Source organism: Typopeltis vanoorti, chromosome 6 (genome assembly GCF_054136105.1).
Source record: "Typopeltis vanoorti isolate ZY-2024b chromosome 6, IOZ_Tvanoo_1.0, whole genome shotgun sequence".
Taxonomy (NCBI): Eukaryota; Metazoa; Arthropoda; class Arachnida; order Uropygi; family Thelyphonidae; genus Typopeltis; species Typopeltis vanoorti.
The window spans coordinates 17,399,993-18,553,425 of NC_143554.1; the positions used below are offsets into that span (position 1 = coordinate 17,399,993).

The 1,153,433-nt window shown below is 36.2% G+C and overlaps 2 protein-coding genes and 1 non-coding gene across 9 annotated transcripts; all 3 read left to right on the forward strand.

Annotated features, from left to right (window-relative positions):
• The first annotated feature begins 118,419 nt into the window (after nucleotides 1-118,419).
• On the forward strand, nucleotides 118,420-152,011 carry LOC150105314 (uncharacterized). Of its 5 annotated transcripts, XM_090394076.1 has the most exons (4): nucleotides 118,683-118,697; nucleotides 130,496-130,615; nucleotides 149,389-150,405; nucleotides 151,146-152,011. In XM_090394076.1, the coding sequence occupies exons 3-4, from the start codon at nucleotides 150,209-150,211 to the stop codon at nucleotides 151,654-151,656; spliced, it is 708 nt and encodes a 235-aa protein (XP_090250202.1). In that variant the 5' UTR covers nucleotides 118,683-118,697; nucleotides 130,496-130,615; nucleotides 149,389-150,208; the 3' UTR covers nucleotides 151,657-152,011. The 5 variants fall into 5 exon arrangements, with proteins under 5 accessions (XP_090250201.1, XP_090250202.1, XP_090250205.1 ...); XM_090394075.1 differs by lacking the exon at nucleotides 149,389-150,405 and having other exon boundaries at nucleotides 118,420-118,697; XM_090394079.1 differs by lacking the exon at nucleotides 118,683-118,697 and having other exon boundaries at nucleotides 149,792-150,405.
• Nucleotides 152,012-178,822: 26,811 nt separating this feature from the next.
• On the forward strand, nucleotides 178,823-955,652 carry LOC150105315 (ubiquitin carboxyl-terminal hydrolase 48-like). Of its 3 annotated transcripts, none has more exons than XM_090394693.1 (31): nucleotides 178,823-179,804; nucleotides 185,803-186,019; nucleotides 193,509-193,653; nucleotides 212,811-212,931; nucleotides 266,763-266,822; nucleotides 285,518-285,599; nucleotides 304,439-304,541; nucleotides 318,981-319,038; nucleotides 353,800-353,924; nucleotides 365,603-365,711; nucleotides 370,905-371,121; nucleotides 382,439-382,621; nucleotides 400,508-400,615; nucleotides 422,398-422,510; nucleotides 456,595-456,670; nucleotides 491,841-491,949; nucleotides 530,056-530,104; nucleotides 558,588-558,631; nucleotides 589,396-589,509; nucleotides 630,743-630,909; nucleotides 641,871-641,975; nucleotides 654,980-655,104; nucleotides 683,631-683,812; nucleotides 736,899-737,012; nucleotides 747,683-747,807; nucleotides 843,802-844,019; nucleotides 855,290-855,439; nucleotides 863,093-863,218; nucleotides 949,068-949,116; nucleotides 952,037-952,063; nucleotides 955,283-955,652. In XM_090394693.1, exons 3-31 carry the CDS (start codon nucleotides 193,517-193,519, stop codon nucleotides 955,303-955,305), a joined length of 3,219 nt encoding a protein of 1,072 aa, XP_090250819.1. In that variant the 5' UTR covers nucleotides 178,823-179,804; nucleotides 185,803-186,019; nucleotides 193,509-193,516; the 3' UTR covers nucleotides 955,306-955,652. The 3 variants fall into 3 exon arrangements, with proteins under 3 accessions (XP_090250819.1, XP_090250822.1, XP_090250820.1); XM_090394696.1 differs by having other exon boundaries at nucleotides 285,518-285,593; XM_090394694.1 differs by lacking the exon at nucleotides 185,803-186,019.
• Nucleotides 807,913-807,996, forward strand: TRNAS-UGA (transfer RNA serine (anticodon UGA)). The gene has a single exon. It is a non-coding gene; the product is annotated as a tRNA-Ser (tRNA).
• Nucleotides 955,653-1,153,433: the final 197,781 nt, after the last annotated feature.

Sequence of the window (1,153,433 nt, forward strand, 5' to 3'; positions counted from 1 at the left end):
CCTAACACCCTTATTAACCACACTCTTACACAATCTCCAGGGATGACCTCTCGTTCTCTCCCTTCCTTCACTGGTCTTAAAAAGGTTATCAGTATCAATCCTATAAAACCCTTTTAATAATTTATATGCCTCTATCATATCTCCTCTCCTACGTCTATCAACTAGTTTTTGAAGCCCACAGACCTTCAATCTATCCTCGTATGAGACATCCCACAGGCCTGCAACAATTTCGTAACCCGCCTCTGAATCCTCTCCACCATTTCACATCACCAAGAAATCCAGGTGATCAGATCTGTGCACAGTAGTCCAAATGAGATCTTATTAATGCCTTATAAAGTGGGACAATTACTTCCTTATCCCTGCTTGTCAGTGAGTTCTTCAATAACCATGTAATCTGATGTGAAGTTTTGGCAACCTTTGCAATATGCCCTCGAAACTTAAGTTCTCTGGCCACAATAACTCCCAAGTCCCTAACCTCATCAACCTCCTGCAGTTCAGTTCCGTTAATATAGTAAACCGAATGTGATCTCATCCTTCCGAATTGCATCACTTTACACTTGGCCACATTAAACTGGCAGCCATTTAGTTTAGCCCGAACCACCAGCCTATTTAAGTCATCCTGTAAGATATCCACATCATCTAAATTAACTACCGCTCTTCCCAGTTTGGCATCATCAGCAAACAAGTGGATATCTCCTTTCAAACTATTCCCAATATCATTGATGTACAAATTAAATAACATAGTACTGAGCCCTGAGGCACACCACTAGTCACCCGCCTTCTATTGGACTCCGCTCCACCATAAACCACTCTTTGATATCTATCCATTAGCCACCCTGTAATCCAAATCACTAGTCTCGGATTCATACTCATTTGCTCCAATTTATGTAGCAGAGTTCCATGCGGAATCTTGTCAAATGCCTTTGCAAAGTCCAAGAAGATCACTGAAAAAGGATTTCCTTTATCCAACTCCATTGTTATTTCATTATAGAAAGTGAGCGAATTGCTAAGGCAAGATCTACCCCTCACAAAACCATGTTGCTCCTCATAAAGTATCATATTGATGTCCACCCAGTCCTGAATTCTAATTTTTATCAATTTTTCCAGAACCATAACCACTACTCCCGATATACTGATTGTTGTATAATTTGCTACCTCAGTAATTCTGATGAATCGGAATACTTGTAAAAAGAGATACCACATCCGAGCCTACTGAAACATTATTTCGGTAGATTTGGATAATATTTCCGATATTGTTTTGTTGCCTACCTGTCAGTCCGTGATAAAATAATATCGTAAATCAGCCAAACGATAGAATCACAAAAATGCATTACAATTATTTTCTGAAAAAAAAAAAAAAAATCTACAGGTAATTTTTTCCTTAGCTAGTGGGATTTTTTTTTAATGTAGAACACACAGGGAATTATATTATTTTTTATTGCAGTCGTCCATTTGTTTCGAATTCCAGAAACTTTATTGAGCATTATTACTGTAATAATCTCACTTGCGTTGTTTTCTTTGAGTTTTGCGAAATACATAAGCACCTATTATTATTGACCTTTACCAGATGTTCAACATCTGGTTTATATCTAAGGGATCGAGACTTCATAAACTAATGCTTTAAAAAAATAAAAATAAAAAAAAGAACAATTATACTAAGTAATCATCATCGATGTGGCCAAGTGACAAGAGAATGACCACCATCCCCACGCCATAATTAGCTTTTTGGTACCCTTAGATTATAACCCTGTTAACTAAAATCAACGCAAGGCAAAGTTGGAAGCCATAATCTACTTTTTGGCCTGACTAGAAACTTGAATAACAGTATCAAGACTTCCCTTCTAAACCTATTATTTTCCGAGCTTTGCTGTTGTTTTATTAACAATAATTCCTGAACTTAAATTCGTCGAACCAAAAATCAGAATATTTTAGTTGATAGGAACTTTGATGCTTTCCCGGATCATTTTTACCAATGATAACTTGTATTACGTGGTAGAGCATTTCTAGTTTAAGTACTTTCTTTATACTTAACCCTGCTAAAAATTTCGTTATTTCCTGTCTAACGACGATGAGAATCCTCAATATATTTCAGCATTTAAATTTTTTAAGGTTTCATAACAGATTCTTTAACTAAGAACCAGTGGCGACCAGTGAAAATTTTAAGTGGGGGTACTGCATATACAAAATTTAAAAAAATAATAAAAATAAAAATAAATATTTTTTCCTAATCAGTAACCAATTTATTAATAAATAAATTTACATATTAAAAAATTGCTTTACTAAAAATATTTCACCCTCACCACGAACAAACACCAATAATAAAAGTTTCGTATCTCACAGAAATAACGCGCGCAAGCATACGATACACTGCCCAAACGAGCAGTGTCGGAATCACTTGTAACGTGCAATGAGAAGCGTAAACGAATGTCGGCGTATCTAGCTGCAATTGGCCGAACGTGATAATTCCGACACTGCATTAAATCGCAGTGCATTTGTTTCGTAATCTAAAGCGTTAATCGAACAATTCCAATTATTAACTATTCAATCAATGTCGAAACATAAGCTGTAACCTTTAACATGTTGTAAGCATTGTTATTATTTATAAACACGAACAAAATTTAATTTTTTCCTTGGGGATGCTGCAGTGTCGCAGTGCTTATGTACGAGCCGCCACTGCCAAGAACTAAACTGAAATTTTAGGTTGATTTTTATTATATTCTTTCATACCGACTCGTACAAACTTGTTCTTCTGCTTATAATTTGGCAGATGCAGAGCCTGGCACTGACAGCTTACAGATATATTGTATGGTAGAGCGTTGAGGTGTGTTTGTCTGCCTCGAATAGTCATAGAGGCCATACGAAAAGAGTTCAAATACTATGAAGTGGAAATTTCCTCCTAAATATAAACTATACGATGTTTCCTCATCGTACAGTTTAATAGGCATGAAAAGGAATTAGCTATCACAGTACTAATTTTGGTCAAAATTAGCTCCTATGGGAAAAATGCACGGTGCTGAACGCCTTTCGACAACTTGTACAATTTTCTACATCTGTTCAGATGCACTTAAAATTTCTTGGGGGGGGGGGGGGGGGTATAAATGCGTAACGTTTCAAAAGTATATTAAATATGTATCTACAAGTAAAATTAGTTTTATTTTTTTTCGTTAATTTTTCCTAATGCCATTTATAACCGCACAGTCTTCATTGTATGCCTATAACAATTTTTGCGGTGATCAATAACTTCTTCGGTTGTTTATTTGCTAAGTCAATAGTTTTCTGGTAGCAGTACTCACCTTCTCCCAAGTAAACTTAAAGCATTTCATGGTGGAGGAGGAGAGATTTAAACAGTTGACTTCACTTCTCATACTAGATTACTAAGAAATTAAAATTAAGGATTATTATTGTGGAATAGTACGTGTTAACATAAACTGTCATTTCTGGAATACTTTTGCTCATGTGGCCTTCTTAGCTTTTCTACAATAAAATCACTTTTGTTTGCATAAATGTTACACCGACCAATCGGTTAAACATTTTCGTCAAACAGTGATAACGACTGGTTGTGAATGATCAAAATAGAAAGATTCATTTTATATTCATGGAGCAAGAAACGGTATGAGAATCGATTTCAGTGAGTTGAACAGATCTTTAGGTTGAAAAGTGAAGTATTTTTGTGGGCCATTTCTGCCGCACGCTTTTTATTTTCTTTCAGAATATATTGTTGATGTGAATCTAATTAAATGCTAAATTTCATGTTAAGTTAAAAAAGTTTAACATTAAAATCCTCAGAATTTCACCACGTGTGTTAATGTTGGACTACAGCGCCCACAATCACGTCATTACAATTAAAAACAATGCAAACGAACAAAAAGGTTTTAGCCAGTCAGCTTCGTCGAATAATAATACAAGGAGGATCGACTGCCACCTGGTAGCATAAGAAAAAAATGATAATTCTTCATATCGTCAAACATCAAATACAATTTCGAATTTGAAACCAGTTAGAAATTATTTACAGATATTATTGTATTATTATAATTACCATGGATATGTTTGAATACGACCAAACTGAAAACGTTTTACTGAACTAATATCTCCGCCAGTGGCATTTTCACAGATGAAACGAAATCAGAGTAAAAATATATTTAAAAAAAAAAAAAAAAAAAGCGACTATCATAAGTGCAAGAATGCTATGCCTGCTAATTGTTAGTGGAGTATACCAGAAATTTTGGGCTCCTGTATGTTGGATATCTCCACGCATGAGAAGTAGTTTTGCGAGGATAGAACGCAGCAGGTGCGCAAAATTAGTTCCGACCAGCTGCCTTCTGCCGTTGAACACACTGTGCAAAGGATGCAGTTTGCAGCATAGCGGGAAGGGCAGCACATTGAACAGTACAGCCCTTGAATACATAATGGAAATGAATTTATTTATTTGTATAGGGTTTCCCCTTGCTTCTTTCTCCCTCGTCCCTTTGAGCGGGCAAATTAAGCAGCACATTCAGTTCACAAGTGAATGAAGTTGCTAATCCCTCCGAATGAGGGATTAAGTATTTTTTGAATGTAGGTCCGTGTGTGTTCACTGGATCTGTTTGCCTGTTTTGAGGGATGAAAAACCTGAGTTTCCGGGTGAAAAAACCCTACTTCCGTATGAGACCGTCAAAATCACCTTTAGTTGAAAGATACTAGACGAAGGTTCCTCACGTCATAGACGGGTATCGAGCCCATCTATACCGACTGAGCTACGAACGCTTTATGGAAGTAAATAAAAACGTGTTATTTCTGCTTGTGTGTGTAAGAAGGCGAAAGCCTTCTTACACACACAGAGAAAAATCACTATATCTACATTCGGTACATCATACATTGCCCCTGGTGGTGGATTTTGGACCTTTCTTTCCCTCCTCAGATATCACTTCCGCACAATGTATTCCTGCAAAGTTTCGTAGCATTTGGATCACTGGGTGGCGCTTCACAAGTTAAACAGAGAAGCTTTAATTTTGATTACTCGGTAACTTTAACACCATCAGCATGTATAATAATACTCTGTTGTTAAACATGGCATGTAGATAAATAAAGCTAATCGCAACATGACTTTCTGTACTCATTGTTTATAATGTTAAGAAGGGAATAGATGCCTAAGGTTGCTTATCGTCATTTTGAGTGATGCGATCTTTTAACAATGTTACAAAAAGTTAGGTCACGTAGCATCCCCATATAATAACTCTTTCGAAATCTCCAAGTTCTTCGTGAGATTTTGGTGATCCCTCTTAAAACATACATAGAACTTCTTTACATAAATCTACCGCTTTTGACAAAACAATCTTATACAGTGAGCCGTTAAGATGGCTAACATCCACAAACGAAGTATTTCTTCTTCTTCCATTTTACTGCTTTAAGGTCTGCATGATGTATGACTACCAAAAACAGTAATGTTAAAGAAATAGAGGATATATCTATCTACATAAGTAATTATTATTAACTCTGCTAATTTTGTATACTGTAAGAAAGCCTACTTGAAGGTGCACGTAATAATAATAATAGTTAACACAACTCAGAATTAATAAAAATTACTGCATGCGATTAATTTATTAACCGAGGAACGATGACTGCAAAAGCCTTCTTGTATACAGTGTAAACAAGTCATGATAATTAAGTCAACGTCATGCATAGGTCTGTTAGTTATCTTACTATTTGATTAATTCAATGCCACTTCATCGCATCAAGAGCTCACTACACCTCAGACTGCCGTTATTCAAAAACAACAATTCTTGACTTCAGTGACAATTTCACACGCTTCACTACGGAAACAGAACAACACTAGCATGTATGTGTCCACACGTCAACACACGCGATACATAGCATTTATAAGGTTGATTCTGTATTGCTGAAAGTGAGTAATTATATACAGAGTGATCAAAATTAAAGTATCCCTGTTTAAGGCCTTGCGGAGTGTCACCCAGTGATCCAAATGCTGCGAAACTTTGTGGGAATATATTGTGCGTCGTGCGGAAGCGATATCTCAGGGGGAAAAAAAAAAAAAAGAAAGAAAGGGCAGTTCCAAAATTTGCCATTAGGGGCGCTGTATAATGTACCGAATGTAGATGTAATTCTGTGTGCGTAAGGAGAAAAGCGACACAAGCATAAATAACTCGTTTTTATTAACTTTCATTATGCATTCACTGGCTGTACTGTTCAATGTGTTCCTCTTGCAGGTATGCCCCAAAACTTCATCCTTTGCACAGTGTGTTCAACGGCATGTAGGGTTTACAACACCCCTGGTGGTGAATTTGGAACTACTATTTTTTTTCTCAGGTATCGCTTCCGGATGAAGCACAATGTGTTTCTGCAAAGTTTCACAGCATTTGGATCACAGGATGGCGCTCCAAAAGTACTTAAACAGGGATACTTTAATTTTGATCACCCTGTGTATATGATAATGAAGCCGATTGGTTGAAGCAAGCATTAACTCATCACCAAATAGAGCTAGTTTCGAAATTAGGTGGCATCTTAATGGTAAGAATTTCATGTCAGATATAATTTTTTGTCACATTGGTGACACATCAATTTAGAGAGTTTTCTATGCCGATTTCAAAAATGGGTTTTGTACAACAATTATATTATGTATGAGCATTTTAAGATCTTGTTTGTTTTTGATAAATGATCATTCTGCGGTGACATTAAATCGAGCTGCGTCGCGAGCCCCCCCCCCCCGATCAGTTTGTATTAAATATAGATTACGGTACCTATTTAACTTGGTTTAAATGGCCTTAATATAGAATATTTTTAAACTATGCTAGAACTATATTCAATAAAGAGATTTTTCTATATTAAGATTCAGTAATATGCCAAAAGATGTCTGGGTATTAAACCTTTCTTTGCTGGAGGAAAAGAATCATTAATATTTGAAACACGCACATGACAGCCTATATATATATATATATATATATATATATATATATGCGTGTGTGTCTTTGCATGTCTTAGAAATAGCGAAAAGCATACTTAAAACTATACTTAGATTCGTGTGATTGGGAAACAAAGTTGGTATTGATTAACGACTGTTAAGTGATATGGCACAACAAACTGTACAATGTAGGCAGTGGTGTAGCTAGAGCTTTTGCCGCCCCTCTCAATACACACCAAAAATATTACAAAAAGTCAAAACGATGTATACGAAAATAAATTAAAACATTATGTTTATTTCTGAAGTAAAATTTTAATTTCAACATTCTAAAATGTTATTTTATTGCTTTTCTGTTAGCAAAATCGTCGAAGTCTATTTCATAGTAATGTAGGTAATTCTTAATCAATTTTATTTAGAAAATCTCCTCTCACAACTAGCGACACTTACAGCAATTGTGAGGAAAAATCGCAGTAGTATTGCACTATTTGGGACTGAGTTCTCGAGACTGTATTTTAGAATTAACTGCAAAAGTTCAAAGTGCCGCGCGGGGCGGACCGTCTCCTCCGCACCCCTCCCCCTAGCTACGCCACTGCATGTAGGTATCTATGCAGAACACTGTTGTACAAGTGAGGCATCATTTTAAGAACAGCAAATAATTTTTATATGTAAAATGTATAGCACATCAGTATCGTGTGCACGCGCTTAGCTGATGAGAACTATCCAAAAATCTATCCCACATTTTCTTTAACTTTCAGATGACCGAAGAGCTTTCTACGAAATTGCAGCTGCTTCTTAAACGCAGAAAAACTGCATGGAATATTTTGTTTTTTTCCATCTATTTCACTCATGTCTGACATCTTAAAAATTTGTTATTTTTTTTTCAGATGTTTAACTTATGTGTAGAAGATATTAATGACATAAAAATTAAAATAAGGTTTATTTTCTCATATCTGATAAAAAAAATAGTTAATAGGTAAACACCGAAGGATAAATCATTAAAAAGAAATGTAGATTTTGACGCGACAATTCATGATTATGCGTCTTTTGCAATTGTGAGAAATCACACGCACGCAAAATAAAAGGGTCTTAATTTATTTTCCAGAGAACATGGCGGATTAGGTTTCTTAATTCTCTTAACTGCAGTTAGCAATCATAGCATGGTCCAGAACAGAAAAAAAAAAAAAAAGCATTATTCACTGCTGCAACTTGGAATGTTTGGATCCGTTTTGGTTAGCAGTTGTCTTTTTTTCTTTTTCTGCTTGGCTCTTTCCTCCTCTCTAAGGTATTCTTCCAGAGTTAGTTGGTAATTGTCAGTGTCTTGCATTCTCCCAAACACTCTTTTCAACACTCGATTCTTCACATCTTGATGCTGGGTTTTAAGATCCTGCAATATTTGTCTCCTTTCTTTAACATTTTGCTTCATAACTTTGGAATGTTTTCTTTTCTCATCCACCTCCTCAGGCTCAATGCTGAAAAATAAATAAAATAATTTTATAAAAAATAATGATAAAGATTTCGGGGATCAATGGAGATTGCGCCAGAATATCACTGAATTTAATACAACTAAAATAAACAGCTATTCCCTTAATAGTATACACACAGTTCACAGACAAAAAATACTATTAGTTACGGTAGGTGGCGCTATGTGTAGTTGATGGAAAATGACGTGTGTAAACGATGAACCACGTAGAACGTCTTCCCTCATAATAATAATAATAAACACTTGCAAAAAATAAAATAAAATTTATTTTTTCCTTTTTTAAATTTTTACTTACAAGGTAAAAAAGACATCATTTACTGTATTAAAGTGAACAGTCTTTTTTGGCTTAACGAAATACTGCATTTCAATGTATTCCCTTTCGTTATCATCAGACTGAATATTGCTATCAAGCAAAGACCTGAAATTCAAAGATAAATTGTAATTAGCTTACAAATATTGATATTTTCTAAAATGCCTTTATATCCTAAGTATATTACACTATCCTGGTATCTTTCTACAGTTAACAAACGCATAAATTTAGGAATAAAGAGAAAAATCACGATACCTCAAAAACTGTATGAAGTTTAATGCAGTTCGGCGAAAATGATGTAGATGCCCATAAAAATTGTAAATAAGTTTAATTCAGTAAAAATTGGTACACAAAAGCAATGATCAAAACGCGGTTGTCAGGGTGCCTGAATAACGTATGTGGCCACACATTACAGAGCTCACAACGATGTTTCACACTGTTTATAGTGATGTCCAGGAGCTCAGTTGGTAATAGCAACCATTGCTCCTGCAAAGCTCTCCTAAGGTCCAAAAAGTTTTTTTTTTTTTTTTTTAATGTGTGTGTGTGGATTGAGAACGAAGATAAAGGAAGCGAAATGCATGGTATACATTCCTTCCTTTGATTGGAAAACAGTACTTTGATTGAAAATATCTAGTTTGGAATCCTGAAAGATCTAAATATTTTATAGGATTAGTACCTCAGACAAAGTGACAGTTTTTTCTCAAACATATACAACAAACAAACCAGACGATGAGCGCATGCGTTATATATTATTAACGAATCCGAAACAATTAATTGGAAGAAAGAAAGAGAGAAAAAAAAATTAGAATCCTATCAAATATCAAAATAGCATTTTATAGAATTGGTGTCTCAGACAAAGTGATAAGTTTTCTTCCCTCACACAACAAGCAAACAAACTAGCCGATATACGCATTCACTACACATTTTAGTGTAGTGAATCCAAAACAGTTAATTGGACAGGAGGAATAGAAAATTATCCCAATCAAATTTCAGTACATTTGGGTGGCTTGTTATTGATGTATATTAGACCAGAAAACAGCCTTAATTATCGTTAGGAAAATAAAAAATTGTTCACACCTGAAAATAATAATTGAACCAAAAAGCTAATGAAAATGGGAAAGGAATATATGATTTCATCACCATAGTTCTACACTATACACCAAAAATCTTGATTTTAATTATACATACAATTTCGATTCCCATTATTTTCAAAAGCAAACTACACAATAGTAAAAAAAGCTGAAATTCTTACCCAAAAAATCTGTATACCTTTCTTAAAACCATTCTATAGCCGATCAAATCCGAAGCACTATATTTTTAACCTCACGTTGGATATGAGACTTCCGTTCTTCGAAACCGACAAGAATAACAGAACGTGGATTGGGTTTTAACTTAATCTCGTCCCAGTCATCTGGAAGTAAAGTTTCCAAATTTTAATCAAAGTTCAGGACCAGTTATACTAAAAATATTATGCTTAATCTCAACCTAGGCTTCTAGTAATAAACTTTCCCAAGTTTAATCCGGGTTCAGGCATCAGTGTTGTCTCAGAATTTCCATTTTAATCTTGATAAGGATTCTTACTGGTGTGATCTCCACATTTAATCTCCAACCAGGTGATAATAATATTTGATTTATTAATCGGATGGGGAATTATAGTCTCGTTCCAGACTGTGGAAGTAAAGTTCCCAATTTTTTAATCTAAGTTCAGGAATCCGTTGTGTTTAAGGCTCTAAATAGAGCCTTTGTTGTGTTAGAATGTATATGCTTAATCTCGACCCAGACTTCTAGTTCCGGCATCTTTGCATTTAATCTCCAACCAGGTGTTAATAATATTTGAACCTAAACTGAACTGGATTAATGATTTCACTCAATACTTCGACAGAAATATATATTTAGTTTTATTTCTTAAATTTAATTATTACCTAACTATTGCAGGCCGAGTGGTTACCGTATCCGCTCTCCAGCCAAAAGTTTGCAAGTTCGAATCCCGCCGTGGGCATGGATGTTTGTGATTGTCTGTGGAAGTGGTGGTGGTGGACGGTAGATGGCATTGCTGTAGTTGTAGTGGTGGAGATAGAGAGTTCTAGAGTAGGTGCCCTCCCTCAATGAGACCCTATTAACAAATAAAAATTCATCCCCCAACTTCGTGGGGGTTTAATTAAAGTTTCACGGGTCTGACAACTGTGTTGAACTTGGTTCTTGAGAACAGGGAAACCTCACGAAGGCAAATCCATGTCGGAAAGTGCCATGTATTCTCATAAGTTCTCTGGTTGATTGCGAAACTTTAAACTATTTGGCTATGAAAGAATAACAAATTTTACTCCAGTTATACTTCTATTGTACGCTCACAGATGCGAACCCCCTTCGACACTTCTGCGCATGTCAGAAGAAGGAGAATCCATTCCGATAATAGGGTAATCAAAATCCGTCTTGTGGGATGAGTTGTTTATTATTACACGTCGGAAAATTAACTTTTCTTTTATGAAGATTGTAGTTTTTAAAGTGGTAACAATTTTGCTTCTATAAAAGAAGCAAAATTGTTACCACTTTAAAATATTTTTTTTTATAGAAGCAAAATTGTTGGTGACCAATTCGTACATCCTTAATTTCTTTTTCCCCTTCAGCATGAATCGACTATTCTTGGCAGTCTGCCAGATCCGGTTCTATGAAGTGTGGGTGTACTATACTCCGGTAATATCTTCTATAAGAATATGTAAATATGCAGTTGATGCTAAATTTAAATCCATGTACAGTATATGTGACCCATCACAATATATATATATATATATATATATGTTAAAGATACCAAGCAATTTTATAAGCTAGGTTTTATTCATTTTTCCCAAGTAAGCAAACCGACAAGTAAGTCAAGTTTGCACCTGAACATAGTTCAGGTCTGAGGCAACTCGTAGTATACTTGGGGAAAAGGATTAAAACCTAGCTTATAAAATTGCTTGGTATCTTTAACATAGTAAAAAGGTAAAAAAACTTTAAACATATATTGTGATGTTCTTCTATTGATCTTCTTCTATTCATCTATTGTGATGTTCTGTATATGAATAAAATTCTAGATCTTAATTTTGGGATTCAATTCTATTTTAAAATTCCAGACTAACAATATGAAAAAAATCGAATTACTTACATTATTCGCTTTCTTGGAGATGCAAGTACCACTTCGTTTTTCCTTTTCGATGACGTACTGATTTAAATGATGCATTTCTGTTCACTTTCTGTCATAGCGAGAAAAAAAAAAAAAAAAAAAATCAGATAACTTTCATATGAACACAAATTTAGCCATTTGGTTTATATATCGGCGGAACATCCTGGCAGTTATTAATTCTCAAAGCAGGTAATGTGTGTATCCAATGAAGATGTCACTTAATAACAAATTAAAAGTCTATAATATAATGGCAGTTTAATCTCCATCCTGATGATATGGAAACAAACGAGGTCACTCACTGTTAGAAAGAGTTGAAGCATCGTCGCAAAGAATGTTCGAGGTTCACAGTGAAATACCATTACTCTCTCTTATTGCATCGTTTCCACAAATTCTATAAGCACTCAACTGTCCGTATACACCACATTAAAAGATCTAGAGTAATTTACTGCAGTTATTAACCGATATCTACTAAAATTTGTCGAGTCATCTCAATTTTGGTTTCAATTGAACCATTTTCGGCGACTGAAACGACAACATCATGTGATACAAATGACAATATTTAAAAACTGTCTACAGTACATAGGCCAAAATCGGCTCTAGGTTCAACTGTTGTGATAATGAATTACGTCACCACAGAAGAATGCTGTTGCCAAACACACGCCTTCTTATAATCGGCTGATAACGTTTCTACTTATGGTGGTGTCTTTAGGGGTTCATCGTGTTATACTTATATTGAAATTAACAGCTTTCTATTACACAAATGGCACTTTAGAGATTCACCCTCACCATCTAGCAAAATATAGACAATTTCTATTGTTAACTTCGTGTTGAATCGAAACCGTATTGAGAGGTATTTATCACTATGAAAGGCTTAACCCCACCCCCTCTTCAATATCCAAAAAAAGGACATCCATACCTTCATTGCACATGATTCTCGTTACAAAAACCGCATAAAACAGATTTAGCAGTGACAATTGTCAAGTTAAGTATCTCAAGAAGTTGCCTAAATTTTCAGCTCATACTACACGCCTTGGTCTTGCGACAGTCAAATTACAAGGGGCGTTTCAAATTTGTATACTTGACTTTCAATTAACAAGCACCTGTTTTATATAAGATTTCACGTCCTTTTTGTAACTGAAAGAATTCTCTCGACATTCCCTGTGTTATAACACCATGATCAGCAGGAAGGGATTGGACATTGAACTTGAGTAACTTCGCCTGCGGCAAAAGCCATTAACTGATTTCACTTCAGCATATTCTCAGTATTTCCAGAAATAAAATTGAACTGTCATTTACGTACAGTCAATAGGAAGGATATTCATATTTCACCAGCAGTCCTGTTGAATTTAGGTAGGCTTACTCCGTTTTATGCAATCTGTCTGCACCGTATTCACTTCTAGTACGGAAAATGAATTTCGAAATTCTTATCTTTTAGATTATATCGAATTTAAACAGAAAAATGTTTGGGAATGAGATATTATATGTTATGTGTGATACCCCAACTGAAATACGAATCGTATTTCAGTTGTAATGACATAATAAGTAAAAAAAAAAAAAAAAAAGACAAACTTTTATATTACGTAAATATTAATTCTTTTTCACTAGTTTCCATATATATTTACAAGTATATCCTTATTCGGCAATACTACACAACACAAAACAAATATTTTACTTTTACTGTACTATGTTTGCTATCAAAGTCCTATGTAACAAGCTGCACATAATGTGAATGTTATTTTGACCCATTTCTATACTCACTGTAAATGCGAATTATTTTGCGCTAAAAAGAACTTGTCAGCATCGTGTAAACAACGCACTGTCTATATGAAGTTGTTAGTTATGAATTACAGAATGTTTTGAACGAAAAACCCACTGTACTACTTCAGACTGTATCATTTCTTTAATCGGACACTCAGTCACTCATTAAATTGTGTTTATTTTCAACTGTTTATTCCATTTGCGTTAATGCTGGATAGTTATCTGGCAATTAAGCGATTGTTCTATGCTAATGAGCAATAAAGGCGCTAAAAGCTACAACATAATAGCAAACACCCAGGGTCGTCGCCAGATTAGATCGCGCTCTGAGGCAAACAATTAAACATCGCGCCCTGATGGATTATAAGACAAAAATATAAGAAAATCTCCAATTTTATTTTTATTCCAAGAGAAGCATTAATGCAAGACAATTACACATAATAATATTAATTAAATGTTTGCTCTATGGGGATATCACACAATAAAACTTTATAAGCTCTTCAAAATTTAAATTATAAGTTATGTCTGTCTGTATCGATATAGTTGCTAGACTAACCAATCTTTCTTGGGTCATTGCTGTTCGCAAATAATTTTTAATCAGTTTAAGCTTGGAAAAACTTCTTTCCGCACTTGTACGGCGACGGCGCCTACCACAATATGGCTGAACCAGCGCTCTTATTAAGCAGCGCCGTGTGGCAGGCTGTCTCTATGCTACACCCTGTCGACGGTACTGCAAACAGATTGACAAAATGCAATTTGCAGAAATTGGTGGATAGGAGGAGGAGAGGGGATATGATCGAGACATATAAACTGTTAATGAGTTCTTACCAGATTAATGTGGGGGAGGTTTTGCATATAATGGGTGAAGATAGGGAAGGAATAAGAGAATCTGGAAGCTGCATAAAGCGCGTGTGAGCAAAAGGGTGAGGAGTGGTATTTTTTTTTGCATGGAGAGTGGTGATTGATTGGAATGCATTGCCAGAGAGTGTGTTGAGCGCGGAGACTGTGAACATACGATAAACTGTATGTAATAGTGGAACCTCCCGCGAAGAATCTTTTGACTCCAAGGAGTTTCAATAATAATAATATTATTATTATTATTAATAAATTAGATGTGTTAAACAGGAAAAATAACCAGTTCAATTTAAATTTGAAAAAGTTGCATTTATGTAAGTTTTATTTATTTAAAGTATACTCATTTTATAATTATTTGTATTTATGTATTACATAGTAGTCAACTAATTGAGATATGACTATAGAATAACACGTATGCCACAGTAAATAACTTTTTTATTATGTATAGCGCGCATGCTTGAATTGTAATCCCTCTACGTATACAGTCGCATGTTCATGGATTAAAATTACCAGGCTGAAATTAAAATTAATTAAATTAAATTATAATATAACAGATAAAAGTTCTTAGACCAACAGCTGTTGTCTAGAATGCCAGTTATCTCGAATTATTATTATCTGATATATAGATATCGAATTTGTCCATATGGGCCATCTTATATTTTAATTTCATTTGTTTAATTAATTATGCTATTAGGTTTACATCTAAAGGAAGGAGCAAGGTCCGAAGAGAGTAGAAGGAAATAACATTTCATACGAGATTAGATTCATATCACAGGTAACAAACTATGAATCGATTAGCATCTCAGAAGTAGTTTAAAGTATTCGAAAGGTTGGTGAATGTCAGAATTCGAGAAACAGTAAATAGGAATGTGATACTCTATGAGGACACTATAGGTGCTTTGTGAAGGAGAGATCTTGCCTTTCAATTTGCAGGCTGACAGGATTTCCATTACTGTGGGATATCCTGTTGGCCGAGTATCACCCCTCCAACTATAGAGGCTACCGGTTCAAATTACCATGGGATGGATATTTGTGATTGTATTATTAACTGTGTGTGGAAAGGGTGTCTGTGACCTTACCACTTCTTCTAGCAGAAGGCTTCACTCTCTAAACTAAATGACCAGTGATGACAGATGTGAATAACTAAATAATGCGATATCCTGTCCAAGGCATTGAACAGAACATCGCATTCAATATGATGTGCCCATTTAACTGCTTATTTTTTAAGTGGCTCTTTAAATATATTCAAAATCGATAGCTCTAAAACTAATCCCAATTCCCTTAATGAAACAAACAAAAAATCTGTAAATGCAAAATTTTTTCGATCCTACTCGACAACAAAAATTCTTGCAGGGGAGGAATGTATTTCTTAGAACCAACTTGTTTATATCCATCAATGATACCCTAACTCCGGAAGGGGAGGGATATATAATATCTTTCTGTTAGCAATCTCAATAGGTAATGCTAGCCTTCTATAATCATATAATGGGATCGATAAGCCCTGCAGTGCTTTCGATGGGCTCAATAAAAATACACCCTCGATGAAGTCTTCTTGACGATAGGGTGGGAGAAATCATAGCTACGCGACTTAAGTGGAACCGAAAAACTTGAGAATTTCCGTTTTTTTTTTTTTTTAAATTAATGTTATTAATTTATCTCATTACAATTTCTTCTAGTTGATATTGGTATGGTTATATATCAATATGGTTACGAAGAGGAATAACCAGAAAGGACGAACCTAGTCTCATATGTTAATAAGGATAGGTTTTTCCTTTCTGGTTATGTTTCTTCGTAACCGTGAACATAAGCTGTGTGTGTGTGTGGGGGGGGGGGGGTTTCAAAATTAAACGTACAAACTTTGAGGGGAGGTAGAGAACATCAAAATCAACCATATTCACACAGGGAAGCATGACCGGAAACGCACTAACAGGGACACAAAGATACAGAAATAACACAAGGCAGTAAGTAGTGTAAAAAAGCTTTATTAGGCGAAACTGAACAGTTCAATAATAGTTGAATACATAATATGGTTTCACATCAGGCGCTCAAAGTTACGCCCATTAGGAGTGAAGCATTCCTGACATCGACGACGCATTGATTGCAGTACATTTTCGAAAATACCTGTAGTTTCCATATTAGCAGCGGCGATGGCGATTCTTGCTACGAGGTCCATCTCATAGACAACAGGTGCTTCGTACACCATGGCTTTAAGGGTTCGCCACAGAAAGAAATCAATGCTCGATAAATCAGGTGATCGTGGGGACCATGCGACAGGTCCACCACGTCCAATCTATCGACCCCAAAGGAACTATCCAAATACTGACGCACGGAAATTCCAAAATGGGCTTAGAGTCCCGTCGTGTTGGAACCACGTCTGCCGACGCACAGTCATTGGAACATTGTTCAGTAAATCCGGCAGAACTTCTTCCAGAAAGGTCCGAGACTTCTGGGAGTCCAGTCGGGGTGGTAACAGATATGGGCCGACCGAACAGTCATCAACAATACCTGCCCATACATTAATGGCGAAGCGTTGTGGTGCAGCATGTGATCGCACACCGTGTGGGTTCTTACGGGCCCACACATGAGCATTGTGGTGATTGAAGACCCCTTCGGGGGTAAATGAAGCTTCATCCGTGAAGAAAACACAAGTTGGAAAATCCAGGTCTACGGCACTTTTCTGCAGAAACCACTGCGTGAATTCCACACGTCGAGGATAATCTTCGCCCATCAGTAACTGGACCCGTTGCGGATGAAATGGATGTAAGGACTCAGAGTGCAAAACGCGCAATACACTGGATCGAGATAGATACTCCTATAGCAGAGGCAATGGTACGTGTGCTTGTCTCTGGATTATTGTCCATCGCATGCAACACCTCCTCTTCCATGGCGGGATTTCGCGTCGATCGTGGCCGCCCACTATCATGCCTGTGATCCCTGAATGATCCATAGTCACAAAAATTCTGATGCAAATACACAAACATTTGGTGATGCGGTACACGTCTCTTTGGGTACCTTTCGCGATGCATTCGCACAGTGGCTCGTCCATTACCGTCAGCTAACCCGTAAACGAGGTGCGTGTCTGCCATCTTAGCGTTCTTAGAACGATGCATGTTCTTCGTACGACGTCGAAAGCTTGAATGAGGAAGCCCCAATTGCTCACCTGGAGCGCTGCGAAAAGTGCCACCTTTCACGTTCGGGTGGCGTTTCCAGTCATGCTTCCCTATGTGAATATGGTTCATTTTGATGTTCTCTACCTTCCCCCTCAAAGTTTGTACGTGGAATTTTGAACCACCCTGTATATATAGTCCGTTTTTACATTTATATTTTCATTTTTTTTTGTAATTTCATCTCGGATATTTTGTTATTTTTCTCTTGAGAACACTTCACCGGTCATGATATCACTTCCTGTCACGTGGTTGCTCCAACATTTTATTTATTAACTCATATAATTGTTATTTATTATTAATCCCATAATAACTACTGTATTTTCCGTTTCCAATTTTTTCTCGTTCAATATATGAGAAAAAATTGCTTTTAGAAAAGCACATCGTGTAGAATGAATGACGAAAATATAAGAAGCATCCATATATTCTAAGCTACACCTATTTTCGACTGAGTGCAGTGGTGTTATCTCTGTGACCTCTTCTTAAGCAAGTGTAATGAATTTGTGTTTCATTGTTTTTATTATTTAAAATCACTTTAAAAGAGGGCATGTGCCCTCTTTTAATTAAAATTATATAACGGTTATCCATTTACGTAATTTTCCATGGCTGGAAATATAAAGAAATGTAAAACTTGGAATTTTTTTTTGCGAGAAGTTGTTTTATTTTCATTTTGTGCATAAAAATAATTAGTAAACAAAGTTACTCTGTTCAGCGTATTAAACATTGCTACTCTTCCAAGTTTCGTATGAAATAACATGCTAGACGTACGTCCCTTCCAATCGGATACAGCAAAAACAACTTTGAATTCCTGTTTAAATCGAAATCCTTCCACAACGCAAAACATAAGCCATTTCGTTTTTCTTCACGGTTGAATGTCTAGTTGAACGACATAATTCCAGTATTTATCTTTTCATGGTTTCGTATACGTTTTTTTTTTTTTTTTTTTTTTTCCTCAAGGAGATCTATCATCGCACGATTGCAAATATGCATATGCCGACTGTAGTAAGAATGCCGTCTCCGTCTCTTTTCTGCCTTCCTTTTCTTTATGATTTTCTTAAGTGCTTTTGAATGCTTCCTTCGTTCTTCCAGCTCATCCGGATATAACCTGAAAAAAAAAAAAATATTGTAAAAGAAATCATAAAAGTTATTAAAGAAGAGATATTGAAGAAAGATTTAAAATAAACAGCAATAGGGGCATCAGAGAATTATTAATACAAATCATTACCTCCTTTCGCAGCATACTCGAAATGATTATTTTCTAGATTGGAATAAGTTCCTGAGTATCATATGGGGACAGGAGAGTTTTCCTAATAGAGACTTGGATTCCATTCTTCACACATATCATTTGTTTGGAAAACATGCAGTTCATTCACATTGCATCGTTTTTTTTTTTTTTTTCGAAAATTTTTAGTTAATCATTTTTAGCTTGCGGGAAAATCGAAAACAGACCGGAGTTTTCACCCCACAAAACATGCAATTAACAGATAATACAATGACTATAGCTTCATGCACCTTCTTGATTTTCAGCAATTCAAACAATGAATGGCTTTATTTCTCCAATGCCACTGACAAAACAGTAGAAATGCTCTAAGTGATGAGCCAAGAAACATTACCTTAACCAACCGAATATCAAATAAACCGCACCGTGTCTAACGTATTCCAGCTTTTCATAATAGGCACTCCTTCTAAATAAATTGTTGGTGTCTCTTCTCTACTTAGTAACTCGAGTAAAGTAATGGCAAGCTGACTACTGTCCATACGGGTTTCCCGATAAGTTGCAAAAGCTGTCCCTCCTTGAAAAAAAAAAAAAAAAAAAAAAAAATTCACTGAAGACAGAAACTTTGGCACTGTATCAATAAATGCAAATTTTGTTGTATTCGAGTGATAGAGAAAACTTGCTTTCTGCTCAAGTGACCTTCTTGCTCCTCACCAAAGCGCTACCTCCTCAACTTCCTCCTTTCTTCGCTCTCTCATATCGAGCTAGTATGGTCATCCAAATATAAGTCTGACCTGGCATCGTTCTTCTTTTTCACTACTTGTACTGATAACCATGGCAAATCATCTATATATATTATCTATATAAATAACAACTTGATAATATAGTTTCAATATTAATAGGTTTCTGGATGTTTACGGAACTAAAGTCTATTCTGTATATCATATATATCCTACCGAAATGAACCAAGCTTATATTAACTGTCGAATGCCATATCCACAAGACTACATAGACTAATTTATTGGGCACAAGAATTCGTTAAAACTAGAAATTCTACAAAAAGCAAAGATAACCGCCATTATCAGCGGTTCCAACAGGCCCTTCATCATGATTCTAGGATTAAATGGTTAAGTATACCGCATTTACGTGCGATTGGTTAATTTGTCTGATTTTGGGATAAAAAGCATGCGATCCCCCGTATCAGACCGGCTAAATTCAACTGAGAAGCCTTGATAAAGATTGGAAAGCCCCTTGTTCGAATTTGTTACCACCACATTGCAAAGTCAAAGAGAACAGTCGAAAATATCATTTCAAAACTGGTGCTGTATCCAGAAAGATTGGGACTAGTATACTGTGTGATGTTTAGTAGTGATACGTGATCGTGTAGAAGTCATTAATAGGATGAAAATATGCCCATTGAAGTTTCTTACTATTTTGAAGAAATTTTTATTCTAAGAGTTCACTTTCAAATAAAAAATAAAAAAATAAATAAATAAATGCATACTTACTTTATATAGCTTATGTCCACTTCTGATTTAAACCTAACTATCTTTTTTGGTTTGTTTTCATGGTTAGAATTGGTATTCTTTTCACATGATGGCCTAAAATGAAAAAAAAAAAAAAAGTGTAATTAGATTATTGATCCTACTAACATAACCGATTTTTAAAAACGAGATAATTGTTCATTACTATACCCACTTCGTTGTTATGGATAATTTTAATCATGAGTGGACCAAAAGGTGTATTTTTTATTGTTAAAGACTTTCTTCATATCATATAGAATCCAGTGAATAAATGGGGACCGCAGTAGTAAAATTAATAATCTAATTAAGATTGCAGAATTACATGAAGTTAATACTTTAACGAATATCTTCAATGTGCGATCTTGTTTTGATCCCCAAAATCAGCACTTCAAACTGATAACATTTGCCAAACATAGTTTTATTATTATTATTTGACGCCTCCAGGGAGTCCAAAGACTCATCGAGGGAGAGTGTGCCAACAGCATCGGCGATTGGTCCCCTTCCAACTATGATGGCCTTGATAAAAATCTGAAATAATGTGCGGAATAGTTCGAAAAAAATTACTACAAAAGTTTGTGTATTTCTTTCTTAATAATAATAATTGGAACTTCTTTCCGGTTTTTTTTAGAAATTCGGTCGTTGGTGGAATTCTTGGAACGTTAAACGCTACTTTCTATATATTAGTCATTAAGTTAAAATTATCGCCATAAGCGACACCTGGTTGACAGACGATGATGGAGATACAGAAAGAAAGTAAAGGTAACATAGTATTTTAAGTGTGTGTGGGGGGGGGGGGATAGGATTAAAGGAGAGTAACAATGATAATAACAAGGAATCTCAATCAACAGAAATAGAAGTTATGAGAAGTTTACATCTCAGGATTAGAGTTAATTTGAGGTCTGGTGACGTGAAGAGCAACAGGAACAAATATATTCTTTGTTGCTCGTATAGAGAAAGGGAGTGTATAGAAGGATGTGGATGACATGCATCATCAGATTAGCACAATGAGTACAAGCCACACAGTTATGGAAATTTCAACTAAGATTGGAGGAAGGAAAGGGCACATGGAATGTATATAGTTACTGAAGGATAATTACGTAAAGCAGAATGTGATAGATGAGACCAGTCATTTGAGATTTTCTGGATCTGGTTAACATAAGATGAAGTATCCATAACTACAGTTTCCTCTGATCGGGGAAAGGGACCATACGCACCTGTTCTAGGAAGTTGATAAACGCGGGGAATTCTCAGTCAGAATGTATCTCGCAGTTCCACACTCGAAATGGTGAAGGATTGTTTGAGGGAAACAGTATCAGAATGCATATCCATGGTCATAAGGATAAACTATGTAGGGGTTGAATAGATGACCAGCGATAGAGAGCAGGAGCTGGGAAAATATATATACGTATGTATATAATGTAGAGAAAATACAGTAAAAGTAATCACCGTGCTCATTAGTAACACACACACGAGAATAAAGAATTTTTAACGAATTCCATTGATCAGAAATTGACGGAAACAGAAGAAATAGTTGTGGTACCAAGTAATCATTTTGCAAAGAGGATATCATTAACGCTGAAATTTTGAAATTGCCGATTCGATAGAGACTGATGTAAGAATTGAGGTAGATGAAACGAGGGGCGGGGGTGTTCAGCGTATTAATATGAACACAAAGCACGGGGAAGTGAAGTAATGGAATAGGATGGCATATCGGCCCCTGTGCTAAGAGCATATGCAAGAAAACTGCAGTCTATGACAAAGTTGTTTTCATATAGGTCTTAGTTCTCGCAAGGTTCCGAGGTAGTGGAAAGGAAGTGGCTCCAAGAGCAAATTAAAGACCAGTCTCTGGAGTGGAGGTTAAGGTATTTCAAAAGTTGGTTTAAGACATATATACAGTATATATGTATATATATATAGCACGTACATCTATTATTATATATAGAATGCGATGTATCCCTATACAACCTTCTTCATTGATTACTACCTATTAGATATCAATGGATAAAAATAATTACCGTGTGAAAGCAGTTTTAACAAAACAGAAGCCGACTGCGTTGTCCGAAGGAGCCATATCTCATCATTCTTCAAGACAGTCGGCCATCCATAGGGAGATTTACGGATCAGTTTCGCAACATACAGTCGAAGAATATGACTGAGGATGATGTTTTGTTGAAAATGGCTCTCACACCATTTAATTTTATAATTTCATGTCGTACTACGCAAATGCGGAAAAATTACTTACTTAGTTTGCTGTTTTGAGGAGTCTATCATCTGTCGGTATCTCCTTCTCACAGATTTACTCATTTTTACGATGTCTTTCCTTGCGATTTTCGTCATTATCCAAAACAAACTTTAGAATTAAAATCCACATTCAGAATCTGCTGATATTTTTAATGAAAGTAACTTATATACCACTCAGCAAACCCCTGGAGGGGCATATTAATCTCAAAACAGATAGGTGATTACTTTTGTCCAATAGGAAATTGGGAAGGAAAAAAAATACAATTTAATCTCGATCCAGACGTATATAGTTCTTACCAATGAACAGATGAAATTAAATAACTCTTTCCTCTTTTTTTTTTTTGGAAATCGGTAGGCAACTGATTTTTTTTACTTACCTGTACTTGGAATTGTTCCATAGTTCATTTTCTAAATTGTAAGATTAAAAACTCGAAATCGAAGTTGTCTGTTTCAAAAATTGAATCATTTTTGGAGCAGACAACTAGATAGTTAAAAAAAAAAAAAAAAAAAAAAAAAAAAAGAGAGTGTTTTAAGCAGGTTCTTCAGTTCCGTGATTATAATTGGACATTTAGTGGTCTTAATTCTACAGATCTAATGCGGTAGAAAATAATGCCATGAAAGGTTAAAATGAAGAAAACATTACTGATGGTTGTGTGTAGAGAACTTTATGACCAGAATCTCACGAAATTGCGGACTAGTTAGTCTTCCACCACTTTACAAATGAAATATAGTGCTATAAAATTAATACCCTAAGAAATGCTTTATAATTCAGTTCTATGGCATTCAACATTCTTACCAAAATAAAGAATGCACCCATTAATGCACCCATAATGCACCCTTTATATTTAAGTTACTTAAATATAAAGAGCCAGTAGGCTTCATTTCGGCGATATAAACATTATTTAAATTAAGGGGATATTAAATCCCAAATTGTTTTAAAACCGAATAAGAAACTCAAAGATAGGAATCAGAGAGTTTCATGTCGAATATAGTGTTTTTACATTATGGAAAATACCAAGGATAGCGATCAGAACTTTACCACCTTTGCTGCGAGTTGCCCGGTATTGTACTACGTACTAGGACTACTTGCATTAGCTCACGCTAGTAATCGCCGATACTTTTATAGTTTACTATATTCGGCATGAAACTCTCTGATTCCAATCTTTGAGTTTCTTATTCGGTTTTAAAACAATGTGGGATTTAATATCCCCTTAATTTAAATAAAAAATGCATTTATTTTCTTCATCGAAGACCAAAATTATTATCTCGATAAACTAAGTGTTTTCACTTTATCTTTTACTAACAGTCGTGGTTCAGCATAGTTTGGTTTCTCTTTTGGTCGAAATGAACCGATTTTGAAAAATTGTTTATTAACAGAAAAGAATCATGGACGCGTTAGAAATCTTCGGAATGTGCCTTTAATACATACATTTTTTTAAAAAAAAATTCTCTGGAAGGTCAGTCTGCTCTTATGAATTTTATTCATGAACAAAATTACGTAGTAACCTCTGTCTGTAAGGGATGCCTTTGCCAACTAACGCTTTCTAGATACATATCTTCTATATTTATTTATATTTGAAGATATTTTCAAGAAACAAGAAAGAAAATACCATTCAATTAAAAAAATATAATTTCATCCTACAAATGAGAAATATAAAGTGATCTGGGAAGTAATTAAAGTTCCACATATTGAGCTCATTGGTTACATACGTTCATTCAAAGTAGCCTTCAAGACAGTACGATACCACAACTCAATGGTCGGAGATAAGAAGAAGAGAGTTAATATTTACAATATACTGTATGATGTAGAAGTTATGTTTGCATAGTAGTAGCAGGCACAGGCAAGCAAATTTTTCTCCTGGAAACACGGGTTTTTCTTCCAATGAACTCAAGAAAATTGATTGTATAATCCATACTACTTCAGACAACAAATATATTGTGTTAGAGACCACGTAATGGCGACACTTGTCTGCTTCTCTTCATCGAATGTCGCTTATGATTAGTGATACTCCTGGGCCAGCTATTTCTGATTTGCTACAGTAAAGATTGAATTATTCTCTTGGTTTTCTGAAAAAAGGGCTATAACAGCCTCACTTACTTTCTATAAGGATTAAAGGTGTTAATGGATTATATATATGGAAAAGCTTTAATGACTGTTACCGAGAGATATAAAGATGACAAGATATATTTAAAAAGATACTACTAGTTTACTAGTTTCGTTGAATAGATCAACATCCTCAGGTATCACAATCAAAGAAGTATATGAAAAATTACAGACTTAAAATTGTAATAACAGAACAAGTATAAAAAGACAGTAGCGTGTTTGAAAAACGAATGCGAGTATGAGTTCCAAACAAACGTATACTTCGCGCTGTCGCGAGTGCGCCAGTACTGAACAGAAGCAACGTGTGCGTCAGACTGTTGTTGATATGAGAGGAATCTAGAGAAATTTCCCTGGATTCGACAATCTTTCTTTCGAGTTCATCGTAGCACACATGGATGTTAGAAATTTGAGTCCAGTTTACAATGTGTTGGCGGCCTTCGTCTGAGTTAGCTGAAAAGAGAACCTGGCTAGAGAGAGCGCTAGCTCTAGTCCTGTTATAGGAGATATTTCTACGGTGTTCATCCAAACTTAGAAGGATGGATTTAGAAGTCTGCCCATAGTATGGCTTTCCACAATCACACAAAATCTTGTACACTCCTGGAAACTGAGTAGGAAGATGTTTCTGTTTATGTTTGCTAAGTAATGAACGAAGTTTTGGAAGCGTAGTGAAGCAAGTTTTGAAGTTAAATTTCTTGAGAATCTTGGCCAGTTTTGGTGAAAGAGAGCTGATGTAAGGCAAGGAGATGAAGGCTCTTGGGGAAGAGGGATCTTCAGAAGTAGTTGAGTGCCTAGGGGAAAGAAATTTGTCAATTTTCTTTGGAGAGAAACCATTGTTAAGAAAAGTTTTTTTAAGAAAAAATCTCTTTCACTTTCGAACTGGAATCAGATGACTGCCTTCCCTTTTTAGACCTCAAACTTACCAGATGTGCTGAGAGCATTAAAATCTCAATTTTAATGCTCTTCATGCTTCCTCCCATCACTAACCCCCACAAAAATGTGGTATTATTTCCACCTTAGCTCACCGAGCCAAATCATTACTTACAGAAGAAACAGAAATTGAAAATGAACTCCTTTTTCTTAAAAAAACTTTTATTAACAATGGTTTCTCTCCAAAGAAAATTGACAAATTTCTTTCCCCCAGGCACTCAACTACTTCTGAAGATCCCTCTTTGTTTGGAACTCATACTCGCATTTGTTTTTCAAACACGCTACCGTCTTTTTTATACTTGTTCTGTTATTACAATTTTAGTCTCTGTAATTTTTTATATACTTCTTTGATTATGATACCTGAGGATGTTGATCTATTCAACGAAACTAGTAAACTAGTAGTATCTTTTTAAATATATCTTGTCATCTTTTTATATTCATCTTTAATGACTGTTACTCTCGGTAACAGTCATTAAAGGTTTTCCATAATATTCCAACCGAATAAAAATGAATTCTCATAATATATATATATATATATATATATATTAGAAGATTATAAGAAGAAAGGAGAAATCTGTTGACGTATTTTATGAATAGCTGAAGATTATAGTTTTAGTGGAATATATAGTGAGAGAGGCTGTTTCGAAAAACAGCCAGAGACGAAATGAAGGAGAAGAAAGAAATTGACTCAATAAATTTGGAATTGGACTATAAATGGGTAGTGATCAGTAGTTGTTCTTAGAGTTTTAGAAGAAATTGAAGGAAAGATGATGGCAGTTTAGCAGAGTATTGTTCACATGGGTAGGTACCTATGGAACAGGCATAGGGCAGAAAGTGAACGTATGTGAAATCATCAGTTAGATTTCCCTCTTTGTATACAACATAAAACAGTCGTAGGGGGGGATTTCGCTGCACCAACCCAAATGTGTGAACAATGGTTTATACAGTATTAGCAGTTGCATAGGTAAAAATTAGTGCCTGTGAGGAAGAATACACCCGAATTTTTGCAGTTGCTGTAGCTGAGATGTGGTTGTGGTAGGAAAGACTGAGGATACCCAAGAAATTTGATATCTGATCGTTATCGAAGGTAAAGAGAGATCTTTCTTTTAGAAGTTGTACAGGATTGTGTGTCGGTAGCATTGAAATTCACAAGATTATTCTTACCTCATTGAAGTAGATTAAGATTTAAGGCCTGAGTTATAAAGGATCTTGAGGCTTCTAATGATTGGGCACCAAGGCTTATCAAATGCAATGGAAGATTAGAGAGTACTATCATCGTCACAACAACGAATGGGATGTAAGTGGCAGCCGGTCATTTTTCTTAGGAGGCCTCTATTCTAGATCTAACGAAATGCCACAGAATTATCGAGAGTAACCACACTAGTGTTTCCAGATCTTTCCATCGCCTGATTCCAATGGCTGGTAGTGGGGCTCTAGATCGACAGTGGTTCACTATTTAGCTTTTCCTCTAGGTGGTGAATATTTGTTGCTGATGATCTTTCCTCATGTTTTTTTTTTTTTTTTTTTTGAGAAAATTGAAGTCAGAGCAATTGGATGGTAGTCTGTTGGCTTACTTTTTTTGACGAAACCTGGTTTAGATTTCTCGATGAAGAGGACAAGGGTAGTGGTAGAAAGATGACTGTTTGATATCCTAGAAGGTACATGGATTCTGTAATCAGTCGCTGTTAGTGGAAAATAATTTGCTATTGTCCTTGTTTGCTTGACTTGATCAGTGGAATTGGAGAAGGGAAGCCAGTTTGAGTTGTGGAGTGAAGTTCCTAGTGACCTCTTCATTTGTTGCTTTCAGAAAATCGAACTCGAGAGATTTCTAGTCAGGTTGTAGAAGTTTTCGGAATTTGGAATACGACAGAAACACCAAGTGAAGGGGGACATGGAAGGCAGAACTTAAGGCTATTATAGCCTCTACGCTATAACTTTTAATAATCGCTCTACTTAGTAAATTTTAGATTATCATTAGTGATACAGAGGCCGATTGTAATGTGAGGGCTTCAGATGTAGCTCATATAGCTTACGTATAAATCCAAACCTGGTGACAGGATTTGGAAGGAAATTTTGCGCCATAGCAGATCACTGGGTTGGGGATTAGAGGTTTTGCATTTTCTGACATGGAGAATTAGTTTGGATGAATATAGAATTCCAAATCAATAAAATAGAATAATCAAAGAAAATATGTTGAAAGATTTGCAATTCTAATTTATTGCAAAGAAAATAATCATTACCAAATATGAATAAGCATCATCTAAATCTATTTTATATAATGAAACCTGTGGTGAATTCATCATTAAAAAACACACGTTCCTGTCAGTTCCTCGTGAAGGAATTAAGACGTTTTTATATAATGAAACCTGTGGTGAATTCATCATTAAAAAACACACGTTATCACTGGGGTTAGTACGTGTGTTTTTTAGTGATCTAAATCTATGTACTTAGTAAATTATGCAAACCCTAAAATCTACCCTATACACATATATAAAATGATAAGCCTTTTTATGTTAAGTTTTTTTAATTTGAAACTCATGGGCTACCCTGAGTGTCGAGTCTTCAAAATTCGAGTCATCAGAATGCAAGGAGAATAATCATTACCAAATATGAATAAGCATCATCTAAATCTATTTTATATAATGAAACCTGTGGTGAATTCATCATTAAAAAACACACGTTCCTGTCAGTTCCTCGTGAAGGAATTAAGACGTTTTTATATAATGAAACCTGTGGTGAATTCATCATTAAAAAACACACGTTATCACTGGGGTTAGTACGTGTGTTTTTTAGTGATCTAAATCTATGTACTTAGTAAATTATGCAAACCCTAAAATCTACCCTATACACATATATAAAATGATAAGCCTTTTTATGTTAAGTTTTTTTAATTTGAAACTCATGGGCTACCCTGAGTGTCGAGTCTTCAAAATTCGAGTCATCAGAATGCAAGGAGAACCGGCCTACCAGTCCGGAACTCGGGGGGGACGCCGTAGGCGCCGGGGGGGGAGTAGCCCTCCTAGTGTAATATAAATGATAAGAAAACTGTTATTTGAAAGCATTTCCAAAATTTCTATAATTTTAAATGATTCAAAATATTAAAAAATTCCAGATTGGTTTTGAGGAGAGCATAGCATATGAGTATTTCAGTAGCTACCTGAAATACTCATGTGCCGGACTGACTCGTGTGTGAGGAACAGTTTGTGCGTGGATTTCAGTTTATCATTTGCTAAACATGGGTCGAACGAGTGACATATCAGAAGCTGAGAAGTTTGGCATGGTGTGTCTGCACAATGAAGTCCAAACTCAACAGTTTATAGCTGAGGAATTAAAACGTTCTCAAACAAGCGTGAGTAGAGTATTGACAGTATTCTAATAACCGGAGTTTTCAAAATAATCGCTGCAATAGTGGTCCAAAGGTAATAACTGCATCAAGAGATGAGAGCAGATTGAAGAATATCGTGAAGATAAACCGCTTCTAAAGTGCAAGACATTTTCACAGGAGATGGAAAGAACTAGGTGTTAATGTATCTAAATCTACGACATTGAGACGACTTCACAAATAAAAAAAAAAAAAAGAAAGAAATAACGCCTTTTCATTCCCGTATAGGGAGTAGGCGAGGCCATTTAGCCATATCTAACTTTTGGAGACTGAGTGGGCAGTTCAATCTCCACTGGTACCCAATCAGAGATAGATGGCACAAGGCTATCACTAATTAAGTGGCACACAGTGAAGAGAGACGGCTCAACAGGTGGCGCCATCTCGTGGTCCCCAACCTTAACACATTATATATTTAATGTTTGAAATAATGTAGGTTCTACGGTCGATTTTCTTGAGTTTACGGGACGAAAAAACTCGAGTTTCCAGGAGAAAAAACACACTTGCCCGTGCCAGAGATCGACTAACTCGGGAACCGGTCTAAAAAAGGCTTAGAAAAGTTTCCTAAGTTAGATAGGAGCTAAATGGCCTCGCCTACTCCCTATAGATTCGAAAGCAAGTCTTCTTTCGTGCGGTCAAGCGCCGTGGTGTGCAAACGCCACACCCACTGAGCTACAAATTGGGTTTTAAATCACGTGTGCCTAAGATGAAGACGCTTATGACTGCCAAGCAAAAGATAACTAGAATGGGATGGTGTAAGCAAAGACACCGAGTTGTAGGATCGAGGACTGGAAGAAGGTACTTTTTAGTGATGAAAGTATGTTGCATGTGTCATAGAGGTTGCAAATTTGGTGAAATTTGCAACCTCTGTCATGGTATGGGCTTGTATGACGGCAGGGGGGGGGGGAGGCTGTGTATTGTGTACAAAAGAGTCAATCCCGAAGTATACTAAGAAATTCTTGAGCACTTTATGTTACCGGCATCGGAAGATTTATGTGATGGCGATTTCCTTTTTCAGCAAGATTCGGCTGCTTGTCACACTTCCAAGATCACTACTAGATTGCTCAAAGAAAGGCAAATCAGTGGTAATTTCTTGGCAGGCAAACTTATCAGATTTCAACTTCATTGAGAATTTGTGGGGAATCATGAAGAAATGTCTTCAAGAAGTTGCCCCAAGAGACAAAAATGAACTTGTGTTCATTTTTGTCTCTTGGGGCAACATGGTCTGCAGACTAGAAACAAAAATGTTTCTAGTCTGTAGACCATGTCCATATGGGCATGTTTTGATAACAAAAGACTGTGAACCGCTAGTAAATAATATGCCCAACCTTCACAAAAGCTAAGGGGGGTGCAACAAAGTACTAATTATCATGTTGTTTCCCTTTGACTGTAATTTTTGTGCATTTATTTTCGCAAAATAGTCTAATATTTTGAACCACGTTAAAAATAATTCTAATTTTGTGAATGTCTTCGAAGAACAGTTTTCTTATAATTTATATTACATTTTCATGCGTCCACATGGTTATATAATCTACAAAGTACGTAGATTTAGATAATGGTAATTTACATTTGGTAATAATTATTTTCTATGCAATAAATTAGAATTGCAAATTATTAAGTGCGTTTTGTTTGATTATTCTAATTTTTTGATTCGGAGGTATACAACCCTTGTATTGAAAGAAACAGAAAACTGTAGTTTTCTCAGTTGAAGTGGACAACTGTTGTTCATGTCTCCATCTGAGGTATTTATTTGGATGATGGTCCAATATTCCGTATTTGGTATTCTTGGCTGATTATCTGATATTCTTAGCTGTAGACGAACAATTTGTGTGAAGTCATTGCCCCTATCAAATACCTCGGCACTTCCAACTTTGAGAAGGTAAGATAGTCTGAGTTGTGGAAATTAAAGTCCACTAGGAAGGTGGCCTTATACTTTGGGAATTTGATTTCAGGAAACTGAAACAAATTGGAGATGTTATCAGAGTTTGAATTTTACAAAATATAGAAAATAAATTTTGAGATGGATCAGACGAAAAGATGTGTCCGAAACCTAGGACGAACACTATCTCTGAAAATTACAACCACAAATCCAGACGAATCACCTTGTGGCAATTTGTATAACTGACGATTTCGAGCAGAAAGAGGATACACTTTCAAATTTTCGAAATGCGTCAAAGGGGTTACGTGGTAGCACTCAATGCTGCACTAAGCGAATTGTATTTGAAAGAAGCTTTTTTTCGTGAAGGAATAAAGTTGCAAACTTGAATGCCTTGCAATGTCTCAAAGACGTCATCTAGAAGATTTCATGCGGGTAAGAATTATTGAAAATCTTGAGGATAGCCACAGAATTACTGATATTGTCAGAGTTTGGAATCTCACAGTAGTGTTTCAAGCCAGTGGAATGTTTTCGGGATGTTTGTGAAGTCACCATCGCTCTACCACGGAGAACGAAGACAGATTTTTGCAACAAAACGTAATTTATGTTGTGAGTTGGCATAATGCTAAATGGACGCACCGAGCTACTGAGCTAAGTGCTGGAGAAAGGGACTATGACTGGTGAATGAGATTGAAACGAAGTTCTTCAACGTCATGTTTGATTGTTTCGTGATGCTGTGGAAGAAGAATTAATTTTTATGGCTGATAATTGATAATGCCTCAGCACATTGTACACGAGCAGTGGAGATCCTTCTGAAGATCGAGGATATTAATCGAATTGAGTGGCCAGCATGCTTCTTAGATCTGTCCCATAGGAAACGTTTGGGACGCAATAGGAGAGACATTGTTGCTCGAAATTCCCCTCTAGAAAACAAACAAGGCCTTATCCTTGCTCTGAAGGAGTTGTACATTAAATATTAACTACGTCCTTAGGAAATCTGTAACTTTTGCAAAAAAAAAAAAAAAAAAACCTTATTGCAATTTAATTAGTACGAAATTTATAACACATTTTTTGTGTAATGTAATGTAATATAATTTATTAGTATGCTGGTAATAAACTTGTCTACATTTGGCTGTAGTCATGAAAAGGAAACTTTTTTTTTTTCATATGCAGGTAAAAATGTAGTTCGTCCTTAGCTTTTGGACACGAATGTATGCAAGCTCCCACTGCTTAGTTCACTGAAAAAAAAAAAAAAAAAAAAAAAAAAAAAAAATTATTCAGATTAATAAACTGTCTTTAGGAAACATTCGTTCGTGCTGCCATCTATGAGAACATAATGAAATTATTATTAACTGGTATCTGCATGAAGTGTATCCATCACTAAAAACTAGAAACGTATATTTCTATCAATTGTCGGTTCGCCTGTTAAGTAGGCCAAAACACAGAGCTTGGGGAGAGGATAAATAAATACGCCTTCATATTCCGTACGACAGCGGCTTACCTCCTTCACTTTAGTGAAGGTAATTGATCCGCCTCGGGTGGAAAGCGAATTTTCCGGTGTAAGACAACTTCCCCGCTTATTGGAGGTCCGAAATGGCTTGAAAAAGTTGCACATTTTTGGTCTGTAGAGGAGGATTTTCTGATTAGGTTAAAAATACATATATATGTATGTGTAATCAATAAAAGTAAGTAAAAAATCCTCACCCCGCCACCAGTACGAATGTACTATAGGTTTACAATAAATCTTTTGTGAGTGGAACCCACGTAAAAAAAAAAGAAAAAAAGTTTCACTTAATAAGTAAAATACTATTCTAAAAATACATCTCCAAAGAGACACTGTTTACAGACAAAACACTTTGTTTCCTTGTGTGATTTTTCTATTATTTCTTTTATCTTGTTTTTTTCTTTAAAAAACTAAATGTCCGAGATAAGCATAGTCATCAATAAATTGAATAGGATTATGTATTTGCAAATTTCAGCCATGTTAATTTTACCCCCCCCCCCTGTTTTTTTAACTGAACAAAATTATCTGCAAAACGTAAATGATTTAGAGCTCTTGTGCTGATGTTAATTCCAGTTTGTTTGTTTTTTTCATGATAAATTTCTAAAGCAACAAACAGTAAACTGACATAATTTTCCTCCATGTTAGTGACCGGGAAAATAATTTGGATGAAATCGGGTCTCCTTGCCTCGCTCTTCTCTCAATGTAGAATTCCTTTCTCTCATGTTCTAATTTGATACTGGCTCTTGAGTTCTGATATACAGTTCCTAATATATTTTGCTACGATGACCTGATGTTTTAAGTCATTTATTATTTTTCATTACGATTGGTGTTTTTGTATCCACTTCATCTGAATTTAGTAAAGGACCTGTATATGCCTTAGTATAGGTCCCTATAAAAATCACTGCACAGTTTTATTTTGTTTTTTCTCTATGTACTGTATAATTCCTTATTTTTCAATGTGGGAATCCATTTTTCATTCCAACTAATTCTCGTTTGTTCATTTTCAACGATTGTTTTAAAAATGTTTTGAATTGTTCTTCGATTATATTATGATGATTTGATATCTAGTTTTAGCATTTCTTCAAATTCCATATTGTCTCTGTGCTACTTCTATATCTCCTCTTCCTTAATTTTATGAAATCAAATATTCGTAAAGTCATTTTTAGGACTATGCCAATAGTTTAGTGAAGTTAAAAATTACACGACTCAAACAATTAAAATTTGATGTTAATACAGGAAACAAAGAAAGCAATTACGCGCTGCTTCATCAACAATTCAATACTTTGTTACATTATTTGCATATTTCAAGTACCTGTTGTGTTCCAATTTTCTCCCTCACTTCACTTTGAGACTCAGAGAGATCACAAAGCGTTTTTCTATTGCTAATACATTGAAAGCTGATATACTGATTTTTCTACTTGACTGTGCCTTTTATTGATACTGATTTGCTGATCTGACTTTTATTTCATTTGACTGGACTTTTACCTGAATAAGACTAAAAGATGAAGCGGATGGCTTGTGGTCAATGTAAGTAAATTGAAAAACTCCTCTATTTAGATAGATATTAAACTTTCGTTATCTTTAAATTCAAGAGCATATTTAGGCTTAAATATTAGAATAAGTGGGTTGTGACAGTGTAGTATTTTCGAAGTAGAAAAGTAGCTTCGTGGCGACGTTTCTGGTTCCATAATACTACATTGTAAGAAAAAAAAAATCGTTATTATGTTTGATTTTTATCACCGAGTAGAGGAACTGCTCTAGTCAGTTCCCCTGTTAGTGAAGCTTTCGTGCAAAACTCGAGTTTGCAACTCCATCTCAGAAAAAACGACTATTTGAGGTACTCAATATATTAAAAATCAGTGGTAACCAACTTAGCTGTTGTTGACGGCTAAGGTCAGCCGATTTCCGATAAAGGCTAAAGGAGCTTCCTGTTCTCTCTTTCGATGATAAAAAGCGATAGAAAATTTATTTGGTTGTCGCATGCAAAGTCAACTCAATGACCGTTTTTATAAATAACATTAAATTTCCTTTTTAAGCAACACTTATAGTCTATAACTAATCAACACCAGATGCGGTAACCGAACTTCTTCTGGAGATGCATTTATACTACCATTCTTAAATGCTTACTGTTTTGTCAGATAATATGATTATCTGACATATGTCGTTATAATTATATTGTAATATATAATTAGAATATTATCTAATCACATATTATTGTCCTTGACATTCAAAACATCCTAAGCAGATATTTCCCATCAGCGTTGAATTTTGAATTAAAAAGGAACGCCTATTCTTCAGGCATTCGTTTTTCAAATAACGAGACTATAAAAGGAGCGTATACGCGAATGATATGCTATCAATTTGTAAAAGGAGGGGAGAAAGAAGATATTCAGTTTAATGTTAGTTTATCAATAAATGTTCTTTCTCTCTCTTTTTTTTTTTAAATAATAAAAAAAGCGTGCAAATAATGAAATACTTTAACACACGTCTAATAAAACCGAATTTAAATAAATAAATATATATATATATGGAGAACAAGTATACGGAAAAGGCAATTCTGGACATTACAGTGTTTACAGTTCTCAAAAACTCTGGATATTCATCCTGAAAAACAAGTCAACTGGCCAAAAGAGCGCACGCAATAAACAGATAAAATATCTCAATCTGAATCTGAGCCTTAGCTGCTTCAACTAACTTAAAGCACGCCAATCAGGAGAGCACGTATCTTCTCCCCATTTCCCTCCCTGGCTATTACGTAGTTTGTTTCAAGTCTCACGAGATGCCGGTGGAATGCAAAGTTTGCCTTTACAAATATAGTTCGCCCACCGATTAGAGATCCTTCGACACTTCTGCGCATCTCAGAAAAAGGAGAATCTATTCCGATAATAGGGTAATCAGTTCGTATTGTGGAATGAATTGTTTATTATTACCGGTCGGAAAATTAACTTCTCTTTTATGATTATTGTAGTTACTATGTTGCTTGTGTAACATTTGGAAAATTTTCCTATAAAGCACGTGATTTCGCGTGTTGGCGACCAATTCGGACGTCCTTCATTTCTTTCTCCCTTTCAGCACGAATCGACTATTCTTGGAAAGACGCGAAGCAGAGACCTACAAACGGTGGGCGAACTATACCAACATCATTCCATAAAATTATAAATGGCATAAGGCTACGTATTATAACAACATTTTAAATTAATCCATTTCAGCACATTGATACTTATGTAGATTAATAATATTCAGTCTCTTGATGTCACGTTTTTAAAATCATGTTTATTCCTGTTATTCATGTTTATTGTTGCCCAGATTTGGTCACCTAGGTCAGTGCTACCCAAACTTCTGGATGTCAGTAATATAGATACTGTATATATTAATATAATATTTATTGTATTTATATTCAATACAAAACATACACAACGAATCTTGCAAAAATCAAATGCAAATATTATATTTTAAGCATCTTACATACACATTTGACATGGCACATTATCTCGTATTTTTATATAGATAGATATATTGCTATTGTACATTTGCAGTACAAGCACATGAAACGTAAAACGATTAGTAATAAAGAAAGAATTAAAAACATAAAATAAGTTTAATAACAATTTAATGTGATGGATGTGTTTCAATACTGCTACACAAAAAGTCAATATCAGGGGAAATATTTGAAACTGCAATTCTTAGATTTCTGCTTTGAAATGAAACTTATATGAATAAGTAAGTATATATTTACTAGTATTCATTAAGCGCCGAAATACGCAGGAAGCAAAATTGTGAACCCGCACCAATGTGTGATTTTTTCCCCATTAAAATATAAAAAATAACAAAAAATAAGAAAAATTAAATACGCTTCTTTTAAGATAAAAAAAATCTACTTAGTCTTAAAACATTTTCAATTTGTTTTCATTATTTCACGGCCGCCCCTCAACAAAACCTACGTCCCCCAAGGGGGCCGCGGCCCACAGTTTGGGAAGCGCTGACCTAGGTTTCTTCTTGATGGGGAGGAGGTTGAGAGGATCCAGAGACGAGTGACCAAGATGGTAGCAGGTCTGTGGAATGAACCTTATGAGAACAGATTGAGGATTTGTGGGTTGCAAAAATTGGTCGATAGGCGGAGGAGGGGAGATATGATTGAGACATTCAAATTACTGAAGGGTTTCTATAAAATTAATTCAGAAGATATTTTTGAGAACAGGGCTGGTTGTGGGAAGACTAGGGGACATCCATGGAAGCTGGGCAAAAGTGTGGTTAGCAGGGGTGTTAGAGCTGGGTTCTTTACTTTTGAATGAGTAGAATGGGCTGCCATAGTCTGTGGTGGATGCTGTGACAGTGAATGAATTTAAGGCGAGGTGTAATAGATACTGTATGAATGTCAAATAGTTGTGATGAACATGATTTGGGGCCTCCCTCGATGAGTCTAAGGACTCCCTGGAGTTGCCCGTAATAATAATAATAATTCGTATAATATTTATTTCTGGTCTTACCGCGCTATAGCCCATTTCTTATGTATAATGAACAAATGATTTGTTATGTTCCATTGAGTCGTTTTCCCACAAACATACATTCTCCATTCAGATCTGTCCTTGACCGTGTCTTTCAGAATTTCCAAGCGCACTCCAGTTCCTTCTTTAACTCCATCCACCCAGAGGTGTAGCTGGAGGGGGCGGCACTTTGAACCTTTTTGAACTTTTGCAGTTAATTCTAAAATACAGTCTCGAGAACTCAGTTCCAAATATTATAATACTACTGCGAATTTTCCTCACAATTGCTGTAAGTGTCGCTAGTTGTGAGAGGAGTTTTTCTAAATAAAATTGATTAAGAATTACCTACATTACTATGAAATAGACTTCGACAATGTCATCGACGATTTTGCTAACAGAAAGCAAGAAAAATAACATTTTAGAATGTTGAAATTAAAGTTTTACTTCAAAAATAAACATAGTGTTTTAATTTATTTCCCTATACGTCGTTTTCACTTTTGTAGTATTTTTGGTGTGTATTGAGAGGGGCGGCAAAAGTTCTAGTTACACCACTGCATCCACCCATCTAATTCTTGGTCTTCCTCTTCTCTTGTTTCCATCAACTTTAGCAAGCATCATCATCTTCTCCAAACTGTCATTCGCTCGCATAATATGTCCGAAGTATGACAATTTTTGCTTGATGATCATAGCTTCGAGGGAACAATCTGGCTTAATTCTGTCTATCACTGATTTATTGGTTTGCTTTGCAATCCATGGTATACTTAGTAAGCATCTCCAAACCCATAATTGAAATGCATCTATCTTTCTTCTTTCACCCTTTCTCGGGGTCCAACTTTCACATCCATACAATACCACAGGAAATACCATTGCTTTCAAGATTCTGATTTTTGTTGCGAGGCTAATATCTTTAAAGATCTTGCTTAAATTTGTCATTGTTTTCTTTCCGAGTAATAATCTTCTAACTTCTTCAGTACAATAACCATCTTGATCAATTCGGGATCATAGGAGCACAAAATTGTTAGCTGCTTCCATTTTCCTCCCATCTACTTATCTTCTTTGCATTCTGCTAGCAAGGTGGTATCATCCGCATACCTCAAATTATTAATATTTTTTTCACCAATTTTAATTCCAACTTAAGATTCCTCCAGCCCTGCCATTCTTAAAATGTATTCGCTGTACAAGTTAAACAGGTACGGAGATAGAATACATCCTTGTCACACCCCTTTTTACCTATTGTGAAATACTCAGTTTCTCCAAGATCTGCTCGGACAGTAGCTTCTTGTTCATAATAAAGATTCCTCAGAAGGATAATGAAATGCTCTGCTCCTATTGTTCTTAACACATTCCACAGTTTCACATGATCTACAAATGATATGTTATGCAAAATCGAACGCCACGCGTTAGACATTTGTGGCTGTCCTGACGCAATTTTTAAAACACAACGTCCGCTAAACAGACAACCCGCCAGAACACATGTAATTAATTAACAGACAGATTACACTAGTAATCTGTCTGTTATTGAAGTGCTGATGATCAACAGGTATAGTAATGAAAATGCAACGTGCAACTGTAAACTAAAATAGGTTCGAAATCGATAAGTTGTTATTTGGATTTACGATCTAAGTAACTAAAGCTAAGAAGCTAGGGCAGTGGTCGCCAAAGTGGTCGATATAACATTGTTAGGGGTCGATTCGGGCTCAGAAGGTCGATAGAAAAATATACGACATCATTATACGGGTAATATTTAATTCGGTTAACTTTGATTACCTCCATCCTGAATGATAACGCAATTAAGAGTGAATCGTGGGAGAAGTGACATGAATAGGACCTGTCAGATGGAGTAAGGTCATGAAAATAGTTACAGAGGCCAATCAAGTAGGCCAAAATAACGTATTTACCAATAAACGGATGGTGGTTCCCGCCCGGCCGGGGTGACGGGAGCGAGATTGCAACATGTGCGCGGTTCTTATTTACTTATACGTATTCGATCCCAGTCTCATTTTCGCGCATCGATATACAAGTGAGCGTTAATGTTCTAAAATTCATCAACGTACATATTATAATTGAATCGTTATTCATTCAGGAACTAAACTTCTGTATGTTGAAGAATTGAGCAGGACTGGTAGTAATACCAGTGATATTACTAGTGATAGTAATAGTAATATAATAATATATACATACAATAAACACTAATTGTATGTATAACTATAAAATAAACAATCTAAAAACTCACATAAGCGTTTTTTTTGCTTGTCCTATTATAATTACGTAATAGTAAAATAGAGGGGTCGATAAAGAGTCAAGAAACTCTTGAAGGGGTCGATGGTCAAATAAGTTTGGCGACCCCTGAGCTAGGGTATTCTGTCTGTTAATGAATTACACGTGTTCTGGCTGGTTTGTCTGCTTAGCAGATGAAAAACCTTTCTACCTTTTGTATGAAACTGACTACTAAGTATCTTCAGCACAATCGATAAGCAATATAGTACATATTATTACATAACACCTCCAGGGAGTGCAAAGGACTCATAATGGGGGTGGGGGAGCACTCTACTCTACTGAGCTAAAGACATCTCACCCTTTCCACTACTTTGACAGTGCTAACATCAGCGCCATCTACCGACCATCATCACCAACAACAGCATTTTTTTGTCTGTAAATTGCGTGTGTTCAGAAGGCCCATTTGTTAACTTGGGAATAATAATGAGTAATGGTAGAAAACAAATTATTCCAGCAAATATATTGTATGTAACCTGTTATAGGTGTCATTCCAAATGACATGAAATTGTTACTGTACAAACAATTAAAGTATTAATGTACATGTCTTTAAAAAAAAGGGGAGGAGGTCGGGATTCACACTTTGGTAACAGTTGATGCTATGTTTATGTTCAAACCGTGAGTAGAATTTAATCAGTCTACGGATATTTAAAATAAGTTTTTAACTCCATTGGTAATCATAGTAGCCTTTGGTCAGAAAGACCTGGGCTGAAATCAGGCCTAGGGATGAGATGCAAATAATTTTTGTAAGAGACCAGCTAACTGAACTGATACTGAATAAGGCAGTCTCATAAACACCCCAGATAAACTGGGGGGGGGGGGGACTCTGCTGTCCAAGATCAGTTAACTTGGCTATGGCTGAGAAAGATCCTTAAGCTCTTCACATTGTCGACAGGAATGGAACCTAGGTCACTCCTTCCGCAGGCATATGGTTGCGAAGTGCATAGCCACTAGGCTAACTGCATGGACATAGGCAAACAGAAATTACTAAAGGGATTTAGAGAAATGATACTCCAGCATCAGTGATAATAAATTATCAGTCCTCTAAATGCATCATTAATACTTAAATATCAATGAAGGGGTCATCCCCAGAAGTTCTATAAGAATGGGCTTAGCAAAGCATGAGGACCAAATTTATTGGAGAATGGTGAATGGGTGTGTTAAGTTGCTAGAGGCACTCATGAGCATACTGTAAGTAAATGAGTATTGGGTGAATAATGATTAGCATGGGCCTCCTTCAATGAGACTGTGGACTCCATATCTAACTTTTTGCAAAGAAACCACTCCTCACCCTCTTGCTCACAGTTTCCTTTTGTAACTTCCAGGGATGGCCTCTTTGTATTTTTCTGGCTAGTTTGCTTACAAATAGATCATTCCTCAATTAGCTTCAGGAATATATATAGTGTCATTCAATTTGATATGTCTTTAAGAGATTATGAGAATACTGAATGGTTAATTCCTTTTAAGTGATTATTCCTGTTGGCACCACTGTATGTGTTGTATGACTAGTGCATTGAACATTCACCATTTCATGCACTAATATTTTCCTAGCTAAAACACTGTGATCATGATATAGTATTGTCAAAAATTAAACACATGATCTTATGTGCATCCACAACATACATCCATACACTATATAGTGATGACATATTCTTCTACAGTACCCTCTTCATTGTTGCAGAGTCCATTGCTTTTGCTCTGTGCACTACAACAGTTATTGCAGCTTGGAAGAAAAGCATGGGCCTGTTGGAATTTCACCAGGTTCTCTTCTTATTTTTAAAGTTCATTCTTCACTAGTTCATTTCTTATTTTTAATCTTATCTGCTATTTTGAAAGAGAAGGAAAGACTAGTGTACGCTTGATTAGGAGCCAAACTATGTATGAATGTTGACCAACAGTTCTTGTGTTTTTCATAGATTTGAATGAAAATGGAGGGATTATGAATGCCAATTTAGTTGCACAGTGCCTATGGAGGCCTATAAAAAATGCATAAGACAGAAACAAAGCATCTGTTTGAAAAAGAATCAAATGAGTTAGTAAGCAGAGAACCATGTATTAGCAAACTTGTTATCTTCTGGATAATATTAAGACATTTTATTAAGGAGGGTTTGGTTCTCCACCAGAACAGATGTAGTATCAGAGCAAACAAGAATACCAATTTTTTGTAGGTTGAAAAAGATATCCATGTTTCATGTTTATTCCATGAAAAACTGAATGTAAAATTTAGTTTAATGAATAACTGCTCATTTGATGATTATGAAAGGGTACTCTTATTATTACACCCTCCATGGAGTCGGCAGACTCATCGTGGGAGGTTCATTCAACTGACAACATATTTATCATATAAAATCTTTAAAATCCTTAACACTCATTGCATTAACAACACATTCTGGTAATGCGGTGACAATTCTCAATGTAAAAAATCTACTCCTCACACCCCTCTTCACCACACTTTTACATAACTTCCAGGAGTGACCTCTGGTTCTTCCCCTCTCACCTTCTACTCTTTTTATAATCCCCTCTGAATTAATCTGATAAAATCCTCTCACTAACTTAAACGTCTCTATCATATCACCTCTTTTCTTCCTATCCACCAAAATCTGCAATCCACATCTCTTCAACCTCTCTCTCTCTCCATAGCCAGTATTCCAAACTCCTGATATTGTCTTAGTCACTCATCTCTGGACCCTCTCCAATGTCTCCACATCACATTGAAAACTAGGTGACCAGATCTGAGCAAAATAGCCCAAGTGTGGTCTGACCAGTGCCTTATACAGTGGCACAAGTACCCTTATCCTTGCATGTTAGAGTACTTCTTATCATAGCAGCACTACAATATGCAGCCTTTGCAACACTTAGCAATATGCCCTCTAAACTTCAGTCTACTGTCAACCACCATTCCTAAATCTCTAATCTCATCCACTTTCTGCAGTATGGCACCACAAATATAGTACACAGCCTTATATTTCTGCACTCCAAAATGCAACACCTTGCACTTATTGATATTAAAACTACAACCCCCACTCTTTTGTCCAAGTAAAAAGTCTATTCAAATCTTCCTGAAAAAAATTAATATCAGCAGTGCTACTTATAATTCTTCCCAACTTTGCATCATCAGCAAATAACTGAAGATCCCCAGTCACTCCACACGATATATCGTTTACAGACAAGTTAAACAGCAGGGATCCAAGAACAAAACCCTGGGGCATGCAACTGGTTACCCTCCTTTTTTGAGACACTGCACCATCATACACAACCTGTTGGTATTTGTTCAGGGAGCCAATCCGTGATCCATCTAACCAATATATTATCTATTCTCATCTTGTGCAGCTTGTACACCAACTAATTGTGTGGAAATATATCAAACGCCTTTGCAAAGTCCAAGAATATCACTGTATATGATTTTCTCTTACCTATCACACCTGCTGCCCTATCATAAAATGCAAGTAAAGTGATAAAACAGGACCTATCCTTTACAAATCCATGCTGACCATCATAAAGAATACTGTGTCTATCGACCAATCCTGTATTCTATTCCTTACCAATCTCTCCAACACCTTGACACAACTGCAGTTATACAGACTGGCCTATAGTTGGAGACTTCCGTCTTAGAACGATGCTTGTGGAGTGGTACTATTTTGCCTTCTTTCCACTCCTTAGGAACCCTACCCACTGCAAGGCTTTCATTAAATTGCATTAACCAGGTCAAGGGCATAGCCAACTGTGGTGCATATTCATTAAGAACACGTGGTGATGTGTTATCCATTCCCATAGCCTTATTCATATCCAACCCAACCAACATGATACACCTCTGTTTCTTTCATTTCAAATTCTCCTAATACTTGCTTCTCTTCTATATATTGTACTGCATCATTTACACCAGTATGATATATGCTGATAAAGTGCTTGTTCAGTAATTCCACTATATCCTCTGCAGCTGTTAGTCTACTGCCATGACTATCCACCAATGTTAATCTGCCATAATTATTCTTCCTCTTGCTTGCTTGTAGCAAAAAATTCCCTTGAGTTAACCTTGGCTTGACCAGCCAATCTCCTCTCATATTGCACATTTTCTTTCTTTACCATGCTCATCACCTTTCTAGCTGCATTTTATACTCTTCATGGATCCGATCATCATTGTCTTGTACCTCCTCCATGACATTTTCTTTTCCAGCACAGCTTGCTTGATTTCACTGTTCATCCATTTCACTCCAACTCTATTTATTCACAACCCTTGATAGGCAGTCATACATCGCTTTTGTCAGATGCTGCCTTGTGAGTTTCTATTGTCAACATTTTTTCCACTAAGCTCATCTACCCAACATACTGATGCTAACTGACTACAGAGCTTCCTATAATCACCTACTTCCATATGTATCCATTTTTGGCAGTGACCTTTTCTTGTTTCATCACCTCCCAAACAAGTACCTCATGATCACTCTCACCAACCAGCAGTAGTGTCAACACTTCATTAACAACTACATCTTACGAAGTTATCACTAAATCCAAAACATTAAAGCCACTGGTTGCTTAAGATATCTCTCAGAAATTCCAAAAACTCATTCTCCTTGTTCCCATACACTCTCCTCCTTTCAGTCTATATTCCTGTAATTAAAGTCTCCTGCCAGGATCACTTTCTTTTTATATGCCCAACTAATTTGATTAAACATTTCAAAATCAGTATTCTCTGCATTCCCTGTCCTATAACAGCATCCTATCAGATATACTAACCTGTTTATTTCAACTTCACACGACACAGATTCAAAACTGCCAACTTCCACACTTTGCGGAAGTTGACAATTCCTTTGCAATCATTAAGCATTCCCCATTTCACATTTCTATCCTTCCAGAAAATTATATATCCTTCTATTTCTATTCCCAACATCACATCCTCCTCAGACAACCAAGTTTCTCTTATTCCAATTATCTTTGGATATACTGACTCAATCAATGCAACAAACTCAGCTCTCTTGTTTCGAATACTCCTTACATTTGTGTATAACATAACAATCACTGTCTGTTTGAGGCCATTCCCATTCTACTTGCATCAATGTTCTCTATTTTAGTGGCTATACCACACCTTTCTCTTCCATCTGACCACTCCTGTTTCCCTGATCCTGACTCTGATTTCCATTCCTACCTGTCGCATCCTCACCATTATGTATTCCATCATCTTGTGCTGCTGCAATCACATCTTCAACCTCACATACATCTTCCTCCTACATACAATCTCTTGATTTGTGCTATCCTGCTTTTCACAGGCAGACTCTGATCATTTGCTACATTAACTTCTTGACTCTATGCCTTCTCAGAAAACAATAGCCTTTTTAAACGCCCAACACCAAACCCATTCAAATGTAATCCATCAGCTTTATACCATTCCAACCTTCCTTCAAATTCACTCCACAGATTTACAAATTGAACCCCCTTTGTCTTACACAACTTGGTCATCTTACTTGTTCGATTGGTAGAGTCTCTGCTACTAATGACTCATGCAAAAAGTTAAGCAAGTTTGAGTGCGGTTAGTAGTTGGAAGGGGTTCAATCGTTCGATGCTGTTGGCACATTCTCCCTCGATGAGTCTTTGGACTCCCTGGAGGTGTCAAAATAATAATAATAATAATAATTATCTATGCTCACAAATCACTGTTGTCATATCTGGGCAACATGCCTACGGCTTTCCCAACAACACTATTCTTCTTTACCTGCTGTAAAAACTTCCTCAAGTTTCTATCAACATTCTTTGTATCCCCCCAACTAAGTCATTTGTCCCCACAACTTCCACTAATTTTGATGCCCAGTATTTCTTTTTCTGCAACACAGCAGTTATTTGCTTCATTGTTCCACTAGGAGAGCATGTTTTGTGCACTATTAGTAATCACACCTCTAATGATCGAGTCCCCATACACTGATATACGACTATTTTTTGATTCTTTCTTTATAATATTAACTTCCTCCTTCTCCTTATCATCAGCAAGTCTCTCTTTTAGCTGTTTAATATCCTCTTCCAGATGTTTCATTTCACTTTTCATTTTCACTAACTCCTGCCGAAGCTCTTCCCAACGTTTGCACCCATTTCATATTGATCTAATCTATCCAGACACTTTTCACATATGTTAATGCTTTCCTTCTTCTTGTTTACCCAAACAGTCCATAAATCTTTCACATTTTCGGTGCATACATATACCAGGTTTCACAAAGCATCCAACTGCAAAAAGTCCAAGGTAGAGCCAGACTTTCGTACAGAAGCGTTCCGTGCCACTGATGTACATTTCTTTATGGACGCTATCTTTATAAGCTGAAGCAGTACAACAAACAAGTAGCAAAATACAATATAAAGAACAAAAAATAACAATAACGACACTTGTATCCAAACTGAAAAAAATGCAGCACAATTTGCAATAAAAAGCCACACTATAAACTAATTAAAAACACTTTTTTTTTAGTGAAGCTCAAATCTACCACTATGTTCACTCGTAACAAAGATTCTCCTTATCAATATTATGAATATTAATGATCATTGCAAAATATAAGGGCTCAGAAGGAATTATTTTACGGAAAAAAAAAGACAGGGCTGCATTTCAGTTAACTTGTCTTTTGGAGATTCCGATTTTGAATTCTGGCAGAATGTTTTGCATTTGAGAGGTATCCTGTTTTGATTTGATTTTTCAGGCTTGTGGTGTGTTAGTGTTTGGTGATATTGTCAGCTGGTTTCTCATTCTTGAAAACACATGGATTAAATTTCTTACATAACCTTCATCGTAGAACTGAGCAGCTACAGTGTAACACGTAAGGAATTCTTTCTATATTTATAGTTTTCAATATAAAACCATTTGCATTGTCACTAAAGCATCACACCTATCTTCAAAAGCTTTTAATGTGAGAAAAAAGGGTTCCACCGGTAGAGGACTTGTGACTTAAACTGGTGTGATGGAGAACCAAGCCCTTGGCTTTTACTCCCTTTGTCTTGTGTGTCTGTCTCTTAAGGGAGGGGGGGGGTAGTTATTGAGCAAGTGCTCGCCCTATTCGGGCTGTGTGGTTTATAGTTAGCTTTGGAATAGCAGGATTGTTTTGGGCATTTGTGTTTCATTGTATCATGTTCATTATAATAGTATCATTGTATCATGTTCATTATAAGAGAGGTATGAACAGCAGTTAGCTAATGAAGCTAAAAAGAATCCTAGGGAGTTTTTTCGATATGTAGCCAGCAAAAGAAAGAATGATTATGGAAGGATGACATTGATTGGAGGAAATGGTATAAAAACAGCTGTTGCAGAATGTGTGGTGGAGATACTTAATGAGCAGTTCATAAAGATCTTTCAATCTTGTGAATGTGACTTCATGGAGAGATTAAGAGCAGTTGATGATGGGGAGGAGAGACTGACTGTAAGTGAGCAAGAGGTGTTTGGGGAGTTGAGTAAACTAGATGTAAATAAGGCTGTGGGACTTGATAATATATCACCGCGTATTCTGAAGGAATGTGCCAGAGAGTTGACACCTGCCTTGACATATTTTTTTAATACGAGTCTTGCACTTGGTCAAGTCCCTAAAGAGTGGAAGGAGGGCAAGATTGTGCCACTTCATAAAGGAGGTGATCGAACTCAAGCATCAAACTATAGGCCTATCTGTGTGTCAGGTGTTGTGGTTAAGTTGTTGGAGAAGCTTGTGAGATCTAGGATCCAGAGTTGGGTTGACAACAATGGTATAATCTTTGATGGACAGCATGGATTTGCTAAAGGGAGGTCATGTTTTAGTAATCTACTTACTTATTACAATAAAGTGACTGCTTCCTTGGACAGAGGAGAAGGATACACAGTAATATACTTGGATTTCGCAAAAGCTTTTGATAGAGTACCTCATGATAAGTTGACAGTCAAACTAGAGCAGATGGGGTTGGATTTAGATTAGTGCATTGGATTGGAGACTGGCTATCTGATAGGTATCAACAAGTTGTGTATGGGGGTGCAATATCCAGGAAAAGGAAAGTCACTAGTGGAGTGCCTCAGGGATCTGTTTTAGGGCCATTACTATTTAACTTGTATATTAATGATATTGGCGAAGATTTGGATGGAGATATTCAGTTGTTTGCAGATGATGCAAAGTTGGGACGAACCATAAAGAGTAGTAAAGATGTTGTGGCCTTGCAAGAAGACTTGAATAAATTGAGTGATTGGGCAAGCAAATGGGGATGTGAGTTCAATGTTGCAAAATGTAAGGTTTTAAAATTTGGGAAACAAAGATGGGATGCAGAATTTATGCTTGGTGAGAATATATTGTTGGAAGTAGAGGAAATAAGAGATCTGGGAGTGATAGTGGATAAGGATCTAAAATTTAGGGGTCACATCGCCAAAATTGTGAAGACAACACAAAGACTTCTGGGAATGATGAGGAGGACACTGACGTGTAGAAGTAGGGAGATTCTTGTTCCATTGTATAAGGCTTTGATTAGGCCACACATGGACTATTGTGCCCAGATTTGGTCACCTGGTTTTCAGAAGGATGAAGAGATGTTGGAAAGGGTCCAAAGGCGACTGACTAAGGTAGTTTCTGACCTCTGGAATTTCGAGTATGAGGAAAGATTGAAAAGATGTAATTTGCAGAGACTAGTGGAGAGAAGGAAGAGGGGAGATATGATAGAGACCTACAAGTTGGTAAGGGGTTGCTATAGGATCAATGGTGGAGAAGTTCTACAGCGAATAGTGGGAGATCAGGGGAGAACCAGAGGTCATCCGTGGAAACTGTATAAAGAGGGTGTGAGTAGGGGAGTGAGAGGCAGGTTTTTTTCGTGCAGAGTTGTGAATGATTGGAATGCCTTGCCTGAGAGTGTGGTGTCTGCAAGGAGTTTGAACGTGTTTAAGACCCGGTATGATGAGATGTGTGTGAGATAAAAGGACCTCCTAGATGAGTCTTTGACTCCATGAGGTCTTGTTTAATAATAATAATAATAATAATCTGTAGCTGTCCTTATTGGACAGCAACAGATTATAGTTTGGGTGGGTGGCTGCTTGTGTGAAGTAACTTGTGGCCGTTTGTTGGAGGAATTTGAGAATTGTCGGTATATTTGCTTCTCGATGGAGTTGTATGAACCATGGGGCGTCAAATGACATTCTTAGACATTTGTTTTGTATTGTTTGGAGTTTTTTGATGTTGTAAGGTGCTGTGTGATGTGTATGTTATCATGGGTCTTATTATTGACTTGTAGATGAGTAGTTTGTTGTCTATGCTTAAGCAGCTGCGCCTGTTGGTTAGTTTGGGCTATGACTGTGTTTGCTTTGGCGCATATGTGTGCAATGTGGGTATTGAAGTGTAGTTTTTTGTCAAGTTGTATTCCTAGGCATTTCGTTGTTGTTACCCATGGGATTGATTTGTTGAATATATTTACTGAGTTGTGGGGGGATTTTTTTCTTCGTGTGAACAGTATTGCTGTGCTTTTGTCTCTGTTTATGTCGATCCTCCAGTTTTTGAACCAGAGTTCAAGTTCATTTGCTGCGGTTTGTAGTTGTTTTGTTATCGGTTTTGGGCATAGTGATCTGGTTAAAATGGCTGTGTCGTCTGCATAGTAGGCAGAAAATGTTGTCTTGTTCTGTGGGATATCAGCCATGTAGATGGCAAATAGTAGAGGAGAAAGTAGTGAGCCTTGTGGGACTCCCACTGCGACTTTGCATTCAGTGGATATTATTCCTTGTATTTTTACTCGGAATTTTCTGTTTTTTAAGTATGAGCTGATCAGGAGGATTAGATGTATTGGTACTTTTGCTGTTAGTAGTTTATGTAAGAGACCGATGTGCCATACTTTGTTGAAAGCTTTGGCTATGTCGAGAAAAATGGCACTGGTTTGTTGTTTCCAATTGAAACCGTGTGTGATGTATTCTGTGATTCTTTGTACTTGTACCGTGCTGTGGTGTGGTCTGAACCCGAATTGTTCGTCTGTAATGATGTTGTTCTTGGCAGCTATTTCTTGTAGTCTGGTCAGGATTACTTTTTCGGATATTTTTACGAGGCAGGAGAGGAGACTGATGGGTCGGTAATTTTGTGGGAATTTAGGGTTTTTTCCTGGTTTGGGGATCAGGATTACATCTGCAGTCTTCCAACGGTTTGGGAAATAGCTGAGCATGAGCATCGTGTTTATGATGGCAACTATGTGCATGAGTGCTTTGTGTGGTAGATGTTTGATTATTTTGTTCATGATTTTGTCTGGACCCGGCGCTTTTTTATTTTTAAGGTGCTTAATTAGTTCGTGTATTTCTTTTGGTGATGTTGGGCGGATATTCAGTTGTTGATTGTGGTGCCTTAGTGCATGCCGCATCTGTCAGTGTATTTTTGTGATAAATGTTAGGTCTACGTTCTTGTAGCTGGAGGTGAATTGTAGCTCTAGGCTGTCCGCGAAAGCTTCCGCTTTTTCGTCATCACGGTAGACTGTGCCGCGTTCCCCATGAATTGGTGGTACGTAGCTTGACGTGTTGTGAAGGACTTTGAGGAGTTTCCATAGTGCTTGGTCATTTGGTTGTATAGATCGAAGTGTGTTTTCCCAGTGTTGGTTGCGGAAATCTTTGATTGCATAGCAGACTAGTTGAGTGGCTTTGTAGAGTTCTTGTCGGTCTTGTGGCGCTAGTGTTTTGTAATATTGTCTGCATATTTTGTTTTTATGCTGAATGAGTTTTCGGATGTCTTCTGGGAGTTGATTTAGTTTCGTGCTGGATGTAATTGAGGTTACTGCTGTTAGGCTTAGCGTTATTTTTTTTCTAGGATGGAGACTGGAGTTTCGATATCTTGTTTCGTGGAGATGGTAGGTATGGGTCCTATAGTGTCCTTGATTTTTGTGGGTAGTTGTGTCCAGTTTGTGGTTGTAGGGTTTGTTGTTGTTTCGTCTGGTGTAGTACCCAGCTGGAGAAGGACTGGGTTATGGTCTGAGCTTAGATCGTTTATTGTTATTAGCGGGTATTGATGGTTCACGTTTTTCAGGATAACGATGTCTAATACGTCTGGTTGCCCGATTGTGCCGTAGTGTGTGTCGGTTCGATCAGTCCTGCCACTATAATGTTCCTGTTAGCGATGAAATTGTGTAGGATTTTGCCGCTTTTGTTTGCAATCCTTCTATTCCATGCCACGTGTTTAGCGTTTAAGTCACCAGCCATTATTATGGTTTCATTATTGTCTAGTAGCTGCGACAGGTCTGTGGTAGATATGTGTTTGTTTGGTCAGGTGTATGTGGTGTAAATTTTGAGACTGTTTGTGTTGGCTAGGTGAACTTGTAGTCCTGTGACTTCTAGGGTTGTGAGCTGGGGGGGTTATTTCGTTAAATCTGAGTTGTTTTCTGATGAAGATAGCTGTTCCTCCACCTCTGGCTGTTGTTCTGTCGGTTCTGAATAGGTGGTAGTTTCTTAGTTTTGGGTTGTCTGATGGGCGCAGGTGAGTTTCGTTTATTAGTATTTATGTCTGTCTATGCGTTGTATGAATTCTCTTAGTTCGTGCATTTTGTTGAGTATGCCGTTTGCGTTCCAACATATTATCTGAAGTGAATTGTTGGTGTTGATTGTGTTATTCATGAGTGAGGGTAGAGAAGATTACTCGTGCGTTTTTCATGAAGTGTTTTGTTGAGTTTGGGTGGGGTTTTTCTTACTGAATTACGAGTAGCATTTCGCCTAGGGCGGCTGTTATTTTGGCTGAGTTGGTTGTGGGTGGGGGGTTCTTGGTTTGTTCTTACTATATCGGCATGTGTTGTGTTTATGCGGGTAGTCGTGGGAATTACTGGTTTTGATGTGGGTGGCATGTGTTTGTTTGTGTCTGTTGTGGAGCTTGGATCTCTTTTCATGTTGTCACTTCGTCGGTTGGGTGTTTAGTACATCCCTTATAATTTGCAGGGTGTGGGCCGTCACAGTTTGCACATTTTGCTGGGGTTGTATGGGGTTTAGTACAGGAAGCTGTGGGGTGTTTGTCTTCACACTTCAGGCATCTGAACTCTGCCTTGCATTGGCTCTGGGTGTGTCCGTACTTTTGGCATCGGTGGCACTGTCCGGTTGATGCCCTCCTTCGAAGTGGTTCCGTTCTGATAATGAGGTCCCACACTGTTCTTAGATTGTATATATCATGTTTGTCTTTTTCGAACTCTATTAGGATTAGTGGCATCGGGGTTTTGTCTCCCCTGTGCATTCTCGAGACTTTTATGTGCAAAGCCCTGTCTTGTTAGGTCTGCTTTAACTTCATCTGTTGTGATTGATTCTACTACTCCTCTTATTACAACTTTTAAGTTTTTCTCACTTTTTAATGCGAACATATGGTAAGGGATCAGTGAGTCGTCTAGTTTTTTAGTGAGGTTCCTGAAGTCTGTTACTGTTTCGGGTTGTATTCATATTCCCTCTGCTGTATTTCTTGCTGTAGAGAACTTGAACTTGATTTCATGATATTTGCTGTCTCCGACCATTTTTCCTTCGATTGGAGGATAACTGGAGGGATGCGTTCTTTTTTTGTGTCGGTTGATGTGTCCATGGTGTTTCCTGTTCTACTGTGTCCGTGATCTTTCGTCGTTTGTTTCTGTTGATTACTTCAAAATCTTTAGTCTTGTCTTCTGAGTTAGAGTAGTGTTCTTGTGGGGAGGGTTCTGGTTGTTCAACTTCTAAGTCGGTGGGGCCATGAGTTCCTTCATCGTTTGGTGCTGATTGTATGAGTGTTACAGTGCCCGGATATCTGGTTTCCAGTTGTAAACCTATCTTTCTGAAAAGTGTTATTAGTTGGTCATAATTAAAGTTTGTTAATGTTAATTCCTCCATTTGGTTCTGCCGGTATGCTACTGTTAGTTGCTAGTGGATGGGTAATAGTAAATAGAAAATTTACTTACAATGTCTGGATTTTCTTCCATGCACTTTGCTTTCTTTAGTTGTTTCGTTGAAGACAATCCTAATCCACTTGCAGATGCACTGATCACGAATTTAGTTCACAAAATCTGTATACTATATCCTATTCGACTATAACATATACTATATTTGATCAAAAGCTCAGCACTTCGAAACACCTTAAAACTGCTGCCTGAAGAAAACACTAACTCGAGAGCCTCCAATCATCACCGGTAGAGGCATGCATAATTCAGATTTTATAGTTCGCCCATAGATTAGAGACCCTTCGACACTTCTGCGCATGTCCCAAAAAGGAGAATCCATTCCGATAATAGGGTAATCAATCAGTCTTCTGGAATGAGTTTGTTTATTATTACAGGTCGGAAAATGTAGCTTTTCTTTTACAAACATTATAGTTTTTAAAGTGTAACTATTTTGCTTGTATAACAGTTGGAAAAATGTATGTAGAGTATTAACAAAATTAAAAAAAGGTATAGCATAAAACAAAAATTTAATGAAATTTATTTTTAAGAAAGTTTTCTATAAAATAAAAATAATTATACAGAAAAACAGATTTTTTTTTTTTTCAAATGAACTTAGATATTCTAAACTTACAGTTGAGAGAACTGAGACACTCTAATGTCCTAAACCGATTAAATATTTATGACTTGTTGTGACTCTTTTAATAAACCCATGCAAAAAAAAAAAAAAAAAGAAGAGCCTGTGGCTCAGTGGATGTGGCGTTTGCACACCAGGGCGCTTGACTGCACGAAGGAAGACTTGGTTTCGAGTCTGGTCGGCGACTAGAGGAAATTTTTCTAAGCCTTTTTTCTACCGGTTCCCGAGTTAGTCGATCTCTGGCACGGGCAAGCGGGTTTTTCGTCCCGTAAACTCAAGAAAATCGACCGTAGAACCCACATTATTTCAGACATTAAATATATTGTGTTAGGGTTAGGGACCACGAGATGGCGGCACATTTGAGCCATCTCTCTTCACTGTGTACTGCTTAATTAGTGATAGCCTTGGGCCATCTATCTCTGATTGGGTAACAGTGGGGAATGAACTGCCCACTCAGTCTCCAAAAGTTAGATAGGGCTAAATGGCCTCGCCTACTCCTCGTATACGGGAATAAAAAAAAAGGCGTTAGCTGATTTTGATTTGCAAAAAAAAAAAAAAAAGGTTGGAAAAAAATACCATTATCAAATCCTTTTAATCTTCATGGTCATCTGAATCGGTGTCCGAATCACCATCACTTTCACTTAAACTGATCGCCAAAGGTTCGCATAATTCTTCGATAATTCCCTCTCTATACATATTTTCCAATGGAGGTGAATGAGAGCAATATTTTCCCCAGTTATGAATTGTAATACTTTCGATCGCCTGTTCTGAAAGCTTGAAAAGTTTCGACATGTCATTATCCCCAGTTACGTTGCGATGGCGAATGGAACTTTTCACTTTTGCCCAAACATACTCAATAGCATTAAAACTACTCAATAGCATCAAAACAAAGTCCGATTTCATGAAGTATTTTCCATAAAGTTTCTCTTTTCCAAGGAAAATTAATTTTTTCTTTAAGCACAGGAATCAATTTCGGACAGTTGTCACTCTTTTCTCGACCACGTAAAATTCGTGAATAGTTTTTCTTATAACGTCTTATAAAATCATTCAAAGCTACGGTTTCGATGGTGTTCTTTCTCTGACGCTTTTTTTTTTTTTTTTTTTTTTTTTTTTTAGAGATTTAAATTTTGGCTTACCTTCACCTTTTGATTCCCTACGAATTCTTTTAACAGTTGACCCCGATACGCCCGCAATTGCACTTGCACGTTTTATGACTTGAGAAAGGGGAACAAACAGACTGCCTTTTAACGATTCTTTTTCGCAGAATGTCATTATTCACATATTCAATATTCTTTTGCAAGAGCTACTGAAACGTTTAACAACAGAACTTGTTGACTGTACTGGATCCATCATACAAATTAATAATAAAAAAATAATGGAAAAAAAAAAGCGACAACAAAAATCAAGCTACTACTAGTACAGCGACAGACAAGCACGTGATTTCGCATGTTGGTGACCAATTCGTACAACCTTCATTTCTTTCTCCCCTTCAGCATGAATCAACTATTCTTGACAAAACGCCAAACAGAGATCTACAAACGGTGGGCGTACTATACCTATCACTGTACTTTATTTGGATGTTAACCCACAGAACATTTGGTGAGAAATTAATATTGCATGCACCAAAGTTTTACCTTTTTCAATTCATGTCTTAGACATCACAATGGATTGTTGAACTATTTTTTGGTGGGACATGTTTTGCCCCGGGCTTCTAAATATTGCTTAATGGAGTATTTTTGATTGCAAAAATGACTATTGTATTGTCTTGGGACAATAGAATGGTTGATGTTTGATGGTGCAAATGTTATTTGTATGTGCAGTAGCCATCCCATAACAGAAATTTGTGTGGGACTGTTTGCTACATTATTGAAATAAGAAAGAAAAACTATTGACTCTTGTCCATTGCTTTTGGCAGGGATGTGACTAGCATCTTTTTTGTGGTTTGGAACTGCATGAAATTTTTAACTGACTCCTACTAAGCCAGGGTAGGTGGCCGTTGTTGGCAGTGAATCATCAGTACTTACTGTTGTGATAGATGATTTTTTACTATCCATGACTGCATCAGCTGCAGGGAACATAAAGCTTGAAAGGCAAGCTTGGACTCAAATGCATTCCCTTTGCAGTGAAAAAGGAATTTTGAAATATGGATAACTTACAAGTTACATGTATAGTAAAAAACTACTTAACTACATAATAGATATAAGTTTATGATTATTTTCATATAATAATTAAAGTCTAATTGACCTTAAAAGCTGTACTAAAAAAATGGGGTTGGGTAAGAGTGACCTAAGGCATGATCATCTCCTTTGGTGACTGCAATTTTAATTTTTTTAAAAAATACCTTATATACAGAGTGCATTAAGCATTAATTGTTATATATTTCTCTGCTTCTCTCAAGAGAGTTTAAGTGCATTTCATTATCAGATTATTACAAAAGCAGGAAAAGAATAAAATCAAAGGCCAGTCTCATATCATTGATTCCATTACCTACATATGGGATCGTCCATATATATTCAGTCTTAGATCATATGCAAAATACTTAGTTTTTGAATTTCATCTGTCATACAGTCACAAAAGCTAAAAGTTAGCTTTTAGTTTTCCTCGTAAGGATGTCTTTTCATGCTTTTTATGAAAGAATTGGAACTTTCATATCTGATTTATTACGTTTATGAAAACTGGTATTTTGAGAATTAAGATTTTGTTATTAAAATTCTTGTTAAAGAAACCTTATTCCATACCTTCACAGACTGAGCAACTGATGTTGTGTGTGTGGGGGGGGGGGGGAATGTATGTAATTTTACTTACTCATGTACACTTAGTTGTTAAAACTCTTAAATTCGAAATAAAAAAGGTAACACTGAAACTAATTTCCCAATTAACCTTGTGCACAGGTTTGTATCTGGATATCTTATGTATAATCTAACCTCTTAAATAACCTTAATAACTATTTAACCACATTAAGAGATCGAGTCATCACACTCTTTTTAACCAAAAGCAAAACAGATGTTTCAAATTACAGACCAGTTTGCATTTCTGGAGTGGTTGTTAAGATTTTGGAGAGATTGGTTAGGAATAGAATAGGATTGGATGGAAAAGATTCTGTATAGAGTTCAACATGGATTTGTTAAAGGGAGGTCTTCTCTTACAAATTTACTTACATTTTATAATAAGATGACTACTGTTCTGGATAGGGATAATTCATATCAGTGATATGAATCATCCCTATCCAGAACTCAAGCGCACTAATGATTTAATCTTGAGGAGGGACGAGGCACTCAAGATTTAATCTTGGGGGGGGGGGGTCGAGTTGAGTAGATGATTTGAGAATAGACACTACGCATTGCATACAACCTATGACTGAGAATCTGCAATGATTGCCAATACATGAAACCTGTGATCTCTCGTGATTTTTTTCCTTTTTTCTCTTTTTGCCCCTGCCTCTGGTGCGCCAATGGTGATACTTCTGGATTTTACAAAGGCATTTAACAGACTAACACATAATAAACTGGTTCTATTATGTGTTAGTCTCTATAAATCAGTTGATTGATTAGATAGCAAACTGGCTTTCTAATCGATATTGAAAGGTGATTTATAGAGGTGCAATGTCTCTCAGGAGGAGAGTTACCAGTGGAGTCCACAGGATTCTGTTCTAGGACCAATGCTGTTCAACTTGTTTGTTAATTATATTGTGAGTGGCCTGCAAGCTGATATTCAGCTGTTTGCAGATGATGCTAAGCTGGGAAAAGTTATCATGTAATGTATCATAGATGGAGTTGGTGTAGATGATGGAGACAGAGAGTTGCAGAGTAGGTGCCCTCCGTTGATGGAGGGCACCTACTCTGCAACTTCTTGGAGGTGTCACAAAATAATAATAATATTGGAGATGTTGTGTTACAGGAAGTGGAGGAAGCATGTGATCTTGGTGGATAAAGAATTGAAGTTCAAGGGACATATTGCAAAAATAATACACAGCAGAAAGAAATGCTAGTATACTAAGAAGAACACTGACACGTAGAGATAAGGATGTGATCATTCTACTGTACAAGGCTTTGATTAGATCACATATGGACTCCTGCACATCGATTTGTTCATCTGCATTCCTAGGTGAGAAGAAAGCTCTGAAAAAGTTCTGAGCTGAATTACAAAAGTAATATCAGGATTGCAGAATACTGACTATGAAGAGAGGTTGAGAGAATGTAAATTGCAGATGCTAGTCAATAAGGCAGAAGAGGGGTGACACAAATTGTTAAGGGATGCTTATCAAATAGATACCCAGAATATTTTTCAAAGGGTTGAAGGAGGGAAGAGGATAGAGACAAGAGGTCACTCTAGGAAGTTGTAAAAGATGTGGTGTTTAAGAGAGTGCGGCATGACTTTTTTGCATGGAGAGTAGTTGGTGAGTGAAATTTATTGCCAAATGAGATGGGGAGGGCACAAACATTGAACTAATTTATGATGAGGTATGAAAAACATTAGTCTGTGCGGTTAGCCGAGTGGTTATATGCTCTGCAGCCATATGCCTGGGAAAGGGGGTGTCCTGCATTCGATTCTCGTCACTGACGTGAGAAGCTAAGGATCTTTCTCAGACATAGCCAAGTTAGCCCGTCTTGGGCGTGGACTGCAGGATTTTTCTCCCCAGTTTATCTGGGGTTTTTCCTCCTGCAAAGCAGGCAAACTGGGCTTAAGAACACAACGCCTCACAGACAATTATACATGGTTGAGCATGGGGATAATGACCCCACCTCGTAGTGAGTTACGAAACCTAGAAATGGGAGGCCAAGGCCCTACATGGGGTTGTAGCGCCAAAGAAGAAGAAGAATGATAAACATTATCTATGTTAGAACGTATCTTACCATTGCCAACCTCGATGAGTATTGACTACAAAAGGTGTTTGTATAATAATAATAATAAAAATCTTTAATCTGCAGATAAGCCAAATATATACACCATCAAATTATCTACTTAACTACTATGCAAGCACCAGTGTATTTGTCAGTTTACAACAAGAAAAACACTAACGTGCAAAACTTCCACCCACTCATGTAAATTAACAGTTATCTTATGTGGACAAAACTCCTATAACTTTAGTCTCTTGCCTCCTAAAGAACTTTTATTCCTTCTTGAGTTCACTCAGGGGCAAGACTAACACAAAACAAAGCCGCTCTCTATATGTCAGCAACACAATTGTCAATTTTTTTTTTTTGCACTTTAAAATCACAGACTATTGAACAAAACAAATCTTGTCTTCATTCAATAAACTTTTGTAACTTCAATTTCTATATGAAAGTAACAAGCTTCACTGAATAAATTAGTTTTAGTAGCACTTTAGAATGAATTAACTCTCTATATGAATCTATTAGAGAGCAAAAGGAAAGGGTGAAAGAAATGATTGTTGTGGCAGGTACGAATGATTTGAAAGGAGATAAAATGGAAATGATAGAGGACCTGAATGAATTGTTTGAGGTAGCAAAAGAAAAGAGTGAGAGAGTTAGGATGATTAGTCTTTTGCCTTGATATGACAGTGAAGTATTTAAAAGGAGGCCTTTAATTGCAAATGACTTTATGCGTGGGTTATGTATAACGAGTGGTGTGGAATTTGTGGACGTGTGGAGTGACTTCGATGGGTGAAAGCATCTATATAAGATGGATGGCTTGCATTTGAATGGATTCGGTGTAAGGAGACTTGAAAAAGTGTTGTTGAATGAAGTGGATGTGGAGAATCAGGGAGACTAGATTTATTAAGGGGGGGGGGAGTAGATATGCAGACCTTAGGAAGACAGTTGAGTGTATGAATGAGTATAATATGCCTGAGCGAATAAGGACAACAAATCAGAATGGGATAGTATAAGGCATCAAGGTAGGGATGGGGCTAATGGGGGTCTGAAATTCATGTACACTAATGCTAGGAGTATTAGGAACAAGGAGAAAGAATTTTTGCCCATGATTGGCACTTCCAGACCACAGGTTATTGGCATTAGTGAAACATTGCTGACTATAGATGATATAGCTAGTGGGATTGAATGTGAGGGGTATGGTATGTTCAGGAGGGACAGGGAGAATAAAATGGGGGAGGAGTGTTATTGATGATAGCTGATGAGCTATAGCCAAGGAGAATAGAAATAGAACTGCAGGTTAAAGAAAAGAGCACATTTGAGGCTATTTGGTGTGAGATTGAAGCTAGCAGAACAAAATATACAGTTGGGTGCTGCTAGACCAGGTGATGGAAAAGATGGTGGAGATAGTATGCACAAGCAAATAGAAGAAATGAGTGGAAGGAGGATAATTATTATGGGAGATTTCAACTATGGTCGCATTCATTGGAGTGAGGAGAGGACACACGGGAGGAAGGAATTGGATTTTATGCGGTTATTAAGGGATAACTATCTGCGACAGCATGTAATGGAAAATACCAGGGGGCAGAGAGTGCTTGACCTAGTAATTGCATCTGAGGATTTGGCTGTAACAAATATGACCACATTGACACCAATTGGTGAGAGTGATCATAGGGTCTTGACTTGGGAGGCGGCTAAAGGTGTGGAATTTACAATTAAGACAGGGTACATGTGGAATTATCAGGCTGGTAAGTATGACAAGCTTAGGAGTTTGATTGGTTCAGTGCCATGGCATGTACAACTGCAAGGGCTAGAAGTTGATAGTGCATGGGAGGCTGTTAAGAAGTGTTTGCATGAAGCAATGGCTGACTGTATACCTAGAGTCCGAATAATAAATCAACTAGGGGTTAAATGGATGAATAACACCATTAAGCTTGAGCTGCAAAAAAAGAAACAACTATGGAGGGAATTTAAGGAGAAAGGTGATCGGCAAGCACACGAACGGTATAAAGCGCAGGCCAGAAGGGTAACGAGTGTGGTAAGAAAAGCAAAAAAGGATTTCGAAAGAACATTGGCCATGCAGGCTAAAGAGAATCCTAAACAGTTTTTTCGATATGTTGCAAGTAAAAGAAAAAACGTATATGGCAGAATGATTTTAAAGAATGTCGATGGTAGGGAGGTAACTGAATCAGTTAACATAGTTGAGTTACTGAGTGAGCACTTTGCAAGAATATATCATCCAGGTGGTGACATTGCAGAAACGAATGAACTAATAGATTATACAGGAATTGTGGTGAATGAAGTGCAGGTGAGTAGTCTATTGCATAACCTCAATGTCAATATATCTGTGGGATTGGATGGTATACCATCTTGTGTCGTGTGTGAAGTGGCTAAAGAATTGTTAGTACCCTTGACCATTTTGTTTAATTTGAGTGTCGGGTCTGGGTTAGTCCCGAGGGGGTGGAAAGAGGGGAAAATAGTTCCACTGCATAAAGGAGGTCCCAAGACTGCTGTTGTAAATTACTGACCGATTAGCATATCAGGAATCATTGTCAAGGTCTTGGAGAAGTTAGTCAAGAAAAGAATACAGGATTGGATAGATGATAACGGGATATTGTATGGGGGACAACATGGTTTTGTGAAGGGTAGATCATGCCTCAGTAACTTGCTCACGTTTTATAACACAGTGACAGCTGAACTGGATAAGGATAATGGGTTTACAGTGATTCTACTGGACCTTGCCAAGGCCTTTTGACAGGATACCACATGGAACTCTAATCAGTAAACTGGAGCAGATGGGGATGGATATAGGGTTGGTGAGATGGATAGGAGGGTGGTTGATGGAGAGATACCAGAGAGTGGTTTATTCAGGAGTTGAGTCCAAAGAGGAAGTGTTCACTTGTTTGCTGATGATGCAAAGTTGGGTAGAGCAATTGTGAGTGCACAGGATGTCAAAATTTTACAGGATGATTTGGATAGTTTGGAGGACTGGGCTAGGTAAAATGGATGTCAATTTAATGTGGCAAAGTGTAAGGTTATGCATTTTGGGGTGAAAAGATTAGCAGCAGTATACCACATTGGTGGAACCGTACTCCAGGAGATTGATGAGGCCAGGGATTTGGGAGTGTTGGTGGATAGGGAATTTAAGTTTAGGGGACACATTGTAAAAGTTGCTAAATCAGCTCATCAAATCACTTGGCTTCTGAAAAATAGTTTAACAAGCAGAGACAAACAAGTTATTGTTTCTCTGTATCGAGCCTTGATAAGACCCCATCTAGACTGCTGTGCCCAGATATGGGCACCAGAGTTTCTTCTTGATGGGGAGGAGGTGGAGAGGATCCAGAGATGAGTGACCAAGATGATAGCAGGTCTGTGGAATGAACATTATGAGAACAGGTTGAAGATTTGTGGGTTGCAAAAATTGGTTGATAAGCGGAAAAGGGGTGATTTGATTGAGGCATTCAAATTACTGAAGGGTTTCTAAGAAGATATTTTTGAGAATAGGACTGGTGGTGGGAGTACTAGGGGCCATACATGGAAGCTGGGCAAGAATGTGGTTAGCAGGGATGTTAGAGCTAGGTTTTTTACTTGGAGAGTGGTGAACGAGTGGAATATGCTGCCAGAGTCTGTTGTGGGTGCTACGACCGTGAATGAGTTTAAAGCGAGGTATGATAGATACTGTGTGAATGTTGAATAGTTGTTCTTGACAGGATGTTAGGGTCTCCCTCGATGAGTCTGTCGACTCCTTGGAGTTACCCGGAATAATAATAATAATATATTCTTCTAAAATCATCAATTTCAACACTTCAGAACAACCTTTCCCTTCTATATAAAAGCGTCTGAAGAAATAACTAAAACTATATCCACAGTTCGAAATTACTTATCAGACAGAGAATCCTAAATAAAACAAACTTTACTGTGTCCATTGCTTGCTAGTTCTACTAGCAAGCAATAAAGTTCCTTTCAATTTCAACTGAACTAAATCCTATGTGGAGATTAACCACCATTAAAAACTTCGCACTTATCTTTTTATATGAGAGTATCTTCGTTTAGTCTTCTGTTTCTAATATTTTCCCCCCAATTTCTGGCCAGTCTTCTTATATTATAGACATAGAAACTCCACAGCTTCATCCTTGCTGTGTTCGTTTTCTTTTCCACGGATAGCTGAATGCCTAGCAGCGTTCGATAGCATTTTTTTCGCTTCCACGCTTGCTCGAAAATGCAACTGGGAAACTCCGCTCGAGTCTGCCATTGCTGTTTCCAGCGTTGGGCTTGAAACGAAGAAGTTCCTTCTTCACAGTGCAGAAAAGTGTATTCAATTATAATTTCGTAGTGAGACATACAAAATTTATAACAGTTCTTCATTTCTCACCGAAGTAAATTCATTTAATTATTTACGTACGTATTGAGCATGTAGCTTGGTTCCTTATACACTTGTATTCTTCAGATGATGACCTCGATACAGGGGTCGAAACGTCAAGTTTTATTTTATTAGTAATTAATATTAGTAATTAATAAAATAATCTGTTCAACACGTGTGTTTTTGTGTCCCTAAATTTACAAATATGAGTGCCGATCACCGTGTAACCTTAAAAGAAAGAATAATTATTTACGTAATAACGTGAATTACATCGGTAAAAGGCCCAAGACAGGAATAGCTGGACTCTTTACGACCTGCAGGCATGGAGAAATCCGGACTGAAACCATAGGTCTATCAAGGTACATCGGTAACTTCGCTTCCTACGTTGTTGACATTTCGTAAACAACGTTTTGTATATTTTAAACTTCTGGGATATCAGAATTTTAATACGGATATCTTTCCATCTAAAGCCAATAGCCTAGTTGTGAAGTTACTTCACGTGCAAACTTTCTGTGCTTACATTTCGATAAAAGATTAAACAAGAATATAATTTGTGGCCTCCCTCAATGAGTCTTCGGACTTCTTGGAGGTGTCACGAAATAGTAATTTCTTGGCAAATTTAATTTAATTTGTAAGGCAAGCGAAAAAACTTCCTACCATATCGTGAGACATAATTTCAGAGATATAGGTTCAAACAAAACAATGAAAGATGCGCTTTCATATATAACAATTCCTAATTCATGTAAAAATTACATTTTATTTTGAACTGTGTACTGTATTTCTGATTAAAAAAAAAAAAAAGTTCTAATACAATAAAACAGTTGGATTCTCCAGATATAAGTTTTAGTGTATCTAATAACTGCATCATCATTTGTTAAAAAATTGTTATTCTTGTTTGATTAGATAATGTTGCTACATACTATAACTGGATATATTGTTTTTATTAGTTTAATATTTTATATGAAAATAAGTTGTGTTGTGAAATATTTATGATGAATAATTAGGCACCGTAAACTTCATAATAGAAATAAAGATCTGATTATATATACTGTAATATATACAACCAATGGAGAGAGAGTAGCCACAAAGTTGTCAACTATCTTAGACTAATAGTGAGAAAAAAAAAAAGAGACCACATTGCTTTATGCATAACAAGAATGACGTTACCATAGAAAACTCAGTTTCATCACCACGTAGGTCTGTTATCTCCTACGTGCTTTGGAAAAAATTACCACATTTGTTGGCAAAATGCACCGATTTTTTGTCAATACTAACACCAGTCCCTAAAAGACTGCTGTAGGATTATTTTCATGCTAACACCAGTCCTTAAAAGACTGACCAGTCCTTAAAAGACTGGTGTAGGATTATTTTTATGCTAACACCAGTCCTTAAAAAGACTGGTGTAGGATTTGTATGCTAACACCAATCCTAAAAAGGATTGGTGTAGGATATTTTCATCTTCATTCCCACTCAATTGGGATCATTGAAGTGAATCAACTGCCTCCAGTCAGTCAGTCCTGTCTGAGGTCTTGGAAGTCCCCTCTGAAGCTGTCAGCCATCACTGTTTAGGTCTCCCCATTTGCCTGGTGGCTTCAACGCCAGCACTCTTCTTTCCATTTAGAGCTCATCTCTCCAAATAACGACCAAACCACCGTATCCTTGATTCCTTAATCTTCCTAGATACTTGAGTTACCACTCTGGATCTGTGAGTTTTTGATCTTATCCAATCTTGTTATACCACTTGCAAGTCTCAGCATTTTCATTTCAACTACAGTTGTTCTCGTCCTCCATTTCTTGGTCATCTGCCCAGGTCTCACTGTTATACATCAGTACTGGTATTACTACTGTTTGGTAGATCTTTCATTTTAACTTGCTAGACACTTCTGTATCACACAGGATACCTGAAACCTTTTAGTTTATCCACCCTGAATGGATTATCCTATTGAGTCCATATATCCATCACTTTGGACACAATGATACTAGGTATGTGAACCAAGATGTGGCATGTCTGTGCCCTGTAATGTTATATTCCTTACTGCTTCACCACAAGACTTGTACTTTGTCTTAGTTCTAGTGATTCTCAAGCCATTATCTTCCAAGTCTTTTTTCTGCTTCCTGCTTAGACTTTTAAAAATCTCCACATCAGCAGCAAACATCATTGTACAGGGGTGATTCAGTTCTTATCACCTCTGTCAATACATCCAAGAGCATGACAAACAAAAAGGGCTCAAAGCTGACCCTCAATGAACCCCACTTTTACTGGGAATGCCTCAGTGGTTCCTGCTCCATATCTCACCATTCTTTTGCTACTGTCATATATCTTACTCAAAATGTTTTTTTGTTTTTGATCATTTTCTTGGGACTATCAAATATCTTTTCTAAATCAATGAAGGCAAGAGAAAGTTCTGTGTTGCTCTCCTGAGATCTTTCTGTGAGCTGTCTTAGAGTGAAGATGGCATCAGTTGTCCCTGATCTGACACAAACCCAAACTGCTGTTTGCTAATAATGACCCTAAGATTCAATCTCTTCTCAGTTATCCTTTCCCATATCTTCATGGTCTGACACAAGTTTAATTCCTCTGTAATTATCACCTTTGTTCTTGTATACTGGAACCAGTATACACACACTCTCTCTCTCTTTCTATTCATCTGCCCATTTTCTCATTTTCAATGATTCTTTTGAAGGCATCCATTAAAAGAGCTATGCCCAGTTCACCTATGCATTTTCATACTTCTAGAGAGATGTTATCATGTTCAACTGCCTTCCTGTTTTTCATCTTTCTCAGTGCTTCTTCCACTTCCATTCTTGTTTTGTTAGGAATTGGCCTCTGTTAATTGATTTCCTTCATCCTTTTGTATATTCCCTATTTATTTCATTGATTAATTTCTCAAATTATTTTTTCCATTTATCCAGCACATCAATTTTTTCACATAGTACAGTACTGTCCTCACCCTTGGCCATCCTGGCTTGGTATATATATTTTCAGTTTTCTGCTCCATTTGTCTGGCTATCTTGAGGGCCTTTTTGATCCTTTCTTCATTATCTAGACTTTCATACAGGTTAGCATAGGCTTCAGTTTTTAGTCTTGCTACTGCTCTCTTTATTTCTCTGTATTCTATTCTTCTATTCTCATCAGCTACTTTGTCCCACATCTGCTTGGCCATTTTCTTTTCTCTAATGTACTTTTGCATTTTGTTGTTCCACCACCATGTTTCCTTGTCTGCCTTAATATTTTCTGTTGTGTGGCCCAACACCACTTTTCCAATATTACAGATGTTTTCCATTTTATTTTCCATCTCTTATTGGATCATTTTCAGCATTCATTGCTTGTACCTTTTGAACAAACTCTTCTCTTAAATCATTTTCTTCCAATCAACCATGTTATTTTGATAATCCCTTTCACTTGCATCAGTTTTACCACTTTTATTTCCACTTGGCAAAATAGGAGCTTGTGGTATTCTGCCAGTGCCTCTCTTATAATCATTTATCTCCTTCATATCTTCTCTTCTGCAGAGTATAGGGTTCACATAGGATGTTCATGTTTTAGTAATCTGTCTACTTTTTACATTAGAGCAACAAGAGCAGTGGATGAGGGTAAGGCATACACTGTTTTTTTTTTAATTTTGCAAAGGCATTTGACAGGGTGCCACATGACAAATTGGTTTTTAGGTTGCAGCATATGAGTTTGGATATCCAGTTCCAGTTAGATTGGATTGGTAACTGGTTTTTTGAGAAATATCAGAGTTGTATATGAGGAAATAGTATCACGGAGTAGGAAGCTTATAAGTGGAGTTCCACATGGTTAAGTATTGAAACCATTACCGTTAAATGTTTATGTCAATGATAATGTCATAGTACTACAGGAAGATATTCAGAGAGACAGTGGCGCACTCAGGATTTAATCTTGGAGGGGGCCGAGCGCTCAGGATTTAACCTTGGGGGGGGGGGGGGGGGGCGAGTTGATTAGACGTTTTGCGAATACACACTACACATCGCATACGACCTATAACTGAGCATCTGCAGTGATCGCAAATTCATAAGTAGCACACAACATAAATAAAAAAAATGAATTTTAATTAGGAAAAGATTTTTGGAAATTTTTCTAGTGTTTTTCCTTTTCTTTGGGGGGTGCCCGGGCCCCGACAGGAGTACCACAGGGATCCATGTTGACTCCTTTACTTTTTACAATCTACATGGCTGACATTCCACAGAACCTGAGGACTACCATCACAGCTATAATGACATGATCTCTCCGCCCACACCTGGCGATCAGTCGTCTCCAGGACACCATTACAAAGCTAGAGAAATAGTTCTCGGACTGGGGGATACAAGTAAACCCCATCAAAAGCTCAGCTGTACTATTCACCAGATGCAAAGCCTTCATCCGAGATGACATTCAACTCCTCGGTAAAAAGATACCATGGCAGACAGAAACCAAATACCTTGGAGTACAGCTCAAACAAAATATACTTAAGTACAGCTAGACAAAAAGCTAAATTTCAACTGCCACATCAAGCTCATAGGCACAAAGATATCCAGAACCATAGCCCAACTCTATCCCCTGATCAACCGCAACAGCAAATTGGATACATGCAACAAGCTGCTACTATATCAGATGGTAATACGACCAGTAATCACATATGCATCCCCAGCATGGAGTCACACATCCAAATCTAACATCCTAAAACTACAGAGGATACAAAACAAATGCCTGCAGATGATCTTGGACGCCCCATGGTTCGTCAGAAACACACAGATCCACAGAGAATCCGGAACCCCAGACATCCATTCTCTCCTTCTTGACCATGCAGAAAAGTTCTTCAGCAAAGCAAACTCTCATCCCAACCCATTAATCAGACAAGCTTCCAGTTATAGTGTACATGACTATCACAAACATAAAAGACCCAAGGCAATCCTGCTCTCAGCAGAACAGAGCTAACTCCATAGTTCACAAAGTGCGAGCATAAAGCTCACAACCCCCCCCCCCCATCAAGCTTCTCGACACAGACAAAGGGGAAAACAAAAAGCATTTTATGCTTCACCCAGCAAGCCAGTAATGTTGTTGTTGTTGCCTTAGTATCACCACTCTGGGCCTGGCTCCCACTGACGAGACCTCAATAAAGGTTGAAACTGCTATGGGTAGTGCCCCCCCCCCTTAATGCATAGCAGTATGCATGTCTGCAAGGAGATGTGCTGTGCATTGTGGGAGATACTGAGACAAGGAGTTGATAGCTTGATCCACCTTTGCTGCGAGTTGCCCGGTGTACTACCTTACCTCAGTCCTGAAGATATTTTCAGGCGCAAACTTTGTTTGCGCACACTTGGATAAAGGATTAAACTAAATTTATTACAGTCTAACCAAGTGAAAAATAAATTTTCAATATCAGATTAACACTGGGGGAGATTTTTCATATGGTAGAATGAGGGGAAGGAACAAGGATAAGGTGCCATCTTTGAAAGTTGCAAAAGGAAGTAGTGAGTATAAGAGCAATGTTTTTTGCATAGAGGTCAGAGCATGGAACAAATTGCCTGAGAGGATCATCAAAGTGTGACCGGTTGATGAATTGAAGGAGTGGTACAATAAACTTTGTATTGACTAGCATTGATCTTCCACGATGAGTCCTGTGATTCCATGGGGGGAGGGTCAATCAAATAATCATCATCATAATATACATTTATTCCAAAAAAAATAAAATGTAGTAACGATTGTTACAATGAAAAATCCAAACTTTGTGAAAAGTTATATAGTTAAAGAGGCAATTCTGTAATAGAAATCAATTTTGGAAATTCAGCAGGTGCTCTGAGAATACAGAGAAATGTAATAAAGCTATATGCAAAATATACTTAAGTCATTGGAAGACTTGGGTAATGATATAGAGCAGAGTTTCCCAAATGTTTCCTACAACGGAACACTTCACAAATCCTGAAATTTTCACGGAACACCTTGGTTATTTTGTAATGTATTAATTAATAATTAATTGTTAATTTGACTGATTTTTGTTATAATTAATAATTCATCATTAATTATTAATTAATTAAACATCAATTAAACATAAACATCATTAAATTAATTTGTGCTGATTTTCATCGACATATCCCATTCTGATCACGAAAAATTTATAATATTATTATAAGTACTTACAAGTGAATGCAGACTTTTTCTCTTGTGTGACAGTAGTTTTCCCCTCCTTCTGTACATCCTGGAGATTGCTTTGTAGGCTGGTGGTAGATGACTTGCTATCTATTGCATCACAGACACCTTCAATAAGAGATTTCTTAATACCAAAATTAAACAAAGTCTCTTGTCTCTTATTCATATTAAAATTTAAATCTGCAGGCCTATTACTTATAAAAAAAAAATCACGTTTTCGAAACTTTCATCCTACAATACGAACTTGCAAAGAAAGTATTCAGTTTTACTAGATTTGAGAACTGGATATAGACTACCTTGATCTTCAATTTTAGTGGAAAAATTTTCTTTATACTTCCTTGCTGATTGGTCACTAACATTTGCAACACAGATATTATTTTGTTCAGTTTTGAGAACAGAGGATACGCCACCCATTGTTGTAATCAGCTTGCAGGCAATTTTTATGACAGTTCATAAACAGCGGTATTCCCTTTCCCGAATGTTGAAAGGTTTCAACATGTGCAAATTAATGATAAATCATGAATACTTCCACGTTTAAAAATACATGGCTTTGTCACTGACATTTGCTACACAGATGTCATTTCCTTCAGCTTTGAGAGCAGAGGATATGCCGCCCATTGTTGTAATCGGCTTGCAGGCAATTTTTATGAAAGGTCATAAACAGCAGCATCCCCTTTCCCAAATGTTGAAAGGTTTCGATGTGTGAGAATTTACGATAATTCATGAATACTTCCATGTTTAAAAATACATGGCTTAGTCACTAACATTTGCTACACAGATGTTATTAGGTGTTCTGGGTCTGAGCTTTTCGACATATTCATGAATATTATTCTCAGAATATTTCCACTATAAAATATTTATTCATGAAAAATGCTTAGAAAACTAAAATGACAAATTCCAGAACTTCTTGCAGAACACAGTTTGGGAAACCCTGATATAGAGAATAAAAATCATGAATTCAGCAGATGTTCTATATCTATTCAAAAAGCTTAGAAATGGAGTTTCCTTGAAAGAACACTGTAATAGAAATCGGAGATGATACAGGTGACAAGAATTGAAGATATTCTGTATGTCTGGAGTAATAAAGAGTATTTGAATTAGCTGGAGAGATGGACACATTAATGGGATCCACATAAAGGTTGCTTCATATTCACTTATTGGAGTTATATTGGTAGAAGTGTAAGAATTAAGGGATCTTGGGGTGATGGTAAATAGAAATTTGAAGTTCAGAGGACACTTGCAAAGGCTGTGAAGACATGACATCTCCGAGAATTGCTGCAATATTGAAGAGAATATTGAGATAAAAAGGGTGGTGGTCCCATTTTATAAAACTTGGATTAAATCACATCTGGAATTCTGTGCTCAGATCTGGTCTTTGGGATTTGAAAGGGATAAAAGAACCTTGAAGATGGTACAGTGATGAATAACAAAAAAGATATCAGGACTGTACAATGTTGGTTATGAGAGCAGACTGGGGGAATGCAGATTGCAGAGTTTGGCAGACAGAAGACAAAGGTGGGGGGGTATGATTGAGAAATTTAAGCTGTTAAAGGGGTTTTATAAGATTAACACAGGGGAGATTTTTCATATGGTAGAACAAGGGAAAAGGAACAACGACAAAGGGTCATCCATGAAAGTTGCAAAAGGAAGTATTGAGTAAAAGGATAAAAAGTAAATTTTTTGTGTGGAGAGTGTCAGGAGCATGGATTGCATTGTCTGAGAGGGTGTTCAAAATGCAAACAATGGATGAGTTGAATGAGTGGTATGATAGATATTTTGTTGATTAGCATTGACCTCCCATGACAAGTCTTGTGACTCCATGGGAGTAAAGGGGGGGGGGGTATAAGATAAAATGTAGAGGACATGCACTGGCAACTTAGCAGGATGAGTGAAGGTCAAGTAATGATTATGGTAGATTTCAGCTATGGGGACATAAACTGAAAGAAGGAATGGTTAGAGGGAGGGAAGGAAATGAAATTTTTATAGCTGCTGAGAGATAATTACCTGAGACAGCATGCAATGGGGGAGATGTGAGGTTTGAGAGTGCTAGATCTGGTCATAGCATCAGAACTTAACAGTAACCAATCTGGCTATGTTGTCTTTGGAAAGGTAGTAATCAAATCTTGATCTGGGGGAGTGCATGATATGTAAAATTTTCTGTTAAAAAAGGATATACAGTATGTGGAATTACAAAGCAGGTGATTATGACAAGCTGAACTTAGGCAGGAGTTAGATGGATGAATAGCATAATTAAGCAGAAGTTACAAAGAAAAAGTTGTGGAGGAAGTACAGGTAAACCTCTTATCACGTGGTTTTGATAAAAACACGGTCTACAAATTGTAGTAACCCTTTATCTTTTCATATATTTTTCACCGTGCGACTTTAAAATCAAATTTTATCTTCGTTAAAATTGTGTCTGCCTGTATCGCGCATGTAGTTATAAGTAGCGAATTTATATTAGGGGAAATACTCTTTAGCACACATGTACGTCAATGGTTTACCATATAAAGTGTTTATTGTGAAAAATTGTCTTCATTTTCTTCCAGGAAAGCACATTAAAAATCATAAGTGTGTTAATCTCAAGCTGAGCAATTTATTTTCTAGTGAGTTACATACAATATGTAATACTTTTTTAGTAAAAAAATTATTTTTATAGTAATGGCGACGTAGAGGGCTTTTGCCATATGGTTGAAAACGAAATTAGTGAATTAATTGATATGGAAATAGAATTAGGAGGAACTGGTACAGTTAATAGATGATGTCAAACCAAATGGCAGGGAAAATTATTATTATTATTATTTTGTGACACCTCCAGGGAGTCCAAAGACTCATTGAGGGAGAGTGTGCCAACAGCATCGAATGATTGATCCCCTTCCAACTACTCTGCCGAAGATTCTGATTGTGATGAATCCATTAAAGAATTCAGTTTAAAGAAATTAGCAGAAGGATTGGACTTGGCAAGAAAGTTAGGAAGTTATTTTATGGATAATGATCCCTCAGTGGAGCGCTCCGGAAAATTCACGAGACAGTTGGATATTTGTTTAGCTCCATATTATGAACTTAATAAAAAATGCAGCATAGTGGTAAGCAAGGTCTTATTACTTCCTTCTTGATAACTAAATCAGCTGAAGTATGCAATGACAATTATAGAAATGTTGTCCAAGAGATTTCAAGTGATTACAACGTCCAGCCACTCGTAAATAAAGAACATCTACGGAATGTTCGTTTTGAAGACGGTGATGACGATTAAAGTATGCACTTTAGTTTATTTTGCCTAAAATATTTATACACTAATAATTTATACACTAATACGTACAATTTGTATTTTTATAAGTTTATACTATGTATTTTGTTTCATAGTTTATATGTTTTCTTAACTTACATGAATTAAATAAAAATATGTTTTTGTGGGATATATCATTGTTGTTTATATAATTAAAAAAAAAAAACGATTTCGGAACATAACCTTACTTTTTCTACGTGATCTGAGTCTCGTATAACGTGATTTATATAATGCGGCATTTCTGTGGAACCTAACATCCGCATCATACGAGGGTTACCTGTGTAAAGAAAAAGGTGATCAGCATGAGCAGTACAAGGCACAGCAAGAAGGGTGATATTCTAAGGAAGGCCAAAGAATCCTAGAATTCTTTCACTGTGTGGAAAGTGAAAGGAGGAATGGCGACAAAGAAGGATGACTTTAGAAAGTGCTGATGTCAGGGAGGTAGCAAAAGTAAACCGAAACAGTTGAAATACTGAGTGATCATTTGCAAAGATGTACCACCTAGGTGGTGATATTTCAATACAGGATGTGACATTGACTAATGGGAAAATAGAGGTTGAAGTAATGGAGGTACTCAAAATATTACATAACCTCAATGCAAACGCTGCCATGGGATTAGATGGCATATCAGCCCATGTATTGTGTGAATGTGCAAAGGAATTATCAGCTCCTATGATCAGGGTGTGTTAATTTAAGCTTTAGTACTTGGAGGGTGCCAATGAAGTGGAGAGAGGGTAAAATAGTCCAACTACATAAAGGAGGCTTCATGACGGAAGTAGCAAATTACAGGTCAGTCTCTCAGGAGTGGTGGTTAAGGTATTGGAGAAATTGGTAAAAGTCAGAATTCAAGACTGGATGGATATGAATATGATCCTTTATAAGGGGCAACATGTTTTATGAAGGGTAGGTCTTGCCTTCGTAATCTGCTTGCTTTTTATAACAAAGTGACAATGGAGTTGGATAAGGGAAATGGCTACCAGTGATGCTGCTGGACTTTGCAAAGACATTTGATAGGATTCCACATAGAACTCTGTTGCATAAATTGGAGCAAATGAGATTGAAATGAATCTGGTGACTTGGTTTATTTCAACCTGGTGGCAGTCACCAATGGACAGATAGGAAAGAGTGGTTTATGGAGAAGGCAGGTGACTAGTAGTGCCACAGGGTTCAGTTCTTGGTCCTCTGTTCTTTAATTTATACATCAGTGATATAGGAAATAATCTGATAGGAAATATCCAGTTTGCTGATGATGCTTAACTGGGAAAAGTGATATTTGAAAGTTTTTTCACTTGGTTATATTATAAATTAAAGATGCTAAGAAATTATATTCTTGGTTTAATCCTTTATCCAAGTGTAAATAAATAAAAATTTGTGCATGAAGTAACATCATGACTGGGCTAGTTGTATATAGAGGCTAATGAGCTCATATTAATTGCCTTAGTATCCCATAATGCAAAATACACATCCTTTCAGGTGTGTATAATGCTGTGCCTTATGGGAAGGGCCACTACCCAGACCAGTTTTGACCTTTATTGAGGTCTCCACTGGAAGCCAGATCCAGAAGTGATACCAAGGTTGAAGTAATGCAGAATAGTCATATGGAAATATGACTTCTGCATTACTTCAGCCTTGGTAAACAAAGGTCAAAAATGGTTTCGGTAGTGCCTTCCCATAATGTATAGCATTATACATGTCTGTAATTTTTTTTTTGAAAGTTTATTTTTTCACTTGGTTAGAGTATAATAAAATTAGTTTAATCCTTTATCCAAGTGTGAGCAAACAAAGTTTGCGCCTGAAGTATCTTCAGGACTAGGGTAAAGTGATACAACACCAGGGCAACTCGTTGTAAAGGTGGAGAAAGCTACCAACACTCCTAACTCAGTATCTCCTATAATGCAAAACACATCTCCTTGCAGATATGTCTAATGTTATGCATTAAAGGAAGGGCCACTACCCAGACTAGTTTCGACCTTTATTGAGGTCTCTTCAGTGGGAGCCAGGCCCTAGTGGAAATACCAGGCAGAAGCATTAGCAGGTCATCTCTACCTATAGGAGTTGCCAAATGGTGTGCCACCCTTTTTTAATAAATTACTCTGGATTTAGAGAAAGATGTTGAAAGTTTATTTTTTCACTTGGTTAGAGTATAATAAAATTAGTTTAATCCTTTATCCAAGTGTGAGCAAACAAAGTTTGCGCCTGAAGTATCTTCAGGACTAGGGTAAAGTGATACAACACCAGGGCAACTCGTTGTAAAGGTGGAGAAAGCTACCAACACTCCTAACTCAGTATCTCCTATAATGCAAAACACATCTCCTTGCAGATATGTCTAATGTTATGCATTAAAGGAAGGGCCACTACCCAGACTAGTTTCGACCTTTATTGAGGTAGAATGGGAGTTCATGTCTCTCATCATTGGCCTTTGGAGAATAAAGCATGCTGAGGATCAGCAGACAGTAAAAGAGGAGTATGATATAAGATAGAGTAGGATAGTAGGAGGTAAAAAGAGGCCTCAGTCAACCTGTTTAGCCTTATTGGCTAATTGGTCTGTAACATGTAATCTCAATTTACCTGTTCAGAAAAGGTTAAACATAGACTTTTGTCTCTAGTTCTCATATTATTTTATCTAAAGTAATGGTTTACTCCAGTATTAATGGAAGTTCTTTTTATGTTACTAAATATAATATCCTTATTTTTATTCCAGGTATATATATATATATATATATATATATTTTTTTTTTTTTTTTTTAAACAGGATATAAATAATAGGACTTGTTTAAATATTTATTTTAAATCTAAAATAACGGGACTTAAGGTCCGGTAAGTAGGAATGAATAGGAACTTACTGAGGAACTCGTATACCTGGTACCACTGGGACTTAGAATGGGGAAGAGACTGGCCCGGGAGATGCCGCTCACGAGGAGCAGCACCGCCTCGCAGTAAGCCTTCGCCGCCCGGGTTCTCAGCTCTCCCCCCCTTGTTTGGAGTAAAGAGACCGTGCCAGCGAAAGCTTTGTGGCTAGGGGAAACAGAGTGGTTATTCTTTTTTCTGGGGTGGGGGGGATGGTGGTTTTTTTTTTTTTTTTTTTTTTTTTTTTTTTTTTGGGTTCTAAAGAGATATACAGGGCTTGATGCGTCCCTGTATAAGAAAGCATATCATCGGTGGTTTGCAGTATTGATTCACAAATTTAAAGTCTCCTAGTAAGTGCCTTTCTTGTGCAAGAAATTTGTGTAAGTAGAAAAAGAAACCTTTTCTTATTCTTGCATACATTAAATTTGCGTCTCGTACCTGGGATTTTTTCCGTACTTTCCAGATGTGATATTTTAGTACATTGATTAGGAAGATAGTGAACTTTTGGGTTTTTTGGACTGGTGGCGGGAATTGTAGTCGTACTACCTCTTCTACTGTCAGCATGGGGATTCCCAATGCTGTGCTGAGTCTCCGCCAGATGCGTTGGGCTGGTGGGCAAAAATAAAAGAAGTGGTCCACCGTTTCCACGTCCCGGCAGACATCGCAGAATGGGTCGCAAGGGTTAGGTACATACCGGGATTTCACCTGTTTCACCGGGAGCCGCCCGTAGGCTATTCTCCAGGCTAGATCCCGATGAAAAGGCTGTCCCCAGCTATTTTTGATGTTTCTGAAGAGAATTTCATTATTTGTACTAAGATTGGGTGTATCACGCCTGGAAAGTTGGAAGAAATCCCAGTATACTGCTTTGGGTTTGTGTGTGAGGATTGCTATTCCTCTGTCTCTGAGTGTTGTGATCGATTTCACTACTGTACGGTACCACTTGGGCACCCCCCTTGCGCGGGGTCCAGCATAGTCCGTGATCCCAAAGAGGGGGAGGAAAAGTCCTATAAAATATCTAATTAGTAGGCTAGAAATGTGGTTGGAGTTTAAGGCCTTCCGTACGGTTTTGAACGTGTTTGCTTGTAGCAAGCTTCTGTGATCGGGCAGAGCATAACCCCCTTCTTCCTGTTTGAGTTGTAGATATTCTTTCTTTACTTCGCGTTTTCTCCCATTCCAGAAGAAATCCAGGAGTTCTTTTGATAATTTATTTTCTTGTGCCAGTGTGATGCCTGTGATATTGACAGTGTGCATCAGCATTGGGGTGACGATTGTTTTTATTACTGTCGCTCTGCCATAAAAGGAGAAGAAGGTTGGTTTGAACAGCCTTATCCTTTCCCTGCTTGTCTCCTGCAATTTTTGGATTGGTAGTGCTAGGGTGTCTGAAAAGGGCACGCCTAGTATAGTTAGAGGCTGTGCCTGTAGCGTTAAACCATAGGGAAGTCCAGTGCTATGGAAATTTCCGAAACTTTTGATTTTGGTTTTTTGTGCGTTAACGCACAAAAAACCAAAATTCAGCATAGTCAGTGGTCTTTGTGCGTTAACGCACAAAGACCACTGACTATGCTGAATTTTTGCAGCGTGTGCAGATAGATATAGATGGACTCAGAGTCTCTGAGTGTAGCCACTACATCGTCTGCATATGCCACTATTTTGCATTGTCTGGAGCCTTGGGGCAGTGGAATACCGTTAATTGCGGGGGTGTTATCAATTCTTTTGATTAGGGGTTCTAATACTAGGGAGAAGAGGAGGGGGCTTAGCGGGCAGCCTTGCCTAACCCCTCTCTTTATGCGGATTGGTTCTGTTAGAAACCCATTAATAGATAGTTGGGTCGTGGCTTCCGCATACATGTTTTTAATTGTACGCCGAAGTCTCGGGCCCACGCCTGTTTTTAGTAGGATGTTCTGCAAGTACCTGTGGTTGACGCTGTCAAACGCTTTCTCCAGGTCGGTGGAGAGAAGTGCCAGGGGGTATTTTTTCTCTTTGGCCAGTTTGATCAAGTCTCTTAACAAAAAGAGATTGAATTCCATAGATCTACCAGGGATCCCATAGATCTGTGAGCTTGTTATTATTTTTTCGATACCGCCCTTAAGGCGCGTGCAGATAATTTTTGCAAAAATCTTGTAGTCTACGTTGGTTAGGGAGATTGGACGCCAGTTATTCGACAAAGTCCGATCTCGGTCTTTCTTGGGGATAAAGATGGTGTGGCTCTTAACGAATTCCTCGGGGATGTTTCCCGAAGTGAGGAATTCGTTAAAGATGTTTATTAACGCTGCCAATGCAAATTCCCAGATAGATCTATAGAATTCTATCCCCAGTCCGTCTGGCCCTGGGGTCTTCTTTGTTTTCATCATTCTGTACGTGGCCTTTAATTCGGCTGCAGTTATCGGCCTGTCCTGCAGGGCACTAAGATGATCGGGAAAACGTGTTGCGTCCCACTCACTGAAGTCATCCGTGCCCTGCCGGTCAGAGAAGATACCGATATACTGCTGATGAAAGTGACCGAGTATTTCGTGGGTTGAGCGTAAAATCTGGCCCTTCTCCTCGATCTGGTGAATCGTTTTCTCATCATTAGCCGCCACCCGTTGTTGGTTGTAGAATGCGGCGGAAGGTGTTTCCAAATGTCTGAGATAGAGTCTCGTTCGAAAGTCGAGGTCCTCGACTCTACTCTGCCGCTCTTGCTGCAGTTCTATTTCTACTTGTCTGATGAGATCTCCGCAGGGAACTCCGCTCCGTTCGTTTGTCCGGTACCAGCCGAGTTCCCTGTAGAGATCCCTCAGCCGTTTGCGTTTTTGGTAGGCCCTTTCGCGTCCACATTTTTGGAACAGTTCCCTAGCCTGCCTCTTGAAGGTCAGCCAGTTTTCCCAGTCCCAGTTGGTGTTTGTCCATCCGTCACAGAGGTTCTGTAGCTGGTCGCTGAAAAGACTGGGGAAGGTAGGAGGGAGCCTCCAAGGACCTCTGGCTGTTTCCATCACCTCTGGGAGCGTGATTTTTAGTATGACCATCTTGTGGTCGGTTGTCAAGTTATGCACTGCGGTGTGACGTATCCTCTGAACATATTGTTCCAGGTTTTGGGACACGTACACCCTGTCTAGTCTTGTCGATATCTGGCCGCGGCCCCACGTAGTTTCTACTTTGGCGGGGTTATTCCGCCTCCAGATATCGACGAGGTCAAAATTTATACAGCATCGATTTAAAGCGGCAATGCCGCCAGTTCCGTTGTTTGCGTTCCCGCCTATTTTGTCTAGACGTGTGTCTTCCACACAGTTCCACACGTGTGTCTTCCACACAGGCGCAAACTTTGTTTGCTCACACTTGGATAAAGGATTAAACTAATTTTATTATACATGTCTGTAAGGATATGTGCTTTGCATTATTGGATACTAAGGCAATCAATGTGAAGTCATTAGCCTCTATATATACAAGTGGCCCAGCCGTGATGTTACTTCACATGCAAATTTTTATTTGCTTACACTTGGATAACGGATTAAACCAAGAATATAATTTCTTGCGAAGAGTGATGGTAAACGAAGGTAACAGACATCCTGCAGAATGACTTAGATCTCATCTGCAGTATGGGCAGAGATAAATGGCTGCCATTTTAATGTGACCAAGTGTAAGGTGATGCACTTTGGGAAGAAGGGATCACAAGCTATGTACTATATTGATGTAACCAATCTGCAAGAAACTGACAAGGTCAACGGACTTGAAGTTTCGAGGGCATATTACAAAGGTTGCCAAACAGATTATGTAGTTATTGAAAAACATACTAACAAGCAGAGATAGAGAAGTTATGGTTCCCTTCACTACTATGCACAGATCTGGTTACCTGGATTATCTGAGGGTGAAGAAGTTGTGGAGAGGAACCAGATGAGTGACAAAGATTGTGGCATGTCCGTGGACTGCAGGGTTTTTCTCCTCAGTTTATCTGGGGATTTTCATCACGCAAGCAGGCAAACCGGCCTTGAGAACAAAATGCTTTTACAGACATAGGATGCACCAGGAGACATAGGGCCAACCACCTTATCCTCGTATAATGGTTGCGGTTATAAGGAATAGAAACCCTTGACACCGTCAAAAAAAAAAAAAAAAGTAAAAGAGGGAAAGATTAAGAAAGAAAGATAAACTATTAGAGGGGTTTTATAGGATTGACACTGAAGATTTTTTTTAGTACATTGCATAAAGATAGAGAATGAGGGATCACCCAGTAAAATTGTGGAAGGGTGTTAGGACTAGATTTTTTGGAACATTCAAGGGTAGTGAATTGAGAATATGAATCCAGAAGAAGGCAGATGACTATGGGTTGCCAGAGGTATTTGTCAGTGCTTTGAATGAGCTTAAGGAGAGATATGATATGTATTGTATGAATAATGGATCTTCCACGATGGAGATTCCTGTATTATAATAATAATAATAATAATAATACCAATACTTTCTTAATGGAGGTTTCGAGTGGGCAAAAACCACCATGTTTGGAGGTCATATTAAATGTTTGAAGCTGAGTCCATCATATCACAGGTGATGTATAGTAAATTTGAGTGAAACTCATTTGATCTACAGTAATTCAGTTTTTTGACTAGAACTATGGTCAGTCAGAATGCCTCCCCCCCCCCCACACACACACACCTACAGTTTCATGTTGGTGGGTAATAGTAACCCTAGATAAATGCTCCTCCAAAACCCAACAGGGATTCAATGATCACACTAGAGCAGTGTTTCTCAACGTGGGGACGTATGCCCCACAGTGGGGCAATTTGAAAATGTACACGTACATATTTATATTATACTTTTTCAGAACTTGGCTGACTATTATGTTAGAGTGGGAGCATCAAAATCTTTGAGACGTTGAGGTGGGGCATGATCCAAAAAACATTGAGAAACACTGCACTAGAGTAAACTATCTAGAAGTGAACTAAAGTACGCAGGATTTATTAAAATGTGGTGTCCATAATCGTTAAAGGAGTCTCTGGTGTGCTAGGCACTCATCTAGCACTAGGCAATAGATGAGTGTTAATACTTGGTGCAGTACCAACACTTCGATTATTGGAGAGTCAAATATTCCAAACCATGTTTGGACTCCAGATGAAGGTACCACTTTAAATTTATTTCTGGATTTCTTATTGCAGACATAATGGAGAGATCCAACATTTCTTCCTTTTGAGGGTACATCTTAAAAACAATTATTCTGCATACTGGATGGTATATTAAACAATCCTAATAGTAACATTTTAGGAGTTCCAGATCCATCAGCTATATCATCAATACCCTCCCCCCATTCTTTTCTCTCTATCCTCCTTGAATACACTAATATCCTTCCATTCTATCCCACTAACTTATCTTCTGTCAGCCATGTCTTACTAATGCCAATAACCTTTGGGCAGGATGAACTAACCAATGCCCAAAACTCCTCCCCTTGTTCTGAATGTTCCTGGCATTACTGTACATAAAGTGCAAAAGCCCTTTAGGCTCACCACTGTCCTGATGCTTTATACTAACTATTCCATTCTGCTTTGTTACCAATGGTACTTACTGAAGCATTTTATGCACATTCTTATACTCAACTGCTTCAGTGATATCTACATGTCCACTCAACAGCTTCCCCCCCCAAAAAAAAGCTCTAGTTTCTCCAATTTTGCACATTTGCATTTACTTATTCAACAACTTTTATCAGACTATGAACTCCAAATCCATTCAGATGCAAACAATTCTTCTTGTGTAAGTCCACCTGTCAAATTCACTCCACAAACTCCACATTATTCCTCCTGCATAACCTATGCATCGAGTCACTGGCTATTATGGCCTTCCATCTCAGCTCTACTCTGTCATACTGCAACAACAGACTCACTACCTTAATTTTCTCACTCTTTTCTTTTGCTACTTCCAGTAATTCTTTCATTTCCTGCTTCATGCCATACTTTTTCTCCTTTCAAATCATTCGTTTTAGCCAAAACAATAAATTCTTTCACTTTACACTTTTGTGCTCCAAACATCTCACTAATATCACTAAATTTTGCACTCAGGAAGCAGGATTTTGTCAATCTCTCGCTGCATAACTGAGCTATCTCTCTCATTACAACCAACTCTTCATTCTTTACATCCATCATACAAATACTATTTTTTGATCAACACTTTTGCTCTCTCTCTCTCTGTTTCTCAGTCATGTGGCTTTTAAGTCCTGTTTCAGTCTTATTTGCCATTATGTTACAGACATTTTCATGCATACTGACTGTTCCATCCACCGCTTCAATCTCGTGACCCGACCTGCACTTTTCACTCCTGCTTTCACAGCATTTTTGGCACACTTTCAAAACAAATTCTATTTGGCTTTGGTAATGCATACATCTCGCAGACAATGCACTCCATGTGTCATGTGCTACACTACTCGACTTACCATGAAGAAAGACTATATTAACTATATTTAAAATAAAACTTTTAACTTAAATCTAATTAATACCACAATACAGTCTAATTCTAACACAATTTTTTTAAACTAAAACATGTAGAAAGGCTTATGTGTTCATCGTACATGTTGATTAATTTTGACGGTATATATTAGAACACAGACTGATAAGTAAATAATTATTTATTTATTTCGCTGGTATTTTAATCAGCATCTTCAGAGCACAAAAAATAGTTTGTCACAGTGCGTGAGGCAACAATTTGGTGTAACAATGAGACTAGTTAAAATAGTTGTAGCTACAACACAAAGACTAAAGTCCTAATTAGGCACTCTGTATATTAAAAAAAGAAAAAAAAAACTGAGAAAGAAAGCAGGTACTAGTTATGTCTTAAGATGACTGTCTCCTAAATCTTAGGCAAATTTATACACTCATACTTGTTAAGGTTTGGAGTATGTTTCAAGGCTTCTGTTGATTCTAAGAATAACACAGTCCAACACAATTTTTGCTGACTTTTATATGGCATTTTCTTTTTGCTAATTTGCAAGTTTTTGATAGTTTTAAGGAGGCAGTACTATTTAGAGGATCAAAAAAATCGATTTTTTAATATTATTTTTTTATATTAAATAATTAATTTTTTAATATTATTATTTAATATTATTTCCTAACTTTTTATCAAGAAATTCGAAAAATTCCCGAAGGTATAGCCTATTATTCAAAGTGGTGTGCAGATCAGAATCGGAGCGCTCACTGCTCTCGCTTGTTAGTAAACGAATAAATGCATAAGAACCTGCAACGCACGTACTGGTGCTTTGAATGCGAGAGGCCGATAATTTAGATACATAACTACTTAACAATATCATTAAAAATTACAAGAATATTTATAAAAAAATAACAATTTTACTTACACGAGTTTCAGGGAATAAATTTTTATTTGTAGCAATTTCTGCTGTGTGTTCTGTTTTGGCAATCCCTTTGAATACTCCAACAGTAGTCAGCCATCATGTGAGAATCCCATCTTCCTTGGTACCGATCTTCCATAGTTTTTAAGTTTTGATGAAATCTTTTGCCTTGTTCAAGCGAGAGCGCTCCGATTCTGATCTGTGCACCGCTTTGAATAATAGACTATATCTTCGGGAATTTTTCGAATTTCTTGATAAAAAGTTAGGAACAGATTTTTAAAAGTACATACTTTCAGAAAATAATATTAAAAAATCGATTTTTTTGATCCTCTAAATAGTACTGCCTCCTTAAAACCATCAAAAACTTACAAATTAGCAAAAAGAAAATGCCATAGAGGAAAAACCGGACGTGATAGAGAAAAATGGGTTTGATATTTGAAATCAGCGCACCCAAATTAGTAAAAAACAAGTGTCAGATCATAATCAGCAGGAAAAAATTTTTTTTTTGTTGGCCAGTGTAATCTCTCTGACTTATAAAAGCCTCTGTGCAGCGCATTCGTTTTTTTTCCAGTTGATCCTGTTTGCAGGGGTATCTAAAGCATGGTCTGGTAGATCTGACTTGCCATAGTGAATAGTCCCGGATGTATTTTTTATGTTCACTGAGGTGGATGTCCACAGTTCTTCCTGTCTGACCATAGTAAGCCTGATCACACGAACAGGGTACTTCGTAGACTCCTGGATGTGATAAGGGAGAGATGCTGTCCTTGGGCAGGCTTTTGCGTGGGGGAGGGTTATGTCCCGGGTTGAGCCCGCTTCCTCCAACATGAAGGGCTGCTACTCAATACACACCACAAAAGTGCACACGTCAGCTGAACATATAAGGTTGGAGGTTGCTCCACCTCTGCAATGCTTGCAGGGTTCCGCTGGCTAATACACACTAATGAACGAAAGCAATCGGAGGGAAGGAATGCATTTTTTGTAATTTAGGATCGCTTGGAATCAACATATCTGTTCAACTCTACAGATCAGAGCAACAAAAGAAGCCGCAGGCATCCATGTGTTGGGAGCTTTAGGTCCCGGGTCGAGCCCGCTTCCTCTACTGATCAGAGCAAGGAAAGGACCATGCCATAAAGGTGCGGTCATCCCTGATGACGACCCCATTTTGGCTGACTGATAGCCGCCATCGCTTCTCGGCCTGATGAGCTGTGTGTGTGTGTGTGTGTGTGTGACGGGGGGGGACCTCCCACAATGAGTCTTAGACTCTATGGAAGTCTGAAAATAATAATGCTAATAATATAAGTTGGTAAGGGGTTTTTAAGACAATCATTAGACCTATTGTTTTATATGAAGAAGAAATCTGGAGCATAACAGACCAAGATGCAAAAGCTTTGCAGATCTTTGAAAGTAAAATCCTCAGAAAAGTGAATGGACCTATAAAAGATAACACAACAGATGAATAGAGAAGAATACATAATCAAGAACTATAGGAATGCTATAGATCTCCAATTCTAGCTGATGAAATCAGATTTTGCAGAATGAAATGGCTTGGACAGAGTAGCCAATTTGACATACGGTCTAAATGCGCTGCGTAGTTGATGTTTATTGAGTTTATAACATAAATTGAAAGCCAAACGGCTATTTTTCTGGCATCATTAATAATTAAGGGGATACAAATCCCTTGTTGTTCAACTGCCAGTAAGCAAAACTCTGAGATCAAGAACTACGAATCTATGAGTTTCATATATACCGAAAAACTATCGGCGAATCAAAGTCTAAATGACCACTTGGTAATACAACACCAAGGCAACTCGAAGCAAAGGTGGAGCAAGCTCCCTCACTATCTTTGATATTTTCTCATAATGTAAAAACACAGCCCCTAGGGGATGTAATACTGTAATTACATTATGAGGAGAGGTCACTACCCAAACCGGTTTCAACCTTTTTTGAGGTCTCATCAGTGAGTAGGTAGACCTGGAAGATAACAAAGTTTAAGTTGAAACCGGTTTGGGTAGTGACCTCTCCTCATAATGTAATTACAGTATTACATTCCCTAGGGGCTGTGTTTTAACATTATGAGAAAATATCAAGGATAGTGAGGGAGCTTATTCCACCTTTGCTTTGAGTTGCCTTGGTGTTGTACTACCAAGTGGTCATTTACGCTTGGATTCGCCAATGGTTTTTCGGTATATATGAAACTCATAGATTCGTAGTTCTCGATCTTAGAGTTTTGCTTACTGGCAGTTGAACAACAAGGGATTTGTATCCCTTTAATTATTGTTTATTGAATTTATTAAAAATTCATTGTAAAATGGATTTTTGGGTGTTGGCTATTTAAAAGTGCAAAGAATGTATTCATTGTATCTGGGCCAAATAGCAAGCACATTGTGAACATAGCATAGCCAGAGCATTGGTTTGAGAGTAGCTGTATCGATAGCTAGCTTTTCCAGGTGTTCTATGTAGAAGTTGACTAATGAGGAAGCCCATTGCTGTCCCATCTAATTGTTTTTATATTTTCCCTTTCCATGTAAAATATCCTGCATGTATTGTGAATTTAAATAGCTCAAATATATCGGGGTAAAGTTTACGTTAGCAGATCATGGGTTTCAGTTACCAGTATTGTATGCCCACACTTCATAGAAACTGAGCTTGGCAATGTGTCAAGAATAGTCAATTCATGCTGATAGAGAGAAAGAAATAAAGGATGTACGAATTGGTCACCAACACTCGAAATCACGTGCTTTTATACGTAAATTTTCCAACTGTTGTACAAGCAAAATAGTTACAACTTTAAGAACTAGAATTTTCATAAAAGAAAAGCTAATTTTCTGACATATAATAATAAACACTCATTCCACGAAACACATTGAATACCCTAATATCAGAATGGATTCTACTTTTTCTGACATGTACAGAAGTGTCGAAGGGTCTTGCATCTGTGAGTGTACAATACATTCGTGAATAGTGAGGTGATATCAAAACTCACCATTATTTCTGAACTTTTTAAGGTATGGTTTTCTAAAATACTTTTTAGGTGGGCAGAATTTTTGACAAAGGAGTGAGAATTGTTTGTAAGAGTGGCCAGTAGCTTAGCGAAATGTCTAGCCAGTTTGTATGCGAGATTGTTTATACCATCCACAATAGGACATAAGGGTGTATCATGTTTGTGAATTTTTGGTGTTCCATATATCCATAAGCCTCTGAAAATAATATCTCACATAAAGAAATCATTGCTCTAAAAGAGCTATATAATAATAACCACATTATCATAACCAAAGCAGACAAAGGGAATGAGACTGTAGTGATGAATGCAACAGAATATGAAAACAAAATGCACAAACTTCTACAAGATCAGTCAACATACAAAATTATAGATCGAGATCTCACAAAAGAATAAGGTGCGTAAATTACTGAAAAAAGTCACTTCTTGGCCTAAAGAAACAGTAAACAAACCTAAGCCCTTTCACATTAAAACACCCAGGATATATGGAGCATCAAAAATTCACAAACAAGATACACATTTACACCCTATTGTGGATAGTATAAACAGTCCCACATACAAACTGGGGTGCTTAAGGGTCAAAGCTGTATAACTAAGAGGAGACCTCCACATAGCCTTTAAAGGAATGTGGAGAACTGACCAGAGCTGCTGACCTAATGTCCAATCCTCACCTTCTCGTGGTGCACCCTGTTAGGTATCTACATGGATGCTGAACGAATGAGGATGGGCTGGCAATTTGGGATTTAGCTGACCAAATTGTATTCTTATCGGCTTAAACCACAATATTAAATGATGGTACAACATGATAGAATTTCATGCCGGCTGGGGTGTCGCCGTTAAACAAGGCCCCCATTGTTTTTGCCACGGAACCAGGACGAACAGCAAAAAGTCAGCTACAGGAATAAATCCTAAAACACACCCCAACTCAATATCACCAGAATTGAAGATCGGTACTATCAACACAAGAAGCCTGAATGGCAAAGAAATGGAGCTAGCTAAGGAATTAGATAAGTACCAGATCGACATAATAGGGGTAACTGAAACAAAAAAGACCAAAACTGGTGAGATCTTTCTGAGCAATAAATACAAAATGTTATATTCCGGTAATGACAATCAAAGAAAAGAAGGAGTAGCCATTGTATTTAACACTAAATATGAGGCTAATCTTCTTGAATGGCAGGCAATTTCAAGTGGAGTGATGTGGGCAAATATCAGAATGGGAAACTGGACAATGAGACTTATTTGTGCCTATGGCACCACAGAAGGCTCTCCTAGGTAGAAGTGGAGGAATTTTTTGAGGCTTTAGAGAAAGCAGAGTAGGAAATGATTGTCAGACATACAAAAATATTGTGGGAAAATTTGGAGCAAAGAGCAAAGCTAATAATAATGGCAAGTACTTGTTGGATTTCTGCTCAGGACATGGACTGGTTATTACTAACACCATTTTCCAACATAAAAATGTGCACAAATTCACATGGACAAGAAGAGGCAAGGAATAAGAAAAGTCTCATTGACTATGTTATTGTTGATAGTGATGTTTTCTCTTTGGTGAAGGACACTAGAGTGTACAGAGGATTTGAAATTGGAAGTGATCACCATTTAGTCTTAAGCAGGATAAAATTGAATTTCATATTGAAAAGAAGAACATGTAAGAAAGTTTTAAAGTGAATAAAAGTTGTGCAGCTCTCAGATGTGAACTGTAGACTGAAATATACAAACATTATTCAGGAAAAAATGTAAGAGTTTCAGAACAGGAATCAAACCTTGGAGATTCAGTGGCATGCTCTGAAGAAAACATTGATTGATTCTGCCAGAGAGGCATGTGGTGAGGTTGTCTGCAAGGATAAAAAAATCAGAACTCCATGGTGGACACAGGAAGTTATAGAGGCAGTGAAGGAAAAGAAGAAAGCATATCAAAAGTTTCTGGCAAATAAGTCAGCTTGTGCTCTTAGAGAATACAGAGACAAATGTAAGAAAGCTAAACACTGTAAAACTAGTTAAACAAAAGTCATGGAAGACTTTGGTAAGAACATAGAAAATAAATATGAATAAGGTGGCAAGATAGTCTGGAGGTTGTTGAAGAAGCTCAGAAATGGAGGAAAGAGTGCTGTAAAAGGAATTAGAGATGATAAAGGTGATATGAAAACTGGAGAAAAAGATATTCTTGAAGTATGGAGTAATTACTTTGAAAAATTGCTAAATGAAACTAGCAGTGATGACAGCACAGTCATGAAAAGCACTGACCAGGCATGCAATCAGGAATACATATCCAAACTTGAAGTAGAAAAAGCCATCAAAAGCCTGAAATGTGGAAAGGCAGAGGGGTAGATGATATTAGAAGAGAAACGCTCAAGTATGGAGGTATAAAAGTTTTACAGTGGCTACACTGCATAGTTCAGAGGGCCTGGGCAGAAGGATGAATTCCAGATGATTGGAGTAGAGCTCTCAGTACCCATATATAAAAAGGGAAATAAAACTGATTGTGAGAATTACAGAAGTATTTCTCTAATGAGTGTTCCTGGTAAGATTTATGCCAGTATACTTGAGAAACAGTTGAGAAGGATTGTAGAAGAGAAGCTTGGTGAGGAACAAGCTGGATTCAGGCCAAATAGAGGCTGTCAGGATCAGATATTCACTTTACCAGAAATAGTTGAAAAGTCATGGGAATATAACAAAGATCTGTATTTAAGTTTTGTAGATCTGGAAAAAGCATATGACAAGGTGCCAAGAGAGAAACTATTCAAAATGCTACAGTTGTATCGTGTCAGTGGAACATTACATCAAGCAATACTTAGTCTTTATTTGAATTGTAAGTCAGCAGTTAGAATTGAAGGAAGTACAGGGAGATGGGTTAATGCTTAATCTGGTGTCAGACAAGGATGTACATTATCACCTCTGTTATTCATTATCTATATGGATTACATTATGAAGGCAAGTGGTATTAAACCTGATATCAAAATCGGAGATGTTAATGTCAGCTCCTTTCTTTATGTAGATGATTTTATACTTCTAAATAAATCCGCTACAAGTCTGCAAGATTCCCTGACTAAATTGAATAACTGTTGTGATAGATATGGTATGAAGGTCAGCAATAAAAAGACAAAGATAATGAAAATAGGCAGAAGCAATGAAAATTTCAGCTGCATTGTGAATGGAGAACCTATAGAACAAGTAAAACATTTCAGGTACTTAGGCACGATTTTTAGTGAAGATGGTAAATTAAATATAGAAATAGACAACAGAATCAACAAAGCTGGTATCGTAGCAAGTCAACTGAATAAATTTAAGAGAGAGAGAGATTAGTCAAAACACTAAATTAGCTGTATACAAGACAGTGTTCAAACCAATTTTAACTTATGGATCTGAGAGCTGGGTCAGGAGTAAAACACTGACCAAAGACTAGAGACCGCAGATATGAGAGTCCTGAGAAAGATTAGGGGCATGAACAGATGGCATCAATGGCAATATCATATTAAAAACGAGGATATTAGAAAAGAATTTGACATTGTCAGCATCCAGGAATGCGTTAGCAGAGCTAATCTCAGGTGGTATGGTCACTTAAACAGATTGGGCAAGGAAAGATTAGCAAAACAAGTGTTCTCTGCCAGGTTGGCAGGAAAAAGACCCAGAGGAAGAACAAGATATAGGTGGATTGATACGGTAAAAAGTGCCTTAGAAGATAGAAATATAAGATCTGAAAATGTTGAAGTCTTGACAAGTAACAGACTGATTTGGAGGAAAATTGTAGATGGGAAGTTAGTAATAATGTACTTTTTCATGTAGTACTATCATATCCTGTACATCCCTTGTGGGTATATATCAAGAATTTCATGATGATGATAATGACAAATCAAACTGGCTAGACATTTAGCTAAGCCTCTGGCAACTCTCACAAACAATTCTCTCTTTCTTGTCAACAATTATGCCCACCTAAAATGTATTTTAGAAAATCATAACCTTAAAAAGTTCAATCATAATGGTGACTTTTGATATCACCACGCTAATTGAAACCCTTGATCTTCTAAAGTCACACTTTACCTCTGATTTGAGCTGTTTAAATTCACAATACATGCAGGATATTTTACATGGAAAGGGAAAATATAAAAGCGATTAGATGGGACAGCTACAGGCTTCCCCCATTAGCCAACTTGCACACCTGGAAAAGCTAGCTATCAATACAGCCACTCGCAAACCAACGCTTTAGCTATGCTGTGTTCACGATGTGCTTGCTATTTGCCTACATGGCCCAGACACATTGGATACATTCTTAGCGCATTTAAATAGTCAACACCTCAAAATCCACTTTACAATGGAACTGGAAACTAATAACTATCTGCCCTTCCTGGATACACTAATCACACATCTTACAGATGGTTCCTTATCATTCTCAGTTTATAAAAAATCCACACATACACGGAGATATTTACACAAACAATCACACCATCCCCCATCCCAACAGTATGGTATCCTAAAAATTCTAACCCACAGAGTGAGAGCAATTTGTTCCAATGACAATGCTCTTATGGCTGACCTCACTCACTCCACACCTTCTTAGCCAATGGCTATAATCCCCATAAGATAGACAAAATACTAAATGTCCCCAAAAATACCCCCTAATCTACCACAAAGAACTACAACAAAAGTCACCATCCCATACATTAAAGGCACATCGGAAAATATATCTAGAGTGCTCAATAAACATCAACTACGCACTGCATTTAGACCACCATACGTGAAATTGGCTATTCTCATCCGTTCACCCAAGGAGAGCATCTCTCCCTTATCACATCCAGGAGTCTATGAAGTACCCTGTTCATGTGATCAAGTTACTACGGTCAGACAGGAAGAACTGTGGACATCTGCCTTAGTGAACATAAAATATACATCTGGGACTATTCGAAGCTTCCAAGGATGACCACTTGTTTTCCCTCTCTAGCTAAGTGTTGAAACATTTCCCCTGCATCAATAGTTAAATATAGTTTATACTTATAGTATCGCATAAGTAAATTAGCTTACAGTAGAGCTAATATAACATAGTATAGTAGAGCATTTAGCATTTAGTAGTAGTAGTTCCTTGGCACTATTCGAATGATGGCAGCAGCTGCAGCTCCAATTACAAATGACGTGTCACCAAGTCCTCCCCCATTTAAGGACTCCATTTTGCGTAACATAATACAGGATTTTGTGGTATGTATGCATCCCAACAGTTGGATATGTGGCTTGTGAGAGAAGGGGTAATGCGTATATGCACAAAATGTAGGCAACTTAGTGATTTAGATATTACAATAATTATCTTAGGTGGGAGAATCTCACCCTAGAGAGACAAGTAATGTTATAGAGGATGAGAATGACGAGTGGAATATGAATGAAAAAATAAGAGTCGGGGAGCATGGAAGGCTTGAATGATTGTGAAGTTTTTGAGATTGGCTTGAATGGGAGGAAGAGTGGCTAACTTGCAGAGAGAGTGAGAGAGATGAGCTGAAAGAGGAGGTGGAATGTCTCGGGAATGAGATGAGAAGTATGAAAGATGAGATTAGGCGAATCACAGTAGGAGTGAGTGAGAGAGAGGGAGTAATGGGAATGATAGAAGAAGAGAGAATAGAAACAGTAGAAGAGGGAATGAGAGAGTTATGAGAATGATAGAGGAGAGAATAGAAACAATAGAAGATGGAATGAGAGAGAGTTAATGGAATGATAGAAAAGGTGAGATGGAAACAGTCAGAGCGAGGGAATGAGAAGAATGTGAGGGAGTGCTGGAACCAGGGATAGAGGGATGCCAGGAAAGTAAGTAGGGGAACACAGAGAGAAAGGGTTAGAGGAGAGAGAGAGGGAGATGCAGGTAAGCAATCAAGGAACAGTGTTGAGAGGTATGATGTATGGAGATTCGACGATCCGTGGTGTGCAAGATAGGATGCCAGAGGAGTGTTTGCCTGGAGGAACAATAGAAAGTGTGGCTGTGGCAATTAAGTGGGGTGATTGCGTGGATGAGATGATTGTGATGGTGGACACGAATGACTTGAGAGGCAGTTTAAATTGGGTGGCGAGAGATGTGAGATTCATGCTTGACATTGTACAAAAGAAAATGCAGAGAGGAAAGATAGTGTGTGTGTTACCCAGGTATGATAATGAGGAGCTGAGCAGAAGAGCAGTAATAATGCATAGCATAATAACCAGAATGTGTCAGAAGAGAGGATTGGAATATGTGGATGTTTGAAGACAGAAAGAAGTTGTATGCGAGAGACTGTTTGCATTTGAATGAGGAAGGACATAGGCATCTGGAGAGATTGCTATTTTCTGAATGAGTCAGTGTGTTAATGCAGGGAAACTAGAATTTCCCGGGTGCATAGTAGCAGGGATGGAATCTTTGTGGGAATGGGTGCTTGCGGGGAGGGGACGACATCAGGTAACATTGAGTCCAGTGGAGTCTGGAGGGAATAAAGATAGGTATAGAAGCGGTGACATTTTTATGCTTTATACTAATGTCAGGAGTATCCAGAATAAAGGAGATGAATTGGTGGCATTGATAGCATCAGCCAGGCCAAAGGTTATTGGGATTTCTGAGATGTGGTCGACGGAAGATGATATAATAACAGGAATAGAAGTAGCATGGTACAGCATTTTTCGGCAGGAAAGGAAGGGTAAATTCAGTGGTGGAGTACTGCTTATGATAAGTGATGACTTATGTCCTCTAAGAGTGGAGTCTTTTGGAAGGTAGTGACACTAAAGGTTTTGAATGGTGTGAGGTAGAGGTGGGCAATACAGGATATTTAGTGGGATGTTGCTACAAGCCAAAGAGCACTGAGGGTGGGGAGCAGGAGATGTTTAGCCAGGTGAGCTTGGCAAGTGCAAGATGAAGATTGTTATTGAAGATTTTAACTACAGCAATATAAGTTGAGAAGAGGACAATGCGTGTAGTAAAAAGGGAATGGAATTTCTGGAATTCTTGAGGGACAGATGTCTTAGGCAACATGTAATAGAGGGAACAAGAGGTTCAAGAGTTTTGGATTTGGTCATAGCATCAGAAGAGCTGATAATAACTGAAATGACATCTGTCCTCCCCTGTTGGAGAGAGTGACCATGTGGTTTTGACTTGGAAGATGAATAGACATGCAGGAGTATCAAAGAAAAGGGAACGTATGTGGAATTATAAGGCAGGTGATTATAATAGTCTTAGATATTAACATGGGGAAGTTTCATGGTGTGTGTGGGGGGGGGGTGGATTTGGAAGGCTGGGATATCATTAGCGCATGGGAAATTGTGAAGGAATATTTGTTGGCAGCAATAGTAAGCTGTATTCTGCGGGTGAAGAAGAGGACACAATTCTGTGTTAAGTGGATGACAAACAATATCAAACAGGAACTGCAGGTGAAAAAGAGGTTATGGAAGAGATATAAGGAAAGGGATGGAGAGCAGATGCATAAAGAATATAAGCCTCAGGCCAGGAGAGTGACTAATATGGTAAGGAAGGCGAAACTGGAAAATGAGAAGAGACTGGCACTAAGATCTAAAGATAATCCTAGGGAATTTTTTTAGCTATGTGGCCAGTTGGAGGAGAAATGATTGTGGAAGAATGATATTGTAGGATAAAAATGGGAATAGAGTGACTGATGCAGAGGACATAGTGGAGTTGTTCCATAAACACTTTATTGGAGTATTTCATCCTGGAGAAGTAAGTTTTAATACTAGAGGGATAGGGCAGGTTCGAGGTTTAGAGGTGGAAGAGGAGAGTGTGTTCCAAATACTGAGTACCCTGAATGTCAGTAAAGCTGTGGGACTGGATGTATTTCACCATGGGTTTTGAGAGAATGTGCTAAAGAACTGACAGCTCCAATCACCTAACTTTTCAATTAAAGTCTGGCTACGGGAAAGGTATCCAAGGAATGGAATGGAAAGTAAGAGAGTGCCACTGCATAAGGGGAGTATCAGACTGGTGTCTAACTATAGGCCAGTTTGTGTTTCATCAGTAGTTGTATAGATCTTGAAGAAATTAATGAGGGACCATATACAGCATTGGGCAGATGAGGGTAATGTTATCTGTGAAAGTCAACTGGATTTGTTGAGTGGCACTCTTGCTTTAGTAATATGATTGCCTTTTATAATAAAGTGACAAGAGCAGTTGATGAGAAAGGCATATACTGCCATTTTTTTGGATTTAGCAAAGGCATTTGACAAGGTGCCAGATGATAAGCTGATATTTAATTTGCAGCACACGGGGTTTAGATGTCAGGTTAGTCAATGGATTCAGGATTGGTTGTCCAATAGGTATCAGAGAGTTGTGTATGGTGGGGCAGTATCAAGGAGGCAAAAGGTTACAAGTGGGGTCCCACAGGGCTGGCTCAGTACTGGGACCTGTATTGTTTAACCTTTAAAGCAATGATATTGTCAATGAATTGCAGGGGAATATTCAGTTGTTTGCAGATGATGTGAAGCTGGGAAGGGTTATTAGTAATAGTGCAGTAGCCATGTAGAATATTTAAATAAACTAGACAGATGGGCGAATGAATGGGGCTGTCGGTTTAATGCAGCAAAATGTAAAGTCTTGAAGTTTAGGATACATTGATGGGAGGCTGCATACTCAATTGGAGGAGCTGTACTGGAGGAAGTAGGGGAGATGAGATCTGTGGGTGATGATTGATAGTAAACTGAAATTCAGGGAACATATTGGAAAGGTGGTGAAGGTAACCCAGAGGATTGCTGCAATACTGAGTAGGATGCTAACCTGCCCAGATAAAAGAGTTATCGTTCCATTGTATAAGACCTGATCAGACCACACTTGGACTATTGTTCTCAAATTTGGTCCCAGGATTTGAAGGGGATAAGTTAACTATGGAAAGGGTACAGAGACGGATAACAAAGGTCGTTTCAGAACTATACAATGTCACTTATGAGGATCAGCTGAGGGAATGTGGACTGCAGAGTTTGGTAGGTAGAAGAAGGAGAGGTGATATGATTGATACTTTTAAACTGTCTTGAGAGGTAGTTACAGGGTTGACAATGTGGAGTTCTTTTGCTTAGTGGAACAGCAGGAAGGAGCTATGACAAGGCACCATCCCTGGATGTTGCAAAAAAAACCTGTGAGCAAGAGTGTGAGGAGTGATTTCTTTGCATGGAGGCTGGTTAAACTGTGGAATGCATTGCCTGATAGAGTGGTGAGAGCAAGAACGGTTAGTGTGTTTAACGCGTGGTATGATAGACTTTGTGTTTCCTAGGAAGGACCTCCCACGATGAGTCAAAAGACTCATCGTGGGAGGTCCTCAATAAAAATAATAATCAATCCTATAAAACCCTTTTGGTAACTTAAATGTTTCTCTCATTATCTCCACTTTTTCACCTATTAACCAACTTCTTAGTTCACACACCCTCAATATATCTTCCTAGGGAACGTTCCACAGACCATTCACCATCTTGGTCACTCATTTCTAAATACTTTCAGTAGTGAGCCCCCAAGAAATCACATGACCAGACCTGAGCACTGTAATCCTGATGTTGTTGTATCAAGGCTTTATAAAGAGTAATAACAACTTCCTTATTTGTACTTGCTAATGTGTTCTTCAATAGCCAAGCAATTTTATGAACTACCATAGCAGCATGCCCTCTAAACTTAAACTGTCAGTCTATCACCACATCTAAATCCCTACCTTTAACTGTTCCTGGGATTCAGTTCCATCAGTGTCATACACAGCTGACCATACTGACAGCCTATTTTAATCATCCTGCAAGCTCTCCACATCGCCTTATCCACATAACCAATGTCATATCCATCCTGATCTGTTCTGATTTGTATAACAGAGTTTCAGTATTCAGTCAAATGTCTTTAGAAAATCCAGTAGAATCATCATGTAGCTGTTTTCTTATCCAACTCAGCTGTTACTCTGTTATAAAAAGTTAGCAAATTGCTAAGGCATGACTGACCCTTCACAAAGTCATTTTGCCCCTCATACCTTAATGAAAGTATAAAAAAATTGTTTTCTGGGTGCAAAAATTCATGATAGATGCAAAAAGGTAAGTTGAAGGAAATGATTTGAGAAGTGATATGTATTCTATTAAGGAGGATGTAAAGGAGTTGTTTGAAGAGGCAAAACTGAAGAACGAGAAGGTGAAGATTGTAAGTCTCCTACCACACCATGATAGAGGCAAACTGAGGAGTAGGACATTGATAGCCAATGAGTCTATATGTAGATTATGCAAAAGGAACGATGTAGGTCTGTGGTCTGTATGTGATGTAAAGAAGGATTTGCACAGTGCTGATGGAATGCATCTAAATAGTTTTTGTGTTAGGTATCTAAAGACCTTTGTTCACTGAGCATGCTGAACTGCAACTTCAAGGAAACTTAAGCAATTAGGGTGGAAGCAAGTGAGTGTGAGAATGACCAAGTGAGGAATCTAGTCTCTCACGCAAAAATATTGAATAGGATAGCCAATTCAGGAAGTAAAGGTGGTGGGGGAGGAGCCTAAAGGGAAGCTGCAGTTTCTATATATGAATGCCAGAAGTATCAGAACAAGACGGAGGAGTTTTTGGCATTGGTAGGCTTAGTGCAACCTCGCCAAAAGTTATTAATGAGACTTGGTTAACAGCAGATGATATATTTACAGAGATAGAATATGATGAGGACTGCTGATGATAGCAGATGAATTGCAGCTAAACAAATAGGAGATAGGCTGGCTGTTCATTTGAAGCAGTTTGGAGCGAGATTAAGGCCAGTAAGACAAATTATACAGTTGGTTGTTGTTGTTGTTGTTATAGACCAGGGAGTTCCAGAGATGATTTGCATCACCAAATTAGTACAATGAGTACAGGTCAAATGATTACTATAGGGGACTTCAACTATGGAGATATAGACTGGAAGGAAGAAAGATCACATGGCAGGAAGGAAATAGAATTTATACACATACTAAGAGATGATTACTTAAGGCAGCATGTGATGGAGGGGGGAGGAGGACTAGGGGTAGGAGAGTATTGGACCTGGCCATATGATCAGAAGCGCTATACATAACCAAGGTGACCTCATTGCCTGCGATTGGTGAAAGTGACCATGTTGTCTTGACTTGAGAGATTGTAAAACATGAGGAATATTCTGTCAAGAAGAGGTATATGTGGAACAAGGTAGGTGATTATTACAAGCTTTGGAAGAAACTTAATCTTTAACATGGCATAAAACACTGCAGGATAAGGATGTTAGTAGTGCATGTGATATAGTTATGGGGTATCTAGAGGAAGCAATACTAAATTATATACCTGAGGTAAGGATGGTTAATCAGATAGTTGTTAGATGGATGAGTAATTGTAAAAGTATGTTTATTTTTTCTTACTTTGTTGTTTGATCTCTATTCTTATATATATATCCAGGTGATGCTGCGACAGTGTAATATATCGTCACTTAATTTTATACGTTCCCCTTTTTTATACTCTAGACTCCTACCTTCTGTATTCTATACTCCTTCTACCCGAGAGCAATGGAAATATTTATTTAGATTTATGACTGCGCCATCCATGCCTCGATATGGTGCAAGAAATATAGTACTTCCAGTAGGTTATTAAATCTTTCACAACAAAATCTCTTGATCATCCCCAAGTTATCAATTTGCTTTGCAGTCCTGGCCCTTTTCTCACTTACTATTTATATCAGCGTTTCCGTTTCCCGCTTAGGTTTGATTTTTATTTTTGAATCAGTGCATTGCAAAAGACAAGAAAATTAGACCAAACCATTATGTACTAATATATAAACAAAATTTAATTACTGATCTAATAGTTACTATACAATACATGAAATCAAATCTTCATTCATACAAGAAATTCATTAATCTTGAATAATTACTCAAATGTAATACTTAGTGAACTCTCTTTTTTTTTTCTCTAATTAAATCTCAGATAATGCATTCTATATCACAAATACTAAATATTATTCACACAGAACAAGAAATTTCTAGATGTGCATTAACAGTCATAATTAGTCATCAACCATGCACCACGCATACATTATGACTCTTATATTCTCATCTTAAAGACTTAGTTAATTGACTGATAATCACATTGGCATATTTCATTCCCTTTGATTAAAACAGCTCTATGATGTGATAGAAAGATTAATTAACACACAATCAAAGGAAATCTTAATCAGCCCAATCTTTCTTAGGGAAATTAACTATGTTCATGTTAAACTCAATAATAATTTTTACACAAATCTATGAGCGTTTCATGTACCTTAAATCACTATTTTTCTATATTAAGTAGTTCAGCAGTTCCTTGAGGGGAATTCTCTTAAATCACAAACATAATATAATTAACATACAGACTTACATGGGTCTCTGACTGTCTTGCATACACCTTCCCTCTTTGTTTCTTTTTTCTTTTCTTCTCCGGGGCTTCAGGGGGTTCTTCTCTGTTCCGTGTTTTCTTCTTTTCCTTGATGGGAGTCATAGGGCACTATCGCGTCAGCCATCGGGATACTGGATAGGTCTCTTCCGGTGAGGAACTGCGTAGGTCGGTGGGCATGCACTTACTCAAACAGAGTGGCAAGGCTTGAACCAATACGGCAAGATTTCCCCTTAGACTGTAATCTCCGGTTTATCCTTGCTTCAGACTGGAAACTCCCTTCGTGGACAGACTCCCATCTCTCCCCTCCAGAACTAATCGACACCTCTCCTTCTCGACCTCTTGTGGATAGATCACGCAAGATGAAAACAGGAAGCCCTTCTCAACAAAATTCCAAGCCTTATATTCTTAATACCCCTGCACTTTGGGTTAAGTTTATTGGACCCCAAATGTCCCTGTACATGTCTTGCACATAGTTACGAGAACCCCGTACAACAGCACGTGACTGGCGGTTCTCAAATTTTAGCCGACAAATCCTATTCTTCCCCTTTGATGTCCTTAATCCGGCTACGTGGCCTATGGGACTTTCAGCCTGATGGAGGCCATCCCTTTTCAATACTGACCTTGAAGGTCACCTGCTACAGGACTCGTAAATACATTTCAAAAGAAACTGCCGACTTACAGACACTACCAAGGGTAGTGTCTGTAAGTCGACAGTTTCTTTTGAAACGTTCAAACATCTTACTTCTGCTCTTAAACAATGAGCGAGTTAATTCCCTTTGGGCTTATTTTGATCTTTATACAAAGTTTAAACATACAAAACATAGATACATTATGTACAAGGTTTTTAAAGTGTGTTTCTACAGTAAAAATTGATGTACTACAGATTCTATTAATTTTCGTAACATCGAGTTTTTACATAATATCATTAAGCATGAGTTGCAGAAGAAGAAAATGCTGAGGAGGGTATATGAAGAGAAAGGTGACAACTCAAACAGTACAAGACTCATCCGAGAAAAGTGACCAGCATGGCAAGGAAGGTAAAACCAGATTATGAGAAGAATCTAGCTTAACAGACCAAAGGAAATCCCAAAGACTGCTTTCATTATGTGGCAAGTAAGAGGAAAAATGACTATGGAAGATTAACCTTAGAGAGTGATGATGGTCACAAGGAGACATAAGCAGATAAAATAGTAGTTACTGAGTGACCACTTTTGCAATGGTATATCATCCTAGTGAGATTACTGCTTTAACATATATGACAGACACTGATGTGGGAACAGAGGTGGATGAATTGAATGTTCTTAAGATATTGCAGAATCTCAATGTAAATACAGCTGTGGGATTAGATGTGATATCAGCTAGTGGTTTTTTGAGAATGTGCAAGGGAACTAATGCCTCTGAACTAATGACTAGGTTCTTTAATTTAAGTTTCAGCTCTGACCAAGTTCCAAGGGAGTAAAAAGAGGGCAAAATAATTTAAATGATCTACAAAATAATCCACAATAGCAAGTTATACACAAGTTAATATCTCAAGCATAGTGGTAAAAGTACTAGAAAAATTGGTCAAAAAAAAGAATTCAAAAATAATGGGTAGATAAAAATATGATACTGCATAAGGGTCAACATGGCTTTGTGAAGCACAGTCATGCCTTAGTAATCTACTAAAAAAAATCAGCTAATGCCTTTTATTCTCTTACAGGGAGTAGGCGATGCCTTTTAACCCTATCTAGCCTTTTGAGACTGAGTGGTCAGTTCAATTCCCACTGATAGCCAATCAGAGATAGCTGGCCCATGACTATCACTAATTATAAGCGACCACCAATGAAGAGACGGGTAAACAAGTGCTGCCATCTCTTGGTACCTAATCCTAACAGGATGTGTTATTGTCTTAAATAATGTGGGTTATACAGTCTATTTTCTTAAGTTTACAGGGCAAAAAACCTGAATTTCTGGGAGAAAAAACTTGCTTTCCCATGCCAGAGATCAACTAACTTCAGGAATCAGTTGAAGAAAGGCTTAGAAAAAATTCTTGGCGACTAGACTTTTACTGAAATCTATCTTTGGGTGGATTAGTGCAGAGGATGCAAGCGGCACTTCCACTGAGCTACACAGGCCTCTAGAAATGGCTATGCAATGATTTTGCTGGATTTTGTAAAGGCATTTGACAGAATAGCATGGAACTCTGTTATGCAAATTAGAACAAATGGGAATGCACATGATACTGTTTAAGAAAAGAGGGTGGCTGCTGGACTAATATCAAAAAGTGGTATATATGGAGGGGCAGAATCGAAGCAAAAACAGGTGACTAGTGTGCTGCAAGGTTCAGTGCTGAGACCATTGCTGTTTAATTTGTACATAAATCATAGAACATTTGTACATAAATAATAGAATACTTCTTGCTTCTCAAATCATTTGTATCCACCAGGCCAATCATTTCCTTTGACTTACATTTTTGCATCTGGAAAACATGATTTTGTCACACTTTCGTTAAGGTGTGAAGGGCAACATGGTTTTGTGAAGGGTCAGTCACGCCTTAGCAATTTACTAACGTGTTATAATAGAGTAACAACTGAGTTAGATAAGAAAACAGCTAACGATGATTCTGCTGGATTTTCTAAAGACAATTGACTGAATACTGAAACTGTTATACAAATTAGAACAGATCAGGATGGATATGACATTGGTTATGTGGATAAAAGTGTGGCTGCTGGACAGATATCAGAAAGTGGTATACGTAGGAGCAGAAATCCAGGCGAAAGAAAGCTGGTGACCAGTTGTGTACCAGAAGGTTCAGTGCTAGCACCACTACTGTTTAATTTGTACATGATTGATATAGGAAATAACCCTAAAGGAAATATTCAGTTGTTTGCTGATGATGCAAAAACAGTTAGAGTAACAGTGAATGAAGGCGATGTAGAGAGCTTGTAGTATGATTAAAATACGCTGTCACTATAGGCAAAAGATAATGGGTGTCAGTTTAATGTGGAGAAATGTAATTATTATTATTATTATTATTAAAACAAGACCTCATGGAGTCAAAGACTCATCTAGGAGGTCCTTTTATCTCACACACATCTCATCATACCGGGTCTTAAACACATTCAAACTCCTTGCAGACACCACACTCTCAGGCAAGGCATTCCAATCATTCACAACTCTGCACGAAAAAAACCTGCCTCTCACTACCCTACTCACACCCTCTTTATACAGTTTCCAGGTATGACCTCTGGTTCTCCCCTGATCTCCCACTATTCTATGTAGAACTTCTCCAACATTGATCCTATAACAACCCCTCACCAACTTGTAGGTCTCTATCATATCTCCCCTCTTCCTTCTCTCCACTAGACTCTGCAAATTACATCTTTTCAATCTTTCCTCATACTCGACATTCCAGAGGTCAGAAACTACCTTAGTCAGTCGCCTTTGCACCCTTTCCAACATCTCTTCATCCTTCTGAAAACCAGGTGACCAAATCTGGGCACAATAGTCCATGTGTGGCCTAATCAAAGCCTTATACAATGGAACAAGAATCTCCCTACTTCTACACGTCAGTGTCTTCCTCATCATTCCCAGAAGTCTTTGTGTTGTCTTCACAATTTTGGCGATGTGTCCCCTAAATTTTAGATCCTTATCCACTATCACTCCCAGATCTCTTATTTCCTCTACTTCCAACAATATATTCTCACCAAGCATAAATTCTGCATCCCATCTTTGTTTTCCAAATTTTAAAACCTTACATTTTGCAACATTGAACTCGCATCCCCATTTGCTTGCCCAATCACTCAATTTATTCAAGTCTTCTTGCAAGGCCACAACATCTTCACTACTCTTTATGGTTCGTCCCAACTTTGCATCATCTGCAAACAACTGAATATCTCCATCCAAATCTTCGCCAATATCATTAATATACAAGTTAAATAGTAATGGCCCTAAAACAGATCCCTGAGGCACTCCACTAGTGACTTTCCTTTTCCTGGATATTGCACCCCCATACACAACTTGTTGATACCTATCAGATAGCCAGTCTCCAATCCAATGCATTAATCTAATATCCAACCCCATCTGCTCTAGTTTGACTGTCAACTTATCATGAGGTACTCTATCAAAAGCTTTTGCAAAATCCAAGTATATTACTGTGTATCCTTCTCCTCTGTCCAAGGAAGCAGTCACTTTATTGTAATAAGTAAGTAGATTACTAAAACATGACCTCCCTTTAGCAAATCCATGCTGTCCATCAAAGATTATACCATTGTTGTCAACCCAACTCTGGATCCTAGTTCTCACAAGCTTCTCCAACAACTTAACCACAACACCTGACACATAGATAGGCCTATAGTTTGATGCTTGAGTTCGATCACCTCCTTTATGAAGTGGCACAATCTTGCCCTCCTTCCACTCTTTAGGGACTTGACCAAGTGCAAGACTCGTATTAAAAAAATATGTCAAGGCAGGTGTCAACACTCTGGCACATTCCTTCAGAATACGCGGTGATATATTATCAAGTCCCACAGCCTTATTTACATCTAGTTTACTCAACTCCCCAAACACCTCTTGCTCACTTACAGTCAGTCTCTCCTCCCCATCATCAACTGCTCTTAATCTCTCCATGAAGTCACATTCACAAGATTGAAAGATCTTTATGAACTGCTCATTAAGTATCTCCACCACACATTCTGCAACAGCTGTCTTTATACCATTTCCTCCAATCAATGTCATCCTTCCATAATCATTCTTTCTTTTGCTGGCTACATATCGAAAGAACTCCCTAGGATTCTTTTTAGCTTCATTAGCTAACTGCTGTTCATACCTCTCTTTAGCTACTCTCACCAACCAAGTCACTCTCCTTGCCTGGTCTTTGTAGAACTCATGAAATTGGTTACTTCCACTTCTCTTATGATGCCTCCACAATGCCCTTTTTCTCTGTATTGCATGCTTAATCTCTTTATTCATCCATCTCACAGCTAACTTATTTAACCTTCTCACCCGTGGTATACATTTAGACATTGCATCCACTAAATATTTTTTGAAAATCCCCCAAGCTGCATTGATCTCTTTTCCAGCTAACTCCTCATTCCATGCTACACCTGCAAGCTGTCTCCTGAGCTCTTCATAATCACCCCCCTTGTAGTTCCACATATACCCTTTTTTAACAGGGGTCCTTGCACTGCTGGCAACCACCCAAGTAATCACCTCATGGTCACTTTCACCAATTGGTGGATGATTTGATACCGCATTGATAATTACATCCTCCGATGAGATGACCAAATCCAAGATCCTTAATCCTCTTGTGCCCTCTGTTACATACTGTCTGAGGTAGTTATCCCTCAAAAACTCAAGAAACTCATTTTCTTTACTTCCAGTTGCTATCTCTTCATTCCAGTCTATATTGCCATAATTAAAATCACCCATAATGATCACCCTTTTCTTATTTGCTTGGCTTATTTGACTATACATTTCAGTATCACCACCATCCACATTACCAAGTCTATAACAACATCCCACCAAGTATTTGATTCTATTCACCTCTATCTCACACCATACTGCCTCAAAACCACTGGCCCCATTTCCCTCTTGCATCTCTACCTTGTATGGACATAACTCTTTCTCTATCATCAATAGCACTCCCCCTCCATTTTTACCCCTTCTATCCTCACGAAACACATCATACCTTTCCATCTCTATTCCTGTCAGGATGTCATCCTCATCTAACCATGTCTCACTTATTCCGACAATCTCTGGGTGCACAGATGCAATTAGTGCAACCATTTCATCCGCCTTGTTTCTTATACTTCTAGCATTGGTATACAAACACAACAACTCATTTCTGGATCTACAGCTAGTTCCACTGATACCACTCACTCGATGTGATCTCTCCATGCTGGACTGGGGCCATTTCCCTTTCTGCTTCTTCATTTTAGAACCCTTTGCAATTCCATCTGTTTCCTTTTGATCCCTGATCATCCCATTACTTTCCTGCCTACACATTCTCTCACCTCCTCTTGGAGCATCCACCTTTCTCACGCTGTGTATCCCTGTCCACCCTGAGCCTCGCCGTTTCCCTGCTCCTCTTGCACACCCATTCTCTCATTTTCTATACTCATACCACTCACTTCCACATTCATTTCCACTCCTTCAATCTCTCCTGTCTTACTCTCCTGCTCTTCCACATCACTCCCCTCTCGATCTGATTCATTCTCTCTATTTACTTCTCTACCTTCCAGCAGCAGTCTCTCCAAGCGACTCACACCATAACCACTCAAATGCAGTCCATCGCTCCCATACAGCTCACTTCGTCCCTCAAACTCATTCCACACATTAACAAACTGTACTCCCATCTCCTCACACATTTCAGCCAGAATATCATTCATAATCCTTGCTCTCCGCCTCATTTCACCACAATCATACCTAGGCAACACACTGACCACCCTTCCAGTCACACTATTCTCCTTTATCTTTCCAAGCAGTCTCCTGACATTCATTTTGACATGCTCTTTGTTCTCTCTCAAATCATTCGTACCAATTAATACAATTAACTCTTTTGCTCGTTCCTGCCTCATATTCAATGCCTCAATCACTCTACTCATTTTACCACCTGGAAAACATACCTTGTGCATTTTATCCTCTAGCACACCTTTAATAATGGAGTCGCCATACAATGCCACTCGCTCATCTTTTGTTATCTCTTTCATGCCATCATGATTTATTTTAATAGTTTTGACCTGAATTCTCTTAATTTCATTCCACATCCATTTCATTTCTTGCTTCATCCAATCCAATTCACCTTCTGAACCTCGCGACACATTCACTCTATCATTAAATCTTTCTAACTTTCTAACTCTCGACCCCCTCTTCTCACTTTCCCTCTCATTCATCCTTCTTTGTTTCCGTACTTTCGGTCCAACATACGTCCAACTTTCACTATCATTCTTCTCACTTTCACTCTCACATATCTTTCTTTGTTTCCGTACTTTCGGACTAACATGCGTCCAACTTTCGCTATAATTCTTCTCACTTTTACTGTCATTCATCTTTCTTTGGTTTAGTACTTTCGTTCCAACATGCGTCCAACTTTCGCCATCAGTCATTCTTTTTTCACTATCATTCATTCTTTCGATTTTTTTTACTTGCGATTTCTGCACCACGCCATTTCTACTTTCATTCGTTCTCTCAATTTCACTTCTTTCCGCCTCACTTTCGTCCCTTTTAACATTATGTTATGCATTTTGTGATAAATCAATTACAAGCTGTGTATCACAGTGATGGCACTGTTCTCCAGGAAATAGATGAAGCTAGAGATTTAGAGGGTGGTGGTAGAGAACATATTGCTATTTAGAGAATATATTTTTAATATTCTATGCTCAAGATTTACTATGCTCAAGTCTTGTTGGGGGTGAGGAAGCAGTGGAAAGGCTTCAGACAAGTTACTAAGATGATGAGTGGGCTATGGAATGTCCCTATGAGGATAGATTGAGTGTGTGTGTGTGTGTGTGTGTGTGTGGAGTGCTGAAGTTGGTTGATAGGAGAAAAAGAGGAATATGATAGAAACATTTAAGTTACTAAAGGGTTTTATGGGATTGATGCAATGAAAATGTTGCAGCACTTGGCTAGAGGGATCAAAACATGGATTCATTCCTGGAAGTTGAATAAAGGTGTGGTTAGTAGGAGTGTGAGGACTAGGTTTTTATTATTATTATGTGACACCTCCAGGGAGTTCAAAGACTCATCGAGGGAGAGCATGCCAACAGCATCGAACGATTGATAGCCTCCCAACTACCAACTGCACTCAAACTTGCTTAACTTTTTGCGTGAGCCATTAGTAGCAGAGGCTCTACCAATCGACCAACCTTTTTGCTAGTTTTTTTTGCCACAGTCAGTTGTGATAGATTGGTCTCCAGTGATGAGTCTTCAGAATGCATAGAGATGCCCTTGTAACAATAATAATAAATACAGTATCATATTTTTATCCACCAATTCTTGAATTCTTTTTGACCAATTTTTCCAGTACTTTTACCACCACTCCTGAAATACTGATTAGTCTATAATTTGATACTGCAGTCTCAGAACTTCCCTTATGCAATGTAATTTTTTTGCCCTCTTTGCACTCACTTGGAACTCTACCAGAGTTGAGACTTAAAATTGAAGAGCCTAGTCATAGACATTGCCAGTTCGTTGCACATTCCAGCAAAACACTCAAACTGATATCCATCTAATCACATATCTGTATTAACGTTGAGATTCTGCAATATCTTAAGAACCCTCCAATTCATCCACCTCTGTTCCCACATAAAATCTCTGTACCATGTCACAGCATTAACACACGTGTGTGACAAGATCTTGTGAAGTGGTTACACTGTTTTATGTGCTTCTGTCACCTAATCATTAGCACTCATTAAGGTTATTCTACCTCTTACTTGCCATGCAACAAAAGAACTCTGTGGGATTTCCTGGCTAGTTTCTTTCATCTCATTATCTCATTTGCCTTCCTTACAATCCTGGTCACATTTCTTGACTGACTCTTGTACTATTCCCAAGTTTATTGCACACCTTTTTCTTTATATACTGCCCACAGCATTTTCTTTTTCTGAAGCTCATGCTTGGTGACATTACTCATCCATCTAGCTGCTACCTGATTATCCCTTGACTCTTGTACTATTCCCAAGTTTATTGGGCACCTTTCTCTTTATATACTGCTCACAGCATTTTCTTTTTCTGAAGCTCATGCTTGGTGACATTACTCATCCATCTATCTGCTACCTAATTAACCTTCCTTAACTTTGGTATACAATTTTATATTGCTTCCTCTAGATGCCCCTTAACTATTTCCCATGTACTACTAACATTCCTCTCTTGCAAGGTTTTATTCCATGGCACCTAAGTTTGTGATAATCACCTGTCTTGTAGTTCCATATATACCCCTTCTTGACAGACTAATCGTCATTTTTTACAATCTTCCAAGTCACAACCACATGGTTACTGTCCCCAATCAGAGGCAACGTGGCCACGTTGATTACAGATATCTTTTCTGGTTGTATGACTAGGTCCAATACTCTTGCACCTTGCATACCCTCCTTACTGCTTCAAGTAATCTCTCAGTAGGTGTATAAATTCCATTTCCTTCTTCCCCATGCGATCTTTCTTCCTTTCAATCTGTCTCCATAGTTGAAGTCTCCCCATAATTATAACTTGCCCTGCACTCATTGTGCTAATTTTCTGATGCATGTCTAGTACATCATTCCTGGAATCTCCTGGCCTGTAGCAGCAAACAACTCTATATTTTATCTTATTGGTCTTGATCTCATACCAGAGAGGAACTTCAAATGAACAGCCACTCTCCCACTTATCTCCTACTTGTTTGGCTGCAATTCATCTGCTATCAGCAGCAGCCCCCCCCCTCCATCCTATCTTCCCTGAAAATACTAAACCCTTCATATTCTGTATCTGTAAATATATCATCTGCTGTTAGCCAATTTTCACTGATGTCTGTAACTTTTGGCAGGGTTTCACTAACCAATGTCCAAAACTCCTCTCTCTTGTCCCTGCTACTTCTGGCATTATTATATAGAAACTGCAACAATTCTTTGGGTCCCAACCAGCTTTATGGTCAGCATTTATCACTCTGTTCAATATTTTTGCTTGAGACTAGATTACCCACTTGGTCATTCTCACACTCACTTGTGTCATGGGTGTCTTCATACACATTCACCTATGTTTGCCCTGACTGCTTAAGTTTTCCTGCATTTGCACTTCAGTATGTTTGGTGAAGAAAGCTCTTTCTTGACATCTGAGAGCAAACCATTCCGTTAGCATTATACAAATCCTTTTTCCTGTCATAATGAAGCAATAGGTGTACAAATTTTACATTATTCCTTCCGCACAACCTGTGTATTAATTCGTTTTTTGTCAGTGGCCATCTCCTCAATTCGCCTATATCTTAGAATGGCAGCACAATCTTCGCATTCTTGCCCTTCCTCTTTGCTTTGTCCAACAACTCCTTCACACCCTCACTCATAGTATACTTCCAACTTCTCAGATCATTAGTGCCAACCAAGACAATTCTTTCACTTTACCTTTTTCATCTGAATTCCATGACTTGATATTATTAGTCAATGTTATTGCAAATATCCTTATGCATCATCATGGAACTAAGTAATAACAAGAGGTGAAAGAAAAGGCTTTTCAGACAACATGGGAATGTTGGGCTTGATGTCTCAGGTTTTATCATGAGTATTCTAAGTATATTTGGAAAATTCAGTAAATATAGAGTAATGGGACTAATGCCTAACAATCTTAACATGCTCGTGATAATTTAAGATGTGTGGTTGAGTGTCACTTAATTTAACAGTCTTCATTATCTGCTGCTTCTTAATGTTACCTCTTGATGCTGTACATCAAAAAATATGCTATCAGCAGTATTACTTTTCTTTGTTAATAATGGTGATAACCAGTACTGGAACAATATAATTTCGCTCTCCTTGGGCAGACTCCGTTGCTTTTGAAAATTGTAAAGTTTCTAATTGCGAATTGATGTTTTCCGGAAATAACCTGTCATTTTTAAATTTGAAATTTGCGAATCATTATTTTGGAAGGAGTGCAGACTCTAAGGACCTATGTGGTGGCCTTAGTTTTGGTGCCCCGAGCAGATTCCTGGTCAGCCCGCTCCTTAATCTGGCACTGGTGATAACTCTATTTCAATTACTGTATCTTTTCCTGGTGGTGATCCGTCCACCATTACAGAACACTGACCATTAGAAAATGATTTCTGAGTCCCACCTGTGTTTGCACATGAATGCGGAAAGGAGGAAACTTGAATTGATGGATGGGTAAGTGATGAAAACTTGGTATTCCTTCTTTTGTGATCGACATTGCCTTCTCATTAATATCCTCTAGTTCTATTGCTGATACCAGCTCTATTGGTTCTTGACTTCGCCTTTTCCTTTATACATTTATTTGAATCGTGAAAAAGTCTCAGAGTTCTCTATTTTTTCCCACCTGTGGCAATTTAGTGTGGTAGCAATTCTGTCCCATGTTGTGGTCCAGTAGGAGGCAACCTATTCTCCTAAGTGAGGATCACATTCTTCCTGAAGATGCAATTGACTGTAAATTAAATATATACTTGGGTTTAAAGGATTAAACCAAGTATATAATTTCTTGGTATCTTTAATTTATAGTATAACCAAGTGGAAAAGATTCCAACAACCATGGATATCACATCGATGAAATGAAGCTGTATGGCTTTCTTTAGTAATTGGTACTTAGCGCCTCCATAGCGCAACTGGAAGAATGATGGTACATTGCGCCCTGCGTTTGGAATAGGCCTAAGTTCGATTCTTGTCGCGATGGGAGGAATCTTTATCTGGATGATTTTTCAATCGAAGGTGAGTTACCTGATCTCATATGCAGGAGGTTTTTTCTCCCAGAAACTTGGGTTTTTCATCCCACATACAGACAAATCGGCCCTTCAGAATACACGCAATTTACAGACATAGAATACTAGTTGTGGTGGTGGAGGTGGGGCAGATGGCGTTGATGGAGATGATTCGTAGTAGAGGTTCAGTGTAGCGGTTGAGACAGTTGTAGGTGTCCTCCCACGATGAGTCTTCGGACTCCTTGGAGGTGCCAGGAATAATGTATTATACTGGGTAAATGTCTCCTTAACTGCATATGATGTTAGTGATATACATGACAATTACAGAAATTTCAGATTAAGCATCTGAAATGCTTGCTTGGTACTTGAAGGAAGATGTGTAAAAAATTTATATAATAAGAAGATGGGATACAGAAGCTAACCAAATAGTTGAGTTGCTTAGTGATCATTTCACAAAAGTGTACCATCTTGGTAGTGACAGTGCAGTGTCAAATGTGCCATTGAATGATGAGAGTCTAGAGATAGACTAAATTGAGGTGCTTAATATATTAAAGAACCTTAATGCTAACACTGCCATTGGGTTAGATGGCATATTGGCCTGTATGCTACGAGAATGTGCAAAAGAATTAGCAACTCCTCTAACCAGGATGTTTAATTAAAGCCTCAGTTCTGGTAAAGTGCCAATAGAGTGGAAAATAGTTCCACTGCACAAGGGAGGCTCTAAGACTGAGATTGCAAATTATAGACCAATCAATATATCTGGAGTGGTGGTTAAGATTTTGGAGAAATTGGTAAAAATTAGAATTCAGGACTGGGTGGATAGCAATATGTGACTTTATGATACTTTATAAGGGACAACATGATTTTGTGAAGGGTAGGTATGCCTAAGTAATTTGCTTATTTTCTATAATAATGTAACAGTGGAGCTGGATAAAGGAAATCCGTACTCAGTGATACTGCTTGACTTTGCAAAGGCTTTTAACAGGATTCCACACGGAAGTCTGTTACTTAAATTAGAGCAAATGGGTATGAATCCGAAGATAGTGATTTGGATTAAAGGATGGCTGGTGGACAGATATCAAAGAGTGGTTTATGGAGGAGCTGAGTCCAGGAAAAGGCAAGTGACTGGTAGTGTACCTCAGGGCACTTTGAATGGAAATATCCACTTGTTTGCTGATGATGCAAAATTGGGAAGAGCGATAATCAATTCAAATAATGTAAATATCTTACAGGATGACTTAAATAGGCTGCCGGTATGGACTAAGGTAAATGGCTGTCAGTTCAACGTGGCTAAGTGTAAGGTTAACGGAACTGAACTGCAAGAAGTTGACGAGACAAGAGACTTGGGAGTTATTGTGGACAGGGAACTTAAGTTTAAAGGGTATATTGCAAAGATTGTTAAAACATCACATCAAATTGTATGGTTGTTGAGAAACAACACACTAACAAGCAGGGATAGGGAGGTTATTGAGCATTAATAAGGCCACATTTGTACTATTGTATACAGATCTGGTCGCCTGAATTTCTTGGTGATGGGGAAGTGGTGGAGAGGATTCAGAGGCGAGTTACAAAGATTGTTGCAGGTCTGTGGGATGTTCCCTATGAGGATAGATTGATGATCTGTGGGTTCCAAAAACTAGCTGATAGATGTAGGAGAGGAGATATGATAGAGGCATTTAAATTGTTAAAGGGATTTTACAGGATTGATACTGATGATATTTTAAAGACCAGTGCAGGAAGTGAGAAAATGAGGGACCATCCCTGGAGATTGTGTAGGAGTGTGGTTAACAAGGGTGTTAGGACTAGATTTTTTACTTGGAGGGTTATGAATGGGTGGAATGCTTTGGCAGAGGTGGTTGTGAATGCTTCAACTGTGAATGAATTTAAGGAGAAGTATGACAGGTATTGTGTAAATAATGGTTAGTGTGTCAATGTCGGGTCTCCCGCGATGAGTCTTTTGACTCCATGGAGACACCGTTACAACAACAATAATAATAATACTTTTAGTAGTTGTTCACGAACTCCTATTATAGAGTACTTTCCCTAATTCTAACCAGAAGTATGTCAGGTTTATTAACGAGTGTGTGAATACTATCCTATTTGTAAAACATTATTCAGCCAGTAAGGTGAAACGAGATAGGTTGTTTAATTAATTAATTAATAGTCTTGTTATCTTTACACGTAAAGGGAATACATAAATAATTCTTTAATTCTAAATATTGAGAGCAAGGTTGCTTATCTGCAGAAAAATTTTCCAGGGGGGGGGTTCAAGGCTTGGAGACAAACAATTACATCAATAAAATTTTTTTAATTTTTTTTCACAAATAGATTATAGAATTGCATAGATTAAAGATTAGATTATAGTATTGCATTAATACAAAAATATATACAAAATGTATGTAAATTTATAATATAAAGGAAACAAGAAATAACCACGTATCGTATAAGAAGTGAATTCTCCGTCTATCGCTTGCAAACCTATTGATGACATTCAATAAATTTCTTCTTTATCGCTTCCTCTTCTAGTTTCTTCCTGTGCACACTATCATACATAAACCTGATAAGTGCGTTTCTGAAATAGTGGACCTTAACCATGTTTTCACACGTCCCAAGGTGCTGAAACTTCTTTCAGCGGTATCGTAACAGATAATGTCATACCAACAGTTATTGCCGAATTAATAGAAGGGAAATAGTCGCAATGTTCCAAAACTTCTGGTAAAGTTTGGGGAATGTCAGTCGAAGGAAAATTTGTCAAATTTTCATGCCACGTTACCTCCATTTCTAAATATTGTAAATTGTATTTTTCACTTGCTCTTTTGACGTTGTTTTGGAACTTCATTTTATCTATTTTTAGAATATTCTTGGGATGAAACTGAAATGCTATTTCATTATCCGAGGAAGATCTCGATTTTAAGGATGAAATTAAAGAATATAAGTATTGGATAAATATTGATTGCCGTTAATAGTCTTCAGTGTGATCCCAAGATAATCGCATCTATATTTCTGTATGGAACATCGTCTAGGCATTTCAATTTTTATTGTTAATCTTTCAGCCATATCTAATGAAAGTTTATAAATCTCTTCAAATTTTTCCCTGTGAAATGCAAATATTTAAAGCAAGTCATCATTATGTTAGTGAGCAGCTAGTAAATCTACATCTGTGGCTGGTAATATTTAGGTTATTGGTCCGAGAATATAATATTTTGATATTATATTTAAACAAATAATAAACATTGAAGTACTACATGATACTAAGCGATGCGCTATTTGATGTGTTGATGCTGTCTAGTTCATAAACATTTCTTCTAATTTATTGAAAATGAGTTGAAAATTCTCTGAAAAAAACCGATATACTTTGATATTTCGAAGTCCATATAGTTTATTGTAAAGGAATTGGCACAGTGGCCTTCATTTTGGACTTTCTCTAAAAAAATTACTACAGATTTTATAATTCCAATCGTCTGGCGACCTTCTTGTCATTCACAACTAGGTTTAATCTGTGAGAAGCACAATGTATGTAAGTGGCTTTTGGATATATTTTTTCTTATCTCGGCTTGAACACCAGTTCCCTTCCTGCCATACGTGCACAGCCATTCTCCGATTAATTTGTTCATGTCCAAACCATTACATTTTTTTTTTTAAATAGCAGAACTAATACTTTTCAATCCATATCATAGTTTTGTAAATCCTAAAAATTCTTCCCTTATATTTTTATTTTTATTAAAGAAGCAACTAATTAATTAATTAATCCCAAAATCCTAAATTAAATTATTTCAGTTTAAAAGCAAAAAAATCGTAAAACTAACAAGTAAGATAATATTAAATTACATACACTTACCTTTTAAAAATGTATTTTTCTTTTTAAATTTGTTTCACTATAAATTTACAATTCACACTACACTCAGTGTATCATTAGACACAGAGGGCCTGCAATAAATTATTGCTGCAATAAAAGATACATGTGTTGTATGGTTATCCCGCTGAGAGCTGAAACCAACCAACCAACCAACCTGTAATAAAATTTTAAGACAGACAAAGCGTTCCATGGTCGAGGGTGTAAGGTTACATATCTCAATCACTTTTATGATTATGACTTGTGGAATTTTTTATTGGATTCCTCCCCCCGTCTGCGGGCGCCCATGTAGGGAAGGATCATATATAATTAATATTAAACATTAATGAAACAAAGGATAACCCATTGTAACCAGATTTTATGCATTCACATAATTTGGGAAACTGTAATTACGTCTGTATTATTATTATTTTTTTTTTTTTTCAGGATCCCGATCTTAGTTTTCAACCTAGTATACAGGTAACTACATCATGATAGTTGTACTTTTAGATTTAACGTTTTGTTTTTGTTTTTTTTTCCTTTACACACTGGTGATGTTTTGTGAAACAAAACTAAATATTTGTTAATGTTCACATAATGAAATTATTATTATTATATAGGCATCTCCATGGAGTCATCAGACTCATTGCCGGAGGCACAAATTATTATCCACACAATACTTGGATTTCGCAAAAGCTTTTGATAGAATACCTCATGATAAGTTGACAGTCAAACTACAACAGATGGGGTTGGATATTAGATTAGTGCATTGGATTCGAGACTGGCTATCTGATAGGTATCAACAAGTTGTGTATGGGGGTGCGATATCCAGGAAAAGGAAAGTCACTAGTGGAGTGACTCAGGGGTCTGTTTTAGGGCCATTACTATTTAATTTGTATATTAATGATATTGGCGGAGATTTGGATGGAGATATTCAGTTGTTTGCAGATGATGCAAAATTGGGACGAACCATAAAGAGTAGTGAAGATGTTGTGGCCTTGCAAGAAGACTCGAATAAATTGAGTGATTGGGTAAGCAAATGGGGATGTGAGTTCAATGTTGCAAAATGTAAGGTTTTAAAATTTGGAAAACAAAGATGGGATGCAGAATTTATGCTTGGTGAGAATATATTGTTGGAGGTAGAGGAAATAAGAGATCTGGGGGTGATAGTGGATAAGGATCTAAAATTTAGGGGACACATCACCAAAATTGTGAAGACAACAAAAAGACTTCTGGGAATGATGCAGAGGACACTGACGTGTAGAAGTAGGGAGATTCTTGTTCCATTGTATAAGGCTTTGATTAGGCCACACATGGACTATTGTGCCCAGATTTGGTCACCGGGTTTTCAGAAGGATGAAGAGATGTTGGAAAGGGTGCAAAGGCGACTGACTAAGATAGTTTCTGACCTCTGGAATGTTGAGGATGAGGAAAGATTGAGAAGATGTAATTTGCAGAGTCTGGTGGAGAGAAGGAAGAGGGGAGATATGATAGAGACCTACAAGTTGGTAAGGGGTTGTTATAAGATCAATGGTGGAGAAGTTCTACAGAGAATAGCAGGAGATCAGGGGAGAACCAGAGGTCATCCCTGGAAACTGTATAAAGAGGGTGTGAGTAGGGGAGTGAGAGGCAGGTTTTTTCCGTGCAGAGTTGTGAATGATTGGAATGCCTTGCCTGAGTGTGTTTAAGACATAGTATGATGAGATGTGTGTGTGTGTGTGTGATAAAAGGACCTCCCAGATGAGTCTTTGACTCCATGAGGTGTTGTTTAATAATAGTAATAATAATAATAATAATAATAATAAATATCATACCTCTTTTCGTTGATAGATGAAGAACTCACAACCGAGTCAGGCAATGCATTCTATTCCTTCACTACTCTCCAAGCGAAAAATCTAATCTTCATGCATACTTAATTTCCAGGAATGACCTCTTGTTCTGCCAGCACTATCCCACTGCTGAAATATTTTCCCTGCATCAATCTTATAAAAACCTTTTAATAGCTTAAATGTTTATATCATATTCCCTCTTCTCTGCCTATCAACCAACTAATGTATCCCTCAATCTATCAATGTAGGAAGCATTACTTACACCACTCACCAACTTCGTCACTTAAATCTGAAAATTTTCTTCCACTTACTCATCTTCAAGGAATCGAGGGGAGCAGACCTGATCACAGTAATTCAGATATGGGCATATAAAGAGCCTTATAAAGAGGAATAATAACTTCTTTATTTCTGCATGCTAGTGTGTTCTTCAGTGGCCAGGTAATCCCATTCGCTATCTTGGACACCTTAGCAATATCCCCTCTAGACTTCAACTCTATTCACAAAGTCCCTAACCTCATCAATCTCTTGAAGTACATTTCTGTCAATGTGATACACTGCTTGTAATCTTTTAATTCCAATTTGCATAACTTTACACTTCCACATTGAGCTTACATCCATTATCTTTTGTACATACTGCCAGCTCTCTACAATACTTTGATTAATTATTGTGCGACCCAACTTTGCATCAGGAAATTGAATATATCCCTTCAAGTCATTTCCTATATCATTTATGTACAAATTAAACAATAATGTTCCAAGCACAGAGCCTTGCAACACACCACTGGTTACCTTCTTCATCCTGGACTCTGCTCTTCCATACCCTATTTTTTGATATCTGTTCTTGAGCCATTCTCGTATTCCGTCACTAATTTAGTACCGATCCCCATTTGTTCTAATTTACTTAATAGTATTCCATAGGGTATCCTGTCAAAAGCCTTAGCAAAATCCAGCATTATCACTGTTTAGTCATTTCCTTTGTCCAACTCAGCTGTCATTCTATTATAAAAAGTTAATAAATTACTAATGCAAGACCGATATTTAACAAAACCAAGTTGTCCCCCATACCGTATCATATTCTTATCCATCCATTCCTGGATTCTGTCTTTAAACAACTTTCCAATACTTTTAACACCACGCCGAGTGCATTAGTATACAAAAACTGTAGATTCCACATTTACAACTCATATAAATTCTATTAGTTTCAATATTCACAAGAGCTCATTACAGATTTTTATCCTTTCTATTCTGTATGTTATTCCGCGATAAATGAACACCAAAAGCACATTCCCTACATAAGCTTCTCCCTCTTACTATCAACATTATCAGTTCTAGATTCCTTGCCTAAATACTTCAACTTGCTCAGAAAACAGCAATCTCTTCAATCACTATATATGACCTTTCATGTTTGGATGTAACCATCTTTTGCCTTCAAACATCAGCATATTCCAGACCTCTTTTTCTACACATTTTTGCAATAGCATTCGTTTTACTAATTATATGAAGAGCCAAAGGCTTCAATTCGGCCACATGAACTTATATAAGTTAAGGGATATTACATTCCGTATTGTTTTATAGCTGAATAAGAAACTCAAAGAGCTTCATGCCAAATATAGAAACTGTATAATGTTCGGCGAGTCCAAGCATAAGCAAATTCCTGGATAGTGCAACACCCAACCCATTTGGTAGCGCAACACTGAGCCAACTCATAGTAAGGGTGGAGCAAGCTCCGATCACTATTCTTGGTATTTACCCATAATAATACTAAATAATACCAAACTTGGTATCATTTAGGTCTACCTACTCACTGATGAGACCTCAATTAAGGTTGAAACCGGTCTTTTATCCAACTGGGTAGTGACCTCTCATAATGTTGAACAGTAATACAGCTCCTAGGAGCTGGGTTTCACATTATGGGTAAATACCAAGAATAGTGTTCGGAGCTTGCCCCACCCTTACTATTATTATTATTATTATTCCGGGCAACTCCAGGAGTCCTTAGACTCATCGAGGGAGGCCCTAAACATCATGTCCACACAACTATGCGATTACATTCTCACAGTATCTATCATACCTTGCCTTGAACTCGTTCACTGTCATAGCACCCACAACAGACTCTGGCAGCTTATTCCACTCATTTACCACTCTAAAAGTAAAGACCCCAGCTCTAACACCCCTGCTAACCACACTCTTGCCCAGCTTCCATAGGTGTCCCCTAGTTCTCCCACCACCAGTCCTGATCTCAAAAATATCCTCTGAATTAATCCTACAGAATCCCTTTAGCAATTTGAATGTCTCAATCATATCTCCCCTCCTCCGCCTATCAACTAGTTTCTGCAACTCACAAATCTTCAACCTGTTCTCATATGGTTCATTCCATAGACCTGTTATCATCTTAGTCACTCGCCTCTGGATCCTCTCCACCTCCTCCCCATCAAGAAGGAACCGAGGTGACCAAATCTGGGCACAGTATGTGGTCTTATCAAGGCTCGGTACAGAAGTACAATAACTTGCTTGTCTCTGCTCGTCAAGGTATTTTTCAACAACCAAGTGAGTTGATGAGCTGATTTAGCTACTTTTGCAATGTGCCCCCTAAACTTCATCTTCCTATCCACCAACACTCCCAAGTCCCTGGCCTCATCAATCACTTGGAGTACAGTTCCACCAATGTGGTATACTGCTGCTAATCTTTTCACCCCAAAATGCATAACCTTACATTTTGTCACATTAAATTGACATCCATTCTCCTTAGCCCAGAACTCCAATCTATCTAAGTCATCCTGCAAGACTTTGACATCTTCTGCATTCATTATTGCCCTACCCAACTTTGCATCATCAGCGAACAAATGAATTGTTCCACTTAGATCCTTCCCTATATCGTTAATGAACAGATTAAACAGCAGTGGTCCAAGAACAGAACCTTGCGGCACACCACTAGTCACAGGCCGTCTTTTGGACTCTACTCCTGAATAAATTACTCTTTGATATCTCTCCATCAACCAACCACCTATCCATCTCACCAACCCTATATCCATTCCCATGTGTTGTAGTTTACGGATTAGTATTCCATGTGGTATCCTGTCAAACACCTTTGCCAAGTCCAGCAGTATCACTGTAAACCCATTTCCCTTATCCATTTCAGCCGTCACCTTGTTATAAAACTTGAGCAAGTTACTGAAGCATGATCTACCCTTCACAAAGCCATGCTGTCCCCTGTACAGTATCTCGTTTTCATCAATCCATTCCTGTATTTTTCCTTTGACTACTTTCTCCAAGACCTTGGAAACGACTCCTGATATGCTGATTGGTCGGTAATTTGCAACCGTAGTCTTGGATCCTCCTTTATGCAGTGAAACTATTTTCCCCTCTTTCCACACCTTTGGGACTAAACCAGACCCGAGACTCAGATTAAACAACTTGGTCAAGGGCACTGAGAATTCTTTGGCCGCTTCACGCAAGGCCCGTGCCGGTATACCATCCAATCCCACAGATGTGTTCACATTAAGGTTCTGTAATAGACTAGTCACCTCCACTTCATTTATCACTATTCCCATATAAACTAATGATTCCTTCATTTTTTCAATGTCACCACCTGGATGATATGCTTTTGCAAAGTGCGCGCTCAGTAACTCCATTATATCGACTGATTCATTGACCTTACCATCGTCATTCCTTAAAATCATTTTGCCGTGTACAGTTTTTTTCTTGTTTGCAGCATATTGAAAGAACTGTTTGGGATTCTCTTTTGCTTGCAAAGCTAGTTTCCTTTCATAATCCGCTTTTGCTTTTTTTACCACACTCGTTACCTTTCTGGCCTGCACTTTATACCGTTCGTGTGCCTGCAGGTCACCCCTTTCTTTAAATTCCCTCCACAGTTGTTTCTTTTTTTGCAGCTCAAGCTTAATGGTGTTATTCATCCATTTAACTCCTACTTGTTTTACTATTCGGACCCTAGGTATATAGTCAGTCATAACCTCCTGTAAATGCTCCTTGACCACTTCCCATGCTCTATCGACGTCCAGCCCTTGCAGTTGTACTTGCCATGGCACTGATCCAAGCAATCTCCTAAGCTTGTCATACTTGCCAGCACGGTAATTCCACATATACCCTGTCTTAATCGAAAATTCCACACCTTTAGCCATAGGTGGTAACATGGTCATATTCATTACAGTCAAATTCCCAGATGCTATTACCAGGTCAAGCACTCTCACACCCCTAGTATTTTCAATTACATGCTGTCTCAGATAGTTATCCCTTAATAATTGAATAAAATCCTTTTCCTTCCTCACATGTGTCCTCTCCCCCTTCCAAACTATGAGTTGCCTCAGTATTAGGTGTTGCACTATCCAGGTATATGCTTACGCTTGGACCCGCCGAACTTTATATAGTTTCTATATTCGGCATGAAACTCTTTGAGTTTCTTATTCGGCTATGAAACAATATGGGATATAATATCCCTTAACTTAAATGCATTCATTTTATCTTTTACTTATTTTTATTTTATTATTATTTTTTATCTTTTAATTTGTAACCACATTTAAAATAAATGTGGTTACAAATTAAAACATTTTATCATATCGGATATAATTTTGGTATTGAATGATCAAAGACTTAAGGTGGCGTAATAGCAATGAATATTGTCCAATCACATATCTCAATCACCTTAACTTGTCTTTGTTTCCATTAGCCAATAAAGTTGCTTGACGTTGAACGTACACGTATTGAGGGAGTGTTGTGAAATGCTGTAGTTAGGGTTTCGCCATTTTAGAGAGTTTTGAGTTTCGCATTGTTTTATTTTTATACTAAATAGACAAATTTTGTCTACAGTATCATCTGTTATTCATTTTGAAATAATTTAAATATTTCATTTTGAAATGCTACCTTTCACTACAGGTAATGAGTATGTGGACTTTTTTCAGAATGTCGAATTTGATACTTTAGAAAGCACAGCTTTCGATGAAACGGTTTTTCTGAAAGAGGACGAAGAGGAAGATGTGTAAGTAATTATGGCGTTAATTATAAACTATATTAAATTGTATTGGTCTTATTCCGTTTTATTATGTCTAATGAGATCTTAAAATATGTCGAAAAATTATCGATCAATGTTTTTAAAATAATATGAATATATATTATATTAAATGATTTTAATTATATTAAAACCATATAATTAAAAGCTTATATAAACTTTTAAGTATATGGTTTTTCAAGCTTTTTTTTTTTTTTTTTTTTCATTCCATTGCGTTTAAACTGCAATAGGAGTTATCGTTTCGTTACTTAATAGCAGCCATTTTTGTTACCCAGCAAGTCCTAAATCGCATTGTGAAACTAACATGTTATTTCTTAGATTTTCATGAGAAGTTTTCATTTCTGAATTATATTTCGTCGATATTTTTTCATTTTATGTTGTAGGATTTTTTTCAAGATAATTTTTATTCTTGCAAGCATAGAGAGAAGAGATACTGAGATTAATTGAAATCTTTGTGCGTGTGTATATATAGTGATTATATTGTTGCCAGCAGTAGGTGGAGGAGTTCATCCGCGCTGCTAAATTACTACTTGGTACAGACTGGAACAGATCATGAATTATTAATAGCTGAAGTTATTAAATTAAATTTAAATTAATTGCTAAGAAGAAACAAAATAATAGTATCAGATTTCTTTTAGATACTCTAAAAGAAAGAGAATTAAAATAACTGAAGAAACCAAATGTACAGTCATAGAAGCACTAAAGAATATTCTTAATAAAGCAACAAGAAAGAAAGATTATAAATGGTTGTCAGAAGAAGCTATTCAAATAGCAGAGGAAAGAAGAAAAATAACAATTCAGAAGAAACGAAACTGAGGAAGAAAGTAATATTATGGGTAGAACCAGAGATCTGTTTAGAAAAATAAATGATGTTACAGGGAAGTTTATCCCACACACTTATCTGAAAAGTAATTCAGGTAAATGTCTGGAAGAAGCAGTGAAAAATAGATGGAAAGAGTATGTAGAGGATGTACAAGAAAGATAATACTATTCAAGAAGAATTTCAAAGGAGAGAATTTGTTGAGGAACCCATGATAATAAAAAGTGAAGTGATATCAACGATGGAACAACTGCCAAAAGGAAAAGCTCCAGGAGCTGATAATGTGTCAGTTGAATTATTGAGAGCAGCTGGGGATGAAGTATATGTTGACTGATACTGGCCTAGAGATTGGAAAACATCAGAATTCATCCCAATTCCCAAAAAAAATCCCAGAGGTGAGAATTATAGAGCCATCACTTTAATTTCATATGCAAGTAAAGTTATGCTGAAAGTGATCCAACAACGGTTGGAGCCATATGTGAATAGAGAAATGCCACAAGAACAGGCAGATTTTAGGAGAGATAGAGGAACTAGAGACCAAATAGCAAACATGAGATGGATTATGGAAAGCACAAGAGAATTTCAGAAGGAAGTATTCATTTGTTTTATTGATTATAAGAAAGCTTTTGATTGTGTGGATCACAACAGACTGCAGATTGTAATGAGATCAATGGGAATATCTGAACAACCAATTCTCTTGATAGGAGAGCTGTATGACAACTAAGAAGTTTCAGTAAAAACAGTCTTTGGAGAAAGAATGTTTGCATGGAAAAATGGGTGTGACATGGTTGAATATTGTTGCCCTACCTCTTCAATATTTATAGAGATATGTTATGGGAACGACTGATTTAGACAAAGATCCTACTTTAAGATTGGTGCCAAGAAAATAAATAATTTAAGATATGCAGATGATGCAACCCTCATAACAGAAACTAAGGAAGATCTGAAGCAGTTCATTGTATTGGTACAGATGGAAAGTAACAAAGCTGGGCTTATAAACATCAGCAAAACAAAAGTGATGGCTTCTGGCAATTTAAATGAATCTATAATAAAGGGAGGTACGATAGAAATCGTTAAAAGTTATGATTTACAGTGGTCCAGAATCGGAAATGATGATAATTTTGAAAATTAAATTAAAAAGATAGTCATGGAGGGAAAAAGCAATGTTTAACTTTAAAGATAGAATGCTCCTTGGAAGCAGTGGTCGCTAAACAGAAGTTGATGTACTTTGGACATTATGCGAGTTCATGAATCATTGGAAAAGGCAGTTATGTTCGAAGATTGAGGGAATGAGAAGAAGAGGAAGACCACAAAAGAGTTGGACAACATAAAATTTACTAACTGAAAGAAAGGACAAGAGGCCAAGTAGGATGGAGAGGCTGTGTTCACAAGATCCCCAAGAGTTGAAAATGACTGGATGGTGCATAGCGACATATAGTGTGGCACAAAAAGCCATGGTGTCCACCTTAAGTTGTAGGATCTCCTTTTGCTGCAATGACTGTAGCAATCCTATGGGGAATATTTGCCACGAGCGTATGATAGTGATCAGTGGAAGTTTTTGGACCGTTCTTCCTGTGGGCATGTAATGAAGTTTTAGACTGTTGTGGGAGGGTCAACCCTTGGCCTCACGCTATACCCCACTTCATCCCACAGACGTTCAGTAGGGTTGAGAATAAGGGCTCTGGAGGCTAGTAAAGTGTGCTGATGTTCATATCCACAAACCACTTACAGGCAGCAGCCTTATGACAGGTGCATTGTTTCTGAAATGGACATTGGCCAGTTCTGTAGAAACACGCAATGTTTGTGACACAACAAACAATTCTAGGGCCATACCATCACAATGCCACTTCAAAATTTCATATTTGGGGTTGCACACTGGTAAGATGTTCACCAGGCACTTGTCCAACTGCTTGGTAGAGGGTGATTATTGAATTGGAATGGCATAATTTCACAGCATTTTGTTGAACAAATAGATCTACAACATGGCATGTATTATAATGCCTCTTTTGAATTCTACCAGTTCCCTTCTGGCAGCCATTTCAGAAGGTGCAATGTACCTTGCCCATGGGGGGGGGGTCAGTCGACTTCTTTCCAAGCGTGTGTGTAAACAGTTTGGAAACCATATGTTGAAATTGATTGTTTTCATAAATATTGGTGGTGAGAAGTCGGAATATGCTGCCTGAGTGGTATCATAATCGTGATTCTGATGTAGCAGGATCATCTGGGTTATTTCATAAACATCTATGGTCAAATTGCATTCAGAATTTCATAGTTGGGGTTGCAGAGAATGAGCATAATGTCCATCTTCCTTTATTCTTTGGAACAACCTTTTTAACACACTTCTAATATATATATTACAACTGTGTTAAAACAGTTCTAAAAACATGTTGTGTGTGATCATAAATTTCAGTTGCTAAAAAAATAGTTCTTTCTTGACCACCTAATCACTTCAGCAAAACTGGTATGGCATAGGTTTTGCAATCTTTTCTGTAGGGGAACGGAAGTTAAAAATTCAACCCAGTTTGTACTTAAGGACATAGTATTTGAGAGACCATGTTTGCTTGTCGGTTTAGAAGAAATCAGTGGTATGAAGTTATGCATGTGAGAGATATTGGCTTACTGAGCAGACAAGTGAACAGAAATTTAGAAATGAATGTAGAGACAATCTTGAGACATGAATATGCATATGTGGATGAAGAGAGAGAGAGAGAAAAAAAAACATCCAAGACCAGTGAAAAAAGTAATACAAATGAACTAATAAGATAGAGATCCTGGAAAGTGTACATGCAGCATTTTGCTTGTTAGTTTTTTTTACGTGCCTGAATAACACAAGTTAGAAAAAAGTTTGTTTCATATGATGAGAAGAATCTTTGTATACTTCAGTCTGTCTATGGTACTATGTTCACAGCATGTAAAACATTAGTACTGTAGATGGGCTAAGGATTTTTTTTTATTAATTTTTGACTTTTTATTTTACTTAATCTGTAAATCTTGCTCTAGAAACTGGTAGTGGAACTTTTTCAGGTAATTTCAGTTTTAATAAGCAACAAAATGGTTTTACACCGGATGATAAAGTAAAAGTGTCCTTTTACCTTGAAAAGACACTTCAAGCTTGCATTAAGAATGAAGGGACATGATGAAATTTATCACCTAAAAATGTTCACAAAACACACATGCAGCCATCTGTTTTTTGGACATGTTTGTGTACTCTGAGATATACCCCGGAAATTTGGGATCTTAAAATAAGTGTGGTTTTGTTAACATTTCATTACGGTATGAAAGTTTTTTTTTATTTATTTTTTATTTTTTGGCATACTGTTTGCTTGTTTGAAATCAATATTAATTAAATTCATTATGGTCAGGGAAGAAGATACCTTCAGAATTTCCTGAACTTTAAGGAAATTAAATATAGTTCATAAAGTTAGTTGATGTACTATCCACTTGATAAAGGCCAATTTCTAGTTGAAAACAAGTTGGACTTATTGTTTAATTAGTATTGGATCAGATAAGAGATCAGTTGAGGAAGATTACAATGTAGCTGAAATTTTGGTTTGGTCTAGTCTGTTGATTGATGCTAAATCAGTGATTGTGTTTATGCTGATGGTACTTCATTTGATTTTGGCATGGAGATTATGACATTCAGAGAAAATACTCTTGGATATTTTGGTATTTAGTGGTCAATCTGTTATTGACAGACTTGGTACCATCTTGTTCAGTCTTATGGAGTATCTACCATTGAGCTCGCAAGATCCTTTTACTACTGTACAGTAATCCGTCGATTAATGCATCCTTGATTAGTGCGTTATTTTTTTTTTTCTTTGATACCCAAATTTGATTAGTGCGCCTATATACATCATCATACGTATCAAGGATTTAGGCTTAGTATGGTCTGTTCCGGCCTTAGAAGTCATCGTTTAAGAGGACATCCTGGTTTTCTTTTTCCTAATGGCTTGTACTTTAAGGCTTGTTTTGGTAATCTTTCTGTTTTCATTCTTTGAACGTGTTCCATCCATCTATGTTTATATTTTTTAATTTTTTCAATTACTGGTTCTTGGTTTAATTCTTTCATAATATCTTCGTTTCTTTTGTGATCAAATAGGATATACTTTGCAGTTTTTCTCATAAACTTCATTTCTGCTGTTGTTAATCTTTGTTTGTCTTTTTGTTTTATTGTCCAGATTTTGCTTCCATACATTAAGACCGGTAGGGCTAATGTATTGTATACTTTTAGCCTGGTTTGTTTTTGAACTAGGTTTGGTTTAAATATAGAGTTAATTACTCCTGTTATTTTTAAATATTTTGCAATTTTTATGTTTATATCTTTTTCATTTTCATAAGTGATCATACATCCTAGATAGTTAAATGAATTCACCTGTTCTAAGATCTTGTTATCTATTACTATTTTAGTTCTTGCTGGATCTTGTCCTTTAAAGGCCATAGTTTTTGATTTTTCCATTGATATTATCATACCATAATCTTTGGATATCTCATTTAGATTTAAAATAGCTTTCTGTAAGTTATCTTCAGAATTTGTAATTATTATTTGGTCGTCTGCAAAGAGGAGAGTGTTTAAGTTAACTGTAGGTGAAAGTTTAATTCCTTGATGTAAATTTTTACTCCATTTTATTATTTCATTTAAGTAGATATTAAAAAGAGTTGCTGAGAGGGGAAATCCCTGTCGGACCCCTTGGTTTATCTCTCTTGTATATGATAGCTCATGATTTAATCTTATTTGTATTTGATTATTTTCATATATACTTGTGACAGCTTTTAGGATATTATTTGGTATTTGTCTTTCTTTTAATGTGTTAAATAATATATTTCTTTTAACTTTGTCAAATGCTTTTTCAGAATCAATAAATGCAATATGTGTTTCTAAATTATATTCTCTTCTTTTTTCTATTATTAATTTTAGGCAGAAGGCTGGGTCTATACATGATCGTCCTTTTCTAAATCCATTTTGTACCTCTAGAATAAAGTTTTCGGAATATTTCATTAGTTTGTTATTTAAGATTCTGCTGTATATTTTGTAACATGAATTTAGTAAACTGATACCTCTATAGTTTTTAGGGTCATCTCTATTACCTTTCTTAAAGATAGGAATCACAATTGCTTTTTCCCATTCTATTGGGGGGATACCAGTTGAGTAAATTTTATTTAAAAATAATAAGTCTTCCTTTGAATCTTGTTCCTGCGTATTTATATAGTTCTGAACCTAGCTTATCTTCTCCAGGTGATTTTCAGTTTCTTGTTTCTTTCAGGCTGATTTCTAATTCTTCTTCAGTTATTTCCTTTTCATTTTTGTTAATTGTTTGCCAGTTGTCTTTTTTAAAATATTTGTCTGTCCACAGTTCTGTGTAGTAATTTAGAAATTCTTCTAATTTCAATTCAGTGTTTAATTTTATGTTCTCTTTGGTATCTGCATTTAGGTGTTTCAAAATCTTATGTACATTGGGTCTTATTTTATATAAATCATGCCTATATACATCTTAAAAATAAATGTTACAGATTTTAAAAATTTTCTATCTATACATTTTTATGACTAACTATTTTAAAAAATCACTCACCAGAATGAAATAATTTAGTTAATGATTTAAAACATTTTACAAAGTTATTTTTAATGGCATACTGCACTACTTCCATGTATACTATGTTCCAAATTTTTACCACCAAAATTTATGTCTGCTAATTACATAGCATTTTCCTCATCAAACCTTTGCAATTATTTTCCTTACTTTTTTTTTTTTAAAAAAATATTTTCCCAACCTTTCATGAGTAAAAGAAGTGTGAAAACGATTCTAAGAGTAATCTCATTGGAAGAAAAACTTTAAATAATAAAGAAAGTGAACAAGGCAAGTCCTGAGCAATGATAAGACAAGAACACAAAAATGGGTGAATCAACTATAAGAGCAATTTTAAGCAAAGCTGCTGAATGCATAGTATTATAATGGCTATTGAATTGGTGAGACTTCTTTGTACATGGATCGAAGATTGTAACCAAAAACGGAGCCTGCTAAGAACTGACCTTATTAAATCAAAAGCATTAAGTCTCTTTGCAACCTTTAAAGAAAGGGCTATCAATGATGGAAAAGAATTCCATGTTAGTGCTGGGTGGTTTGAGAAATAGCCTACATAATGTTTTAATCACAGGCAAAGCTGCAAGTGCCGATAAGGAGGTGGCTGCAAATTATCCAGAGATTTGAAGAAAATAGTATAAGAAGGGGACTATTGTGACCAACAAATATTTACTTCTTAAAATATGAAACTACCTTTTTTTTTTTTTGAAGCCAGTGCCTTCCAAGACTTTTCTGGCTAAATCAGAGAAATCTCAGCCTGGTTTTAAAGTTTCAAAGTCGAATGACTTGAATGCTAGCAATATGCGATCTATTTGGAAGCACATTCTTCCACATTGTACAAATGATTTTAGAGGCTTTTCAAATGAATCCAAGTTAATTAAATCTCATCTGAGAAACTGAGTGATTCCGACCTGCTAAATTTAGATGCACAGTGGGAAGATCCTGTAGAATATGAAGAAACTTTAATTACTGACAAGCCCAAAGAGATTTCACAGAAACAAATTTAAAATATTTTTCGTGCAACCGAAACTTTTAAGTAGCAATGCTTAGAGACTGGCCCTTGTGAAGAGAGAGAGAAGCAGGAAAATTCGAAGAGGCAGTTGTATGAGAAAAAAAAAAAAGAAACAGAATGCCCGCCAGAATAATAGATCTATACTTTGAATATGTTTTATTGTCTTTCAGCGTAATAGTTTACCTTTAACTAGGCCCTGAGACATACCTTAATTCTTTTATAATAAAAAAACAAGGGTAAAAAAAGAAATTTGAGGAACGAATTATATTTTTTTTTCCCTAGGTTATTGTACTCGATTAATGCGCCTGTTTTAAAGGATGCATTAGGCACACAAATCGAGGAATCACTGTATTTGAAATTTTTTTTTTTGGATTCCTATGTGTATTTAGCATACCTTTTTTGAAGGGGATCACTTCCTTTATGGAAAAGGTTAGAGGATCTAGAGGTCAAAGTTAGTGGAATATATATATGGCATATTCCACTGTAGGCCTCTAAATAAGCATGGTGGTGTTCTACTAGGCATTAACTCTCCACCCAGGAGAGAGTTAATGTCTATTGAAAATTTCCTTAGAGCAAAGAGCATTTGCTGCAAGGAAATGTCAGTTATATCTGGTAGGTATTCTTTAGCAGCATATGTGCTTTCTAAATTTGTCAGCCATTTATGCCAAAACATCCATACCATGAGAAGGTAGAGTCAACTATGATGGGAAAGGAAGCATATTGTGCATCATTTGATCCATATCTCCCTTGAGAGGGATAAAATAACTGGAATTTGTTTTTACTTGCTGAGAGATTACTTGAGAAGCTTGAGCTTTCAGCTAGTTTCTTTTTTAACAGGGTTGGTGATATTTAGCTGGGAGCAGGAAGCTACAATCTCAACAGTTTTGTGTGGTAAAGGATTTTTAATTGTCTGGAGCAAAACTGCTGAGAGATTTGCTTTCTGAGGGCTTCAAGAGCGATTTGAAAAAGTGTCATAATTGTTCTTTAGCAGTTTCTGGATTATATAACCTTCAGCACATCCTGATAATAATGTGTGATGGTTGGATTTGCCGAGTGTGCTGTATCACAAATATCCTGGCACTCTAGATTTGTGCACATAAATAGCACGTAACATATTTGCTTTTTTTTAGTTGATGTTTAGGGAATATTATAAAATGTGCTCTTTGTAAATATTTCCCTTTGAGGCATTTTAATCTTCTCTTATATCTCTAATCTTCTCTTAATGTTCACAAAAAGAAAGGTCATCACTGCTGACCTTTCTGAGTATACACAGACAGAATTTTGTCCTCCAGGCCAAGGTTTCCCAGTGTGGTATGCATTATACGAGGGTGGTCTGAAAAGTTCTTGGCCTCGACCATATATGGCAACACTATTGGCAAGATTTTTTTTTTTTTCCTAAGTTGATACATGTCATAAGCATCCATGTGAAATTGCAAGTCATTCTATCAAGTAGTTTTATACAGCTGTCTGAAGCAAAAGTGTTGTCTGTATCCCTTGAAATAGATAAAATTGAGTATTGTGGGGTTTTAAAATTCTTTAAAGAAGAAGGTTTAATGCCAAAAGAAATTCTTTCGAAGTTCATAAAAGTTTGAGCACTCTTCACCTTCGTTTTCGATAATTAAGAAATGGGATGCTGAGTTTAAATGTGGCCGTACCAGCCTTGAAGATGATCCATGCGAATGATGTCCAAAAAGTGTAACAATGCCAGTAATCATTGATCAAGTGCACAATATGGTATTGGATGACCGGCTAGTCAAAGTGCATGAAATTGCTGAGACTATAGGCATTTCAAAAGAGCATGTAGGATATGTTTTGCATGAAGAATTGCAAATGAAAAGGCTTTGTGCAAGATGGGTGCTGCACTTGCTCACAGCAGATCAAAAACACATGTGCATGAAAATCTCTGAACAGTGCTTGGAGCATTTTAACAAGAATAAAACTAATTTTGTGCGGCAATTTATTACTATGGATGAGACTTGGATTCACCATTACACACCAGAATCCAAACAGCAGTCAACAGTGGACAGAAGCTGATTGTTCAGCACCAAAGAAGATAGTTAGTTCCATCAGGAAAGGTCATGGCATTGGTGTTTTGGAATGATAAAGGCATTTTGGTTATTAATTATCTTGAAAAGGGTAAAACAATAACAGGGGAATATTATTCTGATCTTTTAACCACACTAGATGAAAAAATTCTTGAGAAAAGACCTGGTTTGCAGAAGAAAATAATCATTTTTCATCAGGGCAATGCACCTGTCCACAAAAACGTTTTGGCATTGGAAAAATTGAGGGATCTACACTATGCTAAATAGCTAATTACTACCAGAAAACTGGTATGATTGTTCACCCCTTGCTGAGAGCCATTACAGGGAAGGGAGATTATGCTGAAAAATAAAAATAATTTTGAAATTATGAATTTGTTTTTTCATTGTTAGGCTGATAACTTTTTAGACCACTACCCTTGTATAAACGTGCCAGCCCTGCACTTCAATGATAGCAAATCACTGCTCTGCACACCAGCCTCTCCATGAAACTCAATGTTGAACGTTGGTCCATTCTCTCAGAACCTTCTGCACAGAAAGAATCACAAAAAATAAATAAGCACATCAAAAAGTATAACAACCTGTGTAAATCTAAACCACAACCTTGTGGTTGCGGCAAGTTTTTTGATTGTTAGGCCGAGAACATTTCACTCTACCCTTGTATGTCCTTTTGTCCTTCAAATTCATTCCATGCATCAATAAACTGCGCACCATTCCTCCTGTACAATCTTTCATTGGCAATCATGTCCCTTCTCAGTTCTGTCCTATCCTACGGAGGCAGCCGACTCGCAATACTTTCTCTTTTTTGCTTCAACTAACAACTCTTTCATATCTTCTATCATTGCACACTTACAGCATCACTAACATCCTTTTATCTTCACAATTGGAAGACATGCTTTCATCACTTTCTCATTAAGTATATCTCTTAACATTGAATCCCCACACAATACTCTTTTCTTTCAGGTTCTTTCACTGTTATGCTTTTCCCATTCACTCTTTCTTTCATTCTCCATCCTTCTGTCCCACATGCTAATCGTTTCAACAGTCGCTCGATTCGTGTTTTGTCCTGTGAAGGAGTTCATGTAAGCATGCCATTTCTTTCTGCCCTAGAAACACATTATTTTCAACCTCTTCTTTTAAACTCATGTTTCGTGTTCTATCATTTACTGCTTCCTTTACATTCTCCACAGCACTGACAAGCCTGCCTTATATCTTTCAGTGAAGGATATAAGGCCAGCTCCACATCAGCCACTTCATTATTTTGCAACTGGCATTTCATATAGTAACTTGCAAAACATTTCCGGCAATTATTTTCACCATTCTTCTTTTGTACCACAAACCATTCTTGGCAATGAATACATTAAACATGTGCTACATTGCACTAAATCTTGCATGTTGATATCAGTCAACATCGATGTATTGGTCACCATTTTTCTCCTAAGTATCAGTGCTATAACAAAAATGATTTTGAAAAGTACATAAAGTAGTTGACTGAACAACATGACTTAACTACACAGTTAAAAATAAATAAAATACTACCAAATATATGTAACAATTTTGATAATATTTACTAAAAATAATGACTTAGCTGAGCAACACATGCACTGCATCTGCTACTCAATCCCTACACATTGTTTCGGCAGCTGCCAACATACTGTAGTAAACTACATCATGGCATATCTAAACTACTTAAACGACCTAGCCTGACATGTTGTAAAAATTAAAAACAATTTTAAGAATAAATACCATAATTTACAAAAAAAAAAAAATTGCATTAGATTAATAATGACATCAGCTAATCAGCATTGTTGTTTGTCTGGTTCTTCCACCCTACTTCTAGTCTTGATGCTTTATTATTGTATTCATTCATTGGTTTAGCCTAGTTCTTATATTTACTGTTCTTTTGGAAGTTATTTTCACTTTCAAGTTGCCATTAACTTCAAAAAAAAACAACCAACAGGATATCCTAGAGGCTTTTTTTAATGTGTAAAGAACTTGAGGCTAGATATCATAGGTCAAACCAGTTAAAACTTTTTATTTAGGTAATTTTGCTTCATAAAATTCTTCAGGCATACCAAACAACTTTTGTACAATATTTCTTTGATCAGTATTTAGACAGCCGTGTTAAGAAATGCAACTGAAACATGAGGAAAATGTTTGGAATGAATAAATGAGAATGGAGAAGCAGTGTATTTGAAGCTAATTCAAAGTGAATAGTTAGTTTTGTTTGGGCTTCTAAAATTAGGTACAATAGTAATTTTCAGAAATGGTGCTCATTTTTGTTTGAAATTCTTGATAGCTGCATTATTTTATTATAGATCTCCAGCGAGGAAAAAATTTAAATGTGATGATGGATGTGTTGAAGACAGATGTAGTGATGTGACATCTCCAGTACGAGCCGTTGCATTTAGTCCAGAAGTTCGTGTAAGATACATATGGTAAGATTTCTTATTTTCGTATAATTTCTGGTACTCATATTGCATATAGCCCTCAAGTGTTTTGTATTTGAGTTCTTTTTAATCTTTGATCAGCAGATCTGTTCAGATGTTTACGTTATATCTGTTTCACATATGCTATATATATATTATGCACATGAAGTGTAATATAGGTTATGGAATTTTGTTAATTGGTTAAACATCCAGACAATTTTCTTTTAATCCTACCTACAAATGATGCACAAGTGAAATTTAAAATTTGAGAAAACTTAGGGATTAGTGGCGATGCATGATTAAACTGCCAAAAAAATAAAATAACCTCTTACACATCTTAACATGAGTGGGTTGGGTGATAGCTGAATGTCGAAATAATAATCCTTCATTCAGACTGAAATGCAAATTCAAGTATAAATATGTGGATAAAATTACGACTGGGAACTAAGTTCCCATATTACTTGCATGAGATTGATTTATAAGTTGTGAACATTTGCAATTTTTCATTAACATCATATGATGGGTTCTTTGTGCAAGATATGCTTTGTCAAACATTTAATCAGTTTTTTTGGTTGTAGATGAAAGTGTTATTGGACTAGTATCCTCTGGTTTCTGAAAAGATCTATGTTTGGAATACCATATTCATATAATCTTATTCTACTTTTAAAAATATGGAAATAACCAATTCCCTAGTTGAGCTGTATGAAAATTTTCCATTTTTCTAATTGGAAGAAATAGGAAAGTGTTGCTCATGATAGTGATCCTGTTTGGGGGAACCAGTATCTGTCAGAATTAAATTATGATTGCTTAGTAGACTAATCCTAAATAAAATTTTGTGTGGAGGAGTGGCACATACATTATTTAAAAAAAAAAAAAAAAGTTAACTTTCACTGCAGCATCATTCTCGTTAGGTTGACACGTTATACATATTTTTAGCCTTTTGTTTGAAAGAAATAGGTATGAATCACATCTGAGATATAAGGAATCTTATAGGGCTTTTCAGCAGAAGGTGAGTTGGCAGTATTGAGGTAGCAAGGAAATCCCTGTCCTCGGATTGAAGACTAAGCTTTTCTTTGAGTTTATCTGACAAAAACAGGCAGACCAGCCAGAGAGTATGCATTTAATAGGCATACATGGCCTTTCAGCTTTAGCTGCTTTGACCATAAACCAACCAAATCAATGTATTTCATATTTCGGGATTGTACTGGAGTTAATAACTCCTTTTATAGAAAACATCCATTGTACATATATATATAAATGAATGCTGTCTAATAACATTTGCTTTTCATTGACATTGTGAACAGTCCTTGTATTATTGTCAGTATTGCATCTAAATCATTGAAGATCTTTCAAGTTCATGCCTATATGGCAACACTTGGCTAGTTCTCTCTTGGGCTGTACTTGTTTGCCCTTAATGATCTTGCAAGGGCCAAAGTAGTACTATTAGAGAGAGAAAACTGAACTGTAGAAGTGGTTAGAGTACTTCTAAGCTCTTTGTTATATTCATTGTTACACAATGTGAGATTATGCATTGTGAAATTGGAGGAAGATACTTGTCTTCAGAGAAGTGTTTTTGGCACATTATAATTCTTGTAATGGAGCTAACTACATCTATTTTAATATTTTGGTAGAAGTACTGTGTGTCCAAGAAGACTGATCTTAAAACTTTTTTTGAGAATTCCCAAGCCAATCCATGTTTTGGGAGCATGTTGGTAGAACCATTTGATCATATTGTGGTAGTAATAAGCACATATGCATGTTGATGCTTTGAATGCTTGTCTCTTTAGGTTTAAAAATAAAAAAATAAAAAAGCTCACCCACACAAAAAGCTGTTAGTTGAGGGTACATTACTGTATGTGGGGCTAAAGATTGGGTAATCCTGCAGCCGTGTTCTTGAGATTAAATGTGGTCTTTGTCATTTTGGCTTCTAATAAGCAGGTGTGGTTTTGAACCAGTCATTGAAATCCATTTTATTCCTACAGTTCACAAGACATGTCCTTTGTGAGACTCAAAACTGCACATAATTGGTTGGAGAATGAATGGTGTGATAATTGCTCTGCTAGAAAAGTGGTTTAATGTCCATTTGTTTACACATTGTAGATAGCTAGCCAAGTATTCTTTATATAAATAAGGAACAGTGTGTAAAAATTAATTTGCTTTTAATGCTAAAAGTAATCATTCTATGAAAATTTGATTTCAAATGGTAGATGGTTTGGTAAAGCTGTATGACCAGAACCAGTACAAATTTGCTACGTGTATTCAAAACATTGGCGGTTGAGGGATTTCTGTATAAACAGTGAAGTAGGTTAATAAGTTGCTACTTTTTTTTTAAGATGCATTTTACATAAATATTTATCCATACACTACTGTTACGACAATTTGGCAAAACAGTCATTGAAAATAACTGGCTGAATAGAATTGATTGTAATTTGGTATTTAGTGGATTAATGTTGGCTTAATTAGGTCCATTTAAATATTGTTCCATTGTACTGACAAAATAACTCAGTTCGGTTACATCACACACATATTAATGTAATTATGAAACATCCTGTTTTCTGATTACTATTTTTACAGGCTTATTGCAGGTGAATAAAAACATTCATATTTATTCCCTTTGTGCTTTATACATAAACTTCTCTAATGCTTAGTGTTATTAGTGTATTTGCTTGTCACTTTTGGTGTCTAAGTCGGAGATATATCAGTGGAAAGCTAGATTTGTGATCTGTAGCTAATTAGCATATAGCATCTGAGAATAGCAAAAATGGTATATACCATATTTTGGATTTAAGATATAGTAGCAGTTTCCACTAGCATATGATATGTTACGCTTGACAAGAAATTGTATGTAAGGTGGGTAGTAGTGTCCTAGAATGTCTGCTTTGCAATTTGGGGTACTAAATAGACACCATAATGAAATTTCCGCTGCATCATCATTATAATAACTTCACAGATCTCGTTTGGTCTTCTGAGCCATTGTATGGAGATTCCATGAAGTAATAGTTCTGATTTCTGTTGAAGATTTTATTTTTATTTATTTTTTTAACTCATAATTTATGTAGTTCTGTGTGTTTGGAATCTATAGATTCAGGGCTTGGTGAAACAAACAGCAATTTTTATTGCAATCTCAAAACTAGAAAATACAATCCCAAGTACAGCTACTGTAGAACTAAGTGTTACAGCATGCGTAAGAGCTTATTAATTTTTCAGTTCATCCTTATGTAAGTTATTCACATATCCTGGTTGAATTTTATCAAAATTGGGTATTTAGAATCATTGTAATATTTAGTCAACCATTCCATTTATTTTTATTTATTTAGATCATTTGCAAGCACACAAAAGGGACAAAAATATACTGACTTCCTTAAATTAAGGAACAGAAAAATCTTGATAGTATTCAGGAGGACATTACGTTGGCTCTGGATATTGTATACAAATAAGTGGTGCTGTCAGTGGTTATATGCAAATCAGGTATGGCATAAAAGCAGGCATTTTGGAATGATTTTCCATTTTGCATCTGGTTTTGCTGAGACAACTGAATTAAGGTGGTAAGCCTGTCATTTCTCTTGTTCCTAGCTAAAACTGCAGTGGGTGACTGATACCTCATTTGCTCACCATAGAAGTGCTACCCCAAATTGACTATGTTCTGACCTTGTATCAGTTACAGGAATGTTGGTATCTGCTTCTACTTTGTGCAGAAGGCTTCAGGAAGATGGTGCATGTCCTTATCCCAATGCCAGAGGAGAGTGCTTGAAATGGATCAGGCTCCTCCATGTCAACTGGACTTGAAGCCATTGGGGGATTGCTGTTTATAAACAAGTCCTGATTTGAAGTGATACCATTAGTGGTATTATTCTGATTGTGCTATGATCGGGAATGAACCAGGGACATGTTGTCCTTTATATCTGACATGAAGGGGAGGTGGTGTGAGGGTTTGGAATGCATCGCATTTGGTGGATGCACCAACCAGAACCATGAATGCTGCACAGTATAGGAATAATGTTCTGCCACTGCCTAGTTTCTTGAATAGCAAAAATTTCTTATAGGCATTCTAAAGCTGAATGAATATTAGAAAATTCAAACCTGATCTTAATGTCTCTGTTGCAGTACAGTAGTTTTCATCATTAAACTACCTTTATATTCAAGACCTCTTGAAAGTTTGTTAAAATTCCTTTATTATCAAAGGAAATTAATTTTTGTGCTGTAATTTGATTACTGTACCTTTTTTGTCAGAAACAGTTCAAGCAAGATGGATTAAATCAGCAAGAGTACTAGCACTAGACACCTTTATAGCAATTTTCTTATTTGAAGAATAGTATGGAATTTCATAACCTCAAAATTCACAGCATTTTTAAATATTTATTTAAAACCAACATTCCTTTTTAACTAAGGATAATTTCCTTTTTATTCATTTGTTTAATATCTGTTTAGCGGTTGCAAAGATTAAATTTCATGACGGGTCTTTGTACATTAAATCTTTTTGATATAGTATTTCAGCTTTGTTCTATTCTAAAAATGTACGTTTCCCTGCTTGAGAAATTAAATAGAAGTTCTTATTATTTACACAGAGTATTTATTTCCATGTTTTTTTTCATAAAGTGAAATATATTTACGCGTTTCATTATGCTTTAATTCTTTTTTTCTATAGCTCATACTGTTGAACTACAGTGTTTTCAGTACAGAGGCTTATCTCGTAGGTTCTTCAGACATAAAACTTAAAGGCTAAACACCTAAAAGTTCAGATGGTATCCATAAGATATTTAAGGAAATACAGATGGCATGAAATGGCCTGCAGTTTATACCAGTTGCTGTAAAGCATTTGGTTTAACTATCTCCCTGATTGAATTCAGTAAATACTTGAAATACTCAATTTACCCTGAAGCATTTCTTTATTTTAAAATTAATGTTTAAAATAGTGACAACTGCAGTGTGCAGAAGTGCATAAAAATTATTTCCATGTATAAAATTTATTTTATGGGATTAACTATTTGCCATAGAACTCATTAATATTTTTATTTGTACTTTTATTAGACTATAATTTTTATTTCCAGAATTTTCAGCTAAGGACAATGATTGTGCTAGACTGCATTGTTAGCTCGAGGATCTAACATTTAAAAGTAGGAATGATTCATGTAACACAGTAAAAAAATACAAGTTGTAGGAACTCAACATCAGCTAAATGTCAAAGAATTAGTTGTAATAATACTGATTGGTTACAATTTTATTTCATGATACTGGTCTATCTGACTAATTCTCGAATTTGATTTTTCATCTAACCAAAAAGATGTTTGACAAATTTTCCTAGAACAACATTTTATTACTCATTATATTATAAGAAATAGTCTGCCCTTTATAACAAACACCATTATAACAGACTGCTGAAAAGTTGTTTAATGACCACTAGTTATTGTGCTCCAAGAAAATTTGCTCTAACAAACTCATTGCAACTAGTCTGTGTAGATATTACATCTTAGTATTTAGTTGTTTGGGAATGGTTTTGTAAACTTTGGAAATTTCAAGTTGATTAACATGTATTTCAAATTGCACTGCCTAAATCATTAATGAAGCAGCAAGGGTCTTCAAGTAAAACCCTGGACATGCTGCTTATTTTATTCAGAAGTCTCCTTGAACATTATTTCTGTCAGTTCTTTGCCTTTTCACTAAATCCTTATTAATATACTGTATTTTAATTAATGATAAAATTCCTGCAAAATTTCCATGTATAAAATTAATCACTTAATATCAAAATGAATATTAATTTTATTAATAATATAAACACTGCCAAAAGGTTTTACAGAAATCTTGTAACTTTTTAAAAAGACTGGAATTGGTCCTCAACTAAATAGCACTTGTCTCACTATACATTTGATTCCTGTTAAGGATTTGTATGGACACAAATTTCAATTAATTTTTTCATTAATTTACTGATGCCCATAATTGTTTTCTGAATCTCCTTGATGACTTCATATAATCCTTGCAAATTTCCAGTCAAAAGGGACATTTCTTAAGATCATTCATGACATGCTCTTTGTACATTACTAAGGCTGATATTTCATCTTTACCTCCTGTAGTCAGTTTCTTCTCTGTTGTCATGAGGAATATTTCTAATTTTTGTCAGCCCTAGTGTGCATGAAATACATTCTGTGTGCAAGTTCCTATTCTGTCACAAACTTGTGATTTGATATGCATAAAATTAAATAATCTTGTATGTTGCATGCTGAATATTCCTATAAGAGCAGCATAAATGCATACTCCTTCAGCTACTTATACTGCATATCCATGTAGTTTATAAACAAATTGCTACATTTGTCTAGGCACTCAACTTGAAATGAATTTTCACTTCAGTTTTCTACTTTAATTTGGTAGCAACATTTTGAGGATTTAATGCACTAAAACCATTAGTTTTTTCATATTAATGTTATCTTATTTTTGTGTTTAGATGTAAATTGTGAGCATTAAATTAATTTGCTTAAATTCACAGTTGCAAAAACCAGCAATGGATTTTTGTATGAGCAACTATACTGTCTAGACAGTACACTTGAAACAAATATAGCTAAGTTGCTGACATTAACATCACTTCCCCACATGGTATAGGCTAAAAGTAAATAGTGTTAAGTTGGAATAAATTAATATTGGAGTGGAAGTGTTGGAGAAATTTCTGAATAAAATAAGTAAGAAGGCGATTTATTATATAATTAGTTTTTATATGTTCAAAAACTGACTCTAAATTGGAAATTCTGAAAAAGGAAAAATCGTGTGCTCCCTTTTTGACCAATGAGCCATGTTATAACCTTCTCAACCTTTCTCCTCTTGCCTTTCTGCCAATGCAGAGAAACTTTTCAAAGCCTTGCATTCTTATGTTAAATTTAGTTTTGTTTACTCTGCAATTATTTATTTTTTCCTCTTCATATCTTTAAAAATATTTAGAATTGATTGTGGTCTTTAAAGCTAATTCACATTCAGATTTACAGTACTTAGTGATTTAGATAATTGTCATTATTTGGATTTGCCTTTTTTAAGTGGGAGATGGATTTCAATCCTGGTGGTCTCCTGTCCGAAACTGCCATGCCACTTATTGGAGGCCTTAAATGGCTTGAAAAAGTTCCGTGTTTAGTCTCTAGAACAGTGTTTCATGTTTAAAAAAAAATTTAAATACCAAAAAATATATAAAATTGATAAATAGAAAAGAAATGCTTAGCTCACCCATGGTGCTGAATGTAGTATAGGGTTGCAAATAGCCGTTTATGGGTGGGAGCAATTGGTTTTTCACATACGTATACAATTCGTGTGGTATGTTTTTCTGAAGCTATCATCAATCTGATTCCAATCTCGTTTTAAATTTATTATGAACATTCTTTCAATTAAATTTCAACTGTTTGTTTTCTAGTTCTTTTGAAATACCCATTCAGTCTCCAAAAGCTAGATGGGCATTAGCTGAATTCTTTTTGCAATAGTTCCAGCTTTGTTTCCTTCCCTTTATTCTGGTTAATTTAATTTACCTCTTGAGATTAAGTTCATTACTGGTGAGTAGATAACAGCTGTTCTTTCCTCTATAAATCAAACCTGACTTTTCCTGTTTCATTTGTTGACATGTTTCTTTAAAAGCAATCATAAGTCTCTAAGAATATTTATTCTATCTAACCATTACACTTTTGGTTCTTTATCATTAATGTTAAAATTAAGAGTTAATTTTTTAGTAACTTGCCAAATAAATGGCTTATTACGTTATTGCTGGCTTTTCCACTATGGTTACTTTTTTATTAAACCCAGTTTTAGAGAACTCCTGTAATAGGCAATGTAACATGTTTAGTTTCTAATTTTAACATAGAGTATTTTTAAAACCTTGCATAGTTACATAGGAAACACAATACCCTTTTAAAACATTCTTTAATGTTGCAAATTCAGTATTATTCACTATCAGGTTGGGGGTTTTCTGCTTTTCACTCAGTTGCAGAGGCTGTCCACCCCCCCCCCCCCCCCCCAATTTTATTTATTTATTTTTTTAAGAAAATGGCAGATACATAATGTGCACTAAAGTATTCTGCCGAATTCATTAATACCTTTTCAGTAGGTTATAACAACTGCTACTCAAGTTATATAAATACACCATCTTAATGATATTTCTTGAATTTTATGTATCTTTTTCAGTCACATTCTTCACTTTGAAATTTGTTCTTAGAAGTATCAGCTTTAAGAAATGTGAGCAGAAGATTTAAGTTATGTTGGTAAGAATCAGTGTGGAGTGATCTTATCTTGTTCAGCCCTGAAGCATTTACTTAAAAAAAAAAAAAAAAAAAAAAAAAAAAGGTATTCTTGAGCATGATTCAGTGGCATTAATCATCACAAAAATAATTATAGCACTAATTGATGGATGAGAAAATATAATAGGGGGATGGGGGATTTGATTGTTTCATATGGCATTGATGCCAAAAAAACCTTTGGCATCACAATGCCATATGAAATAATCAAACTCCCCCTATTATATTTTCTCATCCATTTCTCATATGCTACATCCAACTTGATATATGAGAAATGCAGTCTTGTAATGGTTAGTATTTAATAGATATGCAGTAAAACTATTGCATGAAATATGATTAAATGCATGTGGTGAGACATACTAGTCATTAATAGTAAAGAAAATAACCAGGATTGACATGAACCGTTTGACATATTTGGCAAGTAGTTTGTTTGATTTCAGTAACTTTACTGTGTGTGTAAGATTTCATTTGAAAATAATTTTGTGAGATAGTAGCAGCACCATGATTTTCTGCATGACTGAGATTTGTACAACCTTACAAGACTACAAAAAAAAAAATTTACGATTGTTACCATCTGGAATGCACTAATATTTCATGTACATTAACTTCTGGTTTTCTGCCTGCTTTTGTAATTTCTACCCGCATGGTGAGAAAAATATTCTCGTTATCATGCAAAATTTGTTTTTCAATAAAAGTTATAAACATTCTATAACTAAAATATTATGGATTAGTGTATGCAAGAACAAACTGAGATCATTTAGTTCCTCCTTTATCTCAAAATTTGGTTCTAGACAAATTTCCAAATTGCATAAACAGTTCTTCTGGGAAATCCATCAAGAAACACCTTCTGGACATGTAAATGACATTGAAATTTTGAAACTGAAATTGATTTGGACCTATTATCTTAAGAGGTTTTAGTATGGAAGTAGAGGTATTTAGAAATTTTAGAGAATGGCATTAAACCTAACAAATTTAAAATATCAATCTCGGCCTTTTATGCAGAAATTTATAAATCTAGTACAAGCTTGGGAAATTCTTTAACTAAATTGAATAACTGCTGTATCAGACGTGGCATGAAAATTAACAGTAAATAGACGGGGGCCATTAAGCATCAGCTGCATTCTGAATGGAAAACCTACAGAAGTAAAATTTCAGTTATTTTGTCACAATTTCTAGTGAAGATAGCAGATATGGAAATAAGTAGAATTAGCTAAGTTAATATAGTAAGAAAATAACTAAATTTATATGGAATAGTTAAAGAGAAGCTAGTTAAAACACTAGCTGTATACAGTGTTCTAACCAATTTTAACTTAGCATTCAGGAATATGTGAGCTGAGCTAATCTAAGGTGGTATGATTACATAAACAGAACATTAGTTGTTTTTTTTTACCACTATCATTTGGAAAAAACACTTTAAAAAAAAACTTCATATATATAGTAAGAAGCCTTACTATATATTTATATGTGCCTTTGAAGACTGATATGCAAAATCTGACAATACTGATGTTTTTATAGATACTGAATAATTTATAGAAAGTCTTTCAGTAGGAAGTTGGTATTGTGAACTTTTTACTCTACTTCTTGAAGGGTATGTAGGAATTTGGTGTGTGGGCATCTGACATAAAAGGAAAAATCACTCATTCATTTGAATAGGAAATGAGTACTAGATACAGATGTTTCAGTGAAAGTTGGGGAAAAGAGCATATTCAATAACAATGAGTACCTGCTTGATGTTTGGATACTGGATAGTAATTACTAACACTGATCCATTCAGATGAAAGAATACACATGAAGTAAGTTACTGTTGCTAGCAATGTGTTCACAAAAGTTTAGGTTAAATGTACAGCTCATGAAATAGGAAAGAGTTAGTGAGGGAGTAAGTATGTATTTTATGACTGCAGATCCATATGTGTTCATGTTCTGAGGGACGAAAAACCCAAGTTTCCTATGTTAAAATTAGAATTGAACATTGGTAGATTCGTCTAGGAAAACGTAAATTTTGCAGTGAGAGAACATTCACAACTTAATAGTGGACCTAAGTTAGAGTACAAAACAATTATTAAAAGTTCCTTTTAAGTAAGCCATCAGGTATAGAAAAAAATGTAAAATATTCATGTAAAAGTAAATAAAAAAAAAGTCATGGGGTGAATATAGATTGTGAACATGAAATCTGCTTGGTTCAGCTTAATTGGAAAAGCTTGGTAATAAGGAAAAGAGACACTGCAAGAAAGAATCTGTGACAATTAACAAAAATTGATGACTTTCTGGATGTTAGGAATAATTACTCTGAAAGATATTGATGTTAAATGAGACTTATTTGCATCAAATATTCCAGAACATAGTCATCGGTTTACATTTTCAGTATTGGTAATTACTCAAAATGAGACAATGTTAGTTGATTGCTATAAAGGACATCTCACAGAAATAACAGTTATGATAGAGAAAGTTAAAGGATGTATTGGATAATGATTTGTTGTAAAATCCAGTATAAAGCAAGGATGTATACTGTCTCCACTGCTATTCACCTATTTGGATTACATTATAAGGATTATATAACATGTACATTATTGCATGATTGGTTAACACAGTTCATGAAGAATTAGTTTTTGATAAAGAGCGATATCCTATATACACAGTTTAATTTGTTTCTTACAACAGAACCTTGTGAGGTTCAATGGTCTGACATTTGAACTCATAATTGCAAATGAACTATTTGCAGTTATGAGTTCAAATTCTTAATAAATTTTAGTTTTAGACTGCATTTATGAACATATGTAGACGTAAACATTGGCATTGACACTGGATTACATAATGGAATTTCATTGTTTTCACTCGAGCTTTTTTTCTTATTTATTTTTTACTTCCAGTGAAGTGTATCTGGCTTTTCTAAGTAATTAATGTGCATTCTAAAATAATTGTCTTAATTCTTTTCATTATTGAAATGACTTATTCAAGTATTATGATTTCTTATATTACTCGATCAGTTTCAGAATACTTTTTAATAAATTCAGTGAGTAGTCATTAGGGCTTATGTGAACTTTGAAAAACTTAGTTGGCTGGTATGTTATTTTAACAACTTCCAGTAGATCAACTTTAATAACAAACCAAAGGCATTCACAATATTTCATACCTACAAGTTCTATGCAGAATTTTATAATTGTGTAATTCTTGTATTCAAGAATTAGTGCTATTGATAAAGAGCGGTATCCTGTGTACACAATTGAATTGGTTTCTTAACAGAACTTTATCCACTACATCCCTTGACTCAAGGAGTGTACAGGATAGAACACTAAGTGAATATCCATTAACAAAAGTTAAATATTAATTTTTGACTTGATGCTCTTTTATTTAATAATATTAAACATTAGAATAAAGAGTGTCAAGTTACTTCTGCAACTATATTTATTTAACCTTAGTTGACTGTAAAGAGTTCTTTGCCCTTCGACAGTATCTGTTAATGTCATTCACATAGATTGGTCTGTTATTTTCCTTTGGATTGCAGCATATCCCCCCCCCTCTCCTCCCCTTCTTAAACCATAGTGAAAATATCATGTTCATGTTGGCTGTATCTTTATTTTGCAATACAGAGCATTAGACATCCTGACATTGATGTGTTTATGGGTAACATAGAAAGTTGTCATACGACAGGTAAAACTGTGCTTGTGTACAGGAGGATTTCTTTAATGTGTTTTTTTTTTTTAAGTGTGCATTATTATTTTTTGTGTGTTACAATTCAGTTATTCTTTTTTTTTTTTTAAAAAATGAAATGTAGTTATTCATATGGGATATCTAGTTTGCATAAAGTGTGGTGTGTACTTTGAATATATAGCAGAACCTTTTATGATTTGAAATTGTTTTGAGACAAAAAAAGTGTAAATGTTAATTCTTCTTTAGGTTCAGAAATAATTGAAAATTAGAACTTCAGGATAATTCTTTAAACAGCAGCATCCATCTATTTTCATAGTGGACAGTGTTAGGTGAAATGACTCAACTTATCTGATTTCAGGCAATCAACCAATTTTGGCTTTGCTTTATATTAAAATGATTATATACAAAATCATACAAGTTCTAAAAAGAAAGGGCAATTTAGTACAGTGTTTAACTTAACCAAGTTGAAATTGTAAAACTACTAATTATTTCAGTAGTAAAAGTTCTTGCTGGTGAGGGAGAAGTATCAGCTGATGTGGAAGAGGAAATATTCATATAGAAAGGAATCACTGTATTATTATAGAAATTGATACCTGAAGTGTAATTTTGCAAATGGACTTGCTTATGGAACCAGGCTTATTAAAATAAAAAAAAAATTGCTAGGCAAGTCTGTGAGGGTGGATGGGTAAGTGTGGTATCGAAAATTAATCTTTCTGCTAAAACTGACAATTGTCAGTGTGTTGTTATAATGGAAAACAGAAAGAATTAACAGAATCTGTCATGGGAAATTCGGTGTACATCTCTTCTGGGTGTGATCTTTGGAAATGCAGAAAATGACAAGCAAAGACCAAACATTAATGGAATCCTCACATAGCATGAGTATTATGCCAGATTTTTCTTTCAATTAATATTTGATTGTGATGCACAATTATCATTCATTGATATTCTTTGGCTTAAATTAAATGTATCAATTCGGAAATGCTTCTTTCATGGATTAGTGCAGTTTGACTGATGATTGAACATTAATTTGTGTGTGTATTCCATTCCTGTTGACTCATCACTGAGAATGAGTGATTACACTGACATGATAGCCTGTGATACTTTCTCAGCAATGATTGTCTTGACTACAGAATTTTTACTTGGATATTGGGATATTAAACTAAAGATGAAACTGAGGGGGGAGACAACAGAAAATAAGGGTGAAGGTGTTTATTTTGACAGTTTACAATTTTCACAGATCTATTCTTAAATCTGTTCAAGGCATGTCAGTTGAACAGTGGGATGTAGAGTTGAAGAGATTCAAACTCTATTATTGGTAGTGAAAAAATAGCATATAGTGGTCAAAAACATTTTGCATGCTTCTACTTTTGTAGCACCATCTTTTTTGTTCTCTTTCTCATACACAAAGGGAACATTTTTTAGCTTCATTTAATTTGCTTGATCATGTGTATAGGTACCAAAATGAATAGGAGAGAGGTTGTGATTTAACAAACATACAGGATTATATGAAATATCACATGCCCTGGAAGATTTGTGATGCATTTGAGATTTTTTGCACTCCTAATCTAAGCTGAAGAAGTATATTCTGATTGCCTTTTAAGGTGCACTTCACCAGAGTGCCTAGTGTTGCAGTGTTTTTGCAATTTATACTACTAAAAGAAAGTGGCAAGTGTATTGTTAAGTTTGACATGTTCTTACATTACAGCTTTAGTTACAATGTTAAAAAAAAATCAAGTTAGAATATGCATCAAAAATTTTGTCAGATTGTTCACTTTCAGCAGCATTATGGACATAATTTGATTGTACATATCATGAAATGATGCCATTTATTAAACCAGTTTGTCTAGCAGCAATATAGTGTTTGTATTATGGCATGGGCCAAAGGATCATATCAGTTATAAGCTGGTTAATGTGTGTGCCTTTTACTGCTCAGACAATTACATAACAGAACTTGTTTTATTGTTATAGTAGTCATTCTTTAGTTTTAGAATGCTTCACCTGAATTTTGAACAAAGATGTTGCCATTATTCTAATTGGTGCATCATCTTAAATTGGATTCCTGAAATGTCAATTTCAGTATATTTGTGATGATTATTGAACAAGATTTGACTTTTATTTGTAACTTTTTCACCAAAAAGATTGCTGTCTTGATGGAATTATTGGAATTCCATCAATACTGGAATTAACTCATTCTCAGTGGATGGCAGAAATTCACAAGTAGTATTTTGAGTGTAATTTGCTTGAAAAAAGGGAACTGACTTTATTGCAATGGAGGTGAGTTGTCATATTTGGGTGCCACCAAGAATCCTTTTGGAAGGGGTGGAAAGGTTGCACCAGTGGTAAGTTAATTTTTAGATTAATGATAATTGGTGGTCCTCTATCCTTAAATGGCATCATGGGAAACATGTGTATTTGATTATATATTCATTTCAGTTAAAAAGAAATCTGTGAAACCAATTTCCTTGCACAGCACAGTTGTTAGTTTCAGTGTCCTTTGGTTTTGAAATTTGAAGACTTAAGTTCAGTTCCTGCTTGTAGTATGAGAGAAATATTTTAATTAAAAGTAACTTAGCTGGCCATTGTACAAATGTGACAGGGTTTTTCATCCTTTGATGTGTGCACCGTCCAATGAAACTTTACAGATAATTGCACATTGACTTAATGTAAACAACCAATTTTTTTTTCCCTCCCTAATTTGTTGCACAGTTGAACATGGGATGAGAGTTGGAAATTAACTTGGATTTGTATCTTATTTAGGACAATGAATATTTATTGGAGGGGATTGAACTTAAAGCCAGTTAGCCAGTCTTACATATCAGCATTTTGATGATGCAAAAACTGGCCAAACATTGTGTAGTTATAACAGATACTTGCCTTATATATGGTCTTAAGTTTCTGCTATACTAACTGTTTATCTAGAAGAATAAACAATGCTTCGATGCCATGTAGATTTTAAAAATATCCCTCTGAATAACATCCGCATGCTTCTGTAATAAGCTCATCTTCCCATGGTTCTCACTTGAGCAAATGCTTATCTTTTGCAATCTTCCAAGTCTGTATAGTAGGCCAGCCTGTTTTGTTTAGTGGGTTGTGAACTGTTTTCTAGGATAAAAATCCTAACTCCACATAAGACCAGCTATCACATATAGTGGAAACACTGAAGGTTAGGTTCTTAGCATCTTGGAACAGGATTCAAACCAAAAAAAATAGTGTAAATCATTGCATTACACTGTATATCAGTGTTTCTCAACGTGGGTGTATGCCCCATAGGGAGCAATTAGAAAATGTACATGTACATATTTATATTTTACTTTTTCAGAACTTGACTAACTATTATGCTAGAGGGCGAGGGCATCAAAATCTTTGGGACGTTGAGGTGGGGCATGATCCAAAAAAATTGAGAAACACTGCTGTATAGGAACAACTATGCAGTGTTAATTGAACTACAAGATTGATGCATTAATTATAATGGGACATAATGTCCCATTATAATTAATGGGATATCATATAATGGTGCTTTTAGGTTGATTATCTTTAGCTGATAAATAAACATAGCCATTAACTTCTTTCCCTATCATGCAAGTAGGCTTGATCTTCCAGGCTAATTATACAGGTTTCTATTGAAAAGAGAGCTAGGTTCTGTTCTTGAGAGCCAAGGCACCTATTGAGGTATTTGTAGCATGGTTTGTGGCTACTAGATCATCAGTTTCCTCAGCAAAATTTTGTGTGGGAATTACTTAAGTTTGATTTTCCCATTGTAACATTCTGTTCTTGTGCAGAAATGTTTTTATGGGGATTTTACAGGTACATATCCTTGATGAAGTCTTATTATTCATAAAGCTGTAGAAGTAATTGTAAACGAAGTACAGTAGTGAAATTACAGGTAAAGACATGGAGAACAGTATAAGTTGACTCATTTAAGCTTATTTCCAAATAGTTATTCATTTTAGTCCTTTATACATGTCGTAAGGTATGCTTCTTGTATCCACATAAGATGCTAGTTCATCTTCAGTTTGTAAATTAATCATTTTAAGATAGTAATTTTAATATATTTGGTCTGCAAGTAGTATAAGTGAGTAAAAATGGAACAGAATTCTAGATCTTTGCCCCTCCCCTATCCTGCTTAACATTAATGAATATTTAATGCAGTGTAACTTTGTAATGGCAACCCTGGATACATCATCTGATATTAAGATGTCTTTAAAAAAATATTTGCTTTGTGTGATAATTATTAAAATGATCTAAACCTATTACTGCAATACTCACGTCTGTTTGATTAGCAGTTTGTTTATAATAGAAAATTTTCAGTACTGATGATGGCTAGTTCTCTAATCTGTTTTGCCTGAGGTCTCATGGATAGCCAATCTCATATGGAAATAGCAAGGTTTTTTATCTTATGTACAGGCAAATCAGCAATGAGAACGTGTAATTAACAGATAAAATATACTGTTGGTGGTGGTGGTGAGCAGTAAGTGACGTTGATGGTAGCGTTGTTGGATTATTTGGTAGTAGCTGGGATAGTGAGATCTGTGGAGTCCCTCCCTTGATGAGACCTTGGAGGTTTCACATAATAATGCAATATAAGTGGTCTGTCTCGTATGAAAGTCTTGATCCAGTGTATAACTGACCTAACAGGTGATCAGAAATCTAGAAGTTCAGTGTGAACAAATTTACTCGCATGCGGAGTTGGCATGGTTCTTCATCAATGATGAACTAATTTTTCATCCTACAAAGTAGACCAAACAGAACTGCAGTTTAGTGATAGGATTCAGTGGCCTTAGTTGCTTTGGCTGTAATCCCAAAGATTTATGATGGCCATGAAGCTAGTGTATTGTGTTGATTAAATTGCATATTGAAAAGTTTTATGGAGGGAAAAACTCTGACACTTAAATGTGAGATCAACTAACTCAATTTGGTTAAAAATTCCTTTTTAATTTTTTTTAGATCTTTTAAAATGTCTTCAATAGATCAACTGCCTTTTAAATCACAAACTTTATACTTTGTAATTAATGCCATTTATTATACTTAAGTATAATGATGGCATTGTGAGAAAACAATCAACTTCAGATCCTTGTTTAGCTTTTTAAGCATTTTACTAATCCATTTCATTCTACCAAAACCCTTTTTGGTAGAATGAGATAATGTTGCTGCTAGCTTGTAAAGTAGATTGATGCTGTTGCCCATTGTTGGTGGAAGAGATAAAGGGTGCTCTCCTTGTGATGGTTTATGGAAATAACTGCTTCTCACCTTGTTTGAAGACTTGAAGGTGTCGTGTGTTGAAGATAAAGGTTGTGCATCACTAAAGCTGTAAATTGGTTTCTTGACTGTACAAAGTTGATCTTCAGAATGCTTAGGACTGCAGTTTCCTGACACAGATCAGATCACTTGACTTTCAAAAGGATACTGCTAGTAGATATGCCACTATTCCAGTTCGGTCATAGAAGAGACAATTTTCTCATATGTGTAGTGCTGAGAGCACTGTGCTACTCTAGCAGGCTGGCTCCCAGTTACTTGGTGTGCCTATTTGCTACTGTTTCTTAGATTTGAATTGCACATACTTGGTGCACGTTGGATGAGTTGAGTGCTATGGTGGTATTGGTTTACAAGATGCATTTAGGCATCTCATCTTTTGATTGTTGAAAAACCTTCAGATGTGATTACTGGCATGGCCATCTAAAGCACATCGATAAAGTTCATTTGGATTCCTATATTTCACTATCGCTAGAGATTGGAGAAGTGTTATGAGGTATGTGGAAAAGGTGTATCTTACAGCTCACATTGTGCCAATTTCATATAGGAAAAAAGCTACTTGTCTGTGGTGGAACTTCTTATGCTATTGCAGAAGATTGGCTCCTTTAGGAGTAAGGTTGCTGGCTTTTTAGTGTCTCAGGTCCAAAATAGGAATTAATTTTTTAAAGATAGCTGTTTCATACACAGCTAGTGGAGCTTGAGTAATTTTGTTGGCAGTGGAAAATAGTTATGTAACAAACATTTTTTTTTTTAAGTCAAATTCTTGAACCATAATGCTTTGTACTCACCCATGAAAATGGGTAACCACCTTGCTATCTGCCCTTGAACCTGATTTCTGGTTCAAAGGTTTTAAAAACTCGTCTCTTTGAAATGTACGTTATATAAGTGCCTTACAATTTTTCTGCATTGTGATTATCTGCCATCAATATTTGTACAGAGATGTTGGAATTGGTGTATTTAAAATGCATTTTGCAACCAAGAATTATGGAGAAAAACTATACTATAATATGGCACTCTTTGTGCATTTTTTGTAACAAGTGTTCTAATAACATTGTATCATAATTATATTATATTACTGGCCAAGTAGTTAGCGTATCCGCTCTCTAGCCAAAGGGCTGCAGGTTCAAATCCCATTGTGATATGGATATTTTGTGATTGTGAAAATACTAGTGGTGGTGGGCAGTAGATGGCATCAGTGTAGATGATGATGGTGGTGATTTATTGTAGTTGGTGGGGTGGAGACGGAGAGTTGTAGAGTAGGTGCTTTCCCTTTTATATAATGATTATATATTTTAAATTAAATATATAATTATAATTTTTAGGATTCTTTGTATTGTCTGCAGATAGTGGTGTATTAATGTGCTAACTATTTTTAATTATAACTAAACTTAAAACAAAGAAAATTGACCAGCTATATAATACTACAGAAGTATGCACTGAGTATAGGCTGTCATGGTAAGTCATCCCTGGAATATGCTATATCAAATTTACACTGCATGTATATATATGTGTGTATATATATATATAGTTCTTTCCCCAACCAACTCCAGATTAATTGCTATGTTGATTATGATAACAATGGTCTTGCTTTATCACTTGTTTCGCTTCTTCTGTATTCATTAAATCTAGGACCATTTAGGTGTGAAGGGAATCTCGGTGTATTTCGGCTTTGTCTTGAACATCTGAACAAGAATTCCAGTGTATCGCAGAATATCATCGGGTGTCAAACACATGATGTCAAAGGATATAGCTTTAATGGCTGGTCATTGATCAAGTATTAGACGTATAAGTGTGTAAAACTGCAAATTTTGGAGCATCAGGGGTTCATCAATCTGTAAGTAAAGGGAGTGATAGTGATTCTATAAAAGCTTCAGCATATTCAATACTTGAAAGTAATTGTGCTTACACCTGTTAGGGTAAAACTTCAAGTTAGTAAGCTAATGCTAAGTTTTCTTGATGTTGACAACAACTACGTCCTATGTGTGCTTTTTTGTATTGCTTTTTTTTTTTTCTGTTCTCATTTCAAAAATAGGATAATAGAAAAAGGCTATGAAACTGCATATCTCGGCTTTGAAGTGAGGATCTGTAAGGGATCTGTCATCTTTTCCATATGGAACCTGGGACAACATACTAACATTCAAGGCTTTAATCAAGACATCTGACTGGTGAAAAGATAATACATATCACTTAACTGGAGGTCCTCTGATTACTTATGAAAATTCAGTTGCAGCAGACAGTTCGAAATATCGGCTACATTCTTTTGGGGATGCCACCAGTAAGTGTTCCGAATGTTGAACAAAAGTTGCCCAATTTAAGTAATGTAAACTTTAAACAGGTAAACTATATAAATTGCATCATCTGATTTAAAAGTTGTCCATCTAACGTGTAAGTGTGTTTTAGTTTTTGTTTGTTCCATTTTTATTAAATTAGAGGCCGTTAAAATCAGTGAATGGCAGCAGGGGATGTTGCTTTGCTGGCTGCGGGTAGAAGAGGGGTTTGTAAAGCAGACTGGAAATTTGAAAATGGAGAAAGAAAACCATCACATGTAGGTGACAGTCTGTCCACCTGCAGAGGTCCATCCAACCATCAGCAGAAGGCAGGTGAACGTTACCAGCCTTCAGAAATGAACAATGGATACCAAACACAGTATGAATGTTTTTGGTTTTGAAATAATTTTAGAATTCTCTATCTGTATACATGACCTTTAGATAATTATTGCTACAGCAATTTATATGATAATATGTATAACTATTAATTGTAGTTTTGGTACAAGGTTCACCTTTTTCCATTTAACATACGGAAAATTATTTCTGATATGCTTCCTGGTGTTCCCCCTCCGTGAATAATGAATGCCAAGTTTCTTCATCTTTAAGATGATTCAGTTGGTGTATTTTAACCAGGAAGTAAATACACTTGTATATCATCATCTTTAACGAACTTTAAACTTAATTGTCATTAAAATTAGCTTTTAATGGTTTAAATTCTTACTGAGTTACAAATAACTAATATCCTTAGTTTTTAGGTAATGGAGTTAATTTTTTTTTAACTCCATATAAGGATTCTACTTTAACACAAATATTGGACTTGTTGAAACAAAGGCTTCAATTATATTAAACATGATTAAAGAAAAATTAATTTTCCATATAATTAAATACTTAATTTCCAACAGCCTGTTTGTGAAATTGGCAATTTTTAAGAGACGTGAATCTTGTACTCAGTTAAGTGATATTTTTAGTATCCTGGAACATATCTTTCATTTTAAAAATTATGTAATTGTGTAATTTTTCTTTGGGTGCTAGTAATTTGTTTTTAATGCAGGTCCAGTGGTAAATCTTTAAAATAAAGAAAAGAATTTCGAATAACGGTTTTCTTTTTTTATATTTCAGGTATGATTCTGAAGAAATAGAAGAGAGAAGAAATCTCTATTATGCAATAAAAGAAAATATGCGAGAAATAAATCGTAGAGAGAGGGAATTGAGAAAAAAGTACAGGAACATTAGTAGAAAAGAATTGGAACAGCTGTGTGATTTAATGCAAGATACTGATAATTATAACTTAACTATTAGTGATCTCTTAAGTAGTAATGAATTCTCAAGTACAGTGGACTATAATGTGAATGATAACACTATTGTGGAAGAAACTTTGGCGAGAATTTGTAATGAATTAGTGTCAGATTCATATACAGACTCGAGGAGGAAAGAGGATACTTCAGGGGACATAGAAGATAATAAGGCAGCATCATGTCAGTATGGTTTCACTGTATATAATGCAATGGACACTTCAGACGTCAAAGAAATGAATTATTTTCTCTCAGATTTAGCAGAAATGACTGGACAGAAAGAGGTGATAAATAGTATGAATTATAGTACAGTCAGTGCAACTAGCATCTTAACGTGACCTGGTTTTGTTTCTTGTAGATAGGTTGCAGTCTAGCACTGATTATAAAGCTGTTACAGTGAAGAAGTACTTATGCAAGCAGCTTCTAACAGTCTGATAGTTTCACATGCTGCATGCCAGTTGACAAAATGTTTTCAGAAAAATAAAAAATAGCCGTTAGAAGATAAAGAGGATTTGTTATAGTTTCATTCCAGTTTTTGATAAATCTAAAGACCATCCATTGAATAGTAATCGTGTTTTCATGCTGAATATCAAAAGCAGTTCAAAAATTCAGAAACAATGCCAGAAGTAAATGTTTCGTTGTATATGTTGTAAATACTTAGAGATCACAAGGGGGGGGGGGGGGAATGTACATGTGTATATAATGCTATTGCTACATCGTCCGTTAACAAAATTGTATGATTTTGTCAATAAATATTTATTTAATGTTTGTATGTTGGTTGTATATTGGAAATTCCTAACAAACATTTCATTCATGAGAGAAAATGAACTGGATTCATAAGTTGTGCATTAAACAAAAATACTGCTGATAAAATTGTGAATTTGGTACAATCAGTTTTTTATGTACCTTTTGTTCAGAGAAAACTTAATTTTCATTATCAGATTCTTGATATGTATCCTTGGGATGGGGGGGGTACAGGTTGACAGTACAAATTAGAGATACACCATTACTAACAACAACTTCAGTGTTATTTATTCAACTGACTCCTACCATACCAGCTTACTGTACACCCACAGATGCGAGACCCTTCAACATTTGTGCGCATGTTGGAAGGAGAATCCATTCCGATAATAGGGTAATCAGTACGTCTTGTGGGTTGAGTTTATTATTACACAAAGAAAAATTTACTTTTCTTTTATGAACATCATAGTTTTAAAGTGGCAAGCTATTTTGCTTGTATAACAGTTGGAAAATTTTATGTGTAAAGCATGTGATTTCGGTTGCTGGTGACCAATTCGTACATCCTTTATTTTTTGTTCCCCTTCAGCATGAATTGACTTGGCAATCTGGCAGACTATGGTCTCGGATCTGCGGTCAGACAGTACTAATTCTGTTGTCTGTTTCCATAATATATTAATACTGCAATGTTATGTGGTCTTAACATTGCTTAAAACAATCGCTTAATTTTTCTACATGCCAGAAAAAACTGGTTTCTATCTTGCCTTCAATTATACAAGATTGCTTTTGTGATAGTCTTCCCTCCAATTTGCACTCCAAAACATTTTTGTTCTTTCGCAGATTGCATTAAGCTTGTCCTTCAGTTCTCTTTTTAATTTCGAATTTGTGGTTCACATGCTTTATTGTGGATTTAGAATCTTGCCTTCCAACTCCTTGTTGAAAATAAGTTTAATTTACTTTCATCGTGCACATGTTTAATTTGCAGGTATGTGTAGAAATCACTAAGGCTTTAAAGATTTATTTCTATGTAGTCGAGAAACCCTGCTCTAGATACCAAGCGTTGAACTTTTTCAAGCCACTTCAGTCATCCAATAAGCAGGGGGTAGTCTTACACCTAGTGATGCTGCCTGTACGAGTTATGTCAATAACACTTATGCCTTATTTTTTATACATTTATGTATTTCAAAATATAATTTATAAATTTTGCTGACTGAATATTTTATGATTTTGGAAGTGAGGGTCAGGTGTTGAGTATCTTAGCACCACCTTTTGTGCAAGGCTTCAGTGTGTGTATATGATTAAGTTAGAAATAGTTTAAATGGAAAATTCTATTTAAACTATATCAAATTATTGTTGCTGTTTAGAGATCTTAGAGACCCTTATTTATATATCGCATAATTAAGTATCGGTATATCTTGAATGCAGTCTGAATTGCGGGCCATACCAGAAGATAAGACATACATCAGGCTGATATTGATTAAACAAAAATGCGAGTTGCAGAGAACCATCCCCAGATACGTTCAGTAGTTTCATTTTCTCAAATCCTGTCTAGGATAGGATAAAAAGAATTTTAAAAATTCCATATCTCTAGAGCAAGGTTCCCAGACTAAAAATAAATATAAAACAAATAAAGAGGGGAAGATAACCTTGGTTACTAACGGTACAAGGTGATTTCATTTGAATACTACAGGGTTTCTCTAATGAGCAAGAACGGCACAATCTACTTACGTAAATTAAGTAATGGTATCATTTTACTTCGGATCGGATAATGTAGATAATTCATGTTGAAGGGGGAGAAAGAAATAAGGCTACGAATTGGTCACCAACACTAGAAATCGCGTGTTGGTGAAATAAGAAAAATAGTTACCATTTTAAGAACTACAATGATCATAAAACATTAATTTTCCGACATGTAATAACTCATCGCAGAAGACGGATTGATTACTCTATTATCGGAATGTATTCTTTTGACGTGCAGAAAAGGGTCTGTGGGTGTACTACACTAAAAAACCACCTATCCTCATCCTAGGACGGGTTGAGTCCCCTCTTAATCAGGAGTTACTGCCGTATTAATGCAGCGGGTTGGTCACTACTGCATCCCCCAAGGGCGATACTCATGACTAATTCGTGTGTATATTGGATGAAAAAAAATTGTTTTTGCCCAAGACCGACTTACTTGCTATGACAAGATTCTTAAGCTCCTCAAGTCAGCGACGGGAATCGAACCCAGGACAGTCCTCTCAGATAAAACCAGTGTAGAATTAATGATATGGAGAATACTTAACAAGAACCGCGCATGTGTGTAGACAAATGCTGATAGTTGTAACCAAACTTTTGAGAAAGATGTCTGCAAAGCCAGAAAAGTGCAATATCTCAAACTCCGACTAGATGTGAAGGTTCCAATGAAAATACACGAGACGGGAAAAGTGAATGAATCCATTGACAAGTAATATGATTGCGAGGACAACTCCAATTGAATTGGGGGAGAAAATCTTAAGCTATTTTATGCAGCAAAACAACTTAGGGAATGAAGAAATCCATTGATTAAACGACTAGCGTCATCAAATGCCGCCATTAATCTTCCAGATCCTCGAAGAAGGGTATATTAGGTAATAACTGTCGTGACTATGCTGTCTTTAATTTTTTTTTTTTTTTTAAATATTCGATTTCCACTGCTTACTACTTGTTTTTTACCTGCCACGAAGGTGCTAGAGTATCAAAATAATTCAGAAAAATGTATCAAAGCTACAAAAATCTAACGAAAAGAAAATATTTGCACATGCACTTAAAAATTCGCTTCCTAAATGCAATGCACTACGTGTATCCACTTTTTTTTTTTCCAGAAATGTCTACATTTGTATTATAATAAATATGTTAAGTTCTCTTAATTCCCTTATAAGCATTATGCGATGCCTTTCAACACTAACTTTTGGAGACTGGGCAGTTAAATCTCCACCGGTAGCCAATTAGAGATAGCTGACTCATATGACTATCACTAATTGTAAGCCGCCACCGAAGAAGAAACTGCAAGTGCTGCCATCTCTTGGTATCTAACTCTAGCAGGATGTTACTGTCTGAATTAATATGGGTTCTATGGTCAATTTTTTTTTGGAGTTTCTGGAAGAAACCTGTTTGTCCTTGCCAGAGGTCGACTAACTCGGGAACCGTTAGAAGAAAGACTTAGAAAAATGTTTCCCCAGTCAGCTACTACACTTGAACGTAAGTCTAATTTCTGGCGACCTTGCACAGGAAATGCAAGCGCCACTTCCACTGAGCTACACAGGCCTCCACCTATGCATTATTACCTGTCAAAACGGGCATTTGAGAGGTCAAACATCTAGTACCAAATTCTTACTCTCCAAATACTGAATATTATCGAAATAGTTATCCACTTATCTAAACAACGAAGTCTTCCTTAGGCCTTTATTTATATATTCAGTTCAAACTAGAATAAGTTCTGCTGGATGAAGAGCAAGTACCTGCTGTAGTCTATCACTAAAGCAATATTTAATACATCATCAGATTAGTACTCGGTTCTCTGAACAGTTTATTTTATATATATTATGTGTGTGTGTGTATATATATATATATATATGTGTGTGTGTGTGTGTGTATATATATATATATATATATATATATATATATATATATATATACACACACACACACACACACATACACAATATAAATCAGATCTTGGTACTTGTGTTATCAGCTGTATTATCGATAAAACAGCATAATTTTATTGTGGTGGTTTGTACTGAATATTATCTTCCAGAAATAAACAAACCAAGGGGAAAAGGAGAAATTTCAAACGTTACATTATATTTCCAGTGTCCAACAGAATTTGAACCATTTTTTCTCTGGTAGAACTGAAATTTTATTAGGTTATGATTTAAATTCCATTCCTTTCACAATCACTAGTATTATCGAAGACTTGGTTTACTGAGGCCTGTGTAGCTTAGTGAAAGTACTGTTTGCATCTTCTGAACTAGGCTTCTTGAAGACACAAGTCCGTCTAGTCGCTAAGTAGAACTTTTTCTAAGCCTTCCTCGACTGGGTCCGGAAATCATCGACCTTTGGGTGAGGCAAGTGTTTTTTCCTTGTAACTTGGGTTTTATGACCTGTAAACTCACTGTATGAACACACTATTTCAGATATCCCGTACGAGACTACGAGATGTTAGTATTCGTTTGTCACTCTTAATCGGTTTCCTTTTACAGTTAGTGATAGTTTGAGGCTAGCAATCTCTGATTGGTTACTGGTGTAGATCGGAATGTCTACTCAGTCTCCAAAAGTTAGATTGGACTAAAACGGCCTTGCCCACTCATGGTAAGGGATTAAATGGCATTACCTCACTTGTTTTTCTTTGTTTACCTGCTGGTTTGCCCAAATCTAATGAAATTATTCATTTACCAGTAGCGAGTGGAAAAAATTGCATTTTGCACTATCTAAATTATACTTTAAAAAAGAAAAATATCAACTCATCCATCCTTGATATGTCAAGTGCAGAAAGCTCAATCCTAATTAAGATCATTACCATACGATTCAAATGATACCATTACAACATTAGTAAAAGAATAAGGGATGACCTCTTGGTAACAATGTTCTCATTGAATTCCTGGATTACCCAGCTCTCACAACGCGATTTATCATATACCTTTTATTTCTTCATCATCATCATCATCATCAAATTCCTGCCATGTACCCTCAAGGGGTGTACAGGATATGACAGTACTACATGAAAAAATTACATCATTACTAACTTCCTATCTACAATTTTCCTCCAAATCAGTCTGTTACTTGTCAAGACTCCAACATTATCAGATCTTATATTTCTATCGTCTAAGGCACTTTGTACCGTATCAATCCACCTATATCTTGGTCTTCCTCTGGGTCGTTTTCCTGCCAACCTGGCAGAGAACACTTGTTTTGCTAATCTTTCCTCTCCAATTCTATTTAAGTGACCATACCATCTGAGATTAGCTCTGCTAACGCATTCCTGGATGCTAACAATGTCAAGTTCTTTCCTAATATCCTCATTTTTAATATGATATTGCCATTGATGCCATCTGTTCACGCCTCTAATCTTTCTCAGGACTCTCATATCTGCAGTCTCTAGTCTTTGGTCAAGTGTTTTACTTCTGACCCAGCTCTCAGATCCATAAGTTAAAATTGGTTTGAACACAGTCTTGTATACAGCTTTTATTTCTTTAAAATTAAAAAATATAAACTATCAAAGGAAGCCTTGACTCCAAAATATCTTATGCTCCTGATGAATTCATTGTGCTCAACACATTCTAAACCATAAATGTCGAATGTCTGTTGTCACTCGAAACTATCCTTATTTGCACTCTACAATAGAAGGTTTAACCACCCAACTGGCCAAGACCTATATATACATGTCCAGGATACCATGGATGCGAAGTGCATATTAAAATTGTAATAGCATTGATATTATATTGAAATTGAAATATATGATGGATACGAAGTCATACTGACGGCGGCATGGTTACGGTAGATCACTTCTCCGGGTATGTCATATTACTCTATTTTTCATGGTAGTTGTTTACTCTGTGTAAACCGAAGGTACGGCATGTGTAAATCAATTCCTTGCTATACCATTGCGAATTTGTCCTACTCCTTATGAAAATACTTCATCGACAGGTTTGGCAGGAAAAGCCTGTGTAGCTCAGCAGAAATGGTGTTTGCATTCCACGCACGAAGGATGAGACAGGTTAAGATCTATATGCCTACAAGTGGTATTTTCTAAGCATATTTTTTTTTAAACCAGATCCCGAGATAGTCGATCTCTGGCACAGGCGAGCAGGTTTTTTTTCTCCTGGAAACTTGGATTTTTCGTACCGTAGACGAGAAATTCGACCGTCGAACCCACGCTATTTTCAGACGAATAAATATATATACACACACACGTTGTGTTAGGGACCACGAGATGGCGACATTTGTTAGCCATCGCTTCACTGCGTGCCGATTAAATTAGTGATAGCCTTAGTTCAGCTATTTCTGATTGGCTACCAGTGTAGATTGAACTGCCTACTCAGTCTCTAAAAGTTTAGATAGGACTGAAACCGCCTCGTAACTGATTATATGATCTCTTGTACTTTCGCTTTTAGCCAAGTGCTAAAACATTTCTATTAATCGACCAGCATTTTAGATTCGTACCACTCCAGTCTGAACGGTTAACTAGTTACTTTAAGATTATTCTTGATCACTTGATCACATTAGGTGTACTCCGCAGTCTTAAGTATTCTGCACATGAGAGGTTCTAACAAAACTTTTCCTTCCACTCTCTTCTGTTCCGAGCCTTCTCTCTTTCAAGGTTGTGTACCTGTCTCCATTCAGCATGTCATCTTCCATTGGTTTCCTTACTCTTCCTCTGGGTCTTTTTCCATCTATTTTTCCTTTGATGGAAACTGTGATGGCTCCATTCCTTCTCAGAATATGTCTGATCTAGTTTCTCTTTCTTATTCTTCTTTTATCCTCCTTAACAGACTTCTTTCTTCTACTGAGTTTAAGACTTCATTAGTTATTTTATCTGTCCATTTTATTTTTTCTGTCCTTATCCAAATCCAGATGTCAAACTTTCCAAAATCTTAATTTCTTCTTTCTTCAATGTCAAAGTTTCTGCTGCATAGAGGGCAACACTCCACACAACATATTATTTGTCTTTTGTTTAGGTTTCTATCCATTTTACTTTTGGATAAATTCCATTTTCTATCAAAGGCATCTCTTCCCATTGCTATTCTTGCTTTTTTTTTGTCACTTTTACATCTTCAATCACTGCTAATCACACTTCCTAGATATTTAAATGTCTTTACTTGATTCACTTTTTCCATTTTCCCTTTATTCTGATATCCATCTTTGCCTCTTTCCTTGCTATTTTCATTACCTTTTACCTTTGTTTTACTTATGTTAATTCCAGCAATCTGTTCAACAGATGTTGTAGTGCTGTTTTAGTATTTGATAATGCCTTGCCATCTGCGTATCTTATTGCAAATATTTGTCTACCTCCAATCTTTATCCCTTCCGAATTCTCCAGTGCTTTTAACATTGCTTCAGAATACATGTTAAACAAAACTGGCATGGAACAGCCTTGTCTTACACCTCGTCCACTGATACTTGGTTCTGTTCTACCACATATGTCTCTCACCATGGCAGTTTGTCCCATATATAGTGATATAATTAGCTTTCTGTCTTTTCAATCTATACCAATCTTTTCTATTACGTCCACTATATTATTCCATTTTACAAAGTAAAAAGCTTTTTCAAAATCTACATAACAGATATTCGCTTTCACTTACTATTCTTAACACACCAATGATATCTCTTGTTCCCCTACCCTTCCTGAAACCATACTGATCTTCAAGAAATTCTCCCACATTAGATGCATTTCTTCATGTTAAGATTCTCATAACTATTTGTGATGTATGGTGTCGTGACGTGTTCTCTTGACGTTCGAATCCGCCATCTTGCTAAAAGTCACTTTCATAAAATAAAGGAAAACTAATTGCAAATTAATCACAGATCTAAGGGTAGAGAAATTTCTATTATACTGCGCCACTCTATCCTTAGATAAGTCTATATGAATTAGTAGGATTAATTTAAAATTAGTTAGCAGTCTTTACATTCATTCAGGCCGAAGTATTTATTTTCCTTCTGGGATTCCCGCTAGATACGAATTTTTGTGAACGGTGCAGTAAAAAGAAATTCAGGCAAACACAATATCTAAATTAACAAACAAAACATTTAATATATGGTTATATAACAATTACATAAATTCCACTTCTAAATATGACAAACCAGTCAAGTTAGCATATCAAGTCAAGTCATTCATATTAATCCAATCTTCCAAACTTTCACATACAAATTCACAGTTTCAGAATCACTAAGTTCCTATACCCAACTTATCACAATAGAAATTCTTAATTAATCAGTTTCCTTGTATCTCTCAACTACACTCTACGATTGACTCATAACAGGCACTAACCACGGCAGATATCATTTCAATGTCTATATTTTCAACTCTCAGCCTCGATGGCATGCTACAGTTAATGTTAGAAACAGCGCAACGGAACTAATACTTAAATCTTCATACACTGAAATAAACTAATATGACTGTCCTTACCAGAAATAATTTTCAGTACTTCCAATATTTTGTGAGCACACTTTCAAATTGTATTTATCACACTTGCGAGATACCAAATAACTAAAACATTACTAATCGCGCTTCAAAAACTCCAGATAACAACTATAAGGTACATTAATTATTCTTATTTTTCATTCATCAACTAGTTTAACTCCGTACAATTCCTTTTTTCGTAGTATAGAAATAAGTCGTAATTGTAGACTGACTGGATTTATTCAGAATTCTTCGTTGAATGTCCAGTTCTCTAATTATCCGATTACGGCAATAATTTCCTTTTATTACTACGGCTGATTTTGCTTTCAGCCAACTATAAGATTCACTTATAAAAAAAATATCTACTCAACTCCTATCCTTAGGAATCTTTTAATTACTTCTACTTCTTTAGTTTACTTCCTTGCTACCTTATAGTTCCAAAGTTCCGTTCCGACTCCCTACTTACTACTACGTATCTATTTTTCTCTTCTCCTCTACAAACGCTCCCCTCACACGCGCTCGTTTATTTCCACGCGTCTCTATGACAACCGATAGACGTAAACATTCTCGCGAATGTTACATTATGTTATATAACTACATTCAGTTATTACATAACGTTAACTTTCATGAAAAGAATAAATAGAATATTTGCATTCCAATAAATGCGTAGTTAAATTACAAATATAAGTTCTTACAATATTGACAAAACACTAAACAAAACAGCTTAATAATATTTAATACAGAATCTATTTTCCATTAAAACATTTCTTTGATTAAGCAATTAAATCTTTGACATAATTAAGGTAGTTATATGATATTAATTGTAAATATATGTTATTTACACCAAATAATATTTACAAATATAGTTCTTGTGACGGAAAGTCATGTTGGATTCTGAATCAAACAACATTTATTCTATTTTCTACATAATTAGAATCCAACAATGGGAAATGAGGCTTATTCTAAAATCCTTGCAGTTCACTGCATTACTTTTCTGTGGTATAGGTATAAATATTAAGGTCATAAAATCTTTTGGTAATTCTCCTTTGTTATAAATTAAATTTATTATTTTGGTTATTTCTTCAGTTCTGAAGATGTTTCAGGAATTCCGCAGGTACTTAATCTATTTCTTCTGCCTTTCCACATTTTAGTACTTTAATTGCCAAGTTCGATTTTTTCCTTTTCATAGTTTCTTTTATTTTCTTTAGTTTTAATTTTTTTATTCTATGAATAGTAGGCTGTGGTCAGAGTGAATATCAGCTCCAGGATATGCATGCATTTTTACACTATTCTTGTATTTTTGCTTAACTATAATATAATCAGTTTGATACCTTTCCATATTTCCTGTTTTTTTGTGTGTGTCTATAGTCTTCTCTTAGTTTTTTGAACCAAGTATTCGTAATTATTAGCTTTATTTTATTTACCGAATTCCACTTACCTTTCCCCTCTCTCATTTCTGTTACCTAGTCTATCTTCCTACTACATTCCCATCCATCCTCTTCTCCCACAACTCCATTCCAGTCTCCAATTATAATCATAGTCATTTCTTTTTTTCTTCCTTAATTAGTTTTTGTAATTGTTCATACATTTCCTCAGCTAAATAGTAACTTGTTGACATGTATACCTGCATTATTGTTATGGCCTCAGGTTCAGCCTTCATTTTACCACCATAATCCTGTGATTCAGACATTTTATGCTAATGATGCTCTTTGCTGTTGTAACTCTTTTTTCCTTTTTATCTCCACCTGAGTAAATTAATCTTACTTCGTCACTATAAAAATCACCTATTCCATCCCATCTGACTTCACAGAGCGCTATGATATAAATTTTTCCTTTGTCCATTTCTTGTTTGAGATTTTCTAATTTTCCACATCTGTTCATTTTTTTTTTTTAAATAACGAAACCTGTGGTACGTTCATAATTAGAAGAAACACACGTATAAACCACAGTGAAAATTATTTAATTGTAAATATTTCATCTAAGTATCTTAGGACATCATCAGTACAGTATTTAAACAAAAATGTCCTAAGATACTTAGGATGAAATATTTACAATTAAATAATTTTCACTGTGGTTTATGCGTGTGTTTCTTCTAATTACATCTGTTCATTTTTCTCACATTCCATGTTGCAATTTTGATTCTCTGACGATCTCTCATTTTCTGTTTGTTTATAGCTTGTTTTAAGCCACTTTTAGAGATTTGATCGAGAGGAACATCAGCCCTTGATATACTCTGCAGTATATCTAGCAAAATAAATTTGAAGATTAATGCCTGTTACGAACAAATATCTTCCCAAGGTGTCGTAGTTGCATGTTCTCTAAATAACTAAAAATATTCATCATCATCACCATCATACATATCAAGGATTTAGGCCTATTATGGCCTGTTCCGGCCTTAGAAGTCATCGTTTAAGAGGACGTCCTGGTTTTCTTTTTCCTAATGGCTTCTACTTTAAGGCTTGTTTTGGTAATATTTCTGTTTTCATTCTTTGAACGTGTTCCATCCATCTATGTTTATATTTTTTAATTTTTTCAATTACTGGTTCTTGGTTTAATTCTTTCATAATATCTTCGTTTCTTTTGTGATCAAATAGGGTATACTTTGCAGTTTTTCTCATAAACTTCATTTCTGCTGTTGTTAATCTTTGTTTGTCTTTTGGTTTTATTGTCCAGATTTCGCTTCCATACATTAAGACCGGTAGGGCTAATGTATTGTATACTTTTAGCCTGGTTTGTTTTTGAACTAGGTTTGGTTTAAATATAGAGTTAATTACTCCTGTTATTTTTAAATATTTTGCAATTTTTATGTTTATCTTTTTCATTTTCATAAGTGATCATACATCCTAGGTAGTTAAATGAATTCATCTGTTCTAAGATCTTGTTATCTAATACTATTTTAGTTCTTGCTGGATCTTGTCCTTTAAAGGCCATAGTTTTTGATTTTTCCATTGATATTATCATACCATAATCTTTGGATATCTCATTTAGATTTAAAATAGCTTTCCGTAAGTTATCTTCAGAATTTGTAATTATTATTTGGTCGTCTGCAAAGAGGAGAGTGTTTAAGTTAACTGTAGGTGAAAGTTTAATTCTTTGATGTAAATTTTTATTCCATTTTATTATTATTTCATTTAAGCAGATATTAAAAAGAGTTGCTGGAAGGGGACATCCCTGTCGAACCCCTTGGTTTATCTCTCTTGTATATGATAGCTCATGATTTAATCTTATTTGTATTTGATTATTTTCATATATACTTGTGACAGCTTTTAGGATATTATTTGGTATTTGTCTTTCTTTTAATATGTTAAATAATATGTTTCTTTTAACTTTGTCAAATGCTTTTTCAAAGTCAATAAATGCAATATGTGTTTCTAAATTATATTCTCTTCTTTTCTCTATTATTAATTTTAGGCAGAAGGCTGGGTCTATACATGATCGTCCTTTTCTAAATCCATTTTGTACCTCTAGAATAAAGTTTTCGGAATATTTCATTAGTTTGTTATTTAAGATTCTGCTGTATATTTTGTAACATGAATTTAGTAAACTGATACCTCTATAGTTTTTAGGGTCATCTCTATTACCTTTCTTAAAGATAGGAATCACAATTGCTTTTTTCCATTCTATTGGGGGGATACCAGTTGAGTAAATTTTATTTAAAAATAATAAGTCTTCCTTTGAATCTTGTTCCTGCGTATTTATATAGTTCTGAACCTAGCTTATCTTCTCCAGTAAAAATATTCGCGTTTTGAAAATATAAACTGGGAGTGTGAACAGTAATGAAAATTTAGTTCCTGCAATGAGCAGAGCCATCGGATTAAACTACTCAATGATACTTATCTCCCACTTAATGTTGAGTACTTAATTTACCCACATCTGACAGCACAGATGAAGATAGACTTATTTTACGAAGACTGACAGAGACAATAGAAACAATACCAAAGCAAGATGTGCTAATTATTGAAGGAGATTGGAATGCCAAAGTTGGAATAGATAATGATGGCTGGGAAAGAGTAATGGGAAAATATGGTTTTGGAGAAAGAAATAAATGAGGTGAAAAATTGTTAGAATTTGCTGTGGACCACGAGATGATCTATAACATAGGATTCCAACGAAAGGAGTGTAGAAAATGAACGTGGCCACAAAATGATGGGAAAACGAAGAGACGTGATATGATTACGATTAAAAGACGATGGATAACATCAGAACAGCAGTGTGGAACTTTTCAAGGAGCGAATACAGACTCGGACCATAGCTCAGTGATTGCAAACATCAGTTGAAATAAAAGAAATAAACTCCAACATCAGAATTGAAGAAATACATCAAGAATTAGTGAAGCAGAAATAGGAAGAAGGTACAGAACAGTGTTAGAAGAGAAACTTGAAAGTGTGCAGAAAGAAAAAACTTTAAGAGTGAAAAGAGTAATGAAGGCGATAGAAGATACAGTCGAAGAAACAATACCAGAAGAAGAGATCAAGAAGAAATTGATTAGCCAAGAAACACTGAAGTTAGTACAGGAGAAAAGAATGTGAAGATAAGAAGTGATGCATCAGAACAAATAGAGGAGCAATATAGAAGAAAGTGTAATGAGGTAAAAACCGTAAGAATAGATAACACGAAATGGTTAGAAGCGTAATGCATCAATATAGAACAGTACTATGGAGTATACAACAAAGGAGGTATACAAAATGATCAGAACCATCAATAGAAAGTGGCAACCAAAACAGACCACAATTAAAGATGAAAAAAAGATGAATAAAGAAAAAATTGTTCAGCGGTGGACAAGATACTGTATTAAGTTAAATGAAAGACACGTAGATTTAGATCATGTTGGGAAACTCGCTGAAGAATTGAAGCAGATATCACCATGAGGAAATGAGCATGATATGGACATTTTAAGAGGAGAGGTAGAAAAAGCAATAGGACTGCTAAAACGCAAGAGTCCTGGTAACGATAACATCACTGGAGAAATGTTTAAATATGGTGGTGAAAGTATGATTATAGAAATGCACCAACTATGTAATATGATATGGAAAGAAGTGATAATGCCAGAGAAGTGGGTGAAATCGATATTAGTGACATTATACTAGAAAATACAAGAAAGAAAATAAGTTTGAATGTAAAAATTATAGAAAAATTGCCTTGACAAGTCACTTGGTAAAGACCTATGTGTTACGAGAATGTGCAAAAGAATTAGCAACTCCTCTAACCAGGATGTTTAGTTTAAGCCTCAGTTCTGGCAAATGTCAATAGAGTGGAAAGAGAAGAAAATAGTACCATTGCACAAGGGAGACTCTAAGACTGAGGTTACGGATTATAGACCAATCAATATATCTGGAGTGATGGTTAAGATTTTGGAGAAATTGGTAAAAATTAGAATTCAGAATTGGGTGGACAGCAATATGATACTTTATAAGGGGCAACATGGTTTGGTGAAGGGTAGGTCTTGCCTAAGTAATTTGCTTAATTTCTATAAAGTAACAGTGGAGTTGGATAAAGGAAATCCTTACTCAGTGATACTGCTTGACTTTGCAAAGGCTTTTGACAGGATTCCACATGGAACTCTGTTAAATAAATTACCGCAAATGGGTATGGATCCGAAGATGGTGATTTGGATTAAAGGATGGCTGGTGGACAGTTATCAAAGAATGGTTTACGGAGGAGCTGAGTCCAGGAACAGGTAAGTGACTAGTGATGTACCTCAGGGCTCAGTGCTTCGTCCTCTATTGTTTGATTTGTACATCAATGATATTGGAAATACCTTGAATGGAAATATCCACTCGTTTTCTGATGATACAAAATTGGGAAGAGCGATAAGCAATTCAAATGATGTAAATATCTTACAGGATGACTTAAATAGGCTGATAGAATATCTTACAGGATGACTTAAATAGGCTGATAGAATATCTTACAGGATGACTTAAATAGGTTGACGGTATGGACTAAGGTAAATGGCTGTCAGTTCAACGTGGCTAAGTGTAAGGTGATGCACTTCGGGAGGATGAGATCACATGCTGTTTACTATATTAACGGAACAGAACTGAACTGCAAGAAGTTAATGAGACAAGAGACTTGGGAGTTATTGTGAACAGAGAACTTTAGTTTAAAGGGCATACCGCAAAGATTGTTAAAACATCACATCAAATTACATGGTTGTTGAGGAACACACCAACAAGCAGGGATAGGGAAGTTATTGTACCACTCTATAAGGCGGCATTTGGAATATTGTGCACAGATTTGGTCGCCAGGATTTCTTGGTGATGTGGAGAGGATTCAGAGACAGATTACAAAGATTGTTGCAGGTCTCTGGGATATTCCCTATGATGACAGACTGGTGATCTGTGGGCTCCAAAAACTAGCTGATAGACGTAGGAGAGGAGATGTGATAGAGGTATTTAAATTGTTAAAGCGATTTTACAGGATTGATACTGATCATATTTTTAACACCAATGCAGGAAGTGAGAGAACGAGGGGCCATCCATGGAGATCGTGTAAGAGTGTGGTTAACAAGGGTGTTAAGGACTAAAATTTTTACTTGGAGGGTTGTGAATGGGTGGAATGCTTTGCCAGAGGTAGTTGTGAATGCTTCAACTGTGAATGAAGTTAAGGAGAGGTATGACAGGTATTGTGTAAATAATGGTTAATGTGTCAATGTCGGGTCTGCCGCGATGAGTATTTTGATTCTCCATGGAGACACCGATAAAATAATAATAATAATATTGACAGAAGTATTGAGAACAGAATTGGAAGCATACCTTGCAGACGAGCCAGCAGGATTTAGGAAGGATAGAAATACAATTAAACAGATTTTGACAATGAGGTTAACAGCAGAGAAAACTAGGAGATAAAAAAAAAGCATATATGCTTGTTTGTTGATTTTCAGAAAGCATTTGACAGAAAGTGACATTAGCGGTTCTGGAATCCTATGGAATTAAAACTAATAGCTATATTAATAGTTGTTTATCAGAATGCAGTTGTAGTAGTTAGAATAGGTGATGATTTGGGGAAATGGTTTAAAACAAACAGAGGTACTAGACAGGGGAACCCAATATCACCAAGAATTCACATCGCACATTTAGAAAGCGCAGTGGACAAACTGAAGGAAGATGCAAAAGTAATATCTGCATATGCAATGAGAATTAACAATCTGAGATTTGCAGACGACATTATTATTATTGAAGAAGACGAAAGAGAACTAAGAGAACTGTAAAAAACACTGAAACTGTTAAATGAGGAAGGGAAGAGGTTTGGACTTGTCATGAACTTAGAAAAAACAATGATAATGGTATTTGGTCAGAGGAACATGCAGCAATAGAAAATGTATAAAATTCACATTTTGGGAAGGAAAATGACATATGATTTGAACTGTAAAAAAGAAATAAAGATCGGGATTGCAAAGGGAAGAAAAAATCTGAAGGCCATGGATAACATCTGGAAAAAAAAGTAAAGTAAAGCCTGCAAACAAAACTAAGTGTACTGGAACCATTCATCTTCAGCGGGGTACTGTATCTGAAAGAGGTATAAGGAATCAAAAGAATTTTGGCATTTGAAAGAACTTGTTACAGGAAAATTCTAAGAATAGGATGGGTAGAGAAAATCACAAATGAAGAGCTCTCTTGGAAGATACGAATCTAATGCAGAAGATTATAAAACGGAAACTGCAATTATTTGGACACAACTGTAGAATGAGTGAGGACCAGAAGATAAGATATTTACGTTTGGTATTTTGGATGGTTTAAACAGAAGAGGTAGACCATAAAGAAAATGATATAAAGACGATATAAACGACTGGTGTGGAATGGGTGTACAGAAACTGCGACACTGTGCACTGGAGAAAGAAAGGTGGAAGAAGATAGTGAAGGAGGCATCGGACACCAACGGGCAGTGAGCGCATGGTTCGTGATTATGAGCGTTAATATTTTTTGTATATTAATTCAACGTTATGCCAGTCTAATATTGATGCTTTTTGTCTGTTAATATATATCCAGGAGTATTAAAAGCTTGCCAATGTGAAAATGTATGGAAAGGATCTGCACAAAAATGGTTGCTCGACGTTTTTATAATATCAATCAATATAATTGTTTTTTTATTATATTTGGTTATGCTATCAGAAATTTATTTATATCCAGTCATATACAGGGTGTTCGGGATAAATTTGACATATTTATAATTAATTATATTTTTCCGTAAGTTACATGTATTAACACACACTTCTCTTCATTTAAAAGTTTGGACCCTTCTTCATTCATATACAAGATGTCAGAAAGGATGGATAGCTGGAACCCACCTGAATCATGGAAGAGAATAACTTGTATCATGATGATTCGTGCCCGCCATCAAAATAAGGATATTACGACTGCTGCCCAATGCTCCCTGAATACAGTAAAAACAATCAGGCATGAACTAGAGACTTGCAATGGTGACTACGAGGATGTAGCAAGAAGAAAGATCCCTAGCAGACGATCTGATTGCGTTCGTACAGCAGAATTCCTCGCAAATCTGCAGGAACAGGTGTTGAAGAACCCTGGCATTGGAATTCGGGCTTTGTTCGTGGAGTTGCTAACTGTAGTCAAGCCCTGGATAACAAGGGTAGCCAATGGTAGGCCGTATGTATGGCAGCAGGATTCGGCCCCTTGCCACACCTCTGGGAAAAGTCAAAAATGGTTGTCTGAAAATTTCTACGACTTCACCAGTCCAAATGTTTGGCCTCCAAACTCCCCAGACCTTAACCCCATGGATTATTTTGTATGGGGCGCAGTTGAAAAAGACACCAATCGCACTTCCAGTAATACAAAAGCCCAGTTAATGGATAAAATTAAAACAGTTTTTGCGGCCCTTCCCAGGGAGACTGTAGCATCAGCTTGTTCGAGGTTCCGAAGCAGAATTGAAGCTGTGATCGATGCTAATGGTGGTTATTTTGAGTAAATCTTGTTGATAGTATTGTAATTAACTCTGCCTGTAATGTTTTTTTTGTCAATTCATTAAATTTAATAGATACAAAGAAGATTTTCTTTTTCCTTACGAAACTGTCAAATTTATCCCGAACACCCTGTATATATATATATATATATATGACAATAGGAAAGACGAATATATATATATATATATATTCGTCCTTCCTATTGTCATCGGTTTGATACTACTATTGGAGTAGGATAGACTTGATGAGAAATCTAAATTTCTGGAGGGAAAAAAATTTCTCCATATGATACCTGCTAACCTATCTTTAGTTCAAGAAAGATCTATAATGCTTCCTCACCTATTACAAGCCAATTTTTATTAATTTTTTTTATCCATCTAGGGCAGTGTTTCTCAACGTTTTTTAGATCATGCCCTCCTCAACGTCTCAAAGATCTTGATGTCACCCCTCAATGGCTCACAGATTTTGATGCCCCCCTGTAGCATAATAGTCAGCCAAGTTCTGAAAAAGTATAATATAAATATTTACATTTTGTAACTACATTTTGAACTGAAAAGATTTGAAAAATCCTACTCGCCTCATAGACAGAATTCGAATTCAAATCTTTCCAAAGGACTTTGTCGAAACTTACTTATACTATTGTTCCAAGAAAGCTAATATTATTTCTTCAAGAGATACAGGGAGGAACAGGGCGAAAGTAATGCTATCTAGTTTTTTGTTTTTCCATTTTTTTCCGATAAGCCGCGGAAGAATGCTTTCCATATGACTGACTAGCATGTAAAGTAGATCGTGATCAATAATTAGTTCAAAAATAATGTTTGTTTTTAGATGTTCGTTGGACGGTAAGTGTGTTGATTGACTTCCTTACCTCGAAGGATGAATCCGATCGAAATTCCTAATGATTTGAAAAATGTGTATGGAAGAGAAACGTTTGAAGTGCACATAGGACTGGGCTAAGGAGAATGGATGTCAATTTAATGTGGCAAAATGTAAGGTTATGCATTGTGGGGTGAAAAGATTAGCAGCAGTATACTACATTGGTGGAATGGTACTCCAGGAGATTGATGAGGCCAGGGATTTGGGAGTGTTGGTAGATAGGGAGTTGAAGTTTAGGGGGGCACATTGCAAAAGTGGCTAAATCAGCTCATCAAATCACTTGGCTGCTAAAAATACATTGACGAGACAAGCAAGTTATTGTTCCTCTGTATCGAGCCTTGATAAGACCCCATCTTGACTACTGTGCCCCGATTTGGTCGCTTGGATTTCTTCTAGATGGGGAGGATCCAGAGGCGAGTGACCAAGATGATAGCAGGTCTATGGAATGAACCTTATGAGAACAGGTTGAAAATATGTGGGTTGCAGAAATTGGTTGATAGGCGGAAAAGGGGGGATATGATTGAGGTATTCAAATTACTAAAGGATTTCTATAGAATTAGTTCAGAGGATATTTTTGAGAACAGGACTGGTAGTGAGAGGACTAGGGGCCATGCATGGAAGCTGGGCAAGAATGTGGTTAGTATGGGTGTTAGAGCTAGGTTTTTACTTTTAGAGTGGTGAATGAGTGGAATAAGCTGCCAGCGTCTATTGTGGGGGCTATGGCTGTGAATGAGTTCAAGGCAAAGTATGATAGATACTGTGTGAATGTTGAATAGTTGATGAACATAATGTTCAGGGCCTCCCTCGATGACGCTAGGGACTCCTTGGTGTTACGCTTAATAATAATAGTTTCACTCTGAATCAGACATCTTAAACTAGGCAAGAGATTCAGCCAATCAGGATTGCACCTCGTTGACCCAGGAGACACCTGCCACACCGGCCAGGAATTTAATCACAACATCTTCCTGGATTAATCTTTCCAAACCCGCTCAGAGCCCAGTTCTGGCGACTACCTACTGCCTCTTTAGCTGTCTTAAAGATGCACTTCAACATGATTTTCCGGGCAACAAGGAGCTGAAATAATGTCTTTGCGAAAAGCTCATACATGAAAGTAATCATTTACTTGATGGCCATACTACGTTTAGGCAAGAGGTGGCATAATTGTTGGAAAAGATAGCAGCCTTATTGAATACTGTATATTAAAATTTAAGATTTCTTGTAGTTCCACTAGGTGAAAACTTTTAAGCTTGGAACTACTTGCCAACCTGGACAACCTTTTCCATGCTTTTTTTTTCTCTCACCAGGATGCAAATTAGTTATATTATTATTATTATTATTATTAAAAAAATAATATTATTATTATTATTATATATCTATTTTTTAAATCATTTACGGATATTTTATCCTGAAACGAGAATAAAGGTTCGACCATATTACGTACTGTATTTCAGACAATACTGCTAATATTTAAGAACACGAGGTGGAGAAATGTTGAAAACCACATGCTTGATAATTTCAAATTTTAGTGCTAACGTAGTTCACTTCCTCAGTTGGTGAAAAATATAATTATTTACTGTCTTATTCCTCTTCACTCCGTTGGGAGCATAAGGCCTTCTGATTATGGTTTAATACCAAAGCATTGTTTCATGTGGATGATTTGCTAGCCCTTCGCTCAACCCTAACCTATTTACCCAGTCTTGGGACTGATGGAGCATGGCCGAAAGTAATCATTAGCAGATATATGTTTTGAACGCTGGTGCCTGCGTACTTCAAAAGTGGTAGGTAGCTGGAGGTTCGACTCTAGTCACCACCTAACAGATCTTTTTCTAGGTCTTTTTTTATCATCTGGATCCTATTGTGTTTGAGGAGTAAGCTTATTTTGATTAAATTAATAGGTAGTACTGCCTATTTCTATTTCTAATGCCATTTTCTTTCGTTGTTTTTATTTTTGAAATAGATACTAAAAATTAAAACTTAATATTCAGTTGAAAAGCTTTTCAAACTGTGTCTTCTATTTCTATACGACTTATGAATTAGTGATCATTACAGATGATCAGTCATTGGTCGTATGCGATACGTGTGTGTATTCTGAAATCGTCTACTCAACTTGGCCCCTACCGCCCCAAGATTAAATCCTGAGTGCGCCACTGGGCATAACACATTAGTCAGAAGAGGTAGAATTATATTGCCTAAGGAATCGGCTTAACTGTTCCTTGCTAAACCTTTGACATCTGATTTTTTTAAAAATTTATTATTCCTTTCTTCTTTTAAAATTTTTATATAATATAATATGATTTGCTGATTTGTTTTTCGTTATTTACATTATTTACGTAAGAAAGGCGAAATCAGATTGTAAGGGAAAGCTAAGCAGGACAAAATAACTCCAAAAAAGTTCTTTCGTTATGTAGCAAGAAGAGGAAGGATGCTTTTCTCAAAGCTGTAGTAAAGTAACAGAACAAAAAGAAATAGTTGAGTTTCTGAGTGATCACTTTGCAAAAGATGTATCATTCACGTAGATATTTTACAGTTAATGATATGACAGAAGCTGAAGCGAGAATTGAAATAGAAGAACTGGACGTGCTCAGTATGTTTAACAATAGCAATGTGAATACAGAAATGGAACTACAAAGTATGTCGGCCAGTGTGTTACGAGAATGTGCAAGAGAATTAGCAGTGTCACAGAAGTTGTTGTTTTACCTAAGTCTCAGCTTGAGCAGAGCGCCAAGGGAGTGGAGAAGAGTAAGATATTCCCATTACATAAAGGCGGTTCCAAGACAGGAGCAGCAAATCACAGATTAATTGAGATCTGAGGATTGGGGAAAAGTAGGTAAAGATAAAAGCGAGTAGTGGTGGGCTAGGAATGCAATATTCTATGGTGGGCAGCATTGTTTTTTTAAAAGTTAGATTCTGCATGAGTAATTTAGTAACGTTTTTTAATACAATGGAAGCAGAAATGAGATATGGGAAATGGCTACATCATGACATAGGTGGATTTTTAAAACGCATTTGAGGGAATACCACACATGGAAAAACTATTACAAAAAGTTGGAACAAATTGGAATTGAGATGAAACAGGTAGCATCGATAGAATGGCAGAGTGGAATGAGGGTGACTAGTAGAGTATCTCAGGGTTCTGTACTAGGGGCACTACTGTTTAATTTGTATATTAATGGTATACACATTTAATGGGATATTTAGTTGTTTGTTGTGATGCAAAATTGCAGAGAGCAGTAGTTGATAAAGATGATGTAGATATTCTTCAGAATGAGTTTAAATTGCCATTATAGGCGACGAATATTGATTGTCTAATTAATGTTGTTAAATGTAGGATTAAGCACTTCTATTTGAATAGATTAAATACAGTGTATTACATTGATGGCTGGAATACCGGAAACTGATAACGATAATAGAGATTTTGGGGGAGGGAAAAGATGCAAACAGAGTTGAAGTTCGGTATTGGTAAAAATAGCTCAGTGGATTATTTGGATGTTGACAAAAACACACTAGCCTCTTTACACTGCTATGACTCTGCCACATGTTGACTATTACGCACCGATTTGACCACCTGGGTTCTTGGGGATCAAGAAATAGTTGAAAGTATTCAGAGAAGAGTGGTCAAGCTGGTGAAAGATAAGTGGAATTGTGTCTATTATGATATTTTAAAGTTATGTGAGTTGCAATATTTAGTTGATAGGCGATAAAGATGGCACGTGATAGAAATTTAGAATTAATATTAAAGGGTTTCCACAAAAAGGAAAATTTTCAATACATGCTTTTGTTAGAGAGCGAAAGAGAGAAATAGAGGTCACCCTATTGGAAGTTGTGTAAGAGTGTTTTAAGCAAGAAGTGCTGACTAGATTTTTGTCTTAGAGAGTGGGGAATGACTGGAACGGATTGCCAGAATTAGTTGTATGCCATGAGAGTGAATGAGCATAAAGAGAGGTATGATATGTATTGTTTGTATAAAGGTTAACTAGGTGGCTGTATCACGATGAATCTTCTGATTCCCCTCAGGGTCCACCCCTAGTGGGCATGTGAATGGCTATTGCTGGCCTTTACCTTATTTAAAATAAGAGCAACCTTACTATTATCTGTAGGTTGGCCTCTACTGTTTTCTTTCTTAGTTCTTCTTCCTCCTTTTTTCCTCCGAAGCCATTAAAGTAATCGAGGTCTAGGAGTTTATCTTTCCCACACTGCTCATTTTATTACACTAAGAAGTGAGAGTCTGCCTTCTCTCTCCCAGAATACTTGTCTCACCTCAACTGTGGATATTGTAACTGGTTCTTTGGCCCATTTACAGTATACAACCCCCAATGTATGAGTAGATAGATCAGAGATGTAAGGAGATGCCACGTGATCTCACTGTCGCTCCACGCTGTTAGCCGGGAAGTGAGTAGTGGATTATTGCAGGAACCAAGGACGTTGGAAATGAAAGACATAAAGAAAGTATGAAAATTGGTATATGGAGCATGAGAAGACTGAGTCAATCTGGAAAAGAAGCAATTGTATGTAGACAAATGGAACGATTATTTGACATTAAAACATTTCGGTGGTCAGAGACATTCATTAAAGAATTTTATGATAAAATTGGGGAAGATTTTCAAGATACTGGAGGATGTTAATCACTATGGGTGATTAGAATGCCACAATAGGAAGTCAAGAATAAATTCTGTTGTAGGCCATATGGATATGACAGATGTTGTCTTGAATTATATTCAAAACATAAATTGATAATTGCAAACACTTTATGAACAAAAAGAAAAGGCACAGTATAGGTGATGGTAGGCATACTAACCAAAGAGATTTTGTTATGATCAATTCAGAAATATAGAAATGGAATAACAAATACAAAAATTGATCCGACTGTGGATCCAACCACAGATGTGTGAGAATTACAATAAATATAAAGTTAAAAATAAAATTAAGAGATTTAGAACATTCAAGGGGGGGGACATAGCTAAATTAAATAACAGTAAATAAAACAGAATATAATGAAACGAAAGATATGCCACAAATGATTCAGGACAAAAGAATCAAGTTAAGTAATGGATAAAAGAACCTGGAAAAATAACTCTAATGGTAAAGAAGAATAAAAAATATTAAATACACAAATAAAAAAAGGAAAAAAGGTGAAAATGCCTGTGTAGTTCAGTGGAAGTGACTCTTACATCCTCTGCACTTTGACACACAAAGATAGATTTATAAGTTCGAGTCTAGTAGCCTACTGGAAAAACGTTTTCTAAGCACAGGGGAAAGCGGTTTTTTTCTCCAGGAAACTCGGTTTTTTCATCCCGTAGACTCAAGAAATCGACCGTAGAATACACATTATTTCAGACAGCAACATATCCTGTTAGGGTTAGGCCAAGAGATGGCAGCACTTGTTTGTTCGTCTCTTCATCGGTGGCTGCCTATAATTTGTTCTAGATATGGGCCAGCTATCTCTGATTGGCTACTGGTGGAGATTGACTTGCTTACTCAGTCTCCAAAAGCTAGATATGGTTTAAAGGCCTCGTGTACTCCCTATAAGGAAATAAAAGGTTTAGCTTATTTATTATTTATTTTATTTATAAAAAAAGTAGAGAAGAAAAACTTACATGGATTAATAATAATTGCTAAGAAATAGAGAATTTAGATGGCGAAATGAGTAACATTGTAGAGTTACATTCAAAAATAAAATTCCTTAGTAATCAAAAGTAAATAACAAGCCAACAGTTAAAAGAGAAGAATAATATCATAACATCAGAACACAAGATACAACGATAGAAGGAATGCATAACGGGACTGTGTAATTACCACAGGAATGGCAAACTTATGATCGGTGTCAATTCATATAATTCAGGTATACTTAAAAAAGAAATACGAGTAATCGCAAGAAAAGAACTAACTAATGGTAAAATGATAGAATATTAGCTGAGCTACTAAGAGATAATAGAAAAGGAACAGATTTTTTAATAGAAATAATACCGAATGTATATGGTACAGGCATACTACCAAATGACTTCATGCAATCTATTCCCATTCCCATACCAGAAAAGAATAATGTAGCAGATGTAAAGATTTTAGAATAATTAGTATTATATCTTATGCTTCAAAAATACTATTGAAAATAATAAGAAATAGAATATTTTCTAGAATTAAATGACATAAATGAACAGCAGAAAGGATTCATGCCAGGAAAAAAGTGCAATTGATGAATTTAGGAATTAAAAACTGTTATTAAATGATCAATAAAAAAAAATAAGAACATATATTTATTCTTTATGGACTACCAAAAAGTGTTTGACATAGTAAGCCAAAAAAAAGTTAAGAAAAATCTGAAAAGATATTTAAATTGATACAAAAGATCTCAGAATAATAAAAATAGAATACTTGAATCAGTAGACTCAGATTATAAGTGAAATTCATGAACCAATAGATGTCAAAAAAAGGAGTGAGACAAGGGCGTATAATATTCCCTAGAGTTTTCAATATATACAATGAAAACCATGGAAGTATATGAAGAAATTGAAACGGGAATAAAAATAAATGGCAATAGAATTCACAATATTAGATTTGCTGATGATTTACTGTTTATAACGAGATTAAAAAAAAAAGAGTTACAAAATAAGTTTAAAATGCTAGTAAAAAATTCAGAATTGTGGCTTAATATTAAATACAGCTAAAACCAAGTACAACAAAACACAAATTTAAGAGATTCAATAGGATTTGTTAAAAATGTAAAGGTCTATATTTATCTGAGTAATTATTACAGAAGATGGAACAATAGTTATAGAAATAAAATTAAGAATTACTAAGTTAAAAAGAAGCATTTTGGAATAAACAGACTAAAAAAAGAATAATAAAATCCTATGTATGGTCTGCATTGAATTATGGATGGGAGACGTTGATATATACAAAGTCCATAATCAAGAAATAGCAGGCCTTTGAAATGTGGTGCTATACGCGTGTGCTAAAGATTTCTTAGAAGGAGAAAAAATAATGAAGAGGTATTGAAGTTAATGGGAACCAAATATGCAAAAGACCTTATAAACTAAAAATATACGTAAAAGACTTTATAAAGAAAAATTGCAAGATGGCAGAACACATGTTAACAGGATTAGCAGGGAAAATGTGTCTGGAAATACCTAGAGAGAAAATCAGAAACAAGGAGATTTCCTGGTAGACCAAAAACTTCTTGGGATTATTGATTATGTAAAAACATGGATAGGCAACAAGAGCTATTACAAGATCAAAAGAATGGCAAAGGAGCTGACATTCTGGTGTACCATGATTGATAACCTCCAAATTGGAAAACCTACTTAAGAAGAAGAAGAAAATCAGTCAACGACTTTTCTTCCCTTAATTATAAGCGCATACATTGTATGCCGCATATAATTAGTTATAATCTAATTTGGCTAGATATCTCTGATTGGCTACCGGTGCAAACTGAATTTACTCCCTCAGTTTCTAAAAGATAGTTAAGACTAAAAGGGCCTTACCTAATCCCCATATAGGGAAGAAAAGACGTTTATTGATTTTTTTGAATAATAATAATAATAACTTTGTAGTTCAGTAGAAGTGTCTTTTGCGCTATCGTCCAAAGAAAGACTTAAGTTCTACTCTAGTCGCTGACTAGACGAACATTTTTTTGACCTGTTTCAGAGGTAGTCGATCTATGGTGGCACAGAAAAGTGGGTGTTATATTCCCTTAAATAAGGTTTTTCGTCTCATAGACTCAAGGAAATCGAAAGTAAAACCCGCAGTTTTAGATAATTACATACTGTAGCAAGGACGACGACATGGCGACACCTCTCATTTGTCTCTTCACTAGATGCTGCTTATAATTAGTGATAGTCTTAGGCCATCTATTTCTGATTGGCTACTGGTGGAGATTGAACTGCCCACTCAGTCTTCAAAATTGAGATAGGGCTAAAACGGCTTCGTCTCCTTCTTATAAGAGAATAAAAGGCGTTAGATAATTTGATTTTAATAATAATTACAATTAGTAATAATGAATAATCTTAACCTGGGAATGCACACGGAGCTTAGAGATCCCATTTATTTAAAATAAAACGTAAAGTGTTCCTGTGATATGGTAGTATTCAATACAGTACTTCAGTATTCAGTATGATAAATGAAAAGACAATTCTTGAGAACTCTTTATAGTTATGCTTGTTCCACTAGGCTTTGTTAACCAAATAGCTAATAAATAATATTAATAACCAGTGCTTGTTTATTAAAACAGTAGGTGCTGGTATGCATTCATTGCTATCAGGAAAAGTTGAAAATTAAAACGATTCTGCATCTGTATGTTACGTTTCACTGTCGGTAAAAGTGCTAGTATGCCATACATTCCCCTCCCCCTCTCCCCCAAAAGCACTCTTAATAACTATATTTATTTATGACTAAATGACTATGCATTTCACGAGCATATACTTCTTAGTTTTGTCGCTAGATGGGATACCAATTCGTTAGTATTTAGAGCAATATTTAAAATGGCAACGTAAGTGGTACACATGTTGTATTGTTTACAATCCGGGTACGTGGTGTTGCGGCTTTCATCGGTCAGCGCCCTCTAAATAACTGTAACATGATATATTAAGGTAAAGTAAAATATTATAGTTTGAAATTGTGACATTAATTTTGCTTTTACTTGATTGCAAAATAATGTTATTCGAAGCTATGTAAATGTTTGATATTATATGCTTAGTTCATGATAGATATTTGAAAACGTAAATTGCCAGTTAGAAGTAGCCGTTTTTTTTTTTTTTTTTCCCTCTCTCTAGTTATTCATAAACTATTTTCATTAGATTAGTCTTCTAATATTCCTAGATTATTTTCCGGGATTCCAGTTTTGCCACGGAAGAGAGAAAATACCTGCTGAAATTACTGATATATCAGTTATTTTATTTTATTTTATTTTTTGAAAATAGCGTATATTAGTGAAGAGTAAACATAATTAGTAAATGTAAATACAGAGGGTGTTACTTTATATGATATGCCTATCTTTTACAAATATAACATATTCCTTGATTCTTTCTAACTATGGAAGTTGTTTTAAAACAAGAAAATCTGACAAGTGATTTTTCATTGCCGTTATGGCCATCATATATGAAAAATTTATAGGTACAGATAAGATACTACCAACAGGCTCACAAAGATTGATGAAAATGAAATAGTCAGCGTAAAACTTGTGGTTCTGACCTGAACAGTATCAGGAATTCCATTTAATAAATTCTTGGAATACTTTTAAAAAGTAAATTCGTCAGTCATGAACGTTATCTTGATGACAATAAATTGCATCTCAATAACCTTAACCTTATACAATTTTTTTGGAAGGTAGTGAATTTCATCTGCTGTTAATTGATTTGTTTGTAGGGGGATATCTATGTTTAGAATTTGTTTCTCACTACAACAGTTTCAGTTAAGTGTCCAATATATGTGATTATTTGATAATTTTGAGTATTAATAGTATTGGCAGTGCATATTATTGATGGAATCAATAGTACTCAAAAATACTTGAGAAGCAAACAGATTCCAAGTTTATTTCTTGATTGTAGCTTTGTTTCCAAAGAGCAATGTGTTATGTGATCAGGCAAACATTGAAGAACAGTTGCTTGTTTTATTCTCATATTAAGCAATTTTAATGTCTAGCATGTCATCCAATTTACACTGTACAGAAAATCTGAGGCATCACTGAAACCATCCCAAAGACATTTTGTCAACATAATTGAAGTGATTCAACACTGAAAGTATTTTACAAATTGTGTCCTTTGATTTATTGAAAAGCTGATTTGTGTTTGTTTGGAGATGTAGATTTGTTCTGCAAAACAAAGGTTAGAATATTTGATGTAATTTTTTTTTTTTTTTTTGTCATTTACATGGCATGTATTTTAACTTCTTTTTATTAATATAATTGTTATATTAATATAAGAAGTAATAATTGTTACTTCATTATTTATTTATTTTTAAAATGACCTCACACCCATATACTGGCAGAGATATTTTGCACATAATTCGAAACAAAAATAAATAAATAAATAAATCATTAGATAAATAAATATATACAATCAGCAAAAATTATTCATGCCAGGAAAAAAAAGTGCAATTTATGAATTTAAAATGGTTATTGAATATCAATAAAAATATATATAAAAAAAACCCAGTATATATTATGAGTATACATATTGGCTGATTGCATATTATTGATGGAATCAACAGTAGTAAGAAATGCTTGACCTGCAAACACAGATGCCAAGTTTATTTCTTCATTATAGCTTTGTTTCCAAAGAGCAGTGTGTTATGTGATCAGGCAGAAACTGGAAAACATTGGCTTGTTTTATTCTCACATTAAGCAATTTTAATGTCCAGCATGTCATTTAATTTACACTGTACAGAAAATTTGAGGCATCACTGGAACTATCCCAAAGACTTTTTTGTCAACAAAATTGATGTGATTCAATACTTGAAAGTATTTTACAAATTGTTTCCTTTGATTTATTGAAAAGGTTAATTGTGTTTGTTGAGATGTAGAGATATATGCTATATATACACTATCTACTGATAATTTTCTGGATACTTTAGCAATTTACATTTGATACCAGCAGGCAAACCCTAATATCGGATATGTCCACCTTCATCTTTGATCACATCCTACACCCTTTTAGGAAGGCTTTCCACTAACGTGTGGCAGACATTAGGTGGAATTTATCTCCGTTCCTCCATCAAAGCAGCACTGAGTTTAGCGACAGATCAAGGAAGTGCTGCTCTGGACCTCATCACTACTCCAATTTGTCCCACAGGTGTTCAGTGGGGTTGAGGTCAGGACTCTGTGCAGGCCAGAGCAATCGTTTAACACTCATCTCTTCATACCATTCCATAACAGCTGTAGTCCGTGCGGTTAGCCTAGTGGCCATGCGTTTCACAACCATATGCCTGGAGAAGGAGTGTCCTAGGTTCGATTCCCATCGACGATGTCAAGGAGCTTAAGGATCTTTCCCAGCCATTGCCAAGTTAGCTGGTCTTGGGTCTAGACAGCAGAGTTTTCCCCCCAGTTTATATCTGGGGTTTTTCATCCCATAAGCAGGCAAGCTGGCCTCATGTACACATGCTACAGTCATAGGATATAGTACTTGATCCCTCATTAGGAGGGCTGAACCAGTCCTAAGAGGCAGTCAAGGAACAGGGGGGAATCCCACAAATAAAATAAAATAAATAACAGCTGCAGCTTTGTGGCATGGAGCATTATCATCTTGATAGTAACACGGATCTGTTCCAGAAAAACTACAGTGTAGGTAGCTCCTGCTTATCCAGAAGATCAAGGTACTGAGCTACCTTCATGGAACCACAGACAGTGACCAGTTGTCCCACTCCAAACCAGCTGAATGCACCCCACACCATTACTCCACCACCATTAAACTTTACTGTTGGTACAACACACTGTAGTAACAAGTGTTCACCAGGCTTCCTCCACACCCACACCCTGCCATTAGAAAGGTTCACCTGGAAACAGGTGAACCTTGATTCATTTCTCTGGAATACTGTTTTTCCAATGATCAGTTGTTCAGTACACACGCTCTTTGCACCAGGCCAGACAAGCTGCCTTGTTCGTTGTTATGATGTTTGGCTTGTGTGCCGCTGCTCTTCTGTGGAAACTCAGTAAATGGAGTTCTTTTTGTACAGCATTAGTGTTCGCCATGGTGTTACTGGTTCTTTGGAACTCATCATAGATGGTCTGTGCCAATTTTAGCTAGTTTTAACACCCTCCTGACCCTCTCAGTCATTTTCGACAGTCACCCTGGGTATTTTCCTGCACTAGTGATGCCAGAACATCCCCATTTGTTGATCATGTTGCCAACCATTGATTTTGGATGCTCTAGTTGAGCTGCAATGGCACATATGGATATGTGACAGCCCACAATGATACCTCTCTCGAAGTCATTGAGTTCACATCGTGTTGCCATGCCACCTGTATTCAACTGCTATGATGAAATACTGCTTCCTACTATCTGTGTACTGGTTTTTATGTTATTAACAAACCTGGAATGTTCCATAACTTCAAATAACAGGGGTGTCTGGACAATTATTGGTAGATAGTGTGTATATATATGTGTGTGTGTGTGTAAAAAAAACAGTGCGAAAAATAAGTTATACACAATTGTCGAAAGTGTCTTTTAACTTAAAAGTGTGTTGAGTATCGTGTGATATGATATAAGGCATAAGAACTTCTCTATATATTCAGAGCTCAGAATTTCTCCAGTTTTTATAAATTTTTTTGAATAATGTTCTTTAATAATGCTTTAGTAATGTTGATTTTATGAAAGTTTGTACACTAAGTCAGATGGACTGCTGGAAATTTCTAGATGGCATATTACTCATTCTTTAGTTATAATTAGTTTTAACAGATATTAGGAATTGAATGGCTTACTGAGAGTATCACTTTACAGATCAAAAGTGACCCTTTTCCATGTATTATTGGCCAAACACACATCATATGAATAGGATAAGAAATTTCTAATGAATACATCTACTTTTAGGTAGGAATTTGAAAGTTTTTTCCCACTTGGTTAGACTATAATAAATTGAGTTTAATCCTTTATCCAAGTGTAAGCAAACAAAGTTTGCGCCTGAAGTATCTTCAGGACTGAGGCAACTACTGAAACAAAGATATACTAACACAAGGAGTGATGAGAGCTTGGTCCACCTTTACCACGAGTTGCCTCAGTCCTGAAGATACTTCAGGGCAAATTTTGTTTGCTTACACTTGGATAAAGGATTAAACTAAATTTATTATAGTCTAACCAAGTGGGAAAAAACTTTCTACATCTTTCTCTATATCCAGAGTAATTTAATAATAAGGTGAGACACCTTTTGGCAACTCGTATAGGTAAATATGACTTCTCCATTGCTTCCACCTTAGTATCACCACTTCTGGGTCTAGCTCTCTCACTGATGAGACCTCAGTAAAGGTTGAAACTGGTTGGAAGCTCGGGTGATGAATGGCAATGCTGTAGCCCATGAAGTTTCAACTGAGGCTCGGGTGTTGCAGTCACCCAGGTCCTGGGTGGGGAGGTAATGAATGGCAATGCTGTAGTCCATGAAGTTATCTGAGGCACGGCTTTTGCTGTTACCCCTTGGATGAGATATGAGCAAATGAGTGGCTCTGCTCGGTGGTGGGGGTGAGCCTGCCACGGTGTAGAGTCAACCGGTTCTGAGAGTTCTTCTCAGTGGCAGGGTGAGCCTGTTACTGAGGGGAACAACGCTGAGTTTTTGGAATTTGACCTATACTTGAACATTCAGTAAAGGTGGAAACTGGTCTGGGTAGTGGCCCTTCCCTTAATGCATAGCATTATACATGTCCGCAAGGAGATGTGCTTTGCATTAGGGGAGATAATAAGACAAGGAGTGATGAAAGAGCTTGGTCCATCTCTATCACGAGTTGCTTCAGTCCTAAAGATACTTCAGGTGCAAACTTTGTTTGCTTACACTTGGATAAAGGATTGAACTAAATTTATTATTTTAGGTAGGAAGGAGTTGGTTGTTGATTAATCTAAACACATTTGAACAAGCACTTTAAATACTTAAGAAAGGGTGTGCTTAGAATGTTTTTGGAACAGAATTTTAGCATTATTATTATTAATTATTATTAAATGACAACTCCATGGAGTTGTCATTTAATAATATTAAAGACTCCACTACAAAGACTCCACTTGTAGAAGGGCACTCTACTACACAACCCAAATCCTACCTGTGGGATTTAATCCTACAGCTACATGCCACATAATCTATCACCTATGCCATCCATCTGTTGCCAGTTAGTAGTATTGTATGTTAATTTCATGTCTTCTCTGGCCAGTTTGCAAGATGAAAAACCTGAGTTTCCAGGACAGGAAGCCCCACTACATACAGAAGATCACCTTACTTACCTTTGGTTGAAAAAGTTCATATAAAGATTCCCCCCTTTTTGTGGCATGAAATCAGGTTCATTTCAATTTAATAACACATTTTCCCATCATTCTTTCAACTGTATTATTACGGAGGGATGTCAGCGGTTAAGAAAATTGATCATTTCTATATGCCTTCCTGAAGACTTAACATTTCAGTGTTCTATAAGTTTTTAAGTAAATTTTCATCAAAAGATAGGTTATGTCAAAAATTGATATTAGGAAAGGATTAGTAAAAAATGTTTTGAGAGCCAAGAAATCAGAATAATGCCTCTTGGAAGGAAAGATTTTTTTTCTTTTCTTTTAACAAGCCAACATTAAACCCTGAAAAAAAATTATCTTTCCAGCTTGCTGATGTAAGCATTTTTAATCTCCTTAAAAAGAAATGGAAAACGATCATAAGAGCAGCACAATGAGACAAGATGTTTGAATTTTACATGAAACTGTAATAAAGATCTGTATGATGATATGTATATATTAGAAGCAGCTGAAAAAAAAATGGCATATATAAATAGTTGAGATTTGCTAATTATGAAGTTGCCACAGAAGAACATTCTTTTATTTCTTCCTCACCATTTTTGATCCACTGCTGAATGAAGGCCTCCCCCACCCACCACGATCTTCCAATTTTCCCAGTCTTCTGCTTCCACTGTCCATCCATCTCTTTCCAGCCAGTTTTTCTCTTTCATCTGTCCATCTTGTTTTTGAGTGTCCTAGTCTTTTCTTTCTGGTTGGTATCCATTCTGTTACTTTTTTGGTCAATCTGTTGTCCATTCCTCAAGCCAGATGTCCTGCCCATCTCCATTTGGATGCTTTTACAATGTCTATTGCACCCAAGACTTTTGTCTGTGATCTGATCCATTCCTTACTCTTTTTCTTCATTAGTGTTATTCCTTCGATGTTTCTCTCCATTCTTCTTTCTGTCACCAGTATTGATTCTCCATTTGTTTAGTTAGTGCCCAAGTTTCTGAGCCATAGGTGAGCACTGATAATATGTATTATTTTGAATACCTTTAAGGCAGATGGGTAAATTATTTTTGAAGATGTAATTTACTTTCCCAAATGAATACCAGGCTAACTGTATTCTTCTTTTAATTCTGCTCTGTAATCCATTTTCAATGTCAAAAAGCTGCTCCAAGAGGAGACTATTTCTATTGGCTCATTAAGTTTAAATGTTTTTGCTTTTAAATACCTACTGAACATAACATTTGTTTTTTCTCTATTTATTTTAAGACCTATCTTCTTGCTTTCTGTGTTCAGTATATTTATCATTTCCTGTAGGTTTTGTGCTGATTCTGAAATTAATACACACTATCATCTGGGTATATTAAATTGGTTAATTTTTCACTTTTTGTCATGCCTTTGGAACTCTAGTTAATTTTTTGAATCATCTTTGAAAGTGCTGCTGTAAAATTTTCAGGGGATAAAGAATCTCCATGTCTTATCCCCTTTTGTATGGGCATCTTGTGGCTTTCTATTTGTTGTTTTATTGTTTAATTGCTGTTTCAATTTTGTATTTCTTTTAACAGTTCCACATATTTTTAACACATTTGCTTGGAATGGATTGATTTTCTAGAGTTTTTATTATTGCAGAAGTTTGGTGTTATCAAAGGCTTTTTCATAATCTATAAATGCTAAACAGAGAGGTTTTGATATTCTTCCGTTTTTTCCATGATTTGCCTCAGTGCATGTATATGGTCAATTGTACTAAATCCAGAATAGGTGTTATTCTGGTATTATAGGTGAGAAGAACATTATTGTTGTTAATTTTGTAATTTGTTACTGAATTGAGGAGTTTACTTGTAAATGCTTGCTTAATAATTCTATTTCTGTATTGTTTGTACTGCTATGTCTGTTTAAGCGATTTTAATGTGATGATTTTCATTGCTAGTGTGAAATCATCATCCATCTTATTGGAGAATTGGCTTAACAGAGTACTGTGTTCGTTCCACAGAAAGCTTCCTGGATTATCTGCCAGCTGCAGTATTAATGTGCTATAGGCTTGCAACCATTCATGGAATGGGATTCACAAAGGAAAAACAAAATAAATAAACAGAAGACTGATATTAGATTCTAAGGCAACTAGATATGGAATGCTGATGCTTCTGGTATGCATTTATAAAGATAAAAACTAAATATATCTCTGAATGTTTGTTTCTTACTCAAATACTTAATTTAGAAAAAATATAAATCTTTCATTTTTTTATAGTTAGAAAAAGGATACAGGATACATTGAACAATGCTGAAAAATTGTTTTTAGTTTTGGTATCTTAAGAACATAAGTATCAAATAATATAGTACCTTATATTATTATTAATATAAATATTATTAATAATATTTTTCCATTTCTCTATAATGGTACATTAATGTTTCATTTACCATGAAACTTATATGAACCTGTTTCTGTTTTGTATATTTTGCATATTCTGTTTTGTAATCATATCTGTAGTTATTATTATTCAGGACCTCCATGGAGTGAAGAATCATTATGGGAGGTTCATCTTAGACAATGCAGTCTGTCATACCATTCCTTAAACTCATTTCACAATTGTACTCTCATCATTCCATCAAGTAATGCATTTCACAGTCCAAACACCTTCCATGCAAAAAAGGCCTCTTCACACACACTCTAAACTCATCACTTCCATTTGCAATTCCGAGGCATAACCCCCATGACCTTGCCCTTTTCCACTGTTCTGCCATAAAAGATCTCCCCCTCTATCATTCCTGTAACTACTCAATGGTTTAAACTTTTCAGTCTTATCACCTCTTCATCTCCTATTCACCAAATTCTGCAGTTGCATGCCTTATCTTCATTGCTAACATTGTACAGTCCTGATAATAATTTTTGCTGTCTACCTATGTACCCTCTCCAAGGTTAATTTAACTCCTTCAAATCACAGTGACCAGATATAAGTACAGTAATCCAGACATGGTCTGATCAGGACTTTATACAATGGAACCAACTCTTATTTTTGCAGAGCAGTGTCCTCAGTATTTCAGCCCTCTATTTAACCTACACTATCTTTGCAATATATCCCCTTAAATTCAAATTTCTGTTCACTTATCACCTCAGGATTCTTTGCTTCTTGTAGTATTGTTTTGCCAATAGAGTATACAGTTTTCCATTGATGATTCCAAAATTTCAAGACCTTACATTTTGATGCATTAAATTGATATTCCCATTTATTTACCACTTCTTTATTCAAATCCTCCTGAAGGACTACAGCATCAGCACTTTCACTTAATTCTTCTCAGCTTCACATCATCTGCAAATAACTGAATATCCTCCTGTAATCCATTGACATTGTCATTGACATAAAGACTAAACAGTAAAGATCCTGGTTCTGAGCTCTGCTGAATCCTCACTGGTGACCTCTTCCTTGATACTGCTTCAGTATACACAGTTTACTTAAATAGACTCTTCAGATGACTTAAATATATATATATTTTCACATTAAATTCTATTTGTCAGTCCATAATTCTGATATTTCTATATCCTGTCTAAGAATGAGTTAAACTTGAATAGAATTAGCAGTATTCATAATACCTAATCATATGATCATTTACTAAATACTTTTCATTGATTTCTTTCACTGAGATAATATAAAAATTTATACAACTTTCTTATGATTACAACCTTGCACCACTCATCTGTTCTCTATATCAAATCACCATTTTCTGATAATTTCATATTGTATTCAACTTATTAGCTAATCCAATATAATTTACTTTGCCCTAGGATATATTCAAATATATTAAGGAACTTATTAAAAATTGGATATATCATGCCATTGCTATTACCATGATCAAGTAAGTGTCCGTTATTTATTAAGACATGCTTATATCTTAAAACCTAACAGAAGATCATGTTTAACAGATCAGGTATAGTCTTTTGTTAGGAAATATAAAAAAACATTCATCAGTTAAAGGTGTGTAATAGTGAATTTTGATAGTTTCACTTACAAAGATTTTTCAGACACCAATTAGAGATGTCAAGCTAACTGGTCTTCAGTTAACTCTTGGAATCTAATCTCCTTCCTTATGAAATAGATGAAATAAGCACCTCTATGATGCCATAAATAGTGCAAGTCTTCTAGTTGGAAAGACCTTCATTTGATTCTCATTACATTACAAGAGAAACATATATGAGATTTTCAACTAAAGGTGAGTTCATTTTGTATGACTATGCAGGATTTTTTCTCCTGCAAAGCAGACAGACCAACCAGCAAACATGCACTGAAAGACATACCTCACAGTGTAAATTGTTTTAGCATGATCTGAATGACCCAACCATGTTGACAGCCAGATTGGCCAAGTGGTTACTTATCCACTCTACAACCAACAGACTGTCAGTTTAAATCCTGTTGTGGACATCATGTTTGTGATTGTCATAGATAGGAGATGAGTTTCATTGCTTGGTCTGAGATTACTGCTTCACTTATTGGAGGCCTGAAGTGGCTTGAAAAGTTCCATGTTTGATCTCTAGTGTAAGGTATCTCTATGTAAAAGGACTATGTAAAAAATATATAAAAATGATAAACTTAATTGAAACAATAGAATAAAAAAAATGCTTAGCTCACCCACAGTACAAACGTACTATATGAAGCCATTTGTGGATGGGAACCATATTAAAAAAAAAATGAATTTGAACACATTTGAATAATTTCTGTTCCTCAGGCACTAATCTGTTTTTATATGGTCCTGTAAATGTCATTTCCAGTGATAGTGTTTTGTTTTATTCATTCTTCAAAATTCTTTAATGCATTTTGTTAACTGACACCTTATTTGGTTTCATACTATAACAGTTTCTGAATTTTGCATGCTATAATCATTTAAAACATCATTCTTGGTAAGGTATACAATATTTTGTTAATCTGAATTAAATTAATATTTATATATACTGTGCAACCACAGATGCGAGACCCTCCTTGACACTTCCGTGCATGTCAGAAGAAGGCGAATCCATTCCGAATAGGGTAATCAATGCATTTCGTGGGATGAATGTTTATTATTATACGTTGGGAAAATTAGCGTTTCTTTTATGAACATTCTAGTTTTTAAAGTAGTAACTATTTTGCTTGTGCAACAGTTGGAGACTTTTACATATAAAGCATTTGATTTCGCATGTTGATAACGAATTCATTTGTTACCAACAAATGAATTTGTGGACTACATGAATTGACTCTACTTGGCACATTGCTAGTCGAGGGTCTTGGATGCTGTGGTCAGACAGTGTGTGTGTGTGTGTGTGTGTGTGTGTATCACTAAAAATATGCAGAGTATTGATTAAACTCTTAACCACATCAACATTCATGTGGATGAAATAGATCACTTCTCATGCAGTTTGTATCCATGATGTTTCAGTGTAATATATATAGTGTTGCAGTTTTTTTTTAATATGCACCAAATTTGCATCAGTGGCAACCTTGACACGTATACTACATTTCAAGTCAGTTGTGAAATTAATAATATCTTAAAAAGCTTCAATATCAGTGGATTGCTGATGGTCATCCTGACAACATCTAGATGGTGGTACTTCATTAAATTGTCTTTACTGTATGAGTGCAATTCTAGATTTATGAAACCAAATAATCATAATGCCTTTTTTTGTTCTTGAGGTCCCCACCACACCATAATGCATCAATACAGTAGCATTTGCATGCTACTTCCCAAGTTCAAGATTTACTCTCTTGGAAACATTTTTTTTTTTTTTAAATGTTTCCACATGTGAAGATTTTGAAGATATATGGTAATATTGTGGTTGTCAGAAATTTAAAAAATGATGAGATTTAAAAACTGTGGAATGAAAAGTCTTCAGGCTTTGCAAATTAAATTAAAAAGTTTTTTAGGTGTGTAGCACAAAATATGATTGTGCCTCAAGTTGTATTTTTTTTGCCTGGTTGAGACCATTACCATACTTACTGAATATTTTTATTTATTATTTTTATTTTCCTAGCTTTGCACTAAAAACAGTATTGCCTACTATAATCCCACAAGTAGGAATGGAAAAGGTCTACTAAGCCTCAATAATATCATGTGCTATTCAACTCCAGACCTTGGGATTCAAGAAGTCATTCTTTGGTAACCTCCATGCTACCAATGTGCCCTGCAAAGCACACAAAGAGAATATCTTGAAATCAGCCTGAGAGAGTTCAAAGTTTAGCAAGTCCTTATAACTTTGCTGATGCTATATACCTTTAAAGGATATAGTTGCAGAAGTAAAATTTTGGTATGATGTGGTGTTCTTCCTGAATTAGCTGTACCAAGTTTTGGTTTTCAGCATAGTAGGCATCTCTCTCTCATGGAGGGTACCGGGTGGTTGCCCAGCAACCACAACTTGTACATTAATAACAACCAACTCATTTCCTCTCTTTATTATGAGGTCAGGCTTTTTCAGTTCATTGTTTCCCTATAATGGGGTTCTTTATATAGAGAGACTTCACCTAGGACTAACCTATGGTAGTCTAAGAAGAAGAAAGAAATTCAGAATAAAGAACTGCTGTTGAGGTTACAGTAGGGCTTTTCGGAAAGAAGACAAAAAAGATTCTAGAATGGATGGGAAAGAGGAGTTGTCTATCAGAGAGAGAGAGGGAGAGAAGGGAACATTGAGTTATCACCACTCCTTCAGAACCAAGATAGAATGCAAGGACATGCCAAGCCATGCTGTTAAAACTCAAAGTTCTCAAACTTCAGTTTCTTTTCTCTACCTGATGGGATAAGAAAAAGCATACTCAATTTTGTCACATTTGTGTTTAGACCTCGAACTTGAAAAAAGTCGATTGTTGAGGAGTTCCTGCAAGCCTTTTCTAGTAGAGTCTATGATCATTGGCAAATGCCATAGCATGAATAGTGGTTGTGTGAAGTGAGTAAAAAACTCATCAATGACACAGTTGAAAAAAATAGGAGACGGAGAGAGCCACCTGAGGGTGATAGCAAATTGCAAAGTACATTTTTGATACATAGGTGAGGAAAGCTTCTGAACATCATGCAGTAAACAGTGCTTGAAGTGTAGTTTGAAGGAAGACACTGTCAGAGGCCTTCTGGAGGTCCAGGGATGCCATAAAGAGAAGTTGAAGTTTCCTTTTAGATTCAGAGAGGAAAGGAAAGAATGAAGATATTCTTAGCACAGCCATCTGCAGGGATAAAGGCTTTCTATCTATCATGATGGATGTATGACTGAAGACATTTAATTAAAACCCGAAGTGGATTGAAAAAAAGTATCATGTTTGTTCCCCAGAGCAGATTTGAAGTGACTAAGGGACAACCTAAAACCTGCTCTGGGGACCACACAGGACTAAGGGACATAGTCTCATCCACTGTACTAAATTTACAAATAAGTTTACAACCTTCTCACAGGTAGGAATCACATAAGAAGAAACTAAATAATCCCTTAATTTTAAAATAATATTACACTGGTTTTTTTAATGGACCAATGAATTTAATGATAAATTATGCCAACAAGTTTCACCAACTGGGCTGTTTGGCTTCTTCAGAGCATGCAAAACGGTAAAGACAACTCAGTCGCTAGTACATAGAACAACCTATGTACTAGTGACTTTGAGTTGTCTTTACCGTTTTGTGTGCCTTGAAGAAGCCAAAGCCAAACAGCTCAGTTGGTCCATAAAAAAACCCAGTGTAATATTATTCTAAAGTTAGTAGCCAAAAAAAATTATACTCACAATAAATAATCCCTTATTAATGTCATTTTTTTTTTTTCACACATAGAACTGCACTAGCTGGAACAAATTTTAATAGTGTTGGATATTTACAAATTGTTGAGCCATTTCATTAGTATTGTTTTCAGGCAACATGAGTCAGAGATGGCATGAAATGTGCCCTTCCTTATCAGATACTTGATAATTATTAAAAAACAAAAGACGGTAACAAAAAAACCCGCTTTATAAGGGATAATAGTTGTATGGATCTTGTGTGTTTAGGAAGCAGCAGAGTGCGGTATATAGTATTTTATCAGTTCATAGGAGTTGTAGCTGTTGTCTAAATATGTTTAGAGCTGCAGCAATGATGCAACAGCTAAATATCTTTAGGCAATAACAACTATGCTGTATTAGCTGTTTAAATGTTTTAAATGCAAATATAATGTATCTTGTCTGTTTGATCAAATGGTAAACACATCATTTAAGTGGTGCAGCCAGAATCAAAAGCTTGAAGAATATAGATGTGTGAGTGTGCTGTTCTCTAAATGTTAATTAGTCAAAGTAAGAAAAAAGGGGAAACCTGTTGCAATTCCATCTACTTGTTGACTATTTTGCCCAATGGTTCGGATATGTTAGATTCATTTTAATGCATTTACACAGCCAGCACCCTAAAGCATTTTAAAAATGAATCAAATAACTGTGTACATATCCTTGATATATCAATTACTCTGTTTCAAATAATTCATTATCTTTTTCTGTGTAAAGAAAATAATCACATTGGAAGATGTTTACATAAACAAGCATAACATCATTTAACCCAACAGTACAGCATCCTCAAACACTAAGTGAGTGGGCTGTTTTTTATAATGACAGCTCTTGCAATCGAACGTAGTTAACTTCACTACATTTTTAACCATTAGGACTACAGCTCCTGTACAACACTCCTCATCATCTCCCCTTTCCTGAACACACAAATCAAAGTACTGTTACTGGCTCCCTATATCCTGTACATCTGAAAAGATAGTTAAAGTACTAAATAAATATAACCTACACCTGTTCCTCATCACGCTCAAACCACCGTTAAAACTAGTAACCTCATCTGCTCATCAAAGCACAAACTCTATTTTCTATTACATGTGAGTGTACTACAGATTGTTGAGCCATAATAATCTCTTTTGGCTTAGCAGTACAAATTGTTGGATTCTGTCACTGTAATTTTTTCTACTGTGGACAGAATAGGAAAATCTGTTTATCTGCCACCAAAAACATAAGAAATCAATTTGCTTTCATCAGTATGACAAGTCAGAACTGACAGTCCATGCTTTGGACGTTCCATCACACTGGATTAGATGGAATAATTCATTTAACATTAATCTGTCAGAGGCCAAAAGCAGGCTGTCATTTTAAGATAAACTTAAACTCAAAAACCATAAACAGAAGTTTGCAGTTGCTGTTTTGTCAATTAGAATTTGAATTGTTTTTTTTCCATTAAATGTTTTTTTGTCTGTGTATCATGACAAGTTTGTTTTTGCTCTCAGGATGCTAGTTTGAAATCTGATATACCTACTTAAGAAATGTTTATTATGTTCTTGATATTTAATATCATCAAACATATGATCAATGACTGCCAACACCTAAGTCTGTCTCTGAAGAGCCTTTAGATCTATTTCTTTCTCTATTTTTTAGGAATTGAGCCCATCATTCCATTCTTGAATTTTTTTGGTGAAACATAGTTTTAGAATTAAGATTACAAGTAGATTTATTAATGAAATCTGCAATATGTATTATTTTGTTAACTAGCTTCACTACCTATAGATGCAAATATATGTGAAAATTTTGAGTTATGCTGCCCATTTATAATGAGCATATTTGTTTTAATACTTTAGGATTCTCATGATTTTCAATAAATGTGAAAATAAAGCATTTATTTGTAACGTAGGTAGAAAAATGCCCACTAAGCAACAGTTAGAAAAAGAAGCTTGGGAGTGGTTGGAAACAGTAACAGAACCAGCAGAATTAACAGATGAGCATATTGAGACAGCATATCGAGTTCGATTAAAACCTTGTAAGGCAAATTCTTGTAGGTAAGTGGCATTTTTTAGTAACTTGGTGAAAATCAACTATTTTGTACTTAGTAATTTTTCTGATGTCTTTTCACTTTGGTTTCATCAGAAATACAACTGTGTTGAAGTAGTACAGGGTTATACAGAAACAGTTTCATAACTTTAAAAAAACTGATACTCTTATTGATTTTTTTTCTTTAGTTTATATAGCACTAACAGATAGCTAGGAAAGCATGGTTTTATTCTTTAGAAACTTTTGCCTGATGTGATTACCATCACTGATATATAGATATCTTGGTAGTATTCATGTATGTCACTATACTTTACTCCCTGTAACATATTTGTCACTATACCTCACTCCTTTTAAAACAAAATGTTACATAGAGTGAAATATTTGGTGCAGCAGGAACAGTAATTCTCTCCTTCAGTCCTTTTATGTTTGTTGATAATGCTGGCTACTAAATCTCATCTCTGATTGTCTTAATCTAGTTAGTGAGATAAGGTCTAGAAAATTAAATTGACACTCCATTAGACATGGATATCCAGTCAAGTCATCTGCGAGGTATCTCAAATAAATTTTGTCATTGTCAGTCTTTGTTATTGTTTTGAATAGTTCCTCTTCCATTCTCTCTCTGTGTCCATATATATATATATTTTTTTTTTTTTTTCTGTCACTACTCTTAAGCAGTCTTCTACTTATTTGAGTCTTCTAATTCCTTTCTAGGTCCTCTCTTTGTTTGGTTTTCATGTATGAGGGGTCCTCAACAACTAACACACATTTCAAAAGCAGCTAACTTTTTCTTTTCAGACTTCTTTATGTTTCAACTTTACAAACAGTTGTATCCAGATCCTGAGCTTTGTTTTTGGAGTGATGGATTTATCCTTTCAGACTTCAGGGAAGCTTTTGAGTATTGTCCCAGCCATTTCTGATTTTCTTCCAATGTTTTTTGAGCAGTAATTCTTCACATTGATGGATCTTAACTGCTTGGTGGTTAAGGGGCTAATGTCCATGTGAGATAGTGCTCTTTAGTACAACTTTTTTGATGGTTAATTTCTTCAGAATATGTTTTATATTAATCCAAAAATTACAGCTTGTCACTCTCTTTACAAGTTGATTCAATGCATAACTCTCTGAATGTAAACTTTTGTAAGGCAGTGGGAGAAAATAGCATACCCAACTTGTCCATCACTGGTCTGCCATTGCTTGGTATACAACGTGAGTATCTAGATCAAAGAAAAGGATCAAAGAATTAAGAAGTTTGACAGGAAATTAAAATAATTCATGAAATGGTGGATGACCTGAATCAACAAGCAATAACTTCAGATCTGGAAGTTGTTAGTGTCCTTTGTGAGCCACATGACAAAGTACACAAAATAGTAAAGAAAATTGCATATAAAATTAAGGTTAACTATAATGAAGATTTTGTCTGAAATGAAGATTTTATTGAGACTGTGTCGTGTTCCTAGTGGACAGAGACATAAAGCAGTGCCCATAATTATAAAATTTAAATCAAAAGTTATTGGAGACAAATGGTTGGAAAGACACAAGAATATGAAGTATAGATTAAGCACAATTGATATGTATTTGACCAGCAAAGTTAATATATCTAAATGAGTACTCAACTCTGAATCTAAGGCATCTACTGTATATTGTCAAGAAATGGAAGCAAGAAGTACACTACAAGTATCTCTTGGTTAAAGAGAGCAAATTCTTCATGAGAAGAGATATTACAGTAGCGAACAAATTAATCCAATCAAACTGAATTTTCATAGTTTTTTTTTTTTTTTTCATGTCAATTCACAAAAATTTTGGTTTTTGTTTCAGTTTACTGTTTTTGGTTTTAGTTCACTATTTTGCTTGAGTTCCACTTGTTTTAATTATCTCTACGATGCTTATTAATAGTGTTCTGCATTTTTAATAGTGTAAACAAGTTGAAGTTCATGGTGTATTTATTTATTGATATTTATTTTCTATGTTCTTACCAAAGTCCTCCCATGACTTTTGTTTTGCTAGTTTTACACAGTGTTTAGCACAAGCTGACTTACTTGCCAGGAACTTTTGATATGCTTTCTTCTTTTCTTTCACTGCCTCTTTAACTTCCTGTGTCCACCATTGAGTTCTGATTTTTCTATCCTTACAGACAACCTCACCACATGCCACTCTGGCTGAATCAATCAGTGTTTTCTTCAGGGCTAGCCACTGAATCTCCAAGGTTTGGTTCTTGTTCCAAACTCTTTCATTTTTTGTTCCATCATGTAGTTTAGTCTACAGTTCACATCTGAGAGCTGCTCAACTTTTATTCACTTTAAAACTTTCTTACATGTTATTCTTTTCAATATGAAATTCAATTTTATCCTGCTCAAGACTAAATGGTGATTACTTCCAATTTCAAATCCTCTGTGCACTCTGGTCCTGCACCAGGGAGAAAACATCACTTTCATCAATAACATAATCAATGAGACTTTTCTTATTCCTTGCCTCTTCTCTCCATATGAATTTGTGCACATTTTTATGTTGGAACATGGTGTTAGTAATAACCAGTCCATGTCCCAAGCAGAAATCCAACAGGTATTTGCCATTATTATTAGCTTTGCTCTTTTCTCCAAATTTTCCCACAATATTTTTGTATGTCTGACAATCATTTCCTACTCTGCTATTTAGATCCCCAACAAGGACCAACTTTTCCTTTTTCATTGTGTCAGTTGCTTTCTCTAAAGCGTGAAAAAAATTTCTTCACTTCTACCTTAGTAGAACCTTCTGTGAGACCATAGGCACAAATAATTCTCATTGTCCAGTTCCCCATTCTCATATTTGCCACATCACTCTACTTGAGACTGCCTGCCATTCAAGAAGATTAGCCTAGTATTTAGTGTTGAATACTATGGCTACGCCTTTTTTTCCTTGATTGTTATTGCCTGAATATAAATTTTGTATTTATTGCTCAGAAAGATATCAGCAGTTTTGTCTTTTTCGTTTCAGTCACCCGTATAATGTCGATCTAGTACTTATCCAATTCCTTAGCTAGCTCCATTTCTTTGCCATTCAGGCTTTTTATGTTGATAGTACCGATCTTGAACTCTGGTGATGTTGAGTTGTGGCGAGTTTTGGTATTTGTTCCAGTAGCTGACTTTTTGTGTTTGCCCTGGTTCCCTTGCGAAAATAACGTGGGCCTTGTTAGCTGGGCTACGCTTCAGCCAGCATGAAATTCTGTCATGTTGTACCATCATTTTTTATTTTGGTTTAACCATTAAGAATACAAGTTGGTCAGCTAAATCCCAAATTGCCAGCCCATCCAGTTCGTTCAGTATTCAGGTAGATACCTAACAGGGTGCACCACGAGAAGGTAAGGATTGGACATTTGGTCAGAAGCCCTGATCGGTTCTCCACATTCCTTTAAAGGCTATGTGGAGTTCTCCTCTCAGTTATATCACTTTGATCCTTAAGCACCCCCTGTTCAGGACATGGATTAGTTATTACTAACACCATGTTCCAACAAAATTCACAAATTCATATAGAGAAAAGATTCAAGAAATAAGAAATTGTTGATAGCAATGTTTATCCATTGGTACAGGACACAAGATTATATGCAGGATTTCAAACTAGAAGTGATCACCATTTAGTTTTTGAAAATAAGTGTGTAATGTGTGAAAGTTTTAAAACAAATCAAAGTTGATTAGCTTTCAGAAGTGAACTATAGACTCAAGTATACAAACATTATTCAAGAAATAACAAAAGAGTTTGAAAACAAGAACCAAACCTTAGAAATTAAATGGGTAACCCTGAAGAAAACACTTATTGATTCGGATAGAAAGGCATGTGATGAGGTTGTCTGCTGCCACTGCTGTCAAGACAATGGACAAGACTCAAAAGGAATGAAATCAGGAATACATATGAATACTCTAAGTAGAAAAGGCTATCAAAAACCTGAAATGTGGAAAGGCAGCTGGAGTAAATGATATTGAATCAGAAATGCTCAGATAACTTCCTTTGGAGGTATAGAAGTTGTACAGTGGTTACACTGCATAATTCAGAAGGCATGGTCAGAGAATAGAGAATAAGATGCCGATTATTGGACTAGAGCTCTCATAGTACCTATTTATAAAAAGGGAAATAAAACTAAATGTGCGAATTACAGAGGAATTTCTCTCCTGAGTGTTTTGATAAGATTTATGTAAGATACTTGAGAAACAGCTAAGAAAAATTGTGGAAGGGAAATGTGGATTCAGCCAGTAGAGATTGTAAGGATCAAATTTTCACTTTAAGACAAATATTGGAGAGGTCATGGGAATATAACAAGGATTGTATTTAACTTTTGTAGATCTGGAAAATGCATACTGCAGGGTGCCAAGAGAAAAGCTGTTTAAAATGCTTGTTATATGGCATAAATGGAATATCACATCTAGTAATACTTAATCTATATTTGAGTTGTAAGTTAGCACTTAGAATTGATGATGGTTTGATGTTAAATCAGATGGGAGACAAGAATGCACATTATGTCCACTGTCATTTATTATCTGTATGGATCACATTATGAATGAAAGCATTATTAAGCTAGATATCAAAATTAGAGATGTTATGGAGATGTATATGATGTTATACTTCTAAATATTTCCAGTACTAGTCTGCAGGATATCCTGACTAAATTTAGTAACTGCTGTAATAAATTTGGTATGAAAACCAGCAATAAAAAGACAAAGATAATGAAAATTGGAAAATTGAAAGACAGAATAGAGACTGTGAAAGGGTGCATGGTGGCCACGGAGTGGGAATGATGAACCAGGAAGGAGAGAGGGTTGTGGACTTTGCAGTAACGTTTGATCTGGCAATTGTGAACTCATTTTTCTACAAGAGGGAAGAACATTTGATAACATTTAGGAGTGGTAACAACAGTTCACATATTGACTACATTTTGACTAGAAGAAAACATCTTAAGGTTGTGACAAATTGTAAAGTAATTCCAACAGATCAAGTAGCACAGCAACACCGACTGCTGTGTACAGACTTTAAAATAAGATCGAAGATAAGAACCTCTTTGATGCCATGGGTTGAAGACAATTAAGTGGTTTTGCTTAAAAGAGGAGAGTGTGAGGAATCGTTTTAGGGAGAGGGTGTTAGAGAGGATTTTGGATGGACCGGAAAGTGTACAAGATTGGTGGAAACATAATTCAAAAGTAATCCTGAAAGTGTACAAGATTGGTGGAAACATAATTCAAAAGTAATCCTGAGCTGTGCAATCGAGGTGCTTGGTGGGACATCTGGAAAGATTAGAGAGCAGAAGGAGGGTTGGTGGTGGTGGAATAATAATGTACAAGTGGCAGTGACAGCTAAGAGGAAGGCAAAGCAGTAGTGGGATGAGTCAAGAGTGGAAGAGGACAGAGAGGTGTACAGAGAGAGAAAGCAAGAAGCCAAGAGAGTTGTGACACAGGCGAAGGCCATGGCATATCAAGATCTGTATGATCAATTAGAAACAAAGGAAGGACAGAGAAAAATTTACCAACTAGTGAAATGTAGAAATAAAGCAGCAAAGGACATCTTACATGTGAGGCAGATCAAAGACACTGAAGGAAGAGTATTATGGAGGGATGTGGACATAAGAAACAGATGGAAAATATACTTTGAGGGACTTTTGAATGAGGAAAATGCAAGGACTCACAGAGGAGATGGGCAGCCTTCTGAGGGGATGGTGCAGAACATCAGTAGAGTGGAAGTGACGGAGGCCATGAAGAGGATGAAGAATGGAAAATCGGTGGGCCCTGACAGAATTCCAGTGGAGGCATGGAAGGCACTGGGGGAAGAGAGAATTGACCTGCTGTAGGACCTGTTCATGAAAGTTTGCCAACAGGAAAATATACCCGAGGAATGGAAGGAGAGTACTCTTGTCCCCATCTACAAGGGTAAAGGGAATGCACAAGACTGTAAAAATTACAGAGGAATAAAGTTGGTGTCCCACACAATGAAAATCCTAGAAAAGGTTCTTGATGGAAGATTGAGGAAGGAGATTGAGATTGTAAAGGAACAATTTGGCTTCATGCCTGGTAGATCAACAACAGATGCTATCTTTGGGTTACGGCAGATGATTGAAAAGTATCGAGAGAAACAAAGGGAGCTACATCTGGCATTTATTGATCTGGAGAAAGCATACGATAGAGTGCAAAGGCAAGAAGTCTGGAGGTGTCTGAGGGAGAAGACGGTTCCGGAGAAATATGTCAGGTTGGTGCAGGAGATGTACAGAAATGTGAAGACAAGTGTTCGGACCTGTCTGGGACAGACAGAAAGTTTTCAAGTAACAGTTGGCTTGCATCAAGGGTCAGCATTAAGTCCATTTCTGTTTAACATTGTGATGGAGGTGGTGACAGAGAAGGTGAGAGAAGATGCATGCGCCTTGGACAATGTTGTATGCAGATGACATCTTGCTGTGTGCAGATTCAAGAGAAGAAGCGGGAACTAAACTGGAAAGATAGAGAAAAGTACTGGAAGAGAGGGGTATGAGGCTGTGCAGAAGTAAGACAGAGTATATGTGTTGCGCAGTGGACAGGAGACAGATCTGGAGCTGGAAGGAAATGTCATCAGGAAGGTGAGAGACTTTAGATACTTAGGTTCAACAGTGGAAGAAGATGGAGGAGCTGAGAAGGAAGTGGGATGCAGGATACAAGCGGGTTGGAGGAACTGGAGGGAGATGGCTGGAGTGTTATGCGATAAGAGGGTGCCGATCAATCTGAAAGGCAAAATCTATAGGACAGTAGTGAGGCCAGCTATGACATATGCTATAGAAACTGTGGCCCTGAGGAAAAATAACATCAGCAGGATGGAAGTAGCAGAGATGAGAATGCTTAGGTGGATGTGCAGTGTGACCAGAAAGGATTGTCTGAGAAATGACTATGTCAGGGGAACAGTGAAAGTTATGAACTTAGGAGCGAAAATACAGGAGGCAAGGTTGAGAAGGTTTGGTCATGTGATGAGGAGGGAGGACGAATATGTGGGAAGAAGGGTCATGCAGATGGATGTGCAAGGAAGGCAGAAGTGTGGGCGGCCAAAGAAGAGATGGAGGGAGCTGGTAGAAGAGGACTTGAGGATGAAGAACTTGGATGTGGTGACAGCCCAAGACAGGAAGGTGTGGAGGAGACTCATCATCAACAGTGACCCAACTTAAGTGGGAGAAACTGCAGAAGAAGAAGAAGAATGAAAATTGGCTGAAATATTGAAAACATTAACTGTATCCTGAATCGAGAACCTATAGGACAAGTAAAACATTTCACTTGTCACATTTCATTGGCAGAAAAAAGTCACAGAGGAAGACAAAGCTCTAGGTAGATTGATACAGTAAATAGTGCCTTAGACAGAAGTATAAAGTCTGATGATATTGGAGTCTTGACAGAGAACAGATTAATTTGGAGGAAAATTGTTGATAGGAAGATAGTAATGATGTAACTTTTTCATGTAGTATTATCACAATATAATCTACATCCCTGGAGGGTTGTTGTTGTTATGATGATGTTCCATTGAGTCGTTTTTAGACTTCTGGTGATTCTATGAATATATGCTCTCCATTCAGATCTGTCCCTAGCCATATCTTTCAGAATTTACAGGTGCATTCCAGTTGCTTCTTTAACTCCTTCCACCCATCTAATTCTTGGTCTTCTCCTGCTTCCATCAACTTCAGCATGCATCGTCATCTTCTCCAGACTGTCATTTGCTCGCATAATATGTCCAAAGTATGACAATTTTTGCTTGATGATCATAGCTTCAAGGGAGCAATCTGGCGTTATTCTGTCTATCACTGATTATTGGTTAGCTTTGCAGGCCATGGTATTCTTTGTAAGCATCTCCAAACCCATAATTCAAATGCATCTATTTTCCTTCTCTCACTCTTTCTCAGAGTCTAACTTTCACATCCATACAGTACCACAGGGAATACCATTGCTTTCACAATTCTGATTTTTGTTGTGAGGTTAATAGCCTTATCTTTAAAGATCTTTCTTAAATTTGTCATTGCTTTCCTTCTGAGTAATAATCTTCTTCTAAATTAATTAAAAAAAAAAAAATTCCAGAGCTTGTGAAGAACTATTTCCGTAAAAGGGATAATTCAGTCCAGACTTTCGAACTTTCCATGTTTCCACAATCTAGCAGGGTTTTGAACTTTCTTTGTATAAGTATTCTATGAAATTATTACTTTTATGGAAAACCTTAATTTTCTTCCCATGGATTTGATGTCTGCTGACGATAGCATGTTCTGCAAGTTCTAGTTGTTCTGTTTCATGGACTTCTTTAGGTTCCAAGTCTCACATCCATAATAAATCACTGTTGGAAAAACAGCTACATCCAGAATCCTCAACTTTGTTCCTGTGGAGATAGATCCATCCTTCCAGATTTTAGACAAGTCTCTGATCTTCCTAATCTTCTAATGTATTTGGAACAGCAACTCTCGTCATTAATAATGGATTCCATGCACTCAAACTTGCTGATGTCCTCAATTCTTTTTCCATTAAGGTACACTTGTTTCTCTGGAATTTCCCAGTCTATATTTCCTTTGAGAATCATAATCTTTTGTCTTGCTAGGATTGAGCTGAAGTCCTCTGTTTTTAGTGATCTCATTAACTTTGTCAAGGATTTGACCTAGTTCTTTCTTGTCATCACAGAGGACTTTGTATCATCAGAGTACCTCAAATTACTGATCAATCTCTCATCCATCCATCTGTTCATTGGACATCAACAGATGCTGTATGGTCACGCAGATGCTTGGTGATGTGCCACATGGCCCTGTTGTGTGCTTTTCTGGAGGCTTTAACTATTTGAAGATCAATCACTCCAGACACCATCCGTCCATTTCACTAATCTCAACCCCTTCCTCTTTTTACAGGAACTTTATCTTCTATTACTGTTCTGAGAAGTCCTCTTTCCATTCTATCAATGTGCCCAAAGTATTTAAACTTCCTTCTGTCAGAAGACAGTTCTTCACATTAATAATGAATCCAAGGTATTTGAACTTGCTGTCTTCCTCAATTCTTTCTCCATTAAGGTGCATTTGTTTCTCAGGAGCTTCCCTGTTTGTATTTTCTTTGAGAACCATAATCTTTGTCTTGCTAGGATTGAGGAAGTCAGCAAGTTCGAGTACTTGTTGTTCCTTGTCATTATAGAGGAGTACTGTATCATCAGCATACCTCAGATTACTGATTAATATACAACCTATCCTTATTCCTGTGTTAGGTTTATCCAATGCTACATGCATGTTGTCCTCAGCATAAATAATAAACAGGTCAGGAGAAAGTAGACATCTTTGCTTTAACTCCCTTTCCAACTTGAAGCCAATCAGTAAATCCAACACCTCTTCTTACTGTGGCTTCTTGCTCACTGTACAAGTTAACAATCAACCTGATAATTTGTTGAGGAAGACCTATTATTCTCATTACCTTTTACAATTTCATATGCTGAACACAATCAAAGTTTAGTGTAGTCTATGAAACACATTACCATACATAGTCTAATTTCTTTATACTTTTCAGTGATCTGTTGAAGCAAAGGATCTGATCTCTGAATAAGGAAACTTATTCCTTAGGCATCTCTGCCTTAACTTTGGCCTCAATCCTATTTAGAATGATCTTTAATGAAATCTTGCCTGCCTGAGATGTTCCTGTCTCTCATATCTTTGTAATCAATCTATGAAACATTGTTATTCCTCCATCCCCTTTGGCTCCTAATTAACTCTGCTGGGATTCCATCTGCATCTGGGGCCTTATTGTTTTTAAGCTGTTTTACTGCTCTTTCAACTAGTCACCCGCCAGCCTAATGGAACCTTGGTTTTCTCAGTTTACAGAAAACCCACCCATACAGGCAGATACATTTACCAACAATCCCCCTCCCCTCACAACAATATGGAGTAGTGAAAACACTATACAACAGGGCTAAACTAATCTGTTCAAACAACTTGGCCCTAAACACTGAACTAAATAACATCCTCAACACTTACTCAGCCAATGGCTACCCCCCCCCCCCCCCAAAAAAAATCCAAAAAATATTAGAACCTACAAACCACAGATCCCCCCCCCCCCTCCACAACAAGGATTACTCTAAATCCATCACCATTCCCTACATCCGAGGCACCTCAGAAAAGATTACCAAAATCTTAAAAAAGCATGACCTGACCTCCTGTTATAAACCTTACAGAAAATTGGCATCCCTTATCTGCTCCACTAAAGACCAACCACTTCCCCTAGACCTACCTGGTGTACACCAGGTCCCTTGCAGTTGTAAACTGTCTTACTTTGGCCAAACAGGCAGGACAGCAAATATCAGAATTTCTGAACACAAGGACTACATCCGGTTTCACAAGTACAGCCATTCTGGTCTTGCAGACCATGCTCTGGATACACGCCACAGAATATGGTGGAAAAAAGCTACAGTAATACACCGTAGCAAATACAAATTTGAAAGATTATTTATGGAATCAGCCTCAGCACTAAGAAATTCTCCAAACCTCAACAAATTTGGTTGTATGCGACTGCCCCAAATTTGGGAGGCTTATATCAGCAGACCTTCAGCCCAACGGCCAAGAACACCTACTTAGCCCGCTAGAGGGCACCATCAGGACTTTTAGGAGAACAATAGCTTCATCTCTTCATTCCCAGTTACTGTGTTGTAGTGCCTACGTGCACGTACCTTTTTTTGTAAGTTCCTTTAGAAGATGGCAACGTGACGTTGCCGAAATATCGGAAAGTATTTATTAAAGTATAATTTAATTTATATCCTTAGCTACGTTGTTCAATTCCTTAAGTGTTTTAATAATTTTAATAACTGCTCTTTCAACCTAATGATTTGGTCTATTTAATGTATTTAAAACAGAACTATATTGTAAGGAAATAATTTAATATTAACCAAGTTAATAGTAAGCCAGTAAACTGTTCACCCTCGATCTGTCACTCATTATTAATAATAGAGAACACTGCTGAGATTACTATTCAGTTTGACAATGAGTGAGTCATCCAAGTGTGAATTACATCCTAAAACTTGTAACCGACCGTGCTAAAAATACTGTCTACTAATACTGAACCAATTTGCAAATCTTACTTTATTGTGAAATACTGCATTGGAACAAAATTTCATTCTTGATGTTTTATTTTAAACTTTGACAAAATTCTCCATTTTTTTTTTTTTTTTTCAATCTTGATTTAAAAAATAATCCAGTTGCATCTAGTAATTAGAGAATTCATCATCATCATCAAATTCCTGATATATACCCTCAAGGGGGTGTACAGGATATGATAGTACTACATGAAAAAAATTTACATCATTACTAACCTCCTATCTACAATTCTCCTCCAAATCAGTCTGTTACATGTCAAGACTCCAATTTTATCAGTTCTTATATTTCTGTCTTCTAAGACACGTTTCACTGTATCAATCCACCTATATCTTGGTCTTCCTCTGGGTCTTTTTCCTGCCAACCTAGCAAAGAACACTTGTTTTGCTAATCTTTCCTCTTCCATTCTGTTTAAGTGACCATACCACCTGAGATTAGGTCTGCTAATGCATTCCTGGATGCTGACATTGTCAAGTTCTTTCCTAATATCCTCGTTTTTAATATGGTATTGCCATTGATGCCATCTGTTCAAGCTCCTAATCTTTCTCAGGACTCTCATATCTGCCGTCTCTAGTCTTTGGTCAAGTGTTTTACTTCTGACCCAGCTCTCAGATCCATAAGTTAAAATTGGCTTGAATACTGTCTTGTATACAGCTAATTTAGTGTTTTGGCTTATTTCTCTCTTAATCCATATAAATTTCAGTTGACTTCCTACCATACCAGCTTTGTTGATTCTGTTGTCTATTTCTATATTTAATTTATCATCTTCTTCTCTAAAAATCGTGCCTAAGTAGCTGAAATGTTTTACTTGTTCTATAGCTTCTCCATTCACAATGTAGTTGATATTTTCATTGTCTTTGTCTTTTTAATGCTGACCTTCATACCATATCTATTACAACAGTTATTCAATTTAGTCAGGGAATCTTGCTGACTTGTAGCGGATTTATTTAGAAGTATAACATCATCTGTATAAAGCAAAGAGTTGAGATTAACATCTCCAATTTTGATATCAGGTTTAATACCACTTTCCTTCATAATGTGATCCATATAGATAATGAATAACAGAGGGGATAATGTACATCCTTGTCTGACACCAGATTTAACATTAAACCCCCTTTCTGTAATTCCTTCAATTCCAACTGCTGACTTACAACTCAAATAAAGACTAAGTATTGCTTGATATAATGTCCCATTGACACCATATAACTGTAGTGTTTTGAATAGCTTCTCTCTTGGCACCTTGTCATATACGTTTTCCAGATCTACAGAACTTAAATACAGATCTTTGTTATATTCCCATGATTTCTCAACTATCTGTCGTAAAGTGAAAATCTGATCCTGACAACCTCTATTTGGCCTGAATCCAGCTTATTCTTCACCAAGCTTCTCTTTCACAATCCTTCTCAACTGTTTCTCAAGTATACTTGCATATATCTTACCAGGAACACTCAGTAATGAAATACCTCTGTAATTCTCACATTCAGTTTTATTTCCCTTTTTATATATGGGTACTGTGAGAGCTCTACCCAATCATCTGGAATTCATCCCTCTGTCCAGGCCTTCTTAACTATGCAGTGCAGCCATTGTAAGACTTTTATACCTCTATACTTGAGCATTTCTAGTAAAATATCATCTACTCCTGCTGCCTTTTCACAATTCAGATTTTGATTTCAGGATTTGAAATTTTTCTACTTCAAGTATGGATATGTATTCCTGACTGCATGCCTGGTCAGTGTTTTTTACCACTGTGATGTCATCACTGCTAGTTTCATTTAGAATTTTTCTAAGTAATTTCTCCATACTTCAAGGATATCTTTTTCTCCTGTTTTCATGTCACCTTTATGATCTCTAATTCCTTTTACAGCACTCTTTCCTCCATTTCTGAGCTTGTTCAACAACCTCCAGAATATCTTGCCACCTTCTTGATATTTATTTTCTATTATTTATTTATTAATTAGAGAATTATATTTTTATAAATACAAAAACTGCAGTTTAGGGAAGTGATTCTAATATGTACCTGCATCAAGCTTGGTTGCTGTGACATCAGTGATGCATTTAACACTATGACATAAGCAAACTTCAGGATTATTAATACCATTGGCTACAAAGAAATTGAAAGTTTATTTTCCACTTGGTTAGAGTATAATAAATTTAGTTTAATCCTTTATCCAAGTGTGAGCAAACAAAGTTTGCGCCTGAAAGTATCTTCAGGACTGGGTTAAGGTGGTACACACCAGGGCAACTCGTTGCAAAGGTGGAGCAAGCTACCAACACTCCTATCCTAGTATCTCCTATAATGCAAAACACATCTCCTTGCGGATATGTCTATTGTTATGCATTAAGGGAAGGACCACTACCCAGACCGGTTTCGACCTTTATTGAGGTCTCTTCAGTGGGAGCCAGGCCCAAGTCGAGATATCAGGCAGAAGCATTTGCAGGTCATCTCCACCTATAGGAATTGCCAGTTGGTGTGCCACTAGCTTGCTCCACCTTTGCAACGAGTTGCCCTGGTGTGTACCACCTTAACCCAGTCCTGAAGATACTTTCAGGCGCAAACTTTGTTTGCTCACACTTGGATAAAGGATTAAACTAAATTTATTATACTCTAACCAAGTGGAAAATAAACTTTCAACATCTTTCTCTAAATCCAGAGTAATTTATTAAAAAAGGGTGGCACACCAACTGGCAATTCCTATAGGTGGAGATGACCTGCAAATGCTTCTGCCTGATATCTCGACTTGGGCCTGGCTCCCACTGAAGAGACCTCAATAAAGGTCGAAACCGGTCTGGGTAGTGGTCCTTCCCTTAATGCATAACAATAGACATATCCGCAAGGAGATGTGTTTTGCATTATAGGAGATACTAGGATAGGAGTGTTGGTAGCTTGCTCCACCTTTGCAACGAGTTGCCCTGGTGTGTACCACCTTAACCCAGTCCTGAAGATACTTTCAGGCGCAAACTTTGTTTGCTCACACTTGGATAAAGGATTAAACTAAATTTATTATACTCTAACCAAGTGGAAAATAAACTTTCAACATCTTTCTCTAAATCCAGAGTAATTTATTAAAAAAGGGTGGCACACCAACTGGCAATTCCTATAGGTGGAGATGACCTGCAAATGCTTCTGCCTGATATCTCGACTTGGGCCTGGCTCCCACTGAAGAGACCTCAATAAAGGTCGAAACCGGTCTGGGTAGTGGTCCTTCCCTTAATGCATAACAATAGACATATCCGCAAGGAGATGTGTTTTGCATTATAGGAGATACTAGGATAGGAGTGTTGGTAGCTTGCTCCACCTTTGCAACGAGTTGCCCTGGTGTGTACCACCTTAACCCAGTCCTGAAGATACTTTCAGGCGCAAACTTTGTTTGCTCACACTTGGATAAAGGATTAAACTAAATTTATTATACTCTAACCAAGTGGAAAATAAACTTTCAACATCTTTCTCTAAATCCAGAGTAATTTATTAAAAAAGGGTGGCACACCAACTGGCAATTCCTATAGGTGGAGATGACCTGCAAATGCTTCTGCCTGATATCTCGACTTGGGCCTGGCTCCCACTGAAGAGACCTCAATAAAGGTCGAAACCGGTCTGGGTAGTGGTCCTTCCCTTAATGCATAACAATAGACATATCCGCAAGGAGATGTGTTTTGCATTATAGGAGATACTAGGATAGGAGTGTTGGTAGCTTGCTCCACCTTTGCAACGAGTTGCCCTGGTGTGTACCACCTTAACCCAGTCCTGAAGATACTTTCAGGCGCAAACTTTGTTTGCTCACACTTGGATAAAGGATTAAACTAAATTTATTATACATTGGCTACAAGTATGCTAAATGAAATTCCTCCTGCTTATCAGCAAATAAAACTGAAGTGCTGTGCTTGTTGTTCATTTAATACTAAGACAGTGGAAGGCAGGAAATGTAGATTGGATGTTAATGAGAATAGACTGTCAGGTGGTAGATATAGTAGCATTCAGAGAAAAATCTGATAAGCCAAACTAATCTTTAAGCACATACCTTATGATGTTCTTTTAGCAGTTTCTCTAATAGAGAAAAGCACATTTCCAAAACATGCAGATAAATATTCTTTTATTGTAATTTTATATGCTAAAAACAGACTATTATTGATAGTTTTTTCATTTGCTACACTATTTGTGTAAACCAATAACCCAGCAGATTTTACTTTACTATCAGAATATTAGCTGCTCACTGAAATTGGCAAGGTTTTCTCTTTCTCAATTTTTTTAGGAATTAATGATGAAAGGTTATTTAAAAAAGAGGTAAGAAAAATACAGGCATTTGATATGTGTAACTGGAGAAAAAATAAGGGATACATTTCGAAAGTAGACAGGGAAAAACACAGATTAAATAGTCCTTACTCCCAAAATTTGCGTACTTAAATTTTTTGATGCAAAAAATTAATTTAAGAAGTATATTGATATTAATAATGCCATGAATGTTTTTACGTATGTATATATTATTCCTTTTGTACCCTTTTTTGTAGCTACACACATGTGTACATTGTCAATTTTTTTAATATCATGTGAGCTTTAAATTAATACCAAAATTATAAAAATAAATAAATAGAACAGCAATGCACACACACACATAGAAAATAACATGTGACTGAAACTTATTTTCAGCAATCAAAATAAACGTATGGTTTTTTTCAGTTAACATAATAAGAGGCATAAACACATTTTCAGCAGATATAAATAAATTACTAGTTGTTTTTCAAAAGCTTTTTAGAATAGCATGATCCATACATAAAGTGGAATGTGGCAGATTTTTTATTTTCAGACCAAAACTTTACTATACTAAAAACGAAATAGTATAATGTTTAACACCAAAATCTAATCCAAGTAAAAAATATTTCAACTTATTGTAGTATAGTGTAATTGGAAGAATGCTTCTAATATATGGATGGAAATGAAAAACAAATCATCTTAAAAAAAAAAAAAATTGAAAGTTGCATTTATCAGTCTGCCCTTTAACAACCTACATACACAAAACAAACCAATCATAATTGGTATTAGGGACATTGTATCTCTGGTGGTGAACCACAAAACTAGGCTGCTCCAATATTTGTAATTTGGTTATATGAGATAGTCCATAAGTTTGAAGTAAAAAGCCTTTGGCCAGTATGCCTTACCTGTAATTGCATGCCCACTGAGACCTGGAACTCAAGATGTAGTTCACAAATTGAAAGTTATCCAGAGAAGAATGGGGAGGAATATGTGCAGTTTGACACTTAACGACAGTATACCCTCCTATTTGATAAGATTGAGAACATATGTACAGTACATGGTTAAGTACATTATGTATGCATAATGGAAATGGTGTGGTACACATTGCAAGATATAACAACACAAGATGGACTCTAAATTATTAACAGAATATAGGAATACCTTATATAGCGCAGTTAATTGGTTCCAAGAAGCATCCGCGCTATTCAAAACCGCGTTGTTCGAGGTCTATTTATAAAGATTTTCAATTTAGTTTGTTTATTTCAAAAATTTAGGATAATAAAAATGTTTAAAGATGAAAATTTTTTTTTTATTTTTATTAACTAAATAACAAATAAAATCCTTTTAAACTGATAGAAAAGTTGTAGAAAACAAAACACATATTGCTTCAATTTTAGCATACAGTAATTTACTTTTTACTAAAGTAATGTTCATTGAACCATCCTTGTCTTCTTTGTCTCTTCAAGTACTAGATCTCTGTAGCATTTGATGGCATTATTGAGACTTTGTCTTACTTTGATGCTTCTTTCCAAATTCGGGTCGGCATTTATGAGAAAGTCGGAAGCTTTGTCGATTTTTCTCACAAAAGTTGAAAGGTTAGCAAAGGAAAATTCTTCATCCATGACATCAGTGGGGTCATCTTCGTCTTCTTCTGCTTCATAGGCTTGTTGTTGTTCCAACTCCATAAGGATTTCATCATCCAGATCACTTGAATGAAAATCAATACATTCGTTCACATTGTTGCAATCTAAACTTATAAAACCAAGACATTAAAAATTATTATCTTGGTTTTTGCCCATCTGCACAATTTCTGTTGAGATTTCCTCTTTCTGTGTTGTAAAGGCAACAAAGTCCTTTGAATAATGCAGCAAGATATTATGCCATACAGCTCTCATGTTGCTTTGAGTCACCTCTTGCCAAGATTCATAAATATTTTGAATGGCATCTTTTATGTTAATTTTCTTCCAAAATTCACTCTAAGTCCAAGAATCTTCTTCTGCTGCAGCTTTAATAGCTTGAGCAAACGTTCATCTTAAATAGTAAGCCTTGAAAGTGGAGATAACGCTTGATCCATTGGCTGCAGAATTGATGTTGTGTTTGGAGGGAAAAAATGAATCTTGACATTTTCATCTAAGTTAGTCAATAGAGTTAGATGGCCTGGCGCATTGTCTAATAAAAGCAAAATTTTGAAAGGAATATCATTTTTTTACAATAGCTTTTAACTTCAGGGCAAAAAAAAACAAGTTTTAAACCAGTCTCCGAAAATTGAATGAGTCACCCACGCTTTTTTATTCGTACGCCAATGAACAGGTAAATTTTCTTTGTAAAGCCCTTAAGAGCTCTTGGGTTTTCTGCTCTGTACACTAACAGTGGCTTCAAGTTTAAATCACCTGATGCATTATCTCCTAGTAAAAGTGTCAATTGGTCTTTTGACACTTTATACCCAGCTTGTGTTTTTTCCTTCTCTGCTAGAAATGTGCGCAATGGCATTCTTTTCCAGAACAAGCCAGTCTCGTTAGCATTAAAAATTTGATCATCTGTGTAGCCTTCTTTCTCAATAAGCTCCTTCAATTCATTGGGAAATAATTCTGCAGTTTTAGTGTCAGCACTTGCGCTTTCACCTTGGATTCTTACGTTATGGAGTCCCATACACTTTTTGAAATTGTAGAACCACTTGCAACTTGCTGTAAAAGTTTCACTGGTTGTACCTCCTTCATTTTCGGTTTCATCTTCTTTTATTTTGTCATATAGACTTGTTGCTTTTGCCTGGATTATCATTTGACTCAAAGGAATCTTTTTCTGATTACAATCTTCAATCCAGATCATTAGAAGGCGTTCCATATTTTCCATTGTAGAAGATCGATTTCTTGTGATCACTTTTGACATATAAGAAGCGGTGCTCATTCCATGTTGTTTAATCTTTTCTTTGCTCTGAATAATTGTTTGTACAGATGATTCATTCATTGAATTCTCACGTGCTATTTGAGCAAACAAGCGCCATTCTCATGACATTTTATAATTTCAAGTTTCTTCTCTAATGTCAACCACCTGCGTTTTTTTGTTACTCCAACAGTGTCTTCTTTGTTTTGTTTCTTTTCACTCATACTTAAATAATAAAAAAATTTTAAATACTAATATTAACGTAAATAATAAAATGCTGCGGGGAAAGAACGTGTCTGCGTGAGAGCCAATCGAATAATTACTGGCTCTCGACTGTCACTTGCGGTGCTTGGGAGTCGCCAGTCAGTGTTGACAATGTCAGTGTAATAATGATAAGTGTAATAATAAAAACCACGTTGTTCAAAACCGCGCTATACAAGGTATTCCCCTACTCCCATGGATGGCAGAAGGCCAGAAAAAGACATCAGTATGAAATCGTTAGGATTACTGAGATGCAATTGATAAGAAAAGCTGACAAGAGAATGGGATGGAGGAGAGAGACCTTTGTTCAGCAGTGGACTGATCTAGGTTGAAAAAAAAAATTTGTTTCTTCAATGCAAAGTATATTAGAATGGAGATTTGAAAATGCAGGTTTCAAATTTCCATTTGTCAGAATTGATATTATAACCTCAGAATGTTTGCTATATTGCTATATTTTCTCTGCCAGATTATTTCAGTGAGTAGAGTAGGTGCCTTCCCTTGATGAGTCTTTGGACTCCTTGGAGGTGTCATGTAATAGTAATATTATTATATCCCAACGTTTTACATAAATCTTTTTTTACTAATTTTTCAGATGCAATTTGTTTCCTTTTCCATTGCTAAAACTGATTCAGAATCTGATTCATATGGCCAAAGATTTGTGCATATATACACATTGATTGTATCACAAACTAAAACTTTTTTTTTAAATTTTGCAGGAGAAATTGTAAGGGTAATCCCCATTGTCTTGTTGGTTTAGGGGAAAGAGGATGGATGCAGGATATTGCTGATGAAGACTGGCATGAAATTGATGATCCAAATTCAGAAAGGAGACCTCAGGTTTGAGTTTCATTTTTAATGCTATATTATATGATTTGATGTAGATTTAAAATATTTTAAACATATTTTGATATTAAAATGTTAAACTGGAATGTTACTGTTTTTTTTTTTTTTTAATTGTTAGTAATATGTAATTCCTAAGAGTATCCACTAGTTTATGGAAACTCATATTGATTACCATTTGTAAAATTCATAATTATTAAAAAAATTAAATAAAAATTACTGTATTATGACATACTTAACTTCTTTATGCAATAAAGAGAAGCACAATACTTATGGTATTTATTTATCTTAATTTTCAAAATATTTAGTATTCCATATTAAATGAAAAGCAATTTTATAATAATGTGTGTTATGTATGGTTCGTTATCGCCATACTAAATATAGTTTTAGGTCTGCATTACTCTCAACAGTTCTAAGTCCTGACCAAAGCCTACAGAGGAGAGTGCTGATTTCTTTCTTCTTTCAATAATATACCATCACCCATTGTGCTTGATGTATGCTGAATTCATTTTACCTTATGTTTTCGATGAAACACTTACTGAGACTTACAACAGGGCCAGACTTATGAAGGTTTTCAAGAGATAGACACATTTCCTTAAGAATGATGTATACTTTTACAAAGAAACAGTATACTATTGTATGCAGTGTACTGTATAATATAGTATATGTTTCTTTCTTTGTAGAAGAAAGAAAAAAAACGTATATTATAGTTATGATTTTTTTTTTCATCATATTGGCCAAATTTTATTATTATAGTGAATTTTCATTATAATTTGATATCATGTTAATTAATTAATTTCCGTGTGATGGTACAGTAGCCATGAGTCCCCTTTATGCGGTGGTATAGCACCATCTAGTCCCCCCCCCATTTTATCCGGGCTCTGGAACCGGCATAGTTGCCAAATCAGGCCTATGGCTGGGTCAGTATTCCTGCCTGTAATCCATGTGTGTGTGTGTGTGTTCGTTCACTGGACTGGTTCCTGCTTGCGGGATGAAAAACCTCACATAAACTGGCTGAAAAAATCCTGCTGTCCACGCCCAATACCGCGAGGAGCTTAAGGATCTTCTTGGCTATGGCTGAAGAAGATCCTTAAGCTCCTCGCGTCGTTGATGGGAATTGAACCTAGGACACTCCTTCCCCAGGCATATGGTTGCGAAGTGCAAAGCCACTCAGACAATATCATGTTGGTAGATAACTAATATAAAATGTTAGTTTTATATTACAGCTTACTTGCATGCGTTGCTGTTATTTTTCCTCTTTTTTTTTTCTTCTTTTTTTTTATTCTCTCCAAGTTTTTCTAGATAGTTGTCAACTTTTTCTAATTCCCCAGTTGTCTAACTTCTCTCTGACCTAGAAATTTCATGTGCCAAATTATTTTCATTGTCAACTTTGGTATTATGATTATTGATGATGTAATGTTTTTTGTTCAGGGGAGGGCAAAGGTTCTTATCATCAGCATCAACATTAGCATTTGCACTTGCATGCTCTGTTGTTCATATGGATGTTTGGCATCATTTTACTTGCTACCTTTAATTATCAATATATTTATGAGTATATTTGCTAATATATTTGTAATATATGATTGTGATTATATATTAAACATACATTAATTAATCTAAGAAAACATTTAATAAAAATCCCTCTTACAGAAGCTATAATCCATCCTTTATGAAAAAAGGCAGTGAACAGAGAGGTATTTTCAATGTTAACATAATGTTCCAATATGGAAGCATTATACTTTGCCTTGTATTTGTAGAAAATTCACTTGCAGTAGTAATTTGTTACTTTTTGATAGAAGCAAATCTTCTACTCACTCAGAATTTCATTGAAAGTCATAGCGTTCTTTTACTTTATCTTTATACTATCATATTTTATTTTTGATATCACAAGAAGTAGTATGAGCGATTATGTTCTCTCTCTCTCAAATATATTTTTCCTTTTCTTTTTTTTGATAAATGATTACCAGATATAGGATAAAAATGATATCATGTTGTAAAGAAAAATATATACAAAGTTTAAAAAAAATCAGAGTTGAGCAGTTTTCAGAGGTTCAGTGTAGACTCCAGCATACAAATGTTATTAGAGAAAAACTGAGTTTGAAAATAAAAACAGAAACTAAACTTTTAGAGACCCACTGGCAAAAAAAGAACATGATTGATTTTAGTGCAGGAAGTATGCAGCAAAGAGTTGGCTGCAAAGATAGAAAAATCAACATTTCATGGTAGACTTAAGAAATTAAATAGGCAATCCTGAAAAAAAAAATCATGTTTGAAGTAGGCTGAAAAGTAGGTTAGAAGGCACCCTGAAAAATTACAGACAAAAGTTCAAAAAATCCCAACTATGTGTAAAATTAGCTTAACTAATGATGGGAAGAGTTTGGAAAGAAATAAATATCTTGAAGGTGGCAAATTTCTTTGGAGACTATTGTAAAAGCTAACAAATGAAGGAAAGAGTACTGTAAAGGAATCAGGAAATCAGTGAAGATGAAGGTGATAAAAACTGTAGACATATTTTGGATGTCTGAAGTAAGTACTTTGAATTATTATTAAATGAAACAGCTATTAATCAGTACAAGAACTAGAAGTAGAAAAAAGTCATCAGGAAACCTGAAATTGGAAATGACAGTTGGAGTAGTGATATTGAATCTGAAATGCTTCAAATATGGAAGCATAAAATTTTTTTTATGGTGGTTACACTACATAATTCTTAGGGCACAGCCTGGAGGTCAAATTCTGAATGATTGGAGTATAGCTTTAATAGTTCTTATCTATAAAATGGAAATAAAATTGAATGCGAGAATTACAGAGAATTTTTCTACTCAGTGTTTGTATTAAGATTCGTGCAGGCATACTTGAAGATGGTAAGAAAAATTCTGGAAGAGAAAACTGTTCAGGCCACATTAGATATGTCAGATCAGATTTTTACTTTAAGACAAATAGCTGATCATGGAAGTATCACATCATCATCATCAAATTCCTGCCATGTACCCCCAAGGAGTGTACAGGATATGATAGTACTACATGAAAAAAATTACATCATTACTAACTTCCTATCTACAATTTTCCTCCAAATCAGTCTGTTACTTGTCAAGACTCCAACATTATCAGATCTTATATTTCTATCATCTAAGGCTATTTGTACCGTATCAATCCACCTATATCTTGGTCTTCCTCTGGGTTGTTTTGCTGCCAACCTGGCAGAGAACACTTGTTTTGCTAATCTTTCCTTGCCCATTCTGTTTAAGTGACCATACCACCTGAGATTAGCTCTGTTAACGCATTCCTGGATGTCGGCAATCTCAAGTTCTTTCCTAATATCCTCATTTTTAATATGATATTGCCATTGATGCCATCTGTTCATGCCACTAATCTTTCTCAGGACTCTCATATCTGCGGTCTTTAGTCTTTGATCAAGTGTTTTACTTCTGACCCGGCTCTCAGATCCATAAGTTAAAATGGTTTGAACACTGTCTTGTATACATTTAGTGTTCCGACTAATTTCTCTCTTATTCCATATGAATTTATTCAATTGACTTCCCACCATACCAGCTTTGCTAATTCTGTTGTCTATTTCTATATTTAATTTACCATCTTCAGTAAAAATCGTGCCTAAGTAGCTGAAATGTTTTACTTGTTCCACAGGTTCTCCATTCACAACACAGTTGACATTTTCAATGATTCTGCCTATTTTCATTGTCTTTGTCTTTTTATTGCTGACCTTCATACCACATCTATTACAACAGTTATACAATTTAGTCAGAGAATCTTTGCAGACTTGTAGCGGATTTATTTAGAAGTATAACATCATCCACATAAAGCAAAGAGCTGACATTAACATCTCCAGTTTTGATATCATGTTTAATATCACTTTTCTTCATAATGTGATCCATACAGATAATGAATAACAGAGGGGATAATGTACATCCTTGTCTCACACCAGATTTAACATTAAACCATGTACTTCCTTCAATTCTAACTGCTGACTTACAACTCAAATAAAGACTAAGTATTGCTTGATATATTGCCCCTTTGACACCATATAACTGTAGCGTACTGAATAGCTTCTCTCTCTTGGTACTTTGTCATATGCCTTTTCCAAATCGACAAATCTTAAATACAGATCTTTATTATATTCCTATGCTTTCTCAACTATTTGTCGTAAAGTGAAGATCTGATCTTCACCCAGCTTTTCTTCCACAATTCTTCTTAACAGTTTCTCAAGTATACTTGCATAGATCTTGCCAGGAACACTCAGTAGGGAAATACCTCTGTAATTCTCACATTCAGTTTTGTTTCCCTTTTTATATATGGGTACTATGAGAGCTCTACTCCAATCATCGGGAATTCGTCCCTCTGTTCAGGCTTTCTGAACTATGCGGGTGCAGCCACTGTAAAACTTTTATACCACCATACTTCAGCATTTCTGGTCGAATATCATCTACTCCTGCTGCCTTTCCACATTTCAAGCCTTTGATGGCTTTTTCTACTTCAAGTATGGATATGTATTCCAGACTCTTTGCCTGATCAGTGTTTTTTATCACTGTGCTGTGATCACTGCTTGTTTCATTTTGCAGTTTTTCAAAGTAATTACTCCATACTTCAAGGATATCTTTATCTCCCGTTTTCATGTCACCTTTTTATCTCTAACTCCTTTTACAGCACTCTTTCCTCCATTCCTAAGCTACTTTAACAACCTCCAGAATATTTTGCCACCTTCTTGATATTTATTTTCTATATTCTGGCCAAAGTCCTCCCATGACTTTTGTTTAACTAGTTTTACACACTGTATAGCATTCTTGCATTTGTCTCTGTATTCTCTAAGAGCACAAGCTGACTTATTTGCCAGGAACGTTTGATATGCTTTCTTCTTTTCCTTCACTGCCTCTTTAACTTCCTGTGTCCACCATGGAGTTCTGATTTTTCTATCCTTGCAGACAAATTCACCACATGCCTCTCTAGCTGAATCAATCAGGGCTTTCTTCAAGGCTTGCCACTGAATCTCCAAGGTTTGATTCCTGTCTCAAACTCTTTCATTTTTTCTTCAATAATCTTTGTGTATTTTAGTCTACAGTTAACATCTGAGAGCTGCTCAACTTTTATTCGCTTTAAAACTTTCTTACATATCATTCTTTTCAATATGAAATTCAATTTTATCCTGCTCAAGACTAAATAGTGATCACTTCCAATTTCAAATCCTCTGTACACTCTGGTGTCCTGCACCAGGGAGAAAACATCACTATCAACAATAACATAGTCAATGAGACTTTTCTTATTCCTTGCCTCTTCTCTCCATGTGAATTTGTGCACATTTTTATGTTGGAACATGGTGTTAGTAATAACCAGTCCATGTCCTGAGCAGAAATCCAACAGATATTTGCCATTATTAATAGCTTTGCTCTTTTTTCCAAATTTTCCCAAAATATTTTTGTATGTCTCACAATCATTTTCTACTCTGCTATTCAGATCCCCAACAAGGACCAACTTTTCCTTTTTCATTGTGTCAGTTGCTTTTTGTAAAGCCTCAAAAAATTCCTCCACTTCTACCTTAGTAGAACCTTCTGTGGGACCATAGGCACAAATAAGTCTCATTGTCCAGTTCTCCATTCTCAGATTTGTCCACATTACTCTTGAGACTGACAGCCATTCAAGAAGATTAGCCTCATATTTTGTGTTGAATTCTATGGCTACTCCTTCTTTTCCTTGATTTTCATTGCCTGAATATAAGATTTTGTATTTATTGCTCAGAAAGATCTCACCAGTTTTTGTCTTTTTTGTTTCAGTCACCCCTATAATGTCGATCTGGTACTTATCTAATTCTTCAGCTAGCTCCATTTCTTTGTCATTCAGGCTTCTAATGTTGATAGTACCGATCTTTAACTCTGGTGATGTTGAGTTGGGATGGGTTTTAGGATTTGTTCCAGTAGCTGTCTTTTCGCTGTTCGCTCTGGTTTCCTGGCGAAAAAACGGGGGTCTTGTTTAACCGTGCGACGACCCAGCCGGCATTTAATTTTGTCATGTTGTACCATCATTTTTTATTTTGGTTTAACCAATAAGAATACAATTTGGTCGGCTAAATCCCAAATTGCCAGCCCATCCTCGTTCGTTCAGTATCCAAGTAGATACCCAACAGGGTGCAGCACGAGAAGGTGAGGATTGGACATTAGGTCAGAAGCCCTGGTCGGTTCTCCACATTCCTTTAAAGACTATGTGGAGATCTCCTCTCAGTTATACAGCTTTGACCCTTAAGCACCCCGGAAGTATCACAGAGATCTGTAAATAAAACACTATTAGTATCATCAGGGTTCCTGATATGTACTCTGAAGGAGTGTATAGAATACCTGATCGTACTACCTGATTAAGTTTACATTATTACCGATTTCTTTTTAAAATGCTTCCATATTAGTCTTTTATTTGTCAGAACTCCAAAATTTGGAGATCTTATGTTCCAATCTTCTAAAGCAGAGCTTCTTAAACTGTGGGTCATGACCCCAAATGGGGTCACGTAACCGATATGGGGGTCGTGAAAAATTTGGCGACAGTAAAAGGTTTCTGAGCATGAAATGACCAAAAATTAATTCAAAATCAAAAATGTAATGAATCTGAGGTGTTTCTGGCAATGCTCACCTGTGTTGCATCACTCTACTTCACTGCAGCCTTGGTTCTGAATACAACATGCGAATTTTGCACTGAGCATGCTGTCACACAATGCCAACAAACACTGTTAGAAACACCTCTCAGTTTCAAGACTATTGTATTGTAATTCTTTATGTAAATGGTAAAGTTATATGTATACTAAAGAATTGTTTTAAAATAAATTTCTTTATGATTTATTATCAGTAAATGTTTGATTTGTATACCTATTTTTATACCTATATATCTGGGGTCGCGTAAAAATTTCTCGGGTGAAAAGGTGTCACGAGCGGAAAAAGTTTAAGAAGCTCTGTTCTAAAGTACATCTGACTACAGCAGTTCACATGGACTGACATCTTTTGGCAAGCCTATGTTTTATTTTTTTGTTCAAGCGACCATATTGCCTGAGATTAGCTTTGTTCATAGTCTTGAATGCTAATAATGTCAAATTCTTTCCTATTTTTTCATATGAGTCTACCATTGATGCCTTTCATTTATCACCCTAATTTTTTCTCAGTACCTGTTATATCTGTTGTCTCTACTCTTTGATCAGTTGTTTAATTTCTAATCCACTCTCAGATTATAAGTTAAAATTGGTTTGAACATACATACATATATACATACTGCATATTGAGTGTTTTGTCTAATTTTTCTCCCATTCTGTATAAATTTATTCAGTTGCTCTCCTAGCATAATAGTATTCCTTGTTCTGTTGTTATCTATATCTGTATTTAATGTACCATATTTGCTAAAAGTTTTGTTTAAATAGGTGAAATAATTGTTCTGTGAACTGAGAACAGTTAATATTTTTCATAGTTCATATTTTTTTGCTGGTTTTCATGATAAATTTTAGTTATTCAATAAGTTAAAGGAATCCTGAAGACTGGTTTATTTAGGAGTATAACCATAATAATCATCATCAGGAGGACAAGAGTATACAAAAGAACAATCAGGTAGATTCTTATCTATATACACGAATACTAAGCGTATCAGAAATAAAGGGGTAGAGTTTGTTGCCTTGGTCAGTATGTTGGGAACTCAGATTGTAGGCATTAGTGAGACCTGACTATCAGAATCAGACATAAAACTGGTATTGAGTGTCAAGGGTACAGTGTAAAGGGAAGGATAGATAGGAGAGTAGAGGATGTGCTGCTAATGGTATTGGATGACTTGAATCCTGTTGGCGTTGAGACCTATGATTGTAGCACTAGTAACAGTATTTCATGTGGCAGTGAATTTAAAGATATCTGGTGTGAGGTAGAATCTAACATGATCAACAGACCTGATGGATCGGTTGCTAGCAATAAAGAAATGTATTACTAAATAGAGACAATGGGCACAAAAAGAGTAATCATTATGGGAGACTTTAATTATCTATATAATGAGTGGATAGCAGTAAAATCTCATGAGAAGAATGAAACTGAATTTATTGAGCTGTACTGAGACAACTTCCTCAAGCAGCATGTGACAGAAGGAACTCGAGGTCAAAAAGAGTTAGATTTGATTATGGTGTCAGATGTAACTATTCTGCCTCAGGCTGGTGACAGTGATCATGTGGTACTCACTAGGGAAGTGGCTAAGTTTATGAATGCTCCATTCAGAAAAGGTTACATCCTGGATTAAAAAGCAGAAAATTATATCAAGCTGAGGAGCATACTGAGTTCAGCGGAATGATATTGGTTGCTGGATGGGAAGAATATTAACAGTGCATGGGAAGCATTTAAAAAATACTTAAATGATCATAATCTGTACTGAGAGTTTGAAGAATAAAATAGGGTAGGAGTCAAATGGATGTATAATCTTATTAAGCAAGAGATTTGTAAGAAATGGATGATGTGGAAGGAATACTGTGTGCATAACAATGATGTCTGTTATGAAAATTATAAGTAGCAGGCTAGAATTGTCCCAACTGTTGTAACAGAAAGCTAAGTCTAAGTATGAAAAGAAACTGGCTCTGCAAGATAAAGTCAACCCACAAGAATTCTATTGATATGCTGCAAGTAATAAAAAAAAGAATGATTTTTATATATATATATATATATATATATATATATATATATCTGATCCACACATGAAGGGCCACATGACATATACATATAATTATTGCAATGTGTGGGCAAGAGGAATAGAAGAAAGGAGGAATCTGTTCACATTTTGCTTGAACAGCTGAGGGGTGTAATCTTTCGGGAAGGCAGAGTGGGGGGGGGGGGGAAGACTGTTCCAAAGGACAGAAGTAGATGGAATGAAAGAGGAGGCAGTGAAGTTGGTTTGGTGAGTTTCAAGATGGACTGTAAAAGGGTGTCGGTTAGCAATGGCTCTTGTTTTAATGATTTTGGAGGGGAGTGGGAGAACAGTAGTGGCCAATTCAGCAGAGCACTGTCCATGAAAGTATCTGTAGAAGAGGCACAAGGCAGAAACTGAACATCTGTAGAGAGGGATTGAAGTGAGTATGTGTGAGAGGGATCATTAATTAGCCGAATTGCCCTCTTCTGGACAGAAGCGAGCAATCTTAGAGAGTGGTATACCATCCCAAATATGGGAGCAATATTCCATGGCTGGGTGGATTTGGGCTTTGTATAGAGTTAGCAGCAGCTGTGAAATAGTATCTTGTGTGAAAAAAAAGTACAAGTTTTTTTAGCTGCTGCAGAAGCTATAGTTGAAATGTGGTTGTGCCAGGAAAGATCTGAGGTGTAGGTCAGTCTAAGAAGAGAAATCTGATTGTGCTTGAATATCACAATATTACTGAAGGTAAGGGGGAGGCATGTGAGAGATCAGACAGGACTGTGTTTTGGTGGCATTGAAGTTTACAAGGTTGTTTTTGCTGAGATATAGGTAGTAGATCTAAGTTCAAGTAGTTGGTTGTGGTAGATCTTGAGGATTCTAATACTTGAGCACTACAAGGTTTGTTGAATGAAAAAGGAGGAATGGAGTGTAGTGTCATCATTAAAGCTATGGACAGGATTGGAAGTCTGAGAGAGCAGGTCATTTGTATCCAAAAGGAATAGACTGGGTGAATGAACACTGGGGCACTCCTGCGGTGGGAAAATCTGAGGAGAGTAAACTGTCCACCATGAAACGTAATAAGCAATCAGCGAGAAAGTTGGCGATCCAGTTGCAGAGTGAGGATGGCAGTTTGTTAAGTAGGCCCCTGTGCCAAACCCGATCGAATGCCTTTGAAATGTTGAGGGTAACCACATGAGTTTCTCCAAATTTCTCCATGGCCTGAGTCCAGAGATGGTGGTGTGAGCAAGATCAGTTGTAGATCACAAGTGGTGGAATCCATACTGCTAGTCGCTGATTAGTTGGTGTGACTCTAGGTGATTCAGGAGTTGGTTGCTGATAACCTTCTCCTTAGCTTTAGAGAGAATAGAAGTGAGAGCAATTGGACGGTAATTTGTTGGTTGACTTTTATCAACTTTCTTTGGGATGGATTGGATGTGGACCTGTTTCCATGTTGTATGGTAGATGCTGGTTGAATAGGATAGATTGAAGAGTGATACAGAATAGGTGTTAGTTCTGGTATATGATTTTTTAATACAGTATGTGGGATACTATCAGGACCAGATGCCTTGTTTGAGTTGAGGTTATACAGGATTCTTTAACTTTCTTTTTGGCAGAAGACTATGGGTGACATGGAGAGAGAGAGCCATTCTTAGTGGAGTAGAGAGAGAGAGAATTTTGTGCAGGTCATTATTGCAGGATTTGGCACAGAAGAGTAATGCCAGTGAGTTGGCATTGTCTTTAGGTGAAATAACTACAGTACCATCCAGATGTGAGAGTGGAGCAAACCTTGTTGGGCAGAAGTTGCATCCAATGGCCTTGACAAGAGACTAGAAGAAGCAACCACCATTTGGGCAGGAGGTAAGGTTGCAGCATTTGGCCCTTTCTAAGTCTGACTTGGACTTGGTGATGATTCTAGATCCAGCATTATTTCAAAGCTGAATTTCAAAAGTTTCATAAGTTGACCAGAGTACTTGCAGGAATACATTCCTCGACATTCCTGAGTTGCCTTAGAGTTGACTGCCAGCTTTCTGGTCAACTTACAAGGCTTTCATAGTTTCTACATTTGGCTTTGAAATAATGCTGGATCTAATATCCACTTTGCTTATGTAATTTTGTATTGCTAAACCGAAGCCTTTTGGCTGTTTATTTTAGTAATTTGTGATTCTTCTATAACTGCTGTGAGCTGCAGAGTGGGCAGTTGGAGTTTTGTCTTGAAGCATTCATGGTAAGCAGAGGTTTTTACTTTTACATCATTGGCACACTTTTTTGAGAACAAAGCTTGGATGGTGGCTAAGAGATTGGAGTGGAATAAGAGATGAAAGCCTTCATTACTGTGAGGATGATTACTGTTATTTGGTGGAGCAGGTGTTTGGATCAGAAGAGCTGAAGCATCAGTCAACCATGGGAAGAAGGAATAGAAGTCATGGAGGTCCTCCCAGTTGGCACCCTTGTAGTGCCAAAGGATACAAGAAGACTGTGAACTGGTGGATGAAGGTAATTCTGTGGCAATAGACTTGTACAAGGTTGTGATCTGAGTAACCAAGAGGAGAACTGACAACCACAGTATACCTCGAAGAGGAGCTTGTTAGGAAGAGGTTGAGTGTGTTGGCAATTTGAAGGGGTTGTCAGGTATTCTGGTCAGAAGATTATGATCTGAGATAGGTTATTGCTGATGGCAAACATCTCAGCATCTCTGCCTGCTTGATCAGTGAAGCTGGGGAAGGAGAGCCAATATGAAAGAATAACTCTTCTGAATGCAGATGGTGTGAGGGTGACAGATGCAGAAGAGGTTGTTCAATTAATGAGTGCCCATTTTGCTAAAAGCTATCAACTTTGTGTATGCAACTTTGAGTTCACTACTACCTCGTCACTGAATGAAGTAACTCAGGTGTATGAAGAGGAGGTATTAGAGCTGTTGCACAAAATGAATAACATTTCAGCAATAGGAACTGGTAATGATAGCATCACTGGAGAAATGATTAATTATGGTGACGAAAGTATGGTTACAGAAATGCACCAACTATGGTATGGAAAGAAGGAAAAATGCCAGAGGAGTGGGTGAAATCGATATTAGTGACATTATACAAGAAAGGAAATAAGCTAGAATGTAAAAATTATAGAACAGTTGCCTTGACAAGTCATCTTGGTAAGGTGATGATGATGATATTGATAGAAAGATTGAGAACACAATCGGAAGTGAGGAATTGAGAACCTTGCAGACGAGCAAGCAGGATTTAGGAAAGATAGAACTACAATTAACAGATTTTGACAATGCGGTTAATAGCAGAGAAAGCTAGGAGAAAAACAAAACAAAAACATATATGCTTGCTTTGTTGATTTTCAGAAAGCATTTGACAGTATTGACCAGAAAGTGACATTAGCAGTTCTGGAATCCTATGGAATTGACAAAAAACTAATAGCTAAATTAAAAGATGTTTATAAGAATGCAGGTGCAGCAGTTAGAATAGGTAATGATTTGGGGAAATGGTTTAAAACAAGCACAGGTACTAGACAGGGGACCCCAATATCACCAATTCTTGATGATATTGGGTCACATTTAGAAAGAGCAATGGACAAGCTGAAGGAAAATGCAAAAGGAATATCTGTACACAGAATGAGAATGAACAATCTGAGATTTGCAGATGACATTATTATTATTGAAGAAGACGAAAGAGAACTACAAAAAACATTGAAACTGTTAAATGAGGAAGGAAAAAGATTTGGACTTGTTATGAACTTGGAAAAAACAAAGACAATGGTATTTGGGGAGAAGAATATGAAACAAAAGATACAAGTGAATGGAATTGATATAGAAAATGTAGAACAATTCACATATTTAGGAAGTAAAATGACATATGATTTGGACTGTAAAAAAGAAATAAAGATCAGGATTGTTGCAAAGGGAAGAACAATCTGAAGGCCATGGATAACATCTGGAAAAGTAAAAGTGATCAGTCTGCAAACAAAATCAAGAGTACTGGAAACATACATCTTTAACAGTGTACTGTATGTGGATCTGTAAACGTGGGTAATAAATAAGGAATCAAGAAAAATAATTTTGGCATTTGAAAGAACTTGTTACAGAAAGATTCTAAGAATAGGATGGGTACTGAAAGTCACAACTGAAGAGCTCTATCGGAAGATACAACCAAAGGAGAATCTAATGCAGAAGATTATAAAACGCAATTATTTGGACACATCTGCAGAATGAGTGAGGACCAGAAGATAAAGACATTCATGTTCGGTATTATGGATGGTGTAAACAGAAGAGATAGACCGTATGGAGAATGGATAGACGACATAAAGGACTGGTGTGGAATGGATGTACAGAAACTGCAACACTGTGCACTGGACAAAGAAAGGTGGAAGAAGATAGTGAAGGAGGCATCGGACACCAACGGGCAGTGAGCCCATGGTTCATGATGATGATGAATAGAAACTGATGGGATATCAGCATAGATACTAGTGTAGAAAGAGTGTTCAGCTGAACTGGCTATTCCTTTGACCAGTCTATACAATATGAGCCTCAGAACAGGGAAGATGCTGCAGGAATGAAAAGAATGTATGGTAATCCCATTGCACAAGGGTGATGAAAGACTGATGTATTGACTATTGACCAATCAGTATGCCAGGAGCGGTAGTGGTGAAGAATTTGGAAAAATTGGTTAGGGCTCGCATTCAGAAATGAGTTGACAGTGAATCTCTACTTTGCAATGAACAGCATGGATTTACTAAGGGAAAGTCATGTTTTAGCATCTTGCTCACACTCTATAATAATCTTACCATTGAACTAGACAAGGGGAATGGATACACCATGATACTTTTGGATTTGGCTAAGGCTTTTGGACAGAATTCAGCATTGAAGACTGTTGCATAAATTGGAGAATATGGATTTGGATCATAAAATATTAGCACAGATATGAGGATGGCTGACTGACAGATATCAAAAAGTAGCATACAGGGGGGGGGTGATGAGTCTGCAAGATTTAAGGTAACTAGTGGTATACCTCAAGGATTAGTGCTTGGTTCACTGTTATTCAATCTGTACATTAATAATATTGGAAAAGATTTGATAGGCAACATACAGCAGTTTGTTAATGATGTAAAGACAGGTAGGGTAATAAGGAATGCTGCTGATATGCAGTACTTGCAGAATGATTTGAATAGGCCGGAATTGTGGGCATGGGAAAATGGATGTCAGTTCAACGTCAGTACATGCAAAGTCATGTATTTTGGCATGATTATATTGGTGGGATTATGCTAGAAGAAACTGATCAAGCTAGGGATCTTTTAGTAGATAGCAAATTGAAGTTCAGGGACCTGTAGCAAAGATTGCAAATACAAGTCAAACGATAATTGCACTGAAATGAAGTTTCACATGTAAAGATAAGGATGTCATTTTGCCTCTTTACAAGGCCTTGATAAGATCTCACCTGGACTATGGTGCACAGGTCTGGTCTCCTGGTTCTCATCGTGATGCTGATATAGAGAGAGAGTGCAAAGAAGAGAGTTAAAAATGATATCAGGATTGTGGAATACTGATTATGAAGACAGATTGAGAATTTGCAGTCTGCAAACAGGAGAAAGAGGAATGATCATACAGGATTTCAGTAGACGGAATTTTTCATTTTTATGGGAGTGGGGACTGGACAAGAGGGCATCTTTGGAAGCTGAGAACAAATGCTGCTAAGAAGGGGGTGAGGACTAGAATTTTTTTCTCATAGGTTGATCCATGATTGAAATGGATTGCCAATGGATGTTGTGTGTACCAGCAGTGCGAGTGAATTCAAGAATAAGTATGGTAGCTGGTTCGTGTAATATGTGGCTTCCCTCGATAAGTTCCTGACTCCCTGGAGGTCTCCCTTAATAATAATAATAATATCAGCTCAGTAGAAGGTGAAGATGAAGAAAGTGAAGAATTTCATTAATCATTGCAGGATATATTAAATAAAATAAACCCAAATGATTTAGTGACATAAATGCAAGAATCAGTAATGAATCAATACTATGTAATAATAAACAATTACCCATCATATGCCTAACTTGTTGATGCGTAATTGCAGAGAAAAGTGCATTTATGAAAATGTTAAAAGATAAATAGAATTTGCACCATACAATAACTTGAGAATAATGAATAATTTTTTTAGACATAAAGATGTTGATAAATTTACCTTGTCAACTAGAGATCAAAAATCAATAATTGACTACTTTAGCCAGTAATAAATTAGCAAAATGTTGTAAGAGTTTATTTACAGATGCTACAATATTGATTCAGATCTTCATTTGGTAATAGGAAATATAACAATACTACCAACTGGGTTAAGAAAATCAAATCACAATGGACATGTAGTAACAGATTTATAAAATAAATTAGTTACTACAAGTAACAGATTTATTTTTGTAGTAACAGATTTATAAAATAAATCTACTACAAACAAAATGCATATCAGGAAAACAAATAAATACTTATAAGAAACAAAATTGAAAGAAGAGAAAGAAGAAGAATGGAATAATCTGACACTTATTAAACATAATGCAGAAAAAAATGGTAAAGAAAATAAGGACTCTTAACCACCTTACCGGCCATTATGGATCAAACATGCATCCTCATATGCTTCGTATTCATCATATATTTCAATGTAATATCAATGGTATCACAATTTTAATATACACTTCGCATCCATGGAAACTTGAACGTATATATACATCCTGGCCGGTAGCATGGTTAATATAGAATGATGAAATCAAAAATGACATAATGACATGGGAAGAATACTTACTGACTGGAACCATGCAACTGTATTAAGAAGGTAAGAATAACTGTGAAAAATATGGAGGAATAAATTTATTAAACACAGATTAGAAGATATAGGCCAAAATACTGAAGAATAGAATCAACCCTATACTAGAAAAAATTGTCAATGTATGATTTTTAGAAAAGAAAGATCCCACATATATCCAATATTCAACCTCAAACTACTAATTAAGAAAAGAGGAGAATTTAACAAGAATCTAGCATTCATAGATTATAAAAATGTTTTTGACAAGATATAAAAATGTTTTTGATAAACAGATATAAGCTCTTTGATTTTATGCTCCATCACAGTAAATACAAATCTGAAAGTCTTTTTAGAATCAGTAGCAGATTTAAAAACTAGTCTAATCTTAATAAATATGGTAGTGTTAAACTTCCCAAGATTTGGAAAAATTTTATTTTTAGGACTCCCACTCAACAACTAAGGCTAGCCAACCCTTCATAAGACTTTAGTCTTTATATAGTCTAATTTCATTTATCCCATTGTTGTTTCTTGTGTATGTTATTACAATTTTAACATAAGATATCTCTCTGACAAAGATGAAATATTGAAACAATTAAACCTGCTGTTTAATTATTTCTTTGTGCTGTAGTTAGTCCATTAAATTGTATTATAATATTTGGAACAACTGAGGACAACTTACCAAAAAGTTGTATATAAATTGAATTTAATAAGAAACCATGTATGTCAATTGCTCAAGAAGAAACTGAAACTATGGCATTTGAAGGAAAAAAAGGTCCATTTGAACTAAAATAGTAATTGACAATAAAATAATCGAACAAGTCAACAGTTTTAATTATTTGGGCCATAAATAAGTTAATGAAGATTTTGTTAGATATTTCTAACAAAATTAACAAATTTTCCAAAATAAATGGAATAATAAACAAAACATTATGCCAGCAATACCAAAAAAAAAAAAAAAAGAAGTCTAAGAATGTATACTATTTTATCAAAACCAACATTATTATATATATGGCAATGAAGCATGGAATAAATAAGAGAAAAAGATTTTTAAAAACATCATTGCAGCAAAAATGAAATACGTACTAGATCAAAAGAAAAATAAAGATATATTGAAAGTAAACCAAAAGATATACTGAAAGTAAACCAAAAGATATACTGAAACCAAACGAAAAATTTTTATAGAAAAATACAGAAATAAATGGAAAGAGCATCCAGAACAAATGGTATATGTAGAACACCCAGGAAGATGAACTACAAACCAAAAGCTTGAAGAAACAGAAGTAGAGTGAAGAAATGCTGGAACTGAGGCTGAAAAAAGGTACCTGGCCTAGATTTGTGAAAAAAAAAGAGAATATCATCATCTGCATAAGTACCTGAAATATCTCCGATTTTGATATCAGGTTTAATGCTAGTTTCCTTCATAATTTAATCCATAATATAGATAATGAATACTAGTGGAAATAATGTGAACTCTTGTAACTGACATTTATTTTACATCAGATCACTGTCCTATATCTCCTTCAGTTCTGTCTACTTATTTATAACTTAAATATAAACTATATATTGCTTTGCAATATATAGTTTATATATTGCAAAGCATTGCTTACCCCCCCCCCCCCCAATCTACATATATGGCATGATAATGAAGTACCATGTGATATTAATGTAATGTGCGGCTACTATAAATGCTACTATATATCCTCTGTATGTAATCAGTCATTCTTTGCGAGTAATGGGGAAACTTGGCGGTGTAAGCTAATTTTACTGCGGCCAGGTAGTTGGGGCTGGAGGGCAGGTGCCAGTATTTCAAAAACAGCTGCACTTGTTGGTTGCTCTCATACTGCTGTATTAAGGGTATACCAGGACTGGATTAACCATCAACAGACATCCAGCAGAAGTACTCACATTGGTCAGTCACATGTGGTTGATCCTAGTGTTGAGTGTCACGACTGATATCTCATCATTGATGTGCAACAGTCACACAGCTCACCCACAAGTACAGTAGTGGGACAGTTCGACCCATTTCTACATGCACCATGCTATTGTACCTTGCTTCGCCTGGGGTTCCACAGCCAAAGACCAACAAGATGGCCAGGCATTGCAAACAATGCCTCGCACGTGCTAAGGAATGCCTGCAATGTACCTCTTGATAGATGGAAGAAGGTCATCTAGAGTGATGAGTCCTATTTCCTGTTGCACCATGCTGATGGCTGGGTATGCATTTGGTGTAAACAGCATGAAGCCCTGTCTCCTGGTTGCACAGTTGGTGCAACCAGGAGTTGCACCAAGTTGGTTCACAGGCCATTGGAGGCAGTGTTATGTTTTTCCTGTCACACCCTAGGTCTGTTGGTTATCATCCCACAAACACTGAATGGTGAATGCTATAGGAACCTGTTAGCTGACCATCTCCATTCATATCTGCAGGAGGTTTATCCTGACCACAGTGCCACCTTTCAACAGGACAGCTCATTTTGTCATTGGGCTTGTATAACTACTGAGTAGTTGGAGGAACACAACAACGAATTCGCCACAATGCCTTGGTCCCCAAACTCCATTGATGTAACCCAATTGAACATCTGTGGGATATGCTAGAACAGGGTGTAAGAAATGCTGGTCCTCCTCCATGGAATAAGCGTGAACTGACGGAGTTGCTGCCGTGGACATGGGTCGAGTTATGCATGCAGGATGTTCAACACTTCTGTGATTCGATGGGTGTTCCTAATACAAAGCTAACTCAGTGTATAGCCCATGCATAAATAGCTAAACAGTTGTTAGAAGTGAAAAAGGTAAAGGAAGGTGATTTGATGTTAAATCAAGTGTAAGACAAAGATGCAGTTATTTATCATATATATATATATATATATATATATATGATAGATAGATCACATTATGAAGGAAAGTTACATTAAACCAGATATTAAATTCAGCTCTTTACTTTATGCCAGGGGTCTTCAACGCGTGGCCTGCAGAGCTCTTTGGCATGGCCCGCTGGCCATTTTGAAAAATTAACTACTTAACATTAAAATGCAATTAAATAAAAAAAAAATTTCATTGAAGCCCACAAGACACTAATCTATACGGCGGTATTTAGAATTGTAATGTTGGATTCTGATTATGTAGAGACTAAAGTAATTATTATTTGCCTCAGAATCCAACATAATATCTTCCATCACAAAAGCTAGACTTGTAAATATTATTTAATGTAAACAACTTATTTTACAATTTAATATTCATATACTACTTTAATTTTGTCTAATATCTAATTATTTAATCAAAGATATATGTATTAATAGTGATAAGACTGTATTAAATATTATTAAGCTATTTTAATTATTACTATGTTAATATTATAAGAACTTGTATTTGATAATTTAACGGCGCATTATTTGAAATGTAAATATTCTCTATTTATTCCCGTTTGTAGAAGTTTAACGTTATGCAATAGCTCAATTTTATTATATTTTGTTTTGTTGTCATGGAAACGTATGTTAGATAGTGAGCACGTTTTTGGAACACCACGTGAGAAGGTTTATTGAAAAGAGTTTTAGAAAGAAATCACGTGAACAATTTAGGCGGGAAGAATGGATGTAAAAAGGGAAAGAACGCTGAAAATTAAGGGGGAGATTAGATTATTAAGAGAGAGAGAAAGGAGAGGATTGGCATTAGGTTGGAATCGGAGCATTTGGCATCGGGAATCATAGTGCGATAATAGCGAGTCGGCAAGTCACTCAAGCAGCTAATAAAGTCTACTAGTCGAGAAGCAGTTAGCTAACAAGTTGTAGAATAACAGTTATAGCTACGGAAGACAGCTGAGTGACTACTAAATAGACTAGCGATATTTGAGTTGAGATTCAATTTCAGGGCCGACCTTTCAAGGACATACAGAACCTTGAAGCAAAGCATGAAGTTCTATAGAATAGTAGAGGCTGTAAAGTTGAAATTTACTGTTAGCTGTGCTTAGAAATATATTGCCTAAAGAATTAAATGAATGCAGGAAGAATGAACAGCTGTGCATATAAAACCTCAAGTTAAGGAATTATTGTGTATTGCCTTAATTCATAAGTGATCAGTAGTATTTCATTCAAGAAGTTTGTTTATGTGTATAGTGACCGATGATTAATTCAGTTATTGCTTAGAAGATTTATTTAATGAGTGCCATATACTGTTTAAGTGTTTACAGTTATAAAAAGTGTTTACATATAAGTAGATGAAGATAGAAGATTATCGGTAAGATTATTCCAACCATTAATATTCCTATACAGAGAAGTGTGTCAGTTTCATCCTAGAATTTCCTTATACTAACAGTAACTATTGCAGAAATTAGCTGAAGTGTAAACTTAAAAGTGTTTGTTTGTGAAGAGGTGTGTTACTGCAATTTTTATTGTAATTGGAACTTAAGGAAATGTAAGACTGTATTAGAGATAACAGATTTACCATTGGCTGAGTTTGAATGATTGTACTTATCAGAGAAGCTAAAATGTTTGTGATATTTTAATTAGTCATTTGAAGTTAAGTGTAAAATTTGTGATTTTAAAATTAAATGTTTGTTTTTGTTAATCAAAAGTTCTATTTTGCCTGAATCTCTTTTATTGCACCATTCATAAAATATTCGAACCAAAGCGGGTAAATTAAGTAAGTTAAATATTCTCGGCCAGTATATATTTTAAGGAGTAATAGTTGAGGGTTGATTTATCTTCAATTCTTGAACTAATCCAGATATAGAGTGGCGCAGTCTATAAATATAAATTTTCTCTATATTTGTATTAGAAATCAACTAGCAACTATTTTTTAGGTTAAGAACGTCATAGTAGTAATCATGTCGGATCCAAAGTATAGAGTGAGAAGAAATAGGATCCAACAGTAAGGCACTTTCCAGATTCACAAGGAACGCTGTGCATTTGATACTTTACATAAAATCCTATAAAAATAAATATTAAATAGACATGCTTCTTCAGCCATCTACCAGCGCCAAGCAGTACTTTAGTACTAGTACTGACTTCGCAGGTAGATGGCTGAAGCAGTAGTTCGTTTGAGTGCACTGTCTAGTGCCTTCCAGATACATCTTGAAGGTTCTCCATACTTCGTTATTTTCCTATAAATACATGAGGATCTCATCCACAGTCAGTCAGTTAGTCGTGAACAGTGTGATATTCATGTATAAGCGCACACAGGTTCTTTGTGTCAGCCATAGCCTATTGTGGTTTTATATTGCCAGACTTTTTTCATTAGTATGAGACATATTCAGTGGATAATAACCATTACGCTACCATTTTGGATCATTTTTTGAGTTCACCTTCCATCGCAATGGTGTCTACGAGTAAAAAGCATAAATCAAGTGATTCTTGTCGGGTTTTTAATGAAAAGTGGACCGATTTGTACTTTTTTGTGCCGATTGATGATAAGCCAGTGTGTTTAATTTGTCATGAGTCACTGTCAGTATCAAAAGAATACAATATAAATGCGTCCAATTTTGATCACCTTCAAGGGAGGCTTCGTGTGGACAAAGTGAAGTCTCCAAATTGATTTAAAATGCCAGTAGGATACGTTTAAAAGGCAGAGGGAAGAGAGCGAAGCATGCATCAAAGTAAGTTATGTAATAGCTGAAAGAATGCTAAAAAATCAAAAGCCTTCTTGGACGGCGAGTTTGCGAAAGAGTGTCTCATCGCTGCTGGGTATATTTTGTGCCCAAATAATAAGAAAGTGTTTTAAAAAACCGAGTTTGTCTGAGGTAACTGTAGCACGATGTGTCAAAGAACTTGCCAATGACATTAGATGAGAGCACAGATGTGAAGAATACAGCACAACTGGCTATCTTTGTCCATGGCATTGATCAACAATTCAGTGTGACAGTACTGCTAGCACTCGTACCCATGAAGGTAATGACGAAAGGCACTGATATTCTTGAAGCCGCCAAGAAAACGCTCTAGCGTTTTGACCTCAGCTTAACCAACCTGGAGGGTGTGGTAACTGATGGTGCCCCTGCTATGGTGGAAAAGAATGAAGGGTTTGTTCCACTGCTACGGAAAGAACCAGAACTAGAAGGAAAAGAATTCGTCCATTACCACTATTTAATCCACCAGGAGAATTCGTATGCGAAAACTATTGGATTTGAGAACGTCATGAAAGTTATTGTGACTGTTGTCAACATTATTAGGGCAAGAGGATTGAATCATTATCAATTCCAAAGATTCTTAAAAGAATCTTTGATTTAAGGAGTGAAATATAGCAGTTCATGCAAACCAAGGGGAATGAGATTGTGGAATTTAACGATCCGAAGTGGATGACAGACTTTGACTTTGTGACCGACATCTTGTTGCATATGAATGACCTAAATACTTGGCTATAATCCATAGATCAACTGGTACACACTCTTTTTGATCACATCAAAGCTTTTGTGGCCAAGTTCAAATTTTGGGAGGCACAACTCACAAAAAAAGACTTGACTCGTTTTCAGCTTCTCTCTGAGTCCAACTGTTCATCTCTTGATGAATACCCTACAAAATTAGCCGTGTTGCTAAGTGAGTTCAAAGAGAGATTTAATGATTTTCATAACCAACAATCTTTAGATTTATTTTCAATGCCATTCAGTGTCAATGCTGCCAATGTCAGGCTGAGTACAAATGGAACTGCTTGAAGTCCAAAACAACTCTTCTTTGAGAGAAAAATTATTCATTGTGCCCTTGCTTACATTTTACAAAGACTACATTTCTTAGGACTCATTCCCTAATCTTCGCCGGCATGCTTTGAAGATATGCACTTTGTTAGGAAGCACATACTTATGTGAGCAGTTCTTCTCCAGAATGAAGCATGTGAAGTCCAAGACAAGAACTCAGATTGCAGACCAACATCTCAAGAATACTCTGCGCATAGCAACTTCCGACATTGATGCCAACATCGACCAGCTGGTCAAGGAAAACCATTTAAACGCATGGATAGGCTTATGTGTTCGTCACACATGTTGAATTGGATTTAAACAGTATTGATTCGAACACAGATTGATAAGAAAATAACTATTTATTAACTTAAAAGCTAATATTTCACTGGTATTATATCCAGCATCTTCAGAGCACACAAACAAAGTTTGTTACAAATGCGAGACAACCACAATTCGGTGTAACAGTGGGGCTAGTATAAGTAATTGCAGCGTGCAACACAAGACTAAAGTCCTAATACTGCGCCATCTAAGTTATAAAAAAAACCATAGTCCAAAGTTTTGAAAAAAATATAGTAGTCCAAATAGTAGTCCTTGAAACTTTTGTAAAATAGTAGTCCAAAGTTTGAAAAAAATAAAATTAAAATAAATAAATATTAATTTGGTCTTAGGATGACTGTCTCCCAAATCTTTGGTAGATTTATACAGCCATACTTGTTAAGGTTTGGAGTATGTTTTAAGGCTTCTGTTGATTCCAGGAATCAACAAGAACCTCTCCAGGAACCTCTCTGACCTGTAGAAGCTTCTGTGCAGTACTTTTGTTTTTTTTTTCCAATTGATCCTCTGTGCTGGGGTATCCAAAGCATGGCCTTCCAGACCCGACTTGCCATAATGAAAGTGCCAGATATATTTTTTGTGTTCACTGAGGCGGATGTCCACAGTTCTTCCTGTCTGTTCATAGTAGGCTCGATGACAAAAACAAGTTAAGTTAATAAATAGTTATTTTCTTATAAATCTGTGTTCGCATCAAAACCGTTTAAATCCAATTCAACATGTGTGACGAACACATAAGTCTATCCATGCATTTAAATATTCTTCATGGAGATAATATTGTACGCAAGGCACGACAATAAGGTAAGTGGAAAGTAAAATTGACGCGACAACTGAACAGGTTAGCCTTATTAAAAAAAGGTGCCAAGATACCAATTTGATACCAAACTGTATAAAAATTAAGAACAAGTTTCACTCGGTCAAAGCCCAACGTATTTATAAATGAGCGAGTTTAGCACTATTACGGGAACAGATATATGCTACTCGCCGAGAACTTTCAAAAATAAATTCATCCATCAGTGCACTACATGATATACTATCTGACATTTTGAACTCGGAGCTATGGGATATCCTGGAGAAAATCTCTGACTCCACAGCCAATAAAGAATTCGCTAAAGTTAAAAACCAGAACCAGAAGAAATTTAAATTCCTCCAGCAACGCAGTGCTACACAGTTGCCGCAATTACATCAAGATGCCGTTGTTGTGAACTTATCATCATTAACCTTTACTGAAGAAGCCTTGAATGCATTAAATCGTGGACACAATTTTGCCGTTACTCCTAAAGCAGTTCCAAAAACCAAAATAATGGCTTCCGTTGAACGTGGAATATACGACCTGCCTCCAGCAATAGCCAATAATATTAGGTTAGACGTAGCCAATATTCTAATCCATTCTAAGTCTCCCAAAAATAATATCCCACTTAAAGAAATAATGGCTCTAAAAACGCTACGCAATAATAACCACATTACAATAATCAAATCAAACAAAGGAAACTGTAGTAATAGATACAACAGAATATGAAAGCAAAATGCACACACTTCTCCAAGACCAGTCAACATATCAAATTATAGATCGAGATCCCACCAACTCACAAAAGAATAAGTTGGGCAGGCTATTGAACAAAGTCACTTCCTGGCCAAAAGAAACAGTCAACAAACTCAAACCCCTTCATGTTAAAACACCCAGAATATATGGAGCTCCAAAAATCCACAAACAAGGCACACCTTTATGCCATGTTGTAGATAGTATAAACAGTCCTACATATATACTAGCTAAACATTTAGCCAAACTACTAGCCACTTGCACAAACAATTCTCCCTCTTTTGTAAAAATTCTACCCACCTAAAAAAAAGATTTGAATATTTAGAAAACCGCACCTTAAAAAGTTCAGACCTAATGCTGAGTTTGATATCACCTCATTATTCACTAATGTACTGTTGACTGAAACACTTAACTTACTAAATTCACAATCCCCCCCCCCCCCTAATATATTGCAGCTCTTTAAATTCACAGTACAAGCAGGTTATTTTACACGGAAAGGGAAAATATACAAACAATTAGATGGACATGTGGACAGACTTATGTGTTCGTCGAACATGTTGTTTATTATTTTAACGGTATAATAGAACACAGAAACTAAGTAAATAATTAATTTATTAACTTGATGCTGATATTTCGCTGGTATTATAACCAGCATCTTCAGAGCACAAAAACACTGTTTGTCACAATACGCGAGACTAAAACAACATGGTGTATTTCAACAAAATTGTAGCAGCAACACAAAGATTAGAGGCCTGATTTTGGCGCCCTCTATCTGAAAAAAAAAAAAAAAAAAACACGCTATCATATATTACTAGAGTCCTAGAAAAGTGCTAGTTTTTTCTTAATATGACTGTCTCCCAGATCTTCGGCAAGTTGATACAGCCATATTTGTTGAGATTTGGAGTGTGTTTTAGGGCTTCTGTCGCCTCTAAGAACAATCTCTCTGATTTATATGGGTTTCTGTGTAGTACTTTTGTGTTTTTCCAGTTGATCCTGTGTGCAGGGGTATCCAGAGCATGGTCTGCTAGGCCCGACTTCCCATAATGATATTTCCGGACGTATCGTTTATGTTCGCTGATGCGGAAATTCACAGTTCTTCCTGTTTGACCGTAGTAGGCTTTATTGCATGAGCAGGGTACTTGGTAGACTCCTGGATGTGATAAAGGAGGAATGCTGTCCTTGGGTGAGCGGATGAGGGTGGCTAATTTGCTACATGGTCTGAATGTAGTGCGTAGTTTATGTTTATTGAGAATTCTTGAGATCTTTTCGGATGTACCTTTAATGTATGGGATGGTGACTGTTTTGTTGTAGTTCTCTGTAGTGGATGGTGGGAGGGGTTTCTTAGGAGTGTTTAGTATTTTGTTTATTTTTTGTGGATTGTAGCCGTTGGCCAAGAAGGTGTGGCGTAAGTGAGTCAGTTCAGCAGTGAGAGCCTTGTCATTTGAACAGATTGCTCTCGCTCTATGGGTTAGCGTTTTTAATATGCCATATTGTTGAGAAGGATGATGGTGTGATTGTTTGTGTAAGTATCTGCCTGTATGTGTGGGTTTTCTGAAAACTGAAAATGATAAGGAACCATCTGGGAGCCGTGTGATGAGTGTATCCAGGAAGGGCAGACAGTTGTTGGCTTCCAGTTCCATAGTAAAGTGGATTTTTGGATGTTGGCTATTTAAATGTGCTAAGAATGTTTTCAATGTCTCAGGGCCATGTGGCCAAATAGCAAGCACATCATCAACATAGCGTAGCCAAAGTGTTGGTTTGAGAGTGGCTGTATTGATTGCTTGTTTTTCCAGGTGTTCTATGTAAAAGTTGGCTGGGGGGGGGAGAAAGGGGGGAGCCCATGGCTGTCCCATCAATTTGTTTGTATATTTTCCCTTTCCATGTGAAATATCCTGCATGTATTGTGAATTTGAATAGTTCAAATATATCAGGGGGGAAGTGTGACTTCAGTAGATTGAGGGTTTCTATTAGTGGTACATTTGTGAATAGTGAAGTGATGTCAAAGCTTACTATTAAGTCTGAGCTTTTTAGGGTGAGGTGTTGTAAGATGCTTTTTAGGTGTGCTGAATTTTTGATAAAGGAGGGAGAATTGTTAGTGAGGGTGGCTAGTAGCTTCGCTAAATGTCTAGCCAGTTTGTATGTGGGACTATTTATAGTTGAATTAATATTCTTATTAATAAAATAATTAATAAAACTATTTATAATTGAATATGAAAACAAAATGCACACACTATTACAAGATCAGTCAACATACAAAATTATAGATTGCAATCCCACCAACACACAAAAGAATAAGGCACGAAAATTATTAAAAAAAGTCACTTCCTGGCCCAAAGACACAGTTAACAAACTCAAACCCTTCCTTGTTAAAACACCGAGGATCTATGGATCACCAAAAATTCACAAACCAGGCACACCCCTACGCCCAATTGTGGACAGTATAAATAGTCCCACATACAAACTGGCTAGACATTTAGCGAAGCTACTAGCCACCCTCACTAACAATTCTCCCTCCTTTATCAAAAATTCAGCACACCTAAAAAGCATCTTACAACACCTCACCCTAAAAAGCTCAGACTTAATAGTAAGCTTTGACATCACTTCACTATTCACAAATGTACCACTAATAGAAACCCTCAATCTACTGAAGTCACACTTCCCCCCTGATATATTTGAACTATTCAAATTCACAATACATGCAGGATATTTCACATGGAAAGGGAAAATATACAAACAAATTGATGGGACAGCCATGGGCTCCCCCCTTTCTCCCCCCCCCAGCCAACTTTTACATAGAACACCTGGAAAAACAAGCAATCAATACAGCCACTCTCAAACCAACACTTTGGCTACGCTATGTTGATGATGTGCTTGCTATTTGGCCACATGGCCCTGAGACATTGAAAACATTCTTAGCACATTTAAATAGCCAACATCCAAAAATCCACTTTACTATGGAACTGGAAGCCAACAACTGTCTGCCCTTCCTGGATACACTCATCACACGGCTCCCAGATGGTTCCTTATCATTTTCAGTTTTCAGAAAACCCACACATACAGGCAGATACTTACACAAACAATCACACCATCATCCTTCTCAACAATATGGCATATTAAAAACGCTAACCCATAGAGCGAGAGCAATCTGTTCAAATGACAAGGCTCTCACTGCTGAACTGACTCACTTACGCCACACCTTCTTGGCCAACAGCTACAATCCACAAAAAATAAACAAAATACTAAACACTCCTAAGAAACCCCTCCCACCATCCACCACAGAGAACTACAACAAAACAGTCACCATCCCATACATTAAAGGTACATCCGAAAAGATCTCAAGAATTCTCAATAAACATAAACTACGCACTACATTCAGACCATGTAGCAAATTAGCCACCCTCATCCGCTCACCCAAGGACAGCATTCCTCCTTTATCACATCCAGGAGTCTACCAAGTACCCTGCTCATGCAACAAAGCCTACTACGGTCAAACAGGAAGAACTGTGAATTTCCGCATCGGCGAACATAAACGATACGTCCGGAAATATCATTATGGGAAGTCGGGCCTAGCAGACCATGCTCTGGATACCCCTGCACACAGGATCAACTGGAAAAACACAAAAGTACTACACAGAAACCCATATAAATCAGAGAGATTGTTCTTAGAGGCGACAGAAGCCCTAAAACACACTCCAGATCTCAACAAATATGGCTGTATCAACTTGCCGAAGATCTGGGAGACAGTCATATTAAGAAAAAACTAGCACTTTTCTAGGACTCTAGTAATATATGATAGCGTGTTTTTTTTTTTTTTTTTTTTTTTTCAGATAGAGGGCGCCAAAATCAGGCCTCTAGTCTTTGTGTTGCTGCTACAATTTTGTTGAAATACACCATGTTGTTTTAGTCTCGCGTATTGTGACAAACAGTGTTTTTGTGCTCTGAAGATGCTGGTTATAATACCAGCGAAATATCAGCATCAAGTTAATAAATTAATTATTTACTTAGTTTCTGTGTTCTATTATACCGTTAAAATAATAAACAACAAATTAGATGGACAGCTATGGGATCCCCCCCCCCCTTAGCCAACTTCTACATAGAACATCTGGAAAAGCTAGCTATCAACACCTCCACTCTCAAACCTAGTCTCTGGCTACGCTATGTTGATGATGTATTTGCTATTTGGCCACATGGCCCAAACACATTGAATACATTTTTAGCGCATCTAAATAGCCAGCACCCTAAAATCCACTTTACAATGGAACTAGAAGCCAATGACTGCCTGCCTGCCCTTCCTGGACACACTGATCACATGTCTTCCAGAAGGTTACTTATCATTTTCGATTTATAGAAAACCCACACATACAGGGAGATATTTACACAAACAATCACACCATCACCCTTCTCAACAATATGGTATCTTAAAAACACTAACCCATAGAGCTAGAGCAATCTGTTCCAATGACATTGCTCTCACTGCTGAACTTTCTCACCTGCACCACACCTTCCTAACCAATGGCTATAATCCCCATAAGGTAGATAAAATACTAAATGCTACCCAGAAATCCCCCCCACTATCTACCACAGAAAACTACAACAAAACTATCACCATCCTGTACATTAAAGGCACATCTGAAAAGATATCTAGGGTGCTTAACAAACACCAACTGCGCACCGTATTTAAACCTTATGTGAAATTCGTAACTCTCATCCGTTCACCTAAGAACAGATTCACTCCTTTATCACATCCAGGAGTCTATGAAGTGCCCTGTTCTTGTCATTGAGCCTACTATGAACAGACAGGAAGAACTGTAGACATCTGCCTCAGTGAACACAAAAAATATATCTGGCACTTTCGTTATGGCAAGTCGGGTCTGGCAGACCATGCTTTGGATACCCCAGCACAGCGGATCAATTTGAAAAAAAAAACAAAAGTACTGCACAGAAGCTTCTATAAGTCAGAGAGTTTATTCCTGGAATCAACAGAAGCCTTAAAACATACTCCAAACCCTAACAAGTATGGCTGTATAAATCTACCAAAGATTTGGGAGACAGTCATCCTAAGACCGAATTAATATTTATTTATTTTAATTTTATTTTTTTCAAACTTTGGACTACTATTTTTCAAAAGTTTCAAGGACTACTATTTGGACTACTATATTTTTTTCAAAACTTTGGACTATGGTTTTCTTTATAACTTAGATGGCGCAGTATTAGGACTTTATTTAGTCTTGTGTTGCATGCTGCAGTTACTTATACTAGCCCCCACCGTTACACCGAATTGTGGTTGTCTCGCATTTGTAACAAACTTTGTTTGTGTGCTCTAAAGATGCTGGATATAATACCAGTGAAATATTAGCTTTTAAGTTAATAAATAGTTATTTTCTTATCAATCTGTGTTCGCATCAATACCGTTTAAATCCAGTTCAACAAGGAAAAACATTGCCAAGTTGCCCATTGACATTGTAAAAAATGAATATTTTCTTCATTAAATTATCTATTTTCAAGTATTGATTGTATTTACTTATCATGAACCCGACTCCTACCTATGCTCTTAAAGCTGAGTTTGTTTATCTTTATAGGATTTTATGCAAAGTATGAAATGCACGGCATTCCTTGTGAATCTGGAAAGCATCTTACAATTCTAAATACCGAGCTTAGTGGTCTGCAGGCTTCATTGAACTTTTTAATGCAGCCCGCACTATGTGAAAGTTTGAAGACCCCTGCTTTATGCAGATGATATTATACTCCAAAATGAACCCTACAAGTGAATCCTGAAGGACCCTAACTAAACTACCTAACTAAACAAGTTTGTTGTGTAAATAAGAAAGACAAAATTATGAAAGTAGATAGAAATCTACTTTCTAAAGTAGACAGAAATCAATAGAAAACACCATCTGCATTCTCAGTTGATAAACTATAGAAAAAGTAAAATGTTTGATGCATTTGCACACATTTTTTTATGAAAATATCAAATTAAATTTTGAAGTTGATAATAGAATAAACAAGTTTTCATAGTAGGCAGCTCTTTGAATAAATTTATCTGTGTCAGTTTATAAGAGAGATAAAGCTGTACAGCAGTACTGGTATCCAAAACCTAAGGATTAACACTTTCGGAAGATTAAAACTTCAAATTCAAACAAGCCAGCTTGTGACAATTTGTATAATTGATGATTCTGTTGAGTAGAAAACAGGTACACTTTCAAATTTTCAATTGTGTGCAAAGGGGTCACATAGTGGCAATCAGCAGGATAAAAGGCAAAAGGCTGCACTAAGCAAATTGTGTTTGAAGGAAGTTCTTTTTGTGAAGGAATAAAGTTGTAAACTTGGATGTCTTGTAATGGGGGGTGGGGGGGAAGCTATAGAATGACTACCATTTCAGTCCTCTAAGATAGTATAGGTTCTTCCCAAAGTTCACTTTGGCATAATATGTAGAAAGTAAGAGAAAGAGAGTGCATGGAAAATCTTAATTCTTAATCAGCATTGTTTAGTGGATAGGAAACAGAAAACATTACTTATGCTGGTGGTTTCCAAATAATTGATCCTCACTCCCACCCCCAGAGAAAGTGTAGTTAGAAAGTAAGTTATTAAATATCAGAGACTGATCATTTTAGGAATTTTATTTTTTAAACTACATATATCAGTCTCATCATCAGATTCTACTCTTAACTGTATAGGATACTGTATTAATATTACATGAAAAGGTTACCTCATATCAATAGTTTTCATTCAAATCAGTTTGTTATGTCATCACTCCATTATTTTATAGTTTAGTCTTCTAAGGAACTTTTAACTGCATCAGTGTACATAGATGTTGCTCTTCCTCTGGAATTTTTCTTGTGATCCTCACATTGAACACCTGTTTTGTTAATCTTTCCTTTCTCATATTGTTTAAGCAACCATACAATTTGAGATTAGCTCTGCTCACACATTCCTAAAGGTTAACAATGTCAAGTTCCTTAATACTATCTTCATTTTAATATGTTTCTGCTTCATGCCATCTGTTCACTCCCTTAATTTTTTTCTCAGAACTTTTATATTCGTGGGCTCCAGTCTTTGATCAACTGTTTTATTTCTAGCCTTACTCTCAGATCCATAAGTTAAATTCATTTGAACACTCTTATATACTGCTAGTTTAGTGTTTTGATGAATTATCTCTTATTCCATATAGGTTTATTTCACTGACTCCCACTAAAGCAGCTTTGCTTATTGCATTTCTATTTCCATGTTTAATATGCCATCTTCACTAAAAATTGTGCCTAAATTCTTGAAATGCTTTACTTGTTCTGTAGGCTCTTCATTTAGGATACTGCTAATGTTTACATTTTTCTTACTATGCTAATAGCCTTTGATGTTTTATTGCTGATTTTCATGCTAAATTTCTTGCAGCAGTTGATCAAGAATTCTGCACACTTGTGCTGGATTTATTTAAGAGTATAACATCATCAGTATAAAGTAGAGAGTTGAGAATAACTTCTCCAGTTTCGATATCAGTTATAATAGCACTTTTCTTGATAATGTGATCCATATAATTTAAATCACTGCTTCCCATACTTTCAGTACTTGTATAGTCTTTTAAGATTTTCATGACAATGGTGTACCCTCTCAGGCAATTTGGGAGAAATTATAATAATATATCATTTAAACTCAAATAATTTTGAGTTTAAATGATTTTTGTGTTTTTAAATGATTTTAGATGAGTTTTGAGTTTAAGGCCAGCAAAGGTTGGTCGATTGATAGAACCTCTGCTACTAATGGCTCGCAAAAAGTTAAGCAAGTTTGAGAACGGTTAGTAGTTGGAAGGAGATCAGTTCTTCCTCGATGAGTCTTTGGACTCCCTGGAGGTGTCACATAATAATAATAATAATTATTATTATAAAATTATTTTTTAACGTTTGTGTTAATTTGTTGCAATGCAAATGACTTTTGATTATACTCTTTAAAATAAAGAAATGTGAAACATTTCTTTTAATTTTAAATACATTTTATTTATATTAATTCAATGTACATAAAGTAAAAAGAAAAATGATAAAATTTTAATTTTCATTAATAAAAAAACTTTAATAAGATGAACAAAATTTAAGAGAGAGTTCTGTCTGCATTGTTTGAAGTATTTGAATTCAAACTTTTTAATGCAAGCATTTCAAACTGTGTCTAGTTGGAATTTGATTGGGCCATCAACCAGATGCAGCCTTAACAGAGGTCAGTCAATAGATTTCAAGAGATATGTTTTGTTTAAAATTTACTTTAGATTTTTTACTTATAGAAAAATTAATTATAGAATTGACTTGTACCTATCTGCAACAATACAGCAACAAAAATATAAAAGAAAAAATGGTCTTCAGAATTTCTTTAAAAAAGTGCCTCATACTCCCTCAAGACCTTTAAATGTACCCTGGGAGGATATGCATATCACACTTTGGGAGACACTGATAAAGATGATGAATAATAAATGAAATAGTGTGCTTGTTCCTGTATCTCCTTTAATTCTAATTGCTGACTTACAGCTCAAATATAGACATTTACTGCTTGATACAAGATCCCATTTACATCATATAATTGTAGAGTAGGGGGTGCTTAAGGGTCAAAGCTGTATAACTGAGAGGAAATCTCCACATAGCCTTTAAAGGAATGTAGAGAAGTGACCAGAGCTTCTAACGTAATGCCCATTCCTCACCGTTTCGTATTTCATCCTGTTAGGTATCTGCATAGATACTGAACAAACAAGGATGGGCTGGCAGTTTGGAATTTAGCCAACCAGATTGTATTCTTATTGGCTTAAACAGCAATGTAAAATGATGGTACAACTTAACAGAATTTCATGCTGGCTAGGGCATTGCCTGGTTAAACAAGTTCCTTGTGGTTTTTGTCAGGGAACCAGGGTGAACAGCAGAAAGTCAGCTACTGGAACAAATCCTGAAACACATCCCAACTCAACATCACCAGAGCTCAAGATCAGTATTCTCGACATAAGAAACCCTGAATGGCAAATAAATGGAACTAGCAGAAGAATTGGATAAGTACCAAATCAACATAATAGGGGTGACTGAAACAAAAAAAGACAAAAACTGGTGAAATTTTTGTAAGCAATCAAAATGTATACAAAATGCTATATTCTGGCAATAACAGTCAGGGAAAAGGAGTAACTATAGTATTCAACACGAAATACGAGGCTAATCTTCTTAAATGGCAGGCAATATCAAGTAGAGTGATGTGGGCAAATATCAGAATGAGGAATTGGATAATGAGACTTATTTGTGTCTATGGTCCCAAAGAAAGTTCTACTAAGGCAGAAGTGGAGGAACTGACAAAATGAAAAATGAAAAGTTGATCCTTGTTGGAGATCTAAATAGCAGAGTAGGAAATGGTTGTCAGGCATACAGAAATATTTTGGGAAAATTTGGAGAAAAGAACAAAGCTAATAATAATGGCAAATACCTGTTGGATTTCTGCTCAGGACATGGACTGGTTATTACTAACACAATGTTCCAACATAAGTGTGCACAAATTCACATGGAGAGAAGAGGCAAGGAATAAGAAAAGTCTCATCAACTATGTTATCGTTTATAGAGATGTTTTCTCACTGGTGCAGGACACTAGAATGTACAGAAGATTTGAAATTGGAAGTGAGCAGGATACAGGATCAAGAAAAAATGAAAGACTGAGAACAGGAACCAAACCTTGGAGATTCAGTGGCAAGCCCTGAAGAAAACATAGCTTGATTCAGGTAGAGAGGTAAGTGATAAGGTTGTCTGCTAGGATAGACACATCAGAAGTCCATGTTAGACAAAGGAAGTTAAAGAGACAGTGAAAGAAAAGAAGAAAGCATATTGAAAGTTCCTGTCAAATGAATCATCTTGCACTCTTAGAGAATACATAGACAATTGTAAGAAAGCTAAACACTGTGTAAAACTAGCTAAACAAAAGTCATGGGAAGACTTTGGTAAGAACATAGAATATAAATATCCAAAATGGAGGAAAGAGTTGTAGAAGGAATTAGAGACAATAAAGTTTATATGAAAACTGAAGAATAAGATTTCCTTGATGTATGGAGTAATTACTTCAAAAAATTGCTAAATGAAACAAGCAGTGACAGCAGAGGTAAAAAACACTTTACAGGCATTTAATCAGGAATACATATCCATACTTGAAGTAGAAAAAGTCATCAAAAGCCTAAAATGTAGACAGACAGCAGGAGTAGATGATATTCGACCAGAAATGCTCAAGTATGGAGGTATAAAAGTTGCAGTGGCTGCGCTGCATATTTCAAAGGTCTGGATCGAGAGACGAATTCCAGATGATTGGAGCAGAGCTCTCATAGTAGCCATATATAAAAAGGGAAATAAAATTGAATGTGAGAATTACAGAGGTATTTCCTGTCTGAGTATTACTGGTAAGATTTATGCCACTATATACTTGAGAAATGATTGAGAAGGATTGTGGAAGGAAAGTTTGGTGAATAATAAGCTGGATTCAGGCCAAAAAAGAGGCTATGAGGATCAGATTTTCACTTTACGACAACTTGTTGAGAAATCGTGGGAATATAACAAATATCTGTATTTAAGTTTTGTAGACCTGCAGAAGGCATATGACAAGGTGCCAAGAGGAAAGCTATTCAAAATGCAGTTATATGGTGTCAATGGGGCATTATATCAAGCAATACTTATTCTTTATTTGAGTTGTAAGTCAGCTGTTTTAATTGAAGGAATTACAAGGAGGTGGTTTAAAGATACCAAGCAATTTTAAATAAAACTTGGTTTTAATCCTATTTAAAATTGCTTGGTATCTTTAATATATAACATACCTAACAAGAGGATGGTTTGATGTTAAATCTGGTGTCAGACATGGATGTACATTATCCCCTATGTTGTTCATATCTATATGGATCACATTATGAAGGAAAGCGGTATTAAACCTGATATCAAAATTGGAGATGTTAATCTCAGCTCCCAAATTGTGCAGAGCTGCCGGTGATGATGTAATTCAGCCTGAAATACTAAAAGCCTTAAATCGAGACAGTGTTCTCTGGCTGATTCGAGTGTGTCAGCCTGCTTGAATATCTGGGCGAGCATCAAAGCAGTGGCAGACAGGCATAATAATACCAGTCTTCAAGAAGGGAGACTAGAGAGATTGCAACAACTATCGTGGCATCTCTCCTCAGCGTGCTGGGGAAAGTATATGCTAGGTGCTTGGAAAGAAGATGCAGGAGCATAGTTGAGTCAGAGTTCCAAGAAGAACAATGTGGCTTTCGTCCTGGTAGAAGCACAACTGACCAAATCTTCACTTTAAGGCAAGTCTTTGAGAAATCTTGGGAATATGCCAAGAATGTTTACACATGTTTTGTGGCTTGGAGAAGGCATATGACCTGGTTCCTCAGAATAAGCTTTGGCAAGTAGTACAGGAGTATGGAGTGGATGGCCAACTATTAGCTGCCATCAAGTCCTTGTATGAATGCCCAGAGGTTTGTGTCAGGGTAAACAGCACAAAGTCTAAACCTTTCAGAGTCTCTGTTGGGCTCTGCCAAGGGTGTATTCTGTCACCCCCTCCTTTTCATAATATTTACGGACTGGATTAATAGGCACAGCTGAAAGTAAGTGTGTCAGAATTGAAAGATGTAGCATTGGACGTCTGCTTTTTGCAGATGACCTAGTTCTGCTTAGCTCTTCCACAGATGACCTCCAGCAGACCCTGGATAGGTTTGTAGCAGTTTGTGCAGAAGCCGGGGTGAAGATGAAGGGGCCAAAACAGAAACATTTGTGGTCTCAAGACAACCATCCCAGTGCACTCTACATGTGAGTGGAGTTCCACTGAGGCAGGTGGTGAAGTTTAAATACCTTGGAGCCATATTCATTTGTGATGGAAAGTAGGATGTAGAGCTAGATACTCGAATCGGCTCAGCAAGTGCAGTATTGCAGGAGCTTGGCCATTCGGCAGTATTGAAGCGGGAGTTAAGCCAGAAAGCAAAGCTGGTTGTCTTCAATACAGTTTATGTCGCCATCCTCACCTATAGTCATGAGAGCTGGGTAATGACTGAAAGAATACAGACACAAATCCAAGCAGCTGAAATGAAGTTCCTTCGAGGGGTTGCGGGACTGACGAGACTTGACAGAATCAGAAGCTCTGCAATTCGGGAAACCCTCAATACTCAACTGTTGCTTCTCTGTGTTGAGAGATCACAGTTACGATGGTATGGACACTTAGTCAGAATGCCACAAGAGAGGCTCTCCCAGCAGGCCCTCTTTGCCAAGCCAGAGGGTGGGAGGCCACATGGAAGGCCAAGAACTCGCTGGATAGATTATATCCAAAACCTTGGGTGGACACGTCTGGGAGTCCCACCAGAACACCCGAGCTTGGTGGTGGAGGATTGTGACCATTGGACGTCCCTCTTGCAGCTGCTGCCCCCACAACCCAATTAGGAAAGGTGGGCCTTGAAGATGGATGGAATCTCAACTCTTTATTCAGGTGATGTTATACTTCTAAATAAATCCAGTACAAGTCTGCAAGATTCCCCAACTAAATTGAATAATTGTTGTAATAAATTTGGTATGAAAATCAGCAATAACAAGACAAAGACAATGAAAATTGGCAATAACATTGAATATATCAAGTGCATTGTGAATGGTGAACCTATAAATCAAGTAAAACATTTCATCTACTTAGGCACAATTTTTAGTGAAGATGGTAAATTAAATATGAAAATAGACAACAGAATCAACAATCCTGGTGTGGTTGGAAGTAAACCAAGTAAATTTATATGCAATAAGAGAGAAATTGGTTAAAAAAATTTATTAGCTGTATACAAGACAGTGTTCAAACCAATTTTAAATTATGGATCTGAGAGCTGGGTTAGAAATAAAATACTTGACCAAAGACAGAGACCAAAGATGTGAGAGTTCTGAGAAAGATTGGGGACATGAGCAGATGGCATCAATGGCAATCTTCTTCTTGAGTATTTTGAAGAAGAACCAATTCAAGAGGTTCTTCTCTTAGTAGCAAAAACTTTCCTTTCACTATCTTCTGTTCTGAGCCTTCTCTTTCAAGACTGTGTACCTGTCTCCCTTCAGCGTGTCATTTAGCATTGTTTTCTTTACTCTTCCTCGGGGTCTTTTTCCATCTGTTTTTTTCTTTCGATGGCCTCTCTGATGATTCCATTCCCTGTTAGAATATGTCTGATCCAGTTTCCCTTTCTTCTTTTTATCCTCCTTAATAGACTTCTTTCTTCTTCTACTCTTTTTAAGACCTCTTCATTAGTTGTTTTATCTGATTTGATAAAATAACTAATTTTTTCCATCCTTCTCCAAATCCACATCTCAAAACTTTCCAAAATCTTAATTTCTTTCTTCAATGTCCAAGTTTCAGCTGCATAGAGGGCAACACTCCCCACATAACATTTTATTAGTCTTTTCTTTAGGTTTCTATCCATTTTACTCTGAATAAATTCCATTTTCTATTAAAGGCATCTCTTCCCATTGCTATTCTTGCTTTTATGTCACTTTTACATCTTCCATCACTGCTAATCACACTTCCTAGATATTTAAATGTCTTTACTTGATTCACTTTTCCCCCATTTATTCTGATATCCATATTTGCCTCTTTCCTTGCTATTTTCATTATCTTTGTTTTTCTTATGTTAATTTTCATTCCATAATTGATACATGATTGCAGTAATCTGTTCAACAGATGTTGTAGTCCTGTTTCAGTATTTGATAATAATGCCTTGTCATCTACGTATCTTATTGCAAATATTTGTCTACCTCCAATCTTTATTCCTTCTTCTGAATTCTCCAGTGCTTCCTTTAACTTCGGAATACATGTTAAACAAAATTGGTGACATAGAACAGCCTTGACTTACTCCTCTTCCAATGATACCTGGTTCTGTTGTACCATATATGTCTCACACCATGGCAGTTTGTCCCATATGTAGTGAAATAATTAGCTTTCTGTCTTTCCAATACATACCAATCTTTTCTATTACTTCCACCGTCTTATCCCATTTTACAAAGTCGAAACTTTTTTCAAAATCTATATAGCAGATATTAACTTCTTTATTCACTTCCAGACTTCTTTCACTTATTATTCTTAGCAGTCCAGTCACATCTCTTGTTTTCTTACCCTTCCTGAAACCAAACTGATCTTCTCTAAGAAATTCTTCCGCCTTAGATGCAATTCCCGTGTTAGAATTCTCATAAGTATTTTTGATGTATGGGAAATGAGGTTTATTGTTCTAAAATCCTTCCAGTTCACTGCATTACTTTTCTTTGGTATAGGTATAAATATTAAGGTCATAAAATCTTTTGGTAATTCTCCTTTGTTATAAATTAAATTTATTATTTTGGTTATTTCTTCAGTTCTTCTGAAGTTGTTTCAGGAATTCTGCAGGTATTTCATCTATTCCTTCTGCCTTTCCACATTTTAGTTCTTTAATGGCCATTTCTACTTCTGTCTTCAAAATCAATGGCAATATCATATTAAAAATGAGGATGTTAGGAAAGAGCTTGACATTGTCAGCATCCAGGAATATGTTAGCAGAGCTAGTCTCAGGTGGTATGGTTACTTAAATAGAATGGGAGAGGAAAGATTAACAAAACAAGTGTTCTCTGCCAGGTTAGAAGGAACAAGAATCAGAGGAAGACCAAGATATAGGGATTGATACAGTAAAAAGTGCCTTAGAAGACAGAAATATAAGATCTGATAATGGTGGAGTTGTGACAGATAACAGATTGATTTGGAGGACAATTGTTGATAGGAAGTTAGTAATGATGTAAGTTTTTCATGTAGTACTGTCATAATATCCTGTACACTCCTTGAAGCTATACATCAGGAATGTGATCTTGATGAATTGTAGAGTTCTGAATAGCTTTTCTCTTGGCACTTTGTCATCTACTTTTCCAGATCTACAGAACTTAAATATCCCATAATATCTCACAATTGTGTTAAAGTGAAAATCTAATCCTGACAACGTCTATTTGACCTGAATCTAGCTTGTTTTTCTCCAGTTTCCTTTTCACAGTTTTTCTTGGTGTCTTCTGAAATATGATTGGATAAATCTTATCTGGAATGCTCAATAGGGAAATTCTGTAATTCTTACATTCAGTTTTTATTATTATTATTATTACCACCCAAAGACTTCATGGAGTCAAAGACTCATCTGGGATGTCGTTTTATCACACACAAAGCTCATCATACCATATTTTAAACACATTCAAACTCTTTGCAGACACCACATTCTCAGGCAAGGCATTCCAATCATTCACAACTCTGCACGAAAAAAAACCTGCCTCTCACTCCCCTCCTCACACCCTCTTTATACAGTTTCCAGGGATGACCTCTGGTTCTCCCCTGATCTCCCACTATTCTCTGTAAAACTTCTCCAGCATTGATCGTATAACAACTCCTTACCAACTTGTAGGTCTCTATCATATTTCCCCTCTTCCTCCTGTCCACCAGACTCTGTAAATTACATCTTCTCAATCTTTCCTCATACTTGACATTCCAGAGGTCAGAAAAACTACCTTAGTCTCCTTTGGACCCTTTCCAACATCTCTTCATCCTTCTGAAAACCCGGTGACCAAATCTGGGCACAATAGTTCATGTGTGGCCTAATCAAAGCCTTATACAACAAAACAAGAATCTCTCTACTTCTACACGTCAGTGTTCTCTGCATCATTCCCAGAAGCCTTTATGTTGTCTTCACAATTTTGGCAATGTGTCCCCTAAATTTTAGATCCTTATCCACTATCACCCGATCTCTTATTTCCTCTACTTCTAATAGTATATTCTCACCAAGCATAAATTCTGCATCCCATCTTTGTTTTCCAAATTTTAAAACCTTACATTTTGCAACATTGAATTCACATCCCCATTTCCGTGCTCAATCTATTCAAGTCTTCCTGTAAGGCCACAACATCTTCACTACACTTCATGGTTCGTCCCAACTTTGTATCATCTGCAAACAACTGAATATCTCCATCCAAATCTTCACCTATATCATTAATATACAAGTTAAACAGTAATAGACCTAAAACATACCCCTGAGGCACTCCACTAGTGACTTTCATTTTCCTGGATATCGCTCCCCCATACACAACTTGTTGATACCTATCAGATAGCCAGTCTCCAATCCAATGCACCAATCTAATATCCAACCTCATCTGCTTTAGTTTGACTGTCAACCTATCATGAGGTACTCTATCAAAAGCCGTTGCGAAATCCAAGTATATTACTGTGTATCCTTTTCCTCTGTCCAAGGAAGCAGTCACTTTATTGTAATAAGTAAGTAGATTACTAAAACATGACCTCCCTTTAGCAAGTCCATGCTGTCCATTAAAGATAATACCATTGTTATCAACCCAACTCTGGATCCTAGTTCTCACAAGCCTCTCCAACAACTTAACCACAACACCTGACACACAGATAGGCCTATAGTTCGATCTCCTCCTTTATGAAGTGGCACAATCTTGCGCTCCTTCCACTCCTTAGGAACTTGACTGATTGCAAGACTGATATTAAAAAAAGATGTCAAGGCAGGTGTCAACTCTGAGAAATAAAATAATTTTATTTCTCTTTTTCGTAGCTGGTACTATGAGAGCTGTACTCCAATTCTTATCTTCTGACTATGCTTTCTGAATTGTGTAGTGCAGCCACTGTGAAACTTTTATACTTCCATAGTTAAGCATTTCTGGTTGAATATCATCAATTTCATCTGCCTTCTCATAGTTCATGTAAAATTTTGTTAGCGTTTTCTGCCTCATGATATATGTACTCCTGGTTTCATTCCTGTGGCATATTTTTACCACTGGTCTGTCACTTGTTGAATTTAGCAATCTTCCAAAGTAATTACTCCAATTGTTTAGGATATCTATTCAGTTTACATATTATCTTTGATTCCTTTTAGTACTCATTTCCCCATTTCCTAATTTTTTTAACAGCATCCAGAATGTTTTATCTTCTTCCTTCATTGAATTATAAATTAATTGTAAATTATAAATTAGTGAATTATAAATTGCTGATTTTCTTCTTATCATAGTCTTCCGAAGACTTCTCTTTCTTTTATACACAGCTTGACTTTTGTGCATTTTTCTCTGTATTCTCTCTGAGCACATGTTGACTTTACTTGCTATGAACATTTTATGAAAATAAGAAAAGTAGATTTGGTTTGGATGTGTGTAAGAGGTGGTGTATATCATTAATGCTTATATTGATAGCTTGAATATTGGTGAAATGGATGTTAAGTGTTTTTTTATTGGAAGTAATTTGGTGTTATTTTGAATTGCTTTTTTTGGTGTATTCTTTTTTTATAGTAATTTTTATATATATATTTTTTATATTTCTGGTTATAGTTTAGAAGTTTTTTTATATCTATAGTTAAAAGGCTAATATTTGTGTGACTGTCTTTTATGTAAGACTTGGTTCAGGAAACTTAGAGAGCAGGGGCTTCCAGCTAGGATGATGGACTAGTGCATGTAACTCCCCCCTTAGAAAGTACCCAGACTCCAATTCAAGTGTGGTTTCAATTAGTGTCCATACACACCACTAACTTTGTCTTCCTTCAGGCATGACCTGTCAGAGTAAGTAGGGTTATTTGCCAGCAGATTGGGAAACCTTCAACAGATACATTACCATTGGATTCAGCCCTGTGCGTTATTTGGCAGCCTAGAAAGCAGCTTTATCCTCAAATGGAACAGATACTGGCTCCTTAGTTGAATAATAAGTGTGGTCAACGTGTGTTGATTATGACCAGTAAGGCTATCGCTATGCACTGCATGTGGGAAGAAAGGAGAATGGGAAACATAAACCAGAGTCCCTACTCTGCAGATGAAACATGGCAGTAGCCACTTCACACTTCCAAAAAGCAGAGTGGTGGTATTTCAGAGCAATGAAAGACATCTACCATGAGCCATGATGTTCTTGTGAATCAGTTGATGTGTAGTTTTTGTGAACGGTTTAATTATGACATCTTTGCTTGCTACATCTCTTTGTTTTGGTATTTTCCTGTGAATTATAAATTGCTCATAACTATTATTTTATTTTATTCTTGTTAATAATGGCAGATAAAATTCAAAGTAAGGGTATTGTTGCTTCCAACGAAAAGAAGATGCATAAACTTGTTACATTACATACTAAGATTAAAATGATTAAAGTTAGTGATGATGGTATATCACCCCCCCCCCCCCCATAAAAAGTTCTAAGTGAAGTGAAAAGTGCTATAAATTTAGTTTAATCCTTTATCCAAGTGTGAGCAAACAAAGTTTGTGCCTGAAAATATCTTCAGGACTGAGGTAAGGTAGTACAACACTGGGAAACTCGCAACAAAGGTGGATCAAGCTCTCAACTCCTTGTCTCAGTATCTCCCATAATGCACAGCACAGCTCCTTGCGGACATGTACACTGCTATGCATTAAGGGGGAGGGCACTGCCCATACCGGTTTCAACCTTTATTGAGGTCTTGTCAGTGGGAGCCAGGCCCAGAGTGGAGATACTAAGGCAGAAGCAATAGGAGAGGTCATCCTTACCTATAGGAGTTGCCAAAAGGTGTGCCACCTTATTATTAAATTACTCTGGATTTAGAGAAAGATGGCTTCCACTGACGAGACCTCAATAAAGGTCGAAACTGGTATGGAATTGCCCCCCCCCCCCCAATGCATAGTAGTATACATGTCTGCAAGGAGATGTGCTGTGCATTATGGGAGATACTGAGACAAGGAGTTGAGGGCTTGATCCACCTTTGCTGTGAGTTTCCCAGTGTTGTACTACCTTACCTCAGTCCTGAAGATATTTTCAGGTGCAAACTTTGTTTGCTCACACTTGGATAAAGGATTAAATTAAATTTATTATAGTCTAACTAAGTGAAAAATAAACTTTCAACATCTTTCTTTAAATCCAGAGTAATTTAATAATAAGGTGGCACATCTTTTGGCAACTCCTATAGGTAAGGATGACCTCTGCTATTGCTTCTGCCATAGTATCTCCGCTCTGGGCCTGGCTCCCACTGACGAGACCTCAATAAAGGTCGAAACTGGTATGGGTGGTGGTCCCCCCCCCTTAATGCATAGCAGTATACATGTCCGCAAGGAAATGTGCTGTGCATTAGGAGAGATACTGAGACAAGGAGTTGAGAGCTTGATCCACCTTTTGCTGTGAGTTGCCTGGTGTTGTACTACCTTACCTCAGTCCTGAAGATATTTTCAGGTGCAAACTTTGTTTGCTCACACTTGGAGAAAGTATTAAACTAAATTTATTATAGTCTAACCAAGTGAAAAATAAACTTTCAACATTATTGTTGAAATGGAAAAACTTTTAATGGTATAGACCAGGAGTAGGCAACCTTTTTAAATGTGCGTGCTAAAATCGCCGAATCTTTGATGCAAAATTTTCTCACGTGGCAACTGAAATTTTTGGGAACATATTATTATTTAGTGTTAAGTATTGGGAGAATCTTTTCAAATAATCAAAAATCACGCTAGAACAGTAAAATTGTAAGAGTGATTATTGTAAGTCATGTAAGATTGAATGAATGTAAAATTAGTGACAGAATTTTTACTTAAACGTCCTTCACCCCTGTTGATAGCATGGATATTTTTTATTTGCTTTTAAGTGTAATTCTAGCTGCCATATACAGCCACACAATTTAAAGATGAAATTTTTAACATCAGCAAAAGAGTAAAAAATAATTCAGATTTTTTTTTGTTTTGTTTTATTATAAAGATCAGACATAAGTTTTTTTCAATATATTAGAATGCACAATCTCATAATTGTTTTACTTGACTAAAGCACAATAAAAGTAAAAAAATTAAAGATATTTTTTAATTAATTCTTAATCCCTTATGAGTAATATATAAAAATTACAGATAAAATGTAATTTTACCTGTATAATATATTAAACAGAAGTTAATCTTTTTCATTTTTTAACAGAAAACATCAAATCAAAACTAGAGAAAGAAAAATAGTGGACGTTTTATTTATTTAGCAACAATGAGACTTCTGCTGCTGCATCACTGATGACAGATAATTTATATGAAGTTTATATTTTGTAACCTTTAAAGATATGCATGTGCTACTAGTTTCATCTGTAAGGCTACTCCTATTATGAGACTTAAGAAAGTTCATCACTGAGAACAATGATTCAAAAGAATATATAGATGCAAAAATGGATAGTAATGTTGTTTCAAGAGTTTTTAAACATACAAAAGTTTCAGGAATAGTATTCCAAGTCCTTAGTACCTCGTTTTTCGCACTTCTCTCTCTATTACTCCTGTCTCTAATCACTTCTTTTCAATTTTTTCCAAGTCAACTCTGATGCCAACAAATTTCTGTCTCCAAATTTAGCTACTTTGAAAATCAATCAACTGCATTTCAAAATCATCCATATTTATTCACGAAACCATCTGCGAGTTTTATTTATCCAGTTTTATAGTGTTTGAAAACTTAATGAATTTTGCAGTCTCTTCTAATTCTCTGAACTTAACAAATCTTAAACAGAACTACTCAACAGTTAACACACTGACGTTTAAAAATAGCTTTTGAAGATCATTGATGTAGTTTTTTAGGTTTTGGAAATATCTAAATCTCCCACTGTCTACATCGCTCTTAAAAACTCATAGTTTCATTTCAGATGCCTTTATATCATCAAACATAACATCAAGAGTCTTACTAGAGTCTTGTAGTTGTGAGTTTTTAGTCTCAATGGTGGAAGCCTAACATGGGTGTGAGCCTTTGGCTCATCCCCATGTTAGGCTTCCACCATTGTTAGGCTTCCAACACTGAGACTAAAAACATCCATTAATTCATAACGCTCTTGATGGATTAATAGATAAGGGTGGATGGGCAGCATTTGCAAAAAAAATTTCAGTCCTTTTGTGTAGAAAAGTTATCATCGCTGAGATGCTTGCTTCTCAGTGAAGGTTGATGTTCCTTATGAACTGTGGTGCATCAAATGCTATTCATACACATTTGTTTTGGATTATTTGTAATTCATTAACACTTGAATCTGTTGTGTGACTCCAGGTGGATGATCCATTCATCAAGAATGGTCTAATTAGTATCTTGTATAGGAGTAGTTTAAGTTCTGTGCTTAATTAGCTATGCTAGTTGAGTATAGCTGTCCTATTACCTTATTTTCTTTTGAGCAGACACATTGGCATGAGTCAGGAAGCAAAGCTGTTCATCTAGTTGTACTTGTATTTGGCTACTGGAATGAGGTGTCAAACATGACCACTTAGTCCTCCAAGGATACTTGTCTGTTTTGTGAATAGCACTGCAGTGGTCTTGCCTCCATTGATGTCAATTTATCATTTTTGAACCATTGTTCTAGTTCCAAGATTGCATTTTGCAGTCTTTCATTTACTAAATCTAGGTCAGAGGGAGTGTACCATGTCACAGTATTCTTTGCTTATAGCATTGTCATGGCAATTGTGCATGGGATGTCAACTATACAGATGGTGAAGAGCAGAGGTAATAACAGCTTCATTCTGAGTTTGGATTTGTTAAGTTTGATTAGCCCTAATGGTAATTTAGCCTCCAGGTGTTTGAAAAGAAGTCCATTGTGCTATATTTTGTCAAATGCTTCAGCACCATCCAGGCAGATCACTCCTGTGTGTTGCTTCTAGTTGTATCCTAAGCTGATGTTTTCCACTACTCTGAGAACTTATTATTTGGTGGAGTGGTTCTCCAGGAATCCAAATTGCTCATTGGGGACGAGATTTAATTGTTTAATGACTTTCTGCAGTCATGTTAGTATAACCCTCTTGACTATTTTTCCTCAGTAGAAGAGGAGGTGATTGGGCAAGTTTTGGGGGAATTGTGCTGCTTTTCCTGGTTTTGGAAATAAGATTACATCAGCTGTTTTCCCCCACCTTTGCTGGAAAGTAGCAATAATTTAATATTGTATTAATAATAGCAGCAGTATGCATTATAGCTTTATTCAGTATGCATTTCATTTTGTTCAAGTGCCATCTGGGCCTGGTACTTTCTTAAGTTTGATGATGATTTTACATCATGAAAATTATGGATGATGATTTTGTTGTACCTCAGAGAATTTCAGTTAGAGGGAGAGAGGATACAACATACCAGGGTCTATACTTTATTGATAACGTCTAGATATGCATGGTATGATCTCGACATTCCTCTAGACCAGGAGTGTCAAACTCAATTGGACTGTGAGCCATTTGCCATAAAAGTGTATCTCAAGTGGGCTGCAAAAAATTTTGACTAAATAAAGCTGCACTAATTAGAATTGAAGGAAAGTGAAATTGAATGAGAAAAAGGAAGAATGAGTATAAATGAACTGGAAAATTAATAATGAAAATTTAATTTATTCTAAGTCATTACAAGACACAAAATAATAGTATAATGATTATGACAACTGAAAAAAATAAAGAATATTTTATATTATATTAATATTTACAGTATATAGCATTTAGCTGGGACGTCGACCAGTTAAACAAGGCCCCCGTTGTTTTCGCCAGGGAACCAGGACGAACAGCGAAAAGTCAGCTACTGAAACAAATCTGAAAGCACACCCCAACTCAACATCACCAGAGTTAAAGATCGGCACTATCAACATAAGAAGCCTTAATGGCAAAGAAATGGAGCCAGCTGAAGAATTAGATACGTACCAGATCGACATAATAGGGGTGACTGAAACAAAAAAGACAAAAACTGGTGAGATCTTTCTCAGCAAAAAATACAAAATGTTATATTTAGGAAATGACAATCATGGAAAAGAAGGAGTAGCCATAGTATTCAGCAAAAAATACAACGCTAATCTTCTTGAATGGCAGGCAGTCTCAAGTAGAGTGATGTGGACAAATATCAGAATAGGGAACTGGACAATGAGACTTATTTGTGCCTATGGTCCCACAGAAGGTTCTACTAAGGTAGAAGTGAAGGAATATTTTGAGGCTTTAGAGAAACAACTGACACAATGAAAAAGGAAAAGTTGATCCTTGTTGGGGATCTAAATAGCAGAGTAGGAAATGACTGATACAAAAATATATTTGGAAAATTTGGAGAAAAGAGCAAAGCTAATAATAATGACAAATACATGTTGGATTTCTGCTCGGGACATGGACTGGTTATTACTAACACCATGTTCCAACATAAAAGTGCGCACAAATTCACATGGTGAGAAGAGGCAAGGAATAAGAAAATTCGCATTGATTGTGTTATTGTTGCTAGTGATGTTTTTTTCCTGGTGCAGGACACCGGAGTGTACAGAGTATTTGAAATCGGAAGTAATCACCATTTAGTCTTGAGCAGGATAAAATTGAATTTCATATTGAAAAGAAGAACAAGTAAGAAAGTTTTAAAGCAAATAAAAGTTGAGCAGCTCTCAGATGTGAACTGTAGACTAAAATACACAAACATGATTGAAGAAAAAAATCGGAGTTTGAGAACAGGAACCAAACCTTGGAGATTCAGTGGCAAGCAAAACATTGATTGATTCAGCCAGAGAGGCATGTGGTGAGGTTGTCTGCAAGGATAGAAAAATCAGACCTCCATGGTGGACACAGGAAGTTAAAGAGACAGTGAAGAAAATGAAGAAAGCATATCAAAAGTTCCTGGCAAATAAGTCAGCTTGTGCTCTTAGAGAATACAGAGACAAATGTAAGAAAGCTAAAGCTAAACACTGTGTAAAACTAGATTAACAAAAGTCATGGGACTTTGGGAAGAACATAGAAAATAAATAGCAAAAAGTGGTAAAATATTCTGGAGGTTGTTGAAGAAGCTTAGAAATGGAGGAAAGAGTGCTGTAAAAGGAGTTAGAGATGATAAAGGTGACATGAAAACAGGAGAAAAAGATATCCTTGAAGTATGGAGTAATTACTTTGAAAAATTGCTAAATGAAACAAGCTGTGATAGCACAGTGGTAAAAAACACTCAACATGCATACAGTCAGGAATACATATCCATACTTGAAGTAGAAGAAGCCATCAAAGGCTTGAAATGTGGAAAGGCAGTTGCTATACTACATAGTTCAAAAATCCTGGACAGAGGGACGAATTCTTGATAGATTAGAGCTCTAATAGTACCCATATATAAAAAGGGAAATAAAACTGAATGTGAGAAATACAGAGGTATTTCCCTACTGAGTGTTCTTGGCAAGATCTATGCAAGTATACTTGAGAAACGGTTGAGAAGAATTGTGGAAGAAAAGCTTGGTGAAGAACAAGCTGGATTCAGGCTAAATAGAGGCTGTCAGGATCAGATCTTCACTTTACAACAAATAGTAGAGAAATCATGGGAATATAACAAAAATCTGTATTTAAGTTTTGTCGATTTGGAAAAGGCATATGACAAGGTGCCAAGAGAGAAGCTATTCAATACGCTACAGTTATATGGTGTCAATGGGGCATTATATCAAGCAATACTTAGTCTTTATTTGAGTTGTAAGTCAGCAGTTAGAATTGAAGGACAGGAAGATGGTTTAATGTTAAATCTGGTGTGAGACAAGGATGTACATTATCCCCTCTGTTATTCATTATCTATATGGATCACATTATGAAGGAAAATGGTATTAAACATGATATCAGAATTGGAGATGTTAATGTCAGCTTATGCGGACGATGTTATACCTCTAAATAAATCCGCTATAAGTTTGCAAGATTCCCTGACTAAATTGAATAACTGTTGTAATAGATACGGTATGAAGGTCAGCATTAAAAAGACAAAGACAATGAAAATAGGTAGAATTGTTGAAAATGTCAACTGTGTTGTGAACGGGGAACCTGTGGAACAAGTAGAACATTTCAGCTACTTAGGCACGATTTTTGCTGAAGATGGTAAATTAAATATAGAAATAGACAACAGAATCAACAAAGCTGGTATGGTAGGCAGTCAATTGAATAAATTCATATGGAATAAGAAAGAAATTAGTCGGAACACTAAATTAGCTGTATACAAGACAGTGTTCAAACCAGTTTTAACTTATGGATCTGAGAACTGGGTCAGAAGTAAAACATTTGACCAAAGACTAGAGACCGCAGATATGAGAGTCCTGAGAAAGATTAGAAGCGTGAACAGATTGCATCAGTGGCAGTATCATATTAAAAACGAGGATATTAGGAAAGAACTTGACATTGTCAGCATCCAAGAATGCATTAGCAGAGGTAATCTCAGGTGGTATGGTCACTTAAACAGAATGTGCTAGGAAAGATTAGCAAAACAAGTGTTCTCTTCCAGGTTGGCAGCAAAACGACCCAGAGGAAGACCAAGATATGGGTGGATTGATACAGTACAAAGTGCCTTAGACGATAGAAATATAAGATCTGATAATGTTGGAGTCTTGACAAGTAACAGACTGATTTGGAAGAAAATTGTAGATAGGAAGTTAGTAATGATGTAAATTTTTCATGTAGTACTATCATATCCTGTACACCCCTTGAGGGTACATGTCAGGAATTTGATGATGATGAGCATTTAAACCAAATTAAACCAAAATTAAAATATTATTTGAACAAATCAATATTTATACAGTTTAAAAAGTATAAAGCCTCATTAATAACCATTGCAAAAATTTACAGAGGCTCCTATTAGTTTGAAATTTTTTGTTTTTGTGTTGAAATAAAATACTTCTGTTTTTTGAGGAAAAATGTCTATATTTTGGGGAATTTTTTAAATGTCAATGATAATATTTTGGGGAAAATGATAATGTTTTGAGGGTAAAAAAAATGTATACTTGCATGATGTAATTATAGTAATTTTAAGTAATTTAATTGTAGTAGTTTTTTTACCCACGCTTGACAACGTTTATTGTTAACCAGCATGCTAAAATTTGGACTCAAAGATTGAGAGCATACAACCTTCATTATGGCAGACAGATTGACGTTGATTAGTCTTGATCTTTGGGCTGTTTTGTTATCTTTCATACATGAGAATAGTTGTTCTCATAAATAGGTGCTTCCAAAATAACATAGAATATTTCTGGATATTTTTGACTTAAATAAGTGTATATTTTTGGAACACTGACATCTTGGTGTTTTTCTTTTAGAATGGAATCATCTTGGAAATCAGTAAGTTCCATTTGAATACAAATAGAAGCTTTTTCGAAATTAAATGAAAAAGGATCTGTAAAAAGCAAAAAAACTTCGTGCTCCTTAAAATCTTTAAATTGCCTACCAAATTTATCATTATTCTTTTCTAGTTTGGGACAATATTGAGAAAAGATAAAACTTTTTATTGTTCAACTGTTCAGACATAGGAAAGTAATTTAGAATATTCTCTTTTAAATGATTTTGAAAGAAAAGCAATTTACATCTAAAACTTGCCAGTGCATCATACATGTGTGTTATTAGATGATCTTTCCCCCTGAAGTTTAACATTTATATCATTGAAATGTCCTGTAATATCCACTAAGAATGCTAGATCTTGTATCCATGTGTGATCATTAAAAAATGTAACATGATTTTTCATGTCTAGGAACAATTTTATCTTCTCTAAAAGTGAAAAAAAAAAAGCTTTTTTAGACCCTTATGACAAGATAACCGACGAATCTTTGAGTAATAAGGTAGCCCTTCAAAATCACTCTCCAAGTTTTTAAGAAATTGTGCAAATTGGTGGTTATTGAGGCCTCTCGATCAGATGAAATTCACAGTATTTGTCATAGCCTTGAGTACGCTGCTCGTTTCCAATAGTTTGAGGCACAATACCTGCTGATGAATAATGCAGTGGGAAGATTGCAGTTTTGGAATGTCTGGATACATTTCTTTTAACTTTGCTGCAAGTCTTGATACAAAACCTTTGAAAGTTGGTATTTTTGCAAAATGTTTCATGGATGGGAATCATTTCCAAGAACTCTTCAGTAATATTCATATTGATGTCACAAGCCTGAAGAATCAGAGCAATTTGAACCATGTTGTGAATATTGAAGCTTGAACAATGACGGTTATGATTGATTAGGATCAGATCTAACATTGAAACCGTGATATAAATTTTTATTATTGCAATTATATTATAGCAGGTCATTGCATCTGTATTGTAACTATAAATGTTGTATGAAATCGAATAAATCGAATGTTGAAATTGATATTTCTGTTTTATTATTAAAAGCCGCCATCTTTTTTTTTTTTTTTTTGTAACTTTCCTTTTTTTCTTGCGGCCTGCGATGCCGCAAGAAATTGCTTTATGTGCTGCATGCATCCTGCAAGCTGCCAGTTTGACACTCCTGCTCTAGATTTGAGCAAAAGCTTCAACTTTTTCTGCATCAAAGTAAACTGGACCATGTTCACTATGGATTGGTAGGAGGAGTTTATTGTCCGTGCCAGTGGTAGCCAGTCAAATTTTAAGTTGGGGTGCTGCCTATACAAAATTTAAAAAGAATTATTATTTTTTTCCTAATCAGTAACCAATTTATTAATAAATAAATCTACAGATTTATTTATTAACAAATTGGTTACTAATTAGGAAAAAAAGAATTATTATTTTTTTAAATTTTGTATAGGCAGCACCCCCACTTAAAATTTCACCGGCTGCCACTGGTCTATGCATAAAGCTTAGGTCATTTTCCAGAGCATCTGGTCCTCTGTGTTTGAGGACTAAAGTTTTGTCTCTCATTGTTGATTTCAGTAGTTTGTTTTTTTAAGTGCACATTGAGCTTCATTCTCTGTTGAGCACTTGTTGGTATTCTGGGACCAGTGTGGTATTGGACCTGGCTCTATTCATTTCAAGGATGCAATTTTTAATATCTTCCAGAATATCTTGGTTTGTGTCCTGAATTTTAGTTAATTCTGCTTCCAGCACATCTGTGGTGGCAGCTGTTAATGCAATTATCTGCTTTTCCAAGCTTGAAATTGAGTCGTCAATTTTTTTTTTTCCCATGTGAATCAGCGGTTGAAACTGGGCTAAATAGATTCATATAGAGCAGTTGTTAGTATTGTCCCGTTGATGATAGCTAACTAATTGGAGATCTTTTCATGCTGTGAACCCAGTTGGACAATCTCAGCTCATGCTGTGAGCTGAGATGGTCCATTGCATTTTTTTGGTACTGGTGCATGATGTTTTCTATTATTGATATATCAAGAACATCAGAAAGTCCTACATTGCTATGGGACATGGGTTCTGAAGATCCTAGAATTGAGATTTCCATGTGGCAGTTGAGGATTCCAGTTTGGTTTGTAGTTCTGCTGTTTGAAGCTTTGTGTTTGGTGTTCAGGTCTCCTGCTACTATCACTACTTGGTTTGTGTCCTGAATTTTAGTTAATTCTGCTTCCAGTAACTGTTTGTTTGGAGTTATATATGAGGTATAATTTCATGTGTCTTGCATTTGCAGTTTGGACCTACCATCACCATGATTTTTATTGGTGGGATTTACAATTTTATTGTGTTCTATATTTTGTTTAATGTTCTTTTATAAGTGCTCCTCTGCAATGGCTACCACCATTCCCCACTTTCCTCAAAATAGGCAAAACTATGAACAGCTTCTGGTCAGTATGAACTTTCACTTTGAGCTTACTGAACCAGTTTCTCATGTTTCTCTTTCATTTCATGTACCTCTGTTCTTTGAAATAGCATTTTATCATATTATTTTTACAGGGACTACTTTAAGAAATCAACTGATTCCTTGCCATTTTCACAAATGACAATTTTATATTATAGATTTTTGTGAGTTGTTTTTGAGATTGATTTTTTTTTAAAGGGTTATAAATAATTAATAGTAGCTTTCATAGCTCAATAATGTTGATACCCTTTGGATTGGAAAGACCTGGGTTCAAATCCTATACAGAATGTTAAGAATCTTGATAATGTTCATCTGAACTACTCATCTGAAGGTGAATTAACTGGCTTCTTATGGAGGTGGTATGGTTTTTTCACCGAAAGCAGGTAGACTGGCTCTTTGAGAACACACATCTACAGACATGAAACTCCTGTCTTTCAGGGCTGCAGCAGCAAAATGAAAAGCCATCCACATTAAAATTACCTATAAAACTGGTGACCTAGAATTGAAGAGATGGAGGGAGGGAGCGACATATATCAAAAAATAAAATTAAAAAAATATATAACTAATCATTAAACTGGTTACATAGGATTCAAGTTTGTTTGTTTTTTCTATAAAAAAAACAAAAAACTAGAGCACAATTTATATAGATTATTAAATAAATGCCAGCTTATAACTGGAAGCTGAAAAAAAATAGTCATTTATTGTAGTAGGTACTTTTGTTTCTTTGGAAATTTTATTCTAAGAAAATGAATTTATTATTTTTTTTTTTTTGTTAAATATGAAAATTCATAGAAAAAGAACTTTTATGTTTTAAAAATTAGACTGAGATGAGTCACTATATATAGTTTTTAATAGAAACAAACATTTAATTTAGGTAAGTTGTCAGCTATTTTTTAGATATGTTGTCAGTAGTCTGGTTCACAGAGTGGATAGCATCTCAATCCTCCTACATACAAATGGATTAAAATCTCACCTGTAGTATGAAAGTATGTGAATGCCTTTAGGTAACAGATAATTCTCATTGCTGTTATGAGATCACTGTGCTACTTGGAGGCTCATAGTGGAACTTGAAAAAAGTTCTATATTTGGAAAGAACATGGTTACTAACCTTTAGCTGACCTGCTTATACTAATGTGCTGCAAGTTTGACATTTCATGGGTAGAACTGCCATAAAAAAATAAAATAAATAAACTCAAACACAGATACTACTTTTATCTATAGCTAAATCATGAATGAAAAAATTCTTAATGAACTCCAGGCCAACATTTTGCTATGTTGCTAGTTATAACAACAAAAAAATTCATGCATGTATTTTCAACATTCCAAATAGCATGTTACATAAAATAGAATAGAATTTGAAAGATACCCATATCTTTCAAAATTTTATGTTCAATATAGAAAATAATATGAAAAACTATAAAAAAAAATGTAAATTATTATTTTTTTAAATATTTTTTTTAGGAGTCGTATGTTGGATTAAAAAATTTGGGTGCTACATGCTATGTCAATAGCTTTTTGCAGGTAAGCTTGTTTTTATGTTTATCTTGTAATCAGTGCTTTTTTGTTTTCTGTCCTTAAAAAAAAAAGGAGATGCTGGCATACACCACATGATCTTTCTACTGTTGTAGTCTCTTGCATGTGTGCATCACACTGCTGGAGATTAGCAGAATGCATCATTGTTTTTGCTATCTGTAAAAATACCTTTTCAGATTTATAACCTTTTATCTTATGTTATCACTGTATTATATGGTTCAGAAATATGGAGTAAAAAGAAAGATGAAAGTAAAATACAAGCTGCAGACATGAGATTTTTAAGGGCAATTAAAGAATGCACAAAATTGGACCATATAAGAAATGAAGACATCAGAAGAGAGCTAGATATTTACAACATAAATGAAAAGATCAAGGAATATAGAGAGAAATGGAAAGAGCATTTGTTTAGGATGGAAAGATATCAGCTAGCAAAAGAAGTCAATAAATATAGACCAAAAGGAAGGGGGAAGATAGAGAGAGGAAGACAACTGCAAAATGGAAAGACTATTGAAGCCAGAACAGGCAAATGCTTAAACCTTGAGGAGAAGAAGAACCTCTTATCTTCTCAAAATAATTCTTAAAAATAATTCTTGTTTGTTATCACTATTAAAACCACCTGCAACAAATTTGTATGAATAAATCACCATTTTCATCTGTGTTTGCTTAGTATATTCAACATTCCAAATAGCATGTTACATAAAATAGAATAGAATTTGAAAGATACCCATATCTTTCAAAATTTTATGTTCTACTTAAATTTTATGTTCTACTACTAAAAACTACTATCTACCCTTACGCTCAAGATGTAAGTATTAGGATATCTAAATGTGACAGTAAATAGTGACTTCAAGTGTCATAGTATTGCAAATGTGGTAAAGATGACACAAAGGATTATCACTGTTGAAAAGGATGTTGATATTGACCAATGTCTGTTGTGGAAACTGATGTTCTCACTTGGATTCTGAAGAAAAAATATTGAAAAAAAGTGCAAAGTCTAAGCTTAACTGAAATGATATCAGTTAGATGCCAGGAGAGTTCATTGAGCATAAGATGATAAAGGGAACACAATTATTATGATAGCTATGAAGGTAGATTTAGATAGTGGTTGCAAACTTTGATAAATGCAGTCAGTTCTAGGTGTTAGATGTTAATTGCCTAGTGAAACATTATCACCCTGCTTGTTGGAGTCGCCATTGCCACATTTGGTCTTAAGAGCAGGTTCAGGCTTCTCTTCCCCACCCACACACTTTTCCTATGTAGTGTGATACCCTTCAAGAGCATGCCACTACTTAGAGACCCAAAACTTCTTCCATATCAAGATACAAGAGTAAAACAGTTTCTCAGACCTGTTTTGAGAATCAGGTCATGTGGCATAAAGCTTCCCAATCAGCTTTCACCTAATCTTGCTACCACATAACTCTTCCAGAGGGCAAAGTTCTTCTAGTGCAGTATTTTTCAAACCGTAGATTGTGACCCATTAGTGAGTTGTGAAATCAATTTAGCAGGTCATGAGCACCATTTTTTATAAAATGAAATATAATAGAAAATATCACAGTGTATCTCAGAGATTTTATGGCTTTAACACATTCATGCCAGGTGGTGTCACAAATCAAGGTTTCTTCAAAGAAGAAACTTGCTTGATGGCATATATATATATGTGTGTGTGTGTGTGTGTGTGTGTGTGTGTGTGTGTCCTGCATTGATGATTGGGCACATTTTTGTAAAGTTTTAAATATATACAGCATGCGGATTGAATGTTTTCTATTAAATTTTATTGTAAAATTAGTATTATCATAATGTATAATGTTTTTGGGAGGGGAGTTGTTTCTCATTATACAGAATTGGTTGTTTTCGTTGCAGATGTCTCCAGTTTACGCTAATTGTCACTACATATATTACATACTCTAACTGTGTCCATACTGTATTTAGTGGTACAATAAAGCTACTTGTTTTTCTTGCAGTCGCAGTATGGTGTCTGTTTTTGAGGGAATATTTATCAGTTTAGGGACATTTTCATTTGTCTTCTGCAAGAATAGACATAGTAAACAAAATCTGTTTTTTCCTATGAATAAAAATGAATCCTTCTATGTTTTATGGCAAGCACACACATGGCATTAAATAAAATATTTCCTAATTTTTGTTTATTGTTTAATTTTTTTTTTATATATAATGTATTTAAGTGTTAATAAATTTGTGTTTGATATTAACTTTGTTACGTTTTTGTTTTTACTTTATTACACATAGTAAGGGCATGTATTGTTTTGTGAAACTTTTGTTTCACTTTAGTGTGTATATGTTTTTCTTCTCTTCCCAAGGGAGAATGAGCTGACTCAAGAGGTAGTGGAGTACCAGGGCATCTGTAGTAAAAGTTGATCATGCTCCGAACGCTTCGCTATTTTCCAAAAAAAAAAAAGAAGCAGTTTGATATCTCTTGGGACCCATATCAGATAAGGAAATCCATATCAGATGGATTTACTTATCATCTTTTTGTATCATATATATTTCAGCATAATATCTAATAAGGTTCCATTGTGGTCTAAGATATTAAACTTTTTTTTGAAAGTTTTTTTTTTTTTTTTTTTTTTTTTTTTAGAACATTGCTCTTGTAGTATGAGAGGTATTGTTGAGGACATGTTATGGTAAGAAGAAGTGGTCTCTCTGTCTTTCTGTATGGATGTGACGTATCTAAGAGCATCTCCTCCATGTCACAATTCTCTATTCAACTGCTTCCAAATTAAACTCCGAAAAAAGTTTTTTAAAAAAATGGTCAATTGAATTAAAAAAAATAACTCCCTCAAATTAAATCAAACTAAATTGAAAAAACAAAATACATGAAACAAAATATCCTAACAAAAAATATAAAAAAAACCCTATAAAAACCCACCTCACCAACTTCACAGCATAAGTACCAGTGTAAATTATGTTTATACCACTCACAGACTTCTAGACTAGACCTTCTCTTTTTAACAAAAAAAAACCCCCAAACGTTAGTTTCAAAAATAACTTTCCATTCCTTTTGCCACAATGTGCCTTTGTGAGATCCACTATTGCTTGCCAGAGAAAGCCATATTTAGACTTCTTTGCTTTTGATCTCTCACTGAAGGTTTCTTTGCTCCGTTAGTAACATTCATTTGCTATATTAATCACTCTGACCTCTTCATTTTCTTATACCTGAAGCTTGATTTTTTGCAGTCCAGTTACTCAGAGACTACATTTTCCTAGATGATCTTCTTTGTTCACCTAGGAAAATGTTTGAGGACCTCCAACTATCTTCATTGCTTCTATTCTACTGATCAAACTTGGAAGCGAAGAAGTATTTTCACTGAGCAGTGATCTAACACAAATTGTATATCTGCCAATTCGAATACCTGAAAAACCCTCTCCACTCACCCAATACTTTTTGATCTTCGATATAAATTATTAAGAGAAAAATTCACTTGCATTATAAATTATTTCTAATAAACAAATGATTTCTGATGAATTACTAAGTGTTTGCTACTTATGTATTTTGTATTTCAACATAAAATTGATTTTTTTTTTTTTTTTTTTTAACCACTTCTTCCAGGGATACACTAATGGTCACTTCTTCTTTCAGTAACTCAGACAACATTCTTATGCAAGTCTTTTTGTCCATAGAATATCTCCCTCTTCAACCAATCCTAACCATTTGCTCTTTGACACAAGAGTGCCAAGTGGGATAACCTCAGGAATTTTTGTCCTTACTTTTAATGGTCAGACTCTTGCTTCCACTCTCTGAAACGCCTTTGCTAAGCAAGTTATAGATGATTCTGACTTGCATTATCGTCTTCATTCCTATTTCATCCAGAATTCCTGTCCACTTTCTAAGTCATAGTTTTAACTAGTGTGACTTACTTGACTTATCTAGGTGCTATCATCCCGGGGGACTTTTGGCCTCAAGTACCACGTGATGCCACTGGGCATATTCCTCTGTGACTATCTGTCACGTTTTGGTCTCCAGCCCGACAACCTGCAGGTCCTCCTCCTCCTCCTGATCTGCCCATCTCCTTCTCGGTCTCCCTGGCAGCCTCCCTGATCGGGGTCGGGCCTCCCACACTTGTCTCACAGCTCTTTCAGGGCCCATACGATGCATGTGCCCCAGCCACTGAAGACACCTGGCTCACAGCTCCATCAAGACGTCTGCCGAGTTGTACAAAGCATGTGTGGCAGCATTAGACCGCCTCCTCCAGATTCTGTCTGCCATGACCCCTCCATAGATACGTCGTAGCATCTTGTTCTCAAATACTCTCAGGTGGTCGGCTTGCCTCACTGTGAGAGTCCACACTTCAGCACCATAGAGGAGAAGAGGTCTAATCAGAGTCTTGTATAGTCTCGCCTTTGTAGTCCAAGACAATATACGCGAGGCAAAAAGGGGACACACTTGGTAGAGGCCACATTCGCGGCATTCACCCGACTCTGGATATCAGCTTCAACTTGTCTTCAGTCATGATAGACCCCAGGTACCTAAATTCCGTCACCTTTTAAACTGAGCAGCTCCCTCTAGATCTTGAGCAGCATGGTGACTCATGAAAAGGTACTTCATCTTCTCGGCATTTATCTTCAGACCAACATCTTCTGCATCTTCCTCAATGTCAGTAACCAGTGCCACTGCATCGCCCCGTTGATGCGTCATGACGTTCAGGTTGTCCGCATAGCCAAGAATCCTGACTTGCACCCCCATGTCAACTCCACCCTCCGCTTGCTGTCTACCTCTAATTACTTTTCCAGCACTAAATTGAAGAGAATCGGAGAAAGCCCATAACCCTGCTTCACGCCGGTCTGTACTTGAAACGGGTCCGACAAGTCACCTTCTGCTTTCACTCTTGCTCTCGAACCAGCCACACACGCACACCTGCACCATTTTTCGAAATTTTCGAGGAATTCCCAGTTCTTCTAACACCTGCCACATTTTTGGGCATATAATTGAGTCATAGGCTTCAGAAAAGTCTATGAAGATATTAAGGACTTCTGGGTTATATTCCCAGCACTTTTCAAAAACTTGGCACAGTGTGAAGAGTTGATCTATTGTAGAACGGTTCCTCTTGAAGCCCGTCTGGTAGTCACCAAGACACTCTTCTGCATATGGTGTGAAGTGCATTAACATGATGTTAGACAGCACCTTGTAACCAGTCGTCAACAGTGAGATACCCCTATAGTTGCCGCATTGAGACTTATCTCCTTTCTTACATACAGGGGTGATTGGCTACTCCTTCTACTTGGCCGTTCTTCTTGCCAGAGCAACAAGATGAGCTGCAACTGCTCCAGCAGGACGTCCCTGCCATTCTTCAGAAGCTCTGCTGGAATGCCGTCCACTCCTGGAGCCTCTTTATTTTTCAGCATGCAGACAGCACGTGTAATCTCACTAAACTTCGGCTCTTCAATATATGGTTCAGCAGTTTGGTAAGGAGTATTGTTCTCCGGTATTGCCATTCTAATATTGATGTTCAGAAAGTTCTCAAAATATCTACACCACTGAGCTAGGGCGGCGATTTTTGAGTTTGTTAGAAGATTTCCACTCTCATCTCTTATGGTTGCCGCTTGTGTCTGGGCACCTCGCATGGATTCGATCGTCCGATACATTTCCCGCCCATTATTCATCACCCTATTTTTCTCTATGCTGGCCACCTTCTCATTAAGATACTTTTGCTTTTCCCACCCTCTTCTTTATTTCTTCTTTTCCTGCTCTTCTCACCCTTTCATATGCAGCCTTCTTCCTGCTGTCCACAAGGTAGTTCAATATTGCTTCCCTTCATTTCGCTACAGCTTCTTTGCACTCTCTGTTAAACCATGCCTTTCTTCTTCTTTTTCTCTTTCCCACAGTTCTCGAGGCAGTTGACATGACTGTATTTTTGATGGTATTCCACATCCCATCAGGATCACCCTCCTCCTCTTGTAGCTCCTCAAAACGGTTCTGTAGCTCTAACTGGAAGGGTCGCTTGCCTTCTGCTGTTTTTAACTTGTCCAAGTCCCATGCAGGTCATGTGTTAGGAGGATATGAAGACTTCTGAATCACGATTCTGTGCTTGAAATCGTAGGCTACTAGATAGTGGTCGCTATCTCCATCTGCTCCTCTGAAACTCCTCACATCCGAGACAGACATCAGGAGTGGTGACGTTGATACACTATTATATGGTCTATTTGGTTAGCTGTTCTACCATCCAGTGATCTCCAGGTCTGCTTGTGCACATCTTTGTGTACGAACATAGTGCTCTTTACAAAGCATCCCGTTGCTGAGACAAAACTCGCAAGTCGGGTCCCGTTATCATTGCACTCCTCATGTAGACTCTCACTACCCACGAAAGGGTGCCCTGCATGCTCTCTCCCCAGCTTCGCATTGAAATCTCCCATAAGTCATAAGACGGTAGATCAGCACAGGTATGCTCAAGCACTTCATAAAAACAATCTTTAGTTTCCTCCGAGCTCTCTTCCATAGGCGCATAACAGTTCACAATAGATACATTTTGAAAACGTCCCTTAACTCTAATAGTGCACAGCCGATTGTTCACAGGTTTAAAATCTAAAATATTACACAAAAAATTATCACCATCAAAAAACTAAAAACGCAGTTCCAAGGACTATTCGTCCTCTGTCATCACCTCTATAGTATAGCGCATACCCCTGATTGCAGGTCGAGCCGTGGCCTGGCCAACGTGCCTCTTGTACAGCACACAGTCCAATATTATACTGTCGTAAGACATTCGTCACATTAAAAAGAGCTCCTTCTTTCATCAAACTGCGTATGTTACATTGTAAAAGTGTCCGAATTCTGAGGCTTCTGTGGTGCTTGTTTTGTAACCAGAGGTATTTTTACAGGAGGGGGTGGTTGGCCCCTCGCTAACCCTCCCCATTTCTCTGGGCTTGGGACCGACAAGGCTTCAACGGCGTCCTTTCTTGAGTCATCCACCTTGGCTGGGTTAATTTACTTTAGCAAGTGTACCAAGGCAATTTCATGAAATGAGCAAATCCAAATCTAACTTTGAATGCTCATTTCATGAGCATTCAAGCTGAACAGAAATTGCATCTGATGGACCAGCAGCAGAAAAATCTACCAAATGGCAGTTCTGATTCCTTGCAGAGGCCATCAGATGCAATTTCTGTTCAGCTGTGCTTCCATCTCTCTCTCTCTCTCACTGAGATGGCAGCACTGTTATAGCACCTAAAGATAAAACTTGCTTGCTGGATTACTCTCCTCTAACTCTTGCATAGATGATATAGGCAAATCACGGTGTATTATTTGTCTCCTGTGTTCTTTTGACGAAAAAAGACATCAGAAGAATCTTAAATCCATGGATAGTACCGAACCCTATATATATATATATATATATACTATGCTATTTTCCTATACATACATTCCTATAATAAATTTAATTTATAAATTAGGCACAGTAAGAGATTAACAACAATAACTAATAATAAATAGAACATTTGACTACCAAGAAGTGACCTCTTTAAGAAGGTCACTTCTTGGCCTGTGGAAGTTACCAACAAACTAAAACCTTTTAACTTTGGACCTCCCGAATATATGGACTTCCAAAAATACATAAACCAAATTTGCCATTACCTCCCATAGTGGATGGTATTGATTCCCCCACATATAAATTACCCAAACATTTAGCCAAAGTGCTTACACACTATACTGGCAATATACCATCACACATAAAACTCAACCCACTTCAAAGCCAGTATAGAAAACTCTCACTCTAACATACTGACATAATGGTCAGTTTTGACGTCTCCTCCCTATTCATAAATGTCCCAATCAAGGAAACCTTAGAGCTCATCCAAGCCAAATTTCCTCCCAGTATCACAGCCCTATTTCAATGAACTCAGGCTATTTCGTTTGACAAGGAAAATTCTACAAATAGATAGATTGGACACACTATACTGGCAATACACCATCACACATAAAACTCAGCCCACTTCAAAGCCAGTATAGAAACTCTCACTCTAACATACTGACATAATGGTCAGTTTTGACGTCTCCTCCCTATTCATAAATGTCCCAATCAAGGAAACCTTAGAGCTCATCCAAGCCAAATTTCCTCCCGATATCTCAGCCCTATTTCAATGAACTCAGGCTATTTCGTTTGACAAGGAAAATTCTACAAATAGATAGATTGGACAGCCATGGGTTCACCACTCTCCCCACCCCTGGCCAACTTCTTTATGGGGATTTTTGAAGAGAAAGCCTTAAACTTAATGTGAAAAATGCTACACCAATTATTGCCATAATGGAAAAACTTTTAATGGTGTAGATTGATGACCAAACTGGTTGGCATGCTTGCTTAAGGCAATCTATTCAGAATAACTTTTCATTTGTAAAAATTATTCCAAATTTTCTGCTTGTATATCTGAAATAAATAAATAAATGCTTTATTTCCATCAGATACACACATATATATGACTACTTAAAACATTATTAAACTGTAACATACATCTCCAAGTTTTTTTAAAAAAAAAAGGGATTTGCTATATGATGGTGATCTGGAATATAACTTGTTGTATGACCAGGGTATGCTTGTAATTAATAAGATTTTTCTTTTTTATTATGGTATTCTCTCCAAATGACTTTATGCATATCTTTTTTTTTTTCTGTGTACAGTAGTCTGTATTTTGTACAGAAATCCTGTCATATATCTGATTCATTTTCTGCTCGGTTTCCTTTCTTGTTGTTTAACTCCAACAAGAAAGGAAAAGTTTCTCTTCTCTCTGTGTGTGTGTGTGTGTGTGTGTGTGTGTGTGTGTGTGTGTGTGTGTGTGTGTGTGTGTGTGTGTGTGTGTGTGTACACGTACGCACGCTTGAAGTAAGTCATTGTTTGTGCACTTTACTGAAACTGTCCTTCAAGAAATTTAACTTCATTTTTATGACGCTATTTCTTCCTTCCTTTTTATACTCCTTATCAGTAATAAACTGCCTTATACCTATTACTGACATCTGTATTCTCAGTAAAATTAACCTGTTAACATAACTGCACTGGTGAACACTATGACCAGGAAATATTCCAGAATCGTGTATGTTATGCTGCTATCACAAATCATGTGTTTCAACCAATACAGAATATAATACAATTGGCTGATTCAATTATCAGCCCATTCTCATTCATTCAGTATACCTACCTACCTATAGGTTAAACCAGGGTTTCTCAAACTGTGTTCCGCAGAACACTAGTGTTCCGTGGAAGGTGAATAGGTGTTCCGCGAGAAGTTCTGGAATTTGACATTTTAGTTTTCTAAGCATTTTTCATGAAGAAATATTTTAAGTAAAAATATTCTGAGGAGAATAATATTCGTGAATATGTCGAAAAGCTCAGACCCAGAACACCTAATAACATCTGTGTATCATTAATTTTCACACATCGAAACCTTTCAACATTTGGGAAAGGGAATGCCGCTGTTTATGACGGGTTATAAAAATTGCCTGCGAGCCCATTACAACAATTGGTGTCATATACTCCGTTCTCAAAACTGAAGGAAATGACATCTGTGTAGTAAATGTCAGTGATCAAGCAGCATATTTTTAAACATGGAAATATTCATGAATTATCGTTAATTTTCACATATTGAAATCTTTCAACAATCGGGAAAGAGAATACCGCCGTTTATGACCGATCATAAAAATTGCCTGCAAGCTGATTACAACAATTGGTGGCGTGTTCTCAAAACTGAACGAAATAACATCTGTGTTGCAAATGTTAGTGACCAGTCAGCATCGAAGTATAAAGAAAATTTTTCCACTGAAATTGAAGACCAAGGTAGTCTGTATCCGGTTCTCCAATCTAGTAATACTGAATACTTTCTTCACAAGTTTGTATTGTAGAGTGAATGTTTCGAAACCGTAGTGCCGTGAATTTTTAAAAGTAATAGACCTACAGATTTAAATTTTAATATGAATAAGAGACAAGGCACTTTGTTTAATTTTGGTATTAAGAAATCTCTTATTGAAGGTATTTATGACGGAGCAGATAGTGAGTCATCCACCTCAAGCCTACGAAGATCTCCAGGATGTACAAAAGGAGGGGCAAACTAGCACACAGGAGAAAATGTCTGCATTCACTTGTAAGTACTTATAATAATATTATAAATATATTTGGTGATCAGAATAGGATATGTCAATGAAAATCAGCACAAATTAATTTAATGATGTTTGCCTGAAGAAACTATGACATGCTACAAGATTTCATTAGTCCAGTGATTGATAACTAATTTAAATGTAATTTATATTTGTCAACATGCCACACCCTATACATAAGTGTACTAATACTATTTATGATTATGCCATAATTAATTATTAATACTTATGTTAATGTATGAACTTTAAAATATTTTGAAGTTTTTACGAGTAAATTTGTTTTGACCGGGCCCTCGGAAAAAAAGAAATAAGCTAAAGCCTTTTTATTCCCGTATATAGGGAGTAGGCAAGGCGGCTTTTAAAAAAAGAATTCTTCTTACTCTTTTAACTAATTTTATAATTAATATCTGATTTATTTCAAACTGTTTAATTTTTGTTACTGAACATTTTATCAAATCATTCTTATTACAATTGCTTTTACATTATTTGATACGGTTTAGTACTTTTCTTACAAGTATTGTTACAATTCATATTTACTTTTGTGTGTTGCAGTCTTTTTTTTACTATTTTGCTTTTATATTATTCGACATTTCTTATTTATAATCTTATTGTTTTTCATACTAAAGTTACCTTTAAATGGATCCTTGTTTAAAGACAGGAACTTTAACACAAGGAGGAGCAAGTACTTCTGCTGACACATCTACTCGTATGATTGGAGAAGATATGGAATTGAAAACTGTGGTTTCTTCAAAAGCTAATATTAAAGAACAAGAGTCATCTAAGAACACACCAAAACGGAAGTACCATGAAAGTTATTTAAATTATGGATTTACGTGTATTGGCAATACACATGCTCCGGATGCAATGTGTGTTTTATGTAATAAAATACTAGTAAACAGTTCTTTGGCTCCAGCTAAACTTCGTAGGCACTTCGAAACGAAACACACTGATTACAAAGGAAAAGATATACATTTTTTTAAGAGATGATGTGACTTGCTAGAAAAATCTAAACTTCAAATGGCTACAATTGCTACTACTGAAAATGCAACAGAGGCGTCTTTTTGCTTGAGTTACCGCATTGCACTTCATGGTGAAGCTCATACAATTGGTGAGACGCTCATTAAGCCTTGTGTGAAAGACATTGTATCATGCATGTTAAATGAGCAGGTTGCTAAAAAAAATAGATGCAGTACAATTATCAAATGATACTGTTTCACGCCGCATCAACAATCTTTCTGCTGACATAGAAAAAGAGCTAATTCATTGACTTAGACTTTGCAGTGAATATTCATTGCAAATGGATGAATCTACAGATGTCGCAGGACTCACTGTATTACTAGTGTTTGTTCGTTACATATTTGATAAAAGTATTGAAGAAGATTTACTCATGTGTGAATATCTACAAGAAAAAACTACCAGAGAAGATATATTCAACTGTATTAATAATTATATTACAAAACAGGAAATCGGTTGGGACAAGTGTATTGATATTTGTACAGACGGTGCTCAAGCAATGGTAGGAAAGATGAAGGGAGTTGTAACACATATCCTGCAAGTAGCTACAAGAGCTACCAAAAGTCATTGTATTTTGCATAGACAAGCACTAGTAACAAAAGAATTCCTACATATTTAAAAACTATTTTGGATGAAGCCATAAAAATGATCAACTATGTAAAATCTCGATCACTTCAATCCAGATTATTTAAAATTTTGTGAGATGAAATGGGTAGTGCACATAATGCACTTTTATTACATACTGAAGTGAGATGGCTATTCAGAGGAAAAGCATTATTGAGGCTTTTTGAACTTCGTAGTGAGTTAAAGTTAATGGTCTTCTTGGTGTCACATAATTTAGGACAAAATTTTATTGAATTATTAAGAAATTCTTCATGGTTGATGAGTCTTGCTTATCTGGCAGATATTTTTACAAAGTGCAATGAAATTAACTTATCATTACAAGGAAAGAATATTACAATTTTTAATACAAGAGATAAAATTGCATCTTTTGATAGGAAGTTGCAATTCTGGATTTCTACAGTTGAACAGAATAATTTTGATTGTTTTCCCACCTTGCATGAATTTTTGACTGAAATAAATTCTAAAGTAAATGAAGTATCTAACATAATTTTAGAACACTTGCATGACTTGCAATCAACCCTTTTGCAATATTTTCCAAAATATTCCAGTGAGGACAATTCTTGGGTTCTGAATCCATTTACAGTGACAGCTAAGCCAGCAGGCTTCAGCGCAAGTGACTATGAAAATCTAATTGACTTAATTAGTGACTCTGATTTAAAACAAAAATACAAGGAACTGCCAATAAATGATTTCTGGACAAATTTAACAGAAGAGTACCCCAGCGTGTCAAAACTAGCTATTCTTGTTTTACTTCTTTTTACGACGACATATTTATGCGAGGCAGGATTTTCTTATTATGCTGCAACCAAATCAAAGCCCAGGAACAGACTCGAAGCTACACCAAATATGAGAATTCAACTTTCTAATATTGTGACTGATATCAAAAGAATTTGTAATTCAAAGACCCAAAAACATCGGAGTCATTAAGAACTTAATTTGCAATATACGTTTTACTATTTTTATGTGTTTTGTTTTTACTAATTAACATTTGACAATAAATGATTGTTTTTTCTTAATGCTTAGATTTATTCATTTATTTTATTTATATTTACCTACCCTACAAAACCAGCACACAGGAGAAAAAGTCTGCATTCACTCGTAAGTACTTATAATAATATTATAAATTTTTGGTGATCAGAATGGGATGTGTCAATGAAAATCAGCACAAATTAATTTAATGATGGTTTAATTAATTAATTATCAATAATTAACAATTAATTATCAATAATTAATAATTAATTACCAGTTATTAATTAACACTAAAATAAGCTAAATTACCAATTAATTATTAATTAATACATTACAAAATAACTAAGGTGTTCCGTGAACATTTCAGGATTTATAAAGTGTTCCGTCGTAGAAAAAGTTTGAGAAACCCTGGGTTAAACCATGGTAGGATGAGGACCAGACATCAGGTCAGAAGCAGCAGTCATCCTCTGCATGCTGATCATAGTTATGGAATTTTTCTTCTACCAGTTATCTGGCAGAAAACTTCCCTACCATTATGAATTGTTAAAACAAACCTTTTCAGAATTATAATTTTTTATGATTTTTTCAATAATCTTTTTTATATGGATTTATATGGATGAGATCAGGGGCGGCTCGTACATAGGCACTGCGGAACTGCTGCAACACCCCCAGTTTTTCTTGATATATAAATATATTTATTAATTTATTTATATTTGCTTATAATATTTAATTTTATCATCAACAATCCTTTACAATTCTCTTATTTTGTATAAAAAATAATAAAAATCCATCTTGTAGCAATTAGGAGGGCAAAGGACGCTAGCAGCACTGGATTTTCCACAGTGTCATATTGCTACGCGTGCAGGCATATGCATCATAGTGAGATGCGAGCTATTAGCGTAATATGGCACTGTCTGTTGCACTGTTGTTTATATGCAGTTTGCACCAGTAGTAGAGTGTTTATAGTGCTTATCGTGTTTCTCCATCTCTTTAAATATTTGGACATTATTTAAATTCATCATCATCATCAAATTCCTGCCATGTACCCGCAAGGGTGTATACAGGATATGATAGTACAACATGAAAAAAATTACATCATTACTAACTTCCTATCTACAATTTTCCTCCAAATCAGTCTGTTACTTGTCAAGACTCCAATTTTATCAGATCTTATATTTCTATCGTCTAAGGCACTTTGTACCGTATCAATCCACCTATATCTGGGTCGTTTTGCTGCCAACCTGGCAGAGAACACTTGTTTTGCTAATCTTTCTTTGCCCATTCTGTTTAAGTGACCATACCAACTGAGATTAGCTCTGCTAACGCATTCCTGGATGTTGACAATGTCAAGTTCTTTCCTAATATCCTCATTTTTAATAGGATATTGCCATTGATGCCATCTGTTCACGCCTATCATCTTTCTCAGGACTCTCATATCTGCGGTCTCAAGTCTTTGGTCAAGTGTTTTACTTCTGATCCAGCTCTCAGATCCATAAGTTAAAACTGGTTTGAACACTGTCTTGTATACAGCTAATTTAGTGTTCCAACTAATTTCTCTCTTATTCCATATGAATTTATTCAATTGACTTCCTACAGTACCAGCTTTGCTGATTCTGTTGTCTATTTCTATATTTAATTTACCACCTTCAGTAAAAATTGTGCCTAAGTAGCTGAAATGTTTCACTTGTTCCACAGGTTCTCCATTCACAACACAGTTGACATTTTAAACAATTCTGCCTATTTTCATTGTCTTTGTCTTTTTATTGCTGACCTTCATACCATATCTATTACAACAGCTATTCAATTTAGTCAGAGAATCTTGCAGACTTGTAGCGGATTTATTTAGAAGTATAACATCATCCGCATAAAGCAAAGAGCTGACATTAACATCTCCAATTTTGATATCATGTTTAATACCACTTTCCTTCATAATGTGATCCATATAGATAATGAATAACAGAGGGGATAATGTACACCCTTGTCTCACACCAGATTTAACATTAAACCATCTTCCTGTACTTCCTTCAATTCTAACTGCTGACTTACAACTCAAATAAAGACTAAGTATTGCTTGATATAATGCCCCATTGATACCATATAACTGTAGCGTATTGAATAGCTTCTCTCTTGGCACCTTGTCATATGCATTTTCCAGATCTACAAAACTTAAATACAGATCTTTGTTATATTACCATTCTTTCTCACCTTGTCGTAAAGTGAAGATCTGATCCTGACAGCCTCTATTTGGCCTGAATCCAGCTTGTTCTTCACCAAGCTTTTCTTCCACAATTCTTCTCAACCGTTTCTCAAGTATACTTGCATAGATCTTGCCAGGAACACTCAGTAGGGAAATACCTCTGTAATTCTCACATGCAGTTTTATTTCCCTTTTTATATATGGGTACTATGAGAGCTCTACTCCAATCATCGGGAATTCGTCCCTCTGTCCAGGCTTTCTGAACTATGCAGTGCAGCCACTGTAAGACTCTTATACCACCATACTTCAGGATTTCTGGTCGAATATCATCTACTCGTGCTGCCTTTCCTCATTTCAAACCTTTGATGGCTTTTTCTACTTCAAGTGTGGATATGTATTCCTGACTGCATGTCTGGTCAGTGTTTTTTACCACTGTGCTGTCATCACTGCTTGTTTCATTTACAGTTTTTCAAAGTAATTACTCCATACTTCAAGGATATCTTTTTCTCCCGTTTTCATGTCACCTTTATCATCTCTAACTCCTTTTACAGCACTCTTTCTGCCATTCCTAAGCTTCTTCAACAACCTCCAGATTATTTTGCCACCTTCTTAAATTAAATCCTTTAATTGTAATGTCTAAAAATTGTAAATCTATTACTTTAATTAAAGAAATGGATTTTATTTTAAATAATTTTGAATTATACTGAACTGTATAATTTTATCAATAATAAACAATATTTTTTCATGAAACAAAACAAGAAGAATATATTTTAGTTTTAAGTAATTTTGAATTATACCAAAACTGTATAATTTTATCGATAAGAAACAATATTTTTTCATGTTTCATTTCTTTTAAAATTTTTACCATAATTCTGATAATTTATCCAAGCACGTATACACTGTACTTATTCAAGCCATGAGCAGCCACTTGATGAGATACTAAGAAAACAAGAGAAACAGGTCGGGAGATAAGTACATATATCTTTTTATGTTTCAACTGCAAGGAATATTTTATTTTATTTAAATCATACTGCTGGATCTCTACATCACTGCAATTAATTACTACCTTTTACTAGTTTGCAGCAACCAACTGGATATTCCCCCTCAAATCATTAACTCATATGTATAAGGATGATGTCCGTTATGAACGTCATAAGCAGCAGGCTATGGAAAACAAAGTCTGAGTATGAAAAGAAACTGGCTCTGTGTGCTAAAGACAACCCACAAGAATTCTTTTGATGTGCTGCAAGTAAAAAGAAAGAATGAATATGAAAGAATAACTCTTCTAAATCGAGATGGCATGAGGGTTACAGATGCAGAAGAGATTGTTCAGTTAACGAGTGCCCATTTCGTTAAAAGCTATCAACCTGGGGAACACAACATTGAACTCACTGTTACCTCTTCACTTGATGAAGAAACGCAATTGTGTGAGACCGAGGTATTAGAGCTGTTGCACAAATTGAATAAGAATTCAGCAATAGGGACTGATGGAATATCAGCACGTGTGCTAAAAGAGTGTTCAGCTGAACTGGCCATTCCTTTTACCAGGATGTTTAATATGAGTCTCAGAACAGGGAAGATTCCGCAGGAATGGAAGGAACTTATGGTAATTCCATTGCACAAGAGTTTTGCAAAGGCCGATATATCCAACTATCGACCAATTAGTATCTCAGGAGTGGCCCTAACCAATTTTTCCAAAAAAAATTGGAAAAATTGGTTAGGGCTTGCATTCAGAAATAGGTTGACAGTGAATCTCTACTTTGCACTGAACAACATGGGTTTACTAAGGGAAGGTCATGTTTTAGCAACTTGCTCACATTCTATAATAATGTTATCATTGAACTAGACAAGGGGAATGGATACACCATGATACTTTTGGATTTTGCTAAGGCTTTTGACAGAATACAGGATAGAAGACTGTGGCATAAATTGGAGAAAATGGGTTTGAGTTATACATTAATATATTAATAGAGAGGCCTCTATTCGAGGCCTTTCTATTAATGTAGAGAAGTCCTGCTCTTTAGCTCTTGTCCCCTCTGGTCGTGACAAGAAGCTTAAGGTGGAGACTATAGAGTTTTCCCTGCACGGGATGCCGTTACATGCTTTGACCATCCTGGAAGAGTGGAGATACTCTGTATCATGTTCACCCCAAAGGGAAGGTCTTCTGCAAAGATTGCATATTAGCAGCATTCCTGATTATCCTACCTATCTTTGCATCATCAGCAAATAACTGTATGTCGCTTGTCAAATCCTTCCCAATATCAGTTCCTTCTATCCTAGAAGCTGGGATTGCTTCTTTGAGGAGAGCTCCTCTCAATCCCCAGCAAAGACTGTTTCTCCTTTCCTACTATCTCCTACCTCTCTTTTACCACAAGTTGGTGCTTGGTAGGACATATATCTCGGTACTGTCCAGAATGGACAGGGCTATCTGTTCAGCTGTGAGATCATGACTCTGACTGCCGCCTGACACTGCATATTGTCACATGAGGGTGAAGGACAGCTTAGGGTTCTATCACTTAGATGGCTGATCCCATGCCTGCGGCTGTCCAGGATCATGAAGTTAGAACTATTTCTTCCTCTATCAGCACTTACTCCACTGTTATTCAATCTCTACATTAATGATATTGGGAAGGATTTGACAAGCGACACAGTTATTTGCTGATGATGCAAAGATAGGTAGGGTAATCAGGAATGCTGCTGATATGCAGTCTTTGCAGAATGATTTGAATAGGCTGGAATTGTGGGCATGGGAAAATGGGTGTCAGTTCAGTGTCAGTAAATGTAAAGTGATTCACTTCGGCGTGATTAGATATCCAGTGTCGTATTATATTAGTGGGATTAGGCTAGAAGAAACTGATGTGGCTAGGGATCTTAGAGTGTTAATAGATTGGAAGCTGAAGTTCAGGGGCCATGTGACAAAGATTGCAAATACAACTCAAAAGATAATTGCAATGCTGAAATGAACGTTCACATGTAAAGATAAGGATGTTATTTTGCCTCTTTACAAGGCCTTGATAAGACCTCACTTGGACTATTATGTGCAGGTCTGGTCTCCTGATTTTCATTGTGATTCTCATATATTGGAGAGAGAGTACAAAGGTATGTGTTAAAAATGATATCAGGATTGTGGAATACTGAGTATGAAGACAGATTGAGAATTTGTAGACTGCAGACACTAGCAAACAGGAGAAAGAGGGGTGATATGATTGAGACTTACAAACTTCTGAAAGGATCATACATGATTTCAATTAATGGAATTTTTCAATTTATGGAGGTTGGGGAAAGGATGAGAGGGCATCCTTGGAAGCTGAGAATGAAGGCCACCAAGAAGGGTGTGAGGGCTAGATTTTTCTCTCAGAGGGTGATGCATGGTTGGAATGGATTAAGTTAATAGAAAATAGAGTTAATAATAATAATAATTAACTCTATTTTTTCTGTACAAATTAAACAATAATAGTTCAAGTACAGATCCATGTACTTGAGCCATTAACTTGCCTTTTCTGGTAATAGTTTTTGTAGCATTGAATATAAATATATATGTTTTTGATCATTTTTAAAATTTTTTTTCAGATGTATTAAAAATAACCATAATAATAAAATAATAAAAATATATACTGTCACTATTTTAAATAGTTTAGCCTTTTCATAAAAATTAGATCCATTATAAATAAAGTATTATGCCATAAAGGTTTTTTAAGATTATTAGTTTCAGAAATTTCAATATCTCAACAAGCAGTTAGTTGTCTGCTGTTATTTTGGAAAAAATTAATTCATTGGCAGTGCTTTATATTAGGTATGGTATCACAATCCAGTTCTTAGGAAAGCTATATACCAGTGGAAGCCCGAGGAAGATCCACAGGAACTTGAAGGTATAGGTAAGTTGCTTAAAATTAATCTACATTTTTTTTTAAATCTTGAAAATCTTTTTTAAAATTTAAAAAGTTTTAAATGTTTAATATATTTTTTTTTTCATGTAACAGTCCATGAAGGTCAAGTTTAGATTTCATTACCCAAACCTAGGAAACAAATTTAAAAAAAGTTCTTAGCTAGGTATAATGTGGAATTCTTTTACTTTCATAACACAGGAAGGCCAGCTGAATATTTTTCATGTTATTTGCTGACATATTTCTGTAATATTTTCTTATAGTTGAGGAGAAAAAATTCAATAAGTTATGGGAAATTATGGTGCTTGTATGTTCAATACAATTGACTATCCAATACAACAAACTATTATTATGGCCCAAAGTTTTCTATAGTGAAAGTTGATGACACACATGCACACACCTTAAACATACATGGAACAGTTAATCGACAGTAGGAAATTAATATGTGCCAGGCAAACTGTTTGCTCTCTATGGATGTTTAATATACTGCATGCAAAATATCCTCTGAGTTGTATTTGCAGTTTTTGCAATCTGACCTTGGAACAATTTTTCTGTGCACTATAACTCCAAGATCACTAGCTTCATCAGTTTCTTGCACCATGATCCCACCAATATAATATGCTGTTGGAAATTTCATCATGCCAAAGTGCATATCTTTGCACTTACTACATTGAATTGATGACCATTATCATTTTCCCACTGTTTCAGCTTATTCCAATCATTCTGTAAATCAGTAGCAATCCCAGTTGTCCTGCATATCCTTGCATCATCAGTGAACAATTGAACATCTCCTGTCAGGTCATTCCCAGTATCATTAATGTATAGCTTGAATATTAGTGGTCCAAGAACTGATCCTCAAGATATACACTGGTCACCTTAAATCTGGTAGATAACTTCCCATCCCCACATATATCACTTTCTGATATCATCTTATCCAGATCAGTTATATTCCATTCAATTCATATTCAGTTATGTTCCATTCAATTCATATTCAGTTATATTCCAGTTCAAGAATTAGCTATCCGTGTGGTATCTTATCAGATGCCTTAGCAAAAGTCCAGCAGTATTGTAGTGTATCCATTACCTTTACTCAGTCATAACATTATTATAAAATATGAACAATTTACTCAGGCATAAATCCCCCCCCCCCCTTTTAGTAAGCCCATGTTGTTGTTTGTAAAGTATAGCTTGTCTCTCAACCCATTTCCGTGTGTGATTTCTTACCAACTTCTCTAATATCTTCACCACCACCCCTCTAGAGATACTGATAGGTCAATAGTTAGACATATCAGTTTTTGTACTAACCTTGTAGAATGGAGCCATTATACATTCTTTTCATTCCTGCGGGATCTTTCCTAAGCTGAGACTCGAGTTATACAAACACATTAAGAGTGAAGCCAATCTGGCCGAACATTCCATTGTGGCAATAGGGCAGATGTGCTGATATCCCATCTGGCCCTATTGCCAAATTCATAGCCTTGTTATGAAATAGCTCTTCAACCTCTTCATCTCTTCATCCAATGTAGTGCACCATGTTACATACACCTGGTTGATAGATCTTAGTGAAGTGAGCAGTCATTATTTGAACAGTCTCCAGGGAGTCAAGTACTCGTTGAAAGATTTGAGGACTCATTTCCTCTCTCTGCTTCTGACACCAGGATACCGTGTGCATTCACTGAAGTTATTCTTTCATATTCATGTTTTCTTTTACTTCCAGCATAGTGATAGAATTCTTAGGTTATTTCTTTTCATACTCTAATTTAGCTTTTTGTATACAATACTACTATTTATATATTTCATACCTCCCCTCATTCTTATTCTCATGATATTCCTTCCACATCATCTTATAGATCTCTTGCTTAATAAGATTGTACATCTATTTCACACAAATCTGAAAATAAACCCCAACTCAACATCACCAGAGTTAAAGATCGGTACTATCAACGTAAAAAGCCTGAATGGCAAAGAAATGGAGCTAACTGAGTAATTAGATAAGTACCAGATCGACATAATAGGGGTGACTAAAACAAAAAAGACCAAAACTGGTGAGATCTTTCTGAGCAATAAATACAAAATGTTATATTCAGGCAATGACAATCAAGGAAAAGAAGGAGTAGCCATAGTATTCAACACAAAATACGAGGCTAATCTTCTTGAATGGCAGTCAGTCTCAAGTAGAGTAATGTGGGCAAATATGAGAACGGGGAACTGGACAATGAGACTTATTTGTGCCTATGGTCCTACAGAAGGTTCTACTAAGGTAGAAGTGGAGGAATTTTTTGAGGCGTTAGAAAAAGCAACTGACACAATGAAAAAGGAAAAGTTGGTCCTTGTTGGGGATCTAAATAGCAGAGTAGGAAATGATTGTGAGACATACAAAAATATTTTGAGAAAATTTGGAGAAAAGAGCAAAGCTAATAATAATGGCAAATATCTGTTGGATTTCTGCTCAGGACATGGACTGGTTATTACTAACACCATGTTCCAACATAAAAATGTGCACAAATTCACATGGAGAGAAGAGGCTAGGAATAAGAAAAGTCTGATTGACTATGTTATTGTTGATAGTGATGTTTTCTCCCTGGTGCAGGACACCAGAGTGTACAGAGGATTTGAAATTGGAAGTGATCAGTATTTAGTCTTGAGCAGGATAAAATTGAATTTCATATTGAAAAGAATGACATGTAAGAACGTTTTAAAGCGAATAAAAGTTGAGCAGCTCTCAGATGTGAGCTGTAGACTAAAATACACAAAGATTATTGAAGAAAAAATGAAAGAGTTTGAGAACAGGAATCAAACCTTGGAGATTCAGTGGCAAACTCTGAAGAAAACATTGATTGATTCTGCCAGAGAGGCATGTGGTGAGGTTGTCTGTAAGGATAAAAAAATCAGAACTCCCTGGTGGACACAGGAAGTTAAAGAGGCAGTGAAGGAAAAGAAGAAAGCATTCCAAAAGTTCATGTCAAATAAGTCAGCTTGTGCTCTTAGAGAATATAGAGACAAATGCAAGAATGCTAAACACTGTGTAAAACTAGCTAAACAAAAGTCATGGGAGGACTTTGGCAAGAATATAGAAAATAAATATCAGGAAGGTGGCGAAATATTCTCGAGGTTGTTGAAGAAGCTTAAGAATGGAGGAAAGAGTGCTATAAAAGGAATTAGAGATGATAAAGGTGACATGAAAACGGGAGAAAAAGATATCCTTGAAGTATGGAGTAATTACTTTGAAAAACTGCTAAATAAAACAAGCAGTGATGACAGCACAGTGGTAAAAAACACTGACCAGGCATGCAGTCAGGATACATATCCATACTTGAAGTAGAAAAAGCCATCAAAGGCTTGAAATGTGGAAAGGCAGCAGGAGTAGATGATATTCGACCAGAAATCCTGAAGTATGGTGGTATAAGAGTCTTACAGTGGCTGCACTTCATAGTTCAGAAAACCTGGACATCGGGACGAATTCCCGATGATTGGAGTAGAGCTCTCATAGTACCCATATATAAAAAGGGAAATAAAACTGCATGTGAGAATTACAGAGGTATTTCCCTACTGAGTGTTCCTGGCAAGATCTATGCAAGTATACTTGAGAAACAGTTGAGAAGAATTGTGGAAGAAAAGCTTGGTGAAGAACAAGCTGGATTCAGGCCAAATAGAGGCTGTCAGGATCAGATCTTCACATGGGAATATAATAAAGATCTGTATTTAAGATTTGTCGATTTGGAAAAGGCATATGACAAAGTACCAAGAGAGAGAAGCTATTCAGTACGCTACAGTTATATGGTGTCAAAGGGGCAATATATCAAGCAATACTTAGTCTTTATTTGAGTTGTAAGTCAGCAGTTAGAATTGAAGGAAGTACAGGAAGATGGTTTAATGTTAAATCTGGTGTGAGACAAGGATGTACATTATCCTCTCTGTTATTCATTATCTATATGGATCACATTATGAAGGAAAGTGGTATTAAACACGATATCAAAATTGGAGATGTTAATGTCAGCTCTTTGCTTTATGCGGATGATGTTATACTTCTAAATAAATCTGCTACAAGTCTGCAAGATTCTCTGACTAAATTGAATAGCTGTTGTAATAGATATGGTATGAAGGTCAGCAATAAAAAGACAAAGACAATGAAAATAGGTAGAATCATTGAAAATGTCAACTGTGTTGTGAATGGAGAACCTGTGGAACAAGTAAAACATTTCAGCTATTTAGGCACGATTTTTACTGAAGATGGTAAATTAAATATAGAAATAGACAACAGAATCAGCAAAGCTGGTATGGTGGGAAGTCAATTGAATAAATTCATATGGAATAAGAGAGAAATTAGTCGGAACACTAAATTAGCTGTATAATACAAGACAGTGTTCAAACCAGTTTTAACTTATGGATCTGAGAGCTGGGTCAGAAGTAAAACACTTGACCAAAGGCTAGAGACCACAGATATGAGAGTCCTGATTAAGATTATAGGCGTGAACAGATGGCATCAATGGCAGTATCATATTAAAAACGAGGATATTAGGAAAGAACTCGACATTGTCAGCATCCAGGAATGCGTTAGCAGAGCTAATCTCAGGTGGTATGGTCACTTAAACAGAATGGGCAAGGAAAGATTAGCAAAACAAGTGTCCTCTGCCAGGTTGGCAGCAAAACGACCCAGAGGAAGACCAAGATATAGGTGGATTGATACTGTACAAAGTGCTTTAGACGATAGAAATATAAGATCTGATAATGTTGGAGTGTTGACAAGTAGCAGACTGATTTGGAGGAAAATTGTAGATAGGAAATTAATAATGATGTAATTTTTTTCATGTAGTACTATCATATCCTGTACACCCCTTGAGGGTACATGGCAGGAATTTGATGATGATGATGATCTATTTCACTCCCACCCTATTTGTTCTTGAAACTCCAGGGACATATACTGCCTCATTTAAGCACATTTCAAAGTTTCCCATGCATTGCTGATATACTTCCCATTAAATAACTGGTACCATGGGACCAAAGATAGCAACCTCTTGAGTTTTTTTATAATTTCCAGCTTTGTAGTTCAGCAGCTACTTCCCAGAAATCTGGAGAGGTTGTTGCACTTTGTCCTGCTGATACCTTCAGTATTTAATTGACAAATTCAGACAGAATGGCCAAATGTTTTGGTAAGATAGTCTTCAAAAGGATGATGCTCTTTAATCTCTTGAAAACTGGTTGTCAGTTTATCCAGTTTTCTGGTTATTATCATGCACTGCATTGATGATATCTTTTCATTCAGTAACTGATACCATGGCACTAAAGATAGTATTCTGACACTGTGATCAAATCTAATACTCTTGGACTTTGAGTTCCTTCACTGACACTTTTTCACATACTGCTTGAAAAAGTGTCTCTGAACAGCCCAGTAAATTTTCCTTCATTCTTATCATGAGATTTCTCTTCTATCCAGTCAATGTTTGATTCATAATAATGTTTTAAGATATAAACAACACCAAGAGAGGAAAAAATATATATTTATTAAACTCACTAATATTTCTTTAGTTTTCTAACCAGCATCATCAGAGCACAATTATAATTGTGATAGGCATACAGCACTCAACTATATAATTGAGGAAAACAATTCAAAATTTATAATTTATAATTGTGATCTAATGATGCTGGTTAGAAAACCAGAAAAATATTAGTGAGTTTAATAAATGTATTTCTTTTTTCCTCTCTTGGTGTTGTTTATACTGTAAAACATTATTATGAATCATTGCCGAAGCCTTTCTGTATGCAGTCAAAAACAAGGAAAGATAGAATTAAAAATATGGACAGTAGGAATTTGAGAATAGTAGGTTATAAAGAAATGTGAATTCTTACTTGAACTGATTTGGACATGGAATGAATTTAGGGAGTATGTAAAGAAGAATATATGAAATGAAATTTGAGGGATAAGACTAAGAGGATTATCACAATTATAATTGTGCTCTGATGATGCTGGTTAGAAAACCAGAGAAATATTAGTGAGTTTAATAAATATATATATATTTTCCTCTCTTGGTGTTGTTTATACTGTAAAACATTATTATGAATCATTGCCTAAGCCTTTCTGTATGCAGTCAAAAACAAGGAAAGATATAATTAAAAATATGGACAGTAGGAATTTGAGAATAGTAGGTTATGAAGAAATGTGAATTCTTACTTGAACTGATTTGGACATAGAATGAATTTAGGGAGTATGTAAAGAAGAATATATGAAATGAAAATTGAGGGATAAGACTAAGAGGAAGACCACCGAAAAGGAAGAGAGAGACTAGAGAAGAGAAGATTTATCAGAAATAAACTTGAGCTGGAACAGTGTTCAAGAAGAAATGATGTGGGACAATAGAAAAAAATTGAGAGCTTTGATTTACCTAAAGTTACTAGTTTCTGTTGAAGCAGTTTAAAGCAAATAATACAAAGATTGACAAACACAAATACTGCTTTCAGAAGATTAAGGAGAAGGTCTTGAAGTAAAGAATAACAGAAGAAAAAGAAAAAAGATGACTGGTTGGAATATCTGGAGAATAAGTTGCAAAAGATAGGACTGACTGGAGAAGATCCTTTCTTTCTTAGTTACATAGTGATCAGCATTCATTATAATAAATGATGGAGACAACTACAGTATAGTATAGTAATAACACTAGTTGTCTCTGTAATTTATTATATAATTTGATTTATATTATTTTAATATAAACCAAAGTAATTACCTTACATTTCAACCTTTAAATCAAGGTCAAGTGTGTGTGCATGCATGCATGCACGCACAAGGGGAAAATTTGGAAAGTTCTGAGAAACACCTAGAAAAAAATTATATTAAAGCAACTGATATAACCACAAGAAAGAACATATAAGGATATAAGAACGTAAGTTACCTTCATAACTCTGCTGCTAGTATGTTCTTTCTTATGGTATGTCAGTTGTTTTATCATTTTTGTTCTACGTGTTATCAGAACTTTCTAGACCCCACTCCCTTGTGTGTGTGTGTGTGTGTCCCAAAAGTAATGGCGATTTTTTTTTTATACTATACTTGTTCAAACCTGTATCAGCTTGACTAAACATGAATTTTTAAAGCTTTCTAAGTACTGTTAAGCTGAGGTGGCCTCATTTCAAGGAATTCCACCTTACAAGAACATCATACATAAGTTCTTATTTATATAATCCTATCTTATTATGAAGGTCACTGAAGAGCACATCATACTTTATGAGTTCAAAAATGACAACAATGCTACTAATACTGTAAAAAAAAAAAAATGTGCAAAAAGTGTATGGCGATAATGTTTTGAATGTGCAAAAGTGTCAACGATGGTTCTAAAAATATCAACAAGGGGACTTTAGGTCCTCCTCTGGGTTCCCTGTCTTGAAAATGATATGCTGGAAGCTGCTATTGCAAGAAATTCCAATCCAACTGTTGAAGATTAAGCAGATCTTAATTCATCATCAACCATCCATTGCCATTTGTAAGAACTTGGAATAGTGTCTAAGCTGAGCAAGTGGGTTCCCTCACAAACTGAGAAACAACATTCGAAGAGAGCATGTCAACATCTGCACTGCTCTTCATTCTCAAGAGGTTCACTCTTCGTTTTTCAGTTGTGTGGCTACCAGTGATGAAAAGTGAATACTTTACAAGAATGTTAAGTGCTGAAGGCAGTGGGTTCATTCAGGAGAAATAGGCTAAATCTCAGCCTAAACAAGCTGTTCACCCTCAGAAGGTTTTCTTAAGCATTTGGTGGGATATGGTTGGTATTATACACTTTGAACTCTTGCCACGAAACCAAACAATTACAGCTGAAGTATACTGTAAACAACTTGATCGATTGAATAAACAAGAATAGAGGTGTTCTCTGGTTATTTGAAAGATGTTGTTTTTCACCATGATAATGCATGTCCTCATAGTATAAGAATCACCTGTACCAAGATTGAAGAACTCAGCTGGGTAAAGCTTCCACATCCTCTGTATTCTCCTGATCATGCACCTTCAGATTAAAACTTATTTTGAAGTTTACAACATTTCATTAATGAAAAACAATATATTAGTATGTTCTTTCTTGTGATATGTTGGTTGCTGTATCATTTTTGTTCTAGGTGTTATCAGAACTTCTTTACCTTCAAACCTGCTGAATTCTATAGAAGTGGCATTATGAAGTTTTCATAATGTTGGAAGAGCGCTATTGATTGAGATGGAGAATCTATACTTGATTAAATTAGCAACTGATCTATCTTTTATATCCTTTCAAAACTTAATGCTAAAAACAACATTACTTTTGGGATGACCTGACACCAGGGGTATTCAAGGTGTGCAGAGCACACCCATGGAATAGCTATATCACTGATATTATATTTTTGCATTTATTCTTGTTAAAGACTCAAATAATTGTTTCCTGGCTTCATGTGATTCCTAAAATTAAATGCAATATACTAATGCTCCATGAAGAGGACACTTTTCAACATGCAAATGTTGCATCACATTTGCATTAATAACCTGGGTGTGAGGGTGTGTTGTCACAAATACAGACACCTTTGAGCCCTTTGAAGATGGTACAGCAAGACAAATTCTTATTGTTGAAGTGGGTTTAAACCATCCAGAAGGTGAGGCAGGGTGTGTGTGTGCATGTGCACTGAGACAATAGTACCCAGAAATCAGTGGCTGTGATTGGTTATTGTGTTAACCAATCCAATTGAAGGTTACCATTTGTCATGAGTTGCTGTTTTTGTTTTCTGAGTTTCATCTGTTTTGCATGTGTGAACTGACATTAGGAACACTGATGCAGACAAGTTTTTAATATATAATTTTCTATAAATAATGTATAACTTTTTTGCCCATATTTACAATGGGAAACAGTGTTGCCGATCTACTGAATGTCACATTTTCTGCCATTACTTTTGCAGATTGTATGATTGTAGTCGTAGGTGGTTAGCCTCTTCCAAATTGCACCTTTGAGTAATTTAAATGTAGCATTCTCCTTCATTCGTGTAGAAAGGCTTATGTGTTCGTCATACACGTTGATTAATTTTGACAGTATATATTAGAACACAGAATGATAAGTAAATAATTACTTATTGCTGATATTTTGCTGGTGTTATAACCAGCATCTTCAGAGCAAAAACACAGTTAGTCACAGATTACGAGACTACAACAACATGGTGTAACATTCGGACTAATTTGAACAATTGTAGCAACAACACAAAGACTAAAGTCCTAATTAGGCGCCCTCTATGTTAAAAAAAAAAAAACAGAGAGAAAGCAGATACCAGTTATGTCTTAAGATGACTGTCTCCCAAATCTTAGGCAAATTTATACAGCCATATTTGTTGAGATTTGGAGTATGTTTTAAGGCTTCTGTTGCTTCTAAGGACAATCTCTCTGACTTGTAAAAGCATCTGTGCAGTACTTTTGTTTTCTTCCAGTTGATTCTTTGTTCAGGGGGTATCCAAAGCATGATCTACTAGGCCTGACTTGCCATAGCGATAGTGCCGGATGTATTTTTTATGTTCACTGATGCGATGTCCACAGTTCTTCCTGTTTGACTGTACTAAGCCTGATCACATGAGCAGGGTACTTTGTAGACTCCTGGATGTGATAAAGGAGGGATGCTGTCCTTGGGGATGAATGGATGAGAGTTGCTAATTTGACACACGATCTGAATACAGTACGTAGTTGATGTTTATTGAGAACTCTAGATATCTTTTCTGATGTGTCTTTAATGTATGGGATAGTGACTGTTTTGTTGTAGTTCTCCATGGTGGATAGCGGGAGGGTTTCTTGGGAGCATTAAGTATTTTGTCTATTTTATGGGGATTATAGCCATTGGCTAAGAAGGTGTGGCATAAGTGAGCCAGTTCAGCAGCAAGAGCATTGTCATTGGAACAGATTGCTCTCGCTCTGTGGGTTAGCGTTTTTTTAAGATACCATACTGTTGAGAAGGGTGATGATACGATTGTTTGTGTAAATATCTCCCTGTATGTGTGGGTTTTCTAAAAACTGAGAATGATAAGGAACCATCTGGAAGACAAGTTATTAGCTTCCAGTTCCATTGTAAAGTGGATTTTTGGATGTTGGCTATTTAAATGTGCTAAGAATGTGTCCAATGTGCCTGGTTCATGTGGCCAAATAGCAAGCATGTTGTCAACATAGCATAGCCAAAGTGTTGCTTTGAAAGTGGCTGCATTGATAGCTAGTTTTTCCAGGTGTTCTATGTAGAAGTTGGCTAAGGGTGTGGGAAGGGGAGAGCCCATAGCTGTTCCATCTAATTGTTTGTATATTTGACCTTTCCATGCGAAATATCTTGCATGTATTGTGAATTTAAATAGTTCAAATATATCGGGGAAAATGTGACTTTAGCAGATCAAGGGTTTCAATTAGTGGTAGATTTGTGAATAGTGAGATGATATCAAAACTCACCATTATGACTCAACTTTTTAAGATATGGTGTTCTAAAATACTTTTTAGGTGGGCAGAATTTTTGACAAAGAAGGGAGAATTGTTTGTGAGAGTGACTAGTAGCTTAGGTAAATGTCTAGCTAGTTTGTTTGCGGGACTATTTATACTATCCACAATAGGGTGTAAGGATGTACCTTGTTTGTGGATTTTTGGTGCTCCATATATCCTGGGTGTTTTAACATGGAATGGCTTGAGTTTGTTTGCTGTTTCTTTAGGCCATGAAGTGACTTTTATTTCAGTAATTTATGCACCTTATTCTGTTGTGTGTTGGTGGGATTGGAATCTATATTTTGTATGTTGACTGGTCTTGTAGAAGTGTATGCATTTTGTTTTCATATTCTGTTGCATCCATCACCACGGTTGCATTCCCTTTATCTACTTTTGGTATGATAATGTGGTTATTATTATGTAGCCCTTTTAGAGCAATGATTTCCTTATGTGGGATATTATTTTTGGGAGGCTTAGACTGGATTAGGATCTTGGCCACATCTAAACATATGTTATTGGCTATTGCTGGAGGCAGGTCATATATTTCCTGTTCAACAGATGCCATTATTTTGGCTTTAGCAACTATCATCAATTCACCCCCAAGGACAACATTTGTCCTTATCACACCAGGAGTCTATGAAGTGCACTACTTGTGTGATCAAGCTTAGTATGGTCAAAAACGAAGAACAGTGGACTTCCACATCTGTGAACATAAAAAATACATCCAGCACTATCGCTATGGCAAGTCAGGCCTAGCAGATCATGCTTTGGATATCCCTGCACACAGGATTAACTGGAAGAAAACAAAAGTACTGCACAGAAGCTTTTACAAGTCAGAGAGATTGTTCTTGGAAGCAACAGAAGCCTTGAAACATACTCCAAATCTCAACAAATTTGGATGTATAAATTTGCCTAAGATTTGGGAGACTGTCATCTTAAGACATAACTAGTATCTGCTTTCTCTCTGTTTTTTTTTTTTTTTACATAGAGGGTGCCTAATTAGGACTTTAGTCTTTGTGTTGTTGCTACAATTGTTCAAACTAGTCTGATTGTTACACCATGTTGTTGTAGTCTCCCATTCTGCTCTGAAGATGCTAGTTTATACACCAGTGAAATATCAGCAATAAGTCAATAAATAAAAAAAAAAAAAAAAAAAAAAAATCAGCTAACGCCTTTTTATTCCCGTATATACGGGAGTAGGCGAGGCCATTTAGCCCTATCTAACTTTTGGAGACTGAGTGGGCAGTTCAATCTCCACTGGTACCCAATCAGAGACAGGTGGCCCAAGGCTATCACTAATTAAGTGGTACGCAGTGAAGAGAGACGGCTCAAATGTGCCGCCATCTCGTGGTCTCTAACCCTAACACAATATATTTAATGTCTGAAATAATGTGGGTTCTACGGTCGATTTTCTTGAGTTTACAGGACGAAAAACCCGAGTTTCCGGGAGGAAAAACCTGCTTGCCCGTGCCAGAGATCGACTAACTCGGGAACTGGTCGAAAAAAGGCTTAGAAAAATTTCCTCTAGTCGCCGACTAGACTCGAAACCAAGACTTCCTTCGTGCGGCCTAGCGCGATGGTGTGCAAACCATCGCGTCAATAAGTCAATAAATAATTATTTACTTATCATTCTGTGTATTATTAATCAACATTCTCCTTCATTATTGTTTTCTAATATATCTTAAAACAAATACATTGTCCCCCCCTATTGTATGCAGATTTGGTTAGAATTAATTGATAAATTAAACTATTCAGAGTTATCTTACAGTTAATTTCATTGGACCAGTTAAGATGATCATTGCTGTATGCATTCTTAAAACTTTCATACATTGAAAAAAATGTAATCATATAGTCAAATCAGCGTGAATTTTGTAGCATGGGTTGTATAAGTTGGACAACAGCACACCCAATCAAAATGGACATGTGACAACACTGATATATACACACAAAGAGATAAGCTATATTACAATACACATATTATGCCAAAGTTACATAAATTTGGTCAACCATTAACCCTGATATCCCGACATGTGGTGGGGGAAAAAAAGCCTTACTACATCATAGCCACAGTCCTCTTATCTGCTTAACTAGAGATTACTCATTTAAATTAGAACAAAAATACTACTGGTAGGATATATATATGAAATAAGACTGAAATTATTGCTTTGAGTCCTAAAGTGAGAGTTTGTTGGAGAACTTGAAATAGACATTGTGCGCCATCCATTTCAAGGGTTTTGCATAGGTAGCTTCTCAGTAGGTTGCCATCTTGTGATTTTCTTTCCTTCTTTTGTGGTTAAATTGTCTCTTTTCTCTCAGATTGTTAATTGCTTATAATGGTGGAGGGTGTTCTCTCTTCACATTTTCCGAATAATGCAAGTGTTCCTTCACTGTTCTTTTTAGTATTATGTTTCCTCCTTAGCTGTGCCCAAGAATCCAGTGTAAATGCATTTTGTGTGATTTGTCAGTTTTGAATATCATTTTACTGTTCCCTTTTTGTTGTTTCTGATGATATCCTCAGAAACAAGGATATCACCAGGAACTTTAACATTGGAGTCCATCAATTTATTTTTATGTATTTTTTTAAATTTTGAACATTATTCACTTAATAACAACATAATATTAATTAATATCGAAGGAAACATGGTTTTCATGTTTAAATTAACCAAGCTAAAAAAATACTCCAGTTTCATTTACACAAATTTTGTATGCATTCTTAACAATATTCAAAACCCAGTGAAAACTCTGCCTTAAGACATTTCACTATTATTTATAAAGATAGAATTGAAGTTGGACCTGTTGTTGGAAAATTGCGATCCTTGTGGACACCTATACCCAGGTTTGGATTAAGCTGGCTGGCTGGGGGCCCTGGCAGTAAAATTTATGGGGCCCCTAAAATATTTCTACATTTGGAAAAGTGATGACATTTCTCTTGCAGCCTGGTATACTTGTGTGGCAGTATTGACTTTGTCTTTATCTTCTTTTAAAAATATGTTCCAATTCACCATCAAAATGTGTAATATGTATACTTTTCTTATAAATCTCTTGATTTTTCCACATAGCTTGGGGCCTCTGGAAGCCACCAGGTTCAATACCCCCCCCCCTTGATCTGCCTTTGCCTATACCCCCATTTTTATCATGTCCAACATGATTTTGGAAGGTGGTATCTGCCTCTCAGTAGGATTTCTTATTGCTGTGTGTTTCATTTATTTATTGCCAGGTATTGAATTAATTCTAGGTAATCTTACATTGCAGTTACCTCCAGTCATACTTAATATGGACAAATTTAATGGACACAGTAGTGTGTCTGTGTGTGTGTGTGTGTGTGTGGTAGTGCCATCATGAATGGGTGAAGCCAGATTGTTGAGCGTGTGCCTGATGATAATGAACTCTTTCTCTCTCCTTCTCACTTCTCAGTAGTGGTTACCGTACATTGCCTATTTCTACCTGCTCGTATTCTGCAGTCAAACTTACAATCTGTTCCTTTTCCATTCTTCCACTATTTATGTGGAATGTCAAATAAAAGAACATATATGGAAGCGATCACTCTTCTGTTCTTTGTAGTATATCTTCAGAGGAACCAAGTTCTCCTTTGTGGATACCAAGGAATGTTGACCAGTCTGACTGGAACACCTTTCACATCTTGCAAAATTTGATACTGAGACAATTATCCAGGTACCTATTAGTGGTGCAGTAATATGTGTAATATAGTGTTATCATAAGTGACAACTGCAGTTCTGAAAACATCATCTTGCCTTCAGGGGACTATCTGAAACCACAATGGAACTTTGTGTCAAGAAGCCAGAAAATATCAAATCAGAGCATGGGGTTACATTTCAGGAAATGCATTGCCACATCAAATTTCATAGCTTTTACACTTGCTTAGGCCAAGTCACATTGCATTAGTTGTCTATCAAAAACAATTTTGGATCCAATTTTGCAACCAATGAAAAAGTGTATGGTATAAAATTTGGAAAATGAAAGGAACACACCATTTATCTACCCTAGAACATAATGAACATGTAGTTGCTGAATTCAAGACAGTCACAGGCACTTCTGGAGAAAGCGTGTTAGAATCTCAGCAACAGCTTTGTATCCTGAATTTTTGATATTCAAGGAACAACAAGAGAAACATTCTAAGTTTTTCTTCAGATATTAACCCTGCATATTATCATCAAATTCCTGGTATATATACCGTCAAGGGGTGATAGTACTACATGAAAGTACTACATACAGGATATAATAGTACTACATGAAAAATTTACGTCATTACTAACTTCCTATCTACAATTTTCCTCCAAATCAGTCTATTAAATATCAAGACTCCAATATTATCAGATATTATATTTCTGTCTTCTAAGGCACTTTTTACTGTATCAATCCACCTATATCTTGGTCTTCCTCTGGGCCTTTTTCCTGCCAACCCGGCAAAGAACACTTGATTTGCTAATCTTTTCTCTCCCATTCTGTTTAAGTGACTATACCACCTGAGATTAGCTCTGCTAACACATTCCTGGATGCTGACAATGTCAAGTTCTTACCTAATAGCTTCAATTTTTAATATGATGTTGCCATTGATGCCATCTGTTCACGCCTATAATCTTTCTCAGGACTCTCATATCTGTGGTCTCTAGTCTTTGGTCAAGTGTTTTGCTTGTGACCCAGCTCTGAGATCCATAAGTTAAATTTGGTTTCAATTGTATACAGCTAATTTAGCGTTTTGGCTAATTTCTCTCTTATTCCATATAAATTTATTCAGTTGATTTCCTACCATACCAGCTTTGTTGATTCTGTTGTCTATTTCCATATTTAATTTATCATCTTCACTAAAAATCGTGCCTGTAGTAGCTGAAATGTTTTACTTGTTTCTATGGGGTCTCTATTCACCATGCAATTGACATTTTCATTTTTTTTGCTTATTTTCATTGTCTTTGTCTTTTTAATGCTGACCTTCATACCATATCTATTACAACAGTTATTCAATTTAGTCAGAGAACCTTGCAGACTTGTAGCGGATTTATTTTGAAATATAACATCATTCGCATAAAGCAAAGAGCTGAGATTAACATCTCCAATTTTCATATCAGGTTTAATAACACTTTTCTTCATAATATGATCCATATAGATAATGAGTAACAGAGAAGATAAAGTACATCCTAGCCTGACACCAGATTTAACATTAAACCACCTTCCTGTACTTCCTTCAAATCTAACTGCTGACTTACAACTCAAATAAAGACTATGTATTGCTTGATATAATGCCCCATTGACACCATATAACTGTAGTTTTTTGAATAGCTTCTCTCTTGGCACCTTGTCATATGCCTTTTCCAGATCTACAAAACTTAAATACAGATCTTTGTTATGTTCCTATGATTTCTCAGCTATCTGTCATAAAGTGAAAATGTGATCCTGACAGCCTTTATTTAGCCTGAATCCAGCTTGTTCTTCACCAAACTTCTCTTCCACAATCCTTCTCAGCCATTTCCCAAGTATACTTGCATATATCTTACCAGGAACACTCAGTAATGAAATACCTCTGTAATTCTCACATTCAGTTTTATTTTCTTTTTTACATATGGGTACTATAAGAGCTCTACTCCAGTCATCGGGAATTCGTCCCTCTGTCCAGGCCTTCTGAACTATGCAGTACAGCCACTGTAAGACTTTTATACCTCCATACTTGAGCATTTCTGGTCGAATATCATCTACTCCTGCTGCCTTTCCACATTCCATGCTTTTGATGGCTTTTTCTACTTCAAGTATGGATATGTATTCCTCACTACATGCTTGGTCAGTGTTTTTTTACCACTGTGCTGTCATCACTACTTGTTTTATTTAGCAATTTTTCGTAGTGATTACTCCATACTTCATGGATATCTTTTTCTCCTGTTTTCATGTCACCTTTATCATTTCTAATTCCTTTTACACCACTCTTTCCTCCATTTCTGAGCTTCTTCAACAACCTCCAGAATATTTTGCCACTTCTTGATATTTATTTTCTATGTTCTTGCCAAAATTCTCCCACGATTTTTGTTAATCTAGTTTTACGCAGTGTTTAGCTTTAGCTTTCCTACATTTGTCTCTGTATTCTCTAAGAGCACAAGCTGACTTATTTGCCAGGAACTTTTGATATGCTTTCTTCTTTTTCTTCACTGCCTCTTTAACTTCCTGTGTCCACCATGGAGTTTTGATTTTTCTATCCTTGCAAACAACCTCACCACATGCCTCTCTGGCTGAATCAATCAATGTTTTGCTTGCCACTGAATCTCCAAGGTTTGGTTCCTGTTCCCAAACTCCGATTTTTTTCTTCAATCATGTTTGTGTATTTTAGTCTACAGTTCACATCTGATAGCTGCTTAACTTTTATTTGCTTTAAAACTTTCTTACTTGTTCTTCTTTTCAATATGAAATTCAATTTTATCCTGCTCAAGACTAAATGGTGATTACTTCCAATTTCAAATCCTCTGTACACTCTGGTGTCCTGCACCAGGGAAAAAACAATCGATGTGAATTTTCTTATTCCTTGCCTCTTCTCACCATGTTAATTTGTGCACACTTTTATGTGGTGGAACATGGTGTTAGTAATAACACCATGTTCCACCACATAAAATTTTGCTTGCCACCACAATGTTTTGCTTGCCACTGAATCTCCAAGGTTTGGTTCCTGTTCCCAAACTCCGATTTTTTTCTTCAATCATGTTTGTGTATTTTAGTCTACAGTTCACATCTGAGAGCTGCTTAACTTTTATTTGCTTTAAAACTTTCTTACTTGTTCTTCTTTTCAATATGAAATTCAATTTTATCCTGCTCAAGACTAAATGGTGATTACTTCCAATTTCAAATCCTCTGTACACTCTGGTGTCCTGCACCAGGGAAAGAACAATCAATGTGAATTTTCTTATTCCTTGCCTCTTCTCACCATGTTAATTTGTGCACACTTTTATGTGGTGGAACATGGTGTTAGTAATAACCAGTCCATGTCCCGAGCAGAAATCCAACAGGTATTTGTCATTATTATTAGCTTTGCTCTTTTCTCCAAATTTTCTGAATATATTTTTGTATGTCTGACAGTCATTTCCTACTCTACTATTTAGATCCCCAACAAGGACCAACATTTCCTTTTTCATTGTGTCAGTTGTTTCTCTAAAGCCTCAAAATATCCTTCACTTCTACCTTAGTAGAACCTTCTGTGGGACCATGGGCACAAATAAGTCTCATTGTCCAGTTCCGCATTCTGATATTTGCCCACATCACTCTACTTGAGACTGCCTGCTATTCAAGAAGATTAGCCTCTATTTAGTGATGAATACTAAATACTCAGAATTGCATGCCAGAATCAAATATCACACATTGTTTCGGAATCTAACTTAAAACCCAATGAATTACTCATCTACCTGTGTATTCTATCTACTGCTGGAACAGTTGTGCACATATAGTGTTCTTCCAGGAATATAACCTCTAGCTGTTCAGGAAAAAAAAAATCCTTCCATTGTCTTTTTTAATGTCTATTACACATGACAGTGACCATCTGTGTGTGTGTGTGTGTAATAGATAATGTAGAAAATATTAAATATTGGTGACAATGTGTCAGTGTTAAAGCTGTTGATAATGTTAGTTTCAGTTGATTTGAAAGAACCAAAGTATTTTCTTTCTTATTTTAAATTTATATTCATTGAGTTACAGTCAATAACTATCTTCTTTATGGCAAACATTGCTTTCCCACCTTAACAAACTATTTAAAAGCCCCAGCAAAGACCTGTCTATAGAATCAGTGCTTTTCTGATGGAAATTCACTATATCAAATTATTCCTTTTTGTCTGTGCAAGTTAGTTATAATGAGAGTTGTCTGTATTAGCTAAGACATCTTATCTTGATAATATTATGCAGATTATTACAGGTTATGCAAACTTAAACTCTGTCATGATCCTTTTAGGATATACTCTGTTGAGTTTAAAATTGTTCTTGTGCTGTTGTGGACTCTTCGTAATGTCTTCACAATGAAGACATAATGAAAAATTAACGATAGCACAATATTTCCATACCAGTCAGAGCAGACAGTGTAGATGGAATTAATTGTTCCATCACAGTTCCATCAATATTAATTAGATTTATGTGAAGCTAAGTAATGTGATGATAATAGGTCATTAAGTTTAAGAGAAGATCAGTGAAGTTATTTTATATTTACAAAGTGGTTTTTACTTCGTATTATGTTTCACATTTGAAAATTTATAAAACTTTTAATTTTTTTTAACTTTGTAATTGTTTACTTAAACAGTTCTTCAACTACTTATTGAAGAATTGTTTCCTTTAAGGAAACACTCATCAGAAATTTTTTATCATGTAGATATTTTTAATTTAAGATTAGTTAATACAAATAATTTTTTTTGTCTTGTAGTTAGGAAACAGTCAATTCAAGGTGGATCTTCTATCTTCTCTCCTTCTTCAAAAATTGGACATTTACAAATAATTTTTGCATTATTACAGTTTAGTAGTCGAAGGTAAAAGTACTTGAATTCAAAATAAAATCATTATATTTCTTTAATTGGTTTATATGTGTGTTTATTTGATTGGAACTGTTATAAAGAAAATGCAGTATCTTATAATCATATAATCAGAGATAAAAATATATCAATTTATTTTTGCTTTTAATTTATTCCCATTATGAATTTAAAAACTGGTTTACTCTGGGGTGTTCATACTACTTAGAAAGAATTACTTTATAATAAAATTAGCTAGTTTCATATGGAGGTTGCAAGTTTTGATTCCAGAAACTTGTGACCCATTCCACTTCTCATTTGCAAAGTATACTATTAATCAACTTTTTAATTGATCCCATCATGAGAGACAGAAGAATGTGTAGCACATCAGTGCCATGTATGGGGGTGCAGGTGAGGGATGGAAAAGAAGAAATATATTGGCATTTTTCTTGCAAAGTTAGAGATTGTAGTTGGAGAAGCACTTGTTGAGGAAGTGTTTGTTGTCATGAGAAGGTAGATAAATGAGGAAAAGAGGAGAAGCAGGTGCATCGTGTTTGCAGTTGAACTGAAAAGGAATGTTGGACAGCTGCTGCTTCTATTATTTTGACAGGTCTAGTAGAAAGCATTTCCATAGCCACTGCTCCACTGAACTGTCAACTATCAGTAGAAAAGATAGAACTGCAATAGTGCATCTGTGAGATAATGTTTGAAGTAAATTAGTCAGTGAGAGTGAGAGAGAAATCATTTGTCATCCAAATTGCTATCACATGTACAGCATTACAAATTTTTAGGGTGCACCACCTCAAACATGTGAATGGTATTTTAGAGATGGACAGATTTGGGATTTGTACAAGTTGTAGCTGGATGGGTGAAAAATAGTATTTGAGAGATTTTTAGAGGTGGAAGCAGCTATTGAACTGATGTGTTTATGCCACAAAATTCCAGTGGTAAATGTCAGTACCAGGAATGAGATCTGATACTGTTTGGTGATTTGTGTATTATTAAGGGTAAAGGTAGGTGAGATGCGTTCCCTTGCAAGAATAAAAGGCATGACGGCATTTTGGTAGCATTGAAGGGTTATCCTCTCCCCACTGAAGAATGGTGTGAAAATCGATGTTTAATGCACTAGTTTCAGACAATCTTAAAGCTTGGGTTGTCTGAGAAATTATGTCGTGGTTTGTCGAATAAGTAGGATGAATGAAGTGTGTGCTGTGATCAACAAATCTGTGGAAGTAGGGTTAGTAGTGATTGAAAATATGTTATTTAGGCATAGGAGAAAGATAATAAAACAGAGCCCAGAAGCATATCTGCATTGGTGAAGAAGAAGCCAATCCACTATGACATTCAGAGAAAGCTTATTACCCCCATTACAGAAGGTGGCAGGAAGACCAAGTTGTTAAATTGTTTAACATTCTTCTGATGTCTTTTTGTTGAAAAGCTACAGAAGGCATATGGAACACCATTTCTATATGAGTAGGTGAACTTGCCTTAGCCATCTGTGCAGGATTGGGAAGAGAAGTCTGATACCAGAAGGTCATCTCTATCTTTAGGTGCTGTAACAGGTGCCATCTAGATTAGAGAGAGGCGGAAGCACAGCTCAATAGAAACAGCATCTTGATGGGGGGGGGAGCAGAAGGCACAATTTCCATTTGGACAGAGGCAAGTTTTTTGCTCTCTTGGCCTTTAGATTTCGATTTTCTGACAATTGTTTTGCATTTTATTGTTTGCTTCTGTGTATTTCTTGAATGATTATTCATATGTAATGCATCTTGCTTTTGATGAATTATTGCTGAATTATATTTTTGTAATGTATATGTGCATTGCAATTCTGCAGGCTTAGCCTAGTGGCTATGTGCTTCACAACCATATGCCTGGGTAAGGAGTATCCTAGGTTCATTTCCCCATCTACGATGTGAGGAGCTCAAGGATCTTTCTCAGCTATAGCCAAGTTAGCCAGTCTTGAGCGTGGACAGCAAGGTCCCCCCCAGTTTATCGGGAATTTTTCATACCACAAGCAGGCAAACTGGTCATAGGATACCTCCAGGAATAAGGAGCGACCAACCTATTCCTTAGGATTTCGGTTCTGAATGCCTACATAGTAAAAAAAAAAAAAAAAAGTGTAGGTCTACGAATGAGTGTAAATTAGGATAGGATATGTGCATTGTAAAATATTGATAATGTAAAAAGGCCAAGAATGAATATATACTAGAAATATTTAGAGCATTACAGTGTTATGTAATTAATGCAAAGCTAGCTTACATTGCTTATACTGTGAAAGAGGTTATAAAAAAAATAGTTTCTTCAGTGCACTAAGGAATTTTAGATACTTTTCACAAGAAAATGTTGAAGAAAAAGTGTGAATTTGTTTTATTATATATTAGTAAAGATATTTACCTCTGGACAAAGATACATGTTGACAGTAGTATTGCCAATCATATAGTGTAGAACCCAAATGAGATCATGGTGGAGGAGACCTCCCAGTGATGGTACTGGCCCTTTTCATTCTTATTCTCTTTCTATGCTTTTCATCCTGTATTCTTTGCTCTGCTTCTCCTATCTTCCAGACCATCATTTCTGAAATCCAATTCCTTGCCTCTGAGTTAGCCATCAGTGCAACCCATGGACATCTGGAAAGGATGATCCTGGTAGTCTCACATTACTTCAGCAAGATAGACAGTCCTTGATGGCATGACCAGGATCATTTGGCTAATAGGTTTGCCTGCAAGAGTCAAGTGTTGCAGGAGGGCTCCTTGTTCATGGGCCAGGGGCTGGGACAGCAACAAACAAAAATGTCATATATTGATCGTAACTGTTTTACAAGAAATTTTAAGAAGCCTCTCAAATACTTAGGATCCCTACACAATGCAATAAAAATCAAGTCTTAATTTGACATCAAGTATGGTCTGCTTTGATTAAAAATTTAACTGCCACAAACCTAGGATAGGATCTAGGACATGCGTGATATCACAGAATGTGATAACAAATAGCAATGTTCCAACATGCATACAGTAATGAATATATCATTTGTATTTTGCTTTATCAATTATATGTAACAGTTGTGCAATTATCAAAACCATGTAATATGTGTAATTAATTGTTAATAGGCTTTTGTTGTGTAAAACTTTTATGTGCCTGATGATGTAATTCTTATGAAACTTATTGGGTTTTAATTCTTTATTTTTATTAAGCTCTTTATTTACATATAATGTGGTCTCAGTACCAAAAACTTTCAACAGAACTGCTAAACCACAGAAACTTACGTTTGCAAAAAAAAAAGAACGTGCCAGTGACATTGAAAATAAGACAGTAGAAAGAAATTGACTTGTGGCACATATAGTAATGGAACATCATGCTGTAGATTGGCAAACATCTTCAGTGCCTTACTTAGAAGGGAATATTTTCATCAGGCTGTTCAAGGAGTCATCCTTTGTAATATACTTCATGATATGTGGAGAAATAACCAGAGTTGATGGCAAAGGAAAAGAGATCTAAGATGTCGGAGGGGAAAACGTTTTCTAAGAGAGATAAATTGTCACTTAAGGGAATATTGGTAAACACTTTCACTTTCACAAACTCAAACTGACACTTTATCTCTCTTAGAAAACGTTTTCCCCTTCGACATCTTAGATCTCTTTTCCTTTGCCATCAATTCTGGTTATTTCTCTTGGAATAACAAAATCTACAAGCAGCTAGAGGGAACCGCCATGGGTTCCCCCCCCTCTCACCCCCCCTTGCCAATTTCTATATGGAAGATTTCGAAAAACGAGCCATAGACTCAGCCCCACTCAAACCTTCTATCTGGCTAAGATATGTAGATGATGTGCTCTCTATTTGGCCTCATGGCCCAGACACGTTAGACTCCTTCCTCGGTCATCTCAATAGCCTACATCCAAGAATCCAGTTTACTATGGAAAAGGAAAAGAACAATTGTTTACCCTTCCTAGACACCTTAGTCACACGCCTGCCTAATGATACACTTGCCTTCACTGTATACAGAAAACCCACACACACAGGCAGATACATTCACAAACTCTCCCACCACCACCCCTCACAACAATATGGCATCATTAAAACCCTTACCAAGAGAGCCCACAATCTTTGTTCCAGTGGAACCGCCCTCACTACTGAGCTTAACCACATACACAGAACTTTCCTCTCCAATGGCTACAGCGAACACAGTATCAAAAAAATAATCAATTCCTCCCCCATTCCCCGTCCCTCTCGTCAACAAGATTTTAAAAATGCCATCACCATACCCTACATCCGTGGCACTTCGGAAAAAATAGCCAAGATACTAAAAAAGTATAACCTACACACAGCATATAAGCCCTACCGCAAACTTGCTACCCTTATCCGTTCTACAAAAGATCAGCTCCCTCCTCTCTCTCTCTGCCTGGAGTTTACAAAGTACCCTGTTCCTGTAAGCTTGCGTACTTTGGACAGACAGGCAGATCAGCATCCATAAACACAACTATGGCCATTCAGGCTTGGCTGACCATGTTTTGGACACCACCCACAGAGTATCATGGAAGAAAACCACCATGCTCCACCACAGCAAATTCAAGAAAGAGAGACTTTTCTTAGAAGCAGCAGCAGCTCTCAAAAACCAACCAAATCTTAACAAATACGGTTGTATTAAGCTTCCGAAGATTTGGGAAACACTCATCACCAGAGGTCCTACCTTACATTCCAGGCCACCTACTACCGCCCGTAGAGGGCGCTCCACCTAGATAGGACTTTAGTGTCACCCACGTGGTTGGGCTTAGTATTGTAAGTTTTTGTGTGCATGTTACATTAATTGTTTTTGTAATCCCCATAGATGTCCTAGTGACTAGGACGAAATATAGGAAGTATTAAATTCCATTTTAATTCTTTTTGAGTGTTGTAAAAAATCCATTAAACCTCCAACATAATGTCCTTACAGCACTTAAGCCTCTACACAAGAAGTCTGGACATCGACCTGTAGTTGGTATGGTGGTGGCAGTGGTTATGGAAGAAATAGAAGATCAAGGTCCCATTCACCACGAAGATGTTATTCTCATAGCCATTCTCACAGTCCTCGTCGAAGTATCAGCAGAACTCCTCCTCCTCCTCATCCTAGAAGATGATGATGCAAAGTGAAATGGGTTTTCTCTAATGGATCAAGATTTTCACACAAGTCACAACTGCTCTCTAATAAAACCTTGGATACCGCTACATTTCTGTTGTGATGTGTTGAGAGAACAAGCAGTCTTGTCATATTTGGTGCAGTAGGGTGATAATTTTCCCTGGCTTGACTATAACAAATTACTCTTCCTTTTTTTTAAAAAAAGGAAGACTTGGAAAGTAGTTTGTGCCTTTTATGTAATGAACTTTTACACGTTAAGATTTTCATCATTTGTTTCTGGAGATTGTGATTGTACATTTCACTTGCCAGTTTCACAAAGCCATATGCGTAAATAACCACAGAAACCAGTAGACCAGACCTGCATGCAATAGTCCAAGCGAGTTCTTATCAAGGTCCTGTGAAGAGACAAAATGACTTTCTTATCTCTACATGTCAAGGCAATTATTTACAATTTTTGCTATATGACCCTTGAACTTCAACTTCCTGTTTAATAAAACTCCCAGATCCTTAGCCCCATGAGTTTCTTCTAGCATAATCCCACCAATATATTATGACATTGGATATCTTATCACACTACAGTGCATGACCTTACATTTATTAACATTGAACTGATACCCATTTTCATATGCTCACAATTCCAGCCTATTTAAATCATTCTGCAAATACTGCATATCAGCCACATTCCTGATTTCCTATTTTTGCATCATCAGCAAATATCTGTATGTCACATGTCAAATCCTTCCCAATGTTATTAATGTTCGGATTGAATAACAGTGCATCAAGGACTGATCCTTGAGGCTCCACACTGGTTACCTTTAATCTTGCAGATTCACATCCCCCCCCCTCCTGCCTCATACATGACTTTTTTGATATCTATCAGTCAGCTGTCCTCTTATCCATGCCAATAGTCAATAATCCAATCCCATATTCTCCAATTTATGCAACACTCTTCTATGCTGTATTCTATCAAAAGTCAGCAAAATCCAAAAGTATCATGGTGTATCCATCCCCCTTGTCTAACTCAGTGGTAATATTATTATAGAATGTGAGCAAGTTGCTAAAACATGATCTTCCCTTAATAAACACATGCTGTTTATTACAAAGTAGAGATTTTCTTTCAACCCATTTCTGAATGTGAGCCCTAACCAACTTTTCCAAAATTTTCACTACTACTCCGTAGATACTGATTGGTCAGTAGTTGGATATGTTGGCCTTTGCACCACCTGTGTGCAATGGTATTTTCATACATTCTTTCCACTCTTGTGGAAAATCTTCCTTGTTCTGAAACTTAAATTATATAGCCTGGTCAAAGGAATTGCCAGTTCAGCTGAACACTCTTTTAGCATCCATGCTGATAACTCATCAGTTCGTATTGCAGAATTCTTATTCAGTTTGTGAAACTGCTCTAATACTTCCTCCTTATACATGTGACTTCTCATACAAGGAAGGGGTATCAGTGAATTCAATGTTGCATATATCAGGTTGATGTCTTTTAGACTAAATGATCATAAATGATCCAGGAGCTAAGATTGTTCCTGAATACTTCAGGTATTCTGTGCCTAACTCTAAGTGCTACATCATTCCTACTGTTTAATAACAGCATAACTTGGTATAAAGAAGCATGTAACCTATTCTTTCAAGAACTTCCACAGTTGTATACTAACAATAACATTCTATTCAATAACTGACTGAAGTTCCAAGATACTTTAATGGCAGGGAATTGCTTATACTATACAATGTGTTGGGCATTCAATACTTTTTTTTTTTTAGTCTCTTAGCAATGGAGAGAGAATTTTGCTATTTGTAATTAATGTGTTTAAAATGTCTTTTCTTTCTCATAAAACTATCCGGGCTCTCTTTCTGCAATCTTATGATGAACATCCTTTCACTTTTTCACATCTAGAAAAGTTCAATTTCATTTAAGACAAATTATGGGCTCTACAACCGTGTTATAAATAAAATTTTTTAATTTACCAACATTTTGACCTTCGTATGAAGGTCATCATCTGGAGTATACAGAGACAAGTTAAATTACATTTCACACAGCATTCTAAAGGGACAACGATTTGATCAAAGGTTATTCTACTGGCCTGATCGCTAGTGAAAATAAAATAACTACATCAAAGCTATATTCTATATAATACATCAGAGAAACATTCTTTCATATAGATAGTTTTATTACAGAAAAAATGATGTCCTAATTTAACATGACAATTATTATATTAGATTAAAGATCCTGGATTATCTATGGTCCTATTTATAATTAACTCTTAGGGATTAAAGTTACATGGGTAGAATATGTACCTTTCATATTCTTGGTATTTTAAGACCCTCATTCTTGTTAAGATTAAGGCGGTTGTTAAGAATCTCACTGGCCTCCTTAAATTTACTTTCATACCATGTTTTAGTATGATGTAAATGATAGGTGCTTTTCTAATCAGTTCTATGTAAAGTGTTCAGGGCATGATCAGAAAGACCAGATTTACTATAGTTATTATATTTAATGTGTTGTTATGTTCCTTTCTTCTGATAGGGATTGTGCATCATGTTTCCCCTATATAGGGAAAATTACAGGTGCAGTGAATATGGTATACTCCAGGGTGTGCCAGCAGAGGGAGTGAATCCTTGGATAATTTGTGTAAGTTCTTTAATTTTGCAGGAGATTTAAAGGTGGCTTTAAGGTTGTATTTCTGTAGTATTCTGTTTATTTTATCTGATATCCCTTTAATATATGGAATGGTTACAGTTTTATTGTAGTCTAGTTTGTTTTTAAGTGAGGTCTTGTTTGTTTTACAGAATTTTGTTGATAGTATTTTGGGCTGTAACCATTTTTTAGCAAGGTATTGCTGATAACTTTTAATTCATCTTTAATGATGAATTAAATTCATCATTAAATCCTTATCAACCACCCTAATCTTAATAATAATGAGGGTATAAAAATTCCCAAGAATATTGAAGGTATATATTCTACCCACTTAACCTTTCTTCCTAAGAGTTAATTATAAATAGGACCATAGATAATCCAGGATCTTAAATCTAATATAACAATTGTCATGTTAAATTAGGACATCAATTTTACTGTAATAAAGCTGTCTATATGAAAGAATGTTTCTCTGATGTCTTAAATAGAATGTAGCTTTGATGTAGTTATTTTATTTCATTTCATTTCATTTATTTATTTTAATTTTATTTTATTTTCACTAGGCCTGTGTAGCTCAGTGGAAGTGGCGCTTGCGTCCTCTGCGCTTGGCTGCTTGAGGTTAGACCTAGGTTCTAGTCTAGTCGCTGACTGGAGGAACTTTTTCTAAGCCTATCTTCGACCGGTTCTGAGTTAGTCGATCTCTGGCACAGGCAAGCGGGTTTTTCGTCCCATAAACTCAAGAAAATCGACCGTAGTACCCACATTATTTCAGACAGTGACATATCTTGTTAGGGTTAGGTATCAAGAGATGGCAGCACTTGTTTGCCAGCCTCTTCATCGGCGGCTGCTATAATTAGTGATAGATATGGGCCAGCTATCTCTGATTGGCTACCGGTGGAGATTGAACTGCCCACTCAGTCTCCAAAAACTAGATAGGGTATAAAGGCCTCGCCTACTCCCTATTAGGGAATAAAAAGGCATTAGTTGATTTTTTTTTTTTTTTTTTTTTTTTTTTTTCACTAGAGGTCAGGCCAGTAGAATAACCATCGATCAAATCATTGTCTCTTTAGCATACTGTGTGAAATGTAATTTAGTTTGTCTCTGTGTGTGTATATATATATATATATATATATATATATATGTATGTATACTCCATATGATGATCTTAATATGAAGGACGAAATGTCGGGAAATTAAATATTATTTATAACATGGTTGTTGAGTCTATAATTTGTCTAAAATGAATGCTGATCACCGTGTAACACTAAAGGAAAGAAAAGTTCAACACTGGTCTGGGTAATTAATCTTCGTGGGTCATTACCTAGACCATAGCAATATACATGCCTGAAACCGAAGTGTTTTGCATTATGGGATACCAAGGTAATTGATACCAAATCAACACCTCTACTTACAAGTAGACTAGTTTGAAAATACTTCATGTGCAAATTTTGTTTACTTATGCTTGGATATATAAGGAACCTTTTTGAACAGCAAGGAATAGAGAAGACTGGAAAATCCTGCTCAAGAGAAGACTCAACCCATCTTAGATGAAAGAGAAGAAGAAGTATGCTTGGATAAAGGGTTAAAACAAAAATATATAAAAAAAAAAAAAAGGGGTGCTTAAGGGTCAAAGCTGTATAACTGAGAGGAGACCTCCACATAGCCTTTAAAGGAATGCGGAGAACCGACCAGGGCTTCTGACCTAATGTCCAATCCTCACCTTCTCGTGGTGCACCCTGTTGGGTATCTACTTTGATACTGAACGAACAAGGATGGGCTGGCAATTTGGGATTTAGCCAACCAAATTGTATTCTTATTGGATAAACCAAAATAAAAAATGATGGTACAACATGACAAAATTTCATGCCGGCTGGGGCGTCGCCCGGTTAAACAAGGCCCCCGTTGTTTATGCCAGGGAACCAGGGCGAACAGCGAAAAGTCAGCTACTGGAACAAATCTGAAAACAAACCCCAACTCAACATCACCAGAGTTAAAGATCGGTACTATCAACGTAAGAAGCCTGAATGGCAAAGAAATGGAGCTAGCTGAGGAATTAGATAAGTACCAGATCGACATAATAGGGGTGATTGAAACAAAAAAGACCAAAACTGGTGAGATCTTTCTGAGCAATAAATACAAAATGTTATATTCAGGCAATAACAATCAAGGAAAAGAAGGAGTAGCCATAGTATTCAACACAAAATACGAAGCTAATCTTCTTGAATGGCAGTCAGTCTCAAGTAGAGTAATGTGGGCAAATATGAGAATGGGGAACTGGACAATGAGACTTATTTGTGCCTATGGTCCCACAGAAGGTTCTACTAAGGTAGAAGTGGAGGAATTTTTTGAGGCTTTAGAAAAAGCAACTGACACAATGAAAAAGGAAAAGTTGGTCCTTGTTGGGGATCTAAATAGTAGAGTAGGAAATGATTGTGAGACATACAAAAATAGTTTGGGAAAATTTGGAGAAAAGAGCAAAGCTAATAATAATGGCAAATATCTGTTGGATTTCTGCTCAGGACATGGACTGGTTATTACTAACACCATGTTCCAACATAAAAATGTGCACAAATTCACATGGAGAGAAGAGGCAAGGAATAAGAAAAGTCTCATTGGCTATGTTATTGTTGATAGTGATGTTTTCTCCCTGGTGCAGGACACCAGAGTGTACAGAGGATTTGAAATTGGAAGTGATCACTATTTAGTCTTGAGCAGGATAAAATTGAATTTCATATTGAAAAGAATAACATGTAAGAAAGTTTTAAAGCGAATAAAAGTTGAGCAGCTCTCAGATGTAAACTGTAGACTAAAATACAGAAATATTATTGAAAAGAAAATGAAAGAGTTTGAGAACAGGAATCAAACCTTGGAGATTCAGTGGCAAACTCTGAAAGAAACATTGATTGATTCTGCCAGAGAGGCATGTGGTGAGGTTGTGTGCAAAGATAAAAAAATCAGAACTCCCTGGTGGACACAGGAAGTTAAAGAGGCAGTGAAGGAAAAGAAGAAAGCATATCAAAAGTTCCTGGCAAATAAGTCAGCTTTTACTCTTACAGAATACAGAGACAAATGTAAGAAAGCTAAACAGTGTGTAAAACTAGCTAAACAAAAGTCATGGGAGGACTTTGGCAAGAATATAGAAAATAAATATCAAGAAGGTGGCAAAATATTCTGGAGGTTGTTGAAGAAGCTTAGGAATGGAGGAAAGAGTGCTGTAAAAGGAATTAGAGATGATAAAGGTGAAATGAAAACAGGAGAAAAAGATATCCTTGAAGTATGGAGTAATTACTTTGAAAAACTGCTAAATGAAACAAGCAGTGATGACAGCACAGTGATAAAAAACACTGACCAGGCATGCAGTCAGGAATACATATCCATACTTGAAGTAGAAAAAGCCATCAAAGGCTTGAAATGTGGAAAGGCAGCAGGAGTAGATGATATTCGACCAGAAATGCTGAAGTATGGTGGTATAAGAGTCTTACAGTGGCTGCACTGCATAGTTCAGAAAGCCTGGACAGAGGGACGAATTCCCGATGATTGGAGTAGAGCTCTCATAGTACCCATATATAAAAAGGGAAATGAAACTGAATGTGAGAATAACAGAGGTATTTCCCTACTGAGTGTTCCTGGCAAGATCTATGCAAGTATACTTGAGAAACGGTTGAGAAGAATTGTGGAAGAAAAGCTTGGTGAAGAACAAGCTGGATTCAGGCCAAATAGAGGCTGTGAGGATCAGATCTTCACTTTACGACAAATAGTCGAGAAAGCATGGGAATATAACAAAGATCTGTATTTAAGTTTTGTCGATTTGGAAAAGGCATATGACAAGGTGCCAAGAGAGAAGCTATTCAATACGCTGCAGTTATATGGTGTCAATGGGGCATTATATCAAGCAATACTTAGTCTTTATATGAGTTGTGAGTCAGCAGTTAGAATTGAAGGAAGTACAGGAAGATGGTTTAATGTTAAATCTGGTGTGAGACAAGGATGTACATTATCCCCTCTGTTATTCATTATCTATATGGATCACATTATGAAGGAATGTGGTATTAAACCTGATATCAAAATTGGAGATGTTAATGTCAGCTCTTTGCTTTATGCGGATGATGTTATACTTCTAAATAAATCCGCTACAAGTCTGCAAGATTCTCTGACTAAATTGAATAGCTGTTGTAATAGATATGGTATGAAGGTCAGCAATAAAAAGACAAAGACAATGAAAATAGGCAGAATCATTGAAAATGTCAACTGTGTTGTGAATGGAGAACCTGTGGAACAAGTAAAACATTTCAGCTACTTAGGCACAATTTTTACTGAAGATGGTAAACTAAATATAGAAATAGACAACAGAATCAACAAAGCTGGTATCGTGGGAAGTCAATTGAATAAATTCATATGGAATAAGAAAGAAATTAGTCGGAACACTAAATTAGCTGTATACAAGACTGTGTTCAAACCAATTTTAACTTATGGATCTGAGAGCTGGGTCAGAAGTAAAACACTTGACCAAAGACTAGAGACCGCAGATATGAGAGTCCTGAGAAAGATTAGAGGCGTGAACAGATGGCATCAATGGCAATATCATATTAAAAATGAGGATATTAGGAAAGAACTTGACATTGTCAGCATTCAGGAATGCGTTAGCAGAGCTAATCTCAGATGGTATGGTCACTTAAATAGAATGGGAGAGGAAAGATTAGCAAAACAAGTGTTCTCTGCCAGGAAAACGACCCAGGAAGACCAAGATATAGGTGGATTGATACGGTACAAAGTGCCTTAGACGATAGAAATATAAGATCTGATAATGTTGGAGTCTTGACAAGTAACAGACTGATTTGGAGGAAAATTGTAGATAGGAAGTTAGTAATGATGTAATTTTTTCATGTAGTACTGTCATATCCTGTACACCCCTTGATGGTACATGGCAGGAATTTGATGATGATGATGAACAAAAATATAATTTCTTGTCAAATATGGATAGGTGAGAAGTTGTGCACTGCTAGGAAAATTAGTGTCTGAAACTATTTACTAAATAAATAAATAAAATGGTTGTGTTACTCATTAGAATAAGATATGAGATGGGGGAAGTTGATTCTGAGATACTTAATTTTTTTATATTAGTCTCTTGCACACAAAAGGTTGCAAATCCCATAGCACATCAGTGCAGTGTGTATGTTTGTGTGTGTGGGGGGGGGGGGGGGTGCAGGTGGTTAAGAAGAAAGAGGGAACCTGCTGATGTGTTTCTTGAATATAAACCACTGTGAGGAAGACTTCCAGAAGACAAAGTTAGGTGAAATGAAAGAGGGGGATGAAAATTTGATTTATTATGTTTTAACCTAAATTGTTAATAGATGTTGACTAGCAGCTGCATGTGTTTTCATGATCTTAGAGGATAGTAATTAGTGTGTGAAGTCAGTTCAGCAGGACACTACTTTTGAAAATAAATATCTATAAAAAAACAGAAACAAAACATCAATGAGGATAGCGTGAAAAATAAGTCATGAATAACCATCAACACCTAAGCTTATCTGTTAGATTAGAGTGTGTCATTTGTTCTAGAGAGGATAGCGCCAATCCATTTTAAGAAGTTTTTTTTTTTTAATGTATACTCTCAAATGTGAGAGTAGTAATCTGAGGTAGTGCAGATGATTTGTAAGGCATTCATAGTGTCTTGCTTGGAAAAATACACCAAATTTTAGGAAAATGAGTAGCATAACTATGGTCACAATGTATTTGTGTATAAAATGCTTGAAGTGGGATATTTTGTGTGAAAATAAGACAGGATTGTGTTTTGTTTGCATCAAAGTGCATAATTTTTCCTCCATCACACTGAAGAATGGCAAAGAGATCATTATTTTAGACATTGGTTATAAAAAATCTTGAAGATGAGAATATTGAAGTACCACAGGGTCGTCAATTGAAGTGGAAGAATGAAATGTGTATTGAACACCAATATAGATAGGATTTGAGTTTCACGAGAGTTCATTTATCTATAAAAGGAAAAGCATCTAGGCTTTCTGTCTAGGCTACTATTTATAGAAGTGTTTCAAATAAATGTGAGTTGACTGACTTCATAATGATGTTTAATGGTTTTCTCTTTTGAAAGTTTAGTTTCCTCCTTTCTCTACCAAACATTCAAACTAGTGAAGAACATGCACATAACTTATCTAGCTGACTGTGAAGATAGTTAACTGTCCTTATCCAGTTAAATTAGGTTAAGGAAAAGTCAAGTTACCTGATCATAATGTCATTCAGCTTATACACATATGGGGGGGGGGAGAAAGAGAGACCAACCTCTCACGTATGGGCTCAAATGCAGCATAATCTATTATATGTTACTGATTGTCATAATAAAATTAAAAGACAATCTAGAAAATAATAGAAATTGGGGATACTGTAATTCTCTCCTTATTTCATAACTGAATTTATTGAAACTAGAAAGTTTTGAGAAATAAACCAGAGAGCTTAATGAGAATACACTTTGCAATTGGAATTTCCTTGGATTGCACCACTTAAAAAGACTAGCTCTGCCCAAGAAACCTGTATATTTGCTTGTATTGGTGCATTTTTTTTTGTTTCACTGGCCTGACAACTATTTGTAATGATTGTTTCTCATCAGAGGTTTTCCAGTAGAAAAATATTTTTTATGTAACTTCTATTTTGAATATTTACTTTTTATTTTATTTTCTATTCATTTTATTATCATTTATAGGTATATTGATCCAACACCTTTCATAAACTGTTTGGGACTGAATGCAACACAACAGCAGGTAATTTTTCTAAATATCCTTTACAATTTACATTTTACATTTGACTTTTACATTTTCCTTTGATTTATATTTGTTTAGATATAGTTTCTTGTAAATCCTGCTGAGCAGATGGATTACTGGGTTCATGATCATGATTATATATACACTGTCAAGTCAAAAAATGCTCACCACTGTCCTAATGGTTCTTAAGTCCTTCTTCTTGTTGCTACTACTGCTATGCAGAATGGCATGAACTCTATTAAAAGATCTTTGAATGTTGCAGGAGGTAGGTTGTAGCATGTTGTCACGATTGCTTCCCATAGATCTGTGAGTGTTTGGGGTGGAAAATTCAAATTCCATCTCTCTTATTCCATGTAATCCCAGAGATGTTTTGTAGGATTGAAATTTGGCATCTAACAATTGGAAATTACTGTCATGTTTAGTAAACTACTCATGATATTAGCAATGTGTCATCTTGCATTTTCCTGCTGGAATATACCTGTGTCATCTAGGAAAACACTCACTGTGAAGGGATGTATTGTGTTGTAGCATTCCTTATATGGGTATCAGGGCTCCAAGAGATTCTATTGAAATAGAATTCTATTGAAATTGAAATAGGATTGAAATTAAAATGTGTTGTAGCATTCCTTGTATGGGTATCAGGGCTCCAAGAGATTCTATAGGATTCTACAACACATTTCAATTTCAAATTGAAATAGGATTGAAATTTGGCATCTCACAATTGGAAGTCACTGTCATGTTTAGTAAACTACTCATGATATTAGCAATGTAGCATTCCTTGTATGGGTATCAGGGCTCCAAGAGATTCTATTGAAATAGAATTCTATTGAAATTGAAATGTGTTGTAGCATTCCTTGTATGGGTATCAGGGCTCCAAGAGATTCTATAGGATTCTACAACACATTTCAATTTCAATAGGATTGAAATTGAAATGTGTTGTAGCATTCCTTGTATAGGTATCAGGGCTCCAAGAGATTCTATTGAAATAGGATTGAAATTTGGCATCTAACAATTGGAAGTCACTGTCATGTTTAGTAAACTACTCATGATATTAGCAGTGTGTCATCTTGCATTTTCCTGCTGGAATATACCTGTGTCATCTAGGAAAACACTCACTGTGAAGGGATGTATACCTGATCAGCCACAATGGACTGGTGTGTTGTAGCATTCCTTGTATGGGTATCAGGGCTCCAAGAGATTCCCAGGAAAACGTTCCCTTGTCATAATGCTGCTGCTTCCTTTCTATTTATGCAGGCCCGTGATTGGATGATTCCTTTCCCCAACTTTTTGCCTAACCCTCTACATATTATCTATAGAGCATTAGCTGGAAACAAAATTTATCCTAAAAGGCAACTTTTTTTTTTCTAGTTATCAGTGTTCAGCAACATCCCTCAGATGCAAACTGTAGACATAGTCATTGATGATCAGGCATAAACATGGTACCTCAACTGGGCATACTTTGATGGTCCATATGGAGGAAGGTATGTTGGATTGGGAATCGTAGTTCATCCCCTGGTTATATTCCATGGCCACCTGTTCCACATTTTGCATCTATCAACTTGCACAACAATATTGGCAGTTTCCTGGATACTGACATCCTTCAACTGGTAATCTACATTCGGTTTTCTTTAAAGTCTATCAGATCACATTTTCTTACCTATGTCAATCAGCATCTTGAGATGTGTGTGTGGCACACTTCAGTATCACGTATATGACTTTCATATGTTACAAGCCATTTGGCAGGTTGGAATGCCTGATTGTAAAATAACAAGGGGAGGTAATAATAATTTTGACAGGATTATATCATGTGCAGTTTCTGATGTGTTATCTCTGCTCACATTCACACTGCCAAAATTTTTTGCTTCTGTTCTAAATTAATGTTGCTGTTTGAAAGATGTGGTTAGTAAAGTCCTTCCTGTGGTCTTACTCAGATTATTGCAGGAAGGCATTTATTCCTTTATTAACTTGATCTGAATTATGAAAGGAGCAGTAGATTTTTCCTTTCTTTATGTCCAGTCCAGTGAAGTGATACTGCCATGCTTGGTTAATTGCTCTAGTTGTTTTTGGAGTTTGATTGGATATGGCATTCATAAGTCTGGTTTATTATTGTTATCATTTCCTGATGTATGCTCTTAAGTAGTACATAGGATATTGTGATAGTCCAACAGAATTAATTATTATTACTGCTTCATCTGAGCAATTTTCTTCCAAATATATTATTTGTGAGGTCTTCATCATTTCTGGTTTTTACATTTTAGTCTTCTAAGGCACCACTGACCTAGTTCTTGTACTTGGATCCTGTCAGTTTTATTATGACACCTTTTTTTGTTAACCTTTGATTTGGCATTGATTAGCTCTGGTTGCACATTTACGAATTCTGATATGGTCAAGTTCCTTTCTAATTGTTTAATCCTTTCTGATTTCTAATATTTCATTTTTAAAAATGTATACGTTTTGCTTTGATTGATTTCCATTGATTAGCTCTGGTTGCACATTTACAAATTCTAATATGGTCAAGTTCCTTTCTAATTGTTTAATCCTTTCTGATTTCTAATATTTCATTTTTAAAAATGTATACGATCACCATCAGTTTCAATTTCCTGATATGCACCTTCAAGGGGGGGGGGGTGTATAGGATACTATGATATTACTACACTGATGTCCAAAACCTAAGGATGAACTATATTTTTACCTGTATATGGAAAAATTTTTATGATTACAGCCAAATGTAGACATAAATTTATTGCCAGCATGCTAATAAATTACATTACACAAAAAATGTGTTATAAATTTCGTACAAATTAAATTGCAGTACATTTTTATTAAAAAATAAAGTTAAAATTTCATTAAGGACATAGTTAAGGAATTAATGTACAGTGCTTACAGAAAACTATGCAGACAGACATTTCAGTATAGACAGACATTTCACCCTGGACTGCGATGCAGCTCTTACAACTTCTTATCATGCTTAGCACCAAGCTATTCAGGAGTTCTTAAGGCAAACTCCTCCTTCAAAGCAAGGATAAGGCCTTGTTTTTTTTTTTCTGGAGGGGAATTTTGAGCAGTGCATTTCCCTATTGCTTCCCAAACATGTTCTATGGGGTTAAAATCTGGAGAGCATGCTGGTCATTCGATTTGATTAATATTCTTGGTCTCCAGAAGTATATCCAGTGTTTGTGTATGATGTGTAGTATTGTCATCCATAAAAATTCTTCGCCTACACCACCATGGAACAATCGAACGTTGACGTTGAAAAACTTTGTTACTATATTGTTCACCAGTCATAGTCCCCTTTTCCATCAATTGTAGCTTGGTGCAGCCATTAAGCATAATGCCTCGGAACTAACCAGGGCAAATGTGGCTACCTACTGCATAAATGGAGACTGTCAGACCACCCTTATTGTAGACTGTTCCCCCCCCCTGGCCTAGACGATCACTCATATTGTGAATGACAGCCCAAGATACCAATTTCATAGTGGTGGCTTCCAGGACATCCACAAGGTGATGAATGAGGCCCTGAATTGGCTTTCTGGACTGTACATTGACCTGTAACTGCTTTGTATTCATTTTCCATAAGAATAAATAAATAAAAGAACATTCTCATGATGGTAAGCAGGACAACATTCACACTGAATCAAGTGTCATCTAGAATCAGAGGAAAGACTAAAATGACTTTGATCTGTAAAGAGTACATTATTGTCCAATTTTTACGGATACAGCACAACTGAGAATGTGTTGTATGATGAGCTGTGGATAAAGGGATGCAGACTACGTGCCCTTGTTGCAGACACCTTACCACAGTTTGTCGAGATATCTACATACCTGTGCTTGAATGGAGCCAACTTGCAAGCTGACTTTCCATGGTGCATTGATTACAATTTGTTTTTATAACCAAAAATCTGTCTTCATTCTCTATGGATTTCCCCATTGGCTTGAAATGCTGGCCAGAGCCTGGATACAGTGCTATGTGAAATTCCAAACTGTCAATATCAGTAATTCTGTGGCCTTCTTCAATCTTTCCAATAAGATTTCCCTCTGTGAAATCGTTTGGGTGTTGTCTTTGAGACATTAGAAGGCATCCAAGTTTGCAGCTTTATTCCTTCACAAAAAAGAGCTTCCTTCAAACACAATTAGCGTAGTACAGTCTTTTGCTTTTTACCTTGTTGAGTGCTGATCCCTTTGCATGCAATTCGAAAATTTAAATGTGTAACTGCTTTCTACTCAAAATTGTCCGTTATACAAATTGTCACAAGCTAATTTGTCTGAATTTGCAGTTGTAATCTTCAGAAATAGTGTTCATTCTAGGTTTTGGACACTAGTGTATATGAAATGGTTATATTATCACTATTTTTACAGGCTAATTGAGATAAATGGTCAACTTCCTGTTGACAGTTTTTCTCGGCTTATCAGTCATAACTTCAGTATTGTCAATACAGTCAGAGGTGCCTTGCAAGAATAGCAAGGAACCTCTGACTGCATCATTCCACTTAGATTTTCATCTTCTTGGTCTTTCCTGCAATTCTGGCATGAAACATCTGTTTCAGTAATCTTTCCTCTCCCATTCTGTTAGAGTGAGCATACCACCTTAGATTAGATTAGATCTGCTTGCAATTTCCTGAATGCCAACAATGTCAGGTTTTTTCCTAATAACCTTCATTGTTATTCATTCATGTCATCTGTCCACTTGCTTAATCTTTCTCAGAACTCTCATACCTGTGGTCTCAAGCCTTTGATCGACTGTTTAAGTTCCAACCCAGATCTGAGATCCATAAATTAAAATTGCTTTGAACACTGTATTATATACAGTTAGTTCAATGTTTTGATGAATTCTCTGTTACTCCATATAAGTGTATTTCATTCACTCCCTATAATATCAGCGTAAAGCTGGTATTATAGGGTTATAATATGCTGGTAAATAGGTTAAATAAGATAGATGCGAGATGGATGAATGAAGAGATTAAGCATGCGATACAGAGAAAGAGGGCATTGTGGAGGCAGCATAATAGAAGTGGAAATAACCAATTCCATGAGGTCTACAAAGACTAGGAAAGGAGGGTGACTTGGTTGGTGAGGTAGCTAAAGAGAGGTATGAACAGCAGTTAGCTAATGAAGCCAAAAAGAATTGTAAGGAGTTCTTTTGAGTTGACACCTGTCTTGGCATATTTTTTTAATACAAGTCTTGCACTAGGTCAAGTCCCTAAGGAGTGGAAGGAGGGCAAGATTGTGCCACTTCATAAAGGAGGTGATCAAACCCAAGCATCAAACTATAGGCCTATCTGTGTGTCAGGTGTTGTGGTTAAGTTGATGGAGAAGCTTGTGAGAACTAGGATCCAGAGTTGGGTCAGCAACAATGGTATTATCTTTGATGGACAGCATAGAATTGCTAAAGGGAGGTCATGTTTTAGTAATCTACTTATTACAATAAAGTGACTGCTTCCTTGGACAGAGGAGAAGGATACACAGTAATATAACTTAGATTTCGCAAAGGCTTTTGACGTACCTCATGATAAATTGATAGTCAAACTAGAGCAGATGGGGTTGGATATTAGATTAGTGCATTGGATTGAAGACTGGCTATTTGATAGGTATCAACAAGTTGTGTATGGGGAGCGATATCCAGGAAAATGAAAGTCACTAGTGGAGGAGTGCCTCAGGAGTCTGTTTTAGATCCATTACTGTTTAACTTGTATATTAATGATATAGGTGAAGATTTGGATGGAGATATTCAGTTGTTTGTAGATGATGCAAAATTGGGAGATAAACCATGAAGAGTAGTGACGATGTTGTGGCCTTACAAGAAGACTTGAATAAATTGAGTGATTCGGCACGGAAATGGAGATGCGAGTTCGATGTTGCAAAATGTAAGTTATAAAATTTGGAAAACAAAGATGGGATGCAGAATTTATGCTTGGTGAGGATATATTGTTGGAGGTGGAAGAAATAAGAGATCTAGGGGCGATAGTGGATAAGGATCTGAAATTTAGGGGACACATAGCCAAAATTGTGAAGTCAACACAAAGGCTTCTGGGAATGATGCGGAGACACTGACGTGTAGAAGTAAGGAGATTCTTGTTCTGTTGTATAAGGCTTTGATTAGACCAAACATGGACTATTGTGCCCAGATTTGGTCAGCTGGTTTTCAGAAGGATGAAGAGATGTTGGAAAGGGTCCAGAAGCGACTGACTAAGGTAGTTTCTCTAGAATGTCGAGTATGAGGAAAGATTGAAAAGATATAATTTGTAGAGTTTGGTGGACAGGAGGAAGAGGGGAGATATGATAGAGACCTAAGGGTTGTTATAGGATCAATGCTGGAGAAGTTCTACAGAAAATAATGAGAGATCGGGGGAGAACCAGAGGTCAATCCTGGAAACTGTATAAAGAGGGTGTAGGGGCAGGTTTTTTTCGTGCAGAATTGTGAATGATTGGAATGCCTTGCCTGAGAGTGTGGTGTTTGCAAGGAGTTTGAATGTGTTCAAGACACGGTGTGATGAGCTGTGTATGTGATAAAAGGACCTCCCAGATGAGTCTTTGACTCCATGAGGTCTTGGGGTAGTAGCAATAATTTACTAATTCTGTTGTCTATTTCCACATTTAATTTGCCTTTGCCAAGAAATGGGCCTAAGTAATTGAAATGTTTTACTCTATACGCTCTTTGTACAGAATGTAGCTGATATTTTCAGTGTTCTAACCTATTTTCATAGTCTTTGTCTTGCTAATTTTAATGTCAGATATGTTACTGCAGTTATTCAGTTCATCATCATTATCAAATTCCTGATCAGGATAATTATGATAGTACTACATGAAAAAGCTACACCATTACTAACTTTGAATCAACAATTTTTCCTCCAAATTAATCTCTTATCTGTCAAGATTCCAACATTATCAGATCTTATATTTCTGTCTTTAAAGGGACTTTTTCTATCAATCTGTCTAAATCTTGGCCTTCATTTTTTTTGTTTTCCTGCCAAACTGGCAAAGTACACTTGTTTTGCTAATCTTTCTTCTTCCATTCTCTTTAAGTGACCATACCACCTGAGATTAGCTCTACTAACCCATTCCTGAATACTAACAGTGACCAGTTCTTTCCTAATATCCTAATTTTTAATGTGATACTGCCATTGTTGTCATCTGCTCACATCACTAATCTTTCTCAGAACTTTCATATCACAGTTCTCCAGTCTTTGATCAAGTGTTTTATTTCTAACCCAGCTCTCGGAGCCATAAGTTAAAATTGCTTTGAACACAATCTTGCATACAGCAAATTTAATATTTTGATTAATTTCATCCTTGTTCCATATTAATTTATTCAGCTGACTTCCTACTATACCAGCTTTACTAACTCTGTTGTCTATTTCCATATTTAATTTCCATCTTCACTAAATATTGTGCCTAAATAGCTGAAATGCTTTACTTGTTCTATAGGTTCACTGTTCAGGATACATTTGATATTATTTCAATGTTTTGCTTATTTTCATTTTTTTTTTATTGTTGATTTTCATACCACACTTACTACAACAGTTATTCAATTTAGTCAGGGAATCTTGCAGACTTGTACTAGATTTATTCAGAAGTATAACATTATCTGCATAAAGTAAAGAGCTAACATTGTCAATTTCGTTATCACATTTAATACCACTTTCAGATGTAATGTGATCCACCTAGATAATGAATAACAGTAGAGATAATGTTGCACCCTTGTTGCACACCTGATTTAACTAAGATTTATGCAAGTATACTTGCATAAATCTTACCAAGAACAGTCAGTAGGGAAATACCTCTAATTCTCACATTTAGTTTTATTTCCCTTTTTATAGATGGGCACTATGAGAGCTCTTCTCCAATCATCTGAAATTCTATCCTCTGACCAGATCTTGTGAATTATGTAATGTTGCCACCATGAAACTTCTATACCTCCATATTTGAGCATTTCTAGTCAAATTTCACCTACTTCAGCTACCTTTCACATTTCAGGTTTTTGATGACTTTTTCTACTTCAAGTACAGATATGTATTTCTGACTGCATTCCTGTTGGGAGTTGTCTACCATCGTGCTGACATTGCTTGTTTCATTTAGCAATCTTTCAAAGTATATTTCAAATATTGTTATCTTCAGTTTTCATGTCACTTTTATCATCTCTTATTTCTTTTACAGTAATTTTTCCTAGTACTGTGAAGTTCCGTTTCTAAGCTTTTTCAGTAGCCACCAGAATATTTTGTTGCCTTTCTGATAAAGGTGACATGAAAACTGAAGATAACAATATTTGAAGTATACTTTGAAAGATTTCTAAATTAAACAAGCAGTGTCAGCACGATGGTAGAAAACTCCCAACAGGAATGCACTTTCTTATTTCTTGCATCTTCTTTCCATGTGAATTTGCATATTTTTATATTGGAACATGGTATTAGTAATAACTAATCTATGTTCTGAACAGAAATCCGGCAGGCATTTACCATTATTATTAGCTTTGCTCTTTTTTCTAAATTTTCCCCAAACATTTCTATATGTCTGGTAATCATTTCCTACCGTGCTGTTTAGATCTCCAACTAGGTCCAACTTTTTCTTTTTTCATTGTGCCTGCTGTCATCTCTAATGCCTCAAAAAAATTACTCCATTTCTTTCTTTGTAGATTCTTCTGTGGGACCATAAGCATAGATAAGTCTTATAGTCCAGTTCCCCATTCTGATATTTGCTCACATCACTCTACTTGATATTGCCTGTCACTCAAGAAGGTTATTCTCATATTTAGTGTTGAGAATACTGTAACTACTCCCTCTTTTCCCTGATTGCTGTTGCCTGAATACAACATTTTGTATTTGTTGGTAAGAAAGATCTCACCTGTTTTTGTCTTTTTCGTTTCAGTGATGCTTACTATGTCGATCTGGTACTTATTCTTCTTCTGCTAGTTCCATTTCCTTTCCATTGATGCTTCTTATGTTGATAGTACTAATCTTAAACTCTGTTGATGGTAAGTTGGGATTTGTTCCAGTAGCTGACTTTTTGCTGTTTGCTCAGATTCCCTAATGAAAACAATGGGGACCTTGTTTAACCAGGCAATGTCCTGGCCAGCATGGAATTCTGTTATGTTGTACCATTGTTTTACATTGTGGTTTAATTCAATAAGAATACAATTTGGTTGGCTAAATCCCAAATTGTGAGCCCATCCTCATTCTTTCAGTATCCAGGTGGATACCTAACATAGTGTACCACGAGAAGGTGAGGATTGGATATTAGGTCAGAAGTGCCAGTCGAGTCTCGGCAGTCCTTAAAAGGCTGCGGAGACTCGACTGGCACATATTTGACTGGCACAGCTTTGACCTTTAAGCATCCCAATTATTCAGTTTAGTTCAAGAATTCTATAGACCTTCGCTGAATTTATTGAAGAATATAATATCATCAGTATAAAGTAGAGAGTTCTGAGGAAAAATCAATGTGAGACAAGCGTGCACACTCTCCACTGTTATTCATCATCAATATATCAGTGGTGTCCAGTCTTTTTATCACATTTGTCTGATAGTTTCTGGAAGAAAATGCCTTCACCACATATAATCAAATAAAAAGTTATTTCGTTTTTTGAAAGAGTTGTTAATTTTTATATGAGTGAATATCAAAGACAGTAACTATTGCAATAAAAATAAAACTATATTCATGTTTCAATTATTATTAATAATAAAATTTAATTCCTTAATAAAAATGATTTTTACCAGATTTATGTATTTACAAACAGACATTTTCCACACTACCAACTCGCCATAAATCTATGACATTTTTGCCACATGTGGACAGTAGCAATGGGTTGGACACTATGTATATTGATCTCATTATGAAGGACTGGTGATATTAACAACTCCAATTTCTCTAGAAATAATTTTATATTTGATTATATGTGATGAATACATTATATGCCAGAAACTATTAGACAAATTATGATAAAAAGGTTGGTGACTGATATTGATGATGAATAACAGTGGAGATAGTGTGCAACCTTGTATCACACTGATTTTGCATCGGACCATCTTCCTGTACTAGCTTCTTCGTTATCCTATTTACACCGTATAATTGTATAGTTCTGAAAAGATTTTCTCTTGCTATCTTGTCATATGCCTTTTACCAGATCTGCAAAACTTAAATACACCTAACTGTTGATTTACACTATAGATTAGTTCAATCTGTGGTGTAAATCAAACTGCAGAAGAAGTACCATGTAAATAAAAATTGTGTAAATCAAGACCAACTTTTATACAAAAATATGATCGGATAGGTTCTGTATAATAATGTATTTTTTAAAATAAATTTCATTTTGTATATTAAATTAAGTATACAAATTAATACATACTTGCATGTATTATTTTGCATAACATTAATTTTAAACAGCTTCTTGGTTATGTCAAAAAGTCAAGTGATCAACAGTGAGTCAAACCTGGAGAAAAAACAAATTTTTCTGTTTATGTGCTTAATATGTTCTGTGCCATGCAGCTTTTACTCCCACACTGCAAAAACTTGCTTTAAGTGTTTGTAAAGTACTGTTTGTCATATAATACTATATTATTATACTATTATTATATACTAAATATATAATATATATTAAATACTAATAATGTGGGAGTAAAAGTTGCCATGCAGTTTTTACTCCCACACTGCAAAAACTTGCTTTAAGTGTTTGTAAAGTATTGTTTGTCATATAATACTATAATAATATAGTATTTAATATATATTATATATATTTAGTATATAATAATAGTATAATAATATAGTATTATATGACAAACAGTACTTTACAAACACTTAAAGCAAGTTTTTGCAGTGTGGGAATAAAAGTTGCATGGCACAGAACATATTAAGCACATAAACAGAAAAATTTGTTTTTTCTCCAGGTTTGACTCATTGTTGATCACTTGACTTTTTGACATGTAACTAAGAAGCTGTGTTAATAAAGTGTTGTTTAAAATTAATGTTACGCAAAATAATACATGCAAGTATGTATTAATTTGTATACTTATTTTAATATACAAAATGAAATTTATTTTAAAAAATACATAAATGTTTAACTGAATGTTACAGAACCTATCCGATCATATTTTTATATAAAAGTTGGTCTTGATTTACACAATTTTTATTTATATGGCACCTCTTCTGCAGCTTGATTTACACCAGATTGAATCAATCTATAGTGTAAATCAACAGCTAGGTGTATTTAAGTTTTGCAGATCTGGTAAAAGGCATATGACAAGATAGCAAGAGAAAATCTTTTCAGAACTCTATAATTATATGGTGTAATACTACAGATATAATTCATAATTAAAGATGTGTGTGTGTGTGTGTGTGTGTGTGTGTGTGTGTGTGTGTGTGTGTGTGTGTGTGTGTGTGTGTGTGTGTGTGTGTGTGTGTTAGGATAACCAAGTTATTTTATAAACTTGGTTATTTTAACTCCTAATCCCAAGTATGCAAACAATTAAGTTTGCGCCTGAAAAAGTTCAAGTCTAAAGATGTTACAACACCACGGCAACTCATTGTAAAGGTGGGTAAAGCTCTGATCACTATTCTTAGTATTTTTCCATAATGTAAAGCACATCTCACTAGAAGATGTATACTGCAATGCATTATGGGGTACCCAGGCCGGTTTCAACCTTTTTTGAGGTCTCCTCAGTGAGTAGCTAGCTACTCATCTTCTAGTGAGATGTGCTTTACATTATGGGAAAATACTAAGAATAGTGATCAGAACTTTACCCACCTTTACAATGAGTTGCCCTGGTGTTGTAACATCTTTAGACTTGAACTTTGTTTCAGGCGCAAACTTAATTGTTTTGCATACTTGGGATTAGGAGTTAAAATAACCAAGTTTATAAAATAACTTGGTTAAAATAACATGGGAGTTTTCCCAGAAATAATATACATAACTTGGTTATCCTAATATACAATATCCCCAAGGTAAAAAAATTTTATTATATATATATATATATATATATATATATATATATATAGTGACATTTGAACAGTTATCTCCTTAGAGTGGACATGAAAGGGTTGTTGGAAGCGGCAAGAGTGAGAAAGTGAAAATCGTCAGTATTTTACCTTGATATGATAAAAACGAATTAAGAAAAAGCGCTATGATGGCAAACGATTCTATGCATAGGCTGTATAGAAGAAATGAATGCAAGTTTTTAGATGTGTGGAGTGAGTTTGAAGGAAGATTGGATTTATATAACAGGGACAGCCTACACTTGAATGCATTCAGTATCAGGGGTTTAGAAAAACTAATAACTGGTATGAGATCTAATACAGAGTCAGGGAAGCTAAATTATAAAGGGAGGAATGGTGAGAATGTGAATGTAAGAGCAACAATGTATATAACTGTGTTAATGATGGGAATGGGCTTTGTCATGGAAATATTGATGAGGAGAGAGAGAGAGAGAGTGATTTCGACTTTATGTTCGTCTGGTTCAGATCAAACGTGTGCAAAGATGTCTACATGTATAAGGCACTAGAGAAGTATAGAGATCTGCAAGTTGTCCAACTGTGTCATACAGACTGGAGACAGAAGTATACAAAACATGCAGGTAGATTATTATGTCTGTACACGAATGCTAGGGGTATCAGAAACAAAGGGGTAGAGTTTGTTGCCTTAGTCAATATATTGGGACCTCAGATTGTAGGCATTAGTGAGACTTGGATATCAGAATCAGACATACTAACTGGTATCTAGTGTAAAGGGTGCAAAGTGGAATCGAACAAGATCAATTACATAGTGGGGTGTTGTTACAGACCTGGTGGCTTGTTTGCTAGTGATGAAGAAATGCATCGCCAAATAGACAAGAAGTGCGAAAAGAGTAATCATAATGGGAGACTTGAATTATCCAAGTATTGATTGGGTAGCAGTAGAATCTCATGAGAAGAATGAAAATGCATTTATTGAGGTGTGACAGAAGGAACTCGAGGTCAAAGAGTGACAGATTTGATTATAGTGTCAGAGGGCATTTCAGTTAAAGATATAACTATTCTGCTTCCAGTTGGTGACAGTGATCATGTGGTACTCACTTTGGATGTGACTAAGTTTATGAATGTTCCATTCAGAAAAGGTTACATGCTGAACTACAAAGCAGGAAATTATGACCAACTGAGGAGTATACTAAGTTCAATTGAATGGGATCGGTTGATGGATAGGAAGAATATCGACAGTGAATAAGAATCATTTAAACAGTACTTAAATGATGTGATATCAGAGTGTGTCCCAAGAGTTTAAAGAATAAATAGAATAGGAGTCAAATGAATGTGTCATCTTATTAAGCAAGATATTCGTAAGAAAAGGATGATGTGGAAGGAACACCATGTGCATAAGGATGATGTGCATTATGAAAATTATAAGCAGCAGGCTAGAATAGTCACAACTGTTGTACAGTTGTGACTATCTAAAGATAACTTCCTATCTAAAGATAAGGATGTCTTTTGCCTTTTTAAAAGGCCTTGATAAGACTCTACTTGGACTATTGCGGGCAGATCTAGTCTCCTGGTTTCCGTTGTGATTCTGATATATTGGAGAGAGAGTGCAGAGGAGAGGATAATGATATCAGGATTGTGGAATACTGATTATGAAGATAGATTGAGAATTTGTGGACTGCAGACACTAGCAAACAGGAGAAAGAGGGGTGATATGATTGAGACTTACAAACTTTTGAAAGGGTCATACAGGATTTCAATTGATGGAATTGTTTAATTTATGGAGGGTGGGGAAAGGACAAGAGGGCATCCTTGGAAGCTGAGAATGAATGCCACTAAGAAGGGGGTGAGGGTTAGATTTTCTCTCATTGGGTGGTGCTTGATTGGAATGGATTGGCATTGGATGTTGTGAGTGCAAGCAGTGTGAATGAAATCAAGAATAACTATGATAGCTGGTGTGTGTAGTATGTGGCCTATCTCAATGAGTTGCCAACTCCTGGAGGTCTCTCTTAATAATAATTTTAAACATTTCATGTTAATAAATAATACAGTAGTACTTACCTTAGCTAGTGGACAGTTATATGCTTACAATAATAGATGAATTTAAATCACATTGTGTATAATACATTATTATTTTACAGTTTGATTGTTACATCTAAAACTTGCACATGCATATGCCTGGCTGACTGATACCTCACTGTACTTATTGTTATAGTATAACAATAGCTGTATAGCTGCAGCAGTTATCAATAGCTATATGCTACCAATGTGTATAAAGCACCTGCATTGCTTTTTGATACACCAAACACATTTTTTTTTGTTTGTTTGTTATTCTAAAATTGTGTTAAACTGAAATCATACCATGTTAAATGAAAATTTGTAACATTTTTTTTTACTGTGCAAAACTGAAATCATGCATTTTGAAATTTGTCTGTAATTTTGACATTGTTTTATTGCAATTTATTATAGATGGATGCTATGAGAGCTGTGACCTAAACTCAAACACACATTAAGAAATGCCTTCATAATTGTCATATTCGATTTTATTTCTCCTTTTTTTGGAGATGTGTATAGCAAAAGTTTTAATTCCAAGCATCTGAAATTCAACCTGATTAGGAATTCTAAATTAGAGCTAAGCCATTGTAAAATTTTTATACCTCCATATGTGAGCATTTTTCGTTGAATGTTATCTACTCTATCTGCTTTCCACAATTTCAGATTTTTTAATTAGCTTTTTCTATCTCAAATACTGAAATGTACTCATTACAGTGTTCTACCTGAATATTTATTGCTGCTGTCTCTGGTAATTTCATTTATTAAGTCACCAAAGTAATTATTTTGAATATTCATATATTCAGGTATTTAGGTCATCTTTATCATCATTGATTTCTTGTGTGGTGCTTTTTCTACATATATAGTGACACTGGCAGTCAAAACATCATTGTTCAGAAAATTCAGTGAGGTTCTTAGTGACATGCAGTGTGTGTGTTTGTGAGCAGTATGTTTAGCATCGAAACAGAAAGTCTGTGAGAAGTTCTGAAGTGTTGTGAAGTGATAAATATAGATGTTTCAAATATGAAAAAAGAAATTCAGGAATGAATGAAATTGAAGGGAGTATTAACGATGAAAGTATGAGTCTGAAGGAAGAAAACAAAAGAATTGGTGAAGAGGAGAATAGTGAGATGATTTAATGAAACAGTTATTGCTCTTATATAGTCTTTCTCAGAACAAAGTGTGTGAGCTAAAGTGACCTCTGGCAAGTGGAAATAGCAGAAAGGAGAGGTTAAAGGAAAGAAGGGTTAGCAGAGTATTAATGAGCAAAAAATGGATGAATAAGGAGTTAATATTGTATGCTGATTCTGATTAGAGGATTACTTGAAGGCATGTGTGTGTGTGGGGAGGGGCACACATGCTTCTCTGGTGCAGAGATTAAATATGTTAGTGATGCTAAGAGAATGCAAAGAGGTGAAGAGGAAAAAGTTACTGGAAAAAGCATAAATGTAAAGTAAGAGAGAGTAAAGTTTGTAAATCTGTTTCAGAAGTATATGATAATACTGAACTGAGAAGAATGACTGTATGTGTGTGTATATATATATATATATATATATATATATATATATATATATATATATATACACCCCCCCCCCCCTTAATGTAGGAGTACATGTTTGTGGTGGAGGAGACATCCCTCTGATGGTGCTGTTCCTTTTTTTTTTTTTTTTGCACTTTTTCTCTTCCTATTTTACTTCCCATATTCTTCTCTACTTCTTCCAAGTCTTTTTTTTACTATCCTGTCTTTCAGACACCATTACTGAGATCCAATGCCATATTGCTATGTTTGCCCATGCTGTGTGAGACATGGGCATCTGGAAGGGGGGGGGGGATTCTGATAGTTGCACTACTTTGGCTTCTACTTCAGCAAGATGGCAGTCCTGGATGGCCCATCCAGGATTAATCAACTAGTGGACTTGCTTCAAAGGTCAGCAGTGTTGCAGTAAGTCTCTTACCTTGTGGTCTGGGGACAGAGCTTAAGGCTAGCTGTGGTGTTGGTATAGCATCTGGGATACCCAGCTTTCCACTTCCAAGTGTGTTTATTGCCTGCCCATTAGTAGCTTTCCATTTGTGATTCTATGGTGGGTGGGGAGCTCTGACACTTAACAAAAAATCCCTTCAGTATGAATCCTTTATCATGAAAATTTTCAGGGATACTCACAAGCCCCCCAAATACTGATACTGTAGATACATAATTTGATAACAGAAGTAAGAAATGAAAGACATCCAGCACCATTATGAATGTACCAGTGTTTCTCATAATTTGTGCAACAAGTGTAAAGCCAATAGAGAAAATGTTATTCTTCTTTATTCAAAAGGGTTTAGAAGGACTGGCAGATATCAGCAGTTCTTGTCTGTTCATAGAAAATGCCTTGGAGAACATAAAAAATACATTTGCCACTATTGTTACGGCAAGTTGGGACTGGCTGACCATGCCTTGGGTACCCCTTCACTTAGGATCAGATGGAAGAAAACAAAAGACAAAAGTGCTACACAGAAGTCATTATAAGTGAGAGATTATTTATGGAATCAGTAGCAGCTCTAAAACATTCTCCAAACCTCAACAAATATTGCTGTATCAATTTATCCAAAGTCTAGGAGGCAGTCATTTTTAAATCAAATTAACATTTGTGTCTAACAATAGTGGCACCAATTAGTACTTTAGTTCCTTGTGTTGTCCATTTTTACAATTTTTTTAAACTAGTCCCATTGCTATACCAAATTGTTGTGTTTTTGTGTACTGCAGCAAATTGTGTTTGTGCTCTGAAGATACTGGATATAATTACCAGCAAAATATTAGCAAATAAGTGAAATAAATAATTGTCTGCTTATATTCTGTGTTGGTGAATTAATACTGTTAAATAAACTGTTGTGTGCTGCCAAAATATAAGCCTTTCTACTTGTTTACAGTATAACTATCATGGGTTTCACCAAAATATTGATATCAAGTTCTGCTGCAGAAAAAAAACAACAACTTCTGTTCTGTATGTGAACTTTGATAAATCTATATTTTAACAATGCTACATTGTAATTTTCAGGGATCACAAACAATGATATGTTCATAAGGACAGAACTGTCAAATGGTCCTGCTCATGGTGGATTGGCTATCCTAGTGGGCAGTCATATTCCTTTCCAACATATCCAACTTAATATTGTTCTGGAAACAGTAGCAATTTGCCTATCTGTGGGGTTTCTTATTATAGCATGTTCCATTTATTTGCTACTGGGTTGTGAGTTAAATGAGATTGAACTTGATAATTTTATATTGCCTCAGCCCATACTTCTCATGGGTGAATTTAATGGATACAACACTATGAGTTGGTGAATGGATGAGGTTGTATCATTGAGCAAATGCTTGACAATTATGACTGCCCGTCTTAATAATAGTCATAATCTTCTTCTATATGCCTTCCCACTCATTCTCTGCAATAGAGCTTACAGTCTGCTCCCCCAGTCATTTTCCCACTGCTCATGTGGGATGTTGAAGAGAACATTTATGGAAGCGATAATTTTTCTGTTATTTGCATTATGTCTTCACAGGAACCATGTTCTCCTTCATGGATGCCCATGTAGAAAATGAACCAGGCTAACTGGAATACTTTTCCCATTTGCAAAATTTAATGTTGAAGCATTCACTCAAACAACTGTCATTGAAGCAGTGAAGTATGTAACAAACTGTATTGTCCAGGCATCAACAGCTGCAGTTCCGAAAAATATCATTTCAATTTCCACTCTATCCAAGCACTTGGTGAAACCCAGTGCCAAGCACCCAAAAAAAAGGATCAAAACAGAGCATGGAATAGATTTCATGGATACTCTACCACAACATATCTAATAGTTTTAAATGTATATAGCTTGGGCCAAAGCATATTATGTGGAATTTTAGAGTCAAAAACAATCTTGTATCTGATTTACATCACTAGTTAATCAAACAACAACAACCAGTGCAAAAATTGTATGGATTGAAATCTAAAAAGTGAAATGTGGATACAGAATTCAGTTTGTCTACCTTGGAATGCGATGGATGTTTGTGTGTGTGTGTGTGTGTGTTGTTGCTGATTTTGACGCTGTTCTGAGAAAATTTTGCTATAATCTCAGCAACAGCTTCATATTCTCCTGAATTTTTAATATTGACAGAACAGCAGGAGAGACAGTGGCTGAAATTTCTACTAATGAGGGCTAGAGCCATACAATTAGCCATTTCTTAAGGAGGAACTGAAAAGAGCTCTTCTGCTGTGAATCTCCTTCTTTTATTCTTGTAGATAAGCTTATATGTTGGTTAGACATATTCTAATTTTTTAGGAAACAACAACTTAAACTATATTATTAATATAAAAACTTTGTCAACTCTATATTTTGACAATGTTACATTGCAATTTTCAGGGATCACAAAACAATGATATGTGCATGCAGGTACTCATGCTAAGCAAATAAGGCTGAAGAAAGGCAATTGAAATCAGTCCTAGCATTCCAAAGGTTTCCCCTAGTGGGTTATATTGGATTGTCATGGCTTCTAGACTGATGATCTTAGAATGTAAGTTCCCAAATTTGAGGCATTCTCATGCACCTAAATTTGTTGAGGTTTGGGAAGTTTTTCAGAGCTGAGGTTGATTCAAGCAACAGTCTTTCATACTTGTACTTGCTGCAGTGTAATAAGGTGGCCTTCTTCCAGCATATTCTGTGGTGGGTGTCCAATGCATGATCAGCAAGACCTGAGGCTGTATCGGTGGAACCAGATGTTGTCCTTGTGTTCGGATATCCTGATATTGGCTGTCCTGCCTGTTTGGTCATAGTAAGTCAATTTGCAACTGCAAGGGACCTAGTATACTCCAGGTAGGTCTAGGGGGGAGTGGCATATTTTCTTAGGATTTCTGTTAATTTTTCGGATGTACCCCAGATATCTGGAATGGTGATAGATTTAGAATAATCTCTTTTATGAAGGGGGAGGGTGGTTGTGGTTTATTGGTTTTAATATTTTTTGTATTTTTTTGGGGGGGGGGGGGAGTTGTAGTTGTAGTAAGTTGTAGCAAGATTCTGCAGTAAGTTCTGAGTTGCCCACAATATATGTGATAAGGAATGCTGTGTTATGGTATTCTTGGGAATAAGATTGGAGTAAGATTGTAAGACTGCAATATCGATTGGATATGACATGGGTTATAGCCATTTGATTCCATTAATGATTCAATTGAGAAAAGTACTTGTTGCTGCAAGGATCAGGAACAAATGTTGTATGTTCTAACTAAAGTTTTAATGTTTGATCTTCTGGGAGGAGTGATGAGCAGAACTTTGTGTGATGAGCAGAACTCAACTTCACTTGCATATGTGCACGCACATATGCAAGTGAAGTTGAGGTTATGATAATATTATCTTCATTTGACATGGTACTAGAGGCTGTACAGATAAGTAGAATACCTAAGAACTATCAATTCCCAGCTCTCGTTGTTTTTTTTTTTAATAGTGAATTGCAATTGTAGATGAAGTTGGTTATTTGATGTAAGGAAATGGTTACTCTGCATTCAGAATGAAGCCAGATAGCACATATCATGAATGTGCACCCAGAAAGAATGTTGAGAATCAGTAATGGAAAACAGTGCATCCTCCATATGGTTTAGATAGTAATTAGCCATTGGGAGGGGATAGAGGAACTCTCCATACTTATATCCTCAATCTGTTTGTTATTATTGTAAAGGTACTTCCATGGAGTTCAGAGACTCATTGCAGGAGACCCAAACTATCAACACAATCTGTCATACCTCTCCTTGAATCTGTTAACAGACAAGGTACTAACAACTGACTCTGGCAACCTATTTGATTCATTCACAACTCCAAGCAAAAAATCTAGTCTTCACACCTCTACTAACCACATGTTTACTCAACTTTCAAGAATGATCTCTTGTTCTCCCCCTCTAGCTAAGTGCTAAACATTTCCCCCCTTCAATCCTATGAAATCCTTTAATTAACTTAAGTGTTTCTATTGCATCCCTTCTTTTTTGCCTATCAGCCAACTTCTGCAGTCTACTCATCCTAAATCTATCCTCATAAGGAACATTCCACAGACCACTCACCATCTTGATTGCTCACTTCTGAATACTTTTCACCACTTCCTCATTCCAAAGAAACCCAGATGACCAGACCTGAGCACAGTAATCCTAATGTGGATGTATCAAGGCCTTATAAAGAGGAATAACAATTTCCTTATCTCTACTTGTTAGTGTTTTCTTCAATAGCCAAGTAATCTTGAGCCATCTTAGCAATATGTCTACTGAAGTTCAACTGTCTGTCTACCATCACCCTTAAATCCCTAGCTTCTTCTATTTCTTGGAGTACATTTCCATCAATGTAGTGCATTGCTTGTAATCTATTTATCCCAAAATGCATAATATTAATTAGATTTCTCCACATTAAACTGATACCCATTATCTTTTGCCCATACTGAGAGCCTATTTAAATCATCCTGCAAGCTCTCCACATCACATTGATTAACTATTACTCTGTTGTTGGAAGTCTTTCCACATAGTTATACTATAAATTAAAGATGCCAAGAAATTATATTCTTGATTTAATCCTTTATCCAAGTGTAAGCAAACAAAGTTTGCACCTTTTTGTTGAGAGTTTATTTTTCACTTGGTTAGACTATAATAAGTTTAGTTTAATCCTTTATCCAAGTATGAGCAAACAAAGTTTGCGTCTGAAAGTATCTTCAGGACTGGGGTAAGGTAGTGCAACACCAGGCAACTTTTTGCAAAAGTGGAGAAAGCTCCCATCACTCCTATCTCAGTATATCCCATAATGCAAAGCACATCTCCTTGCGGATATGTGTAATGCTATGCATTAATGCAAGGGCCACTACCCATACCGGTTTTGACCTTTATTGAGGTCTCGTCGGTGGGAGCCAGGCCCAGTAGCGGAGATACAAAGGCAGAAGCAATGAGAGGTCATCCTAACCTATAGGAGTTGCCAAAGGATGTGCAACCTTATTATTAAATTACTCCGGATTCAGAGAAAGATGTTGAGAGATTATTTTTCACTTAGTTAGACTATAATAAGTTTACTTTAATCCTTTATCCAAGTGTGAGCAAACAAAGTTTGTGGCTGAAAGTGTCTTCAGGACTGGGGTAAGGTAGTGCAACACCGGGCAACTCGTTGCAAAGGTGGAGAAAGATCTCATCACTCCTATCTCAGTATATCCCATAATGCAAAGCACATCTCCTTGTGGATATGTGTAATGCTATGCATTAAAGCAGGGGCCACTACCCATACCAGTTTCGACCTTTATTGAGGTCTCGTCAGTGGGAGCCAGGCCCAGTTTAAGGTTGCACACCCTTTGGCAACTCCTATAGGTTAGGATGACCTCTCATTGTTTCTGCCTTTGTATCTCCACTACTGGGCCTGGCTCCCACTGACGAGACCTCAATAAAGGTCGAAACCAATATGGGTAGTGGCCCTTACATTAATGCATAGCATTACACATATCTGCAAGGAGATGTGCTTTGCATTATGGGATATACTGAGATAGGAGTGATGAGATCTTTCTCCACCTTTGCAACGAGTTGCCTGGTATTGTACTACCTTACCCCAGTCCTGAAGATCCTTTCAGGTGCAAACTTTGTTTGCTCACACTTGGATAAAGGATTAAACTAAACTTATTAAACTTTGCACCTGAATTATTTTCAGGACTGGGCAACTTTTATAAAGAAGCTAATGACTTCACATCGCATGCCTTAGTATTCCATAATGCTGTGCGTTATGTGCCCCTTCCCATAATGCATAGCATTGTAGGAAGGGTCACTTCCCAGACCAGTTTTGATCTTTAATTAGGTGTCATCAGTGGGAGCCAGACCCAGAGGTGATACCAAGGTCGAAGTAATGCACGAGTCATATTTCCATATGTGAGTAGCCAAAAGTTATCACACTTTATTATTAAAATACTCTGATTAGAGATAGTTGTTGGAAGTTTTTCCACTTGGTTATACTATAAATTAAAGATGCCAAGAAATTCTTGGTTTATTATTATTATTATTCAAGCCTCCATGGAGTCAAAAGACTCATCACGGGAGGTCCTTCCTAAGAAACACAATGTCTATCATACCACTCCTTAAACTCATTGACCATTCTCGCTCTCACCACTTTATCTGGCAATGCATTCGATGGTTCAACCACCCTCCATGCAAAGAAACCACTCCTCACCCTCTTGCTCACAGTTTCCTTTCGTAACTTTCAGGGATGGCCCCTTGTCATCACTCCTTCCTGCTGTTCAACCAAGCGAAAGAACTCCCCAGTATCAACCCTGTAACCACCTCTCAACAGTTTGAAAGTCTCAATCATATCACCTCTCCTTCTATCCACCAAACTCTGCAGTCCACATTCCCTGAGCTGATCCTCATAACTAACATTGTACAGTCCTGAAACTGTCTTTGTTATCTGCCTTTGTACCCTTTCCACAGTTAATTTATCCCCTTCAAATCCTGGGGACCAAATCTGAGAACATCCAAGTGTGGTCTGATCAGAGTCTTATACAACAGAATGATAACTCTTTTATCTCTTCAGTTCAGTGTCCTTCTCATTATAGCAGCAATCCTCTGTGTTACCTTCACCACCTTTGCAATATGTCCCCTAAATTTCAGGTTTCTATCAATCATCAACCCCGAGATCTCTTGTCTCCTCTGCTTCCTCCAGTATAGTTCCTCCAATAGAGTATGCAGCATCCCAATCGATGTGTCCCAAACCTCAAGACCTTACATTTTGCTGCATTAAACTGATACCCCCATTCATTTGCCCATCTATCAGCTTGTTCAAATCCTATTGCAGGACTACCACATCTGCACTATTACTAATAACCCTTCCCAGCTTTGCATCATCCACAAACAACTGAATATCCCCCTGCAATCCACTGACAATGTCATTGATATAAGGGTTAAACAATATATAGTCCCAGTACTGAGCCCTGTGGAACCCCACTTGTATCCTTCTGCCTCTTTGAATTTTCTCCACCATACACACTCTCTGATATCTATCGAACAGCCAATCCTGAATCCAGTTGACCAACCTGACATCCAGACCCATGTGCTGCAACTTAAATATCAGCTTATCATGTGGCACCCTATCAAATGCCTTTGCTAAGTCCAAGAAAATGGCATTATATGCCTTTCCCTCATCTACTGCTGTTGTAACTTTATTATAAAAGGCTAGCATATTATTAAAACAAGAGCATCCCTTCACAAATCCATGTTGACTCTCACAGATAACATTACCCTCATCTGCCCAATGCTGTATACGGTCCCTCACTAATTTCTCCAAGATCTTAACAACTACCGATGACACACAAACTGGCCTATAATTAGACATATATATTTGACCAATGACATATTTCTAATTAGAGGCCAGTTTGTGTGCAACCAAGCCAAAGAATTTCCCCCCCGTGTCAACCCTGTAATCACCTGTCAACAGTTTAAAAGTCTCTTATCATGTGGCACCCTGTCAAATGCCTTCGCTAAGTCCAAGAAAATGGCAGTATATCCCTTTCACTCATCTACTGCTCTTGTAACTGGGACCTATATTGTTTAACCTTTATATCAGTGACATTGTCAGTGGATTGCAGGGGGATATTCAGTTGTTTCCAGATGATGTGAAGCTTGGAAGGGTTATTAGTAATTTATCTCTAATCCAGAGTATTTTAATAATAAAGTGTGACACCTTTTGGCTACTTGTATATGGAAATATGACTTGTACGTTACTTCAACCTTGATATCACCTCTGGGTCTGGCTCCCACTGATGAGACCTAATTAAAGGTCAAAACTGGTCCGGGTAGTGACATTTCCCATAATGCATTGCATTATGGGATACTAAGGCAAGTGATGTGAAGTCATTAGCTTCTTTATATGAGTTGTCCAGTCCTGAAAATAATTCAGGTGCAAACTTTGTTTGCTTACATTTGGATAAAGGATTAAATTAAAGATGCCAAGAATATAATTTCTTGGCACATCTTTAATTTATAACTATTACTCTACTTAATTTTGCATCATCAGCAAATAACTGAATTTTTTTTTTCAGGTTATTTCCTATATCATTTATGTACAAATTAAACTGTAGTGTTCCTAGAACCGAACCTTGTGCCACACACACACACACACACACACACACACACACACACACTGTTAGTCACCAATTTTCGTCTGGACTCTGCTCCTCCATATACCACTTTTTGATAACTGTCCAGCAGCAATCCTCTTATCCACATATCCATCCCCATTTGTTCTAATTTGTGTAACCATGATACCCTCACAGAGTATCATATTCTTATCATATTTGTCATATTTATTTTTCTTCCATCAGTCTTAATTCCAACTGGGACTTTGTGTAACTTAGCATTCTCATAATGTATTCACTATACATAGAAAAGATAGGATGACAGTATACAACCTGCCAAACCCCTTTTTCCACTCAAATGCTCTGTTTTTACTGAAGCTTTTTGGTTGTCATACAGTTCTTTATCAAGAGAATTAGATGCTCAGGTATTCCCATTGATTTCATTACAATCCACAGTCTGTTATGATCCACACAATCAAAAGCTTTCTTATTATCAATAACACATACTTCCTTCTGAAATTCTCTTGTGCTTTCCACAATCCATCCCATGTTTACAATGTGATCTCTAGTTTCTCTACCTCTCCTAAAGCCTGTCTGTTCTTGTGACATTTCTCACATATGACTCCAGACTTTGTTGGATCATTTTCAGCATAACTTTACTTGAAATTAAAGCGATGGTTCTATAATTTTCACAATCTCTGGGATTTGATTTTTTAGGAATTGAGATGAATATTAATGTTCTCTAGGACAGTATATTTTCTTCCAAACCTGTTGACATATTTCAGTATTTTTACTATTTCAACCCCAGCTGTTCTCAGTAATTCTACTGACACTCCATCATCTCCAGCTTTTTCTTTTGGCAGCTGTTCCATTGCACTACTAACATCCTTCCTGTGCAGTGTTTTATGCCATGGGACAGCTTCAAGCTTCCTTCCTCCTAAGCTTGTTATAATCATCTGCCTTGTAGTTCCACATATACCTCTTCTTGAAAGAATATTCCTCATGTTTTACAATCATGAGGAATATTCCTCATGTTTTACAAGCATGCAAGTCAAGACTGCATGGTCGCATTTGCCAATCAGAGGCAATTTGGCCACCTTGGTTATGGATAGCTCTTCTGATCCCATGACCAGGTCCAACACTCTTGCATTCTGAGTCCCCTCCATCATATGCTGTCTCAAATAATTATCTCTCAGTAGGTGTGAATTCCATTTCCTTTCTGTCACGTGATCTTTCTTCCTTCCAATCTCTATCTCAATAGTCAAATTCCCCCATAATAATCACTTTTAGGCTGCAATTCATCTGCTCTCATCAGTAGTGCCCCCCCCCATGCCATCCTCTCTATCTTCCCTGAAAATACTAACCCTTTATATTCTATCCCTGTAACTCGATTATCTACTAGGCAAGGCTCACCAATGCCTATAACTTTTGGCAAAGTTGCACTAACCAATACAAACTTTTACCTCTTGTTTCTGATACCTCTGGCATTAGTATATAGAAACTGCAGTATCCCTTCAGGTTCCCAACCACCTTTACTTCCTGAATTGACTGCCCTATTCATTATTTTTGTTTGAGAGACTAGATTCTGCACTTGTTGGTTATTCTCACACTCATTTGTCTTGTGGGTGCTTTCACACACACACTCACCTGCATTTACCGTAATTGATTAAGTTTTCCTGAATTTGTGCTTCAGCACACTTGGTGAAGAGCTCTCTAGACGCCTAACACCAAAACCATTTAGATGCAGTCCATCAGCATTATACAAATCCTTCTTTCCCGTATACTCAGACCATAGGTCCACAAATCCTACATCATTCTTTCTACATAACCTGCATATTGATTTATTTGCTATCATTGCCCTCCTCCTCAGTTCGCCTCTATCATAGTGTGGCAGGAGACTTGCAATCTTCACCTTCTTGCTCTTCTTGTTTATAGATGCCATTTTTTTCCAGCTGAAATAACTTGACTATTACAAATTTAAATATCTTCGCCTAGTGAAGAACAAAGATATGTCCTTAAAAACTTCTTATCTTCATCTAGAGAAGAACAAACATATTTCCTTAAAAAATTCTGATATTCTGGTCTGTTTGGGCATCATCTCTTTATTCACTAACATATCTTTGGCTGAAACCTTTCATTCTCTCTGTTTAGACCTTCCTCCTGATGTGGTTATTCTGATTCTGTTTCTCATCTAAGATGCAGATATCAGTTATGATTAACCACCTTACCGGCCATTATGAATCAAATACGGATCCTCATATACTTCGTATCCATCATATATTTCCATGTAATATCAATGGTATTACAATTTTAATATGCACTTTGCATCCATGGAAACTTGGACGTATATATACGTCCTAGCCAGTAGCATGGTTAATACTGAATTTATGTTGACCTTCTCATTAAATTGCTTGTTTGTTCCACACTGATGATGTGCTGTTAACTTCAGTATGAAATGTCCATTGTTTATTTTTATAATTAATTACTGTGCATATTAAACTGTCTCAAGTGTTATTAAAGCTAGCGCTTCTGAAGGAGTGGAAAAAGGACACCATTTCTGTTACATAGGCTCCAAAGTTGCCTTCAAGATGGAGGTAGCAAATTAAAGGCCAATTATAGTATATTTGTATGTATATTGATTTGTTTGCTATCATTACCCTCCGCTTCCTCCTCAGTTCACCTTTATCATAGTGTGGCAGAAGATTTATAGTTCTCAATTGTTGGTATCCAGTTGTAAACAAAGGTGGCATGCTCGTCTTCATGACTAGTGTACTTGTATATAGAGACTGCCAACTTCACATGAATTTCTCTGATATCCTATAATGCAAAGCACTCTTCCTTTCAGATGTATATATTACTATGCATAATGGGAAGGGTCACTACCCACTTTAGTTTTGACTTTTATTGTCATCAGTGGGAACCAGACCCATGGAAAGATACAATGTTAAATCAATGTAGAAGTCCATTTATTTTCTATTTAGAAGTAGGAAAATACTTAAAGAAGTTAGTGTGAAGTTGTCATCTTCTTTATACAAGTAGACCAAATGTAAGGATACTTCATGCACAAGCTTTAAATTAAAGATACCAAGAAATTATATTCATGTTTAATCCTTTATCCAAGTATAATGAAACAAAGTTTGCACATAAAGTATCTTCGTGATTATGCTGTTTGTATATATAGAGGCTAGTGACTTCACATTAATTGCCTTAGTATCCAATAATGCAAAATACACATCCTTTCAGGTGTGTATAATGCTATGCATTAAGGGAAGGATTGCAGTCACTATCCTTTAGAGTCCGGGTTATTGTCATTCCCATAATGCATAGCATTATATCCCATAATGTATAGCACACAATTATAATGGGATACAATTATAGTATCCCATGATGCATAGCACACACCCACCCGAAAGGGTGTGTGTGTGCGTTGCACTATGAGATACTAAGGCAATTAATGTGTAATTAATATATAGGGGCTGTGTCAACTAGCTCCTATATACAAGTAGCATAGTTGGGAAGATACTCCACACTCAAACTTTTTTTGCATATATTTAGATAAAGTATTAAACAAGAATATAATTTCTTGGCATCTTTAATTTAATTTATAACCAAATGAAAAAAAAAACAACTTTCAACAACATGTACAAGCTTTGTTTGCTTATACTAAGATAAAGATTAAAACAAGAATATGATTTTTTGTCAAGTAAAATATACTTTATAACTAACTGGGTTATAAAGTGTATAACTCACTTGGTCATATACTTTAAAAGGTCATATAAAGCATATGACCAAGTGAGTTAAAGTATATGACCTGTGATTTAGGGATTAAATTATTATAAAATAGATTCATTATGAAATGCATTTTGAAAAACATACCTTGAATTTATATTTAAGATGAAACTACAGTATTTCATTCGTCTATTTTCATAAACCTGATAATTTAACTGTGACACTACTATTATTGATAAATTATTTTAAAGACTTAAGAAGGAAACTGGGGTGCTTAAGGGTCAAAGCTATATAACTGAGAGGAGACTTCCACATAGCCTTTAAAGGAATGTGGAGAACCGATCAGGGCTTCTGACCTAATGTCCAATCCTCACCTTCTCATGGTGCACCCTGTTAGGTATCTTCCTGGATACTGAACGAACGAGAATGGATTGGCAATTTGGAATTTAGCCGACGAAATTGCATTCTTATTGGCTTAAACCAAAATAAAAAATGATGTTGCAAAATGACAGAATTTTATGCCAGCTGGGGTCGCCTGGTTAAACAAGGCTCCTGTTGTTTTCACCAGGGAACCAGGGCAAACAGCGAAAAGTCAGCTACTGGAACAAATCTGAAAGCACACCCCAACTCAACATCACCAGAGTTAAAGATTGGTACTATCAACATAAGAAGCCTGAATGGCAAAGAAATAGAGCTAGCACTGAGGAATTGGATAAGTATCAGATCAATATAATAGGGGTTACTGAAACAAAAAAGGCAAAAACTGGTGAGATCTTTCTGAGCATTAAATATAAAACGTTATATTCAGGCCAAGACAATCAAGGTAAAAGGAAAAGCCACAGTATTCAACACTAAATACGAGGCTAATCTTCTTGAATGGCAGGCAATTTCAACTAGAGTGATGTGAGAAAATATCAGAATGGGGGAACTGGACAATGAGACTTATTTGTGCCTATGGTCCCACAGAAGGTTCTACTAAGGTAGATGTGGTGGAATTTTTTAAGGCTTTAGAGAAAGCAACTGACACAATGAAAAAGGAAAAGTTGGTCATTGTTGGGGATCTAAATAGCAGAGTAGAAAATGTTTGTCGGACATACATATTGGGAAAATTTGGAGAAAAGAGCAAAGCTAATAATAATGGCAAATACCTGTTGGATTTCTGCTCAGGACATCGACTGGTTATTATTAACACCATGTTCCAACATAAAAGTTTGCACAAATTCACATGGAGAGAAGAGGCAAGGAATAAGAAAAGTCTCATTGATTATGTTATTGTAGATAGTGATGTTTTCTCTCTAATGCAAGACACCAGAGTGTACAGAGGATTTGAAATTGGAAGTGATTGCCATTTAGTCTTGAGCAGGATAAAATTGAATTTCATATTGAAAAGAAGAACATGTAAGAAAGTTTTAAAGAGAATAAAAGTTGAGAAACTCTCAGATGTAAACTAAAATACACAAACATGATTGAACAAAAAATGAAAGAGTTTGAGAACAGGAACCAAACCTTAGAGATTCAGTGGCAAGCCCTGAAGAACACATTGATTGATTCAGTCAGAGAAACAGGTGGTGAAGTGGTCTGTAAGGATAGAAAAATCAGAACTCCATGGCGGACACAGAAAGTTAAAGAGGCAATGAAGAAAATGAAGAAAGCATATCAAAAGTTCCTGGCAAATAAGTCAACTTGTGCTCTTAGAGAATACAGAGACAAATGTAAGAAAGCTAAACAGTGTGTAAAACTAGCTAAACAAAAGTCATGGGAGGACTTTGAAAAGAACATAGAAAATAAATATCAAGAAGGTGGCAAGATATCCAGGAGGTTGTTGAAGAAGCTGAGAAATGGAGGAAAGAGTGCTGTAAAAGGAATTAGAGATGATAAAGTTGAGATGAAAACTGGAGGAAAAGATATCCTTGAAGTATGGAGTAATTACTTCGAAAAATTGCTAAATGAAACAAGCAGTAATGACAGCATAGTGGTAAAAAACACTGACCAAGCATGCAGTCAGAATACATATTCATACTTGAAGTAGAAAAAGCCATCAAAAGCCTTAAATGGAAAGGCAGCAGGAGTAGATGATATTCGACCAGAAATGCTCAAGTATGGAGGTATAAAAGTCTTACTTTAGAAATGATTGAGAAGAATTGTGGAAGAGAAGCTTGATGAAGAACAAGCTGGATTCAGTCAAATAGATGCTGTCAGGATCAGATTTTCACTTTACGACAAATAGTCGAGAAAGCATGGGAATATAACAAAGATCTGTATTTAAGTTTTGTCGATCTGGAAAAGGCATATGACAAGGTGCCAAGAGAGAAGCTATTCGAAATGCTACAGTTATATGTGTCAATGGGGCATTATATCAATCAATACTTGTTCTTTATTTGAGTAGTAATTCAGCAGTTAGAATTGAAGGAAGTACAGGAAGGTGGTTTAATGTTAAATCTGGTGTCAGACAAGGATCTACTTTATTCCCTCTGTTATTTATTATCTATATGGATCACATTATGAAGGAAAGTGGTATTAAATCTGATATGAAAGTGGCAACATGATTTTTTGACCAATTGATTGGAAAGTCTCCTGATGTGTCACCATAAGTTTTTTTTTTTTTTCATTAGTTTGTTTGTACTATCTGATAGCTTGCAGAACTGTTTTCCTGCTGTACTCTACAATGGGAGAAGTTTGGGACATAAAAATCAGCCACCATCCATATGGAAGAATATAAAAAATGCAGCCACGTTTCAGATATGGTTCATAGAATCAGTTGGTAAAATATCATCATGCTCCACCGCAGTAAATTTAGAAAAGAAAGACTGTTCTTAGACTCTACTGCTGCTCTCAAAAATCAGCCTAATTTGAATATATATATGAGTGCATAAAATGCACCAAAATATGGAAACACTAATACCCTCAAGAAACTATGCAAAGATAACATTATATAGTCATCACCAGAATTGATAAGTGGAGCACTACTGGTATCTCTACCAGTGAATACGATAGAAAAATGGATGGAGACTATTCCACCTAGAGAACTTTAGATTGTGATCCCACTGAGTCTCACATTAAGAAATTAAAAAGTCTACCCATAACTTATTTTTACTGGTATTAACAACACCAAACAAACTATTTTATAATAAAAAAAAAAAAATGTTTATTAAGTTGCTTATATTTCGCTGAATTTTCAAATCGACATCTTCGGAGTACAACACAACATGTATACGCAACAGTGAGTAAGTGAAACAATACAAATTGTAACAGACAAAAGATCCCAAGTCCTAATTTGGTGCCCTCTAATGTCGTAAAAGAAAAAAGTATTACAGCTATGTGGGAGACTGTTAACTTAAGAGCAACAGTCTCCTAAATTTTTGGCAAATTAATGCAACCATATTTGTTCAGGTTAGGAGAATTCTTCATAGCCATGGCTAACTCAAAAAATAATCTTTCGGATATGTAACAAGTTCTAAATGCAACACAGAACTCAAATGTCTGCACCATACTTTCTTGGCCAACAGCTACAATTCCTACAAAATAGATAAAATACTACATAGCCCCATTACTTCTCCCTCCTCTAATACACAGGAACATGACATTGCCATTCCTATTCCCTATATCAGAGGTACATCAGAAAAGATAGCCAACATACTTATAGAACATAGCTTTTGCACCACATTCAAACCTCATGTTAAATTAGCAACTGTGATTTGCTCTCCTAAGAATAAACTTCACCCTCTAGCATACTCTGGAGTGTATGAAATTCCTTAACACTGTGACTTGGCCTACTATGAGCAGTCAGGAAGAACACAAAAAATACATTTACTACCATTATTATGGCATGTCAGGACTGGCAGACCATGCTTTGGACACCCTTTCACACAGGATTTAATGGTAAAAAAAAAAAAAAAACGTGCTATTTAAAACTTGTTACAGATCCGAAAGATTATTTTTTTGATTCAGCCATAGCTATGAAGAATTCTCCTAACCTGACCAAATATGGTTGCATAAAATTTGGGAGACTGTTATCTTAAAAGCAATTCCCACATAGCAATAATACTTTTTTACAATATTAGAGGGCACCAAATTAGGACTTTAGATCTTTTGTCCGTTACAATTTGTATTGTTTCACTTTTGCATATACATGCTGTGTTGTGCATATACTTGCTTATATTTCTCTGAATTTCAAATCAACATCTTAATAAACATCTCTTTTTATAAAATAGTTCATTTGGTGTTGTTAATACCATTAAAAATAAGTAACCTTCAACACCTAAGCTTATCTGTTAGACTAAAAAAGTCTACTCAAAATAGTTCTTTTTGGCCTCCTGAAATCACAGAAAACTTAAACCCTTCATTTCTTGTCTCCCTCTTCCAGTATATGGCTTATTTAAATTCAACCCGATTCCCCCCCCCCCCCCCCTAGATCCATAGAAGATGCTACTGATTTCCTCAGCCATAAATTATCCAAACAATACCAAAATTTCATGGCCTGCCTTACTGGCCATTACCACTTACATAAAAAAAAAAAAACACTACCCATTTTAAAACTTCTTTGAGAATTTAATTTTACACTGGATATGACTCATAGAATCAATTGGAAAAAGACTGCCATGCTCCATAGCAGTAAATTTAGGAAAGAAAAGAAAGACTGTTTTAGAATCTGCTACTGTTCTCCAAAATCAGCCTAATTTGAATAAAGAGGATTGCCTAAAGCTTCCCAAAATGTAGGAAACACTAATACTTCAAGATCCTGGTTTATGTCCTAGGTGCTTATAAAAGGTGTCCCACCTAGTTAGGACTTGAGTCTTTCAGCAATGTGTTTCACTTAGTTTTGTGTGGTGTGGTGCAGTGCGAGTCCCATATTGTACTTCCTGAAGATGTGACCGAGATGAAATATTGAAAGAATTAAATATTATTTTTTATATCTCAGTGCTGTTTCACTCTATTAAGCTTCCAACATGACTTTCTCCAGCACTTAAGCTTTAACACAAAGAATAAAGAATCTGTTGATTTGAAAAATATAAGTAACCGGTTATTAAGAAATCCTTATCTGGCTAGTACTTTAATAAAGTACTAAAGAGTGAAATGAGCTATATGTGAGCTGGTGATCTAGAGACAAGAACCACTTGTGCATGAGTGGCCAGTTTAAGGCAGAAAAGAAAAGTTTAGGGAGATTTGATACAGGAAAATATGCAAATGATTTAGAGGATTTTTGTGTGAGAGTGGTGTGGGAAGTGGTTATCAGATGAGATGGACTGCACATGAACTTATAATCTGAAGCAATTAAATCACATGTACATTTATATGATTTCTTTAGGTAACAGAAAACATATACTTCCTGAACTGGCACAGTTCAGGAAGTACATGTAATGAGAGGTAGTTACTATGCCAAAAAGTAACTAGTAATAAATAGTATTGTATATGTTCATAACTTAGCTTATGGCAATGGAGAAGAACAACTCATATTTATCCATAGTTGTATAAGAGGATGATTCAGCTGTGCATGGCATAAATGATATATGTGGTGATATACTACATAATGTGCAGAATAGTTTTAGAGTTTAAAAATCTTAAGAAATTAGAGTCTGGTTGATTTGTTGTTGTTTAATACGAAGAAAAGTAGTATATAAAAATAGTTTTATTGTCTCTATTCTTTCATCCTTGTTACATAAGGATGCCATAACTGATATTACTCAGTTTTGAAATGTCAGTTTAGGCCATGTCACTACTGCTGTCAGCACACTGTGCCATGTACTGTCTACTAATGTTATTTTTGTCTGTTAATTGCATGTATAATCTAGTCAGTTTGCTATACACAGGATGAAATAACAGTTTCAGGGGAAGAGGAGGAGGGTGTCCTACTTCTATATGAGGCTGGCTAATTCACCTTCACTTGAAAAAGACTGATTCTTCTCGTTATGACAAGAATCAAGGGTTTTCCCCAATCAGAGGGTGCAGTGTCCCAATGTTTTTCCAGCTGCATTATGTAAATATATTATATTGTGAAATACAGCAATTGTTAAAAAAAAAAAATTCTTAAAATGTATATTATGTTGAAAGCAAGTATTGGCATGTGTTATTACCAGCATTTATCGACTCAAAGACTTTGTTCTACTCTAGTTACTATTGCAAATGTATGACTTAAAGATTTTAAACATACATTTTTATGATTTCTTTAAGCCCTTTTCTGTATGGTGTTTATTAGTATTATGGATGAAAAATGCACTTTATAGTACACAGTTGTGTGTGCTCAACATGCATGCTTTAAAGCAGAATAATATTACTGTCATATTTCACTATAATAAACTCACACCACCCAAGAGAGTTTGCTGTATTGGCCTTTGAAATTGCACTGATGCTTCAATCTGTGATCAGGATTTCTAATAGTTTCATATATTGACTGAGTTATTATTATTATTATTCAGGCCTCCATGGAGCCAAAAGACTCATCGTGGGAGGTCCTTCCTAAGAAACACAAAGTTTATCAAGACTCATCGAGGGGAAGCCCCCCCCCCCCCCAAGAAACACAGTCTTTCATACCACTCCTTAAACTCATTGACCGTTCTCACTCTCACCACTCCGTCAGGCAATGCATTCCATGGTTCAACTACCCTCCATGCAAAGAAATCACTCCTCACCCTCTTGCTCACAGATTCCTTTCGTAACTTCCAGGGATGGCCTCTTGTCATCACTCCTTCCCGCTGTTCAACCAAGTGAAAGAACTCCCCAGTGTCAACCCTGTAACCACCTCTCAACAGTTTAAAAGTCTCAATCATATCACCTCTCCTCCTTCTATCCACCAAACTCTGAGTTAACCATAATGTGTGATGTTGCTGGTGTTGACCTTACCCATTATTTGTTACAACACAGTGATTTAAGACTGAGGTAGCTTGCTTTCCATTAGCTGCTATATTTCTTTGTGGTGTGTTTTTAACACTATTTAGTAATTATCTTATTTTATTTTTTTCTTTAAGGATGCTCAAGAATTTAGTAAATTGTTCATCTCACTGCTGGAAGGCAAGTTAGTTCATCAGAGTAATCCCACTGTTAAAAATATTATTCAGGAACAATATAGTGGAAAATATGTGTACATTACAAAGTAAGCATGCTCATTAAGAAAATATTTTAAAATATGGTTTTTGACTATGGTTTTAGAGAAAGCATGAATTAATTGGTTGTAAGATTAGTGAAAGCTGTTTTTGTTACTGCAAAATGATTTTTGATCGAAATTAATACCACATAATTGTAATACTTAAAGATTTGTTTATGTAAAACTTGGATGGATATCTTATTCCAGGGAACCTGCTGAGTTATCTGACTTCTTATTAATTTTTCAGATGACTTTATTTATTTTTTATGTAGATATTTCTGAAAAGTATTAAATAATACTTTTATATTTTTTTAAAAATGCTATCAGAAGCTGATACAGCTATTTATTTCGTGAATAAACCTAAGTATAATTTTATTATATTTTATTTATGGAAATTATTATTTGTGTTTTCCTGTGCTAAAGGCATTTCCAAATTTATAACAATGAAACAAATTTTGATACTGTTATTTTATTAAAACAGACTTTTGATCCTCAAACCTAAACTATGTCTGCTGATTAGTGGAATAACTGCAAGTTTTTGGCCTGTTCACAACAAGCAACTACCCACCATTTCATATATGTTAAAAAGAAAATCGCTGAAAACTCAGTGAAGACAAAGAATATAAAATCATTAAAATTAAAGAACATGCTAAGGGAAACAACTAACAGCTCTTATTGTAATATGAATTTATTTATATTCTTTTTATTCTTTATATAGAGTCTTCATAGCTCAGTTGGTATAGACAAAGCCTTTTGGTTGGAAAGACCTGGGTTTGATTCCTGTCTGTGACGTGAAGAGCCTTTATCTGGTCTGTTTCGATGAAAGGCAAGTTAAGCCGGTCTCATACAGAGGTAGGGAGTTTTTCATCCCCCAGAACAGGCAAACCGTCCACATTTAAAGGTGTATTCACTTTTTTGTGAGAATTTTAAAGTCATTTTAAAGCATCTTCAAACTTATTTATTAATTCTGAAACAGATATGTTATACTGTCATTTCCTAGGAAAAAAGAAAATGTACCGACTAATCGTATAAAAAGGGTGTGTGCATATAGGAGAATATTGAAAATTTAAAGGTGTATTCACTTTTTTGTGAGAATTTTAAAGTCATTTCAAAGCATCTTCAAACTTATTTATGAATTCTGAAACAGATATGTTATACTGTCATTTCCTAGGAAAAAAGAAAATGTACTGACTAATCGTATAAAAAGGTGTATGCATTATGTCACATTCTTCTCGAACTGTCAACTAATTATTCAAATGAAAGCACATTAAAATTTATTACTCTTTTGCAGGAAAGTAGTTGACAGTAACATATTCAGAAAATAACCAATGAGCAGCTTATGAAAATACAGTCTTCTCCACTGGAGTTCCCCTCCTACTGTTCTGCTTAAAAGATGATGAAGCTGCTCGAATCACCAGTATTTTGTAATATTAAAATTTAATAATGACTATGATAGCTGTTATTCCACTTTTATAGAGATATCAATTATAGTTCAATCAAAGTTTTCAACTAAAGGTGAATCAGTAGATCAATTAGATGGATTCATTGACTGGTTTGGATTTACTACAGAAGCAACTCGATATATCCTCACCAAAGTTTTATTAGAAAATAGCAATTCATTAATATTTTTAATTAAATTAATTTAAATTTTAATTAAGTTAAAGATGAATTATTTATTATCCCTACTTCTATAATAAGACATCCATCGATGAATCGAAGAAGTTCATTAGATCGATTTCAATTACAGCAGGTTCTTTCCAAATTCCACTATACTAATATGATCAACTTTACTTGATTGTACTACATTCAAATGGCCCGGAATATTACACGTATGGCTTGAGAAAAGACAAGAAAGAGTTAATGTATTAGAATGAGAAAGTAGAGATAGTGAGTGTGTTTTTATGGTATAATAGAGGTGATCTTTGTAGGAAACCAGATTGCTGATGAGTCAATAAATGGATTTTGCAATAGAACTGATGTGCTTTTCCTTTGTTTTAGTGTTGCACGGTGATCAGCATTCATTTTAAAAATTATGGACTTTACAACCGTGTTATAAATAACTCTTTTAATTTCCTGACGTATTGATCTTCATATTAAGATCATCATCTGGAGCATATACAAATATACAGGACAAGCTGAGTTGCATCACACACAGTAAACAGAATACCACAAAAATACAACCTCAAAGCCACCTTTTAAACCTCCTGCAAAATTAAAAAGCTTACTCAACTCATCCAAAGACCCACTCCCTCTGCTGGCCCACCCTGGAGCATACTGTATTTATTGCACCTGTAATATACCATATATAGGGGAAACAGGCCGCACAATTCCTATACAAAAATCAAACAAAAAGAACATAAACGACACATTAAATATAGTAACTATGGTGAAGCTGGCCTTTCTAATCATGCCCTGAACACCTTACATAGAATTGACTGGAAAAGCACCAGTTGTTTACATGACACCAAAACATGGTATGAATGCTAATTTAAGGAAGCCTGTGAGATTATTATCAACCATCCCAATCTGAGCAATAATGATGGTCTAAAAATCCCAAGCATATGGAAGGAACATATTCGACCCACAGAACCTTCTTCTCTAAGAGTTAATTATAAACAGGACTGTAGATAATCCAGGATCCTAAATCAAAAATAACAATTGTAATGCTAAAATAGGACATCATTGTTACTGAAATAAAACCATCTATAAGAAAGAATGTTTGCTCATGTTATCTTAAATAGAATTTAACTTGATGTACAATAGTTTCTAAATAATTAATTAATTTGTAATTTTTTTTTTCCACTAGAGGTCATGCCTATAGAATAACTGGTGACCAAATCATTGTTTCTTTAGCTTACTGTGTGTGATATAACTCAGCTTGTCCTGTATATTTGTATATGCTCCAGATGATCATCTTAATATGAAGATTGATATGTCAGGAAATTAAAAGAGTTATTTATAACACAGTTGTAAAGTCCATAATTTCTAAAATGGAGAACTGATGTGCTTTTTACGTTTGTTATCTTTGAACTGCAGAGGTAGCTTTTATGAAAATTAAAAAATATTTACTCATAGATGTTGCTAAGGCTATTCCAAATTTAATTCAATAGATTAATGGAAAAAGTAAATAATGTTGATTCCCATCTGTGATGTGAAGATCCTTTATCTGGTCTTTTTCGATGAAAGGTGAGTTAGCTGGTCTCATACAGAGATCGGGGGTTTTTAAACCCGGAAACTCGGGTTTTTCATCCACCAGAACTGGCGAACCGGTCCTGTGAACACACATGGATCTACAGTCATGAATACTTGCCCTTAGGGGATGCAGTTGAGGAGTGACAGGCCAGCTGCATTAATTCATCATAAGCCCCTCATTGGAGGACTCAACCCATCCTAAGGGACAGATGAAAAGGATAGGATAGGATATTCTTCATGTTATGAAGAGAGTTTCTAGCCATACTGTGAAAGTGGTCTGACAAACAGTTTTTGTTCATTAATTAGCACCCCTGATAAAAAAAAAAGTGCTACTCCTGGATTATGCTTTCATTAGTACCTTCCTGATTTAAAATGTTAGGTGAACAACAAATTCAACTAATGAAATGCAAATTATTTAATATACTTAAGTGTACTTTTTTGTTTTAAATCATTCCACACATACACACTGAGTAGGCTTGGACATGAATGGATATGCCTGAGATTGCTCCTCTTTTTATCTTGATTTTGTGTGGTATTGAACAGGGAAACTGGATGTATTTAGTACCGACCGATAGCTTGCACAGTACTCTTTCTAACGTGACTAATTTACTCCATAGTTTCATAGTTCTAAGTGTGTATGAGTGAATTTTATTTTATCTTTATGGGCCGAATACTGCATCTATTGTTCAGTTACGCTTAAGACAACATTCTGCTCAAAATAGGATTAACTGCTATAGCAAGGGCTAGCATCCCCTCTCCACTGCTGCCACTGGGAGGTACAAAGGTCACAAGAAACAACCCTCTGAAGTCTAATTCAATGAAAGCATCACTTCTAGAAACAAACAGCAAAACTGTAAGTACATTTTCTTAAACTTTGTACCTTAGAAAACTTAGCAGTTCAATAGGAAAGTTATAATACTACAACTTTGAGTAACATTAATAATGGTGGCACGGGATGAATTAGAATTCAAAAAAGTCCTTGATTTCTGCATAATGCAAGCAGTAATCTAAGAAATGATTTAAAAATGGACATACTAACTGCATTGAGCGAACTAACAAAGATATGCAATAAAATGAAAAATGAAACAGAAGTATCAATAGAACTACAGTCTACTACAAACAAGCAGAAACAGGCTAACTTAGCTCAGCATACTCAGCTTAATGACTTAATGTTTTTAATGACTTAAGTACACTTAAGTCATATCTGCGCGGTTAGCCTAGTGGCTTTGCGCTTCGCAACCATATGCCTGGGAGTGTCCTAGGTTCGATTCCCGTCGGAGACGTGAGGAGCTGAAGGATCTTCCTCAGCCATAGCCAAGTTAGCCAGTCTTGGGCGCAGGCAGTAGGGTTTTTTCTGCCAGTTTATCTGGTGCTTTTCATCCCACAAGCAGGCAATCCGGCCCCGTGAACACACAGGGATACAGTCAAGAATACCTTGAGGCATAGGAGTGACCATTCTATCCTCGTATTTCGGTTACGAAATCCAAGCATGCTTGGAAGGTTGTGGGCCTTAAAGGCCTGTTAAAGCCATTGGGATAGATAGACACTTAAGTCATTAAAAACAAAGATGAATCTGAAAACAATCCTTGTTATAAATTAATGATGAAACTGATAGCTCAACTAAACAGCAAAGAAACCAAAAATATCATAAAAGAAAAAATAGACCCAAGAAAAATCAAAATTAGAATCACAAAAATGAGAAGTTTAATAATGGAGGAGTCTTCATTGAATCCTTGAATCCAAAGATAAGACTGACATAGACTTGCTACATAATGAAATCTCTAAGTAATGCAAAGACACATTAGTAACAAATCCCAGTAAGAAACATCTTCCAAGGCTACTTATATACGATATTCCCAGTGAAATTGATATGACCAATGCAGCCGACTCAATGTGCATGCAGAACGAAGAATTCTTCAGAGGCAATACAAAGATAACAAAGAAATTCATCATGACAAATAAAAAAAATGAATTTTTTTTTATTTGTCATGATGAATTTCTGAGGTGCTTTAACTGCAATAAATTCCACCATCAAAAAACCATCTGTCCATTCTGCTCTAAAGAACATAAGTTCCTTTTTGAATTTCGGTGTCATCTTTGTATTGCCTCTGAAGAACGAAGAATTCTTCAGAGGCAATACAAAGATGACACAGAAATTCATCATGACAAATAAAAAAATTAATCCATACACATTCTGAGGTGCTTTAACTGCAATAAATTCCACCATCAAAAAACCACCTGCCCATTCTGCTCTAAAAAACATAAGTTTAGCATGTGCCCATGAAATAAGTCTGAAATGAACTGCATAAATTGCCAAATCATAACAAGCATGTCAAAATAAAAAACAACTGCAAACACATGGCACTAAGCAAAGACTGCTTGACATACAACTACTATAGACAGCTCAAAATTCAAAACATAGATTATGGAAAGCAATAATAAAGTTAGCAGAAACAGCACTACTTTCCTTGGCATGCCTTCAAATAAATCTTCAATGCTCTATCAAGGCTGTAAATAACTTAACAAAACTCATAAATAGAAAAAATATAGGACTTGCATTAATACAAGAACCCTACAACATCAACAACAAAATCTGTGGCTTTCCAACTAATTATAAAATATTTCCTAAACGATCAGAAAGAAAGAGAGCTACTCGTGGTCAACCCTGAAGTCAAGGAAATATTAAGTGCCTCGAGGACTCAGTACTTATCGAAATTATGTACAGTGGAATTAAAACTTTTGCTGCGAGTAGGTATCTAGACTATCACACTAACATAAAATCTGACTTGAAAAAATGAGCAACATCGTGGATTTTACATCAATCACGGCCTAATTCTTGGAATAGATAGTAATACCCATTTGGTTGTGTGGTTTAACGAGAGCACAAATAATAGAGGTAAAAAACTGGAAGAGTTCTTAGCATCAAATTCCCTACACATACTAAATGACAACTGTAATACGTCGTCATTAGAAAATACTAGAGGAAGCAGCTTCATTGATATGACAATAGCAAACAATGCTATTTTATCCCAGGTTTCTGAATGAAGATGCAAGGAAGAGGAAAGCTGTTGTGATCATCTCATATTAAGTGTCATCATCATCAGTAACAAAAATTTAAATGGAATATACAACACAAAGCATCGCATTAACATCAAGTACCTCACCAATAAAACTAATCTACAGATATTTGTAAAAGCATTAAAAAGAGAATTTACATGCTTAATCTTGGAGCATCACTTTGATGGGATCAGTGAACAGCTCAATTTAGACAAGAACCTAGCCACCTGGGCATCAGCACAAGCCGATATAGACTTCCTGCTTCTGCACTTTCATCGGGTCTGAAAAAATCCAGTGACCAAACACTCAAGACAACCAAAAAGCTAAACATCGATGGAAGAAAATCAGTACCTTGGTGAAACGATGAACTAACAGTCCTAAGAAAATGTGGTTACACACTCAGATGACTATCAAAGAACATACAGTAATCAAGATTTAACAGTAAAAAGCCGAATACAGCTATCTGTCCAAAATTATAAATGCAAAAACAGAATTGTGGAAAAATATTATACTATTTTAACCATATCGAAGCTTTGGAACTTTTATTTATTTTATTAGGATACAATGGTCATGGAGCTCCTTTTATGGGGAAGTATGCACCATCTCAATCACCCCTTATTTTATCTGGTCTCAGGGCCAGCATAACTGACGAATCAGGCCTATGGCTGGGCCTTAAGTATTGCTGACTATAATCCATGTGTGTTCATGGGGCCGGTTTGTCTGTTCTGGGGGATGAAAACCTGAGTTTCCGAGTGAAAAACCCCCTAACTCTATATTAGACTGGCTAACTCACCTTTAGTCGAAAGAGATCAGATAAAGGTTTCTCATGTCATGGACAGGAATCGAGCTCAGGTCTTTCTGATCAAAGGGCCTTGTCTGTATCAACTGAGCTACAGAAGCTTTCTTGGAACTGTATATATACATTAGCAGCAAGCAAGAATAAGGCAATACCTATATTATCAACTATTAAGAAAATAGACAGCTCCTACACTAAAAACTTAGCAGAAACTGTAGCTATTATGATAACATATTTAATCTTCATGATAATGAATCAACATCTGAAGAAATCCACAAAAAGAATGAAAACAAACATAGACACTTCTAACAATAACTTATTTACAACTAATGAAATCAAGTCAGTATTGAGATCGATGGATCCAAGAAAAACTCCTGGAGAGGACAGAATAACCAGCAATATGCTCCTAGGAGCATTTGTCGAATTCTCTGAATTTCTAACAATAGTTTACAACGAATGCCTAAAAAGAGGGCATTTTTCTTTAGTATGGAAATGCTCTAAAATTATACCTATAATCAAACCAAGAAAAGAAATATCCAACAAAATTAGCAAATACAGCCAATCAGTCCCATAAACGTTGCTGGTAAGGTACTAGAAAAACTTCTGGTAAACTGAATAATGCACTTTGTCTACTCAAGAAACCTATTAAGCAGCAATCAAAATGCATTTAGATCTCAATCATGCACAGTAGATGCAATTATGAAGGTTAAAGAGTTTCACAGGAGGTAGTCTACAGCAAGATGTACTACCGATCTCACTTGATGTACAAGGATCCTTTGATGCTGTGTGGTGGCCAGCCATAATCAATCACATAAGAGATTTAAAATGTCCATAAAAACTACTCTACCTTACAAAAAATTATTTTACAGGCAGAAGAGCAACCATTACATTAAAAACCACAGCTGAACAAAAGAAGTCAAACGAGGCTGTCCGCAAGGCTCCTGCTGTGGACAGCTGCAGACGAGGTTTCTGAAATATCCAGTACAACTCACTATTAAGACTTCCTTTCACTACTGAAACAAAAGTCAAAAGACACCCTGTTACTCCCACCCCTGACCTTTTCCCTTAAATTCCTCCTCTTCCCCAAAAAAATAATTTCTATCTTCAGATCCTTCTCTCACCCCTTCCCAAAAGCTCTCTACCCACCCATAATAATAATTATATTATACATATAAAAAACCTAGGTTTTTTTCAAATAATTCCCCCACATTACTTTACTCCCACTTTCTCAACCCTACCCCCCTTCCTTTATCTGCCGTTAAGCTGTTATAAGCAGTATCAGATGAAGGCAAATGGTCAGAATAAGGAGACAGAAAACAGCATCCAAAAAGGTATGTCCAAATTTTCCTCCTATATTATTCTTCATATATTAGTTTTATAACACTTCAGTAATGCCCTAAGATTTGGGTAAAGAGCCAATGACAGTGTAAAAAAAGGGGCACTCCTAAATGAAAGTAGGCTATATTAGCCATTAAAATAATAGTTTATTTTAGAGGAGTATCATGGGAATTTTCCCAGAAATAATACCTATAAAAGTTATAGCTTTTGCTGATGATACGATGATAATGATTCAGGGATGTGATGGCTTACAGTTAGAAGTAATGGCCAATGAAGAACTCTTTAAAATTGCAGAGTGGGCATGCGAGAAGAAAGTTACCTTCAGTAGCACCAAGTCTAAAGTGCTCCACATCTCATGTAAAAAAAAATCAAAACAACCTGTAATGGTTTTTCCTAAACAGGGAAGTTCTTAAGGTAGCCAGTGAGCTAAAATACTTAGGAGTAACAATAGATGAAAAATTTACCCTTCAACAAGCACAACTCATATGTTGCCAAAAAAAAAAAAAAAACATACAAATAGTAAACTTTCTAGCTAAGTATAGGCAAGGATTAAGTAGGGATTAGGCCAACAAATGCTGAAAAAATATATACTGGAGCTCTACTACCACTGATATCTTATGCTGCACCTAAAATCAAAGATAAACTGACAAAAGCTAAACAGAATTCAATGTCTTGTAGCCATACATATAATTAACGGACACACAACAATATCTTTTGAGGCAACTTGCATTATTGCTGGTCTAACACTGATCTGCCTGAATATTCAAGAATTATCTCTTATATATGAAGTTACTTTCTGAAGATATAACGAAAATTCCAACATTTATCCAAATTGCTATGAACGTCTGCTTCACTACAGTAGGTAGTGAAGTGGTAGTGAAGCATCACCCAGCAAAGAGAACATATATCAAGGAGAAAGAAAGCTCTGAAAGTGATATTTCCATATATGCAATGATGGAAGCAAAACCAAAGGGAACCAAAAGTTGGTTGTTCTTTCATTGCATATAACACAGTCCATTATACAAGAACACTGCTCTAGACTGCATCCTCTCTGTTCCCACAATCAAGCAGAACAACTTGCTATAGTTCATTCACTTACATATCTCTGGGAATTAGAACTCAACACCTCTTCTCAAAAGACAGCAGCAATTTACAGTGACAGTAGAAGCACCATAGATGGCATAAAAAACTGGAACAACCATATAGCATTAATAGAACAGACAAGAAATCTGGTTTGGAATCTCACTGTAGAGGGATGGGAAATCAAGTTTTGTTGGGTAAATGCACATACTGGGGTAGCAGGAAACAAGAGAGAGAGCAGCTAGAAATGAATGGCTAGATGCAAGTTACCAAAAGTACTCAAAATGTGCTATAAAAAAGAAAGAAGCCTAAACTTCTGAGAAGAAGAATGGAAAACATAAAAAAATGGATCAATGACAAAAGAATTCTTGCTAAGTATCAGAAGCAGACTCTGGTTGAAAAAGCATGCCAACTCTCCAGGTTCCACACTACTAATGGGACATGGAAAACTAAGAAGCTGCCTACAGATTCCATATCCTGGAATCCCCCATCATGCATTTGTTGTCTGCATCTTGAGCAAATTGTTGATCACATACTTTACTACTGTCAGCTACTGGACTCCATCCATATGTCGCTAATACTTCTGAAAGAATTTGAGCACATCTAAAGCTTTTTTAAAGTCATGATGTTAAAAAAGTTTAACATGTGCTCAAATACATTTCCATGTTGGAATGATTTGGAATTTGTAGAGATAGCAGCAGGAAGTATGAAAAAATACTAATCCTTTTGTCTGTTTCTATATTTAATTTGCCAGATTCACTAACAACTATACCCCAAATAGCTAAATTCACTAAAGACTGTGCACCCCCCCCCCACACACACACATCTACAGATCAAAATGTGTTTGATCTGTAGATATTTCCGTAGGCACTTTTAAGCAGAATTGGCATCCATCATGAAACCCCTCCCCCCCACTCCAAAGGTAGTGTGTGAACCAATTTTAACTTATTGATCTGAGAGCTTGGTTAAAAAATAAAACTCTTTGGTTAAAGACAAGACCACAGATTTGAGAGTTCTGAGAAAGATTAGTGGAGGGAATAGATGCCATCAATGGCAGTATCATATTAAAAATGGGAATATTAGCGAAAAATATTCAACATTCCTGAATACTAACAATGTTATCAGAACTTACTTCAGGTGGTATGGTCACTTAGAATGGGAGAGGAAAGGTTAGCAAAACAAGTGTTATTTGCAAGGATGGCAGGAAAAGATCCAGTTACAGAGGACTGATACAGTAAAAAATGCCTTAGAAGACAGAAATATAAGATCTAATAATATTAGTCTTGTCAAATAACAGATTAATTTGGAGGAAAATTATTGATCGAAGTTAATGATGTAACTTTTTCATATAGTATATATATCATGATATCCTGTACACCTCCTGAGGGTACATGTCAGGAATTTGATGATGACTGTTGTTTTTAATAAATTACAAAAATCTTATTTGAAAAAATTCAGTGTGCAATAATAATGAAATCCACAACAATCTAAAAAATGCAGTTCATGAATTTTTTCGTATAGAGTGAAATGGTGGTATAAACAACAGCTGTTTGCCTTCATGTAAACCTCCATATATCTGTGGACGTTGTGATATAAATGCTAACAGTTTTTTTTTTTTTTTTTTTTTTCCTTCAAAACAGTGAACTGTGGATAAGAAGGATATTTTAGAAAAAGAAGTTGGGAAGGCAATGCAAACATGAAATGTAAACAAAATTGACTATATGACCATTTCCCATGACTGTTTTTAAAAGAAGATGAAGTTAGAATCTGTGCTTTTTGGATTTAGGTTAACTTGAATTGGATAAGCAGTAAAACCAGTTATTTGACTGTTCCAAGTTAATAACTTTACAGATATTTTCACCTGGTTTCAAAGTTAATAATCAGTAGGTACAGCATTAGATTACTACTGTATGTTGAATACAAACAGAAGCAAAAATTGCTTATTGATTTTCATATGTTTAAATTGGTTGGAACATTGTTTTGTTTTTAGTGCCCAGTTTCTTTTTTTCATATAAATGTTATGGAGCTGGCTCATACCAGCTTTGCAGATTTCCTTATTTGTCCTTTTCACTAAGCATTTTGCCTGTGTAGTTCAACTAGTGTGTTAATTATCTTGTTGGCTTATTATCAGAATTATATATTTATTCCCTGAATTAATTTAATTTCAGTTACTATTTGATAATTAATTGAATTAATATTGTCCAAATTTCTTTATTTTATACAGATGTGATCATTGTTTAAAAGATTCCACCAGACCCTCACGCTTCTATGAGTTGGAATTGAATATTAAGGGTTTGAAAGATCTCCATGAGTGCCTTGAAGAATTCTTACAGGTTTTTATATATTTGTTATATTCATTTACTAATAATAATTAGTTTACCAATCATAATAAATGAACTCCTCTAGAGGGCCTCACTGTACTTGGCTAAGAGCTCTGGAAAAGATAAGAGCTATTTTTTGTAATAATTGGCAATATATTGTTTGCTGTTTAGTATGATATTGTTTATTTTTGATAGCTCAGTGTAACTGCATGGCTGTTGGACCTTGTGGATTTGTTACTGAATTTTTGAATCTTCCCTTGAATGAAACAAAATGATGGTACGAAAAAGATCTGCATGGTGCCCAGCATGAAGATCAAATGCTATTAACAGTATAGTCTTTATCAAAAATGATTTGTCATGAGTGCAACATGTATACTTGGCAAAAAAAAAAAAAGAGATGTGTTTGCAGAGAGATTGAATAGAAGATGAAAGCAGGTATGGGTTTGTTGAAAGTGCAGTATTTCATTAGACTACTAGCTATCAGTGAATGCAGAACAGACAGAAGGAATGAAAGTCTTTTCATTCACACAGTCTTTTGTGAATACCAGAATGAAAGCTATTAAGACCAAGGAATTGGGAAAATGTACATAAGAAGATATGGAAGATTTCTCCTCACACAGAGCTGTGTGAGGAGAAAGGAGTGCACAATGTAGGTGTGTGGCATGTATTTGAGAGAAAAATGGATTTTTACAAGTGGGATAGATTGTGTTTTGAATGGCTTTGAGTGAACTGGAGAAACTGTTGCTAGAAGAAAGTGCATTAAGTGATGTAAGCATGAGATCAGAGGAAGTAAGAGGTCAAGTGAAAGATTAGGAGAGTTGAATGGATGACCCTATGTGCTTGGCAATGGAAATAGTAGTAGTAGTAGTGTGAGAGATAATGGGAATGCAAGAGGAACAAGAAAACCAGGGAGTCAGGGTGGACAAGGAGATATGACACAGGTAGAGTGGATGTTGGAAGTAGCAGTGAATGTGTGTATGGGGATGGTCAGTATAGGAATGAAACAGATTGGGATGTAAAGGAGGTAGTTGAGACTAAACAGATATATGGAGTTAAGCAGTAATAAAGGTGATTGGGCAAGGGCAGGTGTGGTGGGGGAAATCACAACTAACAGGTGATTTGGGTAGGACTGTGTTTGTTGGAATAAGTGAATCATGGTTGAATAAGGATATCCTGATGGGAATAGAAATGGGAGGGTACAATGTTTTTTGCAAGGATAGAAAGGACAAGAAGGGAGGGGAGTGCTACTGATGATAGCAGGGGCATTGTATCCACATAAGGCAGACATGAAAGAGGGAAATAGTGGCATTGGTTTTGAGGCAGTGAGGTGGAGGTTGACAGGAAGTGATATATTGTTATATGTTTCTATAGGCTAGGGTACGTGATGGGTGGTGATGAAGAAAAGTGTAAGCAACTTGGACTAGAGAACAAGGGAAGTGTGATTATTCTAGGTGATTTTAATTATGGCAGTATAGATTGAAATGAAGAGATAACATTTGAAAATAAGGAAAATAAATTTATTGAGGTCTTGAGAGACAACTATCTTAGATGGTACATAAAGGGGTACTCACAGGGATCAAGAGTTTTAGATCTGATCAATCATTTATTAGAGGATGTGATTGTGAGTGGGGGATTTCACACTTTCTTCCAGTTAGTAAAAGTGATCATGAAGTAATCACCTGGGTTATGTCTAGCCTTATGACGACTTCTGTGAGCAAAGGATATATGTGGAAGTACGAGGCTGATGATTATGAGAAGTTTAAGAGACAGATTGGAGCTATAGCACGGAGTGAGGAGCGGAAAAGAAATAAATGCTGCTTGGGAACTGATAAAGAGATATTTAACAGCATCAATGCATAAATATATTCAAAGATCAAAAGGCTGAATAAGGTAGGTATCAAATGGATGAATGAGAAAATTAAGCATAAAATCTGGAAGAGGCACTTTAGAGGCAGCACAAGAAGAATAATGATAATGATCAGTTGCGTGAAGAGTATAAAGAGAAGGCCAGGAGAGTGACTCAGTTGGTAAGGACAGCAGAAGTACAGTACAAGCAGAACTTAACAAATTGGGCCATGAAAAAAAAACCCTAGGGCAGTGTTTCTCAACCTTCTTTCATGTGTGCCCCATTTTTTAATATTAGTTTTTGTGGCATCCCCCCCACCCCCCCTGCAATTCTTGTGTCGAGATACTGATAAAAACCCATAAAAGTTAGCAAAAAAAAAAAAAAAAAACTAGGAATTAAAATTTTAAAATATTCATACAAATTTCAATATGTCATGAAATCTTTCTAAAATTATATAGATCTCACATCACTGCACAGCCCATTGAATCATATCGGCCTTTCGGAAACATTTGCGATTTCATCAGGGGGAAGTCTTGAATGTTCTGGAAATGTTTCTGCAAGTATAAATAACACTTGAGGCAAGACGGCAGTAACACTGCTACAGTGACCAACAGTGAGAAGTCGATGATCGGAATTATTTTACTCCAATTCACAACAACTGTGATACACAGTATAAAAACAATCTTTTCTAGTGTAGAAAAATGGATACATTTTTAATTGTATGTAAGTGGGCATCTACCGACTGTGGAGCATTGACGTCAACAAATTCAGATTCACAGAATATTACTCCAAAAGTAAAATCAAGAAAGTGTGCAGCGGAATATTTAGATTTCGGTTTTAGAAAGACTGAAGTAAATAATGAAGAAAGACCACTGTGTGTTATTTGTTCGAAAATTTTGGCAGCTGATAGCATGAAGCCGAATAAATTTAAAAGACATTTTGAAACATTTCATAAGGAGCATGTTAACAAACCTCGAGAGGTCTTTGCTGCCAAACTGAAATGTTTTGAAAAGCAAAATCTAGCATTAAAAAAACTTTGTCTGTAAATCAAAAAGCTTTACTAGCTTCTTACAAAATTGCATATAAAATAGCTAGGTGCAAAAAGCCCCACACTATCAGAGAAGACCTAATTCTGCTACCTGAGATTGATATTATCAAAACTATGCTTGGAGAAAGTTTTACTAAACAACTACAGGGCATACCCCTATCAAATGATTGTTGCTCAGCGAATTGGGGATATATGTGAAGATATGCAGCAACAATTTTTGTCAAAGCTTCGTGACCAATTATTCTCAATTCAGCTTGAGGAGGCAACAGATAGCAACAAGGATTGTCATTTAATTGCTTATGTTCGATTTTGCGCTGGATTATCAGCATTGGAAAAGTTATTGTTTTGTAAATCAGTAGAAAGAGGAGCCATAGAATTGTTCAAAATATTGGACAATTTTATACGGAAAGCAAACATACAGTGAAAAAATTGTGTTGGAATTTGCACTGATGGTGCTCGAGTTATGTCTGGAAGGTTTAAAAGTTTACACGCCCTTATGAGGGAAAAATCCCCACAATGTATTTGGACACGTTGCATGATTCATAGAGAAGCTCTGGCTGCAAAGGAAATGAATCCTGGTCTAAACATTGTGTTAACAACAGTTATAACTGTGGTGAATTATATAAAAATGAGGCCCTTAAAATCAAGACCGTTTTCTGAACTTTGCAAAGACATGGGTGAAGCGGAACATTAAGAGTTACTATATTACTGTGAGACAAGATAGTTATCACAGGGAAAATGTTTACAACGTGTTTATAAATTAAGAGATGAAATAGCAATCTTCTTGGAAGAGGAATTTAACATGAAGAAACAGGAAGTTTAGAGACCACATATTTGTGATGAAATTGAGCTACATATTCGAGAAACTAAATATAATAAACATGCAACTCCATGGAAAAAATACACATATCTTAGAAATGAACGACAAAGTTAATTCTTTTTGTAAAAAAACTAGAGTTATAGAACAAAAAGGTAAAGCAATAAAAATGAGAAATGTTTGCAAATGTGGATGAATTTATTAAAAAACCTACTAGGCAGAAGAGCAGCACATTGTTTTATTTGCAACTATTGAAAATCATTTAACAATATTGATGAAGAATTTTAGAAATTTAATTTTTAGATTCATTATTATTGTTTAGTTTTAATTAGTTGCTCAGTATATTTTGCAATATGGATATGTTCCCGTAAGTGTAACTAATTTATTCAATACAGTGGATTTTATTATTTTATTTTCAGAGTGTATTTTATGTTTTTGTTTTCATATTCGTTTTGTGTCAATAAAGTTTCTTTAAATGCTTTTGTTTCAATAAAGTAGTTTTTCAGTTTTTCCTTTGATCTCCACTTTCTTGTGTCCCCTCCCCTTTAGGTATTTCGTACCCCCTTTGGTTGAGAATCACTGCCCTAAGGAGTTTTTTGATATGTTCCAAGTAGAAAGAAGAATGATTATGGCAAGATGATGTTACTGGATGAAAGTGGTAGAATGGTAATTAATGCAGAGGACATGGTTGTGGTGTTCAATGTGCAGTTCATCAGGGTGTTTCATTCTCGGTGTGAAATCAGAAGCTCAAGTGTAGAGATTGAAATTTTAATACTATTAGTTTTCTAAAACTTTTTTTTTTTTCTTTTTTGGCCTGACTTATTATTTGTCAGGTTTCTGATATGTCAGTTTTTTTTACTTCTAAGGCATTCTTAACTGCATTGATTCATTTAGATTTAAGTCTTCTTCTGGATTATGTTGGAAATATTTCCAGTATTACTTTTCCGCATCATTTATATTGGAGATGTTTTTTGTGTAAATGAATTGTGTATGTAAGAGCTGCTAACACTAAAAAAAAAAAAGTAATGAATGTAGGATTCCTGAAAGCGTGGATAATTTTGGTAATGATCAAATATTATTTATCCTATTATTGCATAAAATGTATACCAATATATTGTGTATGTTCATTGCTTATAGTTATGTCCACTATTTTTGTGTCTATATTCTGTAATATGTTAAGATCATACTGCCACTAACCAACTAGTGAGCTAGTAATAACTGCTGAGATGTTATCATTAACTGTAACACTTGCATCTTTCATTCCCTCAGCCACATGGTGATTTAACAGTGATTCCTAGGATATTAAAAATATCAATTGTATAAAAATAGAAAATGTGGCAAAGATAAACAGCAAATTGTGATTTATCACTACATTAGACATAAAATATTGCTTGCTATAAGTAAATTGTTTTTCATTTTGTATATGAATATAGATTGATAGGACATGACTTAAAATTGTCATCTCAGAAGATAACATCTAAATTTTCATTGTAGAAAGAGAAGTTGGAAGGCAGCAACCAGTATCGCTGTGGTAATTGTCAGTGTAAACAAAATGCCACCCGCACTATTCAGCTTTTGGAACTTCCAAAAGTTTTAAATCTTCAATTGCTCCGTTTTGTGTTTGATCGTCAGACAGGATCTAAGAAGAAATTAAATTCTTTCATTAGGTTTCCAGAAGTTCTAGATATGAGTAAATATCTTAACAAACCTGGTAAGTATATTTATCACTTGAAAGGAGGTTTCATTTTTGTTGTATAATAAACTGATAATTAAACCTTTTTATCATCAGTAATGTCTTAGCATTTTATATCAATCTTCAAATCTTATCATGTTAGTGCTGTTTGTGGACAGCAGCTCAAGAAGTAATCTGTTGATATATTTTTGGAACATCTGGGGGAATATCAGGGGCAAATATTCAGAGTGTGCTAAGTGTGCAGTGCACATCCACAGAATAGCAATATCACCTATTAAACAGAGTACACTAATGCTTCATGTAGAGACACTTTTTGATGCTTAACGCTCCAGTGGTTTTAAACCACCCAGAAGGTGAGGAGGAGTGAGTGCTGAGACAATAGCACCTAGTGGTGTAATTGGTTATTGTATCTGACACATACATGCAGAGCATAGAATGTGGGTAAGGAGTGTTTTTCCATTTGTTCGAGCGATAAACAAAGCTAGTTGATTTTCTTGCTTGTGCATTATAGCATCTGTTGAGTTTGGAAAGTTTTCTAACAACAGAGGTAGTAAAAATTTATCTATTCCTGAATAAAATGAATATTCTGTGTATTAAAAGAAATTGATCTACAACAAAATACTAGCATGTGTGAGATATCTATTATTGATAAGACAGAAGAGCTGCTAACACTAAAAAAAATAACGAATGTAGGATTCCTGAAAGTGTGAATAATTCTGGTAATGATCAGATATTATATTCTGTTATTGCATAAAATGTATATCAAGTCTCAGTAAACAAAAGAAAATTCTTAGAAAATGAAGCGAAATATACATAAACCAGAGAAATACATATAACATGCACAGCTACAAGATGATTTGCTGCTTTATCAAACCACATGTATTCCTGCCATGCCTAAATGAATCACCTGATCAACATTATTAGCTCACTGGATTAGCCTCTCCATATAGTGGCTGTTTATTATTAGTTAGCTATTTATACTTTGCAAACAAATCTCCTTCCCTCTTCTCATAAGTTTTTTTTTAATTATGCTATCATAAATTCACTTATTCATGTCTGTACTCAATAGGATCACATACTATTCACTCTACCCAACAACTTATAGGATACACATATCATAAATGTCAATTATTAATAATTCGTTTGCCATTAATAAAAGTATTTCTGCTCACACTTATTCTTTCCTTTACATTTTCCATTCTCAACATGACTTTTTTTAAAAACAAACACATTGTTCCCTCACTCTATGCAGATTTGGTTTACAATTAATTAATATATATATATATTAAAATATTCAGCGTTATCCTACAGTTAATTGCATTGGACCAATTAAGATGAGAGCTCGTGCTATACACTCTTAAAACTTTAAACTCAGATTGTAGCACAGGTTGTATAAGCCACACGACAGCACATCCAACTGAAATAGGTATGCAACGCCACTGGGGGATATAGTCCTTAGGGAAAATCTGTAGACAGGAATCTTCCGGAGTACATGGGCAGAAGATGTAAAAGAGGTGGATGAGAAGTTGGCTTGATGTGTTTAGAGCTGAACATTGAATGGACATTGATCAGTGTGTATGTTTGCATGTTTAAGGAAAAAGTGGAGAAATGGTATCAGCCAGTTCAGCAAAACAGAGCAGTGTCAATGAAAATACATGCAGAAGAGGCACACAGTAGAAATAGTATCTATTTCTGCTATGAGTCTCCAATAGAAGGGTCATCAGTTATGTAGATTGCCTTCTTCTCTTCTGTACAGCATTAGAGGTTTTTGTGTACTATTCTATACATGAGAGCAATATTTTAAGGTAGGGCAGATTTAGGTTTATACAGTGTTAGAAGTTGTACAGATAAATGTTCTCAAAGAAATGCTCACTTAGTTTTTTGGATGCAGAGAAAGCTTTGGCTGTAGTATTCTTATGTTAGGAGAGGCAAGAGTTGAAGTCATTTTGGTGGCATTGACAAGGTTGTCCTTACTGTACTGAAATATAACAAGGAGATCAGTGTTTAAGGCATTGATTATATTAAAGCTTGTAATATATGGACACTGCAGGGTTTGTCAGATGAAAAAGATGAAGTGTGGTTTTGCAGCAAAACTTTAGGATTTGAGGCTAGTGATAGAAAGTCATTTGTGATTAGTAGAAAGAGTATAAGTGAAAGTATGGAGTCCTGGAATACTCCAGCATTGGTTGAGATATCTGGAGAAAGGAAGCAATCCCACTGTGATATGCAGTCAATGATCAGACAGGAAATTGGCAATCCATTTGCAAATGGAAGGAGGCAGACCACATGATGATAATATGGTAAGTTGGTGTTTGTGTTGGACCTGTTCAAAAGCTTTCATAATATCTAGAGCAACTTCATCGGTTGTTTCACCAAATTTTTCCTAAACTTGATTCCATCAATGGGTGGTGATGTTGGCAAGTAGATCTGCTGTGAACCAAGAATAACATGGTAGGTACTGATTAACTGGTGATCTTCTAAGTGATGGAGTTGACTGTTGATGAATTTCTGCTTTATTTTTGGTACAGCTGATGGGGGTACAATTACATGATTGTTGGCATTTATCTCTTTTCTAATTGGTTGGATACAAACTTGTTTCTATGTTAAAGGGTAAACGCCGGACGAATATAAAACATTGTAAAGATGATGCGGACTGGTTTTTAGTTAGAGCACAAGTTTTAATCGGAATTGCTGTCATTCCATCAGGACGACAAGACCTGTTAGTATCCACGCTATTTAGGATTCTTCTGATGTCTTTCTAATGGAAGCCCGCAATGTTCAGTTCTTGATATACTAAAATATTATTAATTAAAATATTTATTCTTAAATTTATATTGTTATAAATATTACTGAAAGGTTGCTCACATGTGAATGTGATCTTTGTTGCTCGAAAACATTACTGGAAATTTTGCACCCCCACTATGCTTTTTCACTGGAGTTCTGGCAGTGGAAAGTGAATTACTCATAAATTCTATGGATTTTTTGAAAGCACATATTTTGTTTTATATATGGACACATCTAACATAAAATACATTGATATATTAGTTCTCTTAGTTTTACTCATTTTTTTGTCATGGCTGCACATGTCCATGATATTCTGCAGTGTTAGATTGCTTAAAGCACAGGAAAAAAAGATAATGAAATGGGATATGGGTTTTTCACACATTTATTCCATACAGAGAAAAAACATTTTGTTAAGTAATATAATTTATTTGGTTACAAATAATCCATCTATTCATTGGACATTATCAGATGCTACATGGTTACTCCGTTCTTCGATGATATGTTGCACTAATCCTCTCTAGGTGGTCCTGTTGTATCACCTACTGGAGGCTTTAACTCTAAAGATCAGTCACTTCAGACATACCATCCATCCATTTCACTGAAGGTCTACCGAGAAATTTACCTCCTATTACTGTTTTGAGAAGCCTTCCACCATTCCATTCTGTCCAAAGTATTTCAGCTTTCTTCTTTCAGCTGTCAATATCTTTAATGAGCCTTTTGGATAAACAGTTGCATCCAAAATCCTCAACTTTGTTCCTGTGGAGATAGATCCATCTTTCAAATTTTCGACAAGTCTTTAACTGATCCTAATCTTCTTCTAATTCCATTCCTAATCGTCTTCTGAACAGTTATTCTTCACATTCATAATGAATCCCAGGTACTTGAACTTGCCGACTTCCTTATTTTTTTCTTTTAAGGTACACAGTTGTTTCTCAGGAGTTTCCCAGTCTGTATTTCCATTGAGAACCATAATCTTTGTCTTGCTAGAATTGAGCTGAAGTCCTCTGTTCTTACTCATCTCATTAACTGTCAAGAATTTGTCCTTGTTCTTCCTTGTCATTAAAGGAATACTGTTTCGCTAGTGTACCTCAGATTACTGATGAATGTGCCACCTATTGTAATTTCTGTGTTCAGCTCATCCAGTGCTACACACGCACACACACATGATGTCCCCAGCATAGACATTAAACAGATGAGCAGAAAGTAATCAACCTTGCCTAACTCCCCTTGGCAACCTGAAACCAATCAGTTAATCCAATACCTCTTCTTACCATGGCTCCATGCTCACTGTACAAGTTAGATATCAACCTGATAATGTATTGAGAAAAAGAGTCAAAAGCTTTGAAGTAGTCTATGAAACACATTACCATAGGGAATATAAATTCTTTATACTTTTCAATAATCTGTCTAAGGCAAAGTATCTGATCTCTGGTACCCTTGCCTTTCTTAAAACCTACTCATTCCTCCAGCATCTCTGCCTCAACTTTGGTCTCAAGCCCTATTTAGAATGATCTTTATAAAATTTTGATTGCATAAGAAATTAAATTAATAGTTTTGTAATTCTTTCAATCCTTCATATTTCCCTTCTTGTGAAGTGGCATGAAAACTGACTTCTTCTGGTCTCTAGGTCCATGATCCCGTCTCTTATATCCTCATACTCATTCTCTGAAACATTCTTATCCCATCATTCACTGTGTCCTTAATTAACTCTCTTAGGATTCCATCTGCACATGGGAGCTTATTGTTGTTAAACTGTTTAATTGCTCTTTCAACCTCATGCCTAAGTAGAAAAAGTTCCAAATCGAAATTTTCCTGATGAGAGGGCTCTTCAAAATTTTCCTTATCCTCTTTGCTATACAGTTCCTTGCAGTATTCTTTTCATCTGTTTTGATTTCCACTTCTTCTGTTAGTACTGCTCCATTCCCGTCTTTGATGACATTCAATTTAAGCTTAAACTTGCACTTTAGGTCACAAACTAAATGAAACAACCTTTAATAATTATGCCTCTTCATCTGGTAATCTATCTCTTCACATTTATTAGCATAAAATTTTTCCTGCACCTGTCTGATGGCATTTCTCTGTATAATCTCTTATATTCTTAAGTGCTTGTGTCTAATTGTTTAACAACCACCTTCTTTCGATCAGATCCCATGCAGAATGCGATATCCATTGGTCTCTTGGTCATCTAATTAGGTATAGATACTTCTTGGTTGTATCCTCTATTATAACATTAACTGCTTCCCTGAGTGTTTCAGGTGAGTTCTCCTCACTAGTCTTCAAAAGATAATTCAACTATGTTGATGTTTCTTCTCTGACCCCACTAAGGATTACTCAGACATCCAGTCTACATGACAGGCCTGACTTGGAAGATTTCATAGTTTCAATCGGACTGGCTCTTACTAACTTATGGTCAGTACTACAATTACTCCCAGATAAGTATGCACATCAAGGATGCTTGTCTTCTACTGTTTGGGAGTCAGGATATAATCAAGCTGGTTGACCAAGTGTAGGTCAGTCATGTTACTGGAAGCAGGTATTGATAATGACTAGCTGGTTAGCAAGGGCAAATTCCAACAGTCTTTCACCATAAGTATTACGTTCACCCAGACCACACATGCTGCATTCAGGCCTAACTCTCATACTCTTTCCTACTTTTGTATTAAAGTAAGTTAAGGTGAGAAGTACATACCTCCTCAGTAAGTGGTCCAATACAGTCTGTAGGTTTTAGTAGCATTCCTTACTCTCTTCATCAGGTCTATCTATGTGGGGGTACATAAACTGCCTCATAAACATATTGATAGGATGAGCCTAAGTCTAATATAAAAGTATTCTGTCATTAACAGGATTATAAGCAAGAAGAGCTCTTGCCTGAACTTTCCTCAGTACCACAGGTACCCCATGATGCTTTGAGTCACCTCCTGAATAAATAAACCATAGTAAATTCAAAAAAGAAAGACTATTTTTAGAATCTGCAGTGGCACTCAGAAATCAACCGAATTTAAATAAATATGGTTGCATGAAACTTCCCAAAATTTAGGAAACAATAATTATCAGAGATCCCACTTTACATCCTATGCCCCTACAAACACCCATAGAGGGCACACCACCTAGATAGGACTTTAGAGACACCCACGTATTTCACTTAGTATTGTGAAACAATACTAAGCTGGAAACTGAGCTTGAGATACTCAACGACCTGTGCCCGATCACAAGTGCACCCTTGCCCACTAACAAACTTCGTAATCTAATCGCATCAATGGTACACGAATCAATCGAGGCTGAAAACAAGAGACTCAATGCCGTTATTTTGACCTTTCCGTTGGAAAATGGTGAATCATTAAAAGAAGAGTCAGCAAATTAGCAGGAGAATGCAACTTTGATCCCAGAAATACATCAAATGCCTTTGGACCCATAAACAAGAGAAAGAACAGAACGAACTTTCCACTATTCCTGAAAGGGACCGATAAGCGCATCCAAATTAATAATGGTGATAAATAACAAGTTAAAGGACACTTGCCCCCAATTGCACATATGTGCTCGACTTTGCCTAGAGGGAACAAAAGATGCCAACTTCTAAGACAACTTGTAGAAAAATGCCAAAATGGAGACAACAGTTTGATTATAGACTACAAACAAGCCAAACTAGTTCAAAAATCAAGTGACGCCACCAGTGTCACCAAGGAGACCTGTATGCAGGCACTGCATAGGAAACATGCAAGACCCTTGCAGTCAAATACATGCCTCACAGAACCATAACCTTGCATATCCACTTCACCAACAACCATGGCCTCAACACCAATGTTAATAGTGTCCACTATCATCTGCAGTCCACCAAATCCCAATTACTCTTGTTAGCAGAAACTCAAATCTCACCTCCCCACCCCCAGCACTATCCCCATCTCAACCTTCCAAACTACACACTGTTTAACTCCTTCTTTCGACCTAACCTAGAATCGCCTAACTTTGACATTCTGGTTGAAAATATCCCTTCCCCACTCAGTCAAATTCATCTGCTGTCTCTGTCACTCTCCTAATGCCACCAACCACTCTGAGCTCTTTGATTTCTTCTCCTTAAAAATTGATTTTCTCCAGTCCCACTCTCCTAACAGCGAAATCATCCTTTTAGGAAATTTTAATGTCCATAACACTAACTGGCTTTCCTCTTCCAGTTGTACCTAACCTGAACCACTCCCCAAATACCCTAGCTCCCTTCCTTACCAATGACCCTTCCAATTATGCAGTGAATGTAGTGAGCCCCAGGTAATTCTGGCTACAGTCTAATGCTCATCTCCTCCCCCATGCAACAATGCTTACACAGCCACTCCCACACAAGAGTAGTATGGCATTATAACAATACCAAGTGGGATAGCCTTCGAGACTACTATGCTTCATTCCCATGGTTGGACTGTTGTTTCCAGTCTTCCAATCCAAACATATGCACCGAACATATCACCAAAGTAATCCTCACTGGCATGAAAATGTACATTCCTCACGCCTCTCTGAATTGCCATTCCCTATCTGAACCCTGGTCCAAAAGATGTGCCAGGGCTGTACAAATTAAAAGTCAAGCATACCACAACTGGCTCAAATCAAGAACTCCATCCACCTTCATTGCTAATACTGAAGCCCAAAACAGATGCAAGAAAACTGTCAATACTTCCAAAACAGAATTTGAACGGGCAAAAAAGCAGAACACTTGCAGCCTGCCCAAATGGCAGCTGTGCCTTTTGGTCTCTTGCCAAAGCAGTTGGTCGTAACTTTTGTCCTACACTATTCCCACCCCTATCATACTCAGATGACTCTATTGCACCCACAGAAAAAGCCAATCTCCTGGCTTCACACTTTGCCTCCAATGCACGCATAACTAACAATGGCAAATACTCCCCCAATCATTCCAACTGCCCAACATACAATGTCCCCTATATCCTTTTGCCAGAAAGAGATCAGAAAAATATTGTCTAAATTAAACACAAAAAAAGTCTCCTGGCCCTGATATCTTCCCCCAATTGTCCTGAAGCAGAACTGATACCCATCCTATGGCCTGTACATACTCTCTTGCTCCACTGGTATATATCCCAAAGTCTGGAAATTGCCCTATATTCCACCCATTCTGAAGAAGGGTGACAAGTCACTGCAATCCACCTACCACCCCATCTCGCTTACATCGGTCCTATCTAACGTGATGGAGAAAACCATCAATTATCAACTCCTACACTACCGTGAAGTCGCCAAGCTATTTAGCAGCCACCAGTATGGATTCTGTCACTACCAATCAATAGGAGATCTACTCTCATATATCACCCATCTCTGGACAAATGCCATAGAGAAATTTAGTGAATTTCAAGTGGTTGCACTTGATATCTCCAAGGCTTTTGACCAGGTCTGGCACAAAGGCTTATTAAGCAAACTCCTACCATTTGGACTGTCTCAGGACTTCTGCAGCTTTCTGTCGGGATGCATACTATGTGTGATGGTAGATGGTTCCCTATCCTCTCACCATCCAACTAATGCTGGGGTTCTACAAAGTTCTGTTCTCTTACCAACCCTCTTTCTTCTGTATATCAACGACCTACTTCAGTTGACCTCCAACCCAATACACAGTTTTGCAGATGACAGCACATTGCACTCCTCCCTTTCATTTGACAAACCTTACTCTACACTACTCATTTCAACCTACAGAACATCAACCACCACTGCCCTCAATTCTGACCTCCAAGTCATCCTCCAATGGGGTTCAGATAACCTTGTCAACTTCAATGCTAGTAAAACCCAGATCTATCTTATTTCTCACAAAAAAGAACCATTTTCCACCAGTATTGTATTTGATAACACTCAAATTTCCAGACAAGATGAGATTTCTCTTCTTGGAATTACCCTGACATCAGGCCTCTCCTGGTATAAACACATCACAACCATTGCATTCTCAGCTTCCAAAAAACTGGGATTTCTCTTTTCACTCAAGACATTACTTCACCTCTAAACAGCTGTTAACCTTATACAAATTGCAAATCCACCCAGCTATATTTTGGATATGGATTATTTGCAAATCCACATTTTTTTATGATTTGTCCATTGCCACCAGTCTGCTTAAATTCATGTGCATTTACTATTTCTCTTCCATACCTAGCATCATCAACAAATAATCCTTCAAATCATCACCCATATCATTAATATACAAATCATGCTCCAGTGACTTGTGTACAAAGCCCTGTGGCACACCACTATTTATTTTCATTGTATGCTCTACTTTGTGATGCATTTCATTTGTCCACTCTTTTCTCTGTCTCCATTTTATTATCCATGCCATCTGTTCTGTTTTATGTAATAAATTTCAGTGTATTACATATTACATGATGCTTGAGAAATAATGTCATGGTATATTTTTTCTTACGAACTCAGTTTCACTTGAGCGTAAAATTGATGGCAAGATTTCCCCTTAATAAATCTGTTGTAAAGTTTCACATGAATAGCTATCCATTTCCAAATTCTGAGACTATCTTTTCCAAGAATTTACTGCTTCCTTTTTTGGCACTCTCCTTATGAAATACGATTTAACCCTTTTCCTACTCCTTTGGAAACACATGTAGATTGCCATTTATACAAAACTGGAACAGATATTATGCTTCTGTGGATGGAAATGTTCATGATATCATTTCCAGTATGAACCATAAGGAAAAAATATACTAAGGAAAAATTGTTTGTTCAACAAGTTTTCTATGTTCTATGGAGTACTTCATCAGGAATAAAATATTTTAATTGAAAAAACTAATATTAACAGACTTATTCCTAAAAACATGAACTGCCATATATAGAATTGTTGTTAAACTGGTGGCATTGTGCTCAGATTTCCAGTACATTGCTCATTGTTGAGCTGTGCTGTGTAATGTAGACATTACACAGCACAACTTCTTAGGTCTTTCATCTATGTTGACTATACTAAGTTTTAATTCAGTCCTTGATTTGAGGTGCACCATGCTGGATAACGTCATTTCAGCAGCTTCTTGAATTAGCGGACAAAGTTGTTGAATTCAACATATGGTGTTTTTATGAGTTTCCAAAGTACATGATGCTTGAGAAAGGATCAGAAGCTGGTTCTTTGCCAAGGCCTTGAATGCAACATATCCACAGAGTATGTATGAACAGTGTCAGTCATCATCTAGTGTACAAATGATAACTGACAGTAATCCATATGCTCTGGACTCACTGAACTAACTGAACATAACTAGCTTCTCATCCTCCTCTTTCATTCCATCTATCTCTGTTTTTGGGAACAGCCTCCTTCACACTGTTTTTCTCCCAAGGACTCTAACTCTTCAAAACATGTCATCAGATTCCTTCTTTCTAATCACTGCTTCACACAGCAGTGTGGTGGTTGTGCTATAGATTTTGCAACCTGTATGTGTGAGATTAGTATAATAAAAAAACAAAAGCATAATAGCAATTTTGCTGTCTTTTCAGATTTTTATTTATTCATATGGGGCTCCCCCATTCCTCCACTGTCCTTTAGGACTGGTCGAGCCCTCCTAATGAGGACTTAAGTATGTATTTTATGACTGTAGATCCGTGTGTGTGTGTGTGTGTGTGTTCAAAACCAGAGTTTCCAGGTGAAAAAACCCTCTACCTCCGTATTAGACTGGCTAATTCACCTTTAGTCAAAAGAGACCAGATAGAGGTTCCTTATATCATGGATGGGAATTGAACCCAGGATTTTCTAATCAAAAGGCTTTTTCTATACCGACTGAGCTATGGAGGCTCTTCTTTTCAGATGTATCCTGGACATAGGATTGTAATCTAAAGTCATATTTAAGTAACTTTTAATCCAGTCTTAAAATACATCCTGATAGGAATTTATAGTTTTTTTTTTTCATAAAATTAATAATTTTATTTTAAAAATAGATAGTTTCTTTGTCCATTACAATTTTGAATTGCTTTTACAACTACTTGATAGTTAGCACCTTGTACTATGTAAATGTCAGAGGATGATTTCAAAGTCATCCTCAAAAAATATCACAGCTGAATAAAGCTATGATATTTTTTGTTCTTGGGAAGATATAAGTCAACACTATTAAATAGTGATGAAAAATAAAAAAAATGAATAATTGACCATTCCTGAGGGTTTTTTTGAAGATACCTGATTATGTTGTGCCATTATTGATATGTTGATTCAGCCACTATAAAATACAGATTGGTTGGCAAAGTCCCAGATTGGTATCCCATCCTCATTTTTTATCGACAAACAGTAAGCACCATGGGAAAGTGAGGATTGGATGCTCAAGAGCTCCAGTAAAGTCTCCCCCCTCCCCTATAGACTGTGTGAAGGTCTGCTCATTATCTGCTTCCGATTCTTAAGCAAATGAATAATCAATTATACCTTTATTTAAGATATCTATTTTTCAATGTCTGAAAAAGAACCTTTCCTTTTTTTTACTAGTTATTTCTTTATATTATTTTATACATGCAAAATGAAAAGTTTAACTGATAGATTGTCATTAATGCCATTTTGTAATCTAATAGTTTTATAATTTAATAGTTTTATTTCTGTCTTTTCCAGATAATTCTGTTGTTTATGATTTATGTGCAGTACTTATACATAGAGGTCCCAGTGCATATTCTGGCCACTATGTGGCTCACATAAAAGACAGGTTGTCAGGTGTGTGGTATAAGTTCAATGATGAAACAGTCGAAAAGATGGAAGGTAAAAAATTACATCTTGGTGCTGAAGAAAGCTTGACTGGTATGTACCAAAGCACTGATTTTTCATTTTGTGGAAACTGTAGCTTGTGCTTGCTTTATACTAATCTGCTTAAGGCACTATAACCCCATGAATTACATGGGTTTATTCTGCACAGTAGATGTGCGTACACACACACAGATTCCTCATGGAGTAGTACATTACCTCATGGAATACAAAATCATTCTGCTGTTTGAAGTGAGCAAAAAAATTGAAGAGGTCACTTCCATTTCTCTGTTTTCCTCTCCTCCTCCTTCCAAACAAAATTTAGAATTCTTCCAGCTAGTCACTTTTCTTTAATATAACTTCTCAAAATTTAGAGAAAAAAATTATTTATTAGTTTAGTCTATTTAGTCTTTAGTACCTCAAAAGGACAATTTATCTTCTTTAGTTAGAATAAAAAAATTTTGAAGAATAAAAGGCATTAGCAGATTTATTTATATGTAAATGAAATTATTATAGTTGGATAGATCACATAGGCACCAAATAATACCATAAGAAATAAGGGAAGATGAATTTGTTTCATAAATTATTCTTCTAAAATGAGAGCTGAGACAGTTAAGATCAAGCAGTTAAATGCTATTACAGAAATCAAAACTTTCGAAAGCTGTGGGAAAATGAAAATTTGATAAGATCATAAATAAAGAAATATACAAAAAGTATGCCTTCCAAAAAAAAGTAAATAAATGGAGATAAGCAAACAGAAAAAGAATGCAAAAGCATATTGAAAAAATGCAATAAAAGGTAGAATAATCAAACAAATAGAAAAATGGAAACCTTGCTCAAATTATACAAATATACAAAAAAGCAGTATGTGAAATGAATCTGAGGACATTAGCTTAACCTGGAGATAAATAAACAAAATATCTAATGAATTGTTGTTATTGGCGAGGGAATAGAAAATAACTGTGAAATGTTTAGACAGATAGTTGGGTAAATAAAACAAGGGTGACACCTTATTAAATCTTTTAATTATGAAAATGTTCATGGATAGGAAGAGCAGCACAAGAGTTTATCAAGTTGTGATAATCACCATGATGAAATGTTATACCCTTGTTACAATGCTGCTGCATCATTTGCAATCCTCTGAGAAAAAAAAATGGTTATATCAGTTGCTTTAATATCATTTTTGTTTTAGGTTTTATAAGAACTTTTCAGCCCCTATGGAAACAAAGATAATCCTGTAGATCAGATCTTAGACAGCATGTGATATAACAGGAGGTTTTAGAGTATTGAATTTATTGACAGCTGAAATATGTGATTGTGAGCTATGAACATGTCACTGGATGAAAGTATAAACATGAGGTAGTAACATGTGGATTCATCAATCAAAGGTTTCAGTTCAAGTGAATATGTGGAACCACATGATTATTTTTTAAGGATAATCTCATACATACTGGCACGTGGAAAACTGTTACTAGTATTGCAGGCATAGATTTCCTAACTGAATTCAAGTCATTGAATATCATTAGTACTTCCCCTCCCCCGACCTGTCTATCCTTCCTAAAAATACTGTACCCTTTACACGTGATACCAGTTATTGACCAAGGCAATTAACTGTACCCACTTGTTTCTGATAATTCTAACATTTGTGTACAGACATAATGTTATCTGCATGCCTTTTTGTATATTCATGTGTAGTCTGACACAATTGAACAACTTACAGATATCTGTTCCTACCTGGTGCCTTACTTATGCAGACATCCTTGCACTTGTATGATAAATCCAAACCAGACAAAAAAAAATCATTCTCTTCTCATAATCATTAGTTTGAAGATACGAATCTGTTCATTATCATGGATAATGTGTTCTCAGTCAGAAGGCTGGCAATTCATTTGCTGAAACAGGCCAAATGATGGGAGCAGAACAAAACTTTATGCAAAACTCAATCAGTGCTCTGGAGATCAACCACCTGGAACACACCAGATTTTTTCTCAGCATTTATCCAAATGAGAAGCTTTAAGGTAGCATAGTAGTTGAGTGTTGATGGTTTTCTCCCTTACTATTAGAGAAAATAGAGATGAGAGAAACTGGACTGTAATTTGATAGATGTCTGCTTAGGAATGAGTTGTATATGGGCTAATTTACAGGCAGCAGGATAGATTCAAGTAGATTAAGAGAGCTTCAAAAAGTGACATAGAATTGAATTTAACTCTTCATCAGAACAAACCTTCAGAACAATTGGAGAAATGCCATCAAGGTCAGGAGACTTTTTGGTATCCAGTTTAGACAGGTTTCTTTCTTATCTCTTTTTAGCAAAAAGTGGTGACATTGAATGTCCCTTTGTATTTCTAGTCCATTTAATTTGTTAACATCAACAATGCAAGAATTGGGGTAAAAGGAAGAAGGTAGGAAGATTGGCTTTTTTTTCAACAGTGTTGGTAGCTGCCTTGAACAGAGGTTATGACCAGTAGCTTTAGAAAGCGACCAGAAGGCATGAATACCATTTGGACAAGTCAAACATTTTCTGCTTTTAGTCCTTGGAGAATCAATTTTTTTTTGAGGGGGGGGGGGGTGCTTAAGGGTCAAAGCTGTATAACAGAGAGGAGACCTCCACATAGCCTTTAAAGGCATGCGGAGAACTGACCAGGGCTTCTGACCTAATGTCCAATCCTCACCTTCTCATGGTGCACCCTCTTGGGTATCTACCTGGATACTGAACGAACGAGGATGGGCTGGCAATTTGGGATTTAGCTGATCAAATTGTATTCTTATTGGCTTAAACCAATATAGAAAATGATGGTACTGTCGCGACGTTCTATTTTCATGTTATGTTCTAAATCCGCCATCTTGGTTCAAGTCACTCTTATCAATAAAATAACTAATTGCGAATTGATCACCGATCCAAAAGTAGGGAAATTTATAATTATACTGCGCCACCCTATTTTTAGATTAGTCTATATAAAATAGTAGGATCAATTCTTAATTAAATTAGCAGTCTTCTCATTAGGCCGAATCATTTATTATTATTCTGCTTGGGGCACCCGCAAGATTCGAATTTTTTATTAACGGTGCAATAAAAGGGAGTTCAGGCAAACACAATATTTAGATTAACAAAATAAAACATTTAATATACGATATATAGCAAATACATGAATTCTACTTTTAAATGAAACAAATAACTTAATACATCTTGCTAAGTCACTCATTCCAATTCAATGTTCTAAACTTTAAAATACAATTCACTGCTTCAAAATTATAAATTTTCTTAATTCAAGTTAATAAAACAAAACTTCTCATTTGATCAGTCTGCACACATCTATCAGTTGTACTTAATGTTTAAATTCACAGCAGGCACTAATCAAGATAGACATTATTCCAAGCAATCTTATTTCGGACCTTGAACTTCGAAGATACGCTATAGTTAATGTTAGAATAAACAAACATGTATGACTACTCTTACCAGATACAATCTGCAATACAACAATTTATTGCAAGCACACTTATGAATTAACTTATTTGAGCTAGCGAAACACATTAAATAAAATTCTCCAACGCTTTAACTGAACTACTGTTAATCGCGCTTCACTACTCTAAAAAAACAGCAATAAGGTACTGATATCCTTCCTTGTTTACTTTCCTGCAACTAGTTAAATTCATTATAATTCTTCTCAGGGCAACATAGAATTAAGACGTAATCCTAAATTAACTGGAACTAATCAGAATTTCCCATTGAATGTCCAGTTCTTTATTTATCTGATTACGACATCAATTTTCCTCTATAACAACAGCTGATTTCACTTGCAGCTGAGTATAAGATTCACTACGTTTCTTGCTTACTTCTAAACACTATGCTCTTGAATTTCTGCCCTAAAGAATTTACAATTTTCTTTCACTTCCTTGCTTATATCCTACTTTCCTTCAGGCTCCGCAAAACTCTTCCCTTTTCTTTCTATAAAATTCTTATTGCCTCCCTTTCTCCTTTCTCATGTGGACAGACTTATGTGTTCATCGAACATGTTGTTTATTATTTTAACGGTATAATAGAACACAGAAACTAAGTAAATAATTGATTTATTAACTTGATGCTGATATTTCGCTGGTATTATAACCAGCATCTTCAGAGCACAAAAACACTGTTTGTCACAATACGCGAGACTAAAACAACATGGTGTACATTAACAAAATTGTAGCAGCAACACAACGACTAGAGTTCTGATTTTGGCGCCCTCTATCTGAAAAAAAAAAAAAAAAAAAAAAACGCTATCATATATTGCTAGAGTCCTAGAAAAGTGCTAGTTTTTCCTTAATATGACTGTCTCCCAGATCTTCGGCAAGTTAATACAGCCATATTTGTTGAGATTTGGAGTGTGTTTTAGGGCTTCTGTCGCCTCTAAGAACAATCTCTCTGATTTATATGGGTTTCTGTGTAGTACTTTTGTGTTTTTCCAGTTGATCCTGTGTGCAGGGGTATCCAGAGCATGGTCTGCTAGGCCCGACTTCCCATAATGATATTTCCGGACGTATCGTTTATGTTCGCTGATGCGGATATTCACAGTTCTTCCTGTTTGACCGTAGTAGGCTTGATTGCATGAGCAGGGTACTTGGTAGACTCCTGGATGTGATAAAGGAGGAATGCTGTCCTTGGGTGAGCGGATGAGGGTGGCTAATTTGCTACATGGTCTGAATGTAGTGCGTAGTTTATGTTTAATGAGAATTCTTGAGATCTTTTCGGATGTGCCTTTAATGTAAGGGATGGTGACTGTTTTGTTGTAGTTCTCTGTGGTGGATGGTGGGAGGGGTTTCTTAGGAGTGTTTAGTATTTTGTTTATTTTTTGTGGATTGTAGCCGTTGGCCAAGAAGGTGTGGCGTAAGTGAGTCAGTTCAGCAGTAAGAGCCTTGTCATTTGAACAGATTGCTCTCGCTCTATGGGTTAGTGTTTTTAATATGCCATATTGTTGAGAAGGATGATGGTGTGATTGTTTGTGTAAGTATCTGCCTGTATGTGTGGGTTTTCTGAAAACTGAAAATGATAAGGAACCATCTGGGAGACGTGTGATGAGTGTATCCAGGAAGGGCAGACGTTGTTGGCTTCCGGTTCCATAGTAAAGTGGATTTTTGGGTGTTGGCTATTTAAATGTGCTAAGAATGTTTTCAATGTCTCAAGGCCATGTGGCCAAATGGCAAGCACATCATCAACATAGCGTAGCCAAAGTGTTGGTTTGAGAGTGGCTGTATTGATTGCTTGTTTTTCCAGGTGTTCTATGTAAAAGTTGGCTAGGGGGGGAGAAAGGGGGGAGCCCATGGCTGTCCCATCAATTTGTTTGTATATTTTCCCTTTCCATGTGAAATATCCTGCATGTATTGTGAATTTGAATAGTTCAAATATATCAGGGGGGAAGTGTGACTTCAGTAGATTGAGGGTTTCTATTAGTGGTACATTTGTGAATAGTGAAGTGATGTCAAAGCTTACTATTAAGTCTGAGCTTTTTAGGGTGAGGTGTTGTAAGATGCTTTTTAGGTGTGCTGAATTTTTGATAAAGGAGGGAGAATTGTTAGTGAGAGTGGCTAGTAGCTTTGCTAAATGTCTAGCCAGTTTGTATGTGGGACTATTTATACTGTCCACAATTGGGCGTAGGGGTGTGCCTGGTTTGTGAATTTTTGGTGATCCATAGATCCTCGGTGTTCTAACATGGAAGGGTTTGAGTTTGTTAACTGTGTCTTTGGGCCAGGAAGTGACTTTTTTTAATAATTTTCGTGCCTTATTCTTTTGTGTGTTGGTGGGATTGCGATCTATAATTTTGTATGTTGACTGATCTTGTAATAGTGTGTGCATTTTGTTTTCATATTCAGTTGTGTCCATCACCACGGTTGCATTTCCTTTGTCTGCTTTTGTTATGGTAATCTGGCTGTTGTTGTGTAGCTCTTTTATAGCAATGAATTCCTTATGTGGGATATTACTTTTTGGAGGCTTGGATTTGATTAGGATGTTGGCCACATCTAAACGTATGTTGTTAGCTATTGTTGGAGGCAGGTCGTAAATTCCTCGTTCGATGGACACCATTATTTCGGCTTTTGGAACTTGCTTGGGAGTTATGGCAAAGTTGTGCCCTCGACTTAAAGCAGTTGTGGCTTCTTTGCTTAAGGTGAGTGACGATAGATTCACAACGACGAGGTCTTGTTGTAATTGCGGTCGTTGTATGGTGTTCTGTTGTTGTAGATTTTCGAACTTCTTACGGTCAAACTACAGTCAAACAGGAAGAACTGTGAATATCCACATCAGCGAACATAAACGATACGTCCGGAAATATCATTATGGGAAGTCGGGCCTAGCAGACCATGCTCTGGATACCCCTGCACACAGGATCAACTGGAAAAACACAAAAGTACTACACAGAAACCCATATAAATCAGAGAGATTGTTCTTAGAGGCGACAGAAGCCCTAAAACACACTCCAAATCTCAACAAATTATGGCTGTATTAACTTGCCGAAGATCTGGGAGACAGTCATATTAAGGAAAAACTAGCACTTTTCTAGGACTCTAGCAATATATGATAGCGTTTTTTTTTTTTTTTTTTTTTTTTTTTTTTTTTTCAGATAGAGGGCGCCAAAATCAGGACTCTAGTCGTTGTGTTGCTGCTACAATTTTGTTAATGTACACCATGTTGTTTTAGTCTCGCGTATTGTGACAAACAGTGTTTTTGTGCTCTGAAGATGCTGGTTATAATACCAGCGAAATATCAGCATCAAGTTAATAAATCAATTATTTACTTAGTTTCTGTGTTCTATTATACCGTTAAAATAATAAACAACATGTTTCTCCTTTCTGGTTCCAAGGTCACGCACTCTTCGACTCGTGCTTGTTTATTTCATGCGTCTCCATGACAACATGAACGTAAACATTTCGCTAATGTAATACAACGCTCTACTCTTACGTAAGTGATTACATAACGTTAAATTTTCACAAATAACAATAAACAGAATATTTGAGCTACTTAATCAGCTCTTTCATTACGTATACAATTATTTATAATACACTTTTCGTTACTTTACATATATATTTTAGTTATCATAAATTTCTACACATATTATTATTTAATAAATTAATAGTAGGTTAAGTTTAGAATAAATATTTAAATAGTATTCCTTAATTAAGGAACAATAAATAATCTTTATACAAATTATGATTAATACATAATAAGCAAAGTTAAATGTGAATGAAAAAAAATAAATTACACAACATAGTTTCATTCACAATTTAACAGTACAACATGACAAAATTTCATGCCGGCTGGGGCGTCGCCTGGTTAAACAAGGACCCCGTTGTTTTCGCCAGGGAACCAGGGAGAACAGAGAAAAGTTAGTTCCTGGAACAAATCTGAAAGCACACCCCAACTCAACATCACCAGAGTTAAAGATTGGTACTATCAACATAAAAAGCCTGAATGGCAAAGAAATGGAGCTAGCTGAAGAATTAGATAAGTCCTAGATCGACATAATAGGGGTGACTGAAACAAAAACTGGTGAGATCTTTCTGAGCAATAAATACAAAATGTTATACTCAGGAAATGACAATCAAGGAAAAGAAGGAGTAGCCATAGTATTCAGCACAAAATACGAGGCTTCTTGAATGGCAGGCAATCTCAAGTAGAGTGATGTGGGCAAATATCAGAATGGGGAATTGGACAATGGGACTTATTTGAGCCTATTGTTCTACTAAGGTAGAAGTGGAGGAATTTTTTGATGCTTTAGAAAAAGCAACTGACACAATGAAAAAGGAAAAGTTGGTCCTTGTTGGGGATCTAAATAGCAGAGTAGTAAATGATTGTCAGACATACAAAAATATTTTGGGATTTGGAGAAAAGAGCAAAGCTAATAATAATGGCAAATACCTGTTGGATTTCTGCTCAGGACATGGACTGGTTATTACTAACACCATGTTCCAACATAAAAGTGTGCATAAATTCACATGGTGAGAAGAGGCAAGGAATAAGAAAAGTCTCATTGACTATGCTATTGTTGATAGTAATGTTTTCTCCCTGGTGCAGGACACCAGAGTGTACAGAGGATTTGAAATTGGAAGCGATTACTATTTAGTCTTGAGCAGGATAAAATTGAATTTCATATCGAAAAGAATAACATGTAAGAAAGTTTTAAAGCGAATAAAAGTTGAGCAGCTCTCAGATGTGAACTGTAGACTAAAATACATATTATTGAGGAAAGAATGAAAGAGTTTGAGAACAGGAACCAAACCTTGGAGATTCAGTGGCAAGCCTTGAAGAAAACAATGATTGATTCAGCCAGAGAGGCATGTGGTGAGGTTGTCTGCAAAGATAGAAAAATCAGAACTCCATGATGGGCACAGGAAGTTAAAGTGGCATTGAAGGAAAAGAAGAAAGCATATCAAAAGTTCCTGGCAAATAAGTCAGCTTGTGCTCTTAGAGAATACAGAGACAAATGCAAGAATGCTAAACACTGTGTAAAATTAGCTAAACAAAAGTCATGGGACACTGGCAAGAATATAGAAAATAAATATCAAGAAGGTGCAAAATATTCTGGAGGTTGTTGAAGAAGCTTAGGAATGGAGGAAAGAGTGCTGTAAAAGGATTTAGAGATGATAAAGGTGACATGAAAACGGTAGAAAAAGATATCCTTGAAGTATGGAGTAATTACTTCGAAAAACTGCTAAATCAAACAAGCAGTGATGACAGCACAGTGGTAAAAAACACTGACCAGGCATGCAGTCAGGAATACATATCCATACTTGAAGTAGAAAAGCCATCAAAGGCTTGAAATGTGGAAAGGCAGCAGGAGTAGATGATATTCGACCAGAAATGCTGATGTATGGTGGTATAAAAGTCTTACAGTGGCTGCACTGCATAGTTCAGAAAGCCTGGACTGAGGGACGAATTCTCGATGATTGGAGTAGAGCTCTCATAGTACCCATATATAAAAAGAGAAATAAAACTGAATGTGAGAAATACAGAGGTATTTCCCTACTGAGTGTTCCTGGCAAGATCTATGCAAGTATACTTGAGAAACGGTTGAGAAGAATTGTGGAAGAAAAGCTTGGTGAAGAACAAGCTGGATTCAGGCCAAATAGAGGCTGTCAGGATCAGATCTTCACTTTACAACAAGTAGTTGAGAAAGCATGGGATTATAACAAAGATCTGTATTTAAGTTTTGTCGATCTGGAAAAGGCATATGACAGGGTGTCAAGAGCTAAGCTATTCAATACGCTACAGTTATATGGTGTCAATGGGGCATTATATCAAGCAATACTTATTCTTTATTTGAGTTGTAAATCAGCAGTTAGAATTGAAGGAAGTACAGGAAGATGGTTTAATGTTAAATCTGGTGTGAGACAAGGATGTACATTATCCCCTCTGTTATTCATTATCTATATGGATCACATTATGAAGAAAAGTGATATTAAACATGATATCAGAATTGGAGGTATTAATGTCAGCTCTTTGCTTTATGCGGACGATGTTATACTTCTAAATAAAGCTGCTACAAGTTTGCAAGATTCCCTGACTAAATTGAATAACTGTTGTAATACATATGGTATGAAGGTCAGCATTAAAAAGACAAAGACAATGAAAATAGGTAGAATTTTTGAAAATGTCAACTGTGTTGTGAACGGGGAACCTGTGGAACAAGTAGAACATTTCAGCTACTTAGGCACGATTTTTGCTTAAGATTGTAAATTAAATATAGAAATAGACAACAGAATCAACAAAGCTGGTATGGTAGGCAGTCAATTGAATAAATTCTTATGGAATAAGAGAGAAATTAGTCGGAACACTAAATACCAGTTTTAATTATGAATCTGAGAACTGGGTCAGAAATAAAACACTTGACCAACGACTAGAGACCACAGATATGAGAGTCCTGAGAAAGATTAGGGGCATGAATAGATGGCGTCAATGGCAATATCATATTAAAAATTGAAGATATTTGGTAAGAACTTGACATTGTCAGCATCCAGGCATGTGTTAGCATAGCTAATGTCAGGTGGTATGGTAACTTAAGACCAACCTGCAGAGAACAAGCGTTCTCTGCCAGGTTGGTCCCAAAGGAAAAGACCCAGAGGAAGACTAAGATATATGTGGATTGATGCAGTAAAAAGGACCTTAGAAGACAGAAATATAAGATCTGATAATGTTGGAGTTTTGACAAGTAACAGGCTGATTTGGAGAAAAATTGTAGATAGGAAGTTAGTAATGATGTAAGTTTTTCATGTAGTACTATCATATCCTGTACACCCCCTTGAGGGTACATGTCAGGAATTTGATGACGATGATGATGAGAATCAATTTTGGATGTGTTGATGGTTTGCATTTAGCTGTTTTGTGCTTTGATATTAGCAGTAAAAGGAAACAGGAGATTTGAAAGAAGAAAGTTGTTCTTTGCCTGTTCTTTTTCTTGTATACTCCTGGCATACATTTTGGAGATCCAAAACTTGGATAGCAGACAGGAGTTTAGAGTGGAATTGAAAATAAATGTTTCCATATCAGTGAAAGTTGTTTCAGTGATACAAGGTAGGTTCCAAAAGTTTCCTGCCTGGCATACAAAATTCGCACCAATTTTAAAATACCATGTGTGACAGATAACACTATCTATGAGAAGCTTAGTGTACCAGTTTCAACTCTCTACCTGCCTTGTTCAGTTGGAGGTACTCGTTTGAGTACCACACAGTGATAAAGTTTTTCACCAAAAAAGGGCTTTCTCCAAGTGCTATGAAACAGTGATTGGATGGTGTTACGGAATGGGCTAAACAGTTTTGCCTAGGAAGAGAGAGAGAGAGAGAGAGCATTGAAAATGATTCTCATGATGGTTGGCCTGTGGAAGTGATGACTGGGGAAAATGTCTCTCTTGTTGGAATAACTGCTCACTGACAGACAGCTAAAGCTCAAAGAAATCTCAGCAAAGTTGGGACCTCCTATAACAGTCATCTTTCTCATCATTCAAGAGAAGCTTCATGTGACAAAGGTCAGTGAAGGTGGGTTCCCCTGGCTTCTCTCTTCATTTCAGGAGCATCATGTGACCTGTTCCCACAAGGTTTTAGAGCTTTGCCAAGGGAATCAGAGAGAAGTGATGGAATCCATTGTCACTGGGGATGAAACCATAGTCCTTTATTATGATCCTCTTTCCAAAAGGGAATCCATGGAGTGGTGCAAACCAGGCGTAAAGCCAAGAGGTCACCAAGAAGATCATGGCAAAAATCTTTCGGGATTTCCAGGGAATTCTCTTGATTGACTTTAAGGAAAGGAATACACCATGAATACAGAATATTATGCTTCACTCCTGCACAAACTGTGTGATGCCATAAATGAGAAGAGATGATGAATGCTGAGTCATGGTGTTCGCCTATGACAATGCTCCAGTTCTTACGGCTATTGTTGTGAAGGCTGCAGTGGACTGTGGCTTCCAGGAGATTGAACACCCACCCTACAGCCCAGATCTAGCACCAATGACTACTACCTCATCTTGAAACTGAAGAAAGACCTTTGAGGGAGAAAATTTGCAGCTGACAATGTGGTGAAGGATTCAGTTTTAGGCTGCTTTGCAGACAAAAGTACAGACTGTTTTTTCAAGGGCATAGAAATGTTAATTCAGAGATGTTGAAAAGTGACACAGTTGTTTTCTTTCTATCACCTCTAAAAGTTATTCAGGCCAGAAACTTATGGAACCACCCTTATATGTTCATTGTGAATGTTTTGAATAGAAGGCTATAAACAGTAGTCTCACCAATGAAAAGGATCACAGAAGTCATGAAGATCTCCCAGTTGGCTTTCTTATGTTGCCTAACAATATGCAGATGAGAGTGGTTGTGACAGTGTTGCTCTGTGGGATAAGAGATTGGCACTAAGTTGTGGTCTGAATTGTTTCATAAGTAAACATCATCCACCACATATTTTGAAGGGTACCATTTTTTACAAAAGTCTTTGTAAAAAATGGTACATATGAACAATATGTGTAAGATCATTGTCAATGGCAGATGACGTAGTGTTTCCCCCCCCCCCCCCACTTGAGCTTTGCAATTTGAAGTTGTAAGCATTGAAATCTCAAAGGGAGATGACTTCACTGTTGGGAAAGTTGGACTGGAATAATCATGGAAAGTTCCATATTCAGCTTAGAATGATATATTGAGATGATAAAATGTAAGGGATTGATAGTGTGAAATCCAAAACAAAGTAGTGCACAACTGTATACCAAGGATGAGATGAAATAGAAGAATAGTGAAAGTAAACAGATACTTTGGAAAAATTATTGAAGTATAAAATGGCAGGGGCGGGGGGGAGGACCAAGAGGAACACCACCACAGGAAAAGTGGAGAGATCAGATAACAAAAGATCTAGAAAAAGAAATCTGAAATGCAGAGTTCATGAAGGAAAATTTGGGATGATATAATGAAATAGAGAGATTTGATCCTCACATGACAGTTTCTGTTGAAACATTGTTACTAAAGAAGAATAAGATAAAATGGCATGCAATGCACAGATTCATGAGGAATGTAAGGTGTAGGATAGGAAAGTGAGAAATGATTGGATGCATCAAGGTTGTTCATGGTTGTTTAGTTGATGATAATAGTTTCAAAGTGACCACTGCAGAGGATATCGGGAAATTGATTCAGAATGTTTCATACTGGTTAGTGATAATGTGCTGTGCCTTCAAGGATGGAGGGGTACTACAGGGATGAGAAGTGACTGAACACTGAACTGGAAATATGAGATGTTGAGTTGGCTCAATGTTGATAAATTTGTGAAGGTAGAATATCACTACATTTTAGAGAATATTTGTAGAACAGTTACCTGACACGATTATTTAATGAGAGCCTTGCAGAATGTAATGGTTACAAATGAGTAGAAAGTAAGTAGTGTTGTGCTACTGCATAACAGCAGCATGCAGTGACATATTGGTCGAGCTGACCAATGTGAAAAACCCCTCTCCCTTATTTCTGATATGTCTGGAATTCGTATACATACATTTCAACATCTTCTTGGACTCACAGTTACCCTTTTGTAATGTCATTAGCAACCCATTCAAATCTGAAACCTTTGCAGTTTTTGGAGTAAGGAGACAAAAAAAGAAGTTCTGTTATGTACATGATAGCATTTGGTGTTTTGTCCAAAGTTATCATTCAGTTTTTGAGGAGATGATATTTTGTGAAGGATCCAAAGAACAATGACTAAAGTAGTGTCTAGTTTGTTATTATTGTATAAGTGAGGACAAATTGAAACAATGCTGTCTGCACAACTAAGATAGAATGAATAGGGATAAAATGATTGAGACATATAACTTGGTGAGAGGTTTGTGTCAGATTATTGCAGATGAGATTTTTTTTTTTTATAGAGTGGAGAAAGACTGGAGTAGGAAAAAGCACTCTCTTTGGAAATTATAAGGAGGGAGTGAGCGAGGAATATGTGTTTTGCTTGGGAGTGGTGAGTAAGTGGAATGCATTGCTGAGATTGTGCAAGTACTAGTTTAAAATATGGTTTGATGAATTTTGCATTTAATAGTGGGGAACTCCTACAATGAGTCCTTTGATTCTGTTGAGGTCTGAGAATGATAAAAATAATATAATGTATGCAGTACATCGATTAGATTCATTGTGTGTCCTTTATGCTAACTATTGATGATGTCATCAACATAGATAATGAAAGATCTATGATTGACAATGAAGGACAGCAGATATTATTGGCAAGTAACATTACTAACATCCCAAGAGAAAAACATATTAGAAGATATTTTTCCACCAGACATTGTCAAACTCTTCAAACATTATTTTGGAAAACACTTTTTATGAGTTTCAAGACATTTATTGTGAACAAACAGGAGGCCCTATTGGAGCATCCATTTCCCTGCATATATGGTCATCGAGTCATTTGAACAAACAGCACTCAACAGATAACATCTAAACTCAGACTTTGGCTGAGGTACGTGTATGACATATGTCATCTGGCCTGACTGCAAAGATTCTTCACAATTTCACAGACTTCCTTAACCACGTTGCTGTCAATATGGATAAAATACATCACTCCTCTACACTTCTTATCCATCACATATTTCAATGTAATATCAATGGTATTACAATTTTAATATGCACTTCGCATCCATGATAACTTGGACATATATATATATATATATATGTCCTGGCTGGTTGGATGGTTAATAGCTTAAACGTATTTATATATTTATTTTTTTATTATTAGAGTATGCTAATCAAATTTTTTATTTATTTTTTTCTCAAGATGTTATGTCAGATAAATGAGTCTATTGGGAGAAATCCACTTCATAGAACATATCAGAGATGCAGAAAAAAAGTTAGCACATACAGGGTGTTCGGGATAAATTTGACATATTTATAATTAATTATATTTTTCCGTAAGTTACATGTATTAACACACACTTCTCTTCATTTAAAAGTTTGGACCCTTCTTCATTCATATACAAGATGTCAGAAAGGATGGATAGCTGGAACCCACCTGAATCATGGAAGAGAATAACTTGTATCATGATGATTCGTGCCCACCATCAAAATAAGGATATTACGACTGCTGCCCAATGCTCCCTGAATACAGTAAAAACAATCAGGCATGAACTAGAGACTTGCAATGGTGACTACGAGGATGTAGCAAGAAGAAAGATCCCTAGCAGACGATCTGATTGCGTTCGTACAGCAGAATTCCTCGCAAATCTGCAGGAACAGGTGTTGAAGAACTCTGGCATTGGAATTCGGGCTTTGTTCGTGGAGTTGCTAACTGTAGTCAAGCCCTGGATAACAAGGGTAGCCAATGGTAGGCCGTATGTATGGCAGCAGGATTCGGCCCCTTGCCACACCTCTGGGAAAAGTCAAAAATGGTTGTCTGAAAATTTCTTCGACTTCACCAGTCCAAATGTTTGGCCTCCAAACTCCCCAGACCTTAACCCCATGGATTATTTTGTATGGGGCGCAGTTGAAAAAGACACCAATCGCACTTCCAGTAATACAAAAGCCCAGTTAATGGATAAAATTAAAACAGTTTTTGCGGCCCTTCCCAGGGAGACTGTAGCATCAGCTTGTTCGAGGTTCCGAAGCAGAATTGAAGCTGTGATCGATGCTAATGGTGGTTATTTTGAGTAAATCTTGTTGATAGTATTGTAATTAACTCTGCCTGTAATGTTTTTTTGTCAATTCATTAAATTTAATAGATACAAAGAAGATTTTCTTTTTCCTTACGAAACTGTCAAATTTATCCCGAACACCCTGTATATCAGGAGTGGTATTTCATACCACCAAAGAAAAATATAAAGTACTTTGGAAACTCACAGGAATGACTCTTATTAGCAGGAATGGTAGTTTTGCTTTTTGCCAGTCCTTCACAGAAAAGTAGTAGTTCTATGATGGGATACATCCAGAGTGCCTACTGCTGTTGTACTAGGCAATCATGAAGTATGTTGAATGTTGCTCAGGAGAAGATATGAGTCAGTTGATTATCCTTGGGGGATCCTTGTCACAACATCAGCGTGAGGTCTGCTGCAGATGCTGCACTACTAAAAGTAACCAGATGCATCGTATGAAACTGCATGAAAATATCAGACCTGCATCTTTGTTACCATATATTGGATACGGACATGAAAGCAGAGTTAATGAAGATGAGGCAAGAGATGAAGTATAAGCAAAATGAAATGAAAAGAATTACAGACATACATGTAAAAGTGAAAAAGAGTGGAAGGAATGATGGCTGTATGAAAAATGTAACAAATGATTCAGGAGTGGCTCTTTATGGCAATTCCATTATTAGAGGTGTGGTGAATGAGAGGTTGGTTTTCCTGGAGGTAGAATGAGCAGAGTGAAGCATTGGACATGAGGAATAAGAGAGCAAAAGAGTTGGTGGTTGTAGGAGGGATGAATGATTTGGATGGGAACATGAAAAATGTCAGATTGGATATCAGTGTGTTGCCTAGATATGATAGTGATGAATTGAGCTGGCAAGCAAAGATTATGAATGCTATGTTAGTGCAGCTATATGAGGAGAAAGGAGTGCATTTTGTGAATGTGTGAGATGAATTTGAGGATGGATGGAACTGTATAAAGAAGATGGGTTGCATTTAAATAGTTTCGGTGTAAGTTGGCTCGAGAGATTGTTGCTGGAAGGAGAGGTAATGACTGCAGCGAATCTGAGGTGGCACAATATGATATGAAAGAGCAAGAAAGCAGGATAGGGAGGTTTGCGAATGGAGAGGTGAATATCATGAGTGAATTAAATGAAAAGGAAATGTAGGGGTGGTGAAGTCAGGGTGGATGGGGAGACATGTTATGAAACATGGATGCTGGATTCAAAGGTGAATCTGTTAGTGGGCAAAAAAAGGATTGAGAGAGCTTGGGATGGGAGAGGAGAGTTTGGGGGTGAAGGTTGCAGAATTGGTGGTAATATAGAGTGAAGGGACTGGGAAGGTATTGGAGAGAGACATCAGAGAAGTGATGTCTGTAGGACATGTAGAACCAGAAATGATTTATGTTTATTTACTAATGCTGGAAGTATTTGAAATAAGGAGAATGAAATTGTGTCATTGATTGCGTTTATTTGCCTCAAAGTTCTTGGTATAAGCGAGACATGGTTAGATGAGAATGACATTCGGACTGGAATAGAGATGGATGGATATGATATTTTTCGTAAAGACAGACAGATAAGAAAGGGAGGAGGAGTATTGTTGATGGTAGCAGATGAGTGGATTTGCAAGAACTATCAGGAGTAGACTGGATACTATGGTTTTGCAAGAGGACTTGATGCACTGATTGAGTGGGTAAGTGAGTGGGGTTGTCATTTCAGTGTTGAAAAGTGTAAGGTTTTGAAATTTGGGAAGCAAAGGTGGGATGTTGAGTATGTATTCGGTGGAAATATCTTGGAAGAGGCAGAGAAGATGAGAGATCTGGAAGTGATTGTGTACAAAGGCCTAAGATTTTGGGGCATATGCTAAAATTGTGAGGATAGCACAGTGGATAATGGGAATGATGCAGAGGGCACTTACTCGTAGAAGTAAGGATGTTATGGTTCCATTGTATAAGGCTTTGATCAGGCCACATATGGATTATTGGACACAGATTTGGTTGCCTGGTTTTGAAAAAGATAAGATGTATTGGGAAATGATGGACTAAGGTGGTTTCTGGTCTCTGGATATTGAGTATGAAGGCAGATTGAGAAAAATTTAAGGTGCAGCATGATGAGTATTTTGACTTCATATAGGTTTGACAATAATAATGACATATGTTGAATTCAACAACTATGTTCACAGATTTAAAGAGCTGCCAAAATGCTAAAATACCCAACCCAATGTTACAGAAACCAAAGTCTCAACTTGAACTATCTTTGCTCGGCATATGCCAAAGACTTACATATCAATGAATTAGACTGTAACAGAAGTTACACAGTACATCACAACATTGAGCCATGCATCTGACATCTTGATGCTATATTTAACATCTGGTTTACGTTCATTCATTGTATGCTAATTTAGAAATTTTTCTGTTAATACCCTTTTTTTCTAATTTTGTCAAAGATATATGAAAGGACAGGTCAGGATATATGAAACTGGTGATTAAGCAATTTTCTTTCTGATTATGTTATACATGTTTCTTGCCAGATAAATAGCATTTATATAGTATTTATTTATTACATACTATATATAGTATTTAAAAAATAATAATATTTATATGTTTCTAATACTTCAGGCACAAACTTTGTTTGCTTGCACTTGAATAAAGGATTAAACTAATTTATTATAGTCTAACCAAGTCTGTGTGTTGGGGGACGGAACTTCCAATATTTATATGTTTATTTATTATTATTAGAATATGCTAATCAAATTAATTTTTTTCCCTCAGAGATAATATTTACATTAAGTTATAGTTTATTTTAAGTAATTTTTACTAAATATTTTTCATTATACAATTATGCAGAAAACAATGGAACAAAATCTTCCAAAGCTCCAAAATTATTAAAAGGCTACCATGCTTCCAACAATGCTTATATGCTAGTATATAACATGAGGACTGAGATTAGAATAGGTAAGAATTTTCATTACTACATAATTCATATAAAGGCATGTGTGTAGCATTATTATTTTGACTCACTATAAAGAACTTGTAGGGACTATGGAAATAGTTTGTTATTATGGTGGCTAGTTTGCTGTAATAAAGTTTTTTAGGTTTATTTAGAAGAAAGGTTAGCATTCTTTGCAAGGATGGCAGGAAAAATACCCATAGGAAGACTAAGGTTTAGATGGGTTGATGAAGTTTTAAAAGTGCCTTAGAAGAGAGAAAAAGATATGATAATATTGAACTCTTTACAGATAACAGATTAATTTGAGGAAAATAATTAGTAGGAAGTTAGTAATGATGTAACTTTTTCATGTAGCGCTATCATAGTATCCTGTATATCCCCTGAGAGTTACATGTCAGGAATTTGATGATGATGAAGTTTGGTTTAGCATAGCATTATGCTTATGAAACTTTGGTCAGGATTTTTTAGTAATTTGTTACCCAATTTTTTTATAATGGTATTTGCTATAGTGAGAGTTACTATAATTTATTCATGTATTGTAATTTACTAAAATCATTTTCTATAATTTATTGAACTAAGTAGCACTGAATTGTAACATTTCTTTTTAAGTAGCACTGAATTGTAACATTTCTTTTTCTAGTTTGCCAATATTTGCATTAGTAAAATCTGGCTATCAACCATTTGTTAACAGTTATTTTTCATTGTCACAGTTGTCAGCTAAATGACTGACAACTGTGTTGTCAGTTATTTAGCTGACATCGATTCAGTAATGCTTGTTCAGCCACCAAATTTGATCACTTTTGTATAGAATCAGAAATTCATAATAGGGACTTTTGGTTCTCATCATCCCGAATATGGCAACATCATTTTATGGTAGAGCAAATTTTCAGTTGGTACTAAATGAAGTTTATTCAAGAGATGTAGAATAGATTGATGTGTTTGTTGTAGAAAAGACTGGAATTAAACGATGATCAAAGACAAACATGTAATTCTTTCTGAACATAATAATTCTTTCTGAGGTAAGGGGAGATAATTATTATTTTTTTGGGGGGGGGATGCCAAAAAAGATTTAGGTGCATTGAGACCAGGATTTTCTTCTTCCTGTTGTAATGAAGTGTGGAGAGAAGTATGAAAAGCACTGGTTGTAGGTATCCTCTATTCAGCATGAAGGCTGCATAGTTTGTCAAATAATGAGGTATATCATAACCATCTGCATGTGATAGATATGATATGAGGTTAAATTGTATTGGAAGGAAAACTGAAGATAGCACTCCACCATTGCACATATAGTAAGGACAAAAGAACACCCATATACAAAAAAAATAAATAAATAAATAAAGGCATAAGAAGGATGACAGCATATTAGTTGAAAAGGTTGATAGAATGATAGCATTCTTAAGAATGCTTATCTTCAAGTATAACTGATGTTTTGGAAATATTAAGAGTAATGATTTGAGTTTCTTCCAAGCCTTTCTATGACTCTGGCATGTTTAGAGATTGATTACATGAATGAAGAAAAATCTATGTATTAAGTAGCAGAAACTGTACTGTGGTCTGATGGTGGGCTTTCATGTAGTAAAGCCCTATCTCAATCCTATCGACAATATTACAGAAAGCTGCTGATAGTTATGAAATGAGGGAAGAGTGATTGTTGTGGGTGATTTTAATTATGGAAATATAGATTGGAATGAAGGGATAGCATTTAGGAATATGGAAAATGAATTTGTTCTTGAGAGACCACTATCTTGGGCAGTATGTAAAGGAGAGTACACACTGATTGAGTGTTTTAGATCTAATCAGAGAGAGAGTGTGTATGAGAGAGAAGTATCACATTTCCACCCATATGGTGAGAGAGTGATCATGAAGTGATTACCTGGATGGTAGCAAGCCATATGAAGACATCTGTGCAGAAAGGATATATGTGGAGCTACTAGGTTAATGATTATGAAATACTTAGGAAACAGCTTGAAGCAATAATATGGAATGAGAAGTTAAACAGTAAGGATATAAGTGCTGCAGCAAGGAGAAAAATGGGCAATTTGCAGAGTCTAATGGATAGAAGATGGAGAAGGGATGTGATACAGTGGTAATAGGTTGTTACTGGGTTAATGTGGAAGGTATTTTTCATATAATAGGAGGTAAGGTTACAAGAAGCCATCTCCAGAGGCTTTCTTTTTAATAATAATTTTTAACTTATTTTTTTTAATTTTTTGTCTTTTCTAATCTTTGATTTGCTGCTGTACTAAGTATCATTTTTGTTTTATACCATTTGGCTTTTACCATGCTCTTCTCTCTGTTTTTATCTGTATTCTTAATAATTCTCTGTTCATATAGCCATTTATATATTTGTATAATTTAATAATGTAGTTTTGATAAAATTGAGATAACGATCTCAATTTTATCTTAATAAGGAATTGACCAGTGCCATTTTATAGCTTTTGTATTTTTTTAATATCAAAAAGAAAGTGTTTTCATCTTAATCTATAGTTGATTTCTTTCTATCTTACTGTGTAAATTTATGTATCTTTCATGTTTACAAAAAAGAAGTCATTACCTTTGATTGTTATATACTGAAAAACTGATTCTGACTAGTGTATGTTTTCCATATATTTCTCTGGTTTATAAATTAATTTCATTTTTCCAGTTTTTGCATTTAAATTGCTAATATTATAGACTTGTTATGATTCTTCTTCTTCTTAGCTTGCTGAGCCTCTCAGGTCTTTGCTGCAAGTATCAACTTCTTCCAGTCCAGCCCAGGATTCCATCTTAGTTAGGTCTTTTTGGATGTTATCCTCCCAGCACTGTCACAGTCTTCCTCTAGACCACTTTTTACCAGGCGTCATCTTGAATGCATGTTTAGCTATTCTTTCCTCACCCATTCTTTTCAGACCAAACCAGTTCAAATTGCCTGGTCCACAAACCATTTCAGAACCAACTTGTTAGCTTATTCTCAAAAGCTACAATTATTGTACTACAGCTGTTTTGAATTGACTGAGAACCAACCACTTCAAAGCAGCTGGTCAGGCCAGTGAAACCTTTATATAAAGTACTAATAAAAGGTGACTGTATGGATGCCTGGACAACACTCATGTCTTTTCAGTAGTACAAGCTAAGGCAGCTTCAATACCAAGGACTGTATTCTCTTTTTTTGACAATGAAATAAGGACGGATCTTTAATATCCCTATTTCCATCTGTACATTACTTACCATCAATCTGAAATACCCAAACTCTCAACTACTCTTGAACCAGCCAAATTCATCTTAATTCATAATTTCAACTACATAGCAAACTCGCAGTCAATTTTGCACTGTTCTTCATGCGGTGTATTTTTTTCCACAATGTCATGTCACTGGTCCTGTATATACTTTGCTATTTTTTTTATTATTATTATTATTTTCTTTATTCTTTAATTAAAATTTTTCCAAATTGTAGATTTTATAATTTTAGATTCTAAATCTGTAGCTCATTCCATTCATCATCTTCCTTGTTTACTGTTTATATCCATGTTTAATTTTTGGCTATTCAGTGTATGTTATCTAAATTTCACATAACTGAGCTTCATTCTTGACACCTTTCTCATATTGTATGTTTTGACTCATCAAGTTAAGATCCAAAATCTTGTTATCCTTACTTTCTGAAATTGCACTGTTACATATGCTATTTTGACTGTCCTTGATATAATCTAAATTTTATATTATGCTTAATTTTATACTAAATGTAAATTTGCCTTTGGTTTTAGGGGGATAGTTCCATCATTACTGTTATTACAGGAGGAACATGAAACTATAATTTCAGCATATTTCTGGATTAAAACATTGTTTTGTCTATCCTGTTGTATACCTTTTGTAAGTGTTCAAAATGGAATAAAATTTTATTCTGCTATAACATTCATAGAACTCTGAAGAAATTATGAAATAATTAAGCTAGAACAGTAGAAGAAAGAGTGAAGACATAAATACCAGCTGAATGGATTAGTAAAAGAATGCAAATAGAAAGATTGCCTTAAAAAAAGTACACCTGTATAATCATTCTAAGAAAGGCAGAAATCACCCAAAGGCAAGTAGGCTATTCTTTAAAGAGACAGACTGATATTGAGTCCTTAAAACAGAACAGGCCATAATTGACATAATTCTTTAATTGAAGGATTATGATGATTATGAAAAGCTCTGAAGATAGATATTTTATAGTCTTGAGTAATTAACTTAGGAAAAATTGTTAACAAATAATCTGATAGAATATATGCAGGAGAATTTGTCACTGTGGCTGAACATATAATGTATTTGCTATTCTCTCAGTAAATTGCAGGTTCAAATCCCACTGCAGGCATTGATGTTTTTGAAATGTCTTTAAGTGGTAGTTGGCTGAGTGGTTAGCATATCTGCTCTCCTTTGCCAAGAGGCTGTGGATTCGAATCCTGCCAAGGGCACATGGATGTTTGTGATTGTCCTTCCAACTCTCTGTGGAAAAGGGCATCTATGACTCTACCACTTCTAATATCAACTGCAGTTGGCTTCCAGCCCAGGGGCCAGAAAACTAGGCAAGAAATCAACAGACAAGGAGTCCAGCAGCACCCACAGCAGTGTACTGATTTGGGGGAGGGCGGCAGCCCCAACCAGGCATCAGCTAAGGGATTTAAAAAAAGTAGTAGATAATTTTTCTGTTTAGTTTTGATTCCCTTGCTTATTTAATCTGAAATGGCCTGCAAGAAGTTCAGTGTTGGTCTCTAGTGCAGGGATTCCTGATTATCTTACCCATATTCCACTCACAGTTCCAATACTACTTGATTCACCTTAGGTTCATGGTATTTCATGAGTGAGATTTACATTTATAACAACAAAAAATCAGGAGTACATATCATTAGTGAGTTAGAAAAGGCAATAGATATTTGGATTGTCGAAAGATGGCTGGAATGGATAAATTTGACCAGAAACACTGAAATAAGCTGGTATAAAACTTCTATAGCAATTATGCTGTCCAATGCAGAAAACTTGGTTAGAGGGTTGTGAATTACACATGATTGGAAAAGAGCTCTCGTTGTATCTTTATATATATAAAAGGAAAAAAAGCATCTATAGCTCAGTTGGTTGCAGTGATGCTTTTTGGTTGGAAAGACCAACCTGGACTCAAATCTCATCTGGAGCACAAAGAACCTTTATCAGGTCTTTTCAGCTGAAAATGAGTTAGCTGCTCTCATATGGAGGTAACATTCCATTCAGCAAAATAAGCAAACTGGCCAGATGAACGAGTGCAATTGATAGCCATAATACACTTTGCAAATCAAATTAAATGCCCTCATCATCATTCTAAGGGACATTCCCTGTCACTGTGGAGATTTCCCTCTTCCAGCTCTCCCTTTTTTTTCCAGCTTACCTCTATATTAGAATATGAATATAACTTCTTCCATTTAATCTAAACCTCTCCTCTAATGTATATCTTGGCCATCCTCTCCTCTTTTCTCTCGTATCTTTCCCTTTGAATATGTTTATGGTCCATTGGTTACATCTCCCTATATATACAGGAATACACATACACACAGGAATTTCATCTTCCTTCCTATAATTGCCTTCTTCAATACTCATTTATCTTTTATTTCACACAAGATTTCTTCATTGCTTTTTCTTTCTTGTCAATTTACTGCAAGTAATCCTCTCCAACAGAATATTTAAAAACCTCTCAATCCCTTTTCAATCTTTTACTGTAATAGTCCAAGTCTCACAACCATATATGAATACACCCCACACAAATGTTTTTATAAATCTTCAACATCGTCAATTTCCCATTATATACCCCTAAGGGGTATTCAAATTACTATGACAGCACAATCCAACTAGATAGTTGGATTGTGCTGTCATAGTAATCAACTAGATCAGCACAATCCAACTAGATCAGGCAAGATAGTTACTTTGGTCTTCCCCTGGGTCTCTTTTATGAGGTTAGCAAACACCTGTTTTGCTAACCTTTCCTTATTTAAGTTTTGTTAACCTACCCATTCTATTTAAGTGTCCAAACCACTTAGATTAGCTCTGCTGACACATTCTTAATGCTAATAATATCAAGTTCCTTTCTGATATCTTTGTTTTTAATATAATTCTGCTACTGATGCCATCGATTCACTCTGCTAATTTTTTTCAGGACCCTCATATCTGTGATTTCTAGTCTTTGATCGAGTGTTTTATTTCTAACCCAATCTCAGCTACATAACTTAAAACTGGTTTGAATACGGTCTTGTATACTGCTAGTTTAATGTTTTGGCTAATTTCTCTCTTATTCCATATAAATTATTCAGCTGGCTACCCATTATACCAGCTTTGCTTATTCTGTTGTCTATTTCCAAATTTAACCTGCCATCTGGACTAGCACATCCGCTCTATAGCCAAAAGGCTGCAGGTTCGGATCCTGCCGTGGGCATGGATGTTTATGATTATGAAAACACCAGTGGTGGTGGACTTTTTTTGGCGTTGGTGCAGATGATGATTGTAGTTGCAGTTCATTGTAGTTGGTGGATTGAGTTGTGGAGCAGGTGCCTTCCCTCAATCAGTCTTTGGACTCCCTGGAGGTGTCATGTAATAATAATAATAATCTTCACTAAAAACTATGCCTAAATAGCTGAAATATTTTACTTGTTCTATAGGATCACCATTCAGAATGCAGCTGAAGTTTTCTATGTTCCTGCCTATTTTCATAGTTTTGGTCTTTTTATTGCTGATTTTCATGCCAAATTTGTTACAGCTGTTAGTCAATTTAGTTAGAGAATCGTGGAGGCTTGCACTTGATGTGTTTAGGAGTACAACTGTAAAATGACATTGATTATGTCACTGTAAAATATTGTCGGTTGTTGTGCCCATGTAAATTTCTAATATTCTCTATTTTCAATTTACTATTGCTATCAATCGCATCTTTTATTCCTTTTACACGTGCACTTTAGACCTTTACTTATTTCTTCTACTTTACTCAAACCATACTCTGCTTAATATAGACCTCACTATTAATCCTTTATAATCTTCTATATGTCCATATTTCTGGTGAATGACCTTTGTTTTCAGTCTATTCACGATAAGCAGGTTACCAACTCTCAAACTATGTAATTTAGAAAAATTTATTTTTTTTTACAACTGTACCATTCTAAATTTTAAATATAGCTTAGGAATTTAAGTATGGTACATATACAAGATTAAACTTAATATATACAATCCTTTATAGCTAGTTGTGGCAATTCTTACTTAAACAGGCTTGCAGGTTCACTAATTTTTTTGGAGACAGTGCATTTGCAAATAGATCAGGCAAGATAGTTACACAAACAAAACATTTTATTTTAACCTGAAAAATTAGTACAATGCTCACACAATTTGGAGAAATATCTTTCTAAACCTTTTTTCAAACATAGGTAACATAATCAACTGAATATTGCACACACAGTACTTAGTTAACCCTGTGACAACACTTGGTTATCCAACTGGACATGTAGCTGCTTCTTATTTAAAACTTAGCTAAACTTCGTCCACAACACTTATAGGTTAACATTTGTTTCCCTCTAATTGCCGTTACTTATTAACTAACAAAATACTAACATTTTTCTTTAAGCACACATACAATTCTCAAGTGCTAGCTCTTTAGACATTAACAAAGCAGTGTGTTAACTTACATTTGACTTCCACAAACATAGTTCTATCAACTTGGACAAACCTCAGTTAGTTTTGCTTGATCTTTTGTCTTCTTCCTGGGTACTGGCTATTGCCTGGATGATCCTGGTGGTTCTGCTGTAAAAGTTTTCTGGGAAAGCTTCAGATTGATTTTCCATTGGGAAACTGGATGGAACAGCCGAAGTTACTGCAATTTCTAATGGGTAACCACACTCTTGCAGCACATCCTTACAGCTACAAGAAATACATAGGAGTAACGGCCTCTCCTCTTTCCCCCTGCTCCTGGGGTCACGTACCTGGAACCAAATCTAGAGACGACAAAAACTGAGAGCCTCGAGCCCTTTTATATCATAGCTGATCCTTTGTTTTTCTGATGTAGATTCCAGGATTACCTGCGAGCCTGATGACGTCATTTTGGCTCCCTCCTTTCTTGGGGACATATTTCTATATGAACTTGCAAACTTTTGTCTTACTTCATCATTGCTCATCTGGGTTAATCCCTTACTTTTCGTTTTACATATACTTCAATATACATTAAATTATGCACTTTAACAGTAGAGGTACAATATTCAAATAAAATATGTTATAATTTCTAATTTCCATAAGTTCTGAAACCTCTGTAAAATCGATCTCAGAAATTTAATAAAAAAAATTTATTGCAAGAGATTTTACACAACATCATCTGCATAAATTAAAGAGCTAAGTTTGACATCTTTAATTCTAATATCAGGCCTAATGCCACTTTCTTTCATAATGTGATCCATAGATGATGAATAAGAATGGAGATAATGTGCATCGTTGTCTTATCGCTGTTTTTACATCAAACCATCTTCCTGTATTTTCCATGTATTTTTGCTTATCTTAGTTCTAATAAATAATCCCCTTTTCCCTTCATACTTCTTTTGCCATAGCAGTTTTGCCATGTAAATTGTCTTTCCAATTTACATCTGCAATCTTCTGGATAGTTTTTCCAAAATATATGAATGATTTTGTTCATTTGAATCTGACACCATTATTTTAGTTTTAGCTGGATTTAGCTTAAGTCCATTATTAGATAAAACATCATCCATCCTAAATAATAACTATTTTCAATCCTGTTCATTCTCGGCTACTACAGCTATATCATCAGCAAAGTATCATATCTATCTGTACTCCAAATTAGTTAATCCCTTTCTTCCATTATATATTACTTGCATTACATTCTCTATATACAACTTAAAAAGTAAGGGTGATATTGCACAACCCTGTCTTACACCTTTTATCTGCAGTTTGCTTCATTTTCTTGTATTTTTATCTTTCTTTTCTGGTTGGCACATACTTTCTAATTTCCTTCATTATTCGAAAAAAAACTTGTTCCATTTGTACATTATTGAATGCCTTTTCCAAATCTATAAAGGCAGTACATGTAACTTTATTTGCCTCGGTTTTTTGGTCTGGTATTCTTAAAGCTGATATTGCTTCTCTCGTTCCCTTACCATTCTGGAATCTAAACTGACCTTCATCTGAATAACATTCAGTTTTTGATTTTATTCTATGTTTTACTGTATTTAATATAATCTAAGAAACAATCAGGAATAAACTTAATATTTGACAATTTTACTGTGTTGTATTTCCCTTTCTTGGGTATTGTTATCAAACTTTCATAGAAATCATCTACTTCTTGTCCCTCTTGATAGTTCTTAAAAAGAACCTTCTTCATTCTTCTTCATCGATCTCCTCATGCCTGAGGACTCGTGACCTTGGCAACAATGTTTCTCCATCTACTTATATCTCTTGACATGGCGGTTGCTTCTTCCAAGTAAATTCTTGAGATCCTTTGGATTTGATCTATCCATCTTGGTCTTACTTTCCTACATTTTCTTTCTACTTTTCCTTGCATGATTTCCTTCTCGACATTATCACCATCTCGTCGTGATACATGTCCAAAATAATGAAGTATCTTCTTATTGACTATGTCACATCAAAAAGAGATGTTTAATTGATTGAGAATACTGTTATTGGTTCTTTTATCCATCCATGAGATCATCACCATCCTTCTCCAGCACCACATTTTCAAGCTGTCAAGTTTCTCCTTGTCTCTCTTACCAAGTGTCCATGATTCTGCACCATAGAGAACGATTGAGAAAATAAGGGTATTCAATAGTTTATATTTGGCAGTGTTAGAAATATCGTTAGAAGTATTAGAAGTATCGTCATATACTTGGTCTTATTTCTGTTGATTTTAAGTCCAAATTTAATGCTCTCTTATTCTGTTCTCCTGATAAGTGACATCAGTTCTCTTTCGTTACTGGCTATAAGCACATTATCATCTGCATACCTGAGGTTGATCTTCTTTCCTGCAATTGAGATTCCATCTTTCCATCCATCAAGAGCTTTTCTCATTATGAATTCACTATAGAGGTTAAACAGGTCCAGAGATAGGATGCATCCCTGCCTAACCCCCTTTGTTTGACAATTTTACTGTGTTGTATTTCCCTTTCTTGGGTATTGTTACCATCAAACTTACATAGAAATCATGTACTGCTTGTCTCTCTTGATAATTTTTAAAAAGAACCTAATGACTTCAAATAAGGATTTTCATTTTTCAATCTCTAACCCCAACTCTTTAGCTGCCAGCACTATCTTGTCCTGGGTGCTCTCTCTCGATGAGTTTTTGGACTCCTTGGAGGTGTCGCATATGAACATATATTTTCAGTAGCTTTTTTGATTTGAAACACCATTTGAACACTCTGCTGTCTTTCCATTCCATGTTTCACACACTTTGTACAATGCAATATATGATTTATATATATATATATATATATATATATATATATATATATGAATATATATTATTATTCTTGTAGGAAGGCTTATACGTTGGTTATACATGCTTACTAAATAACTTAAGGAATTGACAACGTATGATAGAATATAAATTAAATTAAACTTTAATAAATATTTCCAATAATTCGGCAACGTCATGTTGCCATCTTCACAGGAAAGTTCCTGTATGGTAAAATGAAGATGAAGCTATCAAGACAACTGAATCGTCTGACCTTCCTAAAATGCTGATGGGATAATCAGGTAATCCCAAATTGTGTTAAATTCAAGCACTGTTTCTTTTCACAAAAGGCTCTCCGAATTTATAACCGCCAGCCAAGCGCTGCTACGAGAACAAGTTGCTGCCACACGCGTTCTCCTAGCTGATGCAAACTTAGCTATTCGGGCGCTTGAAGAAGAGCTTTCCAGCACATTAAATCACGAGCTTTAGTCAATTTTATATGACGTCTCATGCACTGCTGCAGATAAAGAATTTGAAAAAATACGAGGTCGACATATCAAGAAATTTGAGAAATTAAGAAAGAACTTGACCTCTGAACCTAAATTTCCAACCAACACTGTGGTCAACCTTTCTTCAGTTAATATGAAGCCTGAAGCACTCAGTGCTCTTTCACGTGGCCACAACTTCGCCATTGCTCCCAGAAAAATACCGGCTGAGGATATAATGATCCAAATTGAATGCAGGATCTGCTACCTTCCCAACCACATGGCCAAACAATATTAGACTAGATGTAGCTTGTGTTCTCACCAAAGCAAGACCACCAAAATCCAACATATCCAATAAGGAATATAAAGCCCTGCAGGAAATGAAGAAAAACAAAGAAATAGTAATCACTAAAGCGGATAAGGGAAACGCCACAGTAGTACTTAACCAAACGTACTACACAGGTAAGCTTAATGCTCTATTATTAGATCGGGCTAATTACATCCCTATTGAATACAATCCCACCAACTCACAAATTAGAAAACTCCACAGGCTCCTTAAGAAGGTCACTTCTTGGGCTGTAGAAGTTACTAACAAATTAAAACCGTTCAACTCCATACCTCCGTATATATAGACTCCCAAAAATACATAAAGAAAATGTGCTATTATGTCCCATAGTGGATGGCATTGATTCCCCCACATACAAATTAGCTAAACATTTTGTTAAGCTCTGAATTAAACAAAAATTAAATTAATTTACGTTTCCTTCAGACTTAACATGGGCTTGCAAATTTGAATCAAATTTTGATGTACCAGAATATACTAGACTCTTGTATATTTCACTAAAATATTACTAAGCTGAGAATCCTTCATTTAATATGTGATATTATAAAGTATTGTGAATTGCCAGACTGTTTAAGTGTAAGACTTATTAATTGCTGGGAGAAAGAGATAATCCGATTAAATAGAAATGGCCGGAATCGAAACACGTGCACCAAAGAGTACAGGTGCACCCTTTAGTAAAGAAATAAGTCCCCCCCCCCCACTCTTACGTGCAGAAGAGTGGGCTAAGAATTCCGTGTGTGGCACGCAGTACTGGGTGACATGAGGTGACGCTGAGAAAAATGGGAGGAGTAATCGATGACATGGAGTGAACGTATGGCGCACAATTTAAAAAGTTGTCCACGCCAAAGAAGCTCTCTTGTTCTTTTGAGGCTGAGTTTTTACTCTTACTCTTGTGTGGAGTTACACTCCGGAGTATTCGGGCAGTCTTGCTGATGTGTATGGAGCCTCCTCGTAGCATCCCCTCGTTCCCTGCAGAATCGAGACAATGATGGAAGAACTTTGCCGTAGATTTCCCAACAACTTACCGGTCGGCAACCAGCCCAGCGGAAGGTATTCACCGATGCATACGGAGATGTCGTTATGATGTGATGTTGAACGAGTTCACCAGCGAACAACATCTACCTGCTTTCGGTGGCAGAAGTAAGTGCACATTGAACCTTTGAAGAATGCCTCAGAGAAAGCAGAAGGAATGTGGTGTTGAAAGTAATTGTCCAGACGAGATATGCAAAGTGGCCAGATAATTCCCCAGCAATTGGTAACGTACAATCCATGTTTTATTATGTGTATTGGAAGAATATATGTAAACTTTAGGAAGGACTCTAGAGAATGTTTCTTTGAACGATAAAATAATAATGAGAATTTTGAGTATTTTGTTAAGTAAATTAATTGAGAGCATGTGGACCCTAAGAATTGTCTTTTAAATGATAGAAAAAGTTGTGAGCATTTTGCGAGAAGAAATTGTATAAGAGCACATGAAGCTAGTTTAGTAATTCAGCTAATAATTGTCCTTAGTATTAATGAATAAGTGTGATTTTTCAAGTGTAATTTGTAAGCCTTAATTGAAGTTCTTTGTCATGCATGCTAAGATAGATATAGATATCTATATTTTTTTTTTTTTTTTTTTTTTTTTTTATTGTAAACATAACAATCTTATATACAGGATTAACCGGTTTTTGGTTCTCTGCAGTCAGACAGAGAGGTTACATGCTCATACACTTGTTGAGGTATGTTACATCGAAGTCACTTATAAGGCTAATTACATTTTTTTTTTTTTAAAAAAAATTAAAGCCATTAAGAGTTATTTTAACATGATAACATAAGATCTTATTTTAACATAAGAACATAAATGTGGAAAAACATAGAAGTTACTATTGCACAATATTATCTATTAACATGAGAGTGCCAGCTGATTAACTTTCGCACTGTTAAGCACAACAATCCTTCTTTCTTCCCCCTTTCTTTTTTTTTTTGGGGGGGGTAAAGGTGTCACTTCTATGCTGGAAAGTGGATTATAATGCAGTCGCCCTGCTCAGCCAGGAGTTGATTCCATGGATTCCATTCTTGGTGGAAAAGATCTAAGGTGTTGTTTTGCCTATGGTGGTGATGCTCGTGTAGGATCCGACATCTCACCTTTTGTTGGAAGGCTGCAGTGAGTTGGTCAGTTGCCTCTCTCTGTGAAGTTGCTGTGCTGTCTGGTCTTGTATGTCTGAGGTAGAAGTTGTATATTACCGCTTTTGCGGTGATGAAAAGGTAATTGCAGAATGAATGGTTATTTGACTCCACATGGACGAGATTGAAATATTCCTCTTGTGTATGAAGATTACCACAGGTAAGAGCTGCCGTTTCCCGAGTCAAACTGATTAATTTAGTGTTGACTGGGCATTCTAAGTAGATATGCCGGACCGTTCCTAATTGGTAGCAGAAGAGGCAGTTATCTGAGACGTTTGAGTTAAATTTTCGTAATATAGTAGGAGTGGGTAATATATTATGCCACATTCTCCACTGAATATCTGCGTCAGGTTTGATGGCTCTTGTGCAATATGGTAGATCCCATTGAAATAGTGTTTGATCAGATGATGCAGGATTTTCCAACAAAGTGCTTTGGTTCGACTGTTGTGTTAGTGTGCTGTAGATCTTGTTGGTGTTGCTGGGTGTAAGTTTCTCCCATGAGTTATTGGTTTTTATCAGAAAGATAGGCGCCAAAACTTCTGAGTTTGGAGGGCTAAGCCCCACTTCTGTTATGCTATCAGGCATAGCGGCTTGAAATGCGGCCTTTACGGTGTCTATCTGCTCAGACTCATTCCCATATTCTAGGTTTTCGAGCGAATTTGGAAAACGCCAGGTGAGGCTTGGAGAAAGAATGTCACCCAAGATCCTCACGTTTCGCCAGCTCCATGGAGGAAAGAAAAATTCTTTCTGAGTGATTGGGCTTCTTACCATCGTGTTGTGAAAGATGGGTTCCATGAGGATTTCAGGTAGGGATGCTGTCTTCACTGTGTGCTGGAGGTTTAGCTTCTTCCATCGTCGAAGGGCATCTTTGTAGAAGTTTGTTAAATTTACAGGCACTTGAGCTGTTGTCATTCTTAAGGTGGTGGAGAGAGAGAGACCTCTAGTGGCAGAAGTGAAAATATACTCAGTGGTGCATTTGTGTGATATTTCCTGTTGTAGGGCATTTATGAGAAATCGAGCGCGGAACGTTGTTATCCTGTTGTCAATGGAGACCAACTTTTGTCCTCCATCTTTGAGAGAAGTACATAGCTGGGAGTAGGAAAGCCAGTTTGTTTTATTCCATATAAATCGATATATGGTTGACTTTATTTGTTTGATGAATTGCACAGGTGGCGTAAGAATCTTTAGTGTATGCCAAAGGACACTGGTGGCTATTTGGTTAACGATTATTGTTCTCCCTCTTGTGGAGGCAGAGGCTCGTATTGCTGCCCACTTTCCTAGAACTTGCTTGAAATGCTTGTTTAGTGTTTCCCAGTTCTTATCCACATAAGAGGGTGTGTTTCCTAGGTAAATCCCCAGGTATTTGTTTCCCTCTGTGGACCAGGTACCAGACATTGGGGAATCGGTTCGGTTTTTCCATTTGCCACACCACAGTCCTATGGTTTTATGTGTGTTTAGTTTGGCTCCTGAGGCTGCCTGATATTGTTGGTATGCCATTTGTATGTTATGAAAGTCCTCTTCTTTGCGGGCTATGATTGTAACATCATCAGCATATGCTGTCAGGGTTATGATTTGGTAGGGAAGTTTAGGGCGGCATGCTTTGAGCAGCATGCTGAGTCTACACAAAAAGGGTTTGATGGCAATTGTGTAAAGAGGACCGGAGAGTAGACAGCCTTGTTTAATACCTCTGCTGTATGGTGCAGTTATGGTAAGCCTGTTGTTTATTTTCATGCAAAACTGTGCCTTGGCATACAACATTTTAATAGAGTGAATGATGCCTGAGCCAAAGCCAAATGCTTTCAAGCAGTTGAAGAGGTAAAGGTGTTCAACACGGTCGAAAGCTTTTTCTTGGTCTAGTGTTACAAGACCCATTGTTTCACTGTTGTTGTTCGCTATGCTTATGAGATCCCTTATGAGGTGTAAGTTTTCGTGGATAGATCTTCCAGGGATGGAATAGCTCTGATGCCTATTTATTATTTCGCTCAGAGCGGGTTTAAGTTTGTTGGCAATGGCTTTGGATATAATTTTGCAGTCGGTGTTTGTGATAGAGATGGGTCTCCAGTTTCCTAGTTTCGTCGCGTCTCCTTTCTTTGGAATGAGTTTGATAACTGATGTTGTCATATTGAGTGGAAAGCCATTGGTATTCGCTTCGACAAATACTCTGTAGAGGATAGGTCCAAGCTGTTCCCAGAAGGACTGATAGAATTCAGTGGTGAGCCCGTCTATGCCAGGAGATTTATCTTTAGGTAAGGAGGTGCAGGCAGTTTTCAGATCGTGTAACGTGATAGGGAGTTCTGTGTTACTCCTTGTTGTTGGTGAGAGTCTTTTCACATCGGAGAGAATTATATTCATGGCCTCCATAGATGTTGGGTTGGCTTGGTACAAATTTTTGTAGTACTGTAAGGTATATAAGAGGATTTCGTCATGATTTTCTATAATGTTTCCATTATCTGTTTTAATAGCAGATATAGTGGTGCTCTCTTGTTGGCGTTTTTCTAGTGAAAAGAAATACTTTGTAGGGGCATCTGCGAAGTTAATATGTTTGCGTCGTGCTCTTATTAGTGCTCCTCTTGCAGAGTGCTCTCTAGGTGTGAGCGTATGGTGGCTTCTAGGGACTGGTATTCCTCAGATTCTGGATGATGCAATTGCTGTTGTTGTTGCAAATTTTTAAGGGCTGAATGCTTATTCAAATTTCTTCGGTGACTATATTTTTGGGTGAATACCTTAACTTTGGATTTAAAAAGTGACCACCACTCGGAAATTGATTGTGAAGTAGGTATATCTCTGATGAGAGTTTCGATATAGATTTTAGAGGTTCTGAGATATTCTGTATCCTTTAGTAGGCTGTTGTTAAATATCCAGTATGCTCCTCCTTTGTATCTGGTGTGTCCAGGAAAGCAAATGTTAAGAAGGATGGAATCATGGTCTGATGCATGAGATGGATGGTATGTGACTCTCCTGATGTAGGGTATTGTGTGCATCGATGTGTAGTATCTGTCGAGCCGTGCCTGGTATAAGACACGGGTAGGACCACCTTTGGCTCTTCAGGAGAACATTTTCTCGTGTGGGTGCAAGTGTCTGAAGGTGTCAGTCAGCTCGAAGTCATTTATTACCTCCTGGAGAAGCTGAGCTAGTGAGTGTCGATGTTCTTGGCATTGCTGCCTGTCCATTGCAGGATCCAGAGTGCAGTTGAAATCCCCTGCCAGTATGATGTGGTCATTGACCTTGCTGAGGTGGTTTCGCACAAACTCCAGTACCTGCACTGCAAGCTGGTCATTTTGTGGGATGTATATGTTAATGATATATATTTTCTTTCCTGTCTGAGTTGTAACGAGTGCATATATTGCACACCCAGGAAAGGTATCGATTATTTCTACTTTTAGAGCGCTGTTTTGGTGAATTCCAATGCTGACTCCCGATCCATGAAGTTGTATGGCAGGACAGTGGTGCATGGTATAAGGCCAGTTCTTCCAGTGTTGATATGAAGCTTTGCTGTTGCAATGGAAGTTTGTTTCCTGCAGCATAACTATTTCTGGCCGGTGGGCAAGGATATGCTGCAGGACCAGCCTGTTTCGCAGTGGTGTGGCACATCCTCTAGCGTTTAGTGAGAGAAGGTTTATTGAGGTGCTCATTATTTTTATGGTTTAGTTTTATTTGGTGCGGTAATCCTCACTTCCTTTACGGATAGTTACGCTGCTGCTGGGATTCAAGCCCGTTTATCAGGTAGTATATCCTTTTCCTGATATTGGTGTTTTTTCTCCCTTTTTTTCCTGCCAGAATAGTTCTTAATTCTTCCAGCTGGGTGATAAGGCCACTGATGTCAGCGGTGTAGTCATAGGCTGTCAGCAGTTTTTGTGAAGAGCCTCAAACTTTTTTAAGAAAGCTCTGAAGCTGCTCACTTGTAAGTGGGCCTTCAGTGTGAGGAAGACCTGCATTTCCAGTTTCCTCTTCATCATCTGAGGACTCAAGAAGCTCGATCTCTTCGTCCCCCTCTACAGGCTGTTGGGAGGATTCCAGAATGCTTGGAGGCAAAGGTTCCCTGCTGCAGCTGCGCTGGTTTGTCTTTGGCTTTTTTTCCGTTTTTGTTTCTTGCTCCTCTTCGTTATTTGTATCTTTATCATAGTTAGACAGTTGTCTGTGTTCCGTTTCTTTTTCTCTAGGATTGCTTTTAATCGATGTTGGTGGAGGTTCTTTCGAAAGTTGGGTTTCTTTAGTGCTACCAATTGATTTTGTCTCCTCGGTACTGGACTGAGAGCTGTTTCCTTGAGATCTTTGTTGTTTGTTAGGGATGCTCTGTGTTTTGGGGTTGGCTGCTTGCTGCTTCTGATTCTCTGATCCGCTAGGGTTAGTAGTATTGTTAACCGGTTTCTCATTTCTGGGTATATATGGGCATAACTTCCTTACATGGCCTTCTTTGTGGCAGTAAAAGCACTGAGCAGCAACAGTAATATAAAAGGTGTAGGGTACTCCGTCTATTTCTGTGTTGATTATTTTGGGTATGGAGCCGATTGTATTGTTGCCAAAGTGCATTAGAGCCTGTCTTCTAAAGCTCTTGATGTGAGCGAATTCAGGCCTAGTTGTAGAGGCGCGTAGCGTTCGGATTTTACCTGTCACTGCGCCGTATTTTGATAGTAATCCGTGAAGCATTTGATGGCTTATTTCCGGTGGGACATTTGACACTGTTACTTTTGTGGGAGCAAGTGCGATTGGTGAGACATTCACGTGGCATGCTCCGATGTCTATTCCCTTTTCAATTAATGTCTCAGACCAAGATGCGTTGTTAAAGTACATTTGTACGGTTCCGGCAACTCTTGAAATGTGAGTTATATTTTTTGGGGGAACAAGTTGAGCTACTGTGTCTAGATACTTTTCCAGTGGGGTATTTTCGATTGCGAAAATTACAATTCCGTTATCTCGGGAAAAACGGTTGGCTAGGTGAACATTTGTACACGCGGTGGTCGTTGTTGCAGTAGTATTAATTCGCGCGGAGGTATTAGCTACAATGTTGGCATAAGAGACAGAGAGTACTGACCTTTGTCCGTTGTTGTCCTGGGGGCTGAGACTGATGTCTTTTCCTTCTCTGGAGCTGTGTCTGGCGTCTTTTCCTTGATCGGAATTCTGCGACCTTTGACCGATTCCTGCTGAGCTCGGGCGTGGACCGGCTGCTGCTGGTGGTTATATGCTGTGGTTTATACTGGCCATTGCTTCGGGCGAATATGGGGAAACTCAAGCCATCACAAATTCCCGGTACTCGAAGGCATACCGTTGTAACAATAAGCACACGAACAAAGAAGATTTTAAAATTTTAAATTTAATATAACTTTTCCTAGCTTCACAAAATTAGAAAACTAATTTTTTAACGCGATAGATTAGGTGCTTATGATTATGTAGGTATAAATCTTGAAGTTGATTGACGTATTCGACCGCACAAAATACAACTTTAGGCAAGAGCGACTTTGGACACGTCTGCACACTTCAGCGTCGCGACTAATGATTCTATCTATAGATAGATAGATAGATATCTATCTATAGATATCTACAGATAGATAGATAGAGAATCTAAGTAATTAGTGCTCAGTCATTAGCAATTGCAGATTACTTATTAAGAGTGAATTCATAGAATGTACAATGTTTCAATTGAATTAAATGTTTTGTTTCTTTTGTTTAACTGATGACTTGCTGATTTTCTCCTCTGTTGCACTTGCTCATAAAATACGAATCACAGCAGGAGATTAATTTATAGAGAGGCTACGACTGCAAACGTAACTCTTAGTAACATAAGATTGTATGCTAAACTGTGTTCTGGTTCCTCGATTCTACACTATCTGTTAATCTAGGATTCGGGGTGGCGCAGTGAAAAATAAATTTTCCCTGAATCCGAAAAAGGAATTAGAACCAGTGCGAGACAAAGGAATAGGTATCCGCCATTAGTAATTCCTTTGTCCGACAAACCACTAGCATCGTTCTTGTAAGTATAGATCGGCCAAGAGATATATTGAAGTTAAGGGAATTAAGATTAAAGATAAAGTTTTAGCATAGAAGAGAGATAAATAAAAAAAAAATTAAAAAAAATAAGAGGTAAAAATAAGAGAATATAGACAAAATATAGAGTACAAATCAAGAATAAATAACAAGCATAAATAAGAGAAGAAAAATTTTACAATTTGGCCAAAGCTCTCACACTGTACTGGCAACACACCATCACACATAAAAAACTCAGTCCACTTCAAAGCCAGCATAAAAACCTTATACTCCAACATACTGACATAATGGTCAGTTTTGACATCTCCTTCTTATTCACAAATGTTCCACTCAAGGAAACCTTAGAGTTAATCAAAGCTAAATTTCCTCCCGATATCTCAGCCCTATTTCAGTTCACAGCGAACTCAGGCTATTTCGTTTGGCAAGGAAAATTCTACAAACAAATAGAGGGGACAACCATGGGTTCACCACTCTCCCCTCCCTTGGCCAACTTCTTTATGGAGACTTTTGAAGAGAAAGCCTTAAACCCCACAAAAACCAACCATATGGCTTCGCTATGTTGATGATGTGTTCGCTATTTAGCCACATGGCTCTGACACACTCCTCTCCTTCTTAACACACTTAAACAACCAACACCCCAGAATCAAGTTCACCCTGGAAAAAGAGGAAAACAGTAGCCTCCTAGACACACTAGTCACCCACCAACCTGATGGAACTTTGGTTTTCTCAGTTTATAGAAAACCCACCCATACAGGCAGATACATCCACCAACAATTCCACCCCCCCCTCACAACAATATGGAGTTATTAAGACACTATACAACAGGGCTTAACTAATCTGTTCAAATGACAGTTACCTAACCACTGAACTAAACCACATCCTCAACACCTTCTCAGCCAATGGCTACCCCCCCCCCCAAAAAAAATCCCAAAAATATTGAAACCAATACCCCCCCCTTCACAACAAGGATTACTCTACATCCATCACCATTCCCTACATCCGAGGCACCTCTGAAAAAATTACCAAAATCTTAAAAAAACATGACTTGACCTCTTGTTACAGACTATATAGAAAATTGGCTTCCCTTATCCACTCCACTAAAGACCAACCACTTCCCCTAGACCAGGTGTATACCAGGTCCCTTACAGCTGTAAGCTGTCCTACTTTGGCCAAACAGGCAGGACAGCGAATTTCAGAACACAAGGACTACATCCGTTTTCACCAGTACAGCCACTCTGGTCTTGCGACCATGCTCTGGATACACGCCACAGAATACGGTGGAAGAAAGCTACAGTAATACACCATAGCAAATTCAAATTTGAAACACTTTTCACAGAATCAGCCTCAGCCCTAAGAAACATGCCAAACCTCAACAAATATGGTTGCATGAGACTGCCCCAAATTTGGGAGACATACATCAGAAGACCTTCAGTCCAACGGCCAAGAATACTACATAGCCCGCTAGGGGGCACCATCAGGACTTTTAGGAGAAACAATAGCTTCCTCGCTTCCTCCTCATTTACTGTGTGTAATGCCTGCATGCACGTCTTTATTTTAAGTTCCTGTGAAGATGGCAACGTGACGTTGCCGAAATATTGAAAATATTTATTAAAGTTTAATTTAATTTATATTCTATTGTACATTGTGAATTCCTTAAGTTATTTAGTAAGCATATATTATTATTATTATTATTATTATTATGTAAGACCTCCACGGAGTCCAAAGACTCATCGAGGAAGGGCACCTACCCTACAACCCTGTCTTCACCAACCACAACTCCCTTCATCATCTACACCAACGCCATCTACTGCCGACTACCACCACTAGTATTTTCATAGACAATCACAACCATCCATACCCACAGCAGGATTCAAGCCCACAGCCTTTTGGCTGGAGAGCAGATACGCTAACCACTCGGCCAGCCAGGCTGGCAATATCTTGTTGCAGTATATGAACCCAATAAGATTGTGGTTCATGGGTTGTAGGAGTGAGTGAGATGGAATTCAGTGGACTTGTTAATGGGATGGGTGTCAAAGTTAGTGGTTGTAAGTCAAAGACTGACTATATTGGTCAACCCCATTCATCCTTCTAACTCCAGTAATATAGTTTGACATTTCTCTTTTTGAATGCTGACATCATACATTATTGTTTTCTTTTCTAGTTCTTCATGCCATGCCATGGCACTTCTCCAGGCAGTTTCCTGCTTTATAGATGTATTTATATTTCTTAGTTGTCTTATACCTCTTCTACACATACTTCCATGGACACTATTCCACTAAACAGATATCCATCACTTCTCCTTTCCACTGAGTATGTTAAAACTTTACAGATTAAATTAATCATTAAACTTTTTTTTGTTTGTTTTTGAACCTAATTGTTTATAAATATAAATTTCTTCTTCAGAGCTTCCTCCTGATAACTCAGATGAATGGAACTTGCCAGAGCATTTGCAAGAAGCTGTTGCAGAAGACAATAGCAAATTTGAAGAATGGGTAGCTGAACTAGCAGTCATGAGAGTGAGTATTATTTTTTCTTAGAGAATGCAGTTAAAGGATAAACTGTGATGATTGATAAAATTATTTCATAAATAAATTTATTTCATAATGTAATTTATTTTGTGAGATGAATGATGGACTAACTAGGGTAAGTTTTTTGAGGAGAGAAAATGGAAGAAATGCATGCAGAATAAATGCTTCATGTGTGTGTGTGTGTGTGTGTGTGTGTGTGTGTGTGTGTGTAATATGAAGAAAAAGTGATATAACTGGATTCTTATTGCCTTTTTCATTTACTTTTCCATTCACATACAGATAATGAAGACCAAAATTATTCAGTTCAAATTTTTAGTAGAATTTTAACTGGAAATAGGATTTCCAGTTCAAAAAATGCTATTAAATTTCAAACATGGAATGATGGTTTAATGTTTTTTTTGCTCAGAAGGAACTGGGGTTATCTGAAAATGAAGGCAAAAAAAAAAAAAAAAAAAAGTACAAAGTAAGCTTTTTCAATTTTACAGCTATTTGTTTGCGGATGCAATTTTCTAGAAATTTTTCTTAAATATTTCATCTTGAAGAGAGGAGAAATCATGAAATGATCTCTCCTCTTATTCTCCCCCCCCCACCACACACTCTGTGAATGAGTGTGTGGTGGGGGGGGGGGGAGAATAAGTTTTCTTTTCTTTTCTTTTTTTTTTTTTTTTTTAATGTGATGCTTATTAATGTAAATAGCCAAAGAGTTAGATTAACTAAAAATATTATCTACAACAGCACTGATACAGTAAGGATTTCTCTCTCTCTCTCTAAATCATTTTGGTAGTTTGTTATAGTGAATAAGTTCTCCGTAACAAATAGTTCACTATTTGTTACAGAGAACTTATTTGTAACTGAAATAATAAGTCACTATTTGTAACTGAAATAATACAACTGAAAATTCATTTCATCTGTAACAAATAATGAAATATTAAAAATAGTGATCAAGTTCACTACTTCAAATTTTATCACTTAAAATATCAACATTTAAACCAAAATTGAGAATAGTTGACAAATTTTAGTAAATGTTTTAAAATATATATCAAATTTGAAATTTATCAGAAGAATGCTCCTCTAATATTGCACATGCGACAAGATGCTGGCATCTTGCAGAATGCAGGTAACATGTTTACAGTGAGGAGGAAAAATTACTGCATACTAAATTCTATTCCCTATCTCTTACTCTCTTCTTATATGTAGTGCAGGTGGTGCCCTTGCTGGACATTATGCTTTCCACATAATTATAAAACTATCATGTCCCCCATTCAAGGGTACTGCAGTAAAGTGGTTTCTGCAGGCTGGCCACCAGATAGTGTACAGGACTGAACTCTTTGTAAAACTTTGGAAGGATCCCTGATCAGGTAGCAAGTAATCCTGCTGTTGCATACTCTGCCAGATTGTTCCTGGAGGGAGTTCAAGTATTGCAGGTGGTCCTGGTCGTGCAAACACTTAGGCGGCCGCATTTATCATAAGGCACATTAGGCGCAATCTGGGGTCTCACTCTTTATGGGGTCTTATTGAATCTTATTGAGAATATGAGAATCTTATTGCGTTGCCTTGTGACAATATGTTGAAAACAAAATTTAGCAGCATGGAATTAACTTAATTTGGATATCAGTAAAAGATAAATATCTCCTTCTGAGTGAAAAAGCTCAGAGAATTTTAATTCCATTTGTGACTTCTTATTTGTGCGAAGCTGGATTTTCAGCAGTCGCTGTGATAAAAACTAAGTATTGTGCGAAAATCAATGTGGAGAAGGAAATGAGGGTGGCTGTGTCCAGTTTTATTCCAAGATTGGAGAAAATATGCAGTGATCAACAGGCTCATCCATCCCACTAATGATAATTAGTTGAATTTGTTCAGTTACTTTTTTTTTGTGATCTTAAATACCTGTTTTATTTTATTTTTACCTAACCCTTTAATTAAAAAAAATTATTCGCTATTTCGCTAAGTGTACTTGTTAAAATTTGACATAGGGCGCCTTGGAAAAACCTGGATTCAGGGTGCTGAGAATCGAAAAAATTTGGGAACCACTTAGGTTTAAACATTGATTTTTGTTAAAAGTACCAATAAATCTATAGACTTAATTTTATTGACCATTTACATTTTTATTCCCATAGGTAGGGGCCACATTGCACTGCTTTGCCCACGGGCCTACAATACTGTTAAGATGGTACTGGTTATAGTTGCAAAATAAAATACTTATTTTTAAATATTAAATTCATAATATAAAAACTAGAGGCCTCTGAAAAATTTGTTCAGCAAAAAAGGGTCAAATATCGTAGGACAGTAAAGGGAATTCAAAGTAACACAGTACACATAAAGACATGATACAAAGGTCACTCAACTACAGTTAACCGTTAACGGCTCTAAATTCGCCGTTCAGGAATTAACAGTGGAGGGGGTTAATTGCATGATAAAAGTTAGAATGCCTATGAAGTTTTGAATCCATGAAAAATGCTAGGGTGGTCTGGCTATTTCATCCACCTCGGCCGGTAGGGAGGGTTAAGTGTCGTTCATACGCACACGTAACATCTGATTAGTTACTGTTATTTGGCTAGTATTTGTAAAGCAGTATACAAGTGTAAAAATTTGATGTAGCTTAATAATGCCAGAAAGCCTTACATCAATTTTTACAGAAGTCAAGCCCTGTAAGTATGTTGTCGCACTGATATGATTGTCGGCTTGTCGAGAGCTCCTGAAAAGATTAGTAGTATTTTGTGTTATCATTGGCAATTTTACTAGAATTTTATGTAGTATTGTTTGCTCTTTGTTTCTTGGTGTGTCTGTGCGATTTTTGTGTGTTTTCTGTGTTATTTAATTATTATTTTTAAGATAAGATAGCGTACATATGGCACCGATAAAAAAAAAAAAAAAAAAAAATGGCAGCCAGGTCGCCATGTTTGTTTAAGAGCTTTGATGTAAACGAGTTTATGCAATGTGCTGTCTGTGAGATGTATGCTTTGCGAAGAGCGGTGGGAGTCTAGTTAGATGGTGATAGTGGAGTTAATATGTGCAGAAAGTGTAAGGAGAATGGGGATCTCAAGTGTGTTTCGGGTGGCGAGAGTGATATCGTTAACGATAGTTAGAATGTAGAAAATGGCGGTGTGATAGAGAATTGCGAGGTAGTGCCAGATAGATGTGAGACCATCGTTGAAAGTGTAAATGAAGGTAGAAATACAGAACGAATGGATGATTTGATTGATAATGAAAATGGTGAGATAAATGCGAGTAGTGAAATCGTGCATTTGAGTGGAGCGATATACAGAGCAAAAAGGCAACTGGAGCATATGGAAAAATGTGTGCTGAACGTACCGACTAATAAACGGTGAAACTCTGTTACGAAAAATAATAGAATGTTCGTAAACGTCAATAAAATGAAAGAGCAAGTGCTGTATGGGGATTTGCTATTAAGAGGTGTGATAGTTGAGAGTTGACGAAATCGTACCAGCCAGGTGCGAACATAAAGGATATCAGCGAATCTATTAGAGTGCAAAAACAGAGGGTGAAAGAGATGATAATTGTGGCAGGAACAAATGATTTGAAAGAAGACAAAATGGAAATGATAGAGGATGTGAGGGAATTACTTGAGGTAGCAAAAGAGAAGTGTGAGAGAGTTAGGATGGTGAGTATTTTACCGCAGTATGACAGTGAAGTGTTTAGAAGGAGGGCTATAATTGCCAATGACTTTATGCATGGGTTATGCATGGAGAGTGGTGTGGAATTTGTGGATGTGTGGAGTGAGTTCGATGGGCGAAAGGATTTATATAAGATGGATGGGTTACCTTTGAATGGAGTTTGTGTACAGAGGCTTGAAAAAGTGTTGATGAATGATGTGGAAGTGGATGTACGGACTCAGGGAAACTAGATTTATTAAGGGGAGGGGGAGTAGATATGCAGACTTTAGGGAGGCAGTTGAGTGTATGAATGAGTATAATATGCCTGAGCGAGCATGAAGGACAACAAATCAGAATGGGATAGTTAGTATAAGGCATCAAAGTAGGCATGGGACTAATGGGCTTCTGCAATTCATGTACACTAATGCCAGGAGTATTAGGAACAAGAAGGAAGAGTTTTTGGCCTTGGTTGGTACTTCCAAGCCACAGGTTGTTGGTATTAGTGAAACATGGCTGACAGAAGATGATAAAGCTAGTGGGATTGAATGCGACGGGTATAGCGTGTTCAGGAGTGACAGGGAGAATAAAAGGGGGGGGGAGTGTTATTGATGATAGCTGATGAGCTGCAGCCAAGGAGTATAGAAGTTGAACTGCAGGATAGAGAAAAGAGCACATTTGAGGTGAGATAGAATCTAGCAGAACAAAATATATGATTGGGTGCTGGTATAGACCAGGTGATGGAAAAGATGATGGGGACAGTATGCATAGGCAAATAGAAGAAATGAGTGGAAGGAGGGTAATTATTATGGGTGATTTCAATTATGGTAACACTGACTGAAAAGAGGAGAGGGCACATGGGAGGAAGGAATTAGATTTTATGCAGTTATTAAGGGACAACTATCTGCGACAGCATGTAGTGGAAAATACCAGGGGGCAGAGAGTGCTTGATCTAGTAATTGCAACTGAGAATGTGGCTGTAACAAACATGACATGTTGCCACCAATTGGTGAGAGTGACCGTAACGTCATGATTGGGAGGTGGCTAAAGGAGTGGAATTTACAATTAAGACAGGGTACATGTGGAATTAGCAGGCTGGTAAGTATGACAAGCTTAGGAGTGTGCTTGGCTCAGTGCCATGGCATGTAAAACTGCAAGGGCTGGATGTTGATAGTGCATGGGAGGTGGTTAAGAAGTGTTTGCAGGAGGCAATGGTTGACTGTATACCAAGAGTCCGAATAATAAATCAAGTAGGGGTTAAATGGATGAATAACACAATTAAGCTTGAGCTGCAAAAAAAGAAACAATTGTGGAGGGAATTTAAGGAGAAAGGTGACCAGCAGGTGCAGGAACAGTATAAACCTCAGGCCAGGATGGTAAGAAAAGCAAAAGCGGATTACGAAAGAAAATTGGCCATGCAGGCTAAAGAGAATCCCAAACAGTTTTTTCAATATGTTGCAAGTAAAAGGAAAAATGTTCATGGCAGAATAATTTAAAAAAATGCTGAGGGTAGGGAGGTAACCGAATCAGTCAATATAGTGAAATTACTGAGCGAGCACTTTACAAGAGTATATCATCCAGGTGGTGACATTGCAGGAATGGAAGAACCAACAGCTTATACTGGAATTGTGATGAATGAAGTGGAGGTGAGTAGTCTATTGCATAACCTCGATGTAAATACATCTGTGGGATTGGATGGTATACCAGCTCGTGTCGTACGTGAAGCGGCTAAAGAATTGTCAGTGCCCTTCACCATTTTGTTTAATTTGAGTCTTGGGTCTGGGTCAGTCCCAAGGGGGTGGAAAAAGGGGAAAATAGTTCCGCTGCATAGAGGTGGTTCCAAGGCTGCTATTGAACATTACCGGCCAATCAGCATAACAGGAATCATTATCAATGTCTTGGAGAAGATAGTCAAGAGGAAAATACAAGATTGGATAGATGAAAATGGGATACTGTATCGGGGACAGCATGGTTTTGTGAAAGGTAGGTCATGCCTCAGTAACTTGGTAATGGGTTTACAGTGATTCTACTGGACCTTGCTAAGGCCTTTGACAGGATACCACATGGAATTCTAATCAGTAAATTGCAGCATATGGGGATGGATATAGGGTTGGTGAGATGGATAGGAGGGTGGTTGACGGAGAGATATCAGAGAGTGGTTTATTCAGGAGTAGAGTCCACAAGACAGCCTGTGACTAGTGGTGTGCCACAAGGATCTGTTCTTCCACCACTGCTATTTAATTCGTTTATTAATGATATAGGAAAGGATCCGAGAGGAACAGTTCATTTGTTTGCAGATGATGCAAAGTTGGGTAGGGCAATAGTGAATGCAGATGATGTCAAAATTTTGCGAGATGATTTGGATAGATTAGAGGTCTGGGCTAAGGAGAATGGATGTTAATTTAATGTTGCAAAATGTAAGGTTATACATTTTGGGGTGAAAAGATTAGCAGCAGTTTACTACATTGGTGGAACTGTACTCCAGGAAATTGATGAGGCACGAAATTTAGGAGTGTTGGTGGATAAGGGGTTGAAGTTTAAGGGGCACATTGCAAAAGTGGCCAAATCAGCTCATCAAATCACTTGGCTGCTGAAGAATACGTTGAGAAGCAGAGACAAGCAGGTTATTGTTCCTCTGTATTGAGCCTTGATAAGACCCCATCTCGACTACCATGCCCAGATTTGGTCACCTAGGTTTCTTCTTGATGGGGAAGAGGTTAAGAGGATCCAGAGACGAGTGACCAAGATGATAGCAGGTGTGTGGAATGAATCTTATGAGAACAGGTTGAGGATTTGTGGGTTGCAAAAATTGGTTGATAGGCAGAGGAGGGGAGATATGATTGAGACATTCAAATTACTGAAGGGTTTCTATAAAATTAATTCAGAAGATATTTTTGAGAACAGGGCTGGTTGTGGGAGGACTAGGGGACATCCATGGAAACTAGACAAAAGTGTGGTTAGTAAAGGTGTTAGAGCTGGTTTCTTTACTTTTAGAGTGGTGAATGAGTGGAATGGGCTGCCAGAGTCTGTGGTGGATGCTGTGACAGTGAATGAGTTTAAGGCGAGGTATGATAGATACTATATGAATGTCGAATAGTTGTGATGAATATGATTTGGGCCTCCCTCGATGAGTCTAATGACTCCCTGGAGTTGCCCGTAATAATAATAAAAATAACCTGTATATCTGTATATAGTTAAAACAGTTTGTTAATGTAAATAATCCCTTAGGGACTGTCTTTACTTACTACCCTAAAAAGGAAAATTCTAGATTGTATTACACAAAGGCAATACCTTGCCACCAGAAAACTTTGTATATTAGCTCCTTATAAGGATATGTGAAAGTTGTTTGTGAATTCCACCTGTAAACACCCAAGGTTAGTGTCAAACGGACCGACAAACTTCAGATGCACTTCCGCTGCCCGAAACAAAAAAGATTAAAGGAGTGTAGAAGAGGATCAAAGAAAGGGTCAGGGTCAAGGAAAGAACAAGGGATCGCACCGAAATATTCGGGGTCCCATGTCTTCGTGCAGGGATCCGAAAGAAGGTGAATAAAAGGCGTTGGCCAGAAGATCGAGTATTGGTTATCCATAGGTCATCATTGGTTATCCAGAAGTCATCATCGGTTACCAGTAGGTCGTCACCGGTACCCCAGCAGTTGTCCGTCTGATGTAAGCCATCGATGATGCTACTTCAGGAGAAGTCATGCCACTAGTCTGAAAGAAAGATGACAGAAGTCAATCCCCCAGGCAAAGCATTGATCCAATGACAAACCTTCGCCTTTAGCTATCGTCTGAACAGAGGAATTTTTGAGCGGGAAAGAATTGCTCCGTTAGTTTAACGCACACGCAAGTATTCCTCAAGCCGATAATTTTCACCCGAGTGGCGGGAGGACAGCGTCCCAACAGAAGTCGTCAGTAAATCTATTGCCGGCATAAAAAGGGAGAAAAAAACTGATACAGGAGGAAAAGGTCAGGACTTCAAACCAAAGCCAGGGAATGAGAATATGCAGTGGGTAGCAGCCCTAATGTGAGTTCGATTTTTTTTCTTCTTTGTGAATTATGGGAGAACTTTATTAGAGGACTGTTAAGATTAGGCTGCTGAATTTGAACAGAGTTAATGGTTGGATTTAAATGTTTAATAAGTAATAGAAGATTATGTGTGTAACAATTAGAGAGTAACATTTTGTTAATAGTGCATTTGCCTAGAGTATTATCTTAGTATCTGACGGATCAAACTTTTATATGTAATGATATTCTTATGTGTATAACAGTAAAGAAGTAACTGGGTTGTTTGTTAATGGTACTATTGCTTAGGATAGTAATTCGATATTGAAAGAGAGTGGTTATTTATGTGACATGATTTTCATGAATTGAAAGGGTATTTTAACATAATTGTTTTATGTAAAGTTAAACTAAGCAAATTTTTCTTTAATGGAATAATAGTGTAAATTGTTTTATGGTAAATAAACGTGTTGTTTAAATGTTAATAGAGTGTTGCCTGATATTTAATTCTTTGATGGACTGTTCCGAAAAAATATTAGAGCCTGTTAGCAAGAACCCAGGAGAAAAGATAGTAAAGATAAGCTGCGTCACATCAGTGGCACAGCTTATCAATTAAATTTTCTGGTGATCAAGGAATAAGAAGGCAAGTGCAAGGCAGTTAGAATAAGCATAAAAGGAGTCATAGCATAAAGTAATATATATAGGAAGGAATAGACTAACATTATAGAAGGTGCGGAAATACCTAAAGTAAAGAAAGGTAAAGAGCATATAAAAGGATAGATATAATAGAACCCCCCCCCCCCATTTACACAAGTGTATATACCTACTTATATGGTTAATGTGGTTATATGGTTGTCGCAGTCGATAATATATTTTTCAATGAATTTTTTATTCTTATTTGTATACAACAAGACTAGTGTTAACAAAATTTTGCAAACTTATGGGACTGATACTGACTCATAAAAATTTATTAATGAAGTTCAGCAATTTTTAATAAATAAAAGGAAGAAAAAAAAGTCTTCAATTAAAAATATGAGCAAATTCATAAACGATGGGTTAAGGTCTACTTTTCCGATTGTAGGAACAATTTAAAAAATATTTTTGACGATGCCTATTTCAAATGCAAGTGCTGAACGCTCATTTTCAGTGTTGAAAAAACTATTTAAGAAGCAACTTGCACCAAAATAAAACAAGCAACCTGTTGTTATTATGTTATTATTACTATTTCAAATGCAAATATACCTAACGTAATGGACTCGATTGATTATGATTACGTTAGATATATTTGCTAAAACCAAAGCCTTTTTTTTTAATTTACTTTTGAACTGATTTATTTTTATATATTTTTAAATGCAAATATATGTATACCAATGTTGTGTTATTCTTATTTTATTAAAACGAGTTATTATGGAAATGTCGATTTTTATTTTCAATAAACTAAAAAAAAAATGCATACGAATTTGATTAACTGAAATAGACTTGTTCTTTTGAGGCCTCATGATAATGTTGCACCTAGGGCCTCCAAAAGTATAAATGCGACCCTGCACTTAGGATTGGTGTCTGACACTACTTCTGTAAGTCATTTCTATAAGCCCTTTGCTCCTACTCTACGAATTTTTCCACTATTTCAGTATAATGAAAGGTAGCATAAAAATTGTATCACTATGGTTCAAAACATCTCCCACAAAAACTAGCAAAAAATTTGGGAAAAATTCCATATTAAAAAAAAAAAACATAAACATCCAAAGGTTCATTGCTAACATCAGTGATGTGCACCAATACTTGGTGAACTTTTAAACCTTTAAACTTTTATATAGACATCCAAACCTGGTCTCTATAATTCATCACTGAATCTCAGCTGGTATCCTATATGACTATATCTCCTCTAAACTTTCCACATCATGCAAAATTCAAGTTCTTCTCCTTCTTTATATAAGATGGGGAAGAACTTGAACTTTTGTTAGGTCTGATGTCTCATGCCAAAAGTTATTATACCTGAAATCATCTTTATGTAATCTACTTTGGCTCAAGCTTTCCTAGCCTAATTTTTTTGTCTTTTTCATTTCCCTTTATCACTTTCCTCTAATTGACTATACTGACCTTTTTAATTATTTATTTCTGAAAGATAAATAATCAAAAAGTTGATCACATATAGTCTAAACCAGTACTTCCCAAACTTATGGATGTAAAGGCCCCTTTGGAAAAATTAAAATATTTCACGGCTCCTGTGAAAAATTTAATATAGAATAGATCAAATAATAGCACCACATACCGATACCGGCACACCACAGACTAACAAGATGAAATTAGTGAAGAAGAGAATCCCCAGCATTTATAGTTTGTTATAGATGTGATCTGTGCTATCAGTGCAGTCGCTCTGCAACCCGCAAGTGTATTTTTTTCCTGCACATCACTCACACCTGTGTACACTAGCAATGAAACATTTAAAATTTAAAGTGCGAAAAACTTGGCTGTTTTAAATGAGCGCAAGATTTTGTGTTTGTAAGCTTTTTTGTGCTTCTTATCAATACCTTTGAAATGATACTTATATGAATAAGCATATATTTACTAATATTCATTAAGCATCGAAATACACAGGAAGCAAAATTTGTGAACCAGCACCAACGTGTGATTTTTTCCATTAAAATATAAAAAATAACAAAAAAGAAATAATAAATAGTAAAAATTAAATATGTTTCTTTTAAGATAAAAAAATCTACTTAGTCTTAAAACATTTTAAATTTGTTTTCATTATTTCACAGCCTCCCTCAACAAAACTAACAGTCCCCAAGGGGGCTGTGGCCCACAGTTTGGGAAGCGCTAGTTTAAACAGTCAGATAATCTTCCTTGGAAACATCAGCATTCATAATTTTAAATGGCTCTCCTCTTCACAGACCAAGCTGGAAGAAAAGTGGGGTTGTTTGCTGTCACTAATAATGTGTTGCAAATTATTTGCCTTCCTACCAGATTATCATATAATCCTAGTCATTCCAACATTCTAGACATTTTCTTAACCAGCTTTTCCACCAAATACACCACTGATCTTATCTCCCTCTATGTTATCTCTGATAATAACTTTTCCCATGTTTCTTTTTCTAGAGATCATCCTTCTCCCAGCCAGTCTCAGCCTCATATCCTATGGCACTGCAGTAGTACCAGTTGGAAGACATTTCTGGATTTCTGTGTCTCTTTTGCTTTGCTGATACAGGTATATGCTCTGATTATTGACTGAAATTACTGTTTCTGGGATGAGTGCATCTATTCACAACCCCTGACCCATATACAAGCTTTGGTTTCCCAACAAATGTACCAAGAAAGCCCAGGAATTGCAGCATAGGCTGCCTACTAGCTCAAGTTAAAATATTCCAGCTTGTCACTTAACTTAAGCTACAAGAAAGAAAAAAAAAAAAAGAAAAAGAAAAAAAATGCTTGGTAAGAATCAGATGCACTAAGCCTTCTGATCCCTTCCCAAGGTTGCTGGGCAAAACTTCTGTATTTCTATTGCTCATTTTTCTCTCTCTCTCTCTCTCTGATAAATCTGTTATTTTATTATTGCTTAAAGATAAGGCAAAACTCTGTTGGCATCACTATTCTCCTCCAACTCTTGTTTACATGACCCAATCAAATATCTCTCTACTATTTCACAAACTACCCATGGTATGCCTCTGTTGTTTTGTTTTGCCACAAGGACATCATCAGAAAAATCCTCAGTAGTCATTACTAATAAGTCCTCCAGCCCAGATGATATCCCTGCACTTATATTAACTGCTTGTCCTCCAGAACTAATATTCCATCCATCTGCAAGTTAGGTTGTGGTCCATGCTGTACACAGCAATATGGCAGTTATACAGATAATATCAGAAATGTCATTTTCCACTTTTGCAACATTACCCCTTCCCCTCCACTCCCCAGATGAGACCCGATTGATTTCTCCTCTCCCCTTTATAAAGCTCTCTGTCACTGAATTTTTTTTTTTTTTTTTTTCCAGCAAGGCCTTATTTCATTGTCAGATTAAAGAACCAGATTGCAAGGAAACTAAAAAAAAAATTTATCAAGATGCATAATTTAGAAACAGGGATTACAAATTTTCTTCAGTGTAATGGGAATCATATTAAAGCTATAATTTTAAAAAACATTTTCTTATGAAGTGGAGTCTATAGCAATTGCATTAAATATCGTTACTTAGAAATGCTGACCCATTTGGTTGAGAAAATAGCATCTCCACTCTCCAGCCTACATGTTTCAAGTTTGAATCCTGATATGCTGCCATGGATGTCTGTGAATGTCTTTAAGTGGTAAATGATTTTCCTCTCCTAATGTGTGATCAATACCATGTTTATTTGAAGGCCTGAAGTAGGCCCATTTATCCTACCAGTGTTCTATAGCTTTATAACATTTCATGGATAGGCATTTAAAAAAACAACACAAATATGCATTTTTTTGTTCTGATTTTGAGAATAACAAGTTTTAAAAGTTTAAAAACCAAGTAGTTCTGGGACATACCTTTTTATTTCCAGTTATATTTAACCATGAAATATATTTTATGGTTGCATGTATAAATGAAATTGATTTTCAAAGCTCAAGAGTCCAAAATCTCTTGCATAGTTATTTGGCCGATGAAAATCTCTTTTCTCCAGCAGTTTGCAATACTGCAGAACACTGAAAACTTGCATCCTTCAAGAGCAAACAACATTACTTTGTATTTCTGCAGATTTTAGATATATAGACATATATTTTAGACATATATTATACAGTAGCTTGCATATGTCACAGGATGTTTAACAGAAATAACACTGTAAATATTAGCATACAAAATAGTAATAATTTCAAATAAGACTTGTGTAATACAATCTGCAACACAAACCATTTGACTGGTTTATGGATGTCAGAAACCAATAAAATGAAGCACAGATAACTGAGATATGAGACATCTGATTCTAGATTATAGATTTCTCAGTCTTCTATATCATTAACTGTGTACAATTCTAGGAGATAAAACTAAAATACGAATCTCCTTAACTCAAGTCTTTTGCTATATCCAGTATTTATGAATTTAAGAACATTCTTTTTTTAATTATTATGTAGTGAGATATTGATTAAGTATGAGGAACATATAATAAATGTTCATAGCAGAAACTTGCAAAGCAAAAAACACTTTTTGAGTAAATAAATTATTCATTAACAGTTATTCAGATAAAAAAAAAGAACAAAAACTGAAACGTGTAGACAAGAGAAGATTAATAACACTTTACTAAATCAAATATTTTGATATGAATCAAGAGATCATTATAATACATAATATAATAAGTTTAGTTTCATCCTTTATCCAAGTGTGAGGAAACAAAGTTTGCGCCTGAAAGTATCTTCAGGACTGGGGTAAGGTAGTGCAACACCAGGCAACTCGTTGCAAAGGTGGAGAAAGCTCTCATCACTCCTATCTCAGTATCTCCCATAATGCAAAGCACATCTCCTTGCGGATATGTGTAATGCTATGCATTAAGGTAAGGGCCACTACCCATACCGGTTTCGACCTTTATTGAGGTCTCGTCTTTGGGAGCCAGGCCCAGTAGTTTGCAACGGGTTGCCAGGTGTTGCACTACTTTACCCCAGTCCTGAAGATACTTTCAGGCACAAACTTTGTTTGCTCACACTTGGATAAAGGATTAAACTAAACTTATTATAGTCTAACCAAGTGAAAAATAAACTCTCAATAATACATAATATATTGTCAGGTTTTAGTTTCAGTCACGAGAGTTGAGGCAAATATTATGAGCCGTATTCAGGGCCGGATTTAGACTTGCTGAGGCCCTAAGCTATACAAAACCCAGAGGCCCTCTACTTTTTAAATTACATCAGCTGGTCTCAGAAAAATTTTAAATATATACGCCTTGTTAATATATGAAAATATATTGTCTTTTAATTTTTATTAAAAAAAAATAAAGTATGCGTTTACAAAATCACAGAAATAATTATATAATTAAAGGATTTTAAAAACGACAAATAAGGCTCATAGAACAAAAAGAAGGCCCTAGCAGATTGCGAGGCCCTAAGCTGTAGCTTTTTTAGCTTATACGTAAATCTGGCACTGGCTGTATTCAGCAAAGTTGATGATGCTCACTTTTTTGAGACAGATGATGTGCAGAATTTTACTGTATTATACAAAATAATGGCATCTACCCACAGAAGATTCAACACATTTTAAGCTGTTACAGATATATTCGTAAGATCCCAGAACCTGTACAAGTTTAATTTCCTTATGTTGCTGGAATCTTCTAATTAATTTTGAATATTTTCAAGAAAAATAATGTAGTGCCCATGTTTTTTTCTGGTCAATAAACTCTCCCTTTGCTACCTTCCACCAAATATAAATAGTCTCTTGTTCCTTCTCAGGTATTTACCAAGTTCTTTGTGACTTCCATTGTTTTTACTTTGATCAAACAGGACATTTGTTGAGAAAACACAATGTTTACTAACATTGAACTGATAGCCATTTTCATATGCCTACAATTCCAGCTTATTTAAATCATTCTGCAAGTACCTTTATTTTCATCATCAGCAAATAGCTTTGCCACTTGTCAGAATATCTTAATGATTAGACCTTTGCCCATTTAAATTTTGTAGCCTCGCATTGCCCATACATCACTTTTTATCACTCAGCCATCCTCTTACTCACACTAGTAATCTATAATCCAATCCCATATCCTCATACTTATGCAACAGAATTCTGTGTTGAATTTTATCAAAAGCTTTAGCAAAGTTGTTGAAAAACATCACTGTATAGCCATTCTCCTTCTCTAACTCAATTGTAACATTATTATAAAGATGTGAGCAAATTAGTTAAACGTGACCTTCCATTTCTAAACTCATGTTGTTTGTTGCAAATTATAGATTCTTTACCAATCCATTATAATCTCTTACCAACTTTTCCAAAATCTTCACTACCACGCCAGTGATATTGATAGGTCGACAGTTAACACATCAGTTTTTGCACAGCCCTTGTACAATGAATTATTATACATTCTTTCCACTCCTATGACATCTTCCGTGTGCTGAAACCCAGATTATATAACCATGTCAAAGGAACAGCCAGTTCAGCTGAACACACTTTTAGCATCAATGCTGGTATTGCATTGATGCTAAAGAATTCAAATTTAGTTTATGTGATAGCTCTAGTACCTCCTCCATGTACAACTGAGTTTCTTCCTCCACTGTAGAGGTAGCATTGAACTCATTGTTGCATACACCAGGTTGATAGCTGTCTGCAAATTGGCCACTCATTAATTGATCGATCTCCTTTGCACCTGCCACCCATATATACCATCTGCATTGAAGATTACTCTTTCATATTCAGTCTTTTCTTTTACATGCAACATAATGAATGAATTATTTTGGATTGTGGACTTAGTTTCTTTTCATATTTCCACTTAACTTTCTGTACAATGGTTGTAATTCTTCTGGCCTGAACCTTATAATTTTCATAACTGGTATCATCCTTATTCACATAGCATTCCTTCCACATAATCATTTTCTTAAGAATCTCTTGCTTAATTCAATATCGTTTCCACTCTATTTATTCTTTTACCTCTCGGGTTGCATTCTGATGTTGTGTCATTGATGTAATTTTTTGAATACTTCCCATGTATTGCATATCCTTTGTTCTAGACTGATACCATGGAATTAAACCTATAGTTCTTATTAGTTGATTATAATTTCCTGCCTTTTGAAGTTCATCGTGTAACCTTTTCTAAATGGAATATCCATACACTTACTACTTCAGTCAGTACAGCATGATCACTGTCACCAGCAGGAGGCAGAATAATCACATCTTTTATTAACACCCCCTCTGTAATTACATCTGCTATAATTACATCTACTTTGACCTTTAGTTCCTTCTGTCACATGCTGCTTAAAGAAGTTGTCATTCAACAAGCACATTAAATTTGGCTTAATTCTTTTCATGAGATTTCATTGCTACTCAATCAATGTTCAGATAATTAGTCCCGCATGATGATTAATCATTTCAGTATCTATTAGGTTTATTTGGCAGTTCATTTCATCCTTTAACAGCTGATCCACTAGGTTTGTAGTAACATTCACTCCACCATGTATTTGAATCTTGTTATACTCCAACTCATACCAAATAGCCTCAGACTTACTGCTATATGAAAAACTGCTATTGATACTGCACTTATAGTCTACTCTCAAATCATCCAGTATCATTAGCATCACCCCCCCCCCTTTCCTGTCTTATCTTACCTATCCTTTCTAAAATAATGTACCCTTTACACTTAATACCAGTTAGCATGCCTGCCTGCCTCTGAAAGTCAGGTCTCACTAATGACAATAATCAGATGCCACAGTTTATTCACTAAGGCAACAAACTCAACTCCTTTGTTTTATGTATACTCTCCGCTTTAGTTTTCATGATCCAGTTGGTCAACTTTCAGATTCTTATTGATATTTAATGTTTCACTTATGCAGACATTCTTAATAGATAAGATGGGTAAGAATAAGTAAGAGGTACTTAATAGGTCCAAACTGGATGAATATACAATCATCTTTTCATCATAATCACTTCCATTATTATTCATATTTTTATCATTGATATTACATAACTCTTTCTCTCTCTCTCTCTCTCTTATGCTCAGATTCATTATCTAGTTTTTCTGATTCATACTACTAAATAATTTTTTGAAACTGCTGATACCAAATGCATTCAAGTGCAGGCTGTCCCTCTTTTATATAAATACCTTTTTTCTTCAAATTCACTTCATACATCCCAAAACTTGCAACAATTTTTTCTGCATAGCCTACATATCAATTGTTTGCTATTGTAGCCCTTAATTCTGTGTTGTCATATCTAAGTAATATATATTTTTTTTCTTCCTCACTCTTCACTCTTGTTTATTCCAGGGTCCTTGCATATCCACTCTCATCTCTTTTCAGTCTTTCAGTTATATTCATTAAATTTTTTATTTTAGCACCCAAAAAAACTAGAAGTAATAACACCATCATCAGTCACACAATTTAATAATTGAATCTTCCATATATTATCATATATCATATATTATCTTTCTTTTTTATAATCAGTTTTACCTACCTGATTCAGTACTGTTTTTGTTTCTCCTTTTGTTGCTTGCTCTTCATGTCCTTCCAATGGCTATTCCATGTTATTAAACCTCTATTATCAACATATTTCAATATTTGTTTTCTAGTAAGGTACTAGTGTCATTAGATACTCAGTTATTCAAACATGTAATGATTCAAAATTGTTTATAGTTTATCAAAGCCTGTTTTTCACATTGACATGAGAGGTGACTATGTTTGTGAAATATTCACTTAGAGGGCTTTGTGACAAATGTAGGAGGCAGCTTACAGTAAAGCTTCAGAAATGATCAAGGGGTGTTTGAGAGAAGCAGTATCAGATTTTCCCAGAACCAGGATGATAAAATCATGTGGAATAACTCCCACATGATGGATGAGTGACATTGTTAAGCAGGAGCAGCAAAAAGAAGAAAATGAATGCTGATGAGCAGTGAAGAGCATAGACAAGAAGAGTGGTAAGGATGACAAAACATTATAGGAGAAAATTAGCCAAGTGGGCTAAAGGAAATTCCAAAGATGTCATTCATTTTGTGATATTATAGTCTGTTTTTAATGAATACTGATGGCAGGAAGGTAACAGAAGCAGAAGAAATAGTTTAGTTTCTGAGTGATTACTGTGCAAGGATCATCCAGGCTAGAGGTATTGCAGTTGTTGATGTTATATGGACCTGTGTGAGGATAGAGTTAGATGACTGGAGGTTTTTAGAATATTATGATATCTGAAAGTAAATGCAGTTGGATAATAGATTGAGAATGTAAAAGATAATTTGTACTGCTGTTTAACTCTTAGCTCTTACAGGATCTCAAGGGAGTGGAAAGAGGGCAGAATAGTTCTGTTATATAAAGAGAGGCTCCAAGAAAAGAGGTATCAAATTATAGATTATTTGGTATCATAGGGGTAGTGATTAAGATATTGGAAAAGTTGGTTAAATGGATGCACAATAATATGACTATATGGACAACAGCACAGCTGTATGAAGAAAAGTTTTGTTTTAATAATTTAATCATCTTTTTATGATAAAGTGGCTGTTGAGTTGGATAAAGGAAATGGGTACACCATGACACCTTTTGTAAAGCATTTGACAGATACCTCTTGGATTCCTCTTGTAAATTTGAGCAAATGGGGAAGGACATGAAACTGTGGCATGGAAAGATTGTAACTGATAAACAGACATAGTATATGATGGAGTCAAATTAGAGAGAAAGCAGGTGAACAGTGTTGTGCCACAGAGCTATCGAGACTACTGCTGTTCAGTTTGAACATCAATAATATTGGGAATGTATGGTAAACTCACTGTAATCAATGTAGGTAATAAAATACTTAAATATAATAGTAATTTGTAGTTATAAATCAAAATAAAGTGTAATGTGATTGTTGGGCTTGTCTAGTTGAATGGAGTGTAGCAATATTTGGTTCTACTTAAGCGAGAGAAAGCCTCAAATCTGGTGTTGCATTAAGTTTGTTCTGGTATTTCGACTTCATTGAGATGTAAACTGAAGAAAGCTCTCTATACATATAGGTAGTTAAAAAATGGCAAATGGATTTTCACAGCTTTTTTACTGAGTGGTGGATATTTTGTTTTTAATCCAAGCCAAAAATTTAAGATTTTTCAGGAAATGACTTCACTGCAAATGACACACTGTCTACCAATAATTGTCTGGACACCCCTGTTATTCGAAGTTATGGAACATTGCAGGTTTTGTTAGTAACATAAAAACCAGTGTACAGATAGTAGGAAGCAGTATTTCATCATGGCAGTTGAATACAGGTGGTATGGCAACATGACATGAACTCACTGACTTTGAGAGAGGTGTCAACGTGGGCTGTCACATTGGTGGCATGTCCATACGTGCCGTTGCTGTTCAACTGGAGCATCAGTAGTTGGTAATGTCATCAACAAATAGAGATGGGCTAGCATCACTAGTGCAGGAAAACACACAGGCAGCCACCAAAAATGACTGACAGGGACAGGAGGGTGTTAAAATGCATAGCACATAAAAAATGGCTACAATTGATGGTCTATCCATGATGAGTTTCAGAGCATCAGTACAAAAAAAAAAAAAAAAAAGTCCATTTACTGGGTTTTCACAGAAGAGCAGTGGCACATAAGCTGAACATCACAAGGCTCGTCTGGCCTGATGCAAAGATCTTGTGAACTAGATAATTGTCCAGTGGAAAATAGTATTCTGGAACATTGAATCAAGGTTCACCTGTTTCCAGTTGATGGCAGGGTGTAGGTGTTGAGGCAGCCTGGTGAACACTTGTTACCACAGTGTGTTGTACTCACAATAAAGTTTGGTGGTGGAGGAGTAATGGTGTGGGGTGTATTCAGCTGGTTTGGAGTGGGACCACTGTTCGTTGTCCATTGTTCCATGAAGGGAGCTCAGTATCCTGATATTCTGGATAATTAGGTGCTGCCTGCACTGTAGAGTTTTTATGGAATGGGCCCATGTTACTCTTAAGACAACAATGCCCCATACCACAAAACTGCAGCTGTTATGGAATGGTATGAAAAGATGGATGTTAAATGACTGTCCTGGCCTGTGCAGAGTTCTGACCTCAACCCCGTCGAACACCTGTGGAACAAATTGGAGTGGTGATTGAGGTCCAGAGCAGCACATCCTTGATCTGTCACTGAACTCAGTGCTGCTTTGATGGAAGAATGGAGACAAATTCCACCTGATGTCTGCTGCACATTGGTGGAAAGCCTCCTTAAAAGAGTGCAGGAGGTGATCAAAGCCAAAGGTGGACATACCCAACATTAGGGTTCACTTGCTGGTATCATTTGTAAATTACTAAAGTGTCTGGACAATTATTGGTAGGTAGTGTATTGTGGACATGGATAGTTCTCATCTCCAAGAAATGATAACCAAATTTAATATAATTATTACTATATTTCCTTTTTTTAATATTCATTTTCATGCCATTGTTTTGAATAACTTAATGTAGTATTTGGGAATTTTGACCAGCCAAATAAATTTTTGGAGTTTTTTGAAGGTCATCTTGGGATGAATTTGAGGGATGATTTCCATTTGTGGGCAGGTACAATTATGCTACTTGTTGACTCATATTTCACTGTTTTTTTATTATGCTTCTGTGATCCATAATGGTTATTAAAGTTTAAAAATAATCTGAATTCATGTTAAAACAATTTAATACCGTATAACGTTCCCTTCCAATATAGTGTGCAGCACTGCACAGCTACTAGTACTATTTACTGGAATTTGTCTGAGACATGACTGGAGGTTGTTTGAATGGTATATGATACACATCTGCATGTAAGTGTTCATTCCCCCCACACACACACACACGCACACACTAAAATTTGTCATGCATGCTCACTATGTAAGAGCACTTGATTCGAACTACAACCAAATATAAATTTTAACCAAGCCATATAAACGAATATTAAACTATTTTGTAGTTTACAAAATAGATCAATGTAATGCTAAGCAGATGCTATTACAGAATTTTTACTGCGAACCTATCGAAATGCCTTGGCAAATCCCTGGGGGTGTTGTGAACCAACTGGTTGGAAAAATATGAAATAGACTGGTGTAAGTAAAGGATAATAAGTGCCATTTTAATGTAGGAAAGTGGTCTCTAGACCAGAATTTATGGATTATCTGATCCTTAGTCTATCTGCATTACTAATGTACTATAGGCATACAACATTTTGTGGATGGAATTTACAAAAGATAAGGTTCATGAATGGTTTTACTGAGAGACAAAGAAGACAAACACAGGTGGCTCAGTGTTATATAATATCTGAAGGTTGTTATATTCATACAATAGTGATTGAGGAAAGTAGGGAGTAGCTATAGTATTTAACATGAAATGTGAAAAATTTCTTGAAGAGTAGGCAATTTCAAGGAGGGGGGGGGGGGAGATGGTGGATACATTTAGAATAGGTACTAGATTTATTTACACCTGTTGTCCTACAAAATTGTAGTGTATTAAGGAAGTAGAGGAATTTTTTTTTTGAATCATTGGATAAAGCATTTGACTACAGCTAGTTCTTTTTAGGGATTTAAACAGAAATGCTTTGTAAAATTTTTAAGAAAAGGACAAATCTATTAATAATGGTAAATGCTAGATTTCTTTTTATCGCTTGTATAGTTTACACATGCAAGACTATTCATTATTGACACCATATTCCATCATAAAGATTTTGCCTAAATTTGCATGGAGAGAGAAAGACAAGAAATGAGTCATCGATTTTATTATTGTTGATAGTCATGTCTGCAGACCAGATCATGATACAGTTTTATACATGGGATTTGAAATATGAAGTGATCACCATTGAATTTTTAGTAGGATAAAAATGAGTATCGTGTCGAAAAGAAAAATATGTGAAAATTTAAAAAATAATCTAAGTTAAGCAGTTTTTAGAATTGAGCTACAGACTCATATATTTAAATATTATTGGATTAAAAATAAAGTTTGAAAACAAGAACCAAATTTTGGAAATGCAGTGACAAAATCTTAAGAAACATTAATTAATTCAAGTGGTGAAGGTGTCTGCAAAGATAGAAAAATCAGAACTTCATTTGTGAGCTTAACAATTTCTGGAAAGAGAAATCATATTCAAAGTATCTGGCAAGTGGCAAAAAGGAATTAGTGATCATAAAGAAAGGAGACATAAAAACTGAAGATAAAGATAATTTGGATTTTTAGAGTAAATATTATGAAAGATGATTAAATGAAATAAGCAGTGAAAGAAAAGTTGTAGAAAATATTGAAGAGAGATGCGGTCAGGAATACTTTTTTGGTATTTTAGGTAGAAAATGCTTTCAGAAATCTGAAATGGAGATGCCAGCTGGAGTAGATATTTGATTCAATACTCAAATATGTATGTACAGAAGTGATACACTGCCAATTAAGGAAACCTGCTCAGAATTCAAATTTCAGTGATCAGTAAAGCTCTCATGCTATTAATCCATAAAAAAGGGGATAAAACAGTGCGAGAAGTAACAGAATATTTTTATAAGTGGTCCAAGTAATATTTACTAAAGTCGAAGAGTATTAGTGAAGAGACTAAGAAAAATTGTGAAAATAAACTTTGCAAAGAGCAATTCATTTGCAAAAAGAAATTCATTCAAAGTTCAAGCTGGGTTCACTTAAGTTTTGTAGATCTGCCAAAGGTGCATGCTGAGATGCCAAGAGAAAAGCTGTTCAAAACCTTACAATTATATGATATATGAGGGTGGTCTGAAAAGTTCTCGGCCTAACAATGAAAAAACACATAATTTCAAAATTATTTTTATTTTTCAACATAATCTTCCTTAGGACTAATACATTTATTTCAGCAATGCTCCGGTGCCATTATCCCATCCCCATAGTGGTTCTCGGTAAGATCTGCAAAATACCCCTCTACAGCTGCAATCACCTCTTGATTCAAAGAAAAAACGCTGACCAACGAGGAAGAGTTTTCATTTTGGGAAGAGATAGAAGTCAGAGGGAGTCAAATCTGGGGAATAGGGTGGATGTTCCAACAATTCATAATGCAGATCCCTTAATTTTCCCATTGCCAAAACACCTTTGTGGGCAGGTGCATTGTCCTGATGAAAGATGATTTTTTTCTTCTGCAAACCGGTTCTTTTCACATGAATATTTTCATCTAGTCTGGTTAAAAGATCAGAATAATATTCCCCAGTTATTGTTTTACCCTTTTCAAGATAATTAATGAACAAAATGCCTTTAGCATTTTGTTCACCAAAGAAGACAAAAGTCGGTTCCATCAGCAGGAAAGATCATGGCATCGGTGTTTTGGCATGACCTTTCCTGCTGCTGGAACTGACTTTTGTCTTCTATGGTGATGAACAACCGACTTCTGTCAACTGTTTTGACTGCTGTTTGGATTCTGGTGTGTAATGGTGAATCCAAGTATCATCCATAGTAATAAATCAATGCACAAAATCAGTTTTATTGTTAAAACGCTCCAAGCACTGCTCAGAGAGATTTTCATGTGAATGCGTGTTTGATCTGCTGTGAGCAAGCATGGCACCCATCTTGTGCAAAGCTTTTTCATATGCAATTCTTCATGCAAAATATATCCTACACATTTTTTTGAAATGCCTATAGTCCCAGCAATTTCGTGCACTTTGACTCGCCGGCCATCCAATACCATTTCGTGCACTTGATCAATGATTTCTGGTGTTGTTACACTTTTTATACATTCTTCACGTGGATCATCTTCAAGGCTGGTAAGGCCATTTTTAAACTCGGCAGCCCATTTCTTAATTGTCGAAAACGATGCAGAAGAGTAGCCATAAACTTTAATTAACTTTGAATGAATTTCTTTTGGCATTAAACCTTCTTTTACAAAGAATTTTATAACTGCACTATACTCAATTTTATCCATTTCAAGGGATACAGACAACACTTTTGCTTCGGACAGCTGTATAAATCAAACTACTTGATAGAATGGCTTGCAATTTCACATGGATGCTTATGACAGATGTACCGACTTAGAAACAAAATCCTGTCGATAGTGTTGCCATCTGTGGTAGAGGCCAAGAACTTTTCAGACCACCCTTGTAAATTGGAGCTGTGTGAAATATACAGTTTCGCTTTGGTATTTGGCTGATTTGGTATGATTCAGCCAAACCGATATTTGGCTTCGTCTGAATCAGTAGAGAGATTCGGTATTTGGCACATTCAAGCAGAAAAATTATTAAATGCATCTCCTTATCTTGTGCAACCAAAGCTTGTTGCATTTGCTATAGGTATTTATTTTGTTATTATCTGTGTTATTTTAGTTTATATTATGCAGCCTTAAAATACTAAAAACGAGTGCAGTTTTGTCCATGAATAATAAAAATAGCAATATTGAAACTTTTGTAATTTATGTGAAGATTTAAAATTTCCTAAGTATGAAATATGCTGGGGTTGGTAGTGGAAAAAATCCAAATACCGCTTCTGTGGTTAATCACGTTCATCACAGTCATAGTGATGTATTTGCAAGACACAATTGTGAAACTGAAATATCAAGCCAGAATGCAAAAGGAAGTTAGCAATCAGAATTTAAAGTAAATCCACCAAAACAGCAAACGTCATTTGATGCTATAGAAAAATCTAAAAAATGGGATGTAGATGACAAACATGCAAAATCTTTGCACTATGTCATAGCTGAAATGATTGCTTTAGATAACATGCTGTGCTCAGCTTGTTCAGAATGAAGGATTCACTAGGCTAATAAGCAAGTTGCTCCACAGTATAGTATGCTGCTTGGAAGAAAATATTTTCCAGAAAAAAATAATACCAGTTATTTATGCCTGATTAGTTGTAACTATTAACAAGATTCATATGCTGAATGTTTCTGTTACATCAGATATATGGACTTGCCAGCATACAAACAAAAATTTTATTAGCTTTACAGGACACACTGGTTTGATACAAACTTTTGATATAGCTGTATAGTTTAGAACTGCCAACATTTTCCTGGAACATACTAGTGATATGATTAAAAAAGGTTTTCTGCGCTGTGTTACAAATGCAGGATATACACATTTCATGGATTCATGTAATGGTTTGAGACAATAGTGTGAATATTGTTATGGGGTGAATAATGATGCTGAAATTGCAGGTGTTCACGGTTTTATTCACATGTTGCAAATAATGGACTCTATTGAAGCACATATATTGATTTCAAATTTAATAGCAGTGTGTAGAAAAATGGCAGAACCTTTTAATTCATCTACTGCATGCTTGAAGCTAAGAAATATTCAAACCAAATTAAATATCAGCCATATAAAATTAGTTCAAGATATACCTGCTAAGTGGAACTCTACTTTTTATGTGCTATAGTGAATACAAGAACATAAAAAGAGAGTTAAATATCTACACAGTTGACAACTATTTAATTTACGTTAAGCTTTAATCAGTGGTCAATTGTCTTTAATGGGAACCATTGCTAATTTTATTGGAGCCTTTCAAGAAAATTACCAAAACTATGAATTCAAATTTTCTTTAATTTTTGAAGTGCTCCTAGCTATTGTGACTCTGAAAATGTATTTATCTAAAGATAATGATAATACATTTTTCGGATTAGGAACAATGAAAAATATTTCTTCGTGAAGAAATTACCATATTTGATACTTTATTTGAAAATAAATATATTATTTCAACAATATGAAATCCAAGATTTAAGCTAGCATTTTTTAAGTCAGACAAAATTGATTATGTTAAAAGCATTCTAAATGAGAAATCTGAATCCGACTGGGAAGTATCAAATAATGAAGTTGATAACATTCCTTTATCAAGAAAAGTTAAAGTTGTCAGAAATTCACGATGAAAATAAAAATAGGAATAAATTATGGCCCTTTCTTTTAGTGTTACATGGTGATCAGCATTCATTTTTGAAATTATGGATCTTCATATCAAGATCATCATCTGGAGCATACATAAATATACAAGACAAACTGCATTACATTTCAAACCAGAAGCTAGAGAAACAATGATTTGAATCAAATTATTGTTTTTAGTAGCAAGACTTATACGTTGGTTAGACATAACTGGTAATTAGTTTACGGAATTAACAACGCATATAAAGTATATTAATTAAAGGTAACTTTAATGAATAACTTCTATATTTCGGCAACGTCACATTGCCATCTTCAGGAACATAAAGATATGGTATGTGCACTCAGGAACTAACACAAAGCAAATGAGGAAGAAAGCAAGAAACTAATATTGTTCCTAAAGTCCTAATGGTGCCCTCTTGCGGGCTAATTTGGTAGTCTTGGCAGTTGGGCTGAAGTTCTCATAATGAAAGTCTCCCAAATATGGGGCAGTTTCATGCACCCAAATTTGTCGAGGTTAGGAACGTTTTTTAGAGCTGCTGAAGATTCTTTGAATAATCTTTCGTATTTAAACTTGCTGCGATGAATTATTTTTGTTTTCTTCCAACGAATTTTATGGTGGGTATCTAAGGCATGGTCTGCCAGCCCAGAGCGGCTGTACTGGTGAAACCGGATGTAGTCTTGGTGTTCTGAAATCCTGATATTTGTTGTTCTGCCTGTTTGGCCAAAGTAGGACAATTTGCAGCTGCAAGGGACCTGATATACACCAGGTAGGTCTAGGGGAAGTGGTTGGTCTTTGGTAGAGCAGATAAGGGATGCCAACTTTTTATATGGTCTGTAACAGGAAGTAAGGTCATATTTTTTGAGGATATTGGTTATTTTCTCAGAGGTGCCCTGGATGTAGGGGATGGTGATAGACTTGGTGTAATCTTTATTGTGGAGGGGGGTTGTGGTTTACGGGTTTTAATATTTTTTGGATTTTTGGGGGGTTATAGCCATTGGCTAAGAAAGTGTTGAGGATGTGGTTTAGTTCAATAGTCAGGGCCTTGTCATCTGAGCAGATTAATTTTGCCCTGTTATATAGTGTTTTTATCACCCCATATTGTTGTGAGGGGGGGGGGGATTGCTGGTGAATGTATCTGCCAGTTTGGGTGGGTTTTCTGTAAACAGAGAAAACCAAAGATCCATCAAGCTGGCGGGTGATTAAAGTGTCTAGGAAGGGGAGGGTGTTGTTTTCCTCTTTTTCTAAGGTGAACTGGACTCTGGGGTGTTGGTTGTTTAAGTGTGCTAGGAAGGAGTGGAGTGTGTCTGAGCCATGTGGCCAAATAGCAAACACATTATCCACATAACGAAGCCAAATAGTGGGTTTTTGTGGGGCGGAGTTTAAGGCTTTCTCTTCAAATGTCTCCATAAAGAAATTGGCCAAGGGTGGGGAAAGTGGTGAACCCATGGCTGTCCCCTCTATCTGTTTGTAGAACTTTCCTTGCCAAACGAAATAGCCTGAGTTCATTGTGAACTGAAATAGGGCTGAGATATCAGAAGGAAACTTGGCTTGGATGAGCTCAAGGGTTTCTTTGAGTGGGACATTAGTGAATAGGGAGGAGACGTCAAAGCTGACCATTATGTCAGTATGTTGGAGTGTGAGGTTTTCTATACTGGCTTTAAAGTGGGCTGAGTTTTTTATGTGTGATGGTGTGTTGCCAGTGTAGTGTGTGAGCGTTTTGGCTAAATGTTTGGCTAATTTATGTGGGGGAATCAATGCCATCCACTATGGGACGCAGTGGCACATTTTGTTTATGTATTTTTGGGAGTCCATATAATCGGGGGGGTCTAGAGTTATAAGGTTTAAGTTTGTTGGTGACTTCCACAGGCCAAGAAGTGACTTTCTTAAGGAGTCTGTGGATAGTTCTAATCTGAGAGCTGGTCGGATTATATTCAATGGGGAGGTAAGTAGTACGGTCTAGTACTAAAGAATTTAGCTTACCTTTGTAATGTTTTTGATTGAGTACCACAGTGGCACTTCCCTTATCAGCTTTGGTGATTACTATTTTTTTGTTGTTTTTCAATTCTTGTAGGGCTGTATATTCGTTTTTGGATAAGTTGGATTTTGGAGGTTTGGCTTTAGTGAGAACACCGACTACATCCAGTCTTACATTGTTGGCGATATGGTTAGGCAGGTTGCGAATTCCACGCTCTATTTGGATCATGATTTCTTCAGCAGGTATCCTTTTAGGAGCTAGGGCGAAATTGTGACCACGTGAAAGTGCGGTGAGTGCTTCAGGCTTTAAAACTGCCGACGAGAGGTTGACTACAGTGTTGAGTGGTGGCTGAGGTATGGAAGTAGAAGTCTTTGTCAGGTTTTCGTATTTTTTCACATGCCGACTACGTATTTTTTCGAATTCCTTTCTTGCCGATGCACATGAGATGTCATGAAGTATAGCCCATAGATCAAGGCCGAGTGTATTTGAAAGCTCTTCCTCTAGCGCCCGTAAGGTTTTGTTTTCATTGGCAAGGAGAACGCGCGTCGCGGTAATTTGTTCTCTTAACAGGGCGAAGCTAGTGCGGTTATAAATGTGTAGAGCTTTCTCGGAAGTAAAACGGTGCTTCAATTTGACACAATTAGGGATCACTTTGTTATCCCAGCAGCTTACTTTACTTTCTGTTACAGACCATATAAAAAGTTGGCATCCCTTATCCGTTCTACCAAAGACCAACCACTTCCCCTAGACCTACCTGGTGTATACCAGGTCCCTTGCAGCTGCAAATTGTCCTACTTTGACCAAACAGGCAGAAAAACAAATATCAGGATTTCAGAACACCAAGACTACATCCGGTTTCACCAGTATAGCCGCTCTGGGCTGGCAGACCATGCCTTAGATACCCACCATAAAATTCGTTGGAAGAAAACAAAAATAATTCATCGCAAGTTTAAATACGAAAGATTATTCAAAGAATCTTCAGCAGCTCTAAAAAACGTTCCTAACCTCAACAAATTTGGGTGCATGAAACTGCCCCAAATTTGGGAGGCTTTCATTATGAGAACTTCAGCCCAACTGCCAAGACTACCAAATTAGTCTGCAACTGGGCACCATTAGGACTTTAGGAACAATATTAGTTTCTTGCTTTCTTCCTCATTTGCTTTGTGTTAGTTCCTGAGTGCACATACCATATCTTTATGTTCCTGAAGATGGCAATGTGACGTTGCTGAAATATAGAAGTTATTCATTAAAGTTACCTTTAATTAATATACTTTATATGCGTTGTTAATTCCGTAAACTAATTACCAGTTATATCAAATTATTGTTTCTCTAGCTAACGGTTTGAAATGTAATGCAGCTTGTCTTGTATATTTATGTATGCTCCAGATGATGATCTTGATATGAAGATCGAAACGTCGGGATAATAAAAAGAGTTATTTTAACATGGTTGTAGAATCCATAATTTCAAAAATGAATAAATTATGGCATTTTGACAATATACCATATTTTTCTACTGCTATATCCATTTGGAAAGCAGAATCATCTGCAGAAAAATATTAATGATGTGAGATGATTACATATTTTAATAAACTACTATTAAAAGGAACTGATGATCCATTAGTGTGGTAGCAAAAATGGAAAATCACATTGCCCATTTTGAGTGAAATAGCAAGAAAATTTCTTTCAGCACTAGCTAAGCATATACAGCGAAAGAATATTTTTAGAAGTCAAAGTCAATTATTTCTTCATAAATATTTGACTTTTTTGTTTCAGAAGTCAGAAGAAATACTTATGAAGAAACCTGAGGTATTCTTCCAAAAAATGCTGAAATTTTTTTTTCTTACATCAAATTTATTGCAACCCCATTTTGATTATTAAATCCATAATTATTCTCTGTATTTACTAATTTAAAATCAAAGTTCCACATTAATATCTTTATTTAGTTACTTAAGGAAATAAGAGCAATTTTTTCTCATTTTTTATGCCATATTCTTTCTTTTAATAAATATTCCTTGTAAAATTAAATGCCTGTTTTATTTAATTTAATAAACATAAATTGTAGGCTGTAATAGTACACATGATTATGTCAACTAGTTTCACCACACATTCTTGTGGCTTCTTCTGGGTAAATAAGGACAGAAAAAAAAATAATACAATAAGGGGATAAATATGAAATGCATGAAATATGGAAGCTGGTACAGGTCAGTCATTGTTCAGTAAGTATGTGTGATTGTTGGCAGAATAGTTAGTCTGATGTGCAGAAATATCTAATAAGCAACTTCTAAATATCACATAGAATCAATCCTTTGTTTCTTTTGAGTGTGCCTTGTGAGTGGATAACCGTTGTAGATCTTTGATATTGTTGGCATTAAAGTGTAAGTGTAAGGCATGGAGCTCTTGTCCCATTCATTATCATGGTGCATGTGATAGTAGCTAGGCCTGAGCTGTCTTCTCTGTTTGTTATTCACGTCTCCAATATGTTCTTTTTGTTTTATTTCTAAACTTCTAGATGTTTGCCCTATATTTGCTGAAAGGGTTGTGGTCTTTGAGTGAACATAATAAAGCTTGTATAGTCGCAATGGATTTGAAAGCCACTCTTATGTTATGAGATTTTAGAAGACTGACAATTTTGAGAGAGTCTATCAATATAAGGAATAGAAACTGAGGTTCTGTAGTAAATGTTGGGAATTTGTTGCAGAGCAGGAGTAGAGAATGCTATTCTTTGTACCATTTTCTTACAATATCCATTGCTCACCAGTAGTTGAAGTAGGGGCTGTAATTGCAAACTAATTATTCAGAATTTTACTCTTTGGCTGTATCGTGCTTCAGTGCATCCTTAGTATAAATCATTATATACATCATGCAGAGCAGCATAATAGCTTCCATTTAAGCTATAAGTCAGCAATTACAGTTGAAGTATCATTGGGATATTTTGATCTTAAAAAATTAAATGTAACAGGAGTACATGCTTTCTCTGATGCTCATCATCTATATCACATTATGAAAGAAAATGGCATTAAAGCTATATCAAAATTGGAGATCTTCAACTCAGCACTTTATTAAATGATATTTCACTCTTAATAAATAACCTACAAGGATCTTCAGAACTCTTTATTAAATTGAATAGCTGTTGTAAGAAATTTGATATTAAACTTAACAGGAAAAAGATGAGCTATCTAATGCAACACTAGATGGGCTATCTAGATGTTTCATTGGAATTTTTTTCCCTTACTTTGGTGGAAGGAAAATATTAAGCTTTTCATTCCCCAAAAACAGACATGTCATCCCATCCAGAAGAATATAAGCAGTTAAGAAACAAAACAGGCATACCAGTCAGAAGAATATATGCAATTAAGGAATATAATATATTGGCCTCATAGACTTAGTTTAATTTAATGTATTTTTATTTATTATTCTTTTATGTCGCTCCCATCCACAAAAGGTTGTAAACTTAATAAACATTAATATTTAGTGGGGTCTGGATTTTTTTTCTTACTTTTATTAATTTTATATTTTTTGTATTTATTTATTTATTATTTTTTACACAATCCAGAAACCCTACTCTGCAGACCAAACATGGGACTTTTTCAAGTCACATCAGGTCTCCAATAAGTGAGAGAGTAATCTCACACTGGATGATGAAATTCATCTACTACCTAAAGGCAATCGCAGATATCCATGCCCATAGTGATATTTGAATCTGTAGCCTGTTGTTGGTTGGAGAGCTAACTATTGGCCATCCAGGCTAGTGGTTGACTGGTTTGTTGTGCTTGTTTAAAGTACAATAGGCATAATTTTTAAAGAAAATGGCAAATTAAATTTAGAATAAGCAGAGTTTCAGAAATAAATCAATAATTGATCAAAATCTGGTTATTGTAAGATGTGGTAATTCGAGAAAAAGTTCTGAGAAAAAACAGATAGCATCATTGGCAGAATCATATTAAAAATAAAAATAATACAAAGGAACTTGACATTACTTGCATTCAGTGATGTGTGAGCAGTATTATGGTCACTTAAACATAATGGGAAAGAAAGGGTTAATAAACAAGTTCTTGATGTTGGGACCTGTAGGAAGACCAAGATTACTATCATTTTATAATTACACAGGCATATCTTGGGAGGCCCACACTAACCATTATTTATACAATGCGACCAGCTCAAGGTGGACTGTATCCATGTATTTCTTTCAGCATGACAAAACATCGTATGATACTGCAGTTGTTCTTGTTATGCCAAGTTATATGACTGAGCGTTTAAGTGTTAAATCTGGAACCAAATTAGATAAGAATCAAAGCTTTCCACACTCACTGCTAGGCAAAGTTAAGACAGACATTGCTAAATGCCTGTAAACTGACTTACATTATATGTATCCAATTCTACTTGACATTATCCAGCTCAAAACATTGCTGTTACTAGAAAATACATAACAAAATCAGTTTTTCATTACAAACAGGGACATGTTAATCTATATGTGCCCCAGGAACTGCTGGAGCCTCTTCTCTCTGAGGTCTAATCAAGCTGATTATTTAAGAATTCAGTATTTATAAAAAAAAATTAATTTTAATTTTTCATTGGTTTAAATGAATGAGACTGTATATTAATATTAAAACAATTATAGTATGAAATAATATGCAAAACAGTATCTGCCTTGAAAAGCTTGCATCTTGTTCATCCACTTATATGGAGATTTCCAATATGAATTTCATTGAGAAAATGTGAGAGCAGAGTTAATCTCAGGTGCTATTATTCACTTATACAGCGGGAAAAGTGAAGGTTAGTGAAATAAAAGATCCAGAGGACACCAAAATCTTGGTATAAGTTATAAGTACCTTCAAAGGCCATAATATAAAATCTCACAGTTGGAGTCCTGGCAAATAACAGACTGATGTGGAGGAAAATTGTTGATAGAAAGCTAGTAATAATGTAAATTTAATCACATTCTAGACAAGAATCTAATTGATTTAATGCTTACACGAGCATTTTTATTAAGTGAATGAGTCAACATGTGAAAAATATTAAAAAACATTTAATTTTCTTGACCAAAAAGCTCTGGAAAAACTTTTTATTGGGATTATATTGATCAAGTGTATATAATAAACAACTAAGTTATACCAACTAGTTTCACCAACTAAGTCTGTTGGCATCTTCAGGGTACATAACTGATGTAAGGCACTAAAAAGTAAAAAACTGTTACAAACTAAAATCAACTGATTCCAATTATATTAAACAAAGAACAGAGCACGTACAATACATTCATAGAACGTGGATGATCTCACTTGTTGTTATTTAGGAACGTTCTCTAGCTGGCACTATAAACTAGTTGGTATAACTTAGCTGTTTATTATATACGCTTGATCAACATAATCCCAATAAAAAGTTTTTCCATGTGAAAAATAAGTCCAGTATTTTATCCTTGTTAGGAAGAATAAAATGGAACAGTAAAAACAACATTCATGACTGATGTGTCAGTCATGAATGTTGTTTTTACTGTTCCATTTTAACTTGACTATGCTACTCTGGTCTTGGTTACAACTACGGATGCACATATCCAAGTTATTGATAATTGCAACTAACCTGTATTTTTTTTTTTTTTTTTTTTTTTTTTTTCAATTTCATTTTTAAATCTTTTATATTTTTTTAAATCTCTAACAAACAGGGAGGTGGTTTCACATTGGGTGATGAATTTATCTCCTTCCTAATGACAGTCATAAAAAAAAAAAATACATAACCACTGAAGGATTTGAATCTAAAGCTTGTTGGTTGGAGAGTAGATACACCAACCCCTTCCCCAACCAGGCAAGCAGTTAACTTAATTCACTTAATTGCTAATTGTTCCTTTGAACTCTAATAATGAGTTCTTTTGTTCACTTAGCTATCTATGACTCATTGCAACGTGACATTTATCAGTTTTGAATTTGTTACTATTCCTTTTTTATATGTCAGTTTGCAGAGAATTGCCCAACCCTCAAGGCAAACATTTCATCACATAATTTGTTACATACAGTGAAAAGTGATCTGTTTCAACGCTTTTACATTCCTGATAAGAAGTCATTTCAAGGACAAGTTCATCGTTTGCATTTGGTAGAATTTCATGGGTACGTTCCACTTTGAGCTGGTTGCATGAGTATGCATCAGTAGTGCCAACATTTGTTCTCAACATTCCAGAGCAAATTCATGACCATCTATGTGGGCACTGAAGGCATTTGGATATTTAAAAGTAAGTTCACCAACATGGTACTAGATTGTGCATGGTAGTCCATCTGCAAGAAAAAAAAAAAATCAAGGAGCTAGAACCACTTCATCCAGAAGCAGACAGTTTTAGTCGAGACCTGGTGCACATTTACTATGTAATTAAAATAGTTTTCCAATTTTGAGAAAGTCATGACTAGATGTCAAGGTTTTTTTTTTTCAGTGACTAGACTTGATATCACAAAGGTATCACAGTTCTAATAAAAAGATGGAGGAAGATCATAGAACATGCTAGTTGATATTTTATTGAGAAATTTTTTTCAGTTTCATGTTTATGAAATATTAAAACAAAAATATCAAAATTTAGAAAAATCTTGGTCTTTCTTACACAAGATACCATTTCTGTGTATGTGAAACATTGTGGATGAAATTTTTGTATGGCTTTCATCCAGAAATTTCACTTTTATGCATGCACGCACGCATGCACACACACACCATCCTTTATTCACTGAAATCCCACATATATATTGATGAAATTTGGTATTGTAATGATAACACGATTTTGCTGTTGTGGCATTTTGTTAACTTGTTCAGGTTTGTAATTGGGTGATTAGTTTCTCCCACTTTCTCCAACAGAGGTAATTGATGAAGAATAAGCATAATACATCTGAAAATTGCATACTTATTTCGAAATTTCGCAAGTGTATTCTCCACACTGAGTTAGTTAATGAGTTGAGGACATGGAAGAGGTCATCATTAGTATATAGTTTAGTATATTATGCTTCTCAGCACTCTTGCTTTTTTATACAGTTTCTATATTATTTAAATTTATGACAATAATACTTAAAACTTTTTAAAAAATGTTGCTTCCATTACTAAATAGGAACAAAATGTGATGGCAGGTAAAGCCCGTCAATCAGAAATAAGAAAATTGTATGAGTTGCTTCCATTCAAAGAGGGTAAGAATGTTTTCTTTAATGTACTCTATGGAAAGCTTCTACTCTTTTTCTTACTACATGTAAAGTTCACAACATTATAAAATGCTCATTTTTATCATTCTGAGTCTTTGTTTTTAGCACTGATATGTACAATTAACATGCATCACTTCTTACTATAATGAACCTATGATATTTATGGCATTATAACAACAGCAAGAAAAGTATACTATTTTCAAATGAGTTTTCAAGTAGTGGAAAATAGTTGGAATTAGAGTTGTAGCTTTTGTAAAATTCTTATTTGACCACACACACACACACACACACACACAGCAATGAATAACATTATAGAAAAGTTAATTTCTTGCAGTTCTAATTTGTGTAATTATTGAATTATTTTTATTTATTTTTTTTTTTTTAAGTTTCCTTTTCATGAGGGGAAAAATGAACTCTTTTTTTTTTCAATTGGTTTCTTTCTGAAAATATACCTTCCTCTCCTCCTCTTCTAATTATCATCCTCTTTCTTTCCATCTGCCTTTATTCTTTGGAAATTCTTTTCCATGCTGTTTTTCCAAGTACTGTGATCTTTAACCTGTTGAAAAAAACATCCGCAGATTCCTTCTTTCTCCTTAATCAAACAGCACAGTTGTATTATGTTTTGTAACTTCTTGTGTGTGGTTACTTATATAATATATGCTGGTATTTATTGCTTAGTCATACTGGGTGAAAAGAATACTAAAGCAGTTCAAGTTTGTTTTTTTTCCCCTTCTAGGTTACAAATGACTGCAGACATGCTAGTGATTTGCATAATGGTTTTAGAAATTGAGCATTTTTATTCTTAGATGTGATAATCATCAGTCTGTTTTTATTTATTTTTTATTTTTTTATTGCATATTGGTAGTTTGCAAAATCTGCAAGTAGAAATTTTCTTGGTAACATAACTTACTAGAATTGTCATGCTATCCAATCCATCCATCCATATATACAGATTATTCCTTGATCCTGACAGAATGATTTTATTGAAATTTAGTATTTCAGATCCTTAGAAAATGTCCAGCCATCTCTTTAATTTTAAGATTATTTTTATAGGGACAAATTTTAGCAAAATGCATCCCTAAAATTTTTATGTTTACAAAGCAATACAACTTCCCACTGACTAAGTGGAATTTAATTCAGTATTTTTGGACCATTTTTATTGTCGAAATTTGACAGCCTTTAAAATGATGCTAATAATTCTTTGGATGGATACAATTTAATGAAACTGAATGCAGACAGTAAATAGGTAGATGTCGGGGCTTCTGAACAGTGTATCATAATCGATGAACATGGGTTAATGTGGTGATCTTAGTTACTTTGATCATGGAATGGACATATTATCAATGCAAGACAGATTAATCGTTCTATCAACCAAGTCGTAAAAACTCTAGGCTTCTTACCAGTTGAAGGCAACTGAATCAAGGGTCTACTGTGAGTATACCATCAACAGACGTGCCAGCACTTAGCAAGCAGACGTAGACTATCCTGGCTTGTACAGACGAAGTGCAGGGAATGGCAGCATAAGAAGCATCAGCGAGCGAATGGTACAGCGTACCCTGCATACCATGGGCTACTGGAGCTGACACCCTAATTGTGTACCAATGTTGACAGTTCTTCATCAGGCATTGCACCTTGCCTCATGTTGTGACTATCAAAACTGGACCTCTGCAGAGTGGACCAGCATGTGGTCGGATGAGTCCTATTATCAGTTGTACTGAGCTGATGTGGGGGTATGGGAAGTGGCATTGACAGCATGAGGCCATGGTCCCCATCGTGGCAGATCAGCTCTGTTCACGAAAATAGTGGCTCTATGATGTTTTAGGGAACCTTCTCATGTGACACATTAGGTCTCTTAGTGTGTCTGGAGTAGTCCTTAAACACTGTGAGCTACCAGAATGTGCTGGCTGATCACCTACATACTTTCATGGCCTTCGTGCATCTTGCAACTGATGGTCTGTTTCAGCAGGAAAATGTGCTATCCCACCAGGATGCAACCACCTAGGCATGGCTCATGGAACACTCATCTGAGTTTGGGACTATCCAGTGGCCCCTCAGGTCCCCCTGGATTTAAATCTGATTGAATCTCTTTGGGATGTCATGAGCAAGACATCAGATCCATTAAGTCCATTGAGTGTATTATGATTGTCTCTGATAATTTTCTTGATTATACTTGATGCTAGATTATACTTTGCTGAAATTGCATGCATGAATTGAATTAACAGATAATAATGATTTACAGTGAAGGAACATCGATGGCAAAAGTAGTACACATATCGTTACAAGATTTACTTTTAGCAAGGATAACTACGCTTGCACCAGAAATGTTCATCAGATTATATTATTGAGAAGCACTGAATAAGTTAACTAGAGAGAAATGATATATTTCTGCACCTATAGCCATAAAAATGAATAAATTGGTAACATCACATGACGAATAATAATTCACAATGTTGCACATTGTGCCACTAATGGTCTAGTGATGTGCAGTATATCAGCTCTCCCAGGCAAACCATCCCTCCCTTTAATAATGTAGCATGTTTCCATAAATAGAATTCTGGTCCTTCAGATGAGTATTGTCACCTTATAAGAATACTTTCCCTAATTAGAAGAAATGTCTAGTATAGACACATAAGTGGTTAATAATTTCATAGTGTGAAGAGACAAAAAACAGAGCCACAGCTCTGTTTTTTGTCTCTTCATTTCACCTGCAGTGCAGTTAACAGTTTTCATGAGCATGTTAAGCATGCTGTAATTAACTGGAAAGCCAGTATCTCCTCTAGTTAGAAGGTACAGTAGTAAAGTGGCCTGTCCAAAACAGTCAAGTAGTTTTGCAGATCAGCTGCTAGCTATACCAGCTAGCAGCTGCTATTTGGTTTAGTCCTGGTAATAAACACAGGACTAAACCTGCTGGTTTAGTCCTGTGTTTATTAGCCTATTTCTGATATCACTGGTTTTGCTGTTAGTGATATCACTAACAACAAAAGACACCATCACACAGAACAGTGATACTACATGTCAGAAACATATCTCACTAAAAAATAGTAAAAATACTAAAAATACAGTGAATAATTACAGCAAAAAATACAAATGCACCACAAACTATTGGTCATCTCAACTATCCAAACTCTCATTGTCTAGTCTTGAATCCCTTCTTTATGATTTTAACAGAAATGTTCATCAGATTACATCATTGAGGAACGCTGAGCAAGTTGACTTGGGAAGGGGGATGCTATTCACTCACTCACTCACTCACTCACTCACTCACTCACACACACACACACACACACACACACACGCACGCGCACGCGCACGCTGCTTTCACTTGTTGTTTTTACATCTCCCCTAATTCCACTTAACTCTGACATCATGAATTATTTATTTCTGAAGATTCATCCTCATCATCATCATCAAATTCCTGCCATGCACCCACATGGGGTGTACAGTATATGATAGTACTACATGAAATAAATTATATCATTACTAACTTCCTATCTACAATTTTCCTCCAAATCAGTCTGTTACTTGTCAAGACTCCAACATTATCAGATCTTATATTTCTATCGTCTAAGGCACTTTGTACCATATCAATCCACCTATATCTTGGTCTTCCTCTGGGTCGTTTTCCTGCCAACCTGGCAGAGAACACTTGTTTTGCTAATCTTTCCTCTCCCATTCTATTTAAGTGACCATACCACCTGAGATTAGCTCTGCTAACGCATTCCTGGATGCTGACAATGTCAAGTTCTTTCCTAATATCCTCATTTTTAATATGATATTGCCATTGATGCCATCTGTTCATGCCTCTAATCTTTTTCAGGACTCTCATATCTGCGGTCTCTAGTCTTTGGTCAAGTGTTTTGCTTCTGACCCAAAAGTTAAAACTGGTTTGAACACCGTCTTGTATACAGCTAATTTAGTGTTCCGACTAATTTCTTTCTTATTCCATATGAATTTATTCAATTGACTTCCCACCATACCAGCTTTGTTGATTCTGTTGTCTATTTCTATATTTAATTTACCATCTTCAGTAAAAATCATGCCTAAGTAGCTGAAATGTTTTACTTCTTCCACAGGTTCTCCATTCACAACACAGTTGACATTTTCAATGATTCTGCCTATTTTCATTGTCTTTGTCTTTTTATTGCTGACCTTCATACCATATCTATTACAACAGCTATTCAATTTAGTCAGAGAATCTTCCAGACTTGTAGCGGATTTATTTAGAAGTATAACATCATCCGCATAAAGCAAAGAGCTGACATTAACATCTCCAATTTTGATATAAGGGTTTAATACCACATTCCTTCATAATGTGATCCATATAGATAATGAATAACAGAGGGGATAATGTACATCCTTGTCTCACACCAGATTTAACATTAAACCATCTTCCTGTACTTCCTTCAATTCTAACTGCTGACTTACAACTCAAATAAAGACTAAGTATTGCTTGATATAATGCCCCATTGACACCATATAACTGCAGCATATTGAATAGCTTCTCTCTTGGCACCTTGTCATATGCCTTTTCCAAATCGACAAAACTTAAATACAGATTTTTGTTATATTCCCATGTTTTCTCGAGTATTTGTCGCAAAGTGAAGATCTGAACCTGACAGCTTCTATTTGGCCTGAATCCAGCTTGTTCTTCACCAGGCTTTTTTTCCACAATTTTTCTCAACTGTTTCTCAAGTATACTTGCATAGATCTTGCCAGGAACACTCAGTAGGGAAATACCTCTGTAATTCTCACATTCAGTTTTATTTCCCTTTTTATATATGGGTACTATGAGAGCTCTACTCCAATCATCGGGAATTCGTCCCTCTGTCCAGGCTTTCTGAACTATGCAGTGCAGCCACTGTAAGACTCTTATTCCACCATACTTCAGCATTTCTGGTCGAATATCATCTACTCCTGCTGCCTTTCCACATTTCAAGCCTTTGATGGCTTTTTCTACTTCAAGTATGGATATGTATTCCTGAATGCATGCCTGGTCAGTGTTTTTTATCACTGTGCTGTCATCACTGCTTGTTTCATTTAGCAGTTTTTCAAAGTAATTACTCCATACTTCAAGGATATATTTTTCTCCTGTGTTCATGTCACCTTTATCATCTCTAATTCCTTTTACAGCACTCTTTCCTCCATTCCTAAGCTTCAACAACCTCCAGAATATTTTGCCACCTTCTTGATATTTATTTTCTATATTCTTGCCAAAGTCCTTCCATGACTTTTGTTTAGCTAGTTTTACACACTGTTTAGCTTTCTTACATTTGTCTCTGTATTCTGTAAGAGTAAAAGCTGACTTATTTGCCAGGAACTTTTGATGTGCTTTCTTCTTTTCCTTCAATGTCTCTTTAACTTCCTGTGTCCACCAGGGAGTTCTGATTTTTTTATCCTTGCACACAACTTCACCACATGCCTATCTGGCAGAATCAATCAATGTTTTCTTCAGAGTTTGCCACTGAATCTCCAAGGTTTGATTCATGTTCTCAAACTCTTTCATTTTCTTTTCAATAATTTTTCTGTGTTTTAGTCTACAGTTCACATCTGAGAGCTGCTCAACTTTTATTCGCATTAAAACTTTCTTATATTTTATTCTTTTCAATATGAAATTCAATTTTATCCTACTCAAGACTAAATAGTGATCACTTCCAATTTCAAATCCTCTGTACACTCTGGTGTCCTGCACCAGGGAGAAAATATCACTATCAACAATAACATAGTCAATGAGACTTTTCTTATTCCTAGCCTCTTCTCTCCATGTGATTTTGTGCACATTTTTATGTTGGAACATGGTGTTAGTAATAACCAGTCCATGTCCTGAGCAGAAATCCAACAGATATTTGCCATTATTATTAGCTTTGCTCTTTTCTCCAAATTTTCCCAAAATATTTTTGTATGTCTCACAATCATTTCCTACTCTGCTATTTAGATCCCCAACAAGGACCAACTTTTCATTTTTCATTATGTCAGTTGCTTTTTCTAAAGCCTCAAAAAATTCCTCCACTTCTACCTTAGTAGAACCTTCTGTGGGACCATAGGCACAAATAAGTCTCATTGTCCAGTTCCCCATTCTCATATTTGCCCACATTACTCTACTTGAGACTGACTGCCATTCAAGAAGATTAGCCTCGTATTTTGTGTTGAATACTATGGCTACTCCTTCTTTTCCTTGATTGTCATTGCCTGAATATAACATTTTGTATTTATTGCTCAGAAAGATCTCACCAGTTTTGGTCCCTTTGTGTTTCAGTCACCCCTATTATGTCGATCTGGTACTTATCTAATTCCTCAGCTAGCTCCATTTCTTTGCCATTCAGGCTTCTTATGTTGATAGTACCGATCTTTAACTCTGGTGATGTTGAGTTGGGGTTTGTTTTCAGATTTGTTCCAGTAGCTGACTTTTTGCTGTTCGCCCTGGTTCCCTGACGAAAACAACGGGGGCCTTGTTAAACCGGGCGACGCCCCAGCTGGCATGAAATTTTGTTATGTTGTACCATCATTTTTTATTTTGGTTTAACCAATAAGAATACAATTTGGTCGGCTAAATCCCAAATTGCCAGCCCATCCTCGTTCGTTCAGTATCAAAGTAGACACCCAACAGGGTGCACCATGAGAAGGTGAGGATTGGACATTAGGTCAGAAGCCCTGGTCGGTTCTCCGCATTCCTTTAAAGGCTATGTGGAGGTCTCCTCTCAGTTATATAGCTTTGATCCTTAAGCACCCCACAATCATTTCCTACTCTGCTATTTAGATCCCCAACAAGGACCAACTTTTCATTTTTCATTATGTCAGTTGCTTTTTCTAAAGCCTCAAAAAATTCCTCCACTTCTACCTTAGTAGAACCTTCTATGGGACCATAGGCACAAATAAGTCTCATTGTCCAGTTCCCCATTCTCATATTTGCCCACATTACTCTACTTGAGACTGAGTGCCATTCAAGATGATTAGCCTCGTATTTTGTGTTGAATACTATGGCTACTCCTTCTTTCCTTGATTGTCATTGCCTGAATATAACATTTTGTATTTATTGCTCAGAAAGATCTCACCAGTTTTGGTCTTTTTTGTTTCAGTCACCCCTATTATGTCGATCTGGTACTTATCTAATTCCTCAGCTAGCTCCATTTCTTTGTCATTCAGGCTTCTTACGTTGATAGTACCGATCTTTAACTCTGGTGATATTGAGTTGGGGTTTGTTTTCAGATTTGTTCCAGTAGCTGACTTTTCACTGTTCGCCCTGGTTCCCTGGCGAAAACAACGGGGCCTTGTTTAACCGGGCGACGCCTCAGCCGGCATGAAATTTTGTCTTGTTGTACCATCATTTTTTATTTTGGTTTAACCAATAAGAATACAATTTGGTTGGCTAAATCCCATATTGCCAGCCCATCCTCGTTCGTTCAGTATCCAAGTAGATACCCAACAGGGTGCACCACGAGAAGGTGAGGATTGGAGATTAGGTCAGAAGCCCTGGTCGGTTCTCCGCATTCCTTTAAAGGCTATGTGGAGGTCTCCTCTCAGTTATACAGCTTTGACCCTTAAGCACCCCTTGGAGCCTTAATTCAGATCAAACTAGATGAAATAAAGCATTTGCAATTAGTAATTATATTATTATTATTATTTAAATGGGTACTCCATGGAGTCAAAAAAACACTTATGTCAGGACACCATTCTGTTCATTAATACAATCCCTATTATACATCTTAAACCTATTCACTGTTGGGACACTCACAACCACCTCTGGCAGTCCATTCCACTCATTCACCACTCTCCAAGTAAAGAACCTAATCTGCAGACCCTTACTAACTATACTCTTAGAACAGCTTCCAAATTTGACCCCTTGTTTTCCCCTTACTCCTCATGTATTGAAAAATTTCTTCTCTCTCAGTCTTACAGTGTCTCTTTAATAACTTGCTGGCCTGGTTGGCCGAGTGGTTAGTGTATCGTCTATACATTGGTATAGATGATGAAGATAGTTGTGGTTGATGAAATGAGTGGTGGAGACGGAGAGTTGTCGAATAGGTGACTTCCCTCGATGAGCCTTTTGACTCCCTGGAGGTGTTACGTAATAATAACTTATAACTTTCTGTTATATTCCCTCTCCTCTGCCTATCAGCTAAACTCTGTAATGCACAAACCCTCAATCTAAACTCATAGGGAACATTCCACAGACCTGTCACCAGCTTGGTTACTCACTCATCTCCGAATCCTCTCGATCACCTCCCAATCCCCAAGAAACACAGGTTACCAAATCTGTACACAGTAGTCAACATATGGTCAAATCATAGTCTTGTAAAAAGGAATAATAACCTCCCTGTCTTAAACTCTCTCTGACTATGAGACAAAAGTATCCAACCTATTAGAAGACACCACGACCTACCAAGAGATCACATGTAATCCTACTAATTCACAAAATAAACAGCTAAATAAATTACTTGATGAGGTTATAAGTTGGGATCCGAACTACGTGAATAAAATATGCACCTGCTTTGGAAGAACTCCTCATCTTTATGGACTCCCAAAAATCCATAAAGAAGGCTGTCCTGTACGACCTATCGTAAATTGCATTGACTCTCCAACTTATCGGATTGCAAAAGTATCATCATGTTCCTTAAGTGCTCTCACTGGTCATTCCAGATCCTACATAAAAAACTCAACAAATTTTCTTGAAAAAATCAAGGATATAAAAATTACAGATTCTGAAATATTAGTTAGTTTTGACATCATTTCTCTGTTCACCAATATCCCATTAACTGATACAGTCAATTCATTGTATGAAGATTACCCTCCAGATATTGCAAGGATATTCGAATATGTCATCCACTCAGGTTATTTCAGTTGGAAAAACAAAATCTACAAACAAATTGAAGGTACTGCCATGGGTAGCCCTCTGTCTCCACCTTTGGCAAACTACTATTTGAAACAATTTGAAGATACTATGTTCTCATCCATTCATCCTCAACCATCCCTTTGGTGCTGTTACATCGATGATGTTTTTGCTGTTTGGCCACACATTGAAGATGAACTTTCCACTTTTCTACAATGGATAAATAACCTTCACCCACACATTCAATTCACTATGGAAAAAGAAAACTCTGGTACTTTACCATTTTTGGACATCCTCCTTACTAGAACGTCTTCTGGTACCTTATCTACAAGCGTCTTTCGAAAACACACTTTTACTGGCAGATACATTCACAAAAAGTCTGCGCACCACATATTTCAAAAATTTGGCATTCTTAAATCTCTAATTCATAGAGCACATAAAGTTTGCTCTTCCCCAATAATCTTACAATAAGAACTTTCCATCATTAAAAAGTTAATGGAATCAAATGATTACAACTCCAATTAAATCCAACAGATACTTGACCCTTATGTTTCAACACCTACAGTTTCTTCAACAGTCCACAGAGTTCCTATTCCGTACATTCCAGGAATCTCAGAACCTAGAGGTAGAATTCTGAAGAAGTATCAACTGATTCCAACATATATTCCTATCAACAAAATTTCTTCTTTATTACCTTCTACAAAGGATAAACTGTCTTCTCTATCTTTGACTGGTGTTTACCAAATACCTTGTGAATGCTATGTCTCTTATTTTGGACAAACTGGCCGTACTTTGGAAAAAAGAATAAAAGAACATCAATATTATATTGATTATAAGAAACCTCTGAAGTCTGGTCTGGCACAGTATTGACTCTCCTCATAGTGTCCAATGGGATAAAACAGTTCTTCTCCATAGATGCAGATTCAAATATGAACGCTTATTCAAAGAAAGTTGTGAAACTATCTTACACTGACCGAATTTAAATAGAAATGACTGTATGTCTCTCTCAAAGATCTGGGAGACTTTTATCTTATGTAAAAAAACATTTATCTTAATAGATTAAATTTGTTATTTCTATTATTTCCTAGCATGTATTTTAATAGGTAATCCACCAAATGTTTGCCTGTATTCCATTCCTAATACTGTTACAGACACTGAAGATGTACTATTAATTTTAGTATGAAATATCTGTCTTTTTACTAATTAAAGATTTCACTGTGGTTTTTACGTGTTACTTTATTATTTAATTTTCTTCCTGTCTTTACTTTCAGTGTATTCTTCAGCATTCAAGTAATCCTCTGAGCTATTTTGCCAACTCTTGCAATATGTCATCTGAATTTCAAATCTCTATCCACCATTACCTTCAGATCCCTAGCCTCATAATTTTCCTGTAAACTAGTATTATCAATATGATATGAAGTGTGTGTAATCTTTTCATTCCGAAGTAATATATTTATATCACTTCGGAATAGACCTTACATATAAATATAAATATATCACTTTGGATAGACCTTACGTTTTAAAATTCTAAAAAAAAACAATGAATTGACAACTATTGTTGTTTACCCACACTGCCAATTTATTTAAATTAGCAGTGTGGGTAAAGTATGGGTATAGTTGACAGTGTGGGTATAGTTTAATGTTCAATGTTGAAAACTCTAGAGCCTCCTCTGACACTTCATGTATCTCCTGCAGGTCTCTGTGGAAGCACCAAAGGGTTATTGATGTTATTGCTGATGGTGATGTTTTCTCCCTGGTGCAGGACAATAGAGTGTACTGAGGATCTGAAATTGGAAGTGATCACCATTTAGTCTTGAGCAGGATAAAATTGAATTTCATACTGAAAAGAAGAACACGTGAGAAAGTTTTAAAGTAAATAAAAGTTGAGCAGTTCTCAGATGTGAACTGTGGACTAAAATACACAAACATTATTCAAGAAAAAATTAAAGAGTTTGAGAAGGAACCAAACCTTGGAGATTCGGTGGCAAGCCCTGAAGAAAACACTGATTGTTTCAGCCAGAGAGTCATGGTGAAGTTGTCTGCAGGAATAGAAAAATCAGAACTCCATGATGGACACAGGAAGTTAAAGAGGCAGTGAAGGAAAAGAAGAAAGCATATCAAAAGTTCTTGGCAAATAAGTCAGCTTTTGCTCTTAGAAAATACAGAGACAAATGTAAGAAAGCTAAACACTGTGTAAAACTAGCTAAACAAATGTCATGGGAAGACTTTGGTAAGAACATAGAAAATAAATATCAAGAAGGTGGCAAGATATCCTGGAGGTTGTTGAAGAAGCTCAGAAATGGAGGAAAGAGTGCTGTAAAAGGAATTAAAGATGATAAAGTTGAAATGAAAACTGAAGGAAAAGATATCCTTGAAGTATGGAGTAATTACTTCGAAAAATTGCTAAATGAAACAATCAGTGAAAGCACAGTGTTAAAAAACACTGACCAGGCATGCAATTAGAAATATTGTACATATTCATACTTGAAGTAGAAAAAGCCATCAAAAGCCTGAAATGTGGAAAAGCAGCTGGAGTAGGTGATATTCAACCAGATATGCTCAAGTATGGAGGTATAAAAGTCTTACAGTGGCTGTACTGCATTGTTCAGAAGGCCTGGACAGAGGGACGAATTTCAGATGATTGGAGTAGAGCTTCCATAGTACCCATATCCAAAAAGAGAAATAAAACTGAATGTGAGAATTACAGAGGTATTTCTCTACTGAATGTTTCTGGTAAGATTTATGCAGGTATACTTGAGAAGTCCGCGCGGTTAGCCTAGTGGCTTTGCGCTTCGCAACCATATGCCTGGGGAAGGAGTGTCCTAGGTTCGATTCCCGTCCACGACGTGAGGAGCTTAAGGATCTTCCTCAGCCATAGCCAAGTTAGCCGGTCTTGGGCGTGGGCAGCAGGGTTTTTTCCGCCAGTTTATCTGGGGTTTTTCATCCCGCAAGCAGGCAAACCGGCCCCGTGAACACACAGGCTACAGTCATAAATACTTACAGCAAGGAAGGCAACGGGAAACCACCTTGCTCATAATCATCTCTCTCTAGAATGTAGGGAGAGATGATTATGAGGCCGCGGGAGGGTAGCATATAGCTACCCTCCCGCGGCCGTATGGCAGATGGGAACCAGAAGAAATACTTGAGAAATGGTTGAGAAGGATTGTTGAAGAGAAGCTTGGTGAAGAACAAGCTGGATTCAGGTTAAATAGAGGCTGTGAGGATCAGATTTTCACTTTATGACAATTTAATGAAGATGGTAAATTAAATATGAAAATAGACAACAGAATCAACAAAGCTGTTATGGTAGGAAGTCAACTGAATAAATTTATATGGAATAAGAGAGAAATTAGTCAAAACACTAAATTAGCTGTATACAAGACAGTTCGAGCCTCTTTAGTTCAGTCGGTATAGATGAAGCCCTTTGGTCTGAAAGACCTGTTTGATTACCGTCTGTGATGTGAGGAATCTGGGTCTCTTTCAACTAAAGGTGAGTTAGCCGGTCTCATGCCGGGTAAGATAGAGGGTTTTTCGTCCCTCAGAACAGGCAAACCGGCTGCTTGAACACACACAGATTACAGTCATGAATACTTACGACGATATGTGGAAGAGATAGGGTCATCACAACATGTTGTTACACCCGTAGTTAACCCTGAGTCACATCATGGTAGTCAATCTCCTAGATAGGAGATGACATGAATGGGAAGACAGTGTTCAAACCAATTTTAACTTATGGATATGATAGCTGGGTTATAAGTAAAACACTTGACTAAAGATTAGAGACAACAGATATGTGGTCTCTAGTCATGAGAGTCCTGAGAAAGATTAGGGACATGAACTGATGGCATCAATGGCAATATCATATTAAAAACGAGGATATTAGGAAAGAACTTGACATTGTTAGCATCCATTAATGTGTTAGCAGAGCTAATCTCAGGTGTTATGGTCACTTAAACAGAATGGAAAAGGAAAGATTAGCAAAACAAGTGTTCTCTGCCAGATTGGCAGGAAAACGACCCAGAAGAAGACCAAGATATAGGTGTATCGATATAGTAAAAAGTGCCTTAGAAGATAGAAATATAAAATCTGATAATGTTGGAGTCTTGATAGGTAACAGATTCATTTGGAGGAAAATTGTAGATAGGAAGTTAGTAATGATGTAAATTTTTCATGTAGTACTATCATATCCTGTACACCCCTTGAGGGTACATGTCAGGAATTTGATGATGATGATGATGATGAAGAATCTTCAGCTAGTGGTCCTTGTACGGAGCCCTGAGGCACTCCATTAGTCATTTGTCTTGATTCCACTCCACCATTACACCACCCTCTGATGTCTGTCTATCAGCCACCCTTCCTATCCATGTTACCAGCCTCATATCCATTCCCATTTGCTCCAACTTATGCAGTAGTTTTCCATGCAGTATTCTGTTAAATGCTTTTGCAAAGTCTGGCAGTATCGTGGTGTAGCCATTTCCTTTAACCAATTCTGCTGTCACCTTATTATAAAATGTGAATAAATTACTGAGGTTGACACACCTTTTACAAAGCCATGCTGCCCTTAAAATATACCTTTACTCTTTACCTATGCTCTTCACTTGGTAACACAAAATATAGGTGTATAAATGAAACATTACCAAGTTTCAAGCTGGACTCTAACCATAACCTAATGTTTTCTTTTCTACAGATAGACCTTTACCAGACAATCTGAGCTTCGTGTCTTTCTACAGTTACAATGGTACCATTTGGGATGACTTCTGTAACTTTTACGTCTTATTTCCATGATCTGAATGTTGTTTTTACTCTTCATCCAAACATATGTTCCAACTGAATAACTGAAATAAGCCTTGTTGGAATGAAGGCCTTCATCTTCTCCTCCACCTCACGGTTACCCAACTGCTTTCCAAACCTTGGTTCTCTAAAAGGCATGCCAAAATAATACAAAATAAAGAAATTTAGTATATCTACATGGCTCAAGTTAAAAATCCAAGCTTCATGCTCAGTCTATGCTACTAATTTATATATATATATATCTGACCCACCCATAAAAAGTTTCAAGACCTATATCAGTGCAGTGTGTAGGCAAAAGGATAAGAAGAAAGAAGGAATGTTAACTTATTTTTATAATTTTAACAGTTGAAAGTTGTATTCTTTGGGGAAGATGGAGTGGGAAGGCTGTTCCTCCCCCACTGATCAGAACTAGATGAAATGAAAAAGGTCGAAGAGAAGTTGGTTTGGCAAGTTTCAAGTCGGACTCTAAATGGGTGTTGGTTAGCAATAACTCTTGTTTTTATAATTTTGGAGGAACGTGAGGACATGGCAGATTCTCAATCTATCTTCATACTCAGTATTCCACAATCCTGATATCATTTTTAACACTCTCCTTTGTACTCTCTCCAATATATCAGAATCACAACAGAAACCAGGAGACTAGACCTGTGTGCAATAGTCCAAGTGAGGTCTTATCAAGTCCTTGTAAAGAGGCAAAATAGCATCCTTATCTTTACATGTGAAAGTTTGTTTCCACTTTGCAATTATCTTTTGATTTGTATTTGCAATCTCTGCCACATGACCCTTGAACTTCAGCTTCCTATATATTAACACCCCAAGATCCCTAGCCTCATCAGTTTCTTCTAGCCTAATCCCACCAATATAATACGGTTGGATATCTAATCATGCCGAAGTGATTGACTTTACATTTACTGAGATTGAACTGACACTCATTTTCCCATGCGCACAATTCAAGCCTATTCAAATCATTCTGCAAGTACTGCATCAGCAGCATTACTGATTACCCTACCTATCTTTGCATCATCAGCAAATAGATTTATGTCACTTGTCAAATTCTTTCCAATATCATTAATTTACAGATTGAATAACAGTGGATCGAGCACTGATCCTTTTGGTACACCACTAGTTACCTTAACCCTGCGGTGGTTGTGGTCAAAAAAACTGTAGCGTAGGTCGCGTGTATCTGAGAGATACATTCATTACTAGTATATGCTAAAATGCGATAAAACTTAAAAAAAAAAAACACTGCAAATATAATACATTATGGTTTATTTATTTTCAGTTACAATCTAGAAATTATTGAACAAAGAAACAAAAAAAAACCCAACTAAACCAATACTATACTGACATCAGAGTTCACGGTATCTCTCAGATACAATTTACTATAAAATATCACTTTTGACTCAATCATTCTCATCATCAGACTCGAGTAACATTCACTGAATCTCTTCAACATCTAATGGATCTGATGATTGGAATATATCATCCAATCGATATATTTTTCTAGCCATTTTCAACGGTAAATAATAATAATAATAATGAAAAACTAAACCAGTACTACACTCAGATACAATTTAATATCAAATATCACAAACCTTTACACAAGATGTGTTAAACCAAAACACCGCATAAACAGTGTGGAATATCACTCGTAATATATGCATTCGCAGCTAGTTATGACCTCCAAGCTATACACTGGATGTGTGTAAGAATATTTACAATAAACAATTTTTTTGTATCTGTCAGATCTCTGCAAGGTTAAATCTTGCAGACTCACATCCCCTGTATACCACTTTTTGATATCTGTCATTCAGCCATCCTCTTATCCATGCTAATATTCTATAACCTGGACCCATTTTCTCCAGTTGATGCAGCAGTCTGCCATGTTGTATTCTGTCAAAAGCCTTAGCAAATTCCAAAAGTATCATGGTGTATCCATTTCCCTTGTCTAGTTCTATGGTAACATTGTTATAGAATGTGAGCAAGTTGCTAAAACATGACCTTCCCTTAGTAAACCTATGTTGTTCATTGCAAATTAGAGATTCACTGCCAACCAATTTCTGAATGCGAGCCCCAACCAATTTTTCCAAAATCTTCACCACCACTCCTGAGATACTAATATCTCAGGAGTGGTGGTGAAGATAGTTGGATACATCAGTCTTTGCATCACCCTTGTGCAGTGGAATTACCATATATTCCTTCCATTCCTGCAGAATCTTCCCTATTGTGAGACTCATATTAAACAGCCTGGTCAAAGGAATGGCCAGTTCAGCTGAACATTCTTTTAGCACACTTGCTGATATCCCATCAATCCCTATTGCTGAATTCTTATTCAATTTGTGCAACAGCTCTAATACCTCATCCTCATACACCTGCATTTCTTCATTTAGTAAGGAAGTAACAGTGAGCTCAATAGTGCATTCACCAGGTGATAGTTTTTAACAAAATGGGCTATCATTAACTGAACAACCTCTTCTGCATCTGTAACCCTCATGCCATCTGAATTTAGAAGACTTATTCTTTCATATTCATTCTTTCTTTTACTTGCAACATATTGATAGAATTCTTATGGGTTGTCTTTAGCACGCAGAGCCAGTTTCTTTTCATACTCAGACTTTGATTTCGGCACAACAGTTGTGACTATTCTAGCTTGCTGCTTTTAACGTTCATAATGGACGTCATCCTTATGCACATGGTATTCCTTCTACATCATCCTTTTCTTACGAATTTCTTGCTTAATAAGATTAGATGTCCATTTGACTCCTACTCTATTTATTCTTCAAACTCTTGGGACATATTCTGATATTGCATCATTCAAGTGTTGTTTAAATGCTTCCCATGCACTGCCAATATTCTTTCCATCCAGCAACTGATCCCCATTCCACTGAACTCAGTATACTCCTCAGTTGATCATAATTTCCTGCTTTGTAGTTCAGCATGTAACCTTTTCCGAATAGAACATTCATAAACTTAGTCACTTTCCAAGTGAGTACCTCATGATCACTGTCACCAACCAGAGGCAGAATAGTTACACCTTTAACTGAAATGCCCTCTGACACTATAATAAAATCTAACAATCTTTGAGCTTGAGTTCTTTCTGTCACATGCTGCTTGAAGAATTTGTCCTGCAATTGCTCAATACATGCATTTTCATTCTTCTCATGAGATTCTACTACTACCCAATCAATGTTTGGATAATTAAAGTCTCCCATTACGATTACTCTTTTTGCGCTTATCTTTTCTTTTTGGTGATGCATTACTTCATCACTAGCAACCGATCTACCAAGTCTGTAACAACACCCCACTATGTAATTAGTCTTATTAAATTCCACCTCACACCAGATGACTTCAAATTCACTGCCACATGAAATATTGTTAGTAGTATTACTACAATCATGTGTTTCAACTCTAACTGGATTCCAGTTGTCCGATGTCATTAACAGCACGCCCCCTCTTCTCTATCCCTCCTAAAAATACTGTACTCTTGACACTCGATACCAGTTAGTAGATCTGATTCTGATAGCCAGGTCTCACTAATACCTACAATCTGAAGTTGCAGCATATTGACTAAGGCAACAAACTCTATCCCTTTGTTTTTGATACTCCTAGCATTCGTGTACAGACATAATAATCTCCGTCTTTGTTCTTTTGTATTGTCTTGTCTGCCTGACACAGATGGACAACTTGCTTGCAGATCTCTATTATTCTGTAATGCCTTACACATGTAGATAGCTTTGCACACAAAAGATGGGTCCGAATCAGACGAACAATAACCCAAAATCGTTCTCTCCTCGTCAACATTTCCATGACAAAGCCCATTCCCATCATTAACACAGTTATATAGCATTATATAATAACACAGTTATATTAGCACAGTTATATATTGCTCTTACACTCACATTCACACCATTCCTCCCTTTATAATTTAGTTTCCCTGACTCTCTGTGTTAGGTCTCATACCAGTTATTAGTTTTTCTAGACTCCTGATACCAAATGCATTCAGGTGTAGACCATTCTCTTATACAAATCCAATCTTCCCTCAAATTCACTCCACACATCCAAAAACTCATTCATTCCTTATACATAGCCTACGCATCGTATCATTTGCCATCATAGCCCTTCTTCTTAATTCATTTTTATCATAGCATGGTAAAATACTAACGATTTTTACTTTCTCACTCTTTACTCTCGCCTCTTCCAACAACCCCTTTCATGTCCTCTCTCATACTGAACTTATTGCCAGTTAAATCGTTCGTACCTACTACAACTACGATTTCATTTTCTTTTCTTTTCTGTTTTTGAATTGCTTCCTTTATATTCTTAATTATAACTTACTTATCTATAGCATGTTTTATTATAGAGTCACCATACCAAATAACTTCTTTCTTTTTACTAACAATGTCATGTACCTGATTTCCATTATTTCCCAACTTATCTGTTGCCTTGCTTTGTTGTTTCTTATATTCCTGTTTAATTTTCTTTTTCTCCCTTTGTTCGTTTAAACTCCTCTCCACTTTTTGCAATTCCTGCATCGTCTTTCTGATGATCTACTTCAACTTCGCTATTTTGGAGGTTAATTCATTTTCATTAACCTCCTCAATAACCTCATTAGCAGGGCTAACCTTCTTGTTCTCGCCTGCAGTGCTTTTTTTAGCATTACATTTCTTGCCCTTATTTGGTGCCATTTCAAACATATAACTAAATATTGAATTATCTAATAAAAATATATGATAAAATACTAAATACACTAAAAAACACTAAAATCTACACTAGTATACTACAAAACACTAATTTTCTAAGGCAAAACACAATAAAAACAGACAATCACCAATTTCACAGTAGCACTAAATTCTCAACCAACCACAATGTATCAGTGAGAAATATTTCATGGTTGGGCAGATTTGGGATTTATATAGAGTTAGCAGCTATAGAGATGTGAAGTAGCGTCTTGAAGTGGTTTTTTTTTTTTTTTTGGCAGCTGCAGAAGCTATCGTTGAGATGTTCTTGGTGCAAGGAAGGGTTGGAGGTGAGTTAATTCAAGGGAGAAAATCTGATCATGTTTGGATGTTTCTATTCTTGAAGGTTGGGGGGAGGATGTGAGCCCTTTCTTGCAAGAGATCAGACTGGACTGTTTTTGGTAACATTGAAGTCTATAAGGTTGTCCTTGCCTGCTGAAATATACCTAGGAGATTATAGTTCAACACATAGGTGAAAGTACAGAACCTTGGGATATGCCTGCATTAATGGGAAGATCCACAAACCATTGGAAGGAGAACAAACCTTCCACAATGGTTCGTAGTGAGTGACCAGAGAGAAAAACTGGCAATTCATTTGCAGAGGGCAGAAGGCAGATCATAGAATGGAAATTTGCTAACTTGACTCATTTGCCAAAGCCAGTCAAATGCTTTTGAGATGTCGAAAGTGACTACATAAGTTTCTCTGAATTTTTCCATGGCTGGAGTCCAAGAGTGGATGATGAAGACTAGCAGATGGGCTGTGGATCGAAAGTGGCAGAATCCATATTGCTGTCACTGATTAGTTGGTGGGTCTACAGGTAGTGCACAGGCTTGCTGTTGATGATCTTCTCCATAGTGATTGTGACAACAGAAGTGAGAGCAATTGAATGGTAATTTGTTGGCTGACTTTTATCCACTTCCTTTCGAATGGACTATATATCAGTTGAAGAGGCAGTACAGGATAGGTGTTGCTCTGGGATGCAAGTTTTTAGCACATTAGGTAGGATGACATCAGGACCAGATGCCTTGTTTATGGTCATGTTGTTAAGGAGTCTTTGGATTTCATTCTGGCAGAAGACTATGGCTGATGTGGAAGTGAGTGGTTTTTGATAAGGTGGGAGAGACTTTGCCCTGGTTGTTATTGCAGGACTTGGAAGAGTGATGCCAGTAAGTTAACCCTGTCTTTTGGTCAGGTGACTATTGTACTGCCTGGATGTGAGAGTGGAGAAAATGTGGGTGGACAAAAGTTGCACCCATTGGCCTTGGCATCCTACAACATTTGTTTAAAAAAAAAATCAACAAATCAAATCAGACTTTGAAAGGCTTGAATGCAAATAAATTTCCTTTATGCTAACAGTAGTCAAGCCTTCTGGTCCATCTTTAAAGTTATTTTGTACATCTGCACTTTCATGCTTCTGCTTCTCACACATGGGTACCCTGTTAATATGAGCCAAAGATAGAATCTGCTGATCCTCTTGGATCAGTCTTTTTCTCCAACTCCTGTACACACAACTGAAAAAAAAAATCACCTTGCAGTGATTATTTCATTGTGATGAAGTCACTGCAGCTGTGAGCACTAAATAAACAGATGAGAATATAAAGAGAAACATAGTTTCTACATAGTTGTGCGATTATAATATATTACTATTAACAGCAACATATCCTTTCTGTTTGATTGACCTCACTAAATTTATGCAGTATACTAGTTATAAGGTACTCTTTGGAAAGTAAAAGTAGCACACACTTTTGGATAGTAATGGAAGATGACAAAAGATTCTACCATAAACTATATATATATATATATATATATATATATATATATATATATATATATTGTAAGTACATTGTAAAAATATAAACAGCAAGCACAGTGGTCTGAATATGAAGGTGCACCAATAAAAATGTTAGGGCATGGATACCATGCAGCTTGAATAACTAAAACGTCTAAATGAGTAAAATGGAATTTGAGAATAGTAGATGAGAATGAAGATGAGAGTGCAAAATGAAACAAATGAGCATGATGAAGAGGTTGGGGCAAGTTAGAGAGCATAAGAGAAATGATGGGTGAGTACACAATGTATAAGAGAGAGAAAATGATAAATTTAGTTTAATCCTTTATCCAAGTGTAAGCAAACAAAGTTTGCGCCTGAACTATCTTCAGGACTGAGGCAACTTGTGGTAAAGATGGACTAAGCTTTCATCACTTGTCTTAGTATCTCCTATAATGCAAAGCACATCTCCTTGCAGACATGTGTAATGCTATACATTAAGGGAAGGACCACTACCCAGACCGGTTTCGACCTTTATTGAGGTCTCGTCAGTGGGAGCTAGATCCAGAGGTGGTGATACTAAGGTGGAAGTAATGGAGAAGTCATATTTACCTATATGAATTGCCAAAAGGTGTCTCACCTTATTATTAAATTACTCTGGATATGGCTCCCACTGACAAGACCTCAGTAAAGTTTGAAACTGGTGTGGGTAGTAGTACTTCCCTTAATGCATAGCATTATACATGTCTGCAAGGAGATGTGCTTTGCATTATGGGAGATACTAAGACAAGTGATGAGAGCTTAGTCCACCTTTACTATGAGTTGCCTCAGTCCTGAAGATAGTTCATGCACAAACTTTGTTTGCTTACACTTGGATAAAGGATTAAACTAAATTTATTATATAGTCTAACCATGTGAAAAAAACTTCCAAGATCCTTCATGATATTTGATGAAAGAGGTATTTGGTGAAATGAACTGCAAGTTGGATAGAGAAATGATTGGTGAGTGCATGATGCATAAGAGAGAGAAAAAAGATGACAACCGCATCTTTAATGATTAGAGGTGGTGATGATAAATGGGCAATGAAAGTGTTCAAGGAGAACTCTGAAGTGATTTGCCCAAAAAGGCACACTAAATAGAAACCAAAAAATGATCCTTCATGATATTTGGAAGTCATTGATTGCTATGTGTAACATTGAAGACCTCTCTTATACCAGCAATCACATGCAGAGTATACACAACAATGTACTGACTGCACGTAACATGCCTAATGATACTCGTGATTGAACTATCATTCCAGTCTTGTCAATTTATAGATATTAGCAACTGTTGGAAAATGTTTATTTTTTTGTTGGTTTTTTAATTATGTTAAGCAACCCCTGAAGATGTTGTTAGCCATATAGACAGCAAAACATGTCGGGGAAATACATCTAGTATAAATAAAAAAAAAAAACATATGAGGTAAAACCTGGTTATCTATTATTCAGTGTATCTTCTAGGTGCAGAAATTTGAGATGGAATGGTGGCTGTGAAGAAGCTAAAATGGCATGTGAAAGAGATGAGTATATTAAGGGTGGGTGAATGATTTGAAAAAGAATGTTTGACACGAGAAAGGATAACAAAAGCTTTTTCTTTGGGGGGGGTGGAAAGAACATGAGTTTAAAAGATTGTGAGTTGGTTGCCATGATATGAGAAATAGGGCTGTGATTGGTGGATGACTCAATACATATGGTATATTGTGTTGGAGTATTTTATATAAATCTATGAAATTACTTTGTGGCTTCTAAGTAATCAGGTTTGATATATAATAATTATAGGAAAAAAATTACTTTGTACTTTATTTAATATTCATTGCTAATCAGTAATAGAAACCCTACTTCCATTTGGATTATGAAAGTTTCTGGAAATGTCCAGATATTTAATAAAATGTATTTTTTAAGCAAGAACTCCATATATTTAATGATCTTCTATAAAGCATTTGAAAAGGAACCTCCATCATAAAAACCAGGTCCAGTAAAGCAATCAATATTGATTGCTTTCTTTACATACTGCTAAATAAATCCACTGCAAGTCTTCAGTATTCTTTGATGAAATTGAATAACTGCTATAATATATTTGATATGAAAATCAGTAAAAAAATAAAAAAATGTGAAAATAGGCAGGAACACACATAGACACAGACAGACATTAGGCGATTTCTCAGTGAGAATCTTTAGAACAAGACAGATATTTCAGCTGTATTGTCACAATTTTTAATGAAGATAGAAATTTAAGGAAAACTGCTTAAGGATCAAAGCTGGATAATTAGATGGAGACCTTCACATATCCTCACTTACTTATGATGACTCCTGTTAATAGGTATCCACTTGGATATGGAATGTATGAGGATGGACTGGCAACTTGGGATTTAGTTGACAAAATTTTATTCTTATTGCTGTAAACCAAAATAAAGTGATAGTGAAAAGTGGGGGGATTTAACTTGTTGCTGCCCCTTTCCTCTTTTGTTTTTGTCCAGGAACCAGAGCGAACAAAAATAGTCAGCTGAGTGGTTTCTTTGTGTGGAGGGTGGTTGAGCCGTGGAATGCATTGCCTGATGGAGTGGTGGGAGCGAGAAAATAGAACAAACCTCAACTCAACATCAGCAGAGCTCAAGATGGCACCCATCAACATAAGAAGCATAGACTGAAAAGAAATGGAACAGCTGAAAAATTGGATAAGTACCAGATCAGCAAAATAGGTTTTACTGAAACGAAGACAAAAATAGGTGAAATTCTTCTAAGCAACAAATACAAGATATTATATTCAGGCAATAATAATCAAGAAAAAGGAGTGGCTGCTATAATATTCAAAACTAAATATGTGGATAATTTTCTTGATTGTGAGGCAGTTATCAAATAGCATGAAGTGGACAAATATCAGAATGAGGAACTGGACAATAAGACTTATTCATGCCTGGTGTCCCACAGAAGATTCTACTAAGGAAGAAGTGGAGGAATTTTTTTGAAGCATTAAAGAAGGTAGCTTTCTATCTCTAACAAAAGATCCTTATTGGAGATAGGAATAGGAAGTGATTGCCATACATGCAGAAATGTTTCGGGAAATTTTGGAGTAAAAAGCAAAGCCAGTAATAATGGTAAGTACCTGCTAGATTTCTGTTCATGACATAGACTAGTCATTACTAATACCATGTTCTAACATGGTGTTAGTAATGACTCACCATGTTATTGTTGATAGGGATATCTGCATGCTGGTTCAGGACACAAGATCATACCAAGGATTTGAAATTGGAAGTTGATTGCCATTAACTTTTGAGCAGAATAAACTTGAATATCATACTGAAAAGAAAGTTTTAAGAGGAATTAAAGTTGAGCATCTTTCACAGGTGAACTATAGACTCAAATACACAAACGTTATTCAAGAAAACATGAAAGAGTTTGAAAACAACAACCAAACCTTGGAGATTTGGTAGCAACCTTAAAGAAAACATTCATTGATTCAGCCAGAAAGTCATGTGGTGAGGTTGTCTGCGAGTAAAATCAGAACACCATCATGGATTCAGGAAGTTAAAGAAATAGTCAAGGAAATTAAGAAAACAGCATCAAAAGTTCCTAGCAGTAAATCAGCAAATGCTCTGAGGGAGTACAGAGAAGAATGTAATAGGGCTTAAGGGAGGTGGCAAAATATCCTGGAGACCAGGCCAGTGTTCTCTCTAAGCTGTGTGTGTGTGTGTGTGTGTGTGTGTGTGTGTGTGTGTGTGGTGCGCACACTCGTCAAAAAGGGAACACGTGTCTAGTAACTGTGTGCACAAAATTTTTGCTTTCAGAATTTCTAACTTACAGTCAGTAATTTTTTAATGCACTATAAAAACAAATTATATGATAAATCACACTTGTCATTTATTTTATTCAGTAATTTCTCTGTTATCTCTATGCCAATATTATTCTAACCATTCTTCTTTTTCACTTCACTGGGCATCTACAGATGCTGTATGGTCACTCTGATGCTTGGTGATGTGCCACACCAGGCCTCTCCATGTAGCCCTGTTGTTTGCTTTTCTGGTGGCCTCAACTCTCTGAAGATCAGTCACTCCACACACGCTATCCATCCATCTCATTGATGGTCTACCCCTGCCTCTTTTTCCAGGAACTTTACCTTCTATTACTGTTCTGAGAAGTCCCCCTTTCATCCTTTCAGTGTGTCCAAAATATTTTAACTTTCTTCTGTCAATATCCTTAAGAAGCCTTAAAGTTCTGCTGATCTTTTCTAACACCCATTCATTTGTATGCCTTTCAGTATATGATATCCTCAACAGCCTTCTGTAACACCTCATCTCAAAAGCAGATATCTGTTTCTTATCTGACTTATTTAGGTTCCAAGTCTCACATCCATAAGTTACTGTTGGAAAAACAATTGCATCTGAAATCCTCAACTTTGTTTCCATGGAGATAGATCCATCCTTCCAGATTTTAGATAGGTCTCTGACTGTTGTTTTAGCCATTCCTAACCTTTTTCTGACATCTTCTGAACAGCAATTCTTCACATTAATAATGGATCCCAGGTACTCAAACTTGCTGACTTCCTCAATTATTTCTCCATTAAGGTACACTTGTTTCTCAAGAGCTTCTCTGTTTGTATTTCCTTTGAGAACCATAATCTTTGTCTTGCTAGGATTGAGTTGAAGTCCTCTGTTATTACTGATCTTGTTAACTTTGTCAAGAATTAGTCCTAGTTCTTCCATGTCAAAGGAGTACTGTATCATCAGCATACCTCAGATTACTGATCAATCTACCTCCTATCCTAATTCCTGTCCTGAGCTCATCCAATGCTTCACGCATGATGTCCTCTGCATATATGCTAAACAAGTGAGGAGAAAGTAAACATCCTTGCCTAACTCCTTTTCCAACTTGAAGCCAGTCAGTCAATCCAACACCTGTTCTTACCGTGGCTTCCAGCTAATTAATTCTAATTAATTACTTTCAGCCTGTGCCCTTTGGGCAAACTAATGCTCAATGTCAGCAAGTTGCAGAAGCATATTTTTTTAGTGCATGCTATCTGGTCAGTACATCCACTTGTGAATCTGTTGTAAATGGTAATAGATTTTTGTAGATATGCAAATTTAAGTGAATTAATTTAATATTCATAATTTTGCAGGTTATAGCTAAACGAAAAAAGGACAACATTAATATGAGAAATATTTTAGTGACTTTAGTGCCTGCTCTTTAGTCAGTACATCCACTTGAACCTGTTGTAAATGGTAATAGATTTTTGTAATGGTAATATCAGGTTGTAACTAAATAAAAAAAGGACAACATTAATACGAGAAATATTTTAAAAGTTTTAGTGCAAAAAACAATACAAGATCTCTTTTAACAAAGATGTTGTCACCAATTTTAGGCCTATGACATTAACAGTTTGTGCTTATGACTTTCAGTATTTTGAGCACAGACTACTGCACACACACACGCACACACACTGGGCCTGATACTGGAAACTTGTGCACAGAATGTTTTTCATGAGCATATGGCCTGACAAAAAAAAAAGAGTACTGAAAAAGAATCAGATATGATAAGTGACATGAAAACTGAACAAAAAAAAATAGATATTCCAGATGCTTGGAATGATTACTTAGAAAGATTGCTAAATGAAAGCAGCAGTGACAGCACACTAGTAGAAAACATTGAAGAGGAAAGGAATGCAGCAGTGGCGGTCATGGGGGTGCTGCAACTTTCGAAATATACGTACACACTGTAAGCAGTGTATACGTGTTTGGATAAAATATCAAAATTATGGTAAAAATTATAAAATTTGGTATAATTCAAAATTACTTAAAAATATATATTCTTCTTGTTTTGTTTCATGAAAAAATATTGTTTAGTATCGATAAAATTATACAGTTTAGTATAATTCAAAATTACTTAAAAATAAAATCCATTATCATAACCCCAATAATGTTCTAAAATAAAAACTATAACAGATGTTATATCTTTAATTGTAATGTCCGAATATTTAAAGAGACAGAGTAAACACAATAAGCACTACGAACACTCTACTATTGGTGCAAACTGCATATAAACAATGGAACTGCCTGACGGACAGTGCTGCATTATGCTAATAGCTCGCATCTCGCTATGACGTGCATATGCTTGCTTGCTTGCTTAGCAATATCTGTGATAAACACAGTGCTGCTAGCGTCCTTCTCCCTCCTAAGTGCTACAAGATGGATTTTTATTAATTTTTATACAAAATAAGAGAATTGTATAGGCTTGTTGATGATAAAATTAAATGTTACAAGTAAATATAAATAAATTAATAAATATATTTATATATTGAGAAAAATTCGTGATACTGCAGTTCCACAGTGCCTATGCACAAGCCACCCCTGATCTGCAGTGCCTATCTGTACTTGACTAAGAAAAAAAGCCATCATAACCCTGAATGTGGAAAGGCAGCTGGAGTAGATGATATTTGTCCAGAATATTCAGATACGGAGGTGTAAAACTTTAAGATTCACTTGGTAAGATTTACCAGTGTACCTGTTATTGCTTACTAGGAACACTAAGTACAAAAATTCCTCGATATTTCTCACATTCGGCTTTATTTCTCTTTTTTAAGGATGAGTACCTTGGGATTTCTACTCCAATCATTTGGAATTTGACCCCCTCATTAGCCCTTCTGAATTACAGATGGTTTGATCAGGGGGGGGGGGTCAAATTGGCAAGTAAATTGGCAGTTGGTCTTTGGGAGTACATAGAAAAATGTATGAGCTTAGCTGTGTAAAAAGTAGAAAAAGAAGTCATGGGAAGACTTTAGTAAGAACATAGAAAATAAATTTCAAGAAAGTGATATTATAGAAGTTGTGAGGATCAGATTTTCACTTTAACAAACAATAAAAATTCATGAGAATGTAACAAGGATCTGTATTTAAATTTTGTAGATCTAAGAAATATATTTGACAAAGTGCCAAGAGACAAGCTGTGTAAAATACTTTAGTTGTGGTGAAAATAAGACATTGTATCATGCAGTATAGTCTATATTTGAGTTGTAAGTCAGCAGTTATAATTGAAGAAGGTACCGGAAGATGGTTATGTTAAATCAGGCTTGAGAAAAGGGGCACATTCTCTCCACTGTTATTTATCATCTACCTAGATCACATTATAAAGGAAAGTGACATTAAATCTTCTATCAAAATCAGATGTACTCCTAAATAAATCCAGTACAACTCTACAGGATTCAGTAAGTAAATTGAATAATTGCTGTAATTAATTTGGTATGAAAACAGGAAGCAATATACTGAAAATATCAGATGCATCTTGAATGCAGAACCTACAGAACAAGTAATACATTTCAGCTATTTAGGCACAATATTTTAGTGAGGATGGGAAATTAAATATGGAAATAGACAACAGAATAGGAAAGCTGGTATGGTTGAAGTCAGTTGAATAACTTTATATGGAGTAAGAGTACTGAGTTTTCTGTACTCATAGACAACCTCACTACATGCCTTTCAGGCTGGAATAATCAATGTTTTTTTTAGGGTTTCCACTGAATCCCCAAGGTTTGATTCTTGTTTTCAAACTCGCTCATTTTTTCTTGAATGATGTTTGTGTGTTTGAGTCTACAGTTAACATTTGAAACTGCTCAACCTCAATTTGTTTAAACTTTCTTACACACTCTTCTTTCCAATATGAAATTCAATTTTATCTTGCTCAAAACTAAATAGTAATCACTTCCTATTTTAAATCTGTCTGTATCTTATGTCTTGAACCAGGGAGAAAACATCACTATCAACTATAACATAATCAATGAGACTTTTCTTATTTCTTAAATTAAAGATACCAAGAAATTCTATAGTCGGTTTAATCCTTCATCCAAGTGTAAGAAAACACATAGTTTGCACCTGAAATATAATCAGGACTAGGGCAATTCGTATATAGAGCTTAATGACTCCACATCGCTTGCCTTAGTATCCCATAATGCAAAGCACATTGTTACACCTGATATCTTGAGAATATAGTATTCTCAGTTATCATGGTGTAACATGAAAAATAAATAACATAAATAAAAACCCCTGCATAAAAAGGATAATTTAGTTAATGTAATATTCTTGCATCCAGTATAAATTGAGTAAAATGTAAAGGTCTATTGTTTAGTTAAGATAACGAAAGAAAAGAATGTATTAAGATGTATTATGACTAAACAAGGAATTTGTATTAAATAAGTAGCTAACTAAGAATTAATATAGTAATGCGATTAAGAATGAAAGAGTTAAGTTCATAAGTATAAAAGAATGAGTCATGAAATATGCTATGTAAGAGGCTACGGATTAAGCTTTAAGTAGAATTCTGAGAAAAGGTTTGAAAGGGGGTTAAGATAGAGGCTAACAAGAGAAATAACTGAATATCGCTTAGGGCCTATACCTGGATGGGAACTTCGTTACGAGTTGCCGATCAAAATGACATATGGCAGCCAAAATGCCACCCAATTGGTAGACAGACGGAAAACCAGTAGGAGGTGGGAAAAAGAAGTAAGAAAGGGCGCCGTTAGGGGAGCAGCTATAAAAGGGTTGGTAACCCCCCCTTCGAGGCTTTTTCTTTATGACTTTGGATTTTCGAAGAGTAGGCTCTTTTGGGTCTTGGGGGAGACGTTTAGGTGGTCAAGGAGGCTTGAGGCCTTTTTTGCGAGAAGAGAAGAAACGTTTGGATAGTCGCGGTGGTTTTAGTTTGGTTTTCTAGTGGATTTCACGGTGTTCCTGAGTGGAGAGATATGGCATATATCCTCATGCCACAACAAGGAATCGAAGGTGAACGGGAAAGCTATTCCCGTATTGCTATGTAGAAAGCGAAATATACCAGAGAGTCATAGGAAGCTGTGAAAATATCGATGTCCTCGTTTCGGATAATACAGCCGATGGCGCAGATGTTCATATAGCCCTGAATTGCAAGAAGTTATGCAAGCAAGTTTGTTCAGTAGAAGGTGAAGGCCCGTAAGTGAAGCTAAAGAAAGGTATTGTGAATTTTGCCTTATGTTAACTAGAAGTTATATGTGATAGATACCATTGTCATATTACGGAACTGTTAAAGTGATTAGGGAGAAATTATAATAGGACTTTAGAGTTTGATAGAGAGTGTTAAAAGTAAGCTAGCTAGAGTTGATAATTTGTGAATAATTAATTATCCTCAGAATCTTGAGTGTCTGCTATATTGTAAAAAGGAAAGGTTAATGACATAGTTGTGTGTTAATGAATATTGAGTTTGATTAGTGTAAATTGAGTAACCAAGTAACCTGAGGAATTTGAATGCCTAGTGTGATGTGTAGAGAATCGGAATTGTCATAAATATGTGCTAGAGTAGTTAATGTATTTGTTAGTGTACTTGGAGCTGAATAATCTATTAATGTGTGATGATCTAAAACTTTTATGTTAAGTGAATTCATGTTTTGTATAAAAATTTTGTGGCGGCATGATCATAGTAACCTTTGTCGAATCATAGCCCAACTACTTGTATTAAGCAAACTTTAGTGTGTAAGTAATTTAGATGAGTATTTTGATATGTACCATGTTTAGAGAAATAATAAACCTTTTGTTTAATGATAAAAGAAGTTGTCTGAAATTGCTAATCCAATGCACTGCTTAGAAACATTCGAGCCTAACCACGCGGGGAATTAATGTTAAAAAACGGGAAGTTTAAGAAATTAATGTTGAGTAATAAGAAATAGTGTCACGACTGCAATAGTTGCACTTTCAGTTATTTGAGTTCCTTTCTCTGTTTATGTATAAGATATCTTAAACTAAATATCCCAAAGGGCGCAGTTAAAATACAAATACTAGGGATACTACGGAGAACAATAGCTCAGATATTAGTGGAAATTTTGGTGGTGTTTTGAAAATAGAAGTTAGAAGAATATAGACGAAGGCAGTTTGTAAGACAAACAAACAAAGATCATAAGATAGGGACGTAACAACATATCCTTACGGGTATGTATAATGCTATGCATTATGGGAAGGGTCACTAACTGGTTTTGACCTTTATTGAGGTCTTGTCAGTAGGAGCCAGACCCAGAGGCGATACTAAGGACAATTGACATTTATTCTTTAAGGGTGAAGCAAAATGCTTTTCATATTCCCCTTTATCTGTCGTGGTTACAGTGAGGGTAAAATTTACGAGTAGTTCGCTCGCCCTGAATGGGCATGGAGATTATGTATCGCTATAGGAGGCTAATATAGTTTTTGGTCTTCTATATTTAAATATGTCCGTTGGCTCGTATGCTGCAGCTTGTTGAACCAAATCGTTGGGATGTGTGGACGTCTTTAGAAAAAATTTGGAAGCTAAGGATTGTAGATAAGAGAGAATATAGGGAATAATTGTGTCTCTGTGGAGTTGGCTGTTTCTAACATACCACGGGGCGTTCAAAATCATTCTCAAGCACTTGTTCTGCACTCGCTGTATCTTAATAATGTTAGTATTAGAGGTGTGGCTCCAGGCTGGAGAGGCATAGGTGATTATAGGACGAATCGTCATCTGGTATAGCTGCAATTTGATTCTGTTGCTGAGTTTGCTATTTCTATTAATTAGCGGATAGATCTGAGCTATGGCTTTAGATGCTTTTGCACATGCAGACTTGATATGTTGGTTGAAAGATAGCTTTTTGTCGAGAATCACACCCGGGTAATTTGTTTCTTTCTGCCAGGGAATTTTAGTATTGAATAGTAACACATCTCCTGCAGGAGACATTGGCCTTTTTGAGAAGAGAACCGCTGAGCTTTTCAGGGGGTTGACTTCCAATCTCCACTTGGAGAACCAACCCTCCAGCTTTAGAAGATTTTCTTGAAGCTTTCTGGTAACGAAGTGGGGTCTGAGAGATCTGGTTAGTATTGCTGTATCGTCCGCATACAGTGCTAAAATGGAAGTCATCGGATTGTGTGGGATGTCTGACATGTATACAGAAAACAGCAATGGAGCCAGTAGAGATCCCTGCGGCACTCCAGCAAAGATATGGTGCTGGGACGATGTAGAACCGTTAATTTTAACTTGCATTGATCTATTCTGAAGATATGAATGGATTAGATGAACCATTTTTAGTGAGATACCGGCTGAGATAAGTTTGTGCAGGAGTCCAAAATGCCAGATTTTGTCAAATGCTTTAGATAGGTCTTGGTTTTGCTGGGTAGTACTATGGTGTTGTCGAAATCCAAACTGTTCTTTAGGGAGGATGTTTAGGTCATTTACTGAGGTTTGGAGTCGTGAGAGGATGACCTTCTCTGCAACCTTACCCAGATTGGAGATGAGACTGATTGGACGATAATTCTGCGGTAAGTGTGGGTCTTTGCCTGGCTTATGTATAGGAATCACATCAGCCATTTTCCAGGTGGAAGGAAAATAGTGAAGTCTTAAGATTGCATTTATTATACTGATCAGATGCACTATAGCGTTTCGAGGCAGCAGCTTGATCACCCTTTTGAGATGCTATCTGGTCCAGGAGCTTTATTGTTCTTAAGTTTTTTAATAATATCATATAATTCAACAGGTGATGCTGGTGCAATATGATCAGCACTGGTATCCGGGAGGTTTAGTGCATGCCTAACCTGTCTGTGGATTTTGTACAGATGATTGAAATCAATGTTGTTATAAGAAGGTTTGCACTGATCCTCAAGATTTTTAAGTATGGCTTCTGCCTTATCTGCATCTGTGTGGACTAGGCCCTGGTTTGAGATTATAGGGGGGAGGGATCTGTTTTTATTTTTGATGTTTCTCAGTAGGCGCGATACTAAGGTTGAAATAATGCAGAAGTCATATTTTCATATACGAGTAACCAAAAGGTGTCACATGTTATTATTAAAATACTCTGGATTTGAGATAATTGTTGGAGTTTCTCCACTTGATTATACTGTAAATTAAAGATACAAGAAATTATATACTTGGTTTAATTCTTTATCCAAGTGTAAGATCCAGAGTATTTTAATAATAAGGTGTGATAAAAGATTAAACCAAGTATGTAATTTCTCGGTATCTTTAATTTATAGTATTACCAAGTGGAAAAACTTCCAACAACTATCCCTTTTTTTATTTCTTACATCTTCTCTCCATGTGAATTTGTGCATATTTTTATGGTGGAACATGGTGTTAGTAATAACTGATCCATGTCCTGAACAGAAATCCAGCAAGCATTTATCCTTATTATTAGCTTTTCGCTTTTCTCCAAATTTTCCCCAAACATTTCTATATGTCTGGTAATCATTTCCTAATCTGCTGTTTAGATCTCCAACAAGAACCAGCTTTTCCATTGCCCTCTCTCTAATGCCTTAAACAATTCCTCCAGTTCTTTCTTGGTAGAACCTTCTGTGAGACCAGAAGCACAAATAAGTCTCATTGTCCAGTTCCCCTTTCTGATATTTGTCCACTTTACTCTACTTGATATTGCCTGCCATTCAAAAAGATTATCCTCATATTTAGTGTTGAATACTATAGCTATTACCTTTCCCTGATTGTCATTGCCTGATTACAACATTTTATATTTGTCAGAAAGATCTCACCTGTTTTTGATTCTTTCAGTCACACCTGTTATGTCGATCTGGTACTTATCTAATTCTTCTGTTAGTTCCATTTCTTTTCCATGGATGCTCATGTTGATAGTATTAATCTTTAACTCTCTTAATGTTGAGTTGAGATGTGTTCCAGGATTTCTTCCATTAGCTGACTTTGCATTGTTTGCTCTATGACAAAAACAACTGGACCTTGTTTAACAGGTAACGCCCCAGCGAGCATGAAATTCTTATCTTATTTGAAATTGAATCACATAATTAAAGAACTATTGGCAGTTGTTCAGATGGAGATTCCATCGTTTGTGCCTGATCTAGACACAATCTCACTTAACTTTCTTGTTTTTCAAAAGTTTAAAATTGATCAGCCTTAATTATTTTTAAGCTGATTGTGAAGGTTTCTTATTTCCTTCACATTTCTTTTAAGACATGATTTCTTGCTTATGCTTCGAATGCCTCCTCCACTAGTGTTTGATCCCCTACATGAAATATGCTTTGGACAATAATGCACTGAGGTTGGTTCCTCATTTTTACATTCCATAAATTGTTTGTAAATTTCGGATTTGTTTTCATTTTGAAATGAAAGTTAAAATATTAAAATTATAAAATTAATGAAAATTAAAATTATAATAATTTTATATATTATTAAATCCTATTAAATTATCAAATGAGATTCATATTTAAAAGTAAAAATGAAAAATCATAACTTCATTAACAGCAGGAAAGGATAGTGGCTAATGGTAGTGATCTTTTGTTTTCTTTTAACTAATGACCTGCCTGATAATAGGGGTAATTTTGTGAATTAATGGACTTGGAGTGCTAAGTGTAATATTAATGTCTGTTTGTTTGGCTGTTTGATTGCACCCGATTCATAGCTATAATTAGCATATAATGATATTATTGTATTATATTTAAAAGAAATACATATAAATGTATAATGAATAACATTGTATTCATTGCAGTCAGTAAACCAACACTTATAATCTGTACAATCGATACAATACTCATTTTACTAAAATTATAACACATTCAACAATTTTCTATTTCAGATTATAGCTATGAATCGGGTGCAATCAAACAGCCAAACCTGGAACTCGAGACGAGAAAGATACTAAAATTTCCTGATATTTTATCCCAGGAATTCCCAGGACAGAAACCCTAGTTGTAATTCTTCTAGTCTACTCCTTATAATCCTCATAACTATTGTCATTCTTATGTACATAATAATCCTTCTACATTTTCTTTTTTTTACGAATCTCTTTGTTAATAGGATCACATATCCATTTCATTCTCATCCTATTTATTCTTCAAAAGCTCAGGACACATTCTAATATTACATTGTTGATGTATTTTCTAAATACTTCCCATGTTCTGCTGATATCTCTCCTCCCATCTAGCGAATGATCGCATGGGATTAAACCTTGTATTGTTCTTTGTTGGTCATAATTTCCTGCTTTAAAGTTCAGGATGTTACCTTTTCTAGATAGAATATCCATATACTTAGCCATCATGTCTTTTACTGAAATTCCTTCTGATGCTATAGTCAGGTCTAATACTCTTTGACTTTGCAGTCCTTCTGTGACATGTCACTTAAGGAAGTTGTCTCAATAGCTAAATAAATTCACTCTTCTCATTAAGTTTTACTGGTGTTCTGATAATTATATTCATCCATGATTAATTGTACAGTACCTATTAGGTTTATTTGATTTACATTTCATCTTCACTAGCAGCTGATCCACTTGGTCATTAGCAACATCTCATGTATTTGATCTTGTTAGACTCTTCCTCATACCATATAGCTTCAAACTCACTGCTATGGAAAATTGCAATCATAGCTTTCTACACTTACTGGACTCAAATCATCTGATATCATTACCATCATACTCCTCTCTTATCTTGTCTATTCTTCCTAAAAATACTATGTCCTTTTTAATTCAATAGCAGTTAGTGCATCTGCTTTTAAGAGCATCAAGCTCATCCCCTTTGTTCCATACTCCTGACATTTGTGTACAGACATAATAAGTTACCTGTATGCTTTTTTTTTTATGCTCACCTCTGTGTTATGCATGATTCAGTTGGACAATGTTCAGATTCTTGTTCATATCTAAACAACTTGTCCTCTCAGAAACCTGATTAGTGGTTAATCCTATCTGCAATGTCTGAAAATTGCATATGTTCTTTTGCCTATTTTGGCTAATCCGCATACCTCCATATGAAACTGGCTAATTTGCCTTCACGTGAATGTCCTGTAAATTACTATGATTTTAATTTTGAGAAAATCATAAAGTATTGTTAAATATTGCCTTAAGAATTTATATGCTTTAAGAAAAGAAAAAGAAAATATGTGAGATTTGTTATTTGGGATAAATTGTAAAAGATTTTGATTAAAATATTTTTTTATTATTTCATTATAGCAGTATTTCAGCATTATTTGAAAATTTTGTATTCCTCCTTCCACGGATAATTAAAATGAAAAAAATTTTTTTTTTTATTGTGACTGTAGGTTGCCCGTATGAATTCATAAGTACAGAATGGTTGATCAAATGGTTGAACAATAATGCTGGGCAAGTTCCTCAAGTTGATAATTCCCACTGCTTATGCCCTCATGGCAAGTAAGAACCTTAAATTATATATATATATATATATATATATATATATATTATTATTTTTTTTAAAATTAAATGACTGAAAGCTGAGAGATAAAAGTAAAAATACTATTTTAATTAAATAGATTGCACGCCTAGTTTCATCTTCATAGAAGACTTCTTCAGGTGCATAACAAGAGGGTTGTTCTGTGAAGAGCTCTCTTCATAGAAGACCGAAGAGGTCTTCTATGAAGAGAAAACTACTTGTGTAATCTACTTAATTAAAATAGTATTTTTACTTTTATCTCTTGGCTTTCAGTCATTTAATCTTTTTTAAAAAATATATCTCTCAGCCAAGTAAATCTGTTATATCACATACATATATATATATATATATACATATATACACGAGGGTGGTCTGAAAAGTTTTTGGCCTAACGATGAAAAAGCTAATTTATAATTTCAAAATAATTTTTATTTTTGAACATAATCTCCCTTAAGACTAATACATTTATTCCAATGATGCTTCAGTATCCCGTCTCTGTAGTGGTTCTCAGTAAGATCTGCAAAATACCCCTCTACAGCTGCAATCATCTCTTGATTCGAAGAAAAACGCTGACCAGCGAGGAAGAGTTTTCGTTTTGGGAAGAGATAGAAATCAGAGGGAGCCAAATCTGGGGAATAGGGTGGATGTTCCAACAATTCATAGTGCAGATCCCTTAATTTTCCCATTGCCAAAACACCTTTTTGGGCAGGTGCATTTTCCTGATGTTTTTTTCTTCTGCAAACCGTGTCTTTTCTCACGAATTGTTTCGTCTAGTCTGGTTAAAAGATCAGAATAATATCCCCCGGTTATTGTTTTACCCTTTTGAAGATAATTAATAAACAAAATGCCTTTATCCGAAAACACCGATGCCATCACTTTCCTGCTGATGAAACCAACTATGTCTTCTTTGGTGCTGAACAACCAGTTTCTGTCCACTGTTTTGACTGCTGTTTGGATTATGGTATGTAATGCTGAATCCAAGTCTCATCCATAGTAATAAATCATTGTACAAAATCAGTTTTATTCTTGTTAAAACGCTCCAAGCACTTCTCAGAGATTTTCATGCGAGTGTGTGTTTGATCTGCTGTGAGCAAGCGCGACACCCATCTTGTGCAAAGCTTTTTCATTTACAATTCTTCATGCAAAATATATTCTACACGTTCTTTTGAAATGCCTATAGTCTCAGCAATTTCATGCACTTTGACTCGCAGGTCATCCAATACCACATTGTGCATTTGATCAATGATTTCTGGTGTTGTTACACTTTTTGGATGTCCTTTTGCGTGGATCATCTTCAAGGCTGGTACTGCCACGTTTAAACTCAGCAACCCATTTCTTAATTGTCGAAAACAAAGGAGAAGAGCGCCCATAAACTTTTATGAACTTCGAATGAATTTCTTTAGGCATTAAGCTTCTTTTACAAAGAATTTTATAACCTCATGATACTGAATTTTATTCATTTAAGGGATACAGACAACATTTTTGTTTCAGACAGCTGTATAAAATAAACTACTTTATAGAATGACTTGGAATTTCACATGGATGCTTATGACAGATGTACCATCGTAGAAAAAAAAAAAAAATCTTGCCGATAGTGTTGCAACCTATGATTGACCCGAAGAACTTTTCAGACCACCCTCGTACACACACACACACACACACACACACACACACACACACACATATATATCATATTAACTCGAATATAACTCTATCTTTTTTCCCGAAAATGAAAGTTAAAAAATTGTGATGAAGGATATATGTGGTGATTTTTGGAAACTAAAGTTTTTCAGGAAAAAAAAACTAAATTGACATTTATAATTAAATCTTCAATATTCATTATAATTTATAATTGTTCACATTATTTATAAAATGAATGCATTTAAATGTAAATTATGAACATAATTTACGCATACGCTGTTCGCCTTCATCATGTGATATATTTGAATCTTTTAGCGACAATACCAAATTCCAAAATATATGAAACTTCCATAAGAATATTTACTGTTTCTTAAAGTTTTTGTTTGTGTGCAAACTATATGCGAAACTTTTAAATTTCTTTTTTCGTAAAGTAAAATCAAGGGTGTGAGATATACATGAAGGGTGATATAACATGCTTGCTTTTCCTGCCAAATAAAAAAACAAAAAACATCTGTTTTGTCAAATTTGTCTTTCACTTAACTTTCTTTGTCTTTCACTTTCTTAAGTAATCTTGAATCTCTCTCTCTCTCTCACACACAGAGAGAGAGAGAGAGAGAGAGAGAAAGATTCTTGAATGGTAATAATGTCAACTTTCTTATTCCTTTCTGATATCTTTATTTTTTTTATCTGATGCTGCTATTGATGCTTTGAACAACTCCTCACCCAGAACCACAGGTTCAAACTAGTTAATGCTAAAAGGATTTTTATAAATTTACTCAGCTAGCTTCTCACCCAGGGCTTTTCAGTTCCCTATGGAAAAGGTGGAGAGACTAGTTAAGATTTAGGGGGAGGGGGAAGAAACCTGAAATGGAGCGATGTTCATGAAGAAAGAATTTGGAAGGCTAGAAATGGAGAGCTTTGATCCACCTTTGATACAAAACAGATAAACCAATCAGAAGAAACAGGCAATATGCAACAGACATAGGAGACTACAGAATGAGAATTAACCACCCAATTCCAACAGATGTGTTTTGAAACCCTGCACTCTGAGTCTGTGTATAAGCATAAAAAAGAGAAAGAAAGCTCCTCACCATACCATCTTTGTTTATTCTAATATCTATTTATATATATTTAATTTGCCAGTTTCACTAAATATTGTGTCTAAATATTGAAGTGTTTCCTTGTTCTATAGGTTCTCCTCTGTGATTGTTTTCCATGCTCATTGTTACAGCATCATTCATTATCCTGAAGACTTATAATGGATTTGTTTAGGAGTGCCACTTCTTCATCATATTTATAAGGAGCTGAGTTTAATATCTGAGCTTTATATTTGGTTTAATGTACTTTCCTTATAATATGATTTATATAGATGATGGCAAACTGTACAGATTGCCTGTGTCTATACTATACATCTGATTTTATGTTAAATCACCTTACCATCTCTCAGGCATTTCTGACTACTGATTAACACTTAAGTTGACTCTCATTATACTTAACTTACAGAGACCACGAGAATATAGTAAATATTTTAGAAAAGTATCTAGTGTTTTGTGAGGACATTTTTTTTTTTTGCTAGTTTTTAGTAGTGAATGTTTGTTACAGTTGTTTTTGCTGTAGTATGAATTCACTGTATATTGTTTTGTATAATGTCCCATTGACACCATGCATATAATTGAAGTGTTTTGAATAACTTTCATTGCACCTTATCAAATGCTGTAGATATAGAGAAAGCAAAACATAAATACTGATCCTTGTTACATTCCCATAATTCCTCAACTGTTTATAATAAATCTCCTTTTGACAGTTTTCATTTTGTATGAACCCATCTTTTTCTTCCTCAAATTTTCCTTCCACAGTACTTGTTCTCTTACCAAATATGTTTGCATAAATCTTACTTGGAGCACTCACTAAGGAAATTCCTCTTTAAATCTATTCCCCCGTCATTTTTTTTTTTTATTTAAATAAATGAGCTGCTATAAGAGCTTTCTGCATTCATCTGGAATCTGATCTTTTCATCAAGCCTTCTAAACTATGCATTGTAACTACTGTATAATTTTCATGGGATGCTTAAAGGTCAAAGCTATATAACTGAGAGGAGACCTTCACATAACCTTCAAAGGAATGTGGAGAACCGACCAGGGATTTTGACCTAATGTCCAATCCTCACCTTCTCATGGTGCACCCTGTTAGGTATCTACCTAGATACTGAACGGACGAGATAGACTGGCAATTTGGGATTTAGCCGACCAAATTGTATTCTTATTGACTAAAACCAAATTTTCAAATGATGGTACAACATGACAGAATTTCTGTCATGTTGTACCATGACAGAAATTCTGTCATGCTGGGGCATCACCCGGTAAAACAAGGTCCCCGTTGTTTTCGCCAGGGAACCAGGGCAAACAGCAAAAAGTCAGCTACTGGAACAAATCTGAAAACACACCCCAACTCAGCATCAGAGTTAAAGATCAGTACTATCAGCATAAGAAGCCTGAATGGCAAAGAAATGGAGCTAGCTCAGATCGATATCATAGGGGTGACTGAAACAAAAAAAGACAAAAATTGGCGAGATCTTTCTGAGCAATAAATACGAAATATTATATTCAGGCAATGACAATCAAGGAAAAGAAGGAGTGGCTATAATATTCAACGCAAAATATGAGGCTAATCTTCTTGAATGGCAGGCAGTCTCAAGTAGAGTGATGTGGGCAAATATCAGAATGGGGAATTGGACAATGAGACTTATTTGTGCCTATGGCCCCACAGAAGGTTCTACTAAGATAGAAGTGGAGGAATTTTTTGAGGCTTTAGAGAATGCAACTGACACAATGAAAAAGGAAAAGTTGGTCCTTGTTAGGGATCTAAATAGCAGAGTAGGAAATGATTGTTAGACATACAAAAATATTTTGGGAAAATTTAGAGAAAAGAGCAAAGCTAATAATGGCAAATACCTGTTGGATATCTGCTCGGGACATGGACCAGTTATTACTAACACCATGTTCCAACATAAAAATGTGTACAAATTCACATGGAGAGAAGAGGCAAAGAATAAGAAAAGTCTCATTGACTATATTATTGTTGATAGAGATGTTTTCTTCCTGGTGCAGGACACCAGAGTGTACACAGGATTTGAAATTGGAAGTGATCACTATTTAGTCTTGAGCAGGATAAAATTGAATTTCATATTGAAAAGAATAACATGTAAGAATGTTTTAAAGCGAAGAAAAGTTGAGCAGCTCTCAGATGCAAACTGTAGACTAAAAACACAAATATTATTGAAAAAAAAATGAAAGAGTTTGAGAACAGGAATCAAAACTTGGAGATTCAGTGGCAAGCCCTGAAGAAAACCCTGATTGATTCAGCCAGAGAGGTATGTGGTGAGGTTGTGTGCAAGGATAGAAAAATCAGAACTCCGTGGCGGACACAGGAAGTTAAAGAAGCAGTGAAGGAAAAGAAGAAAGCATATCAAAAGTTCCTGGCAAATAAGTCAGCTTGTGCTCTTAGAGAATTCAGAGACAAATGTAATAAAGCTAAACACTGTGTAAAATTGGCTAAACAAAAGTCTTGGGAGGACTTCGGCAAGAAAAAATAAATATCAAGAAGGTGGCAAGATATTTTGGAGGTTGTTGAAGAAGCTCAGAAATGGAGGAAAGAGCGCTGTAAAAGGAATTAGAGATGATAAAGGTGACATGAAAATAGGAGAAAAAGATATCCTTGAATTATGGAGTAATTACTTTGAAAAACTGCTAAATGAAACAAGCAGCGATGACAGCACATTGGTAAAAAACACTGACCAGGCATGCAGTCGGGAATACATATCCACGCTTGAAGTAGAAAAAGCCATCAAAAGCCTGAAATGTGGAAAGGCAGCAGGAGTAGATGATATTCGACCAGAAATGCTCAAGTATGGGGGTATAAAAGTCATACAGTGGATGCACTGCATTGTTCAGAAGGCCTGGACAGAGGGATGAATTCCAGATGATTGGTGTAATGCTCTCATAGTACCCATATATAAAAAATGAAATAAAACTGAATGTGAAAATTATAGAGGCATTTCATTACTGAGTGTTCCTGGTAAGATATATGCAAGTATACTTGAGAAACGGTTGAGAAGATTTGTGGAAGAAAAGCTTGGTGAAGAACAAGCTGGATTCAGGCCAAATAGAGGCTGTCAGGTTCAGATCTTCACTTCACTTTACGACAGATAGTTGAGAAATCATGAGAATATAACAAAGATCTGTATTTAAGTTTTGCATATCTCGAAAAGGCATATGACAAGGTGCCAAGAGAAAAGCTATTCCAAACGCTACAGTTATATGGTGTTAATGGGGCATTATATCAAGCAATACTTCGTCTTTATTTGAGTCAGCAGTTAGAATTGATGGAAGTACAGGAAGATGGTTTAATGTTAAATCTGGTGTCAGACAAGGTTGTACATTATCTATATGGATCACATTATGAATAAAGTAGTATTAAATCTGATATCAAAATTGGACGTTAATCTCAGTGTTAATCTCAATCCTTTGCTTTATGCAGATGATGTTATACTTCTAAATAAATCCACTATAAGTCTGCAAGATTCCCTGACCAAATTGAATAACTGTTATAGATATGGTATGAAGGTCAGCATTAAAAAGACACAGACAATGAAAATAAGCAGAAACATTGAAAATATCAACTGCATTGTGAATGGAGAACTTATAGAACAAACTACTACAGCTACTTAGGTACGATTTTTAGTGAAGATGGTAAGTTAAATATGAAAATAGACAACAGAATCAACAAAGCTGGTATGGCAGGAAGTCAACTGAATAAATTTATATGGAATAAGAGAGAAATTAGCCAAAACACTAAATTAGCTGTATACAAGAGAGTGTTTAAACAAGTTTTAACTTATGGATCTAAGAGCTGGGTTAGAAGTAAAACATTTGACCAAAGACTAGAGACCACAGATATGATATTCCTGAGAAAGATTAGGGGCGTGAACAAATGGCATCAATGGCAATATCATATTAAAAACGAGGATATATTAGGAAACTTGATATTGTCAGCATCCAGGAATGCATTAGCAGAACTAATCTCAGGTGGTAAAGACAGGTGTTCTCTGCCAGGTTAGCAGGAAAATGACCCAGAGGAAGACCAAGATATAGATGGATTGATACAGTAAAAAGTGCCTTATAAGATAGAAATATAAGACCTGTCTTATATTTTTTAGTCTTGACATTTAACAGACTGATTTGGAGGGAAATTGTAGATAGGAAGTTAGTAATGATGTAAATTTTTCATGTAGTACTATCATATCTTGTACACCCCTTGAGGGTATATATCAAGAATTTGATGATGATGATATAATTTTGATACCTGCAGGCTGTCTTTCTGCTAATGTCATATTATAACTCAGTTATTGATAATATGTGCTCTGGATTTAAGTGAATCCATCAGTGAAAAGTTGTACACTTATAGTAAATTGTACCATCATCACTATTATCATCAAATTCCTGATATGTATCCTCAGGGGTGTACAGGATAATTATGATAGTGCTACATTAGAAGTTAGTAATGGTGTAACTTTTTTTTCAATAATTTTCCTTCAAATTAATCTGTTATCTTTCAACACTCTGCTATTTCAGACCTTTTTTGTGTCTTTTAACATGCTTTTTGCTGTATCAATCTAACTACATCTTGGTCTTCCTCTGGATTTCTTTTTCCTACTAACCTGACAAAGAACACTTGTTTTGCTAATCTTTCTTCTTCCATTCTATTTAAGTGACCATACCACCTGAAATTAGCTCCACTATTACATTCCTGAATGCTGACAATTGCGAGTTCTTTCCTAATATCCTCATTTTTGATGTGATATTACCATTGATGCCATCTGTTCATTCCACTAATCTTTCTCAGAACTCTAATAATAGAAGTCTCCAATCTTCGATCAAGTGTTTTATTTCTACTCTCAGATCTGTAAGTTAAAATTGGTTTGAACACTGTCTTATATACAGTTAATTTAGTATTTTGATTAATTTCTTTTTTATTCCATATAAATTTATTCAGCTGACTTCCTACCATACTGGCTTTACTAATTCTGTTGTATATTTCCATATTTATTTACCATCTTCACCATGGCCACCCTAGGAATTTTGTCACCCTGTGCAGGAGCATATTTTGCAACCCCCCCCCTTATTTTTCGTATAGTTTATGCCAATTTTGCCACCCAAAAAAAACTTGCTGCCCTGTGAAAATGCACATCTTGCACCGTCGGTAGAGCCGGCCCTGATCTTCACTAAATATTGTGCCTAAATAGTTGAACTGTTTTATTGTTTTATAGATTTACCATTCATGATACGCTTAATGTTTTCAATGTTTCTGCCTATTTTCATTGTCTTTATGGATCCTCACTATCTATATGGATCATTGTGATCCATATAGATAATGAATAACAATGAAGATAATGTGCACCCTTGTCACATATCTAATTTTACTTCTTACTAACTATTATAATAACAGAAGAAACTCACGTAAATTATTCTTTATTCGTAGAATTTTCACCTGAGTATCACAGGCATCATCAGTACAGGTGCAAGGCTAATTAAACAATAACTGTTATATTCACAAAGCGTCACCTAAGTATCTGAGGTTAAATTTCCTAAATTTATTTAATTATTATTATTTTTTTTTTAAATTATTTAAATTTAATTATTTAATTATTCAATTATAATAATTTAAAAAAAATTTATATATGCGTGTGTATACAATTATATGTTAAGAAAGATTTGCTGCTTTATAAAGTACTATCTCCCACAAGGGGGAAAGACGCAGACCATCGGATCTGTTTAGGTTAGGGGAGTGAAGTAATGTTTCACATGTTTCTTTGTATAGCCTTTCCATTAGGAATCGACTTTTGTGAATGACTTTTGTCTTGTTCCACTTAACTCTGTTCCTGGTGTTAATGGCATGTTCTGCAATTCCAGACTGTTCAGGTTCAATGTACTGGATGTACGACTGGTGTTCTTCTAACAGGACCTGAGCAGATCTTCCTGTTTGTCCAAAATATGATAATCCACACGAGCAGGGAATCTGGTAGACACCTGGATAGCTGAGATGTGGGAGCTTGTCCTTTGGAGGCATTAGAAGTGTGGAGATTTTTTTGATTGGTCGAAAAGCCACACATATATTTAGTGGTTTTAGCACCTTAGGTATGTGTTCACTAACCCCGTGTACATAGGGGATAGGTATACGTGTAGGTTCTTCTGTACTTGAAGAGGATGCTGGAGCACGACTACTTAAAGCTCTTTTTATGAAGGACTTCTTATAGCCATTGGATATGAAGGAGGAATTAATATACTGTAATTCTTTTTGTAAAAGTTCTTCTGAAGAACAAAACGAGTTGGCTCTATGAACTAGTGTTTTTATAGTACCTGCCTTTTGGCTGGGATGGTGATGTGATTCAGCGTGGATGTACTGGCCTGTATGAGTCTCTTTCCTATAGACTGTAAATTGTAGATAATCATCTGGTTGGCGAAGAATCAAGAGGTCTAGAAAAGGCTAACTGCTTATTTACTTCTACTTCTAGAGTGAACTGGATCCTTGAATGAAGTGCATTAATTTTTAAGAGAAACTGTTGTAGTTCTTCTGAGGTGCCCTTCCATATGGCAAAAATGTCATCCGCATATCTGAACCAAATGTTAGGTCTGGATGTAATGTTGTCAAGGATATGCTGTTCGAAATGCTCCATGAAGTAGTTGGCAATAGCAGGCGATATTGGATTACCCATTGCTGTCCCTTCGATTTGTTGGTATAACTGGTTTTTGAAGGAAAAATAACTGGACTTTATTACAAATTCAAATAATTTGACAATGTCTGGATGAAATTCTTGTAGTAATTCTATTCTGTCTGCCAACGGAAAATTCGTAAATAGGAACATTCATTGGCCGCTAGAGGGCCAGACGGTCGGTTGTATTTTCAGGGAGCTCCCGAAAGCTAAGTATAATTTTGAATGAAAATTAGAATATAGGTTAAAATCATAACGTAATATTGTCTAATTTTGGTAGTTTGTTGTGTCTGTGTGATTTTGGTGTGAATTCCATTATTTAATTCAGTATTTAACGATACGTTTCATAGATTTGAATATGGCGTCAATGCGACGTAAGATAATGGCGTCCAAAAATACGACGCCATTGTTCAAAAACTATAATGTGAGAGAATTTGTCCAATGTGATGTGTGTGGAATGTATGCATTCCCAAATGAAGCTAGAGTTTAGATTGAAAGTGATAGTGGTGGGAGAATGTGCAGAAAGTGTAAGCAAAGTGATGAGTTGAAGTGTGTGTCAGGTTGTGAGACTGTTATGATTGAAGAAAGCCAGAATGAGAGTGAAAATAGTGGCTTGATAGGGAATTGCAATGTACAAGATGACAATGAGAGCGCTGATCTAAGAAAGAGTGAGAGCAGCTATACAGAAAGTGAAAATGGTTTGAATGATAAAAAAAAAATGAGGAATTATTTGTAGGAAGTGAGATCGCTAGGTTGCACGCAGTGATACAAAATGCGCAGTGGCAATTAGAGCACCTGCAAAACTCTTTCCAGAGTGATTCGGCTAACGTAAATAAACAGTGTAAGAGTGGGAGAGTTTCTGAAATGAAGGAAAGAGTGTTGTATGGTAACTCGTCATTAAGCGGAGTGATAGATAGGAGTGTAACTAAATTGTACTTACCGGGTGCGAAATTTAAGGATGTAAGTGAGAGTATTAGAGTGCAAAAACAGAGGGTGAAAGAGTTAATAATTGTGGCTGGTACGAATGAATTCAAAGGTGATTTATGAGAGAGGACTTGAAAGTATTGTTAAAGGTAGCGAAAGAAAAGAGTGACAGAGTTAAAATGGTCAGTCTGTTGCTGTGGTATGACAGAGAGGAGTTTAGAAGGAGGGCCATAATTGCAAATGACATTATGCGCACGTTATGCAGAAGGTGTGGTGTGGAATTCGTGGACGTGTGGAATGAGTTTGATGGGTGAAAGGACTTATACAAGATGGATGGCCTGCATTTGAATGGACTTGGTGTGTGGAGACTGGAACAAGTGTTTCTGAATGAAGTGAAAATGGATGTGCAGAACCAGGGAAACTAGAACTACCAAGAAGGGGTGGGGGATATGCAAACTTCAGTGAGACAGTTGAGTGTAAAAATGTATATAATGTACCCGAGCCAGCACTAAGGACAAAAAATGGGAATGGGACATTTAGAATAACGCATCAAGATAGGGGTGGGACAAAGGGATCACTGCATTTCATGTATACTAATGCCAGGAGTATTAGGAACAAGAAGGAAGAATTTTTGGCCTCGATTAGCTCTTCCTGGCCACAGGTTATTGGCATTAGTGAAACATGGCTGACAGAAGATGATATAGTTAGTGGGATAGAATGGTAGGTTATAGTGTGTTTAGGAGGGACAGAGAGAATAAAATGGGGGGAGGGGTGTTATTGTTGATAGCTGATGAACTGCAGCCAAGGAGAATTGAAGTTGTATTGCAGGATAGTGAAAGGAGCTAATTTGAGGCTATTTGATGTGAGATTGAGACTGGCAGAATAAAATATACAGTTGGGTGCTGCTATAGACCAGGTGATGGAATAGATGGTGGAGATAGTATGCATAAACAAATTGATGAAATGAGTGGAAGGAGGGTAATTATTATGGGGGATTACAACTATGGTAACATTGATTGGAAGGAGGAGAGGACACATGTGAGGAAGGAAATGGATTTTATTCAATTCTTAAGGGATAACTATCTGAGACAGCATGTAATTGAAAATACTAGGGGTGTGAGAGTGCTTGACCTGGTAATAGCATCTCACAATTTGACTGTAACGAATATGACCATGTTGCCACGTATTGGTGAGAGTGATCATAAGGTCTTGACCTGGGAGGTGGCTAAAGGTGTGGAATTTTTGATTCTTCTTCTTATTGTGCTATCTTCTATCGAAGGTCAGCGACCATCTTGGCGAACAAACTGCGGTCTTGTGCTAATCTGAGCAGTTGTGCACTGCTCTTTCCTGTCCATGTTTTGATGTTGTCAAACCATGATATTCTTTTTCTTCCTCTAGTTCCTTTGCCATCAATTCTTCCTACCAAGAAGTTTGTAGAAGTTGGTATTTGCTGTTTCTCATGATGTGGCCATGAAAAATACAGGAATGGATTAAGACAGGGTATATGTGGAATTACCGTGCTGGCAAGTTTGACAAGCTTAGGAGATTGCTTGGATCAGTGCCATGGCATGTACAACTGCAAGGGCTGGATGTTGATAGAGCATGGGAAGTGGTCAAGGAGCATTTGCAAGGAGATTATGGCTGATTGTATACCTAAGGTCCGAATAGTAAAACAAGTAGGGGTTCAATGGATGAATAACACCATTAAGCTTGAGCTGCAAAAAAAGAAACAACTGTGGAGGAAATTTAAAGAAAGGGGTGACCTGCAGGCACACGAACGGTATAAAGTGCAGGCTAGAAGGGTAACGAGTGTGGTAAAAACAGCAAAAGCCGATTATGAAAGGAAACTAGCTATGCAAGCAAAAGAGAATCCCAAACAGTTCTTTCAATATGCTGCAAGCAAGAAAAAAACTGTACATGGCAAAATGATTTTAAGGAATGATGATGGTAAGGAGGTCACTGAACCAGTCGATATAGTGGAGTTACTGAGCGCACACTTTGCAAAAGTATATCATCCAGGTGGTGACATTGAAAAAATGAAGGAACCATTAGTTTATACGGGAATTCTGATGAATGAAGTGGAGGTGAATAGTCTATTACAGAACCTTAATGTGAATACATCTGTGGGATTGGAGGGTATACCGGCACGGGTCTTGCCTGAAGCGGCTAAGGAATTATCAGTGCCCTTGACCATGTTGTTTAATCTGAGTCTCGGGTCTGGTTTAGTCCCGAAGGCGTGGAAAGAGGGGAAAATAGTTTCACTGCATAAAGGAGGATCCAAGACTATGGTTGCAAATTACCGACCGATCAGCATATCAGGAGTCGTTGTCAAGGTCTTGGAGAAAGTAGTCAAGGGAAAAATACAGGAATGGATTGATGAAAATGAGATATTGTACTGGGGACAGCATGGCTTTGTGAAGGGTAGATCATGCCTCAGTAACTTGCTCAAGTTTTATAACAAGGTGACGGCAGAACTAGATAAGGGAAATGGGTTTACAGTGATACTGCTGGACCTGGCAAGAGCGTTTGACAGGATACCACATGGAATTCTAATCCATAAACTACAACATATGGGAATGGATTATAGGGTTGGTGAGATGGATAGGTGGGTGGTTGATGGAGAGATATCAAAGAGTAGTTTATTTAAGAGTAGAGTCCAAAAGACGGCCTGTGACTAGTGGTGTGCTGCAGGGTTCTGTTCTTGGACCACTGCTGTTTAATCTGTTCATTATCGATATAGGGAAGGATCTAAGTGGAACAGTTCATTTGTTCGCTGATGATGCAAAGTTGGATAGGGCGATAGTGAATGCAGAAGATGTTAAAATCTTGCAGGATGACTTGGATAGATTGGTGTTCTGGGCTAAGGAGAATGGATGTCAATTTAATGTGACAAAATGTAAGGTTATGCATTTTGGGGTGAAAAGATTAGCAGCAGTATACCACATTGGTGGAACTGTACTCCAGGAGATTGATGAGGCCGACTTGGGAGTGTTGGTGGATAGGGAGATGAAGTTTAGGGGGCACATTGCAAAAGTAGCTAAATCAGCTCATCAACTCACTTGGTTGTTGAAAAATACCTTGACAAGCAGAGACAAGCAAGTTATTGTACCTCTGTACCGAGCCCTGATAAGACCTCATCTCGACTACTGTGCCCAGATTTGGTCACCTCGGTTCCTTCTTGATGGGGAGGATGTGGAGAGGATCCAGAGGCGAGTGACTAAGATGATAGCAGGTCTATGGAATGAACCATATGAGAACAGGTTGAAGATTTGTGGGTTGCAGAAACTAGTTGATAGGCAGAAAAGGGAAGATATGATTGAGACATTCAAATTGCTAAAAGGATTCTATAGGATTAATTCAGAGGATATTTTTGAGATCATGACTGGTGGTAGGAGAACTAGGGACACCTATGGAAGCTGGGCAAGAGTGTGGTTAGCAGGGGTGTTAGAGCTGGGTTCTTTACTTTTAGAGTGGTAAATGAGTGGAATAAGCTGCCAGAGTCTGTTGTGGGTGACAGTGAGCGAGTTCAAGGCAAGGTATGATAGATATTGTGAGAATGTTGAATAGTTGTGTGGACATGATGTTTAGGACCTCTCTCGATGAGTCTAAAGACTCCCTGGAGTAGCCCGAAATAATAATAATAATAATAATAGCGAAACAACATTTAGACTAATCATAATCTCCGAATCGTCTAGATGCAGATCGGAAATTTTATTTCTGAAGCCCACAGAATTTTTTATATATGTAGCAGTTCTTCTAGTTGAAGAAGTGAGTAAATTTGACAGAAATTTTGATATTTTGTAAGTGGGACAACCTATACAGTCTACAACTGGTCTTAATGGAATTCCTGGCTTATGCACTTTTGGAAGACAATATAATCTCGGTGGGTGCTTGAAGGAGGTTTTAGTGTTTTCTTTTCATCTTCATCCCGTATCGATATTTTTTCTATAAGGGCATTAAGCTTTTTTATTTGACTACCGGTAGGATCTGAAGTGAGGGGTCTATAAGTCGAATAGTCGCGGAGTAACAGTGATATTTTTCTCTCAATATTCTCTTCTGTCTTGGATGACTACAGCCTTCCCTTTGTCAGTTTTCGTAATAATTAGGTTCTTGTTATTTTTTAGTGATTTCAGTGCTTTCTGTCCAGCATACGATAGGTTTGGCCACGGAGGCTTGGTGTTAAAAATAATTTTTGTACACCCAAATCTTGTTCTGTTAGCTGTTTTTTGTGGTAAGGATCGAATACCTCTGTCTATACTATGGAAAAAATCTATTATGAGTACTTTATCTGGATGAGTACTTTCTACATTTATATCTCCTCCTGAGATTTTTATTTAATAAGGTTAAAACACCTTATGGTAACTTGTTTTGGTAAAATACTTATAAGCTCTGTATTACTAAAATCTTGGTATTTCCTGCCTGGCTCCCACTGATGAGACCTCAATAAAGGTCGAAACTGGTCTGGGTAGTGGCCCCTTGCCTTTAATACAAAGCATCATACATCTCCTCCAGGAGATGTGCTTTGCATTAAGGGTAAATATTAAGATTAGTGATCAGAGCTTATTCTACATTTACCATGAGTTGCCTTGGTCTTGCACTACGTGCAGGGTCAGCTAGACTTGCAACAATTGCAGGTGCAAACTTGACTTGTCTGTTTGCTTACTTCGGAAATGGAGTAAAACCAGGTTTAAAAATAGCTTGGTATCTTTAACATTTATTATACCCAAGGTAAAATACTTTCTACAGGGTGTTCGGGATAAATTTGACAGTTTCGTAAGGAAAAAGAAAATCTTCTTTGTATCTATTAAATTTAATGAATTGACAAAAAAACATTACAGGCAGAGTTAATTACAATACTATCAACAAGATTTACTCAAAATAACCACCATTAGCATCGATCACAGCTTCAATTCTGCTTCGGAACCTCGAACAAGCTGATGCTACAGTCTCCCTGGGAAGGGCCGCAAAAACTGTTTTAATTTTATCCATTAACTGGGCTTTTGTATTACTGGAAGTGCGATTGGTGTCTTTTTCAACTGCGCCCCATACAAAATAATCCATGGGGTTAAGGTCTGGGGAGTTTGGAGGCCAAACATTTGGACTGGTGAAGTCGTAGAAATTTTCAGACAACCATTTTTGACTTTTCCTAGAGGTGTGGCAAGGGGCCGAATCCTGCTGCCATACATACGGCCTACCATTGGCTACCCTTGTAATCCAGGGCTTGACTACAGTTAGCAACTCCACGAACAAAGCCCGAATTCCAATGCCAGGGTTCTTCAACACCTGTTCCTGCAGATTTGCGAGGAATTCTGCTGTACGAACGCAATCAGATCGTCTGCTAGGGATCTTTCTTCTTGCTACATCCTCGTAGTCACCATTGCAAGTCTCTAGTTCATGCCTGATTGTTTTTACTGTATTCAGGGAGCATTGGGCAGCAGTCGTAATATCCTTATTTTGATGGCGGGCACGAATCATCATGATACAAGTTATTCTCTTCCATGATTCAGGTGGGTTCCAGCTATCCATCCTTTCTGACATCTTGTATATGAATGAAGAAGGGTCCAAACTTTTAAATGAAGAGAAGTGTGTGTTAATACATGTAACTTACGGAAAAATATAATTAATTATAAATATGTCAAATTTATCCCGAACACCCTGTACTACATCATCATCATCAAATTCCTGCCATGTACCCTCAAGGGGTATACAGGATATGACAGTACTACATGAAAAAATTACATCATTACTAACTTCCTATCTACAATTTTCCTCCAAATCAGTCTGTTACTTGTCAAGACTCCAACATTATCAGATCTTATATTTCTATCGTCTAAGGCACTTTGTACCGTATCAATCCACCTATATCTTGGTCTTCCTCTGGGTCGTTTTCCTGCCAACCTGGCAGAGAACACTTGTTTTGCTAATCTTTCCTCTCCCATTCTATTTAAGTGACCATACCACCTGAGATTAGCTCTGCTAACGCATTCCTGGATGCTGACAATGTCAAGTTCTTTCCTAATATCCTCATTTTTAATATGATATTGCCATCGATGCCATCTGTTCACGCCTCTAATCTTTCTCAGGACTCTCATATCTGCGGTCGCTAGTCTTTGGTCAAGTGTTTTACGTCTGACCCAGCTCTCAGATCCATAAGTTAAAACTGGTTTGAACACTGTCTTGTATACAGCTAATTTAGTGTTCCGACTAATTTCTTTCTTATTCCATATGAATTTATTCAATTGACTTCCCACCATACCAACTTTGCTGATTCTGTTGTCTATTTCTATATTTAATTTACCATCTTCACTAAAAATCGTGCCTAAGTAGCTGAAATGTTTTACTTGTTCCACAGGTTCTCCATTCACAACACAGTTGACATTTTCAATGATTCTGCCTATTTTCATTGTCTTTGTCTTTTTATTGCTGACCTTCATACTATATCTATTACAACGGCTATTCAATTTAGTCAGAGAATCTTGCAGACTTGTAGCGGATTTATTTAGAAGTATAACATCATCCGCATAAAGCAAAGAGCTGACATTAACATCTCCAATTTTGATATCAGGTTTAATACCACATTCCTTCATAATGTGATCCATATAGATAATGAATAACAGAGGGGATAATGTACATCTTTGTCTCACACCAGATTTAACATTAAACCATCTTCCTGTACTTCCTTCAATTCTAACTGCTGACTTACAACTCAAATAAAGACTAAGTATTGCTTGATATAATGCCCCATTGACACCATATAACTGCAGCGTATTGAATAGCTTCTCTCTTGGCACTTTGTCATATGCCTTTTCCAAATTGACAAAACTTAAATACAGATCTTTGTTATATTCCCATGCTTTCTCGACTATTTGTCGTAAAGTGAAGATCTGATCCTGACAGCCTCTATTTGGCCTGAATCCAGCTTGTTCTTCACCAGGCTTTTCTTCCACAATTCTTCTCAACCGTTTCTCAAGTATACTTGCATAGATCTTGCCAGGAACACTCAGTAGGGAAATACCTCTGTAATTCTCACATTCAGTTTTATTTCTCTTTTTATATATGGGTACTATGAGAGCTCTACTCCAATCATCGGGAATTCGTCCCTCTGTCCAGGCTTTCTGAACTGTGCAGTGCAGCCACTGTAAGACTTTTATGCCACCATACTTCAGCATTTCTGGTCGAATATCATCTACTCTTGCTGCCTTTCCACATTTCAAGCCTTTGATGGCTTTTTCTACTTCAAGTATGGATATGTATTCCTGATTGCATGCCTGGTCAGTGTTTTTTACTACTGTGCTGTCATCACTGCTTGTTTCATTTAGCAGTTTTTCAAAGTAATTACTCCATACTTCAAGGATATCTTTTTCTCCTGTTTTCATGTCACCTTTATCATCTCTAACTCCTTTTACAGCACTCTTTCCTCCATTCCTAAGCTTCTTCAACAACTTCCAGAATATTTTGCCACCTTCTTGATATTTATTTTCTATATTCTTGCCAAAGTCCTCCCATGACTTTTGTTTAGCTAGTTTTACACACTGTTTAGCTTTCTTACATTTGTCTCTGTATTCTGTAAGAGTAAAAGCTGACTTATTTGCCAGGAACTTTTGATATGCTTTCTTCTTTTCCTTCACTGTCTCTTTAACTTCCTGTGTCCACCAGGGAGTTCTGATTTTTTTATCCTTGCACACAACCTCACCACATGCCTCTCTGGCAGAATCAATCAATGTTTTCTTCAGAGTTTGCCACTGAATCTCCAAGTTTTGATTCCTGTTCTCAAACTCTTTCATTTTCTTTTCAATAATCTTTCTGTATTTTAGTCTACAGTTCACATCTGAGAGCTGCTCAACTTTTATTCGCTTTAAAACTTTCTTACATGTTATTTTTTTCAATATGAAATTCAATTTTATCCTGCTAAAGACTAAATAGTGATCACTTCCAATTTCAAATCCTCTGTACACTCTGGTGTCCTGCACCAGGGAGAAAACATCACTATCAACAATAACATAGTCAGTGAGACTTTTCTTATTCCTAGCCTCTTCTCTCCATGTGAATTTGTGCACATTTTTATGTTGGAACATGGTGTTAGTAATAACCAGTCCATGTCCTGAGCAGAAATCCAACAGATATTTGCCATTATTATTAGCTTTGCTCTTTTCTCCAAATTTTACCAAAATATTTTTGTATGTCTGACAATCATTTCCTACTCTGCTATTTAGAACCCCAACAAGGACCAACTTTTCCTTTTTCACTGTGTCAGTTGCTTTCTCGAAAGCATCAAAAAATTCCTCCACTTCAATCTTAGTAGAACCTTCTGTGGGACCATAGGCACAAATAAGTCTCATTGTCCAGTTCCCCATTCTCATATTTGTCTACATCACTCTACTTGAGAATGCCTACCATTCAAGAAAATTAGCCTCGTATTTTGTGTTGAATACTATGGCTACTCCTTCTTTTCCTTGATTGTCATTGCCTGAATATAACATTTTGTATTTATTGCTCAGAAAGATCTCACCAGTTTTGGTCCCTTTGTGTTTCAGTCACCCCTATTATGTCGATCTGGTACTTATCTAATTCCTCAGCTAGCTCCATTTCTTTGCCATTCAGGCTTCTTATGTTGATAGTACCGATCTTTAACTCTGGTGATATTGAGTTGGGGTTTGTTTTCAGATTTGTTCCAGTAGCTGACTTTTCGCTGTTCGCCCTGGTTTCCTGGCGAAAACAACGGGGGGCCTTGTTTAACCAGGCTACGCCCTAGCCAGCATGAAATTTTGTCATGTTGTACCATCATTTTTTATTTTGGTTTAACCAATAAGAATAGAATTTGGTCGGCTAAATCCCAAATTGCCAGCCCATCCTTGTTCGTTCAGTATCAAAGTAGATACCCAACAGGGTGCACCACGAGAAGGTGAGGATTGGACATTAGGTCAGAAGCCCTGGTTGGTTCTCCGCATTCCTTTAAAGGCTATGTAGAGGTCTCCTCTCAGTTATACAGCTTTGACCCTTAAGCACCCCTACTTTCTACATATATATATAAATTTTTTAATTATTATAATAGAATAATTAAATTTAAATAAATATAGGAAATTTAACCTTAGCTACTTAAGTGGTGTTTTGTGAATATAACAGTTATTGTTTAATTAGCCTTGTACCTGTACTGATGATGCCTGTGATACCCAGGTGAAAATTCTATGAATAAAGAATTTATGTGAGTTAATTCCATTATTATGATAGTTAGTAATATGTCTACTCACGGTATTTCCTTACCGAAACTTATAATTCGTGTATAGAGGCTTAAGTGCTGTGAAGACAAAATGTTGGAGGTTTAATGTATTTTTTACAACACTCAGAAAGGATTAAAAAGAATTTAATACTTTCTATATTTCGTCCTAGTCACTAGGACATCTACGGGGATTACAAAAATAACTAATGTAACATAACACAAATATCATACAATACTAAGCCCAACCACGTGGGTGACACTAAAGTCCTATCTAGGTGGAGTGCCCTCTAATGGCGGTTGTAGGTGGCCTGGAATATAAAGTAGGATCTCTGGTGATGAGTGTTTCCCAAATTTTCGGAAGCTTAATGCAACCGTATTTATTAAGATTTGGTTGATTTCTAAGAGCTGCTGCTGCTGCTTCTAAGAATAGTCTCTCTTTCTTGAATTTGCTGTGATGGAGCATGGTGGTTTTCTTCCATGATACTTTGTGGGTGGTGTCCAAGACATGGTCAACCAAGCCTGAATGACCATAGTTGTGTTTACAGATGTAAGACTTGTGTTCCTCTAGGTGGATGGATGCTGATCTGCCTGTCTGTCCAAAATATGCCAGCTTACAGGAACAGGGTACTTTTTAAACTCCAGGCAGAGAGAGAGGAGGGAGCTGATCTTTTGTAGAAGCAGCAGCAGCTCTTAGAAATCTACCAAATCTTAATAAATACGGTTGCATTAAGCTTCCGAAAATTTGGGAAACACTCATCACCAGAGATCCTACTTTATATTCCAGGCCACCTACAACTACTCTGATTCCCTTTGCAATGCTTTTGCTTCCATTTCAGCTTTTTTCAATAGCTTCCAGAATATTTTGCCATTGTCTTGATATTTATTTTCTATGTTCTTAATAAAGTCTTCCCATGACTTTTGTTTAGCTAGTTTTACACAGTGCTTTGCTTTCTTACAATATATTCTCTAAGAGGACAAGCTGATTTACTTGGCAGGAACTTTCAATATGCTTTCTTCTTCTTCTTCTTTTCCTTCACTGCCTCTTCCTCAGTGCACCATGGAGTTCTAATTTTTTGATCCTTGCAGATTACCTTACAACATGTCTCTCTGGCTGAATCAGTGAATGTTTTCTTAGAATTTGCCACTTAATCTCCAAGGTTTTGTTTTTTTTTTTCAAATTCTTTCATTTTTTTTCTTGAATGATGTTTGTGTATTTAAGTCTATAGTTCACATCTGAAAACTGCTCAACTTTGATTTGTTTTAAAACTTTCTTACACACTCGTCTTTTCAATATGAAATTCAGTTTTATCCTGCTCAAATCTAAATAATGATCACTTCCTGTTTTTCAAATCCTCTGTATACTCGTGTTCTGAACCAGGGAAAAAAACATCGCTAACAACTATAACATAATCAGTAAGATTTTCTTATTTCTTGCATCTTCTCTCCATGTGAATTTGTGCACATTTTTATGTTAGAACATGGTGTTAGTAATCCATGTCCTAAACAGAAATTCAGCTGGCATTTACCATTATTAAAGGTTGAGAGTTTTCCTGCATTGCTTGTCCTTGCATTTTGTCTCGGTTTTGGATGAGTGAAAATACTTTGGTGTTTTCTTCTCACCAAAAAGTCCCACTTAAACCTTAACAAAAGCTTATATAGGCATAGCAGATACTAGATCCATCATTATTTCAAAGCCGAATGTTTGTAGAAACTATGAAAGTTTCTTAAGTTGACCTGAGAGCTTACAAGAATACAATCCTTGGCATCCCTGATTTGCCTTAGCTTGCGCTACTTACGACATGAGGGCATGAGACATTTTTAGTAATAACTGAACAAAAGCTCTTAATTCTGAATTATTTCCTTCTATTTCTAGCCTCTACCATAGGTTAGTCTTAGTCCTATGTAAAGTCTCTTTCTCAATACTGTCCTAGATGGATAAATGTAGTTTATTCAGTAGTCAGTTCATGGTTATCTACCTCATGATATGCCATAAGCATTTTTTCATGCCACTCTACATTGCATGAGCTTTACAATTAGGACCCCCCCCCCAAATTTACATATTCAGCATGGTAACAAAGTACCACGTGACATCAGTGTCATGTGCAGCTACTATAAATGGGTACACCTATCCTCTGTATGTAATCAGTAAACTTTTGCCAGTAATGGGGAAATGTGGCAACATAAGCCAATTTGACTGCAGGCAGATTGTTAGGGCCTCGAGGGCAGGTGCCGGTATTTTGGAAACAGCTGCACTTGTTGGTTGCTCCCATACTACTGTATCAATGGTGTACCATGCTGGTACGCCATTGAACAAACATCCAGCAGGACAGCTCACATTGGTGGTTGATCCTAGAGGTGAATGTCAGGTGTCATGATTGGTATCTCAACAGCATCATGCAAGAGTCACACAGCTCACCCACTAGTACAACAGGGCAGATCGACCCATTTCCACATGCACCATGCTCTGTACCTTTTTTTGCCTGGGTTCCACACCTGGAGACTGACAAGGATACCCATGATGACAAGCAGGCATTGCAAACAATGCCTTGCATGTGCCAAGAAATGTCGGTAATGGACTCCTTGATAGATGGAAGAAAGTCATCTGGAGTGATGAGTCTCATTTCCTGTTGCACCATGCTGAAGGCTGGGTACACATTTGGCATAAACAGCATGAAGCCCTGTCTGCTGGTTGCACAGTTGGTGAATTTCAACAGGCCATTGGAGGCAGTGTTATGTTTTCCTTGGCACACCCCTAGGTCTGTTGGTTATCATTCCACAAGCACTGAATGGTGAGCGTTATGGGGACTTGTTAGCTGACCATCTCCATCCATATCTGCAGGAGGTCTATCCTAATCACAGTGCCATTTTTCAACAGGACAAATCACTTTGTCATTAGGCTCGTATAATTACTGAGTAGTTGGAGGAACACAACAATGAATTTGCCACATTGCCTTGGCCTCCAAACTATCTTGACTGTAACCCAGTTGAACATGTGGGATATGCTAGAATGGGGTGCTGCTGATTCTCCTCCATGGAATGAGCGCGAACTGATGGAGTTGCTGCAGTGGACATGGGTCGAGTTACACATGGAGAATGTTCGACACTTTTTGGAATCTGTTCTTTGGCATCTGTAAGCCATCATTGAGAGAGAGAGGTGGACCAATGCATTATTAGGTGGGTGTTCCTAATACAAAGCTAACTCAGTGTATAGCCTGTGCATAAATAGCCAAACAGTGTTAGAAGTGAAAAAGGTAAAGGAGAGATGGTTTAATGTTAAATCAAGTGTAAGACAAGGATGCAGATATTTATCATATATGTGTGTGTGTGTGTATGTATATATATATATATGTTAAAGATACCAAGCAATTTTATAATCTAGGTTTTAATCCTTTTTCACAAATAAGCAAACAGCCTGCACATAGTGCAAGTCTGAGGCAACTCGTGGTAAAGGTGCAGTAAGCTCTGATCACTTTCCTTAGTATTTTCCCTTAATGCAAAGCACATCCCCTTGCAGAGATGTATGATGCTATGCAAAGAGGCACATTGTCAACTCAGCTAGCAGAATAGAAAAAAAAACAGCTGTTTTGAGATAACATTTAAATGAAATTTAGTTAATTATTATTTCAATATCATGTCAGTATTCAACTTCCTTTATTAAGCCAAACCAAAAATAACTACTCTTATTCTGCTCACCAATAGATCCTCTACATCACATTGATTATTCCTCCACCTTTAAATAAATATAGCTTTTCATTAACAAAGCATCTTTGTGACTGTTGTTATGAAACTGTCAGCCTAGCAATTGAAACATCATTGGCATGTCTATATAGTGGTATAATCCTACAGACCAATTAGGTCTGTGGGATTACACCAGACTATTTAGTACTATCTGTTTTTTGTTTGTTTTTTTTACTTCTTCTGCATGTAGAAGCAAGGCAAACAACATACCTTGGTGACAAAGATGAAATACTGGCATTATATATAAATAAAATTTATGAATTACTATCCTTAGATATCCGTCACTTTCATTAAACCAAAACAACTACATTCCACCTCTGCTGTGGAAAGAAGCACTTTGCACATTTCTTCCGTTACAAGAGCTATACGGACAGTGCATTGGTCAGATCTATCCAATATCAGAGAAAAAACAAACCTAAAATATCCCTCTGATTAATCTACTCTGGCTCAAAATTTCCTTAATGCATTTGGCAGCATTCACTTTCTATCACTTTCCAGATTCAGATAACCACTGTTCATTTGCTCATTCTGAAGCTTGATTTTCTGCAATTCAAACATTGTTGTCCTCTTCCTTCATGACTTCAGTGCCCACAACTCAGAACAATCCATAACTTCTTTTCTCTAATTCCATTAATCAAGCTGGAATGTTTGCTAAGGTATTTTGTGTTATTGCTCCACTTAACACAGTTTGTCTGCTCACAAGAATACTACTTCATCTTTGCCCCTTTGATTTATTATTATTATTATTTTTTAACTAGCTCTCCTTCCAAATGCAGGGTGATCAATATTAAAGTATCCCTGTTTTAAGGCTTTGTGGAGTGCCATCCTGTGATACAAATGTAAACCTTTGCTGGAATACATTGGTAGCAGGCAAAAGATCATGAATGTAGCTACAGGAGTAAATGGAGCAGATAGCATAGCAGAGTGCTTGAATGGTAATGGTAAGACATCTGGCGAAAGTGGTGATGAGTTATGTTGCTTGGTAAGACAGCATGAGTAGATGTTGGTGAGTTAGTGGCAGTGAGCAGTAAGACAGTAGATGTGCAAGGTAGTGAAAATGCAATTTGCATAAATGGCACTGAAAAACTAATTGAAGATGTGAAAGCAGAGTTGGTAAAGATGAGGAGAATTACGGATTTGCATGGGAATTTGAAGAAGAATGGGATGAAAGATTTGAAAGAAATGTTAAATGATTTGAGAGTGACAGTGTATGGAGATTCAATGATAAGATGTAGTGAATGAAAAGGTGCACAAGTACCATTTTTCTGGGAGGTAGAATGAACAGGTTGAAGCGTTGGATAACAGGAGCATGCAAGCAAAAGAGTTGGTAATGGAAATTGGCACAAATGATTTGACTGGTAACAAGAAGAATGTAAGGAGGGATGTCATGAGGCTGTTAAGGAGAGTGAAAGGTAAGTTTGGTAGGTAAGATAATCAGCATATTGAGAAGGTGGGTAAAGATTTTGAATGGTATGCTAGCAAAGTTGTGTGAGGAAAAAGTTCATTTTGAGAATGTGTGGGATGGATTTGAAGGGCAGATAGAGCTGTATAAAAGAGATGGGCTCATTTGAATGGATTTGGTGTAAGTCAGTTGGAGAAACTGTTGCTGCAAGAGAGAATGACTGAAGTGAATATAAGACCTGTGGAAGCAAAGGTGTTGTGGAAGAGCAGGATAGTAAGGTAGGTAAGTTTGTGAATGGAGAGATGAGTGGCACGAGTGAAGAGAATGAGAGAGAAGGAACATAGAGTGGACAGGGAAATGGGAGAGGACAGGGGGGACACTGCATGTAAAGTGTAGATGGTGGTTTTAGGAATAGATGTATGAGAGCACAAGAAAAAATTAAGATAGTCAAGGATGTGGGGGTTGGCATTTAGATCTGGGATATAATGTCAGTGATGATAGACAAAAATGGATGGGGGAATGCATAGGAGTCATATTTGAGAAGTGGAGTTAGTGTTACTTGTTATTGAACAGAACGTAGCTATTGTGTATCTTTACAAATGTTAGAAGTATTCGAAACAAGGAGAATGAAATTTTAGCATTGATAGAGTTCATTCGCCCAAAAACTGTGGGTATAAGTGAAACATGGCTGAACAAGGATGACATTTTGACAGGAATAAAGATATCTGTCTTTCATGAAGACAGACAAAGGAGAAAGGGAGAATGAGTTATTGATAATGACAGAGTAGTTGAGCCCATCTAGGGTGGAACATGCCTGGAGCAAATACTGACAATGGTTTTGAAGCAATATGGTGTGAAAGGAGATGGACAGGATGAAACGTTTAGTAGGGAGCTGCTGTTGACCTAGTGCTACTATTGTGGAAGGCAGTGAGAAGGAAATGTTTAGACAAATATGTCTGGCTAATAAGAAAAGTGTGATCATTATGGGCCATTTCAATTAGAGTAATATAGACTGGAATGAAGAGACAGCATCAGAAACCAGAGAATGAATTTCATGAGTTTTAAGGGATAAATACCTTAAGTAGTACATAAGAGAGACCACACATGGGTCGAGGATGTTGGATATGATTATCTCATCAGAAGATATATTTCTTTCAGAATAGGAATTGCATGGGAAGGAAATCAATGCTGCTTGGTCTTTGGAAGTATCTGGCAGAGGCAATGACTGAGTGTATTCCAAAGATCAGGAGATTAAATGAGGTAGGTGTAAAATGGATGACTGAAGAGGTGAAGTGTGCAGTCGGGAAGAAAAAGGCATTGTGGAGATGGCACAAGATGAGTGGAGATAATCATTTACATGAGGAGTACAAAGAGCAAGCAAGGACAATAGGGGAAGCAGAAGTGCAGTATGAGCAGCAGTAGGCAAATAATGCTAAAAAGAAGTATGTGGCCAGTAGAAAGAAGAATGATTATGGGAGGATGATGTTGGTCAGTAATAATGGGAGACTGATAAACACATGAGGATATAGTAGAGCTATTTAATAAGCAGTTCATTAAAGTATTCCATCTTTGTGATCATAACATAATGCAGAACTTAAGAGCAGTGGGAATAGGGAGAACCACTGATGATAAGTGAGCAGGAGGTACATGAGGAATCGAGTAAGCTTGATGTCAACAAGGCAATTTGACTTGATGTTATACCACCATGTGTCTTGATAGAATGTTCCAGGGAGTTAACAATGGGTTTAACTTACATTTTTAAGATGAGTCTTACATTAGCCCAGCTTCCAAAGGAGTGGAAAGATGGCAGAATTGTTCCACTTCATATAGGGGGGATGATAAGACTATGGCTTTGAATTATAAGCCAGTCTACTTGTCTGGAGTTGTAGGCAAGGTGTTGGAGAGGCTAGAACTGGGGTGATACCAGTAGAATTCTCTTTAATGGACAGTATGGGTTTGCCAAAGGATGATCGTGCTTTAGCATTCTGTTTACTTATTATAACAAGGTGAACAAATACATTGAACCAGGGGGATGCATATACAGTAGTATATTTAGATATTACAAAGGCTTTTGATAGATTGTCATGTGGCAAACTAGTAGTTAAATAGGAACAGATGGGATTGGATAGGAGATTAGTGCATTAAATTTGAGATTAATTGTCTGATAGGTATCAGCAGGGTGACATCCCAGAATAGGAATGTCACTAGTGGTGTGCTCCAGGGGTCTCTTTTGGGTCTGTTGTTTAATTTGCATGTAAATGACATTAGAAAGGGCTTAAATGGTGATATACAGTTGTTTGCAGATGATGCAAAGTTCGGGAGTGTTACGAGAAGAAGAGCAGATGTTGTAGCATTGCAAGAGGACTTAGACTGTCTTAAATGGATGGGTTGGGGGGGGGGATGTCAGTTTAATGTTGCAAAGTGTAAGGTTTAAAAATTTGGGAAGCAAAGATGGGATGCAGAGTATAGGATTTGTGGGGATATTTTAACAGAAGTGGAGGAGATGAAAGATCTAGGGATGATGGTGGAGAGGGACTTGAAATTTCATAAATATCTTGCTAAATTTTGAGGACGACACAGCAGATTATGGTAATGATGTGGTAATTCCATTCTACAAGGCTTTGATCTGACTGCATATGAATTACTATGCACAGACTTAGTTGCCAGGTTTTCAAAACGATGATGAGATGTTGGAGAGGTCTCAGAGACAATTGACTAAGTTGGTTTCAGATCTCTGGAATGTGGAATATGAGGACAGATTGAGAGAATGCAAGTTACATAGCCTAGTGGATAGAAGGAAGAGGGGGGGGGGGACATGACTGAGACGTATATGTTGGGAAAGGGTAATTATCAGATTAACATGGAGTATTTGGAGAGAGAATGAGAGGCCATCCTTGGAAGCTGCATAAGGTGGGTATGAGAAGTAGTTTTTTTGTATAGAGAGTGGTGGGTGATTGGAATGCATTGCCTGTGAGTGTGGTAAGCACAGGAATAGAATGACGAGTCTCTTGACTCAATGGAGATCTTTTGATAATAATAATACAGTAATCCCTCGATTAATGCACCCCCGATTAGTGCGTCATTTTTTTTTATACCCAAATTAGATTAGTGCGCTTATATAAATCTTAAAAATAAATGTTACAGATTTTAAAAATTTTCTATCTATGCATTTTTATGGCTAACTATTTTAAAAAATCACTCACCAGAATGAAATAATTTAGTTACCAATTTAAAACATTTCACAAAGTTATTTTTAATGGCATACTACACTACTTCCATGCACACTATGTATACTATGTTCCAAATTTTTACCGCCAAAATTTATGTCGTCTGCTATAGTACGCCCACAGATTCGAGACCCTTCGACACTTCTGCGCATGTCACAAAAAGGAGAATCCATTCTGATAATAGGGTAATCAATCCGTCTTCTGGGATGAGTTGTTTATTATTACACGTCGGAAAATTAACTTCTCTTTTATGATCATTGTAATTTTTAAAGTGGTAACTATTTGTTTGTATAACAGATGGGAAATTTTATCTATAAAGCACATGATTTTGCGTGTCAGCGACCAATTTGTATGTCTCTCAATGATAACTTCCAAGAGTTAATTAAATCTCATTCGGAAGAATTGAGTGATTCCGACCTGCTGAATTTAGATGCACAACAGGAAGATCCTGAAGAATATGAAGAAAATTTAACCACTGAAGCCAAAAGAGATGTCACAGAAACAATTTGAAAATATTTTTCATACAGTCGAAGTTTTTAAGCATCAATGCTTAGAGGCTGACCCTGATGAAGAGAGAAGCAGTGAAATTTGCAGAAGACTAGAAGAGACAATAGAGCCATACCGTCGGTTGTATGAAAAAAAAGTAACAAAATGCCCGCCAAACTTCATTAGCTCAATTCTTTGTCAAGAAGCAGAATAATAAATTGATATTCTGAATATGTTTTATTGTCTTTCAGCTTCATGGTTTTCCTTTAACTAGGCCCTGAGACATACCTTAATTCTTTTATAAAAAAATTAAGGTCCAAAAAATAAATTTGAAGAACGAATTATACATTTTCCCATAGGTTATTATATTCGATTAGTGCATTTTCAATTAATGCGCTGTTTTAAAGAACGCATTAGGCGCACTAATCAAGGGATTGCTGTATTTTAAACTTTCCTTCACAGGCCGATACACATAACAGGATTCATCACATCAATTCATTTAAAAAAATTGGCATAATCAAAACTGCTCAATGTGGCACATGTTGTGTTCTCCAATCTCAGTGATCTAAAACAGGACCTGGACTCATTCAGTAGAATTATGCAGGAGAATGGCCTCACCCCAAAAGAGATCCAGCATAGCATAAATACATACAAGCTGATTCCTAAGAACTTCACTCTGTTTATATAATCCCAATTCCCTACATTACTGGGATTCTAGTAATGTAGGGGGTTTAGGACCAATTCCAGACATCCTGAACAAATATACACCTACCTTCTTTCTTGTCAATAAACTATCCTCGTGTTATTCTTATTACACAAACCTTCTCCACTTGTCCACCAAGGAGTTTACTATGTTCCTTATAATTGCTGTCTCTTGTACTCTGGACAATCATTCCTACATCCATTATAAGAAATATCTAAGTCTGGTTTGGTCTAGCTCAGCACAGAGTTTACACAAGAATCTTCTAGTTGAAAATCTATTGCATGCATAAATGCAGTTTTAAATTTGGATACTTATTTGAAATGTCAAATGAGCAAGCCAACTTTTGGATTGACTGTGTTTCATTACCTAAAATATGAGAAATTCCTATTTTAGTAATTATAAATAATGGTTTTGTGTATGTCTGGGAACATATTAGTTGTAATATGTTATATGTAAGAATTTCTAGCATATATGGCTCATATGTTGCTTATGAAATCTATAGTAAAAAAAAAGTAAATTCACTTATTCTGGTTTTTGAATTTGTTTATTACAATGAAAATGATTCATAAGTTTCAGATTGAAATGTCTGTATATACATTATTAGTAAACTTTCTTGTTCTTACATATTTCATAATTGTTTTGTATGGCAACTAATATGCTAATCATTGTTCTAAAATTGTATTAGTTCTTTGCAGTTTGATTATTCCAGCTACTACTATTTTTTTCATTAATTTTTTAAAAAAAACTAAGTTTCAGTTTTTTGCTGAAATTATTTTGTTTTACAAATACTGAATGTCCCAGAAATAACTGTCTATTTCTATGAAATCGGACAAATCTATTAAAAACTGACATAATTTCATGTTTATTACTTAATTATGATACAAAAACAGATAGATTTGTAAATCATAAGCCAGATCTTTATTGAGAACTTTCAACATGTGCTCTGTCTGTATTACTTGCAAATTTCAGATCTATCCTTGGTGTTGTGAAACATATTTTGAAGCATTTCAGGAGTTATGTCCTGCACTGAATGTGTTCTTTAAGTTCAGCTAAACTATTAATCTTTTGGCAATAAACCTTTGTTTTAATGAAATCCCATGCAAAGAAATTTTGGGGTGTCAAATCCAGAGAACATGGAGGCCAAGGTTGTGGTCCTCCACATCCAATCCACCAATTCGGAAAGCGTCTGTTGAGGTATTCTCAGACAGTTAGTGCATAATGACATGATGCTCCATCTTGTTGAAACACAACATCATCAAGAAGCTGTGGTTCAAGAAACTGCTGAAGCATATCAAGGTAAACGTGTTACAGATGCTTCCTGAAAAAAGAATGGGCCATAAATTTTGTATTTAGTCATTCCAAGCCACATGTTAATTTTTGGAGAGTCTCTTTACCTTTCTTCAGGTGGTTTTTCATTGGACCAGATACAACAATTGTGTCGATTGACTTTATCACACATATGGAAAGTCACCTCATCACTGAATAAGATCATTCATCATCATACGTATCAAGGATTTAGGCCTAGTATGGCCTGTTCTGGCCTTAGAAGTCATCGTTGAATAGTTTAAGAGGACGTCCTGGTTTTCTTTTTCCTAATGGCTTGTACTTTAAGGCTTGTTTTGGTAATCTTTCTGTTTTCATTCTTTGAACGTGTTCCATCCATCTATGTTTATATTTTTTAATTTTTTCAATTACTGGTTCTTGGTTTAATTCTTTCATAATATCTTCGTTTCTTTTGTGATCAAATAGGGTATACTTTGCAGTTTTTCTCATAAACTTCATTTCTGCTGTTGTTAATCTTTGTTTGTCTTTTTGTTTTATTGTCCAGATTTCGCTTCCATACATTAAGACCGGTAGGGCTAATGTATTGTATACTTTTAGCCTGGTTTGTTTTTGAACTAGGTTTGGTTTAAATATAGAGTTAATTACTCCTGTTATTTTTAAATATTTTGTAATTTTTATGTTTATATCTTTTTCATTTTCATAAGTGATCATACATCCTAGGTAGTTAAATGAATTCACCTGTTCTAAGATCTTGTTATCTATTACTATTTTAGTTCTTGCTGGATCTTGTCCTTTAAAGGCCATAGTTTTTGATTTTTCCATTGATATTATCATACCATAATCTTTGGATATCTCATTTAGATTTAAAATAGCTTTCTGTAAGTTATCTTCAGAATTTGTAATTATTATTTGGTCGTCTGCAAAGAGGAGAGTGTTTAAGTTAACTGTAGGTGAAAGTTTAATTCCTTGATGTAAATTTTTACTCCATTTTATTATTATTTCATTTAAGTAGATATTAAAAAGAGTTGCTGAGAGGGGACATCCCTGTCGGACCCCTTGGTTTATCTCTCTTGTATATGATAGCTCATGATTTAATCTTATTTGTATTTGATTATTTTCATATATACTTGTGACAGCTTTTAGGATATTATTTGGTATTTGTCTTTCTTTTAATATGTTAAATAATATGTTTCTTTTAACTTTGTCAAATGCTTTTTCAAAGTCAAATGCAATATGTGTTTCTAAATTATATTCTCTTCTTTTCTCTATTATTAATTTTAGGCAGAAGGCTGGGTCTATACATGATCGTCCTTTTCTAAATCCATTTTGTACCTCTAGAATAAAGTTTTCGGAATATTTCATTAGTTTGTTATTTAAGATTCTGCTGTATATTTTGTAACATGAATTTAGTATACTGATACCTCTATAGTTTTTAGAGTCATCTCTATTACCTTTCTTAAAGATAGGAATCACAATTGCTTTTTTCCATTCTATTGGGGGGATACCAGTTGAGTAAATTTTATTTAAAAATAATAAGAGTCTTCCTTTGAATCTTGTTCCTGCATATTTATATAGTTCTGAACCTAGCTTATCTTCTCCAGGTGATTTTCCGTTTCTTGTTTCTTTCAGGCTGATTTCTAATTCTTCTTCAGTTATTTCCTTTTCATTTTGTTAATTGTTTGCCAGTTGTCTTTTTTAAAATATTTGTCTGTCCACAGTTCTGTGTAGTAATTTAGAAATTCTTCTAATTTCAATTCAGTGTTTAATTTTATGTTTTCTTTGGTATCTGCATTTAGGTGTTTCAAAATCTTATATACATTGGGTCTTATTTTATATAAATCATGTTCTAAATTAGAAACAAATTTATTCCATGATTCTCTGTCTTTTTCTGACTTCTCTTTTAGCTATGGCTCTTATTCTTTTATATTCTGTTTCATCTTCTAATCTTTTACTGCTTAACCATTTGTGATAGGCTTCTTTTTCTTTTTGATTATTTCTTTGATTGTATCATCCCAGATCTTCAGTTTTTTTCTTTTATTGAATTTTTTGGTCTTTCCTAAGCTTTCATTTGCTGCTGCATTTAGTATAATTTTTATATTAAGCCATTCTATTTCTATTTCTTCATTTTGTTTTATTTTATCTAGATACTGGTTAATTCTTTGTTCATATAGCCATTGTACATTTGTGTCATTCAATAGTCTAGTTTTATAAACAAATGTTTCAATTTTTCTTTCTGTTCTTGTTACTTGTAGCCATTTAGGTGGTAATCTTAATTTTATTTTAACAAGGAAGTGGTCACTGCTTATTTCATATCCTCTGTGAACTCTAACATCTAGTGAAAATTTTGATGTCTTTTCATTTAATATGAAGTAATCTAATATTGATTTCCATCCTCTTGCTGCCCAAGTATATTTATGTATGTCTTTATGTTTATAGAAGGAATTCATTATTTTTAGGTTATTATAAACTACAAAGTCAATCAATTTTTACCATTTCTGTTTAGAGTGTGTTTGCCATGTATTCCTATATTATTATTAATTTTTGTGTTTCCAATTCTTGCATTTAAGTCTCCTGCTAAAATTATGTAATCATTTTTATTTATTTTATTATATATGTTTTGTAGCTGATTATAAAAATCAATATTATCCTGTTCTCTTCCTTCTTCTGGGGCATATAAACCAGTTATTGTTAAATAGCCTCTATCTATTTTTATTCTAGCTTGTATTATTCTTTCATTCCATAATTTATAATGTTTTAACTGTTTTGAAAGGGAGTTATGAATCCAAATCATGACTCCTGCTTGTGCTCTTTGCTCTCTGTCGACTCCACTGTATATCACATTAAAATTTTCAGTTCTCATAGTTCCTTTTAATTTCTTTTTTGTTTCAGTGATTACTGCTATTTTAAAATTTCTTTCATTTAATAACTGGTCTAATTCTATTTCTTTATATGCTATTCCTCTTACATTCCAGTTTGCTATGCGTATTATATTTTGTCGTTTCCATTTTCGTTTTCCCTTTTCCATTCCAGGGTCGTTTCCCATAGATTCAATCCGATTATCTTTTTCTGTCAGCTTACAAGTATGGTTATGTTCTCCATGTCAGGGGACTAGCCTGACGATGGAATAGTTCAGTGGTAGGGCTGCTACCTTAAGGCTTCTGAACTCGCCTTCTTCCGAATTTAAACCCATAGGAGGAATAAGGTATATTGAAGGGGAAAGGGTAGATTATAGAAGAAATATAGTAAGGTTTATAGAGAGGACATAGTTGTAAGGCCAGAAATGAAAAGACCCCATGGCCCTCGAGTACTCTAATAGCACAAGGGTCATAAAGTAAGAAGAGTTGGCTGATAAGGCCTTATAGGAAAGATTAAAGTAAGTGGGTCTTCCTCAAAGTAGAAGAAGGAGAGGATAGATCCAGCTAGGGGTCCATGGGAGTGCCACTTCCCTTACAATCAAGATGATTGCCCCTTATGGCCCTGTTGGTCCACGAGTCCTTATTCAGTATATTCGGACCACCCCACCATATATATATATACACACACACGCACGCACATGTACACACACACACACACATGATGGGCTCCCCTATCCGCCACCCAGGGGGCGCACTCTCTAGGGGTTACAGGGTCCCCTGAGAGACTGAATAAGATGTTATCCAATAATCCTCTATTTTATATCTGATCCAGAAATTCTGACACCTTACTGCTCGATTTGGATAATCCTCTTCATTTAGGGCATGCAGTACCTGAATGTGATAAGCCTTTTTCATTAGTGTCTAATACAAAATTCTAGAAACTGCTTGTCTTGGATGTGTTGAGTCTTCAACTGGCATCCCTAGCCGATGTTGTTGGTTCGTCCTTGAACAGTTGTTGTATTCCTTTGATACTGTTACGTGCTGTCCTTGAGCATCCTCTTCCCACCTCATCATGTATGGATCCAGTTCTTTTAAATTTGTTCACGAATCGCTTTGCCTGTAGGACCGGTTCTGTGAAATTTCCTTGTAAATCTTTCTGTTTCATTACATCAGACTCCTTTGATATGGGATGTTACAACAAAGACACATTCCTGTGTATTCATTATTAGGGGGATTTGGGTTCTAAAAGGAGATAAAAATAAAATTTATGAAATAATTTAGAAATTTTTACATTTATAACACATTAAATATGATAAACATCAATAAACACGAGTTTTTAAATAATTTGTCCCGTTTCACTGAAATAGCTAATTCTGGGACACCCTATATTTCATGTTATATTTTTGCTATATAAAAATCCATGTGTTGAGGTTTAAGTGCTGTGAGGACATCATGTTGGAGGCTTAATGGATTATATACCGCACTTGGAAATGATTAAAACTGATTTTAATGCTTCCACTGAGACATCTTCAGGGATTCAAAAAACTAATGTCACACAATCAAATACAACACCAAACTAAGTGTAACATGTGGGTGACTCTATAGTCCTATCTAGGTGGTGCACCCCTCTATTGGCATTTGTAAATGGCCTAGGATGTAAGGCGGGATCTCTGATAATTAATGTTTCCCAAATTTTGGGAAATTTTATATAACTGTATTTATTTAAATTTGATTTTAATTTTAATTTAAATTTTATTTAAATGAATAAAATAGGAAAATTACATACTGGCTCGTCCGTCGCCCAGCATAAAAAGGGACGCGTCCTGGACTTAGGCAGAGGGTCTAGGTCGAAAAATATGCTACAGTCTCCAATAGCTACAATGAGTCCACCTACAGTGCACAATGATAGAAGGATATTAGTAGGAACATATAACTGCAGATCTCTACGGGATGATGATAGATTAGAAGAACTGATGAAGGAATTGGAACATATAAAATGGGATGTTGTGGGCCTTTCAGAGATAAGAAGGAAAGAAGAAACTCTCATGCGACTAAAAGATGGACATCTACTCTACCACTGTGAATGTGACAGAAACTCAACTGGTGGTGTAGGATTCCTAATAAATAAAACAATCAAGGACAATGTCCTGTTTGTAAATAAAATAACATCAAGAATAGTTGAACTAAGTCTCTTTATAAATAAAAGATACCAACTGAAAATTATACAAGTATATGCCCCAACTATGGACCATCCAGATGAAGAGATAGAAGATTTCTATGAAACATAAGAATCCACATTCAATAATTCTAAAGAATTCTACATAATTATAATGGGTGATTTTAATGCCAAAATTGGCATTAAAGATGACCATCTGAACTCCGTCGGTAAATCTGGATTTGGACAGAGGAATGAAAGAGGAGAAAGACTTGTTGAATTTGCAGAAGAAAATAACCTCTTTATTATGAACAGCTTTTTCAAGAAGAAAATCAACCGAAAATGGACTTAGAGAAGCCTAAATGGACAAACTTACAATGAAATAGACTTCATCCTCTCCAACAGAAGATATATAATAAATAATACCGAAGTGCTTAATAGATTTAACACAGGAAGTGATCACAGACTAGTAAGGGCAAAAGTATGGATCAACAAAAAATGGGAACGGAATGAGCTCATAAGAAAAAAGTCCAATTTAGTGAATCTACAAAACCTCTACCACAATAAAAGCTGTTATAGAGAATCACTCAAAAATGAACTAAAAAAGTTAAACACAGATACTACCATCGATGATGCTAATGAAATATTAACAAAATCTATCTTGAATTGTGCACTAGAAATAGGAGGTTTAAAAGGCACCAAGGAGAGGAAAAACTAAGACCGGAAATCTTAGATCTGATGAAGAAAAGAAGAGATATGAAAAGAGACTTGAATGACACCAATAAAATAGAATATATGGAAATTTGTAAAACTATACGCAAAAGGATGAAACATGAACTTAGATCGTATAATACTAGGAAAATTAAAGAAACAATAGAAAACAATAGTAATATGAAGGACCTAAGATGAACATTATCATTTGGAACAAAGGAAATAGCTGCTGTAAGAGGAAAAAATGGTGAACTGATAAAAAATAGAGATGCAATAATCAAAAGAATTCAGGAATTTTATACTGAACTCTATGAAGACAAAGACCGGGACATCCAAGAATCATCTATGGATTACTCAAGTGAGGAAGAACATGATGCCCCTGAGATCTTACAAAGTGAAGTGGAAATGGCACTGCGGGAAATGAAGAATGGAAAGGCCCCAGGAGAAGATGGAATTATGGTAGACTTCTTAAAACTGGGAGGAAGCCCTGTCATCAAACAGTTGCGTAAACTCTTCAATAAATGCCTAAAATAGAGAAAAATTCTGAAAAATTGGAACAATTCACTTCTAATATTAATTTTTAATTAAAAACTACAGACCTATAAGCCTACTCCCCACCATATATAAAGTTTTCACAAAAATTATAAATAATAGAATAAAATCTAAACTAGAGGGAATGCAATCCTGTGAACAAGCTGGATTTAGGAAGAATTACAATACTTTGGACCATATTCACACATTAAGACAGCTCATTGAAAAATCAATTGAATACAATAAACCCTTATGTCTGGCCTATGTAGACTATGAAAAAGCATTTGATTCAGTTAAAACATCTGCAACACTAAAAGCACTTGAAACCCAGGGAACTGAGAAACCATATATTGAAACACTAAAACATATTTACAATAATGCAACTGCTGTAATTAAATTATATAAAAACAGTGAAAAGTTCCAAATACAAAAAGGCATCTGGCAAGGCGACACCATATCTCCCAAATTATTTACAGCTGCACTAGAGGAAATCTTTAGAAGCCTTGATTGGGAAACAAAAGGAATAAACATAAATGGAGAAAGGCTGCATCATCTGAAATTTGCAGATGATATTGTCCTGATAGCAGATAATCTTGAAGATCTGGAAGAAAGGCTAAATCAGCTAAACGAAGCCTCCAAAGAAATTGGATTAAAAATAAATAGAGAAAAAACAAAAATAATAATGAATAAATACATAAACCATAGAACTATCAAAGTTGAAAACCATGAAATAGAACAAGTTACTTCATATGTATATTTGGGCCAATTGTTATCCTTTGAGGAGTGCCAAAGAAAAGAGATTGAACGAAGAATTCACCTTGGATGGATGGCTTATGGGAAAATGAGAGACATATTCAGAAGTGACATCCCTATGAGTCTAAAAAGGAAAGCTTTCGACCAGTGCATACTTCCTGTCCTAACATATGGAGGAGAAACATGGACTTTAACAGAAGCCCTAAACAAAAAGCTGTGAACAACACAACATCGCATGGAAAGAAGTATGCTAAAAATAACATTAAGAGATAGGAAAACAAATATCTGGATAAGATCTCAAACAGGTGTCATGGATATTGTAAAATACATTAAACAGGCTAAGTGGAGATGGGCTGGCCATATTGCCAGATGCAGTGACGGGAGATGGACTAGAAAAACAACAGAGTGGAGACCAGTGGATGGAGCAAGACAAAGAGGAAGACCGAGAAGAAGAAGGTTGAAGAAGAAGAAGAAGATTTATTTAAATTTGGTTGATTTACTGTGGTGGAGCATGGTGGTTTTTTTCCCAGGAGATCCTTTGGGTTGTATTTGTTTGGGTTGCAAGGTTACTTGCATTTAACTTAAAGCATAACATAAAAAAATTGTAGCTTTTGTGTGTGTGTGTGTGTGTGTGTGTGTGTGTGAGTGAGTGAGTGAAATATAATTAACAGCGTTTTGATTTTTGTTTTCAGACTTGATCCTGCTAAGGTCATCAATATGAAATGCATCAATGGTGATTCGGTAAGTTCTTGAGAAATGCATTTGATATAAAAGTGTTTTAATAATGCTAGTAGTGCAGATCTGAGTGATGATTAAGGCATTAAAAATTGTCAGTATTTATTCCTATATATTTCAGTAGGTGTTTTTTTTTCATCCATTTTTTTTCAAAAACTAGACAGTGAGAAAAAGTCTTCAAAGAATCTGCACACATTGTTTTGCATAGTCTTTAAAACCAGGCACTCAAGCTCTGTGATGTTTTTAAAGGTCTTATAAAATGCTGCAGTCAGCAGACTTTAGCATGCAAACTACAGCAGTGAAATTGTAAGGCTCATGCAAATAATATTTAACATGTCAAGTGTGGATGTCATTGTAATAGTTTGGAAGACATTGTTTTGAAGAAAGGAAGAAAGAAAAACATATTTGTAAATTGTTCTTGATGTATTTTTATTATGATAATTTTCTTTGCATGTTAGTTCTGTAGATGCCCAAAATATGGCAGAAAAACACTTTAAATTATAAAGAATTTAATATCTTTACATAAAATTGTTTATGGAAGAAGTTTATTGTTAGTTTAATTAATTAAAAATTGGAATAAAATATGTATGCCAATATTGTTATGTTGATAAAAGTTATATTTGCCAAAATGGTCTTCTGCTGCAAGAAGAATACAGCAGCAGTGCTTGTAGTTTCACTATTAATAGATGTTGGTTGAGGCCATTAAGCCTAAACATGTCTCATGGTTAAAGTCACCAATAGAAACTGTTTTCTCTTGGCAGCACAAAAAGAATTGGCGAGCTGTACATAGCTTCATACATCGTTGGAATTAAAATACCTGCAGATGTTTTTTTATGCCAACCACATGAAATAGTCATCGAGAGGGAAAGAAACATCATATAGAACACTTCCAATAGATGCATTCTCTGCTCCATTACTGAACAGCTCTTTGTGATACCCAGCTGTTGATTTGTTATTCATGCAGTTGAAGATAAAGGAGAAATACAATGCATTTCCTGTATTGTGATATAAATTGAACAGCTTATGAACATAAGAAAAAGAATAGTTACAGAGAGAGAGAGAGAGATTGTAAAAAAAAAAAAAAAAAGCAATGGATATAAGCAACATCCCAATAAATCCAGCTTCATTCTTTTCTTGAGATTTCACCCTAATCAGTGTACAGGTGTAAAGTCAAGATGTACAGCACTTAAGTTTATTTGGCATTTCATTGTTACTGGCAACTGATTCCATTAGGTCTGTAGCAACAACCTTCTGTATTTGATTCTGTTAGACTCCACCTCACACCAAATAGTCTCAAACTCACTGCTACATCAAAAACTATTACTACTATTATAATCATAGTTATCTATCCTAACTGGACTCAAATCATCCAATATCATTAGCATTGTGTCTCCTTCTATCCTATCTTGCTTGTCTTTCCTAAAAATATTGTACTCTTTACCCCCAATACCTTTTAATACATCTGCCTTTGAGAGCCAAGTCTCACTAATGCCAAAAGTTTTATTAAGAAAGTAATTTTTAAGATAAAGATGATGTAGGAGGAATACTGCACCTATGGGTGATTTCAGTTATGAAAATTTTAAGGCTCAGGCCCAAAGAGCTACAACTATAGTATAAAAAGCTAATTGTGAGTATGAAAATAAACTGGCCCTGCAAGCTAAAGACAACCCATAAGAATTCTTTTATTATGTTGCAAGTAAAAGAAAGAATGAAATAAAGAATAACTCTCATCAGTGTGGATGATATGCTGGTGGCAGATGCAGAAGAGATTGTTCAACTAACGATTGTCCATTTTGATAAAATAAGTTTAGTTTAATCCTTTATCCAAGTGTGAGCAAACAAAGTTTGCACCTGAAAGTATCTTCAGGACTGGGGTAAGGTAGTGCAACACCAGGCAACTCATTGCAAAGGTGGAGAAAGTTCTCATCACTCCTATCTCAGTATCTCCCATAATGCACAGCACATCTCCTTGCGGATATGTGTAATGCTATGCATTAAAGCACTACTGGGCCTGGCTCCCACTGACGAGACCTCAATAAAGGTCGAAACCGGTATGGGTAGTGGCCCTTGCCTTAATGCATAGCATTACACATATCCGCAAGGAGATGTGCTTTGCATTATGGGAGATACTGAGATAGGAGTGATGAGAGCTTTTTCCACCTTTGCAATGAGTTGCCTGGTGTTGCCACTACCTTACCCCCAGTCCTGAAGATACTTTCAGGCGCAAACTTTGTTTGCTCACACTTGGATAAAGGATTAAACTAAACTTATTATAGTCTAACCAAGTGAAAAATAAACTCTCAACATTTTGATAAAAGCTGGCAACCTGGTCTATGCAACTTAGAATTCAATGCAACCTCTACATTTGAGGAAGAAACTCAGGTGTATGAGGAGGAGAAGAAGATACTGGAGCTGTTGCATAAACTCAATATGAATTCAGCAATAGGGACTGATGGGGACTGACTAATGCTAAAAGAGTGTTCAGCTGAACTGGCTATTCCTTTGACCTGACTGTATAAACTGATTCTCAGCACAGAGAAGATTCCGCAGACCTTAATAGAATGTATGAATATCTCATTGCACAAGTAGGTGCAAAGATTGATGTACATCAGTCTAACTATTGACCTATCAGTATCTCTGGATTGGAGATCCAGAGATACTGATAGGTAAGGCCATACCTGATACTAAGGTAAGGCCATATTTAAGTTACTTATTCATTCACATTGTGGTTGAGTTAGATTAGGGGGAATGGATACACTGTGATACTTTTGTCCTTTGAGATTTTGTTAGAATTCAGCCTGGAAGACTGTTGCATAAGTTAGAGGAGATGAGATTGGATTATAAATTATTAATCTGCATAGTAGAATGACTCAGCAACAGGTATCAAGTGGTGCATGGGGAGTTGTGAGTCTACATGATTTAAGATGAGTGGTGTACCCATAATCAGTCCTTATTCCATTGTTATTCATTTTTATATATTAATGATATTGGAAAGGATTTAACAGATGACATAACAGCTATTTGCTAAGGATGCAAAAATAGTCAGATAATCAGGGCTACAACTGATATGCAATACTCGAATAAGCTGGAATTGTGGGCATGTGAAAATAGCTGTCAATTCAATGTTAGTAATTGTAAAGTTATACACTGGTGTAATGAGATATCCAATGGTATATTTTATTGGTTGGATTATACTAGAAGAAATTGACCAGGCTAGGAATCTTGGAGTTTTGGTAGATAGGAAGTTGAAGTTCAGGCATCATATTGCAAAAATTGCAAATACAACTCAGAGAATAATTGGAATGCAGAAACGAATGCTGACATCTCATAAGAATAAGAGAGTCATTTTGCCTCTTTACGAAGTTTGGTTCAACTTCATCTGGGCTGTCATTTCCAGATCTGGTCTTCTGGTTTCCAACTGATGCAGATACAATGGGGGGAGAGAGAGAGAGTGCAGAGGAAAGTCTGTTAAGAATGATGTTGATACTTTGGAATTGATTGAGTACAGATGGCAAATTTGTTGACCTCAGACACCTAGCAAACAGGAGAAAGTGGGGTAGTAGGATAGAGACCTAGAGAATTTAGGAAGGGTCATATAGGATAACATGGGATGGGATTTTTCATTTTATGAAGAGTGGGTAGAGGATGAGAGGGCATCATGGTAGTTGAGAATGAATGCAGCAAAGAAAGAATTGAGAGCTGGATTTTTCTCTCATAGAGCAGTGCATGACTGGAATGGCTCTTGGCTCTGGAGATTGCATTTTGCTGATAACATGAATGAATTCAAGAGAAGTATGCCATGGTGCAAGTGACATGTAACCTCCCTTGATGAGTACCTGACTCTCTGAATGTCACTTGTAATAATAATATAGGAGAAGGGAAGAGAGTATTGTAATGAAGAAATAAAGAAATTAAATGTAAGAGATAAAGTAATGGTGATTTTCTGCAGATTCCTTATTTAAATTTCTATTGAGAAAATGTATCTTCAATGTTGTAAATTCTTTTTGTGATTGAAGATTGGAAAGAAAACCATACCCTGTGTTTATGGAACTGAGAGCTGCAAGTAAAAGTACATTTTTGTTGATGCTGTTAATCTGTTTCTCTTGGAATACTCCCACAAATTCAAATTACTCAGGAATTGCACTAAGAAGTGTGTAAATTTAAGATCGAGGACCAATTTGGTTGACGCTTGGCGTGTTAAATTTATTTGCTCAATATCCTAACCTTTGTCTCTGTAGACACTTTATAAACTAATATCAGAACCGACCTGACCCAATGTTGTTGTTGTGTGTGTTTGTTGAGAGAGAGAGAGAGAGAGAGAAAGAGAGAGAGAGAGTAAAAGAGTCAGTATAGATTTATTGTTTTTAGAGAAACTTGTGCCATAGTTCTATACAATATATATACACAGAAACACACGGTAAAAGATTATTTAACATACTGCCATATATTTCAGTCTGAAATTAACAGATCATCATCATTGACTTAAAAAAACAGTTGGTACAAAGAAGAATGCAGACAGTTAATTTATTCAAAATAGAACAAACCACATGATGTCAATATTACCAATAGCATTATGCTTTCACTGAAGAAAAGGTTGATCGTAACAGTGTAAAATAAATTGCATATATATATCATCATCACATATGTATCAAGGATTTAGGCCTAGCATGGCCTATTCTGGCCTAAGAGGTCATCGTTGAATCGTTTAAGAGAGCGTCCTGGTTTTCCTTTTCCTAATGGCTTGTACTTTAAGGCTTGTTTTGATAATAAAGCATATATATATGTAACTTATAATATCATACTCAACCGATCATCAGATAGATGTAGTGTCGAGTTGGTTTCTTAAAATCTTATGTCTTTATAAAATATCATTCTTGGTCTTAATAACTTAAAAAAAATCTTTAATGATGTGTTATTCGAATTAAACTTTCCCATATTTTTCATAAGGATAGGTAGTCATTCCAATTCAAGTTATGGCTGTGAAGCATGATGTTGGTACAAATTTGAACACCTATTTATGGAGAGTACTGAGGCCATGCTTCACTGCCCTAACTTGAATGTAGAAGCCATGTTTCAGACCAAAGAATGTTGTGGTCTGCTTTTATTCCATGTTGAGCTAATCCAGACTTATCAGATTTTTTGTGGAAAATATATGATTGATATTCTTGTATTTTTTTTTCTATTGGGCGTCCAGTTTGTCCAAAGTGGGAAAAATGGCAGTCACATGGAACTTGGTATGCACCTGGAAGAGACATAGGAGAGCATTTGTTGAATTCCTTCTAAGCAAGAAAAAATCTTATTAATGTTGAATAAGTAATTGAACTATGTCTCACAAAAATGTCGTATTTTAATAGTGCTTCATTCACTCAAACATATGTTGAGTTGGGTGATATATTATTGTGTGTTTTCAGGAAATGAATGTTCTCTTGACCTGTTATCTGTCTTGTAAAACATCATCGGCATGGATTGAAGAACAACAATAGAATTTCAATACAACTGAACAGTGAATTGTATACATTACAATTTTAGACATGCAGTTACAATTCAGAATAAACATAAGTAATTAGGAGCAAGAACTCAATATTTTTATATAGGATGATCAAAATTAAAGTATCCCTGTTTTTAAGGCCTTGTGGAATGCCATCCAGGAATATCTGAGAAAAAAAGTTCCAAAATTCACCACCTGGGGTGTTGTAAACACCAAATACACAGAATTTGCATAACACGCAACTTGGCAGGTGCCAGGAATGTTTAAAAAGATGGACACAGGATTTTTCCTTTCATTTTGGTTGTTAATGCTGTCTGCAGTGGCTGTACTAACCTTGCTCCAGTGTACTTTGCTTGTGAAGCTGCACTACCTAAACAATTGCAATTCTGTTGCTGCACTAAACGAATTTCGTTGCCTGAACAAATGTCGATGAGGTCCACTATCTCCATGTGCTCTATGGAATATAGAAAATTCTATGGAAGATTCTGCATTTCTATCCATTCAAGATAACCCTGACACAGGAGTTGCACCCATAGAACTTTGAAAGTCGACTGAAATTTGCTTTAATATTCCTTTGCTTGAGTGGAGTTGAATGTTGCATCATCATGGATGGTTTTGAGGAGATGAGGCTCACTTTCACCTGAATGGAACTGTATACCTACTGTTGCTGTGTATGGGCTATGCAAAACCTGCATGCTATCCAAAAAATTCCTTTGCATTCACCCAAAGTTCTGTCTGGTGCAGATTTATAGTTTCGTTTATCATTGGACCATTCTTCTTTGTGACATTCGGCAGTCGGGTCCTGTGACCTGCTCATTTACTGCTGAGAGGTATCACGATATGATAAACAATTTTTTTGTGCCACAGCTACAGCAGCAGCATCTGTGCATGGACTCATTCATTTTCATGCACAATGGGGCCCCCTTCACACATCAGTTGATCAGTACAGGGGGTTCTGCATGGCTTCCTCATTCATCTGATGTAACCCCCTGTTTTCTTTAACTTTCATAATAAGTTTCTCCAAATCTTCACATTCTGCTAGTAAGGTGATATCATCTGCATACCTCAAATTATTAATATTTCTTCCACCAATTTTAATTCCAACTGAAGACTCCTCCAGCCCTGCCATTCTTAAAATGTATTTACTGTACAAGTTAAACAAGTACGTAGATAAAATACATCCTTGTCGCACCCCTTTACCTATTGTTGAAATCCTCAGTTTCTACCAGATCTGTTCGGACAGTAGCTTCTTGTTCATAATAAAGATTCCTCAGAAGGATAATGAAATTCCTGTGCCTTTTCTATTATCCATCTCACATTGGCAATCTGATCTCTTGTTCCTCTGCCTTTTCAAAATCCTGCCTGTTCATCTGGCATTTCTCTCTTTATGAATGGTTTCAGTCTTTTCTGAACGATCTTAAGTAAGACTTTATTTGAATGAGAAATCATTGCTGTAGTTCTGTGATTTTTGCACTCTCTTGCATTGCCTTTCTTCAATAGAGGTATATAAACTGATTTTTTTCCATTCCCTAGGCCATGTAGTTGTGATCCAAATTTGTTGACATAGAGCTGTTAAAATAACTGCCTCTTCTCCCAGGTCTTTGACCAGTTCAATGAATATTCCATCTCCTCCTGGTGCTTTCTTACTGGATAGCTGTTGCAGTGTCCACCTCACTTCACTTTCCAGTGTACTGGTTCCTGTGTATAATCCTGCTCTTCAAATTTCTCAGTAATTTTGGGGTCCTTTCTGTAAAGGGCTTCTGTATACTCTGTCCATCTTTCTTTGATGTCTGCAGCTTCTGTAAGATATCTTTTGTGTTTACTTTTCCATATTGTCACCTTGGCACTAAACTCCCCTATTAGTCTCTGATCTTTTTTGAAAAGATCTCTTGTTTTTCCTTTCTTGTTTTGGTCTTCTATTTGTTGGCATTCCTGGTTAAAGTATCTTTCCTTGTCTCTTCTGGCTTTTCGTTGAAACTCTGCATTCAAATGCCATACTTCCTGCAAATTTCCAGTAGCATTCATTTTCCTCCTTTCCTGAGCAGTTTTGATGGCATCGTCTGACAGCCATTTAGACTTCTTACAAACTATTGGAATATTCTTCTTCTTTGCTTCTGTTTTAATTATATCTTTAATCTCTTCCCATAGTTCATCTGGTTCCTTTCAGAAATTGAGTGTGTTGAATCTGTTCGGTATACTAATATTGTATTCGGCCGGTATGTTTCCAAGATCATATCTGATTGACATTTGTGATATTTTCAATTTCCATAATTTAACATGTATCATAGCCACTAATAATTCATGGTCTATTCCACAGTCTGCACCTGGAAAAGTCTTGACAGACTTGAATGACTTCTCCATCTTTTTTTTTTGTCCAAGTATACATTCAATTTTATTTCTGTATTGTCCATCAGGTGATATCTCCATGTGTACAATCTCCGTTTGTGTTGTTTAAAGCAGCTGTTAGAAACAAACAAAGAATTCTCTGCACAAAACTTAACTAGTCTATACTATGCTATACTCATCACAATATATGAGTGTTTTCATATTAAATACTTTATTTTTTTTCTTATGTTATTTTACATGTATAATCCATTCATTATGAACTTTGCAACTGGATTGACATCTTGATCATGTGGATAGTGCCTCTGCTTTGCAATTAATGGGAACTGGGTTAAAGTTCACTATACATTGCATTTTTTTTTTTTTTTGAAAATCTTTATATGGTAGATGGTTTTGATTATTTGGTGTGACTAGCACATATGCAACACATAAATGTTGCATGTTTCCAATCTTTCATGCATTGGATTGCTGTTTTATTTTATGTTTTCCCTTCTCTTTCCTTCCTCTTTTTTTTTATCAAAAAAAGCAAAAAAACACAATAGTGCTTTTGCAAAAGACTGTCAAGATAGAAGTCAGAAAATGGAAGGCTACAATTATTGCTATAATTGACATAATTATTACAGTAGTACAGAAACACCTGCATGTATTTCTGTTCTGTTTAAAACATTGAAGCTTGTTAACATATAATATTATGTCAGTGGTCAGAGAATTTTCCCTTTATGTCAACGAGAGTTCCTGAAAAAGAGATCTTGCTTTAGCAGTTTGCTTGTATTTTATGATAGTGAAAAAAAGTATTGGATGAAGGTGATTCATTGAAATTATATTATTATACATTGCAAAGGCATGCAAGCGATAGAAGCAGAATTGTGTCCATGTTGGAAGATTGATAATAGATTATGCCATGGATAGAATTTTGGCTATTTGACATTTTATTATTATTATTATTATTTTATTTATTTATTTGTTTTTTTAAATGTGATTCCCACTCATGAAAGGTTGTAAGCCTATATTACATTAATGCCATGAGTGGGCTAAGGCTTTTATATATATATATATATATATATATTTTTTTTTTTTTTTGTAGTTTTATTTATTTTTTACAGTCCAGAAACCCTGTTCTAGAGAACAAACGTTGAACTCTTTTTTAAGCCACTTCAGGCCTCCAATAAGCAGGGTGGCAATATAAAGATCATCATAGCATCTCATAATGGGCAATGAAATTCATCTTCTGCCTAAAGACAATCACAAATATCCACACCAGTGGCTGGATTTGAACCCAGAGTGTATCTATTCCTGCAACCTGTTAGTTGGAGAATTACCACTTAGCCAACCAGGCAGGCTTTTGACAAATACCAACACAGTTTGTATATAGTATCAGTGGCTCAGAATAGGAAGATAACAAGTGGTAGTGCATGTACTTCAAAAATTCTGTCATTTGATGATGATACTACAAATACTAATTATTATTATTATTATTATCATCATCATCATCATCAATAGTCTGAAGAGAGATATTCAGTTGTTTGCTAAGCAAAGCACTGATGACATTATACCAATGGGTGGAGGTACTGCTTTAATGTTTCTAAGTGCAGAATTTTGAACCTAGGATAGACCCAGTGTTACACTCAAGGTGTACAAGAGTATGACACTGTATATTGACAAATACCAACTTTGCAACTTTTGCTTTGCAAGTGCAGTTCACATTTTAGCTTCAGGCTGGACCCTAAGTACAATAAGTACACCAGGTAGTAGATGTTTTGTACTGTGATTATATTAAAAAGAAGTGCTTATCTGTGGTTAATGAATGATCATTTTGTATAATGGGATTTTTTATTTCAGCTTAAAAAGATAAACTCAAGTATTGGAAAAAATCATTAAATAGTAAACAAGCCTAAAAATTGTATTGTAATAATATACACAATTAGCATAATGTATCACCATTCTCTAATTGTATTTCGGGAAATATGACTAATGCTATACAGCTCCCATAATTTCATTGGATTTGACCCACAGAGACCCAGAGATCTTGAGTAGTGAGATATCTTTTCAGATCACTCATAAGATTCACAGACAGAGATCCATTGAACCATAATAGTAAGGTTATCCAGAGGTGCACACCATGGCCAGGTGTAGGTTCTTGCCTACTACTGAGGACAGCAAAGGTTTACCACAGTACCATTTGCCAGCAGACCCACAGAGATCTTGAGTAGTGAGATATCTTTTCAGATCACTCATAAGATTCACAGAACACTGACAGAGATCCATTGAACTATAATAGTTTTCGAACTATTTCAGGTTTCACAGATTTTTCACTTCAATAAAGGTCATCTAATGGGTGCTTAAATTGATAGGAAATCCAAGGTTCTACACAGTGGTGGATGTCAATTGAACTAAAAACCAAACAGACCAGGTGACCTAGAATAATCCATGTAGAACAACAAGAGAGCTTTTCAGATCATGCATGAGGTTAGATTTCTTAAAATTCTCTGAACCCTGATAAGTTCTTGAACAAATTTTCCACTTCATTAAGCGTCATCCAAAGGGTGATTGCTACAGATGGGACACAGTGCTGACTGATATTAAAACCAAGTGGCAATTGGAATTTGGAATATCCTGGATGGATATTCACATTATTCATTAGAGCATTGATAGAGTTTTATTGCACTCTAAAAGTTTATAAAACCCTGTGGCAGGTTTTTTAACATAACATCTATCTCTTGAAAGGTCAAACTGACCTCATTGCTGATTCTCACTATAGTGTATTTTGCGTTTCTTGAATAATTATTGAAGTAAGATACACATTCTGTTAATTGTTTATAAATATATTATTTAGATGCATGTTTGTGTTGTACAATACTGTAAATGTTATTTTGGCCAAGGTTTAATGAAAATGTAAATAATTATATTGAGCATAATGGAAAAAATCTCTACTGTGGAAATACAGAGAGATATAAACAGGATGACAAAATATCTCCGAAATTATTCACAGTGGCCTAGAAGAAATATTCAAACTTCTTGATTGGGAAAGGAAGGGTCTGAAGATAAATGGAAGATATTTAAGCCATTTACGCTTTGCAGATGACATAGTTATTTTTACTTCAGGTGCTCATGAATTACAGACTCGTATCCAAGAACTCCAAATTGCTAGCAAAACAGCTGGACTAAAGTTAAACCTAAAGAAGATCCAAGTTATGTTCAATAGCTATGTCCAACCAGAAATAATAAAAATCAATAATAATGAAGTTAAACAAGTAGGTCATTACATCTACTCAGGACAACAGATATCAATGGAACAAAATATCATGGACGAAATTAAAAGACGCACGATGCTTGGGTGGAAAGCATTTGGAAAATTACATTCAATATTCAAATATTGAAAGGCCAACTACTATTATGAAAAGAAAAGTTTTTAACCAATGTATTCTTCCTATATTGACATGCGGCTGTGAAAAATGGACACTGAGTGCAAAGGAAATTCAAAAATTAAGAACAACAAAATTTAGTATGGAAAAAAGTATGCTTGGTATCACAAGACTGGATCACAAAAGGAATATGTGGATAAGAAATCAAACCAAAGTGTCTGACATCATAGGAAGAGTGAAACATCTGAATTCGGAATGGGCTGGGCATATTGCTCGAAGACAAGATCAACGATGGACAAAAGAAGTACTGGATTGGATTCCATGAAAGGAAAAACAACCATGACGCTGACCTAAATCATGATGGATTGATGATATCATCAGATTTGCAGGAGTGACATGGGAAAGGAGAGCCATGGACAGACAGTTGTGGAGTAATCTTGGAAAGGCCTTCCAGCAGTGGATCAATAATGGCTGATGATGATGTATTATTTGTACTTGCCATTGTTGACATCATAGCAGAGCAATTCGGAAACTGAAACTTTTTTTTTTTTCGGTGAGTGGAAGATTTTTTAAATGCATAGTGCAAGAGAATACTGGAGAAAAGTGTGAATAATATTATTTCAGTGAAGTTTTTAGAAGATATTAAAATATTTAGAAGATGTAGTTAATGCAATCTGCATGATGTCACACAGTGTTTCTTTGGTTAGTGACAGAGAATTCTAAGAAAATAACAGTTGGTTGGGTGCTGAGAAGCGGAACGTTGTTGAGAGAGGAAGGGAAAGAGAGACAGAGAGGAAAAGTAAAAGTTAGGGAATAATATATATCTATAATTTGCATAAATTTCAGGAATAAATGGCAGCTTTATTAAGAAGTGCATGGACATACAGTCTGTTAACAGCCATCGATATATACTGATATTTTCAAGGTAATTCTTACTGGAATTAAATCATTTGATGAAGTAAAGGAACAGTTGATATTCATAATATAATTGGTGATTGGAACAGAAGGAACTAAACTAGTATATATGTTTCTATTATGTAAGAACTCGTACTTTTTTTATTTTGAACAAAAGGAGTACATTTGTTTGAAGATTCTCTCAACTACTGGAAGGTAGTCTAATTTGTTTCTCCATTTGAGGCCATTTAGTGTGAGATTGTGGCTAGCAGAACTAAATATACAATTGGGTGCTGCTATAGACCAGGTGATGGAAAAGATGATGGTGACAGTATGCACAAGCAAATAGAAGAAATGGGTGGAAGGAGGGTGATTATTATGGGAGATTTCAACTATGGTCGCATTGATTGGAGTGAGGAGAGGACACACGGAAGGAAGGAACTGGATTTTATGCGGTTATTAAGGGATAACTATCTGCGACAGCATGTAATGGAAAATACTAGGGGTCAGAGAGTGCTTGACCTAGTAATCACATCTGAGGATTTGGCTGTAACAAATATAACCACATTGCCACCAATCGGTGAGAGTGATCATAGGGTCTTAACTTGGGAGGTGGCTAAAGGTGTAGAATTTTCAATTAAGACAGGGTACATGTGGAATTATCGGGCTGGAAAGTATGACAAACTTAGGAGTTTGATTGGTTCAGTGCCATGGCATGTACAACTGCAAGGACTAGAAGTTGATAGTGCATGGGAGGTAGTTAAGAAGTGCTTGCATGAAGCAATGGCTGACTGTATACCTAGAGTCCGAATAATAAATCAAGTAGGGGTTAAATGGATGAATAACACCATTAAGCTTGAGCTGCAAAAAAAGAAACAACTATGGAGGGAATTTAAGGAGAAGGGTGACTGGCAGGCACATGAACGGTATAAAGCGCAGGCCAGAAGGGTGACGAGTGTGGTAAGAAAAGTAAAAAAGGATTACAAAAGAACATTGGCCATGCAGGCTAAAGAGAATCCTAAACAGTTTTTTAGATATGTAGCAAGTAAAAGGAAAAATGTACATGGCAGATTGATTTTAAACAATGCCGATGGTAGGGAGGTAACTGAATCAGTTGAGATAGTTGAGTTAGTGAGTGAGCACTTTGCAAAAGTATATCATCCAGGTGGTGACATTGCAGAAACGAATAAACCAGTAGATTATATGGGAATTGTGGTTAATGAAGTGGAGGTCAGTAGTCTATTGCATAACCTCAATGTCAATACATCTGTGGGATTGGATGGTATACCAGCTCGTGTTGTACGAGAAGCAGCTAAAGAATTGTCAGTACCCTTGACCATTTTGTTTAATTTGAGTTTGGAAAGAGGGGAAAATAGTTCCACTGCATAAAGGTGGTTCCAAGACTGCTGTTGTAAATTACTGACCGATTAGCATATCAGGAATCATTGTCAAGGTCTTAGAGAAATTAGTCCAGAAAAGAATACAGGATTGGATAGATGAAAATGGGATATTGTATGGGGGACAACATGGTTTTGTGAAGGGTAGATCATGCCTCAGTAACTTGCTCACGTTTTATAACACAGTGACGGCTGAACTGGATAGGGGTAATGGGTTTACAGTGATACTACTGGACCTTGCCAAGGCCTTTGATAGGATACCACATGGAACCCTAATCAGTAAACTGGAGCAGATGGGGATAGATATAAGGTTGGTGAGATGGATAGGAGGGTGGTTGAAGGAGAGATACCAGAGAGTGGTTTATTCAGGAGTGGAGTCTAAAAGACAGCTTGTGACTAGTGGAGTGCCACAGGGCTCTGTTCTTGGACCACTGCTTTTCAATTTGTTCATCAATGATATTGGAAAGGATCTGAGAGGAAGTGTTCACTTGTTTGCTGATGATGCAAAGTTGGGTAGAGCAATTGTGAGTGCACAGGATGTCAAAATTTTACAGGATGATTTGGATAGTTTGGAGGACTGGGCTAGGAAAAATGGATGTCAATTTAATGTGGCAAAGTGTAAGGTTATGCACTTTGGGGTGAAAAGAATAGCAGCAGTATATCGCATTGGTGGAACCATACTCCAGGAGATTGATGAGGCCAGGGATTTGGGAGTGTTGGTGGATAGGGAGTTGAAGTTTAGGGGGCACATTGCAAAAGTAACTAAAACAGCTCACCAAATCACTTGGCTTCTGAAAAATACTTTAACATGCAGAGACAAACAAGTTGTTGTTCCTCTGTATCGAGCCTTGATAAGACCCCATCTGGACTTCTGTGCCAGTTATGGGCACCAGGGTTTCTTCGTGATGGGGAGGAAGTGGAGAGGGTCCAGAGACGAGTGACCAAGATGATAGCAGGTCTGTGGAATGAACCTTATGAGAATAGGTTGAAGATTTGTGGGTTGCAGAAATTGGACGATAGGCGAAGGAGGGGTGATATGATTGAGACATTCAAATTACTGAAGGGTTTTTATAAGATTGATCCAGAAGATATTTTTGAAAATATGACTGGTGGTGGGAGGACTAGGGGCCATGCATGGAAGTTGGGCAAGAGCGTGGTTGACAAGGGTGTTAGAGCTAGGTTCTTACTTGGAGAGTGGTAAATGAGTGGAATAAGCTTCCAGAGTCTGTTGTGGGTGCTACGACCGTGAATGAGTTCAAGGCAAGGTATGATAGATACTGTGTGAATGTTGAATAGTTGTTCTTGACATGATGTTAGGGCCTCCCTCGATGAGTCTGTCGACTCCTTGGAGTTTCCCGGAACAATAATAATAATAATAATAATTTAAATTCTCTGTTTTACTGAAAATGGAATATATGACTAATCAACTTGGAACTGAGAATTCAGTCTGGTATGCTTAAATCCACTCAAGAAACAAAGTACAGGTAACTCTTGTTATGTGTGCTTTTGTTATCTGCAATTTTGCATATAACACAGTTTAATTTAATTTCCATATTGTGCTTTTAATGCCTTTTTGGTCTGTGTAGTACTATCTTTATATGTAAATGTGTAGATAAAATGAAAGCATCTGACACCTTTTTCTGTTGTGGATGGTTTGATCCCTGTAAGAGTCACAGTGTGTTCCATAATCTCAACGGATTGTCAAGGCTGCAGATCATGTTGCTACTGAAGAATTTTATGATCTCTTCAAAACAAAGTTAGTAGGGGAGGAGTCTCATACTGAAGCAGGTGTAACCTCGATAAAACTGGCATGTTTTGGAAGCAAATGCCCGGTTTTATCTACATATCCATCAAAGAGAAAACATTGCCTGAATTTAAAGCTGCTGTATGTTGCTTTTGGGAGGCAGTGCTTCCAGAAACTACAAAATAACACCTCTTGCCCCTCATAGTGTATAACTCAGAAAACCCATGGTCACTGAAGGGATGCATATAGGCAAGATTGCCTGTTGTTTGGTGAGTGAATAAGAAGGGTTGGATAACATCACAAATTTTCAGCGAATATTTTTCAAGAGTTGCATGATGTATTAATGTGGAAAATAAAGAACTGCTTTAATAGTACTGAATTTTTTATTTACTACTCTTATGCCTTAATATGTATGAAAAATAGGTGTATTTTCATTTAAATTATTCTTGAAAGTTGGGAATCTTACCCACTTGGGAATGCAACCTCTATTATACCATGTTACAAGCATCTGTTTCATGTGTCTTTAATATATGCAGCAGTTCTCAAGAGCTCAACTCTTCCATATAATGGGAGTTACTTGTAGTTGGAAAAAAAAAAATTGATATTTGATTTGAGTGCCATTGATAGATGCTATGATGGTATAATTTGGTTTATATTTTTGTCATTAAGGGGTGCTTAAGGGTCAAAGCTGTATAACTGAGGGGAGACCTCCACATAGCCTTTAAAGGAATGCAGAGAACTGACCAGGGCTTCTGACCTAATGTCCAATCCTCACCTTCTTGTGGTGCACCCTGTTGGGTATCTACCAGGATACTGAACGAACGAGGATGGGCTGGCAATTTGGGATTTAACTGACCAAATTGTATTCTTATTGGCTTAAACCAATATGCAAAATGATGGTACAACATGACAAAATTTCATGCCGGATGGGGCGTCGCTGGGATAAACAAGGCCCCCGTTGTTTTCGCCAGGGAACCAGAGTAAACAGCGAAAAGTCAGCTACTGGAACAAATCTGAACAAATCTGAAAACACAAACCAATTCAACATCACTAGAGTTAAAGATCAGTACTATCAACATAAGAAGCCTGAATGGCAAAGAAATGGAGCTACCTGAGGAATTAGATAAGTACCAGATCGACATAATACGGGTGACTGAAACAATAAAATACAAAAACCGGTGAGATCTTTCTGAGCAATAAATACAAAATGTTATACTCAGGAAATGACAATCAAAGAAAAGAAGATGTAGCCATATATTCAACACAAAATACGAGGCTGATCTTCTTGAATGGCAGGGAGTCTCAAGTAGAGTGATGTGGGCAAATATCAGAATGGGGAATTGGACAATGAGACTTATTTGTGCCTGTGGTCCCACAGAAGGTTCTACTAAAGTAAAAGTGGAGGAATTTTTTGATGCTTTAGAGAAAGCAACTGACAGAATGAAAAATGAAAAGTTGGTCCTTGTTGGGAATCTAAATAGCAGAGTAGGAAATGATTGTCAGACATACAAAAATATTTTGGGAAAATTTGGAGAAAAGAGCAAAGCTAATAATAATGGCAAATACCTGTTGGATTTCTGCTCAGGACATGGACTGGTTATTACTAACACCATGTTCCAACATAAAAATGTGCACAAATTCACAAATGAGAGAAGAGGCAAGGAATAAGAAAAGTCTCATTGACTATGTTATTGTTGATAGTGATGTTTTCTCCCTAGTGCAGGACACCAGAGTGTACAGAGGATTTGAAATTGGAAGTGATCACTATTTAGTATTGAGCTGGATAAAATTGAATTTCATATTGAAAAGAATAACATGTAAGAAAGTTTTTAAGCGAATAAAAGTTGAGCAACTCGCAGATGTGAACTGTAAACTAAAATACACAAAGATTATTGAAGAAAAAAATGAAAGAGTTTGAGAACAGGAACCAAACCTTTTAGATTCAGTGACAAGCCTTGAAGAAAACCCTGATTGATTCAGCCAGAGGCATGTGGTGAGGTTGTCTCCAAGGATAGAAAAATCAGAATTCCATGGTGGACACAGGAGCTTAAAGAGGCAGTGAAGGAAAAGAAGAAAGCATATCAAAAGTTCCTGGCAAATAAGTCAGCTTGTGCTCTTAGAGAATACAGAAACAAATGTAAGAAAGCGAAACACTGTGTAAAACTAGCTAAACAAAAGTCATGGGAGGACTTTGGCAAGAACATAGAAAATATGTATCAAGAGGGTGGTAAGATATTCTGGAGGTTGTTGAAGAAACTTAGAAATGGAGGAAAGAGTGCCATAAAAGGAGTTAGAGATGATGAAGGTGACAAGAAAATGGGAGAAAAAGATATCCTTGAAGTATGGAGTAATTACTTCGAAAAATTGCTAAATGAAACAAGCAGTGATAGCACAGTGGTAAAAAACACTCAACAGGCATGTAGTGATGGAATTCATATCCATATTTGAAGTAGAAAAAGCCATCAAAGGCCTGAAATGTGGAAAGGCAGCAGGAGTAGATGATATTTGACCAGAAATACTGAAGTATGGTGGTATAAAAGTTTTACAGTGGCTGCACTGCATAGTTCAGAAAGCCTGGACAGAGGGACGAATTCCTGATGATTGGAGTAGAGCTCTAATAGTACCCATATATAAAAAGGGAAATAAAACTGAGTGTGAGAATTACAGAGGTATTTCCCTATTGAGTGTTCCTGGCAAGATCTATGCAAGTATACTTGAGAAACGGTTGAGAAGAATTGTGGAAGAAAAGCTTGGTGAAGAACAAGCTGGATTCAATCCAAATAGAGGCTGTCAGGATCAGATCTTCACTTTATGACAAATAGTTCAGAAAGCATGGGAATATAACAAAGATCTGTATTTAAGTTTTGTCGATCTGGAAAAGGCATATGACAAGGTGCTAAGAGAGAAGCCATTCAATCCTCTACAGTTATATGGTGTCGATGGGGCATTATATCAAGCAATACTTAGTCTTTATTTGAGTTGTAAGTCAGCAGTTAGAATTGAAGGAAGTACAGGAAAATGGTTTAATGTTAAATCTGGTGTGAGACAAGGATGTACATTATCCCCTCTGTTATTCATTATCTATATGGATCACATTATGAAGGAAAGTGGTATTTAACATGATATCAGAATTGGAGATGTTAATGCCAGCTCTTTGCTTTATGCAGACGATGTTATACTTCTAAATAAATCCGCTACAAGTTTGCAAGATTCCCTGACTAAATTGAATAGCTGTTGTAATAGATATGGTATGAAGGTCAGCATTAAAAAGACAAAGTCAATGAAAATAGGTAGAATTGTTGAAAATGTCAACTGTGTTGTGAATGGAGAACCTGTGGAACAAGTAAAACATTTCAGCTACTTAGGCCTGATTTTTACTGAAGATGGTAAATTAAATATGGAAATAGACAACAGGATCAACAAAGCTGGTATGGTAGGAAGTCAGTTGAATAAATTTATATGGAATAAGAGAGAAATTAGTCAGAACACTAAATTAGCTGTATACAAGACAGTGTTCAAACCAGTTTTAACTTATGGATCTGAGACTTGGTCAGAAGTAAAACACTTGACCAAAGACTAGAGACCACAGATATGAGAGTCCTGAAAAAGATTAAGGGCATGAACAGATGGCAATATCATATTAAAAACGAGGATATTAGGAGACTTGATATTGTCAACAATGCATTAGCAGAGCTAATCTCAGGTGGTTTGGTCAGATAAGTAGAATGGGAAAGGAAAGATTAGCAAAACAGTTGTTCTCTGCCAGGTTAGCAGGAAAACGACCCAGAGGAAGACCAAGATATAGATGGATTGATACAGTAAAAAGTGCCTTAGAAGATAGAAATATAAGAACTGCCTTATATTTTTTAGTCTTGACATTTAACAGACTGATTTGGAGGAAAATTGTAGATAGAAAGTTAGTAATGATGTAAATTTTTCATGTAGTACTATCATATCCTGACATCCCTTGAGGGTACATGTCAGGAATTTGATGACGATGATGATGTTTATCATTATGAGTGTGTTAATTTTTAGTTGAGACCCATTGCATATTAATTTGTGTGTACAGTTTCAATTGACAGAAAATGTGTGAAAATGACTTATTTTTAATTCACAGTATAATGACTGGTTTTTTATGTTCACTAAATGAACATATATATTATGTATATAATTATTATGCAAATAATATTTGATATATTTTGAGTAATTACTGACTTCAGCTATAATATTTAAAGATAAGATTTCTTTGAATTGAGTTAAACAGTTGAGTCTTGATTAGAGATAGCTTTTTCATAGGAGATGACCTGTATAGCATTTCAACAATTAAAATAGATGATTGAATACCAAAAGGAAATTATTCATCATCATATTAACACAAACAAAATGGCACAGTTGTACAGCATAGTTTGACTTCATATAAAAGAACCTTGAGGAATTCTGATTATAAGTTGTCTGAATAATTTCAGTATAGATGATGGTACTGCTGTAGAATTCACACAATTAGTAAATCTAACCCATATGAATTTTTCTGGAGAAAGTTCAGATAGTGTTGAAGCTTTATATGAAATAGCTGAATCTTTGAGCTCTTGGAAGTTGATCTTGGCTCTGTTTTTAGTAGTTTTAAAATCAGAGATCAAGGCTAAAGCGAGATGGTTTGTTAATGACTCACAGAGATTAAGGCAAGCATTTACTGATAAGAATTTTCCAGAAAGTTGAATGTCGGTCCAAATTTATGGAAGATTGATATTCAAGGTCATAAGGAATCTGTTTTTCAGTATTATAATAGGCCCAGATTATTAATATAAAATTTTGACATTCTCCAGTGTGATACTGAATTTATGAATAGAATGATATTACATAAGTTTAGGAATAGATTAAAACAGAAGCTGAGAGAAGCTGTCCATAAAAATGAGATAAACTCGATTTTATTTATTTATTCATGTGGAGTTCTCCCCATTCCTCAACCACTCCTTAGGACTGGTTGAGCCCTTCTAATGAGGAATTAAGTACTATATCCTATGACTGTAGCCTATGTGTGTTCACGAGTCCAGTTTACCTGCTTGTGGGATGAAAAACCCCAGATAAACTCCGGGGGGGGGCTGCTGTCCACGCCCAAGACCGGCTAACTTGGCTATGGCTGAGGAAGATCCTTGAGCTCCTCTCGTTGTCGACAGGAATCGAACCTAGGACACTCCTTCCCCAGACATATGGTTGCAAAGCGCACAGCCACTAGGCTAACCACGCGGACGATAAACTCAGTAAGACAAGTACTTAAAATTCCTCACAGATGAAAGAATTTAATTAATGATCTGCACTCTTCACAGACAAATCGTGTATATAGTACAAAATTCTGAACGAGTAGACATTAGAAAGAAAAAAAATCAGAACATGCAGTTATTTACCTCTTAGTTAATTGATAAGTTTGTCTGTAGTGGGGGAAATTAAGATCAGAGCTTAATAACAAAATTGACACCAAATTTGAATCTTTGTCAGGGGTTCACGAACAATTTTTAAATATTTTGACTGAAATAAAATAAGGCTTATCAGTTATTTCAAGAGATTGGGGTATACAAAAAGGATACTTCCATAGTAAAGAAAGTTACCATACCCTCTCTCTTATTGTAGATTTCTCACTTTTTAAATCATTTATGCCTTGTCTGCCAAAACAATCAACTTTTACATTTCTTCCTTCTGCAAACTAAAACTGTTCTTTGCCCCTGGGAAATATGCTTTCTTCACTTTCTCTTTAAGTACTTACACCTTTTATGTTTTAATCCCCATACAATACTTTCTCTTTACTTCCAGTTTCTCGTACTTTTATACTTTTTCCATTCAATTTTTCTTTTATTTTCCTCCTGCTTTACTACATGTTAATCATTTCTCTAGTCACTTTTTTCCTTTGAAGGAGTTTATGTAAGCTTGCTATTTCTCTTCACACTGTCACCTCATCATCCATGTTATTACTTTCATTCCTCCCTTTATACTCTCATTCTTGTTTTGTACACTAGCATTTGCTTCTTCTACTACATTCGATACAATACTTTCACAATCCTGCCTTACATCCTTAATATCCCACGATAAGTCTCCGACTCCATGGAGGTCAGATGTTAATAATAATCTTATTTACTTCATTCTTCTGCTTTCAACGACTCATATTTCTTGCGCTCACTCACGAAACATTAACGAAACACACTTTCTCCATTCTTGCCTTCATACAACAAACCATTCACTTGTGGCAGTGAAGACATCACTCCAATTCCTGCATGTTAATATCATTGAATATCAAAGTGTTGTGTTGACTTTCATTTTTTTTTTTTTTGTGCACGTCAGTGCTACAAACATAAAACACTTTTGAAACAATATCACATAATAATAGTCACAATTAAACAAACACATTTAACAGTACAGTCAAAAATAAAGAAAATAACACAATAATGATTAGCATTATTGCAAATATTTACTAAAAATAAAGACTTATCTGAACTAGTGCACAAACACTGCCCCTTCTAAGGACTATGCTTGCACCCTCTCTTTGCCTTTTTAACCAACAGTTTATTCCAAACTGTTCATCATATTTAAATTCTCTAACTAATCTTATAAAGAAAGGAGTAAAATTCTCCTGGTGAACTAAAGACCAAGACCATTTGAGTTCTTAAAAATGACTCACATGAATCTGCCAGTTTTAATTAATTCATTCCAGGTTAAGTTAACCTTTTTTAATCAGTGTAGATACATCTCAGTTAAAAAAATTGAGATTAAAAAATCTCTATTAAAAATTTACTACAACTCCTGAATGGATCATTTAGGTTATTCATCATTGGTATTTTCAGATTTTTGCTCTGTTAATGTAGACTTATTACAAGTAATATGCATCCATTTATAATACAGTTGATATAGTTTACCTATGACAAAAGATCAGAGTAGAGGGAGACTGTGAAGAAGTTATACATAGAATTCATCTTGATTGGATAGCCTTTGGGAAAACCCATGAACCTCTCAAAGGAAACATCCCACTCAGCCTTAAAAGAAAAATATTTGATAGTTGTATATTTCTGGTGGAAGTGAAACATGGACTCAAAATTGACCAACAAGTTTGAAGACTCCCCAGTGAAAAAAGAGAAAAGTTAGTATTCAGTATTACCATTATAGATGGAAAGTGCAGTACTTGGGTCAGTGCTCAGACCAGGGTGAGATACATTATAACAACTATTAAAAGGTTCAAATGGCAATGGACAGGTCACATTGCAAGAAAGAAATAATTCTTTAAAATCAACAAAGGCAATATCTAAATGATATCCCAGAGATGGAAAGAGAGCTACAGAAAGATGAAAGAGACAGTGGGAGGGTGAGATTAAAGAGATGGCTGAAACTCATTGACATAGAAAAGCTAAAGATAAGACTGAATGGAACAATTTGGAAAAGGCCTTCATCCAGCAGTGGACAGAAAATGGCTGATGAAGAAGAGTTTCTGCAACTTTAGGAGGAAACTAAATTTATGAAGTACCACTACAAAATCTTATGTATATTCCCTCACAACTATATACTTACCATTGCTCTTTCAAGTTATAAGTTATTTCATTTTAAGCTTTTTTCCCACTATAGAAGTTTTCAGAATTCCAATTTACACTGTGTTGTTATTTGAAGCACTCTGTTCGCACTATGCACCATTATGCTTAATAAATACAAATTTTACCATAAATCCAAGTTGTTGCACTGCATGCAACATACAATCATGCTACAAAGGAATTTTCATAGAAGCTGACAAGTGAGATAATGACAAAAATAAGAAAATTTTAATTTTATTATAATTGCATATTTTTACATATTTGTATACTTTTGAATAAAATATGATTTCATCGTTTAATTTAATCTTTTTGTTCAGTTCATTCTGTTAAACTGCATGTTAGAATAAAGGCTGCATTGACTATTGTTAAGTCTACTGCTGGCACATTCTCAATAATGACTATTTGAATGCTTTTGTGCAAGTAATATATGAGGTGGCAAATAAATATCTGGAATGACTTTGTAATATTGTGTGTATGACAAGTTAGGCAGAACCATATGACTGTCCATTTTTGGATATGACTGTGCTGTTGCCTTGAGTAGGATCAAAACAATCAGGCTAGTATACAAAGTGTGATAAATTTTGCAAGTGCATGTTTGTTAGTGAGACAAAAGTGAGGTTAGTGAGGCAGAAGTGCAAGTGAAACTCTAGACATACTAAGAGCTGTTTATGGTTGTGATGCTATGAAGAAGTATAGTGTATTTGAATTGCATAAGAGGTTTTAAGAAGGGCAGAAAGACATGATGAAACTGAGTGATCATCAACCCATGGAATGTGTGAAAATGTGAATAGAGTATGGTAGTTAGTTCTTTCCAACAGAAGATTAAAGATGATTAATGGCAGAAGAATTAATTTAGAGAGATGGACAGTGTGGGAAAATTTGAAATAATTTGGGAATGAGAAAAATTTCTGCAAAGTAGGTTCTGTGAATTTTGAGTGAAGATCAAAAGCTGTAGCAGTATTTTGATATTTATTCTGATTTTTCTTCACAGTTGGCTATTTTGATAGTTATTATTAATGAAACTTGGTGCTCTTGGTGTACTCTGAAACAAAACAGCAAGCCATGCAATGGAAAGAATAGTCTTCACCAAAGGGAGTGGGAGGCATGTCACAGATACAGACAAAGATATTTTTTTGTTTGTGTTTCATCATAAGGGACATAGTTCACTTCTTCTTCCTTCTATGTGTTAGGCCTACTGGCCTGTTACAGAGCTATCTTAAGCCCTTATAAATCATACCCATCTTGAGGATAAGGTGACTAGCCCTATGCCTCCTGATATTTTCTATGGCTCTAGTTGCATGTGTTCATGGGGCTGGTTTGCCTTCTTGCGGGAGGAAAAACCTCAGATAAACTGAGGAGAAAAACTCTGCTATCCACTCCCAAGACTGGCTAACTTGTTTATGTCTGAGGAAGATCCTTAAGCTCCTCACGTCGGTGACGGGAATCGAACCTAGGACACTCCTTTCCCAGGCATATGGTTGTGAAATGCATATCCACTAGGCTAACCTCGTGGACCCATAGTTCACTTTGATTTAATAAACAAGGATAGTGGATTAGAGCAATTAGAATAATTAGTTTTTATAGTATGTAACTGCTGATTTTTGTGTATTCATTCTTCATAGTTACAAGTAGATCAGCATTCACTATTAAAAAATTATGGGAACAACTACCGTGCTATAGTAAAACTTCAGTTTAATATAAACCAAATTCAACCATTAAACCTACTTCCCTGACCTCTGGTAAAAAAAAATCTTACTACATCAAAGGTAGAGTCTTCTTATTATCTATTTGGATACAAATCATATGTTGCTCTATTAAGCTATAGAGCAACATTCCCTCACATAATTACTCACATAAGTTAGAACAAAACAGTATAGATGGTAGGAAATAAGAGCTTAAATTATTGCTTAGAGTCCTAAAGTAAAGATTTACTGGAAAATTCGAAACACTTAAGTGGGCTGAATGTGTGCCACCGATATTTTTGAGATTTTTATGCCACCATTATTGTTAAGTTAGGGTGGCTGATTAAAATTTCACAGACTTCTTCAAATTTGCGTTCATACCAGATTTTTCTGTGATGTAAGGAACAGGTTTGCTTTCAGTCAGTTTGGTGCAAGGCATTAAGAACATGATCTGAGAGACCTGCTTTACCAAAATTGTTAAATTTAATGTGTTTGTGTTCTTTTTTACAGATAGGAATGTGCATCTAGTTTCACCAATAAGGTAAATTAAAGGTGCAATGGATATAGTATAGCCCAGGGTGGACCAAGAGGGGAAAGAGGATCCTTGGAGGAGTTGAATATGTTTTTTTTTTTTTTTTTTTTTTAATTTTATAGGTGGTTTAAAAGTAGTATTAAGCTATTATTTATAAATGTATTGCTAATAATTTGTAATTCTTGTTTAAGAGCTTGTTTGTTAGAGAAAATAATCATAGCTTTGTTTTTGGGGGTGTTAATAACTCCAAGTTTTTGTGAAGGGTGGTGATAAGAGTTAAACATGTATATATATTGGCTGGTATGAGTAGGCTAACGAAACAAGAACTCTAATAAAATCGATCAAAATTAGAAGGGATAGGTGGTTTGGACATATACTTTGACATGATGGACTTGTGATAAGAATAACTGAAGGCAAAATAGAGGGGAAAAGAAGAAGAGGCAGACCAAGGAAAAGCTTTTTTGATCAAGTCAAAGACAGCACGGGTTTGAGGAGTTACCAGGAGGTTAAGAAGAAAGCCAATGACAGAGCGGAATGGAGGAAGTTGCTGCTGAGCTACCAGTCCCAAGACTGATGCAACTGATGATGATGATGATGAGTAGGCTTGCAGTAGACAGTGAAGGATAGACTGTTTGAGAGAAGACATGCAACCATTGTATTCAGGAAAGGAAGTGAGTTTTGATTTTCAATAGTAAATTGTATGTGCTCATGTTGCTTTTTCAGTTGGCTGAGGAAGTTGTTTAAAGTTTGGCAGCCATGTGGCCAGATAACAAAAACATTGTAAGGATATCTAAGCCAAACTGTAGGTTTTAAAGTAAAGGAATTTAGAGCACATTATTCAAAAGCGTCATTATAAAAGTTAGCAGTTGTGGGGGTGGGAGTAGTGAGCCTATAGCTGTATCTTCTTTTTGCAAGTAAAAATTATTTTGCCACACGAAGTAACCGGAACCCAGTACTTGGGAAAAGAGAGCCATAATATTGGGCAGAAATTTGTTCTGTAAGAGAAGAATTATGTCACTCATTGGGACATTTGTGAAAAGGGCAGAAACCTCAAAACTCACTAATAAATCATCTTTGTCAAGAGTTAGATTATCTGAGGGAAGACTTGTGACTGGTGTATCCAAGAAAGGAAGTAAGTTTTGATTTTCAATATTAAATTGTATGTGCTCATGTTGTTTGTTCAGGTGGCTTAGGAAGGTGTTTAAAGTCACTTTAAAGTTAGTAACATATAAAGGGCTTGTGTAAGCCCTTTGTTAAATTTTTCTCAAATTTGTTGAGCCCCTTGTTCTTTTTGTTTACTTTTTCAAAAAAAAATTTTTTTTGAAACATATTAAGTGACTAACTCATGCAGTAACTTAACAAAAATTAGTCTATTCGGTAGTGCATAGATTATTTGGAATTATTGTTTCAACTCCTCTATAACAAATGCGCCCAAGTTTGAAAATAAAATAAGTGCATGCACTATCTTTATCCTTCTCCCTTCTGGTAACCAATCGTATGGTAAAACCAGTAGCCAATCAAATGTTTTATAAAAGATTTCATTCTTATTATATTTTGATAGTTAAAAAATGTTTTTCTTATGTAAGATAAATTAACACAGTTGATTGCGTGCAAATATTTCATGTTTAGATCATGAAATATTTGTTTAAAAATGATAGCCTTTAGAATTTGTACACAAGCCGTATTAATAAAAGTTTTTGTGTGAAATACGGCTTTTTTTTTTAATGTAATAAAATTAGTTTAATCCTTTATCCAAGTGTGAGCAAACAAAGTTTGCGCCTGAAAGTATCTTCAGGACTGGGGTAAGGTGGTACAACACCAGGGCAACTCGTTGCAAAGGTGGAGCAAGCTACCAACACTCCTATTTCAGTATCTCCTATAATGCAAAACACATCTCCTTGCGGATATGTCTAATGTTATGCATTAAGGGAAGGGCCACTACCCAGACTAGTTTCGTCCTTTATTGAGGTCTCTTCAGTGGGAGCCAGGCCCAAGTGGAGATACCAGGCAGAAGCATTAGCAGGTCATCTCTACCTATAGGAGTTGCAAAATGGTGTGCCACCCTTTTTTAATAAATTACTCTGGATTTAGAGAAAGATGTTGAAAGTTTATTTTTCACTTGGTTAGAATATAATAAAATTAGTTTAATCCTTTATCCAAGTGTGAGCAAACAAAGTTTGCACCTGAAAGTATCAAGGTAGCTTATCTTGGTATGTATGTGTCTACATAGATCAGTGCTTCCCAAACTTATGGATGCCAAGGCCTCCTTTGGAAAAATTAAAACATTTCATGGCTCCCATCGAAAAAAAAAATTGTAATACAGACATATTATTATAATACTAGGGGAGGGGGTGGGGCTACACCTCCCTGGCTCCTACAGTGCCCAACTCTCCTTGTTCTGGACTGGTAGGCCAGTTCTCCTTGAATTCTGATGACTCGAATTTTGAAGACTTGAAATGGGGTTCCCCCCCCCCCGGTGCCTAGGGTAGCCCCTGAGTGTCGATTCTTCAAAAGGGGTCTTCCTCCTGGTGCCTACCCCCCCCCGCGCCTAGGATAACTCCTGAGTGTCGAGTCTTCAAAAGGGGACTCTGCCATCCCCCTTTTGAAGACTCGAAATAATTACTCTTTAAACGAAAAAAATTACTCTTTTCCACTGATCAGGGGTCCATTTGGCATGCTCTTTGCACCAATTTAACTGAGCTAATCTCATTTTTTTGGTTAACTAGGATTTATTTTTAGGGCGCCTGGCTATCAGTTCCTGTCAAATGAGTCTTATCCTGACAGTTATGGAGTTTGCCATAACTCCTGTTTGTTCTTCCCAGGCCTGTTATAGTTCTCTGAATGATGTACAGTGATTTTTGAGGCAGAGCCACTTTAGAACTCAATCTTGGCATGGTGTAGACAGTGGCATTCTTCCTTTCAGAAGATCTGGTTTCCTTCACTTTTGACAGCAGCCGTATGATAGATTGACTGCAGGACACCCTTTCAGCTATTTCATGAGAGGAATAGCCTTCGCTATTCAAAGCTTGAATGACACTTTTTCTGTGAGGTGTTGACAACACATAACTAGCCATAGTGATCTCAGCACAAAAATGCAAAAACTAGCTCTTGCTGTCTATTTATAGCATTAAAAATTCTGATGCTATAGCAGCAACTATTATATTATACAGAAACCCATGGAAATGATAGACAATGAAATATTCTCATGATAAACCAATGAAAATTACCATTTAACTACTAAAAACCATATTTATGTAAGGTGATGCAGTTTCTATGAACATGAGAGTATATCAACTTGAAAATGCCTTAAACATTAAATTATCCAGGAATGTTATAAACACATTTGCTCAGTAATCCTTGGAGTTAGGCAGAATTTCATATTCACTCTGTGTGTGTGCGCATGTGTATGCCTTTTGTATTTTTTTGCCCTTATGACCAAAATGTTCATAGACAAATTCACTATGGATCTTTAACTTTTACAGGCTGATATAATCTATGAAAAGTATGGTGGTGGCCCAAGAATCAGGCAAGTAGAAAAGTTCTGTTTTCTACATAACATATTTAAAATGAAAATACAGGTTACTTAATTAGAAAACATTAATTCATAATGTTTTTCATTATCTATTAATACATAATTTGTTAATAGATTAATATCAATACATTATATATTAATCCATAATTTTCTCATTATATATTAATGAATCTATTTCTGTTATTTTATAAAGATTGGGTCTTTTCAGGTGCATTTTTATTGTTATTTTATCAGGGTAGTTCCCTGGCTCATGACAGACTCATACAATGCTTCATAGTTCACTTTACATTCATTACACACAAGACTACATTTACCTTACTTACCAACACTTTTAAGTGAGTAAGACTGCACTTTTCTGATTGGCTGTGTTTGTAGTATGGGTCAGCCAGCAGGATGTGTATTTGAATCACATTGCGTGCATAGGTGTTCCTTTCAGTGCCTTTAGGTGGTAAATGAATTTCATTGCATAATGTAAGATCACCATCCTGCTTTGAAATGGCTTGAAAAAGTTCTGTTTGGTCTCTATACTGGATAATCCAACCTTGAACCACCCACAGTGCTAATAGTAATTCACTATAGGCCAACATCCTTTCATGGATTGACATAAAAAAAAAAAAAAAAAAAAAAAAGATCTTACTCAACTTATTAGGGTGATTCCATGTTCTTTTCCTTCCTAATAGGTATTGAAAAATCTGCCTTGTGTTTTTCTTATGAAATTCTCTCACTAACTTAAATCTCCAATCACATTATCTCTCTCTCTGTCTATCTGTTCACAATTCTCAATAGCAGTGATACCCCCTTTGGTGGTTGGCTGAATCTAGAGAACAAGAGGAACTTTAATGAAGACTTTCATCTAAGGTACATTATTTAGTCAGTATACAAAGATGGTTGAATTGCACAATGGGAATAATAGACCTCAGGTCTATTATACTATTCGACAAAACACACTTCCTGCAAACAGACCAGAGAATACCCAATTTACAGACAGACATAACACACTTCCACATATTATTAGTTGCTTTGGCATAATGCAAACAACTATCCAACCATTTATTTAACAAGGCTGGCCTGGTTGCCGAGTGGTTAGCATATCCACTCTCCAGCCAAAAGGCTGTGGGTTTGAATCCTGCCGTGGGCATGGATGTTTGTGATTGTCTATAAAAAATACTAGTGGTGGTGGTTGGGCAGTAGATGGCATTGGTGTAGTTGCGGTTCATTGTAGTTGGTGTGTGGAGACAAAGTTATAGAGTAGGTGCTCTATCTCGATGAGTCTTTGGACTCCCTGGAGGTGTCACGTAATAATAATAAAATAACCTGGACTCCATTCAGTTACTTTTTTAAACTATATTCCGTAATCATATTTGGACTTCGTTGCCTCTCTGTGCACCACAGCTATGGAACAAGGCCTGTTTGAGAGGAGCATTACTACCTCATTCTTACTTGCCTATGTCCTGTTGAGTATAGTAATTATTGTGTACATTGTTTTACTTTGCAAAATGTTCCCTGGATTTCAACTCTGACTTCCATTCTCCTTTGTCTTATAATACTAGTTGAATCAAGTTATTCTGGAAGTAAGGAAGGAAGGATTTGTAATTCAGAGTCATCTTATCTCTTCTGAACTCTGTATCATTATTGAACAACTACAGATCAAATCATTTTAAATAATTTAAATATGCAAAGATAATAAATCCAAGATTTGTTAAATTTTGTATTTAAAAGAAAATGTAGCATCAAATATCTCTAGCTTAAGAAACACTACTCAAGAAAAAATTATTATTATTATTGTTACAGGCAACTCCAAGGAGTCGACAGACTCATCGAGGGAGGCCCTAACATCATGTCAAGAACAACTATTCGACATTCACACAGTATCTATCATATCTTGCCTTGAACTCATTCACGGTCGCAGCACCCACAACAGACTCTGGAAGCTTATTCCACTCATTCACTACTCTCCAAGTAAAAAACCTAGCTCTAACACCCTTGTCAACCACGCTCTTGCCCAGCTTCCATTCATGGCCCCTAGTCCTCCCACCACCAGTCATATTTTCAAAAATATCTTCTGGATCAATCTTACAGAAACCCTTCAGTAATTTGAATGTCTCAATCATATCACCCCTCCTTCACCTATCGACCAATTTCTGCAACCCACAAATCTTCAACCTATTCTCATAAGGTTCATTCCACAGACCTGCTATCATCTTGGTCACTCATCTCTGGATCCTCTCCACTTCCTTCCCATCACGAAGAAACCCTGGGGCCCGTAACTGGGCACAGTAGTCCAGATGGGGTCTTATCAAGGCTCGATACAGAGGAACAACAACTTGTTTGTCTCTGCATGTTAAAGTATTTTTCAGAAGCCAAGTGATTTGGTGAGCTGTTTTAGTCACTTTTGCAATGTGCCCCCTAAACGTCAATTCCCTATCCACCAACACTCCCCCTGGCTTCATCAATCTCCTGGAGTACAGTTCCACCAATGCGATATACTGCTACTATTCTTTTCACCCCAAAGTGCATAACCTTACACTTTGCCACATTAAATTGACATCCATTTTTCCTAGCCCAGTCCTCCAAACTATTCAAATCATCCTGTAAAATTTTGACATCCTGTGCACTCATAATTGCTCTACCCAACTTTGCATCATCAGCAAACAAGTGAACACTTCCTCTCAAATCCTTTCCTATATCATTGATGAACAAATTGAAAAGCGGTGGTCCAAGAACAGAGCCCTGTGGCACTCCACTAGTCACAAGCCGTCTTTTAGACTCCACTCCTGAATAAACCACTCTCTGGTATCTCTCCTTCAACCACCATCCTATCCATCTCACCAACCCTATATCTATCCCCATCTGCTCCAGTTTACTGATTAGGGTTCTATGTGGTATCCTATCAGAAGCCTTGGCAAGGTCCAGTAGTATTACTGTAAACCCATTACCCCTATCCAGTTGAGCCGTCACTGTGTTAAGTAAAACGTGAGCAAGTTACTGAGGCATGATCTACCCTTCACAAAACCATGTTGTCCCCCATACAATATCCCATTTTCATCTATCCAATCCTGTATTCTTTTCTTGACTAATTTCTCTAAGACCTTGACAATGATTCCTGATATGCTAATCGGTCGGTAATTTACAACAGCAGTCTTGGAACCACCTTTATGCAGTGGAACTATTTTCCCCTCTTTCCACCCCCTCGGGACTAACCCAGACCCGAGACTCAAATTAAACAAAATGGTCAAGGGTACTGACAATTCTTTAGCTGCTTCTCGTACAACACGAGCTGGTATACCATCCAATCCCACAGATGTATTGACATTGAGGTTATGCAATAGACTACTCACCTCCACTTCATTCACCACAATTCCCGTATAATCTAGTACATTCATTTCTGCAATGTCACCACCTGGATGATATATTCTTGCAAAGTGCTCACTCAGTAACTCAACTATATCAACTGATTCAGTTACCTCCCTACCATCGGCATTATTTAAAATCATTCTGCCATGTACATTTTCCCTTTTACTTGCTACATATCTAAAAAACTGTTTAGGATTCTCTTTAGCCTGCATGGCCAATGTTCTTTCGTATTCCTTTTTTGCTTTTCTTACCACACTCGTTAACTTTCTGGCCTGCACTTTATACCGTTCGTGTGCCTGCCGGTCACCTTTCTCCTTAAATTCCCTCCATAGTTGTTTCTTTTTTTGCAGCTCAAGCTTAATGGTGTTATTCATCCATTTAACCCTTAGTTGATTTATTATTCGGACTCTACGTATACAGTCAGCCATTGCTTCATGAAAACACTTCTTAACTACCTCCCCTGCACTATCGACTTCTAGTCCTTGCAGTTGTACATGCCATGGCACTGAACCAATCAAACACCTAAGCTTGTCATACTTTCCAGCCCAATAATTCCACATGTACCCTGTCTTAATTGAAAATTCTACACCTTTAGCCACCTCCCAAGTCAAGACCCTATGATCACTCTCACCGATTGGTGGCAATGTGGTCATATTTGTCACAGCCAAATCCTCAGATGTAATTACTAGGTCAAGCACTCTCTGACCCCTAGTATTTTCCATTACATGCTGTCGCAGATAGTTATCCCTTAATAACCGCATAAAATCCAATTCCTTCCTTCCGTGTGTCCTCTCCTCACTCCAATCAATGCGACCGTAGTTGAAATCTCCCATAATAATCACCCTCCTTCCACTCATTTCCTCTATTTGCTTGTGCATACTGTCACCACCATCTTTTCCATCACCTGGTCTATAGCAGCACCCAATTGTATATTTAGTTCTGCTAGCCACAATCTCACACCAAATGGCCTCAAATGTGCTCTTTTCTCTATCCTGCAATTCAACTTCTATTCTCCTTGGCTGCAGCTCATCAGCTATCATCAACAATACTCCTCCCCCCATTTTATTCTCCCTGTCATTCCTGAACACACTATACCCATCACATTCAATCCCACTAGCTATATCATCTACAGTCAGCCATGTTTCACTAATACCAATAACCTGTGGTCTGGAATTGCCAATCATGGCCAAAAACTCTTCCTTCTTGTTCCTAATACTCCTAGCATTAGTGTACATGAATTTGAGACCCCCATTAGCCCCAACCCTTCCTCGATGCCTTATATTAACTATCCCACTCTGATTTGTTGTCCTTATTTGCTCGGGCATATTATATTCATTCTTACATTCAACTCACTCCCTAAGGACTGTATAACTACTCCCCCCCCCCCTAATAAATCTAGTTTCCCTGAATTTGCGCATCCACCACATTCAGCAACACTTTCTCAAGTCTTCTTACACCGTAACCATTCAAATGCAAGCCATCCATCTTATATAGATCCTTTCGGCCATCGAACTCACTCCACGCGTCCACAAATTCCACACCACTTGTCATACATAACCCACGCATAAAGTCATTCGCAATTATGGCCCTCCTTTTAAAATTTCACTGTCATACCGTGGCAAAAGACTAATCATTCTAACTCTCTCACTCTTTTCTTTTGCTACCTCAAACAATTCATTCAGGTCTTCTATCATTTCCATTTTGTCTCCTTTCAAATCATTCGTACCTGCCATAACAATCATTTCTTTCATCCTTTCCTTTTGCTCTCTAATAGACTCAGTTACATCCTTTATGGTCGCACCAGGTTGGTACGATTTTGTCAAATCCTCAACCATCACACCTCGTACTAACGAGTCTCCATACAGCACTCTATCCTTCATTTTGTTCATGTTCACACTCATACGTCTATTTTTCCTGTCATACTTTTTATTATTGGCTGGTTCATTCAGTCGACTTTTGCTCATACACTCTGGCTGCTGTTTTGCCCTTTGTATCGCACCATTCAACAACGCGATCTCACTCGTGTTTATCTCATCTTTTTTATTCTCAGTAAAACCATTAATACTATCATTCACACTTTCTACATTCACACTCTCACAATTCTCTGGCAACCTCGCCGTTTCTTGTCATATCCCTATTTTCTTCATTCTGAAGTTTGACAAAAATATCACACTTACGATCCAAAATACTCTTCAATTTCTCATTCTCCCTACATTTTCTACACACATTCACTCCTTTATTATCATCTAACCACATTCCGACTGCACTCCGCAAAGCGTACATTTCGCAGCTAGTACACTGAATCATCTCTTTTATACTACCGTTCTTTGATAAAGATGGCGAACCATCATTACTGGCCGCCATTTTCCTTCGTACTGGAGCCATACTTACTTGCAACGTATTTTATCAAATTATAAATTATAACACACCAAAAACACACAAAAAGATGCACTAAGAGATGCAAGGCAAACAAAACTACATAATATTAAATAAAATTATCAACGATAAACGAAAATAATACTTATCTTATCCGGAGCTTTCACGAACACTACACACTACGAATCCCTCTAGCGGCGACAGCCCCAATAAAATATGTTATAAAGACACACAAAATACTCTAAAAACACGAAAATCGTTCTAATATACTATAAAACCAATTATCTAAGGAAAAACACACACAAAAAACACCAAAAATCACCAATTTTACACGAGCGCTAAATTACACCGACCCCTTTATAATAAAAATAACTGAATTTGAAGTTAATCTTACCTCTTTATATGGCAGATGAACCTCCTTAACTCCATGGAAAAGAGTTAACAGAAAATATTACACGATTAGCATATTATTAACAGAGAAGTCTGCACCACATACAACGTAGGAAAAAAAATACCCAGAACATAACAAAACTGAATGTCAGCCAACTCTCATCAGTCAACTAATAGCAGTTAATGTATTCGACTACACTTAAATTGCACCAGAATATGTATTTTTTACTGACTACTGCAGCTCTCCAAGCAATATACACCTGATATACAAGTTCAGATACAATGATTAATAATATAGCTGTAATTATCAGTAATCTGCATAAAGATAGTACAGTTATAGGTTCAATGAATATCATCTCATCTAAGAGGGAAGGGTAATGAAACAGCAGACAACGTAGCAAAAGCTACAACCATTACAAACAGAAGAGATTTCTGTGGTTCAGTTCGAGCGATAGATTCCGGTATTGAGACCACATGTTTATTAAATACCAACAGGATACGTGAAAACCCGACAAGTTTCATAAGTCATATGATTTACATCATCAAGGGCATTGGTGTATAAAAAAAGTTAAACACAACTAACAAAGATTAAATTCATAGTCCATTAGATGTTTCTAACTGTAACATTGAAAAAATTGCAACATTCGTTACTGAATGTTTGTTGGAACATTGTTATTTGTTGTCATGTTCTGTGTTTCACGTGTGTTATGTCCAAGATCTGAGGATGTTAGATTTTTTATGAATGCCAACCACACTTGGTGTAATATCAAACCTTGGTTTTTGTTGTACTGTGTAGGAATTCTAAGCATTTTTGCCGCTTCCTTGAATTTCCTTGTGAAACAGTTTTTATCAATATATGACATGATCGTTTTTTCCCAAAGTACTTTACGGCCAGTGGAAGTTGTGTGGAAAGCTAGACCTGATTTGTGTTCTCTTCTTTTTTCTACATCTTTTTTATGTTCTTTCATACAGATTTCTCCTGACCTTCCTGTCTGGCCTATGTAACAAATGCCACAAGAACGATATGTTTGATAGACCCCTGGTTTTTTTATGGGATGGTGTGAAGTTTTCAGTCGATGTAGGAATCTGGATATTTTTTCTAAAGAGAGAAAAGCTACTTTTAAGTTGTACTTGTAGAACAATCTTGCTAATCTGTCTGTGACATTTTTGATGTATGGTAGTGAGATTATGTTCTTGAAATCTTATTTTTCTACGTTGGTTGTGGGAGCTGTGTTCAGGATTTTCTTGATTGTTTTTGCCTCAAAACCTATACAAATCATGTTGTTTATTATTTGACAGTATATGTTAGAACATAGAATAATAAGTAAATAATTATTTATTGACTTATTGCTGATATTTCACTAGTGTTATAACTAGCATCTTCAGAAAACGAAAACAAAATAACGCGAGACTATAACAACATTGTGTAATAAATGGACTAGTTAAACAAAATTGTAGCAGCAACACAAAGACTAAAGTCCTAATTTGGCAAAAATCTGAAGAAAAAAAAAAAAAAAAAAGTGCAGCTACCACACAAGACTAGAGTCCTAAAAAAAAAAAAAAAAAAAAAAAAAAAAAGCCAGTACTAGTTTTTTCTTAAGATGACTGTCTCCCAGATTTAAGGCAAATTTATATAGACATATTTGTTGAGATTTGGAGTGTGTTTCGGGGCTTCTGTTGCCTCTAAGAACAATCGCTTCGACTTGTAAGAGCTTCTGTACAGTACTTTTGTTTTCTTCCAATTGATCCTGTGTGCAGGGGGTTTCCAAAGCATGGTCTGCTAGGCCCGATTTGCCATAGTGATAATGCCGGATGTATCTTTTATGCTCACTGATGCAGATGTTCACAGTTCTTCCTGTGTGACTGTAGTAGGCTTGATTACATGAGCAGGGTACTTCGTAGACTCCTGGGTGTGATAAAGGAGGAATGCTGTCCTTCGGTGAACGGATAAGAGTTGCTAATTTGACACATGGTCTGAATACGGTCCGTAGTTAATGTTTATTAAGAATTCTAGTAATCTTTTCGGATGTGCCTTTAATGTATGGGATGGTGACTGTTTTGTTGTAGTTCCCTGTGGTGGATAGTGGGACAGATTTATTAGGAGCGTTGAGTATTTTGTTTATCTCATGGGGATTATAGCCATTGGCCAAGAAGGTGTGGCGTAAGAGAGCCAGTTCAGCAGCAAGAGCATTGTCATTGGAACAGATTGCTCTTGCTCTGTGGGTTAGAGTTTTTAAAATACTACTGTTGAGAAGGGTGATGGTGTGATTGTTTGTGTAAATATCTCCCTGTATGTGTGGGTTTCTAAAAACTGAAAATGATAAGGAACCATCTGGAAGACGTGTGATAAGTGTATCCAGGAAGGGCAGACGGTTATTATATTCCAGTTCCATTGTAAAGTGGATTTTTGGATGTTGGCGCTAAGTTAAATGCGCTAAGAATGTTTCCAATGTTTCTGGGCTGTGTGGCCAAATAGCAAGCACATTGTCAACATAGCGTAGCCAAAGTGTTGGTTTGAGAGTGGCTGCATTGATCGCTAGTTTTTCCAGGTGTTCTATGTTGAAGTTGGCTGGGGGGTGGGGGGGAGCCCATGGCTGTCCCATCTATTTGTTTGTATATTTTCCCTTTCCATGTGAAATATCCTGTATGTATTGTGAATTTGAATAGTTCAAATATATCAGGAGGGAAGTGTGACTTCAGTAGATTGAGGGTTTCTATTAGTGGTACATTTTTGAATAGTGAGGTGATATCAAAGCTCACCATTAAGTCTGAGCTTTTTAGGGTATGGTGTTGTAAGATGCTTTTTAGGTGGGCTGAATTTTTGAAAAAGGAGGGAGAATTATTTACTTATTATTCTGTGTTCTAATATATACCATCAAAAAATAAACAACATGTACGACGAACACATAAGTCTTTCTACACGTTTAAGGATTCTTCACGGAGACGATATGGTACGCAAGGCACAACAATATGGTAAGTGGAAGTTAAAATTGGTGCAGCAACTGAACAGGTTAGCCTTCTTAAAGAGGTGCCGAGACACCAATTTAATACCGAACTGTGTAAAAATCAAAAACAAGTTCCACTCGGCCAAAGCCCAATGCATTTATAAACGAGCAAGTTTAGCGCTATTACGAGAACAGATTAACACCACTCGTCTGGAGTTAGCAAAATCAAATTCAACCTTCAACGTGCTACGTGAATTACTACATAATATTCTGAATACGGAACTATGGGAGATCCTAGACAACATCACCAACGCAATGGCAAAAAAAAAATTCAACATAGTCAAAAACCGGCACCAAAAAAAGTTTGAAAATCTTCAACAGCGTAGTGCAATACAATGACCGCAATTATAACAAGATCGTGTCATCATGAATTTATCATCACTCACGTTAAGCAAAGAAGCCGCTAGTACTTTAAGTTGAGGGCACAATTTTGCCGTGCCTCTGAAACAAGTTCCAAAAGCTGAAATAATAGCATCCATTGAACGGGGAATATACGACCTGCCTCCAACAATGGCCAATAACATTCATTTAGATGTGACCAACATCCTAATCAAGTCTAAGCCTCCTAAAAATAATATCCCTCATAAGGAAATCATTGCTGTAAAAGAGCTACAGAATAATAGCCAGATTATCATAACAAAAGCAGACAAAGGGAATGCAACCATGGTGATGGACACAACAGAATATGAAAAGAAAATGCACACACTTGTACAAGATCACTCAACATACAAAATTATTGATCGCAATCCCACCAGCACACAAAAGAATAAGGTACGTAAATTATTTAAAAAAGTCACTTCCTGGCCCAAAGACACAGTAAACAAATTCAAGTCCTTCCATGTTAAAACACCTAGGATTTATAGAGCACCAAAAATTTGCTAACAAGATACACCCTTACGCCCTATTGTGGATAGTATAAATAGTCCCACATGCAAACTGGCTGGACATTTAGCTAAGCTACTAGCCACTCTCACAAACAATTCTTCCTCCCTTGTCAAAAATTCAGACCACCTAAAACTCATCTTACAACCATACCCTAAAAGCTCAGACTTAATGGTGAGCTTTTATATCACTTCACTATTCACAAATGTACCACTAATAGAAATCCTCAATCTACTGAAGTCACACTCCCCCCCTTGATATATTTGAACTATTCAAATTCACAATACATGCAGGATATTTCACATGGAAAGGGCAAATATACAAACAAATAGATGGGACAGCCATCGGCTCCCCCCCCCCAGCCAACTTCTACATAGAACACCTGGAAAAGCTAGCGATCAATGCAGCCACTCTCAAACCAACACGTTGGCTACGCTATGTTGACGATGTGCTTGCTATTTGGCCACATGGCCCAGAAACATTGGAAACATTCTTAGTACATTTAAATAGCCAACATCCAAAAATCCACTTTACAATGGAACTGGAATATAATAACCATCTGCCCTTCCTGGATACACTTATCACACATCTTCCAGATGGTTCCTTATCATTTTCAGTTTTTAGAAATCCCATACATACAGGGAGATATTTACACAAACAATCACACCATCACCCTTCTCAACAGTATAGTATTTTAAAAACTCTAACCCACAGAGCAAGAGCAATCTGTTCCAATGACAGTGCTCTTGCTGCTGAACTGGCTCTCTTATGCCACACCTTCTTAGCCAATGGCTATAATCCCCATAAGATAAACAAAATACTAAACACTCCTAAGAAATCCCTCCCACTATCCACCACAGAGAACTACAGCAAAACAGTCACCATCCTATACATTAAAGGCACATCCGAAAAGATTTCTAGAATTCTTAATAAATATGAACTACACACCATATTCAGACCATGTGTCAAATTAGCAACTCTTATCCATTCACCCAAGGACAGCATTCCTCCTTTCTATGAAGTACCCTGCTCGTGTAATCAAGCCTACTATGGTGAAACAGGAAGAACTGTGAACATCCGCATCAATGAACATAATAGATACATCTGGCATTATCACTATGGCAAGTCGCGCCTAGCAGACCATGCTTTGGATGCCCTTGCACACAGGATCAACTGGAAGATAACAAAAGTAATGTACAGAAGCTCTTACAAGTCGGAGAGATTGTTCTTAGAGGCAACAGGAGCCCTGAAACACACTCCAAATCTCAACAAATGTGGCTGTATAAATTTGCCTAAAATCTGGGAGACAGTCATCTTAAGAAAAAACCAGTACCGGCTTTTTTTCTCTTTTTTTAGGACTCTAGTAGCTACACTTGTGGTAGCTACACTTTTTTTTTTTTTTTTTTGAGATAGAGGGTACCAAATTAGGTTTAGTCTTTGTGTTGCTGCTACAATTTTGTTTAACTAGTCCGTTGATTACACCATGTTGTTATAGTCTCGCGTATTGTGAAAAACTGTGTTTTTGTACTCTGAATATGCTAGTTATAACACCAGTGAAATATCAGCAATAAGTCAATAAATAATTATTTACTTATTATTCTGTGTTCTAATATATAGCATCAAAAATAAATAAAACAACATGTACGAGGAACACATAAGTCTTTCTACACCTATACAAATCAGCTAAGCCAAAATTCTGAAAGAAGAACACATTCAGAGAATGAATCATCTGTTTTTGTCTGAAAAACTGGGAACATTCAATAATCCTGGAACTGAAGTCAAGCCACAGAAATGTAACATATAAATCATGCATTAAACCTACTCACCAATAATGTTTCAAACAATATTGTGTTGTGATCAGATTTAAGATTTATTACAAAATGATATTTTATGATAGAACTGTGGCTTCCCTATTTGTATATAGTCTCCTATGAAAATAAGGGCTCACTAGAACATAGAACATCTGCTCAAATGTATTAAAGTTAGGAAAGTCTTTAAAGATTTCTTCAGTTGTACATGAAATTTGTTTAATACTTTCTCTAATGCCCTAGTGCAGCATTTCCAATCCTATGCCCGTGGGCACCATGGCGCCCGTCGACCAATTTGTGCGTGCCCGCCGCTGTTCAACCATGTGCCGTATAGTTTGAAATAATCACGTGCACATCACGCAACAATTTATGAGTTTTAAAAGAAGTATACTGTGAGTAGATATATAGATACAAAATTAATAACGGAAAACTCACGTACAAATATTATTTAATAGTATAATTTTCACCTGTGTGTCACAATCATCTTCAGTACATTTTAAGCTCAAATTAAATAATAACTGACAATTCCAAAAAGCACCACCTAAGTAGCTGGTGTAAGATAACTAAAAAGGTCAATAAATTTCCTAACAAAAAAAAAACATGTATACAATAAAAAGTTAGGAAAGATTAGCTGATTTATAAAGTACTATCTCCCATAAAGGGGATAGACGTAAGCCGTTGGATCTGTTTAAGTTAGGAGAATGAAGTAAAGTTTCACATGTTTCTTTATAAAGACATTCCATGACAAACCGACTTTTGTGAAGGACTCTTGTCTTTCTCCAATGAACTCTATGTCTAGTGAAGATGGCATGTTCTGCAAGTCCAGATTTTTCAGGTTTAAAGTATTCAATATAAGATTGGTATTCTTCTAGCCGAATAGAGATAGATCTTCCTGTTTGTCCGAAATAAGATAATCCACAAGAGCACAAATCTGGTAGACACCTGGATAATTAAGATGTGGAAGGCTTGTCCTTAGGAGAAGTGAGAAAGGTTGAGATTTTTCTAAATGGTCGAAAGATAACAAAAATATTCAGTGGTTTTAAAACTTTTGCTATACGTTCACTAATGCCTTGTACATAAGGGATAGGAATGCGCGTTATTTCTTCTGAATATTTTTGAATATTTTGTGAATATTTTTGTTGCCTTTCGACCATTTAGAAAAATCTCAACCTTTCTCACTTCTCCTAAGGACAAGCTTCCACATCTTAATTATCCAGGTGTCTACCAGATTCCATGCTCTTGTGGATTATCTTATTTCGGACAAACAGGAAGATCTGCCTCTATTCGGCTAGAAGAACACCAAACTTATATTGAATATTTTAAACCTGAAAAGTCTGGACTTGCAGAACATGCCATCTTCACTAGACGTAGAGTTCATTGGAGAAAGTCCTTCACAAAAGTCGGTTCATCATGGAATGTTCTTTATAAAGAAACATGTGAAACTTTACTTCATTCTCCTAACTTAAACAGATCCGACAGCTTACATCTATCCCCTTTATGGGAGATAGTACTTTATAAATCAGCTAATTTTTCCTAACTTTTTACTGTATACATTTTTTTTTTTTTTAGGAAATTTATTGACCTTTTTAGTTATCTTACACCAGCTACTTAGGTGGTACTTTTTGGAATTGTCAGTTATTGTTTAATTTGAGCTTAAAATGTACTGAAGGCGAAAATTATACTATTAAATAATCTTTGTACGTGAGTTTTCCGTTATTAATTTTGTATCAACAATTCAATGCGTGCTTATGACGCATGTGTTAATGACATATGACGAGTATTAAACACATACAATGTAAAGTAGACGCGCATTCGAAGTTGTTCATTATCTGTTGCTAGTTATATGCGCATAATTTTAACAGTGTCGTGTACTTAAATTTTTGAAATATTTCGATTTTTAATCCTAAAATGAGTGAATTAAGTAAAAGACAATGAACCTATAATTTTATATCCAAAGTATTTTACCTATAATTTTATATCCAAAGTATTTTACCTATAATTTTATATCCAAAGTATTTTACTGTCCAAAGGGCAGTAAAATACTGCCCTTTGGACATGTTATGAAAGTTGTTACAAAAATAATCAACTCCATTCGAGCAGCCCCTTTGCAGCACCGACTTTTCAAGGCTCTATTGCAAGACATTGAAGATAAAGAACCTGATCTCATCCTGCATTCTGAAGTACGTTGGCTCAGTAAAGGTAAAGTCCTTACAAGATTTTTAAGCTTAATTGAAGAAATAAAAAAATATCTTCACATCAAAAATAAAAATTTTGATGAACTAAATGACTTTTTGCTGGCTGTTGGATTTTCCATGATGCTGTAGCATCATGGAAAAATTGAATTCTTTAAATTTGGAGTTGCAAGGAAAAGATAGACATGTCACTAAAATGATAGGCTCTGTAAACTCATTTAAAGCAAAACTAGATTTGTGGATATCACATCTGCAGATGGGATCTCCCGTTCATTTCCCAAATATAAAAAAAATGGTAGGTGATAGTGAATTTAACTTGTCACCATTTGTTAAACATCTTAAAGTACTTAAAGAACAGCTTGAAAAGACATTTCAGGAATTTACTATCATCGAGCCAATGATCTACTTTTTTTATCAATCCTTTTACTTGCCAAGTAAATATAATGGAAATAGCTGCATGCATAGCAAAGCTTGTTCAAGTAAATGCTGAAGAACTGGAGCTAGAAATTTTGGATTTTCAGAATGACATTATGGTAAAATCCCATATAACAGATGAAAACTTCTGGAATCTAGTGGATAGAAAAAAGTTTCCATTCTTAAAAAGAGCAGCATACAAGATAAAATCGTTTTTTGGTTCCACATACCTTTGCAAATCATTGTTTTCAACCATGAATATCATAAAATCAAAATATAGATCATAACTCACTGATGAGCATCTTGATGATTGTTTAAGAACTGGAATATCATCATATTCTCCTAATTATGAAGCACTGACCAATGAAATGCAATGCCAAAGATCACACTAACTTACATATATATATATTTAAATTTTTATATAATGTAAACTTTTAAGTAATAAAACATTTGATTATAATGTAAACTTTGTATGTATTCATTTAACAAAAGAATTAAAAAAATTTGCTTGAAAAAATAGATGATGCCGGTTGCCTTACAAAAAGTATGGAACCCCTGCCCTAGTGAAATGAATTTTTTGGGATGGATTAAAAAAAAACTATTATGTTCTGACATTATAGTTGAAGTTATTGGTCTTTTAGAGCAGTGGTCACCAAAGTGGTCGATATCGATCCCCAGGGGTCGATATAACATTGTTAGGGGGTCAATTCGGGCTCAGGGGTTGATAGAAAAATATAAGACATCATTGTACAGGTAATATTCATCATCATCATCATCAAATTCCTGCCATGTACCCTCAAGGGGTGTACAGGATATGACAGTACTACATGAAAAAATTACATCATTACTAATTTCCTATCTACAATTTTCCTCCAAATCAGTCTGTTACTTGTCAAGACTCCAACATTATCAGATCTTATATTTCTATCGTCTAAGGCACTTTGTACCGTATCAATCCACCTATATCTTGGTCTTCCTCTGGGTCGTTTTCCTGCCAACCTGGCAGAGAACACTTGTTTTGCTAATCTTTCCTCTCCCATTCTATTTAAGTGACCATACCATCTGAGATTAGCTCTGCTAACGCATTCCTGGATGCTGACAATGTCAAGTTATTTCCTAATATCCTCATTTTTAATATGATATTGCCATTGATGCCGTCTGTTCACGCCTCTAATCTTTCTCAGGACTCTCATATCTGCGGTTTCTAGTCAAGTGTTTTACTTCTGACCCAGCTCTCAGATCCATAAGTTAAAATTGGTTTGAACACAGTCTTGTATACAGCTAATTTAGTGTTCCGACTAATTTCTTTCTTATTCCATATGAATTTATTCAATTGACTTCCCACGATACCAGCTTTGCTGATTCTGTTGTCTATTTCTATATTTAGTTTACCATCTTCAGTAAAAATTGTGCCTAAGTAGCTGAAATGTTTTACTTGTTCCACAGGTTCTCCATTCACAACACAGTTGACATTTTCAATGATTCTGCCTATTTTCATTGTCTTTGTCTTTTTATTGCTGACCTTCATACCATATCTATTACAACAGCTATTCAATTTAGTCAGAGAATCTTGCAGACTTGTAGCGGATTTATTTAGAAGTAAGATATCATCCGCATAAAGCAAACAGCTGACATTAACATCTCCAATTTTGATATCAGGTTTAATACCACATTCCTTCATAATGTGATCCATATAGATAATGAATAACAGAGGGGATAATGTACATCCTTGTCTCACACCAGATTTAACATTAAACCATCTTCCTGTACTTCCTTCAATTCTAACTGCTGACTCACAACTCAAATAAAGACTAAGTATTGCTTGATATAATGCCCCATTGACACCATATAACTGCAGCGAATTGGTTAACTTGGATTACCTCCATCCTGAATGACAATGCAATTAAGAGTGAATCGTGGGAACAGTGACATGAATAGGACCTGTAAGATGGAGCAAGGTCATGAAGAGTTGGAGGCCAATCGAGTAGGCCAAAATGACGTATTTACCAATAAACGGATGTTGGTGGTTCCTGCCCAGCTGGTGTGGCGGGAGCCAGATTGCAACACGTGCACGGTTCTTATTTACTTACACGTATTCAATCCCAGTCTCATTTTTGCGCATCGACATTCAAGTGAGTGTTAATGTTCTAAAATTCATCAACATACATATTATAATTCAATCGTTATTTATTCATGAACTAAACTTCTCTATGTTGAAGAGTTGAGCAGGACTGGTAGTAAAACCAGCGATATTAATACCAGTAGTTTATTAATATCACTAGTAATACCAGTGATAGCAATAGTAATATAATAATATATACTATATTATACATAAAATAAATACTGTAACTATAAAATAAACAATCTAAAAACTCACCTAAGCGTCTTTTTTTGCTTGTACTATTATAATTACATAATAGTAAAATAGAGGGGGGGTCGATAAAAAGTCAAGAAACTCTTGAAGGGGTCGACGGTCAAAGAAGTTAGGCGACCCCTGTTTTAGAGTAACAGGCAGCAGAGATCAACGTTCAATGCATATAACTGTAGGCCTTTCATTTTATACAGCATAAACTATTATTTGATGAGTATTATACAGGAAACCTTGCCTAATGTGATTAATTAATCCATCAATTGATGTGTGCTAAGCAAAATCACATGAAACAAATACAATAAACAACAGGAATAATTATAATTCATCCATCAGTTAGCATAAATTCAAAAAAATAAATTATAAGCTATATTAGAGGATAAAATCATCAAAGTTAATGAAAATCAATTGCTTAAATTTTTATTTAATGTCTAATCGTTTGATTGAGCTACTTTTTTTTTACAAAAAAGTAGCTCAATCAGTCATTTAAGTAAAGATGTTTGAATAGTTCTTGACTTTTTCATCTTATCATGCAATTTGCGATAGCTGGCAATCACTTTATTAAAATTTCAGTGGACTTTGAAGCTTCGCTCCATATCAGGATCAGCATCAAGCAAAATTTCCTTAGCATGCTCAATGTGATTGAAAACTAGCTCGAGTTCTTTTCCAGACCTAACTTCTTAGTCGTGACGTTCTCTTCTTGTTCGCATTCCTTCTTCATATGCATGCTGTTCTTCTAGTTTGAGATCATTAATGACTTCCAGCTTTTTCTCTAATGTAATTACTTTCTTCTCTTTTTATTGCTGCTGCTTTCTTTATCAGTCTTTCTCTTTTCCATATCAGCGTTTGAATATAATAAAGCCTTATAGGTATCTGAATTAAAGCAAAATGAAGAAAAAATGATTGAGCAAGAGAACAGAGTTTGCACGTGCCCTAGTGATGATAGCTTTGAGTCAACTGCTGAGCGTTGCCGGCCATCACCCGCAGCACTCCCTTTGCCCACTACAATGGACATATAATAGACAAGTACCACTGCTCGCTGCAGATTGGCGACAAAAATTTCGTGTAACATAAAAAAAATCACATTAACTGATTAATCACTCCCTTAAAGATGGAAATATAATTGAGTGACGTATCACTTCACTCAATCGTGCTAACTGATTATCACACACATCGAATTCATGTTTTCCTGTATTATGGTTTCTTAGAAGAAGGGACATCAGGCCTGCCCTAAGACTGAGTGATACAACTGCATATCTGCTCTGGTATTTTGTTAGGAGTTGACAGTCATTGAAGAAAAGCCAGTGACTTTATTGAGGATGTGTATGCAATTAAGTTCCTCCAGAGAGAGAGAGAGAGAGAGAGAGGGGGGGGGTTCTAAGGAGTGGTGATTGCATAATATTATGAAGTCCTGGACTTCATGATATATAACATATATATGTATATCTCTCCCACTCAAATACCACCCTCACCTTGTATCGACTAAAGTTTGGAAAATTAGGACACGAATTGGCCAATAGAATGTTAAACACTCCATCAAACAGGAAAACTAGCACAACTAAGAAAGGAGATGGAAAAATATAAAATTGAATTATTGGGGGTTAGCAAAGTGAGATGGAATGGTACTGGTAGAATAAATTTTCCCGGTGGAAATGTGTTTCTTTATTCAGGGATGCCTATTATAACTGATATACATCAATGTGGAGATGAATCCTCATGAGCAAAAGATTTAGTCAAGCAATGATTGGGTGGGAACCAATTTCAGAATGAATAATAACAGTTAATCTTAAAACTAAATTTGGATGACTAAGAGTTGTTCAGTGCTATGCCCCAACTGAGAATGCATCCTTTGAAGAAAAAGAAAAGTTTTACAGTCTGCTTGATAAAACCTTGATGACGACAAATGGTAACGAGCATACTTCTCATGGGGTGACTTCACCACTAAAGTTGGTACAAATAATGAGGATCTGAAAAATGTGAACTGTTTGTGGAACAGTGTGATAAATATAACTTAGTAATAGGTGGCACAATCTTCCAGCATAAGAGAATGCATAAAGTAACCTGGGTGTCACCAGATGGCAAAATACAGAATCAAATAGATCATATTGCCATCAGCGAAAGGTGTAGGAAAATGTTATTAGATGTCCAAAATAAAAGAAGTTCTGATATTGGCTCAGATCATCACTTAATAATAGGATCTATGCAGTTATATATTAAAAGAAATCATCAGAGGAAAACATTTAATAGATGGAAATTTGATATTTCTAAATTACAAAATGCTGAAGCCTGCAATGAGTTTAAAATGAAGGTAAGGGAAAATATGGATAGTAATTTTGAAAGAAGAGAGGATATAAGGAATGATGATATAGAGGCTAAATGGAAAAAGGTAAAACAAAGTCCTTAATGATACAGCAGAACCTGTTTTTGGTTATGCTAAAAGAAAGAAGAATGGTTATTGATGGAAACTTGGAGACTAGTGTGATGAAAGGAAAAAAATAAAGCTGAAATTATGTGCAAGAAGTACTTCCCAAAAGGAAAATGAACTTAAAAACAAATATAAGATTTTAAATAAAAAGTAAGAGAAGTGCTAGAAAAGATAAACGGCAATAGTTTGAAGCACTGGCATCGAGGGCAGAACAAGTTGCAGACAAGTATAACAGTACAGAGTTACACGGTATTATAAGAAGACTTTCTAGAGAAGCCATGCAAAAGAATGGCCCAGTAAAGGATCTCAATGGAAAAATTCTAGTGTCAACAGAATAATTGGAAAGGTGGAGACAATATTTTAGTCAAATCTTGAACAATAGCAGTGATAGAATACAAACAGAAAAAAGGATAGATGAATTAAAAATTGATACTAGCCCACCATCTAAATTGGAGATAAAAAAAAAAAAAACCTATTAAAGAAATGAAAAATGGGAAAGTGGCAGGACATGATGGTATCCCAGCAGAGGTTCTAAAATCTGACATGACAACAATTAACTATATGCTTTATCCACTATTCCAAGATATCTGGGAAAAAGACATTCCCTAAGAATTGGAATACTGGAATAATAGTAAAAATACCAAAGAAAGGAGATTTAGGAAACTGTAATAATTGGAGGGGCATAAACCTGTTATGTGTCATTAGCAAAATTTTCTGCAAAATTATTATTACAAGAATCTCTAATATTTTAGATGAGGGCTTGAGAAGAGTCTGGTTTTAGGCCAAATAGATCATGTATAGACCACATTAACACCTTAATAATAATAATTATTATATCATACCTCCAAATCTGAAAACAAACCCCAACTCAACATCACCAGAGTTAAAGATTGGTACTATCAAAATAAGAAGCCTGAATGGCAAAGAAATGGAGCTTCCTGAGGAATTAGATAAGTACCAGATCGACATAATAGGGGTGACTGAAACAAACAAAAAAAAAAAAAATGGTGAGATCTTTCTCAGCAATAAATATAAAATGTTATATTCAGGCAATGACAATCAAGGAAAAGAAGGAGTAGCCATAGTATTCAACACAAAATACGAGGCTAATCTTCTTGAATGGCAGTCTCAAGTAGAGTAATCTGGGCAAATATGAGAATGGGGAACTGAACAATGAGACTTATTTGTGCCTATGGTCCCACAGAAGGTTCTACTAAGGTAGAAGTGAAGGAATTTTTTTGAGGCTTTAGAAAAAGCAACTGACACAATGAAAAAGGAAAAGTTGGTCCTTGTTGGGGATCTAAATAGCAGAGTAGGAAATGACCATCAGACATACAAAAATATATTCGGAAAATTTGGAAAAAAAGAGCAAAGCTAATAATAATGGCAAATATCTGTTGGATTTCTGCTCAGGACATGGACTGGTTATTACTAACACCATGTTCCAACATAAAAATGTGCACAAATTCACATGGAGAGAAGAGGCTAGGAATAAGAAAAGTCTCATTGACTATGTTATTGTTGATAGTGATGTTTTCTCCTTGGTGCAGGACACCAGAGTGCACAGAGGATTTGAAATTGGAAGTGATCACTATTTAGTCTTGAGCAGGATAAAATTGAATTTCATATTGAAAAGAATAACATGCAAGAAAATTTTAAAGCGAATAAAAGTTGAGCAGCTCTCAGATGTAGGTGTTAGTAATAACCAGCCCATGTCTCAGGACATGAACTGGTTATTACTAACACCATGTTCCAACATAAAAGTGTGCACAAATTCACATGGAGAGAAGGGGCTAGGAATAAGAAAAGTCTCATTGACTATGTTATTGTTGATAGTGATGTTTTCTCCTTGGTGCAGGACACCAGAGTGTACAGAGGATTTGAAATTGGAAGTGATCACTATTTAGTCTTGAGCAGGATAAAATTGAATTTCATATTGAAAAGAAGAACATGCAAGAAAATTTTAAAGCGAATAAAAGTTGAGCAGCTCTCAGATGTGAACTGTAGACTAAAATACACAAAGATTATTGAAGAAAAAAATGAAAGAGTTTGAGAACAGGAATCAAACCTTGGAGATTCAGTGGCTGACTCTGAAGAAAACATTGATTGATTCTGCCGGAGAGGCATGTGGTGAGGTTGTCTGCAAGGTTAAAAAAAATCAGAACTCCTTGGTGGACACAGGAAGTTAAAGAGGCAGTGAAGGAAAAGAAGAAAGCATATCAAACGTTCCTGTCAAATAAGTCGGCTTCTGCTCTTAGAGAATATAGAGAGAAATGCAAGAATGCTAAACAGTGTGTAAAACTAGCTAAACAAAAGTCATGGGAGGAGGACTTTGGCAAGAATATAGAAAATAAATATCAAGAAGGCAAAATATTCTGGAGGTTGTTGAAGAAGCTTAGGAATGGAGGAAAGAGTGCCATAAAAGGAGTTAGAGATGATGAAGGTGACAAGAAAATGGAAGAAAAAGATATCCTTGAAGTATGGAGAAATTACTTCGAAAAATTGCTAAATGAAATAAGCAGTGATAGCACAGTGATAAAAAACACTGACCAGGCATGCAGTCAGGAATACATATCCATACTTGAAGTAGAAAAAGCCATCAAAGGCTTGAAATGTGGAAAGGCAGCAAGAGTAGATGATATTCGACCAGAAATGCTGAAGTATGGTGGTATAAGAGTCTTACAGTGGCTGCACTACATAGTTCAGAAAGCCTGGACAGAAGGATGAATTCCCGATGATTGGAGTAGAGCTCTCATAGTACCCATATATCAAAAGGGAAATAAAACTGAATGTGAGAATTACAGAGCTATTTCCCTACTGAGTGTTCTTGGCAAGATCTATGCAAGTATACTTGAGAAACGGTTGAGAAGAATTGTGGAAGAAAAGCTTGGTGAAGAACAAGCTGGATTCAATCCAAATAGAGGCTGTCAGGATCAGATCTTCACTTTACAACAAATAGTCGAGAAAGCATGGAAATATAACAGAGATCTGTATTTATGTTTTGTTGATCTGGAAAAGGCATATGACAAGGTGCCAAGAGAGAAGCTGTTCAATACGCTACAGTTATATGGTGTCGATGGGGCATTATATCAAGCAATACTTAGTCTTTATTTGAGTTGTAAGTCAGCAGTTAGAATTGAAGGAAGTACAGGAAGATGGTTTAATGTTAAATCTGGTGTGAGACAAGGATGTACATTATCCCCTCTGTTATTCATTATCTATATGGATCACATTATGAAGGAAAGTGGTATTAAACATGATATCAAAATTGGAGATGTTAATGTCAGCTGTTTGCTTTATGCGGATGATATCTTACTTCTAAATAAATCCGCTACAAGTCTGCAAGATTCTCTGACTAAATTGAATAGCTGTTGTAATAGATATGGTGTGAAGGTCAGCAATAAAAAGACAAAGACAATGAAAATAGGCAGAATCATTGAAAATGTCAACTGTGTTGTGAATGAAGAACCTGTGGAACAAGTGAAACATTTCAGCTACTTAGGCACGATTTTTACTGAAGATGGTAAATTAAATATAGAAATAGACAACAGAATCAGCAAAGCTGGTATGGTATGGTAGGAAGTCAATTGAATAAATTCATATGGAATAAGAGAGAAATTAACCAAAACACTAAATTAGCTGTATACAAGACAGTATTCATGCCAATTTTAACTTATGGATCTGAGAGCTGGGTCAGAAGTAAAACACTTGATCAACGACTAGAGACTGCAGATATGAGAGTCCTGAGAAAGATTATTGGCGTGAACAGATGGCATCAATGGCAATATCATATTAAAAATGAGGATATTAGGAAAGAACTTGACATTGTCAACATCCAGGAATGCATTAACAGAGCTAGTCTCAGGTGGTATGGTCACTTAAACAGAATGGGCGAAGAAAGATTAGCAAAACAAGTGTTCTCTGCCAGGTTGGCAACATAATGACCCAGAGGAAGACCAAGATATAGGTGGATTGATACGGTACAAAGTGCCTTAGACGATAGAAATATAAGATCTGATAATGTTGTAGTCTTGACATTTAACAGACTGATTTGGAGGAAAATTGTAGCTAGGAAGTTAGTAATGATGTAATTTTTTTCATGTAGTGCTATTATATCCTGTACACCCCTTGAGGGTACATGGCAGGAATTTGATGATAATGACCTCCAAAGAGTCCAAAGACTCATAGAGGGAGGGCATTAACTCCACAACTGTTTGTCTCAATACTCTGCCAACCTTTATCATTTAACACCAATGCCATCTACTGCCGACTGTCACCACTAGTGCTTTCACAGACAATCATAATAATGGAACAATCAGGTGAATTTAACTCTCCTTTATATTTGCTGCTTGTGCATTATGCAAAAGTCTTTGATTCCATTGCCAGAGATTGTGTGTGGAATGCACTTCAAAACAAAGGAATTCCATGTAAGATAATAAACTTCATACAGGAAGGATATAACAAATTTCATTGCCAGGTGCTGCATGATGGATATCTGTCACAGCCTTTTCAAACTGTATCTCGAGTGTGACGAGGATGTCTGCTATCTCCCTTATTATTTATATTGGTGCTAGATCAAATTCCAGAACAGACAGCAATGAAACATGTCAAAGGAATATCATGGAAAATAAATAAACTTTGGGTGATCTAGACCAGGCATGGCCAACTTCATTCTATACGAGGGCCAATATATGGTGAGTGGTAGCGGCACGGGCCACACACTTTTAGACAGAACGTAAATAAAAATAAACTCTGCATTTTTTCAAGGCAGTAGTTATATGTATTGAATTACTATATTTGTTAAATCATTTTACTACTGGGAGAACAATATAAAATACTTTGAGTCTCTGAAACTGGTCACTGTAACCAGAGCAGAGCAAGTGACTTTCAATGATTCATTACTCTGGAGCTCATAGAAATCTCCCACTACTACAACTCTCACAGAGAAACAGTAGATTTTATACATTGAGTAATCTTTTAAAAGCAATTTTGATTTCATGTGAGAATATAAATTGTTTCCGTAATCAGAAATAATGAATATAACTAGTAGTATATCAATCAGAAAATCTGTGGTCGAAACTAATGGCTAAATTGATAATACATATAATTTAATATAGTTTTTATCCTGCCATGGGCCACACAAAATCACGTCATGGGCTGCATGCAGCCCACTGGCCTGCTGTTGGCCACCTATGATCTAGACTATGCAGATGTATGTATGTATGTGTAATTGCTCACAGACATGCAGATATCCAAAACAAACTAACCAATTACAAGAAGACTCACTGAAAGTCGGTTTGAAAATAAATAGAAACAAAACAAAAGAAATGAGAATCAATATGAACAAGGCGCCAAGTATAATTGAAAATGGAAAAATCGAAACTATTTTACATATCTTGGCAGTGTTTTTTCTGCTGATGGAGGAGCAATAGAGATGTTGACATACGGATTCAAAAGGCAAGAAGTGCATATGCTAAACTTAGTAGAGTATGGAAAATGAAAAATATTCACATAGATACAAAATTAAAAATATTTAATGATGTATTAAATCAGTTTTATTTATATGGATGCAAAATGTGTGCTGGTTTCAAAGGAAATACAAAGAAAACTACACACACATTCATAACCGATGTCTGCAGAGCATACTTCGAATTTGGTGGCCACAAATTATTACTAACGAAGACCTCTGAAAAAGAACAAATCACCGAAAAGTCAACCTTGAAATCAGAAAACGAAATTTAGAGGGATTGGACATACACTTAGGAAAGATCATGAAGAAATCTGTCACATAGTCCTGGAATGGAATCCACAAGGAAAGAGAAAGTGTTGCCTTACTAAAAATACATGGAGGAGATCAACTTTAATACACCCTCTGTCCAAAAAGAAACCGAACTTTTGATAGAAAATAAAATAATTATTCAAATCATTTATTTCAATCAATATACTCTCCCTCAGCTTCGATACAGTTTTTGGCACGGTCAATTGATTCATTAAACGAGTTTTTTATATCAGTTTTTGGGATACTGTTGAGGGTCATGGTTATTGCCACTTGAACGTTTCCAGTGGTGTTGTATCGCTTTCCTTTCATCGACAAATGAAGTCGGGGGGAAGAGAAAGAAGTCACAGGGTGCTAAATCAGGTGAATATGGTGAGTGATCCAACACACAAACTTGGTTTTTGCTCAAAAAATATCTCACAATGTTTGAAGGATTAGATGGTGCATTATCGTGCAAAAGTGACCAGCTGCCTTCATCATGATATTCATGCCATATGTGACGAATTCTTGCTATCAATCGCTTCAAAACTTTGAGATAAAACTCACCATTGACCGTTTGGCCAGGCAGAATGAATTCTTTGTGGATAATGCCCTTTGAATCGTAGAAACAAATTAGCATCGTCTTTACTTTTGACTTCTCCAAGCGTCTTTTTTTCGGATGCCCCCTCTTCTGGTGGTCTCCACTCAGCGCTCTGGCGCTTTGTTTTGGGCTTATACTCAAAACACCATGTTTCCTCACCAGTAAGGTGAGAAAACGTGAAGGGGCTCAAACTCTCGGTCAAAATGTTGTGCACAGCTGATTTTGGAATCCCCAATTCATCATCAATCAATCTCGCGGACAATTTCGGTTTTTCTTTGATGAAATCACACAGTTTTTGGATGTTAACTTTGCTCAGTCCAGTTTTTAGGTGGCCCGGCTTTTCATCGTGAAATCACTTAAACTTGAGTACGGGATAAACATTCATCTCCGTATGCTTTTTGAAGCATTTGATGCATTTCATTAAAACTTTTACCAAGTTCAATAGAAAAGTCGATCGCAGCTCTCTGTTTGAAACTCATTTTCATACCGTTCGTCAAAACACACTGTCACTCTTGGCACTATAACTCGACTTCTAATGAAACAAATGTCATGAATAGTTGACACAACACTAATGAAGTTTGCCGCTTTCGACAACAAAAAGATGCAACAGGTGACGCCACTAGTTTTTCTATTTTCGAAAAAACTTCTCACATTCTACACCCTCTGTCCAACAGTTTCTTGTTGGACAGAGGGTGTAGAATGTGAGAAGGAGAAGAAGAGTTTGCTGAACTAAAACCAATAGTAAGGATAAGGAACTGATGGAAAGCATTTACAGACTCCCAATATTCTTGATGGAATCTGGGAAAGAAGAGAGAGAGAGAGAGAGAGAGATGCAAAATATATGTATATTTTTTTTTTATGTTGCTATCACCCACGAAAGGTTATTTGTAACCCCATAGTACATTTTGTACTGTGGACTGGCTAGGGATTTTTTTTTTTATCAATTTATCTATCTATCTCTATATATATTGTCTTTTTCATTTTTTTTTTTTTTATATAATCCAGAAACTCTGCTCTAGAACATTTTCAAGCCACTTCAGGACTCCAATAAGCTGGGCAGTGGTCTCATGCTGGATGATAACATTCATCTCTCACCTAAAGACAATCACAAACATCTTTGCCCACAGTTAAATTTGAACCTGCAGTGTGTTGGTTGGAGAGCGTATATGCAAACCACTTGACCAAACAGGATGGCTGAGGATGAAGAGAATCCATAAGAAATGAATATGGATTTAAAGATGGATGATGAAAATGTAGTTAAATGTATATGTGTATAGATGAAACAGTAGAGGGTAGTGGAGTTTTGTTGCTGTTATCTAATCTCTGATTTTTTAACATGTTCCCTATAACTCTCACTTTGCATTGCATCTTTTGACACATACTTCATGTGTGCATTACCACCATTAAGCAACATGAGCCAGAGTTTTAATACTTTGATAGCCTCTGCAATTCTTGTCATCACTTCTTCCCCAAGTTGAGTTAGCAGAGCATCAATCCTTTTCTTAATTAAATCAATATATTCAAAATCCAGGGAAGAGCTCTGTCAACTGAATGGTGTAGCATTGAAGCCAGTCTCCTTTGTTCAACTGAGGCAATTGTAAATGACGTTCTTCTGTAGAGCACCCATCCAGAGATATGCTGATAATAATCCTTAATGCATGAAGTCCTGGAGGCATATTAACATAATTCTGAAATTGAGAGGGAAAATTTCTTAATCTATATACAGATGCTCTGTACACTGATTGATTTATCCCATATACTTGTAGCATTTTTAAAAGTTTTCTCTTGGAACCTTGTTTTATGCTTTTTTTTTTTTTCAAGATCTAACTTAGGTAGAAATTCTTGTTATGTTCTCATGATTTCTCAACTATTTGTCATAAAGTTAAAATCTTGACATATTTTAACTTTAATTTTCTTAGCTGTTCTCAAGTATGCTTGTGTAAATTTACTTGAAATACTTGGTAAGAAATTCCTCTATAATTATTACATTGTTTTATTTCCCTTTTTATATATGGAAGCCATGAGAGCTGCACCTTCTGGATTATGCAGTGAAACTTTTATACCTCTATGTTTGACCATTTCTCATTGAATATTGTTTACTCCACCTGCCTTCCAAATTTCAGGTTTCTTTTGGCTTTTTCTACTTCATGTATTGGTAAGTATTCCTGATTGCATTCCACTTGAATATTTCCTACTACTGTTCTTCTTGTTTCATTCAGCAATCTTTCAAAGTAATTGTTTCAGACATCCAGAATATCTTTAATTTTCATGTCACCTTTATCATCTCTGATTCCTTTTACTTTACTCTTTCTTCCATTTCAAAGAATCTTCGAAATGGAGGAAAAGCTTAAGAAATATTTGCCACCTTGATGGTATTTATTATTATTATTTTTTTATCAAGACAATTCTTATAAATTCAAAGAGCTATACAAGTTTGTCTAGAGCAGGCTTTTAAAAACATCCATGCCCACGGCAGGATTCAAATCCACAACCTGTTGGTTGAAGAGTGTGTATGCTATCTACCCAGCCAATCAGGCCCGGTTGATATTTGTGTTTTCAATATTCATGCCAAAGTGTTTCCATCACTTTTGTTTAGCTGCTTTTACTCATAGCTTAGCTCTTGCAATTTTCTCTGTACTGTCTCAGTGCATCTGCTTAGTTGTTTTGTAGAAACTTTCAATATACTTACTTTTTTTTTTTTTTTCCACAACTGCATCTTTAGTTTCTTGTGTTCAATATTGAGTTTCTGATTTTTCCATCCTTGCAAACAACTTTTCTACATGCATCCCCAGCTGAATCAGTGTTTTTTTTTTCAGAGTTGCCAGTATATCTCCAAGGTTTGGTCCATGTTTTGAAACTTTCACACATATTGTTCTTTTCAATGTGATATTCATTTTTATTCTACTTAAAACTAAGTGATGATGAGACCTTCCTATTTCAAATCTACTCTATACTTTTGTATCTCAAACCAGCTTGAAGATATAACTATTAACAATAACTTATTTAATAAGACTATTCTTAACTAAACATACACACATAACCACAGTACTTAAATTATTTAATAAGTAAATATTTCGTCCTGAGTATCTTAGGACATCATCAGTACAGTAATTTCAAACAATACTAAGAATAACATGCAGTTAGGGTGCATGCTTACAATGGATTCCCACTATGCGTGCAGTAGCATGTTATAGAATTAAATTAAAATATATCTGATAAAAAATAAATTAGATTAAATTAAAATAACATACATATATTTATTTTACACAATTAAGGATGACAATTTCTCAGAGCTTAGGGATAGAAGAATGTCATTACGGCTTAAATTGGATCTGTGATGTGTAGGGCATCAGCACTTTCTTTATATAAATGCTCATGTTTATATAAGGTTCTTTGTAGAAGTTTGGCATTTTTCCACTGGATCCTATGGTTTAGGCTTTCAATTCAGTGTTGTCTAAACATACACACATAACCACAGTACTTAAATTATTTAATAAGTAAATATTTCAACACGGAATTGAAAATCCAACTTCTACATATCCTTTGATTTGATTCTACATGAGCATTTATATAAAGAAAGTGCTGAAGCTCTATATCACAGACCCAATTTAAACCATAAGGACGTTCTTACTATCCCTAAAATCTGGGAAATTGTCATCCTTAATTGTGTAAAATAAATTTATGTATGTTATTTTATTTTAATTTAATCTAATTTATTTTTTATCACATATATTTTAATTTAATTCTATAACATGCTATTGCATGCATAGTGGGATTCCATTGTAAGCATGGAATATTTAATATTCCATGCTTACAATGGTATGTTATTGCTAGTATTGTTTGAAATTATTGTACTGACGATGTCCTAAGATACTTAGGACGAAATATTTACTTAATAAATAATTTAGGTACTGTGGTCACGTGTGTGTTTAAGTTAATAAATTACAAGATAACCACATCATCAGTGCATAGAATCAAGCAAATCAAAGAAACAGGAATACAAGGTACACACAGCAGTCAGTGGTTTACCAATTAAAAACTGTTACTGCATGCTAGAAATTAATATTAATTAATAATATTATTTATTAATATTAATTTATAGCACGCAGCAACAGTTTTTAATTGGTAAACCATTGACTGCTGTGTGTGTACCTTGTATTCCCGTTTCTTTAATTTGCTTGTTTCTACGCACTGAAGATATACCGTTACTTTCAGTACAAAATATCTGTACTTTAATTTCATTAAAGTTAGTTATCTATGGTTATTGTGTAATTTATTGTTTATAATCATGCCACAGGTACCTTAAGATTAGACTTACGGACATGTATAATGCTGTGCATTATGGGAAGGGTCACTATCCTTTCAGAGTATTCTAATAATATGGTGTGATACCTTTTGGCTTCTCATATATGAAAATATGACTTATGCATTACTTCAACCTTGGTATCACCTCTGGGTCTGGCTTGCACTGATGAGACCTCAATAAAGGTCGAAACTGGTCTGGGTAGTGACCCTTCCCATAATGCATAGCGTTATACATATCCATAAGGATATGTGCTTTGCATTATGGGATAATAAGGCAAGTGATGTGAAGTCATTACCTTCTATATGCGAGTTGCCCAGTCCTGAAAATACTTCAGGTGCAAACTTTGTTTGCTTACACTTGGATTAAACCAAGAATATAATTTCTCAGCATCTTTAATTTGTAATATAACCAAGTGAAAAAACAGCAGGTTCTCCAGAGAGCAGTAGAATTAGTTGCAAATGACAAGGTTAACTAGAGAAGACCGATTTCAACTTTACATACCATAATGCACGAAAAGGATATGTATGTAGGTACATACCTCTTCATCTGCATTTCATTCATATATGTTTGCTACAACATAACGTTGCTCTGTTGGGTTGCAATGCATCACATGCACTAGAATCGTTGGTGCAGTCTGTGGTTTGGCTAAATGAAGGCAAATATGTTAGACAGCATTAATTTGTTTAAAGGAGATGAATACCTTCATGTTGATACTTAATTTTAACTTAACAGCTGTTAGATCATAGCTTTATATACCTGTTAAAATTATTTGTTATTGAAATTTTTGAAATCTAGGAAATGCGCAACTAAGGGAAGTATGTTATTACTAAATGTGCAACACAAAATTTGTGGAATAAAATTAATATTTTGTTTACAATATAGGGATGCATTCTGCAGGATATGTGTAGAGGCAACCTGCCAGTTGTATCATATTAAAGGAAGACTGCAAAAGGAACAGAAGACTATCAGCAGTCTATTGAAACACAAAGTTTCGTTGTAAGTATACAGTTCAGTGTATATATCAGAACCTATTAAATTCATTATTAAATGCTATTGATAGCCTTTGTTTCTATTATAGAATGTAAACTCTTGCATATCTGAGCTGTGTAAGATGTGCATATCTTGCATGTCTATTTTTTCTGTTAGATTAATATTTTCTAGCTATTAATATTAAATATATTCAAATAACATCTCAGAATATTTCCAAAAATCAGTTTTTGTGACAGATGGTTTAATTTTATATGTTAATTGGAAAGTTATCTTATCCTCCCCCCTCTCCCCCCAAGAAAAATGGGGCTAGTAAGATTATATTACCAGTAAACTCTTAAGCCAAGCAAGACAAACACTCTTAAAGGGATGTGTTGTTTATAAATTAGCAGATGTTTAGAGTTCTGACATATGGATAATGCCTCCAGTTTGAACACACATACATCCAACAGTATGTGTGTGTTCAAACCCTCTCCTCATGGTGCCAATTTGAGAAAGTCTGTAAGTATGACCTTATTCTGCTTATTGGAGCTTGAAGTGATTTCAAATGCCATGTTTAGTCTCTAGGTAGGGTTTGGAAATTGTGTGGTCCTTAGGCTGTCAATGTACTGTGTACAATAGATTTCTAACCTGTTGTGGATAGGATTATCCACCACAGGTCAGATTATCCAAAACAGGTGTGTGTGTGTATTTTAAAAAATTACACACACTGCTTGGAAAGAAATCATCGGACATCCGTGTGAGCAAGTTACATCATGCCATATAACAAGTCACGTGTTGTAGCTGAAGGAATATGATGCTCCCAAGTTAGCGCAGTTGTGTCCAGGTGAAAAAAAGAGGTGTTGTGATAGGATGCCAGGTTGTAGGTCTATCTGTTTGGCAAATTGTTGACAAATTGGGCCATCAAGTGGGCTGCAAGTGCACTCACTGAACGTGACCATATGGTGTTACAAAGGATAATATGTAAAATCCAGCATTTGTTGGTCGAGTTGAATGTGGAGCTCCAAGCATTGACTTGAACATGAATCTGCACAAAATCATTCAGAACCAAGGCTCACAACTTGGGTTGACATGGTGGTAGAGATGGAGAGTTGTAGAGTAGGTACCCTCCCATGATGAGTCTTTGGACTAGTTGGAGGTGTCACATAATAATAATAATATACAAGCCCCATGTTATCCAAACTAATATGTAGCATCTTCTTCTGTAGAGAAGATGCTACTAAGAACTGTAAAGCTGTGTTATGGAGCAACAAGTCACGCTATTCCCCCCCCCCCCCACTGCCAAGTAAATGGACAAATATGGGTGTGGCAGTTGCCTAGCGAATGTCTCTTACTAGAGTGCATAACCCCAACTATGAAATTTAGAGGTTGTGGTGTGATCATATGGTCCTGGTTTGACCTTTGATCTCTGTTTGTGCAACGTTGAATTCCGAGAGACATCTGAACATTCTAGACAATGTAATGCCTTCCTACTTTGTGGTGTTTCGACAGAACTGACCTTTGTTTCTTTCAGCAAGACAATGCAACCATGTCACAAGGCTGATGCTGTAACTGTTTCATTTGTGGATATGAACATCACCACACTTGACTGGCCTCCACAGAACCCTGATCTCAACCTTATTGAATATGTGCAGGATGAACTGGAGTGTCAGGTGAGGTCGAGGAACATTTGTCCCTAACAGTCTAGGATCTTATTATGTGCCCAGGAAGACTGGTTGAAAATTCCCATTGATTGTTATTATATGCCTGTGGAAAGTGTGCCCTGTAGGTTTGCTCTAGTCAACATAGTGAAAGGAGGTCCTGCAGCTTATTAATGGGCACCATGGCTGTTTGTTCCTCACACACTATAGTGTCTGTTGACCTCTTTCCAAGCAGTATATATGTAGATTTAGGCACTTGTGTTTCATATGCTCAGACTTTCTTAGTCTGCACAAATGGTACTATGTATTTTTATTTATTATTTTTTATTTGAATCTAACTTACAAAAGGTTGGAAACCTGTTGTACATCAGCACAGTAGGGAAGGATTAGATAATTTGAAAATCCTGCGCTTTAGATCAAACATAAAATGTTTTCAAATGGTGTCAGGCTTCAAAAGCAGATTTTTCATCAGGCAATGAAATTCATTTACCAACCAGAGCCATTCACAAATATCCATGTTTTCAGTAGTAACTCATGAACTAAATAGAGCAAGGATTAGATCTGCCAGATGTCTTAGTTTGGTGACCACATATAGTGCTTTTTTTTTATAACTTCTAGCTTCTAATAAGTATACAGCAGATATCAGCACATTAGCCTCCATAGCTCACTTGGTATAGACGAAGCCCTCTGGTTGGAAAGACCTGGGTTTGAATCCCATCTGTATGAAGAACCTTTATTTGGTCTCTCTCGACGAAAGGTGTGATAGCCAGTCTCATACAGGGGTGTGATGAAAAATCCCTCGGCTTTTTCATCCTCCAAAACAGGTAAACCAGCCCTGTGAACACACATGGATTACAGTCAGGAATGTTTAAGACCAGCCATAGGCCTGATTCATCAGCTATGCTGGTGCTGAGCCCGGATAAAAATAGTGGGTATTGAGATGGTGCCATACCTTCCCGTAAAAGAGACTCTCGGTCGTTGTATGACATGACTCCTCTACATTCTCCCCCTATCCATTCCTGTCTACCATCACTGATACTACACCCATCCATAATTCTTCTCAGACCAAAATATCACTCCCACATCCTTGACTATCTTAACCTTTTTTTTTGCACAGTCACACATCTATTCCTGAAACCATCATCTACACTTTTCACACAGTGTCTCTCTCTGTCCACTCTGACCTCCCCCATTTCTCTGTCTACTCTGTGTTCCTTCTCTCTTATTCTCTTCACTTGTACCACTCACCTCTCCATTCACAAACTTCCCTACCTTACTCTCCTCTTCCACAACACCTCTTGCTTCCTCAAGTCTTACATCTGCTTCAGTCATTCTCTCTCTCTCTCTCTCTCTTGCAGCAACAGTTTCTCCAACTGACTCACACCAAATCTATTCAAATGAAGCTCATCTCTTTTACACAGCTCTATCCATCCCTCAAACTCATCTCACACATTCCCAAAATGAACTTTTTCCTCACACAGCTCTGCTAGCATACTATTCAAAATCTTCATTCACCTTCTTATTCTGTCAGATCATTCGTGCCAACTGCCACCACCAACTCTTTTGTTCTCGTACCCCACTCGTATCCAATGTTTCAACCATCCTGCTTATTCTACATTCCCAGAGAACAGACCTTGTGCATCTTTTCATTCACCACAACTCTTATTATATCTCCATACATTGCTAGTCTCAAATCATTTGATATTTCTTTCAAATCTTTCATTCCATTCTTCCTCACATTACCATGCAAATCTGTAATTCTCCTTAGTTCATTCCTCATAGGTTTAATCTCCTGCCTCATCTTTGCCAACTCCTTTTTTATATTTTTAATTAGTTTTTCAGTGTCATTTATGCAAATCTCATTCACACAGTCCTAATTGGTGTTACTGAAACAAGGAAGACTAAAACAGATGAGATTTTAAATAATAAATATAGGTTGTTATAATTGGGCAATAATAATAATCAAGAAAGGAAAAGGTAGCAAAAAATTTAACATCAAACACAAAGATAAACTTCTTGATTTTAAGGCAATTTCAGGTAGAGTTATATGTGGAAACTTCAAAATCGGGAGATGGACAATGAAACTTATTTGTGCCTATGGTCACACAGAAGAGAGCAGAAGAGGAATTTTTAAGTCATCAGAGAAGGCAGTTAACATAGAGTAAAGGGAAAAACTGGTCCTTGTTGGAGATCAGAACACCAGAGTATGGAATGAATCCTGCGAGGTGTAGGTTTAGAGAAAAGTTCTGTAAAAAATTTGGCAAAAAGGGTAATGCTAATAATAATAAAAAGTACCTGTTGGATTTCTGTTCAGAATACAGACTAGTCATTACTAACACCATGTTCCAGCATAAAGATGTGCCCATTTTTTTTTTAAATAACGAAACCTGTGGTGCGTTCATAATTAGAAGAAACACACGTATAAACCACAGTGAAAATTATTTAATTGTAAATATTTCATCCTAAGTATCTTAGGACATCATCAGTACAGTATTTAAACAAAAATTAGGAATAACATACAGTTAGGGCGCATGATTACAATAGAATCTCATGAAAACGTGCATAACGTGCTAAAGTAGTACAAAAAAAAAAAAAAAAAACGTTAATTATTTAACACAGTTTTGTATGATAATTTCCCATACTTTAGGAATAGTAAGAACGTCGTTGCGGTTTAGGTTTGGTCTGTGTAGTAGGGCTTCAGAACTTTCTTTGTATAAACGTTCATGTTTAAATATAGATCTATGTAAAAGTTTAGCCTTTTCCCAATGGATCCTATGGTTTGGATTTTCAATTCCGTGTGTTGAGAGAGGCCAGATTTCTGTGGTTTAAGAAGACAAATGTGGTCTTGATGTTCTGAGATGTGTTTCTGAACAGACCTACCTGTCTGTCCAAAGTAAGATAATTTGCATGAGCATGGAATCTCATAAACACCAGGTAACATCAAGGGTGAGAATTTGTCCTTAGGAGAAGGTAATAAGTTGTAAATTCTAGGAGGTCTTGCATGGTATGTCTTAAGTTTTTTGATTGTTTCTTCATCTAAGGAGGAAGTTTCATTAAGTAGCTTATTTAATTTTCTGAGTTGACGATTCGTAGGAACAAAATCCAATTTGGAGTAAGTATTACGATCTCGAAGAAGTAAATTAATTTTTCGGTCATATGAATTGGTATCAAGAATTTAATCATTACTAGAGCTGATAAAGGAAATACCACTGTGGTTCTTGATACCAATTCATATGACCGAAAAATTAATTTACTTCTTCGAGATCGTAATACTTACTCCAAATTGGATTTTGTTCCTACGAATCGTCAACTCAGAAAATTAAATAAGCTACTTAATGAAACTTCCTCCTTAGATGAAGAAACAATCAAAAAACTTAAGACATACCATGCAAGACCTCCTAGAATTTATAGCTTACCTAAGCTACACAAAACTAATGTTCCACTTAGACCTGTCGTAGACTGTATCGGCTGTCCAACGTACAAGTTATCAAGATTCTTATCTAACCTTCTCCGTCCTCACATAGGCCACTCAGTCTCTTCAATCAAAAATTCTAATGAGTTTCACACAAAAATTAAAGACATTCAACTATCAAAAACTGAGTTGTTAATTAGCTTCGACATTGTCTCCCTCTTCACTAACATTCCCCATAAAGAAACAATAGAATTACTAACTCAAAAATTTCCGTCTGATATAGTTGAATTGTTCAAGTTTGTTATTGCATCAGGTTACTTCACCTGGAAAGGTCAAATTTACAAGCAAGAGGAAGGAACAGCAATGGGATCTCCTTTATCACCAAACCTAGCAGATTTGTTTCTAGAACACCTTGAGGAAAAAATATTCACTTTTGAACCCAAACCAAAAATTTGGCTAAGATATGTCGATGATGTATTTGCAGTATGGAATCATCCCGAACCTGAATTACAACTGTTTCTAGATAAAATTAACCTTCTTCATCATCGCATCAACTTTACGTTAGAAAAAGAATCTCCACAGGGTATCTCTTTTTTGGATTTACACATCAAAAGAAAAGAAGACGGTTCCATCGCCACTTCCGTCTTTCGCAAGCCTACATTCTCAGGTCGCTACATTCATAATTCTTCTGCTCATCATCCATCTCAGAAATCTGGCATTATTAAATCACTAGTTTCCAGAGCACACAAATTCTGCTCCTCTGAAGAATCTTTAAACCAAGAATTAGAAATTATCAAAAATACATCCATCCTAAATGGATATAATCCCAAAACAACTCAAAAAATCATCAGTCACTTCTGCATACATCAAACCAGACAGGAAGAAGTGCATAGGATTCCCATACCTTACATTAAAGGCATCTCAGAACGTCTTTCTAAAATTATGAAGAAATACAATTTTGCCACTACTTACAAACCTATCAACCAAATTTACAACTTATTACCTTCTCCTAAGGACAAATTCTCACCCTTGATGTTACCTGGTGTTTATGAGATTCCATGCTCATGCAAATTATCTTACTTTGGACAGACAGGTAGGTCTGTTCAGAAACGCATCTCGGAACATCAAGACCACATTCGTCTTCTTAAACCACAGAAATCTGGCCTCTCTCAACACGGAATTGAAAATCCAAACCATAGGATCCATTGGGAAAAGGCTAAACTTTTACATAGATCTATATTTAAACATGAACATTTATACAAAGAAAGTTCTGAAGCCCTACTACACAGACCAAACCTAAACCGCAACGACGTTCTTACTATTCCTAAAGTATGGGAAATCATCATACAAAACTGTGTTAAATAATTAACGTTTTTTTTTTTTTTTTTTTTTTTTTTTTTGTACTACTTTAGCACGTTATGCACGTTTTCATGAGATTCTATTGTAATCATGCGCCCTAACTGTATGTTATTCCTAATTTTTGTTTAAATACTGTACTTATGATGTCCTAAGATACTTAGGATGAAATATTTACAATTAAATAATTTTCACTGTGGTTTATACGTGTGTTTCTTCTAATTATAAAGATGTGCCCAATTTCACATTGGAGAACATACAAGAAATGACTTCATGAATAAGTTATTGTTGATAGCAGTGTCTTAATGGTGGTTCAAGACACAAGAGAGGATTTGAAATTGAAAATGTTCACCATTTCGTTTTGCCTGGATAAAACTGAATATCATATTAAAAAGAACAGTATGTAAGAAAGTTTTAAAAAGAATTGAAATTGAGCAGCTCATACAAATGAACTGTAGATTGAACTATACAAACATATTCAAGAAAAACAAAACAGTTCAAAAAGAACCAACCCTTGGAGACTCATTGGTGTATGAAAAAACATTAATTGATTCAGCTAGGGAGGCATGTGGCAAAGTTTTCTACAAAAATAGAAAAATATAAGTCACAATGGATACAAGAAGTAAAAAAAAAAAAGCAGTCCTGGAATAGAAGAAAGCATACTAAATTTAAACATAAAGAGCCAATAGGCTTCATTTTGGCAATATAAACATTATTCAAATTAAGGGGATATTAAATCCCACATTGTTTTAAAACTGAATAAGAAACTCAAATTCCAATCTTTGAGTTTCTTATTCGGTTTAAAAACAATGTGGGATTTAATATCCCCTTAATTTGAGCATACTGAATGTTTCTCACAAATAAGTTACCAGATAAATGTAAGTCACCGAAAAATACACGAGAGTTAAGCTTTAAGAAGCTAAACAAAAAATATGGAAGACTTCGATAAGAATATAGAAGATAAATATCAGGAATGTGGCAAAATATTCTGGAGGCTATTCAAAAAGCTTAGAAATGGAGGAATGAGCTGTAAAAAGGATCAAAGATGATTTAAGATGAATGAAAACTAAAGATAAAGATATTCTAAATGTCCTGAATAATTACTTTGAGAGACTATTAAACAAGCAGCATCAAAACAGTAGTACAAAATTTTTAAAAGAAAAAAAACAGGAGTTTGTTATGTGCCATCCAGTCGTTTTCAACTTTTGGGGATCTTGTGAACAAAACCCACTTGGCCTCTTGTCCTTTCTTTCAGTTATTGTAAGTTCATGTTAATAAGTTCTTTTGTTGTCCATCCAACTCTTTTGTGGTCTTCCTCTTCTCATTCCTTCAATCTTCTCAAACATAACTGCCTTTTGCAATGATTAATCAGCTAGCATAATATGTCCAAAGTACATCAACTTCTGTTTAGCGATCATTGCTTTCAAAGAGCATTCTGTCTTTAAATTCTCTAAAACCTTCATATTCGTCATTCATGCAGTTCATGGGATTCTTAGTAGTCTCCACACCCATAATTCAAATGAATCAATTCACTTTCTGTCTTTCTTCTTAATAATCTAGCTTTCACATCCATACATTACTATTGGAAATACCATTGCTTTGAAAATTCTAACTTTTGTTAGAATTTTTGCACCTCTATCTTTAATAATTTTTCTCAGATTTAACATTTTTTTTTTTTTTCCCCACATGGCTATCCTTCTTTTAATTTCATCTTTGCATTTACCATCATTTCTGATTCTGGAACCCAGTAAATCATAACTTTCAGTGATTTCTGTTTTATCTCCCTCCATTATAAATTAATTTAAATTGCCTTCTGGCAATTTAAATGAATTGCTGATATTTTCTTTTTGCTGATGTTTAAATTAAGCTCAGCTTTGTTATTTTCCATCTTAACCAATAGAATCGACCACTCCAGATCTTCCTTATTTTCTGCTATGAGGGTTGTGTCATCTGCATATTTTAAATTATTTATTTTTCTACTACCAATCTTAATTCCAGCTGGATCTTATTCTAAATCAGCCAATCTCATAACATATTCACTATAAATATTAAAAAGGTAGGGTGATAGTATATACAACCCTGCTGCACCCATTTTTTCACTCGAATATTGTCTGTTCCTCCAAAGACTATTTTTTACTGAAGCTTCTTGGTTGTCATACAGCTCTCTTAACAAGATAATTAGATGTTCAGGTATTCCAGATGAACTCATTACAATCTACAGTCTGTTGTGATCCACACAATCAAAAGATTTCTTGTAATCAATAAAGCAGATGAATACTTCCTTTTGAAATTCTCCTGTTCTTTCCATAATCCATCTTATGTTTTTTGTTTGGTCTGTAGTTCCTCTACAGCCTGCCTGTTTTTGGTATTTCTCTATTCACATATGGTGCCAACCTTTGTTGGTCACTTTCAGCATATCTTTACTTGCATATGAAAATTAAAGTGATGGTTTTATAATTCTCACAGTCTCTGGGATTTGAATTTTTTGGAATTGGGGTGAATACTGAATGTTTTTCAATCGCTTGGTCAGTATATTTTCTTCCAAACCTGTGGACAAATTTCAGTAAATATATTCACTACTTCATCCCCAGCTGCTCTCAATAATTCCACCGACACACCATTAGCTCTCAAGGAGTTTTTCCTTTTGGCAGCTTTTCCATTGCTGATATCACTTCACTTTTTATTATCATGGGTTCCTCAACAAATTTCCTCTTTTCAAATTCTCCTTCAATATCATTATCTTTCTTGTACAAATCCTCTACATACTATTTCCATCTTTTTTTTCACTGCTTCTTCTTCCATCAGACATTTTCCCAAATTACTTTTTACAACTCCTAATCTAGGGATAAACTTCCCTGTAACATCATTTACCCATAATGTTGCTTTCTTCTTCAGTTTCCTTGCACCTTTTGTTTAGATGTTTTTCCTTATCTTTCCTAGCCTGTCTTTGGAAATCTGTGCTCAGTTATTTAACCCTTTCTTTTTCTCTGAAGTTTCATTTTTCTTCTTTCCTCTGCTGTTTGAATAGCCTGTTGTGACAAACATTTACAATCTTTCTTATTGCTTTATTTAGAGTCCTCTTTGCTGTTTCTATGAGTGTACATTTTGTTTCTTCCCATAGTTCTAATTCTCTTCCTGTCTTTTTGAAACTTTTTAATTTCTTTCTGACTTCGACTTTAATATAGAATTTAAATCAAATCTGATACTGCCCTTTTGTTTCTTCTTAGCCCTTAATTTCAGTTTAACTTCAGCTATCAATAATTCATGATCTGTCTTCACAGTGTGCACTAGGTAGTGTTTTTGTTGTTTGGATAGCACTCCTCCATCTTCTGCTGGCAACAATATAAATCTATCTGATTTCTGTATTTATTTTCCATTAGCTGAAGTCAGTGTGTACAATCTTCTTTTATGTTGTTGAAAGCAAGTGTTTGCAATAAAACAACTGTTCTCAACACAAAACTCCAACATCCTTTCTCCTACTTCATTCCTCAGTCCTAAACTAAATTTTCCAGTGATGCCTCATTCTTTTTTTTTTTAACCCACCTTTGCATTCCAATCACCTGATGTCAAGAGAAAATCTGTTTTATCAATACTGTATACTACTTGCTGGAAGCTGCTGTAAAATTCGTCGACTTCATCTTCACTTGAATCTGTAGTGGTTGCATACCCTGTATGAGTGTAAAATTCACTGGATATGCCTTAATTCTGATTAGGATTATTCTATTGGACACTGGGTTATTACCCAAAATGTATTTTTGTATTCTCTTCTAACTATGAAAACAGGAGTCTTCTTCTTCTTATTGTGCTATCTTCTATCGAAGGTCAGCGACCATCTTGGCGAACAAACTGTGCTCTTGTGCTAATCTGAGCAGTCGTGCACTGCTCTTTCCTGTCCACGTCTTGATGTTGTCAAACCATGATATTCTTTTTCTTCCTCTGGTTCCTTTGCCACCAATTCTTCCTATCAAAATAGTTTGTAGAAGTTGGTATTTGCTGTTTCTCATGATGTGGCCAAGATATGATGTTTTTCGTTTCTTGATTATTTGTACAAGATGTTTAGCTTTGCCAATGGATTTTAAGACATCTTCATTGGTAATTTTTTCTGTCCATGATATCTTTAGCATTCTTCTGTATAGCCACATCTCAAAGGCTTCGATTTTCTTGATGGTTGTCGCCTTCAATGTCCATGTTTCAACTCCATAGAGCAGAATAGACCACACGTAGCATTTCAGCATTCGGCATCTGACTTCCATGTTTAGGTCTTTATTGCAGAATAGTGTTCTCATTTTCATGAAGGACTGCCGTGCAACTTCAATCCTTGTCTTTATATCTATTTCTGGATCCCACCGTTCATTAAGCCAGCAACCAAGATATTTATATCTTGACACTTGATCAATATTTTTCCCATTGAGTGTCAGTTTCATTGATGAGGCTGGATGTTTGCTGATGATCATGTATTTTGTCTTGTTGATGTTTATATTTATTCCCATTCTTTGGCTTTCTATGTATACTCTGTCAATGAGTTTTTGGAGATCCATAATATTATCTGCAATTAGCACGGTGTCATCTGCATATCGAAGGTTGTTAACCTTTCCATTTATTGTGATTCCCTCTGAACATTCTTCCAATGCTTTTTTAAAGATTACCTCTGCATATATGTTGAACAGGAGTGGTGAGAGCACACATCCTTGTCTCACTCCTCTTTTGATGTTAATATCACTGGTGGTAATGTTGTCTAATTGAACGGTAGCTGACTGATTCCAATACAGATTTGTTATTAGTCTTATGTCTTGTTCGTCTAGCCTTATTTGTTGAAGGACTTCTATTAAGTTAGTGTGTCTGACTTTGTCGAATGCTTTTTCAAAATCTATGAAACACATAAAGACAGATTTCTGTTTGTCTATGCATTTTTGTATCAATATTTGGGTACAGAAAAGGGCCTCTCTAGTACCAAAACCATTCCGAAAGCCGAATTGTGTGTCACTTAGAGTTTCTTCACTTTTTCTATAAATACGATTCTGAATTACTTTCAAAAATATTTTTAATGTTTGGCTCATTAGACTAATAAGTCGGAATTCGCTTTGGGTTTCTTTGGGACAGTGATAAATGTAGATTTGAGCCAATCTGATGGAAATTCATCACTTTCATATATTTTATTAAATAGCTTTTCAAGAAGTTTGATGTTATCTGGTTCTATTAATTTTAAAAATTCTGTTTGCACACCATCTGGTCCACTGGCTTTTCCTGTTTTATTTGTTCGTATAGCATTCTCTATTTCGCATTTCATGATTGCTGGTCCTTGAATGTTATCTTTTATATTTCTAGGCTTCTGTCTAGTATCATTGAAAAGTTCTGTTACATATTTTATCCAAATCTGTGCTTTATTCTCTTCTTCTAGAACTATTTTTCCATTTTCGTCTCTTAGAGACACTATTTGCTTTTTCCTCAGTTTTCCAGAAATTTCGTTGATTTTCTTATACAGATTGAAATTATCATGAAAACAGGAGTAGATATCAATATTTGAGATATTAAAAGCTATTGAATACCTGAAATGGAAGGGCAGCTGATTGACCAGAAATGCTCAAATATGGAGGTTTATAAGTTTTTTCAGTGGCTATGCAGCATAATTCAAAAGGCCTTATTAGAAGATTTAATTTCAGATGGTTGGAGTTTAACTTGAAGAAGAACGATCTTAATTTGGATTAAGTCTCCAGGATGCTCTTTGTAAATTTAATAGCAGTTGTAACAAATTTAGCACAAAAATCAGCAGTAAAAAGATCAAAGCTATGAAGGCAGGAGCAAAGAAAACTTCAGCTGTATTCTGAATAGAGTTCCTATAGAACAAGCAAAATATTTCAGCTTTTTAGGCACAGTTTTTAGTGAAGATGATAGATTAAATCTGGATAGAGACAATAGAATGAGGAAAGCTAGTATGGTGGGTAGCCAGCTGAAGAAATTTATATGGAATAACAGAGAAATTAGCCACCACACCAAATTAGCAGTATACAAGACAGTGCTCAAAACCAATTTTTATTTATGGATCTGACAGTTGGGTTAGAAATAAGGCACTTGATCAAAGACTAGAGACCACAGATAAGAGAGTTAGGAGAAAAATTAAGGGAGTAAATCATATTTAAAATCAAGATATTAGGAAGGAACTTGACATGTGTGATCAGCACTATCTAAGGTGGTATGGTCACATAAACAAACTGGGAGAGAGGAGTTTACCAAAACAGGTGTTTTAAGCTAAGGTGGCAGGGAAAAGATCCAGAGGAAGACCAAGATCTCCGTAGATTGATTCATTCAGAAGTGTCTTGAAGATCATATTATTAGATATGACAATATTGGAGTTCTGATAAGTAATAGATTAACTTGGAGGCATATTATTGATATGAGATTAGCAAAAAAGGGTTAATTATCTAGTTCTATTATGGAATCCTGTATACCCCTTTAACATATTTATCAGAAAGTCGATTATGATTGTTTTTATTGCTGATTTTCATACCAAATTTGTTATGCTAGTTATTCAGTTTAGTTAAGAAATTCTGCTGACATGTACTGGTTTTATTTAAGAGTATAACATCATCTGTATAAAGCAAAGAGTTGAATTGAATATCTCCAATTTTGATATCAAGTTAAATGCTAATTTTCTTTATAATGCAATCTATATTGATGATGAATAACAGCAGAGATAACTTGTACCCTGGTCTTACACCTGATTCTACAGCAAATTCCTTCCCATATCCAATTGAATGCTTATTACCAAATTATAGCTTAAGTATAGACCGTATCACTGGCCTAGTTGGATGAGTGATTAATATACCTACTCTCCAACAACAGACTACAGGTTCATATTCCACTGTGGGCACAGATGTCTGTGATTGTGTTTAGGTTGCAGATGAATATTGTTGCTCAGTGTTTAGACCACTGTTTAGCTTATTAGAGGCTTAAAATGGTTTGAAAAAAATCGTCTTCATCCAATAGAAATATTCCGGTTTTGTGACCACATGTTTATTAGAGAACTGTTTTTTAAAAAACTAAACAAGTACTAAAAATAACCCGACAAGTTTTGTTAGCCATAAGACTAACATCTTCAGGGGTAAAGAGAACTAATAGTTTAAAGCACAAAGTATAAGAAATTATGAAAAACAAGTTCATTTCTTGGTATTATGGACATCAAAAAGTTTGTTAAAAGAACCGAATAACAGATCTGTACAACTGTTAATGCATGTTAGTTGGAGACAATGCTATTTGTTGTCGCGTTCTGTGGGTCACGCTCACTCTGTCCAAGGTCTGAAGTGGGTAAATTTTTAATAAACGATGACCAAACTTGATTTAAAATCAAACCTTGGTTTTTGTTGCATTGCATAGGAATTTTAATCATATTTGCTGCCTCTTTGAATTTTCTTGTGAAACAATTCTTATCAATACAGGACATGTTTGTTCTATCCCAGAGTACATCATGATCGGTAGAAGCTGTGTGATATGCTAAGCCAGATTTATGTTCTCTCTTCTTTTGTACATCCTTTTGATGTTCACTCGTGGATTTTGCCCGATCTCCCTGTCTGGTCCACATAGCAGATGCCACAGGTTCCAATGATTGCGATGGCTAGGGAATTGGTTCTCCATGTCTGATCCACCACTGAGGGAAGACCCTGTCAAGAGTTGCAAATGCCAGTGTGGTGGGGCACCATCTTGTTGAAAGAGGATGTATCGTCGAATGTCTTTGAGTTGTGGAAAGACAAAACTTTCCAGCATGTTGAGGTAAATCATTCCATTGATATGCTTTCCATGAAAAAAATGAGCCAATGCTAGTGTTTCGTATTACACCACTTCAGATGTTTACCTTGGGACTATCATGCACATGATCCATGACACAATGAGGATTTTCACTCCTCCATATCCTGACATTGTGTCTGTTCACAATGTCAGGATATGTCAGAATTCTGCTGACATGAAAAGTGGCTTTATCGCAAATCTGGAAAAGAAAGTCGTCGACACATTCCAGAATTTCAGCTGTAATACTCATTGTGGCTTATCTTTTTGCTTGATTTCCTGCAACATTTGCACTTTGTACATATGTAGACACAACTTATGATGGATGACCTTGTGAATGGTGGAGCAGGATATTTGCAGTTTGTGTGATGCTCTCCTAATGGATTTTGTCGGACTTCCAGCAAAGGTGTCGCGAATCCTTTCCACCATCTCTTCCAATATTGGCTGCTTCCCTCCTCCATGTTGTTTCAAAACAATTCTTGTCATTGGGAAATTTTCTTTCCACAAATGGATACTCTTGGGGTCAGGTGCTGCCTTTTTGTACACCTGATGGAACTTATGCTGCACTGCTTTGATTTCAGCTCAGCTAACCACCACACAACTTACACTTTCTCTGCCCCTGATGCCATGTTTAAAACCATGACAGCCCTGTCCAGTGACCGCATCGCAATGCAGGAAAAAATTCTGGATCAAACTTGTAGTCTCTGGAACATTAGAACAACCCAAACCTTACATATTTCTGCATTTCGATTTTTTATTGTTCTTTGAAACTAGGGCGGTTCAATGTTGATACCCTGTATTTCATCTGCTTCAGCTGCCTTTTCCATATTTCAAGTTTCAGATGGCTTTTTCTACATCGGATAATATTTCTTATTGTTGTTGTTATTATTCAAGCTATTCCAGGAAGTCAATGACTCATTGAGACAGTAGCCTCTTTTAGGGTCACACAGTGTCATACCTGTCAGGCCTTTCTTTAAAAACATTTATGAAAGTGGCCTAACATCAGTTGGTAGCCCATTCTTCATCACCTCTATGCCTGTAGCTTCATTGACAATGTGTAGTAGATTACCTCTAATATAATAATCTGCCTGCAATGCTCAAAATTCATTTAATGCTTCACTTAGCAATATTGAACTGACATTCATTGTCATTTATCCATATAACCAGTTTGTTTAGTTGAGCTCACAAGGATTCTGAAGTGGAAATATCCCTTTTCATCCTTGCTGACATTGTATAACTATTATCCAGACTTACCTCAGTATCATTAATATACAAATTAAATAGTGGTCCAAGCACAGAATTCTATGGCTTGACTGGATACTCTCCTCACACTCTTGGCACCTTTGTACATTACTTGCTGATACGTGACGTTCAGCCACTCTCCTATCCATGTCATAATCCTGTTTTGTGTATCCATTTCCTTTAAGTTTCTGTAATAAATTTAATTTAATCCTTTATCAAACTGTAAGCAAACAAAGTCTGCACCTGAAGTATCTTCAGGACTGAGACAACTCGTGGTAAAGGTGGACCAAGCTCTCATCACTCCTTGTTTTAGTAGAAAACTTTCAACACCTTTAAGTTTCTATAACAACCTCCATTATGGAAGAATCTTGTCAGATGCTCTCATAAAATGCAAGTCATTACAGGTTGCTCCCATTTCATATTATAGAATGTGAGCAAATTGCTAAAGACACACTACTTATTATTCTTAAAAAAATCATGCTGTCCTTTATAAAGGAATAAGATGCTGTTGATCCACCTCTGGATTTAGATCCTAATTAGCCATTCCAGCACCTTATTGACCATTAAAATGCTGATCACTTCTTTCCTATCTCCACTTGTATAATGGTATTATCTTGCTCTCCTCCTTCCCCTCATGATAAGACTCATCTTTACTATTACTGCCAGTTTCACGTACCCTCAAGCTACTATGACATTACTATGATTAATCTTACATCATTAATAATCTCCTACAGTACAAGAGTATTGTGTACAAGAGTATACAGATGATTTAAAATAGGATTGATCACTATTTAGTGTTGAGCAGGATAAAATTGAACTTCCATTGAAAAGAAAGAATTGTAAAAAAGTTTTGAAATGAATCAACATGGAACGGCTATCAGATGTGAACTGCAGACTCAAATTCACAAACATTATTCAAGAAAATCTGAAAGAGTTTGAAAACAAGAACCAAACCTGGAGATTCAGTGGCAAACCCTGAAGAAAATTTTGATTAATTCAGCCAGAGAGGCATGTGGTTAGGTAATCTTCAAGAATAGAAAAATCAGAACTTCATTGCCTACTCAGAAAGTTAAAGAGGCAGTCAAGGAAAAGAAGAAAACATATCAAAAGTTGCTGGCAAGTAAGTCACCTTGTGCTCTTAGGGAATGCAGAGAAAAATGTAAGAAAGCAAAGCATTGTGTAAAATTGATTTTGGAGAAAGAGATATTCTTTATATATGGAGTAATTACTTTAAAGGATTGCTAAATGAAATGAGCAATGACAGCATGGTGGTAGAAAACACTCAACAGGAATGCCATCTGAAATATATGTACTTGTAGGAGAAAAAAAAAACCTATCACAAACATGAAATGTAGAAAGGTAGCTGGAGTAGATGATATTCAACCAGAAATGCTAAAATATGGAAGTATAAAAGTTTTACAGTGGCTACACTGCATAATTCAGAAAGCCTGGTCAGTGGGTTGAATTTCAGATGATTGGAGTAGAGTACTGATAGTACCCTATTTTATCAAAAATAAAGGGAATGAAGCTGAATGTGAGAATTATAGAGGAATTTCTCTATTGAGTGTTTTCCTGGCAAAATTTATGCAAGTATTCTTGAGAAATGGCTAAGAAAAATTGTGGAGGAGAAGATTGGAGAAAATCAAGCTGGATTCAGGCCAAATAGAGGTTGTCAGGATCAGATTTTCACTTGAAGACAAACAGTTGAAAAATCAGGGGAATATACAAGGATCTGTATTTAAGTTTTGTAGATCTGGAAAAGGCATATGACAAGGTGCCAAGAAGAAAGCTGTGCTAAACACTCCAGTTTCGTGGTGGAAATGGAAAATTATATGAATCAGTATATAGTCTCTATTTCAATTGTAATTATTATTATTACGTCACACCTCCAGGGAGTCCAATGACTCATCGAGGGAGGACACCCACTCCACAACTCTCGGCTTCTGCCACTCACTCCACCAACTACAGCAAACCTCTACATCAGTGTTTCTCAAACTTCAGATATCCGCGGACCCCTTCTTAAATTTTCATTATTACCAAGTACTCAGTATAACCTTAACACCCTAACAGAGTAAATGCTGTTAGATCTGCCTGTCCAGAGGCATTAGGTAGCAGCCCTACCACTGGACTTACCCAGCGACAGGTTAGTAACCTGCCCTGGGGAAATTCACAATACTTTCAAGTTTCATGCAAAGAAAAGCCGGACGGACTTTTCTTTGCATGTCAGGGAAAAGACCACAAACCAGGAAACGGTAAACAAAATTGGAAAAAGGAACACATAATGAAGATTGCAACATGGAATGTGAGAAGCATTGCACACAAAGAAGAACTTAAACAACTAAACCAAGCTAACATAAAGATATGTATAGTAACAGAAACAAAGAAAAAACAAAAAGGTACAAAAGAAACAAACAACTATATACAAATCTACAGTGGGGTAAAAAAAGAAGAAAGAGCAAAAGCAGGTATAATGATTATGGTACATAAATCCCTGAAGAACAATATTGTATATTACAACTATTTGAATGAAAGACTAATAGAAATTAGACTCAAGACATTAAAAGGCTACATAACAATATTTGGTGCATATGCACCAGAAGAGGGGAAAAGAAGAAGACAGTAATATATTTTATAAAGAATTACAGAATGCCATAGATAAAACAAACAAAACTGACTATTTACTGCTAGCAGGAGATTTAAATGCCAGAATAGGAAACAAAAAATACAAAACAAACATAGGTAAATTTGGCGAAGATACATGTAATCAAAATGGTCGCAGATTGCGCGATTTTGTCATTTCTAATAATATGAGAATAATGAATTCAATGTTTAAACACAAGGAAATACATAAATATACTTGGTCAGCCAGAGGATACAAATCAGTAATTGACTATGTTATCACAAATTTTAAATTAGCGGAGTTAATTTTAGACGTAAGAGCATATCGAGGCTTTGAATTAAACTCTGATCATTATATGGTATCAGCAAAAATTCGTTTTAAACCAAAGTGGCTAAAAACACATAGAATTGAAAATTCTTACCAGCCAAGTTACAAAATTTCTTCATTACAGGATCCTCAAGTTAGACTACAATATCAGAAATGCACAAACTTAAAAACAGAAACCACACATGAATCAAGTGATATAGAAGATGAATGGGAAAATTTGAAACAAATTCTCACAAAAGCAGCAACAGAAACCTTAGGAATAAAGCACAAATAGATTAGAAAAAGAGGACTAAGAGACTGGAACAAAGTAATAGAAAATATAATAAAAACCAAAAAGGACAGTTACCAGAAATGGCTAAATTCCAAAACAATAGAAGCAGAAATAGAGTATAAAAGAAATAGTGCAATTGCAAAACAAGAAGTAAGGAAAAAACATAGAGAAAGATGGAACAATTTCGTAACAGAACTAGAAAAGGATTTATTTAAGCCACAACCCAAAACCTATAAAGTAATAAAATACATGAATAAAGAAATAAAAGAAAAGATAAAAATACAAACAATAGATTTAGAAAAATGGGTGACCTATTTCCAAAATCTCTGGACAGATGAGAACAATGAATTAAAATTTTATAAGACAAAGAATGACCTAATAGAAAATATCACAATGTTAGAACTGAAAAATATAATAAAGAAGATGAAAAATAGGAAAACGCCAGGAGAAGACAATATAAATATAGAACTATACAAAAATGCAGGTGAAAAATTTAATGAAAGACTTTTGAAATTTTTTAATATGGTTTGGATGTCCGGAAAAACCCCTATCTCTTGGAAAAAAGCACTGGTCATCCCAATCTATAAAAAAGGAAATAAAGACAATTGCAATAATTATAGGGGAATTAGCCTGCTGAATACAGGATATAAAATATATGCAGGAATATTAAAAGAGAAACTAAGCAGCATTGTAGAAAACAAATTACTAGAAGAACAAAATGGCTTCCGAAAAGGCCGATCCTGCATAGATCCAATTTTTACTTTAAAATTATTAATAGAAAAGAGAAGAGAATTTCAAAAAGAAACACATGTGGCGTTTATTGATTATGAAAAAGCTTTTGACAAAATTAGTAGAGACAAAAATTGTTTAAAATATTAACCAATGTAAACATACCAAACCAACTTTTACAATCTATTCAAGAAATATATACAGGAAATAAAATAGCAGTTAAATTAGAACACACCTCAGAATGGAAAGATATATCAAGAGGAGTACGACAAGGATGTACCCTCTCACCTCTGCTTTTCAATATATATATAAATGAAATATTAACAATCTGGAAACAGCATAACCCATTTGGTATACAAATGACCCCGCAAATGAAGATAGATACACTACTATTTGCAGATGATCAAATAGTATTAGCTACATCAGAAGATGACTTACAAAGATCATTAAAATTATTAAATGATATCTCAAAGCAATATAATATGACAATATCCAAAGAAAAAACAAAAATAATGGCATTCAAATGAGAAAACCCAATAAGAAGTAAAATAGTGATAGATAATAAAATACGAACAAGTAAACACTTTCAGATACTTGGGATGTGATCTATCATACGAAGAAGAAAAAGACATAGACACTAAAATATCAAACTTTGTCAAAGTAAATGGCATAATAAATAATATATTTAAGCCATCCCTGGTACAAAAACACACTAGAATCAGACTATATAATGTCTTTTCAAAACCAACTCTACTATACGGAAGCGAAACATGGACCATGAAAAGGAAAGATGAAAAACGAATTCAAACAGCAGAAATGAAGTTCCTCAGAAAAACAGCTGGATATACCAAGAAAGCTGGACCACAAAACAAATAAAGAAATCTTACAATCCCTAAAAATAAAACCAATTAATTACTACATAAGACAGTATAAACAAAAATGGCTAGAACATTTAAATCGAATGGACAACAGCAGACTACCAAAAATATTATACAGATACAAAATAAGTGGAAAAAGAAGAATCGGAAGACCAAGAAAGAGATGGCATGAGACCGGAACAGGCCACATGGCCTATATTCCATGTTAAGAAGAAGAAGAAGACCAAGTACTCCCTAATTAATTAATTTAAAAAGTTAATTAATTAATAAACGAATAAATTAATTAAAAAAATAAATTAATTTAAAATATTAAAAAATTATATATCTATTTTATTTGAATTTATATGTTCATGTAAACAAAAAATATGATTTATTTTTAATAGAACAAACTTTATAAAGATACTATAAAGTTTTACTTACTTAAAATAATTATTCATCAATGAGAGGAGTGAAATTGCTTATGGTGAGATAAAATTTCAGCAAAATTTGGCTCTGTAGTTGTTAATTTCAATCTCAGATGTGGTTCGACATCTATAATGTGATTCCTCTTCTTCGTCTTAATATCTACAAGGGCCAAAAATCCAACTTCGCACAGATATGAACTTGGAAATAGAAAAATGAACCTTAGAGTTTTATCTGTTAAATCAGGAAATTCATTCTGTATTTGTAGCCAAAATGATGATAACATATTCACGCTGTATTTATTTTTTAGGAAACCATCAGAAGCTAGTTCTAAAAGTTGTTGTTCTTCTATTGACGATAGATCCTTTGGCATAAATTTGTTTTTATTGAAAGGGTATCTTATCCACTCAATATTAATGTCCAATTCAGGGAAATACTTTTCTAGATTCATTTGTAAGCTTTTTAAATGCTGCATGATAGTAATTTTCACATCATCATCAATTTGTTCATTTGAACTTGAGAACAATTCATGGAGCGATGGAAAGGCATCAAATTCTCCACTACCAACTCGCTTTTGCCATAACTTCATTTTTGCCAACGTGGCATTCGCTTTATCTTGGACATGAAATATAGAAATTTCCTTGCCTTGTAAAGATAAATTAAGACTATTTAATACAGTAAATATATCTGCCAGGTATGCTAATTGGCTGAGCCATTTCCAATTATGTAAATGCTTTTTCAATTCAAACTTTTCATCAAGAAAAACTTGTAGTTCATTCCGAAGTTCTAAACGAGTAAGGACTTTTCCATGAGAAAGCCAACGAACATCGGTATGGAAAAGAAGTTGTGTATAGTTGCTTACCATTTCTTTGCAAAGTTGAGAGAAAAGTCTGCCGTTTAGAGGACGGCCTTTAATATAATTTATGATTTTTACATCTTCATCAAGAACTTTTCTTTGGCTACACATATGTGTAGCCAAAGCCTCCCTGTGTATGCAGCAGTGTGTCGACTTTGCATTTGGTGCAACAGCTTGAATCCTTAAACAAGCCCTTTTTTAGATCTGACCATGGATTTCGCTCCGTCTGTGCTTATTCCAACACAACTTTTTTTTCCAATCAAGCTTGTTTTGATACATAAAGGTATTTATACTGTTGAATATTTCTTCTCCTGTTGTATGTTCTGGCAAGGGTTGGCAATATAAAAGGTCGTCATGAATTTTTTGATTTTTTTCGTACCTAACGAACACTAGAAGATTTGCAAAATTTGTAATGTCGGTGGATTCATCTACCTGCAACGCATAATAACGACTCTTACATATATTGAATAGCAATGTTTGTTTTATATTTTCAGCCATTTCAGTGATTCTTCGATGAACGATACTATTTGATAGGCAAATCCGATCAAAAGATGTTTTTGCATTATCTCCGATCAAAATTTCCACTATTATTTTTGTTGCAGGCGTGACAAAAGTTTCACCAATTGTTTCCGCTGCACTACTTTTTGCTATTAATAATAACAACACACGATATGAAGCTTCTAAAGCCTTCATGTTTTCACCTCCTGACACGATCGACATCAGTTTTTGAGATTCTTTTAAATTTTTTAATTTATTGCGAAAAAATTCGACAGGTTTGTCCTTGCATTCATTATGTTTCGATTCAAAATGCCGATTTAAATTACATGGTTTCATGCTTTTATTTTTTAGAGTTTCAGCGCAAATTACACATAATGGAATAGGTTCCTCTTCATTTCCGTCCATGAAAATCCACATTTCAAGTAATTTATATCGTACTTACGAAGTTTTCTCATCTTCTTCCTAGTTGGTTCTTTAGAGATGTCAGACGACACACACTTATAAATTTCACTTGATCCAGATATGATATCAACATTTTCTTGTTGCTGACAGCTACTTGTATCTACTATGTTCCTCTCTTTTGTGCATTTTAAAAATCCAGTCTTTAACTTAAGAATACTTACTGATCCATACTTAAGAATTTGAAAGCTAAAAAAATTACCGTATTTAACGAACAGTCCTTCAACAGATGGCTAGTGAAAGCAGAACTCAAAACAGACAGCAATGATAGGCCAATAGAGATAAAGCATCTATGAAGACGTTCATATGATTGGTGCGGTATTAACAAAAGATCGGCTACTAATTGATAAAGGCAAGCCGACAGTTCAGTTGAAATGCTAATTCTCTTCAACCAAATTCCTTATATAATATCTGAAACACATTAACTATATATTTCTTAGTTTTAACACGTTCACTCAAACAAAAACCATATGTTGCCGGTGCACCATGTGGTTTTGATTGTGTACTATACAGCAATTTATGTGGGAGGGGTCATGCGATTCATTAGTTAATGCCGTTGTCTCTAATTGCACTGTTTGTTGAGAAACATATTACACAGCCTGCAGATGTCTCTGTACTTTATTCATGATACAATAGGAACGTTTTACGATGTCAAACTTAAATTTTATTCCATGCGTTGATGCATAGCTGAAAATTGCCACGGACCCACGGGTGTCTGCGTACCACACTTTGAGAAACATTGCTGTACATCAACGCCATCTACTGACCACCTCGACCACTAGTATTTTCACAATCACAAACATCCATGCCCTTGGCCGGATACACTAACCACACGGCCATCCAGGCTGGCCAATTCAGCAGTTAAAATTCAAGGAGGTACAGGAAGATGGTTTGATGGTAAGCCAGTACACAGGAAGGGTATACATTATCTCCACTGTTATTCATCATTGATGTGGATCACATTATGAAGGAAAGCAGTGTTAAACCTAACATCAAGATTGGAGATGTTAATCTTAGCTCTTTACTTTATGCAGATGATGTTATACTCCTAAATAGCTCCTGAACAAGTTATTTCGAAGTAAATTGACCCAATTGAATACCTACTAATAAATATGGTATGAAAATCAGCATTAAAAAGACATAGACAATGAAAATAGGCAGAAACATTGAAAACACCAACTGCATCCTGAATGGAGAAACTGTAGAACAAGTAAAACATTTCAGCTATTTAGGCACAGTTTTTAATGTAGATGGCAGGTGAAATCTGAAAATAGACAAAAGAATAGTCAAAGCTGGTATGGTGGGTAAGCAGCTGAATGAATTTATATGGAATAAGAAAGAAATTAGTCAAAACATTAAACTAGCTGTAATCCAGACAGTGTTTCAAACCAACTTTAACTTATGGATCTGAGAGCTGGGTTTAAAATAACTCTTGATCAAAGACTGGAGACTGCAGATGTGAGAGTCCTGAGAATGATTAGGGGACTGAAAAGATGACATCAATGGCAGTATCAGATTAAAAATAAGGCTATTAGGAAAGAACTTGCCATTATAGTATTCAGGAATGGGTTAGTTGAGCTAATCTCAGATGGTATGTCACTTAAAAAAAACAAAATGGGAGAGGAAAGATTATCCAAACAAGTGTTCTCTGCTAGATTGGCAGGAAAGAGACCCAGAGGAAAACCAAGATGTAGGTAGATTGATACAGTAAAAAGTGACTTGGCAGACAGAAATACAAGGTGGCTCTGAAATAACTTTCCCTCTTTGGAGGCATCTGTAGCTAAAACCAATAAACGGAATGAGACCAAATTTTATATTGAGACTTTTGATGGCAATGGGGAGATGATTTCCGCGAAAAAAAGATTTAGTACCAAAAGTCGCCGATAGGGAAATTTTGGCACTAGCAGAGCTGAAAACGGGCAAATAATTACATTAAAGGCAGATAAAATGGAATAATAACATTTCGACGGTGTAAGCAACAGTCGCATTACTCATTCCAGCTGGATTTATGGTGCGTTACAACGATAATAATAATTAAACTAAAACAACAACTTGCGAGAGACACAGAAATTAATGTAGTGATCGAACTCACAGGAAATAATGTTTTATTCATCAGAATCAGGGTTCCCTGGACCACATACATGATTTTCAATGTGCTGACCTTTCTTGTGTACAACAAATTGCATCAGGTGTGCGACCTGCTCTACAGCTGAGCGTAAGGAGTCGGATCGGATGTTCATAACAGCCCGTTTTATGTTCTCTTTCAAGACATGCAAGTTGGGAATGCCACCAACATACACAACGGATTTCAAATACCCCCACAGCCAAAAGTCACATGGAGTGATGTCCAGGGATCGAGGCGACAATGCCATTGGAAAGAACTGACTGATAACCCTCTCATTACTGAAATGCTGGCATAAAAGGTGCTGTACTGAACGTTCAATGTGTGGCTGTGCTCCATCCTGCATAAAAATTATAGAGTCCAAACATTGTCTTTGCTGCAATGCAGGAATGACAAAATTTTCCAGCATTTGTCGATAAATCTCTCCAGTAATGGAGCAGGTTACAGGACAAAAAAAGTATGGTCCTATTATGAAATCGGCAGAAGAAAGGTCAGTACATTGAAAATCTTGTATGTGGTCCAGGGGACCCTGATCTGATGAATAAAACATTATTTCCTGTGAGCTCAATCACTACATTAATTTCTGTCTCTCTCGCAAGTTGTTGTTTTAGTTTAATTATTATTATTATCATTGTAACATGCCACAAATCCAGCTGGAATGAGTGACACGACTGTCGCTTACACTGTCGAAATGTTATTATTCCATTTTATCTGCTTTTAATGTAATTATCCGCCTGTTTTCGGCTCTGCTAGTGCCAAAATTTCCCTATTGGCGACTTTTGGTACTAAATCTTTTTTTCACGGAAATCATCTCCCCATGCCTTCAAAAGTGTCAATATAAAATTTGGTCTTGTTCCGTTTATTGGTTTTAGCTACAGATGCCTCCAAAGAGGGAAAGTTATTTTATGACCACCCTGTATAAGATGTGATAATATTGAATATTTACAGATAACAGAGTAATCTGGAGGAAAACTGTTGATAGGGAATTAGTACTATCACAGAATCCTGTACACCCTCCTGAAGGTGTATGTCAGGAATTTGATGATAATGATGATCTCCTATCAACTGTTTTCCTCCAAATTAGTCTAGTTCTTGTCAGCACTCTAATCTAACTTTTTTTTGTTCTTCTAAGGAACTTCTGACTGAATCAATCCACCTACACATTAGTCTCCCTCTGAGTCTCTTTCTTCACGCATTCTGTTTAAGTGGCCATACCATTTTAGATTAGCTCTACTGACACATTCTTGAATGCTAATGATGTGAAGTATCTTTCTAATATCTTCATTTTTAATATGATTCTGCTATTGATGTTATCGGTTCACTCCCCCTAATTTTATTGCAGAACCCTCATATCTGTGGTCTAGTTTTTGATCAAGTGCTTTATTTCTAATCCAACTCTTAGATCCATAACTTAAAACTGGTTTGAGCATTGTTGTGTATTCTGCTAGTTTGGTATTTTGGCTGATTTCTTTCTTATCCCATATAAATTTAGTCAACTGGCTCCCCACCATACCAACTTTGCTTATTCTGTTGTGTATATCCAAATTTAATTTGCTTTCTTCACTAAAAACTGTGCTTAAATAGCTGAAATATTTTACTTGTTCTATGGGTTCTCCATTGAGAATGCAGCTGAAATTTTCTATGTTCCTGCCTAATTTCTTAGTTTTGGTCTTTTTATTGCTGATTTTCATGTCACATTAGTTATAGTTGTTATGAAATTTAGCAGTATTGCGATTTCACAATTACACAGTGTTGAGACTCAAGTTAAATAATCAACTAATTCTTTATTACATTCCTAACCATTCCCCTTGTTGGTATTTTACCCTGTCTAAATTTTGAATTCATACACACGCTTTAATACCTCCAATTCATCCACCTCTATCCTTTCATCTAGTTTTACCTCATCATCCAGGCAAATCCCATAAATCCCAGGTATAAATCTAAGGTATAAATCCCAGGCAAATCCATTAAATGGATTTGCCTGGGATTTATACCTTACTAAAGTAATCACTTAACAACTCTGCTATTTGTAAAACACTTGGCACTTTCTTGCCTTCAGCTTTCACCAGGGTTATTCTTCCATGGTCATTTTTTCTTCTAATTGCTACAAAAAAATCTCTCACATTTCCCTTTGCCTGTAAGCCCCACTGCTTTTCATAGTCAGAAAGTCTTCTTGCCATATCTGTCACTCTCTTAGCTGGGTTGCTTTTTCATATCCTGCTCCTGGAACTTGTCATCACCTTTTTCTCAGTATTGGATCAGCAACATTTTCTTTTTATGCAGGATCTAAATATACACTCAGCCATTGCTTCCATTAGACATCCTTTGACTGCTTCCCAATAGACGGCTGATTTCTCTGCTATGCAGTTTTCAAGCTGAGGCGCTGCTGAAAATGGCCTTTTCACTCTGTTATAATCACCCACTTTATAGTTCAGCATATACATTTCTTATTCAATTCTATCATGTGATTTGATGTTGTATCATTACAGTTTTCTTCTGTCACTGCTGATCTCACATCATAATCCTTCAACATAATTACTCCAAGCATTCAGAATATCTTTTTGTTCAACATTTGCATATCATATGATTCCTCTACAGTATTCTTTCTTCCATTTCTGATCTTTTTTTTTTGTCTTTCAGAATATTTTGCAGTCTTCGTGATATTTCTCTTCTATACTCTTACTGGTCTTCCCTTGACTTTTGTTTAGCTACTTTTACTCATCGCTAATGTTTTTCTCTGTATTATCTGATGGAACTTGCTAGCTTACTTGAGAGGAACTTTCAGTATTATTTCCTCTTTTCTTTGATTACCTCTTTAACTCCTTTAGTCCACCATGAAGTTAAGATTTTTCTCAGTGGATTTTCTGCACGGAGCCATGCATGCAATTCACTGCATAACTCCATGACTTAATTAAACAGCTTTTTTTCGGATTTTGTCACTGATTTTCTGGTTTGGGTCTTGTTTTCAAACTCTTTATTTTTTTTTGTGTGTAATAATGCTTGTATATTTGAATTTACAATTCATCTATGAAAGTTTTTCATATTATTCACAACTTTGATTCTTTTAAAATTTTCATGCATACTTTTCTCTTATCATATCATACTTCAAAGAAAATGGTGATCACTTAAAATATATATAATAATGTGTATGCTCTTGTATCCTGAATCACTGTGAAGATGTGTTCTCTCTTTGTGAATAATATTATGCAGATTTTGTTGGAACCTAGCATTAATAATGACCAGTCTCTGTCCTGAACAGAAATCTTGCTGTTATTATTAGTTTTCCTGTTTTCTCGAAAACATTCTTACACTGGTGTCCAAAAGCTGAGGATGAACTACATTTTTACCAGTATATGAAAAAAGTTTCACGACTTCAGCCAAATGTGGACATAAATTTATTGCCAGCATACTAATAAATTATATTACACAAAAAGTGTGGTATAAATTTCATACAAATTAAATTGCAATATGTTTTTGGCAAATGTTACAAATTTCCTTAGAATGTAGTTAAGGAATTAATGTACAGTGCTTACAGAAAACTATGTGGAGAAACATTTTGATATGGAATATGTCCAGCCTGAACTGTCATGCAGCTCTCACTACATCATACTACTTAGCACCGAGTGATTCAGGAGTTCTTGAGGCAAACTGGCCCACTCCTCCTTTAGAGCAAGAATAAGCCCATGTTTGTTTTCTGGAGGGGAATTTCGAGCAGCAATGCATTTCCCTATTGTGTTGTGTTCTATGAGATCTGGGGAGCATGCTGGCACTCAAATCAGTTAATATTCTCAGTCTCTAGAAGTATCTCCACTATTTGTGTACAATGTAATGTGGCATTGTCATCCATAAAAATGAATTTTTCAAAAACAGCACCAATAAACAATCGAACGCTACGTTGAAGAATTTTGTTGCAATCTCATTCACCAGTGATAGTCCCTTTTTCCAGCATTTGAAGCTCGGTGTGTCCATAAAGCATAATGTCTCACCAACATTCTAACAATGGTAAATTTCAAGAACATTCTAACAATGGTAAGCAGTATCACTTTGACGCCAGATCGAGTGTCATCTATAATTGGAGGAAGACTAAAATGACTCATCTGTAAAGAGTACATTTGTCCATTGTTGTGTTGTCCAATTTTTATGGATACAATGCCAGTTAAAAAGTCCTCTATGATTAGCTGTGGACAAAGGGACACAGAGTACATGCCTTCACGCATATAGGCCTATTTGTTGCAGACTTCTTGCCACAGTTTGTTGAGATATTCACATACCTGTGCTTGAATGGAGCCAACTTGCAAGCTGACACATCAATTATGTTTTGCTGTTATAACCAAAAAATATGTCTTCATGTTCCATGGTAGAGTGAGGACAACCTCGTAGCAAATGTCTGGAACACATTCACTTGGTTTGAAATGCTGCCCATAGCCTGGATACAATGCATAGTGAGATTCCAAACTCTCTGACAATATCAGTAATTCTGTGGCCTTCTTCAAGATTCCAACAATTCTTCTTCATGTGAAATCATCTAGATGATGTCTTTGAGAGAATACAAGACATCCAAGTTTGCAACTTTATTCCTTCATGCACAGTTTGCTTAGTGCAGCAAATTTGCTTGCAATTCAAAAATTTGAATGTGTACTCATTTTCTACTTGAAATTATCAGTTATACAAATTTCCATAAGCTGATTTGTCTGAGTTTGCAGTTGTAATCTTCAGAAATAGTGTTCGTCCTTAGGTTTTGGTCACCAGTGTATATACTGTATATGGTATATGTTTCTTATTCTGCTGTTTAAATCTCACCACAAGGATCTTTGATTGAAAATTCCTCTTTCTTCCTTAGTAGTCTCTTCTTTGGACCCATAGCTGCAAATGTCTCATTTTACAGTTTTTCATTTTCATCCTCATCACTCTACTTGAAATTGCCTGTATTCACTTTTTCATGTTTAGTCTTGAAGACTACAGCTCCTCACTGTTTCCCTAGTCACTGTGGCCTGAATATAACATTTTATAGTTCTTATTTACCAACATCATATCACCTATTTTAGTCTGTTTTTTCCTAGTTATGCCATTTATGTTAACCCTGTAATTTCTTTAATTCTTCTGCTTAGTTTCTACTGGTTTTTTTTTTTTCCATTGCTGCTTCTATGTAAGAGGTACTAATGTAAATTTCAGTGAGATTTCACTGATCACTATTGTTCCCATACACAGCATCCACATTTTACCAAATGACATCCCTGTGAGCAAAACATTTCATCAAGTTGTACTATTAAGCCAATAAAGAATGCAGTTTTGTGAGCCATCCCAAATTTTCAACCTATCACCATTCTTTCATTATTGTGTCTCTGAGGAGAACCAATCAGTTTGAAACAGCTGTCAGGCCAGTGAAACCTTATCAAAAATGGACCAATAGGAGGCAAATATATGGATGCTTGGGCAAAGTGATCATGTTTCCTATAAGGTCCAGCTAGGGCAACTCGTAAATGCTGGCGAGTGTATTCCTGTAAGCTCTCTGGTCAAATTTCGTATGAAACTTTTATAGTTTCTGTATTCAACTTTGAAATAATGTTGGATTTAATATCAACTTTATTTATTTACTTCTTTGCTTCTGTAGATGATAAATAAATTACAAGTTTATTTTAAATAAATTACAAGTTTCCAAGAGTCCTTAACCAAATTAAATAATAGTTATGAGAAATTCATTACAAAAAGCAGCAATGTTCCAGGACTAGGAATGTTCAAATATGTAAGTATCAAAATTTTACTATGGCTACACTGCATATTTCAGAAAGCTTAATAAGAAGTTTGAATTTCAGATGATTTGAGTAGTTCTCATTAGCACCCATTTAAAATGTGAAATATAACTGAACGTGAAAATTATAGAGGAATTTCCCATAAGTGTTCATGTTAATATTTATGCAGAACATACATGGCAAAACTGTAAAAGAGTAACTTCAAAGAACAATCTAGTTTCAGGCCATATATATCAGGATCAGATTTTTACTTCAGAATCAGACAAATAGTCATGGGAATATAACAAATATCTTTTTAAGTTCTGTAGATATGAAAAAAAAAAAAAACATACAAAGTTCAAAAAGAAAAGCTAGTCAACTCTTACAATTTTATAGTAAATCAAGCTTTTGAAATTAAAAGAGTACAGGAAGATGGTTTGATGTAAAATCAGGTAAAACAAGGATGACTGCTATCTCCATTATTATTAATCATCTGCATGGACCACATTATGAAAATTGTTATAAAAATTGGCAATATTTGGGCCATTAATAGGCTGTGAAAAGGTAAATATGTTGTGCAATATGCAGTTTCACCTGGTTAAGTGAACCAAGACTTCTCAAGATGTTTCCACCAAAGAGGCTCTAGTGCTATTAGTAAATATTCAAGCTATCAGAGTGAACACTTCGTAGTTGAAGGAAATGTCAACTAGATCTACTAGGTGGTAGGTGACTGTTTGGTGGAATTGGTGAAGAAATATTAATAATTTGAGGTATCCAGGTGATACCACCTTGCTAGCAGAATGCAAAGAAGATTTGGAGGAACTTATTATGAAAGTTATAGAAGAAAGTGCTAAATATGGCATTAAACTTAACCTCAAAAAGACAAAAGTTATGGCAACATGTGAACTTAATGATTTTGAAGTAGATGGGGAGAAAATGGAAGCAGTTAACAATTTTGTACTCCTAGGATCCCGAATTGATAAAGATGGGTATTGTACTGAAGAAGTTAGAAGAAGATTATTACTCAAAAGAAAGCAAACAAATTTAAGCAAGATCTTTAAAGATAAAGATATTAGTCTCGCAACAAAAATCAGAATCGTGAAAGCAATGGTATTCCCTGTGGTACTGTATGGATGTGAAAGTTGGACCCTGAGAAGAGTGAAAGAAGGAAGATAGATGCATTTGAATTATGGGTTTGGAGACGCTTACTAAGAATACCATGGACTGCAGAACAAACCAATAAATCAGTGATAGACAGAATAAAGAGATTGCTCCCTCGAAGCTATGATCATCAAGCAAAAATTGTCATACTTTGGACATATTATGCGAGCAAATGACAGTCTGGAGAAGATGATGATGCTTGCTAAAGTTGATGGAAGCAAGAGAAGAAGAAGACCAAGAATTAGATTGGTGGATGGAGTTAAAGAAGCAACTGGAATGTGCCTGGAAATTCTGAAAGATATGGCCAGAGACAGATCTGAATCGAGAGTGTATGTTCATAGAATCACCAGAAGTCGAAAATCTTGATGGAACATGACAACAACAAAGATCACTTTCATTACCCATTGAAGCTCACTATTTTCCTTATTGAGGCCTGAAGTCACTGCTATGTTTGGTAGAGCAAGGTTTCTGGCTTTATTTCAACCCCTACCCCCATTTTCACCCTTGTAGTTTTGGGTGATATTCTTCAAGGACATGCAAAACATATTGTGGAGATGTGGAACCTTCCCACATCTTTGATGGTGTAGCAGGAAACTAGTTCTGCATGCTGGCTGTCAGATACTGTATTGGACCAAATGTGATAATAGCACATTTAAGATGCTTCCTGATCAGCTGGAACATAATCCCTGTTGCCTTTCAGGCACCGTCAGATTGTGCCTGCAGGGAGACTATGTAGTGATATGTGGAGGGACAATGTCAAAGCCATGTTATGTGGTGGAGACAGGATTCTCTCTATGTGGGCAACATGCCTAAGAGTCATTCTCACTCACTGCATACCACTCCCCCTGCTATTTTTCCTCTTTGTCTTTGAAATGCTTATGGTTTACTCAAATGGATGCTGTGTCACTGTAGTTAAAATATACATCAAACCTCCCTCAAAAATTTACCTAACATTTAAAAAAAAAATAGAAAAAAATCTCACAACAAAAAATTTCTTTCATATCCACTTCACCAATATTTAGAGATTAAACACCAACTTCAATGATGTGCAGCATCACCTATAGACATCTAGCTCTGATTCCTTGTTTTTGACTGAATGCCAAATTACTACTACAACAAGTACAATCCACCTTAACTGTCCACACTACACCATGTATGATTCCACAAAAAATATCCAACCATTAAAGCACATGTGGTCTGATATTTTTTTGCCAAATGATGCTGAATCTTTAATCTCTTGTTTTTAACCTTCTGTAGCTTAAGTTTTCCTTGCACCATTATGCATGATTTATCTGGTTATTCTATGACTTCCCCATTTCTGAATATTGCTCTGAACTGTTTGACTTCTTATTCTTGAAATTTGATTTCTTACATTATCCAACTATCCTAACAGTGAAGTCATCTTCCTGGGTGACTTGAGTGTGATGAAGCACACGCATACTAAAAGAAACACCCATATGGTATTTCAAGCAGGTGCAACCCCTTGCTCTTCGAGGGGAATATCAACAGATTACTTTTCTCCTGATCCATTTTCACACATGACAATTTTTTTATATAATTCCCACCTACTAAGGGTTGTAAACCTAGAGTACAATGGTGTGGGCTAAGGTTATTTTATTTTTACATTTATTATTTTTATATTTTTATTTATTTTTTTCTTCATAGTCGAGAGATCCTGCTCTAAGATACCAAACATTCAACTTTTTTGCAAGCCATTTTCAGGGCTGCAGTAAGTAGGGTAGTGATCTTACATGAGTTAATGAAACTCACCTCTTGCCTAATGACATTCACAAACATTCATTCCCATAATGGGATTCAAATTGATGACTTGTTGGTTGGATAGTGGAGGTACTATCCACTCATCTAACCAGGCCTGGCTTATATTATGCAGATCATGTTATACTCTTAAATACATCCAGTACAAATGTTCAGGATTCTTTAACTAAATTGAATAATTGCTCTAACCAAGTCTAAGTTTTAGATCAAAATCAGCAATAAAATGTTGAAAACTACTATAAAAATTAGGTTGGAGCCTGGAAAATATCAGCTGTATTCTATTGAGAACCTTTAAATAGGTAAAATATTCCACCTATTTAGGTACAGTTTTAGTGAAGATGAAAATTAATATAGAAGTAGATAATAGAATAAACAAAGTTGGTATGGTGGGATGTCAACTGAATTGATTTATATGGAATGAGGCAGAAATGGAACTTGCTTTCATGGAATTTACAACATAGTAATCAAGAGTTGAAAATACATTAGCCACACTACTTAACTTCATTGAAAATTAGCAATAAATGTTTCATACAAAAGAGATTGAGATAGACAAAGCAGATTCAACTATCATGTCACCTACAATAGTAAGTGTTGTGTGCTGTAAGGATCATGCCAGATAGTTAATTAATCATTTCTGATATTTACATAGGATGAGAATATTCTAAATTTTGAGACTATCATAAACTAAAGTATGTTGGATTACACAAGCAATCTGGTAAATACCAAATAGAGGGTAGATCCAAAAGTTTGTCTTTTGTAGTTGGTAAGAGATTAGACATTTTATTGATTGGAAAATATGTGGGTATCAGGTAAAAGTACCAGTATGTTTGGAAATGATCTAAATGTATGGGATCAGAACTCTGCATGCAAGCATCCTTGAGTGTAGAATTGCATAAGTATTATCTGTTGGATGTGATGAGGATTAGCTTTTCATTTCTATTAATGCTTTGATTGTGAGCTCCTGTTGTAAAGCTGAAGGAGGAGCTATCTCCCAGTGAAGGTAGGTTTATATCAGAAACCTACCTTTGCTGGCAGATAAATACTTCACAGCTATATGAATCCCCAAAAATCAGAATTTGATTTTCACATCCTTATGCAATAGAACACAAAACAATTGTCCTCATTCATCTTTACAACAGGATCTCACAATCAAAGCATTAATGAAATCAGATAGCACCAATCCTCATTGCATTCAACAGATAATGGGCTCTTACAATTTTACATCCTAAGATATTGCAGTGGAATGTAGGCTCTGATCCTATACATTTTAGATATTTCCAAAGCTTCAATATTCTTCAAGTTTGAATATTGAAGGTTCACCAATTATCCACATATTTTTCCATCAACAAAATTTCTTATCTCGTTACTACAAAAGACACTTTCAGCTTTATCTCTAGCTGGTGTTTACCGGATTGGTTGTATGTTATCTAACTTACTTTAGACAGACAAGATGTTAGCAGAGAAATGGATTAATTGACATCAGTAATGCATTGGGTATGTTAAACCACAAAAGTCAGCTCTCGCACAACACAGCATTGAAGCCAAGCATATCATTTTCTGAAATAGTGCATGACTTCTCCGTGGAAGCAGTTTTTAATGAACATATTTTCAGAGAAAGTTGAAAGGCCTTGCATTCATCTAAATTTATATCAGAATGATTGTCTCCCTATCTTAAAAACTTTGTGATATCATACTGCTTATATACATATATATTATAAATTATGAATTATCTGTTTGATATGATTCTTCTAGAATGCAACATTTGGTGTTAATAAGACAAATAGAATTGATTAAGATCTAGCTTAACTGATTGCTTTGTATTCTACCTCTCTTTGAATTGCTTATTTGATTCACACTGATGTACTCTTAGTTTTGGCATGAAATATTTTCAAGAAAATTAAGCACTATGTCTAAATGTTTGAAGTTTTTTTCACTTAGTTAGACTATAATAAATTTAGTTTTATCCTTTATCCAAGTGTAAGCAAACAAGTTTGCACCTGAAGTATCTTCAGGACTGAGGCAACTCTTGGTAAAGGTGGGCCAAGCTCTCATCACTATTTGTCTTAGTATCTCCCATAATGCAAAGCACATCTCCTTGCTGACATGTATAATGCTATGCATTAAGGGAAGGGCCACTACCCAGACCAGTTTTGACCTTTATTGAGGTCTCGTCAGTGGGAGCCAGATCCAGAGGTGGTGATACTAAAGTGGAAGCAATGGAGAAGTCATATTTACCTATACGAGTTGCCAAAAGGTGTCTCACCTTATTATTAATTTACTCTGGATTTAGAGAAAGATGTTGAAATTTTTTTCTCCCACTGACGAGACCTCAATAAAGGTTGAAACTGGTCTGGGTAGTGTCCCTTCCCTTAATGCATAGCATTATACATGTCCACAAGGAGATGTGTTTTGCATTATGGGAGATACTAAGACATGTAGTGATGAGAGCTTGGTCCACCTTTACCATGAGTTGCCTCAGTTCTGAAGATACTTCAGGTGCAAACTTGTTTGCTTACACTTGGATAAAGGATTAAACTAAATTGATTATAGTCTAACCAAGTGGAAAAAACTTCCAACATCTTTCTCTAAATCCAGAGTAAATTAATAATAAGGCGAGACACCTTTTGGCAACTCGTATAGGTAAATATGACTTCTCCATTGCTTCCACCTAGTATCACCACCTGTGGGTCTAGCTTCCACTGATGAGACCTCAATAAAGGTCGAATCCGATCTGGGTAGTGTCCCTTCCCTTAATGCATAGCATTACACATGTCCGCAAGGAGATGTGCTTTGCATTATGGGAGATACTAAGACAAGTAGTGATGAGAGCTTGGCTCACCTTTACCACATGTTGCTTCAGTCCTGAAGATACTTCAGGTGCAAACTTGTTTGCTAAGGATTAAACTAAATTTATGTCTAAATGCTAAATTATTATTATTATTAATAACATCCGACCTCCATGGAGTCAGAGACTCATTGTGGTAGGTACACCCTATTGCACACAAAGCTCATCCAACCATACCTTAAACTGATTAAACTCTTGTTCTACTCCCCCTCCCATTCTATGAAAAATCTCTTCCATGTCAACCTGATAACAGTCCCTGACTGACTGATATGTCTAAATCATATCCCCCCCCCTTCACTCCACCTCCTATTCACAAAGCTTTTGAAATTTACATTCTCTCAGTCTGTCCTTGTATTGCACATTCCAAAGACTACTGACCACCATCATTGTGAATCTTCTCTGGATCCTTTCTAACATATCTTCATTACTATGAAAATCTGGTGACCAAATCTGTGCACAATAATCCATATGAGGCCTGATCAAGGTCATATATAGTGGCATCATAACTCTTTATTTCTGCATATAAGGGTCCTCCACATCATTGCCATTATCCAATGGCAATGATGTGGAATCTTTGCAACTTGTGCTGTGCAGCCCCGAATTTCAAGTCCACCATCAATCCCAGATCTCTCATCTCCTTTAAAGTTTCTCCATCAAGTGTATACTTTGCATTCCATTGTTACTTAACAAATTTCAAAACTTTACACTTTGCAGCAGGTTACTGACAGGTCCACATACCTGCCCATTCATGCAGTTTATTCAAGTCCTCCTCTAAGGCCATAACATCTGCTTTACTCTACATTGCTCTCCTCAATTTTGCATTATCTGCATATCACTAGTTAAACCCATCCCAATATCATTAATATACAAATTGAGCAACAATGTCCCAAAACTGATCCCTAATGCACACTACTAGTGACCTTCCTCTTTCCTGATTTCACCCCCGTATACAACTTTCTGATACTTAACTGACAACCAATCACTGATCCAACTCACTAGTCTCTCTTCCAATCCCATTTTGCTTCAGTTGAGTGACCAACTTGTGGTGTGGCAGTCCATCAAAAGCCTTTACAAAATCTAAGTATGCCATTATATATGAGTCTCTCTTGTCCAATACATTCGTCACCTTGTTATAGTACATAAGTAAGTTTGTAAACTCTGACCTCTCCTTAACAAACCCATGCTGACAAGCACAAAGAATACCACTTATCAACCTATTTCCATATCCTACTTTTCACCAATCTCTCTAGCACCTTCACCATAACTCCAGATATACAGATTGACCTATAATTTGTAGTCACAACCTTATCATCACCTTTATGCTGTGGAACAATTTTACCTTCTTTCCACTTCCTTAGAACTTGTACTGTTGCAAGACTTATTAAACAAGCATGCCAATGCTACTGCCAAATCCCTGGAACATTCCCTTGAGATGAGTGGTGATATGTCATCAAATCCTATCACCTTATTGACATCAAGATTATTTATTTCCTCAAATACCTCCTGCTCTCTCACAATTAAGCCATCCTATGTCCTCTACACCTAAGTTTCTCATGATCTCACCCTGATGAGGATGAAACACCCTTATAAATTGATCACTGAATACCTCAACAATGTCTTCTGCAGCAGTTACCATTCTACCATTTCCATCCATTAACATCATCTTACCATAATCATTCTTCCTTCTACTTGTCACATATCTAAAAAAAACTCGATAGGATTTTTCTTTACCTGATTTGCCAATTTCTACTCATACTGCACTTTTGTTGTCTTTACTAACTGCGAATGACTCTCCTGGGCTGTTTTTTATACTCTTCGTGTAACTGATTATTACTAATATTCATCTTGTACGGCCTCCAAAATGTCTTCTTCTACTTCTTCCAGATTTCATGCTTAAGCTCCTCATTCATCCATTTTACACCTACCTCATTCAGCCTGTTGACCTTCAGAATACATTCACACATTGCTGTTATTATATCTGTGTCATTTCCCAAGCAGCATTTATTTCCTTACCACTCAACTCCTCATTTCATGCTATAGCTTCAAGCTGTCTTTTAAGCTTGTCATAATCACCTGCCTTGTACTTCAGTAGAAGTGCAAGGCTGGTGATTATGACTATGATTTAGTTAAAGTACAAGGCTGGTGATTATGATTATAAACCAGGTGATTATTTCTTCCAATTGGTGATCACTCTTGCTAACTGGAAGAAAGTGCGAAACTCCACTCACAATTACATCCTCTGATGAAATGATCAAATCTAAAACTCTTGATCCTCATGTGTCCCTCTTTACATGCTGCCTGAAATAGTTATCTCTCAAGAACTTTGAGAAATTCATTTTCCTTATTCCCTAATACTATCTCTTCATTCCACTCTATACTGTCATAAATAAATCACCCATAATAATTGCCCTTCCTTTTTTTCTCTAATCCAAGTTGTTTATACATTTCTTCATCACCACCGTCCACACTCCCTGGCCTATAGCAACATCCAACTAAATATGTCTCCTGTCAACCTCCACTTTACACCGCTCAGCCTCTTAACCATTGCAACTGTTTCCGTCTTTCATGTCTACCTTATGTAGACATAATTCCCTTACTATCATCAGCAGCACTCCCCCCCCTCCCATCTTGTCCTTTCTGTCTTTGCAGAAAATACTGTATGCTTTCATTTCTATTCTCATTAGGATATCATTTCATTCAACCATGTTTCACTTATTCCCTTGATTTTTGGACAAATAAACTGAATCAGTGAAATCATTTCATCTCCTTTATTCTGATACTTCTGGCATTTGTAAATATACACAGCAGTTCATTTTTAGGTCTATAACCAGTCCTATCTGAGCCACTTGTTGGTTGTGATTTTTCCACACCTGCCATTGCACAACACCGCTTACCACATATATCCATTCAGACTTAACTTCCCACCCACATCCCAACCTATTCTATTTCTATGCTTATCATCCTATACATGCATTCACTGCTACTTCCAACATCCAATCTCCCTATGCCATGTCTTCCTATCCCCCGTTTCTCTGTTCCTTTTTCATTCCTGTTCTGTCTTCATCTCTCACACTACTACTGTTTCCTTTGCCAAGCACTTCTATCTCTTCAGTACCACTCTCCTGATCTTTCACTTCATGTCTTACTTCTCATCTCTTTCTTGCATCACACACTGCGCTTCCATCCAGCAACACTTTCTCTAGTGCACTCACTCCAAAGCCATTCAAATGCATCCATCACGCCTGTATAATTCCATTCTTTCCTCAAACACATGCCATGCATCTACAAACTGCACTCACTTCTCCTCACACAGCTACGCTAACATACCATTCATGATTCTTGCTCTTCATCTCAACTCGTCATTGTCACTCCTCGGCAACACACTGACAACCTTTCTCTCTATAATGTTGTCTTTCATGCTTCTCAATAACCTCCTGATATTCGCTCTTACATTATGTCCACTTAAATCATTTGTCCCCACAACCACAACTTCTCTTGCTCGTTTCCTCATGTCGAAAGCATAAATTATCTTGCACATTCTCCATCCTGGATAGCAAACCTTATCGACTCTCTCATTAACTAATGAGATTCCACTCACAGTGGAATCTCAATACACTGCTATTCTCGAATCACTCGTCATCTCTTTTATACTTTTTTCTTTCATTATATTATTTTGCACACTAGTTTCCGCTATATGAATACATAGTATATGACAAGTTATGCAGTACATCATCATTGTTTATTTATAATTTTACAATTATAAATAGGGAAACCAATCAAAACAAATAAGTAGTCTGTGTACACTAAGATAGGACTTGGAGGTTGTTATGACATGAAGGAAAACCAGGCTTCTCCATATGCTAATTGACAGATCTCTGATGCAGAGAGTTGGGGGGAAACTGGGAGAATATTGCTGATGTATTTCCAATATGGAGTTCGGGGTCTGCCTCTTTTTCTTTTTCCATCTGTAGGGGTGTAGAGGACTAGAGCATCAAAAGGTACAGAGGGTGGATGTCTAAGTTGGTGGCAGAGCCATTTTATTTGGTTTCTTTGAACAGTGCTGACTAGAGGATCTTGCTGGGTTTCATCTAATATAGTAGAGTTGGGAATGTGGTCTTCCCAGGAGTAATCCAGGATATTTCTTAAACAAATAGTTCCAAAGCTATTTATAATATTATTGGTCATTGCTTTTGTTAAGATGTTCCAGGTCTGGGAGCTGTACAGAAAGATAGACTGATTGGTGCACTTGTAAAGACGAATCTTTGTCTCCTTTGAGATGAGGCTCAACTTCCATACTTTATTAAGACTTCTGTGGAACTGCAGTGTTTTCTGTTTTCTTGTTTCAGTGTCTGTTACGGAATCTGAGATGTGTGATCCAAGGCATACAAAGTCCTCTACTTCAACGTGATCATTTTGATTTATGTAGATGTGCCCATGTATCTGATGTTTTAATATTGGATTAATTAATATTGGCCACCTTTACTACGAGTTGCCTCAGTCCTGAAGATACTTCAGGCGCAAACTTTGTTTGCTTACACTTGGATAAAGGATTAAACTAAATTTATTATAGTCTAACCAAGTGGAAAATAAACTTCCAACATCTTTCTCTAAATCCAGAGTAATTTAATAATAAGGTGGTATACCTTTTGGCAACTCGTATAAATAAATATGACTTCTCCATTGCTTCTGCCTTAGTATAACCACTTCTAGGTCTGGCTCCTACTGACAAGACCTCAATAAAGGTTGAAACTGGTCTGGGTAATGGCCCTTTCCTTAATGCGTAGCATTATACATGCCTGTGAGGAGATGTGCTTTGCATTATGGAAGATACTGAGACAAGGAGTGATGAGAGCTTGGTCCACCTTTACTACGAGTTGCCTCAGTCATGAAGATACCTTAGGCACAAACTTTGTTTGCTTACACTTGGATAAAGGATTAAACTAAATTTATTATGATGTTTTAATATCTTGGTTTTTTGGGAGTTTATTTTTTGTCCAAATATTTATATAGTAATGGAGTTATATGTGGTTCAGTTCTATTTAATATCATTCATGATATTTTATATGCAGTACATATCAAATTGTAGTTAAATGTAATAAATTTCCATATATAAAGTAATACTTGATTATATTTCAAATTGCAGTGGAGAACCTGCTTATTGGATTGGAAAAAATTCTTTGCGTTTTTGGAGGCAGTTGGTACAAAAAAATTATCATTATCTGGGCGTGAATAGAAGTATTAATTCTGTCAGTGATGAAATTCTTGATAATGAGGATCAGGTGACCAGTTCTGGAGAGATTATATCATCCGGTAATTATATTTTATGATTATAGTGTAGTGTAGTAGTAGTATATTGTAGTTTGTACAGCTGTGGTGTGTTAATTTATCTTTTTGATCTCTTTGTTGTTGTTGTTGTTATTATTATTATTATTATTACCTCCATGGAGACTGTGGGAGATCCAAACTATCCACACAATCTGTCTTACCTCTCCTTGAATGTATTAGTGAAGTGCTCACAACTGACATTGGCAAACCATTCCATTTATTCATAACTCTCCAAGTGAAAAATCTAGTTCTCACCCCTACTAATCACACTTTTACTCATTCAACTCCCTCTAACCAGGTGCTGAAACATTTCTCCTTGTTTCAGTCCTATAAAATCTTTTAAGTAACTTAAAGGATTTTATAGGACTATCACATCCCCCTCTTGTTTTACCTATCAGCCAGCTTCTGGCAGTCCACACACCCTCAATCTATCCTCATTGATTGAGGGTGTATTAAATATCATCATACCACAGACCACTCATCGTCTTTGTTGCTCACCTCTAAATCCTCTCTACCACTTCCTCATCCCAGAGAAACCCAGGTGACAGACCTGAGCATAGTAATCCAGATATGAATGTAACAAGGCCTTATAAAGAGGAATATCTGTGCTTGTTAGTGTGTTGTTCGATATTGAAGTAATCTTATGACAAACCATAACAAAATGCCCACTAACCTTCAACTCTATGTCTACCACCATCCCTAAATCTCTATCTTCCCTTATTACCTGGAGTACAATTCCAACGGAATAGTACACAACTTGTGATCAATTACTCCCAACGATATCAGTTATCTTTTGCTATTACTGACAGTTAAATCATTCTGAAAACTCTCCATGTCATCTTGATTCACTGTTGCTCTACCTAATTTTGTATCATCAGCCAAACAACTGAATATTTCCTTTCAGATTATTTCCTATATCATTTATGTACAAATTAAGCAGTAGTGGTCCTAGCGTGGAACCTTGCTGCACATCAGTAGTCACCTGCTTTTGTCTGGATTCTGCTCCTTTATATACCATTTTTTGATATCTGTCCAGCAGCCACCCTATTCTCCACAAAATGTGAAATTTCCATCCCCGCTTGTTTTAATTTTCTTAACAGAGTTCCATGTGGTATTTGTCAAATTCCTTTGCAAAACCCAGCAGAATCATCATGTAGCCATTTCCTTCCAACTCAGCTGTCACTCTGCTATAAAAAGTTAGTAAATTACTAATGCATGACTAACCCTTCATAAAATCTATGTTACCTGTCATAGAATATCATATTCTTATCCACTCACTCTTGAATTCTCTTTTTCACCAATTTTTCCAGTACTCCTGAGATACTGATTGCTCTGTAGTTTATTACTGCAGTCTTAGAATCTTTCTTATGCAAGGGAATTATTTTGTCCTCTAACCTTGTAACTCTACCATTACTGAGACTTAAATTAAAGAGCCTAGTCAGAGGTATTGCCAGTTCTCTTGCACATTCTCGCAAAACATGAGCTGATGTCCTTGTCAGCTCACGTCTGTCACATATGTGACAGACGTGAGCTGTTACATATGTCACAACATTAACCTCACTTAGATGATAAACCCTTGAAAAGTGATTGCTCAGTAACTTAGCTATTTTTCTGCTTCTGTTACCTTGTAACCATCAGCACTCGTGAAGATAATTCTTCTGTAGTCATTGTTCCTCTTACTTGCTACATAACAAAAGAACTCTTTGGGATTTCCTTTGGCCTGCTTGGTTAGTTTTTTATCATAATCTGATTTTATCATAACCTAACCAATTAGAAACTTCTCGTGAAAAATAACTCTCTCTCTCTCTCTCTCACTCTCTGTTTCTCATCACTTTTTTTCAAGATCTCATGTAAATAGCTGTAGGTTATCGGATGTTGAATTCATTCTGCATTGTAATATACCCATCCTTAGAATACTCTTCATGTGGGCTTATCTGAGATTTGTACAGAGGTAGTAGCTTGATGGATGAAAAGTGACATCTTTTCAATACGGAAAATAGTGCTTTTTTTTTTGGAAGCTGAGGATGCTATTGATGTGATGTGTCTATGCCAGGAGAGGTTGGAAGTAAATGTCAAAAGAGCATATCTTATCCTGTCTGTTGATTTGTGATTTGTGTATTGATACTGAGGGTAAGTGAGCCAAGATCCCTTTTGTACAAAAAAAGTTAATGTTTCATCTTTAGTGTTTTTGATAGCATCAAAGGTGACCAGGTTATTTCCCCCCCCCCCCTGACTAAAGGATGGTATGGAAATCATTGTTTAAGGTATTGGTGGGAGATGATCTTGAAGCTTGGGATGTCAGAACACACTACATGGTTTATTGAATGACAAGAAAGAGTGGAGCATACTATCAAATCAGCAAAATTGTGGATAGGATTGGTGCTGATTGAAAGTGTATGTATAAGAGAAAGAGTGTAGGTGATATAACAGTCCTGAGGCATTTCTGCATTAGTAGAGAACTTCAGAGAGGAGCCATCCACCATGACACATATTGAACAATCAGAGAGAAAGCTTGCTGTCTAACTAGGAGGTAGCAGATAGATCAAAGGATGGCAACTTACTGAGCAGGCTTTGATGCTAGACATCATCAAATGTTTTGCAGAGCAACATCACATTTCTACAAACCTTTCCACAGCATGTCTAGCAATGGGTAAAATAGGCTAAGAGCTCAGTCATGGATCTAGAGTGGTGGAATGCTTACTAGTGATCATGGATTAACTGAAGAAATTGATGGTTGACAGTTTTCAGTATTATTTTGAAAGGATTGATGTAAAAGTGATTGGTTGGTCAGTAGTTTGATGACAGATGTTTATCCCCCCATCCCCCCCCTTTTTTATTTCCCCCAATAGGTTGGATATATGTTTCTTTCCTCATGTTGGAATTGAGTATAAAAGCTGTTGAGTACAACTGAGAAGATGTCATTGGAACCAGAACACTTATTTTTTGATATCTAACTTGTTTTAATATTCAATTAATGACTTTTTTGCTGAAAAGCTGCAGGAGGAAAGTGGTGCTCTGTTTCTCATAGGGCAAGGGAAGTTTGCAAACAGGAGAGGAAGCATACAAGCAGAAGTAAGCCATGGAAGCAACCCTTTATCCAGCTGTATCTAAAAAGTAGACAAAAGTCAGCCACAAAACTCTCGTCCCATTGCCCTCACTTTGATATTCTCAAAATTGATGCAGAAGGTCATCAACAGCCAGTTTCTTCACTACCTGGAGACTCACCAATTATTTGGCAGTTGCCAATATGGATTCTGTCATTCTCATTCTTCATCAGGCTTTCTTGCCAACCTTGTTCACCTTTGGATACAGACAATGGAAAGATTTGGAAAAACTGATGTGATTCCTCTTGATATTTCAAAGGCATTTGTTCAGGTCTAGCATCAAGACCCGAAAAAGTTACCATCTTATGGTCTCTCGTGTGCTGCATGATTGGATTGCCAGCTTCCTTACAGGTCATTCATTGTGTGTCATGATGGACATCTTCCTCTACTCAGATTTCTCTATCAGTGCTGGACTCTGACTCATACACTTCTTCCCTTACATCAGTGACTTTTTCTGTCTTCAAATCTTATTCACAGTTTTGCTGATAACAGTACTCTTCATCCCTCTGTCTCAGTCAAGAAGCCATGTGGTATCCAAACAATTGAAGCTTCAAGATCTATAACCTGTAGCCTATAACCTAACTATAGGGGTATAAAGTAAAGGAATGCAGAGACCCAACCAAGGCTTCTGACCTAATGTCCAATCCTCACCTTCTCGTGGTGCACCCTGTTGGGTATCTGCTCGGATACTGAACGAATGAGGATGGGCTGGGAATTTGGGATTTAGCCGACCAAATTGTATTCTCATTGGCTTAAACCAATATACAAAATGATGGTACAACATGACAAAATTTCATGCCGGCTGGGGCGTCGCCTGGTTAAACAAGGCTCCCGTTGTTTTTGCCACGGCAAACAGTGAAAAGTCTGCTACTGGAACAAATCTGAAAGCACACCCCAACTCAACATCACCAGAGTTAAAGATCGGTACTATCAACATAAGAAGCCTGAATGGCAAAGAAATGGAGCTTCCTGAGGAATTAGATAAGTACCAGATCGACATAATAGGGGTGGCTGAAACAAAAAAGACAAAAACCAGTGAGATCTTTCTGAGCAATAAATACAAAATGTTATACTCAGGAAATGACAATCAAAGAAAAGAAGATGTAGCCATATATTCAACACAAAATACGAGGCTGATCTTCTTGAATGGCAGGGAGTCTCAAGTAGAGTGATGTGGGGAAATATCAGAATGGGGAATTGGACAATGAGACTTATTTGTTCCTGTGGTCCCACAGAAGGTTCTACTAAGGTAAAAGTGGAGGAATTTTTTGATGCTTTAGAGAAAGCAACTGACACAATGAAAAATGAAAAGTTGGTCCTTGTTGGGGATCTAAATAGCAGAGTAGGAAATGATTGTCAGACATACAAAAATATTTTGGTAAAATTTGGAGAAAAGAGCAAAGCTAATAATAATGGCAAATACCTGTTAGATTTCTGCTCAGGACACAGATTGGTTATTACTAACACCATGTTCCAACATAAAAATGTGCACAAATTCACATGGAGAGAAGAGGCAAGGAATAAGAAAAGTCTCATTGACCATGCTATTGTTGATGGTGATGTTTTCTCCCTGGTGCAGGACACCAGAGTGTACAGAGGATTTAAAATTGGAAGTGATCACTATTTAGTCTTGAGCAGGATAAAATTGAATTTTATATTGAAAAGAATAACATGTAAGAAAGTTCTAAAGTGAATAAAAGTTGAGCAGCTCTCAGATGTGAACTATAGACTAAAATACACAAAGATTATTGAAGAAAAAATGAAAGGGTTTGAGAACAAGAACCAAACCTTGGAGATTCAATGGCAAGTCCTGAAGAAAACCCTGATTGATTCAGCCAGAGAGGCATGTGGTGAGGTTGTCTGCAAGGATAGAAAAATTAGAACTCCATGGTGGAGACAGGAAGTTAAAGAGGCAGTGAAGGAAAAGAAGAAAGCATATCAAAAGTTCTGGCAAATAAGTCAGCTTTTGCTCTTAGAGAATACAGAGACAAATGTAAGAAAGCGAAACACTGTGTAAAACTAGCTAAACAGAAATCATGGGAGGACTTTGGCAAGAACATAGAAAATAAATATCAAGAAGGTTGTAAGATATTCTGGAGGTTGTTGAAGAAGCTTAGAAATGGAGGAAAGAATGCTGTAAAAGGAGTTAGGGATGATGAAGGTGACATGAAAATGGGAGAAAAAGATATCCTTGAATTATGAAGTAATTACTTCGAAAAATTGCTAAATGAAACAAGCAGTTATAGCACAGTGGTAAAAAACATTCATCAGGAATACATATCCATACTTGAAGTAGAAAAAGCCATCAAAGGCTTGAAATGTGAAAAGGCAGAGGAAGTAGATGATATTCGACCAGAAATGCTGAAGTATGGTGGTATAAAAGTCTTACAGTGGCTGCACTGCATAGTTTCGAAAGCCTGGACAGAGGGGACGAATTCCCGATGATTGGAGTAGAGCTCTAATAGTACCCACATATAAAAAGGGAAATAAAACTGAATGTGAGAATTACAGAGGTATTTCTCTATTCAGTGTTCCTGGTAAGATCTATGCAAGTATTCTTGAGAAACGGTTGAGAAGAATTGTGGAAGAAAAGCTTGGTGAAGAACAAGCTGGATTCAATCCAAATAGAGGCTGTCAGGATCAGATCTTCACTTTATGACAAATAGTTCAGAAAGCATGGGAATATAACAAAGATCTGTATTTAAGTTTTGTCGATCTGGAAAAGGCATATGACAAGGTGCCAAGAGAGAAGCCATTCAATCCTCTACAGTTATATGGTGTCGATGGGGCATTATATCAAGCAATACTTAGTCTTTATTTGAGTTGTAAGTCAGCAGTTAGAATTGAAGGAAGTACAGGAAAATGGTTTAATGTTAAATCTGGTGTGAGACAAGGATGTACATTATCCCCTCTGTTATTCATTATCTATATGGATCACATTATGAAGGAAAGTGGTATTTAACATGATATCAGAATTGGAGATGTTAATGCCAGCTCTTTGCTTTATGCAGACGATGTTATACTTCTAAATAATTCCGCTACAAGTTTGCAAGATTCCCTGACTAAATTGAATAGCTGTTGTAATAGATATGGTATGAAGGTCAGCATTAAAAAGACAAAGTCAATGAAAATAGGTAGAATTGTTGAAAATGTCAACTGTGTTGTGAATGGAGAACCTGTGGAACAAGTAAAACATTTCAGCTACTTAGGTCTGATTTTTAGTGAAGGTGGTAAATTAAATATGGAAATAAACAACAGAATCAACAAAGCTGGTATGGTAGGAAGTCAATTGAATAAATTCATATGGAATAAAAGAGAAATTAGTCAGAACACTAAATTAGCTGTATACAAGACAGTGTTCAAACCAGTTTTAACTTATGGATCTGAGGGCTGGGTCAGAAGTAAAACACTTCACCAAAGACTAGACACCGCAGATATGAGAGTCCTGAGAAAGATTATAGGCATGAACAAATGGCATCAATGGCAATATCATATTAAAAACGAGGATATTAGGAAAGAACTTGACATTGTCAGCATCTGGAATGCGTTAGCAGAGCTAATCTCAGGTGGTATAGTCACTCTTAAACAGAATGGGCAAGGAAAGATTAGCAAATGAAGTGTTCTCTGCCAGGTTGGCAGGAAAACGACCCAGTGGAAGACCAAGATATAGGTGGATTGATACGATACAAAGTGCCTTAGACGATAGAAATATGAGATCTGATAATGTTGGAGTCTCGACAAGTAACAGACTGATTTGGAGCAAAATTGTAGATAGAAAGTTAGTAATGATGTAAATTTTTCATGTAGTACTATCATATCCTGTATACCCCTTTAGGATACATGTCAGGAATTTGATGATGTTGATAACCAGCGACTTAAATACTGATCCCCTAACCATCCACAAATGTGATGAAGAGAGTGAATTTCAGTGCTATAAAAATCCAGGCCTGTCTTATCACATGCAACCTCTACTTCACTCTTCTTATTTTTGATAATATTCCAATATCTTCTAAGTTCCAGCTTTCTTTTTCTTGGACTGACTGTCACTTCCAGGTTATCCTGGAAAAAACATGTTCTGTCTATAGTCTCCTCAGCCTCTGAAAATAAAAAAAAAAAATTTTATATTCTTTTTCATTCAAAATATTTCTTCTCTTCTGCTCAACTCCTAACATCTTACAAATCAAATATCCAGCCAACCTTGGAATTTTGTTTGCACATTTGGGATGATGATATACAGAATTCTTGATGCTATACAGAAGAATGCGATCTACTTAATAGGTGGCCCCTACCTCTCACACAGACCTCCTTTCTGTCATTTTGCTATGGGCACCCTGTTTCTACATTACATTATACTTGTTCCGTAGGTACTCTCGTGGGCACTGCTCTACTGACTAGCAACTACTATTCCTCCACTTTTTTTCCAGCCATGTAAGAACTCAGTCACTGCCAACACCCACACACTATCTAACTCCAGACATACTGAACAAACTTCTCATCATCTTTCTTCATTCCATCCATGTTCTTTGGAAAAATCTCCCCATACTGTTTTTCCACACTGAATACAACCTCCAACTTTTTAAGGAACACATGAATAGATTACTTCTTTCTTTTAATCGCTTACCTGCATATGGTACTGTTGTGTTATAGGCCTTGTGATCTTTCATATGTGGGGTCAATGTAAAAATAAATAAATAAATATTCCCACAATTTCTACACCGTTTAAAAGTGAAAATCTGATCCTGACAACCTCTATTTTGCCTGAACCCAGCTTTTTTTTTTTACTAGTTTCTCCGTCCACAGTTTTTCTTAGCCTTTTCTTAGCTATGCTTTATAGATCATATTTGGAATACTCACTAAGGAAATTTTCTCGTAATTCTCACTTCAGTTTTATTTCCCTTTTTATAGGTGGGTACTATCAGAGCTCTATGCCAGTCATCCAGAATTCTACATTTTGACCATGCAGTGCAGCTACCTTTAACAGTCTTTTTACAGAGTCCATGTCACTTCTATCATCTCTGATTACTTTTACACTACTCTTTCATCAATTTTAAAGATTTTTCAGTTGCTTCCAGAACAGTGTGCAAATCTTCCTGGTATTTATCTTCTATATTCTCACCAAAGGCTTTTTTATTTATTTAGTCTTGAAGCACACATTGACTTACTTGCTAATAAATTTCAGTATGCATTTTTCTTTTCAATGACTGTTCTTTAACTTTTTGAGTCCACTATGGAGCTTTGATTTTTCTGTCCTTTTAGACAACTTCCCACATTCCTTCCTTGCTGAATCAGTCATTGTTTTCTTCAGTGTCTGGCAGTGAGTCTTTGAAGTTTGATTCTTGTTTTCTAACTTTCATTTGTTTTCTTTGAATAATACCCGTGTATGTGATTCTATAGTTCATATCTGAAAGCTGCTCAACTTTCCTTCTTTTTAAAATTTTCTTATACACTTTTCTTTTTAATGTGATGTTCAATTTTATCCTTCTAAAATCTATGAGACGTTCTTATTTCTTACTTGCTTATTTCTTCTCTCCATGTGAATTTGTTTATGTCTTTATGTGAACATAGTATTAATATTGACTAATCAATGTCCTGAACAAAAATCCAGCTGGCATGTATTATTAATTTTGTTTTTTTCTCCAAATTTTCCTAAAACATTTCAGTATGTTTATCAATATGTTTGGTATTCATTTCTGTTCTCCTGTTTAGATCTTTAACAAGGCCAGTTCTTTCTTTTCTTAATTTTCCATCATTTTTGTGTCAGCTTCCTTTTCTAATAATTCAAAAAATTTGCCCACTTCTTCTTTAGTACAGCCTTCTGTGGGACCACCAACACAAATAAGTTTCATTGTCTAGTTCCCCACTCTCTCTCTCTCTCTACTTGATATCGTGTGCCATTCAAGATTATCCTTGTGTTTTGTGTTGAACAGTATGGCACTACTCCTTCTATTACCTGATCATTATTGTCTGAATATAACATCTCGAGTTTTGATTTCACCTTTATCATATCTGATTCTTTTTATCCAATCCATTCTTCAGTTTCTAATCTTTTTCAATAACTTCCAGAACATTTTCTTCCTTCCTGATTTAACATCTGTATTCTTGCCAAAGTCTTTCTGCGACTTTTTTTTTGTGCTACTTGATCACATATCCTTCTTGCAATGTTAATTTATGTATCCTCTTAGAACCTCTTTTAGGAACTTTGGATATTCTCTTCATTCTTTTTTTTCCTTTTCTTTTTTCTTTTCCAGTACAGTGTTCATAGTTATTCATTTCTAAACTTAATGCTAATCACATCCTATTTCAGATGTCCTGCATACTCCTGTGTCCTGTATCAATGCAAAGTTATCACTATCAGTAACATAGTCAATAAGACTTGTCTTATCTCCATGTTAATTCTTGCGCCCTCCATGTCTTAAACAGAAATACAACAGGCACTTGCTGTTATTGCATGCTTCTCTCTACTTGATATTGTGTGCCATTCAAGATTATCCTCATGTTTTGTGTTGAACAGTATGGCCTACTCCTTCTATTACCTTAATAGTTCTTTTCTTTAATATTTTCCAAAATATTTCTGTCTATTATTCATTGGTTACTCTACTGTTCAGATGTACAACAGGCAACTGGTTTCCCACCACACTAGTTTCACATTTTTCATTCGTCCATTTCCCAAATGTTATTGCTATTTCACCATAAATTGGACCTAAATTGCTAAATAATTGTTATTAGGAACTGCATGTCTTTTTTGCTAAGGATCCTAATAATGAATAGTTTGCTACCTGGCAACCTTGTGAGTGTACATGAGAAGGTATCTTTTTTGATAACACACATTTAAATCTGTTGAATTTGAATTTTCCATTATTTATTCTACACTAAAGATTATAATCTTTATTTGTGATACAGAAACTAAAATATCTGCATTTTACAGTATAATATCATTACTGTGGCTACATATGTTTTTATATTTAATGAATTGCACCACAATGTGAAGTTCTCATTTATGCTAATCTAAGATGGTATGGTATGGTCATATCACCTTAGAAGAAAAAGATAGCAAAACAGGTGTTTGATTCTAGATTGGTAGGGAAAAGATTCAGAGGAGAGATCTAAATAGACTAAAACATAAAATCTGATGGTATTAGAGTCTTAATGTATAACAGACTAATTTAGAAGAAACTTGTTGACATGAACCTAGTAATAATGTAAAGTTAATTATGTAGAAATTTAATTATGATGACTTATCTTAGAGAAGCTGTGCTCTTAGGTTATGCATATGATACTTTAGAAATTTTGTATTTTAATTTGGAATTTAGACATTGTTGATTGATTTGGGGGGGAGGGGGGGAATCTAGCCATTCAGAATCAGTGATAAGAGGAACTGCAGCAAGTATAAAAAATAAACGAGAAAAGCAAAAGATATATTTTTTTAATATTATTTGGGATTCTTATCATAAAAAAAACTTATTAGCCACTGTGTACCAGTAAAATAAATAACTCAGCTTTAGAAAATACAATTATTCTGAATTTGTTGTTGTCATAAATGGTAGTTTGTGTGTAAATTTAAATTTTCTTTAAATGCTACATATTCATCTAACATTGACAGAATTATGTGACAGCCAAGTGTATGTATTCATGCTTTGCTACTGTATTATCATAAAACACATATTCCTTATAGATTAAAAAAATATAGATCTGTTTAGAAGAGTTTTGAAACTTAAGACAGATTCCATATTTTCAAATATCAAAAATATGTTATAAATGTGTGTACTTTGATGCATTTTTATTAAGGTTGTGGGTTAGAAATTACTTTTAGCATTATTAATTCTCCTTTTCCTTTTCTTTAAGGTGATAATTTAGATCCTTCAACTGGGCAATCATCTTCTCCTCACGATGAAGACCAAACAGATGAATCTTCATTAGAATTTAATGAGGATATTTTATGTGATCATAGTAAGTTTATATAAGACGGTGCATCCGCCTCTTGGAAAATAAAATTTTGGTGTTTTAAATGGCAAGAATTATACTGAATGTCAACACATAATTATGTTATTTTCTAAATATACATATACCAATTTTCAAAAGTTAGTTTGGTGAGCTCTGTGTAATCCCGTTGGGAAAGTCATTAGAAGATTTATTTATTTTATTTTTAGAGATTAGGAATACACTGATGTCCAAAAGCTAAGGATGAACTACATTTTTAACTATATATAGGAGAGGAAGGGGCATGCTGCTAATGATATCATATAACTTGAATCCAGTTAGTTATGATTGTGATGCTAGTGTTAGATCCTGACTGGAGAACTTTACAAGTAAATTCTTTATTCAGGATTTAACATGATAAATATTACTAATTAAGGAGATACCTGCACATTAGCTAATAATTATGAGAAATTTCTTTATGTCATGTGATAATATGTAGTCCATATGTGCCATATATCGAAATTTATTCCTGTATAACTGAAATGAGAAGCAGAGAATTTTGTGTCAGAATAGTTAGAATTATGTAAGGGAATTAAGTTATTAAGTTATTTGTAAATCCCACTAAGCTGTCTAGTACATTATGAAATTTCGAGAAAGATTATAAGTAGTAATCCGGAATAATTGTGTATAATCTGTATGAGTCGAGCGTAGTGATGGAGGCTGTACCTATGTGGAAAGTGACGTCAGAGCGACTACCTGGAATAGGCTAACCTAACAGATTAGGGAGAGTGTAGGATCACCCAAGGGGCATGAACGATGGGGTTTGTGGGTAAAAAACACATAGAATAGAGGGCGCCCAATAGGGTGAATAAAAGACGATATGTGCGATATTATGGGGCTTTTTCTTCTTCAGTTCTGGATTCCAGTTTTAGGAGTATTGTCGGGGGATTCGTGAGAGAGTGGTGGGTCGACTACAGTGATGATGGACGGCGGGTTCTTTTCTTGAGAATGCTTGAAGATTTCCAAGCGGAGCTGATCGGGATATGACGGCCTATGCAGAATGTCCCATCGGAGAGAATGGAGAAAGTTTCCTGCGGAGCGGTAGACAGCATGCCACAGGCCGGAAAAGATTCAAAGAAAAGCGTAGTGCATCGCCAGGTGCAAAGATGGCCGATAAATATATCAGTAAGGTAATCCAGATCTACATGAGATGGCGGCATGAAATCTGAAAGGATCCAGTAATGTAAAGATTTTCATTCTATGTTAAAATTCGCTTAGAAGAATAAGAAATTTGTGTATACTGTAAACTAAAGCACACTAATAGAGAAATTTTAAGTGAGAATTTGATTGGATTAGTTAAGACCACGTGGAACAAAGAAGAATTGTTGATAGGCAGTATTTTGATTGAGAATGGCTAGACTTGACTAATGAAATTTAGAATTAAGATGGTTATTGATAGAGTATTAATGAAAGTGTTCAATGCGTGTTCTGTGAATAACTTGTGAAAGGAATTATATCCTAGTAGTGTTATACTTACACTTAATCTTATCTTTTCGTAATTGAAGGATTTAGCTTACCCAATTCCCAATACTCGAATTCATTGTTGTGATTTAGTATGAACCTTAACTTAGAGTGAGTTTTGTTCTATTGAATAATTGAATTTTCTTAACTGTAATTGTTTTGTGCTTTTCCAGTAGACATGTTTTGTACCTTATACCTGAGTTTATGCCTGATTACGAATTCAAACCACCACTTATGAAATAGAACCTTTTGGCGGGAGGGAATTAGATATTATTGCTTAGGTGAGATTCAGGTCACGACTGCTAACTGAATCTGCACAGCGCTAGTGTAAGATTAATTATTGTGTGTATCCCTTTTGAATTTAGAATTGTTTCCCTGAACAAGAGTCTTCTGTTATAGGATATTGGCTGGCGCAGCATAATAAAAATTTTGCCAATATCTGAAGAGGAAATAGATCTGAATTAATATTTTAAAGGCACAACAGTAGATTAGAAAGAGGGCTATTTAGAGGTAGAACAAGGTAAAGTATAGAGAAAGTAACGGCGTAACACTAGTAACAGCATTTCATGTGGCAGTGAGTTTGAAGCCATATAGTGTGAGGTGGAATCTGACAAGATCAGATACATAGTGGGGTGTTGTTAGACTTGGTGGATCGGCTGCTAGTGATGAAGAAAGGCATCACCAAATAAAGACGATGGGGGTGAAAAGAGTAACCATATTGGAGGACTTCAATTATCCAAACATTGATTGGGTAGCAGTAAAATCTCATGATGAAACTGAATTTATTGAGGTGTTGTGAGACAACTTTCTCAAGCAGCATGTGACAGAAGGAACTTGAGGTCCAAGGGTGTTAGATTTGATTATACTGTCAGAGAATGTTTCAGTTAAAGACGTAACTATTCTGTCCAGTTGGTCACAGTGATCATGCAGTACTCACTTGGAAAGTGACTAAGTTTATGAATGTTTCATTCAGGAAAGGTTACATGCTGAATTACAAAGGAAATTATGACCAACTGAGGAGTATACTAAGTTCATTACAATGGTATCAGTTGCTGGATAGGAAGAATATGAAGAGTGCATGAGGAAGCATTTAAAAAATACTTAAATGATGCGATATCATAATATGTCCCGAGAGTTCAAAGAATAAATCGGGGAGGAGTAGGACTTGCAATCTTATCAAGCAAGAGATTCTTAAGAAAAGGATAATGTGGAAGGAATACCATGTGCATAAGGATGATGTCTGTCATGAAAATTATAAGCTGCAGGCCAGAAAAGTCATGACTGTTATACAGAAACTGGCTCTGAAAGCTGAAGCTAATCCCAAGGAATTCTATCAATATGCTGCAAGTAAAATAACAAATGAATATAAAAGAATAACTCTACTGAATGCAGATGGTGTGAGGGTGACAGATGCAGATGAGGTTGTTCAACTAATGAGTGCCCATTTTGCTAAAAGCTATCAACCTGATGTATGCAGCATTTTGTGCACTGCTACCTCTTCACTAGATGAAGAAATTCAGGTTATGAGGAGATTATCAGGTTATTAGAGCTGTTGCATAAACTGAATAAGAATTCAGCAATAGAAGCTGATGGGATATCAACATGGGTGCTAAAAGAGTGTTCAGGTGAACTGGCTATTCCTTTAACTGGGCTATATAATCTGAGTCTCAGAACAGGTAAGATTACACAATAGTGGAAAGAATGTATGGTAATCCCATTGCTCAAGGGTGGTTCAAAGATTGATGTATCCAACTATCGACCAATCAGTATCTCAGGAGTGGTGGTGAACATTTTGGAAAAATTGGTTAGGGCTTGCATTCAGAAATGGGTTGATGGAGAATCTCTGCTTTGCAATGAACAGCATGGGTTTACTAAGGGAAGGTCATGTTATAGTAGCTTGCTCACATTCTATAATAATGATACCATTGAACAGATAAGGGGAATGGATACACCATGATGCTTTGGGATTTTGCTAAGGCTTTTGACAAAATACAGCATTGAAGACTGTTGCTTAAATTGGAGAATATGGGTTTGGATTATAAAATATTAGCATGCATGACTTTACATTTACTGACATTGAACTGACATTCATTTTCCCATCACCACAATTCCAGCCTATTCAAATCATTCTGCAAGTACTGCATATCAGCCACATTCCTGATTACTCTAGCTATCTTTGCATCATCAGCAAATAGCTGTACGTTGCCTGTCAAATCCTTTCCAATGTCATTAATGTACAGATTGAATAACAGTGGACCAAGGACTGATCCTCACATCCCCAGTATACCACTTTTTGATATCTGTCAGTCAGCCATCCTCTTCATGCATATGAGGATGGCTGACTGACAGATATCAAAAAGTGGTATACTGGGGATGTGAGTCTGCAAAATTTAAGGTACCCAGTGGTGTACCACAAGGATCAATCAGTCCTTGTTCCGCTGTTATTCAATGTCTACATTAATGACATTGGGAAGGATTTGACAGGCAACATACAGCTATTTGCTGATGATGATGCAAAGATAGGTACAGTAATCAGGAATGTGACTGATTACTGTATCAGTACTTGCAGAATGATTTGAATAAGCTGAAATTGTGGGCATGGGAAAATGAATGTCAGTTCAATGTCAGTAAATGTATAGTCATGCACTTTGGCATGATTGGATATCCAATGTCATATTATATTTGTGAGATTATGTTAAAATACTGATTGGGCTAGGGATCTTGGAGTTAGGAAGTTAAAATTCAGGAGCCATGTAGCAAAGATTGTAAATACAACTGAAAAGATAACTGCAATGCTGAAACAAACTTTAACATGTAAAGACGAGGACATTATTTTGCCCCTTTACAAGGTCTCGATAAGACCTCACTTGGACTATTGTGATCAGGTCTGGTTAGTTTCCGTTGTGATTCTTGTATAGTGGAGAGAGTGCAAAGGAGAATGTTAAAATGATATCAGGGTTGTGGAATTTGATTATGAAGACAGATTGAGAATTTTTAGACTGCGGACACTAGCAAAGAGGAGAAAGAGGGGTGATATGATTAAGACTTACAAATTGCTGAAAGAGGTATACAGGATTTCAGTTGATGGAATTTTTCATTTTATGGAGGGTAGGGAAAGGACACGAGGGTATCCTTGGAAGCTGAGAATGAATGCTGCTAAGAAGGGGGTGAGATCTAGATTTTTTTTTTATTTATTATTATTTATTTATTGTGTGAAGGCACCCATGAAGTTAGTGAGTGTCAGAATGACCAAGTTAGGAATCTAGTCTCTCAAGCAAAAATATTAAATAGGGTAGTCAATTCAGAAAGTAAAGCTGGTTGGAGGACTAAAGGAATGCTGCAGTTTCTATATACTAATGCCAGAAGTATCAGGAACAAGAGGGAGGAGTTTTGGGCATTGGTTAGCGCAACCTCACCAAAAATTATAGACATTAGTGAGACTTGGCTAATAGCAGATGATGTAGTTACAGGGCTTGAATGTGAAGGGGTTTAGTATTTTCAAGGAAGATAGGATGGGGGGTTGGGAATACTGCTGATGATAGCAGATGACTTGCTATCATTCTTTACCAAAAAGAATAGGAGACAGGCAGGAGGTTGGCTGTTCATTTGAAGCAATCTGGTGTGAGATTATGCCAAGAAGGCAAAATATACATTTGGTTGTATAGTTGCTATAGGCCAGGAGTTCCACAGATAATCTGGAAGACGTGCATCGCCAAATTAGTACAATGAGTACAGGTCGAGTGATTGTTATGGGGACTTTAACTATGGAGATATAGACTGGAAGGAAGAAAGATCACATGGCAAGAAGAAAATAGAATTTATACACCCGCTGAGAGATAATTACATAAGTCAGTATGCAATCGAGGGGACTAGGGATGGGACAGTATTGGATCTGGTCATAGGATCAGAAGAGCTATCCAAAACCAAGGTAACAACATTGTCTCCAATTGGTGAACTTGACCAAGCAGTCTTGAATTGGGAGATTGTAAAACATGAGTAATATTGTATCAAGAAGGTATAATTTGTGAAATTACGAGGCAGGTGATTATGACATGCTTAGAAAGAAGCTTAAATCTGTACCATGGCATAAAACACTGCAGAGTAAGGATGTTAGTCATGCATGGGATATAGTTAAAGGTCATCTAGAGGAAGCAGTATTAAATTGTATACCTAGGGTAAGGAGGGTTTAATCATGTAGGAGTTAGATGGATGAGTAATATAATTAAGCACGAGCTGCAGAAGAAGAAAATGCTGTGTTGAGTTACTGAGTTACCCTTGTAAGGGTATTATCATCCTAGTGAGGTTACGGCTTTAACCTATGTAACAGACACTAATGTGGAAACAGAGGTGGGTGAATTGGAGGTTCTTAAGATATTGCAGAATCTCAATGTAAATACAGCTGTGGGATTAGATGGGATATCAGCTAAGATTTTGTGAGAATGTTCCAGGGAACTTGCAGTGCCTTTGACTAGGCTCTTAATTTAAGTCTCAGCTCTAGTAGAGTTCCAAGGGAATAGAAAGAGATCAAAATAATTCCCTTGCATAAGGGAGGTTATAAGACTGCAGTAGCAAATTATAGACTAATCAGTATCTCAGGTGTGGCTGTAAAAGTACTAGAAAAATTGATAAAAAAAGAGAATTCAAGAATGGAATTTCATTTTTGAAATTATGGATTCTACAACCGTGTTAAATAACTCTTTTTATTATCCCGATGTTTCAATCTTCATATCAAGATCATCATTTGGAGCATACATAAATATACAAGACAAGCTGCGTTACATTTCAAACCGTAAGCTAGAGAAACAATGATTTGATCACATGCTACTCACTGGCTGACCTCCAATGAAAAAGATAATAATAATAAATAATAATAATAATTACATCAAGCTAGATTTAATTTTTGTTTAATTTATTGATTACATGAATAAACATTCTTGCTTACAGATGGTGTTCCTTCCAGTAAAAGTGATGTCCTATTTCTATTATTACAATTATTATTTTTGATTTCAAAAAAAAAAAAATATGTATATATATGTAGAAAGTTTTAACTTGGGTATATATTATGTATTCGAGATACCAAGTGATTTTATAAGAACTTGGTTTTTAATCCTGTTTCCCAAGAAAGCAAACAAGAAAGTCAAGTTTGCACCTGCAAGTACTTGCAGGCGCAAATTCAAGTTCCAAATACCAAGTTCATATAAAATCACTTGGTATCTTGAATACATAATATATACCCAAGTTAAAAATTTCTACATCTATCTCTCATCCTGAGATTTTATTTTTAAGGTTAAAACACCTTGTGACAACTTGTTTTGGTAAAATACATAATGAGCTCTGCATTACTTCTCTCTTAGCATTTCAGGTCTGGCTCCCACTGATGAGACCTCAACAAATGTTGATACTGGTATGAGTAGTGACCATTGCCTTTAATGTTTAGAATCATACATCTCCGCAAAGAGATGTGCTTTACATTAGAGGAAAAATACTAAGAATAGTGATCAGAGCTTTATCGACCTTTACCACGAGTTGCCTCGACTGGCATTACCTTAGGGATCAGTTGCCTTAGACTTGCAGGTGCAAACTTGACTTTCTTTTGCTTTCTTGGGAAATAGGATTAAAAACCAAGTTCATATAAAATCACTTGGTATCTTGAATATATATATATATATATATAAATTACAACATGAATAAACATTCTTTCTTATAGATATAGATTTTTTCTTTAACAGTAATGTCTTTTTTAGTATTAAAGTTGTTATTTTAGATTTAGGAACCTGGATTTTCTACAGTCCTGTTTTTAGTTGTTCTTAGAGAGGATTCATGGGACGAATATATGCCTTCCATATGTATGGGATTCTTAGACCATCATTATTGTTTAGATTGGGATGGTGTGTCGTTTATGTTCTTTTTGTCTGATCAGAATTGTGCGTCCTGTTTCTCCTATGTATGGTATGTTGCAGGTGCAGTAAATATGGTATACTCCAGGGTGGGCCAGCGGAGGGAGTGGGTCTTTGGATGAGTTGATTAAGCTTTTTAATTTTGCAGGAGGTTTAAAGGTGTCTTCGAAGTTGTATTTTTGTAGTACTCTGTTTATTTTGTCTGATGTCCCTTTAATGTAGGGAATGGTTATAGTTTTACTGTAGTCTGGTTTGTCTTTGTTTTTTATTGAGGTCTTGTAGAGAATTTTGTTAATAGTGTTTTGGCTGTATCCATTTTTTTGAAAAGTATTGCTGATGACTTTAAATTCATTTTTCAGTGCCTGTTCATTGGAGTAGATCATCAGAGCCCTGTTTTTTAGGGTATTGATGACTCCTAGTTTTTGTGTTGGGTGGTGGTAGGAGTTTATGTGTATATATTATATATTGGCCAGTATGTGTCAGTTTCTGGTAAACTGTGAAGGAAAGATTGCCCGAGGGAAGATGTGTGACAAGTGTATCTAGAAACGGCAGTGTGTTATGCCGTTTCTAGTACAACTTGGTCTAGTACAGGTTTTAATATTGCCGGTAATGTTTTTGTAACTAGGGATTCTCTGTGCAAAAAACAGTGCGTAGATATCAGTCGCGCACTCAGGATTTAATCTTGGGGGTGGGGGTGCAGAGTTGAGTAGACGATTTGAGAAACACTATGCATTCATAAGTAGTATAGAAATAGAAGACATGACACAACATAAATAAAAAAAAAGAATTTTAATTAGGAAAAAAGTTTTGGAAAATATTCTAGTGTTTTTTTTTTTTTTTTTTTTTTTTCTCTTTGGAGGGCAGGGCCCCTTGGCCCCCTTCTGGGTGCGCTACTGGTAGATATAATATTTGGGTTTATTTTCTTTGCAAGGGTAACAAATCCTTTAATAAAGCCTACCATTGACCTATAACGATATTCTGTTGGTTTTGAAGTCAACGCGTATTGCAGTCTTCAGTTGCCAATTACAATCAGAACTGTGTCGTGTGACATCTTTCACCGGCAGAACACTTGTAACAAGTTCATGGAACAAAAGTGTTCTGGAAAACACCGTTTAAGAACCACTGCTCTAGACTCTCAAAATTCCTTATGAGATTTTAGAAATTCTAGTTTTCTCAACTTTTCAGTTTTTTTCTTTTAAATGATTTTACAAGCCAAAAGATTTACAAGAAATGCCATATAAATACTTTTGAGAAAGTAAACATTAATTAACATGCTAGTGTGTGCAGAAGATACATGTGGTCAAGAAGAAAAAGTTGAAGTTAAGCCTTAGTGATATGGGTTAACCAGTGGATTAACTGCTAATACTGACAAAACAAAATTAAAAGTTTTTGGAAAGTGAGATCTTAAAAGCATTCCCTTTGGGCTAACCTCTAAGAGAGAAAACCTCTCACTATACTTGGAATTCCTTTATCCACCTACCCAATTAGTTCAAGAACATATATACAAAAACACTGAAATGTTAGAAGACTGGAACATTGGGCCACTTTCTTTTTCTTCTAAAACCATAATCTTCCCTACTCACTAACACATAATAAATATTACCAACATTACAGAAGCTGAAGAAAAGCAATTATATAGCAAACCTGTGCAATTTTTTTGGTCCCACCAATACCAAGAAGTTAAAAAGAAATTTCTTCAACTATCAAAGAAGCATGGAAGTTTTGGGCTTCCACCATTAAAATTCTGCTATTTAAGCAATACAGCTTCAAATATCCATAAAATATTGCAGACTAATCACATGTGTGCAGACCTTCTTCAGTACTACCTGGGTTTCTCCTCTATTTGGAGTAAATTGGAGAGACTGTTGAAAAAGGGCCAAAAGCTGAGATTGTTTCTGAATAGTAAAATATTCTGTGCTTGACTCTAAGATTGCTACAACATTTTGCCGTTGACATTCTTTCCATTAATCAAAGCAAAAAACTTGGTATAAAGAAATCTTTAACCTTTTTTCCCCACACACTTCCACAGTTAGTTACTGACAATAATACTTTGTGTCATAACTTAATGATGTTCCAAGGATACCATAAAAAGAGGGATCTTACTCGAAGAATTGCTATGGTCACTTTAGAGTAAATGCCATTAAATGGAGGTACTTAACACTGGAGACCAATCTGGACATTTGTTACTAATTGGAAACAGTAGAACATGCATTCTACAGCTGTCTTCTTGCCCTGTATATTTGAACATATTATATAATGTGTTTTGCATTCCATCACTTACAACAGGTTCTTTTTTTTTTGCACTACCCCTGACCTGTCAACAATGGAAAGAGAATTTTGATTTTTATAATTAATGAATTAAAAGACCATTTATGGAAACTTAGAAAAAACATGGATTTGAAAAGTAGTAATATGACATACAAATGCTTTAAAATATTGTATTGTGGAAATTTTGTCGTTCAGTCAGATGATTTTGTAATTTAGAAAGAAGCACTCTAGAAGATACCCAATTTTGGCTAGGTGGTATAGACCACCCACATTATGCAATATTCACCAGTGGGAGATAAAATTCTGTCTGTTTTTACTATGATAGGTTTTTTAAATGATTCCATCCTCTTAGTTCACTGTGGTCTTACGGTCAGTTGCAGGGATGACTGGAAAGCAATCACAGGCAGAAGGCCAATTCAAGATGGTTAACTTAGATAAAGGCAAACCACCTGAGTATTAGTCATCTTTTCACTTTAGTTACAATTGGTCTTTTGGTTTTTTAGCTGCATGAGATTGTTGAAAAAGAAAAAATTATATCCTTTGGCTATATGATGATCTATAAAAAATAAATGTATGTATTAAATGACATTAAAGTTGCCAAGAATTTATACTCTTGTTTAATTCTTTATCCAAGTATAAGCAAATAAAGTGCACAACTAGGCTACTTGTATATAGAGGTTAATGATTTTGCATTAATAGCCTTAATATCCCATAATGCATGTATATTTCAGGCATGTATAATGCTATGCATTATACACACCTAGTTTTGACTTTTTTTTTTGAAGTAAAAAACTAAATGGGTGTTCATACCTGTTTTAGGCCTATAGTAGTTAGTATAGGGTTGCAAGAGAGCCTGATGTATTAGAAGAAAGAAATATCACCTAATACTATCAGGCAGATAAATAGTATCAGAGATAGAAAAAAAAAATGGCCTCAGTTTTTATTTTTTATAGAACATCATATTGTGTGTGTGTGTGATCTTCTAGCAGCAAACTACAATGATCCACATAGATTAGTTTCTTTTCATGATTACATCAAAGTATGGTCTTCTCCTTCATAATTTTTCTTTTAGAGGTACTTGTGCTATATGGTTTCTTCAGTTTACATGATATTACATCAATTACATCAATAGAATGTTCACAGAATAAGTGAACATTCTATTATTCGTCTCTTTATTTTTTTCAAATATTTACATTTTTATTTTTACCTATTTTGCAGCGTAATTTTTTTATTTTATTCATTATATCTCCTAATGATGTTAAACAGAACTTTTTCCATAAAGTTCTTTGTTGATTGTCTGAATAAACATTTTTTACTATATAGTTATTCTATGGGGTTTAATACCAGCATTACAATTTCAAAAATACTTGTATAGAGAAATCATTTGACTTCACTATACATGGCATTATGCATGCCAAAGACAGGAATGTTTTGTACATTATGGGATCCAGAAGACCAATTTGATTTGAAGTTGTTCTGTACATTCATTTAGTACAGTTCTGAAGATATTTTACAAGCAAACTTTTGCTTGCTTGATTAAAATATGGATGAAAAAAACAAGACTACATTTCTTTGCAAGTATAATATACTTTAGAACCCTGTGAAAAACTTTTTTATATGACACCACACTAATCTTACTCAGATAGCCACTCCATATACTATGTTAATTATTATAATTAACAATCGTCTAGTGTAGATTAACATAACAGTGTAGATTAACATTAATTTGTTCTTCCAGTTTCTAGAGGAACAAATCCTGTCTACAAAATTTAGCTGAAAATTATGTCCTAAATAAAAATTTTGTAATTATAATCCATATAATGTTATTAATTATGCCATTATCTTACATTTCAGTTATTGTTGCATGTTTTTAGTTTTCTTTTGAAAGTTAACGAATAGTAAGAATTTTGTTTCTAGATATTTAGACCTCTCGTGTTCATTTCCATCAGATACTACTGTTTGGTAGTATTAATTGAAGGATGGAAATGAAAGACATTTTACTTGGGTAGAGCTCTGCCTCTTCACTGCCTACTCATTTTAGCATTTAGTCATTCATTCAATTATTAACATATCCTTATGGTTCATATAGTTCATATATATATTTATTTAGTCTTTGACTTGCGAACGATTTGACATATCCTTAACAGAACTCCTGTCAAAAGTAGAGGACACACACACATATTTAACTTTTATGGTTTATTTTGCAGGTGGTTATATTTATCTTTCTGATTCATCTAGTTTTTTTTATTGTAATTGCTCCTTCACCTAATAACTTTAATCACTCCTTTATTTAATTATTTATATTAGAACTATTCTGATATTTATCATCACTTCCTGATATGTATTTTCAAAGAGTATACAGGATACTATGATAGTACTATCTAATAAAGTTTATATTATTACTAGCTTCCTATCAACAATTTTCTTCAAAATTAACCTGTCAGATCTATTAATTAGTTTAGAGATCTAGTATTTCTCTAGACCTTTATCCTGGCATCAAACACATTTTGTTAATCTTTCCTCTCATTCCATTTAGGTGAGCAATATCACTGCAGATCAACTTTACTCACACATTCTTAAATCTAATAATGATGTCTGATTTTTTTTTAATATATTCGTTTTTAATGATTCTGCCATTACCTAATCATTGTCATCTGTTCACCTGCCTTTATTAAGAACTATACATAAATTGCTTTATTTATAACCAAACTCTCAGATCCACAAGTTAAAACTGGTTTGAACACTGTCTTATATGTTACTAATATTCATTTTATTTTTATGTATTTGTTTATTTTTTGTGACAAGCATAGATGCTCTCCACCAGGCTGGCAAATTTCTCTCCTATTCCATATAAATTTATTCAGTTGGCTTTCCACCATATTCCCTTTGCTTATTCTATTTAATTTGGTGTCTTAACTGTGACTGATATGTTAGGTTCTATTGAGAATGTAGCTAGTATTCTGTATGGTCCTGCTTATTTTTATAGTTTTTATCTTTTATAACTGATTTTCATGCTAAACATGTTGCATTGGTTATTCAATTCAGTGAAATAATTCTGAAGACTTGAAAAGGATTTGTTTAGAAGTAGAATACTTCTTTGATTCTCTCCTTCATATTGTGGTACCATAGTTAATTAATAATAGTGGAGATAGCATGAACCTTTGTCTTACACCTGATTTCATATCAAAGCAAGCTATTTATATATGGTATTATATCCACAAACAGAGTTCTAGTTAATGCAGTTAAATATGCCCAAACAATGGGTATCTGTCATGTAACAAACTACAAATTCCTTGTTATATGTATATATTGTAAATCAAAATGGTTAATCTGTTTATTTTCTTATAGAAAATCTTCTTGTTGATGAAAGCAAAAGGAAATTGGTCCAAGCGGAAGTGTGGAAAATTTTAAGTGCCCATTTTCCCTTAGCACCAGAATTTTCAAGAGAGGCACAGCCTTGTTCGTTATGTCAGGTAAGATATTATTTTGCATATAAGATAAAGATTTGATATTGATCAAATTTGTTTAAAAAAATATGCCTGATTACTTCAGTTAGTTTTTATTTAAAATATCAGTTTGATTTCAACTTTCTGTATATCCCCAACTTATACCTATGTTTTTATTTAACATGAAATGAAAAAAGTGTTTTAAATATTTAAAAAAATATATATATTTAATAAAGGAAATGTTTGTGCTGTTTATCATTATTAAATTGGAAAATATCTTAAAGAAACAACCTTATACAACATTCAGGAGAAGAGTGATGTTGTTTTGTTGGAACAAGAACATATTTTTGATTCATTCAGCCCAATATCAGTGCAAACAAATGTTTTTATGTGTTTCCCCATGAAAAGAAACCAGATCTCGCATTGGGTGATGAAATTCATCTCCTGCCTAAAGACATTCACTAGACACCCATGACTACTCCAGGATTAGAATCCACAGTCACTCAGTTGGAAAGCAGACACACTAACCTTGGCTACTAGGTCATTGCTAATACCAAAGTTAGACTCTAGTGTGAGAAAATGGAGAGAATATATTTTTGTTTCCATTGACACCCCTATTCCTATCATTTTATATAACATTGATTACACTTTTCTGCATTCCAAAGATAAAGCTTGCTGAACTTGTTTTGCAGACTGCTGTAATTGAAGGTATTATTTACCATCATTATCTTTTCATTTGATACATTTCATTTAAATTTGTGTGCCGACATGTCAGCAACTATTTAGTGATTTGTCGGAAATGTATGTATACTCAGCTTACAAATGCAAACCATCCATTGTCTTTATGAAAATCCTTTTGCTCTGACATAAGTTATGAAGGTTATAAAATTATATTTTAACTCTTCCCTGAAGAATCTAACAGTGCTTAGTATGAACTCAGTATTACAGCAATCAAGTAGTTTAAGTTTTATGCATCTCAGTTAAAGCTTTTGAAAGTTGTCATTCATAATACATGTCAAAATGAGGAACTGTACAATCACATTTCTGTGATTGTACAGTTATTATTGTACAAATGTGTATTATTGCTGTAAAACTCACATTGTAAGAGTTCATAGAAAGTTATTGACATAAATATGTTGTAAAGAATCTCATCAGAGACTTCATCTTTCAGCTGAATTTGGGTATAATCAGATATTTTGCTTAACATTAATGCATTAAACCATTATTCACTTAATGATTGAGTAGCAATTTAATGTATCATGAAAATAGAAGATGTAGTCAACAAAAGAAAGAAAATATTAAATTAAAAAAAAGTAAATAAAAATAATATAATAAAATAAAAACTTATCATCAGAGACACCTTGAAACCCAAGAAAGAAAATCTGCACACAAATAACCTAGGTGCAATCATATCAAGGCTTTGTAAAGAGGCAAAACAACTTCCTTATCCTCCCATGTCAATGTCCATTTTAGCATCGTTGTTATACTTTTGATGTATAACAACGATGAGTTGTATTTGCAACTTTTGATGTATAACAACGATGAGTTGTATTTGCAACTTTTGCCTATAACCGAACTTCAGATTACTATCCTCCATGACTTCAAGCTCACTAACCTCATCAAATCATTTGCTGAAGATCAGAAAACCATTGAACTTTTCTTGCCATGTCCTTTCCAATACTGTATAGATTGAATGACAATGGTCCAAGGACTGATCTCTGGGTACACCACTTGTCACCTTAAATTTGGCATTTATCCTCTCCCCTCCATTCTGTAGACCACTTTCTGATACCTGTCTGTCAGCCTTCTGCTTATTCAAGTCTATAGTTTACATTCAAATCTCATATCCTTCAGTTTATCTAAGCACTTAGAAAAGAAGAGTATTATAGTGTTTCCATTCCTTTTATCCAACTCATCTGTAACATTATTATAAAATCGAGCAAATTGTTTAGACATGACCTCCCTTTAATAAATAAGTGCTCATCCTTGTAGAGTATTGCTTGTCTGTCAACCTCTATCTATATGCAAGTTCTTACCAGCTTCTCTAAAAACTCACAACCAATCCAGAGGTATTGATGGAACAGTAGTCATACACATCAGTTGTTACACCACCCATATACAACATAACTATCATATATTCTTTACATTCCTGTGTGATCTTTCTTGAGCTTAGGTTCAAAGTATACAAGCATTTCAAAGTATACAAGGGCCTGGGCAGTTCAGTGTGTATGCTAAACATTCTTTTAGCATACACACTGATATTCCATCTGTCCCTATTACTGAATTCTTATCCCTGTTATGCAAAGTCTCTTGAACCTCCTCACCTCTGTACCAAGAGTAGCCATGTTACACACACTAGATTGATAGATCTTGGCAAAGGGAGCACTTATCAGTTGAACGATTGCATCTGCTTCTGAGACAAGAGTACTGTCTGCATTCACTAAAGTTGTTCTTCCACATTCAGTCTTTCTTTTATCTGCAGCATAATGATGAAATTATTTTGGGTTGCCTTTATCCTGCACAATCACTTTCTTTTCATACTCTCATTTACCTTTCTGTGCACTACTTGTAAATTTTCTGGTCTGTATTTTATATATATATATATATAATTTTATAATTCCTCTCATGATATTCCTTTCATATCATCTTTATTTTTGATCTCTTGCTGAATAAGGTGGCTTATCCATTTCAGTCCCATTTGAATGCTAGAGATACATTGATTTTACACCACTTATGCATCTTTCAAAAATTTCCATGCCCTTCCTATTCATTAACTGATACCATGGGATGAAACATAGTATTCACCTAAGTTTCTCATAATTTTCAGCTTTGTAGTTCATCATATAATGTCTTAATAGGAACAGTTACATCCTTAACTAAGACCCCCCCCCCCTTCTGACACCGTGAACAAATCTAATGCTCTTTGACTTTGCTTCCTTTTTTTTTTTTTTTCATATGCTGCTTGAGAAAGTTGTCTGATAACTGCTCAGTAAATTCTCCTTTATTCTTATCATGAGTTTTCTCTTCTATCCAATCAATGTTTAGACAGTTTAAGTCACCACCACCACCACCATATTGTAGCAACAGCCCAATATATATTTCATTCTGTTTGCCTCCACTTCACACCTGACAGTCTCAAGCTCACTGCTGCATGGGACATTATTACTGTTATTGCTTTCATGAGTTTCTATCTTAACTTGACTATTCACATCAGCTGATACCATTAGTAGTACTACCTCATTATTAACTCACTTACTTACTCCCCATCTCCTATCTCTATTGACCTTCCTAAAAGTACTATACTATTTACACTCAATTCCAGTTACTACATCTGATTCTGAGAGCTAAGTTTCACTAACAATTATTCCTGATACTCCTGGCATTTGTAATTACAGGAAAAAGCGGTTACCTCTTCTTTTTCCTATAATTATATCTGCAGTCTGCTTAGTCCAACTCCTATGACGATCTAGTTTCCCTGACTGCTGATGCCAGATCTATTCAAGTGCAGGTTATGCCTTTTCTACCATCTAACTCACATCCAAACCACATTTCACATCAAATTATTTGTTAGCATAGCTCTCATTCTTAACTCATTACTGTCATTTTTTGGCAATAGACTAAGTTTTCACACTCTCACTCTTCTTTCTTACTTCTAGCAATCCTTTCATATCCTTCTCATACTGTGTTTATTGAATCATTTGTTTCTACAAGTACTACCATCTCTTTTACTTTTCTTTTCTCTCATTTGTATCCATCACATTTAATTTTTGCTTTCAAAAATCACCATACCTCATTACTTCTCTTTTCTTAAATTCTAATTGACCCACTAACTTACTTACTAACCTTATTATTCTTCACTGAAATCTTACCATCTTCCTCACTTTCCTGCCTCTTATTATTTTGCTTATTTTTCTTATCCCAAGTTTTTTTTAAACATTCCTCAATTTTTTAGAAATCCTTGTATGATTTCCTGGGAATTAGAAAAAAAAACATTTGTTGAAACTTTAAAAAACGAATAAATTTATCATTGTCATGAACAAATAATGAAATTAATACTTACTTTCATTATTTATTCCTGAATGGTATAGATCAAGACTTACGAGGGTGATCTGAAAAGTTCTCGGCCTCAACCATAGATGGCAACTATCGGCAAGAGATTTTTTTTTCTAAGTTCGTACATCTCTCATAAGCATCCATGTGAAATTGCAAGTCGTTCTAAAAAGTAGTTTGTTTTATACAGCTGTCTGAAGCAAAAGTGTTGTTTGTATCCCTTGAAATGGATAAAATTGAGCATTGTGCGGTTATAAAATTCTTTGTAAAAGAAGGTTTAACACCAAAAGAAATCCATTCAAAGTTCATAAAAGTTTATGGGCACCCTTCTCCTTCGTTTTCAACAATTAAGAAATGGGCTGCTGAGTTTAAATGTGGCCGTACCAGTCTTGAAGATGATCCATGTGAAGGACGTCCAAAAAGTGTAACAACACCAGAAATCATTGATCAAGTGCACGATATGATAGTGGATGACTGGTGAGTCATAGTGCATGAAATTGCTGAGACTATAGGCATTTCAAAAGAACATGTAGGATATATTTTGCATGAAGAATTGCAAATGAAAAAGCTTTGAGCAAGATGGGTGCCGGCCATGCTCACAGTAGATCAGAAATGCACTTGCATGAAAATCTCTGAACAGTGCTTGGAGCATTTTAACAAAAATAAAACTGATTTTGTGCATCAATTTATTACTATGGATGAGGCTTGGATTCACCATTACACACTGGAATCCAAACAGCAGTCAAAACAGTGGACAGAAGCCGGTTGTTCAGCGCCAAAGAAGACAGAGTCGGTTCCATCAGCAGGAAAGGTCATCACATCAGTGTTTTGGGATGCTAGAGGCATTTTGTTTATTAATTATCTTGAAAAGGGTAAAACAATAACTGGGGATTTAAGAATTATCAACACGTCAGCACAACGATATTTTAATATTTGCCAAATATCTCAGTCTGAAATTAACAGACAATTATCAGTGGCTTGATAGGAACAGTTTTTACAAGTGGAATATAAACAATTGATCATTCAAAAGTAGAATGAGCCACGTGATGCAACATTGTTAAGCACTGAAGAGAGGTAAATTTCATCAGAGTGATGAATAAATTATAGGTATCAATTCACAATTTCATACAATCTTAATTTATAAATTCAATTAAAGATAACATTAGACTAATGTAAGAATTAGAAGGTCTCAATTGAAAAAAAAAAAAAAAAAAACTTAGTGTGTTATCCAGATTAGACTTTCCCATATTTTTGACAAGGATAGGCAATCATTTCAATTCAAGTTAGGGCGTTGAAGTAAGGCCTCAGCACTCTCTTTGAATAGGCATTCGAATTTTTAGTACTTAGCAATATAACGTCACACATCTCATTCTACTTTTGAATGATCAATTGTTTGTATTCCACCTTGTAAAAACTGTTCCTATCAAGCCACTGATGATAGTCTGTTAATTTCAGACTGAAATATTTGGCAAATATTAAAATATTCTTGTACTAACGTGTTGATGATACTTAATTTCATGTCACAAGTGTCTCTCAAGAAGAAAATAATGAGGGAATATTATTCCAGTCTTTTAACCAGACTAGACGAAAAAATTCGTGAGAAAAGAAAGACCCGGTTTGCAGAAGAAAAAAAAAATCATCTTTCCTCAGGAACAATGCACCTGCCCACAAAGATGTTTTGGCAATGGAAAAATTAAGGATCTGCACTATGAATTGTTGGAACATCCACCCTATTCTCCAGATTTGATTCCCTCTGACTTCTATCTCTTCCCAAGACTAAAACTCTTCCTCACTGATCAGCGTTTATCTTCGAATCAAGAGGTGATTCTGTAGAGGGCTATTTTGCAGATGTTACTGAGAACCACTACAGGGACGGAATACTGGTGCTGGAGCATTGCTGAAATAAATGTATTAGTCTTAAGGGAGATTATGTTAAAAAATAAAAATAATTTTGAAATTATAAATTCTTTTTTTCATTGTTAGGCTGAGAACTTTTCAAACCACCCTCATAATATTGTATTGAAAGTAGTATTATTAGATTCCAAAGTATTAGAAAGTTACAATATTCCTTTGTTCATAAGGCTGCAAAAAAACAAGAGAAATTATGAAGAAATTTTAACTTTACTTATAGTGTCATGTGCACACTATAAATTTTCCAAGTTTATACAGTCTGATATGTAGAGCTTTCATATAGTATTGACTGTGTTCAGTGGCGGCCGGTGAAAATTTTAAGTGGGGGTGCTGCATATACAAAATAAGAAAAATAATTCATTTTTTCCTAATCAGCAACCAATTTATTAATAAATAAATTTACATATTAAAAAAATTGCTTTATTAAAAATATTTCACGCTCACTACGAACACACACCAATAATAAAAGTTTTGAAACACAGAAATAATGCATGCAAGCATACAATTTATCTGTAGTGACACTGCTCATTGAGCAGTGTTGGATTCACTTGTTACTAGCTGCAGTGACAAGTGCAAACGAATATCGGCGAGTCTAGCTGCAATTGGCCAAACATGATAATTCTGACACTGCGTTATTGCAGTTCATTTGTTTGGTGTAATGATAATTTTTCATGTAACGATAATTGAGAAAATATAATTCTTTTCATATTTTCAATAATATAAATAATTATGTTATTTTAACAGAATAAAATATTTACCAAAAATATTTCATCCCCCACCATGAACACACACACCAATAATAAAAGTTTCGTATACAGAAATAACGCGTGCAAGCATACGCTTTATCTGTAACGACACTGCTCATGGAGCAGTGTCAAATTCACTTGTTATGTGCAGTGACCAGTGCAAACAAATATCGGCGAGTCTAGCTGCAATTGGCCGAACGTGATAATTCCCATGCTGCGTTAGATCACAGTGCATTTGTTTCGTAATCTAAAGCATTAATCGAACAATTCCAATTATTAACTATTAAATCAATGTCGAAACATAAGCTGTAACCTTTAACATGTTGTATTGCATTTATATAATGTTGTAAGCATTGTTATTATTTATAAACACAAACAAAATTTAATTTTTTCGTTTTTTCCTTGGGGGGTGTTGCAGTGCTTATGTACAAGCCACCACTGTCTTTGTTCACACCATAACGGAACAGACAGTGAAGGCATGGACCATGTTCTTCTTCATGTCCTTCCAATTCTCTCTCTCTGTTGGTGGCTTTCCTTTTTGTTTCTGCATAGCCATGTCCTTCATTTTTTTTTTTTTTTCTTGATCTTTTTCCCATAATTTTTACTTCTAAAACTGTTATCATTCTCTGTCCTGCTGAACCTCTCAGTACATGTCCTGCCAATCTCATCTTTCTCTAGATCATTTCCTGTAATAAATCATCTATAGGGCATCTGTATTTGTCACATGTTCTGTCCATGAGATTTTCAGAGCTCTCCTGTAGCACCATATTTCAAAAGCATTATCTGCTGTCTTACTCTCTTTTTGAATATCCAGGTCTCACTTCCATATGTGAAAACTGGCCACACTAATGTTCTTATCATTCTTTTCTTTGTCTCGATACCCACTGAATGTCTGAACAGATCTTTATTTTTCCAGAAGGCCATCTTTAGCTATGGCTGTTCTTATTTTTATTATTTTATCTTGCTTTCCATCTCCAGTGAAGTAGGTGCCTAATTATTTGTATTCTGTTGTATGTTCAATTTTCATATTGTTTATGAATATATCTGGCTCAGATATGTTTTCTTTTCAGATTTTCTTAAATTTGGTCCGTTTTGCATTTATATCTAATCCAAATTCTTTACCTTCTTCAATTAGTCGCTTCAGTAATTTGATTAATTAATTTTCTAAATTGTTTATATTTGGTCTAAATATATTAAAACTAATAACTTTATTTTAATGAGACCATAAGTTTTTTAATAAAGATCATACAAATAGTCAACTAGTTTCGCTAGCTTCTGACTAGCTTTCCAAGGCTGTAACTGTGCTAATACAAATGCAAAAAATTAAATGAATACAGAAACGTTAGTAACTGTCAAGCAGCTCCATTTGATATTTCATGTGGTGTAGCATGCATACGTTCGGATGCTTCAGTCAGTATCAAGTACATGACTACTCGTCACATGGTTATTAGCTAATTGTAGTTCTGTTGAGCTGAGAGCAGAGATGAGGTTTTTCCATATATCTTTAAGGATAATACCCTGATTTCTATTTAAATTATTGCCTGTGCGTAGAACTACTGCTGCTTCTTTGAAAGTTCGGTGTCTATAGTCATCTTCGATGTAAGGCATAGAGCTGTTTTTCCAGTTTCTAACGTGGTTGGAAGTTGAAAAATGATGAGCTAAACCTGATGTAATGATTCTGTTGTGATTGACATCCCCCACGTGTTCTTTCTGTCTTATTTCAAGACTTCTAGAAGTCTGTCCAATATAAGAAAGGCCATACATGCATGGAATTTCATAACATCAGAGTGGTTTCAAAACCAACTACCATGATCAGACAAATCTTAAGATCACCTAAAGATAAGGTCCCATTTTTTAAATATCCAGGAGTGTATGAATGAATTAATTAATTTTATACCATTAATACTAATTCCTATTTTTTGTTTTTCAGTCTTTTTCATCACTGTCTCACAATAGATATTAAATTGATTTGGTGAAAGGATACAACCTTGTCTAACACCTTTTTATTTTCACTACAGAAGTTTCAGAGTTAAACAGCTGCATTTTCTGTGTAAATCATTTTTATAATCTTAAGTACATGATCTTCTATGTCTAATTTATTTAATATAGTGAACATTTTATTATGTTTTACCTGGTCAAAGGCCTTCTGAAAGTCTATGAAGCATATGTAAATGTTCCTATTTCTTTCAAGTGATCTTTCTATTAGTATTTTTAGTTCCAGGATAGCATTAATGGTTCCCATTCCTCTTCTGAAGCCTTTCTGTTGTTCACTCAATTCACCGATTAAAGCTCTTTCAATTTGTTTGTTAACAATGGCTAAAAAATTTTAGATGCACGGGATATTAGGCTCACAGTTCTGTAATCTTCACAATTTTGTGCATTATTTTTCTTTGGAATTAGTATGCAGGTATGCATTAGTATGCATATTACTGTCTTCTTGATAACTAAACTAACCAAAGTGTGCAATGAGAATTACACAAATGAGGCCAAGAGATTTCAAGTGATGACGACGTCCAGCCACTTGAAATAAAGAACATCTATGAAATGCTATTTTAGAAGACAGTGATGACGATTAAAATATGCACTTCCTTTTATTTTGCTTAAAACATTCATGCATTTTGTGCAATGAAGTTTATGTACAATTCATAATTTTATACTATGTATTTGTTTCATAGTTTATATGTTTTCTTAACTTACATGAATTACCTGAATTAAATAAATATATTTTTTGTTGGACATGTCATTGTTCTTTTTATAATTTTAAAAAAAATGATTTCGGAATATAAACCTACTTTTTCTATCTGATCTGAGTCTCACATAATGTGATTTATATAACGCGGCATTTCTGTGGAACCTAAAATCTGCATTATACAAGGGTTATGTGCATTTTCATACACTAATATTTAATTAGCTATAGTAATTGACATCCTTAGAACATTATTATAACGACAACTTAAATCATCAGAAATGTTCTGATTAAGATTTGGTTGATGAAGAAATGCATCTCAAAATTTATTTAAAACACATTCTTGAATTTGAAAGAAGTGCAGCAAAGCAGCATGATTTTCCATATGAAAAGTGTAATTTTCTTACAGACCAGTTTGATTCCAGTACTTGCATTGTCTGTAGATATGGCATAGCTGATTTGGCTAGACTTACCATGATTAGTGGTGGTTATGTCATGCCACATGATGAAATTCATCTCCCAGTTAAATTAGTACAATGATAGCATGAGTCTGAACCTGATGGTAAGTCATCAGGAGATCTTGCTACTATGTACTTGGCCAGATTGTGCCTGGAGAGAGAGAGAGAGAAATTCCAAATAGCAGTATGTAGATGTATGTTGAGGGGGGGGGTGTCAAAACCATGTTGTGGAGGAGACTAAATGCTCTATGTATGAATATGTCCAAGAATCTATTCCTTTCACTGTATATCCCTGATCACCATTCATAATGTTACCTCAATTAAAAAAAACTTTCTCAAAAACTAACCCTGAGAAGAAATATCCTATACATATATATAAAACATATTAATAATAATATATAATATAGTAAATTTTCATCAACCAAAAGAACAGTTTCAGAACATATTTCTCAACCTTAGATTGTTTACAAACCCTAAATCAAGTAATGGAAAAAACAAAAGAATATAATATACTAATTTCTTTAGCTTTCATAGATTATGAAAATGCCTTTGACTCAATAGACCTGTGCAAAATGCTTAAAGCTTTAAAATATATAGGAATAGATGATATTTATGTTAACATATGAACTCGTATATATGAGGGAAGTTCAAGTAATAAATTTAAATGGAAAAGAAAGAGAAATAGAAATAAAAAGAGGAGTCAGAAAGGGATACTATCTCACCAGAATTATTTGTTACAGTCCTTGAATATGCTATCAGAAAATTGAACTGGGAGAAAAGAGGACTGAATACTGATGGTAAGCAATCTACATTTCACTGATGATATCATTCTAATAGCAACATTACCAAAAGTACTAGAACACATGATTATTGAATTAAATGAAGTAAGTCTAGATATAGACCTACAAATAAATATGGATAAATCAAAAATAATGTATAGTGGAAATACTTCAGAACAAAAACAAATTGAAATAAATTAAAGATAAATTGAAATAGTGAATTCATACAAATATCTAGGACAAATCATTACAAGCAGCCATAAACTTGATATGAAATTTTGTGATTTCTTGATAATGAAATTTCAGCTGGAAATTTCATTATCAAGAAAGAGCCGTTTTGGGAATAACCAACCTGATTAGATAAAAAGAATAATACTTGGATAAGGAAACAAACAGAAGTAATGGACATTGCCTCAGTAATAAAAAGCAACAAATGGTGCTGGGCAGGATGTGATGAGAATGTCTGACAACAGATAGACAAAGAGAACAAATGGACACCAAGAACTAGATATCAGAACTAGGTAGATCAGTGGTAAGATGGAATGATGAGATAACAAGATGTTATGGACTGTTTTGATGGAGAGATGCACAAGACTGGCTAAAATGGGAGAAGCATTCATCCAGCAGTGGACTGAAGATCTTGAAAAATCATTTCAAAATATCCATGTCACTAATGTCAAAATGCTGATATCATTGATGTACAGTACCACTCAGATATCTAGAACTGTTTTTAAAATCACTCCTGCACATAAGATGTTGCATAACCTATAGGAAATTGATGCCCTGTGAGAATAGGGGTTAAGAATCTGTTTGTTTTGAAGAGCTGGATATTGTAGTCTTAGGGGGGTGTACAAAGTGTGACAGTTAAATTCATGGAATGCACATTTAAAAACTACTTGCTTACTTGCAAACTAGTGGCTACTATCACCTTCAAAGTGATCCCTTTATGTTGCAGGGCACTTAGTAGACAATGCTGCCAGTGTTCAAAACATTTTTGGAACTTTTTTTGGTTACTGTCATCACATGAGTTGGATGTCAGAAAATCTGTGTCCTTTCAAAGCATTGTTCAGTTTTGGAAACAGTCAAAAGTCACATAGGGCTACAGCTGGTGAATACACAAGATGGTTGGTCAAATTTGAACTTTGACCAAATTTTAACTTTGATGGAGAGTTCAGATTTGTTCTTATGGACAGCTTCATATGACCTTGCTAGCACTGCTTAATAACAATGTTGGTTCACTATTTATCCTCATTTAATGAATTAGAAGTTAATTAATTAGTGTGTGATGATATAATGGCTGTGAGGCAGCCCCCTTATGGGGGGGGAGGTATGGCACAATCTCATGAAGCCAATATTAAGCTATTGGCTCTAAACTACTAGTATAGTGATAAATTTCTGTTACAATTTGAACAGTACATAAACCTTTAATCTATCAGTAAATCAATTACAACTTTAAGCACATACAAACCACATGTATGATGTGCATATAGCAGCACTCAATGTTCAAAATTTTCCCCCTTTTGCCTTTATGCATGCCTCAAGTCTGTGAGGCTACATATCAATGACAGCACACACAACATCTGACGAAAAAACTGCCACTGCTTGCTCCAAATCCACCTGCAGGCTGGTGATGCTGGGATGTCATTTGTTGCAAGCTACTTTACAGGCTCCACCACAATTTGAAGTTCAGTGGATTCATGTGGGATTTCTAGGTGGCCAGTCAGATTGTGATATGTGGTCAGGTGCATTCGCCTCCAACCACTGTTGTGTGGTCCTCACCTTGTGTGCAGCAACTGAGTCCTGTTGGAAGGTCCACTGCCTATCATGAAACAAGGTGTTGTTCAGGGACAATACCACAGGTTCTAGCATGGTTTCTTGATACACTTTGGCAAGATTTTGACCCCTTTCTCACAGAAATGCAACTTGAATATCCCTGATATGTCATCCTTCACTAAACTATCCCTGACATGATTCAGAAAGGTCATCCCTCTCTGAATCCTGGGTGCTATGGCATGTGCTGTGCAACCATCCAAGGTATATATCCAATCATTTTTTACGATTAAACAACTCTTCAGTGATGAAAATCTTCTCATCTCTGAAGAGGATATATCTCTGTCTGTAGTTCATATTTTGCTAGAGAATTGTCTTTAATTTTATCACCTTCTACTGCATAAGTTGTGTTATTAAGAAGTGTCCAGTAGAACTCACACCTAAGTCATCAGTTAGTACACATGACATCATTCTCTGTGAAATTATCATCTCTTGTGATATCACTTTCTGCATTTTTGCAGGATTATGGTGGTGGCATGTCTTCACAGCCCTCACAAGCTGTTACATCCTAATGCAGCATGACTGACCTGTTCTTTGGTGATCAGATACATCTGTATCATTATAATGGCTAATAGTTTGATACACAAGCATCCTACTGATCCCAAGTGTTTTTAGCATGTTGAAAATAACAGGTAACTTTATTCCAGTCTTGTGAAGTACAGCTACATGGTTCTCATAATTTCTCCACTACATGTTAACCCATACAGCTAGACAACTCTCTACTGATAAACATGAGAATGTTGACTGCACTAGCCACCACTAATGGAACTGGGTTTGCACAATTCTGTGGGCAGTGCAGGGATCTGTGGAAGTTGTAACAGTATTTATGGCAAGACTGTGTATTTTTGTCTGTAAATTGCATGGGTTACCCTGACCAGTTTTCCTGTTTTGAGGGATAAAAAACTTGAGTTTCTGGGAGAAAAATTCTCCATTCCCATATGAGACTATTTGATTGAAAATACCTGATAAAAGTTCCTTCCATCATAGACAAGATTCAAATCCTGGTCTTTCCAACCAAAAGGCTTGCTTAAATGAATTGAGCTACAAAACTCCAGTTTGAACTGAATTATGCTCCTACAATTGAAAAACAAACAAGCTTTGTTTTTTGATCTATAACTGTGACATTTGTGCCTTTTTTGGTTTTGATGAAGTCTGCCTGGTTGGTCAAGTAGATACTATACTTGCTTTCCAACCAATAGGTCATGAGTTTGAATCCCACCATAGGCATCAATGTTTGTAAAAGCCTGGACAGGATGAACTTTTATAGCTATTTGAGTTTATAAAAAAAAAGCTTGTCTTTTTTTTTTTTTTTTAAAGATGTTTTCTATTTCATGTTTTGGTGTTTTGTTTCAGGATCATATTGAAAGCGCCAGGTTACATCACTAGTAACAACTCAGTGAAAAATAGCTAATTGCAATGAAAGATCAGAACAAACACCAAGCTACTGCTGCTTTTGATGTACACTCAAAATTAATGGAAACATCTTTGCAGAAATTTTTCTCATTCCCAAATCATCCATTAATCCTTCTCACTGGTTCTCTGAATTTAATCCTCTGCCATTAACAGTGCACTTCTGTTGGACCAAATTAATTGCCACATTCACTCTTTCTACGTTTTCACATTTTTGATGAGATTGTGATTACCCAGTTCTGTCATTGTCTCTCACATCTTCCATCTCTCTTTAAATCTGTTATGTCACTCAAATAGTTTTTCATAGCATAATCACCATAAACTACTCTTAGCACATCTAGAGTTTTGCTTTTGCTTAACTGTGCAAAACTTGATGTATGCACTGTTCTAAATTCCATTCACTCATTTCTCCACTGAAAGCAATGAAGATGAATATGCATAACCTACTACAGCTTGTCAACTACTGGCTTTGATTGTTTGATATTATCAGTTTTATTACATCATCTCCATGGATTCAAAGACTCATTGCTGGAGATCCTCATTCACCACTCTCCAAGCAAAGAACCTAATCCACACACACACACACACACACACACACACACACCCTTACTAATGACACTCTTACACAATTTCCAGGTGCGACACTCTTATTCCTCATGTATTGAAAAATTTCTTGTGTCAATCTCTTCAGTAACTTATAAGTTTCTATCATGTCCTCTCTCTCTCTCTTCTGCCTGTCAACTAAATTCTGCAACCCACACACCTTCTTCACAATCTTTCTTCAAAGGGAGCATTCCACGGACCTGTCACCAGCTTGGTTGCTCATTTCTGAAGCCTTTTAACCACTTCTTGATCTCCAACAAATCCAAGTGACCAAATCTGTGCACAATAGTCAACATATGACTGGACCATAGCCTTATAAAGAGGGATAATAGCCTCTCAGTCTTTACTTCTCATTATGTTCTTCAACATCCAGGTAATTCTTTGAGTTATTGTGACAACTTTTGCAATATGTCCTCTGAACTTGAAATCTCTATATAGCATCATCTGCATATCTCTATCCTTGTCAGTGTCCTGTACCACCAATATGATACAAAGTATGCCATCTTTTCAAAGTGCATAACCTTGCATTTTGTAACATGAGTTTGACATCCGTCCTTTGCCCACACTGCCAGTTTATTTAAATTATCCTGCAGGATATCTTCATCAACTTTTGCTCTCTCCAGTTTTGCATCATCAACAAACAACTGAACATCCACTCTTAAATCCTCTTCTGTATCATTAAATATACAAATCAAATAGTGGTGGCCCTAGTACAAAGTTATTCTCACTCCACCATTTGCCTTGATTTCACTCCACCATAATACACTACCCTCTGAAGCCTGTCTTTCAGGCCCTCCCCATTCATGCCACCAGCCTCACATCCATTCCCATTTGCTCCAATTTATGTAATAGTTTTCCCATGCAGTATTCTGTCAGATACCTTTGCAGAGTCCAACAGTATCATGGTATTACCTTTTCCTGCTGCCACTTTATTATAAAATGTGAATAAATTACTAAGACAGGACAGGACCTACTCTTAACAAAGCCATGTCCATATAGATATTCCTATCCTGAATTTTTCCTTTTACCTGAAAATGTAACCATCTTTTCCAATACTTTAATTACCACTAGATGCTAATTTGTGTGTAATTTGCTACTTCTGTATTGGAGTCACCTTTATGTAATGGAATTATCTTCCCCTCTTTCCACTCCCTTGGAACTTGCCAGAGCTGCACTCTAGATTAAGCAATTCATTTTAGAAATTATGGACTTTACAACCACGTTATAAATAACTATTTTAATATCTCGACGTTTCGATCTTCATATTAAGATCATCATCTGGAGCATATACAAATATACAAGACAAGCTGAGTTATATTACATACAGTAAGCTAGAGAAACAATGAATTGATCACAAGTTATTCTACTATCATGACCTCTAGTGAAAAAATATATATATATTTATAAAATACATCAACTAAATTCTATTTCTGATAATATGAATAAACATTCTTTCTTACAGATAGTTTTCTTTCAGTAACAATGATGTCCTATTTTTAGCATTACAATTGTTATTTTTGATTTAGGATCCTGGATTTTCTACAGTCCTGTTTATAGTTGCTCTTAGGGAGGAAGGTTCTGTGGGTCGAATATATGCCTTCCATATGTTTGGAATTTTTAGACCATCAGTATTGTTCAGATTGGGGTGGTTGGTAATAATCTCACAGGCTTCCTTAAATTTGCGTTCATACCATGTTTTGGTGTGATGTAGATAACTAGTGCTTTTCCAGTCAATTCTATGTAAGGTGTTCGGGGCATGATCAGAAAGACCAGCTTCACCATAGTTATTATATTTAATGTGTCATTTATGTTCTTTCATCCCAATTCATCCAAAGACCCACTCCAGCGAAGGAAGTGGGTCTTTGGATGAATTGAGTAAGCTTTTTAATTTTGCAGGAGGTTTAAAGGTGGCTTTGATGTTGTATTTTTGTAGTATTATGTTTATTTTATCTGATATCCCTTTAATGTAAGGAATGGTTATAGTTTTATTGTAGTCTGGTTTATCTTTGTTTTTTTATTGAGGTCTTGTAGAGAATTTTATTAATAGTGTTTTGGCTGTACCCTTTTTTTTTTGAAAAGTATTGCTGATGACCTTAAATTCATCTTTCAGTTCCTGTTCACTGGAGCAGATCTTCAGAGCCCTGTTTTTTAGAGTATTAATGACACCTAGTTTTTGTGTTGGGTGGTGGTAAGAGTTTATGTGTATATATTGGCCAGTATATGTCTTTTTCTGGTAAACAGTGAAGGAGAGATTGCCAGAAGGAAGACGTGTGACAAGTGTATCTAGAAATGGAAGTTTGTTCTGTTTTTCAACTCAATAGAAGAAAGAAATAGATAAGCAACTTCATCAGAGGTACTGCAGTTCTCTTGTGCATTCTCATAGCAGATGAGCTGACATAACATCCAGTCCCAATGCTGTATTTACGTTGATATTTTTCATTATGTTGAGTACATCCATTTTGTCTACATCAGGTTCTATCACATCAGTAATTGCAAAGTCTCCACCTGGATAATACACCCTTTCTAAGTAAGTGATCACCTAGTAACTCAAATATTTCTTCTGCTGCTGTTACTTTTTATCTAACCAACAGCACTGTGTAATGTTGTCCTTCCATAATCATTCTTTTTTTACTTGCTACATTGTGCAATGTGACTCTCTCTCTCAAACAATCCCCAATTACTTCCCATGCATCACTGACTTTCATTCCTTATGTTTTCTTATGCCATGGGACTGCCCCAAGCTACCACCTAATTCTGTCATAATTGTGAGCTTTGTAGTTCCATATCAACCTTTTCCTTCCAAAGCAGGATTTACATGGTCACTTTCTCTGATCAGAGATCGAGTTGCTACTGTAGTGAAAGGTCTTCTGATGGCAGATCCAAAACTCTGAAATTCCTGCTCCCATCCATCATATGCTGTTTCAGGTAATTATCCTTTAATAACTATATAAATTCCATTTCCATCTTACCAAGTGCCATTTCCTCCTTTCAATGTATATTCCCACAGTTGAAGTCTCCCATGATAATTGCTCAGCCTGCACTCGTCATCTAATCTACTGATGCATGCCATCCATATCTTCTTCCTCTGAATCCCCAGGTGTATAGCAGCAACTAACAATATATTTTGTCCTGCTTGCCTTGATCTCACACCAGACAGCCTCAAATGATCTATAGGAGAATTATAGATCTCCTTCAAATCTATAATTCTCCTTAACTTCTGTTTTTGTCAATTGTGGTTCTTCAGCTATCATTAATAATATCTCTCCTCCTTCCCTCTATCTTCTCTGAAAATACAATATCCCTTACATTCTATTCCTGTACATGCATCATTTTCTGTTAACCAGGCTTCAATGATGCAGATGACGTTTGGCCAAGTTGAGCTGACCAATGCCAAAAACTCCTCTCTTCTTTTTCTGACAATTCTGGCATTCATGTCATGCATTTTAACATTCCTTTGTGCCCACAGTTACCTTTGCATAATATTATTACCAGCCCATTCAGATTCAAAACCTGAGAAATTGCACCCAGCTGCTCAAGGTCGTTTCTGCACTCATTTATCCCTGAGGTGGCTAGATACGTGCTTGATTGCATTCCCCTCCCCTAATATCTCTAGTTTCACTGATTTGAACTTCCAAAGTCTCACTGAACAACACTTTCTTCAAATATCTAAATTAAACCATTCAAACAGTCCATCAGGCATATACAGATCGTTTCGTTCATCAGATTCACTCCATATATCTATAAACTGCATACTGTTCCTTCTGTACAATCTTTTCATTGACTCATTAGAAATCATGGCCCATCTTCTCACTTCTGTGGATACAGAGACTGCAGACTCACAATCTTTACTTTCTTCTTCTTCATTTTCTCTTCTTTCTACAACTGTTTCATATCCTCTCTCATTGCATATTTCACGCCTTTCAAATAGTTTGTGCTACTTATCTTGGCACTTCTCCCTTCTCCATAGCATCCTTGATTTTTGCACCTAATATGACTCGAGGCAGTTGCACAGACATGTTGAAACATGCACAGTCATATGGTTCTTCTGAATTGCCATATGTACAAAAGTACAAGGCCACTCTGGGTATTTAATTGTCACACCTTCTTCACTGTGGTGATGGTGGTTCCAGAAAACAAATGTTGAGCGGGAATGAAAGTTGAATGGGAGTAATGTGGGTTAGATTGAACTGCAAATAGTTGTTAGGCAGTTGCCCATGTTGTTAAGTGTCAGTCTGAGAAGAGGAATGTGTTATTGACTGCATAGCTGAGTGTTATCAAAGGAAAGAGAAGAAGTACTAAGATGTTTTATGCAAAAAAAGACAAAACTGTGTTTTAGAAGCCCTAGGTTGTGATCATTCCATTGAAAAATGGTATGAATATCAGTGTTTAAGCTACTAATTATAGAAGATCTTGATGCCTGGGATGTTTGAGCACTGCAAAATTTGTCATGTGATTAGTAAGAATGAAAATGCTATCATTGGCAGAACCTCAGATTGGGTTTTAGGCCTGTAAGAGATAGACTCATATATGAGGATTAGGGTAGGTAATATATCAGAGCCCTGAGAAATGCCTGCATTAGTAGATAATTCTGATGAAATCTGATAAATCAGATTTAATATAAATCAAGATAAAACTGGTGACTCAACTACAAAGGGTGGAAAGCAGGCCATAGGATATCAGTTTGCTGAGAAGACCTCAATGATTGACTATCATATACTCTGGAAGTGTTGAGTACAACAGTACAGGTTTCTCCAAACCCTTCTGTTGCATGTTTCCAGGGGAGAAGTGATGTAGTAGCCAAGGTCTGCTATGGATCTTGACTGACAGAATACCTACTCACTAATTAGTTGATATCTATGCCTATCTTTGGGTTACGACAGATGATGGAAAAATATCGAGAGAAACAAAGGGAGCTGCATCTGGTATTTATTGATCTGGAGAAAGCATACGATAGAGTGCCAAGGCAAGAAGTCTGGAGGTGTCTGAGGGAGAAGAAGGTGCCGGAGAAATATGTCAGGTTGGTGCAGGAAATGTACAGAAATGTGAAGACAAGTGTTCGGACCTGTTTGGGACAGACAGAAAGTTTTCAAGTAACAGTTGGCTTGCATCAAGGGTCAGCATTAAGTCCGTTTCTGTTTAATATTGTGATGGAGGTGGTAACAGAGGAGGTGAGAGAAGATGCACCTTGGACAATGTTGTATGCAGATGACATCTTGCTGTGTGTAGATTCAAGAGAAGAAGCGGAAACTAAACTGGAAAGATGGAGAAAAGTACTGGAAGAGAGAGGTATGAGACTGAGCAGAAGTAAGACAGAGTATATGTGTTGCGCAGTGGGCGGTGGCCAGGAGACAGACCTGGAACTGGAAGGAAATGTCATCAGGAAGGTGAGAGACTTTAGATACTTAGGTTCGACAGTGGAAGAAGATGGAGGAGGTGAGAAGGAAGTGGGATGCAGGATACAAGCAGGTTGGAGGAACTGGAGGGAGATGGCTGGAGTGTTATGCGATAAGAGGGTGCCGATCAATCTGAAAGGCAAAATTTATAGGACAGTAGTGAGGCCAGCTATGACATATGCTATAGAAACTGTGGCCCTGAGGAAAAATAACATTAGCAGGATGGAAGCAGCAGAGATGAGAATGCTTAGGTGGATGTGCGGTGTGACCAGAAAGGATCATCTGAGAAATGACTATGTCCGGGGAACAGTGAAAGTTACGAACTTAGGAGCGAAAATACAGGAGGCAAGGTTGAGATGGTTTGGTCATGTGATGAGGAGGGAGGACGAATATGTGGGAAGAAGGGTCATGCAGATGGATGTGCAAGGAAGGCGGAAGCGTGGGCGGCCAAAGAAGAGATGGAGGGAGCTGGTAGAAGAGGACTTGAAGATGAAGAACTTGGATGTGGTGACAGCCCAAGACAGGAAGGTGTGGAGGAGACTCATAACAAACAGTGACCCCACTTAAGTGGGAGAAGCTGCAGAAGAAGAAGAAGAAGAAGTTCTCTATGCCTATCACAGTATAATAGTGCTTTGATGATGATCCTGGTTAGAAAAACCAGTGAAATATTAGTGGATTTAATAAATATATGACTAAACAAACACACGTAATAACCACAGTAATAAATTTTAATAAGTAAATATTTCATCCTAAGTATCTTAGGACATCTTCAGTGCAGTTAATTCCAACAATACTAGGAATAACATACAGTTAGGGCACATGATTACGATGGAATCCCAATATGTGTTATAGAATTATATTAAAATATATCTGGAGGGGAAAAAAAACGATTACATTAAAATAAGATAACATATATAAAAATTATTTTACGCAATTTTGTATGACAATTTCCCGTACTTTAGGAATAGCAAGAATGTCATTATAGTTTATATTTGGTCTGTGAAGTAGGGCTTCAGCACTCTTGATATAAACATTCATGTTTATATAAAGATCTATGTAGAAGTTTGGTCTTTTCCCAATGGATCCTATGGTTGAAAACCCAAACAATGCAGTCACAACAGACTGCATGAAGTGCGAATGAGTTTCTCCATTGCTGGGTTAGGGCATTGATATAGACAGTAAATGAAGAAAACAGAATGAAGTAAGCAAGTACATTTGGATTCAGAAGTGGTAATGGGGCCACTACTGAGGTGAAGAGAAATCATTAATTGGTTAAAGTGAGTTGAGTGGAAACTGAGTAAAAAAAAATAGCTAGGTTTGATGTAGGTGCAAGTATTATTTGTTTGAGGTTGTAAATTATGTCCTAGCTACTGGAGTGTATTTGAAATGTTTTGGGAAGATTTAATTATGGTGCCTTTATTTGTTCTGTTTATTCTGATAATAAAGATCTACTAATTAAAACACTCCTTAATAATATTGTTAGTATTGAAAGAACAACATTGATATAGTCTTTATTCTACTGTTCATTATTTGAAAACATCATTAAGATGAAGCACTAGAAACTAAGCATAAAATAAATTCTGAAAACTCACCAAAACCAGTTATTTTAAAAAAAAATAAAAAAAAAAATAATAAAAACAAGAACAATCCAGAAATGAAAGCAAATCATATAAGTGACATGCCTTGTGTATTTGCTGCATGCTTGGCCATTGTTTTGTGTGCTTGTAAATTGATTGTTGGCCATATACTGGACAGAGGAATTCTAAATTTGGAATTCTCTACTGCCATGGAATGTTCAGTGGCAGAAATGTATCCCTTATGACAAAAGACTCATATTACTATAGTAATATTATTATTACTATCCAAACAGCGAGGTCATTTTTCTAACTTCTCTTTTCAATTTCCACAGATTGCATTGGAAGCAGTGAAATATTTACTGTCAACAGTGACCTAAGACATTTTCAATTTATCCACCTGGATAGCTGATAAACTTCATACTCCCAGTATATACTCTTGGTCTTTAAAATAATTATGTACATGAAATTACCTACATGCCATTTTTTTAAATTAGAGGCAAAATTATAACCTAATTTTCTACCATTCTTGACACATATGGCCAATTTTTTGCTTGAAATGTAATTAAGAATAAGTTCAAAGCTCTCTCGCTCTCTCTCACACACACACACACACATAATGGAATGACAGTATCAATAAAACTGGCAGAGGACATGCTGTGTGTGTAGAGCAAAATAAAGAAGGGTACTTTAGGAAAGTAACTCTTTTATTATTACTGAATCATTGTACACGCATCTGTCGATAACCGTACACAACAATCATGTTAAGAAATTAAACAGAACTCTAAATGAAATCCAATCCTTCGGTGAAGAAATTACAAAAAAAAAAAAATTAATTATTTCACTAGATTTTCCAGACTGTATTGTCTTGTTTAGTGCAATTTTAGGCTAGTAGTAGTAGTAGCAGCTTGTACAGGCTGTGCTATTTATAAGGTAGTTAAACATCTGTCTTTAGCCTTTTTCTGCTGCCTTTGCAAGTAATTCTTCTTCTTACATCAAAAACTAGAAGATTTATAAACAAGATTTCAACTATTGTTATTATTATTACATGGCACCTTTACAGAGTCTGAGGACTTTATGAAGATTACATGACTGTCAGTGATTGGTGTTAAATACACAGTTACCTAGTTTTCATGGAAATAGAATAACTGTGTAGAGTGGCCTCATTCCTTGCAGTACTCAAATATTCCAAGATTCACTGCTGTAAATACTGACATTCTTAAGTTTGGTAAGGATAACCTAGTCAACTTAATGCTATCAAAATACTTCTGTTCTTTATTGGAAAAAAGATTTTGATCCACTTATCAATACCATTGATTACATGTAGATCTTCTGACAAGATCAAATTCCTCTTCCTGAGAGAATGGGTGTGCAAGAGGAGCAGGGAAAACGGGGAGGCTCAGAGTGGACAGGAGTACACAGCGTGAGAAAGGTGGATGCTCCAAGAGGAGGTGAGAGTATGTGTAGACAGGAAATCAATGGGATGACCTGGGATCAAGAGGAAACAGTTGGAATTGAAAAGGGTTTTAAAATGAATAAGCAGAGAGGGAAATTGTCCCAGTCGAGCATGGAGAGATCGCATCAAGTGAGTGGTATCAGTGGGACTAGCTGCAGATCCTGAAATGAGCTGTTGTGTTTGTATACAAATGCTAGAAGTATAAGAAACAAGGCAGATGAAATGGTTGCATTAATTGCTTCTGTTCACCCAAAGATTGTTGGAATAAGTGAGACATGGTTGGAAGAGGACGACATCCTGACAGGAATAGAGATGGAAGGGTATGATGTGTTTCGTGAAGATAGAAGGGGGTAAAAAGGGAGGAGGAGTGCTGTTGATGATAGAGAAAGAGTTATGTCCATACAAAGTAGAGATGCAAGAGGGAAATAGTGCCAGTGGTTTTGAGGCAGTATGGTGTGAGATAGAGGTGAATAGAATCAAATACTTGGTTGAATGTTGTTATAGACAGGCAATGTGGATGGTGGCGATAATGAACTGTATAATCAAATTAGTCAAGCAAATAAGAAAAGGGGTGATCATTATGGGTGATTTTAATTATGGCAATATAGACTGGAATGATGAAATAGCAACTGGAAGTAAAGAAAATGAGTTTCTTGAGTTTTTGAGGGATAACTACCTCAGACAGTATGTAACAGAGGGCACACGAGGATTGAGGGTCTTGGATTTGGTCATCTCATCAGAGGATATAATTATAAATGAGGTGTCAAATCATCCACCAATTGGTGAGAGTGACTATGAGGCGATTACCCTGGGTGGTTGCTAGCAGTGTGAGGACCTCTGTGAGAAAAGGGTATATGTGGAACTACAAGGGTGGTGATTATGAAGAGCTCAGGAGACAGCTTGCGGGTGTAGCATGGAATGAGGAGTTAACTGGAAAAGAGATCAATGCCACTTGGGGGATTGGATTTTCAAAAACTATCTAGTAGATGCAATGTCTAAGTGTATTCCAAGGGTGAGAAGGTTAAATAAGGTAAGTGTGAGATGGATGAATAAAGAGATTAAGCATGTGATACAGAGAAAGAGGGCATTGTGGAGGCAGCATAAGAGAAGTGGAACTAACCAATTCCATGAGGTCTACAAAGACCAGGCAAGGAGGGTGACTTGGTTGGTGAGGGTAGTTAAAGAGCGGTATGAACAGCAGTTAGCTAATGAAGCCAAAAAGAATCCTAAGGAGTTCTTTCGATATGTTGCCAGCAAAAGAAAGAATGATTATGGAAGGATGACATTGATAGGAGAAAATGGTATAAAGACAGCTGTTGCAGAATGTGCGGTGGAGATACTTAATGAGCAATTCATAAAGGTCATTCAATCTTGTGAATATGACTTCATGAAGAGATTGAGAGCAGTAGATGATGGGGAGGAGAGACTGACTGTAAGTGAGCAAGAGGTGTATGGGGAGTTGAGTAAACTAGATGTTAATAAGGCCGTGGGACTTGATAATATATTGCCACGTATTCTGAAGGAATGTGCCAGGGAGTTGACACCTGTCTTGACATATTTTTTTAATACGAGTCTTGCACTTGGTCAAATCCCTAAGGAGTGGAAGGAGGGCAAGATTGTGCCACTTCATAAAGAAGGTGAGCGAACTCAAGCATCAAACTATAGGCCTATCTGTGTGTCAGGTGTTGTAGTTAAATTGTTGGAGAAGCTTGTGAGAACTAGGATCCAGAGTTAGGTTGACAACAATGGTATTATCTTTGATGGACAGCATGGATTTGCTAAAGGGAGGTCATGTTTTAGTAATCTACTTATTACAATAAAGTGACTGCTTCCTTGGACAGCGGAGAAGGATACACAGTAATATACTTAGATTTCGCAAAGGCTTTTGATACAGTACCTCATGATAAATTGATAGTCAAACTAGAGCAGTGGGGTTGAATATTAGATTAGTGCATTGGATTGGAGACTGGCTATCTGATAGGTATCAACAAATTGTGTATGGGGGAGCGATATCCAGGAAAAGGAAAGTCACTAGTGGAGTGCCTCAGGGGTCTGTTTTGGGGCCATTACTGTTTAACTTGTATATTAACGATATAGGTGAAGATTTGGATGGAGATATTCAGTTGTTTGCAGATGATGCAAAGAACCATGAAGAGTAGTGAAGATGTTGTGGCCTTACAAGAAGACTTGAATAAATTGAGTGATTGGGCACGGAAATGGAGATGTGAGTTCAACGTTGCAAAATGTAAGGTTTTAAAATTTGGAAGACAAAGATGGGATGCAGAATTTATGCTTGGTGAGGATATATTGTTGGAGGTGGAAGAAATAAGAGATCTAGGGGTGATAGTGAATAAGGATCTGAAATTTAGGGGACACACATAGCCAAAATTGTGAAGACGGCACAAAGGCTTCTGGGAATGAAGCGGAGGACATTGACGTGTAGATGTAGGGAGATTCTTGTTCCATTGTATGAGGCTTTGATTAGGCCACACATGGAATATTATGTCCAGATTTGGTCATCTGATTTTCAGAAGGATGAAGAGATGTTGGAAAGGGTGCAAAGGCGATTGACTAAACCTCTGGAATGTCGAGTATGAGGAAAGATTGAGAAGATGCAACTTGTAGAGTCTGGTGGACAGGAGGAAGAGGGGAGATATGATAGAGACCTACAAGTTATTAAGGGGTTGTTATAGGATCAATGCTGGGGAAGTTCTACAAAAAATAGTGGGAAATCGGGCAGAACCAGAGGTCATCCCTGGAAACTGTATAAAGAGGGTGTGAGTGGCAGGTTTTTTTCGTGCAGAATGATTGGAATGCCTTGCCTGAGAGTGTGGTGTCTGCACGGAGTTTGAATGTGTTCAAGGCACGGTATGATGAGTTGTGTGTGTGTGATAAAAGGACCTCCCAGATGAGTCTTTGACTCCATGAGGTCTTGGGGTAGTAATAGTAATAGATTTCAGAGATGATGTCAAAAGTTAGGATCTGAGCAGAATTAAAACTGTCCAGTTTCCAGGGATGAACTCTCTGGCCCACACCTATTATTCATGCAATAATTCCCTTATGTCTATCTGATGGCTGCTCTTACCAATTTACGTCTTAATTATATCATTCCATTCTCTGCCTATCCACCAAGTTCTGTAGAGCTACTGAAAGTCTTGGTAATTTTTTTTTTTTTTTTAAATGTGAATCCCACTGACAACCGTACCATTAATGGGCTACGATAATCCAGAAATCCTGCTCCAGAAACCAAACATGGTACTTTTTTTTTTCAAGCTAATTCAACCCTCCAACAAGCAGATCTAAATTCATCTCTGACAAACACATTCAAAAATACCCATGCCCATACTAGGATTTGAACACACAGCTTGTTTGGTTGGAGAGCAGATATGGTAACCACTTGACTGCTAACCAGGCCTGCAAAGCTCACTTAGCTCTGGACTTTCTCTAATTTTATTTAATCATCTGAATCGTGCAGAGAAAATCAAGATGTGGGAACAGTACCTTGTACATGGTGCTATCATCTTCCTATCTGTACCTGCCAGCATCATTTATATTATGAAAGCAATTCTCTGAGTAACCTTTACAACTTTTCCAAAGCATCCCCTGTACCTCAAAATCACTATCCATTACACCTTATATCTCCCACTTCCTCCAAAGCAAAGTTCTACTAATGCCATTACACCTCATTACATTGCCTCTGGCTTAAAGTGCATAATAACACTGAGCATATCTTTTCATCTACTCAAAACACCAACCTGTTCAAATCCTCATGTAGAAAAAGCACAACAGAGTTTCTGTCATTAATAAAATTTTTCTTTTAGCATTGTCTGCAAAGAATTAAATATTTACTCTCAAAATTTGATCTATATCCACAATATATAAATTAAATAGCACTCGAATTAGCTGAATGGTTAGCATATCAATTCTTCAACTAACAGGTTGTGAGGTTGTGAGCATAGATGTTTTGTGAGTCTTTAAGGTGGAAGATGAATTTCTTCGCCTGTGAGACCATGACTATACTTACTGAAGACCTCAATTGGCATGAAAAAGTTCCATGCTTGGTCTCTATAAACCAAATGTTTCTGGATTATCTAATTCTCAGATCACCTATAGTACTAATACTAATTTATTATAGGCTAACAGCCTTTCATGGATGGGATTCATATAAAAACAGCAGCCTATGTGGTATTTCATCAAATGCTTTACAAAATTTAGAAAAAAAAAAAAAAATACTGTATAAGCATCACCTCTGTCCAAGTATAATTTTGAACCTATTATAAAACATAATAGTCCACCGAAACTAGACCTTCCCTTTACCACCAAACCGACTTTGATACATGCCAAAGTTGCTATGGATGCAAGGTGCCTATTAAATTTGCAATACCACTAATATTCCACTGACTTAACATGGATATGATGTTTAAGATGATTGACATGCTTTAGCTCCATGCACATTAGGTGGTTAATAAACCTATGCTGTCCTCTGGAAATAATCCTATTCTCAATTTGTATTCTATCTCCAACCAGCCTCACCAACACTTTCACTGCCACCAGTGTCTAATACACAAAGTGTCCTATATTCTACCCCTACTGATTTGAATGCTCCCTTATGTATTGGCACTATTTTTTTCCCTTCCTTCCATAATAAAAATGTAACAAGAACAGTTGTTCAGCTTATTCCCAAGAAAATTCAACACAATATTCACTATGACATTGTATAAGACCCTGATCAGACCACACTTAGACTATTGTTCTCAAATTTTGTCCCAAGGATTTGAAGGAGATAAATTAACTGTGGAAAGGATACAGAGGCAGACAACAAAGATGGTTTCAAGACTGTACAATATTAGTTATGAGGATTGGCTGAGGGAATGTGGACTGCAGAGTTTGGTGAATAGAAGGAGAGGTAACATTGAGACTTTTAACCTGCTGAGAGGTAGTTACAAGGTTGACACTGGGGAGTTCTTGGTGGAACAGTGGGAAGAGCAATAACTAGGGCCATCTCTGGAAGTTATGAAAGGAAGCTGTGAGCAAGAGGGTGAGGAGTGGTTTCTTTGCATTGCCTGATAGAGTAGTGAGAGCAAGAGCAGTCACTGAGTTCAAGGAGTGGTATGATAGACTTTGTGTTTCCTAGGAAGGACCTACCACGATGAGTCTTTTGACTCCATGGAGGTCTGAATAACAATAATATTTAACTATGGTCTTTTCCAGCACAGATGTATTGTACATCATGCCTGTCTTCCACAAGACTTGATATCCTTTTCTAATCAAGGTGTTACCTGTGACTGTACAGCTACAAAGCCTGTACAAATTTCAAACCACTTATCCTTGGAATACTCTTCACATAAATCCCTCTAAAAATTCTTGATATCCAGAAGAGGTCAGTTAATTAATTGGATGTCTCTCTCTCTCTCTCTCTCTCTCTCTCTCATATAGGCACACTCCATTTGCAATCTTAGACTGTTCATACTTTCATGGGTGCTGTTTACTGAACTGGCATCCTTCGTTTCTTTGCTTTCTCTAAGCTTATAAAAATATAAACAGCAGCTGATCTACATCCTGTTTTAACCTTTGCAGTAAAAATAAATGTACTGAATACTTAATTTCAGCATGACTCAAAAAGTAATTTTTTTTTTTAATAAACGTACACTACTTAGGTGCAAAAAGAAGAAGATCAACAGACCCGTGATAGGCATAGAAATCAAGCATTAGAACAGAAGGCTTGTCTTCAGGATTTATACTTAGATAAAGGTCGACCATCCTGGCAGAAATTATCACCTGGAGTTACATTGTACATAATTAACAGGACTTTTGTAGAGGAATGGCGTAGATTTACTCGGTAAGATAAACTTATTATTTATTATAATAAAAATGAATTATTTTTATAATTAAAGAGAATGATATCCAGAATAAACTGTTGCTCAGTAGTTTCTTTTGAATTTCACTATGTGGTCATTTCAGAGATATATAATAGATTAAATGCACATTTTTTACTGGAATATTAAGATGTTTTAATTATCTGTAGCATTTGATTGTCTTGTCTTGTCTTAATCTTTTCACAAACCATTGAGGTTCTTTAGCTGTGGACTTCACAACTGCAACTTCTTGAGGATAAGGTTGTTGGCATTATGCCTCATGATGTGTCCTATGTCTGTCAATGCATGTGTTTGTTCATGGGGCCAGCTTGCCTGTTCTGGAGGATGAAAAACCTGAGTTTCCAGGTGGAAAAAACCCTACCTCGATATGACACTGGCTAACTCATCTTTAGTTGAAAGAGACCAGATAAAGGGTTCCCTCACATCATGGACAGGAATCAAACCCAGGTCTTTCTGACCAAAGGGCTTCATTTATACTGACTGAGCTACAGAGGCTCAGTTTATCAGTATATCCATTCATTTTATCAAGTGTGAACATGCAAAGTATGAACATGTTTCTGAAACCTCTTGTATGTGAGAATGATATACAGGGTGATTCCATATCCTCTGTTATAAACTTTAAAGGTATATTATATGACTCAAAACTATGAAAAGGTCCCAGTAAACAAGGAGCTGGAAACCTTACATTTCTAAGATACTAACATTTGTAATAGTAGCACAAATGCCAGTAACCTGCAATGCAGATAGAAGTCATCAAGAAATAAGCATGAATCCCTCTGTAACTGGCAAAAAAAAAAAATGCTAAGGTGAATATACCTCACAGCAAGTGTTGAAAATGACATCCTTTACTAAATGCATATGTTTAGATCCCTCAACACTGACAATCTCATGAATAAGGCCAGGTAGACCAATGATTTCAAGTTGTCCCACATATAAAAATCCACATGATTCAAGTCAGGTGACTGAGAAGGCTGTGTAATATATCTAATCTGAACCAATCTATCTTTAAGGCAGCCTTTGATCAAAATACCCTTAGGCATCATGACTGAAGTGTAGTGGAGCTCTGTCATGCATGAACCACGTTTCTACTGTATGACAAGGGAACATTATTGAGCACATCATGGAAGATGCGTCTGCCAGGTTTTTTCAAGAAGTCGCAGTACATAGGTCCTGGAAGCCTGTTGCAAAACATAATCATGTTAATCTGTAAGCTATCTGCCTATATGATGATGTTGAATTGAATCAAAGTATATATGGTTTCTATGAAAAACAAACAAGAGAGAGAGAGAGATCATTAGTGTCACATATGTTGTTGTCGAAACCATGAGAAAATACCTCTTGGTGATGATTATCTGGATTGCAATAGAAGAGATTGCAATGTAACCTCACCCTATATTGCAAAACACAGGCATATAACAGAAACACTAAAACAAATAAAAACAAACTTAAACCAATTTGCCAACCTGATTAGTTAAGTGGTTAGCTGATCTGCTCTCCAAATAGTAGGCAAGTTTGAATCCTGCTGTGAGCAGGATTGTTTTTTTTTTTTTTTTTTTTTTTTTTCCCTCAAATCCCATGGTATTATTACACCAGATCATAGAGGTCAAATTCATGTATTTTATATAGCACCTTTTCTGGGTTGTTATGAAGTTTACATTTGGAAATATTCATACAATTTAGTAAATGCATTGCCGATGCTTCCTTGGTGTTACAGATTTTGCAGATGAGGAAGACTTTTATGCCATTGCTAAACTTGATTGGTCTTGTGTGGCCAGTCTTGAGGCAAGAGATCATGGTAGTGGCACAACGATTAAACTTGGAGTTGATGCTAGCTCCTGGTTTTTCTGCTGAATACCAGTGGTGAGTCATGTCCTGGAGAATCGTTCTTTTTGTTTTCTTTTTGAGTGGTTTTAAAAAGATTGAAATCGGTGGTATCACTGGATGTTGCAGCCAGTTTTGCTACTTCATCTGCAGTTTCATTTCCCTTTAATCCCACATAGGATGGGATCCATTGGAAAATTATTTCGGAATCCTTATGTAGTTTGTTTATGTTTTTTGCTATGTCGCTAAGTATTTCTTGATGGCTAGTGTAGCAGTTCTTAATGGCTTGAAGGGCTGCTAAGAAATCTGTGAAAAATATAAATTCCTTTGGGTTTTCTTTAAGCAAATGTTGCAGTGCTCTGTTAATGGCTATTAATTCTGCATGAAATAAGTTGCATCCAATACTGTTAGTTGTTTTTAGTTCTATATTTTGAGAGCCATAGATGAGTACGCCACTCCCAGAATTGCCATTTGGATTTTTGGAGCCATCTGTGTATATCTTTATTGAGTCAGTCCATATTCCATTATTTTTTGAAAGAGCTAATAATCTCAAGATTTCAGCGTTTTCTAGACTTTTTTTCTCGTGTTTTTTCTCTATTTCAAAGTTGATAACTATATTTTTCCTGTCTTGATTTGGAGGAAATGCTGGGTAGTTTGCTATTTTATTTGGACAATCCGAATCATGGAATTTTATTTTCCATGATTTCATGCATTGTTGATTTTTTTTTTATTCTGTTTGTTGGTTGCCAATTTTTAAAAAAGTTCACTTGTTTTATGACGTGCAAGGTTGGCTATTTTTTGTACGAATTTAGTAAGATTTTCTTGCCATCTAATTTTTAAAGGAACAAGGTTGGATTCGAATTCTGCTATTTTTTCAGGAGTTGTATTCCTTGGTCCACATATGATTCTAGCTGCATTTTTCTGAATTTTTATAAGCTTGTCTAAACTGGTTTGTGATGTTTGCATCCAGATAGGCAAAGCATATTCCATTATGGGTCGGATAATAGAGATGTATGTGAATTTTAAGGTTTTAGCATTGGCTCTCCACTCTTTACCTGAGATACTTTTCATGATATTTAGTCTTCTTTTTGCTCTGACTGCAACATTGTTGATATGTTTATTGAAGCTTAGTGATGGATCCAGAGTAATCCAAAGTATTTGGAGTTTTTCATTAAAGGTAATTAGTTGGCTATTTAGCTTAATCTTTGGTCTCCACTTTCTGAGGTGGTTATTAATAATGGTAAATACACAAATTTCTGATTTAGGGGGTTAATTTTATTTTTTGGTTTTCAAAGTATCTAGATAAACTTTCAATGACTTTGTTTAAGTGACCTTCTGCTGTTTCTAGGTTGTTGTGAGCTGAGAATAGGACCAAATCATCAGCAAACATAGCTATCTTTGTTTCTTTATTTATATTTTTATCTAAGTCGTTTAAGTAGATGGAAAAAAGGAATGGACTCAGAATGCCTGCCTTGAGATAGTCTCTGTCTTATTATTCTAACTCAAATTGTTCTATTTCTTAGAAAGTCATAAATTCAGTTTAGAACTTTCCCTTCTATTCCAATATGACAAAGTTTGGAAAAGAGTTTCTGCCTCCAGACCTTGTCAAAGGCATTGCTAAAATCTATAAAAGCTGCAATGGTGGATTTGGTAGGTTTGGTCTGGAAGTTATCTTGAATTGTCTGGGTTAAGTAGAAAAGTTGATCAGTTGTTGAGTGATTTCTTCTAAAGGCAGCCTGAAAATGTGGTAGTATACTATTTTTGTTTAGATAGTAATTCAAACTTTGGAGTATCATTTTTTCCATCAATTTGCCTGGAATTGAAGTCAGTGAAATTGGTCTATAACTTCCTGGTTGGTCTTGAGGTTTGTTAGGCTTTAAGATTGGTATGATTGTGGCTGTCTTCCAGTTTTTCAGACTTTTCCTTGTTTTAGGCTATTGTTGTATAGGCGAAGTAGCCAATCTAGGGCTAGGGAAGGAGGATGTTTGATCATAATTCCTTGTGTTATCTGGTTCACATGATTTATTTATATCTAATCTCTCCAAGGTATCTCTCAATTCAGAGATTGTAAATGGATCCTAGAATAATTTGTTTTTATATTTTGGGGAATTTGCAGCGTTTTTCTCCTGTCAAGCCTGTTTTGATATTTGATGGTCTTTCCTAGTATTCATCTCTAGTTTGCTTATATTTTGAAAATGAAAGGCCAATGTATTTGCGATCTCCCTGTCTCCTATTTTGATATTTCCATTTGGAACCTTTATCGTGTTCTTTGGTAGGTCTCTTTGTAAATTAGCAGTCAGTTTCCAAAGTTTGGTGTCTGAAGTGTTTGGATTTAAGCTGTGGCAAAATTCTTGGCCCCCCCCCTAGTTCTTTGTAGTATATTATATTTTTGTTTAATTTCAGCATTTATCTTGTTGTACTCGATCTTGGTTTCTGGAAAGCTTCCAATTTTTAAGATGTTAAATAATTCATTTCGTTTAGTTATTTTACTGGCAAGTTCCTGGTGAACCTTTGTGTAGTTTGAAATAACTTTTCTCCTATAGCCCTTTGGGATACTTTTCTTTGCTGCATTTAGGATAGTATTCTTCCAAGTTATGTAGTCTTTGTCTAAGTCATCATGATATGTGTGATCTTTCAGCATTTTACTTACTTCATCCTTGTATTTCTCCCAATTTGCCTTCTGAAAGTTCCAATGATATTTTCTTTTTTGGGTTCAGATTGATTAATACTGGGGTATGGTCACTTCCTACTGGTTCCAAAACAGACCAAATAGCTTTGTTGTGAAGATCTGGAGATACCGCAGTAATATCTAGGGCATCTTTTGTACCATAAGAATGAGACAGGTAAGTGGGTTCTCCACTGTTGAGAGTTATTAGTCCTGTTTCATCTAAGAAATTACTCAAGTTTTCTTCAAGTTCTCCTCTTGGGTTTATTTCCTCAGAACACCATAACAGGTGTTTGCTATTCATGTCTCCTAAGATAATGGAGTTTTCTTCAATGAGATGGGATAGGCTGGAAAGATTTGGTCCAGGTTTGTCAGGAGGATGATAACAATTGAATATGTTTAATGGCTTTTTACTTGGTTCCAGTATTTGGATTCCTTGTATTTCAGTTCCTTTTGCTACTATGTCTAGCTCAACAACTTTATATGACAAGTTTCGGATTAGTGTCAGAAGCCCTCCTCCATTTTAATCTGTAGGCCTATCTTGTCATATCATATTATAGTTTGTAATGTTTAGTCTGCTGGTTTGTGGAAGTTTGGTTTCCTGGATGCAGATAATATCAGCATCATGTTTGTCAGCTACTAGTAATAGTTCGTTTATTTTTTCTTTGCTTGCTGGAGTAACAATACCATTTAAATTATATTGGATGATATTAATATTTTTTGTAATTATTATTATGGGTGGAATGATTTGCTCATTTCTCAACTCTGACATCATTTCCAAATCAAGAGTCGCGTCGGCTATCCCGTACGCGGTAGCATAGGTATAATAACTGAAATTTGTCTCCATGATGTGGGGAAAAAAAAAGAAATGCTGCTGTTGTTAGATCATCCAGAGGGCACCACGAGAAGTTGACAGTCAGACTTTGCCCTCTAAATGGATATTTTGATTGTCTTTAGTTGAGATGAATTTTGTCATGGGGGAGGTAGCTGTCATGTGATTCATTAAGTTTCATCTATTTGTTTTGCACATTGTCAGTGTTCAGACTACAACTATAAAGGATCCTATCTCAGAACTATAAGTTGTGATATACACACAAACATATTCATAATATGAACTGTAACTGGAATAAACTAAATACAAAAACTTCTAGTGATTTATTAACTGTGCTGTTAATTTTGTCAGTATTACATGGGGCTGTTTAGGTGTATAAAAAGTATCAATCAACAAATAGTAAACGATTAGCATGGGGACATCATACACAGTATTTGTTAGGAATCTGATAATTTCAATTCTTTTTGAGAATGTGCCCATGGTTGTGCATGTTAGCATGCTTTTGTTTTTACATTATAGCTAATATAGCTAATAAGAATAAGAAGCTAACAAGGCAGAAAAATTTGGCAGTCTATCGAAATACCAAAACTAACAAATTTTTCTGTCTTGTCATAACAGTGGTGTAGGATTTACAAACCATTACTTAGAACATGATGTCTTTTTGTGGAGGCATCATGTGAATTAACAGAAGATAACTCATGCTGACAGAGATTTGGCCTCACTTCTTTGATGTTCTATGTTTCTAGCATTCTCCTTGATGTGTTGTTTATTAGATTTTTTCATCTGTTCATAATATGGGGTCTTGCAGTTTCCCATGCATGATAAACTCCTGGTTATTTCAGAGGACTGTGTCTAGGTTTAATGGATCAAAGTAATGATTGTATTCTGATAAAAGTAACAAACACAAGTTTGATATTCTATATTCCTTAAAAATTTTGGCTAGTCTTACTGAAATAGAGCCAGTATTGGGAACAGAAATAAAACATTTGACTTCCTCATCACCAGTTGCTGATTCCATTGACTGGCAAGAGGTATGGAGATGGTAATTTTATTACAGCTAATTTGTAGGAATGTGTTTGTTAGAAATTGAACTTCACTTCTTTGGCTTACCTTCTTCCTCATGATTAATAAGAATGAGCTCTCATTTCTAGAATTGTGATAATGTGTAATTTTTGAGGTATATAATAGTGCAAAGTGGCATGGATGTTTATCTTGGTATGAGTTGGTTTTCTGAAGATGGAGAGGTTTAATTTTCCTTTAGTCAGTTTTAAATACAAGAAAACAACAGTCACTTTTTTGATTTCCTACATTACCTTACCAATAATATCTCAACATAAAGTTTATTTGTCAAATAGTCTAATGGTTTGCTTCACTCCCTTTCTTGAATTAAGAAATGACTAAAGGAAAATTAAACCTCTCCATCTTCAGAAAACCAACTCATACCAAAATATACTATTAAGGCTTTTTGACTTTGAGATTCATGCAATTTTTCAGATGAATCCAAAGTATTAACAATTTTTTTATGAAAGTGGTATACAGGGCATACTGTAAGTCTTTTCGAACTAAATCGAACTAAAACGTGTGAAAATAATATGTTCATTAATAAGTATCTAATAATTAATTGTCAAGTATCACTATAAAATTATGAATTATTTCTTTTATGTCTCTTAGACTGTTAAGTGCACTAATATATATATATATATATATATATATATATATATAAGTAGTTAACATATTTGCTTCAAAATTGATGGAGTTATAAGATAAAAATTAGCCATAATATTAACAAAAGTTTATATATTACCAAGACTGGAACTGAACATACCACTGATATATTAGGCTATCATAGTACTCCACCTAGGCTGACTCCTGAGATATGCTGTGAATCCTGAGTGACTTACTGTTTGAATAGATCCTATTTTTAGAAATTGGAGAAGAAGAAGGTTGGCAATAAGTCAGCTTTAGCACTGAGTGATGCTATGAATGTGTCATGTGCTTGATGGAGGGAGGGAAAGAAACTATATCTAATGAACTCGGTGAAGGTTTAGGATTGACTGCCATTTTAGCAGGAGTGTATGTCCATTATAAAACCACTTCTGTGGGCAGTTAAGTAGGAAGAAGGTGATATGATTTTTGAGGAAGATTGTAATCCTTGGAGAAAACAGTATGAAGTTGCTATGAAAGAGGAGGATGAGAAGTTGGTGCAGGAAGTTTGAAGTTGGATAGTGAACTGATTTTAATATCAGTTGCTCATGTGTTCATAGGCTAAAGACAAAGGAGAAGACTAGTGGTAGCTAATTCAGCAGAATATCATTTCACCCATGAAAATATCTCTAGAAGAGGTATGAGAAAGTGAGTGAAGTAAGGCTCTAAGAGATAGATTATTATTGAACTAGATTGCCTGCTTCTGTATAGCAGGCAATCTAGTTGATTACACGCACCTCCGTGTATTCGAATTTCTTCAAAACCTTTGACATATCTTCTTATATATCCTGTAAGAAAAAAGAATAAATTATTACAGTTTGATGAAACATAGGGGTTAAAGGATTTTAAGATATGTTCTTTCTTGTGGTTATGTCAGCTGCTTTAATATAATTTTTGTTCTAGGTGTTTATCAGAACTTTTCAGCCCCCTCCCCTCTTACTTAAAAATTTCTACTTCTCTTTTGTCACTTCTTGTGTTGCTTAAAAGTAATTATTCCAGACATCTAAGATATCCATATCTTCAGTTTCATGTCACAGTTATCATCTCTGATTTCTTTTACATAAGTAAAAAGAATCATAGTAAAATTCAGAGATAAATGAACCTCCTATGCCTCATCTCTAGTTCATTTGCTTCTAATATTTGCTTCCCTAAGATTACTGATGCCCATTTATTCTTACTCTTGCTTTGTCATTTAGCAAAAAAAAATAAAAATAAAAATAAAAATATATAAATCTTCCCATGTATTTTGTTTGGCTTTATTGGCCAATCTCTTTCTTTCTCATGCTGTAGCTTTCTGTTTTGCATTTTGTTCTCCTCGTGTGTAGTCATCACCTGCTATATTATATCTCTTCCATAATAGCTTCTTTTATCACATTGTTTGCCTAACTTCACTGTTCATACATCCAACTCTTGCTTTATTTATTCATTGGACTCTTGGTACATTTTACATTTCCTCATCCAGTGGTAATGAAAAATGTTGAGCATGGAGCTTTTCATAATTACCAATGTTATAGTTTCACGTATATCCCTTTTTGATTGAAACCTTCCCTTGAAATTAAATCTGCCATTAAAATCGTGAGTTTTTTACTTGCCATGTTGATTTTTTTCTGAATATTTTCTAATAATTTCCTCTTCATTCCCAAGTTTGTAGTAAGTTCTTATTGAATATTGGTATTCTGTTTATTGCAGTTTTGTGCTAAATATCCTCAAAGCCATCCTGTGTATAGCTAATTTTCACTTCCATCCTGAGGGAAATAATCATCTGCTGGCAGGAGAGAAAAAAAAATAATTAACCAAGTTAAATGTATGTCACTAATTCTTGAGTGTACTGACTCAATGAATGCCATAAACTCAGCATTTGTATTTCTGATACTCATTGCATTATTATACAATCATTTTATATTATGATTAACTTGTGTGAAGTCTCATATGTTTTAATATGATATTAACACTGCTTATTGTATTAATCATATTTATTTTCAGATGAAATATATTAAGTGCGTACTGGTATTGTGAAGTTGTTTTACTAGACCAAAGTGTGTGTGTGTGTGTCGTAATTTTGAAATATAAATCACATTAGACATTATTTACTTTTTTTTTTTTTTGAGGTATTTGAGTAAATTTATTTACTCAAATACCTACTATATGAAATATTTAGTATAATTGAAGTGATTGCTATATTTGTTTCGTGCTTAGCAATAACTTACCATATTAATAACAGCAGAAATAGCATTTCTGATTCATCTTGGCAGCAACGTAATAACTTTAAATGATTCTAGGTCTTTATAACGAGTTTTCACAAGATAGTATTTATAATGACTTTGATTTTTAGGAAATAGAGATAAGGAGAGGGGGAAAAAGGAAGCTATTTCATGATTTTATTTCTTTTAAGCTAATAAACACATATTCTTTATATTTCAATGATTTTTTATGTGTGCATGTGCATGTATGTATGTATGTGTGTAAAATGATAGGAAGAAATTTTAGCATTTTATTGTTTCAAAAGTGCATTATAAAACTGTTAGTTTCAGACATGGATCAGTGTTATTTTAAAAAAGGGGATGTACGATGATATCATGTTCTTTCAGACAGTAATCTTTTAAAATAGAAACCAATAAGTGCTAAGTATGTCATCCTAGGCTTCTTTCACACTTGGTCCATGGCAATGTAGTTCATCTGCTGAAGGGATTTGGAGAGAATAATTGCCAGCTGAGATGTGATCTGGCAGCTGGGTGACTATGACATTGATTGATGAGGGTCCACTGACCTAGCTCTGTGACGTTAGCTGCATCAATAGAAAACTAGAGAGAGAGTTGAGAGGGTGGGGGGTAGCAAGAAAGAAGCATTGTAGCTTGTAGTCTTGGTATGGCTGCTTTCAGTTTGATTTTTCTGTATTTGATAGAGAGAGAGAGAGAGATCAAAATGAAGCCTGTGAATATTTCTGTATTTTATGTGTGTGTTGAAAAGGTGGGAAGTTAATTTTTGTGCAGCTTGATATTTGTTTTGATCAGTATGCAATATTTCAGAGTACTGAAACGAAGAATGATTTGAGATATAGAATTTTCTTATTTTTTCACATTTCACACTTTTTGACCTTGTTTTGGTATTATAGTTAAGCTGTATTTTATAAATTAGATTATTTTCTAAAATTATTATGAATAATTAATATTAAACTTATTAAAAAAGAAAGAAATAATTGTGGGCTTAGTTTGAGAAGTAATGCTAATTATAGTGTACTTCTACTTCAAAAAAACTTCATTTTCTTAAAAACATACACAAATTTTCTTTGCAATTGAAGTGTAATAGAAAAACAAAAACAGATAAAAATATACATTAAATAAAAATATAGTTATCTTGTTTAGTGAATATCATTTTTATAATGAAAAGTTAAAAATATAATTTCACTATATATTAAAACATTCATTAAATTCATATTCTTTCATCTCAAGAGTTCAGAAAATAAGTGATAAGATATTAGTTAACTAGTTCCCATTACAGCATAGATATCAATATAAGTACTTACTTAAATAACTAAATGTATTCTACCAGCACACACACAGTTATAACATATAAAGTGTAAAACTCTCTCCCAAAGATAATAATAGATATTTTAAATGGTCAGTTTTGTTTTAGAAATTCTTTTTTATAATTAGCCTTTTTTCTTTCCTACCTGGCTTTCTCAGAATTAAAAGTTTTTCTTAAAGAGACAAACTTAGATAAAGGATTAAACAAGAATATAGATTTCTTGACAAGTTTATTAATTTATAACCAAGCGAAAAAACTTTCTATAATTATTTTTATTATTATTATTATTATAAAAACCTCCATGGAGTCAATTATGTAATTTAATTAATCCAGATAAGTGAAAATGTCTAATATTGATATTTTAACTTATCTGGAAATTCTACAGAAGATTAAAAGTTACAAATGCTTTGAATACATAATTAAGTGAATACATAATTAAGTGAATAGCACTGGTTTCTTTAAAATAACATTTAGAGTGCCTTAAAATATTTTAAAATAAGATTTTTCTTTTCTTTTATGATTGATGTTTTTATAAATTCAAAAGAGCCAAATGTACTGTTTCTGTAATGTTTCTGTTTGAAGAATTTTTTAAGGTATGGAAATATGTGCTTCTGCACAAGACGCAAAGTGATGGACACACTAACTTCTAGCTTGGAGGGGAGAAAGAGAGAATAGTCTCAAACAGCACTTTTTATTACTGCTTTGTAGAATTAATGATTTGGAACATCATTTCCAGTTGGTCTAAAGAAAGACTGAAAGACTTCTCTCTCAAAGATATAAAATGACTGTTTCTGTTGTTTTCTTAAATGAATCGTTCAAGAAGAACAAGCTTTTCCAATTGGTCATCTCTTCTCTCATCCCTCCCCCATCTGCCCACCCCTCTTTTCTCCTTCAGTATTTCCAAAACTGGGTGATAAAGTGAAAGAACTGCACTAAGACACATCTGCTTGTAACCCTCCCTAATCATCTGTCTTTGTCAGTTCTTGGGCTGTGCCATATCAGGCACAGATAAAGTAGGGTGGAGAGGGGAGCAAACTTGTGAGTAATAATGGAAAGAGAGGAGTTACACGGAGGATGACAAAAGTTTGAATTGTTTTAAGTACTATTTAATGTGCTTCATGCCAATGTTTAAGAATATGAAAATAGTTATAAAATAATTATTTGTGGCATATAATGTGATTATGGTTATTTATGATGTTTTGTAACTCTGCATTAACATTTTTGTTGGAGGTGGGGAGCTACAAAAAATATATTTCATACTTTTTTAGTTGTTCTAGAGTGGCTTTTATAGCCAACTATAAAATTGTATATAGTAGTGATGCAGTATAACCATTAAGAACATTCAGATCAAACAAAATTAACTTTGTCATTATTTAAAAAAATATATTTAAATTTGAATTTTAGAGGGAAAATATTGTTTCTAACAACCCATATAAAGGAATAGCCTTGTTAAGGAGTTTTATTTTGATATTGAAAGCATTTGAGACCAAAATCAGCTGTGTAATATGAAATGCTGTTTTGTTTAAATCTTACACCTTCGAATCAAAAAATTAAAATAATCAAAGAAAATGTTGAATGATTTGCAATTCTAATTAATTGCACAGAAAATAATTATTACCAAATATGAATTAGCATCATCTAAATTTACATATTTTGCAGATTACAATTATTATAATATATTATAACCATGTAAACACATAAAAATGTAATATAAATTATACAAAAACCGTTATTTGAAAACATTCACAAAATTAGAATAATTTTTAACATGGTTCAAAATATTAAAATAATGCGAAAATAAATGCACAAATACAGTCAAAGGGAAACAACATGATAATTAGTACTTTGTTGCATCTCCCTTAGCTTTTATGACTGTTCGTAATTGGGCATATTATTTACTAGTGGTTCAGTTTTTTTTTAACAAAACGTGCCCATATGGTCTGCAGACTATAAACAAGTTCGTTTTTTGTCCCTTGAGGCAACATTTTGAAGACATTTTCTTCATAATTCTCCACAAATTCTCAATGGAGTTTAAATCTGGTGAGTTTGCCGGCTAAGTAATTACACTGATTTGCCTTTCTTTGAGCCATCTAGTAGTGATCTTGGAAGTGTGACAAGAGGTGAACCTTTGCTGAAAAAGGAAATCACCATCGCATAAATCTTCTGATGCTAATAACATAAAGTGCTCAAAAATTTCTTGGTACACTTTGGAATTGACTCTTTCATATACAATACACACACGCCCTACTTAGACCCTCTGTGGTCATACAAGCCCCTACCATGACAGAGGTTACAAATTTCACCAAATGTTTCATGCATTCTTTATCAAATGTTTCTTGCTTAAGATGCCAAACACATATCCCTTGATGACCATGGGACACAAAAAATATACTTTCATCGCCAAAAAGTACCTTTTTCCAGTCCTCTTGACCCCACAACAGTCTTTGCTTACACATCGCACTCTAGCTGCCTTTTGCTTTGAAGTCATAAGTGGTTTTGTCTTAGGCACATGTGATTTAAAATACAGTTGAAGTCGTCTCAACGTCGTAGATTTAGACACATTCACACCTAGTTCTTCCATCTCCTGTGAAAATACCTTACACTTAGGAGGCGGTTTTTCTTCATGATATTCTTCAACCTCCTCTCATCTCTTTAGTTATTACCTTTTTGACTGCTATTGCAGCTTTGTGTAGAGACACTATATGACACCATAAAGTCATTCATTTGACCCATGTTTAGCAAATGATTAACTGAAATCAACACACGTGGGTCAGTCCTGCAGCTATCGAAATCTATGCTATTTCTATGCTCTTCTCAAAACCATTACTTTTAGAGAGGATTGTGATGAGAGAGAAATTTAGGTGACAAATCACTACCATCAATAGTTTGATGGTAGTGATTTATCACCTTTCATCACTTGCACTATCTTCTTCTCTCTCATGGTAATATTGTAATAGAGGAGACACAAGGTTCAAGAGTGCTTGATCTGATCATTGTATCAGAGAACTTAACTCTAAGCAATCTATCTATGCTGCTTCCACTTGAAGAGTATGATCATGTAGTCTTGACCTGTGAGATTGCCAGGTCAAGACTACATGATCAGAATTTTCTGTGAGGAATGATATATGTGGAATTACAATGCAGGTGATTATGACAAGCTGAAAAGTGAGGTTTCATCAGAGCCTTAGCATAAGAATTTGGAGTGTTAGAGATGTTGGTGGTGCATGGGAGGTGGTCAAGGGGTGTTTGAAGAAAGTAGTATCTGAATGTATACATAGAGTCAAATGGAAAAAATCAGGTAGAAGTTAGATGAATGAATAGCTTCATTAAACAGGAGTTGCAAACAAAGAAAGGTCATGGAAGGATTATAAAGAAAAAGGTGATCATGTCCATAAGGCACAGGCAAGAAGGGTGACTGGTATGGTAGGGAAGGCCAAAGCTAATTATGAGAGAAGGCTAGCTGATGAAGCCAAAGATTCCTAAAGAGTTATTTTGCTATGTGGCAAGTTTAAAAAGCTGATGGGGAGGTAGCAGAACCAAACCAGATAGTTGAATTACTGTTTGTGAACATTTTGCAGGGGTGTATCATCTAGGTCAGAGGTTCCCAACTTATTTTAATCACAGGACCCTTTTCACCTTGATTAAAAAAAAAAAAAAAAAGTTTGAACTCTTACAATTTTTACTGATTATAAATAAAACAACAAATAAAAAAAAATTTATTGAGAATCCAAAAAAACAGATTAATAATGAAAAAGCAAATATTATTAATTCAGACTGATAATTCATGTGAAGGATTAAACTTTTCTTTCAATGTTCTTTCAAAATTTGGTTTAATTGCGGACAGATGAATTCTAATATCAGGAGTGGTATCCAACTTACTAATGTATTTTGTTTTTGTCGCAGTGCAGAGCAAAAATTCGCTTTCACACAAATATGTGGTACTAAATGGCAACAAACAACAAATTGCCTGTTTTAATAAATTTGGATATTTTTCTTTTAAGTCACACCAAAACTTCTTTAATGAAACTTCATTACATTTAACTTTTATTTGGCTGTTTGATGTCGTGTCAATGAGATTTTCACATTCTGAAGTAGATAGTTCGTCTGGTTTTTCTTTAATATTGAAAGGCTTGAAAACCTTGTATTCATTTAATTTATTCTTAGTCTTTGGGGCACTGCGATCTGGCCGAATAGTGGGTGGCGTTCATCATTCATTTGTCTGCTTCTTTCCTCAGCTGAGAATGCAGATCTTCGAATTGAAGGGGGTGCAATACCAGCCAAAGTATACAGGTCTTTTAGCGGTGTTGGTTTCAGGCATCTTGTAATTAAGCTGCAGCTTTCATTCAATGCTGGATCAAGTTTTTCAGCATGGCAGGATCTGGACCATACTGGGCAGGCATATTCAGCAGAAGAATAGCAAAGGACCAAGGCAGAAGATCTCAGTGTTTTAGAGTCTGCACCCCCATTTGGAGAAGGTAAGCTTTCTTAGTATATTGTTTCTTGCATTCACTTTTGCCTTTGTTTTTTCTGTGTGTGTTTTATATGAAAGGGTGCGATCAAGAGTCACACTGAGGTAGATTGGGTTCCAGGAATGTTCTATATTAGAGCCTTCCCAAGAAATCTGTAGCTTCCTGTTGGCTTCCTTATTGTTAAGATGGAAAAGGCCAGTCTGAGTTTTCAAGGGGTTTGGTTTTAGTTGATTGCTAGTATAGTATGTGGTTAGACTATTTAAGGCAAGTGATAGAGTAGTTTCGATGGACTTGAAATATTTTGATTGAGTAGTTATGGCAAGGTCATCAGCATAGATAAAATTTCTAGTTCCTGGAAAGATGGGGAGATCATTGATATAGATGTTAAAAAGTAATGGTGATAACACACATTTCCCAGGCCATTTTTTTGGAAGTGCCAGTGGCTCTCCCCCCCCCCCAGGTCCATGTAAAAGCATCTGTTTTCCAAGAGTGGTTGTATCAGGAGGACAAGGCGATAGTCTCTAGTTATTCTGTATATTTTATTTCTGAGTGTGAGATAGTTTATGGTATCATATGTTGTAATTAGGTCTACAAAGACTGCTCCTGTGACTAGTTTTTGCTCATAACCATTTTCTATATATTGAGTGAGTTTGCGAATTTGTGATGTGCAGGATTTGCCGGTCTAAAAAACCAGCCTGCTCAGCAATAAGATGAGGTTCGATTAGAGGTTGTAGCCTATTCAAAATTAATCGTTCATAGAGTTTAAAGAGGTTGCTGAGTAGTGATATATGTCTGTAATTTTTTGCTTCTGTTGGAGTTTTCCCTGGTTTCAGAAAGGCCACCACTTTGATATGCCTCCAGATAGTTGGTATCTTTAGGGTTCTGAGGCAAGTGTTGTATAGGTTTAATAACCACTCTTTAGTCCTGGTTCCAAAATGTTTAATCTTTTCATTACAGACATCGTCAAGGCCTGCAGATTTTCTAGGTTTTAATAGGTTTATGGCAGCATTGAGTTCAGTGGTGGTGAAATTTGAGTTAATCGCATTTTGTTCCTCACTTGGGGTTCTAAGTATCTTATTTTTTGTGTGCTTTTTAGGGAATTTTCCATTCAGCAGCAGCTGGTGAGCAATTTGATTAGCCTTTACCTGTGGATGCTCATATGGCTTAGTGAATGCCACATTTAATTCATTTTAATGCCACATTTATTGATTTTAGATGAAAAATAATTTAGTTTCAGATTTCCTCATCAGTTTCACAATTCAATTCCTGTAAAAAGTCATTTAAAGTTGGAAATGGGTCCATGTTCTTTTTTTTCAACAGTCATGATCCAGTATTGTAATTTTTGTAATAATGATCATAATTTATCTTTTGTGCTGAAAATATTTACATTTTTTCCTTGAAGGGAGAGACAAACATCATTCAATTTTGTGAATATATTCACCAGATAAGCAATTTAACTTAACGCCGAAACGTTTCTAAAGCAATTTGCCTAGCAGAAATTTGTCATTGTGTAAGACTGGCAAATTCTTCTCACAATTCAAACAATCTGAGAAGAACTCTGCCATGTGACAGCTATCTAATTTCAGTATGTACTAGTAAAGAAGTATGTTGGCTGCCCATATCTTCACATGTAATTTTGAATAATCTTGTTTTTAATGGTCGTGTTTTCAAAAAGTTAATAATTTTCACTGCTTCACCTAAAATGCATTTTAAAGATGAAGGGATATTTCGAGCAACCAGTGCATGTCAATAAAAAATACAGTGGCTACTCATACACGTTTTGGCAACATTTTTAATTTATGTTACTGCCCCTTTCATAGGTCCTATCATTGACTTCACGCGATTGGCACATTTCTCCAAACTTATTCCACGAATCTTCGTAAAATCATCAATACGTTTAAATATCATTTCTCCTGTTGTATTGGTTTGTAAATTTTCACAGAGTAACATGTCTTCGATACAATTATTGTAGTAATAATGATTGAAAACTAATAAAATTGGTAGATTGGCAACGTCCATTGTCTCATCTAATTGTAAAGAGCACGCATCATGACTGAAGTCTTAAAATAAGTTCCTGCTCAATATTCTCAGCCATATCATGAATTCTGCATGAAACTGTATTATTTGAGAAAGAAATTTTATCAATTTGACAGGATTTCTCATCAAACATACTGAACATCTTTGATGCATAGTTTTATGAGAGTTTCAGAAATTATGTGCACTTCACCTATGAGTGCCAAACGGGCTTACTTTGTAGGAAGTTATTGTTGTCCTTCTGTTACCTGACAAGTTTTATCAAGAGACTTAAGTTCTTTCAAAAAATTTGACATTTTTATTTTTATATTCTGAATGGTTCATTTCAAAATGTGTATGCAATTTAGCTGGTGCTAACAAACTATTCGATAAGATCTTATTGCGTAATACATACCACATCAGGGCCTCAGGATTTCCTGTGGTCATGATTCAGAGTAATAACAAACGACACTTCCCTTTTCCTCGATTCATCTGCTGCACAAGTAATGCCAGTGCCTTGTTCTGTATTTTAGTCAGTATCTGCTTTACCAGTCTCCTTGTCGCTAGAAACGTGAGCTGCTTGCTACACTTTTTTTTTTTTTTTAACTCCTTCTCTCAACCAACAATCCATGATATTTTAATTTGGGGTATACACAAGCATATTGTTATAAATTTATATGATGCCCACTTTATTTTTATATGAAAAGTACATAAGGCATCGCAAAATGATTGCAGTGTTTTTTTATAAACACCACTAATCTGTGACTGATACGCCCGGTCATATGCTGCACTGCTGGGCCCCCACCTCACTACAGATGATTTTGTTAGGGGATATGACTCAACTAGTGGTGGGAGAATCAAATGCAAGTATTTGAATCATTCATCCACCACTTGACTCAACAGATTTTATTGAAATTTTTGAAACTTTAAATAAATTTTTCATACATATTTTAAACTATTAATTGGAGCTCAAAAACTAATTTTACTGAATAACTCTAGGGTTCTATGAAGCACTAGTTGGGAACAACCTCTGATCTAGATGGTCACATACCAGATGCGATCTTGACTGTTAGGAAAATAGAGGTGGAAGAAATGGAGATGCTTAAAATATTGCAGAACCTCAATACGAACACAGCCATGGGATTAGATGGCATATCGGCCCATGTATTACAAGAATGTGCAAGGCAATTATCAGCTACTATCAAGCTGTTTAATTTAAGCCTCAGTAGTGGGAAGGTGCTAATAGAGTAAAGAGGAAAAAATAATTCCATTGCATAAAGGAGCTCCAAAACTGAAGTAGCGAATTATAGACCAATTAGCATCTCAGGAGTGGTGGTTAAGGTATTGGAGAAATTGGTGAAAGACAGAATTCAGGACTGGGTGGATAAGAATATTCTGTAAGAGACAACATGGTTCTGTGAGTGGATAGGTCTTGCCTTATTAATTTGCTTACATTTTTTATAATCAAGTGACATTGGAGATGGACAAGGTAAGTACTCAGTGATGTTGCTACTGGGAGTTGGATAAGGTAAATACACAGTAATATTACTACTGAGAGTTCGATAAGGTAAATACCCAGTGATATTTCTAGACTTTGCAAAAGCATTTGACACGATTCCACATAAGAATACTATTGCATAAATTGGAGCAAATGGGGATGGATGTGAATCTGGTGATTTGGATTAGAGGGTGGCTGATGGACAGATATCAAAGAGTGATCTATGGAGTTACTAAGTCCAAGAGAAAGCAAGTGACCAGTGGTGTACCACATGGCTAAGTACTTGGTCCTCTGTTGTTTAATTTGTTTATCATTGATATACGAAATTATTTGACAGGAAATGTTCAGTTGTTTGCTGTCAGAGCTAAACTGGGAAGAGCAATGGTAAATGAAGTGATGCAGAGATCCAGCAGGAAGACTTAAACTGACTAGCAGTATGGATAAAGGTAAATGGCTGCTAGTTTAATGTGGCTAAGTGTAAGGTGATAATGCACTTTGGGAGGAGATTAGAAGCTGTGTACTACATTGATGGAACTGACTGCAAAAAACTGATGAGGCTAGGGATTTGGGTATGATTGTCGGCAGGGTGTTGATGTTTAGAGGGCATATTGTGAAGCTTACCAAAACAGTACATCAGATTTCATTGTTGTTGAAGAACACACTAACAAGCAAGGATAGAAAGGTTATTATTCTCCTAAAAAGAAGTCACAAGACAGGATGTTGTGATGTGCTGCTATATTTACCAATTTTCGGATTGATGCACCAAAGAAGAAGATAATTAATATGGCCACATTTGGACTATTACACAGAGATCTGGACTCTCAGATTCTGTGGTGATAAAGAAGTTGTGGAGAGGATCCAGAGGCAATTGACAAGATTGTGGCAGGTCTGTGGAATATTCCCTATGAGAATAGATTGAAGGCTTCAGAAATTAACTGATAGACGAAAAAGAGGAAACAGGATAGAAGCATTCAAGTTATTAAAGTAGTTTTATAGTATTAATGCTGAAGACTTTTCAGCAGGGCCGGTGCGAGAGTATCTGACGCCCCTGTACAATGTCTCTATGCAGTAATTAGTGCGTCATTTTTTTCGACATATACATCTTAAAAATAAATGTTACAGATTTTAAAAATTTTCTGTCTATACATTTTTATGCCTTGACTTTTAAAAAATCACTCACCAGAATGAAATAATTTAGTTCCCGATTTAAAACATTTCACAAAGTTATTTTTAATGGCATACTACACTACTTCCATGTACACTATGTATACCAGGGTTTCCCAAACTGTGTTCCGCGAGAAGTTCCTGGAATTTGTCATTTTAGTTTTTTAAGCATTTTTTATGAATAAATATTTTATAGTGGAAATATTCTTAGGAGAATAACATTCGAGAATATGTCAAAAATCTCGGACCCAGAACAATAACAAGAACTAATAACATTTGTGTATCGTTAATTTTCACACATCGAAACCTTTCAACATTTGGGAAAGAGAATACCGCTGTTTATAATCGGTCATAAAAATTGCCTGCAAGCGGATCATAACAATCGGTGGCGTATAATATTTTTCATACAAGCGAAGTTTTTATGCAGCAATGCAGAGGCTAACCCTGATGAATAGAGAAGCAGTAAAATTTGCAGAAGAGGCACTAGGGCCATACCGTCAGTTGTATGAAAAAAAGGAACAAAATGCCCGCCAAACTACGTTAGCTCAATTCTTTGTTAAGAAGTAGAATAATAAAATTTATATTCTGAATATGTTTTATAGTCTTTCAGCTTCATGATTTTACTTTAACTAGGCCCTGACATACCTTAATTCTTTTATAAAAAAATTAAGGTTCAAAAAAGAAATTTGAGGAACGAATTATACTTTTTCCCATAGGTTATTATATTTGATTAGTGCATTTTTGATTAATGCGCCTGTTTTAAAGAATGCATTAGGCACACTAATCGAGGGATTGCTGTATATATATTTTGTCATACTCACACAAGCACACGTACACCTACACATGTGGATATTTATAAAAATAATATCATTATGAACATTTATATATAAATGTTTATATATAAAATTTATTAATCAAAACATTTGTATACATATATCATTACTCCTAATATCTGTATAGCAAGAAAATTATTACATCTTAAATACAAAAATTATGAAAAATTAATCTTTCAAGCTTTTGCTTTGGCAAAGTTTTAAATTAATTCATCTATATTGATTGTAGATGCAATTTCATGCTCTATGGATATTATTGTTGGACCAGTGAGTCGTTCCTGAGCCATCGTAGAGCGAGTGTAAATTTTTGTAAGTTTTAATTTTGAGAAACTCCTTTCTGAACTTGCTACCGACACTGGCAATGTCGAAAATATTCTCAGAGCAATAAACACATTTGGAACACTATTTTCTAAATTATTTTTGCATGTGCATGACAGGACATCTAATGAGGAATATTTTCTGGAATTCGCCTTGCTATTATTTGTAATTCACTACATAAATCTGTTCCATCAATATCTCTAGAATTATCATGTGTTAAATAATTTTTCAATATCAAACATTTTTTAATTAGTTCTACTGAAGTAATTTTTTGAAATTCATATATATTTAAAAGAAAACCGAACTTTTCGTTAATTGTAGATATGTACTTGAATTTTTCATCAACAAATGCATTTGCGGTATCAATAATTGAAAAATAAAAATCTACCTTAAATTTTTGTTTAAAATCTGTTAACTAATAATTAAGGAATTGACAGCGTACACTAGAAATATAAATTAAATAAGCTTTAATATATACTTTCCGATATTTCGGCAAACGTCACGTTGCCATCTTCTTGGGAACTTATTACAAAGACAAGTGCACACGAGTACTACATAACAGCAAATGAGAACCGAAGCTAGGAAGCTAACGTTTTCCTAAAGTCCTGATGGTGCCCCCTGGTGGGCTATATTGGTAGTTCTTGGCTTTTGGGCTGAAGTTCTTCTCATAAATGTTCCCCAAATTTGGGCAGTCTCATGCATCCAAATTTGTTGAGGTTTGGCATGTTCCTAAGGGCTGAGGCTGATTCCATGAATAGTCTTTCATATTTGAACTTGCTGCGGTGTATTACTGTGACTTTCTTCCATCTTATTCTGTGGCGAGTATCCAGAGCATGGTCTGCAAGCCCAGAGTGGCTGTACTTGTGAAATCAGATGTAATCCTTGTGTTCTGAGATTCTGATATTTGCTGTCCTGCCTGTTTGGCCAAAGTAGGACAGTTTACAGCTACAAGGGACCTGGTATACACCAGGTAGGTCAAGGAGAAGTGGTTTGTCTTTAGTGGAGCGGATAAGGGATGCCAAATTTCTATGTGGTCTGTAACAAGTGGTCAAGTCATGTTTTTTTTAAAATTTTGTTGATTTTTTCTGAGGTGCCTCGGATGTAGGGAATGGTGATGGATTTAGAGTAATCTTTTTTGTGAAGGGGAGGGGATAGTGGGTTGTGGATAACTGGATTAAGTATTTTTTGGATTCTTTTTTTTTGGGGGGAGGGTAGCCATTGGCTGAGAAAGTGTCACGGATGTGATTTAGTTCAGTGGTTAGGGCTTGATCATTTGAACAGATTATTTTTGCCTGTTGAATAGTGTCTTAATAACTCCATATTGTTGTGTGTGTGGGGGGGGGGGGTGATGGGATTGTTGGTGAATGTATCTGCCTGTATGGGTGGGTTTTCTATAAACTGAAAAAACCAAGGTTCCATCAGGATGGCAGGTGACTAGTGTGTCTAGGAAGGGGAGGTTATTGTTTTCCTCTTTTTCCAGGGTGAACTTGATTCTAGGGTGTTGGTTGTTTAAGTGTGTTAGGAAGGAGAGAAGTGAATCTGGGCCATGTGGCCAAATAGCGAACACATCATCAATGTAGCGGAGCCATATGGTAGGTTTTTGTGGGGCTGAGTTTAAGGCTTTCTCTTCAAAAGTCTCCATAAAGAAGTTAGCCAAAGGTGGGGAAAGTGGTGAACCCATGGCTGTCCCCTCTATCTGTTTGTAGAATTTTTCCTGCCAAACGAAATAGCCTGAGTTCATTGTAAACTGAAATAGGGCTGAGATATCGGGAGGAAATTTAGCTTGGATTAGCTCTAAGGTTTCTTTGAGAGGGACATTCGTGAATAAGGAGGAGACGTCAAACTGACCATTATGTCATTATGTTGGAGTGTAAGGTTTTCTATACTGGCTTTGAAGTGGGCTGAGTTTTTTGTGTGTGATGGCGTGTTGCCAGTATAGTGTGAGAGCACTTTGGCTAAATGCTTGGCTAGTTTGTAAGTGGGGGAATCAATGCCATCCACTATGGGGACGTATGGGACAGCCTTAAACTCAGCCCCACAAAAACCTACCATATGGCTTCGCTATGTTGATGATGTGTTCATTATTTGGCCACATGGCCCAGATTCACTCCTCTCCTTCCTAACACACTTAAACAACCAACACCCTAGAATCAAGTTCACCCTGGAAAAAGAGGAAAACAATAACCTCCCCTTGCTAGACACACTAGTCACCCACCAACCTGATGGAACCTTGGTTTTCTCAGTTTATAGAAAACTCACCCATACAGGCAGATACATTCACCAACAATCCCATCACCCCCCCTCACAACAATATGGAGTTATTAAGACACTATTCAACAGGGCAAAAATAATCTGTTCAAATGATCAAGCCCTAACCACTGAACTAAATCACATCCTTGACACTTTCTCAGCCAATGGCTCCCCCCCCCCCCAAAAAGAATCCAAAAAATACTTAACCCAGTTATCCACAACCCACCATCCCCTCCCCTTCCCAAAAAAGATTACTCTAAATCCATCACCATTCCCTACATCCGAGGCACCTTGGAAAAAAAATCAACAAAATTTAAAAAAAACATGACTTGATCACCTGTTACAGACCACATAGAAATTTGGCATCTCTTATCCGCTCCACTAAAGACAAACCACTTCCCCTAGACCTACCTGGTGTATACTAGGTCCTTTGCAGCTGTAAACTGTCCTGCTTTGGCCAAACAGGCAGGACAGCAAATATCAGAATCTCAGAACACAAGGATTACATCCGATTTCACAAGTACAGCCACTTTGGGCTTGCAGACCACACTCTGGATACTCGCCACAGAATAAGATGGAAGAAAGCCACAGTAATACACCGCAGCAAGTTCAAATATGAAAGGACTATTCATGGAATCAGCCTCAGCCCTTAGGAACATGCCAAACCTCAACAAATTTGGATGCATGAGACTGCCCCAAATTTGGGAAACATTTATGAGAACTTCAGCCCAAAGGCCAAGAACTACCAATATAGCCCACCAGGGGACACCATCAGGACTTAAGAAAACGTTAGCTTCGTAGCTTCGGTTCTCATTTGCTGTTATGTAGTACTTGTGTGCACTTGTCTTTGTAATAAGTTCACAAGAAGATGGCAATGTGACATTTGCCGAAATGTCGGAAAGTATATATTAAAGTTTATTTAATTTATATTTCTAGTGTACGCTGTCAATTCCGTAATTATTAGTTATCATGTATAACCAGTGTATAAGCCTCTCAACAAGAATAAAATCTGTTATGAATTCGTCGTCTGTTTCTTGTTCAAAATTAGGCGTTACACCTAAAACCTCAGCAATTTTTTCCGCTTCTGTTAACATCTTTTCAAATTCATCCTCATTTCGGATTTTCATTAAGAAATTCTTTGTATGATTCATACAATTTATGGCGCCATTTACATCAAGGCTTGTATTCTGAAGTTGTTTACTTGTAAAGTTTATTTCAAAAAGTATATTATACCACATTACTAAGGATGCGATAAATTTGAACTTCCTTAAAGTTTTAAGAAGACTACTTGCGTCTAATTTCATGGTATTTCCATTTAATCCACATAAACTATCATCTTTAGATATTTCTTGCAGTGCTTCGCAAACATCGGACAAATTATATCTTAGGGGCTTTAATGAGTCAATTCGACTCTCCCATCGTGTATCACAGACTGGTTTGAGTGTAAAATTACTTATGTGTCTTTTGAGGTATTCCCATCGACGAGTCAAACCAGAAAAAAATACATTTAGACGATGTACCGCATTAAAAAGTGCTGTGGCATCAAAAGTATTAGCAGTGCAATTCGCTACTAAATTTAATGAATGTGAACTACATGGTACATAATTGCTCTCGGGTTAATATTTGAAATTCGTCGCTGCACACCTTTTACATCACCTTTCATATTACTGGCGTTATCGTATCCTTGACCTCGTAAATCTTGTATTGGATGAAAATTTGCCTAGAGTTTCCTAGTATTTCATTTGATAAAAATTCTCCAGTGGTATTTTTTATTTCTATGAATCCCAAAAAGTGTTCTTTTATAGAAACTGTGCTATTACTATTGTCTACGAATCGAAGTACTATGCTCATTTGTTCCATGTGACCAATGTCGGACGTACAATCAATAATTACGGAAAAATATTTTGCGGCAACAACAGATTTTAAAATTTTCTTTTTTTATCGCATTGGCGAAGATGTTTATTTTTTCATTTTGAATATATTTTCCAAGATAATGCACATATTATTATTATTATTATTATTATTATTACGGGCGACTCCAGGGAGTCCTTAGACTCATCGAGGAAGGCCCTAAACATCATGTCCACACAACTATACTACATTCTCACAGTATCTATCATACCTTGCCTTGAACTCACTCACCGTCATAGCACCCACAACAGACTCTCACAGCTTATTCCACTCATTTACCACTCTAAAAGTAAAGAACCCAGCTCTAACACCCCTGCTAACCACACTCTTGCCCAGCTTCCATAGGTGTCCCCTAGTTCTCCTGTCCACCAGTCCTGATCTCAAAAATATCCTCTGAATTTATCCTATAGAAACCCTTTAGCAGTTTGAATGTCTCAATCATATCTCCCCTTTTTTCCACCTATCAACTAATTTCTGCAACCCACAAATCTTCAACCTGTTCTCATATGGTTCATTCCATAGACCCGCTATCATCTTAGTCACTTGTCTCTGGATCCTCTCCATCTCCTCCCCATCAAGAAGGAACCGAGGTGACCAAATCTGGGCTCAATAGTCGAGATGAGGTCTTATCAAGGCTCGGTACAGAGGTAAATTAACTTGCTTGTCTCTGCTCATCAAGGTATTTTTCAACAACCAAGTGAGTTGATGAGCTGATTTAGCTACTTTTGCAATGTGCCCCCTAAACTTCATCTCTCTATCCACCAACACTCCCAAGTCGGCCTCATCAATCTCCTGGAGTACAGTTCCACCAATGTGGTATACTGCTGCTAATCTTTTCACCCCAAAATGCATAACCTTACATTTTGTCGCATTAAATTGACATCCATTCTCCTTAGCCCAGAACTCCAATCTATCCAAGTCATCCTGCAAGATTTTGACATCTTCTGCATTCACTATCACCCTACCCAACTTGGCATCATCAGCGAACAAATGAATTGTTCCTCTTAAATCCTTCCCTATATCGTTAATGAACAAATTAAACAGCAGTGGTCCAAGAACAGAATCCTGCGGCACACCACTAGTCACAGGCCGTCTTTTGGCCTCTACTCCTGAATAAACTACTCTTTGATATCTTTCCATCAACCACCCACCTATCCATCTCACCAACCCTTTATCCATTCCCATATGTTGTAGTTTACTGATTAGAATTCCATGTGGTATCCTGTCAAACGCCTTTGCCAGGTCCAGCAGTATCACTGTAAACCCATTACCCTTATCCAGTTCAGCCGTCACCTTGTTATAAAACTTGAGCAGGTTACTGAGGCATGATCTACCCTTCACAAAGCCATGCTGTCCCCTATACAGTATCTCATTTTCATCAATCCATTGCTGTATTTTTCCCTTGACTACTTTCTTCAAGACCTTGACAACGACTCCTGATATGCTGATCGGTCGGTAATTTGCAGCCGTAGTCTTGGATCCTCCTTTATGCAGTGAAACTATTTTCCCCTCTTTCCACACCTTTGGTGCTAAACCAGACCCGAGACTCAGATTAAACAACATGGTCAAGGACACTGATAATTCCTTAGCCGCTTCACACAAGACCCATGCCGGTATACCCTCCAATCCCACAGATGTATTCACATTAAGGTTCTGTAATAGACTATTCACCTCCACTTCATTCATCACAATTCCCGTATAAAGTAATGGTTCCTTCATTTTTTCAATGTCACCACCTGGATTATATACTTTTGCAGAGTGCTCGCTCAGTAACTCCACTATATCGACTGATTCAGTGACCTCCTTACCATCATCATTCCTTAAAATCATTTTGCTGTGTACAGTTCTTTCCCTGCTTGCAGCATATTGAAAGAACTGTTTGGGATTCTCTTTAGCTTGCATAGCTAGTTTCCTTTCATAATCCGCTTTTGCTTTTTTTACCACACTCGTTACCCTTCTGGCCTGCACTTTATACCGTTTGTGTGCCTGCAGGTCACCCCCTTCTTTAAATTCCCTCCACAGTTGTTTCTTTTTTGCAGTTCAAGCTTAATGGTGTTATTCATCCATTTAACCTCTACTTGTTTTACTATTCGGACCCTAGGTATACAATCAGCCATAACCTTCTGTAAATGCTCCTTGACCACCTCCCATGCTCTATCGACATCCAGCCCTTGCAGTTGTACATGCCATGGCCCTGATCCAAGCAATCTCCTAAGCTTGTCATACTTGCCAGCACGGTAATTCCACATATACTCTGTCTTAATCGAAAATTCCACACCTTTAGCCACCTCCCAGGTCAAGACCTTATGATCACTCTCACCAATAGGTGGCAACATGGTCATATTCATTACAGTCAAATTCTGAGATGCTATTACCAGGTCAAGCACTCTCACACCCCTAGTATTTTCAATTACATGCTGTCTCAGATAGTTATCCCTTAATAATTGAATAAAATCCATTTCCTTCCTCACATGTGTCTTCTCCTCCTTCCAATCAATGTTACCATAGTTGAAATCCCCCATAATAATTACCTTCTTCCACTCATTTCATCAATTTGTTTATGCATATTATCTTCACCATCTATTCCATCACCTGGTCACATATATATCTTTATCTTTTATTCTTCGAAGATGTTCATTCATTATTGAATCAAACTTGGCTAGAAATTCGACAATTTTCAAAAAATTTCCGTTTCCATGCGAAAACAATGTCTCAATTGTTCCTCGAAATGATAAATTTTGAATAGCTAACATCTGAACTAAAGCAAAGAGTCATTCTAATACTTGCACCCAATGTTTCTCCTCTTTTCTAATAACTAGCAAATTGTCTTCATTGATGGTTTTCTTTTCTTTTATTCGAATTTCTAATTCTTTCCGCTTATGGTAATTTTCAACATGTCTTTGACTTTTTTCATGCGCAGCTAAAATAGAAGAAGCATTTTTCCAGTCCCTCAATCCAGAATCAGCTAGGTTAATCTGCCATTGATCAAATAATAAACAGGAGAAGCAAAATACAGAATCTGTGGATTTTGAATACAATAACCACAAACAATGCATTGTTTCGCTGTTAAATAGTCTTCGAGTATAATGAGTCATTGAAAATGTTCTATTATTGTTATCTTTCGGAAAATCAAAATTATGAATCTGTTCAGGTCCGTGTTCAACTAATAGTTGACGTAATTGATTGATATTGGAAAATTTTTCAGGACACCAAGTTGCTGGATCATTATAATTTAAATTTGTAAAATCAAATCCTTTTATGATTGGATCTGTAGAACAACCAGCTTCAGAATCAACAATACTCAGATTACTGTAGATTTCTCCTTCGATGTTTTAATCCAATTTTTGATATCTGTAGAATTCTTCTCCAATTCATTAATCGAAATTATAGACGAATTATCCAACGAATAATCTTGAGGATTTTCTTCTTGTATGCGATTACGATCTTCTCGGCAAAGATATTTTAAAAATGCACCTTCTTGTTTTTTCAAACTTTCTTCCTTTTCAGCTTTACGTTTGCAATATTGAAAACCCGATTTTTTTTATCCATTTTCAAAATCCAGTAACTGAAATATTTATAAATAAAAGTAAACTTAATTATAAAAAATATGGGCTTTAAACTATTCAGTAATTCACAAATAAATTTTTATACATATACTTAATGAAGTATTTTTCAATTATATATTCCTTATAAGTTATAACTATATAACTTATCTATCATACATTTATAATATAATAATTCAACGATATCGTTTTCTATGAACATAATTGACAGATTTCTCAAATGCATCTGACTTAACGAATTATGTAAATATTTTTAACGCATTTAAGTACAGAAAACGAACGTTCACCGCTAGCATTACAGACAGGCAGTGTCCAGGGCCGCATTTATACTTTTGGAGACCCGAGGGTGCAACATCATTGAGGCCTCAAAAATAAGCACTTTTTTAGTTTATTGAAAATAAGTCAACATTTATATGATAACTAATTTTAATAACACAATACAACACTGATATACATATATTTGTATATGTATACCAGTATTATTTAAAAAAAAGTATAAAAATAAATCAGTTCAAATTTAAATTAAAAAAATCAATAACTAAAAGTTTTTTTTTTCTGGCTTTGTTTTAAGCAAATATATCTATAATGTCATCATAATTAATCGAGTTATATCTGATTCAATGCATAATAACGACAGGCCACTTGTTTTATTTTGGTGCAAGTTGTTCCTTAAATAATTGTATAAGGATAAAAGTTTAAAAAAAAAAAAAAGAAAAGAAAAGAATTTAAATGCAATCAAATTAAGCTTGCTAATCAAGGTAAAAATAGGAACTTCAACTGTAAAGTTCAGATATTCTCATTAAAAATAAAAATTTTGACTTTACAGTAATAAAAATTGTAGCAAAAATCATTATATTTATGGAATTACAACATGGATCTAAATATAAATATAAAACGTTTTAGTTTGCAGTAACATGCACAGTATGCCTCCCTGGTTGACAGAATGGTTACTTATCTGCTTTCCAACCACCCAACTTTAGGTGAAAGGTAAATTTTGTCACCTACTGCGAGACCACCTTACTTACTGGAGGCCTGGGATTCACATAAAAAGCATATAATATATATATATATATAGAGAGAGAGAATTAATTCAGTTCCAACTTTATCGCACAATTATTAAGATTTATTCAACTCCAGATTTGATTTTTTTAAGTTGCAGTAATAAACTTAATAATTCCAGCTTTAGTTAAAACGCAGAAGCAATCAATAGTAACGATAACTTGCTATGCTCACTAACATCCACTTTTTTACTTGACATTTTACCCTAAAATAACCAGAATCTTGATGCACAAAAAAATATATAAGTTTTTTAAAATATATATATAAGAACTGAAAAATCAAATGCTCTGTTTATGTGATATAGAAACTCCTCTTACCCACTAATTAATACAAATAGCAGCAGCACACAAAAAACTTCTGTTGTCTCAGAAACGTGTTTCAAAATGATCGCAAGTTCAATACTCAGCTATCTGTTCTTTCCTAACAGGATTCTGGGAAATCACAGGGTGAAATATTCTTAAGAATGTTATGGATTAAACTGCTAAGTCAGTGATTTGTCAACACAAGTCAAGCATTTAGTAAGAGAAAATTTCCAGAGAAGGAGATTGGAATTTAGTAATATTGATAAGTACAATAGTCCAGGTAGTTCAGAAGTGAAAACCATCTGTGACAAAATGAAACTAGTTTATTTACCGTAATTAAAAACACAAAAATACAACCAATTTATTAAATATATCTTTATAGATTTCATAATTAAAAGGACTCTAATAATAATAATAGATTTCTACAGATGTGTCTCATCTTATTTTGCTATTATCAAGTTATTCTGAAGCATTATGAATTTTGCTATTTTATTATTTTGCCACTAATATTTCTTCAAATGCGGCACTTTTTACAACAAAACTGTCTAAGTTAAGTTGAATATATCTGTTTGCAAATATACTCATAATCCCTTTGACTTAATAAAAATGTAGAATGCTGATGAAACTTCATCAGCATTCTGTCTGTTAAAATGTAATTACCCCCCCCCCCCTGCGTTAATGGATTATTTTCTTTATGTGCACTGTATTACTTGGAATTTCTTTACTGTCCTACGATATTTGATCCTTTTTTGCTGCACAATTTATTTATTGTGTCTCTTCCCAAATAAAAACGAATTTCACATGTGCGAAAATAAATAATCAAAACGTTTGTTTACATTGGAAATATTATGTCAAATATTTATATTTTTTAAATAACATTTATTGAAATTAATATGACATTTTGCTTTCTTTCCTTCCAAAATAAACTTGTGTCGCACATTTCAATTTTAGGAACGATTTTTTTTTTTTTAAATGAACAACAAATGATGTTAAACTGCATTACTCGGGGTTTCTGATTTAATATCAAAGTCTTTTTAATATCAAAAATTTATATCTAATGATATTTTATCAGATATTCTTTGCCTTTGCTTTTTGCTTCAAACTTAATTACTTTGGAAAAATAACGAATTCAAACAAACAAAAAGAAAGTGCATATATATTATCTAGCAGTATTTTGTGTGTGTGTGTGTGTGTGTGTGTGGTGATAATTTTTTTTGGTGGGGGGGGGAGGGGTTAGCCATTAAAGGCGAATTAATTCTGTTATGAAAATTTTTGAAATAAAATTTCATTTTGACGCATGCACCTACACATGTTTCGAAGGATAAAGTGTAGGGAAAATATTGCTACTTCAAAACTGCAACATAATACAGAAAATATGTACATAACAGTTGACTTCAGTACTGCCGTTTATTTCGATTTGTAGGGAGTGATTGGGGGAAACCAAATAAGTTGAAATGCAAAAACCTACAGATTGCATTCATAAAAATTATGCATTACATGATATGATTCAAGATTTACATATGATTCTCTATAAAGCAAAATTTAAAAGTGCGAACCTCCGTGCAATTTGTGAACTAACCTTCTAACTAAGATTATGAATAAAAAAGAAAACTTAATTTGGAACAGATGGAGGCTGTATTCATTTTTAGATTCGGATTTTCACGAATTTTTGAAATAATTGTTTGACAAAAATAATTATCTTCAATCAAGTTCTGGGAGAATTTTAAAATGCATTGGTGATTAAAATAATTAGCCAAAAAATTGATAGTGACATTGATCTTCCACAGTGATACAATATGAAGTGAAGAAAGTATGAAAGGATTTGTTATTTTGCGCTGGCATTAAAAACTATAATTATACGATAAATACAATAAAAACAAGCAGCAAAATGAATATAACTTAGATTCCGGTTACCGAGCAAACAGTAAGCAACTGCGTTTCTTGCTGTGCGCAACTGAACATAGCTACTACTATGCCAAGTAATCTAGTTAAGTGTTCTTTTCAGCGTGAAGGATTATTGCCCCTTCTAATGGACATGACTGTCAAACTACACTTCTTATCCATGTTCTTTCAGCAGATGGACAGAATATTATCCAGTTTTGCTGGACATGTATATACGTCCAGCAAAGAAATGGTACGCTTACATACATGAATTTTATGGAATACAGGAGTTCCTGTTAGTTTTATATAGTTTTATATGTAGCAAAATCTGGCTCCTCGAAGTCTTGGCGCCCATAGGCGATTGCCTAAGTTCGCCTAATAATAACTGGCCCTGCTTTTCAGTAAATGGCAAGAAGAGAGAGAGAGAAAATAAGAACTTTTAGTGGGAGTTGTGTAGAAATGTGGTTAGCAAGGATGTTAGGACTAGCTTTTTTGTTTGGAGGGCAGAATGGTTTATCAGAAGTATGTGTTTGTTGGTTCTTCATTAGTGAACGAGTTTGAGGTATCATATGTATTCATCTTTCTGACTCCATAGAGATGCCTGTATAATAATAATAATAATTTAATATTCTGCACTTTTATTCTTGGAGCAACATTTAAAGTAGTATGATGGGCCCAGTAGTAGAAAGATCGAAACTTCTATTGAAAATGCTAGATTTATATATGAAAAAATGGCAGGCCTCTGGTATACATCTAGAGCAACCTCCAATTCTTCCAATTCCTGGTTTCAAGGAAATTTAAATCATTAGTGTTGTATCAAAAAATAAAATATGAAATTTTGTATTTGCTAGGGGTGCTGAAAGGATGTGGCTGGTCTTTGCTGGTTTATTAAAAGTGAAAGAAGAAAGTATAGGTAAAAAAGCTAACATTCTTTTATCTGCTTCTCCAAAGACCAGCCATACTCTCCTCTACCAAGGATCTACAAAATTCCATGAAACTGCAAACTGTCATGCTATGAGCATTTGGGATATTCTGTGCAGAACCAGCAAATTGGATATAGTGGACCATGCTCTGGAAACCCTTTACCCAAGTAAAGTTGCACAAAATTCATCTCACAACAAGAAAATAGATTCAGGAGGAGGCAAGAACTATTTCTTAAATCAGCCACAGCACTGACAATGCATTATACACTTGAACATCTATAGTTTGCTAGAAGTTGTGCCAAAAATCTAGAAGATGCTGTTGCATTGCTTTGGCAACACTCAGCTAACAAAACAAAACAACACCAGGAAACAGGAGCACACAGAGCACATGCCATTTGGGTCACTAATCATATTTCTTCAATCCTTAGAAGCCATAATCATGTATAATACCATAATATACATAATGCTTCTTGTTCTGCTTAGAATGTCACTCTGATCCCTGAAAATATCGATGCAACTCAACAAAATTTTGAATTTAATAAATGATTATTGATGTTAATGATTTATATTGAATGACATAAATCAAAAAGCTTAGTGCTGTAAAAAAAAAGCATTATTAATAAAAGACATTTATGAAATTAGTAGATGCATTTTTGTGGGAAGTCTTACTGAACAAGTAATATATCTATGACATGGTACCTTAAATTTGCTTATAGTCTGACAACTCCACCTTTCAGTAGAGCATTCTTTTCTCTATATAAGAAAAAAAAAAATTATTCCTTGCTGCTTTGCTGACCATATACATTTATACACCTTCTATGGATGACCTCTTTATTCTCCCCCCCCTTTTCTTTCTGCTCAGTAAATAATCCCTTCTCTGTTAATCTTATAAAATCATCTCACAAATTTAAATTTCTCTATCATATCACATAATCCTCAAGTTCTACAATTTACATTCCTTTAACTTCTCTTCATAATCAATATTCCAGATTATTATGTGCTATCTCTGTAATCTTGCAGTGTTCTGTGCCACAGCTGTGACATTTGCCCTTTGGATAGAAACTGCCCAGAATCTTTATAATGGTTTTTTAACTGAAAATGAATTTTCCAGTCTTATATGGAATTTGGCTTCCAGAAACTCCGGTTTTTCATTGTAGAGGGGAGGGAAACATGAATAGAGAATACATTCAGTTAACAGGCATGATATATACATGCTTCATAGCTTTAGTTGCTTCAATCATAATTCCACTCTCAGTCCTCTATAGAGTTTTCTCATCAGAATAGAAACCAGACTGTTAACATGAAAAAGTGTAACGTAATGACAAACAGTAGTTTGAGATATGGTCCATCCTAGGCTTGTGAATGGTATAACTACTTGTTTATCTTTACTTACTAACATCATTCTTATTATTTCAACAATATGCTATGTAGTTGTCACAAAGCTCTATTTAGGGAGAACATATATAAAGTTTTGTATATGTACTTCAAACTCTCTCTGTTGACCGTCGTTCCCAGAACTCAAACATCATTTGATTCGTGAAGCAGATGATCAATGTAATATATAGCATTATGCTTTTGCATTTAGAACTGCATAACCTTGTGCTTAGCAACATTAAAATTGCTGTCCTAATTATGTCTAAACCATTAATCTTTGTAAAGTGACTTATCAGCAGCAACTTAATATTCCCTGTCAGACCATATAAAATATCACAAACAAGTGATATTAATATAACAATTAAGATTCAGATAATAGTTAACAGTCAGTGATTAACAAACTGAAAAATAATGATTGAAAAATTAGGAACCATAGTAGTTATTTGAACTTCCATATCATTTTGTTGGTTCTGTTGGAGATATCTTTGTCTGATAAAATGTGTGGATTTCCATTAGTTTTATGAACTTGACACAGCATCTGATGTCCTGACATATAGGCATGACAAATATCATGACAGATTTCTCTCTGATGAGTCTGTATAACTCAGTCCTTGATGATACTCTTTGGGCAGAAAGAACAAGGTTTGAATTCTGTCCAAGATACAAAGATCCTATAAGGGCTTGAAAACTGAAGGCAAGTTAGCTGGTCTTGTGTGGGCATTGCTTGCTTTTCCTTACTAGAAATTTATGTTTCATCCTGCAAAGCAACCATATCAGCCAGAAAAATACACAGATGTAATACACTTGCCCCATAACCTCAGCTGCTTCAGCCATAATTTCAAACTGCAATCGCTCTGTGCATGCATGTGTGTGTGTGTGTGTGGAGTGGAGACTTTTTTTTTATCCTTATAGGCAGTTTAATCAAATTTAGTGATAGGAATAAAATCATTGTTAGTACTTTCTCGGTATAATCATTATGCTAATGCATTTTAATAACTATTAAAACAAATTGTATTCTTATTAGCGTAATCTTGAAAAAAATGGGAAAGCTAACCTGACAAACTTAACACACGCACACACACATAGATTTTACACAGTAACATATATAGTAACATATATATTGATGAGGTATAACACATATATTTACATAAGCCAGTCCCATCAAAAAAAAAGTCACATCATAAACAGACACAATACACAAACCAAGCCAGAATCTCTTTGCTATAAACAGACTTTTACATCCACTTTACTAACATCCATGGCATTAACCCGAACATAAATGATCACCACTACTTGCAGTCTTCCAGATCAGACATCCTATTCATGACAGAAACTCAGATTGCAACTGCATTTCCTACTGTCCACATCTGGTGCCCAAACTACAGACTTCATGATTCTTTTCACCACAAGTGTGGTTCCTGTGACATTGTTTTTATATTGGCACATGTGTTGATATTTGCTATATTGGCACAGGCTGACATAGCCTGCCAGAGAATAGCTAATTTAGAATCCCCTGCTTTTGATATTCTCTGGCCTGAGATTTCCTTGTCTCATTTTGTAACTTTCATTTGTTGCATTTACCAGTCTACAGTCACCGATAACCATTTTGATCTGTCACTTCCTTTCCACGAAACTTGACCATCTACAATCCAGCTCCCCCTATTCCAACACCATTGACCAAGCTGGACAAGAAGCAGAAGTCTTTGCCATAAATAACAACCTAACACAAATTGTGCATCTATCTACTCAAATTTCTGATAACCTGCTTCACTCTTCAAATACTCTGGATCTCTTTTTGACCAGTTCTCCTTCCAGATACACTCTAGAAGTCAACTCTCCTCTCAACGACCTTGAGCACAAGCTTGTACAAGTCTCCTCTCTCATAGAACATCCCTCCCTCTACCACTTCCAACCTTGCATCCTCTGGCACTAAAAAGAAGCCAACTGGGATTACCTCTGAAATTTTTCTCCTTCTGACCCTAACACCTGCTGTGAACAAGTTACAGAAATTATTCTCACTGGCATGAAGACCTTCATCTCCAATTCAAGTCATAACCCTCATCCTCTTTCCAAACCCTTGTTCAACTGAAAGTGTACCAAAGCAGTCAAAAAAAAAAAATTAGCTCACAGCAAGTGTCTCACTTCAACAACTCCAGTTTCATACTCTGCCTACACTAAAGCACACAGTGCAACAAATCAATAATCAACAGATCCAAATCTGATTTCATAAAGGCCAACAGCAAAAAACTTGCCTTCTATCCAAATGGAAACCTTGCCTTCTGGTTCCTCGCTAAGGCCATTGGATGCAATTTCTGCTCTCCTGCACCTCCACCTCTGTCTCATCCTGATGGCACCACTGCCACCAAAGATAAAACTTACCTCCTGGCATCACTCTTTACCTCAAACTCCTGCATAGATGACCAAAGGAAATCTTATCCTATCATACTGGAATCCAAGTGCCATATGCCTCCTATAGTTTTTTTTTTTTGACAAAAAGGCATCAGAAAGCTACTAAATAACTTGAATACTAAAACGTCTTCTGGTCCTGATGACATCTCTCTCTCTCCAATTGTTCTTAAACATTATGCTCCAGAATTAACACCTGTCCTGCATTGTCTCTACAATCTATTATACATATCTGGTACTTATCCCAGTGCATGGAAGCAATCTCATATCTCTCCTATTCCTAAAAAGGGTGATAAAGTCAACCATTAAACTACTGACCAATTGCCATCACCTCAGTCCTCTCCAGAATAATGGAGAAAGTCATCAGTAACCAACTCCTCCACCACTTAGTGGCCCACCAATTAATTAGCTACCACCAGTACAGATTCCACCATTCAAGAACCACAGTTTATCTCATAGTTTACATCACCCAGCACTGGATATGTGCCATGGAAAGGTTTGGAGAAACTTGTGCTGTTGTCCTTGACATTTCCCCAGCCTTCAACTGTGTGTGTGTGGTATTGTGGCCTGCTTAACAAATTGCTGTCCTATGTAATTGGGTAGCCAGCTTGTTCTCTGCCAGTCATAGTAGATGTCCCCTCTCTCTTCAGGCTTCACCATCAGTACTGGAGTGCCTAAAAGCTCTATCCTATCATCTACTCACTTTCTTTTGTTCATAAATGACCTATTCACAATCACCACTAAGCCTATCCACAGCTTTGCTGATGATAATACTCTCCACTCATCCTTCTCATTCGACAAACTATGCAGTACTCTGACATCCCAGGCTACAAGATAATCTACAACCAGTGCCTTAAACATTAATCTACTATCCTTCATTAGGGGTGAGGACACCTTGTCATGTTCAATGTCACCAAAACACAGGCTTGCCTTTTCTTTCACAAAAGAGATCCCAGCTGACCTACCCTTACCCTCAGTAACACACAAATCACCAGACAAGATCACATCTATTTGCTTGGACTTGCATTTACCTCCAGTCTCTCCTGGCATAAACACTTCACATCAATAGCCTCAGCATCCAAGAAACTAGACATTCTCTTTCATTAAAAAGGCTATTTTACATGAAATGAATTCCTAGCTATATACAAATCTTGAGTCCATCCATGTGCTTAGAATACTGCTCACATGTTTGGGGTGATGCACCTCGAACTTCCCTGAAAATCCTTAAGGTGAGGAGTTAGGCTCATTGATGATCCCTCTCTTACAGATTCACTTCAACCTCCATCTCACAGATGCAGTGTTTCAGCACTGAGTCTATTCTAGAGTTACTTCCATAGTCACTGCTCCAGTGAATTGGCAACTATCATCTTTCACTTTCAGTTTCACCTATTAATACAAGAGTGCAGCTGCACAGCACCCCTTTACTGTGCAACTGCAAAGACACCAAACTTACCTTCCCTCTTTCTCTTTTATTCCATCCACCTCTGGAACAGCCTTCCCCGTGAAGTATTTCCAAGCAGTTTGCAGCTTTTCCAAAAATATCAATAAACTTCTATCTCAGTCCTTATCTGCATGGCATTGATGTGCTTATAGGTCTCTAAAATAAAATAAAATAAAAATAATAAAATAAAAAAATAATAAAAACCGCATGATGTACATGATGAATTAGGAAATATGTGCATAACTTGAAGCTTATCACGAGACCTATATGATTGTAATGGCCTCACTGTCACACACCTTGTCGAGCTGTGCTTTTATGTCCTTCATTGTTTCTGCACTCACCACACTCTTACAGGATACATATTCTCTAACCACTCCATGTAATAAAACATGCTCCCCATAGTCTCCTTATACTGCCAGGGTTGACTTTTGGTTCTATATCTGTATCATTCATCCTACTGATGTTATCTTCCATGTTAATTAGGTAACAACCCACTTATCATTTTATGCCTCAGTCACGTCACCCCTCCTCCTATTCATCATATTGTCATATCAACCCATGTCAACCTTATCAGAATAGCAGACAATCCTCTCCACACTTCTGACACTCAATATTTTAGTAACTAGTTTTCCTAACGCATTCTGTGGAGAATAGTCCTTTTCTGGAGAATGTCATTTACTGAATCACTCACAACATTATATCCTTTGGAAATACAACAGCACTGAAATATCTTACATAAACTCTTTCTGCTCTTCAGGATCGAAAGATTTGCACTGAAATAATTCTTACTGGAATAGCTCATAATTGCTCATTTCTGCTTCTCCAACAAGGTTCCCACTGACACCACTTCTTCCCTCCTGTCATTTCCTCAAGTGTATGACTGGGTGGGTGGGGATACAGACGAGTCGCACCTAAGAGGTGGTGTCAGTGGGAACCTTATTGTAGAAGCAGAAGTGAGCTATTACATATGTTAACGAATCAGAAGTATTCAAAATAAAGGAAACATTGATAGAGTTCATTTGCCCAAAAATTGGTAGAATAAGAGTGTGGTTGGATGAGGATGACATCCTGACAAGAATAGAGACAGGGAGACATGATGTTTTTTTGTGAAGAGAGACAAGACAGAAAAAGAGGAGGAGTGCTGTTCATGGTAATAGAGGAGTTATGCTCATTTAAGGTGGAGATGCAAGGGGAAAATGGTGGTAGTGGTTTTGAAGTAGTATGCTGTGAGGTTGAGATGGACAGGATGAAATATTTAGTTGGGTGTTGCTGTAGATCTGGTAATGTGGAGTGCACTCATAAGGAAACATATAGGAAATTAGTCTGGCAAATAAGAAAAGGTTGATCATTATGAGTGATTTAAATTATGGTAAATGTAGATTGAAATGAAGAGACAGCATCTAGGGCAAAGAGAATGAAAAATTTCTTGATTGTTTTGGGAGACAGCTGCCCTGGGAAATATAACAGAGGAGTAAACAAAGTATGTTTACTCCTCATCAAAGTATGTTATTGGAAATGTGGTGTCAAATCATTCTCCAGCTGATGAAGGCAGTCATGAAATGATGACTTAGGTAGTAGTTAGCCATATGAGGACTTCTATGATAATTGGAAATGTGTGGAACTATAAGGCTGGTGATAATGACACACACACACATGAGATAGCTTGCAGCTGTATCATGGATTGAGAACTTGGCTGGAATGGAGATGATTAGTGCTGCTTGGACCCTGCTCAGAAAAAACTATCTGCTTTGAATCCATTCCAAACATCAGGAGTCAATAGAGTAGGTGGTAAATGGATGAATGAAGAGGTGAGGCATGAAATTTGGAAGAAGGCATTATGGAAACAGTGCACTGTGGAGGTTGCATGAGAAGTATAAAAAGGAGGCAAGAAAGATGATTTTCAATAATCAATAATTTAATAAAATCTAATTCCCATTAAGAAATGTGAAACGCTAAACCACAGAAATATTAATGTCAAAATGGTGTTTGTTTTGAAGACAACTTTTGAGCACAAGCAAAAAAAATGCCACAGGATCATATGACATTTTGGTATTTAGGTTATTCAAGATTCTTCTGAGATCTTTCTGGCAAGTGCAGTTCATTGTTTTTGATATTGCAGAGCTAATTGGCCTACATAAGTTGGAAGAGAAAAATGATCTTAGGAGGTATTTTTTTGTGTCATGGTGAATCCGTTGCCAGTCAGTGGGCATCCATATTTGGCTCCATAGTGGGCAGGGAGCTCTGGCACTGAAAAAAAAAATCTCCTCAGCATGAATTCTTCATCATATGTTTAAGGGGCTATAAATGAATGTTACAGAATGGAGCAAGGAAACCTTAAGCCAAAGAAAGTCAAAGAAAGAAAACATTCCAAATTTGGCATTAAGGTGAGTGGATGTGTATTAGTGAAAGAGAGAGAGAAGTGAAAGCATGAATTAAGAGACAGAAGTTTCATCCGGTGGCCTTTGCAATATCTAGAGCAGCGCTTCCCAAACTGTGGGCCGTGGCCCCCCTGGGGGCCGTCGGTTTTGTTGAGGGGGGCGTGAAATAATGAAAACAAATTTAAAATGTTTTAAGACTAAGTAGATTTTTTATTTTAAAAGAAATGTATTTAACTTTTATTATTTATTATTTCTTTTTTGTTATTTTTTATATTTTAATGGAAAAATTCACACATTGGTGTTGGTTCACAAACTTTGCTTCCTGCGTATTTCGGGTCTTAACGAATATTAGTAAATATTGCTTATTCATATGTTTCATTTCAAAGCAGTGGCTAATTGTATTTACTTCGAATGCTCTCCAGGGAAGCTCCAAATCTTCCTGTCCCTTTCATCACGCGTTCGTAATCAGGGACTGTTGATATTGACTTTATATACATATCAAAACTCGTTTTATATTATCACTATCATCCGAGCTAGTTTTCTGTTACCAAGAAAAGTTTCGCATATACTTCACACATGAAAAAAAACTTAAACAAGTTCATGTGGGGAGATAGTAACTCGCTTGTGATAAACAACACGACCTCCCTAACAGCCACTATACTGCAGAGGCAATAAAAACAAGTACTTTTATTATGCCAGTGAATTAGGTATGAGGAGTCTGTGTAATATATTTCTCAACAAAAAGTGCAATTAGAGACAACTGGGATAAAAACACACTAATTAATGAATCACATGTCCCCTCATACAGAGACTATGCTGTATAGACTGAAACAAAACCATACATTGCATGGGCAAACACAGTATCTAACAAAAAACTATTGTTATTAATTAGATGCGTGTGAGTTCGATTTCCCAAGGCAGCAATAAAATTCAACTGAACGTGTTAAAATTCGTAAAAGTGTTAAAACTAAGTAATATATATATATATATATATATATATAATGAATATTATGGCAGTTTCACATATGGAATTCGGTTGAAGAGAGTTAGCATTTCAACTCAATTCCTGGTCCAGGGATTCCCTTATTCAGGTAATATTCACTAATTTCATGTTATCAGTCTGTGGTGTGCCGGTATCGGTAAGTGGTGATATTATTTGATCTATTCTACGTTAAAAAATTTAACTCTGAGATGGATAAGTGGCTAATAAAAAAATATAAAAAAATCTCGCGAACAATCAGAAGAAGCAGAAACAGACTCAAAAAAAAAAGGACAGTATTTCATATCTTACCAGAACAGCCCGCATCGTCTTCAGAACCAAACGGTGAGAGGCAAAAAATGTAATACTATTTGCATTTGATTTTTGCAATATTTGCTGTGTATGTTTTGATTGAATATAAATATTATAATAATATATCTCTCTATTACGATTTTTTTTGAGGGGGGGGCGTGAAATATTTTAATTTTTGCAAAGGCGGCCCTGACATCCAGAAGTTTGGGAAGCACTGATCTAGAGGGTAAAAGTTTTCTGCATTTGGCCTTTATGAAGTCTAATTTGCATTTGTTGCTGATGATGGTTTTTGTACTACTGTTATAAGTTTTGGTATTAACTGAGAATGAAGCTGTAGTTTTGTCTGTCTCAAGCATACTTGTGATAAGCTGAATGTTTTTCTGGACACACTAGTCGATAAACCCAAGGCTACCTAGACACACTAGTCGATAAACCCAAGGCTTTGAAAACTTGCAAGAGTTTTTGAATGTAATAGTGGATGAATGGTTGGGACGCTATTCCAGTAAGAATTATTTCAGTGCAAATCTTTCGATCCTGGAGAGCAGAAAGAGTTTATGCAATACATTTCATTTGGTACTGTTGTATTTCCAAAGGATATAATGTTATGAGTGATTCAGTAAATGACATTCTCCAGAAGAGGACTATTCTCCACAGAATGCCTGTTAGGAAAACTAGTTACTAAAAGATTGAGTGTCAGAAGTGTGGAGAGGATTGCCTGCTATTCTGATAGGTTAATAGACAATATGCATTAGATCTTTGCTTGCAGCAAATATTTCATTATATTTCCTAGCTTGGTCAGTGGAATTGCAAAAAAGAAGCCATTTGAAGACTACTGTTTTTGTAGATGGACTGCAGAAAATTAAACTTTAGGTACAAAATGTTGGAGAGGTTTCAGTGATTTTCAGAATTTGGTAAGTGGCAGAAGCAGTAAATGAGTGTTGCAGAATGGAGCAAGGAAACCTTAAGCCTGAGAAAGTCAAAGAACACATTCTAGATTTGACATTCTTTTTCATGGAATATCAGATTGTACAAACACATAATTTCTCTTGTAGCAGAAGGAATCGTAAAGTGAATATTACGAACATTTATAATGTATTGTGATTGCAGTAGAAGTGCCTGTTCATGGCAGAGGGGACCTTCCTGTGATGGCATTGGCCCTCTTCATTCTTCCTCTTTTTCTATGCTTTTCTTCCTGTATTGTTCTGAGTCTTTTTTACCTAGACTACCATCACTGGGATCCAGTACCCTGTCGTGCAGTGCAACCCATGGACATCGTGAAATGGAGATCTTGGTAGTCTTGCACTACTTCGGCAAGACATTAAATATCTCACCCCATGGTTCAAGATTGGGACCCAAGGCTTGTTGTGGTGCTGGTATAGCATCTGGAGTAGCCCTGGCATTCCACTCCTGAGTGTAGTCATTGCTTGCCAGGCAGTGGACATCCATGTGTGGCTCCATGGTGGGCAGGGAGCTCTGGCACTGAACAAAAAATCTCATGAGCATGAATTCTTCATACGTTTCAGAGGGCGGGAAACAAGGTCCCAACCAAGTACTGATATTGTAGATACATCATTTGATAACAGAAGTAAGAAATAAATAATGTGATACCAGTGTTTCTGATCATACATGCAACAGGCAAAAAGCCAATGTGGAAAATGTTGTCCTTCTTTATTCAAAAGGGTTTAGAAGACTGGCAGGGTCTCCCAAAACTATTAAGAAACTGCATTCTGGCATTATCCTTGTGGAAACCGCATGTTAGCAACATTCTGAGAAACTGCTGAGAGCAACATCAATTGGTAGAATACCATCACAGCAACTCCTCACAAAACATTAAAATCTTGTATGGGAGTGATATCAGAAAGGGATCATATCTCCTTATCAGGAACATCAAGGAGATATGTTCAGAGCTTAAAGATCAGGAAGTGACAGGTGTGAGGTGCATTCTGATATGTTGGGATCACTTGGTTCTGACCAAAAATGTCATCCTTACTCTTGATACATCTAAACCTCCATTATCTGTAAAAGCAAGGTATCTCAACTGTCTTGTTAGACTGTATATCCCTAATTCAATTATTTAAGATGCTTTAAATATCAGAAATATTGGCTGCCTGTTATAACTCTACCACCTGTCCCTGATGTGGTATTAAAAAGCATGATAACAAATCTTGCTCTGCAAAGAAAGTTAAATATGTCAACTTTTAGAGAGATCATCCAGCCTACCCCCATGCATATCAGAAGTAAAAGGATGAGAAAGAAATACAAAAGATGAAAACAGAACAAAATATAGCAGGATGCAAAAAGGAAGTTAGCCACATCTGTTCTGAGATCCTCTTATGCTGGGAAGGTGACAGATAAGAAAATGTGAACAGCATCAAACACATCTGTTCCAACATTTGATAATTTCACCATACCTGAACTTCGTGATCATCAGTGCTTCTCTGTTGAGTGCATCAATTGCATGACTTATGGTGTATGATCCTAAAATAGTTCCATTCAATGAGAACCTACTTGTCAAAAAATTATGGCAAAGATATCACTTAAAGATCCAGACTATCACTAGATATCACTGTGGATATGTTTGTATCCACTGAAAGGAAATTAAACTTGCCTAAAATCAATTCATAAATAAAATCTAAAATCAAATCATCAACCTCCTGAAAACTGGACAAGTCTTACAAAGACTAAGCAATAAGAAAATTTTTAAAATGTAACTGTAGTGGATTTCACCATAATATTGATGATATCAAGATTTTGCTGTATAAACACAAACCTTTCTGTTTCTGTCTGCAGGAAACATATTTAAAACCTAATGAGGACCTTTCCTTAATGAATTTCACTGTTGTATACAAGGGCAGAACTGAGATGGTTCTGCTCATGGTGGAGTAGCTATCCTAGTGGGCAGTCTTTTCCATCGTGTCAAGCTTAATACTACTCTGGAAACAGTAATAATTTGCTTATCTGTGGAAGTTCTTATTACAGGATGTTCAATTTATTTACCACTGGATACTGAGTTAAATGAAATCGATCTTGATAACCTTATCTTGCAACTACCTGAGCTCATATTGCTTATAGGTAACTTTAATGGGCACAATACTCGCCAATGCAAATGAACAATGCCATATCATTGAATGAATGCTTGACAGTAATGACCTCTCCCTTTTGATTAATAGACTCAATACTTTCTTCCATATGCCAACCCACTGATATTCTGCAATTGATCTTACAATCTGCTCCCCTGCCATTTTTTCACTGCTCACATTAAAGGGATGTTGAAGATAACATGTATGGAAGCAATAATTTTCCTCTTATTTGCACAATGTCTTCACAAAAACCATGTTCTCCTAATGTTTTTTCATTACAAATTTAAGAATCTACTATGGTTATTAACTCACATGGCTCCCTTAACATAAACCAAGGCTTTATCCTGAATGATGTCTATAATTCATCTCAGTCATTCATGTTTTAGTTAATGATATTAGGTTAACTCATTGTAGTTTTTGTTTTATATGGGTGTGTGATTGACTGAGTTGTTTAGTTTGTAGGTAATTTTATTTTATTTTATTTTTTTAAGTATTATATTGTCAGTATGGTGCCAATGTGTGGTAGAACAGTTGCTGTGAAGACATTTGTTGGGTTGATTTGAAATAATGTCATTTTGTACAGTGCATGTATGAGGTTTATTGTCATGAAAATTAAAGGATTTATGGAAGGAGAGTGAAACAAGCAAACAAGTTTGTATTAAGTGTTTCAACAGCGAGTGCCACTTAGGTGATGAGAACGAAGGGAATGTTAGTAGAGCAGATAAAATGGAAAACGATAATGCCGAATTATTATTGAACATGCAGTGGTGGAAATACAGGAGAACAAAATGGACATAAATAAGGAAATAACATGCTTAAATGCTATCCTTTACAGGACAAAGTATGAAATCAAAAAGTTGCAGAAGCGGCATGAGATTAGCAGGACTGAGAAGAGAAAGAAGCGAATGGTCAGAGATAAAAATCAAGACCATGTCAACAGACAAGAAAAACATTGTAAGGAGAAAATTATGTATAGAGACTCGATGATCAGAGGAGTAATTATTGAACGTATAATAAAATCATCAATTGTTCAAAAATTAATGATATTAGTCATGCCATCTGGATGCAAAAAGGTAAGGCAAAAGAATTAACTATTTTGGTAAGCACTATTGTTAAAAGTATTGTATGAAAGAGTTGTTGGATGAAGCAAAAAAAGAAGAATGAGAAGGTGAAGACTGTAAGTCGCCTACCACATTATGATTAAGGTGATTTGAGAAGGGCATTGATGACAAATGAATCAATAATGCAAGTTGTGCAGAAGGAATGGTGTAAGATTTGTAGACCTAGCTGACAGACTGCATCAAAATGATTTTGGTGTTTGGTAGCTAGAGAGCTTTGTTCACTGAATAAGCTAAAGAGCAAATTCAGGAAGATTTAAGCAATTAGGGTGTGTGTGGGGGGCACCTATTATTATTATTACGGGCAACTCCAGGGAGTCATTAGACTCATCGAGGGAGGCCCCAAATCATATTCATCACAACTATTCGACATTCATACAGTATCTATCATACCTTGCCTTAAACTCATTCACTGTCACAGCATCCACCACAGACTCTGGGAGCGCATTCCACTCATTTGCCACTCTAAAAGTAAAGAACCCAGCTTTAACACCTTTACTAACCACACTTTTGCCCAGTTTCCATGGATGTCCGTTAGTCCTCCCACAAACAGCCCTGTTTTCAAAAATATCTTCTGAATTAATTTTATAGAAACCCTTCAGTAATTTGAATGTCTCAATCATATCTCCCCCTCCTCCACCTATCAACCAATTTTTGCAACCCACAAATCCTCAACCTGTTCTCATAAGGTTCATTCCACAGACCTGCTATCATCTTGGTCACTCACCTCTGGATCCTCTCCACCTCCTCCCCATCAAGAAGAAACCTAGGTGACCAAATCTGGGCACAGTAGTCGAGATGGGGTCTTATCAAGGCTTGATACAGAGGAACAATAACCTGCCTGTCAACGTATTCTTCAGCAACCAAGTGATTTGATGAGCTGATTTCGCCACTTTTGCAATGTGCCCCCTAAACTTCAACTCCTTATCCACCAACACTCCTAAATCTCGTGCCTCATCAATTTCCTGGAGTACAGTTCCACCAATGTAGTAAACTGCTGCTAATCTTTTCACCCCAAAATGTATAACCTTACATTTTGCCACATTAAATTGACATCCATTCACCTTAGCCCAGACCTCCAATCTATCCAAATCATCTTGCAAAATTTTGATGTCATCTGCATTCACTATTGCCCTACCCAACTTTGCATCATCCACAAACAAATGAACTGTTCCTCTCAGATCCTTTCCTATATCATTAATGAACAAATTAAACAGCAGTGGTCCAAGAACAGATCCTTATGGCACACCACTAGTCACAGGCCGTCTTGTGGACTCTACTCCTGAATAAACCACTCTCTGATATCTCTCCATCAACCACCCTCCTATCCATCTCGCCAACCCTATATCCATCCCCATATGCTGCAATTTACTGATTAGAATTCCATGTGGTATCCTGTCAAAGGCCTTAGCAAGGTCCAGTAGAATCACTGTAAACCCATTACCCTTATCCAGTTCAGCCGTCGCTGTGTTATAATACATGAGTAAGTTACTGAGGCATGACCTACCCTTCACAAAACCATGCTGTCCCTGATACAGTATCCCATTTTCTTCTATCCAATCTTGTATTTTCCTCCTGGCTATTTTCTCCAAGACCTTGATAATGATTCCTGTTATGCTGATTTTCCGGTAATTTTTAACAGCAGCCTTGGCACCACCTTTATGCAGTGGAACTATTTTCCCCTCTTTCCACCCCCTTGGGACTGACCCAGACCCGAGGCTCAAATTAAACAAAATGGTCAAGGACACTGACAATTCTTTAGCCACTTCATGTACGACACGAGTTGGTATACTATCCAATCCCACAGATGTATTGACATTGAGGTTCTGTAATAGATTACTTCTACTTCGTTCATCACAATTCCAGTATAAGCTGTTGGTTCTTCCATTCCTGCAATGTCACCACCTGGATGATATACTCTTGCAAAGTGCTCGCTCAGTAATTCCACTATATCGACTGATTCTGTTACCTCCCTACTCTCAGCATTTTTTAAGATTATTCTACCATGAACATTTTTCCTTTTACTTGCAACATATTGAAAAAACTGTTTGGGATTCTCTTTAGCCTGCATGGCCAATTTTCTTTCGTAATCCGCTTTTGCTTTTCTTATCACCCTTGTTACCATCCTGGCCTGAGCTTTATACTGTTCCTGCACCTGCTGGTCACCTTTCTCCTTTAATTCCCTCCACAATTGTTTCTTTTTTTTGCAGCTCAAGCTTAATAGTGTTATTTATCCATTTAACCACTACTTGATTTATTATTCGGACTCTTGGTATACAGTCAACCATTGCCTCCTGCAAACACTTCTTAACCCCCTCCCATGCACTATCAACATCCAGCCCTTGCAATTTTACATGCCATGGCACTGAGCCAAGCACACACCTAAGCTTGTCATACTTACCAGCCCGGTAATTCCACATGTACCCTGTCTTAATTGTAAATTCCACTCCTTTAGCCACCTCCCAAGTCATGACCTTATGGTCACTCTCACCAATTGGTGGCAACATGGTCATGTTCGTTACAGCCACATTCTCAGTTGCAATTACTAGGTCAAGCACTATCTACCCCCTGGTATTTTCCACTACATGCTGTCGCAGATAGTTGTCCCTTAATAACCACATAAAATCCAATTCCTTCCTCCCATGTGCCTCTCCTCTTTCCAGTCAATGTTACCATAATTGAAATCACCCATAATAATTACCCTCCTTCCACTCATTTCTTCTATTTGCCTATGCATACTATCCCCACCATCTATTCCATCACCTGGTCTATAGCAGCACCCAATTGTATATTTTGTTCTGTTAGATTCTATCTCACACCAAACAGCCTCAAATGTGCTCTTTTCTCTATCCTGCAGTTCAACTTCTATACTCCTTGGCTGCAGCTCATCAGCTATCATCAATAACACTCCTCCCCCCCCTTTATTCTCCCTGTCACTCCTGAACACGCTATACCCGTCGCATTCAATCCCACTAGCTTTGTCATCTTCTGTCAGCCATGTTTCACTAATACCAACAACCTGTGGCCTGGAAGTGCCAACCAAGGCCAAAAACTCTTCCTTCTTGTTCCTAATACTCCTGGCATTAGTGTACATGAATTGCAGAATCCCATTTGTCCCATCCCTACTTTGATGCCTTATACTAACTATCCCATTCTGATTTGTTGTCCTTCGTACTCGCTCGGGCATAATATACTCATGCATACACTCAACTGCCTCCCTAAAGTCTACATATCTACTCCCTCCCCCCTTAATAAATCTAGTTTCCTTGAGTCTGTACTTCCACATCATTCATCAACACTTTTTCAAGCCTCCGTACACCAACTTCATTCAAATGTAACCCATCCATCTTATATAAGTCCTTTCGCCCATTGAACTCATTCCACACCACTCTCCATGCATAACCCACGCATAAAGTCATTGCCAATTATGGCCCTCCTTCTAAACACTTCACTGTCATACTGCAGTAAAATACTCACCATCCTAACTCTCTCACTCTTCTCTTTTGCTACCTCAAGTAATTCCCTCACATCCTCTATCATTTCCATTTTGTCCTCTTTCAAATCATTTGTTCCTGCCATGATTATCATCTCTTTCACCCTCTGTTTTTGCACTTGAATAGATTCGCTGACGTCCTTTATGTTTGCACCCGGCTGGTACGACTTCGTCAAACTCTCAACTATCACACCTAATAGCGAATCCCCATACAGCACTCGCTCCTTCATTTTATTGACGTTTACGAACATTCTATTATTTGTTGTCACAAACTTACACCGGTTATTAGTCAGTACGTTCAGCACACATTTTTCCATATGCTCCAGTTGCCTTTTCGCTCTGTGTATCACTCTGTTCAAACGTGCAATTTCACTACTCGCATTTATCTCACCATTTTCATTATCAATCAAATCATCCATTCGTTCTGTATTTCTACCTTCATTTACACTTTCAATGACGCTCTCACACATATCTGGCACTACCACACAATTCGCGATCACACCGCCATTTTCTACATTCTGATTATCGTTAATGATATCACTCTCTCGCCACCCGAAACACGCTTGAGATCCTCATTCTCCTTACACTTTCTGCACATATTAACTCCACTATCACCCTCTAAACAGACTCCCACCGCTCTTCGCAAAGCATACATCTCACAGACAGCACATTGCATAAATTCGTTTACACCAAAACTCTTAAACAAACATGGCGACCTGGCTGCCATTTTTTTCTCTATCGGTGCCATGTGTACACTATCTTATCTTAAAAATAATACTTAAAATAACAGAAAACACACAAAAATTGCACAGACACGCCAAGAAACAAAAAGCAAACAATACTACTTAAAATTCTAGTAAAATTGCCAATGTTAACACAAAATACTACTAATCTTTTCAGGAGCTCTTGACAAGCCGACGATCAAATCAGTGCGACACCAATATCAATCGATAAATGCGAGTAGTGAAATTGCGTGTTTGAACAGAGCGATACACAGAGCGAAAAGGCAACTGGAGCGTATGGAAAAATGTGTGCTGATATTAATTGACACCAAACCTATGAGGTGAGTAAGTGTGGGAATGACCAGCAAGTCAGAATCTAGTATCTCAAGCAAAAATATTGAATATTTATTCTATATACTAATGTCAGAAGATCACAAAAAAGTGGTAGGAGTTTTTGGCATTGGTTACTGTAACCTTACCAAAAGTTATAAGCATTAGTGAGACTTAGTTAACAGCAGATGTTACAGGGATGGAATGTGAAGGATTTAGTATTTTCAGGGAGGAGGATAGAGAAGACAGGATGGGGATGGGTACTGCTAGTGATATCAGATGAATTGCAGGAGGGTGGCTGTTCATTTGAAGCAGTATGGTGTGAGATCAGCACCAATAAGACAAAATTAAAGGTTAGTTGCTGCAATGTGCCAGTGGGTTCCAGGGATGATCTGGAAGACATGCATCAGCAAATTAGTACAATGAGTAGAGGTCAAGTGGTTATTGGGGACTTCAGCTACAGAATATAGATTGGAAAGAAGAGGGGTCACATGGTAGTAAGGAAATTGAATTTTTACACTTACTGAAAGATTTGAGACAACACAGTCAAGATCGCATGGACCTGGTCAATAGGATCAGAAAAGTTAGCCATAACTAAGGTGACAACATTGCCTCCATTTGGGGGTGAAAGTGACCATGCAGTCTTGATTTGGATGACTGCAAAACATGAGGAATATTCTATCAAGAAGAGGTATATGTGGAATTATAATGCATGTGATTATGACAAGTTTAGTACGAAGTTCAAAACTGTGCCATGGCATGAAATCCTAGTGCATGGGAGATAGTTAAGGGTATCTAGATGAAGCTATATACCTAAGGTAAGGGGGTTAATCAGGTAGGAGTTAGATGGGTGAATAATATCATTAATCATGAGCTGCAGAAAAACAGAATACTGTGGAGGGTATATAAAGAGAAAAGTGACAGCAAAGTGAACAATACAAGGATCATGCAAGAAATTTTACCTTCCTTACCACTATGATAAGGAAGGTAAAATCACATTACAAGAAGAAACTAGCCAAGCAGGTCAAGGGAAATTCCAGAGTTCTTTCACTGTGTGGCAATTAAGAGGAAGAATGACTATGGAAGAAAAACTTTAATGAGTGCTCATGGTCACGAAATGACCGAAGCAGATAAAATAAGTGAGTTACTAAGGTGACCACTTTGCTGCTTTATCATATGTAACAGACACTAATGTAAGAACAGAGATGAATGAATTGGAGGTTTTTGAGATATTACAGAATCTTGGTATAAATAAAGCTGTGGGATTAGATGGGATATCAGCTTGCATTTTTGTGTGCTTGCATCTTGAATGTCAGGATCCCTCAAAAATTATGGAGCAGGTCATCATCAACCAACTCATTAACCACCTAAAGACATAATAGTGACCAGCAATATGGATTCTGCCACTCGCGATCTACAGCTGATTTTCTTGCTTTCACCACCCATCTGTGGACTCAGGCCATGGAGAAACTCATGTGGTTGCCCTTGACATTTCAAAGGCATTTCATCGGGTTTGGCTCAGGGACCTATTCAATAAATTGCCATCCTATGGTCTGCTTTCCTTGTTCTGCAACTGGATCGCCAACTTTTTCACTAATTGTTCACTACGTGTCATGGTGGTCGGTTTACTCTGCTCAGATTTCCCCACCAATGCAGGAGTATCCCAGGGTTCTGTTTTTTCACCCACTCTTTTCCTGTTGTATATAAATGACCACAGACTTCCAATCCTATCCATAGCTTTGCTGACAACAGTACACTCCATTCCTCCTTTTCATTTGACAAACCTTGTAGTGCTTGAGTATTAGCATCTTCAAGATATACCACGACCAGGGACCTGAACTCAGATCTCCTAGCTATATCCCAGTGGGGCAAGGACAACCTTGTAAACTTCAATGCCACTAAAACTCATTTCTCTCTTATCTCTCACAAGAGAGCTTTCTTGTGAGAGATAAGAGAGAAGTTAGAGGTATGAAAGACAACAGTCTTTCATACCTCTAACTCCAAAACCATTCAAATGCAGTCTATTGAGCATATACAAGTTCTTCCATCGATCAAATTCACTCCATACATTTATAAACTGCAGGCCCTGTTTCACTAACAATCATAACATTTAATGTGCATCATTATTTTTATGAAAGATGTGCAAATTGCTATATTACTTGCTTTTTGATAAGTATGACTGAAAATAGCAGTCAGCCTGTAAATGTATTGTCCCCTTTTTTCCCTCATATTTTTTAATTTCTTTTAATTTTTTTCATATTTGTTATTTTTGTTGTGTTCCTTGATTTTTGATGAAATTTCTAAAAATGATTTTTCAACTCTGAAATTTCATTTGGTTCTCTTTAGAAAATATAGTTAGGACATTGGCTAGTTTAAATTTTGTTTATCTTATATAGTCTATATATGACTGTTATCAAATTTTTACATGTGAGATGAGTCATGTTGTTTTATTTTACCTCCAAAAATCTTACTTGGAAGTCAATCATCCAAGGTAAGATTTTTAGATGAATGCTTTTTATATGTATTTAGGAATTAATATTAGGCAAAGGTTCGTTTTGATAAGATTGGGATTACTCATGAAGCTGGAAGCTTTTTATTTTTTTAATGCTTAAGAAATAAGTCAATTATTTAGCTGAAAATTCTTTTGAAGAATATATTTTATATCTACTGGTCTTTTTTGTATAGTGATCCAAATAGGAGGGAGCCAGTAAAAGAAGTATTTAATTCAAGCTTACTCTGTCAACATGGTGAACTTGTCTACCGACCTCAAGATGCAAATAATGCAGATCCAAAAAGCAGGTAATATTGCCTAATCCTAGTTTGTTTTTTTGTAACAAAATAATCTTCAGAAATCATAATTATAATGAGTTACCTGTTACTGTAGAGGCTAGCCACTACAGGGCCAGTTACTGACTCTCTTGCAGTCTGAGAATCAGTTACTAATTCTTGAATTTCAAACAACTGATCATCACTAGTGTATTCTGTTCATTGTTTTTGGCTTTTAAAAGACTTGCAACTGCATCTTTGCACTTTTTAACTTAACTTTTTTTTTATTTATTCATTATAGTTTTTTTTTTTAACATCCTATTTTAAAAATGAATGCACTAGTTCTATACTTGGTCCAAATGCATAAAAATTGATGTTATGCATTTGAAATCAACATTTAAAGTCCAATTCTATCAGTGTAGTATGCTACTTGTGATGATATCATCTTCCCAAGTGCATAACTACATTTTGCCATATTAAAGTGGCAACTATTATCCTTTGCCAAAACTGTCAGGATTATTTAAGATATCCTGCAGGATCACTTCATCATTTTCATTTAACTATCACTCTTCCCAGTTGCATCATCAGCAAACAACGGAATATTTCCAAAAGTCATTATGTCTAAATCAAATAGCGGCAGCCCAAATACACAGCCCTGTGGTACACCACTAGTCACCCCACCCATCTTCTCCTGAATTCCCCTCACCATGTTCTACTTTTGATAATTAGTCCATAAGCCACTCTCTTTAACCATATCACCAACTTTATATCGAACCCCATTTGTTCAAGTTTATGTGACAGAATCTTATGTGATATTCTCTAAAAGTCTTAGCAAAGTCTAGTAGTATTATTCTGTAGACATTTCCTTTATCCAACTCAGTTGTCATTTTATTATTAAAAAAGTGAGCAAATTTCTAAGGCAAGACCCAGCTTTCACAAAACAGTGCTGTTTCAATAGATTATCATATTCCTGTCCATCCATTCCTGAATTCTACCTTTTACCAACTTCTATCTTAAACACCACTCCTGAGAATACTAATTAGTCTGTAATTTGCTGTCTCTATTTTGGAGTTGCCTTTATGAAGTGGAACTATTTTGCCTTCTTTCCTCTTCTGTGGCACTTTCCCAGATCTTAGACTTAAATTAAACAGCTTGGTCATTGAAGCTGCTGGGTGACCTTGTACATTCTCATAATACTTGGGCAAATCTCATTACTGTATTTGTATTAAGGTTTTGCATTGTCCCAAGTATTCCCGGTTCATCTGTCTATTCTCACACCAGCCAATGTCACATCTGGCACTATGGTTTTCTTCACTTGGATGGAATGCTTGCAAAATGTTCACTTAATAACTTAGCTATTTCATTTGCTTCTCTTACTTCTCCATCATCAGAACTTATTAAAGCTATCCTTTCATAGTTTTTCCTTTTATTCACCACAGCAAAAGAACTCTTTGGGATTTTCTTCAGCCTGTTAGCTAACCTTCTTGATTTTGCTTTCTTATTATGCTGATTTACCCTTCTTGCTTATGCCTTATACTGTTTGTGATCTTTTTGATCGCCTTTCTCTTTATATAACATCCACAACTGTTTTTCTTTTTTCTGCTGCTCCTGCTTTATGATGCTATTCATTCGATTTAACCTCCTATCTGGTTTATCCTCTTCACTCTGGGTATACAGTCTGACACTTTCTTTCAAACATCCTTTGACTATCTCCATATGCTGCTAACATCTTTACCCCTCCAGATTATTATGCCATGGGTCTGTTCCAAGCTGGCCACTCAGTTTTTCATGATCACCTATTTTGTAATTCCACATATACACCTTCTTAACTGAAAATTCCACTCATCTGGCAGTCTTCCCAGGTCTAGACTGCATGCTTACTCTCTCCAGTTAGAGGCATTGTCACTTGCCTCTTGGTTACAGCCAAGTTGTATGATGCTATCACCAGATCCAGCACTCTTACATCCCTATTATCCTCAATTACATGCTGTCTCAAGTAATTATCTCTTAACAGTTGTATCGTTTCCATTTCCTGCCCTTCACATGACCATTCCTCCTTCCAGTCTTTGTCTCCATAGTTAAAGTGTCCCTGTAATAACTACTTGCCCTACACTCATTGTTGTAATTAGCTGATGCATGCTATCTGCATTCTCCTTTGCATTCACTTGCGTTTGATAGTAACCAACTATATATTTCACCCTGCTGTCCTTCTCCTCACACTAGATAAAATCCACTGCTCTTTACATCTCCTTCTTGCTGCTGAACTCCTATTCTTTTTTGGTTTCAGTTCTTTTTTGATACCACTTACCTTACTAATATGCTCCATGTAGATTATAAATAAAAGTGAAGATAGTGTAGAACCCTACATCATTTGACATAAAATCATCTTATACTTATGTATATGATATACTCATCTGTATAAAGTTACTTTTCCACATACAGATTTAGTGTGTTGATTAGTTTTTTCCTCCCTTGATATAATTACCATGTGCTTTTTGCCAGATGAACAAAGTTGAAATAGCCATCTTTATTATATTCCCATGATTTCATACCTATTTGTGTAAAGTAAAAATTTAGTTTTTGTCAACTGCAGTCAGTCCACCTCAGCATGTTCTTTATAATTTATCCTTCAACAATTTTTCTTCACCTTTTCTCAAGTACACTTAAATAAATCTTTTTCTGAAATACTTCAGGATATTTGTATTACTCAAATAGTTTTCTTTCCCTTTTTATAAATTGATAAATGGCAGCTGTACTCTTTGAGGGATTTGACTTTGTGAGCATTATATATATACTGCATAATAGCCAAAATTTGTGCAAAACAAAATGTAGCTGTTGGAAAACTGTTGATAGTGTTAATTATTTTAAGTAAAATTATATATTGTAGCATGTCAGAAATTCCTAAAGTGCTGCAATTAATTGATAAAATAAATTACCACAGATTATTAAGAGACTATAGTCCTGTATAATTGAGGAGCAAATAAATTCATTCATTCCTAAAGTTTTAGGGAAATAGACTGCTAGTGTCATAATTGGATTTTGACTTTTTTTTTTTTTTTTCATACCACTTCCCACACAAAAAGTTGAAAAATCTGTATTGCATCAGTGCCATGTGTGGGCAGAAGATTAAAAGGAAAAATGGAATCTTGTCATGCTTTTTTTTATATATATATTTTTTATACAGCTATTATCTGTTTGATAACAGCTCATTCTGTTACTTCTCCCACTTAAGTGAGAGAAGCTGCAGAAGAAGAAGAAGATTCTGTTACTGTTTGATAACAGTTCTTTGAGAAGACAGAGGCTGTTTCAAAGAACAGAGATGAACTGACCAAAGGAGAAGAAAGAAAGCTTCACTTGATAGATTTGAATGTCGATTGTAACCAGCAACTTCTTGTGTTGTTAGAGTCTTAGAAGAAAGTAAAGAAATAATAGTAGCCAGTTCTACGGAACATTGTGTATTAAATTATTTATTGAATATGCATAAAGTAAAGAATATCTATGAGAAAGTGATTGGAGTTAATCTGAGAGAGGCTGTCAGTTAAACTGTTCTCTTCTGGATATCATAAGCATTCTTAGAGAGGCTTCTGGTGCATCACTCCAAATGTATTAGCAGTACTGTGTGTAGGTTGGATTTGAGATTTATATAGTGTTAGCAGTTGTACAAGTAAGATGTAATGTCTTGAGCAGAAAATAATAGTTTTTTTGAATCTGACAAGGCTGAGATGTTTTTGTATCAGGAGAAGGCTAGAGGTTTAAGTTAGACCAAGAAGAGAATGAGATTTTGATTGGAGATCTGAGTATTATCAAAAGTAATGTGAAGTAAATGGAAATCTTTATTGAGGAAAATGAAGGAGAAGTGGAAGGAGATCAGAGTTAAAAGGCTTTGGTTAGGGAATGATTAATGGTTGTGCACTACAAGATTTCTTAAATAAAAAAGAGGAATGGAGTGCACTGCCATTACAAAACTATGAATTGTATTTGGTGTTATTATTATTATTATTTTTTCTTTATCCCACACGCAAGAGGTACAAGAACCTATAAACTCATCAGTGCTGTGTGAGGTGCAGATAAAGATTCAGAAAGAAGAAATCCATTGATATTTTTCTTAAAGATTTGGAGGTTGAAGTTGCTGTTGGGCAAACATATTATGAGGAAGGCTATTCCTGAGGAGAGAGGTAGGTGGAATAAATGAGGAAGGGGTGAAACAGGTTCAGTGTGTTTGCAATTGTACTAAAAAAAAGAGACGTTGGGCAGCTTGATGTTCTTGTTTTAACAGGCCCAGCAGCAAGAAGGAATGATGTTTGCCAGTTTTCTGGAGCATAAAAGCGACCATAAAAGTACCTGTAGAAGAGAGAGAGAGAGAGAGAGCTGAAACACTGCATCTGTCAGATAAAAGTTGAAGTGAAGGAAGGGTCATCTTTGCAAATTGCTCTCCTCTGGACAGCATCAAGAATTTTTAAGGAAGCTTTGGGTGCACCCCGAAACGTGTGATCTAGGAATAGGCAGATTTGAGATTTATATAGGATTAGCAGCTGGATAGGTGTAAAATAGCTTCTTGAGTGGATAAGAATGCCTAGGTTTTTAGAGACTAAGGAAGATATTGATGTGATAGGTTTATGCCAGGAGAGGATGGAGGTAAATGTCAATCCAAGAAGAGATAGCTCATCCTGTCTGGTGATGTGTGTATTACTGAAGATAAGGACAATTACATTGCCTTCATCAGGGATCATGAAAAACAATGATATGTGCATGCAGGCACTAACATTGAGCAAATGAGGCTGAATACTAGTGGGCTAAATTGAGAGAAGTCCTGCCTTTTCTCTTGCAAAAGAGATCTTTTGCAAGAGAAAATTCAGTGGAGCAAGGTAACCAGATTATCCTTGCTCCACTGAAACATAGTATGGAGATCACCGTTTAAGGCACTGGTTGCATGTGATCCTGATATAAGGAATGTCTCACAACATCGTATGTCAAAGGAGTAGGATGCTATCATTAGCAAAGCTATGGATAGGATTTGTGGTGATTGGGAGTATGTCATTTATGAACAGAGCCCTGAGGCACTCCTGCATTGGTGGCAAATGTCAAAGAGATGGTGCCATCCACCATGACACGCAGTGTATGATCAGAGAGAAATCTGGATGTCCACTTACACGAGGTAGCAGGTAAACTGAAGGAAGATAGTTTGCAAAGTAAGCCTCAATGGCAAATACGATCAAAAGCCCTGGAAATGTCAAAGGTGACAGTGCATGTTTCTTCAAAGCTTTCCATGGCACATGTCCAGTGATGGGTGATGTAGGATAAGAGATCAGCCATGGATATCGATTGGTAGAATCCATACTGGTGATCGCTAAGTTATCAATATTAACAATTGATAACTTTTTCCATTATTTTGGAGAGAATTGAGGTGATAGCAATTGGTCAATAGTTGGACGGTTGGTTTTTGTCTCCCTTTATTGGAATGGGTTGGATATATATGCTTGCTTGCTTCCATGAGATGGGATAGGTGCCGGCTGAGTATAAAATACTTGAAGCGATGATAGTTAGCTCTATAGCACATCATTTGAGTACAGTAGGAGAAATGATGCAAGGGCCGGATGACTTTGTAGTGTTCAAGTTGTCTAATGTTCTTTTTATGTATTTTTGCCAAAAGACCACAGGAGGTATGTAATGCTCAGTGACTAGCATTGGAAGGAGGTGGTTTGCCTTCATCACTTATGCATGAGTTAGAGGAAAAGAGAGTGATGCCAGGAGGTGAACTCTTTCTTTTTGGGTGCTCTAACAGTGGTGCCATCTGGATTGGAGAGAGATAGAAGTGCAAGTGAACTGTAGTTGTGGCTTTTGCCAGGGACCAGAAAGCACAGGTTCCATTTGAAGAGAAGGAAAGTTTTCTGCTATTGATCTTTATGAAGTTGGATATGGATTTGATGATAGTTGCCTTACATTTATTGCATGGTTCCACACAGGCTGAGTATGAAGCTGGGGGTTCTTGATACAAGCCACCAGTGGTAAACTGAATTTTTTCTTCAGCTGCTTTCATGCATCTTCTGTGGCCAGAGAATGAATGAATACAAAGATCTCTGGGTACTCTATCATTGGTGGGAAAATGTCAGAAGTCACCTACCATAACATGTAATGAACAACCAGGGAGGTATTTGACAGCCAATTTACAAATGATAGAATTCTGACAATAAGATGATTGTTTGCTAAGTAGGTCTCTATGCTGGACCTGACCATATGCCCTGGAAATGTCAAGAGTGACCATGAGAGTTTCTCTTAACCCTTCCATGGTTATGATTTTATTTTTTAATCCACAGCCAAAGGTGGGTGATAATGGCTAGAAGATTGGCTGTGAATTGAAAAACAAAATAGCTTTGTTTGACGACAGTTTTTATGATAATCCTACTACTACTTGAACGCCTGCAAGCATTGTCAGGTAAAAGCAAATAGTAGTAGTAATAAGATTACTTGTTACTTATCAGAAAAACCTTTTGATTCATTACTACCAAGTTCAGTTCCATATATTGCTGAGTGGCCAGCGTGTGAAAGCATTTACTAAATCAGAGAGTGTGGCAGTCACACCACATGTAAGAAGGAATAGACACAGAGAGAGAGGGATAGAAACCAGAGACCTTTATATAGAGACTGAATAGGTCAAAAACTCTCCAGGTGCTTGATAGTGTTTTCATCAGACTCTGTAATTAACTTTCTGGTAATGTCCAAAAGTTAATATAAAGCAGCAGCATGCAATGTGAAGCAGTAAGAATCATGAACATGCTGAAAGATGAGTTCATGAATTTTCATATCCCTAGTCCATATGCCAATGCCCAGTCTCTTGTTCATACATGACCTTGATAATATCTCCCCCCCACACACACACACACATCACACAAACTCCTTCTGCATACTGTTATATTCTGATTCCTTCCAATATACAATTTGGCAAAGTGCAAGAGGATTATTTACTATCTGATTGAGAAGTGAAGTATTATTACTGTCAGATTTGGTTTGTTCTTCTGTCAAGCATGGTACTTTTTCATGGGATGATGAAAATCATAAACCACCTGGAGGTCTAGTTGGTTCCTCAAACCAGGAAAGATATTCAGTGACAATGCTGGGTTTGCCAGATCTATGGTTGTAGAAAGAGGCTACATATCACAAAAAGATAGAGATGGCCAATATATACAAAAAGATAGAGATGGTATATATTGGACATCACTAGCTCTTCATTAGCCATAGTTAAACCAGAATTCATTCCTTTTCTTATCAGCCACCTCTAATGATTCTTCTTCCTCAGTGGTATTATTTGTGCTTGTATGTATTCTAATATCATAAATTACCTAACTGTGCATCTCTGTCTTTCTGACTTTTTTCATGCTCATTTCTTACTTGCCTTGTTCTCTCATTTTTTTTTTTTTTTTCATTTCATTCATTGATTTATTTTTGCACAATTTCCCTTTAAATGAACAAACCATCGAAACTTTACTTCTTTAGATCTCAAACAGTGAGTTTAATTCAAGGATGAATGCTGTTCAGATAGGTGATGAAATCTAATTATGTAATAATTAGATTTCATCACCTATCTGAACAGTAGTACCAGGCCAGTTGATAAGCATATCGTCGCCAAATTTTTGGTTAGGTTTCTTGATGCTAGAGGGCTATTTTTTCAAACCACTCCATGAATAGGTCAGCTAATAATGGAGAGAGGGGAGTGTCCATTACTAGTCCTTATTTCTGTTCAAAATAATCTTCTTCAAATTTGAAAAAAGTACTCTTGATACAGTGTTTGAAGAGATCCACTTTGTCTGGTGGAAAGATATCTTGAAATAGTTGTATGGTTTCTGTTCTTGGAGTGTTTGTGAAAAGATTTTTACAATATCCAGGCTTTCAATTAAATCACTTGGAGCAATTGTAATGTCTTTGACATTTTCTATGAAGTGTATGGTGTTCTTCACATAAAAGTATATTTGCCTAATGTAAGGTTTCAGTATGTTCGCTAGATTTTTTGCTAAAGAAGTTGGAGAGTATCTTGCATCAACAATTGGTCCCAGTGGCAAGTCTTGTTTATGCAGTTTAGGGACTTCATATATATTCTAGGAACAAGAGGGTGTCTAGATTCAAGGCATTTTTTCATTTCTTCAGACTAGTTCAGCATATATATTTTTTTTTATTAAGTTGTTAATTTTATTATGGAAACATCCCATGGGATCACGGTCCAACTTGTCATAAGTGTTAATGTCCTCTAGAAGTGATTTCATTTTTTCAATGTATTCTGTAGAGTTCAAAACTACTGTTGAGTTACCTTTGTCAGCTTTCAGTATTATGATATTTTTCTGCTTTTTAATGTTTTTAAGGCCCTTTTTGGTGATATTATTGAATAGGAAGTTTTGCTTGTAAAAGTACGAAGGCTGTTTAGATGCTAAGAAAATTTGCATCATCTCTTCAAATTCTTTGGAGACTTTTTTCCCTACATTTGCTGTAATATTAATTTTGGAATCTTAATGGGACGGATTGCAAAATTGAAATCATTTGAAAGGATGTTCGTTTCAAGATTAGATAACATTTTGAGGACTTGTTAATAACTATTTCATTTAGTGGTAATCTGTTAGTGTGGTTGTTTCTTTCTTTCTTTTTTCTTTCTTTTTTTTTTTTTTTTTGTAATAAGGTTTAAAAGTTTCTTCTTCATTCTTTCCTTGCTTACTGTACCAGTGTGCTCTGATTTCTCATAAGAAAGTCTGTTCTAAACTATTCCAGATATTCACAGGAAGAGAAGAAGATAATTCTGTGTGCAGGGTATATGACCAGCTGTCAAAACACACCTTGTGTTTTGTATGCATTCTTTCAGTAATGCTACTTCTGTGCATTGGGAAAATTTTAAAGCCTGATTGGGGCAATCTTAAAAAACAAGGGATAACAACATTATCTCAACACTTTAAAGGAAATATTAACTTATTGCAGAACAGTTTTTGTGTTATTCTTACTTTTTCAAATTTATTCACTTTCATAAGCAAAAACTCATGGTGAGTTTCTATTTCATTGTGTAAGCTTCTCTAGAGATGGGACAGTCTAGAAATATTTTATCCGGTATTTACCCACAAACAAAGATGCCAAATAGTTTCTATTTTTTTTTTATTTCGACTAATTTTGTGAACTGTTTTGTTTCACTTCATCTGGAAATATCATGAATAAACTGGAAAACTAGAAAGCAAGTACAAAACAGTTAACATATTTTTTAAATCAAATTAAAATTTAGCTAGCAGCTTTCCTTAGGCTTTCAGACTTTGTGTGTAGCATTGCTTAAAAGAATTCTGTTAGGTTATGAGTAATAATGGATGCTTTGATTTCATTATCTGCTGGGCACATATACTTAAAAAAGAAGTGATTTCTGTTTTTTGTTCAAATTCATCATTTCTTATGCAAGTATAGAACAGAATAGATTATTTTTGCCAGAAAGAGAAAATTATGGATTATTAAGGATATCACTTGAAAAGAATGTATAGTGGTCAGGGAATAGTGAGATGATAGTCACTGACAAGACCAGAAGCTGAGTGAATGAACTGAAAATTTAGTGTCAGTCATTGCAAGAATTGAATTGAGACTGTGCATGTTTATGAAATGGATATGGATTTTACTGTTATTTGCAATCTAATGAGGAGTCCTCTTTCACGTTCCTCTCGGTGTTCAGCTTTGTCAAATTTTTTGGCTTTCTACATTTTCATTGAATTTCTTTCCAGTTTGTTTATTGCCTCTGAGTACTTTGAGCCATTTTAGCTGGTTAAGCTGTTGTCTGCTCTTTCACTCCCAAAATTCAAGATTTTTCCAGTATGAGAATTATGCCACTGTTTGTGTCAGAATTGAAAACTTGAAGGAAATGTAAAATTGCACTCTACATCATAACGCTCGCTCAATTGTGCCTGGCACATATCGCTACTTGAAGTTTGTCTGTTCATTGTGGAAGAATATTGACAGCATGACGATTTGTTAGTTGATTTTAGGAGGCTCACTAAATTGTACTCTCAGGTTCCATAGACTACCCAGTAGCTGATTTGCTGAACCATTTTAGATTTGCTTCCTGATATCATTTTATAATCCTGAATGACATGTAATTATATGATAGAAGGAATGTACAAATAATAAAAAATAAATAAATAATAAAAGAAGTCAAAACTTTGTACTGCAGTACAATGTGACACCACTCTAGACATTTAAATTCATCAACCATCTTTATATTCTTCTTGATTGTTTAAAGAATATAAGTAGTTATATAAATGATGCATGATATATTCCAAGCCACAACTGATCTATCATTCTTAGAGTATAAGAAGGTAATTTTGTTTTCTTCACACTCACCTACTAAACTATTTAAAATTCATGATGTTATATTTTGAGTTTGTTATGATACCATTATTACACCATAATAGATATCAATAATCTTATTATCTGTTGAACATAACTTGTCTTGTTAATTTTTGTAATGTTATTCATATGCTTGTGCAGCATGACACAGTTCAAAAATGAAATCAGTATATTGTTTTTCGAATATATATATATATATATATATATATATATATATATATATAAACTGTTTAGTGAAATAATTATTATATTTTAAAATGTCTAGTTCACATCTGTATTATTTATATGCAAACTATTCAGCAATAACGAGTGTTATAAAGAGGATAATTGATAATAAATATTTTTTCTAGATTGATATTAGTATGGGAACATGAGTGGCAGTCAATATGTAACCTGTTTACTGTAGATATTGAAATCAAATGTCATGTGGAAGAGAAGAATGGTCAAAATGAACCCATCCTTGTTAGCTCATTTGGTAAGGTTGAGATTTTTTTTCCCCACTTGATATTAAAATTATAATCAGGAAAAATTTTATTATTTAAGATCTAGAGTTTCAGTATGAAATAAAATATGAAGTAACTAGAAAGAAAAAAAAAACATCATTGAATAAGCTATGCTGCTGAAAGTAAAAAATACTGAGTGCTCTGCCACCTGATAAATGCAAATAAAACATATCCATCTTAAACAAACAAAACTGTTTTATTATATATAGAGATAAAATGTTGCAGAAGGATGGATGAGCCTTTTCATTTTTTTTTCTGTTTTTAATAGAAAATCTAATCAAAGACATGCAACACTTTGTAGCTAATGTATTAGTTATATTTCTAAAAAAATATAGGAACTTCAAAGCTTTTATATTTATTAATGTTAATAAATGATTTATAAGAATTTCTCTGATTATTTCATTTTCTGGATGGAACTTAAATTCCAAGGAATCTTTCTATGTTATAGTATGCATTTTGATATAATTGTCTAATACTAAATTAGGAATGACTGCATAACTTGCTTTAATTATGGAAATGTGTAGTCAAGTCATAACATATGTGCAATATATTTCTTAGAACTAACTGAAACCTGTGCAGAATGATTTGCAGAAAAAATATTCTATTTTCTTTATAGTGATATAGACCAATACTGTTAGCTCTTGTGACAAGAAAATCTCAAGTTTCCTGTAGCTCATTTTTCTAGTGTAGTGTTTTAATTAAGGGTTGTTACTGGATTATGAATTCTTCATAGCAAACACAGTAGTTCATTATTTTTGTTTCTATTTTTCACTGCACTGTGTGATGTCAGTGAGTTTCTCTTGTATGTTATCATTAAATTTCTTCATCTCAGTGTAAGAGCCAAATATTTTACCTTTTGCTTATCTGTCATTTGCTCTCATGAACCTCTTGACTTTCTGCTTTTCTTTTATCAGACATTTTGCATTTGCAAATTGAGTTGGGTTTTAAAATTATGGCTGAAGCATCCAAAACTGTGGGGGCAGTGTATTATATCTGTTAATTGTGTATGTTTTTTCTGGTTGCCTATTTTGCAGAATGAAAATTCTGAGTTTGTAGGAGGAAAAACTCTACTTCTTCTGTCGAAAACTGCTATATTTCAGTTGAATAACCTTCGTTGAAATTGACAGAGTTATCCAAGCCCCATTGAGGAATGGTTTAGATATCAAATTTTAAACTTGCAGAGGTTAATGTTTTGGAGGTGGTTTTTTCTGGACAGTTTGTATTTTGCAGAATGAAAATTCTAAGTTTCTGGGAGGAAAAACTCTACTTCTTTTGTCGAAAACTAGGTAATTTACTTTCAGTTGAATAGCCTTCGAGGAAAACAATCAAGGAAAAGAAAGGGTAGCCATAGTATTCAACACTAAATATGAGGCTAATCTTGAATGGCAGGCAGACTCAAGTAGAGTGATGTGGGCAAATATCAGAATGGGGAAACTAGAAAATGAGACTTATTTGTGCCTATAGTCCCACAGAAGGCTCTACTAAGGTAGAAGTGGAGGAATTTTTTGAGGCTCTAGAGATGACACAATGAAAAAGGAAAAGTTGGTCCTTGTTGGGGATCTAAATAGCAGAGTAGAAAGTGATTGTCAGATATACAAAAATGTTTTGGGAAAATTTGGAGAAAAGAGCAAAGCTAATAATAATGGCAAATACCTGTTGGATTTCTGCTCAGGACATGGACAGGTTATTACTAACACCATGTTCCAACATAAAAATGCATGCAAATTCACATGGAGAGAAGAGGCAAGGAATAAGAAAAGTCTCATTGACTATGTTATTGCTGATAATGATGTTTTCTCCCTGGTGCAGGACACCAGAGTGTACAGAGGATTTGAAATTGGAAGCGATCACTATTTAGTCTTCAGCAGTATAAAATTGAATTTCATATTGAAAAGAATGACATGTAAGAAAGTTTTAAAGCGAATAAAAGTTGATCAGCTCTCAGATGTGAACTGTAGACTAAAATACAAAGATTATTGAAAAAAAAATGAAAGAGTTTGAGAACAAGAACCAAACCTTGGAGATTCAGTGACAAGCCTTGAAGAAAACCCAGATTGATTCGGCCAGAGAGGCACGTGGTGAGGTTGTCTCCAAGGATAGAAAAATCACAACTCCATGGTGGACGCAGGAACTTAAAGAGGCAGTGAAGGAAAAGAAGAAAGCATATAAAAATTTCCTGGCAAATAAGTTAGCTTGTGCTCTTAGAGAATACAGAGACAAATGTAAGAAAGCGAAACACTGTGTAAAACTAGCTAAACAAAAGTCATTGGAGGACTTTGGCAAGAACATAGAAAATAAATATCAAGAAGGTGGTAAGATATTCTGGAGGTTGTTGAAGAAGCTTAGAAATGGAGGAAAGAGTGCTGTAAAAGGAGTTAGAGATGATGAAGGTGACATGAAAATGGGAGAAAAGGATATCCTTCAATTATGGAGTAATTACTTCGAAAAATTGCTAAATGAAACAAGCAGTGATAGCACAGTGGTTAAAAACACTCATCAGGAATACATATCCATACTTGAAGTAGAAAAAGCCATCAAAGGCTTGAAATGTGGAAAGGCAGCAGGAGTAGATGATATTCGACCAGAAATGCTGAAGTATGGTGGTATAAAAGTGTCACAGTGGCTGCACTGCATAGTTCGGAAGGCGTGGACAGAGGGACGAATTCCTGATGATTGCAGTAGAGCTGTAATAGTATCCATATATAAAAAGGGAAATAAAATTGAATTGTGGAAGAAAAGCTTGGTGAAGAACAAGCTGATTCAGGCCAAATAGAGGCTGTCAGGATCAGATCTTCACTTTACGACAATTAGTTGAGAATGCATGGGAATATAACAGAGATCTGTATTTAAGATTTAAGTTTTGTCGATCTGGAAAAGGCATATGACAAGGTGCCAAGAGAGAAGCTATTCAATACGCTACAGTTATATGGTGTCAATGGGGCATTATATCAAGCAATACTTAGTCTTTATTTGAGTTGTAAGTCAGCAGTTAGAATTGAAGGAAGTACAGGAAGATGATTTAATGTTAAATCTGGTGTGAGACAAGGATGTACATTATCCCCTCTGTTATTCATTATCTATATGGATCACATTATGAAGGAAAGTGGTATTAAACATGATATCAGAATTGAAGATGTTAATGTCAGCTCTTTGCTTTATGCAGACGATGTTATACTTCTAAATAAATCCGCTACAAGTTTGCAAGATTCCCTGACTAAATTGAATAACTGTTGTAATAGATATGGTATGAAGGTCAGCAATAAAAAGACAAAGACAATGAAAATAGGTAGAATCATTGAAAATGTTGACTGTGTTTTGAATGGGGAACCTGTGGAACAAGTAAAATATTTCAGCTACTTAGGCACGATTTTTACTGAAGATGGTAAATTAAATATGGAAATAGACAACAGAATCAACAAAGCTGTTATGGTAGGAAGTCAATTGAATAAATTCATATGGAATAAGAGAGAAATTAGTCAGAACACTAAATTAGCAGTATACAAAACAGTGTTCAAACCAGTTTTAACTTATGGATCTGAGAGCTGGGTCAGAAGTAAAACACTTGACCAAAGACTAGACACCGCAGATATGAGAGCCCTGAGAAAGATTATAGGTGTGAACAGATGGCATCAATGGCAATATCATATGAAAAACGAGGATATTAGGAAAGAACTTGACATTGTCAGCATTCAGGAATGCGTTAGCAGAGCTAATCTCAGGTGGTATGGTCACTTGAACAGAATGGGTGAGGAAAGATTAGCAAAACAAGTGTTCTCTGCCAGGTTGGCAGGAAAACGACCAAGATATAGGTGGATTGATATGATACAAAGTGCCTTAGACAATAGAAATATAAGATCTAATAGTGTTGGAGTCTTGACAAGTAACAGAGTGATTTGGAGGAAAATTGTAGATAGGAAGTTATTATGTAAATTTTTCATGTAGTACTATCATATCCTCTACACCCCTTGAGGGTACATGTCAGGAATTTGATGATGATGATGATGATGAATAGCCTTTGTTGAAATTGACAGAGTTATCCAAACCCCATTGAGGAATGGTTTAGATATAAGATTTAAGACTTGCAGAGGTTAATGTTTTGGAGGTGGTTTAGTTATAGTGCAAGGATTGTCAAATGAGAAGAATGACTGTAATGTGCTGTTATCGGCAAAACTGTGTATTGAATTGGCTCTCAACTGATAGTCAGTTGTTGGTGTATTGTAGAAAGAGAATGGGTAAGAGAACGTAGCTCTCCAAAATCTCAACATACTTGAAGGTTCAAAGATAAGGAACCATTCATCATCATGCATAGTGAATTTATGTGTATATACATGCAGAAAGCTGGTAAGCAGTTGCAGAAGTTAGGAGATAGGTCTATTAAGGAAACTCCTATAATTTAATCTATGTGCCAGATCCAATCAAAGGTTTGAATATATTATGAGCAATCACTTGAGTATATGTATATAAATAGGCTTAGGCTATTCATAACAGTGCTTCATGGTATAAATAACACTAAACTGACAGAAAACAAGTACCTTCACAATACTTTTTTAGCCTATGGCTACAACTCCATATAAAATACACAACATATAGTTCCCCCCCCCCATCCTGATATTGGCTGTCCTTCCTGTTTGGTCGTAGTAGGACAGTTTGCAACTGCAAGGGACCTGGTATATTCCAGGTAGGTCTAGGGGAAGTGGCTGGTCTTTGATGGAGCAGATAAGCGATGCCAATTTCTTATGGTTTGTAACTAGTTGTGAGGTCATATTTTCTTAGGATTTTTGTTAGTTTTTTGGATGTACCCTGCATATAAGGAATGGTGATAGATTTAGATTAATCTCTGTTATGAAGGGGGAGGATTGTGGCTAACTGGTTTTAATATTTTTTTGAGGTTGTAGCCATTGGCTAAGAAGGTGTTAAGGATATGGTTAAGTGCAGTAGTAAAGGCATTGTTATCTGAACTGATTAATTTTGCGCTGTTATATAGGGTTTTTATAATCCCATATTGTGTTCAGATATCCTGATATACTGTCCTTCCTGTTTGGCCATAGTAGGACAGTCTGGCTTTCTCTGTTTACAGAAAACCTACACATACAGATAGATACATTCACCGTATATACCTACATGTGTAGGTTTTCTGTAAACAGAGAAAGCTAGACTGTCCTACTATGGCCAAACAGGAAGGTTTGGCCATAGTAGGACAGTCTAGGATCTTTGGATATCCTGATATGGCCAATATCAGGATATCCAAACTCAAGGACTACATCTGGTTTCACCAATACAGCCATTCAGGACTTGCTGACCATGCATTGGACACTCACCACAGAATACACTGGAAGAAGACCACTTTATTACACTACAGCAAGTACAAATATGAAAGATTATTCCTTGAATCAGCCTCAGCTCTGAAAAACTTATGTTCAGTGCCAAATATTCTCATGCAGCCAAATATAATATTTGGGTGCATGAGGCTGCCCCAAATTTGGGAAGCTTGCGTTCTAAGAACATCATCCCAGTCACCAACACAACCCAATTTAGCCCATTAGAGGGCACCTTTAGGACTTGAAGACCAACTTTAGTTGCCTTTGCCTTTCTTCAGCCTCATTTGCTTAGTGTTAGTGCCTGCATGCACATAACATTAGTTTGTGATCCATGAAGATGTAAATGTAACATTGCTGAAATATAGGAAGGTATTGATTAAAGTTTTTAATTAATATTCTAGTATACATTGTCATTTCCTGAAAAAATTAAAAGTTAAATATAATCTCCATCTTCATCCGTTCTCCTAAGGTTCAGCTTTATCCTCTTGCACATCCTGGGCTATATAAAGTTCCATGTGCCTACAGCTTATCTTACTTTGTACAAACTGGTAGATCTGTTGACATCCATCTTGAAGAACATAAAAACTACATCTGTAATAATATATGTTCAAGTCAGGACTGGAAGATCATGCTTTGGATATTCCTTCATGTAGGATTAAATGGAAGAAGACCACAGTGTTGCATAGAAGTCATGGTTATGAGTCAGGGACTTTTCTGAAATCAGCTAGGATAGGTATGGCAGCATTAATTTGCCTAAGGTCTGACTGACATTCTAAGACCACAATTAGGCTAGCTAACTTCTCTGCATTTGTTTTTATCTGTCTAGATGGCACTTCGATAAGACTTTAGTTCATTTTCAGTTACAATTTGAATTGTTTCTGCAATAGTTTAGTTGAGTACTACTATGTGTTTTACAACAGTTGTAATTTGTGCTCTGAAGATGGTTAAAAATCCATTAGATTTTAGGTAAGTAAATATTAGTAAATATTAGTAAGTTTGATAAATTATTGTCTTCTATTGGTGTTTATACTGTGGAGCTTATAAATTTCTCATGATGTTTGTCCAAGACAGGTGATATAAGCGAGTAGATTCCCCTCTTGATCAACAGGGTCGAATCCATAATGAGGATCATTTATTATTTATCATCATCATCAACAACAACATCAGTTTCCTGATATATATATATATCCTAAAGGGGGTGTTCAAGTTACTATGAAAGCACTATGTGATTAAGTTTACATTATTATTAATCTGCTATCAATAATTTTCCACCAAATCAATCTATTACTTGCGAGAACTCCAATATTGTCACAACTAACATTTCGTGGCGAATCAGTCCACCTAGATCTTGGTCTTCCTCTGGGTCTCTTTCCTGCCATCTTGGTATCAAACACCTGTTTTGTTAACCTTTCTTCATCCATTCTATTTAAATAGCCAAACCACCTTATATTAGCTCTGCTGACACATTCTTGAATACTAATAATGTCACTTTCTTTCCTTTCTAATATTTTCATTTTTAATTTGATTCTGCCATTGATGTCATCAGTTCACTCCCTTAATTTTTCTCAGAATATCTCTGGTCTCTAGTCTTTGATTAAGTGCTATAATTCTAACCCAACTCTCAGATAGATCCATAACTTAAAACAGGATTAAACACTGTTTTGGATACTGCTAGTTTGGTGTTTTGGCTAATTTCTCTCTTATTCCATATAAATTTATTCAGCTGGCTACCCAAAATACCAGCTTTGCTTATTCTGTTGTCTGTTTCCAGATTTAATCTGTCATCTTCTAAAAACTGTGCCTAATAAGCTGAAATGTTTTACTTGTTTTATAGGATCTCCATTCAGAATGCAGTTGAAGTTTTGTATGTTCCTGCCTGTTTTCATAGTTTTGGTCTTTTTATTGCTGATTTTCATGCCAAATTTGTTACAGCTGTTATTCAGTTTAGTTAGTGAATTCTGAAGACTTGCACTGCATGTGTTTAGGTGTACAACATTATCTGCATAAAGCAATGAGCTAAGTTTGACATTTCCAATTCTAATATCAGGCTTAATGCCACCTTCTTTCATAATTTGCATCCTTGTCTTACCCCTGATTTTACATCAAACCATCTTCCTGTATTTCCTTCAATTCTAACTGCTGACTGACAACTTAAATATAGACTATGTATTGTTGTGCATAATGTTCCATTCACCCCATATATAATTGTAGTGTTTTGAAAATCTTTTCTCTGAGCACCTTGTTGTGCTTTTTCCAGATCTACAAAACCTAAATACAGATCCCTGTCATATTCATAGGATTTCTCAACTACACTATCTGATCAAAAGTGACACCCCCTCTGTAATTCGTAAACTGACATCTAAATATCACTACGACCTCACTTACTGGTACAAAAGGAGGCACAGAGCTGTATGTTGTTCAGTGATAAGAAGTAATAAGTACGAGCAGAATGGGTAGGTCAAGGGAGCTCAGTGACTTTTGAATGTAGACTACTTATTGGTTGCCACATCCGTAAGAAATCTGTCAGAGACATTTCAACCCTCCTCAAGTTGTCAAAGTCAACCGTTGATGTGATCGTAAAGTGGAAATGTGAAGACACAGCCACAACAAAACCATGGTCAGGTAGGCCACATGTAATGACAGACAAGAACCGTCAATCGTTGAAGAAGGTGGTTCGTGGAAATCACCAGACATCGAGTGAAACAGTCACCTGGGAGTTCTGCAGTGCTACTAACTGTCCAGTCAGCACCATGACTGCATATTGAGAATTAAGAGAAATGGGGTTCCATGGTCAAGCAGCTGCCCATGAACCAAACATTGCTCCTGTGAACACTAAGCTCCACCTGCAGTGATGTAAAGAGCGATGCCACTTGATAGTGGACAACTGGAAATATATGATTTGGTGTGATGAATCATGCTTTACCATGTGGCAGTCCGATCGGAGGGTCTGGGTGTGGCGAATGCCTGGAGAACAATTCCTGCAAGCGGCCAACAGTGAAATTTGGAGGAAGTGGCATTACAGTGTGGGGGTGTGTTTTTCATGGAATGGACTTGGCCCTCTCGTAACACTACACAGAAATCTAAATGCTGAAGGGTACAAGGACATTTTGACCCGTTGTTTACTGTCTACAGTAGAAGATCAATTCGGTGATGACTGTTGTCTGCAGGGCTGGCGGAAGCGGGCATCGCCACGAAGGGGATGCCTGGGGCATGGTTAATAAGTTCATTTTTAGGAAACAAAATTTTTATCATAAAAACAAAAAATTCTTAGAATGATCAATATTAAAATAAATAAGGCAGGATACACTGAATAAAAATTGTAAATATAGGTCATAAATTTGGCGACACGTATTTTAATAGAAAATGGAAAACAGGGAGCTCGTGCCAAGAACATGGCTCATTTATTCCGAAACTTTAAATTCTGTTTTTTGCTTTTGTTACAAACGTTTTGCACCTACTGGATCAAGTAGTCTTGTAGAAGGTTATAATGATTGGCGAAATTTAAGTAAAACTTTGCATAAACATGAGACTAGTTTAACTCACATGAAAAATTTCTTAAAATGGAAGGAACTTGATAAAAATTTAATAATCAAAACTACTATTGATTGCCAGACTCAAAGCATGTATGAAATGCAAAAGAAACATTGGACGAGTGTTTTAGAATGCTTGATTGAAATTATAAAATTCCTTGGTAGCCAAACTTTTGCTTTTCGCGGATCATCTGATAAATTATATGAAAGGAATAATGGCAATTTTTTAAAATTAGTCGAACTGTTTGCGAAGTTTGATACCGTTATGGAAAAATCATGTTGAAAGGGCCCAACATCGAAACAATAGAGAACACTATTTGAGTAAAGGCAGACAAAAGTAAATATTGGAAACTTTAAGTAATGCAATCAGGGATACAATTTTATTATCAATTCGAAAATCTAAATATTATTCCATAATTTTAGACTGCACACGTGATGCAAGTAAAACAGAACAAATGACCATTATTATTCGCCTTGTTTCCTGTGACAATGGAATTGTCAAAATCGGGAAAAACTTTTTTGGTTTTGTAGATATATCAGATTCCACAGGACGTGGTTTATGTGAAACTCAGTATGAAGCACAAATTTATAACTTGGCATGATTTACTTAACAGAATAAATCTGTGAGTAAAATGCTTCAAGACAAAAATATGAACATTACACTTGCTTTACAATCTGTCGAAAATTTAAAAATATTCTTACAAGAGTATCGATGAGATACAAATTTTAAAGAAGTTCTAAAAGAGGTGGATGGAGAACAAGAATTTAAAACTGGTATGGAAGTTCGACGATGAAAGAAGACATGACAATTTGACTATGAGCATCAGCGAGTGGTGAACGTTCCTTTTCCAAGTTGAAATTGATTAAAACCTACTTAAGAGCAAGTATGTCACATAAAAGGCTTGTTAGTTTGGAGTTAATAGCTATTGAAAATGATATATGTGTGGAATTAGACATTAAGACCATTCTTTCTAATTTTGTGAATATGAAATCAAAAACCCTGAAATTTTAATTTAAAAAATTTCAAGTATATTTATGTAATTTAATTATTTATGTTATTCTGTAAAGATGTTATTTATAGATACTTCCACTTATAAAAATTATTAAAAAATTTTTACAAGTTACTAAGAATTTACTAACTTGTAAAATGAAAGAATTTTTTAAACTTTAGTTCAAATAAATTTTAACTTTAATTAAAATTCATTTTAATTTTGTTAGCAATTTGGGTCGGTGAGAAGGCCTGAATATAATCCCTGTATCATTATATTCAACGATTAAAGTGAATTGGCTTTGTCAAAATTTGCATTAACTTTTAAGAATTTTTTGAATATTCGGGTTTTTAACGATTATCCTGCCTAGTCAACACCCCAGTTCATTACATTTAATGAACCAATGTGTGGCTGCTCTGTCAAAATTTATTTAAGAAATTTCAAATAATTTAAATTTTTATTATCGTGAAAGAACCACACATGCCGGATTGTTACAGGGACGCTTAGATAGAAATTGCATGCGGGCGCCAAAGATCCTAGTGCCGGTTCTGAGAATTTATCAGCATGACAATGCTATCTGCCATCAAGCAAGGTCCATGAGGGAATGGTTTGTGGACAGTAACGTTCCAGACTGAAGACATCTACTCAGTTCTTCCAAGGATCCTCTCCCATACCTAGCCCATCTAGGGGTATACAAAATACAATGCACATGTAACCTACCATACATAGGGAAAACAGGGTGAACCATCCCAATTAGGAAGGACGAACACAAACGACACATTAATTACCTCCATTTTGGAAAAACTGGACTTTCTGATCATGCACTCCAAACATACCACAGAATTGATTGGAAAGGTACCAAGTCCTTACACTACACCAAAACCTGGTTCGAGAGAAAATTTAAAGAAGCATGTGAAATGCTCAAACATAATTCAAATCTGAACAAAAATGATGGCTTAACCATTCCAAGAATGTATAGGACCGATTTGCAACCTTTATAGCAACCAGAACAAGCCAAAGAAAAATCCCATCACAAGAAGACTTGGTGAAGTGTTTTATCTTTCTTTCTTTTTTTTTTCCTTTTTTTTTTTTTTTTTCCCTCTTAACATTCATTAGCAACTTGAAATGTACAAGTCCAGAAGAAAATCGTAGTATAACAATCTGAACTGTACAAAATCCAGAAGAATCTTAGTACAGGAGGACTTTAGCAGAGTGTATTGTAGTTTTTTATTTATTTTATTTATTAATTATTTATATTTTTTTATTATTATTATTATTTAATTGTAATTTTTTTATCACTAGAGGTCAGGCTAAGAAAAATATTAATTAACAGCGTAGATTTAATTTACCTTTATAGAGTGCAAGAGCATGTAACTTGGTTTCCTATACACATGTATCTTTCTGATGATGACCTCAATACAGGGGTCGAAACATCAAGTGTTATTTTATTAATAATAAGTAAAATAATCATTTCAACATGTGTGTTTTGTGTCCTAAATTTGTAAATATGAAATTATTAATTAAGTAATAAAAATTACTAAATTAACATAAATAAAAGAACCGTCAAAAAATAAAATTGTGTCTCACGTGAAAAGTGCTGCCCCCTCTTAGCTACACCACTGCATATGTATATATATATATATTAATTAGTTTAAATGACTGATACCGAGAGATGAAGAGGTGACATGGTCTATTTAAAAAGATACCACTAGTTTACTAGTTTCGTTGAATGGATCAACTTCTTCAGGTATCACAATCAAAGAAATTTACAAAAAATAACAGAGACTTAAAAATTGCATTAACAGCAGGGCTGTTTCTATATTTTGCGGGGCCCTGTGCGAAATGGAAAAGCAGGGCCCCTGAAAGTTAGTAACATTTATGGAAATTTTTAAATGGAAGAATATCTTGTTAATTAATTAAATCAAATATGAAAAATATTTATGCACATAAATAAACAAGTATGCTCTTTAGCATCAATTTAAGTAAAGGAAAAAAATTAGTTAAAAAATAAATGTGTTTGTATGTACATGATATATTATTTTTTATGTAAGTACACATTATCGTATAAATATGCCAGAACAATGATTTATTTAATAATATAAATAATAATATAAAAATATGAAAAAAATATCCATTTTTACTATATAAAGAATGAAATATATGTATATCAACTTATAAGATTTAAAAGATCTTAATATATTAAATTTTATTTAACCTAATGCTAATTTATAACGCTATCAAAATTTAAATTTTTTGCAATTTCATGCTCTATAGATATTATTGCCAGGGACAACAAACGTTCTTGAGACATAGAAGATCGCAAATAAGTTTTTTATTAATTTTAATTTGGAAAATGACCTTTCTGCTGATGCGATCCTAACTGGACTGGTCAATAATATTTTAAATGTTGTAGTAATATTTGGATATTATTTTAAAATATTTGCAATTATGAATTTTAAAATATTAATGGGTGCATCTTCTGGAACAATATTTCTAAAAATAATTAATTCATTGTAAAATTCAGATTCATCAATATTTGTATTTAATTTTTGATACAGCTGTTTGGCAAAATTTTAATTCATTTTCTGTCATTTTTCTTATTAATTTCATATCATAAAGAAACCCAAATGATTTTTCATGAATTTCATACAATTCAAATCTTTTTTTGACAGATTGTATAGAGCAGTATCTAAAATTATAAAAAAGAAATTTATCCTAAAATTATCTTTATCACCTGTCTGTGATTCATCAGGCGTTTCATAATCAAAAAATACTTTTCTTCGATGTACTCGACTTTCTTTAAATTTAATTTCTGTTTCTAATAGATTTGACAGTTCTTCAGCGATCTCAAAACAGCTATCAAATCCTAATATTCTCTGCTCTTCAAAGTACTGCACTAACTCTTAATATGCTTAGTTGCTACGTCTATGGGAAGATTTGCATTTTGTAATACTTACTAAATTAACTTTTGACAAAAGCTCATTCCAAATTACAAGGCTTAGTATAAACTCAAATGAATCTATTTTTTCATATATTGAAAGCACTTCTACTCTGATAGTATTATCTGATGCAGATTTAAATAATTCTTTTAGTGCTTTAAAAATTCTGGAATTTGAAAACGCACAGCTCTAACTGATTCTATTCTACATTCCCATCTTGTATCACATAACGGTTTTGGAGTTAATTGTTTAATAAATTTCTTTAATATGTCCCAACGTGAAGTTGAGGCAGCAAATAATGTATATATTTTTTGTATAACATTAAAAAATTGTATTGCTATAATTGATGATTTTGCGACATCCCCTAAAATCAAATTTAAATAACGACAGCCACAAGGAGTATAAAATGCCTTTTCGTTTTCATGTAAAATGTAAGCACGGACTCCCTTATATACATATTCGCTCCGTTATCATACCCTTGCCCTCTACAAGCTGACAGTTTAAGATTTAATTTATTCAAAAGTGATTTTATATATTCATATATACATTTTACCAGTAATTTCATTAGTTGTTAAAAACGTCAAAAGTGTTCACGAATTTCAATATCTGCTTCAAATATATGTAAAAATCTAAAAATTGCTGAAATTTGCTCCTGATGACTAACATCAGGAGTACAGTCGAGAATTATTGAATAGTATTTTGCCTGTCGTATCATATTTACAATATTTTGTTGAATTTTGGTTCCCATATCAACAATTCATTCATTTTGCACAATGGGTGATAGATACGAATTTTGTTTCTCACCTATAATTTTTTTTTCGGAACATTGCATTAAATGATCTTTTAAAAGTGGATCAAATTCTGCAATTAATTCTATGATTTCAAAAAAATTACCATTATGGGCTGTGTGCAAAGTATCATAATTACCTCTAAAAGCTAAATTATGTTCATATAAATAAGGAATTGCTACTACTATTCGTCTTAAAACATTTCTTAACCGTTCTGCTTCAAATTTTATGACATTTTGATTTGGCTGATCAATTGTATTGTGATTTTTTAAATTACATTCCATTTGTGTCCATGAATACATGCATTTCATGTGAACTGGAGTTCGTTCATGCGACTTTAATCTTTCACTTACATGTCGCCAGTCAGAAAAGCCATTATTAGATAAAAAAAATTATCATCAGAAGAAAATAATTTACAACAAAAACAAAAAATAGAGTTGGAAGAGTTTGAATATACAAGCCATCTTCTGTTTTGTTTCTCTCCGTTTGCAATTGTCCTAACATAGTGAGCTGTAGAAAAACACCTCTTATTATCATCTTTTGGAAAATCATTTTCAGTCGGAGGAGACGGTGGACCACTTTGTACAATTTGTGTTAGTATTGCGTTGTTCAAAATTTTGGCCATGTTGCTGGATCATCAATAGTAAATAGTTCACCTTCTTCTGGTGTCTCAGTTTTAGGATCTTCAATATTCATTGTTTGGCCAAATGCCTCATGTTCTCCGCTTCCTTTGAGTATTTCAGAACTCTCATTAATTAATGTTGAAGCTGAAGAACTGTTTGTAGTTATTTCAGAATTCACGTTATCAACCGATATATCTGAACAAATATATGAGTTCAACTTCATAAATTTCAACTGTGAATTTCTTTGACATTCTTCATTTTCTTGTTTTCGCTTTCGCTTTTCATGCCCACTTGGGTATTTTCTTCCATAATAATCTCTCTCGTGACTAGTCATACTCTAGAATTAAATACGATAGATTTAATTATAAAATAAGTTAATAAATTAAAACAAAATTACTTACCTGATAAATAAAATATATCTAAAATAGATAATATCAGAAAATAAATAAATGAAATGAAATTAATGAAAATTCCTATTGAAGAAAAATTCTGATAATTGGATAACCAAAAACCAGTTTACAAAATATATTTTTTAAGATGTTTTGCAAGTAATGTCATATAATAAAAAAAATTGCCAGGACAGCACACGTATATACTTACTTGTTCATAAAATCATAAACTAAAATCAAAAAACTCCTTAAAATTATTAAAACCACCTGTTTTAAAATACACTTTTCCCTATTTAAGACTATGTTGTACGATATTGTTATATATCTTAGAGTAGTTTCAAATACTACTGCTCTAGCGCTACGATCTTATTTTGCTTACTATAACAACAATAGTTGGTTGTAAAATTATATACATATATTTTTTTATATAATAATTTTAAAAAAATTAATTGATTTTCTTTTTTCAATTTTTTGCGCTTTGCAGGGCCCTGTGCCACCACACAGTTCGCACACCCATGAATACGGCCTTGTTGGTTGTAAAATTATATACATATATTTTTCTGTATAATAATATTTTTAATATAATAATTATAATATTAATTTATATAATAATTTTAAAAAATTAATTTTCTTTTTTCAATTTTTTGTGTGCTTTGTGGGGCCCTGTGCCACTGCATAGTTCGCACACCCATGAATATGACCCTGATTAACAGTACTAGTACAGAAGACAGTAGTAAGTATATTTTGAAAACAGTAATGCGAGCTTGGGTTCCAAATAAAAGTTGACGTGCTGTCACGAGTGCGCCAGTATTGAATAGAGGCAATGTGTGCGTCAGAGAGATTGAAACATAGACTGTTATTGATATGGGAAGAATCTAAGGTAATTTCTCTAGATTCGACAATCTTTCTTTCAAGTTCATCATTGCACACATGGATATTAGAAGTTTGTGTCCAGTCCACAACGTGTTCGCGGCCTTCAATCTAAGTTAACAGAAAAAAGAACATGGCTAAACAGAGAGAGTTCTGGCTCTAGTCCTGTTGTAGGGAATATCTCTATGGTGTTCTTCCATACGTAAAAGGATGGATATAGCAGTTTGGCCATAGTATGGCTTTCCACAATCACGTAAAATCTTGTAGACTCCTGGAAACTGAGTGGGAAGATGTTTCTCTTTAGGTTTACTAAGTATGGAGTGAAGTTTTGGGAGCATAGAGAAGCATGTTCTGAAGTTAAATTTCTTGAGAATTTTAGCTAGTTTTGGTGAAAGAGAGCTGGTGTTAGGGAAAGAAATAAAGGCTCTGGGGAAGAGGGATCTTCAGAAGCAGTTGAGTGATAGAGAGAAAGAAATTTATCAATCTTATTAGGAGAGAAACCATTATTAATAAAAGTCTTTTTAAGAAAAAGGAATTATTTTTTTAAAAAAAAATTATTACAAAAACTCTTTGCTTTACTCTCCCATTGCATAAAGGCAGGATATTTTAAATATGACAATAAGATCTACTTACAAAACTCAAGTCTGGCCATGGGCGGCAGCCCACTCTCTCTCCGATTCTCGCAGATATATTTCTTAACGATTTTGAAGAAAAAAGCTATTAACTCCTTCCCCCCCCCTTAAAATCAAAATTTTGGTATCATTATTTAGACGATATATTCCTCATCTGGGAAGATGGTGTCAACAACCTCAATTTATTTTTGGATCACCTAAACAAGTTTCATGAAAAAATCTCTTTTACCTTCGAACTCAACTTACCATCACTCAACTGCTTCTGAAGATCCCCCCCCCCAGAGCCTTTATTTCTTTGCCTTACATCAGCTCTCTTTCACCAAAACTAGCTAAAATTCTCAAGAAATTTAACTTCAGAACTTGCTTCTCTACGCTTCCAAAACTTTACTCCATACTTAGTAAACCTAAAGAGAAACATCTTCCCACTCAGTTTCCATGAAGGCCGCCAACGCATTGTGGACTGGACACAAACTTCTAATATCCATGTGTGCTATGATGAACTTGAAAGAAAGATTGTCGAATCTAGAGAAATTACCTTAGATTCTTCCCATATCAATAACAGCCTAAGTTTCAATCTCTGTGACGTACATATTGCCTGTGTTCAATACTAGCCCACTCGTGACAGCATGTAGTCAACTTTTATTTGGAACTCAAGCTTGCATTACTGTTTTCAAAATGTACTACTGTCTTTTGTACTAGTACTGTTAATGCAATTTTTAAGTCTCTGTTATTTTTTGTATATTTCTTTGATTGTGATACCTGAAGAAGTTGATCCATTCAACGAAACTAGTAAACTAGTAACATCTTTTTAAATAAACCATGTCACCTCTTTATCTCTCGATATCAGTCATTTTAACTAATTAATAATATTTTCTACTGAGTAAAAATGAACAATCACAATATATATACACACACACACACACACACACACACACATGTATAAATGACAAAATAACTTCAGCTTTTGGCTGCATGAAGTCCTGTAAATAATAATAAATATGATACCAATTATGTTAAAAACAAAGTCAAGCATATACCATTTTTTTTCTTGATCTTGTTTTGTTTCTTGGCATCCACTGTGGTTTTGATTGGTGAGGAAGTTGAGGTGGTGTTATTAAATTGCATTTGCTCTGCAATGCCTTGATAAAATAATGCTTCACATATTGATGCTTGGCTGACCATAAATTCTGCAATCTGTGATTCATAATAATGTTTTATGGTCTAAACAACACCAACAGTGGAAAAAAACTATATTAATTAAAATCACTAATATTTGGCTGGTTTTCTAACCAGCATCATCAGAGCACGAGTATGATAGGCACATTGCACTAAACTACATAATTGAGGAAAACAATTTAAATTGTAACTTTGTAACAGCTTATTGGAGGTCTGAAGTGGCAAATGCCATGTTTGGTTTCCAGAGCAGGGATTCCAGTTTCTGTCACCCCCTCCTCTTCTCCATACAGTGTGAGTAATACCTTCAAGGCCATGACAAACATACTTAGAGACCCATAAACTTCTCCATTTCGAGGATACAGTAGTTAAAATAGTGATGCTGCAGGTCAACAGCCGGTTAGTGCATGGCCCCAAGCCTGTCAGTAATGAGTCAGGAGGTTTCCTTATCAACTGGAGCATAATCCTGCTGCCACATGCTCTGCCAGGTTGAGAGGAAGTCTGAGTGGTGGTATGTGGCTGGGGGGGGGGGGGCACTGTCGAGGCCATGGCATGGCACAGAGACTGGTTTCTCTCTCTCTCTGTGTCTAAAGAGTCTCCCACTGTGCACATCCCCACTATATCCTTCCATCTAATCAAATGTATGATCAAACCTATGAAGAATCTCACAAATAATAACAGTGACACTGAAAAAAGTGAATCTCCTGCATAAACTAATCCCATCAAAAAAGTCACATCGCAACCAGCCATAACATACAAACCACATCAGAATCACTTCACTAAAAACTCACTTTCACTTCTACTTTACTAACCTCCGGGGCATTAACATAAACATAAATGACATTAATATGCATGAATAATGTGTCAGAATGAATATTATATCAGATGGAAACCCAGATCGCACCTACATCTACTACTGTCCTCCAGTGCTCAAACTACTCACCACAATGGTGGCACCTGTGCCTTTGTCAAATCTGACATAGCCTGCCAGAAAGTGGCTAATTTAGAATCTCCTGCTTTGACCTCTGGCTCAAGGTTTCCTTGCCCATTTAGTAACTTTCATTTGATACATCTACTGGTCTCCAAATTCTAACAACCACTCAGATCTCTTCACACTCCTTTCCTAACTTGATCACCTGCGTTCCAGCTATCCAAATAGTAAAGTCTTCTTCCTGGGTGACCTGAAAATCCACGATACCAACTGCCTTTTCTACTCCAAAATGACCAACCAAGATGGATAAGAAGCAGAAGTCTTTGCTATAAGTAATGACCTAACACAAATTGTACATTTACCAACTCAATTCCCTAATAACCTTCTTTCAGGTATTCCTCTCAGCAACTCAGACACCACCATCTTGCAGGTCTCCTCTCTCACAAAACTCCCTCCTCCATCCTCACATCCTCTGACACTACAAAGGAGCCAAGTGGGATGACCTCTGGAATTTTTACTCCACCTTTCCTTGGTCTGACTATTGTTACCACTCACTTGACTCTAACACCTTCTGAGAATGAATCATAGAAATTATTCTCACTGGTATGAAGGCCTTCCCCCATTCAATCTATAATCTCCATCCACTTTCCAAGACCTAGTTCAACCAAAAATGTCAATGCAGTCAAAAGAAAAAAAATTCAGCTTACCATGTGTGACTCGCTTCAAGAACTCCAGCTTCATAACCTGCCTAAACTAAAGCATGCAATACATACGTAGGACCTACAGTCCTACAATTACATCACTTATTGACTTTGGTTGGGTGTTCTTGGTCTGACTGTCTGTGGGTGGGGTAGGGGGGGTCAGACAATCAGACCAAGAACATCCAACCAAAGCCAATAGGTGGTGTAATTGTAGGACTGTAGGTCTTCCTGTATCTCTCCAGTTTTTTCATCTTTGTCACTGAAGTGTGCCTGCACGCATGTTTCTAATACAATTGTATTAATCTCTGATGATACCGATTTGACTTTATTGAAATATAGGATAATAAGGAAATAATTTTATTTATTAACAAATATGTTGTTAATTTCCTTAAACTATATACAATGCTGGAGAATCAACGTATAAGCCTAAACATGAGGATTATTATGAATCATCAACAACGCCTAAGTCTTTCTGTTCATCTCTAAGTTGTGAAAGTGTACTGTAGTCAATTTTTTACATTTTTTGCATTGATATCCAAGAATAGAAACAATACCATTTATCTGACAAAATACCAGACAGGAAAGTGATCACTTTCAGATTTGGTCTTTTCATCTTTTACATAACAAAGTAGAAGGATTGTAGAACGCTGTTTATGAGACTATTGTAAAAAGTTAAAAAAGAAGTGAATATCTCCTGTCATCCCAAATGAAATATCATTAACACATAAGATGAATATTAGGAGTCCAAGAACAGAATCCTCTAACATGGGCCCAGTTACCTTCCTTTTCTCTGAGAGCCAGTACCAATTTGTAATTTGCTGATGTTGATCAAACAGCCAATATCCTATCCATGTCACCAGTCTATTATTATTATACAGGTCTTCATAGAATCAAAAGCCTTATTGCAGGAAACCATGCTAACCATTACTCACACAATACCTATCATACCTCAACTTAAACTCCATCCCCATCAGGATGGTGAATGAGTGAATGGTATCTCATTCATCATCATGTCCTGATAGTGAATGAGATACCAACTACCCCTGGTAATCCATATTCCACTCATTCACTATTCTCCAAGAAAAAAAATCTAGTCTGCACATCCCTACTTATATTTTCTTACATCCCTGAGCTTGCCACTTAGTAGTCAAATGCCTTTATGAAGTCCAATATTATCACAATATACAAGTGCTCTTTATCTAGCACTTTCATCATTTTGCCTTAAAATGCAGTTAGCTTGTTAAAGCAAGACAACAGTCAGTATGCATCACAGATGCATAGACTGTTGCAGAGAGTCCTATTAACAACCCAATCCTCTATTCTATTCCTAAACAATCTCTTCAATAATTTAACCATAACTACAGATATAGACTAGTCTATAATTGGAAACACTTTTGCATATCCCCTAAAAATATATCGTTATAGTCCTCTAGCCTTATCATCATCTGACCAATTTAACATATTTTTGCTTCATTCATGTTTGTCACCTGTGGTATTTTCTTCCCATCCAGGTGTTGAGCAGCAGCATCCACACATGACATACACGGACAAAGTAAATATTAAATACTTTCCTTCATCTTCTGTATGGTTATTGTACTACCTTCACATAGTGGAATAACTCTTTGGATTTAATTTGGCATAATTGACTAATTCTCATATTTTTTATGCTTTTTTCTTTACTTACCAACTTGTCACTTTTCTGGCTTGCATTTTATACTTTCCCATACACCTATAGAAAGTTAGAATTTCAACCTACAATTACTTAGTTGGAATTTAAATTAAGCTTGCCCAGAAATTATATTATTTTTTAATCCTGTATCCAAGTATAAGCAAACAAAGTTTGTGCATTAAGCATCTTCACAACTCGGCTACTTGTACACAGAGGCTGATGACTTCACATCAATTGCCCTTAGTATTCCCTAACGCAAAAGGAACTTCTTTTCAGAAATGTATATTGCCATACATTATGGAAAAGGTCACTACTTAGACTGTTTTTGCCCTTTATTTTGTTTCTCTTCTGGGAGCCAGACCCAGAAGAGATACCAGGGTTGAATTAATACAGGATTTCATATATTTCTCATATATAAGCAGTAAAAAAGATGTTTAGTAGCACTAATTTGTACCCCCCCCTCAGATGAAAGCAATTTGCAGGAAGGTATATTTCATTCAAACAAGAATGATTGTAAGAGTGTTAAGTTTTTAATATTTGCATTATAATAAATACATTTTTTAGTTACATGAGTTTAATATACATACAGTGGAAACAAAAATTATGAGGTTTAAATTTTCAATAATAATAAAAAAAGTTTGATGAGACAAATGAAAAAGTTACTTAGTTTGGTGAAATTCAATTCTGTATTTGCTATTTTTAGTCATAGTTGGGGCTCTGCATCAAGGAGACAACCTGTGACACAAACACACTCAAACATGTACAGATGCACTCACAGGTTATGAAACAATGATTGAGGGCCATTACAGTAAGCAATTCACTCATTAGAAATTCAGTCTAGTTTGCTTTGTTAGTATAAATTTTATTATTATCTTGAGATCTCTACGGAGTCGAGAACTCATTGAGAGAGGCTATAAATTACTCAAACCAGCTGTCATACTTTCCCCTAAATTCATTCACTAGATGCACTCAATTATCCCTAAAGGCAAGTTATTCCATTCACTCAACCTTTACATGTAAGGATAAGGAATTCATTTTGCCTCTTTATAAGGCCTTGATAAGACTGCACCTGGATTGTGTAGATTTGGTCTCCCAGGTTCCAAGGGAATAAAGAAGCTGTGGAAACGGTGCAAAGAAGAGTTACAAAGATTATATCTAGATTATGAGGAAATATTGTGAGTATGTGGATTATAGACCCTGGTTAACAGGAGAAAGAGGTGTGACATTGTCACAGAGGTCTATAAACTTCTGAATGGGTTTTATGATATCATAATTCAACATCGCAAGTGTCTTCCGAGTTGTATTTGCAACTTTTACTATGTGATCTTTGAACTTCAAATGCATCCTCCATTACACCAAGGAAGCCTCATACACCCCTAGCCTCATTAATTGAATTGTAGAATAACCCCAATAACATAATATGCTGCTGGAAATCTCACCATGCCAAAGTGCATAACTTTACACTTATTAACATTAAACAGCCATTTTTGGTTGCCCAAATTTCCAACCTATTTCAAATCACTCTGTAAGTGCTGGATATCAGTAGCATCCTTGACTTCTTTGCCTATCTTTGCATCATTGGCAAACAATTGCATATCTCCTATTAAAACCTTCTTAATGTCATTAATGTGTAGATTGAACAACAATGATCCCAAAGTACACCACTGGTCACTTTAAATCTGGTAGATACATCCATCATATCACTTTTTCATATCTGTCTGTCAAACATCCACTGATCCAAGTCAAGAGTTTATATTCCAATCCCATATGTTCCAGTTTGTGCAACAGCCATTCTTATTGTATCCTATCAAATGCCTTAGCAAAATCCAACATTATCATAGCATATTCATTCCTTTTATCCAACTCGGCCATAACATTGTTATTAAATATGAGCAATTTGCTAAAACATTACTTTCCTTTAGTAAACCCATGCTGTTCCCTGCAGAGTATAGCTTGTTTGTCTACCCATTTCTCTATGCGAGTTCTTACTAACTTCTCTAAAATCTTCACTACCACACCAGAGATGCTGATAATTCAGTAGTAAGACACATCAGTTTTTGCATCACTCTGGTACAATGGAGCTATCATACATTCCTTCCATTCCTGTGGTATTATTCCTGACCTGAGACTCCAGTTATACAAACATGTGAAAGGCCCAGCCAATTCGGCTGAACATTACTGTTACATTGGATGAAGAGTTAGAGGTGCATGAAAATGAGGATGAAGAGCTGTTGCATAACCTGGATAAGAATTTGTCAATAGGGACAGATGGAATATCAGTAGCACTATGTGCCATGTTACATACGCCTGGTTGATATATCTTAGCAAAGTGAGCAGTCATTAATTGAACAATCTCATTAACTTCTGATACTCGAGTACCTGCATCCAGTAAAGTTATTCTTCCACATTCATTCTTTCTTTTGCTTGCGGCATAGTGATAAAATTCTTTTGGATTGCCTTTAGCCGACATAGGCAATTTCTTTTCATACTCTGATTTAGCTTTCCTCACAATACTTGTTACTTTTCTGGCCTGTGCTTTATATATTTCATAACTCTTCTCACTCTTATTCTCATGATATTTCCACATCATATTCTTCTTGTGGATCTCTTACTTTATAAGGTTGCACATCCATTTCACTCTCAACCTATTTATTCTTCAAACACTATGAATACATTCAGATTCTGCCTCGTTTAAGCAGTTTTTCAAAGATTCCCGTGCATTGCTGACATTTTCCCCATTCAGTAATTGATACCATGGGACCAAGATAGTATTTTCCTAAGTTGATCATAATTTCCACCATTGTAGTTCAGCATGTAACTTGTTCTGATGGGAACATCCATATAATTAGATACTTCCCAAGAAAGCACGACATGATCACCACCACACTGGTGGTAAAATAGTCATTCTTAACAGACCCGTTTTTGATGTTATGAATAATTCTAACCTTTTGACCTCGAGTTCCTTCTTTCACATACTGCGTGAGAAAGTTGTCTCACAACAATTCAACAAATTTCTCTTCATTCTTATCATGAGATTTCTCTTCCCCAGTCAATGTTTGGATAATTAAAGTCACCCATAATGATCACTCGTTTAGTATCCATAAAGGTAATATGGCAATGCATTTCTCCCTTCCCTGCAACTGAGCCACCAGGTCTGTAGCAACACCGCAATTTTTCATTCCGTTTATTTCATTCTGTTAGCCTCTACTTCACGCCAGATAACCGCAAACTCACTGCTACATTGGTCATTCTACCCTCATTGTTTTCTTGTATTTCTACCCTAATTTGTAATGCAAGAAAGCAAAGCAAAACTTATATAACATCGTCAGAAAGTTGACTAACAAAAACCTCAAAAGTAGAATGCTCCCGATGGTCTCGATTAATAGCAGATGTACATAATAATAAAGAAACTTTTCACATAAAGCTATTGCATTTAATATAATAATAACAAATATTAAAATATTTTAACATTTGTTAAGTAATGTGCCAAAATACAAGGAGTACTACTTGCTCACTAAATTAATTTTCTTTCTGAATACTTGTCTAGGGTCTCTTTAGCTTAGTCTAAAATATCTGCCCTTCATTTTATTATTATTATTATTATTATTATTATTATTATTATTATTATGTAAGATGTCAGTGTTTGTTTTAACATCACAATTATCTCTTCTCAGTTGGATTTGCAATTTTTGCAATGTGATGATCTTAAACTTTAGTTTCCTAAACACCATAACTCCAAGATCCCTAGCATCATCCGTTAGAAATCTTATCACGCCTAAGTGCATAACTTTACAGTTACTAACATTGAATTGATAACCATTGTCATTTGCTCACTGTTTCAGGTTATTCAAATCATTCTGTAAGTGCTGTATATCAGTAGCATCCGGATTGCTCTGTATATTATCAGAAAACAGTTGAATATCTATTGTCAGGTCCTTCTCAGTATCATAATGTATACATTGAACAACGATGGTCCAAGGACTGAACCTTGGGGAACACCACTGGTCTGATTAAATCTGGGAGATTCACACCCACCATATACCACTTTCCGATACCTATCCGTCAGCAACCCACTCTCCGGAGTTAATTCATTGCTAACCACGCTTTCAATAGAATATTTTCTTATGTCGACACTTAAGCTACACTAATTTTAAACTAATTAATTCAGAATTCTTGTGAAATAATCGAAGTTGGTCATGTAAATACTCATTCATTCCAGATACGAATCTGGTCACTTTTCTCTGTCCCTCCAGCATAATTATATATTTTCTAAGATTGGGACTCAAAACGTAATACATTCTGTGTGAAGTCCAACCAATATTTTGTACAGGGAAATTATTACATCTTTGTGTCTATCGAAGTTCATTCAAATTAATGAAAGAATTCTATTTGCACTCCTGGAAGTCCTACTACCCTTAGGCTTTACATTTTAAGTTGTTACATGATAATTGCTATTTTTCAGACCATCAAAGTTAGCCTGAAGCAATAGCCCTCGATCTTCATTATTAACTGTAATATTACTGTTAGTTGCGTTATCGTTATTATTTATCAAAGCTGTGAACAGCACTGGACCCAATACTGATCACAGTACTAGTTACCGGGGACCAATCGAAGGCATGACCATTTAAAACACTCCCTGTCTCCTTTCTCTAAACTGCCTAACCACTTCATTGCCTTACCCATAACGTCATATTTCCCCAATTTATAAATTAGTTAGTACGGTATCGAATACTTCACTAAAATCCAAATGTTTTAGTCGAAACCGTTTCCTATATCTAATTTCTTGCTAACAATGTGAGTGCTGTTTATATTATTATAAACATGAAAATATTTATGGGCTAATAATGAATGTTAATCCATACACATTTGACATCTCGGATTTATCAGCATCCAGGTTTATAAAACAATTAAACTTATTGTTTGAAGATAACTTTGAAAACTGTTAGTAAAAACTTGCTGTTAGGACCCTAATATCACGGAATAGGAAAAAGATTTTTTATTATTATTTAGATCAGAACAGCAGTAAGTTTCTTTAGTCAATCTTAGTTTTTAATGTTAGTCTTTGATCATTTTCTATTTTTTTTTTTTTTTTTTATATTAGTAGTTATTCCTTGAAATTTTATCATGAAACAAAACAAGCGCAATATTGGCGTACTTTTTTTTTTCAAAACTCTTACCATCACTCTATTTGCAGTGTTTCCTCAACAAAGTATAAACAATAGGGACCCCTTTGTTCTATAGGTTTTCCGAGTCCGATAGGCCTTCCTCTTTTCCAAACTCCTGTAGCGGTGTATTGTTAACCCGAAAAATTCCCTGACAAATTATTTTAAAATATTTGCCTCGGAATGAAATGTGGTATGAATGAGGAGGCAGTATTAACAAGAAACAAATTTCAGGATTTTCCCTGAGATTTTTTTTTCTTGCGATTTTCCCCCTCTCCCCTAAATCAGTTAATACACGTACAGCTTTATTCAGTAGCACCTCTCCCTTCATCTCCAAACTCTCAGGAAAACACCATTCTTCCTAAAGAGTATATAATCTGCACGTCTAGGATCCATTGTCAATAGATTTCTATACATTTTGCCCATGCGTCAAAATTGTAAATTACTAATATAACATAAACAACCTCCTTTTTTGGGATTACCGTTACGAGAGATGGGGGGGGGGACTCCCTTTACTTGAGGCTTGGTTATCAGAGTTTGAAATTTTGGGACCAAGTTAGAAAACTAGCGATTGTGAAGTATATAAGCCATGGGCTACGTGAATTGTGTTTTTTCTCCGATCAGTTTTATGTGAGACTTTGTAAAGAATTCTGCAGAGGACTAACTCAATTTCAGTTTGAAAAGGCCGTATAATACTTCAGTTCTGGGGGAGGGGGGGGATTCTGTGGAGAACAACATTATTCGATAATATAAGGAAATAAACTTTGACTACAAGCAGTGCCGGATTTACGTATAAGCTAAAAAAGCTACAGCTTAGGACCTCGCAATCTGCCGGTGCCACAAATGAAAAAAAAAAAAAAAAGACCAGCTGATGCAATTTAAAACAGTTGGGGGGGGGCCTCTGGGTTTTGTATAGCTTAGGGTCCCAGCAAGTCTAAATTCGGCCCTGACTACAAGTAAAAGACTTGAGCCGAAAAGTATAGTAACATGTTATAAAATGACCTTGAAACTTCTTCCTGATGCCGCAGACAATTTGTGTAAAGACATCGTATTAAAACAAACACAAAAACTCCTAACGTTTCCACTCCAGCGACTCTGCACAAAGCGTAAGCTATCTTTTGTAAATTAACACTCCTCCTCAATTGGTAAATTGTCAGTAGCTGCACAAGTCACTTGCATAGAAAACATAATGGTCCCAGACATAGCTTGTGCAAAGTAGCTGTGCAACCGCCGCCAAGCCATTTGTAACTGTCACTCAAGCTCAACTACAACCCTTCCTGCTCATTCTTCTAAATGACTACATGATATACGATCCTGAGATTTGTTTCTTGTTAATAGTGCCTCTTCATTCATACCACATTTCATTCCGAGGCAAATATTTTAAAATAATTTGTCAGGGAATTTTCCGGGTTAACAATACACCGCTACAGGAGTTTGGGAAAGAGGAAGGCCTGTCGGACTCGGAAAACCTATAGAACAAAGGGCCCCATTGTTTATACTTTGTTGGGGAAACATTGCAGATAAAGTGATGGTAGGAGTTCTGAAAGAAAAGTACGCCAATATATTGCGCTTGTTTCGTTTTCATGATAAAATTTCAAGAAATAACTGCTAACATAAAAAAAAAAAAAAACATTTATGGCAGAAAATGATCAGAGACTAAGATTGTTGTGTTGTACCAAATCGGACTCAAATGAATTTATATAGCATTGAAATCCGTACGGTAAATTATATTGCCTGCTTCTTAGATGAGGAATGTGAAGTAGTTTAGCTTTAGCATACTATCAGTTTTGACCATGTTATTAAATGGAAGATAAGCAAGCTACTTTTTTTTATGAAAGCAGCACAAATAATAGAAAATCTGAATAACTACCGCCAAGCAAATAGTCCTGAAACAGCCGTGCAGGACTCTTGAGTTATAAATGTCTGTTTAATGTGTGCTCTACTCTTTTTTTTTTGTCTCGATAATGCCTGCTTAAGTCTCTGACGCCTTTCCATTCCGCAGAGAGAGTGGATGGTACTGTTTTTAAAGAGTGCTAACCACTCTGTGGAATGAAAAGGCGTCAAGAATGGGAAATAGGTAACCAGTCGGTCGTTGTCTCTCACCATCGTCCCGCTAGATGCAAGGAAATGTTTTTAATTATAACTGTCATTGTACTTGTCTAAGTTTCTGCTGTCGATATTATTGAATTGCTTAATGCTTCTCCTAATCTCTTTTGCATTTTCCATATTTGTAATTAAATGCCCTGAATAAGTGTAACGTTTCTCTTCTCTCTCTAAACAGTCAGTACAGTATCAATTTGCATAACGAAGATTATTTAGTTCCTCCTATTTTTATCCCTCCATGCTTTCAAAATTTCTTTTCTAACAATTTTTTTTTTTTTTTTTTTGAAGTTTCTAACGGTTCACTGTTAGTTTTTATATTTGCAGTTTAGTTCCAGACAGAAATTAAGATATATAAAAGTTAATTTCTGTCAGTTGTTTTCTTTATTAATGTTTCTATTAATTTCTTATGGTGAGCACTATCAAATGCTTTATTATAATATGTAAAGCATAGATAAACATGTCTGCATTTTCAGTGTCTTTCTAGTATTATTCTGATATTGAAGATTTCTGGCAGTTCATTATTGAAACTGATATTGAAAGTACCCTCTTTTCTTCCTCTTTATTTATTTATTTTATTTTATTTTTTTTCACAAATCTACTTTGGACAGTGTTTATTTCATTTGCCGTTTTCGATTTTATCCTTTCCAAATATAATTCATAATAGTAATTTTATTATATAGATCACTAGACTTAATGATCTGTAATCTGCATTCACCTGCACTATCCGTTTTTCTGGATTTTTATAAAGATAGAAGTCCTTAATTCATCAGGATTGATGTATCCAATTTATATGGTTAAATAGTTTCTTGAGCTTTTCTATTCCATTTTCTTCTAGGGCTTTTATCATTTCTGTATGAGTATCATCTTGAACTGGTGCCTATCCTGTCTTCATTTGTTCTGTAGCTCTTAATATCTCTTACTTTAGTAGAGAACCATCTTCAAGATTGTTGAACTCTGGTATTATATATCCCTTCCTCTTCATCTCTGAAAGGATACGAAATCTATTCGCCCCTCCCCTACTTTTCTTTAATTTCTTCAGTTTCAAATATTTTGCCAGCATTGCCCTTCCAATAGTATAATATAGGCTTGAGCAAACTCTTTAAGATATTTGTCACATGTCTTTCTAGTATTATTCTGATATTGAAGATTTCTGGCAGTTCATTATTATGTTATTCTGATATTGAAAGTACCCTCTTTTCTTCCTCTTTATTTATTTTATTTTTTTTTTTTTTTTTTCACAAATCTACTTTGGACAGTGTTTATTTCATTTGCAGTTTTCGATTTTATCCTTTCCAAATATAATTCATAATAGTAATTTTATTATATAGATCACTAGACTTAATGATTTGTAATCTGCATTCACCTGTACTATCCATTTTTCGGGATTTTTATAAAGATAGAAGTCCTTAATTCATCAGGAATGATGTATCCAATTTATATGGTTAAATAGTTTCTTGAGCTTTTCGTTGAATGTGCAGTCTTTTCAACTAGAGATTAAAATAACGTTCTTAATTGAAAAATGCAAAACGTTATTCAGAGCGTAGAAAACACGGAAAGAAATACCTATTTCTTTCGGTGTTTTCGGTATATCTCCATTATCCGAAAGACCGTCACAGAAATTTTGGGATTAATTTTCCTTTAGCAGCATCTGACTAAAGGGGGGGGGTTCGCTATTTCTTTATTGATTTGTTAAGTAATAAAAATCTAAGAAAGAAACAACCACAAAATAATCCTAAGCCCCCTCCCACGAAAAAAAGCAGTATTAAAAATTATTTTCACACGTACGTTTCATATGATACCTTTGGCCATGACCTGTACTCTCGAGAGTAAAATTACCATTAGGATAAGCCGTCATAAAAAATCATCCCATATTGTAAAATAGTAAAACAAAACAAAAAAAAATGAGTCACGTATTGTGAGGGGATTGGCTGCCGTTTAGAATCAGCTATTTTACTGACATTTTTAATAGTTAGTGTTATTGTTTTTTTCAGTATTGTTCGAATTTCAGAAAGCAATTTCCATTCTCGGCTGTTAAATCAATATCAGCCAACGCTTTTAAATTACAGCTAACTTTCTAGTTGCTCAGAACTTATTCAGTTTAGTTGTAATCGGTTGGCCAGTGTATTTGTAAAGATGTCTGCGAAGAAAATCATTAGTCCGTACAGTTTCCCTTCATTTTAGTCAAATGATTAAATTCTTCAGAGAATCTTAAGGAATGTTAGAAATGGCCTACATTGCTTGCATTCTCGCCCCCTCGTTTCATCATTTCCTGATCAGTGAAAAATCTAACCGATTGGGGGGGGGGGTCTAATGCCGTTTAACATACTTTTTAGTCTGTGTTAATTATAATACAGTAATAATAAAATAAGCATTTTGATTAACTATTCAGTAAAGAAAACGATGTAATACATAAAATTTTCTTTCATTAAAGTTTATTTACAGTAAGCGAAATCATGAGCGCGTAGATCGACCTCTCTCTCGTTTTAGTACGAAAGAGAGGCTGAACGTTCTTCATATTACACAGAAATCGCTTGGAGCATGAGTTATCGGCTCGATTCACTCATGTTTCAGTAGCAAAGAAATTCTTCTTGAATGTTTCTAAGTCTGCAAATAAAATTAAAATAGTCAAATATCGAGTTGCATAAGATTCCACGTAAACAGTGGACTTAGGGAGGGTATATTCCTGTTTGAAATCAGTTAAGCGATGCGACCTCTAGACATGTTCAGGAGGAGGAGGACAGCAGAGAAGAAACAACGCTTTTCACTCTTTTCAAAGTGCTCTAGTTTTTATTAATTGGATTTAACGCTTCAGATTTGTCAAGCTGTGAATGATTGTTGAATAAAAGTGGTGGATCGATAATATTAAACTTTGAACTGAGTTGCAGCAGGTTGAATTTAGGCCTTAACGATTCTTGCAAAAAGAGTAGTCTGTGATGATTCACTGCTGTACTTCGCTTACGAATCCATGGCGTGCAGGATAGAAACCAAGGGGCTCCTTATTTTTTAAAGTGAATACACATACGGAATGATACGAAAGTAATGCTTGCTATTTTTCCTTTTCGATTTGAGTTCGGCAGAAAACTTGACACATCACTCAGTCAGCAGTGGTAGTTTCTAGTTCTACCATAGTGAGTGGAACTGTGATGAGTCGCATCAGTGCAGCACACAAGATAGTGGTTATTGAATTCATTCCTGCGTAGAGTTCGGCACATCAGAAACATGAATGAGATCCTTCTTCATGACAATGCCCACCACACCAATTTACACAGGACAATTGCAACATTTGCCTGAAGTAATCTTCCCCATCCCGTTTATAGCCCAGATCTGTCACCCTCTCACTACCACTTGTGTTTAGCCCTCTGAAGAGTGTACTCTGAGGACTGCATTTGTGGACGATAAGCAACTGAGCAAGCTTTTGAAGAGCTTCAGGATTCAAGTAGATTTTCAAGCTCAGCATATAGTATTTCACTGACCTATGGGAAAAGTGTATAGAGAATGGCAGAGAGTTTTCGAAAAATCACAGAGTGCTCGCGAAAGATAGAAGATTAATCCATGTAAAAGCCATTGTTAAACATCTTTTGTGAAAAAATAGGATATATATACACTGACATCAACATTGAATTATGATCACCTTTATTTCCACTAGAGGCCTAATGTTGTCGGTTTGGGCTAGTAGACCCTGTACAAGGTATACGCATCAGTAGTAGGGTAGACACTCTGAACAAAATCAAGAAAAGATAAGGAATCGTGACGTGATTGGTTGTCCATTTCACTGGGGGCATATGTGTGTGTGACGTCACGTTGTTTGTTTTGTTCACATATGGAATTATGGGTGATGATTAGACATAAGGATTCGTGTTGTGATTGGTAGTGCACTTCTGACAAGGTCAAGGTAAGATAAAGAATCATGACGTGGGTGTGTGTTGTTATGAGATGTAGATAAGTGACGTCATTTGTTAGTTGTAAATAAGTGACGTTATTGTTTTGAATGGAAAGGAAGATATATTAGTGGATAAGGAATTGTGGCGTGATTGGTGGGACACTTCTGACAAGATCAAGATAAGATTAGGAATCATGACGTGTATGTGTGTTGTTATAGATTTTGGAATGTTTGGAATTCCGCTGGAGCCCTCGTCTGTCAGGGATATCACCACATGATATCCCTGACAGGTTCGCTAACAGCATTGTGGGTGTTATTTAGAGATAAGAATCGTGATGTTATGTGTTTGGAAATTTCTGGGGAACATATGTCTCTCTGTGATATCACATGGTGTTTTGGTTTGGCTATGGAATTGTGGGCAATGTTTTTGAGATAAGATATCTTGGAATTTTCCCAGGGTGATATACATCCGTCATTGTCGTCATGTTTTATGTTTGGTTGTGTATAGATGGGTGTGCTAATTTTCCAATACATTTTGGGGTATTTCTTTCCTGTTAAAGGGTGGGAATTCTTAGAGTAGAGTGGTGATGGCAACAGTGATTAGGCTTTTCTGGATAATTTAATTATATGCTGGTGTCCCTCACACACACACATTAGACATGAAAAGTCGCTAATGTATCCATGTTGATACTCTAATATGTACCCTATAATTATTATGAAAAAAAAAATTAACTTGCATTTCTTTCCAGAATGGGAACATCTTGGTACTATCTAAGTTTTCCTAATATTCCAAATTGTTGATTTTTAACATATATTCACAGCTCAGAACACAAACACAAGTCTGAAAATGCAGTTGACTTTTTCATTATAGGTTACTGGGGCTAACATATATTCATAGCACCTGTCTTTTGCTGACTAATATATCTGCCAGAGATCAGTGTTATGTTTAAGCTAAAAAAGAAAAAATTAACTTACATTTCTTTCCAGAATGGGAACATTTTGGTACTATCTACGTTTTCTGAATATTTCAAATTGTTGATTTTTAACATATATTCACAGCACAGAACAGAAACACGAGTCAGAAAATGCAGTTGACTTTTTCATTATAGGTTACTGGGACTAACATATATTCAGAGCACCTGTCTTTTGCTGACTAATATATCCACCAGCGATCGGTTATTGTTGTCTACTTGTGAACTTTTCTGACTGGGAAACATATGTTCCCTAGTCAGAAAATGGAATTCTAGTGGTGTTACTTGAGGGTTTGATAATACTTCCCACACGATATTCTAAATGTCATCTTTTTCATCTCATAGTCTCCCTTTAATGTTTTGCACAGTATTATCAGTTTGGGGAAGTACAGCTGTTTTTCTAGTGTAAAATTCTTATGACACATATAATAAAATTATTCATTCCTCATTAAGGATTTTATACAGTTATTGTTTTCAAGTAGATGGCTTGTTTGTTTGATTACATTTTGTGTAGCTAGAAAACTGGAATTTATTTCAAATGAATATTAGCTCTGTAATATATATACTTTGTTAATTTCTATGTTACCTTACATTGGACCATAATATAATTAACAAATTGTATTTACTGAATCTAACATACAGAAATTAATAAAGAGAAAAAGACAGTATTATTATTTTTGCTTATTCTTCTGATTTCACATTTGCGCTGATGTTCATAGTGTATGATTTACCACTGGTGCTTACGTGTAATTCATGTGATTTTTCTCCATGTGGCGTTTCAAAACAAGTTGAACTATGGTTTTTGCATAGTTCAAATATGTAAAACTGATATCTGTTAGTCCCTATTGACTGTTTTCCTCTCAGCCCAATATTTATTTCACAGTAGGGATATTTATATATACAAGGTGTCCCAAAATGCATGCAAGAAGTAATTTTGATAGAAAACAAAGGTTTTTAATTAAAAATTGTAATATCTTATTGATTCATAAAGTATACAGTATAGGGTTATGCATGGAATAGCATATCGGGTAAATGGCCTCCACGGCTTTGCTGGCACATACGCACTCTTTTGTTGAAATTTTCCATGACCGTTTTGCATAAATGTGGCTGAATTTCGTTTATACAGTGCTCAATTTCCTCCTTCAAGGCGTGGGTGGTTGTGGGCTTGTTGGCATAAACCTTAGACTTCAAAAAACCCCAAAGAAAAAAAGGACAACGGCATTAAGTCACATGATCCGAGTGGCCAATTCTGATCACCAAAATGGGAAATTACATGACCAGGAAATGACTCATGCAGTAAATGAATTGTTTCTCGGACTGTATGGCATGTGGCACCGTCTTGTTGAAACCACATGTCGTCCACATCCATATCTTGCAATTTAGGCACAAAAAACTAGATTATCATGTCGCATTAGCGACTATTATTGCCTTATTGTTATTGAGTGTTATTGCTGTTATTGCCTTAACAGCCACATTTTCGAAGAAGAATGGACCGATGATGCCTCCAGCTCAAAATCCCCACCAAACAGTGACATGTGGATGCATTTCTTTCTCAACAATCACTCGTGGATTTTCTGAACCCCAAATGCGACAATTTTGTTGATTAACGAAGCCATCAAGATGAAAATGAGCCTCATCGCTGAAGATGATTTTGTTCGAAAAATAAGCATCCACTTGTTGTTCCATAATCCATTCAACGAACTCTCTTCGCTGTGTGTGGTCATTTTTAATAACTCTGAACTGTCAGCTGTCACGCTGCCTTGTTTTTCTCGTTGGCAACACTTTACCACACAGATGGTGCTAAATTTAAATCTTGTGTGAATTTTGGGACACCCTGTATATATTTTAACACAATTATTATATTAGATATTCTTTCCAATACAAATATTTATGATCACAACAAACAAGAAATTCATCACCCTTTCAAACTTTTGAAATTCATGCACATATTGTTTTCATCATTTGCTATCATTTAAATGAAGAACGGGTCTGGCTATTAAGTTTGTTAATGTTTTTTGATTTTTCTCTTCCAATGGCGAGTATTTCTTGTTATATGCATGTTGATTCACTTGTTATCTGCATATTACGATACCTTTTTATTTATACAACAAACTTTTTAAGAGTTTAGTAACTTGATGGGTTAAAATATGTAAAGTCCCTTTGTAAATAACCAAATTCTAACAGTCGTTCTTTAAGTACGATTGTTTTTTTCTAGTCTATTGGAGGTATCTACATATATAATAAATGAATTGTCACTTTTCAGGTGAAATATTCTCCACTAAAATTCTACCTATTAATTTGATACCCATTCCCTTTTGCTTCCAAGAGTTGACACAATTTCATTGAGTGGATTTTCAAAAAAAAAAAAAAAAAAAAAGTGGTTAGTTTGTGGCATGAAATTTCACAAGGAAATAATGTTATGGTCCTACTTAAATTTGTATAACACATCAACGACATCCAATTTGTTCATTTAAATTTACACATTTTATTTGAATGAAATATTATTTACAAATTGTATTTACTGAATCTAACATACAGAAAATAAATAAAGTTAAAAATACAATCTAATTTTTTTTGTTCTTTAATCTTATTGTTAAATTTGCACTATTGTTCAAAGGTTCTTCCCATGCTTGTGGAATTGCCATCGTGTGGTATTTGACAATGTGACTCTCATCTGAAAGTTAATTTTCATTTGGTGATCGTTGGGAATTTATTACTGTAGTAAAATTAAGGGTTGCATATTCATTTTTTTGAAACCAATACATATACTTCTGAGAATTATTAAAAGCACAGAATCTTTCGTTATGTTTCCAAAAGCATTTAAAAGTACACATTATGTTTTCACGTTTTGGGCATCCAATTTCATTTAAATGAAGAACAGGGCTTCCTATTAACCTCGTTAATGTTTTTGATTTTTCTCTTCCTTTGGTGAGTAATATTTGATATTTGCATGTTGATTCTATCATCCAATTTCTTAGTTTGTCCAGAGATAGTGAACCAATTTCCCACTTCAGCTGATGGTCATATTTTATTAACCAAGAATTCTGTTTTTTAACTCTTTCAGGTAATTCTTTCCAACTACAAGGTGATTTTGTCAATGCATATCTTACAATAATTCCATCAGAAATACAAATTTCTTTAGGAAATAAATTTGAAGTCTTATTCAAAAGAAATTGTACATCAATTATACCAATGATAACCGAAAATTGGTATTTTTCACGCACTGTCGATTTTTCATATTCATTTTCCTTCATTCTTCTTCTTGTTAGATTACTTCATATGTCACCACAAAAAAAATAAAAAAACATGTTTTTTTATTTTTTCCCCTCTAAAGTTATCAGTATCAGTTGGAGGTGACATCACTAAAAGATATCTGCAAAAGATGAGCTCGCTCATCTCCACTTGGCTGAGCAGACATCTTTTGGAGGAGAGGGGGAGAATAGGGGGATGATGGGGTTAGGGGTGGGTGGGGGAGCATTGCAGGGAATACCTCTGTCACCCTCTTGACATTTTCACTTCCACCACCTAATGCTATTTTTTTTTCCCATCCCAACAATTTTGGACATATGAGTGAGAGAAATAGTCACATGATCTAACATCAAAAACACTTTTTGAGGATAAAATACTCAACATAATAAGGATAAATAATATACAATACCCTTCAACCATAGAGATAAGATTTGCTCTATGATGTCTCAAAGTAAGATAATCTCACATCAACATCATATCCAACAGCATGTAGAAGCATGTCCATGAGTCATCTGTGCGAATGTTTCATTTTGGAAGGAACGATCAGGGTTAAGGGTCAGGTAAACTGTACTATAAGGAAAAACAAACGAGTCAAGTGTCTTTGCAGTTACGGCAATTCATTCATCCCGTGCAGCTATCATATTGTGTTGTGGTGATTGGTATCCAGGAAAGTAAAGTAAAATAATGGGTGAGCCACAAAAGTCATTGAAATTTTCTTTCTTCAGGAAAATAGCACGAGACAAAACTCTTCACATAGCTCTAAAAGGATGGAAACCGATTATTATTTTAGAAGACACATACATTGTGATGCATTTATTCAGGACCACTTGGGAAAAGTTATGCTGGAAGTAGTCTGATATCTTCGGCTACTTGCAAAGAAGAGTTGACTACGAAATGGACCTCGGTGAGTTATATTCTGAAATGCCAAGATGGGGAACTAATACTTGATGATACAGGAGCTGATGGAAGTCAAGTTTTTTCAATTAGTTGTGAAGAAGCTGAGAGATTTTAACCAAAAATGTACGACATTGATAATCATTTACTATTTTTGGAAACTGAATTACCAGCTATTCGTATCATGGGGAAAATTATCACTAATCATTTAAATTCATCAATGGTAAAATTAGACTTTCAAGATTTTATCCAATTCAATAAAGATTCTTTATTTTGGGACATTTACAAACATTTTACGAAAACTGTTTGTGTATATTTGGTGACAAAAGAATACACAGAATGTTGAGAGTTTATTTTTCACTTGGTTAGACTATAATAAGTTTAGTTTAATCCATTATCCAAGCATGAGCAAACAAAGTTTGCACCTGAAAGTATCTTCAGGACTGGGGTAAGGTAGTACAACACCAGGCAACTCATTGCAAAGGTGGAGAAAGCTCTCATCACTCCTATCTCATCTCGGTATCTCCCATATCATATCGGTAATGCATAGCATTACGTATATCTGCAAGGAGATGTGCTTTGCATTATGGGAGATAGTGAGATGAGATAGGAGTGATGAGACCTTTCTCCACCTTTGCAACGAGTTGCCTGGTGTTGTTACTACCTTACCCCAGTCCTGAAGATACTTTCAGGCGCAAACTTTGTTTGCTCATGCTTGGATAAAGGATTAAACTAAACTTATTAATACACAGAATGTTTTGGGAGGCATGGTGTCATTTCCAGACTGACACAATATCAAATGTATGGAAGTGTGCTTATCATGGTATCTGATTTTAAAAACTCTTTTGCATGACCAGCTATTTTGATATAATGTAACCAAGAAACAGTGAGTAACAAAAATTTTATTCATTGAACTCTTTGTAAAATGTTAAGAGTCTAAACTAAATATTGTGAAATATTTTTAGGTAATTACATGTTTCGAATTTTTCTCAGTGAATATACTTGTAAATAGTAATTCAGCAAAATAAAATATGCATTTGTAAACTTAAATGAGCAAAAATGTGTGGTTTTGTTGTTGTGTTTTTCCACAGTGAATTTTTTACTCAGTTATTCTGATTAGAACTTGATATTTAAATCCACAACTTTATACCTTAATGCAATTCTGTTTAATTATTTTTAAAAAAATCGCAACTCTGAAATTAATGCCAGGAACGGGGGGGGGGAGTGTTGAAAACTGATATCCATATATTGATTATTTTAGAAATTGTCTAATGCTAAATATTGGCATTGTTTGAGTTATCAGAAAACAATTCGTTCATATAATCGAAAATCCAAACTGTTAGAATTTGGTTGTTTTACAGAGAGACAGAAGATAATTAACCCAAAAACATGACTTAAACTCTTAAAGTTTGGTATAGAAAAAATATTTGTACTCTCCAGATAACACATATACAAATTTTACCTTTCCCACACAAAGTAAGATAAAAACACACCAACAGTATATCAACAGCATGCAAAAATATGTCGTTGAGTCATCTGCGCAAAAAGTTCATTTTTGAAAGAACAATCAGGGTAAGGCATAGTAAATGTAAACAGTACTATAAGAAAAAACCATAGAGTCGAGTGACTTTGGACTTAAGGTAATCATTCATCTACTGCAGCCGCTGTTTTGTGTTTGGTAATGTAAAAATAATGAGTGAGCCAAAAAATTCTTTGAAAGTTTCTTTGTGAAAATTTCTAATTGTTTAGAATTTTGTAACAGAAAGTTAACATAAAATATACGATCAGAGCTAATAATCAGTGAAATAATAATAATAATAATAATAAATAACTATTTATTTGATAGAATGAAGGAAAATGATTATGAAAAATCGATAGTGCATGAAAAATACCAATTTTCGGTTATCATTGGTATAATTGATATACAATTTCTTTTGAATAAGACTTCAAATTTATTTCCTAAAGAAATTTGTGTTTCTGATGGAATTATTGTAAGATATGCATTGACAAAATCACCTTGTAGTTGGAAAGAATTACCTGAAAGAGTTAAAAAACAGAATTCTTGGTTAATAAAATATCACCATCAGCTGAAGTGGGAAATTGGTTCACTATCTCTGGACAAACTAAGAAATTGGATGATAGAATCAACATGCAAATATCAAATATTACTCACCAAAGGAAGAGAAAAATCAAAAACATTAACGAGGTTAATAGGAAGCCCTGTTCTTCATTTAAATGAAATTGGATGCCCAAAACGTGAAAACATAATGTGTACTTTTAAATGCTTTTGGAAACATAACGAAAGATTCTGTGCTTTTAATAATTCTCAGAAGTATATGTATTGGTTTCAAAAAAATGAATATGCAACCCTTAATTTTACTACAGTAATAAATTCCCAACGATCACCAAATGAAAATTAACTTTCAGATGAGAGTCACATTGTCAAATACCACACGATGGCAATTCCACAAGCATGGGAAGAACCTTTGAACAATAGTGCAAATTTAACAATAAGAAGATTAAAGAACAAAAAAATAGATTGTATTTTTCACTTTATTTATTTTCTGTATGTTAGATTCAGTAAATACAATTTGTAAATAATATTTCATTCAAATAAAATGTGTAAATTTAAATGAACAAATTGGGTGTCGTTGATGTGTTATACAAATTTAAGTAAGACCATAACATTTTTTCCTTGTGAAATTTCATGCCACAAACTAACCAGACTTTTTTTTTGAAAATCCACTCAATGAAATTGTGTCAACTCTTGGAAGCAAAAGGAAATGGGTATTAAATTAATAGGCAAAATTTTAGTTGAGAATATTTCACCTGAAAAGTGACAAATTTATTTATTATACAGGGTGTTCGGGATAAATTTGACATATTTATAATTAATTATATTTTTCCGTAAGTTACATGTATTAACACACACTTCTCTTCATTTAAAAGTTTGGACCCTTCTTCATTCATATACAAGATGTCAGAAAGGATGGATAGCTGGAACCCACCTGAATCATGGAAGAGAATAACTTGTATCATGATGATTTGTGCCCGCCATCAAAATAAGGATATTACGACTGCTGCCCAATGCTCCCTGAATACAGTAAAAACAATCAGGCATGAACTAGAGACTTGCAATGGTGACTACGAGGATGTAGCAAGAAGAAAGATCCCTAGCAGACGATCTGATTGCGTTCGTACAGCAGAATTCCTCGCAAATCTGCAGGAACAGGTGTTGAAGAACCCTGGCATTGGAATTCGGGCTTTGTTCGTGGAGTTGCTAACTGTAGTCAAGCCCTGGATAACAAGGGTAGCCAATGGTAGGCCGTATGTATGGCAGCAGGATTCGGCCCCTTGCCACACCTCTGGGAAAAGTCAAAAATGGTTGTCTGAAAATTTCTACGACTTCACCAGTCCAAATGTTTGGCCTCCAAACTCCCCAGACCTTAACCCCATGGATTATTTTGTATGGGCCGCAGTTGAAAAAGACACCAATCGCACTTCCAGTAATACAAAAGCCCAGTTAATGGATAAAATTAAAACAGTTTTTGCGGCCCTTCCCAGGGAGACTGTAGCATCAGCTTGTTCGAGGTTCCGAAGCAGAATTGAAGCTGTGATCGATGCTAATGGTGGTTATTTTGAGTAAATCTTGTTGATAGTATTGTAATTAACTCTGCCTGTAATGTTTTTTTGTCAATTCATTAAATTTAATAGATACAAAGAAGATTTTCTTTTTCCTTACGAAACTGTCAAATTTATCCCGAACACCCTGTATATGTAGATACCTCCAATAGACTAGAAAAAACAATCGTACTTAAAGAACGACTGTTAGAATTTGGTTATTTACAAAGGGACTTTACATATTTTAACCCATCAAGTTACTAAAAACTTAAAAAGTTTGTTGTATAAATAAAAAAAGGTATTGTAGCATGCAGATAACAAGTGAATCAACATGCATATATCAAAAAATACTTACCATTGGAAGAGAAAAATCAAAAAACATTAACGAACTTAATAGCCATACCCGTTCTTCATTTAAATAATTCCAAATGATGAAAACAATACGTGCATGAATTTCAAAACTTTGAAAGGGTGATGAATTTCTTGTTTGTTGTGATCATAAATATTTGTATTGGAAAGAATATTTCATATAATAATTGTGTTAAAATATATATATAAATATCCCTACTGTGAAATAAATGTCGGGCTGAGAGGACAACAGTTAATAGGGACTAACAGATATCAGTTTTACATATTTGAACTATGCAAAAACCATAGTTCAACTTGTTTTGAAATGTCACATGGAGAAAAATTACATGAATTACACGTAAGCACCAGTGGTAAATCATACACTATGAACATCAGCGCAAATGTGAAATCAGAAGAATAAGCAAAAATAATAATACTGTCTTTTTCTCTTTATTAATTTCTGTATGTTAGATTCAGTAAATACAATTTGTTAATTATATTACGGTCCAATGTAAGGTAACATAGAAATTAACAAAGTATATATATTACAGAGCTAATATTCATTTGAAATAAATTCCAGTTTTCTAGCTACACAAAATGTAATCAAACAAACAAGCCATCTACTTGAAAACAATAACTGTATAAAATCCTTAATGAGGAATGAATAATTTTATTATATGTGTCATAAGAATTTTACACTAGAAAAACAGTTGTACTTCCCCGAACTGATAATACCGTGCAAAACATCAAAGGGAGACTATGAGTAATGAAAAAGATGATGTTTGGAATGTCGTGTGGGAAGTATTATCAAACCCTCAAGTAAGACCAGGAGAATTCCAATCTCCCCCAGTCAGAAAAGTTCACAAGTTAGACACAACAATTACCGATCGATGGCGGATATAAACTTAAACATAATAATTGAGAATTGTAATTTCAATAATCACTGATCGTATGTTTTGGTAAGCGTAATTCTAATACTGAATAGTTTTTTTTCCATAAGAATAATCATAGGGTGCATATTTGAGTATCAACATGGATACATTAGTGGCTTTTCATGTCTAATGTGTGTGTGAGGGACACCAGCATATAATTAAATTATCCAGAAATGCCTAATCACTGTTGCCATCACCACAATACTCTAAGAATTCCCAACCTTTAACAGGAAAGAAATACCCCAAAATTTATTGGAAAATTACTACACGCATCTATAGACAACCAAACATAAAACAAAGACAATGACTGATGTTTATCACCCTGGGAAAATTCCAAGATATCTTATCATAAACATTGCACACAATTTCATAGCCAAACCAAAACACCATGTGATATCACAGAGAGACATATGTTCCCCAGAAATTTCCAAACACATAATGTCACGATTCTTATCTCTAAATAAAACCCACAATGCCTTTAGCAAACCAAACACACCACGTGATACCCCTGACAGACAAGGGCTCCAGCGAAATTCCAAAATCTATAATACAAGTCACGATTCCTTATGTTATCTTGATCTTGTCAGAAGTGTCCCACCAATCACGACACGATTCCTTATCCACTAATATATCTTCCTTCCCATTCAAAACAATAATATCACTTATTTACAACTAACAAATGACGTCACTTATCTACATCTCATAACAACACACACCAATGTCACGATTCCTTATCTTATCTTGATCTTGTTCAGAGTGCCTACCCTACTACTGGCATCCCATTGTGTCTATACTTCGAACATCTCCCACTAGTGTTTGAACAGCCAATAAGCCAACCAGCCATATTTTGGTCATTATGCTATAGAGGTCCTAATTCAGACTAGCAAAATACATCTCGTTACCACTCCACCTGTTTTGAATGGTGGAAACGACAAGAGAGGATATCACGTTTGAGATTTCAGTGCTCACGTCACATTATACAAACCATTCGGAAGGCCTAGAAGGACGAGGGAAACTCATCCTAACTATAGAATGCAGTTGAAGAAATATGGACCATCTGAAACGCTTTCAGAAGTGTACCTTCTCAGAGTCTATTTTTTTTCCGTTTATTTTTATATGTGAATCACACTCACGAAATGTAATATACCCGTCATGCACTTGACTGTGGGTAGGTTAAAGTCTAAATACTGTGGAAAACCCTGTTCTAGAGAACAAATATGGAACTTTTTTCCAAGCCATTTCAGGCCCTCCCTAAAAAGGGTTGTTGTTGTCCTACACCGGGCAGTGAAATTCATCCTTCCAATCACATTCACTAACATCTGTGCCTGTAGTGAAATTATTATAACAAAAAAGAATAAAAAAAGTTACGAAATGTTTAAATCCCTTCGGGACTCATGGTCACCCTGTATTTGTGTGTGTGGGGGGTTGTGTGGGTGGGTGTGCGCGCGCGCGCGCGGTTGAATTAGTGGGCTCCGGCAATGTTCTGTGAAGCTGTTTGTAAAAAAGATATACGACATTCTAAATTCAGTAACAGGGATGAAAGGTAAATGAACATTGCATTGGGAAACCTAATGCTTCATTCTTAGAACAGACGGTTGAAGCTTAGAAATTGTTCCGCTTTAGAAATTTTTCCGCAATATATTGACTAGTTTCCACTAGTCAATATATTGTTTCGCTTGAAGTCCCAATTTCACAGCGAAACTCCTTGGTCTTAGCTGCTGACATTTATGGTTTGACTGCAGGAAAAATAATGCACTTCGCATGTTAGTGCTCTCTATCAGCGCAAAAGGCCCTGTGAAACTATTAACATTTTAGTATAATTTAAAACAGGGCTTCCCAACCTTGGGTAATCCGAGGGCCGCATCCAATGCATATCTAGTAATTTATGAGAGGAGTCGGGAGTGAATGTCAATCCAATGGAGAGAGAGTGAGAGAGATAGATTCGATCTTGTTTGGTGATTTGTGCATTACTGAGGGTAAGGGAAGTGAACTGAGATCCATGTTACGAGAGAAAAAGGCAGGACTGCGTTTTGGTGTCATTGACGGTGACCAGGTTATCCGTGCCTAATGAAGGGTGGTATGGAGATCAGAGTTTAAGACATTGGTTGCAGATAGTCTATATTACATGCTAAAGCAGATTACAAAGAAATTGTCGCTGGAGGGGTCCAGGAAAAAAACATGCAATTAATGAATATTAATTCCTTTTAATATGCTTCAAAAAAGAAAGGTGTAAATTGCACTTGTTCTTTCTCAATATAGTACAGGAAATATTGACACCCCATCGTGAGGGCAAACTTTCAAGTTTTTTCCCCATGTACGTTTACGCAAAAAATAAATAAATAAAAATACTACTAATAAATCAACAAGGAAGGCTAGTAATCTACTTTATATAGGTAGAAAATGTTTTTCTTTAAAGAGATTTTATATGAGAATGAACTAAAAAAATAATTAATAGCTTAAGTATGAAACTCATTAAGGCTTCAGAGATAGACGGGACATAACCCATTATGTTATAAAAAACAAGAGAAGAGATAGTCAAATCGTTAACTTTAATAACAAAGGCTTCCTCGAATTTCGGGGAAATTCTATTTGACTGGAAGAGGAAAATATCTTAATCCATAAAGGATAGCTAAAAAAAAGTGATATGGGGAGCTACAGACCTTAATATCTGAATAATATGTAAAAATGGTTGATTATGAGAACCAAAAAAAAGTATTTAGAATTTATTAATAGAAGTCTTAACTGGTTTTCACTTAACCGTTGTTACGGACAGCTTTCATAGATATTGAAATATCAGTAAAATATAAGCGAACTGCAGCATAGTTTTGCTACAATTACTAAGCAGTTATATTCAAGAATGGTTTCGACATCATATATTTGGATTTTAATAAGACATTTAGTACTGGATCGCACGTTCCTGTTATTACGTCTGTAATTATAATTATAAAGGATTTTTTTTCATTCCACAAAACAGGCAAACCGGCCAGAAGAATACGCGCAATTAACAGACATAATACACTGGTCTCATATCCTTCGTTGCTTTGTCATAATTCAAACATCCAAAATAACTTTACAAATTTACTGGGGGAAAAAAAATGCATTAAGAATAAGGCACCGAAATAGTTGTAAAGATGGTTAAGGGAAAGAACGCAGAGAGTGACATTGAATAGTTTGCCTTGGGTTGGACTCTACTAACTAGTGAGGTTCCACAGGCATCAGTATTGAGCCCATTTTTCTTAATTTTTATTCATAATTATGAAATGAAAAGTTTAATGTCTAAATATGCAGATAACATAAAGTTGGAAGAATGGCTAACTAATGAAGACCAACCAAGAGCTATCTTCTTAAGTATTCTACAATTGAGCAGGTTCTTCTCTTAGTAGCAAAAACTTTCCTTCCGCTCTCTTCTGTTCTGAGCCTTGTCTTTGAAAGTTGTGTACCTGTCTCCATTCAGCATGTCATCTAGCATTGTTTTCCTTACTCTTCCTCTGGGTCTTTTCCGTCTATTTTTCCTTCGACGGCATCTCTGATGATTCCATTTCCTCTCAGAATATGTCTGATCCAGTTTCCCTTCCTTCTTTTTATCCTCTTCAGCAGATTTCTTTCTTCTACTACTCTTTTTAGGACCTCTTCATTAGTTATTTTTTATCTGTCCATTTGATTTTTTCCATCCTTCTCCAAATCCACATCTCAAAGCTTTCCAAAAAGTTTGGTATTATTTGTTATTAAAATTTTTTTCTGTCTATAGCTCTTCCCAAGAGTTATAGACAGACTTAAATATATGGATGACAAAAATCTAAGGATAACTTATTTGGGTTAGGATAAATTCAGAATAGTGGTGGTGAAAGTGATAAGAATAATAATGCACCCTAATATGAAATTTTCTAAACAAGGTGATAAGGATATCCAGGACTCAAATGAGATTCTGTTCATAATTTTCAGGAATTTTGTAGGAACTACGAACAAATATGCAATTATTTCTCTGTACAAAACTGGCTAGGCCTCGGATTACTATATTCCAGTTTGAAATCCCTATCTGAGAAAGGATATTGTGCTGACCAGGTTGATATCTGAATAAGAAGCTACTCATATGAAAATATGATTTTTGCGTGGATTGAAAATTTATTGCAGCTGGCAAGCCTTTTAGAAAATAAGAGATTTGCTTTAAGTATAGAGTGATCAAAAGTAGTGTATTCCTGTTTAAGGCCATGTGGAGCGCCATCCGGCGATCCAAATGCTGCGAAACTTTGCAGGAATACATTGTGCGTCATGCGGAAGCGAACGTCCGAGAATTTATTTAGAAGAAACAAAAAAGTGTTCAGAATTTATTAATAGAAGTCTTAACTTTTTTTTTTTTACTTAATCGCCGAATTGATTTAGGTGTAACCATTGCTTGCTCATGAAATCGACGAGTGAAACACCTCCTTTTTTAATACCAAAAAAAATCACAATTTTATTTTAGAAGTAGTGCTCCCCCCCCCCCCAAGCGCATAGATATCACATCTAGGCACTGAAAATGAAGTGGTATGTATGTTGCATGGACGCAATTTGTTTCAGGCCTGTGGTGCTGAATCCAAATTCCATCTGTATTTGGGTGAGAGAGCTTCTCTACTAAAAAGCATATGAAAACATGCATTCTGCGTAAAGAAGACTGTTGTTCTATAAGACATTTTTCCGTCTAGATACACATCCTGAAACACAATTAACCATGAACAAAGTGATCAGGGTTCTCACAAGAGCATCCTTAAAGGCCGTTTCAAGTTCAAAAATTGCGAATCTTTGATTTGGAATAATTAATAAATTGCATTATTTAAATACGTAACGTTTTCTGGAGTGGTGGCTATTTGCAGCATGCTAATTCGTGATTCTTTGATATATATATTGCAAACTTTTGTTTCGATTATTGTTGAGTCTCTATAAACATGCACTGCTGTTAAATGAATGCCAGCGATTTTTGGCTTTGAGAAAACTGATAACTTCACGCATTTTTAGCGTTGTTCGTTTTCAGCGGCGTATTGAACGACTCGATTACAAATGAAATGGTCAGGTGCTCGCAAATTCCCTAACTCCAGTTTCCTAAGAGCAGTAATTACAGGTTTTTTTTTCAGGATTTAACTATTTATTGTTTATTTATTTATTTATTTTTAGACAGAAATTGAAATGAAATGTATGTTATTAGTTCACTAGTGTGTTGCATCCGACGCCATACTACTGGAGATTACCTTTAGTTCTACGAGAAAAATATTTATACTGTATAGGCACTTAACCAGTTTACCATAAAAGCATATAAACCAGCCAGAGAATATGCACGTTTACAAGATATTCTCCCCTTCGTTACTTTGGCGCTATGCAAAGTAGTTCCCAATCGCCTGAGTGCGAGAAGTGATGAAAAATATAAACAAATATAATACTGTTATTGTTTGACATTTATTGTTCACTCTTGTTTCTGATTGAACTAAATACACTGCTTGGAAAGAAGTTAACGGACACCCCCCTCCCCCATGGGCAAGGTGCATCGTGCCATGTAACCAGTCACATATTTGTAGCCGGTATAAATTGGAAGAATTTGATGCACCCATTCAGTGCAACTAAGTCCTGGTGATATGGCTGCGAGAAGGAAACTGAAGGAAAGAGGCTAAGATGCCAGGTTGCAGGCCTATCTGTTCGGCAAATTATTCACAAATTGTATCATCCCAGGTCAACTAGCAGTGATACCATTCTTAGATAAAACGCAGGGAGTCAACTACAAGTTCTACCTTCCGTGGATGACCCGCCATACTCACCGAACGTGACCGTAGGGTGGTACGAAAGGTGATACGTAAAAATTGTCATTCGTCAGCAGACACGTTGAATGCGGAGATCCGGGCATCGACTGGAACACGCATCTCCACGAAAACATTCAGAACCGAGGCTCACAACATGGGTAACCATGGTAGGACTTGCAGTATGCAAGCAACACATTATAGCTGAAGCAACATTCAGCATCATCGTCTGTGGTGCAAAGAGAGTATACAGTGGGACACAGAAGCTTGGAAAACTGTGTTATGGAGTGAGGAATCACGTTATGAAGTGAAGTAGCATTCTTACCAGAATGCTACTTCACTTCAACTATGAAATTCGAAGGTGGCGGTGTGATGGTATGGTCCTATTTTTCCTGATTTGGTCTCGGAATGTGCGACAAACACTGGACAGTGCAATGCTTCCTACTTTGTAGCGTTTCTAAACTGACCATAAGTGTAATAAGGCTGCTACTGCTGTAACTGCGTGGTTTGTGAACATCACCACACTTGACTGGCCTCCACAGAGCCCCGATCTCAACCCTACTGAACATCTGTGGGATGAACTGGAGCATTGGGTGAGGTCAAGAGATGCCCTCTCTCCAACAGTCCGGAACTTCATTACATCCCTACATGAAGAATAGTCCAAAATGCCCATTGATCGCTACCGTACGCGTGTGGAAAGTATGCCCCGTAGGATTGCTACCGTCATCGCACCGAAATGAGGTTCTACATCTTATTAAGGTGGCCGCCATGGCTGTTTGTTCCTCACACTATGGTGTCCGTTAATTTCTTTCGAAGTAGTGTATACTTAAGGAAGATGTTCTGTTTAATTTTCAGACTTGAATGTTCTTAACCAGTAATATTATTTTAGTCGCATTTTATTAAGCTCATTACACGTTGAATGGTATCATTTAGACCTCTGATAGAATTGTCTTTTCACTCATAACTTGTTATGTATTCGCTTCTCCAGCCTCAGTTTCAGATTTTAAAATACAGGTAACCCTCGTATAACGCGGTACTTATGCAACGCGGTTTCAATATAACGCGGTCTACAAATTGTAGTAACCCTTGTTCAACGCGGTACTTATACAATGCGGTTTTGACAAAAACAGTCTAGAAATTGTAGTAACCCTTTATCTTTTCATATATTTTTCACCGCGCGACTTGAAAATCAAATTTTATCTTCGTTAAATTTGTGTCTGCCCGTATCGCGCAGGTAGTTATAAGTAGCGAATTTATATTAGGGGAAATACTCTTTAGCACGTATGTACGGCAATGGTTTACCATATAAAGTGTTTATTGTGAAAAATTGTCTTCGTTTTCTGCCAGGAAAGCGCAATAAAAATCATAAGTGTGTTCATATCAAGCTGAGCACTTTATTTTCTGGTGAGTTACATACATAATTAACATGTAATGCTTTTTTATGTAAAAAAAAATATTTTTATAGTAATGGCCACAAATTGCATTGAAAGGGAAAAAATGAATATTGAAAAGAAAATTCGTCTCGAAGAAAAAAAATTAAAATCATGGATCGGTTGAAAAATGGAGAAAAGCCAGTTATTGTAAGGACTTTGAATTTAAATGAATCAACAATTCAAACAATCAAACACAATGAACATAAAATCCGAGAAAGTGTTTATTGCTGGGTCAATGGTAAGTGCAAAGCTCGTTGCTCGTGTACGCAATTTTCTAAGAGAAAAAAATGAAGAAATCTCTAATGATTTGGAAAGAATATTCACTCAAAAGAAAATTCCTTTGGATGGAAATCTTATGAAACAAAAAAACTCTCAACGTTTATAAACATTTATAATGCAGACCAGGTGTTCAATGCTGATGAATCCGGGTTATATTGGGGAAAAAATGCCAAAACGCACCTATATTTCGAAAAACGAAAGATCAGCTCCTGGATTCAAAGTTTCCAAAGACAGAATTACTCTACTGTTTTGTAGTAATACATGACAAAACTAATGTTTATTGACCGATCCTCAAATCCTCGTGCTATGAAAGATTAAAATATGCACTTATTTTTATTTTGCCTAAAACATTTACGCATTACGTGCAATAAAGCTTAATTACAATTTGTAATTTTTATAATTTTATACAATGTATTTGTGTCATAGTTTTTGTTTTCTTAATTTACATGAATTAAATAAAAATATTTTTTTGTTGGATATGCCATTGTTGTTTATATAATTTTTTTTTAAAAAAAACAAATTTCGGAACATAACCCTACTTTTTTTTGTATGTGATCCGAGTCTCGCATAACGCGATGGAACCTTAACATCCGCTTTGTACAAGGGTTACCTGTAATAATAATAATAATAATAATAATAATAATCAATCAATCAATCAAATGCTACGATGTGAAAAGATTTTTCATCCCACAAAACAGGCGAACTGGCCAGAAGGAAATTCCCACGATTAGCGATTATAATATTACTGGCATTGTAGTTTTTTTTTTTTTTTTTTCATAATTCAAAACATTAATAACATCTTTACCTTCTAAACTATATACTTTTGTGAGAGGCTTTTTGGCTCTGAAAAAAAAAAAGTAAAAAAACTTGTCTGAAATCATATTTATTCCACAGTGGACGTATTATCTCAGATGAAAGAACAGCTACGGAATGGATTCTAGTAATATATGAAAAGGATGCGGGGTGGTTAGAAATCGTTCAGAGGTGGCAATAGGTTGCCATTCTGCTGCTATGCAGCAGCGTAAGGTGCTGTTAGCTAGTAGCTAGCTGGAGTTCTTTTCAAAAAAAAAGATTTTTATGTGTGTTTTTGTTGCAATAGGTTGCAGAAATTGTGCTAATTATACATACAAAAGTGTTAATTAATTAGCACTTCTCATGATTAAGTTTTGAAGGTTCACTGGAGAGGGAAAAATTGATTTAACAATTGACCAAGCACACACAATTAATCACGCTTATATTTTAAAATGTATATTTAATTTTTTGAACAATTAAAGCCGGTAGCAAATTTAATGTTTGATTTAAAAGCATAACTGTGATTCTTTTCTTCAGGGAGCACACTTTATATTAATCGCCTTCTAAATATACCTAGAAGAGTCCTTTCTCGAAGAATAGGGAATGTTTTAAATTTACGTATGTGTTACGATCCTGTTGTGCTTTCGGTTAAATTCGTTCCGGATGTCAAAATATTCATTGAAATTCATTATGAGAACAATTCTTTTCATTTTTTATTTGCATAATACGAGGTGCCCCAGCTATCCAAACTTCGAGTGTTGATTTCATGAATAAGTAAAAATGTTAATCATCAATATGAGTTCGATTTGTGACCAGTATAGTAATATTGGCAGCTGTAAGAAAGAAAAAAAAGGGTTGGGGGGGGGGGGAACTCAAGCACGGCGTGAACATTTATTCTAGAATTATAAGTTAGAAAGTGCTTTAATATCATTTTACATTATTTCAAGACATGATTTCTATGATAATTGCCCATGATGTATGTTTCTACTTGAATATGCATTTCATATGCCTTAATAATGCTCAGGTTGTTCTATCTGTCATTGATTTTTCATTTCGAAAGTATTCTATCGCGTCCAAAATTCTCGAGTTCAGTTGGTTGCATCTCTCTCTCTCTCTCTCATTAACGTGTTTGTTAACACACTTTCATGTCACTTCATACGTAATAGTCTAAATGGTTATAAGGTTGGGGAGAGAATCAAGATGACCAAGGATAAGGATTCCCATTCCTTCTCAATCAATTCGACGATTGGGATAGTGAGTTCTAATAATCGGAAACTTCTCCTGAGGAATGCGTTGGAGTTCCATCATGATGGAAATACGTATTCTCGTATTATAAAAGAACATCATTCAAAAAAGCCCCGCGAATCATTTTGAAAAAAAATCCCATCGAGACGATTCTTGAACACGTATGGTCCCATACAATTACCGAAAACCGACATTTGGTAATTATTTAAATTTGTCGCACGAGAATTTTCTCATGATTCTCCATAAGTACGTATTATAATTATTTTATCTAATAAGAGTTTGAGTTGGGTTGTTTGGAATCTGAGACAAATATTTTATCTCTGTTAATTGAATGCGTTTTTCTGGCTGGCTTGCCTGTTTTGCAAAAAAAAAAAAAAAAACCGACTTTCAGGGAAGATAAATAGATAAATCCGGCTACCTCGTCTGAGATCGGTTGAGAAGTTCGTATAAAGATTCCTCGCATCACAGAAGGGAGTATTGTTACCGACTACAGAAGAGACTACTCATATGATCTATATTTAATCATATGTATACACTAAGCGGTTTTCAGTTTGATTCTAGACTCGTTCTTAGGTTCAAGACTTATTTTATTTTTTTCCCTTCTTTTTAATCAAATTATTTTTTATTGATAAAATTATTGGAAATTATATATTTTTGAATATTTTTGGTTTCGATCGGGCAATTTTAACAAAAATAATCAAAACAAATTTTGTCTAGTGCACATTTGTCTTAATGAATAGTGCTGCTGTACAATCATTGCTATTAGGAAGTGTTATTTTATGATTGTCTGCGATACCTTACCTGGTTCTTTATTCCGGTGCTAACGGCTCTTAGATAATAACAAATTTAAGCATGACTTGACAGTGCGCAGTAAAAAATCATAGACATGCCAGAAAATCAGCAAAGTGTACTGAAAAGGTTACTATAATATTCGAATGACACAGATGACTGGACGAATCGAACTATTTAACTTATAATAATTAAAAGACAGGTATCAGACAAAGTGACAAGTATATTTGACAACCTTGATTTGTGAATTGTATCTGTCACTTGCACTTGGCGCAGATAACTATTCAAGCAGTGTTTTGCCCTTTATTTATTTTATTTTATTTTATTTTTAAAGGGAATATCTTTTAAATACGAAACTTTCTCCCGCTAATTTTTGTCGGGCCAATTATTATTATTTAATAGTCTAAATATTGCTGCATTTCGCTTGTTATATTTTTCGACATTTTTGATTAATAATCGCCTTTTGTAATATTTGTGTAATGTAATTATTCCATTTCATTTATCATATTTTATGTAATGTAGAAAATATTATACATCCTATTCTGTTTTGTTTTTAAGTATGTGGTGATGCAAATCGAATCGTAAATAATACTGGGATTTCAAGCCGAAACACGTTCGCTATAGGGAGGCTGATCTGCCTGCTTTTCTTGAATTTCATGCCCTGGATATATCGATTATACCACGTTTAAGGTTTTTAACTGAGTAGTAATGACTCCATGTTCGCTTTACTTAAAAAGTAATCTTTTCATTTTACTCCAGAAATTACGTTAAATGGCGATGCATATGTAATACTTTTCACCAGCTTCCTCCTTAACCTGCAGCTACTGTGTAATATCAGACCTTTCTCTTGGTGTTTAGTAGTACCTCAAAGAAAACTAAACACTCTAGACAAGGTTCCGTGTTACGACACTCCCCCCCCCCCCCCCTCTAGCTAAGCATCTTAGATCTTCTCATGCCAGGTAAACATATTTTGTGAAGTATTGCCTAATTTATGTTTTTCATATTCATTAACCATGAAGTAAACTGTTAGTTCTTATGTGCCGTAGCTTTACGGATAGGTATAATTTAGCTCTTTTGTAATCTGGTTAAAGTTTCCTTTTTTTTTTTTTTTTTTTTTTTTTTTTAATCTTCACTGAACACAGTATTTTAGCAGATTTTAGATACATTTGAGATTTGGAAAATCTGAAGTTAGTCATGGAAGAATAAAGTCTTTCCGATTTTTTCTCTGATTTCACGTATGCGTTTTTTTTTTTTAAAACTGTTCCATTTTTTCTGCTTTTCCCCTTCTGTAGTAACATCTGAGGCCTGCGGCATGTGACACTTTATAGATTGTTCAGTGTTTTAATGATTTGTTGGTCTGGTGTGTAGTGTTAATTTAATCTAATGATTCAATTGCAATTAAGTTAAGCAGTGTAGTGGAAAAGTGGAGTATACCGTGAAAAATTTAATTTACATTTTTTCAACCACGTCTTCCTTTTTGCTTCTTTGTTGTCATTAGTCACAAGAGCCCTAATTACACGGGGTGTGGGATCTTCTCCCTCTAATTATGACACTTAACATGTGCGTTTTTTCCATCCTTTTTTTTCCCTTCCCTGTTTGTCGAGGACTGAGGTTACATTACTTAAGTGGCCCTTGATGATTTGTCTGGGAGTAGCGTCAGATACAGACTTCTGTAAATTGTGAGGACTAGAGAACAAGAGAGAGAGAGAGAGAGAATGAACACGTTTGTACTGGGAACGAAGTTGTGGGTTTCTCCATCGCATCATTTTTACCAGCATTTCACTTATCCAAAGCTCGATGGAAATTTTATGTAATCTGATATCTGTTTTTTTGTTGTACCCACCACTGGAGATACTAATGCATTAAGCCTATTTAATAACTGTCTCATGGGTACTCCTGTTCGTCTCTGTTTACCCTTCTTAGTTACAGTGTAAAAACCCCGAAAAGAATATTTAAAAAGCATTAATTACTTGTTAATCTACAGGCACTAGTTAATCTGTTGGAAGAGCAGAGAATGATGAATATTAAATATTAATAGTATACTTTAGTGCGGGAATTAAATATCCGAGGCCGTTTCACTTCGCTATCCATGATAAGAATAGATTTGCTTGACTAATGAAAGCTACGTATGTATATTAGCGCCTGTTGTCTTTGCTACAAGGAACACGTTTATTAAATGGCTTTTTGACAGTCGTGAATTGTCTAATAAATTATTAACTTATAAATAAATATGCAACCTGCTCGTTTTTTTTTTTTTTTTTTTTTTTTTTTTTTTTTTTTTTTTTTAAATACTTCATATCGATCAATGTGGAGTTCTGACAGAAGAATAAGAATTCATGAACTGGTTCATAGAATGCATATCGTTAGTATTAATTTTGTATTGAAAGGCAGTGATCAGGGATTAATTTTCTGCTGCTTGATGTAAGATTCCCACTTACTTCAGGATCGTTTATGAGAAATTAAAAATTAAATTGAATCTGTAATTTGATGAAAGTGGGTTATTTGGGAACGAAAAAAAAATTGTTAACTTGGCTAATTACAAAGATGATTTTGGTTTATTAGCAGAGGGGCATTTTTTTTTTTTTTTTTTTTTTTTTGTAACTTCACGTGGTAAAATCCCATATGATGGTCCTGGGGTGGGGGGAACATTAAATGGTTAGTCACAAAGGCAAGCTTTCAAAGGATTGTTGAAAACCACACTGCACACAGTATTCGCTTTCTGTCCTAGCAGCATTGCTGGTATAAAATTCTTTCTTTTTTTTTATCCAGTAAAGGCATTTAACATGAAAGCAAGCTACTTAAAGAAAGATCTGAAAAAGCAGAGAAAATTGACACCACAAAAAATATATCACAGCTGTGTCCCAGTTGAGAAAACTGTTGCCATCCTCCACTTCTGCTTCAGAGAGCTTTGAAGTTGTTGCAGTCACTCGAGCATCAAAGATTATTTCACCTCATATGATGATTATGTCTGCTGGGTTTACTATGGTAACTATTAAAATGGGCTTACTGTAGCATTTCTATTAAAACTGACAACAAGATCATAAATACATTTAAGTTGGGAGTGCCAGTTATTTTTATTACCTATCTAAGTAAAATTGGTTAAAATAGAACAAAATTTTATTTCAAACTGCAGAGAAATTGTTCTGTGCATCCTAGTGATATGAAATTGCATCGTTATGCGTAGCTAAGTTACTGATATAAAAGCAAAAAAAAAAAAATGTATTTTAATTTTTTATAATACTTTCACGTTAATGCTGATGACGTAAAAACTCTTAACATGTAATTTCCTTACTTCACACCACTCAGGAGGTCCTAAAAATTATCTTGATAAGTGGATGTGTTAAATGCGCTTAGAGATGCAACAAAAGTTTGGGGTTTTCTTCATTTTCAAAAGGCTGTCTAGGCTGAAGGGATGAAAATAACAGAACAGGACAAATTTTGTTTTATACCACCTGTCAAGAGTATCTCTAAATATTTCATATTTTTATTTGGTCCTTCACGTTAATTTTTCGAGCTTGCTTCAAAATCGGCCTTTTAAAAAAATAATAAAATAATAAAATTCTGTGGATCTGCTAAATGATATAATTAATAGGATGCCGGGGGGGGGATTAAAATATTTTCTTCTATCTAAAGCATATGGTAACAAAGTAATTCCCTTTCATCAAAATCAGAAATTATGTAGCTTCAGTACCCTGATGATTGGGAATGACCCTTCCATAAGAACACCTCCGAAGTGCTGTCGACTCCCTGTGATTATAGTTAAAGACCTGAGTTTGTTTTCTCTTATAGTAGAGGGGAACTTTTAGAAGGATGTTTTAACTAAAGTCGAATTTGCTTGACTCATACGGAGATAACGGGGTTCTACCTTCTTTCTGTATCATGCCACTCGCTCAAAGAACACAGCAATGTAGATATAATGTATGCATCTCATGACGTTGTTTCGGCTGGTCTGGTTGGCAAAGTAGATATTGCATATCCGCTCTTCAGCCCTCCAACTGCTGGTGCGAACCCCACCTTGGCCATAGTGTTTGTGAAAAGTTCTATGTTTTGAGGATTTAACCCAAGGGGTTTCCAGATTACTTAATCTTTGAGGCATGTCCATAGCACTAATGTGCTATTTCGAGGTTAGGATTCATATTAAAAAAAAAACAAACTAAACTTTGCTTAATCTATTAAGATAAATGAGAATTTTAAAATGCGCATATTACTGTGCGACCTATCTTTCTTTTCACTTTGTTCAAAGGTGTTTCGGGAAATATTTTCAATTTAGAATATTCCCTCTCTCTTTATTTATTTAAATAAATATGAATTATTAGATGGATGTTGCCATAGTTCATTTGATTTAGAGTTTTTGACGCTTGCGATATTGACTAGAATTTATTTACTATAAATTTCCATCCCGACTTTCAGATCATATGTAGTCGATCAGGTTTTTATCCTTAGAATCTGAAAATAGTGTATACTGATACCAGATGAAAATTAAAATATAAATTTAACAAAGAAAGATGTGCATTTTGATGATCGCTTTGGCCGAGTGGATAGCGTTTTCATTTTGTAATCAACAAGCTATAGATTTGAACTCCACTCTGGGTTTGAATGTTTGTAACTACGTAGTAGCAGACAATTACCACCACCATCCTGCTCATTCGAGGCGTTGAAGCAGTTTGAAGATTTTCAGTTTCATCTCTAAAAGAGGGTTTTCTGACTATCTGATCCATATCCAACCAGTGGTACTAATGTATACCATCGTTCGCGGGAATGGGATTCAGATGATAAAAAAAAATTAATTGGCGAACCGTCCTTTACTGCCTTTTTTTTACTTTTATATTTTTTTTTCGCTTTCTTATTCCAGATAAGTGCGGATTAATTTTTCAATAATAAAAAATAGACACGGTCCGTTAGGGTCGCGACTAGTTGACTGCACGATCACGTGTGAACCGCGTAGTTCGAACTGTTTGCTTTAAAATTTTAAATTCAAACAGTTCGAACCACGCAGTCGGATTTTGGTATCATTCCGCTAAATTTTGAAATCATTCATTATCTTAATTATTAACGGTCCTCAGTGATTGTTTGACCTTCCCGGTGTGCATCTGTGGGATTTTCTACGCTTGTGGACCTCAAAACAAACACGAAACCATCTTTTTCATTATTGAAAATTCACAATTTTGTTTCTTCTGTATGCATATTGAATTCGTATAACTAAAAATGTATTTAATAATTGAAAAAATAGTTTCAACATTTGTTAATTTATTATAACTGTCTTTGTTCTGTCATTGGTATTCGAATAAAATATTAATTATAACTTCTCCCAAATTGCCTTTGCCTGAGAGAGGGTACGCCGGTTTACTACATTTCAAAAGGAGTACGATTAGGATACATTACAAATGAGAACAGCTTAAATTTGGTAGGTGAATTACACAGGGACTAATAAGTAAAATATGAGGAAAAAAGAAACGATACATAAGTTATATACAATAAATATGGTCAGATGTCCCTCCAGAATCTTGCGCAATCAACTGCTCTTTCTGTGCAGAATATAAGGTTCTCTTTTGTGCAAGGTGATTGAAGAAGGGGCAAGAAAGAAGGTGTTCTATGGACTGGGTTGTCCCACACTCACAATTATCTGGTTCAGTGAGGTAGTACCCATTTGAGGTTTTGTTTGTAGTCTGTTGAGGCTTTTGCAAGTATTCCAATCCAAGAGGGCACCACGTGAAAGATGTTCGGCTGTTGGAATACCAGTATTATTCTCAGGATATAGTGTAAGCCATTGTTGAAGTCTTGTCTCTGGAGGCAAGGGATTCAGACTCAACGAGTGTATGTGTTCTTTTTATGCGTATAGTAACATAGGAGAAGCCTAGAATTATCGAAAAATCCGATGTCAATTTGGCGTTTCGAATGAAATATTCCTTGAAACTTGAAAACATCTCGATATCTTCCACCATTTTCAAGTTAGGCGATGAAAAAGAAAGAAAGAAAAATACTTGTTTTTGAAAAATACATAAATCTAAAAATTTTTAGACTACTGAAGAGCAAAAGTTTTGGAGTTTTTTCCCCCTTCAGATGTCTAGCAATAACAAAATGTCAGGTGTCTAGCAATACCAAAGAAAAGCAGTTGTTTTCATAATGGCATCTGCACATTCACCGCAAAAAAAATAATAAAAATAAAATAAATAAATAAATAAAATGCCACGCATTTTGATATAAGAAGATATAAAGATATTGAACTGCGTTCGCAGTGAGATTTCTTAACACACTTTTTAAATATTTTATTTAAATTTAAACATTTAATAAAAGTAAAAAAAAAAAAATTAAATATTTAATAAAAGCCGAATATGCTTGGATAGCTCCTATGTCTTTTAAGTAGTTTACACTAAGGCAACTCGGGGATGTCGAGGAATGTATTCTCGCAAGCTCTCTGGTCAACTTACGAAGCTTTCATAGTTTCTACATTTGGCTTTGAAATAATGCTACATCTGATATCCACTTTGGTTTGCTTTTAAAATATGTTTAGGAAGGGTTAAGATATGAAAGAAACGGTCTTTCACATGGACCAGCGTAGTCTACCATTTTTTTTTTTTTTAATAATTCCACATTGTGACACTATTTACGCTTCATTGTAAGTATTGCCTTTGAATGGTGTGTATAACGTCTGCACTTCCACATCTATTCCATGAACTCTAATAGAACCTCTCAACACAGTATATACGTTCAGTTTTTTAACTATAGAAAAGCTGTAAATTTATATTTGTTTTTGCAGAGAGGCATGCAATCTCTTAGCAACATTTCCCCCACCCGCCTTTTTTTTTTCATATACTGATATGCCATAGAAGGTAAGATATGTAATTTTAACTTAGCACCGAAAGGGTTAATTCCTTTTGGAAAATGTACTTCTCTATTCGTATCTGTCACACTTGTGCTTTGTACCTAATAGCGGTTATTCATGTGATGTCGATATCCGTCGAGACAAACCAAAGATATTAAAATAAAATGATAAACGTTTAGATGCATTTTATTTTATTTAATAATTTAAAATATACGTGTATTATTATTATATGTAGATCTAGATTCGATTCACGTCTTTGCTTGAAACAAAGAGAGCACACGCAATTAACAGATTAAAAAAACAAAAAAAAAATCAGTGTAGTAGATAAGTGAGGGTAGTTGGGTAATTGACGGTATATCACATAGTTTGTGTGGAGGGATTAGAAAGGTTTTTTCACTTGGTTGCAAAGTGCCAAGAAATTATATTCTTGTTTGATCCTTTATCCAAATGTAAGCAAACAAAATTTGCACGTGAAGTATCTTTACGACTAGGCTACTTGTATATAGAGACTTGACTTCACATCAATTGCCTCACTATCCCAATAATGCAAAGCACACCCAGACCGGTTTCGACCTTTATTAAGGTCTCATCAATGGGAATAACGGGGTATATTGGACACTCCGTTACTCCCACCCCTAATCTTGATTCATCATATTCTATCCTTCTCCTTTTTCCTAAAAATATTCAATTTTTCACCTTCTTTCCAAAGAATTCACAGCCCACCCTTGTAACTCAGGTTTGAATTCACATACCTTTGTTTTATCCTCAATTCTCCCACATCTTTCTATCTTCACATTTCCGCCCCCCCCCCTTCCTTTCTGTCATACTTCAGTAGTGGTACATTAATGTTTATCGCTGTACGCCTGATGCTGCTCCAAAATAAGACACCCAAGAACATCCTACAAAGATATCTCCAAAATTATTCCTTCCTTATATTCTTCATGTATCTGTCTTTAAAATATCAATAATGCCATAAAAAATTGAGTTTAGTTTATTGATTGGTTTAAGATGAGCGTGACGTAAAGTTTCCGTTTTTCCTTTGCAACAGTCCTACTAACAAATTACCATATGTGCTGCTGTGACCTGTGTTCTGGCGCAGTATGACCTTTGATATCTTTGCGCCATAAAAATCAAATTAAAATATATATATATATATTTGGATCTGAATGACTCTTAAAACTACTGGAATTTTTCGGATTCCAGTTTCATAACAAAAGTGAGGTTTATATATGAGGTTTGGATGCAGTCGTGGCCGAGTGGTTAAGGTGATGGACTTGAAATCTGTGGGGGAGTTTCCCCGCGTAGGCTCGAATCCTACCAGCTGCGCTCATCTTTGCCGGCCTGGTTGGCCGAATGGTTGGCGTATCCGCTCTCCAGCCAAAAGGCTGCGGGTTCGAATCCCGCCGTGGGCATGGATGTTTGTGATTGTCTGTGAAAGTACTAGTGGTGGTAGTCGGCGGTAAATGGCGTTGGTGTTAGATGATGAAGGTTGGTGGAGTAGTGAGACATAGAGTTGTAGAGTAGATGCCCTCCCTCGATGAGTCTTTGGACTCCCTGGAGGTGTGATGTAATAATAATAATAATAATAATATATCGTATTTCTTTCCGCTTTCATCTCGCTTATCAGAAGTCTTTTGTTGGCTGTTTGAAGTTGTGACCAAAGCAATTAAGTCAATGAGCCCGTTGTATTATGTGTGTTAATTGCGTATATTCTTCTGGCCGGTTTGTCTCTGTCTTTTTTTTTTTTTTATGGGGGGGATGAAAAACCCGACTTTATGAGAAGGAAATGCTTTACTTGCGTATAAAACCGGCTAACTCACTATCAGTTAAAAAGTCCTTATAAAGTTTCTTTGCGTCATAGACTGGATTCGAATTTCGAATTCAGGTCTTTCTAAGTCGTCCACCAACTGAGTTACTAAGGCTTTGTGTCTTTTGGACTAAATGCTAACAACTCCACGTCAACATACTAGCTTCTATAGAATCCCCATACTGTCAGTTGTTATTACATGTCTAGATTGGCATGGAATGCGGTTCAGTATTGCGCAAGTAGATTACCTCCCCACGGAAGAAGACAATCGTGTACAAAGATAGTGTGGGCGTGAATAATAGAACTGTAACTGTGATTTGTGGATGCCAAAAATCTCTTAACCGTTCCCAAGGCAGAAATTATATCGAAAAAAAAAATACACTATATTTTCATTTCCATCTATAATTGATAAACAGTAATCTATCAAACACACTTCGAATTATGAAAAAAAAAAAATGCGTGTTTTTAATCATTTTTTATTTCTGGAAGCAGAGATTTTTTTCCCTTTCGAAAAACTGACAGACCTGATTGGTAGTAAAATACACATAATTAATGAAAATAATGTCCTCTATTAATGATGCCTTGAAATATATACATAATTTATTTTATTTTCTGCTGCTACCAAAGATGGTGAAACCATAAACCATAATATGAATATACAAGCAGAAACTGGGCCTGGTTGGGGGGGGGGGGGTGAAATTCTGGCCATTCATAACCTCAAAATCATCCTGCGTCTGTTACAAATCACCTCACATGACATTTTTTATTCACGGTATCGACATGGTAGTTAATATCATATTGATTATAAAAGTTAGTGTAGAAAAAAAGACGTGTTGGGCTACTATGATAGGTATTATGAGATAATATCCATATAATTATCTATATAAATTCAGTGTACAAGAGTACAAGACACGTGATTGACGAATTCATTTATGTGACGTTATTACAGCACTTTCCTATAATTCAGCTGTTCATTGGCATTTAATAAGCATAATAGTGATCGTTCTCTCTCTCCTAATTAAAAAGTTGGAAACTTATAGCTCATTTTAGTACCGGGTGAACTGTACTAAATAATTTGTTCATAATTTGTGAACTGCATGGTAGAAAATCGGAAAACTCCACTCCAGACTAGACAAGAAACTATTATTTCAGGAAATTTTCCGTGTTACTCCTCTAAAATTGATATTAATATTTATGGCTATTTTGTTAAGGAGGTATACATCTTGTATTACATCATTGGCTTCTTTACTCCAATTAGCTTAAAACATTAATGATATTTTAATGACATAAAAGAAAAATATGGAAGGAATAAGTTTTGACATACCTTTACTTTACACTTAGTCGAAATGACTCACATCCCTTAACTCCTACTTCTAATCTTTATGTATTATATTTTATCTTTCTTCTCTTTCTTAAAAAAATTTTTAAAAAATTGTAGTTCATCCTTGATACAAGGCCATTATGAAATATGTATATTTCGGGTTTTAACTCGCATATTTTTAATTTCCGCATTTTTAGTTCCCATATATTTTTATCTCCATAACTCCCTCCCTCCTTTTTTTTTTCCCTCGAAAAAGCCCAAATGTATCCAAATGACAGCCCTAAATGGTTATAGTTCAGCATCCAGAGCTCATTCTAAAGGTTTAAAGTTCAGTTATATAATTTTTATCAGTGTATTTCTGATGCTGCTCGATAAAAAAATAATCTCGAGGATTCTACAAAGGTATGTCAAAAAATTATTCCTTCCATATTTTTCTTTTATATATCTTTAAAATATCATTAATGTTTTAAGTTGATTGGAGTAAAATAACCAATGATGCCACCTAAAGACATTCACAGACATCCATATAACAGCGGAATTTATGTTCTCCAGCCACTTTTATCAGTTTACCTGTTTTGTGGGATGTCAAATCCGAGTTCTTGGGAGGAAAAAGCATACCACCTCTGTATTGAGGCATCTTCGGTTGAATTTCCTTACATATGCTGTCACCGCTTCCTAGACAAAATTCGAATTCGGGTCTTTCTAACCAAAGGGAAAATGTAGGGCGTCCAACTACTACGAATGTTATCAAAAATCCACTTCAAAACGTCTTTATATTTAACTCTTGTGACCATTTCATGTGCTTAATTTCATATGCATTGAACAATGAAATTTTTTGGGGAGGCTGATTAAAATAGTGAAATGAGAAATACACTTTTTAAGGAAGATTTTTACGATCCAGTCGTACTAGTAAATTGGAAAGGTGATTTCTTTCAAGTAATTAGTAAATTTCGAATGACATTTTCAATGTGTATTCTTTCTCTCTATTTGCGCTGTTTGCAAGAGTTATGCGATTATTTATATAAATAACACTATAAATGTTGACATTATTGAACTTTATATGAGCTTCGGAATACGATAATACACAAAGGTTGGGTTCATGCGCGTCTTCGGCATGACCCGACCTCTATAGTACGATGGTCCGTTAATTTATTATACTAGTTAATAATTTCGTTTAAAATAAAGAGTAAAAGTTAGGTAATGACGTCTTCTGAACATAACACTAATATTTATTTCTAATATATATTTATTATAATACTTATTTAATATAACACTTATATTTATTCTTTATTTTGGATATCATCATAATGGTGATCCCAAACACGAGGCTGTTCAATCTGTGTTATACTGGAATAGGAGAGGAGAGAAGGAATTATAAACGTTAAATCTGAAATTATGCAGATTGTAATTTTTAATAATGCTTAAGAAGGAGGGTTGTTTCAGAGGAATAACAGTGTAGGAGATGAATAAAGAAAAGAAAATACAAAGAGCCAAATTAGTTACAAATACAATAAGAGACGGTTGCATTTCAGGATTCTGGCATGTTAATTGTTAACATATCCTTATGGTTCATATAAGTGATTTACTGGAACGGAACCCCGTCATACTTGAGGACCGACTAGTTCTGTTATGTTAATTGCTGGGTAATATAACACAGAGTGTATCCATGTGGCGTCAATTACCAAGAATAACTATATTTGATGATTTACAAATACATAATAGTGTTCTTTGCGTGTATTTATATCAAACGTCATTACAATTTTCGGGTACCCTTATTAGGGAACACGTAATTCAGAAGTCTGCATTTGACGCCCATTGGAAATAACGCTCATTTTGCCTCTTTTGGTAAAGAAACGTTTATATTTTTAATGTTACGTATATGAGATGTAATTTATGTAGATATCAAAATTGCAAGCGAAAGAGAGAGATTTAAAATAATAACAAATAGCGATTCATGCTAACTGAAATGCATTACAGAAACTTTTAACTTTTTTAATTATCGGAACATCCTATTATAGCGGTAGTATAGAGTACTGGGGTCCCGAAAGATCACCAGCTTCATAGTCTATGTTTGATTCTATTTGGCTATCCTTATGATCAGTTGCTGCCAAATTTTTGAAGCTCTTGCATTCATTATCTAATGAGCTAAGGCAGCCACAGAATTCCTACATATACTGTGTTGTTATACAATTAGATTAACAAAAACATCTAATTAATGACAATTTTTGCAACAATCCTTCATACTTTTTCTAAGCGGCTCTTCAGATGTGCTACTAACTGATTGCTGAACTTCGCACTGTACCTTCAAAGACCTTCGGTGTTAGTTGTCTCGATCTTGCAGAACTTAAAATCTACTGACTTTGCTCAGAAGCTCGTATATTTTGCCTTTTAGTGCTTTTGATTAATTGGTTTGCTGGCCTGACAGCTGTTTCGAATTCCTGGCTCTCATCGGAAACCATATCCCTCATCAGGAGGACACTCAACCTGCTTCCCCAAAGGACGGGGAGAAAGGGAGGGAACCCCATACGAATATTATTAGTAGTGTTATCAGAAACCATACTCAAGAATTGGCAAGTGAAAAACAGTTCAAAATAGATTTGAAATAATGCTAAAGCATGCATTAACTCTGAGTGTGACGATATGAAAATTCATTTATTCAGCTGAATTAGATCGCATTGTAGTGTTGGAGGAGACTGTTGCAGCTAAAAAGGAAATAATGTATATATTTTAGAGAAAATAGTTCCATGACTGTTTCAATCAGATAACCGAACACATTTCACTTCCTAGCAAATGGAATGCAGCGCCAAACAGCAAAGAATGGTTTAGTTAACCCAGAAATCAAGTTACAAATCTAAACTTAACCAAATAACAACTAAAATTAGCGTATACCTATGGTTAGTTTTTGACTTCTTCGAAGATTTAACTTAGATGTTTTTTTTTTTATTATTATTATTTTTGGAGGGGAGTAAACACCATAATGTCTTAACATTGCTCTTATTACCCTGATTAGCTTTCCTATTGGCACATCGTCACGTTTGTTAGTAAATGTTTGAAACGTGTTCAATTAACAGGTTAAAATGTCACTTGCGGATCGATTGGATCCGTTTTCTTTGATATATGAATATAATACATATCTTGGCGTCTCCTCCAACAATATACGGTGATGGTTAGCATTATACTAACCAACACCGTATCTGTCATACCATATTTTGACTCGTCGCCCACTCATGTAATTACCATGCTGTCTAATCTAGCCAGCTGAATTAGATCAGGACTTGGTGTTCCATTTGACATATTAAATATTTCTAAGATAAGTAAGCAAAAAAAAAAACATACCTTTTCTTTCGAAACATCTATATATATATATATATATATATATATATATATATATATATATATATATATATACATACACGTAGGCTGTTCAATAAGTTATAAGACTATATTTATACAGAAAACAGATTACCTTTAATCGTCATCATTTATATGGCTTTTTCGAAGTAACTACCGTGAGACGTGATGCATTTGTCCCAACGTTGCGTCCACTTCTTAAACACATGTGAAAATCCGTTTTTTGAGAGTTCTTTCAAAACCGCCTCCGCAGCTTTTACACATGCTTTGTTGCTTTCGAAATGGCGGCCTCTTAGTGGTTTCTTGAGCTGAGGAAACAGCCAGAAATCGCACGGTGCGAGATCAGGGCTGTATGGAGGGCGTGGTAGGATAGCTGTGTTGTTCTTCTGCAAAACGTCCACTATACCACCAGCAATATGTGGCCTTGCATTATCGTGGTGCAATAAGAAGCCATTCTTCAGCAGTGGACGCTTCCTTTTGACGTGCTGTACCATTGTCCGTAAAACACGCATAGTATGAGCCGTTTATAGTATTCCCGGGTTCTACAGCGTGTTGGTAAACAATGCCTTCATAGTCAAAAAAACATTATGGTCATAACTTTACCAGCCGATTTTACAGTTTTTGCTTTCTTGGGGATAGGCGAAGACGGATGCTTCTATTCACTGCTTTGTTGTTTCATTGTAGGGTCATAGTGATACAACCAAGCTTCATCTGCTGTCATGATGCGTTTTAAGAAGTTGTCGCCTTCTTGTTCCAGTCTTTCTTTTCATTCTGTGCACACATCCACTCGATGCTGCATTTGCTCCGGTGTCAAGAGTTTGGGAATCCATCGGGCGCAAACTCGTTTCAGTCCCAAATGTTCAGCCATGATTGAGTGAACACTTCCCACAGAAATATTCAGGACAACATGCAGCTGGCGTACTGTAATTCTGTGATCCTCCTTGATGATAATCGCTGCTGTGTTGATCATTGTCTCTGTGATGGACGTTGAAGGTCTTCCCTCACGTTCAAGATCTTCCACATTTTCCCTTCCTTCCTTAACAGTTTTATGCCAGCGAAAAACACTTGCCCTCGACATTGCTTCATCGTGGAAAGCTTCGCGTATCATGTTAAAAGTGTCCGATGCCGATTTTTGCAAACGCACACAAAATTTAATTGCATAACGCATAAAGTCGTCGAAATGGAAGCGTCCAAGGACGCTTCCATTTCGACGACTGGTCGCGGCTCTTAGGTGCGCCGAAACAAGCTTGCGTTTAGTCACGTGACACTCTGTCACATCAGCCCGTATACGTCATCGCCATCTATCAACCTCTTTTGTTAATACAGCAACATTTCTTTATTCCACAGAAATTAATATTGTGGGGAGTGATTTCGCGACAATAAAATTAGTCTTATTACTTATTGAACAGCCCTCGTATAACGGGGACTGGAAAGTAATCAATTATTTTTAATAGGTAATTTTTAGCCGATTGTTTTTTTTTTCTTAAATAACATATAAATTATTAAATTTGATTTTTATTTAAATATTAGCGTTACTTTTCTATTTAAAAAATCTGTTTTTTTTTTTTTTTTAATTTTTGATTTTTTTTTTTAAATGGCGGACTTTAAAGTTGAAGAGCACCATTTAAATAGCATAAATGTGAAACATAAACAGCATACAATGACGTTTATGTTTCACCAAGGAAAGAAGGCTACCGAGGCTACCAAAATCATTTACACAACTTATGGAGACGTATTGAAGGTTAACAAATGTCAGCGATGGTTTAGGAGATTTGCAAAAAAAAAAAAATTTGATCTCTCTGATCGTCCTCGATTTGGAAGACCTCTCTCTAGATGACGTTGCTCTTAAGGCTCTCGTTGAATCAGATCCAAAACAAACCATACAAGAATTAGCAGAGAAACTTAATTCATCATGGTCAACTGTCCAAGAGCACTTACATAAGAGTGGCATGGTTCTTAAACAGGGTGTATGGGTACCGCATGAACTGTCAGAAAACAATAAAACACAGAGACGGTTTTGCAATTCATTGTTGACCAGACAACAAAATGACCCCTTTTTGGAACGAGTCGTAACTGGTGACGAAAAATGGGTGCTATATAAGAATAATAAACGCAAAAAACAGTAGCTTTCTCCAAATGAAACTCCAGTTCCAACACCTAAAGATGGGCTTCATCCACAAAAGGTTCAGTTGTGCGTTTGGTGGCATATTCGTGGAATTCATTAAGAACTCATGGAACAAAGTAAGACTATCACAGCAACCATCTACTGTGAACAATTAGAGCGACTACATCAAGCATTGTTAATCAAACATCCTGCGCTTGTCAATCGAAAAAGAGTAATTTTGCAGCAATATAATACAAAACCACATTCTGCAAGAATGACTCAAAAAAAAAATTAGCCAGTTAGGATGGGAACTTCTACCACATCCTCTATATTCGCTGTATATTGCCATCCCTATCACTTATTCAGGTCCTTAGAACACAGCATAAGAAATAAAACCTTCCGTTGGCAAGATGATGTCCAAAGGAGTTTGATATCATTTTTTGCCTCCAAAGAAAAAACTTTTTTCAAAAAATGAATTGTAAACTTAGTAGTTTAGAATCTCACTGCGAAAACAAGCGAAAGAATCAAGAAATGTTTTGTTGTTCACTAAGTTGCATTACTAGACCAACAAATACTGTCTATCAAAGATAAATACGAATAGTTTCAAACAGAAATTACTCCACTTGTGTTTTTCTAAATTGAACTAATTTTGTGCTTTCTTTGTGTGTGTGTGTGTGTGTGTGTGTGTGTGTGTGTGTGTGTGTGTAAAATTATTGAAATAGATGATTAAAAAATATAATACTGGTTTTGTGCTTGCTAGTGACTTTTTGTTTTAACTGATTTTCGAGGACCCATATTTTGCCTTCAGAATAACGTACGTTACGTCAGTAATTGTACAAAGTCGTCAGTACTACTAGCATCATTAATGAAACAACAAACATCACTGTTACCACTTCTTATTACGCAGTGGATTACTCATTTAGAAATCGGATGTTTTTGGCACTCGTAACCTGCAATATAAAAATCTCCTCTTTATACTGCTCTCCAAGGATAATTTCTTGCGCTTTTTAGTATATGACATCATGAAAACTCTTCTGTATTAATCTGGTAAACTAGACTAATTAAGTTTTACCATTCAGCACCATAGGTTGTATCATGTTATCTAATTTCTTTCTTTTTGCCAAATTCAGTCGTCCACATTGCCTAAGTTTATCCTCAAAATCTGAATTTAATAGAACCTGATACAAATTTAATAATTCTACTCTCTCTCTTCGAGGTTTCTTGATTTCCCCAATTCCAGTTGACCAAATCAGTGAGCAGTAGTTCATACGTGATTTAATTTGGGTATTATCCTAGTGGAATAACCATTTCTTTATCCAAATTCGCCATTAACCATTTTATCAGCGCTGCAGCACGTATTACCTTCACTACTCCCACTACATGAATCTTCCTCCTTCCCAGTGTCAACCCTCCCTTCGCGATAGTTGAATTACCACCTTCATTTCTTCCATCGCAGTCACAGTTCATTTTACAATTGAAATGGATTTGTATTAATCTGCCCACAGTGTTCTTCCATATGTATCTGCATATGGAAGAACACTGTGGGTAGATTAAAATTTCTCTTTCATTTAAAAACCGACTTGTTTTCATGTTGATCGGTCAAACGCCTACAGTGTAACATCATTTCAGTATTTGAAATGCTTGCTTTTCTTTGTTGACGATCAGTGGATTCGTAATGAAATTATCCGTAAAATTATCTAGATATTCATTTATAATTATACATACCCCGTGTATAAATGCCATTAAATGCGGGGAAGAGTAGTTTAATGAAGAACCTGGAATTGAAAACGCTTTAATTTTCCGCATGATAATCATAAGCTCTTCTGTGATATTAAATATATTTCGAAACTTAAAATTAGAATAACGCATGTTTATTGGAATAAATATTCATTATTTATTCATGAAATTTTATACGTATTCGTCTTTTGAAGAACTGTATTACTTGCACACTTACGCAAGCTATTCATATTTCTTCGTCAAGATGCATTCGCTTGGTCAAGTAACTGAGGAGTGTGTTGAAAGTCGGTGGGGAGGTGTAGCCCAGTTTCGACGTATTTATTTTGTGAATATCGTTCTGTAATATAAAAGACAAAATATCAAGAAACTAGTTCCGCGTAATAGCCAAATAATGAACTGTCATACATTTTTCTAAGATTTTATGTCTTGCCTAGATTGACTCTATTTCAGTTAAATTTTAGAAGTATAAAATAAAAACAGTGTTTACTTCTTTCATCAAAATACAATCGCCTACTTTCTGTGAAAAAAAGTAGACACGGTCTTCTGAAATATCCAGGAATTTATCGCCTGTGGTGTAATTGCAAGACCCTATACTAAGAACAGACAGAGAATCTGTTGAATTCAATAGAGAAATCTGTTAAGATATCATGGAGAGCATACTAGACGCATAAAATGCCAGAGAAATGTGGCCAGAACTCTGTCATCACGTGTTATATTAAGCTAAATCGCATAATATCTCAGCAGAAAATCATCAGTTTGGCATGAATCGGAAATTTTAGATCGCTGTCACTACAAGACGAAGAGAAAAGTCTGCGACAACATGGAGATGGTATTAGATCTTTGAATATAAAAAAACGACTAACATTAATATCTGATATGGTTAATCAAATATGCCTTCAAGAGTACGCCAACGTACACAACAATGCACATGCTCACAACTAATTAGAATCATCAGAATCTGCATAATACATACTCTGTTTGATGTTACTGTTTCATAGCCGAAGAATCTATATGTAATTTGGAAGAAACTATAGAAGTTGTTTTCGTATTCATTTTTCCGGTTTTAGTCATATGAACGCTCCTGTATATAAGTGATGTTTAGTTATTAGGTAGCATGCGTTGTAAGCAAGCGGTTGGGGTTAACAGATCTCTGATAATCGATAGCATTTTTCTCTATTATTCCGAATTGTTAACTGTTATTGTTCTGAGTGTGTTCAGCATTTGCTAATTTTTAAGGTAGTATAGACTGTGGGTTAAATAGCGAAGAATTAGAATAGAAATGTAATCATTACTATTTTTAAGAATGGATAGAAATTTTTTTTTTAAAAAAATGGAGAATTCAGAAGATGTGGACCAAACTTGAAGGTTAAAGTTACATGCGATAATTATACATGAGAGGTCTCATTGTAAGTATATGGGAAGCATAATGAAGGTTCTGAGCAGGAAGGCATACTACACATTTTAGCAGCCACAGTAACTGAAGAATGAAAGCAAACAGTACAGATCAACAGCAACAAGTCTGGTATTTTGGTCTGGTTCAGTTTTCGGACCTTTGTTAATCAACATTACCAGTGATTTAGGTTCATGACCAAGTCTCTTCGGATTGATACCAAATGACAGTAAATTGGAGATCAAATGTCACTTTGGTACAATCCTTATATCGATTTGACAGTAAGATAGGATTAGATGGATATAAATTGGGAAAGGATATGGAACAGTTGATGCTGTAAGAATTTAGGTGTTATGGTGGATAAGGAACTTAAGTTCATAAACATTTTGGTAAAGCATAACGGATTGTTGGACAAATTCACTGTTTGTTAATGATGCAAAATTGGGAAGAGCGATAATCAGTGAAAGCGATGTTGATATTTTGTAGGCTGGCGATATTGACAAAGGTAAATGGCTAAGTGTAAGGTGTGATGCACTTCGGGAGGATGAGATTACATGCTGTTTACTATATTAATGGAACTGAACTGCAAGAAGTTGACGGGACAAGGGACTTGAGTGTTATTGTGGACAAAGAACTTATGTTTAGAGGGCATATTGCAAAAGTTGCCAAAACAGCACATCAAATGACATGGTTGTTGAAGAACACACTGACAAGCAGGGATAAGGAAGTCGTTCCACTTTATAAGGCATTAATAAGACCACATCTAGACTATTGCCCGCAGATCTATTCACCTGGATTCTTTGGTGATGGTGGAGAGGATCCAGAGGCGAGTGACAAAGATTGTTGCAGGTCTGTGGACTCCAAAAACTAGCTGATAGGCGTAAAGAGGAGATATGATAGAAGCATATAAGTAATTAAAGGGATTTTATAGGATTGATACTGATATTTTTTCTGTACAGTGCAAGAAGGGAGAAAACGAGGGGTCATCCCTGGAAATTGTGTAAGAGTGTGGTTAACAATGGTGTTAGGACTAGATTTTTGCTTGGGAGGTGGTGAATGTGTGGAATGCTTTCCCAGAGGTGGTTGACGTGATTCGTCTGTGAATGAGTTTAAGAAGTATGACAGGTATTGTGTGAATAATGGTTAGTGTGTCAATGTAGGGTCTTTCGCGATGAGTCAGAAGACTCATCATCATGGAGACACTTCAAATAACAATACAATTTCACTTGCAAAAGTCAATTATCAGACTTTTATATAAGCCTCTGGCTCAAGCGGTCAATCTTGGATAACACTCAGCTTTGGTCATCCGGATTTCTGATCGGCGTTAAAAGAATTGAAAGTATGCAGAGGAGGGTTCGCTAAGTGTGCTGCAGGATTATAAAACTCTCTCGACAAAGTATCGTTTGTTTAGCTTAACTGACTGGGGAAAGAGAGGAGACTTAATTGAAGCTTATATTTAGTTTCTGTTGCACTTGGCTGAGCCAGAACCTACTAGAGGGGCATAATAAAAAGGTAATAAAGAAGAATTATAAGGTGCTCATTTTTTACGACTTGGACAGCAAATTTATGGAATGATTCCATATAAATGTTTTGAACACACGCAGTATGAATAGGTCTAAGAATGAAATAGATGAATGTTAAGTAGGAAGGCGAGTTAAAAAAAAATAATAATAAGGATATGCATTAGTCAATAAATAGTCGTATTTAATGTTTTAAGCGTTAAAACATTAAATCCCCCTGGCGCCTACGATGCGCAAACTCCCGAGTTCCGGACTGGTAGGCCGGTTCCCCTTGAATTCTAATGACTCGAATTTTGAAGACTCAACACTCAGAGTAGCTCCTGAGTTTCAAAACGTTTCAAATAACTTGACAAAAAACGTGACACAAAAACATTACATAAAAAGGCTTATCATTTTATATTATAGAGCAGATTACCGCCTGGTGCCCTAGTATTATTGCTGCTTTTACTGTTTTTACTTCAAAATGAATAAACAGGCGTCTCCAGATGATAACTTTTTATTAAGTTATTACCTATATTTCATCTTGTTTACTAAGGTATTTTCATCAACGCAGGGATATAATAGCTTGATACCCCCTTGAGAAGGCAAATAAAAACCGAGTTTAAAAAAAAAAAAATGGTGTAATCGTAATGTTCTAACTGTGCCCTTCATCGTTCATTTGCCAGTCTCGTGGTCATAGTCCTCCAGATTTTATAGAATGAGGAAACCGTATTTATTTAGATTCGGAGAATAAATAACTGATGATCAGCATCTAAATATCAATTAACATATATTTTCTGATATATTTAAATGATTTAAGATAAATAGTGATTTCATAAAACTTTTTGTTTTATGAAATCACTATTTATAAACATAAACTTTTTTAGCGCTGCTGAACATGTTAATATTGTTTTTGTATGCAAAAAAAAAAACAAAAAATGCTAATTTAGGAAAATGATTAGATAGTTTACTTGTTGCAGTAGTGGTTGATGTGTTCCATTGCATGCTCCTTTGTTGGTGTTTCTGGTTGTTTTTCATTTGGGTGCTCTGGTTTCCCATCAAAAATACAAATACGTTTAGAACACGTCTTTTTTTTTTTTTTTTTTTTAGTAGTAATTGAGAGTTAATGTTGTTGCTATCTTTGGTAGACTTGCACTTATATATAGGGAATGCAGATCAAAGAAGCAATTATATATCATTAGGCGAAAAAAAATGTGAAAAATGACCTTAGGGTATCAGCGGACGTGAACTCGCAGATACAGTGTCCCATGAAATATTGATCCGTATGTATCATCTGTTAAAACGAAAGAATGTTGAATGTTGTTCAAATACGGTAGGATGTCGTGGTTCTTGGATATTTCTGGAGTTAAATTTCGCTTGCTGGTTTCGCTCATCAAGAGTAATCGCTGACGACACTCATTTGACAGTCGAACAGAAAACGAACGTTTATGATTTTGGTTGCCGAAACAAAGATAATAAATGGTATCCAGATATTGGGATTTGGTACTTTATTTAGAACTCGTTTGGCGTGTGCTGTTGAGAAGACAGCACATGCCAAACGGATTCCCGTTTGGAGAAATGTTATTTCTCCAAACGGAGAAATAACATTTCTCATTCCCCAGATATGCGAAAAATTGAATTGCTTAATTTGGTCAAAAGAAACTCGCCCAATATCTCCAGTTACGTTGCGATGGCAGAAGTGAAAAGTTTCATTTGCCATCGCAACGTAACTGGAGATATTGACATGTCGAAACTTTTTAAGCTTTCAGAACAGGCGATTGAAAGTATTACAGTTCAAAACTGGGGAAAATATTGCTTTCATGTCACTTCATTGGAAAATATGTATTGGGATTATCGGAATTAACGGAATTATCGATAATGGTATCTGATAATGGAATTATGCGAACCTTTGGTGATCAGTTTAAGTGAAAGTGATGGCGATTCGGACACCGATTCAGATGACTATGAAGATTAAAAGGATCTGATAATGGTATTTTTTTCCAATCTTTTTTTGCATGGGTTTGTTAAAAGAGTCACAACAAGTAATAAACATTTAATCGGTTTAGGACATTAAAGTGTCTCAGTTCTCTCAACTGTAAGTTTAGAATATCTAAGTTCATTTGAAAAAATTTCTGTTTTTCTTTATAATTATTTTTATTTTATAGAAAACTTTCTTAAAAATAAACTTAGTTAAATTTTTGTTTTATGCTATACTTTTTAATTTTGTTAATACTCTACGTACATTTTTCCAACTGTTATACAAGCAAAATAGTTACACTTTAAAAACTACAATGTTCGTAAAAGAAAAGCTAAATTTTCCGACCTGTAATAATAAACAAACACATCCCAGAAGACAGATTGATTACCCTATTATCGGAATGAATTCTCCCTATTCTGACATGCGCAGAAGTGTCGAGGGACTTCTAATCGGTGGGCGAACTATATCGAAATATGGTAATGTAATTCTTCTCTAATCTTCTGGTTGGTTTTCATTTTAGGCCATGATGTTTTATTTATTTTCTTCAAATGCTTGTTTTCAAAGCGTATCCATCTTTGTTTTTCCTTCTACTTCATAGTCCAAGTAGAAGGAAAAACATCCTGCACCATATAGAAATAACTGTGGGGGGGGGGGTGCCAATGAGCTATATACTTTGGTTTTAAGTTCTTTGGAGATATGTTTTTTTTTTTTTTTTCGTATATTTGTAAGTTTTTGATCATATCGGACCACCCTTCATGATTTAGCCTGTTTGTGAACAATGTACCCAAGTAATCGAATTTTTTAACCTATTCCAGTTTATTTCCTTCCACTTATGAGTCAAGTTCTTCTCTATTTCCGCCATTGTTTTCAAAAGTTTTCCTTATTATCTGTAAATAATACTATATCATCTGCAAATTTTTTATATGATGTAAATTTTGTTGATTCATAATTATTCCCGTGTTTTCTGAAATAGACTCTTTTACTAGTTCTTCCAGCCCCGGGTTAAACAATAATAGTGAAAGTGGACATCCGTGCATGACATCTCTCTCAACTAGTAATAAGGATTAACCATACTATTCCGACAGATCTGTTTTTGAAAGCCTTATATGGTAAGGTGTGGGTCTACGTGTAAGCAGTAGTCTTACACGTAGACTACTGCTTACACGTAGTGTGGGTCTACGGGAAAAGAGTATTGTACTCCACAATTTGTGGAACCGACCTTGGCTTTGTGCCAAAAATAGTCAATTCATGCTGAAGGGGAGAAAGAAATAAAGGATGTATGAATTGGCCACTAACACAGAGGACAACGAAGTCATCATCATCATCATCTTCCTTATACCCTCTTTTACCTTGCGGTGTCGAGGGTCCATTGATCATCGGACCTCACTCCGTTTACAGGATAAGGTGGTCAGCCTTATGCCCCGGTGTATCCTATGGCCTGTAGTGTTGAGTTCTCAAGGCCAGTTTGCCTGCTTTGCGGGATGAAAAACCCCAGAATAAACTGGGGAAAAAACCCTGCTGTCCACGCCCAAGACTGGCTAACTTGGCTATGGCTGAGGAAGATCCTTCAGCTCCTCACGTCACCGACGGGAATCGAACCTAGGACACTCCTTCCCCAGGCATATGGTTGCGAAGCGCATAGCCACTAGGCTAACCGCACGGACAGACAACGAAGTCACGTGCTTTATACATGAGTTTTCCAACTGTTGTACAAGCAAAATAGTTTTCCCAACGTATAATAATAAACACCCATTCCACGAAACGCATTGATTACCCTAATATCGGAATGGATTCTCCTTCTTTTGACATGCGCAGAAGTGTCGAAGGGTTTCGCATCTGTGGGCGTACAGTAACTTGTTCGTTGCAGTGTTGGAGAAACTTTCTGAACATGATAAAAAAAAGAAAACATTCAATTTTCGACTCCGTTCATGGAGTGAGTTGAAGTCTTTATTGTTTATCTGGAGAACAATGAACAGTGCACTGTTTTGAGCAAGTTTCACACTTACGTGGAAAGTAGCCACGCAGAACGAACAAATTACCATATAGTAGGAATGTCACTTTATGGCTTTATTATACCCAGTATTATACAAGACATCTCTCGCAACTAGTATTTCAGAAGTTTCAACTGATCCAAAGTTTGTTGTTACACTCTTCTTATAGTACTTGATTGAATACTTTTCTATATTTATTTTTTGTTCTCAAATTTCAAGCAGTTTATTTCTGCTTATAGTCAAATGCTTGCTTAAAGTCTATAAAGCAGAAGTAAAGATTTCTATTTATTTATTTATTTATTATTTTTTTTTTTTTTTTTTTTTGGATTCAGCTAACTAATAGAGTATAGAATGCACCAGTTGTAGATCTCCCTCTCCTAAATTCCATTTGTTCTTCTCATAAATGTTTCTCATAAGTTTGGTTTAATTCTGCTTTTGTATAATTCTGATAAATAATTTATATGTGACTTAATAAGATTATTGGTCTGTAATTTGCATATTCCTGAATACAACCTTTTTATGTATGGGTATTATTCTTCCCAATTTCAGTCATATGGAATTCTCCAGAACTTAAGCCGTCGTTGAATAACTTCACTAAATAATATTTTGTTTCCCCTCCATACTTCCAGAACTCTATCAGTATTTCATCTCTACCTTGGAGCCTTATCTGTTTTCATTTGTCTGATCACAGCATGTGTTTTTATCTTTAATATTTTGGGGGTCTCATCACTTTTACCAAACCTTTTTCCCCCATAATTTTCGGCGTTAACTTTTGCATTTGTTTAAAATGGCCCATTCATATTTTAGACAATTTTTTTAACATCATTAGTCATATTGCCTCATATCTTTCATTTTTATTGGCATAGGTCTGCGTACTTTTAAAAGCTCTTTTGTGCTATATGCTAATTTTATATTGTTATGATGGATAGCTACATTCTGACATGTATCTGCTTTTGATTTATTCAGCTTGATTTCGCTTCTCTACACTTAGATGCAATTTATTTTTGAACCGCTAGTGGTTTTCTAGTAATTCAGGTGTGTTCTGAGGAGAGAATTTATCTTTTTCTTTTGATGATGCCATAAGTCTATTGTTTCAGTAGTAAGCCAGTTATTGTTAGTTCTTTCATTTTTTCTATAATGTTTTATTGCTGTGTTATTTCATTTTTTTTACTTTTTCTCAAAATTATTTTGTGTTTTCATGAGTTAAGGCTTCCATTTTATAATTATTTTTTTCTTGAAATGCATCTTGTGCATTTGAGTCTTTTAATTTTGAGGTGTCAAGCCTTAAATGGTCTTTTCCTATTGGTGGTGGTTTTGAATATAAGTTTTATTTTTGCTGATAGAATTTCATGATCAGAATCCATATCTGTCTATTTTCTTTAAAGTTTTTACATTTTGGAATAAAGTCTCTCATTACTATCAGCACACTTTTTGTTGGTATCACGAATATCTATTTGTAGATTGAAGATAAATTCCTCATATTCATCATCTCTATGAGAGTAATCGGGTTTTAATTTATCTTTTAACAATTTAAGTTTTCCTATTTTAAATATGATAATTTTTAACGTTAATTATTGATGTATATGTTGATAATGTTCTTAACAAAATTGTGCTACGATTTGCTCTTAATTACGAAGGTAGCCAAATATCTCTGCAGTATGTCCATACCAACAGACTCCATTATTTTTTCCAAAACAGACCTGCTCTTCCTCCATATCACTTTTTTTTTATCGTTATTTATGTATTAGGGGAACATTTACCCTTTTCGGTGAACTGCAATTTTCTATAATTCCAACGTAACCCTCTTTACTAAAGCGAATGTTGGACCATCTCTTTCCTTGCTTGATACAGTATGATGGGATACACCCCCCCCCTTTTTAAAAGTAAATGCAAAAATATTGAAATAAAGGATTAGCTACCCCCTCTCATGGTTTGTCAGTAATATTTCTTGTGCTCATATTCACATGCAAGGGACCAATGCGACTTACACCTTTAATTTTTTTCATGTCAAATATGCATATAATTCCTAATTCCCTTTAGTCCTACTAGCCATGGCTTTTTCATGGCCGAACCAGTCACTCCGGTGTAGTTGTCTCACCCTAATTCTTTTCATTATCTGTTGATCACTTCGGTTGTTATACATTTTGAATGTTTTTTCAGAAATTAATAATTTCCCCTTGATAAAATTATATTCTTTACTTTTCACCCTTATAGATTAATTACATACAATTCAGAGCAGAACATTGTGATTACCTACTTGTGAGTAGCTCGGTAACCTTGAAGATTAATCACAAAGTTTATTGTGTTCTCTCCAAGATTTGTGGCATATTTTACACGTTGGCCGTAAAAGCAGTCGTTTAATCAATCCAGAAACCTGTGCTACAAGCCGAATACCCATCCTGCAATTCGGGAAATTGAAATCTGTTATTAGACATTTATTTTTGCTGGCCCATTTGATCTGTTTAGATAGGTCCTTCGAAATCGAATTTGTTTTGAGAAATCCTCACTCCTAAAGTTGAAATGTTAAACAGATTCAATAATAGAATTAGAGCTCTGATTAGGTGGATTTTTTTTTTTTTTTATGAAATCTAACTTTTTACTAATCAGTGACATAATCCTACTTCCTTTCGTTGCTCTCTGACCTGTACATTCTTACGCCATGTTTTAAACAGAGTTTTTCTCATTCTTAAATTAATAGCCAAGTTCCTTGTTCTTTCTCCTCTGCTGAGCAGAAAATTAGATAGTTTGATATGCAAACCAAAACGTCTACTCTTAATGAGATACCTTACCAATCTATTTGACTCTCAATTTTTTGTTGACGATATTTTGTGCTGATATGGATGATTATGGTCCTTTTGTACCCTGCAAAAAATTCAACGTGGCTATCGCGTTGTTGATTCCTGGTATGGGTATCCCAATTCTTCCCCATCTATCTTCTATGCATAAGATATTTCCAGCTTCTCTTATCAGTGTCCAATTAATTATCAGTTGTCACTCACTTTATTGTTTATTTGCTTAATAACTGACTGAGCAAAGGAAGTTTACATATGTAAACTTCCTGTGCTTTTTTTTACAGTGGAAAACTCCTATTAAATTAAAATTTATACATTTGAAACAATCACTGTATTGCAACAGTATTTGACCTCATTGTGTTGCTTTGCTACTCTCCACTTTTTCATCTTGTAACATGTTCATTAGAGGTTCCGTGGACCAGTTGGTTTCGACGATACCCTTTAGTTGGAAAGATCTGGGTTCAGATCCTCATGGACGCGAAGTACCTTTATCAGTTTCATCTGAAGGTGAGTTACCCGGTCTCATGCGGATATGGAGGGTTTTCTCCCTGATACACTAGCTTTTCACCCGCAAAGCAGCAAACCGGCCAAAGCACACACGCGGTATGCAACACAGACCGAGAATAGAGATTAACATACGATTCCGAAGGATCTGTTTTTTGAAAGCCTTATATGGTAAGGTGTGGGTCTACGTGTAAGCATAAAATAGAAAGGGAGTAAGTGTTCGTTGCAGTGTTGCAGAAACTTTCTGAAGATGATAAAAAAATAAAAACATTCAATTTTCGACTCCGTTCATGGAGTGAGTTGAAGTCTTTGTTGTTTATCTGGAGGACAACGAACAGTGCACTGTTTTGAGCAAGTTTCACACACTCGTGGAAAGTAACCACTCAGAGCAAGTTACCGCGTAGTCGGGATATCAGTTTATAGCTTTATTATACCCGGTGTTATGCAAGACCACACCGCATCACACAGTAGATGTGTTTAGTTTTCTGCACAACTTGGCCATGTCTAATCTTAACCGCTATGTTATATATATATATATATATATAATATCAACATTTCACCCTATCTACATTAGTGTGCCACTTTGTGTGTACATTGTTGCAAAAGTTGTGTATACATGAGTGTGTCGTATTATTATTTTTTTTTTTTTTTCACAATCTTAGTATACCCTGACCCATTTTTGGTCGCGATTACAGTTACTCCGCTCTTCTGCACAGGATTCCCACTACTTGTAGATGTACACATGCACAGATATTATGCTCCGTTCTTCCATCAAAATAGTGATTATTGCTTGTGAAGAATCGGATTTCTTAGGAAGCACCCTCATCTGACGTTTTAACTTCAGATGAGGGTGCTTCCATCTCCTCAGAACTACCATAGCATAGAGAACACTGAATTTCGATATAACGTTCGATAAAAGTTGTTTGTGTAGGCTACGACAAATAATCTAAATCAGGAGATGCATCCCCCCCACAGCATTCACCCCCTCCATCCTTTCCCTACAAGCTCAGTACCATGCAAGTCATGACCGAGCATTGTGTAGGGCAAAGTTTCCCAAATTGTGTTCCGCGGAAAGTGAATAAGTGTTCCGTGATGCCAGTGACCAAGCCGTGCATTTTTAAAAATGGAAGTAATTTGGTAAAGGGAATACCGCTGTTTATGACCGGTCAGAAAATTGCCTGCAATCCGATTACAACAATGGGCGGCGTATCCTCTGTTCTCAAAACTGAACGAAATAACATCTGTGTTGCAAATGTTAGTGACCAATCAGCAAGGAAGTATTAAGAAACATTTTTCACTGAAATTGAAGATTAAGGTAGTCTGTATACGGTTCTCAAATCTAGTAATACTGAATATTTCTTCGCAAGTTCGTATTGTCGGGTGAAAGTGCTTGTTTCTAAACCGTAGTGCCGTGATTTTTTAAAAGTAATAGGCCTACAGATTTAAATTTTAATATGAATAAGAGACAAGGGACTCTGTTCAATTTTGGTGTTTAGAAATCTCTTATTGAAGGTGTTTGTGATGTAACAGATAGTGATTCATCAACCCTCAAGCCTACAAAGCGATCTTCAGGATGTACAAAAGGAGGGGAAAACTACCAGCACACAGGAGAAAAAGTGTGCATTCACTCGTAAGTACTTATAATAATATTATAAATTTTTGGTGATCAGAATGGGGTATCAATGAAAATCAGCACAAATTAATTTAATGATGTTGGCCTGAGGAAACTACAATATGCTACAAGATTTCATTAGTCCAGTGATGATAACTGATTTAAATGTAATTTTATATTTGTCAACATGTCACACGTATACATAAGTGTACTAATACTCTTTATGATTATGCCATAATTAATTATTAATACATTACAAAATTAATTATGGCATAATTATAAAGAGTATTAGGACACTTATGTATACGTGTGACATGTTGACAAATATAGTGAATAAGTGAAAATTTCAGGAATTGTGAAATGTTCCGTCATCGAAAAAATCTGGGAAACGCCAGTGTAGGGGATGATGTTTGATTCGCATACAACAGTCTTTCCATTGAAACAGAGACTGCGGCATTCAGTAAACTCGATTTTTCTGATACAAACACAAACAACAATGGGTGTCGTGAACTTCTGGTTGAGAAAATCCACTGATATACAGGGCCGATTTTATCATTAGGCGACCCTAGGCAATCGTCTAGGGATGCTAAGGCTATAAATATCCACATGTGTAGGTGCACGTGTGCTTGCGTGAGTATGACAATATATAGAGAGAGACAATAAATTTTCTTTGCCTAGGGGCATCAGATACTCTCGGACCGGCCCTGCTGATATATAGAAGAATGCACAATCTTATTTCACCACTATCCTGTACCGTTTGGTCAGTTAGTTTCTTTTCGTTCGCCATTACATTTCCATCTTTTAATGATATCAACTACATATTATCTTGGATGCTCTGAGAATGCTCGGCTACCGTCGTGCCAATTGAATGATGATTTTTATGGCATTCAATGACAACACCCTACCAGATGGTAATTCGAAACCATGACTTATTTCGGTTATCGTACGCAATTAGTTCAGTTTCATAGAACACACACAACGTATGTGTGTCTTCTATGAAACACTCACTAATTTCACGCATATACCGAACTTATTGCTATGGAAACATGGACGCATTACGTCACATCACTCCTAGTAGTTGTAAATATATGAAAAAAATGTTTGATATTTACAAATTATTTATTTCTTTTGGCCGCGATTGGATTGTACAGCCTAATCATTGGTGTCATTACATCTTTATCGCATTCAACGCGCTAATATGCCACTTGCTTATTTTCATCTTGCGTGTGCTTATTCTTTCGTGACTTTTACAATCTTTCTTTACTTGCGTGCATATATCTGCGCGCGCGCGCGTGGTTTTCATTGCAATTTCAAATACATTTTTAGTGTGTACAAATTAATTTTGAAACATGTTTTTATTGGATCTTAGTGTACGTCTGTCATTTTGCACTCTTAGAGCGCGACGATAACTTCTGCCAAAATAGTGTGTTAATATTTGTATAGACTGTAGTTGGAAACTTTCATTCCTTTGTTAGTTACCTTATCCAGTATAGCCCCATCTGCTACTTCCGCACTCCTTTTAGCTCTTCATTAGCAAAAAACGCAGTAACAGCTGCTAAACACACGCTTATCATATTTCAGTTTATACTCATTTACATACATTTGCATAAAGGTTTTGTAATGATACCTTAAGTATGACGTACTGGCTAGTTCGCTATCCTATCAATTGCGAAAGCTGTATTTAAAATTCCAGTATGCGTTTAAGCATTAGACTTTATTTATGACCAAGCATCAGTAAAACTCTGTGATTACCTTCCATGGTTGCTCTATAGAGCTCACATTCATCTAGTCACCGAGCTATACTATTATCCGGCCAATTTTTCCCGACTGCCTTCTTTGTTAACTTCAAGTGGTTTATTAAGAGTAATATTTTTTGACGGTGGAAGTTGGGGAAAGAGATACGCTAGGAATACTATGGAAGCAGGTGCGTGTATGTGTTCGGGTGTTCTGCTATCTCCGCCTTCCCCCTCTATAATTTTCATCTCGTGCACTCATTACGAAACAGTAGCTTATCAGCGCCACCTTGTTGTCAGCTGAGGGCCCAAATTAAGGAGCAAAGTTCCATGAAACAAGATTACTCCCGTCCACGTCTTATTTCTGAGACATTAGAAACATTGGAGGAGGGGGCGAAGGAGGATGATTTGGTACCTCGGCTAAGAAGATACAGATTTCGCCCCCTCCCTTAATGGCTGCAGGGTAATCAAAATGTCATTACACAGATCCTAATGACAGCCAGACCCGGCCTGGGCCTTGCTGCCGGCGGTGATTACCCGGGACTCTTCCCTTCCGGTCCAGGTTAAAGACACCCTGTCTTGCAGTGGCAGCCTGCATCCTTAATCTTATTTGATGAGATGCGAATTACAAATGACTTCAGCCCCTCCACCCGCTGGAGGTGGCCGGTCTACGGCCGTGTTATGAAAAGGTGCAGAAAGGGGGGGGGGGGGATGGTGCGCGTGACACTTTACCCGTTGAATTATGGTAACGGTGTGAAGAAATTCAGAAAGAGAAGAGGGGGGGAGGGTCAGTATGACTAATTACCCCTGTCATATTGCGTTGTTTGAATAGGTGCTTATTTTCCATCTTATGATAGACAGCAAATGGGCAGTAGACGCAAAGCATTAAAGCAGCGTAGGAAACAAAATTGCGATGTGCCTCGAACTTCCCAACCGCTTTATTCTCTGTCAAATATTCCACGTCCGATATCTTTTTACTCAACGGTGCCATTTAAAGTTTCGTTTAATCACTTTAGAAGTGCTCTGACTTTTCTGGTTGCTGGCGTCTCCTCACTAGCAGTCATTGAGGACTCCGTGCATGTTGTCCAGAAAAGGGAAATGTCCCGGAAATGAAACGTGTATGTTTTGCGAGTTCATTTGGTTTGTTCTCCGCTAATCTAGTGTTCTAAATAAATGGGGGGAAAGCATCTTATCAGTGTATGTATTAAGAGTTAATAATTTCCTTGCAACTTTTGCATTCCTGTAACTGCGAGTAATGTCTGGTGCTTTCCTGTTTATTTATTTTTTCCAGTTTTTTCGAAAGATTATCCTGAAAAATTTTAAACTGTTAATTCTTTTACATTTTAGGTCTCTTTCATACTAGTCTTCTTTCCATAAGCTATATTCTCTTCTTTTAATTGGTCCATAGATCAGTACTCTTAGCAGACACTGCACTTCTAATCTCAAGATTACAAACTTCCAGGATATTGTTCATGACATTAAGGAACAACAGCGTTGCGAGGACACTGCGCCGCTGTTATCCACTGTTGCTTTCAAACTAGTACTTGCTACCATATTAGTCTTCATGAACATGTTGTACCGGCTTTCAATCATATCTACGTTTTCTTGTTTATTGTCATTTTTGAGAGACCTTTCCAACTGGTCCCACTTTCTCACGTATTATCCACCAAATGTCATTCGCTATCAAAAATACCAGATATGATTCTCTTCTAAGTTCGTAATTTTTTTCTGTTAACTGTCCTGAAGCAGACTACCTGTTGATTCACTTGTTCTAAATTCATATTGATTTTTTTTAGTTTCGTGACTTATTGCCATATTATTTCCTTTAATTTTTTAAATGAACGTGTTGTTATTATGTACCATCCAGTAGTTTTCGACTCTTGGTGATCTTGTGAACAAAGACCCTCCATCCCACTCCGCCTCTTGTCCTTTCTTTCAGTTATTGTAAGTTCTTTTACGTTGTCCATCCAACTCTTTTGTGGTCTTCTCGTTCCCACAATCTTCCCCAACATAACTGCCTTTTCCAATGATTCATCAGCTAGCATAATATATCCCAAGTACATCAACTTCCATTTAGCGATCGTCTCCAAGGAACATTCTGTCTTTATACTCTCTGAAACTTTCCTTATTGGTCATTCTTGGAATTCTTAATAGTCTCCTCCATGTCCATAATTCAAATGAATCAATTCAAATCAATTTTGAGAGACTTTTCCAACTGTCTCGCTTTCTCATTATTACCACCAGATGTGTTTTCACTATTAAAAAGACCAGATATGATTCTCTTCCAAGTTAGTAATTTATTTCCGTAAACTGTTACAAAGCAGGCACTTGTCTACCTGTTGATTCACTACTTCTAAATTCTTATTGGTTTTTCTAGTTTCTTGACTTATCGGCTTCTTAGAATGACCTTCTTATTGGTCAGTCTTGCAGTCCATGGGATTCTTAATAGTCTCCTTCATGCTCATAATTCAAATGAATGAATGAATATAGAATTTGCTATACCTGAGGTATTTTCTTCATCAGTTGCAACACTGCACAAATATCATTTTGTTTCTCCAATCCATGCAACAGAACTGTTTCTCGACTGAACAGATTTTTATGAAATTTGATATTTGAGATCTTAACTAAAATTACAAATTTTGCTTATAGTAGATGAGTTTAAGAGCAGTTAGTCAAGTCAGCCTTTCAGTCTTGAAAGAGTGTGTGGCAAATATCACTGACCTCTGTTTTCCTTATGGTCACCAAAAACTAGTGGAAGCCTTCGCAAAAGATTGACGGCCGCTATAGCGGAAAAGGGTGGATCAACTCCATATTAATGCCTTTCATATTAGAGTGAGAGTTAGAATGAGCAGGCATCAGGATATTTTTGATCAGATAGTGTATGACGGCACCCTCTTGCAGAAACATAAGCAGTGTGCTTGTCTATAAGACGTTGATTCAAAACATGAGTGTTCTGGATTAGAGTATATCATCTGTAAGGACAGAATAGGGAGTTGCTATCCTTATAGGCAACCATAGCCATACAACCATTAGACTAACTACTAATATAGAGACACTTGCAATTTGGCTCTCAATAAGACCTCTTATTACAGTGTGCTGTAGTTATTTACTACTTGGTACATATATATGTCACAGGATGACATTGATGATTCAAGTTGCAGTTGCCATCTTGAATCATCAATGTCATCCTGTGACATATATATGTACCATATATATATATGTGTGGGGATTTAAATAGCCACATTACTCTATATTTGTTATTTTTAATATATGTAAAAATATCTTATGTACAAGGATTAATCAGCATTGATTAAAATTGATTTTTCTGCATTCAGGCAGAGAGTTACATGCTCATTGGTAAATAAGATAATATTACAAATTACATGAAAATAATAGTTATTATAAGATAATATTACAAATTTGGTTAGCCATCTCTCTGTGAAAGTATTGTGCTATCTGCTCTTGTGTGTCGAAGATAAAAACTGTATAAAACAAAGTTGTAGATCGTTTTTTTTTTTTTTTTTTTGTGTGTGTGTGTGTGCACTGAATATACAAAAGTAAGATATTTTTCTTCTCAATAAAGACATCTGCAGGCTGAGGTTGCCATTTCCCTAGATGAATTAATTAATTTTCTATTAACTACCATTCTTACTTAGATATGCCGGACTGTTCTGGCTCAGTAGCAGAAAAGACAATTATCCAAAATACTGGATTTAATTTGTGTAATATGGAAGGGCTCATTCTCAGCTGAATGTCAGCATCGGTTTAGTGGATTCAGTGTGATATAGTAGTTCCCAGTGTTTGCTGGAGTGATATGGGCTTATCCATTGAGGTACTTTGGTTGGACTGTTGAATTAGTGTACTGTAGGTTTTTTTTTTTTTTTTTACATTGGAGAGTATAAGTCTCTCCCATGCATTGCTGGTTTTTATCAAAAACATAGGCACTAGATCTTCTGTCTCAGGAGGTCAGAGCCCCTCTTCCATTATGCTATCAGGCATAGCCATCCGAAAAGCAGATTTCACAGTATCTGTCTGCTCACCCTGATTCCCTAATTCCAAGTTTGTGAGTGATTTTGGAAAGTGACAGGTAAAGGTTTGAGAAAGAATGTCACCATTCATTCTCGAAATTATGGATTTTACAACCGTGTTATAACTATCTCTTTTTATTATCCTGACATTTCAATCTTCATATCAAGATCATCATCTGGAGCATACATAAATATACAAGACAAGCTGAGTTACATTACAAACTGTAAGCTAGAGAAACAATGATTTGATCACATGTTATTCTACTGGCATGACCTCTAGTGGGGAAAAAAATTATAAATTACAGTTATAAATTTTTTAAATTGAGGTGCTTTGGTTGGACTGTTGAATTAGGGTACTGTAGGTTTTTTTTTTTTTTTTTTACATTGGAGAGTATAAGTCTCTCCCACACATTGCTGGGTTTTTTTTTCCCACTAGAGGTCATGTTAGTAGAATAACACGTGATCAAATCATTGTTTCTCTAGCTTACGGTTTGTAATGTAACTCAGCTATGTCTTGTGTATGCTCCAGATGATGATCTTGATATGAAGATCGAAATGTCGGGATAATAAAAAGAGTTAGTTATAACACGGTTGTAAAATCCATAATTTCGAAAATGAATGCTGATCACCGTGTAACACTAAAAGAAAGGAAAAGGAGAATGTAACCAAGGCCCTCATGTCTTGCCAGCTCCATGGAGGAAAACGCCTCTCTGTTGGTGATGGGATTTCTTGCCATCGTGTTGTGGAAGATGGGGACTCCAGGAGGATTTCGAGGCTGTCTTCACTTGCTGGACTCATTGGTACATGGATTATTGTCATTCTTAAGGTTGTGGAGAAAGAGAGACTTCTAGTAGTAGAAATGAAAATATGTTTGCCATGTGTGCCATTTCTTGTTGTTGGATATTGAGGAAAAGGTGAGTGCAAAATGTTATTCTGTTGTGAACGGATATCATTTTGTTCTACTTCTTTAAGAGAAATACTTAGCTTGGAGTAGGAAAGCCAGTTTGTTTGGTTCCATATAAATCTATAGATGATTGACTGTATTTGTTTGATAAATTGCACTGGTGGCATGAAAATCTTTAATGTATGCCAAAGGACATTGGTAGCGATTTGATTAGCAATTAGATATATTCCCTCAGCCTCATATATGGTTACATTTTGTTGATAATATATTTGCAGTTTGGTCTCACACTGAGTCAGAATTACTTCAGTTCATAGAGAAAATAAACTCCTTGTATTCCCTTATCAAGTTCACTTGAATGTGAATCCAATAACTAACTACCTTTTTTTTTTGGATACTGTAATAATTCATAATCCCACAGATCATGTTGAATTTTCAGTTTATCAGAAGAGTACCTTTACGCAGATACATACTGTTAGATCCTAAATGAAGGAATCTTGGAAAGAGATCATTCATTTGGAATCTAACATATAAAACTTGCAGACAAAGAGCAATACCTGCACATCAGTTGTAATTAAAAGTGAAACTTCTTCACTTTATGTAAAATTTGTATTCTTTATTTCAAGTGCCTTATATTTAAGCTGATGTGATTATATTAAGATTTCATTTTTAAGTATGTCTAAAAAGAGAGATAATCTAATTTAAATTTAAGCCTCACTTAAGCAATGTAAAATTTACTGTGAGTCATCTAAAAAGTTGCTAAGTAATAATTCCTGGAAGGCATAAAGCTACACGTGTACGTTGTAATGCTAGTGGCTATAGCTTACTCGGAAAATTACGTTGCCATGTATTCTGTGAATCCAAGTATAACAGCGTCGGAAAAGCAAAGGATGAACCCAAAGGGGTGAAAAGATAAGGGCTGTGTGCATAAGGAAGAATATCAAATTGCTAAAGGGTTGAGCCCGTATCGGAACAGTCTCTCGGGTCATAATGTTTTCCTGTTTTGGTGGTTCGGAAGTTAACGGGCAGTTTCGCGTAAAGGAGGGGGTGAAGTCTGTGATAAGATATCAGACTGCGAGCATTCTTAAAATGAAGTAGGATTCTATGCAAAGCTGAAGGTAAAAATTCCAGTCCTAGCAGAATCAAGCCGTCGCTGAAAAGTCCCATCGAGTTGTTCCTGAAACGCAAAGATTTGAGTCCGTTTTTGGCAGAAGGAATGAAGATAGCGTAACCCCTACATTGGGGTATAAACAGCCAATAGATGAGAAGTATCCACTGTATGTTTTGTATGTGATAGGATTAACTTGATGCAATAAGAATAGTAGAATTTAGTATCTCAGTAAGATTAGAATGTTTGTTAGTTTTCTCTTGCGGGTAATACTACTGAAAGGTATTTAGCTTAACTTCATATCATTTGCTATCTATCCCAATATGCAGTTACTGTGTTTAGCATGCTTTATAAGATTTAATTAATTTAGAAAGTGTTAACCTCTTAATTCAAGTTTTATTTAGTATTGAGCATAATTGAGTGTATGAGTTTTGTATTGTGTTTTAGATATTCCAATAAACATGTCATATTTACCTGAACCTGAGTCATGCCGATTACAATTCCAACTTACCACTTATAAAAATAGAACCTATTTTGCCGGGAAAGATTTAGAGACTGAATATAATAATAGATTTAGGTCATGACTGCAATAATCTGAATCTATATGGCAGTTTAAAATAAGATATTGTGTAAGAAAGCTAAGAATCTAGTATTGTCTCCCTGAGGAAGGATCTTTTCTACTATAGGATACTGGCTGGTGCAGCAAAATATAAATTCGCCAGTATCCGAAGAGGAAACAATCCTAGATATAAGAATAAGATTAAAGTAAGTGAATAAAGAGAATAAATCACAAAAGATAAAAATATAACAATGGCCAAGCCGGTAGGATTTTGATTGTATAAAGTTTTAGGTAAGAAAGGATAGATTTAAGTAAACAACTAATTAAGCATAAAACATATAGAAACATCGATATAACAGTACATTCACTCATCCTCCTACCATCATTCATCATAAAAAAACTTTCAATAATGGAAGCTACATTTCTGTTGGAATTCCAAGCTATGTGGAGATTAAGGGAAATGAGGTTGCAGATACTGCATCTAGGTCAGCTCATTTCTCAAACATCTCCACCGTCTGCCTGTACCATACACAGATTACCAGCAGATTATTAGGCAAAAACTTCTGTCCCAGTAACAGTTACCTTGGAACAGCTAGACTAATAATAAGCTTTACCAAATTAAGCCTGAAATTAAATGATGGCAGTCTAGCCTGCATAGGGTTTGAACAGAAGAAGCTATTCTTGCTTGGCTCTGCATAGGGTAGTCATCTTACACACTCTTTCCTAATGAGGGGTGATCATAGTCATTATTGGTCCAGAACACATGTAATAAATAAGCAGAATATACAAGTCTTATACAATACATAAAAATCAAAATAATAACAGTAATCATAAATGAAACATTTCTTAAGAGTATACTAGGTATTAAATCTTTATCATCTCAAATAACTTACATACTTATTAGTTTAGCTTATTATAAATATGCTTTTAGCAACCTGTTTTTTTTATGTATGTTTTATGAAATTTAATACTTTTTTTATGCTTTTTACATCTATTTTATACCAATCTTTTACAATTGTTTTTCTACACTGATTTTTATTTGTTTTTGCTGTTTTACTTATTTCTTACCTACTATACTATGGGCTTTCCAATCAACTAACACTAAATCCTGCTGCCACTTACCAGTTCATGACTGGGAGACTAAGTACATTGGATGCAGGGGAAAGGGGAAGGGAACTGCCATGGCTGTGTGTGATAGGAAACTGGGTTTCCTTTCTGTGGGTGGTATGTCTCTTCCCTCCCACATATAATTAATTACAACCGAAAGAAACATGATTTTACTGTGGATCATAAAAATTCTTCCCCAAAATTGGTTCACAAAAAATCATAAAAAATAACAAAGATACAACCAAAAACAATAGAAAAAACCCACCAACATTAATTCTTATCCAAAAAAAAGAGAAAAGTTTCGTATCCACATCACCAGTGGCGGCCCGTACACTGCAACACTCCCAAGGAAAAATAAAAATTTTAAATTTTGTTTGTGCTTATAAATAATAACGATGCTTACAACATTATATAAATGCAATACAACATGTTAAAGGTTACAGCTTATGTTTTGACAGTGATTGAATAGTTAATAATTGGAATTGTTCAATTAACGCTTTAGATTATGAAACAAATACACTGTGATCTAATGCAGTGTCAGAATTATCACATTAGACCAGTCGCAGCCAGACTTGCCGATATTCGTTTGCACTTGTGATTGCACGTTACAAGTCATTCCGATTATAATAAATTTAGTTTAATCCTTTATCCAAGTGTAATCAAATAAAGTTTGTGCCTGAAAATATCTTCAGGACTGAGGTAAGGTAAACTTCCAAAGTCATTCTGACACTGCTCAGTTGGGCAGTGTATCGTATGCTTGCACGCGTTATTTCTGTGAGATATGAAACTTTTATTATTGGTGCATGTTCGTGGTGAGGGTGAACTATTTTTTGCAAATCTTATTTTATTCTGTTAAAATAACATATAATTATTTATTTATTATAGATGCAAGGCTGAATTATGACAAGTGTCACTGTTGAAAATATGAAAAGAATTATATTTTTTCAATTATCATTACATGAAACAAATACACTGCAATCTAACACAGTGTCAGAATTATTGCATTTGGCCAAATGCAGCCAGACTCGCTGATATTCGTTTGCGCATGTGATTGCACATTACAAGTCATTCCGACACTTCTTGGTTGGGCAGTGTATCGTATGCTTGCACATGTTATTTCTGTGAGATACGAAACTTTTATTATTGGTGTTTGTTCGTGGTGAGGATAAAATATTTTTAATAAAGCAATTTTTGAATATGTAAATTTATTTATTAATAAATTGGTTACTGATTAAGAAAAAAAATAATTTTTTTGTTTTGTTTTGTGTATGCAGCACCCCCACTTACAATTTTCACCAGCTGCCACTGCACCTCACCTAACCTAAGCAGTAATATAAATGAGGTATACCACCTACTTTCATCTAAATCAGAATTACTATTTCTAACAGAGCCCGAGCTGACAACATTAACCACTGTCCACCTCAAAAACTACACATTACACAGTTCCTTCTGCCACAAGGGCAACACTTATGCATTCATCAGAACTGACATCCCATGTCAGAGATTGCAAAACCTCAAATCCCTCCTGTTTGATCTACTATAGCTCAAAAAAATTTTATCACACCAACCTGTTGCTTTTATTTACTATCTCTTTTACTCCCCGAACTCTGATAACCACTCTGACCTATTCAACTCTCTCTCTCTCTCTCTTTCTGAAGTTCAAGTTTCTGCAGTTAAAATAACCTTATAGTAAGGTATCCTCCTGGAGATTTCAACAACTCAAATTGGCTTCCTTTCTTCAGTTTCACTGATCAAGCAGGTAGGAATACCAAGGTATTTGCCATTAGCAACAACTTAACAGAAATCAACAATCTCTAAATCAGAATATCTGACAACCCCCTCCAGTCAGTCACCCAACACACTTGATCTCTTCCTAACATACTCCACTTCCAAATATACTGCAGATGTCAGTTTTCCTCTGTAATTCAGTCCATGGCATCATATCTTTGCCATGGAACAACCTTCACCCAGCAGTTCTTAGTATTATGTCCTTTGACTAAGAGTGCCAAATGGAATGAGTTCCATGACTACTACTTCTCCTCCTTTCCATGGTCCAACTACCACTTCAGTTCTCCTGGTCAAAACACCTGCTTAGGCTAAATAACAGAAATTATCCTCACAAGGATGAAGTCCTTCATCCCTCATTCCACCTAAAATATCCAGCCACCATCCAAATCTTTGGTTCTCAAAAGGAAGTGTGCCAGTGTAGTAAAAAAAAAAACAACAGTTGTAGAAGAATCATTAGCAAATCCAAATCAGATTTTGAATGGACCAAATGCTATAAACTCGCATGTCCAAATGGCAGTCGAGTCTTCTAGTCCCTTGAAGGCGATTGGGTACAACTTTTGTCCACTCCTTTCCACCACTCTCACATGGTACCATAGTCACCTCACCTAAAGACAACAAGTTATTAAGGGTCCAAAGAAACCTTAATAACTTGAACACAAACAAGTCATCTAGTTCTAATGGTATCCCACCTGTTGTATTAAAAACTTGTTCCAAAGAACAACACCTATCTGGTATCATCTCTTTGATCTATCCTATTCAACTAGCATCTGACTTGCAGCATGGAAAAAGACCTGTACACCCAGCTCATTCCAAAGAAAGGTATAAAAGTCAGCCACTAAACTACTATCCAATTGCTCTCACTTCCGTTCTCTCTAAAAAAAAAAGCCAATTTCTCGCCACCATCTAAAGACCTATTAATTGACCAGCAATATGTCGCTTTAATCCACACCTGATCTTTTACCTTCCATCCACCTCTGGACTCAAGCCATGGAAAAATTCAGAGGCTTGTTTACTCTCGACATTTCAAAAGCATGTGATTGGGTTTGGTACAGGGGGACTACTTAGCAAACTGGCATTCTATGGTCTGCTTTTCAATTCTGCAAAGCAGACCAACTTTCTCACTGTGAGTCATGGTGAATAGTTTCCTCACCTTAGATTTCCATATCAACAAACTGCAAGAGTACCCCAAGGTTTTGTATTTTTGCACACACTCTTTTTCTCCTGTGTGTGTGTGTGTGCGTGTGCGCGCGCATGCGCACGCGCGCTCGTTTGTTAGTTCGTTCCCCAAATTTTTCTTCCTCCAACTTCACATGAAGATGTTTGATGAAAGGATGTTGGACAATTATGTTAAGCCACTCATTAAGCACACTGAAAGACATCATCAAGACATATCAAGTATGGAAAAAGATTATCAGGCAAAATGCAATCTGATTATGCTGTCAGATTACTGCTCGATTAAATCTGTTCAAAGATGATCTAGATGGTATCTGTAAATGCTAAGCATAACGTCAGTGAAAATGAAATCTTCTATAAACAGTTTTTAAACTTTTAATTATACGTGTTCATATTCGAAATATTCAGTAAAATCTAATGTTATTTAAAGACTTGATTTTAGTTTCCATGTACATACTGGGGAAGGATAAAGGTTATGAAATTCTTACAGGTTATTTTTGAATTCAGCACACTAATTTAATTGAAAATGTTGATTCCATGCAGTATAAAAAAAAAAGTTTTCTATTCATTGTGCAATATTACTATTATACATTGATCTATTAGTATTATGATTGTTAAAAATTGAGGCAATTTAATTTATTTTGCAATATGATTACAGTAAGGGATAATAATCATTTATTTGTGGAAGTAGGTAATTATTAATTTAAAATGATATCTTTTATTGATTAATTATCTTTTTGATCAAGGTAAAATGACAACTTCTATTAAGGCAAAAGTATTTCATTGAACTCCTTTTGCTTTTAACTCATCAATAGCTAATGCTTATGGTTCTGTGGTTCTAATCCAGATGGTTCTCATTAATTCAGGGATCATCAGTAGTAAGACTTTACAACTGCTTGCTTTACAGAGGTAGATGTTATAAAAATGGATAACAGAATTGGTAGGTATTTTCATCTGACTTGTACGATCCTTTTTTTTTTCATCGTCCTCAATATGTTAGGCAAATTGATTTGTCACACCAAAGATGATTGGCAAATAGGAGTGCTGTCACAGTTGTTATTTATGCAAATCTAAGATTATGCGAAAACCTATCATATGGTAGAAGTGTCCTATAAATGTTAGATGAATGTTATTTTCAACTTCCAAAAGAAATTAGACAATGGGATGCTTAAGTATCCTCTTCTTCTATATTTTCACAATTATCTTTTTTCGTTGCACAGAACTGGTTTGACTGTTTTCAGGAGGAAAATCTTTGCTACTTTTTCATGAAACCAACTAATTCACTTTTTTTTAGTTGAAAAGTACTTACAAAGGTTCCTTTCATACTGCAATGAGAATCAAACCCAAGGCTGTCCAGCCATTGTTTCTAATGGCCTAAATCAGAGCTGTCCAACCTTAGGTAATCCGAGGGCCGCATTAAAAAAAATTTATCCGAGGGCCACATCACTATGTATATCTAGTAATTTGGTGAGCAACAGCAACACAACCTCAAAAGCTGAAGAAACGAACAACAATAATTGCGCACTAATAGCTCCCTCACGTTCCACGTGAGCACCCGGAGCATGCGCGTTGGAACAAAACAGTGTAAGAATGTTTCTTTCACACATCTAATATTTGAAAAATACGTGGGTATATAGTGACGTAAACACACCAGATAAAAAATACCAACATCGAGATAATTGATTAGTGATGGAATTAAAATATCTAATACGCATTTGATTCAAATTGGTATTTTATTTTTTTGTATTGTATTTTATTGGTATTGTATTTTATTTTTTCGCTCGTGAAAATCAAAACCCAGAGGCGGGTCACACAAACTCACACTACGGGCCGCATCCAGCCCATGGGCAGTGCTTTGGACATTCCTGGCTAAATTATGAAATCTCTATTTGGAATGCTTAAGTATATTAAGTCAAATATGTATAAACGGTTTCAGAATAAAGGAAAATAAAGATATTTTTAAAAGCAAAAGCATGAATTATGAAGAAAGAGATTAGAAGGTTTCAGTTTGTGTTGTAAAGTTATAAAAATATAGGATATTATAAATCCATCATTATTTCATAACTAACTGAATTTGAAACTTTATAAAAGTTTCACAGAACTGCTGAGAAGTCTGTGTGCTAGAAAGCAATATGTGTAACACCAAATTGAAACCCTGGCCTCTTCGTGATTAAAATTTACATACTGACCTATATTTTACTTGTGAAAAATACAACTTTCTGAAGACAGGATTTCTATGGTATTGATATGTTTGTCTTCTTAACAGTTCAAAACAGCTATCAGGCCAGTGAAACATTAATCAAAAGCACTAATAAAACAAATATACAGGCCTCTCAGCAAGGTTTGTGTCTTGAGTAGTATCATGTCATGACATATTCCAGTGCTGAAGATTGTATTCTCTGAATTTCAAATTCAGTTACTTAGCAATGCAATGGATTCATAGCAGTCTCACTAGCAAACAGAATAATAACAAAAATAAATAAAAGAATTGATACCTGATTGAACATGATATATTATTTTTTTGTTTTCATGTTTTCTCTCTGAAAATCAAATTTACGAGAAAAAAAATCAGTAGTTTTTAATAAGCTTAAACAACGGTATTGTTTCTTTCTTTCTTTTCTTTTTTTTTTTTTTTTTACTTTTCATAGCTGTTTGTCAAACATGTTACACAGCCCGTTTACTAGCAGAGCAGCAACAGCTGTTGGAATTTAATCAAGCCAAGATTTATGTACTTAGAGTATGCAGTTTTGAAGATGGGAAACCAAATGGAGTTTCTGAATGTGATTTCAAAGATAACTCTGCTGAAGAAACATTTAGCAACATAAATACTGCTACTGGAAAAGAGGAAGATCCAGAATTTGTGCAGGTAAGATAGAGCCAACAGATATTTATAAAATAACACCTTATTTTATAAGATGTTATTTTATAAATAGCACCTTAAAAAAAGTTCAGTCAGTTGTTGCAACCATCCATTAACTGAATCAAAAGAAATATTTTTACAAGGGTGGTCTGAAAAGTTCTCTGCCTAACAATGAAAAAATGAATTTATAATTTCAAAATTATTTTTATTTTTCAACATAATCTCCCTTAAGACTAATACATTTATTCCAGCGATGCTCCAGTGCCATTATACTTCTCCTGTAGTGGTTCTTCATGCAAAATATATCCTACACGTTCTTTTGAAATGCCTATAGTCTCAGCAGTTTCACGCATTTGACTCACCGGTCATTTGAATACCATATCGTGCACTTGATCGATGATTTCTGGTGTTGTTACACTTTTTGGATGTCCTTCACATGGATCATCTTCAAGGCTGGTACGTCCAAGTTTAAACTTTGCAGCCCATTTCTTAATTGTCAAAAATGAAGGAGAAAAGTGCCCTTAAACTTTTATGAACTTTGAATGAATTTCTTTTGGCATTAAATCTTCTTTTACAAAGAATTTTATAACTGCACGATACTCAATTTTATCATTTTCAAGGGATACAGACAAAAATTTTGCTTCAGCAGCTGTATAAAACAAACTACTTGATAGAATGACTTGCAATTTCATATGGATGCTTATGACAGATGTATCAACTTGGAAAAAAAAAAAAATGCTGATAGTGTTGCCATCTATGGGCGAAGCTGAGAACTTTTCAGACCACCCTCATATATATACAATTTTTTATATTTTATATATTATAAATATATAATATAAAGCAGATAAAGAAGCTGTGAAAAGGGTGTAAAGAAGAGTTACAAAGATTTGGAATTATGGAAGGTGGATTATGAGGACAGATTAAGAATATGTGGGCTGCAGTATACAGGAGAAAGAGAAATGATACGCATATGATAGAGGCCTCTACTTCTGAAAGGGTGTTATAGGATATTAGTTTATGTATTAGTTTATGAAATTTTTTATTATAGTTAGTCTAGTATTTAAGAATAGTTAGTCTGTATTTAAGAAAGGAGCGAGAGCCAGATTTGTTTCTTACAGAGCAATGAGTGAGCAGAATAGTTTGCGTGTTGAAGTGGTGAGTTCATCTAGTGTGAATGAATTTAAGAGAAGGTATCACAGTTACTGTGTGATGACAGCCTCCCTTGATGAGTACTTGACTCTCCTGAGGTCTCTGATAGTATATATACAAATTGTATAGTATTATTATTATTATTATTATTATGCAAAGGAGGTTGTTGAGGGAGAATTGCAAGAGAGATAATTGCCAGGTGACCAAGCCATGGAATTTCTGCTTACCTTCTTTATTAGAGTATGTATGTGTAAATATATCTAAATAAGATATATAAATATATCTCAGTAAGATAAAAGTATATGTTAATATAAAGGTATGCAAATTAATTTATTAAACCTTTTAGCTCTTTTAATTAATATTAGAACAAGTATAATTTAAAATTTGTAATCTGAATATCCCCCCCTCCCCTTAAATCTTTTCCTATATACAAATTAAAGAGAAGTGGCCCTAGTATAGAACACTGGGCACTCAATTAGTGTTCCCTTTCTCCTAGATTCCACTCCACCATATACTACTCTCTGGTATCTATCTGTATGTGATCCATGTAGTATTCTCTCAAATGCCTCTGCAAAGTCCAGGCAATATCATGATAAAGCCATTTCCCTTACCTAATTCTGCTGTCATTCTATTATAAAATGTGAGTAAATTACTAAGGCAGGAACCTACCTTTTACAAAGCCATGCTGCCTACCATAGAGTATAATAGTCCTATCTACTTACCTGCTGTATTTTACCTTTAACTAACTTTTCCAATATTTTAACTACCATTCCTGAAATGTTAATTGGTCTGTAATTTTCTGCTTCTGTCTTGGAGCAACCTGGAAACAGACTTACATTAAATGACTTGGTCAGAGGCATTATCAGTTCTTTTGCACATTCATTTAAAACACAGACTGACATGCCATCCAATCCCATGTATTCATGTTGATATTTTATAATATACCAAACACATCATGTTCATCTACCTCAATTCTCACATCAGTCTCTGGTACATCAGCTTCTGCACAATCTCCACATGGATGATACACCTTTGCAAAGTGATCATTCAGCAACTAAACTATTTCTTCTGCTTCAGTTACCTTCTTACCATCAGCATTGATTAAAGCCAGCCTTCCATAGTCATTCTTCTTTTTTACTTGCTACAAAATAAACTCTTTTAGATTTACTTTGGCCTGCTTAGCTAATTTTCTCTCGCAGTCTGATTTCGCCTTTCTTACCATACTAGTCATTCTTGCCTGCACTTTGTACTACTAATGAGTATGCTGATCCTTTATATTCTTTCCAATGTTTTTTTCAGCTCTTGCTTTATATCTCTACTCATCTACTTAACTCTTACTTGGTTTATCCTCCTGACCATGTGGACGTAGTCTTCTGCTGCTTCTTTCAAACAATCCCTAACCACTTCCCATACACTACTGACATTCTTTCCATGTAGCTTCTCAAGCCATGCTCTGATCTAAGATGCCTCCTAAGTTTATAATAATTACCAGCTTTATAGTTCAACATTAATCATTTCTTGACAAAGAATTTCACTTGTTTAGCAATCTCCCAGAACAAGATGACATGGTCACTCTTCCCTCTTGGAGGCATAGTATCTTCCTTGGTTATGGTAATTCATCTTCTGATGCTATTACTAGATCCATCACTCTCAAACCCCTGGTGATGTCTATGACATGTGCTTCAGGTAATTATCCCTTAGCAACTGTATAAATTTCAGTTCCCCCTTATTAAAGCTTTTAATGACACTTGTAACATAGTAAAGATTTTTAGATACATGTAACCACTTCACAGGAATAAAGAATAATAATTTTTATTATTGCACATATTTCAACAAAATGAATGGGCCATGCACAGCACATCAGCATAATGTTACTCCTATTTGTGATTATGTTCGTGCACTGATGATGACCTGTCAATTGCTGGTCAAATATTTGCAATAATAAAAATTATTATTCTTTATTTTTGTGAACATGTGTGTGTCTAATAATAACTTCCATCTTGCCATGTTCCTTTAACTCCCTCCACTCTCTGTCCTCATAGCTTAAGTTCCCCATAATAATTGCTCAGCCTGCATTCGCTGTAACTAATCTGCCAATGCTTGGCATTTCTACATCTTCCTTTGTATACCTTGGTCTATACCAGAACAATATATTTTGTCCTATTGGCCTCTATCTCACACCAAATAGCTGCAAATGAACATCTCTCCTAGACCTAAAATCTTTATCTTCTAATTTTGTTGATTGAACTTCTTCAGTTACCATCACCAATACCCCTCCTCCTATCCCATTCTTTCTATTCTCCCAAAATACAATATCCTTTATGTTCTATTCCTGTAACTATATCATTTTTCTGTCAATCAAGTCTCACTAATGACTATATGTTTTGGCTAAACCAAACTGACCAATGCCAAAAACACCTCTCCTTTATTTCTAACACTTATAACATTCATTTCATGCATTTCGATATTGCATTGGCCACTCAGTTATCCTTGTGTAATGTCATTACCAAACCATTTGGATTTGAAACCTGTGAAACTGCATTCAGCATTTCATAATCATTTCTATATAATACATACACATTTGTTTCAGAGATACTGAATCCACACTTGACTGCATCCCCTGCTAATACTTCTAGTTTCCCTGATTTTGCACTTCCAGACTTCCACTGAACAACATTCTCTCCAAACACCTCATTCTGAAACCATTTGAATGCAGTCCATCAGGCACATACGTGTTCTTTCATCTATTAAATTCACACATCTATTAACTGCACACCATTCTGCCCACAATATTCTCATTGACTCATTAGTAATCATGGCTCTTCTTCTTAATTCAGTCCTGTCATACCGAGGCAATAGATGTGCAAATCTTTAGTTTCTTATTTCTATCTGCAACTCTTTCATATTTTCTCATTACAAATTTCAACACCTCTCAAATCATTCATGCCAGCCAAAGCTAATATTTACAAACAGAGACACAGACGTTCAAACATTATAGTCTACAGTAAGTAAAACACTACTAGAAATAATTACTGATATTTACAAAATAAAAGACTTAACTGTAAGCCATGTGCAACACTATGTGCTATGTTTGTGCCATCCCAAACTTTCATCATCATCAATATTCAATAGATTGTTGAAGAGGCATATGCTTGGTTTGATTTCATCCAATTGCTTTTACCTGTCAATAAACTTCTTAATAAGAGTGTCCAGCCAAGAGACAAATACTTTAAAATGTATAGTTTCACCAAGTATTGTAATTTCTTCAAAAGATCTCAGGATTCAAAGTAAGTCAAATTTTTTCCTTGTAGATTTAGTTTTAACAGTGGCAGCTTGTTATGAAAACCACCAGTATGACTGCAAAGATTACAGATAGTTTGGTTTTTCCCTGACTAAGGAAAGCAACATCACTAAGATTTTAGTTAGATCAGTATCACATTTTATTTCTTCCAATAAAATCTTACAAAACGTTTTCCAGCACTCAACCAAGATTTGATTGTATAAAAATAAGTGACCACATACAGCATTAACTTTATTTTATTTTATTTATTTATTTTTATTATTTTTTAAAAAAAATTTCTATGTGCAAGAGCATAGTTTCTACTATTATTAAATTTATTTTCACTACCTTTGCAATTGTATTAAATTGTCCCAGTGAAAACCCACATAATACTTGTTGTATGTACAATACAATGTAACATTTAAGATTTTATTCCATTCCTTTTCAGCAAGCTGCAAATCCAATATTTTTCACATTCATAAACCATATGTGCATTTCTGAAAGTATGCACAGAATTACATTGATTAAAAAAGGTAAAGCTTATAGTTTTAAGCTTTATACAGGGAAACCTCACTTAACACAATTAATTAATCCATCAATTAAAGCACACTAAGCAAAATCGCATTATGCGAATACAATAACCAGTAGGAATAATTATAATTCATCCATCGGTTAGCGTAAATTTGAAAAAAAAATTACAGTATAAGCTATATTACAGGATAAAATCATGAAAGTTAATAAAAATCGGTTGCTTAAATTTTTACTTAGTGTCTAAACATTTGATTGAGCTACTTTTTTACAAAAAAAATTAAGTAAAAATGTATGGATAGTGCTAGACTTTTTCATCATGTCATGCAATTTGCAATACCTGTGATTGCTTTATCAAGATTTTGGAAGACTTCAAAGCTTCGTACGATATCGAGATCAACATCAAACAAAATTTCCTTAGCATGCTCAATGTAATTGAAAATTAGCTCAAGTTCTTTCGCAGTTAGTCATAATATTCTCTTCTTGTTCACACTCCTGATCTTCTTTTTCATATGCATGCTGTTCTTCTAGTTGAAGATCATTCTCACTTAACTGTTGTGAATGGGGATCGAGCAAATTTCTCACATCTTCATTACCCAGTTCATTAAATCCAAGTTCTTTTCCAGTTGTGCTGATTTCTTCAATAATGTTAGGTCTTGGATTTTGTGCACAATAAAGTAACATAGGCTTGAGTTTAAAGTCACCTTTTGCATTGCCTCATAATAAAAGCGTAAGACAATCTTTAGATACTTTGTATCCTGGTTGATATGCTTCAGTTTTAGCTAGGAAAGTTTTTGTGGCATACACTTCCAAAAGTGACCAGTTTCATCAACATTGAATATTTGACAATCATCATAATCACCCTCCTCTAAATTAAAGCAAAATGAAGGAAAAGTGATTGAGCAAGAGAACAGAGTTTGCACGTGCGCTTGCGATGAGAGCTTTGAATCAACTGCTGAGTGTTGCCGGCTACTGCCTGCAGTACTATCACACTACACTGGCTGCTACGTTGACAAGTGTTACCGCTCACTGCAGATTGGCAACAAAAAATTTCACATAACGTAAAATTTCGCAGAACGTAAAAAATCAAGTTGACTGATTAATCACTCGCTTAAAGTGGGAAATAGTGTCATTTCACTCAGTCATGCTAACTGATTATCACGCATATCGAATCCGTGTTAAGTGGAGTTTTCCTGTATGTGGTTAGTTGATATGACTTTGAAACTGCAGAATGTTCTACTAGAAATTATAAAATAGGGAAGATGATTCAGAAATTGAGTTTATACTTCATTTTAGGGACATACACAGCTCCAGAGCTGCCATTTAGACAACATTGCCATAGCCTGTTGATTGGAGAATAAATATACCATCCACTCAGCCAACCAAGCCAGCAAACAAACCAGCCTTTTCTTGTACTTCTCCTATCTCTCATGTTCTGCATTGCATATTCCTTAATCTCTCCTTGTACTCGACATTCCAGAATTCTTGGTCACCTGCCTCTGTCCTCTCTCTGATGTTTCATAATCATTCAATATATAATTATATATATATATACTCATCTGTGCATAGAAATCCAGATATGTCCTGATTAATGCTTTAAACCATAGAAATATCATTTACCAGGTCCCTCACCTCTTCCACCTCTAGGAGGAAAGGTCTTCCAATTCAATACATCTTGTTCCTGATTCTCTGTCCAAAGTGCATAACATCAATTAACTAACAACAGCAACATCAAACTGAAGTCCCTACTCATCTTCCCCATAATGCATAGGAGCATCAATTGAAATCATCTAGTAAACATTGCAACAGAACTTGGAGCATTCAAAAATTGCTCTTCTCAGTTTAGCATCATTAGCTGAATATCTCCTCTTGATATATAGATTAAACATCTGGAGCCCTTTAATGCCCTGCTTGTCACCTTTCGCTGTTGGGACATTCACTCTACACAGTTTGCTGGCCCAGTTGGCTATCCATCTCATTACAATTACTATTACATTGACTGCACATAATAGACACAGTCTTCTGATTATAGGCTGTACTGATTAATCTTACTTTTAATGTAGTCTGAGTAGTAATATTAATGGAATAATGTAGCGGATTCTCTCATCCTAAGCCCACTAGCAATAGTAATGTAGACATTAGTCACTGCATTATTTCAGCTCCTGGGAGATAATAGAGTGACTGATGTGACAATGATTATTATGAGAATAGAAGTAGATGAACTGAAGATGTTTAAGATATTAAGAAATCTCAGTGTGAATACAGCCATGGGATTAGATGAAATAGCTTGTGCATTACAAGAAAGTGTGAAAGAAATTGCACTGCCCTCTAACTATGCTGTTTTAAGTCTTGGCACTGGGAGAGTTCCAGGGGGAGTAGAAAAAGGGCAAGATCGTCCTGTTAGCTCCGAGACAGAGATAGCAGATTACAGACTAATTGGTATCTCAGGACTAGTAGTGGTTAAAATATTGGAAAATCTACTTAAGGGCTAAATTCCAGGAATGGGTGGACTGGAATTTAATATTCTATTGATCACAGAATGGTCTTATTAAGGGGAGGTTTGCTCTAATAACTTACTTACTTTCTACAGTAATGTGACGTTTGAGTTGGATAAGGGAAATAGCTATATACCATGATACTGCTAGCCTTAGCAAAGGCATTTGATAGAATTCCACATGGAACTCTATTACATAAGTTAGTGCAAATGGAAATGGGCATGAAGCTGGTGACCTAAGTAAGAGGATGGTTGATTGACAGAAACAGAGTAGTATATTGCATTGGAATTATTATTATATTATTTCTGGGAAAATTACCATTTTACTCCTCTAAAATAAACTATTATTTTAATGGCTAATATATCCTACTTTCGTTTAGGAGTGCCCCTTTTTTACAATGTCATTGACTCTTTACCCAAATCTTAGGGCATTACTGGGGTGTTATGAAGAATAATATAGGAGGAAAATTTGGACATACCTTTTTTGGATGTTGTTTTCTGTCTCCTTATCCTGGCGATGTGCATTCATCTGCTGTTAAGCTGTTAAAGGAAGGGAGGGGGGGTAAAGTAATATGGGGGAATTATTTGTAAAACCCAGGTTTTTTATATGTATAATATTATTATTATTATTAATGGTGGGAAGAGAGCGTTTGGGGAGGGGGGAGGGGTAAGAGAAGGATCTGAAGATAGAAATTATTTTTTGGGGAAGAGGAGGGATTTATGGGAAAAGGGCAGGGGTGGGAGTAATGGGATGTGAGCCATTTCGACGGGCTTTGTCTTCGGAACTCGTGTGGGAAGTTGAGGCTATGTCATGTCAGCTAGGTGTTTCTGTCTTTGGCATCGCCAGGATAAGGAGACAGAAAACAACTTCCAAAAAAGGTATGTCCAAATTTTCCTCCTATATTATTCTTCATATATTAGTTTTATAACACCCCAGTAATACTCTAAGATTTGGGTAAAGAGCCAATGACATTGTAAAAAAAGAGGCACTCCTAAATGAACGCAGGCTATATTAGCCTTTAAAATAACAGAATTAACAGTCTGTACATGGGCTACTACTGTTTTCAAGTTTTACATTAATGATATTGGGAATAATTTTAGGGGGAAAGTATAGTTGCTTGCAGTGATACCAAGCTGAAGAAGACAATCATAAAAAGGTATGTCCAAATTGTCCTCCTATATTATTCTTCATATATTAGTTTTATTACACCCCAGTAATGCCCTAAGATTTGGGTAAAGAGCCAATGACATTGTAAAAAATGGGGCACTCCTAAATGAAAGCAGGTTATATTAGCCTTTAAAATAACAGAGTAGTATATGCTAAGATTCACTCAAAAAGAAAGCAAGTGACCAGTGGTGTGCCACTGGTCTGTACAATGGCTACTACTGTTCAAGTTTTACATTAATGATATTGGGAATAATTTGAGGGGGGAAATATAGTTGCTTGCTGGTGATGCCAAGCTGAAGAAGATAGTCATAAATAAAGATAATGTGTAGCTCCTGCAGGATAATTATGGACAAACAGGGCCATCTCCAGATTAGATCGTGCCCTGAGGCAAACAATTAAATATCGCCCCTGGTGGATTATAAGACAAAAATATAAAAAAATCTCCAATTGCCAGTTTGTTTTTATTACAAGAGAAACATTAATGCGAAACGATTACATAATAATACTAATTAAATGTTTGCTCTACAAGGATATCACACAATAAAATTGTTTTTAAGCTCTTCTAAATTTAAATTATAAGCTATGTCTGCCTCTATCAATATAGTTGCTAGACCAACCAATCTCTCTTGGGTCACTGCCGTATGCAAATATTTTTAATCAGTTTAAGCTTGAGAAAACTTCTTTCTGCACTTGCTAAGCTAACAGGAATTGTTAGCGTAGCGACTCCACCTACCGCAATATGGCTGAACGAGTGCCCTTATTAAGCCATGCCATGGGGCAGGCTGCCTCTATCCTACACCCTGTTGACAGTACTGTGGACAAAGGTTAATGATACTATTTTAACGTGACAAAGTATATACACTTTGGACCAAAGAGATTGCAAGCTGTGTATTATATTGATAGGAGAGTTGACAGGTCTGTAGATTTGGGGATGTGATGATGGACAAGTTGAATTTCAGAGGACATATTGCAGAAGTGGGTAAAATAGCTTAAAAGATCACTTTTATATGAAAAAACACACTAACAAGCAGAGATGAGGGAATTATTATAGTTCTTTATAAGGCTTCAATGCAACCACATCTGATTGTTTATTGTGCACAGATTTAGTTGTCTCAGTGTCTTGAGGATGTGGACGAGATGGACTGAGCCAAATGACCAAGATGATGCCTGGTCTGTGGAGTGTTCTATTAGAATAGACTGAATGTCTATGGTGGGGGGGGGGAGTGCAAAGTTTAGCTGGTAAGCAGAAAAGAGGGATATGAGAGAAATATATATAAGTTGCTAAAAGGATTTTATAGAACAGATGCTCAAGAAAATTTTCAGTATGTGACTGAATGGGAGGGAACAAAGGGTCATCCTTTTAAGTTATTAGCAAAGATTTTGTATGGGAAGAGGGATGAATAAGTGATATAGATTTCCAGTGGCAGTTTTGAGTGATCTGATGGTAAAGAAGTTTAAGAAGAAGATGATGGGCATTGTGGTTAATGTTGGCCTCTTCCAATGCATCTTTGGATTCCATGGAGATGCCTGTGTAATAATAAGAACCTATAGACATTGCAATTCAGGAGTACTCATAATGTATAAAAATATTCAGTTAAAGAGATATGAATTTATGATATCTATCATTAGCCATATTTCTATGTTGTCTATTTCAAATACACAATTGAAAGAAATAAAGAATTGTTGGACGAGCCATAGAAGAAAGGGGAAAAGAGTGAGATGAGCGGAAGGGCAAAAGCAGCAAATGAGTTGCGCATAGGAATGGATATGGATGTACTGGATGAATTTAATATGAGAAAACTGGTATACCCAGGATGAGGGATTTGGTATTAGGCATTGGGATATTTGCAATAAGTAATCAGGGAAATGAACTATAAATGCAGAAAATATGGAAGCTGGTTTTATTTATTTGTTTATGCTGTTTTTGAACATTAGAAATTAAACATAGTACTATGGGTGAGAAGAGTTTCCCAAAATTTAATGTTAACAAATTCACAGAAAGAAGAAATTTATTGATCGCTCAACAAAATTGCCCTCTTCTGCACTACAAGCAAGAATTTTTTAGAATTTGCAGTGATACTACCCACATGCAAGAACAGTATTGTATGGTGGAAAGATCTCTGAATTTATATAGGTTTAATAGTTGTTTAGCACCAAAATAAAACTTGTAGAATAAAAAGTGAAAACTTAATTTCTTGGGTGTAAAGGAGACAGTGATGTGATTGTAATTATATTTATGCCAAGAAAGATTGGAGATTATTCCAGAAGGAGAAACTTTGTCTTGTTCAGAAATATTAATATATATATATATAAAGGTGTGTTCTTTTAGCTCTCCTTGATATAATCCAGATTTTATATGTAAATTTGGTTGGTAAGGAGTTAGCCCCATCACCAAGTAAGCTTAGCTATTTTCCATTGTTACTATGTGTGTGTGATTCTACTTGTATCTTCCCACTTCTTAAAGGCCTCTTCCATTGCGGGAAGGTTGGGTCTGCTTCTTCCAAGGTGATCCACTCCATCTTGGGAGAGTGTATATATATATAATTGCATGAATGAATGTATGAAGGTGAAAGACAATCACAAACATCCATGTCCACAACATATGTGTGTGTGTGTATATATATATTAATTACTGTTGTTTGTAATTTCATAAATAGAATCTCAAGAAGAAGAAAAATGAGGAAGGAATGGATACCGCCACACAAATAGATACTCAAGTAAGGCGAAGTAGTAGAAGGCGAAAATTAAGGGGAACTAAAGAGCTAGTTGTCTCTTCTAACCAGACATTGCGTGACTTAAAATTACAGGTCGGTATTTTTTTTTTTCATATTAATTACTAGAATAGTTTGAGTTTTTCATCTTTATGATGAATTAAAAAAAAAAAACATAAAAATATAAATAAAAAAGATTTTTAAAGTAAACTCACATTTTTCATTGCATGTCAATTTTTCAATTTCTCATCTTAAATATATTCCTAGTTGTATTTGTCAAGTAGTTTCCTAAATGACAAAAGCTGTAACTGCCAAATATGTATGATTCTTTTTAATTTAAGTATAACTTAAATTGAAAAGAATAATTTCCTCTAAAAAGCACTATGTACTGCTTGGGTAAGGGAAACCGATTTATGCTCATTTCAAAAATATGTTTTGCTGTATTTTGTACACACAGAATGATGGCATGCCATTCAAGTAACTCTTTTGCCCTGTACATCTTTGTGCTATATGTAATCATAACGATCTTTATAATTAAATTTGCAACTGAAAATCTCAGTTATATATTGTATTGCATATTGCCTGTATATTGTCAAAAAAAAAAAAAAAAAAAAAAAAAAAAAAACGATCCGCATATACTTCACTATCTTTAGATTTTGTACTTTTTTTTTTGTGGCATACTCTTAGTTTGTAAAATGGTCAATCTTGAATTAATACTTAGTGTTGGTCGTTTTTTTTATAATATAAACCTATTTAACAAGTATTAACTCATATCTCATATGAGAACAAAATAAATTATGCAGTTTTTCATAATCTACCTTTCCATAATCTCTCAACATGAGATTACAGAAAGGTTGTGAGATGCAACCCTTTCACAGTTTGACTGCCAGTAACTGCAGTACTCACTGGCTGCACATTTAATGTAGTTATACATAGTGTTATTCCTGCAAGTGTACTCAAAGCTTGTAAACAGTTGAGGTGAGTGTGTTTTACTGTGGGTTCTTACTGAAAAAGATGCCAGCTGTTTTCATTTATATGTAGTTTTTGTTAGGTAGCATGGAAGCTGTTGCTAAGGAATTTGAACTGTGATTTCATGATTCATGTTGTTTTCTTAATCCCTGATTTTTATTAATGTCCACTGAACCTGAAGGAGACTTGGTCATTTGGTCTTGTATCTGAACATGACATTACCAATTTCAAATTAACAAAATCAAGCAGTCCACATAGAAGGCAGACATTTTGTGCATTTATTACAAGAGCTTGATTTGTTCGTAAATTAACTAACTTACAGTTGCTGACTTATAACTCAAATTGTTTACATCTGGAGTCAGTATGACATATGATTCTAGATCTACAACACTCATAGACAGATCCTTGTTATATTCCCATCATTTCTAAACTATTTGTCTTAAAGGGAAATCAGATCCTTACAATCTCTACTTGGCCTGAATCCAGGTTTTTTTTTTTCTCTTTTTTTCCTGATCTTCTCTTCTACAATTTTTCTTATTCTTTTCTCAAGTGCTTGCATAAATCTTACCTGAAATACTCAGTAAAGAAATTCCTATGTAATTCTCAAGTGAACTTTTATTTCCCTTTTTTTATAGATAAGTATTATGAGGGCTGTACTCCAATCATCTGGAATTTGACCCTCTGACTAGGCTATTTGAATTATGGAGTAGCCACTGTAAAATTTTATACTTTTGTATTTGAGCATTTCTGTCAAACATTATATAATTGGTCTGCCTTTCTACATTTCAGATACTGATATGTGCTCCTCTTGACTGTTTTCTACTGTTTTATCTCTTGTTTCATTCAATACCAGTGGCGGCCAGTGAAAATTTTAAGTGGGGGTACTGCATATACAAAAAAAAAAAACAACAACTTTTTTTTTCCTAATCAGTAACGAATTTATTAATAAATAAATTTACATATTAAAAATTGCTTAATTAAAAATATTTCATCCTCACCACGAACAAGCACCAATAATAAAAGTTTCGTATCAATAGCAATGACAAGCGCAAACGAATATCGGCGTTAGATTGCAGGGCATTTGTGTCGTGTAACGATACTTGAAAAAATATAATTCTTTTCATATTTTCAACAGTGACACTCGTCATAATTCAGCCTTGTATCTATAGTAAATAAATAATTATATGTTATTTTAACAAAATAAAATAATATTTACAAAAAATAGTTCACCATGCACACACACCAATAATAAACGTTTCATATCTCACAGAAATAACACTCGGAAGCATATGATACACTGCCCAAGCGGCAGTGTATCTAATGACGTAACGTGCAATGACAAGTGCAAACGAATATCATCGTTAGATCGCAGTGCATTTGTTTCATAATCTAAAGCATTAATCGAACAATTCCAATTATTAACTATTCAATCAATATCAAAACATAAGCTGTAACCTTTAACATGTTGTATTGCATTTATATAATGTTGTAAGCATTGTTATTATTTATAAACACAAAAAATTTTATTTTTTCATTTTTTCCTTGGGGGTGCTGCAGTGTTGCAGTGCTTATGTATGGGCCGCCACTGTTCAATACTCTTCAAAAGTAATTACTCCATACATCAAGAATATCTTTATCTTCAGTTTTCATGTCACATTTATCATTCCTGATTTCTTTTACAGCACTCTTTCCACCATTTCTGAGCTTCTTCTACAGCCTATAGAACATTTTGCCACATTTCTAATGTTTATTTTCTATATTGACCAAAGTCTTCCCAGGGCTTTTGTTTAGCTGCTTTTACACATTGCTTTGCTTTCTTATATTTTTCTGCATATTTTTGCAGAGCACTTACTAGCTTATTTGCTAAGAACTGTTGATGTGTTTTCTTCCTTTCTATGACTGCCTCTTTAACCTCCTGAATCCACCATTATAATCTTCCTATCCTTGCAGATGACTTCACCACATGCTTTAGCCAAGTCGTTCAATGTTTTCTTCACAGTTTGCAATGAGTGTCTGAAGTTTCATTGTTGTTTTTGAAGCTTTTCATTTTTTCTTAATTGATATTTGTATATTTGAGTTAGCAGTTCACTCTCCTGAAAGCAGCTGCAACTTGATTCTTTTTAAAACTTTGTTACATAATTTTCTTTTCAATATGATATTCAGTTTTATCCTGCTCAAAACTAAATGATGGTCAATTCCTATTTTAAAATCTCCTATATATTATATATCATATAAAGGGGATTTTAAATAACAAAATAAGGTGTCGGTAACACTTTTCTTATTTCTTTTATTTTCTTTCCATGTGAATTTGTGCATGTCTTTATGCCGGAATATTGTACTTGCAATGACCAGTACATACCTTGAGCAGAAATTCAGCCGACATTTCCCATTTTATTAGCTTTGCTCTTTTTTACAATTTTTTTCCAAAACATTTTTGTATGTCTGCTATTCATTTCCTACTTTACTATTAAAATCTCCAACAAGAATCAACTTTTTCTTTGTGTTGTCAGCTGTGTTCACTGATGACTCAAAAATTTTCTTTACTAGAACCTTCTCTAGAATTGTAGGATTGAGGTCTCATTGTCCTGTTCCCATTTCGATGTTTGTCCACATCACTCTGCTTGATATTGCTTGCCATTTGAGAAGATCCTCATATTGAATACTATAGCAATGTTATTATTGTCTGAGTATTATTTAGAACACACTCATCTGTCTTGTCCTGTTTTTTTCATTAATTCCAATTATGTCAGTTTGGTACTTCTCTAGTTCTTCTGCCAGTTCCGCTTCTTTTCCATTCATGCTTCTTATATGGTGCCAATCTTGAATTCTGCTGATAGTGATTTGGAGTTCCTAAAAAATTGTGTTTTAATAATTGGATGTACTAAATACACTGAAAGATGCAACAAAAAAATTGCAGTTTCTTCATTTTCATAAGACTATCTAGACTATTGGGATGAAATTAACAGAATCAGATCAACTGTGCTTTATAGCCATCTATCAAGACTGTCCCTCAAAAAATTTCAAATTTTTATTTGCTCCTCCGTATAACTTTTTTGGGCTTCAAAATCAGCTGATCTTAATTTTTTTCACAAACTTCTAGGCAGGTTTTTTTTTTTTTTCCATAGGAGAAATTCTTTAATCAAAGTCGTTTTAGGCATGCACATTCCACTACATGTAAATGAAACATATGTAAAATCAAACTTGTGGATTGAATCCAGGGCCTATAGGGGTAGAGTACAAAAAGAATGCTCAGCACACTGCCAAAGCAAGTGGCTACCATCTTGAAAGCCTAGGACCCAAAGGTGGAATTATAGAGTAAATGTACCCTTTTGACCTTCACAGAACACCTAAAGTAGTTGACTACCATTCTGAAAAGAAATGGCTATAAAAAATCAGAAATTCTCTCAAGTGGAAATAAACTCTGATTAACTTTAAAATCTAAAATCAAAATTTGTTGCTTTGCTAAATAAAAAAATTACTGTTATAATTAATATGATGCCATGAAAAGGGGAAAAAATATATATATATATATATATATTCCTTCATTTAAAGGATAGAGTGAAAAAGTAATCCCTTTTATGAAAATCAAAAATTATGCAGTTTCAGCCCCGATGATTTCTGATTTCACTTGGAATGATCCTTCTACAATAAATGCTTCATCAGCACCATAGCAGTTATCTTTGATATTTCAAGTTATTGTCAGTAAAATATTACCTTCTGTACTGCTTTTGCTTTGGTGCAGTATAACCTTTGCTGTCCTTGCACTAATAAATCATAAAGTAATCAATTCAATCTGTCATCAGGAAAAAATAGTTAACATTGAAAAGAAAGTAGTTATTTGAATAAACCAACATTTTATGGATAACACGAGAGATTTAATCATTCTTGTAATGGGTGCAGTGAATAAATCTCTGATGTCTCATATACGGGTATCCCTTGATTAGCACAATTAATTAATCCCTCGATGTTACCGCATATATGAAAATCGCGTTAATCAAATCTAATAATCAATGGTAAAAAGTACAATTCGTCCCTGATCGATTACTGTACTAATAGTTCGTTTTATATGGTACTCTTTTAGGAAAGATAAAAAGTGAATGCAAAGTAAATGTTTAATAAATACTTGTACCTACATTAGTTACTGCAATTTTTTTTAATCAAAAGAAGTTATAAAGAGTCATTTGAACAGTTTTAGTTTTTTTCTTATCAGCATAAATTCTACGATAAGAAGTAAAATGACTCTCCAGACCTTGGCAAACAAGCATTCTTCGATTAACATTTGGATCCATATCCATTACTTGCTGCTTAAGCGATTCTAAACTGCAAAATATTCCATTCAGTTCTTTGACTGTTATTTCCTTTGGAACCTCATCTTCAAATTCCATTTGTTTGTTGTCTTCATATGTGCGTTGTTCAATTTCAAGATCATTGTCACTGAAATCTTTTGAATTTGAATCCAATAATTCTTTAACATCTTCTGCATCAACACCATCAAAACCGAGGTCTTCACCAATTGCAACGATTTCTTTGACCACATTGTTCACAGGATTTTGAAAACAACCTAAGTCATTAGCGCATTCTGGCAGAAGGTTTTTCCAATCAGCTTTCATGCAACTAGAAGACACTTGCTCTCACAAGTCATGAATGTTCTCAGTTGCGTGTTTAATGTTAAATTTTTTCTAAAATTCGTGGAGCGTAATCGCATTTTCTCCTGTTGTTGTTTCTACTGCTTTTGAGAATGTCCTTTTAAGAAAATAGGCTTTGAAAGTTGCAACGACGCCCATGTTCATGGGTTGTAGCAATGATGTCGTATTTGGTGGGAAAAATAAAACTTCCACATTCTCACACAGATCATTAAGAGAATTTGGATAACCACGAGACTAGCAGCCTCGTGGTGTGAGCATGATTTTGCACAGTAAATTTAAAGGCGCGTTAATCAAAACTCTTGCCGCATATATCAAGGGATTGCCGCAATAATCAAATCCGCGTTAAGCAAAGGATACCTGTAATGTCTCAGAACAGATCTTATGGTGCATTGTAGCATTCCCTCATTTTTCCATAAAAAGAGGATGGTCACTTTAAGCATTGAACAAGTCCTGCCAAGCAAGTAAACACACACACATAAATACTTTATATATTCAGAATCATGTTGCAATATACAGAAAATTACTTCTTAAATTGTGAAAAACTCTTTCACCAATTTGTAGTTAATAGGTATTGAAGAGTGTATGTAGTAACAAAATTTAAGTCACAATTCCATCAGAAATTAAACTAATAATTAAAATGCTTAATTCACAGATATTATTTTATTTAGTAAAGAATGAAATGATTTCCAAATCATTAACAATAGTACATTATTTGAAATATTCAATGTATTTTATTATTTATAACATCACTTGCACCAGATTACATTCCCAACATTATGCAGAATAGTTAGAGCTTATATGTATAAGGAAATTTTTTTTCTTATTTTCACTAATAGCATGTGAAACACAATAGACTCCTTAACAAATGAGTGTTCTCTGTAACAATTTTGCACTGTTACCTGAAATATTCAAAAATTTATTTAAGATTTTTAAAATTTAAGCATTGAACAAGTCCTGCTAAACAAGTGTGTCCACAATTATTTTATGTATTCAGAATCATGTTACAATATAGAGAAAATCACTTCTTAAAATGTGGACAACTTTATACATAGCATATAGCAAATAAATTAAAGCAAAAAGAAATGAAAAATCATCTAGAAAATATGGCATTGTTCTCGTGCTCCATAATTTTCTTTCTGAATCTTTTATTCCTGTTGTTTCATTAAAGACAAAATTTGGATATATAGTATCATCGACATGTATGAATTCAGTTCAAAAATTTATGACATAATCTGCATCTGTGTGTATGTGTGGGAGGATCTGAGCAAGTGGATTGCAATGAACAAAATGATTAGCATTTGAATCCTTTTTTTGTGCATTTTTCAGAAATCATTGTTGAACTAGCTATGAACTGTGAACACTACTATAGTCAGTAGTGTCAAATATTTTTAAAAAAGTTTTGTCTTCCTGCCTTATAAATTTAAAATTTTACAGAACATTACACCAAATGACAGAGTGCTATGTTATAAATAATTTTATTGTGTCATAATAAGTATCTTGATGCACATGAGGAGTATGAATAACATGGGGAAAAAATTATCAGTAAGTAAAGAACAACCTTATCATCACCAATGTAATCAGAGAGCCAATGGACATTTTCTATCCTTTTTCCAGCAAAAAATAAATAAAATAAAGAATATACTCACCCAGCTCTTCTTTACATGACAAAATTTACAAAACTTCCACCTTATCAAAGTTTAGTTTCTTTATATTCTTTTGTTTTTTGTAAAAAAAAAAAAAAAAAAAAAAAAAACTTATTCGACTGCTTGGGTCCTTTGCATTCATATGTGTGTATAGCAGGAGAGAGACCAGTATCCTGCCTATTGCATACCTGAAGTTTTTAGTACTATGTTTGGTGTTTGGTCTCTAGTGTGTGTGTTGGGGGGGGGGGGTAACTGGATTTAACTAACCTAGCCTATGGTATTAAATGTAGTACAGTAGATTTACTCTTTGATAGTTTCATGACATTGTTAGAAATTTGTGCATATATTTTCAATGATAACATATCAAAATGATCTCATAAATTATAGTATTCTTACATGATTTTTATCTTTTTTTTTAACCAGTTTATTAGATTTATTTATTTATTAAATGAGAAAATTATGATTAATAGTATTGAAAATTATCATTACAGATAATGAGGCTTTTTTCTGTGGCTCCTTATGACCAGACTCTGATACTCAATGACCAAGTGCTAACAGACAATAGTGCCTCTTTATGTAGTCTTAAAGTATTTCCTGGAAGTCTTATCCTTTTAAAGGTAAGCATATCATTTTTTACCAATGGCAGATGTATTGCCATAGCAAGCTTCTCTTCAACCAATAATATGAAATGATTTTTGCCATAACAACAAAGAAAAACAATTAATTTGCATATCTGGTGATCAAATCTAGTTGTGTTTTAGTCAAGCGATGGTATTATATGTCTTTAGTTGTGATTTTCATCATTCCACAACCTCTTAATTAGCCAGCTTAGTATAAAAAATATAATTTGGGTCAATTAATGGTCAATGCCAGATTATTAGGAGGAAACCTCCATATCCTTTTTAAGGAATGGGAAGAACTGATTGAGACTTCTGACCTAATGGCCAGTGCTCACCTTCATGTGGTACACCCCATTAGTGTCAACTGGGTACTGAATGAATAAGGATGGACTGGCAATTTGGGACTTAGCCAAACAAATTGTACTCTCTGTTGGCTTAAACCTAGTCGTTCTGGTTGACTGAGTGTTTAGTTTACCTGCTCTTGAGCCAAAAGTCTGCAGGTTTGAATCTCGCCTTGGGTATAGATGTCTGTGATTGTATTTAATTCAATTTCATTGCTTAATGTGAGACCACCTCCCAGCTTATTGGAAGTATGAAATTATTTGAAAAAAGTTCTATGTTTGGTCTCTAGAGCAAGGTTTCCAGACTATGTAAAAAAAATAACAATTAAACATACAAAAAGAAATATAACATCGATAAAAATAGAAAAGAAAAAAAACTTAGCCCCCTCACAGTACAAAATGTACTTTAGGTTTCCAAATAAACTTTTGTGGGTGGGAGCAACATAAAAAAATGCAAGGCATTTTGCACACTGGGTATTCATCAGGAGTGATTTAGCTGCTAAATAAGGTTGAAGAATCTGGATGCATGCTTTTAGACCCTGCATCTGCCTGAGGAAGATGATAATACATAAGAATATGAGAGACCTTGATTAAGACCAAAAAGATGTTTTTTGGGGAGGTGGGAAGGTGGGGTGAACAGGAGTCACAGTTGAATCCAACAAAGAATATATGATTGGAAGTAAAGCAAAGTAATAAGAAAACTAATACAGTAGTTACTTTGGTAAATGCATGAAACCGTAAATGTAAAAAGAAACTTAAGTTTCTTTCTACATTTACCAACAAAATATGGATAGATTTATAATATCCCCTACTTTTTTTTCTTATTTTGGAAAATTTAAGCTTCTCAGCTTTATATATTAATTTCTTAATATATAAATTGTTTGATGGAGATATGTTGACGATATTTTCATCGTATGGAGAAACACAGAATCGGCACTTTTTGATTTCTTAACTAAGATAAACTCTTCCCATCAAAAAAAAAAAAAATCAAAAGTTTACCTTAGAAATTGAGAGAGATAGAAAATTACCATTTTTAGATACTTTAATTACAAATTAAGTGGATATTAGCCTAACGGTTTACCACAAGCCAACTCACACTGGCTGGTATCTGCACTTTTCTTCTTCACACCATATATCTCAAAAGTTGAGTATCATACATATCATCATATGCTCAAAAATAGAGCTTTTTGCATCATAACAGAAGATAAAACTCTCAGGGATGGATTAACTCGCATATCAGAAACCCTGAAAGACAATGGCTATCCAAAAAAATTAATTCAAAAGATACTTTTCTTCAACTCCTCCCAACAGCAACCGAAAGAAACTCGATACAAATCTTCCATTGCCATTCCTCATGCTGGAACAGTCTCACAGAAGATTGGAAGTAAAGGAAGTAAACTACATGAACAAGCAATGTTGTAAACTCCAGGATGTTTGAAGAAAGCATTGTTATCCTTTGGTGATCTTAACAAGTTGCAGACTGTTTTAATTGGTTTGAAATAAGAGTAACTTTCAAACCAATTAAAACAGTCTGCAACTTATTAAGATCACCAAAGGATAACAATGCTTTCTTCAAACATCCTGGAGTTTACAACATTGCTTGTTCATGTAGTTTAAATTATGTAGGACAAACTTCCAGAAGTTTGGAAATAAGAAAAAAAGAACACATCACAGATGTTAATAATAACAGAAAAGATAATTCCAGGTTAGCCCTTCATTTCTCGAATACCAAACACAACATTGAATGGGACAAAAGTTCTATGCCATATTTAGAGGAAGACCTTTGTAACCGAAACTTCAAAGAAGCTACTGTGGTAATCCATTCAAAAGGCAGCCACTATTTAGGAACCAAGGGATAATATTTGCTGACATATGGAAGATCCTCATAAGATCACTTAGCACACCAGAATTCAACTTCGCTGCAAATTATAGAACGCACTTGCATAACAATGTCTCGCATCGCACACACTCCATGCATTTGATGTAACGTGTCTTTTGAATTTGTATAATGTTTAGTACTCATTTATGTTTCTTTCTCTTTACCTGTTTTAAGCTGTTTTTTATCACCTTAAGTATGCCCAGACGAAGCTAACAGTCAAGTTGATGAAACTAGTTGGCTTAATTTGTTATTAAAATCTTCAGCCAATCTATCCCAATCTAATTTTATTATTGAATTAAAGTTGGTGGTCAAAAAAATAGAATTATCATATTAATTTCTTATTAATCATCTACCAAGAGTTCACTTACAATGAATGTATCTTTCTGACATAATGATTCTCTTGTATTGAATTAGATTTTATGTCTTATTTTTGTTTGGTTTACATGCTCTAGATTTTTTAGATTTAGCAATATGAAGCCTGGTATCTGATGAGAACCAACAGCTGTAACTAGTGAAACCTAAAATTTTTTTCTTCAATTGTGAAATAATGATGGATATATTTCTTCTATATACACAATAAATTATGCTCTAGAAAAAGAAAATTTTTCAAAAAGAAAATGGTTTCTTATTTATCTGAAAAAGTTTTTAGATGAATATCCTGGTAGCTTGTGCCAAAAGAAATTTTCCCTGAGAAATTGTACTGCGGAATAGGGTTACTCATTACCCTTGAAAATCCTTTTTATTTTGAACAGTGGCCTGTTATCCAGTGCAGTCATTTCAGCCATAGCATAATGCAAAAGATTTTGCTTATTTGTCATCTACATCCTATTTTTTTTTTTTTAGATTATTTCATTTTATATATTTATTTTTTATATTTTGTGGTTTGATATTTCAGTTTCATTGTTTTGTTTTACAAATTAATTTCTATGCTCTCATTTTTAAATGATTAATCAGAGATGTGTACCTCATTTTTTTCTATATTACTCAGATATTTTGTCATTGGCATATTTTTCATTTGGCATAGCCATATTAAGAAAAATTTTAATACTTCATAATATAAACAAGTTTTAAGCCTCCAATAGCACAGACCAAAATAAAAATACCAAAGAAAATACCTATCACAAATGACAAGCTATATGTCGTCGTGCAAAATAAAGAGTGGCTTTTCCTGATTGCATTTGCTATTACTCATGTAACAAATTTTCTGCTTCAGCCAGTGAATACTGAATCTTTCTACTGATTCAGCCAAAGCTGAATATTTTAAAAATATGCTAAATTGGCCGAATACCGAAGCAAAACCAAATATTCAGCACATTCCTACAAGATACTACATGATTAACATTCATTTATTACTAGCTTTCTATTAACAGTTTTCTTCCATATTAATCTGTCATTTTTCCGGTCTCCACTATGAAGATATCTAACATTTCAGTCTTGAGGCACCTTTGACCTGCATCATTCCACCAAGATCTTGATCATACTGTGGAATTTTGCACCTTTAGCTTTGCATTCTGTTTAATTGTCCATACTATATCAGATTAGCTCTGCTCATACATTCTTAGATGCTAACAGTCAGATTCTTTTCTAATATCTTCATTATTACTATAATTCACCATTCATGTCATCTGTTCACTTCCCTGATTTTTCTCAGAACCCTCAATCCTGTATATATTGAAGATTGCTTTAATTAACTGGTTAAGAATGTTGTCATCTCTTAAAATTTTCAGTAGATTATTACGATTGACTTTATCAAAAGCCTTTTTATAATCGATGAATAATTTATGGGCCTCTAAATTGAATTCTCTTCTTTTTTCTATCGGGAGCTTAAGAGTGAAAAATGCATCAGTGCAGGATCTGCCTTTATGGAAACCGTTTTGTTCCTCTCCAAAAATATTTTCATAATATTTGGTTAATTTAGTCTTTAAGAGACTTAAATATATTTTATATCCAGTGTTTAAAAGGCTAATGCCGCTATAGTTTTGTCATTCATTAATATTGCCTTTTCTTGAAGAGGGAATGATCATAGCATTTTGCCAGTTTTCTGGTGGTAATTGGCCATTTTTAGGATCTTATTCATGAATTCTAGTAGTTTTTATCTGAAAAGTTCCATATTGATTCCATCTCCTGGGCTTCTATGGTTCTTTCGTTGTTTAAGTGTTGACTCTAAATCTTCAAGGGTAAAGGAGTCTGGTGAATTATTTGTATATAATTGTTATGAGAATGGGTTGTTATCAGTTGTCCATAATTCTTTATAGTATTTAAACCAGTCCTCCAGAGTTGTGGTATTGATCTTGATTGATTTTCTAAGGTTATTATTCATGTGTCTTATAAATTTATATTTTTGTGTTTGAGGTTTATCACTATTGTTTTCTAAATTGGTAACGAAATTGTTCCATTGACCTCTATGCCTTTTATGTGTTTCTGTTTCTTGCTATTACTCTTTTGTGTTTATATTCAATTTCATCCTCTATATTGTTTGTGCTTAACCATTTTTTATAGGCCTTCCTTTTTTCATCTATGATTTCCCTGATTTCTGGGTACCAGTTCCAAAGACCTTTTTTCTTTTCCATTGTTTTTTCATTCCCAAGATTTCTCAGGCTGAATCTCCTGAAATATTCAGTTCCTAAAATTACAGCAAATAACTTGAGATTTATCTGAAATTATCTTTCAGATCACTTATAGACGGATAAACTACTATTTATCCTTCTTCGTTCGGAAAGTGATTTTTTTGCGGGGCATACTGGTTGCAGTGAATAATATCCACTGAGGCGGATATAGTTGAGATGTTAAATGAACATTTCATAACGGTATTTTATCCTCGTGAAAATAACATCCTACAGAACTTGAGGTCAGTGGGGAGGGAGGAGGAACACTGATGGTGAGTTGGAGGTATATATGAGGAATTCGGTAAACTCGATATCAATCAGCATGTAGGGAGCGACGGCGCCTACCGCAATATGGCTGAACGAGCGCACTTATTAAGCCGCGCCGTGAGGCAGGCTGCCTCTATGCTAAACCTGTCGACGGTACTGGGTATAGCATAGAGGCAGCCTGCCTTCCATCATACGAGGATGGAAGGTTTTTTCTTGCCGAAAAAAGCGAACCGAAAAGGAAAACACACACAGTGATTTAAGGCCAGTTTCTTCTTCCTTAATTCAAAACAACTCAACCCAATTCTAATTTCCTTTGGCACTGTGTTTTCTAACTGTGGTCAGCCGACCACTGGCATCCTTCAGAAGTCGAATAAGACTTCCAATCACTGCTCATTTAAATATAATAACAGATGAGTATGCTTCAAAAAGGTTTATGGGTTTGTTTCTTTACGACTCTTTATTCATCATTCCTTTTTTTTTCTTTCTCCTAGAAAACATTTTAACTTTTTTTTTTTTTTTTAACAAACAGCACCGATCACCTCCTCAAAACCAAGAAATATACCCACGCATATACTCATCAGTATTCTTAGCCTAATTTCCCCCTTATTAACTGCAATTACTTGCTTTCGAGGTTATTCGTGAGATAAGTGCATGTGGCACTCCTGTCGTTGAGGAATAACAGAAACAGCAGTAAATACAGTAAGTGAAACATGACAAACATCTTCAGGAATGATTTTTTTTTAAATTTTTTTTTTTTGCAAGTTTTCCAATATTTTTACTCTGAATTCCTGTATATTTTATTATTATATTGTGAAAAATATTTACATCAAAGAATCAGTTTATTATTATTAGTAGTAGTAGTAATATTAATGATTAATGCTATTTTCTCTCATCCTCCTCAATATAATGATTGTTGGTATAGCAATGCTACTTTACTAAGGAATAATTATAGAACGATATGGATTCTTGTTGTCTTTTTTGTCCGATAAGTGTTTCCTGTCTGTATATATGTGTGTTCATGGGACTGATTTGCCTATTTCCAAGAAGAAAAGCCTAGTCATCTCCGTATTAGGCCCACTAACTTACCTTCAGTTGAAGAGGACTGATAAAAATTATGCGCCTCGTATTATACATTTATTAATGGACAAATTTTACTCTGATTCGGTATTTGAAACTTTTACAAAAAATTGTCGAACCGTTCCAGTTTTTAGTTCAACTATATTCGGGGCTGCAAAGAAAAGTGTCGAAATTATGTATTACATTATCTCGCTGACTTAGCAGAATTCGCAGAAGTTTTCAGTACAAGAAACTGTCTGCACGGTTCAATTTTAGTTTCAAATGGATCACTTTTATCATAACATTTCCGTAAAGAAGTTCCGAAATGATATTAGCAACTCCGCTCTGGCTGGATGAAATTTAATGAAATTTTTAATTTCCGTCGGACTAGAGTCACTGTGACAAAATTTGGTAGAACGAAATGTCTTCTCTACAGATAAATCGCTATCTGCACAATGAAGCAGGATGTACACTTACATTAAATGTTCTAAAATTCAAGAAAATAATTATTACGTTTCAATGACCACTTCCCCCTGTTGGCTGTATCATGAGTAACGTTCCGTATTGTTACTGAACATTTTTAGACAATACAGTACTTTGCAAGAAATATGACTATTCGATGAATTCTTATATAATTCTTCAAAAAATTTTCGATGAATTGCATTTTTGACGAATTGTCGTTATGAATTGTCTTTCGACTAACTGTTTTTCGATGAATTTTCCTGTAACGTAGAAGAAGACATTGAAGAATTTTATGACAAGTTACAAGAAGTGCTAGATGCAGCACCAAAGCGAGATTTATGGCTACTTATCGGAGATTGGAATGCAAAAGTGGGAGAGACTGAGGAACAAGGAATAACAGGCCGTTTTAGTTTAGGTATTCGTAACACAGGGAATTAATTAAGTTTTGTGCAGAGAATTCTTTGTTTGTTGCTAACACCTGCTTTAAACAGCAAAAGAAGATTGTACACATGGATATCACCTGATGGACAACACAGAAATCAAATTGACTATATACTTGGACAAAGAAGATGGAGAAGTGCGATTCAGTCTGTCAAGACTTTTCCAGGTGCAGACTGTGGTACAGACCATGAGTTATTAGTGGCTACGATACATGTGAAACTACGGAAACTGAAAACAACACAAAGGTCGATCAGATATGATATCTATATGAGGGATCTTTATCATGAACAAGAAGCTACTGTCCGAATAGATCTTGGAGAAACTGAGTATTTCACAATAGGTAAAGGGGTGCGACAAGGATGTATTTTATCTCCATACCTGTTTAACATGTACAGTGAATACCTTTTAAGAATGGCAGGGCTGGAGGAGTCTTCAGTTGGAATTAAAATTGGTGGAAAAAATATTAATAATTTGAGGTATGCAGATGATACCACCTTGCTAGCAGAATGCAAAGATTTGAAGGAACTTATTATGAAAGTTAAAGAAGAAAGTGCTAAATATGGTCTTAAACTTAACCTCAAAAAGACAAAAGTTATGGCAACATGTGAACTTATGATTTTGAAGTACATGGGGGGAAAATGGAAGCAGCTAACAATTTTGTGCTCCTAGGATCCCAAATTGATAAAGGTGGTTATTGTACTGAAGAAGTTAGAAGATTATTAATCGAAAAGAAAGCAATGACAAATTTAAGCAAGATCTTTAAAGATATTAGCCTCGCAACAAAAATCAGAATCGTGAAAGCAATGGTATTACCCGTGGTACTGTATGGATGTGAAAGTTGGACCCTGTGAAAGAAGGAAGATAGATGCATTTGAATTATGGGTTTGGAGACGTTTATTAAGGATATCATGGACTGCAAAGCAAACCAATAAATCAGTGATAGACAGAATAAAGCCAGATTGCTCCCTCGAAGCTATGATCATCAGGCAAAAATTGTCATACTATGGACATATTATGCGAGCAAATGACAGTCTGGAGAAGATGATGCTTGCTAAAGTTAATGGAAGGAGAAGAGGAAGACCAAGAATCAGATGGGTGGATCGAGTTAAAGAAGCAACTGGAGTGCGCTTGGAGGTTCTGGAAGACATGGTCAGGGACAGATCGGAATGGAGAGTGTATATTCGTGGTGTCGCCAGGAGTCGGAAACGACTCGATGGAATATAACATACATGGTGGAATACCCATTCCTTCAACATACCCCAAACGAACATCAAATGATGTAAGATCAGGAGAATGTGAAGAGTACGATAATTCTGTGAACCTTGAAATGAGCCTCCTAGGGAAGTGTTCTGATAAATAGGCTCTAGAGCCACGTGATGTGTGACAGGTTGCTTCATCATGTTGGAATACATCAAGTGGAACGTTTTTTGCACGCCACATCCTATGCAAATCCTGGGTGAATGGAAAACCAACACATTCTCGATTTAGCATTTGCTATTCAAGATCACAGTTACACATCCAGTTACACCACACTCCAAGAAACCTGTAGGTTCGTCTGTTTACATGACTGCTTAGAGGAAAATGCGCTTCATCTGAGAACCGGACATTATGGCGGACGGACGGATCTTCATAGACGTTGGCCAGCAGGCGTGCACAGTATTCCCGCTATACAGCATAATCCGTTGCTGTTAAACACTGACCCACCTGAATGACGTACGAAAATGCCCCGGCTCATTCAGGATTCTGTGTAGTGCCCACCTCGGTATCCCAAGCTTTACCGCTGTTCGGCGTTGACTGCATTTCGGAGACTGTAACACTTGCTCTAGCACACGCCTATGATTCTCATTTGTGTTAACAGTTCGTGTTCTCCCTAAATGCCCTATGCATTGAAGTAGAACACTCCCGGTACGTCGGAACCTCTCTATTAAGGCAATAATGACGCTATTTGCTTGTGGTAAGATTACGGAAACGACGAACAAACTGCTCACAAACATGTAAGCTTGGACCATTTGCTCTATGAACTCGGTATGAATGAAAATAATGTCCAATAATAAACGTCTTTTCTTCCAACGTCATCACCATTGCTACAACTAGGTGTAACGGTGTAGACTCTACACATGCTCTTCTATTAATGTGTCGAAGTTCAGTACTTTTTTTTCCCGTCATACCATAACTCTTGAGACCCCTCATTGATGGAATTGACATAATTAAAAATAAACTGCACATGAGAAGTTTCAGAATCCATTTTTTGAATAAAACTTATATATATTTCCATAATATATCCTTATGTAAAACTTATATAAAGACTTGCATTAATGTAAGACTTGTGTTCTAAGCATCGCACTCTGTTTTGGGAATATAAATATACAGGGTGTTCCAAAATTCACGCAAGAAGTAATTTTGATAGAAAACACAGGTTTTTAATTAAAAATTGTAATTTCTTACTGATTCATAAAGTATACAGTATAGGGTTATGCATGGAAGAGCATATCGGGTAAATGGCCTCCACGGCTTTGCTGGCACATACGCACTCTTTTGTCGAAATTTTCCATGACCGTTTTGCATAAATGTGGCTGAATTTCGTTGATACAGCGCTCAATTTCCTCCTTCAAGGCGTGGGTAGTCGTGGGCTTGTTATCATAAACCTTAGACTTCAAAGAACCCCAAAGAAAAAAGTCCAACGGCGTTAAGTCACATGATTCTGATCACCAAAACGGGAAATTACACGACCAGAAAATGACTCATGCAGTAATTGAATTGTTTCTTGGGCTGTATGGCATGTGGCACCGTCTTGTTGAAACCACATGTCGTTCACATCCATGTCTTGCAATTTAGGCACAGAAAACTGGATTATCATGTCTCAGTAGCGAGCACCATTAACTGTTATTGCCTTACCAGCCGCATTTTCGAAGAAAAATGGACCGATGATGCCTCCAGCCCAAAATCCGCACCAAATAGTGACAAGTTGTGGATGCATTTGTTTCTCAACAATCACTCGTGGATTTTCTGAACCCCAAATGCGACAAATTTGTCGATTAACGAAGCCATCAAGATGAAAATTAGCCTCATCGCCGAAGATGATTTTGTTCAAAAAATAAGCATCCACTTGTTGTTGTTCCATAATCCATTCAACAAACTCTCTTCGCTGTGTGTGGTCAGTAGGCTTCAGTTCTTGAGTCAATTGAACTTTGTAAGCATAAATGTAAGAACTTTGCAAATTTTTCGTGAGAATACGCTGTAGAGAGCTTCTCGAAATGCCCAATTCAAGACCACGGTGCCGAATTGATGTTCCTGGACTCTCAGCAACACTCTCACGAACTGCTTCGATGTTTTCTGTTGAACGACTTGTTGAAGGACGGCCAGAGTGTATAAGATCACTAATTGATCCAGTTTCCTTGAATTTTTTAATTAATCTTTTCACAGTTGATGAAGTTAAATCACTATTCCGACAATATTTTGTACGAAAATTGCGAACTGTAGCTGCCAAATCTTCATTATTTTTAAAATATTGCTCAACAATGAAAATGCGTTGTTCTTTCGTGTAGCGCTGCATTTTTAATAACCCTGAACTGTCAGCTGTCACGCTGTCTTTTTTTTTTCTCGTTGGCAACACTTTACCGCACAAATGGCGCTAAATTTAAATCTTGCGTGAATTTTGGGACACCCTATATAATCATACGTGTATAAATATATAATAATATTTATACATGTATGAAGTTTGACAAAACCATCTGCCACTATTGTCCTGGTCTTTGCAGTCGGTTGGTGATTTTCATCTTTTTTGGATGTCATTGTACTGCCAGTGATCTAATTTGCTGACATATGAGGATGGTATATGGTTGTTGTGTAAAGTTCTTCGTAATCTTATCAGATATGAACAGGAATTGATGACTTTCTTCACCATATTTTTGCAGATAGCCGGTCACTGTCTCCATTTCAGGCCCACTCAATGCATATTTTCTCCCGCTACAGAAAATCAAATACTTTTGTTTTGCAGTCAGAATCTTTTAATTGCATTACATTATTATGCATAAATTTACAATGTCCAACATGTTTGCGGGGATAGGGCTATCATACTGTTAATTGCATGCTGGATTTCAGACGTGTCCACTTCTTAGTTGAATAACTTGGAATAATTCTAAGAATATTGACTAAGAGTTATTCAATAAACTTGTCCAGATTAAATAATTCAAACCCATTTTGGTACTGATGCAAGTATGGCTAACTCAGAAACACAATCGTGGGGTTTCTGAGTGAACCTCCATAGTGCATTCAGAAGAACAGTGAAATTGAGAAATATTTACTGGGTGTTTTAAAAATGAACTTAATTTTTTTAATATAAATTCAATTTTTAAGTTGTAGTTTAAAAATAACTTGTAACTTGTACTTCAGCGTTTCACTCATAACATTAAGTATTATAATTTAAAAATTTTAGAGAAAGTGCTAATTCCTTCATCAACTATCCCCCCCCCTCCATTGCATCGAGAACATTCTCTAAGTGCAACAGATGTTTTATTGGATCTCTCTTTTTTTGCATGTAACCCAGACCTTACATTAATACTCCCAAAAAGTAAAAATAATGTTATTATATATTAAAAACACAATAGTTTTATGCCTGTAAATATAGAGAAAGCACCAAATAACTGATTTTTGAAGATGAATAGTTTTGGTCAATTTTTTTCATTATTTTACGCATTAAATCTGGATTTATGTAACTACAATTAAACAGCCAAATACTGTGCATGCATAGATCAGTATTTGTGACATCAAATAGCTTAATCTGCTACTAGTTAGCCTACTTTTATAGAAATTGCAGAATCCCCCTCCCCCAAGCACCGTTAAACGGTTATATGATTTTATGTTTCTTACTCACGAAACGTTGTAAACCTATGAGACGTCAGCGCCATGGTTGGGCTAAATTTTTTTTTTATTTTTTTTATTTAATATTCTGGCAACAAACCTTGCTCTAGAGATCAGACATTTTCAAGCCACCTCTGGCCTTTGGGTGATGAATTGCATCTCCCACCTAAAGACAACCACAAATAACCGTGCCTCTGGAGGAATCGAACTTCAGCTAGTTACTTGGAGAGCGATTACATCAACCACTCGGCCAACCAGGTCCTCTTCATATCTCACTGAAATCATACACACATATCTGTTTGGTGGCAAAGCTAGCAAGTTTCAAAACCCTGAAATATGGGAGTGTTGTTCCTGTAGTCCCACGTTCTCAGCAAAGGAACTGTTTTCCATGAAATTCGACAGAATCTTGCTGTTTAAATGCAAAAATGAGTAAAGTGAAATAAAACTGAGAGGCACAATAAAGAAGAGTGTTTTAAAAGATTTTGTGTACCATTTCAGGAATGTATTTTGCTCTCGGGTTTATTCATCGCAGTCATAAGAATTAACTTGTTTATTGTGCAAATAGCAGTGATTACACAGTCCAACACGATTTTTGCTGACTTTTATATGAGACTTGTTTTTTACTAATTTGGGTGCGCTGATTTCAAATATCAAACCCATTTTTCTCTATCATGTCAGGTTTTTCCTCTATGGCATTTTCTTTTTGCTAATTTGTAAGTTTTTGATATTTTTAAGGAGGCAGTACTATTTAGAAGATCAAAAAAAATCGATTTTTTAATATTATTTTCTGAAAGTATGTACTTTTAAAAATCTGTTCCTAACTTTTTATCAAGAAATTCGAAAAATTCCCGAAGATAAAGCCTATTATTCAAAGCGGTGCGCAGATCAGAATCGGAGCTCTCACTTGTTAGTAAACGAATAAATGCGTAAGAACCTGCAACGGTACGTACTGGCGCTTTGAATGCGAGAGAGAGGCCGATAATTAGATACATAACTACTTAACAATATTCATTAAAAATTACAAGAATATTTATTAAAAAATAACAATTTTACTTACACATGAGTTTCAGGGAATAAATTTTTATTTGTAGCAATTTCTGCTGTGTGTTCTATTTTGGCAATCCCTTTGAATACTCCAACAGTAGTCGGCCATCATATGAGAATCCCATCTTCCTTGGTACCGATCTTCCATAGTTTTTAAGTCTTGATGAAATCTTTCGTCTTGTTCTTCGCTTACAGCACCTAAATTCTCGGGAAATCTATCAAGATGACTGTATAGGAAATGAAGCTTTATGCTCATGTTGCAACCTAGGCGCTGGAAATTTTCAAGCATTGTTTCCACTAGATCTTTGTAATTGCACGCTTTTTTGTTTCCAAGAAAATTATTCACAACCATCGTAAATGAAGTCCAGGCCTCGTTCTCAATTTCCTTCGTAGAGTTGATGAAATTTGGGTCTCTTATTAAAGTTCTAATTTGCGGTCCATCAGATACACCGGCTTTAATTTTTTCATAACTAAGTCGTGGAAATTTTTCACATATGTATTGGAAACAGTCACCTTGTAAATCTAAAGCTTTAACATACTGCTTCATATGGCTTAATTTGATGTGTAGAGGTGGAAAAATGATTTTTTCTCTGTCGATTAAAGTTGATTTATAACAATCTGTTCTCCAGTATTTAAGGATATTCTAAGAGGCCAATGTTTCTGACTCCAGTGTTGGTTTCTAGCTCGACTATCCCAGAAGCATAGAAAACACGGAAACTTTGTATATCCTCTTTGAAAGCCAAGTAAAAAGTTCACCATTTTAAGATCCACACAGATGATCCAGTTATGGTTATGGTCTGTATATTTTAATAGCTGCAGAACCTTCTTAATGTCCTCATATGTTTCCTTTAAGTGGACTGAATAGCCAATAGGAATTGAGCCATATACATTCCCATTGTGTAGTAAGACACACTTGAGACTTCTGCTTGAACTGTCGATAAATAAACGCCACTCATTTGGATGATATTGTACAACACTCATTTCAGTTAGTAAACCTGACACATTGTTACAGTAAACAAACCCGCACTCGTGTTTAAAATATTGTACAAGATTACTTTCCCTGCTACGATAAAAAGTTATCTTCGTATCTTGCTCCAGTAAGTTTTTTCATTTAATCTTGAAGCTAACAATTCCAATGATTCCTTTGATAGGCCCAAATCTCTTACTAAGTCATTTAATTCCGCTTGAGTAAAACGTTGCAGTCCAGAACTAGAAATTAAATTTTCATTGTCTAAATCAACATCCGGGTCTTGCTCTCAAGAACATCTGGCATATCCCGATCATGCTCATTCTCAAGTAAAGGAAGTCCTTTAGAAATTGGCACGGCTATTTCATTGGAATGAGCAACTGGCCGAATTGCTGAGTCGAGATTTGGATACACAATTTTTTCCTTATTCTTCTTATTATAACCAGAAGTCTGAACTAAACAAAATTAGCAATCATCTACGTGATTTTTCGGTTCACGCCAAATCATTGGAATGCCAAAAGCTAATTTTTGGCGTTTTCCCTTGCTCCACTGTCGTAAATTTTCTACACATGACTTACACATTTTATTTGGAGCCCATGACTTGTCCTGATCTGCAATTTTTACGTCAAAGTATGCAAAGTACACTTTCTTAACGAAATCAGTGATATTTGTCCTTTGACTGGGAACAGTAAAGCTGCCACAAATGTAGCAGAAGGAATCTACACTATTGACACAATTTCGCGTAGTAGACATGATGTATTTTCTTCACTGCCGACTAACATGCAATTAACAAAACAAAAAAACCAGAGACTTTATTGAAACGTTATAAGCGCTCATCATACTTTCACGATCGATTAACGATTGACTGATTTCGATCGTTCTTTGTCTATGACGCATATAGCATTCATTTGTTTTAGGCAGTTGTCATCGCCTACTTTTCATCACCTAAATGTATTAGGTCGGTTATCGGCCTCTCTCGCATTCAAAGTGACAGTACGTGCCGTTGCAGGTTCTTACGCATTTATTCGTTTACTAACAAGCGAGAGCGGTGAGCGCTCCGATTCTGATCTGCGCACCGCTTTGAATAATAGGCTATATCTTCGAGAATTTTTCGAATATCTTGATAAAAAGTTAGGAACAGATTTTTAAAAGTACATACTTTTAGAAAATAATATTAAAAAATCGATTTTTTTTATCCTCTAAATATTACTGCCTCCTAAAAACTAACAAAAACTTACAAATTAGCAAAAAGAAAATGCCATAGAGGAAAAACCTGACGTGATAGAGAAAAATGGGTTTGATATTTGAAATCAGCTCACCCAAATTAGTAAAAAAACAAGTCTCAGATCATAATCAGCAGAAATTTTTTTTTTTTTGTTGGCCAGTGTTATTATTGTTATAGACAGACTGTTTGCTTCCTCATGAACCAACTGGAGCGAAGAGGAACCGATTTTGGTGAAACGATGTAAATATCAAGGCTTTGAGAGAAAAGTAATTTTAAGTAAACAGAAATAAGGACTATTAAAGATCCAATCATATTTCAAAGCCGAATTACGTAGAGACCAGGAAAGTTTCAAAAATTTGACCAGAAAGCTTATGAGAATTTCCTCTTCATCGGAGTAGCTCTGCCCAGGCGTCCGTATATTCGCCTTATATTAGTGGTTTTGATGAAGGTTTAACTGGCCTGACAGCCGTTTCGAACCAGTTCGAAACGGCTGTCAAGTGTATGGCTCTTTCTTTGGTAATTTTAAGTTTTGTTTAAATCGGACAATAATAACTAATTCATATGGAAAAAAATTATTACATTTTTTGTAATTTGTGTGACGAACGCAGTATAGTTATATGCGAGTGAATTTATTTGTTTCCTCAAGATATTAATGGCGTCCCTTTAAGCTTCACTGTCACTCACTATCTTCTTTCCTTTTGTTTATTAATTAACTGTCATTAAGTAACTTTACTTCCCCGTGATATTAACCGTGTATCGTAAACATAATCTCGCACTTAAGTTATTGCCTTTTGTTATCGGTCACGTTCTACCGATGTTTTGTACTTTTTTTTTTTTTTTTATTCTGCTGAAAGAAAGCGGGCTTTCCATGCCTTTCTTTTTGAATTTCTATTAATAGCTGCTTTTACAGTTCCCTCATAATTGTTGAATTTGAATTCAGATTTTATTTTCTTAATAAGGTTAAACTTTCTTTAAACTGCTTTTAAATGTACATTTTCTGCGAAGGTTGATGGCGATCCTCATCATTGGTTGCTCGTTTATTAATCTCACATATTCTTGACATACTTGAACCCAGTGCAAACATTTTGCATTGATTACTCTAATGTCCGAATATACCTGGAAGCATAATCATTCCGAAACTAGTACCGTTCCGATGCAGTACAGTAACACTTATGTTAATTTGGCTTTGTGAATTTTTATTTCTTTGATCATCTCTGAATGTTGAACTCCTGGAATTTTGGACCATTCTTCTTGCAGACATGTAATGAGGTCCTGGATTGTTGTGGGGCGGGCAACCCTTGACCTCACCCGACGCTCCAGTTCATTCCACAGATGTTCAGTAGGGTCGAGATTAGGGCTCTGTAGAAGCCAGTTAAGTTTGTGGAGATGAATGTCACCACCCTTTCAGCTTAGAAATGCCACAAAGTAGGAAGCATTGCATTGTTCAGATACCTCTAGTTTAATGTTCGTGGTCCCACAAATATAGGTCCGATACCAAACTATGAAAAACAGGATCATATCATCACAACCCCACCTCCGAATTTCATACACTTGGGGTTACGCACTCTGGTAAGATACTTTTTCAGGTCATCTACCACAACCGACCATCTGCTTGGTAGAGGGCGTAGCGTGATTAATCATTCAATAACACAGCTTTCCAAGCTTCCACGTTCCAATGTACACACTCTTTGCACCACTGAAGACGGTGTTGGTTCAGGTAATGTAGGATTTGCATAATGCAGTCCTATTGGGAAAATCCATGTTGTAAGCCTCGGTTCGGAATGGTTTTGAGCAGATTCGTATTCCAGTCGATGCTCAGAACTCTGCATTCAATGTGTCGGTCGATGAATGGCGGTTTTTACATATTATCCTTCGTATCACCCTATGGTCACGTTCGGTGATTGTGGCGGGTCGTCCACTGCAAGTAGCACTTGCAGCTGACTCGCTGCGCTTCCATCTAAGTAAGATATTGTTGATCTAGGACGGCCCAATTTGTCAACAGTTTGCCAACCAGCTAGGTCTACAACATGCCATCCTATCACAACGCCCCATTCACGCTCCATCAATTCCCTATTCTCATCTAGGAAGCAAAGAATCATTATCAGGGCTTTTCATCTGAAGGTGGGTTAACCGGTCTCATACGTAGGTGGAAGCGTTTTTCATCCCGCAAAGCAGGCATACCGGTCCATATAGCACATGCAAAATAATATACATAATAACACTGGTTTCATAGCCTGTTGCTTCAGCCATAAAACCAAATACACCAAGCGAAACTCTTCTCTCAGCTATTTCATGGAAACATTTGCACTGACTTGAGAACATTATATTCCTCGAATTTATATCGGCTAGAAACACGTGACTCTCTACATAGCACTATGTACCTTGCCCATGGGGGGATGTCCCTTGATTTCTTTCCAAGCAGCGTGTGTGTGTGTGTGTGTAAGTAAGGGCTATTGATGTATAAGCTACTTACTGGACATGAATTGAAATATACTTTACAGTCGTAGAATGTCCCAGTCTCCCAAATGAAATTTCTCTCTCCTCTTCTCATAGTGGCATAAGAACGATTTTTCTTTCTCATCATGCTAGTTTCACCACTACCCTTCCAAGTAAGGAAGAAAACTTGAACCATTCAATTTGAACAGATCATTCACATTTTTAAGTGGACCATTCGCTCATTTTTATACGAGGATGAAATCTGTATAATTGAATGAACATTTTGAACACATTTATTCGCGGTATAATTTATAAGTTTGGAGAATTCTCGCTTGAAATGTGCCTGTCTTGAGTGAGTGCTGTATGGCTACATTTAATCCCTTTTGCTCTGGCCATAAGATTGTGATCTTCATTCACTTTTATCTTTTGCTCTGCCGCCGGTACTAAATGTCGTGATCTTATATAATTCATCCAACCAGTAGTATACTGTCGTGAAATGAGGATCACACACTGACTTGTAGGTTTACAAAGTGCTCTTTGCCAATAAATTGATTGTGAACGAAGCGGTCTTGGCACACTAACTGTCACAGATGTACCGTGCTCAGCTGTATCGGAATAGCACCCGAGGTCTCCAACTGTTAAATCTAGGAAGCCACAGCTGGGATAAGACGCCGTTATAAAATGAAACCCCAGTTTCCGAGATAGCTCTCGCTAAGGTTCACCGAACATGAAAATAGTAAGGACGTTCTCTTTCTGTTAGGACGATGAATATACGCACACTTAAGACACGTGATGAACATTCATTCATGATAGTTTCTTAGCTATCTTAATGGAATTTTTAATAGCCAGTTCTTAGATAATTGAAAATACATTTCATATCTGAAAACATCTTCGGTTTCCATATTTATTTATTTTTTTTGTTTTTCAGGCTTTGCTACTAATCTTATATACCCATTTTTGACCTCTCTCCCACAACTAATGCAGTATCTATTTCCTTCTTTCTTGTAGCACTTCAATAATTTTACATATATACCTTTAAACATCTCGTAATTGTCTCATTATTCGCATTCCTTACTATCTCTGTCTTATACCGATCGTTTTGTTATCCTTTCAAAATATACCTTCGCCAGTTTCGTCATGATATTACAACGAAAATTTTTTTAAAAAATAAAAAATAAATTTTGAGATTCTCTGGGCAATAGCCACTCGTAATGAATTACTTATTTCGATTGCAGAAGTAGGATGTACACTAAGTGAGAGTGGAAGAGGGTTGAAGTCCTCAAGAAACAGTAGAACGCACAGTGTGCTCTCGTAGAATTTCATCTCGTCATCAAGGAACCTTATACTTGATGCAAAACTGAGAAAATTTAACTATAAAAATTATAAATTTCATTGTGTATGAAATTACATCCCTTCATTAATTACGTATATTACTTACTATTTTACATTATTGTTTTAACAGGTTATTTTTTTTTTTACTTACTACAAACCCTCCCCTTCTTTTTTCCTTGTAGTGTGAATAATCTCCTTCAGAGGCATGTAGAGACCCAAACTCACCTCCATTTTCGGGGTATAGTACGCGCACAATACATAGACCCTAGTCTGGCTATGTGCCAAGAATAATCAATTCATGCTGAAGGGGAGAAAGAAATAAAGGTGAATGAATTGGTAACCAACACGCGAAATCACATACTTTATACGTAACTTTTCCAACTGTTGTACAAGCAAAATAGTTACCACTTTAAGAACTAGAATTTTTATAAAAGAAAAGCTAATTTTCCGACGTGTAATAATAAACACTCATCCCACGAAACGCATGGATTACCCTAATATCGGAATGGATTCTCCTTCTTTTGACATGCTCAGAAGTGTCGAAGGGTCTCGCATCTGTGGGCGCAAAACAGGTAGTTCATGTGCCCAAACTAGATGGTAACACGTGAGCAGAGCTTTCCGATCCACAGGCTCATAATCCTGCTGCCGCATTTTCTGCCTGTCCGTTAGCCGTATGTGGAGAGCGACCAGGAAAGAGACTGGTCGCTCTCTGTGGTATGGGTAACATCTCAAGAGTCTGCCTCCTCTCACTATTCCTAAATCAAACCATGAAAAGTAATTCAGGAATACCGCCCTCGAAAACTAACTCCGGCAAAAATTGTGAATCAAACGACATAACCTATATATATATATATATATATATATATATATATATATATATATATATATTAAAAAACAGTGAAAAATTCTACCAAAAAAAGGAGAAGAGGATGAATCAGTTTCACATTCTTTACTAACATCCACGGCATAAATGACGTACGCCGTTTCTTCCAGACATTTTCTATTTTTTGATGGAACCCCACACTGCAACTACAGCCGCAATCCGTCTTGACTGTCTAAATCACATCAAATCTCAAAAAAGGCGTAGGTAATCCTTGAGATGAAAGGATTGTATATTGTTTGGAATGTAAATCGTATAATCGTTTGTAAAATCATCGCATTGCTTGCCAACCAATACCAAATATAAACTTCTCTGCTTTTGATCTCTTACTTAAAGATTCCTTGTCCCATTCAGTGATGTTCATCTGCTATATTCCAAATTCTGAAAACTATTCTAACCTCTTCAACTTCTTATCCGTGAAGCTTGACGTTCTCAGTGAAATTTCCCAAACATTGAGGTCATCTCCCTGTATAATTTTATTGTCCACAATGCTATCTGGTATCTCCTTATCCATTCCACGGACCAGCTAGAAAAGATTCGGAAGTATTTGCTGTAAGCAGTGACTTAACGCAAACCGTATAAACACTAACCCAAAGACCCTTGATTACAAAATCCTTTATCTTTTCTTAATCAGTTCTCCTCTCGGAAATACAATAGAAGTCACCACTCCTCTTGCTAATCAGGACCATTATACCTTACAAGTTTCCTCTCCTACAGAACGATCTTCTTCAAATCACTCCCAACCTCGTGTCCTTAGACCCTTCAAAGATGCTAAACTTTTGCTCTTCCTTTACGTGGTCAGAACTACTCTTCCACTTTTCTGTTTACTGGCATGAAGGACCTTCATTCCCCATTCCACCTAAAATTCATGCCCACTTTCCAAGCCTTGATTAACAATAGGTGTTCTAAGGCAGTTCAAGAAAATAATACTGCATGCCGCAGATGACTTGACTAGAATTCCACCTTCGTACTCAACCTATACTGAAGCATACAGCAGATCCAAATCTGACTTTGAAAGGGCCAGCAGAAGATATCTTGATTCCTGTCCAAATGGCTATCGTACCTTCTGGTCCCCTTCAAAGGCCATCAAACGCAACTCCGCGCTGCTTCCGCATTTCTCCCATTCAGATGCTACCACTGCCAACTGAACCTGTTGCTGTATGTATATAGATAGATAAAGCAAGGCTATGATTACTTTATTAGATTAGATCTGGTAAGTATTAAGTACTATCCATTAATATCTGACTGCTATTAGTATATGTATTACCGCTAAAGTGCGAAAACCGTTAATGTGCACATTACCTAGCTAATCTGCAGATTAACTGATTTGCTCCGTTAACGTGCGGAATAAGAGTTTTCCGCATTTTACCTAGGTAATGTGCACATTAACGGCTTCCGTATCGTTAAAGTTCAAAAGTTTGTTTCTCTCATTTCCTTTCCCTACTTCTTCCCCCCTCTCCCTCCACTATTAGTTCGGTTTTTTTAATAAGTAAACATAATTTTATCATATGTTTTATTTTCTTAATTGTAATAATATTTTAAACCGTTTGATTCCTTGTATTATATTAATTGATTGATGATTGATTATATCAACTAATTTGTTGATTGTTTGATTGTATTAACTTGATTCTTTAGATATCAAAAAATAAATAAATAACATTATCTTAATTTAAACATACAGAAACGTTGCTGTTGTTCCAGCAAAGATCTTATTTTCACTTTAACGAGTGCCTAGTAGGTAATGTGCAGATTACCTAGGTAATTTGAGAAATGAAACAATTTTCCGCACATTAACGGATCACCGTAGTTAATCTGCACAATACCTAGATAATCTGCAGAATAACTGATTTCTGCACTTTAGCGGTAACATATGCATTGTTTGCGAAATGCAGTTAAAACGTATTCATAATAGTTCACACATTAACTTTCTTCGGCTTCAGTTAGCGTTTTTCAGGTCGGAGTATCTGAACTCAGATTCGTTTCTAATCAGAGTAATTTCATGCACAATGAAAATTATAATTTTTTATAGTTAAATTTTCTCAGTTTTTTCTTAATTTTGACTCGAACTAAAACTCTTTGCTTTGTGAATGTAAAGCTATTGAAAGAAAGGAAATTAAAAGTCTATTATTTTTTCATAGCCCAATATTTTGAAATTTAAATTAAAGCCTTCTAGGCTCGTCTTTCTGCAATGATTAGCTCTCGTCAGTTGCTACAGAGTTTGACTTTTTCATATTAAAACTAGCCGTGTATCAAAAATGCTGTGGCGTACTCTATAGATTACTGCATATTTAGCCATAAGGAGGTTCAATTTGTCCTCTTAACTAAAATGCTCAACACTTACAATTTTATAATGTTACCATGCCTAAAAAGTTAAAAGGAAGTACAGGAAATATCATTTTCGGCATGAGTTGCTTGATGTTGCACTAATGTGGATTCAAGTACCACTTGAAAGTCACTAACTCTGTCCACGAGCTTGCTATTAAGTAGCATGATTTTGTGATGGACTCGTAGAAATCGCACTTGGAATGCCATTTCTGTTTCTGGATAACATGTAAGATCGGAGGATAATATATGTCATTCTCTATATGAAATCGACAAAAATGTACTCCAAACAGCTTGACAGGAAAAGCTACTATTAATGATTTTCAGTTAGGCTTTATCTGTTAGTTGGAATGAATCCTTCAACGTCTTACGCGAATTGTATCAGCAAGTAGGTAATGACAGAGGCTATCGCCAATAACCTCAGCAGTTACGAGAAGTTCACATCAAAATTCCTGCTAATTCATTGTGATTATGGAAGTTGGATCCAGCTTATCAAGTCGATGGAAAGACGATTATGTTGCAATATTTCTTGATGCACGTGCGATCTCGCAAAGTTTAGACGCATCATCTCTCTGTCTCTCTGACTATATGCAATGTAGTTTTGAAAGACGATGTCCGTACCCTTGGAAATAAAAAAAAAATTAAAAAATTCATTAATAAAGTGATTCAGGAATGGTTCGGAAAGTATGATAGCGACTTCCAAAATCCTCCAACCTGAATCCGCTTGCGAGGTAGAAAAGTGGTGCAAAATCCAATGAAACTGCAACCTTCTCGACTCCATACTGCAGTGACGAACATCTAATTGCCTTTAGGCTCTATTTAGGTTTAAATGCCGTCCTCGTGCTGAAATTCGTATTTAGAAGCGCAGTCATCCAGCGTTGTACTAGACAGGAGCGTGTCTAGCGGAGGGGACGGTCCGCCCCTGGCGGCACTTTGCGTTTAAGAAATCTTGCCATACTGGTCTATAGCAGGGTTTCTCAAACTGTTCCGCGGAAAGTGAATAAGTGTTCCGTGAAAAATTATCAAAATTAATTGCCTGGACTGGTTTTAAATGCTGCGACAAGTTCGCATTGACCTTGCTTGTGATAGCACGTTTCTAGGAAACGTGCTGTCACAAGCAAGGTCAATGCGATGCGCTGAGGTCCGGGACGCCTGTAATGTGCGCTGTCGCATTTTTGCGATGCGATACAGCATGCTTCGACGGTAGTGTGCGCTTAGTTACTGTATATATTGAATACGAGACCAATGATACTCGACTCTAACCAAGGTGTTCCGTTAAAATTTCAGGATTTGTGAAGTGTTCCGTCGTGAAAAGTTTGGGAAACGCTTGTCTATAGAACAACAACTGAGTGATGAAATAGACTTCGACAATGTTCGACGATTTTGCTAACGGAAAAGCAAGAAAAATAACATTTTAGAATGTTGGATTTAAAGTTTTACTTCAAAAATAAACATAGTGTTTTAATTAATTTCCCTGTATGTCGTATTGACATTTTGTAGTATTTTTGGTGTGTATTGAGAGGGGCGACAAACGCAGGGACCGCCTCGGCCGGCAAAAGCTCTAGCTACTGTACTGGTGCTAGGATTATAATTTTGTGTGTTTACCTAAAAATGTCCACGATGATCACGAATAGTTTTTATAAAATGCAATGTTAATGGTGTATTTGCCTTTTGAAAGTTCACTATTCTTAATATTTCTACTCTTTGTTAATAATAACGAAAACGATAATACCAAATCTTATCCTTTTATCGTTTAAATATGAAAAAAAAAAATCTATTGAACGTGAATTTCTGTTCCAGTTGATGTTTATACGACCTTTCTCTCTCCAGTTAAAGAGAGGGCTGGTAATGAAGAAGCTGTTTGCTCAGCTCACCTAGTACCAAACCACATAAAGGTGATGCAGGCGGCTCGTTGTCTCCCTTACTTTGAAGTTGGCGGTTTCCTTGCTAATGGACAAGTTTTTCTTCATATCCCGTGCACAGTGTAGATAAATATTTTCCTGCGGTTGTAGAGCACGAGAGTTTGTTGGCTGGTAATTAATATTTACGTATGTCGGCCACAGTGCTGTTTGTGAGAGTGAGTTTAGACCGACAGCGGCAGCACCATAATCGCCACTAATGTTGGCAGCTAATTAATTTGAGAGTTTTATTTTCAAATAATTTCGCTCTCTGTTGTGACGCCTCGAGCACCGCGCGCGGGCTTAATTTTTAATGTTTTTAATGAAGTTCCTCTTGTAATTTTTGAGGAGTATTTCTGTAAGACAGAGGTTCAACACGGAAAGGCAGATATGCTGCACGGAATGTTGGGCGGGTGGGATGAAATTCAGTTCTGCTAATCAGCAGGATTATTATTTTTTTTTAATTGCCCGACGTTTTTGTTTTACTCCCCTAGTGTGCTGCTTTGAAAGTGCTCGAAAAGTTGTCCATTTTCAGTTATTATTGAGTAGGTTTGGTTCAGTTTTCGGTAAAGCATTTCTTTTCCAACGAATAATGATCTGTTTAGTTTGTACTATAACAGAGTTTAAGAGGTGTCGTAGAAGATGATCTTTATAATGCATAAAATGGGAAAGGAGATAGTTGAACGTATTAACACTTGGAAACCTACTTTTACACACACACACACACTATTTAGCAGCAACAAATAAACGAACCGAACTGATCTTAACTGCGTATGCTAATACACAGTTAAGGTTCATTTATTATCAGTTTATCAAAACAATACTACACGTATTATAAGATCGGTGGGGAAAGGATGAGCCCATGCAGGCCTAGCATTTTTAATTTCAACAATATTACTTAATTTTCTTTTGAAATGTTCTGTTTCTGGATAAGATGCGGCCCCTTAAAAGTAGTTGTTAGTCGCAAGGCTAAAATTTGTAGTCTTTGCCATCTCTGTGTCATTCTCTATATAAAATCAGCTGAGAGGATAAAAATGTACCCCAAACAGCTTGACAGGAACAGCTTTAATGATAATGCCCCACTCCTGTCTCCTTTTATTCCTTTCCTATCTTTCATATTAAGAATCAACAAACTGCAGAGGTTAGAACGGTTCCTGTATAAGAGAGATTACAGCCTCAGCGAGACTATTCCAAAAATAAAATACAGTACTCCCACTATAATATTCTATAAAGTAATAAAAATGCATTGATTTTGTTAGGACCTTCATGTACGATGCTTTTGTAGACGCATTTTTGTCATATAGGTTTTTATAACAAATTACACTGCTAAGTCATAGTTTGCTTGGTTGTACTAGTGGAAAATGCTCCCCACTCTTCAACCTACATGCTGAGTCATGAATTTGAATAAATGACTTTCGATGGCAGATAATTTTCCTCATCCGATGTGAAACCACTAGTTTTCTTACTGGATGCCTGAAATGGTTTGATCTAGTGGGATTCCCTGATGAAGTAGCACTTAGCCTGGTAGAGCTAAGATAATTTTAAACCTTCGGTTCTCCCTTTCTGAGCATTGCAACTCTCCCGAAAGTATAAACAAATTCAACTGTCGCCCAATTTTACCAGGGCAACTTCTTAGGATAATGACCTTATGAGGTTCACGACAATTCTAGAAACACGAAATCTTGACAAAAAATCGAGCATTGGAATGCTATTACCTTAAAAAGAGTGTCCGGGCAAAATTAAGCGGATGTTTGTCGAAAAGTAATAGTCTTGTAAAATGGCTAAAGGAGATAATCCAGAACCAGGCTGCCCCGTAGGGAAAGGACTGAGGAAAAGAAGCGAACAGGGTATCGAAATAACACCGTTTCATTCATTCGTTCATTGTGCTAATTTTTATCACTCAGTTCTCACTTTTGCAACAGTCGTGCTCCCTCAATTACTAAGTATTACGTTTATTAAGTAAAATTATAATTATTATTGAGTAAAATATTCTATTAGGCTAGCACTCTGGTCAGTAGGAAGTTCTTCATTAGCTGCAGAAGAATATGTGTGTTGGGAGGGAGATACACTGTTTATAAAATTTCATGAATTTTTTCCACAACATGACAAAGGGAAGAGTGATTTATAGTTATTTACGAATGAGTTTCTTTAGTCAAAATTCGTGGACGGGCACCATTTCATTTATATAATTGACGTGTATAAATATGTTGTTGTGGTTATAGCCTTTCGGCTGTTTAGGGGCAGCTATATAGGCCACCATCTAGGGAAATGACTATGAGCAAGAAATTTCCTCGTTGCCTTCCTTGCCATACTATATCCTATAACTGTATCCTGTGTGTTCCCCTGTCCACGCCCAAGACCGGCTAACTTGGCTATGGCTGAGGAAGATCCTTAAGCTCCTCACGTCTCCGACGAGAATCGGACCTAGGACACTCCTTCCCCAGTCATATGGTTGCGAAGCGCATAGCCACTAGGCTAACCTCGCAGACGTATAAATATAATGATTTCTTATTTTTGTCCTTAAATGTTCGGTAGAAACCAGTACGCAGGGAAAGTTGCATGACACTACTTAACAGTAGTGTCATGAAGAATTCTGCACGGAATAAGTTCGCAGGTATATGAATGTTATTTAGTGCTCTGGTGACTATGATAATAATATAGGTTATATTACACAGAAATCTTCCGATTTTAATTGTTCATCTTCTCATATAGAGTTGTAATGAATTCTGCAGAAATGTCATTGCACATGCATGCTTTCTTGATAGGCAGAGCGTGATCACCACAAATCTGATGTATATTTATATGTCCTTCTGCCATGTGTTAGAAAGACCTAGGTTCGTATGGTCTTCTGTTAGACAGGATTCAAACCCAGTAAGGTCCTTTTAAAACAACTTCTATTTCTACATGAGCAGTTATTTTAACTAGAAATTTCTGTTTGTCCTGTGGTACTATCTTCAGTATTTGTTTATGTGGATGTGCAAAAATTACTATGGAAATTGCCATTAAGAGAAGACTGAATATGAACTGCTTCCGTTCAGAGAATATTTCATATTCTCTGAACGGAAGCAGTGCCATTACAACTATTATAGACCTATCCTGTTTACATATTTTATTTTAAGAAGGGATGGAAGGGTATCTTTTCGGGTTTCTTAACTTTCTAGTACTCTTGTCACAAAACGATTATTTAGCGAGAAAGAGAGAATTCAGATAGTTACTTGATTCAGATAGACAGTTACTTGAGAATTAAAGCAACTCCAGGAGGCTGGAGTAAGCAGTGAAATCACGAGACTGAATAGTATTTCACGTATTTAGAAATTTGTTAAATGTATCATCAGTGTTACTCAGTTTATCTAAATGTATTAATAACAGTTCTAGTCTTGTCATTTCATATTTTATTTTTTTTGTAACCTATTTCACAACAGTATTCGTTTTTTTAAAAGAAAACTGAGGCATTATGATAATTTGTTTCGTAATAACTGTTTATATTCTTATGTGTCGATAATCTGTTGCCGATTTGTGTAGTTCGGTTCCAGAAATGAACAATTTTTGATGCAGTAAGAAGCAATATTGAAAAGTAATAATAATACGAGCAGTGCTGAATTGAAAACAAAACGACGGCAATGATGTCGTTCACGATGAAATTTAGAACCTTAGTAAGATAATAAACTAAAATTAAAAGACGCGAGGTGGGAGAGAAGACAAAGAAATGAATAACTAGGGAATCTCCTTCCACAGCTTTTTCCCATAATTATGTGGGAAGGCGTGCGCATAAATGATGTGAGGTATCCATTTTCAGAAGGATAAAGTTTGCTGTTGATGCATTATGATTTCAGCTCTTGACTGAGACGATTTGGAAGGAACGGATTTTTTGATAAGAATCTGTGAAATAGGGGAGGGGTGCAAGAGAAAACACGCACACAGAAGAGTGGATCCTCACAGAAAATATATATTAACAGTATAAGAAATGTGGATATCAGAGAAAATAATATCAGATAGAACTGCAGACAGAATTTATTACTAATACAAACATCGCTAAGTATAAGCATGTGATAAAATAGAATTTATGAGGATCACAAGAGCCTCCATAACTCGGTCGGTATAGACGAAGTCCTTTGGTTGGCAAGACCTAGGTTCGATTCTCGTCACTGATGTGAGGAACCTTTATCTGGTTTCTTTCGACGAAAGGTGAGTTAGCCGGTCTCATACGGAGGTAGGGGGGAATTTTCGTTCCCCAGAACAGACAAACCGTCCCCGTGAACACACACGGCTACAGTCATAAATACTTATGGCGAGGAAGGCAACTGGAAACCACCTTGCGTCATTATCTCCCTATTAATTTGCTGCAATCCTCTCAAAGAAAGGAGGCCACACGATCAGGATTAGGAAGATCACAAATAGAATAAACGAGAAAAATAAATTAAAATTAAACTTAACGCCATTTACCCCCAAAGGAAGTAGGCGAGCTGTTTTGTCCTTTTTGAGCAGCCAAGGGAAAGCATTGGATAAATTGTCCAATGCTATCAGTGATTTCATAGGCATCTAGGAGGAGAAGATTATAGCAGATAACTGCCGCCATTTCATAGTCCTAATAACACTGTACATTACATATATTATGTATTTGGAATAGTGTGAATGCCGCAGTCGATTTTCTTGAGTTGTGGGGTTAAAACCTTGTTAATAAGAAAAAAAAATCAAATGTTTTTTTAATTGGGCTAAGTGGAAAAAATGGGAAATAAAAAACCTTTGATTTCTTCTTATTTACAAGATTTTAATCCTGTTAAAACCTTGTAAATAAGAGGAATTGTTTTCTAGGCATTTTTAAAAGATCAATTTAAACAACTTAACAAATTTAACAACTTAAAAAAAAAAAACTCCAGGTTTTTCACTCCTAAAACATACAAAGCATTGTCAGAACATACCCAGTCTCCTGTTCCCTTTTAATCAGAAACTTGGCAATATGTAAAAAAGTAGACTACACTGGAAAATTATTCATAAATAAAACAACCGACAGCTTGTCGGAACAGTTGAGTGAACAGTGATGATGAAGAAATAAAAAAAAATAAAAAAATCAAAGTAAAGTGTAAATTAAGATTAGGAACTCTTCAACAAATAATGGTGAAAAAAGTGAAAGAACATCTAAGTGCGAAGCAAAATAGAAAATAGGATTACCGATGAGAAGTTAAGAAGACAAATAAAAATGATACTGGAAAAAGTGTATATCTGGTGAAGTAAAGATCAAATATACAACTTAGATAATGAAATAAGGAAAAACAACAAAAGCAAGTTGAGTTAATAAAAATACATTTCAGAATTGCGAACTGAAATCAAGGTGAAAAAGTGAAATCGTAATGAACAAAACGAAAGAATGGGACCTAATAAAAAGGAAAATAAAAAGATTCCAAATAAGAATGTCGTCAACTTAATGACAGAGAATGAAAAAGTAGAAAAATGGGAAGTGTAGAAAGCTTCATATTCAGATGGCTGCAGAAAATAAGTACGTAAAAAGGAAGTTTTAGAAATACCTGTTACTCTCGAGCAGGAGCGCCTGCTTGAGAGTAATCTTTTCAGACTTACGAACTTAGAAGAAGAATAAGCGAGCACCATCATATAGTTTCAAAAATTCTAGATTATAAAACCAGAATTTATACCAGTAATTTCGAAGTTTTTTAATACTTAAGACAACTAAATCGTAGTGTTAATCTGTGCCTAACTTCTAATAATACTGATTGGCATATTATTTGCATTAAATATTACTGTTTATTTATTATTCGTATGCGAGGTTCTGAGACCGCGAGTTAAACGCTATAATATATTATATTAATGAGTATAACTTAAAAATGCCGAAATGAAACTTTTGTTAATCAAGAAGTGACTATGTTAATTAATTTAACAGGTGAAATGACCCAATGCATCTTAAATAAAACAAAAATACAGTTTAATTATCATTATATATCACCCATTTGGAATGAATATCAAAGCAAAAACGCATGAAACAATAATCTAAAAATCGGTGATCGAGTTTGTTGACTTGGCGTTTTGATATTCTATGATATGAGCAACGAATGCCGACATGTTGCGTTTTAGCTTAATATGCGTGGCTCCCAGGTTATAGTGTGCACCAAATGATCTTTGTGGAGAGGATATGTGAAGACGGATTCACGTGATAATGTTCCAATTGCAACAATATATTACTGTTAAGAGCGAAATACTGTATTCAGCCCAGCAGTATCACTGAGATGATCGCCATCATTTTCTAACAATCTACCCTCCGATCCGGCTTACGTAATAGATAGGAGCTTCCGTGTAAGTCTCTCAGCGATACAGATTTAATTCTTTGGTTCGAATCCCGTCTGAGTTGCGAAGAACCTTCATGCGGGCGTTTCACTTGAAGGTGGAATATTTCTTACCAGAAATTCGGCTTTTCCATTCTGCAAAACCAGCTAGAACACACGGCAACTTAACAGATACATGGAGTACGCTCTCAGCTGGTGGCCATGTTATAAGAGAAGATTCTGATCCCCCCCCCATGTGTATTGAAAAATATATATATATCCGCAATCACACCGTGTTGAATGAGAATTTGAATACCCCAGTAATTATTTCAGAATGCAGCATGGTGTTGTTTATATTCCTGTCATCACACTTGCCAGTACTGCTATTTAAGTCAAAAGATTACCTCTTGAGTTGGCTGTAATCTGTGTATTGACAATAGCACATGAAGAGTTTACACTGAGGAACAATTCGTGATGTTTGGTAAAAGACTGAATCACCGAAAATAAAACTGAATACCAAAAATAAAGAATTTTTAAAAAAAATAGGCAGCATTATCAGCCAATGGAATGTGAGATTTTATCAGTCAAGAAATGCAGGACGATAGGAAGCTAACACCAAAGGCTCAGCAGAGTAGAGAAATCTGAGCAGTCTGATGTGTGGTTTCTGTTGAAGAGCGGCTTCACTTAGTCAAATCATCCATGTAATAAAAAAGTGCATAATCTACTGGACAAATAACATGAATGGCCTGTAGATCTTCTTTGACATTACTCTCCTCTTCCTCCTCCCCGGCGCTATCAGTATGATACACATTTCATGGTTTGGAAAGATAGAGCATTGAATCCCAGTGACTTTGGATTTTTTTTTTTTTTTTCCTGGGCTATTTCAGCCGAGATGGTGTACGGTTGCAGACGGCGATGGAGTTTTTTTTCTCTTTTTTTTTTTCACAAAAAAAAAGTTGATCTTCCTCGAAAAAGAAACCTCCCAGTGGATACAAACAAATTAGAGGATATCTCAATTTATTCTTCATTTATTTGCCTCGTTGCTAATCCACGAACTCATACAAACTGCATATGAGTCTTTTGGTTCTATAAGAGGGGTAGTGATTTGTAGACAGATTATAAGTAAATGAAATCGCAATGTTTTATTTATTTTAGTTGACGTCTGAGCAAAAGTTTCGAGGTTTTATTTTATGCTAGAGGTAAGGTCGAACTATCTTTGTTTTCATTTGGAGGAATGCTGTTTTAAGAATATAAATGCAATCCTCTGTTTACCAGCTGCCAATTGATTTAGTTCAGAACTTCGCAGATTTAAAGTATCTATCAGAATCAGACCTCTCTAACCACCAAGTTAATTGATCTATCTATCAATGGTTAGATAGGTTAGTTGTTTAGGTCATGACAAAAGATCAAAGGCTGTGCGGCCGAATAGATTATGGCGGTAAAAATAAGTGCGTTCTTTGGATAGTTTAGATGTTATGATGGATAAAAAAAAGCCATCTCCTTATGAGCCTGGATAACCCTCCCGAAATTTCGTTATTCCTCAATGCATATAGGCTGGCCAGATCTAAGGCAATGGCCTTATTGCCTTAGTTGCTTTGCATAAATCTGCAAAGCATAGTACAAAATATTTGTACTATGTTTTTCATATATGTTGTTCATAAGTTTGCATTGCAGAGAAGGTGGGTATGAAACTTCGGGGAAAGATTAGGGCAGTGCTTTCCAAACTTTTCATGTTGGTGACACACTTTTTAGACAAATATAATTTCGCGGCACAGTAATTCAGTCTGATGTGCCTCTCATGGGTCACGTGACTAGTTCGGATGTAGTTTGAGTATATGCTTTTACAATTATATTTTGTATAACTTTTAGAAGGTTTATTTAAAAATCTCTTCCTGTTCATCCGATACCGGGTTAATAAAAATGCACTATTTATAGTAAGTGATTAATCACTTACTATAAATAGTTGAAACCTTTTGTTGAACCAACCATTGAAGGAGCGTCATCTGTGCATATTCCTACACAATTTAACCATAGCAAATTATTTTCCTTTCATGAAGCAATCTATTGTTTTAAATGTATCTTCGCCTCTAGTTTTCATTGGAAGTTCTAGACAACACAAGAATTGCTCAATAATTGTGTTAGTATGAATTAAACGTATAGAAATCCCAACGAAAACGAAACTGATGGTGATGGTTGCATGCAAGTCGGTATACACTCAGGGAGGGGGGGGGGGGTTCCGAGCGGTTGACCAAATATCTTCTTTAACGGCGCTAACTAAAAGTCGTACCGGTATTTTCCACAGCGAAATGGATTCCGCTGTGGAAATTTTAAGCGATTATTCTGTTTAACGCTTTGCGCGACACACCTTCACACTGCAGCCGACACACAGTTCGGAAAGCTCTGGATTAGGGGAATGAGTAGATGGCATCAACGGTTGCATAATTCCGATAATACGATATATACCCCCCCCCCCCTCGCAGTAAATGTTGATTTTTAGGAGGGAATTTCCGGGCAATTAAATAAGGAAGTATTCTTCTTAAAATGGAACTACCTTTGTGTAAGTTTTTTTTTTTTTTCCTGCTTATTTTCATAGCATAAACGTGAAATAACCAACAAATTTCTTCGAAATTCTGAGGTTGATTGTATAAATTCTTTATATCATTGTTTCCACTCACGTTCAAGCTTATAGTTTACATAAATTAATAGTGAACTCCTTCCAATTTTACGCTTATGCATAGTCCATGCAAGCTTTTGAAACCGGCTCCAACAGAATAGGGTGGTTAAACCTTATTTCCATAGTATCGTGTCTGTAAATAGCGTGTGCTTTTCTGGCCGGTTTGCGTGCTTGGCGGGAGGAAAAAAACCTTGTCACCACCGTCTGAGATCGGCTAACTCATCCTCGGTTGAAAAGTCCTGATAAAGGTTCTTCGCGTCCTAGACGGGAAAGGGCATCGTCGAAACCGACTGAGTTACGGAGGCTCAGATGGCGAACTACAATACATAATTACCTTATTTCTTATATTGAATTTTGAAGAGATGACATGTAGAAAACAGAAAGTTAGCTGTTAAAACTAGTTCTTCAACTCTCCTGTATAATCTTTGTAAAAGACCGCATCAGTTGCTTCCAAAGTACTGCTTTAAAAATTAGTAAATATAATATCAGTTGTGATAGGATCATTTCTGTTTTATTTTTTATTTTAAGTAAAAATAGACTTTAAATTGCTGTTAAAGACAAAACGTGTTTAAGTAACATGCCTTTGCAACTCTACGCATTCCATTCTGACGTGAGAATGAAAACTCGTACATTTGCTTGTCTATTCAAATAATACTTCACAAAATTATAATTTTGTGAATATAATTTCAGAATCGGAACTATGCTATAGCGAATATTCTTGTCTTTTAATGTGGATAGCATACCGTAAAAAGGACTGAAAAATTATCTTCTATCTTCAAACACCACAAATTCAGTAGTCAAAATCAGCCCGTTTGCATCTTCAGACTAAATTATTCTTTAGCACATTCACGCCCGCCAACACGTAAATGTAATCGGTTTTGGAGAGCATAAAACTAGTAACATTTTTTTTTTTTAAAAAAAATCAAAAATTGTTTCAGGACCGGACTTGGTTAAAGCAACAACGAGAACTTTGAAGTCTGTCAGCTGGTCTTCTGACTAGATGCTGTTCGGGAAAATGCACATTTTCACTTTCGCACTCGTCCATTTGTTAAGAGTGTCAAAAACTTGCTGCTAACTCGCGGTGGTGTTAACTTCGAACCGAAACACTGTAACAAGTTCCAGTCGAAAAACCTTTTCTCTCTCGTAGCAGGGGGAACTAATTAAAAAATTAACAAATTACTTGTTTTACCAAAGTGACAAAGGGATGTCATTTGCGCGCTCCTTTTCTCATTACATCAGAGCTTGCCAGCCGCGTTTTCTGCGAAACGTTTTTCCCGCGTGAGGGAGTTGAAGTGACGTGGTCAATAACAGCTGTTTTTTGAAATTAATGTGCGTTCTCTTTCCAGCCGTGCAACCCTTCTGGTCCCACTGTAGGCGCTCAGGCAGAAAGGTACAGCGCTTGGCTCACCAGCTAGCAGTGCAAAGTGAATCACATCCCTCCTTTTCCTCTTTTCAGTGTAATCGAGCCAAAAATATGGGGGCCACACAGAGCACATGCTTTTCTTATTTGGATGCTCTTACTTCTGCTTTCATTTGTCATAAATTTGCTCATATAACAATTGCATTTGAAGCTTCAAATATATATAAACACCTATAAATTCCTCGGTTGTGTGCACCTATTAGTCAGCAACTGTTACTCGTAAGATTGAGTTTAGAGTAATTAAAGGCCTTGCTTTTAGCGTAGTTAGTTCGCATTCATAAAATGTTGGAAACCGCAGCAGTATAGAAAAGAATTCTCTAAACTGCTCTAGAGGTCACCGGACCATGTTGATATATTAATATCTATAAATTAATCGATTTTAATAATCTTTATTGTATTTTTTCATCTAATCTGTGGCTTATGTAATCATCCAATTCCTATCTAGCGCCTCCATAGTTATTTGCAAACCGATGCAATATTTGCTTTTCTCTTGGAAGTACTCCCGTTCAAAATCAGTGGGCAAGAACCCTCGGTTTAATACCGTAGCAGTCCCTTGTCTGAGAGTTTTATTATTCATTAGTGAACTCCTGATATATGCATGCATAAATTATAAAGCCAGAGAGGCTTCAAACTGGAATTAAATTACTATAATAAAGGATATTGTGTACACATTCGTGTTATAGCCAGATGTAGAAACTTAAAAGTTTACCAGACAGCTTATGATAAACCGAGGGTTCTTGCCCTCTTACAGTTTCTGGTGTCTGACGAGAACCAGCAGTTCGAAACCGGTGTCAGGCCAATGAAACCTAAAAGTACTAATGAAAGGTAAATATATTGGTAGAGCCCGTGTCTTAAGTGATGCAAACCAAGGCAATCTGATTCAGCATATAATGTTCTTATATTATAAACTTTGAAACTTAAGAGTTTCTACTATAACAAGAATGGGTACATAATATCCCTCATTATATTAAACTTACTAGATATCAGTGATTTCGTGTCATGGCCGAAATTTGACCCAGTCATGCGTTTGATTTTAAATCGGAGCCATTTTCATTGCCAAAATTAGGCACACTGTTCAAAATTATATAAAGTTATAACTCCGCTCTAGCTGGCGTTAATTATTATTAGTGTAATTATTTTATGAAATTGGTATGTAGGATTGTTACTCAAGTTTTCATCGAGTTGTTTGGTTTAAATCGGACCACTGCTTTCACTGGGAAAATTTGGAAAACGGTTTGGAAGCGATGCAAAGTTACTGCGTGGCGTTGGGCGCTAAAATGACATACATTATTCTTAAAAGCGTAGTCGTGTATTTATAGCGTTAAGTTGAACTTGAATGCAAAGCATCTGAAATGGTTAACGTAGCATCCGGTCATCGAGTTTGTAGTCCGATGACCTAATAATTGCTGACAGCGTATATATTCTTGTCTGCCACCCGATAGACGACGCAAACAGAAATTACAGAAACATAACGTCGCATTTATCTTAAACAAATGAACAACACTATTATACTCGTATTATATAGAGTTTTTCTCGAGCCGTTCATTTAGGAAAATAGTGTGCACTGTAGTCTAAACCATCTTTTAAATTCTTAAACTGTTCTCTCTCGGTCAACCTAGCTGCCAAATTCACCGGTATTTGTTAGATTTTTAGGATCGTAATTGAATCACTCATATCCTGTTTCGAGATTAGAAAAACAGCTTCACAGGATTTTTTTTCGCTATACGTTTTGTTGAAATATTTGCGTTAAACGTGCTGTGTGCATACCAGTGTGTATAAGTTAATGTTAACTTATAGATCAGGAGGACTTAATTTGTCATGTAGTCATTCGTTTTGATGTAGTTTTATGGCAGATTTCATTACAAATGGTGATTTTTGACGTTATTTATCAGTCCTTCTTTTGTTTATTTGAATGCTTTTTTTTATTAAAAAGGATATTTTAATTTTTATATTTTAAATATGTTAGATATAAAATGGTTTTTTTTTTGTTATTATTTCATTTTTTCGAAGTTTCATATTGTCCATTTTTTAACATATACGATAACGTACCTTTTCGCTGAAACATATTTTAAGAAAAAAAATTCATATATAGCTCTTCTTTCTCTGACAATAGCAAAACGACACCATATCTATAGAAAAGGATGCTTATTTGGTTCCCCCCCCCTTCCCCATTAAAATAGATGCAGTTAATCCTTGACCGTTTGGCCAAATGCTTTGCATTATTGTAGAGCTTTTGTGGTCGAGTGACTTGAGGCCACCACTTGCCCCTTCATCATTTGTGACTCTCAACTCGTTCTTTTGTGCTGTAATAACTTTAATATCAGTCTGTGGTCTAGAAACAGAGAAAATAAAGGAAGGGTCGCAGAAAGAAAGAGGGCAGGCTGATCACTTCTTAACAGGCAGCACCCAAGAACCTTTGTCCGTGACCTTTGTCGACGCATTCCACCCGTAACCGCCGTCCGCTCTCTCTCTCTCTCACACACACACACACACACACAAAACCGTCAGACAAGGGAGTGGAATGCCTTTGCGGAATCAAACGCTCCCCGTGGCGTCATCGGAGAAAGCGGAACTAATGGGTGATTGCATGAATTGTATGGTAATGTGGCCAGGCCTTGGCAAGGAACAACTGTATGAAGCACGGCCCATTACCCCGGTACGTCAACTCCTAATGTAGAGAGATAGATTAAGTACTACAGTGCCAAACATCTCGTTCTTCTCCAACCTTTTTTTTTTTTTTTTTTTTTTTCATTTTCGCATGCTGTGTGTCGAGAGAGTACTTGATCGTCACTATCGTTCCGCTATTTAGTATCCGGATATAATAACCATTATGTCGTACCCACAAGACAGATGTACTCTTGTGAACAACTTTCTTCCCCATTCTCTGCTCGCTCATTAGCATCCACGTGTTCCTTTGATTATAGATTGATACGAAATGCCTGAATGTTGCGATCTGTCAGTGTTACCTTCCAGCCGCTTGAAATGGAAATTTCACTTATTTTAATGTTCTTTAAAAATAAAAAATAAAATTAAAAAAATATTATACATACACACACACTTTTTTGTTTCAAAAACTACGAACTTTCTTCTATCGGTAATAGATGTCATCTAAATTTAATTCATTTTCTCACTATATAAGCAGCCCTCATAGAGAAAATGAAAATTAAAGTCACTTGGTGTTATCCCTGTTTCTGGCTGAAAACATTTAATGCATCTTCCTCGGTCCTTGATTTATAAACATAACAATGTATTGCTTAGCAGAGAATTTATTCAGTGCAGGGGAAGAAGAAATCGAGAATTATAAGAAATCACATTTCTTATAATTCTTATGAGGTAACTGAGTTCAGACCATTGACTGATCCCGGGCACGCGATAGCGATCATCGTCCATCACCCTTCCTCAAGAAATCAGGGGGGGGGGATTCATTTTCAAATAATCATTATTGGAAAATTCAAGTCAATTATATTAATAAAATAAGAAATATTATAAAGCTAATATCCCATCCTCCCCAACTAAGTCTGAGGAGTTTTATGACAGGTTAGTAATCTTTCATATTTTCGCTGCGCGATCTTTTAGAACCAAATACGTTCTAATATGGCATTAAGGTAAGGAAAATTTCGTAATTAATACAACGAAATTTTCTTTACCATATTATCACGGTATTGGATTCATGTGATCAAACTCTGATTTTTACGATAAAAGAGTGGAATTGTATAGTGTGCAATATAATGAATTCCGACAACATAGGAAACATATATCCTAAAATTTGCGCCAAATTTGGATATGATTGATTTCAGTTCTTATCTTCGGTAGTTAACTTTATTCCAGTAACTATCGTAAATTAAAATTCACGACTGACCAGTTACATGATTAATAGTACTTAGCATCCGGAACATGCTGCCTGTACTACCAGCAAATACTTTCTATAATTATTAAAGGAAACTGAAAGATGTGTATTAAATCTTAGACCTGTTCAGTGTACTATAAGATTTTAACCTTTTGTAAATGATTGAAAACTTACGAAATATTGACAATGGGAAATAATCAGATGATTCGTCAAATTTTATTTCATTTTTTTTAAATATTGTACTGTTTTATCGTATTGTATGTAAATTATACTTAATTTACAATAAACTAAGAGATAAAAGACTGGAATAAAAGATAAATAATGAAATTTAAAGGTTATATCGAAGAAAATAAAGAGGGAGAGAGAGAGAGAACCGAATATCAACAAGCCATTAAGGGGGGGGGGGGGGGTTGAAAATTCCGACGATATGACTATTGAACTCTTCGTATTATACAGTCGTGGCTTTAGCCAGTTCAAAAGCATATTTGAAAACCATGGCGAACGTGCAATATTCTACTTTTATTCGGCAGCTAAACTTCGATAAGCAAGTACAGATTGTACTGCACGATCATCAGATTTTTTGTATGCAGGTGTACCGTAGAATTGACGAGCGAAGTGAGCAGGTGCAAAGCACTACGTTTTTTATTTTTTATTTTTTTCTCGCTGTATGTCTTTAAAAAGGAAAGGCAAACCCGGTAATCTGTGAAAGTTATAAAGCTTGCTCAAAAATAATATTGAGATTTAAACTACAAACTATACGGCTGACAATTGATCGCCTTGTTAACTGAGTTTCGGCTTCAAATAATTAAATCTTTAATTAGAAAAAGTTCCAAGTTAAAATATATATTTGCTAAGTTCATCTTCGGTAAATATGCTTGATGTTTTCCATTCAAGTTATTCACTGAATGTTATAACTGAGAGGTGTTACAATATATAGAAAATACAGCCACTCACTAGATTAAATCGCATGGGAAGGCGTTTGCTTCCGATAGTGTCGACTTTCTGATGGGATTCGTCTGCAAGACGAGCAGACAGTACGTGCAGCGTTTTCTCTGTCAATATTTCCCATTTTAGAGAACTCGCTAAGCGCTAATACTCCTTCGAGATAACAAGACGCATCCGTGTGGAATGTTGTCGCTTTCAACCCTTTTACTGTGTGTATGTGGCACTAGCGCGCGCGCGCACACACATACACTTTCCTTGCCCTCTAGTTCTAAAGGTTTCGGCGACTAGTGATCAGCCAGTCAGTGAACGAACCCATAGTAAGGTTTTAAACGCAGAGACATTTACATATACAAGTTTCTTTTTCTTCTCATCCTCCCACTACTGGGAATTGACGATTCAAACGCTTTTAGAAAATGGATTTTTTTTTCATTCTCTCTGAGAACATTTTGTTATTAATATAGTGCTGCTTCTAGAAAGCCAGTCAGTGACTCCAGTACTCCGATCTTATCCTGCGGCTATCTTTCCTTTTAAGTTATTTTGACCCGAGGTCTGTGTTCATCCCTTCTTCCTTTTTCCCCTCTCTCTCTCTCACGCACACACACCTAAGCTCTCCATCATTTTCTAGTATTACGTCTGTTTTCTTTCGATGCTGCTTTCCTTCTGCCGGCACAAGAGACAAGGGTAGTTGAATAAACATGCGCTTTTTTGCAAATCAGGATATCAGTCATCTTCTCTCTTCCAGGTAGCGACAGGAGAATGAGGATTGGGACGACAGTTGTCATTGATCCGTGTTCCCCATTAATAGGAATAAAGCAGTAAAAAAGCAGTGTTATTTTATAAGTGGGACGATGAAAAAGAATTCAGCATAATTTGAGGATGGTGACTTAAATCATCAGTTACCATGCCAGTTATATCATGTCCGATGTTATATGATTGTGAACGTAGTAGTTAAACAGCACCTAATAAATGCTGGCCCCCAGTTTGAATCCTTAATATTTAACGTGTACTTTATAACGTGATATAATCTTCAAGGGATTCTAGTGACTTTTATTTTATTTTTTTACTTGCCATCATTATGTGCATCACTTCAGATCTACAAACGGAGGGAACTCGTGTCTATAATAAGAGTTGTCGTTTCAGTTGCCATTGTGCTCGTTAATTTCGCTGCATATTCATCTAAGACCAATGGCTTCCATCCATATTGTCATCGACTAAGAATGCCCACAGTCTTCAACAGATGTTGCTTACATTAAGGAACTTGCTACATTGTTCAAACACTAGTGAAAGTGAGATTGGAAGAATATCAATGAAACGTTAAGCGTACCGTCTAGAAAGGACAGAATTGGGTGGATGTATCATATCTTACAGTGACTTTAGTAAGCATGGGTGATAAAAGGTTAGGAGGAAAAAATCTATACTTGAATTGGAGGATATTTGTCTTTGATTCTGAAATTCAGATACATTGTTCGCAACATTGAACTTAGAGAAATTCATGTTAAAAACTTTTTTTTTCCTTGTTGGTGTGAAAGTGATGTTCATGTAACGTGGTTAGAATCTTTAGGTCTCCGAACGAATGAAAATATCTTGGAGCTATGTCCAAACTACTGGATGCGACGTGATTGTCCACCCAAATGAAAATGTCCCGCTTACCAGATTGTAAGTGAATCATTATTGGCATTATTATAATATTAAATTGTGTCTGACAATTTCGGATTAGGTCTTTTTTTTTTCTTCTAAGTTGCACAATACAAAATAGTTCAGCGTTCTCGGATTTTCATCAGCTGTATTGTCAGATGGTTTGCCTGATCGTCTTCCAAAGTGTGTGTTTCCTTTTTATGTGTATTTTGCAAAATGCGCACTTGTTAGGTTCGAAACCAGTCCAGACAGATCAAAAACAAACAGAACATTTGAGGGAACAAAGGGACGATGATGATTTTAATTTCAATAAAGGTCATACTGTGTCATATTACAGTACATAAGGTAAGACAATCACACACACATCCATGTCCCCAGCGGCATTCGAACCCGCGACCTGTTGGTTATGGAGTGCGGGTATCCTAGCCACTCGGCCAACCAGACCAACAGAAAGGGACAAACATGCCGAAGTTATATACAGCAAATACCTTGCACCTCTGGCTGAAGGGAATTTAATACGATTTCACCCGAGCTTTTAAATGGAAACAGTCATAACAACCTGCTCAGCCTGATGTTCATTCCGCCATATGAATACAGTACAATGCAGCGCATTAATTTTCGTTTAAGTTAGGGCCACATTAAAAACCCGCTTGGTATTTTATTTATTTTTTATTAACGCTGTTTTATTATCGGAATAATTTGAAATTATAATATTCGTTCTGTTAATTTAGAGAATTTCTGAACCTAACTTTCTTGTTAGGTTCGCTAATAAATAATCAATACTTTTTTTATCTATAATTCGTCCTTTTTATTGACAAAATTGTTCGAAATGATAATTTTTTCATAGCTTGTTGAAATTTAGTATTTAGAATCACTTTTAAAATTTATTATTTCAGCTTAACTAGCAAAATCACTCACTAGAGAAGAATGCTGCTACAAAACGAATCTTTTTCTGATTGTTAGTTAGCAGCATTTCCTTAGTTCCCCCTCTTCCGCCATTTTACTCCTTCTGACATTGTTGATATGAGTACCACACGCAGAGAACAGTTTCTGATGAATTTTCGCAGGGTTTTATTCTTCATCTGATTTCACTGAACTCATCGATGATCTCTTGCTGCATACAAATATCGGCTGTGCTGACTGCTGCTAAAAAAAACTGCAATAAAATGTCAAATTTAATATTCATTTTATAGAAAAGGCAAGTTCAAAAAAATGTAAGTAGAAAACTTGGGGACACTAAGTACAACATTTCAAGGAGTTTATAAAGTTGCATTATTAGTTTCAGGCCACCTTTGAAATTTCCTTTTATCATGTTCTGATCATCGTTCTATCAAGATAAATAAGAGGCCTTTGAAATATCGGAGAGCCTATGTAAATTTAATAAGAATAAAGCATCGTGATTTTAGAGCTGATTCATTTACACAGGATATTACATGATGTACTGCTCTAACGGGGTAAATAAACAATAACAGTAATAATTATTGCATATGCTGAAACCTCTTAGTATATGACTCATTGGGCATGTTGCATAAGGTCCTCTGCTGATATCTTCCTCTTACTTAGACTTTTCAACTGTTCATGATGATGGGACAGTCCCGGAATTGATCATCAAGTTCAGGATCCCGGGTAGGTCACATCTGGGACACAAAATTCTCGTAATTCGACAAATTTTAAAAAGAATGGAAATCCGAGTGAGCTAAAGATAATTGTTTCTTTCATTACGTCTATGCCAGCAAGCACTGCTTACCCGCAAAGAGTTCTCAATCAAAGAAGACACTGTTTGGAGCAGAGGCCGAAACAGAATGGATGTCAGCTTGGTTAAAGCAGGATTACAAGTTGCGTGAAATATAACTTAATCTTGTATTGATTTCGCGAGGCCTTTTTTTTTTTAATATGGATTCACTTGGGAAAGAATTGGTAAAAGAAGCACAAAGTGAAAAAAAATATATTAGAAAAATCGTCGATAAATTTTTCTCCTTCCATACTCGTTTATGGATTTGTAAGCATTTTCTACGTTAGTTGGTATTAAATGTAACTGCAACATGTAATGCTGTACATGTACAGTGAGCGAGCTCATATGCATTATACTGTTAATAAAGTGTTAGGAAGAAATTAACATATGAAGACATTAATCACCCATAAAACTACTAAGAAAGAAAGTTAATTTACGGTTTCATCTATGTATTTTTAAATTTCCCTTCGTATTGTTTTTATGTTATTGATCATGGATCGAAATTTGGACTTAAAATGATTATCTTCAGAAGATGAGTAGTTTCCGGACTGGTTGGCCGAATGGTTAGCGTATCCGCTCTCCAATCAGCAGGCCGTGGCCATGGATGTTTGTGATCCCCTTTTGGTGGAAGATGAATTTCATTGCCCAGCGGAAGACCACAGCCCCGCTTATTGGAAGATTGAAGTAATTCAGAAAGTTCCGTGTTTTAGTCTCTGTAGCAAGGTTTCCTGACCAGGCAAAAATAAATGAAAAATACAAGATAAATAAATGAACAATAAATAGAGAAAATCCTTAGTCCACCCATGGTACTTACGTACTATAGATTTACTGTCTTTCTTGGATGGGAGTCACATTAAAAAAAAAAAAAAAAAGTCAGCTTAATATTATAAGTATCAAGTCAGAAATAGATAAACCAGCCGAAATGCAGTTAAAGAAAATAATAACCTTTAGCAGAACTGTTTCTAGCCTTTTGACTTCTAATCCATTTCTAAAAAATACACAATCCATCCATCCCTTGAATTAATGTTCTTGGATGGAGCATCTTGCATCAACTAACTTTTCAATATTTAGTTTTATTTTTGAGAGTTAAATTCTGACGGCAGATTCAACATTTCTTAAGTGGTTTCTGTATTTATTTTATCGCACAATGCACTAAACGTTTCAGTGCATTGTGCGATAATTCGGGATAATCCGTTCGTGCGCTAACCCTATACGGGTGTCGGTCAGGCCACTTTCTTTTTCTGCTCCAGCTCCATTTATTTATAATTATTTACATTAAATGAATCTTTAATCCAGTTTTTCTTGTTGTTACGTCGAGGTGCAAAGTACTTACGAGAACTGCATCACAAATATTGCAGATGATGGGTAAAATTTTCATGGCATCATTAATTCTTCATCGGCGGATTCCATGGAGATCTTCAGGTTGTGAAAACCATCGAAATTTCTTTTTGATAAACGACGAGTGAACAATTGTTGGTTTTTGATCATTGCCTGGATTTGGTCTTCGACATTAAAAATTGTGATTGTCTCCTCCTTGCATGACTTAAATAGAGTGAAAAAATGAAAATGATCGGTACATACTATTTGATATTTTAAGGATACTTGTGACATAAAGATTGTATAATATAAGCACGTACACACGAGAAAGATATTTAATTAGCCAAATATTTCGGTCTGAAAATTGCAGCCCATCTTCAGTGGCACTACAAGAACAGTTTTAAAATACAAGGTGGAATGCTAACAATAGATCATTCATAAAGAGAACAAGCCGCGTGATGTTATATCACTAAGTATTAAAGAGAAATATTTTTAAGCAGAGACATGATTGAATTAAAAATATTAATTCATAATTTCAATAATTGTAAATAAAATTAATACGAATTAATGAGTTATCCTGATTAGACTTTCCCAGATTTTTGATACAGATATACAGTCATTCCGATTCAGGTTAGGACGATGGAGTAAGGCCTCTACGCTTTCTTTGAATAAACGTTCAAATTTATAGCGGGATCTATGTAAGAGGCGAGTTTTTAATCTCGCCTCTAATCTATGTAAGAGGCGAGTTTTTATACCGAAATATTTGGCTAATTAAATATCTTTCTCGTGTGTACGTGCTTATATTATACGGTATATACTATATACCGATCATTACCGATCGCTGGTCTATATACTATATAGACCAGCATGGATAACCAAGATTAATCGAGAGGATGTCGAACTGTATGTAGCAAAAACTGCTAATAATCACTAACCATAGATTAACAAAGCTGCTCAAAGAGCGTTGAATTTAGCAACTGAAGCCAGTCTCATACCTAACAAACGTAACACAAGGGCCCAAACAGCCCAATCCACCTTTGAATTTAGTGACCTAGGCTGGATATACGATTTTGACTGATTCCTTCATTCAAGTTTTTATCACGCTAGGTACTGTTCCTGTTCTGAATTGGCACATGTAAAATCCATGTTGCAAAAATCTTTGTAACATTAGATCTGCTTTTCAGTGAAATTACTTTTTTTTTTAACATTTTAACTTCTAATTGACGTCTCCAGTGTTTTCCCGTTTGAGCCAGCGATCCGTCGTCCTTTTTGAATACCCACAAATCCATTAATTCACAATGTAATGTTATGGAATAGGAGTCAAGTACAGCACACGTTTGGTAGCGCACATAAACGTTCATTACACACACTGCACTTAGATACTGTTCTAGCCCCTTCTCCTTTATATAATTTACTGGAGGGGAAAAAAAATCCCTAAACAGGCGCGAACCCACGTTGGATCCTTGGCCATAGCTTTAGAAATATTATTTTAGCTTATATTCCTGAAACAATTAAACTCCAAAGCATACAGTACTAAGGCTGTGTCTTTCTAACTTTGCTGGGATTGAAAACATGGATGACTTACCAAACAGTACAGTTAGAATAGAGATTAAATCACTTAAACGGGACGTAGATGATCAATTAACCGGAAATATCAGTGACGTATTGCAATATCAAATACAGAAATCGTTATGGAAGATAAAGCTAGAAAACAAAAAGAAAAGGTTACTTTTCGAAGGGAAACTTAACATTCTGCCGGCTTCTAGTGATTTCACATTTGTTAATCGCGAATCTACGTTTACTTATTTTTTTTTATCAGAAATTACCGAAACAAAATTTAGAAACTTGAATGCAATTTAGATCCATCAGATGACTTATTTTCGAGAAGTTTCATCCAGTCCAATTTCATTCCATTTCATTTTGGAATTGATTAAAATAAAAATTCCAAAATATTGGAATTCCAATCCAAAGTAGCTTAAATCTATCCTGGATTGGACATGCATTTGTTGAGCCGTAGTTTTCTGTAAATTGTTATGTATTGAGCAACTTCGATTCATTTTGTAACATCCGGCGGCATACAGAAGCACGAATCACAAAAAAAAAAAAAAAGTGTGAATTTCAGCGCTTCCGAAACACTAGTTCGTTATGTGCTCTTCATTTGGGAAAAAAAGACCACAATTCAGTTCTCTCCATGACAGGAGGAACGATGAGAATCGAATATGGAATACAAAATAAGAAGTCAAGCATTTCTTCTTTGCCTATGATCTCTTATGCTTTTAAGCGTCGAGATTTTGCCAAAGAGATTTCCAATGCGTCCTGTTCATGGACAAAAATACGTTTGTTGAGCGCACTGGCTTCCAAAAATAAATCCTGAAACTTTATGCCACGTAATATTAATGTTAACGTCTTTTGTTAATTTTCCACGACTTCTTTTTAGAAGACGCGTTTCTAAACGTGTGCTTCCGGTTTGTTTGTTTACAGAGAGTGAGACCTGAAAATAGAAGAAAAAAATCGGCGCCATTTTTACCACATACTTTATAAGAAGTATTAGAAAAACGGTTTTAAATTTATTTATTTATTAGAAAAACGGTTTTAAATAAATAATTAGAAAAACGGTTTTAAATAAATAATTAGAAAAACGGTTTTAAATAAATAATCCCCACCTCCTGTTGAAACAGTTTTAAAGTGAGAACACACTTTAAAACTGTTATCACTGCTTCAAAAGGAGGTGGATTATTTATTTATTATTTTGAAAAACATTCCTGTTGGATTCATATTCTCAAATTTGTCGTCGATTCTTCATTTTCTGTCACGTTCATAAAAAAAACTTTTCCTTTTTTTTTTTTGAATGCCGTCTATTTTTCATCAGTTTCGTCATCACTATATAATTAACTGCAAAATAATAAATCCACTTACTTACTTATTCTCTTCAGTTCTTGAATGGCTGAAAGTTGCAGTGGTTTCTTCTCCCCTCCAAGAGTCCTTTTCGCAACGTCTTCGTTTGTGTACACGTCATACAGTGGAACAAAATTTTTTGTTGCACTTATAATGTCAGGCTGGTTCTCCTGCTTTGTGGGAGGCAAAAACCCCAATTTTCGGAGTAAAAATCTTTCATCTCTGTATGAACTAATTAACACACTTTCAGATTGTGCGTGGGGTGGGGGACATAAAATTGTTTCGTGCCGTAGACAGGATTCCAATCAAAGGGCATCTTACAATGATTGGAGTATTATTAACTCTAGATCATAGTATATAAAAAGATACGAAAACGCTTAGTGCAAGTTTTAATTTGCGAAGTTCAATCCATTTGTTTCTAAAGATTTTTTTTTTTTTTTTTTTCATTTTAAAAGAGTTTATTTTTTTCTTTTCGCATATGGCGATACAAACGCCGAGATGCCCACACGGCATTTGGCAACATCATGTGAAACCAATATCTGCTGGTCGTAATGTATTTTAGTCTGTAAATTGCGTGTGTTCTACTTCGTGGTTTGCCTGGTTGCGGAGCGAAAAACTGAAATTTCCGGAAGGGGAAATTTCAGTTTCCCTTTCCATCTCCGTATGAGATCGACTAACTCGCCTTAAGTTGAATTCTTCGACACTATTGCGAAATTCGTCAGATGATCTGCACATAGTCGACTGAAATGCATTTTTCACCTCTTAATAAAATGTTGAAGCAAGTTCGCCTAACAGTTACAGAAAGAATGCCTTAAATGCGATTATGATATTTGCAAACAAAGATGCATGATTTATCTCTTCTGACTTATTTTATAGTTTTAAAAGATGAGTTGGCTTTTCTCCTGTGCTTGAGCAGTTTTGTGCGGGTGTATCGATCTCGCATAGGTCTAAATGATAAGAAATTGCTTTTGATTTCTATCACAGGTATCGAATCTTATTCGAATATTGTTATTATCATAGTAAATTAATATTGTAACTGATATTATGAAATATAGACATCTTCCGAATTAATGAATTCACATCTCGCGTGAATAAATAAATAAATATTCACATGAAGCCTTAAAACCCACGAGAGTGGTGTTCCATACTCGTCTTTCATGAAAGAGCAGATCCCCATTTTATACCCCCCTCCTCTCTTTTCTCTTGGAACTTGTATGGCTACTCTGCATAACTAAGTGATAACGAACTTTAGTTGATTTAATGTAATAATATGATGGGATCAAAAAAAAATTAATAATAAAAAATAAGCTTTCGTGCGCTTGATATTTCATCAAGAGTTACTAAAAAACATTTACTGTTTTATTAAAAATTTATAACGGTATTAAATTTCTTAAAAATTTCCGTGGAACATCACAGTTTTATATAATCGTGCATTCCGATCTTTCTATTGCAATGTTTACTAATATGATATATCTAAGATTTTTTCAGTGGTTGCGGTTTTTCTTAATGTTTTTTTTTTTTTTAATCTGAACAAAGAAAGTGAGTTGAACTTTTATATACTGATTATTTGATTATCGATTTATTTTACAAACAGGACGCCTCCGTAGCTGAGACTGGAGTAATTTTCTTTCTTTTCTTCCCCCCCCCCTTTCCAAGCAGGAAAGTTAGCTCTTCTTAGGCAGTTATTAATATCAGAGGCACCTAATAGTTAACAGACAGTTAGTAGCGAAAATACCCTTTAGTTGAGAAGACCCTTATTCGATTCACGGCCTCTTACGAGATTAACATTAGAGCTTCATAACTAATGCTGAGTTAGCTAATCTCGTGCGGAGGTGGTGGTTTCCTTTTTGAACTAGAGCTTCATCTCGCAGTAACATGCAAACCAGTCAGTGAACTACACACAGTTTACATAACACTCGTCGCTTCATCACCTTAGTTGCTGTGTTGTAATATTTTAAGATTGCAGTAATTGCTAACGAACTACTGCGGTAATTCGTTAGCAATTATTGATTGTTGACTAAAGCCAAAGTGACTGCTAAGATAGAATTCCCACTTGCTGCCTCATATTGTGGGTTTGAGTCTCATTTCGTAAAAGTTGGTTGTTTCCTTAATTGTTAAATGGTTTTCTCATCTCCCGATGTGACTTGTGGAGGCCTGAAGTGGCATGATGAAGACTATGTTCGGTCTTCAGAGCAGCATAGTTCTTTGTTTATCTAATTCTTGGCTTTCCACAGTAATGACGTTTCCAAGATTTTGTACCTTTCGCAAGTGAAATTAGTATGAAAAACACTAATTAATCATTATTTAAAAATTACACCTGTAAATAGGAAAAGTCGGAGTTCTCACTTGAAGTTTATTTCTTTATTTTTATTTTTAATTTCTCGGTGAAGGAATCTTTAATAGAATGGTGGCGTTTGTAGAACGGTTTGATTACGAGCAGACTTTTCTTGCTCCTGCTAATTAATAAGCAACTTTCTTCCAATGAATAAAATAGTGATAATTGCTTGACCTTCCTTTCTAGCCACAATTATTTACAGGCTTCTTCAAATGTGCGTTAAATGATTACCCTTTATTCATACGTCTCGTACCTCTGTAGCGTGGTAGGAGCGTTGACCTACTTTCCAGTTGCTTATTATAAAGTTCACGTAATGAATGGAGCCTGCTTGTACTACGGACCGTGTTTAGGCAGCTTCAGCTGAATGCAGTGCGTCGCCGTATTTGGGACAGAGCCAGTCCTGAGTTCCCTTCCCACTTCTCTCAACCGTGATAGATGCCGACTTTATTGTTAAAACTGCTAAAAGACGCCAAGCTGATTCAGCGGTGTTAAACAGCTTTTCTCTTGACCCTTTCTTCTTACCCCCTTGTTGCTAGACCACCGGTGATAGTCGACAGCATATCTTGGGAATACATTAACCTTTCTGGTCTCATGGTCGGCAGGTCGTTCTGCCCAGTATCTGTTGCTTTTGTATGACGTTGCAAAAAGGGTTAAGCCTTCTTTTGCCGTCTACTTTTGAAGGTAGCAAATTCAGTATTGTCTATTGCTAATTCAACTTTTTTCACTCATTGCTGAGGCGGGTGGAGTCTCTAAGTTGTTTATATATTTAAAACACGAAGTATTTGATTCGTCTATTAGCACCTGAAATTAGTTATAATATAAATTATGCTGACCTACAGAAAAAGTGGAGGTAGTCGAATATTTGAACTGTGACAACATTGTAATCTAACTGCCTTGCTCAGTAATTTCCAAATAGATTTAAACACTCTTTATGTATGACATCTCCATTTCTCCTCTGATAATCAGAAGGCCTGGTGATTATCATGTCCATAATTATATTAACATGCATATCGATGGATGAGTGTAGCTATTATTTTTTGACTGTTCATAAAGTTAGTTGGTGACGTAGGATATATTATTAGTATATAACTTCAGTGAATAGACATGAAATTGCAGCTGCTGTCATTGATCATTATGATATGGAGAGAGGCGAGTGACTTTCGAAAGAAAAAAAAAAGTCTGGAGATAGTAAACAGTGTTGATAAGAGATATATATGCCAATTCGAATAAAAATATAAATAAAATCTGTGGAGAGGGCGGAAGGCTAGACCTAAGAAGATGATCCCAATTTTCCGATTTATCGAAGTATGTGATAATGATTGGTTTGGTGTAACAATGTGCAGTGGGTATAAACCGTGGTGGGGAATGTGCCTACTACTTAGTTTAACCGTACAAATAATAATAATTTTTTATTGGTCAGTAATTTGAAATGTTTATAGTGCTGAATCGTATTTGCGAAAAACGGTTTATTTATTATGCTTGAAACTGTCTAATTGATAGTCCTCTGTCATATGCACTATTAAACAAATACCAGGACATTGTCTTAACAAGGAAACTAAAAGCAAATGTAATCCGTACACATGCACAAAAACGACAAGGGAAATGTATTCATAGTAAGCAATCGAATAAACAAATAATACGAAAAACTTAATGCTTACCAACCATTACATTTCTGGCTACTCCTAGTAGAAAATAAAGATGAGTTTGCAGCGGGTTCAGTAAAAGGGGGGGGGGGGGGGGGGTACGGATGGCAACTGACACTTCTCGCCGTCCAAAAAATTCGCCAGCTCACGTTGTTCCCACCATGTTTCTGATTCACTGGGACCTCCTGGAGGGGTAAACAGAAACTCTTTCTGAGCTTCCACCAGATCTTTCTCTTGCATGTCTTTATATTCACATTAGAGACTTCTGAACGCTGAAATAGCCGATTTCGTAACATTTCTTGACAATATACCTAATTATATTCTGCCACTATAAAGATAGGCAGGCAGGGCCTGTTGTTACTTCTATAATAGCAAATAACCTGCCAGCCATTAGTCAAAGCAATACTGTTTTATTATATTTTAAATTTGTTTTCGATACTAGACAGTTATTATCAGTTAGATGAAATTATCTGCCTGTCCTAGCTAAGAGTTACGACGATACCAGTATAAGAGCGATGAGCTCAAACTGAGTGGTGATTAAATTTAACTTCTTGAAAAAGAGAGGAATGGTTGATTATTGACACTATGTATGCATACATAGGGGCATTTTTTTTTACTTAAAAAACTGTTTTCCATCAGTCATTTGTTAACCCATCCACATGTGATTGTTTGCTATCTAATAGAGCAGGATATACTATTTTTAAATAAAGACTGCGAAATGAAGTGTGGGTTATTACCTCAAATCATGTGGATCTAAGCAACAACTCGTTTAAGATATATAAATTTCTCTTAGTTAACACGCGCAAGCTCTAGCTTCGAGATGCCATCTTAATTTTGTAAGCAGATGATTGTTGTCATTTCGTGACTGGCTTCGTGTATGGTGCTGCCTTCTGGTGTTAATGACGGCTGCTAGCTATAATCCGAAGAAACTTCACTATAGCAGTGTCGCTTTATGATTAGATGAGAATATCTTTTCGTTGGGATATTTTGTAATGCCGATCAAAAACAGATGGATTCCATATACTTTAGAGCGCAAGATTTAAGAATCGAACTTTTCTCCATCCCTCTAGAATTTCTGTGTTACAAGTATCCAGAACAAGCTTAATAATATTATTCCATCATAAACAAGTATAATTGTTAATCAATAAAAAAAAAAAAAAAAAATCTTACAAATTGAACATAAACAGCAAAAATCAAGTACTGGTATAATTTGCTATTTAAAAATATATATATATATATATATAGAATTTCTTATTTATTGTATAGTAAGTAGGAAAATCTTAATTTAAAAAAAAAATACGCATCTAAAATATTTATAAGCTTTCGCCTGTCACTTTTTGAAGAAACCACCAGTAGTCGCCCATCGTAGTAGTTTTTTTTTTTTTTTTTTTTTTCTGGTATCGTTGTACCACTATTTTATATGATGTCTTTGATGAATCCGTTACTCTCTTCATCACTCGCAACTCCAAGGTTTTCAGGAAAGAGGGAAGTAGATATCGAGCGACATCCACTGGTTCTTTGTTATAAGTTTATCAGTTTGAAAGCCAAACGGCTATTTTTCTGGCACCCATAATAATAATTAAGGGGATACAAATTCCTTGTTGTTCAACTGCCAGTAAGCAAAACTCTAAGATCGAGAATTACGAATCTATGAGTTTCATATATACCGAAAAAACTATCGGCGAATCCAAGTGTAAATGACCACTTGGTAGTACAACACCAAGGCAACTCGAAGCAAAGGTGGAGCAAGCTCCCTCACTATCCTTGATATGAGAAAATAATGTAAAAACACAGCCTCTAGGGGATGTAATACTGTAATTACATTATGAGGAGAAGTCACTACCCAGACCGGTTTCAACCTTTTTTGAGGTCTCATCAGTGAGTAGATAGACCTGGAAGATAACAAGGTTTAAGTGAAAAGAACTTACATACCTTTACTATACTATACGAATGCCATAAAGGTGTGTTTGTATATTATAACATAAATTGAAAGCCAAACGGCTATTTTTCTGGCATCCTTAATAATAATTAAGGGGATACAAATCCCTTGTTGTTCGTGAGTTGCCTTGGTGTTGTACTACCAAGTGGTCATTTACACTTGGATTCGCCGATAGCTTTTCGATATATATGAAACTCATAGATTCGTAGTTCTCGATCTTAGAGTTTTGCTTACTGGCAGTTGAACAACAAGGGATTTGTATCCCCTTAAGTTTATCAGTTATTACTTTAAATTTAAAACCATTTTGCAGTCCCCAAAACCTGGTAATATCTTTGAATGCCGTATTTACTCGAATATAACTCGCCCTCGCGTATATCTCGCACCCCTGATTTTACTTTGCGAAAAAGGAAATTTAAACGTTTCACATATAGTTCGTACACGAAAAGAGTTCAAAACTTTAAGAAATAGATAGTGAATGTTGTTAATGCAGTTTCAGTATTTTGGAATTCGGTTGAAGAGAATCAGTATTTCAACCCAGCAATCACCGGCTTGCCTTTGTTTGAGTCGCGCTATGTTTTGTTAATACTGTGCCAATCATATGCATAGAGATGGAGGCAACCCGTAGAGGAAATGTGGGAGTGAGAGCATTGACTTCTACTCCATCTTGGATTGCGCGGGGGTGGATTAAGATTAAGAGACCCTCATTAGAACTGTTGTGCAACTGGATTTTGAGAGCTTGGGATATGATTTCGCCAGAAATAATTAATTTAATTACAGAAGTATTGTCGCTAAAAGATTCAAATATATCACGTGATGAACGTGAGCGGCCGATCGCGTAAATAACGTTGATAATTAAATTTTAAATGCATTAATTTTATAAATAATGTGAACAATTATAAATTATAATGAATAGTGAGGATTTAATTATAAACGTCGATTTAGTTTTTTTTTCGAAAATCCCCCATATATCTCGCGCCAAGATTTTTTCAACTTTGATTTGGGGAAAAAATGCGAGTTATATTCGAGTAAACGGGGTAGTTTCTACTTCTGTTTAACTAGCCATCGAATTCATCTTTTTACATTAATTTGAGATCCAATTTCGCTTCTGAACGTTCTGGAAAACTTTAAGGTTAGACATTTTTGTCCTATGCTTTAACAAATCTTGTCGTGAGACTCAGTTAATAATATGCAAGAGCGGCATAAATATTTTCTTGGGCTTAACGAAAATTTTTGTTTTATGTTGCCGCTTCTTAGCTTTAATTGTAAGAACGAAGATCATATTTTTGGTGTAACGTTCCATTCTTCCCAGATGTTCCATAAATAGAAAAATGCACCCATGTTTTATAAAATCTTCCGGCAGTGGTGCATTTACTTTAAAATTGACCCATGTATTTAAGTTGTATGCTTTGTAATATTACCATATTACTATCATCAGCTCGGTAGTAATAATATGGTAGTATTACTACCGTATTCATTCATTCTTACTTGCGTGTAGAAGTGTGGAAGGCTTCCTGTTAGTATTACTCACCAAAACTGCTTTAAACTTATTTGGGGAAAGAGGCCACAAACAGGCGCCGATCATTCTTCACATCTCTAAAAGGAACTATACGTTCACAGTAGTAACAGATTTCATTCATTATCTGAAAATAATGCTAAGAATTTGTTACTGTTTTTAAATCATTCTTTGAGATGTACTCCGTTGTTGAAGACGAGATCCAACGGTTCAGTCTGCTATTTACATAAATTCACATTACTAACGAGATGATTTAGTTCCGTCTGTTCAGTCAAGTGTGGAATTTGTTAACAACGCCATAAATGCTTTCCCCTGATGACCTACGCAGTATCTTTTGGTGATGATGGAGAAGGTGATGGAAGACGCTTGATTGAAACACCGGCCAAATGCAACGATATATTAGCTAAACAGAAGTGCCAATTTCTTTCATGGTCTTTTCGTTCTGTTCAAAGCATTGCCATCTCAAAAGTCATAGAGTGGCTTTTTTTTCCTGGATCTATAAACTTTACAAGGTCTTGGTTCCCTCTTCACGTTAGAAGTGACGAAAATTGCACTATTCGCATTAGCAAACAAACCACACACAACAAAAGCAGTCAGCACTTTTTTCTTTTTCTTTTCTACAGCTTCCGACTTGTAAACATGCTTGATTATGAACCTTTCGTTTATTATTACCTGAAACGAGTTGGTGTTAGTGTTCCTTTATGGAAAACAGGTTCGAGCTCTGCTTCCATTCATTTTCAAACTACCGCGACAGCTGCAGAAAGTCAGTTAAATAAAAATTTTAAATTTGACTAATTCGCGAATAAAATATTCGAAAAAAATATGAAAAGTGTATATCGATATAAATGTCGTTATATAGTAACGATGACTTTTGCATATATGAATTCCGAACCTCGAAATACTTAATCGCCTAAATTAATTTCAGATAGAGGGGGAGAAAGAGAAGAATTTTGGTTTTCAGATGCAAACATTCACCACATACAATTATAGCTCTCGTACATAAAGCAATTGACCCGTAATTTGCGGATATCACATGTAACAGCTCTCAGCATTAAATGTATTAAATTCTTGGGGGTGGGTGGGTGGGCGTGTGACTTGTAGTTGTGAGTTATTATCTATATTAATTATCCGTCATGACTTCATAACGTGATTCTTGATGAAACAGTTAAGAATTTCCTTTCCAGGACGTTTTTTTTTTTTTTTTTTTTTTTTTGTTAATTTAAAACTTGGGGGGGGGGGGCCCTTTTCTCTGGTTTTAGATAAATTGTTTTAGTGGCCATTGCGTTTAGTTTGTTTTATCAATTTCTCCCGAGGAACCACTGTAGCGAGTGAAATGATCTCCGTTTCATGTCCATTTATGACTGATTAACATTTATAAGATGTTTTCTGCTGAAGATAAATCAGCCCGTCTCATACAGAAAAAGGAGGAGGGTATTTTTTTTACCTCAGCAAAACAAACCTGCCGAAACACACACACACGCACGCACAAACGTAATGGATAGTTAATCACGTGCCTCGGCGTAAACTTACCAGTGAACTCACTAATCTCTGTCTCTCTCTGAGGCGCGTTTTGAGTTACTCATCTTTTTTATATACTAAATAATAATTTTGAAACTGTTTTTAGTTTCGTTTTTAAAGAACTGGTAAGTTTACAAAACCTACTACAAATATAGTTTACGAGAAATTGGGTTAAATTTTTGTTTTCTGCAGCATATATATATATATATATATATATATATATATATATATATATATATATATATATATATATATATATATATATACACACACATACATAGATAGATAGATATACTGCCTAGAACCCTGAAATTTTGCAAATAAATAGCTTCTTTATTTGTGAGGGAGAAGGAAAAAGAGAGAGAATAACGAAGTGTTTTACAAGAATGAAGTTCATTTTATTGTTCTCTACAGTAGAGAGATATTGATTCACTGCTTAGTATCCGGAGATTTTGCAAATAAGGGATTTTTTCCCTCTTCCCTTTGGAGAGGGAAGGAGGGGAGAGAGAATAACAAACTGGGTAATCAGCCTTGTTTACAGGTGTTATGTTTTAGGGTTTCGAGATATTTCAGTAGAAAACATTACAAACAAATATGAACACTGTTTGTGTTACAGCCTACCCATTCTCCGGTGGTTATGCTTTCGCCATAACGATTAGTAAGCCCCAAATCAAAACTTCGGTCGTATTTTTAAGGTGCAGTGCATATCAGAGTAAGGCGAATTAGTTGATCTCATACGGATAGGGAAGTGTCACCCCCGCACACCGGCCAGAAGAACATGTGCAGTTATCATACACCTCACCCCTTACCTACAGCAGGTCGAGGATTAAGCGCATGCGACAAGCATGAAGGGATCAAAAAGCGTAACGCATCACAAGATTCGGATTCATCCAGCTGCCTTAGAATAAAGTGAGGGTGGGATTAAAGACCCTGAAATTATCTACCAAAATAATTCCACGGTCTTTAATAAAGGAATGAGCAAACAGGCATTGGAGTTGAAGAAACGGAGACCAGAAGTACTGCGCCTTCTCTGATATGTCATGTGATGATAATGAGCAGCCTATATTTCTACCCACTGCGGAGTGAAGACCTTCTCCCGTTGAGGGAGATTTTGGGTCTGCTACTCCCATGGTGACCCGGTCCATATTGGGAGAGTGTATCTATACTTGGGTGAATGAATGTATGAAGGTGGAAGACAATCACAAACATCCATGCCTATGCGAGATTCGAACCGCAGCCTCTTGGCTGGAGAGTGGATACGCTAACCACTGGGCCGGCGTTAGGTCATGCAAGATCAATAAATCAAGTTACCAATTTAGAGTACTAGAAAACTGTAAAGTCGCGATTTTTTTTTTTAATATATATGGGAACATCCCCTTCCTACTAACCTACCTACGAAAGGCTGTAAACTCATCGTAGATTTAGTATCAAAATAAGGGTTGGATAATCCGGGAGAAGAAGAAAGCGTGAACCTTTTTTCAAGCCAATTCCGATTTCTAGTAAGCAGTGTGGGAATCTCATACGGGTGGTGAAATTGATGTAAATTCACGGTAAAAGTAATTATGAGTGTTGTAAATCACCAATATCATTATACTTCGAGGTTGTGCAACACATTTCAATTCCACTGCTGCTACTAAGAAGAAGTTTGAGGTAAGTCTATTGTCTTTAGATCATTATATGTCCCGTTTCCACTGCGTACTCATCACTAGAAGTTCTGTACTAAGTTTGCTAAGTTGTTTCGATCATCAATACAGTTATCAGTAACACAGTTTCTAACAGTAACCGTTTCACTTTTCAACTGAGAATACTATCCTTCGATGCGAAACTTTTGCCGCGAATAGCACCGGTAGATTCAAATTCAGCAGTGCTACCGACTTCGGTAATTCTATTGGAAGTAGGTTTTACCTAATTTGCCACACGTCCTTTTAAGAAGAATCATGCATTTCCTTTCTGTAATTATAATGAAACAGTGAATCTTAAGGTAAAACCTGTTAAAAATAAACCGTAGCCATGTTTTTTTAAGCTTTAAATGTGGTTAATATTCAAAAATTGGTTTCACTTTCGTAAATCTATTCAGGATCACAGTGGCGTGTAATAAGGAATACCTGAAACAATAAAACAGAAAAGTTTGATCGATCATACAACATTAATTTTCTTCTTGCCGACTAACTACCGAAGTGGTCTTCGATGTCCTTTTCGACAACTATGAATTATGTACATGTTAATAAAACACCAATAGATGTGCAGTTGGTATACTGCACATCTATTGGTGTAAATCTAAGCACGTTCATAGCACTGGTATTTTTTTAAAATAAATATGTATTAATTTAAACGAAATAATGATCTTATTTTTAATTAACATCTGATACTACTCTGTGATCGGCCTTTGAGCAAAAAAATTTAAATTAAAAAAAAAAATGATGCTCAAACAGGACATTTCAAAATGAAAAAAGTCGTTGCGGTTTTTTCTTACTCCAATTTCCGATGATCTTCATTGTGCTTTTTTCGTATATTTTTCTTAGTGTGAACATATACTTACTTTTAATGTTTTGTTTGTTAGAAATGTCATAGGTAAAAAAATAAAATAAAATAAAATAAAACTTATTTTGTGTTTTCATACGTTAAAAAAAAAAAAAGAATTTGCAGTGGAGAAATGCCTTTCGCGAGATGCAACAGAAATTTCACCTACTTTATTTTTTTTTTCGTGTGGTGCCAAGTGACGAACTCCATGAGGCCTTGAGAATACATCAACCCTTTGGTACCGGGTCGTCTGAGCGTCTTCGGTTGTCAGCACTACCGTCCATTGCTTTGTTCGGCCTTAGACGGTTGCGGAAGTAATCGGAGTAAATCTTCGGGGTTCACTTCAGGTCATTTACTGCAGGTTCTCAGAGCGTGAGAAGAGAGTCTCCTCCTTCCTCTCCTGTGAGGCCTACAGATGTGCACATGAACACACACGATTTCATGCTGCATATGTGTGTAGAATCTGTTGTATGGAATATTGTACGCGTGCAGTTTTCCTTTCCCTGGTGATGGCTAAACTTTAATAAACAAAAAACGAAGCAGATCTTCCTGCTTGCGTTCTCTTATAAGTTGTCGCAAACGAATCATTAAATCCCTTATATTGCTCGACCGTAGCCTGTAAGTCAGGCAGAAATCCATAATTTTTCATCTCAATATAGAAAGTTCGTGCCTCTCGTGTCTGTTTATATTCTTCCATCTCTCCTCTTCCACATATGCCACCCTGCTACGAAGAGCAGGCTTATGCGGTGCCAACCGCCACTGGTCGTTGATGTCATATTAAAACCCTCAAAATCGGATCTGTGCCCATCTGCCAACATTCCATGTTGTCGGATTGCAGTTCAGGTATAACACCAAGACTTCTCTGGTGGAAGTCGATGACGTGCACTTGGTTTGCATATTGATTAATGACTAGCTACGAATTTGTTATTCTGTTTTCATTATATTTTTATCTCTCTTTGCTTTTATGCACTTATTTTATTTGCGGATCCGATGCTGCAGCGTGATTATGATCTCATTACACTTAATTCATTCCAGCTTAGTGGACTGACTGCAGTTTTCTCTCTCTCTCTGGTCAAAACGTTTTTCGGTAGCAGTTTTCTTAGAATGAAGCACATCTCTAAGTCGCGGGGAATTGTACAGTATTAAAGCTTACGTCTGGCAGTGTTTATGTGGAAATCCTGCGGCTGGTAGGAAGTCCTTAGCTATGTATGTAGTCGAAGGAAGCAGCCAGCTGATGCGGCACGCGCTAACTCATGGCACGGTCCAGTGCTAGTAATACGAGCTTTGGCAAGGATTAGGCGTAGTGGTAACGATTGAACCGTTCTGTCAGCTGGATTAACGGCAGCTGTGATTTATGACCGCCGCCATAATCATTAGTGCATGTGCGTGCGTCTGCCTGTCGAATGGTCGGAACACATTTTTGTCGAAGAAAAATTCTTTGCTTTAACTATCCTTTTGCAACTTGAAGTTATCTCTTTATTCTCTCTTTCTGCATGTGTGCGAGTGTTCTGAACACCCACCGCCTTATGAAGTTTGAAAAGGACAGGCTAGCTTGATATCATTCATCTCTCTCTCTCTCTCTCTCTCTCTCTCTCTACACACACAGAGAGAGAGAGTTTGTTGCTTTACGAGAAATTTTGTGATAGTTTATGTCGCTATCACCGTAAAAAATAATATTAATAAAAATAACGACATAACAGTATGAATAGTAAATGTCATTTCACTTGACAGTGCAAGTTTAATTTTCTCTTCCTTAATAAGAGAAGGCAGTTTCTTTCTGACAATAGTCAAGCACATCAACTATTTCACATAAATTATTCATCTGCCTGCAAAGCTTGCATGAAAAAAGAAGAAAGCGATATACATATTCTTTTCCTATTTTTCAGCTCACCATAAATTGCGAAATTGATCCACCTTTGTTTCGCCAAAATGACACAGTATTACTTCGAAGGAAAATAATTTCTTTAAACTGTTGAAATGGTATGTATAACAGGGAATTCTTGTTATTAGACCCTCCTTCTTTCCCACTAGACAAACGATCCTTGGAGTACAGAGAAGAGACAGGCACTCGCATGCTTGTCCATTCATTTATTCTAGCAAGAACAGCGCAAGTGTTTCAGCCTACGTTTTGCGAGCACCGATTATTTGTAGCGTAACAGAAGTCGACGTCATTCATTGCAAAGTTCCTCCTACTCGGAACTGCGGTAGTCACTGGTGGTGGTCTCTCTCTCGAAGAAATGCCGATAGTGGGATTCGCGGTTCCCTTCTATCCTTTGCCTTTTACATCTCGTGTGTTTCCTGCACCGGTTTGTTTATTTTTACTTTGGAAAGGGGAATGAGAAGTGAGTATTGACGGATAGGACTAATTGGAGCAGCCATGTTAGTTTAAGCTTGGTCTTGTTTGAGGAAGGTCTGAAAAAGCTCTCGTTACGAAAATGTTTGAACTCGGCACTTTCTCCACCAAGTAATAACGCGTGATGGAGTCACTTAGTTATGAAGGCAAGCTGGAAAATTGCTCTATTAGATGAGTCTTAAGGTTTTTTTCTGGGTTACTCCTAATGCAGTTTTGTAAGTTACCGAAAAATTCTGCAGTGTTTTCAACGTAACGTTCTGAGACCATCTTCAATGCGTTTTGCCGGCAGTGAATTTGGAAACATTGGCAATCCAACTCCTCGCGATTGATTACAGAAAACCAAAAGATACTCAAAAAATAAGATGATGATGGAACTGCTTGTTGGCACTGCCACTGTACAGAAATAAAACACGTACCACCCATTCATACTCCTAGTTGGACAGCGCAGCGTCTTATATAGTCGTGTTAGTTAAAAATAAAGTCTGCTAATTCTGTGATGCGGCTAAAATAATACCGATTTGTAATTTACGATATCGTCCGGAAGGAAGTAGCGTTGGTGTACGTGCATTGTTATAATTTGGTCACTATTCATCGTTAAAAATGGGAAATGTTTACCCCTGTTTTACCTATATACGTTTCAAATAATTCTGATTCCCCCGAATTAACAGAGTTTCTCGGCATGCACTGCAGACTTGTGTTAATTCGCATGAACTCTGTCTTCCTTTTCCCGCCTCACTCACTCCACTTAAAAATCAGCCACGCGGAAACCATCTTAAATATCCGGATTTTTAAGTGTTCATGACCGGATAGCGTGTTTTAGAAAATAAAATTTGTAAAAAAAGTGCGGGAAATATATTAAGGAAACAATTTTTTTATTAAACACTGTTTATAAAAAAGCAACTTTAATCTTATTTATTTTGATTTTTTCCCTCCTTCTTGTGGCCTCTAAAAATTCTTTTCGCGTCTTACAGATGACTCTGAATCAGTTGAGAATCATTGATTTAAATGTTGCTCGACGTAAAATCCACCTGAAGACAATCATTATGATTTCAGACTCACAGTTGTACCTCGGTACTGCATTCAGGATTTTGCTAAAGTAGAAAATATATCTTTATTTTAAAACAATACCGACAGATTAAAAAGATGCGCAGATGACTGCGAAAACATTTGGGGAAAATAATCAAGTACAAATAAAGCTATTTGGATTATTAGCCAATATATATATAAAGTAGAAATTGATAATCAGTTGAACGAAACCCCTCCCACATGACGATTTGTAACTTTTTTTTTCAACTAACTACACGTAAATTAAAACTTGTGTTCCATTTTTACTTTTCGTTTATTTTAATTTATGCTGATGAACCGTATATATTTTATTAAAGTTAACTTTTCTTTCTTTGAAATAGAATACATAACGTCGGGTTACTCAAGTAGTGTTAGACGGTTTCGAGACAATAATAAACGGATACATCGTTACTTGGATGTGCTGGTATTCTCCATATAGAGAGAAATTATCGGTATTATAATTTTTAAAGAAATAGCTTGCATCCCCTCACCTGCTGTGTATGCCATTCTGAGTCAGGGACTTATGAAAAAAAAATCTAGCCCTCACCCCTTTTTTAAGGGAATTCATTCTCACCTCCTCTTGTCCTTTCCCCACCCTCCATAAAATGAAAAATTCCATCGCCGGAAATCCTATATGACCTTTTTCAGAAGTTTGTAAGTCTCGGTCATATCACCTCTCTTTCCCCTGTTTGCTAGTGTCTGCAGTCAGTCCAATCTGTCTTCATAATCAGATTCCCACAATCCTGATATCATTTTTAACATTCTCTCCACTGTATCAGAATCACAACCGAGATCAGACCTGCGCACAGGTCTGGTCTTATATATTTAATGGGATGGAAATGACTCAAAGAAATAGAATTAAAACAAAATGATAAAAATATACCTTAATTGGTGAATACTAATTAATTAGTATGTTTCGTATGGTTAACTGTGCTTTAGTCATTATAGTGTTGCTATTCGAGGGATTTCAAAGATTTGATATCGTAAAGGTAAATAAATAATAAAGAGGTTCTTCAAGAAAAGGAATGGATTGTTTTTCACGATATTGATTGAAATCGAAATTTGAATAATTAAAATGTGTAAGAAGCAGACGAGGGGATGGTGATCTCAGCCGATATTGTTTTTTGCGAATCCCACCGATGAAAAGCTGTTGGACCTGTAAGCATTTAATACTGCGAGTGGAGCAAGGGTTACTTCCCGAAACCTTGCTCCTGAGCGCAAACAGGAAACTTTTTCCAAGCTACATCAAGCCTTCAATAAGCAGGTTGGTGGTCTCACATCTGCTGATGAAATTCACCGTAAAGACATTGACAGAATCGCCACAACCACAATGGAACGTGGGTATGGAGGCAGGGATGAAGTCCTCCCTTCGCCAGTCTCTCTCTCTGTTGTGTGTGTTAAAATTGTTTGGTTTGCATCCAGATGGATACAGCGCAATATTTCCATGTCAGTAGGTTAAACTCATTGGTATGATGTGCGGTACTACTTGAAGTGGAGCCCAACCCACGCCACGATTTTTTTTAATATTGATAATCTCCCTATCAGATGCAAACATATAATTTTGATTTTAAGTATCAGCTATACGGAATGGCCATACAACGCTTAAGCATTCACCTTCTTAATGACATCACAGGACAGGACTTAAATAGACTGCATAATTGCTTTCTTCATATGTTTGCTTACAGCTCAAGATGATGGCAGGAGTATTTGGCCGGAAATATATGCCAAAAATATCGTGATCTCAAAGTTTGGAATATCATTTTTAATATCCTACCTGACGACTTCAGTGTATCAAATACTATACCGCAATGATTTGTAGAGAAATATTTTAAATAAGTCCTCGTTACGTTAGTGGAAATATATATGAAGTGTAATTAAAAGAAATCTGCAGTTTATTTTAACTCATACTTGTAGTCTTCAAAACAACTCCTTTTAGCCGTTCTCCTGCTTTAGTGTTGCTTTCGCTGTTTTCATCGTTTAAAACCATACGGTCAGTATTAGAAATTCGTGTTGAAGTTTCTGGAATAAAAACTACATGAAACTGGAATAAAACAGAAATAAATAATTTACTTATTCCAATGATATTTACAGCCAACGTTTCGCCAGCTGAATGTTAACATTATCAGAGGCACCTTAAATACACATTTCAGCAAAGTCTGGGAATAAAATGACTTCGAGAACAAGGACAGTCACATGTATGGAGGGTGAGAGTGGTTCTTTCCTTTGCGATCTTCAGTGATTACTGCTAAAGGGAGGATGGAGCGGTAATCACTGAAGATCGCAAAGGAAAGAACCACTCTCACCCTCCATTCATGTGACTGTCCTTGTTCTCGAAGTCATTTTATTTTAAATTTGTGTAGGGTCACACCATCAGTTCTGCTGCAGTTCACTGGTTTTGTAGAATATTAACCGCTTCAGGAACAACAAAAAGTATTTATGATTTGAAACAGGATCGGAGTTGTAGCCTGGCTTTCTTCCACCTGATGAAATGGTCTTCTTCCAAAACATGTGCTGGTCTGCTTTTAGATTGTCCATGTTGAATATACTTTTTCTGTTCTTTTTTTCTTTTCTTAACAAAGTGGCCTGCCCCGTCTGTTCAAAATACTGAATCCGAACCTGGGAGAAAAGAGAGAGAGAGAGGGGGGGGGGGGGTCCTGGTAATCCTTGATTTGTCTCAGTAAGAAGCAGACTTGGTGCAGAAGTTTATAACTGTCCAAATTTTATGTTGTTTTAGGAGTGAGCCCAGTCTGTTTGTTGCACCTTGGATGTAGTGTAAGGATATGGTGTATGTATAGAGTCTAGTGGGTGGTGGGGGTTTTAATTTTTAAGGAGTTTAGTAAGGGTTTTCTTTGTTGTTGTAACCGTTTTTTAATGATATAATTAGCCTGTAGATCCAAATGTAATGTAGGTCCTGAAGACGAAATTCGCACTTCCCTGGATAATAAAATTTTGAAAAGTCCACGTTTTGGGGCACGATGGCGATATGTAGTATGTCTGCGCTTACGATACACTGAACACACGAGGAAAACATCCGATTACATTCTAAGTATCCAAAAAAAGCTACAGCCCCTCCCCCACCTCTTTTTCATTTTCAACATTAAAAGTAATCCGGAAGTGGATATTATTGAGTATAAAAAGTTAGGCTATGAGTCATGTGGTGCCCCATCAGGCTATGAAAATCATCTAGCAACCAAAGATTTCAGATGCATTCATGCCAAAATGAGATTTGAGCCCACTGTTCGATTAAGCACAAGGTGCTATCCACTTGTTCATCCAGTTTTTCCAAAATAAGTATTTTAAAATACTCTGCTAAATTTGCATACTGAAATAAGATAAAAATGTTAATACGAACATAATACGCACGCACAGTAGCAGTTTGATTCCAGCACACTAAAATATTTTTTTCCCTCCGAAGAACTACTTTTGGGATAGGCTGGTGGGCCCGAATGCAGTGCGTGCGAAAGGGATTAGGCGCAAAACTGTGCCGCATCACCTCGCTTACTGTCGATGAAATTTAACTCCGACTGCGTTATCATATATAAGTAGAACCCGTTTTTGCTTTGAAAATGTTACGTCACATCTGTCTGTTGCCTTTTTTTTTTTTTTCATTATATAGAGAAATTATTTACATAGTAAATGATATTTTCCCCCATTCCCCTTAAGAAACAAGTAAAATGGAATCCCGTCTTCACTTTTTGTCATATGATCATTCTTAATCTACATATTATCACTTTCCCTCTTTCCAGTATTTTCGGCAACTTTTCCGACCTTAAAAAATACTAGAGAAAGTTACGAGGTATTTCATTCATGCATCGCTACTAAATTCTTGCACGTTCGTGTAGTTTAACTTCTCCAAAGAAAATAAGTAAACAGAATGCGCGTAGATAAATGAAGAGCTTGACATTGCTTGTACTGTATCGAAAAAAGAAAAAAAAAATCACATGAATGGATAGAAGAAATAAGCGTGGAGATGTTCCCCTTCGGTTGGCTTACACTCGCCATATGACCTAATGCCGAAACAACCTCTACTCACTCTGCCCCGAAGGGTCCGAACTGCTCCACTCAGTCTCGAAGAGGACCGTGAGAACACGGCGGGAGGACACTGCCATTGCTCCATTAGCGGGGTTGTTGCGGGTAATGAAGTACGGCTCTCTCGCGGCCAAATTACAGCCATTAGAAGTACGAAGGTGCACCGTGTGGTTAGCGGCTCGGCTGGGCGGGCCCGTCCACGGCGACAGTTTAGGATCCGCGCGTGTTAACGTTGGCTACTGTGCAAATGGCTATCTTAGCAGAAGTCCGCAGATATTTGGACTTTCAGGAGTTTTTTTTTTTTTTTTTATCCCCTCCCTCTTTGCGTGTTCCCCTTTGACCTCTCGTCAGTATTTTACAACGTAGCCTTGAGGGTTGAGGCAGTTTTCAAACAGTAGCTCGGTTCTTAATGCAGGCCGATAGTTCATTACTCTCTCTCTCTGCATTGTCTGCTTGCTACTGCGAGTGCTATATTTCCCCCCCCCCCCTCTCTTCTGTTGATTTACAATTTAGCCTTTACTCCATAATTTTCTTTCCTTGGCTGTTTTAAATAAGTTTCATTTCTTCTGCCATTTGTTCTTATTAATCATTTTATTCGTTATAGTTTTTTTTCCTCGAGTGTTTTGAAATAAAGATATCAAAACATTGATTTCTTCAGCTATTTGTATAGAGTTTATTTCTAGCTGTGTGTGTGTGTGTGTTCAATTACCACCCTTTAACTGACTCCGAGGCTATAGTACTGTGTTCAGACAGCCTTTTGTGTTTGGAATTACCATTTTAAAAAAAAAAAAAAACGTCTGATAACATTGAATTTCTGCAGTTTTTGGCTTTCCGTTGAAAAGATTGTATCCAGAAAAATTCAAATTTATTAAACATTCATACTGTGTGTATGAATGTTTACTAAAATTATCCAGCACATTTCGCTAACCGGAATAAAGACTTATGGTAAGCCTAATCTTGCACCAAGTCTGTTTGAGCACAGCAGTGACTCAACAGTAGAAAAGCGCACTCTGTTGATTTCCTGAATCCGAATGTGCGACATAGATGAGAATTATGAGAATCTTGGAAGCGGAAAGTCATTAAAACTTTAGTGTTTCAGACATTTCTTCTCGTAACCAAATAGTTTTACTGTTTTTCTCTTCTGCTGAATATGACACCCCTAGAAATGAAATGAACCAATTTTTGAATAATGAAAATACAAAGAAATACTGTAAAAAATGTTATAAAAATGCAGGGACCTTTTTTAAATATTCGAAAACACACTTTAGGAATATCTAAATTAGTATTATCTAGTTGGTAGCTCCTGAGCGCCTGTTACACCACAAAGCTACGCTCATAATTCAATTTCAGCCATTTTCATTTTTTCAAAATAAGTTTTAGTATTCAATCTGACCTTCAAAATCCTAGTGATATTCTAAATGATGAGTTTAATTAATATCGAAATGGCTCATAATGGAATAAAGTGGTCGGTCCTGAGCATGCAGTCTTTGTTGAATGCATGTGTTCGCGAACGGATTTCTCTTTTGCAAAATCCGAGCTGGCGGGGAAGGAGAAATAGTTTGTTTGTCCGTCTGAAATCCATTAACATATCCATGGGGGAACAAATATACATCAATTACTTGTCACAGTTGGATTTTGAATCACATTTTCGTGTTTATAAATGCCCTCAGAAACACGATAAGTTAAACTGTGCCTTTTCGAAAAGTAAATGCATGAAGTATATATACATATATGTGTGTTTTAAATAATAACCCCGCACACTATGGGATGCACAACGTATAGCATGTCAGTGCTGGGTCTGAACAAGTAGGCCCCTTGGGGAAAACCGGTGTGAAGAAGAATAGTGGTTAATGAAATAAAAGAGGAAGAAGAGCAGTTGGTTCAGTAGGTTGGAAGTCGGACAGTAAACGGATGTTGGCTAGTGGTTGCTCGTTCGTTTGCAGAATAACGAAAAAAGTGAAAGATCGGTGGTGGCCAGTTCCGTGGATATGTATATGAGTAGGATATGTATGTGTGTGAAAGAGAGCGGTTCGGAACACTAGTTAACCAAGACATCATCAAGTATTTTAAGGTAAGGCGTATTTGGGATTTGTAGTGTTAGAAGTTTGACGAGTGAGAAATGGTGTCCTGAAGAAAAAGAAACACGTAGTGTTGGAAGGAGATCAAGGAAGCTCCGGATATGGTGTGTTTATGCCAGGAAGGAGTAGAGGTGTCAGTTAGCCGAAGTAGGGAAATATGAACCTGTCTGGAGATCTATGCATTATCCAAGATAGGGGATGGGAGATAGCGAGAAATAAGACAGGTCTGTATTAATCCCCCCCCCCCGGCATATGATTACGAGATCAGTGTTTTAAGGCAATGATTATGGAAGTTTTAGCTGGCGCTGCTTGAGGATTACAAGGTACTTAAACGAAAAAAAAAAAAAAAGTGATGAGATACACTGTTAGGCAAAAGTGTGGATAAAGTATGAGGTTGGTATAGGTAGAAGAGAGTAGGCAAAAGTAACGACGCCTGAGGGATTCATTGATGAGGAAATCTAAGAGGAAACTATCCACCACGCCATGTAATGAACGACCAGAGCGGTAACTGGCATCCACTTACACACGATGGAAGGCACATCATAAGGTGACAGTTTTAAGTAGACTTTTATCCTGGATCTAATCAAATGCCCTGGAAGTGTCAAGAGCGACCCTAGGAATGTCTCTTTCCGCTCTTGACTGAGACTGGTGGAATCCATATTGTGATCACTGATTAATTGCCTTCTTCAGGCAATGAAGAAGTTCACTGGTGAATTTGCCCATTATTTTCAAGGGAACTGGCGTGAGGCATTGGGATGTAGTTTGTTGATGTTTATTTTCCTTTTGTTGAATAAGTATGAAAGATAGTGAAGATGATGTAAATGATTATTAATTTACAGCTTTTGAGCACAAACGAACAGAACACCATCAGAACCAGAAGACTTGTTGAGGGCAAGTTATTCAGGTGTGTTTATAACGAAAGGCCAGAAATCAGCTTTGTCTTTGGCTGGCATCACCTGGATGGGAATATCGAAGGGCAGAAGTTGGCTTCTACAATAAGATGAGTTTTCCAGGCTGTCCTTAGGCACGGCCAGTTAACTAGTCCTAAGTTGCTGGATGGTTTTTCTTTCTGAAAGTTTGCTTTTAACTGCTAGTCAAGAGACAGTCAGGCCTATCTCTAAGATGAACAACGAAATAGATGGAATAGTCCACTTTTTTATTTTTTTTTAATATGTGAATATAAACCAACGAAAGGTTGTAATGCTGTCGTACATTTATTACTGTAGCGGTGCGCAAAATAATCCGCTAATCCTGCTCTAGAAATCAAACCCAATAAATTTTCAGTCAGGTCTCCAACAAGCAGGATGGTGATCTCACACCTAATAACGTGATTCGAACTCAGACGGAGACGTCATCCATTCTGGAACCTGGGTGGCTAGTAATAAAATGGTTTTATTATAAAAAAATTCACTTTGAGCAACGCGATAGAGTGAAATCTGGTTTCTGGTTTTCCTTTTATTTTATTCAAGTATTGCAGATCATCATAAATTCTTATTTTTATTTTTATTTTTTTTTTACTTGCATTTTGAATTATGATATTGGGCCCAATCCCGTGTAAGTGGAGAGGGTTCACACGCACACACGTACTACTTGTGTTCACATCAGTCACGTGATATGAAAAAAAAAAGGAAGCGTGTGAATAATAAAATATCGAGAAAAAAGGATAAAGTATTAAAATTAAAAGTGAGATTTATTTTCAAAATTCATTATAAATTTTGAAAAATAAATCCTCACGCTCACAAGAAAGCAAACAACCCCAAATTGTCGAGAATGTCAGCATAACGTTCGGTGTTCATTTTTCTGGGCAACTACATCAAGGGTTCAAGCTAGAAACATCATAATACGTCTTTGATTTGCACCTAAAATCGGAAAAACAGTTAAGTAGCAAATTGTAGTTCGAAGCATTTATGTTTACAGGCTTCTTTATTGGAGGTTAACGAATAAGAGATTAACGAAGGTAAAATGATTCAGTTGAAGCTTTCTTTTGTGGGTTATCTTTCCTCTGCAATGTTGGCGTTTAAATGAGCTTCGTGCTTGCCTGTCATTTCTGTCAGATAACTTTGAATTTGAAATTTGAATATAAATTTGTTGGGGTTTTATTTCGTTTAATCGTAACTTTTCCAGTAGAAGGTCGAAGCGTTTGTTCCCTTTTGTATTTTGCTTCCTCACGTTAGTATTATATTACTTGGAGAGATTTGCCAGGTGTTCTTCATTATGTCATAATTCTGTTTTTATGTGACGTTTATTTAACTATTCGATTAGCCTGTCCTCCTCCTTACGCACAAACTCGCACTGAATTGTGAGAGTAATATGTCACATTTTGAAATGTGCTTCTCAGGTGACACTTTACCTATCCTATTAATCGTGTATTAATTTTTAAAGGCAGGCTGTTCGCGTGGCATTTTCCTGTCACTTTCCATGAAAAGTTACATAAAGGTGCAGTGGAGTCGCCAGAGACAACCTTAATTTAAGACATCTTCATTCTCGACGAACAAATGGTGAAGTTCACCCATGTACTAACATCCCCGTCTGTCTGTTCTCTCCCCCCCCCACCTTTTCTCCACCTCCTCCTCCTCCTTTCTTACGATATCGCAGATGTACGCCTCACAACTCTCAGCTTGACTCTGAGCGAGCCGTTTTCTCCGCCGCAGGGGTCTGATCTTAGGGTTGTGCATGATTCATGATGTTTTCTACACTAAGAGACGCTGTGTCTGGTATGGGTCCCGGCGCGGCTGTCTGTGCTTTGGCTCGCTGACACTTCTTGAGGGGGACGGGGGGTTTAAAATGGGGAGCAATACATTATCCAGTGAATGTGTACCCTATTCCCAGTGTCACAGGAAGAACAGTCGAAGGAACTAGAGCATTACTAAAAAAGACGAGAAGAGAATTTCGAGCTGTTTTACTGTCTTATGGTTCTCAAGGCAGCTTAGCCTTTCGAAACAAAGCAAGAATTATTTAAATGCTAATTGTTGAAATTCTCACCAAATGCAAATACCGTGATTAATCTTCTGAATTTCTTTTTGTTTCTTGGTTGGATAAAGTAATCGGTGGCGATATATCGAAAAAAGAAAAACAGAGTTATTTGGTTATAGCCGAAAGGATTAATTTGCTTTCTTACAGCCGTTTGTTGGTTTCGTTTTTATGTCATTCACGAACTGAATAATTCATGAAGAATTTATTTTCTATTTCTTTTTTTCTCTAAATGTGAAAAATCAGTTATTTTACATACTATTAAAATTATAATTGTAAAAGACGGGTTTGCTACTTTTAGAAGTATAGTTGGATTAGAATCAACACTACTAGCATAATTTAATTATTGTGTTTATATTTTATACTTTTTTTTCAAAAAATTGCAAGAGGAAAAGTACTGAATGTGTGTGGAACCCCAAAGGAATGGCGGGGGAATAGAGAAAAATAACAGTATATGTTAAGTCGCTGTCTTTAACGACTAAACATATGAAAAACATTTTTATCGGTTTTCAAGGAATTGTCCTTATATCAAAGGACAATTCCTTGAAAATCCTTATTTCCCTATTTCTTGAAATTCCTTATTTCTCCTTATATCAAAGATTCAGTTAAAATCTGAACCTTTGATATAAGGAGAAAAGTAATCCATACAGTTCCTGCCGTCTTAATACCCCGTTGGCAATAAACCCACAGAGTCTTCGATAAACTCCAAGTGGAGTGATTGTGCTCAACTGAACTTGTTAGAACCGCCTTCACGCTCATCGAGTTCAAAGTTCAATTGATAATTGTGTCATTCCAAATGCGCCATCATTTATAGAATAGCATCGCTATCAGAGATTGTTCATGGTATAGATGTGAATGCAGGCATGTCTGCGCGTGTTATATGATCCTCAAGAGGTATATTCGGAACTGTTGAAATTTTTGGGGATAATCTGTTACCGAAGTCGCTTCTTTTCACAAGCAGCTCATCTTGCACATTAACAGTCTCGTTGCTCATGGTTGTTTTTTGTACCGTATTTTTTTTTCTCCTAAAGTGGGTTTGTCGTTTCCAGGAGGAGAACACCTTACATAGGGTTTTTGCTGACACACCTGCTGGAGTGGTTGTTGCTTTAGAAATTCTTGATACGCTGGTACCATCATTGGTACCACTTTTTTTTAGGGGTTACTAATATTGCTTAAACGAGTGGAAAGGCTTGTTCTTCCACTTCAGCTCTTGGCACATTGGTGGACTCCCTTGTATTAAGAGATTATGCAAAGATTCAGCTATGGTTTACTGAATTGGTGTAGTTTGCTGTTTCAGTGAGATTAATTCTGTAATCACCATCCTCTCTCTCTCTCTCTCTCTCTCTCTCTCTTTCCATAATATGTGAAACTTTAAAGACCCTGTAAGTGATGCATTTTTTTCCCTAATTTTAATTAAGTGTTTATATTTCTTCATTCTCTACGATCCTTCTGTCAGTTTTATTAAACATTTAAATTCCATGTTTACTGCGACGGGAAGATTTCCAATAGCTGTTATTCTGATAGTGCAGGGTGTATGGGGGGAAGATACAATAGATTGGAATTTCTTTATTTTTTCCTAGCCCTAAGTTGATGAAGTTTAGTATACGCCATCTGGACTACATAAGAATATGCATTATCTTATGAAAAACAACGTCGATGTGATTGTAATAAAAATAAATAAATAAAATAGAAACTTTGTTTTCCTTTCAGGGGGACAATAAGCGTTCTACCGGCTAGCATTAACATTCGGCTAAGATAGTTGCAATAATTCAGAATAAACCATCTCCTGAACATCTTACCAAATACTAAGGTCTTAGAGGGAACAACCACTCTCTTTGATGTAACGAATTCTCTGCTGATATTTTTTGATTTCGAGTTTCATCACACAATGATGAAATATCCTCTTTTTATCTCGGTACTGAGTTGATCCCGAAGCGGTGCGCGCTTAAAATTCACGAAAATGCAATGAACCGAGATTGGCCAATAAAAACGGTATGGGGATCCCCCTTTCAGCTATTCTTTGCAAGCAATGAATAGCTCCGTTTTAATACGCAGGTGCTGGAGCAGTTACAACAGGATTCTCGAGGACACCAGATCTTCATAACCTGACTGAATAGCAGATCGGTCTGCCATTCAGTTATATTTAAGATGTTTATGGCGAGGAAGCCTTAAATGCAGCGAAAATGTTTATGCTGTGGTTACAGAACTGAACTTTCGAAATCATCAATAAAATTTTCGTTGCATTTAAGGCTTCCTCATCATAAACATTTTAAACATTTCGAGATTAGCCCTATTATTCCCTTTGGTGAATTTATGAGAAATTATATGCCATCGAGGCTTTTCGGACACTTATAAAAGTATAGATCAGCGCTTCCCAAACTGTCAGCCGCGGCCTCCTTGGGGGCCGTAGGTTTTGTTGAGGGGGGCCGTGAAATAATGAAAACAAATTTTAAATGTTTTAAGACTAACTACATTTTTTTTATTTTAAAAGAAACGTATTTAATTTTTATTATTATTTTTTGTTATTTTTTATATTTTAATGGATAAAAATCACGCATTTGTGCAGGTTCACAAATTTTGCTTCCTGCGTATTTCGGCGCTTAATGAATGTTAGTAAATATATGCTTATTCATACGATTAAAATAATTCGTAAAACGCACTTAACACTCCCTGTTAATATGACTAAGAAAAAGTGCGAAAAATACAGGATTTCTACAAAAATGCTGATATTTGAAGTATTTTTCAAAAAAAAAAAATTGATAGTGCCCCAATCTAATATGAGTCTACTCAAAGAGTTTTGTGCGTGTGCTTGCCAATTTCGTTAATAAACCACTGAGTCAAGATGGTGACTAAAAACTCAATGTGTTTTTTTGTATCCAAAATATGAGTCATTGATCTGCGCGCAACAAGAATTTCGGCGAATTTCTCAGGCCTGATGATAAACGCATCAACAGGCGATGTAATCAGTGGAAAGAAACTGGTGAGGTTTAGGAACTTAAGTCTACTGAATGCCGGAGACCTTTTCAAGATACCGCTAAGCGTTCGTCCTTTCATTCATGAGTCATTTTCACAAAGTGTCAAATCGGCTACCCGTACAAGTTTGGAGTTGGGCATTCCTTGGTCCGCTGTTCGCAAGATGCTTCAAAAACTGATACCTTGTTAGTTGTAGATCGCTTAAGATATTACGAAAGCTGACAGACACACTCGTGAATTTGCTGCAATTATGTGCGAAACGATAGAAGATGACAATATATTCAACAGAACCACGTTTTCAGACAAAGCATCATTAGACATTTCGTGTAATGCAAACAGGCAGAAGTGTAAAATTTAAGGATCTAGTTTATATAATGAATATCTAACCCCTGGAGGAGATCTCCTCTCCCAAACGGGAATGTGTGCACTTAAAAATGAAATGCATGATTCGATTTTCTTGCCGAGAAAACAATAAGCGGTACACACTCTCTCTCTCATATCAATCTTCAGCTTAACCCGGAGAATGACCCTCGCATTTTACATCTATTGTGTCACAAACTTGAAATCTCCATTTTCCGATTAGGTGGTTGTTCAGAAAAGGACCAATTTTCAAGCCCTCGAATTAGCAACCTTTGAATTTTTATTTATTTTTTTTTATGTTAAAGTGTTGGATTATGTAAAGAACCAAGTGCGCATAATAAGTGACTTCACAAACGAGAAACTGGAAACGGGGCACGTGTGACAAGTACTGAGTTACGTTGTATCCCGAGCTTGGACTTCGCAGTGAAGTTGTTCCTCCCAAATAATAAACAAACCAGACACATTACATTGTCGTTTACAATATTTGCTATTGTTGCATCTCACAAGAAATATTTGTTTTAAAATACTGCGTTATTTTGTGGGACTTCTTTAAGGCAGTCAGGTGCAACCTGCTGTTCAAGGCGTACAAGATTCAAACTGTTTGGTGGCGTCCTTTTTTATTTATTTATTTTTAAGTTTTAGCATTGTATTTCTTACTTAACTTTTTGACACGCATTTATTTTTTTCTTATTCTGCATAACAGAGCCTGTTGCAGTGTCTCTTGATTTATTTCAGTCTTAAATGTTTGCATCGCTTTCGTTATATTATACTTTTGTGTTTATTTTCGTTTTGACTTCCACAGCAGCTTATGTATTGCTTCTTGCTAATATCTCTACTCTATTAATTTACATTAAAAGCCCTTTCTTGACATTGTGACTGCACATGACCACACCTCGCACGACTCACCACTGTACACTCTTCGATTTTCTTCTATCTTTTATTTTGTTTTCTCGTTCTTTGACTTAAGTGATTTGTTTGCTCAAGCTACTCAGAATAAATAAGCTTTGTGAACCATATAGTATTAGCCTCGTGTAATATGCCAGCCCACACATTAAATAATCATTTCTAGGATTACGCAGTATAAATTTCTGTCAGGAGCTCAAAGTACCCATGAAGTTAAATGCTGAAAATCGTATCTAACATCAATAACTAGATAGCACGGCCCGTTCAAGCAACTACTAAGAAATACCGAAGTGATTATTCTTATATTACGGGGAGAAAAAATTAAAGAGTAAACAGTAAAAAAAGATCAGTTTAAAATACGATACAAATTGCATAATGATATCCCTTCCTTGATAATGCCATAACGCTGCCACGTGCCATCTTTTATTCTGGTCCATCTTTCGACAGTATTGTTTTCTATTTCTTACTTTAGTGCTTTTTTCCCCATCCCACCCCAGCCAAGACCTGTTCTGCTGTAGCAGAGTGCATCACACACCGACTGTTAATATCACCAAGATGCAGTCCAGGTCTCCACATCATGGAGACCTGGACTGCATAACTGGATTCAAAGATTCAAGAAGTTACGTAATAACTGAAAAAACGCTATAGGCATCGAAGCAAAGTTTTCTTTTAAATGAGGGCCTATAGACTTCCCCCGTTTTTTTAATATCAGGTTATATATTATTTCCGTAATTTGACCACGTTAATAAGAAAGTGAAGTGGTGTTAAAACTAAGGTCAAAAATAGAGGACATTAAAAATTGTTACACAGATGACGTAATCGTTTCAAATAAATCGGCTACTGTCGTACTCGTAAATCAAAGTGAATATCTGTTGTTCAATCATCAGCAGATAGACCAAAATTGTGAAAACCGTAAGCTAATCATGTTCAGACCCGTGTTAACGTTATAGATCCGAGAGAGATAGAACTTGAGATCCTGATATGAAAATTCCGATGAAGATTAGGGGAATGATGACATCATTCGTGGAATTAAAAATTAAACTTATTTTAACACTTCTTTTTAACTCAGGCCACTTAGTTTCTGCGTGATTTGTGTATTTGTGCTAAAATTGGTTCGAACTAAGAACATTCAAAATTGGTGCTTACCACTGAGTTATTCCTCGATCCCCAAAGCCGAAACGGTGCAGGCTGGTCATTTAACAATAAGTTTGGAAGAAAGCAGTTACCGGATATTGTGATGTTGTAACAGATATTTTTCAGTTATTCAATTGGAAAGTCCTAGGTTCAAATCCCGTTCAAGATGTGAGGCACATTTTCTTACTTAAGCGGCAATAGCAGATGATTTTTTTCCTTCAAAAAAAATCATGAATTAAAAATAAAATAAGTTAGCCCGAGAACCCCCCCCCCCCATTGTCTTAGATTAGTTCCTTCATAATTATAACAAAACCTCTGCTACATGACTACTATGTGTCAGTTTTCCTGTGTTGCATTTATGTTTCTCCTTTGAATAATTTTGCTGTTATTAAACCTGAGATTCATTATGTAGCTAATAAGAATGTACCGAAATGATTGACTAGCTCCAATTGATTTGTGCTTCGCAGTTTTGTTTGAAAATAAGCTCATGTAGGAGCTTACGACCCTAAAACCCTATCTAGAAGAAGAGAGAAAATAAAACGCCAAATCATCTCTATTGTCCAGAAAGACTTAGAGGTTTTAAGAACTTCATAATGAATAAACAGATATTCGTGCAGTATTTCTTATCGTTTCAGTTTCTAGCGTTAATTTGTTTGGATCTTGAGCAATCTCAAAATTTGACTTCCTAAATCTGTAAATTCCAAATACCACTTTTTTGTACTGTGAATGAAAAACACTCAGATCGCTTAATTCTATAACTAATAACGTGCTACATTTGTGATTAATAAAAATATGCGAGCGATAGATTGTTGATATAAAAGGGGGTGGTTACGTTTTGTGAATGTTGTATGAAGAAGATGATTTCACTTTCACCGTGAAAGGCATTTCGTAATATTTATATTACTTAAGATACTCCTTTGTCTTCATTAACGATTTCCTTCCTTAAATATTGAGGTTCTGTGATCTTCAGGCCACAAATGTTTTTATGAAAAATATTAAGATTTCTCACAATCAGATTTGCACCATGTTTACTTGATCTCTTACATGCTGTGTCCAAAGGAGAAGGTTTAACAAAAGTGGGATGAAATATAGACGAGATTGTATTTAAATATTGATGACAATATACCACCGAGAACTTTGCTGTCATGTTTAAGTAAATTTGATTTTTTATTAACATTAATTGTGAGTTTCAAGAATGTGCACATCATTAGAAACGTTTTGAAACTTATAATTGTAATGTTCCTGAAATACTTGGGGTAATCTGTTATTCATGAGAATTTGTATAATATGGTGTTTCTGTTACTGGCTAATGAGGTTCGCGACATTTCCTGTCAGCACTGATAGTGTTCTACATAATTCCCTGTACTCTAGTGTGAGCGAGATATTAAGATAACAGTAAACTTTAATCTGAAAAATACTTCATTAATTTTAAAGTATTTGTGTTTAGAATTGTGACACCTCTGAACGTCTGTTTTATAAGTTTCGCATGGAACAAATGCATAGGCGAAGTGCGGTTTAAGTACGTGTATGTGCTCCTTAAAAAGTCCATTTATACCTCGGAAGTGACACTTGCAGAATATTAAGGAAATTAATAAAAATGTTGCTTCTTGCTTATCTCATCATCTGCATTTGCAGGAATAACAACAACGAAAACTAAATTTCGTTATTACTGGGAAGTTACTGGAAACATTCGATTTTAAATAATGTTTCTGTTTTTCACTACTAGACTCAGCTTTCACTGAGTTAAAGATTAGCACGATACTGCGAATTACTGTTGGATATCAGAGGAAGTGACGCGATGCATATTTAATTGATATTAAGTATATAATTTGATGTCGAATTTAGTTGAAACCTGAAGGAATTGTTAGGAAGCTGCTGTTTTTAATTATGTATTCAAGAAAGGGCAAAAGCAGTTTATCTTTCATAAAAGCATTTCTGCAGATGCCATTGCTAACGTCTCTATTCAGTTCCCCATCCCCCCCCCGACCACCTTAAATACTGTTAAGACAAACATCTTTTTTTTTTTTTTTTTTTTCGGAATGTCGCCTGGAAATTAAACGTCAAATGTACCACTTTTGGTATCGAACGCTTGTTATAAGTTTGTTAATTTTATCACTCACTCCCCATAATCACATTATACGATTTTATGTTGAACATTAAAATCTGCCAACTGTGCTGTTCTTTAGAGTGATTTGTAGAGGCCGATTATACGGAATCTTTGTTCGTGGGGGAGAAGAACAAGGGACGGGAAGAAAGATGAACACGCTGCACGGTGAACAGCTGTTTGCCTGCCAACAACTTTAATGTCGCGTAGCTGCCGACCACTATGTCACGAGCGACTCGGCATGCCCCGTCACGCACCAGATCAGTGGAGACACGATGGCCATTAATATTTCAGCAGCCACATAACATTAATTTCCCCGGACGATGGATAGAGCTAAAGAAGGATATTTTTTCGCTTCGTGCCGTCTGGATTAGGTGCTGCTAAATTGTCAGCAAGAAAGTTGCAATGGGTGTTGTCACAGTTATTTGCGGGTTTCTTGACTGAGCTCTAAGTGGCGTTCTGATTCTCCCCCCAACACACTGATTCCCTCCTTATCTCTCTCTCCCGTTACCTTTGTGAGCTCGGAGAATTTTTTACTCGCTTCCAATGACTAAAACGCTTATTTGGAAATACTTAGAAGCACTCATACGTCATTTGAGCCAGAAAGGGCAAATATTGACTGGCGTGTCAAAGCTTGTTATTTAAATATGTGCCCGACACTTTTGCTGAGTGATTTATATGTATTCATTTAAATAGGTATATTTTAATATTTAAGTAAAATAAATCCACATTATTATATGAGTTTAAACTTACAATGCGTGCATGTCCTGGTTCATCTGTGAATGCTTGTTCAGCTACAGAAAATAAAGAAAAAAAAATAGATTGTACTGAAAACTGTTTTCTTGCAATATTAAAGGTCAAATAAGGAAAGCACAAAATAAATGTATGCTAATATTACAAATAATATTTTTTTATATATAATTTTCGTCTTTAATGTACCTTTTGTCGGTATATTTATTTATTATTTAAAGGTTTATCTTGCAAGACTTATCAGACAATCTCGACTGATAGATTGATTGTTGAGAAAAGCGCACGAAAACTCGTCAAGGTAAAAGAGAATTGAAATATAGTTGACGTTGAATCGAACCAAAAAGTTAAACGTTTTTAGACGAGAAACTTTACGAGTTTTGTTTTTCACCGTTCATCTTTTATTGTGTTAGCGAGATCAGAGAGAAATAGCAAGTCTTTCTCACAAAACAGACACATCGGCCTACGAACAACTATAGCTGACAAACGTAATACGACTGCACCAGAAACATTAATACATCCCAGTCCGGTCTGTTCTGTTGAATGGTAATTCATCTACTTCTGAAGAACAGTTTGACATTCAATTGCTTTTCATGCTGGCAAAGTGATCTTGTGTATTTCATCACGAACTTGTAAAGATCATTCAAACTGTCAGATATAACGGGACAGAAGTATCCTTTATATTATACCTATGTTAGAACCGTGTACGAGCATCAAAGATAAAAACTGGCATCGGTGATCACTAGGATACGGAAGTGTCTCTTCTACAAACAAAACGCATGCGTCCCAAAACTCTTCCGGTGATTTGAAGTGAAATACAGAAATTAAAAAGCAATTTATATTTTAATCATTATGAAAGGGTTTGAGGAATGGAGTTTTTGTGGAATTCCGTTTGTTATTTGCAACCTACATCGATTTAAAAAATATCCAAAGGCACAATTTAAGAGAAAAAGTAATTGAAACATTGCAGGATCTAATTTATGGATTGATTTCACGGCATCCTTTTCTCATTCCTTAATGAAGTAAGTAGAGATGGGATTAGTAAATATTGAATGCAGAATTGAACACACGACTGGTTGAAGTGTAAACAAATATACCTAAAATAAGTTTTCTCTGTTCGAGCTTTTTTGTAGTAGTTGTTAAATAGCTCGAGTCGTTATTTCAGTATTTTTTAACTTAATTACGCTTTCTGCCGACAAATCAAAATATATAATTTGTTGCCACGTTTATTATTAAGTTCTCAAAGCGAGGATTTGAAATGTCATTCGATTTTCTTTAGTTCTTATATAAACACGTGAATCATACTTGAAGAGAAATTAGAGCCTTTTCTTATCCTTTATCCCATTGTGAGCAAACGAAAGTTTGCAAGTAAATTGAATGAATAGAATAAAATAAAATAGAAAAAATAAGAACAGCGAGAATTAACTCGGACTGTGATAGAAGAGTGCATTATCAGGTTACATTTAGGCCGTTTAAAATTAGTCTAAATTTTGAAATTGAAATCAAATAAAAATTGGGTACTTATATAAGCGATTACTATTAATCCAGCGTTGATCGACTGAAGCTATTAACGTCCCCTTTGTCAACCTCATGCATTTGACCAGGAACTCGATGATGCTATTTTAATAGGGCCTAATTATCATAAGCTCAGTGTCACCTGCGATGATTAAAATTTTCCCGTTTTCAAACTGACTTTCACATTTATGCAACAGATGGTTCCGTTAGCCTCGTGAAATTGGATTTGTCACGTTAAATATTGAGGATAGTTCATAGAACGATGATGCTTAATCTTTCATCCCGTGTGACTGCTCGGAGAGGGAGATCTCGATAACCTTTGGACCTCCATGCTTTATCAGATATGCGCCATCGGTAAAAAGGATGAACGAAAGTCAGAAAAAGCCTCTCCAGGGTGGGTTTTTAATTCAGGTTAAACACATTTTCGAGCTAGAGGCACCGGATTCTGTATTTATCAGAGACTGGACTTCTAATAATTACTGAAAATAAATGATTTCGTCAGTGTGTAATTCTAGTCACGTTTATTTATTTCTTTTTTTAAGATTAACAGACAATGGACCACCACTCCTAATTCCGTTTCGGTCCAGTCTGTTTTAAAATAATCACTACTGTCGACCTCTGCCAATCCAGTAAATCACTCAGTTACATTTGAAGTGGTGATATATTTAAAATAAAATTAAAATACACACCGTCAAAACATTCATTTATGTTTTTTTAATTATACATATTCGTATTATACAATTGCAAAAAGCACATTGAAAATGGAAAACAATTGCTTTTGTTTTATATATATATATATATAAATATATATAAAAAAAAATATATATATATATATATTGTGTTAACACACGAAAGGTTATAAAACCTGTAATACATCGATGCCACCTATGAATGAGAGTTTAAGGGAGGGAGGGGTAGGAATCTGCTCTCTACTAGCTCCTTTGCAAGAAACAGCTGCATTATCATTAAAAAGATATTTCAGAAAATATTTGAACAAATAAAAGGACACCGAATTTAAAAAAAAAAAAAAAAAAAACGAGAAACCCAACTTAAATTTTACGAAGTAATCACCACTCCCACACTGTTATATTGTTCAGAAAAAATGGATTGTTAAAAAGAAAGATCGAAGTAAATTACAGGCAACAGAAGTGAGATTATTTTTAAGAGCAATTAAAGGATGCACAAAATAATGACAAGGAATAAAGAGAAACATGGAAAGACCATTTATATAGATTGAAAAGATATTGGCTACCAAACGATGTGGATAAATATAGACTAAAGGGAGAGGAAGACCAGCGAAGCCGGAACAGGCAAATGCCTAATCCTCGATGAGAAGAAGCATACTCAAGAAAGTTACTTCATCAGGAATACAGACACAACATCCCACTTATGTTTTACGGTCATATGAAATGATGTTAAAGAACGGGGTCGACAAATTATGCAAAATCCTACTCGCCCAAGATCACTCAGTGTTTTAATGACGTGCCGCAATAAGCCAATAGGAGTTCTACAAAATGATTAATAGTGTTTGGAGAAGTTATTTATTTTTTACTAAATAAAAAATATTCTATTTTGTTCATTCTGCAGCTACTCGCAGCGGGAGTGTTAAACGATCATTCTTCATATCATCTGTTGCATCATTAGCAAATTCTGCTTGTAACAGTTATTGCAGCTGCAGTTTCTTTTCAGTTGTCAATCCAGTTGGATGCAAATCATCAAGAATTGAACTCGAATGGTTTCTTCATAAGTAACTAATTGCTGCAGCACATATTTTGAAAACTTCTTGGGAGCGGGGGCTGTCATATATAATTATTTTTTTATCAGTTATTCTTGACTTTTATAAATACAAACATTACACAGTGCGAGCCAGTCGTAAACCCGCAGACGCAGCTTGGTGGCTGTGAATTGTACATAATTTTGTCAAAAAATTATTATAGCCCAAGTAAAACTAATTTTGAAGAATGGTTCACGTGTCCTAAGATTTGAATGACCTGCATTCGAATCCAATCTAGAATGCTAGGAATATTTTTCCTCCACAAACTTGACCCCCCCCCCGCTCGCACACCTCACGAAAGAGCCTAATGCGCATACCTCATGGCGTTAGGTGGCAAGTTAAAAAAAACTAGTAAACTAAACTATCGCCACTGTGTAATAGTATAGAAAAGTCGTGGAACAAGAATAAATCAGTTTCACGAAGACCAGTAACTGAGATTTCAATACAATAAGTATTATAGTGAATCAATACTAGATATCTGTAATATGCTTGTCTACTCTTTTCAAACGAAGGTTATGCATGCTTCAACCTCAGGAATGTTGCCTAAGCAACTTTTCCATTTTTGTCTTTCTCTCATTTTATAATGTTCAACCAAAAAAATATTTTAATTTAAATCAGTGTAGTAAGTTCAGTTATTTTATTTTAAAAATTAACCTCCAAACGCACCGTATAAAGATACCGAGAACCTTTATAACGGTTATTCAGCTGAATTTTAGTTAGTTGATCTCATACGGAAATAGAAGGATTTTTTCGTCCGCCAAAATATAGAAAGCGGTCATAAGAACACACGCATTTCACAGCCAGCACACGCCGTCCTCATAGTGTTAGTTGCTTCGGCCATCACTCAAAGCACCAATAACGGCATCGTGTATGCGAGGGAAAGGAAACGTTCTCAGTTTGAAATACTAAAATGTTCGTAGGCTGATTTTTGTCACGTAAATTATTAATCCACTGGCGACGTGATAGTTTTCGAAATACTTCATTTCGACACACATTTTTTTTAAAAATAAATCTGCATCAAAATTTGAAGGCTACCTTTTTGTAACGGCTTGAATATCTTCCATCACAGTTACCTCTGCCTTTGATGAGCATCGTCCACCCTTGAAGTGAGACTTCATATTGGGAAGAAATCGAAGTCGGAGGGGGGGGGGGGCAGTGAGCAACGAAGGTGCCACAAATAAATTTCTTTGCAGTACCAAACATATGTAGACACCCAAGTCATCGGTAAGCATGGTCTGACAATCTCTTTCAAAAATTAGCGACAGTGGATAAATGCATCACCATCCATCTCGGAACGTTTGGTCTCATTTACTTACGGGCCGCATGCATTTGAGTTTGGGATTCCTGTTTTTAAGTTGATATCCAGCTTTTTTTTATAACTCAAGACAGACGAAATCTTTCCCTATTATTAAGAAATTTGTAATCAAGATACTCAGACGAGAAGGCCTGTAACTAGTGCTGTAAATTTTCAACCTTTCGAAGGTCAGATTGGTATGTCATTAAAAAAAAAAAAGTCGGTATACTTTGCTTTAGCTATAAAGTATTAGAGAAACTTACGGGATGATAGAACTCATTCTTTATAGCTAAATGTTAATCATACAGAGAAACAAATAAGACTAGTTGTCACGTGTGTCTTGTCTGCAGAAAAATATATTTCCACGTGCGTTCTTGAGGCACTCGAATCAAAATGTGGGTGGTTATGTTGGTTTAAATGACTCCGTTGATCTAAACTGGGAAATGTGGCCTTTGCGCGGCTTTTCAATGTGAAGAATTGTTTGTACGACAATTGATTCTTGAGACTATTCTGCTGCATCTCTTATTTCATGCAGAGCCGGTTTTACACCGTGAAGTAGAATTAAAGTCTCATAAGTGAATACTTCCAAGGGATTGTGGGGAAAAAAGCGTCCTTTCTTTACACATTCTGATAAGTTTGGTTGATTAATTAAAGGGATGAATTCAGACTGGTAATCTTGCGGGAGACATTTCACAAACCAGAAAAAGATTTAAGCTGAAGTTGTGGTTATTATAAAGAAATGCGGAATTCTGTTTTAAGAATGGTCACCTTGATTGCGCAGAATTAGTGCTGCTCGTGGGAATTGATCTCCACTAGAGTAAGACCGAAACTTCCATTTGTGTTGATCTTACATAAAAATGAAAGGCTCGTGGTACAGCATCAAAACGTACAGGATTTTCATCACAAAGGAATGCCGGTATTTCCAATGCAGTTGATTATTGGAGAAAAAAAAAAATTAAGGCGCAGGAGTAACAAATGTCTTGAATGGAAGTGTGGAGGTTTTTTTTTTTTTTTTTTTTTTTTTTTTTTTTTTTTTTTTTTTTAAACTTCATGTGAATAACTTCGATGTGTACTCAGCGTGTATCTGAACACACATCCAACAAGAACTCACCCCATTCCATGTACGCTTTCAACATTTTAGGAGTGGCCAAGAAGAATAAGTCCACTTAGATGAATACACTCACATGACTTTCGGGAAATGGACATCCTGTGGTCGTGTTGTTGGTTTCCTTAAATTGATTGTATCATCTCTTGATGCATTTATTAGTGGTATTAGCCTGATAGATCCGTCTAACTTCTGCGCAAGAATCATTAATTCAGACTTTTCCCATGTGGTATACATTGTTTTCTTTGAATTATCACCACTAGACATCTACTGAATAGAACGCGCAAGGCATGCATACTCACAAAACTCTGGAATAGATGATCAGTTTGTTTTGTTAGGTAACTATAGAAAATCCGATATAAACATGATTGCTTAAAATACCGATTTTATTTTATTTATTTTTTTTATTTCACATTTTTTCCCCATTCAAATTTCCGAATATTATAGGTAGGGTTTTCTGAGATGTAGGAGAACCCTTACCTATATAATAAGTTCGATCGGTTAATTTTTGAGTGGCATAGTGTAGATACAAGTGATATGTGCAGGGCCGGATATACGCATAAGCCAGACAAGCTACAGCTTAGGGACTTCACGTTACAAAGAGCTTCCGCCTTGTATAAATAACTTAAAAGTTACTCACTAAGAAGAAGGGGGGGGGGGCTCTTAAAGTATAGCTCAGGGCCACAATCACCTTAAATCCGGTCCCAAACATGTAATATCTCTTGTTTGCGACTTTATATAATACAAAGGTTGACTCTGTGGGAGAAGTGCAACTAAATATGGACAACTCCATGAATAACAGGGAAAAAAAAGAAGAAGCGTGGTATGGCTTTACTGGTCTGTAGTTAAAAATAACGTTTTGGGTTTTTCCGATTGAAAACGTATGAGTTTGGCCGCTTATTCTTGCATTCTTTTTTAAATATTTATGACTCGTAAAAACGCTTTCTGCATAGCTAATTATATTATTTGCTAATATATCATTGTCATGTTGTCAGGAACTGTGGTTAAATATCCAATTGCTATGCTCAAGGAAGACAGATGTGCCGCAGCGCATATTGCAGGTTTATTGACCTCGTTGTGTGACTTAATAAAGGTCATTGTCACGCTGCAACCATCTCGATTCCTGGGTCATTCTTAGTTTTGGTGCATTTTTAGTCACGTGGATTTCTCTGTTTGTGAAACTTTCCTAGATACTAAACGCGCCTTTTTCTTGTTTTGCAGGCAGACGAACCTACTGAGGAGACTATTGTGATGGAAGACTACCTGAAAGGTAAGCAACCCTAGCAATACGATGCCTAACGCTAATGGCCCTGAAGCATGCAAGCAAGAAACGGCTCTAGGCTTCGGCCGGGCCCTGGCCACACCCCTCACCTTGTCCAAGTCGTGATGGGGTCGGCCTCTTAGTAATTATGGCTTTCGACATCAATATCTGTCGCCCGCTCGTCTGTATTGTGTGGGAACTGCGAAATAGGCTCCGTTGAAAGGTTTAGATGTAAAATATATGTTTACAGCTGTAGGGTAAATTTCTGTCCCACTGAGAAGAAATGCCGAAAAGAAATGAATTTTATAGATGCTTGAAATTTGCGATAAAGAGCAGTGGACGTTTTAGACATACTCATTGCTCTGTAGTATCAATTATCTTTGCATGATCAGTTACCAGTACCCGTCTCCTGTAGTTATTTCTTTGGTTTTCTGTCCCTCCCATGCACTTGGAGGCTCTCTTTTTAAAGTAATATCATTGTGATGATATGAGTAAAGTTCAAAGTTTTGTGGCCCTCTTAACAAGCAATTATTTTTATTTTTCCTCCGATAGAAATTTTCTTCTTAACAGGCACTCGCAAGAGGTAAAATAACATGTTTAATCAACCATTTAGTTGTTAGTTATATACTACGACTTACAGCTATGTTGAAAAACATCAAAATGTTATATAATTTGCAATTAAATATCTCGATAAATCAACTTTTTTGGAAATTAGAAGTGCTTCAGAGTTTTAATTCCCTGTTTATGTAATAATCTCATAGGCAGGTTTTTTTCAGTGCTTGGAGATTTATTAAAATATTAAAAGAAATAAGCACTGTTACACAAAAAGGACTTATTTTCTCATGTTGCTTTTCAAGATGCTACTTTTTAGTCTCAGGAAATAAGAGGATTATTTTTTTCTCTGTACTTCAGATTACAGGCTCTCGCGTCTTGTTTATCAGCAAGCGTATTAAATTCTTATGTGGCCGTTCTACGCTATCAAGGGGGAAATGCATTAATAGGTGTAAGGCAGTTCAAATACCACTTCTTGCAATTTCTCGTTAAGTCTTTTTCAACGATTTCCTTCAGCATAACATTAACCGTTTTAGAACGGGGGACGTTGGCTGCAGCAGCAGCAGCGTTTATCTTGATTTTATTAACACTTTGTTGTCTTTTCGGCTATGTTAAGATATCACTGCGCCCGTGCAAATAGCATGTTTCAGCAGCATTTACCCCTCACTCGTATTACGCGCAAGTCTAGGTGTTCAAAGGTGGCTACTTAACTAGCTCCTCGCCATCTCAGTGATGTAACTACCATATCACGAAACCTCATAATGCGAATGACCCGAGCTGAAGTGGACCCAGCGAAGGAGCAGAATAATTTCTCTAGATTTCGAAGGGGCTCAACGAAAACTTATTGCGTGGGAGGATCGGTTGTGCCGAAAATTATTACTTTGATATCTTCAAGGATTCATCGTGGGCGGGCACAACCCACCATCTGCACTGCATAATCCTTCTGCAATGCACTTCAGCATCCACCATTAGCCTTCGCCAATACACTGCGCCATTTCCCGACCACTAATAATATATTTCTCCGCTAATTGTGTATATGTTCTCTAGCTGATGTGCCAAAAATGTTAGAATATATAATCGTTTTCTGTATACCAGATATTATATAGTGCAGCCTGTTTAATATTTCACGACTAGTTTCCTGCGGACATCCTTCTGTTTCGAATGTCTCTGGTTTGATTACTTTGATCATTTGAAGCACGCATTATCCTATCTTGGCCTTTCTCTGCAATTCAAAACTGGCAAAAAAGCAGATAATCATCCGTTAAATCAGAATTAATTTTAATGTGTCACTCTGAAATAAACATCAATCAAGATGTGTGAAGAGGGGATTAAATATTAATAATTATCATAAGGAAGGTTGTATTGTCGTTTAAAACGGAATATCGTTGAAGAAACAGTAATGGCTGACGACACTTCCCATCAGAAGTCGAGCAGAAGGCAAGGATTGTGCTTTTGTCACTTACACAGAGAACTCATTAGGCACCTGCGAGAAACATCTACGTTACGTCTATTCTGCAGTTTGAACGGGAAGACAACTTAAAGGAAGGACATCTTAGGAGTAGAAATCGTTTGGCAGAAAATGCTGAACTCCGAGCTGCAATGCAGTCGATTTGTTCTGTTCAGCGAACGCTTGTATTTGATTTGAAAAGGGCTTTCCGTGTTGCAGAACACAAGAAACAAATATTTCACGAGAGCGAAATGCCTTGTTATACAACAACTAGTTGTAGACGAATCTTATTTTCATTTAGAGCGGAGAATTAAGAAGTAGGAAGTATAATATGGGGCAACAGAACACCGCCATCGGTTCCATAGAAAAAGTGGCCAAGTAGAAAGAGTGACCACGTAAGTAGCAGTGCGAAGTCATTGTGTGATCCGATCCTTCTTCAGCAAAAATGTAAACGCCATTTGATGCATGAATGATTTCTTACCTCAACTTGCCTGCCTCTGAAGCCGTTTATGCAAAACGGAACAGGACCACGTGTTAGATGTTGCTTGCCGGCATTTTACCCAACTTTCAGTTGGAGTTAAACCCGTGCGACTTTTTTTGAGGCTTCAGGAAAGAGTCGCTGTTTCTGAAGATGTCTATTGAGAGCTACGATTATGCAGCGACATGCAATCATTAGAAATATGGCGCGTAAGCCATCATGAAGTTGCTTGTCAAAAAATATCATTCGTGAATTTGAGAGTTGGGTTCATAAAGTTTCTAATATTTACCCACTAGATGTTTCTTTGTGCGTGTGAAATGTTTCAGTGTCATTTAAATCACCACTTATATGTTTAATTAAATGCATTTCATTTACAACATCCATTATTTTTGATGTCTTGATATATGTTCTTACAAGATATCTAAAATCTGAATTTTTTTCTTTAATTTCAGATTCTGGCCCGGAGACGGGATTTAAAGGTAATCATAATCATTTTTAAGTTATATAAATTCAGATTTGGAATATGCAATGTCGTTTCGTCAATCGTATCACAACCATATACTGTCGGGTATCTTGATACTTACAGTAGCACCGTTGTGACAAGGATGCTAAATTCAGATGTTTATATAATTGTAACTACGAAAACCAGTTCTATGCGACTCCGTAAGACATTTCTCCCGATTATTATCACAGCAAGTTGCCACTAGAGGCACTCACTGCAAACATTCGTTGTTGAAAGTTTGATCAGAAATAGGTTAATATTTCTGAGCAGATGACGTATTCACTTTGGTATGCTGCCATTGGGAAATCAGGCAAAAAGCCTTTGAACATTGTTGAGTTCATCGTGGATGTTCATTTTCGATAATGCATCGCAGACATGTCTAAGATCACCGAAAATGTGTACTAGACAGTTCATCAATCGACACTGAATGATAATCAGTAGGATGAACGACTACGAGGAGGGAAATTGGACACGTCATCATCTGGAAAATCTTAAATACAGGAATGTGTTCAGCGAAACCAGCAACAAGTCCGATGTATTCCTTGACTCGGGTTCTAATTAAAGGGAGTTGGCTGTTAGATGATGCCTCGTATTATGTACTATTTGGATAAAATAGTGTATAAAGTTTCGGCTCTACCATCTTTTGAGGCCAATTGGAATACAAGGTAATGAAAGGCCATCTAATTGCCCCAAGATGTTTCGTAGTGTCTGTCGGATATGTGGGGCAAGGTGAAGGCAGGTCATTGCACACGCTACTGCAGATGCCATCGGAAAGATTAAAAATTAATTTTCATAGTGCAAATGGTCTTTTGTGTCAGCATGTTTAGAAAATATAGACATTGTGTGCTACTCGACTAAATCTGGGTGCTCGATCGCGTGTGCGCACAGAAACTCACACACCACGGTTTCGCTCCATCGTGCTTTACTGTCGGTGCAACCATACACACTGTTTTTGGTGCCATGGAAACCAAACAGTTTGAAGAATATCACGAGGTCTGAAGACCAGACAGAATAACACATTTTTTCTCCCAAGACGAAGTAGTTGTTCCGTATTTTGTATTATATTTTACTGAAAAATTAAAACGGGAATCATTTACTTCTGCAGCCTAATCTTTATGAAACATAAAAACGTCTCTTTATAGCCATTAATCATAATTAGTTTTTCTTATTTTGAAGTTGAATACGGGATCGGTCAGCAATATATTTCCGTCATGATCAAATTACTCAAATTAATAAGCTTCCTGAAACATCTTAAGTAATTGTTTTTCAGAAATAGATCGGAAAGGAAAGTGTTTCTTCCATTTGTTTTTAACTTTTTCTCTTTAGTAAACTGCTTATGTATTCACCGTCATTATTATACTCGGGCGCCCTGTTGCAATCACCGGCAGACGATGCACAGAGGCAATGCTCAGTGCACAATGGATGAGCCAACAAAAATTGTCAAAGATTCCTGGAAAGACCTTGCGAGAGAGCTAAAAATGATATGTAGAAATTGTGCCACTTTAACCACAGTTTCTTGTCGTGACACGCATTCTCAGACTTTCTACAGGGTTGCTGGCTCTTGCATCTTTCGCTGCATTCCGCGCTTGACCCACACGTGTTGCTCTGCCACCTCATCCCATGCAAGCAACATTGGGTTGATGTCTGGTGACTGAGCAAGCGAATGAAGTTCGACAGTCCCAGCTAGTCCTGCTCCTGGAGCTATTTCCAACTATTAATCTGCTGGAAGTAACCATTAACAGACCGATAAATAAACTGCGAGCCCATTAGAGGGCGCAGCTGGTCAGCAACTTCCAAGTAAGCTGTTACATTCAGATGCGGTCCCCCATTACCAGGACTCCTAGCATGCGCCATGAAAATATCACATCATCACCACTAATAATGTCACCTGGCATAAAGCATCCATTAATTCATACTTCCATCTTCAATCCTTCCCCTCTGACAGCGTGGGTTAACTGTCGATCTTTTTTCTGTTCCCAATATAAAGCTTCTTCGTGTATCACTTGACATGTTGGTAACCCATTCTTTTCAGAATTTTTCATCAATATATATTTGACTTATTTTCACTTTCATGGGTGATTAAATGTATTTTGGTTTTTTAACTGAATAGTTATTATACGAAGAATGACTGGAAAGTTGGTGGAGTAAGTAAAAAGACTCCAGCGAAGTGAATAATCACCTGTTTTATCTTCAACATAGACTCCTTATTAGTCGACTTCAGGCAGCTGTGGCGTCACAAACAAAACCTCGGCTTGTAAGCATTGTGCTTAGGCACAAAGCCAAGTTTTTGTTGATCTGGATGTGCGGAATGCAGGGTTTGCGGATATCATTCACTGCCATTAGCATTCTTGGTTATGACATTTGTTGGAGTCTCAATGTCATTTTGAAATTCCGTTTCAGGCACGATAGCTTTGGATTGTCGTGCGATTCTTCAAAAATATATCGGCTACCATTCCTATTATTAAGATGTTGAGTTCCGTACGAATATCTGCACGAACAGGTAATCTTATGCTGGAAATAAGCAGCTCCCCAGGGATTTACCTGCTAGAACCAAGTTTCACAGATATCTTACGCATTGGTGCACATAGTCTTGAGTTTGGCCTTTTAAATCGACGCGATGCGAGTGGATGGCTTCACCAGTGAACAGCCTGTAGGTTCGAATTTCGCCTGGACAAAGGTGTTTGTGAAAGTCCGGTGATAGACGGTTATCGGTGTGAAACCCAGCAACTCCTTGAAGAAGTCGCATGTTTATTTACTACTGCTTAAATTTATTAAATGCTCTAAAAGTCATCAACATTTCATGATTGGGAGTGACATAAAAATACTCATGCATCTTACCTAAGCGAATGCCTAGTTTATATCTTAACTGTTTGAATTAACTTAAAATTTTCTTATATCGAGTAATCGATCCCGAATAGTAGGTGTCGCACTTCTTTTTTTTTTTACTCAAAACACGCTGACCGAGTGCAGCAGTAGACCATAAACGCTTCAAGAACGCCCCAATCGCAATGCTTATAAAAATAAATGACATTTGTTTGAATGAAACGACACTGAGTTTGCTAACAGTTGTCCAATTAGCGAATTGAAAGGGGTTTTGATTTGTAATTAAAAATGATTTCAATGAAGAGATAGTTTCAGGATTGTATGTTAATTATTGTTGCATTTGTGTGGTAAAATGGATTGTTTATTCTTCTAGGGACCGAACTGCAAAGGAATTAGAAAAGACAGAAAGAAAGACTTGCTTTCGTCCTCCACCCAACTCTTCTGTCATTCTCTCTATCTCCCCTCCCCTGTTTCCGACCCTTTCAGCAATTCTCCCAAGATGACGACTTCGGTACCTCGCTTAGCAAGTCGTGGTTTGTTCGGAAGCCTCGTGACACGACGAACGCCCTGTGGCTGCGCCGCTTATTCCATTGTTTCCAGCATACCATAGTGAGTTGGTATTTCTGAGAAATTCTGTCTGAAAGAACTGTTACCCAAAAGGAGCCTCGCCCTGTGTCTGTTGGGAATTGTAAAGTTCAGAAATGTACAATTTTTAGTAATAAAACTGCTTCTGGCAGTCCTAATTAGTGTCATTTAGTGACTCTTTAACTCTGCTGCTGTTGGGTTTGTTTTAATTACCCGGAAACATTCAAACATGCGCACTCACCATTCGCTCATCCTGTTGAATGCATCTGTGTGTGTTGTTCAGCAGTGATGAACTTTTATTTTCTCATAAACGTCGCCATTTATTCAAAAATATCCGATTTGCGATTAGAAACTGCCGTTTCTAATCGCAGACGTATGTCCTGTTCATTTTTACTAAACGAATCCCCCAGAATGACCATTTGACAAAATTTACATTCATTTATCAGTAAATCTTGCCTGTCATGAGATGCATGGACGTATACGATAAGAAGCGGCTCTGAGAACATCTGAGGCACACGAATGTCACGTGTCCGACACTTTCGTCAGTTATTTCAGTTTCTCTGTTCAGTTTGCACGTTGCGAGGAGTTGGACACTAAAGCAAGTCACGGTTATGGTGAACGTGAGGCACGTGGGCTTTATAAGATTGACCTTGCTGTTCCCGTAGACACGGTTTTCGATCTGGTTCCAAACGAAGGACTGCAAAACTTCTAATTTTACCATTTTCTGGACACGATATTCAGCCGTAACCAGGAAAGTAACTGTGTCTACGCTGGTCGTTTCTAAACATTTCTCAGTAAGCATCAAAGTACTATTTGAATGTTTAATGATGTGCTCGATACTATATTGACCTTTGCTGTCTCTACTATAGGCTTGATCACGCAATGCAGCGAAAACGAACCACTTCTTACACGATCTGTATTTCGATCTCTATTTCTGTGAGATACAGATAATGCAAAAGAATATGAATATTTCTAAGCTAAATGTAATCCCCCTAATGAATCCCCAATTCCTCTTTAGAGCGTTAAATCATTACTTAGTCCACGTACTGTATGGGTTTCCAGTAAAAATTTGCAATCTTGGGATCTCTAAATACAAATTTATAACAATTAAACGTAGGTTTGGTGTACTCTTCCCACTTCTCTTTATCCCTAAATTGAGAATTGGGATGTTCTGTAACTCAGCCCCCCCCCCCCATCTGTACGTAACCTCGATTTTAGAGATTTGTAATGAAAATTGATTCTTCAGGTGATTGGTCAAAAAAATTGTAACCCCGTTTATGATGAAAAAGGATTCCTCTATTCATTTCTTACAGGATAAGATTAACTGGAATGGGGAAGAACAAGCAAATGGACCTTGAGAAAATACGCGCATTTGCGGACATAACAAACCGATTGCAAAATTCTTTCGCTCCCACTAATACCCAAGGGAGGACAGACGCCATTCCGAAATGCCGGATGAGCTATTCCGTCAAGAGAGGAGAAACAACGTACAACATATTCAAAGCCAAATTCTACGCAGTGCTACATCCACATCGTTTCTGTTAACTCGAAGAATACCATTAATCCCAACTTGTTTTCTACCCCAAATCTCTGGTGGTAACCTGAAAGCCTCGAATGAGCACAATCAGACCAAAACGATTTGGCGATGCATGTCCCACGTGCCATAATTTATTTGTTTTCTAAATCCAGTTTGCCAATTAGCCCTGCACTATAATGGATTCTAGTTCTAGTTCTAGATCTGGTTCTAGAGAATTTATTCTCTAGAACCAGAGAATAAATCATTATTCTCTGGTTCTAGACAGAGAATAATGATTTATATATATATGAACATGCACATGGGTTTTACAACACAAAGTACAAACCAACGGTTGGGTAGGATTAGCACGTGCCAAAACTTCACTCACACGCTTGGCTCCAACACAGAATCGGGAAAGGCGAAAAAATCAGATCAGATTCTTTGATATAAAAAGGTTATTAATCTTATGAAAATATCATCCACGCTACTAGGATTGTATCAGCGTTAACCATTACAGGTATATGAATGTTATAATAGTCATACGCTAGCAGTTCGTCAAGAATAAATGGCTAATGTGTGCTAATTAGTGTTACACGTAGAGTCCTGTTCCTTTTGGCAATTTTTAGCTTATTATTTAAAGATAAAAATGGCCAATTTGAGCATCAGATAAACACCTGTAAATTTTTCTCACCAAAGTAGTCATCACTACATCGATTTCAATATTAATTATTCATTTTTATAAACACAAGTGAACACGAATAACAATTTGCATTGGATTAACGTCGACTGTTGCCAAGTTCCTTGGTGAATTCTTTATGTATTGTTAAATTCAATTCTGTCTTAAAATGGTAAACAGATCGATCTGGGTACTTATTGGTCGGTTTCACGCATGGTTACTCGAGTGAAAATTGGGGAATTCTTAAATTCCACTTGAAAGGTTGATTGATCTTGCTAAACAGAAGACTCGATAACGTTGGCTTCCGTACCTCGGAGACGGTAATCAGTAAATCGACCTACTTTTCTGAAGGTGAAACGCCATTAAAATGCTTTCTATTTTATTGCCAGGATATTGTTTTTAATATTCAATAAACAACCATCACCAACAACGACTTGGGCATATTTCTTGGTGCTAAAGCAAAAACATACAAAACACACCTATATTCCTAAGAATGATATCGGATAAGTAGGATTTATATTTTTAACTACACTACATATAGCGTAGTTAAAAATATAAACTAATAAAAATGATCCCTTGGGAGGGGGTAGTTTCTTTCATTGTTCATTCAGTGTTTTTATAGTCCATTGGATTGATATTTGTGAGGAAAAAATACTGTACAATTACTGGATAAATTTAAATAAAAATAACTATTAATATCTGTAGTTTATTTAAATCAATAAACTACAGATTTTCTCCAAGCAAATTACAAATTATATGAGGTTATTATGTATACAGAAACATCACATTTCCAATAAGAAATGAGACTGTTTTCATCATGAATAGTAGTATCACTTCACAATGAAACGTACTTGTAATATTGTGAACATAATAGCTTGTTTTCCAAAACATGTTATGCCAACTTACCACTACTATACATCAATTTCTATTTCTCTACGGAAAGTTCGTCAGAATTTTTCAGAATGTAATTTTTAAATTCTAAAGGCAATAATATTGTTTTATATGAACAATCATTTTTCCACTAGACGGGAAGAATGTGTAAACCACAATATATTTCACCGATTACCTTTTCGTTGCACACGAAAAGGTAATCAGGTATATATTACAGTTAAGGTAATAAATACCAGATGGCGCACTTGTGTCAACAATTGAAAGTAGCTGCTGCCTGTTCGCATTAAATATCGGTAAAGCAGTAAACATGACATTTCGTTACCGTATGATAGGTAAGTTTACGCTAAAAAAAAAGCTTTTGTGAAGAATGGGCATTTTCATCTGCTGTAAAGTAAATAAGCAAATTTAAGAACTCTAATATGAATATTTAGCGTTCTTTGAGATAATATGAATTTCATAATTATCATCTTTGGCGCACTTCTTCCGACTGTACAGTGTAAAACATCAGAACATGCTTGTAACATAATCTTTAAGTGCTTTCAGTCATTACGAAAGTAAAAAGAAAAAATGTGTAAGCGGCTTGCTAGTAAAAACGAAATCTTTACAAGCAATAAAAAACTATTTTCCACACATGAAAAATTACATCCACTTAACATAAACTGTTCGCGGGGAAACGATTTTACGCTGCGAGACAACATGTTCATTTAGTTGTCACGGCACGTGCTTATCGAATAATATTAACGGGAAGGGGGGGGGGGGTAAAAAATGAAACTAGGATTCGGTTTGGCGCATGAATTTCTTACTACTTCTTGCAGTGACCGGTAAAAAAAATGGCTGGATTAAAAGCTGGTAATAGATAGAAATCATTTTCGGGAATTTTTATTATTTTAGTTAATAGTCGGAGGCTGCGATATTTTGTTGATCCAAATGGCAGAACAAACGAACCACTTACGTAAAATTGTTCTCCAACTTACATCACTGCAATACAGATCCGGATAGCCAGTATAAGCGCATAAATACGTTCGATGAACCTTTGCGTTTTCAAGGATATAGCTGATAATCCAATTGCTTCAAGTGTAATGAGCATTAATAATCGGAATATTGGGGGTGAGAGTCATCTCCGAAGATAGATAACGTTTTAATTAATTCATTCGGTCTGAATGAAAATTCAGTTTTTATTTGGAACGATCGGGGCTGCAGAAACTAACGTGTCGTGTAGTATCCCCCAAAAGATTCTGACGGGAGGGATCTCACTTCAGAAAGATACTTGCACCTGTCCTATGCGAGATGCGACACATTGCATTGGTTTATTAGTCATTTTTGGCGGTTTTCGCATCAGTACGGAATGGTTTGACACGATGATAAGGTTTTGCCAAATTACTAAGCTACTCCACGGAGTGATATCTACGGTTTGGCCAAGCAGGTGATTTTTAATGAAACAAATGATTGCCTTAATTTTCGTTATCGAGTTCTGAATCCTCCTGCGACGACCTTGAAACTGACCATTCTGTATACATACCCAAAATGATGGTGAGCTTGTACAGTGTTTTTGTAGCTCTATCTCCCAACGCTATAAAAGGTCCTGTGCTGATTCATTTTTAAGATTTTATCCAAAATCTTTATGGTAGTTTGGAGAAAACTTTAGAACTAGTAAAATTCAGTGTCTCTTTTTAAAGCGAAGAATAATTTCGTATCACCGATTCAAGCGATAAAATTGTAAACCGGTAGTTACATTTCAATGCGACTCCAAATTATAAATTTTTTTGACAGATTTTTACGCTATTTTAAATTTAAAAAAAAAAAATTATGATAATCCGCCATTTAAGCTGCATAAGTTCCTCCTGTAAATGATGCTGGTGAGATATTAGGATGATATTCTTCTAGGATATTATGTCTAATGGAAATCGTTGACCAAACGATGATTGACATGATAACCGAGCTCAGGAGTCCCAAGGGCAAGTGACTCCCTCGGGAATCCTGAACTCGGAAATTTCCGATTAATGATTGTTGTCTTTTATTTCAAAAACTCTCCACTTAGTTTTTATATTATACATCAAACGACAAAAAAACATGGCGCCATTATCGAGTACTAAAACGGGAAAACATTTTTTTACGGAATGCCATCTTTAAGAAAACAATTGTTCTTAAAATTATTCGTGTGAGAAGGATTTATGCTTCTCAGTCTTTTAACAAAGTCATCGATAAAAGTACCTCTGCTATAACGCTGTGTACAGAGGTACACGCATTGTAGCAGACGACCACCACTACAAAACAGTTTTTGAAAGATTTATTCAATTAATATATTGGTATAAATCTCGTTCTACATCAACCCCAGATTAAATCATGCTCATCCCTTCTCCACAAATAAAATTTCAAAGACCGAAGTACATGGATTAGTAGTGCTCAGTACCCCGTCTCTCACAGACTTCCCCTAGTCGTTTTCCTGTATCCATGGACGCTCTGTTGCTGCATAGTGTGTTTTCTGCAAGTATGCCCATGGACGTGAACCACTACCATTCCTACAATCATGTGCGAACACGATCGGCTGGTAGTCAACACCGATGTACCAAATTTCATTTCCATGGGCATACTTTTCTGCAGTCTTTGGAAGACCAACCTTTCTATACTGTTTTCCCCCAATGATTACAATCTCCAGCTTCAAGAAACACGTCACCCAATTCCTTTATTCTTTCTAATCACTGGCCTACACACACACACACATGGTACTTGTATCATAGGTCTTGGGAGGACCTTTTGTGTGGGGGAACGATATATACAAAATTCAACTGCAGCATTTGTATCGCAGATCAACAAATGAATTAAAAAAAAAAAAAAATCAGTCTAGATAAACTTCTATTTTAAGAAGAAAAATCATTTAAATTTAGTTTTAATTCCAAGAAGTAAATGGAAGAATAAATTTTTAATTTGCAGGACAGATATTCAGTATTTAAAAAAAAAAAAAAAAAAAAAAAGCTAAGCAGCTTTTGCAATTAGAAATATTAGCAGTAATGAATCCGCTCTCGAGAAAAAAAGTCGTTTTATTTTTCACTATAAAACTGCAGGTGGCATTATGATCTGCCATGTGTCTAAATGTTCGGTGGATTTTGAATAGAAAAGGTACTGGCCGATGTCAATCTAGGATTGACATTGGGGAAAATAGTTATTTTTCAATATAATGAAATCCATACGGCTAGCATTTAAAACTGTTAGTTTAAAAGATAACCAACCTTCTACTAAACAACGAAATTTTCAAATTTGTTCGGAGACTTTTACAAGCGAAAACTTTTTTTGTAATGCTGGCGCACTACAAAAAAATGATTGACAAATGTGGATTAGAGTAAGAAAACAAAGCTGCTAATGTCAATGTGGTCAGATTGACAACGTTTTTAAGAAAGAGAAAAATTATCAAACTTCAAAAGAGATAATGGAGTATTCATACTCAGCAAATTGGTAGATATTGTTGGCAAACTGTGTTTGCGTCTCGGATAATTTGTTTCTGTAGTTAATTAAGGGAAAAAAGAATTATCGGACGAACCAGAAAATGCACTGGATCCTTCTAAATGAGACTGCTGATCTTATTGATCTCCCCCCCCCGTTTTAATATCACAGTAATGATATTAAAACGGGGGGGGGATCTGTGGCCTACTTATTTGTAACTAAATTTTACTTTTCTTTTAAACACAAGTCTAATATTAAATAAAAATGCTTAAAATGTTTTTGTTGTTATTGTTGTTGTTTATTTTAATCTTACAATATAATCTGTCAGGACTAGACTAAAGGCTGTGGAAGAGTTTCCTGTGAACGAACGAATTTGAAAGCAACAGAAGATTTGAGAGATCGTCTTAAATGTTTGTCCTGTCTTAACAGGGAGAGAATTAAGTTGACAGGCCACTGGGTTTAATACGTAATTGAAGTCGATTTCGTGTTATGTCCAATATTGCATCCTAGGAATGCCACTTTTTTTTGTTTGGGGTGGTGTTTTGGAGAGAGTTCATTAAAAAGCGAAATATCTTGTGTCAGTTTAGTGTCACGTATGGACTTCATGCGAGGGTGATCTGAAAAGTTCTCGGCCTAACAATGAAAAAACGAATTTATAATTTAAAAATTATTTTTATTTTTCAACATAATCTCCCTTAAGACTGATACATTTATTCCAGCGATGCTCCAGCGCCATTATGCCGTCCCTGTAGTGGTTCTCAGTAAGATCTGCAAAATACCCCTCTACAGCTGCAATCACCTCTTGATTCGAAGAAAAATATCCACCCTGTTCCAACATCCACCCTGTTCCCCAGGGTGGATGTTCCAACAATTCATAGTGCAGATCCCTTAATTTTCCCATTGCCAAAACACCTTTGTGGGGAGGTGCATTGTCCTGATGAAAGATGATTTTTTTTCTTCTTCAAACCGGGTCTTTTCTCACGAATTTTTTCGTCTAGTCTCGTTAAAAGATCGGAATAATATTCCCCGGTGATTGTTTTACCCTTTTCAAGATAATTAATAAACAAAATGCCTTTAGCATCCCAAAATACCGATGCCATGACCTTTCCTGCTGATGGAACCGACTTTGTCTTCTTTGGCGCTGAACAACCGGCTTCTTTCCACTGTTTTGACTGCTGTTTGAATTTTGGTGTGTAATGGTGAATCCAAGTCTCATCCATAGTAATAAATCGACGCCCAAAATCAGTTTTATTCTTGTTAAAATTCTCCAAGCACTGTTCAGAGATTTTCATGCGAGTGCGTTTTTGATCTGCTGTGAGCAAGCGCGGCACCCATCTTGCGAAAAGCTTTTTCATTTGCAATTCTTCATGCAAAATATATCCTACACGTTCTTTTCAAATGACTATAGTCTCAGCAATTTCAATCATCTAATACCGTATCGTGCACTTGATCAATGATTTTGGTGTTGTTACACTTTTTGGACGTCCTTCACGTGGATCATGTTCAAGGCTGGTATGGCTACGTTTAAACTCGGCAGCCCATTTCTTAATTGTTGAAAACGAAGGAGAAGAGTGCCCATAAACTTGTTTGAACTTCGAATGAATTTCTTTTGGCGTTAAACCTTCTTTTACAAAGAATTTTATGACCGCACGATACTCAGTTTTATCCACTTCAAGGGATACAGACAACACTTTGACTTCAGACAGCTGTATAAACAAACTACTGGATATAATGGCTTGTAATTTCACATCGATGCTTATGACAGATGTACCAACTTAGAAACAAAAACTTAATACCAACTTATGATGTGTAATTTAATGTATAAAATTGAAATTGTGCAAAATTTTATTTTTTTCTTTATATTACAGGCCCTTAAGGCCCACGACCTGCTTAGGTTGGGGTTCTTAACCGTAATTTTAGAATAAGGTATTCAGTGTTATGCCTAAAATTGTTGTGTGTGTGTCTGTTTGCTTTCTTGGATGAAAAAACCCTTCCACCTTACCACAAAACAGGCTAAATCATCTTTAAAGCGTGTAAGGTCCTAATAAATAATCCCTACTAAATAAATAAACAGGAAATATTAACATATTTAAAATGGTTTCATTAAATCGTTTTTATATTTTAATGATTCATCAGTATAAGAAAATATTATATAGATAAATAATGAATAATAAAAAAGAGGATTTGAGCTTGCTTATCATTCTTTAGTACTTTGTTGTTGTTTTTTATATTAGCGTTTTTTATTATTAGCGTTGTTTTTTATATTTTATATTATATTTTATATAATATAAAATATTTTATATTTTATATTATATTGTTTTTAACGCAGCTCATAATTTTTGGTAAAAAAAAAGTCACACAAAGAACAGCTACATTTATTTTTTAAGTTTAAGTTAATTGCTCGAATCGGTAAAAACGTAGAGACATAAATTCCATTCTAATTGCCAACTACAGGACTTTTTTTTTCCCTGGCCCATTTTGGTTAGTTTGTGTTTGGCGCAGGCAAATTGGGGGTTTTCTTCTATGAATAAACCTTGGTTTTTGTAAGCCTTCAATTCAGAAAACTTAACCATAGAACACATACACACGATTACATACACATCCAATAGTAGATAGGATTAAAAGCATCGCCTTTCCTCTACCAAAGAACTGAAATGCACTCGTGGAGTCAGAGATGAAAGATAACATCTTTTCAACTTAAGTTAGGTTTATCATACGGACATCTCTATGTTTTGCTTTATTACGAGACTGAAGATGTAATATAAAATGTCCACGATTGTCAGTCGACAAGTGAGTAGCTACAATTATAAAACGGCTCTGACAAAGCAAGGATGAAGAATTTTACTGATGTACGTGTCAACAGTAGTGTCAGACTCCACGTTACTTACATTTGAGCTTAATAATAGGACTTGGTGATGACTACTGCTAGTAATGCATTCTACCAGATAAAAGAACCAGGTGAAACTTATCAAATAACACTTCAATGACTGATTATAATCCACTAGAATAAAAACTATAATGGCAAGAATCACACATTTCTTTGTGTGATTCTTGTCATTATTTATTATAATGATATTATTATTAACACTTGAGGAAAACGGCAAATATGATAAATGGCTCGCTGTGGTGTTTCAAGATCGGTGGATCTTTTAAGGCTTTTGCGCACAGAAGTTTTTAAATGGATACGATGCCATATTTTGTAGTTTTATATTTATTTTCCGCCGTTTATATTTTTGTCATAAATGCATAAGCAGTAAAGGGGTAGGAAAATAGGGAGCATAATTTATTAGTAAAACAGTACAGGAATTGAACACAAAATAAGAAAAACAAATCTATTTCAGAGCATATTTGGTACGACGCAATTGCGTATATGTCAGATGCATCTTTACAGTAGTCATTACAGTCTCGTGGATTTTTTTTTTTTTTTTTTTTTTTTTTTTTTTTTTTTTTTACGTGTTCCCGTTAGTAAATGCACATAAGTCTAATAATTAAGCAATTGTTCTTGGTGCAGATGGGTTTCATAGGTAACATGTGGCAATATGGAAAATATTTTTCCGCACCTAAACAAAAAAATTACTCCTCCGAACATCACAGAAATGACAAGAAAAACAGCAAAAGTGTAGAAAGAATAAACTTAATGATATTTTAAAGACGCTACAAAACCAACGAATGCCGTCTGCTAACCATTAGCAATATTGTTTTGTTTTTCCTCCGTTTGCCCTAGCAACGAGGTTTGGCTTGTGTTTTAAACTGCGTTTCCCCGCTCGCGGTTGTACTCCCTTATTCCTTATGGATCCCTTTGTGGCAGTAACAGTGCATAGCCGCTATTCAACGAATGATTATTCGGGTCGGAAGAAGCCTCCTTTGCCCACACAAAGGATCGCGACATTGCATGATTTAGTAGCGCTGCAGGTTCGAGTCATTTGGTCCACACAACTTCTCCGAAGTGAAGGCTTATAATTGTTGGGTTAGGTACGGCGCTGCTACCCACAGGACAGTTTTTCTTGGCGGCGTGCAGCCAGGAAAGACCGAAAACTCTTTCTTTTTAGATTCTCAAATACCAAAAGTCAGGATTTTTTTTATTTTCTGGTTTTGACTTTGTAAGTCTTCGGAGATATCCATGAAGAAAGAATTTTAAAACAAATCAAACTTTAAAAAAATCTGATTAGCACATTTAAACACGATAACTAGCGTTGCATTCCCATTTTAATTCAACAATAAACTATTACTAACACTCAGCAAACACGTGACATTTTTTTTATATTATTGTAATTACGAAATTGTTCTGTTCATTTTATATTCTAGAAATATATACACGTTTACACAAAAATAATGTTTAATTTGCCAAATATTTCGGTCTGAATATTACAGACCATCTTCCGCGGTACAAAGGAATAGTTTTAAAAAACAAAGTGGAATACGAACAATTGATCATTCACACATAGAACGAGCCGCGTGATGTCATATCGCTAAGTATTAGAATAGTAAATATTTTTAAAGTCATAAAGATATTAATTCAGAAATCCATATAATAATCTTAAATAACATTAGACTAATAAAGGAAATTTACAAAAAAAAAAATTAATGTGTTATCCTGATTAAACTTTCCCAAATTTTTGATACAGATCTACAGTCATTATGATTCAAGTTAGGACGTTGAAGTAAGGCCTCCACACTTTCTTTAAATAAACATTCAAATTTGTAGCGACATCTGTGTAGGAGGAGAGTTTTAGACCAAAGGATGTTGTGGCTTGTTTCTAATCCATGCTGAGCTAATCCAGATTTCTCGGGTTTGTTGTGTTGAATTCTTTTTTCTATGGAACGTCCAGTTTGTCCAAAGTAAGGAAGATTACAATCGCAAAGAACTTGATACACACCAGGTGGAGACAAGGTTCAGCGTTTATCTTTAGATGAAGGAAACTGGGTGGATAATTTGTTAATAGGTGTATAAGTGGCTGTTAGATCATATTTCTTTAGAGTTCTCTAAATTGGTTCTGAAATCCCGGAAATGTAAGGAATTGGAACTCGACGTATTGAATCTTTGCTGTTCTGTGTTGGTTTGTAAGAATCGAAAAGATGTTGTGTACTCTTTTCGGAGAAGCCATTTTAATTTCATGTGATGTTTGATAGTTGAAAGTTCTTTCTGTAATAAATGAGATGTTGAATAAATTTGAACGTTTATTTAAAGAAAGTGTGGAGGCCTTCCTTCAACGTCCTAACTTGAATCGTAATGACTGTAGATCTGTATCAAAAATTTGGGAAAGTTTAATCATGATAACACATTATTTTTTTTAATCAGTATATTTCAGATTCAGTTCATTATATGAATTTCTGAATTAATATCTTTAATTATGACTTTAAAAATGTTTACTATTCTAATACTTAGCGATATGACATCACGCGACTCGTTCTATGTGTGAATGATCAATTGTTCGTATTCCACCTTGTTTTTTAAAACTATTCCTACGTAGCCACTGAAGATGGTCTGTAATATTCAGACCGAAATATTTGGCAAATTAAACATTATTCTTGTGCAAACGTGTTGTACATATTTCTAATCATTATGTCACAAGTATCGTTAAAAAATCACATTTTATATTCTGTTCTGTTCTGTTCCGTTCCAGACTGATGTTGTCATGGAAACGCCATCAATATTTATTATGGAAAAAAACTTTATTTTTTTCTTACTTTCGTGCGCTCCATGAATGATCCAGGTGTGAAAGCACCCTCCCCCCCAAAAAAAATTAAAAACTTAAAGAGATTGGAAATGTGCTAATGGGGTTCCGTGTAAAGCGGTAATCATTTGCGCAGTGTACCCCAAAACTAAATCCTTTGATAATGAGCTCTGATTTCCCATTCCAAATTTCAGCAAAATCTGTCCATCCGATGCTGCTGGAAAAACGCACATAAGTTTTGTAACGGTGATGATTTCAATTTCATAAAATACCAGTGGAATGGAAAGGAAAAGAGAAAAAGGTAGGTGTGGGATCAAATGGGGATTACAAATATTGAAAGGAACCTCAGATAAGTAGTGAATACATTTAAAATAAGAACGTGCATGTATATTTTCAAATTTTGGTAACTGTTTGTGTCTGCTTCAGGTTGCTCAGTATTTTTGCTGTGATGTCATTCATAGTGGCTCAGGATTTAATCTTGAGTAGACGATTTGAGAATACGCCTTGTGACTGAGCATCTGCAATGTTCGCTGATTCATAAGTAGTGTAGAAATTGAAGACACGACACAAAATAAATAAAAACAAATTAATTTTAATGACGAAAAGATTTTTGGAAATTTTTCTAGTGTTTTTTCCGTTTTCTTTGGGGGACCAGGGCCTCTTAGCCCCCCTTTGGGTGAGCCACTGATGTCATTGAGTTGTCACCGAGGGTTTTTCACGGAAACAAGTCATGTTATCCAGCATTTAAAAAAAAAAAAAAAAAAAAAAAAACGACCAAAATACATCCAACCAACACTGTTGTTTTCTCCGTTAATAATTAAGGGTCACGCAGCTTCTCCACTCATAATCATTGCAAATATTCTTCAACTATAATACAAGCTTCGTATACTAACTTGAAAATCTGGTGTCATTTGACAAGAAATTGAAAAAAAAAAAAAAAGACTCGAGTGTGTCTTATTCCGGTCTGCTATGCAATGCGTTAGTTATTAAATGAATGTCATCTGAGATAACGTGCGTGGAAACCAGCCGTTGTGTTTAGATTGCCGTTATTATCTACCACCTGTAGCACTTCACATCGCAACAGTGGCACATTCTGTCTGTGTGTGTGTTGTGCACACTTTTAATCTCGCCTAGCAGTCGTGGCTTATTCAGTCAAATGAATTTAAAACCAGTTAAACGACTCCTTAAATCCTTGCTAAAAACGCTTTTGCACCTCACATTTTTCCACAGTAGGTCGACAAGCGCAAATGGACCCAAACAGGCTTCTCCCCCGTAATATCCCACCTCATCTGTCATTCTTTTCGTTCTTCTGCTTCGCTCATCATAATTGCGATCATCCTTTCTTTTCCGATCATGTTTTATGCTGATTCCAGTGTCGTTTCATCCCCGTCCTCCGCCGTAGCTTTCACACCTCACTTTCGCCAGGTCCGTACAGACACGCACGGCCACACAACAGAAGACCAGAACCCCCGACAAACATATGTTCCGAGATCACTAACACGGCCAGCGGAAACATTAAGCTTAATGAGCGGCAGCGTCACGCCCTGCCGGGCAAGGTTACAACGGCAGACACACTGTGACCTTGGCGCCGGCAGCGGTCTCTGTACGGCGGATGGTCCGCCGAGTCATAATATACGTCATTAAAGGCTTATCTATCGCCGAGGTTTACCCTTTGGCGACGGGTTGCGTGTCGTCCTGCACCGCCCTAAAGGGAAGGCAAAGGATAAGAGGAACGCACCGTCCGTTCGCTCCAGTTGACACATGCCTGCAGGTAAGATCGGTTGCTGCCGTGAGCACGACTCGGTGAATGAGCAAGGTCTATCCGTCTTGTGCACTTTGCCTATCCATCTCATTTAATGCCGCGCGCACTTTTTCTCTTCGATAATGCGAAGAATCTTGGTCGGACACTTAAATGTTTATTATCTTGTCTCCCCGCACTGAAGGAAAGATTTCTTCGCTAATGATCACCATCGCGTAGCGTTATGCAGAATGTGGAGAAGTTGGCCTACGGAACTGCTGCTTTTCTTTCTTGTTTACTGTCCGCATTCGCGAGTTTGGTCATTTTTCTTTAATAATGCAATGCGCATGACTGGCGAGAGGCAGAAGATTTTCCTAATCAAAAGATAAATGGCAACAGTACGTAACAATAGAGTGTGAATCTTTTTTTTTTTTTTTAATATATAAACAATGGGAATGAGAGCAGACGATTAAATGGAGTCCAAAGGTGTGCTGCTTATATCAACCAACGATTACACTTGGAAAGTGCCGCACAGCGTATTGATGCATGGTGTACTTTCTATACGAATGATATCAGAAGTTATTTTTGTGATGACTTGTGAGAAGCACGCAGAAACTTCAAAAAAAAAAAGAAAAAGAAAAAAGTCTTCTTTGAGACACGTATTTGGTCGAGGACAGCCAAGACTAGTTTACTTAAATTGCGGCCGAAGCAAGTAAGGTTATGGATGTCTGCTGTGTGTTCTTCGGCTGGTTTGTGGAAGAATGAAATATTTGATTATATAGCTGTTTTTAGGAAAATCCGTGATTTTCGTATTTGATATTATTTTATCATTTCCACAAAAACCAAATGCTCTAAACCTGTGTGAACAGCAATTTGCTTGACCGAGGCGTAAAAGTGGAACTTGTGGTTAAAAAAAATCTACACTGACCGCCAGATGGCACTACTGTACCGAGTTGAAAGTTTCTCTCCTAGGTGTGTAGGTAGAGCATAATGTTTGTACAATCTGAGAAGTTTCAGATTGTAAATGTCGAGGGGGGGGGGGTGTTTGCTCTTTGTGAGAGCGGTGAAAACGGACGCTTCAAATTTTACTTCAATCATGTTGAATCGCAGCGAAACTTGGATTTCTCTATGCAGGAATCATTATCTAAAATTAGCACGAGCGTAAGAAGTCCTCTGTGCCCATTGGTTAGAAAGATCTAGTTTGGTTCGCGATGCGACGAATCTTTAATAAGGACTTTTCAAGTGAAGGTGGATAAGCCGATGTCAAAGTGGTTTTCTTCCTGTAAATCAAGAAAACCGACTAGAGAACACACACACACACACACAATTAGCAGACATAACTATACTCGCCTCATAGCCTAAGTTGTTTTAACCATACTTCAAAAACAACCCGATCCAACAATTGAGCCATTGTTCAAACTGGGGAATGAATTATTGGAAAGATCTAAAAAAAAAGAAACGGACTTTCTGGATTGGCCAGCGTGCTAATAACAGCCAGATTTTTTTTTACTGCGGGGCTCGACTCGGACCCCCCCCCCCCTCGCAATATTAAGCCACAGCGTCTACGCATCGAATGCAATGGAAAGAATCAGCCTTCACTAATAATTAATGCTAAAAAAATAAATAAAAACAGTGTGTGTGATGTATAAATATAGTTCTGGTTAAAATGCCTGATTCAACGTACTTTATTTTGCCTAACTCGTCACGTAGTCCCTGATTCAATGCACCAAGCGAGGTGTATATAAACATAACAAACACAGTACATGTATCAAAGTAATCAGATGAAATCTGTAAGTAGATTATAGGTGACCTAAATCTTTTTTTTTTTCTCTGTGTTACTGATGTGCATCTGCTGTTAATATTCCTGATAAATAAATAAACACAAGTTCTTTGATCTGAATAAGTTTCATTTAGTGGGAGTAAACTCTTAAAAAATATATCACCGTGTGAAAATTCTGATACACACTTTTTTATCGGCACATTCTCCGTGTGTCGTTAATATATTTAGCCCTTTATTTCCACTGTTGAATGTCCAAAATAAAACGTTCTTTACTTCTGTTTGACCACCGTATGCGTCTTCCATCTTTGTTATAACTTAAACGTAGTCTGGACAATTTCAAAGTCGACAATCCTTCTCCTTCTTCGATCGTAGCTAGGTTAGGTAATTAGCAGCGGAACAATCTTGTCTGGTGAACAAAGGCTGGCTTTAATGAGGGGATACGGACGACACCTTTATTCTTGAGCCTCTGGACATTAACATTTTTTTTTTCTCTCTTTGTCACCTTATTCGCTTGATCTCCTTTCAATGCATTTCTTTTAGGTTAACTCAATGAGGAATGGCGACATATAAACAGGGACGCATTCTTTCGTCCACTTTTAAAAGCGAGAGATCGGGAAAAATTCTACATCCGAATGCAGTAATCTTAAAATAGCTGCCATCACAGCAATGAATCTCAAGAAGGACTTCGCTGTGCGAAGAAGGCCAACTGCAGCGCGACCTCGCTCGGGATGCCCAGTCGCCACTTAACCGAATCGAGAGAGCTCATTAATAATATAGGAACGAACCGTATGCACACCGCACAAAAGACATTGATTCAACAGCTGTCGGCTACATGCCATATTGCGATAGCCGAGGCCAGCGGAGGTCAGCGGGCGTTTAAAATCACAGTGTGCAATGAAGTATCTTTGTCTCGCGTTATTAGACTAATTGGACTAATGATGTTCGGAGGGAAATCCTGTTGCATCGATTGCGTGAGTTAATGTAGACAGATATCACGACCTACTTAACCTTCGATGTGGTCTGGTAATAAAGAGATTTTCCGCGATTAGCTTGCGAAAGTCGGAATCGGCGTAGTCCAAGCAGAGATGAGCTGAATTACATATTGAAAATTATTAATTATTTACTGTCATCGTGAAATATAATTGATGCATATTCAGTCGTGTATTTTATTTATTTGTTTTTTTTCGGTTGGTCAAACCGCTAAAGTAGTTCGTTTCGATGGATGTACAAATGTCATCCTAAAAGTGAAATATTCCGCACGAAAGGGCGCTTTAGGAATCCCCCCATAACTTACTGGAAGCGCTGTAGACAGACGAGGCTTGCGTGGGGCAGTAAATTGTTGGTGTGGTCGAGACAAGTGGCTCTTGCGTCGGTGAGCGGCGTTAGCAATTAATCTCGAGTGACAAAATTCAATTTCCTCCACTTGACTGACGGCCCTTGAGGGCTCCCGACTCCGCGTTGTCCCCTACTTGGTACCTGTCTGTACTTTCGGGTTCCTTGTTTCCTTTTGGAGAATTTCGGAGCTCTCTTCGCACTCCACAGGTGTTTTCCCGACTGTTATCCTAATCGTGTTTTTATTTCTCCGCTGCCCCCTTAATTGACCGTGGCCTAGTGATTCCATTGCGAAATCGCTGTTTCGAACTGTTGCTTGCTAGTCAACGCACTTCCCAGCAATACGAGGGAGCAGCTAACCGATTCGCACTTGGGTGGTATTTTTAGCAAAAGCACTCATTTCTCAAACTCGAAATGATCGTTTCTGTCACGTGATGCTTCTACGTGGTTGCGTCAACTCGGTTACAAAATTCGGGATTGAAACCAGAATCGTTTCAAATCGCACTCAGTATGAGACGTTCTAAATTATTTTCACTCCAATTAACAGCCGTATACTGTTTTGTATTCTTGCAGTTTTGTGGAAATTTGAATATTTCTGGCATGCAACGACCTCTATGGTTGTTTAACGATTTCTGGTTTATTATCCAAAAAAAAAAAAAACTATCGAAGAAATGCTGTCAATAAACTTTGCTATCAACAATACACATCAACACGTGGTGCATCTATTAATGAACAACCACAAAAAATACAAAATGCTACGGAAAAAAAGGGCACGTGACATTACGAACAAAAAAGTGGAGAAAAAAACGCCATAATCGTGTATTTATTTTATTAAATGAACAACAAACTATTCGTTATTGTAAGTGAAAGTAGGTTGGTAAGAAGTTTATTTATGATATTATGACTATCATCTCAGACAAACAGACCGTAGGAACACATGCAGTTGACTAATATGACACACCAGTGACGCACTCAAGATCTTGGGGGGGGGGGGGGGAGTGCGAGTTGAGTAGACGATTTACGAATACACACTACGCATCGCATACGACCTATGATTGAGCATCTGCAATGATCGCCAATACATGATAAGCAGTATAAGAATAGAAGACACGACATAAATAAAAAAATGAATTTTAATTAAGAAAAGATTTTTGGAAAATTTTCTAGTGTTTATTTCCTTTTTCTTTTGGGGGGCCAGGGCCCCCTTGGCTCTCTGCCTGGGTGCGCCACTGTGACATACAAGACCCATGTCCTCAGACGTGCTTCGAGCACTGTTAAAATAATCCCAACACCGCATTAAATCTAAAACTGATTGGGGAAAATATTTGGTAGATGAAGGACAAACAAATGTTTGTACTTGTTTTTTTAGTACTTGTTTAGTTTTAAAAAACAGTCTTTTTTAATAAAAATGTGGTCACAAAACCGAAATAATTCGATTGAACTTCTTAACCACAGAAACCTCCCCATGATTAAACAAATGTTTGTCCTTCATTTGCCAAATATTTGATTACTTATTCATGCTAAGGTTCCTCCCATGGATATAATCACCAGGACCTTCTTCTGTTATTACGACTATTGGCTACATGCGCAACCGAATGCCATAAATACTCAGTTTGGAGGGGGGGATGCCTAGTCATCGAGGAGCCTCAACTGACACAGTTCGTTCAGGAGAAATGACCAATCATTTGCTCGGCAGTGTTTTGGAAAAGTAATTGTTCTGCAAGAGGTCATAATTTCGCTCTTCATCGAAGGGGATCTGCTTTTTTTTTTTGTCTTTCCGCTTTCACACTCAATCATACGAAACGAGGTCTATGTTAAGTGCATTTATTTTCCAGCGCGCCGAGCGGAAATGTGCCGTCTTTTACATCTCTGTGTAATTTACAGCCGTATAAATAAAGCACAGTGCATCCTGTTAGGGGATCGATTACCATACTTCGAGCAGTTTGTTACTCCTTTTTTTTTTTTTTTTTTTGTTTGTTTGACACCTGCTAAGGTGCACTTTCTTAATATGAATAAGAAACCTCATAAAATTTGCTCCTTCCTGTTAAGTGCAATCAACTTATGACTGAATTAACTTCTCTCTAAAAAAGAGTATTTCAAGGACGGGGATGGCTTCTCATCCGGACATTGATTTTTACTTTTTTTTTTTTTTTTTTTTTTTTTTATGCTAAATACCGAAACGCTATCCATCACGTCCATTAACAGGCATGGAACGACACTTGAACCTAGAAGGGGGGAACAAACAACCCGTGCACACAATGAAGGACACCGCTTGAGTAGAATGCCGCCCGGGTCACTAGTGTACAGTTGCGTATGACAGGTCCGTCCGTCCACCTGCTGGTAAGACGATACGAGTCTCATTTAAAACGACGCTAGAATTAATAGATGTTCTTACCTCGACTCCGCATGACTGCGGACCTGGGGGTCACGCACTGTCATCGACTCCGTAGTGAACTTGTCGCGCGCTTCGATCCTTTTAATTGTTGCGCTTCGGTAGACGTAAAGAATGATTTAAAATGAAACAAAAATAGACAAGTTCCGATCCGGGCAACTGCCACGATTAATAGCCTTAATCTTGGCAGCAATGATGCGATTCTCACACTGATGTTTGGACCCGACACGAATGCCGTAATTCTAACATTACCAAATAACAATGCCACGTAATGTTAATTAATATCAATTAACATATGAATTTCATATTCCTAGTTGATTCTAACAGCAGTAATAATTAACATTAGTGTTAATGTCTGAATCATAACTGATTGTGACGTCACTATGATTCCAATGTTAATACTGTACTTCGTATTAGTAATGGGAATATCAGGGACGACTCGTGCATAGGCACTACTGAACTGCAGCGCCCCCAATTTTTCTCGATATATAAATATATTTATTAATTTATTTATTTTTCCTTGTAATATTTAATTCTGTCATCAACAATCCTATACAATTCTCTTATTTTGTATAAAAATCCATCTTGTAGCACTTAGGAGAGCGAAGCACGCTAGCAGCACTGTGTTTACCACAGTGTCATATTGCTACGAGCGCAAGCATATGCATGTCATAGTGAGATGCGAGCTATTAGCGTAATGCGGCACTGTCCGTCGCGCAGTTCCAGTGTTGTTTATATGCACTTTGCGCCAGTAGTGGAGTGTTCGTAGTGCTTATCGTGTTTACTCCGTCTCTTTAAATATTTGGACATTACAATTAAAGGGTTTAATTACACATACACACTTACAGTGTACGTATATTTCGAAAGTTGCGGCATCCCCACGATTTCAAGCCACGAGCCGCCACTGGGTAATATAATCATTTTTGTTTTCTTTAATACGCATGCGTACATGACTTCTCGATTTGGTTAATGTTACAAGGAGTTAAACCAAAGACTGTAATACGACTAGAATAATTCTTCTTATTGTAGTGTTCCTAAGATGGAGGCTCGTTGCGAAAACTTCAGTGGCATCTCGATAATTAGCATGGACAGCATTATATTGCATAAAGATGGTGAAGGTAAGATTTTAATTTCTACAAATAGCACCAAGTTTTGAGACTAGTGTAAGTGTGTATTGCTTTTAAGGGTGAGAAGTCACTACCTGCTAAACACGTTACTAATTCTGCACGAAAAACTTGAGTGTAGGATAATGAAGATGTCCGGTATTAGAAATAAGGCATTTTATGGAAACAAGGGGAATGTTTACAATTACCGAATTGCAAAATTGCCACGAATTGTTAATGGCATCTCTTGATGTATTTCACCAAAAGACATGGTGAAATGCACGAGCGTATAAAACCGAATTATATTCATTTCCAATCTCCACTTGTCCCCGAATTTGTAGAATACAATTTGATTGTGTTTCAGATAACTGGCTTGGACCGGTCTGGTCGAGTGGAACAAGACAAGTCTGAATTTTTTTTTTTTTTTTTTTTAATAAGGTGGGGGGGGGGGATCTCGGACATGAACGATGACAGTTAGTTACCTTATTCCACAAATAAGAAATGTAGCGAGGGGGAATTTCCGGTTGGCTATGCGTGTGCAGAGTTGAATAATTAGCACGCTATTGCACTTTTGCAAGTTTAATGAACCCCCCCCCCCCCATTATCCCATTTTCTGATGTTTCGAGGAGAGGGGGGGGGGATAACAGTCAAAGTAGGATTAATGATGTTTTGGATTTCGTTGATAAATTTCCTCTCTCAAGTACAGAAATAAACTTCTGTGATTTATGAAGTGACTGTGCGTTTAGTATTTATTATCTTTATTATTGTTTTTTTTTTTAATATTCGGATTGTCCAACTCTGTTATTATACTTCCACACACGCTTTCGGATCGAATACGGTGCGCCCAGTAAGCAAATTCGCACTGGAAGATTGCGAACCAAACAAACAAAATCGCTTGGTTTCTACGATCGAGAGTGACACGGGATCTAAGATAAAGTTCAAACTACGTGTTTTTATGTATTTCTATGATTCCGGGAATAACTACGACAATATTTCGACTGCGATATTTTTTCATGGGTTGTCTCCTGTTCTGAAACACGTCCTGGATGAGTTAGAAGGTCTCGTGCTGCGCTAACGGGTTTTTAATCCGCGTATCATAAAACCCGATTAGACAACACACAGAAATAACAGGTGGAATATATTGCGTACGTCAGTGCTTCCAAACTTCTGGATGTCAGGGCCCCCTTTGCAAAAATTAAAATATTTCACGGCCCCCTCGAAACAAAATCGTAATATAATATATAATAAATATTATTATAATATTTATTGTATTTATATTCAATACAAAACATACACAGCGAATATTGCAAAAATCAAATGCTTATATTACATTTTTTGCCTCTTACCGTTTGGTTCTGAAGACGATGCGGGCTGTTCTGGTAAAATATGAAATACTGTCCTTTTCTTCGAGTCTGTTTCTGCTTCTTCTGGTTGTTCGCGGGATTTTTTTATTTTTTTATCAGCCACTTATCCATCTCAGGGTTAAATTTTTCAACGTAGAATAGATCAAATAATATCATCACTTTCCGATACTGGCACACCACAGACTGATAACATGAAAGTAGTGAATATTACCTGAATAAGGGAATACCCCGGACCAGGAACATTTTTCTCTTTTGTGACTTTTCTCCCTTTACGGTAATTAAGCCTAACGCGAAACAGACAGCAAAGGCAGGTTATTAAAACGTGCATATGATTGGTGCGGTATTAACAAAAGATCGCGCAACCGAAAGATAAAAGCATAGCTGACAATTGAGTTGAAATGCTAACTCTCTTCAACCGAATTCCATATGTGAAACTGCCATAACATTCATTATATATATATATATATATATATATATATATATATATATATATATATATATATATATATATATATATATATATATATATAACTTAGTTTTAACACTTTTACGAATTTTAACACGTTCGGGTGAATTTTATTGCTGCCTTGGGAAATCGAACTCGCATACATCTAATTAATAACAATAGTTTTTAGTTAGATACTGTGTTTGCACATGCAACATATGGTTTTGTTTCTGTTTATATATACAGCATAGATTCTGTATGAGGGATATGTGATTCATTAATTAGTGTGTTTTTATCCCAGTTGTCTCTAATTGCGCTATTTGTTGAGAAATATATTACACAAACTCCTCATACCTTATTCACTGGCATAATAAAAGTACTTGTTTTTATTGCCTGTGCAGTATAGTGGCTCTAGGGAGGGCACTGCAAGTGAATTACTATCTCCCCACATGAACTTGTTTAAGCTTTTTTCATGTGTGAAGTATATGCGAAACTTTTATTGGTAACAGAAAACTATCTCGGATGACAGTGATAATATAAAACGAGTTTTGATATGTATATAAAGTCAATATCAACAGTCCCTGATTACGAACGCGTTATGAAAGGGACAGGAAGATTTGGAGCTTCCCTGGAAAGCATTCGAAGTAAATACAATTAACCACTGCTTTGAAATGAAACATATGAATAAGCAATATTTACTAATATTCATTAAGTGCCGAAATATGCAGGAAGCAAAGTTTGTAAACCAACACCAATGTGTGAATTTTTCCATTAAAATATAAAAAAATAACAAAAAAGAAATAATAAATAATAAAAGTTAAATACGTTTCTTTTAAAATAAAAAAATCTACTTAGTCTTAAAATTTTAAATTTGTTTTCATTATCTCACGGCCCCCAAGGGGGCCGCGGCCCACAGTTTGGGAAGCGCTGGCGTACGTAACTTCAGTTGCTTCGGCTGTAATTCCAACTGAACCGGCTTTCAATAAGTGGGGTAGTGTCACACCGGATTACGGATTTATATATCAGTTTGTTTCACAAATTATTGAAAACCCGATCTTCAAATATGACGCTATGTCGAAGAAGAAAATCCGAAGTTCGAAATCTTTAAAGATAATTGAAAGCAAGTATTGATAAACTGCCTAAGTTGATCAATTACGTCTGAAAGTTTTAGTTTCACACTCTGATTGTTGCTTTATATTAACAAATAAATTTGATAACAATGAAACGATAATAAACATCAAATACTATTGCACTTATTAACAATCAAATTACTACTTCCTCGTTTGTTATTTGTGCTACAGGGAATCCGTATACATTTTAACATTAAAATATTTTCTCCTACATGAGGTGTGGCTGTTGCAAATGCCATTGTTAGTTTCCCCATACCAGATTGATTGGTACTAAACATGTATCTCACCAATTACTTATGTGTTCCATTTTTTTTTTTTTTTCTTTTTCGAACAAATGAGGGGAAGTTAGTAAGCCATTTGCCAACTTGCTCAGCCTCGTATCGTAGTCCGTTCACCTATTCTCTCTCTCTCCGCGATGTTACATTAAAATTAGTTCGTATCCGATGCCTTCAACTAGTTCTCACATAATTACATCACACGCCATATTGTGCTGACGATAAAATGGGCACGTGCCACGTGTCATAAGTTTTGACGAACCAATACTAGCTGAGCGCTGCGGCAATAATGGCGAGAAAGACTTAATCATGTGGATCGACGAAGTGGGTCATGTACTCTCTGGGGGTCTGCCCGAGTGTGAATTTTAACGACATCGCTTGCACTTTTGACCTTTCGAGTAATTAAAGGACATGCATTTCTCCGTCGATTGCGGCGTGTATTTCTAGACGCTCACGTAGCTCCCAATAACAAATGTTCCCATCTTAAACTTGCGAATAATAATGTCTTGGGTTACTACCCCAGATTGCGGAGAGTCCCCGCGGTGGTACGAATTTGTGGCTGGACGAGTTCGTTCGATATCACCGTGTCCCAATCAATCGGCATTTAGAGTTAATCTGTGTAAATTTACAAACCCTCCCCACCCACTTGCTGACTGTTTTACGTTGCTGCTAGAATGTGTGACTGCTCAGCTATAAAAAAAAAAAAAAAAAAAAAGCTGACAGTCACACATTCTAGCAGCACGCTCTATTATATTTTTTTTATTATAATAGAGCGGGTGAACGGGTTTATTACCAGCACCTTACAGCAATGTCAAGAAACGAGTTTTCTATTGGAGGGAAGGGGACGTTGTAATAATAAACGTGGAAATGTTTATGTAACTTTTTTTTTCGTTTTTTGAAAATCCGAATATTTTTTCGCATTTGTTACTAAAACAAAATTATATAAAAAAAACATGAAGTTGGATGGAATGAACAATCAGTATACGACATGAATGGATCTCCAGTTTTTCTAATTAAAAAAACATTAGTAACATGAACACTGATTGCATTCATTCGGTGAGTTTGATAACCTTTGTTTTTTTGGGGGGTAATTAGCAAGCGGATTTGTTGTATGGTTATAATCCATCGAGTCGTTTCCGAGTCCTGGTGATTCTATGAACATACGTTCTCCATTCGGATCTGTCCCGGACCATATCCTTCAGAATTTCCAAGCGCACTCCAGTTGCTTCTTTAACTCCATCGACACATCTAATTCTTGGTCTTCCTCTTCTCCTGCTTCCATCAACTTTAGCAAGCATCGTCATCTTCTCCAGACTGTCATTTGCTCGCATAATATGTCCGAAGTATGACAATTTTTGCTTAATGATCATAGCTTCGAGGGAGCAATCTGGCTTTATTCTGTCTATCACTGATTTATTGGTTTGCTTTGCAATCCATGGTTATTCTTAGTACGTGTCTCCAAACCCATAATTTAATGCATCTATCTTCCTTCTTTCACTCTTTCTCAGGGTTCAACTTTCACATCCATACAGTACCACAAGCGGAGAGATTAATTGGTTCATAACAATGCATTCCAATATTGAATGAAAACTGGAAGACGAGACAGAAATAAGTAACAAAGAAAACATTCCCATACAGTTTAACACGGTTTGAAATTTAACATGTTCATTGCCAAACGCGCGATGCGAGTTCTCACCAAACGGCCGATCACGCGTTATCGCGTGGACGTCGCTAACTAAATAAAAAAAATAAAAAAAAATTTGGCCACCACACGAAATTCCAATTTTCAGCTTGGCAATGAAAGTGTTAATTAATGTTTAAATTTCAAACGACAAATTATGCAAAAACTACTCGCCTAATTACCCCTCCCCTCCACCATTTTAATGGTTTGTCCCAATACGTCAGTAGGAGTTCCGTAAAGTGGTATTAGTGGTGCTGTATCGTTCTGGGAAGAATATTTCCTTTCGTGTGAGAAACACCCTACTAATAAAGAATAGGAAGGTGGTGAAAATAATTTTTTTACGTTAATTTGAGTTACAAGAATGGCTCTTTACATGACGCATGCTCTTCTGTGTTTTCTTAAAGTTACAGAAATGTTTAGGAAGCTTTTTTATTAAATAAAAATATTTTGCAGATAGAAAAGCCTGCATTTTCAGAAAATCAACTCCCCAAATAATTAAACATACACAGCAGCAAGAAAATGATGGTAATTTTTCGAGAGGAAAATAACCGATTGAAAGTCCGTCAGGAGAATCAACTCATGACGTCATTGAATAGCTTTTGACTCTTAAGATAGTAATAATCAACTAAAGAGATTAAAATAAACAGTATATAGTTAACTAATCTGTTATTAGTGTAGATTTATTTATTTATTATTAAACATTACATTCTTTAAAACTTTTTTTTTTAATTTGCTACGTCTTTTTTAAGAGAGGTAATTATATGTGATCGGAACTAATTTACGGATAAAAAATCCCCCACCCACCCATCCTTCAATAAATTTTATTCTAATTTTCTTAAGTCACTAGCAGCATGAGAAAATTATAATAAAAACGCTGTTTGGAAAATCATGTAAGAGTGTTTTCACCGCTTGAAATCGTTGATAAAATTAATATAATAAACAGTTTTATTTCAAAAAGTCATTTTGGGTGGGTTGCTATTTTAAGTCTGATGAATCATTGACCTGAACAAAAGCAAACTGTTAGGAATGCAAATCAACCTTTAAAAAGACACTTCTCTTATGGATGGAGTTTAAAATAATGATTTTTTTTAAATTTTTTTTAAGGTCTCTAAACTTCATCGGGTAATTTCAATTTTAGTTTCCGCTGAACTCTTTGTGTCCATCTCGAAGATTTCGAGAACGATAAATCAGTGGTTGATATAAAGCATAAGATTACTTCTTCAGATAGAGGGATAAAAAAAATTGGTAAGGGATCCCTTTTCCATGACAAAACGTTACACTTGGCCTGGAGAAAAACAGTAAAGAAACATTGTATTCGGAAGTGTGGACGATGCGTTCGCATTCTGACTGTATTGGAAACGAACGATGTACACCAGATATTAAAAGTTAGGGTAATCAAGTTCCATCGTTATTTTATACCTAGTAGGAAAAAAATCTACCTTCTGAACTTTAAAAAGGTTGAAAGAGTGAAGATTATACACCCATCAAACTGTTGACTTAATAACTGGTAGCCATTAGGCTAGCGAAACCCCTTAAAAGTGAGAATACAAGGCCGATAGACAGAGTTCGTGTCTTTTAAGTAGTGCAGGTTTCATGGTGATTTACATTCCAAGTTTCGATTGATAGCGATAGATTCACAGCGATAAAATGTTTGTTATCCTTTCTTTTAATTGGTTTTATTAACATCTAATATCATAAATTCATTTTAACTTGGATGATGAATGTTTATACCGCCTTTATTTTTTGTTTATTTTGTCTCCCTTGCCCAAATGGTTGGAAACCATATTAGCACTGTGGGTTAATCAATCCGAGAATTCTGTTCTGACCATTTCAGTACTTCGATACAGTATTTCTGTATGTAGTCTTTGCCGATAATGAATGTGTTTTTAAATTACAGAAATCGCAACCCGACATGGCTCCACCACGAACATTTCTATTTAAACAGTGGAAATCAAATAAATCAATCTCCGAGAGATCGCGGCGAACAACAATTGTGATTTTTTTTTTTTTTTCTAACCTCCTCATTTTGTCACCGGCATTACGACACAAGTAAAGTCTGTTTGTTCGTCAACAGCCTCCGGTGCAGAGTAGATGTTGTGGGAGGATTTAAATTCTCCATTATGAATGTTAATCTTCCCACGATAATAACTGGATGGGGTAATGCGAGCGAAATTAAGTAACGCATCTGGCATTTCTTGTTCGAGTTTTCTTTGCTTCTTGCGTTTCCTTCGGGGATTTCTTTTGTGCTGACACTGCTCAAGAAAATGAGAATGCTTGGAAACAAAACATCTTCCGAAATTTCCAAACCTGATTAGGATGTTTAATTATTCAAAAAATTTAAATTACGTTCCTGACTAAATCCCATTGCCTCCACCTGTCATGAGCTGCCTCTTGCCACCGTCCTAATCAGTGTGTGTAGACGGAGCAATAAAACAGTCACCAAAAGAAAGAAGTAAAGAAAGCTAGCCTGACTCAATTATCAAACATTAATCAACAGACAGCTGATTTAATCCGATTGTCTCCCCCATCTTTCTCCATCGCTCTCTCTCTCATATTCATTCTCCACATTTTCCCGGACTGAACACCCTAATGAACGCCAAAGCTTACCGACACGCGCAATATCTATGATCCTACACTACTTAGCTAAAAGAAGTCTCTCCCCCCCCTTACCTAAATGATATTAACCCCCTTTAGTAAATGAGCCCACAGTTCCCCGTGTATTGTTGCCTCTCAGTCGTACGAAACATTTGTAATTTAGATGTAATTACAAGTCCGACTCTTCCCTCTCTCCCCCCCCCTCTTAGCCCCCGCCGTACTCTTTTCTCTTCGCTGTCTTGCACGTGATGTGTACAATGAGAACAGGTAGCGTAACGATGCTTTAGGTTGATCCCTCGGACTCAGATCTGGTGTCACATCTACCTCGTGTTTTAAGGTGGAAGGATTATCAGCAGCAGTAAGTGGATTAGAAAGGCACGAGACGCTCTCTAACAATTAGTCATTTTCCGGGACAAATGCCGACTTTGTCCTGGTTATTGTTTACCTTTGTGGAATTAATGTTGGTGTATTGGCTGCGAGTTTTAAGAATATTGTGGAATATTTGCGTCGCTTCGGCAGCATATTTTGCGGGCTTCTTTTGGCAAGGAAAGCTTCTCACTAATACGCAACGGCATAATCCTGTATTGCACAAGATGACCTTTAGCTTTTCAAGAGTTCAGAAGGTCACACCGTTTTTCCGTTTGATGGCAGACCTTCGTATTTTTAATTTTTTTTTATGCTTGAAATTTGCATATTTTGCAGACATCGCTTTGCTTGTACCAATTCTTATAGTTTTATTCATCTAGTCAGTGTGACGAACCGACTATGCCACGAACGGTAGCACAGTCATTTGGTGACGTCTTTCAGTTAGCTTGGTTCAAACTCGAATCAGTTAATTTTATCCCCTATTTGATAGGGGATAAAATTAAGGGGATCACGTGAAATATTGCCATATTATTTCATCACAGAAATGAATAAAGATATAACCCTAAAACTTGGACTTACTGAAAACCAAAACTTGCTGCAAATTATAAAAAAAGCAATTGTGCTTGAAAATATACATATATTCATATCTGTATATTTATGTTAATAATTTATTCGCGATTCATGAAGCTGAAAAATATCCATCAGATTCACGTTAGATGTGTACTTCTCAAAAAAAAAAAAAAGCCCTCGTGATGATTTTTCTCGAAAGAAAACTTGATTCCAAAATATAAATTATTAATTTTATGTAGAAAGGAACTCAGATTCATTGCCACTCCAGAGAAAACTTCATCTACATAGCATTGGTAGAGAGAAGATTCAGGGTCGCGAGTTGAGATTCTTTTTTTTTCTTTCCAAGACGTTCCCAATAAAAATTAGCCAAATTCGGTGATTTGAGATGATCGCAGTTCCTTCAGTCTTTTTGTAAAGATTATCTTTCCAGGTAAAATATCCAGACGTGATCATTTCTTGGGATAAAAATTCTAATATTTCAGTATGAGAAATGCTTGCGAGAGGGGATGCCATGTCCAAACTTGCTAAAACGTCTGAAGATTCAACTCGTATCGCAAATATTAGTTAAAACGAAATATTTGATTAATATGGAAGTCCCGCAGATGTCTTCATACAAAAACACCCCGTTTATAAAGAAATGTCAGTATTTTGAATAGATTGAAATGTCTTGGGTTAAAGATGTAGTCGGCGTGAAGCAGCCACACGAGAAGATTCAGTGTTAGATTGTGGACAGTAATAGGGTTGTGTAGATTTATTCTGTAGTCTGCAGCTGCACATTGCAATGTGGGGCTACGCCAAGAGTAATAAAAAGCGCACATAAATTTAATTCGTATGATTAGCTTCAAATAATTGAAACTATATGAGACGTGTCTCATCCTTTTTCTTTTTTTTGCTTGCATGAGGTTTCCATTTACGATCCGAGAACATATCACAGTATTTATAAAAGTCGACTCTCTCCAGAGCTGTATATGATTATACTGTTATTTAATAATAAAATTTACTTGGTGATATTTAATACTATTTACAATATTGGTTTGTTTTAATTCAAAACATATAAACTTTTTTCCCGTGTTTAAATATAGTTTGTTTTAGTAATCTGTGATTTGATTATCATTGGGTCAGATTAAGTAACTTTTCATTAAGGTGATAGAAGCAGTATAATATACGAATGCAGCATCATTCATGTAGAAAACAAGTCAATGAGCCTGTCACAGTAAACTGTTGTTTGGAATTACGGCCGAATCAACTAAGGGCGAGTGTATTTTGTCTGTAAATTAAGTGCATTGTTCTGGACGGTTTGGTTTACAAGAGGAAAAACTTGGTTGCCTGAGACTCTGGTTACTTTAAACTGCAAATGTAATTCGGCTCTGTCACTGAGGCCCTTTTGATTTCACAGTTAAGTAGTTCGTTTATGGTAAGTAACCTCTAAGTGAAGAAACTGCCAATATTTTATTTCATGAAATACTTGAGTAACATTTTGTTGTTAACTGGATTTTTAGCGCGCTAGTATGCGATTTGATGTAGTGGAAACCGACCTGATGATTAATTAGAATCCCCCCCCTCCATCACAAAAATCATCGCGGTAAGCGAATTTCACTATCTGAGCAATGCAACCAGTTTTTTTTTTCTTCTTTTACCACAGAAATTATCTCAATCGTTTCATGTCGTCATTATAATGATATATAGATGGCGTTTCTTTAATATGTAAAAAAAGATGTTCATGACCTTTTCTTTTTTTAAAGAAAAATCTGAAACGCAACTGTAAATTACTCATCAATAAAAAAAATTAAAAAAATCATGAAAAATTTTTTTTTGCAAACCTACACAAAAAAACCTACACAACTACACCGATCCACTATAATTCAGTAAATAAATAATTAAAATGTAAATGAAAAAGTTTAATCGGCCATGGGCTAACCTCTCAACATGTTCAATGATAGGAAACGTATTCAAATCCGTAAATTTTCAGATGCACTACTTTTTGAAACGAACTCCACTAGCATTGATTTATAAAATTATACCGAATAACTAAAGGTGTTAGTTTATAAAACTATGAACTAAAAGTTGTTAATTTTTGGTTATTAACATTTATTTAAAAACTAAAATTTAATAAATTATTCAAATACGAAATATCAAAGTCCACGCGTTTATAGGTGTACCATCTTGAAGAATTGCATATTTTCTTACATCTCTTTTTTTCTTTCTAAGGCTACATACATTGTTTCGTGCTAGGATAAGACGAGATGAAAAACTTAAGTAATTCTTTCTCTCTCAGCAACTGAAAGCCAAACCATAATTATAACTAATGTACAAATATATTCCTGAGTGATCACTATGCAAAAATGTTCGTCAAAATACGCTGGCCTTAAAAAAAAAAAAAAAAAAAAAAATATATATATATATATATATATATATATTGATCATAGTTCTATTTATCTTGTGATGTTATTAGCGACATATCTGTCGCTAAATAGCACCACAAGTAGATTTGACAGACTTTTTTTTTTTTTTTCATAAAGCAGTCTGAAAGAATAATGCGGACATCCCACGTATTAAGAAAACATTCGAAAGCATAAAGATTCACTGTTAGTGAATTTGCCTGTTATTATGATCGAACAAATGCAGGCGAATTCCAATTAGTATCAATAAGTTCAGTTATCAAATCAAAACTTGTATTTATTCCCCAACCAAGTAAGTTGTTTTATCGAGTTTTGAACTTCGTATAGAGCTGAGGGGAAAAAAAAACCGTAACGAGAAATGCCGTCCAGAAACAGCCATACGTCACAGACATGACGTCACACTGATGTCAACTTTCTACACTGTAATATTACCAATAGCTAGCAAAGCAAATGAAGCAATAAAAAATTAAGAATTATAAAAAATCAGCTGGCTACAATTATCAAGGAATCCCGATCCGCATATGCATAATCTGAAAGGTAAAAAGATACTTTCATTTGATTTTGCGATTCAAGAAATGTAATCGATACAGCAGAAATTTCTTTAATTATAAAATAATATTTTTTTTGCGTCGTTTTGAGGATCTCTTTCGAAACTAGACACACACACACACAAGAATGTTTATAACTTTAATTTTTATGCATTTTAAGCTGCCAACTGCATATTTCATTTAGGGTCGTGCGTCTAGTTAACCTACTTAAGAGATTGGATCAGCTGTCTTGATAATCGCCCATCAAGTTGGCTTGTCATGTACGTGCACCTCTTTATCAGGTCTCGCTATCATCAGCCACCCATTACGAATTCTGGTCTTTCATCGGCCAATTACTAGACTCGGACCGTTTATCGTGGCATTTTGGTTCTCACATAAGCAAACCCCTCCCTGGGCTCAGCAGTCTGCGTACATCACCTGGTGAAGTCCGTGTCCAGTGACCCCTGACGATGCTTATCTACGTAAGACGAACGAGACCTAGACTGTATGCATCTAAACCTCTAGTACTGTTACCTGACATGACGTATGTCACGTAATGTGGACACCTGCATCCCAACATGGTCCCTTAATAGCGACAGGTTTGCATTCCCTGGGCGTGCCTTTTGCTCGGAGCGTTTTTATTCGAGTATAATCACATAGCCTTGCTGCCTGTGGCAGAGATAAACCTATTCTTGGTGACCATCTGGCGACAGCTATGCGTCTACGGGACCAGTCTAACCCTTCATATACCTGGCAGCTGGAAGAGAACACCTAACTCATCACGCGAGCTCCGATTCTGCACTTTCAGTTTGAGAAAATATCTCAATCCTTCAATCGAGGCTAAATACATTGTTTTGGGCAGTTTTAATAGGAGTTAATGACTACCTGGAGACAGAGGAGAGGGGGGGGGCTAAACGGATAAATTTATATAAAATGCTAACCGGATGTGTTTTGATATTTGCATATTACTTGGATACTACTACGAGGTTCACTGGCCGAATTTCATCGTAATGAGGGTCGTAGCTGTGACTATCTCCCATGCATTGTCACCCTGATCATCATTGGTTGGACAGTTTGATGGAATCTGTTATCGCCACAACTTCGTCTGGACCAGACATCGCCGCTGGTCTCGTCCCTTTCCTTACATAACTTTGCGGTGGCATCTGGCAGATCTTTCGCCCTAAAGTGTCACTCTGTCACATTCACGGACATTCTTTCGTCCCTAATTGGTATTCTGTGTGGTCCTCTTTCATTGTGGTGCACAATGACATCGTCTTTCGTGGTATAAAAGTAGTCTGTTATAGCCTTTTCGTCTCTTTCGATGGGTAATTTAATAAGTCTAAGAAGTTTACTTATTTTTAAATTTACTAATCGTACTGATTTTGCATTAAGTTGAATCCATTCTCCGTTAAAGAAACAGTATTTGGAAAGTGAGTCGTCATATGATACTGGACTACTACTAACTAAAATAAAGAATCGCATTTTACTTCTCTCCAATGTAAAATGTAAGAAATTTAGACGGAGTCCGAAGACTCATCGCGGGAGGACACCTACAAGTGTCTCAACCATTACACCGAATCTCTTCTACGAATCATCTCCATCAACGGCATCTACCGCCCACCTCCACCACAACTAGTATTTTTTGTCTGTAAATTGCGTGTGTTCTGAAGTGCCGATTTGTCTGTATGCGGGATGAAAAACCCGTGTTTCCGGGAGAAAAAACGCTGCTACCTCCGTATGAGATCGGCTAACTCACCTTCTATTGAAATCGTCCAGATAAAGATTATTCCCGTCGCGACGAGAATCGAACTTAGGCCTATTCCAATCGAAGGGCGAATGTACCGTCGTTCTTCCAATTGCGCTACGAAGGCGCTAAATTTATTTCTGGTCACAAGTGAGTTCTGGGAAATTAATAATTTTTAAAAGTCAACGCTTTAAAAATAAGGCTTACTGCTGTACAGATTTTTGTATGAAAATATTAAATGAATGTCCCCCCCCCCACTACTACTTGATATCTGTCAATTTGAATATATACATAGTTTATATCTTGAATTGGTCATCTTTGCATTTACTTAAAATAAGTTATTGTTATTCTCATCAGTATTTTATTTGCGGTTTTTAAGTATTATTTACAATCAGGTTTCTATATAATATTCATACTTACCTCAATGAAAGTCGATCACAAGTTACAACATTACACTTTAAAATCATACAATTAAACAGATGAAGGTACAGAGCACTTATTTAAAAAACGACATTTTATTAGTACTTTTAAACTGTATAATGATAAATTGAAATACATATAAAATAATAACATTATTTACTAAATTTATGCAATATTTGCCAAACGACATACGTAGAAAAACATAACGAAGAAAACGATTAAACAGTAGCGCCGCCACAGTAAAGCTTTCGAAATATAAATAAATAAATGGCGAAGATTTGTATCGGTTATGTTATTTTATTCAACGGTTGAAGAGATTTGTGTTTGTACCGTTGTTTGTTTATTTAAAGTACAAATATTTGTTAATTTTACTTGTGCATAAAATATTCAGGTTATATTTACAGTAGCAGTCCTGACTAAAATTCAGTGTGAAATGAGATTTCCGGTTGCTTTATATATATATATATATATATATATATATATATATATATATATATATATATATATATATATATATATATATATATATATAATAAAGAAATATTACATAAAAATAAGTATACTGTTTCATAAAATAATAAATGATATTTTAATTTACTCAAGCTGCTAACACCGGTATTCGTAATTTAAGTGAATCTGCAGTTTCATGCTCTGGAACAAGAGGTTTATTACGTATCACATTTTCACTTATCGCGTCATAGGTTTGTTATTCATGTTACAAGGGTTTGCCGTGGGTAGTGATAAAATGTGATATTCTATTTCGCTTCTTGGTTTCGTTTGCTTCTTTCATGCCCAAGTTTTATTGGTTTTTTAGTATGATGTGTGTTTTGTTTCCGAAGGGTATATTGGCGTCAATGACTTTCAATGGTCAAATGAGCTTTCGAGGACCGTAGGCCAGAGGTGTTTGCTTCTAGGTGCGTGCGTGCTTTGCTGGTATTGACTTTTGAGTATGGTCCTTGAGATGTTTTTAAATTGAAATTCAACGATGGTATATCTTAATCTTTAAAAAAATTGCCTTTTAAAAGGGCTGCTTTATGACAGTTTTCTGAGGATTAGAAATGCTTGTTATTAACCAGGATAATGTCAGATTTGCATGAAAAAAAATCCTGCATCTGTAATTTCTCGTAACATTGAGCATATGATAGATTTCAAAGAATTGTGTCTGAGGAAGCAACGTCAGGGAAAAGAAAGGTTACAGATTCTGCAGGGCTCAATGCCAGGATATTTATGTATATAATCCTATCACCGAACTGCAGAAAGATATTTAGTTATTGGCGGCAAATGTAAAACTTGGGAGCTTTACATTAGGTGAAGTATTGATGTAATAATCATTCAACAAAACTTTAATAAACTGGTACGGTAATATATTAATAAGAATGCCGCGACAGTTTAACATCGATCAGTTTAAGGTGGAAAATGGTATGAAATCAGCAATAAAAAGATAATGACAATGAAAATAAGCAGAAACATCGAAAACATCAACTCCCCTAAATTGAGAACTGAACAAGTAAAACATTTCAACTACTTAGGCACAATTTTTAGTGAAGATGGTAAATTAAATATAGAAAGAGACAACAGAATTCGCAAAGCAGGTATGGTAGGAAGTTAACTGAATAAATGTATATGGAATAAGAGAGAAATTAGGCAAAACACTAATTATATGCAAAACAGTGTTCAAACCAGTTTTAACTTATGGATCTGAGAGCTGGGTCAGAAGTAAAACACTGACCAAAGACTAGAGACCGCAGATATGAGAATCCTGAGAAAGATTAGAGGCGTGAACAGATGGCATCAATGGCAATATCATATTAAAAACGAGGATATTTGGAAAGAACTTGACATTGTCAGCATCCAGGAATACGTTAGCAGAGCTAATCTCAGGTGGTATGGTCACTTAAACAGAATGGGGGAGGAAAGATCAGCAAAACAAGTGTTCTCTGCCGGGTTGGTGGCAAAATGACCCAGAGGAAGACTAAGATATAGGTGGATTGATATAGTAAAAAATGCCTTAGAAGACAGAAATATGAATAATGTTGGAGTCTTGACAAGTAACAGACTGATTTGGAGGAAAATTGTAGATAGGAAGTTAGTAATGATATAATTTTTTATGTAGTGCTATCATATCCTGTACACCCCCTTGAAGGTACGTGGAGGAATTTCATGATGATGACTAATTTGAAGGAAAATTTTAGGTAGGAGGTTTAGTAATGATGCAACTTTCTAATTGTAATATCCTCTGTAATCCCTGAGGGTGCATATAAGGAATTTGATGGTGATGAAGTTTATTGTTTGAACTTCATTTTGAACTATATCGCCTATTTGTGGAGCGCTGCCAAAGAAAGTGTAGGAGGCCTGGGATATTGGGATTGATCGTGGTTAAAAATTTGAAATTCAAGACACTTTACACAGAAAGTGAAAAAAATCAGGGGATTGCTCCTAGTTTTATAGCCGAAATCAGGTGGCGGTGATGGTGGTCGTATGATTCGACTGTACAAAACTCTGATGTGACCACATCTGGACTGTAGTTGCTCATATCTGTTCACTAGAACGTGCAGGGGGGAAGAAGAAACCTTTGAGAGGATGCAGGCCGGGTGATAAATGATTTCATCACTGTGGAAGGTTAGTTGTGAGGATATATTGAAATTCTGTAATTCGTAGAGTTTGGAAGACGAAGTAATGTAACAGACAATTTAAGTAATTGAGAACTATTTACCAGATTAACACCGGTGAATTTTTCATTTTTTAAAAGGGAAGGGACAGTGACTAGGCCATTCCTGAAAGTTGCTCAAAGGAATGTATGTGAAGTGCAAAAGGTGAAAATTGCTTATTCTAAGCCTACGCAAAATACTGAAAGTCCAGCCATATTGAACTCACTATGAACTATAATATAAATGAACTATTCTGTAAGAATTCATGGATGTTTCCTTCCAATAGTGAATGAAAGAGCAAAAGGCAAACGTTTACTTGGGACAGTTAAAAACTAGCAATGCTCTGACCCTTGTAATCAAAATTGATGATTTTAACCACCGAACTCAGCCGAGACAACTCGCTCACTTCAACAACGAAGCACACTATCCAAGTATTAGCAAAGATAAAGAAGAAATGTGTGTGTGTGGTGAGATAGAGAAGTAACGCATAGAAAAACTGACGAATAAATTTCACGCATTCTTTTTCCCTGTTATAAGTTCTAGATGAGAATCATGCGGAAGCAAGGTTGAAAATATGGCCTTTCCGAAGCACACTTGGACTGCATTGGATAATTTTGGAACTCTCTGGAATTTTTTACTCACTTCACACCTCCTGTAAGCAGAAAGGTGGTTGCGAATCGGCAAATTTGATCCACCACTTAAACATTCCAAAGCATCCATGCCATAGAAAGCTTTGAAAGCAGAACCTCTTGGTTGAGGAAGAAAAAAAAAATTGAGAAATTCAGTGAAACTAATGTGACAATTTTTGTAGCAGCCATTATTATAAAATAAATAAAAATAACTGACTTCACTTCCAGTAGATTTGACCACATGTTCTGGCCTTGACTTTAGCTTGCTTTCTTCCTCTCCCACATTTTTGCTCCAACGCTGACTACATCTGAATAGATTTGCACTTCTGCTAGGCCTTAAAATAAGCCTTCTGGTTTCGTGTAAGTAGGACATTGCATTGACAACTGGTTATATAATCCAGAAACTGTGCTCTAGGGACCAAACATGGAACTTTTCCAAGCAACTTCACACCCTCAATAAATACGATAATCTTTCGCACGGATGGTAAAATTTATCTACCACTTACGAATATCCATATTCACAGAGGGATTTGAATCCACAGCCGGTTGGAGAGTAGATTCGCAAACCACTCTGCTAACCAGACAGAAAAATACACTCTGAAGGTGGCATGCTGTATATTCATATCTAGTAATTTTTATAATCTATTTTTAGCAAAATCGACTTTTCAAATCTGAGTAAATATGCCTTCGTTGTTTTTACTTTCTGTTTTTTAACACCCCAAAGTTATATATTCCTCAAAGAGTTGAGGCTAGTTTCTATGAATGTATCTTTATATTTCTGATATGCAATATAAAAAGGTCATTTCCTAGAAATAATCATCCATAATTAAGAAATGCGTACTGGTGTTCTCCCAAGAACAATCCACAGTCCAATTACAATAAAGACGTCGCGCACACACTTCCAACGTATTAGGTAGGTCCTAGGATAAATAAATAAATAAAAACTTCATAAATATATTTGAACTTTTAAATAGTAGTCGCATAAGTGTTCAACTGAAATCCAGACGCACCAGAGAGAGGATGGTTTTAAAGATGTTGATGGGAGCTATGCTCGTGCGGTCAGATAGTTCCTTCATATCAAAAACAGATTTCTCTTGAAATTTTCAGCTTTTCTCTAAATCTCCCAGTAAGTGAGGAAAGTACTAAGTATATTCCGAGATGCTCCATAAAACAATTATCCGAATAAATATTCATACAATTTTTGACGTTTTATGAATTTGCAGTTCGCCAAACTGGCTGCACAGAGATTTTCGCGTCTCTTGGGCGTCTCACCTACGCAGCAACTAGAAGTCGGTTAACTACACCTGGAAGAGAATCAGTTTCCGTGTTAAACGGTCGTGAAAGTGCTTTTTGGTGTCACCTTTTTCTCCTCTACCTCCCCCCATCCCTCATCAATTTCTGCCACCCTTATCTGGGCTCTTCTGCAGTTTTTGTCTACTAATAAAGTCGAACCTGGCGGTTACCATTTCATACACGCGAAAGGCATTTAAATCATGTTTGGTTTGGGAGCCTTCTCCGAGCAGCACGAGACTATGATTTATGATATTCGTGAGATGGCTCTATTAAAAGACTGGGGAAGTAGTGAAATGGAAGAGATAAAAAGAGAATAAGTTTCAATTCTCTCACTGCTGGGAAATTGTGTTTAAGGATCATAATTCTGTTTGCAACCTGCCCGCTACTTTTTTTTTTTTTTATTATTTTTCTCTCCACCCCTCTTTCCCCCTGCTATTTCCCCCTTCAGCTCCAAAGAAAACTCAGACCTCGCCAGCCCTATTTGGCGTACCAAACCCTCCACTTTCATTGTTGGCTAAATAAGTCTAAGAGCTGGGAGAACTGACTGCCACCTGGCGTCATTTTTATTCATTTGTTTCTTAAATAAAGTCTGCGCCACTGTTCCCCTGGCAGTTCAGCCGATGTGGGATTGTGCATTATATTATTAAACGGATGTATGAAGGGAGAGAAAGAAAGGGAAAAAAAAAAGTCTTACTCGCGGTAATAATTTTGTTCTTAAGTAATGTGGAAAGTTTCATGCTTTTTTTTTTTTTTTTCTATTTGTGAATGACTTCTGTCTCAAGGATGAAAATGAGGTCTAAGTTGTAGCACCATTTATAGTGATTTTTCCCTTGGTACAAAGAGGTTTAAGATGGTTTTTCGCTTCGAATCAAGAACATTTCAGCTCTCTCTCGCTGGTAACTTAGAAGTTTTGAGGGGGGGGTGGTTACAAAACGAAGCATTCGCACCTGATATAAAGTGAAATTCAATTAACCCAACTTAGTAATATCCTTTGACAAATGGGGATGTTTTGCGCATTCTTAAGTGGGCATCTAAACTAGTAAACAATAACTTGGCTACAAGATCATTTCAGTAAGCAGGCACAAACGAATGGTAGGATGAATTCACATCCACCCCTTCTGTGGATTACGACCAATACCATTGGTGATTTTATATATTAAAAATTTTTATGCAGAAAATGAAAACAGTATGTCAGACCTGGAGAAACACAGATGTTCTGGATCCACACACTCCATGATTAGCCAATATTCGTTCATGATGTGTCCATGATAAAATCTATACGTATGCAGTGCACTCTACCGTCAATTTATTTATCTATTGAACAATCTGTCGTGTACTTCTCGACACTTAATGTTACTTTTGAAACAGAATTCAAAAATTTAACTTCGAGTCATGATCTCCCGTCTCTTCTGATGCAGTATCATTTGATCTCTTTTTTAGAATATTGTTGGCATCGCAACCTCAGAACAGAGAGAAGACCGAGCGGAACTTAAGATGCTCACGATTTGAATCAGGTGTCCTACTCTTCTGAAGTTGCTCTTCCTGTTTGTATCCCACAAGCGAGAAGTACTAGCTTACATGTTTGTCTGTCAGTATATAGAAGGGGGAAAAAAAACTGTCTACTGCTGAACATGTATCCCTTTTGTTCAGAATACCATGTCTAGACATCGTTTACTCTTCAGTGTTCTGAATTAGAAGTCCTCCCTCTCTTCTTTCTCCCTGCTCATTCCACGCGTCTCAACGAGCGTTACTATAGCAACTGCTGATTTTAGTTTGTTGATCTATCCTTTAAAGTTCGCGGCGATATAATCTTGTAATTCGGAACAGCTCCTTAGTTTATACACGTGGGAGGATGGCTGGGAGGGATACACTTTGGCTCCAAACAGAAGAAGTGGAATTCAGCACGATGCTTTTAACCTTTTCGATGTAACCGTAAGCGTAAAGATCCTCTTGTGTCTCATATGACAGACCTCTTGAAGATATTTGTAACCAGTTTAATCTGTGAACTGTCGTAAGACTGGGACTGCTAATTTAATATCGTAACCAGAATATAAACCTCTTAGGCCACCAACTTCTCACAAAAGAGACTTCATTGATTCTGTTACAAACTTACACAACTATTTTTAATGTGTTGCTTTGCAGTTACGATGTTTAATTCGTCAAGCGGTGGTTCTGTGTATTTCCGATAAATAGAAGTGTATACCTCTGTTTCCTTCGGGATTATGGGATCTCCTAGATTAGTAGGCTAAATACATGCCTAAATTACAAAGTACTTATTTCCTATTGCCAAGAAATGAATTTAATTTTACTTATTAAACTGATCTTGATCCGAAAAACTTTTAGGGGATTTTCAACTCTACCAAAATCTCAATGAAAGTCCTGTGAGAAGATGGGATGCATTTGATGAATGATGAATTAGAAGAAACGGAGAGTATCGAGATGTTGAATATTTATGGGATTCCTTTTAAAAAACTTAGAATTCTAAGTTCGTATTAATGTGAATTTCGCCGTGAAAGGTTGTAAACCCATCAAATTATTCAAAATTCCTGCTCTAGATAGACTTTTTCAACCCTTTCAGGACTCCAATAAGCGAATCGGGCGGCATTATTGGCCTAACCAGGACTACCAGTACCCTGATGACATTTATATAACATCTATAAAGTAGTACGTTTCCAATCTATGACCTACAAGTCGGAAGCGTGATCTACCCAGCAAACAGACCATCAAATATCTTCCTGTAGGTCCGAAATATTTGCATAATATAGGACAAAATTATTCATAACTTTCGCAATATCTATCAATTCGCAGTATTGATAGAATGATACTGATACAGGTATTGATTCTAAATGGATGCACCTTTAAATTAAAGGTGCATCTATTTAAGATCAGCATACAAAAATATGTCAACATTTCAAGCCTGGTTTAAATCGAACCATTTACGGCAGTGGTCGATATCGACCCCCAGGGGTCAATATAACATTGTTAGGGGTCGATAGAAGAATATAAGACATCATTGTGCGGGTAATATTTAATTCGCTTAGCTTGAATTATCTCCATCCTGAATGACAACGCAATTAAGAGTGAATCGCGGGAATGGCGACATGAATAGGACCTGTAAGATGGAGCAAGGTCACGAAAATAGTCACGGAGCCAATCAAATAAGCCAAAATGACGTATTTACCCACAAGCGTCTTTTTTGCTTATCCTATTATAATTACGTAAAATAGAGGGGATCGATAAAAAGTCAAGAAACTCTTGAAGGGGTCGACAGTCGAAGAAGTTTGGCGACCCCTGATTTACGGGAACACGGTGTGCTGCCTGTTACGTGCATGTTTTCTCTGGCTGGCCAGTCTATTTTGTGAGTGACAAAACTGTGTCATCGCTTGCGAAGACTAACTTGAGGATCTTCGGCGAAAGAGTCCTTAAAAGTTCCTTCCTTCTTGGGATTCCAACACAGGGTTCGCGGTGGAATGTTACACATCGTCATATCAACTTAATACCAACTCTATTGTCTTTAAGAAAGCGATGTTTGCCACGTTTCACGACTGTTTATATTAATTTATCATCGCATTTTTCGAATATTAGATAATGTCGATTACTTCGAGAGAGTAAACTGCCACAGGCTAGTTTGTGGTGGAGCACAGTCTTGGTGTAAGATGCTTATATTACCAGTTAATGTAATGTTACATTGACTGGCTTTATTTGGTTAATTTAGCGTCGAGTCAGCTGTGTCAGTGTTCTAGACGAACCCCGATTTCGGGTCGAATAATTAGATTTAATGCACAAACTGTTAAGGGAATGCAGAATTTCTCTCTTTTGGAAAGGTAGTGGGGAGATAACATGTTGCATACGCTTCGTAAAACATCGGGAATCTATTTTTACAACTCGGTTTGTAATAAACTAAAAAGAGAATTTAGCAAAAATATTTAGTGTCGAAGACTCATTTATTTAATAGATTCAAACTTCTGTTTGGATTTGAAAAGCTTCCCTGTGGAGTACCTCATTGAATAGGAATTGGGACGTGACCCATGATATAAAAGTGACTGCAGTCACAGTTTATTTCATACGACCATCTTTGCATCAGATTCGTATATTCATTTCAAAAGAATATCTACTCCTACTGAATATTTACTCCAACTTGGTTATAAAAGCCCTTCATCGTCCAATGAAATTCTTCAGCCCTGCTTATTGGAGTCTTGAAGTGGCTTCTGCAATGTTTCATCTCCAAAGTAGGGGTTTCCAGTTTCTTCCTCTTTTCTGTTCACATGAAGGTCCGGTGACAGATTTACTGGGCATGCTCCTCACCCTGTTATTAATAAATTAGGCCGCCATTACCTCCTCCATTTGACGGCAAAGTAATTTCCGTGGGCTGACCTCTAAGAGCGTAGTAATGCGTTTGTTGGAGGTTTCCCGATCAGCTGGCGAATAACCCTGCACTCTGTCAGGTCGCACCTGTTGGGATTCAGTATAGCATACGGCACGTGGATGGGAATCTGGGCAATCTAACTGTACTATGAAAGATAACCAAATAAATGCTAGGATCACTGTAAATGTAAAATAATCTCTAGAAAAAGCACCCAAAACAATAAAACTGCAAAAAAATAACAATATAATCCTGGCTCTAAAAACTCCCAAAATTTTATCCAATGAGAAACATCTTTACATTTCATGGACATCCGGGATATACAATACAAATATGCTATTCACTACAACTTCTGCAAAAAAGGAAGGAATGTGTGATTATGTCAAATCAGACATCCCTTGCCAAAGACCAAACTTGGAATCTTTGCTTTTCTATCTACTCCGAATCAAGATTTCTTCATTTGTTGCCTTTTTCCGTTCTCCTAATTCAGACAGTCTTACTACCCTTTTTGACTTCCTCCTCCTTTCCCGTATTAGGCCTAGTGGCCCGTTATGTTCGTATTAGACATGGCCTATTGCTATTTGAAACCGCGACCACTTCGAGGATAAGGTGGTTAGCCCTATGCCTCCCGGTGTGTGTATGTGTGCTATGTCTGTAGATGCGTGTGTTCACGGCGGACGAAAAACCCGCGTTTTCGGATGAAAAAAAAAAAAACCTACCTCCGGCTAATTCACTTTAGTCTAAAGAGGTAAAGATTCCTCCCGTCATGGACGGGAATTGAATACAGGTATTTCCGACCAAAGGGCTTCATCTATACTCACTGAGCTACGGAGGCTCTCTTTTTGACTTAGTTCTCACTAAAAGTCGATTTCATGCAAACTAATTACCAAAATTGCGGGATTCTCTTCCTAGAAGACACTCTAAAGTCCATAACACAAACTGGCTTCCCTTCTCTAACTCCACAGAAAAAGTTGGCGGGGAATTCGAATCATTTTCTATCAGTCGTGTATAATTGAAATAGTTAACCGACCACTCTAAATACCAGACAATCCTCATAATTTTCCCAGCACTCTGGACTTAATCAGCTCTCTCTTTAAATACACATCCGCTCTCCCCTTGGCAACTCCGACCGTAGTCTTATCCATGTCTTATTTTACACAGATCGATCTCATCCCAGCCAATTTCAGTCTATGGCACTACAACAGTGCCGATTCGGATGACTTCCGGAATTTTCGAGCCTGGTTTCGTCCTTATGATTGAAACAGATTGAAAACATTGTTGGAGTCAAAAACTCCAACTTCTCATCCGGCTGACACTGTAGCCCAAAACAAGTGTGAAACATATCAACAAACTCAAAGCAGAAATGCAGTAAGATCGCGCCTTGCTGAACTGGCAGTCGAGTTCTCTCATAGCGCCTATGTAAGCTGTCATGGAATCTACCCAACAGCATGGAACTAAGCCATCATCTTTATCCAGACGATATTTTGAAGGCTAAAAACGGAAATAAAAATCAGCCATTCCGTTACTGTCACTTCAGTACTCTCAAAGGTGATGGAGAAGATCATCAGCAACCAGATTCATCACTGCCTGGAGATCCATCAGTTAATTAGTAATCACCAACACGTATTCTGCCATTCTCGTTTTACAGCAGACCTCACTAACTTTACCCACCTCTGGAACCACAGACAGTGAAAGAATCTGTAGAAACTGATGTGGTTGTTCTTGATATATATCGAAAACATTCAATCGCGTGTAGCATCGAACCCTCTCAACAAGCTATTTTCCTATGGTCTTTCTCCTATCCTTTGTGAATGGGTTGGATTGACAGATTCCTCTCTGGTTTTTCTTTACGTGTCTTGATTCTCTCACCAGATTTCTTTATCAATAGAGTACCCCAGCGGTTCTGTACTCCCACCCACGCTATTCCTCCATTGATGAATGACCTTCTGTCATTCATCAGTGAGCGTTAATGCTCTTGAAACAATTCTGTCTTATTACCCGCAAGTACACTCACTCACTCTTACTTTTGACAATGTTCTCTTACCCTTTTAAGATCATTTCCCCCTTCTTGGACTGAATCTCACATCTGCTTATCCTGTCGTAAACATATTACATCCTTCGCGTCCTCAGCCTCTATAAAACTTGGCATTCTTCTTCCTTCAAAACAGTGGACTGCTTCTCTCCTGCTCAACTTCTAACACTTCATAAATCTCAAATCCGACCAACCTTAGAATATTTTTCTCACAGTTGGAACGGTGCATCCCGAACCTCCTTAAGAAGTCTTGATTGTAGAGAAGAGGGCATTCGGCCTAAAAGTTGCCCAATCTCTCTCTCTCTTGTAAAAATCTCTTCGGTCACTTTCTCATAGGAGTTCTGTTTCTACATTCGTAGACGTTGTCCCTCTCAATTTACCACTATCGTTCCTCCAGCTTTCCTCTAACTATGTAAAAATAAGAGCAGCCACTGGTTGGCATCCTTCACAGTTCAACTCCAGACTTGTCCAACCAACGTTTCATCATCTTCATTTCCATCCACCTGTATTCTTTGGAACAGTCTCCCCCAGATTGTCTTCCACCAAATGAATACAACCCCCATGTTTTCAAGGAACTTGTGAATAGATTACGTCTTTCTCCCTTAAACACATCACGTGCACACACATTGATACCATTGTGTTACGGGTCTTGAGGCCTCTCGTGTTTGGCGTGAATAATAATAAAACTATTCAAATATATTATTTTTGCTGATGCACTCAAAGCATATTAACCTGTTGCATGAATGGACAGTATATCAAAGATGACAAAATAGTGGAAATTATGATTTTTTTTTCTTCCCCTGTCGATGCATTCAATTTCCAATGAATACATCAGTTGTCAGCAGAAAACATTTGCGATCTCCATGACAACGATTTGCCAATGGAAAAGATAAAACGTTATTTAATACAAACATTATACACCGTTGATATCAAAGTCAAATTCATTCTGATCTAGTGAACATGGATATTTGTAGCCACTCAAAGGAAGTTCACATATAGTGATAATGTAGTCATCTTTGTGAATAATCTTAGTTCGCTACTGCTTATCTGTTGTTTGGGAAAGAGAGCGGATTGGCCTGGAAACTGTTCTGTTTTTGAATTATCCCACAACGCAACGAAGACTGAAGCCAGGATGTCATGTATGTTTGCTTTCTTTGCGAGATGACAACCCTTGCTACCTCTGTACGACGGTAAACTTAAAGTTTCCTGTATAGCTCTGTGGAAGTTGTGTTTATTTTTATATCACTAGACGGCCAGAAGAAAATCGTTATAAGTTAGCCGACGAGAGGAACTTTTTTCTAGGCCTTCTTTCATCCGGTTCCCGAATAATTCGATCTTTTGGCACAGTAGTGCTTATCTCCGGAAATTCAGATTATTAATCCCTCAAGAAAATCCACTGTGGAATTCTCATTATTTCAGATAATGCTACAAGGTGTTAATATTAGGAATTAATAAATGGCGGTAGCTGTCTGCCTCACTCTCCTCCCTAGATGCCTATGAAATCGTTGATTGTCTTGGGCCAGCTATCAGTGATAGCTAAAAGTCACTTAGGGTTAAAATGGCCTCACTATTCGCTTTGGAAAATAAAACGCTATTTTTTTTTTCAGTAATATTTTCAGAGAAGTAATTGGATTTTATAGAAACCTAATTAAACAGTATTAAGGGAAGTTAATCTTATTTTCATAGTATTTTATGCCTCTCGTGTTTTATTGTGGAATTAATCCCCAAATTTTTGGAAGAAAGGGAAAAAACATATTTCACTTAGTGTAGCTCATCATTTGAAAAGCCTTATAAAGAGTTTCGCGCTTAGAGATAAGTTACAGTGAAGAGGTGATCGCATTCCAAAGATGAGTTTATTACACGTGTCGTCGTGTATATTTTTGTTTCAAGATTTCATCGCAGTAAACATGCATGAGAGTCAATTGACAAATAGCCCGTATTAGACGATAAGTTGTTACTTTTTCACGTGAAAGATATTCCGAGATCACGTAGGTAATAGATACATTAAATACACGAGTATACTTACTAGGTATAAGATTAACCTCCGCTAGAATCCGCTACAAGATGAGAACAACCTTTAGGTGGACTTTTCAGCTGAAGGTGAGGTAGCCAGTATCGTACGGAGGTGGAAAGTGTTTTTTCCCTCTTAGTTACTGCGTGCCGCAATGAAAACAAATTCAAAATCTTTCGAAATATCCTTTAATTATAATCATTATTTTAAATTAATTGAAAACTTAAAATTTAATTGAAACGTTTGACGTTTCGGGTAGACGAACGGAGCACCCATTTGTGCGAAAATTATCCGGGTCCTGTCGGTGTAAATTTCTTATGTCAATTGGCCGTGCACGTTAGCCCTGCCAATCCACATCTAATTGTTATCATCAAAGGAAAATAAAATGCCTTCTCTGCAGCATCGCGTTACCATGACACCTTCCGGATGTTCCGTCGAAAGTGCCTACGGCACCGGCATTCTTCAGAGAGAAAGAAATACGAAGGGACTGGTCGCGTGAGTGAAGGTTCCAACTGGGGAGGGGAGAGAGAAGAGAGACAACTCCCATAGTAAGTAAATATGCGCAATCAAAATAAACTAACAATGAGTAATATTAACTAGAACTAATATTTTAGTTCGCATTTAACTTCTTCCATTGTTTTTATGAACCTCAAGATATTTTATTGCTTGCATATTTAATTAAATATGTATAATCAGTCCTACATCAACAGGTCGCAAGAACACAGCGTGTGAGTAGGGTTAAGAGAGAAGGAACGTATGGCTTTTCAAGAAGAACATCAATAAGTTGTAGTCTTTCGGCAGGGGAGTTCGTTGCAGAGAAAAGGGGAAAAGAAAGAGAAGGGTTGGTTCAACGAATTTTGGATTGTAATTACGCAGTGAGCAGCAGTATCTGCTGCTCATGTTACTACAGACTTGGAAAGTCGAGAAAGGATGGATACTAATTTAATGAAATACCATCCATGAACATAGGGTGGTCCATCAGTCACGAGGTGTTTAAACATTCAATAACTTTTTATCTTAATAATTTTTATATTTTTGGATAAAAAATCTCCGGAACCTATTGAAACAAGAAAGCATCAGCTTTCCAACATCCCTTTTAGGTATCACTGCAAACACATCGAACCTGCTTCTCCTCGTACTCATTTATTCCATCTATCTCTCTCCTCAGGAACAGCTCACCTCATAATGTGTTTCCCATGAACTACAACCTCCAGCTCGTCAAGAAAAATGTCAATAGATTTCTTCTTTCTCAGGCTTTACCTGCATCCAACACATCGCTGTGATGTTCTATAGGTGCTTGTACCGCTCGTGTTTGTGATAAATAAATAGATAGACACGGTCTTTTATATCTGTGACAGAAATTATCATCAGGTAGCCGAATTGTTCTTCTGTTGGGAAGGTAATTTTTTTTTTTAATTTTTTAATTTTTATTTTATTATTTTTGTTTTAAGCACATCAGGAACTAAACTAAATTGCAGCAACCACTGGAAATCGTAGCTGTCGTCAGTGGTAATCTAAATAAGCATAACCCACTTCCAAGACATCGGCTAGATAGCCATTATTAAGTCTCAGAGTAGATCCATTCCAAACTACGAGTAGAATCCCTTATGCGTGTTGTGGAAATTATCTTTATGTAATTTTAAATTTTCATAAAGATGGTATCGCCGATTGGGAGGGGGGGGAATAAGACGTGAATCTAAGAGGGGATTTTTGAATGTCACATTCTGATTGTAACATTCAAAATTTCTTCATAACTGCCTGGGACATTCCGTTGATTAAAAACTATCGACCCTTGAAGTTAAATCTGAATTTTGAAAAGGGTGGAACCGATAAGTTTGAGTGCAGGAAATATATGTCCACAAGATACTTCCACATATATATTTTTTTAATATATATCAATCTCACATTCGAGAGGTCTCAAGATCCCTAACACGGCATTGCCGTGTGTGGACAGGAAAACATCTATAGAGTAGGGGCGTGCGATAGGGGTGAATGACTTGTGAACGCGACTCCCACATAGGGAGCGTCCAGACCATCCAAGCGTAGTCTCCATCCGCACAACCTGGCGGAGTAAGCAGTAACCGAGTTATTCGCCAGCTGATCAGGAAGCTTCCCAGAATGAAACCAACAGGTTCGGTCCCGTGTGTTATGTGGCAGCCGGCCTGAGGAAACTGCTTTACTGTTGAACTCTCGAATAGAAGTGCTAGCTTCTTAGTCCAATAATTAATGTGAGAGCTTACTGGAGGCTTGAAGAAGTTTGGTTGTCGTGTGGGGATTCCCTCAATTTTCCTCATCCGTCCCTTAGGACCGGTTGAGCACTCCAATGAGGGACTTCTAAGTACTCGTATGTATTTTTGACTGTAGATCGTGTTCACGGGGCCGGTTTGTCTATTCTGTGGGACAAAAAACCCGAATTTCCGGGAGAAAAAAACCTTCCACCTCCTTATGAGACCGACTAACTCACCTTTAGTCGAAAGAACCAGATAATGGATCATCGCGTCACAAACGGGAATCGGACCCAGATCTTTCCAACCTCTGTCTAAATCGGACCCAGATCTTTGGTTCGAGTCGGGTATCGTCGGTCTCGTATTCAATGTTAAAGCTAAGGGCGCAGTATCGGTGTGCTATTGAGGCCAGCGCGCGCTGGCCCCAATAGCACAATCTACACGCAAAGTGAGGAGCGCCTGATTTTCAAACATGTTTGAACTTGTCGCAGCGTTTAAAACCATTCCAGGCTCATATTAATTTTGATAATTTTTCATAGAACATTTATTCACTTTTTTGGGAAACCCTGCTCTTGAGAATCAGGCATTTTTTGAACAACATTTCTTAATATAACTTATTTGATTTTCGCTGTTAACAGTTATTTCAAATTCGTGTTATGATTTAAAAACTCGCAAATTAAACATTTTTGTTTTCATATTAATTCTGCTGTTTCAGAATAGTTCCATTTTTGCTTCTAATAATCACGAAAGAATAAAAAAAAAAGAAAAAACTTATCTGAATCTACAATGGTTTTACGTGTAACCCAATACACACCTTAACTAATATACAACCTGTATCATTTAATACGTGCATTTATGGATGACCCCCCCCCCCCCTTAGCCAGTTCGAGACGTACTGAGTAGCACACGCACACACAAAAGTTAGAATCATATGAGAAAACCGAAAATAGCAACTTAAAATCACGTAAAATGGCTCGGAGGTCCCTTCAGGTGCATCCTCACTGCAGATTGCTTTTCAAGCCATCCAGAAGATCGTTAATATACAAATTAAACAGTGGCGGCTCGTGGCTTGAAATCGTGGGGGTGCTGCAACTTTCGAAATACACACACACACACACTGTGAGTACAGTGTATACGTGTTTGGATAAAATATCAAAATTATGATAAAAATTTTAAAAAAAATTAAACATGAAACAATATTGTTTATTATCGATAAAATTATACACTTCAGTATAATTCAAAATTACTTTTAAATAAAATCCATTATCATAACCCCAATAATGTTCTAAAATAAACACTATAACAAATGTTATGTCTTTAATTGTAATGTCCAAATATTTAAAGAGACGGAGTAAACACGATAAGCACTACGAACACTCGACTGCTGGCGCAAACTGCATACAAATAACAGTGGAACTGCGCAACGGACAGTGCTGCATTACGCTAATAGCGCGCATCTCATTATGACACGTATATGCTTGCGCGCGTAGCAATATGACACTGCGGTAAACACAGTGCAGCTAGCGTCCATGGATTTTTATTTATTTATTTTTATACAAAATAAGAGAATTGTACAGGATCGTTGATGATAAAATTAAATATTACAAGCAAATATAAATAAATCAATAAATATATTTATGTGTGGAAAAAAAAAAAAATTGCCTATGCACGAGCCGCCCCTGAAATTAAATAGAGGTGGATGTAGTAGAATACTTGAATCCTGGGTTGGTGTGTGTGGGGGGGTTGTTTGATGTTTAGTACGGTCATCAAAATGACTAGTAAGACTGCTCTGTTGCATGAATGTAAGTTTCGATGACGTCTCTAAGACTTGTTCATCTAAATCCAACAGCTACCCAAGGAAAAATTCCTGTGGTATTTAAATAAAAATATTTTGCTTTCGGTATTCCTGTATTAGACTGTTGCTGAAGTGTGGTGGTCGGCGGTAGGTGGCGTTATGTATTGATGGTAGTAGTGTCGTGTATTTGGAGGATTGAGTAAGGGAATTGTAGATGGAGTAGTGTGCCCTCCTAAGACTCCTTGGAGGTGTGACGTAATGATAATAAAATCCTGAAATGCTTACAGTATGGTAATATACAGGGTGTTCGGGATAAATTTGACAGTTTCGTAAGGAAAAAGAAAATCTTCTTTGTATCTATTAAATTTAATGAATTGACAAAAAAACATTACAGGCAGAGTTAATTACAATACTATCAACAAGATTTACTCAAAATAACCACCATTAGCATCGATCACAGCTTCAATTCTGCTTCGGAACCTCGAACAAGCTGATGCTACAGTCTCCCTGGGAAGGGCCGCAAAAACTGTTTTAATTTTATCCATTAACTGGGCTTTTGTATTACTGGAAGTGCGATTGGTGTCTTTTTCAACTGCGCCCCATACAAAATAATCCATGGGGTTAAGGTCTGGGGAGTTTGGAGGCCAAACATTTGGACTGGTGAAGTCGTAGAAATTTTCAGACAACCATTTTTGACTTTTCCCAGAGGTGTGGCAAGGGGCCGAATCCTGCTGCCATACATACGGCCTACCATTGGCTACCCTTGTTATCCAGGACTTGACTACAGTTAGCAACTCCACGAACAAAGCCCGAATTCCAATGCCAGGGTTCTTCAACACCTGTTCTTGCAGATTTGCGAGGAATTCTGCTGTACGAACGCAATCAGATCGTCTGCTAGGGATCTTTCTTCTTGCTACATCCTCGTAGTCACCATTGCAAGTCTCTAGTTCATGCCTGATTGTTTTTACTGTATTCAGGGAGCATTGGGCAGCAGTCGTAATATCCTTATTTTGATGGCGGGCACGAATCATCATGATACAAGTTATTCTCTTCCATGATTCAGGTGGGTTCCAGCTATCCATCCTTTCTGACATCTTGTATATGAATGAAGAAGGGTCCAAACTTTTAAATGAAGAGAAGTGTGTGTTAATACATGTAACTTACGGAAAAATATAATTAATTATAAATATGTCAAATTTATCCCGAACACCCTGTATTACATCAACTGGAACTCGTAACAGATTCAGTACAAATTACTTTCATGTGAACCATCTCCCATCCACAATAGGTTTGCGAAACGTATTGGGCAACTGATGCTGCATGTATTATGGATGTCAAGGGGGTTCTCTTCTCGACGTTCAAACGTTACTAAAAACTACTATTTTTTTATTTTTTTTATTTTATGATTGGAGGTTATATCGAGATAAACAAACCTATATCTTCATTAATAGTACAATTAAGGATGTGTGCATTTGAACAATCGAAAATCCTTGAGAAATGCGATTTAAATCGGAATCAGTCGGTCCTACGCTTGGCTGAGTTCGCCCCTTATCCACGCGTTCAACCTCTTTGACCATTTCTTTAAATTTCGTAGAAAAAGAAAGGAAAAAAAAAAAAAGAAGTCATCCGAGCTTTGTTTTTATGCAGTACCACACTGGATCTCATCAATTCTTAAACTACTTTATGGTCGTGATGGGGGGGGGGGGTATAAGTGTGCTTCCGTCGTTCTGTCGCAAGGTTTACATGGCATGTGTCCTTCTGTGGGAAAGATATGGGTTCGAGTCCCGGCTGTAGGCTGTGAGGAATCTTCGTAAAGCCTTCTCATCTAAAAACGGGTTTTTCTCGTTGCATAAACTGAGATGTTTGCTTTTCAGCAACAAATCAAAAGCTAAGATATTTTCCTTAACTGAATAAATAAAAGGTAAGAAGATGCGAACAATCGGTTCATCAAGTGTGATTATCGTTCTCTCCGAGAGGGCGAAAAATATTAAATTTGTGTCCTCTGCATACGTCACTCGCTTCATAAAGTTTGCGCTCCATCATTTTCTTATTTTTTTAAAAAAGTAATTTGGTCTTAATTATTGTCTGATTTTAACACGTATTAAAATTGCAGGAGAAAAATTTCCCAAAGTCTTAAATACGAAGAATCGATTAAAAAAAAAAATTACCTGAAGGTTTTCATCAGTTGGTGGTTGGCCAAGTAATTAGCGTGTCCATTGTGCAATCAACAGGCTACGGGTTCGAATCCCGCAGTGGGCATAGATGTCATTGGGAGATCAATTTCATCCCCCAGTATGAGACCACCACCCTGCTTACTGGAGGCATGAAGTGGCATGAACAAAGTACCATGTTTGGTTTCTAGAGCAGAGTTTAATTATTGTGTATCCCTTAAACCTAAATCCATGACTACGGATGTACTACTTTTCATGGGGGGGGAATGAATCCCTCCCTCTAACTATATGATCTGACCTCATGAGGTCATGACCTTAGATGCCTCAAGTTAAACAAAATCGGTCATCCATTGATCTTATTGCAGAGAAGTATACATCCTGCCATAGGCTTAGGATTGAATGCTACTTACTTCCACTGGGGGGGGGGGGGAATAAAAAATCAGATTTGGAACTTTTCAAATCAACGTAAGTTTATATATGGAGGTACTTTTTTTCTTCTTTCCTCTCTTTTATCTAGAGAAATATGAATTCTTTCTTAGTTGGAAAACACACATACTATCTTTAGAACATAAGCATGTGTGATTCTCAGATGTGAAACACTCTCCTCGTGGTATCAGTTGCTAGGGCTTAACCCGACACATCTTAGCATCATCGTCACGCATTTGTATGGACATCACGGTATTTGTTTTCCGCTTGGAAAGAATGAAGGTCGAAATCCATCTGAATGGGAGACAACTTTAAAAGGGAATGACAGTTAGCTGGTTTTATACAGGGTTGCTAAGGTTTTTACTCCTAGAAAGTAATGTTATAATTAGCAGGGTGGGGAGACTGTATGTGTGCAAGAGGGGTGTCTGGGAGCACTTTATTTTTCTCGTGTATATTATTAAGAAATGAAACATCCCCACTGCGATGGGAAACTTCATGGAAAGTGGCAGCCAACATATTTGGATTGTTTCTTGGGGTGTTGCAGATAAGAAACGTACATAATTTGGACCACTTATATCGGAGATGCGTATTTTCTATTAAAAAGGTATTGATTATTTTCTTTCCAGGACAAAACTCCGAAGACAATTTTAATATTATAAAAGAGGAGGTTTGATGCAGTAGCGGGCATCTAATTACCTCACTGGAGCGAAAAGAAATTAGTTGTTTTATGCCTAATTATAATAATCAATAACCGTGACACCATATTCAAATTAAAAGATCCTCATCCCGTCTCCTATTGGACGCCGTTCCAATATATGCGAACATGCCGACAAGTTTACCTAAAGCTGAAGAAAAATGGCTTCTGCAGATACAGAAGTTGCAGGATTATGTCATTGGCGAGGAATAGTTGTCAATTAGCCGATATCGTCGGGCGCAAAAAAGATTTCCTGAATGGCCGCTCAATCTCGGAGACTAACGAAGAACCGTCTGAATTCCACGGGGGAATACAAAGAGGAATTAGTTACTATGGCAACCAATCCCTCCCCTGGTAGTGTCGGCGCGAGGGCACCGCCTGCTGACGCTTGGCTGCCACTCACAGGAAGCTATACATGACCCTTGGTCTCGGAACGTAGAGGATTACCGTGCAGACGAGGATCAGCTGTGAACGCCAGCGGTACTCGAGGTACGGAAACAAGCGAATTGTTTCTTGGACACACTAGAAAAGTTTTGTTGCAAGGGGGAGGGGGTAAGAACCCCCCCCCCCGTTACGGAATCGGTATGAATATGCGAATACGAGGCTAGGTAGTAAGGGATATTAATTGTATTTCCCCTCGACGGCGAGTCCTGCGTTGCAGTCAATTCGAATCCCATTCGAGAGGTGGTAGCGCGAGCACGTGCCGCGATCGTATGGAAAAACGGGAACAAAGGCAGCAACGGCGCTCCCCGCGTGTTGCTCGAAGCCAGCAGCCATCACGTGATCGCACACTATCAGCCTTATGGCATGTTCACGTGAGTGTGTGTGTGTGGGGATTCAGCCGAGCAGCTCGAATTTTTGTACTTGCGCTAAATGCCGCTGAAATCGATGTCCGATTTATCATTCCAACCGAAATGATTTCTCCAATAATACGGCAGTAATTTGCTCGGTTTTCTCTTCTATCATTCAAGCAAAGGCAATCGTGCAACGATACTTAAAGTAATATTATGCGTTTAATAAGTAGAAATGAGATCTGCCTTCGGTAGCAGTAAACTCCGAATGATTGCTAATAGAGACGAAGCCATAAAGTAATCTCAAATTGCGAACAGGAGGAAGAAATGGACACCCCGTAGAACAGCACGAATATTCGAATGACCAGGAGTTATCATAATTAAAAAAAACACGAAACATGGCTCCAACCTCACCTGAAAAATACGAAGAAAAACACAAACATTGGATTACATGAAACGTAGGCAGAAAACCAAATTTTCTACAATATGAGTTGATGAATGCATCTTAAAAAAATTTTAACACTCCATTTACGTGTATTTATTATGAATATCCAGAAAAAGCAATTTGAAAGAGAAACCACCTTTTATAAATACATAAATAATTGGATTTTTAGGAATCTTGCAATTCCCAATAAACTTGTATTGTAAGATCTCCGATTTGTCCTTCTTAGTCCTTATAAGGACTGGCTTAAAGGGGCGAAGCAAGAATGCTTTTTATCTTCCCCGTTATCTGTAGAGGACATGTAGGGATAAGGTGTTATTGAGCTATTAAAGCTCTGATCATGGCAGGGAGGTAACAGCAATAGCCGAGCCTCAGTTAGAACTTCATTGGCTACACCATTGCCAATCCTGCCAAAATAAAAAGGACTCTGACTCTCTCCGATGTCCTTATAAGGACTGACTTAAAGGGGCGACGCAAGAATGCTTTTCATCTTCCCCGTTATCTGTAGAGGACATGTAGGGATAAGGTGTTATTGAGCTATTAAAGCTCTGATCATGGCAGGAGGGTAACAGCAATAGCCGAGCCTCAGTTAGAACTTCATTGGCTACAGCATTGCCATCCATTACCCTCCAAGGGTATTGGATTGAATGGATCAATCACCGCATTGCATCCATGTTAATCAATAATGTGAATGATATACTTTTAATATATTCATTTATATATGGTGTATTTCTATTTTACGCATTATCTTAATAACGTTGTATTAAAATTTTTAACACATGTAAAATTTCTGTCTAGAAAATAAAATGCATCATTAAAAAAAAAAAAAAATTAAATTTGGTAGATTTCCAAAGTGCGCCATAATTAAATGTGAAAACTCAGTAATGTACACATTTTAAAAGTGATTATAAAAATTGTAACTTCCAACACGTCTCATGTTTCTTTACGAATTCTCATAAATATTTCCATTGCTCATTACTTGCATGTATCGTATCCAGCTAATACGTCATTAATTATAAATGCTAAATATCTGATTAGCAGCTCATTATAACTAGCCCTAATAAGGAGTGCGAGGGGTGGCTTAAGTGAAGGATCTCTTACATTAGCGTGCTTCAGGTTCCGTCTACTTTCCTCAGGCAGGCATTACTTGTCGACCGAAAAAAAAAAAAAAAAAAGTGCTATAATAAAAACGGCGTCTTGTTCCACGTGCTCTTAGCTACTTCCTCAACGCTGGCTGTTTACTTCCTGCATTATTTTTCCCGCCCGCACTCTTGCGTTCTTTGTTTTTCATGAGCGCGAGCCAATTGCATTTTTCTTTATTATAAATTTCCCTCCTGCTTGAGCCGACGTCACGGCCCCAAAGATGCGAGATGAGCGACCAAGGCCGCGCTGGTAAAGTTCTCTACATAAAAGCTATCCTTCGCTTTTTTTGTTAGCAGCGCCATCTCTGGGCGAGTCCTAGTACTAGCACTTTTCGAGTCTCTGCTGCTCATAAAAACAACCAAGATGGCGGACCGACAAGCTATGGTACTTTGCTTGGTATAAATAAGAGTTGTGTCGTGCTTCGCAATCAAGATGAGGTAATGTCTGTTTATTTTCTGTTTTTAGTTTTTAAGAATATCAAGTTAGCCGTGCGTTGAGACATCGTAGATCATGTGTAAGTGACCCCTCTTTCGATAACGAAAAAAAAAAAAAAAGTGCAGCCAAACGGGCGCGTGTGTCCGTTAGCCATGGAGCGGCTGCACAGTGTGGGCCGCGTTCCGCTGCCCAGACTGAGCAGTAGACGCACGGCGCGAGCGAACGAAGCGCGTACGTGTTGTGGAAGACAGTAGGCTTTATATTGATAAGCTATTTTTTTCTTTTTCTTTTTTTTTTTTTATTCTTTCATAGTTCCAGCTTGGATGTACGTTGTGACAAAGCGGGCTGCTCTTGTAGCACGTGGTCTGAAGTATTTGGCTGATGTCGTAAAACTGTTACTTTGACCTAGTTATTGATGTAGAAACTATAGTACTTACTTCAGACGCCTGGAGACGCCCTAGTAGGATTTGTTCAACATTTAAAAAAATTGTTTTTTTTTTCGGATCGTGCTTACACTGCGGTACAGACTAGAAGCAAGATGGCTTATTCATCATATAGAGAGGATGCACATCTAAAACTGCAGAACTCGAAGACAAATGAACTTCTCACAAAACAAGACCTTTCAAAAAATAAGGGAACGCTTAGAATTAAACGATGGGAGCTGAATTATCCCCATATGTTCCCCTTAATTCTTGTTATGTTGTATCTTCCAAGCAAATCCTGGCAAATTTCCAACTACATGACTTCCAAATCTTTTATTACTTGCTGGGACTAAAATTAGACTTGAGATCAGCGTACTGTAACCCGGCTACGATGGTAGCTTCAGTTCCGTCAGCGAAACGACTAGAGGGCTGTTACATGCGTGCCGTTCTGGATCGCCTGGCAGAGGAAGTGGTATCATTGTAAGGAAATTATTGGTCGTTTTGTTTCTTTAACCTTGCATGTTACAAGGCTGGACGTATTGCACGTTCTGAAAGTCCCCTCCCCACTTTCACCCCGGTCTCAAAATTCAGATGGATCTTTTCGTTATTTTTATTTTAAAGGTTGTAGAAGATTCACAGAGTGTAGCGGTGAAGGGAAAAAAAATGCAAATAATTCATTTTGTCAGATGTCAGTGCTCTATTGACAAGTGATCATCATTGCCTTAACAGGGGAAATATGCTCATACTACCTTCTATTAATTATACATCGTATTTACCATCATATCCTTAGAGTAACCTTTTTTAAGTCGTATAGAAGACAAGGAATACACTTAAGTGTTATTGCAATTTTGAGACGTCATTCACGTGTATATTATGTATAAGTTTTAAGGTGTGTTTGCCGACTTGGATATTTCCTAGAGGCTGTAATTTCCTAGATGAGCAGTGGAGTATTATAGTTTAAAAATATCGCAGTGTGTTCGACAGATATGAAAAAAATTCTATTTAAATTAACTAAGCATAGTTTGGATATGCTTACTTAAATAGATTAATTTTTAGATAGTTAAAAATTAACGCTATTTATTTTAATAACAAACAGGAGTCTTTTTTACCATTAACGTAGACTTGTATGTACTTTATTGATTATAAAACAGAATGATGCAACAGAATATTAAATGTATGACTGTTTCAATAAGTCGACATTCGCTTTTTTTATTTAAAAAAATAGTCGTTATTAATACAAAATGCATTAGAAGTTAATTGCATTTAACGTAGAAGAAAAACTACCCATGATAGATTTATACAAATCCACTGGTGTGGTCAGATACGTGTCTGTAAGAACAGCATTTTTAAAATTAAGTTTTTGAGGCATTTCTAGACATATTTTACCAGATTTAAAAAAATCCCGAGCAGTGGAACTGAATGATCACAAACAGGCACATCTTTTTTAATTCTTTTTTTTTTATCTACCTTTTCTACGAGTCATTACATTCTAGACATGCGCAGTATCCCTAATGGACAACTGGATCTCTTGAAAAGATCTTTTTCAAATTGTAATACAGAATGTGGTTAGAAGAGAAAACTTAAGATATCTGCAAGTTCTTTTAAAAGTTTAGAATTGTGCGATACCGCTCACGACTGCGTTGTAGAGCATCTAATGGTCTTTTAACAACCATTTTGATTTAGATCAAACAGAATGATCCATCCAGAACGACACAGTTTTACCAGACGTAAGATTTTTTTGTTTTTTTTCCCTTGACGCAGGATTTCTGCTAAGATATTTTACAATCTATGATTCAATGTGAATAAAGTGAATAATATTCCGATATAAACACAAATAATCACCATCCCTGTTAATGCTAAATTTCACTTCGTATACATCTCCAAGTTATTTTTCTGCTGACTGTCCATTATTTATTTTTTAATAGCTGCCATACTTACGAAAGCTCATAAACACTACCATACCAATCCCCGATCCTCGCCTCTTCAAATTAAAAAAAAAAAAAAAAAAAAAGAACTGTTAAAATTTCGGCTGTGGATGTTTTTGAAGCATTATCCGATGCTGCACTGCAAAGGTTGTCAAAAGACAGTGAAGGATGCATGCTAGGTCATCCCAATAACTATGAATATGATCATGAAGGACTATCTGATGTGGTATTGGAAACGAGAGCACTGATTTGACAATTTAATGGCAAAGATTCGTTTTCCATTTTAGGAACAGACTTGAGAAACTTATAAGACGTATGGTAGATAGTAATTGAAAAGATATGTTCCTCCCCCACCTTTTTAACAAAGTGGGGATTAATTCTCGCACAGTTTTAGTCTTAGGGTCTTTATTTTTTTTTTACTCTTGCAAAGTTGACAAACCAGCCTTGAGATACACAAATAAGACATGACGTGTAACCCTCAGAGCCTTAATTGCTTTAGTGTCGTCTAAAACCCCTACAATCTTGAGTTTTTCTAGCAAAAGGTCACTGAAGAAATGGACTGCAGTGTTTTGTAGATACAGGAGTGTAATGTTGTCTAAATCACCGAGGTGTAAGTTAGAAGGGAATGCCAGGAGATCAGCTTTGTCTTTTAAATTATTTGCCTTTTTTTTGGCCTTTCCAAAAGGTGATTATTATTATTATCAGGGGCGTCTCGTGCATGGGCACTGCGGAACTGTAGCACCCCCAGTTTTTCTCGATATATAAATATATTTATTAATTTATTTATATTTGCTTTTAATATTTATTTTATCATCAACAATCCTATACAGTTATCTTATTTTGTATAAAAAATAATAAAAATCCATCTTGTAGCACTTAAGAGGGCGAAGGACGCTAGCAGCACTGTATTTACCACAGTGTCATATTGCTACGCGCGCAAGCATATACACGTCATAGTGAGATGCGAGCTATTAGCGTAATGCGGCACTGTCCGTCGCGCAGTTCCACTGTTATTTATGTGCAGTTTGCGCCAGTAGTCGAGTGTTCGTAGTGCTTATCGTGTTCACTCCGTCTCTTTAAATATTTGGACATTGCAATTAAAGACATAACATTTGTTATAGTTTTTATTATAGAGCATTATTGGGGTTATGATAATGGATTTTATTTTTAAGTAACTTTGAATTATACAAAACTGTATAATTTTATCGATAATAAACAGTATTTTTTCATGTTTAATTTTTAATTATTTTTTTAATTTTTACCATAATTTTGATATTTTATCCAAACACATATACACTGTACTTACAGTGTGAATAATATTTCGAAAGTTGCAGCACCCCCACGATTTCAAGCCACGAGCCGCCACGGATTATTATGATTTTTGTTCATATGTGCCTTCGTCAAATTACAAGCAGTAATTCTGTAATTTGCGAAGGCACTTAGTACCAACTGCAGTAGTGTCATCTAGTGATCAGTCCGGAAATTTTTTGATCATACTTCCTTTAATGTGGTAAGGTCGTCCTTTTCAAAAATCCAGTTTTCCTCCTACAAACCACACTAGGTGGCACCGGAGAACGTTCTCAATCGACAGACTCTTTATTATAGTTGAAATCCTCGTGAAAATCCGAAATAACAAATACACAGCAACAACATACGAGCTTGGTATACACTCAGAAAATAATTCAGGGTGTATTTTTGTTTCCTTTTAGTTTTGATTACTTCATTTCGTTTTTAAAAGTATCTTAATGCTCTAAGACACTCTGCAATGGTTCGACCAGACAAAAGATTCAAAAAATAAAAAATAAAAAAAATCACAGAAAGAGTAGCAATTGTTAGTTCCCACTTATCCAGTTAACAACATTAGGGCTGCATTTAGAAGTGTTTCCGAGAAAAAGATGTTAGCTCGATGCTTAGCGAATAAAAGTTGTTGTCCATATTAACATGCCTGAATAATATATTTGTTTCTTATTTGCATCCCCCCCCCTCCACAAAATATTGGAAACCTATAGTATATTAGTATTGGGAGTGGTCTGGGTAGTAGTGATCCTTCCCATAATGCATAGCAGTATACATGTCCGCAAGGATATGTGCTTTGCATTATGGGATACTAAGGCAAGTGATGTGAAGTCATACAACCGTTACCACGAGTTGACCCAGTCCTGAATATACTTCAGGCACAAACTTGTTTTCTTATACTTGGATTAAACCAAGTATATAATTTCTTGGTATCTTTAATTTACAGTATAACTAAGTGGAAAAACTTCCATTAACTAACTTTAATCCAGAGTAATTTAATAATAAGTTGTGACACCTTTAGGAAATTCGTATAGGAAAAATATGACTTCTGCAGCTCAACAACACTTTATGTATTATATGTATCTGAGAAGATATTTTTTCCTTCTTTGTAAAGTGAAAATCAACGACCGTTTTAGAAACGCCCCTGGGGGGCAAACAGGTCAACTGAGGCCTCTTTAACCTACTCTACCACTATGCACTCTATCTTTATTTCCTCTCCTACTATCTGCTGACTCTCAGCCTATCTTACTCTACAGGCCGATGATGAAGATTTGTTGAACTCACAAATTATTATTAGATATTATATATATATATGTATTATATGATATACATATTATATATATCTGAGAAGAGGCATCCTATATACATGTATGTATATATATACATACAGTAAAACCCCGTTTTTACGTTCCCACAATTTACGTTTTCCTGCCATTTACGTCATTTTCTGTTGGTCCCGTCTTAAGGCCTATTCTCACGATTTATTGTTTTCCCGCCATTAACAACGTGATGTGGACATTTCCCCCGTGATTTGCGTTTTTTTTCTCGGTGGCAATACCGATTTCCGAAAATCTGCGCATTTCTGTTCTCAGGTAGCGTTGCTTTCGGCTGTAGTTTCGTTTCTGCCATCACGGTGACTTGCGCGCATGCAGCAGTACTGTAGTGATGAGCGATACCGTGATTTTTCAATCACAGTACGAATTGATATCGCAGAATTTCTGCTACTTAATTTAGTGTGTGGAAGTTGCGATGGTGGATTATCCATGTTAGAAACATGGAGAAAAAAGACAGAAAATGTATTTCGGTAGAAGAAAAGATGGCAATTCTGCGACGTGTAAATTGGCATTCCGGAACACGTGTGCATTTAGCCTAAGATCTTGGACTCTCCGTGTCCACTTTGAACACGATAGTAAAAAACAGGTCAAGCATTGAACTCAATGCAAAGCAATCTGGCGCTAAGTCAAAAAAAAAAAAAAAAAAAACGAAAAGCAAAAACAATCAACAATTAAAGATTTTTAAAAATAGATAAATGTAAGTATACTGTAATTGTAAATTCATTTATTTTCAGTAATTAAATTTTGTAATCTAGTATGTAGACTCACATACTAGCAGTAAGTCATCCTTTAGCCTTTTTTTTAAATGTTTTTTTTACATTTTCTGCTATTTGTTGCACTTTCCTGCTATTTGCACTTTTTTCCATCAGTCCCCTGAAAAGTGTAAAAAAAGCGATTTTACTGTGTGTGTGTGTGTGTGTGTGTATATATATATAGGTATATATATATATAGGTATATATATATATATATATATATATATATATATATATATATATATATATATATATATATATATATATATATATACCTACCTGAGAAGAGGCAGCCTAAAGTCCTTTTTAGGACTTCCAGGGTAACAAATGGCAATGCTGTAGCTAATGAAGTTTTAACTGAGGCTCGGCTATTGCGGTTACCCCAGCCATGACTAGAGCTTTTAGCTCAATAACACCCCATCTACACAGATTTTCTTCATTCAGATGACGGGATAAAGAGTCAGGGACTCAGTCCATCTCCCAGTTCTTTTAAGAACTTAAGACCTTATTCCTACACTGTCCTCTACAGATAACGGGGAAGATGAAAAGTCTTGCTTTGCCCCTTTAAGATAGTCCTTATAAGGACAGTGGTTTAATTAGGTACCGAGATGCGGTGATTAAAATACCCTTGGAGGGTAATGGATGACAATGTTGTAGCCAATGAAGTTCTAACTAAGGCTCGGCTATTGCTGTTACCTTTCTGCCATGATCAGAGCTTTAATAGCTCAATAACACCTTATCCCTACACAGTCCTCTACAGATAACGGGGAAGATGAAAAACATTCTTGCTTCGCCCCTTTAAGCCAGTCCTTTATAAGGATAAGGACAGTGGTTTAATTATATTTAATTATAATTAGGTAAATAGGTTGGGAGAGGTGGAAGGTAAATCCTTTTGAGGACTTCCAGGGTAACGGATGGCAATGAAGTTTCAATTGAGGCTTGGATGATATTGCCGTTACTCAGCCATGACTAGAGCTTTTAGCTGAATATCCACTGAGATTTCTTCATTCAGATGAAGGGATAAAGAGTCAAGGACTCAGTCCTTTTTAGGACTTTATAATTAGTTAATTTGAAAACCCTGCTATACAACTCTGAACTTATACTATGAACTCCAGTAATCGCGATTAGCGGTCTCACCAATGAGTGAGCTTCATCCACGCCTAAACGCAAGTATTTATTCTGCATCGAGATTAAATCTGTAGTATCATGTAGGTTGGGGAGTGGGAACTCTTTATATATCCATAGAGCAAACATGTTACCACACACGTTCTTTTAAATCTTCTATATGCGCTGATGTTATATTCTGTTTTCATCATAGCTTCTTCAAAAGCAGGGATGAGTGATGTTTTTTGAGCTTCTTAGAGTAATTAGAAGTGAAATAATGGGGATACTTATTTTTAATTGTAATTTCGCACATGAATTTGTGGAAAACCACATTGAAGTTTGAACAGAGACAGAACTTGGATGAACGAGTAAAAGAAGTTGTTACAAAAAATAAAGTAGAAGGTAATTCGATGAGGATGAACTGGGCCAATCAATCCGATGGTGTTCTTTTGAAAGAGATAAGGATTGGGAATACATCTTCGGTTTCAAATATTCGGGGAAATGTTGCTCTAAGATGTCGTGCTTATGAACGAAAGGGGGTTGATTGGAAAAAAGTGGGTATGGGGAGGAGAAAATGTTACTTAGGTGAAGAGCGTCTTATTCCAATGCTCGGTTGAGTTTCGTATTGAGCAGTGTATGACGGTTAAGTCCTTACCGCCCTTTTTAAATCGCAAAACGCGCAGGTCAACAAATACAACACTGATCATTCGCAAATCGAAAAGATGCGTTTAACAAAAAAAAAAACATGCAGTTATTACGTCATTCAGTAAGTGAATACAATCGGACGTTGTGCGTACCTTGTTCAGGGTCAGCTACCTCTGACGTCATCGCGAAGTTGTCGAATGGCTTCATAAAAATGAACGATAGTTTAGATGACGCGTATTTGGCAGTTGCTACTCTCAAGGAGGACTTAATTGGTCTCATTATTATGGAGGTCAGTTTTTCTCCGAGCACCTTTGACCGACTGGCGACAGCCCCCCCCCCCTATTCGAATCGCTTTTCGGACCAATCTTTCGCCGTCCTAAGACGTCACAGCATTACCTCCGTTTGTCATGAACTGCAATGAATTTAAGTAGGCTTGTGAATGCTTATCACGTGATCCCCCCCCCCCCCTCACACACACACACAAACCGCCGCAGGAAAGCCACGCTAATAGAGTCGAAGCGTCTCGAGCCCGTCGGTGCACTTCGGAACTGCCGCGAACTGCAAATTTGTGGGCGCCACTTCTGGCAGGCACGTATAGTCGGAAATGAAATGGTCATTGCCTGTTCCGCTGACCTTGAGGTAGTTAGCGAAGGTCGTTCGGCGGTGGTCTGCCGAGCTGGTAATTATTCTAATTTAATGAGCTGCAAGTGTGTGTGTGCGTGCGCGCAGGGCTTTAATTGTACTTGCAGGGAGCCTTCGTCGCACATGGCGAACTAACGAACTCTACTGGGTGTGAAAACGTTCGGAGTGTTATTTAGATGATATTGGCAGGTGCGAAGAAACCGCGAAAATAGCTGTGGTTACGGAGTAAGTTACGACCGTCGTTGCGGAGCACACCGCTTGTAGGAGCAGAACGTCTTTGGTGTTTAAATCTGTTAGGGAGATCACGCGGAAAGAGAGCCGAAACGCGTTATTGTGTCTTGGAAATGCTTGCGCGTTTCAATGGCGAAATTGGCTTCCCCCCCAACCCCGGGGCGGGCACAAGCTCCATGCAGATCACTTTCACTGAAATCCAAAACACAGAGAGACAGTCAATAAGCTAAGTAATACTTTTTGATGCAATTATCTAGAACCAAAATTGAAAACGAGCTCGCGTGTAAGCAGTTTTAGTGGAGTGATGTAGCCATAGAAACTTAAGAGCGATCTCTCGCAGTAATCATAACAATGGCTGTATATTGCTATATATAATAGCGAGTAAAAATATAATAAAAGGTGTCTTTGAAGAATTCGTTTGATTTTCATCAAATTTAAACATTATTTTCATTACTTAAATTCATAGAATTAGAATAAAATTTACAATCATATTATTATAAAATTCTTCAATATTAATTGAATAATACTTAAAAATCGCTTTCTGCATGCACTTAAAACAATTAATTCTATGTGTAATATGTGGGCCTATTATAGAACACATCTCTTCACCAATCTTTTTCGTTTTTTTATATTTAAAAGACTTCAGATTTTTTAAAATTCTTTCCGAACGTTTTTTAATTACCTAAGAAGAATAAAAAAAAACATGGCAGTCCAATCGCAAACATTCGCTATTATAATAATAGGCTAATTAAATTTACTATAGTTTAAAGGTCATGTCCCCTACCATCGCCACTTTTTGTTGTCATGGAACGAAATGACATCTGAACAGTTTCCAACTGATGCATACAAGAATGGTGACGATAGAAAACCACTGAGTCAGTGACAAATTAAGTTTGCACGTTGGCTCCAAAGAAAACCGATGGATTTGAATCACTTGTTTTAGGCTTAAACCTTGAGTTCGGTATTTTTCGACTGCTTAGAGTTTGAATCATCGGAAGCACAATGTATCTTTTCTGCTGCATAGATTTTAACTCGCTGACATTCTATTAGGGTTAATTTAGGTGCTTTTAAGGCCTTAGCGGTTAATATATGCACTTTTAAACATAGTAGAATGCATCGAATACATATTATAATTTTAGCAAATTTATTTCTATAATTAGAATTATATAACTTGTTAATAATAATTTGTTATATTTCGAATTTTCAAGACACTGCAAACACAGATTACAAGCAAGTCTTATTCATTTCCCCCACTCCCTCCGTAAATTACTATTTTCTCGCCGTGGGGTCTGTTACTCTCATGGTTTTAGACGCATTGACTATAATTCTCAGAATAATTTAAAAATATCCTGGTTTAAATCAATAGGAAGAACCATTAAGATAAAAAGCCAAACGGCTATTTTTTCTGGCGAAGTTAATTAAATTAAGGGGATAAAAATCCCTTATTATTTTACAGCCAGTATGCGAAACTCTGAGATCGAAAACTACGATATACATAAGAGTTTCATGCCGAAGAACTATCGGCGAATCCAAGCGTAAGTGAACACCTGGTAGTACAACACCAAGGCAACTCGAAGCAAAGGTGGAGCAAGCTCCCTCACTATCCTTGATATTCTCTCATAATGTAACACACAGCTCCTAGGAGATGTAATACTGCCTTACATTATGAGGAGAGGTCACTACCCAGACCGGTTTCAACCTTTTTTGAGGTCTTATCAGCGAGTAGGTAGACCTGGAAGATAACAAGTTTAAGTGAAAAGAACTTACATACCTTTACTATACGAATTCCAGAAAGGTGGGTTTGTATATTATATTATAACTAAGGTATGTAAGTTCTTTTCACTTAAACTTGTTATCTTCCAGGTCTACCTACTCGCTGATAAGACCTCAAAAAAGGTTGAAACCGGTCTGGGTAGTGACCTCTCCTCATAATGTAAGGCAGTATTACATCTCCTAGGAGCTGTGTGTTACATTATGAGAGAATATCAAGGATAGTGAGGGAGCTTGCTCCACCTTTGCTTCGAGTTGCCTTGGTGTTGTACTACCAGGTGTTCACTTACGCTTGGATTCGCCGATAGTTCTTCGGCATGAAACTCTTATATATATCGTAGTTTTCGATCTCAGAGTTTCGCATACTGGCTGTAAAATAATAAGGGATTTTTATCCCTTTAATTTAATAAGGAACCATTATTGCTCGATTATTTAGAGGCTAGTTAGTCAGTTTCAATACTGAGGTGAAACATAGTTTTTTCCTCCTGGTACTCCGGTTTTTCAAACCGGTTAGAGAAACACACGCAATTTACGACATAATACATTGACCTAGGTTCAGCCTATTGCGTAAAGTACCCAATACAGTAAAGCGCCCAATAGAGTAGAAGCCAGTAGCGTATTTATGAGATTTATTTTTTTTTTATTTTTTTATTATTTTATTTATTTATTTATGAGATTTATTTTACAAATTGGAGATGGTTTATTTTGCTTCTCCATGACTTTATTTACTGACAAATAGAAGTTCACGATATGAACTGTTGGTTTTTAAACGCATTTAAAACAAAAATATCACATTGTTTTGTATATCTTTTGCCAGGAATTAATTATGCGCATATTTAAACAAGTTGTTACAAAAAATAGCATATCTTTAATGATAAATTCGATTGCTGAGGAGAAAAGGAAGTGAAAAATATTTCGGTGTCATAAACACGAGGAAGTGCATCATTACATGCCTTGTTCCTCAAGTAGTTTCAATAAATATCAATAAAACTATCGGTATTGTTACGTGGTCATCACACTGACACGACAGCACGCAGCGTTATCTGCTCGAGCTGGTGTGTGATTGATGGAATGAGCTTGCGTGTGAATTACTGTTGCATCGCATGCTCTCCAACAATGAACCAAAGGTGCGTGTGCAGGTTTTTCTCTGCATTGTAAGCTCAAGTAGAAATGCTATTCAAGTTAGCCTTTAATGATTTAAGATATGTTTTTATTCTTTTATATAATCCGGTTGGAGTCGATGGTGTTTATTCTTTCTTTTCGTGGGTCGTTAATTAGCTGTTTAAAATATGAAGCAAAAAATAAAACTCAGAAAGAGGATAAAAAAAAAAAATTGAAAAACACTTGTAGAGGGAAATATATTTAAACATAATCAGGAAGGGAAAGAGATATTCTGTTTATCTGAAACGTTAAATTGAATAAGAGGTCTTTTTTTTTTTTTTTTTTTTTTTTTTTTTTTTTTTTTTTTTTTTTAAGCGTCTGCAGTCACGGCATGAAAGGTGATCTTTAACGGCATCTTGCATTAAAAATCACTTAAGAAATATGACCCTTATTTCGTAAGACAAATACGGTTTCTTGTTCTTTTGGCGTTAATTGTTCTTAGGATGAGCACTGGGTCTTCGTTTCGGTCATAAATCACCAAGGTTGCACTTATGACCCTTAGACGGAGTTGAACATGGTCAGATATCGCAATTGTGGGCTTTTAAATTTATAGTTGACGGCACTTTATAGCGAAAATTCAAATCAACTTCGGTCGAGTATTTTAAATCTAAGTTATATGCGCGTAATTGATTAGCGTATTTAAAAAATTGTTATGCCAAATTTTTCTTCAATATATAGGACGATTGAATTAATTTTGGTGCTTTTGCTCTTAATTACTGCGAAAGTACCATTAATTAATTCGATTGTGCTATATGTTGAAGGAAAATTTGGCACAACAATATTTTTTTTTTTTTTTTTACCGGAGGGTTTTACAGAGTATTGTTGTTATTTATCTCATAATGATATATAACAGGAATTTTAGGGTTGATATGAGTATACTATACATCGGGTTGCATCAGTTTTTGCTCTTCTGAACATTTGTGTTTATAATTTGGTTCAGATCCCGCGGTTTCGGGTTGCAAGCATTAAAAAAAAAAAAAAAAAGACTGACCCGTTTGTAATTTTTAACATGGCAAAATTAAAACACACGGGAAACTCTTAAGGGAGCTCATATGACAGGGGGGGGGGGAATTGCCTCTGCCAATACAGATCTAAGAGTTTGAAGCGTCTTGACGAAAACACTGCTGTTAGTTTCTGTTATCCGCAATTTGTACGGCAGTTAATTTTCGGAGAAAGGCAAGCCACTAAATAATACCACGTTAGTTATTATACCCCTCTGGCTCTCCTCTGCTTGCCCAGGCGAGAGAAAGAAAGAATGATACCTTTTTGGTAACCCGCTCGATATCATCGTTGCAATTAGAACTCGGACTGCGGTTTCGAACCCGACAATGGGAACTCTTTCTTAACTCCTCATTGTCATTTCCATGCGTTCTCCTGGAAACCCTTTGCGGTTGTTCGTTTTTAAATTCCCGATGTACAGACAACCCCGCGCGCTCTGACACGATGCCCCCGGCTCATGAGCCTCACTGCAAGGGCACGCGAGAGGCAATCTCGTGTCCTCAAGCAACTTCGCGATGCTGCCGTCTTTTGTACCTCTCTCTGTCCCACGGGTGTGTACGCCACAAGGCTAAGGCGAAGTAGGGGATGGCGGGGGGGGGAGGGGAGGATAAGAAAGAGCCATTGTTGAGTTGAGCTCGTGCTGTTAGGTGCTGTATTGTTGCATCACTGTGTATCCAGAAACGGTGGACCGAAGCTACAATCAAAAGGATCTTCGACGACGGCCATGTAGGCTCGCTCGCTTTGCGCGCACTCCTTACTCTGGGTCGCGGATTTAAGCGCTTCGAGCGGAGCATTTAAACACGGCAGTGCCGAAGGAAGGCGTACTCTATGAAAACGGATACCAGAACCAAATGTTGTGCTTGCGTGCGTGCTTCAGGAGAGGGGGGGGGATAATTTGACCACCAACAGCACACTCTAAAGGGATAGTTCAGAAGAAAAGTTATGCAAGATCTCTTCCTCCCATTATTTCCTATTTCTCTCTTTCCCCTTTTTGGTAGGCGGAGGAAGAACGCTGAGCGTGTCATGTGAGGCAGCCGAACAATCCCTGAATGAAACTTATAATTTAGCTCAGAAATGTCGCTTATTTTTAACACTCCCTTTAGCCTCAGGATTGGGAAACGCCTTTTAAACACAAAGTAAATATTCACATTAGATCAGTTTGCTGTATGTTGATCAGTGTCTGTTTTGGATAGTTCAAATAGTTTGGATCGATCTTATCTAACACAGTTGTGTGCCTTTTAGTGTAAATTGGTCTTTGACACGTGTTTGGTAACAGTTACGAACCACACAATAATGGAATTTGGTGGATAAACACAGCGGTAAAAACCATACTGTACAAGTCTGTTATAGCAATAAGGCTTAAAGACAAATCATGGCAAACATAGGAGTGCTCATACAAAATGCAGGGTTCTGTTATGAACTGGAGCATTTACACGCTAAGTCTCTTATATCGTTTTCCCCGTAGCGTCTGTGTTGTGAGCCTCTGGAGGCACGAGATCTCTGGCATTAACCCGATTCATAATATTCGACTAACCCTGCTGATTTAATTAGTTTAAATATATCTAAACCGACTATATAAACCGTCAGGCTCTGCTGGTAAACATCTTACTTCTGGCGTGCAGAGAAATCCTAACTTAAATACTCTGGTTTGAAAACACTTATCAACTCATAAGATGGAATTATCAACATTTAAGAGCTTTGTGACGTCATGTTAACTCTACAAATGTCAAGTTAATGCAGAGAAAAAGAGTCCCTGGCATTGCCAACTGTTCAATGCATACACGACATCATTTTGATGTCTTATCACAAACGTCTGGATATAAAACGTTCAATAATCCACAGTAGATTAGCACAACTCCATTGGATATACAATTAAGTTATATCCACTTTGCGTATAGATAAGGGATTACCCATTTTAAGCTCTGTATTACATTTTCGCTCTACGTAAACATAGTTTGATAGATCAGCGTCAGCTGGGATGCTCAGGAAATCTGTTGACAGTGTTACCCTACATCTAATAATATGTAGGTAGAGGGCGAGGATATTATCTTGCAAGACCTCACCCTTGGAGTGTCTTTGCCTTTGGAATTATGTGAACTACTTCTTGTCTGGCTATTTGCCAGACAAGAAATAGTTCACATAATTTTTGTTCCTTCTTCTAAATGGAATCATTGCAAGCATACGTTCTACATTTCAGGGATTGGGAAAAAAATATTTACGTACTTAATTGTAAAATACACCCTCTGGTATATTTTACAATATTTCAAGCCACATCAATCCTTCAGTAAGCGAGAGATGAAATTCATCCCCCCCCCGACAATCACAGAGATCCATATCCAAGGCGGAATCTGGCATTCTCAAGAGATTTTGACAATATTAAATATTTCCAGGCGATAGTATACGTTATTGAGTTAATATTGTAGTCCAAAGTTATGTAATCCTTTTAGTAATCCAAAGTTATATAAATCCTTTCAGTTCGTGCCCTATACCTGAATTCCATCGATATATGTGATTTGTTAGAAAAATGGACATGAAAAGAAACACGTGTAATTAAAACCCGCACTGCTGTATTTGTCTAAGGTATAGGAAGAGATATGGTTCGTATGCAGGTTAAGGGGAAAAAAAAGAAAGAAAAAAACTGCGGAGGTTTGGTGATAAGGGTAAAGTAATTCATCACCCACGCACGTGGTTTATCCTATCGTAGCTGATATGTCATTCCAATGGACACAAAAAGTGTCATTGAGGACAAAAGGATTCATTGATTGGTGTTTTGTGACGTTTCCCGTTTGCTTGCGTATACACGAGAAGAAATGAATGTATGGCCTAAATATATGTCGTTGCGCCGTGCTTCAGCGAATTGGAAGACAGTTGCGTGAACACACGTATTCGGAAAGTATTGAATATTTCTTGGTTACTTCGTGTCGGCCGATTGTTGGACCTTTTTAAGTAAGTCGCGAGCTTTTAATATTGATGTTGGGATGCGAGGTTTAGGGTTGAAGAGACACAAAGATGCGAGATCGTTGATTTATGGACAGAAATTCAATGCAGGTGCTTTTCTGTACAATCTAGCACCTACCTCATAAATCCGCATGACGTAAAAACACTAAGCCATCACTAGGGAAACCCTCGAGCACGCAGTCATACTTCTCGGCTAGAAAGATCTGGGTTCGATTCCCGTGTAGGATGTGATGAACTTTTAATAAAGTCCCCAAGTCTCATACGAACATGATAGATATTTAATTCCCCCCAAACTACAACCAAACTAGCCGGAGAACGCACAACTGTGCGTTTATATTACAGTTCTTACAGTACCTGAATTTCATTTCGTTAAACCCACTGTTTTTTTTTTTTTCTATTTAATAGGAAGATGATAACACTTTGCATATGACTAGTTTTAATTACTTATGCTCGCAAGAACTTAAGATTGTAAATTTTCTGTATCGAAATGAACAGTCATTTGAACCAGGTTCATTGACTCATGCATATCGTGATTGCCTGCAACAAGATGACCCTGCGGTTAGTTATTCAGCATGAATTTTCAGACTTAAAAGGTCATAGCTTTTACCATCTTTCTCACAAAATATTGATCCAGTCGTCCTTACCGACATTAAACGTTCTTAGGACTTCTGCTGTTTCTTTGATTTTCTACAAATTGGTTCTATCAAATAAAGAATCCAAAACTAAAAGATTTGTAGTTTACTTCAGGTTTGCTGGCAACAGCATCGATGATGAAGATTTGATGTTTTTTTACTCTGCTAATGTCTTCGTACAATTTCAAATGATTGGTCTGTACAGAAGCCATCAAGCGAACAATTTGGTTGTTTATTTGTAATGGTTGCGATTCTTCTGTGGACTTAGCTGAGTTAGAATTGGTCGACCACATTTAAGCAACTTTGAAGTTACATTTAAAACGCAACTGATTCTTGTTAACAGTGGCTTGAATGTAGGCAAGAGGTTTGCTTCAATGTACGTTGTGGGTGTGGCCTCTTAGAAAAAGAATTTTTGGCACAGTTTGCGTCACAACCGTGGACACTTGTAATCGACGCTGTCTTCTCGAAGGTTCTCGGAATACTGAACCCTTAAGATTTTTTGTGATGGGGTCGTCATCAAGAATGCATTAATTTCAATTAATACCAATGCTGGATTAGGAGCCGAGGACTTTTTTCTTTCGATCTAACTCGAGTTTTGCCTTAAAGGGACTTTCCATAAATGTTTTTGCGACACGTGAAGGTGTGACGTGTAGATAGCCTTTTATGTCAGATGATTTCCGCTTATTCAGAGAAGTAAATAAATAAATAAAACACAGGATACCCTTAGGAACTTTCCTAGTAAAGTGTATATAAAAATGAAAGATTTATTTTTTTCTTTACTTGAACTGGGAACCTAGTTCTTGGATTGGTGTTATATTAGGACATTTAAGAAACATGGCAATGGATAAGATCCTTCTTCTTGGTTATAAGACCAAATTTTTGAGCGTTTTTCTCTTTCTTAAGATGCCTGAAATCGGGTTCTTGAGAAGAGTGTTCCGAGGAGAGAAAGGTTTGAAGTCTCAGCATCTTTCGGTTGGATGAAAATGCGTATTTGATATTTCACGTTACTGCAGAGATAATATTCAAGTATTTCCGGTGTTAGTATTTAAATATTGACACCAGTTAGATGTAACGTCTTTTTCAGGAATGATGTAGCTTCTTTAAGTGGATACCGTCTGGAACGCAGGAGAAATTCATGTTTGTATTTGGAGCTAATTTAAGAAAAAAATTCTTATATAAGGTTACAACATAACGTCAGAGTTGGCACTGTATTAGGAAGCGTAGCTTTATGCTCTAGGATACGGTGCTAGCCTATTTCTCAGTCCTATGACAAAAAAAAGCTTGTCTGATTGAAGAATAATATTTGACTTCCATTTCGCTCCTCAGTGTAGGTCTATTAGTTGGCCTGATGCTAGATTACAATGTTTACTTTATATTGTCTGCATTATTCTATACTAGCATTGCATGGATTTTTTTTTTTTTTTTTCTCATTTGGTTTTTATATCATTATTTGCATTACCCATCATCCCACATTCGTAAATCACCATTGTGGTGTCCTCTAAGGCAGCATTGCGTAGGATTATCTCTTTTTGGTTCACCTATTGTTAATTAGTGAGCGAACCCTAGGAAGTTTGAGCTACTAGGGAATAAATTCTTCTCTCTACGTTTTTTTTAATACTTCGTAAGAGGTAGTCGTCACTCACTGGAGTCTCAGTTACCAGCACGTACTTCGTCAAGTATTCTCTTGACAGATGCTGGTCGCAGCAGGGCGCTACTGTATAAAAACTTCACAGCCTACTAGAGTAGAGTGATAATGGTTGTTCTATTTCCTCTTCCGGTAGGAAGTTCGTAATAACAATTGCAGCAGCTGATAAATTTTGTCCCCTCGTGGAGCTTCATCCTGCCACTTGCGTGTCACGTATTAAGCGAATTCAGATCAAGAAGTGGGGTGATTTCTTTACTCATCATTCAGAGCGTGGAAAGGTCGATGTCATATCCTAAGTGGGGTTGTTCATTAACGTGATAAGAAAAAGGAATTTATAAGATAAGAAAAGAACGTTGTCTATATTATACAACGGAAAGTACAGAGCTGTAAGGGCATGTTTTTGGAAACAACTACGACATACTTCTAAGCTTCCAAAGAACAGCAGCAAATGCAACCCATTTCCCTTTACGGTCATCGTTGACCGTAAAGGGAAATAGGTTGACTTACGCATGCATTTTAGCAGGTTTAGAAATAGGTAACGAGTCGTGCATACCTGTTTGTATGAACAGTGCCTCAAAGATCGACATAATGGTAGACATCCTATAATATTAACTGAATATCGGTGTTAATATGGAGTGGAGAGAGATCCACATCTGTAATGATAACATAATAATACCTTTCTCGAGAAAACTAACCAACATCATCAAGTCATTTTAATACGAAATTCCCGCCAATCAAAGATTGTTGTAAACGAATGCCACGCAAGTTTCTTCAGTGGACTTAAAGGTTGAGTACTCCCAAAGCATTGCTCTAAAATCACAGCTGGTAAGCTTGGGCTTTAAGTAATGATTTTTAAGAGATTTTGGGCACACCATCCTAAACCCCGTGTTATTTAAAAAAAAAAATACCGCTTTGTATCCCCCCCCCCCCCGTATGATAACAAATATCAGCTATTCACACTGTCCATTGAGGATAGTGTAAATAGCTGGTCCTTGCAACAGTTCTATAATAATATGGCGATGCAGTGCGGGTTTTATAGGATAGATGCAGGGGAAATGATTCAACACTTGGCTAGAGGGGGCAGAACAAGAGGTCATTCCTGGAAGTTCAGTAAGAGTGTAGTTTTTAAGGGTATGAGGCCTAGATTTTTTATATAGACAGTAGTTCGAATTTTTGTAGTCAGGATGTTTACTATTGACGTGTGGAGCACTAACTGGCCATAAACACTCCTCCACTTTTCCCTTAATACTGAAAGTTCGTATTCCTAATAAAGGCAATTGACTTTGTTCACAAATCTAGGCATTTTTCGGGACGGAACAAAAATGATAAAAAAAAAAAAAAAAGATGAAGAAAGTATTATCGCAGATATCCAGTATTTGTGACGAATAAATAATAAATGTTGATTTTTATTCGCTAGAAACAGTTATAAGCTGTTTGAAACCCATACATTGTAATCGCAATCAAAATGTGTTAAGCTGGGAAGCCACTTTTACAGGGTCAGTGGACTGTTCTTATCTCGCAGACAAGGGCTAAAATTATTATATTTTTAAAAGAATAGAGAATAAATCTAAGAGCCTTTACTATTTCATAGAAATGCTGAAATTTTATATATCTCTAAATTTTGTTTAAAGATTGATTATTACTTCTATTTCAAATAATGTGGAAATATTTCTTTGGGAACTTATTTGGTTTATCTTAGCACTAGAAAGACAAAACAAATGGTTCCCTTCCTACAGCTAAGAGAAAACTCGTTTTGCAGATCACTAATTGTGGCATCCCCTGTCTAATCTGCGCCGCAAGTGGAGATCAATCGATTGTCGTGCCTTCAAGATCAAAGGTCGAAGGATGAAGGATGACAGCGACTGTCTCCTTTGTTATATACACATCTTCATGTACATCTTTAGAGAAAAATTCACGAATTTTTTTATTCAATAAATTGACTATAATTGTTCTTAAACAAGCAAGCACTTCACAATGCATTTTATCTATCCGCTCTTGAGGGTATAGCAGCTGAGAGTATATAACAGCATCTTGAGGTTTGTCAACTTACAAATCACAAGATGCTGTTACACTCTCAGCTGCTATACCCTCAAGAGCAGATTGAATGTCCGTAGACGTTCATCTAAAGGTTGTTGGTAATTCCATTTTCCCCTTTGCTTAGCACTGCGTTATTCGATTAATTATTGTTATAAATCTAAATTCTTTTTAAGCAAGCAAAGTACAAATGGATATTTACACGAACTTTTTTTTTTTTTTTTTTTTTTGATAGCGTGTTTCTTTTGACAATGTACAGTATGTGGGCTTTCCTATAGGCATGAATTTAGTTATTCGATACGCCTGCATAGTCTTGGCACAAGAATAAAACAGGAAGGATGATAGGATCTCCGCAAGCCAGTAGGTTTTCAACTGGCAATTATCAAAAATTCAAAACAAGGTCATATCTTTCAAATATGGGTACAAAAGCATTTATAGCATGATACGGTTTATTACCTCCTCTAAATCTTCAAATGCCTTTGATTTTCCAGTGGGAGTAAGCGAGGCTGATTGCTGGGCCTTTTTGAAGATATATTGGCAGCCAATCTCTACCATTAACTGTCACTGATAGAATTTCTCCCTTAGTTGCCATTGATAGTTGGTTCAAGGCTATCATTGAATTCATAGGCATTCACTGATAGCCGATTCAGTGCCTCACGGTTTAAACACACAATATAAAAAGATCTTCCTGTCCTTGTCTGCGATGATGCCCTTTCTCCCTCCTATTCATAAGTTGATTTAACATCAAACCCACTTTTTTTTTAATTTTATTTATGTTGAGAAAATGCATCGTCTTTCTTTTTTCCGACCTTCTCTGGCTTTGAAAATAATTTCTTTGTTCTAATTATATCAGGAGATTGCCGGTGTAATCAACCCCATCACTTGTAAGCAAAAATGTAAAGAAAGTTTATATCAGTGTTCATCTCAACATCCCCCTCTATTAAGTAAAGTTGAGTAATTTAACATCCCCCTCTATTAAGCAAAGTTGAGAATGTTGTGTAATTACGTACTGATGCGAGGAAATAATATTGCAGCAACTCAAAAGACATAAAAACCTGCAGGATCAAGTCTCTCAAGTGTTATCGATGAGGTTAGGATGGGGCTTCTCTACTGTTACACGTTACAGTATATAGTTGCTTTATTAGACGTTGCGCTTTTTTATTTTGAATGCTAATATACTTCTAGATACAGTATGTTATCTTTGTACACTATTTTAGCCTTCCTGATTCTAAAATAATCGAGAATGGACCGACAGGTTTTTGACTTTCCATGTGAACAATATGATGCTTAAACTTATTAAACTTATTTTAACTTATTAAAATAAGTTAATTGGTTAAACTTATTAAAGCAACTGCTTTAATAAGTTTAACCTGGCCTTCTCTTTTATCGCAGGAAGAAAAATAAATGTCAAAATACATTACCGATGATCCTAGGAACCGTTCAACAGAATAGTGCTCGCTCCATCCTATCAAGAAGAGAGTTAAGAAACAAATAAACCATGATACAAAACACCCACACGATTGGCAGGCCTTTTATGAAGGTCAACCATTTTGAAAAATTCGTAAATCATTTGGCGAAAGACTGATTGATTGCACGAGTTTGATCGGTAAAGAGGCTAAGTCTTAAGCATGTACACAAAAATAGATGCCTCTCTGAGGTCTGGCAGCAATTTATTTCTGCTTTGATAAAATTATTTGGTGTCTAAAGAATGTTATAATCACTGTGGATGTCCTTACATGCTAAAGAAGGGTTGCTGTAGATTTGGAGTTTGGAGAGGAACATTTACGACATAAAGAACATTTGTATAATCCTGTTTGTCCGAGAAGATTAATGCACACAGTTAAAACATACGCTGTTAGCGTTTGGTGTCACCATGTTACACGTGCGTATGTCACTGGCCAATGAACATTACTTGTCAGAGAAGTTGCAGAGCAATCAAGAATATCTGAACTCGATCGTTGACAGCAGAAATGTATTGGAGCATTCTTCATGAACTTACTACAGAGGAGATGATTGCTGGTCTCTTGTAATAGTTCTAGACCAGACAGTGAAAGGTCGTAGAACGCTGAGTGCCAGATTTTCAGATGGAAACTTTCAAACAAGTAATGTTCATTGGCCAGTGACATATGCTAAGTTGCCTGTAATTTTGTTTGCATTTGTATTTAGCATCTGCGTAACTTATTACAGCCATTTTCGGAAACATGTCTATTTAAAAAAAAATCTAATTTATTGTTTAGCACAAAATAAACGATTAGGAATATTTCGCTCTCTCTGTCGTAATATCAATAGTGGATTTATGACGTTTCATTTGTGTGTGCGCGCGCTCGGGCGCGTTCTTCCTTCCATGCTGGCTTCTCACTCTTATCAATTTCTCTTACGTTCCTAGGCCTACTCCGACTTCACCCGCCCTGTATTGTATTCTCAACTAACACCTGAACCAGCGAAACTTTCCCACAGTCGCTGCTCGCGCTACACGAGCTCCCAGTAGATAGAGCTCAAGGTTGCTCCTTGCCGCCGCTGCTTCCTTGAACATGTTCCGCAACAGCGAAGTCCCGTCTCCACGTGGAGAGGTTTTCATCCCCTCAGGTGAGGGTTGAATCTCAAGGTCTCCACAGACGAAATCATATCTTGCCCTGGCAGCAAAGGGGTGGTGTGGATGCGTTGTCAGGGTCAGGCTTTGGAAGTCGGTCTTGTAGCCTCTAGGATAGGGGGGTTGCAGATGAAAGACAGGATTGCTGATTGCATTTGACATTGTATAAATGCTCGTGCAGCTCTGTCTCTCGCGAGAGTTACTGCTGATTTAGACGGCTAAAAATGTTCTTCACTTGCCACAACATTTCTACATGATCGTATTAACTGTTGGCAGCTAATTCGTTGGCATAAACATGTTTTAATGTTTCATTTCTACTCGCTCTATTGGCCTTCGTGTTCTCGTGACACTTGGTCCAAGTTACACTCCAGATTTCTTAAAAGATGAAGGCGTATCCGAAACCGTCTGTGCAATCTGTATACAACTATTTATCAATGGATGATCAAAAATATCTTCACGAAATGGACCGGTTTTGATTCCCACGAAATGACGTCACTGCTGTGGATTACAAGGTAGTGGATTCTCCAGCTGACCATTAGCATCTCTCAGCTGCAAAAAAAAAAATCGGGAACTTCTCTTTTATGCCTTCAGTAATTATTCTGCGATGCCAACATCCCCACTTCCGTTTTTATTACGTATTCTGTTTCTCCATCTTCCTTTTTATTATGAAAGCTTGTTAAACCACGAAACTGAGTGCATCAATGATATTTTTGCATTCTTAATTTTGCCAACTCACTTAAGGTGTAGACGTGGTTGTTGTTGGTTTGTTCTTAATCTTGGCCGTTCCTTCTTCTCCTTGTTTCATCTTTCGCTATCTCACTGCGCGTTACATTACAATTTATTTTTATTCTCTCCGTCTCTCTCTTGCCAGTCGTTCAGTCTGTTGTCACAGATGAGACCCTAATGTTCTCTTTCTGAATAATTACGTCACAATTAATGCATTTACTCTCGTGACCAGCGAAGTAACTCCCCAGCTTCTTCATTAGAGTTTTTAAAAGTATAAACTGTTTTGATGTTACCTATTCTTTGTCTTCCCCCGTTTCCAGCCCCCCCCCTCTCTCGTGCGGTGTGTGTATTCCACTTGTCTGAAGTTCCTGATGATGGGTTGGAAAAAAAAAACAGCGCACGCACACACACACACAGATACACACGGTCACAAATGCACATACACCTTTGCTATCTCATCGAGAAGAGAGAGGGGGGGTTAGATGAGGGGGGGGGGTTGCCGTCAGATTGGTAGCATTAATGTAATAAACAGTAGCAAAACGGCGTCTCTTCTGACGCCTAAATTAGCGCCGAGGGAAGTGATTAACGGTATTTAACGTTGTCCGTGTCATTCTCGTGACACGTGCATCACGTGGGATCAGAATTACGTCACCGCTTGCTTATTAATTGTTTCCGTAATGGTGGAGAATTGCGGAAACTGACATGATACTTAGCGGCGTGCAGCGGTTCTGCTCGCGACTTCAATAGCGACTGCCATTCCTTTGTCAGAAAACTTTCGGCGCGGTTTGGAAGTAGAAATGGGACCAAATTTGATTAATGACTCGACGCTGACATTTCTATGGCGCGATTAAAACACCGGAACATTACCGGATGCGACTGATTGTAGCGTTATATACCACGCGCGGAACTGCACCGAAAGAAAAATTCACCATAAAAGTCCATTTTAGGGGGGAATAAGGAGAGAACGAGAAGGGGGGGGGCAGATGAGAATACAGAGTACGTTAACAGTGATGGCAGGTTTTGATAGTGGCCGCGATAAAAAAGCTCTTTGTGGCCGCGAGAACGCAGTAATTACCTCGCGAAGATACAAACAAGCCTTACACGCACGCACGGACGCACGCACTCGGGTTTCGATCATAATCAGCTGCGGGCTTGGCCGCTTAAAGTTTTGCTCATAATTAGTTAGCAATGGCGGGATAAACCCCCCCCCCCCCCAACCCTAATGCTAATGAATTTTTGGAGAACTGTTTTGCTTTTCGGGGTAGGTTTTCGAAGAAATTTGCAGAGGTAAGCCGTGGCGCGTGCCTTTCCGTGGTATCATGCGTTTAAATATGACCCCCCCCCCTCTCCCCCAGTCTGGTGACTTGATAGCCGTTGCACAAGTCGCACCATTTCTCTGTTGTCCAAGATTTCACTCCTGTAACCGGCTCTTTATAAGAGATATTTTTGTCCATGCCGTCATCTGTATGGTAGCCAGATAGATGACCACAGATAAGTGTCGTCATCTATCTGGCTACCCTCAACAAAATAGATAAATAAATACGCAAATTGTGTATTTAACCTTTTATTGCTATGAAAAGATAGTCTGCTTTTAGAAAAATGATCCCTGTAATACACAGTGACTGTTGTTTTTGAAGTCCATCACGATGTACTAAGTTTAATTACAAAGTTCAAATTAGGCAAAATAATACAAGATTGGAAATCATTGCTCGGAACCTGAAGATGAATTTAGGGTGTGTTAGAAAGACCAACAGTTAAATCTCCTCCTTAGTTTGAATTACGAAATTATTATTATTATTATTACGTGACACCTCTAGTGAGGCCAACGACTCATCGTAGGAGGGCACACTACTCTACTTCGCTAAACACATTTCATCCTCTCCACTAGTACTTAATGTAGAAATGTTTAGGCTTTTTCAGTTGAGGCTGAGGTAACCGTTCTCAGACTGAGGGGTAAGATTTTCCTACTGAATGTCACTTACTTCTTGTAACAAACTAAAAGCACATTGTTATGCTCGATTGTTATACTTTTGTTATTTTTTTCATTGTTATAATTTTTCATTGTCATTTTTGCATAGCGTATGGAATTATATAGATAAGCGAGAACGTAACACACGAAACACAGCTGGGTTTAACACTGGATTGTACGAACTACGAAAGAAATAGAAGGAAGGAAAAAGATGTGAAATAACAGTATAAACAATCACTACATCAACCTTGAAAAAAAAAATAATCCTTTTCACAAATACGTCATATGATCTCATTAAATGATGTTAATACGAGATTATTAATGGAATATCCCCATCAGCCTTTCAGGGAAGAAAAAAAAAGTCAATTTATCCATTTAGTTTGAAAGAAAAACAGACTTTTCGTTTTATTGCCATTTTAACCTTCACCTGTAAAGATGTATTAAAGAGCTCTCATTTTTTATCCACTTCGTTGATGTATTAAAAAAACTGCCCAATATGTTTTAGTCCGTGACCGCTTTGTGTGTTTGACGGGAAGGCTCACTTGAATGTTCAGGAAGCTATACAACGTGCTCGGATCGATTGGAGTTTGCAGGTGCTTCAGACGATGCATGACAGCGATACGACATTTTTTTCTTCTTTTTTTTTTTCTCTTGTATTTTTTTTTTTTTTCTTTTGCCCCACACTCTGAAAGTAATGCTTGGCTTCATAGAAGTCCTTAAGTGACTGTCTCGCAGTGGCTGTTAACTCCTGGTATTTATATTCACTTTATGTGTAATATGAGCGTCGAACAGACGCAAATACATCGGCATTTATAAAGAGCGATAAACCAAAGACGCGCCTTGGTGTTGTTGTATTGTGATAGATTAGCAATGCTAATAATTGGAATTTGGATTATGAATATTAAATTTAAAATCATACCACAACAAAATATTTATTCTGTTGATAAATTGCCTAGAGAATGAATAGACAAGAAAATAAAAATGGCATTCTTTTAGTTTCCAGAGGTTTTTTTTTTTTTTTTTTTTTTTTTTTTTCGCATTCTGATCTTGAACTATCGCTCTTAGTTCATTTAATAGTTGGGCAGAACAATTGGTGAGGTTCTAATGGCATAGACGACATCTTTGGATGGAAAGACCTAGGTTCGAGGATCGTCTATCACGCAAGGAATCTTTATCAGGTATTTTGAATCAAAGGCTGAGTGGGTCGGTCTCGTACGGAGTCGTGAGGTTTTTCGTCCATAAATAAAGGTATAAACACTTGTCCTTAGAGGATGCAACAGAGGAATGATATGTTAGTGCATTAACTTCCTAAAAAAAAGACCCCTAATTTGGGGATTTAACCCCTCTTGGGCGGACAAGCATGGGATGAGGATTATCAAATTAATGTAGTTCAACAATCGAACTTAGGAAAACTGAATCACGTGTTCAGTACAACATCCAAATACGTTTATTTGTTTTTTTTTTATTTCATCACTAATGATTCAGCCATAGGCGTCTGCAGAAAATTTTCAGGGGGGGGGCAAGCAAAATTTTCGGGGAGCGGGGGAAGAAAGCTTGGAGACAGATAATTACATCAATAACTTTTTATTAAATATATTTTTTCACAAGTAGATCCACGGGGGGGAAAGTGGTCCCCCCCTGCAGATGCCCATGGTTTCAGCCATATTTTAAAATTCCTCGTTTGAATGAATTTAGGACTTCACGTCTTTCCAAGGAATCTAAATGGCAAATTATCCATCTATTTTTTCGAGGAAAAAGCATCCTATTTGACTATAATTGCCTTTATTAATGCTGGTCTGAGAGTAGAAAACCTATTTACAGGTTCAACAATGTATTACATGTCTCCCCCTTACATAGTATAGAGATGATTTTTCTGATATAAAATAGCAATATTTGGCTATGTAGCAGTCATCGCTATTGAGTTTTTATTTTGACTTTGGAAGAATCAATGTTTTTTTTTTTTATCAATTGTTTATTGGGATAAGGACTTTATGTAAGAAGGCAGATTTGCAGTTATTGAAATAGAAAGAATAACTTAACAGTCTAATGAAATACCATAATTAGAACTATTGACTGAGACTGTTAATGTTCCCTACCCACCATTGTAGCAACCATCGCGCACACGTGTGTGTGTGTGTGTGTGTGTGTGGCTCTTCTGTTTTCTTTCTTTGTGTGTTCGTTGGTGCGTGTGTGATGTCACAGTGACTTTCGATTGTCGGCCCATCGATAGCAGGCTGGGAACGGGAGAGCCCTAATTTTATCTAGAGCAGATGGTTCTTGATTCTGACATGATTAATTCGTGAGCTGCCTTGCCCTTCGGCGGCCAAAGAAAACATTTTATAATAAACTTATTAATCGTGACATTTAAACAAGTAACTCCTGGTGTTCCCTACGGTAGTCTCGGCAGAAGACGCGAAGAAAAGACAACGCAGCAAAGACTAATTTGTGCGAGTTCGTTTTCATTCCTTCTCATTATCGCTGCCTGCCATGTTTGTATCAGGGGAGGCCTGTAAGGGACGAGGGAACGTTTCTAATGATGAATTTGGATGCGCCACTCGCAAGATCGACATTATTAAGATGCTGGCCCGGCAGAGGAAGGCAGGTTCCTTAATAATAAGGGTAATTGCTGGAAGGGTTTTAGATCTCCTGTGGGGTGTTAAAGCGCTTTGCTGCTCGCGCAAGAGAGGTACCTGGAGGTTCATTGGAGATTTGGCGCAATTAAAATAAAACACTGAACTTTTCTGCAGTCCGTGTGTTTCGTTCTTTCTGTGTCTCCATGCGCTGTTTGCCGTGTACCTTTTTCAATTCAAATGCTGGCCGGTGACAAAAATCCTTAATTATTTTTCTTTTTCTGTGTGTGCGCGCCTCTCGAGCTCCGACTGGAACAGATGTTGATAAAAGATACTCATTAACTTAGCCTTTGTAGTTGGCGTGCTTCTCCGTGGTCGGAGGTAATGGCCTCCACTTATGACTGGGCTGCGCAAACCGCTACCTCCAGGATCCTTGGCTTCTCTGTCGCAATCCTGGCTATCGTCAGCTCCTCTCTCTGTTAATTCTCCCATTTCAGTCCATTTTCTTTCCCTAATTAAGCCTCTCATTTCTCGTCTCTTCGCATTTACTTTCAGAATGTTGCCCCGAAATAAATTTCCTTCTCTTTTGCAAGAGTCTTTCTTAATCACTTCTTCATTTGTCTTTCTTATGTCTTCCGCGGTCTCTTTTTATTGTGTATCTTTACCCACCGAGCTTTAATTCTTAGTTCCTTATCTATTTCTGGCCCACTGTTAACCAGTCTTTCACTATTTGTCAATTTATTTATCTCTCAACTCTTCCCCCTTAATTTATTTACAGATTTTTTTCTCTTACGTTCACTGATTTTTCTTCACTTTTTACTCGCTTGTTTTATTTTCCACATCATTACTAGATGTCATGATTCGATTTCTAGCGAGTTTTAAAGAACTTAATTACTTTTTTTTTTTTTACAATCTTTCTTTTGTTCATAGCATTCGATTTCCAAATTTTTTCATGGTCGAAAAACAGTCACTAAAATTTGACGTGCAGATTCCCTTCTTAGTATGAAGATTAGTCATAAGTGCAACGTCAGTTACTCGAAAAAATGGTTCGATAGCAGTGTTGGTTCGAATCCCTTTATAACGGCTTTTCGACTGAAGTTTTCACAGGAAAGTGGCAGGATTGGTTCTCCCTGAAATTCTGGATGTTTTAAAATTACAAAACCCCACGGAGAAGGTGCATTTGGCAGAATATATACACATACCCGCCAGTGAATTAAAAACCTTTATGCAGATGTACGTAAACGTCACTTATATGCAAAATATTTGGTCACGTGGGCCACCACATGTTTTGGCTACCATTTAAGAATCTACTGGTCAGCAATCGTCAATAGCCTTGATGACATTGGCCAATAAGGGCTTATTGTGGGTGCCCGTCTGGTTGGAACCACGATTTCGAAAACAGAAAAGCAGACTGATTTCTGTATAAATGGCGAGATATCCGGGTGTTTAATCAGTAGAAAAATACCCCGCATTGCTTGCCTAAAAAAACGTAACTGTGGTCTTAAGATAGTCTGTCAGGAACGAGATCGCCGACATCTGAGAAGGTTTGTACGGACAAATAGAACTTCCTGTGTGTAGCAATTGACCGAAGCATTTAATGAAGGCTGTTCCCGACCCATACCTCACCGAAGGATGAGTAGGGAATTGAAGAGGATCGGTCCGACACAGTATTGAAGGAGGACCAACATGATATTAAACAAAGACTTCTGATTCAGTGGTCGAGTCTTCGGGCCAATATTTTTAACCAATTTCGCAACTCAGTTAATGTTACCAACCAGAAAGATGTTGATCAAAACACTCAATAGGCTAACGAATTATATAATTCATTTAATTTTAATTGGCAATAGCCAATAAATAACGTTAGTTATTGGGTTTATTTTTCCCATTTTTTTTCTCTGAATGATAGAATCCACAATTGCTAATATGCGCCGTTCTTCATTGACGCTTCCGTATTCCCATGACGGAAAGGAAGTTTCCGAATCCTTCGTGCGATGTTGAAGCCACTCCAGAAATACGTAACTACCTCTTGAGCTGCTATAAACGAAATCTGTCCGATAAAAACATCACCTGCACCAGACAGCAGCCTCAGCGCTAGAACCAATTTAATGACCGAATATTTAAGCTTCCAAATACCCCATCAAATCCGTCGTTTTGCTTCGTTCCAGAGCCACGCGCCACTTTCCCACGCCTGCCGAAGAGGCTCGTCTCGGGAGAACTATGGAGATCGCTGTTTCCCCTTCGCTCTTTCTCCCAGCAAGTTTCCATCGTTTCAAGTAACAACTACTGGACCTTTAACAGCAAACTATGTAATTGGCACGCCTCACATAGATCGGCTTCTTCCGAAGGGATAGGAGAGGAAGCGAACAAGAGGAGCTCAATTGATTATGCGTTTTTTTTTTAAAAAAAAGCCATGATGATTTCGAAAAATATGGCTGTATTGTGTGTAATTGTTGGTAAAGGGATAATTTATCACGTGTGTGAGATTATGCGGAAGCCAGGGAATTAAGTTCTATTTAGGCAATTGATTTGCGCTATTAGTGTTCAGACAGATTTCCATGTTTTCTACCCTTTTGCTCGCAGCGACATCTTGTGAGCAGACAGAAGTTCACCGCTTGTAAGATGCGCTCTGGAAAATCTGCAAGAGTTAAATGGTGACAGTCGCAAGGGATGTTTTGATAGCAAGGTGATGTGGAGGTCTTTACGATGTTATTAATACCCGTAAAGACAGGTTGTTTTTAGAGGGGGGAAAAAGGGCAGTTGAAAAATATGTTTAAACGGTCGATTGAACAAACCCCTTAAAGTTTTGTTCAGATTGAAAAGGAAGGCAAGAAAATATTACATTTGTAAATGCATTATTTTATTCTGTATGTGATATTATTGTTGATTCCTGAAATTACCATGAAAATTAAAGCAATTTGCAGTTATTAAATAATAAGTTATATTCTAAGTTATACAGAAGGCAGTCTTTAAAGAATCTGTTATACAGGAGGCAGTCTGTAAATAATGAGTTATAATAACTGAGTTATAATAATAAATGAGTTAATAACTCTTTCTTTAAAGACTGCCTTCTGTATGAAGGCAGTCTTTAAAGAATGAGTTATACAGAAGGCAGCCTTTAAAGAATGAGTTATACAGAAGGCAGCCTTTAAAGAATGAGTTATGCAGAAGGCAGTCTTTAAATAATGAGTTATATTCTGAGTTATACAGAAGGCAGTTATTAAAGAATGAGTTATACAGAAGGCAGTTATTAAAGAATGAGTTATACAGAAGGCAGTTATTAAAGAATGAGTTATACAGAAGGCAGTTATTAAAGAATGAGTTATGCAGAAGGCAGTTATTAAAGAATGACTTATGCAGAAGGCAGTTATTAAAGAATGAGTTATGCAGAAGGCAGTCTTTAAAGAATGAGTTATGCAGAAGGCAGTCTTTAAAGAATGAGTTATACAGAAGGCAGTCTTTAAAGAATGAGTTATACAGAAGGCAGTCTTTAAAGAATGAGTTATACAGAAGGCAGTCTTTAAAGAATAGGTTATACAGAAGGCAGTCAATAAACAATGAGTTATATTCTGAGTCATACAGAAGGCAGTTATTAAAGAATGAGTTATACAGAAGGAGTTATTATATGCTGAGCGCAGATAAATCTATGGGGAAAAATATGGATTTTAGGAGAGAAAAAAAGCGAGAGTTGGACGAACAATATGAAGAACCTTACAAATTATGAGAGTGGGATGAACAATATAAAGACAGAACTTAAAATATGATATAACAACAAGTGAATAAAGAGCCTTATGATCACAAAAACATCGGAAACGATTATTGCAATATCACGACAACAATTTTTTTTATCTCCTAATGATTTTTAAAAAGGATAGAGAATAAAATATTTACTATTGTTTTCTCAAATATAATGATTTTTTTAGCCAACTATACCAGAGGAACATGGAAATGTCAACACATCGTTCATTCAAGGATGAGAGTACTAAAATTATGATTACAGACCGAAAATGCAGGTTTTTTCCCCGAAAAACTGACAGCCCATTTAGAGAACACTCATTTCGAACATAATACACTTGCTTGAGCACAGAAATATTCGACGTCAGTATTCACAAGGGTGAATACTCTTTTATAGTTTAAATTTCTTTAAATAATTTTAGAAAAGTATTTTTTTAAATTTAAAACACGCGCTTTTTTTTTAATTACAAGCTTGTTGCTTAATTAGCACATATAAATGATCTATCATCGAACTGGATTTCAATCTGCTAAGTAGTTCGGCAGATCGAAGCCACATTAAAGTCCTGATTACAATCTCTTTGTGATGGAAATGATATTAGCATAATAAACGTCGTAAAATCATAAAAAAAAAACCCTGAAGACAATCGCCAGCTTATACAATAATCCCAATATCTCCAACATCCGCAGGTGTAGGCTTATTTATTGGTACATGTTTGCAGTAACATCTAAACGGAACACAGCAAAGTTTAAAGAAAAAGCTTATTTATTTTACGAATGTTAAATAATTAGCCCAACTGTATTAATTTGGTCGGGGAATCGATGTCAAGAAATACTTTAGTTAGAGAAATATTCGAGAGAATTCTGAAGTAAATAAAAAGATGAATGGTAAATATTTCGTCCCTTTCCAGAGATTCTTCTGTATAATGAAAGGTATTTTTGAATTCAGTTAGGCGCGTAGAATCAAAGTCGATTAAAGCTGGTAGATCCAACCAGAAGACATCAGCTTTGATCTTCAACCACGTTTCCACCCAACTGGATGAGTTTTAATTAATGAAGATACTGGAGGGATGTTGCTACTGGTTTTTTTTTTTTTTTTAGTTTCCCATTTCCATCATTTCAAACTATTCTCTTAGTTTAAACTGGAGACTAAATAAACATCAGAGAGTGAGAGAGAGAGAGAGAGGGAGAGAGAGGAAAAACATCATTAATTAAGAGTGAAACTTAGGAAAGTCTCAGATTCCTTTTACGGATTTCGGTGACAAACACTTAAAGAGCTTAAAATTAACTTTTTGTAAATCTCGAAGGAGGAGAAGTTACGGAAGAGAAAAGAGACGTCTCTCTCTCACACACACACACGCACGAACACACACACACACACACATATAGGGGAGGAGAGAGAGTCGTTATTTTCCAAATCCTTAGCTGGTTAATCCCTTCGTATACATATAATTACTTACTCATATCACCATCTTTAATCCGTGGTATTTTTAAATATCTACGGAAAATGCCACGCACAGGAGACGACAGGCCTCGTCCCATGTTTGCTGCAGGATCATACCTGCTGGGAAGGTTTTTGCAACGCGTCCTGTTTAATTATTTTATTTGCAATCTTTCACATTTTGAAGCGGTTCGCCTATAGAGCTGATAGCGAAGAATCACACCTGTTGCGACTTGTTTGTCTTAGATTTACTTCCTTTAAAGTACATAAGATTAATCCCCTTTGCATTAAAGGAGAACTGCTCTCCACTAGACTCCTCTTGCCACACGCGTATGCGATATGTTGTGTATGGTTTTTAAGTTTATAACTTTTGCGCGAATCGTTGGTTTCGTACATCGACGTTGGCAGTTTAAAAGATAGAACAGAAAAATGATTTCTGTCCATTTTTCTAATGATTATACTAAGCCGAGATTTAATTGGTCAGGATAGTGTTAGAAGTGCTCGTATCTTGAAAAATGAGGTGTAAACGCTGAAGTATAACCACATTCTATGAATCTTGTAGATCAGCTTGTAAAACACTGAACACCGCGATATTTCTGCGACACTGGAGTTTACAAATAAGCGACGCAATGGTTTGTTTGAAATGCTGTTGACCTAAGAGACGAAATATTTGTGCGGCTCCTGCCACAGATGTTCTAAGTTATTGTCAAACTGAATAAGTAAAGAATTATTATTATTATCTGAGACCTCCAGGGAGTCAAGGACTTATCGAGGGAGACTATAAATCACCCAAACCAGCTATCATACCTTCCTTTAAATTCATTTACACTAGATGCACTCACTAAAGACAAGCTATTCCACACACACTCGCTGCTCTCTGAGAGAAAAACCTAGCTCTTACCCCTTTCTTGACTGTGAATAACCTTAACTTCCATGAATGCCCCCCGTGTTCTCTCCCCGCCTTCCATATAACGAAAAATTTCATCATTTGAAATGCTATAACACCCATTCAGAAGTTTATAGCCCTCTAACATATCACCCCTCTTTCTCCTGTTAACCAGAGTCTGTAATCCACATACTCTCAATCTGTCCTCATAATCTAAATCCCATAATCCGGATATAATCTTTGTAACTCTTCTTTGCACCCTTTCCACAGCTTCTTCATCCCCTTGGAACCCGGGAGACCAAATCTGCGCACATTAATCCAAGTGTGGTCTTATCAAAGCCTTATAAAGAAACAAAATTACTTATCCTTACATGTCAAGGTTCGCTTCAACATAGCAATTATCCTCTGAGTTGTATTTGCAAATTTTGCTATGTGACCTTTGAACTTTAAATTCTTATCCACCAAGATCCCTTGCCTCTTCAGTTTCTTGTAGCATAACCCCGCTAATATAATATGCCGCTGGAACTCTAATCACCAAAGTGCATAACTTTATCCTTACTAACATCTCGGTAAACAAATATTATAACAATCACTCAATATTTATATGCGTATAAGATCACCATCCAATTCGAATTACATCTTTCGTAGCTTCATTTTCTCACTCTAACTGGCGATTAAGTAAAGAACCCAACAGAAAGGCCTTAGGCTATGCAAGTTTGAGGCCTCAAAAATTAGAAATATATTTACTGTACAGAAATGGAATGTTTCTACACATTCACAAACAGTTGGTTATAAATAAACACTTAAATAATAAAAAAAAAAAGAGAACTTTGGACGCCTCCAGGGAGTCCAAAGACTCATCGAGAGAGAGTGTGTCAACAGCATTGAACGATTGAACCCCTTCCAACTACTAACGGCGCTCAAACTTGCTTAACTTTTTGCGAGCCAAGAGTAGCAGAGGCTCTACCAGTCGAGTATTTCTCAAGAAGACACGCTGAATTTTAATTAATTTTGCGCATAGCTTCGAAAGTTATGACAAGTATAACTTAAGAAAATTAAAAGGTAACTAAAATTTATTTGAATTAGTTAGTTACGTTGGTTGGCTTGAAATTACTGCTGAGTAACTTACGGCCGTGAGGTCAGCGCATTGTAAATTGCAAGTGTACGTCTGTCCGGTGTTCTTGTTGTAAGGTGGGACAAAAAAACCCGACTTTACTATAGGAAAATCTCTGCTTTTCCCCTCTAATTCACCTTCAATTGAAAATCTAAAGCCCAGATAAAGATTCTTCGCTTCCTAGATCGGAGACGAACCCAGGTCTTTCCACCATTACTGTCAATTGACAAGACCTTAAAAGGTTCTTCGAGTCCAGCTGGGACTCTCCTTTTATTGGGAGAATTCTGATTTTTACAGAGGTTTTGTAGATGAAAAATATCATCCGAGAAAAGGAATTTAGCTGCTTCTGTGCTGATAAAATTCTACATGCGATTGATGGGAAGAAATATAAGTGATCTTTAGATATCAGAATCAAATTGAGATAGGAATAGCTGTCTATCTGTCTATCTATTCCCTTTTGCCATACGGTCGTGGGGGGGGGGCAGCTATATGCTACCATACTAGGGTGAAGATTATGAGCAAGGTCCTTGCCGTACTATATCCTATGACTGTACCCTGTGTGTTCACGGGGACGGTTTGCCTGCTTGTGGGATGAAAAACCCCAGATAAACTGGCGGAAAAAACCCTACTGCCCAAGACCGGCTAATTTGGCTCTGGGCGAGGAAGATCCTTAAGCCTCTCACGTCGTCGACGACAATCGAACCTACGACACTCCTTCCATATGGTTTTCTTATTTTCACGAGAAATAACAATATTATTGGAGTTTTACGACCCTCCAATTCTCTTAAATGATATACTTACTGAAGGATTAGTCCCGGGATTAGTGTTGCGCATGTTAGTGGCAGGTGTTCTTTGTTTTGTGCAAAGCCATTTGTAAAATGAAAGGAAAAAAAAGTTATCTTTTGATTGCAGTGATAGAAATCATATGGTTAATTAACGATCACGTTTATGGGGATCGTTTAAGCAAATTTAAAGTGAGTGAGAGAAGTTGAGCATTGATGGGTTTTCTGTTTAGCGTGGTTGGACCATGACAAGTGGTGTGTAGACTTTTGTGGCTCTGTAAGACGCCATATTGTATACCTTTTGAGATAAACCTCATTTATTCGAGCTAAATCATTTTCACTTAGTCGAATGTATAATTAATTCAATTATACAGATTAATTTAATAAATTAACAAATAATCTGACATTTTGAAGGTACCTAAAACGTGCAGTATCCTCTCATTTAAAACAAACTACGTAATGCTCTATAAGCGAGGAGAATCACGCTTGGAGTCTGCGCAGATTGCCAAAATCGGCAAGAATAGTTATCAGAACTAACTTCCAAAGTTTTTCAGAATGAGTTTAAGTTTCTTTGAGCATGTCTTGCCAAACGTGTGATCTCATCCAACTAGACTTCTTTTCATGATGCAAATGAATTGAATTCAGTCAGCGCCCTCTATATTTAGGAAATGTTTCGGTGTCAGGAGATTTTTGGAAGTCATTTTGTTTCCTTAACTGTGACCATCCGTAGTTCTTTAAATTACGAATCAATGCCATTTTTATTTATTCCTTATATGAGGTTGATCAACTGTATAATGAGGTTTGCCTCGATAGCTTTCTTCTCCCTTCTCTCTCTTGATCACCACTGCAATTCCTCTTTATGCACAGGACTGTGGACTAGGTATTTAGTAGCCAGCCCACACGCCATCGAAAACCTTAATGTTATGACAGGTTTCATTGACTGTTAGTGACTCAGCTACAAGATTGCAGTTGTCCTTGCGCTAAGCTTTCCTTCTCGGGAAGTCTGGTTTGCCATCTACACAGACATAACAAACACAGACATACGCTGGCCTTACAGCCTTAATTGCTTCGTCGTGATTTCAGATAAGCCAATCTTCAGATTGAGTTTTATGGCATTATCACAGTCTAACCGGAAAGTTAGATTGTGATAATGTCTTGTGGTTTGTCTGTGCAAGATTTTCAATCTTGCACAGACGAATCTTTCAAATGCTTGGAATGAACAGAATTTCAGTTCCATTAACCATTTTGTTTTCGGGGGTGGGCTATGAATAGTCTTGTATGAATCTCTTCTAATCTTTAAGTATGTATTCAATGGAATCAACAACTCTGTCAACATCAAAATGTGGCGAACTATATTTGCGCACCTCTGTAGTGAAGACGATCTATTTTGTCTCTTCCATTTTAAACCCACATAAATTTCAATATGCTGAGAAACACCAACAGTGTTAATGCCTATTTAAAGATTATTTCATATAAATAGATAAATATAAAAAAGATATTCTTTAATATGAATGTTACTTAACACTGTTAGCTTGCAGCGTTATATTTTGATTGCTAAAAAATAATAAAACCAGTAGACCCTCACTTAACTGCCACGTGAAACAGTGACGCATCCAGGGGGGGGGGAGCCAAGGGGTCCTGGCCCCCCAAAAGAAAAACGAAAAACGCTAGAACATTTTCCAAAAATCTATTCTTAATTTTTTTAAAAATCATGTTGTGTCGTCTTCTATTTTACACTACTTATGAATTAGCGATCATTGCAGATGCGAAGTCATAGGTCGTTGGCGATGCGTACTGTGTATTCTTAAATCGTCTACTCACCTCGGGGGCTCCCCCCCAAGATTAAATCCTGAGTGCGCTACTGACGTGAAATAATGTTGCACAGATGCGACAAGGGATGGAAAGCTTTGTAAACCACCTGCTGAAAGGAAGCCACTCAAACACCACCGATATACTGTAAGTTTCGCATTCTCTCGTATATGAGGTTCATATACATAAACTGAAGCACGTGATCTAAGCAGGAAACTATATCGTAGGCAGCTGTCACATATTCAGCAGAGGCAGTCAGGGTTAGCATCATGTCATCCTTCTCCCAACTATGATCCGAATGATGTAGTTGTTTAGAAGTATTCTAAATTCTAAACGAAATGGCACGAACGAGGTGAGCACATCGTCGTCTATGCCAGCTGCCTGTGATTCCCAGTTCGTTTTTTTTTTTTTTTTTTTTTTTTTTTTGAATATTCATGATATGGGTGCTCTACTTATTATGACTGCAAAAGCATATGTCCTTTTCTCTTACTCCTACATTTAGTACACCAAATACCACACATACTGGCCGCTGAGTTATAAACCTTAAAGTACGTAAGCGTTACTTACGCAGCGTATATACAGAACATTTGGTCACGTGCATCATCATCATGATTTCTAGGCAACTGTTCAGTAATCGTCAATAGTGTCGATCATAATCGGGAAAAACAAAGGATTTTTCAGAGTTCGATCAACGGCTTATTGTGGGTGCCCATCTGACTAGAGCCACGATTTTGAAAACAGCAGATCTGACTGATTTCTCAAAATGGTGAGATATCCTGGGTGTTCAATCAGTGCAAAAATAATCCACATTGCTTGTTCGAGAGGCATAACTATGGTCCTAAGACATTCTGTAAGGAACGAGATCGCTCCTCTGAGAAGGCTTGTACGGACAAACAGAACTAGTGTGAAGCAATTGACCATCTTCGTCACTTAACTGGGCATCTACAGATGCCGTATGGTCACTCCGATGCTCGGTGATGTTCCACACCAGGCTTCGCCATGTAGTCCAGTTGTTTGCTTTTCTGGCAGCCTCAACTCTCTGAAGATCGGTCACTCCACACACACACACACACACCATCCATCCATCTCATTGATGGTCTACCCCTTCCTCTTTTTCCAGGAACTTTATCTTCTATTACTGTTCTGAGAAGTCCCCCTTTCATCCTTTCAACGTGTCCAAAATATTTTAACTTTCTTCAGTCAATATCCTTAAGAAGCCTTAAAGCTCTACTAATCTTTTCTAACACCCATTCATTTGTACGCCTTTCAGTATATGATATCCTCAACAGCCTTCTGTAACACCACATCTCAAAAGCAGATATCCGTTTCTTATCTGACTTCGTTAGGTTCCAAGTCTCACATCCATAAGTCGCTGTTGGAAAAACAACTGCATCCAAAATCCTCACCTTTGTTTCCATGGAGATAGATCCATCCTTCCAGATTTTAGATAGGTCTCTGACTGTTGTTTTAGCCATTCCTAACCTTCTAACATCTCCTGAACAGCAATTCTTCCCATTAATAATGGATCCCAGATACTCAAACTTGCTGACTTCCTCAATTCTTTCTCCATTAAGGTACACTTGTTTCTCAAGAGCTTCTCTGTTTGTATTTCCTTTGAGAACCATAATCTTTGACTTCCTAGGATTGAGTTGAAGTCCTCTGTTATTACCGATCTTGTTAACTTTGTCAAGAATTAGTCCTAGCAATTGACCGAAGCATTTAAATGAAGGCTGTTTCCGCCAGAACGGCCTTCATTGTAAGTCTAGTTTCATTCTGTATTTCTCTTCAGATAGTTTGCCGAGCATTATTCATCTAAGCTTGTAAATATCAAAATTAAAATTCAAGTAACAGCCACACAAATTCAATTTTTCGTTAAACTCGAGATTCTCTGCATCCAAATTACTCACCTACTTCCTAAGTGCTTCCATGACGTAGTTAAAAGAAGTAGGGAAGGCTTTTCTCTTCTTAGGATGCAATTTCTTTTTCTTCCTAATCATAACCGTTTCCTTGAGTGTTATTGCTGGAAAAAAAGGTTGTGTTTAGTACATTATCGATGTACAAAAATGAAGTATAGTTTTTGATAATGTTTATAATAATATTAATATTTTTATTTATGTATATATTTATTTTAGCTTGAATAAGTTCTCTCACAATCCCATTGAGGAATCTAGAAATTCAGATGTGAAGGTATGGGAGCACTTCACGTGTAATCTCAATCATAACGTGAAACGGTGTTAGATGGATATTGTGACGTCAATATTTATCATCATCGCAACAATTGAATCATGCTGTTATTGACTATTCACATTAAATTTTTCGACAATGTTATTTTGATTTTTAAAAAAATTCCTGAAAATGATACGATGGAAACAAACTTTTGATTGGTCTGAAATAAAGAATTACAAATACGAAATCTGGGTAAAATGAAAATCAGTTTTGCCAGAGTTTCGAAATGCCTTCCATGCGTAAACGGAACAGAAGTATTTATATGCACCAAACAAACAAACACGAAAAGGAAATGATGTGTAAAATTACTAGTTCTGTAACAGCGAATCAGGATAGAACCGCTTTCCAGCGCCACCTGGGATTCAAAAATGTGAGAAATGTGGTTTTAAAAGGGCAGTTTCAGAGGTGAACTGTAGATTGAAATACACAAACATCATCGAAGAAAAAATGAGTTTGAAAACAAGAACCAAACCTTGAAGATTCAGTGGCAAACCCTGAAGAAAACATTGATTGATTCAGCCAGAGAGGCGTGAGGTGATGTGCGGTTGTCAGAACTCCAAGGCGGATTCAGGAAGTTAAAGAGGCAGTGAAGGAAAAGAAGAAAGCATATCAAAAGTTCCTGTCAAATAAGTCAGCTTGTGCTCTTAGAGAATATAGAGACAAATGCAAGAATGCTAAACAGTGTGTAAAACTAGCTAAACAAAAGTCATGGGAGGACTTTGGCAAGAACATAGAAAATAAATATCAAGAAGATGGCAAAATATTCTGGAGGTTGTTGAAGACGCTTAGGAATGGAGGAAAGAGTGCTGTAAAAGGAGTTAGAGATGATAAAGGTGACATGAAAATGGGAGAAAAAGATATCCTTGAAGTATGGAGTAATTACTTTGAAAACTTTCTAAATGAAACAAGCAGTGATGACAGCACAGTGGTAAAAAGCACTAACCAGGCATGCAGTCAGGAATAAATATCCATACTTGAAGTAGAAAAAGCCATCAATGGCTTGAAATGTAGAAAGGCAGCATGGATAGATGATATTCGACCAGAAATGCTGAAGTATGGTGGTATAAGAATCTTACAGTGGCTGTACTGCATAGTCAGAAAGCCTGGACAGAGGGACGAATTCCCGATGATTGGAGTAGAGCTCTCATAGTACCCATATATAAAAAGGGAAATAAAACTGAATGTGAGAATTACAGAGGTATTTCCCTACTGAGTGTTCTTGGCAAGATCTATGCAAGTATACTTGAGAAACGGTTGAGAAGAATTGTAGAAGAAAAGCTTGGTGAAGAACAAGCTGGATTCAGGCCAAATAGAAATAGAAGCTGTCAGAATCAGATCTTCACTTTACGACAAATAGTCGAGAAAGCATGGGAATATAACAAAGATCTGTATTTAAGTTTTGTCGATCTGGAAAAGGCATATGACAAGGTGCCAAGAGAGAAGCTATTCAATACGCTGCAGTTATATGGTGTCAATGGGGCATTATATCAAGCAATACTTAGTCTTTATTTGAGTTGTAAGTCAGCAGTTAGAATTGAAGGAAGTACAGGAAGATGGTTTAATGTTAAATCTGGTGTGAGTTAAGGATGTACATTATCCCATCTGTTATTCATTATCTATATGGATCACATTATGAAGGAAAGTGGTATTAAACCTGATATCAAGATTGGAGATGTCAATCTCAGCTTCTTGCTTTAATGCGAATGATGTTATACTTCTAAATAAATCCGCTGCAGGTCTGCAAGATTCCTGACTAAAGTGAATAACTGTTGTAATAGATGTGGTATGAAGGTCAGCATTAAAAAGACAAAGACAATGAAAATAGGCAGAATCGTTGAAAATGTCAAATGTGGAACAAGTAGAACATTTCAGCTACTTAGGCACGATTTTTAGTGAAGATGGTAAATTAAATATGGAAATAGACAATAGAATCAACAAAGCTGATATGGTAGGAAATCAACTGAATAAATTCATATGGAATAAGAGAGAAATTAGTCGGAACACTAAATTAGCTGTATACAAGACAGTGTTCAAACCAGTTTTAACTTATGGATCTGAGAGCTGGGTCAGAAGTAAAACACTTGACAAAAGACTAGAGATCGCAGATATGAGAATCCTGAGAAAGATTATAGGCGTGAACAGATGGCATCAATGGCAATATCATATTAAAAACGAGGATATTAGGAAAGAACTTGACATTGTCAGCATCCAGGAATGCGTTAGCAGAGCTAATCTCAGGTGGTATGGGCACTTAAGACCAACCTGCAGAGAACAAGCGTTCTCTGCCAGGTTAGTCCCAGAGGAAAAGACCCAGAGGAAGACTAAGATATATGTGGATTGATGCAATAAGAAGTGCCTCAGAAGACAGAAACATAAGATCTGATAATATTGGAGTCTTGACAAGTAACAGACTGATTTGGAGGAAAATTGTAGATAGGAAATTAGTAATGATGTAAATTTTTCATGTGGTACTATCATAATTATCCTGTGTACATCACCTGTGGGTACATATCAGAAATTGGATGATGATGATGACCATATCGAATTCGTCCATCATATGGGATGCAGAAAATCAATTTTTGTACATACTGGTGAAGATGAATTAATTTGACGAAGATGCAGAGACTTCAAATAGTCGGGAGTGGAGAACATGTTTTCAATTATATTATTTCCATGCCATCGAATGTCTTAAAACTTACTGTAGGTGAGATCAATCTGGGACGGGTAGTCCTGATTCCACACGTAATAGGTGCACACCTGCTTAAGGAAACTTTTTTTAGTTGGAAAAGAACGAATAGAAAGCGAAGTTGGAATAAATGAGAATAGGTATGATAATGACTAGTTTTGATGTTTGATAAATCCGTGATATTAATCCCAATATCAGTCATTAAAAATATTCCACCTTTGTGGATATCTGAGTTAATGATTTACTCGTATTATGTTTGGCTTTCTTTTAGTGTTTTTTCATTATTTACATTCCCACTATATTTTCGATAAATATTTAGCTGTAACAACAGATATTTCTTTTATTACTCCTCACACACTTGTCACTTTATAGACAAAATATGGTTTTAATCAACGCACAAAATTTCGAATCATTCCAGTTTTTTTTTTTGCTTTAATTATATTGCTGCAGTGGTCTCCCAGAGGAAGAAGTCGATGCAATTCGTCCAGCACTTTACACACTGACGAAGCATTTTATCAAATTTTCTACCCCCATTTACCTGGAAAAACGAAAATCGCAATTACTACAGCACAACCTCGTGATTCTCATGGGCCCTGACTTTTTGGCCCACCCTCTGTAACCCAGAGAATTTTAACACTGCATCAGAAAGGATGCCATGGCATGAATTAAATATGAGAGAGAGGTGGGGATGAGAGGGAAAGACAAACAGGGTAATGTAGAAAAGATAAGCGTATGAAAAAAAAAGAACCAATGAAGTACAAGTAAATGCATTAAGAGGAAGGCAAATGATGAGAGAGAAATGGAACGATAGGAAAAACTTGATTAAGAATAATATGAAGGTAGCATTTTAATGGCAATTTATTTAAACAGCTTCACACGTACTAGAAGGTGTTTTTGTTAGATTTTCTGTCTTTTTTCACTAAAGTCGTTGAGTGTTTTAAGTTGTTAGTTGCTTGAACCTATGAGTAATGTAACCCCTTTTTCTCTTCATCACCAATATTAGGAATGTAACCCCTTTTTATTCTGCATCACCAATATTAGGAATGTAAATCCTCTTTTCCTGCATCACCAATATGAGGAATGTAACCCCTTTTTTACTCTTCATCAACAATATTAAGAATGTAACCCCTTTTTATTCTGCATCACCAATATTAGGAATGTAAATCCTCTTTTCCTGCATCACCAATATTACGACTGTAACCCCTTTTTTACTCTTCATCAACAATATTAAGAATGTAACCCCTTTTTATTCTGCATCACCAATATTAGGAATGTAAATCCTCTTTTCCTGCATCACCAATATTACGACTGTAACCCCTTTTTTTTCTGCATCACAAGTATGAGGAATGTAACCTTTTTCCTCTGATCACCAATATTAGGAATGTAACCCCTTTTCTCTGCATAACTGCACACCCAAGTGCTCATTTCACAACAGTGTCTTCCTTCTTAAACTCTGTTAAACAACACGGTTCAGATGACTGCACTATCTCAAGTATTTTTCCCCATCTCGCATTGTGCGCCATTCCGAGTGTTCGCGTATGGTTAAAGTAGACACACGTGGTAATTTCGACAAGGTGCTGTTTGTTTCTTCCAAGTCTCAACGATCTCCGTTTGCCTCTTCTGCCAGAGGCCAGGTGCGCAGTCGGAAAATGCTGCTGGGGAAGTAAAGGAAGAAGGCGGAGTGAGCGACCGGCGAACGAAAAGGGGGGGAGGAAAGAAGGGAAAAGAAGATGAGGGAAGGAAAAAGGGGGGAAGCGGCGGCGGAGGGCAAGGTGGCGGTATTTAGCAACATTCGATCGATTGAACGATGTCGGAGAGAGAGGCGACAGTTAGGTCGAGAGTAGGCTTGATTCTCCGCTGACGGTGAATAGGGACATCCCTGGTTACAGCAATCGGCCTGGATGGGGGGAAATGGAGGCCCCACTACCAAACACCGTAGTCGCTGTCTTGTCCGATTTTTTTTCCCTTATTGATTAGTTGCCTGGGTTTTCGCAGAGCGCGAGGCAAGAAGGGTCTGTGATGGAGTCACCGTCTGATCTTACAGGCTAGCAGACACTAGTCAATACCTCGCGAGCTCGTTTCACCTCCCCTGAGGCCGGCAGGCGACTGTTGGTTCTAATAACGGCACGAGAGGACGCGGCTGCCGCGGGCCTGAGCGTAGAAGATCGTGCGCGCACGCCGGGCGACAAAAGGTTGCGTGAAATCGTCAGAAATTGTCGGTATTGATTCCGAAGAGTGCGACACAGATGATCACGTTGTTATTTAGCCATCTTATGAATTTAAATTTTCCTCTTTTTCACATTCTTCCTTTCCCCCCTCTTCTTTATTTCTTTTCTTTTTTCTTTTTTTTTTTTTTTCGCACATTGCCATGTTGACTTTTTGGATGTCTGCGCTTGTGAAAGAAGCGCGTGTTACACATTCACTGAGGTGGTGATTGCTTCCCCCCCCCCCTTCTCTCCCACGTCCCCTTGAAATAAATTAGCTTATATTCAGGGTGAAAAGGAAAAAGGCTCTCGGTGGAATGAGCGATAGAAGTTATATTATCGGCATCATATTATAATGAGTATGAGGGACGTTGAAGAGATCTTAACAAAATAGTTGCAGTGAGAAGTGATAACTATTGATTTTGTGGTCGGAACAGCTCTTCACGTTCTCGTTGCCAGATGGCGCTGGATTCAGAGACACTTTTACAAGATGGAATCTTAATTCAAAACTAATGTACTGAAGCAGTATGTTGTTTCCATATGACACAGAAGCTTCGGTGATCTCTCTCTCTATCTATCTATCTTTGCTGTGAATAATTGGAATATGCTAAGTTCAATGCAGTTGCTGCGACATTACGTCATGTTGTATCTCTAAGATACTGTTGTAGCTTTCGAAGCCCAAGTAACCCGGGTTTTTTTCTGGGGTTGGGAAGAAGAAAGAATTATTATTCTCTTCGGACATGCAGTGAAATTCAACCGAACTTCTCCAATATGGAGATATTCTATCGACTATTCTCGACTGCGCATTTGTTCAGATTTATTCGCTATGAATTTCGTTCTCTCTCTAGAATAATTCTGAACAAATTCAATTACTCCAAAAAGTTTTTTTTTTTTTTTTTTTTGCATATATCGAGGCGTAAATTTCAAGATCCAATAGGTCGTTATAAACTTGTTAGAACCTTGTGAATTTTACTTTTTTTTTTTTTTTATGAATCGTAAAACTTAATAGAAAACAAAGTAGAAATTAGCCAGTGACCATTCATCTTTTGCTAATGATTTTGACTATGTGCGCGCACACACACACATAGGAGTGAGAAGTAATCGATCGCTCATCTGTACAAAAACTGATGACACATTTTGTGATACAGAGAATGTTTGACCCTTGACCGATTACATAGTACTCAATGAAACACTACCGTGAATCAGAACAATCCTAAAAATGAACACCATCTGCTATGAATGCTCACGGTATATTACTATAGCCACATAAAGATGGACTCCGTGCCATCCTTAAAACTATTCTCAAAATTGTTTGCAAAACCGGCCATCTTATGTAGGCTTATTTTGTTATTAAGCTAAAACAGAACTCATCACCATGGTAATCATCATGCAACTCACTAAAACAATCTGTATTCGTCTGTCCTTTGTAATAGATCATTTTGCTGTCTCTATTGTTGACAATAGGACAGAATAACTCATAAATATCAAAACCTCAATCTGATTGGTTTTTGTTAGTTGCGTCAGTTGTGACATCATCAGGATTCCTCGGCAGAATATCAACAATATAGGCAAAAAATTCATTTCAAATGTAGCTATAAAAAGTAATTATAAAATACGCATTTAATAGGGTTGCATCCTTTTTTTTATAGGAATGCATAGGGTCGTTATGTACAACTGAATATTTACCACACTTGTATTTACTTCTCGTTTTACGACATGTTTTTCTCAGAAACTTCGACTTAAGTGAAAATAAACAACTTTTTCGACATTTTCTTGGAGTTACAGAAAAATAAACTGTTGAAGTTTTGGTAGGGAAAGCGTATCTTTTATCCTAGTTTATTTTAAGAATACGGTTTTTGTTTTACCTTCGCAAATCTGTGACATTAAGTATAAGGGTTACAGATAGGATTTCTCTCCCTTAATAAACTGTGTCTGCCATTTCAGTCCATGACCCCGTATGTTTTATATCTTCTCCCCCCTTCCCCCCTTTCCAAGTACATGACATATAGGCAATAGCAGAGTAAAGAGCGATTGGCCATCTACGTCTTCTGGCTTCCTTACACGATCTGCCTGCTCACCATCTGCTCTTAGCGGGATCGTGATCGCCTACTTTATCATCCCTCCGCACCCCTATGTCTTTCTAACTTCCCTACCTTCTAGGCGTTACTGGTCGATCAGGAAAGATTCCCGACAGCGTTGTAACCTCACTTGTTCTCGGCAACCTTTCAAAAAAAAAAAAAATGACGCGGCCAAAGGGCACAAAATCTCCCATGATACGGGGTCGGAAAGATTTTTAGTGTGGGTGGGAAAGGGTGAAAGTACTTGAGAAACGTGCAAGATCTCGGGCGAGGGATAGTTGTATGGGTGGTTTGTAAACTGTTGTGGACCAGTTACAGCTCTGTATGGTTTAATTACATGGTAGGGATGGCGGCGTCTCTGTAGCGTTTGTTGGGAGTAGTGTAGTGTCAGTGTTTTGTAGGTGGTGCAAGAGATCTTCTGAGGGCTTAATATAATGATTGAAATCCATAGCTCAATGGAATAGCGACGATACTAAACACATGCTTAACATCGTGTATGGTCAATAAATAAATGTTGGCTTAGAAGTACATGGTAGGCAGTCTATCTAGAAAAATATATTTCAATTCGTTTATTGTTCCCAAATCGCCTTGGCTAAATCTTTTACGTAAGTTGAGATTGCAGTAATGAAACAATATATGTTTCCCACTGAATTTTTCCCTTAATTTCAAGCGATATGCAAATAAATTTGGAAGCCTTCAGCACTAAGTAAAAAATGTTCATATTTTAAATATCATTTCTAGAAAAAGAAAATAGTTCACATGGATCTGGTAACCAATCTTTCAGACACTTGAATTGGTTACATGTTTAACTTTTGTAAGTCACTGCAACAGCTAATATTTATCGAAATCGCTACATTATTATTAATAAAAAAGTTATCTTGAAAAAATAAAGGTGTTTCCGAATTATTCGATATTTTTCTTTCTAGTAATTAAAAAAAAATAACATTGAACAAAGAATTGACATAAATTATGAATTAATTACATATACATTTTCGAATTATCACAAAGAGATAATTAAATTGTTATTATAATAAGGATGTTCATTATACTAATCACTGTATTAATTAAAACTTCCATTGTGCTTTAAAAATTTGAGTGCCAGATGGCGCTATTGATAATTGCAGCGAGTTGAACTGCGTAAAAACCTCTATTCTAAAGATCAAAAACGATTATGAAGGACACCAGATGGCGCTGTGCAGAATTGATGTTGGAACCAAGTGAGCTAGATTATGCTTCTCATCGGAGATATCAGCTTAAAGGTTATTTGTTTGTGATATTGAGTCGAATCAAAATATGTAAACGGTTTTTTTCATCTTTCTTTTAAAAATAAATGAAAATATTTGGGAATTAGATATTAATAAATTTATACATTTATTTATTTCATTTTTTAAAGAAGATAGAACTGGGTTGATCTATGACATCAATGCGATAATATACAATATTAATTCTCGCATGTTCACAAAAAAAGTGTTGTCCAGGCTCTGTGCTAGCAGTGTAGAGCTCTAAAAGAAATGCAGACGGATACATTGTTGACGAAAAACTTCAAAAGTCCACCAAAGAAAAGTATAAGAAACATTCATCAACTACAGTTTAAAATGTCCAAAAGACGCTCTACGAGCTAAGAATTCCGTGGTCATTTTCGACACCCCTTTTCACACTGCGTGAAGACGATGTGTTAATGGCCCTTTTTTTTCTTCTTTTTTTTTGTGAGGTTGTTTCTTAAGTCTCGTTCAATTCTTAGCGATTGTCCGCGGGTAGGTTTCTTTGCCGATATTAATCATCAGTCCTCTTTCCATCTGTGGCGTTTATGGGGACGAAACCGTTATGATTAATCGCACTAACATCCGAGGCCTAGGGAACTGGTACGCCAGGAGAAACTCTGTTTTTGGGGTGTGTGGAGGGCAGTCTGCGACAATGCCCCTGTCTACGTCATCGCCACGATAAACCTGGCTTCTTACAGTTTCGTCGCTTGTCCCTTTTGACTTCTCTTTCGAGACGCGGGGCCCCCAGGGCTGAAAACGCCCGGAGCCATCCAAGCAGGTCTGCATGAACTCAAAGGATTTCTGATGAAAGCTTTTTATACGGACTCGCGCACACACAGACACTCACGCGCGCGCCGAGTGCATTGGCGGGCCTTCTCCGTACAGCAGACCAATGAGGCAGGCCGAAGCCCCTCCTTTGACAGGATGATTGATGAAGTGGGCGCCGAAATTTTTATCGAAAGTACGTGTTCTCTTTGTGCACGTGGAGGCGGAACGCTGAAGTCCGTCTGATGTGCCATTACAAAACTGGGCTTTCAAAGTTTCGGAAAGGGGCGGTTGTGCTTCGGAAACGGTCGATTTTAGCTCCCTCTTGATCAAATAAGTTTACGGGCGAAACTTTGTTCTTCTTCTCAATAAGACGAAGTTTTTTTCCTTGTTGGAGTGGAAAGGTTTTTGTTAGTTTTTATTTTTTTTCCCCTCTTCTTTCTCTCTCCATTCTTCCTTCCCGTTCTATCCTTCTATCTATCTTTCTGTCTCCCCCCCCCCCAACTCTTTCGTTGACACACGCACACACACACACACACGAAACACTGTTTCGGATGCACTAAAGCAGATATTTCATTGAAACCTCTATTTGTTGTTCGTATGCCATCGCCGAAGATGGTTCCCAAGAATGCCACGCAACGAAAATCGCCGACTGTCTCATAAAGTTGCGTATGCAGTCTAATGTGGTCTCGACAGCATACATTTAGCTCCTTTTTTTGTTTGTTTCTTTTCTTGTGTTTCTGGTTTTCCTGATAAGAATTAGATTTTTCGGATCAGCGTAAGAGGAATGGAGTTGTACGCCCTTAATAAAACCTCGCGTTTCCTTTCTCTGATCGACGCACAGTCCCCCCAACCTTCTCCTAATCGATGGAGGGGGGAGAAGAATGATAATAAATCATCCCCGAGCCCGGCCTTCTTCGGCACAATCCAAATGTGATATCTTATTTTGCGGACACCGGGTCAAAGGTCAAATGACTGACGCAGTTTTCCTATTCTCCCCAGAAGTTTGTTTAAAATCGGATACATTCTTGTTTAGAACGATTATTTATTGTCTGCGATTAGAAATGAGAGTCCACGTGCCTCCAATGCATTGATCATTCTCAATATGTCAGTGGTAATTATGCACAGAAATTAATACTTCGATTAACACTGTAACCAAGGGATGTATTTGGTTACAGCGTCAATCCATCCCTTGGTTACAGTGTCAATCGTAACCAAGGGATGTACTTGATTGAAAGATACGAAAATTAACTGATGAAAGTGGCTATTTCATTTTAAATGCGGTGAATATGAACACTGAAAGATGACGCTTTCAGCTACAGGCGTGTCCTCCGAGGTATGTTTATTGGTCTAAGAATTCACTAAAAATGGAAACTGATCAATACCGTATTGTAGCTAATCACGTTATGTTAGTGATGATTCTTTTGTTTTGATGTTATTTATTTTTGCGTAACTCCATCTAAGAGAAAGGGATGAGGAGCGAAGAAAGTGGAAGTGTTGATTGTAATTGTCGCAAAGAAAAGAGAGGAATGGCGAAAATGTCCGTATATTTGACATTTTAATTAATTTCAACATCGCTCACTAACCTCCTTATGGTATTACTAGTTTTATATATAAAAAAAGGGCAGCAGTATTGAAATTAATTGTTTTTATTTCAGTATGTTTGAATTGCCAAATTATAAATGTGTTTTAATGCGATTAACCATTTGTAAATGCCCAATTAGGAAAAAGATTTATATTAAAGCATTTTATTATACGAGTCTAATGTTATATTATTTGTAATATTCCTCATCTGTCTTCTTACAATGGTACGTACGTAACAAAGGTGTTTAATAACAATTAACTGGTTATTCTGTGCTTTTGCGCATGTGTCAATTATTTATTGAAAACACATTGTAGCTTTTGTGTATAACAACAGTGTTCTACGGTTACTTATTATTAGCAATCAGACTTGACAATGATGGTAGCGAGTTTATCATTTTGTCTGTTGAAATATACAGCTGCACTTTTTCTTCAATGTAAGAAATGCACATACAAAGCTGGGGGGGGGGGGTTGCTCTTCCACGCACACACACACAAAAAAAAAGTTAAATTATCTGTTATGAAATTTTTTTTAGAACACAAAGTTCCGTGACGATGAAGTACTAAGGGCAGTTGGCCACAGTATACTAGGGCGGGTCCCTTTTTTGGACTGCGAGAGCGGAATGACAGCAGTGTACAGCAGGAAAGGAAAATTACCCAGATGGCTCTGACAGTATTTAGGAAGCCGATATCGTGTCTAATTGTTCAATAAAGGGGCCACAAAAACAATTCCATCGCTGGCCGACCGGAACGTCAAGGAAAGACCTTTACACACTTTGATACTTTGGGAAGTATATCTTTCGCGACATTTCCCGTGACAAGTGCACGTGACATGACACGAGCGTTGATGGGCGGGTGTGGCAGTGTTTGCTTTTCGCAGGATGTTATTCACAAAACAAGCCACATAATACCGTCGTCTTTTACTTCGTCTTATGCGAACATCTCCAATTAAAGATGCCAAATGGCAGCCATCAAAGTTGGTTGCGATTCCAATTGTGTGTGCACCGAACCTACAGTTTTACTAATGTGTCATTAGCAAAACTGTAGGTTTGGTGCTTCTTACGCGTGTAATGGGTCGATAGCGTCCAAATTCACCTGATGAGTCCCCATGCGCGAAAAGCTCTAAACTCAGATTTATAAACCAGTAAAACTGATTATATATTGACTCAGCCCATCGTGTTTAGTCATTTATATTGAGTAATCATTATTTAATATTGGCTGCGTTACCATAATAAATTAATTTGAATATTTATGTATGAAGACCATGAATGTTGTCGACATTTATAGTCTTAGTCTGTTGGAATTTATGGAACTTTTAAATTAAAATGTAATTGATCTGAAATAGCGAAGAAATGATAAATATTACTGTAGAAAAATTGAATATAAATTAGTAAATAATATCAATAGTCAATAATACCAATTCATTTGCTTCATTTCGGAATATTTCTGTCATTGTTTAAATTCTTTATCCAGAAGAGCGAACTATTGGCGTAATAAACAAAAACTATTAACAATATAGTCAACGAGTTTTGCTATCCAAATATTTGTTAGCGTAATTAGGATAAGGGTCCCACCTCAAAAATTTTTATTGTATCGTAAGATAGCCGTTAAAATATGGAACATTCAAGTCTCATGTTGCAATTCTTATGTTTGCGATCAGCTTTTTATCGGAAGTATTATAGATTTAATAATCTTATTAAATTCTTGAAAGCGTTACAAGAAATGTTCTTCTAAATATGGCACAGCAACAGCTCTGTCGCAACCCATGCACGATTAAATCTGCCTTTTATTTTCTTTTACGAGCGACATCGCTACGATGTTGACCTTCGCTAATCTCATAATTTCTCTCCAGTCTAACCAGAGTAAGAACAATGAATTTTGTAGGCACTTAGATATTTCTGGAAAGTCTTATGATCTTTAGGAAACCTCCAGCAGCTGCGAAGTATTTGGACGGCCTTATTTACTTAAAACATCACAGATGCTTAGAAGAGTTCAAAAACTACGCCGTCTCCTGAGGTCTCTGAAAGATCGCCTTTCTTTCGGAGATATAGCCAGGTGTCGCTAAAATTTGCTGCTCATGTGGAAGGCCTAACACTGGTATTCATACCGGGATAAATGATAAGGAAATGGTGTGAACATCTTGGAGATTTCGCTCATTAAAGTTGGGTCTAAGCGTGCCTGTACACCTGCAAACATCTTGGATTTGAACGCAGTTACTATGTCATGTCTTGAAGAAAATTGTCTCCCAGTTGCTTTTTCCACGCATGCAACAGAAAAGCGAGGAGACTACGTCATCTGTGAAAGCCGACAACAATTTGATCCAGTTTCTTATTATTACATGTAGTTTTCATTGTTAATAGTTCATATTTATTCACAACATTCGTTTGCACCAATAATTTAAATTATTATGCTCATAAGAGCTGCGCACAAAATTACCAACACGTTCAATTGTAGCCCTGAAGGGAAACAGCATAAAATTTCGGAGTCTCCACAGATTTTGACTCCCAAATTCCCTTCCCGCCCTAAATAAGCGTTTATTATTTCGCTCAGCAACCCCACAGGGATTGCCGAGACGATTGTCGAATTATTAACGGTAATTTAGCTCATCACGTAGTCGAATTTACAGATAGTTAATGATTCAAAGCCGTTAATATTTCACATTTATTATACCGACGTATATTTCATCCATTATAAATATGTTTACGCTAATAAAAGCCTTTTCAGTGTTCACTTTGTGCGTTATTGTATCTATTCCCTTTGCTAAAGAGTATCCTTGAAAGAATTCGTAATGCACAAGTCCGTGACGTGTTAAAAAATAAATAATAAAAAAAAAAGTCATTCGACTTTTGAACCTGAACAAAATTAACAATTAAATGGTCGAATGCCACTGAATATTTAGTGTCCGAAAACAACTTTCAACAACAGTTTTTCAGACAGGATTTCCTAATTTGATGAATAATACAGAAATTGATGCAAACGCAGTTCTTGGAAGTCTACCAGTTTTGATGGATCGGTAATTACAAGGCGCACGACACATCGCTTTGTTCAATAAGGCAAACTGCAACTTTGATACTAACAACAATGATCTGATACACATTACTCCAATTGTACCTAGCGGAGATAATTTGTACTAACCGCAGTAGTGTCATCTAGTGGGCAGTCCAGAATCGTTTTCATCATACTTCGTAAATGAATAATTATTTAAAATAATAAACTATTTTTCAATTAGTAATATATTATTAATTTAAAGAATAAAAACCTGCAAGTATGTATATGTATTCCTGACTGCATGCCAGGTCAGGATTAGATGATATTCGACCAGAAATGGTCACGTATGGAGGTATAAAAGTCTTAAAAGTCTTACAGTGACTGGACTGCATAGTTCAGAATGCCTGGGCAGAAGGACGCATTCCCGATGATTGGAGTAGAGCTCTAATAGTGCGCATATATAAAAAGGGAAATAAAACTGAATGTGAGAATTACAGAGGTATTTCCCTACTGAGTGTTTCTGCAAGATCTATGCAAGTATACTTCAGAAGGATTGTGGAAGAAAAGGTGTGAAGAACAAGCTGGATTCAGGCCAAATAGAGGCTGTCAGGATCAGATCTTTACTTTACGACAAATAGTTGAGAAATCATGGGAATATAAAAAAGATCTGTATTTAAGTTTTGTCGATTTGGAAAAGGCATATGACAGGGTGCCAAGAGAGAAGCTATTCAATACGCTGCAGTTATATGGTGTCAATGGGGCATTATATCAAGCAATACTTAGTCTTTATTTGAGTTGTAAGTCAGCAGTTAGAATTGAAGGAAGTACAGGAAGATGGTTTAATGTTAAATCTGGTGTCAGACAAGGATGTACATTATCCCCTCTGTTATTCATTATCTATATGGATCACATTATGAAGGAAAGTAGTATTAAACATGATATCAAAATTGGAGATGTTAATGTCAGCTTATGCAGACGATGTTATACTTCTAAATAAATCTGCTACAAGTTTGCAAGATTCCCTGACTAAATTGAATAACTGTTGTAATAGATATGGTATGAAGGTCAGCAATAACAAGACAAAGACAATGAAAATAGGCAGAATCATTGAAAATGTCAACTGTTTGTGAATGGAGAACTTATAGAAAACGTTTCAGCTATTTAGGCACGATTTTTAGTGAAGATGGTAATTTAAATATGGAAATAGACAACAGAATCTACAAAGCTGGTATAGTAGGAAGTCAATTGAATAAATTCATATGGAATAAGAGAGAAATTAGTCAGAAGACTAAATTAGCTGTATACAAGATGTGTTCAAACCAGTTTTAACTTATGGATCTGAGAGCTGGGTCAGAAGTAAAACACTTGACCAAAGACTAGAGACAGCAAATATGAGAGTCCTGAGAAAGATTAGAGGCGTGAACAGATGGCATCAATGGCAATATCATATTAAAAACGAGGATATTAGGAAAGAACTTGGCATTGTCAGCATCCAGGAATGCGTTAGCAGAGCTAATCTCAGGTGGTATGGTCACTTAAACAGAATGGGCAAGGAAAGATTAGCAAAACGAGTGTTCTCTGCCAGGTTGGCAGGAAAATGACCCAGGGGAAGACCAAGATATAGGTGGATTGATACGGTACAAAGTGTCTTAGAAGACAGAAATATAAGATCTGATAATATTGGAGTCTTGACAAGTAACAGACTGATTTGGAGGAAAATTGTAGATAGGAAGTTAATGATGATGTAAATTTTTCATGTTGTACTATCATATCCTCTACTCCTCTTGAGGGTACATGTCAGGAATTTGATGATGATGAGAATAAAAACCTATCAGAAAATACTTTGCTCTGTATTTTGGTTCGTAACCGATTAATGTGGATATTAATCCTTATTATTTAACAAATAAAAGCTATGCAAAGTGAAATTTGCTTAGTTAAAATAGAGGATTGACAACTTATACAATACATTTTCTACGAGTTTTTTTTTTTTCCTCCCAGTGATAAATATAAATGGAAAAGCACAGTTTATTCTTTGTCGGTTTGTTTTGTGGTTTGCTTGATGAACTTCAAGAGAAATCTTTTTATTGTTAAAAACGTAACTTGGAAAGCAAACTTCATCTCTTAGATCTCAGTCATTTCTTAGATCGGTTACAGGAGTGACTCTTTAAACCGAACGTTATCAGACTGTCTTTTATTCAGTGGAGATGTTTCACATGATATCACTCACATTTTCAACATAATAAAATCCAGTTAATAATAATAATAATAAAAACCTGAGTCTTTGAAAATAGGAAAAAGGCCCAAAATGCACTTCTCGTTCCCCGCCAACATCGCTCAACTATTTTACCGACATTTAAATGAGCGTTACGTTGATGTTGATTCTACTTCCCTGAGTGCATCAGCCTCATTCTTCGCACAAAGGCAGGTTTTTGGACAGAAGGCCAAGATTGTTTTGTGAATACGATAATGGTTTCATTCTAAGAAACTAAGTTTTCTCCCTCAAAGGAAAAATGCTAATTAGCCCGAGCACTCACAATTTGTAACATTAAAGTCACATAGCTTTTAACAACCGAGCCCACTTACTGCAATGTCGGTGCTACAAAGGCATATTCTCAGATAAGGTTGTGCATTGTGGAGGTCGCAAGGCCAGAAATAGGGTAAATAAATAAAGGTATTACTATAGGTAAGAAAGAGCGTCTTACTCTTTCTGTTGTTTTTGATGGAGCACATATGCATAAATCGAAGCGAAAATATTCACAAGGCCAAAGGTCATATGATTTCCGTACAAGTGCACGCGCGGTTAGCCTAGTGGCTTTGTGCTTCGCAACCATATCCCTGGCGAAGGAGTGTCCTAGGTTCGATTCTCGTCGCTGACGTCAGATGCTTAAGGATCTTCCCTAGCCAAGTTAGCAAGTCTTGGGCGTGGACAGCAGGGTTTTTTCCGCCAGTTTATCTGGGGTTTTTCATCCCGCAAACAGGCAAACCGGCCCCGTGAGCACACATGGATTACAGTCAGGAATACTGACCCAGCCATAGGCCTGATTCGTCAGCTATTCCAGTCCCCAGCCCGGATAAAAATTGGGGGGATTGAGATGGTGTCGTACCTTCCCGTAAAAGGGACTCACGGCCGTTGTATCATCATACGAAACTACTACTACTCCGTACAAGTGAGGTATACACGCAGTAAGAAAAATATTGGCAAGCAAAAATGCATCCTCATCAACCGAACGAAAAGAAGACTTTGCATGGAAATCGGCGCCATTTTGTATAGAAATATCTGTCTACATCGATACTTGTAATTCCATTCCTTTAATTGTAATTAAAGGAATGGATTTACAATTTTTGGACATTACAATTAAATCCTTTAATTGTAATGTCCAAATATTTAAAAAGACGGATAAGCACTATAAACACTATAAACACGATAAGCACCACGAACACTCTACCACTGGTACAGACTGCATATAAACAACAGTGGAACTGCGCGACGGACAGTGCAGCATTACGCTAATAGCTCGCATCTCACTATGACGTGCATATGCTTGCGCGCGTAGCAATATGACACTGTGGTAAACACAGTGCTGCTAGCGCTGTGTTTTCTTTATTATTATTATTTTGTATAATATTTTGTATACAAAAATTATTATTTTTTATACAAAATAAGAGAATTGTATAGGATCGTTGATGATAAAAGTAAATATTACAAACAAACATAAATAAATAAATATATTTATATATCGAGAAAAACTGGGAGTGCTGCAGTTCCGCAGTGCCTATGCACGAGCCGCCCCTGCGGAAATGATAATTGTAGTCAAAAGAGAATCGTAATGCATTGCAGTATACATTACAGATCTTTTTGGGTTGATCACTGGGCTTTAAAGTCCCAAGATACCTTGCAAATCTCTGAGTAGTATTGATAATCATCATTAGGCCTAACATGCGGAAGGTTAGGCCTAATAAAAAAAACTAGCCGATAATTCTGCTTATAATCTTGCTATTACCTATATAGAGGTGAATATAAGAAATTCCGTCATGGTGTAGGAGGAGAGATGGGGGGGGCCTATATTTTTGTTTTTAACTGGAAAATTACTTGTCATTTTGTGTGTGAGAGAGAGAAGCGATCTGTCTCATTCATACACGGGGATCTCCTTCACCAAATACCACGTCCATTATGCACTTGACACCGCATCTCTCGAAAGAAAGTTACCTTTTACAAACTTCCTCGGCGAATTACCGAAATAACATTGACGCCATCTCACTTCGCTAACTTTCTTTAGTCGATCGTGCACTCGGAAATGAAGAGCAAAAGAAAGAGGGGGGAAAAGAGAGAGAGAAAGAATTAGGACGACAAACACTGCAGTGTCACGGTGTAAATGAGATAGTTTACCCCATAAATCATCGCTGCCGACAGAAACTTGCAGGGTTTCCTCGAAACTGGCGTTCGCCCGAAGTGCAGTCGTTCATAGGGGGCGTTCCCTGTCTCTAAGACTAATGCCTATTTTCCGCTGGGTCCTGAATAAAGCAAGGACGTGGATACTGTCACAGATGTCGTTGTTTTGTTGCTACTCCACTCTCTCTCTCTCTTTCTATCCCGAGTGTGCATTATTGTATTATGTTTTGTAATATAACAATAGAACATCGTTACATATACCGAACTGGAGCATCGGGTTCTTTGCTGCCCTCTTCTTCCTTTCCTGTTCAATATCATATGGAATTTGCGCACTCCAGATCTGTTTTCTTCAATCTTCCTATTTTAGTATTACTGATTCTCAGCATTCGTTCTTTTTCCTGTTCGCGTTAGCATTTTTAGTTATTTTTCTCTTTGAATTTATTTTTGCTTCTAATTTAAACCCGTTTATATATTAATGCGTCAATTATTATTATTATTATTATTATTATTATTATTATTATTATTTTCCTGGAAGAGTAATGAAGTGGAAGGATTTAAAAAAATGCTTGACTGTTCAATTTTGGCTTGTGGAATCGGAAATGTGCGCGTAAGAAGATAGAAAGAATGGCAAAAAGATAAAATAAGCAGGAACCTACTGAAAAAAATGAAAACATTTCACTAGAAGAATACAAAGAAAAGAAAGGGTTAGTTACAAAAGCGATAAAAGGGACTTCAGAGCGAAATACGTCACAAGAAATGCGGGAGTAGTATGCAAATATATGAGAAGTTTGGAGTTAAGAATAAGATGAATATTTTAAGATAGTTTCCCGGGGGGAAGATACTTTCAATGCTGTCTGCGACTAGCCAACTCAATCTCTTACACATCGTTACATATGTGTAAGAAGGTGTTCTTTCCAAGCAAAGGATACGCAAAGCTACCTGACTGCAGAACATGCCGTGGATGTGTTGACACCCATGGCAACACCACGTATACTTATATTATTTTGTAACAGCGATCTGAGTGAATGTCTTTAAGAGAGAAAGATGATTCCATTGTATTCTTAAGATCATAAACGTATGAAGGGTTGAAAAATTTCTGTATTTAGTCACTACAGAAGGGTGGTCGTGTTATCTCGTATCACCCTACCCATGCTACTAAACATACCATAGGTTTACGACCTTTTGTGGGTGAGATTGTTATAATCATAGCAACGATAGCTGTTGTCTTAGATATAGCTTCCGTGTAAACATAATTTCATATCTTCCTGGATAGTATTCAGTTAAAAAAAACGGGAAAAATATGGACGACCTGACAGTATACGTAAGGAAGCAAAGGAAAAGTGGAAAGCCCCTTAGGCGTTTATTATTTTTTAATCCTGTAAGACATTGGAGTCAAGAGACAAAAGAGTGCAGTCTGTACACTTTTAGGTAACCCCCTGGAGGTGTATTCGAGTTGTAAATGTTCCGAATAAGGTTTTAAAGTGGACTTCTACATAAGGTGCGATTAGCACGGGACTTGGTAAACAGGAAAACACAACCAGTCCCGAGTCGTTATATCTAGTCACTTCCAGTAACTAAAAAAAAATCAGATATTCTTTGATTCTTTTATCTTAATGATCACGTGCCTTCCTAATAACATACAGCCACAATCAGTTTGTAAAAAAAATGCATTAGAATATAAAAAAAATGGACTAACCTTTCGATGCCGTCCAGATCTAATGAATATATACTGCTAGCAAAATATTAATCTGTGTGGGAGAATATCATACAAATATACGTAAAGGCAGCTTTGTGTGCACGTGTTTTGAAAGAAACCTGGATTTAAAGTCCACTCTAGAAGATAAAAAAATGTGTATAATGCATTTCTCAACTTAAGATGAGTTTGGTGAAAAACTTACTTTTTTTCCATCCCGCAAAATCAACTCAGGCACTCACAATCACCAGACAAAGTATACCTTCTTTGCTTTAGCATCCTCCTTGTTAACTTCAAACCAAAAATGCGTCACAAGCGAGCATACAGAATTGTGAAGTTCACGCACACGCACAAAAACCTATACTGGTCGCATCGCTTAGTTCATTGCACGTAGAGACTGGATCAAAGTCTGGATGGCTCATGTCAGGACTGTACTGGGGGGATGAGGAGACTCTTACCATCCTTACCTTTTCAGATGATGTGAGGGTGCTTATATCATCCCACTGGCCACGCAGTGCACAGAACCTTTGAAATGGCCTTCGTATGATAAACGTTTTTTGAAGATAGCTACTCGTGAAGAATATGCTGTCCTTTATCTCTCAATTTTAGGCGAGATTGAGCCCTCCTAGTAAATGATTTGGTATTAGAATCTCACTATAAAAGTGTTCCAGACATCTATACGATCGAATACATTAAATTAATGCAGTCGATGAGGTCAAGAGGAGGTCCTGTGTTTGAAAGTTGCCTGTTGTAATAGGAGTTAATGGCTAATATAGATCAATGAGTTGTTGGAATTGCGCTGAAGCAACATAGGCTAAAGATGCCTGCATATTACTTGTGTTTTTTTTTTTCTTTTGGCTGATTTTGGTAGATAAAAATGTTTTGGCAGGAAAAACCTTGTCAACACGATGCAAATTGCTAAATCTATCTTCATTTGAAAAAAAAAAAATCTCCTTCAGATATTTCTCTGTTATAAGCGGGATTCGAACCCGCATTTTTCCAACCAAGGATAAATGTCATTGTCCTCAACTGCGCAATGCAGGTGAGTGATGACTACTGAGAGCGTCTGCTTCAGGCATAGCAGACATTTCAAAGGAACTCAAAATGAAGTAATTGGTGTGTTTGCCACAGGCGCTTCGCACCCTCGTAACTGCACTGGTCACCATTAAAATTTGAGTAATTTCAATTTTGATTTCGGGGGATCATTTTAGTGTTATTTCATTTGAACATTTCAAAATTAAGCGAAAACAAGATCGTGTACGTGACATTTCTTATTGATAGTAAATGATAGCCACTATCTTCTGATTCTCTGTTCCCTCTGTTGCTTGTTTAACATTACAAAGAACAAAGAACCTGGAATAGTTTTTGAGTTACTGCCAAATAAACTAAGGGTATGAAACGAGTGTGTTACATCTGTAAGTTTCTTTGATTGGTTTACCTGTATTTGCGGAGGTGTAAAGCTGGAGAGTTCGCTATAGAAAAAAAAAAAAAAAAAAAAAAAAAAAAAAAACCTTAAAATAGTGTAATATTGTATCGTTGACAATAAACTGGAAGTGTTTTGCCAGCATATTTTACTTCTGTAATTTTTTTTTTCTTCTGGTAGATGGCAACACTGCATTGGCTGTTATGGAGGCTCCAAACGTGCTTTTCTGCCTATTCAAGTCAGAAACAACAAATGTAATTTACGATTTTGTAGTTCCCGAATGTCACGCTAACTAAAATATACAGGGGAGGGGGGGGGGGAGAGAATAAATGTCGCCAATGTCAGACGATAAATTATACTAGGAAATCAAATATGGACGGATGGATTAACGATATGGAGAAATCGGCTCGAGCAGGCACTTCAGCTACTGTCGACAACGCCGATGCCGGAGATACTGTGCATCAATTGAACGGAGGTTGTGTAAATCAAGGTCACTGCTGTTCACAATTCGTACGGAACCGCTTACGATATTATTCCCGACTGCCTGCCAGCATTACAAGAAGGTTATTTCTCCTGCTTCAGGAGAGGTACCATGCTTTGAATGCAGTGTCGCCACCTGCCGGAACAAAATTGTGAAACGCAGTTATCAATTAGAAGTCATCTTAAATTCTTCTTTACTACACTGGCAGATCCTTGTCTTCTGCTTTTTGCTTTTTGGTGGATTCGGGACAAGCTTTGTTATAGCAGAATTCTTTATAGTATCAATCGCCATTTGGCACTATGAACACAGGGAAATTTCGTTGCAGGTTCCAGTCTGCTCGGCATCCCAGTTAAGCGATGCTCTCTTTGTGAATGTATTGTCATTGGCAGGTCGCCTCGTCCCTGGTCCTCCTATCCTATCATTCTCATCCGTCTAGGACGGGTTGAGCCCTCCTCCTCTTAATGAGAGGTTGCTGGCGTATTAATGCACGTGGTTCGCCACTCTTCTGCTGCATCCCCTAAGGGCGATATTCATGAATGTATCCATGTGTGTTCACGGGGCCGGTTTGCCTGCTTGCGGGATGAAAAACCCCAGATAAACTGCGGAAAAAACCCTGCTGTCCACGCCCAAGACTGGCTAACTTGGCTATGGTTGAGGAAAATCCTTAAGCTTCTCACGTCGTCAACGGGAATCGAACCTAGGACACTCCTTCCCCAGGCATATGGTTGCGAAGCGCATAGCCACTAGGCTAACCGCGCGGACCTCATCCCTGGTCAGCAGTTCCAAATTAAGAATGGTAAAACCAGTAAGTTATTCTCTAAGATGCATTGTAAATTGGTCTAAGCACCTTAGTCCTGTTGCTCTTGTTTTGATCCTCTTACCGTTTATATGCGAGTCGCGTGCATTTTAAAGGAATAAGGATCAAAGATAACGAGTCATAGTTGATTGGAATGGTCTGTGATGTTCATACTAATATCAACTTCCATTCGATGTCAATTGTGCTGTGGTCGAAAATCGGGATTCTAACATATTTCGTCATCTTGTGACACAGCATTTTTTTAATATTAATAACAAAGGAAAAGTCAATAATGAATTTCAGTTTATCGTTTCCTTTTCTTACATTTTCCTTGTTTGTGGTAGGATATCCGATTACTCAAGTAGCAAGGCAGGTGTACCCCTTATCGCCAGGTGGTCAAATGATTCACCGTTCGAATCATCACACTTCGAAGTAAAGCTGATTACTCGAATACCCTTTATGTAAACTTTGCAGTTTCCGGTCTTACAAAGACCGGACATAAAAGGGGCAAATATAGTTTCCGGAGAGATACCGTAGTTATCGCCCGTGACACGCGATATCTCCAGTAAGCGGTATACGTGTAACTCGAAGACGTCCTGCTTATCTCGCCACACATCTGACCATCAGCGAAGAGCATCATCGCAAAGTGTGTAATTATCGATTCCAAACATTAGCCTAGAAACAGTTACGGGGGTGAAAGTTAAATACCGGAAGCGCTTAAGCATCTATACATAAAATACGAACCCCCCACGACCCCTTCTTCCTTTGACCCCCCCCCGCTCTTAGGACTACTATAATCGGAAAAATGACGACTTTGGCATCATTTACTTAGTCAGAGAAAACAGACCCATCTCTTAACGTCCATTTTTTTTCTTTCCTGGTTGCATTTTTTCATGACTTAATCTCCCCTTTCATCTTTCTTTTACCCTTGACACTTGTCGCGTCTATTCGTACGAACGTCTGTATTTGGCGACGGGCCAACTGCGCGATGTATGGCGCCAGAGGGCCTATCCCACACTTTCTAACAACCCTGAAGTAAAGGGTGGGCTGGAGTAAGTTTCCAGATACCATTGTGCTGTCCGGGATATTTGTCGTTCAGATGGTTACTAATGACGTTATCTGAGGAGATATCTTCGTATAACAACCCTTCTAACCCCCCCCCCCCCCTCCGTATCTGAGCAGGTACGCAGAGGTGATGTCAGACCGCTAAAATACATCGTTGGCCAGAGGATTGTCTATTAGTGATCGCATGCTTGTATTACGTGCTGAGCTGGTTTTATAGTTGGTAGCATGGCTGCGTATGTGTTTCAATTTCAATTATGTTAGGCCGTACTGCTGATGAAGAAACTTATCCATGGGTTCTAGGTTTAGTGATGTGCTTCTAGTCCATGACAGTCGTTAATTTGACAGTTTTATGTGAATGCTAACAAATATATAACAATTAGAAATGGACGCATTTTATGTAGCTCACATTTCACTAACTATTTTTTTTTTTAAATGCTTTTTTTTGGATACTAACTTCCACTCGGAATATTACTGCATCCTAGATGTCACGGTCAACTGTTTAACTTCAATAAATAAGACGGTGTTACTAGATTTCGTACAGTTTTAAACAATACATTAGTATTAATACTGTGGAAATGCTAAGGGATGTCGAACGATTCCAATTAGACATTCACCAATCATCTATAGTATGTCCACGAAGAAGATTTTAAATATTTGAGCCAGATGATATCGTTCAAAAACAGGATGGAAAAAGAAACAGATGTCAGAATCGCCAATGTTTGGATTAGCTATTAGAGTTTAAAAGAGTGGATGAAGATGTATAAGAGGGAGACCTACCTATCAGCCTGAAAATGCGAATTTCATAATACGATCATACCATTGTAACCAATGGATCACATATATGGTTACAAACAAGCGACCAAGCTAAGAACATGCCGAAGAGCAATGGAAAGAAGCATGCTAAACACCAAAAGGATAGAAAAAAACAAGAGCCCTAGAAATAAGACAGAAAACAAAAGTCACTGACGTCATAAGAACAGTAAAATCCCTAAAATGGAAATGGGCAGGACACTTGATGAGAAAACAAGATGACGCATGGGATAAACTCACCACTTACTGGATACCTGGAGAGAGAAAGAACAGTAGAGGTAGGCAGAAGACCAGATGGATAGATGAACTTACTCTAACAGCAGGACCAACCTGATTAACAGCCCAAAATAGAGTCGAATGGAATAACCTGGAGGAGGCCATTGTCCAGCAGTGGAACTCTACAGGCTGACAACAACATGTCCACGGTGGGATTTGAAGTCGTGACCAGTTGGAGGACGTTATGAACTCGACCAACCAAGACAGCTAAATGCTAATAACACAAGTTCTATAAGAGAAGAAATGTAGTCTCTATTTGGGATTCATCGTAAGCTTACCGTAGTGTAAACAGTAGGTGAAAACTCTCAAATTCCATCAGCTTGTAATACACCAGAATATGCGTGTAGCATACAAGCTCGAGAGCTTAGGTGGTTTTAAATATTTTCCATAAATCGAAAGTAAAGTGAGTGCTTTATCATTAGGGAAAATATGGGAAAAAATTGGTTGAAAAAAATGGAGAGGGGGAAACTCAAAAGGTTAGAAAATAAACCAGGATAGAAAGACATCTTGGTGTGTGTGTGTGCGTGCGCGCGCGCGCGCGTGGGGTTAAGAAGGGAATCTAATTAGAACCAACAAAAAGCAGTGCAGTAGGCGAGCCAAGATAGATGGACAAAAGAATTCAATCGTCGCTTACCCCTTATACCCTTATATACACAGTTCCTTTTCGACCCCCCCCCCCCATTCTCACCCTTACAGACTTGCATCTCCAGTTTCGTGTTTAGCGCACGAAAGGCAGTTAATGGCACAGACACGACGCCAGAAGGATTTAGCGTTTCTTAGCTGAACATGACGCCGTTAAAGCACTCGGAGGCACTGGAAAATCTTGGGGTTCCTGTCGATGTAGTCTTAATTGCCGTCTCCAGGGTACGAGGTGAAGAATCTTTGGATGCGGGGACCCCTTCACGACGAGGACGCTGAGCTAACGGGAAAAAATTACTTCATTGTGAGTTATCTCGCAGCTGAGACAGAAGCGTTCATAGTTGGACTGAAATTTTCGTCGAAGGAAAAATATTTAGTTCTGGAAAACGCATTTGAATGATTGTCTTGCTCATTGAATTTAATCCGGTCTGTGAAGCTTGTGAAATAAAAAATGTAACTTCAGTTTTCTGCAGTTAGTTTCAAGAATTAAAAGATAGTTGAAAACATAACTCGACACACACACGTCCTGAGCTTCCTAAATTAATAATTTAAAAGCTCAGGAGGGTTTAATTTTTCTTAGTTTTTGTTCATTAGCGTGAACGACGCTACCTCTTTTCCCATGCACCCCTTTCCCTCCACAGTTCATACCCTACAACGAATGCCATCACGTATTGCCACGGGGGAGAAGCCTATCCTTAAACACCAATGAAGCAGCTATGGGCGGAGTACATCCATTTCCTCCGGACAATATGGATGACCTACTCTCGACATTCCTGTCTATGTAATGGTTTCGCATATGCTAATCTTCAACGAAATTATTCCGAACAAGTAATGGTTATTTTTAAAATATTCTGAATTACGACGATATATCTTCCCGTGTCGTATCAAATTATATCACGGGATGTAGACATTAATTTCTTTGACCTTACAAATAAAATGACGCATCATATCTAAAGTTATATTCTATTTTAAACTGACCCGAATAGGCCTAATGTTTGTGCGATAAGCCTAATAAAGGTTACGAGATATATCATTGTTTAAAAAAATCGATTAGTTGCGAGTTTTCATGAGTGTGAAAAGGTGCGTTGTATTTTGGTAGTTCTAACAGGCACTCAAGCGCCTACCACTTTGATTGCGTAACCATAATTCTAGGATAAGGTGGTTAGTCTTAAGGCTATCAGTATTATTTGAATGTAAACTGCGTGTAGTTTGCCCGATTGGGAGATTAAAAATTCAACTTTTGGGAAGAAAAAATTCACTACCTCTTTGTATGTGACCAGCTATCTCACATTTAATTGAAAAATGTCCCGATAATGGTTCTTAGCATCTACGTCTATACCGACTGAAGTACGGTCAGTCGTTATAGACGAAGTCCTTTGGACGAAGCTACTTTATCCTCGGGACAGTATGGTTTGAAAGGTCTAAGGGCAGCTACGTAACAGGCCACTAGGCCTGTACGTAAAAAGGAAGAAGAAGAAACATCGTAGAAGGGGGTTCGAACCCAGATTTATCCAACTAGAAGGCTTTGTCTACACCGAATGAGCTACAATGAGAACCTAAATGACTGTTGCACTATCTTGCAATCGGCAAAGATGGTTGGCAGAGGCTCTTCTAAGTCTTTTTCGAGATAGGCTCAGTTTTGACAATTTGTGGGAGCATACTACTTTTCCTTTGGATAACTGTTCATTCACTTACGTAACTTCTGCAATTTGGAGGTTAACCATCATGGTACGCCAGAGTGTCTGTTATTCTGCCATCTTTTAATCTCATAATAGCAATAATATCCGTTAACTGCGTATGTTCTTCGTTCGATTTGTCTGTTTTACGCGATGCCAAAAAAAAAAAAAAAAAAAATTTACAGAGCTAAAAACAAATAAATTTCAGCACGATGTCATTTATATGCTTTAGCAGATTTTAATTATATCGTGCTTGTAAAAAAAAAAAAAAATATATTTTGTCCGAAATTCTCTATAAAATGTATCCAGAATAGCTGCTTTAAGGTTGGCTTGGTTGCAAATGCAACCCTTCCAGAAGTCACATTCGATGCTCGTCATCTTGAACATCCTAACGGGGACTGTTCATTAAAAACTGCCCTTAGGTAGATAAGATGAACTGTATTTAATGACTAATGTACCTGCCTGGGTTTCCTGGTGCAAAAGAGCCCTGAAGGGGGCGCAACTAATAGTCAGTACTATTTTTTCTCGCTTCATTAGTCTACGTCTTCAATTTACACTCTAATTATAGTCTGCTGGTGTAGTTTCTCGCCAGATGGCGCCTTCGGAAAGCATTCGTCATAAAAAAAAAAAAAAGGAGTTAACGGTTTCTTCTTACATTTGTTCTCAACTATTAGTCACGAAATGGGGTGGAGAAGATGTAAGCCACCTGTATTGAGAATGAAAAAAAGAAATCCCGAGAATCTCTTAGGGCGTCCATTTAGAGATATGATACACGTAATCACTTCTGGTGAGTTAGAGGAGATAATAAAATAATTCTGTGGTAAGCTCGACTGGTAAAGGTTAAAAAAAGGGTTAAATGTCGATAACAGAAATTGTCGCACGGAATTTAACCCCATTAGTATTCTGTTAATAGCATCTTTATCTTCTGTTCGTAGATAAGTCCACCTTATCGTTGCATGCTTTGATAGCACGCTACTAAAGCACCTTTCGGAGAGCTTTAAGAAAGACCAGATTCATTTCTCGGTTTGCAACAAAATGCTGTTTACGTACGAACAAAACGTGATACAACAAACACAAAAAATGCAAAATAAATTTAAGAATTTTTGTGTTGTGCTCACGTTTTTTTATTCAAGGAATATTTAGAGCAGCAGAAGACGAATGGCAAACAGTATGATGACAGATTATATATGTTAATATAATAGTTTTTCTTGTTTTTTTAAGGAAAAACCCTGCCACCTCCACACGAGACCGATTAATTAATTTTTCAGTCGAAAAACTCTCGAGTTTGACGTCATGACGAGAATCGAATCCAGGTCTTATCCAAATGAATTAAGGAAATTCATTTGTCTGAAAAGCAGTTGCTCAAAACATGGGCGTCCGCAAGGGGGGTGGGGAAACAGAGCACTTCCCCCAGGATCTACTTTTGAAAATCAAAAATTTAAACAATTAAATAAAAATTTATTGATGTAATTATTTGTCCCAAGCTCCCCCCCCCCGGAAAATTTTGCTTTTCCCCCTGGAAACTTTTCTGCGGACGCCCATGGCTTAGAAGAATATTCGACAAATCAATAGGAGATTAAGGAACTTCTATTTCAGTTGAAGTTTTCTTAATCTTCGCACTGTTTTCAATCTTAATTTCACAAACAACTTTTAAGAATCTCTTCAAATTCTTTATGCTTGCTGTGCAAGCTCATTAATTGAGAAAGAAGTCATATTTATTTGTTAATAAACGCATGCATTTATAAGCATTCCATTTAGGCTTTTATTTTTGTAGACAGAAGACGTCTTAAGCTTGCGCAGCAATTCTTCTGGTTCCCATCTGCCATACGGCCGGGGGAGGGTAGCTATATGCTACCATTCTAGGGAGAGATGATTATGAGCAAGGTGGTTTCCCGTTGCCTTCCTTGCCGTAAGTATTTATGACTGTAACCTGTGTGTTCACGGGGCCGGTTTGCCTGCTTGCGGGATGAAAAACCCCAGATAAACTGGCGGAAAAAACCCTGCTGCCGACGCCCAAGACCGGCTAACTTGGCTATGGCTGAGGAAGATCCTTAAGCTCCTCACGTCGAGGACGGGAATCGAACCTAGGCCACTCCTTCCCCAGGCATATGGTTGCGAAGCGCAAAGCCACTAGGCTAACCGCGCGGACTGCGCAGCAATAATTGAGCTTTGTGTTGTGTATCGAAGGCCCACGCTAGTCAAGCTACCTTGGCTTGTTCGGTTGTAGGAGCTTCCAGGTCCTCGCAGCGGCACTGTGATTTTATGCGCGCGCATAGCCATTTCACGTCATCTCACTCTGCTGCTTAAACACAGGCCATATGCAGTCAACGTAGCTCTAGCCAGTGAGCTTCAGGCAGCCTTTACAAGTGTGCGTGTTGCTTGGGAAAATTAAGTTACAACCAACTTTTTATGACGATGTTATTGACCAGTTCATAAAGAAGAACCGTAGGGTAGAATTTGTATTCAAGTAGCTAAATTGAAAAAAGATAGAATATCATTTGTAAAATAAATGTTGTATTCGTATGATTAAATGTACATAAATTTCTAAATATATAGTTTTAAATGGTCAGTAATTCATTATTCCGCTAATCAGACTTCAGGAGGAGATTTCTATTTTTGGCGACTCTAAAACAGGGTTCCCACGTTTTCCAAGCTACTTAGCCCTACCGATGGTATTAAAATGTACTCATAACCTTTTGACGAGTGGAAAACATAAAAGAAAAAAAAAAAAAAAACTTTGCCAAGAAATTTTATTGGTCCGGTTTTTTTTTTTTATTCATATGTGGGGGTTTTCTCTCCGTTCCTCGACCGCCCTTTAGGACTGGTTGAACCCTCCTAATGAGGGATTACGTACTATGACTGTAGCCTGTGTGTTCACAGGGTCGGTTTGCTTGCTCGTGGGATGAAAAACCCCACATAAACTAGGGGAAAAACCCTGCTGTCATCTGAATAATGATATATCACCGGACCAACAATCCGCGCAGTTCGCCAGGCATATGGTTGCGAAGCGTACAGCCACTAGGCTAACTGCACGGATTGTTGGTCCGGTGATATATCATTATTCAGATGACCCCATGGAGGACTGGGTGATATTACGCGATAAATCCTATCGCTTACAGTCATTCTATCGTACATCTTATACAATTTTTCCGCCAGTAGTTCAATCTCCACCTCTTCAAGCATCTTATTTCACTTACTTGTCACGAGAGAGAGTCTTAACCATCACTAACTTGCCAACCACTCTTTTAATGAACACTCAGGGAAAATTACTTGTCCTCCCCTCCCCTCTTAGCATATATTTCAAGGAATTTCTTGAAGCGCCCCTGTAGGATACTTCGGCACTCTGTCATACGTGTCCACATATTCAACACGTCATAGTCTCCTGCTGTCTATCTCTGCACCTGTCTGTTTCCAAGGTGACTGTTAGCGAATATCTTTAGGTGAGAGATGATTTTTTATCGCACGGTGTGACGCACATGCCTGGCGTTTATTGGAGCCATGGGATGACTTGCAAATGTTCTGTGTGCGATTTCTAGAGTAGGGTTTCTGGATTACGTGATAAATAAATAAAAATAAAAATGTTCAACTTTGTTGTTTAAAATTTCTTCCGTAAATTCGAACAAATAGTTGAAGAAATATCGTATAACAATTAGGTCTGCAGCTGTTTTCAAACTTATAAATTAAAACGGAAATGTTTCCCATAAAAACGCCGAACTTTAATTGTCTTCGTTTCGAGTGCTTCGCGTGCGCTGACAAGCCCCCATTCGTATTTAGCACTTTCTTTGGCGAAATACTCGCAGCTTGAGAGACAGAAAGAGTCTGGCTGACGCTCAGAAAATTCTTTCTCCTCCATTCGTTCGTTTATTGGAGGTGCTAGTTAACTTGTGGCCACCAGCCCGCCACCGCTTCAAATGGTCGTAATGAATTCCGCATTCCGCTCAACATTTGTGTTTTACTAATTCATCCAGCTGTCGACATTCGGCGATATACTAATGCCGCACGAATTAGCGCCTCAAAACCCGTAACGGATTGGAATCCGATAAACCTTGGCGGGGCCCGAACGACAGTTTTTACCGCTAATGTATCGACTCTGACTTCGCCCATTGTTCTTTTCGGGCCTTCGCCTCACACTCGCGTGGTCCGATCGCTTCGTTTCGTTGATGATATTATAAACAACGGTAAGGCTCATGGTTGGCGACGTTGGCAATTATTTTAAATTTATCCTCCCACGTGCGAGGCTCGTGAGCTACTAATGTCACGCGGACGGGCGTTTGTCTCATGTGCTCTGATTGTTGCGTAAGCCTTTGTAAACCGTTTGTGGTCGTGTTCCATTAATCACGGCCGGTGCTCGTGCTTTATTGCAGATTTGTTTTCCCGAATCAAAAGGATGATGAATGGCAGCGGCGGATTCCCGTAAATCGGCGGACAAATTAGTTGGGCCGTTAGTTTGATCGAAACCAGACGTCATATTTTCGGTGGCCGTGCTCTTATTACCTATAAGATATAATTAGTGGGGGGAGACTGGGGGGGGGGTTATCTGAGTGTGTGTGTGTGTGCACGGGGTTGTCGCGCAAAGAAGCGGGATCCAATTTAAAAGTGCATTAGTTGAAATGATCATTGCCATTTGCCTTACTTTAAATCGGACCGTCTTATCGCAAAACCAGAAAGCTGATTGTTAAATATACAGCCCTCGGCGTTATTTCATTAAGATTTGGCGGGCCTCCTTCGTACTACTGTTTCTCCAGACGCTTCCAATTAGAATCTTTACGCTTTCGTTTGCAGAGAACGATAGTGAGAGGGGGGGAAAAATTAAAAAAAAAAACATTAAGATAAGTTCTGGATTTTTTTTTTTTTTTCTCTTTTTGAATTTCCCTTTGTAACGCAATTGGTCGAATTCAACCTGTAATAATTTCTATTTAAATGCTGCGTTGTTTACTGTTTACATAATCTGTGTTTACAATTGCTTAGCCTCCAAGCAAATAAAGCCCAACTTCCTTCAAAGAATCCGTGCCAGGATGGTTAAAATACTCTCAACCGTGCTTGCTCTTATGATCCTTACTATGTTCACATATCTGATAGGATACGAGCCGCGTGCGACTTTTTTTTTAATTTTTTTATTTATTTATTTTTTAAAGCGTCATCATTAACGGTATAGATTTACAAAGCAATCCTCCGAAATCTGCTCATCCTCCCACCAGGTGGAGACTTTATTATTATTTAAGCCTTCCAGGATGTCCACAACCCCATCCTTTATAATTATTTATTCTTATTTGGTGTAATCCGTTTTAGCTCTTTTTATTTTTGTACTGTTTGTCCCTTCACCCTTTTAATACACCCATTTCCACTCGCTAATAATCAACAATTACAAGCAGTGACGTGGTTAAGGTCTCTGCACAAATTGTATATCATGGCTACTCCAGATGTGAATATTATGTCTGTCTAAGACATCCACGTATAGATATTTGGTCGAGGAAGATGTAATCTCTCAATCCATTGTTTTTATGAGCACATTTTCAACAAATAATATTCATTGTAGCCATGCAGTCAAATATATAAAATAAATTGAACTATATAATAAAAAAGTAATCTTATTTCGAAATGACTGTTCGCTAATGGTCTTTCACAGACGACTCAATATTCCTAAATCCCGCTTCCTCGTATGCTGTCGGCAGTGTTCTATTACTACGTTATCAGGGCTGTGTCATCAGTATCGTCCAAGTGCACAGAACGATTGTTTAAAATTGAATATCGGCCTTCGTTCGCTCCCTTAAAGGCAAGCGATGATCGACTCCGGTACATTTTGTTTAAGCCTTTCTGTACGACCCGCAGAGTCGGCACTCTCTATATTTCCTACGCAGCGGCTGTTAAATGCTGCTACTGGAGTTAACTGGCGTCGGAAGAGCAAGTGGGACTGAGCAATTACGGTGGCGACAGGTCTCAAGCCTGTCAACATCCCTAGACAAGCTAAATTGACCAAAGTGTTCGAGTTATCTTCGGGGGAGGGAGTTTTATATGTGAATCTGTCAGTTATCTTAAGGTATGAGGTGTCCTTTAAGAGCCCATACTAATTTCAACTGACATCGTTGTTAGATGGACAATTGCAAGTTTATGAGCACAGAATAAAACTTAACATCGCTGATGACTTCCTAATGACATTTATATATCTTGCTTCTCCCTTTATTTCATTTTATTTTATTTTTTTTTCTTTTTAATTTTTGTACGAGGCAGTAACTCTTTTGAATATCGTGTACAAGCTCACCTCCAAAGTCCATTACATCCAAATATTACGCTTCTGGTTTTAGTTTAAATCTAAACTTATTTGTTCCCATATCGAAATACACTGGCAACAGCCTCGTTACAATTAGTTGAGAAAATATAAATAATTATTAAAAATATAAATAGTTATTTTCCATTGTTATATTTATTCATATGGAGTTTCCTCCCCCGTCCCTATTGGGGCGAGTTGAGCCCCCTCATGGGAGTTAAGTATATTTATGGGTATAGATCCCTGTGTTCACGGGATAAAAAACGCCAAATAAACTGGGGGGAAAAGCCCTGCTGTCTACGCCCGGCTAACTTGGCTATGGCAGTTCCTTAAACTCCTCACGTCGGCCACGGGAATCGAACCCAGGACACTCCTTCCCCAGACATTTGATTGCGAAGCACAAAGCCACTAGGCTAACCGCGCGGATATTGTTATATTAAATGAATATGATGCCAATTATTGCTGACCGCTTCTCAGGTAGCAGATGATTTTCATCACCGGTGTGATAACGACCTTGCTTTGGTACGAGAAAAAAAAAAAAGAACTCTATTGATAATAAAAAAAGTATTGCAAAATAAAATAAAAAAATTCAAATAATAGATATCTATTATTATCATGAGCAGCGCGTGTTTTCCGACAAATATTTTTTAAAAGAAATTCTCTTTCAGTATTTGTTAAAATAGCCTCAAATTCTGGTTGCTTTTAATGGAAATTCCATTTTGGAAAAATAGAATAATATTTAAAGAACTGACCTGTCTGGGAAAGATGGATGATCTAGCGATCACATATTCAGAAATTTGTGACCAACATGCTCGGAAGCATTGTCATGCAAAAGATACGGATTACCACATTTCTGCAAAACAGGATGTCCTTCTTAATGAAATTCACTCGTCTGAGAGCTTGAATTATGATCTGATGCATTCTTTGATAGATTTGCTTCTTACTATAATGATCTGCTTTTACGAATATGGAGAAAGACGACATATGCTGGATTTCGGCGTTTGTAACACTACGCAGCTTGCCAATTGGGATAATTGTGCATTTAGTCGTTGAAATATGCATTTTTAAGTGGAAAAACTCATTCCATAAAGGTTTAAAACTTACGAATAAAAATCAGAAAACCAAACAAGATTCTTTTACAAACCACTTCAGGATGGTAGTGATCCCACACCGGCCGGTGAAAATCATCTTTCACACAATATTGAGATTCAATCCACAATCTGTTGGTTGTAAAGCGAATGCGTTCTCTCTCTCTCAAGCAGAATAGCTTGTCGTTTGCACGGCTGTGTTTATGGTAATGAGTCATTTCTCTGCCCTTCTCTTAGATGATTTTCACCGGACGGTGTGATACTATCCCCTGCTTAAAGCGGCTTGAAAAGCCGTTTGGTTTCTAGAGCAGGATTTCTGGATTATGTAAAAAAATACAAATATATATGTCTATATAATAAAAAATAGATAAAATCCTGCCCACCTATGATACTAATATACAAAAGGTTGTAAACCTTTTGTAGGTGAGAATCATAAAATAAATAAACTTGATATCTTGAATAATTCTGCTGAGCAAACGTGCACACACACACACGTCTGTATCGTTAAAAAATTAGCTTAACGGTGTGCGTGTGTTTCCTAAATTTGCCTCTTCTCTCTCTCTCTTTCAAAGAAAGGTTACTATTCAATATCTTCCAGCTGGGACTCACCAATAGAACATCTCAAGGATTAAACGGCATTCTGCTGAACGCGGGGTAGTACAGATGTCCAAGGCGGTAAAAGGATCAACTACAAAGACTTTCGTGATAACCATTGCACGTGAGGGAAGCTAGCTGTTTTGGATACGTTTGTCTTTCCGGTTGTTTGACTGATCGATTTCCGGTTTCTTGCAATACTTTTTCGATAGAAGCCGCAAACCTATAAAATGGTGAAAGTTAGGGAGAAGATAAATCACTTATTGGAATATATAAATTGTTTCAGGAAACTTACACCCAGGATGAGTTTTAGATTAAATATTTGAGTTTGCTTGACGGGCGACAACATATTGGTCTGATTGGAGAATGCTGGTTCATTGGCTTAAGAAAATTGTCCTTTGAATGAGTTCTTTGTTGAAAAATAGTAAAATAAAAATTAGATTGGTAGGGATGCCTATATGGATTGTATAAATGCACAAAACATTATTGAATAAGTACAATTTGAGCCTTTACTTCTGATACCAACCAAAGCGAGAGTCACTGACAGGAAAGTCAAATACTTGTGACGAAAGAGAAAAAAGAAACGCTGGGGATTTAAAACTGAAAAACGAGACAACCCTGAAGAAGTAGATCAGAAAAAGGGAAAAAATCCGAACCTACAATTGATGCCACGTGCTTGGTGGCTATACTTACATACATGGCCACCAGGACGCCACGAAAAAAAAAACAGAAGAGGCGTTGCTGTCGCTCAACTTTTTTAACACTCGTTGTGCACTTAAAGGTCATAGAGGTCATGTCATACATGTACTTACCTAAACAAGGGCCTCCCTTTTTTTAATATTCCCCGGGGGTCGGGTGCATGAATGACAGGTGAAGATTTGCTAGTTCACGTGCAGCACCTGGCTTTGTTCGGTTGCGCGAGGCACAGTTGCCAGGGGCAACTATTCTTGCAGCTCAAATACATGTGAAGAGTCTTTCAGAGGAGAGTGTTTGAAAGGGACCGCTTAATAGCGCTGATGACAAGGGGCTTCTCCCAGGCTTTGTGTTAAAACTCGCTGCTGCGAGCATAAATGGGGGTCGAGAGGGATGGATGGAACTGTTTCTGTGTGTGTTATCTTTTATTGTTTTTAGTGAAGATTCATTTGGACATTGCGTTGACATAACCACGGTTTGGGGAATTATTCTTTGCACGAGTCATCAGGGGAAAAGTAACACACCTGCCATCTTTTTTTTTTCTTTCTTTCAAGTTAACTCGAATGATGAAATCTTAAAATTTGAAAAATCTTAAAACTATTTCTATCATTTGCTAATGCAAGTTCCCAACCTCTAAGAAACATCTAAAACTCACCCCCATTGCTTGTTTTCACCCTCCCCTAACAAAAGGAAAACAGGAATTCATACCGCACTTCCCTCCCACATTTCCTTTGGACCTGAGCCGTAAATAACCAGCTAGTCCGTAGCCATTTATTCAGGCAACTCACCTGAACCCATTGTAGGTCTTGCCTGTCTCCGTAAGATCGCTTCAGAGATAGAGGTCATGGGAGGGCGATGAATCTTCTGTAAGAGTGGAACGCCAGGATCTTTCTCTCTCTTTCTCCTCTGCTGCCGTCTCCGCCATTAATAAACGCGTGCGGCGTGTCGTCCGCTTGCCACAAATCAACTGCCGCCCTTAGATCTTGTCCACAGAAGGAATTACACCTGCACGCGCGAGTGTTAATTAATGGCAGACGCTCTGGTTTCCGCAGCTTAGACTTCGCTTCCTGGCTGAAGTCGGAAGATAGCCACCCCCTCCCCCTCTACTTACTCTGCGTTAATATCCCCCTCACTTTCTTTACTGACGAATGGATATAATGTTGTTTGTCGCCGGTAGGAGGCAACATGTAGCTCTTTCCTGTGACAGAGTTAAACCCATTTGGCAAATTATCCAATAAAGCGCTGAGTAGCTTGGTTTAAGCTGGACAAGACGATGGCTTGGAATGAAGGACATCGCGAGATTAATAGAGAACAGGGAGTTATGTGATGTCTGTGTTAGTCTTTCCTTCTCATCCGTTAATAGGGTACGCGTAGATCCCCCCCCCCCCCCCACACACACACTGTTTTAAAATCTACGGTTCGGGTTGTTAATGAATCTCCACAGAATCTGTTAAAAACTACTTATTATTTTTTTTTAAATCACTTAAGGGGATATTTCTTAATTGCCTCTCTCCTCTACTACACAATTGGACTCACGTCTAATTGAAGGTGGGGGGAGATAAAGGATTCGTTTGCTTGCTTGCTTGTAGCGGTGCTTGTTGCATCTCATCTATTGTTAGAGATGCTTCATAAGCCTTTTGCACCTATTTTTAGAAATGCGTACAAAATCTTGTACATTTTTCCTGGAGATGTATCCAAGAATTTGTACGTTTATCCTTGAGATGTATCCAAAACTTTCTACATCTGTTCCTAGATATGCGAGAGTTTTATTTTAGCAAACTTAGATTCTCCATGCCTCTGAAAGCACAAACCAGCCTGGAAACACACTAGCACAGTCAACTGATACATAATATGCTCGCCTTATGATCTAACGTCTAAAAACATCAGTGTGCGGAACACAATTGAACTTGGCCTTGAGAACAACCCCTCATGAAGCGCAGTATGTGTCGCAACGAACCTTGAGAAACCTCGGCCAACATGATTTATGGACCCTTTGACGGATCATCTGGGATGTCAAACGTCACTGATATGTGACGGAATGTTGCGGTTGTTCTTTGTCCGCCCCTCTTTGGTCTGACGTTAACGTGTTTTGTATGGTTTGCAGTAAAACCAAGAAAGCTGTGTTGAGTTTGACTTGTCTGGATTAGATCGCGCGCGTGGGATCTGTCCTCAGGAGTTCCTTGAGAAGAGAGAGAGAGAGGGGGGGGGGGCTTTCTAAACCACCTTCGTCTCCTGCTGTGTCCCTAATGAGGATTTGTTAAGAAGATTAGAAGCTGGCTTGTTAAGAATTGTTGCGAATCTTTTGAACTAAGAACGTATCCTTCAACTTCTTGTTGAAGGATACGAATTCCGTAAGCCATAGCGAGTCTGTTACCATTTTAATAATTTTGAATAAATGGGTCTTCGTACAGAGTAGAAGAATATCTTTTGTTCACTTTTTTTTTACGTTTATAGCGATTTGGTGTGCAAAAATTAAATTCACTTGAAAATATCCGCGTGTATTAGCTCTCTTCGAATAATAAACATTAGCATGTTTATTATCTGAAATATCCGAAGTGGGTAGAATATTCCCACTTGTCTTTGATGTACAGATGTCATTTTCTCCTAGCTTACATCATGCGCATTGTGTCGCAAATCATGCAACGTAAAATTAATTTTATTTTTTTAGGTAAAGAATATAGGACATTTTCAAACCTGTCAACTGTTTCGATTTTATCGGAAGTTCTGTGATAGATTACCTCCTTTACGATAAAATATCCGTACCCTAATGTTATGATAAATACACATTAATTCTGTGTGTACACACACACACACACTGATGTATACGACTAATGTATTTTGAACACGAACGTAGTCACCACGGTTTAAGTAAAGAAAGGACAAGACTGATTCCATATTTTATTTTCGATTATTTAACAAATCAGGATAACAAAAAAAACTTCATTTTAATACGGTGGCCCTTGCCAAAGTGGGTCAGAAAAAAAAACGATGTGTAAATTGAGGGGGAGGTGAGGCGTGAGGTTACATACAAAAGGAAGGGGAGCCAAAGCAGGTGGTAAACATTCAGCTTATTCTTTGACCTTGCCGTTGGTTATATTGTCATAACAACCTCGAAACAGGAAATGTCCTGATAAATTTGACTACAAGTCTGCTTTATTTATTTATTTATTATGAAACCTGAAATCTAATCAAACGTTTTAAGAATTATTTCTGCTGTTCAGCTGTATCAGATTGTAAATTTACGCAATTTAGTCTGAGCATGAGATTTTTTGTTGCTTTAGTTTCGTAGTTCAACGTAGTGATTTGTTTTAGCCAATTGAAAAATAGAATAGAACTCCTTTGTTCATTTATTATAACTGTATTTTATAATGTCAGAATATGTAAAAGAATGTAATGTGATTTAAAAAAAAAACAATGAAACTATTATTTATGAATTGTGTTTATGTAACGTTCACATCTCACTCATGCTGCCTCGTGGTCTGCTTGTTTATATGTAATGTCGGATATCGACACGGATGACTGCGCACGCGTAACGCACACGCGCTTGCCCGGATTTAGTGTTTTTTGTCTTTTGGTAGCAATTCGTGTTTGGAAGTATTAATGGAAATTGATATTCATTTTTAAAAAGTTCTGTACGCGAAGAAGGGGAAAGTGTTCTTTTATTTACATATTTATTTGTACTAGAGGATTAAAAGAAATTTCTTTGATATATTGTAAGAAAATTAATAATGCCAGTGCATAATGGATGAAATATTTTACGCAGTTTCTGTACAATATCAATGGGACTGTTTAAGGCGCCGTCTCGATATTACCAAAAGAAAAATAAAGGTATAAGTAGGACTATTCTGTTGAGTTCTCCGTTATTTTTATTTATTTTTTTAAACGTATTAACAACGCATGCACACTACGGAATGTGGTTTATAATACTGATACATGGGGAAAAATGGGATAATAATAGCAAAAATATTTTCGAATCATTTGTTTGTTTTTTTAGTGCGATATAGAAAATCGGACTTGAGAAATCGAATTAATTTCTTTATTTGCTGTGTGATATGCATAATATTAAAGTCGTAAAAATTAATCAGTAGTGCCCTGTTCATGAGACGAGGGCTCATCTTTTGTTCTTTTATTTTTGTTTTCTATTTTTACTTTTTGAACCTCTTTATGTATATTTTAATGTGTTTAATTTTCATTTTCTTTTATTTCTTTATACATTTTTATTAATCAAAAGTTCCTTCTTATTTTCCCAACTTAGATTTTTTCCCTAAAAGAATATTGAACGTGAAATTAAAATAATCTTATGTATGGACGAGCGGAATATCAGTTATCCCACAAAAAGTATTCTCCCCTTTACTAACCTCTGGTACCAATAGAGTTTCGCCAGTAGCGATGATGAGTTAAGTCAGTGCTCTAAATGCTGAGGAGTTTACAGTATTGAATTATCGTAACATCACAAAAAAAAAAAAAAAAAGTTATTTTGCAGTATATAAAAGAGCCACCATTCCTTAGTTGATATAGACAAGACCTTTGGTTGGAAAGACTCGGGTTCGGACCCCGCCTTATAACGTGAGGAAGTTATATCTTTTCAATTGAATGGTGAGTTAGTCGTTCTCATATGGAGGTGGAGGGATTTTCCCCAGATATTCGGGGAGTTTCGTCAATCCCATCAAAACCCGGCTCCTGAATACACAGATCTGCAGGCACAAATACTTTCCCTTAGGGCAGTGTTTCCCAACGTTTTTTGGATCATGCCCCACCTAAACGCTTCAAAGATTTTGATGTCCCCCTCTAGCATAATAAGCAGCCAAAAGTATAATATAAATATGTACTTTAAATAAAAAAGGTAAAACTGTTTTTAATTTGACTTTCTTCAATGAATATACATTTTATATTACACTTTGTATATTATAAAACATAAATCGAACTGAACTCGGGAAAATAAAATCCAAGTTAATGCGATCCTTGAGCTTGATGAGGCTGCAAAGAGGTCTTATTTGAGGTACTAATTTAGTCATTTTCAATCTCAAATCCCCATGGGTTGTGATATCCAGATGATTTCTTTTTTGCGGTATCAAGTCATTTACAGCACTCAAGCCACATTCAACTAAATATGACGACTGGAAGGGCAACAGTATTTTTTTTTTTTTTTTTTTTCAAAACTAGTTCAAGTTCGGTATTCGTTTCTGTCTCGTCAGAAATCCATGCCTTTTATGTTGAATAAATTTCTAATAGACTCATCATTTTGCTTTTCTGAGAGTTCTTCTTGATACTGTCTTTATGTTGACTGCTGTACTAGTGTTGTCAGCTTTTTTTCTCGGAAAGTCAGGGTTGCAACATCGACAATTTATCGCTGACAATGGTGAATTTTTTGAGTATATCGTTAATGAGGTGACGAATGCAAAATCATTTTCTAATTGCCCCCCAAAAATTCAAATTCCCCCCTGTGGGGCATACGCCCCACGTTGAGAAATACTGCCTTAGGGGGTGATACAGCAGAGTGACGTGCGGTTGCATTAATTTCCCATAACCCCTTAATCAGGGAATTCTCTTCGTTCTAAGGGACGGATGGGTTAAAGAAGTAAAATACAGAAATATTTGGGGACGTCATTAGTGCATTTCGGCGCCAACCAGTCACATTACCCTCCTCACCCCCATGTTTCCCGATATTTCGTTCCCCCCGTTCGATCTTTATGGGAGCTGCATATTTGCAGTTTCGTTACGACCATCTTCGGATTATTGCGTACCTTATCGGAATTTCCAAATCCCCCCCCCCCCGCTAACACTCACAAAGATCTCTGGCGGCATCATCTTCCCTTCTCTTGCTTTCTTGCTCGGTCTCCTTTACTCTCCTCTGATGGAGTCGGTCGGGATATTTTCTAGGTCATTTTCACGGTGCTTTAAAGTGTGACTACGGTCGCCATGGACGGCGAACGAACTAACGCCCTCGCACTTTTTTTTTTTTTTTTTTTACCTGCTGGTGCTGTCAACCGGGGCGATGCGACGAAGCGAGCTGCTGATGCTGTCATGATCGCGGACGCACACAGATCTCGAAAACGCAGAGGAGACGCACCGACGTCTCGAAGGGGAATGCGAAGGGAGAACATCAAGGGCGGACGAAAACACAATAAACAGAATTTAATTTCATAAAAGGCCTCGAAGTCTGAAATCCAAATGCGTGTATTCGGAGCTTTATCACAGTCCGGACAGTCTGCGGAGTTTATTGGTCAGGTGGTAGCGGTTTGGTATTGTAAGGTGAAAACCATGTTCTCACGTACAAGCGCAGGTGAAGACAACGTAGTTTGAAAAAAAAATAAAAAAAAACTCGCGCAGCACTTTAATTCGGCTCTTGAGTTCTTTATGGTCCTATGTAAGCCATTGTGCTATGGGACTCGTACATGCTAGATTACAAGCCGCTTTTAAAACAAGTTTCAAAACTAGACGCGTACTAAGCAAATATTCCACGCTAGTTTCCTTTCCATGAAAATATTTTGTTCATTAAGGGGGTCATTTCATTTAGACGAACAGAAAAACTCGCGAGATTTCACGAATTACAAATGGCAATTAGACACCACCCATCCCCAGCCAACTTTCCGCTTGTTTGGCCTTTATTCAATCACAAGCGCTTCCTAGAAATTACGACAATAACACCAGAAACTCCCTCTATAATCAACACTATATTCCTCACGCACACGATATAGTTTTTAACTTTGTACGTGTAGTTGTACCAGAGAAGAACAATTAGATGCTGTAAATATTAACGCCAGTATGGCTTTCAACTTGGATGATGTTTCCTGGCTCTCTTTAGGACAACGAAATAGTTCGCCGTCAGATTTTGAGCTAATCCGGAGAATATTTTGAGTCCCTCGTTTCTATAAGCAACGCCTATTTGCTTAGGGTTCTTTTGCAGTTAAACTAAAATCAATGTCTCGAGTTTAATTTGAAACTCAGCTTTGTGTGTTTGTAAACGTTTTCATTTTAACTTGATTTTGTTATTAAAAATTTCCCCAGTTAAGCCTTTTTATTGGCTTCATTTTTATCGCACGAAAGCCATTTAAAACGGAATAAGTTTGCCCAAAGCTCTTTACTAAATGAATACGATTTTATAAGGTTTTGTATGCGTGCTGATACGTTGTTTACCTCGATGCTTTTACTATAAATGTGCAGCTAACCATCTTCGTTCGTAGTAAAGTAGCCGTCGAGTGTCTTGTCCTATGAACTCCAGAGGGCAAGTTTGATTGAGCTTGCGCGAGATAGAAACATACTCTTTGCAAAGCGGGTGAGCGAGAAACAGGGGAGAAAAGAAAGAAAGAGAGAGAGAGACTGTGTAGCATTGAATTAATGCAGTCCTATAACCCACTCGTTCAAATCTTCACCGTCATCAAAGGCGTTTTTGCGCCCTTCCAATTTCGGTCTGAAAGAATACGGGTAATATAGATGAAATCCCAGTGTCATTTCCTACCATTGATTTCTGCTCACTTTTCACGTGCTGCCGAGGGACCCTGCTCTCCAAACACGCTGCTTGATTACTTAATCGATACTGCTGTTGTGTACCCGGATCTCAATCATGTGGCGCGAAGCACACCCAGGGACCGTAGAAGCCTTCTTCCCCCATCCCCAACCGAGCGCTCCGGGGTCTCGAAGAAAATCTTCTAAGTCCTTCCAAGACGTTCTCGGTGATCACACCAAGTGGGCGGAAGGGTGTGTGTCTGTATGTCTGTACGAAGATGCTGCGCGCGCTTACGGAGACTCCCTGTCTTTTGAAGTTATTGTCTTTTCCATGGAAGTTGGAGGATAAAAAAAAAAAAATGTTCGTCCAAGTTAAGAGAGTCCAACTGCTTTAAGAGATCTGTGTAGCATCTTCGTCTCCTATGCAATTGTTACACGAAGGGACTTTCCTTCTTCCACCTCTGCAATCCTCCCAAGCAAGTGATGCACCCACACCAGAATAACTGGAAATAAATACTATGGGTTCGCATCGGGTGCGCGTATAAAATAGTGTGATGCTCTTAAATCTTGCCCGGGCTTCAAAGGGGATCATTAGTGCTGTGTGTGTGTGTGTGTGTGTGTGTGTGTGTGTGTGTGTGTGTGTGGTTTTCGCTTTTCTCGGATTTCACTAGTTCATTTGCTGACTTTTCTTACAAATACACGACTTCAAAAACCGTTCTCTAATTAAATTTTTGCAAGGAAAACGATATCTTTTAGCGACACTCCCCGACAAACTCTTTCAGACACGTTTCTTTTGAGAGGGTCCTCTCAAAGAGAAAAGCCAAGAGTCGCTAACCCTCGAAAATCTTATTCACTTTCATTTTGAAAGCGAATAAAAATGCATTCTCCAAGGAAAAACCGACACTCACTTAACTTCCTCCAAAAATTAATGTTTCTTTGTTTTATCCCAATATTTTTTACAAAGCAAGCATTTCACACGACGTGCAGGAAAGTATAAATTAAAATATGGAATAAAAATTATAAAAAAGTCACAAAAATCAGCAATGTTCGCGACTACAAGGAAGTAGATCAGCTGACCACTATTAGATCTCTGATCAATGAACAAAACTGCCTTTTCAATTAAAGCCGTTGACTCCATACAGTCGGCTCGCTTGTTAGACACCAGCCTTGTTTAAACCTTGTTTTAAAATAATTCGACGTGTGCTTTACACGTTTCTCTTCTACTAAAAACAAGGATATGACTGACTGTTCATATCCATGTTTACATTAATTTACAGTTAGATTTAATAGCATTGAATTCATATTCAATGCTATTAAAAGAATGTTTAAATCAGTCTGTAAATACCTGCATTATGGACAAGTAGAATGAATATTCAGGTTTTTTTTTTTAAGAAAAAAACAAACAAACATGGGACTTTATAATTCTCTATTAGTTTGTCCAACGCAAGACACGAGGTGTTTTGTATGTGCATCTTACACACCGATTCTTGCTATTCTACTTAGCACTCTCAAACCAGATGCTTTCACTACGTATGTTTTAAGGGTTTGATGGCTTACTTGGAATAGTTGTTGCTAATATAATTTCCATCGGGTCAAGCATATTACCGAAATCACTCCGCATTTAAAACCGTACTTCACATCAATCACGTGATGATTACGTCGTTTTTAAGTATGCAAAACTACGTATAGTGATGGTTCTCCTTCCTTTGATTCTGAATGTTTTTTCTTTCTAAATATTTCAACGAGAGGGTTTGAAGATGAATCTCCTTCGCTTTCTTATCCTGGAGTGCGTGTGTTGCCCAAGTTTGATGCTGTGGATGTTTGCAGCAACGTAACAAAAGAAAATGATTCTCGGGTATATTATGTATATGTAGAAAATAAAAAAAAAATAAAATAAAATAAAAAAACGAACATCCCAGACGATTTCCTCGCCACCATATTTTCAGGCCTCACGTGCGAACTCTCCTCCCCCGCTTCTTTTAAGAAAATCGTATCAAGTATTTAATAGTTGAAAGTTTCGAGTTTTTCGATAGTTAGGCGCAAAGTGGGCGTTGGTTTACAGTTGGTAATGGTTTCCGTATGCCATCACGTCGCTTAGGGGTGGGATATCTAAGACGTTCAACAAGTGTAGCAACTCTCTTTTATCTTCAACTTCTCACAGAATCGCAGCATCTGCAAGATTTTCACCAAAAATCGTTATCTCTGTGAAATATTGGCGAGCAGAGGTACTGTCTTCGGATTTCGGTTATTTCTGGAAAGAAACAAAGAATAGCACTGGGATAGAAAGACAAAAGAAACCTAAAAAAACTGTAAGTGGAGTTGGGGAGGTTGATTGAGAGAATTTTCTTTTGATAAACCAACGTATGTCAGCAAACAGAAAGTTGTTGCCAACTGCCGCGCATTACAATTTGTTATTTGCTCGCAACTAAGAATATCGTTCGACACAGTAATAGCAAATTGCTGGTTACGTGTAATCTTTACAACAGTGTTACTGTTTGCAGAGTTTTTTTGACGATTCAGATCGTAGCATTCGATAAACAATTATTTTAGAGGGAACGGTCGCGACATATTCAAACAGCTCCTTTATTTTTCTACTATTTAAAAGATGTATCAGTGTGTAACTTCAAATATCGCTTCATTTAGACTTTTAAGGAGATAAAAAGTATTCAGAACGATCCGAGATAATCATAAAAAAAGTTCACCATAGTATTTTCATTTATAGAAACAATCTACGTCTTTTTTTGCTGTTCTGTTCACGCTACAATTTATTTATTTTCGTTCATAACTGCATTTATCAGGTCTCTTTCGACGAAAGGTGAGTTAGCAAGTCTCATACGGGGGGGGGGTAAGGGGGTTTTTCGTCCCTCAGAACAGGCAAACCGGCCCGTGAACACACATGGATTATACTCATGAATACGTCTCAGTCCCGAGCACGGATAAAATTGGGGGGGGGGGGGGAAGCAATGGTGAATTACCCTGTAAAAATCTAACCAGGAATACTTTGTGGGCAATGCCTACAAAGTCACCTACGGTCGAAAACGACTGAAAGGGGAAACCCTAACTATGTTTTGCCACTAATACGTGGCCATTGAGCTAATCTGGTTGGCCGAGTGGTTAGCGTATCCCATTTTCAACTGACAGGCTGCGGGTTCAAATCCAGCATTGGTAATTGTCTTTAGGAGGAAGATGAATTTCATTGCCCGATGTCAAACCCTGCTTATTGGAGGCCTGAAGTCGGTTGATAAAGTTCGACGCTTGGTCTCTGGAAGAAGATTTCTAGACCAGGTAAAAATAAATAAAAATAGTAGGAAAATTAATGAAAAAAAATAGAAAAAAGTTCTTAGTCCACCCCGGTAATAATGGATTATAGCTTTCCGACCTTTCAGTATTGTGAGCATTTAAAACAACTGGACATGAAGCTAATGATATATTAAACGATTTATTACTTATATAAAAACCATAGAAGTGATTTATTTCTAAAAATAGAGATCTTAAATATTTTAGAAAAAAATCTAAAGTAGCATTTTTACATCACCTATTCTCAGTTTTTTTACATTTTTTAATTACCGCATTTCTTGTAGGTAAACGACGAGGTTTCAATAAAACCACCAATTGCCTTCTTTATGTTGCGTGTCTTTTTCTGTGGACAACGACAGACGAAGAAATTTTAAGCCTAAAGTTTTCTTTTAAAAGGCTCTACCACGAAGACTGTAGTGAAAAAGGTGAGTGTTCTTACATTTCTTTCAGTTTCGCAATACTCCAAAAATCTCGGCGTAGAATTGGCTTCGACACACGTCCATGGATCACCGGATGATCCTATTTATTTTTGCATACATCGTCACTGTGCAGCTACTACAATCGAAGACTTTTCACGAGGGAAATCTTCTATCACTAGATGGCGCATTTGTATGAGTGATTTTCATGTCGTCTGCCGGTTGAATTGGAGATTTAAAAATATATTTTTTTATGCGCTAGCTGAGATAATAAAATTAATCGGATATTTATTATTATCTGCAACCGAAAAATCAGCACAGATAATAATAATATCTTTATATTTGTGCAAGAAATTAAAATGGAAGGTTAAAAAAAAAAAAAAACTAAAAATTAATACTTAATGTTGGAAATTAATACGTGAATAAAACTAAGGAAAACAACATTGATCCCTGCAATCTATTGGGAATTATCAAAGCGATAGTACAGTAAGGGGAAGTCAAATAAAGGCATCTAGGTTTCTACGTACTAACGAATTTGCTAACTCAAATGTGCGATATTTCAGAATCTTACTTGAGGGTCCCGCACAAATTAAGACACGAGGACAAAGATGGCAGAGGGGTTCCGAAGGCTTTTAAACTATGCCGTGCAAGAAGGGAGTGAATGGGTGGGTGGGTGGGTGAGTAGGGAGGGAGAAGAAGAGGCCAAAAAGTCTAGATATACGTTTACAGTTTGCTCCTCTGTTCGACGCCTGCTTGTAGAGGCCTCCTGGGACCACTTTCGTCTGCTATCAGTTGTTTGGAGAAAGCATCCCTTCTGTCTCCCTCACTTTTCCTCTCAAACAATCTGTTAGCGATTCGAACCCCCCCCTCTAGTCGTTCCCCAACCCTGTGAGTTATGGGAGCACCACCTCACTCGACGACATTCGGTCCCTCGAGGTTTGCTATAGACTGCGAAGGGAAACGGAATTAATCGTGGTGCCGAGATTAGACCGATACACTCGCGTTCCTTTACTGTGAAATACTGCCTGCCACCCCCTTTCGCTGCCCCCCCCCCCCTCCAGCGCGCATTATTTTCTGTCCATTCGCTCACAATGCTTCGCTGTGAATGAGTAAATCTATTTGATATACATACATTGGAGGGTGGGGGGGGAGGAAGCAGTGATTAGGGGAAATTGCTGTTCTACGCATAATCGGTAGGTAAAGGCTCCGAGATTGGTGTTTTCAGGTTAGCGATTTAACCTCCTCCATTTTTAAATGCTAAATATTGCGATGCTAACGCGTAATTTCAAAGCTGGAAGGGTGAACATCGTGATCCAACAAATTATATATTCTGTAATGATACAGTGGCTCTCCCTGGTGGTCACGGACATTTTAACTTTATTATGAAAACAAATGCGATGAACTGAATAGAGAATTAATACTGTGCAACGCCATATGGGGGGGGGATTAAATCGTTGAGCAAAAATGCACTCAATTTGCACCCTTAAGGAAGGGAGTTAATCCCAATTCTGATGACGTTTTCGGTAGGGATTTCAAGTGTATCTAATCGGAAGCTTGGAAAACGTGTTTGTAAGATAAATTCAAGCATAAAATGGTTTATTTTGCATCTGTGTAAAGATAAACGAATAACAAGCATACTGTAAACATTGGAATTGCATGAGATGTCGAATATAAGGTGAGAGGTCAAAAAAGAAAGACAAATAAGGAAGTCATTTTAGTTTCATGTTGATATGTTATTAGTTTCGAAACATGAACTACATTCCAATGCATTTCCGTGCTTGACAAAGGCTAGCAGAATTAGCTTTTTGGTCCAATTATAAACATTTCAGTCGTTCCAACAAGTTCTTGTGTGGCGACAATATCATTAATTGTACCAACTACCGCTAATCTCTGAGTAACAGTTGACGAACTTTCGTCCACAGTACCAACTATCACACATCCCTATGTACACACCACCACACTGTTCATAAATGTGGAAGCTTTCACGATGCTTCTGTCCATTGCTGACTGTTTGAGAATGGTTCACACGATCTAGTTTCGACACATTTTGGTCACAAAGGAATCGGTCGTAAAAATTGAAGTCAAGTTTAGGGGCAAAAAGTAAACGCAATTTTGACCTCTCAGATTTAAGGTAAAATAATACTTTCGTTAACTCTTTTCCTCGTCGGTAGGTGGGGGAAAGGTTAATAATAACTGCTGTATTATTAAGGTTAATAATAACTGCTGTATTTTTATAACTGGGCTGATAGCCTTGGTTGCTTTTGTTGTAATTCTAAACACTCCAACAATGCTAACAAGGCCGCCATCAGATGGTAAAATTCTCCGTAGAGAACGATCTTCTCGGAGTAACAAATCACTCGCATATTAATATTGAACTGTCTGATACGAAGTGCAGACGTTATGAACGCAACATATCGATATGTTTGCTTTTAAACCACGAGAATAGTCTGTATTTGCGTAATTCGAAATTTAAAATACGTCAGAGAAACTTAAAGGTTGACTTCTTTCCATTTGGGCAACATCATCTATCTCTGTGTTTGGTAATCAGTTGCTCCCATTCCATCCATTACGTTTCTTTCAGCCTTTACTGTGTTCTAATCTTTTTCGCCGAAGTAGGCTGTCTTAAATACTAAATGGACGAATATAAGGGTATACAGGCGTTCCTTATAACCTTTTTTTATAACTGAAATATTTTATTTTAACTTTCGGACCTTTCTTGACACATGTGATACATTCACTTCGAAATGCTTCTAATGATTATTTTAATAGGAACTGACTAAATATTTCTCAGCCCCTCCCTCCGATCTTCTAAATGCCGCTTTACGTTCTTCAGTTCATTAAGTGAGTAGCCAACTTATCTTAAAAAAGACAAGACTATGCGTTTCCTGAGCCAAACATCAGTTCACATTGAAAAGGCACCTTCTTTGGAAACCAAATATGGTCCTTTTCATACTCTTCACGTAGATACCCGATTTAGTTAACTTCTTCCCCATAAAATATTTCCTGAGTGTTCGATCCGCTCTTATTTCGTAGTCCACCTTCGCCATTTTACGGACGTTTTCTGTTCAGAATGCAAATACCAACAATGCGGTCCTGAAATTGATGAAGCTGTTTAGGATCTCCATGACAGATTTCCCTTTGGGATTCATATGTACCACTTATGCAAATATCGATCATTTTTAGTGGTAAACAGCGTGTGTTTCTAGAAAACATTTTAATGCGTGACCCTTCGAAAATAGCGCATTAGTTCAACAATAGCCTAGATTTGAATCTCGTAGAAATTTGTTTGTTTCAGTTCAGAAGCAGATGCGTGAAACAAATTAGAAATCTTTCACTGAAATTTGATTTCTGAGGTAAATTTTTTCCTTCGACACGATTGTTGGACCTAGACAGAGCAAAACGTACCTTTTTACATCCCTGTAAATTCTTATTAGGACATTGACACCTGAATCAGTACAAGCAAGGAGACAAAATTCTGCAAAGGACGTCGAATCAATGGGTTTTGTGTTCGGTAACGGGACTTTGACTTTGCGAAGAGCATGAACTTCTCGAAATACCCGGCAGTTGATCTAAAAATAAATATTTGCCCTAGGGGTGGCCCCTTTTTTTTTTCTTTACCAAAAAATAATAATAAAAAAAGGATGGGATTGTCCCTACTGTATCCGTAGCTAGGCAACAAAGTAAATATTCGAACCAAAGAGAAGAACCGCACAGTTTTAGAAAGGTACGGCAGATTATAAGAGCGGAGGTGTCAGAAGTTAAAAAAAATAGGGACGGTTTCATGGATGTTTTAGGAGCTGTTACTTCTCCTCCCCAAAGGTCGTGACAAGTAAACAAAACGAGGAGCTGCTCACCCAAAATAAATAGTGGTTCGTTTCATGTTTGATATTCCCATCAAGTAACGTTTATTGGGGGATAGTGAAGGATGATGATCGATAGGGATGCTTGTCTGTGCTAAATACAGATGTTAAAATCTGAGAGGTGTCCTGTATTAATATGATTGGTTATGAATCACGTGACCTTCTGTATTTCATTTTCTATCTTCGTTTTTTGTGCTCCTATTTGTATTTGTTATTCCATTGCGGATAATTTGCGTGTGTGTGTGTGTGTGTGTGTGTATACACGTTGCGTACACTGTGTATTTACTTGTCATTCTGAAGTTGTCTCAAGAGTAGTATCCTCTACTTTTACGACTGGTCTAAATTTCCTAATTATGACTATGAAATGCTGAGCCACAGGAACGAGGAGATCTGAATGCCATTTTTCATTAACAGTTTGTCCACTGACTGAGATCGCAACTGAGAATAAAATATTTTAGCTACTGTGAATGATTTCCGATAGCTGGCCCAACGTGGTTTATTTTTAATCCGATAAGTAAGTTTTACATCACAAAACATTGCGTACACATTTGCGTCAAAAAAAGAAAAAGCCATTGCTGTGGTGGTTTGCTCTGTGCCTATCATTGAAAACTTGGAAGGTTTTGAATCTTTGGAAAAAAGAAAAAACGACCGATAACTGAAGATATCATTGAGGAATCTATCGAAATGGCACAGCAAGGAACCATCGAAGAAGAAGAAAATGAAGAACTTAATTGTATCGCTTCCTTTCATTGAGGGAATCGAAATTTAAACAGAGTTTGAAGGTCCTAGCAAAGGTCACGAATGTCTAGATTTATCAGAAATTAGAAAGCCACTAAGGAGTGGCTTTCCAATTAAAAAAATAAATAAATAAAAGAAATAAAATAATTCTTCCATGGCATAGATCAGATAGGACAACGGGCTCAGACTGCCAGGTTATGATGGTGGTTATTTGTAATTATGGCCGAACCACCTACGACTTATAAGTCATTGTGTTATTTTTTAAATTGCGCGTGTGTGTGTGTGTGTGTGTGTGTGTGTGTGTGTGTGTGTGTGTGTTTCTGGCCGGTTTGACAGTTTTGGGGATAAAAAAAAACTCCCCAAACCCGAGTTCCGGGGATGGGATTAAACATCCTGTCACCACTCTATGAAACTGGCTACACTTCGAAGATTCTCGCATCCAGTACCGGATTCGAACCCATGTCTGACAACCAAAGGGCTACTTGCCTCGGAATACACGTTTAGTTTTGAGTCTCTATATAATAACTTACGATGATGGTTTTATCTTATTTAGAATTAGGTTTGGCCATAAGGTTTCGTATACAATTTTAAAATGAAAAAAAAAAAAAAAGGCAGGGCTTAGATTTATGATAATCACAAACACAACATTCGAAATTCGAAATCATGTTTTTGCTGATGTAAATTTGAGATGAATTTAACAATTTTCATTTTCATCAGAACTTTTCCTCTACGCCATTTTCTTTTTTCTGTTTTTGTTTTCATCAAAGAATTCTCGACTTGCTTCCGATTTCAGTCGCCTTGGCAGGAAGCTCGATGTTGTATGAGTGACACGGATCACACGATTGTTCCCGGTGTCTTTTACTGTTTTTCTAAATAAAAAAAATAGCAAACTTTAGTGATACGATATCTTGGGTACCCACGTTGTGTAACTCTCACACTTTGCTTGGATATTGAACCACTTAAAAGAATCTTGACGATATCTTTATGTCACTTTTCGTTATCTCCTTTTTAATCTCGGCTTCCGTTGAGGATTATACTATTTGAGTGGCTCAGTTAAGCTAAACGGTAAATGTAAAGAGCTGAGAGGACGAAGGTTTAGGCCATCCTAACTCGAGCAAGCTGAACTATGGTGATCTGTTGGCCTGAAGCAACCAAATCCTGTGCTTAGACTTGAATGTTAATGGACATTAATAACAACAATAAATTCACCAGGCATTGAAACCATCTCACTTTTTAATATTCCACATTCATCGCCCGATTCTTTCCGTTTTAAAGATTTCATTTGTTTACTCTGATGTCTCATTTCAAGGAGTGTCCAATTCTTCTTTTGCTAAAAATAATTTTCCAATCAAATTTTCTTTGTTTTATTGATTTTTAATGCTGCAAATATTCTGATGTTTTTTTAAAAAAATTTGTTTAATTAAATCTTAATTTTCTAGATCTCGCATTCCTATGAGTGAAATCATCATCTTTGTAGATTTTAATGTTCACAACTCCGGCTGGTCTTCCAGTTGCACTGATCCCGCAGTAGCAATGTTGATGCATTTACTCTCACCAACGATTTCCTACTATCTGTTTGCCTACCAGATAATCCTAACCACTTTTCAAACACTGTGGACCTCTCCCTCACTAATGACCCATCCTTCTAAGCATAGCGTGGATGTTGTTTGTTCCCCTGGCAATTCACACCGCGGTCCAGCTTCGATTTCTTGTCCCGTGGAGCAACATTAACAGGGCCCTCATCGATGTTGTCTGGCATTAAAAGAATGCAAAGTGGGAATGTCTTCGTCTGTGCCTCATCCCTTGGTTGCTTTTAGTCTTCTGATCCAAGCATTTGCATTGAACGTATTACTAAAGGCAATTCTTACATACACAAAAACATTCATTCCCCTCTTTCCACTCTAAATTCTCGTCCATTGTCTTTGTTCAGCAGTTGTTCTAAGGCTGTTCAAGAGAAGAATCCAACATACTGCAAATTGACTTTCCTCGAAATGCCTTTTTACTGCTTATACGTTGAATTATTTCTCCGGATGCAGTTGTGCTTTCTGATCACGGCTCAAGCTATTGACTGCAAATTTTGTTCAACCCCGCTCGACCTCCTCGACTACTGGGATATTTCTGCTGCCTGATTATTAAGTACACAAAACTCAAACAATCTTTCGCATTATTTCTTTTTCTCCGGATTTTGTGACGGATGTCAGCGAATGGCCCACTACCATTTCTTATTTGCAGCATTCATTCTCCATCCCTTTGATTTTTGTCCAGAAAGATTAGGAGGATCTTATGCAATCCTGCAACGTCTTCTGATTTTTTGGCTTTTCATTTTCTCCTATTGCACTGATGTTGGAAATTATTCATTCAACCTATTCTGAAGAAAGGAGAATGTTGATCAGATTACCGTCTTTACTGCTATAGTTTCACTTCTTTCTAAACACACTAGAAAGAAAAGTCCATTAACAGGCAACATTACCTAGAAACCCCTCAAATAATAAACGATTGGCTTTATGGATTCTGTTGCTGTTGATGAACAGGGGATCTTAATGCTTATGTAGTCTCTTTGTACAAATCCACAGAAATTCATGCAGTTTCTTTTCATATTCCTAATTCAGTTTAGCCTTTTTACTAGCTATTTTACGATTCTTCTTGTTGTGCAACCATGTCAGTTATTATGTGTGATGGTGGATGGATTCTCAGACTTTGAAACTAATGCTAGGATATCACATGACTATGTTTTCCGCTTATTCTGTTTCTTCTGATGCAAAATATGCATTATTATCAGACCTTGTACTATCAAATAAAGACTTAAAGTATCTACTTTCAAATCCAGAACTGCAGTCTGTAAACCATTCTTCAGTGAGGTTATGCTAACCTTATTGATTCCAATGCTAGTAAAAACTCAATTCTGTTTTATATATTTCACAAAAAAAGAATTTTTCTTCCAGTCTTAATTTTCCTGACGAAGTGGTCGTAGATGCAATTTCCATCCAGAATTTGTAAGACATCGCAAACAACCATGTCCATTGTGGGATTTGAACCCACAGCCCATTGGATGGAGAGCGGGTACACCATCCACTCGACTAACAGAACGACTGTAGGGTGTGAGATTACCATAAAAATACACGTGGATGGTACTTCTACTTGAAAATTACAATAGGTTTCAATGGGAGTTTGGATTTCATACATTTTATTAACACAATCTGCTCGCTTAACATCTTGGGTGGCTTTAGCCTATTGTAAATAAAATGCTAGCTGCCAAGGCAATCGAAGAAATTGGTAATGAATTTTTTACGCATCGCCATAGAGATTAAATTCTTTATACTTACAGCTGTTGTCATTAATAACAGTCAAATTTTGTTCTCGCTTTTGTCTTAAAGTGATGTTTTTTTCGGGGGAAGCATCAGTTCTAATTTAATATTTGTCTATTATGATAATGTTAACAATTAGGTTAGGCTGACCATTATGCGCGTTAAAAATGCGCTACGGACGTCATCATGCTAAACAGCTAAGTACAACTTTCGACTTGGTGGCTTGGAATTTTCTTGCTCGTTAATTGTCCGGTTTTTACTACAAAGATTTTACAACTTTAAACTACCTCCACAGTAAAAACCGGCTGTTTTTGCTGTTATTGTGTTTTTGTTCCGTTTTTTTTTTTATTTTTATTTTTTGGGTTTCTGTACTCTACTGCATTACCCAGCTTAACTGAGATGTAAGAAGGCTCTGTTAACTCATTAAAAGTTATAGAGGAACAAAAACAAAGAGTGTAAAGTGAGTCACGAAGTCGATTCCGAAAAAACCTTAATGATTTACGTAGTCAGAGACGTTTTTTTTAAATTATTTTCAACCCTACAGTCCAACAAGAAGAGGAGGAGCAAGTGAAAAAAAAAATCGGAATAAAAAAAAAAAAAGAATCATACTTCATATAATTGCCGCCAGGTGACAGTGAACTAAGTGGCGGAAGAAAGCAAATAAAAAAGATGGGTTAACAGCCACTCACGTGTGAAGTTTTTTTCGACATTTTAACAGAAGATGATACGGAAACAGAGTGAGGGAGACACGTGCATTAGCTAGTCATATGACATACGATAGGCTTACGAAGCGGTTCGGCTTAGATTTATTTATTTATCTACATAAACCTTACAGACATATTACTGTTTATGCATAAACATATATACGGGGATCTCCAAGCGGATTTCACATTTGTGTATGCAAGTTCTTGATTGACTGTGAGTTAGATGACTTGCAAGAGCACATAAATCCTGGATAAATGCCACGGTCTAATATTTGCTCTCGTAGTTCGCCGAAAGTTTGGTGGCATCGATAAAGTTGCCTGCGCCCGCGGAACTCTCCAACCCGTTATCACCCACGCACCATGCCGCTTGTCTTCTGACATCTAGCGGCGAAGTGTAAGCCTAGTTCGGATGCGGGAATTTGATATGCAAATGAGCGAATTCCCAGAGAGAAAGACAATGATATTCATATACATCTTGGAGAACAGAGAGGCGACCACCTGGCCATCATTAACGGACTGCTAACTCCCGTCATTCCTTCCGTCCTAATTCTTCCATTATTTCGACCCCGTCACCGCAGAAACAATGGCGGTACGCCGGTTTGTTTTCCCGACAATAATTTTTCATTCATTTGCCGGAGTCGACCACTTCGGCTTGACCAACAGCGTGACTTATAAACACCTTATGAATATGGTGCCTCTTCATGAAAGGAGGTTATCCGTGCACGCGAGGCGTGGTTCGTTTTGTTTACCTTTCGAAACGAACGCCCCTTTCAAAGTTTACCTGTTCAAGAGTAGCGGAGTTTCAGCTACACCCTCCTTGTTCTTTGCTCCGCTGGAAAGGCCATAAATAAATGAATATAATGTAAAATCTGAGATATGAAAGATCCGAGTTGCTTTCAGCGCGGACATTAACATCCACTTTTTTATATTCTTAAACAGATAACACTGCAGGCTCTACCTGTATGAAGACATTTGGAACACTGGATGTCGGTGTAGACCATTGCAAGCAGAGATTACTGTTATTAAACTCAGATATGAAGAACAGATCCGTATAAATTTTATTTATACAGGGATTTTTCCTAAGGTTTAAGAATATAATTACTTTTCTTATACCTTTATCTGAACATTCTCTTATTCTTCGTTATGTTTAAACCATCATTATTCGAGACCCGTTTTGTGGCTTGTTTCATAGACTTAATTTAATTTGGCCCAATTGTATCACTAAAGCAATGCGACTGAAATGACTTAATTTTAATTCCAACGCTACATGCCAAACTGCCCAAATAGGAGTTGTCATTTTGATGAAAAAAAATTATTTCTATAAACTCGGCTATATTTGGTCTGTTTCGCGAAAATACCAAATTTCATCAAAATTCGTCCAGCCAGAACTTACGACTAACATGTTTATGCACTGAAGTGCAATAATAAAGCTAAATAATTACTAGCTAAATAATTACTACAATAAAATTTTAATTGTAATTATTCTTAAAATGTAATATGGATTTAGATTGTGCGCAAATCGCAAGCATCGTTGAAAATGATTGTTATGCCTAATCATGTGTAAAAAATTTCAATTAAAAATAGCGCGTCTGTTTCACAGTATTATAATTTTCAGTACGTATTGTAATGGAAGTGAAATCATCATGTACGCATGCGCAAAACTTGTATATGTATTAATATATTATACGACCAACAACTTGCAATTCGAGCCAAGAAATATCACACGCGTTATAGAAGTTAGGCATACACTGTTGTTCTCTATTAGGATCTTAGGATTTTCTTTTTTTCTCCTGTTCTTTGCCTTAATTACTTCTAATGACATTATAGTGTTAGCGGATGGTTAAGAAGCATGTGCTTAGCGTTCATTACAAGTTTTCTTTACTATCACACAACGCGAATAACCAGCTTTTACTGTATTAAGAGAAGGACAGATGTATCTCGAAATATGGGCTAACAACGCCCCAAAGAACACTTGATCGTTCGGTCATTTGTATAACGCCCTCTAACGAGAAATTAATAACATCTGTTTTGTGTCACGACTGGGAGCTAAAGAATGATCATGAGACGAAGTCTGTTGAGACTTTTCCGAAGATGGAGAAAACCAAGACATTCTTAGAGTCTTACGATTAGCAAAGGAGGAGTGACTTGCATTGTACTCAAGACCCTTTAATTCGTGATCGGACATTGCTCATCACATGTTCAAATCCCCGAGCGTGCCTCTCGAAAATCCTCCTTTGACCAATAGACCGAAAGGCAGGCACACCATTAAGGTGGCCTTTCCTGTTCATTTAAACCCGGATCTGATGGGTTTTCCTGTAACACCAGAGCAAGACTATAATTTTCCAGGAAATGGCAAGTCTTTGTTTCACATATATTTCGCCATTCACTTCTTCAATAGGAAGGTCTAATCGCAGCTGACTGACATCAAAGAAAGCTCTGATCACAATTAACACCGAATTTCTTTTCAAAACGACTTAAAACTTGCGTAATTTAGGCTTTACATGTCTACACCTAACGCGCTAATCTTTCAAATTTTCATACATACACTTTTTTCCCTTATATTGTTAGGTAGAGAATCCCGTGGATTGAATATGCGTTTTATACTTGTAGTTTACTAAACGTTATGGTAACATTAGGAGACGTCTTCGTAACGTGTGCTCCCCCAGCCCCTGAAAAATAGAAAAAAAAATCGCCTGCCACACCTATGTTTATTCTAATCAAAGTCCATTCCATCGAGTGCATGCAGCTCTATGTTGCTAACTTTTTATATTTCATGTATATATTTTTTTCGAATTTTAATTATCCCATTGATTTTATTATATACATTTATGATCATAGATTGTGGAAACTATTTCATACCATGTGGTACTATCAATTACTACTTCCACAGGCAGGTGTAATAAGTTGCGCCGTTGTGATTGGTTAGTTGGGTGTGAGAGACCTGTTAACTCCCTAACTATACTGTGTCTGAGAGATGCGTGTTCAACATAGTGAGGATGATACATTTAAATTTAGCACCTGAAACAAATGTCCACTTTTCGTGAAAATGGTGGACTTTTAATCCGGTTTGGGTTTGACAATTCGTGTATAAAATATATCTTAAACTGAGATTATTTTATTTAGCTTTCAGATTTGAAATCGCATTCATATTTAGCCTTTTTTGCATCCCGAAACTACGTAAAAATTGTACAAACTGGCGTGATATTATACTACAGAAATTTGTGATTTCTGCATGGGAATCTAAAACACGTCTTCCATATTGGTGGAATTACCTTCAAAACTATAGTATATAAAATATTTTATCGCATGCCTTACGGATTTCTTTTCATATTAGTTTTGAACAAATTTTTCTCCCGATAACCGTTGAATCCTGATTGTAGTATAGCACTGTAATTACTTTCCACTAGAAATAAATCAATCATACCATCTTCGATACACATTTCGGGAATTTTGTTTTATTTGTACTTTGCTAAATTCTTGATTCTCTTAAATGTATCAAACTTAATTGCTGTAATTAGAATGGCGTTCCTGTCGTTACTAATCAATCATAGCTCTACATTTTATAATTGTTATCATTAATTGTACTTTTGTATCTGAAAAACAATTAATCAAATTAATAGGTAATTATGAATTCTGTCCTCTTTAATGTTATTACATAAACTTAAAATGGCTACCACAAAATAGCAGTAATATTTTTTGAAGACACATCATCTATACAAATAATGAGATATGTGCAACATTGGCTGTTGATTATATTATACACATTAGAGTCTAATAAGGGTCGTTTGAGTCAGTGGCGGCTCGTGGCTTGAAATCGTGGGGGTGCTGCAACTTCAAAATATACGTACACACTGTAAGTACAGTGCATACGTGTTTGAATAAAATATCAAAATTATGGTAAAAATTAAAAAAAAATTAAATATGAAAAAATATTGTTTATTATCGATAAAATTATACAGTTTAGTATAATTCAAAATTACTTAAAAATAAAATCCATTATCATAACCCCAATAATGTTCTAAAATAAAAACTATAACAAATGTTACGTCTTTAATTGTAATGTCCAAATATTTAAAAAGACGGAGTAAACACGATAAGCACTACGAACACTCTACTACTGGCGCAAACTGCATATAAACAACAGTGGAACTGCGCGACGGACAGTGCCGCATTACGCTAATAGCTCGCATCTCACTATGACGTGCATATGTTTGCGCTCTTAGCAATATGACACTGTGGTAAACACAGTGCTGCTAGCACTCTCCTAAGTGCTACAAGATGGATTTTTATTATTTTTTATACAAAATAAGAGAATTGCATAGGATTGTTGATGATAAAATTAAATGTTACAAGCAAATATAAATAAATGAATAAATATATTTATATATCGAGAAAAATTGGGGGTGCTGCAGGTTGCGTAGTGCCTATGCACGAGCCGCCCCTGGTTTGAGTTAAACACTACACAGGGTAGGACTGGCAGAGTTGGCAATATTGGCACCTGATAATTGGACAATCCATGTCAAGCAGTGACAGAAACAGCGAAATCCAGAGTAGGATTATAATCCATTCAGCTGATGTACACCATTTTACTGCTTTGATCAGTGCAATTTTGATCAGACCTCGCGTGCCAAATTATGTAATATAACATGAACTGATACTAAGTGCAACCAAGTACTTTCTCTCATGTTGCAGTGATAAATTTACTGTTTTTTTTTTTTAATTAGCATTTTCTTAAAATAAGAATCTAAATTAACCACCCTTGTTGGAATGGGCAACCTTCTCTAAACAACCAAACACACAACAGAGGCAAGTTTGCTCGCAAAATTAATAGAACGTTTGAAGTAGGTCTGTGTCCTGGGGAGGAGAGACATCTCTTGATAAATTGGTCTGTCAATACCAGTTTCAATTTGTTATCTCCTCTCAGATCCTGATTGCACACGTGAAAGTTGGCACGAAGAACCCCGAGAAAACAAGAATTACTAGCTTATGTCAGGGAGGACTACTGATTATTTGTATTACTGTTCTTTTGTGTTGATCTTTCTTTTCCCCCCTATTTGGTAAAAGACGCGCGCGCGCACACATAAATAGAGGGAAGGGATAAGAGGAGGTCATCATCGCTATGCTGTTTTCTGATAACAAAAAAATAAATATCTTTATTCATCTAGTGTGTTGATTCATTTTTGCTGAAAGTATTTTTGTCTTTTTCCGACGGAGCGAAGTAGTATAGATCTTAAAAGAAATTTACGAAATATATTTTAATGAAAACAACTGCGTTTTCCAGCCAACAGTGTTGTTCGTTGGTTTTATTATTTTTATTCTCACCATTGAACTTCAGAAGTTATTAATTAACTTTCCACGTGTCATCTTAAAATCTTTCTTATTCTAGAGTCAGTAGGTAAACCGTTAGACTAATACCAACGCATCGAAGATCACGAGAGGTCTTATATTTTTTCTCAAGATTTTCTTTAATATCCGAAGACAAAAAAGAACTCGCTACTATAACCTGACATCACCTAACCTGACCTGTGAAACTTTTTTTAAAAATTATTGAAAAAAAAATGTATTCGAAGTATCGTAACACACAAGAGACTTGAGTCGACTCTTCCACAATCTCCCCCCTCCCTGATAAATCGTGTGCAATCAGTATTACGATATCAATTTTTATTCTTATTTTCAGGCCCGTCAGTGATTCGATCGTAAAATGCGAATCCAGTTTTTTTTTCCTTCGTTCAGTTCATTAATTATAAAACTATATGCGTAAACCCAGAGGAGTGAGCGAACCTCAAAACTCGCTGGAATAAAATATTCCAACAAAGAAACAGCATCCACTTCACACCACCTATTTCGGGGAGACAAATTGAGCGCCCTCTCACAGAGGGATGAGTGTTCTGATAAGATAACACTCTTATCTTCCAATAATGTTTTGTATCCCTGCTCGGCATTCTGTTGTGTATACATCTGTACGTACGCATGTATTTATGCGTGTGTGCGTGCAACGTATTGCTGTCATGAATAAATAAAGGACAACTCAATGGAAAGAAGAACAAGAAGGGAGAGAGAGAATGATAAGCAGTTCCACAGCAAGGGTCACATGATAGCGTTTACGCAATGCGCTTCAACTTCCCCAGGTGCCGCCTGTGCCGACGATCAACCCCACAACGAGCGGCTATTACATTTAAAACCTTAATCATTCTGGATGATCAACTTCCGCTCTGTGTATTTCTCTCATTGCCAGCCTATCTCAAGGAGCCAGTGCTCGCTCGCTGCACGAGCTAGCGCAACGTTATCAACGCCATAAAAACCTCCACTTGCTCCGTGGGCTGCTTAGCATCCGGTCGTAGCGAGCTCAACGACGCCACCTGCCGGAACTGATGTCTCGAGCAAATCGAAGCATAGGATTCGGTCCTTTCCACCAGCTGCATCTACTCGCCCCCAGGGGATAAAAGATCGGAGAGCATGAGCTATCCGACTATCACGCGCCTAGCACGTGGAGGTGGAGAGGGTTTCGACTAATAATTCATGCGAATCCCTCGTGTGATCCCTTTAATTTCGGATGCAGTTTAAGACCACTTCGCTTTGACCCAGATACGGGTGGCTACAGGAGGATGCTGGTTGCAACTGATCTTGAGAAGTAATTTCTTTTCGGAGATAGCACCTTCACCCTCCCTACCCCCTACTCACACATCCTTCCACCGAGAAGTAAGCGTACAAAAATGGAGGCTAATCTTTAGTTTTAAGAGGCTTTTTTTTTTTTTCTTTGTTACTTCCCTGTTATTAGCGATCAGAGTCAATTGGCAAGTATCAGCCTAACTGGGTCAACAGCCTGGTATCTGTTTCTGGACAGCAGTTGCTTGTATCACGTCCAACTGTTCTCCCTTAAATGTGTAATTAAATTTCGTCCCCACAGTTTCGCGGTCGCCACGCTGTTCAAGTAAATTATTGGTTTCAGACCGAGATTAGATCTAAAATTCGAGCACCGTTAAGTTTTCCACCAGTTTTATAATCTCACTACGAATTGTTGAGGTTTGGTTTCTAGTGGGGGATTTCTTCTCTCGTCCTTTAGTGAGCCACGTGTATAATGTTTTTTAGTTTTATTATACTCCCTTTCTTACCAAAATATATAAACACATATAAATTAAAACGCACACGATTTTACAATTTCATCTTGCCCTCCCCACCACCGGAAGAAACAGAATCTCTTCAAACATGTCCGTGCCACGATTACAATGCAAGTGTGTGCCTTCTTGCATTCAAAACAGAAATCGCGTCTTCATTAGCTTCCATTTCCTCAGAGGCAGGTAAGAGATTAAGTTTTGCATTGCCATGGGATCGAAGGCAACTAGTAGCCGATGCTTGCATAAAGAGACGGAGTTTAGCGTCATATACATAGAGGTTATTTATTTTTCAAAGTCAATTCGTTTTAAAATTTGATTTCTGATTCATTTAGTCCAATGACTCTAGCATTTGTCCATTTTAAAAGAGTCTTTCTGCTGTCATGTAGCTCAGTTTGAAGAAACTGTGTCCTTTGTTTGGAAAGAGTTGAGTTTAAATCCCTTGTAAAAATGCGAGGAATATTTCTAAGTTTAAGATGGAAGGTGAGTTAGCCAGTCTCGTGCAGAGGTGAATAGTTTTTTTCCCCCTGTAAACTGGCACGTGACTGTCAACTTTTGTCTATTACACGTATGTGTACGTGCGTGTGTTGAAATATCTCGTCGTTGTTCGTAAATAATGAATTAATGTTTTAAATGAATATTTCATCTTGACTTGGCTTCATATAAATGTTTTTTTGTTTTTTTTTTTAAATGTTGGGCCCATACATTTCTGTAAATTGCTTGGATGTTCTCCGACTGGTTTATTTGTCAAACTATAACTCACTTTCAGCTGGGAAGTCCTTATAAACGTCTTTTATATCGTAGATGGAACTCTATTTATTTATTTATTTTTTTACTGAGTGATCATCACTGACATGCGTAAAAGGAATTTCACCTAGTGTTAGAAAAACGTGGGAGAGGTGACTGATAAAACTGGTGTGTTTAGTGGAAGCCACGTTGAACAAGGCCATAACATTCAAGGGTCAACGTTGAACTATTGTATTCCGAAAGCTAGGGGAAAGACGCCTTTCATCAAGTCCTCCACGCTAGGATTAAGCACTTCCCGAGTGACCTCAATGGTATCCAATGGTTAACCTAGATTGAGAAACAGAAGGGTAAAGTTACAGCGCGGTAGCGACATTTGATGTTGAGCGTCAACAACCTGTGTGTACAGGAACTGTCGAAGGTGTGCGCATGGGGTTCCTGCGCGCAGCTGTTTACCATCCCTTCACTCACTCAGTTGCTTTTTGTGTATTTGGCCGGGGTTACTGCAGCGGACTGTGTTCTTTATTCTTCTCTCTCTCTCTCTTCAGTCAAAGGATGGATGTTTCGCAATTGGTTCTTAATGGTTTTGGCATCTTTCAAGTGGACTGAGTTGTCGTGATGCTGAATATTATTGAAATGTTCTTCTAAAGCAGCAAGACATTGTCCAAAGTGTCTTCTTGCTAAGCCATCCTATATTGGCTTCAATCACGTTCAATCAGAATCTAAGTACGCGCATGAAAATGAAAAACTCTCCATCTTATATATCTCCCATAATCTTGCACTTATCGTATTATAATATATACTGCATTCGTTGACGTAGACGGATGTGACGTAATATTTTCATAGCAACCAGAGATTTGCATTTAGTAACGAAGTGAACATCCGCACTATTACTAGTAAACATATCACCTTCGAAAACTAAATATTCTTTTTAAGACACAATCAATATTTTAGCGTGTGCTGATATAAAAATTGCCAAGGTAAATACTTGAAGTACTTCAGTAGGATATTAATAATTAACATTATTTCCTTCACATATACGCAACCGGTTACATACAACCTTAAAAAAGTTCCAAAAGGAAAAATATATATATTAAAGCCAAATGAAATTCGTTATGTGGTGATGTGCAGACGATCCGAAAAAGAACATCTTGACTTCTGCATGTCAATGATTTGAAGTACGTTGATTCATCAGGATAAGTAATTAATTGAATGTGCAGTTGCAACTCTGATTTTTTTCCCCTTTTTATGTTGGAAGATGACTGAGTCTGCTCATTGCAAACTTTCAATAGAGCGATGATCCTCTTCATTTGTTTGTTCTTTCAAGAGGAGAGAGGCACTTTCATGCGTTCATTTGATACACCATCCTGTTCAGTAAAGATAACTTAAAATATCTTTTTTTTTCGTTCTTGCTTAGCTGTTCGGGACATTGAAAAGTCCATTCTCGATAGCGCTTTAAAAGCAACATCGTTCTCCAGGGGATTCGTTTGCCGAACATTTTTCCATTTCCAATTCGTGGATAATTTCGGTGGCATGAAAATATATCGATAAGAAATTTCTTTTGATTTCGGATTCATTGGATATTTCCGCTCATTTTCCGTAACAGAACGTAGGGAGTGATGCAGCTTCTTTTTGAAGAGAGGAAAACGCAGTTTTACGCTGTCTAGTAAGTAACCTTTACATCTAACGAACTGTAGGCAAGAATTGGTTCTGGAGATGAGAATTTTCATTGCGTTGATTCGGCTTGTCTTTCAAAAACATTCGTGATATTCGAGGTATTGATGTGTTCGTTTACATAACGTAATAATAACTGAAAGATAAAATTTACTTAGATATTTAGAAAACACATTGCAGATATTCAGATAGGTGGCGTTTTAGGATAAACTGTGACGAAAAAGTAAATTGAAATATTATTTTCCCCCATCATTTCTATAAAATGACTCATTATTTCAACTTATTAAAACATCCCAATAGAAATTATAACAATTTTAGTATTGCTCCGTCCATCTGTTTTGAGTGTATTCACATGCTTTTACTGTTTCTGTTTATTTTGGAATTTTAACGCATTTCAATTATTCTTGACTTAAAAAAAGAGATATCGGGGTGAATCTGGAACTTTGTTTAGGATCATTTATTGTTTAACCCCCTAAAGAGGGGGGGACAAAAAAAAATATTTTTTTTTGGATAGGGAAGATAATACAAATCCTGTTACGAAAGCTGCCAATGTGTTTATTCACACCGGCGATAATAAAGCAAGGGAAATTAGAAAATCAGAAAAATATATTTTGATTTTTAAATTTGCATATAAAAATATTTATTCGTTTTGATTCTGGATCTTCCTTTCAATTTTATTGTGAATTTACACAACTCATTTTATTAAATAAATGTAATTCTTCTTCAACCACTCCGTTCATAAGGACAGGTAGAGTTCCATGATTAGGGGTTACGCCACTTCCCTCCTGCATCCCCTAAGGGCAAGTATTTATGCCTGTATATTTATGCGTTCACTGGGACGCTCCGATTTGCCTGTTCTGAGGGATGACAACACAGAATTTCTGAAAAAAAAAAACTCTCCACCTCCGAATGAGACTGGCTTACTCCCACTTGATTGAAAAGACTTGATGACGGTTCCTTATACTATGGACCGGATTCAAGATCTTGCCAATCTAAGCACTCGTCTCCACCACCTGTTCCTGTTCCTCTTTTAGTACAACGGGTCGTTCCAACTATCTCACCATTTTTTGTAGAAGCTTCTGGCAGAGTCAGATCAATAGCTTGAATACATTTTTTTTAAAAAAAATACGATGTCAAATGATACATAAATTAAGTAATGATACTAGCGTTATAATCAGTCAAGGAATAGAAGCAAACACTATTCAAAGAAGAATCACCTTGGAATAGATTAAGTACCTACGCGGAGGCCGTTCAAAGCAACTTGCGCGGACTTTTCCTTTGGAGATGCAACCAAATGCATTCCTGTATTTGCCTGTGTTCCTTTGAACTTCGAAATTTTTATATACACTTGTTCCCATTAACATATATTGTTTGTTCAGATGTGTGTATTGAGAGCACGTAAAAAAAGAATGCAAGCCGGATTAGGATAACTAATTAAATCTACTTCTTGATTTTAATCTTTTCTACATCTTTAACACTTCAGAAGAATATCTGTGGTAGTTGCATGCTCAGTTGGCTGCTAATTAGGATTAATTCTTTCGTTCTCTCTCACGAATACAATGAACTTTTAGTCTTTTTCAAATTCGTTTTAGTATCCCCAATCTACATATTTAAAAGAAAAAAGATACACGACAACATCGAACTTGTATGCTTTTAATCCGTGTGCTGGAGGATGTGTGTGTCAACAAATATATACAGAATCGCTAACGAGTCCAAGATATTAACAGGATTTCTCATCACTTTTTATCTTCAGTTGTTTCATTGTGTGATATAAGTAACGAAATTCAACGCGGTACTCATCTTAATTTAGTGTTAACTAAAATGAAGTCGAAATTCACAAAGACTATTGCTATTCAGACGAGTGTGACAAAATTCTCTTGTCAAAACTTCTGATATTAACTTATGTGTGATGTGGAGAGACAGAAAATACGAGCAAGCATTTCTATGACGTTAATTTTTTTTTTTTCTTTTTTTTTCAGTAATAGAGACTTGAATCTGGTTGTGGCGACTGCATACGTTGCTAAGCCTATTTATGTAATGCCATTGCTAGTGACAGTCATTGTCGCTCTAGCCATTACATTGGTATAAAATTTAACAAGCTGTCGTTGGGCTTAATATATATGCGTGTATGTACCGTATGCGTGCATGCCTGTTTTTTTTTTGTTTTTTTTTCCGGCTTGCTTCGTTATACGATGTTCGCAGGATGGATGCCGCCTCTGTAAGCATCCATGTTCACCAACCAAACGGGAAACTAGAAAGATTAGGAAACGTAACAGAAAATGAAAATGCCTACCGCATTCCTTTCATATCTTCTTTCAAAAACGAGTCCAAGAAGTCGCAAGAAAACGTGACGTCACCAAGAGTGGCCGTAAACAAATCCCCTTTCCTCCCCTCCCCTCCCCCCACGTGCGCCCAAGGAACTGCTGTATCCATCTTATTGGTTCGGGCTGCGAACCACAGTGTGTGCAGTACAGAGACGGCGACAACGACATGAGCGATGCCAGAACGCTGCTTCACAAGCTTTTAATTAGCTGGCTGCTAATTTGTTTTACAGTTTTTTTTCCTCTGAGGATCTTGCTCTGCCAGCAGCGGTGGCGAGCCGCCATCTTTACGTACCTCTGCATCCCTGTGTTGCAATGAGGGCATTAAAGGAAATTAAAAACAAATTCAAACTTTCTACGGGGAGGCGGCCCCATCTCGAGAAGGCAAACATAATTAGGCCTAGAGCAAATGCCGATATGAGCGGGCAGGAGGGGAAAAAAGCACTCAAAAATTAATTAAATCGAGCGATTTGTTACAGCAGCAAGTAGTTTCATTATGGTTCGGGAAGATGATTAAATTTGCCAGAAACCAAAGAAACCAACACATGAAGTTGATGAAGGGGGACAGTGGGTGGGATGGGGACAAGTTTAGCATCATTGCTTTATTGAGCATTCGAACAAGCAACGGGTTTCTTAGCCAAATCACACCATTATCTTCTTGTGTGTGTTAATTTCGATAAAACAAGTCCTCCTTATTCAATTTATGACGGCCAGAATTTCTTCTCCGAAACCACCGGTGCGCACACGTGTGTCTTTCGTATCTGAGCGCGTCCCGAGACTCGCCTCTGAGCGCATTCGACTTTGTCTTTGCATGCGAATGATGTAACCCCCCCCCCCCCCCAGTCGAGGTCCAGTGGACTGGAAGAGAGTGATGCACAGCGCTGAGCAAAATCTCAGGTCAAATCACGATCTCCTTTACCTTTTTACACCAACCATCAGCTGTCTACTTTTCATCCCCCTGAGTTCCCCCCCCCACTTCCCCCCCTCCTATTGTTTCCAACTCGGCAATAAGTAAAAGTCTTTCTGTTGCTAATTTAGGATCTTGTAAAAGCGCGTGCCGTAAGAACCACGACACATTAATAGCGCTAATTGCAGTCTAAAAACAATGAGAAAAATATTAAATGTGCTTAGCCCGCGGCTTTGTTTTTAGAAATCCAATAAGAAACAAATCTCAAGGCTTTTTACGTGTGTGCGCTACGCAAATTGGTATTGTCATGCATTTTGTACGAGGCTGTTTTAAATCACTCTCTCTCTCTTTTCAGTTCTCGTGTGTTTCCTTAGCATTTCGGTGTCTGGTTCTTATTGTTATTTTGATGTCATTAACGAACCATCCCAGAGGAAGGAAGGAAGCGAAACCGTAAGTATTACTTACAAAATAGGCCGACAGCAAAATATACATTCGCAAGTATTAAAGTAGGATGCATAAAAGGTACAAAAACAGAAGTGTTGGATTGAGCTTATTACGGTATTAACAAAAACGTTATGTTACCTACTCGGCATTTACAGGTGTGATTCCATAGCATATCCTTTTCAAAAGAGTTGACAAAACTTTCACTTCTGATTTCATGTTTTTTTTTAATCCTAACTCAGTTTTCTTGCAGTTGCTGCCACTAACGAGCAGCCTGCTATGTTTTGCCAATGGATCTTTGATTTCAACAAATCGGCAGTTGTTAAAATCAAAGCAGCCTTTGTTGTTTGTTTTCGATTCCCATCAATCACGATGTATTCTTTCATTTTTTGTTTCTTTTTTATAACACAAAGAGAATATTTTGCATTAAGTACGTGTCTATTGAGCACTCCAATTCTGATTAAACAAAGTTCAATTTTAGATGTTAGCATTTGTCACTTCTTCCAGATGAACAGTCGAGTGGAACTAAATATGTTTCTGCTACTTCTAATACAAAACAACACTTGACACATGCTTGTCGTTGCTTTACACGTTCCGTATTTGAAAAATAAAAGGCAACTATATTTCTGGTAGGCGTTTCGCAAAACTAATTCCCTTCTACTGAAATGGAATTGAATAAAAACTTATTCAAAAATGTGCATAGGAGGAGTATATCGGCGTGGTTCACGGATGTATTAAAATTTGGTGAGTTGAGATGAGTTCGACTCTCGTTTTGGATGCTAAGAAAACGTTGTTAGACTTTTCAACTGAAGGTGAGCTAGCCGGTATCGTACCGAAGTAGAGGGTTTCTTCATCATTTTTTTAAACAGGTTTTTTGTCCCTCAGAACAGCAAACATTCCCCGTGAATACAAGAATTTACCGCCATGAATACATACGACCATATGTGGAAGAGATAGGGTCCTCAGCACATGTCATTACGCCCATGGTTAACCATCAGTCACATCATGGTAGTCAATCTCCTGGATAGGAGACGGCACTTGACTGGGATGGGAATCGCTGAAATATTTGATGTTAAAGTAGATAACATGTGGTACTGAAACTTTTTTTGAATCTCCCAACGTATACACACGTATAGGTTACCCTTTAAAATCTTAAAAATTAAAATAAATAAATAAAATGTCCTGTAATATTTCAGATTTTGAAGAAAACATCCAACTTGTCATTTACTAACTTGTTAGAGATGAATCAACTCTGTTTTAGGGTCTGATATTGGGCACATCATGACGTAATAAGTTCAACAACATCTTCAACATTTTGCTGAACACAAAAGCAGGCTTCAGTAATAAACTCATCAATAGTCCTTCAGTCAAGCACTATTGATGAGTTTATTACTAAAGGCAGGTAATGAAGTTCAGTTGCAATTGTCCTCTTTGACCTGAAAGAAGATGCAGAAAGAGACTTTCTGCATCTTTTCCATTCAAGGATGGGCTGAGTTCTCTAGTTAGGAGTTTACGTTTTGTTTTTTTTTTTAAATAAAATAATCAGTGTGGATTCGATTGCATAACACACACATAAAATTTGTGAAAAGTAAAGAACTTAAATCCTGTAGGTAGAAGTAGAGAAATACGGTAGCCATCTGATTAGACAGTGTAAAACTTCATTTGGATAGGCTGGAATAGCTTTCTTGTTCTTCCCACGGCATCTTTTACAATAAATCTCTTTGACTGAAGAATAATTATTGTCAGACAGCGGTAGACAGCGATTTGCTATTGCAAATGACATGTACGCAAACTGTCATAACATGGCGTTAGCGGAGCTGAGGTCTTGTAGGCTAACAAACGATTCTCCCTCGAACGCTGTTTGACTAGTTCAATGCATGCACACGCGCTCTCATAAACCACACAAACTCACAGAACAGTATGCGAAAGTTCGATTCGGCTTTTTCAGTAAAATAAGAGAAGGGGAATAAAAAAAAAAAGAATTCTCGCCGGCTTTGAACATTTCCTTGTCTTTTTGGTTTCTAATTAGCCAAGGAGGAGGAGGGAAAAAAACGATGAAATGTCGTGTTCCTCAATTGCTTCCGCCCCCCTTGTCGAAGAACTCGGAAAGTAAATGGACATTGACGTGAACAGTGTCTAAATTAAGATAAGATTGTGTGGACGAAGCTGGTAATGACCCGAGAAAAGAAAAGGAGAAAAAAAACACACACATCAGAATACCCGGATGGAAGGAGTTGAAGGTTTAAAAAGGCAGAAAGGAATTAGATTATGGTCGCCTTTTCACAGTGGGTGGCTTGGAGGAAATATTTATCCGCAGAGACAAACTCGCAACCTTGCTTCCGATTTTAGTTTAGTAATATTATTACCTCCCCCTACCCTCCCTCTGTCCCCTTCATTGACATTTTGTAAGTTTAGAAATTGTATTATCTCTTGGGTTTTTTTTTTCTTTCTGTCTATCTCTTTATCAGGAATGTGGAACTGATCTTTATATTCGTGTAAAAGCCAATTCTTAACAAAGAAGACTGGATTTTGAAGAAATTGAAATAATTTAACTTGTCTTATGTCGCAATTACGAATCTCTTTTTAATTAATTTCTTTATTGTGTATTATCCCTTCTTGAGGTGGAATAAAAGCAAATTTATTTATTGCAATAATCGTAAACCATGATTTCCACTAAATATTATTATTATTATTATTAACAGAGACTCATCGAGGGAGGCCACATACTACATACCAGCTATCATACTTATTCTTGAATTCATTCACACACCTTGCACTCACAACATCCAATGGAAATCCATTCCAAACATGCACCACCCTCTGAGAGAAAAATCCAGTCCTCGCCCCCTTCTTAGCGGCCTTCATTCTCAGTTCCCAAGGATGCCCTCTCGTCCTTTTCCCAATTTTTCATTTTATGGAGGATTTCCATCAACTGTAATCTTATATAACCCTTTCAGAAATTTGTAAGTCTCAATCACATCACCACTCTTTCTTCTGTTTCCTAGTGTCTGTAGTCTAAAAATTCTCAATCTGTCTTCATAATCAGTATCCCACAATCCTGATATAATTTTTGACACTCTCCTTTGTACTCTCTCCAATATATTATTATTATTATTTCGGGCGACTCCAGGGAGTCCTTAGACTCATCGAGGAAGGCCCTAAACATCATATCCACACAACTATTCTCATTCTCACAGTATCTATCATACCTTGCCTTGAACTCGCTCACCGTCATAGCACCCACAACAGACTCTGGCAGCTTATTCCACTCATTTACCACTCTAAAAGTAAAGAACCCAGCTCTAACACCCTTGCTAACCACACTCTTGCCCAGCTTCCATAGGTGTCCCCTAGTTCTCCCACCACCAGTTCTGTTCTCAAAAATATCCTCTGAATTTATCCTATTGAAACCCTTTAGCAATTTGAATGTCTCAATCATATCTCCCCTTTTCTGCCTATCAACCAGTTTCTGCAACCCACAAATCTTCAACCTGTTATCATAAGGTTCATTCCATAGACCTGCTATCTTGGTCACTCGCCTCTGGATCCTCTCCACCTCCTCCCCATCAAGAAGGAACCGAGGTGACCAAATCTGGGCACAGTAGTCGAGATGAGGTCTTATCAAGGCTCGGCACAGAGGTACAATAACTTGCTTGTCTCTGCTCGTCAACGTATTTTTCAACAACTAAGTGAGTTGATGAGCTGATTTAGCTACTTTTACAATGTGCCCCCTAAATTTCATCTCCCTATCCACCAACACTCCCAAGTCCCTGGCCTCATCAATCTCCTGGAGTACAGTTCTACCAATGTGGTATACTGCTGCTAATCTTTTCACCCCAAAATGCATAACCTTACATTTTGTCACATTAAATTGACATCCATTCTCCTTAGCCCAGAACTCCAATCTATCCAAGTCATCCTGCAAGATTTTGACATCTTCTGCATTCACTATTGCCCTACCCAACTTTGCATCATCGGCGAACAAATGAACTGTTCCTCTTAGATCCTTCCCTATATCGTTAATGAACAAATTAAACAGCAGTGGTCCAAGAACAGAACCCTGCGGCACATCACTAGTCACAAGCTGTCTTTTGGACTCTACTCCTGAATAAACTACTCTTTGATATCTCTCCATCAACCACCCACCTATCCATCTCAACGGATTAGAATTCCATGTGTTATCCTGTCAAATGCCTTTGCTAGGTCCAGCAGTATCACTGTAAACCAATTACCCTTATGCAGTTCAGCCGTCACCTTGTTATAAAACTTGAGCAAGTTACTGAGGCATGATCTACCCTTCACAAAGCTATGCTGTCCCCTATACAGTATCTCATTTTCATCAATCCATTCCTGTATTTTTCCCTTGACTACTTTCTCCAAGACCTTGACAACGACTCCTGATATGCTGATCGGTCGGTAATTTGAAACTGTAGCCTTGGATCCTCCTTTATGCAGTGGAACTATTTTCCCCTCTTTCCACACCTTCAGGACTAAACCAGACCCGAGACTCAGATTAAACAACATGGTCAAGGGCACTGATAATTCCTTAGCCGTTTTACGCAAGACCCGTGCCGATATACCATCCAATTTCACAGATGTATTCACATTAAGGTTCTGTAATAGACTATTCACCTCCACTTCATTCATCACAATTCCCGTATAAACTAATGGTTCCTTCATTTCTTCAATGTCACCACCTGGATGATATACTTTTGCAAAGTGCGCGCTCAGTAACTCCACTATATCGACTGATTCAGTGACCTCCTTACCATCGTCATTCCTTAAAATCATTTTGCCATGTACAGTTTTTTCCTTGCTTGCAGCATATTGAAAGAACTGTTTGGGATTCTCTTTTGCTTGCATAGCTAGTTTCCTTTCATAATCCGCTTTTGCTTTTTTTTTACCACACTCGTTACCCTTCTGGCCTGCACTTTATACCGTTCGTGTGCCTGTAGGTCACCCCTTTCTTTAAATTCCCTCCACAGTTGTTTCTTTTTTGGCAGCTCAAGCTTAATGGTGTTATTCATTCATTTGACCTATACTTGTTTTACTATTCGGACCCTAGGTATACAATCAGCCATAGTCTCCTGTAAATGCTCCTTGACCACTTCCCATGCTCTATCGACGTCTAGCCCTTGCAGTTGTGCATGCCATGGCACTGATCCAAGCAATCTCCTAAGCTTGTCATACTTGCCAGCACGGTAATTCCACATATACCCTGTCTTAATCGAAAATTCCACACCTTTAGCCACCTCCCAGGACAAGACCTATGATCACTCTCACCAATAGGTGGCAGCATGGTCATATTCATTACAGTCAAATTCTCAGATGCTATTACCAGGTACCCTCAAACCCCTAGTATTTTCAATTACATGCTGTCTCAGAATAGTTATCCCTTAATAATTGAATAAAATCCATTTCCTTCCTTACATGTGTCCTCTCCTCCTTCCATAGTTGAATTCCCCCATAATAATTACCCCCTTCCACTAATTTCATCAATTTGCTTGTGCATACTATCTCCACTGCACTTTATCTATTCCATCTATTCCATCACCTGGTCTATAGTAGCACCCAACTGTATATTTTATTCTGCTAGCCTCAATCTCACACCAAAGAGCCTCAAATGAGCTCTTTTCACTATCCTGCGATACAACTTCAATTCTCCTTGGCTGCAGTTCATCAGCTATCATCAATAACACTCCTCTCACCATTTTATTCTCTCTGTCCCTCCTAAACACACTATAACCTACACATTCTATCTCACTAACTATATCATCTTCCGTCAGTCATGTTTCACTAGTGCCAATAACCTGCTGTGCCCTGGAAGAGCCAACCAAGACCAAAAATTCTTCCCTCTTGTTCCTAATACTCCTGGCATTAGTATACATGAAATGCAGTGATCCCTTTGTCCCACCCCTATCTTGATGCTTTATTATAACTATCCTATTCGGATTTCTTGTCCTTAGTGCTGACTCGGGTACATTATATACATTCTTACACTCAACTGTCTCACTGATGTCCGCATATCCACTCCCCCCCCCTCCTTGGTAGTTCTAGTTTCTCTGGTTCTGCACATTCATTTTCACTTCATTCAGTAACACTTTTTCCAGTCTCCGCACACCAAATCCATTCAAATGCAGGCCATCCATCTTGTATAAATCCTTTCGCCCATCAAACTCATTCCACACGTCCACGAATTCCACACCACACCGTCTGCATAACCTGCGCATAATGTCATTTGCGATTATGGCCCTCCTTCTAAACTCCTCTCTGTCATACCGCAAGATCCATATCTCACCATCCTAACTCTGTCACTCTTTTCTTTCGCTACCTTTAACAATACTTTCAAGTCCTCTCTCATAAAAAATTTATCACCTTTCAATTCATTCGTACCCGCCCAACTATTAATTCTTTCACCCTCTGTTGTTGCACTCTAATACTCTCACTTACATCCTTAAATTTCGCACCCGGTAAGTACGATTTAGTTACACTCCCATCTATCATTCCTCTTAATAACGAGTCGCCATACAACACTCTTTTCTTCATTTCAGAAACTCTTCCACTCTTACGCTGTTTATTTACGTTAGCCGAATCACTCTGGAAAGAGTTTTGCAGGTGCTCTAATTGCCGCTGCGCATTTTGTATCACTGCGCGCAACCTAGCGATCTCACTTCCTACAAATAATTCCTCATTTTTTTTTATCATTCAAACCATTTTCTCTCTCTGTATAGTGGCTTTCACTCTTTCTTAGATCACCGCTCTCATTGCCATCTTGTACATCGCAATTCCCTATCAAGCCACTATTTTCACTCACATTCTGGCTTTCTTCAACCATAACTGTCTCACAACCTGACACATACTTCAACTCCTCACTTTGCTTACACTTTCTGCACATTCTCCCACCACTCTCACTTTCAATCCAAACTCCAGCCTCATTCGGGAATGCATCAGAGGGCAATATCAGAATGACAACGGGGACCAGACCTGTGCACAATAGTTCAAGTGAGGTCTTATCAAGTATATAACTTGATAAGACTTGATAATTTATTAAATAAAACTCATACGTAGGGGGGGTCTAAATTCGCCCTCTCCTTAAGACGGATGTATTATACTAGTCAGCATCTATAAACTAAACTAGCAGTATATAAGAATGCGTTAAAACTGAGAGTTGGATTAGAAATAAAGCACTTGATCAAAGACTAGAGACCAGATATGAGGGTTCTTAGAAAAATTGGGGGAGTGAATCGATGGCAGAATCATATTAAAAATGAAGATATTAGAAAGGATACAAGAATGTGTCATCAGAGCTAATTCAAGATGGTGTGGTCACTTAAATAGAATGGGTGAGGAAAGATTATCAAAACAGGTATTTGATGCCAAGGTGGAAGGAAAAAGACCCAGAGAAACACCAAGGTGTAGGGGGATTGATTGAGTCAGAAGTGCCTTGGAAGCATGAAATGTTAAATATTACAATACTGGCAATAAAACTAATTTAGCGGAAAATTGTCAATAGGGGATTATAATGGTGTAAAGTTGATCATAGAGTACAGTTATAGTAGCCTCTACATCCCCTGAAGATACATATTAGGAAATTGATGATGATGAGCTATCTATAAAGGCGTTTAAGTATTAGTTCAATGACCCACGATAAGAAATACAACCTAAAAAGAAATATGACTGTTTTCACGTAAAAATTAAATTAATAATAGATTTTTTAATATATCGGTTCATAAATTTAGCGATTCTTTTATATTATCTGCCCAATGCATATTACGTAAAACGAATTCTTTTTTAAAATTCGAAATAATATCGTATAATATTTTTCTTGTCTAAAATCTTTCTAGGTAGCAACATGTTCGTATAAAGCCACGATGCTTCGCCATTTAAAGCGTTTAATATCTGTTGTATATTTTATTAGCCCAACATCCATAATTTTGAGAAACGTGAACGATCACAGCAAAAAAAAAAAAAACTTTTTTTTTTTTTTTTTTTACTGTTCTTCGGTTGTCTACACCAAGACAAGTGTGAGAACACCGCATAAAACTTTATAGATCTGTAGGAGTCCTCTTTAAAGTGTGAGGCAACACCAGGAAGTGCATCCTTCGAGTGAAACAATTCAGCTAACAGAATTTTTCATCTCTCCTCTCTCTCTCCCCCCCCCCTTCCCCACCGAACTTGTTCCCGTGAGAGTCTAAAAAAATATTGAACTTCCTTCCACGGCTCAAGTCCTCTCGTATTAAAACCGTTCATCATCCCTCTGTTAGTGGTGAACATCTCCTTCTTATGCAACATACATCAAAAACACCCTCACAGTGAATTTTTTTTTTATGTTGTTATCCGTCAGATCAAGGCCTGACGGACGCTTTATTTCGTAGCTCTGACTTCTAACCACAACTATACCAAATAAACGCGCAGTAGACCCACTTTCCCGCCTCCCGCATCCATCACCCGCTGGATAGACGGGGACTGGTAAGTTGTTAACTCTTGCTGCGGATTAAACAGTATGATGTCGCTGCCCCCCCGTCCCCCCCATTTAAAGACAGCGGTTAGGTCATAGACGGCAAATTAACCCGTGGTTCCGTCGTAAATTAAGTCCGTCTGCGTCTAGCGAGAGGTGATGTCACCGCCCGAGCCCTAAGAGAGCGATCATATACGTGCATTTAAATTGTTTCCCATCCGTTTTTTCGAACGCTTTGCGACCACAGCAGTGACGGAACGCGCCTTTTTAGACGGAAAATTGCATTTAAGGCGTATAAGGGGAAAAAAAAATTTTTTTTTTTTTTCGTTTGTATTTTTGATACACTCGACGTCACTGCGGAGGTACTTATTGCTCTGCGTTCTTAAAGAGTTCAAAACGCATGAGGGACTTGCGTTCATTATAGGCGGACCTCGGTAATTACGGGAGAGGGGCAAAAAGTAACACACATCCAGTCCCTGTCGAGATGAGCCATCAGTTTAAAACGATTCTTATTCAAAGAACATTTAAAGTAAGAAGAATGGAGAGCTCTATTATTCGTTTTCCATCTCTCTATCCCTCCCCCACCTACCTTCACCTCCACACATTAAAGAGTAACACGTGCCCTCCCGCATCCCAGAATGTGAGCCGTAGAAAATTAACGAAGCTACAAAACAATGCGAATATTACGACCAGATGCATCTTGCTAATGGGGTGGATCATGGCTGATGCATCCCCTTTCGAATGACATCGTGGAACATCCATGCCAAGATGTCTGAAGGATTATTTACCTTCCGTTTGTAACACCCAAATCAAGCGACAGCGAGCTAAGCAATGCATCTATTTGCAAGCGTGATCCACCATGGTCTATTTAGCACTTTCGCGATGAATACTAAAAATAAATAAATAAAAAATTTAATGTAAGCCTTTAATCTATAAAGTAGCAGGACAGACATTGTTAATTTTGCTTTAAAAGAAAAATATTCATTTTTTTTTTAATAAAGAATGGATCTGTATTGGTATCCACTGAATCAAGAGTTGTGAGTAGAACATCGCTATGTGCCGATAATAATGTAATAATAATAACCATATTTAACTGACCAAGGGTGTTATTATCAATAGTGGCGTCTGCCCACGAAGATTGGGATGCTGGCGAACATGTTTTTCAGCTACTGTAAGCTTTTTTTAGGGGCCAGGAACACTAGGCATCAAGTTACTATCAGATGAGAATCTCAATCACCGTCTTCGCCATTTATTAATTGTATTCATCTACTTATATAGCTTCTAGTACAAGCTATATTGAATGGCAATGAATCCCTAGTAATGCCTATCGATCCAGGAAAGATGGGAACATGTTCAAAATATTGGCTAAAAAAATCTTTTGCTTTTAACAGCAACTGTCACGTGTTTACACAATTGTGAATAGGCATGTATATTTGGTGGTCTTATGGGCGAATGATAAATCAGAACATGAATTCTGTTACAGGGTTGAATTTTCACGTTTTAGGAAAATTCAGTCCTTGGTGCGTGTCAACTAGGAATGCAGTTAAAGGGAGTATTCAAAAAGCAGAAAAATAAAAGTTAATGGGCGAGTATTTAAGGACTTCTTTGGATCCCTTAGTCGCTATGAACTTCACTGGTTGGTTGAAAGTTCTTTTCGTTGCATACTTAATATAAATCACGGCGTGTATAAAATTTAAAGCCCTTTGCAGCGGCGAAATCACGAGCCCAGGTACCGCAAGGCCTCCCAAGATTAAGAATTTCTTCACTTTCATTTAGTACAATTTCCCGTGAAAGATGACCCAGCTTCTTGTCGGCGTGAATGCTGAGTTTTGATGGAAGACAACCAGGAGTTCTCTTAATGTCTTCTTCTACCTAATCCTTACCTATGTCTTGAGACCACGGGATACGCTGAACCTCCCAGATGTAGATGGATATAAGGTGTGTGCCTTATGAACGCCATGCTTCAAAATTATCGCTGCGTCTCCTCGCGGATTAAGCACGTGATGTCACATTCTGTGATTATAATTACCCCCGTCGCTCCGTAATTAAGATGAGTAGTCGAGGTGGACGGGGATTAGCGTTCAATTTACCTCGCGGAACGCCACGGTATATCTAAAAGCGAAGAAAAAGCTGGATGAAAGAGGCAGTTTCTTGTACAGGTAAAATTCCAAGACACGTAACTCATAAATGCAAGCCTTTTGAGCGAGAGTCGCTAAAGGTGGCGCTACTGTCAGTAACATTATCCTGAGCGAAGGTTGCTTGTCGGAGCCTTCGTTTGCCAGCGTCGCTGATTAGGAAAAGTTCATTAGCGACTTTGGTAGAATAGGAGGGGGGGAGGAGGGGGATTTTTCTCAGCGGAATTAAAAGGTTTTTTTCTTTCTTTTAACTAGAGATTGAAAAGATTAGTACTTTGTTTCGTTGCTATAGTAATCTGGAAACATATACAGCTTCTACGGATTAAATAGGGCCTTAAGATTTTTAATTTGACTAATCATAACAGTGGAATTTATCACTGGTGTGGTCACTCATGTGCACTTCCTCTAGTGGCACTTCAGTTGCAAGAGATGTCTTATTCAGCCATTGGCATCATTAGTAGTACGTGGAGGAAACATCAACATACAAAAACGTTACATTTTTTGGGTTTTTTTTCTGATAACAAAGCGGAAATGCACCAGCAATGGTGATAGACGAAGTACAGCCAAATATATGGTAAACTGATCATTGAAAGCTACACATCTTTCCTAAAAAGGATAGTCCAACTCTTTTTATGATTTCAATAGTGTCATGTGAGGATTTTATGGGTGTAAGACTTCCTAAGCCTTCAATACACAGTCGAAAAGAATTCAGATCTTGCTTCCCTATTACTGTAAAGTAATTAATTTTCGTCTACCACTGCACCTACAGAGAATAATATCATCGGCAATTTCTTTTAAAAAGAATGCCCACATCTAGCAGATTAATATATTTTTTACTTCGAAAATAAATAAGCCTTCCTAGCTATCTACAGCTTGTTCATTCCACAACCACTTGATGACTAACTGAAATTACATTTGGGGAAAGAAATTGATGCAAGTGACTGCACTTGGGACCTCAGGATAAAAATGATTATCCTTCCAAAAAGTCAGTCAGCAGGATTTCCTCTTGGAAAACTGATTTTTTTTTCCCGAGAAAAACTCAAGAGTACAAATGCATTGTGAAAGGTATCAGCTTATAGAGTCTCATTATTTCAGTCAGGTTATAAACCTGAAACCATATTGCTTGGGTAACAGTTCATCCACTGGGATGTATATAAATAAATAAATACTTCTTTTTCCCCATATAAAGATCATTTAAAACAGTCTGATATCTTCAAGACTTGTAATGGCACGTATACGCTAACCATTCTCCAACCAACAGGCTGCTGGTCCGAATCCCGTCTTGGACATGGATGTTTGTGATTATATTTATAGACAAATGAAGTATGGAGAAAACTGTGATATATTTTGGAGGTGTGACCAAGTTTTTCTGACGCATCTTCCTCTCATGGAACTCTTTCGAGTTCCATGTTTGGTCTGAACAAATTGATCATGATATTTTAAGTGTTTAGTTGGAAATAAAATTGCTAATTTGCGATTATCCATTGCATTTAAATGTGTAATCAAGAAATGTTCTAATCTGTGATCTAATCTAGGAATTATTTATTCTCTGATCTTAATTAATACCTTATTACGCACAATGACCTAGCAGTGGGTATATCAGCTCGAAACTTACTAAGAGAAGGCAAGCAGAACCGTTGAAACAAACCAATTTACAGGCGTTACTTCGTTACCATCATAGGTGACCAGCAGATTACCGCTGACGGTATCTCCATAGGGTAATTGAGAGTCGGTGGTAATTAGAGATTACCACTTACAAGTAAACGCATCAAGTACCTGATTCGTAACTAAATCTTGGTCTGTCCTCTTTAATGTAGTATTATTTAACCCAATATCTGCAGGGCAAAGACTGCAGCGCCTCCATCATACCGAACTTCTCATCCTTAGTTTAAGAATTATCTCTTTGAACACATTTAGTATTTCTTGGATCGGTGGTTGAAAATATTGACCTCTTCTGTTTATTACATTTACTTCGGTAATAATACAATCACCTGACATCAAACTCCAGTAGCTTTTTCCACGGTTTTTTAAACGGTGGGCAATTTCATACCCATGATTTAAGGATTGAAATATTTTATTCCATGAAATAAGAAAGCAAATGAAGTCAAAAACTTTGTCTTTATGTACTCAACAATGTGTTTGCTTTCATTAGATTTAGGACTACTCAAAATTGTCCACAAAAATATGAAACTCATTTCTAACACTCCAAAATCTATGTTATAAACTTTGACATCTTGTTTATTATACTTTATGTTGAAGAATGTGTTATATATATTTCTCAAAATGGCCCGTGGTTTTATTGTTATTATGATCCACTTTCTTGTAGGCCCACACCTTATTCCGGTAGTGTGCTATCTGTTAAATGAGGGTGTCCTCTGTCCCATTTGTTTGTGTTACTCGATGAAAAACTAGTGTTTCTTTGAGGGGAACCCTTCCTCATCCGTATGAGATAATATTAGATTAAGTACTCAGTGTCGAACAAAACAACCACAAAATACGCAATGGTTTTTACTCCAAATGATTTGGCCACTTAGTGTCTTTGTGCATTGCAATATGAGATTACGAATATAAGGCAGTATCGAGCACTTGAGGCAGCAGTGTACAAATCATGACACCTGCTTAGCGTGCCAGTTAAATCTTCTAAAATTCTCATGTCTCCTTCGTGCCATTCTCTGAATGTGACTTAAAAAAAAAAAAAGAGGGAGGGGACTTGAGTGAAACCTGGTATCTTTTATGGAGTGTTCCGCATGCAGGAATGTGTGTGTGTGGCTTGAATGACGCCTTTTAAAGGGACAGATCGCTGTTTCTTGTGTTCGGAATCAACCATCGTCACTTCGCACAACAAGGGAGCCATTTTCCGTTGTAACGCTTTGTGTACGACCCCACGATACAGACACAGTCTTTATGCACGTGTCACTATCGCTCAGAATATTCGCATGTCCACTACCCATCCGCGGGAAGCGCAAGCAATATGCCCCGGACCGACACGACGGCCTGACTGATGGCCTCTTGATCTCCCAGCCTCTCACTTGACACAGCCGCATGGCGAACAAGTGACGGAAACGAAGAGCGGTTGATACGTTTGAAGGTTGAAAAGTTGCACATTGGCAGGTTCCGTTGGGCGAAACAGCTGCATGAGCTGTCGTGGGATGAAAGGCGAGCACGGTGGCGTACAGAGCTCCATGTTTGCATCGCTTGGAAAAGAGTATCTGATGGGTTCATCGGGGGCTTTTCTTTTGGTTATTGGTTCTACATTAAAATAACGCGACCTTCTAGGTTTATCGCCTCGCTCTGTATCCCTATATGTAATAAAAAGTGTTTACAATAGCCATAAGCTGGTGGAACACCTGACTCTACAGTTGCAAACCAGCATTGTAGATCGAATTAAAGTTGATAGGTTTTATTGTAATTTTTACAGAATTATATTGACCTCTGTTTTGTTGGCAGAAATTGTTGAATAGAGAAATACTCAAAGAATCGGAGTAGCTTTTAGTAAAACTCGCGTAAGTGTTGTAAATTGTGTTGATAATTACATTAAGAACTTTTGGAGATGCGCTAATTGGAATATTGAACGCCAGTGTTCATTAGAGGCTATTTTCAGAAACTTAAATGACAACTAACAGAAATATTTGTCATATTTTACATAGACAGTGAAATTAGATTGATTATTAAAAATGTAATTTTTTTCTCTTCAATAAATTTGACATCGAGGAGATAGTGGTTAAGTTTTAGAGGTTTTTCTAAAGAAGATATATATCATGATGTCAATCCGTACTTCAGATCGGACGTCAAAATACTGACAGACTCATATTCAACCTACTGTCTTGAGCTGTTTGCAGAATATTGTGAAGCGTGATTGATCTACAGCGCTCACGATTTCAAATGGACTGCTTAGAATGATTAACAGAATGCCAACCTAGGATTCATCAGGTGTTATGTGTTTCAATCGCCCATACTTTTGGACCAGTCTGTTTTTCGAGCGTATAAACTTTGCCATCAGCATTTTAAACAATAAATTCCTCGACTTTGGAAGAAATACAATCTTTCCTCCTGTTCTTCAAAAGATTTCGAACATCTCGCACTGTTGAGATGGTCGATGTACTCATTATCTTGCTGAAGACTCATGTGAACAAAAGTAGAAGTGAAATTGAAATGCAGCCTAACCCTTTCAGAAGGAGGCCCGACTCCAGAACACACCATCTAATCATAATTCCTTTTCAATAACTTTTTTAATATATGGCAATAATAACAACTAGTAATTGTTTCCATAGTGATGGAATTCAATCATCTATACCAGTGTTTCTCAAGCTTCAGATATCCGCCCCTTCTTAAATGTTCATTATTACTAAGTACCCCTTATCAAAATAATAATAATAAACAATAAAGTATATTTCATTGTAAATGTCTATTTTATTTGAATTTATATGTTCATGTAAACAAAAAAATATTATTTATTTTTAATAGAACAAAATTTGGAATCAGTTCCTCTTCATTTCCCGTCCATGAAAATCCACCTTTCAAGTAATTCATATCATACTTACGAAGACTTTTCATCTTCTTCCTAGTTGGTTCTCTAGAGATGTCAGACGACACACCCTTATCAATTTCACTTGATCCAGATACAATATCAACGTTTTTTTGTTGCTTACAGCTACTTGTATTTGCTATATTGCTCTCTTTTGTGCGTTTTATAAATCCAATTTCTAACCAGATTCATACGTAAGAATTTGAAAGCTAAAAAATTACCGTATTTACTCGAATATAACTCTTACTTTTTTTTTCCCCAAAATTAAAACTGAAAAATCGTGGTGCGAGATACATGCGTGAATTTTTGGAAACTAAAGTTTTCAGAAAAAAATTGAAAACGGTGTGACTTACCAAGAAGCTCCTACTCGCGATCACTACTTTTGGCATCGAGAACAGTTTCCTCGTGTGCATCGTCAAAGTCATCTACTCAAATAGCTTCATCTTCTTTCCCATTATTTCAAGCAAAAATTACCAGTAATTTACAAGACTTGAGATACGTAATGAACAATCCTTCTCAAATGACTAATGAGAAGTAAAAGCAGAGCCGAAACAGACAGCAATGGTAGGCCAGTAGACATAGAGCACCTATGAAGAAGTGCATATGATTGGTGCGGTATTAACAAAAGATCGCGCGAACCAAAGACAAAGGCAAGCCAACAGTTCAGTTGAAATATTAATTCTCTTCGACCGATTTCCATAATATCTGAAACACATTCACCATATATTTCTTAGTTTTAACACGTTCGTGACGGGAGTGGTGTCAAGCAAAACCATATGTTGCTGGTGCAACATATGGTTTTGCAACACATGTCGAGAAATATTATTATTATTCGTGACACCTCCAAGGAGTCCGAAAACTCATCACGGGAGGACACCTATTGTACAGCTCTCTGTCTCCACCGCTACACAGAACCTCTACCACCAATCAACAACATCGCCATCTACTGCCCACCGCAGCTAGTATTTTTTGCCTGTAAATTGCGTGTGTTCTGAAGGGCTGATTTGTCTGTATGTGGGATGAAAAATCCAGGAGAAAAAACTCTGCTACCCCCGTATGAGATCGGCTAACTCACCTTCGATTGAAAAAGTCCATATAAAGATTCCTCCTGTCATGACAAGAATCGAACTTAGGCCATTTCCAATCGAAGGGCGCAACGTACCGTCGTTCTTCCAATTGCGCTGCGGAAGCGCTTACACAGAATTACAGAATCACAGAGAACATATTACACAGAATGTAAATGTCTCTGTACCTTCTTCAGTGGTACAATAAAACTACTTGTTTTTCTTGAGTCTTCAGTACTGTTTAGTGGCGCTATTGGGGAGGGCGTGTTGTTTATCGCAGGGAGCGAGTTACTATCGCCAGGACGTTAACGTCGTGGTTCCATGCGTTAACCCTGCGTAGGTCGCGGTCGAAAAAATTGCAGCGTAGGTCGCGTGTATCTGAGAGATACATTCGTTACTAGTATGTGCTAAAATGCGATAAAACTTTAAAAAAACTCTGCAAATATAATACTCATTGGTTTATTTATTTTCAGTTACAATCTAGAAATTATTGAACAAAGAAAAATATAACAACAACTAAACCAATACTATACTGCCATCGGAGTTCGCGGTATCTCTCAGGTACAATTTACTAAGAAATATCACACACCTTTACATAACACGTGTTAAACCAAAAACTGACCGCATAAACAGTGTGGAATATCACTCGTAATATATGCATGCGGAGCTACTCATGACCTCCAAGCTACACACCGGATATGTGTAAGAATATTTATATTAAACTATTTGTTTGTATTTGTCAGATCAGCTGCGACCTCCGCAGGGTTAATGATGCATAGCCGAAAATTGCCACGTACCCCCCCCCCCCCTTAAGACCTTTCGTGTACCCATGGGGGGAGTAACGAGTACCACACTTGAGAAACACTGATCTATACAATCACGGTTCATATTATTTTCACGATGGATACTCTCATTATACTAAAACGCTATTATAAAATTTTCTATTATTTTAAATTTTATTATTATAAAATTCCATATATTATATATGGAATTATATTTATTATTAAAATTTTATATTACAAAATTATTTATAAAATTATTTAAAAATCCCGATCCCATGTAGTATCCGAAAAACCTTTATTTGAACCAAAAGTGAGTTAGTCAGTCTCATATGGAGATGACAGTTTTTTTTATTATTATCATTCCTTCCGTAAACACGGGCTCTTCTTGCTACAAATCAGTTTGTGAAGGGTCCTTCCCAACATCATTTCCTTTCATATTTAAATATCCTTCTCTAAAACTTCCTGGCTGGAGATTGTTGAACAATCTTGACGTCTTTTTGTTTTTGTGATCGAATGTTTATCGCTGTTTCGTCATATTTTTTTAGAGAACTAAAAGGACATGAATGCGTACATTCCAAAATATATTCCAAGTTTATTCTTGCTAAAACGTGGCATTGCGCAAATTTCTGAACAATTCAATGATTTTTTTTTTAATTCTTCAATCAACGAGATCGCCAAAACAATTAAAATAGATTGTATTGTACTATTATTGTAATATTGCACGAGCATCTGATTGTAATCGTATTACAATGAGAATGATCATAAAATAATTTTCAATGTACGCGACGTGGAAAAAAAAATGAACAAAAAAAAAGACAGTTTCACATTCTCAACGCCAGACGGCGCTGATAATTAATTCAATGTAGGGGGAAACCCTATGTCATCGCATCTTAAATACTGTGACCTACGAGTCTATGGGAATTTGCTGAAATGGAAAAAAAAAAAAAAAAAAAATGCCGTCACTAACTCTTCGACTGTTGCCTTCCGGAGTTGGGTTGCGGATCAAAATAAACATACGGTCGTAGTAAATATTCTGTTGAATTACCGACGCTGACACATGTGTGTCACGTCCAGACTTTTTGCCTCTGTTGTTTTTTCACTAGCCTTTGTTTCTATGGAAACATCCGGCGGTTTCCATGGTTTCCCGGTGTGGCCTTGCTGTCGCTGTCAAACCCTCTGCAGATGTAACCTAGAACTGTGGGAGTTGAACTCAAACACGCAGTCACACACACACACACACACACACACACACACACACACACACACACACACACACACACACACACACACACACACACACACCTCTCGTTGTCGTTCTTTCCCCCCCTCTCTCCAACACTCCTTGTCGCGTCTGTCCCGTGTGAGTCGACGCCCTCTCTGATTTGCGACTGTGCTAGGAGAAAAAGGGGCAAAGAGGCCTGTAATGGGAGGCGACGCGGACCGCACACTCTGATTCTCTCATCCGGGACACTGAAGAAGAGGCCCCTTTCTCGAAATATATGGAAAGCCTACAGTGGTGATGGTAAGAACTCGGAGAAAAATATGGTCGACTTCTTTTCGGACTACTTTATCCAATTTTGCTATTCATCAACCAACCACAATCCACCACAATAATATTTGAAGTTTTTTTGCATTGCAATGTTTCATTTCTTAAAAAACGGTTTATTTTTTCATCCCATACTATAGTTGGGGATTTCTTCGCATAAGTCAAGTGATTTTTAAATATCCAATTTAGAAATAAACTTTTCCTAGAATTATTTCATTATATCCTCCGACTTTATCAAATGATATTAAACATTAATTTTTATGTCTATTTAGTCTATTTTTGTTTAGGAGTACCCCCTTTATGTCACTGGCTTTTACTCAGTTTTAAAGAAATTACTGATGTTTTTAAGGATATAGGGATACCCTTAAAGGATAATACCCTTTAATATAACATCAGTAATACCCTAAAATTGAGTAAAAAGCCAATGACATTATAAAATGGTACTCCTTTTTACTCGGTTTTAAAGGCATTATTGATGTTTTAAGGATATAGGGATATCTTTAAAGGATAATACCCTTTAAGGATAACATCAGCAATGCCATAAAAATTAAGTAAGAAGCCCACGACATTATAAAAGGGGTCTCATTTTTACTCAATTTTAAAGGCATTACTTATGTATTAAAGGATATAGAGATATCTTTAAAGGATAATATCCTTTAATACATCAGTAATGCCCTAAAATTGAGTAAAAAGTCAATGCCATTATAAAGGAGGTACTCCTAAACAAAAATAGGCAAAAATATCCATAAAAATTAATATATTTAGAGTAACATGGAAATTTTCCAGAAATGATATTAAACATATTGTAAGATGACCTATCATTACCTTAACTTTAATTCGGAACCAAAATGAATGTTTCCCTAACTCGGTACACTTCAGTAGATGTTCCTCAGTAGATAGATTTTCAAGCAAGCTAAACCTGGTCTCCTTCTTCCCAAAGAATATTAGTGATTTGTTGATTCATTACCGAAGAGGTTGCTTCTTTGTCTAAAGTGCACCAGATCTGATTTCTTGCCATGTTATCTCTCCCAAGAGGATTAGTATTTTTGTCATTTATTATTTCTTACTTATCTTTCGTTCTTTTCTTTCACTGGTAATCTCTGGCTCTGTTCTTTTCACTTCTATTAAGATTTTTGCCCTCCTTCTATCGGGTTTATCCGCCTAGTTTCTTTTAACACCGGTTATTTTTTTGCCCCTGTATAATATCACCATATCGTGAAACGTACCCTTTTGTGATCAAAAATGTAGCCTTAGCACGCAGCCTACTGCAAGCAAGGATTTATTCGCTGTTGGGTTTCTCTTCGCCTAATTTTCCTCCTAACTGTTTTATTATTTCTTAGAGCACATTCTTTCTAAATTTATCGTTGATCATACGGTCCGTGCCCTTTTTAATACGTTCGGTTTTCCTTCACAACGTCCTTCACAAACGAAATCAAACAAAAGCATTAAAAATATACGTTTAGTAGCGCCATCTGTCGATTACTTATGAAATTTTTGCTGTTCCAATAGTGTAACGGAACATAAATATATATTGAAAATCGGTGCAGAGCAGCGTGCTAGAAAATGTCAAAAAAGAAAGAAAGTTAAAATATCGAACAACAAATTTCAAAATTTTTATTAGGCACAATTATTTATTCAGTCACGTAATCCACGCAGATTAGTTCCTGATTAAACAAGACAGGTTTTTGCATGGAAAATTACCTTGATAATCCTTTATCCATTTTTGTCTATCTGCTCCAATTCTTTCGACAGCTGCGCACTTGAAAAAAAAAAAGAAAAGAAAAAACATATCTAATAGCGTGCCGCTCTACAAGACACTCCGGCATACAACCTAGATTTTCCATGATACAGCTGAGTGTGAAATGTCGGTAACCTCAGAGGTCAGGGTCATCGTCATAATATAAGATGACTTCGGCGACTCTTACAGTTCAGTGTCCCCGTCAGAATGAACGAAGAAAAAAAATGAGCCTGGGAGAGAGTAATTGGAGACGTAAGAGGCAGGAGCAGGGAAGGGTTGGAGTATGATAGCCGCCTTGTAAAAGATGGGGAAAGAGCGACTGTGAGAATGTGAAGTCTGCTTTATGTAGTGCGGTTAGAAGCATCAACTCGGACTGTAAATCCTTCTGTTTTTCTATTTAATTTCCTTTTGTTTCCTTCTTCTATTAAGGCTTTTCAATTTTTTAAAAATTAATAATTGAGATTGTTTTTATTTTCTATACTTTAGTTTTCTTTCTGTTCATTTTTTTCCGATTTAAATGGCACAGTATAATAATAATAATTTTTATATATTTATTTTGAAAAGCTAACCTACTGTCATAATCAGTTAGTTACGAAGAGGTAGCGTATAGTGTTAAGTGGAGCCATTTCCTTCATAAATGAATACAAATAGCCTTTCTAATGATTGATTTCTTGTTCCAACTAAAGATGGCGCATCATAGATCGCGGTTTAATTCTAGTATTACACGCTGTTGTTATTTTGTGAGATTTTGAGGAGAAGCAACCTGCTTGAGCAGATTCTTTCAAGATGAAATAATCCGACTGATTCGATACATAACTAATAATGGTTACTTGTATTTCATAATACTAAATAGGCTGACGAACGTTAATTTCAGAAAATAGAATCCGTTTAAAAAAGCAAGCCCTTTTAAACCGTGGATGTCTGTGAGATTTGTTGTTCCACCCCATCACAATACACTGCAGGGATGCTCGTGTACCTGAATACACATTAGAGTGGCACTACAGATAACAATAGCGATTTCACCACAAACAATTTGTTAGTCTTTACTATTATTACTAATAATAGTACACTAAGTGACTAATTTATCAGAGATGTCACCTAATATATTGACCCCTGTGAGCCTTCAAACAACTTTGTGAGCATCACCTCCATGCAGTTCCCGCAAATATCTCTCAGGTATACTACGACATGACAAATTTCTCTACTTCCGTCAGATTTATTATTATTACTATTAAGTTATCGCTTGTATCACAATTTAATTTTCCAAGTCTCTTTTCCACTATGGCCTGCAAGTATTCTATAAGGTTAATGTCAGGAGAAATTCCTTCACTTTTTTATGCATTCGTCAAACCGTCAACAGGAATAAGTGATTGAGGATCTTCATGTGTAAAACAATCCCAGAGTTTAGGAGTTTGTTGAAGGTGAGCGGGTGAAGTCTTCTCAGCCGCTGATTTGCGAACAGGGCACTCGCTCCCCTAGGACAAACAAATGGCTCTCATAGGAGAAAACCTTCTTCCACTTCTCAATCTGTGGTCCTCCCTGCTTCCAACAGTCTTAGACGGACTATCATGTCAGAAACATTAATCCCACTAGCTGCCAAATCTCTATTTAAGTCTACAGCAGACAATCTTGGATTCATTTTGCTTTTCCTAACTAGTAAACGATCTTGAGTAAGTGGAGTTTTCCTTTTTCGCCCCCATTTTCCTTTTCTGTCAGGAGAAAAAGGTACCGCCCTCTCTTCCGAAACCTCTTTAAAATCGCATTAACAGTTCCCAGCCCAACACCACACTCATTGGCAATTTGTCTTTGAGTCATGGATGTGCGCTGAGAAAGAGTACATTTTGAATGCCTTCTTGGAGATGTATCCATTATAGCTGCACAAAACGAATAAAAACTGCGTCACACATCTAGATTGAGTTCTTCGCTCTTCATGATCCTACCACGCGATCACTTAACCAGTTGTAGTAATGTATTGGATCTCGATCCTTAGTCTTCAATCAGATGTTTTCCGTATATCGAGAATGTCTGCAACGGTTTCGATACAGGTCCTTGTTGTCATCCTTGTAATTTGATTTCATTTAGCAGGGAGCAGATGCATCTAATAATTTGACCGCTGAGTGTATGTTTTTTATTCAAATTAAAAAGAAAGGACAGATCTCCATCGAAAACAATATTTTCACACAAAGGTTAATTAATATGTGTGACTACCCCCTCCATTCATGTGCTACGTTGTTTAGTCGACGCAAGTTCAAGGTCGTTCACTTGCACTACTCAAAATACAACTGGATCGTATCTAGCTGTTGTGTACAAACACCCCCCTCTCCCGCCCCACACCCATAAAGAAAATAAGTGGAGCGATGACCTGTCCCAGGGCCTCTTTTCTCTTAAAACACCGCTTCTATTGCTTTTGGTATCCCTCTTTGGACTTGCACCTGTTGCTAATGTGCTCTCCTCACCCACCTCTTATCCCGAGGGAGGCGCTGTACCTTCTTGCCCCTGTCTGAGTAATTGCTTTCTACTGGAACGGCACCATCTTTCGCCTTCGTTCATCACATACTGTTGGGGGAAAAAGTCGTATTTTGGAAGGAAATATCACTAGATCGAAATAGGGAGCAAGATATCATGTAATGTTTTTTTATAAAAAATTACACAATAATTGCATTTATATGTGATGAAAAAATCCGTTGTAGAGTTTGATGCTTCATGCGATTTTTAACAATGAAATCCATGCTTCAGTATAACTTATTATACTGGTTCAGATTTCTTCCTGATTATATCAGTAACATAGCAACGAAACGGCTGACTGTACTGTTCTAATATTCAATTGTTTAAAACGTGGCTCTTTTTCGTAATGAACTATATAGTGGATATTTCTTCATTAGTCTTCTTTTTTCTTCTTTACTCTTCATTTAGAAGGGTAACAGGTTGAATGATTAACGGTATATGCTTCAATAAAGCCTTTTCAGTTTTTAAATGGTTGAAAGATCATACCTTATACAAATAAAACTAAGTAAAAGGACATCAGCTCTCGCATAAATATGGCATTAATAATACTAAGTTATCATTTTTCTGCTTTCTATAAAATATTGTTTGGAACAGAGCATGCAAATGAAAAAAAAAAAGACATCGCTCTTATCTGTTTATTTGTTATGAATACTTGGCATCAACCAATTCGACATTTTTTTTCTGTGCATTACAGAGAGCCTCGGGCTCGGAGTAACAAATTTTGTTTTACATGAAAATATTTTTTTCCCTAATATCAAAGATGGAGATTTTTTCCGCTGCTGTTATTATTTGCTATTACCATTCTCTGAGTTCTGATAAAGTACTACTTATGGTCGGTTGCCTGTGCCACACAACGCTTCACTTATTCGCGTCATGGACAGCGAATCTGTCGTCACTTCAACCTACTCCCTCCCACGTGGTGATATGTGATCCCTGCTCTTACAACGCTGAACGACTTCGGGGAATAAGTAGTACTGGGGGAGGGGAAGAGGGTGAACTCCGTCATACACATACGAAGGTGAATTTCGTTAGTGCTATGATCAAGCAAGCTACCAACGACCTTGCACTGACCGTAGCAAGCAGAAGGAAAAAAAAAAACCCAAGGGGGAAATGAAGGGGGAGGGGAGAAACTGACTCAGAAAGAACGGTAGGGCATATTCACTGCACGCCTCACTAACCAGTTTAACAAGTGGGGCGTTTCTGCAGTCGGTAAACTCCCGACGAGGGGGGAGTTTTAGACGTGACGGCAGGTGCGTTTGGCGATGACCAGTGGCAGTTGGGGAAGTGTCCGCTTACATCGCAGTTGCATTACAATCAGGTGTCAGCCGCCGCCAGTGTTGTGTCTGCAGGTGAAAATTACCCCTGATTAGGGTTGTTGGAAAGAAGAGAGGGGTAGTAGCAGGTCTCGCTTCGCAAAGTTTCGTGAAGGATAGCGGAGGAAGAGAATCATTGGATATTCGTAACAAAGTGATACGTATTAGTTTCGTGTGGCTTGTAATCAGTTGGTATTTACTGAAATCATTATAGCTGGGTGGTTTGGGGGTTGGGGGAACTGTTAGGGTTCAGTGATCGGGAAGATTTTTTATTTTTTTTAAATATATTCGAAGGTGCAAAGTCTAAGTTAATGATCATGTTTATTTGCATCCATTTCTTTTCGGATACACAGTGTGTGTGTGTGTGTGTAGCTGTACTATTTCTGGGTAAGATTCAACAAAAATTAGCGAATGCAATGTTCTAGAAATGAACAAACACCACACTCTTATTGTTCTACAAATGATTAAAATACATTGTGGCCAAGTAGTGCAGTTGATGCTATCTCCATAATGCATCTCTTCGTAGGCCAGTTTGTCTGTTGTCAAGGGAAAGATATCCCACATTCTGGAGGTAAGCCCCTGCTGATTCCGTACGACACTGGCTAACTCATCTTGAATTGAAGTTCGCATAAAGGTCTCATTCCAGTCTTGATTTAAACTTTGAACCTAGGTCTTTCTACTTAAAAGGTGTCGAAACCTCTCTCCATATTCATTCATTTCCTCCACTCTCCAGTAGTTGTATTCATTGTACATATTCAGTAATACATCCTTCTATTTGCTAGACAGCTGCTCAGTGTGAATCTCGACGCCTTCCCGAGCCTTTTCCGACTTTTATTTTCCCCCCTTAATACAGATTTTAACTCTCTTATCGACATTATCTAGTGATTATGAACGCAAGCAATCTTTTTGAGTGTGTAATAGCGGGGGCTCTTTATTAAGCGTACTCATCTCGCAACAGAAAGTTAGATAATAAAAAAAAAATCATCCTTTTTAGTCTAAACATTCTTTTTTTTTTTCTTTGTTTGCGCCACGCGATAAGTTCTAGTGTGTAGTGCAGGCACGCGCAAAACATCGTCAAACGGTTTATCATCGCCAGTCAATAAACTACTTAGGGGAAAGATTTGATGGGCTTCTCTTCTGACAGGGACAACGTGAGGAGAAGTTGCTCAGTCAATACTCTTGCCTTAAAACTTCACCATCTTAAAGCCTGCACTTTTAAATATTCATGGCTGCCTAGTGTTTGCCACTAGACGTGAGCAATCGACTCTAATGCCATCTTACTTGGCGCTAATTTTTCTGGAAAATAGCGAGGGAAAAGGGTGGCTCGTGGGAATATTGAAGAGGTTTCGTGTCGACAGTTCATCCCTGGGAAGAAAATTTACATGAAGGCTTATGGAAGTAAACATTGTTAGTGTCAAGCACGAGCCATTTACCTTTCCCCCCCCGTGCCTCCCCCATCTCAGCATCCCGCCCATCGTCGGAATTCATAAGAAAAGAAAACACTTACCTCCGTTTGTTTGCAATAAAACACAGAAATCCGGAGAAGTGTGGATTCAAAAGAGCGTTCGTCAATGTACGGGTCGGTGCTAATCAAAATGTAAACCCGAATCACACTCTGGGTGTCAACATGCCGTACGAATATAAGATTTGTTTAGGCTCTGTACTCTTTGTTTTTTTTTTATTTTTAAATTAAAAATGGAAAACCGCGTAGCGATTCGGGAGACTTTTTTTTATTTTTATAGTGTTCGTTAGGAGCGAATCCACCCCCTCAGTGCAGAAGCAAATAAAGAAACGAAAACGTTCGTGTAAAATTATTCATTCGAAAAGTAATCCCCCCTCTTTCGAAATCCCCTATTCTAGTCCGTTAGAAATGGATTGAGTCTCTTCACTGACTTTCCATCCCTCCCCATCTAAAGGCATGTATTTTACGTTAGTAATTTTGTATGTTCAGGGAATGTTTGTCTGGCTTTAGGGACGAAAAACCCGACACCTCCGTATGAGACTAGTCACCCCTAATTGAAAAGCTGAGATACAAGCAGTAATATCCATCCTTTTAATCTGGAGTGAAAAAAAAAAAAAACTCACATTCTGAGCCGTGTGATTTTTGAGCCCACCTACTTCTATGTTCCTTGATGCTGACAGTAGGGCTATACTTCCAAGGAGTTTTAGGGAGCTTTATTTTCTAGGTAGAGACTAGGTATGAGGCTAGGTAAGTCACCTCTAATTGAAAAGCTCAGATACAAGCAGTAATATCCATCCTTTTAATCTGAATTGAAAAAAAAAACTCACATTCTGAGCCGTGTGGTTTCTGAGCCCGCCTACTTCTATGTTCCTTGATGCTGACAGTAGTGCTGTTTCCAAGGAGTTTCATAAGGAGCTTTATTTTCTAGGTAGGGACTGATTCAACTGATATCAGATAGTGAGAAAGTTTTTAAATCCCACTAAAGGAACCAACAGGTCCTGATAATTTCGCCATCGACATTTCTTGCGTGATTTTGTGCCAAAATGCACGCTTATAAAATCCAATGTTTGTTGACCAACTCTTCAAAACGAAACTATTTCAAAACTTTCCTCCTAATTAGCTAGCTGCATGCGTTATTTTAATCCTTTGTCTGATAAAGAGTGAAGGAATAACTTTCCCTGTTTCATCAATAAACAAGTTTTTAATATTTTCAATCGCTGAAAATCTTTCCACGCGGTGGTCTTTCATTGAAAGGCAGCAAACGTTTTTTTTGTCTTTTCAAAGTGCGTGTGGCTCATTTCGAGATCCTATTTGAACGAACGAAGATCTTCTTCATATCGCCGATAAGACAAATAAGGAGCTACGAGTAATAAAGAATTATGTATTCACCAAATACTATTAAAGCGAGATATTAGACTTGATAATGAGGAGAGGTTTGAATCAAGACTTCTTTAATTTTTAAACTTGTGATTTCCCCTGATAGAGAGAACTAATGTATGGACGCTCACACTGGCATTATCAACACACCAAACCTATGAATTTTGAAACGAAAGAAGGCTCATGTCAGGGAGAGTTTCCTTATAAACAGAACAGTGAATATTTTACGAGACTTATATTGTGGCATTGAGCAGATGGATAAGGAGAAGAAGATGGGTTTGATAAACATTGGATTTGTGAAAACTCATATTCAAAGAAACGAAAGAAAAATATTTCAACTACTGAAACGTATTGGGAATCTAGGAAACCGAAAAATACGTTGGATTACTAGTTTAATTAGATCTTCGCACTGGTTCCGTATGTGCCGGTTATTCGCCCACCCCACCCAACATCACGTGGAAAACTTTTTTTCGCGAGTAGTTGACGAGCAGTTCGGTTATGGAATTGCAAAAGTTGTTGCTGCTCTTCTTTATATGTGGAAAGTTAGAATTCAACTTTGCTGGTATGGAAATTCTTCAGTCTATCACTTTTTGAGAAAAAGAAAGTAACATTCTCAGTTTTTGATTAGTTCGTTCGTCTTCAGGATCGCATAAGTGAGCTCGCTAACATTTCGATGATTACAAATAAATACGAATATTTGAAAGTGTCAGAAATGAATGAATCAAGAATATTTCAGGCATGTTCGTAATATCTACAGCCTAAAGTCCAAGATTTGTATGGGCTTGGAAAATTGACACGCAGTTGTGATTATCCATAATGACGTAAGGCTTTCTGAGAGATGGGAGTTGTTTTACTGACGTTATGGTTGAGTCCATTATATTTGTATATCACTTAGTCATAGGGAAAGAGGGTGTCTACAATTCGCAAAATAGCGTTCTTAACTTATAGATGGACTCTAAAATCATTGCACACTTTACATATCAACTTAGACATAAGGCTCAAGTGGTTTCGGTGGCCTGAAGAGAAGCTGGCTGTTTTTGTCGTGCCGATTTTCCTACACTTTATTTGCTGCATGTCACAAGCTCCTACATGCCATTTTATAGCGAAGAGATTGGGGGGTTTCCACGGTGTTTACAGAAGTGATCTAGGGATATCGAAACTACCGTTTATTCGTTATAGTAACAAGTGAGAGCTTCAACATGTAGTGAAGATACAAGGATGTTGCTTGATAACACTCAAAGGGCATTTACGGTGCCGAAAGGACCAAACGGAGTGCTCATGTTTTGCCATTCTTGCTATGAGACCAATCACCAAAATTAAACATCCGGTACGGCAGCACACCTGTTGTCTGTCTGTCTGTCTGTGTGGGCCACTCTTTGTGCGAACGACAAACAATCTTTGATCACCCCACTGAAGTACTCTTCTACGTATTTCAGGCAAACAGGAACATGCAACGTGTGGAATACCTTCACGATGCCCCTTGAATGATAAAATGACAGCCAAGCCCACATGTCACTGCGCGTGATGTTTTTTCTCCAAGTATTACATGCCTTTCTTCTTTGGTAATTTTATGTTTTATTATGTCATTCGATTTTACACCCATTTATCTGTCTCTCACCTACCCCTCCCAACGCATTCGTTTTTTTTCCATCCTTTTTTCGAGAACCTCTGTTTTCTCCTAGTTTTCTGTCGTGTTATTTCAATTTCTTTGTTGCTTCACACCTTGTGACTCTTATTTTCTTTCTATAGCACTTTCATGTTTTTTTAAGGTGTGCTCTCTTAGGTGATGTTCATAAGTCAGTCGACTACCCTCCTTATTTCATTCTCTCCCCAACTGTACTACATACACACCTATATGTATTTGTGGGTTCACCTTCTTTCTGTCACCAACCCCTCCCCTCGACCTTCCTAGTCAATGGATCGATAGGCGCTTAATCGGTGGCTCTATGCGAGCCATGGCTAATGATATCTCGCTGCGACGTGTCACTTCTTTGTCCTTCGTTATGTTTGTTTAGTTACTTTCGGGCAGGAAGGCGACAAAGATGGGGGGGGGAGGTTGACTGTTCAGAGTGCAGATGGACACCTTGGAGTACGCCGGTCAGCACCGTCGGTGCTCGGATCCAGGGGGAAAAAGAGCTGACGTGGTCCTTGCATGTCGTGTCCGGCCCACTCTGACCGCACACGCCATTTCGGAATCGTGCCTATTGATCAGGCAGGCCGAAGTTTCCCGCTCGGCTGCTGGTCACCCGCTGCTGATGGTTGCATTCCGTGCCAGGTAAAAGCACGTGCGTGTACTAGAGGCCCAACACATTCTTGAAAGAGAGAGAGAGAGAAAGAGGACTACCACTACCTACCTGCCTTCTGCCGCGCGCACACACACACACACACACACGAATATATACACAGCGGATTATTGTAAAGAGCACGTTTGTTGAAACAGCTACGTGTGTCATCTGTTGCGGACATGCCGTAATACACACGGTGAGGTGCCGTTACTGCTTTATTTTTCTTCTGCAGTGTCTGTAGTTGTGAGCGTTTCCATCCGAGACTAAATGTATCAACATGATAATCAGGTAACTAACAATCGCCTCTCTGTTCTCTCTTTTATCTTCATTTTTTTGTATTCTATGAAAAGCCGAAGTCATCCTCTTTAGAAGCGAACTCCTTGTTAGTTATAAACCTTGGTTGCATTGTAATCAGGAAAAGGATCAACCATTGATGTCTACCTGGAAGAAAATGTATTAGATATTTATTTATTTGTGCGTTCATCACTTGCCCACCCGTCAATTCTCAACACCTTTTACCATCTGCTTCTCTCTCTCTCTCTCTCTCTCTCTCTCTATCACTACACACACACACACACACACACACACACACACACTCTAACCTCTGTAGCTCGGTCGGTATGGAACGGCTCCCTTTGACTGGGTTCATATCCCGTAGGAGGCAAAGCAACTACAAGGACCTTTTTCATTATGTAGTTTCATACGGGGATTGTAAGGTTTCATTCTCAGAAACTCTGTTTTTTATCCCCATCCTACAAGACACGTAAACTGACAGAAGTAGCTTATCTCATCGCTGCAATTTAAATTTCAATCTAGGATGAACCACAGGCCAGTAACTTGCATAGATAATGCCCTGAATGTATCTTCGAATGGTCACAATTTATTTTTAAACATTTCGTATATATTTAAGTGATAGCCTAATTTTAGTTATTTCATTTTTACATCGGCTTGTAAAAATGACTAAAATTCATAGCAACGTTTAGAAATCAGTGCTTTTAATCGCAAATGAGGTGTCGGTGGTAATAAGGGACATTTTCTTCGAAAGATATTCGGTGTTATTTATTCATCCTCATGACAACGCGTGATATTGACCTGCATTTCGTTAGTTTCAGCAATAGTCGACACGATTGCAAATATTATTTAAGAAATATGGGATTTGCATGTCAGCACAAAGGAGATAATCATCGTAAGAGGCATACGGTGATTGTAGCGGTGACAGTTTTCTAGTATTTTACGACGAATAACATTAGTAACTGTGACATATTTGCCCATTCTCTCTTTCTAATAATAATAGTATATTATAACAGATTTGTTTACACCACACCTGCAGATGATGGCGTATTAGTCGCAAACGACAATCGCTCACTTGAACACACACGCAAAAGTAAAGGGCTTTATTCAGTTCAGTTTTTTTTTAAATACTTTTAATTAAATCTCTTGGTGTTCTTAACTATGCATTTCTTATCATTGAAATGGACGCACAATGAAGAGCATCCTAGACCAAAATCGAAATCAAAAAGGTTGTTTTTCCTTACAGAAATACGACCCCCGAATTTCAAGAAAAACATGTATGACACGTATTCCATCTATGAAAGGGATTAGCGCCGTAGGCAGGTTACGGATGTAGCCTGTTCTCTGTTGTGGTTGTCTACTCTCCAATCAACAAGCTGAGGATTCGTATCCAGCCTTGGATACGAATCCTTGGAACTCATCCACCACCTAACGACACTCCACCCTGCATACTGGAGATGTAAATGTATTTATATTCAAATATGAAACTGCAGATAGTTATTTCAAGCTAGTATTTAACAAGGCATAAATATTTAATCTGTTTCATAGCATTTTTTTTGCATTCTCCTTGATGCCAAGTAGAGCATATTACTCTGTATTCACGCGCGACTTGATCACTCAAAGTGAGTCATATACAAGACCTTTCTTCTAAAAAAAAAGTTCCTATTAGCAAACACCGAAATCGGATTACTATTTACTCAAATAGCTGTACATGTTATACTACATGGTAAAGCACCGAATACGATGACATGAAACAGGGTTCTTATATTTTTATAAACTCGTATAGCAAGTCTTCATTTGGTATCTTGATCAATGAATATGTCAAGAGCCAACTTAAATTCTAAACAATTTATATTTATTTTTTAAAAAAGAACAACAGAAATACATGTTACTCTTGCATGCATAAATGTAACGTTATTTATAATCTGTTATTTTCGGCTTTTTTTTATCAAATGACCCTGTGGTCAGGTGGCGGCCTTCGATAGCGTGAAGGTAGGTGCTTTAGCTCCTTTCGAAATACTGTTGTGGAGAAGTGTTTTGGCTTCATCTCAGTGTAGTATTGTATATCCAAGTTCACCTTTAGTGCAGTGGATGTCGTCAATGAAATCTAGTGAGACACAGCGGACTGAATAACAACGTCTAATCCACTGAGGATTCTTGTGTCGGATTGGGACCACAAAGGGAATAACCCATGACTGACAAAGGTGTGACTTATGAATATAATGTTGAACAGACACACATTTAATGATTTGGTAAGTAAAAGATTTTTCTTTCTTGTGAAATCAATGAAATACATGGTGAATCTGTTACCGCAATCCCCCACCCCCCACATCATCACTCATTTAATGAACCAGCTGAATTTGTTCAAAAAGAACTGAAATTTTGACAACAAATAGTCCTAATTTATCACTTATTTTTTTATGTAAATCTCATCCACATGTTAGTCTGTAGTATTAGTACATTGGTGTACTTAAGAGTTAGATATCTAGTCCTTCCTGCTGAAAACATGCAGTGGAACTATTCAAGCCACTACGGACCTCTGGTAATCAGGGTCTCACACCTAGAGATGAATTTCATCTCCCACAAATATACGTGCCAAAGGAGCAATTCAAATCCACCACCTATTGGTTGTAGAGCATGCTAACCACTCGGCCAACCAGGCCCATTTAAGTTTTCTTGAACTTGCGTAACCGGAACTATTAAAAAATAAAACATAAAATGGTAATAGGTTAGTTTAGAATGCATAGCACATATTATTTACGGAGACTGTTCCAAAAATAATTTATAAAGGAACATAACTTACGGTATTAGTTACTTAATGTTGGTAGATACAATAGTAGTTACTGAAACTGGCATAAGAGTGCGCTAGTGCGTACATGCAACCATAAAAAGAAACGCTGTACCCCTGGGGAGAGAGATAGACCATTTGTTTTATGCATATAAAGATCTAGGCACCGATCGGAATCTACTTGGATTATAATCAACACATGATAAGTGGAAAAAAAAGTTAATAAGTTGAAAAATGAACTTTGTGTGGCATAGTGCATTGCAAACGGAACGTGTTGACCTAGATGACATTCTAAGACCAAAGAACCTTTATAAGGACTTCAACACGGTGGGGTCGATCGCATAGGAAGATGCCATGGTTTTTTATCCGAAAACTAGGGATCGCGCAAAAGAATCAAACCAGCCGGACGCACGCGACGTGATAAACAACCCAACTTGAGTGAAAAATTGGTCTCTGGAAAAAAAAAAAAAAAACATTTCCTATAAACTCAAAGAAAAACACGGCGCTCACTTAAATGCGGAAGCAGTTCAGTGGGCGCTGCCTAAACCACGAGGATGGGGCTCTGGATAGAGCATCTTACCTAGCACGAGACAGTTAATGAACCATTCTGGACAAAATACATCGGGATTCCTTCTTACTCCTTACTCAAAGGAGTAAGAAGGAATCGCCAAAAAAATGACGCTACTGAAAGGATATTACTTCAG

What these genes read in the sequence shown, in the direction of transcription:
- LOC150105314 (XM_090394075.1), top strand. Translation starts at nt 118,576, where the DNA reads ATGCTACCTTTCACTACAGGTAATGAGTATGTGGACTTTTTTCAGAAT. An exon ending in GAGGACGAAGAGGAAGATGT is followed by an intron (nt 118,698 to 130,495) that starts GTAAGTAATTAT and finishes ATTTTATTATAG; the next exon opens with ATCTCCAGCGAGGAAAAAAT. An exon ending in GTTCGTGTAAGATACATATG is followed by an intron (nt 130,616 to 151,145) that starts GTAAGATTTCTT and finishes TTTATATTTCAG; the next exon opens with GTATGATTCTGAAGAAATAG.
- LOC150105315 (XM_090394693.1), top strand. Translation starts at nt 193,517, where the DNA reads ATGCCCACTAAGCAACAGTTAGAAAAAGAAGCTTGGGAGTGGTTGGAA. An exon ending in GGATATTTTATGTGATCATA is followed by an intron (nt 641,976 to 654,979) that starts GTAAGTTTATAT and finishes ATTTTCTTATAG; the next exon opens with AAAATCTTCTTGTTGATGAA. An exon ending in AGCCTTGTTCGTTATGTCAG is followed by an intron (nt 655,105 to 683,630) that starts GTAAGATATTAT and finishes TACACTACTTAG; the next exon opens with GTGCAAAAAGAAGAAGATCA.